Genomic DNA, 1,118,174 nt, shown 5'->3' with positions numbered 1-1,118,174 from the left:
CGGATTCTTGATTGGTATGGGTGTCAGGGGTTATGGGGAGAAAGCTGGAGAATGGGGTTGAGAGGGAAAGATAGATCAGCCATGATTGAATGGCGGAGTAGACGATGGCCTGATTCTGCTCCTATAACCTCTGAACATTAAATTGTTTCTCTCCACTTTTTAAAGTAGTCCACAGTCTGCTTCGTTTCCATGTGCTGTTAGAGTCAGTGATGTTAACGTTAACGGACAATTCTGCGAAGATGAAAGCAGGCGGATCCAACGAGACCAGGCAACATTCTCATACTTGATGTTCCTTATACAACCAGGTCAGTGAAGCCTGGTGCAACAGAGTGTTCCATTTGCTGTGTAGCTACGTGTGAACCTACAGAGGCTCCTCACAGTCACCGGATGCATCAAAAGTTTCAGAACATTTATTGTTTTGGTTCGATCTGTTGATCTGTTTGTTGATCTGTTCATTTCTCGCTTGAACAATATGGTTTACCTATGCAATGTGCTCTTGACAGTTGAGGCTGGATAGCAACAGTAGGATGCCCTGAAGCATGGCTCAGCTTTCTCTTCAGTGGCATGCTGTCTCACAGTTGTACTATTCAATCTACCAAAGGCTGCTATTGTGTTTTCTTAAACCTCACTCCAATTGATGTTGTAAACCATAGGTACAACAATGATCTGATGATTAAATTTAAACCCTGATCTAATAATAAGTGATTTTTGCATAAAAAGGAAGTGCAGATGCTGCTTTAAAGCAAAGACAGACACAAATGCTTTAAAGCAAAGACAGACACAAAAACAAAAGCTGGAGTAACTCAGCGGGTCAGACAGCATCCCTGGGGAAAACGATATAGGTGACGTTTCGGGTCAAGACCCTTCTCCAGACTGAGAGTCGGGGGAGAGGGGAACAAGAGATAAAGATGTTACTCGGAAAAATGAATGGAAGACATGCAAAAAAATGGCGATAATCAAGGAAATGGCCCACAATGGCCCATTTAATTTAATTTAGGTAATTTAATTTAGATTGTGATTTAATTAATTTAGTAATTGTGACTAATAAAATAGTGATGAATAGAACAGGAACAGATTGTTGTAAAAGCCATCTAATTCACGCGTGTTCTTTTGGAGAGAAATGTTCTTGCCTGATGCCCCAACTCCTGTGTACTGAGTGTCTCTACTATCTTATACTCTTAAGCTTAGTATGATTGTGCCTAATAGTTCATAGGCTCTAGGAGCAGAATTAGGCCATTTGGCCCATCAAGTCTACTCTTCCATTCAATCAGGGCTGATCTTTCTTTCCCTCTCCACCCCATTCACCTGCCTGCTCCCCATAACCCCTGACACTCTTACTGACAAAGAATCTGTCAATCTCCGCCTTAAAAGTATCCATTGACTTGGCCTCCACAATGAATATTTGGTTCAGTTGCCTGATGACAATTGGAAAGAAACTGTCCTGACTTTTTCACATTTATATACCTTTTGCCTGATGAGAATGTTCTGCAAAATGTTAGATATGAAGGATTCATCAACATAATGATTTAGAAAACTGCATTGAATATATCCCAATAACTTTTCTACCTATTATAACCACAAATTTGTTCCATCTGCATGAAGATTATGGTACTCCCTAAATCTATTTTAACCTCTAATTTCGTGATAATTATCCTACATGTAACAACAAGCACTATTTGGAGTTCCACAACAGTCCATACATATATTCACCCTCCTTTTGTTTCTTTGTTCACTCAAGTTGTTATTACCACTTATTTTTTTATTTCTAGTTAGAATTTTGTCTTATTCTAGCATTATTATGGTTAACACCCACCATCCGTACAATGGCTGCCTCGCCCACTGTCTGTCTCATCCCTTTCTCGCTTTTTTGTTTATTAGTCTGTAGTTAAATGTTGTTTTAGCGTATCTTCAGTTTTGTATTATGTGGGGGGGGGGACTTTTTAAAATCTCTTTCCTCAACGGAGATGTGACTTTTTCCTTGTTGTATCTCCGTCTGCACTGCGGCCTAACGTCGTGGAGCTGGCAGCCTCTTGCTGGGGATCGACCTTGAGAGCTCCAACCGCGGGAGCCTGCGGACTTTAACATCGTGGAGCTTGCGGTCCCTGGTTAGGGACCGGTTACGGGAGCTCCAAGCCGCAGGAGCTTCGACCGCCCCGGTCACGGGAGCTTCAATCGCCCCAACGTGGGAGCTTTGGTCGCCGGCTGCGGGAGCTTTAATCGCCCTGACTGCGGATGGTTCAACTCCCCCGACCGCAGGAGAAAAAGGTGGAAAGAAGATAAGACTTTATTGCCTTCCATCACAGTGAAGAATGTGGAGGAGCCGCTGTGATGGATGTTTATGTTACATGTTTATGTGGTGCGTGTTTTGTTGCTTTTTTGGTATGACTGCATGGCAAATCAAATTCCTCGTATGGTTTACATACTTGTTTTGTTTTCATAATCGGCTAATAAAATCAATTACAATTACAATCCCATCCAGCCTCTCCTTTCAGATCCTGTCTATCTCTGCCAAAAGTCAAATATTTAGGAAGTTATTGCTTATTTATAGCAAGAGAAACAAGAATTCGCATTTGAATATCCCTTTTAATGTAGCATAGCTTCACAACAGCATCATATAAGCAGTATCATGCAAAAATTGATTTTGATTTGCATAACAAAGTATTTGGACAGTATCCAAAAGCTGGCCAGGATTTCAATTTCAGGGTGAGAATTTGTAAATTCAGATAAAGCAAGGGATGATTATTTTTGATTTAAAAGGGAACAAGACAGTATCTGAGAGCATAAACCATTTACAGTACCTTCTAACGAGAAGTCCAGTAAGGAAAGTTTTAGGTCAACAGGAGTAGATGGTGGATAACATGGATTGGGTAGACTTGTTGGTGGGAGAAAGGGAGATGGAGAGAAGATCAAAGCTACAATAGGAGTGGTCCTTGGCAAATTCTTAGATTTATTAGCAAGGCAAAGGTGTGAATGCTGCAGGGGGCAACTAAATGGATGGTCTAACATTTTGATGATTAAGAAATGTTGTGGATGACACCAAAATTGGTGGTGTCATGGACAGTAAAGAAAGTTATCTAAGATTACAACTGGATGTACATAAACTGGAAAAGCATGCCAAGGAATGGCAGGTGGAATTTAACTCGGACTAGTGTGAGATATTGCATTTTGGTATGTTAAACCAGGATAGGACTTACACAGTAAATGTTAGAGGCCTGGAGAACATTGTAGAGCAGAGAGATCAAGGGGTACAAGCATATACAGGGTATCACAAAATGCTGGAGTAACTCAGCGGGTCAGGCAGCATCTCAGGATAGAAGGAATGGGTGACATTTCGGGTCGAGACCCTTCTTCAGACTGATGTCAGGGGAGGGGGCGGGACAAAGATAGGATGTAGTAGGAAACAGGAAGACAGTGGGAGAACTGGGAAGGGGGAGGGGAAAGAGAGGGACAGAGGAACTATCTGAAGTTGGAGAAGTCAATGTTCATACCACTGGGGTGCAAGCTGCCCAAGCGAAATATGAGATGCTGCTCCTCCAATATGCGGTGGGCCTCACTATGGCACTAGAGGAGGCCCATGACAGAAAGGTCAGACTGGGAGTGGGAGGGGGAGTTGAAGTGCTCAGCCACCGGGAGATCGGGTGGGTTAAGGCGGACTGAGGGAAGGTGTTGAGCAAAATGATCGCCGAGCCTGCGTTTGGTTTCGCCGATGTAAAGAAGTTGACATCTAAAGCAGCGGATACAATAGATGAGGTTGGAGGAGGTGCAGGTGAACATCTGTCTCACCTGGAAAGACTGTTTGGATCCTTGGATGGAGTTGAGGGGGAAGGTAAAGGGACAGGTGTTGCATCTCCTGCGGTTGCAGGGGAAAGTGCCCGGGGATGGGGTGGTTTGGATAGGAAGGGACGAGTGGACCAGGGAGTTACGGAGGGAACGGTCTCTGTGGAACACAGAAAGGGGAGGGGATGGGAAGATGTGTCCAGTAGTGGGGTCCCGTTGTAGGTGACGGAAATGTTGGAGGATGATGAGAATTTGTGGAATTCTCTGCCACAGAAGGCAATAGAGGCCAATTCACTGGATGAATTTAAAAAAGTTAGATAGAGCTCTAGGGGCTCTAGATGTCAACTTCTTTATATCGGCGAAACCAAACGCAGGCTCAGCGATCGTTTTGCTCAACACCCTCGCTCAGTCCGCCTTAACCAACCTGATCTCCCGGTGGCTGAGCACTTCAACTCCCCCTCCCACTCCCAGTCTGACCTTTCTGTCATGGGCCTCCTCCAGTGCCATAGTGAGGCCCACCAGAAATTGGAGGAACAGCACCTCATATTTCGCTTGGGCAGCTTGCAGCCCAGCGGTATGAACATTGACTTTTCCAACTTTAGATAGTTCCTCTGTCCCTCTCTTCCCCCCCCCCTCCCCCTTCCCAGTTCTCCCTCTAACTTCCTGTCTCCACCTATATCCTTCCTTTGTCCCGGCCCCCTGACATCAATCTGAAGAAGGGTCTCGACCCGAAACGTCACCCATTCCTTCTCTCCTGAGATGCTGCCTGACCTGCTGAGTTACTTCAGCATTTTGTGAATAAATACCTTTGATTTGTACCAGCATCTGCAGTTATTTTCTTACACCACAAATTCACAACTCTTTGGGTGAAAAAGTGTTTTCTCATCTCAGTTTTAAATGGCCTCCCTTTTATTCTTAGACTGTGGCCCCCTGGTTCTGGACTCCCCCAACATTGGGAACATTTTTCCTGCATCTAGCTTGTCCAGTCCTTTTATAATTTTATACATTTCTATAAGATCCCCTCTCATCCTTCTAAATTCCAGAGAATGCAAGCCCAGTCTTTCCAATCTTTCCTCATATGACAGTCCCGCCATCCCGGGGATTAACCTCGTGAACCCACGCTGCACAGCCTCAATAGCAAGGATGTCCTTCCTCAAATTAAGAGACCAAAACTGCACACAATACTCCAGATGTGGTCTCATCAGGGCCTGGACAACTGCAGAAGGACCTCTTTACTCCTTTACTCAAATCCTCTTGTTATGAAGGCCAACATGCTATTAGGTTAAGATTCAGGATCAGGTGACAATAGGAGTGGAAAGGGATTAGGGTAGAGATGTGTTTACAACTATTTGATTTGATTCATGGCATGAAGGAGTCACTTTCCAACTCCAGTTTCAAGTAAGTTGTGCTATTTTTGTTGTTGCTGCCAATTCCAGTTTTCTTTTCTAGGTACAGCCTAAAATCATGCTGGCTGCTTCTGCAAATAAGTCATGTAGGTGGCACGTCTCATGAGATGGGACTTGTATTTGTATTTCTACAAGGTAATCTTTGCTCAGCAAAGCAACCAGCATATTTACTTATGGACATTTGAGAACACTTTCTACCTGCCAGTATTTCCAGTGTTGTTCAAGAGAGTCTCAAGCACCTTTCAAAGAGGTGGGAGTTTTACAAAAATTGTACTAGGTTATCCTGATAATTTGCTAAAACTGTAATGGCAGTTAAACAATGGGAAGTCCAATAGGTATGATGTATTTTCTCTGGGGTTTCTACAGATCTTCCTTTTGACACAGAGAGTGGTGAATCTGTGGAATTCTCTGCCACAGAAGGTAGTTGAGGCCAGTCCATTGGCTATATTTAAGAGGGAGTTAGATGTGGCCCTTGTGGCTAAAGGGATCAGGGGGTATGGAGAGAAGGTAGGTACGGGATACTGAGTTGGATGATCAGCCATGATCATATTGAATGGCGGTGCAGGCTCGAAGGGCCGAATGGCCTACGTCTGCACCTATTTTCTATGTTTCTATGTTTCCTTCAAAATGATAAAGAATCCTCAGAAATTCAATTTTTATGTTTATTCCAATCAGATTTTTTTTCAAATGTTATCTTTAATTTGTGGAGATATCCTTTTTGTCAGGTAGTTATTTTCTCAATCTGTAGTAGCTGAATGAGTAGTTGAATTCACAATATATAATGTGATAATAAATAAGTGGGAAATTTGACAGCATTGCATTGCAGAGGAACTTTAGTGGCCAAGAATACCAAAAATTCATTACATTATTTAAACATCATATTTTGCTTGTGAGTAAGGCTGACTTATGGAAATATAATTTTTGTCAAATTATCTTTATGCAGTGTTCTTCAACTTGCAGATCATATTGGTCCAATAAGTCTAACTCACAACTCGCTTATGGGTGGCTTTTAAGAATTGGAAACTTGACTGTCTCAAGATAGTGCCAGAAGCATGACAACTCTTTGTGTATTGCCTCGCCGAAGTCTACAATTCTTTTACTTACAATCATTGGACATTTGTATTTATTTATATTTATGTTGATGTATATAGTATGATTTTACTCAATTGCATGCAAAACAAAATATCTTACTATATCTAGATACATGTGGCAATAAAGTAACGTTTAACCATTGAACCATTGGGGTCTCAGTGTCTCTGTGGCAGTAACCACCAAAAAGAAGAAAAAGGACTAATTTAGTAACACAATGTATAATCGGAGCTTTGCAAGAAAGCAGTGCAGGTTAAATACAGTGATAATAAAATTGCTCTGATTTCTATTCAAAGCTCATAGGATTTGACCCAAAATCACCACTTCAAAGTCCAAACTACATATACATTATAATAGATAACACATAGATTGCAGTCTATTACAAGGAGCAGTACCTCAGAGGATTCAGATGACATGATAAAATGCTTTCAGGATTTTTTACTAGTTTATTACTCATCTAACCTACCTTGATACATGACAAAAAACGTTCAAGATACTCAACAGATTAGGCAATGTCTAGGGAGAGAGAAAATGTAAAAGTGTAATAATCTTTCATCAGAACGGAAAAAGTGAGGAAATGAGCATGTCTTAAGTTGCATAGAGACTGCCAGTGAAAGGTTAAATGCTAAGATTGTCCAGGTGACAGAACTATCAGTGTGACCAAAGACCAATGTTGATTAATGATAGCTGATCTGATTGCAGGAGTGTAGAGGGAGAGAACCAGTACAATAGAGAGAGAATGAAATGCTACAACTGTGAGGTGCAGAACACAACGTCACTTGAAATCTGACATAAAAGAGAAGGCTGGAAATATCCAGCTGATTGGAGTCTTAAACCAGATGGGGTCACTTTGGTTATCGTCTTTCAAAATCATGCCGATTCCGGAGTTATTCTTGAAGATTGGTGGGTACAAGTGTGACCCACTACTTAAAAAAAGGACGGAGAAAGAAAACAAGGAATGGCTTACCTGTGAGCATAATGTCATTGGTAGGGAAATGATGGAATTAAAATTTAAGGATGTAATAACTGAATACATTGAAAATAATAATACGATTGAGCAGAGTCAAAAAGTGATAAACTATCTATTTATATTACTAACTTACGGTCTCCTGTGGGTATCTTGATGATCACTCCCTCCAACTTGCATCTTGAAAAGACTCCATTCCTTTCTCACATTTTCTGCATCACAGTGGCATTTGTTCTAATATTGAGACTTTTTACACCAATACTTCTGAGATGACTTGTTTTCATCTTGACTGTGGCTACCCTCTTCCACGATTGACAGGTCCTCTGGCAATGTTGTCTCGATTTACTGAACTTCTACTCTCGCCTTCCTTCCTTGAAGCCAGACAAGAATAGGGTTTCCTTTCGCCTTTGGCCCACCAAGTCCACGCCGACCAGCGACCCCGTACACTAGTGCTATCTGACACACTAGTGACAATTTACAATTTTTATTGAGGCCAATTAACCTACAAACCTGTACATCTTTGGAGTGTGGGAGGAAACCGGAGCATCCTGAGAAAATCCACGCTGTCACGGGGAGGATGTACAAACCAAACATACTAGAGGAGCAAGATGAACCACTCCGTTGAAATTGTCTATACTGAAGTGTAGTATGCAAAGGAGCGTAACGTCCGCCATATTAGTAAGCAAGACCCGCCGTTCGCTTTGCCTCTCGCAGTGTAATCAGTGTTTTGGGGGAACATATGTGTGATGATACCATTAAAATGCAGAATATATCTCATCTATCAATTCACAGATTTTTGTTATTTTTCTTTCTAAATGTTTCTGCAAGTTTCTGCCTACTAAAATGGTGTCATGACATACTATGGTTTTTAGGGTCGAGTGGTCTATCTTGCTCTGCTCTATTATTTTTGGTACAAACTCCGAACAGACAGCACCCATAGTCAGGACCGAAACCGGGTCTCTGGCACTGTAAGGCAGCAACTCTACCACTATGCCACTGTGCCGCCCTGTCATGGCACTTCCTTGTGCAACCACAGGAGGTGCCATACTTATCTTTTTACCTCTACCATTTCCACCATCTGGGGACCCAAATAGGCTTTCCAAGTAAAGCAGAAATTTTGTGCTCACTATTTGGTCTTCTCAACATTGGATAAATCAGGTGCAGATTGAGTGACTGTTAAACATTAATTCACCATTCTACTTCCATTCTGACCTCTTCGCCATTGACCTGCTGCATTGTCCCAAAGAGGTCCGACATAAACTCAAAGAATTTTCCATCGAGGCATATTTTAGCCTTAATGACTGAATATTGAATCGAACAATTTCAAATCACTAACCTTTTCAATTTGTGTCAGAATTGGCCAGTTCTAATGTAAGTGTATCCACTTTTAGCATACAATAAAAATGTAATGCAATATTTATAGTCTGTCAATATTTCCAGAATTTACTTTCACTTCAGAGTTCCTGTAACTGTGCTGTTTTACTTCTCACAGAGGCACCATGGTTTATTTTTCTCTCTAATCCCACTGTTTCCCCGTATTTACACTCCTGTGGTCCGATCATCGTTGATTTAAAAGCATTCACCACTCCATTCAAGAAGGTCCTGTGGTTATTCCTGTCAACTGGACAATCTTGGTCTCCACTTATCATTAACATTCCCTTTGATCTTTTTTATCCTTCTCCCTCCCTGCAATTTAAAACATGTTTTTTTTCCTCACTTTTCCGCTTCCAATGATGTCATTATCCTAAAATTAAACTCTTTCTCTTTCCAGATACCTGACTTATTGAGCATCTCCTGCATTTTCTACTGTTTTATTTCATATTCCCAGTCTGATGTTATTTGTTTGCTTTCCTTCAAAACACCGCCGTTTTGTAGCACATTCCAATGCATGTGTCATTCTATTTTTGCTTCTATTATGTAGTATTTCAAACTGATGTGTTATATTGAATATATGTTGATCTACAGTCTTGCCAAGCTAATTCTTGAGCAAATTGGCTGCCATCATTATTTCTAAATATATCTGTTGATTTTTTTCTCATCAACTTATCACTCCTTTCAGTCATTTGGATTTTGGAACATGCCTGACTGTGAATTTTGGACTGCACAAAATTATAATGGCCGTTTATGTTCCTCCTGGTTGTTGATTTCACCTATAATTGACATTGTTTTCTCTTCTGATCCAGGAATTATTACGCAATCAGGAGTTTCTTCAATTGCAATAAGTTCTTCCACCTGTGGTTTTTTCAAATCTGTTTATGATATAGATCAATAATAGTGTCAGTGGACTGACAGCAAAATTAACGACAAAATCAAATAATTTGCATGTGGAAATATTAAAGTAAAAGAAATTCAAAGTCCTTTCCAAACCATAAACACTTCCCGGGATGATAGCGGAGGAAGGAAAAAGGATGATGGGGCGTTCAGATAAATATTTTGAGGACACTGAGTGCATCAAAGTTCTGCCTTGTTCCAGACTTAACCATCGCTAAGCTTTCTTCGTCTCAAGAAGCCTGGCAGCCACAGGGGACAAGGGTTCCGTGCGGCAGAAGGCTTCCCGCCGAGCCACGGCTGTGGACTGGGAACCCAGCCGGAGGCCATAATCGAGGCGCTGCAGTCCCGATGCCACCCAGAAGGCCCCAAAGGCTCAGCGGAGGGGGAGAGAATTCTCTGCCACAGAAGGTAGTTGAGGCCAGTTCATTGGCTATATTTAAGAGGGAGTTAGATGTGGCCCTTGTGGCTAAAGGGATCAGGGGGTATGGAGAGAAGGCAGGTACGGGATACTGAGTTGGATGATCAGCCATGATCATATTGAATGGCGGTGCAGGCTCGAAGGGCCGAATGGCCTACTCCTGCACCTATTGTCTATGTTTCTATGAGAGAACATATTGGTTTTAATGCTGAATTTTAACTTCCTTCTGGATTGGGATAAGACCAGCTCAATTTTGGGACAAGCTCATAAATAAAAAGTAGAGAATTTATTAAGTTCGGGATAGTTTGCTGCAGGAATATCGTGGAACCAAAAGGGAAACTGCTTATTGCCAGAGAAAGAATGTTTGCTTCCCCTTTGCAGCACCTTGGTGAAATCCTTCTGGAATTTTGCATGTAGTTTTGGTGAGTAAGGGTGGTTTACTGGATTTATTCCAGGGATGGAAAGACTGATATATAGATGGAGTTTGGGTTGATGATTGATAGCAGGAACTGGGTAGTGAAGGAGGTGATCATCCATGATCATTATCAATGGTGGAATATTACTGAAGGACGAATTGGCCACTCCTATTTTCTATATTTCAGTAATAAATTCAGTATTGAGCCATCTTTAAGTTCATAAGTTATAGAAACAGAATTAGGCCATTAGGCCCATCAAGCCTCCTCCACCAATTCAATCATGGCTAGTCCCGAATTCTATCTCCGTTCACTGGCCCTATCCCCAAACTCTATCTCCGTTACATTGACGACGGCATCGGTGCTACCTCCTGCACCCATGCAGAACTCATGGACTTCATCAACTTCACCACCAATTTTCAAATTAACTTAGAAATTCCCTCCCTCTGATTTCTTGATCTCACAGTCACCATCACAGGAAATAGACTATTGACTGACGTCTATTACAAGCCCACTGACTCCCACAACTATCTCAACTACACTTCTTCCCACCCTCCTTCATGCAAAGACTCTTTCCCCTGCTCCCAATTCCTCAGCCTGGTATGGTATGCTTGCTTTCATAGGTCGGGGCATTAGTATAAGAGTCAGGAAGTCATCATCTTCTTCTTCTTCTGTCGTATGTCTTTTAGACCTGCAGCTCCGTTGAGGCGAGCCAGGCCAACATGTCATCGTCCAGGTCAATCAGACCTCGTTCACCATTTGGTGGCCTGTATTTGGAGCAACTGGTGACTATGTGCTCCACTGTCTGAGTTGGGTCCCCACACTCACAGGAGGCACTGTCAGGAAGTCATGATGCAGCTTTACAGGACTTTGATTAGGCTGCATTTGGAGAATAGTATGCAGTTGTGGTGGCGCCTTTACTGGAAGGGTGTGGAAGCTTTGGGAAGAGTGCTGAGGAGGTTTATTAGAATGATGCCTGGATTAGTGAGTATTGGTTACAGGGAGAGACCAAGCAGACTTGAATTGTTTTCTCTGGAATGTCGGAGGTTGCGGGGAGGCATAGATAGTGTAGAGAGTCAGAACCTTTTCCCTCAAGATGGAAAAGCCAATTACTAGAGGGCGTAGCTTTAAGGTGAGAAGGACAAAAATTAAAGGAGGGCACAAAATGCTGGAGTACCTCGGCGGGACAGGCAGTATCTCTGGATAGAAGGAATGGGTGCCATTTCGGGTTGAGACCCTTCTTCGGGAGGGCAAGTATATACAGAAGGTGGTGAATGCCTGGAACGTGCTCCTGGGGCTAATGATTGAGGCAGATACAACAGTGACATTTAAGACACTTTTGGATATAGGCAGAAGGATATGCAGGGAATGGAGGGATATGGATTATGTGCAGGCAGATATGAATTGGTCATGGCATCATGTTCGGCACAAGCATTGTGGGCCAAAGGGCCTGTTCTTGTGCTGTACTGTTCTATGTTCTAATGGGAAAATTGCTTTGTTTTTATTGGCACCTTTCTTTGAGGTTAGTAGAGAGTGCCACTGTTGACTGCAGAAACCAGCCCTGTTTTTTGAGTGAGTTGTGGCAAATGTCAGAGAATACTGACAGTTTTTATTCCACTCAACTTAAACAGGAGGCTTTACTCACCTTCATCTGTATTCTTTCCATTTGTAGTTTTTGTCGTGCCTTTGGTCAGTGATTGCTGAACATTGCCTGCAGCATCAGCCACGTACATTGCCATGCAGAGTTCTCCAGAAACTTGGATAATCATTAGCTAGCCAGAAAAATAATTAATTGTTTACAAGAAATTAAGATGTTCTGTGTGTAAACAATGAAAAACAAAGAACATAACTGTAATAATTTTGTATTTTCTTCTTATTTTAGTTTAGTTTTTAGTTTTGAGATACGGCGCGGAAACAGGCCCTTCGGCCCACCGAGTCCGCACCGACCAGTGTTCCCCACACATTAACACTATCCTACACACAATTTTACCTTTGCACCAAGCCAATTAACCTACAAACCTGTATGTCTTTGAAGTGTGGGAGAAAACTCACACGGTCACGGGGAAAACATACGGGCAAACACCCGTAGGCAGGATCGAACCCGGTTCTCTGGCGCTGCAAGGCAGTAGCTCTACCATTACGCCACCATGTCGCCCTTATTGAAATTATATGGTGGGTTACCATCCAGACATTAATCATTCTAAAATCTGGACACATTGAGAAATTGAAAATACAAATGTTAATTTATCTGATAACATTGTTTATATTTTGTTATAGTTTAAAGGAATAGTATTGCTAAACTCATCATCACTAGAAGTTGTAGAAAAGAGATATCAGTATACATACAACACTGACCTCTACACAAGAATAACGAAAAATGGCCAGAAATGTCCTGCTCGCAAAAGGACAAATTTAATTCAGCTTGCTATCAGCCCAAATAGTCTATTCCAACTCATCAGTGAAGAGGTGGAAAATGTTGTTCATGGTACTTTTAATCACTAATAAGATGGTTAGTACTGATAACCAGACTTCACCATAGCCTGTCCAAACTTGGACCAAATCTGAAGGTCAACATTGAATGAAGAGGGATGACCCTTCACATTTGACTAAGGCCAACATTAAAGAGTTCTGGAAGTGAATGGAAGAGAAACACATTCCAATAGATGAAGTCAAACTCAAAAGAGATTGAGAATGCTGGAATCAAGAACAAAAAAAATAGAAGGCTGGAAGAATTTCATGGGTCAAGCAGCATCTATGGAGGTAAAAAGTGCATGTCAACATTCCGGATTGAGATTCTACATTGAGAGAGGAATTCTACAATGGGAGAGAAAAGATTGCCAGCATATGAGGGAGGGATAGAAACACAGAAACATAGAAAATAGGTGCCGGAGTAGACCATTTAGCCATTTGAGCTAGCACCGCCATTCAATATGATCATGGCTGATCATCATAAATCAGTACCCCTTCCTGCTTTCTCCCCATATCCCTTGATTCCATTAGACCTAACTGAGGTGAGAATAAACTTTTTCATCCAGAGAGTTGTGAATTTGTGGAATTCTCTGCCACAGAAAGCACTGGATGAATTTAAAGGAGAGTTAGATAGAGCTCAAGGGGCTAGCGGAATCTAGGGATATGGGGAGAAGGCAGGTACAGGTTACTGATTGTGGATGATCAGCCATGATCACAATGAATGGCTCGAAGAGCAAAATGGCCTCCTGCACCTATTTTCTATGTTTCCATGTTAAAACGAGGGCACACACGACAGCCAAGGTGAGCTGTGATGGAATGTGTGAATATCCTCAGTAATTGAGTGTATTGCTCGGTAATGAATAGTTATGACCTGTTTTGGACCTGTTGAAGCTGAATATTACAGATGGTGGGAAGGCCCTGTGGTCAGAAGATAAAGTGGTCACTGCAAACCAGGAAGTCGCTGAGGGGAGACTTGGTGATGACAACACTGTTGAATGTAAAAAAATGAGTAATTAGACTCATTTCCGTTGACGTTGTGAGGTGCAGATTGCCAAATATCAGCCCAGGTATGAATTTTATTTTGTTTTTCCTGCATGTGGTGGATGGATCCAGTTTTATTGAGCAACGAGATACCAATTGGATTATCATCATCATCATATCATATATCTACAGCCGGAAACAGGCCTTTTCGGCCCTCCAAGTCCGTGCCGCCCAGTGATCCCCGTACATTAACACTATCCTACACCCACTAGGGACAATTTTTACATTTACCCAGCCAATTAACCTACATACCTGTACATCTTTGGAGTGTGGGAGGAAACCGAAGATCTCGGAGAAAACCCACGCAGGTCACGGGGAGAACGTACAAACTCCTTACAGTGCAGCACACGTAGTCAGGATCGAACCTGAGTCTCCGGCGCTGCATTCGCTGTAAAGCAGCAACACTACCGCTGCGCTACCGTGCCGCCTATTAAAGGTCCACGTAATTGGACGTCGGGTCGCGGGCTTGCAGCCGCCTGGGCTTACCTGGACATATCTGGGCTTACCTGGACATATCTGGGCTTACCTGGATTGGTGATGCTCCAGTACTTCCAGCGTGTGGACTGGACTTTGGCCTTTTTCATTCTCTTTGTAAACAGTGCCAAAATATGGCGACTGTGCATTTGCGGGTTGTGCAAAAGAATTTCACTGTGCTGTGCATACGTGACAATAAAGAACCATTGTTTCAGCTGCTTCAATAATTATGTTCTGTCTACCATAAAGTCATAGAGGGGATTTACTTTGCAATATCCAAATTACTTGGATTTATTTGGACCGATTTCTATTTTATTTAAATTATTGAAGTATTTGGAACCATGATACGGTACGTTCTCCCCGTAACCTGCGTGGGTTTTCTCCGGGATTCCTCCCACAGTTCAAAGACGTATAGGTTCGTAGGCTAAGTGGCTTGGTATAATTGTAAATTGTCCCTCTATATCACCGTCACCTGTGTGGGGATTGTTGGTCGGCGCAGACTCGGTGGGCTGAAGGGCCTATTTCCGCACTGTATCTCCAACTAAAACTAATCTGCCCTATGAAACATCTACTGCTGGATTCTAGGACTGAGATCGATTGGCTTTTGATAATTGTAACCATCTTCCCTTTTGTTTGGAATGGCTCCAACTACTGGGGAGTTTTCCCTTTGTTTGCCATTGACTGTGCTTTTATGAGGCCTCATTGATGACAAGCTTTTCGAGTGCTTCCATGCTGGCTAGGACAGGTCCCATTAATCTATCTCTGGGATTGAGCTCTTTTGTTCCACATTTAGAGTAGAGGCCAACAGATTAATCGTGGTCATTTAGAATGGCAGGGCAGGCTTGAGGGGCAGAGTGGCCTACTCTTGCTCCAATTTGTTTGTGTTCCTCTGTTTATGTGTTGGCCTAATTGGCTGAAATCGATTTTTCCTTGTTTGTCTTTAGGATATATTTGTCGAGTTTTCTATATAGTTAGGCATTTGTCAATGTCAAATTTGTACTGGAAAAGCTTGGTAAGAAGAAGAAGCAATTCTGGAGCATTCAGCATTGCATCTACATTTCCATTTGAGATCATAGACTTTGTTATCTACAATATCTTCAGCCCTGCATTGGGCTCAGATGGAGTGAGTTGAAGTAACTGAGGACTGGCTTCTGTGAAGGTTGGATGCCGCGAGGAAGCTGAGATGGATCAGCGACTTAGCACTTTTCGCTGAAGATGATTGCAAACACTTCAGCCTTGTTTTTCATAGCCTTGTGCTGGGTTTCATTATGATAGAGGATGGGAATGCCCACAAGGCCTTCACAGTCTATTGCTGTTTAATTGTCCACCATCACTCATATCTGGATGGGACAGGACTGGAGAGCTTTGATCAGATCAATTTGTTATGGGATTGCTGAACTCCGTCTGTAGACAGATGTCTCTGCTCTTTAACGTGCACATAGCCCCATATTTGAGCTTGAGTTTAGTTTAGTTTATTGTCAGGTGTACCAAGGTACAATGAAAAGCTTTTGTTGTGTGCAAACTAGTCAGCGGAAAGACTATTCATCATTACAATTGAGCCATCCACAGTGTACGGATACATGATAAAGGGAAATAACGTTAATAACATTTAGTGCAAGATAAAGTCCAGTAAAGTCCGATCAAAGATAGTCCCAGGGTGTCCAATGAGGTAGGTAGTCGCTCAGGACGGTTTTCTAATTGTTGGTAGGATGGTTCAGTTACCTGATAAGCTGTAGGAAAACCCATTTTTAGGTTTGCTGAGTTGGTTCCCCAAATCGATAATGGATATCTAAATCACTATCCAACATCTCCCAAGGCCTGTACTTAAACAGAATGGTGTTCATATTCCCATTTTATTGAGTGTTTTTGTATACTTTCTGAATATATTTTTTGAAAGCTCTTCATTTCCATTTCGCCTTTGAACGCTTGAAATGTCAAAAGATCAACAATTTTGATGAGGAATGTTCTTTGCTATCTATAATCCTCAGAATCGCATATTATCACCAGATGGTTGGTGCATCTACAGAATATGATTATGGTTTGTGCAAATGGATATACAATTTATGTCAACATTTCTCACCAAAAAGTAATTAGGTTTCTTTGAATACTGTTCACTAAAACCAATTGAAAAATGAAGAAAAAATATTGCAGTTAATCATCTTCAGATGAAAAGGACTCCATGGAATAACAGAGGAAAATACTCAGACTGGAAACCTGGAGCCTACGTTTTAGCAGCACTACAAATTAATCTGGGATATAAAGGAATAATGAGATTCCAGTGTCTGCATCTTTCCTAAACAATGCTATTGAATTCAAATGGGCTGGGTCAAAAGGACTCAATGTATCAGAAGATGATGCTTTCTTGGCTTTCAGAGATCAGTCTTGACAATGGTCATGATGGCTACAGCACACAGCAGCAGGGAGTCTGAACTGCCATTGTCAATTGGGTCATGAAGGTGAGGAAGCATGAATGAAATCACAGAATAGTACAGAAGGAAGATTCTGTACCCATTGTATTTATCTATCTCTGCAGTAGAATTCTCCCTCCCCATCTCTATCCCATCGCCCTGGTAACTGGTTCCCAGTTGGTATGTCATTTAAAAAGAAAATTTGGTGCTCCCTCTTACAAAAAATACGTTGAAACTCTGTCATGATTTGTGGCTGGGTGCTTCTAGTCGTGCATATGCCAGCACTAGATTAGATTGAAAGGGAGATGATCAAACTCAACTGCGATGTGTTTCATGGCTAAATGAGACACGAAGAAAGAACAAGAACTGACAAAACCAAATCTCCTGTAGATAATGGTGGGAGATGATGTCTTCTTATCTATGAGAAAATCTACACAGTCACAGGGAGAACGTACAATCCTGTACGGACAGCACTGGTAGTCAGGATCGAACTCGAGGCTCTAGCACTGTGAGGCAGAAACTTTGCCGCTGTGCCGCCCAAGTCAGAAAGGTTTTTTTTCTCACCGCAGGTTGTGATTTTGTGGAACTCATCCTCATTCCTGACTCAGACGGAAACACCAACTGTAAATAAGACAGTGAGAGATAACTGCAGGTAGATGGGAATGCAGAGCTGTGATTACAAACAGATCTGCAATGATCTTATTGAATGGCAGAGAAGACTCAAAGGGATAACTGACCTGGTTCATAATTCTTGTTTAATTAATCACAATATGCTTCACCTTTCAAAGCACGTGTATGTGTTAAAATATTTGAGTCCACAAAATGTTCAGTATGACTTGGTAATGAATGATTAGGTACTATCCCACTTGACATATACACGAGCCATGTGCGGTAGCTAGAGTGCATGCTTTGATAGAAATTTAATAAACCTGCAATGCTTGCATAAAAACATTAAGTAGGAAAAGCATTCAATTGACTTGGATCTTGAGCTCGAAGACAATTTGGTCGAAATCCAATATTAGGAGGGTTGAGTTACTCTGTGAATAGATGGCTTGGCAAATATATGGATGCAAAATGTGTTGCACTGTGCGGAATGTTAGATTATGACTTCTATGGTCTAAAATACTCTAGAGAATTTACCGCTCCTGCCAAGCTATCTGCTATCACGAACCTTTGCTGATGCCTCCCAATGAAACTGCTGAAGTGAGAAGAATGTTTTGGAATGAAGTTATGGACAGTGAGTAAAATGTGTTGCTATACATCAAGGTCCTGGAGGACTGTAGCATCGCCAATGTGGTTTCTTTGTTCAAGAAGGAAATAAGAGATATCTCGTGAAATTATAGGTTGTGTCTTACTAACTTGATTGTTTTTTTGATGAGGTGACAAATGAAGATATGGCAATGGATATTGCCCACGTGGATTTTAGTAAGGCATTTGATAAAGTCCCTCGTGGTAGGCTGATCCAGAAGATTGAGATACATCAGAACCATGGTGATTTTGTAATTTGGATTCAAAACTAGCTTACCCATAGAAGACAGAAGGTTGAGGTGGAAGGGAGTTATTCTGGCTGAGATTTGTGACTAGTTGTGTTCCGCTGGATTTTGGGGCTAGGACCTATTGTTTATGATACATATAAATGACTTGGACGTAAATGTAGATGGCAAGTTTGCATTCCACACCAAAACTGGTGGAGTTGCAGATAGTGAGAAAGGTCGTCAAAGGATACAGCAGGATTTAGATCAGTTACTGATATGGGCCGAGACAGATAGAGTTTAATGTGAGCAAGTGTGAGGTGCTGCACTTTGGGAGATTGAATGTAAAGAGAAAGTACATGGTTTATATGAAAACCCTTAACTGCAGTGAAGTCTGGAGGGATCTTGGGGTCCAAGTCCATAGTTCCCTGAAAAAGGCAACACAAGGGGCGGCACGGTGGCGCAGCGGTAGAGTTGCTGCCTTACCGCGAATGCAGCGCCGGAGACCCTGGTTCGATCCCGACTACAGGTGCTGTCTGTACGGAGTTTGTACGTTTTCCCCGTGACCGCGTGGGTTTTCTCCGAGATCTTCGGTTTCCTCCCACACTCCAAAGACGTACAGGTTTGTAGGTTAATTGGCTTGGTAAATGTAAACAAAAATTGTCCCGAGTGGGTATAGGATAGTGTTAATGTGCGGGGATCGCTGGTCGGCGTGGACCCGGTGGGCTGAAAGGGCCTGTTTCCACGCTGTATCTCTAAACGAAACTAAAGTAGATAGAGTGGTAAAGGTGAATGGTAAACTTGCCTTCATCAGTTGAGAGGTTGAATACAAGAGTCAGGGAGTCATGTTGTATAACGGTTAATAAAACTTTGGTAAGGCAGCATTTGAATATGTGTGTAATTTTGGCCGCCCCATTGCAGAATGGATGTGGAGGTTTGGGATAGGATGCAGAAGAGGTTTACGGGAATTAGAGAATATTAACTGCATGGATTAGAGGGTATTAGCTGTATGGAGAGGTTGGACAAATGTGCATTGTTTTCTTTGGAGCCTCAGAGGTTGAAGACCTGATAGAATTATATAAAATCACGAGAGCCTTAGCGAGGGTGGACAGAACCTTTTTGCCACAGTGGGAATATGAACGACCAGAGGGCTTAGAAGGGAATAGATTAAAGGAAGTGTGTGGGACAAGATTTTTTTTGTCCACAGAGAGAGGTGATCAAGTGACCTTCAGATGGGCATGCAGGGAATCGAGGTGATATGGATCACATATAGGCATAAGAGATTAACAGCATCATGTTCAGCACAGACATTGTGGCCTGGAGAGCCTGTTCCTGTGCTGTACTCTATGTAGTGTGTACTTCAGATCCCAAAGTCGATATCTGGGATCACTTCAGCAGAATGATATATTGACTGAACCCCCTTTCTGATTGGTCATCAGAGAATGTGATTCCTCCTGAGTGATCTGTATTGAGCATAAACTTGGCAGCTTTTCTTGTGAATGTCCAGCAAGGTGTTATGTTCTTTAGAAGTGTCTAAATAAATCGAACTGCTGAACATTTAGAACTACTTCAAAAAGGGCACGTCATCAACATTTTGCTGCCTATAAAAAACTTTAAGGGAATCCCAACTACTGCCAATCCTGTAAATGGTAGATTCAGCAAAGACCAGGAATTGGATTATGATGACAGAGAAGACCATTCCTAAATGATAAGGAAGGCCTGTGCTGAGTGCCAAGAGAAGGATTGGGTTCTTCGATCATGTTACCCAGCAATACTCATTGCTAACATACGAAGGGCAATTTCCTGTGCAACATGTTAGAACTCGGGGTGACCTCCACTTACTTGAGACAGATAAAGAATCACCAGGAAATTCATTTGACTGAAACCCATGAATGGCTTCTGTTGTCTGTCTATCCAATGTTTCCAAATCTTTAATCTGATTTGTATAAAAAGAATGACTGATAGAAAAGTATTCCCAGTGCAAATAGTGATCCTTGCCAACATCTCTGGCATGCTTTTCATTTCAGTTAGATGCAAAATGCTGGAGTAACTCAACACGTTAGGCAGCATCTCTGGAGAAAAGGAACAGACAGAAGTCTAAAGAAAGGTCTCGACCTGAAATGTCAGCCATTCCTTCTCTCCAGATATGCTGCCTGACCGCTGAGTTACTCCAGCATTTTGTGTCTATCTTCAGTGTAAACCAGCATCTGCAGTTCCTTCCTACTCATTTCAGATATCAGCTCTGGAAGCAGGGCTCAATGCTCTTTGCATTCCTCCACATAATTTTTTTTCACTTAAGTTTCCCTGAAAAGTTTATCAGCGAACGTTCCAATTATTTAACGATTCTAACAATGACTTTAAGATTAAAAAACCAAAATTTGATTACTGTGGGATACATGGTTTCTTTCTATTCTTTCCTTTCTAAATAAATTGAACTGCCTAATTACACTGAAAATACTACCCGAAGGTTGTTTCTTTTATTAAGGTAGCCTTCAGTTCCACTGGCCCTTCAATTTAGGCAGAAATAAGGCCTTTTCCTTAGGAGTGGAAAGTCCAGGATTGGGGATGTGCAAAGATTGGGAAAGGGGGGAGGGGGAGTCAGTCCACCCCACAACAGACGAGGGAGGAGTTGAACTGTTTGATAGCCACATGGAAAAAGGATCACCTGCAGCGTTCAGTGCTGCATCTTGGTGGAACCTGTTTGTTGCTGAAGGTGCTCCTCAGGTTGACCAGTGTGAATGCTAAGCTAAATTTACTGGTATGTTGCATCTCATATGCTATGTTAGATTACCCCACTTTCAAACAAAAATACACTTTCACTGGACAAAGCTATGGGGGTTAATGAGTGCTAGTGGCCAAGCTTTGCCACAAAATAGAGGGATACAGGTCTATTGCAAGCAAAAGCAATTAACATAAATAGGCATCACGATCGGCAGTGAAGAGGTTGGTAGAAAGAACCCATTTCTGTGCTGTTTGATTCTATGAAAATGCCAGAAATGCAATGGGGTAAAAGAACACTTGCAGCCTGCTGAATATTAATCCCATTATTCTTTGATATTTTAAAGCAGTAAAGAAACAAATGGAGAAAGAAGTACAATGAACTAGACTCAAAAGTAGATGCAGTGAGGAATAAATGGAGAGAAAGGAAGTCGAGATTCATAAAAAGAAAGGAGAAAGGTTGGAAAGATAAGTAAAACACGTATAGTGTTACATTCTGTGTTGTAATGAGGCGAGATAGTTTCAATTTTCAGTTTCTGGGTCTCTAAACTCTAGCAGAATGGCAGGAATATAAATCATATCGTTATGTGGATTCATATGACAACAATAATGGCTTTCACAGTAAACCTGTCTTTTATACAATTTCTGTGTTATATATGTCTGACTTTTAATTCATAAGGATTTATGAAAATTACTGTTTGAGACTAGGGCCTAATAATCATGACAATCACATACAATTTTCATAACTTAAATAAGGTAGACAAACCAGTAGGAATTCTGCCTGATATAATTATGCCAACTGCTAGTTTCCCAAGTTTGTGTTTTATGTAAATAGTACACAATAAAATTTATATTTAAAATTTACTTTTCATTCATGAATATCACAATGGATTTGGTAATTTCAATAAAAAGTTCTATCTCGGAATATTCTTTCACAAGTCCTCTCCAGCTGCCGAACATCCCGATTATTGCCACCCCGTACAAACAGGCATCCGGTAGACCAGCAGGATGGGTGGGAATGGATTTGCCGGCTGCTGTGGGACTGCAGCAGCATCTTCTTCTGCTGGTTGGGAATGGGCATATCTGCGTGCCATTCCTCACCAGCAGGGGGCTGGGTCAAGTCAAGCAGAGCTGGGAGCGTGGAGCAGATTCAGTCACTCACTCACTGAGTCAATGAGGCCGACTGGAGGCCACTCTGTCTGCTCTCTCTCCTGCCACAGCTATTTCTGTGTAGGAAGGAACTGCAGATGCTGGTTTAAACCGAAGATAGACACAAAATGCTGGAGTAACTCAGTGGGACAGGCAGCATCTGTGGAGAGAAGGAATGGGTGACGTGTCGGGTCGAGACCCTTCTTCACCCATTCCTTATCTCCAGAGATGCTGCCTGTCCTGCTGAGTTACTCCAACATTTTGTGTCACAGCTTTTTCTGTGATCCTCTCCCATACACTCTGTTCATTTCCAATTCATGAACAGCTGGGGTTGTAGTCTTAGAGATACAGTGTGGAAACAGGCCCTTTCAGCCCATTCTGACCATTGTTCACCCATATGGCCAATTAACTTACAAACCTGCATGGATTTGGAATGCGGGAGGAAACTGGAGCATCCAGTCACAGGGAGAACATGCAAACTCCACACAGAGAGTGCCCACAGTCAGGACGAACCCAGGTCTCTGGCGCTGTGAGGCAGCAGCTCTACCAGCTGTGTCACATCACTGTTGCCACCCAACGTTTTCAGGAACGGAACCCTGTTGTAACCTGGCGACTTCCGGTTATCATTTTTTACTAACTTGTCAAGAAATATTTTCTGCATCCCACATTTCATTCCCATTCAATGTTATGTGAATTGAAGTTTGCCTATTAAACAAAATTAAAATATCAGTGCATTTAAGTGAAAATCAAAACAGTGTTGGTGTTTCATATTCCACAGAAAGTGAGTTTAGTAAAACGTTCAGGTCAAGAAGCATTGGTCATTCATTCTGGTTATAATGAAATATTATTTTAGTGTTGGGAGTGAAGTCACTAAAGGTTTTAATATCAAGCGATGAGCTAATACTAACTTGTTTGTTATCGTAACATACAGACACACACTAAATTCCACACACAGTGAGCCTGACCAAATGACCACAAAGTCATTGACAGATCAGTTAGATTACCAAGTGTGTTCATATAAAGATTTCCCATTGGAAAACAAGAGTTAATCTATTTCATTTAGAATTCATTGTTGCTCCCATATTGAACGTGAAAATTATAGAATCCCTATTAGGAATTGGTATTGAGCCATCAGTGATATTTGGAATCCATCAGTATATTTGAATCTCTACCACTAAATTCCTTGAGTTGTTCATTTTAGAAAGTTATGTGCTCTTTCCTGCAGTAGTCTAGTTATGTACGTTTTAACCTGTCAGTAAGTTACTTTAGTGTAGATACAGCATGGAAACAGGTCCTTCAGCCAACCGAATCCATGCCGACCATTGGTCACCTGTTCACACTAGTTCTATGTTATCCCATTTGGCCTACAGTTTACAGAGGCCGATTAACCTAAAGATCCGCACATCTTTGGGATGTGTGAGGAAATCAGGGCACCTGGAGGAAACCCATGCGGTCACAGGGAGAATGTGCAAACTCCACATAGGCAGCACCCAAGGTAAGGATTGAACCAGTGTCTCTGGCTCTACATCACTGTGCCCACCACTTCTAGAAACGGATTCAGTGTCTGGAACACAAAAATGCCAACATAGAGGAAAACTTACAAAACCTACGAGGGTAACATAAAAGTTGAATAATGGGTGACTTCAACTGGTCAAATTGGTATTGTTTAGACACACTCAAGGCAAACCCTATTGCATGACAGTGCTGCAAAAGAGGTTCATAAGTTCTAGGAGCAGAATTAGGCCATTCGGCCCATCAAGTCTACTCCGCTATTTAATCATGGCTGATCTATATTTCCCTCTCAACCCCATTCTCCTGCCCATAACCCCTGACACCCGCACTAATCAAGAATCTATCTCTGCCTTAAAAATACCATTGACTAGGCCTCCACAGCCTTCTGGGGCAATGGCTTCCACAGATTCACCACCCTCTAACTAAAGAAAATCCTCCTCATCTCACTTCTTCCTTTTATTCTGAGGCTATAGCTCTGGTCCTAGACTCTCCCACTATGGAAACATCCACTCCACATTCACTCGATCCATGCCTTTCACTATTCGGTAAATTTCAATGAGGTCCCCCCCTCATCCTTCTAAACTCCAGCGAGTACAGGCTCAGTGCCTTCAAATGCTCATTATATATTAACCCAATCTCTCCTGTGATCATTCTCATAAATGAGCACCTCATCCTTGAATGGAAAATGTGTCAAATTCACTGCAGCATGGGTCTCGCAAGGCAGGGGATTAATTTGAATGAATTAAGTTACCTTGGGCAAGGGATACTGTAACTAAAAGTGCAACATGGGAGCCAATGAACCAGGAAGAAGTAGTGAACAAATGTGACAATATTCCTCAAAAGAAGACACAGTGCAAACAGGTGGAGGTGAGTGTGAAGGATTTGTGCATTGTTTATTAGTAAATTGTTCTGGGATTTTATTCAATACAACATTGACATAATTTGATGTTCACATTAATATGTGGGACACAAGAAACAGTTGACCAAAAATACTATCTTACGAGATTCTACTTCTCCAATTCAATGTTTTAGATTCACTCAGTGACTAGTTTAGTAGACCTGCTCAAAGTCTTTAAAATTGCTTCTCGAAAGTCATTCCTTCAGGCTCATCACGTAACAAACTAACCTCCACGTCAAAAACATACACACTGTTGATAATATATGTTAGCTTTCTTTTATCTTCTCCAACACAATTGCCTCACTTTTTCACTGCTGCTTTCTCCTTTTCAACTTGCGCCGATTCCTCGGGTAAGAAAACACTTACTGTAAAGTCGCCTGTCTCGGTGCCGTATTTGTTTTTCACGATGATGCTGTATTTGCCGGAGTCCGTGGTCCTGACATCGGTGACGGTGAACGAAGCAAACTTTCCAGATTCAAACTTAAGTATCAGATGGTCATCTCCGACGAGTTCCCTCTCGTTCTTCATCCAGGAGACTTCAGGAACTGGTTCTCCCCACACGTTACAAGTGAGGTTAAGTGACTACAAAGACAATAATGATATTCAATCATTTTATCAACACACCCCAAGATTGCTGTTTAAAACAACAAAATATGCTTATTTCACATTCAAAATGCATTTTCTTCAGTCTGTACATTTTCTTTTAGAGATACAGCTTCAGCCCACTGAGTCTGCACCGACCAGCGATCCCCGCACACTAACACTATCCTACGCACACGAGGGACAATTTACAATTAAACCAAGCCAATTAACCAAGCCAATTAACCTACAAACCTGAACATCTTTCAAGTGTGGGAGATCCCAGAGAAAAGCCACGCAGGTTACTGGGAGAATGTACCAACTCTGTGCAGACAAGCACCCGTAGTCAAGATTGAACCCGGGTCTCTGGCGCTGTAAGGTAGCAACAGTAGGGCAGGCACCATGGGGCAGCAATGGAGTTGCTGCCTTACAGCACTTACAGCTCCAGAGATCCGGGTTCCATCCTGTCTATAGGTTCTGTCTGTACTGAGTTTGTATGTTCTCCCCGTGACCGGGTGGATTTTCTCCGAGATCTTCGGTTTCCTCCCACACTCCGTAGACATACAGATTTGTAGTTTAATTGGCTTGGCATAAATGTAAATTGTTCCTAGTGTGTGTAGGATAGCGTTACTGTGCGGGGATTGCTGGTCGATGCGGACTCAGTGGGCCAAGTGGCACTATTTCCACGCTGTATCTCTAAACTCTACTGTACCACGAATGCCACTGTGCCACCATTTAGATTGTAGTCATTTTTATTTGTAATTAGTTCTTTTGTTAATCAGTGGAAAACTAATAGGTACAACATCTGTCTGAATAATCATTGGAAATCTAGTAGGACCAATATCTGTGACGATATGTTTGACATATTATTAATGATTTAATTCGTGTAATATTAATTTAACTAGAGAAAGCTTGCATCATACTTGCCATCCAGAAGTTTGCCAACATTTACCTTTCTCTCTTGGATTGTGACAACATCAGGCAAACCTCCAGTAACCCGAGCGCGATCTAATAGAAAAGATGTCAAAAATGTTTAGGCATTAGATCAATGAAGCCACGTCTCAAATTACAAATCTTTGGAAACTAAAATTATGGGTGTCATCTAGTTGAGCCAGAAAAGGACAGAGGTCAGGTGGGGATTTGGTGTTTTCTCCATTTGGAACACTGAAACATTAGAAGTATAATGTTAAAACATTATTAATCGTAGGGCATTGTCATATCCCTAGCTGGGCATTTCGGGAAGAAATTGCAGAACACTAGACATGCAACTGAAGTGGTCTCAGTGAATGCTGGAAGGCGGTGAACAGCTGTCCTCTGAACCTATAACTATGTAATTTCCAGAAAAAATATATCATTCGATATTCTCAGGAACAAAGTACAATTTTAAATCTATCTATTATAATTGTTAGTAAATGATTTATTAAAACTGCAATTTTATATTAACACTTTTATGTAATCATAATATATCTAAGAATTTAATACTCACTTTTCTCAGCAATTGCAGCCTGTCTGTATTTAGAAAGTTGAAAAAGAAATGAAGACAAAATTAACCAATCTACATGTGATGTGATTCCAAATTTATAGGTATACTGTACAATCATAAAACATTTTTTAATCTCAAAAGAACCATAATCCCTTAAGAAGTGCTTGTTTCACTATTAGTGTTCATAAAGACAGGACTCCATTAAAAAGAGGAGATATAAATAATTCTAATGATTTACTCATTGTGGTAGTCTGAAGGCAGAAAACCTTGTGCCCAATAATATAGTTGTTTACAAACAAACATATTTACATACAAATGACACAGGGTAATAAATACATTTCTTTGAGCTGAGTATAATTTAACAATTTAATTTAATGACTCTTGTTGTTATCCCAATTTACTAGGATGAGAATCCAGTTAAAAGATATTTTAGTCTCCTGTTCAACACTGATAAATATATACAAGAGCTACATCTCAAATAAAAGGAGGGAGCGGGGGGGGGGGGCATGAATGAGGAGGGCATGAGTGGGGCTGTGGGGGGGGGGGGGGGAAGAAAGAGTGGACATGGGGAACGATCGAGAATGGATAAAGATTGCAAAGGAGACAAGAGATGTACAGACGGTGAAAGAATGGGAATTATGGATGGGGAATGAGAAGAGAATGGATAAAGAGGGAAGGGGAAACGAAAAAAGTGGTATCAAAATCTTCCAATGCGATGAAGTGAATTTCTACAGAAGGCTTCAGGAGGCAATTCCTCGTTTTTTAAATTAAGTTTGAGCAAAAGGGATGTTTGAAAAACTAGGCTTCACCAGAGAACACAAACATCTTCTGTTTTTATCTCACTGATATCAGTTCTGTTTCTGTGCCTAAGAACCCAAATTGGTAGAGATTGAGTGGGGATTGTTTTGATACATTGATTTGATAGCAAGGTTCACTACTCCCCTAAAACACTTGCACAAAGCTACATGAATTCACATTTCAAATTTCAAGGGAGAATAAAAATTGTTACATGGTAATCCAGAATTACTATAATGATGTGTAACTAATGTTAGCAAATAACAGTGAAAGCATAGACAGATACTTCAGACGAACTTAATGGAAAATGTATCAGTTCAATGCCATACCCTATATAAAATGTGCCTTTTAAAATATATAAGATATATAGTCAACTCTGTGTGCATTTTTACATCGTTAAAAATGACTTGCATTCATGTGTTTCAAAATCTCAGGAAATCCCAACAAAATAATAATTACAGGCAATTAATTACGTTTTGAAATCTAGTCACTATTGTATTGCTGAAAATGTAGCAGGTAACTTGCATGCTCTCACGAAGAGTGGAATACCAATGCCCAGATATCTACTTTATTAATATCCATTGATTATTAAATACTGGCAATGGCATGGCTACTTTCCTCATCAAAAACATGGTATGAGATCTTTCAAGCATAGTTTAACATTTCATACAAAATGCAGTAGCGCTAATCATGTTCTACCACCTAATTACGAGACTGGAATGTCTCCCCAGATTTCAAGTGACTGAAGCAGGATACTCCCGTGAGACTGCTGTTAATTTCAAAATTTAAGGTAAGATGGGCAAAATTGAATAGGAACCTAAGTGGTAACTTTTCCACTCAGAAATGTGGAAATGTGGATATGTGGGTATGTGGATCGAGCTGCCAGCAGGGGTAGTTGAGGAAATACTATAATCCAATTTAAAAGACATTTGGACAGGTACATGGATAGGAAATATTTAGAGAGATATGGGCCATTGGAAGGCAAAAAGGACTAGGTTAGATGACTCATCTCGTTCGGCATGGACGAGTTGGGGAGAAAGGCCTGTTTCTGTGCTGCATGACTCTGTACAGATATAGAAATACAGTGGGGAAACAGGCCCTTCAGCCCACTGAGTCCACGCCGAACAGCGATTCCCGCATATTAACACCATCCAACACACACTAGGGACAATTTACATTTATACCAAGCTAATTAACCTACAAACCTGTACATTTTTGGAGTGTGAGAGGAAACCAAAGATCTTGGAGAAAACCCACGGGGAGAACGTACAAACTCCGTACAGGATTGAATCTGGATCTTCAGTGCTGCAAACACTGTATGGCAGCAATCTACCGCTGTGCCCCAATTATGCTAATTAAACCATAGTTGTAAAGGACACATAGTGTGTGCACTTGTTGTGCATTTAACAAAAAGGCATATTGAGCAAGTAGTGCAGATCCAGTGGATTTATATTCCAGTAAGGCCATGCAACTGAAAAGTCCCCAGAAACATGGACAAATAAAACACTTAGTAAAATGTTAGTACTCACTTCAGCCTCTGGAATTCTGCAAACGCTTCATCAAATACTTGAAGAACAGAGACAGAGATGGTTGTTAAAATATATCAATTTGTTCAGCAACTGCATTGTAATAAAAACAAATGCAACCAAATAGATTTGCAATTTCCTGTCCTGGTGGAAAACTGCTATTGAAGATTGCTTGACACCATGGAAACTGATCAATCTCTCGTTTCTGTTTTTCCCGATGTTGCCAAACATGGACAATAGGATGAAGGTCCACACCAGATGTTTATATTATAATTTCTGCTGTCGTGGCACTTCAGTTCTTTCCACAGATCTTTCCTCTCATTTTCTATTTAAGAAGGACATTTGGCCACGTTCTGTAGCCCCACACCAAACATCATGAAACTTGAGTTTATGACTTCATCCCCGCATACCACGTGAAATTCAGAGAAAATGTAATTAACCAAACTGACTCCAAACACTTCTCTGTCAAAAGAACTACCCCCTCTTTTTGACCTGAAACGTCACCTATTCCTTCTCTCCAGAGGTGCTGTCTGACCCGCTGAGTTACTCCAGTATTTTGTGTCCACACTTCTTTGAGGCTATTTTCTAATGCAGCTGATTAAAGAAACAGGTCTTTTTCTTGAAGCAAGGAAAGTTAGATAGAATGGACAGATGCAAATGAAGGAAAGTGCTTGTGTTGTAACATTCTACAATATGATAAAGCAGGCTCATATGACTGAATTGTCAAATGCTGATTCTGAAGTCTTATTTCATCAAATATATAAATGTTCAGGACTTTTCATGCATGGGACTATATTGGATGCACAGCAATCAGCAAAGAGTTCGAACTCCATACAAACTGAAAGTGATACAAACTCTGTTAGAATGAATTAAATACTTTCAAAATAAAAATAAATAAAAGTTTTCAAAAATGTTATTCACAATAAAGAAAAGATATTCACTGATAATATGGGTCAGTAATGTCATTATGCTAACTAGTTGGCCCATTTTGAGATTGGTGCTACTAAATGGTGCCACCTTGGTGGCAATGTTTAAGATTAAATCGCCCAAGTAACAGTTTTAGCAATTATTATACAATGTTTATTTTTTTATGTTCTTGGTGCTTCTTGATGCAAGGCAATTTTTCACTGATCATAATCAATGGGTGAAATCCTAGTTTGTTTTCCACCTCAAAGTTTATCATTGTACATTTGTATGAAAAGAATGTTTACCTCGTGCATTTTCATATGTTTGACTTTTCAATAGATCTATTCTTGGGAATTGTTCTTGGTTATCAAGGTAAATTACCTCAGTGGGAAAAATTGAATTTATTTAAACTACCTTGGCAGTCACTACGATACTAACTTTGAGCACTCCTGCTCAATTACAACAGGGACCAAAGGCTCCCTTGAAAAACATTTTTCAGGTTAAAGCTCAGTTCCAAAATCATGATGATTATATCATTTACATACTCCATCTTTCTGAATAACATCTTCAACATGCCATAGTTCTTTCCAATACATTTTCTTTATAAATTTTGCAAATATTGGAACAAAGAATGTGATTTTATCAAGATAGATTTCAGTTGGATAGATTTGGATTGTTTTCTCCAAAGAATTGGAGGTTGAGGGAAGACCTGCTAGAAGTTATGAGAGATAAAAACCATGAGAGGCATGGATAAGGTAGATGGCCAGAATCTTTTTCTCCAGGGTGGACATGTCCAGCACTAGAAGGCATAGCTATAAGGTGAGAGGGGGAAAGTTTAATAGAGATGTGCAGGATATGTTTTTTTACACAGAGAATGGTGGGGGGCTTGAATGCATTGCCAGGGTTGGTGGTGGGGGCAGATATGATAGTAAGTAGTTAATAGTTTAGGAGGCTCATTGTAATTAGATAGTAGTTCGAGGCTTTTAGATAGGCACATCAGAGTACAGGGAATAGGGGGATATGGATCATGCACAGGCAGTTGAGATTTGTTGAACCTGTCATCAGGTTTGGCACAAACATTATTGTCTGGAGGATACTTTCCTGTGCTGTACTATTCTATGTTCAATGTTAAATTAACAGGTAATGGCTCGAACCTACCTGATTATATTCAACCCTCATTATCAAATATGCTTACACTGCTAAATTGTTCTCGTTCATTTGAGGAGCACTCATTTACATTGTAGGTAGCTCAGATACTGCCAGCAATGTATAAATACTCCTGATCCCATCAAATGGGAAATGGCCATGAGGAGCTTTGCCCCAAATCTGCTCTGGTCGGCTCACCATCCGAGCTTCTGGCGGGTTATCAGTGGGAGGATGGAGCAGCAGCAACATTTTATTACAACATCATCATGAACCTGCATGAAGTAGCTCAGTCACCCTTACCAGTTCCACTCAAATCGACTGATTTTTTGTGACCCTCTTTTCCATCGAAGAGTTCCATAGTATACGTTCCCTGGTCCTGTTGCGTGGGCTCATTAATCTGCAGCCAGATCTGTTCCCCTGTAACACCACTCTTTACTCGATCCGTCGACGCAAGTTTTGTGTTTCTGCAGAAAGACAACGGGCATTTTAAAGGCATTCCAAACTTTAGGTTGCATTTTTTTAAATTCTGCTCCCAAATAATGTAATGAGAAACCAGGTCAAATAACAGGCACTGTTAATCATTGTTAAACACCTTTTTAACACTCAAACAGGCACAACATTTAAAAGACATTTAAGAAGGCACATGGATCGGAAAGGTTTAGAGTAAAAGGATAGGCACCAACCACGAGCAGGTGGGACTAATGTAGATGGGTCAAAGATGGCATGGGCAAGTTCAAGAGTCAAGAGTGTTTTATTGCCATATGTCCCAGATAGAACAATGAAATTCTTACTTGCTGCAGCACAACAGAATATGTAAACATTGTACACTGTAAATAATAATAATAATAATAATAATAATCTATTGTAGTTCAGAGCTTATTTGAGGTTGTCGTGTTTAATAGCCTGATGGCTGTAGGGAAGAAGCTGTTCCTGAACCTGGACGTTACAGTTTTCAGGCTCCTGTACCTTCTTCCCGATGGCAGGGGTGAAATGAGTGTGTGGCCAGGGTGGTGTAGGTCTCTGATGATGCTGGCTGCCTTTTTAAGGCAGTGACTCAGATAAATCCCTTCGATGATGGGGAGGTCAGAGCCAGTGATTGACTGGGAGCAAAATTGGGCCATTCGGCCCATCATGTCTACTCCGCCATTCAATCATGGCTGATCTATCCTTCCCTCTCAACCCCATTCACCAGTACTAATCAAGAATCTTTCAATCGGCGCCTTAAAAAGATCCATTAACTTGGCCTCCACAGCCATCTGGGGCAATGAATCCCACAGATTCACCACCTCTGACTAAAGAAAATCCTCCTCATCTCACTTCTTCCTTTTATTCTGAGGTTGTGGCCTCTGGTCCTAGACTTTCCCATTTGTGAAAACATCCTCTTCACATTCACTCTATCCAGGCCTTTCACTATTCGGTAAGTTGGGCCGAAGGGCTTGTTTCCATGCTGTATGACTCTATGACTGAACATCTTACAGAGTTATGCTTCTCTGTGAAAAACAAATACAAGATGAAAATGTTTTGGGAGCCTCTCTGATGGAGGCAGCAGTTGGAAAATTGGACATGGTCAACCCACCTGCAAAGCTCCTAACCCTCAGGTACGAAGTGTATTGAAAATGATTTCTTACTTGTGGTGCCAGATGATCTTCAAATCCTCCAGGTAGTAACTAACAAAGGAGTAGAGTCTGATACCGTGCTCTGTACTCTGTACCTTCACCTCAGTTGCAGTCAGAGCTACGATGGTAAGAAATAAACACTCAGTTTCAAAGGTCAATTTGGAAAAGCGGAAAATTAGCAACAATGCTTTCTTCAGAGAAAACTCACCAGCCATACGACAAACTTCAGTTATCAGGTCATTGAAAGCTGCAAAATTAAGATCAAATGAGCTGAATGTAGATATAATATTCTTTTCTGCTTCAATTATCATAGATGACACATAGATTACATTACAATAGATTGTGCTTCATATTCTTTGTCTGTATAATACCTCCTCCCACCACTACTTATTTAAAATGTCTGTTAATTTAGTGGCTTAACAAAGGGGGGGGGGGGAGGTTTGTTATATGTGGTGATTAATGGCAGGATTTACAGGTAGCATTGCCCAGAGGACTGAAAGCCAGAACAATGTTTTTACTTGCATCCTTTGCATTTAATATTTTGCAATTTCACATTACCTCTAATACCTAGCCAAACATCCCTTGATTTTGAGTAGGAAGGAATTGCAAATGCTGGTTTACACTGAAGATAGACACAGCCAGAGTAACTCAGTGGGACAGGCAGCATCTCTGGAGAGGAGTCTCAAGAAGTGTCTCAACCCGAAACGTCACCCATCTGTTCTCTCCAGAGATGCTGCCTGTCCCGCTGAGTTACTCCAGCATTTTGTGTCCACCCCTTAATTTTTGTTATCTGGTGTAATTCTCGAGGGAGCTAGAAATAAGGGAAGAAAATTCTGGAAACGCTCAGGAAGCAGGTCAACCTACAAATCCTGAGTATATCCAGCATTTTCTGCTTTTATTTCAGATTTCCAGCATCTACAGTTTTATTTCTTTTTCAGGGGGTCCACTATTTAGTGTGGTTAAATCTGGAATAACCCAAGCATCAATTCAAGCTCAAGTATTTTTCGGGTCTCTTACCATCTAAACATATATAATGGTGTACAACAGATTTAAAGCAGGGGCATAATTGCATGCTCTTTCCCTGCAACAAAAACAGTGAAGCAGCAAAATAGAATATGTTGTAGAATTTCACAGGAGCATTATCAAACTAAAATTGATGCTGAGTCACAAGGAAATCCGAGGCCAGGTAACCGAAGGCAAGGAAGTGTTTAAGACAGGAGAAGGTGTTTAGGAAAGGAATCCCACAGTGAGACAGTTGATAGCTCAAGGTAAAGTTGACATTGGAGGAGCCATTAAATTTGCGAAAGAGCCCAGAATAAAAGGCAGTTGATACGGAGCATTCAGAGAGCTGGTGGAGGGGGCTGGTTAAAATTGTTCCATACCTCCAAAAGTGTGGTTAGACATGTTTTTGAGTTATGCACAATAAAACTGGCCATGCACAGCTGAATACACGCAAAGCTCTTTCTCCCATGAACGTCTCCATTGTGGTGCCTTCGATGGAACTCATCTAGTTTAGTTTAGTCCAGTCACGTGTACCGAGAGGTACAATGAAAAGCTTATTGTTGCGTGCTAACCAGTAACCAGTTTGTGAAAAGTGAGCCCATAATGGAAGGGGCCTGTGGGAACAGATCAGAGCTTTACTCGTGGATGGGCTGGGGTCTCAAGGGTCACATTGGAGTACCAAGAATGGGATGGACGTTGGGTGAGAGGAGTGCTTTAGGCTGCTTTGGGAGGTCAGGGGTCTCATGATTGCAATGCTCGATGGTGAACTCCACTGAGTGGCAAAAAACCAGCCTAAGTCTTCATTTCACTTCCATAGAGGAAGAGTTTCACTTCCATAGGCTTCGTAAATAGTCTTAAAACTGGGCCATCATTAATATCTGGGTCACATTCTTCAGATTATATTTTCTTTAGTACCTGTACCTCGCCGGGCTTGTGCATATATCAATTAACTCAACTCGACTTTATTTGAAAGTGTGGCTTTAGAGTCGGCAATTCCTTAGCCAGTGATCAGCCTGGATGGCTTCCAAATGGGCCGGCAATCCTCTAGAGAAGGCTCCAAGGACAAAGCTGCTTGGTCTGCTCCTGATAATTGATTATTCCAAATCTCCATGAGGGGGAAATTTTGGGCACAATTTGATTCCCAACCCCATAGATCTTTTCACGGGAGTATGTTCCGATGTGGGTGAGACTAGAGGGAGGATACTCCTGTCGACAGGTTTCCCAGGTCAGCCGTGAAAAGCCTGTAAGGCAGATTAAATCAGTCACCAGCTTCAGTGAGGAACTTGCATTGGCAACCTGCCCAGTAGAGTGGGTTGACAGCCTATGCCTTCAGAACACTCCTTAACACCTGGCAGTTGGCTTGTTGAAACTGTGCTCCAAACACATTTACAATTGCTCTTGATTTAACCCCTTACTGGCATCCACCCATACATTCTCACTCACGTAAAATCTGGGCCATGGTTAATGTCTGCAAACTGTACCTTTCTCGAGCAGTCGAAGCACACATGAATCTCTTCCTCTGTCGTCTTTCAGTACAATTTCATAAACACCAGCGTCCTTCTTTGAAAACTATTGGCAAATATTTTAATTAGGAATATTGCATCAAGCACAGATATTTATGTTTACTATAATTATTCTTTGCCAGTAACCTTTTGAAAAAGTGGCCTGTGTGTTTAAAAAAAAAAAAATTCCAATGTTCACATATAAACTCTAGTGGAGTTTATATCAGATTATTTTAGGATGGTAATTGTACCTAGGAGGCATGTATAAGTGGTTTAAACATCTGCAGCGAATCACATTGCTACTTCACATTGTGGTGAGGTGATTTAAAATAATAATATTCCAGATTTACCCACTGATTTTTCTGTTGGTTTATGGAAGCAAGACTAAGTGATAAAATTATCTCTTTTGTCACATAGGCCAAATGCGTGCTGGGGGTTCATAAGTTTATAAGTTCTAGGAGCAGAATTAAGCCATTTAACCCCATCATGTTACTCCGCCATTCAATCATGGCTGATCTATCTTTCCCTCTCAACCCCATTCTCTTGTCTTCTCCCCATAACCCCTGACCCCCGAACTAATCACGAATTTGACAATCTCCGCCTTGAAAATATCTCCGCTTCCAATATACATTTCCTTTGACATTAATTGGTACAACCACTTTCCATCTTTGGTGGCAGCTGTTCTCTTATATGTTGAGCTATTGCTAGAAACTTTGGTGAGTGGCGTGAGTTAATTGCCTGGAGAGGAATGTGATATGTAGAGTTTTGGGTTGGGCCTCTCAACTCTGAAAATGTAACCAGGCGTTTTAGTTGGAATTCACTCTAGGAAACCTGATGTGATTTCTGTATCAGTAATCAGGGCGACAAGGTGGCACAGTGGTAGAGCTGCTGCCTTACAGCACCAGAGACCCAGGTTCAATCCTGAGTACGGGTGCTTGTCTGTACAGAGTTTGTACGTTTTCCCCCTGACCTGCGTGGGATTTCTCCGGGGAGCTCCGGTTTCCCTCCACACTCCAAAGACATACTGTACAAGGCTGTAAGCTAATTGGCTCGGTACAATTGTAAATTGTCCCGAATGTGTGTGGGATAGTGCTAGTGTACGGGGATCTCTGGTCAGTGCCTTCTCAGTGGGCCATAGGGTATGTTTCCACACTGTATCTCTAAACTAAACTAAAAAAATGTGTACAATCGTGGAATTGCCCCTGCAACATTCCTGTCGGGAAATTAGTACATTGTTTTAGCTGTGCCGAGCATTGGGTATTCCAGGCTGTCACTGCAGCACCTCAGGTTGTAATTTCATTCAGGGAAGTGTCACCCTCCAACTCCCCTCCTTGTGTCTCCATACTGCCAGCATAAGCCACCACATTCTCCCACACCTCACCCCCAACTTGGCATTGGCCTGAATCCCTCAATGTCCTGATCAATGCAGGACTCCGGCACTGATATCCAAGCTTGCCCCTCAGCAGATCCTCCTCCGGGGCCTTTTCTGTGTACTGGGAATTAGGACACACCTGCATCCCTGGATTGGCCTATCCAACGATCCAATTCAATGATACTTTATTGCCACATATGCCCAGGTACAGTGAAATACTTTGTTTTGCGTACAACCCGGTAAAATCGTACGGCAGACCTCACCTAGGCAGTACACCAGTGTCGCATCGTGCCTAGTGCTGACAAAGTTACAAAAGTTGACCGAACATTTCTATCCACTGCCTGCCGCCGCATGTGGTGGCAGTCACCCTGTCCCCCCCCCCCCCCCCACCGCCAGGTTCCCCCTTTGTTCTCAGGTGGCCTCCCGCCAGTTGGTTCCCCCCATTCATTCGCGGTGGCTCCCTGCTGGTCGCTCCATCGTTCTCGACGGTTCACCTCACTTCTGACCATTCAGCATTAGTACTGACTTCCTCCAGTACTCAATATCCTACTGGGCCCTGGATTGAGAGCTGTCTGCTCCTGCGGTCTCCAAGTCATCTCGAATAAGGAATCCATCAAGAAAAATAGATGCTCGTTGTGGCATTAAAACTCAGGATTGAACCCACACAGCATGTGTGGGAAACTTGTGTCCACATTTCCCAACCGTAGTGGCTCCATCTATGCCTTCAACCCTGCTGCCCCAAACAGGTCACGTTTGCTACTGTCCGGGTAATTAGTCTAGGTATCTGAACATTACTTTCATACCTGTTGCACCAACAAAGTACACACACCATCCTTGAAGTCATGCTTCTCATCAAACATTATCTCTCTGTCATCTTTGTACCAGATGATTGATGTCTCTTTCTTAATATTAGCCACCTAAATTGAAAGAAAAAAAAGACAAGTTTCAGCACATTTGTTTGGTTCTCTCTTTCTTCTGAAATTTTCCTGGCGGCACAGTGTTAGAGACCCGGGTTCGATCCTGATTACGGATGCTTGTCTGTGCGGAGTTTGTATGTTCTCCCAGTGACCGCATGGGTTTTCTCCGGGATCTCTGGTTTCCTCCCACAGTCGTATGGGCTTGTAGGTTAATTGGCTTGGTATAATTGTAAAATGTCCCTAGTGCGTGTAGGATAGTGTAAGTGTGTGAGGATCGCTGGTCGGCGCGGACCCGGTGGGCCAAAGGAGCTGTTTCCACGCTGTATCTCTACACTAAACCAAACTAAAAGATTCACAAGCATGGCATCGGACTGTTCTATTTGCTTTTTAACTCTTCTCAAAACTTCTCTCCAAATAATTCCTCGTGTTGGCTTTTGATTCATTGAGCATTTGTTCATCTCAGAAAATGACAGAAAATGTGATATTTGGCATTAATATCGTTCTTTTAAAATATATTAATTCATATTTGGAAGGGCCCATCTATCAGCATGGAATAGAAAAAGATGTTCTCTACTCAATCACTTTTCTAACAATGCCAAATAGGATTATACCCTGACTCCAGTGGTTGCTGTGTTTTGCATGCTTTTACAACTTTTATATAAAGAAAACACTGACTATTATCTTTCTCTTCCGAACAAGATACTTAACTGCCCTTTAAATATTTAAATCATTAAGTCTTTTTATGGAATTGTAGAATCAAAGAGCATGCTTTAAAAAAAGAATTGCTTTACCTTGCATTTCAAAAGTACGTTGCACTCACTTGTAACTTCCCATTCAAGATACTCAACAAAATGAGGACCTGTTGGCACAGAATTTGCCACAAGATTAAAAATAATTGTTTCATTTTTATCACATTGTTTGAGTGGACATAGATTTCATCTCATGCGTTTTATAATCTGTCTTTACATTTAAAGAAACCATGTCAATGATTTTCAAAATGTATTTTTGTTAGCAAGGTTCGGCATAAGAAGTAATAATGTTATATCATTGGTTTCATAAACAACTATATTGTGTCTGATAGGAAGGGAGGGGATAAATTAAGTCCTGGTGTAACTCAGCGTATCAAGGCAGTGCCTGGAGAATATGGATAGGCGATATTTTGGTTCAGGACCCTTCAAGTGGATTGTGGTGGTCGGGGGAAGGGGGGTAGAAAGCTGGAAGAGAGGACAAAGGCTGGTAAGTGATTGGTAGTATAAGAAAATAACTGCAGATGCTGGTACAAATCGAAGGTATTTATTTACAAAATGCTGGAGTAACTCAGCAGGTCAGGCAGCATCTCGGGAGAGAAGGAATGGGTGACGTTTCGGGTCGAGACCCTTCTTCAGACTGATGTCAGGGGGGCGGGACAAAGGAAGGATATAGGTGGAGACAGGAAGATAGAGGGAGATCTGGGAAGGAGGAGGGGAAGGGAGGGACAGAGGAACTATCTAAAGTTGGAGAAGTCGATGTTCATACCACTGGGCTGCAAACTGCCCAGGCGAAATATGAGGTGCTGTCCCTCCAATTTCCAGTGGGCCTCACTATGGCACTGGAGGAGGCCCATGACAGAACGGTCAGACTGGGAATGGGAGGGGGAGTTGAAGTGCTCGGCCACCGGGAGATCAGTTTGGTCAATTGGTAGTTACAGGTGCGTGGGAGAGAGGGTTTTGGATAGACAGATTGTTGGACAGATGCCAGAGATGAAAAGGCAAAAGGTGTGAGGCAAGGATGGAAAAAGTGTGAGTTGTGAGTCGACCGCATTTTACCTTGGGCTGATAGTCCTGTGAATAGGGACAGGGAGAAGCAGAATCCAGTGATGCAGTGTGATATTAGCTCCTGACTGTCGTCCATAGAGGCTCAGTTAGATACCTGTGGCAAGTGGTTGCTCAGCTGAAGGAAAAGTACGTTACCCCGCATATACTTTGCACAGAGATGCAAATGAACCTTGAATCCTTTCCCAGTAACTTGGAAATGGTTCAGAATGGCAACGATAGTATAGGCCTGGGCACCTCCGCCCCGATTCACATCAGGTAAAGCTAACAATAACCAGCATCAGATTCATAGGTTGCATCCAATAAAACTCTCAGAAAGTGGAGCTTCCAGGGGAAACCTACAACCTTGACTAATAGAGTCATAGAGTGATACAGTGTGGAAACAGGCCCTTCGGCCTGACTTGCCCACACCGGCCAACATGTCCCACCTACACTAGTCCCACCTGCCTGCGCTTGGTCCATATCCCTCCAAACATGTTCTATCCATGTACCTGTCTAACTGTTTCTTAAACGTTGGGATAGTCCCAGCCTCAACTACCTCCTCTGACAGCTTGTTCTATACACCCACCACCCTTTGCTTACAAGACACACTAAGAGCACATTCACAGATTTGGACACAATCTATTGTGGCTCAACCCGTGTATTATAAGTGGTCCGCATCTTTGCTGTTGTGATCTATGTTTCCATTATAAAGCCGAGCATCGCCTGGAAGACTAGTCGGTTGACGGGACCAGGAACTTCGCCCGAAGGCCCTTCATCAGGGCCTCCTGAAGGCTCGTAGGACGGCATAACAGTCTGCTGACATCGGGCACAAGGAGGGTGAACTGGGGTAATGCCTCCAGTGCCTTCAAGGACGGCTGTAGGGGGCACCCCTGGGACACAAAGATGGCCAAGAGAGGAGTGCAGATGGACGTCTGCTCATGGGAGCTGCTCCAGTCCACTGAGGGCTCGGGCCGACTGGACTTTAGATTTTGAATGATGGTGCCAAAAAATGGCAGGTGTAATATGTGCAAAAAGAATTTCACTGTGCAGTTGCACATGTGACAAATAAAACACCATTGACTAGTGGATTAGGTAATAACAATGCAATTAAAGGATTAACAATGTCGCATTGATCTCCCATGCATGTTATATCCCATCCTCTAGTATTAGGTTAGATAACCCACTGGAGCCGATTGAAGCCTTGTACATTAATTCCCATCCTGTTGATCAGCCCACAGCAGGCGGTAGTTTGGGGCCAATCACAATATGGCTGTTGAATTCCATGTGTTTTCACATAGAGTCATAGAACACAGGAAAAGGCCCTTTTGCCCAACTTGCCCATGCTGATCAAGATGCCCCATCTACACTAGTCCCACCTGGCTGCATTCGGCCCATACCCCTCTCAACCTTTCCTATCCATGTACCTGTCCAAATGTCTTTTAAATGCTGTATTGCACCTGCCTCAACTACTTCCTCTGACAGCTCGTTCCATATTCCACACAGACAGCACTCAAGGTTAGGATCAAGCCCGAGCCTCTGGTGCTTTGAGACAGCAGCTCTACATGTGGACTACGTGTGACTCTCCACTACCGTATCCTACCTTCCACAGCCCCCAGCCTTGCCAATACACTTCTACAACAGCCTTTTACACTGCTGTCCTTTTGCTGCTCTGGGTGGAACATTCGCGAGTACGTTGCACTACCTCATTTCCTCGTGATCTCAGCACAGAGATCCTGATGGATCTCATGCTTAGTCCTCTTTTAGCATTGAATCAAGGTAAGTGTGACAATGATGCTTTTTTGCCCAATTTTCAGGAGGATGGTTGGCCTTTTGTGCTGTATGGAATGCACGTTCACACATCTAGAATTGATGAACTCCAGTTTCTGCACAACAGTACATTAGTCGAAGAGTATATTACCTTGTTTCCTGAGCCACTCTCCTCTCTGAAATTCTGCCTCTTTCTGCAGATTCTTAAACACTGAAAGAAGGAAAAAAACACAAGAATAGTTGAAGTCTCACTCAGAATTTGTGACATCAAATTGATCGACATTGGCTTGTTATAATGCAAAAGTGGCATCAGCTTCACTGTTTCTGTGCATCTTTAAGCTATGGCAAAAATCAGAAAATTTGTATTTGTGAATCAATGCTCTTCTACAGACCGTGTCCCTTGGCAGCTTTCCCCATTGCAATCATAGGAAGTCAATCTGTTAGATTAGTCTCCAAAATGAACAAATGACACTTCTTACTATGAGACATTCCGTAAATAGATTTTTAATGATGTACTCAAACATACCCGACAAAATTAAAAATATTATTTTATCTCCGTGGATTGTAATTCACTCAAGCAAATAGTTCAAAGGTTAATAGCTTGAGTTCATGGCATCGGAGCAGAATTAGGCCATTCGGCCCATCGAGTCTACTCCGCCATTTAATAATGGCTAATCTATCTTTCCCTCTCAACCCCAATCTCCTGTCTACCACCCCCCCCCCCATAACATTTGACACTCTTACTAATCAAGAAACTGCCAATCTTTGATTTAGAATACTCTTTCTGCAGATTCTTAAATACTGAAAGAAGCTCATAAGTTATTGGAGACGAAGAAGACCATTCAGCCCATCATCTACTCCACCATTCAAACATGGCTGATCTATCTTTCCTTCTTATTCTGCTCCTATCACTTATGAACCTATGTCAACATAATGTAATGATACAGTGGGTAGGATGCAATGTTGGAATCATCTACATTCAATGCACATTATAAATTGTGCAGTAAAAAAAAAGCCCGTCAGCAGACTCTTTTAGAAATACATCAGGAGATGACCTATAAATAGTGCTATTAATAAGTTTTTAATTTAAAATTAGAATCTTAGTATTATGCAGTGCATCCTATCACTATTCATTGTGATTGGCATCTGTGTACACAAAGCCTATCATAGAAACATAGAAAATCGGTGCAGGAGTAGGCCATTCGGCCCTTTGAGCCATTCAATCTGATCATGGCTGATCATCCAGAATCAGTACCCTGTTCTTGCTTTCTCCCCATATCTTTTGATTCCGTTAGCCCTAAGAGCTATATCTAACTCTCTTTTGAATACATCCAGTGAATTGGCCTCCACTGCCTTCTATGGCAGAGAATTCCACAGATTTACAAGTCTCTGGCTGAAAAAGTTTTCCCTCATCTCAATCCGAAAATGGCCTACCCCTTATTCTTAAACTGTGACCCCTGGTTCTAGACTCTCCCAACATTGGGAATATTTTTCCTGCATCTAGCCTGTCCAATCCCTTAAGAATTTTAAATGTTTCTATAACATCCTCCTCTCTTCCTTCTAAATTCCAATGAATATAAGCCCAGTCGATCCATTCTTTCATCATATGTCAGTCCCGTCATCCCAGGAATTAACCTGGTGAACCTCCACTGCACTCCCTCAATAGCAAGAATGTCCTTCTTCAAATTAGGAGAGCACAATTGCACACAATACTCCAGGTGCGGTCTCACCAGGGCCCTGTACAACTGTAGTAGGGCCTCCTTGCTCCTATACTCAAATCCTCTTGCAATGAAGGCCAACATGCCATTAACTTTCTTCACTGTCTGATGCACCAGCACGCTTACTTTCAGAGACTGATGTACAAGGACACCTAGGTCTCATTGCACCTCCCCTTTTCCTAATCTGACACCATTCAGATAATAATCTGCGTTCTTGTTCATACCACCAAAGTGGATAACCTCACATTTATCCATGTTATACTGCAACTGCCATGCATCTGCCCACTCACCCAACCTATCCAAGTCACCCTGCAGCCTCATAGCATCCTCCTCGCAGCTCACACTGCCACCCAGCTTTGTGTAATCCATAAACTTGATGTTACATTTAATTCCATTGTCTAAATCGTTAATATATATTGTAAATAACTGGGGTCCCATCACTGAGCCTTGCGGCACCCCACTAGTCACTGCTGTATAAGAACTCACCATCTCCAATCAGAACCAGACTCGACTGGTTACTTGCTTTGCCATCTTGGAGTTGAACAGTGAAAGTGCCTTCATCGATATCCTCCAATTTCTCCATTAGTATTTCCACCATTCCAGTCTTGTGATCAACCTTTATTTTATATTTCTGGAAAGGACAAAGGATGTTTGAAACAAAATAAAAGCAATTTTACTTACAGGTCTCCTCATTCTGTGGGATATTATATCACAATGGCGTAATTATATGGTGTCTTTAACATGGCCCAAAGCATTGCAGGAAAGATATCACAATTGATTTCAAACCGAGCCACCTAAATAGATATTAGATAAGAAGGCAAAAGGTTTGGTTGAAGAATTCGGTCTGAGAACCACAAGATAAGATAGAATTACATAGGATAAACAGTAGGAAAACAGGTTACTTGGCTTGTCAGATTCATGTTTGCATTTATGAAGTAGCTCAAGTTGCTTCCCTTCTTTCCTCCTGAAGTGCATGGCTACCTTTCGGCCTCAGGGTTAGTTTAGTTTAGTTTTTTTGTTTATTTTATTCTAATGATACAGCATGGAAACAACCCCTTTGTTCCACAGAGTCCACACCGACCAGTGATCGCCCATACACTATGTGTAGGAAGGAACTGCAGATGCTGGTTTAAACCAAAGATAGACACAAAAAGCTGGAGTAACTCAGCGGGACAGGCAGCATCTCTGGAGAGAAGGATGTTGGCACTAGTGGGAGAGTCTAGGACTAGAGGTCATAGCCTCAGAATTAAAGAACATTCTTTTAGGAAGGAGATGATGATAAATTTCTTTAGTCAGAGGGTGGTGAATCTGTGGAATTCTTTGCCACAGAATGCTGTGGAGGCCAAGTCAGTGGATATTTTAAAGGCAGAAATAGATAGATTCTTGATTAGTACAGGGGTCAGAGGTTATGGGGAGAAGGCAGGAGAATGGGGTTAGGAGGGAGAGATAGATCAGCCATGATCAACCCCTTATTTTGAACCTGTGACTATGGTAATCTCAGCCAGGACAGGATGAAGAAGGGTCTCAACCCGAAACATCACCCGTTCCTTCTCTCCATAGATGCTGCCTGTCCCGCTGAGTTACTCCAGTTTTTTGTGTCCATCACCCATACACTAGTTCCATCTTACACACTAGGGACATTTAACAGAAGCCAATTAACCCACAAACCTGCATGTCATTTGGAGTTTGAGAGGAAACTGGATCACGTGGAGAAACCGGTGTACCCGGAGAAAACCCCTGCATTTACAGGGAGAACGTACAAACTCCCTGTAAACTGGGTCTGGAGGAGGGCCTCGACCCAAAACGTCACCCATTCCTTCTCTCCAGACATGCTGCCTGTCCCACTGAATTACTCCAGCATTTTGTGTCCACAATAGACAATAGGTGCAGGAGGAGGCCATTCGGCCCCGAGCCAGCACCGCCATTCAATGTGATCATGGCTGATCATTCTCAATCAGTACCCCGTTCCTGCCTTCTCCCCATACCCCCTGACTCCACTATCCTTAAGAGCTCTATCTAGCTCTCTCTTGAATGCATTCAGAGAATTGGCCTCCACTGCCTTCTGAAGCAGAGTGTTCCACAGATTCACAACTCTCTGACTGAAAAAGTTTTTCCTCATCTCAGTTCTAAATGGCCTACCCCTTATTCTTAAACTGTGGCCCCTTGTTCTGGACTCCCCCAACATTGGGAACATGTTTCCTGCCTCTAACGTGTCCAACCCCTTAATAATCTTATACGTTTCGATAAGATTCCCTCTCATCCTTCTAAATTCCAGTGTATACAAGCCTAGTCGCTCCAGTCTTTCAACATATGACAGTCCCGCCATTCCGGGAATTAACCTAGTAAACCTACGCTGCACGCCCTCAATAGCAAGAATATCCTTCCTCAAATTTGGAGACCAAAATTCGATCCACCTTCGATTTAAACCAGCATATGCTGGTTCTTTCCCACACATAGATTTGTATAACCACTCCATGCTTGGTGTCACCATCAATTCAACCATTGAGATTGGAAAATTAATGTATAGAGACCACTGACATCAATATACACATCATCATCTCATGCCAGTATTTTCTAGATGAACTTTGATTTTTAGAGTTTTCCAAATTGGATCACATAATGCAGGCAAAATGAAGCAGGACATTTTCCAAAAGACTGTGCACAGATGATTATTGCTCTATTACTTCCAGATATTTGTACTGGAGGTGAGAACATAGATCTCTGTGCTGTCATGTCGGTGTACTTTAAATGATAATCAATTGACTGAAAGATATCACGTCAAAGGATATAGCAGGATATAAATCAATTGGAAATATTAGGCAGAGAAATGGCAAATTGTGTTGGATGACAAGCGTGAGGCGATGTATTTTGGGAGGACAAATACAAGAGGAAACTATACAGTAAATACCAGGAGTTTAAGGAGCATTGATGTACACAGGGATCTCAGGGTGCAAGTCGATAGCATCCTGTAAATTGCAACACGACTGGATGGGGTGGTAAAGAAGGCGTTACAGTGTGCTTGTCTTCATTGGTCAGGTCATTGAGTATAAAAGTAGGAATTCATGTAACAGCTTTACAAACCTTTGGTTAGGCCACATTTAGAGTATCGTGTGCAGTACTGGTTACAGGACAGTAAGAAGGATCTGGAGGCTTTGGAGAGGCTTTGGAGTGGTTCACCGAAACGTTATCTGGATTGGAGTGCATTAAGTATAAGGAGTGGATGGACAACCTTAGATTGTTTTCTCTGGAGTGTCAGAGGGTGAGTGGAGACCTGATAGAAGTATATAAAATGATGAGAAGCATAGATAAGGTAAAGAGTCAGTCTTTTTTCTCCAAACTGGAAATGTCAAATAATAAAAGGCATAGGTTTAAAAGTGAGGGGAGGAATGTTTAAAGGAGATTTGAGGCAATTTTTATTTTTACACAGAGATTGAAAGATTCCTGGAATGTGCTGCCAGTAAAGGTGCTACAATCAGACGTTTAAGAGGCATTTAGACAGGTGCATGAACAGAGGGATTGGGATCTTGTAAAGGCAGATAGGATCAGTTAGATTGGCATCATGTTTGTGGCTTAAATTGTGGGCTGAAGGTTGTGTTCCTGTGCTGTACTGTTCTATGTTATATGTCTACCTAACAGATTTTCTATTACTTGTACTATGTCACTGCAAATATATGTCACAGAAAATGTACGCCGCACCTATAAATTTTCTGCCATCCACAATTGCTACAGAGAAAGAAAGGGCCTTGCGTTAATCATTGAGTAATCAATTATGTTTCATATAGGCAGCTCCAAGGATTCATACCAAGTTACACTGCAGCAAATGCCAAGCATTTGCCAAGACATTCTCCACCTAACATGTTCAAAATAAACTGATCTAAAAAAAGTTGGCCTGGCCAAAAGGCAGACCACTGAGACTGAATCTTTAGTCCCAATCAAAAGATCAAGGATTTTTCCAAATCCCAGTCTGATTTTGGAATATAATAGGGTGGCACGGTGGCACCGAGGTAGAGTTGCTGCCTTACAGTGCCAGAGACCTGGGTCCAAACCTGACTACGGGTGCTGTCCGTACGGAGTTTGTACGTTCTCCCTGTGATCGCGTGGGTTTTCCCCGGGGTGCTCCCCTTTCCTCCCACATACCAAAGACGTACAGTTTTTTAGGTTAATATGGCTTTGGTAAAAATTGTAAATTGCCCCCTAGTCTGTAAGAAAGTACTGGTGTGCGGGGATCGCTGGTTGGTGCAAACTAGGTGGGCTGAAACGTCTGTTTCCGCGCTGTATCTCTAAACTAAACTAAATAAATTACAATGAAAAGCATGGAAAGTCTTTCAACACAACACTGTCAATTAACTTTAAAGTCAGTTGCTGGTTTGCTATCCGATCTCATACTTCAAGTATCAACACTGCAATGTAATTCTCCCAAAATAAATGGATTTATTTTGGGACAGATAGGTTTCTGGTGTGAATGCCAGAAGTGCCTGTCACTCCACAGCTTGCAGCTTGTCAGTAGCTTGTTTTAGTCTGACTAATCTTATTTTATACTGATAACAACTGTCATTCAGCCCATTGTCTCTAAGGGGATTCATCCCATCAGTCACATTCCCCATCTCCCTATTTTTCTGTATTCCTGCAAATTTCCCTCTCACTCATGCTCACCAATATCGCTTTGCTTATTTTTGCCATTGACCTATGCCAAGTGGTAATTTACACGAGCTAATTATCTTACGTCCTTTAGACGTGGGGGGAAACTGGAGCTCTTCGAGCAAGTTGATGCAGTCACCAAGAGAATTTGCAAACACGACCCCTCTGCCCGAGTCCACACCATCCATCAATCACCCGTCCACACCATCCATCAATCACCCGTCCACACCCTGTGAGGGCAATTTATAGAGGGCAATTAACCCACAAACCCGCACGTCTTTAGGATGTGGGAGGACACCAAAGCAGCTGGAAGAAACCCACATGATCAAATGGAGAATGTGCAAACTCCACACAGACAGCACCCAAGGTCAGGATCAAACCCTGGTCTCTTGCACTGTGAGGCAGCAGCTCTCTTAGCTGCGCCACTATGATCATCAGCAATAATATAATTTAAACATGGTTATTTTGATGGAGAGAAAAATCCCTCCCCGTGACCAGATAACAGTTAGAACATTTCACATTCATCTCACTTAATACGAGCAAAGTTCGAACCTGCTGCACTAGTTGGCTGTCACATTGCTGTTGTAAGAATTGTATCATTATATCAACATTGAGAGACCATGATTTACACCATCTAAACAATAGAAGCACAGGAAATGGAAGTGGGAAGAAACCATCTCACCCCTCGTGCCCACATCCCTATTCACTGCCTGACCGCCCCGACGTGGCAAGTTCAACAGCCTGACCGCGGGAGAAGACGGCAGGGGAAGAGAAAAGACATTCTGGCCTTCCATCACAGTGAGGAGGTGACTGGAGGAGACTCACTGTGATGGATGTTTCTTTTTGTTTGGTGTTGGTTTATGATTGTGTGTGTTATTGCATATTTATTATTGCTTATTTTTATTGGTCTATCTTTCATTTCACTGCACATTTATGTGTATGTGACAAATAAATTGACTATTGACTATTCTCCCTGACTAACCCCCTGTGTCTTGCATCCCTTGATATTTGAAGATCTATTAACCTCTTTCTGGAATACGCTCCGTGCAAAGGCACTCCCATCTGGGTGAAGACATTTCTTCCCATCTCTATATTGAATGGACTTCTCCTTATTTTGAACCTGTGGCTACGGTAATCTCAGCCAGGACAGGAAGAAGAAGGGTCTCGACCCGAAACGTCACCCATTCCTTCTAACCAGAGATACTGCCTGTCCCACTGAGTTACTCCAGCATTTTGTGTCAGTCTTCAGGAAAACCATCACCTCTGTCAAACATCAAATACTTTCTATTGAGGCAGGTAAATTGCATGTGGGTGCAGATGAATTTTCCAAATTAAGGGGGAGTTTAAATGATTGCTTGCCAGTGGACAGACATGGGATAATTACTATTTTAATGGGCCAGAGGTTTAAATAGAGGTAGGTCAACTAAGATCAAATCATTCTCTGTTGCAAACATATTTCACCACCTGAACCAGAGATGATAATCCAAATGATGTTTAGTTGCTCTGGCTTCTCGTGAATGATACTATAGTCAAAAAGAAGAGTACTAACAGAGACTAGAAATATTCCTGCAGTTAATACTACTGATACTATTTGAAAATAGTGGCGACACAATGGCAGAGCCATAGAGCTGCTGCCTCTGAGTGCCAGAGATCTGGGTTCGATCCTGACCTTGGGTGCTGTCTATGTGGAGTTTGCACGTTCTGCCTGTGATCACATGGGTTTCCTCCCAGTGCTCTGGTTTACTCCCACATCCCAAACATGTGTGGGTTTGCAGGTTAATTGGTCCCTGTAAAAATTCCCTTAGCGTTGGAGGTGGATGAGAAAGTGGGATAATATTGTTTTTTTCTGTTGGAATTGTTCACAATCCTTTCAAAATCTATTAACAGCTCCATTATTTTAGCCTTCATCATGATAATAGGGAATGTTTAAATAATACAATTCATGTGTGTGGAAAATTTAGTTTAGTTTAGTTTAGTTTAGAGAAACAGTGTGGAAACAGGTCCTTCGGCCCACTGAGTCTATGCTGACCAGTGATCACCCATACCCTATCCTACACACTAGCGGCATTATACAGAAGCCAATTAACCAACAAACCTGCACGTCTTTGGAATGTGGGAGGAAACCGGTGCACCCAGAGAAAACCCACGCAGGTCATGGGGAGAACGTACAGACAACACCCGTAGTCAGGATCGAACCCGGGTCTCTGGCGCTGTAAAGCAGCAACTCTTAGCTCTGCACCACCATGCCGCCCTTTGAGTTTCATAAATAAGTAAAATAACTCACCTCATCATCATTTGTAATCTCTTTGTCATTAAATACAAATTTACATTGTGCATTTGGAGAGAGATGTTCAGCCTCCAACCAGAAACGCACTTGTCCTTTGTCCAGGAGTTCAACAGCTAGCTCGGACTTCAGAGGTACAACTGTGAACACAAGTGAGGTGATGGTGTATGACTCTATTAATTAGGGACAACCACTACTCCAGCTAATAATATTCACAATACTTACCTGGGAATTTGTGTGCGTGACTAACTTCAAGAAGACGCAAGAGCTCTGCAAAGACAAAAACACGGATTCAGACAACTTAACAACATGATCCAGTTGCATGAATGTTTCTGTAAATATCCTTCAAGTTGGTTAACTGGGAAAATATAATCTGTGTTTTAACCATGTTGCGATGGAGTCAACAAAGGTTTGTAATTACCAAAAGTGATGGATCAAAATTGTGACATCTTCTACCTTTATCATATCTACTACAGCCCTGAAATCACCGGCCCCTGCCCCATTCCTTGTTCCGGCATAACCCGAACGTAGTCTTTTGCTGGGAATTTGTTCCAATGCTCAATAGGGGTTATCTCAGGCCAAGGCCAACAGCTGGGGTCACAGAAGCACTGTGACAGCCGGGGAGACTGCAGCCAGCAAACCCAAATAAAAAGTGGATGAAATGCTAGCCAAGAGAACATTGGAACAAATGTCAAAAGCTGTCAGTGTGTTCAAGCCCATGGATAGGTTGAAAATGACTTTGACATTCACAAACATTCAGTAACACCCAGGGCGTGTAAAACGAAAATAGATAGTATATAGACGAGTCTTATAGATAGTATATAGATGAGTCTATATACTCATCTACATATTTAAAATCAATTAAAAATTCATGACAAGACAAATTTTGTTTTAAAGTCCCCAGGAGCTGACATTCCTATTCCAAGCCACCCTGCTTGTGCCAGGCACTCCGTACAGATTTCCCATTTGAGCCCTGACAACCTCAAGGAAGATTGTACAACCCTTCTGGAGGGTAAAAATAAGCTTTCCCATTTCACAACCATGATCAGCAAGTTTGCAGATGACACAAAGGTAGGGGGGGTGGTGAATAGCGAGGAAGGGATCTGCAAGCTGCAGGAAGATATAGATGAGATGGTCAGATGGGCGGAGCAGTGTCAGATGGAATTTAATCCTGAAAAGTGCGAGGTGATGCACTTTGGCAGAAATAACTTGGAGAGGGAGTACACCATGAATGGAAGGACCCTAGGGAAGACAGGGGTACAGAGTGACCTTGGAGTACAGGTACACAAGTCCTTGAAGGCAGCAGGACAGGTGGACAGGGTGGTCAAAAAGGCATATGGGTTACTGGCCTTCATTAGCCGGGGCATCGAATATAAAAGTAGGGGGGTAATGATGGAATTGTACAGAACACTGGTGAGGCCACAGCTGGAGTATTGTGTACAGTTCTGGTCACCACATTATAGAAAGGATGTGATAGCTTTGGAGAGGGTGCAGAGGAGATTCACCAGGATGCTGCCAGGGATGAAGGGCCTCGGCTATGAGGAGAGACTGAGCAGACTGGGGTTGTTTTCCCTGGAGCAGAGAAGGCTGAGAGGGGACATGATCGAGGTGTACAAGATCATGAGGGGCATAGATAAGGTAGATGGCGGGGAACTTCTTCCACTGGTGGAAAGTTCAACAACGAGGGGACATAGATACAGGGTAAGGGGAGGGAGGTTTCGGGGGGATGTGAGAAAGAATTTTTTCACCCAGAGGGTGGTTGGAGTCTGGAACTCACTGCCTGGGGTGGTGGTGGAGGCGGGAACACTCAGAACGTTTAAGAGGCATTTGGATGGGCACTTGAAATGCTACAACATTCAGGGCTACGGTCCAAATGCGGGAAAATGGGATTAAAATTAGACTGTGTTTGGTAACGGGCGGCGCGGACTCGATGGGCCGAAGGGCCTCTTTCTGTGCTGTAGGACTCTATGACAACCGTCCTTCACGAAAGTAGGCACTAAATAGATTTAGCTAAAGGGCTGTCCATAATTTCTTTGTCTCTTAAACAGGGACGAATCGTCTAACTACCCCTCATCGCTGAAACCGGTGGAAGATAGGAGGTGGCTGGCTAACAGGAGAGGAACAATGTGTTCTAGGCTGCTGTCAGAAGTCGCCATTTTGGTCGTTTCTTCCATAAATATAATTTTTGGAATAAGATATAATATATACCTGCTTCATCTATGGCATAGCTGGAAGAAACTCCATCTGTATCAGTGACCACGCAAGAATAAACACCCAAATCTTCCTTCCCTGGGTCATTGAAACTGAGTCGCGTCCTATTTGGCAAAGAAATAATAAACACTGTTGAGCAGGGTATGCAATGCATTCATTCCTCCTTGTAACATTTGGTTGTTTTCGTCTCCCTTGCCCTGTCATTATGGCAGATGATAGAAAAAGTTTATCGACCTATACCGACAGTGCTTAGCAACCTATTTACCTATCGTTTAGGGATGTACATTACCAGAAAGACTTCTACTACGATATTCCCTCCCTTCCTGGAAATAACTATCCCTGCTATTACCTCTTGCATTGCACAGATGAGATCTCATTGACATAACGTAGGAAATGGTGGGAAATGTGCCATGTCGATTCACAGCATGTGTTTCCAGATGTCAATGCCCTGTACTATCTTTCTATACTTCCCTTTAACATTATTGTCACAAGTTTCCTGAAAACAATTTACAGAGACTAATGCTGATATTCAAAGCAGTTTTTGCTCTGATCACGTGGCAAGAATTTAGGGCACAACTTGCTGCAACACTAAATCATGAAACCCAGGATAAAGCAAGTGCAAAGGGGCTGATAAAGAAAAAAACACAAACTGCCAGAGTAACTCAGCAAGTCAGGCACATTTCTGGAGAACACGGATAGGTGGCGTTTCGGGTCGGGACCCTTCTTCAAATATTTTGTGTCTTCCCTTGGTAAAGCGGCACCTGCAGTTCCTTGTTTATACAGGGGGTGATAAGGTATGTAATGCTGTCTAATGCTGTGCCCCAGCACTGTCAGACCATTTACTCTCCTTTGCTGTTTTATTATTGTGCGGGATATGCTCAGAAATGAGGATCTGAAATTTTCCGATGCCAACCAACACCGCCAACACATTGTGCTGGTTTACACCGAAGATAAACAAAAAATGCTGGAGTAACTCAGCAGGTCAGGCAGCATCTCTGGAGAAAAGAAACAGGTGACGTTTCGGTTCGAGACCCTTCTCCAAACTCAAAGTCTGCCCGAAACGTCACTTACTCCTTTTCTCCGGAGATGCTGCCTGGCCCGCTTAGTTACTGTAGCATTTTGTGTCCATCTCCGACAACACTTTGATCCAGTAATAACATCCGGCTCATCAAGCTAATGTGAAAATAAATCATGGAAGAATTTCCTATCAAACGCGAGAAACCTAGTTATGCAATTGTAAGGTGACTTCAGCTTCCATTGCACTTCACTGGTATGGATATTGCAGTGAATCACTATTCTGCCAAGTGTTTGTCATATGACCCTTCAATAAAATGTTCTTAATATAATAATTAAACTCTGATGTGGTACAACATAACATTTCAAAGGTGTTGAGGCATTCAATCCTTGATATCAAATTAACATTCTCCTTCTGTTGGCGAGGATATCAGATAATTATTGCATCAATCAAGCGGAATTTTTGTCCGGATAAAGTACAGATGAATTACTAAATAATCCTTTTAACTCTGTGTATAATTAATTAACTCATCCACAAATGTTTGTCAGAGGCTGATGTTGATGCAGATTAGAACCTATATGAAAATATATAAACAGTAAACCCTCGCTATAATGGACCACGGGGGAGGGGGAGGGGAATGGTGTCCGTTATTGCCGATTGTCTGCTGTAACAGAGTAAGGGGGTTAAAGTTTAACCAGAGATGGGGAAGGAAGGAACGCGGCTTTGGGGTGAGCTAGAGATGAGGGAATTCACAGGCTGTGGGGCTGCAAATCCCCCGGTCCCACATGCGGTTTTGTACGCCAGGGATGGGTACTCGTGTCGTCTTCATGCTGTTCGCTCTCTCCACTCCTACAACCGGAAGCATGCCATATGATCCCAGCTCGTTGTTTAACCGACGGACTGGGGGGTGCAACGTAGCCTCAGTCTGCTATAATCAAAATCCGTTATATAGAGCGGCCCTATTTCCGTTATATACAGTGGCCCAGTGGTAGAGTTGCTGCCTTACAGCGCCAGAGATCTGTGTTCGATCCTGACTATGGTTGCTGCCTATACGGAGTTTATATGTTCTACCTGCGACCACATGGGTTTTCTTCGGGTGCTCGGATTTCCTCGAACACACCAAGGATGTACAGGTTTGTAGGTTAATTGGCTTTGGTAAAAAATTTAAATTGTCTCTAGTGTGTAGGATAGTGTTAGTGTACGAGGTGATCGCTGGTCTGCGCGGACTCTGGGCCGAAGGGGCTGTTTCTGTGCTGTATTTCTAGTCTAAAGAGGTCCGTTATTGCAAGGGTTTACTGTATTTCATACATTTCTGAGGTTATTTCGAGCAAAATAATTATAACTTTGCCCCATTAGTTACGAGAAAAAAAGTTTAACGAGAAACAACATGGGTTCTTGTATTGACAGCAAAATTGTGATTACTTTCCGCCTTTGGTCTCCATGGTAACTCTCGATGAGTCGATGAGTTCTTCATAATTCTTAGACCAAATGAATTTTGAACCTCCAGCCATATCCGTGCACTCAAAGATCAGGGAAATCACTCCATCGTCATCCACATCTACAACCATCTCTTTGGTACCTAAAAAAAGATAGAAAGAGTTAGTTGCAGAATTCTAATTTTTCATATGTTTGCTGTTGATAATGTCTGTGTTTGCAGGCTAGAATGTTAAAATACTTTGTTAAAACTTTAGTGGAGCATTATCTTTTTGGCATGTAGTAGGAATCTCAGGAGTCCTCAAGTCTGAGTTTTTCTGCACTATCAACGCTCCTGCATCTAAGTCCAGTGTCTAGAACCGTAGGGGGTGAGTGGGTCGAACCACTCACGGGGAACCAGTGTGCGCGCGTTTTTTTTTTGTTTGTTTTTTTGTGTGACTGCTATGTAATTTCGTTCGGTACCTTGGTACCGAATGACAAATAAAGCTCTGTTGTTGACTTAGCAGGAGAATCTATTTTCTAATAATAGATGTGCAAATTCATATTCTATACTTTATTTGAGCAAGTGGCTACCTGTTGAAAATAGAAGTTTTGTCCCTATGGTCTTATCATTCTTTCCAATTGTTGGCTGGGCCCAATAGTATATTTTAAAACACTTATTAAAAGGATGTGTGTAGCATTGGTAAGGCCAATATTTATTGTTGACCCCTAATAATTATATTATTTATACCAATATATGTATTATCAACAGTTATTATAATGTTATATTATCAGATTATTGTTTATCCATATTATCAGAGAGAAGTGAGGTAATATTTCATTGCCCATGTATTGTAAGGTACATAGTGTATGGAATGGTATCCTTTCCCCCATATGTATGAACCAAAATCATGAGTTCTCAATAATCAATAAGTAGTTTCAGATAATAAAGAAGTTTAGAATTCTTTTGCTTCTCTTCGAAATGTACCATTTTTCTGAAGAAATTAGGTTTGTTCGTCTCTCTGATCGAAACCGTAAAATTTTAAAGAATACAGGACTTTTTCCATGATGTCATGGTTGAGGAATGTAACTCACAGCTAGTAATCTCAGCACCAGAATTTGTCTAAATCTGATAGATCTGCAGGTCGGGTAAATAAAGATAGATTAAAAGTTGAATAAAAACAGGAAACGTGATAAAACTTTCTCATTGTCTGCGTTAGTGAGGCTAATTTCAGTTACACAAATCCGAAAGCCCAAAATTTTTACTTTTGGTTTGTGCTGACTGACATGATATCAATCAGAGAATTACATCAGATAATATAAAAGCACTTGCTGCCTTTCGGCCAAGTAAGGATATAACAGCCAAGGTCATTTTTGTTATGACCTGTGATTCCTACTTAGATTAACCCCAGATGTTTCAAGCACCTTCTGCTAGTTTACCCAAGTTCACATTTTATAAATGGGAGGCTTATTGTGTCACCAAGTTACTTAAGACCATAGCATATTAGAACTGAAACTAGCCTGCACACAAAAAATAATTTAGCCAGAATACTGTCAGGAAAATATTGATTAGGTTAAATTCAGCTATCGCGGAATTAGTTATCCGAATACAAATGAGGTATTGCAAGTTTTCCATGAGCTTTATATATTTTTTCATGTTTGGTTGAGTAAATCAGTGCACACTATGTGTAGTTGAATAAAACAATGAGTAATATGTGTAATATCAGATTTAAGCAAATATGGAACCTGGCGGTTTGTACCTTGGATTGAGTAGGTTTTACACTGTTGGGAGAGGAACAAATAGAACCCAAATGAAATAAGACCCGATATGAAAGATTAAGCCACCTTATTGAACAGAAGGAAGTGAATACAGAGGGTGGCAATTATGAGCAAGGCCATTTGTTTCAATTAAATTTAATTCAGTCACTGCAAAAATAACTGCTTTCTTATTCATAAATGAGTCAAACAAACCTGGGCTTGTTTCTGCAGTGACTGGCTCTGTTAAATCGGATGGTCTTCCAACCCCTGCCATGTTCACAGCCCGCACACGGAAAACATAACACACGCCTTCTTTTAGTCCTTGTACCTATTGGCAATATTAAGGCATTGGTGAAACACAGAGCTAATTTAAAAGTCAATACCATTTAATGAAGCCTCCATCGATGGATCTGATGGAGAACATTCAGCACTTGCCAATATTCTACATGGCGCAAAATACCGATTATTTTTCCCTGCCCTCCTCAACCGATCTTCGTGTCCTGAAATAATCCATGTATCTGAATAAAAATACATAAAAATCTCAGAGTGTGGGCTTCAAACAACTCCTCATTTCCCATCATAAAGATCCCAATGTGTAGGAAAGAACTGTAGATGCTGGTTTAAATCAAAGGTAGACACAAAATGCTGGAGTAACTCAGCGGGCCAGGCAGCATCTCTGGAGAGAAAGAATGGGTGATGTTTCGGGTCGAGACCCTTCTTCAGATTTCAGAGTCTGAAGAAGGGTCTCGACCTAAAACATCACCCATTCCTTCTCTCCAGAGATGCTGCCTGTCCCACTGAGTTACTCCAGCATTTTGTGTCTACAAAGATCCCAGTGGGTTTTTTTGGTAAGGTGTACTATACACCAACATCTTGACCATCAATATGACCAGCATCACACTTCAAGACAGCAATGAGCTGCAAAATATATTTGCCAAAATAGAGACTAGTGTAGATGGGACATGTTGGCTGTGGGGAAGTTGTGCCAAAGGGCCTGTTTCCATGCTGTATGACTCTAACCACTCAGTACCTTTTTAAGCACACAGCTGTAAACTATCTGATGAGAATTAAGTATACACAAATAACTGAAATATCAAAAGGACACAAAGTGCTGGAATAAGTTAGTGGGTCAGGCAGCATCTCTGGAGAACATGGATAGGTGACGTTTCGGGTCTGGACCCTTCAATTTTAGAAGATGGATGTCAACTTTGCAGTAATTTAAACGTTGATCTTTTAGCCAATTGGGAATATTGCTATGGTACCGGTGTCCCAACCCGAAACGTCACCTATCCATGTTCTCCAGGAATGCTGCCTGAACCACTGAGTTACTCCGGCATTTTGTGCTCTTCCTTGCCATGATGCAACTGATAGAAAGTGATACAAAAAAAGCTGACCTGACCAAAAAACTGTGTTCATATGGTAATTTTTTGGGAACAGGATTTACTGAATGGCCTTTACCTTTATGAATCCCTTCGAAGTTGCCTTTTCGTTGATACTTGACCATTGTTCTTCCTTTGCGTCTGTTTCCCGGACATCAGCGTAATACCCTGTCACCTCGCTCCGTCCTGCGTACACTGGAGCTTTCCAGGTGAGGACCACAGAGTTCTTTCTAACCTCAGTGTACATAAGATCATGAGGAGGCCCTGCAATGGTATGGAAAATACATCACTCGCACAAAATACATCGGGATGAATCACAGGAATTACAGCAAACCTAAAGTAAATGATAGTACATGTAGGAAATCCCTATGCGTCAGAACAACCGCACAGGATTCAATTGTGTGTTTCTAATGTAACCATAAATATTTTCTCGAAAAATCAAATGGAGGAAATCTTGCCTTGTGGTTGGAATGTCAAACAATACCTTGTTATCCATTGCTGCCACAGTGTATTAATCACATGCTGTACAGTGTGACATACTTATCACAAACTTAGTAGTGAGTGCTGACAATGTTGAAGTTCAAAATGGATAAGCAAAATAGTTATCACAAAACACTACACAACAGTTTGTCATTATTTTAATTTAGGCATAATGTTCAGGAGACCAAGGGAAAGACCTTTCTAACTGAGTGTTAACTACTCCTCAAAAGGTTGACACCCTGCATTTGAAAATTTGATAGTTTCACGGCTCTATTTGCTCACCTGAAGAAACTTATTAACGAAGACAATTAAGTTCTGGAAATCAAGGTCTTGTGGCTGCTTCAAAAGGATTGATTGGCCTCTATGACTGTGTACTCAGACACATATGTGTCCTGTGCCACATTGATTCAATCACAAAGAAAGCTCATCGATGCCTCTGCTTCCATAGAAGATTGAGAAGATTTGGTATGTCACCAAATACCCCCCCCCCCGAACTTCTCAAGACGTGAAATAGAGAGCACCATGGCCTGATTCGGTAACTCAAATGCCAGAAATGAAGGAGGCTTCGGAGAGTAGTAGACATTACCTGGTCCATCCTCCCCACCAACCAAAAAGGGAGCTAATATCATCAGACCTACACCATCCTGCCTATGCTCTCATCTTGCTACTACCATGGTAGTACAGGAGCCTGAAAACTGTGACCTCCAGACAAGGGAGAGTCAGTGGATGTGGTGTACCTTGACTTTCAGAAAGCCTTCGACAAGGTCCCACATAGGAGATTAGTGGGCAAAATTAGGGCACATGGTATTGGGGGTAGGGTACTGACATGGATAGAAAATTGGTTGACAGACAGAAAGCAAAGAGTGGGGATAAATGGGTCCCTTTCGGAATGGCAGGCAGTGACCAGTGGGGTACCGCAAGGTTCGGTGCTGGGACCCCAGCTATTTACGATATACATTAATGACTTAGACGAAGGGATTAAAAGTACCATTAGCAAATTTGCAGATGATACTAAGTTGGGGGGTAGTGTGAATTGTGAGGAAGATGCAATAAGGCTGCAGGGTGACTTGGACAGGTTGTGTGAGTGGGCGGATACATGGCAGATGCAGTTTAATGTAGATAAGTGTGAGGTTATTCACTTTGGAAGTAAGAATAGAAAGGCAGATTATTATCTGAATGGTGTCAAGTTAGGAGGAGGGGGAGTTCAACGAGATCTGGGTGTCCTAGTGCATCAGTCAATGAAAGGAAGCATGCAGGTTCAGCAGGCAGTGAAGAAAGCCAATGGAATGTTGGCCTTCGTAACAAGAGGAGTTGAGTATAGGAGCAAAGAGGTCCTTCTACAGTTGTACCGGGCCCTGGTGAGACCGCACCTGGAGTACTGTGTGCAGTTTTGGTCTCCAAATTTGAGGAAGGATATTCTTGCTATGGAGGGCGTGCAGCGTAGGTTCACTAGGTTAATTCCCGGAATGGCGGGACTGTCGTATGTTGAAAGGCTGGAGCGATTGGGCTTGTATACACTGGAATTTAGAAGGATGAGGGGGGATCTTATTGAAACATATAAGATAATTAGGGGATTGGACACATTAGAGGCAGATAACATGTTCCCAATGTTGGGGGAGTCCAGAACAAGGGGCCACAGTTTGAGAATAAGGGGTAGGCCATTTAGAACGGAGATGAGGAAGAACTTTTTCAGTCAGAGGGTGGTGAAGGTGTGGAATTCTCTGCCTCAGAAGGCAGTGGAGGCCAGTTCGTTGGATGCTTTCAAGAGAGAGCTGGATACAGCTCTTAAGGATAGCGGAGTGAGGGGGTATGGGGAGAAGGCAGGAACGGGGTACTGATTGAGAGTGATCAGCCATGATCGCATTGAATGGCGGTGCTGGCTCGAAGGGCTGAATGGCCTACTCCTGCACCTATTGTCTATTGTCTATTGTCTATAAGAACAACTTCTTCCCAGGAACCATCAAGCTCTTGGACATTGCACTGCACTGACCCTACTCCACCAACCATGACCTACTATGGACTATGGACTTTGTTTTGGTTGTACTATATACTTCAGTTATGCTCTGGACACCTTGTATTGCTGGTAATTAATTTATTATGTAATTGATTATTGCACATTTATTAGTGTGTTATTGTAATGATTACCTTGTCAAGCTGCAATCAGTAAGAATTACACTGCTCAGTTGCCAGTACATATGACACTAAAAACACTCTTGACTGTTAAATCGGTAGGATAGGCATGGCGCAGCCAGCTATAGGCATTGGGGAGGCCTGACTCTTGAAAGGGATGACTGGAGGTCTCTTGACCGAGATCTTAGAGAGGCCTTCAGTGGTCCATTTTAAGGGCCAGGGCGGCACGGTAGCGCAGCGGTAGAGTTGCTGCTTTACAGCGAATGAAGCGCCGGAGACTCAGGTTCGATCCTGACTACGGGTGCTGTACTGTAAGGAGTTTGTACGTTCTCCCCGTGACCTGCGTGGGTTTTCTCCGAGATCTTCGGTTTCCTCCCATACTCCAAAGACGTACAGGTATGTAAGTTAATTGACTGGGTAAATGTAAAAATTGTCCCTAGTGTGTGTAGGATAGTGTTAGTGTGCGGGGATCGCTGGGCGGCGCGGACTTGGTGGGCCGAAAATGCCTGTTTCCGCGCTGTATCTGAAATATGAAATATGAAATATGAAAAAATCCATTTCTGTTGGAAGACATTGAGGCACCATGGTCGGCAGAAAATCTCTTTGAGGCTGCAAACCAGTCTTCCTGACTTCTGCCAGCCTATTCTCATGCTTTGATTCCCAGCACCATTGTTTTTCAATCCACAGCGTCCCTCATTCCTGCTTTGGTACACTGCCTCTACATTGTAAATAGGTCGGTCTGGAACATTAGTAGACCTACCTGGAACAGCGATGGTCCATTCTTCACACTTGAACTTGTCACTCGGTGAAGAAGGTAGACCTACTCCTGCCATGTTGGTTGCACGGACTTGGAATTGATAGGTCATGTTCTCCTTTAGGTCATTGATCTAAAGAAAGTAAGTTGCAAGATCAAGAATTAGAAGAGGTCTATGCAAACAGATACATTGATTAACATAATGCGCTGGGTGTCAGATATCAAAACTAAATGTTGGAACTCCCTGCTGATCTGGGAGCATGTGTGAAAAGAGAAACAAGATGTAATATTTTAGATCCTGCATCACTGTAATCTTTTCTATTTCATCCATTCTTGTCCCCTGTATTCATCTCTGCTCACCTTAAACATCTCACTCGAGTGATCCCTCCCAATCTTTCAACTATTCTGCTGTAACAATTCACTCTTCTTCCATCTGATTTTATTAGATACAGGTAATTATCGGTCTTGTTTGCCTGGTATTATCATCTCTTTGGCCATTTAATCATTTTCATTTTCCACCTAATATCCCTCTAAGCCTATCCTCTCCATATACCTGTCCAAATGATTTTTTAACGTTGTGTGCATACCTGACTCAACTACCTCCTCTGGCAGCTCGTTCCATATACCTACCACCCTTTGTGTAAGAAAGTTGGCCCTCGGGTTCCTATTAAATCTATCTCCCCTCACCTTCAACCATCCTATCTATCCCCTCATGATCTTATACATCTCTAAGATCACCCCTCATCCTCCTGCACTCCAACGAATAAAGTCCTAGCCTGCTCAACCTCTCCTAAAAGCTCAGGCCCTAGAGTCCTGGCAACATCCTTGTAAATCTTCTCTGCACCCTTTCCAGCTTAACACCATCTTTCCAATCATCTTGACTATCATTAATTTCTAAAGAAATGGAATTGTGTTAATCCTGTCGCTCTCTCCACAAATGTTCTCCGACTTGCTGGGAATTTTCAGCATTATCCATTGATTTACAGATTGTTAAAGTAAAGCTTAAATGAGTCCAGTTCTGCACAGACATATGTCAAAAAAAATTCAGCGTCACTTAATTTAGTTTGCTGAAACACATGGCCTGTCGATATGCACTGGGATCCAGTGCTAGTCAATTTCCAACAAAATATTCACATGTATATCTGGGGCAAGGGTAACATGCCTACATATCTGCGGCAGATGGAATGACTTTAGTTGAAAGGAGGGGCAAGTTGACGGGTCCTCGGGGTAATAAAATTTAAATTATTTCTATGCCTCTGATGCATAGGTTAATTCCTTTAGTATTTCCAGCTGGATGGTTGAGAACCACATTGAATTAAAATGCTCTATTTTACATCGTCAAAACGGGACCGGAAAATAAGCTATTGTTTCACCTACTCTGTATGCCCGCTCACTGATAGCCTTGATATGTGCTTCGTTCCACTTTCCAGGCTTATCGTTAATAATTTCCCGGTAATCCACAAAGTAGCCAGTGATGTCGGAACCACCATGGAATCTGGGTTGCTTCCATCCCAACACCATCGAGTCATGGACACTTTCAAGCACCGTGATCCCGCAAGGTGGAGTTGGGGCAGCTGTTTGAAGTCAGAGCACATGAGGTTAATATTTGACTCCACTTGACAGTTCAACTCTTTCAATATAAATCTGGCTGTATGGATCACTTATGTGTAATGATATATACAAAGTACATTTTGTATCTTGTACAAGTAATGTCTCAAGTGATTTTGGAAATGATCAGTATCATGACCTTCAAATGCAAATATGCAGGTTATATCTTTAAACTACAATTGTCATGGGAATTTATATTATAGTGGAATTACAATGTGCCAATAAATTGAAGTTCAACCACAATCTCAGATTCGCTCTTCAATTTGCCATCAATTGTCAAACAGGGCACCAGTTAGAATGTAGGCTGTTCCTGACGATGTGAACACCTTTGTCAAGAGTTTATATTCCAACATTATGTGGTGAAACTTCATACAAATATTCCTCCATGTCATGTCATAAAGGATGGGTAAAAATGCATGAAATATTCTCTCCAGTTACTGGGTCCAAACTTATGTCAATGCTCATGGACATGTGGCAGTTACGATCCCTGCCCTCTTGTACACTTCTGATCTATGGACTACTTAAGTGGACAGTGCAAAACAAAATGGACAGATGCTGCTGGCGCTGTCTCCACAACATCTTCAAAACCCACTGGCAGGATAAGCAAACCAGCAGCAACATCCCTTCCCAGGGCAACATCCCAGTGCTGAAGCTCGGTACACGCGGCCAATGGCCAGGTGAAATGTAGAAGCAAAGAACTGCAGATGCTGGTTAATCCCAACCTGCTTATGTTCCAGATATGCTGCCTGAGTTACTCGAGCACTTTGTGTCTGTCAATGGGCAGGGGACATTGTTTTCACACCTGACAGCATAGTTCTGCTACAGACGATCTATTCTGAGGTCAGTCAAGCTAGGAGATTACCAAGTAGGCAAGAAAAGATTCAGTAACATTTTAAGTAATTGGTCATATATTTGCTTGTTGAACCAAATGGGACTCTGCTTGTTGTCATCACTCAACCAACATTACCTCCTCTTAGGAAAACATTGAGTGCTGGAGTAACTCGGCAGGTCAGGGAGCATCTCAGGAGACATGGATAGGTGACAATTTGGGTCTGGACTCTTCTTCAGACCCTTTTCCCAAGATGCTGCCTGACCCGTTGTGTTACTCCAGCACTTTGTGTCTTCTTTTGTAAACCGCATCTGCAGCTCTTTGTTTCTACATTACCTCCTCTTATATGTTGTACCAACTCCACACTCAGTGTGTTTTTATACTGACTCAGTGTACTACTACTATACACTTGTACTTGAATCTAAGTGCTTATGTATAGTGATACTTGTACTGAACTGTATACAAAAAATAATTTCACTGTTACTCAGTACATTTGACAAATAAAGTACCATTGAACATATTAGATCATATGGAGAATCAAATTCCACTTTACTTTGAGCTTGAATTTGAACAAGTTAATGTATCTTATTGTGAGCTCAACACAGAGATTTCTCTGAGCATTACTAGCTGTGGAATCCGCTGGAGCTCCAATTAATTTGCTCTGAGAATATTAAAGGAGGCATAAACTAAGTTAGCTTGTGAGTCAATAATGGATCGGATGCATAACTTCATATGGTGAATATTGCAGCTCAAACGTGATGCCAGAAAGTGACACAATGGGTCTATCTACTTCTCCACAGGGAGAGAGTCAGTGCCACCTGGAGAGTCGAGCCATGGAGAGCTGAGCCATGGAGAGCCGGGCCATGGAGAGCCAGGCCATGGAGAACCGAGCCATGGAGAGTCCAGCCACGGAGAGTCCAGCCATGGAGAGTCCAGCCATGGAGAGTCAAGCTGAGATCCAGCCTCTCTGAGCAATTTTCAAAGTGGAGGAAAACTAATATGTTCAAGATAAAACATATTAAACAAGATAAAACATGTGCATTGAAAAATATGACACAGATTGATCCAGGCGACCACTCTGGTGATAGTGGGTTAGAATTTAACAGTGGCAAACATTCATATTGTGTTTATGAGTGGCAAAGGTGTTTCACACAAGTGAAAGCACATCTAATAAATCACTTTCATAATTTCAGCACTTGATTTCTTGCATAAGGAATGGCACTGAGGTAAGAAACACAATGTTAAGTTATCATGGTGAAATTAACTTCTATTCTATTAACTTCTATGAACATGTTTACATCTCAATGATCTAACTAAACTAATTTCAAATAATAGACTACCGTAATCATCTTTCATTCAATTGCAGCATATTGCTAAAATTCCCAATGGTGGTCCAGTGGTATAATTGGGAAAATAGGTTATCAGAGTGCAGTGCAACCAGTAGAACTACCCCCTCACAGTAGCAATGCCAAAGACCTAGATTAAAACCTGATCTTGGATGCTATCTGTGGTTCTCCCCTGTGACCATATGGGTTTCCATCAGGTGTAGAGTCATAGAGTCATGCAGCATGGAAACAAGTCTGTTGGCCCAACTCATCTATGCCGACCAAGATGTCCCATCTAAGATTGTCCCATTTGCCCGTGTTTAATGCTCCTGTTTCCTCCCAGAACCCAGATATGAGAAGATTTGCACGATTAATTAGCCATAATAAATTACTTCTAGTGAGTAGATGAGTAGTAGAATCTCTGATGAGTTGATGAAAATGTACGGAGGAAAAAGATTGGGACTAATGTAGGATTAGTGGAAATGGGATGGTTGATGTGAACTTGGTGGCTTAAGGGGCTGTTTCTGTGTTGCATCTTTCTATGACTCTTGAGACTGACACATTTGAAGGAATTAATTCATTTATCCAAATATGTTGAACGATTTCAAGTTCCCAAAATGCAAGTCTGATATTCTGTTTACTCGTCTTCTCAACTTTCAATATCTTCTTTCATCTTGAATCCTCATATTACAATTGTCATCAAAGGTCTTTTATTGTCACATGTATCAATGAAGGTACAGTGATATGCGAATTACATTCTTGAACAAAATAACTTTTTAAAGGTCTTATTATTTTGTAACAACATTAATATCTTTAATGTAGAAATAAAATCAAAGGTAAATCACAAGAAAGTAATCAGACTGACATAGAGTAAGAAAGTGTAGAATAGGTGGCAAAACAAAAATTGGTGGAAGGAGTGTATTTTACATTTATTTCAAAAAGGTAGTAGTGAAAAACTAAGAGATGAAATTCCAGAATTTGGACATTTCCTAGCATTGCTGGAATGGATGTCACGGACACAGACAATAGACAATAGACAATAGGTGCAGGAGTAGGCCATTCAGCCCTTCGAGCCAGCACCGCCATTCAATGCGATCATGGCTGATCACTCTCAATCAGTACCCCGTTCCTGCCTTCTCCCCATACCCCCTCACTCCGCTATCCTTAAGAGTTCTATCCAGCTCTCTCTTGAAAGCATCCAACGAACTGGCCTCCACTGCCTTCTGAGGCAGAGAATTCCACACCTTCACCACTCTCTGACTGAAAAAGTTCTTCCTCATCTCCGTTCTAAATGGCCTACCCCTTATTCTTAAACTGTGGCCCCTTGTTCTGGACTCCCCCATCCCCCAGCAGTATTAATGGAATGGAGAGTTCTTGGAGGATTGCAGGGCTGGAGAAGGTTACCTAATGGAGTTTTGGACAAATGATGAGAGTTTTAAATTTGAAATATTATTGGGCTGGGCAAACACAAGTCAACAAGCACAGGGATGGAGGTAGAAAAATGATTTGGTTAGCAAAGGATTATAAAGCAAAAGATAGACACAAAATGCTGGAGTAACTCAGTGGGTCAGACAGCATCTCTGGAGAAAAGGAATAGGTGACATTTCGGGTCGAGACCCTCCTTCAGATCCTTCAGCCATCTGAAGAAGGATATCGACCCGAAACCTCACCCATTCGTTTTCTCCAGAGATGCTGCCTGACCACTGAGTTACTCCAGCATTTTGTGTCTATCTTCAGTGTAAACCAGCATCTGCAGTTCCTTCATACACATATGAAAACAAAACTTGAGTTTACCCGAGATAAGCTATACTAGCTTGGATGCCAATGTTACCATGGCAGTCTCACATGGTTTAGGATCCCCACCTCTAATGCAGGATTCACAACCCTTATTAATTGCTCTTGCCTCTAACTAAAACCAAACTGACCAACTGTAGAAGCAGTTAATGGGAACTAATGCAAACCAATTCACAGTTATGAGTGAACCGGTACAATTATTCACAATCTATCAATGTGGTTAGCTTCAATCACCAGAAAGCAAGACATTAAAATGGTGTGAATATTCATTTACCACAATTGAGTGTTCAAGCCTGTTTGCACTAGTGTTTGGACTAACGCTTCTCAAAAGCATCACATCGAAGTTTTCTAATTTTTCTCAGGGGCATTCTCCTACTGATATAATTTCAACTTCCCTCTTGGACTTTCTCCACTGCTTTAGTCACTTATACTACCAAGGAGTATATATTTTGTCTACCTGTTCATTCACATTCTTTAGTATCTTTGTTAAGAATACATTGTTTTATTAATATCAAAATATATTATCTCATAATTAATATGTTAAATAGTGTTATTTGCCCATTTATATATTTCTCTAACCTGTCTATTGTTTCCTTTTTTAACCAGGTCAGAATCCTACAGGAACATTTAAAGCAGAAGCTAATAGATTGGGAAAACATGGTAAGTATGATCAGTGTAGATCTTAATGGCAGCTACTGTATATTGTCAGTAGTGCTGCTTTTGGAATTAGATGTCGCATTGTTATATACCTGGTCATATTATGTAAAACCAGAGAGCTGTCCAAGTGTCTTTGCCAACATATCTCTCTCTCAATCAAAACTGGCTGCCACATAGTATATCTCCTACATTTTTCAACGTGAGGTGGAAAGGATAGAGTGATCTGAATGAATCGTCTGAAAGGGTGATGGATCAGATTCACAGCTATCAATGGAAAATTGGATAAGTTCTTGAGAAAAGAACTAAAAAAGAATTGGTGCCAAGACAAAAAATTGATGGCACAGGTAAAGGGGCTAATTTGAGAGATCTGGCAGGAAAAGAGTCATTGCAGGCATAACAAGTCAATTGCCTTATTTTGTGTTGCATTATTCTGTCAAATCTATTAAGAGTGGCTTTTGAGTATTTATCCCATCCTTTTACCCGTCCTAACAATTGTTAAAAATGAGGGAGAGTTAAAGATTTTATTCTCCTATTGCTACTCAATACTGTTTAGTCAGTGTTGTCCAGATTGAAAGAATATAAAATGCAAATGATACTACAATACTCTACACGGTATCTTTAACATGACTTCTGGAGGAATTTAATATCTAATACCACAAGGAATAGGAATGGGTCACTAACAAGGATAACAACTGCGATTGAACTGCAGTTCAAGTATGGCATAAAGTTAGGAAGGCAATCTATTCAACCATACTTCTGCTCAAACCAATCTACTCTAATCTCCTGAGATTATTCCAGTAAAATAACTATGAACACTTTAGGATTTATCTCTTATTTCTCAGCTCAATCGCAGAAAATCCATCTTTAAATGACAAAGTTTCTATCTGATGTTCACAAATGTGATGATATCTTTATAAGGTACATGTTTGCCACACCCCATCTTTCCCCTGAATTTAATTTATTGCTCATGTCTCATGAGACTATTTGGGTTCATTGTTGCTCCTGCAGGTGCCAATGGTCTTGTAATACTACTCAAAAATAATTCATTCATAAACCTCTCGCTCCTCCTCCAAAACTCTCCACAAAACATATTTCGTAAAACATGGGTCGGCTCTGTTTTCAATCTACTTTCACTTCGGTGAATGTACATCCCTCTCCTTGCAAAATATTTGGAAAATTGTGAATCGTGAGAAAAAAACAACTTTTTTTTTGTTATTCGTTAAAACCCCATATAAATTGAAGTGCATCAGTTATATTTGTCCAAGAATTGATCAGTTCCTCTCGGAATACGATTGCATTGTTTATACGTTTAACTTGAATATTAGTTCCTGATTTCTCACCTAGGTTCTCCATGTGCACATCTTGTACTTTAGGGCCTTTCTCATTTTCATCTGGCACCTTAGAACCAATCTTGTGCATATCTGGTACCTTAAGGCCCTTTCCATGTTTATCTTGTATCTTTGGACCCATCTTATGTATACCCTCCTCGTGCATATCTTGTACCTTTGAGCTTCTCTGATTAGGCTTGCTCTTCCACTTTGCATTTACCTCCTTTGAAGTATCTGGTGCCGTGTGTGGCACATTACCATAGCCAGTGGGCAGTTGGTGTCTGTTAAGCACAGCATCACAACTTAGTAAAGTGTCACGTGCGGGCTGAGATGCCTCATGCTTGCCATCCCAGCGTGCACGGCTTTCTGTTAGTCCGTCAATGTTACCACTTTGTTCAGGAAACACACCATCAGGCACTCCTCCTCCTAGAGTTAAATAAAGTAATTAATCAGGCATTCAAGAACAACTCTGTTTGCCCAACAAGGGCATTTTTTTCCAAGGATGAAGAAATGAAGACACACGGTAAACAAATAAAAACAAGGAATAAGATGCAAGGACGTATTTTTACTGAGCATTTCGCATGGCAATAAGCCAGGTGCAGACCAGTGATTACTATTCAACTGTTATTGCAAACACAGAAAAACAAGGCAGTATTGCTCAACCCTTGAATATGCAGCATCAAACATTGAAAGCAGAGAAACCTTAACTTTATGGTTGGTATTGATATGTGTTAGGCAGAATGCCAAACATCAACAAAAATTGCTGGAAACACTCAGGCGGCAGAGTGGCCTAGCTGGTAGAGCTGCTGCCACACAGCACCAGAGACCAAGGTTCAACCCTGGCCCCACATGCTACCTGTGCGGCATTTGCACATTCTCCCCGTGACAGTGTGAGTTTCCTCCGGGTGCCCAGGTTTTCTCCCACATCCCAAAGGCATGTGGGTTTGCAGGTTCATTGGCTGCTGTTAATTGTCCCTGATGTGTAAGGAGTGGATGAGAAAGAGGGAAACTAGTACTAGTATGATCAATGGTCAGCATGGATTCAGAGGTCAAAGAGCCTGTTTCCATGCTGTATCCCTAAACTAATTGGTCAAGCAGCATCAACATCAAGAGAAACAGAATTAATGTTTCACGTTGAAGATACTTCTACAATTTTAAAGAAGAGTCTACTGCTTGAAACATTGTCTGTTTTACTTTCTGTTTTTATTTCAGGTTTCCAGTATCTGCAGGTTTACAAAAAAATCATTAGGCAGAATATAAATTTTTTAGTTTGAGTTGATTTAGTTTAGTTTAGAGAAACAGGCCCTTTGGTCTACCAAGTCTGTGCCGACCAGCGATCACCACACACTAACACTATCCTACACACACTAAGGACAATTTACAATTTTACCAATACAATTAGCCTACGAACCTGTATGTCTTTTGAGTGTGGGAGGAAACCGGAGCTGCCGTAGAAAACCCACACAGTCACAGGGAGAACGTACAAACCCAGTACAAACAGCACCATAATCAGGATCGAACCAGAGTCTCTGGCGCTATAAGGCAACAGCTCTATCGCTGTGCCACGTGTCAATTTGTTTAACAATATCTCAAGGTTTTCAACTTTAACAACGAGAGCCAGTATTATCACATCTTTCTAAGGTGATAACACTGTAATTTGACCAATAAAGAAACAAATGAATTAATGGAGTTTCAGAAAATAAACTTGAATTCTATTCCTGATAGACAATAGAGTTAGGAAATGGACTGGATCTCATATGTTGACTGCAGACACAACTCACTCATGAACACTTTTCAACTTTATTTCTTGAATATTCATATTGGTTTATACTTTCCTCATCGGATAACTTATTTTGTATTCTCCTTTTGAGTGATCATTTTATTCTTTTATTCTTAATCTGTCCTATGGCATAAATCTTTCCTCCCTGGAAAACACATGTTCAATTGCCCTGCAGCAGAAGCTCTCAGTTATTGGTCCCCCATCATGGTTATCCATTCACTACTCTAGAAATTCTCTACGCCTGTGGTTCATCACATAACTTTTTTTTAGAGACTTTAGGCTTTAGAGAAACAATGCAGAAACAGTTCCTTCGACCCACCGAGTCTGCGCCGACCAGCGATCACCCATTCCTATACATACTAGGGTCAATTTGACAACTTAACAAAGCCAATTGACATATAAACCTGAGTGTGGGAGGAAAGTTAGAGATATAGTTAATTTATTGACGCAGTGTGGAAACAGGCCCTTTGTCCAACCAAGTCAGCACTGACCAACAATCACATGTACACTAGTTCTATCCTACACGCTAGGGATAATTTACACAAGCTAATTAACCTCCACCCCCATAGTCAGGATCAAACCAAGGTCTCTGGCACTGTGAGGCATCAACTCTACCGCTGCACCACTGTGCCACCCAACACGCCAAATTAATAAAAGGGATCTTATAGAAACATATAAAAGGGGATCTTATAGAACCATATAAAAGGGGATCTTATTGAAACATATAAAAGGGGATCTTATAGAAACATATAAAAGGGGATCTTATCGAAACATATAAAATTATAAAAGGACTGGACAAGCTAGATGGACAAGCTAATGTTCCCAATGTTGGGCGAGTCCAGAACCAGGGGCCACATTCTTAGAATAAAGGGGAGGCCATTTAAAACTGAGGCGAGAAAAAACTTTTTCACCCAGAGAGTTGTGAATTTGTGGAATTCTCTGCCACATAGGGTAGTGGAGGCCAAATCACTGGATGGATAAGAGAGAGTTAGATAGAGCTCTAGGGGCTAGTGGAATCAAGGGATATGGGGAGAAGGCAGGCACGGATTTTTGATTGGGGACAATCAGCCATGATCACAATGAATGGCGATGCTGGCTCGAAGGACCGAATGGCCTCCTCCTGCACCTATTTTGTATGTTTCCATGTTTCTATGTCTCAACTTTCCCAATAAACCTCTCAACTCTATTTCTCCCAGCAACTTCTCCTATTTAGTCACACAAAATGAACTGCTTGGCTAAACCCCATCAGTAAGCAGCCATTGTCATACCCCTTCACACCTTCACACCTTACTACCAAACATCCTTTGACCAATGTGACAAAACCTAATGGTGACACAGTGCTGTAACTGGTAAAGCTGCTGCCTCACATGGCTCCCTATTCACTGCAAGTAGTTTCTGCTGCAGACAAAATCTATTTCATTTGCAGAGAAACACGACGACTAAGTAATTATAAGAGTGAAAGGCATGGAGCAACAGAAAGAAAAACATAAAATGGAAAAGAGAAAGTAATATAATCTTGGATCAACTCTACTAGTGAGGTCTGAAATGATTACATGAACCAATGAGTGATAAATACCCTCAAGTATTTCCATTTAGAAATCACACAATGCTCCACAAACAACAGGTAAAACTTGTCTGACGGTCTCACAGCCCTAAAGGTCCAAAAACCTTTAGATCTACAACTGCCCTGACAGATGAAGTCCCGAACAGAAACCAACGTCAGTTCAGCATAGGTATTGTGCATGATATTCAATATGCCAAAAGTACTCATTACTATTATAAGATGCTCAGACAATAAAGGAAACTCATTTTATCAGTACTTAGGATTATTAAATATCTTGATTTATTAAACCATTGAGGTATAATCAGCGCATTAAATCTTTCTATATTAAATTTGTTTCTCTTTCTATAGATGCTGACTGACTTGTTCATAAGGTCATAAGGTCCTTAGTGATAGGAGTGGAATTAGGCCATTTGGCCCATCAAGTCTACTCAGCCATTCAATCATGGCTGATCTATCTCTCCCTCCTAACCCCATTCCCCTGCCTTCTCCCCGTAACCTCTGACACCTGTACTAATCAAGAATCTATCTCTGCCTTAAAAATGTTCATTGACTTGGCCTCCACTGCCTTCTGTGGCAAACAATTTCAGATTCACTAAAGAAATTCCTTGTCATCTCCTTCCTAAAAGAACATCCTTTAATTCTGAGGTTATGACCTCTAGTCCTAGACTTTCCCACTGGTGAAAACATCCTCTCCACATCCGAGACTCTCCCATTGAGTGTTTCCAACATTTTCTATTTTTATTTTAGATTTTCAGTATCGGTATTGTTATGATTTTCATAGTAATTAATCCAATTTGATCTAGTATCTTACAAGAATCAACAACTTGCTCACTGAATAAATTGCTGATCTGAGCTAGAACTGGATCATTATTAATTGAATTTACATTTGTGAATGCTTATTTATCCAAATGTGTTTGTTTAAACATAACATAACAATATTATGTGATAATAAGTAAGAGGTGCATGGATTAGTTTTTGATATTTGGTAGGCACTTCACAAAAAAGCTGTTAACAAGAAGGCAAAGTAATGTACAAGAGCAGGCGCCAGCAATCATGGGAACACCCATTAAAAGAATGATGTTAAACAGTTAGCAAGCAAAATGGTAGCAAATGCAGATGGAAAAGATGTTTGATGCTTTTATGTGTGAACAAGATATGCACAGGATGGTCTAGTATGTTATACATTACATTGTGCTGGAGCGAGAATGATAATCCATGATTCTGTTAAGTTTTGGATCTTTTAACTGTGAAGCAGACTCGAGCGAGGTTTCATACAGTGGCTTATGGATGGGTACAGTGAAAAAGAATACACTTTCCTTGTGATGCAGGCACAGTGCATGATCTGAACAAAGACTTAAGACATCATGGGTGGAAAAGTGACACAGATGGCACTGTGAAAATAGTCTGTGATCAATTAAGAAGCAAATACAGAGATTAAATGAACATATCTACCTCCAACAATAATTAAATATACGTTTACGCACTTACAAGTATATAAATGAGATTTTTTTCTAAAATTAGTAAATGCATTTTCAAAAGTGAGAGGGCTTCACTTACCTAGAGCTGCCTTAACTTCCAATGCCTCAGATTCCGGAGAGAATTCACTGAGGCCAGCAGCATTGACAGCCCTGACTCGGAACTTGTAGGATTCCCCGGTGGGCAGCCCATGACAAATAAATCTTTAAAACAAAAATATAATTCTCAACATTAATTAGATCATTTCAGATTTATAAAGGTGCATGCACTGAATATACATTTATATTTTAGTGAACATTCCTTGTCAAAATTACAAAACAATGCCATTTTCATTCCCTTCATTTTATACATTCTTTCATATGTATTGCAAATCTTATTCGACCATGTTATTTGACAGGCATTATTTGGTATATGGAACAAACGTCTGGAGGAGGTCGGTGAGGCAGGTACTATCATAACATTTCAGAGGCATTTGGATAGGTACAGTGATAGGGCGGGTTTAGAGGGATATGGGCCAAATACTGGCAGGTGGGATTAGTGTAGATGGAACATGTTGGTTGGCATGGGCAGGTTGGGCCAAAGGCCCTGTTTCCATGCTGTATGACTCTATGTTAATATCCATCCATCTCCCATTCTCACTTTTCTGTCTTTTCTCTCTTTGTGGTCCATTAAAAGAACGTAAGGTAAACTTGAGGTACAACATCTTCCATCTCGGCACTGCACAGCTCTCAGCTGTTAAAACTGAATTCAGCGATTTCTGAAAACCAGCCTCTCTGGTTTGTGGCAAAACCAATCATACATAGATCCATAGACAATAGTTGCAGGAGTAGGCCATTCAATCCGTCGAGCCAGCACCGCCATTCAATGTGATCATGGCTGATCATCCACAATCAGCACCCCGTTCCAGCCCTCTCCCCATATCCCATTATTCTGCTAGCCCGAACAGCACTATCCAACCCTCTTTTGAATGCATCCAGTGAATCGACCTCCACTGTCTTCTGATGCAGAGAATGCCACAACTATCTGGAGAATTCCACAAAGTCACAACGTTCTGATAAAAAATCATGAAACTGCAACATTATCTTTCTCCCCAAGTGCTGCCTGGCCTGCTTAGAGTCTCTAGTCTTCTTTTCCAGTAACTACAGTGTTTTGTGTCTCTCGAGACACAAATGAACATTTCAAACAGGACTACCTCTGGTCTTTCTGCCAGGGCTAATTGTTAATTGGTATTTCTGCCAGGGTTGATTGTTAATTGTTAATTTTAAAGTGAAGATTCATAGGTTCTTGATTAGTGAGGGCGTTAAAGGTGGATTCGGCAGGATAATGGGGTTGAGAGGGAAAATAGATCAGACTTGATCTGCCTTCTCCATGTAACCTTTGACAGCCTTGTTAATCATGAACCTAAAAATCTCCACTTTAAAAATACCAATTAACCTTGGCAGAAAGACCATAGACAGTCCTGTGAGAAATCAGCCTTGATCGAATGGTGGAACAGACTCAATGGACCGAATGGCCTAATTCTGCTATTATGTCTTATGGTCTACTGACAAAAATCATAGATCAAATTCTTCATGCACTCTCACCCTCCCTGTTATCTCATTCACTCTGATTCTAGCCAAGTCCTTTGACTGTTTTGCTTGTCCCTGGCTCTCTAAAAGCCATGATCACTACCTTTTTCCTTTCACTGGTTTGTTATTGCATGGGTCCCACTTTCCAGATCCATTGATGCTTCCTTCAATATAGTATCCCACCAACTCTTTTGCATCTTTTGATTCTTCCCAACTTACGACCATGGAAGTGTCTGTGTTTCTTGAAGGCACAACATGACCAGGAGCTTTTGGAACATCTGAATGAAGAAAAGACAACAATGCATCACAAAAAGCATTATCAACAGTGCAACTTTAGTTCGCCTTAAATCTCTGCTAGTGGTAAGATTAGTTATTGCTTAAAATTCATTCTCAACACTGTATTTTGATGCTTTGGAGGCAATGTACTTTAGAATAAATTTCTTCAGAACTTGTGTGGAAAATGTAATCTTCCTTTTGCCCGTCCAACTGTTATCTGCTTCTTGATGAAGATGAAAAACTTTCACAAAGTTGCAGTAAAACAGAAACAAACAAGATTCAGGGTACACTGCCAGAAACATGGGGCAGAGTAATTCACATCCCATGCTCTGGTCCATTGCCTACCTGGAGTGTGTTTTGGAACATTGTCCAGTCATGGATAATCCTGCCAACGATTATTGTGAGGCATTGTGGACAGGCAGAGCAGGTGATTGGGGATCATGAAGAAACTTGCATGTGTGATTCATACTCACCGAGCTTGTCTGTGACTTCAGTAAATTCTGTCGCTTCAGAAGGCTCACCAATACCAGCAGAGTTGGCGGAGCGGACACGGAAACGGTATGATTTACCCTCAGCCAGATCAAACAATGCAAAGCGGGGAGACTTCACCGGGATTTCAGGGTTCACCCTCTGCCAGTCCTCGGTGCCTGCCACACACTGGCACAGGTAAGCAAGAATAAAGACAGCAAATGAGGAATATAATCCAGGAAATAGTGAACAGACTTGCGGTGTAACCAAAGTTTTCACTCTGTGTTTATGGGATGTGGCTGAACGCGAGTTTTTTGCCCAACTCTAATTATTCCTGCGAAATACCGGTGAGCTACCTCTTGAACCACTGCATCCCTCTTGGTGGTGGTACAGTGGTTTTGCAAAAGGGATTCCAGTATTTAGATGCAGTGATGATGAAGGACCTAGACACCTTGAGTAAGGGATATTTAATTGTTACCGGCAGGCTCCTCTGCTCATATGAGAGTTGCCGATGTTTGGTGATTGGTTGGGAGTATAGTGGTCCCACCAGGAAAAATACGATTTTTTTTGTTCTTTTGTAAGAAAAAGATTTCACAATGACGATGAAACTTGCAAGTGATAAATAGGGAAAAAAAATCTGCGTGCTGAACCACATACCTCTTACCTGTGTCTTTAAAAGTAATTGCTAATATATCAGGGGCAGGCCCTTTGGATATGGGATAAAAGCTACAGTCAAGTGAAAAATGTTGTGATCATCATAACCAATTTCAATGATGTAAAGGGTGTTATTAAAAATTGTCTCCTTTGTACTATTATCCTCTACTAAGCAATCATAGAAAATTTATTGCACCAATCTAACTTTAAGAAAAGTGGAATATACATGTCCAACTACATTTAAATGCTATGTCTGTAACGATGATCAAAGATTCACTTAAATGGCTTAGAAAAGCAGCAGGCAGAGGAACTTCATGGAAAAAGTGAAACTTTTTTTAAAAATCTACACAATAGCACAGCATTTTATTTAAACTGCTTTATGGTCAGTTGAGATACGACTTTTTAATCAATTGAGTCTTGAGATCTTTACCTTTTCCACATAGTACATGATACCTTCATGGCCACGTTGACCAGGAGGTTTCCAGCTGAGGACAACATAATTCTTGGTGGCTTCAGTCACAGTGAGTTCTGTAGGTTCTCCCGGCACTATGCCTTCTGTTGAGGCAAGAGTGGAATAGTGATACATTGCACAGAGGCAAGAAATTGTCCAGGATTTTCTCTACAGATCAATGATTTTATTTATTGGTACAGATATCGCTAGTAGAGCCAGCATTCCAACTTGCCCTTGAGAAGTTGACTGTGAGCCGCCTTGTTAAACTGTTTCTGGTGAAGTGTCCTGCCTCCCACTGCCACACTCTCTATCACTCACCTCCAAATGTTGTTAGGTTGGATATTCCAGGATTTAGATTCAGCAACTGTGAAGATCAGAAGATCAGAAGAGAGAGGAGCAGAATTAGGCCATTCGGCTCATCAAGTCTACTCCGCCATTCAATCATGGTGATCCAACTCTCCCTCCTTACCCCATTCTTCTGCCTTCTCCCCATAGCCTCTGACACCCGTACTAATCTTGAACAGTGAAGCAGTTCCAAGCAATGAAACAGAAACATAGGAAATAGGTGCAGGAGCAGGCCATTCGGCCCTTGGTGCCAACACCGCCATTCAATACGATCATGGCTGATTACCCAAAATCAGTACCTAGTTCCTGCTTTTTCCCCATATCCCTTAATTCCCTTAGCCTTAGATTTAAGAGCTAAATCCCTCTCTTGAAAACATCCAGTAAATTGACCTCCACTGCCTTCTGTGGCAGAGAATTCCACAGATTCACAACTCTCTGGGTGAAAAACCTTGTTTTCATTTCAGCCCTAAATGGCCTACCCCTTATTCGTTAACTGTGACCCCTGGTTCTGGACTCCCCCAACATCGGGAACATTTTTCCTGCATCTACCTTGTCCAATCCTCTAAGAATTCTATATGTTTCTATAAGATCCCCTCTCGTCCTTCTAAATTCCAGCATATACAAGCTCAGTCAACCCATTCTTTCATCATATGTCAGTCCCGCCATCCCGGGAATTAACCTGGTAAACCTACTCTGCACTCCCTCAATAGCAATAATGTCCTTCCTCAAATTAGGAGACCAAAATTGCACACAATACTCCAGGTGTGGTCTCACCAGGGCCCTGTACAACTGCAGTAGGACCTCCTTGCTCCAAAACTCAAATCCTTTCGCAATGAAGGCCAACATGCCATTAGCTTTCTTCGCTGCCTGCTGTACCTGCATGCTTAATTTCAGTGACTGATGTACAAGCACACCCAGGTCTCGATGCACCTCCCCTTCTCCTAATCTGATGCCATTCAGATAATAATCTACCTTCCTGTTCTTGCCACCAAAGTGGATAACCACACATTTATCCACATTATATTGCTTCTGCCCACTCACCCAACCTATCCAAGCTGCAGCCTTATAGCATCCTCATCACAATTTACACTGCCACCCAGCTTTGTGTCACCCGCAAACCGAGAGAGGTCACATTTAATTCCCTCGGCTAAATTGTTAATATATATTGTAAACAGCTGGGGTCCCAGCACCGAGCCTTGTGGCACCCCACTAGTCACTGCCTGCTATTCTGAAAAGGACCTGTTAATTCCTACTCTTTGCTTCCAGTCTGCCAACCAGTTCTCTATCCATGTCACTACCCTACTCCGAATACTATGTGCTTTAATTTTGCACACTAATCTCTTGTGTGCGACCTTGTCAAAGACTTTTTGAAAGTCCAGATACACCACATCCACTGGCTCTCCCTTCTACTTGTTACATCCTCAAAAAATTCCAAAAGATTAGTCCATGATTTCCCCTTCATAAATCTATGCTGACTTTGACCGATCCCGTCACTGTTTTCTAAATGCGCTGCTATAACATCTTTAATAATCGACTCCAGCATCTTCCCCACTACCGATGTCAGGCTAACTGGTCTATAATTCCACGTTTCTCTCTCCCTCCTTTCTTAAAAAGCAGAGTTACATTGGCAGTCCACAGGAACTGATCCAGAGTTGAGAGAACATTGGAAAATGATCACCAATGCATCCACAATTTCTAGGGCCACCTTTTTGAGTACTCTGGGATGCAGACCACCAGGTCCTGGGGATTTATCTGCCTTCAGTCCCAACAGTTAACCTATCTCCATTTTCTGACTAAAGTAGATTCCCTTCAGTTCCTCCCTCCCACTAGATCCTTGGACCCCTAATATTTTCGGGAGATTCTTTGTGTCTTCCTTAGTGAAGACAGAACCAAAGTACTCATTTAACTGTTCTGTCATTTCCTTGTTTCCCATGAGAAATACATCTGTCTCTGACAGACCTACATTCGTCTTCACTAATCTTTTCCTTTTTACATACCTACAGAAACTTTTACAGTCAGTTGTTATATCCCCCTGACTTTCTTTCCTGCTCTTTTTTCCACCTCCTAATTAACCCCTTTGACCTCCTCTGTTGAGTTCTAAATGTCTCCCAGTCCTCTGGTATGCCGCTTCTTCTGGTCAATTTATATGCCTCTTCCTTGGATTCACAATCCATGGCGATAACGATTACTTTGAGGGGAACTTACGTATGGGGTGTCTATTTCCCTACTTGTCCCTCTTATTGGTAAAGATTGCAGTTTGGAGATGTTGTCAAAGACATGTATCTGCAGTGCTTTTTGTAGATGTAAGCACTGCAACTATAGTGTGCTGGTTGTGATTGGAGTGATGTTTCGTGTGATCGATCGGGTGGCAGTGTGTAGCCCTAAATTTGTCATTAGCTACTGCCCAAATTGGTGTGTGACGTTGAAAATTTGTCACGATACATGGAGGATGTTTTATCACCTGTCCTCTCTAATTGTGGTCTATGGGTTAGAATGTTGGGGATCCAGTTGCAGAAGGCAGTGCTGACTCCTCGGTCCAGGAGCTTGGAGATGTGTTTGAATTATAATGTTAAAGGTGGAGCTATGATCAATGAACAGGAAGGAGTATGATGTGTTGTGTGTGCGTGTTATCCAGATGTTTTAGGGATGAACTGCAGTGGATCAAGGCTGACTGAGAGGCTGGAGTTAATGTACGCCATGACCAGCCTCTCGAACTACTTCATGCCGGTGGATGTCAGGGCCACAAAACAGTCCTCGTTAAGGCAAGCTACCTTGTTTTTCTTAGGAACTGGAGTGATATTGGTTTCTGAAAGTAGTTGGGGACCTCAGAATGGATTTGGGAGAGGTTAACGATGTTCGTGAATACTCCTTTGACCTCCTCTGTTGAGTTCTAAATGTCTCCCAGTCCTCTGGCCAATTTATATGCCTCTTCCTTGGATTCACAATCCATGACGATAACGATTACTTTGAGGGGAACTTACGTATGGTGTTGAGGACATGGCCCGGTACTCCATCTGGGCCAAATGCTTTCACCAGGTGTTCCCAAGCTGTTGGGGCAGGTGGCTCCCCTTGTGATCACAATCTTCCCTAGGATTAACCTCGAGGCTGGCTAGTAATGCGCCAGGCAGCATAAGGCAAATACCCCAGTGTGAACACTCGTGCCCATTTGGTACCCCAGATCCCTTGCAACCTATGAGGCCCCACGTCTCAAAATATCTCTGGCTTCGGAGAGCTGCCCAGCATGCCTCATAGTCAGTTACCCAAAGAAGAGAATGTTCCCATTTTGATGGACAACTGCCATTCTTAGAAGCTTCATCAAACCTGCTCCGATAAGGTTACATTTTATGGATCTAGAATTTTATTTTTTGATCTTCATTTAGAGTCGTAGCATGGAAACAAGCCCTTCGGCCCAACTTGCCCATACCAGCTAATATGTCCCATCTACACGAGTCCCACCTGTCTGCATTTGGCCCCTATCCTTCTGAACCTGTCCTATCCATGTAGCTGCCTAAATGTTTCTTAAACGTTGCAATAGTCCCTGCCTCAACTACCTCCTCCGGCAGCTCGTTCCACACACCTACCATCCTTTGCATGAAAAAGTCACCCCTCAGGTTCCTATTAAGTCTTTCTCCCCTCACCTTAAACCTATTGACCCTGGCTCTCAATTCTCAATTGGCAAGAAACTCTGTGTGTCTACCCGATCTATTCCTCTCTTGTACACATTTGGTCCAGGTTCAGCAGATTGATATATGTGGAAGGAAGCATATTCTTTACCTGCTGGTTCTTCTTCTGTTACGATAATCTGACCAGTCCAGGGGGCCAGTGGTATTCCTGATAATTTAAAAGACACAAGGGATCTGTAGCTTCAATATGAATTAAAAACAATTTTTATAGTATTTTTGGTGTTGCCAGAAAATTGAGGCTTAATTAAACATATAAGCATACACATACTTGCCAGTCCATAGGTTTTTAATCTAATACAGTAGTTGTACATGTAACAAGTTGTACGGTAATGGCAATTTGCAATGTTTACAGGACATGTCAGAGAACATGGCAATGGGTCTGGTAAACACTTTCAAAAACTCCTGATAGAGTCATAGAGTGATACAGTGTGGAAACAGGCCCTTCCACCCAACTCGCCCACACCGGCCAACAATGTCCCAGCTACACTAGTTCCACTTACCTGCGTTTGGTCCATATCCCTCCAAATCTGTCCTATCCATGTACCTGTCTAACTGTATCTTAAACAATGGGATAGTCCCAGCCTCAACTACCTCCTCTGGCAGCTTGTTCCATACACCCACCACCCTTTGTGTGAAAACGTTACCCCTCAAATTCCTATTAAATCTTTTCCCCTTCCCCAGAGGTCCTCTGGTCCTCGATTTTCCTACTCTGGGCAAAGGATTGTGCATCTACCCAATCTATTCCTGTCATGGTCTTATACACCTCTATAAGATCTCCCCTCATCCTCCTGTGCTCCATGGAATAGAGACCCAGCCTACTCAAGCTCTCCCTATAGCTCACACCCTCTAGTTCTGGCAACATCCCCATAAGTGTGGTTGTGCCTATTTACAGGGTTTGAATACCACTAGCACGGCTAGCATTGATTATCCATCTCTGATTATTCATGATGAACCACAGCACTCCGTGCTTAAGTTACAGTACATCACTGTTTGATGCAATTGCCTCAATATTAATAGCTTTGATGCAGGTCTAGAGTTATGCCATGTGGAGATGATAGATTCGTCTCCCCTTCCTAACAGAATTGCAATATTAGGTTTTGAACTCTTTCATCTCTAGATTATTAGTGCAGTATTATTATACTGCAATACCCACTGAGGTTTAACATGGTACATTGTTGATGAAGGTAACATGTTGAGGAATTAGAAGAGAAAAGATCGTAAATTGTATTAAAAATGCTTGGAGGCAAATCATGGAAAATAGAGCACCGTTCCGATGGCTGAGCTCAAGATGCCATTAATCAGTGTAAACAGGGAGGTAGTTGGTTCAAAGTAGGTTTAATAGACATGAGCAAGCATGGGACTGCAAATTTATACTTTGAGTCACTGAAAAGCGGCACGGTGGCACAGTGCTGGAGTTGCTGCCTTATAGCATCCGAGACCCGGGTTTGATCCTGACTACGGGTGCTGTCTGTGTGGAGTTTCTACGTTCTCACCATGACCTGCTTGGGTTTTCACCGGGAGCTCCGGTTTCTCCAGAGACTCTGTGCATCTACCTGATCTATTCCTCTCATGATTTTATACACATCTATAAGACCACCCCTCATCCTCCTGCACTCCAAGGAATAGAGTCCCCGCCAGCTCATCCTCTCCCTATAGCTCAGACCCTCAAGTCCTAGCAACATCCTTGTAAATCTTCTCTGTACCTTTCCCAACTTGACAACATCTTTCCTGTAACATGGTGCCCAGAACTAAACACAATACTCTAAATGCAGCCTCACCAACGTCTTGTATATCTGCAACATGACCGCACAACCTCTATACGCCATACTCTGTCTACTGAAGGCCAATGTGCCGAAAGCCCTTTTGACTACCCTATCTTAATGTGACGCCACCTTCAAGAAACTATGTACCTGCGCTCCTAGATCCCTCTACTCCACAACATTCCCCAGAGCCCTACCATTCACTGTGTAGGTCCAGCCCATGTTAGACTTTCCAAAATGCAACACGTCACATTTGAAGGAATGAAACGTTCTTGTCACATGTGACATGTCAGGGAGATTCTTTGTTTTGCATATCCAAGGTATGCAAAGAATCGCCACATGTACCTGGTCCATGATACAGACCTAATACAGATAATTTCTCTGTATTAAATTCCATCAACCATTTCTCTGCCCACCTGGCCAACCGATCGAGATCCTGCTGCAATCTTTGACATCCATCTTCACAATCTGCAAAACCACCCACTTTTGTATCATCTGCAGACTTGCTGATTTTGCCATGTACGTTCTCATCCAAATCATTGATATCATAGTGATAATAGAGCCATCATGGAGGTTCTACTGTGATAGAACTCAGATGCTCCATGGAGCATTGCCTTTATTCTAATGTATTTTATTTTTCTGTCATGTTGCATGCAGCGATGATTTATTCTGAGAAAGTATAGATGATATCAAAGGAGCCATTCTAAAGATGCAGTCTGAGTAGATTTAGATTTAGAGATACAGCGCGGAAACAGGCCCTTCGGCCCACCGAGTCCGCGCCGCCCAGCGATCCCCGCACATTAACACAATAAAGGCCAACAGACGTACCCTTCAGCCTATCTCTGTCGGAAGGATCCAAGGCTGCCACCGAATCAGAGATACGGGAAGGTCTACTGATTCCAACATTATTGACAGCACGCACACGGAAGATGTAAGAGCGGCCTTCTACCAATCCAGTGACGGGCAGGCGGGCAAACTTCACTGGGGTGTCATTACATTGAACCCAATGACTGGTACCTACTTCGCACCTGAAAGAAAAGAAATCCAGCTTATTCTTAGCGCCAGCAAAAAATATACCACAAATCCAGACATCACTGCCACACAATAACTGCTACATCACTGCTACACAAAGCGGCACGGTGGCGCAGCGGTAGAGTTGCTGCCTTACAGTGAATGCAGCGACGGGGACTCAGGTTCTATTCTGACTACGGGCGCCGTCTGTACGGAGTTTGTACGTCCTCCCTGTGACCTGCGTGGGTTTTCTCCGAGATCTTCGGTTTCCTCCCACACTCCAAAGACGTACAGGTATGTAGGTTAATTGGCTGGGCAAATGTTAAAATTGTCCCTAGTGGGTGTAGGATAGTGTTAATATGCGGGGATCGCTGGGCGGCGTGGACCCGGTGGGCCGAAGGGCCTGTTTCTGCGCTGTATCTCTAAATCTAAATCTAAATAACATTATACTTTAATGTTGTGCAAGCACCTACATTTAAATACTTCGAAACCTTTATATTTGTTAGTCATAGAGTCATACAGCGTGGAAATAGGCCCTTCGGCCCAACCTGCCCACACTGACCAACATGTCCCGTCAATGCTAGTCCCACCTGCCTGCGTTTGGTCCATATCCCACTAAACCTGTCCCTATCCATTTACCTGTCTAAATGTTTCTTAATCGTTGCGATAGTCGCTGCCTCAACTATTTCCTCTCACAGCTCGTTCCATACACCCACTACCCTTTATGTGAAAAAGTTACCCCTCAGATTCCTATTAAATCTTTTCCCCTTCACCTTATACGTGTGACCTCTGGTTTTTGATTCCCCTACTCTGGGCCAAAGACTCTGTGTCCACCCATTGTTCTCCATGTTGATTTTCTCCCCTTTGACCTTCTTTTCTTAGGTTCATGCATTGCAATAAAACGCTGATGATTTGCTCTCCGACCATTCAGAAATCCCAATGGTTTGGCGTTTAATCCAATGGGTAATGTTTGCTGAGTTCCTTTCCTGCATAGAGGGGCTCTAGGTCCCACGCTACCATCCCACTCACCCGGTTCCTGTGGCCACTTCCAATTCATGCAGCCTCTGTTCTCCCACTCCCCTCTACTCAACTAGGCCCCAGTCCTTGTGTTCCATTTAACCTGCTGGGAGCTGTGCTCCCACACTACTTTTCAACTCACCAGGGCCCCAGTTCCCATGCTCTCTTCTCATTCATTGTGGTTCTGATACCCCACTCTCTTTTAAACGACCCCATGCTCCCTTTCACCTGTTACACTAGGATATTTATTTTCAACTGAACCAAGTGGACCCATTGGGCCCAAATCTCTCCTGCATTGTTGCAGCACCCTCCCCTCTCCCCTCTCCCCTCTCCCCTCTCCCCTCTCCCCTCCAGCATCTCTGCATGGAAGGACCATTCTGGTACTATTCGACTCCTCTCGGAGGCCGTGATCCATGTTGGTCCGGCAAAACGGATAATCCAAAAAGGCTCTGGAACCAAGGGTGCCAGAAAATCGGTGTTAGACCTGTACCGCAGATGCTGAAAATCTGAGATAAAACCAGACAACGTCGAAAATACTCAACAGGTCAAACAGCAGCCGCGGGGAAGGAAACAGGATTTCCATTTCAGATTGATGAACCTTAACCTTAAAACTTCATTGATTCAAAACAAAAAATGTTATTCTCCTCGCTGACATTGTTGAGTAACTCCAACAGTTTCTGCTTTTATTTCACCTTACACTACAACCCGATTTAAATGAAGAATAAATTAGATGTACTCACCTGTCAACAAAATACCCGAGGATGGGGCTTCCGCCATCAACCGCTGGCTGTTTCCAGCTGACAATGACATAATCCTTATTGGCATCTAAGCAGTAGACATCTAAGGGGGCAGTTGGGGCTCCAGCCACCTCTGCTGCACCATCTGTAAATGAGACACAAGCATTCTGATTACATTCATCATATCAACCAGCCACTTCTCAACTTACAATATCTTCTCTAGTTCCTGTGGTGTGCAGCAACAATGTGATAATCACCTGATCAATGCCAACTGAAAGGCAAAGCAACTCAATACGTTTTAACAGAAGACACCAACAATTAACTCATTCCACCGAGATGGATTCACAGTCCAATTGAAGGACCTCATCCCAAAATGGTGGCGCTCCATTTCCCTCCACAGATGCAGCCTGACCTGCTGCATTCCTCCAGCAGTGTTTGTTTCTTGGAGCCATGTCAGTGCAGGCAGCGGTGGTATAGCGGTAGAGCTACTGCTTTACAGCGCCAGAAATCCGGGTTCGATCCTGACTACGGGTGCTGTCTATACGGAGCTTGTACTTTCTCCCCATGATATGCACGGATTTTCTCTGGGATCTCCGGTTTCTTCCCATACTCCAATGACGTACAGGGTTTGTAGGTTAAACGGCTTGGTATAATTGTAAATCATCCTGAGTGTGTGTGGGATAGCGTTAGTGTGCGGGGATCGCTGGTTGGCGCGGACTCAGTGGGCCGAAGGGCCTGTTTCCACGCTGTACCTCTAAACTAAACTCAACAGTGACTTGACATGACAGAAGGACCAGGTGATCTGTTTCTCTGGAAGTGTCCATGCTATTTGTCTTAGAGTGGCTGGCCCATTTACAGAGAGGCCGAGTTCCAATCTATGTAGGCAATCCCATGCAACAGTGGGTTCAGCAGAAACTCAGTTTGCTCAGTTATTATGGCATGGTTCTCCATCACACTAGGTCACCAAATACAGCCATATCCCTTCATCAGGAAGGCATAACTCGTGATGAACCAGAAATGGACTAAAAATCGGGTGCAATTCCTATCTCACAATATTGTGAGTACTTCAGTCTTCATGTTGAGTTTAGTTTCAGGATACAGCATGGTGTAGGATAGTGCTAGTGTGTGGAGACCGCTGGTCAGCATGGACATGGTGGGCACTGTATCTCTAACGTCTAAAGATAAGTGAATGTTGAATGGGAATAGCTTTTCAAAGTCCGACTTTGGCAAAGTCCCACGGACAGGTTTTCCTTAAGATCATGCTGAACAATGAGTCCACAAGTTTATTTGCACGCCTACCTCTGACAAACACATAAGCACTGTGGAGTTCATAGCCAGATTTTGTCAACACACGCATTGTGTAGAGTCCTTCATCCTCTTTGTTCAGGTGAGTAAGGGTAAGTGTGGCGCATTCACCACTAAAATGCATCTGAGCCCATTTGGAAGGATGTAACTGAATGCCTGGTAAGGAAATAGAAAAGGCGCAAAATATAAGCATGGAAGAGGTGCAGAGATCAAGGCAATTAGATCACAGTTCTAGCAGTCTCTTATCTATACTTATCTCTGCTAATGCAAAGTTATGCCTGAAATAATAACTATACAATATTAAGAAAAAATGTCCCAGATACATGTTGCTGTTCATAGGAACGACTGTAGGGGAATTTCCAGGAGGGGTGCTGACTCTCCCAAATATCAAATGGGACATTCAAAATGCACATTATAAATCAGAAGACATAGCAGCAGAATTAGGCCATTCAGCTTATCGAGTCTGCTCTGCTATTCAATCCATGGCTGATCTATTTTTCCCTCTTAATCTCATTATTCTGCCTTCGCCCAGTAACCTTTGACACCCTTACTAATCATGACCCATGGGTCTCTGCTTTATTACGTTCTCCACAGCTATCTGTGGCAATGAATTTCACTGATTCACCATCCTCTGGCTAAAGAAATTCCTCCTCGTCTCCATTCTAGAGGCACGTCCTTTTATTCTAAGGCTATGACCACTTGTCCTTGGCTCTCCCACTACTGGAAACATTCTCTCCACATCCACTCCATCCATGTCTTTCATTATTTCATATAAATGTCTGTTTAACATGCACTTCCAAAAGCAATATCATGCGTTCAAGAGAGACACTGAGTGCTGGAGTAACTCAGCGGGTCAGGCAGCATCTCTGGAGAAAATAGATGGGTGATGTTTCAGGTCGGGGCCATTCTTCAGACTCTGGCCTTCAGACTCAGACCCACTGAGTTGGTCCAGCACTTTGTGTCTATCTTTGATGTAAACCAGCTTCTGCAGTTCTTTGTTTCTGCATCATGTGCTCTGATTGAAATTGGCCCACATAGTAGCTGTGAGTTGTAGATTTCAGAGCTTCTGAGTCACAACAGCACAAGGCTACCCTAATCAGCCAAATCTCTCTTACTTGGGTTGGCATCCAGTTAGCAGTTTGCCATCTGAAGAGGACAGCTCTGGGCTTAGCAACGAGGAACCATACAGCCCAAACGCACAGATAAGGTTTCACATTTTGCATAGTTGTGAGGAAACCAGGATTGAATGGGGAAAGGGGAGGTTTGAGCGATATGCTGAACAATATACGAGGATGAATGAACACGATTTGGAAAGGAGGATAGATAATTATGTAATATTTCTGTTTTCAGCAGATTGTTCTTGGTGAATATGATATCGTAATGAGTTTTCCAACACAAAAATGACACTTACCATCACGCCACCACTGGATCTCTGGTTGAAACCGTTTTAGATTGGGGTGAACAATGACAGTGCAGCCCAAACTCATCGTCTCTCCTTCTTTACCAAAGGACACGCTGAACTTTTCAACAATGTGCACATCAAACTTCACGTGAGAATCCCCAGGGAAGAAGCCATCTGGTCAGAAAAATAGACATTTTTTAAGTACCTTCTATGCACTATCATGGTTCCATATTAACCCTTGCAACTAGATTCTTGAGAGCAGTACCCCGTTGCTGCTTTCCCCCCATATCCCTTGATCCCTTTAGCCCAAAGATCTAAATCTAACTCTCTCTTTTAAACATCCAGTGAATTGCCTCCGCTGCCTTCTGTAGCAGAGAATTCCACTGCACCCGTAATCAGGATTGAACCCAGGTCTCTGGCGCTGTAAGGCAGCAGCTCTTCCACTGCGCAACTGTGCCACCCAGAGCAGTCGTAATCAGATTGAATGGCAGGGTAGGTTTGAGGGGTCAGGTGCCCTACTCCTGCTCCTATTTCCTTGTGTTCCAAATAAATAAATGCACAAGGCCATGGATTGGGTCAATGTGGACATAGCTCATGCATCGTATTTCTATCTCACAAGTGCCTACAGTAACACATTCCTTTTGTGACTGTGTAGTTCCCAATGTCCTGCTGGTGTGATGGAACAGCGGTGAGTAAGCCACAGACAGGATCGATTAAGGGCCTGCAACAGACTGCCCAGATAGCCTTCTGATCGTTAAATAAATGTTAAACATTTTAAATGTTATCAAATATTTTAAAAGCCTTGTGTCATTAAATCAGAATTGGTTATGAACTGGCCACAGTTTAATTGTTTAATTGATAAAAAGCATGTGCTTTATCATCACTGATTCTTTGTTATTAATTCTTGTATTTATCAAACCAAACCTAATGGTCTTTTCAGATTTGTTGTAAACTGAGTTGATGCTTTATTACATTATGCAAAGTTCTCAAAATAAACCACATATTTGTGATTCTGCAGTCTCTGACGTGTTTATTCTACCAACCTGGTTAATTTATCAAATAAGATAAAGCGTAGTGTCATTAAGTCAGAATTAATTATGGACTGTCCACAGTTTAATTGTTTCATTGAGAGGTGAAGAAGGAGGTTCTATTGAAAGAAGGAATAACAACCAATGTTATTCTGCAATCAATTAATGGAGTGAAGATTGTTTTATCTAACAGCGGGTATCCATATTAAAGCTGACTATGGTGATAAACCGGTACCTACAGGAAGGAGGTGCAAATCTTCCAAGATGGAATGTGATATCATCAAGCTCGGCCTTGAATCCTGAAACAAATGGAAAACAGAAGGGTGTTCATTGGTGATGTCTCACAAAAATATTGCAAGTCCCAAAATGAGTATTGTTAACAATTAATTTCATGGACGTACTCTTCACCACAATTGATGCAAAGGCTGAAAGTTCTCCCTTGGCGTTCATTGCTGAAGCACGATATTGGGCAGTGTCATCAAAGTTACAACTGAAATGGAATCAGATGGGAAAGAATTAGACTCAGTGAGAAAACAAATATAGATAAGAGTATATGCTAAAGTCACCTATACAATTAGCTTTGTCAACTGCCTAAATTGTCTTTTGGTTTTTCTTCTCTCAAAGACACTGACTCAGTATTGGGGCAGTCACCGCTTAGTCTTTCATCAGTTTTATCTACCATGGGATGCTCACCTTGTGCATCAGTCGGTACAGTAAATGCACTGTCTGTGGTTGGTGTGTAAGTGTTGCTCTGTCGGGAATTAAATGTAGAAATGGTCTGAGTAAAAATGGCCTTCAGCATCAAGGTCAGGTAAGTACTGCCGTGGAATGATCACAAGTGCCAATTGTGAGCTGTGTGTGGATCCAGGCCCACAATACCTGGCCCATTTACTCTGTGGCACAACACCAGAAATTGCTTTTTGCAGAATTAAAGGGCTTCTTTCTGAACAGCACTTGCACCAAATTTGGATTTTAGTCATACAAATGTTCATATTTGACTCTCTTGTTAAAAGAGTAATTCTTGGTGAAAGGATTGTTATGCGAAGTTAACTTTTTCATTCGTACCAAGCGAGAAGAAGATCGTCAGGATTTTACATTTAATGACAGAATGTTGAGCTATAAAATGTGCCTATACTTGTAATATTTATTTTAAATTATTAAGAATAATTATTTGGTAAGCTAATTTTCATTTTCCTTAAATTGAACCCTTACTTCTAATGAAAATCACTTAAGACTAAAATCATCTGTACACAGAATGTCAAACCATTCAGAAAGATTACTTTATAGTCCAATTTTTTTTTTTTAAGTTTAGGTAATAGTAGTTAAATTTACCAAATGCAGTTCCTGAAACTTACAGAAAATAAAAATATGATACAAAGGAAAACGTACAAAACTTATATTTACAAACTTTAAGACAAAATACCTTAATGCATTTGATTGAATTCATATTGTAGTTGAAGGATTATAATAAAGGAGGTAATACTTGAGTTAAAATAATCAATATAAATCCATTATGTTTTATTACATTATTGTGTGGATGGAACAAGTTCAAGCCCCTAGTTAAAATTTTCTAAGTTCAAGTTGTAATTGACTATAGTTTCTTAAATTACTAAACTCGCTGAATTAAACGTCTTTTTTAAATTAAGTCCTTGAAGAGTTCACATAAAATAGCAATCTGCATCATCAACTTGTGTCAAAATGTATTTTAGTTGTGAACCTAAACATGATAACATAACTGTTGGTAAGCCACTACCTAGTAGTCTTCACATTTTATCTATTCCTTCTATATAGTTGGTTTATGAAGTACTCATACTTTGCAACACATTCCACTTCCCATGAATACTTTCCATGGTTTAATGAAACAGATGCCGTGAAATATCTATCTCTGAGAGTTTTAGCGAACAGGGAGATTAAGTGAACATATCACTTATACTGGCAGGAGCCATGCTGTCTGTCGATTAGAATAGCAGATTGGTCAGTTTCATTCACAATGTGAAATCCAACCTTAACCTTTGCATCGTTCCTAATTTCTTTAAAAACTTATCAGTTTCACAGTGGAGAGATTTTGCAGGTAAATTAATGGTGAGGGGCAGTGGGGCAAAGTCATAATTCATGGTAAGGGATGTATGAATAATTAAAAATGAATATTTGAAAGATGCTTTCAATGCTGCTGCATTCTGCTGCCATGGTAGTAAAAATATAATTTGTTGGTCAGCCTCATTGCTAATATGTACTAAGTATCATGAAATTGCATGGTTTATAGAAAAATAGGTATATGCATGGTTTATACATGCTGCAGATTTATAGTGATAATAAGTAGTGGAATAAACATTTTAAATATTAGTATGATTAATAAATACTGCCAATCATCTTCAAGTGCACTGAGAATTGATTTTTACAAATGTGGACTTATTAATTTATTTTGAATTTTTCAAAGATACTTAAAATGTGATTCATTTTTCATTTTATCCTACTGTTCGCTTTCTCTCTGAGAATTTAATACAATTTTTCTTTTCATTATTTTTTTAAGTGTGTATAATTCCCCACAGAATTCACCTGGTTGTAACTATCTTCCTTTGTTGCCCTTTCCCTGTTAATGTGCAATTCCCAGCTTGTGTTTGGTGGAGGTGACCCACTTGTAATTGCCCTGCTAAATCTGGACCGGATGCCCACTTATATCTCTGCACTATTTTAAGTCAGTGTTGTGTGGCAAGTATCTCGTGGCAGCTGTGGCTTAAAGCATTGCCTCAGCAGATACTTGTAAACTGTTCTTCGATATGTGCAATTGACAGAAGTAGAAAGGGGGGCTAGCTCTGCGAAGTGGAAAGAAGAGCTGCCTCGCTGAATAGCACCCAGTTAAACACGTAACATGAGTAAATTGTTAACAAAAGAATAAGTTCTACACCTGTAAACATTAGATCTCACAGCTAAAGGATCAGCAGTAGAATTAATCTCCAATTTCCATTAGCGTCTCAGTTACATTTCAGCTGTGTTCCTTATTCACTGAAAGAACTATATTATTTCATATTCTAACTCAAACAAAATGATCGCAATGAAGAAAACATCTCTCACTTGTTAATTTCCAACGAATGAATGCCGTATTTACTGTCAATTACGTATTTCCCAGGCTCAGTGTAGATATTGATGGGCACATTGTTTTTATACCTGAATAGTAAACGTAAAAATAACATTAAATATTTTAAAATAGGGTTTTCTACTACTTAGCAATGAAAATTTTCAGTCACAAACATAGAATATGCAAGGCAAGCTTAATCTATAATCAGAAAACAGGAATCTATAGTTCAGGTACTTCAACATCAGACAGAGGGAAAATATTAAAAGTTATGATTAATGACATTTTTGAAGAGTACCTAGGAAAAATCAGACTGAAGAAGGGTCTCGACCCAAAACGTCACCCATTCCTTCTCTCCTGAGATGCTGCCTGACCTGCTGAGTTACTCCAGCATTTTGTGAATAAATACTTAACAGGTATGGTGAGTAACCAGGAAAGCTATCAGAATATCATCATTTATCATGAGGGGAATTGAATACAAATGTAAGGAAATTATGCTTTAATTACATAGGAAACTGGTGACACCACACCACAGCTGTTTTCCATCTCTGGCCTTTATCCAACAATCTGCCTATCAACCCCCCTCCTCCCTCTCACCCCCCCACCACCTGTGTTTACCTTTTACCTGCCATGTTTCATCCTACCCCTCCTCTATTCCAGCATTTTTCACCCTCCCTCCCCCCCCTCCCTACAGTCAGTCAGAATAAAGGTCCTGACCCGAAACGTCGCCAATCCATATTCTCTAAGGATGCTGCCTGACCCGCTGAGTTTCTCCAGGACTTGGTGTGTTTTTTCCCCAATTTATGGAAGTGTTAGTGAATTTGAAGTGATTCAGTAAAGGTCTAATACCTGGAATGAGCTGGTTGTCATACAAGGAAAGATTGACTAGATTAGTCTTTATCCTCTAGTTTCTTGATGAGCAAGAGGATAAAAAAATTATTGAAGTAGATATGAATGCGAATTTGAGGTTAGAATTAGATCACCCATGATCTTATTATTGAATTGTTGAGTACGGCTGAGTCGTCTATTCCTGCTTCTAATTCATATGTTCAAATGTATATTAAGTCATGATACTTAACTGAATTCCCCAAAAATAGATCAAATAAAGATGTTCTTCACTATGATACTGCAATATGATATTGGGACCTATCTTTTATTATTGGTGCCCACATATTGGATATAGCTTAGTAAATGGCATTTCTGTGTCTGAATCAGAAGAGGAAAGGTTCCCGTCCTACTCCACAGGCGAGACCACTAAAGGCTAGACTGGTGCTTCTGTTCTGCACTGAGGGACTGCACTACTGCAGATGCTATCTTTTAATTGAGTTGTTAAACCCAAGATCCTGTCTGCTCCCTCGGGTTGAAATAAAATATCCCTTGAAATTATTTTCAACATGCAAAGCAAATTTTTCTCCAAAGTGCTGGCCAATATTTATCGCTCAGTCAACATTGATAGAACATATTATCTGGTGATTATCACATTGGTATTTATGGGAACTGGCTGTATTTGCATTGGCTATACTACAACAGCAACTACTCTTCAGAAGTACTTCTGAAAAAAGTAGTTCAGAAGCTCTTCTAGTTTCCTTCCCACCACAGTTTGAAGAAGGGTCCCGACCTGAAACATTGCCTATCCATGTTCTCCAGGGATGCTGCCTGACCCGCTGAGTCGCAATTTGTGTCTTTCCTTGTAAATCAACAATCTGCAGTTGTGTGGAAAGGAACTGCAGATGCTGGTATCTACACCAAAGATAGACACAAAGTGCTGAAGTAACTCAGCAGGTCAGGCAGTATCTCTGGAGAGAAGGAATGAGTGATGTTTTGGGTCAGGACCCTTCTTCAGATTAATGCATCTGCAGTTCCTCGTTTCTTCTTCAGAAGTACTTTGTTGACCTCGAGGAGCTTTGTGATGTCCTGAGGTGGTGAGAAACATTACAGAGATGAAACATATTCTTTTGTATTTAAATTTTGTTGGGAATTCTCTTGACTTTGACAAGCTGGCTGTTCCCTGGAGACAGGGAGTAGATATTTGCATTCAGCTAACAATCTACACAATAATCTTCTAATTTACGTCAGGTTATGGCTGAAGGGCATAAAAAATTGCCGAACATGCACAGAGTACAAAGTACATCGATAAGCATCAATGGTCAAATTTATTCACACCAAGTTCACAAACTAAGGTCAAAGAGTGATAATTCCTGCTCTGTGATATCAGGTGCTCTAAACCTCAGTCCAGGGGCTCACGTTGTCGACCTCCCCGTGGTGAGCCCTGTCAACTGACCTCAGTCAGGCGAACGACAACAAACAGAGACAGCAGAAGCAGAAGCAGCTTCATAACTTCTGCTGCCTCAAACGCAAGAAGAAGAACCTCAGTCCATGCCCAGGCTGCCATGACTGAATTAAGAGTTCATTATAAATCCAAAAAACATATTGCACAACAGTAAAACATTGTTACTTTCAGTCATTGTATGGTACAGTGTTTGTCCAATTTAATAATATTAGTATGCAACAAATCCTCGGACTGAGCTAACACGAGAGCCGAAAAGACGAATACAAAAAATGTAAGAGGCAATGATTATGCTAATGTTAATATAGTTTCATGGATGAAGTGGTTCAATAGAAGATTAGATTTGATTGCTAACGATGGTTAGGCAATTCATACAATTTGAAATTAAAGAACCTCCTTTCACTAATACACTACACAGACACAGATTCCATACAGCATTGCACTAAAAATGGAATAAGAAACATCTGCCCTACATTTTCCAAAGAGGATTCAGGCTGTTATCATCCACGTGGAATTAAGGAATCAAACAGCACAGACGGAGGTACTGGGGTACATTCCATTGTGGTGGCTCTCTGAATGAGCTAACCAATTAGCCCCATTAACCTTATTTCTTTCTTTCTGGGAGCCATACAAATACTTCCTGTTAAGTGGAGATCCAATTTCCTTTTGAAAGTTCCAGATGAATCTGCTTCCACCACCCTTTCAAACAGTGCGATCACCATAACTTGCTGTGTAAAAATGTTACCTGATATATTTTGCCAATTACTTTGCATGATTAGTTCTTGATTAGGGAGAAAATGAAGGTGACAAATGTATTTAGGCCAAGTCCATTCTCTTAAATCTATTTCACTTTTAGAACATATTCAGAAAAATATCTACATTTATATATTTTGTTTTCTTTAAGTTGATTGAATGTCATATTACTATAATATAAAAACTTTAACTTAGTAGACAAATAAATCTGTTGTGAGGAAGGTGGAGAGTCCAGTGCATATGATGGAGATGATTACCATGTGACTCTGGGTTCAGGCCACCCTGAGACAGTACAATGCAGCTTCACGTTCTGCTTCTCCCACACAGTGTGGGATCGAGGCTTCATTATGAACTCAGGCAAACGAAGCAAGCTGTCCTCCTTCAGTCTTTTGTGAAATTCTTGAGTCTCGTGAATCTGAGGCGAGATACATAAGAACATGAGGCTGATACAGTGTTGAGGGTTGAGTTTAGTTTATTGTCATGTGTACCGAGGTACAGTGAAAAGCTTTTGTTGCGTGCTAACCAGTCAGCGGAAAGACAATCAATACATGTTTATAACCCAGCCATCTGCAGTGTACAGATGCATGATAAAGGGAATAACATGAATAACGTTTATGCCAAGATAAAGTCCAGTAAAGTCCGATCAAAGATAGTCTGAAGGTCTCCATTGGGATAGAACTAATATTCATTGGAGACCTTTGAACTATCTTTAATTGAACTTACACTAAATATTATACCCTTTATCCTTTATCTGTGCTCTGTGAAAGCTTGATTATATACATTGTCTGCTCTTTTCTTTGACTGGATAGCAAGCAAACAAAAGCTTTTCACTGAACCTAAATGTTTGAATCTCGACTTTTGCAGATTATCTGAAAACCAGGCAAAAATTAGCATTCAAAGGGAATACATTAGCACATACAATTCAGCAAACTCATACTTCAGTGTTTCCTCATGTAAAAATACCCAGCTAACTATACTTGTCTGCAGACAAGCATAAAAAGCTGGAAAAGGCGCAGATAAATCTTATGAGAATGTTGCCAGGACATGAGGGCCTAAGCTTTAGAGAGAGGATGGGCAGGCTAAGATTGTATTCCTTGGAGTGCAGGAGGCCAAGGGGTGATCTTATCGAGAGGTATAAGATCATGAGGGGAATAGATAGGATGAATGCACGGAATCTTTTAACCAGAGTAGGGCAGTCAAGAACCAGAGGACATAGGTTTAAGGTGAAAGGGAAAAGATATAATAGGAACCTGAGGGGCAGCTTTTTCACACAGAGGGTGATGGGTATAAGGAGCAATCTGCCAGAGGCGGTAGGTGAGGCAGGTGCTATAACAACATTTAAAAAACATTTGGACAGGCATGAATAGGAAAGGTTTAGAGGGATATTGGCTAAATGTGGACAGGTGGGACCAGTGTAGATGGGGAATCTTGGTCGGCATGGGCAAGTTCGGCCAAAGGGCCTGTTTCCGTGCTGCTTGACTATGATTCTATGACTGTACGACGTAATGATGCAGATCAAACAGTGTGTGTGTGGAAATTTAGCATCCTGTGTGAGGTGGTCAGACAGAATCGAGTGAAACTATTCTTATTCAGCAAAATAAATGTACATGCATGATCTTTATTAGGTAAACCTAGCTGGCTAACTAAAATAGGCTGTAGAATATGTGTATATGCTGTTGCAAAGTCTCCTGTATTCCAGTCTAAATATATATTCCAGGTCTAATATACATTCCATATATATCCATTCTAAAGAAGGGTCTTGGTCCGAAATATCACATCTTCCTTTACTTCAGAGATGCTGCCTAACCCGCTGAGTTACTCCAGCCTGTTGTGGCTTTCCCCTTCATTAGAAGCTCTTTATATAATGGATGACCTGACTTCTCTCCAGTTTTCTTGGCACAAACGGGGTTTGGTCTGTGATCAGCAAACAAAGTTGGCCCTGGACAAAGTTTTATCCCCTGTAGATCCTATTACAATGAAATTAAAACTGGGTGGATCTGATTGCATGCAATTTGTTGTAATAAAGAAACAAATTACTTTGCTGCTGATGAAAATTTGTTGATTCCATGGTCTATCGATGGAATAGAAATTCTGATACATTAACTTCTTAGGGTCATAGAGTCAGAGAGTGGAAACAGGCCCTTCGGCCCAACCTGCCCACACTGGCCAACAATGTCCCAGCTACACTAGTCCCACTTGCCTGCGCTTGGTCCATATCCCTCCAAAACTCTCCTATCCATGTACCTGTCTAACTGTCTCTCAAACAGTGGGATAGTCCCAGCCTCGACTACCATTAATCTTGTACAAGTACAGTTAAAACGTTTCAATTTTCCATTTTTCTTATTACATAGAACATAGGACAGTGCAGCACAAGAACAGGCCCTTCAGCTCACAATGCCTATGCTGAGCATGAATCCAAGATTCAAGTTTCCTAATCTGAGGAAAGTCGTTTTTGCCTTAGAGGGAGTACAGAGAAGGTTCACTAGATTGATCCCTGGGATGGCGGGACTTTCATATGAGGAAAGACTGGATAGACTAGGCTTGTACTCGCTGGAATTTAGAAGACTGAGGGGGGATCTTATAGAAACATATAAAATTCTTAAGGGGTTGGAGAGGCTAGATGCGGGAAGATTGTTCCCGATGTTGGGGGAGTACAGAACCAGGGGTCACAGCTTAAAGATAAGGGGGAAGTCTTTTAGGACCGAGATGAGAAAACATTTCTTCACACAGAGAGTGGTGAGACTGTGGAATTCTCTGCCACAGAAGGTAGTTGAGGTCAGTTCATTGGCTATATTTAAGAGGGAGTTAGATGGGGCCCTTTTTGCTAAAGGGATCAGGAGGTATGGAGAGAAGGCAGGTACGGGTTACTGAGCTGGATGATCAGCCATGATCATATTGAATGGCGGTGCAGGCTCGAAGGGCCGAATGGCCTACTCCTGCACCTGTTTTCTATGTTTCTGTTTCTAAGACTAACTCTTATCTGCCAGCACATAATCCATATCCCTCCAGTGCCAGCATTTCAATGTGCCTATCCAAAAGTCTCTTAAATGTCGCTCTCGTATCTGCCTCAACCACTGCCCAGGCAGAGTGTCCCAGCCACTCATCTCCCTCTGTGTTAAATAGTTGCCCTGCACATCTACTTTAAACTTCACCCCTTTCACCTTAAAGCTATAGCCTCTAGTATTTTTTTGTTCCATCTTGGGGAAAAAGGTTTGGACTCTCTACCCTGTCTATGTCTCTCATCATTTTATGGCCAGAGAAGGGCAACATTTCTCTCCTCTCTCCTTCTCCACTAAGAGCCTTCCCTTATATCCATTGTTAATAACAGTTATATACAATTGCCTGCCATCCATGGCATTCACAACATGCCGAGAGTGCTCACATTAGGTCAGCATGGAGATTATTTTACCTTGATCCAGCCTAACACTTGGAAAACATCAACCAAAGAGTTTTAAAACTTTAAAAGAAGTTTGGTTTATTTCCTGAGTTGGTGTCCCTATTGTGAATGATTGTCACAAAGACATTTTTCTTGAATCTGCACAAAATTCTTTATCATTGCTCTGTGCTAATTATCGACAATCTTTCTGTCCTCCATGACCTACCAACAATATTCAGCTCCACCTCCGATTCCTCTCCAGATCCTTACAGTCATAAAATACTATGTTGTGATGTATACATGCAACAATATGGTAAAGCTGTGCCTGCGCATTGCGAAAATACACACAGAGTTAAAATGGCGATCTTGTGTCCACACTTGTCCTGTTTTGGTCTCCAACTTAATGCGTGCTTTTGAGAATGATACTGAGTAGAACGTATCATTAATTGGCGACGAGGATAAACTTGTTTTGAAGTTTCGCCTGGTGACTTGCTGTTGTGGCTACCATGGCTACTTTTGGCTCAATAGGGGAATTTGATGTTGCACATGACGACTGGGTGCAGTACGCCGAGCGCATTGAACATTACTTCCTAGCCAACGACATTACAGATGCGGGAAAGAAGAGGGCCATCTTGCTTTCCGTGTGTGGAGGACCAACGTACAGACTCATCTCGAGTTTACTGGCTCCACAGAAACCTGGGCAAGTCGAATATTCTGAGATTGTGTCAACAGTCACGAATCACAAGGTCCCGAAACCGTCGGTCATCGTCCAGCATTACAAATTCAACTCTCGTCATCGTCAACCGGGTGAGTCAGTCACTGATTATGTGGCCGAGTTACGTCACCTCGCTGAACATTGTGCTTATGGTTCGAATCTCAATGAAATGTTATGTGAACGTTGGTGTGTGGGATTGATGATGACCGCATTCAGCGTCGATTATTGTCGGAAGCCACGCTGGATTTCGACAAGGCACTCGATATCGCCACCCCTATGGAGACGGCAGACCGCAACACGGCTGATCTCCGTGACGGGAAACAAAAGCCAAGCGAAGCGATAAACAAAATCGTGAAATCAAGGGGGCGTCACAGTGGTCAGCCCAAGCGGGGAACTGTACGAGGATCTTCGTGTTATCGCTGTGGTGGCTCTCCCCACGCTGACCTGAACGACTGTCCAGTGAAACAGGTGGAGTGTTTCAACTGTGGGAAAAAAAGGGCATTTTTCACGGGTGTGCAGGTCAAGTGGGAAAAATGCTCAAAGTGGAAGGAAAAAACAGCAGAGAAAGCTGTCAGCCGGAAAAACGGCAAAAAGCCACCAACTGACCGAGGAAGGTGATGTGTATGCTCTTTATCATACTAAAAGTGAGAAGAAGAAAGTTACTCCTTTCCCTGTGGACATGTGTGTGGGGGGAAAGACTATCCCCATGCAAATCGACACCGGAGCTGGAGTTACGCTTATCAGTGAAGAGACGTGGAAGGCCCAGTGGGGAAAAGGTGAAAGGTTACGCCTTCGTCATAGCACCGTGGTTCTCCGTACTTACACTGGAGAGAAAGTGGAATTGTTGGGAGAATGTTCGGTGCCTGTCTCTCACAACCAGCAAACAGCGACGCTCAAGCTGCTGGTAGCGAAGGGGGCGGGGCCAAGCCTACTTGGCCGTGAGTGGTTGAAAGTTCTGCTACTCAACTGGCAGGAGGTGAACCAGGTCAACGTGAACGACCGCCTGCAGAGCCTCCTCTCCAAATACAGTGACCTCTTCAAAGCGGAACTCAGGACGCTCAAGGGCGTCGAAATCGACATCTACATTGCCCCGGCCCTACCACCGAAATTCATGAAGGCTCGACCAGTGCCGCTGGCCCGTTGCGATCGCGTTGATCGCGAATTAGATCGCCTACAGGAAGAGAAAATCATAGAACCTGGTCAACACTCGAAATGGGCGGCACCAATTGTCTCCATTGACAAGGCAGACGGTAGCGTGAGAATCTGCGGAGACTACAGGTTAACGGTGAATACAGCAGCTCGATCTGATACGTATCCGATACCTCAGATTGACGAGTTGTTTACGAAGCTGGTGAAGGGGAAGCAGTTCACCAAACTTGACCTGTCGCACGCTTACCAGCAGCTGGTTTTGACATCCAGATGCTGTGAACTGGTGACGATAAATACCCATCGTGCTTTGTTCCAATACACCAGAATGCCGTTTGGCATTTCAACAGCACCGGCTGTATTTCAGCGTACGATGGACAATCTTCTGGCGGGAATTTCTGGAGTTGTTGTGTATCTGGACGATCTGCTCGTCACAGGTAGTTCTGAGGAAGAACACCTCGACAACCTCGAACAAGTCCTCCGCAGGCTCCAAGATGTAGGCCTACGATTGAAACGGGAAAAATGCGCCTTTCTCGTCAATGAAGTCCAATACCTGGGCCATAAGGTGAGTGCTGAAGGGCTGCAGCCAGTGGATGAACGAGTCAAAGCCATCGATGAGCTGGCTGAACCGAAGAACGTCAGAGAACTGAAGGCAATCCTCGGGATGCTGAATAATTACGGCAAATTTCTGCCTAATCTCTCAACCATGCTCGAACCGCTTCATCAACTGCTGCGCAAAACGGTTCGATGGCACTGGGGACCAGCTCAGCGGAAGTCGTTCGCACAAGCTAAGCAAAGCCTGAAATCGTCCAAAGTTCTGACGCACTACGACAGCAACAAGCCGCTCGTTCTCTCCTGCGACGCCAGCCCTTACGGAGTAGGGGCAGTGCTGTCACACGTCATGGAAGATGGCACGGAAATGCCAATAGGCTACGCTTCACGCAGTCTGAATAACGCCGAACGCAACTACTCGCAGCTGGATAAGGAGGGTCTAGCCATAGTCTACGGCGTTAAGAAGTTCCACACATACTTGTACGGACGACGATTCGTAATCAACACTGACCACAAGCCGCTTCTTGGGTTGTTCAGTAACGTCAAGGCCATTCCGCTAAAGGCTTCGCCGCGAGTGATTCGTTGGTCGCTAACACTGGCAGCGTATGATTACAACATCGCGTACAAACCGGGCTCAGCCAACGCCAACACAGACGGGCTTAGCCGACTCCCACAATGAGCGACGGTATCGCAAGCGCCAATACCAGGAGAAATCGTCCTTCTGATGAGCGAGTTGGAGAAATCGCCCATCACTCCGTCGCGTGTTCGCACCATGACACAGAGGGATCCGATTCTGTCTCGTGTTCGCAATTACATCATGAGCGGCTGGCCAGACAAACCACCAAATGATGATTTCAAGCCCTACTTCAGTCGCAAAGTGGAGCAGTGCGTTCACGAGGGTTGTCTTCTCTGGGGTAGTCGTGTTGTACTACCACCCCAATGTCATTCGCAAATGATCGAGGAAGTGCATGATGCCCATCCGGGTATTGTGAAGATGAAAGCGATAGCTAGAGGTTGTGTGTGGCGGCCTGGAATCGATAAGGACTTAGAGCACAAAGTCCGAGCGGGTTCAGAATGCCAAATGCATCAGCGGGATCTGCCCAAAGCACCATTGCATTCATGGGAGCATCCTAGTCAACCGTGGTCACGAGTTCATGTCGATTATGCCGGCCCGGTACAGGGAAAGATGTTGCTTGTTCTCATCGACGCATATTCAAAGTGGATTGAAGTGCATATCACAAGTGAATCAACCAGTGACGTCACTATCGACAAGCTTCGCTTCGTGTTCGCGACACATGGCCTTCCGCATACACTGGTTTCTGACAACTGCCCATGTTTCGCTACTGCAAAGTTCGCAAAGTTTGGCATTCGTCATGTCAAAGTGCGCCATACCATCCAGCAACCAATGGTCTCGCAGAGCGCGCGATGCAGACGGTGAAGGCAGCGCTCCGCAAGATGTCGGGACCGCTGCAAACGCGTGTCACTCGATTCCTCATCTCATATTGTTCAACGCCGCAAACTTCTACCACACAAACGCCGGCTGAAATGCTGATGAAAAGGAAAATCCGCACTCGTTTCAACATCGCGGTGCCAGATGAAAGAGTGACCATTGGTGACAAACAATTCTCGCAAAGGTTGCACCACGATTGGCGCCCAGCTCGAGATTTGAGGAGGGAGAGAGCGTGCTACTGCGCAACTACGCGAGAGGGGAGAAATGGGTACCAGGACGCATCGCAAAGAAGCTAGGTCCTGTCTCGTATCAGGTCGAGGTTCACGTCAACAGTGTAGAAATCTGGAAACGTCACGCAGACCAGATTCTGAAACGCGAAATCGACTCTCCCACAACCAACGAAATGGGAGATTCGATAGATTTACTATCGGTACATGGGTACGCTCACAGTGCGTGATGAAGACGTCAACGAAAGAAGCGTTGCACATGAAAACTTCGACGAAAGCAACCACGATGACATCAGAGCGCAACGAAGAAAGCAATTCAGGGTGTAAGCATTACCCAAAGCGAAATAGAAAGCGACTGGATTACTACGGATTCTGAAAAGGACGATTTTGACAACGGACCTGACTATACGGACTCGCTTATATGGACAATGTAAACGCAATGAAAATTTGGTTATCATTAATGGAAAGGATTGTAGCATGAATACTCTTATTCGGCATTTTGGGTTGGTTAGGTTATTTGGTTGATAGAATTACATTGAAGATGATACATTCAAAATAAGAATTGGATATGTAAACTTTGATTTGGATTTAATTGGATACAAAATGATGCAGATTTTTGGACTTACTTAAATTGGGTTTTGTTATAGAAAGATACTTTGGAAACATAATGGATAAAGATCATTATGATATTGGATTGTTTTATACGTATTGGTATGCTTTAGATGGAAGAAAAGTATCACAATTCTAAGGGGGGAGATATGTGATGTATACATGCAACAATATGGTAACGCTGCGCCTGCGCATTACAAAAATACACAGAGAGTTAAAATGGCGATCTTGTGGCCAGACGTGTCCTGTTTTGGTCTCCAACTTAATGCGTGCTTTTGAGAATGATACTGAGTAGAACATATCAGATGTAAACGTAAATTGAGGAAAAGCATGCTGTGTTTACCTTTTGACTTTGGTGTGGGAGAAAATGACCATTGAGATCCTATTCATAAGTCAGTGCATCTGATCTCCTGTGCCCACATTTAACATGGCTCTGCTTCGGGGAGCACTGGGTGCACTCTGAGATTACACAGACTATATGAAACAGACGCTCTTAGTTCAACAAGACAAGTACTGGGCCGCACTTCTTTAAATTATCTCAATCTCTGTACTTGCATAGTAACATTGTACTTGCATAGTTAAATTGATATGAAGACTTCAAGAGGGAAAAAGAGTAATAGGGGAAAGGCATTGCAGAGTGGTATTTATAACTTAGGTAGTTGAGAACAAGAAATAAAGGAAGAGAAAACATTTCCCCATTAAACAGCAAAAGAATGACCAGATGCATCATTGCTCTGTTTGTTACACATGAGATCAAGATGCAGCAGGATGTTGTTCTTTAAAGGGAGGAATTGTGGTACATTGTAGAAAGGTGTGTTTGCTATATCTAAAGTCTTTTTCTTTTTGCTTTCAAATTAATTCTTATTATCTTTACCTTTCCACGAAAATAGTCTTATAATTTCCAGCAGTAACATTGGTCATGTATCCCCACTGACACATGGGAATTCCCAGTCCAGGGCCACTCAAAATGGAGAAGAAACACTCAGGATAGTATTGAGAATCTTATGTCCATATATTAACAGCTCAGGGCACCCCAGCACTGATGGTGGAAGGAGCAAATCTCCCAATCAGATGAGGGCCTACTTTACAGGCAGTTTCTGCTCCCCCTGCCCCTGCGCCCTTGGGTTTCACATTCACTGCAGTCACCTCACAACCCACCGAACTGGAGTGGAAACAAGTCATCTTTGAGCCTAAGGAAATGCCTAAAGAGAAGAGGATCTGATGTCCACAGTCTGAATGTAACATTGCTCTGTTGTATTCACCTTTTTATTCAGTGAAATGCGCTCAGCAGACTCCCGGATGGCGACTTTTCTTGATGTTTGCGATGTAATCCTCTCAACATTGTGTTCTTCAGTGGTATTCTTTTGGACATAGTGCCTCTCCCCACCAAAGTATCCTTCTGAGTGCTTGAGGTTTTCATCTTTTGTATGAGTAATTCCGCTGACATGCTCGTAGCTAAATAAAAACAAACACATAAGTAAAATCATGCTTATTATTCATTACCTTTTTTTTGCATAGCTTTTTCCACATTTCATTGTATTTCTCTTCTACATAATAATTGGATACTTTACTTGCATTGTTATCTGTGTGCCACGTTTCAGTAATTATGGACAAACTATATAATTACAGTACATTGCACACTCATCCTTATCTACTATGTTTCCCTTAACATTTAGTGCCTTGAAGATGAAACCTTGGAACTTTTACAGCACATCAGGAATCTATCAGTCCTAACTAAACTAAACTAAAACTAAACTATTAATCAATGCAAAATGAGGCCCGTGGCCTACACTGTTCACATACTTGTTCTCTTCCGTTGCATCAAGTATTATTTTGTTATTCTATACCTTAAGGCCTTGCAGGTGAATGGTGCAATTACATTTCATAACGATTAAGACGTGAGAATTGTGCAGATATCTCAAATTATTTTGGGGTTGGAAGAGATTGTAGATTTAGAAAGGTTTTAACTCATGGAAGAACCCTAGTACACGGATGACATCATTTTAATCAACACATTGCTCAATTTGAAATCAATGGTGGCAGACATCTCATTTATTGAGGGCAGAATTATGAAATTCATAAGTTCATTAATCATAAGCCATTCGGTCCATCAAATATACTCTGGCATTCAATCATGGCTGATCGATCATTCCCTCTCAACCCCATTCTCTTGCCTTCTCCCCCTAGCACAATAATCAACTCTCTGTCTCTGTCTATTGTCTATTGTCTGTCAATCTCCACCTTAAAAATACCCAATGACTGCCTCCACAGCCATCTCTGGCAATGAATTCCACAGATTCACCACCCTCTGACTAAAGAAGTTCCTCCTAATTTCCTTTCTAAAGGTCCGTCCTTTTATTCTGAGGCTGTGACCCCTGGTTCCAGACTTTCCCACTGGTGCAAACATGAAATGTGTTAGATAACCAGATCTGGTTATAATAAATTTACAAGTGAGATTTTCAACGGTGGATGCATTAAGATTGAGGTGGAATCGGGAGATTTTAAAGAGGTAAAGAAGGCAGTCTAACTGTGGGCTGTATCTTATCTGATATTCAAATATAAGACTGAGATTAAGAAATGGCAAATTCAATAATGGTCAAATAACAGGGAGAGAAGTACAGTGGATGGTTGTAAATTACATATCTGTGCATATGTTCCGAGCTTTGAACCCAACCTCTACAGAGGTCATGTGAAGGCACATGGAGAACTGCAAATGGTTTATTCAACTAATTGAGTACTTTGCACATGTGCGTAACCATCATACATATATGTTATTAATAGATGTATACTACATTGCTTTACCCTTTTTGAAAATAATATGTGATCCGTACATATGCATTGTTTGCAAATTTAACTTTTTTTTCCTGAGTTTCTTTAATCTTCGAGAAACATGTTCATTGGCATTGTATCCATTTCTCAACGAGGAAAGTATCACTTCTTGTAGAATTTTCTAGTGTTACTTCCACAATGTCACTGGATCAACTTCTGGGACTTGCTCAAAATCACATAACTCTTTGACATTCTCCTGTGTATCATTTGTTGGAATTAGGTGATACATGGGTGTATTCATTCTTATTTATAGAAGACATCTTTGTGTCACATATTTCAATCTAAACGCCAACATCTAATATCTGAATGATGGCATTAACTCCGACATTGAGTGTATTGAGAAAATATATTTTTGAAATGCTGATCAGCACAAAAGCCATAGCCAGAAGTTTTCATTATTGGCTGGGCTATGAAATAAATTGAGGAATTAATGGATACAGCTTCGATTCATCGAGAATACAGAACCAAACCAGCAGAGTTATCTTCACACCAGATTAACTACAATATCACCTTCTACTACTTTCAACATTGAGATTATCCTTTCACATGCTCAGTCTGAATGCTCACAAGGTAATTGCAGCTCCCAATTCATCATTCAAAACATCACCGGCAAGTTTCAAAGTACATGTTGCATTATTGTGAACCTATAAAGAACTATTTAGACTTCCTTAGATTGACTTTGCACCTGGTTTGATGTGGATGACCATTAATACTTGCATCATCGAATATTTCTCCATACTTTCCAAAGTGTAAATCTAAGCACGCCCCATGTGGAACAGTTTGTTCCGCTCTTGCTCCAATCTTCTGAGCCAACCTTTGCAGTTGGTCATTTAGTACTCTCAGCTACAACCATTTGTTGGGCTAATTGCTGACCACGTAATGCAATAATTACTTTAATCTGGACCAAAGATTTTAAGAATTCTTCTGAACATGTATTCAAGCTCAGTGCACTCTTTGTCAGTGGAACTTGGCTGATTTAACTTAGATATGTATCCTTGTCCATAAATGAGCAATCTGCTGCCCCGTTGAGGTTCATGTTGATGCACTGTCCATTTAATTATACTTTTGTGGCAGCACAGTGGCTTAGCGGTAGACCTACTGCCTTACAGCAGCGGAGACCTGGGTTCAATCCTGACTGCAGGTGCTGTCTATATGGAGTTTGTACCTTCTCTCTCTGACTGCATAGGTTTTCTCCAGGTGCTCCGGTTTCCTTCCACACTTCAAAGACAGTCTTAGCCTTTATTGCCAAGGGGATAGAGTATAAAAGTAGGGAGGTGTTGCTGCAGCTGTATACAGTATTGGTAAGACCGCATTTGGAATACTGTGTGCAGTTTTGGTGTCCATATTTAAGAAAGGATGTACTTGCTCTGGAGGCAGTGCAGAGAAGGTTTACACGGTTAATTCCAGGGATGAGGGGGTTGACATATGAGGAAAGGTTAAGTAGGTTGGGACTTTTCTCATTGGAGTTCAGAAGAATGAGAGGCGATCTTATTGAAACGTATAAGATCGTGAGGGGCCTTGATCGGGTGGATGCGCTAAAGATGTTTCCGATGATCGGGGAGACCAGAACTAGGGGGCATAGTCTTAGAATAAGAGGGGGCTCTTTTAAAACTGAGATGAGGAGAAACTTCTTCACTCAGAGGGTGGTTAGTCTGTGGAATTCGCTGCCTCAGGGAGCTGTGGATGCAGGAACGTTAAATAAATTTAAAACAGAAATAGATTGTTTTTTAATAGACAAGGGAATTAGGGGTTACGGGGAGCGGGCAGGGAAGTGGACATGAGCTATGGTTAGTATAGTAAGACCTGAGTAATCTCCTGGACAAGTTTCGATCGCCTAGCTTGGGGTCGGAGAGGAATTTCCCGGATCTTTTTCCCAAATTGGCCTGGGTTTTTATCCGGTTTTTCGTCTCTCCCAGGAGATCACACGGTTCTTTTGTTGGGGAAGAAGGGCGATAGTGGGAAGGGGGTTAGGGTAGGATCAGCCATGATCGTATTGAATGGCGGAGCGGGCTCGAGGGGCCGGTTGGCCTACTCCTGCTCCTATTTTCTTGTGTTCTTTTGTAAGTTAATTTACTTCGGTAAAATTGTAAATTGTCCCTAGAGTTTGTAGGATGGTGTTAGTGTATGGGGTCGGCAAGGCCTCAATGGGCCAAAGGGCTTGTTTGCGCACTGTATCGCTTTTGTCTAGATTTCTTCTGTTTTCTGCCATTGTCACTGGTGGTGTAAATGCTAGTCAAGCTTAATTTGCTATTAATCACATTAGTTTCAATATTGTGCACGCATCCCTCGGTGGCTTCTTGCTGTGATAAACTGTAGTAAAATTTGCAGTTTGCATGTTTTACATTCATTAATACAATCTCTATGGACATCATGAATATGCATGTAAAATCAAATATGAGATTTTGTATGCTGAATAACTTTGATTCAATTTGTTCAACAATTAAACCACAAACACTTGAAATTCAGTGTGTAGTCAAAGAAGTCACCCATGTTCCATTGCCAAGATATGTCCTTTAAAGAGATCGTGCACTTGCTGATGCATTCAAAGACTGCAGCAGGATCGTGATCGGTTGGGCAAGTGGGCTGAGGAATGGTTGATGGAATATAACATAGAGAAATGTGAAGTGTTGCATTTTGTGATGTCCGACATGGGCAGCACCTACACAGTGAATGGTAGTGCTCTGGGAAGTGTTGTGGAGCAGAGGGATCTTGAATGCAGGTACATAGTTCCTTGTCGCAGGTAGATAGGGTGGTCAAAAATGCTTTCGGCACTTTGGCCTTCATCAGTCAGAGTGTGGAGTATAGATGTTGGGGGAGTCATGCTGCAGTTATCTAAGACGTTGATGAGGCCACATTTATAGTATTGTGTTCAGTTTTTGGCTCCATGTTATAGGAAAGATGTTGTCAATTTGGAAAGGGTGCGATTTTGAACACTTCTATTAGATTACCCCTTATCCTCCTGTGCTTCATGGAACAGTCCTAGCCTGCTTACTTCCTCCCTATAGCTCAAGCCTCGAGTCCTAGCTTATTGTCATATGTACTGAGGTACAGTGAATAGCCTTTGTTGCATGCTAACCAGTCAGCGGAAAGACAATACAAGATTACAATTGAGGCATCCACAGTATACATAAACATGATAAAGGAAATAACGTGAATAACCTTTAATGCAAGATGAAGGTAGTATACTCCCATTAGAGATAGTCCGAGGGGCTCCAATGAGGTAGATAGTTCAGGACTGCTCTCTAGATGTTGGTAGGATGGTTCAGTTGCCTGCTAACAGCTGGGAAGAAACTGTCCCTGAATCGTAGACCCACACTTGCATCACATGTCTACAGCAGACATTTACATGCAAAACAGTGGGTGAAAAGCAAAATTTGTGGTGGGAATTGAATGTAATACTTTTGGTATTCATCTTCTGCCCGTCAGAGTGCTTGCCCAATATTCTTAAGTGTCTTCTGCTCTTTTCTCAGCTGTTTCCCGAACAAGGGCAATAAGTTGCCTTCAACATGAGTGAACATACCTTGGGAAGGTTTGGAGACATATGGGTCAAACGCGAGCAAATCGGACTTGCTTAGATGGGCATCTTGGTTGGCATGAATGGGTTGGTCCAAGGGGCTATTTCCCTGTTTTCTGACTCTATTCTGGCAGAACAAACTTATAACCACAGTTCAAGATGAGGAATTTCCTTGGAGGACTTCCTGCTCAGCCACAAAGGATTGACTGAAGCCCCATCAACACATCTCAGTAGGGTTCTGATACACTTCCAGCCAAGTCACAGCAAATCAACAAAATTCTTGACCTAAGCTAATTTTTATAAGATGTAAAGACATAAAGATGGATGTCTTTAGATCATCAGAATACTACCCAGCCCGAATTTTGGGGGAAATGTATCAGATTGAAGTTGCTTTGGAGAATATTATGACAATGAATTTCTTCTATCCACTGGCACGACAACACACTTACAACTTAACACAGGAAGAGAGAGATTCTGTAATGAGTAAACCAATATTTGGGATAAATGTGTTGGGACAAATTTCAATTAACAAAAGCATGGCACGTATGTTACAATTTCAACAGTAATGCATTGTAAAAGGTGTCACTTTAAAAACCTTCATGCATCAGATATAAAATTAATACAGAAAACCTTACAGCTTAAATGCCCCAAATCCTGATCAGAACACTTTGAATAGAAAATTCCCCATTAACAGTAAATAGCCATGTTCACTTTATAATTTCTCCATTGAATAATGAGAGTTTCAGTCAAGAACAATTCAGAAGAACAGTAATGGTTGTGCTTAACCATTCAAAATAACCTTCTGTACATGCCATCAAATAATGGAGATTACATTTGAAATTAAAACATTGTTGTGCCATCCCCTTGTTAAATTTATTTTTGTCTTTCTTCCATGCTCTTAAACACAATGATCTAGTTATCATCGCAGAGAAGACAATAGTCATTTCAAAATGAAACAGTGAGAGTCTTGGGCCAAGGCAGTATATTAAGACAGTAAGTTAAGACAATAAATCCAAGGAATTGAACATGTCAAGGAATGCAATGGGTTGGCTAAAGAAATAAAAAGATATTCCAAAAGTTACTTAACCAAAGTTTATAAAACTGCAAAATTACTTCCTGAATCTTATACTCAATGTCTTGGTAGATGAGGACAAACATACCATATGCCTTCTTTAACACTTTATTTATATTTATTGTTTCTTTCAGGAGGCTAGGACTTTGGACTCCAAGATCCTTCCATACATAAGACCGTGAAGGGTTCTGCCATTAAAGGTATACTTTCTCCATACATTTGACCTTCCAATATGCAACACTTTCTTGGATTAAACACCATGTGCTATTTTCCTGCCCATATAATACTGATCTACAATCTGCTGCATCCTTTGACAACCTTCTTCACTGTTTCAATCTGTGTTGTCTGCTAATGTACTAATCAAACCATCTACATTTTGTCCAAATCATTTATATTTTTTCACAAACAACCAGAGGCCCCAGCACAGATCCCTGCGAATAACTCTGGTCATGGACCTCCAGCTAGAAGAACTGTTCCACCAGGGCCGTTTTTACAGCATTATGGGCCCCCGGGCAAAGCAGTGTACTGGGGCCCCTACCGTTACTCTCACTCTCCCCCACCCCCCTTTCCCTACCAGCCCCCCCCTGTCGTGCCGGCGAAAAGCACTTACCGAAAAGCACAGCGATGGACTTAGGGTGCTACATTGTTGCGAAAAGCACTTACAAATCGCTGTGAGAAGCACTTAGTGATGGAAAATGTTGCGAAAAAAGCACTTATTGAACCTACATTTTTAAAGTAGCATTTATTTATTGCAAGTCACTTAACATACACAGATCAGCATGGGGCCCCTATGCTCGTGGGCCCCCGGGCAAGTACCCATCAGGCCCATGCGTTAAGACGGCCCAGTGTTCCACCACTACTGTCCGACTTCTACGGATAAGGCAGTTCTGAATCCAAACTACCAAGTCACTGTGAATCCCATGCAACTTAATCTTTTGGATCAGTCTTCCATGAAAGACCTTGTCAAATACCTTACTGAAGTGCATGTAGACAACATCGATTGCTCTACATCATCGATCACCTTTACCTCAAAAAACTCACTCAAGTTTGTAAGACATGGGCTCTCTCACACAAACCCATGCTGCTTGTTCTTAAATAGCTCATTACCTTACAAATATGAGTAAATCCTATCTCTAAGAATGCTCCAATTCTTCCCCCACCATGTCCGTGAGGCTCATCAGCCTATATTCTTTTGAATTTCCCCTATTTCCTTTCTTGAATGTCAAAAGAGCCATTGAACATTTTTATGACTGTAATAATGCTATAATAGTCTTTTTTTTTTGCATGATAGCCTGCCCAACACTTAAATAAAAAACAGAAAAATGTTGAAAACACTGTGGAAAGAGAAACAGTAGAAACAAGGAACTGCAGGTGCTGATTTACAAAGGTAAACGCAACATGCTGGAGTAAAGCAGCAGGTCAGGCAGCATCTCTGGAGAATAAGGACAGGTGACATTTCGGGTCAGGAGCCTTCATCAGACTGGTACAGAAACAGTTAAAGTTTCAGGTTAAAGGTCCTGGAATGGATTCTCCAGTTAAAACATTAGCTCTGTTTCTGTTTCCACAGGTACAGTCTGATCCACTGAGTGATTCCACCATTCTATGTTTATTTACTTTCATACCTCAAGCATTTTTCCTTTGATGATTTTTATCTACTAAATATTCTTATTTTATATGGGCCCCATATCTGAGGACGGATGTGCCGTCCTTGGAGAGGAGGTTACAAAAATGATCCCGGGAATGATTGGGTTAACATTTGAGGAGAGTTTGATGGCTCTGGGCCTGGACTTGCTGGAGTTTAGGAGGATGAGGGGATAATCTCATTGAAACCTATCAAATAGTGAAAGGCCTAGATAGAGTGGATATTCAGAGGATGTTTCCAGATGTGGGGAATCTAGGACAAGAGGGCACAGCCTCAGAACAAAAGGACATACCTTTGGAATAGAGAAGAGGAGGAATTTCTTTACCCTGAGGGTGGTGAATCTATGGAATTCATTGCTACAGATTGCAATGGAGGCCAAGTCATTGGGTATTTTTAAAGCAGAGATTAATGGGGGCTCTTGATTACTAAGGGCATCAGAGGTTACAGAGAGAAGGCAGAAGAATGGGATTGAGAGGGAAAAACAGATCAGCCATGATCAAAGGCCTAATTCTGCTTCTATGTCTTATCATCTTACTTCTTACTGTTAAAGTTAACTTTAATTGTAATAGGTCAATGTTTATCCTTGACTTTGGTTGAATGGCAGGATAATTAGTTCGTTTGTCAACAAAATACCAACAATTTAACTAGAACCCAGCTATTATCAAAAATTTATATCTACACCAAATTCTGGATAAATTGTTTAAACTTTTGGAAGCAGGATGCAGAGAAGTTTTACGAGGATAGTGCTAGGACTCAGAGGCCTGAGCTACAGGGAGAGGTTGAGCAGGATAGGGCTTTTATTCCGTGGAGTGCAGAAGAATGGAGGAGTGATCTTACAGCGGTGGATAAGATCATGCGGGGAATAGATCAGAGTTGCTGCCTTACAGTGAGTGCCAGGGACCAGGGTTCAATCTGTCCGCAGTTTGTACGTTCTCCCCGTGACCTACGTTGGTTTTCTCCGAGAACTTAGGTTTCCTCCCACACTCCAAAGGCCGACACATTTGTAGGTTGATTGGCTTGGTATAAATGTACAACATTGTTCCTAGTGTGTCGGAGGATAGTGTTAATGTGCGGGGATCGCTGGACGGTGCGGACTTGGTGGGTCGAAGGGCCTGTATTTCTAAACTAAAATGTGCATCTGATATTGGCTAAGAGCATCTATTTCTGTGATACATTAAAATGCAATTTAAACACCCTTCATCTATTGGAAAACCGGTGGGCGTCGCAGCCGCGGTCAGTAAGGGTCTCTTACTTAAGGTCAGTAAGGAGCATCTCGACACGAAACGTCATCTATCCCTTTATTCACAAGATGCTGGGGTAACTCAGCAGGTCAGGCAGCATCTCGGGAGAGAAGGAATGGGCGACGTTTCGGGTCGAGACCCTTCTTCAGACCCGAAACGTCACCCATTCCTTCTCTCCCGAGATGCTGCCTGACCCGCTGAGTTACTCCAGCATTTTGTGAACAAATCGATTTGTACCAGCATCTGCAGTTATTTTCTGATACGTCATCTACTCCTTCTCTCCAGAGATGCTGTCTGATCCGCTGAGTTACTCCAGCATTTTGTGTCTATCGTCAGTAATCCAGACATGCCCTTACCCGTGGGAGTGAGTTGTAACGTTGCGCTTCTCCTGCAGGCGGTAGTCTTGCATCGTGGAGCGCAACTGGCTGCTCCGATAGTCGCGATCATAGTGCTTGTGGTGCTTCTGGTAGAAAGGTACTGATATGGAGGACATGCTGGCCACGTATTATCCGAACTGTTCCCGCTCGGCCGTATGAGCTCTGTCTTAGATAAAGCAACAACAACAAACAAAAAACACTCGGGTAAAGCGCTCCACAAATGAAAGTCCAATAAATAAAAAGGCAATAATTAATGTAGGTCTTGGTGCGTTTAGTGTAGAGTGCGCTCATGTCAAGACATGGGTGACAGGGTTCCGATTTAGTTTATGTCCTTTTCTGGTCTGACCCCTTGTTGGTCAAAGCAAGTAACATTTAAAACGTTGCAAATTCGGGTTCAAATCCTCATTAGCCAACAATCTGCCGCAACGTTTCTGTATAATAAATCACTTTGAATTTTAATGATAAGAAATTGAAACTATTACGTGTATACAGTGCACAACGTATCGTGTAATATCGTTTGTATTAAATAAAAATAAAATTAAATTGCCATTGTCTTTAATAATTCTCGTGCGAAAGAGCAATTAATTCGTTTTAATACATGTATTTGGCTGCAAATGAAACATTCATTGCGCGTTACTTTACTTTTTTGAGCCATGTTTACATCCAATTTCCCATTCCGCGTTTAATTTTCTATTTCAAGATAAATTTTAAAGTAACTCTGACAGAATTGTTAACATAGGGTTCCGGTGAAATATAATCTCGGTTTCTCGGTCTTGGTTTCCAATTTTGTCCCTTTTTGATACAAACCCCGCATTTAATACACCCAGTGATTCTGCCCGACCTCGCCTGTTGAGCTACGTGTTCAGTGTACATTTAGAAACGCACCGCTCAGCTGCTCAGTTAACGTTTTAACAAAGAATCTTTTTTAAACATTTGAGTCACAAAACCCGCCACAAGCCCTGCCCAAACCTACTTTAAATCAAGAGCACTCACCGAATGTCAAGTGTTTTCTGAGGATTTTGTTGTATGTATCAGCGAGAAGGCTCGGTGTGATGTATCAGGGAAAGCAATGGGAGGAAAGCACAAGAAGGCTGCAGCAGACTCGACTCCAGAGTTCAGTACAAAAATAATGCCGCCCGTCAGTGGAATGTGAAAGCCAGAGTTACGACCTTTTATGGCTTTAAGGATCGATAAATATAGCACCAGCGCAAGCAATCAGTGTCCCACCGCTAGAAATCTCAAGGGGTTGCAATGCAGGTAAAGAGTTATTGGATGCTTCGTGTAGAGCGAAATAAGAGTTTGCAATTAATGTTCAAGCTCCGATTCGCCGATCCTTTTTATCCACAGGCTCCTTAAATCTGGATACATTTCACTAATTTTAGCCATCCCTCTCACGGGATTGACTTCTGTGAGCTGACCCAGTGATTGCATACACATATGTGGAGGTGTGGTTTGAAAGGTGCCGGAATCACTATCTCCTTAGGCAGTTCCCACTGGGTTCGCTGTGACTCGTCTCCACGTAGGCGAGTCACAGCGGGTTCTCAAGTGGCTGATGAATCCGTCCCGCCGCCGCCGCCGCCGCCGCTGGGACGAATGGTGCCTGATGGGGGGGAGTGGCTGGGGAGGTCAGGGTGAAGGTGGAACATCGAAGGGTTTCAGGAGTGAGGGGGATTGAGAATTTAGAAGATTGAGGGGAGATCTTATAGAAACTTACAAAATTCTTAAGCGGTTGGACAGGCTAGATGCAGGAAGATTGTTCCCGATGTTGGGGAAGTCCAGAACAAGGGGTTATGGCGAGTCCGAAACTTGTTGGTTGTAGAAGAAGTTTATTGCAGCCGCAATCTTCGAATACAGAGTTAAACAACAAGGTAAATGACAACCATTACAAACTTACTGTCTTCCTTGAAGACTTCGCCGAACTCTCTAAATCGGGCGCCAAACGCGCACCTGACATCGCTGGCCAATCAGCGATGTCGCTCCCCGGACCAATCCCCATGGTCGCGTTCCCACGTGACCTCGCTGGCCAATCCGAGGGTTCGACGACCTGGACCATTCTCTATGGTCGCTACATGACCCCCTCCCAGAACCCGAGGTGCGGAACCTAACAGGGAGCCGGATTTCGCGACCATAACGGGTACGGAGAGGGACAGCCTGAACCACAGGAGCCGGAGGTTCCGGACTTGGTGGAACAGCCGGGACGGGAGGTTCCGGAGGAACTACCGGAACGGGGGATCCAGGAGGAACTGCCGGAACGGGTGGTCCTGGAGGAACTATCGGAACGGGGGGTCCTGGACTGAGCGGAACTAACGGAGGTCGGCCTCTCCTAGGGGTTTGACCGATCAGGACTGGTTGATCCGGATCCAAATGTGCAGGTTTGAGCCGGGACACCGAGACGAGCTCACTCTTGCCGCACATGTCTAAGGTGAAGGTAGCCGTTCCCTTACGCAGAACCCGGAACGGCCCTTGATAGACCCTCTGCAACGGGGCGCGATGGGCATCTTTACGCAAAAAAACAAACTCACAGTCCTTCAGGGAAGACGGTTCATGTACCATGGGACACCCATGACGTGAAGTCGGAACTGGAGCCAGGGAGCCCACCCGTTCCCGGAGAGATGCTAACACGGATGGGACGGTAGGCAGGTGGTCTGAAGGGTCAGGAAACAGATCTCCGGGTACTCGAAGTGTCGAGCCATATACTAGCTCTGCGGACGACGCACCGAGATCTAGCTTAGGAGCAGTCCGGATGCCCAAAAGAACCCAAGGGAGTTGGTCTACCCAGTCCGGGCCTTCAAGCCTTGCACTGAGGGACGCTTTAAGTTGGCGGTGGAACCTTTCTACGAGTCCATTTGCCTGGGGGTGATAAGCAGTCGTGGGTTGTAACTTGGACCCGTACAGCTCTGCCAGCGCGGCCCAGAGGGACGAAGTGAACTGTGGCCCTCTGTCAGTAGTAATAACTGCCGGGACCCCGAAACGAGCTACCCAATGAAGGGCCAAAGCCCTAGCACAAGACGCGGACGAAATATCAAACAATGGGAAAGCCTCTGGCCACCGGGTGAACCGATCCACCACCGTGAGGAGGTGGGTGTAGCCCCGGGAGGAAGGTAAAGGCCCGACTAAATCCACGTGGATGTGAAAAAAACGAACAGCCGGGACCTCGAAATCCTGTACGGGGGGCTGGACGTGGCGTTGGACTTTAGCGGTCTGACAGGGCACGCAGGAACGTGCCCACCCCGCTACCTGTTTCCGCAGGCCGTGCCAGACAAACCTCGCTGCTACCAAGGCCGAGGTGGAGCGGATAGACGGGTGCGCCAGCCCATGGATAGCATCGAAAACCCGGCGCTGAAGGGAGGGCGGTACTACCGGCCTGGGACGGGGAAGAGAAACATCGCACCAGACTTTCGTGCCCTCCGACCCACAAGCTACCTGGGCCAACTTCAATCCCGAAGTGGTGGACCGGTAAGTCGAAACGGTATCCGCTAGGAGCTGTGCCTCCGCAAGCTCCTGGGGATCCACCTCGCAGTCCACCGCCGAAATAGGGGGAAAAGCAGGTCTAGACAGGGCGTCAGCAACGGCATTAAGCTTACCCGCGACATGACGGACATCGGTGGTAAATTCGGAGATAGCAGTCAGATGCCGCTGCTGGCGGGCCGACCATGGGTCAGACAATTTCAAAAAAGCAAATGTTAATGGCTTGTGGTCCATAAATGCCACAAATGGGCGGCCCTCGAGGAAATACCTGAAATGACGAACAGCTAAATAGAGGGCCAGAAGCTCTCGGTCAAATGCACTATACTTCAGCTCGGCCGAATTTAGTTGCCGGCTGAAAAACGCTAAAGGCTGCCAACGGCCACCGACCTGCTGCTCCAGAACCCCGCCCACCGCCACGTCAGAGGCGTCAACCGTCAGGGCCGTGGGGGCGGAGGGGCTCGGATGGACCAACATGGTGGCGTCTGCCAAGGCTGCCTTAGCTGCTGTAAAAGCCGACTCAGCGGTCGGGGACCACAACAAATCTACCGGATTCCCTGCAAGGCATTGGAAGAGTGGGCGCATGACTCGCGCAGCTGCCGGATCGAACCTATGGTAGAAATTAACCATGCCTACGAACTCCTGTAGCCCTTTTACTGTGGTGGGCCTAGGAAATGCCTGGATAGCCTCCACCTTTTCGGGCAAAGGGGAGGCGCCGGCAGGGGTAATTCTGTGCCCTAGAAAATCAAGAGCAGGAAGGCCGAATTGACATTTGGAGGGTTGGATTATGAGCCCGTGGTCTTGGAGCCGCTGGAACACGGTCCGCAAATGGGCCTGGTGTTCCTGCACGGAGGGGCTGGCGACCAGGATGTCGTCTAAATAAATAAACACAAACGGTAAACCCCGGCCCACGCGGTCCATCAGCCGCTGGAAAGCCTGTGCCGCGTTCTTTAAACCGAAAGGCATACGCAACCATTCAAACAACCCGAACGGAGTAATTGTTGCAGTTTTCTGTATGTCCTCCGGTCGCACCGGAATCTGATGGTATCCTTGCACCAAATCGATTTTGGAAAACACCACCGCTCCTTCCAGCCCAGATGAAAAATCCTGTAGGTGCGGTATGGGGTAGCGATCAGCCGTGGTGACAGCATTGAGACGCCGATAATCGCCACATGGTCTCCACCCCCCAGATGCCTTGGAGACCATGTGTAACGGCGAGGCCCACGGGCTGTCAGACTGACGGACAATTCCCATCTCCTCCATTTTCCAGAACTCCGCCCTTGCCACCACCAGTTTGTCTGGCGGTAGTCTCCTGGCCCGAGTGAAAACGGGAGGGCCTTCGGTGCGGATGTGATGGACCACACCGTGCTTAGCCGAAGGCGTGTCAAAGCGTTGGACGAGCAGCTCCGGAAACTCTGCCAGAATCGCAGCATACGAGTCGGGGGCCGCGACGACGGCCTGGACAGTAGGGCTGGGCGAGGAGGCGATTGTCGGAGCGACGTGCTCATCGTCGGCGGAGGGTCGGAGGTCATTACCGCGGACATCCGGAACCAGTGAAAAAGCCCAGAGAAAATCTGCGCCCAGGATCGCTTGTTTGACGTCGGCTATGATGAATGGCCATTCGTACGTGCGGAGGCCTAACACAAGGGACATCTTCCGTGTACCGAAAGTGCGAATGGGGCTGCCATTAACCGCGATGAGGGTGGGACCTGTCTTACCCGATCTGGTTTCGAGGTCGGTCGGCGGCACTATGCTGACGATGGCTCCCGTGTCTACCAAAAATTCTGTGTCCGTGAATCGATCATGGACATAGAGGCGCCGGTTTTGGCCAATCGTAACTGCCCCTATGTACGATCGGCCGAGGCATTTCCCGCGAAGGTACAAGGCAAACGGCAGTTGCGGGCTCCGTTACCCCATCGTAGGTGATAATAGCACCAGCCGCGCTTGTGCGGATCTTTTTGGCGGGCTTTCGGAGAATTGGCGGGAGACGTGGCGCCATCTTGCCGTCGCTGTGGCGTGGTCACTGATGTCGAGACTTTGTTGATCGAACCACTTGCCTTGTTTTTTGCCGCTATGAGCGCGTCCGCTTTCGCTGCATATGCTTCGGGGTCCTTAAAAGAACAATCCGTGAGCAGCAGTCGGACATCCTCGGGAAGTTTCTCGCGGAATGCCTGTTCGAACATAGGGCAATCCGTATGCTCACCGGCTAGCATCATCATTTCGGCCATGAGGACGGAAGGCAGTTGGTCTCCAAGATCTGGTAGGTGCAGAAGTTTTGCCGCACCACCATGCTTATTAAATCCGAAGGTTCGCAGTAATACTTTCTTCATGGCCTCGTACTTGTTTTCCGCAGGTGGATCCACGATGAACCGCATCACGCGCTTGGTTGTGTCCGGCGATAGAGCGCTGACGAGGTAGAAGTACTTCGTGGATTCGTCCGACACCTTCTTTATATGAAATTGAGCCTCGGTGTGGATAAACCAAGCTTGCGGTGCGTGCGTCCAAAACCACGGAAGATGAACGCTTCCGGCGCTTAACTCCGGTGTGCCCGGCTCGGTCATCGTCAACGAGGCGTCGGGTTCCTGCTCAGTCGGTGATCGTCCAGATCACGTCGGGGTCACCAATATGGCGAGTCCGAAACTTGTTGGTTGTAGAAGAAGTTTATTGCAGCCGCAATCTTCGAATACAGAGTTAAACAACAAGGTAAAGGACAACCATTACAAACTTACTGTCTTCCTTGAAGACTTCGCCGAACTCTCTAAATCGGGCGCCAAACGCGCACCTGACATCGCTGGCCAATCAGCGATGTCACTCCCCGGACCAATCCCCATGGTCGCGTTCCCACGTGACCTCGCTGGCCAATCCGAGGGTTCGACGACCTGGACCATTCTCTATGGTCGCTACAGGGTCACAGTTTAAGGATAAGGGGGAAGTCTTTTAGGACCGAGATGAGAACGTTTTTTTTCACACAGAGAGTGGCGAATCTGTGGAATTCTCTGCCACAGAAGGTAGTTGAGGCCAGTTCATTGGCTATATTTAAGAGGGAGTTAGATGTGGCCCTTGTGGCTAAAGGGATCAGGGGGTATGGAGAGAAGGCAGGTACAGGATACTGAGTTGGATGATCAGCCATGATCATATTGAATGGCGGTGCAGGCTCGAAGGGCCGAATGGCCTACTCCTGCACCTATTTTCTATGTTTCTAGGAGGGGAAGATGTCAACGCAAGATTTATTTTTTTTCCGATGATGGCTGCACACGTTCTTGACATTAAGAGGTTTTGGTGCAAAGCAAGCATGTACAACACGATTAGGTAGTAGAGCATGGACTTAAACCACACGTACACACAACTAGGCAACTGAACCATTTTATCAACAACTAGAGAGCGGCCCTGAGCTACTATCTACCTCAATGGAGACCCCCCCCCCCCCCCCCCGGACTATCTTTAATCAGACTTTATCTTGCACTGAACGTTATTCCCTTTATCATGTATCTGTACACTGTGGATGGCTCGATTGCGTTCATGTACTGTTCTTGCATTGACTGGTTAAAGCGTAACAAAAGCTTCTCATTGTACCTCGATACACGTGACAATAAACTAAACTTTAATGCACATAACGTCTTGCCCAGAGGAGGGGAATCGATGACCAGAGGACATAGATTCAAGGTGAAGGGGAAAGATTTAATAGGACTTTAAGGGGGTAACTCTTTCACACAAAGGGTGGTGGGTGTGTGGAACAAGCTACCAGAGGAGATAGTTGAGGCTGGGACTATCCCAATGTTTAAGAAACCGTTAGACAGGTACACGGATAGGACAGGTTTGGAGGGATATGGACCGAACGCAGGCAGGAGGGACTCATGTAGCTGGGACATGTTGGCTGGTGTGGGCGTGTGGGGCCGAAGGGCCTATTTCTACACTGTATCACTCTGTGACTATGATAGAATTTCAGTGGCAGTGCATCCACTTCAAATAATTCATGGCAAAAGCAATACCAAACATTATGTGCACCCAAAAAAGTATGACAATTAAAACCTACATTGTGGTCCTTTGTCATTTCAAAATTGAGACACAAGGAACTGCAGCTGCTGGTTTACAAAAAAAAACACACACACAAAGTGCGGGTAACTCAACAGGTCAGGCAGTATCTCTGGAGAACATGGATAGGTGATGTTTCGATTCAGATCTCAAAATTGGGTAACTGTATTTGTGAGAGGCTGAACAAACTCATCTTGTGACAGGAGTTGTGAATCCCTCGCTCGATTTTGTTATGTTATAGGTTTTCTTAATCCGAAGGATTAAAAAGATTAATTCCAATTTATTTTAACATAGTTAACATCATAACATTTCGTGACTAATCCACACTAATGGCCCACAAACGTTCCCATCTGATCATAGTCAATTAATATTATTGTATTTTTCTCCTCCCACAGAGTGATCCCCATATTTATCAGACAAATGTTACACAAGTCAGGGACCCCGCTGAGTTACTCCAGCATTTTGTGTCAATCTTCAGGGAACTACAAGCTGGCGAGCATAACATCAGTGGTGGGAAAGTTACTGGAGGAGATTCTGAGAAATGGGATCTGTCTGTATTTGGAAGGGCAAGGACTGATCAGGGATTGTCAAAGTGATTTTGCGTGTGGGAAATTGTGCTTCACAAAATTTGAGGAGGTGACCAAGAGAATTGATGGGAGCAGTACAATGGACATAATCTGCATGGACTTTAGCAAGGCCTTTAACAAGGTAACACATAGTATACTGAACCGGCACGATCAAGAGTGAGGTAGCCAATTGGATTCAAAGTTAGCTTGGTTGTAGGAATCAAAGCACAGTAGTAGCTGGATTGTTTTTCAGATTGGAGGCCTGCGACCAGTGATGTTCTGCAAAGATTGGTGCTTGGTCCATTTTTGATTGTTGTATATAGCAATCTGGTTGAGAATGTAGGTGGCTCGAGTCAAGAATCAAGAGGGGTGTCATGTGCACTGGGAATGAAACAATGCAATTAGTAAGTTTGTGAATGACACCAAAATTGGTGGTGTGGTGAACAGTGAAGAAGTTGTCTAAGGATACAACAGGTTCGAGATCAACTTTGAAAGTGGACCAGGGAACAACATATGGAATTTAACTCAGACAAGTGCAAAGTGATGCTTTTGGGAAGTTAAAGCAGGGCAGGACATACACAGTGAATGGCAGAACCCTTGGATAATTAAAGAACAGAGCGACCTAGGGGTACGCTCATAGTTCCTTTAAATGTGGTGACACGGGTCGACAAAGTGGTGAAAAAGCATATGGTATGCTTACCTTCATCGGATGAGGCATTGAGTGCAAGAGTTGCGACTACATTTTCTATCGGGAATTTAACTAACCCTTGATGTAAAACATGTGACATTTATCCCAGTTTCTCACCTTGCAACACAATTTAATTTGAACTCTAATTATTTTTACTGCTATTTGATTTTATTTTTGTAACATCTTATTCCTCCAAAATCCCTTTTGAAACTTCCAGCTACTTGGGATAATTTAATGCAACATAACACTATGTGTCTGGTTTCCTAATATCCATTTATTATTTTTTTTAAAGATGTATTAATTGACAAACCATTAATTGGAAACCCATTTTGACTAGTCATCAATTTTTTTTTTTATGTTTCATTCTTTACTTAAAGCCTGTTAAGTCCATCCTCTAAGATCAAAAATCAACGTTTTGGATCAATCTTTTCCATTACTGTCAATATATTTAAATCCTTAATCTCATTTTGTCTAATTGATTTCGTGTTTTTTAGACATTAAATATCTCTACAATAATTAACAGGAAGTTAAAACAAGTTAATAAATTGCACTTAAACATGTTTATTGATTGGTGTTTTACATTTATTGGATATTTTTAATGAATGGACAGTAATCATGCTAAAACCTGTTTCCATTTCTAGCTTTGCTAATGAGACTTGCTTCATGACACTTAATGTTATTGTGTATATGGTTTAGAGTCATCCCATCTCCTGTTCACATCCCCCATCTCTGAGGGTGAATAGCATGGAATATGTAAGGTCCATTCAACTTTTCCATATAGCTGCAAGGCAAAGGCAGTTTAACTATAGAATGTTTATTTACAGACACAAAGAATGACAGTAGTTCAAATGGAAACAAGCGACAACTGGAGTCTCAGAGGGAATTTACTGAACTATATTTAGCAGAGACATGGAATAGGGGAGATCTCCAGTATTAGCTCTCACTTAGATTTTTTTCTAAAAATACCAGATTAATTGTTTAAGCATCTCAATGTCATCCTTTAATGTTAGAAAATAAACTTTCTACTGCATTATATGTATAAAATAATGTTGCAAATCGATACTCTGTTTATTAAAGCTGCTGAAAATATTAATAATCATATTATTCAAATGAAAGGCTACACAATACTGCAGCATAGTATTTCCTAAAAATCATCAATGTATGATACATGGATGGGCGGCACAATGGTGCAGTGGTAGAGTTGCTACCTCACAGCTCCAGAGGCACCTGGGTTCAATCCTAACTATGGGCGCTGTCTGTACAGAGTTTGTATGTTCTCCTTGTGACCACATGGGTTTTCTCCGGGTGCTCCGGTTTCCTCCCACTCTCCAAAGATGTAAAGGTTTGTAGGTTAATTGGCTTCTGTAAATTGTGAATTGTCCCTAGTCCTGAGAATGTGACACTGGTTTCAGTTCAGTTGAGTTTCTTGTCACTTGTACTGAGGTACAGTGAAAAGCTTTTATCGCGTGCTAACCAGTCAGCAGAAAGACAATACATGATTACAATCGATCCATTTATAGTGTAAAGATACAAGATGAGGGAATAACGTTGAGTGCAAGGTAAAGCCAGCAAAGTCTAATCAAGGATAGTCCGAGGGTCATCAAAGAGGTAGATAGTAGTTCAGTACTGTTCTCTGGTTGTGGTAGGATGATTCAGTTGCCTGAAAACAGCTGGGAAGAAACTGTCCCTGAATCTGGTGGTGTGTGTTTCCACACTTCTATACCTTCAAATAGTAAACGGGAATTAGGAGAACAAATATGCCAGGAGATTGCAAACAGCTGCAAGTCAAATAAGGTTGTTATAGTAGGGTATTTTAACTTTCTCAATACTGACTGGGGAAGTAATAGTGTAAAAGGTTTAGATGGGGTGCAATTTCTCATAGGTGTTCAGGAGAGTTTTCTACAGCAATATGTAGAGGGACCCACACGTGAGAGGGCAACACGATCTAGGCTTGGGAAATTGGGCAGGGCAAGTGAATGAATAGTTCGTGGAGGAACCTTTTGGGACCAGTGATCACTGTTCGATTAGGTTTAAGATAGTTATGGATAGGGACAGAGAGGGCCCTTGTGTTAAAATGCTAAAGTGCGGTACGGCCAACATTGAGGGTATGAGAGAAAGTTTCGCTCAAGTTGATTGGAGCAGGTTGTTTCAGGGGAAAGGAACATCAGCCAAGTGGGATGTTTTTAAAAGTGTGTTGATATGCACGTCCCTATTAGAGTGAAGGGCAAAGTAGGCACATGAAGCTTGGGGCATTATCCATGAATAAGAATGACACATGGGACAGGTATAGGCAGATGGGATCAAGTGTATCCCTGGAGGAGTTTCGGAAACTAAGGAGCAAAGTAAAAAAGGAAATCAGAAAGGGAAAAAGGGGCCAAGAGATAGCTCTGGCATATATTATTAAGGGCAATCCCAAGAGATGTTATAAATACGTTAGGGGGAAAAGGGTAACTAGAGAGAGAATGGAACCTCTCAGGAATCAAAACGGTCAACTCTGTGTGGAGCCACAGGAGATGGGCAAGGTCCTCAATGCGTATTTCACCTCTGCATTTACCAAGGAGAAAGACAGGAAGATGGAGGAACTTGGGGCAGCCAATGGAAGTGTCTTGAGAGCAGTCACTGTTATGGTTAAAGAGGTGCTAAAGGTACTATCGCGTATGATGGTAGACAAATCTCCAGGGCCTACTCAGATATTTCTGAGGACATTGTTGGAAACCAGGGAGGAAATTGCGGGAGCCCTTGTTGAAATTTACGAGTCATCTTTAAATATAGGAGAGGTGCCGGAAGTCTGGAGGGTGGCAAATGTTGTGCTTCTATTCAAGAAAGGCTGCAGGGGAAATGCTGAGAACTATAGGTCAGTGAGCTTAATATCTGAGTTGGAAAGTTACTAGAGAGTATTCTGAAGGATAGGTTATACAGGCATTTAGATGGTCAAAGGCTGATTAGGGATAGTCAGCAAGGGTTTGTACGTGGGAGTTCGTTTCTCACAAATCTGGTTGAGATTTTGGAAGATGTGACCAAAAAGGTCGATGATGGCAGAGCTGTAGATGTTGTGTATATGGACTTCAGCAAAGCATTCAACAAGGTTCCGCATGGTAGGTTGCTCTGGAAGGTTAGATCGCATGGGATCCAAGGAGAGATAGCTGAATGGATAGGAAATTGGCTTCATGGAAGGAAGCAGAGGGTGATGGTGGAAGTTTACTTCTCGGACTGGAGGCCTGTGACAGGTGGTGTGCCTCAGGGTTCCTTGTTGGGTCCGTTACTGCTTGTCATCTATATCAATGATTTGGATGAGAACATACACGATAAGATTAGCAAGTTTGCAGATACAAAAGTGGTGGTTTTGCAGATAGTGAAGATGGTTGAAAAACATTGCAGCAGGATCTTGATCGAATGGCCAGGTGGGCTGAGGAATAGTTGATGGAATATAATATAGAGAAATGTGAGGTGTTGCATTTTGGGAAGTCTAACATGGGCAGGACCTACACAGTGAATAGTAGGGCTCTGGGGAGTGTTGTAGAGCAGAGAGATATAGGAGAGCAGGTGCATGGTTCCTTAAAGGTGGGGACGCAGGTAGATAGGGTAGTCAAAATGGCATTTGGCACATTGGGCTTCATCAGTCAGAGTATTGAGTATAGAAGTTGGGGGGTCATGTTGAAATTGTATAAGACGTTGGTGAGGCCGCATTTAGAGTATTGTGTTCAGTTCTGGGTGTTATAGGTAAGATATTGTCACGCTGGAAAGGGTACAGAGAAGATTTACAAGGACGTTGCCAGGGCTCAAGGGTCTGAGCTATAGAGAGAGGTTGAGTAGGCTGGGACTCTATTCCTTGGAGCGCAGGAGAATGAGGGATGATCTTATTGAGGTGTATGAAGCCATGAGAGGAATAGATCACAAATGCACAAAGTCTCTTGCCCAGAGTAGGTGAATCGAGGACATAGTTTTAAGGTGAAGGGAAAAAGATTTAACAGGAATCTGAGGGGTAACATTGTCACACAAAAGGGTGGTGGGTGTATGGAACAAGCTGCCAGAGGAGGTAGATGAGGCAGGGACTATCCCAACATGTAAGAAACAGTTAGATAGGTTCAAAGATAGGACAGGTTTGGAGGGATATGGACCAAATGCAGGCAGTGGAACCAGACATGTTGTCCGGTATGGGGAAGTTGGGCCAAAGGGCCTGTTTCCTTGCTCAGTGACTGTATGAGAAGTGGCACACACACCAATTATCATTCTTAATTAAATTCTTCATTTAATTTCCGTACTTTGAAAGCATGCACAATTAATAAAGCCACTTGTGCACAAGAAGATAGAAGGAAACAAACTAATTATAAGAAGCAATATGTCGGGGAGTTTGCAAAAAAATATACCCATGCCTTGTAGATGAATATATACCTGGAAGAGCTCACCAGTGATAATATGAAACGTCTCCCATCTGACCTTTGAGTTAATGTTGCCTCAGTGGCAGAGATTCAGCAGTAGGAATGTTCTCAGAAGGAAAGCTGGACAAATTGTTGAAATATAATCAGGATGCCAGCACCTACTTAAAGTGACCGCACTAAAATAGTCTAATCCATGGCATACAACAAATTGAATACTTTTTTGAGCCTTTTTACTGTAAAATTATTTCAATTTGCCACTAATTACAAAACATTAGTCATTATGAAATTACTTCTCTAATAAGTGGATGTGTCCATGAGGACTCTATTCCTCAGAGTGCAGGAAGATGATAAGACTCTATTCCTTGGAGCGCAGAAGGATGAGTGTGATCTTATAGAAGTGTACAAAATCATGAGAGGAATAGATCTGGTAAACACACAGAGTATCTTGCCCAGAGTAGGGGAATCTAGAACCAGGGTATGAGCCAAATGCTGGCAGGTGGGACTAGTGTAGATGGGACATGTTGGTCAGTGTGGGCAAGAAGGGTCATTGAGCCTGTTTTCATGTTATGTCTCTATGACTCTATCTAAGTATTCTACATTTGAACTTCCTTTAGACTTTGTCCCTTACTTTCACCTTACACCATCATCCATTTTCGTTTAGTTTCGTTTAGTTTAGAGATTCAGCGCGGAAGCAGGCCCTTCGGCCCACTGGGTCCGCGCCGACCAGCAATCTCCACACATTACCACTATCCTACACCCACTAGGGACAATTTTTACATTTACCAAGCCAATTAACCGAAAATCGTGTACGTCTTTGGAGTGTGGGAGGAATCCGAAGATCTCACAGAAAACCCACGCAGGTCACGGGGAGAACATACAAACTCCGTACGGACAGCGCCCATAGTCGGGATCAAACCCGGGTCTGGCCCTGCATTCGCTTTAAGGCAGCAATTCTACTGCTGTGCCAAAGTGACCGCCCGATTTTATCATGTAATATCCCCAGTTTTACCTCGTATTACAGACCTTCCTATTTACACTATTTTACCCTCTCTTACCCTCTCTGACCCGAAACGTCACCCATTCCTTCTCTCCTGAGATGCTGCTTGACCCGCTGAGTTACTCCTGCATTTTGTGATACCTTCGATTTGTACCAGCATCTGCAGTTATTTTCCTACATAATATAAAAGAACATTCGAACTTACAAAAATTTGAAATGAGAATCAAAAATATGCAGATGCTGAGATAAATGCAGAAAACATTGGAAATATTCAGCAGGTCAGACAGCATCTGTGGAAAAATACCATCTGTCTGAAATATTGTTTTTCTCCACAGATGCTGGTTGACCCTCTGAGTAGCACCAACACTTATTGCTTTAAATTCAATGCTAAAACACATCAAAACATGAAAATGTAACAGATTTAGAGTTACTGAGTATGTGGGGACAGAGCGAATTAAAGGGATGGTTTGTGAAAGGAAAGCAAAAGTTGCTGGAAAGATACAACAGTTCAAGCAGCATCTGTAGAAAAAGAAAAAGTGTCGAAGTTTGGTCAGAAGTGGGAAAGAACAAAAACAAGTTTGTTTTAAATTGCAAAGAATGCATGGAAGTGATGGATGGGTTAAAGGGACTATCTCATAGGGAAGGATCTGATTGTTGTAATGAGAAACTTTTGAAAATATTTGGTTGATAGGTTAATTACACCATTTTGAGTGAGAGAAAACAAAAGTACACAAAAGCTGTGAAATGTGGAGCTGTGGACAATGCTGTGAAATGCAGACAGTAAGGCTATGCTAACAAAATAAGGGAGAAGACCTACTCCACAACTGACCAGGTCTGATACAGAGAGAGTGAGTTACCTGAAGTTGTTCAGTTCAACTTGAATTGCATCCAGAAAGGTGCTATGTGCCTAGATGGGAGATGAATTGCTGTTGCTCAAGCTAACACTGGGCGTCAATTCAACGCTGCTTGAGACATGAGGCAGGGATAAGTTAGAGTGGGAAGTGGAAGAAGAATTAAAGTGGCAGGCACTGAAAAATCAGGGGTGCATCTGTGGAAGGAACCTCCGTACTCTATGAAACACTCACCTCGTCTGCATTTGGTTTCTTGATTGCAGAGGAGAACAAATTGTGGACCAATTGCAGTACATTGGACTGGAAAAAGCACAAGTGAATTGCTAGGTATCACAAAATGCTGGAGTAACTCAGCAGGTCAGGAAGCATCTCAGGAGAAGGAATGGGTGACGTTTCGGGTCGAGAACCTTCTTCAGTCTGAAGAAGGGTCTTTTGTGATACCTTCGATTTGTACCAGCATCTGCAGTTATTTTCCTACAGTGAATTGCTAGGTGTTGCCTCTTCTATGATTGCCTGAGAAAGTGACACGAGAAGGAGAGTGGTTGGTTGAGATAGAAGAGAAGATCAGTGAATCACAAATTGAATCATTCCCTTTAAAAGCTGAAAGAAGCAATGGTAAGATATATATATCAGTGGAATCGAAGGAATGGTAAGATATATATGATGGTGGAATCCCATTGAAGGTAACATCACCACGGAAAATGTGGACTCACCCTATTAACTTCATCAACAGCATTTCACCATGGTAATTCTGGCATCATGCTATCAGAGATACCCCCTCTGTCAAAAGGACACAAAGTGCTCTGGAGTAACTCACCAGGTCAGGCAGCATCCCTGGAGAATATGGATAGGTAACATTTCAGGACCCTTCTTCAGACTGATTTGTCAATTCATCCTCTCTGTAATGTGAAACTAACTTGTTTTCTCTCTTTCCTGTGTTTTGATGAAAGGTCTTTGACCTGAAACATGAACTCTGTTCCTCTTTGCACAGTTGCTGCCCAATCTATTGAGCATTTCCAGTGTTTCAGATTTCCAGTAACTGCAGTTTTCTTGACATTTGGATAAGTAAAAATGTGAGAATGGGAAAGATTTTATGATACAAGTAGTAGTGGTTCCATCTTGAAGAGGGATAGGATATGAATATAATCTGAAATGCAGGAAAGGAGAGAGAAAAGAATATTCAGATCCAGATTCTATCTCCTGCATGTCTGTCATTTCATCTTTATGAATTACAAATGTTCCTTTATTGATATAGTCAATTACAGGCGGCACGGTGGCGCAACGGTAGAGTTGCTGCTTTACAGCGAATGCAGCGCCGGATGCTCAGGTTCGATCCTGACTACGGGTGCTGTACTGTAAGGAGTTTGTACGTTCTCCCCGTGACCTGCGTGGGTTTTCTCCAAGATCTTCGGTTTCCTCCCACACTCCAAAGACGTACAGGTATGTAGGTTAATTGACTGGGTAAATGTAAATATTGTCCCTAGTGTGTGTAGGATAGAGTTAATGTGCGGGGATCGCTGGGCGGCGCGGACTTGGTGGGCCGAAAAGGCCTGTTTCCGCGCTGTATCTGAAATATGAAAATATGAAAATATCTCACCTTTGGTTCAAGCTTGGGGTTTGAGGCAAATATCAACATGATTACCAAAATGATAGGTCAGGGAAGATAAATGGCAGTGGCCACATTAAAAGACTGAAGGAGAAACTTGGAGCTTCAACTGGGATATTGACCCAGTTAGAATAAAGTGAAGGTAGACACAAAATGCTGAAGTAACTCAGTGGAACAGGCAGCATCTCTGGAGAGAAGGAATGGCTGACGTTTTGGGTTGTGACCCTTCTTCAGACTAATCTCTTCAACAAGAATAAAGTGGATATTGGAACTCTACATTGATGTTTCCAGAAGCAATACAGAGGTATGACACAGCAGGAGAAGTAATTTCCTGCACTCTGAGAAAGCAAAAATGTGTTTGCTTCAATATTTTTGACATCTTGACATATTTCAATTAAACAAGATATTTATTGCTATCGAAAAAAATATACAGGGAATTATCACCTGTACGTGTAGGAAGGAACTCCAGTTGCTGGTTTACACCGAAGATAGACACAAAGAGCTGGAGTAACTCAGTATCTCTGGCAAAAAGGAATAGGTGATGTATTTTAGGGTCGAGATCCTTCATCTATCATCTATATGCTCCCCACAAGACCAAGTTTAATGCATATTCAAAATCCTAATCCATTTCATTTTGTAAATATATTTTATTGTTCATTTCTAAAGCAGAACGTTCTGTGTTTTTTTTAATTGTTTTTCTGCCTAACTGTCATATTCATCAAAAGACTGAAACAACCTCCTCCCTCACATTTTTTTTAATATTCGAAAAGGCCTGAGATTATGCTGTAGTTGCAAAGACAAGCACAGATGAATGATATAACCACTGGTGACATTTGTTCCAAAGATGTTAAGCCTAGTACTCAAAAACCCATATCCATTCAGATTAGTTTTTTGTCATATATATTGCACCCTGGTCTATATGACAATAAACTCACCTGAATGGTATTTTTGTGGATTTTTTAAAATACTAAGTTTAATAACAAAATTCACCAGTAGTTATACCCTTCGTGCTTATCTCTCCAACCACAAAATCCGCTTCGCCCTATCCAAATATTAACAAGCCATGAAAAATAGCAAAGCACCCAAAATTTAAATCAAAAACACGCACCATCTTCTGCAGTCAGGGAGGAACAAGATTTGAATCAGTGGGTGAAATCGGGTGAATTTTTATTTGAAACCAGTGTTGAGTCTGGAAATGAGAGATATGTGGAGAACACCTGCTCCAACAACAAACCCCTAGATAAACCCAGAGGTATGCTCACCTCATTAAAACTAGCTTTGTAAGCTTTTGGCGCTTCCATTGATACTTTAACCATTCTGGCTTTGTTGGCACAACTCAAAGTTAAGTCAGAGTTGAAACAGCACCAGGAAAAGGAAGCCAGTGATTCCATGACGATGGTGAACTTTATAGATCCCCAAACCATGTCATTATAATATTTAAACATTGCAGTGAAGCTTTGAGGATTGGCAATGCCTATTTAGAATTCCAGAATGTATATTCACAGAAGCAACACTGGAACTTGACTTGTTGCCACAGGCTGAAGTTTGATTCCCAGTGAGAGAAATCTCAATTTTTTCAGTGGAAAGGTATATCTACACCTGGAGGAACAAGGAACAGCAGATGCTGGTTTACAAAAAAAGATACAAAGTGCTGGAGTAACACAGCGGGAAAAAGTAGCATCTCTGGAGAACATGAATAGGTGACGTTTCCCGACCCGAAACGTTCTCCAGAGATGCTGCATGACCCGCCAAGTTATTCCAACACTGTCTTTTTTTGTATCTACGTCTACTTGCTCTCCACAGCCAAGCCACTCAGAAACATATGCAGAGGATCCCAGTCTCTGTGAATTGCTATCAATTCACTTAATTTTCCTTGTCCTCTTCTGATTCACAAACCCATCTGGTCAGCTCCAGTGGTGCCCTTCTTCAAACTTCAGGTGGTGCATTAAAACACCTTAGTGAAATAAATCCTCAATACATTTGTCTTCTTCTTATGGCCCCCTCCCTTAGCTATATTAGCCCCTTTGTCTATTTCCCTTCCCTCGATCAAGCTAAGAGGCTGGTTATTATATTACATGGGAAAATAAACAGTATTAGCCTATGTTGCTTTGACCATATTGAAAAAGAGGTATAGAAGTGTGAAAACGATACCTCCAGATTCAGGGACAGTTTCTTCCCAGCTGTCATCAGATAACTAAATCATTTAATCAACAATTAGAGAGCGGTCCTGAGCTACCATTTACCTCATCGGAGACCCTTGGACTATCTTTAATCGGACTTTACTGGACTTTATCTTGCACTGTACGTTATTTCCTTTATTCTGTATCTGTACATACTGTGGACAGTTCGATTATAATCACATATAGTCTTTCTGCTGATTGGATAGCATACAACAAAAAGTGTTTCACTTTGCCTCAGTGCCCGTGACAATAAACTAAACTTTATAAAAAGAGAAATCTTGAGCATCAATATAAACTCGAGAAACAAACTCATGCAGATTAACATTCATTTTCCACCAAGGAAAACTTTTAACTACTAGTCAGACATTAAATGACAGGTGGTGATCTTTCCTTAAAGAAGGTATGTTGGCAACCAGAGTCACAGTGACACGTTGGAGTACGACCCTTTTGCATATGGTTGCTATGATATGTAATTTTAGACTGTTTCTCCAGCCGTGGACACTTCAATACTTGCACCATAAAAATGTTATAAGTAACAATTCTTTGGTGCTGCACCCCAAATATTATCAGAAACTGCAAACTATTGCAATAGTTCCTTTTTTTTGGTGAAATCTCTTTATTGTTTGATGATGGGATGATTATAAGAAAATAATGTATCTTTTTTCAGGAAATTATGGCAAAACCCGATCTTGCCTTAATTTCCAGAGCAGAAAATGACCAAGAGTTGAATCTTTGTATAATTTTCTCCTCCTGAACTCTGTGGTTAGTTTAGTTCAGTTTAAAGAGACAGCGTGGAAACAGGCCCTTTGGCCCATGGAGCCCACATTACACTCGCACACACTACACACTAGGGACAATTTACAATTTTTACCAAAGACAATTAACCTACAAACCTGTACATCTTTGGAGTGTGGGGGGAAATCAGAGCAGCCAGGGAAAACCACGTGGTAACGGAGAGAACATGCAAACTCTGTACAGGCAGCACCCATAGACAGGATCGAACCCGGGTCTCTGGCGCTATAAGACAGCAACTCTACTGCTGCGCCACTGTGCTGCCGAGATGCCATAGTGAATTTTCCACCTCACTTATACAATTCCAGTCAAGTTTAATTTGACACATACATTCTAGGAAAAGAAACTGCAACTCTCTTGGGTTCAACAAATGAAGTGGCACATGAGGAGAGAAGAATAATTTATGAAGAAAATTATTTTTAAAATTATTAGAAATTCAGATTGATAAGATATTTTTATGTTTGTGATAACTACAGCACTTGTGGATGAAATGAAATGTTAAAAATAACTAAATTACAAAGGAAATTGACAGAACATTTTTCCTCCTCTCGTTCCCCATCTTCCTCTTTCCATTTTCTAAAAATTAACAGAAAGATATTATGATTCCTATAGACACAGGTTAAAATGTTTAGATTTGTTCATTGCAGGCGGACAATTTCATGCCAAAAATGCGTCGTTTTCAGCGCGTCACATTCCCAGAAAAGTCTGACGAAGGTTGTGAGTTCATGGTTCCTGCTACACAGTACAATAAATCACAATGATAGACAAATGTCTCACAGTATCTATTTTAATCCTAACAATTGGTGCTATCATTCCCATCTGTACTTGTTTCTGCTTGTAACTTTCCATGTGCTCATCCGATTCAACATAATATTTTGGCAATTTATTTAGGCCACATTTTTAATAGATTTCTTTATCATTTTAGCAGCATCCCAGGAAGGCTTCCCAATGGGCCGCGCGGCCAGAAGGCTTCCCGACGGGTCGCGGCTGTGGGCTGGGAACGAGGCCGGAGGCCTTAATCGAGGCTCCGTGGTCTCGATGCCTTCCGGATCACCGAGTAGAAGCCCGGGTCGGGGCATGGCCAAGGCCTTGCAGGTCGGACGGAGGAGCCAGGCCTCGCGGGTCAGAATCCGACGGAGACTGCGGCTGGGGCCCGGGTAAACACCACGGAGGCGTGAAGTGGAGCGTCGACAGCGGTGAAGCCTCGCGTCAATGGGGCTTCAGCGGTGGTGAAGCCTCGCAGCGGCGGCGATGCCTCGCGCGTTGACCCGCGGTCGACGGTCGATGAGAGCGTGGAGGACCACCGTGAGGGGGGAGGGGAAGAACAATGGAGGACCCGTCGTGGGGGGACCGCTGTGGGGTGGAGAACAAAGGGAGGTGGGGGGAGAACAAAGGATAATGTGACCCGGCGGGGGGGGGGGGGGGGGGGAACCTCTGTGGGGGGGTGAACAAAAGGAGGAGCCGGTGTTCTTTGTAACTTTGTCAGCTGCTATGGTGACTGGTGACTGCTATTTGAAAACATTGGGTATGCAGCAAAGAATGTCACTGTGCTTAGTCACATGTGGCAATAAAGTATTCCATTTCATTCCATTCCATCTTGAGAACTTTGTTAATCCTTTTTAATTTGTTTAGTGTTTATTTTAATCATTAGTGGGAAGACTCCATTTTATATCAATTGTTGAATTACATTCACAACAATGGAGGCATTACCACAGTGATTGCACAGCAAAATCAAAATATTGGATTTAATGCACTTTCTAGTGTTTTAAGGTAGCAAATGATGCTGTACCAATGCTACATTGCCCTTTATGATTAAATCCTGGGCCATAGGAATAAGAGAAACTTTATTGGGATTAATTAGCATTTCACTTCTGAGAATCACTGTTAATTCTTCACTTCACTTCACTTTACTTCTTCACTTCTAATATTTTAATATGTCTTAGATATTCAATATGAAATATATTTATTCCTCTTGGCTGCAGCTGCCAGTGAGTATCCCAGCACCTGATGTACTGTATTCCTGACAAGTCTGTATAATCCAAAGGGGCATCACAGGCTTTAGACAGCTTCATCCTTTTTGAGCTCAGCAATAAATACTTTAACTGTTCTTGTTAAGTGAATACCTCATGTCCACCCTCTTTCACATTTAGGCACCGTCACTGACATTAGACTGCCTTCACCAGTTACAAAGTTGACTAAAGATACCTTTACTGGGTGCCAAGTTAGTAAATCAAGAAAGTTGTGTCCATAAACTAATTCTGTTTAAATTATAAGTATATCTCTGGGTTCGGATAGCGACAATAAACATTGTGGAAATATGTAATGCATTTGGTTCCTAATAACAAAAATTATTTTCATACACATATTGCCCAGCTAACCTATATGTTATGATTATTAACCTTTGTGTGAAAGTCAAACAGAATACTCATTAGCTGGAAATACTCAACAGATCAGGCAGCATTTTGAGGGCAAAATCCTTTCAATAGAAATAGGAAAATATAGATTTCACGTGTGTTTTAAGTTGCAGAGAAGGGGAAGTGGTGGAGAAAAAAATTAGAGTATCTTTGACATTTATTCTCAATATCTCCCTAAGGATAAAGAGCACGGCACAGGCATTAAGAGATGAGGTATGATTTATGAGTTTTGTGTTCCATTGCTGAATTGTCAACAGCAGAACTCTTGGGAAGGAATCGTTCTCACTCTAATCCTCGGAATTGCAATTATTCACTTTTAGTATCTAAAGAAATAAAGAAGATTTTTTTCCGACTGAGCCACTGAGTTTAACAATTGAGTAGCTAAACTCACATGGCAAAAACGATCTCTGTTCTGATCCCTGCTCCATACTTATCTTAGCCCGATCTTCAGATAAAGAAATAAGGTTTTCCTTTGTGTCCCTCATTTAAAGAAGCAACGAACATTCATTGCTGTACGTGCTCGCATCTCGATCATGTGAGGACAGGACTGTTCTGGCTATAATATCAACACTCAGTGTTAAACTAAAATAGATCTTTGGAGAATGGAGCTAAAGGCTAGCAATGCCCAATGAACTGCACCATTGCTGTTATCTCTAGGTGAAGAGGACAGGGAAAATGATGAGGGAAGAACATAGAACAGTAGAGACATTCCACCCAGGATGTTCTTTGATCCAATGGGCTGCAAGGATTAGGCTATAAATGCTCAAATGTTCTGAGCTATTTTCAGATCTAAGATTTGTTAAACAACTCATTAGACAGATTTGTGACAGGTACTCAGATAAATCACTGGCATATTACAAACCAGTCTGGATAAGAGAGAAATGTTAGACTAATGTCATATGATCTCCATTCCACTCTGGACAAAATTCACATTTGATGTCTGCTGACTGCAATTTAGGCATTTTTATTCACATTAGTAACATTTTTATGAAGAAATCACATGGCAATTTCGACTGCCTGACCGCGAGAGAAGACAGCAGGGAAGAGAGAAGACATTCTGGCCTTCCATCACAGTGAGGAGGTGACTGGAGGAGACTCACTGTGATGGATGTTTTTTTGTTTTATGTTGGTTTTTGTGATTGTGTATTTTAATGCTTTCTTTTTTATTGCCTCTCATTGTTGACTGTGGGTAATGTAATTTTGTCCAAAAACATGTTTTTGGATGACAATAAAGGCTATTCTATTCTATTCTAATCTGATTTGATAATGGAGTATCTCCTTTCTTTGATTATTTAAGACAAATTTAAATAAACTCTAGAATAATTATTTTTGCTTAAAAATGATTGAATAACAATGTAACAAGGAGACAAAATTATTGAAAATAATATTCATTACCTGCCACACTTTGTCGAGACCCTTCTTCAGACTGAGAGTCCTTGGTCATTGGCGCCGGCACTGATTTGTTCTGAATATTTTCATACGTCTAGTATCCCTCTCCCCTGACTCTCAGTCATAAGAATGGTCTCGTTTTAATCGACCTTTTAGAATGGATCTCGCTCAAAGCGAACCGAATCTAGAGTAGACTGAAATTGTTGTTTCACGGAATGACCACTAGGTGGATGGAGCAAATGGTGTTTTTGAACCATTTTAGCTTGATTTAGTTTATCACGTGCACCAAGGTAGTGTGAAAAACATTTTTGTACCTCTTTCAATGAGTTATGAATTTGCACTCCATGATCATTCTGTTCATCAATGCTGTTAACGGGCTTTCCAATTTATTGTATATTTTACCTTATGGCGAGTCCGAAACTTGCTAGTTGTAGACTAAGTTTATTGCAGCCGCAATACACGAATACAGAATCAAAACCACAAGTTACAGGACAACCAATATAAACTTACTGTCTTCCTTGAAGACTTCGCCAAACTGGCTAAATCGGGCGCCAAACGCGCACCTGACATCGCTGGCCAATCAGCGATGTCGTTTGCTGGACCAATCCTCATGGTCGCGTTCCCACGTGACCTCGCTGGCCAATCCGAGGGTTCGACGACCTGGACCATTCTCTATGGTCGCTACATGACCCCCCCCAGAACCCGAGGTGCGGAACCTAGCAGGGAGCCGGATTTCGCGACCATAACGAGTACGGAGAGGGACAGCCTGAACCACAGGAGCCGGAGGTTCCGGACTTGGTGGAACAGCCGGAACGGGAGGTTCTGGAGGAACTACCGGAACGGGGGGTCCTGGAGGAACTGCCGAAACGGGGGGTCCTAGGGGAACTGCCGAAACTGGGGGTCCCGGAGGAACTGTCGGAATGGGGGTTTGTGGACTGGGCGGAGCTAACGGAGGTCGGCCTCTTCTAGGGGTTTGACCGACCAGGACTGGTTGATCTGGGTCCAAATGGGCAGGTTTGAGCCGGGACACCGAGACGAGTTCACTCTTGCCGCCCATGTCTAAGGTGAAAGTAGCCGTTCCCTTACGTAAAACCCGAAACGGCCCTTGATAGACCCTCTGCAACGGGGCGCGATGGGCATCTTTACGCAAAAAAACAAACTCACAGTCCTTCAGGGAAGACGGTTCATGTACCATGGGACACCCATGACGTGAAGTCGGCACTGGAGCCAGGGAGCCCACCCGTTCCCGGAGAGCTGCTAACGCTGATGGGACTGTAGGGAGCAGGGCTGAAGTGTCCGGAAACAGATCTCCAGGTACTCGAAGGGTCGAGCCATATACCAGCTCTGCGGACGACGCACCGAGATCTGGCTTAGGAGCCGTCCGGATGCCCAACAGAACCCAAGGGAGTTGGTCTACCCAGTCTGGGCCTTCAAGCCTTGCACAGAGGGACGCCTTAAGTTGGCGGTGGAACCTTTCTACGAGTCCATTTGCCTGGGGGTGATATGCAGTTGTGGGTTGTAATTTGGACCCGTACAGTTCCGCCAGCGCGGCCCAGAGGGACGAAGTGAACTGTGGTCCTCTGTCAGTTGTAATAACTGCCGGGACCCCGAAACGAGCTACCCAATGAAGGGCCAAAGTCCTAGCACAAGACGCTGACGAGATATCACACAATGGGAAAGCCTCTGGCCACCGGGTGAACCGATCCACCACCGTGAGGAGGTGGGTGTAGCCCCGGGAGGAAGGCAAAGGCCCGACCAAATCCACGTGGATGTGGAAAAAACGAAAAGCCGGGACTTCGAAATCCTGTACGGGGGGCTGGACGTGGCGCTGGACCTTAGCGGTCTGACAGGGCACGCAGGAACGTGCCCATCCCGCTACCTGTTTCCGCAGGCCATGCCAGACAAACCTCGCTGCCACCAAGGCAGAGGTGGAGCGGATGGACGGGTGTGCCAGCCCATGAATGGCATCGAAAACCCGGCGCTGAAGGGAGGGCGGTACTACCGGCCTGGGGCGAGGAAGAGAAACATCGCACCAGACTTTCGTGCCCTCCGACCCACAAGCTACCTGGGCCAACTTCAATCCCGAAGTGGTGGACTGGTACGTCGAAACGGTATCCGCCAGGAGCTGTGCCTCCGCGAGCTCCTGGGGATCCACTTCGCAGTCCACCGCCGAAATAGGGGGAAAAGCAGGTCTAGACAGGGCGTCAGCAACGGCATTCAGCTTACCCGCGATATGACGGACATCTGTGGTAAATTCTGAGATAGCAGTCAGGTGCCGCTGCTGGCGGGCCGACCATGGGTCAGACAATTTCAAAAAAGCAAATGTTAATGGCTTGTGGTCCGTAAATGCCACAAATGGGCGGCCCTCGAGGAAATACCTGAAATGACGGACAGCTAAATGGAGAGCTAGAAGCTCTCGGTCAAATGCGCTATATTTCAGCTCGGCCGAATTTAGTTGCCGGCTGAAAAACGCTAAAGGCTGCCAACGGCCACCAACCTGCTGCTCCAGAACCCCGCCCACCGCCACGTCAGAGGCGTCAACCGTCAGGGCCGTGGGGGCGGAGGGGCTCGGATGGACCAACATGGTGGCGTCTGCCAAGGCTGCCTTAGCTGCCGTAAAAGCCGACTCTGCGGTCGGGGACCACAACAACTGTACCGGATTACCTGCAAGGCATTGGAAAAGTGGGCGCAGGACTCGCGCCGCTGCCGGAACGAATCTATGGTAGAAATTAACCATGCCTACGAACTCCTGCAGCCCTTTTACTGTGGTAGGCCTGGGGAAAGCCCGGATAGCCTCCACCTTCTCTGGCAAAGGGACAGCGCCAGGCAGGGGTAATTCTGTGTCCTAGAAAATCGAGAGCAGGCAGGCCGAATTGACATTTGGAGGGTTGAATAATGAGCCCGTGGTCTTGGAGCCGCTGGAACACGGTCCGCAAATGGGCCTGGTGTTCTTGCACTGAGGGGCTGGCTACCAGGATGTCGTCTAAATAAATAAACACAAAGGGTAAACCCCTGCCCACGCGGTCCATCAGTCGCTGGAAAGCCTGTGCCGCGTTCTTTAAACCGAAAGGCATACGCAACCATTCAAACAACCCGAACGGAGTAATAGTTGCAGTTTTTTGTATGTCCTCCGGTCGCACCGGAATCTGATGGTATCCTCGCACCAAATCGATTTTGGAAAACACCACCGCTCCTTCCAGTCCAGATGAAAAGTCCTGTAGGTGCGGTATGGGGTAGCGATCAGCCGTGGTGACAGCATTGAGACGCCGATAATCGCCACATGGCCTCCACCCCCCAGATGCCTTGGAGACCATGTGTAACGGCGAGGCCCACGGGCTGTCAGACTGACGAACAATTCCCATTTCCTCCATCTTCCTGAACTCCGCCCGTGCCACCACCAGTTTGTCTGGCGGTAGTCTCCTGGCCCGAGCGAAAACGGGAGGGCCTTCAGTGCGGATGTGATGGACCACACCGTGCTTAGCTGAAGGTGCGTCAAAACGTTGGACGAGCAGCTCTGGGAACTCTGCCAGAATCGCAGCATACGAGTCGGGGGCCGCGACGACGGCCTGGACAGTAGGGCTGGGCGAGGAGGCGATTGCCGGAGCGACGTGCTCGTCTTCAGCAGCGGGTCGGAGGTCGTTACCGCGGACATCAGGAACCAGTGAAAAAGCCCAGAGAAAATCTGCGCCCAGGATCGCTTGTTTGACGTCGGCTATGATGAATGGCCATTCATACGTGCGGAGGCCTAACGCAAGGGACATCTTCCGTGTGCCGAAAGTGCGAATTGGGCTGCCATTAACCGCGATGAGGGTGGGACCTGTCTTACCCGATCTGGTTTCGAGGTCGGTCGGCGGCACTATGCTGACGATGGCTCCGGTGTCTACCAAAAATTCTGTGTCCGTGAATCGATCATGGACATAGAGGCGCCGGTTCTGGCCAATCGTAACTGCCCCTATGTACGATCGGCCGAGGCATTTCCCGCGAAGGTACAAGGCAAACGACAGTTGCGGGATTCGTTACCCCATCGTAGGTGATAATAGCACCAGCCGCGCTTGTGCGGATCTTTTTGGCGGGCTTTCGGAGAATTGGCGGGAGACGTGGCGCCATCTTTCCGTCGCTGTGGCGTGGTCACCGATGTCGAGACTTTGTTGATGGAATCACTTGCCTTGTTTTTTCCCGCTATGAGCGCGTCCGCTTTCGCTGCATATGCTTCGGGGTCCTTAAAAGAACAATCCGTAAGCAGCAGTCGGACATCCTCGGGAAGTTTCTCGCGGAATGCCTGTTCAAACATCGGGCAATCCGTATGCTCACCGGCTAGCACCATCATTTCAGCCATGCGGACGGAAGGCAGTTGGTCTCCAAGCTCCGGTAGGTGCAGAAGTTTTGCCGCACCACCATGCTTATTTAACCCGAAGGTTCGCAGTAATGCCTTCTTCATGGTTTTGTATTTGTCTTCCGCAGGTGAATTTATGATAAACCGCATCATGCGCTTTGTTGTGTCCGGCGATAGAGCGCTGACGAGGTAGAAGTACTTCGTGGAATCGTCCGACACCTTCTTTATGTGGAATTGAGCCTCGGCGTGGATAAACCAAGCTTGCGGTGCGTACGTCCAAAATAACGGAAGATGAACGCCTGCCGCGCTTGACTCCGGTGTGCCCTGCTCGGTCATCGTCAACGAGGCGTCGGGTTCCTGCTCAGTTGGTGATCGTCCAGATCACGTTCGGGGTCACCAATATGGCGAGTCCGAAACTTGCTAGTTGTAGACGAAGTTTATTGCAGCCGCAATACACGAATACAGAATCAAAACCACAAGTTACAGGACAACCGATATAAACTTACTGTCTTCCTTGAAGACTTCGCCGAACTGGCTAAATCGGGCGCCAAACGCGCACCTGACATCGCTGGCCAATCAGCGATGTCGTTTGCTGGACCAATCCTCATGGTCGCGTTCCCACGTGACCTCGCTGGCCAATCCGAGGGTTCGACGACCTGGACCATTCTCTATGGTCGCTACAACCTTACATTTGACCTGCCAAAGTGCAACACATCACACTTGCTCAGATTAACTCTACCTGCCACTTCTCCGCCCATTTTTGCAGCTGATCTCTATCCCACTGTACACTTTGACAGCCTTCCACACAGTCCGCGATCCCAGGAATCTAAGTGTCATCTGCGAACTTACTAACCAACTCGTTTACGTTTACATCCAGGTCAGTTATATATATCACAAACAACAGAGGTCCAGGCACCGATCCCCGTGGAAATCAATTGAACAGATACCTCCAGCCTTAATCCCAGCTAACACTAAATGCTACTGTTTCATCTTGAAGAAATCAATTGATTCTGATTTTAACCTATGCCCTGAATTGAACAGGTGACCAGAGAGGGAGCCCTTGAGGCCCCCTTATTGTTGTCAGTGTCAGCTCAAGATGAATTTTACCCTCAGTCCTCATTTCAGTCTAATTGTGGGATGTCCACCTAATAATGTGACACATCTGGCAGCTTCCCAGTTGATGCATGCAATTTCTGGCAGGTCAACCGAGGTCTATTTAAAGTTGGAATTAACCTCTTAAGGTGATGTTGTATTCCCTCCTTCAGTGTTCCATTCTAACAGCACAATGTTCTGTTACAGTCCTAGGGTTTATAACAGGCACAGTCATGGCAGTGTGAAATTCCTGCCAGACAGAGAGGCAGTATGGAGGCCATGTCCACTTTGTCTCGTCCATAATCTGGTAATTTTCGTGTTATAAATCTACACTGCTTTATCTGGATTACTATTTTAAACATTAATTATTCCTCACATGAATAAAAGTTTAATTACATTAAATCTGAAATTTCCTCTTGACAGCCTGTACCTATATCGTTCAGTACTAATCTCAGGAAACAGATGAGATCCTTCACAAATGCTTTGAGTCAGTGGGCAGGTTCTTATTCAAGGAAACAGGCCCTTCAGTCCACCGAGTCCGCGCCGACCAGCAATCCCTGCACACAAAAACTATCCTACACACACAAGGGACAATTTAACCAAGCTAATTACCCTACAAACCTGTACGTCTTTAGAGCATGGGAGGAAACTGGAGATCCTGGAGAAAACCCACGCAGGTCATGGGGAGAACGTACAAACTCCATACGGACAGTACCCGTAGTCAGGATCAAACCCAGGTCTCTGGTGCTGTAAGGCAGCAACTCTACCACTGCGCCACCATGCAGCCATGAAGTTCAAATCTGCAGCATTCATGTCAAATGATCCCAAGTGCTACGAGAAGTCTACTTACGACCTTCACAAAGCCATCAAAATGCCAAGGAAATTCTGCTCTATGCCCATTTACAAGTTTGCTGATAACACCACTGTGGCGGTTCATGAAAATGATGAGAAAGAGTACAGGAAGGAGACAGCGAGCTGAGTAACATGGTATCAAAACAACAACCTCTCTTTCAAAGTCAGCAAGATGTAAGAGCTAGTTATTAACCGTGAAATGAAGTGATTTTCAAGCCCCAGTCTGCAACAATGGTGCTGAAGTGAGAGATGGCCATGATCATCTAGTTCCTAGGCGTAAATAGCACCAACAACTTGTCCTGGACCAACCATTTTGAAGCTATGGCCAAGAGAATACACCAATTCCACTACTTCCTCAGAAGACTAAGCTCAGCATGCCTCCATCAACTCTTACCAACTTCTGCAGATGTTCCATGGAAAACATCCAATCAGGATGCATCGCAGCTTGGTTTGGCAACAGCTCTGCTCAAGACCTTGAGAAATTGCAGAGTTGTGGATGTAGGCCAGTCCATCCCCCATACTTCCCCTCCCCTCCACCCTCCACTTAATTAACGATCGACATTTCACACTGCTTCGGGAAAACAGCCAATATAATCAAAGACCATTTTCACTACAAGCAGTCCCTCTTTTACCCTCCCCCATAGGGCAGACAGTACAAAAGCTTGAAAGCACGTACCAGCAGTTCAAAAACACCTTCTTCCCCGTTGTTATCAGAATATTGAACTGTGGGGGCTTGGGTCGGCCTGCTGTGGACCTTCCACCACCCGGCGCGGCCTGAAATAGGCTATGGGATTTTTCTCTGCCCGGCGGGGGCTTCAATGTCGGGAGCCAAGACCGCCCCGATGTGCAGCGGCAGCGTCTTCGCCCGCCCTGAATCGCGGGGCTTGGGTCGGCCCGCTGCGGATCTGTCACCGTCTGGCACGGCCTGGAACTTGGCAACTTCAACAGCCTGACCGCGGGAGAAGACGGCAGGGGAAGAGAAAAGACATTCTGGCTTTCCATCACAGTGAGCAGATGACTGGAGGAGACTCACTGTGATGGATGTTTCTTTTTTGTTTTGTGTTGGTTTGTGATTGTGTGTGTTATTGCTTATTTTTGTTGCTCTTATTGTTGGACTGTGGGTAATGGAATCTCGTCCAAAAGACATTTTTGGATGACAATAAAGGCTATTGTGATTCTGATTCCTCCCATTAGCTAGGGTGCAGTCCTGATCTCTCAACCTACCTCATTGGGAACTTTGCACTTTTTTTTATTTATTCACACTTTCCTTACAACTGTAATGCTACTGTAACATTAGCACTACTTACTGCACTCTGGTTATTTTTCTCTTTGCACTACTTGTGTATGGCTTGGTCAGACTCATGTATAGTATGATTTGAATGGATAGCAACGCAAATAAAGTTTTTCACCGTATCTCGGTGCACCTGACAGTAATAAACCAATACCAATAGTTATGGAATAGAATAGAATTCCATTCAGCTCCAACTCTACACTACCAAAGGAAGTAATGTCAACATGTAGGAAGGAACTGCAGATGCTGGTTTAACCGAAGATAGACAGAAAAAGCTGGAGTAACTCAGCGGGACAGGCAACATCTCTGGAGAGAAGAAATGGGTGACGTTTCAGGTCAAGACCCTACTTCAGACGGGTAACGTTTCGGGTGAAATCCCTTCTTCAGACCCATCTTCGAAGTAATATTAACCACAGATATCTTGTATGCCACCGCAGTTCATTCAATTGGTGGGAAGTCTTCCATTGCAAACTTCAAAGTGATACATTTCTGAATAATTTGTGCACAAATTTGCTTTGTGAAATTGAGATTTCGAATTCAGCTGGAACTTAACAAGAAAGAAGAAAGGTTGAGAGAGCAAAGTAGAGCTATTGAAATGGCCATGCTCATTAGTAGTTGCATTGATATCTTAATCAGTCACAATATAGTTCATATGAGCTGAAACCTAGCAGTATCAAGTTGCAATGCTTTATCTTTCTTTGAGTAGCAATCTTCAAAGCAGCAGGGACCCCTGGTGTTCAAAACATTCATTAATAAACTTGAACAAAGTTATCACAAGCACTGACTAAGTCTGCAGAGGACATCAGAAAGCCCTGTCCTTACCAAGGATTTACCATCTGGAATACCCACTCTTCTTTTGTGTCTGAGTGAGTGGAGGGGTTGGATGCACTGGCAAACAAAAACAGGGAAACAACCAGCATTACAAACATTAAAATACCTGGAAAATGCTATCATTAACCGATTTATAGAAAACCTCTAATGCAGAAGGAGGCTATTTGGTCCATTGAGTCCATCCCCGTTGTAAATCTAACCCTCAGCCCTTGTGTTATCATCCACCACTTTTACCTTGTAGGTTATTACTCTTCAAAAGCACATCTAAGTATGTTTTTTAAGTATGCCAAAGATGTACACCTCCATCATTATTTAAGGCAATGAGGTCCAGATCCCGACCATGTTCTGGATGAAAAGTAACGCCTCGTTTCTCTCAAATCCTTCTATCGATGACTATGTGTATGCCCCCAAGTTTATGAATCTACTGCACAGGAAAATAAGCTCTTTCTAGCCACTCTTTCTGGGCACATGTTTTTTTATACTCCTCAATTAAATCTGTTAACTTTCTCTATTCCACAGAAAAAAATATGCAAGCTATCAAATTTTTTTCCTCTCATTTTCCAGTCAATAGACAATAGGTGCAGGAGTAGGCCATTCAGCCCTTCGAGCCAGCACCGCCATTCAATGCGATCATGGCTGATCACTCTCAATCAGTACCCCGTTCCTGCCTTCTCCCCATACCCCCTCACTCCGCTATCCTTAAGAGCTCTATCCAGCTCTCTCTTGAAAGCATCCAATGAACTGGCCTCCACTGCCTTCTGAGGCAGAGAATTCCACACCTTCACCACTCTCTGACTGAAAAAGTTCTTCCTCATCTCCGTTCTAAATGGCCTACCCCTTATTCTTAAACTGTGGCCCCTTGTTCTGGACTCCCCCAACATTGGGAACATGTTTCCTGCCTCTAATGTGTCCAATCCCCTAATTATCTTATATGTTTCAATAAGATCCCCCCTCATCCTTCTAAATTCCAGTGTATACAAGCCTAATTGCTCCAGCCTTTCAACATACGACAGTCCCGCCATTCCGGGAATTAACCTAGTGAACCTACGCTGCACGCCCTCAATAGCAAGAATATCCTTCCTCAAATTTGGAGACCAAAACTGCACACAGTACTCCAGGTGCGGTCTCACCAGGGCCCGGTACAACTGTAGAAGGACCTCTTTGCTCCTATACTCAACTCCTCTTGTTATGAAGGCCAACATTCCATTGGCTTTCTTCACTGCCTGCTGTACCTGCATGCTTCCTTTCAGTGACTGATGCATTAGGACACCCAGATCTCGTTGAACATCCCCTCTTCCTAACTTGACACCATTCAGATAATAATCTGCCTTTCTATTCTTACTTCCAAGGTGAATAACCTCACACTTATCTACATTAAACTGCATCTGCCATGTATCCGCCCACTCACACAACCTGTCCAAGTCACCCTGCAGCCTTATTGCATCTTCCTCACAATTCACACTACCCCCCAGCTTAGTATCATCTGCAAATTTGCTAATGGTACTTTTAATCCCTTCATCTAAGTCATTAATGTATATCGTAAATAGCTGGGGTCCCAGCACCGAACCTTGCGGTACCCCACTGGTCACTGGCTCGGCCGCGGGACTGAACAGCGCCCGGTGCGGCTCGGCCGCGGGGCCTTCCATCGCCCGGTGAGGCGCGGCCGCGGGACACCATTCTGCTTTAGTTAAACATTTTGTTCAAGATGGCCGCGCCGTTGTGTTTGGCTGCCTGCCACTGTATGTTTCTTTTTTTTCCTAATCAGATGTGCAGCACTTTGGTCAACGTGGGTTGTTTTTAAATGTGCTATACAAATAAAATTGACTTGACTTGACTTGACTGCCTGCCATTCCGAAAGGGACCCATTTATGCCCACTCTTTGCTTTCTGTCTGTCAACCAATTTTCTATCCATGTCAGTACCCTACCCCCAATACCATGTGCCCTAATTTTGCCCACTAATCTCCTATGTGGGACCTTGTCGAAGGCTTTCTGAAAGTCGAGGTACACCACATCCACTGACTCTCCCCAGTCAATTTTCCTAGTTACATCCTCAAAAAATTCCAGTAGATTTGTCAAGCATGATTTCCCCTTCGTAAATCCATGCTGACTCGGAATGATCCTGTTACTGCTATCCAAATGCTCAGCAATTTCATCTTTTATAATTGACTCCAGCATCTTCCCCACCACTGATGTCAGACTAACTGGTCTATAATTACCCATTTTCTCTCTCCCTCCTTTCTTAAAAAGTGGGATAACATTTGCTATCCTCCAATCCACAGGAACTGATCCTGAATCTATAGAACATTGAAAAATGATCTCCAATGCTTCCACTATTTCTAGAGCCACCGCCTTAAGTACCATGGGATGCAGACCATCAGGCCCTGGGGATTTATCAGCCTTCAGTCCCATCAGTCTACCCAAAACCATTTCCTGCCTAATGTGGATTTCCTTCAGTTCCTCCATCACCCTAGGTTCTCCGGCCCCTAGAACATTTGGGAGATTGTGTGTATCTTCCTCAGTGAAGACAGATCCAAAGTAATGGTTTAACTCGTCTGCCATTTCTTTGTTCCCCATAATAAATTCCCCTGCTTCTGTCTTCAAGGGACCCACATTTGCCTTGACTATTTTTTTCCTCTTCACGTACCTAAAAAAACTTTTGCTATCCTCCTTTATATTATTGGCTAGTTTACCCTCGTACCTCATCTTTTCTCCCCGTATTGCCTTTTTAGTTAACTTTTGTTGCTCTTTAAAAGAGTCCCAATCCTCTGTCTTCCCACTCTTCTTTGCTATGTTATACTTCCTCTCCTTAATTTTTATGCTGTCCTTGACTACCCTTGTCAGCCACAGGTGTCTCTTACTCCCCTTAGAGTCTTTCCGCCTCTTTGGGATAAATTGATCCTGCAACCTCTGCATTATTCCCAGGAATACCTGCCATTGCTGTTCTACCATCTTCCCTGCTAGGGCCTCCTTCCAGTCAATTTTGGCCAGCTCCTGCCTCATGCCTCTGTAATCCCCTTTGCTATACTGTAATACTGACACTTCCGATTTTCCCTTCTGCCTTTCCATTTGCAGAGTAAAACTTATCATGTTGTGATCACTGCCTCCTAATGGCTCTTTTACCTCTAGTCCCCTTATCAGATCAGGATCATTACACAACACTAAATCCAGAATTGCCTTCTCCCTGGTAGGCTCCAGTACAAGCTGTTCTAAGAATCCATCTCGAAGGCACTCTACAAACTCTCTTTCCTGGGGTCCATTTCCAACCTGTTTTTCCCAGTCTACCTGCATGTTGAAATCTCCCATAACCACCGTAGCATTACATTTGTGACACGCCAATTTTATCTCCTGATTCAACTTGCACCCTATGTCGAGGCTACTGTTTGGGGGCCTATAGATAACTCCCATTAGGGTCTTTTTACCCTTACAATTCCTCATTTCTATCCATACTGATTCAACATCTCCTGATTCTATGTCACCCCTTGCAAGGGAATGAATATAATTCCTTACCAGCAGAGCAACCCCACCCCCTCTGCCCACCTGTCTGTCTTTTCTATACGTTGTGTACCCCTGAATGTCCTGGCAACATCCTTATAAGTCACCTCTGCATCCTCTTTGGAGCAGTCACACTTTTCCTGTAATGACCAGAATTGTATGTAATATGATACGATAAAACTTTATTCATCCCCAGAGGGAAATTGGTCTGCCGATAGTCACAACAGACAAGGTGCACAAAAACTTGAAATTAAAAGTGAAAACAAAAACAAAAAGACCAGCGACTGTTGGCTTCACAGGAACATAACATAACAGAGCTTTATTTGTCGTTCGGTACCGAAGTACCGAACGAAACTACATAGCAGTCATAGAAAAAAAAAAAAAGAACACAAGACACATAACCCCAACACAAACGTCCATCACAGTGACTCCAAACACCCCCTCACTGTGATGGAGGCAACAAAACTTCCCCTCTCTTCCCCACGCCCACGGACAGACAGCTCGTCCCCGACCAACCCGCACAGTCCCCGCACCGGGCGCTGAAACGTCCCGCGGCCGAACCGGGCGATGAAAGGCCCGCGACCAAGCCTTGCGCAGCTAAGTCCCGTGGTCGAGCCGCACCGGGCACTGTTAAGTCCGCAGTCCAGCGATGAAAAGCCCCGCAGTCGAGCTGCACCGGGGGTGTTCAGCTCCGCAGCCGAGCTGCACCGGGCACTGTTAAGTCCGCAGTCGAGCCGCACCAGCGATGAAAAGCCCCGCAGCCGAGCTGCACCGGGATGTTAAGCCCCGTAGCCGAGCTGCACCGGGCACTGTTGAGTCCAGCGGCCAAGCCGCAGCGGGATGTAAAGTCCAGCGGCCGAGCCGCACCGGGGTGTAAAGTCCAGCGGCCGAGCCGCAGCGGGTGATGTTAGGCCCCGCAGCCGAGCCGCAGCCCGCGCCGTGAGGAAGAGAAAAGCCCCCCCCCCTCCCACACCTACACCCACCCCCACCCCCACCACCCCCTCCCACACATACACAACCAAAAAAATATACAAAAACCATTCCAACACCGACACTCAACAAAAAAAAGACGGACAGACTGCTAGTCAGCCGCTGCCGTTAGGCGCCGCCACGTGATGAACAAACAAACACAGACTTATCCCCTGGGCAGAGGATTCTAAACTAGAGTGCACCCCCCCCCCCCCCACCCCCCACCGCACACCAGGTCCCCCTTTGTTCTCCCACCATCCCTCACAGCAGTCCCCCCACTCCGGGTCCCCATTGTTGTTCATGGCGGTCCCCCCATGCCGGGTCACCATTGTTCACGCCAGTCTCCCCACGCCGGGTCCTCCATTGTTTTTCACGGCGGTCCCCCCATGCCGGGTCCTCCATTGTTCTTCACGGTGATCCCCCACTCCGGATCCTCCATTGTTCTTCACAGTGATCCCCCACGCCGGGTCCCCATTGTTCTTCACCGTGATCCTCCACCTCAGGTCCTCATTGTTCTTCACGGCAGTCCCCCAACGCCGGATCATCCATTGTTCTTCACGGCAGTCCTCTCACACCGGATCCTCCATTGTTCTTCACGACGGTCCCCCCACTCCGGATCCTCCATTGTTCCTCACGGCGATCCCCCCACTCCGGGTCCCCATTGTCCTCCACTCCCCCCTCATGCTCATCAAGCCCGAGGCCCCACCGTCACCAAGGCTCCCGTTGCTGCCGAGACCCACTTTGCCACGAAGGCTCTCGCCGCCGCTGAGGCTCCCGCCGCCGCTAAGGCTCCCACTGCTGCTGCCATGTCTCCCGTTGCCACCGAGGCACCCGCTGCCGCAGCCGAGTCTCCCGCTGCTGCCGCCGAGGCTCTCATCATCGCCACTGCTGAGGTTCCTTCGGCCCAGACAGGCCTCGTTGCCCATCTTCACCGCAGACCCCTGGGAGGCCTGTGGGACTAGTCGGGCGTACCGGGGCACGTTCCGGTCTTCGGTCGTCGTTCTGATCGTTGGCCCCGCGGTTATTCGACGGGTGGATCGGGCTCCCTGGGACTCTCCTGCCATGCACACGGCTCCCTGGGTATTGAAGATGCAGCCAAATGAGTGTGTACAATATATCTGGCATAACTGTGCTCTCATATATTGTGTCTCAGAAAATGATTGAAAATAACATATGTAAAGCAACAGGAGGAGGCTATTCACAGTCCCAGAAGGCTATGTCATTTGCCACAAGGAGGCAGCCTTATCATAAGTTAGACCAAAAACAATGTTGCTTTTAACGTGAGAACTGGAGCAGAAGAAATGCAAATTCCTCTGTGAAGATGCAAGTTCCTCTGTGCAAGTTCCTCTGTGCAAGTTACCATGCGGAAACTTGTTGAATGCCTTACTGAAATCCATGTACACAACATCTACAGCTCTGCCCTCATCAACCTTTTTAGTCACTTCTTTAAAAAAATCAATCAGATTTGTGAGACACGACCTCCCACGTACAAAACCATGCTGACTATCCCTAATCAGACCTTGCCCACCCAAATGCCTGATTAACCTATCCCTCAGAATCCTCTCTAGTAACTTTCCAACTACAGATGTTAAGCTCACCGGCCTATAGTTCCCAGCATTCTCCAATCTTGCGGCACGGTGGCGCAGCGGTAGAGTTGCTGCCTTACAGCGAATGCAGCGCCGGAGATTCAGGTTCGATCCTGACTACGGGTGCTGTACTGTTCGGAGTTTGTACGTTCTCCCCGTGACCTGCGTGGGTTTTCTCCGAGATCTTCGGTTTCCTCCCAAACTCCAAAGACGTACAGGTTTGTAGGTTAATTGGCTGGCAAATGTAAAAATTGTCCCTAGTGGGTGTAGGATAGTGTTAATGTGCGGGGATCGCTGGGCGGCACGGACCCGGTGGGCCGAAGGGCCTGTTTCTGCGCTGTATCTCTAAATCTAAAAAAATCTAAAATCTTCCGTCACCTCTCCTGTATTTAACGACGACTTGTAAATTTTAACCAGGGCTCCCGCAATTTCCTCTCTAGTTTCCTGCAATGTCCTCGGATATATCTGATCAGGCCCTGGAGATTTGTCTACCTTCATACATGACAGTACCTTCAGTACTTCTTCAATGGTAACACTGACTGCTCTCAAGACACTTCCATTGACTGCCCCAAGTGCCTCTGTCCTACTGTCTTTCCCCTCGGTAAATACAGATGAGAAATACTCATTGAGGATCTTGCCCATCTCCTGTGGCTCCACACAGAGTTGACCGCTTTGATTCCTGAGAGGTCCCACTCTCTCTCTAGTTACCCTTTTCCCCCTTATGTATTTATAAAATCTTTTGGTATTGTCCTTAATGCTACCCGCCAGAGCTATCTCCTGGCCCCTTTTTGCCCTTCTGATCTCCTTTTTCAGTTTACTCCTTAGTTTCGGAAACTCCTCCAGGAATGCACTTGATCCTAGCTGCCTATACCTGTCCCATGCATCTTTCTTGTTTTTGACCAAAGCCTCAATTTCCCTCGTCAGCCAAGCTTCCTTGCGTTTGCCTGCTTTGCCCTTCACTCTAACGGGGACGTACATATCCTGAGCTTTCGTCAGCACACTTTTAAAAACATCCCAATTGGCCGATGTTCCTTTCCCCTCAAATAACCTGCTCCAGTCAACTTGAGCAAGACCTTCTCTCATACCCTCAAAGTTGGCCTTACCCCAGTGGAACCCTCTCCGTCCCTATCCATAACTATCTTAAACCTAATTGAACTGTAGTCATTGGTCTCAAAAGGCTCCTCCACAAACACTTCATTAACTCGCCCTTCCCAATTTCCCAATACTAGATCTCACGTGTGGGGGCCTCTACATACTGCTTAAGAAAACTCTCCTGAACACTTTTGAGGAATTGCACCCCATTTAAACCCTTCACACTATGATTTTCCCAGTCTACAGTAAGTGATAGGAGTACAATTAGGTATTGTCTACTCCGCCATTCAATCATAGCTGATCTATCTCTCCCTCCTTACCCCATTGTCCTCCCCATAACCTCTGACTCTCCGGTTGCTCAATATTTTAACTCCCCCTCCCATTCCCACATTGATCTTTCTGTCCTGGGCCTGCTCCATTGTCAGAGTGCGGCCCAGCGCAAATTGGAGGAACAGCACCTCATATTTCACTTTGGCAGCTTACACCCCAGCGGTATGAACATTAACTTATCTGACTTCAAGTGACCATTGCTTTCCCCCTCTCCGACTACATTTTATCTGTTTGCTTTGTTGTTACCTTCTCCCAACTAACTATGATCTATTCTACATTTGCCTTGAGCTGCATTCCCTTTGCCTGTTTTCACACCTTACACTTCCTTATCTATACACTTCCTTATCTAAGTACTGGCCACTCCCCTGACATCAGCCTGAAGAAGGGTCTCGACCCAAAACTTCACCCATTCCTTCTCCCTAGAGATGCTGCCTATCCTGCTGAGTTACTCCAGCATTTTGTGTCTACCTCTGACACCCTGTTATGTTTGGGTCACCAAGAACTGAACTGTACTGATATCACCATTTAACTTGTTAACCATTTCACTGAAAATACCTTTAAAAATTCAAGCAACATCGAGCTCTTATGATTCCACATATATCTGTATTTTTTTTCAATTTAGCCAAAAATGCAAGGATTCTTTTATTAAGTTATTCATCAATAATTACTCAGTTTTATACTGGGTATATAATGCCTCCCCAGGCCTGTAATCTCCTCCAGCATGATGCCAGCTTTTCCCCAGTTTTGATTTCCAACCTCTGAATGTAACCATTCTACTGTAGTCAGTTTTTTTTGTTAGGTTTCATTTAAGGCCTTTGTGATACTCTGCTATCCCGAGAATGCAACATTGAGCCATCTCCTGCCTTCTCAACCGTTGTGGTGCTCCATCTGCAGGCCAGCCACCATCCTCCGTCTATTCCACTGCTGAGGTCTTATCCTAGGGCAGGGCTTTACCAGGAACCTCGCCCTCTATCTGCCCACCTTGGGTGACTCTGCCAAGAGCATAGCTCCAGATGGTTTAGCTCTCAGTATCTTAGGCACACACAAGCTTCTCTACCATAATATGGTGGTGACCCTCAGATGCCGTCGAAGAGTTCATGTCGTTTGATTTGGGTCTATCTCTGTCAAGGGCTATGTGGTGGCTGTCCGTGCACCAGTCTCTGCTTCTTAAAAGGTGTCATGCACTGGCATCCATCTGGAAGAATATAAAATCCATGGCTCCGGCATTGGCCTCTTCAGCCATCTCAAGACCCACAACAAGGAGCCACCAAAAGAACAATCATACTCGACTTCAAGTGATCGTTGATGATAAATAGGTTTTGCTATTATGTACTTTATCTAATCGTTTATTTTATGTTTTGGTTTAAATGTTTTTAGCAAATAGCAGGGGTTTTGGATTCTGTTTGTTGGGACTGGGCAAGCTTGTGTCACCTTGTTTAAATCAAGACACCTGTAAAGGCAGATGTGGAGCCTTGCTCAAAACGGAACCTTAGGTTTAAGTGATATTTTGGGTCAGGACTCTTCTTCAGACTCCTATTGCACCAACCCAAAAAGTCACTTATACATTTTCTCCAGAGATGCTACACGACTACTCCAACAAATTGTGTCCTTTTTTGTAAACATGCACCTGCAGTTCCTTGTCTCTCCCTAGGTTCAGGTTTATTATTGTCACCTACCAATGTACAGTAAAAAGCATTATTTTGCATGCTATCCAATCAGATCAACTAACACTCTACATAAATACAATCAAGCCAAACTCAAGTCCATCACGGGTACTGATCTCCCCACCATCAAAGGGATCTACAGGAGTCACTGCCATCATCAGTATCCTGGCCACACTCTCATTTCACTCCTGCCAACCGGAAGTATGTATCGGAGCCTGAAAACTGTAACATCTAGGTTCAGGAGCAGCATCTTCCCAACAATCATCAGGCTATTATACACTACAACCTCCAAATAAGCTCGGAACTTGGGGGCATTGTTTTATCTTTGCACTATTATTACTTGTTTGTTCTTTATATATACTGAACATTTTGGTGTTTATTATGGTGTTTACATATCTGTTGTGCTGCTGCAGGTAAGAATTTAATTGTTCCATTTTGTGACACATGACAATAAAACACTCTAGACCACAATAGATAGAGTGAAGGGAAAGACGTGGAGTGCACAGTATAGTTCTTAGCATTGTGTTGCATCTGTTCCATAACAAAGTCCAATGTCCACAATGAGTTGGGTTGGAGAATCAAACTGTACCCTGGGCTGATAGATCCTTGCTCTGGGTGACTTAGTCCTATAACGTTGTTCCTCATTGATGTGAAAAGTTATCGACCTGAATGATTACCATTTCCACAAATGCTGCCTGACTGAGCACTTCCTGTTCCTCCTCTCTTTAGGCTTTCACCCTCCTGGCAGCACGGTGGCAAGGTGGTGCAGCAGTAGAGTTGCTGCCTTTGCAGCGCTTACAGCGCCGTAGACTCGGGTTCGATCCTGAATACCATGGTGCTGTCTGTATGGAGTTTGTATGTTCTCCCTATGACCACGTAGGTTTTCTCTGAGATCTTCGGATTCCTCCCACAATCCAAAGACATATAGGTTTGTAGGTTAATTGGCCTGGTATAAATGTAAGTTGACCCAAGTGTGTATAGGATAGTGTTAGTGTGCAGGGATCGCTGGTCGGTCTGGACTCAGTGGGCCGAAGGGCCTGTTTCCACGCTGTATCTCTAAACTAAACTCCCCACCGCAATCAGTCTGAAGAAGGCTCCTGACCCAAAACATCACCTATCCATATTCTCCAGATACTGCCTAACCCACTGTTCTCCAAGGCAAGGCAAAGCAAGGCAAGTTTATTTATATAGCACATTTCAGCAACAAGGCAATTCAAAGTGCTACACATAAAACATTAAAGAGCAATTAAAAGCAATTAAAAACTGTCATTAAGGAGAATAGAAGATAAAAAACATGCTAAAATAGAATAGTAGGCCCCTCTTCGGTCATGGCTGACCATGAGTGATGCATCCTAGTTGTTGGCTGCTTGCTCTACACCTCGGCTAGAGCAGCGTCGCTTGTGGCTGAAGAGGCCAATGCGGGAGTGACAGTCTCTGTCGCAAAGGTCACATTTGTGTGTGCTTTCTGGTCTGTTGAAATTGCCGAGCTCCTTTCTGCATGCCCGCTTTGTCTGCCGCTGCGTTCATCAGTTTCTTTTCCCCAGTTTTGAGATGTTGGTTCAGGGTACCTCTCCACCTCATGCGGTCAGCTGCAAGGCAATCCCAGGACTCCACATTGATGTCGAGCGCCTTTATATCTCTCTTGCAGACATCCTTGTAACGTAGGTGGGGGCGGCCGATGGTTCTCCTTCCAGATGTCAGCTCTCCATAAAGGATGTCTTTTGCAATATGGCCATCCTCCATGCAGTGGACATGGCCCAGCCACCGCAGTCTGCCCTGCCTGAGTAGAGTGCACATACTCGGAAGGCCAGCGCGAGACAGAATATCAGTATTGGGCACTCTGTCTTGCCAGGATATACCCAGGATACTGCGGATGCTTCTGAGGTGGAAGGTGTTGAGTCTTCTCTCCAGTCTGGCATATGTAGTCCATGTCTCACTACCGTACAGCAGCGTGCTGTTGACAGGGATTGTAGACTGCTATCTTTGTCTTCGCTGCATCCCGCATCCTGGGCACAGGCAGGCGAGGTCATGTGCAGGATTACCGTCGCTCCATTACCTCTTGGGTGGCCACCAAACTCCTCCACACTTCCCCGACACAATTGGTATGCAAAGCCCTCACATCATTGGCCCATGCCATCTACCTCTGCGAGTCGCAACATGGCCACTCCCTCTACTCCCCTCTCCCATCGGGCAAAAGGTACAGAAGTGTGAAAATGCACACCTCCAGATTCAGGGACAGTTTCTTCCCAGCTGTTATAAGGTCATGTGATAGGAGCAGAATTAGGCCTTTCAGCCCATCGTCCACTCCACCATTCAATCATGGCTGATCTATCCCTCCCTCATAACCCCGTGTTATACCATACAAAAGAACTTTATTTATCCCAGGAGGGATTGATCTACCAAGTCATAAAACACAAGATACATGAAATTAAAATGCCGTGAAAAGTATTGGGGATGTGGGGGGGGGGAGAAGAGAGGGAAGGGGAATCAGTCTACCCTATGACAGAAGGGGGAGGAGTTGTACAGTTTGATAGCCACAGGGAAAAGGGATCTCCTGTGGCGTTCTGTGCTGCATCTTGGTGGACCAGTCTGTTGCTGAAGGTACTCCTCAGGTTGACCAGTGTGTCATGGAGGGGGTGAGCTGTATTCTCCGCAGTTTGAGGAGCATCGTCCCCTCCAAAACCATGTCCCATGAACATAACTACGCCCGCTAGACGTAGCCAGCCTAGCTGATGAGCTTATTAATCCTGTTGGCGTCCGCGGCCTTCGCCCTGCTCTCCCAGCATACAACAGCGAAGATGGCACTGGACACACCGATTGATAGAACATCTGCAGCATCTTACTGCAGATGTTGAAGGAGTAGACCCTTCTCAAAAAGTACAGCCAGCTCTGTCCATTCTTGTACAGGGCCTCAGCGTTCCTGGACCAGACAACTGAACCATCCTACCACTGCTAGAGAGCAGTTCTGAAATACTATCTACCTTATTGGAGACCCTTGGACTATCTTTGATCAGACTTTACTGGCTTTACCTTGCATTGTGGACAGCTTGATTGTAATCATGTATAGTCTTTCAGTTGACTGGTTAGCACGCAACAAAAGCTTTTCACATGTCAAAACTAAACTGACATAATGTGTTGTGTAGGACAGAACTGCAGAGGCTGGTTTACACCGAAGATAGAAACATAGAAAAATAGGTACAGGATTAGGCTATTCGGCCCTTCGAGCCAGCATCGCCATTCAATATGATCATCTAAAATCAGTACCCCGTTCCTGCTTTTTCCCCCTATCCCTTGATTTCTTTAGCCCTAGGGCTAAATCAAACTCTCTCTTGAAAACATCTCATGAATTTGCCTCCACTGCCTTCTGTGGCAGAGAATTCCACAGATTTACAACTCTCTGGGTGAAGAAGTTTTTCCTCATCTCAGTCCGAAATGGCCTACTCCTTATTCTTAAACTGTGACCCCCTGGTTCTGAACTCACAAGAACGGGACCATTTTTCCTGCATCTCGACTGTCCAATCCTTTAAGAGTGCTATATGTTTCTATAAGATCCCCTCTCATCCTTCTAAATACCAGTGAATGTAAGGCCTGACTACCCATTCTTCCATCATATGTCAGTCCCGCCATCTCGGGAATTAACCTGGTAAACGTACGCTGCACGCCCTCAATGTCCTTCCTCAAATTAGGAGACCAAAATTGCACACAATACCCCAGGTGCTGTCTCACCAGGGCCCTGTACAACTGCAGTAGGACCTCCTAAACTTAAATCCTCTCGCAATGAAGGCCAACATGCCATTTAGACAGATAGACACAAAATGCTGGAGTAACTCAGCGGAACAGGCAGCATCTCTGGCGCGAAGGAACAGGTGACGTTCGGGTTGAGACCCTTCTTCAGACTGAGTCAGGGGAGAGGGAGATACAGAGATAAGGAAGCGTAAAGGTGTGAAAATGAGACAAATGGGGTGGAGATCAAGGAGAATAGATCATTATTAGCAAGGAGAAGGTAACAATAAAGCAAACAAAGATAAAATGTAAATGAGGACAGTCAGACTAGATAAGAACTGGGAAGGGGGGTGGGACAGAGAGAGAGAGAAAGCAAGGGTTACTTGAAGTTAGAGAAGTCAATGTTCACACCGCTGGGGTGTGAGCTGCCCAAGTGAAATATGAGGTGCTGTTCCTCCAATTTGCACTGGGCCTCACTCTGACAATGGAGGTGGCCCAGGACAGAAAGGTCAGTGTGGGAACGGGAAGGGGAGTCAGAAAGTGTTGAACAACCAGGAGATCAGGTAGAATTAGGCGGACTGAAGCAAAAGGTAGAAGGGAGATAAGAAAAACAAACTTGAAAGCTTTGTGCCTTAATGCGAGGAGCATTCGTAATAAGGTGGAAGAATTGAATGTGCAGCTAGTAGTTAAGGAATATGATATGGTTGGAATTACAGAGACATGACTCCAGGGTGACAATGGCCGGGAGCTAATCATGCAGGGGTATTCAATATTCAGGAAGGATAGACAGAAAGGAAGAGGAGGTGGGGTGGCATTGCTGGTTAAAGATGAGATTAATGCAATAGCAAGGAGAGACATTAGCTTGGATGCTGTAGAATTGGTATGGGTAGAACTGCAAAATAGCCAAGGGCAGAAAACGCTTGTTGTAGTTGTGTACAGACCACCAAACAGCAGTAGGGAGGTTGGGGATAGCATCAAGCAGGAAACTAGGGATGTGTGTAGCAAAGGTACAGCAGTTATCATGGGTGACTTTAATCTACATATAGATTGGGCCAATAAATTGGTAACAGTGCTGAGGAGGATTTCCTGGAATGTATACAGGATGTAGAAGAACCGACTAGAGGACAGGCCATCATAGACTGGGTATTGTGTAATGAGGAAGGATTAGTTAGTGATCTTGTTGTGCAAAGCCCCTTGGGCGACAGTGACCATCATAGGATGGAAAGTGACATGGTTAATTCAGAGACTAGGGTCCTGAACTTAAAGAAAGCTTTGAAGGTTTGAGACGGGAATTGGCTAGGATGCAATGGCAAAGATTTAAAGACTGCATGGATGAACTCCAAAAATTGTTCATCCCTGTCTGGTGAAAAAATAAAACAGGGAAGGCGGCTCAACCTTGGCTAACTAGGGAAGTCAAGGATAGTGTTAAATCCAAGGAAAAGGCAAAAAATTGGCCAGAGGAAGCAGCAAACTGGAGGACTGGAAGAAATTTTGAACTCAATAGAGGACAAAGGAGTTAATTAAGGGGGGGGGGAGAGCATGAAAGTAAGCTTGTGGGGAATATAAAAACTGACTGTAAAAGCTTCTTTAGATATGCAAAAAGGAAATGATTAGTGAAGACAAATGTAGGTCCCTTACAATCAGAAACCGGTGAATTTACAATGGGAAACAAGGAAATGGTAAAAAAGTTAAACGAGTACTTTGGTTCTGTCTTCACTAAGGAAGACACAAACAATCTCCCAGAAATGCTAGGGGACCGAGGATCTAGTGGGAGGGATCCACATTCGTCAGGATATGGTGTTAGGTAAACTGTTGGGACTGAAGGCAGATAATTCCCCAGGGCCTGATGGTCTGCATCGCAGAGTACTCAAGGAGGTGGCCTTAGAAATCGTGGATACATTGGTGATCATTTTCTAATGTTCTCTCTACTCTGGATCAGTTCTTGTGGACTGGAGGGTTGTCAATGTAACCCCACTTTTTAAGAATGGAGGGAGAGAGAAAACAGGGAATTTAGACTAGTTAGCCTTACATTGGTAGTGGGGAAGATCCTGGAGTCGATTGTTAAAGATGTTATAGCAGCGCATTTGGAAAGCAGTGACAGGATCGGTGAAAGTTAGCATGGATTTATTAAGGGGAAATCATGCTTCGCTAATCTTCAGGAATTTTTTGAGGATGTAACAAGAAGAATGGATAAGGAAGAGCCAGTGGATGTGGTGTATCTGGTCTTTCAAAAAGCCTTTGACAAGGTCCCACACAAGAGATTAATGTGCAAAATTAGAGCACATGGTATTGGGGGTAGGGTATTGACATGGATGGAGAACTGGTTGGCAGATAGGAAGCAAAGAGTAGGAATTAACGGGTCCTTTTCAGAATGGCAGGAGGTGACGTGGGGTGCCGCAAGGCTCGGTGCTTCTTATCGTCCACATCACAAGATTAGAAATTGTTCAGCCAGATCTGAACACACTTCTCAGCATCTGCATACAATGACGTCTTGCGCTTCTTGTGCTTAGTGGTGGAAAGATTGGCGGAAATAGGGCCGCGACGTGAACGCTTTCCTTGACCCCAGCTAGGTGCTGGGACCTGAGTTATTTACAATATACATCGATCAGCCAAACCATTATGACCACTGACAGGCGAAGTGAATAACATTGATTATCTTGTTACAATGGCACCTGTCAAGGGGTGGGATATATTAGGCAGCAAGTTGTTGTGTTGGATGCAGGAGAAATGGGCGTAAATGGAGTAAAGACCTGTGCGATTTTGACAAGGGCCAAATTGTTATGGTCAGACGACTGGGTCAGAGCATCTCTGAAATGGCAAGGCTTGTGAGGTGCTCCCGGTCAGCAGTGGTGAGTACCTACCGACAGTGGTCCGAGGAGGGACAAACCACAAACCGGCGACAGGGTGTTGGGCACCCAAGGCTCATCAATGCGCGTGGGCAACGAAGGCTATCCCATGTGGTCCGAACCGACAGAACGTCTACTGTGGCACAAGTCACAGAAAATGTTAATGGTGGTCACGGGAGAAATGTGACACAAAACCCAGTGCATCGCACCCTGCTGCATATGGGGCTGCACACGGAGGACCAACAGCATATTAGGCAGGTAGTCATCATGTTTTGGCTCATCGGGTCATAATGTTTTGGCTGATCGGTATATATTAACGATTTAGATGAGGGAATTAAATGTGACATCTCCAAGTTTGTGGAAGACACAAAGCTGGGTGGCAGTGTGAGCTGCGACGAGGATGCTATGAGGCTGCAGGGTGTCTTGGATAGGTTGGGTGAGTGGGCAGATGCATGGCAAATGCACTATGATGTGAGGTTATCCACTTTGGTGGCAAGAAGAGGAAGGCAGATTATTATCTGAATGGTGTCAGAGGGAAAGGGTAGATGCAACGAAACCTGAGTGTGCTTGTATGCATCAGTCACTGAAAGTAAGCATACAGGTACAGTAGGCAGTGAAGAAAGCGAGAGGATTGAAGTTTACAAGCAAGGAGGTCCTACTGCAGTTGTACAGTGCCCTAGTGAGACTGCACCTGGAGTATTGTGTGCAATTTTGATCTCCTAATTTGAGGAAGGACATTATTGCTATTGAGGGAGTGCAGCATAGATTCACCAGGTTAATTCCCGGGATTGCGGGACTGATATATGATGAAAAAATGGGTCGACTGGGCTTGTATTCACTGGAATTTAGATGAGAGGGGATCTTATAGAAACATATAAAATTCTTAAGGGGTTGGCCAGGGTAAATGCAGGAAAAATGTTCCCAATGTTGGGGGAGTCCAGAACCAGGGGTCACAGTTTAAGAATAAGGGGTAGGCCATTTAGGACTGAGATGAGGAAAAACTTCTTTACCAGAGAATTGTGAATCTGTGGAATTCTCCGCCACAGAAGGCAGTGGAGGCCGATTCACTGGATGCTTTCAAGAGAGTTAGATAGAGCTCTTAGCTTGTCTTGGATAGAGGAAACAAGGGATATGGGGGGAAAAAGCAGGAACGAGATTCTGATTTTCGATGATCAGCCATGATCATATTGACTGACGGTGCTGGCTCCAGACCAAGGGCCGAATGGCCAGCTCCTGCACTTATTTTTCATTGACTGAGCAGAGGTGTTCATCGAAACGATCGCCGAGCCTGCACTGCCTTGGTCTCGCCGATATATAGTATATATATATAGAACATATATATATATGGAGTATATATATATATATATATATATATATGTGGAACACACACACATATATAAACATAGCACAAAAAGTAAGGAAATTTGTGTTTGGTAGATTATTTATTTGTTGTAACAATGCTTCTTGGCAATAAATCTTATACCGTTGGAAAGCCTGTTTATTTCCCTTTTAAATGGTGCCACATTTGTAAGGAACATGCATTTGTGGGATGAGCAGCAGAGCTGAGTATATGGGTTGCGCCCATGAAAAATTTGGCAAATCTTCTCTGCCAATGCCAAGCAGCTTATTCTGCTGTTGCTATTGACTCTTGTTTTGAGCTTCTGTGAGCATGGGCCCTGCTACAGTGGTCAGTAGGTGTCTGCTCCAAGAATCGGCATGCCACGTTTGACTGATTTGGATAGGGCAACTTCAAGCTGGTGTTCCGCAAAACCAAGTTGCGGCATTATTTGGAGTGAGCCCTAGTACCATCTCCAAAGTGAAGGCCAAGTTCCATATAACGGGGGATGTCAGAGACAGGCCGCGAAGTGGGCGTCCCAAGAAGACGACACCCGAAGAAGACCGTTTCCTCACCCTGTCAGCACTTAGGAACCGTAGGCTGTCTTCTACAGATTTGCAGTCAAGGTTTGCAGGACGATATGGCCGACGGCTCTCTGCCCAGACAATTCGGAACAGACTGCACGCAGCCGATCTCCGGTCTCATAGGCCTGCCATGACTGCCCTTCACCGTCAGGCCCGTTTGCGCTGGTGTCGGCAACACGTGCACTGGAACCTGAACATGTGGAGGAACGTTATGTTCAGTGATGAGTCCAGATTCTGCCTACGGCAGTTGGATCATAGGGTCAAAGTGTGGAGAAGACGCGGAGAACGCTATGCTGATTGCTGCACCGATAGAGTAACATCTTTTGGTGGAGGCAGTGTGATGGTGTGGGGCGGCATCTCCCTCACTGGAAAAATTAGGCTTGTCATCATTGGAAGCAATCTCAATGCAGAGATATCGAGATGAGATTCTGCAACCAGTGGCAATCCCATATCTCCACAGTCTGGGACCGAACTCTATCCTCCAAGATGACAATGCTCGCCCCCACAGAGCAGGGTTTCTCAGAGACTACCTCCAGAATTTGGGAGTGGAGAGGATGGAATGGCCTGCCAGCAGTCCTGACCTCAACCCCATTGCACAATTGTGGGATCAGCTTGGGTGTGCTGTTCGTGCCAGAGTGACCAACACAACCACGTTGGCTGACTTGCGACAAATACTGGTTGAAGAATGGGATGCCATCCCACAACAGTGTGTGACCAGGCTGGCGACCAGCATGAGGAGGAGGTGGCAGGCTGTTGTGGCTATGTATGGTTCTTCCACATGCTACTGAGGCTCCTGTTTATTAAATGAATAAATTGTTAAATTGCCACTATGTCTTGTTTCTTCAGACTTCAATCATCCAATCCACCAAACAATACCGAACAAGAGTCAATGGCAGAATAAGCTGTTTGGCATTGGCAGAGAAGATTTGGCAGATTTTTCATGGGCGCAACCCACATACTCAGCTCTGCTGCTCATCCCACAAATGCATGTTCCTTACAAATGTGGCACCATTTAAAAGGGAAATAAACAGGCTTTCCAACGGTATAAGATTTATTGCCAAGAAGCATTGTTACAACAAAGAAATAATCTACCAAACACAAATTTCCTTACTTTTTGTGCTATGTTTATATATATATATATAGGAGTGTATATATATATATGGAACACGTATATATATATATATACTCCTATATATATATATATATAGGAGTATATATATATATATGGAACAGCGGATACAGGTTTTTTTCCTGTGTTGCTGCCTACATATGTACTTTGTGTTGTGCCTTTACTGTGTTTACCTCGGCGACTCTCGGACGCTTGACTGGAGGCCGCGCAGCGAAGTGAAGCGAAGCACTGACAGACTGACTGACGCCTGCGGTCGCGACCAAAGATACTAGAGGAGCAAGATAGACCACTCGTCCCTAAAACCCGTAGTACGTCACGACGCCATTTTAGTAGGCAGAAACTCGCAGAAACTCGCAGAAACATCTAAAAAGAAAAATGACAAAAATCTGTGAATTGATAGATGAGATATATCCTGCATTTTAATAGTATCATCACACATACTGTTCCCCCAAAACACTGATTACACTGCGAGAGGTTTTGCTTACTAAAATGGCTCTTTTGCGTACGACACTTCAGTATAGCGATTTGACCGGAGTGGTCCATCTTGTTCCTCTAGTATCTTTGGTCGCGAGCTCGCTCTCTCTCTCGAGCGCTGGGCGCGTGCACGCGCACGATAACGGCCGCTCCATCGCCTAATAAGGGCAAGTCTGGAGCCGCTCCCTTACGCCATCGGAATGCGGGGACCGGGCGGGCGTCATCGGAACGCACCACCTTCCTCTGCGAGAGAGAGAGAGGGGGGAGGACCGCTATTGTTTGTCCACGTTAGAAATCGAAACCAATCATGGAAAAACCCGAAAGAAGAGCATCGGTCATTAAAATATTTTAAAATGTGGATTCCATTTGGCGAAGAGCGGCGGATGATGCTGCAGAGTCGAGTGAGAGAGATGTTGTGTTGGTGTCCCCCCCTCCATCCTCCTGCTGGGCATGCACCGGAAGCGGCGGCGGGGCGTGCGGCGGTTGGGCCGGCTCCTGGTGATCGGGTGAAGTGGGGCGGCGGCAGAAGAAGGAAGGTTCACGCTTCGTCAGGTAAGAGGGGCAATTCATCCCGTTACCCGCCAGCTCAGCGGAGGCTGCGGGAGTCGGGGTGGGAAAAGCAGCGATGCAATGGCACAGGCGGGCGGGAGGGGAGGGGAGGCCTCGGGAAAAGATCGGCTGCGGAAAACGACGGGGCCGCCGACCGACCGCCCGCCCGCCCATTTTGCTCATCTGCGGTGGCCGCCCGAGTCCGCGATCAACACCACCCGCGGGTAAACTCATGCTCAAAAACATTCGCGAATTAACCTAATGTTCCAAAACATCCGCGAATAAACTAATGCTCAAAAACATCGGCGAATAAACTAATGCTCAAAACTATCCTTGAATAAACTAATGCTCAAAAACATCCGCGAATAAACCTAATGCTCAAAAACATCCGCTAATAAACTAATGTTCAAAAACATCCGCGAATAAACTAATGCTCAAAAACATCCGCGAATAAACTAATGTTCAAAAACATTTGCGAATAAACCTAATGTTTTAACCATGTAATGTCCTCTGTAAGACCCTGTTGTGGCTGTTTTAAAGCATCCGCGAATAAACCTAATGTTCCAAAACATCCGCGAATAAACTAATCTAATGCTCAAAAACGCCCGCGAATAAACTAATGCTCAAAAACATCCGCGAATTAACTAATGTTCAAAACATCCAAACTAATGCAGTAACTAAATGGATTCTGGAAATCTAAAATACGCGTTAAAAAAACCTGGAAATACACTCCCAAGTCTGTCAACATTCGTAGTGTTATAGTTCAAGTGGGTGACTTGCTGCTCGACCTAGGACGTTGGTTCGTCTCTTAAAATACTATCTGTCCATTTTCTCTCCACAAACGCTGCCTAGCCCAAAGTTACTCCAGCAAGTTTACTTTCTTGTTTACTTTCTTGTTGAAGATTCCAACATCTGCACACTTGCAGAAGCTCAATTCTTAACACCCAAGTGACCATTTTCCCGAAGGTTGTTAGTAAAATATTTTTCAGCTGAAATCTAGCCCAGTACTAATGGAGGAAAGGCAATAAGTAAAATTTAACATAGACTACTACAAGTAGTCTATAATAAACAACCATATGAAAGTATTGCGTCATACATTTGTTCTACCTATGCTAATATTTGTGCATTTTTTTGTCCACCTCTTGATGGTCTGAATGGTAGGAGGTATATTGCTGAAAAGTGGCAAATTTGATTTTAAATTGTTTATTGTGTGCTGTTTCTGTATGGCTGGTTACTGCAGATAGACACAAAAAAGCTGGAGTAACTCAGTGGGGACAAGCAGCATAGCATCTCTGAAGAGAAGACATTTCGGGTCGAGACCCTTCTTCAGTTGCTGCAAGCTATCATAGTAGAATTTTATGTGTTGGTTTTATTCCAATGTTGAATTTTAAGTGTTGGTTTTAGTCCAGTTTACACAGGTTTTGTTTCAGTTAAACAGTAATTTACTAACAACCTTCAGCAAAACTCACTTGTGTCAAGTATTGAGATTCTGTAAATTCTAAGAATGTGCCTTTTGTTTGGAGAGTGCAAAAAGAAAACTGATATTAAAAAGATGATATGCTGGAATCTTGAGAAAGAAAACAAACTATTTGAGGGTAGGACATGAAGTCTGGAGTAATTAAGTGGGTTGGGCAGCATCTCTGTGGGCCATGAAATGTCGTCTGTTTATTTGAAGAAGGGTCCCAACCGAAAATGTCTCGGAAGTGATTACAGAAGCTGGTTTATACCAAAAATAGACACAAAATGCTGGAGTAACGAATCAGGCAGCATCTCTACAGAAAAAAATAGGTGACGTTTCATGTCAGAACCCTTCAGACTGGAGTCCAAAATGTTATCTGCCCATTTTCCTTCCACATATGTTACCTGACCCACTTAGTAATTCCAGTAGTTTATTTGTTAATTTCTGTTTTTAATTCTGCATTGTAAGTAATTGAAGTCTTGTACGTATGGTAAGGAAAGGATGGTTCAGTTGCCTGATAACAGCTGGGAAGAAACTGTCCCTGGATCTGGTGGCATGTGTTTTTGCACTTTTGTACCACTTGCTTGAGGGGAGAAGAGGGAGTGACTGGGGTGAGACTCATCCTTGATTGTGTTGGTGGCCTTGCTGAGGCATCGTGAAGAGTAGATAGACTCAATGGAAGGGTGGTTGGTTGATGTGATGGTCTGGGCTGCGTCCACAATTCTCTACAATTTCTTACGGTCTGAGATGGAGCTGTTCCAAAACCATGCTGTGTTGCATCCCAATAAAATGCCTTCTACTGCGCATCTGTAGAAGTTGGTGAGAGTTGTTGAGGACATGCCGAATTTCCTAAGCCTTCTAAGGAAGTAAAGGCGTTGTGCTTTCTTGGCCATAATAGGAACTCATGGGGAAGGAAGATGTCTTTAAAAGGATGAACTATTGAAGGACGTCTTGAGCTTGATCTTCAGTAGCAAAATTCAATGCTTTGAAGAAGGGAACTTTAGCTGTCTAATCCGAAAGTATCTTTTTGAGGCTAAATGCAAAGTTGCGTTTCTGCTGGTATTTTAGATTACGCTTGATTAACTAGTGTTAATATTAAATATTGTGAATTAATGTTGGCTTTTGCAGGAGCTATAATAGACTAATACGTAACAGTTACAATTTTGACCATCACCCAGAAAAAGAGTTCGTTCCTCAAACTATCGACATTTAAGTCTGAAACTATATTGATTTGTTTCAGAATGAATCGTGATTAATAGAACTAAAGGTGCAGTGTGTTTTTGGAAGGGACGTTGTAATGTTTTCTATTGAGGGGCCTGCAATGGTTTAAAAAGGTTGTTTTTACAGAAAGTATTTGGTGACAAAGTGAAAACAATGCATTAAAGAGCACTAACTGACTCGAGAATTGTGTATATACCTGAAGACGTGAATGGAAACCAAGATAATTATTTTATGGAAATAGGACATGCACAAAGGGCATAATAGTTTGAAGTTGGAATCACACACCAATTTTCTGAACATGATTAGGAACTTTGATGAGTTCACGACGCCATATTTAGTTTTAATCTGCACTAAGTTATAAAAAGACCAAACTTTGGATGCATATTTGCATCATGAGTGAACTGCACTCTCATCCAGCTGGAATGTGCTGACAAGCATGTAAGGACAAATAACGAGTGCAGAAGTTACAACATGCAGGAGTTTAAATGTTCATGCGTTTGTGCTTTGTTTCACCCCGGGACTTGATGTCAGATTCAGGAAAAGTTCGAAGTTTTAATTTTATATTTGTAATCTCTGGTTTTCAAACCTACTGAAGAAAACCACTTAACACTTCCCATTTCTTCTAACGTCTCATTTTATATACTTCCATCAAATCTCTCCTTGGCTTTCTCTTTCAGGAAACGAAGCTGGTCTCTGATCTATCTTTGTAATTGTCATCTGAATCCCAGGCACCATTCTCGTTAAAAAATAAATTGGGCTCTCTATCTTGACATCTGTCCTATAATGTTGTAACCAGAATGCGAGTTGAGACTACACTAGCACTTTATAAATGTTTATCTTAACTTCCCTGTTTTTTTCTGGTCTGTGCCACATGTGAGTTGAATAGAGAAGGAAAGGAGTTGGCAAATGGAGAGAAGTGACCATTTACAGCATTGAAAGAAGGGAGGTTGAGTTTTACCTGATCTAACGGTTGTGAAAATTGAAGCACTTGATGTTAGGCAAGGTTATATTTCTGTAAAGATGATACTTTACTCATCTTATGCTTTGCGACCAGATATTCAGATGTAGGTTAATCATTAGTAATCTTATTTTGATCAGTATAAGGAGGGAAATCGGTAATCTGTTTGAGTTGTGCCAGAACAGTTGTCTTGCTGTCATTGTTAGCAAGACCCAGGAAGTTGATTGTTGATTTCAGGAAGGTAAAATTGAAGGACTGTGCGCCTGTCTTCGTTTGCAGAATGACAGTGGAGTGAGTCAACAGCTTCAAGTACTTCTGGGTATACATCTATTGTATCCTGCACCCAAGGCATTGATGCAATCACAAAGAAAGCTTATCAGTAGGTTCGACATATTTAGTTTAGAGATACAGCACAGCCCACCAAAGTCTGCTCCCTTCAGCCCACCAAAGTCTGCACCGTCCAGCGATCACCACACATTAACATTATCCTACACATGCTAGGGACAATTAACAATTTTACCAAGCCAATTAACCTACAAACCTGCACATGTTTGGAGTGTGGGAGGAAACCAGAACTCTCGGGGATAATCCACGCAGGTCACGGGGAGAACTTGCGAGCTCTATACAGGCAACACCTGTAGTCAGGTTTTAACGCGATCTCTGGTGCTAAAAGGCAGCAACTCTACTGCTCCATGCCACCAAATACTCTTAACAAATTTCTACATGTGTGCAGTAGAGAGCATATTGATTGGTTGCATCATTGCGTGTTTTGGAAATTTGAACGTTCAAGAACAAAAGAGGCTATAGAAAGTGGTGGATGTTGCCTGGTCCATCGTGGATACTGTCGATTCATTGTTGAATGAATCTTCGTGAAGTGCTGTCTGAAAAAGCAGCTAATATCAAAGGCACATACTGTCTTAGACAATAGGTGCAGGAGAAGGCCATTCGGCCCTTCGAGCCAGCACTGCCATTCAATGTGATCATGGCTGATCATTCTCAATCAGTATCCCGTTCCTGCCTTCTCCCCATACCCCTCTGACTCCGCTATCCTTAAGAGCTCTATCTAGCTCTCTCTTGAATGCATTCAGAGACTTGGCCTCCACTGCCTTCTGAGGCAGAGAATTCCACAGATTCACAACTCTGACTGAAAAAGTTTTTCCTCATCTCAGTTCTAAATGGCCTACCCCTTATTCTTAAACTGTGGCCCCTTGTTCTGGACTCCTCCAACATTGGGAACATGTTTCCTGCCTCTAACGTGTCCAACCCTTTAATAATCTTGTATGTTTCGATAAGATCTCCACTCATCCTTCTAAATTCCAGTGTATACAAGCCTAGTCGCTCCAGTCTTTCAACATATGACAGTCCCGCCATTCCTGGAATTAACCTAGTAAACCTACGCTACACACCCTCAATAGCAAGAGTCTTCTGGCTGCTACCCTGGAGAAGAACAGAGAAGAGCCTTAGAACAATTCCCTCCAGTTTCAGGAGCAGTTATTTCTCCTCAACCATCAGTTTTTTGAACCATCCTGCACAATCCTAACTTCAACCCTGCCAAACTACTTTGGACTATTCTGTTTGCTCTACCTACTTTAGTTTTTGAACTATCATGACGTAGTTTGCTTAGAATGACAGAGGTTTGTTGTGTCTAATGTGCATGTACGCTGCAGCAAGTAAGAATTTCATTGTTCCAGTTTGCATATGGTGCATATCACAAATAAATGCTCAATGCTGAATTTGAGAACAAGCCCCTAGGTTAATTACACGGAGTGCTAAAGTTAGGGCATGTTGTTGGAGTTGTTGTGTTTCAAATGTGTTATTAAACTAAGGGCTGGGCTGTCTTCAGATGGATTAAGAGATGCTACTACACAATTTTAAAGAGAGGTCTACTAATTGAAAAGTCAATTGTTATCCATTCCTTGGTCAGCAGCACAAGGGTATGTCCGATCATTCATGCATTGAATATGTGCTCAAACTGACACAATGTTATTACTAATGTTAAGACCTTGGCCTTAAGACTGTTAGAACTCATTTTTCAAACTTCAGGCTATGAGCATTCCTACATAAATGCAATGTTTCTTTTTCACTTGCATTAATGTCTATTTCTAATGTATGAAAGAAAGTAGGTTGTTTTTGAATTCTTCCCCTGTTTTGAATTCCTCGTGGGTTTGGTTAAAATTTTGGTATGAAAGTTAGTGTGATTTTATCACTTGATTGCTTCAGTTTCCACCCTCTGTTGCAAAGTGTCATGTTGTGTAACTTCCATTGACCTGTTTATAACTTGAACAATAGCTATGCCAGAACCATTTAAAAAAACCCACTCTAAGTCACATTTCTGATGATTTAAACTACTATATCAATGCCCTGCAAAAACGTATACAGGATCTTTTTGGTACTGGTTTCTGTGCTTGTTGAAAGAGTTAACCATATGAACTAGAAATTTCAAACTATAAATCTTTCCTCGCACAGTACGTGCTGAAGCATGCCTCTATGTCAAAAGTAATGAGTCACAGTCCAGAACCTGTATTGGAAAATGATTCCTGTATTCTGAAATTGGAAACAGTGGAGTCAGAGATGCTGTTGCGCCTTTTTTGATCTTTACAAATCATTAAGTAATTTAATCTGTAATGATATCTGAGAAATGTGCAGTTGTTCATCCTTGGTTAAGTCTCTTTACCCATATAAACAGAACAGAAAGTAAAGCCAGCAACTATAGATTAGTGAGGTTAGGAAAATAACTGCAGACGCAGGTACAAATCGAAGGTATCACAAAATGCTGGAGTAACTCAGCGGATCAGGCAACATCTCTGGAGAGAAGGAATGGGTGACGTTTCGGGTCGAGACCCTTCTTCAGACTGACGTCTGAAGACGGATCTTGACCCGAAACGTCACCCATTCCTTCTCTCCAGAGATGCTGAGTTACTCCAGCATTTTGTGATACTATAGATTAGTGATGTGCCTAAAGTTTTATTAGTTGCACTCTGCTTTGCAATGCCCTGAAGTGGTTGCTTGCTATACAAAGTGTTTCTATTGGAGAATATAATACCATTGGAAAATGTAGTAACGTCTATGAATTTAATATGGCAAATTTATTCCAAACTTATTTCTCATCAATTATGACATCTCTTAGTTGAAATCTTGCTATCAGTACTTGACCGTACAAGTTGTTTGAGTGCTGCTCTTTGTGTTGTTAAATCCGGCCTACTATCAAGCAAATAAAAGATTTAATGGCATTGATTCAAATATTACTGTCCTTCTCCCTGACGTCAAGACTAATTTTTATTCCTCAAGCAACGTCTTATAAGGAACATTTCTGGTCATAGTCTCTTTACCATTTGTGGGCATGTGTTTTAACACAACTTGACAATGATATTTGCCACATTGCAACAACTTAATAGCATTATGGTTGCTCTTATATTATAAAATATGGTTGGCTGAAGCATTGTGGGAGGTTTGTTCATAAAAGGTATACAAATGCAAGTCTCTACGCTGCAAAAATTCTGTACATTCATTAAAGAATGAGATGAGGTATACAGAGCAATTGAGCTTTATCAGTGGTTAATTAGATCTACAGGACTACATCTTTTTCTCTGCTGGCAGGACATCAACCGCCTCAACTTACTCTAACCTAACCCCCCCCCCCCCGAACGTACAGCCCTCCGTTCACTCTGCAGCTGAAGAACCCCCGGGTGGCCCTCTACCGTCTTTAGACCTTTTCATTTCCAACTACCGGCGGGACATCAACCACCTCAACTTTTCCACTCCCCTTACTTTAACCTCCCTTCCCCCCCCCCCCCCCCCCCCCCACAGAACGTACAGCCCTCCGCTCACTCTGCAGCAGAAGGATGATCCCGTCTCCACCGGGCCCCCTCCTCTTGGACTCCCCCGGATAGCCCTCCACCTTCTTTAGACTTTTTCATTTCCAACTGCCGGTGGGACATCAACCGCCTCAACTTTTCCACTCCCCGTACTTATTCTAACCCCCCCCCTGAACATACAGCCCTCCACTCTACAGCAACCCAGACTTGATAATCAAACCCGCCAACAAGGGAGGTACCGTGGTAGTCTGGCGCATTAACCTCTACCGACCGGGCTGAGGCTAGGCGACAACTCTCGGACACCTCCTCCTACTTATCTTTGGACCATGCCGCCACAGATGAGCACCAGACCTTAATATCACATACCATTTCTGATTTCATTACTTCTGGCTCCTTGCCCTCTAAAGCCTCCAACCTTATTGTTCCTCAGTTCCGCATGGCCCAATTTTATCTTCTCCCCAAAATCCACATACAGAACTGTCCTGTTCTGCTTGTTCATGTCCCACCAAATTCATTACCATCCTATCCCCCTTGTCCAGTCCCTCCCAACCTATGTACAAGACACCTCACACGCTCTTCGTCTCTTCAATGACTTCCGTTTTCCAGGCCCCCACTCACTCATCTTTACGATGGGTGTCCAGTCACTCTACACCTCCATCCCCCACCAGGATGGTCTTAAAGCCTTCTGTTTCTTCCTCGACTGCAGAACCAGCTTATTTCCGTCTACTAATACTCTCCTCTGCCTAGCAGAGCTGATCCTTACCCTCAACAACTTCTTCGACTCCTCCCATTTCCTCCAAATCCAACGTGTAGCTATGAGCCCCAGCTATGCCTGCCTCTTTGTAGGATATGTCAAACAATTGCTGTTTCGGGCGTACGCTGGCCCTATCCCCGAACTCTACCTCTGCTACATTGACGACTGTATCGCTGCTACCTCCTGCACCCATGCGGAACACACTGACTTCATCAACTTCACGACTAATTTCCATCCTGCACTCAAATTCACCTGGACCATCTCCAATATCTCCCTACCGTTTCTAGATCACACCGTCTCCATCACAGGAGACAGACTATTGACCAACATCTATTACAAATCTACTGACTCCCATAGCTATCTAGACTACACTTCTTTCCACCCTGCTTCCTGTAAAGACTCTATCCCCAACTCTCACATCTGCGCCCAGGATGAGGTTTTCCATACCAGGTCATCGGAGATGTCCTCATTCTCTAGGGGATTCCCCTCTTCCATTATAGATGAGGCTCTCACTGGGGTGAGAATGGATATTTACTCCTCAATATCCAGCAGCTCCTCTTGTTCCCCCTCCCCCATTTGTAACATGGACATAGTCCCCCACATTCCACCCCATCAGCCATCGCACACAGCATACGATCATCCAACAATTTTGCCACCTCCCCAACGGGATCCCACTACTGGCCATATCTTCCCATCTCCACCCCTTTCTGCTTTTCGCAGTAACCATTCCCTTTGCAACTCCCTAATCAACTTGTCCCTTCCCACCCAAAACCACCCCCTCCCCAGGTACCTTTCCCTGCAACCGCAGGAGATGCAACAACTGTCCTTTTACCTCCCCCCTCAACTCCATCCAAGGACCTCGACAGTCTTTCCAGGTGAGGCAGAGGTCCATTCGAACCTCCTCCAACCTTGTCTGCTGTTCCAGTTGTCTTGGTGAGACCAAGTGCAGGCTCGGCGATCGTTTTGCTTAATACCTCCGCTCAGTCCATCTTAACCTACCTGATCTCCTGGTTGCTCAGCACTTTAACTCCCATTCCCAATCTGACCTTTCTGTCCTGGGGCTCCTCCATGGTTAGAGTGCGGCCCAGCGAAAATTGGAGGAACAGCACCTCGTATTTCGCTTGGGCAGTTTACACCCCAGCGGTATGAACATTGACTTCTCTAACTTCAAATACCCCTTGCTTTCCCTCTCTCTCCATCCCCTCCCCTTCCCAGTTCTCCCACCAGTCTTACTGTCTCTGACTACATTCTTTCTCTGTCCCGCCCACTTCCCTGAAAAAGTCTGAAAAGGGGTCTTGGCACCAGACATCACCCATTCCTTCTCTACAGAGATGCTGCCTGCCCCACTGAGTTACTCCAGCATTTTGTCTACCTTCGATTTATACCAGCTTCTGCAGTTCTTTCCTACACATCTTTTTCTCATTGCATATGAGAATAGTATCCTCTCCAAGTACCAAATCTGCAAGGGGACTACATTATCATACAATTATCATGGAGAATTCTCTTCAGATTGTTGCAGTGTTTTATATCAACACTAAAATCTGCGCAAGTGTTAAAAGAGATATTAATTTCTTTAGACACAAAAAGTTGGAGTAACTCAGCGGGACAGGCAGGTTGAGACCCTTTCTGAAGAATTTTAGCAGAGTTCAACTGTGATCCCTTGAGAGTGCCAGTATGACATTGGGCTACAAGTTTATCAGAAGCATTGCTAGAACATCTTATTTGTCTCTTCCTCAATTGAACGAATTACTCCATTTTCACTGTAGGTTTGAGGATCTAAGCATCCGTTCCTCTTAAACTATTGAAATTTATTTCTCTAGAATGGGAAGCACAGGCAAACACTAGTGGGTGTTTCTAGTTTCCCTAAAAAATGGTAATCGGCTGTAGTGTCGAAATTTAAAGATAGTGATGGTGGTCAATGTGATGTCAGATTCAGAAATTCAAAAGTTGTAGAAATACTGATCCATGTTAAGATAACATGACTCTTAAATGTGAAAATGCTTTTTCGCAATTGGGAGCGGTTGTGTAGCTGGGAGAAACAATGACAGTAGGCTTAATGAGTTCCAGCAGCCAAATTGTGCCTAGGGTGAATTCATTTTCTGACGGGTACAGATCATCCAGATGATTTAAGTTAGATTTGTACATTGCCTTGGCATTGCATCTGACTACATCCAGACAGCTGGTGCATGTATTCTATTTCAATGTTCAAAGGCACTGATCGGTCAAATTGACTCATCGCCATCCACGAACTTTGTTTATTGACCACCTGTCAAAGCAAGAGTTTAGAAATGGTGCTAATGAATAAATTAAGGTGATGAGCTGATCTTGTTCATTGCCTGGTATTTGAGTCTTTGGTATCTGCCTTTTGCCAACCAATCCTAGATCGTTTGGTTTGACATTCAGGTTGGAATTGCAAATTCAGCCAAAGAATATACATAAGCCTGTTACGTAGGGAGAAGGTCATTAGAACAGAATAGTGTCCCATAAAACCTGTTCAGGAGCACATTTGTCCGTTGATCAAGTTCCCCGATAGTGACTCGCTCGCAAATTGGAACACTAGTTGACGGCAACTGAGGGCTTTGATCTACTGTTGATCGGTACTGCCGAAACTAGCTAGGTTTGTGTATAGATTTGTGATCTGAATGGAAACATTGTGACCCATGTATTAACTTCAAATTGTGGTTTTGTTTGGGTGAAGTATTGCATATCTATTCTATTCTGAGATCTTTGCATTGCCAATGTCTGTTTCTTCAAGTGTTTGGTTTTTTTCTCAGCTGCTAAATTAAATTATGTTTTGACCTGTTTAAAGTTGCAATTTATTTGAAAGATGCCATATTTACTCCTGAAAAGTCAGAAGTCAAATTGACGTGTACTCTTGAGTCTCAGCTGACAGCACCCAGTGTTGGCTGAGTTCTGACGTCTGACCCAAAGAGTAGACTTGAAAATGGAAATGGTGTAATTGTGGGGAAGATTGTATTTAATGGGGGGAAATCTTTTTGGAATGTAAAGGAGATCTGATTAGGAGCAAACTTCTGATTAAATTTTATTTTATAGCTATTGAAGAGAGAGGAGAAAGTGAGGTTGCCTATAGTGTCTCACAGAAATGAGCTCATCTGAAAGTGTGTATGGAGAAATATGAGATATTATCCACAAATAATCTAAGTCAATTGATAGTAATTTCATTTGGGTGAGGGATAAATATTGGCCAGCAGCTTGCCTGCTGTAACACAAGTAACTTTAATGAGTCAAAGATAGACAAGAGAAACTCAGCAGAAAGGCAGCAACTCTGGAGAGAACGAATGGGTGATGTTTCGGGTCGAGACCCTTCTTCAGACCATTGAGGTCTCATTCAAGAATGCCATATTTTCTCCAAGTAGGACTGGGTCAGATCTAGAAACTGTAAAAAAAAATATATTGCTTCCTTTTAACTTTTCCCCCTCCTTTGTCCTTGGGGCATGAGGAATGGATTGACAGCTCTCCTGAGATCAAGCTTTTAACAAATTGTTCCATGAATGAATTAACATTGAAGTAATGTGCATTAGAAATAGGTGCATAAAGTAAGTATTTCTAACTTGTTTGTTGTCCTGGATGGCTAAAGTTTTGAAATACAACAACTTTCCATTTTACTTTTGAATCCGAAATCCACTAAGATGTCATAATTATTCTGAAGTTAAGTTGGAAATTAAATCAGCTATTATTATGGTGTCCTTAAACAAAATGAATATTTTTGAAAATAATGACAACTTCTGACATGATCATTTACCTGTATCAATTGCAATTTCCTCTTTTTGTCTAACTTTAATAATGGAAGAAATTTGAAAAGTATCAAAAGAACCTGCAATGTCTGGTTTTGTTTGTCTTGTACATTCTGTTTCCTGTCTGCAATCTGATAAAGCTGTTCCTGGAATACAAGTCACTTAAAATACATTAACATAACCTTTAATTGAAAGCAATATAAGCAAAATATAGATATAATTTACTATGATTTGACTAGATAATTTTATTTTGAATCTCTTCGTAAGCAGGTTTTTGTATTGGAGACATAAGAGATTGCAGATGCTGGAATCTTGAGCAAAATACTGTAGGTGCTGTACTGTACTGTTCTATGATTAGATATTAGACCGTTACCTGTTCCCCTCTGAGGCACAAATATTATTGAGATCTTCAAAAACAGAAGTATTTTTCCTGTTCAAGCCAATATCCAGTCTGAAATGAAATTATTAGCTATGTTTTCTGATCACTTCTCTGTGTTGCTGAGACCAAATATATGCAAATTGACTTTTGTATTTCCTACATAAGAACGTTCTTTGAAATTTTATTTAACCGGAGAAGCCTGAGACAACTTGAGGTGTGAAAGGTTCAATTAGGAGTGGTTCATTCTCTAATCGTAGAGAAAAAAGTCATCTTTAGTTTTCATTTGCTGAACACTTGTTCAGGGTCTTGTTCTTTATCGTTTAATGTTTAAAAATGTATTGTTATAGACAATAGATGCAGGAGTAGGCCATTCGGCCCTTCGAGCCAGCACCACCGCCATTCAATGCGATCATGGCTGATCACTCTCAATCAGTACCCCGTTCCTGCCTTCTCCCCATACCCCCTCACTCCGCTATCCTTAAGAGCTCTATCCAGCTCTCTCTTGAAAGCATCCAACGAACTGGCCCCCACTGCCTTCTGAGGCAGAGAATTCCACACCTTCACCACTCTCTGACTGAAAAAGTTCTTCCTCATCTCCGTTCTAAATGGCCTACCCCTTATTCTTAAACTGTGGCCTCTTGTTCTGGACTCTCCCAACATTGGGAACATGTTTCCTGCCTCTACTGTGTCCAATCCCCTAATTATCTTATATGTTTCAATAAGATCCCCCCTCATCCTTCTAAATTCCAGTGTATACAAGCCTAATTGCTCCAGCCTTTCAACATACGACAGTCCCACCATTCCGGGAATTAACCTAGTGAACCTACGCTGCACGCCCTCAATAGCAAGAATATCCTTCCTCAAATTTGGAATCCAAAACTGCACACAGTACTCCAGGTGCGGTCTCACCAGGGCACGGTACAACTGTAGAAGGACCTCTTTGTTCCTATACTCAACTCATTTTGTTATGAAGGCCAACATTCCATTGGCTTTCTTCACTGCCTGCTGTACCTGCATGCTTCCTTTCAGTGACTGATGCACTAGGACACCCAGATCTCGTTGAACATCCCCTCTTCCTAACTTGACACCATTCAGATAATAATCTGCCTTTCTATTCTTACTTCCAAAGTGAATAACCTCACACTTATCTACATTAAACTGCATCTGCCATGTATCCGCCCACTCACACAACCTGTCCAAGTCACCCTGCAGCCTTATTGCATCTTCCTCACAATTCACACTACCCCCCAGCTTAGTATCATCTGCAAATTTGCTAATGGTACTTTTAATCCCTTCATCTAAGTCATTAATGTATATCGTAAATAGCTGGGGTCCCAGCACCTAACCTTGCGGTACCCCACTGGTCACTGCCTGCCATTCCGAAAGGGACCCATTTATCCCCACTCTTTGCTTTCTGTCTGTCAACCAATTTTCTATCCATGTCAGTACCCTACCCCCAATACCATGTGCTCTAATTTTGCCCACTAATCTCCTATGTGGGACCTTGTCGAAGGCTTTCTGAAAGTCGAGGTACACCATATCCACTGACTCTCCCCTGTCAATTTTCCTAGTTACATCCTCAAAAAATTCCAGTAGATTTGTCAAGCATGATTTCCCCTTCGTAAATCCATGCTGACTCGGAATAATCCTGTTACCGCTATCCAAATGCTCAGCAATTTCGTCTTTTATAATTGACTCCAGCATCTTCCCCACCACTGATGTCAGACTAACTGGTCTATAATTACCCGTTTTCTCTCTCCGTCCTTTCTTAAAAATTTGCTATCCTCCAATCCACAGGAACTGATCCTGAATCTATAGAACATTGAAAAATGATCTCCAATGCTTCCACTATTTCTAGAGCCACCTCCTTAAGCACCCTGGGATGCAGACCATCAGGCCCTGGGGATTTATCAGCCTTCAGTCCCATCAGTCTACCCAAAACCATTTCCTGCCTAATGTGGATTTCCTTCAGTTCCTCCATCACCCTAGGTTCTCCGGCCCCTAGAACATTTGGGAGATTGTGTGTATCTTCCTCAGTGAAGACAGATCCAAAGTAACGGTTTAACTCGTCTGCCATTTCTTTGTTCCCCATATCTATGAAGCAACTGGCTACATGGTTTAATGTTTGAACAATAGTATCCAAGATCTCCAAAAGCCACTTTGTTTTTGTACAGATATGTTCAATCCTGTTTGCAATAACCCATAAGGCAGTAATTATTTTCTCAAGTATAGTTGTGAGCATTTTGTTAACTTTGATAGATTGTGTGCTCTAATTTATGCCATTTGCTACTGGGAAAACCTCAATCCCTACTTCTGGTTTGGGCTTTGAAGATTCACTGAAAACCTGCTGACATTTTTGTATGGAGAGAAGGCAGGTACAGGTTACTGAGCTGGATGATCATATTGAATGGTGGTGCAGGCTCGAAGGGCCGAATGGCCTACTCCTACACCTATTTTCTATGTTTCTATGAATCGCCTATCTTAATGCTTGAGCTAAGGCTCACTGTAACCAAATGCCCTTCGCCATAGTACTCCATTCTTACAAAGATATCAATGCCCTGCCTTATCATTCAGTTTCACGAAACTGATGAATTACTTGCGACTTGCAATGGTTACAAGGTTTATTTATTCTGACACTTTTTTAGATGGTTCAAAATCCAATCTTTTGGCTGATTAAAAACTTACTACATTTAAGGCTGTGCTTGCTAACAAGACCAAACCTGCTTGTGTGGAGTACTGCTATTAAGCAATTAAGTTACATAATTAAGAATGCTTCTATTTCACTACTGAAGCAGAATCAAGTGCCAATTCGTCTGATGGATGCTGCTTCCAGTGATGTCCCTGCTCTATCACTCTTAACTTTACATTAGTGCTACTAACTTTATAAAGGCAATGTATGAGAAACTATTTAAGTGCACCTATTAAGTATACAATTGAGACCCTCAAAGCAAAGTGTAAATTGTTTGTCTTTGTAACAATAATTGAATATCAAGCAGTTTGTTTTTAAAGACTGATATAAATCCTTCCTTCTTCTGTTGAGAATTATTTGACTAATGCACAGGCATAAGATCTTGTGACTTGGTGGCAGGTCTGAATAATATCTTAATCTGCATAATGGAACCAAGGTTGTCCAACTTATTACCATTTGTTTTTGGAGTCTGATATTTTTGAAATCTTGCTCATTAGCTGAAGCCACCTTGCTGATAGTTGTGGTAGCTTAGGTTGTGTATTTGGAAATTGAAAACTGCTTATCAGGTAGGAAAATAATGTACTCAAAAATTTTATAATGAACTAGGTGAAATGTCATATTACTACCTTTGTCACAGACAGGATTTGATTAGGGGATTTCTTGCACATATTCTCTGAATTCCATGTCAAACAAAAAAAAAATACAAACCTACTGGTCAAGAATAAATCTAGATCTAATTGTTCGAAAAGAATCCATGTCTGTCTGAAATTTTAAGGCTCTTGGAAATATTAGGGTTGTGCATTGTCTTTGGAGAGATTTGTCGATGACCTTCAGAATTGTCTAATCTCAACTCTTTGTTCCCCCAGATAACAATATCTAGTCACCATGTCGAGCAAAAAAGCCAAGGGGAAGACCACCAAGAAGCGCCCTCAGCGCGCAACTTCCAATGTCTTTGCGATGTTTGATCAGTCACAGATTCAAGAATTTAAAGAGGCCTTCAACATGATTGATCAGAATCGTGATGGTTTTATCGATAAAGAGGATTTGCATGACATGTTGGCTTCACTTGGTAATTATCACGTTTTCCTTTTACTTGGAATTGGTTTATCTTTTTATGCTTATGGCTAACTTGAGATGTTGAATAATTGCTTCCAGCTTTGTTTTCTCATTAAAATTGTAATTGCCAAACATTATCACATTATTCCACGTCAAGAAGGGTGGCGCAGTTGGTAGAGCCGCTGCCTTGTTGCCAGAGACCCATGTTCAATCCTGACCTCGAGTGCTGCCTTTGAGTTTGCATGTTCTCCCTGCAACCGCATGGGTTTCCTCCCACATCCGAAAGACATGCGGATGTGTAGGTTATTGGTCTATGTGAATTGCCCCGAGTGCGTAGGTGAGTGGATGACAAAGTGGGATGACAGAACTTGTCTAAATAGGTGATCAATGGTCGGCATGGACTCAGTGAGGTGAAGGCCTGTTTCCATGCTTGTTTCCTTCAATCAGTTCACTTAAATAATTATTCCACATCCGTCTTGGTTTGTAATTTGTTTTGTTCTCACTCCTAGCCACTTGTTAAGATGTTACATCCAGTTTGTGCCCTGAAAATTCATAGAACCCAAAGCAGTACAGCGCAGGAAGAGGCCATTCGGCCTACTATGCCTGTGCCACATATGATTCCAAATTAAGCTAATTGCCTCTGAATGCCTATGATCCATATCCTTTCATTCCCTGCATATCCATTTACCTATCTAAAAGTAATTTAAACACCACTTAATTGGATGCCACCACCACCCGCCCTGGTAGTGCATTCCAGGTGCCCTACTGCCCTGCATATTTCCTCTCTGACTTTAAAGCTATTCTCTCATGTTTTCAACATTTCCAATTTTTCCACTGTATCTTGGTACACATGACAATAATACATGACATATTCAGGATAAATGTTTGGATAATCAACCTCATCTCTGCTCGTTATAATTTTAAACACTTCTATTGGGCCTCTTCTCAACCTCTGATGCTCCCAGAGAAAACAATTCAAGTTTTACTAAATTCTCCTTGTATCTAGTGTCCACTAATCCAGCCAGTAATCTCTTCTGCCTCCTCTACAAAGCCTCCTTGTTTTTTGTGTAATGGGGCAACCAGAAATGCACAAAATACTCCAAATGCGGCCTAACTAAAGTTTTATAAAGCTGCCATATGATTTCTCAACCCTTGTACTCAATGCCCCAACCAATGAAGGCAAGCATCCTCAATTGCCTTCTTTACCACTCTTATTGCTTTCTGTTACTACATTTGGAGAGATGTGGTCCCCAAATCCCTCTGTACATCAATGCTGTTACGGGTTTAGCTATTGACTCTATATTTTCACCTTGAATTTGATATCTAAAAGTGCAACATTTCACATTTGCTTGGATTAAACTTGTCTGCTATTTCTGCTATCCCCATAAAAGCCTTCATCCACTATCCCTTCATCCACTATCCTGTGACTTCTATGAGTAATCCAGTTCTAAATTCAAACAACAAGGTTGCTGTGGATCCCATGCAACAAAATCTTCCGGAATACCTTAGCATGAGGGACTTTATTGACTGCTTTACTAAAAATCCATGTAGACAACATCCACTGCTCTACCCACCTATCACCTCCTTGGAAAACTCAATCAAGTTATTAAGACATGACCTGCCACAGAAAACGCCATGCTGGCTGGCCCTAATTATCCCATTCCCTTTGAAAGATAGGTAAATCATATTCCAAAGAATCCCCTCCAATAACTTTGCTAACACTAAAGTGAGGATCACTAGCCTATAATTTCCTGGATAATCTCTACTCTTAAACAGAGGAACAACAATGGTTACTCTCTGGGTCGTTACCTGTGTGGAGAGAGATACAGAGATCTTCTTCAAGGCCCCTGCAATCTCCTCGTTGGCCTCTCAATAACCTGGGGTAGATCCTATCAGAATTTATCCACCTTCATGCTTTTCAAGAGATCCAACAGCACATCTTTGTTGAATTGCAAGATCTCAAATTCAATACAGAAAGTTCAAGTTTAATAGTTCCAGGAGTTTTACGTTTAATCAGTCGTTAACTGAGACAGGATTGATTCCATGTCTTCAGTTGTAATTCCAGGTGAAGAGCTGATACGAAATCAATCTCTTCGCTAAATAAAACTTTACCAACATTACCTGAAAGGTCAATGTATCTGTACTTGTTAGACTCTCCGTTGATACAAAATCATTGATTTATATTAATGTGTCCTTATTGACGAGTTCCTATTGTATTTCTAATTTAACTGTTGGTTATCTGATTTTTTTGCAGGGAAGAACCCATCAGATGAGTATCTAGAGGCAATGATGAATGAAGCCCCGGGGCCCATTAACTTCACCATGTTCTTGACAATGTTTGGTGAAAAATTGAATGGTACAGATCCTGAAGATGTAATCAGAAATGCCTTTGCATGCTTTGATGAAGAAGGAACAGGTAATGTCGTAAAATCATAGAGGACTGTTACCCGTGGCTATTTGTATTCCTTTTTATAAATAGCAGAATTGTTGGTTCCCAATTCTTTCACAGTTGCAAATTCTCTTTGAAGTAGGGATGTGTCATAAATCCATGACCTCTATTTACAGTAGGTAGTGGATGGGCAGGTCTAACAAAATGGCCCTTCACATCCCTGAACCATTTCCAGGGCTCTCCGGCATGTAACTTAATTGCTTGTCTCCAGATGCGTCCACTTTCAATGTTGGATGTGATTTGAGGCTTTTCATTCAAGGGTAACATTTTAAATATGCTTGCACACTAGTATTTTTGTCCTTGCACCAGAAAATCTTTTCAATTCTTGCCACAGAAGATGGCTTGATCCAGTTTAAAGACTACCGGAGACAGTGCTATCTCCAATGAGTACAGAACTCAAAATATAATGCATAGGTCAGGATTTTGACCTGATTTCAAACAAGTCACCAGTTGACTTTGGGTTTGTATGCAGAATAACCCGTTGGAGCAAGTATGGAAAAAATGCTGTTCATGGAACAATGCAGGCAAAAGGATTTGGCTTTGGTGGAAGATAAGGGAGATATCTAAAATATGGGAAGGTTAAGAATGTCATAGTAAATACGAGGTAAACTTTTGTGTTTTCTTTTCATGATTTCCTTGGACACTAGATATTATTTCATGCCACTCCTTTCAAATATCTACATAGGGAAGAAGAAATGGGTGTAGATTTAGTACTGTTTCCAAACTTTGCAAAGTGCAATAGTTTTATAATGTACAATCCAAAGCAATTTGAATGCCGTCGGGTTTTTTACTTTCTCCTTTTTGAAGAACATGATCCTTTATGTACTCAGCGGTGCATCTGAGGTTCGTAGCTTTTGAGCACATTTTGATAACATTTTGCAAGTTATTCTGCTTATGGTGTTCTGAGGGGTAAAAAGAAACTAATTTGCTTTTTATTTCTGCAACTTTCTTCTTACAGGCTACATCCAGGAAGACTACTTGCGAGATCTGCTGACAACAATGGGGGATCGGTTTACTGAAGACGAAGTTGATGAACTTTTCCGTGAAGCACCAATAGATAGCAAGAGCAACTTCAACTATATTGAGTTTACCCGCATACTTAAACATGGTGCGAAGGACAAAGATGACTAAAGAAATGTAAAGCTCCTTTTCTTTCTTTTACTTCGCAAAATGTACAACTATTGGAACATATTGCATGCTTTCCAAAATACTGCTTTTTTCATATTTATATTTTTCCAGTCATGTTGGCACACTTTGCACATATTTGGAGTAAGTGCAAAATAAGTAGCAGGGAACAAAGTATAGAAATGGATCACAAATGTAATGCCTTGTCTGAATTCCTGATACAGTTCGTTTTTTAAATTAAAATCTTTTTAAATTGTCATCTTAATGTGTGGCTTGCAGTACAATAGGAAGGGAAAATGTACCACACTCAGTATAAAATCTGATCCAAACGTGTTCAGTTTAAAAATAACTACTCTTAGGCTAACGATATGAGGACAGCTTTTGTACTGGAGATCGTGGTGATAGCACTCAATATGCAAGTTTGAATACGAGTTGTCTTTTTGTTTGGATGTTTATTCTTGAAGCTAAATTTGCTGAAAAATGCTCATCTAATCAGTCTGGTATTTTGCAATTGTTGATTACTGTAAAGGCTATAAAGAGTGGTAACAATATCTCTTGGTATTATGAAAAAATTATCCAAAGGACAATACTTCAATTTAATGTTTAGATTTTATTCATTTTCTGTTCATTTTTTCTGTTCTATCTTAAGTAGCACCAAGTGTCCTGAGTGACTGCAGATTGGTGTAGAACTGTTCTGCCTTATTCTTGATTGTACTTCCAGTTCAGATTTGAGTGTCCTTGTTATCGAAGATCTGACTTGAAAATAAAAGCGAAAAAGTACTAAATGCGAGTTTAAATTATTTCATTTGTAATAGCTCTTAAAAGTCGGAGTCGGCCTTTGAACAAAATACCATCCAGGTGAAAGAAGGCATGGGCATATATTTGGCGTATTTCTGCTTTTCTTCGAACATTGATGTCTTTGGTGTAAATGTATGCGATGAGCCAACGCAGTTAACACTCACATTTCTGAATTAAGTGGGATTGGCTTGACCTCAGCCAGGATGTGATAAATGTTATAATTGATTCCACTGCTATGCACTGGTAATGCAAAACCACTAATTATGACCGGGCAATGATTGCTGATAAACATGGCTTTCAAAGGGGAATTGGAGAGGTACCGAGAAAAGAATTGGAAGGCATGAGACTGATGAGGTTGCTCAGTGCTAATCTTGGAACATGATAGGAGCCTGAATTGACACAAATTGACTTTGTGCCATGGCAGTACTGCTTTCTCATAACTGTTTTTTTTATTTCAAGCCACTGAATCATTCTTGAATTATGTCATCAATTCATTTGACTGCACTTTTTATATTTTCACCAAGTGCAACACAATGATTTATCAGAAAAGGTGTGTAAATAGTGATGGAATAGCAGAATCGCATTCAATTTGTATTTTATGCTGTCTAAGTGTACATCAGCAAAACAATTGTACATTTTTGATTTGACCTGTAGGTATGTTCAAGCAGAAATGTGACATTCTGGAGAGCAAAACTAAGATGCTTCAGAAAGCTTACAAATATGCCAAGCAATGCCCACATGTAGATTATAAGGCTGGAGGGTTGAAAAGAGTCAGAAAAAATATAAATCGGGTAATTCTGATGATAATTCTCAATCTGAAGAGTTAAGAAGATTTTGGCTGTGGATCATTTTAAAATTCTGACGATTGATGTTAGAATTTTTAAAAATCACAAACTAAATTTGTTTGCTCTATTTTAGAACAGAGTATTAAAATGGCATACAAAATGTGGGCCTGGCCTTTTAATATTTGCAGCAGTATTTATGCCGCAAGCTATTTCATTGGACAATGAAAAAATGGGGATAACTTGTGCTTTTTGCGGTATCTTAGCTTGTAGGGTATAAAAACACTGCATTCAAGTTTTTCTGCTAGCAATTCTCAAACCTATTAGCTCTACTGCAATGAAGTGTGGAAGCAGTACTACTTGCAAGCTTTCCAACAAACTGGATGTTATGCTGTTGTAATGAAAAAAGCTATATTTCATTTGCTGGATTGAAGTGCTGTTGTGCAGGAAGATACAGGACTTCTCTGTACCTTCTCTGCCATGACTTCGCCAGCTAGAAGATGACTCACTGCCACCTTCATGCATTATAAGGTGATTTTTGTATTCAGTGGGGGGGGGGGGAAGAGACAACACAGGTGAGAAATTGGTTTTAGTTGCTCTAGTCCAGGGGCTCAACTTTTCAGCATGAGGGCCACTTAATATATTTGGCACATTTTTGTGGGCAGCAGGAAAAAATAAAGAAGTGAGTTTTATAAATTTAATGAACTCAAAGTATAGACTTGGTTACGTTCGATTAGATTAGGAAAGGTTAAACTAGATTAGGTTCGTTTACATTAGGTTTATATGGCAACAAATAAATAATATTCAATTTTTTAAAAGAGCTTGAAATATTAGAATATATATACTGTAGGTATATTATTTATATATTATTTATAAAACAGAAAAAATACAGTGACCACCACTGGGAGAGTGAGAGAGGGGGCAGGTAGAGTCGAAGTAGAGGGAGCAGCGGGTGAGACCGGGAGCAGGGGGAGAGACCGGGAGCAGGGGGAGAGACCGGGAGCAGGGGGAGGTGTGTCAGGGTCCGGTGAAGGAGCGCCGCCACTTGCGGGGGGTGCTCTTTCCCCTCCCTCTCTCCCAGAGCCAGCGAGATCTGCGCCGCTACTCCACTCTCTTCCACGGCCCTGTCTCCCTCTAATGCAGCAAAATAAGACCAAACACAAGTGTAGTTGTTGTTCAGAAGCCCCGCATCCCCAGGGTGAGCGGCGGCGGCGAGGAGGAAAGTTTCACTTGTGTTTGTTCGTATTTTGCTGCGTTCAAGGGAGACGGGGCCGGGGAAGAGAGTGGAGGAGCAGTGCAGATCTCGCTGGCTCTGGGAGAGAGGGAAGTGAGGGAGGGAGCAGCACCCGCAGACACCCCACACTCCCGCTGCTCCCTCTACCCCGACTCTTCTCTCCCCGCGGCGAGGAGGGAAGTTTCCTTGGGTTTGTTGTTTGCGAGGGGGCGCTGCAATCTCTCGCCTTGTCCCGACTGGGACGGTGGCGATCCGCTCTCCTGTGAACCTTCGCCGGCAGCTTCTGCCTCCAGTCCCCGCCGCCTAAGAGCTTGCTGTGGTCCATAGTTTGGAGATCCCTGCTCTAGTCCATTTTGATGAAAACCAAGGAAGTAAACACACTGCTGTTTGACAGCACCCCCATCCTCCCTCAGTAAATCAGAGGTGCAAAGGGCTAGTGAGATCAACATGTAAAATAAACAAGTGCAGGGATTGTTCAAAGTGGCTACACTATGTCAAGACCAGCAGAACATACTTGAAGGGCCCAGTGATGGAGCTGCAGACCACAACATTTGCATGGTTGACAAGAAACTGCTGTAATAGATGCCCCATTTCAAGTTCTATTGCACTGTGAATGCAAGTGGAAGGAGGAAAAGATTCAAGTGTGTTCTCAGCACTGCCTTTCAGGGAAGGGGGGGGTGGAGGTGGGAGTGCATCATTTCTATGAACTACTGGGAATTTGTGGAGCATGACTACTCAAGAAGCAAAGCAACGTTTGGGATGGCATGGAGAATCTTGATTCCATAAATTGTGAGAGGACTGAAACGCAAAGGTAAATAGTAATTGGAGCACAACATCACCCAAGCTACTTGTCCACCTGCCCTTTCAGTTCTTCCTTGCCCTATATGTGGGGGAAATGTGCAGGTTCCACATTGGCTTCATCGATCGTCTCAAAGCCCATAGACCCAGAGTAGAAGCGAATTCCAAGGATTGCCTGAGAAGGTGGGCAACATCATTTTTGTTTAATTCCTATTTTTTAAATCTTCAGTTTTTGCTATGTATGCAATTCTACACACTTTTCAGGTAGGTGAATGTGCAAAGATCTAGCCTGATGTTGCAATCTATGATTCCAGTAATGCAAAATTAATTTATCGAGATTAAATTAGCTTGTTGGGGTGCTACAAAATAGGTTAACAGGGTGCGTGCAGTCTGCCAGGTTTAAAGATGGAGCAGGAAGTAGTTGGCATTGTTGATTGAATGAATGAATAAGTTTATTGGCCAAGTATGTGCATATACAAGGAATGTGCCTTGGTGCTCTGCTCACAAATGACAACACAAACATACAGTTAACAATTAACAATAAAGCATAACCACATTAAAACAATAAGGATACAACATTACAGTGGGTGAAAATAAAGCAGAGCAAAAAAAGAGACTGCAGACGTTGGTTATTGAGTAGAACTACAACTCGTGAAAAAAAGCTGTTTTTATGTCTGGCTGTGGCTGCTTTGACAGTCGCCTTCCAGAGGGAAGTGCTTCAAAGATTTTGTGGCCAGGGTGAGAGGGGTAAGAGATGATCTTGCCCGCTCGCTTCCTGGCCCTTGCAGTGTACAGTTCGTCAATGGGGGGAAGGTTGCAGCCAACAACCTTCTCAGCTGATGTGCTTGGCTGAACCAAACCATGATGGAGAAGGTGAGGACGGACTCAATGATAGCAGTATAGAATTGGACCATCATTGTCTGTGGCAGATTGTGTTTCCTCAGTTGCCGCAGGAAGTACATCTCTGTTGGGCCTTTTTGACTGGAGTCGATGGTGCCCCCCCCCATTTAAGGTCCCTGGAGATGATGGTTCCAAGGAACTTAAATGACTCCACAGATGTGACTGTGGTGTTGTTGATGGCTTGGGAGATGGTATACCGTTTCTGAAATTCATCCTGGGCTTCTGTGCACCTCCCAACATATACGCTCAATTCTCTGTGCCATCCCAAAAGCAACTGCTCCTTCTTGGGCATTACTTGAAAATTGTGTCCATGAAAACAGGATCATGGATTTTAGTGTCTCAGGTTAAATAGGCTATGGGCATTCACTTGGCAAATTCATGCTCTAAAAATACACAGGGTACCAGAAGGATCAACTGTCCATAAATAGAATTATACATAAATGTAAGTGAACATTTTTTAATGGGCAGTGTTTTGCAGATATGGGGGCAGGGCGGGGGGGTTGTACAGTGCGGGATTCGGTCGGTAAATATGTGAATGTTTTTTAAAGTATTTCAAAACTGTTCCAGCTCAGATTTGCATTTAGGTTTATTATTGTCACATGTACCAAGGTACAGTAAAAAGCTTTTGTTTTGCATGCTATCCAATCAGATCAGGTAATACTGTACATAAATACAATCAAATACAATAGATAGAATGCGGGGGAAGGTACATAGTGCAGAATCTACTTCTCAGCATTGAAGTGCATCAGTTCCATAGACAAAGTCCAGTGTCCGCAATGGTGTAGAGGTGGATCGGACAGTACCCTAGCTTATGGAAGGGCTGTTCAGAAGCCTGATAATGGGAAGTTGTTAATAATATCCAGTAATAGTATGGAGACCCTTACTGTAAACTTGTACAAGTCATATTTCTGGCACTAGATGGCACTAAAGAAAGTAACTAATTGACATTACAGTAAAGAAAATGAAGATGTCCCAACACTTTTATCACCCAAGAAAATTAAGATCTTTCATCTGAAACAAGGAAAATGCTGTTAATCAATATTGGTAGGTTAGTTTGCATCTGTAAAGGCTGCAGGGATGGCTGTTTCAGTTTTGGACATGGTATCCTTACTTAAGACTTCTAGTTTTATTATTTCTGAAAATACACATTCTCATAGAGTGCTGGTAGAACTGTGTGCAGTTAACAATGTCTTGCAATTCTAAGTCCATTAACAGTGCTGTTGGAAGGATTTCTCTATTTGACTGAACAGTTACATGTTCTTGTGGAGGAAGGAACTGCGGATGCTGATTTACACCGAAGATAGATACAAAATGCTGGAGTAACAGTGGGACAGGCAGCATCTCTGGATAGAAGGAATGGGTGACATTTCAGGTTGAGATCCTTGTTCAGACACTTTTTTGAGATTTTCAGCATCTGCAGTATTTTGGCATTGAAAACACTTTCTTGAGCTAGTTTAACAGTGTTTCTGTAAAGTACGGAATGTGTCTTTTTTTAAAACAGTTCATACAAGTGCTCAGCTAGAGTATCAAACAAAAAGGTTGCTTTTCTCTGAGATAGCACCTAAATGCAAATCTGAGCTGGAACAATTTTGAAATACTTTAAAAAACACACAACAGCCTGAAGGGAAATCTTATGCTGTAACTGCCTGATGAATGAAATGATCTATGCCAATCCTTGCTTACAAGAGGTTTTGCCTGTCACCTAAAGACGCCAGTCAAACTTATTTTCCTTGCAAATAGGAAGCATCTGGGTAAATGTAGAAACAAAGCACTGCAGATACAGGTTTACAAAAAGAGACAGTGCTGGAGTTACTCAGTGCGTCAGGCAGTATCTCTGGAGAAGATGGATAGGTAATGTTTCGGATCGGGATCCTCCTTCAAACTGATTCTGATGGGGGGGGGGTAGAAGCTGGAAGAGAGGAGGGGCAGGCCAAAGTTGATACAGGTGAAGAGAATTTTTTGATCAGCAGATGGTTGGACAAAGACCAGGGATGGAAGACAGATGCCACAGAAAGGAATGTCAGTAGAAGGGGAGCGAGAGGGGAGAAATAGGTGCGACTCCAGGTGGGGCACTGGGGGGAAGGGGGAGGGGGTTATGTAGTTACCGAAAATTGGAGAATTCAATGGTCATATCGTTGGGATGTAAGCTGCCCAAGCGGAATATTAGGCGGTCCTGGGCCTCCTGGCAATGGAGGAGGCCCAAGACAGAAAGGGAATGGGAAGAGGAGTTAAAATGGTTAAATCAACTGGGGGATCCAGCAGTCAAGTATTCAGCAAAACAGTTGCCAAGACTACGCCTCGTCTCCATTTATCCTCCCTAATGTAAAGGAGGCCACATTCGGGAACACTGGATGCAGTAGATGAGGTTAGAGGAGGTGCACGGGAACCTCTCATCTGGAAGGACAGCTGGGGTCTTTGGATGGAGATGGGGGAGGAGGTCAAGGCACCCTAGTAAGCAATAAGCATGCACCAAGTGCAGGTACATGCTGAGGTTAAACCTGTCTGATATTGCAAAGGATGCATCTAACCCTCTTACCATGCAGTATACCAGTCAGACGGACCTTGCCACACTACCCATTATTTGTGGAAAAGTTCTTCAAAACGTCTTTGACCAGAAAACCAACAGTGCAGAATATAGACTTGATGGATACCGAAGGGTATTTCCCTGAGCAGCCTTTCTAAATCACGAATCAGAATTTACCAACAAGTACCAAGACCGTATCTGGCTGGCATTGAGTGGTGTCTCCCAGTCAGATCCTTCCTGTACGATTGGAATATCACTCCCAAAACACATTGTCCTTGAAAGGATTGCGATGGAGTGGAGATGGTCATCTATTTCTTTGCAGACTGGATTTGCCGAAAGGGTCTGCAAAAGGATGCAAGGGTCTGTGTCATGATTCATCCCGAGCATCTGCGTAACAAAGGACTATGATATACGTGCTGTTCCCTATTGTACATGCAGAGACGGTCATCGAGTCATGCTGGAAGATAACCAGCACGGTGAAAGACATGCTTGGGTCTGCCCAAAACCTGTTGGCCTGTCAGCACAGCGAGATGTTCATAAGGGAATGCTTTGCAGACTGCAAGAATATGTGCTGAGGGATGAACTAAGGCTTGGTGCAGCCAATGCAAATGTTCTGTGGAGAAGGAGCATTCTGTGGTCCTTCTGCTACTGGGCATTGAGGAGCTGGTGTCCAAGCAATGGAAGGATCTATCACCCAGGGTGCCTCATGAGTGGCAATGGTGCTATGCACAAAAATAGAGGTGCTAACACTGAATGTATAGACTGAACTAGGCTAACAATGTAAAGAGCTTTACACTGATCGTTTGTATGTTTTATTATGAATAAAGTTTATTTTTGAAATTTACTGTAAAAAAAACAGCAAAATGAGTGATTTAAAATAAAAGAATGTTTAATTCTCAAGCCCAAGAATGAAAGATTGCTTTATAATGCTCAGTAAGAAATTATTTCAATTGGAAAAGAGGGCTTCCATGAGAAGCTGGCGCATGCTGTGGTTAATGAAGGAAGTCAAGGATAACGTTAAACTGAAAAGTAAGGAACAGAATTTGGCAAAGGCTGGTGATATTATTGGTGTATAGAAATTCATGGAGGGGCGTGGAGAAAGTGGGTGAAGGACTATGGTGAAAGAGGAAAGATTTAAGAGACTTTGGGGGCAACTGTTTCACTCAAAGGGTAGTCTGTACCTGGAGTGAGCTGCCAGAAGAAGATGTAAAAGTGATGACAGTTACAACTTTCAAAACATATTTGGACAGAAATATGGATAGAAACTGTGCTCTTTTTGTGATGGTACCATATTGGCCCTTCTAAAAAGTTTAAAACTATATTATTGAATTTTTACAATTTTTAATATAATAAAAATATTAGTAAAGTTTAAAAAATAGATGTTAATTAAATTAGCTGGGTAGGCCCTTAAACTGTTTAAGCAAATTAGAGGATGATAATCCACTGTAGACACTTAACAGCAAGGAACAATGTGCATTTAGAATAGAGTGAACACTGACAGTCATATAGAAAACAAGAGTTGGAATTAATGGGGCCTTTTCAAGCTGGAGGGATGTTACTAATGGTGTATCCCAGGGATTGCTTCTTGGCCATCAGTTTTTTGCTGTATATGTAAATAAAATGAAAATAGTTTGGAGGGTATGTTGTCATGAGGACATTATGAAAGCACAAAGAAATATAGATAGGTTGAGCGATTGGTCAAAAAATTGGTAAAAGGAGTTTATTGTGGGGAAGAGTGAGGTCATGAACTTTGGTACGAGGAAGCAAAGATGGATCAACTGAATGGTGGTGTTGGCTCAAAGGGCCGAATGGCCTACTCCTGCATCTATTTTTCTATGTTTCTATATTATGTGTCAGAATAGAATTAGGCCATTCGGCACATCAAGTCTACTCCGCCATTCAATCATGGCTGATGTATCTCTCCCTCCTAACCCCATTTTCCTGCCTTGACCCCATAACCTCTGACACCTGTACTAATCAAGAATCTACCTTAAAAATATTCACAGACTTGGCCTCCACAGCCTTCTGTGGCAAAGAATTCCACAGATTCACCGCCCTCTGACTAATGAGATTTCTCCTCATCTTCCTAAAAGAACGTCATTTAATTCTGATTTGGACGAAGGGTCTCAACCCGAAACGTCACCCATTCCTTCTCTCCAGAGATGCTGCATGAGTTACTCCAGCACTTTAATTCTATCGAAGATGGATTATTATCTAAATGAGGATAAATTGCAAAAGAATGAAATTCAGAGTGATGCAAGTGTTCTAGTGATAGACACAAAATGCTGGAGTAACTCAGCGGGACAGTAGCATGTCTGGAGAGAAGGGATGGGTGACGTTTCGGGTCGAGACCCTTCAGACTGTTTTAGTGCATGAATTACAAAAGCAAGTACAGCATAGAAACCGCCAACCTTGATGCCAATCTAATTTAATCCTATGCACATGTCTACATATCATTGAACTCCCTGGCTGTGCATGTATCTACCTACATATCTCTTAATTGTTGCTATCTAGGAGTAAGGGGCAGGATAAAGCCTGCCAAGTGATAGGATCAAGAGTCAAGGGTATTATCATCATATGTCCTGAAACAGAACAATTAAATTGGAACAACAGCGTAACAGGTTTGTAAACATTGTATTCAACATCATTTGTCACCCATTCCTTCTCTCCCGAGATGCTGCCTGACCTGCTGAGTTACTCCAGCATTTTGTGAATAAATACCTTCGATTTGTACCAGCATCTGCAGTTATTTTCTTATATTATATATCATTTGTCAGGCTTTGTCCTGCCCCTCCTCTCTTCCAGCCCTCTTTTCCCCTCAACTTCCCCACCACCATCCGTGTGAAAAAGGATCCTGACCTGAAACATCACCCATCCATGTCCTCCAGAGATGCTGTCTGACCTGCTGAGTTACTCCAGCACTTTGTCTTTTTTTCTTCTTTTTTTTGTAAACCAGCACCTGCAGTTCCTTTGTTTCTATGTAGTGCAACTCCGGCCCCTTTAAGAAATTAGTAGATTAGGCCTCTTGGTCACCTATTCCAATGCTTTCTTGGACAATATAATATTTTGTAATAATTATACTCTAGTGGTGTACTGTAAGGTGTCTCACAATGTCAATGATGTAATGTAAATGCAAATTATTGTTTGCTGAATGACACAGAAATTACAACATAGAAACAGGAAGTTCACCCCAACAAAGTCTGTGCTGCTGTTTATCCTTCATATAAGCAGTGATCCTAATCCCATGTGACAATGTCCTTTTATCCTTCGTCTGCTATCTAATCTATTCTTAAATGTTGACAATCTGTTTCAATCACTAACTGCAGTTATGCATTCCACATCCTTTTGTGTATAAAATGTTCCCCTTGCTTCCTGACTCACATTTAATCATATCTATGTTCCCTTACTTTAAATTCTTAAACATCGAGGAAGAATGTTCTTCTCTACTGAGTCACTAAGAATATATACTCGGAAGAAAATTGTGGAGAATAGAATAATGCAGTTAACTTTCTAAAGATGATTGAGGTCTTTTGTAGAGCTGATGAGTAACAAATGAGAATGTTAAGAGACACCACAATTTTACAAAATGTGTTAACGTTTTAACACTATTAATAAATGCCATATGTGCTTACTTCATACATACAATTACATCATTCTGTCGCATGTATAATAACTCTTTTACAAATTTGTACACAAACATAAAGTTCTACTTACTCTTTCCGTAAGCTGTTTCTTTTTTCTTTTTTTTGCACTTTTAAGTTAATGTTTTTGTGTACCTTGTGTTTTGTGACTGTTGGCAGACCAATTTCCCTCCAGGGATGAATAAAGTTGTATCATATCGTTTCACATGTGTGCAACAATTGTAGGTTCAGTTTGTTGACTGTCATTTTCTGTAGTTTTACCATCATAATTGTGTTTAGGTTTCCGGCTTTGTAGATGTTGATTTTTTTCTTGATCTGAAGAATGTGTGACATCCTGACTTAATTCACCACCGTGGAGGAAGGAACTGCAGATGCTGGTTTAAACCGAAGATAGACACAAAAAGCTGCAATAACTCAGCGGGACAGGCAGCACCTCTGGAGAGAAGGAATGGGTGATGACGTTTCGGGTCGAGTCTGAAGAAGACCCGAAATGTCACCCATTCCTTCTCTCCAGAGATGCTGCCTGTCCCGCTGAGTTACTCCAGCTTTTTGAGTCTATCTTTAATTCACCACTGACTGTGTTTCCTCTTCAATGTTTGGTTCTACTGTATGTCCACTTCTGGAATAAATTCATTATCATATATTTTTCCACTATTTTCTCGTTCGTTTCTAACTGCAAGCACATGGACAGCATGGATATTTCTGCTCTTTCCTCCAATTTGAACAAGTTGATATTTATGCAGTAGACATGCAATATCTCGAAATATGAGTGGCACGGTGGCACAGCGGTAGAACTGCTGCCTCACATCGCCAAAGACCCAAGTTCGATCCTGATGACAGGTGCTGTCCATGTGGAGTTTGCACATTCTCCCTGTGATGTTCTCCCGGTGCTACGGTTTCCTCCAACATTGCACAGTAGGGTTGTAGGTAAATTGGCTTCTGTAAATTGCCCCTAGTGCATTGTATGCAAAAGTGGGATAATCTAGAACTAGTCTACGGGTGTTCAATGGCTGGCATGGACTCGGGCTGAAGGGCCTGTTTCCATGCAAAATTTCTAAGCTAAATATCTCACTGATATCCCACTTCAGCACATTGTGCTTGTTGCTCTTAATCATCTTACTTCCTTGTATCACTCCAGCTACTTCCCTTTGCCTATTTCCAATGAGTTGCATTGATTCAGCTTTTAGACACACTCTATATATTGACAGTAAATCCAATATACCTGGCCAGCAAACAAAGCTCTGGCAATAACCTCCATACCTACAGTGCATTGTCAGTATGTTCTAAATGTAATTGTTTTCTCTGGTCTGGAGATGTTCACTGTATATCCTCTCTTGAGACATTGTTAATTAACTGACAATTTCAATTTCCAATTATAAAATGGTTGCATTATCCACATTTCAATACTTATCTTAATCAATGCAATCTTTGAGAGTTTGCTCACAGAAGAGTTTCAGAAGAGCAATCTTTGGCGTTCAGTTTCTGCTACCATGACTGAAAAGTTGTCGTCCATAAGTTCAAGCTAAAAAGTGCATTCTTGATACGTACATCAGAATCATCATATGGCAGATTGGATAACCATTTATGTCTATGTTTGTTTGGAAAACTGAAAACCAATTACATAGTTATATTCCAAAGCAGCCATAGAAGGATCACTTTATGGTTGTCATGTGATTTACCTGCATTATGAGCTATGTGTGGTACAATGACTGGAATTTAGAGATACAGCGTGGATACAGGCCTTTCGGCCCAACGAGTCCGCACTGCCCAGCGATGACTCCGTACACTAACACTATCCTACACACGTTGGACAATTTACAATATTTTACAGAAGCCAATTAACCGACAAAACTGAACATCAATGGAGTGTGGGAGGAAACAGGAGCACCCAGAGAAAACTCACATGATCACAAGGAGAATGTATAAACTCCGTACAGATAGCACCCGTAGTCAGGATTGAACCCAGTCTCTGGCGCTGTAAGGCAGCAATTCTACTGCTGTGCCATTGTGTCACCCCTAGGAGCTGTCTCATCTTCACTAGGACTCCATTCTTCATTATTTCGTAGATTATAGGAGCAGAATTAGCCCATTCGGCCCAACAAGTCTACTCCGCCATTCAGTCATGGCTGATCTATCTTTCCCTCTCAATCTCATTCTGCTGCCTTCTCCCCATAACCCCTGACATCCGTACTGATCGTTCTTCTCCATCTTGTGCCTAATTCTTCTTACACCTGATTTTTTTTAGCAAATATGGCACATTCCTAGATTGTACTGGATTGACACCAGACTTGTTAAGAATGTGCTCTTTGGTAGCCAGTAATTCCAATATCTTTAAAGCATCATCTTGTTTTCAAGTGCGATCTTGCAGAATTAGGACATAAACTCTAAATATATCTCCCCAAATGATCTCTAGTTCCTTTATTCAACCCTTCCCAAATAGCATTAGTTACTGAAGGTCTGAAAAAGGGTCTCGACCCGAAACGTCACCCATTCCTTCTCTCCAGAGATGCTGTCTGATCCACTGTTACTCCAGCATTTTGTGTCTATCCTCAGCATTAGTTACTCTGTATATTTAACTTGACTATTGTTCAATTCTAACCATTGACTATTATATAAAGCAATACATTATTTGACTTATCAAGAACCTTCAATACTTGAGTATATCTCAACACAGTAATTGTTGTCAAAGTCATTTGGCTAAATGTATTCTGTAGATATCTCTACCCCTAAACAAAATCGTCTACTCTTTCCATATTCATCTCTATTAAACGTTGAAATTTTACTGCTTCCTGCCATTAGCAAGACTGGGAAAAAGGCCGTGCAAATGTTATTCTACTACTAAATCAACTTCCAGGACTATTGTAAGATTCTGCATGCACAATACAAACTATTCCACAATACATTATTTAATAATTCACTGGAGTATCAATACCCAGATGAATTATCTAATGTAAAATTGTATTCACTATTTATAACTTTCTGCTGCTTCAAATAATTATGACAGATGTTATCCTTCAATTTCTGCACTATTTCACTGTAGAAATCATCTTCAACTTTTGGTGGGCCTATCAGAATAAACAAACAATAGTTTCAGAGCCAATGTCTGTCAGTAGCAAAGTCTTTTTTGTGCTCTCTTTAGATTTTCATCTTTAGAGATACAGAGCGGACGGAAACAATCCCTTCGACCCACCCAGTCCATGCCGACCAGCGATCACCCCGTACACTAACACTATCCTACACTCTAGGGACAATTTTTTTACTGAAGATAATGAACCTACAACCTCTACGTCTTTGGAGTGTTGATCCACTGGAGCACCCGGAGAAAACCCATGCCGTCACAGGGAGAATGTACAAATTTCGTACAAACAGCACCCATTGTCAGGATTGAACTTGGGTCTGGTGCTGTAAGGCAGCAACTCTACTGCTGCACAACTGTGGCGCTCCTCTTAGGCCAATATTCTTTGTGATGCATTTTCAATAAGACCCTGTATCTCCAAAACACGATTAGTAATAAAGACCATTTAAACTTTCTCCATATATACTGTGAAATATATAGTCAGTTCTTCAATGCTAGATTGCTCATACATCCTGCTGCTCTCAAGCAGCCATTTTGAACCTTTTCGTGTATAAAAAATTACTGTTAGCACGTAAGGCTGCATTACAATTTGTTCAATTTCCTTGGGTTTAATTCTTTCATATCAATGACTCACGGGTAACTGACGACCATTGCTTTTGTTAATTGCCACTGCCCTGCATACAGGATTACTAACTTATCATGCTGCAATGAAACCTTCAATGTCTTGGCTGTTTGTACTCCCCCTTCTGAAAAGAATTGTCAGCTTTTGTCTTCAGTGCCATCAAACACCGATGCTCAGCAGGTTTTTATAAAGAGCTTCTTCAAAGATCATCAGGTTTTTTTTCTGGGCCCATTATGCATCAGTTGTTTTGCCTTTCCTTATCACCAGCTGAATTGGCAAGTGGTCTGTCAGCTATTCTTCTTGAGCGATTGATAACTCATTAATTCAATTCAAGGAAACATCAAGAACTGCAAAACATATGTTAACTCTTTAAAGAAGGCAAACACTGTATGTGTACTTATGTTGCACAGGCAGTTACATCACACTCAAATGTGACATATGTACTTACATATACACCGATCAGCCAAAACATTATGACCACTGACAGGCGAAGTGAATAACATTGGTTATCTTGTTACAATGGCACCTGTGGGTGGGCTATATTAGGCAGCAAGTGAACAGTCGGTTCTTGACGTTGATGTTTTGGATGCATGAGAAATGGGCAGGAGTAAAGACCTGAGCAACTTTGACAATGGCCAAATTGTTATAGCCAGACGACGATCAGAGCATCTCTGAAACGGCTAAGCTTGTGGGGTGCTCCTGGTCAGCAGTGGTGAGTACCTACCGACAGTGGTCCGAGGAGGGACAAACCACAAACCGGCGACAGGGTGTTGAGCGCCCAAGGCTCATCGATGCGCGAGGGCAACGAAGGCCATCCCGTCTGGTCCGAACCGACTGTGGGAAGATGACAAGCCGGAGGGAGTGTGATGCTCTGGGCATTGTCCTGCTGGGAAACCCTGGGTCTGGCCATTCATGTGGACGTCAATTTGACACGTGTCACTTTCCTAAACGTCGTTGCAGACCAGGTACACCCCTTCATGGCAAAATGGTTAAGACTGCTGGTATTAGTGAAGTAAACACAGGTACCACACCACACATTGCACAAAGGAATACATTGTGACAATCAAAGATAGACACAAAATGCTAGAGTAACTCAGCTGGACAGGCAGCATCTCTGAAGAGAAGGAATGGGTGACGTTTCGGGTCGAAACCCTTCTTCAGACTCAACCCAAAACGTCACCCATTCCTTCTCTCCAGAGATGCAGCCTGTCCCCCTGAGTTACTCCAGCATTTTGTGTCTATCTTTGGTTTACAGCAGCACCTGCAGTTCCTTCATACACATTGTGACAACCATCCAGGGCATGGGACAGAGAATTGAAATTGGAGACAAACAGAAGCTCATGGTTACACTTGCACTTGTGTGAACTGAGATCTTCAGCAAAGCAATCACCCACCCTGTTACCAGACAAGGAGACAGCATTAGGAACAGGGCACGTTATGCAATATATTACATTGAAAGAAGTAGAATTGAAAGAGGTTTTAGCAAGAGGTGTATTGAACCCTGCGTGTAAGGAACAGAGAAAGTAAAAGGGTCCCCTCTCTCTCTGTCCCTCCCAACCCTAGTCGTCATACTAGTTTCACTGTGGCCCGCTTGAGTTTCATTGTTTGGATAAATCGTTATCACCTAGCCCACAGCCAACAATGGACCATTGTGGGCTCCACCTATCCTTGATCATTCATCATAATGTTTTGATTTTTTTTCCGCATATCTTTCATTCATTTGTTCTAAATCACTGTCTGTATCCCTCATTTCCCTATCCCTGATTCTCAGGCTGAAGAAGGGTCTCGACCAAGATGCATTTTTGTTGATTTTCTATTGCTGAACACATAAACAAAAATGTTTTTAGTTTTTTAGTTTTAGTTTTAGAGATACAGCACGGAAACAGGCCCTTCGGCCCACCGAGTCCGCGCCGACCAGCGATCCACAGACATTAACTGGCTACAGAACTGTGTCTCGGACATGGTGGTAAGCAACACAGGTGCCCCACAGGGGACGGTCCTCTCTCCCTTCCTGTTTACCATCTACACCTTGGACATCAGATATAACTGTGTCCTGCCACCTGCAGAGGTTTCAGATGACTCTGCAATTGTGGGCTGCATCAGTGAGGGGAGGGAAGCTGAATACCGAGGTGTAGTCAACGACTTTGTTGAGTGGTGTGGGCTGAATCACCTGCAGCTCAACACCGACAAGACTAAGGAGTTGGTGGTGGACATTAGGAGGAGAGGAACACCCCTGTCTCCATCAATGGCGTGGATGTGCAGTTTACCAGGGAATACTAATACCTTGAAGTGTACCTGGACAGTAAACTGGTCTGGTCTAGGAGTGCTGAGGCCCTGTACAAGAAGGGACAGAGCCGGCTGTACTGTTAGAGAAGACTCCGCTCCTTCAATGTCTACAGTAAGGTGCTGCAGATGCTCTACCAATCTGTGGTAGCCAGTGCCATCTTCTTTGCTGCTGTGTGCTGGGGTAGCAGGGCAAAGGATACCCAATAGGATCAACAAGCTCATCTGGAAGGCTGGCTCTGTCCTGGGGGGTGGAGTTGGATTCATGGGAGGTGGTCTTGAAGGGGGTGTATGCTCCTCAAACTGCGGAGCATCCTCGACAATACAGCTCACCCCCTCCATGACACACTGGTCAACCTGAGGAGTACCTTCAGCAACAGACTGGTTCCACCAAGATGCAGGGCAGAACGCCACAGGAGATCCTTCTTCCCTGTGGCTATCAAACTGTACAACTCCTCCCCTTTCTGTCGTGGGGTAGACAGAGACCGACAGGTATAGGGAACTAATGGCAGGGGAGAAACAAGGAACTGCAGAGGCTGGTTTACATAAAAAGACACAAAGTGCTGAAGTAACTCCGTGGGTCAGGCAGCATCTTTGCAGAACATCTTTGGATAGGTGATGTATAGGCTCGGGGCCCTTCTTCAGAGACAACCAACATGGCTTTGTCAAGGACATGTCCTTTCCAAATGATTCTCCAGCTTCCTGTCAAATTTGTCTCTCAGTACCTGACAGTTTAGTTTAGAGATACTGCATGATAACAGGCCCTTCGGCCCACCGAGTCCATGACATCTGTTTACACTAGTACCATGTTATTCCACTTTCGTATCCACTCCTAACACATGAGGGGCAATTTACAAGAGGCCAAATAACCTTCAAACCTGCACGCCTTTGGGAAGTGGGAGGAAACTGGAGCACCCGGAGGAAACCTGCACCCAGGGAGAACGTGCAGACAACACCCGAGGTCAGGATCGAACCCGGGTCTCTGGGGTTGTGAGGCAGCAACTCTACCAGCAGTGCCACTGTGCTGCCCATAAGGTGATACAGTGAATTATAAATGTGTTTTGAAAAGTTAAAAGGCATTCGCATTTTGAAACAAAGTATAAAAATAAAGCCAAAAGTGAGGTGGGTGGTGGGGCTGGTGGTTTGGGAGATGGGGATGGTGGTGGAAGAAGTACTCCAAAGGGAGCAAATGGATTGAATAACTTGCATTAATAGTAATTTGTGGCCTGATATAGGACATGCAGACGTTAACAGCATGAAAGAATGTTCAAATGACTCAGACGGTTCAATGGCATGCTGAAGGTTTGTACAAATAAAGAAGTGAGACAGTGTTGGGATCGGGAAAAAAAATCCTTAATAAAAACACAAAATACTTTCAAAACATGATGCTGGTTAGGCCTGAAAGTGGAAAATTGGAATGTTTCTTTGAGATTAAAATCTGACTTGACTATTAATGGAGGAAAAGGGATAGCAAATGACTGAAGATGAGATCGAACACCATAATATCAGGTTGCTTGCACAATGAACCTTTCTCTGTGGCTTCATTTGAAGAAGGTACTGTCCATTACTCTCATTAACATAATGAAAGGGAATGGATCTGGTGAGAGGGAATCACCAGCCAGAGTTTCCCGACTTATTTTTTCCCCCACCACAGAACAGGTGTTTAAGATATTGTAGGTTGTCCTGTCAAGGGTGTCTTAAGGAAGATAAATATTTCCTGAGCCAGGAATCCAGTGGATTAAGGTTTCTGGATGTAACTTCTCCAACTGCAGAGTGAAATTGCACATTTTTGATATCTGCATCTTACTTTAGTTTAGTTTAGAGATACAGCTCGGAAACAGGCCCTTTGGCCCATTGAGTCCACGCCGACCGGCGATCATGCCCAAACACTGCCATTGTCCTACATACCAGGGACAATTTAACATTTTTATCAAAGCCAACCAACCTACAAACCTGTACGTCTTTGGAGTGTGGGTGGAAACCGGAGCACCCTGAGAAAACCTCCACCAAGGGAGAATAAGCAAACTCCACACAGACAACACCCGAGGTCAGGATTAAACCCGGGTCTCTGGCGTTGTAAGGCAGAACTCTACCGCTGCGCCACCATGCCGCCCATCGCAACCGGGAGAAAGAAAACTGAGGCAAGGTATGGAGCCTAAGTAATAGCCTGATAACTGCAAGGCCTTTAATCCCATGATATTTACACGTTCTATTTTGGTGTCTCTCCTTCCTATGCTGATTGACATGTTTTCATCCAGTCCTAATTTCATAAGCCTGTTATTTTTAATATTTTACAGTTTACAGTCCTTCACCTTGTGCCAGTTGAGATGTGGTGTCTTGTTATTTGATGATTTTCAATCGGAAGGTCATGAATAAAAAGCGTGTCTCATATACGAGAACAAGATATCCTGGCGCTTTGAAAACATTTTACAGGATATGAGCAACAAAACTTGTTTTCTGTTTGATAATTCCTTCAAAATGTGAGCCGGGTTTAAATCTGAAATGTATTTATTTTGATGTAGTCTGTTATTGAGTGGACAATGTCCTTCGGCTCACCGAGTCCACGCTGATCATCGATCTCCCGTTCACACTAGTTCTATGTTGTCCCATTTTCTCAAACTCTTCCTACACATGAGGGGCAATTTACATGGGGGTCAATTAACCTACAAACCCACACGACTTTAGGAGGAAACCCACGCAGTCACCGACCGGGGAGAACATGCAAACTCCACACAAACTACACCTGATGTCAGGATCAAACCCAGGGTCTCTGGCACTCTGAGGCAGTAGGTCTACCAGTTGCACCACTGTGCCTGTACTTGAATTGTGAGACTAGAACAGACAGTCTAACAATGCATTATGTTGAACTGCAGCAAAATTTCAATACACAAAGCAGTTTTCTTAGCCTGAATTGATCAATAATTAACTTTTCTTTCAAGAGCGATTTCAATGGAACAGACCATTGATGACAGAATCTTCAGCGATAGAATTGTTAGCGTTATACTTCAGTAACAACCAGTTGCATTTTCTTCAGAATTTTTGTCCGGTACTTGCATTCCAACAGAGCTGTAAACAATCTCTTCTCTGTAGCAGCCAACCATTTCAAGGGCAGCCTTCCATGTAGTGTAGGGGAGTTCTTGGCTGTAAATAAATGATCGGACTTGAAGGGTACTCCTCACCACTATGCCTTCAGTCCCGGCAGATGGTCAGACATTCTGTCAGATTAGATGCCAGGTAACATTTGCCCTCCCTTTTCATGTGTGAGCCCAAAGTGCAAGAAAGTTGACCAACCGCGTATGACATTTTAATTAAGATATTAATGGTCTGCTTTTTACTTCTAATTCATTCGGGGTGTGTTTTGCAGTTATTACATTTTAAAGCAAATTCTGTTTTTTGATTATTTAAAATAAAGGAATTACATCAACTTTTGGTTTCTATAATCAATTAGATCCAAATTGATAATGAGAAGGTGTCAGTGTTATATTGTCATATGCCCTGCAATGGAAAAATGAAATTCTTACTTAGGGCATTGCAACAGATATGTAAACATTCTGTGAGTCTGAAGAAGGGTCTCGACCCGAAACGTCATCTATACCGTTTCTCCAGAGATGTTGCCTGACCTGTTGAGTTACTCCAGTGTTTTGTGTCTATCTTTGGTGTAAACCAGCATCTGCAGTTCCTTCCTACACATAGTATTCTGTAAACACCATAATAAACAACTAAATAAGTTCAGTACATAAAAAACAAATCAAACAATGATAGTGCAAAGATAAAAAAACAATGCCTCGAAAGCTATGTAGTTCAGAGCTTATTTGGAGGTTGTCGTGTTCAATAGCCTAATGGTTGTAGGGATGAAGCTGCTCCTGAACCTGGACGTAACAGTTTTTAGGCTTTTTGCCTTTTGCCTTTTTCCTGATGGCAGGAATGAGATGAGAGGATGGCCAGGGTGGTGTGGGTTTGCCTTGATGCTGGCTGCCTTTTTGAGGCAGCGATTTTTGTAGATCCCTCTCGATGGTGGGGAGGTCAGTACCTGTGATGGACTGGGGAATGTTCACCACTTTTTGGCAAACTTCTTCATTCCTGGGCATTCGAGTTGGCGAACCAGACCATGATGCAGCCCTTTTTATTCCAATTTTTCCCCCCTATGAATGACCCTCGTCAGGCCACTGCTGAGTATATTCTATTACGACATCGCAAAATATATTGCCAACACAGAGCTTAATCAGTGTGAAATATCCTACATTTTCTAAACTGGTCTTCAGTGTGTCTTTTTCTATCATTCCTGACCTCCAATAACAGCCAATCCACTGAGCAAGACTTTGAAGATAGACACAAAAAGCAGGAGTAACTCAGCATGTCAGACAGCATCGCTGGAGAAAAGGAATAAGTGAAGTGAAGTCTTCCTTAGAATAGTAAAGATGAGGGAGTGGGGGCCCAGAAAGCAGGTCATTAAAGAGATGAAGGGCGTGTGAGGTATCTTGGACAGGTCGGGAGGGATTGCACCAGGGGGGATAGGATGGAGTCTAGGTATGTGAACCTGAAACCATTATACTCTGCATAATATAAATTATAAAGGCCTTACCTTTAAGCCACCTGAACTATTTGGAAGCTAACATTGTTCAAATCCAACACAACAACATGGCAACAGTCAACACAATTCATTGTGTATGAAACAGTTTGATCATATCACACAATTATGTGTTGTATGTACATGTTTGTTTCCCACTATAATTTCATAATTATAATCATATTTATTCATATTAACTCACTCCCATTATTTTTGAAGCATGCAATTCAGCCAGGGATCAATAAAAATGGAAACTGATACAAGGAGCTTCAAATTCACCAGGAAATGGAACAGCATTAGAATGAATCGAAACAGGTTATGGAAAGCATTAAGTAGACTCCCCATATAGTCATAGAGTCATGAAGAGTGGAACCAGGCCCTTCGGCCCAACATGCCCAGGCCAACCAACATGCTCCATCTACACTAGTCCCACCTGCCTGCTTTTGGCCCATATCCCTCTAAACCTACCCTATCCATGAACCTGTCCAAATGTTTCTTAAATATTGTGATAGTACCACCTACCACCTTCAGCAGCTCATTCCATATACCTACCACGCTTTGTGTAAAATAGTTGCCCTCGGGTTCTTATTCAATCTTTCCCCCCTCAGATTAAACCTGTGCCTTCTGGTTGATACATCACTCAATTGTCATGCAGAAATGATGAAACCAGGGATGAGTGAACCGGGGAATTGGGGAGGAAACGGTTTCTGCAGAAAACAGAAAGGGGTGGAGATGGAAGATGTGACTCGTGTTGGAGGTGGCGAAAATGTCGGAGGATTATGGCCTGTATGCAACGGCTGATGGGGTGAAAGGTGACGACTAGAGGGACTCTGTCCCTTTTGCGAGTAGGGAGAGGGAATGCAAGAGCGGAGCTACTGGATACAGAGGGGAAATGTTCTTGCCAGACGGCACTCTAATTTTACCTTTTAATTCCTGTTGAAGTTGAATTTCACTCTGTCTGCCATCAGAGAATGGAGAATGAAGATTATAAGTTGTAAGAAGCTTATTCATCCTTTCCTTGAAATGTTGAACTGCGAATCTATTTCTCTTGTCTGGTGCTTTGAGTGGCCTGAATAAAAATTACATCATTCCTTTCAGAGAAGGGCCAATTGTTCACACAGTATCTTGGCAAACATTTTTGCCTTTAAATTAATTCCACCAAAGCAAGCCAGGCTTGCTCAAATAATTTGTTGTTGGTGGACACATTTGCTTACAAAACAATACTGATTGTACTTTGAAGGTAAGTCCCAGACTAGGAAGCAATTTGGGATGCCCTGATAAAGGGTGCGATATTTACCCAAGCTGTAAAATCCTGCCGAATACAGAAGAGATAGCTCAGGGTTAATCTTATTGATGTCTCCCAAGAGATTAAACCAAATAGGCAAGAAGATGATTGCACATGATTTAATTATCTAACCTGAGAACTAAAATAACTGGTGAAAATTGACTATATCTATGCATTCCTATGGTTTTACTTTCCTGCAAGCATTCCTTCTGGGATGTCTGATTATGTAGAAGTTGCTGTCATTTGCTATTTCAACGCCTCGTGCTCACCTTCCAAGTATCAGATAAATTTAATTTGATTCAGCCAAAGTAAATTTGCCTTCATCTTTTCCAAGGTGTGACCTTGGAGTCAAGGTAAAGCAAATATCATTTAGTGTCCCATTTCAGCCCCGGCATGTGCAGTGGAGAAAGATGGAGACCCAATCAGGATCTGATATTGTATTGTTTACATGAGTCAAGGACCATTCTTTCCTCCGCAGTTGATACACAGCCAGAAACACAAGAGGCATTTTTCTATTTGGTATCAGCATTTCTACTGTCAGGAATAACTCGCCTAAGGACCAGTCCAGATGAAGGGCCCCAACATGATACGTTCACTGTCCATTTCCCTCCACCGAATCTGCCTGACCACTGAATGCCTCCAGCAGCTCATTTTTTGCCTAATAATTCTAGTTATGGAGTCAAAGAGTCATACAGCATGGAAACAGGCCCTTAGGCCCAACTCATTTATGCAATTCAAGATGCCCCATTTAAGCAAGTCTCATTTGCATGCTTTTAGCCCATGTCCCTCTAAACCAGAGCTTTCCAAACTGTGTGTCGCGACACATTAGTGTGTCGTCTGTAGTGAGTAGGTGTGTCGCAAACGTAAGGGGAAACTATGTGAAGTCGCAGTCCATTTGTCTTTTGTGTTTTTTGTTGTTTTTTGTCTTAATTGAAGTGTTTAGATGTGATGTAGTGTTTTTTGTGGTTGTGTACTATGTGTTGGGGGGGGTAATGGGAAAATTGTCTCTTCAGAACGGGACCCGACCTTCTGGGTCGTGTCTCCGTTCCCGCTGCGTTCATCACAAGAAAACCTTCAAAAATGTCTGTTCTTGCATTTTAATTCATTGATTAGTAATTTTTAAAATTGCCGACTTTTTGCCGTAAAAACCCCATCTTTTTTTTTATTTTGCTGGGTTTTTTTCCGAGCCCTACTCATAAATGATAACAATCACATTAATCTTGTTAATGTATCTTATTATCTTACAAATCATATATTTTTTAAACTATAAATGAAAGGTTTTCATGAGATTTTTCGTGTCGCCATACATTTCGTTATTAAAATTTATGTATGTGTCCGTATCTCTTATAAGGGGTTGGTTTAACCTCCGGTTTGCTAGTAAAAATGAATTACTGTGTCGCGAAATGATGTATGTCTAAAAAGTGTGTCACCAACATGAAAAGTTTGGAAAGCTCTGCTCCAAACCTTTCCTGTCCATGCTCATCCAAATGTCTTTTAAATGTTGTTATGGTACATGTCCATGATATTAGAGGGGAAATACTAGCATGGATAGAAGATTGGCTAAATGGCAGAAGAGTGGGAATAAAGGGGGTGTTTTCTGGTTGGTGGTATTTGACGAGTGATGTTCCTCAGGTGTCAGTGTTGGGTACGCACTATTCATATTGTATATTAATGATCTGGATAATGGAATTAATGGCTTTGTGGCTAGGTTTGCAGATGATATGAAGATAGATGGAGGGGCAGGTAGCGTAGAGGAAGCAGAGAGTTAGGAGAGTGGGCAAAGAAATGGCAGGTGGAATACAGTGTAGCAAAGTGTGGAGCCATGCATTTTGGTGGTAGGAATAAAGGCATTGACTGTTTTCTAAATGGGGAGAGGATTCGGAAATCAGAGGTGCAAAGGGACTTGGGAGTGCGGGTGCGGGATTGCTAAAAGTTTAATTTGCAAGTTGAATTGGTAGTAAGGAAGGCAAACACAATGTTAGCATTCATTTTGAGAGGGCTAGAATATAAAAGCAAGGATGTAATGCCGAGGCTTTATAAGGCACTGGTCAGACTGGTCAGTTATAATATTGGGAGCAGGTTTGGGCCCTGTATCTAAGGTGGGATACCCTGGCGTTGGAGCGGTTCAGTGGAGGTTTACGAGAATGATTCCAGGAATGATTGGGTTAACGTATGATGAGCGTTTGAAGACGCTGGGCATGTGCTCGCTGGAGTTTAGAAGGATGAGGGGGGACCTCATTGAGCCTTGCTGAATAATGAAAGGCCTTGATAGAGTGGATGTAGAGAGGATGAGTCTAGGATCAAAGAGCATAGCCTCAGGATTAAAAGACATACGTTTAGAAAGGAGATGAGCAGGAATTTATTTAGCTAGAGGGTGTGGTGAATCTGTGGAATTCATTGCCACAGGCGGCTATGGAGGCAATTAAAGCAAAATTGACAGATTCTTGATTAGTAAGGTGTCATGGGTTATGGGGAGAAGGCACGAGAATGGGGTGAGAGGGAAAGATAGATCGGCCATGATTGAATGGTGAATTAGACTCAATGGGCTGAATGGCCTAATACTGCTCCTATGACTAATGACCCTTGCATCGGGAATGACGTTATGTCATGCATCACTGCAATTATATCATATCAGGGCACAGGGATGACTCAGACCCAGAAGTGCCAGGTCATACACACTATTGCAGTGATGCGAAACAATGGCAGCTATTGTGTATCACTCCAGCCAAAAAAGGTCAATTTTCAGTTGTATAATGCGGATAAAAACAGTCTTGTGTAATTGAAATTCTAACCAGCTGAGTCACCTTTTCACGAATTGATGTATCTCTGCCTGTGGCTTCATAACTGACAGCACTGGTGGTAACTAATTTGTAAACATAGGCACAGAATATGTATTTTGAATACAAAATTAAAACACTTTTACATCTTGAATTTTCCTTTTGGGTGGCACAGTGGCACAGCAGTAGAGCTGTTGCCTTACAGTGCCAGAGACCCAGGATTGATCCTGTATGGAGTTTGTACATTCTCCCTGTGACCGTGTGGGTTTTCCTTGAGTCCTCTGGTTTTCTTCCACACACCAAAGATATACAGGTTTGTAGGTTAATTCATAACTTAATAATTTTTAGGAGCAGAATTATAACATTCGGCCCATCAAAGTCGACTCCACCATTAAATCATGGCTGATCTATTTTTCCCTCTCAACCCCTTTCTCCTGCCTTTTCCCCGTAACCCCTGACATCCTTACTAATCAAGAATCTATCAATCTCTGCCTTAAAAATATCCATTGATGGCCTCCACAGCCTTCTGTGGCAATGAATTCAACAGATTCACCACCCTTGCCATCTGTAAATTGTAAAATGTCCCTAGTGTGTAGGATAATGTTTTTGTGTACAGGGTTTTCACAGGTCGGCATGGACTCGGTGGGCCGAATGGTCTGTTTCCACGCGGTATCTCTAAAGTCTAAAGTAAAAGTAAAATATTTTAAGCTTCAGACTTTGCCTACACAAGTCAAGTCATAGAATCATACAGCACGATAACAGGCCCTTCAGCCCAACTTGCCCATGTCAACCAAAATGCCCCATCCACTCTAATCCCACCTGCCCACGTTTTACAAAGTTTTGGAAATTCTTAGCTGATGACCTTTTCACACAAAGGATGATGGGTATATGGAATGAGCTGTCAGAGAAGGAATGCAAGAAGGAAATGCACTTGCTGGTTTCAACCGAAGATAGACACAAAAACCTGGAGTAACTCAGCGGGACAAGCAGCATATCTGGAGAGAAGGAATGGGTGATGTTTCGGGTCGAGTCTGAAGAAGGGTCTTGACCCGAAAAGTCACCCATTCCTTCTCTCCAGAGATGCTGCCTGTCCCGCTGAGTTACTCCAGCCTTTTGTGCCAGAGGAGTTAGTTGTGGCTGGGACTATTGGAACATTTAAGAAACAATTGGACAGGTACGTTGATGGCACAGGTTTGGAGGGATATGGGCCAGGCGCAGGCAAGTGGGACTTGTGTAGTTGCAACATGTTGGTCGGTGTGGGCAAGTTGGGTCGAAGGGCCTGTTTCCATTCTATGAGGTGATAGTTGGGGTGAGAGGGAAAGTTAAGTGATGACCTATTGCCAGAATGGATTTGAAGAATGGACATGCCCTCAATGAGTACGCTCCAAACATGCAGAGTATTTGCAGAAGTTTTGCAGGTAAGGTACTCATACCAGAGTAATGAGAGTTTGAAGATGTCCGCGAAAACTCCTGCCAGCCAGCCCGCATAGCTTTTGAGAATAAGGCCAGGTACAGCATTGGGGATTCACCTTCCGGAAAGATCCTCCAACATTGAGAAAGAGGAATGGGATGGAACTGCATTGTTAAATTGAGGATTTTTTTTTAGTTCATGAGTGGATTAGTTAGGGTAAATGCACAGAGTTTTTTATCCAGAATATCGAAATCAAAAATCAGAGGACATAGGTTTAAGGTGAGGGGGAAAAGATTTAATGGGGCCCTCTGGAGTAACCTTTTCACACAAAGGGTGGTGGGTGTATGGAACAAGCTGCCAGAGGAGGTAGTGACAGGTACTATCACAACATTTAAAAGACATTTGGATAGGTATAGGATAAGTCTCGAAGAATATGAGTCATACACAGGCAGGTGGGGCTAGTGTAGATGGGGCATGTTGGTTGGTGTGGGGAAGTTGGGCCGAAGGGCCTGTTTCCGCGCTGTATGACTCTATGACTACGTTATTTTGCACTCGGAGCAAGAAATGATATGAGGCATTCTAGAAAGTCTAACCTGGAAAATTTAAAACGTGCCGTTGTCTTGAAAATAAAACAAATAGCCAATGTTATATTTCTGGCATGTCATCACATTTCTCTTTGATCCTCAATGTTTGTTTTTGAGTTCAAGCAACTTTTGTGGGACTGGACGGTACAGCATGTATGATGTCACTACATAACTTGCATACCGAAAGGTTTACTTAACTGATAATATCCATCCTCCGTCCTCCCACACATGGGAAAGTGAGTGGAGAGGTTTGTGTGTCACAGGCGAAAGTAAACTGGCTGAAGGACATAGGGAGTCATTGCATTCTCAAATGCCTGACAGACGGTTGTACTATCTGCCTCCCTCGGGCATTAGTTTCCAACTCGATGTCTGCTACACAGTGACATGGAAGCCACAATCCCAACTAATGGGTCCAACACACACAAACACAGCGTAGATTGGTGATGAGCAAGTCTTTCATACCTCACAACCCTCTTCTCAATAATCCCTCGTACAATGCTCAGCTCACCGGCAACAAGCTTTCCTCCTGGACTGGAATTAATCAAGAATCATTAGTTTAGTTTAGAAATACAGCCTGGAAACAGGCTCTTTGGCCCATCGAATCCGGGCCACCCATGGATACGCAGGGAATGGAAGGGTGTGGATCACGTGAAGGCAGATGAGATTAGTTCAGCTCAGCATCGTGTTCAGCACAAACATTGTGGCCAAAAGGGCCTGTTCCCCCCGTGCTGTAAATACTGTTGTATGATCTGTGCTCTATGTTATGCCAGGCAGAATCCGTATGGCAAGAAACAGAGTGAACATTTCAGGTTGGTGACCTTTCATCGGGCTAGGAAATATTTGCATGCCTTAAATTGCAGAATTGGAGAAAACAGGGGGAATGTCTATAAAAGAGTAGAATCCAGGAAAGACCGGTTGGAGGTGCAGTCTGAGAGAGGTCATGAAGACCTGTTAATTGTAGATGATCTGTCTGCTGGAGTTGTAAATGGAAAGAGGTTAATGCAGTGAAAAAAAACAATGCTATCAGTTTATCAATGGGAGTGTGCTGCCTCGGTCGGTGATTCTTTCTCCACACATCCTGCAGAACCATGGGTATTTCCAGAATTTTCTTTGACATCAGATGATCAGGTTTGTTTTCTCCCCTCTCCTTTGAACTCAATTTTTCTCCTTCTATTTAATCTCCAGCCAGATCACCAGCAATTAACCAGGCACCCTGGCTTCAGCACCCACTCTCAGGCAGCACTGCTACCGTTTCAGTCCAGAAGAAGGGTCTCGACCCCAAAATATCATCTGTCATTTGCCTCCACACAAGCTGACTGACCTCCTTGTTCTATAAGAAAATAACTGCAGATGCTGGTACAAATCGAAGGTATTTATTCACAAAATGCTGGAGTAACTCAGCAGGTCAGGCAGCATCTCAGGAGAGAAGGAATGGGCGACGTTTCGGGTCGAGACCCTTCTTCAGACTGATGTCAGGGGGGCGGGACAAAGGAAGGATATAGGTGGAGACAGGAAGATAGAGGGAGATCTGGGAAGGGGGAGGGGAAGAGGGCTCCTTGGTTCATTCAGCAGTTTGTCTTTTTGCTCTGGGTTCTAGCATCTGCAGTCTCTTGTGTCACCATTACCTTCCACTATCCCCTGCTACCATGAAGCCAATTCTATATCCAGTCAGCTAATTCTCCCTGGATCCCATGCAATCTAACCTTTCAGAACAGCCTACAATGTAAGGCTTATCAAAGGCTTTGCTGAACTGTATATGAACTATGTTATGTCATAAGATCATACGTGACAGGAGTAGAATTAGGTCATTCAGCCCATCAAGTCTACTCTGCCGTTCAATCATGGCTGATCTATCTCTCCCTTCAAACCCCATTCTCCTGCCTTCTCCCCATAACCTCTGACATCTGTATTAATCAAGTATCTATCTATCCCTGCCTTAAAAACATCCACTGACTTGGCCTCCACGGCCTTCTGTGGCAAATAATGCCATAGATTCACCACCCTCTGACTAAAGAAATTTCTCCTCATCTCCTTCCTAAAAGAATGTTCTTTACATCTGAGGTTCTGATCTCTAGTTCTAGAATCTATGGTCTATGATCCTGCCCTCATCAACCTTGTATGTGATTTCTTTATATTACTTATTCAAATTCATGAGACATGGTCCCAGGCACAAAACAAGGCGGTCTATCCCTAATCATCCCCTGAGCTTCCAAATGAATATATATCCTATAAATCAAAACCCTCTCCTCTACCACTGAGGAACTGCAGATGCTGGTTTAAACCGAAGATAGACACAAAACGCTGGAGTAACTCAGCCGGACAGGCAGCATCACTGGAGAGAAGGAATGGGTGACGTTTCGAGTCGAGACCCTTCTTCAGACTGCTTCGGGTCAAGACATTACCCATTCCTTCTATCCAGAGATGCCTCCTGTCCCACTGACTTACTCCAGCATTTTGTGTCTATCCCCAACCACTGATGTTAGCCTGCTTCACTGGTCTATAGTTCCCAGGTTTTTCTTTGCAGCCCTTCTTAAATAGAAGCACAACATTAGCCGTTCTCCAGTTCTCCGGCACCTCATCCGTGTCTAACGATGATTCTAACGATATATCTCAGTCAGGACTCCAACAATATATTCTCTAGCTTCCTGTAGTGTCCTTGGGTATATCTGATCAGGCCTGGCAGATTTATCTACCTTCATATAGCACAAGACTGTCCTCAAGACGTCTCCGTTAAACTTCCCAAGATCCCTTGTCTTCATGCCTGTCTCCATGGTAACATCAAAGGAGGAATATTCGTTGTGGACCTTCCTTATTTACCACGGCTCCATTGTGGACCTATCGACCACAGCTCCACACATAGATGACCACTATGATTTCTGAGGGGGCCTATTCACTCCCTAGCCACCCATTTTCCATGAACAAATTTATAAAATCTCTTTGGATTGTCCTTAATCTTATCTGCCTGAGCTATCTCATGCCCCTTTTCTGCTCTCCTGATTTCCTGCTTAAGTACGCTCCTCAAACCCCTATTCCCCTTTAGGGATACACTTAATCCCAGCTGCCAATACCTGACCCATGCCTCCTTCTTTTTCCTGACCAGAGCCTCAATTTTTCTCATCATCCAGTGTTCCTTACTTCTACCCGCCTTGCCCTTAACAGGAATAAGCAGACTTTGAGCTCTCAATAGCTTACTTTTAAAAGCATCCCACTTTCTGAACATCCCTTTACCCATAATCAACCCAGTCTAATCAAGTTTAGCAAGTTCCTGTCTAATAACATGAAAGTTGGTGTTGCCCCAATTTAAAACTTTAACTTGTGGACCAGCCCTGTCCTCATCCATATCTATTTTAAAGCTAATAGAACTGTAGACACCGGATGTCCCTTGCACATTGACACTTCAGACACTTGCCCTGCCCTATTTCTTAAGTGTAGGCCAAGCTTTGTCCTCTCCCATGTAGGGCCCTCTACATATTGCGTAAGAAAACTTTCCTGAACACACCTCTCTCTTAGAAAGCGCTCTCAACTAAAGAGATGATCGTGGACTACAGGAGGCAGCGGGGAAGTGGACACCTCCCCAGCCACATCGGTGATGCTGAGGTTGAAAGGGTCAGCAGTTTTAAGTTCCTCGGTGTGCACATCACTGAGGACCTTTCCTGGACACTGCACACTGCCAGCGGCTCTTTTTCCTGAGAAGACTGAGGAAGTTTGGCATGAACGCCAGCATCCTCACAAACTTCTACAGATGCACCATCGAGAGCCTGCTGACGGGCTGCATTACAGTCTGGTACGGGAACTGTTCTGCCCACAGCCACAAATCACTACAGAGAGTGGTGAAGACGGCACAGCACATCACTGGCAACTGTCTCCCGGCCACTCAGGACATTTTCTACCGCCGGTGCCTGCGGAAGGCACGCAGCATCATCAAGGACCACAGCTACCCAGCACGCAGGCTGTTCTCCTTGTTACCGTCAGGCAGGCGATGCAGGAGTATGGCTGCGCGTACCACCAGACTTAAGAACAGTTTCTACCATCAGGCCATCAAGCTTCCGAACTCATAAACACATTTCACATCATATATGTTGATTATTTTAATATTGTCTTTTTATCTTACTAATGTCTTTTTTTATCTTATTTATCCTCGGAATATTACTGCTGAGGTGACCCGTTGTCTTGTCAAATACATTTCATTGTATCGTTGACCCTGACCTACATATGACAAATAAAATTTAAATTAAATTAAATTGATAAATTCCACGCCATCTAAGCTCTTGACAGTATGGCAGTCCCAGTCTATATGGCAAAAGTTAAAATCCCAGACTATGACAAACCTATTAGTCTTGCAGTTGTCTGCAATCACCTGGCATATTTATTCTTCTAATTCCCGTTGACTATTTGGGGGCCTGTAGTAGTACACTCCCAACAAGGTGACAATTCACTTTTTATTTCTCAGCTCTACCCGATAGCCTTGATCTTTCAGTAACGTCATCTGCTGTGATGTTCTCCTTAATTAATTAATCAAATCACCCTCCTCTTTTACAATTTAGACTTTAGAAATACAGCGTGGAAACAGGCCCTTCAACCCACCGAGTCCACGCTGACCAGCGATCACCCCATACTCTAACACTATCCTACACACTAGGGCCAATTTACAATTTTACTGCTGCCAATTAACCTACAAACCTGTACGTCTTTGGAGTGTGGCAGCATAATGGTACACCCGGGGAAACCCCACGCGGTCATAGGGAGAATATAGAAGCTCCGTACAGAAAGCACCCGTAGTTAAGATCAAATCGGGTCTCTGGCACTGTAAGGAAGCAGCTCTATCGCCACACCAATGTGCCGCCCCATTTCTATCTAGCCAGTAGCACCTGTGTCCTGGAACATTAAGCTGCCAGTCCTGTCCCATCCTTGGCCAGCTTTCTGTAATGGCTATAACATCTATGCTGCATGTACCTATCAAGACCCTGAGTTCATCTACCTTACCTGTCAGGACTCTAGGATTGAAATAAATCCAATTTAATGCTACAATCGTTCCTCACTCCCTGCCATGCCCCCACCTGTGCTGTCTACTGAACTTGCCGATCATCCCTGGGATCATTCTCCTAAACCTCCTCTCGACCCTGACCAATGCCAGCACATCCCTGCTCAGGTATGGGGCCCAAAACTGCTCACAATACTCCAAATGTGGCCTGACTTGTGCCTTTCAAGCCTCATCATTACATTATATTCTCGTCCTCTCGAAATGAATGCTAACATTGCATTTGCTTTCCTTGCCACCGATTCAACTTTCAAGCTAACCTTTTGAGAATCATGCACCAGCACTCCCAAGTCTCTTTGCACCTCCGATTTCTAAATCTTCTCCTCATATAGAAAATAGTCTATGCCTCTATTCCTACTACCAAAGTGCACGACTGCACACTTTGCTATGCTGTATTCCATCTGCCACTACTTTGCCCACTCTCCCAAAGTCCAGGTCCTTCTGCAGACACCCTGCATTCCCTACACTACGTACCCCTCCATCTATCTCCATATCTTCCACAAACTTGGCCACAAAGTCATCAATTCCATTGTCCAAATCGTTAGTATGCAATGTGAAAAGGAGCGGACCCAATACCGACCCCTGCCATACACCAATGGTCAGCAGCAGCCATCCGGCAAAAGCCCCTTTTATACCAGCCTCCACTGAAATTGGTTTTGTTGAAGATTCTTTGGGTAGGCTCACTCTGGTGAAACAAACATCAAAAGACTGATCAATTTCTGCGGGCAGTCTAATTTGAGGGAGGTTTTCCACATTCCCTGCTGATTGAGGAATCAAACGCTCTGGTGGGTAGCAAACTAATGGGAAAAGCGCAATAAGAACTCAGAGTATTGGTACATGATGTGTGGAAATCACAAGTGCACTTTTTCATGGTTTTCCCTGTACTCATTAAAAGCCAAGAGTGAAAGACGACTAAAACTTTCATGCACCATCCCTTCAATAGTTTCACAATTCAGATTCATCTTCTAACATTCGCCTTTGCTAAATTCACAGCAAGGAATTTCTTTGGTTGGAAGATGGTGACTCTGTGGAATTCATTGCCGGAGACATTGTGGAGACCAGGTCATTGGATATTTTAAGGTGGAGATTGACAGATACTTGATTGGTAAGGATATCAAGGGTATGGGGGGAAAGCAGGAGAAAGCAGGTTGAGAGGAAAAGGTATATCAGCCATGAATGGATGGGCCGAATGGCCTATTTCTGCACCTATGACTTATGAACTATGAAAATAAAAGAGATCATACACTGGTATTTCTTTCACTGGTTCCCTTTGGAGTTAATTGCATATCAGGCAAGCTATGTGAAGTCAAGTCAAATCAAATTGTCATATGCACAGGTACAGTGAAGTATAAATACAAATAAAATCTTGATTGCAACAGCATCATAGGCACGTAAACAATACATAAAAAGCTTAATACCATAAATTCTGCAAGACAATGAAAAGAAAAGAGACTAGTAAAAAAAACAAGACAACAGTGCAAATGACACAATTAGCAAACAAGTTCATGGTAGTGCAAGAGGTGATCCTTGGTCTTCCATTGCTGAAATAGGATTACATTTGTCCAGAAGATAGAAACAAATGCAGGAATAACTCAACAGGACAGGCAGCATCTCTGGAGAGATGGAATGGGTGACGTTTCGGGTCGAGACCCTTCTTCAGGCACAAAGGGTCTCGATCCAAAACCATTCCTTCTCTCCAGAGATGCTGCCTTTCCCCCTGAGTTACTCCAGCATTTTGTGTCTATCTTCAGTGTAAACCAGCATCTGCAGATCCTTTCTACATATTAAGTTTGTCCAGGTTGGTTCAAGAACCTGATAGTTGTAGAATAGTCACAAAAAACTGGAGTAACTCAACGGGTCGGACAGCATCTTTGGAGAAAAGGAATAGGTGATGTTTCGGGTTGAGACCCTTCTTCAGAATAGTGGCTGTTCTTGTAGGTGGTGGTGTGGAACATCATGCTTCTGTGCCTCCTGTCCAATGGTAGCTGCAAAAAAAGGGATTGTGTGGGAAATCCTTTTCTGAAGAAGGGTCTCGACCCGAAACGCCACCCGTTCCTTCTTTCCAGAGATGCTGCCGGTCCCGCTGAGTTACCCCAGCATTTTGTGTCTATCTTCAAGAAAAGGGATTAGCCTGTCTGATGGGGACCCTTCATGATAGATGACTCCTTCTTGAGACAGCACCTTGTGTAGATGCCGCTGGTGGTAGGGCGGACTGTGCTTGTGATGAACCAGACTGAGTTCACCATTCTCTGAGCCTCTTGCATTCATGTACAAATGATATTTATATTGTATAAGCCATCACTGTGTTACGAACACCGATGGGAACTCATCCTGGCAACAAAAAAAATCAGACTGTCTACCATTTCTATGGCTCTCATAACTGTATATACTTCTATCAGAGCCCCCCTCAGCATCTGGCGTTCCAAAGAAACCAACCCAAGTCTGCCCAACCTCTCACTGTAGCTAATACCCCCTAATCCAGGCATCAGTGAGAAAGCGGTGATGCCAAAATTATATCAGTCTTGATTTAATGGAATGGAGAAGCAGATTTGATGGGCCGATTGAATGAATCCTACTTTGTTTGTTCTTTATTGGTGCTGTATTAGGAACGTGAACGTGTGTAGTGTTGTTTTAGCTGTACATACAGTGCCCTCCATAATGTTTGGAACAAAGACCCATCATTTATTTATTTGCCTCTGTCCTCCACAATTTGAGATTTGTAATAGAAAAAAAATCACATGTGGTTAAAGTGCATATTGTCAGATTTTATTAAAGAGTATTCTTTATACATTTTGGTTTCACCATGTAGAAATTAGAGCTGTATTTATACATAGTCCCACCATTTCAGGGCACCATAATGTCTGGGACACATGGCTTCACAGGTGTTTGTAATTGCTCAGGCATGTTTAAATGCCACCTTAATGCAGGTATAAGAGAGCTCTCAGCACCTAGTCTTTCCTCCAGTCATTCCATCACCTTTGGAAACTTTTATCACTGTTTATCAACATGAGGACCAAAGTTGTGCCAATGAAAGTCAAAGAAGCCATTATGAGACTGGGAAACAAGAATAAAACTGTTAGAGACATCAGTCAAACCTTAGGCTTATCAAAATCAACTGTTTGGAACATCGTTAAGAAGAAAGAGAGCACTGGGACTGGCAGGCCAAGGAAGACCTCCACAGCTGATGACAGAAGAATTCTGTCTATAATAAAGAAAAATCCCCAAACATCTGTCCAACAGATCAGAAACACTCTTCAGGAGTCAGGTGTGGATTTGTCAATGACCACTGTTCACAGAAGTCTTCATGAACAAACATACAGAGGCTACACTGCAAGATGCTAACCACTGGTTAGCTGCAAAAATAGGATGGCCAGATTACAGTTTGCCAACAAATACTTAAAAGAGCAACCACAGACTGGAAAAAGGTCTAGTGGACAGATGGGACAAAGATTAACTTATATCAGAGTGATGGCAAGAGCAAAGTATGGAGGAGAGAAGGAACTGCCCAAGATCCAAAGCATACCACCTCATCCGTGAAACACAGTGGTGGGGGTGTTATGGCCTGGGCATGCATGGCTGCTGAAGGTATTGGCTCACTTATCTTCATTGATTATGCAACTGCTGATGGTAGTTGCATAATGAATTCTGATGTGTATATACACATCCTATCTGCTCAAGTTCAAACAAATGGCTCAAAACTCATTGGCCTGCGGTTCATTCTACAGCAAGACAATGATCCCAAACATACTGCTAAAGCAACAAAGGAGTTTTTCAAAGCTAAAGAAAGGTCAATTCTTGAGTGGCCAAGTCACTTGAAAGAGAAAACTGGGGGACTAGCTCCCAAAACAAGCATTAGCTAAAGATGGCTGCAATACAGGCCTGGCAGAGCATTACCAAGGAAGACACCCAGCAACTGGTGATGTCCATGAATCACAGACTTCAAGCAGTCATTGCATTCAAAGAATATGCAACAAAATACTAAACATGACTACATTCATTTACATGACATTGCTGTGTCCCAAACATTATGGTGCCCTGAAATGGGGGGGATAATGTATAAATAACTGTTGTAATTTCTACATGGTGTAACCAAAATGTATAAAAATGGCCTTTATTAAAATCTGACAATGTGTACTTTAACCGCACGTGATTTTTTCTATCACAAATCTCAAATTGTGGAGTACAGAGGCAAAATAAATAAATAATGGGTCTTTATCCCAAACATTATGGAGGGCACTGTACATACTCCTTTCAACACACCAACCAATTATAAACATCCCAATGAAAATCATCTAATTTGAATTCTGGAATTTCTGATTTCTGTAATTTATGCCATTATGCAATGGCCGAGATTCGCCCGCCTCTGTTGTAAACTTTGAACCGTTTGTCAGGGATGTTTTAAGCAAGCGACACGTCGCTGGTGCGATTGGAGTAACAATCCTCAATTCTGCTGCAGAGCTCCTGGACGAAGGTGTGACAATTGTTGAAAACAGCCTGATATCCAGAGAACAAAAGGATCAAGTACCCCCCACTGCCGGCCTCTTTGTGGGCAATCTCAAGTCTCACAACCGGTTTGTAAGGAGGCAAGATAACGAGGAACTATTCAATCTCCAATGACACGGGCTGGCAAAATGCAAATTGGGTTTTGTCCGCGTCAAACCGTTTGCAAGGACAGTTATGGTTACAATCCGACGCTTTTTGCCAATTAATATTTCTCTCTCTCTCTCCCATCCACTTTGAAGTTTCTTTCATACAACGTGGGTGCATTCAAAGCCTTACAGAGTCACAACAATGCGCCCCAGATTACAAAAAAAAATTCAGGAAAACCCATGATATTCTGCTCCTGATTAACATCTAAAAGGCGATGGTACACGAATTTCCCAGATTTCTTTTAAAAAACACCGGATCCCAGAGCTGAACATGTGGACTGAGGGGGGGATAGTTTAATAGCAAACAGACGGATTCACCCCCTCGTTTCCATATGCGCGGCATGGGTCATTAGCACATTTCTAAAACCCCATTTACTCAGAAAAAGACGGCAACGTTTCTGAAACTACATCCGCTGATTTTTTTTCTTTTTACTTTAATGATCGGCTAAATGCTCCAGTTTTTTTTTCTCATTAAAAAAACAACTTTGGAAATGATTTTGATTTTAACTCGTGGCTCAATGGACCACAAGGCACAACCTCCAGCCAGTGTAACATGTGGAAACAAAAGAGCAGGCAAGTGCGGAAGTGAAGCAAACATGTGCCATGCAAACTTATAAAAACATTTCCTTAAAGAAAAAATAAAATAAAAACACAATAGGAGCTGCCACAACACAAGGAACACAGATGGCGCTGCCAAGTTTAATATTTAACCTCATCCACTTAGAATGAAACTTTTTAAGAGATCTTTTCCCTGCTCCATGGGGGAGTTTAGGCAACCGTCTCGCAAGACTGCTCTCACCGGATATTAACCAGCGAAGCACAAAGAAACAATAACCACTTCAATTATAAACAGTTTCATTTGATTTACTTGTAACGAGCACCAGAAACAACATCTCTCTCCCTCCCTCCTTGTGTCAAAAACACAAAAACACTTTTTTTTCCCAAACGAAAAGTAACCCAAAAAGCGAGTCGGGATTGGATTGCCTGGGTGTATGCAAATAGTAAAGGTTTTTTTTTTGAATGGGGTTGATGTCAAGAGAGGAGAGTTGTTTCTCTCGCTTTTTTGCACAGCCTGGGTTTTGTGGGCGGACCCACCAGAGAGCCGAGGCAGCAGCTGTCAGAGAGAGAGAGAGCTGTCAGCTCCCGTGGAGGCAGTCAGCGCTGAGAGGAGAGGCGAGGCGAGACGAGACGAGCCGAGCTGAGCCGAGTGCTCCCGAGCGTCAGGTAGCAGCAGCGATGTGTTTACCTATTGTTTGACTCCTCCAGCGAGCAACACAACACGCTGGGGCAGAGCGAGCACCAAAGCGCCCACCTCGACACTTGCAACAAGTTGGCTCCACTCGACAGTACCAAACACACACAACAACAAAACCCCTGACATTATTGCCTCGCTCCCTACTTTCTAACTCGGAAACTTGTTGGGAAAAGAGATTTGTTTTGATTTATCGGTTGTTTCCTCCTCCCCACCCACACTGGTTCGCCTGGAGACACGTTTGTGGAGAAGGATGAAAGCGAAGAAAGGTAGGTGAACGCTGCTTTACTGTGTGTGCACGCTGCTGGCGCGTTGTCAAGTCGTGTTCATTTCCTTCAACTCTTCTGTCGTCTATCCGTTTGGTTATTTAATTTAGGATCTGATATATATATTTTTGTTAGTGGAGTTTCTGGAGAGAGGGGCAATCCATCGTTTGCCGAGGGGGAGAATTAGCAAATGTATCTTTTTTTTGTTTAAAGAAAAGAGGTGGGTGCCCAGAGAGTTTAAAGGCTTTGTTTGAGATCTCTCACCTCGTGGAAAAAAAAACTTTCTTCCTCCTGTGACAAACCTCGCCTTTCCAATGACGAGCTTCGCATTACGACGTTTAATCACGTTTCCCCTTTCTCTTTTTTTAAAAAAAGATAAAAGTTTATAAGTGCCTTCTTGGATGCCACGAGTTTGAAGTTTTGGAGGTTAGGGGGATTTTCCCAATGATAGGAAATGCACCACAGTGAGATCATACAACATTTGAGTGATGCATTTCTTTTCTTTTTTTTCTCGAAATGAGTCGAAGGCCAAGCATTGAAACAACTTTTCAAAAAATCACTATTGTACGTGGGCGGTACAATCTGAGAAATGATTTACAAGGACGGTTAGTTTCAGTTAGTCTGCAAACCCTCCACTTATTAAACACTCAACCGTGCATAACGTACTTTTGTTTTCTCCTCCATTCACTCAATTAAAGTCACAGTACTTCGAGTTTCAAAGGACTAGACTCCAGCAAATCCAGTCACCATTTTGTAGAAAATGCGTTTAGTGTTCGGGAGATGGGATTTAATCGCGTTAGGTTTGTGCATTGGGTTCTGGAGGATTTATCCTGTTCTGAAATATGTCGGAATGTAAAACTTTTCCCAAACCCCTCCTCTTGAACTTTAGCCAAGTAAAACAATGTTTGTGACAGGTCCCGCAGCGCACTATCTCTGCCGTCTGTTTCAACCGTGTTTTGTAAACGAAATTATCATTTAATGAACGAGAGGGACTTTAAGACCCTTTTAACATGGAAAGCTGAAAGTTTTTGTTTTTTTCGTGCGGAAATTATTTATTTATTATTAATTGTTATTTTTTTAAAAATCATTTCCTAATCCAGTAGCCCTAGACCGTTAGTCGTCTTGTGGGCAATTTTACAATGAGTTTTAGCTACACTGTTCGAATTTGTTTGCATTTAGTGTGACATAGGATTAGCAACACGTGTTTGTGACTGAGGCCACAAGTTTCGACTTTGATTTTTCAAGGTAGAATGTGTGAAATGGAACTACTAAACTGTCCGAATGATAACACTTTTTAAGGGGGGGGGGGGGGGGGAGGAAATGCACGGGTATTTCCTTCGGTGGGGACTCGCTGCAAAGGTAGCAAGGCAGAAACACGAGTTGTTTTGGGAAGGTTTCTGTTCTTTTGTTCTGCACCAAACAGCTAATGGCCACTGCACTGTTAAGCGCTGGGAGAGCGGGCATGTATCACTTTACAAACTGACAGCCCCGATCGGGGATTCGATTCAAACTCAGCCAACCAGACGTTTTTCTCCCTGAACAAGGGGGCCGATCTTTGAGAGGGCTTGTTGCTTTGATTGGAAAGTCCTGTGTGCGACTCACGGGGTAGTCTGAGGACAGACAGGGCCCGCTGTAACGCTCTTCTTAACCATTACCGAGTCGACGCGCTGAAGTCGCCTAACGACGCCTCCAGCCATTTGTTATTGTTTGAAGAAACTCGGATTTTCCCCAACTGAAATGCGGTGAGTCAGGTCGCTCGCCTGGGTGGGTGGGTGAGTGAGTAAGTGAGCTACTTTGGGAGATTAAGTGGGGGACAGACAAAAATTCGCAGGAATTAAAAGGTGGATTTTCATTGTCTTTAAAGTGCAACAATATTGACAATTGCAACAATATTGACAATTGCAACAATTTGACAATTGCAACAATATTGACAATTGCAACTGTCCGGTTTGATCCCTTCTCTGGCCCGATTGACAAGGAGGCAGTGAATGTGTTAAGGGCAGACGTGCCGGGACATTGCAGCAAGGAAGGCGGGTTTCTATTGATCTCCCTTCATATCCCATCCTCCACAGCTATGGGGCCGGTGTGCGGCAGCGAGACCGACGAGGACGAGAGCACGGAAACCCCCCTTGACCTCTCCCACTCGGGCAAGCGGCGGAGACGGGGCAACCTGCCGAAGGAGTCGGTGCGGATCCTGCGGGACTGGCTTTACGTGCACCGCTACAAGGCGTACCCGTCCGAACAGGAGAAGACGCAGCTGTCCAGACAGGCGCAACTCTCCGTGCTGCAGGTGAGTCAGCCTAACTAACCCACCCGGCCGGCCGAGCAACCCGGGATCAAATCGCCTGCAATGTCCAGTTCCTTTGCAGCTCTCACCCCCACCCCCTGGATCTGCCATCCTACAAATTGTTGGAGTCAGCTGGCGTTTGTAGAATTGCGGTGAGAGGCTCTGTTCAATAATGCAGCCGGGCGCTGTTTGTTTGTATGTATGCGTTTGTGCACTTGGGCAATTTAGTGGCACAATTCTCACAGCTTTGAAAAGACGACAAACATATTTTGGGGGGGAGGGGGGGGAACCCAGGTCGTTAATAAACCTATTTGTTTATTAGCGACCTGGGTTTCCCCCCCACCCTCCAAATACGTTTGTCGTCTTTTGGCTGATGTGTTATGCGAGCTGTTTAGTTATTATCATCTGCTACAGACCCTGAATAGTTGAGGATGGCCTCATGATTATCGCCATACAGTATATCCAGAAACAGACCTTTCAGTCCATGCCGACCAATATGCCCCTTCTGAGCTAGTCCCATGTTTGGCCCACGTCCCTCTAAACCTTTCATTTCCTGGACCCAGTGCCTTTTAAATGCTATTATAGTATCTGCTTCAACTACCTCCTATGGCAGCTCGTTCCATACAGCCACCACCTCTGAGTGGAAAAAGTTACCCCTCAGGCTCCTATTAACTCTTTCCCCTCATTTTAAATCTATGTTCCCATGTTCTTTATTCCCCTACTCTGGGTAAAAAGAGTCAATGAATTCACCCTATATTTTCCCCTCATGATTTTATACACCACTTCTATAAGATCACCCCTCTGCCTCCTCTTGCTCCAAGGAATAAAGTCCTAGCCTGCCCCACCTCTCCCTATAGCTCAGGCCCTCAAGTCTTGGCAACATCCTCGTAATTCTTCTCTGCCCTCATTCCAGCTTGAATGCTCACTTTGGGGCAAGCGTTTACAAAATTTTGACATTTGCAGAAGATATACACAAAGTGCTGTAGTAACTCAGCAGGTCAGGCAGCATCCACAGAGAAAAAGGATGGATGACATTTTGGATCGGAACCCTTCTTCAGACTCAAGGGGTCTGAAGACCGGTTTGACCTAAAACGTCACCCATCCTTTTTCTCTAGAGGTGCTGCCTGGCCCAGAGTTACTCTGGCACTTTGTGTCTTATCTTCAGCAGAAACCAACATCTACAGTTCCTTCCTACACGTGACATTTGCAGAAACCAGATGTACACAGGATGAACTTTACAGAGCCCCCCAACTGAGTGTGGATAGCAGACAGTAACCATGCAGGAGTGAATGGGTGTTTAAATGAAGTAACTGTGCCATCTGTTTTTTAACCAACTTTGTTCTTGCATTAATTGGTGAGTTGTCTCTTAAAAACTGGCATGAGCTGTCCTGGAGGCTGTGTTTTGTAGTGATTGTGGGCCCAGAGTGTCTGGTAAGGCTTCTTGAGACACTGACTCAGTGACAGCAATGTTGCAATGTTGTATATCTCCACGTCAGTCTGGTTAGTGAAGGGGAGCCTGCTGGTTATGAATCTGTGACGTGGCTGCACTGGGGCTGTTAGTAGTGTAAGTCGCTGGGCTGGGAGATGCAGTCAAAGTGAGCATTGTAAAAGCTGCTGCAGCAGTGGAGTTATTGTCAACAATGAAGTAAGTGGCTTCTGTCTCCACTGCCAATTAAGCAAACCTTCCTCCTGAATGATGTTGAGCATCTTATGAGCAGCTGCAATTACAACCAGATGCAACCTTTCTGACTTTGTTCTCCTTTGAGCCCTTTTTTTCCCTCCACATGTCCCTACAATATAAAAAGAGCAGAGGGATAGGTGACGTTTTGGGTGGAGACACTTCTTCAGACTGAGTCAGAGCTGTCAGCTGGAAAAAGGATCTCAACACGAATCGTTACCTTTCCTTTTTTCTCTAGAGATGCTGCCTGACTCGCTGAGTTAGTCGAGTCAAGTCAACTTTATTTGTCACATGCATATACAAGATGTGCAGTGAAATGAAAGTGGCAACGCCTGCGGATTGTGCTAAAACTTCAAAACAGAATAGAATCATTTTTTTTACCACAAAAAATAAATTAATACAGTAAATTAAATTAGTCCCTGGTGATATGAGAGTTAACAGTCCTGATGGCCTCTGGGAAGAAACCGTCTCATCCTCTCTGTTTTCACAGTGTGACAGCGGAGGCGTTTGCCTGACCGTAGCAGCTGGAACAGCCCGTTGCTGGGGTGGTAGGGGTCCCCCATAATGTTGCTGGCTCTGGATCTGCACCTCCTGATGTATAGGTCCTGCAGGGGGGCGAGTGCAGTTCCCATAGTGCGTTCAGCCGAACGCACTACTCCCCACAGAGCCTTACGCCAGTTTTTGTGTCCATCTTCAGTGCAAACCAGCAGCCGTAGTTCCTTCCTACATATAAAAAGTTCACTTTGGCCCATTGCATCTATGTTAACTCACAGAGTGCCCCCATTCCCTTATTAATTGTCCCGCTAATCTATTCTCCCTGCATACCCATCAACTCCCCCCTTTTTAATCTATCAGCCATCTCCATACTGGGAATATGGATACACATATTTGGAATGTGGGAGGAAACTGAAGAGCCCAGGGAAAACTCCTAGTCACTGGGAGAATGTGCAGACTCCATACAGCTAGCACCCAAGGCCAGAATCAAAGCCAGGTCTCTGGGGCTGAGGCAACCAGCAAAGGGGTGGTGGATGATACAGAAGCATTGGTGTCTATAACCTGAGGTACCAACATTAAATATAGTTAATTAAACAAAGCGTATCAATGTTGATATGCCTTATTCACAAAATGGAGAGTCAATTGACTTGTGAAAGCTCAATTGAGAACCAAATCAGCAAAGTTGCATCTGGTTGTAGTTGCAGCTGCTCATAAGGTGCTCAACATCATTCAGGAAGTCTGCTTAATTGTCAGTCAGTGAGGCCACACACAAATTGGAGGAACAGCACCTCGTATTTCGCTTGGGCAGTTTGCAACCCAGCGGTATGAACGTTGATTACTCTAATTTCAAGTAACTCATGCATTCCTTTCTCCCCCACCCTAGTCATCGTACTGGTTCCACTCTTCATGTCCTTTGTATCCCTGTCGTTAGCACATCTTCTCCAGCCAACAATAGGCAATTATGGACTCCACCCTCCCTGAGGTCATCTGTTGTTGGTCTTGTTATGTTATACCCTTTACTCACCTCCAGTCCTCTCGCCCTCACTTCTATCGTTTGGTCTGAAAAATGGCTCTGACCCGAAACATCTGTTGTTTTCTCCAGAGATGCTGCCTGACCGTTGAGTTACTCCAGCATTTTGTGTCTATCTTCGGTATAAAGCAGATCTGCCGTTCCTTCCTACATATTTGACTTCCAAATTCATCATGGATATTAATGCCGAGGAAAATTAACAAATACTGTAATGTGATGTTGAAGCTTAAGAAGGAATGTTTTCATCTTGTAGGATATTGTATGGCTTGGGGAAATAACTAGAATCACCATGTATGCCATTAAATCTTTGCTAATTATTTTTGGAGCAATCCAATCAGTCCCATCCACTTCATCTTTCTACATAACCCTGCAGATTATCTTCTTGCAAGTACCTTTGGGGGGAAAAAAACAAATTTTCCTTACGTGCTCCATTTCATCATTCTTAAGATCAATAAGTTCCAGATCATGAGCAAAACAAAAAAAAAATGCTGTGCGGACTCAAGGGGTCAGGCAGCACCTTTAGAGGGTTTCAGTTTGGAACACTTCTTCAGACTCTAGTCTAGTGGACTGTTTGATTGTAATCATATATAGTCTTCTGCTGACAGGATAGCATGCGCAAAAAGGGTTTACACTATACCTCAGTACACGCGACAATAAACTAAACTAAACTCGAAGGGCCGAATGGCCTTCTCCTGCGCCTATTGTCTATTCTCTAAATTGAAGAAGGGTCCCAACCCGAAGCATCACCAGTCTGTTCCTCTTGTGCTTTGCTCAAGATTCCAGCACCTGCGGTTTCTTGTGTCTTCAGTCCCAGAGCAGATCGACTGTTTAATTTTTTTGCTCATGTATTGTTTGTCACCCTGAGTCAGTTCCCTTGGTCATTGCGTCATTGATTAATGGACATCTCCTCTCTGCTTACGAATCTCTGTCAAATCACCAGATTCCAGCATTTAATAGTCTCTTGTGCCTTCTTTTAACCTTGTTTGTTTTTAAAAATAACCTTTTCAGTTTTTCCAATCTGATGATGTAGCAAAAATCCACCAATTGAGACATTTCTGTGCCTTTGAAGTGCCTTTCCTATGACCCTTGAATCCTTCCTAAATTGTGGTTACTCGATTTGGACACGTGCTCTAGTTGTAGCCTAACCAGTTTTACCAGGTTTAATGCAACCGTCCTGCTTTTGTACAACAGACCTAGAAGCATTTGTGTGTTACCACTTTCTTTACATGTCCTGTCACTGTCACCTGTATGCATTTATGTGGAGTGACCCGGGTTTGATCCTGACTACGGTTGCCTGTCTGGATGGAATTTGTACCTTCTCCCCATGACCTGCGTGGGTTTTCTCCGGGTGCTGTTTCCTCTCACACTCCAAAGACGTACAGGGTTGGAGGTTAATTGGCTTGGTATAATTGTAAATTGTACCTAGTGTGTGTAGGATAGCGTAAACATGTGGGGATTGCTGGTCAGCGCGGACCCGAAGGGCCTGTTTCCGTACTATCTCTAAACTAAACTAAATATCCCTTTAGAACGGTGCTACTTTGTGCTGTTTCTTATTCTATTGCCTGACAAAATCTATTGGCTCGCAATTCTCTCTTAAATTTAATCTTCAGCCATCTATGAATTCTATTACTGTCTTCCTCATTCCCTACCATACCCCTTTTGAGGAAGTTTGCCAGTCCTTCTATCTATAAGTAACTCCAGATCAATTGATGTTGCCAACTCTTTCAATGTCCTTTGAAGTGGCCCAGCAAGACACTCAGATTGGCAATCATTGAGGAATGGACAGTAAATGTCTGCTTTTCCAGTAACAAAAATAACATTACTTTGTGATCATTATATTTGAAGATGTTGTTTGCACCCCAAATGCAAATTATTTGGTTGGCTACGAGAAATGCAGTGGAACTATTGAAGAAAACTTATAGATACAACGTAGATGTTCCCTAATTTCCAGAGTTGGTGGAGGGTACAGCAATATTTCCATTCATTTACCACCTAATGCAACATTCAGTGATGCCTTGGATTGTTTCCATTATCCAATAAAATAATTAACCCAAAGTCACTCTGGTGGTTAATTAATGGAGAGGTTTGTGGAGAATGGGTAGGATTTGAGTACTGTTTGAAGAACGTAGAGAGGCGTGAATGGATTTTGAATAGCGGAGCTCATGTTCTCTGGGCTTCATTAGTCTGCCATTGACAACCATGAAGGCTTGGTCGCCATTGGCAGATCAATTAAATTTAAGTGTTATAGACAAGAGTTGGAGATTTTGGAGGATAATGGGGCAGCATGAGGTTGTAGAAGTGCTATCGCAATGCTTAAGAAATATTTAGACAGGTACATGGATAAGTCCATAAGTGATAGGAGCAGAAGTAGGCTATTCAGCCCATCAAATCTACTCTGCCATTCAATCATGGCTGATCTAGCTCTTCCTCTGAACCTCATTCTCCCCATAACCCCCAACACCCGTACTAATCAAGATGGGACAGGTTTGGAGGGATATGAGCCAAACGCAGGTAAGTGGGTCTAGTGCAGATGGGACATGTTGGACGGTATGTGCAAGTTGGGCTAAAGGGTCTGTTTCAACGCTGTAAAACTCTGACTAAGTGGGGATGGGAAAGATAATAATGAAAATTGAAAACAAGGATGAGAATGTTAATTTAGGATGGTACATTTTTCTGGAAAAAGGAGCACATTTGTTTTCACAATGACAAATAGAGTTTGTTGTGATTTGTTTAAAAAAATCTGTACTGGTGATTGGTGTACTAGTGTGCAGAGAAGGAAGGCAACAAGCTTTAAACTGGTGTGGCAGATGACTATTGAGATGCAGGATGACTTTGTAACTGAATACTACAAGAATGGTGATCAACATGGCATTGTTACATGGTTATCAGTACATAGTAAAAAGATCTTTGGGATTAGTTAATCATTTGATGTTTTATTGCATTCAGAATGCTTTGCACATCCTTTTATCAACAAGGCAGTGGATCACAATAGGACACAAAGTGCTGGCGTAACTCAGCGGGTCTGGCAGCATCTCTGGAGAACATGGATAGGTGACATTTTGGGCTGGGACCTTTCTTCAGACCGAAACATCATGTATCTGTTCTCCAGAAATGCTGATTGGTCTGCTGAGTTTCGCCAGCACTTTGTGTCGTTTTGTGTATTAACCGGCATCTGTAGTTCTTGAGGACCTTTTGTGTGCAGAGCTCTGTACATGCATCATCCATTGAGCTCCATACTTGACAGCTTGTCGGAGCAGAATTAGCCTATTCGGCTCATCAAGTCTACTCCTCCATTCAGTCATGGCTGTTCTATCTTTCCCTCTCAACCCCATTCTCCTGCCTTCTCCCCGTAACCCCTGACACCCGTACTAAATATAATGTGGTTATCCAAAGAAAACTTGGTGCCCCTCTGACCTAGATCATGTGGAAATAATGTTCCTTCATGCTTTCTATGTCTATCTTTGTAAACTTTAAACCTCGATGTGGAGTTCCTATTTGGTTGAAGTGAGTAAATTGGACACTCAAAAATTTGTTTTGCAAACTTAAGTCACTTTCCAATTTCCACTCAATATCCATATTATAAACCTGCTGTGAATTCATGTCGTTGAGTGGTACTTTAGAACACCCATTTCACATTTAAATATCTTCAATACACTTTCCATAACACTGATTTACTTTTCTGTAGTGAGATAACATCCTATGATGCACAAGAGGAGTGTAATCAGGTTTCAGTGGTGACAAAAGCTTGGTTAAATGAAGAAGGCATTGGGCCTCCCTTGGAAAGGGAGAACTGGGAATAGGCTGGGGTAATTGTAAAGGATTTCCCATGAATAGGATATAAATCACACAGGATGTAAATTGCTTGTGGCACAGGTGTTGGGAGATGGGCACACATAATGTTAAGACTTGGAAGAATATTTCTGTAATATTGAAGGCTTAATGATTGTGAGAGTGAGGAGGGGCATGGCTATGAAGTTGATAATCAAAGACAATAAACTGAAACTGGAGTAGGTATGCAATGCACAAAAAGAATGACACAATCTCTTCCCCATTAGCAATACACATGATTCTGCCGGTACTTGAAGTAGCACAAAGGTCTTTTTGCACAATGTTGAAAGAACTCTGCTGGGTATTGAATGGCGGAACAGTAAAAGCAATTTTGACGTTACGAGAAGTAGTAGTTATCCTGATATGTGATTCAGCATTGTTAACTTCAATGGAGAAGGAATCTCATCTGGGAGATGAGATGAGCAGAGGTGGTGGAGTTTAGTATTACACTGGAGATAAGAGTTCAGGCTGTGTATGAGAACACCAGCATTGAAATCGTATAAACAGACAGACACCTGTGGTGCCTGGCACTGTGGCAATTTGGTCTGTGTTTTATTAATAAAACAAAGAATAAATTCTTCCCAAAAATATCTCTTCACCACCTGTGTGCGACCAAATTTAAATCATTAAAAAACTATGCGGTGCCAAACCTACCAAGGGAATTTGTTTGATCTGGATGTGATGGGTCATATTTCATACTTGTCCCCCCCTGTCTGTTTAACAAGTTGCCAATGCTTTTCTGTACTCAAAGTACATAATTAATCAAAAGTGCGGAGCCATGATATCCTATACAAGAACATCAGAAATATTAACACGTAGATAATTTCCCCCCTTTTGGGTTTTTTTTGCCATTGATATAAGATCGTGGCTCCTCCTTAATCACCATCACTTTCCTGAACTAAACCTGTATCTTTGATTTGCGATCCTTCTGACAGCTAATGTGTTTCACTGTTGCCACCATTTAAAAAAAAAAAGGCATTTTTAATCATCTCCAACCACATTAGATGATCTTGTATTTTTACATGTTCAATTTGCCTTGTTCATATCCCTTAACTCATCTCTATTCCCCATTAAATTTTGTTGTATTCTCTCAACCTAAACTGTTGCTCAGCTTTGTATCATCATCAAACGTGGATGTATTATGTTCAATCCCCTGACACAAATCAGTCATGTTGTTGTGATGATTTCTCTCTTCTTCCCCCCCCTCCCCCCCCCCCCGTACTGATCCTTGGGGCAAACTCCCACTACCGAATCAGAATTGCCCTGCTCATTCCAATTGTTTTCTGTTCATTAGCCAGTCCTCAATTCTCCATATATTTACTGGTGGCGCAGCGGTAGAGTTGCTGCTTTACAGTGCCAGAGACCCTGGTTCGATCCCGACTACGGGTGCTGTCTCCACGGAGTTTGTACGTTCTCCCCAAGAACGCATGGGTTTTATCTGAGTGCTCCTGTTTCCTCCCACACTCTAAAGACATACAGGTTTGCAGGTTAATTGTCTTTGGTAAAATTGTCATAAAGTCATAAGCAAAAGGAGCAGAATTAGGCCACTTGTAAATTGTTCCCAGTGCTTGTTAACGTACGGGGTGATCGTTGGTCGGCGTACACTCGGTGGGCCAAAAGGGCCTGTATCTGCGCTGTCTCTCTACACTAACCTAAACCTGCAATTCCATGTGTTCTTGTGCAGTGTTTGAAAGTTCAAATGCAATGTATTTGTTAGCTCTCCCATGTCTCCATGTCTGTACTGTTAACTATAACTTGAAAGAACAATGGATTTGTCAAACATGAATACCCTTGCATGATTCCATGTTGACTGTCCAATTTTGTAATTATTTTCAGTGGTCTGTAATCGCTATTATAACATCCATACATTTTCCCAACTATCAGGCTAACTGATTTGTATGCATCTTATTTTCTCTCTCCAATCCTTTCTTACATAGTATGTTGACATTTATTTGTTTCATGCTACACACTCTAATGCTATGTATGATAGAACATAAAATGGATATTTCCTGCAGAGTTAAACCATCAAGAGTACTGCCCACACCATTAGTTGTAGAGCTGTACAGCATGGAAACGGGCCATGTCAACCAAGTTGCTAAACCAAGCTGTGTAGGAAGGAACCTGTCTGAAGGAGGGTCTCGACCCAAAATGTCACCCATTCCTTCTCTCCAGAGATGCTGCCTGTCCCGCTGAGTTGCTCCAGCTTTTTGTGTCTATCTGCTTAACCAAGCTAGTCCCAATTGCCTGAACCTGGTCCAGAACTCTGCACAACATTTCCTGTTCATGTACCTGTTCATAGGCCATTACAATTGCCTTTTAAATGCAATTAAACCCACTCCTACTACATCCTCTGGCAGTTTGTTCCACATGCACTACATTCTGTGTTTAAAAAGTTGTCTCTGGTACTAAATTTTGTCCTCTCACCTTAGACACATGCCCGGTAGTTTTGGACTCCCCTATCCTGAAAAAAATCCTCTGGCTCTTCTCCTTGACTATGCCCCAGATCAAAAACACTTTTGTTTTTGCTTTATCCGAGTTGTGCTACTTTCCCCACAACTGCAAACCACAAAATGAGTTAGAGTTTATACTCTGGGTTTGTGTTTCCCAGGTGTGTCATTCCTATGCAATTCCGTAGATGACCAGTTACTTTTGATGACCACGACCAATTACCTTTATGTTTTAGCAGTTCTTTGTGTGAGCTTGGGAAAGGAGGAACACATCAAATATTCCATTGTGAGGGAACATCAGAGCTGAAAACAAACTGCTGGAGTAACCCAGCTGGACAGGCAGCATCTCTGGGGAGAAGGAATGGGTGACGTTTCGGGTCGGGACCCTTCTTCAGAAACGTTACCCATTCCTTCTCTCCAGAGATGCCGCCTGTCCCGCTGAGTTCCTCCAGCATTTTGTGTTGTCTTCGGTGTATAACCAGCATCTGCAGCTCCTTCCTACAAAGAAGTGAAAACAATCCTATCTTTGCATAACGTCCTTGTACAATATGAATAAACATTGGTCACAACAATAATAAATGAGGCTTGAGCCGATTTTTATCTGTCAGTTGCTGTGTCCAATTTAATAGCCTTGGGTGTTTGTTCCACCTGCATTGTTGAATACTGTTGAATATAATTGAACACTGGTTGTGCTCAGACTTTGATTCAAAGCTTGCAAAACCCTCCTTTTGTGATTATTTTTCGACCAGCTATTATACAACCTTTGAGTCAACGTGGAGATGCACTGTTAATGAATATGCATTTTCTTTTTCTTTTGGCGAATGGAGAGGTGAGGAATACAGATAATTACAAAAAAATCTCTTTATCTGGGATGAGGAATAGTTTGTTGCAGGAAATACTACTAGTGGCACAATACTAGTCCTGCTTTGTAGCATAATTGTGTCCCTCAAGTGCAAAAGAGATGTAAACTACCCATCAGTCTGAAGAATCCATTCTCTCTGGAGATGCTGCCTGTCCCGCTGAGTTACTCCAGAATTTTGTGTCTATCTGCGGTTTAAACCAGCATCTGCAGTTAGCTCCTACACAGCAGTTAACTTGCTTTCAAATGCTTTTGTATTGTGTGACTGGACTGAAAAGATGTTTTGACATTGGTGGCATTTTTGAGTTGGGTAGTGTGCAGAGACTTCAACCAGGTCTGCTAGTGATGCATTGAATGCAGCAGCAAAATTCTAATCGTAAGCATGTTGTTCCCTGAATCACGATGAGCATTTTGGTTGCAACACTACTGCTGCACGTTCAAAGTGACAGCAGTACTGCAGTGACTGCGGACCACATTATAAATAAATAAGCACTTGCCTCCAGTTTCTAAAGGGTCCAATGAATAAGGTGTAGTAAGCAAAAACCTCTGTCTTTTGATCTTCCAATGGGGCAAGCATATTCATTCACTAAGCATATTCATTCAGAGGGGAAGTTGATTCTCAAAAGTCAAAGATCTCTGCTTGAGCATTAGTGTTACGCAGCAGATTCACTTCCCCGTCATCCCTAAACCAAGTCCCAGGATACCCAGTACTTGAGTCTAAAGAAGGGTCTCGATCAAAAACATCTCGCATTCCTTCTCTCCAGAGATGCTGCCTGTCCCGCTGAGTTACTCCAGCATTTTGTGTCGTAGCAGGTTAAATGTCCCTCATGAAAAGAACACAAGTAAAAGCAATTTGGATTTAATTGCTAAAGCTATCAAAGTAGACAAGAAGGAAAACATTTTTTGATCCTTTTAGTTTTTTTTAGTTTTAGATACAGCGTGGAAGCAGGCCCTTCGGCCCACTGAGCCCACGCTGGCCACCGATCATCCATTCTGTCCTACACACCAGGGACAATTTACAGAAGCCACTTAACCTACAAACCTGTGGAATGTGGGAGGAAACTGGGGCACCCGAAGAAAACCCATGCAGGTCCCAGGCAATACGTACAAGCTCCGTACAGAGAACCATAGTCAGAATCGATCCGGGGTCTCTGGCACTGTAAGACAGCAACTGTACCACTGTGCTGCTTTGATGTCATTCTGAAACCTGGGTGTCCAGAGCCAATTATGAATCTTATTATTGAACATTTCATTACATTTGTAGCTCCTAATACCTGCTTACAACCGCGCCCTTTAACTCCGATGGGTTATATTGTGAAAGGAAACCAGTTCCATGGCAGATTACATAGAACAGTATAGTGCATGAAGAGGCCCTTCGGCCCACAATATCCATGTCGACCATTATGCCAAGTTAAACTCCTTCTGCACATTTTGCTCGCGCGTGTTCCTTTTAAGCATCCCTGTATCATATTATAATCCACATTAGACTTTGTATAATTTGGTATGCTACTTGATGTAGAACGACCCCCTTCTGAGTTTCTGCACCAAGCATTTTACCGAGTCGGGCCAGCAATAGGGCCCTTCAGCCCATTGAGTTCACACTGGTCATCGTCATCATTGGGAAATGGAAATCCTGCTGTTTTAAGCATTAAATGTTCCCCAGTCTAGTACAATGCATCAAACACGGATTGAAGCCTGAGTGTTTTTAGAGATACAGCCCTTTGGCCCACCGTGTCTGCAACGACCAGCGATATCTGCACACTAACACTATCCTACACACACTAGGGACAATTTACACTTATACCAAGCCAGTTAACCTACAAACTTGTAAGTCTTTGGAGTATGGGAGGAAATCAAAGATCTCGGAGAAAACCCACGCGGTCACGGGGAGAACATACAAACTACGTACAGACACGCATCAGTCCTGACATCAATCTGAAGAAGGGTCTCGACCCGAAACGTCACCCATTCCTTCTCTCCTGTGATGCTGTCAGGCCCCCTGAGTTACTCCAGCATTTGGCGTCTATCAAAGAAATAGTTGCACATGGTGGGCAGGGAAAGTTTCAAGAAATGAGCTTTGGTGGGCTGGATTAAAACATGTAATCCAGTTACAAAAAGAAAATATCCTGGAAACATTGATCAGGCAGCACCCTTGGAAAGAGAAACAGTTACTGATTTATTTGCTGAGTGTTCCCAGCAATTTGTATTTTTATATCTGATTTCCAGCGATTGCAGATTATTTAATTTTTATGTGATCTGATTTACTTCCTTGCAAGTCTGGATTTCTCCAACATTACCTTTTGAAATGCATTTATTTTTGCTTACATGGACTGTTTTGGCACTGCCTGCAGCATGCTCATTTCTTTCCGTGGTTTTTGTAGTAGATTTCAGGAACGGTGGTGCAGCGGTAGAGTTGCTGCCTTACAGCACCAAAGACCCAGGTTCAATCCTGACTGCGGGTGCTGTCTGTATGGAGTTTGTACATTCTCCCTGTGACCGAGTGGGTTTTCTCCAGGTGCTCTGGTTTCCTCTCACACTCCAAAGACGTACAGGTTTGTAGGTGGTTTAAAAAAAGGGTGAATTACCCCTAGTAGCACGTGTGATCGCTAGTCGGCGTGGGCCGAGGGGCCTGTTTCTGTGCTGTATCTCTATAAAGTCTACAGTTAAGATGTACACAACCTGATTATCCTCTTGCCTACTGCCTTCCAGGTCTGTAACTGGTTCATTAATGCACGCCGCAGACTGCTGCCAGACATGCTGAGGAAGGACGGCCAGAACCCCAATAACTTCACCATCTCGCGTCGTGGGAGTAAGAGCATGGAGCACGCCCCCGTTCAAACGTCAGCGGCGTCCAGTGGCTTTGTGCCAGACCTCGACGAGAGATCATTCGGCTCCACCAGCTCCAGCCCCGACAATGGCGAGGCGTCTCCGCGTAGCACCTCCTCCGGGGGAGCCCCCGTGCCGAGACCTTCGGTCATCTGCCACACTACCGTCTCGACGCCGAACGACGTGCCTTTACACTACTGCCCACCGACCAGCCTCGAGGGAATGTCTAAAATGGATCTTTTGTCAAGTGCGGGCCTGATGAATCTCACTCCTGGATGTTCCAAAGATGCTGTCCAAATGGGCTCGCATCCACCCCACCAGAGTGGACTATTTAACACTCCTCCGCCCACTCCTCCCGATCTCAACCAAGATTTCAGTGGGTTTCAGCTGCTGGTGGATGTTGCGTTGAAGCGAGCTGCAGAAATGGAATCGCAATCCAAGGCCGTGGCTTAGACCCTAACCATGCTAGCTGTCAAACTGACCCGAAGGAAGAACACTACAGGAAAAGCTTGGTCCATATGGGGCAGAGAAAACAAAAAAAACAGATGCTTTATGCAGCATGATGCCTTCTTATTTGCACAAGGGAATCCCAAAACTTGGCTTCCTATCACAGAATTGTCTTAACAAAAAAATTGCTCACATGGAGACTGTTGAACTCATGACTACTATAGTTAGATGAACCTTTTTTTTTTTTTTTTTGTAGTTGTTGATAATGTGAGAATTTCCCATGATTATGTGATTCTTTCCTTTCAGTCTGTGCAATATTTAGATATACAGAGCCTCCTTCTCACTCTTTATCATTCCTGCATGGAAAAATGCGGCTCGTGCATTGTTTAGAATAACAGTTTTTTTTATATATATATAATTATGTATTGTCACTGGGGCTTGTTTCTTGAGTTTTCCTTATTACATTCAGTCTTTATTTCAGTATAAGGCAATCGACCAAGGATCCGGGGGACTGAAAGTTTTTGGTCTGCAGTAACCCCTTGTGTGTAGTAGACTTTGCTGGGCTTTCAGGTTCCACATGCAGTAGCCACAGTAGAACCTGCACCCAAGCATTCCTTACTCCTTCCTACTCTGTGACTCCTGTTCTTTGGCGTGAAGCCATCTTATCCCAGTCACACTTCCCCCAAACTGTAAGGCTGCATCAGCACAAGAAATGATGACCAACAGAGAGGGTGAGAGCAGAGCCAGCCCCGAATGTTTGGCTCTCTGATCACTGATATTATGTATTTTCTGGATGGGCTGGCATAAATCTCAATTTAGCACAAAAGTCTTGAATGTACATCCGCTGCCTCCTTGATGCATGTGGTTTTGGCTGAGCTTGTGCATTTACTGGCACTCAGTCAGAAGTCTAGGTCATTCCTCCATTAGTGGTGCAGTTACTGGCTTGTTGCCTTTAAAACTGGTGCTGTGAGGTCTGGGTGAGATAATGACGGAACTAGAGTGACGTCAGTTTGCCACCTTCCATTGTTATTGCCTTTGCGATATTTGAATGGAGGCCTGTCACGTGCCGCTGTGCTTTCTAAACTTTCTAGCTTGTAACTCGCGAAGTTGAGACCGACTTTTAAGTGAAGGACGAGATAATGATGTTACATAATGGCCGGAGCTTCCAAAAGGCTTTTTCCTAAATTCCTGCGCTGTTTACACCATTCATGGGAGGGAAATGCTCGGGTGGTATTTGCTTGAGTTAGGTGGGAGCACAGGTGAAGCTGTGTGGAACATCAGGTAAAAAGTTTAAATGTATCACAAGGAAGCTTTGACACTAGTGAGTATATATTTGTAGCCACCCCAGTACCGGTTTTGGTTCCTGTCAGCCTGACACTGCACCTTATCCCAAAGACCTGGCCCTATTGTATACACGTCCCTCTTCTCTTTTTGCAGTACTACTAGATTCCCCAACATGAAGCTCTGCTGATAACATTACTAATTTAAAAAAAGATTTACTAAACCTAGCTGCTGATCCTACAGTAATTTGAGAAAAGCCTTTTTTTTTTTACTTCCGGGCAGAATCCCAGAAAAAAAGTTGGAATAATACACTCTGCACACCATTTAGGATGAGAGTGAAAATAAAATGGGACTTGAAAATTGTCACGGATTGTTATTTCAACAGCGAGTTTAAAAACAATTCACCGCTGAATCCTGGATGAAGGTACCTCAGCTGTATCTTGGGATTTTCTTTAACCCGAAGAGAGTTTAAGGCTATTTAAACTTGTCCTTTTCTTCTCCCAATATATATTATATCGGGTTTATATACCTTCTATTTCTATTTGCCTTTCTGTTTTCCGAGCAGGAAAATGCGTGAATTACGATGCTTTCGATTTTTGCCATCTCGTACATCTAAGAGCTAGTAAAATGGTAAGACTTTTTTTCCCAATAGTTCTGTGAATTGGAGAATTATGATTTTTGCATCGGTCGGCAATTTCTCATGGGAACTGGTTATGTAAATTGACTGCTGTTCTACCTGTGACGCAACTTGATAGCAGATTGTGGGGATGGGCTACAAGTGTCCTCTGGTTGCCCGGGGCCTCCTGTTGTACTTTGGAGAGAGCTCGGTGACGCCTCTTAACAGAAAGAGTAGCAATCGAGCTTTTCATTCCATTTATTTCATTTGTCTGTGGGCTGCTGCTGCTGTAATTCACAGCAAGAATTGGGTCCTTCACACCCCCTGATCACTGTAGAGCTGATGAGTGCAGATGTTGGAGTTGTACCCTACCTCTCGAGGATGCATCCTGCAGTTACAGGTTTTCGCGAGGTCCTAATTTGGTGGGTTGGATCTTGCCTCCTGATTGAGTCAAAGATCCAGCAGTAGATTCCGAAACTGACTTTAAAAAAGGGAATCTGGCCTCCATATCTGTACCACCTTAAAAATAATTGTGATCAGTATGTTTGGGATGAAGTCTGGTTCTGTGACGTTTTTTTTTGCTCTGTATAATTTATTATCAGTGATGTTGACGTCCTAACGTGCTGTTAATGAATGACTTTTGAAAGGCAGCTGAATTAACACACTGTTAACATGACGGTTTCTGAAGCAGCTCTAATTTGAATCTCGTCGCTGGTGTAAGTCATCTCGCATCTTTTTTCTAGTTGGTCAACAATACTGTGTGGAAGTGTATTTCTTGATGAAAATTAATCATAAATCTGTAACTTTTTTAAAAAGAAAAGTAGAGTGTCCTACTTTTAAACTAGATGTTATTTTTAATCCTTCGACCTAGAAGGTATTTGTACAGTTTTCATCACTGTGATCATTTTGAAATTGTAAAGAATGAGTGTAGACTGTACTATATGAACCTGGTCCAATTTGCATTGATGTTTTGCCTTACTGATGAATCGGGATGCAAAGGCCTGTAAAGACTGATTAAAGCTGCAGTATTCCTCTTTGCCTTGCCACTGGATTCTGCAGGCAGGGTTCTTCTCACTTCCTAATACAAGGTGGGGGGCATCAGAATGCAGTTTCACATTGTACCCAAGTTTGATTAAAAATAATAATAAATTACTTTATTCCTTCCTAATTGTTTTGTTTCTTCTCTATTTGGGAGGACTCTATCTACCTTTGGGCCAAGCTGAGGGGGAAAGGGGTCTGAACAATAGTAACAGGGTTAACATAGAAAATAGGTGCAGCAGTAGGCCATTCGGCCCTTTGAGCCAGCACTGCCATTCAATATGATCATGGCTGATCATCGAAAACCAGTACCCCATTCCGGCCTTTTCCCCATATCCCTCGATTCCCTTAGCCCGAAGAACTAAATCTAACTCTCTCTTGAAAACTTGAACTAACACCCGAACTAATCAAGAATCTATTACTGCCTTAACACTCCATTGACTTGGCCTCCACAGCCTTCTGTGGCAAAGAATTCTGCAGATTCACCTCCCTCTGACTAAAGAAATTCCTCCTTGTCTCTTTCCTAAAGGAATGTCCTTTAATTCTGAGCCTATGACATTTGGTCCTAGACTCTCCCACTAGTGGAAACATCCTCTCCACATCCACTTTATCTAGGCCTCACTATTCGGTAAGTTTCAATGAGGTCCCCCCTCATCCTAAACTCCAGCGAGTACAAACCCAGTGCCGTTAAACGTTCATCATATGCTAACCCATTCATTCCTGGGACAATTCTCGTAAACCTCTGGACCCTCCCTCTCCTTGGCCACACCACCGGGTGCTGTTGATGAAATCGCACTGTAAGGATTAGCTTGTATACAATTAGGATTTTTATTGTTGAAAGAAACTTTGCCCCCAAAGTGTATTCCAAGTCTCTAAAGTGTCTCGACTTGTAATGGTTCCATACTTGGAGTGCAATGCAGGATGTATTCTTAAAGTTGAATCAAATTGTTTTATTAGTAGAAAGTGCTGCCAATACATCATGTGGGTCAATGTACAGCAGCCGTCTCAATCACTGACATATCGAAACATATAAGATTATTAAGGGGTTAGACACGTTAGAGGCAGGAAACATGTTCCCTATGTTGGGGGAGTCCAGAACCAGGGGCCACAGTTTAAGAATAAGGGGTAGGCCATTTAGAACGGAGATGAGGAAAAGCTTTTTCAGTCAGAGAGTTGTAAATCTGTGGAATTCTCTGCCTCAGAAGGCAGTGGAGGCCAATTCTCTGCATGCATTCAAGAGAGAGCTAGATAGAGCTCTTAAGGATAGCGGAGTCAGGGGGTATGGGGAGAAGGCAGGAATGGGGTACTGATTGAGAATGATCAGCCATGATCACATTGAATGGTGGTGCTGGCTCGAAGGGCCGAATGGCTTACTCCTGCACCTATTGTCTATTATCTGAGGTAAATATAACTGCTGCCTGACCCGTTGAATGGGATTAGGAGGGAGAGATAGATCAGCCATGATTGAATGGCGGAGAAGACTTAATGGGCCGAATGGCCTAACTCTGCTCCTATCACTCATGAACTTATGAAGGGCCTGTTTCCATGCTGTATCTCTAAAGTAAAGTCTTTTTCAGCAGATTCTTGTAACGTCTATTGGAAAATAGGTGGACAGTCTGAAGAAGGGTCGCAACCCAAAATGTCGCCTATCCATGTTCACAGAAACAGAAAGAAACATAGAAAAATGTTCTCCAGAGACACTGCGTGATCTGCTGAATTACTCCAGCACTTTGTGTCCTTTAGTGACACTCTCCTTCCCAGCATTGGGATTGAGATTCCAACACAAATATCAGGATAGTTAATGAGCTGAGGTGCCCATTGGCAGAATGAGAACCCATTACCTTCTGAGCCAGAGGTAGGATGGCTGTCATAGAGCCATGCAACATGGAAACAGGCCTAACATGCCCACAACGACCGACATGCCCCATCTACGCTACCCCATCTGCCTGTGTTTGGTCCAGATCCCTCTAAACCTGTCCTATCCATGTGTTTTTCAAATGTTGCGATGGTACCTGCCTCAACTACCTCCTCCGGCAGCTGGAACTACACGAAGGACGGCACCTCGTATTTCATGCATATTTGCTGTTTAAGACTTGATAGATTACTATGCTTTTCATCTCAGGAGGTACCAAAGTCGAGCATCGGTCACCCAACAATCACATGCTCCTGGCAGGAGTTACCCTCAGTCTGAAGAGGGGTCCCGACCCGAAACGTCACCTATTCCTTTTTTCCAGAGATGCTGTCTGACCCGCTGAGTTACTCCAACATTTTGTGTCTGTCTTCAGATACTGAACAGTTCTGATGGGGAAATGCTGGGTGATTTTTTTTCCCACACTTTTCCCAGGGCACTGAGTCCAGTTGTTGAAGCGTGACTGATGCTCCACTGGGATCAACTGATTTAGCACCAACTGCAGCAGCAGAGCTGGGACATTCTGATCTGTGCCTTGCCGTTCAACATTTGATAAACACGAGAGGGAGAGAGAGGGAAAGTTAGTGCGTCAGTGACTTTGCAACCAATACAATTCTCAAGAATGTAACATCCGACTCTTCTGAATGAATGAATTTGTGTTCAAATATCGTTCCACATATATCTTGCACAATCTTATCCCGAGCAGCCACTGTTCTCAAGAGTTGACAGAGTGTGAGCAGATACAGTCATATCCCTATTGTTTGGCACAAATGCTTAAATGTTTGTCTCTTCAATATACCCTCAGATCAAGAACAAATGGTCTGGCTGATAACCCCAAGAGATAAAGTCTTGAGTAAATTGTATCCTGTTTCAATTCAGATGCAAACTTGCTAGTTCGTGAAGTTACTTTATTTCAATCAATGGTACTTTATTGTCACATATACTGAGGTACAGTGAAATTCTTTCTTTGCATACTGCTCAGCCATTTTCAAGTCGCAGTTGGAAGTGCAGAGTTCTTAACCTGGCCATGAAGGCCTGTTGCACTGGCATCGTTGCAGGGTTGGTCTGGCCAAGCGTAGCCGGTGGTGTCCTCCACTGCTCTGTGCAGCTGCAGGTCATATCCGGCCCACACGCTTGGCCTCTTCGAGCGGTGTCCGATCCAGCCGAGCCCCAGGCTTCTAATGGGCCTCCAGCGGCCAACTCCACCATCAAGGTCCACTGCACCTCCTGCTACCATTCAAAGGCTAGCTGCTTCCCATAGCTAGTCTCTTTCAAACTGAGTAATTTAAATGCTGCTTTTATAGTTTAGTTTATTGGCACGTGTACCGAGGTACAGTGAAACGTTTTTGTTGCGTGCTAACCAGTCAGTGGAAAGACTATGCATGATTCCAATGGAGCCATCCACAGTATACAGATGCAGTACATGATAATAGACGATAGTTGCAGGAGTAGGCCATTCGGCCCTTCGAGCCAGCACCACCATTCAATGTGATCATGGCTATTCATTCTCAATCAGTTCCTGCCTTCTCCCCATACCCCCTGATTCCACTATCCTAAAGAGCTCTCCGCTATCCTTAAAAGATAAAGGGAATAGCAGAGTTAAGGTAAGAAATGCTGCAGTTGGCGTGCAGGTTGAAAAGAGTGGAGTGATTGTAATACATGATTGCGGGTCCACTTCTGTGACCAGCACACAGTCACCTGGCTTCAACACCATCTTGGATCAGATTTACGTTTTCAATGTGCGATTATAAATTCAATTTAAAGGAAACGCAAATGCATTTCCAAACTGAACACTAACTCAGACTTTAGAATTGTAAACAATCGCAGTCACATGTTTTATTTTTCAACCCATCTGTAGTTTGGAACTATAAACATTTATTACAGGCTGCCTTACATTTATTTCATTGCCACTCTTCATCTGCAAACATTGTTAATGAGAAAGGCACCTGAGATATCAATTGTATTCATTGATTTTATCTTAATCTCAGCGCCATTAATATTACTTGAATTATAAAAAAGCAAGCTCCTTCAATTGACATTAGCATGGTCTACAATGTGAAAGTGAAGCATATAGAATCAGATCTGATGTCTGTTTTAGCCTCAAGAAACAGTGGCAACAGGCCTTTCTTCCCACTAACTCCACGCCAACCATTGATCACCAGTTCACACTACTTCTATGTTAACCCACTTTTTCATCCACTCCCTACACATATAGTCATAGTCATACAGTGTAGAAACAGGCCCTTTGGCCCAACTTGCCCATGCCAACCAACATGTCCCTCGCGCTGGATCCTCAACTTCCTCATCCACAGACCACAGCTTGTTCGAATCGGCAGAAATACTTCTTCCTCATTAACAATCAGTACGGGGCACCTCAAGGCTGCGTGCTCAGCCCCCTGCTCTACTCACTCTATACTCATGACTGTGCAGCCGGACACAGTGCAAACTCCATCCTCAAATTCGCCGCCGACACAACCGTTGTTGGACGAATTACAGATGGTGATGAGAGTATGGAAGTGAGATCGACCGATTGACCAAATGGTGCCAACACAACAACCTGGCTCTCAATATCAGTAAAACCAATGAACTAATTGTGGACTGGAAGAGGAAGGATCAGGACCCACAATTCTGTCCAGATCGATGGGATGATAGCGGAGAGAGTCAAAAGCTTCAAATTCCTGGGCGTGCATATTTCCGAAGATCTTTCCTGGACCCAGCGCACTGAAGCAATATAAAGTAAGCTCATCAACTCTTCTACTTCCTGAGAAGATTACAGAGATTCAGTATGTCAGAGAGGATTCTCTTGAAGTTCTACAGGTGTAGAAAGCATATTGACTGGTTGCATCACAGTCTGGTTCGGCAACTTGAATGCCCAGGAGCGAAGAAGAGTGCATAAAGTTGTGAACACTGCCCAGTCCATCAGCGGCTCTGACCTCCCCACCATCGAAGGGATTTACCGGAGTCACTGCCTCAAAAGGACAGCCAGCATCATCAGAGACCCACACCACCCTGGCCACACAATCATTTCACCCCTGCCATCGGGAAGAAGGTACAAGAGCCTGAAAACTAACGTCCAGGTTCAGGAACAGCTTCTTCCCTACAGCCATTTGGCTATTAAACACTGCATCCTCAAATAAGCTCTGAAGTACATAGACTATAATTGTTATTATTGCACTATTATTGTGTTTTTTTGTGTACATATGTGTGCGATTGTGTGTGTATATATTGTCACCCTGTCGTGGTGGAGAAGCTTGTGTGGGCCTGAGATCCTGAGAGCGATGCCGTCTGGAACTATGCTCCTGGTAGGGTCACCCATGGTGGTACGGTCGTGGGGGGGAGATCCCTGACAAAGAGCAATCCAACCAAGACCTCAACAGTGAAACAGGCGGAGGATGATGGCTGAATTTAGTGGAGCGTCACAATGGCTGGGAAGGCGGATGAAGGCTGCAGCAGAAAAGGGTCCTCGGTTGTCTTGGACTCCAGGCCACTGGATCCTGACCCAGATCTGTCAAGGACCGTGTGGTGGCTGACTGTGCACCAGTCTCCCCGCGTTAAACAAAGTCACGCACAGGCGTCCTTTCTTGATTGGAGAGGACAGTCATACTCGCTTCGAGTGACTGCCGATGATGTTGGTAAATATGCATGTGCATGTATGTATATACACATGTGTGTGTGTGTGTGTATATTTGAGTGTGTGTATATATATATATACGCATACTGTTGTAGGAAGGAACTGCAGATGTTGGTTTAAACTGAAAATAGACACAAAATGCTGGAGTAACTCATTGGGACAGGCAGCAGCTCTGGAGAGAAGGAATGGGTGACGTTTTGGGTCAAGACCCTTCTTCAGACAGGATCACACACTGAACTTTTTTGTTCTCGTTTACATATTCTGTTGTGCTGCTGCAAGTAAGAATCTCATTGTTCTATCTGGGACCTATGACAATAAACACTCATGACTCTTGAAAGAACACCAGGTATTTTCTCCAGTTTCATGTTTCTAAAATTGTACGTGGAGCAGAATGGTGATGATAGATGATCGTCAAGGATATCCTCCTCATGCAAATAGTATGGCAGGGATTGTATCAAGCTTTACTTTCAATTAAATAGCAAATGTGAAGTACAGCGTCCCACCTTAGTTATTACGCATAGTTTTATCATTGATTGGGTCAAAGGGTTTTTCTCCTAAAACCTCACGGATGCTGAAGCAGAGTTAAGTTAAGGAATACTATCCAGAGGCCTGGGTTAGTGAGCTTTCCAGAGATGCTGTCTGTCCCGCTGAGTTACTCCAGCATTTTGTGTCTATCTTATTGAACTTGAATCTCACCACAGCCACTGGGAGAATTTAAGTTGAGCTGAAAATTTGGAATACTAGTGATGGCCATGAAACCACTGTGTCAGGACATTTGGTTCACCTATATTCTTCACTGGCAGTAATGAGCCAATAATATAAAGGAGGATAGTAAAAGCTTTTTTAGGTATGTAAAGAGGAAAAAAATAGTCAAGGCAAATGTGGGTCCCTTGAAGACAGAAGCAGGGGAATTTATTATGTGGAACAAGGAAATGGCAGATGAGTTGAACTGGTACTTTGGATCTGTCTTCACTAAGGAAGATACAAGCAATCTCCCGGATGTTCTAGTGGCCAGAAATCTTAGGGTGACGGAGGAACTGAAGGAAATCCACATTCGGCAGGAAATGGGTAGACTGATGGGACTGAAGGCTGATAAATCCCCAGGGCCTGATGGTCTGTATTCCAGAGTACTTAAGGAGGTGGCGCTAGAAATTGTGGACGCATTGGTGATCATTTTCCAATGTTCTATAGATTCAGGATCAGTTCCTGTGGATTGGAGGGTAGCTAATGTCCCACTTTTTAAGCAAGGAGGGAGAGAAAACGGGAAATTATAGACCAGTTAGTCTGACATCAGTGGTGGGGAAGATGCTGGAGTCAATTATAAAAGACGAAATTGCGGAGCATTTGGATAGGAGTAACAGGATTGTTCCGAGTCAGCATGGATTTACGAAGGGGAAATCATGCTTGACTAATCTTCTGGAATTCTTTGAGGATGTAACTAGGAAAATTGACAGGGGAGAGCCGGTGGATGTGGTGTACCTTGACTTTCAGAAAGCCTTCGACAAGGTTCCACATAGGAGATTAGTGGGCAAAATTAGAGCGCATGGTATTGGAGGTAGGGCACTGACATGGATAGAAAATTGGTTGACAGACAAAAAGCAAAGAGTGGGGATAAATGAGTCCCTTTCAGAATGGCAGGCAGTAACTAGTGGGATACCGCAAGGCTCGGTGCTGGGACCGCAGCTATTTACAATATACATTAATGCCTTGGATAAAGGGATTAAACGTACCATTAGCAAATTTGCAGATGATACAAAGCTGGGTGGTAGTGTGAACTGTGAGGAAGATGCTATGAGGTTGCAGGGTGACTTGGACAGGTTGTGTGAGTGGGCGGATGCATGGCAGATGCAGTTCAAAGTGGATAAGTGTGAGGTTATCCACTTTGGTGGTAAGAATAGGAAGGCAGAGTATTATCTGAATGGTGTCAAGTTAGGAACAGGGGACGTACAACGAGATCTGGGTGTCCTAGTGCATCAGTCACTGAAAGGAAGCATGCAGGTACAGCAGGCAGTGAAGAAAGCCAATGGAATGTTAGCCTTCATAACAAGAGCAGTTGAATATAGGAGCAAAGAGGTCCTTCTGCAGTTGTACAGGGCTCTAGTGAGACCGCACCTGGAGTACTGTGTGCAGTTTTGGTCTCCAAATTTGAGGAAGGATAACCCTCTTGCTATTGAGGGTTTACTGGGTTAATTCCCGGAATGGCGGGACTATCATATGTTGAAAGACTGGAGCGACTAGGCTTGTATACACTGGAATTTAGAAGGACGAGAGGAGATCTTATCGAAATGTATAAGATTATTAAGGGGTTGGACACGTTAGAGGCAGGAAACATGTTCCCAATGTTGGGGGAGTCCAGAACAAGGGGCCACAGTTTAAGAATAAGGGGTAGGCCATTTAGAACTGAGGTGAGGAAAAACTTTTTCAGTCAGATAGTTGTGAATCTGTGGAATTCTCTGCCTCAGAAGGCAGTGGAGGCCAATTCTCTGAATGCATTCAAGAGAGAGCTAGATAGAGCTCTTAAGGATAGCGGAGTCAGGGGGTATGGGGAGAAGGCAGGAACGGGGTACTGATTGAGAATGATCAGCCATGATCACATTGGCTCGAAAGGCCGAATGGCCTCCTCCTGCACCTATTGTTTATTGTCTAATGAATTAAATCAGTCACAGGTAGATATTCTTTACCATCTGGTCCATATGGTACACAGATTTGCTGATGGAGCTGCTGCCTCATGGTTTCAATCCTGACCTGGGATGCTGTCTATGTGGAGTTTGCACGTTTTCCTGGTGTGTAGAGTCAATTAGGAAGTGGGATGATATAGAATTGGCGTGAAGATAGACACAAAATACTGGAGTAAGTCAGCAGTACAGGTGACATATCTGGAGAAAAGGAAAAGGCGTCATTTCGGGATGAGACCTTTCTTTAGACTGAGATTCAGGGGAGAGGGGAACTAGAGGTATGAAAAGGTGCAGAACAAATTAGAGCTGGCACCGATGATTCAGGAAAGGTGGAGCCCACAATGATCCATTGTTGGCTGTGGATTAGGTGATAACAAAGGGATACGAACAGTGAAACTAGCAAGACAGCTAGGGTGGGAGGGCTGGGGAGGGAGGGAATGTAAGGGTAACTTGAAATGAGAGAAATCAATATTCAGAATTGGTTTGAATGGGTGACCAGTGGTCAACATGGACTCAATGGGCTGAAGGGCCTGTTTCCATGCTGTATCTCTAAACTAAACTAAAGACTATATGTATCTCCAGTTAAACATATAAACTTCCTCGGATGATCTAGAGGACCATGCAAATCCAAGGGCAAGTTGGTTTGGACGATAAAATACTGGTCTTGGAAGAAAGACTCCACCTCTGGTGATATAATGAAAAAACAAGGAATCTAAGCAGCGACCACGTGGGAACAGACACCAGTGATGATGAAAGCAGGAGAAAAAATAACTGGAAGGAAAATTAATATGACCAACTATGGAATAAGAAATATAAATCAATCAGTGTTCGATGATTACCCTTCCATGTCTCTATGTCTCTCTTCCCTTCCTGACTCTCAGTCTGAAGAAGGGTCTCAATAGACAATAGACAATCGGTGCAGGAGTAGGCCATTCGGCCCTTCGAGTCAGCACCACCATTCAATGTGATCATGGCTGATCATTCTCAATCAGTACCCTGTTCCTGCCTTCACCCCATACCCCCTGACTCCGCTATCCTTAAGAGCTCTATCTAGCTCTCTCTTGAAAGCATCCAGAGAATTGGCCTCCACTGCCTTCTGAGGCAGAGAATTCCATAGATTCTCCGACTGAAGACGTTTTTCCTCATCTCCGTTCTAAATGGCCTACAAATGTCTCAACCCGAAACGTCACCCATTCATTCTCTGCAGAGTTACTCCAGCACTTTGTGTGTATCTAAGGTGGAATGATATATCAGAGGGTTATATTGCACATCATCTTGACAATGGAGAGTCACACTTTGCCATTGATTGCAGCACACACTGCATGTCAGAGTTTATAATTGTTCAACCTTTCCACATCAGCGGCATACAACTACCTCAACCTGTGCACATGTTAATTTTGAATAAAAAATGGTTTAGGCAACGACAGACTTCAAATAAGCAGATGGGAGAAGCTGAGGTAGTTAGTATTAGACACAAAAAGCTGGAGTAACTCAGTGGAGATATATATCCACTTTCTCTTGATAGTTCTATATCAAAAGCTGGAGTAACTTCACTCTTCAGTCTGAAGAAGGGTCTCGACCCGAAACATCACCCAAACGAATGGTCGCAACCCAAAACCCATTCCTTTTCTCCAGAGATGCTGCCTGTCCCGCTGAGTTACTTCAGCTTTTTGTGTCTATCTTCGGTTGAATCCAGCATTTGCAGTTCCTTCCTGCACATACTGTAGTTATTATTAGAATGGGGAAGGTTAAGGAGTGATTTGATTGCCGTGTTCAAATGATGGAGGATTTAATAAAGGGGAACATTTTGGTGCCAGAGGACTTGGTAATCAAAGGGCACTGGTTTTATATTCCAAGGAGCCAGAAGTGAAATTAGACCTTTGTTTCATTTTATATAGTGAGTTATCGTGACCAGCAATGTACTGCCTGAAAGAATAGAGGCAGGAGATTCAAAAGCAAATGAATGAGTTGAGTTTAGTTTAGAGATACACAGCGGAAACAGGCCTATCGGCCCACCGAGTCCACGCCGACCTGCAATCCTCGCATAATAACACTATCCTACACACTAGGGGCAATTTTACAATTTTTACCAGGCAAATTAATCTACAAACCTGCACGTCTTTAGAATGTGGGAGGAATCCGGTGCACCCGGAGAAAACCCACGCAGGTCACGGGGAGAACGTACAAACTCCATACAGAAAGCACCCTTGGTCAGGATCGAACCTGGGTCTCTGACGCTGTAAGGCAGCAACTCTACCGCTGCGCCACCGTGCCACAGTATAAATAATCGTATAGGTATTTGATGTTAGGAAATTGCAGGAAAAGCCTAGGGAAATGCCACTAATTAGATAGACTTTTCAAACAATTGACACGTGGATCCAATGGCTGCCTTTTAATCTACAAGCTTCTGTATTTCTAAAACTGCTGGAAGGATTTTTCAGTATTTTCAAATATATAACCTAATGTTTTTTTTATGATTTGGTGAGTAAATATATATTTTTGATGGTACAGAGAATGGACGAGCTTACATCCGTGAGTTGAGTGCAGGAATTCTGTCTGGTAATCCCCTCCCGAGCCCCACGGTACTGTGGTTATTTGCAGTTCCTCTCTTGCTGGCACTCTGAGAAAATAGCTGAAGTTCCTTTCATGTTGCAGAATGTATCTGACCTTGTAGTTCTCATGCCTGGGGGCGCAGTCGCAATTGAAAACATTTGCACCCACAGAGAACCACATGGTTATGTAATTTAAATACGAGAAGTCGTATCGCAATATAATCTATAACGGGCGGCATGGTGGCGCAGCGGTAGAGTTGCTACCTTACAGCTCCGGAGACTCGGGTTCGATCCTGACTACGGGTGCTGTCTGTATGGAGTTTGTACGTTCTCCCCGTGACCTGTATGGGTTTTCCCCGGGAGCTCCAGTTTCCTCCCACACTCCAAAGACGTACAGGTTTGCAGGTTAATTGGCTTCAGTATAATTGTAAATTGTCCATAGTGTGTAGGATAGTGTTAGAGTGCGAGGATTGCTGGTTGGCGTGGACTCGTTGGGCCGAATGGCCTGTTTCTGCGCTGTATCTCTAAAGTCAACTAAAAATGAAACTGTACTAATAATATAGTATATTGCAGTCTGAAGCAGAGTCCTGACCCGAAACACCACCCATCCTTTTTCTCCAGAGATGCTGCCTGACCCGCTGAGTTACTCCAGCACTTTCTGTCTATCATAAGTCATTCTTATACCTATGTGATTGTGTTTTACTGTGGAGCCCAGCAAGTAAGATTGGGTGTAGATTTAGGTTCGTTATTGTCACGTGTACTAAGGTACGGTGAAAAGCTTTGTTTTGCAAGCTATTCAATCAGATCAGATAATACTACACATAAATACAATCAAGTCAAACTCAAGTACAATAGGATAGAACAAAGGCAAAGATACACAGTGCACAGTACCGTTCTCAGCATTGTCGCAAATCAGTTCCAAAGGCAAAGTCCAATGTCCGCAATGGGGCAGAGGTGAATTGGAGGGAGGACCATTCAGAAGCCTGACAACAGAGGGGAAAAAGCTGTTCCAGATGATAATGATGATGATAATACTTTCCTGAGTCTGGTGGTGCGCGCTTTCAAGCTTCTGTAACTTCTCCCTGGAGAAGAAGGAATGACCAGGGTGGGACAAGTCTTTAAATATTTTGGCTGCTTTTCTGTGGCTGCGTAAAGTGTAGATGGAGTCCACGGTGGTGAGTCTTGACTGGGCTACACCTGAGGTCAGATTTAAGGAAACGAGAGACACAAGGAACTGCAGATGCTAGAATCTTGAGCATAAAAGGTGCTGCAGTAACTCAGGCAGCATCTGTGGAGGCAATGGACAGGCGACAATTTAGGTTCAGGATCCTCCGAAGCGTCACCTGTCCATTGCCTCCACAGATGCTGCCTGACCCACTGAGTTACCCCAACATTTTGTCTTTTGTTTAATGGGTGGGGACAAGATGAGAATACCCCAAAATAACCATTAAAAAAAAACACATTAATGTTATGGATGTTTAGTATAAAATGTGTCATTTAATACACACAGTGCGTGGTAGTTTGTTTTAAAATCTTGTCCACTTTAGCATCTCAGGGTTATAATTTTCATAAATTCATGTTATAGGAGCAGAATTGGGCCATTCGGCCCATCAAGTCTATTCCGCCATTCAATCATGCTGATCTATATTTCTCTCTCAACCCCAGATTCTCCTGCCTTCTCCACATAATTCCTGACGCTCAAAATAATCAAGATTCTGCTAATCTCCTTAAAAATATCCATTGACGGCCTCCATAGCCATATGTGGCAATGGAGTCCACAGATTCACCACCCACTGACTAAAGAAATCCCTCCTTATCTCCTTTCTAAAGGTACGCTCTTTTATTCTGAGGCTATGGCCTCTGGTCCTAGACTCTCCCACTAGTGGAAACATCCTCTTCACATCCACTCTATCCAGGCTTTTCATTATTCGGTAAGTTGCAAAGTTCCCCCCTCATCCTTATGTTTTAGGTAATTAAAGAAAGATTTATAAAACATGCACCATCTTTATTGTTGAAGGTAGTTTGGAATTGGCCTTGTGAAAAGTTATTAATTGCACATTGTCATGCTATGATGTTGTGTTACTTGAAACCTGTGCTGTTTTTCTCTGGAATTGTATCATTTTACAATGGCATGTGCCACATGAAGGTGTGAGCTCGTACACAATAATTTCAGAGAGCTGGCAACAGTAAATCAGCAAAACATGAGAAGTTGCAATGTGATCTTGCCATAGATCATGAGCTTCTATAAAGTTGAGCAAGATTGATGCCTGGTTATATAAAAAAAAGCAAAAGATGCTGCCAGACCTGTAAACAAACAAAATAATTCACATTTACCTTGTGCCTTTCATGACATCGGAAAGTCCCCAAATTCTTTACAGCTAAGGTAATCACTTTTGCAATATTTGCAATATACATACAATTATATTGCAATATAGACACCTACTATATCCTTTGCAGTGCCAGAGACCCAGGTTCGATCCTGACTCCAGATGCTGATTGTACGGAGTTTGTACGTTCTCCCTGTGACTGCATGGGTTTTCTCCATGTACTCCAGTTTCATCCCACATTCCAAAGACGTGCAGGTTTGTAAGTTAATTAGCTTCTGTAAACTGCCCCGAGTGTGTAGGATGAGAGACTGGGATGACATAGAACTAGAATACGGGTGATCGATGGTCAGCACGGACTAGAAGGAACGAAGGGCCTATTTCCACGGTGTATCTCTAAACTAAACTAAATTAAACCAAACTACTGTAGAGAAATACATTTGAAGATGGGACCTGACCTGAAATGTCGCCTGTCCATTTCCTCCACAGATGTTGCCTGATCCACTGAGTTCTTCCAGTATATATATTTTTTGCTCAAATCGCATCACCCAATTCGCCTACAAAATGGTCCCACAAACAGCAAAGAGATCACAACCAGGAAATCTCATTGTGGGATCAGAGCACACTAATGCCACTACTTCGTTAGAAGGTTTAAGAAGTTCGGCATGTCCTCAACAACTCTTATACATTGAAGGTAGACACAAAATGCTGGAGTAACTCAGCGGGACAGGCAGCATCTCCGGGGAGAAGGAATGGGTGACGTTTCGGGTCGAGACCCTTCTTCAGACTACGTCACCCATTCCTTCTCTCCAGAGATGCTGCCTGTCCCGTTGAGTTACTCCAGCATTTTGTGTCTACCTTCGATTTAAACCAGCATCTGCAGTTCTTTCCTATAACTCTTATACATTCTTCGACAGATACATATACAATTTCCACAGATGCGTGGTAGGAAGCATTTTATCGGGATGCATCACAGAATGGATTGGGAACAGCTCCATCCAAGAAACAAACCAACTCCCTTCCATTGACTCCATCTACACTTCATGCTGCCTCGACAAGCTCACCAGCAGAATCAAAGATGTGTCTCACCCAGGTCACACCCTCTTCTCCTCTCTCCCATTAGGCCACAGGTACAGAAGTGTGAAAACACACACCTAAAGATTCAGGGACACATTCTTCCCAGCTGTTATCAGGCGACTGAACTATTCTATTACCAACTAGAGTGGTCCTGACCTACCATCTACCTCATTGGAGACCCTCGGACTATCTTTAATCGGACTCTACTGGACATTATCTTGCACTATACGTTATTCCATTTATCTTGTATCTGTACACTGCGGACGGCTCGATTGTAATCATGTCTAGTCTTTCAGCTGACTGGCTAACACGCAACAAAAAGCTTTTCACTGTACTTCGGACATGTGACAATGAACTAAACTGAAGTGATTAGATTTAACGTTCCTTCTTCAAAGAACATCTTTATCTTGAGAGAATAATGAGGTTTTCTATCCAATGGGTTGAATGCTTCCTCCAAAATTGCAGCACACCCCAAATAACATACTGCAACTTGTGTGGAGGTCCCAAGGCTTGAACCCATGAATGAATAGTGGCCCAGAGTAGAAACAAGGAACTGCAGACGCTGGTTCCAAAAGGAGACACAATGTGCTGGAGTGACTCTGCGGGTCAGGCAGCATTCGTGGAGAACATGGAGAATTGACGTTTTGGGTTGGGACTCTTCTTCTGACTGATTGTGGTGGGGAGAGGGACGGTGAAGGAAGGCTGGAGGTTAGGAGGGGCACCAGGTCACGTACAAAATACCCACGCGGTCACGGGGAGGATGTACAATCTCCACACAGACAGCACCCGTGGTCAGGATTGAACCCATGTCTCTGGCGCTGTAAGGCTGCAACTCTACCACTTTGCCACTGCATCACCCACAGTTCTGCCCATTCACAAACTATTAAACCAAAAAAAGCACAAACACAATACTTTTGAACTTGTCAAATACACGAGAGCAACATTCTCAAAGGAGTTCTCCATTTTACATGTGTTTAGGGTCCTGAGTGGATGATACCTGCTATGATGCCCGATTATAGGTCTTCAAGAAGCATTATGTGTGGTTTGAAGGATGAGAAAGAAGTGGAACCGAAGAAAGACTCAATATGCTGGAGTAACTCAGCGGGACAGGCAGCATCTCAGGAGACAAGGAATGGGTGACGTTTCGGGTCGAGACCCTTCTTCAGACTGAGAGTCAGGGGGAGAGGGTAACTGGAGATATGGAAGGGTACAAAGAGAATGTAACGTGTACCCATTGTACCCTTCCATATCTCCAGTTACCCTCTCCCCTGACTCTCAGTCTGAAGAAGGGTCTCGACCCGCAACGACACCCATTCCTTCTCTCCAGAGATGTTGCCTGTCCCGCTGAGTTACTCCAGCATGTTGTGTCTAACTTCGGTGTAAACCAGCATCTGCAGTTCCTTCCTACAAAGAAATGGATTGTTGGACTTTGAATTCAGCCAGAAATCCCCATTGCCTGGCTGCATTTCATAAATCACCAGAGGCTGGGTCAAATTTAGTAAATTCCCAGGATGAAATCACAATTTCAGATGCTGATAAACTGTTCAGCTTGAAGTTCAATTGGCGAAATTTGTGGAATTATAAAGGGAGCAGTCAAGTCCGACAGATCAGAGGGTCACAGATATAACCCCCTGGACTGTGACATGTTCACTAAACTCCACCATGACAACAGTTGAGACTCTATAGTAGATGTTAGCAACACTAGTGCACATCGTGAACTTTAGTCAGCATTCAGTGTTGGGAGCTAACCAATGTCTTTTCTAGATCTGTGATCTTGGTAACTGGGATACAACCATAAAATATGTGAAAAGCAACCATCTGAAAGAATGACCATAGATTGACTAATGGCCTTGAAATTGTATTCGAGAAAGAGCCAGCGCCTTCAGTGGAAAGGGACAAGTGAAAGAATAAATAAACGGGGCAAAGAGAGGGGAGAGAGAGAGGGGGAGGGGGAGAAGAGAGAGCGACAGAGAGGGAGGGAGAGAAAAGGAGTGGGAGAGAGGGAGAGGGAGAGAGAAGGAGGGAGAGGGAGAGAGGGGAGAGAAAGAGATATACTTAAAATAAAAAGACATAAAATGCTGGAGTAACTCAACGGGTCAGGCAGCATCTGCGGAGAAAAGGAATAGGTGTTGTTTTGGATTGGGGTCCCCTTCTGCAGACCTTTAAAATGTTGGTCTAGATTCATTGACTACGTTAACGGACCTTAATGACTGAATGCTGAACTGGAACATAAACAGGAAAGAACATAAACAAAATTTTAAAACCCATAGAAGTTGCTAAAAAGGGATTAGCTGTAAAGTCAGGGCCATTCACATGTTAATACGTGCAGGAAACTGATAGAAAACCATTTTAAGAAGTATGGCATTTTAAATTAGCTGTTAAAACCTGAAGTGCTTTATCACGGATAATATCCCAAACCAATGACTTTTGCTTGGAAGCAAAGCAAAAATATATATATATATAATTGATGTATTGAGCAGTATATTTTGTACTTCTTGTTTTTATTTCCAAGATCAAGGCTTTTGAAAATGTTACGTTAATTTATTTGTGACTTGGGGTAACTATTTAACTTTCTGAAATACTATTTAAAGAGTTGTATAAAAAGAGTGGTATAAAATAATACCAGTAAAGCTGAAGTGCTTCACAGTTGGATAAAAATGTTACGACAATTTTAAGTCCACAAATGTGAATAGGCGCTACCTTGCCAAGGACGAGTGTGCATTTTCTGACCTGCACACCCAGAGTAAGCTTTGCGGGGAATACTATAGAGCAAAGAGGGACACAAAAAGCTGGAGCAGCTAAGCGGGTCACACAGCATCTCTGGAGAAAAGGAATAGATGACGTTTCCCTTTCTCCAGAGATACTCATAAGCGATAGGAGCAGAATTAGGCCATTTGGCCCATCAAGTCTTCTCCACCATTTAATCATGGCTGATCTATCTCTCCCTTCTAACCCCATTCTCCTGCCTTCTCCCCATAATCTCTGACGCCCATACGAATCAAGAATCTATCTATTCTGACTTAAATATATCCACTGACGTGGTGTCCTGTCTGCCAGATGCTGTCTGACCATGCAGAGTTACTCCAGCTTTTTGTGTCTATCTTCGGTTTAAACCAGCATCTGCAGTTTCTTCCTGCACAATGCTATAGAGCAGTTTGTTTACAATGATATATTGAGGCTGGGAAAACAAATGGGGTGAAGAGTGAATTCTCTGTCCACATCTAACGTTACACCAGGTTTGGAACAAAGATCAATGGGCTCCTTGGTTTATACCTCCCTGGCTTCTGACAGCAAACCAGGTGAAAACGAATGTATTCTTCAACCACTTTAACGAAACGCTGACTTCTCAGAACTTACCACAACGTTGTAAAATCAAGGCTGTGTAATATTACTCAGTGCTTGTAAACTTGCAGATCCTCTGAAGTAGGTAATGTGCCACTCGAGCCTCGTTAAAAAGTCCAAAAAAAAACCTGGCTGCGGAGAGTGTGACTGAAAGTCAAAGATGATATAAAGATAGGCGGGAAACAAAACAGAAGGCTTCTGTCAAAGTCACTGACCATGCCCTGAACAAGCACTCTGAAGGGCCTGGACCTGAAACATCACGCATTCCTTCTCTCCAGAGATGCTGCTTGTCCCACTGAGTTACTCCAGCATTTTGTGTCTATCTTCAGTGTCTATTTGTTTATACCCTGCTTGTTGAGTTGGATGTGGCCCTTTTTGCTAAAGGGATCAGGGGGTATGGAGAGAAGGCAGGTACAGGTTACTGAGCTGGATGATCAACCATGATCATATTGAATGGCGGTGCAGGCTCGAAGGGCCGAATGGCCTACTCCTGCACCTATTTTCTATGTTTCTGTGTAAACCAGCATCTGCAGTTCTTTCCTACACTCTTAGCAGTAGTAATGGCACAGAATTCAGTTTCTCAGCAATGATTTATCTTCAAAATACGATAAAAGGTAAACTGACACTCCTCCTGGTTGCTCTTATGTCATGACTATTATAAGCAAACGAATGTGCAGATTTATGCAATCCCTGTGCAACTAGTTGGACGCTGGAAAGGTGGAAGACAAGCAGAGAATGCCGCAAGTCCTCATTTGTTCAGGCGGGACCTGTGGAAAGAGAGCCAATGTCACAGGACAGATTCACTAGTCTGAAGAAGGGTCTCGACCCGAAACGTCACCCATTCCTTCTCGCCTGAGATGCCGCCTGACCTGCTGAGTTACTCCAGCATTTTGTGAATAAATACCTTCACAGGACAGATTGAACATCAGTGTCTTTTCCACATTCACTCTCCACTGACATTCCTTGCGATTTCTCACAAGCAGTAATGCTGCTGCTTTCTATAATTTATATAAATATTTCACAGCAAGGAAATGGGGGCGGCACGGTGGCGCAGCGGTAGAGTTGCTGCCTTACAGCGCCAGAGACCCGGGTTCGGTCCGGGTGGTGTCTGTTTTCCCCGTGACCTGCGTGGTTTACTCCAGGTGCTCCGGTCTCCAAAGACGTACATGTTTGTAGGCTAATTGCTCAGGTCAAATTGTAAATTGACCCTAGTGTGCGTAGGATAGTGTTAGTGTGCGGGGATCACTGGTCGGCACGGACTCTGTGGGCCGAAGGGCCTGTTTCCATGCTGTATCTCTAAACTAAACTAAAACTAAATCCCACCCAGAGAGAGAGAGAGAGAAATGTACAATGCAAATATCAATAATCAATAGCAAATTGCTCACCCAGGTCAACCAGTATCAAACGTGGTTTCTTAATATGTGTTTAAATGCTTCCCTGGTAGTTAGTGTCTGGCGATTATAATAGTGGACATTGGTGACTGTGTGAAGCGACCGTATATCAGACTGTGTCAGTACATTTTCTCGGGGTCAATGGTGGACGGATGGAGAGGATTCTTTTACGCCGTTTAGACGCCAGACCACGTTAATGCCGAGCAGTTTTATTTTTGTTTATACCCTACTTGTTGAGTTGCAGCAAACATTTCCCTCCCCTTTGGTATCATTGGACATCTGTAAATTGGACTGGTTTTGAATCAATGTATTCCACAGCAGGCGTTTATTGGTTTGGTTTGATTGAGATAAAGTGCCTCTGGCAGCTTAAACCCTGAAAAAAACAACCTAATTTAAAATGCAAAGGAACGAGTGAGCTCGGTGTGCTCTGAGACTGCATTCTCTGAATTCCAGTCACTGCAAAGTGAAGGATGGGAGAACCATTGAGACCCGGCTCAGCTTTTAGCATCACAAAGGGGACGGAATAATGACAAAGAATCTTGTGGTTGTGCTGGTTTGCTGGTGAATAGACGGCAGTAATGTGAGCCCAGCACTGCTGGGCGCTGCCTTCAGCTGGTGCAACTATTGTTGAATATCACAAACTACACCTTCCCTATTCAACCTTTCTGTGGGATGAAGGGCGGCTGTTGGAAGCAGGTGCACTTTACCCCATATAGAAACAAGGAACTGCAGATCATAAGGAATAGGAGTGGAATTAGGCCATTCGGCCCATCAAGTCTACTCTGCCATTCAATTATGGCTGATCTATCCCTCCAAACCCCATTTTCCTGCCTTCTTCCCAAAACCTCTGACACTTGTGATGCTGGTTTATACCGAAGATAGACACATGGCAGACAGACACAAAATGCTGGAGTAACTCAGTGGGGCAGGCAGCATCTCTGGAGAGAAGGAATGGGTGACGTTTCGGGTCGAGATCCTTCTCGTCTGAAGAAGGGTCTCGACCCGAAACGTCACCTGTTCCTTCTCTCCAGAGATGTTGCCTGTCCCGCTGAGTTACTCCAGCATTTTGTGTCCATCTTCGGTTTAAACCAGCATCTGCACAGTTCCTTTCTACACATGGACACATGGTATGTGCAGAGAGGAACTGCAGATGCTGGTTTATACCAAAGATAGACATATACAAAAATCATACCAAAGATGACAAGCTGGAGTAACTTAGCAGGTCATGCAGCGTCTCCGGGGAAAAAGAATAGGTAATGTTTCAGGTCGAGACCCTTCTTCAGACTGAGAATCAGGGGAAAGGGGAATGAGAGATATAGACAGGAGAAATGAATGCAAGATATACAAAAAGCACAGATAATCAAGGAAATGTGGGGCACACAATAGGCCATTGTGGGATAGGTGATAACGAGTAAACAGACAAAGAACCTTTACACAGAGATGAGGAGGAATTACTTTAGCCAGTGAGTGGTGAATCTGTGGAATTTGTTGCCATGGATGGCTGTGGAGGCCAAGTCAATGGATATTATTAAGGCAGAGATTGACAGATTCTTGATTCGCACGGGTGTCAGGGGTTATCATAAGTTCATAAGTGATAGGAGCTAGACAGACTCTATCTATGCCTCCCATAATTTAATATACATTGATCAGGTTGCCCCTCAGCCTCAGAAAATGTTAAAATACTCAGCGGGTCGGCAGTATCAGTGGAAAGGAGTTTGCGTTTTAGGTTGATCATTTGCAGCAGTGATGAGATCGATGATGTTCTGCAACTTAGTCTCCCAGTGTGAGCAATCACATCCTCTGCACATTGCAGTTTATCCAGGTGCAAAAAAGACACGTACCTTTCGTGTTCTTGTTCTATGCCGGTATGAAATTTTGCGAGCCTTCAAGGTACAACAGAAGTCTTTATTACAGTAACTCAATGCTGTCAGCAAAACAACTAAAATGGCTGCCACCCCACGATCTGACTGCACACTCCACACTGTGTACAGCCAAGATAACTATGTACAAGACATCTCCCTTTGTCCTGTGCAGCACCACCTGCTGCACGGGAGGAGCAACGGGTCCTCCCACCCCACACAGTCCATCAAACATCACAGTACCGGAGTAACTCAGCAGGTCAGGCAGCATCTCTGGAGACAGAAAATTGATGGTTCATGTTGGGACCCTTCTTCAGGCTGATTGTGGAGTGTGGGGTGGGGGAGAAAGCTGGAAGAGAGGAGGTGAAAGACAAGTCCTGGTGGGTGATAAGTTGATGTACATGAGGGAGGGAGAGGGGGGGGGGGGGGGGGGTGGAGGTTTGATCGGCAGATGCCTGGACAAAGGACAATTTCTACAGATGTGCCGTAGAAAGCATTTTATTGGGAAGTATCAGAGCATGGTTTAGGAACAGCTCCATCCAAGACCACAAGAAATTGCAGAGAATTGTAGACGCACCCCAGACCATCAAGCAATCCAAACCTCCCCTCCATTGACTCCATCTCCACCTAACGCTGCCTCGCCAAGGCCAGCAGCATTATCAAGGACGAGTCTCATCTGGTCACTCTCTTTTCTCCCCTCTCCCATCAGGCAAGAATAACATGTGTGAAAACACACACTTCCAGATTCAGAGACGATTTCTTCCTAGCTGTTATCAGGCAACTGAACCATCTTATCACCGACTAGAGAGCGGTCCCGACCTGCCATCTACCTCATTAGAGATCCCCGGACCATCTTTAATTGGACTACATCTTGCACTAAAAACATTATTCCCTTTATCCTGTATATGTACACTGTGGACAGCTTGATTAACAAAAAAGCCTTTCAAGGTACCTCGAAACACATGACAATAAACGAAAAAATAATGAATCGTGAAGCCAGAGGAAGGAATATAGGTGGAAGATTGCATTGGGGGGAGGGGAAAAGAGAGAAATGGGTGAAAAAACGTTTTCACCCAGAGTTGTGAATTTGTGGAATTCTCTGCCACAGAAGGCAGTGGAGGTCAATTCACTGGATGAATTTAAGAGAGCTAGATGGAGTTCTGGGGGCTGGTGGAATCAAGGGATATGGGGAGAAGGCAGGCACGGGTTAGTGATTGTGGATGATCAGCCATGATCACAATGAATGGCGGTGCTGGCTCGAAGGGCCAAATGGCCTCCTTTCTGCACCTATTTTCTATGTCTATGTTTTCTAAATCCAGGTGGGGCCCAGGGAAGAGAGTGGGTAGGGGAAGTGGAAGGGAGTGTAAGTAGTTACCTAAAATTGGAGAATTCAATGTTCGTCCCGTTAAGTTGTAAGCTACCCAGGCGGAACATGAGGTGCTGTTACGCCAGTTATTTTCTGCTTGCCTGAAATTACCAGGCAAGCTGTGTGACGAATGAGTCACAAACAATTTCAATCAGCATTTTGAGGAGAGTCATTTTAAACCTGTAAACATCCGTAGAATTAAATCTTACTTTAGATTGTTCCAGTGTGCTGGTGGGATCAGAGGGGGAAAGTTGCTACTACTCTTTCTGATTGAGGAAAGGGAAAAGTAATCAGGGACCTTCATTGCTGAAATTATGCACAATTGTAACACTCCCTTTGTTGGCTGAGGAGAACTATGACATTTATTTTCATAGATCATGCTGGAATTGTGCCCAATTTAGAACGATAGCAAAATCTCATGCCACTATTGCAGCCGTTATAAGGAAACAATCACCAGTTCATGCGTCAGTGGGGTTTGAAAGCACAAATTATATATCAGAACGGTGGCGTGGCGGTCGAGCTGCTGCTTTACAGTGCCAGAGACCCGGGTTCGATCCCGACTGTTCCATGTAGTTTCTGTTTACTAGCGTTCTGATTCAAAAAGATGAACATTTTGTGTTTCTTTGTGTCAATTTTCAAAACTGCAGTTTAAATAGCAAGTGTAGCACGGTGGCACAGTGGTAGAGCTGCTGCCTTGCAGCACTTACAGCATCAGAGACACATGTTCGATCCCGACTACAGGTGTTGTCTGTACGGAGTTTGTACGTTCTCCCCGAGTCCGTGTGGGTTTTCTCCGGTTCCCTCCCACACTCCAAAGACGTAGAGGTTTGTAGGTTAAATGGCTTGGTAAAATTATAAATTGTCCCTAGTGTGTGTAGAATAGTGTTAATGTGCAGGGATCGCTGGTCAGAGCTGGCTCGGCAGGCCTGTTTCCACGCTGTATCCCTAAACTAAACTAAACTCTTCGTACCTTAATGGGTGGATAAAATGGAGTCTTTTTTTATTTCATTCCGCATGGAAACAGGCCCTTCAGCCCAACCTGCCCACACCGACCTACATGTCCCATCTACACTAGTTTGGCCCATATCCTTCTAAACCTGTCCTTAGCATGCACTGGTCTAAATGAATGACATATTGAAGGTTTTAAAAGAATAAGAAAATAACTGCAGATGCTGGTACAAATCGATTTATTCACAAAATGCTGGAGTAACTCAGCAGGTCAGGCAGCATCTCGGGAGAGAAGGAATGGGTGACGTTTCGGGTCGAGACCCTTCTTCAGACTGATGTCGGGGGTGGGACAAAGGAAGGATATAGGTGGAGACAGGAAGATAGAGGGAGATCTGGGAAGGAGGAGGGGAAGGGAGGGACAGAGGAGCTATCTGAAGTTGGAGAAGTCAACGTTCATACCACCGGGCCGCAAACTGCCCAGGCGAAATATGAGGTGCTGCTCCTCCAATTTCCGGCGGGCCTCACTATGGCACTGGAGGAGGCCCATGACAGAGAGGTCAGACTGGGAATGGGAGGGGGAGTTGAAGTGCTGGGCCACCGGGAGATCAGTTGCGTTAATGCGGACCGAGCGCAGGTGTTCAGCGAAGCGATCGCCGAGCCTGCGCTTGGTTTCGCCGATATAGATGAGTTGACATCTAGAGCAGCGGATGCAATAGATGAGGTTGGAGGAGGTGCAGGTGAACCTCTGTCTCACCTGGAAAGAATGTTTGGGTCCTTTGATGGAGTTGAGGGGGGAGGTAAAGGGACAGGTGTTGCATCTCGTGCGGTTGCAAGGGAAAGTGCCCGGGGTTAGGGTGGTTTGGGTAGGAAGGGACGAGTGGACCAGGGAGTTGCGGAGGGAACGGTCTCTGCGGAATGCAGAGAGGGGAGGGGATGGGAAGATATGGCCAGTGGTGGGGTCCTGTTGTAGGTGACGGAAATGTTGGTGGATGATATGTTGGATCCGCTGGCTGGTGGGGTGGAAGGTGAGAACGAGGGGGATCCTGTCCTTGTTGCGAGTGGGGGGATGGGGAGCAAGAGCGGAGCTGCGGGATGTAGAAGAGACCCTAGTGAGAGCCTCATCTATAATGGAGGAGGGGAAGCCCCGTTTTCTGAAAAACGAGGATATCTCGGAAGCCCTAGTCTGAAACACCTCATCCCGGGCACAGATGCGGCGTAGACGGAGGAATTGGGAGTAGGGGATAGACTTTTTGCAGGGGACCGGGTGGGAAGAAGTGTAGTCCAGATAGCTGTGCGAGTCGGTGGGCTTGTAATAAATGTCCGTCACTAATTTTTCTCCTGTGATGGAGATGGTGAGGTCCAGAAACGGGAGGGAGATGTCAGAGATAGTCCAGGTATATTTAAGGGCAGGATGGAAATTGGAGGTGAAGTGTATAAAGTCAGTGAGTTCTGCATGGGTGCAAGAGGTAGCACCAATGCAGTCGTCGATGTAGCGGAGGTAGAGTTCGGGGATGGGGCCAGTGTACGTCTGGAACAGGGATTGTTCGACGTTCCCGACAAAGAGGCAGGCGTAGCTAGGGCCCATGCGAGTGCCCATAGCTACGCCTCTGGTTTGGAGGAAGTGGGAGGAGTCAAAGGAGAAGTTGTTGAGGGTAAGAACCAGCTCTGCTAGGCGGAGGAGAGTGTTGGTCGATGGGGATTGGCTGGTTCTACGGTCGAGGAAGAAACGGAGGGCTTCGAGACCATCCTTGTGGGGGATGGAAGTGTAGAGTGACTGGACATCCATGGTGAAAATGAGGGAGTGGGGGCCTGGGAACCGGAAGTTATCCAGGAGATGGAGAGCGTGTGAGGTGTCTTGGACGTAGGTGGGGAGGGATTTGACCAGGGGGGATAGGATGGAGTCGAGGTAGGTAGAGACTTTTAAAGATCTTTCTTGCAATAAATCCCAGCAGGAGTATGCAGTTTCTGTGCATGCCATAAGATTAGAAAGATAAACAATTGCAGATGACACATTGCACAGAACTGTGATTTTAATTACATATTTTTTATACAATGGCAAACATTCAGTTTATTTACAGAAACTTTATTTGAATAGGTAAACTTTCCTAATTCACCAACTATTTTGAAATTTGAGTGGGAATCCATATCAGGCTTTTGCAGAAATTTGCCTTCTGTTTAAAATCCCGTTCATTAATGGGAAACGCATCTTACAGAGAAATCCCCTTTTGTCATTGATATGTTAACAGATTCCATTTACATTTAAACAATAAATACAAATGAGGTAACAAAAAGTTAACAACTTTCAAATAAACAATATAGTATAATCTAGCATCATATTACAACATTGATATTAAAATCTCATCAGTAACAGGTTACTTCTTCATAGGAATAGTTTTATTGGAACAAATTTTTATTGATTTTTGCTAAACAGCCAGTTGGCACCAGGATTTGATCTAGATTGCACAAATAATTAACTTTTTTTTCTTTTCACACTGTTTGGAAGTAACATTATTCACAGTTACTGACTTTCACAAGCGGTCTGTGTATTCCAGTAGAATAACTCTACAGGTACATAGGTACATAGTTGTATAAAAAGGAATGCAGGGTGATGTCCACATTTAGCCCCGATCAGCTCAGGTGAATACAAAGGTGTGAGAGAGTGTAAAGCTTATCATCTCAGCCACAAGTATTGAGAACAGATGGATGCTGTTCACTTGTTCAAAGATATAGCAAGTACCATTTCCCAACAAAATGCTCGGGTTTGCTATCTGCTAAATTCACAGCAAAGGTTCACCACTGAAGAACATAGCCTTTGAAATTTCAAATTAATATTTCCAGGTGCTTACGTAGTGACATAGTACTGTGTGCATTTAGCAAAGACTCTTACACCCGTTATACTGAGTAAAGATTGTGTGGAAGTGGAGTTGGTGGTAGAGAGCACAAGGAGGACTGAGAAACATTTTACTGCCTTGACAAAAACGTACATATGCTTTGTTAAAAGCAATTCATTTTCATCAGACATAGTGTAGGCACAGATTAATGTATTTGGACAAATGCATCAACAGCCCAGGTCTCCAACTCATTTGAAATACAACATATGATAGAAAATGAGAGAGCTCAACTGACTGATAAATTACATCACCTGGAACTGATAATTTTACTCTCAACGGGACGTCATTAGACACATCTTCATCAAAAACATATGCAAACAATAACATTGTGTACAAAGAACATTAGGTATTGTGGATCAAAGGGAAATCAATAAAGGACGCAGCTAAAAAAGTCTCATTTGCTCTGACCAACTTGGCCTCAAGGTAGCGTTTATCATTTCAACAAAAAATCACTAGCCCTTACCTGCTGAATTTCAGAGGCAGATACTCCTCCTTAAATAAGCAACAGAGTCTATGACTGGCTATATCTTTCAAAAGTTTGTATATTCACTACATCACCCTAATGGTTCAGTTACAAAGACATCGTTTTCCATATGCTCTTCCCAAATTATTATCGATTAAAAAGTGGCAGTAAGAAGCAGTCCAGTGTCACAAGTGAATTTGCATGGAAGCAGGGAACACAAAGATTCGGAAGCCCATTTTGCACATGCCTTTCATTTATTCTATCTACCTCTAGTGTTGCCTGGAACTATAGCAGGCAGGTCTTTCATGTTTAAAAAGGTCCACTTTCAAAACTGGTACAAACGCAAGGATGATCCATGGGATTCCTTTAAATTTGTCCCCCAGTGGTTTTAATTTATGTTTGATGCATCTTTTCAAACCCTTGAACATGGATGCTTCTGAAGGTTATGCACTTCAATAGCAAAAGAATGTCAGTGGTTTTTGCCTTTGATACACTGAACAGGCAGGTATCTGTCCACTGCTGTTAAAGTCCTGTTACAAAAATGAGTTGTTGAGATTGCATTCCATCTACTCTGAAATCAACCACCCTGATCCTAACATCTTAACATTTACAATCAGGAAGACATCAATGACTTTTCATCAGTATTGAAGACCTGTTGTTTCTATTGCTGCACACATATGACTTTATTTTGTTTTGTTTCCACTTCATTTACTTAAAACTACTGTCAGTATTGATAACGTAACTACATATGTGGATGATTTAATGGAGCAAGAACACCAGAAAGGAGTTTTAAAAAAGCACTTGCAACAACAATTAGAGTGAAGCCATGCAAGTGACATGGCAGTTAGCAAATATTTTACGGAACTAAACATTAATGGTAGAATATGCTAAAACAGTTCACAATTTTTTTTTACTTGGGTTTATTAAGAATGCCACACCTGCTCATTATTGTCCTGATTCTGAAAGTTCCTTCAGAGGGTTAAAGGGAGACAAGCACTAAGGTTGTATCTTTTGTGAACTTGTAACATGAAGGTCACAACCAACCAGGTCTGTGTTTGGAAAGTTATCACCATTGCTCTCCAGTGTAGTTTATAGTCTGGTCTGGGCCTCTGGGATATAGATCTCGATACTGTCCGCGCTCTCGGTGGCCGAGTTCTGTCTGACAGACGCAGCTCGTTTGGCAGCCATTAGACGCTTCCGTGCCTCCTGCCTTTGCTTCTCTGTGGCTTCGTGTGACTTTTCACGTTTCAGGGGTACCTGACCCTTTGGAGGTTTCTTTGGCACGGGAGGGGGTATTCTTTTCTCCTGCAGAAATAAACATGCCAGTAATTTACAAGCCTTGCTCTTTCGGGTAGGTGTGACAAAACACAGCTATACCGTTACACACAATTAGCAGATACATACAGCATTGAGGACCCGAGCCGCGGACTGGCAACCCACCTGGAGGCCCGGCTCGCCCGCCCGCCCAGAGTGGAAGGAGTTGCACGGAGGGCCGGTAAGCAGACCGGCTGCGGGAGGGAGTGCGGCCTCGAGGGTGGAGTGGGCCGCTGGAGGCCCTGCAGCAGCCTGGGGCTCGGCTGGACCAGGCGCCGATCCAAGAGGCCGAGCAAGTGGATCGTACGCGGCTACAGCGGTGGAGCAGCGGCGGAGGACACCACGGCTACACTTGGCCAGGCTGACCCAGCAATGTCACCAGGACAACAGACCTTCATGGTCAGGCCAAGAACCTTGCACCTACAACAACCGGGACTAGAAAGTGGTGCCAAACTGGTGACTCTGTACACAGTCTCAGTTTACTACTGCTAAACATTTGTACTGTATCTGAGATGCTTATCTAAGATGTATCTAAGTGCTTACAATACCATACCATAAAGTACAATACCATACCATAAAGTACAATACCATACCATAAAGTACAATACCATACCATAAAGTACAATACCATACCATAAAATACAATACCATACCATAAAGAACAATACCATAAAATACAATACCATACCATAAAGTACAATACCATACCATAAAGTACAATACCATACCATAAAGTACAATACCATACCATAAAGTACAATACCATACCATAAAATACAATACCATACCATCAAGTACAATACCATACCATAAAGTACAATACCATACCATAAAGTACAATACCATACCAACTGGCAACATCGTTGCAGTGATTTCTTAAGGAAATGCACCAAATGATTATCAAAATTACTCTAGCAATATAGAACAATGATGTACATAACCACATCTCCAATTCACACGGTGATTATCTTGTTCTCTGGTGTATTACATGCCAGCTACACAGTGTCAATGTGATATCTCGAGACTGGGAGGGAGAGTTAAGATGGAATGTTCTTGTGATTCTGCTGGCTGCCACTCAACTCTGGGTTCTTGGGAAGCAATAGTTGAAATTAAAAAATATATATTTTATTGATCGTACAGAGGTGATCTTATTGAGGTGTACAAAATCATGAAAGGAATAGATCGGTTAGATGCACAGAGTCTTGTCCAGAGTGGGGGAATTAAGAACCAGAGTACATAGGTTTATGGTGAGGGGGGGGGAGATTTAATAGGAACCTGAAGGGTAACATTTTCACACAAAGGGTGGCGGATGTATGGAACAAGTTGCCGGAGGAGATAGTTGAGGCAGATACTATTGCAATGTTTAAGAAACATTTAGACAGGTGCATGGATAGTACAGATTTAGAGGGATATGGGCCAAATGCAGGCAGGTTGGACTAGTGTAGCTGGGACATGTTGGTCGGTTTGGGCAAGTTGGGCCGAAGGGCCTGTTTCCACGCTGTAGGACTCTATGACTCAAGATAAACAAATAACTCGAGTGTCATCCTAACGGACGGTTTGTCTTGCTTTTCTCAGGATTTAAGGCATTATCCTTTGCCTGGTGGCAGCTGTCTTGACTCTGAGGCAGTAATTTTTTAGGAGTGGGAGAAGTGATGCACTGTTGCTGATGACAAATTAAATCAAAGGCACATTTGTCTGACAGAGCCTGTGGCATTACTAGAAGAGGAGCGGAGTTCTCCTGATAACGAACTCACATTTTACAGGCAACATTTTCCGATGTAGTCCTAAGGTTGCGTTGCCCGCAATGCTTTTGTGGAGGATTCGAGTTTAGAAATAGGGAAATGTCGTTAAAACTGTACAGGGCACCCGTGAGGCCACACCTGGAATATCTTCACAGAAAGGAACTGCGGATGCTGGTTTATACCATAGATAGACACAAAATGCTGGAGTACCTCAGCAGGTCAGGCAGTATCTCTGGAGAGCATTGGACAGGTGACCTTTTGGGTCAGGACCCTTCTTCTGACTGATTGTGAGGCAAAGGGGTGGGTGGGGTGGAAGAGAAGATCTGGATGTTAGAAAAGAAAAACTAGGACAAATCGAGGGACTAGCAATAGATGGCCTCAGGCAAGGAGGCTCCCTGATAGGCTGATTGTTGGCTAGGGACGGTGTGAGCTCATCATTGTGAACTGTTAACTGTTAACAGACTTTTTGTGGAGGAATTGGGGGAAGAGGGATAAAAGCTATCCAAGCAAAATATGAAGAGCTGTTCGTCCAATTTGCATGTGGCCTCACTTTAGCAATGGAGGAGGCCCAGGATAGAAAGGCCAGTGTGGGAATGGGAAGGGTATTTAATGTGGTTAGGTACTGGGAGATCCAGTAGGCCTTGGCAGACCGAGCGCAAGTGTTCAGTGAAACAGTCACCGAGTCCACGCTTTGTCTTGCCAATGTACAGAAGCCAAAATTGGGAACACCGGATAAGGCTAGAGGAGGTACATGTGAACTTCTGTCTCAACGGGAAGGACTGTCGGGGTCCCTGGTTGGAGGTGTTAGAACAAGTGTTACATCTCCTGCGGTTGCAGGGGAAAGTAGCTGGGGAGGAGGTGGTTTGGGTGGGAAGGGATGAGTGAACAAAGGAAGCTGTCTCTACAGAAGGCGCAAAAGCATGGAGATGGAAAGATATGACAAGTGGTGCGATCATGTTGGAGGTGACGCGAATGTTGGAGGATGTGGAGGCTGGTGGGTGAAAGGTGATGTCCAGGGGAATTCTGTCCTTGTTTCATCAGGGGCAGAGGAATAATGTTCAAAATTTTGGGCCTCGTATTTAAGAATGGATTAAAAAAAAGAAAGTGGTGGAGTAACACAGCGGGTCAGGCAGCATCTTTGGACAAAATGTCATCTAGAGATGCTGCCTGGCTCACTGGGTTACTTCAGCACTTTATGTTTTCTCTTGTACACCAGTATCTGCAGTTCCTTGTGCGCCTGGCGGCACGGTGGCGCAGCGGTAGAGTTGCTGCCTTACAGCGAATGCAGCGCCGGAGACTCAGGTTCGATCCTGACTATGGGAGCCGTCTGTATGGAGTTTGTACATTCTCCCCGTGACCTGCGTGGGTTTTCTCCGAGATCTTCGGTTTCCTCCCACACTCCAAAGACTTACAGGTATGTAGGTTAATTGGCTGGGCAGATGTAAAAAATAATTGTCCCTAGTGTGTGTAGGATAGTGTTAATGTGCGGGGATCGCTGGGCGGCGCGGACCCGGTGGGCCGAAGGGCCTGTTTCCGCGCTGTATCTCTAAATCTAAAAAAAATAATCTAAAAGATACACTGGCAGTGGATGCAGTAAAATTGTTTCATTCGGATATTTCCTGGTATGAGAGGCTTGTTCTACCTAAAGACATTAGATCCATATTCTTTTGTGTTTAGAATGAGGTTGATCGTATTGAAACATTTGAGATTCTTGGCAGGATCGATGTCAAGATATTAATTTAGTTTTAGTTAAGAGATACAGCATGGAAACAGGCACGTTGGCTCACCGGGTCCATGCCGACCATTGATCGTCCATCCACACGAGTTCTACATTATCCAACTTCTCATCCACTCCCTACACACTAGGGACTTTTTACAAAGGCCAATTAGCCCTCAAACCCGCATGTCTTTGGGAGGTGGGAGGAAGCCGGAGCACCCGGAATATGCCCCAGTGACCACAGGGAGAACATGCAAACCACACAGTCCACGAGTGGGAGAATCAGGGGACAGTGTTACATGATTAGAGGGCAATCTTTTAAAAGTGAGGCAAGTACAAACTTCTTCTTGCATACGCTGGTGAATCTCTGGAAGTAAAAGGAATCAAAAGGTTGTGGAGACTGGATAGCGGGTGTATTTAAAGAGGAAGTAGGTATATTTTGCAAGTTCAGGGAATTGAATGCAATGGAGAATAGACAATAGGTGCAGGAGTAGGTCATTCGGCCCTTCGAGCTAGCACCTCCATTCAATGTGATCATGGCTGATCATCCATAATCAGTACCCCGTTCCTGCCTTCTCCCCATACCCCCTGACTCCGCTATCATTAAGAGCTCTATCTAACTCTCTCTTGAAACTGATACAGAATAAGAGATGAGGCCTGTAGATGTTCAGCTCGATCATTCAGAAGGGCAGGACAGGCTTGAGGGGCTGAGTGGCCCACTCCTGTTACTGTTATGTTCGGCTGGCATCTTCAATTGTGGCATTTCACTAATTCCATAGCAAACTCAGCACAAATGAAGAGTGAAGCTGGGAACCTTTTGGCCTGCATGTTGCACTATCACTCAAATTACAACAATTACTACAGTTAAATAGTTACATTTCCTGACATTTTGTACATTTATGAAACATAGAACATCAAAAACTGCCAGAGTAATCCAACATCTACATTGATATATTTCACTCGATTCGTGTTGAACAACAAAGGCCCAGTGCCTTGCAGAATTTGATTTAACCAGGAGATCGGCTATAGGCGGTACGGTGGCGCAGCGCTAGATCTACACGGGTTCAATCCTAACTACGGGTGCTTGTCTGCACGGAGTCTGCACGTTCTCCCCGTGACTGCGTGGGTTTTCTCCGAGTGCTCCGGTTTCCTCCCACACTCCAAAGACCGACAGGTTTGCAGGTTAAGTGGCTTTGGTAAAATTGTAAATTGTCCCTAGTGTGAAGGAGAATGCTAGTGTTCGGGGTTCGCTGAGCGGCACGGACTCTGTGAGCTGAAGGGCCTGTTTCTGCGCTGTATCTCTAAACTCAACTTAGTAATCATTTCAAGAGTCAAGAGCATTTTATGGGGAGGGGAGGGATAAGGGGGGTTGAGAGGGGGGGTTGGGGAAGTGGGGAGGGGAGGAGGGGGGTAGGAGAGGGTGCTGCACCAATGCAGGAGAGGTTTGGGCCCAACGGGTCCACTTGGTCTAGTGAACAATAAAAGGTTCATATATATGTGTGTGTATATATAATATATAATAAAAACATTCAGACAACTAAATATTTCTTGGTAACCACATCCAACACAGAATTAGACCAGGCATTTCCATGTTGGCAATTCATCTTACGGTACTGATATTTTACAGGCATTAAACCTGCAATCACTACTATAATCTGCAGAAATTAATGATCTCTGCTCAAACACTTGCCAAGTTTCACAGATTTTGCTAAAACATAAGGAGTGTTTTTTCTGTTTTTTAAGGGACATATTCATTCAAAGGTTTTTTATTGTCACGTGTATCAATTAAGTTACAGTGATATGTGAATTACCATACAGTCACACAGAAAAAAAGCAACAAGACTCACTACTACATAAAAGTTAACATAAACATCTGCCAAAGCGGATTCCCCACATTCCTCACTTTGAGGGAAGGCAATAAAGTCGAATCGTCTTTCAATAGACAATAGGTGCAGGAGGAGGCCATTGGGCCCTTTGAGCCAGCACCGCCATTCAATGTGATCATGGCTGATCATCCACAATTCAATGTGATCATGGCTGATCATCCACAATCAGCACCCTGTTCCTGCCCTCTCCCCATACCCCCTGACTCCGCTATCATTGAGGTTTACCTAACTCTCTCTTGAAAGCATCCAAAGAATTGGCCTCCACTGCCTTCTGAGGCAGAGAATTCAACATATTTACAACTCTCTGAATGAAAAGGTTTTTCCTCATCTCCATTCTAAATGGCCTACCCCTTATTCTTAAACTGTGGCCCCTGGTTCTGGACTCCCCCAACATTGGGAACATGTTTCCTGCCTCTAGCGTGTCCAATCCCTTAATAATCATATATGTTTCAATAAGATCCCCTCTCATCCTCCTAAATTCCAGTGTATACAAGCCCAGTCGCTCCAGTCTTTCAACATACGACAGTCCCACCATTCCGGGAATTAACCCAGTGAACCTATGCTGCACTCCCTCAATAGCAAGAATGTCCTTCCTCAAATTTGGAGCCCAAAACTGCACACAGTACTCCAGGTGTGGTCTCACTAGGGCCCTGTACAATTGCAGAAGGACCTCTTTGCTTCTATACTCAACTCCTTTTGTCATGAAGGCCAACATAGCATTGGTTTTCTTCACTGCTTGCTGTAAACTTACTCTCTAATCCTTACTTTCAGGGACTGATGAACAAGGACACCCAGATATCTTTGTACTTCCCCTTTTACTAACGACACCATTCAGATAACAATCTGCCTTCCTGTTCTTACCACCAAAGTGGATAACCTCACATTTATCCACATTAAACTGCATCTGCCATGCATCTGCCCACTCACACAACCTGTCCAAGTCACCCTGCATCCTCATAGCATCCTCCTCACAGTTCACACTGCCACCCAGCTTTGTGTCATCTGCAAATTTGCTAATGTTACTTTTAATCCCTTCATCTAAATCATGAATGAATGAATGAATAATTTTATTGGCCAAGTATGTGCATATACAAGGAATGTGCCTTGGTGCTCCGCTCACAAATGACAACACAGACATACAGTTAACAATTAAGAATAAAGCATAAACACATCAAAACAATAAGGATACAACATTACGGTCTAAACATGTGGGTGGAAATAAACCAGAGCAAAAAAGAGACTACAGACTTTGGATATTAAGTAGAACTATCACTCGTGGAAAAAAGCTGTTTTTATGTCTGGCTGTGGCTGCTTTGACAGTCCGGAGTCGCCTTCCAGAAGGAAGTGCTTCGGTTGTGGCCAGGGTGAGAGGGGTCAGAGATGATCTTCCCGCTCGCTTCCTGGCCCTTGCAGTGTACAGTTCGTCAATGGGGGGAAGGTTGCAGCCAACAACCTTCTCAGCTGTGCGAATGATCCATTGCAGCCTCCAGATATCGTGCTTGGTGGCTGAGCCAAACCAGACCAGGATGGAGAAGGCGAGGACGGACTCAATGATAGCAGTATAGAATTGGACCATCAATGCCTGTGGCAGATTGTGTTTCTTCAGTTGCCGCAGGAAATACATCCTCTGTTGGGCCTTTTTGACTGTGGAGTCGATGGTGGCCCCCCATTTAAGGTTCCTGGTGATGATGGTTCCAAGGAACTTAAATGACTCCACAGATGTGACTATGGTGTTGTTGATGGTGAGTGGGGGGAGGGCAGGGGGATCTCTTCGAAAGTCATTAATGTATATTGTAAATAGCAGCGGTCCCAGCACCGAGCTTTGTGGTACCCCACGAGTCACTGCCTGCCATTCTGAAAGGAACACGTTAATCCCTACTCTTTGTTTCCTGTCTGCCAACCAATTTTCTATCCATGTTAGTACCCTACCCCCAATACCATGTGCTCTAATTTTGCCCACTGATCTCCTATGTGGGATTTTATCAAAGGCTTTCTGAAAGTCAAGGTACACGACATCAACTGGCTCTCCCTTGTCCATTTTCCTAGTTACATGCTCAATAAATTCCAGAAGATTAGTCAAGCATGATTTCCCCTTCGTAAATCCATGCTGACTCAGAATGATCCTGTTACTGCTATCCAAATGCTCCGCAATTTCATATATTATAATTGACTCCAGCATCTTCCCCACCACTGATGTCAGGCTAACTGGTCCATAATTTCCCGTTTTCTCTCTTGCTCCTTTCTTAAAAAGTGGGATAACATTAGCTACCCTCCAATCCACAGGAATTGATCCTGAATCTATAGAACATTGGAAAATGATCACCAATGCAACCACGATTTCTAGAGCCACTTCCTTAAGTACCCTGGGATGCAGACCATCAGGCCCTGGGGATTTATCAGCCTTCAGTCCCATCAGTCTAGCCAACACCATTTCCTGCCTAATGTGAATTTCCTTCAGTTCCTCCATCACCCTAGGACCTCTGTCCACTAGTACATCTGGGATATTGTTTGTGTCTTCCTTAGTGAAGACAGATCCAAAGTAATGTTTAACTCGTCTGCCATTTCCTTGTTCCCCATAATAAATTCACCTGCTTCTGTCTTCAAGGGATCCACATTTGTCTTAACTATTTTTTTCCTCTTCACATACCTAAAAAAGCTTTTACTATCCTCCTTTATATTATTGGCTAGCTTACCTTCGTACCTCATCTTTTCTCCCCGTATTGCCTTTTCAGTTATCTTCTGTTGCTCTTTAAAAGAGTCCCAATCCACTGGCTTCCCGCTCATCTTTGCTATGTTATACTTCTCTTTTATTTTTATACTGTCCTTGACTTCCCTTGTCAGCCACAGTCACCTCTTACTCCCCTTAGAATCTTTCTTCCTCTTTGGAATGAACTGATCCTGCACCTTCTGTATTATTCCCATTGTTGTTCCAATGTCTTCCCTGCTAGGGTCTCTTTCCAGTCAACTCTGGCCAGCTCCTCTCTCATGCCTCCATAGTCCCCCCTTGCTCAACTGCAATACTGACACTTCTGATTTTCCCTTCTCCCTCTCAAATTGTAGATTAAAACATCATATTATGATCACTACCTAATGGCTCTTTTACCTCGAGTTCCCTTATCAAATCCAGTTCATTACACAACACTAAATCCAGAATTGCCTTCTCCCTGGTAGGCTCCAGCACAAGCTACTCTATGAATCCATCTCGGAGGCACTCCACAAACTCCCTATCTTGGGGTCCATTACCAAGCTGATTTTCCTAGTCTACCTGCATGTTGAAATCTCCCATAATCAATGTAGCATTACCTTTGCGACACGCCACTTTTAGCTCTTGATTCAACTTGCGCCCTATATCCAGGCTACTGTTTGGGGGCCTGTAGATAACTCCCACTAGGGTCTTTTTACCCTTACAATTCCTCAGTTCTGTCCATACTGATTCTACATCTGATTCTATGTCACCCCTTGCAAGGGACTTGTCCACGGAAGAGAGGTGCAACAAGCACTCGATCAAACTAAAGAGATTTGTGGTAATTGTGAGTGGTACGTATTCCAGGAGCAATAAATGACAACGTTTTATTTAAATACTTGCTCTTTCTCATCACCTATCCCCCTTTAACTAATGTGGCTAATGTATAATGATAAATTGTCGACCAGTTCAGTTCAGTGTAAAGCTTTTTGTTGCATGCTAAGCAGCCAGCAGAAAGGCAATACATGATTACAATCAATCCATTTTCAGTGTACAGAGACATGATAAGGGAATGACATTTAGTGCAAGGTAAAGGCAGCAAAGTTCGGTCAAGGATAGTCCAAGGGACATCAAAGAGGTAGATGGTAGTTCAGCCGAGCTCTATGGTTGTGGTAGGATGACCGTACCACATTGATAGTAAATTAACTTAGTCTACCATTAATTTTCTTTCTCTTCGGTTTCCATTCAAATAGCCTGGTCCAGTTTAATTAAATGATTTCTCCCTGCGTAGCTTTGGGATAAGACACGGATCAGGCAACTGAACCATCCTACCGCAACGAGGCAACAATCCTGAACTACTATCTACCTGATTGGGGACCCTCAGACTATCTTTGATCGGACTTTACTGGCTTTACCTTGCACTCAACGTTGTTTCCTTATCATGTATCTGTACACTGTGAATGGCTCGATTGTGATCATGTATTGTCTTTCCGCTGTCTGGTTAGCACGCAACAAAAGCTTGTCACTGTACATCAGTACACGTGACAATAAAGTAAACTGAACTGAACTCATGTGGCTAATGAATATTGATAAATTCTTGACCTTACCACATTGATAGCAATTTAACTGTTTACCGTTATTTTTCTTTCTCTTGGGTATCCATTGAAATGGCCTGGTCCAGTTTAATTAAATGATTTCACCTGGACAGCATTGGGATAGGCCCAAAATATTTCATGAAGAAATGTAATTTATAGATGACCCTTGAATCATGGAATTATTGGGAACAGGATTCCCACTATGATTCCTGTCACAAATGCCACACAATGAAACCACCAAGCAAAGATATATTCAGCTTGAACAGCATTGCAAATGAGACAACTGCTGTCTTTTTCCCATCTCTCTCGAATATCTATCTGGAATACCTTCTTTTCAGGAAGTTCCAGCTGCTTCCAACAGTTTGCCTTTAGTTGATGTAGCTCATCAAATTTCATGCTGACGTTCTCAATAGACAACTGTAGCATGTCCCAAAATCCTGCCAAGTCTTGGGAGGTCAGTCGAGGACATGCATTTGGATTCTGTGAGCAACAGGAAAATAATTTGTTAGCTTTGTATTTGTTTTCTTTTCAGAACACATGCACAGTGTCGTAAGCACTTTTACAATGAGAAGATCTTTGGTTTCTCAGGTTTTCTGACCTTTGTTCAAATATATGGGGTAACATGTTGGCTCCGCAGTAGAGTTGCTGCCTTACAGCACCAGAGACCCGGGTTCGATCCTAACTACGGGTACTGTCTGTACGGAGTCTGTACGTTCTCCCCATGACCTGCGTGGATTTTCTCCGGGTGCTCCGGTTTCCTCCCACAATCCAAAGACGTACAGGTTTGTAGGTTAGTTGGCTTTGGTAAAATTGTCCCTAGTCTGTAGGATAATACTAGTGTATGGGGATAGCTGGTCGACGTGGACTTGGAGGGCTGAAGGGCCTGTTTCCGCGCTATATATCGAAACTGAACTAATACAGGGAATACACTTCAAAAGCAGAATGCTCAATTACGTGGGGGTGTTATTGTCCATTGTAAGTGACTTGGTGTTCTCGTGGTGGCAGTGACTTGGCCAAAAGATGTGAAGGACTGCAAACTAAAGAAGCATTCACATACCATGTTTTCCTCACACAGCCCACTGAACTGTTGGAACTTCTGGGACATCAAGAGCTGAGCGCTTCCGACAGCACTTCGGATTTTGCCCAAAACTGTAGTAAAGGAATAGGGAGAGTAAGTGATGATCTGTGAACTTCAAACAAATTCTATTGCATCATGAGAATTTCACTTTGTATGTAAGCCATTGAAGCCTGAGGTTCCTCTTTTGCAACATATACAAACTTTCATTTAATGAAATGATTAAACGTTTTGGATTACTAAAAAGCATTGAAGTAACAACCAAAAAATGGTTATATTTAATTTTTAGAATACAGGCCGTTCCCTGGTAATGAACAGTTTCTGTTTTTATAGACATTAGAGTTAAGAGTCATAGGACACAGAAACAGGCCCTTCTGCCCATTGAGTCCATGCTGACTATCAACCACCCATCTACAATAATCATACATTTTATTTTCTCCTCAGCTTCCACCCCTCACCCGCACAGTGTGGGGAATTTACAGAGGCCAATTAACCCACCGACCAGCATGTCTTTGGGATGTGGGAGGCAAATCCATGCGGTGACAAGGAGAACATGCAAACTCCAAACAGTCAGCGGCCGAGGTCAGGTTTGAACCCGGGTCTCCAGGGCTGTGAGTCAGCAGTTCTGCTGCACGGCACCGCTGTTTCAACTCTTAACATTCATGTTGTTTTTGTCCGTAAGTCAGAAAATACTTAAAAATCACTCAATATACACACCATACATCCACCGAATTGGTCAAAGACTTCAAAAGCACATAACACTGATGAGAAAGAACAATACAACTTTTCCCTTAATGTCCGCAAGACAAAGGAGATTGTTATCGACTTCAGGAAGCAAAGAGGTACAAAGATCGCTGCAATGGAACTCCAAAAAAGAGATCAACATCAAGACTAAGACAAAGAGTCAATCTCTCTTTGTCGTACCTCTAATGTCATGTAACAGGCAAGGAAGATCAGTGTCATGCTGAAGTGATGGAGATTGATAGGTTCTTGATTAGTACAGGGAGAAGGCAGGAGAATGGGGTTGAGAGGGAAAGATAGATCAGCCATGATTGAATGGTGGAGTAGACTTGTTGGGCCGAATGGCCTAATTCTACTCCTACAACCTCTGAATCTATACATTTGAAATTCACATGAAACTTCATGACATCTGGTGGAAGTTACCAGTGACAGAGGAAAGTCAGTATTAAAGCTCAGTGAGTTGGTTTCTCCGATTTCATCTTGATCGATGGACATACTTCCCGACGTGTTTCATGTTTCCAAACTGTGCAGCACAAATGGTCACAGGGGCTGCGCGGTGGCGCAGTGGCAGAGTTGCTGCCGACAGAGCGAGAGACCCGGGTTCGATCCTGACTACGGGTGCTGTCTGCAAGGAGTTTGGACGTTCTTTCTGCGACTGCGTGGGTTTTCTCTGGGGGCTCTGGTTTCCTCCCACACTCCATAGACGTGCAGGTTTGTAGGTTAATTGGCTTTGGTAACATTGTAAATTGTCCCCAGTGTGTAAGATACTGCTATGTCGGCACGGACTCAGTGGGCCAAAGGGCCTGTTTCTGCACTGTATCTCTAAAGTCTAATGTCTGAACAGTTAAGACAACATGGAAAAGCAATTTAAAAGTGGCATATGGAGAAGCCAGGGGAATCACTGAGAGCACCCTAATTCAATAACTCTGGGTGCTATTAGGATTTAGTGGATCATATTTTTCCAGCAGTGGAAGGCCATGCCCTCTCTACACCAGTGCCATTTGCCCGCATTTGGCCCATATCCCTCTAAACCTTTCCTATCCACATACCTGTCCATGTGCCTTTTAAATGCTGCTATAACCTGCCGCCTCTGGCAGCTCATTCCATACCCCCACAACCATCTGAGTAAAAAAAGTTGCCCCTCTAACCTTAAACCTATGTCCCCTGGTTCTTGATTCTCCTACCCTGGGTAAAGGACTCCCTGCATCTTCTTCTTGATTAGCAATTGTCAGAAAAGTGTTTTGTGTATTTACGGCAGGTGTGCCTCACCTGCACAGACAGGCAGGTTAAAATTGTCGGCATTAGGATTGATGTGGGATGTTGGTCGGTGAATGTTACCAGCAATGTTACCATTTTTAATGAGCACTCCTACTGTGTCTGTGGTTACTTTCCTATTATACTGCGTAGTATTGTCTTAACATAAATGAACAGTGCTGTTTTGTTTCTGCCAGTGGCACATGGTACCCGTGAAATCTTTAACCTGCAACATTCTCTTGTGTAGTCTGCCAGTATCTTTTCCCCACGAAAATGTCTGAAGGCCTGAAGGGTCCCAACCCAAAACATCACCTATCCATGTTCTCTAGAGATGCCGCCTGACCCGCTGAGTTAGTCCATTATTTTGTGTCTTTCATTCCCCCACCAAACCTGGCTAGATTTACAGTCAGTTTTTAAGCGGAGCAGAAAGTAAATAACAATAGATTTATTATTTTGTTAGGGTTACATTTGGTGATTTTCATTTGGCTATGTTACTTTAAGATTCTTTGTTGATTATTAATAAAGGATGTCGTTCAAGAAATGATTAAATTTCTCCACCATTTCATGTACTGGAAATTCAGGTTAGATACACACTGTTATATGTGTACTCATTTTTATTCTGTGAAACAAAATAGGTTTGTTCTCACTCGGATGTAAAGGACAACTTGCAACTCCCACAGTGGATCAGTGAGTTTACCCATTATTTACGGAGCCATGCAGAATCCCCGGCCTTGTATGAAGTGACGGAGCTAAGGCAAACAGTTGGGAGACTGCAGCTGCCGTTGGATTGTAGTGGTAAAAATAAACTAATGCCTTCATCCCTGGTTGCGATTGAAGGAATACTGAAAAACATGTAGATATGTCATTGAATTTCAATAGGAAGTGGTTCTGCTGAGGCCTTCAATGGGACTTTTATCTTCCAAACGGATACAGCTGGTAAATCGAGGCAAATCCAGGGCAGATGTGTGGACCACCCAGGAATGCAGGACATGATTTTGTATGCAGCACAAAGATTGGGCTCCTAAATTTATTTTTTACTTTCAAAGTTGCGCATAGCAGCTGCAATTTTCACGTCAACCCTTGCTACGTCTCGCCTTCGGATGTCTTTTCCGCCACCTTCCCAATTCCTTCTTCGCTTGCTTTCGGGAGAGATCTCCAATACGAATTGCCTCGTAAAAATAACCGTGCATCTTTGAGACGTTGGAAGGAAAGGGGACACTTCTTCAAATAAAGGGCAGTGGGTGTATGGAGCGAGCTGCCAGAGGAGGTAGTTGAGGCGGGGACTATTGCCACGTTTGACAAACAATTAGACAGGCACATGGATTGGACAGGTTTAGAGGGATATGGGCCAAAGGTGGGCAGGTGGGAATTGTGTAGATGAGACATGTTGGTCGGTGTGGGCAAGTTGAGCTGAAGGGACTGTTTCTACGATGTTTCACTCTATGACACCTGGCAAAAGCCACATAGTCACGGAGAGAATCTCCAAACTTAGCACTGACGGTACCTTGAGTCAGGATTGATCTCAGGCCACTGCAACTGTGAGATGCAGCACTAACCGTTGTGCTGCCATCCTGCCATCAGGGAAGAAATTTTAAAGTTTAGAATCTCCAATGCTTTGAACAGAAGATCAGTGGAATCAGGCCACTCGCCTCTGTACCTCTGATCACAGTTGCTGTCAGTTTGAAATTCTGTGGCCATCTTTAACCCCTCCACACTCCATTTTGAAGTCCCCTCCTGCTTTAAGATGACTATTATTGTTTTGATGTCAAAAAGCAAGGCAGCGTGCAGTTGGACACATTGGTGCAGCAGTAGAGTTGCTGTCTCACAGCGCCAGCGATCCAGGGTCGATCCTGACCATGTCTGTATGGAGTTTCCACGTTCACCCTGTGACCGAGTGGGCTTTCCCCGGGTGCTCTGGTTTCCTCCCACATTTCAAAGTCGTGTAGGGTTTGTAGGGTTATTGGCTTCTGTAAATTTTTCCTAGTGCGCAGGATAGAACTAGTGTGAACGGGTGATAGCTGGTCGGCATAAACTCAGTGGGCCGAAGGGCCCGTTTCCACGCTGTATCCATAAACTAAACTAGACAATAGTGGTCTAAATGCAGGTGGAAAATGACCAATTAAATGATGGCTGAGGCTGAGAAACTAAACACGGCAGGAACCAGCATTGTCATAACAGCATAGAATATCAATATTTTGCTATTACTTCGGACATCTTTGATTGTGATAGAAAGTGTAACAGTACAAAATAGAATGAGCATTGTACGCTGTACAAGTTAGATGATGTAACGCAATGATCAAATAATTTAAAGATAAAACATATGAGTGGGAAAGGAACAATGAATGAGCTCAACAATATTTAATCTATTTTGGGGTTGATGTAGCTTTATGTGCATTCCATCCTTATAATATTTTTCTTTTACTTTAATTATTTGCTTTTTCTGGGAAATATGCCATTAGAAGGTTAACAGAGTAGAAGTATATTCATATTACATTATTCACAAAATGCTGGAGTAACTCAGCAGGTCAGGCAGCATCTCGGGAGAGAAGGAATGGGTGACGTTTCGGGTCGAGACCCTTCTTCAGACTGATGTCGGGGGTGGGACAAAGGAAGGATATAGGTGGAGACAGGAAGATAGAGGGAGATCTGGGAAGGAGGAGGGGAAGGGAGGGACAGAGGAGCTATCTGAAGTTGGAGAAGTCAACGTTCATACCACCGGGCCGCAAACTGCCCAGGCGAAATATGAGGTGCTGCTCCTCCAATTTCCGGCGGGCCTCACTATGGCACTGGAGGAGGCCCATGACAGAGAGGTCAGACTGGGAATGGGAGGGGGAGTTGAACCAGCACTTCAACTCCCCCCCCCCCTCCCATTCCCAGTCTGACCTCTCTGTCATGGGCCTCCTCCAGTGCCATAGTGAGGCCCGCCGGAAATTGGAGGAGCAGCACCTCATATTTCGCCTGGGCAGTTTGCGGCCCGGTGGTATGAACGTTGACTTCTCCAACTTCAGATAGCTCCTCTGTCCCTCCCTTCCCCTCCTCCTTCCCAGATCTCCCTCTATCTTCCTGTCTCCACCTATATCCTTCCTTTGTCCCACCCCCGACATCAGTCTGAAGAAGGGTCTCGACCCGAAACGTCACCCATTCCTTCTCTCCCGAGATGCTGCCTGACCTGCTGAGTTACTCCAGCATTTTGTGAATAAATCGATTTGTACCAGCATCTGCAGTTATTTTCTTATACTATTCATATTACATTGATAAGTTGATTCAGTTGTTACTTTTAGTGACCTAGTTAAGACTGATTCAGCAAGTGATTGATGGTATAATGGTGCCTATGTTCAAAAGACAAGTTACCTTAAAAATTCTTAACCAGTTATTTGCAATTTTAATAGTATTTTCTTGCATAGTTCTTGCTGTTGTTCCATATGCAACATTAAATATTTAAATATTTCATGTGTCCATTTGCCATGGTCTACAGTTATGGGGGGCATAGTGGCGCAATGGTAGAGTTGCTGCCATACACGTTTCATAGCGCCAGAGACCCGGGTTCGATCCCGACTACGGGAGCTGTCTGCACAGAGATTGTACGTTCTCCCCGTGAATGCGTGGGTTTTTGCAGAGATCTTCCGTTTCCTCCCACATTCCAAAGACGTACAGGTTTGTAGATCTTGGTATAAATGTAAATTATGCGTAAATTGTTGGCTAGAGTTAATGTGCGGGAATCGCTGGTCGGCGTGGACTTGGTGGATCGAAGAGCCTGTTTTCATGCTGTATCTCTAAACTAAACTAAACTACAACCCAAATGACGATGAAGTTGCAGATTTCTGATAGTATAAGAAAATAACTGCAGATGCTGGTACAAATCGAAGGTATTTATTCACAAAATGCTGGAGTAACTCAGCAGGTCTTCGCTCAACACCTGCGCTCGGTCCGCATTGGCCAAACTGATCTCCCGGTGGCTGAGCACTTCAACTCCCCCTCCCATTCCCAGTCTGACCTTTCTGTCATGGGCCTCCTCCAGTGCCATAGTGAGGCCCACCAGAAATTGGAGGAACAGCACCTCATATTTCGCCTGGGCAGCTTGCAGCCCAGTGGTATGAACATCGACTTCTCCAACTTTAGATAGTTCCTCTGTCCCTCTCTTTCCCCTCCTCCTTCCCAGAACTCCCTCTATCTTCCTGCCTCCACCTATATCCTTCCTTTGTCCCGCCCCCCTGACATCAGTCTGAAGAAGGGTCTCAACCCGAAACGTCACCCATTCCTTCTCTCCCGAGATGCTGCCTGACCTGCTGAGTTACTCCAGCATTTTGTGAATAAATGCAGATTTCTGATAGTCATTTTAGATGACCCCATATTCTAGGGAGTTGCTTTCCTAGAATATGTTCCCTATTGTGATTTTCCGTAATATAGAGCCATGTCATTTGCGTAAAGAAATGCAAACTAAAAACAAATTAATTTTGTGTTTATTTGCACTTTTCACAAAAATTCCGTGAGAGTGATTTTTGTTCTACATCTCGAATCTTTGGGTGGTGATTTGTGAATTTTGCAAAGGGGAATTTCTACAACTCAATCAGCTGCATAGGCTGACGTGCAATTGATGGTCTTGAAATATGAAACTGTAGACCATGGCAAATGGACACATGAAATATTTAATGTTGCATAATTTGCCTTATTACAATAAATACATCCTGGTGATAAATGTGAAGAGCAAATGGGGAGAAATCCTGAGTCCAAGTCGGAGGCCTACCGGTGGGAGACGCATTGAGGAGTTTGGGAGAGTGTTGACACAGAAGTGTGGTCACAACGTAGTTCACCTGCATATCAGAACACAGGAAAACAGGAGGAGGAGTAATCCATTAGGCCTCCCAAGATAGTCCCACCATTCAAATGTGATCATGCCTGATTTTCCTCAGACCTCATCTCCTTTACTGTGCCAGTTCCCCATCGTCCTTAGAGTGCTGCATATTGTGATTTGTACATGCAAGAATACATGGAAGTAAAATGGGCAACCAGGCCTGGGAACAGGTATACACCAGAGAATAACAAATTGACAGAAAAATATACAGAATATTTAAGATATTGGATTAAAGTCTCAGCTGGTTATAATTTGATTGTCAAATTACAATTTAATTGTATAAATTTAGAGATAAACATTACCAATGACGAAAACAATTTGTAAGTTTGTGCATTCTCCTGGTGACCACGTGGGCTTTCTTTGGGTGCTTTGGTTTCCTTCCACATTCCAAAGACATGCAGGTTTGGAGGATTATTGGCTTCTGTAAATTATCCCTAATGTGTAGGATAGAACTAGTGTCTGGGTGATCGTTGATCGGTGTGGACCGAAGCGTCTATTTCCAAGCTGATTCTCTAAACTAAACTAAAGTGGACCGTTAAACCTATACCACAGTACTCTAAAGAAAATGTTTCAATGATGCGTATAAGACAATGAAATATATAAATGTTGATAGTTTAACCACAACCACTGACATTCTTAATGTGTTGACATTTACAGAATTTTGTAATTATTACGGTCTTGCTGATATATTGGTCCTTACTGAGAGCAACGGATACAGTAGATGAGGTTGGAAGAGGTGCAAGTGAATCTATGCCTCACCTGAACGGACTGTCAGGGTCCCTGGATAGAGGAGGTATAGGGACAGGTGGTGCATCCTGTTTCCGTGCTGTCTCTCTAAACTAAACTGAACTAAACGATTATGAAAAACATAAGGACTCGTGGAGTGACCAATGCTGTGGTTAAAACTCTATGGTCCCAATGTTGGTTCAAGAAACCCTGCACTCCCTTATACACCCACTTTTTACTTTAGGATTTTATAGTTTCGTTTAGTTTAGAGATACAGCCCACTGAGTCCGTGCCGACCAGCGATCCCCACACACTAACGCTATCCTAAACAATTTACATTGGCCTTTGTCCAACCATCTACCAATCACCCTCCCCCCTCACTTATCCTGCTCCCATCTCTTTTCCAACATTAACCTCCCCCACCTCTATACCCCCCCCCCCACCACCACAATCAGTAAGAAGGGTCCCAACCCACAACTGTCTGAAGGAGGGTCTCCACCCGAAACGTCAGCCATTCCTTCTCTCCAGAGATGCTTCCCGCTGAGTTACTCCAGCATTTTGTGTCTATCTTCATTTTAAACCAGCATCTGCAGTTCCTACACATCACCTAACCATGTTCTCCAAAGATACTGCCTGACCCACTGAGTTACTCCAGCACTTTGAGTCTCTCATTGTTAATGATGGAAACGGTTTTGTATTGAATTACAAATATATCGGCTGAGGTAACAAATCGTACAATCTATTGTACTGAACATGTACATTTAGTAATGGCTGTATATTTTTATGCTTCTTTGGTGTATTCAATTAAACCTCTCAATCAAAGTCAGACCAGACTTCAAGCAATGGAAGATGAAAGCTTTCACACCTCTTTGTTTACAACAGAATGGTGGCAAAAAGGTAGGTACAATGAACAAACATTGAAATCTGATCTGGTAAGTGATCATTTAAGGGACAAAGGAGTAACAGAAAGTCATTCTCTCCGGAGAAACAGGCCTCTATTATACTGTTGTTACTGAGCAGCCCCAGCAGTTTGGGATTGCTAGAACTCCTAGTACAGTATCTGACAACAGGTAACTCAGTCCAGATATCTGAAGATGGTGTACATTCTGAATGTTGCATCTCTTCTTTCAACATCGAAGGAGACCACTTGGCCCATCGAGTCAATGCTGGCTCTGACAGCAATTTAATTTCCCCACTAATTTTCTGTGTTTAGACTTTAGACGCACAATGCTGGAGTAACTCAGCGGGTCAGGCAGCATTTCTGAAGAAGGGTCTCGACCTGACACGAAACGTTACCTATTCTTTTTCTCCACAATGGCAGCGCTGTCGCATGCAGTCCCTGGCATATGTTTGAGTTGCGCGCTTTTTGATCTACGGGCTGTTCTTCAAGCGCGCAACCCTGCGTAAAACACAAAGTGCCTGTATTACAGTTTGCAGCTGGACCTGCAGTAGTTAGGGCTCTAAATTACATATAATTGTTAAAGATGCCCTAATGTCGGTCTGTCATTAATGTGTAGGAAGGAACTGCAGATGCTGGTTTACACCGAAGATAGACACATGCTGGAGTAACTCAGTGGGACAGGCAGCATCTCTGGAGATAAGGAATAGGTGATGTTTTGGGTCGAAACCCTTCTTCAGACTGGTGTCTGAAGACTGACTGTCTTTAATGTGGTAGATTTTGAGTGGGAAATGTACACACGCCTCTTATTCCCCACTTTGGGACCGTAGAAAGCCAAGTGGCATTTGAAAATGTTTGCTACAATGTTCAACCTAACTTTGAAAGTATCAACTGTGTTTGGTGTTCTTTTCATATCACAGGTACTATCGCAATGTTTAAGAAACATTTGGACAGGTACGTAGATAGGACAGGTGTTGAGGGATATGGGCCAAATGCAGGCAGGGGGGACTAGTGTAGATGGGACATGTTGGTGGGTGCGGGCAAGTTGGGCCTAAGGGCCTGTTTCCACGCTGTATCACTCTATGACACAATTTAGAAAAAAAGATTTTTATATCACCACTCTCCACAGAAATTTTATTTCACCCCTCCAAATGAGCCCTAATCCAACTATTTTTTCTTGTCTTAACATTGGCGAAATTATGCAGTGAACAATTAAACAAGCCAACCTTAGATAAAGTTAGTTTAGTTTAGTTAGAGATACAGCACAGAAACAGCCCGCCAAGTCCTCGCCGACCAGTGATCCCTGCACACTAACATTATCCTCCACACTAGGGACAATTTACAATTTTACCAAAGCCAATTAACCTGCAAACCTGTACGTCTTTGGAGTGTGGGAGGAAACTGGAGCACCCTAGAAATCCCATGCGGGTCATGGGGAGAACGTGCAAACTCCATACAGATAGCAACCATAGCCAGGATTGAACCGGGGTCTCTGGCGCTGTAAGGCAGCAACTCTACTGCTGCACCACCGTGCCACCCTGAATGTGATGTAATGAGTGGTTTTTATGTTTGTTTCTTACGTAGGATAGAGTTTGTTACCTGTTGTGGATTTTCTACATTCACTTACTTTCTTCAGAAAGGGCATTTTCTTGTTCTTCTTTTTCCATCTGTTGGCACCAGGCATCCATGCGCTCCTTTTCAGCCTGAAGCAGTTTCATAAACCATCGACCGTCCCTTTGACACACTGACCTCAGACCTGGTTCTACTTCTGCCTCTGATGTAGAGTCAATCCAGGGTTCAGGAGGTGGCAGAAAAGAAGGATCAAAATTTGAGTCAAAGACATTTTCTTGTGCTCTGGCCTGCAAATGGTTGTCCTCTGATCCAAGAAAGCTATCTGCATATGTACTTCTGTCTTTGGAGAGCTGCCTTAGCAATGGATTTGAAACTACCTCCTGGGGTTCCACTGTAATTTCTGAATGCTCCCTGGAATCCAGATCAGCCTGCACAGCTGCAGTTACACTGTTTGACCGTGTAAATCTTCGAAAACTACAAGAGAATAATAATTGTTAGAACATTTTAATGGAAATTCGTTCCACTTTTATGTGGCTAAAATATAAAAAATGTACCATAGATGATATCAGTATTCTGGACCTGCATTGATCCAGTGGGTCAATGTAATGGCAGATTCGAGTTACATAAAATAGGAACATCCCAGATTAATGGATTCTCAGTTGCAGAGGAAGAGGCTATTGGTTTTATTGGTCTCACACCTGGCAGTTGCTAAATACAATTTTTAAACTTCTGATTAAAAAAAAACATATTTCCTCCAAATTGTAGAGCAACAGACATAATGTGGAGAGAACAATTTGTACAAAGAAAAAAATATAATATTGTTAGTTTGTTTTGTTTAGTTCAGTGATACAGCACGAAAACAGGCCCTTCAGCCCACGCCGACCAGCGATCCCCGCACACTAACATTATCCTACACACATTAGGGACAATTTACATTTATAGCAAGCCAATTAACCTGCAATTAACCGGTACGTCTTTGGTGTGTGGGAGGAAACTGAAAATCTCGGAGAAAACCCACGCAAGTCATGGGGAGAACGTACAACCTCCATAGACACAAGCACCCGTGGTCAGGATCGAACTGTAAGTCAGTAGCTCTACCGCTGCACCTATTGTGTGACGCTTACATCAGGTATTTCTCATCTATCAGTTTTTTATAAATGTAAGTTACTAAAATCAAAATTTTCAAGCACCAATACAATTACATCAAATTATATTTTATGTTATACATCTTAAGTTGCAGAAATTATGAGTTTTATTTACTATGATAACTGTCCCAAATCAATTTTAATCAGCATTAAAATTAAGATCTCAACATTAAAAAATTTATACCATTTATTTAGGATGTTTCAAAAGAATGTGATAATGTTACATTTACAAATCAACTACATGCTCTGGGAATTAACTCAAATCATTTTGCAAAATTATATTAATATTGTTTATGTAGATACATCTGAAAATTCACAAAATAAGCTCTGTCAAATGAGAACAAGTCAATTGTAACGTCAGGACAATTTTCTGTTACTCTGCACCCCATATAGATTTTTCACCTAACATAAATATTCTCCCTGGACTATTTTTTCAGCCTCGATTGCTGTTCATGGACAGTGCTGAGCCAGAGGGTGAAGATGGTTATTATCATGGGGCAATTGGAGATTTATGGCAGCATTTTGTGGGCAGGAAAGTGTATGAGGAAGTTTTCGATTGGAAGTTTGGATGTGGGTTGCGGTAATGGGGAGCAGGGCTGGTTCTTATTAAAAGATCATTGAGTATTTCTAAGGCGCAGATTGACAGATTCTTGATTAGCAAGGGTATCATGGGGTTATGGGGCTAAGGCAGGAGAATAGGGTTATAGACAATAGACAATAGGTGCAGGAGGAGGCCATTCGGCCCTTCGAGCCAGCACCGCCATTCAATGTGATCATGGCTGATCATTCTCAATCAGTACACCGTTCCTGCCTTCTCCCCATACCCCCTGACTCTATCCTTAAGAGCTCTATCCAGCTCTCTTGAATGCATTCAGGTTGAGAGGGAAAGACAGACCAGCCATGATTAAATGGCGGACAGAGTAGACTTAATGGGCCAAATGGCCTGATTCTGCTCCTCTAATTTATGAACCTATAAAAGATAAGCCTGGAAACCACTTTAGCTGGGCACCAATCTGGCACTGTACAATAAAGGCCATGATCTATAAGTGCCCCATGATGGTTATTTCCAATTTCCCCTATAATAGCTCAAAATGAGTGGTGCATGGAGAATGACTGAACTTCAGATTAGATATGCATGAAGTTATTTCACACATACAAGTGTGAAACACACCCGGATCTGTCAGGTTGAATGTGGGAATGACAGCATATAACCCCAGAGGAGGTCACTTCTGCATTTCACTCTGTGGTAAGTACATTTACAATCATTGTGTGTGGAACTAAACGGTGCCCGCTATGCCATCTAATTTCCTAGGCATGTTTATTCTTAACGTTTAATGTGTGAGAATCTACAAAGAAAACTCGCCAGACTGGAAATGTTTAATTGTAAAGAAATGTTGTTAATAAGCAACTGTGTGGCTAAGCACAAGAAGGTCACAATATCCATAATCATTCCCTTTGCAACTGAGCACATAGTATGCAGCTGGATTTATTTTTCTTTCAGCAGTTGGAACTTTTAGATTTTAAATGCGACTTTACATTGTTTGTTTCAAATCAAAAATTATGACAAAAGAAATATGAAACTGCTGCAGTAATAAAGAAAGATTGAATAAGCTGAGAGACTAGGGCGAGACAGTAGAGTTGCTGCCTTACAGCGCTTGCAGCGTCAGAGACCCGTGTTCGATCCCGACTACAGGTGCTGTTTGCACGGAGCTTATACCTTCTTCCTGCGACCGCGTGGGCTTTCTCCGAGATCTTCGGTTTTGGCCCACACTCCAAAGACATACAGGTTTGAGATGTTAATTGACTTGGTATAATTGTAAATTGTCCCCAGTGTGTGTGGGATAGTGTTAATGTGCGGGGATCGCCGGTCGGCGTGCGGATTCGGTGGGCCGAAGGGCCTGTTTCCACGCTGTATCTCTAAACTAAACTAAACAATCAAGAGAAAAACAGTTATTTATTCACAAAATGCTGGAGTAACTCAGCAGGTCAGGCAGCATCTCAGGAGAGAAGGAATGGATGACGTTTCGGGTCGGACAGTAATCGTACAGTTAAAATTCTTGTAGAACCAAATAACTGTAGGCCCGCTGAGTCACTCCAGCACTTGTTCAGCTATTTTATTAAAGGGGCAACCAAACACCAAATGTGCTACAACGTATTATAGTTAATTTAATGAAAACACATAAAATTTAATTGAAACAGTGGCAGTTTTGGACTACTTTTCTCCAGTTTCAAGACTTCTATTTTGTTTTCAATCACTTTCATGTGTAGGCTTCTACAAAGTGTCAGACGTTTCACAAAATGAATACTGATGAAATAGAGTGTAAGAGGAAAACATTCTGAGATAATTTAACAAACAATTGGATGATGCAACATGATGGATGGGCTGTGATGAATCAAATGACCTTCTTCAGACAGTTATAATTGGGCAGTAACTAAAGAAGTACGCACGGGGCTGCAAAGCATGTCGAGCTCAGGGATACATTTTGTAATCAAAAAGTTTGATTTCCAGTATGTAATTTAAGTTCTGTGGGGGAGGTATCGGAGAAATTGACTTACCACTTCTCTGTCTCCACTTGAATCCCAACAGACTGGAATTTGTGTGTGTGCATATCTGCTAAAGCTGGCTGTTCTGGCCCATCAACCTAGAGGGAAAGAAAAATAGAAAGAGAAATGTTGTCTGTCATTCCAATTCAATTAAAACAATAAATGAAATGGACAAATAGGAAAAGATGCACAGATTTTTGTGGCTAATTTTCACTTTATCTGAAAACAACAAGGTGCTTGCCTAGTTTAAGATGATGTTGCAACACTGCCAATTTGTAGATTATTCATTGAAAACCTGGGGATAGGTTACTCCACACATTGTACTGAATGCTTAACCTTCAGCAATGGACTGGTTCCACCAAGATGCAGCACAGAACGCCAGAGGAGATCCAGAGGAGAGGCTATCAAACTGTACAACTCCTCCCCCTTCTGTCGTGGGGTAGACTGACCCCCCCCCCCACCCCAAACTTTGCACATCCCCAATCCTTTCCACTCGTCACTTTAATGTCATGTTTCATGTATCTTGTAGTGTTTTGTGACTGTTGGTAGACCAATTTCCCTCCTGGGATAAATAAAGTTCTATTGTATCGCATCGCACCTAATATGCAAACCAAGGCATCATTTACTTCAACGTTCAATTTATGTTAGTATTGATAAATAAACATCACCACTCTCCATGAAAATGTAAAAGAATGCTTCATGAGGATGGTTTAAAAACAAACGGGAAATGCTAACCTTTTAAATCGTTTCAATGGAATAGTAGAATATGTTTTAGGAATTCAACGTGGTGAGGGAAAACCAGGTTTGATTTATCACTGAACTTTGGCAAAGAATGTAATAATTAAGCCATATACGTGAAACATGTACAGTTGATTAGGAGCACCTTCAACAATTAATTGCCTTGGAATGAATCCAGAATTGTGTACATGGAGACCTGAAGTCATTCTAAAATATCCAGACAGTAAAAAAAAGCTTTCAATGGTGATGTAATATTTCAGATTGTTCATGCTCTATTTAACTGAACACATGACAGAACTTTGAATGTGTTGAATAGACCCCACTTAGCACATCTAAACATCTCCTTGGTCACTGATTATGAAAAATCATGGTTAAATTCCCGTTATCTACGTAAGCAAATCCAATCTCAAACAAAAGGGCTGAACTTGTACAAAAAGGTGCTGTGAATCTTCAATTAATGTGTAATTGTAGTTACTGTGATTCAAATGCTGAACTTTACATTTCGTAGCAAAGCCTCAAACCACCATGCTATTTGTTTTAGAACATTGTTTAAAATATTACGAGGATGTTGCCAGGACTCGAGGGTCTGAGCAATAGGGAGAGGTTGAGTAGGCTGGGACTATATTTCGTGGAGCGCTAGAGGATGAGGGGTGATCTTATAGAAGAGTATAAAACCATGCTAGAATGGGTAGATGCACAGTCTCTCACCTAGAGTAGGGGAATTAAGGACCAGAGGACATAGGTTTAAGGTGAAGGGGAAAAGAGTAAATAGGAATCTGAAGGGTAACTTTTTTACACAAAGGGTTGTTGATGTATAGAACGAGTTGCCAGAGGAGGTAGTTGAGGCAGGGACTATTGCAATGCTCAAGCAACAATTAGATAGGTTTAGAGGGATATGGGCCAAACGCAGGCAGGTGGGACTAGTGTAGCTGGGACATGTTGGCCGGTGTGGGCAAGTTGGGCCGAAGGGCCTGTTTCCATGCTGTACGACTCAATGACTTTATTATAAGAAAATAACTGCAGATGCTGGTACAAATCGATTTATTCACAAAATGCTGGGGTAACTCAGCAGGTCAGGCAGCATCTCGGGAGAGAAGGAATGGGTGACGTTTCGGGTCGAGACCCTTCTTCAGACCGATTCAATATGACTTTATTAACAGGTTGAAGAATGAAGAAGGGTAATGGATTAGAATTTATTGGCTCAGTTAAGAGTCAGTGCTAGCACAAAATCCTGAAATATCCCATTAATCATTCAGTACATTGTGTGGAGTAACTTTTCTCCAGGTTTTCAATGAATAATCCACAAATTGAGAATAAATACTTTAAAACTTTGTAAAAGCTAGACTGTCTGAACAGTTTAATTCTGTGTTAAAATTTCTACGATTTATATTTGAACAAAGTAAATTAATCAGATATGATTTAAATCAATATAATGTTATTCACTATTGAGTAGTGGGACCTGAGAAACTGCCTTATATATAAATAAGTATTTAACATCTCAACTGTATATGGGCTAGGTTTTCTGCATGACTAGGTCTGAACTGATGAGTAATCTGGTCTGTATTTCCTCATTCCTTTGACTGGGTGATTAAAACCTTCACTGAGTTTCTCTGGAGATTTGTTGGGGTCCATGCCAGGTTTCAGGTTGAGGTATTTGGTAGATTTAGGCTTAAATCAGGCTTATTAGTGTCACATGTACCAAGGTACAGTAAAAAGCTTTCTTTTGCATACAGTCGCATCAAATCAGATTCTACTTTGCATAAATACAATCAAGCTAAACTCATGTCCAATTGGTAGAACAAAGGGAAAGATACTGAGTGCAGAATATAGTTTTCAGCATTGTAATGCACTAGCACTGGAGACAAAGTCCAATGCCCACAATGGGGTAGAGGTGAATCGAACAGCACCCTGGCTTATGGAAGGACCATTCAGAAGCTTGTTAACAGTGGGGAAGAAGCTGTTTCCGAGTCTGGTGGTGCATCCTCTCTAGCTTCTATATCTCCTGCCTGACGAAAACAGGAAGAAAAAGGAATGACTGGGGGTGGGACAAGCCTTTGATTAGGTTAGCTGCTTTTCAGAGTGTGGTGTAGATGGAATCAATGGTGGGGAGTGTGGTCTGTGGGATGAATTGGATTACATCCACAACTCTGCAATTTCTTGCGGTCTTGGGCAGAGATATTCCAAAAACAAAATGGTACGGGTGGGGGGGGATCATCTTCAAGAAAGGAGACAAATTCAAATGGAGTAGTTAGTGTTCAGAGCCGGGTAAGAATCCTCCTCAGCTAGCTCACCCCTGTTGGTGAAGAGTTCCTCCCAGAAATACAATCCATATTCTGCCAACCAGTGAATATGATCTTCATCAACTACTGAAAAGCCTCCTTTGGACCTTTCCAAAGCTGACTCCAGTGACTAAAAGAGATGGAAAATCCCCTCATATTTGGTTGTCCCCACCAATCTTTTGTCTACAACACGATTACATTGATGATTTTAAAAAACCCCACGGAATGGAGTACAGGAAGCAGATAGAGAGCTCAATAACATGGTGTCGAGACAACAGCTTCTCTCTCCCTCAGTGTTAGCAAAACAAGGGAGCTGGTCATCGACTTCAGAAAGTGTGACAAGACTGTTCACACTCCAGTCAGCATCAATGGTGTTAAATGGTGCTGATTGACAGCTTTAAGTTCCAAGGCGTAAATATCATCAACAATTTGTCGTGATCTAACCACAGTGATTCTGCAGCCAAGGAAGCACACCAACACCCCCACTTCCTCAGAATACTAATGAATGACTCTTACCAATTCCTATAAATGCACAACAGAATGCACCACAACGTGCTTTGTCAACTGCTCTCTCTAGAGCGCAAGGTCAAAAGGAATAGTAGAAATAGGCCATTCGGCCCATCAAGTCTACTCTGCCATTCAATCATGGCCGATCTAACCCCATTTTCCTGTCTTCTCCCCTTAACCTCTGACACCTTTACGAATCAAGAATCTATCTATCTCTGCCGTAAAAATATCCACTGACTTGGCCTCCACAGCCTACTGTGGCAAAGAATTCCACAGATTCACCACTCTCTGACTAAAGAAATGTCTCCTCATCTCCTTCCAAGAAATTACAGAAAGTTGTGGATGCAGTCCAGTCACCAGGTGCAGTCCAGTCACCAGTCTCCACACCTCCCCCCTTCCCCATCCTGTCCCAATCGATTCCATCTATATTTCTCGTGGCCTCGGGAAAGCAGCCAACATAATCAAGGACCACTCCGGCCCTGGTCATTCTCTCGGCTTCCTTCTCCTGTTGGGAAGATGTTAAAAAAATAAGTTGCCATTACGTTGCTATGTCGCTTGTAAAATGTGTTCAGCATTGCATCAATTAATCAATCACAGTCTCTGGCTTCCAATGTTCTTGCCATGCAAAGCAGGAAGTAGGGAAGATGAAAGAGCCCAATTTAAAAGGTAAATGTACTTTACAACATGCTGATGGTACAATTGAGTGAACCCTGAAGGTTATGGAGATCAGCGCAAAGATTTATTTTATTTGTCTTGGGGCCACAATAGACATTAGTGGGATGTGGTATGCTTTGTTTTTCTGGGTGCCTCAACTTTAGAAGTCTGAGCTCTGAGGTAACCAACTACGTTTTCCTGAGGTCCACTTCAACTATAAATTTGTGCACAAATTAAGAGAAGTAACATTATTAAATTACATATTATTCTCACTGTGAACATAGTAAAAATTGTCACAGTACGCTTATAATAAATTCTCTCTACTGTTTTAATGCTTAATGGATACAAGTGGATGGGGACTCTAGGACCACAGGCCATTGCCTCAGAATAAAAAGACGTGCCTTTAGAAAGGAGATGAGGAGGAATTTCTTTAGTCAGAGGGTGGTGAACCTGTGGAATTCTTTGCCTCAGAAGGCTGTGGAGGCCAGGTCAATGGATATTTTTAAGGCGGAGATTGATAGATTCTTAATTAGTGCGGGTGTCAGGGGTTATGGGTGAAGGCAGGAGAATGGGGTTGAGAGGGAAAGATAAATCAGCCATGACTGAATGGCAGAGTAGACTTGATGGGCTGAGTGGCCTAATTCTGCTCCTATAATTTATGAACTTATGCTAATCCATTGAAAATTAACACCCAGCTTCCAGAGCATGATTACGGATGCACGGATGGATACACAAGCACGGATGGATACTCCACCTGTATTCCAACAGAAGAACATTTGCTTTTCCTCAAAACATCCCCTTTGGGTTCCTCAACTGGAGGGATTCCCTTGTGGATTGCTGGTGGGCTATCAATGTATTGTTGACTGTTAGACGGTCCATGGACCTGTGCATTTGCAGCTTCAATAGCAGCAGTTAAGGCTTTGACACTATCCAAACTCTCGGTGGAGTTACTCAATCCTGACACACTGTTGAGATCACCCCTCTGGGTATGGCCGTCCAAGTATGCATCTTGAGCAGATTCTGTGCTGCTCTGCGCGGTGATTGAGATGAACGGTTTAATTGTGGTCCGTGGTGGAACTGGAGGAGGATTTTTCTTGTATGTCGTAATACACGATGACACTGGTTAAAACAGACAAAAGCAAAATGTCAAACATTTCTTCGAAGCTTCATCAGTAAATGCAATAACAATAAAAAAATTGGAAGATTAACTAAATTATATCATGATGCCTCAAGAGTGTTTAATTGTCATATGCACCAGCAATGGAACAATGAAATTCTTACTTGCTCATTAATGAAACAACAAAACAAACAAATATACAGCGATCAATAATACAATAAATTAATAATCAGTAGTACTCGGTAACAAGACCATAATAGTGCCAAATCGGTCCATTGTAGATCATAGTTGCTGCGGTAAGTTTGTGGTTAGTATCGCGCAGTATTCAAGAGCCTTGAAGATTGCTGGGAAGAAGCTGTTCCTGAAACTACGGGCAGCACGGTGGCGCAGCGGTAGAGTTGCTGCCTTACAGCGAATGCAGCGCCGGAGACTCAGGTTCGATCCTGACTACGGAGGGCGCCGTCTGTACGGAGTTTGTACGTTCTCCCCGTGACCTGCGTGGGTTTTCGCCGAGATCTTCGGTTTCCTTCCACACTCCAAAGACGTACAGGTATGTAGGTTAATTGGCTGGGCAAATGTAAAAATTGTCCCTAGTGGATGTAGGATAGTGTTAGTGTGCGGGGATCGCTGGGTGGCGTGGACCCGGTGGGCCGAAGGGCCTGTTTCTGCGCTGTATCTCTAAATCTAAAAATCTAAATCTAAGCTGGATGGTAGTTTTCAGACCTTCCCAATGGCAGGAGTGAAATGAGAGCATGGCCAGGGTGGTGTGATCCTTGAGGATGCTGGCTGGCTGGCTGGCTTTATGAGACATTGCTCCTATAGATCCCTTCTCCAAAAACTGGAAGGTGTGATCTAGGCCCAGCAGGCTGGAATAGAAACATAGGAGCAGCATTTCGATTTATTCACAAAATGCTGGAGTAACTCAGCAGGTCAGGCAGCATCTCGGGAGAGAAGGAATGGGTGACGTTTCGGGTCGAGACCCTTCTTCAGACTGATGACGTACAGGTACTGATGACGTACGGCATCAGTCTGAAGAAGGGTCTCGACCCGAAACGTCACCCATTCCTTCTCTCCCGAGATGCTGCCTGACCTGCTGAGTTACTCCAGCATTTTGTGAATAAATCGATTTGTACCAGCATCTGCAGTTATTTTCTTATACAACATAGGAGCAGCAGTAGTGTTTGACTTTTCCCATCATGCTCTGCCATTCAATTTGGTTGATCAACTGTCTCAATACCATATTCCCCGAACTCCTTTCATGTCTAGAATTGTATCTTCTTCTTAAAAATATACGTTGACTCACCTCTGCAGAATCCTGAGGTAGTAAATCCCACAGATCTAACAGTTTATAAGTGATAGGAGCAGAATTAGGCCATTCGGTCCACAAAGTCTACTCCACCATTCAATTGTGGCTGATCTATCTTTCCCTCCTAACCCCATTCTCCTGCCTTCTCCCCATAACCACTGTGTTTGTATCTGTGAGTGAAGAAATTTCTCTTCATCCCATCCTAAATCTCTCACCCTGTAACCTCATATGATGACCCCTCTCATTCTAGTCAGGAGAAACATCATCCTGTATTCAATCTGTCTAGCCCTGTCAGAATTTTGTAAGCTTCCCCGAGATCCCCTCTCATTCTTTCAATATTTAGTGTAGACCACACCAAATCTCCTTGACCTAATCTGTACTGGGTGTTAGTTCAAGCTCGACAGCCTGGAATGTGTACTAGGTCTAGCCCAGTGGGCTGTAATGGATATTGGGTAAAACTAAACAAGATTAAATAGGTAATGGACAAGATGCACGAACATGACAATAGACAATAGGTGCAGGAGTAGGCCATTCGGCCCTTCGAGCCAGCACCGCCATTCAATGTGAACACGGCTGATCATTCTCAATCAGTACCCCATTCCTGCCTTCTCCCCATACCCCCTGACTCCGCTATCCTTAACAGGAGCACTGTAGACTTAGTTCAAATGGGCTGTGGTTTCAAACATGCTGAATGTTCTGTACGTAAAACAGTAATCCCACTGCAACCCACTTCCCAACCTACGCCTGATCAAGATTCAAGAGAGTGTGTAGTCTGCAGATGCTGGTTTATACCGAAGACAGGCACAATGTGCTGGAGTAACTCAGCGGGTCGGTCAGCATCGCTGGAGAAAAAGGATGGGTGACTTTTCGGGTCAGAACCCCTCTTCAGACTGGGTTGACTCAGACAGAGTTATGTGATTTAGGAGTCAAGCCAGGAGAGAAAGTCAAGAGTGTTTAATTGTCATATGTACTGATAACAGAACAACATAATTCTTACTTGAAACAGCATAACAGGTCCGTAAACACAATATTCAACGGATAGCATAATAATCTTTTTTTAAAAAGTTCAATAAATAAAAAAAACCAAATATGAGTGCAAAACAAAACCCCAGTTCCCTAGTCCCTAAGTCCCTAGTCCAACCAAGACCATTCGTAGTTTGAAGCTTAGTCGTTGTTTGTGGTGTTCAATTGCCCCATGGGTTGTTGGGAAGTAGCTGTTCTTGAATCGGTTTTCATACTCCGAAAACGTCTTTCCGATGGCAGGAGTGAAATGAGAGCGTGGTCAGGGTGGTGAGTGAGTGCCCTTGATGATGCTGACTGTCTTTTTGAGGCAGCGCTTCCTATAGATCATTTCAATTGTGAGGAGGTCAGGGGCCATGATGGAGTGAGCAGTATTTAAGGTTAACGAAGAAAACAGGAGGTGATTGATAATGTGGTGTCACCTTAACATCCTATCACCCCATTACTGCCAACCCACCATGTGTACAGGCAGGACTAAAAATGTGCGTAATTACAGGTTTTAAAGAGACTTTATTTATGGTGCTAAAAATTAAAAGCATACCTGATCACACTGGCCACACACAGATGTGGTTGTGTGCGATTCAATAATGCATACAAAGCCTTAATTCGTTTCTTGGCCCTAGAGCTAGGTAGAACAGCTGCAGTCTGAGGCAAGTTATTACAAGTCTGTATTGTGTGAGCTGTTACTCCCTTCAGATAAGCAGCCTGTAAACCACTCCAGGCTTTTTATAACCAGAAACTATGAGGGCTGCCTCACCTGGCTCAAAACAAAGCTGCAGACATCGAAACCTGTCAAAATTCCCCCTATTCCCAGTGACAGCTAAGTCTTGTGTGCCTCATGTACACACACTTTTGCCGTCACTGAAAACGAATTAACCCATGAATTAACAAATGCAAAAAATACTACGGAAAGCAAAAGACAGCAGATGTTGGAACGGAATAAAAACAGAGATTTTGTTTCGTTTAGAGATACAGAGCGGAAACGGGATCTTTGGCCCACCGAGTACACGCCGACCAGCGATCACCCTGTACACTCACATTATCCTACACATTAAGGATAATTTACACTCTTTAGCAAAGCCAATTAACCTACAAACCTGCACGTCTTTAGACAGTGGGAGGAAACCGGAACACCCAGGGAAAACCCACGTGGTCACAGGGAGAACATCCAAACATCGAACAAACAGCACCCGTGGTCAGGATCGAACCTGTGTCTCTGGCACTGTAAGGTAGCAACTTTACCACTGCGCCACCCTGCCACCCCTTATATGCTGGTGATATTCCGCATGTCAGAGGGAGAAATAGAGTCATAGGCATGGAATCAGGCCCTTGGACCAGCTAATTCATGCCGACCAAGATCATTCTTAACTTGGAGAAACAAGGAACTCGGATGCTGGCTTACACAAAAGGACACAAAGTGCTGGTGTAACTTGGTCAAGCAGTATCTCTGGAGAATATGGATAGGTGACGTTTTGGGTCGGGACAGGTCTGGACCCTTTTTCAGACAAATTTCACTGAAGCATGTGAGAGAATGGTTATTATACTAATTGTGTAAAACCGATAATCTACCAACTTGTCCATGCTATATATATATATATATATATATATATATATATTACACACACACACACATACACACATAAATATAAATATGTGCGTGTGTGTGTATATATATGTATATGTCTGGACTGTGCAAATAATAATTTATTTTTTCGCAGATAAAACCTAGGGTATAAGCAGATGAGTCTGGCAACAAGAATCCTCAGGAAAAACCCATGCACATTCCTGTTTGGACTTAAATGCTCTTAAATGAATATATATATATATATATATATATATATATATATACATATACATATATATATATATGCATAGATGCACACATCATCCATACAAATAAAAACAAACAATAATAATAATAAGTCTGAAGAAGGGTCTCGACCCAAAACGTCACCCATTCCTTCTCTCCCGAGATGCTGCCTGACCTGCTGAGTTACTCCAGCATTTTGTGAATAATAGTGCAAAAACAGAAAACCAATGCCCCCAAGGCTATGTAGTTAAGAGCTTACTTGGAGGTTGTTTTGTTTAATAGTCTAATGGCCATATGGAAGAAGCTGTTTTATTCAGCTCTATTAGGTAAGCTGCATTGTTCACAAGCTTGACACCAAACTCCTATGAAAGTCAGGCTTCTTTGTAAAACACCTGTCCTGTGGCTGCACTCTGTTGTTAAGTTGCAGCATTGCATCATATCATAGGTTTGACATTGCACAATTTAATTTATCTTTTCCAAACAGATGTTTCATTAAGATAAAAAGATAAATTAGACGGCAAACCAAATAAACTACGTGTATGCCTGTGAGTTTACCATGCTATTTATCAGAGATCAGATCTCTGGTGTGGCAATACATTACTGGGGAGAAGAGGAAATGACTCAGGTATGCTTTCAAACCGTCCTTGAAAATAGTAGGTTCCTTGCTGACTTATGAAAATCTTCGGCTCACGAACTCCAACTGGAAATGGGTGCACCAGGTGGGTGGAAATTTTGCACCACCCGCAAACGCTCAGTGCAATTTCCAGCAGGAGTGCAACTAGGAGGCGGCACGGTGGCACAGCGGTGGCATTGCTGTCTTACAACGCCAGAGACCATGGTTCGATCCTGACCACAGGTGCACACTGATGGAGTTTGTACGTTCTTCCTCTGATCGCATGGGTTTTCTCTGGATGCTCTGGTTTCCTCCCAAATTCCAAAGATGTGCAGGTTTGTAGGTAAATTGGCTTTTGTAAATTTTCCCTAGTGTGTAGGGTAGAACTAATGTATGGGTGATGGCTGGTCGGTGTGGACTCGGTGGGCTGAAGGGCCTTTTCTAGGCTGTATCTCTAAACGAAAGCTAAACTAAACTCCCATTCGGCCCAACTAGCACCTCTTGTAGCAGATCATAACCTCAGAAAGACACAAAATGATGGAGTAACTCAGCGGGACAGGCAGCATCTCTGTATAGAAGGGATCGGTGACATTTCGGGTCGAGACCCTTCTTCAGTGTCAGTTCAGTTTAAACCAGCTTCTGCAGTTCCTTCCTAGCCTCGACAGCTAACTGAAAACTGGAGTATAGGCAAGTTATTCTTGACCCTGAGCGACTGCATAAGAGGATTACAGACATTGGCATCTTGCCAGATAACCAAAAGAACTCACAAACATCAGTTTGTAGGCTCCTCTTCTTGCTCAGGAGAGCAGCACGCAGATGCTGGTTTAAATCAAAGGTAGATACAAAATGCTGGAGTAACTCAGCGGGACAGGCAGCATCTCCGGAGAGAAGGAATGGACGACGTTTCATGTTGAGACCCTTCTTCAGACTGATGTCAGTGTAGTGGGCGGGACAGAGATAGAATGGAGTCGGAGACAGCAAGGCTGGTGGGAGAACTGGGAAGGGGTAGGAGATGGAGAGGGAGGGAAAGCAAGGGCTATTTGACGTTAAAGAAGTCAACCAGCCGACAAGGGAGGAGCCGTGGTATTCTGGCGCGCTGACCTCTACCGACCGGGCTGAGGCCAGGCGACAACTCTCAGACACCTCCTCCTACTTATCCTTGGACCATGACCCACAGACGAGCACCAGACCTTAATATCACACACCATTTCTGATTTCATCAGTCTGATCAGTCTGAAGAAGGGTCTCGACCCGAAATGTCACCCATTCCTTCTCTCCTGAGATGCTGCCTGACCCGCTAAGTTACTCCAGCATTTTGTGATACCTACCATTTCTGATTTCATCACTTCCAGCTCTCTGTCCTCTAAAGTCTTCAACCTTATCGTTCCCCAGCACTGCATGGCCCGATTTTAGCTTTTCCCCAAAATCCACAAACAGAACTGTCCTGGCAGACCCACCGTTTCTGCCTGTTCATGTCCCACCGAATTAATTTCCACATACCTTGACTCCATCCTATCCCCCCAGGTCCAAACCCTCCCCACCTATGTCCAAGACACCTCACACGCTCTTCGTCTCTTCAATGACTTCCGTTTTCCAGGCCCCCACTCCCTCATCTTTAGTATGGATGTCCAGTCACTCTACACCTCCATCCCCCACCAGGATGGTCTTAAAGCCCTCCGTTTCTTCCTCGACCGCAGAACCAGCCAATTTTAATCTACTAACACTCTCCTCAGCCTCGCAGATCTGGTCCTCACCCTCAACAGCTTCTCCTCTGACTCCTCCCACTTCCTCCAAATCCAAGGCATAGCTATGGGCACCCGCATGGACCCCAGCTATGCCTGCCTCTTTGGAGGGTATGTTGAACCATCACTGTTCCAGGCATACACTGGCCCTATCCCCGAACTCTACCTCCGCTACATTGATGACTGCATCGGTGCTACCTCCTGCACCCATGCAGAACTCACTGACTTTATCAACTCCACGACCAATTTCCACCCTGCACTCAAATTCACTTGGATCATCTCTGACATCTCCCTACCGTTTGTAGATCTCACTGTCTACATCCCAGGAGACAGACTATTGACCGACATCTACTACAAACCCACTGACTCCCATGGCTATCTAGATTACATTTCTACCCACCCTGCTTCCTGTAAAGACTACTACCCTGCTCCCAATTCCTCCGTCTACGCCGCATCTGTGCCCAGGATGAGGTTTTCCATACCAGGGCATCGAAGATGTCCTCATTCTTTAGGAAACGGGGGTTCCCTTCTTCCATTATAGATGAGGCTCTCACTAGGGTCTCCTCAATAACCCATTCGTAACAAGGACAGAGTCCCCCTTGTCCTCACCTTCCACCACATCAGCCGTTGTATACAGCAAAAACACCCTGCAACATTTTCACCACCTCCAACGGGATCCCACTACTGGCCACATCTTCCCATCTCCCATCCGGTAAAAAGCCAGAATGGGGTACTGATTTTGGATGATCAGCCATGATCATATTGAATGGTGATACTGGCTCAAATGACCGAATAGCCCATTCCTGCATCTATTTTCCATGTTTCTATCTCCACCCCTTTCTGCTTTCCGCAGAGACCGTTCCCTCCGCAACTCCCTGATCAACTCATCCCTTCCCACCTAAATCCCCTCCCCAGTTACTTTCCCCTGCAACCTCAGGAGATGCAACACCTGGCCCTTTACCTTCCCCCACGACTCCATCTAAGGACCCCAACAGTCTTTCCATGTGAGGCAGAGGTTCACCTGCACCTCCTACAACCTCATCTACTTTATTCACTGTTCCAAGTGTCAACTCCTGTACATCGGTGAGACCAAGCGCAGGCTTGGCAATCGTTTCCCTCAACACCTCCACAGTCCACCTTAACCTACCTGATCTCCCAGATGCTCAGCACTTCCCAATCTGACCTTTCTGTTCTGGGCCTCCTCCATTGTCAGAGTGCGGCCCAGTGCTAATTGGAGGAACAGCACCTCATATTTTGCTTGGGTAGCTTACACCCCAGCGGTATGAACATTGACTTCTCTAACTTCAGATAGTCCTTGCTTTCCTTCTCTCTCCATCCCCTCCCCCTTCCCAGTTCTCCCACCAGTCTACATTCTATCTCTGTCCCGCCCACTCCCCTGACATCAGTCTGAAGAAGGGTCTCGACCCAAAATGTCACTCGTTCCTTCTCTCCAGAGATGCTGCCTGTCCCGCTGAGTTGCTCCAGGATTTTGTGTCTACTTCCTTTTCTTGCTTCTTTTTCAAGCAGTTCCTCCAGGAACCTTCTGGTTATAAAAACTACCTTAACAACTATCGAAGAAGCTTCCCGGGGGTAATCTGAAACTGGCAATCACTTTTGCTTTAAGTGGACTTAGCAAAACTTGATGTATTTGTTCTCAGATAAAACCTGCGGTATAACAAGATGAGTCTGGCAGCAAGAATGCTAAGACAAACCCATGCAGATTCCGGTTTTGGACTGAAAGGTTCTTTGTTCTTTAGGGGTGACACAGTGGCGCATCAGTAGAGCTGCTGCCTTAGAGCGCCAGAGACCCGGGTTCGATCCTGACTACGGGTGCTGTTGGTTGGGAGATGGTATGTTCCCCCTGTGACCCTGTGGGTTTTCTCCGGATGCTCCGGTTTCCTCCCACACTCCAAAGACGTACAGGTTTGTAAATTAATTGGCTTTCGTAAAATTGTAAATAGTCCCCAGTGTATAGGTAGTGTTAGTGCACAGGGTGACCGGTAGCAGATGTGGACTCGGTGGGCTGAAGGGCCTGTTCCCGCGCTGTATGTCTAAAGTAAAGTCTGAAGTCTTGCACATTCTGCTTTAGTACTTTCCCTTTGTTTATTGTTCTATTTATCACTACTAGGTGTGTCCTCTGTGTGCCACATGTGAGCCAGGAATTTCATTGCTCCCTTGTACATATGACAATAAATTAATTTGAATCATACACTCACAGTGTATGTGAAGTTTATTTATTTTGACCTCGTAAGTTCTCTTTTTCTAATCTGATTGAAACATTTGTTAGCAAAACACTAAGCAAATTTTAGTGTCAATTGACCATTTTTAGTTTAAATTTGGATGCAGTGCGGAAACAGGCCCTGCGGCCCACCGAGTCTGTGACAATAGACAATAGGTGCAGGAGGAGGCCATTCGGCCCTTTGAGCCAGCACCGCCATTCAATGTGATCATGGCTGATCACTCTCAATCAGTACCCTGTTCCTGCCTTCTCCCCATACCCCCTGACTCCGCTATCCTTAAGAGCTCGATCTAGCTCTCTCTTGAATGCATTCAGAGAATTTGCCTCCACGGCCTTCTGAGGCAGAGAATTCCACAGATTCACAACTCTCTGACTGAAAAAGTTCTTCCTCATCTCAGTTCTAAATGCCCTACCCCTTATTCTTAAACTGTGTTGACCAGCGATCCCCGCACAGTAGCAATGAAACAGGGTGCAGCCACAGGACAAGTATTTCAAGAATTTGACTTGTGTAGCTCCTCATTTGTGTAGAATTTGTATCAATGATTTTTCAACGGCGTGTTCCAGCCGTGAGCAAAGACATACTTTTCATCAGTTTCAGTTTGGTTTCTGCCAGTTGCACAATACAACTTTGAAACATCAATGACCCTAAACTTCCAGACAGCCTTGATGGCAAACACCAAAGCTGACAAATAACACAACGACGTGTTAGCACTGCCACTCCCACCGTTAGTCACAGAGTCGGAAATAACTCAGGGGCAGGAAGTCAGGATTTGTTTTCAAAAATTTTGATGGATTTGCTGCCCACATGTATTCAGAAACACAGGTCGCGAAAAAAATGTCCCACTCCTGCTTTGTACAGTAGTTTATAACAGATGCTAGGCAGGATAACCATTAGCAACCCTGTCCCCGAATTTTCTTCCTTCCATGTTATCAGCTCACTTCTCTAATCTGCAGAAGGTTGTTTGTGGAACAAACATCAGTGGAGCCGCTGCTGCTGGAGGATAAGTTCTACAGCTGCTTTTGAAACATATCAATTACTCAGTCACTAGGCAAGGAAAAATCAGCTGCACTGCAATTAAAAATGGCCAAGCTAAAGGCGAGGTAAAACCTGAACAGAATACTTGACTGCCTTTTGTTTTGACTCGTTGAAGAAAGCAGCAGAAAATCTCTATAAATCATCGTGTACTGTGGTGTACACTGCCATAAATTAATTAAAAATGTGTATGGATGTGCAATATAAAGGATCAAGGAACTGTGGTAAGTGCCATACATCATATCATTAACATCAAGCAAGACTTTTGTAAGTTAATAAGTTATTGATGATGGCATTATAAACTGTGAAACTTATCACAATCGTGCTGTTGTGTAGGAAAATAACTGCAGATGCTGGTACAAATCGAAGGTATCACAAAATGCTGGAGTAACTCAACGGGTCAGGCAGCATCTCTGGAGAGAAGGAAAAGGTTAAAAAAATGGTCTTGACCCGAAACATCACCCATTCCTTCTCTCCAGAGATGCTGCCTGACCCGTTGAGTTACTCCAGCATTTTGTGATACCCACAATCATGCTGTTTCTCATTCATTTTATGGACATAATTCATTTTGTTTTCCTGTTATTTTACGTGATACCAACGTTCATAGGAGCAGAATTAGGCCATTCGGACCATCGAGTCTACTCCGCCATTCTATCTTTCCCTCTCAACCACATTCTCCTGGTTTCTCCCCGTAAACCTTGACAGCTTTACTAATCAAGAAACACCGTTACTAATCAAGAATGTAATATTTTAAGAGTTTTTTTTAAACCATTTTTCTTTCTACCATGGCTAATGAAAGGGACATTTTACTTACAGATTAGGACTTGGAAATTCTTGTATCATAGCTCATGCAATGGACATCTTACAGATCAAAGCCTGAAAATTCTTCTGTGCTTAAAACGTCATGTTACAACAGGGTTGTTTGGAGGGGCGGTGGTGAGGGTGGAATAGCAGTTTTATGTGTTGTACCTTCCAATATTCTACTGCACTCAAGGTCCAAGCTGTTGCATACAGAATAACAGCTTGTATAAGTCAACACGTTTGGACAAAGGCTTTGCAATATCCCACCATTTCAAATATTGTAGCGTTGCAGAGGAAATGTGTTGGTATGCAGGTAGGGGGGTGGGGGGGTGGGGGGAAAGACTGGAAAGTGGGTGGGATAAGGGGAATTGGGGAGATGATACCAACGTGGAAAATGGGAAGACAATTAATGGAGTTGGGGATGTGTTTGGGTGGACCAGTAACCTTGAAAGGTCAGAAAAGATAATGCAGTGGGCGGAGGTCAAAGAGTTAGATTACCTGACAACAGCTAAGGTAAAGTTGGATCCATTACCTAGTGCCAAAGCAGGCTTCAATCCTTTGGTTATGACCTATTTCAGTGTTCGAGGCATGTGCCGTTTTTAGTAAAATTTCATGTAAGTGATGTCAAAAGGGATTTAAAGGCTATTTTACTCTGAATACCCACGCAGTTTCCACAAAACCCACCACATGGCCGGATCAATGTCACCATGTTCTCCTGTCATTGAGACCCTGATTAAATTAATTTGTTTTAAATGGGGAAGGCACTTTGTTCACATCCCCAAGACCAGATCCCTGAAACAGACTCTCTACTCCTTGCTCTGTCACAAGACATTTTCACGTATAGAGGGGAAACATTCAAGGATATTCTTTAAGCCTTATTGAAACAAATGTTACACCCCCAATGTAGTAACAAAGAACTGCAGATGCTGGTTCATTCCAAAGATACTGGTTTATACCAAAGACGGGTATAAACCCTTCTTTATAAAAAGTGTCTGAAGAAAGGTCCCGACTCAAAACATCACCCATCCTTTTTCTCCAGAGATGCTGCCTGAACCGCTAAGTTGCTCCAGCACTTTGTCTATCTTTGGTAACACCCTCAATGATCTGTGCATATCCCTGGCCAATGGCCCCTCTAAATGGCAGAGGCATTTTGAGATGGCTTTAGACAATAGACAATAGACAATAGGTGCAGGAGTAGGCCATTCAGCCCTTCGAGCCAGCACCGCCATTCAATGCGATCATGGCTGATCACTCTCAATCAGTACCCCGTTCCTGCCTTCTCCCCATACCCCCTCACTCCACTATCCTTAAGAGCTCTATCCAGCTCTCTCTTGAAAGCATCCAACGAACTGGCCTCCACTGCCTTCTGAGGCAGAGAATTCCACACCTTCACCACTCTTTGCTAACTCTGAGTTCCTGTATTAACTGTGTGTGAAGTTACCCACAAGGTTCCTATTAAATCTTTCCCCTCTCACCTTAAACCTATGACCTCTAGTTCTTGATTCTCCAGCTCTGGGTAAACACAATGTGCATTCACCCTATCAATCCCCCTCATGATTTTATACAAGGAAGGAAACGGACAAATTATGTTTTGGGTTGGGACCCTTCATCAGCCTGAAGAAGGGTCCCGACCCAAAATGCCGTCTGTTAATTTCCCTCCACATATGAGGAGATGTGGTAGTGTTTATGAGAAATGTTATGGGATAAAAACTTTGAGGGATGTGCATGAGATAAGGGTTCCAAATTCAACATTTTGTTGTAGCTTCAATAAGGATAGGTCAGTAGGATTGGCAGTAATGCATGTATTTAGAGCTTAATGCTGGACACAATATCAGCAGCAGAGATGTGTAGGAAGGAACTGCAGATGCTGGTTTACAATGAAGATAGTGTAACTCAGCGGGACAGGCAGCATCTCTGGATAGAAGTAATGGGTGACGTTTCGGATTGAGATCCTTCTTCAGTAGAGAGTTAGTTTACAGAGGGCAGAGATATGAAAAACAATTAAAAACCACAGGCGCTAGAAATCTGAAATACAAAAACAAAATAGTTGGTCACACAGTAACATGACAGAGACACCTTCATCAGTCTGGGGTACTGGAGAGTGGGATTCAGGTGATGGTGGGGGGAGGGGTGTAGATCTGACAGAGGGGCCTACGACATAAAATGTCAACTTTCTTCTCTTTCCAAAGATTGCTGCCTGACCTGCTGAGTATTTTCAGCATTTACCGGTTTAACTTACTTATACTCCAGTATTTGCACGGTTATTGATTTTCACCGGGGTATGGAATGCATCAACATTCAAACAGATATAACAGAGGGCAGAGTTAGGTCAGTCAGCAGAAGAGAAATATTCGTTTCTGCTTTTGGAGGTTTAAGACACTTTCCCTTCCTGTGTCATTTATATCTGTCCCCTTTCTCATCCTTTCAACAAGACACATGATTATGGTATAATAATCCTGTCAAAATCAATACGGTGATGGTCTTGAGAGTTACTCCAAATATTTCCAGCAAATAGTCACACAGAAATTAGACTTGATCACAATCCTTGCTGTGTTTCTCGATCAGTCATTGCTAAATTTTGCTGATGGCTGCTGAAATTCTATACTTAACATTGGTTTTGCATTTCTGTGGGAAAAAAGCGTTCTGAAATGTGAACTGAAGCATTTCTCATTTGTTATTGAAAGAGAGTAGAATAGGAATTTGGCTCAATTGGAGGTGTGCGTACAAATACTCATTTCACAATTGTAAAAACATTACGGCTAAATGTTTGATCATCAGCCCTTGTCATTCCTGGAATGACTTGGTCTTACTCCGGCAGGATTAGTCAAAAGGTCATGAGTGATAGCAGTAGATCCAGGAGGCCTACATATTCCCTATATCACGACACTGAACCAATGCACCAGCAACCTCCCAAACTCATCTTCCACCAATCTTTCCATTTCACCCACCCCTCCATTCCCAATCCCACCCCGCTACCTGATACTCAAGCACAATGCTGACTTCTTCCCTTCCAAGTCCTAGTACTTTCCCCCTGCTTGCTGATGACACCCTACCTACTCTCAACATGCCAGCACCAACCTCTTGATCCCAGCCCATAGCACTGAGGTCAGTGATGCACTATCATCCATATACTAAAACTCTCGTTTGTTTGTTTATTTGTGATCGAACTACAGCCAAAACAGTACACGATAGCTTGACAATTTTAGGCCCACCTTACTCACCATCATCGCTTTAATTGTAAAGCAAGTCGTTTTATTGAAATTGGTGTTATATTTTTTAAGTTATTCACATTTTAAAGTTTAAATCTATCTCCTAGGGAGGGGGAGGGGGGGAGGAGGGTGGATAAGGGGGATTGACGGGGATGGAGAGGGGGAAGGGGAAGTGGAGAGGGGAGGGGGTGGGGGGTAGGAGAGGGTGCTGCACCAATGCAGGAGAGGTTTGGGCCCAACGGGCCTAGTGGAAGATAAAGATGAGGGTACGAGTTTAACATTAGTTTAGAGATGGTTTAGAGATACCGTACGGAAACAGGTCCTTCGGCCCACAGGGTCTGCGCCGACCAGCGATCCCCGCATACTAACTCTATCATACACACACTAGGGACAATGTACAATTATACCAAGCCAATTAACCTACAAACCTGTAAGTCTTTGGAGTGTGGGAGGAAACCGGAGATCCCAGAGAAAACCTACGCAGGTCATGGGGAGAACGTACAAACTCCGTAAAGACAGCACCCGTAGTCAGGATCAAACCCGGGTCTCTGGCGCTGTGAGGCTGCAACTCTACCACTGCACCATCTGCAATTTTATTATATAACAAAGTGATATGACTGGAAAATAAACAGACCTTCCGCCATTAACAAATTAGATAAGTGAATGGTGGACGATGCTCGGCCCTTATTTCCTGAGGTTTGTATAACGACAACCAGCACACCAGATCTACCATGACCTTTCAGGCGCTGGTCCAGAGAAGCAGCATGTGGATGAGCAAGGAATAGGCTGAGTAAGTGAATGAAAACCATAATTGCAATGCACATTGATATACTGTCAGAACTTAACTCTACTGCAATCTTGCTCCATTGTAGACATCTCGGATTGTAGGTATTTTCTAGCACACTATAAGCCCTGGCAATATTTGATGCATCAGTTAACAATAAAAAAGTGAAAATTGACGACAATCACAACGGCATTCAGGCAAGTCAAACTTAAGTGTAATTTAATATGTCCCTCTGAACTGAGATGGGAAACTTGAAACCTTACTCAATGCTCCCTGTAGTCTTGAGACTAATTAAGAAGTGTCTGATGAAAACTCGATATTAAATATCTCCGGAGATGACATGAAACAACATTTTTAGTTTTGATAAATTGTTTTGAAACTGATGAATGACTTGTCAATTACAATAATTTGACTGTCAACCAAGTCTACTAGAAGGTGGCTTTAGCTGTGGGAGTGCTTTGACAAACCCGAGCTGACAGTTAACAAAATGATTAAAGATTAAGTGCTTGCCAAACGGATTTACGGCAGGAAATGGTGTTTGTTTATCTGAGAAAGATCATTATCGTTTATTGGCCAAAATAGCACCTAACAAATTTGCTTCAGTAGAGACAATCAATGTAAAAAGGATCAAAGGCAAATGTGACTGACTGAATATTGGTTTAATCAGAAGGGAAAGAAATATGTTGAAGCATCATGCATACTACGCAGCTGCACATTGAAATTCTACTCGGACTGAAGATCATACAAAGAACATCAAACTCCGTACAGACAGCACCCGTAGTCAGGATCGAGCCCAGGTTTCTGGCGCTGTAAGGCAGCAACTCTACTGCTGCTGCACCATTGTGCCTTCATTATGGCAAACCTTTATTGACCTCACAAATTCCTTTGATGCAATCAATCAAGAGGGAATACTTTGGTTGCCCTGATGAGATTTGTTTTCATCCTGCTTCTACAAAATGACCACACTAGCTATGATTTTACCCCATGGCTCCACAGCAGACTAACTTTTGTGCAGACTGAAGGCAAGTAAGGCTCTGTCAATCCAATCTTACTGCAGTGCCGCACCTCATCTCCAAAGGTCTCCTCTTACAATACAAGTTATAGGTGTAGAACTAGGCCATTCGGCCCATCGAGTCCACTCCGCCATTCAATTATGGCTGATCTCTGCCTCCTAATCCCATTTTCCTGTCTTCTCCCCGTAACCCTCGACACCTGTTCTAATCAAGAATTTGTCTACCTCTGCCTTAAAAATATCCATTGACTTGACCTCCACAGCCCTCTGTGGCAATGAGTTCCTCAGATTAACTACCCTCTGACTAAAGAAGTTCCTCCTCACCTCCTTCCTAAAAGAATGCCCTTTCATTCTGAGGCTATGACCTCTGGTCCTTACCTTCAGGATAACTTGGAAATGCTTCAATATATTTTGCCTCCTGTTCAGAACTAAGGTCATATTAAGCTGGAGTAACTCAGCGGGACAGGCAGCATCTCTGGAGAAAAGGAATGGGTGACGTTTTGGGTCGAGACCCTTCTTCAGACTGGTTAGGGATAAGGGAAACGTGAGATATAGACAGTGATGTGGAGAGATGAAGAACAATGAATGAAAGATATACAAAAAAAGTAACGATGATAAAGGAAACAGGCCATTGTAAGCTGTTTGTAGGTTGAAATTAAGAAGCTAGTGCGACTTGAGTGGCGAGGGATAGAGAGAAAGAGATTGCCGGGGCTACCTGATGTGAGAGAAATCAATATTCATAACGATCGCCCAGTCTGCGTTTTGTCTTGCCGATGTGTAAGAGTCCACATCTTGAACAACCCCTTGACTCTGTCCAGGGACCCCAACAGTCCTTTCAGGTTAAGCAGAGGTTCACTTGCGCCTCCTCCAACCTCATCTACTGTATCCGTTGTTCAAGATGTGGACTCACACATCGGCGAGACCAAACAGATTAGGCGATTGTTTCGCGGAACACCTTCGCTCAGCCCGCGTGAACCAACCTGATCTCCCGGTTGCTGGACACTTTCATTCTCCTTCCCGTTCCTACACAGACCTGTCTGTCCTCGGTCTCCTCCATTGTCAGAGTGAGGCTAAATGCAAATTGGAAGAACAGCATCTCATATTTCGCTTGGGCAGCTTACAGCCCAGTGCTATGAATATTGATTTCTCTCACTTCAGGTAGCCCCGGGATTCCCTCCTCTATCCCTTCCTCACGCAAGTCGCACTAGCTTCTCATTTTCACCCGACAAACAGCTTACAATGGCCTGTTTTCTTTATCGTTACTTTTTTGCATATCTTTCATCCATTGTTTTTTATCTCTCCACATCATCGTCTATATCTCTCATTTCCCTTATCCCTAAATCAGTGTGAAGGGTCTAGACCCGAAACGTTACACATTCCTTCTCTCCAGAGATGCTGCCTGTCCCGCTGAGTTACTCCAGCTTTTTGTATCTATCTTCTGTTTAAACTAGCATCTGCAGACCCTTCTTACACATAAGGTCATATTAACCTCAGTTGCAGCTTGCTATGTGTACATGTTCGGAGGCTGAGGACCGAGACATCACTGAGCTGTTCACAGCCCTGCACTAAACATGTACAAAATAAAGGTCCAACTTGCCCCTGCTAAACAACACATCCCCTAACAATAAAAGTCTACAAGACCCTGGAAATCCTTGAAAGAGGCCCATTGTATAATTTAGCTTTGCAAACTGCAGTCATAATTGTCCAAAAGAATGTGGCAGGAGATTAGACATTTGGGGGGAGCTGGATTATAAACAAGGGAGATTGTCTCACAATCTCACAGACTGTACACTCGCTATGGGAAGCAACGTCTCCCACTCATACAACACAGCCTGGAATGACCATGGCATTTTATCAGTATTTAGTAGAGGCAAAATTTATGATTAACTAGAAATGCTATTAAATAAAATTCTTCTTCTTATGGATCATTTTGTGTGTTCTGGTGAGGGTAAATTGGTCTTGGACTGCAGTATAAATCATTAACCATTGGAAAATAAATGTGATTTGTTTGGCAAACAAGCTTCCAATTTATTCTTATCCATTTTATATAACTGCTTTTCAGCAGCTTCACCACCAAGATATTTTTGAAAGAGAACAGAGTACAGACCTGTTCAACTCTGCAATGAAATGCAGAGGGATTTCAGTAAGGTAGGACACAAAATACTGGAGTGATTAAGTGGGACAGGCAGCCTGACCTACTGAGTTACTCCAGCACTTTGTTTCTATCTTTTGTGTAAACCGGCATCTGCAGTTCCTTCCTACACATTCAGTAAAGTGGGAACCAGGTTCAATGGTACTTTATTACCATATGTAACCAGGTACAGTGAAATTCCTTCTTTTGGACAAAGGTCTGTAAAAAAACCGTACTGTACATAAGTACAATCATACTTAAGGACAAGAGCATAGGAATAGTAGATTACATGGTGACAGTACATTTCCCGTGCCATTTTGCATGATTCAAGTCCAAAGTTGTTGAAAGTATAGTTTCTTAACTTGCCGTAAAGGCCTGTTGCTCGGTTTAATCCATATTCTGCGCACTACAATAACTTCAGTAATTTGGGATCAGTGAAGGGAATGCCAGGTCTTGATAACCATCTCGTGGCTCTTGGTGAAGTCTCCAAGTGTGGACACTGCACATGAGTTTGCTTATGATAATCTCTCCTTATTTAAATAGCTGACAGTCTTCAATCTGACAGAGTTTCCTAATATTTCTAGTTATGACATACTTCAGAGAGATGTGTCTTATCAGGCACTTTCCCTATTCTTGACTCTACTGTAATTATACAGACTAAATAACAATCTATGCTGCAAAGTTCTTGCATCCTAGGGTCCTAAACCAGGAAGCAGGCTGTCAGAATGAAAAGCTGGGATCCAGGATATAATCGCCCTCTATATAGAATGTAACTAGATGGCAAACATGCCAAAGTCGTGTTTTCTGTAATCTACCCATTTTCACACCAAACTGAACATTTTGGTAAACTTGTAACTTCTGCTGAGTTACTCCAGCATTTTGTACCAGCATCTGCAGTTATTTTCTTATTGAACATTTTAAAAGACTGGCAAAGGACTTTCATTTGTTCTGCCCAAACAAAACAAAGTAGAACACACCTCCCCACAGTGAACTATTATTTTAAAAATCGTTGAATACCTGTGCAACTTAGCAGATATTTTAAATTAGATATTCCAAGTTCCGATGGTAGGACTTTGAGGTTACACCAGCAAATCTTCATCTTCAAGACTTAAACGCCTTTTGCTAAGACCAGGAGCCTCAGTAGAATAACACCAAGGCTGGCTGATTGAAAAGAATCAAAATGGGTCTAGTGTAGATGGGACATGTTGGTTGGTGTGGGCAAGTTGGGTCAAATGGCCTGTTTCCATGCTGTATGACTCTAATATGTGGAAACAGATACAATTTCACTCAAAAACATAAAATTCTCAAAAATAAGGAATGAACTTAATTTTGCACAAAACAGGTACTATTTCTAAGCATAACCCAGAAAGATGCCTTATTTCCAAGTAAACTAAAGGAGAAGAAGGAGAACTTGCCTGTGATAATAAGGGCAAAGAAAATGGTAAAGGCAGGGCTAATAACTCCTCAAATCATTAGTTTAGAGATACAGTATAGAAACAGGCTCCTCAGTCCACTGAGCTATGCCGACCATGCACACTAGTTCTATATTATCCCAATTTCACATCCACTTCCTTCACACGGTTCAATTTTAGAGGCCAATCAACCTACAAACCTGCAGGTCTTTGGGATGTTGGTGGAAAGAAGAGCATCCAGAGGGTCACAGGGCAAACGTACAAACTCCACAAAGACAGCACCCGAGGTCAGGATCGAACCCGCGTCAATGCTGCTGTGAGGCAGCAGCTCTACCAGCTGCGCCACTGTGCCGAGTCAACAAATAAAAATAAAAGGCAATTAAATTCACAGAAAAATAAAAACACAAGGAACTACTGGAATCATGAGCAAAGCATAAAGTGGTGGAGTAACTCACTGGGTCAGGCAGCATCTGTGGAATGAATAGATAGGCAATATTTCTTCAGACTGAAGAAGATTCCTCACTTGAATCGTTGCTTATTCATTCCCTCCAGAGATGTTACCTGATCCGCTGAGTTACTCCAACACTTTGTGCTTTGCTCACTGATAAATAAATTGGGATTGTGCGAAAAATAGAACTCCATCTAAAATTACATTGAATTGTTTTGAAAAGAAACCTGCCACCTGGTGCACTGAAAGGAGAGTGTAAAATTATATTTCACATCAGTATACATGACTGGGCAGCAGCTTAGAACTAAAGAATAATAACGCCACCACTGTGATCAGGCAAGTAGTGTGAGAACAATCTGACATTGTATCCCATTGCTCTGCGCCCTCCTACTTTAATTTTCCTGATTTGAATATTTTACCGTGGAAATTTCAACATCACTTTTGTAATAGACAAATGATGTGATAGCATAATAAGTATAAGAAAATAACTGCAGATGCTGGTACAAATCGAAGGTATTTATTCACAAAATGCTGGAGTAACTCAGCAGGTCAGGCAGCATCTCGGGAGAGAAGGAATGTGCGACGTTTCAGGTCGAGACCCTTCTTCAGTATAATAATATCCTTAGTTTAGTTTAGTTTATTATAGTTACGAGTACCGAGTTACAACAAAAAGCTTTTGTTGCATGCTATCCAGTCAACTGAAAGACAATACATGATTACAATTGAGCCATTTACAGTGTATAAGGGAATAACGTTTAGTGCATTTGGACTCCTCAGGTAAATTTTTGATAAAGATTGCAAATAGCTGAGGCACAGGTATTGATCCCTGTGACACACCACTTGAAATAAACTGTCCTTCAGAAAATTATCCATTGGGTTCTCGTGTCAGCTAATCAATTCTTAAGAGCACGGTGATATATATATATCCCATGAATTGCAGCAATTGCACCTTGTTGAATGCCGTCTGAAATCCAAAAGTATTACACCCCTAACCTGAGAACTACTAAAAAAAACTCCCCAAACACCCTTTCATAAAACCATCAATTCTGCCTATAGTTTGAAGCCTTGAACTTTAAATGTTCTTGTTCTCAGACTGTCAAAAACTCTATGCTGGCACTCAGTAGGTAACGTAGAACTTCATCATTAATATCTACGATAGACACAAAATGCTGGAGTATACAAGTTGGGAGGACATGTTGCAGTTGTATAAGACGTTGGTGAGACCGCATTTAGAGTATTGTGCTCAGTTCTGGGCACCATGTTATAGGAAAGATATTGTCAAGCTTGAAAGGGTTCAGAGAAGATTTACAAGGATGTTGCCAGGACTAGAGGGTCTGAGCTATAGGGAGAGGTTGAGTAGGCTGGGTCTCTATTCCTTGGAGCCCAGGAGGATGAGGGGTGATCTTATTGAGGTGTATAAAATCATGAGAGGAATAGATCGGGTAGATGCACAGAATCTCTAGCCCAGAGTAGGGGAATTGAGGACCAGAGGACATAGGTTCAAGGTGAAGGGGAAAAGATTTAATAGGAATTTGAGGGGTGACTTCTTCACACAAAGGGTGATGGGTGTAGGGACCAAGCTGCCAGAGTAGGTAGTTGAGGCTGGGACTATCCCAACGTCTAAGAAACAGTTAGACAGGTACATGGATAGGACAGGTTTGGAGGGATTTGGACCAAGTGCAGGCAGGTGGGACTAGTGTAGCTGGGACATGTTGGGCTGTGTGGGCAAGTTGGGCCGAAGGACCTGTTTCCAAACTCTCTGACTCGAACTTGGCAGGACAGGCAGCATCTCTGGAGAGAAGGAATGGGTGACGTTTCGTGTCGAGACCCTTCATCAGACTCCACATACTACATACTAATATCTACATTTGCTGACAGGTAGAAATTAGTCTTGTTATGAACTTTTATTGTAGGGAACGGTGTTGTGCAGAAAATGCTGGCTGAACTTTTGTGGACTTTTGGTGTAAAATCCATTCTCTTGTATGCCTCATTGAGCTCAACCTCTGAATATGTAAGCATCACGCTCGAGTTTGGCCTTGGTCCTGGAAGTAGCCTTGGTTAAACAATTTTCCATTTGTTCAATAATTTAGGTGTACTGCAGCAGGAGGCTTGAAAGAGATGAACTATAGCATTATAGCAATAAAGATTGAGAAAAGGTGAGGTGATGACACAGCCTTACCTGACACCAGTCTGTACTAACTTTGGGTCAGTTATGGACGTATTGGTTAAGACCACAGCTTGCACACCATCGTGTGGGAAACATAGTTTGAATTTTTGAGTAGTTTACTTCCATTAAGAAGCATGAAAATTCAACTTAGGCATGTCACAAACAGAAGAACAGCATTCCCATGATGATCCGTGGGAATGCTGTCCAAGTTACTTCTCCATGAGATCATCAAATGCGGAAGAGGTATGGGGATTGTGAATAACAGGGAAGGGAAGATGGGATGAGGGGACGAAGATGCATGGGTCTCTTGGGGAGACCCTCCACCTGCCAGGAATGGGCCGATTGCACTCTGTGGACTTGAATGGTCTTACAACTTCAGTAATTGGAACTACTGGTTGAGTCATTTGTGAACAACAATCATCATTTCACAAAAACCATGATCTGTACCATGGGCCAGTGGCAATTGATTTTTACCTGGATAAAAATTACAGGGGATTATTTGTAATCATTAAGTTAATTGTACCGAGGTACAGTGAAAACCTTTTGTTTAATGCTAACAGGTCAGCGGAACGACAATACATGATTACAATTGAGCCATCCACAGTGTACAGACACATAATAAAGAGAATACATTTAGTGCAAGATAAAGTCCAGTAAAGTGATTAAAGATAGTCTGAGGGTCTCCTATGAGGTCGATAGAAGCTCAGGAGCACTGTCTCGTTGTTGGTAGAATTTAGTTTAGTTTAGAGATACAGTGCGGAAACAGGCCCCTCGACCCACCGAGTCCGCGCCGACCAATGATCCCCACACACTAACACTATCCTAAACACACTGGGGGTAATTTACAATTATACCAAGCCAATTTACCAACAAACCTGTACGTCTTTGGAGTGTGGGAGGAAACCGAAGATCTCAGAGAAAACCCACGCTGTGACGGGGAGAACGTACAAACTCCGTACAGACAGCACCCATAGTCGGGATCGAACCTGGGTCTCTGACGCTGTAAGGCAGCAACTCCACTACTGTGCCACCTTGCTGCTCTGATGATTCAGTTGCCTGATAACAGCCGGAAAGAAACTGTCCCTGCACACGGAGGCTTCCACAACAGTCCATGGAAATAGATGAAATCACGCAGGATTCAACCACTAAAAGCACAATTTTGAGCTGTGAATTAGTAATGAATGTTGAGGTCTTATTTTAGCTGGCAATAATGGGTGCTTTACAAGTGGATGACATGATCAAGTAGTTGAACTACTCAAATACTTGAGGATGAAGTAACACTGGCATTTTGATGAATTGCAGGTGGGTATAAGTTTTACACCGACTCCAATTTTTCAAGGACAGAACTTGATCAGAAAGTGGGGCAAAGGATTCTCCTATACCTGCTGCTGGATTAGGAAGAACAGGAGGATATTTCATTTAACCTGGACAAGCAGTAAAGATCTGAACAGCACATCAAGAAAGGGTGGTAGAGGACAAAACACTCATCACATTTAAAAAAAAAAGAATGTTGTGAATGTGAAAAGCTGTGAATAGACAATAGGTGCAAGAGTAGGCCATTCGGCCCTTCGAGCCAGCACCACCATTCAATGTGATCATGGCTGATCATTCACAATCAGTACCCCGTTCCTGCCTTCTCCCCATACCCCCTACTGCAGGCCTATTGCTGGACAATAAAATTAAGTTGATCAGTTCAATGTTTGACCAGCACAGAAATGATGGGCTGAATCACCTCCTGGGTCCTCAATATTCTATGAACTATAAATCGCTATGCCAACTATTGATGCATACCCTCCATGAGTATACACTGCTCACCATCAGTTATAATGAAGACACTTGAGAAACTTTTATGGAAGTTTATGAACTTAAACTTCTGAACTTATAAACTTTATGAAACTTTTATGGTTCACGCAATGGAGGATGTATGAGTGCAACCTGCTTTCAAGAGTCAGGAGTGTTTTATTGCGCAAAGACAATAATAATTCCCCCAAGTCTATGAGTTTGGAGCTTATTTGGAGGTCGTAGAGTTTCATAGCCTGATGGTTGTAGGGAAGATGCTGCTTCTGAACCTGGACATTAGTTTTTGAGGCTCCTATAACTTCTTCCGGATGGCAGGAGTGAAAGGAGAGTATGGCCAGGGTGGTGTGAATCTCTGATGCTGGCTGCCTTTTTGAGGCACCGACTCCTTTAGATCCCTTTAATGGGGGGATTCCGAGTGCCGTCAATTCCAATTGGACCTTTTAGCACCACGATGTTAAATCAGAAATAGTGGAATGCAGGTTCCAGATTTACGTTGTTTTTAGTTGAAAATTGGTCTACGTTTTCAATTATTTTACGACACAATATTCACAGAAAAATAATAATGCAAGATCTTTTGCAATCGACAGACTATCAAAATGTAGCTCCACAACATATCAAATGTTGCAAATGTTTATTTTCCGGGGATTTACACAATATACCTTGTTTTCATGCTTTCTGTTTGGCATTCAGGCGGAGAATTAATTATCATAAATCCTGATACTGATATTTTTAGTTATCTCGCATACAATAGTAAGTGCAAATTTTCCCAGTTAATTAGATCCAAGCAAATTGAATACATTTGTTGCAAGTCTTGGAATGACAATTCTATTTAATTTGTGATAAACATGATAACAATATCACATTAATCGTTGTACACTATATACTAACACAATTACAAGTGAATTTCAATTACCTGATTTTTGATAACAGAAGTATGCCCATAATTCATTTATCAAAAAAAAAAAATCAAAATCATTTTGAAGCATGCATTTAGCATCTTTGAAGTAATCTACAGCCCAAAAAGAGTTCATATGGTTGACCACGATCAAAATTTAACGGAGTGGTTTATGGAAATATTAAGACAGATAAACAAAGGCATGTTCGAAGAAAGTGCTGTTATTTCACTGGTAGTCAGTGAATGGAGGAGTGATGAGTGAATAGAGTCTTGACCTGGAGAAAATACCAATGTTGGTTCACTCATTCTTCTGTTGAATACTTGGAGGTTTTGCAAAGATACACTGATGGTATTTTTCCAGTAGCTTGAGCTGCAAAACCGACACTCTTTTCCAAGCTGCATCATGGGAAGAGATTACCAAACAGACAGAGGAAATGATTCAAGAGTATGTTGACAAGGAATATTAAGGAGTGGTGGTGGAATATTAAGGGTTTGGTTCAGAAAATGAAGGAGGCTGATGTCAGGTACCGACATCAGGGATCCAGTGGAGACATTCAATTATACTTTATTGTCACATGTACCGAGGCACAGTGAAATGCTTTGTTTTACATACAACACAGTAAAATCGTATAGCAGACCTCACTTATGCAGTACACAAGAGTCACCATGTTTCTGGTGCCGACAAAGTTACAATAGTTCACCGAACAGTCCTACCTTCTGCCTGCCTATGAACTGGGAAAGAGGGCAAGGGAATGGCAAATGGAATTTAACTCAGCCGTGTGTGAAGTTATGTCAGAAGGAATAGTAGTAGAATTAGGCCATTTGGCCCATCAAGTCTACTCCACCATTCAATCATGGCTGATCTATCTCTCCCTCCTAACCCCATTCTCCTGCCTCTCCCCATAACCCCTGACACCCGTACTAATCAAGAATCTATCTATCTCTGCTTTAAAAATATCCACTGACTTGGCCTCCACAGCCTTCTGTGACAAAGAATTCCACAGATTCACCACCTTCTGACGAACAAAATTTCCCATCTCCTTCCTAAAATAATGTCCTTTCATTCTGAGGCTATGACCTCTAGTCCTAGACTCTCCCACTAGTGGAAACATCCTCTCCACTTCCACTCTATCCAAGCCTTTCATTATTCTGCATGTTTCAATGAGGCCCCCCCTCACTCTTCTAAATTCTAGCGAGTACAGGCCCAGTGCCGACAAACGCTCATCAACAGGTTAATCTACTCGTTCCTGGGATCATTCTTGTAAACCAAAAGTGATACAATTTGGGAGGTTAAACCTGGGCATTAAACCTAGGAGGCTAAACATGTGTGGTTAGGGCCCTGGGGAGTGTTGTAGAATAGGCAGATCTTGAGATCTAGTGATTAGTTCCCTGAAAATGGGACTAGAGATATGGTGAGGAACGCATATAATAATAATAATAATAAACATTTATTTTTTATAGCGCTTTTCCAAATGCTCAAAGACGCTTTACAAAAACAGTCAAGACATAAAAACAAACAGACAAACTATCCTGACGGAGAAGCGGCGAACAAATAGCGCCAGCGTCCTCTCACGTCAGGGTCCGGCAGTAGACAATAAAGAACACAAGACACACAATTACAATTTTTTAACACAAACAACCATCACAGTGATTGCTCCAGGCACACCCTCACTGTGATGGAAGGCAAAGAAAAGTCTTATCTCCTCCTCATTCTTCTCCCGTGGTGTCACGAGGCGATCGAGGCTCCCGACTTTTGAAGCCCCCACCGGGCGATGGAAAGTCCCAGGGCCGAGCCGAGCAGGCCGATGAAGGTCCTGAGCCCCCACTGGGCGATGGAAAGTGCCGCGGCCAGGCCACGCAGGGCGATGAAGAGCATATGGCGTGCTTACTTTCATCAGCCGAGGAACTGAGCACAAGAGTTGGGATGTCATGTACAAAATGTTGGTTAAGCTGCATTTGGACTATTGTGTGCAATTCTCATCCACTCACCAAAACAAAAGGCTGTGAGAAAGCTAGAGAGGGTGCAGAAAAGATTCATAAGAATGTTGCCTGGAGTAGAGGTTTTGAGTTAGCAGGAGAGACGGATAAACCAGGTCTTTTTCTCCTGGAGCAAAGGAGGCAGTGAGATAACATGAAAGAGATACCTAAACGTACGAGAGGCATACATAGAATGAAGACCCAATATCTATTTCCCTTGGTCAAAGTATTTAAAAGGACATAGATTTAAGGTGGGAAAGGGAAGTTTTAAAGGGGATCTAATGGTAATGTTTTTCACACGAAGAGTAGCTGGTATCTGGAATGAGCTACTGGAGATGTTGGTAGAGGCAGGAAGAGTAACAATATTAAGAATCCTCTTGACAGGTACTTGAATGGCAAAACGTATGAGGGATGTAGAATTATGCATGCAGAATGGGATGAGTGTTGAAAGACATAGGCATAAATATTATGGTCCAAAGAAACACCACAGTATGTAAGTGTTCATCTTACATAGAAAATAGGTGCAGGAGGAGGCCATTTGGCTCTTCGAGCCAGCAACGCCATTCATTGTGATCATGGCTGATCATCCACAATCAGTAAACTGTGCCCAACTTCTCCCCATATCCTTTGATTCCACTAGCCCCCAGAGCTCTATCTAACTCTCTCTTAAATTCATCCAGTGATTTGGCCTCCACTGCCTTCTGTGGCAGAGAATTCCTCAAAATCACAACTCTCTGGGTGAAAAGGTTCCTTCTCACCTCAGTTTTAAATGGCCTCCCCTTTATTCTAAGACTGTGGCCCCTGGTTCTGGACTCCCCCAACATTGGGAACATTTCTCCTGTATCTAGCTTGTCCAGTCCTTTTATAATTTTATATGTCTCTATGAGATCTTGCAGGTTAATCTACATACTAAAACTCTCGTTTGTTATCTTGTTTGTGACTGAACTTCAGCCAAAACGGTACATGATAGCGCGACAATTTTAGGCCCACCTTACTCACCATTGTCACTTCAGTGATAATGCAAGTAGTTTTATTGAAATCGGTGTTATATTTTTAAAGTTATTCACATTTTTTTATTTAAAAGGAGGGGAGGGGGAGGGAGGGGGGAGTGGGGGAGAAGGGAGAGGGGAGGGTCGAGGAGAGAGGGGAGGACAGGGTGCTGCACCAATGCAGGAGAGGTTTGGGCCCAACGGGTCCACTTGGTCTAGTATATGCTAGAATACCACACACCTGAAGCTCCACACAGGAAGGACACAATTCCGCCTTCTATGCTGTGTAACATGACGCTTTAATGCTGTCAGTAACTAATAATTGGTGACAATCTACGCCTCCTGTCAATGCTCTGATAGCCCAGCTATCACTTTGCTTCTTAAACATAAATTATAATTTAATCTCATTAGAAGCTTGATCCATTTCTCTTTCATAAAAAATGAAGTATACTCATTCCCCTCAGTTAATTAACTGGTTTTTAACTCTCACATCATCTTTACATTCTCGTGCAGAATGACATAATTTAACATGTGCCTGGGCTACATTATTAATTCAACTGGAAGAGGAAATACATATGTTATTAATGCTGCACAACACAATTTCAATCTCACACTCCAGTCACAACTTTATGTTTGACAAGAAGTAATTTAATCCATTAATGTGCAAGGTAAATGGTAAAACAACACATTGGATAAAATGCTTTGGGATTTTCTCAGGTCACGAAAGGCACCGAGCTAGGAATTCTATTGTGTAACACACAAATCTTTGCTCTCCAAGGTAAAATTTCATTGAAGCTCTGATAGTGAAAAGTTGTTGGGTATTCAGTGTTTCCATAATGTGCTTCCCAAATTGAATTGTGATCTTCCATGGGTAAAATGCTGAATGCATTTGAATGAAATCAAACTGCATGCAACACACAATTTCTGTTGTGCTTGGGATTTAAACTATCCTTCTTTCATTTTAAGCTATGCCCTTTATTGGCATTTCTACTCTAGGAGAAAGACTCCGATTATCTAGACAGGAGACACAAGAAACTGCAGATGCTACAATCTTGAGCAAAAGACAAAATGCTCGAGGAATTCAGGGGGTTAGTAGGCATCTGGGGAGGGGATGGACAGTTTGGAGAAGGGTCCTGACCTGAAACGTTGCCTTCCCCAGATGCTGTCTGACTCATTGAATTCCTCCAGCACTTTGTGTTTTAGTCTCTCTACCCTATCTATGACTCTCATCTATATACTAAAACTCGTTTGTTATCTTGTTTGTGACTGAACTTCAGCCAAAACGGTACACGATAGCGCGACAATTTTAGGCCCACCTTACTGACCATTGTCACTTTAGTGATAATGCAAGTAGTTTTAACATATAACAACTACAGCATGGAAACAGGCCTGTCCGGCCCTACCAGTCCACGCCGACCATTCTCCCTGACCTAGTCTCATCTACCTGCACTCAGACATTAACCCTCTAATCCCCTCCTATCCATATACCTATCCAATTTACTCTTAAATAATAAAATCGAGCCAGCCTCCACCACTTCCACCGGAAGCCCATTCCATACAGCCACCACCCTCTGAGTAAAGAAGTTCCCCCTCATGTTACCCCTAAACCTTTGTCCCTCAATTCTGAAGCTATGTCCCCTTGTTGGAATCTTCCCCACTCTCAAAGGGAAAAGCCTACCCACGTCAACTCTGTCCGTCCCTCACAAAATTTTAAAAACCTCTATCAAGTCCCCCCTCAACCTTCTACGCTCCAAAGAATAAAGACCCAACCTGTTCAACCTCTCTCTGTAGCCTAAGTGCTGAAACCCAGGCAACATTCTAGTAAATCTCCTCTGTACCCTCTCCATTTTGTCAACATCCTTCCTATAATTTTATTGAAATTGGTCTTATATTTTTAAAGTTATTCACATTTTAAAGTTTAAAAGGAGGGGAGGAGGAAGGAGGGAGTGGGGGAGAAGGGAGGAGGGGGTTGAGGAGAGAGGGGAGGGACAGGGTGCTGCACCAATGCAGGAGAGGTTTGGGCCCAATGGGTCCACTTGGTCTAGTAATTTTATAAACTTCTAGCAGGTCCGCCTCAACCTCAGACACTCCAGAATAGACAATCCCAAGTTTATCCAACCTCTCCTTACAGCTAATACGCTCTTAATCTATTCAGCATCCAGCTGAACCTTTTCTGAATTCTCTCCACAGCCTCCAGCTCCAATGCTTCCTGTAATGCAGTGATCAGACGTGCACACAATACTCCAAAGGCAGCCTAGCCAAAGTTTTATACAACTGCAACATGGCTTCCTGATTCTTATACTCATTACCCGAACTGATAAAGTCAAGTATGCCATATATCTTTTTTAATCACCCTATTTACTTGTATTGCAACTTTCAGGTAACTATTGACCTGTAATCTAATATCTCTCTGTGCATTAATGCGCCTAAGTCTCCAGCTAGTTACTGTTCCTTGCTCCTTGTATTTGACCTCTCAAAGTTCAACACCTCACTCTTAAGCAACTGAACCATCCTATCAACAGTTGTTTAGTTTAGTTTAGAGATACAACCAGAGAGTGGTCCTGAGCTAACATCGACATCATTGGAGACCATTGGACTATCTTTAATCGGACTTTGCTGGTCTTTATCTTGCACTATACATTATTCCCTTTATCCTGTATCTGTACACTGTGGACAGCTCAATTGTAATCATGTATAGTCTTTCCGCTGACTGGATAGCACGCGACAAAAAACGCTCTTCACTGTGTCAATAAATTAAACTAATCTAAACTCCATATGCCATTTCTATGCCCATATCTTTAACTGATCGATGTCCTGCTGTATTCTTTGACAGCCTTCTTCACAATGGAATGGAGGTTGGAGGGAGTGGAATTACAAGCCTTGATCCAACTGGGGTTGTTGGGCGAGTATCAAGCTTGCCTTGCTTTGCAAAACCCTCCGAGATTATTTCCACTCAAGCCGAGAGAATCCTGCAAGCCATTGCTCCTAACTGGTCAAAGAAGTAGAAACAAATTTATCAATAGATATTTTTGTAAACCCCTGTCGCACTTCCAGCAGCTACCCAGCAGTCCTTGAACATTAGTTCTGCTAAACTTGCGTCTAAGCTGTCTAGAATGGCTGAATGGGAGCTACCAGAGGGTAATGGTTGACAATTGTATGTCAGGTTGGAGGCCAGTGTCGAGTGGAGTACCCCAAGGATCTGTGTTGGGTCCACTGTTGTTTGTCATTTACATTAATGATCTGGATGATGGTGTGGCAAATTGGATTAGTAAATATGCAGATGATACTAAGATAGGTGGTATAGTTAATAATGAAGTAGAGTTTCAAAGTCTACAGAGAGATTTGGGCTTTTTGGAAGGGTGGGCTGAAAGATGGCAGATGGAGTTTAATGCTGATAAGTGTGAGGTGCTGCATTTTGGTAGGACAAATCAAAATAGGACGTACAGGGTAAATGGTAGGGAATTGAGGAATGCAGTGGAACAGAGGGATCTGGGAATAACTGTGCATTGTTCCCTGAAGGTGGAATCTCATGTGGATAGGGTGGTGAAGAAGGCGTTTGGTATGCTTGCCTTTATAAATCAGAGCATCGAATATAGAAGTTGGGATGTAATGTTAAAATTGTACAAGGCATTGGTGAGGCCGAATCTGGAGTATGGTGTGCAGTTCTGGTCGCCAAATTATAGGAAGGATGTCGACAAAATGGAGAGGGTCCAGAGGAGATTTACTAGAATGTTGCCTGGGTTTCAGCACTTAAGCTACAGAGAGAGGTTGAACAGGTTGGGTCTTTATTCTTTGGAGCGTAGAAGGTTGCACTTTACCCTGTCTAAAAACTGTTCCAACTGTTTCGTTTCGTTGGGTTGCTGTTAATTACTTAAATTATTGCATCGTATGGGAGGCGCATTCCCAATCTCGTTGTACCCCTGGGTACAATGACAATAAAGATATATTGTATTGTATTGAGGGGGGACTTGATAGAGGTTTTAAAAATTTTAAGAGGGACGGACAGAGTTGACGTGGGTAGGCTTTTCCCTTTGAGGGTGGGGAAGATTCCAACAAGGGGACATAGCTTCAGAATTGAGGGACAAAAGTTTAGGGGTAACATGAGGGGTAACTTCTTTACTCAGAGGGTGGTGGCTGTATGGAATGGGCTTCCGGTGGAAGTGGTGGAGGCAGGCTCGATTTTATTATTTAAGAGTAAATTGGATAGGTATATGGATAAGAGGGGATTGGAGGGTTATGGTCTGAGAGCAGGTAGATGAGACTAGGTCAGAGAGAGTGGTCAGCATGGACTGGTAGGGCCGAACGGGCCTGTTTCCGTGCTGTAGTTGTTATATGGTTATATGGTTAATTAGGTACATCGTTGGCGATAGAAAATGTTCCACATATGGGTGGCAGAAGCCCTGTCTGCCTCAATCTTTCAGTAGCTTTGCCAAGAGGCAGTTACATTTTTTGAGAAGCTTAAGCATTAACACACGTGATATTCATAATTACAGGGATATGATTCAACCACAAAAGAAAAGTCCCTTTATCCTCATCCTTTAGCTTGCTGTTTGATATAGTTCAAGTTCATCTGTAAATTTAATGTTTTTCCTCAAACTGTCTTTGGTTTCAAGAGGGCTTTTATTGTCCAACGATGCAGCTAACACTAAAAAAGAGGAAGTGCTGGAAACAATCAGAAGATCAAATGCATCTTTGGAATGGAAAACAGAGTAAATGTTTCAGGTCAATCCTTTGTCAAACTGTGTTTCTCTTTCCAGTTTTTGTCTGACCTGTGAAGGTTTCCACCATGTTTCTGTTTTTATTTTAGATTCTAAAATCTGGAGGTTTTGATTTTTCAGGTACAATAACAATATATAAAAGACTTCGATAGATACATGGATAGGAAAGGTTTGGAGGGATATTGACCATATGCGGGCCGGTGGGACTAGCTTAGATGGGGCATCATGTTGGCTTGGAAGAGTTGGACCGAAGGGCCTGTTTCCGTGCTGTATGATTCTATGACTCTCTAAAACTAAAGATCTCAGTGGAGGCAGTCTACAATTGGTGTTTTCATCGCTAGGACAATAGTCCAATTTCAGACTGTATTAAATCTGTTCATTACGGGTAGCAGATTCTGGATAATAATATATCTGGACTAAATTTTGATATATAAACACAAAATGCTATTTATTATGGAAATAAACACAAAAAGCTAGAGTAACTCAGCGGGTCAGGCAGCATCTCTAGAGAAAAGGAATAGGTGAAGTTTTGGGCCTTCTTTAGACTATTTTATTATGTCTCAGCCACTTCTCTCTCCATAAATGCTGCTATCTTGATGATTTTCAGCATTTTCTGTTTCTAATTCAGATTCTCAGCATCCAATATTTTGTTTTAGTGTTACATGTACATACATATTAGAGCTCCAAGATGGCGCCCAAGCCAGGCGACTCTTTGTGTGCTGGTCACAGAGGTGGATCTGCAATCGTGCATATTTTTAAGGCAGAGATAGATAGATTCTTGATTAGTACTGGTGTCAGATGTTATGGGGAGAAGGCAGGAGAATGTGGTTAGGAGGGAGAGATAGATCAGCCATGATTGAATGGCGGAGTAGACTTGATGGGCCAAATGGCCTAATTCTACTCCTATTCCTTATGACCTTATTACAATTGCTCCACTCTTTTGAACCCATACTCCAACAGCAGCATTTCTTTCACGTTATCCTGTATCTGTACACTGTGGACAGCTCGATTGTAATCATGCATTGTTTTTCCGCTGGTTAGCACGCAACAAAAGTTTTTGACTGTACCTGTCATCTCGTCGCCCTTTCTCCCGTCACGCAGCGACCCTCTGTGGCTCCGGTTTCAACATACTAGGAGCATGGAGAACCAGCTGGGAACAGACATCGCCACCTCCTCAATTCACTGTCGCACCGCATACCACAGCCCCACCCGGCTCGGACATGCCCCCGCAAAGAGTGGGTCGCCCTGAACCGGCTCCGCACAGGGGTCGGCCGGTTCGACGCCAACATGCATCGTTGTGGGCTGCGTTCATCAGCAGCCTGCGTGTGTGGAGCAGACCAGCAAACAGCGCAGCACGTCATTTTCGACTGCACTGTCCTCCGTCCCCCTGGTGGAGGGGTAGACCTCACAGCCCTCGACAACAGCACATTGCACTGGCTACAGCGCCTGGAGGGCGTTACATAACTTCTGTTGCCTCAAACGACTGCAAGAAGAAGACTGTACCTCAATACATGTGACAATAAACAAAACAATGTGATGTTCCTTCCAGTTAAGTAGTTTGATATATGGTTTGTATAAGTGCAACAAGCTCTCACCGATTCTTCCAGATAATTGATTATAATTATCTTTGTATGGTGTTGATAATAGTACAGTAAGAGAACTTCCCTGCTTTCTCACATACCATCAGATTAAGTTTTATATTCACCAAAGATCTCTCTTCATTGCCTTATCCAAATAACACAAGGGAAAAATATAGTCCACCTGTCTGGTGAAAACTGGCCACAGAAGTGGCACGTTCAGCTCGTAGCTGGATGGCTGAAGTTGTTCCATGAGTGAACTTAATTATGTTTCCCATTTAAAATGCTACTGGGCAAACACATGGCTTGTTTCTCCAGTCCCAGACTGCACTGGCTAGAGAATGTACAAGTGCGAGTTTCTCTTCACTTTTGGAAATAAAAGTGTTTTTTAGAAAAATGAGATGAAATCACTGCCTTTTACTATAAAGCCACTTAAAAAGAATGAAGCCCGGAAGCTTTTTAATGCCAATAGTTAAACAAATGAAAACAGAATATTACGGTATTGTGCAAGCGGAAAGCATGCAAACAGGTCAAACTTCTTAAAAATGGCAAACATATCAAGTACCCTGCCTTGAACTCCAATTAAATACTCCGAGGAGTGAGTAATGAGATGCTCGGCTTTTCATCATAAACCATCATGCAACAATAAACGTTTAACAGCTCCTTTATTAGAGCTCAGACAGTGCCAATGGCCAGTCTTGACATGTCTGTGCTTGTGGACTCTGCAAACTGCACTTTTAAATTCCACTTCCTCCTCACTCACAAGAAGTCTGAGGATTGTTTGTTTAGAAGCTTAAAAAAAAACCTATTTATGTGGCAAATACAATTGGAACCACTTTTATATTGACAAGTTCTCCAGGGACGCTCGAGGCTAGATGTAACTGGTTTGCCTTAAGGTACCTGGTGCCATTAAAGTGATGCCTCCCAATGGGCCAGGGAGAGGCCGAGTCCGGAGCCCCCACGACTGATGGAGCACATGGCTGACGGAGCCTGGGTCGGCAGAGCCCACGGCCGACGTCAGTGCACGCGCGCCACCAGTCAACGGAGCCCGCGGCTGGGGCCTGGGTCAGTGCCAAGGGGGCGTCCGGAGAGGACCCGGCAGCGATAGCGGAGTGGTCCGAGGTCTTCGGTTTCCTCCCACACTCCAAAGACGTACAGGTGTGTAGGTTAATTGGCTGGGCAAATGTAAAAATTGTCCCTAGTGGGTGTAGGATAGTGTTAGTGTGCGGGGATCGCTGGGCGGCGCGAACCCGGTGGGCCGAAGGGCCTGTTTCTGCGCTGTATCTCTAAATCTAAAGAACAATGGACAACTCGACGTGCGGGGACCGCCGTGAGGGAGGCGGGGGGGAAGAACAAAGGGGGAATTGGCGCGGGGGGGGATTTGTAACTTTGTCAGCACCCTTTATGGGCGACTACTTGCATTCCCTGGTAAGTTATGCAAACAAAGAATTTCACCGTGGCTTGTCACATGTGACAATAAAGTATTCAATTCAGTATTCAATTAAACCCAGTACCCCCAGTACCAAGAGAGAAAAATATTTGCTGCAGATTTCAAATGAGTTTCTGAGACTACAATGGTTCTTAAACAGTCTCAATTGTTGAGTCTTTCTTGGAGCTCAAAGATAAAGATTCACTTCCAAAGTAGTAGGACCAGTAATCCAGTCTGTGTCGGTTTATTGACTAATACTCTCTTTGTGTCCATCACAGGAGACAAAATATCAACTGAGTCTACGACAAGCCCACTGACTTCAACCGCTACCTCGACAACACCTCCTCTCACCCTGCCCAATGCAAGGCCACCATCCCTTACTCTTATAATATCTCCGTCTCTGTCACATCTGCTCCCAAAATGAGGCTGTCTACTCTAGGATATCTGAGATATCCTCTTTCTGATGTTGTAGATGGAGCTGTCACCTATGTCTCCCGTGTGTCTTGGAGTTCTACTCTCGCTCCCACTACCCCCAGTGGGCGGCACGGTGGCGCAGCGGTAGAGTTGCTGCCTTACAGCGAATGCAGCGCCGGAGACTCAGGTTCGATCATGACTACGGGCGCCGTCTGTACTGAGTTTGTATGTGCTCCCCGTGACCTGCGTGGGTTTTCTCCGAGATCTTCGGTTTCCTCCCACACTCCAAAGACGTACAGGTATGTAGGTTAATTGACTGGGTAAATGTAAAAATTGTCCCTAGTGTGTGTAGGATAGTGTTAATGTGCGGGGATCGCTGGGCGGCGCGAACTCGGTGGGCCGAAGGGCCTGTTTCCACGCTGTATCTCTAAATCTAAAAAAAAATCTAAAAATTTAACCAGGATAGAGTTCCTCTGGTCCTCACCATTCACTCCACCAGACTCCATATCCAACACACACCTTTCCTCAACATTTCTATTACTTCAATGTGATCCCACAAACACACATCTTCCCGCCCCATCATCATCATTTTCCATAGAGACCATCCTCTCTACAACTACTTGGTTCGCTCATCACTCCCCCCCCCAATCTGTTCCCTCCACAGCCACTTTCACCTGCGACCCCAGAAGATGTAACATCCGACCCCACACCTCTTTTCTCATGTCCATCCAGGAACCCCAGCAGTCTTTCCAGGTGAAACAGAGGTTCACGTGCAGGTCCTCCAAGATCCGGATGACGCCTCTTCTACGTCGGTGAGACCAAGTGTAGCCTGGGTGACCGTTTGCGCTTGGTGTGCAAAGACCTGCTTATGCTCCCAGTTGCTAACAACTTTAAATGTCCTTCCCATTCCCATACTGACCTTTCTGTCCTGGGCCTCCTCCATTGCCTGAGGGAGGGACGTGCAAACTGGAAGAGCAGCATCTCATATTGCGTTTTTGTAGTTTACAACCCAACGGATTGACTATTGGATTCTCCAATTTCACGTAATACCCTACAATCCCCACCCCCTCCTTTCCTCCCTCCACCCCCACGCACACACATTTCTCCCACCATCAACATCACAGTGCTTCTTTCCCCTCTTCTGTACACATCCCACAACCCCGGGTCCCATATTTCCCTTTTATCCCCCTCACCATGTTTCCTTCCACGCTAAACCCTCTCTCCAGCTTTACATTTCACTCGTCCTTTCCTTACCTGACACCCATTTGTCTCCTTTTCACCTCTGACCTCTGTCACTAACTCCACCCATCCTCCAATCACCCCACTCACCTGTATCCATCTATCATTTGCCAGGAATAAAAGATACGGAGTGGTGGAGTACCTAAGGGTGCCAGGCAGCATCTCTGGAGAGCATGGATAGGTGTAGGAGGCTCCCTGCTCAAAATGTCGTCTATCCAAGTTCTCCAGAGATGCTGCGTAACCCGCTTAGTTACTCCAGCGTTTTGCGTCTCTTTGTAAAGCAGCATCAGCAGTTCCTTGATTCTACATCTGCCATTGCCAGGCTTTGTCCTGCCCTCTCCTCTCTTTTCCAGCTTTCTCCACCTAATCCACTCAGTCCGGAGAAGGGTCCCAACCTGTTACGTCTTCTGTCCATTTGCTCCAAACATGCTGCGTGGCTCATTGAGTTTCTCCAGCACTGTAGTATTTTGCTTCAGATTCCAACATCAGCAATTTCGTGCGCCTCCAATTTAAGTTTCATACAACTAGTCTGCTTTTCAATTCTTTCGCTTGAAATGAGCGTCTTTGGTCTATTCGAGCTTTTATGGCCTTGGTAACCTGTGTTAATTTCAATGATTTGCAAATATTTCTCTTAAATCCCTTTCCTCCATGACAACAACTGGTTGGCAGAAATTCATCTTTAGTTGCTTTGAGCCAAACAGGGACTGAACCATCATCTGTTCTTTGTACATCTTTCATGGTTGTACTACTTTCCACTGAAGTCAATTGACCCAAAAATTATTTAGTGAATTCAACGGCAGCTGACACTCCAGTGTCCATTTAGGACTCATAATCAAAGATTAATTTTTGTCCCAATCCAGATTCTTATTTCCTGAGCACTGTGTAGCCCCTATTCATTCCCACAAAAAGGGCCCTTCTGACTTATCTATGTCCATCAGCTGTCATGAACAACTGTTTTCTTTGATTTAGTAATGGACAACTTGCTTGGAAAGACGTGTAGGAAAGAACTGCAGATGCTGGTTTAAACTAAAGATACAAACAAAAAGCTGGAGTAACTATCCAGACCATCTGAAGAAGGGTCTCGACCCGAAATGTCACCTACCCCTTTTCTCCAGAGATGTTGCCTGACCCGCTGAGCTACCCCAGCTTTTTGTGTCATTGCTAATACTTATTAGATATAGATACTTATTATTGCAAATTTCAAGAGCAAATAATACCTTTTTAGCAGTTGACTTTCTTTGGATTAGTGAACTGAAGCTCGATCCTTCAATTGCAAAATGCAGAAATAACGTGTCGAGCAATGCATTAAACTTCTAGCCTGTACATTTTTTGTACTGCTTCTGAAAACCCAGATGTTCCAATTGCACCCTCTGCTGTTAAAAGTCATACTTAGCGAAATACTTCTTCAAATTTGCTAATCTTTCACATTCAAACGGAAAATTCAGGAATATTAGGCACAAAGAAAGCAAAAACGGATCTCTCATCTTGTTTGTTAAGACAGTCCTGATCTACAATGATCCAGTTGCAATTCAATGTTGAATGACAATAGCAGGGTACGCCCCACTGCGATAAATACCTCACTCCAACTGTCATTGGAGGAGATGGAATGGGGACGGGGTGAGGTTAGAGATAGCAATGAGCTAGTGTCAGCTGTGGGAGCCAAAGCAGTCATGCTGGGGGTGGGGATTGGGGGGTAGGGGAGTTGGGTGGATGGAAGATCTGCTCCACCTCTGACTTCACTCAATTCTCAGGTCTAGCAGGTGCTAGTTCACAAAAAAATGAGCGAAAGTGCTTGAGTATCTTAGCGGGTCAAGCAGCATCTCTGGAGAACATGGGTAGAAGAAGTTCCGGTCGGGAGCTTTCTTCAGACAATCTGGTACTGTAGGGCTTGCAACTCTACAGTGGTGCAGTGGTAAAGCTGCTGCTTTATGGTGCCAGAAACCACGGTCCAATCCTGACTACAGGTACAGACTCTATGGAGTTTGTATGTTCTCCCTGTGACCGTGTGGGTTTTCTCCAGGTGGTTTCCTCCCACACTCCAAGACATACAGGTTTGTAGGTTAATTGGCTTCTGTAAATTATAAAAAATTGTCCTTGCTGTGTAGGATAGTGCTAGAGCAGCGGTCTCCAAACTATGGCCCGCGGGCCACATCCGGCCCACCACGAGAATTTATCCGGCCCGCAGCAAGCACGTTCCGTGCTGCGGGTTCTATGGTAGCGCGAGAACTGTGTTTTTAGCGGCCAATGTGAATGGTGGTTTCTTGTCACGTGTGCACTGCAGTGGAATTATTTTTGCATAGATCACACGTGCACAGGTTACCACCATATTTTGGCGCTGTTGATAAAAAGTCCAAAGTCGGGTCCACGCGCTGGATGTACTGGAGCGGCTCCCGATCCAGGCGAGCCCCAGGCTGCTGCAGGGCCCCCTCCGTCGCCCTCGACAGACTCGGCCCATCGATCGACATCCCTCTCCTCACCCGACCGACCGCCTCTGTGTCCCGGGGGAAACGCCTTCTGCAGTCGACCTTTCAGGCGCTGGAGGCATCACCCCTCTCCTACTGGCCCGCTCATCATGTCCGTCGTCGCCAGCGGCTCCCTCCTCCTCGGTTCTTCGGTCTTTAGGGCCGATCTCTGCAGTTTCCGAAATTACACGTCAGGTAGGCTATATAGTTTGTACGCAGCTGCCGACTCAATAATAATTTTAAATTATAATGATTTCTTAACGGTGTGCCCACCCGTGAGTCACTGCGACAGTGACACACATGTGGTCATTCCGCCATTATATCATGTATTTCTATACTGTCTGCATGTCCACTGGTGGTCACTGTATTTTTTAAATAAATAATTGTATACCTACGGTATATATATATTCCAATATTTCTTTTTAAAAATTGAATATTATTTATTTGTTGCCATGTAAACCTCATTAAATTTATAAAACTGACATTTCTTTATATTTTCCTACGGCCTGCAAAAATGTGCCAAATATATAATGTGGCCCTTGTGCTGAAAAGTTTGGAGGCCCCTGTGCTAGAGCACGGGGTGATCGCTGGTCGGCGTGTACTTGGTGGCCAAAAGGCTTGTTTCCACTATGCATCTCCAAAGTCTAAAATCCCGACCTGTCCACATCACCTCCGCATGTTCACCTGAAACTCAGTCTTCCAGTATTTTCTTTGTATTTATTTATGTCTTGTTTCTCAAATGGTGCCCGACCCACTGGGTTACTCCAACACTTTGTGTCTTTTTCTATGAGATTCAGTTTACTCCTCTGCGCTGCAGTGCCAGATCAATCACTTGGTGCTACCAGTGCTGACAGAATCATTGTTTTTGCCCGACCTTGACTGCTCGCTGTCAGGAATCGTTAGGAGCCACTCCCACCATGGCAGGTTGAAACATCATTGTCAGTAGTCTGAGGGAAATAAACATTAATGTACAAAACTATTATCGCACTGCCTGGAACCGACTTGGTGAAGCCTTGTGCATTGACAGGACCTTTCATGGCATAAGGACTTCAACACAGTAGTGAGTGCGGAGGGGTTAAAACAAGTTATGCACATAAAACCTGTGCAAAGGTTTCAGGTGAACATGGATAGGTGACGTGGATAGATCGGGATTTTAGACTTTAGACTTTGGAGGTACAGCGTGGAAACAAGCCTTTCGGCCCCCTGTGATCACGCCATGCTCTAGCACTATCCTACACACCAAGGACAATTTTTTACAATTTACAGAAGCCAATGCGCCTTCTATTTCATCTACTTTTATACCATAGAACATACAACACAGAACACAGTACAGCACTGATGCAGGCTGTTTGTTCACAATGTCTGTGCTGAACATAATGCCACAACCAAATCTTATCTGTCTGCATATAATCCATATCCCTCCATTTCCTACATATCAATCTACCTATCTAAATGTCCCTTTTCCGTAAGTACATGGATACACCTGTATAAATAACACATATCCGTTTTTTATTTTATTTTAATTCATTCTCTTTCCAATGTCACTGCTGTTGCTAAGGAACATGAAACTTACTCCTTCCAGTATTTCTTAATGTGTGTTTCGATTCTTAAATTTACACTTTTAGTAATGCTACTTTCTGCTCTTCGGAGCCAAGATCATTACTCTGCTACTGTTACGTAAAATTTCGATAAATATTCAATGAATAAGCAGGGGAAAATGACTTATCTTCAATTTTGTGTGAAGATGCACAAAAGCATAACTGACAAGTGTTCTAATTTCTACAAATAAAGCTTGAAATGGATGTAAATATAGATATTTTCTACACGTACAGAGCTGTTAAGTACCTGGTTAAAACCATAACAATTAGCACATCAATAAGGGCCAGAGAAGTTCACCATTCTTCGTGTATCTTTCCATTTGTCTTCTACACTTCACTTCCCTTCTTGTTCCCAAGGGTGTGAGGAGCCATAATCTTCCTTTATGAGGTTCAATCTTTCCGAATCATTACACCTGCTAATTCCCTTTATTATTTCAAGCATCCTTAATCACGCCAACTTTAAACCAATTATCAGAAAATATCACCCAAATTTACTCACATCGTAATGAAGTGTTTCAATCTGCAATACATGCGTTGTGATATTCTTCAAGAATTATTTATTTCTCCGATGCTACAATGCCCAAAGAAGACCTTACAAAAAATAGATCAACATATCCATGTTCTACTGTCTGGCAATATAATAGCAAATATGCACTTATTTACTAGATATAAATAAGAGTGGAAGACAACATTAAATGGCACAGATTTGCTGTGGAGGCCATCAATGGATATTTTTAAGGCAGAGATTAGTACGGGTGTCAGTGGTTATGGGGAGAAGGCAGGTAGGAGAATGGGGTTGAGAGGGAAGGATAGATCAGCCATGATTGAATGGTGGAGTAGACTGGATGGGCACAATGGCCTACTTCTGCTCCTATAACATGAACATTAACACTAAGGTCAATTTTAAAAAAAAATTTCCTCTCCAAAATAATTTTATCGATGTCCACTGCTAGGTATACAGGTATGGATGTAATGTGTAGGAAGGAACTGCAGATGCTGGCTTACACCGAATAAAGACACAAAATGGTGGCCTAACTCAGCGGGACAGGCAGCATCTCTGGCGAGAAGGAATGTGTGACATTTCTGAGTGAGACCCTTCTTCAGACTAAGTCTTTTTCCTCATGTAAAGTAATGGATGTAAAGTAAGGATATGACAGGGGTTTGCTCTTTATGACGGGATAACCTACCAAGAGCCACTTTTACACTCATATTATGAAGTGACTAATAACTTGAGTAAGATATAGAAAGCTGAAAGTGCTCATTTAATCACAATTCAAAATGCTGAAGTAACTCAGCAGGTCAGGCAGCTCTCTGGAGGACATGTGCAGTTGATGTCTCAGGTTGGGACACTTTGTCAGTATAGTAGATGGGGGAGAAAACTGGAAGGGAGGTGGGGGCAGAGCAAAACCTGGCAAGTGATATCATATCATATCATATATCTACAGCCGGAAACAGGCCTTTTCGGCCCTCCAAGTCCGTGCCGCCCAGTGATCCCACTATCCTACACCCACTAGGGACAATTTTTACATTTACCCAGCCAATTAACCTACATACCTGTACGTCTTTGGAGTGTGGGAGGAAACCGAAGATCTCGGAGAAAACCCACGCAGGTCACGGGGAGAACGTACAAACTCCTTACAGTGCAGCACCCGTAGTCAGGATCGAACCTGAGTCTCCGGCGCTGCATTCGCTGTAAAGCAGCAACTCTACCGCTGCGCTACCGTGCCGAGATGAGGGGGGTTTGGTTGGAAGTTGGATGGACAAAAGTTAGAAATGAAAAGGAGTCAAAAGGGAGCAAAAAAGGAGAAACACGGAATTGCAGTTGCTGGTTAATCTTGGCATGAAACATCACCTGTCCATGTTCTCCAGAGATGTTGCCACACCTGCTTAGTTACGCTAGTATTTTGAGTCCCTTTTGTGAACCAACAAGAACACAAAATGGTGTCAGATCAGGAGAGAAGAGGAGTGAAAAGTAAAGCCCAAGAGAGGAATATAGGTGGAAAGGGATGAGAGGGTCGTGAGGCTAGTGGGGGCAGGATAGTGGGGGAAATGGTGTGTATCTGGCATGACTACATGCTCGGTTCTACGCAAGATTCTAATATCTGCAGTTCCTTGTGTCTCTTAGTACAGGCAATAATGTGCACTAGTATACTGTAAGTAAAAGGGTGACAGGACTCTTTAAAAAAAAATCACATAAAGTGCTGTTTAGTACAAAAAGAAATATGCAAAAAATGTTTAGGTGCCACCATGAAAACTTCCACTGGGTTTCTTTAAGTTGTAAATAACAGGCACCTTCTGGTAGTTTGTGTTATCCTACAGTATTAATTTGGGAGACACCAAGCCTGCCCTAGAATTCCATTGTAGGCTGCATGGATTGCCTGCAGTATACTTGGGTTTACCTCCAGCTCTCATTACCAGGCATGTGAGTGAGGTGAACAAAAAGAGGAAAAGAGCCGAACAGGGGTCAAAAAATTGGATTATTTTTGAAAATGTACACACAAAATTACCAGCTTCAAGCCTCTTTTAGTGCATTTCAAAGTAAAAACAGACATCACAAAATAATGTGAATATGTCACTGTACACTAATAACACAAGTAAATTTGCACATTAATTGCTAATCAGCCCAAAAATGTGATAATTGGCTTTTCTGCTGTGTTTTATATTTTATCCCTGTCTTAATTAATTTAGTTATATAATCTTGCACTTAAATTTAATATTTACTCATTACAGTTCCACCACTGATTTTCTGGCACTCTTGGTTCCAGAGCTTTGCTGGTTTATCCAGCAGGCCAAGGAAGTCGGCTATGGGGATAGATGTGCTGGCTCCAGCTGGGCTGGTGTTCCCGAGCCCCAGCCACAGGTTACAAATTCAACCCATCGATCGACTGTGGAAGTCCCGATGAGGTCGAGTTTGGCTGCCTTGCCCAGCCTGGGTGCCACATTTTCAGGGAGACTTCCAGGGCGCGGGGGATTTCTCGCGGAACCCCCAGCGACCTCTAGTGGAACCCTAGTGTTCATTACAAGTCTATACATCTTTTTTTTTCCTTTCTTTTTTTAATCCGATTTCTCCGTTTATTTAGCAAAATGAAAAATGTGGAAATCATGCAAAAAGTGTGGAAAATGGATTTAAAAAACGCAGTAATCCATGGAAAATGCACATGCCTGTATTACCCATCTAGCCCTGTCCCTGGAAAGAAAAGGTCAGCTGTGTCTGCCTGTCAGCTTGTGCTAAGCAGCAAAATACTTTTATTCCACAAAAAGAGTTTTACAGTTCATTACAGTTATGTGTAACGTTTTACCACAGTGGCTACAAAGCACCAATCAACATCAACACATTTAATAGAAACATAGAAGATAGGTGCAGGAGTAGGCCATTCAACCCTTCGGGCCTGCACCACCATTCAATATGATCGTGGCTGATCATCCAAAATCAAAATCCTGTTCCTGCTTTCTCCCCATATCCCTCGAGTCTGTTAGCCCTCAGAGCTATATCTAACTCTCTTGTGAAACATCCAATGAATTGGCCTCCACTGCCTTCTATGGCAGAGAATTCCACAGATTCACAACTCTCTGGATGAAAAAGTCTTTCCTCATCTCAGTCCTAAATGGCCTACCCCTTATTCTTAAACTGTGACCCCGGTTCTGGACTCCTCCAACATCGGGAACATTTTTCCTACATCTAGCCTGTCCAATCCCTTAAGAATTTTACATGTTTCTATAAGATCTCCTCTCATCCTTCTAAATTCCAGTGAATACAAGCCCAGTCGATCAGTTCTTTGAATCAGTTTTCACATTTAACAATAACCAGTCAAGACAAATAACACTGCCTTGATTCTTTAAAAAAAAAAATCAGAATTTTAATCATTCTGAATAGGTAAGAACTTTATCAAAAGTTCAAATCAATGTAGCTTTGAATACATGTTTGACACGATATGATTTAAGGGACTGTCCCAGTTACACGATTTTTAAGGCGACTGCCGGCGACTGTCAAAGTCGTAGCAGATCGACGATTTTTTTTTTTACCCTACGACAATGACCAAGACAATGCCGAGTCAGGTCGATACAAGTTACTTTTTTTGTGAAACTATCACCTGCCTGAGAGATTACACCGTCTTCGGAAACATCGCAAAATTCCCACGCTTACCTGACCGTCAAACTGTCGCCTCCAATCTACCTGTCAAATGTCCTGACAGTAAATAAATTGGTTAAACAAAACTATCTTCTGGTATCTTCAAGTGCCTTTTCTTAATTTAATATTATGTGCTTCTAAATGTATCTGTGGCAACCTAGCAAACCTGGGGACAGCATGCGACAGCGCCCGCAATAAGCTACGATACCTGGCGACAAGCCAGCTGTCGCCGAGAAATTTCTATCTGGAAAATGTTTCCGTGACGCCCGAGATCCGCTAGGATTCATTGAAGACTCCTCACGATCATGCCCGCAACACCCTGGCGAACGTTCGGCGACAGCCTAGTCGCCGGCAGTCGTCTTCAAATCGCCTAAGTGGGACAGGCCCTTTATTCTTAATTGTTAACTGTATGTTTGTGTTGTCATTTGTGAGCGGAGCACCAAGGCACATTCCTTGTATATGCACATACTTGGCCAATAAACTTATTCATTCATTCATTCATTCATTCATTCATGCTTGGTACCATCAGGCAGTGATTTAGACTCACTTCCTCTCAGTTATAACTTTCCTTGAGACAGACGCAAAATGCTGGGAACACAGTGAATTTGTATCTGCCGTTGATGTGCTGAGGCGATAGGCAAATTGAAATGCATCTGGGTCATTTGGAAGAGATGCGTCATTGCCACTTATGCTGTGCAATTTTGCCTTATCGGAAGTGATAGTATGCAAGCTCTGCCACAGCTGCCAAACATCCATCTGTGGTTCCAGCTTGGTGCGGAATTGTCTCGTGCTTGCGATGTCCTTCAGGAGATTGTACCTGGAGATCTTAAGTGTCTGGATCACATCAGTTTAGAAGAATATGGGGCGTAATCTCATTGAAACTTACCGAATACTGAAAGGCCTGGAGAGAGTGGATGTCGAGAGGATGTTTCCACTAGTGGGAGAGTGAGACCAGAGGGCACATCCTCAGAATAAAAGGACGTACCTTTAGAATGGATTGGGAAGGAATTTCTTTAGCCTGAGGGTGGTGAAACTGTGAAATTTATTACCACAGACGGCTGTGGAGGCCAAGTCTATGGATATTTTTACGGCGGAGATTGACAGATTCCTAATTTGTACGGGTGTCAGGGATTATGGGGAGAAAGCAGGAGAATGGGGTTGAGAGGGAAAGATAGGCCAGCCATGATTAAATAACAGAGTAGATAAGATGGGCCGAATGGCCCAATCCTGCTCCTATCAGAATCAGAATAACCTTTATATTATGAACTTACGAATGTCCCAAATGTCACTAGATCTAGCCTTCAGCACATTATGAATCTCCTGCTTCATCCAGGGTTTTTTTGGTTGGGGAAAAGTCGGAATTACTTTGTAGGTACACACGCACATCCACATTGCTTTTCAAAGTCAGTGACGACTGTGGCATATTCACTGAGGTCCACTGACGAATCCTTTAACTTGGCCCAGTCCATTGAATCGAGTCAAGTCGAGTCAATATTCAAAGTAGTTCCATACAGGCAAAGTCTGGTTACACTCTACTCATAAGACAAGGAAATAAGAAACAAGAATAACAAGTAAGCCATTCAGTCCCTCTGTCTGCCACCACACTCAATGAGAGTGTGGCTGAGCCAATATTGGTCTCAACAGCACTTTCCTGATCTCTCTGTGTACTAATTGTTTTCCTTGAAGTTTAAATATTTGTTAGTATTTGTCTTCAGAATATATAATGCTTTCACCATTTCACTACGGTGGCGCAGCGGTAGAGTTGCTGCCTGACAGCGCCAGAGACCAGGGTTAGATCCTGACTACAGTGCTGTCTGTATGGAATTTGAAAGTTCTCCCTGTGACTGCGTGGGTTTTCTTTGGGTGCTCCAGTTTCCTCCCACACTCCAAAGGCAGAAAGGTTTGTAGGTCAATTGGTTTCGGTAAAATTCTAAATTGTCCCTGGTGTCATAAGGTCATAAGTGATAGGAGCAGAATAAGGCCATTCAGTCCATCAAGTCCACTCCACCATTCAATCATGGCTGATTTATCTCTCCCCCCTAACCTCATTCCCCTGCCTTCTCCCCATAACTCCTGACACCTGTACTAATCAAGAATCTATCTATCTCTGCCTTAAAAATATCCATTGACGGACTCCACAGCCTTCTGTGGCAAAGAATTCACCAGGTTCATCACCCTCTGACTAAATAAATTCCTCCTCATCTTCTTCCGAAATGAACGTCCTTTAATTCTGAGGCTATCTATATACTAAAACTCTCATTTGTTTGTTTATTTGTTTCTGAACTATAGCCAACACGATACACGATAGCGCGACAATTTTAGGCCCACTTTACTCACCGTCGTCCCTTTGGTGCTAATGGAAGAAGTTTCATTGAAATTGGTGTTATATTTTTTAAGTTATTCACATTTTAAAGTTTAAATTTATCTCCTAGGGAGGGAGGAAGGGGGGAGGAAGGAGGGGGGGGGGAGGAGGCAGGGATGGATGGAGTGGGGAGGGAGGGGGGAATAGGGCCGTTGAGGAGGATCTAGTGGGGGGGAAGTGGGGAGGGGAAGGGAGGGTGTGGAGGGAGGGGATGGAGGGGGATAGGGGGGTTGAGAGGATGGAGTGGGGAGGGGAAGATACGGGGGGTTGAGGGGGATGGAGTGGGGGAAGGGGAAGGAAGGGGAGGGGGTGGACGGTGGGGATGGAGGGAGGGGGTGGACGGTGGGGATGGAGGGAGGGGGTGGAGGGGGATAAGGGGGGTTGAGAGGATGGAGTGGGGGAGGGGAAGGAGAGGATAAGGGGGGTTGAGGGGGATAGAGTGGGGGGAGGGGAAGGGGAGGAGTGGAGGGAGGGGAGGGGGAGAGGGTGCTGCACTAATGCAGGAGAGGTTTGGACCCAATGAGTCCACTTGGTCTAGTGACCACTAGTTCTAGACTCTCCCACTAGTGGAAACATCCTCTCCACATCCACTCTATCCAAGCCTTTAAGCACTCTATCCCCGTGTGTGAGATAGTGCTAGCACGTGGAGATCGCTGGTCAGTGGGGACTCAGTGGGCCAAAGGGCCCGTTTCTGCACCGAATCTCAAAAATGCTCAGTTCTCTGGAACATTGCAGAAATGCATGTCCTGTTCGGAGAATAAATTCCTCCTCATCTTTGCATTATTTTGAAAGTTCCCTCTAATTCTAGACACTCACTCGGGAAACATAGTCAAGGATCACATGCCCATAACCATTCTCTTCTCTTCCATTACGCAAAAGATTATAAACCCTGAAAGCATGTACCACAAAATCCAAGTGCAGCTTCTATTCTGCTATTACCTGAATTTTGAATGAATTCCACCTGTTAAGGATGTATCCACAATATTCAAATCTAACTTGTCGCGATACTCATGCTTTAAAAAAATTACTTCTTCTGTGACTGTAGCATTATATATACTGCGAAGGTATTTATTCACAAAGTGCTGGAGTAACTCAGCAGGTCAGGCAGCATCGTAGGAGAGAAGGAATGGGTGACGTTTCGGGTCGAGACTTCGGGTATGAAGATGGGTCTTGACACGAAACGTCACCCATTCCTTCTCTCCTGAGATGCTGCCTGACCTGCTGAGTTACTCCAGCACTTTGTGAATAAATACCTTCGATTTGTACCAGCATCTGCAGTTATTTTCTTACATTCTGCACTCTGCTCATTTTCTCTTTTACATTACCTCATGTACGGCATGATCTGACTGGATAGCATGCAAAAACAAAGTTTTTCACTTTATCTCGGCACACATGATAATAATAAACCAATATGTAACGCAAGCTCACCTTTCTTTAAACTGCAGATACAGTCTCATTAACACCCTGCAAATATGCAACAAAGCTCCCCCATTTGTATGTGTAGGAAAGAACTGCAAATGCTGGTTTAAATCAAAGATAGACACAAAATGCTGGAGTATCTCAATGGGACAGGCAGCATCTCTGGAGAGAAGGAATGGGTGACGTTTCGGGTCGAGACCCTTCTTCAAACTGACCCATTTTTCCCCCACTTAAATAATCATTTCATTTTTCATTCTTCTTTCCAATAATGTGGATTATCGCATAATTTTCCTCGTTATCTTCCATCTGCCACGTACATAATCCACCTGTATTCTTTGCAGGCTCTTTGTGTCCTTCTCACAATGGCAATCCCCATTTCCCCCCCCCCAATCATCATCATTTGGCAACAGTACACCTCATCGTTTCATCAGTACGGATCAGAGATATGTAGGAATTAACTTCATTTGCTGCTTTAAACCGAAGATAGACACAAAAAGCTGGAGTAACTCAGGGGGACGAGCAGCATCACTGGAGAGAAGGAATAGGCAACATTTTGTGTCGAGCTCCAGTGATGCTGCCTGTCCCGTGCTGAGTTACTCCAGCTTTTGGTGTCTATAATCAGATCAGAACTAGTTGAATAATGGTTCCTGTGGCTCCTCGCCATTTACTCTTTTCCAATCCAAAAATATTCCAAAACACACCGTCTTCTGTTACTTGCCTACTCCCTTATCCATGCCAATGTACTGCTCCCAAAACTGTCCTACTCTTGTGCAGAAAGCTTTTAACGCAACACTTTAAAAAAACCCCGTTTAACATAATGCATTTGGTAGTTCCTCTGTTCTGGAGAAACCAAATGCAAACTGGATGAACGCTCAGCAAAACTTTTTAGTTCACTCAACAAGAATTAACCCCAGTTAATTCTAACTGACCATTGCAACATCTCCATCCCATTCTGATTTTGGCTTCTTTACACAGTTCCAACAAAGCCTGATGCATACTTGAGGGACAGAATCTCATATTCCGACATGCATATTATATATGCCTCTGGATTTAACCAGTCTTTCCAACTCAAGCATGTACCTACTGGACCTGCCATGCTTTCACTCTTTACAGTGCTTACTCCCTCATTTGACATGCATTTTCAGCAGCCACTATTTATCTTTTACATTTCTAAGCATCCATTGCTTTTACACGTTTTCTTCACTCTCTTTATCCTCTACCTTCCTGCATGAAATGTCGCCCCTATAGTTTTCAATCCCTCTTCAGATGCTTGTCTTTTCAACTATTGGAAAACTGGGATTTTCCAAAATTTCTGCCATTTTATTGTCCTTGTACCTGCATCGATTTTGTGCCTCCCTTTGTGATCTTCACCCCATTGGTCTTTTCTGTCGCTCGTTACATGCAAGTGGAATACTCTGTAACTTGTTTTTATTAAACTATTTTTGCTTCCCACGTTGTCGTTTTTTTTTCGCGTCTTCTTTCTTATTCATCGTTTCATCATTTTCTTTTGTCTTTCTATTGTCTGTGCACTTCGCGTATGCTGTCTCCTGGAGTTTCCGTTTTAACCACATCTCTTTATTGCCTTGGCTTGAACTCGTGTGAATTTGTCCTCTTTTTTTCTCTTTGGTAGGGGAATATATTTCCCCTGAACACGATAAAGCATATTTTAATATCTCCAATACAGCTCCATTTCTTTGTCTCCTTCCACCAAGTTCCTCAACCCTATTGTCAGCCTCCCAAGACAGCCTGTATTCGCCAGTCTTTGTACCACTTTCGCCTTGAAACGATGATATTCACACTGGACTATGTTCTTTTAAATGTTTCATTGGAACAATGCATAAACGTGTCCGCCACTCCCCTGGTTTACACCAGAAAGATTGATTCCACCATTTATTCATTTCCCTCAAAATGCTCTATTAAACGCACAGTCCAGACCCGAACAAGGAACAACAAACAGTCTCCGAGTTTGTCTTTGTGTGCACCATTGCACTCAGACCAGTTCATTTGAATCAGTTTTGCGCCTAGCATCCGTATTATTTTCAGTCCGAAAACTAACCCCGTCGTTTTGTGCCTACTAGCTCCAGTGTAAACCAGCATCTCCACTTCCTTCCCACACATTTAATTCAATTCCGATCTCGCTGAATGTTTGCAAATCCCTTAACTCAATATATTTCCAGAAAGCCCGGGACATTGTTACAGTACAGTACTTGCACAAAACCCACACACACACACACTACCACGTTTGATTCTCATCCAACCTCCCGCCAGCACTTCTCTTCTCCCCCACCCCCCCCCCCCACCACCACAACAACAACAACAATAAATGCCCTTAACAATAAATTCACTTAACATTTACTATCTCTCGTTCGTTTGGTTTTTAAGAGCTATCCGCGACTAACAGAGAGAGAATGCAAAAAGGTGCGCCGGATTCCCACCTGGATTAATGACTGTCGCCATCAGGGGAAGGAAGAGACGGTCTGCAATGTGTGTGTGTGTGTTTTCACTGGGGTGGGTTTTTTTGCAAGGGAGGGGAGGTGGGGGGATGCAAGTGTGCGTGGAGTTTCCCAGGCGGGCGGGTCCCTGGAGGCTGGAGTAGTTCCACAGCCCAGACAATGTTCACTCCTCTCCCGCCCGCCCGCCCTGCGAGACACGCGTGTTGCCTGGTGACCGACAGCACAAGTCTGGAGCTGAGAGTAGCGGCGGCGTGGCGGCTTCACCTGGCAACCGGGGACGGGGTGGAGAAGCGCTGTGCACCAGCCCACGTGTTTCACTCGGGGCGGGAAGGTGGGGAGCATCTTCACAACCCAGAGGTGTGAACATTGAAGGTGGACTCAAAAAATGCTGGAGTAACTCAATGCCACGCCAAGCTGAGACAGACACATAAAATGCTGGAGTAACTCAGTGCCACACAAAGCTGAGACAGACACATAAAATGCTGGAGTAACTCAATGCCACGCCAAGCTGAGACAGACACATAAAATGCTGGAGTAACTCAGTGCCACACAAAGCTGAGGCAGACACATAAAATGCTGGAGTAACTCAATGCCACGCAAAGCTGAGACAGACACAAAAAATGCTGGAGTAACTCAGCAGGACAGGCAGCAAGCAGCATCTCTGGAGAGAAGGGATGTCAAGTCAAGTCAATTTTATTTGTATAGCACATTTAAAAACAACCCCCACGTTGACCAAAGTGCTGTAAATGGGTGACGATTGGGGTCGAGACCCTTCTTCAGACTGGTTAGGGATAAGGGAAACGAGAGACATAGGTGATGATGTGGAGAAATAAAGAACAATGAATGCAAAAAAGTAACGACGATAAAGGAAACAGGCCATTGTTATCTGTCTGGTGAAAACGAGAAGCTAGTGCGACTTGGGTGGGGGAAGGATAGAGAGAGAGAGGGAATGCCGGGGCGACCTGAAGTTAGAGAGATCAATGATAGACACAAAAAGCTGGAGTAACTCAGCGGGACAGGCAGCATATCTGGAGAGAAGGCATGGGTGACGTTTCGGGTCCAGACCCTTCTTCAGACTCACGAATGACAGAAATGTAAAAAAGTAACGATGATAAAAGGAAACTGGCCATTGTCGGCTGTGGGTTAGATGCGTACAATCAGACAATCAGACTCAACAAGACGATTTTGAAGCTGGTACGTCTTGGGTGGGGGAAGGATGGAGAGAGGGGGAATGCAGGGATTACTTGAAGTTAGATAAATCAATATTCATCAGAATCACCTTTATTGTCATCCAAAAAAAAGTATTTTGGACGAGATTTTGTCGCCCACAGTCCAACACTAGGTTGGAAGCTGCCCAAGCAAAATATGAGATGAATATTGATTCCTCTAGTTTAGAGTTACAGCATGGAAACAGGCCCTTCGACCCACCGAGTCCACGCCGACTAGCGATCTCCGCACACCAACACTATCCTACACACACTGGGGACAATTTACAATTATACCAAGCCAATTAACCTACAAAACCTGTATATCTTTTGGAGTATGGGAGGAAACTGGAGATCCCCGAGAAAACCCACACAGGTGATAGGAAGAAGGTACAAACTCCGTACAGACAAGTCCCTCAGTCAGGATCGAACCCGGGCCACTGGCGCTGTAAGGCAGCAACTCTACAGCTGCCGAGCCACTCCAACTTCAAGTAACCCTTGCTTCCCCCTCCCTCTCTCCGTTCCTCCCCCACCCTAGTCATCTGGCTAGTTTCACTGTTCGTATCCCTTCCTTATCACCTCTTCCACAGCCAACTGTGGACCATTCTGGGCTCTACCTTTCCTTTGTCTCCCTTTGTCTTTACCTACCTTTCTCCCACTAGTTTCACTGCCCTCCTCATTAAATTTACTGATTATATGCCTTGTTGACACCTTCCCCTCAGCTAACAATGAACCATAGATAGACACAAAAAGTTGGAGTATCCCAGGTCAGACAACATCTCTGGAAAAAAGTAATAGGCGACGTTTCAGGTTAATATCCTTCTTCAGACTGAGAGTCAGGGGGAAAGGAAACAAGAGATATAGATGGTGATACAGAGTGATGTAGAACAACTGAATAGAAGAAAAGCAAAAAAATAATGATGATAAAGGAAACAGTCCATTGTTGGTTGTGGGGTAGGTGAAAATAAGTTATACAATGAAACTCACCAGGACTACAATGAAACTAGTACAATGACTAGGATGGGGGAGGGACAGAGAGACAGTGTACTTGGTTAGAGAAATCAATATTCATACTGTTGGGTTGTAAGCTGCCCAAGGGAAATATGAGGTGCTGTTCCTCCAATTTGCATTTGGTCTCACTCTGACAATGGAGGAGGTGCAAGACAGAAAGGTCAGTGTGGGAATGGGAGGGTGAGTTAAAGTGTTTGGCAACCGGGAGATCACATAGGCCCAGATGGACTGAGTGCAGGTGTTTAGTGAAACGATCGCCCAGTCTATGTTTGGTCTCGCCCATGTATTAGAGTCCACACCTGGAACAACAGATAGAGTAAATGAGGTTAGAGGAGGTGCAAGTGAACGCCTGCCAAACCTGAAAGGACTGTCGGTTTGAATTTTGAATTCTCTAACCTTGCTTTCCCTCTCTCTGCATCCCTCCCCCACCTTAGTTCTCCGACTAGTTTCACTGGCCTCCTGATTCATTTTACTGATTGTATGCCTTGTCACCCCCTCAGCCAACAATGACCCATTCTGCATTTTCTTGAGCAACGTCTGCTTTGATCTGTCGTTTTCACACCTTGCCCTTCCATATTTCTAGTCTCCCTCTCCTGACTCTCAGTCTGAAGAAAGGTCTCGACTAGAAATTTCACCCATTCCTTCTCTCCTCTCCAGAGATGCTGCAAGAAATTCCTTCTCTTCAGAGAGCAAGAGTAATCGTGTTTATCTTCGCTGTGTGTGAATGATGGGTGTGACGGAGGCAGAAGGGAGATCGATGATAGACACAAAAATGCTGGAGTAACTCAGCAGGTCAGACACAGTTTGATCTGTGTCAACTAGCATGTTGGATTCACATATAATTTATAGACAAAGGGTTGATTTTACATCTGGGCTGATTGTTCGTTAAAGATTGTCCCCTCTAAATCAATTCCTTTGTCTTTCATTGCCAATTTAATACATATATTTTTCAGCTGCAACTTTCATTGTACCGCACCATTTTCCTGTTCATTCATTGTCTCTCTTTTCTTAAGCTGCTCCATGATAGATTCTTGGGTGTAAAAAAAAATCCAGTCTGAAGAAGGGTCTCGACCCGAAACGTCACCTATTCCTTTTCTCCAGAGATGCTGCCTGATTCGCTGAGTTACTCCAGCTATTTGTGTCTATCTAAAAAAAATCAAAATGCTGGAGTAACTCAGTGGGCCAGGCAGCATCTCTGGAGAACATAGATATGTTTGCCGACATTTTCTGAGCGGACACTTCTTCGGACTGATTGCGGGAGTGGGCGGGATGTGTTAGAGGGCAACCCGGGGCAGGACAAAGCCTGGCGAGTAATAGGTGGATACAGGTGAGGGGAGTTTTGATTGGCATATGGTTAGGTGGAGGTCAGAGAGGAAAAGACAGAAGGTGTGAAACAAAAGGATTGAATAGTTCCAAATTGTGAAGCTGGAGGACATTAATGCAGGGGAAAAGGAAGGGGAGAAATATGTGCGATTCCAGGTGGAGCACGGGGGGGGGGGGGGGGGGGAGAAATTAGGGTGGGGATAGAAGGGCGAGGGGGTTTAGTTAATTACCTAAAATTGGACAATTCAATGTTTGTACTGTTGGGTTGTAAACTACCGAAGCTTACAACCCAAGCTACTGGAGGTAATGTTCCTCGAAGGGCCTGTTTCCATTCTGTATCACTCTATGACTATGTCCTGGGATATAGCTACCTTGATGCACTACAAGACCATTAGCACTCCTCTTTTGTTAGGGGAATATGTTTCAAGTTACAGCAATTCTCTTCCCTGAATTCCATGGATTAAACCATGGCAAAATTAAGAAAGGAAAAGCTGTAGTTACTCAGTTGGTTAAGTAGCATCTCTGGAGAGAGATGCAGAATTATCATCTCAGGTCAAAGAGCTTTTACCATTAAGAAATGCTTAAACAACTCTTGGTTGTCCCAATACATTTTATAGTTAGAATGTCTCATTGACCTTGCACTTAAAGATGAACTCTTTCGACTAGTTTCCACAGTTTGAGATCTTAAAAGTACTGAAGACAAACACAAAAAGCTGGAGTAACTCAGTCGGTCAGGCAGCATATCTGGAGAAAAGGAATAGGTGATGTTTCGGGTTGAGACCCTTCTTCAGACTGAGTGTCAGGGGAGCGGGAAATCAGAGCTATAGAATGTACATAGAACAAATGTTCTGATAACAACCTGTCCCTAAATACCACCAAGACCAAGGAGCTGATCATCAACTTCTGTAGGTCACACAACGAGGAATACGCCCCGATCTTTATCAACAGTGTGGATAGAGTGTCCAGCTTCAAGTTTCTGGGCACTCACATTTCGGAGGACCTAACATGATCCAATAACACTGCTGCGCTGGTCAAGAAGGCACAGCAATGACTGTTCTACCTAAGAACACTGAAAAAGTCTGGTCTACCCCAACAGCTGCTGACGACCTTCTACCGCTGCACCATAGAGAGCATCCTAACACATGGCATCCCTGTGTGGTATCTCAGCTGCATGGAGGCAAAGAGGAAAGCTCCAGCTCAGAGGACTATCAGACCACGGAGTCCATAGAGCTCAGAGGACTATCGGAACACAGCTACCAGCCTTGGAGGGCATCTACAACACACGATGCCTCAGAATGACCAGCATCCACAAAGACTCTTCACACCTGCAACAGTCTGTTCGAACTTCTACCATCGGGCAGATGATACAAGGCCTTCTACGCCCGCACCTCCAGACTCAGGGACAACTTCATCCCCAGGGCCATAGCTGCTATGAACCGGTCCTGCTGAGCTGGATGGTCACATCGCACAGCGAACCGGCACAGATCTACTTGCACTTTATTCTTTTTTAAAACTGTTTTAATTTGATTCATTGGGTTGTTTAAATTAATACTGACAAGCTAATTAATTTATTGCATCGTATGGGAGGCGCATTCCCAATCTCGTTGTACCCCTGTACAATGACAATAATGATATATTGTATTGTATTGTTGTATTGTAAGATATGCAAAAATCAACGATGATCAAGGAAAGATTGAGCCAACAATGGTCCATTGTTGATTTGGGGAAGGTGATAACGAGTGATACAAACAGTGAAAACTCAGCAGGATGACAGTGAAGCTGGTATGGCTAGGGTGGGGGAGGGATGGAGAGAGAAGTACGGCAAGGGTTACTTGAAGTTAGAGAAATCAATAGTCATACCATTGGGTTGTGAGCTTCCCAAGCGAAACATGAGGTGTTGTTCCTCTAACTTGCATTTGGCCTCACTCTGACAATGGAGGAGGCCCAGGACAGAAATGTCGGGGGAGGGGGAGGGGGGGGGGGGGGGGGGGGGCGCGGGGAAGACTTAAGGTGTTTGGCAACTGGAAGATCATATAGGCCAAGGTGGACTGAGCGAAGGTGTTTAGCAAAACAATGAGAAATACTGATGCTCTTTGAGTTCCTGGAACCTTCAGTTGCTCACATGACATATACTGTGGATTTGGCTGCTGGTTAGTATTTTGTACTGACAGCCTCTTCTTGTCATCTGTGTTGGCTTTTGCATAACTCGGCTCAGAGTCACTTTCTATTTTACTATGGCTGCAGCTGTTATTACATCATTTATGTTAACTTTCCATTCGCTGTCTTTGAGTTGTCGATTCTGGTGCCAAAAATTCTAACAACTGCCAAATGTCTAAAACTGGTCATGCTGCATCAAGATTGCCTGGGCTCAACCTCATTAAATCTAAGTTTTCTATTTTACACTTGTTTTCATGGACTCTTTGCAGCTCCATTGCCTTAAAGTATGTTTGCTTGCATCGCACCTGGCTCAGATGTTTACAGGAATATTGCCTCAATGATTTTCCTTCAACTATCTCTTCCAAATTCGGGCAAATAAAGCAATCTTATTGAGATCTCCTGTGAATCGAGAGTTCAGCTGACAAGAACCCTGTGATTAAGTGTGAACATATTTGAATGAATGCTTGCTAACGTGAACAATTCATTGAAATGTCAATGATGTGGACTATTAATGTTCTATCACCACTCTTTCATCTGCTCCATGTGATGCCAGGTGAAGAGAGGATGAAAACATAGAAACAGAACAGAAGAATAGGTGCAGGAGTAGGCCATTCGGCCCTTCGAGCCAGCACCGCCATTCAATATGATCATGGCGGATCATCTAAAGTCAGTACCCTGTCCTGCTTTTTCCCCATATCCCTTGATTGCTTTAGCCCTAAGAACTAAATCTAACTCTCTCTTGAAATGTTGAATGCCTTTATATTTAAACTTTTATAACAGAGTTTGTTTACCCAAAGTAGGGGAATCAAGAACCAGAGGATATAGGTTTAAGATGTGAAGACTTAATGGGAACCCAAGGGGCAAATTTTTCACACAAAAGTCATAAGGTCATAAGTGATAAGAGCAGAATTAGGACATTTGGCCCCTCAAGTCTAATCTGCCATTCAATTATGGCTGATCTATCTCTCCCTCTAACCCATTCTCCTGCCTTCTCCCCGTCAGCATCTGTTTCCTCACCACCAAAACTCTCCCACTCATCAAATTCCACATTTAGTATGTGTAGGAAGGAATTGCAGATGCTGGTTTGCACCAAAGATAGACACAAAAAGCTGGAGTAACTCCAGGGCGGCATGGTGGCGCAGTGGTAGAGTTGCTGCCTTACAGCGCCAGAGACCCAGGTTCAAACCTGACTACGGGTGCTGTCTGTAGGGAGTTTGTACGTTCTCCTTGTGACCACGTGGGTTTTCTCTGAGATCTTTGGTTTCTTTCCACACTCCAAAGACGTACAGGTTTGTGGGTTAATTGGCCTGGTATGAATGTAAATTGTCCCTAATGTGTGTAGGATTGTGTTAATGTGCAGGGATCATTGGTTGGCACGGACGCGGACGCGGTGGGAGGAGGGGCCTGTTTCCACACTGTATCTCTAAACTAAATAAACTAAACTAAACTCAGCTGGTCAGGCAGCATCTCTGGAGAAAATTAATAGGTGATGTTTTGGGTCGAAACCCTTCTTCAGACTGGGGGTCAGGAGAGAGGAAACTAGAGGAATGAAAATGTCAGAACAAAACAGAGTCGGCACCAATGACCAAGAAAAGGTAGAGCCCACAACGGTCCATTGTTGGCAGTGGGTGATGATAACGAAGGGATGCGAACAGTGGAACAGGCTGGATGACTAGGGTGGGGGAGAGGCAGAGAGAGAGGGAATGTAGGGGTTACCGGAAGCTAAAGAAATCAACATTTGTTTGGTGTTGTAGACATACCACTAACACTGTGAAAGATACTCCAAAACAATAGTTGCTGATGGATGTCAAAACATCATTTTGAAGAGAATGCAGGGATATTATCTCCATTGTCAATGCAAATGTATCCAATAATTCCATACCTATCTCTTTTAAAAGATCAGTATCAATGGATTTATCCTTTTTTTCACAGTTTGTTTTTGTGTCTTCTGTCATTAATTTAAAAAACCATGTTTGTATTTTGGATAATTTCCTTATTCCGCATTATATTATATTCTCAGTTCTTCCTGCTAGGGACTCATTCGCTACTACCAATCACTTCCATTTTTCAGAGCGTGTAAGAAAATATTTTAATTGTGAGTAGGGGATAGACTTTTTGCAGGAATTTTTCAGAGAAGCTTTTTCAACCTATGCTTTGCTAAATTTAATCTTAAATTATATTTGCTATCTTTGTCAATTCCTAATGATCATTTGCCTAAAATCCTTCCAATCCTTGGCTTATTACTAATTTTCGCAACATTATAAACCACTCTCCTTAACGGAACAAAGCCTTCTTCACCCAGAGAGTTGTGAATCTGTGGAATTCTCTGCCACAGAAGGCAGTGGAGGCCAATTCACTGGATGTTTTCAAGAGAGAGTTCGATTTAGCTCTTAGGGCTAAAGGAATCAAGGGATATGGGGAAAAAGCATGAACGGGGTACTGATTTTAGATGATCAGCCATGATCATATTGAATGGCGGTGCTGGCTCGAAGGGCCAAATGGCCTACTGCTGCACCTATTTTTCTATGTTTCTAAGCCTTTAACTTGAGATAGAAACAAAATGCTGGAGTAACTCAGTGGGACAGACAGCATCTCTGGAGAGAAGGAATGGGTGAAGTTTCGGGTCGAGACCCTTCTTCCTGCCTGTCCCGCTGAGTTACTCCAGCATTTTGTGTCTATCTTTGGTTTAAACCAGCATCTGCAGTTCTTTCCTGCACAAAGCCTTTAACTTCCCTTGCTGGTCATAGTTTCCCATGATTTTATTCATTTTGGCACATATACTTGTGAATTATGAATTATTTCTATAAATATTTGTCATTGATTATCTACTCTTTTACTTTCTGCTCCAATTTACCAATCCAAAAAGATATTTAATGTTATGTACATGAGTACATCTCGTTCACCATGAGACCATTTCAGCTAGTACATATTGATTATTGCCCAAAAGGCAGCATGTTTTTAAAAGATTGTCATTCCAAATTGCTGTAAGTCAAACCAGCGCAGCAACAACACAATAAACCATGGATAAGCTACAGCTCATGATTACTACCCATGGCAAACCAGAACATGTGCTGCCCCATAATCCCATGATAGACTAGGCTTTAGATCACACACAGCATCATACAGCATGTTTCCACTGGATATTTTAAAACATGGAATATTCTGAGCGAGATCGCAGGAGACCACAGACCCGAAATCTTGAATCATTAATCAAAACAAATGGATTAAATAACATCTGACTAGATTCTAAAAAGAGGGAATAGTTTTGAGGTAATAGGTGAGCAATTGATAACTGTTGGGTGCAATTCCTGCATCATGTGAGAACTTAAGGACAGGCCATGTTTCCTGGTGAACCACGTGTTTGGGGTACTTTCAGGTGTTTAAAGTTGATCTCAAGCTCCGGGTTTTGAGGGACATTTGGAGTCACGGGGAGGCTGCGACCTTCTTGGATCTAACATTCCAGGAGAAGCCACTCCACAGGCAGAGTAATGTTGTGGGCTTGTCCCTGTAGGCCAGATTATACCGCAATATAAAGACACAAGGAACATGCAGATGCTGGAATGATGAGCAAAACACAAAGCACTGGAGTAACTCAGCAGGTCAGGCAGCATGTGTAGAGAGAATGGTTAGACGATGTTTTGGGTCAGGACCCTTCAGACCGGATAGGTCTGAAGAAGTGTCCCGATCCTAAACGTCACCGATCTATTCCTACTGATTCTGCCTGACCTGCTGAATTTTGCTATACATAGAAACATAGAAACATAGAAAATAGGTGCAGGAGTAGGCCATTCGGCCCTTCGAGCCTGCACCGCCATTCAATATGATCATGGCTGATCATCCAACTCAGTAGCCTGTACCTGCCTTCTCTCCATACCCCCTGATCCCTTTAGCAAAAAGGGCCACATCTAACTCCCTCTTAAATATAGCCAATGAACTGGCCTCAACTACCTTCTGTGGCAGAGAATTCCACAGACTCACCACTCTGTGTGAAGAAATGTTTTCTCATCTCGGTCCTAAAAGACTTCCCCCTTATCCTTAAGCTGTGACCTCTGGCTCTGGACTCCCCCAACATCGGGAACAATCTTCCCACATCTAGCCTCTCCAACTCCTTAAGAATTTTATATGTTTCTATAAGATCCCCTCTCAGTCTTCTAAATTCCAGCGAGTACAAGCCCAGTCTATCCAGTCTTTCCTCATATGTAAGTCCCGCCATCCTAGGGATCAATCTGGTGAACCTTCTCTGTACTCCCTCTAAGGCAAGAACGTCTTTCCTCAGGTTAGGAGACTAAAACTGCACACAATACTCCAGGTGCGGTCTCACCAAGGCCCTGTACAACTGCAACAGAACCTCCCTGCTCCTAAACTCAAATCCTCTTGCTATGAATGCCAACATACCATTCGCTTTCTTCACTGCCTGCTGCACCTGCATGCTTGCTTTCAATGACTGGTGCACCATGACACCCAGGTCACATTGCATCTCCCCTTCACCCAATCGGTCACCATTCAGGTAATACTCTGCTTTCCTGTTCTTGCCGCCAAAGTGGATAACCTCACATTTATCCACATTATATTGCATCTGCCATGCATTTGCCCACTCGCCTAATCTATCCAAGTCACTCTGCAGCCTCCTAGCATCCTCCTCGCAGCTATACGACATTACACAGACCAAAGAACATTTGCAGCACATTACCACAGACTAAGTAGCTCAATTTGCTTGTAACTATCCTTAACAATACTTCACTCAATCAGAGAAATGTAATTTGCTCCATCTATTGCCCTCCCCTATCTTTTCTACTGGCGAAATTGACTTGCTTCTCACTTTCTCAGTTTTAATAAAGGGTCATGGAATGTTGTGTAGGAAAAAACTGCAGATGCTGGTTTAAATCAAAGGTAGACACAAAATGCTGGAGTAACTCAGCGGGTCAGACAGCATCTCTGGAGAGAAGAAATGGGTGACGTTTCGGGTCGAGACCCTTCTTCTTAAAAATTTCCAGAGATTTGTGACATCAATTGACTGCAAGATCTGATCCAGAGACAGGCATGTAAGTTAAATTTAACGTTAAAAAGTGTGAGATTCTGCATTTTAACATAAGGGACGGGTACAATCAGTGCAATTGTATAGTTCTCAGCAGTGTTAAACATTTATTAAAAATTGGTTGAGCCACCTCACCATCTGGTGATGGTACTTTAGAAAAGATCTATAAATGTCCTTAAGTGGATGAAGATGCAGTATTGTTCCAGGAATGAGGGATTTTAGCTACAATGTGAGGTGAAGAAGCAAGGGTTCTCCTTGGTGTAAAGGAGATTGAGGCAAAATTGTTGAGCTCTACAATATTATTTAGGTAAGATGGACAATGTTAGGTAAGGTAAAGTTGAATTTACAAAGAGTAAAGGATCAAATGTAAGGATCTGGGCAAGAGGCACCAAGGGGAAACATTTTGCATATGCTTTGACTATTAATGACCTGCAACTTGTTTATGAGAATTTTGGTGGTAGACACAATCAATGGTTTGAAACCATCTAGCATGGATGATGTAGAAGGAACTGCACATTGGTTTACAAAAAATACACAAAGTGCTGGAGTAACTCAGTGGGTCAGGCAGCATCTCTGGAGGACATGGATAGGTGACGTTTCAGGTCAGGACCCTTCTTCAGCACAGTTCTATGTACAGCACAGTTCTATGAACCTCTGCCACCAAGGTTTACCTTTTTTTTAAAATAACACAAAAGTGCGGGAGTAACTCAGCAGGTCAGGCATCATCTCCCCTCCTACAATCAGTTTGAGGAACGGTCTCGATACCAAGCATCACCTATGTTAGATTTAGAGTAAGATTTAGCTCTTAAGGCTAAAGATATCAAGGAATATGGGGAAAAAGCAGGAACGGGGTACTGATTTTAGATGATCAGCCATGATCATATTGAATGGCGGTGCTGGCTCGAAGGGCCGAATGGCCTACTCCTGCACCTATTTTTCTATGTTTCAGACTTATGGATGATGTGTTGAATGGCCATCTGACATGGCCATCTTTTTATGCCTCATTTGAAAAACATCACTTCCAACACTGGGACATTCCCTCATTATTAAGCTGGGATATCAGGTAAGATTGATGCACACAAGAATCTGAACTGGACTTCCACCCACAACCTTTTGACTCATGCCACAGCTAACCATATATGCATGATAGGTGCAGATAATATTGTGGCCTATTTAGCCACATCACGTTTATACTGCAAAACAATTAAAACTGAGAATGTCATTGTTCTATCTGGGACATTATGACAATAAAACACTCTTGACTTGACTCTTAAAATTGAGAATTCTTCTTTAAACTAAATTTTGCCTGTTACCAGGCATAATTCTATTTAGTGGATGCGCTGAATTAGGGGAATATGACATCATATATGGCTGTAGCCCACAGCACGCTATCTAAACTAGCCATTCTTTATGTGTGCACTGAGTGAACTAGGCTTTAGAGAAATGGCCGTAGGGTCCCATCCACTGACGTCTGTACTGGTGCTTTGTAGCATGAATCACCAGACAACTGTCAAGACTGTCGAACGTTGACAAAGATATTCCCCTTGTTACCCAGTGCAGCTGCCAACAATGGGTCCCATGCTACTGCTGCTCCAGCTGTGACTCTTCATATCGCAGAACAATGACCAGGCCTGAGACTTCCATGACACATCTGGGAAGTGCAGAATCAGCTTTATTATGGTCCATATGTAAAGTAATAGATGTGGGACAGAAATAGGTCTTTCAGCCCAACTTGCCGAGGCAGACCAAGATGCCCCATCTACACTAGTCCCATTTGGCTTTCATTTGACCCTTATCCCTCCAACCCTATCCTATTCTGTACTTGTCAAAATGTTGTTATGTCACCTGCCTCAACTTCTTCCTCTGGCAGCTATTTCCATATACCCTCCATTCTCGATATGAAAAAGCTGCCCCTCAGGCTCCTATTAGTCCTAGACTAGACTAGGACTAGTCCGAGACTCGCCTACTAGTGGAAACATGCCCTCTATATTCACTCTATCCAAGCCTTTCACTATTCAATATGTTTCAATTAAGTTCCCCCTCTTTCTTCTAAACTCCAGCAAGTACAGGCCTAGTGTCATCAAACACTGATCATAAGTTAACCCACTCATTCCTGGGATCAATCTTGTAAACCTACTCTGGTCCCTCTCCAGAGCCAGCTCACCCTTCCTCAGATATGGTGCCCAAAATTGCTCACAATACTCCAAATGCGGCCTGAGCAGTGCCTGATAGAGTCTCAGCATTACATTCCTGTTTTTGTATTCTCGTCCTCTTGAAATAATTGGTAGCGTTGCGTTTGCCTTCTTTATTACCGATTCCACTTGCAGATTAACTTTTTGGGAATCCTGCACCAGCACTTCCAAGTCCCTTTGCACCTCTGATTTCTGGATTATCTCCCCATTTAGAAAATAGTCTACTCCTTTATTCTTACTACCAAAATGCATGACTCCACACTTTGCTACACTATATTCCATCTGCCACTTTTCTGCCCACTCTCCCAACCTGTCCAAGTCCTTCTGCAGAGTCCCTGCTTTCTCTGCACTACCTGCCATTACACCTATTTTCATATCATCTGCAAACCTGGCCACAAAGCCTTCAATCCCTTCATTCAAATCATTAATATACAACGTGAAGAGTAGCAGCCCCAGCACCGACCCCGACGGAACTCCGCTAGTCACTGGCAGCCAACCAGAAAAAGCCCCCTTTGTTGCCACTCTTTGCCTTCTGCCATCCAGCCAACCTGCTATCCATGGTAGTATCTGCCCTTTGATACTATGGACTCTCATCTTCCTTATCAGGCTGACGTGTGGGACCTTATCAAAGGCTTTCTAAAAATCTAGGTAACCAACGTCCACTGACTTTCCTTTGTCTGTCCTACTATTTACTTCTTCAAAGAATTGCAGCAGATTCGTCAAGCAAGATCTCCCCTTCACAAAACCATGCTGACTTTGGCCTATTTTATCATGAATTTCTAAATACTCCGTAATCTCATCCTTTATAATGGACTCTAAAATCTTACCCGCCACTGGTCAGACTAACCGGCCTATAGTTTCCACTATTCTGCTTTGTTCCCTTCTTGTACAGCGGGGTCATATTGGCAATTTTCCAATCTTCTAGAACCACTGCTGATTCTAGTCATTCTTGAAATATCACTTGAAAGATCACATTGTGATTCTTGATCACCATCTTCACTATTTACGATACCACCCACTTTAGCGTCATCTGCAAATTTACTAAACATGCCTTCTACATTCTCACGCAAATCGTTGATATAAACCACAAACAACAATGGGCACAGCTTCAATCCCTGAGGCACACCACCAGTCAGAGGTCTCCAGTCCAAAAGACACCCTTCCATCATCACCCTCTGCTTCCTTCTTTCTTAACTGTCTATGATCATAATCATAATCATAATTGTAATTTATTGGCCAAGTATGTTTGGCAACATACAAGGAATTTGGTTTGCCATACAGTCATACCAAAAAAGCAACAAGACACACAACTACATAAGCATTTGATGTAAACATCCACCGCAGCGGCTCCTCCACAATCCCTACTGTGATGGAAGGCAACAAAGTCTTATCTTCTTTCCTCCTTTTCTCTCGCAGTCGGAGGAGTCGAACCATCCGCAGACGGGGTGATTGTAGATCCTGCAGCCGGCGATCGAAGCTCCCGCGTCGGGGCGGTCAAAGCTCCTGCGGCTTGGAGCTCCCGAAGTCGGTCCATAACCGGGGACCGCGAGCACCACATTGTTAAAGTCAGCAGGCTGCCGCGGTTGGAGTGCCCGAGGTCCCAGTAAGAGGGATACTACCTATTTTGATGTCATCTGCAAACTTCCTAGTCATGCCTTGTACATACTCATTCATGATAATGAATGATCAATTCCAGTGATAATTCTGAGTAATGTAAGCATCCTGTATAAGCAGACCTGAATGAATATGACACATTCATCATCAACTTCATAAAGAAATGTGTGGATGACTGTACACCTAGAAAAATATTCTGATTCTTTCCAACTAGAGCCCTGGATGAAACAGATTCATAATCTGCTGAAGGCTAGGACTGTGGGGTTTAGGACTGGGAATCATGAGTCATACAAGAAGTCCACGGTCGACCTCCTGAAGACCATAGCGAGCATGACCATAGGAACCATAGCGGACGTTCCTTTAGGAAGGAGATGAGGAGGAGTTTCTTTAGTCAGAGGGTGGTGAATCTGTGGAATTCTTTGCCACAGAAGGCTGTGGAGGCCATCAATTGATATTTTTAAAGCAGAGATAGATAGATTCTTGATTAGTACAGGTGTTATGGGTTAGGGAGAGAAAGCAGGAGAATGGGGTTAGGAGGGAGAGATAAATCAGCCATGATTGAATGGCGTAGATGGGCGAAATGGCCTAAACCTGCTCCTATCACATGATGAAGAGACAATTCTGGACCAAGCAGGACTTGGCTGTAACATCTCCTCATCTCCACTGAGATGAGAAAAAACCTTTTCACCCAGAGAGTTGTGAATTTGTGGAATTCTCTGCCACAGAAGGCAGTAGAGGCCAATTCACTGGATGGATTTAAAAGAGAGTTAGATAGAGCTCTAGGGGCTAGTGGAATCAAGGGATATGGGGAGAAGGCAGGCACGGGTTACTGATTGTGGATGATCAGCCTTGATCACAATGAATGGCTCGAAGGGCCAGATGGCCTCCTCCAGCACCTATTTTCTATGTTTCTAAGACAAAACCAGGTGGCATAAGTATCAATGATGCATCCATTCGGTGAGCATATGGCTCATGTTTGCTTTGAAATGGAGATCAATGACAAATCCTAGCTTTATCAGGCAACTGAATGGTCCTCTCACCAGCTAGAGTATGGCCCTGAACTCCCATCTACCTCAGTGGAGACTATTGAACAATCTTTAATTGGAGATAGACACAAAATGCTAGAGTAACTCAGCAGATCAGGCAGCATAATTGGAGAAAATTAATATTTGTTATCTTTAATTGGATTTTATCGGACTTCCATGGTATATCTTTCATTCAATGTATACCCTGTATCCTTTATCTATGTACTGTGGATGGCTTAATTGTATTCATATATAGTCTTTTCTTTGACTGGATAGCAGACAGCAAAAGAATTTCACTGTACATACACGTAACAATAATAAACTAAACTAAACTAAAATCTACACAAGCTTGTGCAATCTCTGACAATCCTGTGATAGTCTCTGGGACTGAGATCAGAGCATCTTGCAAGAGGGTGAATTCTTGCAATGTGTCAAGGCCAGACCTCTCTTCAGTCCACAGCACCTCACACTTCTGTGGTCTATAGTTTCCACCGGCTTCTTGGGCCCAAGTAGAACATGGCGACCTTCCTCAATGCCAATCATCCGGTCGCAATTACAACCACTGTAATGAAACACTCGAGAAATTGGTTATGGCATAAATCAACTCACTGCCTCAGAGTGACCTGGATCTGCTTCAATTTATCTATCTCCACAACAATGTCAACCTCGGATGCTATTTCACTGGCCTCTACTCAGCTCTGGTTAGCAGAAGCACATCTCTTAGGCTGATATTTATCTACTGTAGTTTAGTGCTCAACATAATTATCCTCTTCATAGTCATCACCCTTTGTACCTCCTTCTGCAACTGAATCCTTGATCTCCTCATTGATTGACCTCAGTCAGTGTGGATCAGTAACAACGTCATCAACACAAGTGCACCTCAGGGCTGCGTGTTCACCCTCTTCAAGGATCCCTACCATCTGAACCATGTCTTCTTCTTGATGCTACCCTCGGGCAGGTGGTACAGAAGCCTGAAGTCCCACACCACCAGCTTCAGGAACAGCCATGTTCCTACAACCATCAGAATCCTGAACCCATCTGGACAACCTTAAGGTAGACACAACAAGCTGGAGTAACTCAGCAGTTCGGACAGCATCTCTGGAGAAAAGGAATAGGTGACGTTTCAGGTCGAGACCCTTCTTCAGACAACACTAATCCTAGCAGAACTCTATCACCCACCCCTTGCACTCCCATGGACTTGTTTTTTTAATGTGATTTGCGCCAATGAGAACTTCAGATGCTATTTCAATAGACAATAGACAATAGACAATAGGTGCAGGAGTAGGCCATTCAGCCCTTCGAGCCAGCACCGCCATTCAATGCGATCGTGGCTGATCACTCTCAATCAGTACCCCGTTCCTGCCTTCTCCCCATACCCCCTCACTCCGCTATCCTTAAGAGCTCTATCCAGCTCTCTCTTGAAAGCATCCAACGAACTGGCCTCCACTGCCTTCTGAGGCAGAGAATTCCACACCTTCACCACTCTCTGACTGAAAAAGTTCTTCCTCATCTCCGTTCTAAATGGCCTACCCCTTATTCTTAAACTGTGGCCCCTTGTTCTGGACTCCCCCAACATTGGGAACATGTTTCCTGCCTCTAATGTGTCCAATCCCCTAATTATCTTATATGTTTCAATAAGATCCCCCCTCATCCTTCTAAATTCCAGTGTATACAAGCCCAATCACTCCAGCCTTTCAACATACGACAGTCCCGCCATTCCGGGAATTAACCTAGTGAACCTACGCTGCACGCCCTCCATAGCAAGAATATCCTTCCTCAAATTTGGAGACCAAAACTGCACACAGTACTCCAGGTGCGGTCTCACCAGGGCCCGGTACAACTGTAGAAGGACCTCTTTGCTCCTATACTCAACTCCTCTTGTTACGAAGGCCAACATTCCATTGACATTTCCCTGGCTCTCTACTAATCTCTGGATAACGGAAGCACATATATGAGGCTACTATTTATCCACTACAGCTTAGCGTTCAACATAATTATCATCTTCATATTCATTACGAAATTCAAGTCCCTTTGTACTTCCTTCTGCAACTGAATCCTTGACTTCCTCATCGACCTCAATCAGTGTGTATAAGAAAATAACTGCAGATGCGGGTACAAATCGAAGGTATTTATTCACAAAATGCCGGAGTAACTCAGCAGGTCAGGCAGCATCTCAGGAGAGAAGGAATGGGTGACGTTTCGGGTCGAGACCCTTCTTCAGACTGAGTGGATCAGTAACATTATCATCAACACAGATGAACCTCAGGGCTGCGTGCTCACCCTCCTGCTCTCTTTATATCTATGACTGTGTGATTAATAACTGCTCCAATGCTACCATCGGTCATTGATGACACTAATATTATTGACCGTATCATGGGAGATGATGAGTCAGTCTGTAGGAGAGAAATAAAGAACTTGGTTGAGTTGGACCACAACAACAATCTTTCAGCGAATGTCAACAAAACCAAAGAACTAAGAAATTTTGAGACAACGTGCCGATTTTCTTTGGTGATTCGGTGGTGGAGAGTGGTAGCAGTTTCAAATGTTAGGATGTTAGCATCTTGCATGGCAAGTTCTGAGCCCAGCGCATAGATGTAATCTCAAAGAAGGCATGCCAGCGCATCAACATTCTTAGAAGTTTAAAGGGATTCGGCCTGTCATGGAATACACTGACAAACCTTTACAGATGCACTGCAGAAAGTATCCTGATTGGTAGCATCAAGGGCTGGTAGGGCAATTCTAATGTTCAGGAACATAAGAGGCTGTCGAGTGTGTTGGAAGAAACTGCAGATCGACACAAAAAGCTGGAGTACCTCAGTGGGACCCGAAACGCCACCCATTTCTTCTCTCCAGAGATGCTGCCTGAGTTACTCCAGCTTTTTGTGTCTATCTATTGTTGTCTGCACAACCTTTTTCCTTTCACTCATGGAATTAATGTGTAAATGTGAGTCCATGTGCCTGTAATGCTGCTACAAGCAAGATTTTCATTGTACCTGTACATCACCATACTTACAGTATGCATATGACAATACACTTGGCTTAACCTGACATGAAGTTTTGCACTAGGAAGAAGTGTAATATTGTATTTGTCTGAAAGCTATTTTCTTACGATTTTCTGATTAAGTTATTCCCCCTTTCTTACCTTTGTATTGTCCAAAAATAATGACTTTGTAATATGATTTATCTGGACAAGATAAATATATATAATGGACAGCACAAAATTGTCGTAAATGTCCCCACACTTTTCATTAAGCTTTCTCTCATAATTTCTGCCAAATTTAGAGAGATAAATCAGTAAATAAGAATTACAAATATCTTCCAAATGACCATGAACAGGTTTAATTAGACAAAATGTTTAGGAAGGAACTGCAGATGCTGGTTTAAAGGCTCGGTGTTGGGACCACAGCTATTTACAATATACATATACATATACATATACATATACATATACAATATACATCAATGACTTGGATGAAGGGATTAAAAGTACCATTAGCAAATTTGCCAATGATACAAAGCTAGGTGGCAGTGTGAATTGTGAGGAAGATGCTACGAGGTTGCAGGGTGACTTGGACAGGTTGTGTGAGTGGGCGGATGCATGGCAGATGCAGTTTAATGTAGATAAGTGTGAGGTTATCCACTTTGGTGGTAAGAATAGGAAGGCAGATTATTATCTGAATGGTGTTAAGTTAGGAAAAGGGGACGTACAACGTGATCTGGGTGTCTTAGTGCATCAGTCACTGAAAGGAAGCATGCAGGTACAGCAGGCAGTGAAGAAAGCCAATGGAATGTTGGCCTTCATAACAAGAGGAGTTGAGTATAGGAGCAAAGAGGTCCTTCTGCAGTTGTACAGGGCCCTAGTGAGACCATACCTGGAGTACAGTGTGCAGTTTTGGTCCCCAAATTTGAGGAAGGATATTCTTGCTATTGAGGGCGTGCAGCGAAGGTTTACTAGGTTAATTCCCGGAATGGCGGGACTGTCATATGTTGAAAGACTGGAGCAACTAGGTTTGTATACACTAGAATTTAGAAGGATGAGAGGGGATCTTATCGAAACGTATAAAATTATTAAGGGGTTGGACACGTTAGAGGCAGGAAACATGTTCCCAATGTTGGGGGAGTCCAGAACCAGGGGCCACAGATTAAGAATAGGGGGTAGGCCATTTAGAACAGAGATGAGGAAAAACTTTTTTAGTCTGAGTGTTGTGAATCTGTGGAATTCTCTGCCTCAGAGGGCAGTGGAGGCCAATTCTCTGAATACATTCAAGAGAGAGCTAGATAGAGCTCTTAAGGATAGCGGAGTCAGGGGGTATGGGGAGAAGGCAGGAACGGGATACTGATTGAGAATGATCAGCCATGATCGCATTGAATGGCGGTGCTGGCTCGAAGGGCCGAATGGCCTTCTCCTGCACCTATTTTCTATTGTCTATTGTCTATAGGCACAAAGAGCTGGATTAACTCAGAGGGTCAGGCAGCATCTCTGGAGAGAAGGAATACGTCACCTATTCCTTTTCTCCAGAGATGCTGCCTGGCCCACTGAGTTACTCTAGCTTTTAGTATCTATCTTAGGTTCAATTAGACATTCATTGTTAACCAAATTATCTTATTTGCTGATGATTACAGCTTCCACAGTGTCGTGTCCCTTTCTTGTTTTTCAGATGGTTTATACAGGAGTAAACATTGACGATTTTTTTTAACCTCTTTTATATTGCCAGCACCAAACGCATAGTTTTAACAGCAGCGATTCAATGTAAATGTGCTGGCACCACTGTTTCCACACCAAGACTCCTGCTTTTGTTGTATGCAATAGGATGTGTTAGCAGCAGAAATAATACGTTGAAAGATAAACAAAGGAAATCATTGTTTATTAGTAGATATCTAATTGAATTGGATGTTTGCTTCTTCTGTCAGCCAAAATAAAGGAACATAGTAAAATAGAAACATGTCTTTTAACTCATCTCTACAACTGCATTCCAACAATTGAATGGAAGGCAATTTGTTACTTTTGATTAACTGAGAAGTCACAGTTGTTTGTTACTGACAGTATAATGCAAACTGTCCTGCAATGTAAATACTGATGTGCGGTACCAAGATATAAGGGGTGATTTTAATGCATCCCCAAGCGGAAATCACACACATACCACACACACACACCTATATATATATATATATATCTGTGTGTGTGTGTGTGTGTGTGTGTGTGTGTGTGTGTGTGTGGGTGTAGGAAGGAACTGCAGATGCTGATTTAAACCAAAGATAGACACAAAATGCTGGAGTAACTCAGCGGGACAGGCAGGCATGTCTGGAGAGAAGGAATGGGTGACGTTTCGGGTCGATACCCTTCTCGCGTCACATGTGCGTGTGTGTGCGCGTGTGTGCGTGTATATATGCATATACACATTTACAGAGCAATCCAACAGACACATTGGGGGGCAGGGAGTGGTGGAGACACCCCTCAAACGAGGGAAGGCTGGGATGTCATCCCAAGGGCCACGTGAGTGGCAAGGGTGCCGGGTATAATTATGGCTTTTGCAAACTACCAAATAGAACGCTAACACATATATGTGTTGCCGTGGAGAATGGTGGAGGAATTTTGCACAGTTCATGTTTTGTATATATTTTCTATCCTGAATAAACTTTATTTTAAATTAAAAATAAAGATAAACCCAACCATGCATTAGAGATCCCAGACATTCTGGGTTCCAATAAGGCAGCTGGAGCCTCTTCACAATGCTATACCACTGCAGCCCCTGAACAACGAGTACACGCTAAACAAAAACACATCACTGGATTCATCTTGATCAAACACTAAGTCTAAAGAAGTTCCAACTGTTGCCCATTCATGTTCTCCAGAGATGCTGCCTGACCCGCAGTGCTATTCCAGCATTTTGTGTCTTTCTTTGAAAACCAGTATCTGTACTTCCTTGCCAAATTACCTACAATGGTCTCATTTGGCAGCAACATATTACAGTCTGAAGAAAGGCCTCGACTCGAAACGTCACCCATTCCTTCTCTCCAGAGATGCTGCCGGTCCCGCTGAGTTACTCCGGCATTTTGTGTCTATCTATGCAGTGAACTAGCATCTGCACTTCCTCCCTACATTTCATATAACATGCTGTGTTGGAAGTGACTGAGCTCCAATGATGCAATGCATTTTTTAATCTCTTTATCTACCAAAATCTTACTCTGTTCTCATTTGTCTTTGTTCAGATTTGTCTTTCTGACCAAGTAGAGAGGATGCCCTGGAATCTGTTAGCACACAGCATGCAAGTTTTCATGATCATTTGGATTTCTTCCCATAGCCCTAAAACATGCCGTTGGATTAATTGCCTCCTATAAATCATCACTGAAATCTGAAGAAGGGTCTCGACCCAAAACGTCACCCATTCTTTCTCTCCAGAAATGCTGCCTGTCCCGCTGAGTTACTCCAGCTTTATGTGTCTACCATTACCTCCTTGTTCCTTGAGAAACCTTCCATCAAAATTACTGCCTTCAGCCTTCTTTGAGCTGGAGTCCCTATTGTTTTGTGAGCCTGCATGCGAACAAAGTGTCGTTCCAACTCATTGAAAGACGCAAAACGTTGGAGTAACTCAGCGGGTCAGGCAGCATCTCTGGAGATCATGGGTATGTGATGTTTCGGGTCGGGACCTTTCTTCAGACTCAAGAAGGGAATCTGAAGAACGTCACTATCCATGTTCTGCAGGGATACTGCCTGACCCGCTGAGTTACTCCAACATTTTGCGTCTTTCATTGAGTTGGAGACAAATCTGAATAAAGACAAATGAGAACAGAGTAAGAGTTACTTCAACATTTGTGTCTTTCCTTGGTAAACCAGTTCTGCAGTTCCCTTTTTCGTCATTTTGGTTGTTCCAATGGTTCACTGGTTCCTTTGTTACCATGTGTACCAAGGTGCAGAGATTCTCATGCTATTGCACTTCTGAAGTAATGCTCTTTCTTATCACTTTTAATACATTACATTATTTGAACCCACAATATCCTTTCTTGAGATTTTTCCAGACATTCTCATGCTGTTGCACTTCTGAAGTAATGCTCTTTCTTATCACTTTTAATACATTACATTATTTGAACCCACAATATCATTTCTTGAGATTTTTCCAGACATTATGGCTTCCAATAATGTACCAGGCGCATTTTCATAAAACTACAGGTACTGCAGCACACAAACATTTAGTACATGCAACAAAATACATTTCTGCATTCTTAATGGTCAAATACCAAATTATCTACTTGGGACTCCTTGACCAGCATCAAGTTACATGTTGCACTGTAAGTAACTGAACACCAATGTCGTTCTCATTGGCCTATTATTTTTAGTAAAGTATTTCTTCTGTGGGCCAAGAGGTCTATGATGTACCAACACTCTGTAGGGTAGCGCTAAGCAATGTACCAATGTACTTGAAGGAATTGGCTGGATCCATATATACATTTGGGCCTCAATGACATCATGGCGGCTCAACAGCTAGTTAGAGTAGAAGGGTCTCGACGGTGGAGTGGGCCGCTGGAGACTCTGCAGCTGCCTGGGGCTCGGCTGGACAGGGCGCCGCTCCAAGAGGCCAAGCACGTGGGTTGGATGTGGCCTGCAGAGGTGGAACAGTGGCAGAGGACACCATGGCTACACTTGGCCAGGCCGACTGTGCTATGGCCTTCATGGTCAGGTCAAGAACCCTGAACTTACAACAACTGGCTCAGGTCAAGATCCCTACACTTACAACAACTGGGACTTAAAAATGACGCCAAACTGGCGACTCTGTATACTATCTCAGTGTACTACTGCTATACACTTGCATACAGATGCCTCTAATATGTATCCAAGTTAATTTAAGTGTGTGAGATGTTGCATTTTGGGAAGTCAAACCAGGGTAGGGCCTTCACAATGAATGGTAGTGTCCTAGTGAGTGTTGGGTAGTAGGACCTAGAAGTACAGGTACGCAGTTCCCTGAAAGTGTTTCACGGCTATACAGGGCTTTTGGCACAATGGCCTTCACTGGTCAGGAATTGAATGTAGAAGTTAGGATGTTATGTTATGGTTGTACAGGGCATTGGTGAAGCTGCATTTGGAGTATTGGAGTGTTAAGATTTGGTCACAATGCGATAGGAAAGATGCCATTAAACTGGAAAGAGTGCAGAGAGGATTTACAAGGATGTGGCCAGGACAAGCTTATTTGGGCCATTTTGATCGGCATGGATGTGTTGTGTCGAAGAGCCTGTTTCTGCGCTCTATGACTCTATGGCTTTTGCTGAAGTTGCCGTTAATTATGAAATGCATTTAAAATCCAGTTTGATCATACAATAAGCTATTATAATTCCTTTCATATTTTTGTAAACTATACTGATGTCTGTTACTTTGAATTTTACTATGGATTCATTTCTATTAGACAAATGTAGACATAAAGAGTCTGAAGTACGGTCTCGACCCGAAGCATCACCTATCCATGTTCTCCAGAGATAGACATAAAAAGCTGGGAGTAACTCAGTGGGTCAGGCAGCATCTCTGATGGAAAGGAATAGGGATTCTCCATTGATGTTGCCTGTCCTATTGAGCTACTCTAGCACTTTGTGTCCTTTTCTGACAGACGAATGTTGCCTGCCCTCTCTTGACTCTCTAAAATATTGCATGCAATGAAGATTGTCAAAGGATTTCAAAATAGAATCTTTTTCCATATATTTTCAGAAAGAACCATAGCAATTCCCATTGTTGGCTTTCATTCCTCAATTTATTATTTCTCCTGCTTACGGAATATGTACTATGCATGCAGGTACAGCAAGCAATGAAGAAAGCTAATGGCATGTTGGCCTTCATGACAAGAGGAGTTGAGTATAGGAGCAAAGAGGTCCTTCTGCAGTTGTACAGGGCCCTAGTGAGACCGCACCTGGAGTACTGTGTGCAGTTTTGGGCTCCAAATTTGAGGAAGGACATTCTTGCTATTGAGGGAGTGCAGCGTAGGTTCACTAGGTTAATTCCCGGAATGGCGGGACTGTCGTATGTTGAAAGACTGGAGCGACTGGGCTTGTATACACTGGAATTTAGAAGGATGAGAGGGGATCTTATTGAAACATATGATTATTAAGGGATTGGACACGCTAGAGGCAGGAAACATGTTCCCAATGTTGGGGGAGTCCAGAACCAGGGGCCACAGTTTAAGAATAAGGGGTAGGCCATTTAGAATGGAGATGAAGAAAAACTTTTTCACTCAGAGTTGTAAATCTGTGGAATTCTCTGCCTCAGAAGGCAATGGAAGCCAATTCTCTGGATGCTTTCAAGAGAGATTTATAATGGACCTACTAGGTACCGCCCTGTCTGAGGTCATTTGTGGCTGGCCTTGTTTGGTCCTGGTCTTTTCTCATCGCCAGCTTTTTACCTCTATCCACCCCCCCTTATTTTCAGTCTGAAGAAGGGTCCCGACCCGAAACATCACCCATCCTTTTTCTTGCTGTGCTATTCCAGCACTTTGTGTCTATCTTTACTATATATACACTTACTTCTTCTGGCCACTGAATATTTCTATGTTGGCTTTTGCTTTACATGTTGCCATGTAGTTTTTGAAATATAACTCTGTCCCTCATCATGACTATACTCAGGCTCAACTCCCTGATTATAGAAACAACAGAATCTCTGATAAGTGAGTCCTGTTAATCTCCAAAACTGCAATTATATTTTCATCGAAGATCACCTCTCACTGTAAGATGTTGGAGGATAGCCAACATGTTAAACTAACAAAATGATTCATTAAACAAACGAACTCTGGGGGCACGGTGACGCCACAGTATAGTTGCTGCCTGACAGCGCCAGAGACCTGAGTTCGATTCCGAAATGTGCTGTCTGTACGGAGTTTGTACGTTCTCCCTGTGACTGCGTGGGTTTTCTCTGGGTGCTCCGGTTTCCTCCCACACTCCAAAGATATGCAGATCTGTAGGTTAATTGGCTTTGGTAAAAATTTGTAAATTGCCCCTCGTGTGTAGGTTAGTACTAGTGTATGGGGATCGCTGGCCAGCGCGGACTCGGTGGGCTGAAGGGCCTGTTTCCACGTTGTATCTCTAAACTAAACAAAACTAAACTAAACTTACTAAGTGTGTCATGCCACTCTTTGTCATATGCCAGCTCTCAGACAAGCAATGGGTTCACTCCTGTAACAAAATACCTACAGAGAGCAATTGGTCGTCACATTCTTAAAAGGAGTACACGTTACATCTAATAATACATGTTACATACATTACTGGGCATGTGCCAATCATAGAACTATTTTAGTTTCGATTCATATGCGTGCTATTAATGTGCACATAGTTGCTACTTTATTCCAATCATATCTACAAAACGCAGTTAATGAAAGGTGCCAGATGGTTTGAAATTGCAGTGTATTTTGAGGCACAGACGAAGGAAACAGTAAAATATTTAAATATTATGTGCATCCCACTCGTCACAGAGCACCACACTGACTTTCAAGTGCATGCTTCTCAGTGCATTTAAATTCATTTGGTTTGGGTTTTCTAATTATTTTGTATTCTGACATCTGGCAGGTGTGACTTTGCAACATGAATATGTATGAATGGTGTCATTTGAAAGCGTTAACATTCTATGACTCATGCATATAAAGAGGCTCCATTTAGCCCAATGAGAAACTTTGTGGGAACAATTGTGCCATCCTGTTACGTAGATCAGAAGATGAGAATACCAATTCTGTTTTCAAAAGAAATAAAGAGAGCATTAACAATAGAACTGGAATTCTTGTTTTATTTTTTCATTCCATGTTTTTTTTTCTGGTCTTTCCCGAACAGATTATTTCTTTGGGCATGTTACTAATTTAGGGTCTTGACCCGAAACGTCACCCAATCCTTCTCTCCAAGATGCTGCCTGACCTGCTGAGTTACTCCAGCATTTTGTTACACCGATGATTTCTTTGGCCATAATATTTTAAAATTAAAAGTGTATTTCCTCATGACACAAAAGGACATCATTGGTATAGTTTAGTTTACTACAGTAAACTAATAGGCACGGAAACAGGCCCTTTGGCCCATCGAGTCTGCACCGACCAGCGATCCCAGCTCATTAACACTATTCTACACACACTAGGGACATTTTACATTTATACCAAGCCAATTAACCGACAAACTTGTACGTCTTTGGAGAAAACCCACGGGAGAACATACAAACTCCATACAGACAGCACCCGCAGTGGGGTTCGAACCCGGGTCTCTTGCACTGCAAGCGCTGCAAGGCAGCAACACTACCGTTATGCCACCATGCTACTGGGTATATGTTGGATCTCAGAGCACAGCAATCAATACCACTTATGAGAGACAAAAAAAGCTGGAATAATTCAGCGGGACATGCAGCATCCCTGCAGAGAAGGAAAATATGACGTTTAGGGTCGAGATCCTTCTTAATCAATACCATTTAGTTTAGTTAAGTTTAGAGATCCAGTGAGGAAACTGGATCAGCAGCCCACCGAGTCCGTGCCAACCATTGATCATCCGTATATTAGTTCTATATTATTCCAGTCTTGCATCGTACACACTAGGGGCAATTTACAAAAGACATGCAAACCTGCATGTCTTTGGAATGTGGGAGGAAACCGGAGCACCTGGAGAAAATCCAAGTGGTCACAGGGAGAATGTAAAAACATGTCAAATGTTGAAAGAATGCAGGGACTGGAATTTAGAGGTATGAGAGGGGGATCTTATTGAAACATATAAGATTATTTAGGGGTTGGACACGCTAGATGCAGGAAACATGTTCCCAATGTTGGGGGAGAGCAGAACCAGGGGCCACAGTTTAAGAATAAGGGGGAGGCCATTTAGAATGGAGATGAGGAAAAACTTTTTCACCCAGAGAGTTGTGAATCTGTGGAATTCTCTGCCTCAGAAGGCAGTGGAGGCCGATTCTCTGGATGCTTTCAAGAGAGAGTTAGATAGAGCTCTTAAAGATAGCAGAGTCAAAGGATATGGGGAGAAGGCAGGAACGGGGTACTGATTGTGGATGATCAGCCATGATCATGGTGAATGGTGGTGCTGGCTCGAAGGGCCGGATGGCCTCCTCCTGCAACTATTGTCTATTGCCTTTGTAGTGCGGGAGGACTAGTGCGGGAGTGTGCCAGGAAAATAACCTCTTTCTCAATGTCAGCAAAACTAAAGAGATGATCGTGGACTACAGGAGACAGCGGGGGAGTGGACACCTCCCCATCCACATCGGTGATGCTGAGGTTGAAAGGGTCAGCAGCTTTAAGTTCCTCGGTGTGCACATCACTGAGGACCTTTCTTGGACACTGCACACGGACACAATAGACAATAGACAATAGGTGCAGGAGTAGGCCATTCAGCCCTTCGAGCCAGCACCTCCATTCAATGCGATCATGGCTGATCACTCTCAATCAGTACCCCGTTCCTGCCTTCTCCCCATACCCCCTCACTCCGCTATCCTTAAGAGCTCTATCCAGCTCTCTCTTGAAAGCATCCAATGAACTGGCCTCCACTGCCTTCTGAGGCAGAGAATTCCACACCTTCACCACTCTCTGACTGAAAAAGTTCTTCCTCATCTCCGTTCTAAATGGCCTACCCCTTATTCTTAAACTGTGGCCCCTTGTTCTGGACTCCCCCAACATTGGGAACATGTTTCCTGCTTCTAATGTGTCCAATCCCCTAATTATCTTATATGTTTCAATAAGATCCCCCCTCATCCTTCTAAATTCCAGTGTATACAAGCCTAATTGCTCCAGCCTTTCAACATACGACAGTCCCGCCATTCCGGGAATCAACCTAGTGAACCTACGCTGCACGCCCTCAATAGCAAGAATATCCTTCCTCAAATTTGGAGACCAAAACTGCACACAGTACTCCAGGTGCGGTCTCACCAGGGCCCGGTACAACTGTAGAAGGACCTCTTTGCTCCTATACTCAACTCCTCTTGTTACGAAGGCTAACATTCCATTGGCTTTCTTCACTGCCTGCTGTACCTGCATGCTTCCTTTCAGTGACTGATGCACTAGGACACCCAGATCTCGTTGAACTCCCCCTCCTCCTAACTTGACACCATTCAGATAATAATCTGCCTTTCTATTCTTACTTCCAAAGTGAATAACCTCACACTTATCTACATTAAACTGCATCTGCCATGTATCCGCCCACTCACACAACCTGTCCAAGTCACCTTGCAGCCTTATTGCATCTTCCTCACAATTCACACTACCCCCCAGCTTAGTATCATCTGCAAATTTGCTAATGGTACTTTTAATCCCTTCATCTAAGTCATTAATGTATATCGTAAATAGCTGGGGTCCCAGCACCGAACCTTGCGGTACCCCACTGGTCACTGCCTGCCATTCCGAAAGGGACCCATTTATCCCCACTCTTTGCTTTCTGTCTGTCAACCAATTTTCTATCCATGTCAGTACCCTACCCCCAATACCATGTGCTCTAATTTTGCCCACTAATCTGCTATGTGGGACTTTGTCGAAGGCTTTCTGAAAGTCGAGGTACACCACATCCACTGACTCTCCCCTGTCAATTTTCCTAGTTACATCCTCAAAAAATTCCAGTAGATTTGTCAAGCATGATTTCCCCTTCGTAAATCCATGCTGACTCGGAATGATCCTGTTACTGCTATCCAAATGCTCTTTTTCCTGAGAAGACTGAGGAAGTTTGGCATGAACGCCAGCATCCTCACAAACTTCTACAGATGCACCATCGAGAGCCTGCTGACGGGCTGCATTACAGTCTGGTACGGGAACTGTTCTGCCCACAGCCACAAATCACTACAGAGAGTGGTGAAGACGGCACAGCATATCACTGGCAACTGTCTCATATCATATCATATATATACAGCCGGAAACAGGCCTTTTCGGCCCTCCAAGTCCGTGCCGCCCAGCGATCCCCGCACATTAACACTATCCTACACCCACTAGGGACAATTTTTACATTTATCATCATATCATCATCATATCATATATATACAGCCGGAAACAGGCCTTTTCGGCCCACCAAGTCCGCGCCGCCCAGCGATCCCCGTACATTAACACCATCCTACACCCACTAGGGACAATTTTTACATTTACCCAGCCAATTAACCTACATACCTGTACGTCTTTGGAGTGTGGGAGGAAACCGAAGATCTCGGAGAAAACCCACGCAGGTCACGGGGAGAACGTACAAACTCCTTACAGTGCAGCACCCGTAGTCAGGATCGAACCTGAGTCTCCGGCGCTGCATTCGCTGTAAAGCAGCAACTCTACCGCTGCGCTACCCGGCCATTCAGGACATGTCCTACCGGCGGTGCCTGCGGAAGGCACGCAGCATCAAGGACCACAGCCACCCAGCACGCAGGCTGTTCTCCTTGTTACCGTCAGGCAGACGATACAGGAGTATAGCTGCACGTACCACCAGACTTAAGAACAGTTTCTACCATCAGGCCATCAGGCTTCTGAACTCATAAACACATTTCACATCATATATGTTGATTATTTTAATATTGTCTTTTTACCTTACTAATGTCATTTTTATCTTATTTATCCTTGGATTATTACTGCTGAGGTGACCCGTTGTCTTGTCAAATACATTTCATTGTATCGTTGACCCTGTGCCAACCTACATGTGACAAATAAAATTATTATTATTATTATTGGATGTATGACCCCTTGTTGCCAGTAGATGGTGATAATGGACCATGTGTGTGTGTGTGTAGCCTGCACCATTTCTGTCACTTGAAAGTAAATAAAAGATTTGGTGGGAGTTAAGCCATTCTCTGCAGTTTGCAGAGCAACGATTATTTTTAACTGATTTTTTTCTGTCAAATCAAACCATTTCCTGAGATTTGCCAGAAAAAAAGGAACTACAGATGTCAGTTTACAAAAGAAGAAGGGTCCCATAAGTTCATAAGTTTGTCAGTTAAAGGAACAGAATTAGGCCATTCGGCCCATCAAGCTTACTCTGTCATTCAATCACAGCTGATCCATCTTCCCCTCTCATCCCCATTCTCCTGCCTTCTCCCCATAACCCCTGACGCATGTAGTAATCAAGAATATGTCAAATTCTGCCTTAAAAATATCCATAGACTTGGCCTCCACAGCCATCTGTGGCAATGCATTCCACAGATTCACCACCTCCAGACCCAAAACATTGCCAATCCATGTTCTCCTGGGATGCTGCCTGACCCATTGAGCTACTCCAGCACTCTATGTCTTCCCCTGAGACTTGCTATTAACATGCTGTGAGCTCCCTTCCTGTATCCAATTATGTTCATATTGAACGTCGACTTAAGGAACTGCAGACGATGGAATCTTGTGCAGAATACAAAGTACTGGAGTAACTCAGCACATTGTGTCCCAGTGCTGCTGCCTGACCTGCTGAGTTACTCCAACAGTTCTATGTTCACCATCGGCATGGGCAAGTCGGGTCGAAGGGCTTGTTTCCGCGCTGTATGATTCTATGACTCAGATTTGCACTTTCTTTGAGAACCCATATTTCTCCTCCAATCTAGAGGGATAAATAAACTTTAAAGCAAAATAAAGTAACGGTCAGCCACAGGTGTTGTGAGAGAAGGAATGGGTGACGTTTCGGGTCGAGACCCTTCTTCAGAACTGAAAATTAGTCTCGACCCAAAAGGTCTGAAGAAGGGTCCAGACCTGAAAGGTCACCCATTCCTTCTCTCCAGAGATGCTGCCTGAGTTACTCCAGCTTTTTGTGTACATCTCAACTATATGCAGGTCTGTAGATTTATTGGCCTCTGGTGTACGAGTGGATGAGAATGTGGGATAACATTAAACTAGTGTGAGCGGGTGATCGATGGTCGGTGTGGACTCGCTGGGACGAAGGCTTGTTTCCCTGCTGTATCTTTCCGTGATTCAGTGAAATACAAACAAACCTGTTACTTATTATTCCAATCAAGCATAGCAAATGTGTTCTAATAAACTAAACCTATCCCGGAGTCATGCACAAGCAATACCATATGAGGTTTTATAATTACTTGCAGTTAATCAGTTGTATCTAAAGGATTATTCATGCAGGGCTAATTCAAAGCATTAACACATGAGATGAATGGATATTAAAATGATAATGACTGCAGCCTTATAATGTTTACTTGACACATATATCGAGACTACTAATAAAATAAATGATTGGGGCAGAGAAGTGCTTCTGACCCTCATAATTTTGTTCTTATCCTGGAAAAGAGAAGGATGGCACGCTGGAAAACATAATATGACGTTTTTAAGCAGTGATTTAGTTACTTCATCGCTTTTTATTTGAGCCAAGCATAGGTCTGCAGCCCAAGCGCATGTCCATCAATAGGGAATGATATAACTGGCATTTATGCATATAGTGCCAGGTGTTTTGACTACCTTCATCCATAACTTGGGCAGCCTGCAGCCCAGTGGTACGAACATTGACTTCTCCAACTTTAGATAGTTCCTCTGTCCCTCTCTTCCCCTCCCCCTTCCCAGTTCTCCCTCTCTCTTCCTGTCTCCACCTATATCCTTCCTTTGTCCCGCCCCCCCTGACATCAGTCTGAAGAGGGTCTCGACCTGAAATGTCACCCATTCCTTCTCTCCTGAGATGCTGCCTGACCTGCTGAGTTACTCCAGCATTTTGTGAATAAATATCTTCGATTTGTACCAGCATCTGCAGTTATTTTCTTACACTTCATCCATAACTAGATCGCTTACATTATTTACAGGGATTAGTAATTTATTTTCAGTTCAAAATTGACAAACATGCATAGAGTCATAGAGTGATACACAACAATACAGGCCCTTCAGCTCAACTTGCACACACAGGCCAACAGGTCCCAGCTACACTAGTCCCACCTGCCCTTGTTTGGTCCATATCCCTCCAAACCTGTCCTATCCATGTACCGGTCTATTTCTTAAACATTGGGAGAATCTCAGTCTCAACTACCACCTCTGGCAACTTGTTCCATACACCCGCCACCCTTTGCTTGAAAAAGTTACCCCTCAGATTCCTATCAAATCTTTTCCCCTTCACCTTAAACCTATGTCGTCTAGTCGCCAATTCATTTACTCTGGGCAAGAGACTTGTGCATCTCCCCGATCAATTCCTCTCAAGATTTTATATATATCTATAAGATCACCCCTCATCCTCCTACACTCCAAGGAATAGAGTCCCAGCCTACTCAACCTCTCCCTATTGCTCACACCCTGTAGTCCTGGCAACATCCTCGTAAATCTTCTCTGTACCCTTTCCAGCTTGACAACATCTTTCCTAAAACATGGTGCCCAGAACTGAACACAATACTCTAAATGCGGCCTCACCAACGTCTTATATAACTGCAACATGACCTCCCAACTACTATACTCAATATTCTGACTGCACATACACTTCATTGTATTTAAAGAATCCATTCAGTGGAAATTGGACTTAAAACATTAAGATTTAAAAAATAATGTTCTCACAAAGTAGTAAATATTAGCATCAATGGGAGGTTTTCAATCCTAACTATGGAATTCCCTTGAAAGAACGGGTCTGAAGAATTGTCCCAACCCAAAACATCACCTATCTGTGTTCGATTTATTCACAAAATGCTGGAGTAACTCAGCAGGTCAGGCAGCATCTCGGGAGAGAAGGAATGGGTGACGTTTCGGGTCGAGACCCTTCTTCAGACTGATGTCAGGGGGGCGGGACAAAGGAAGGATATAGGTGGAGACAGGAAGATAGAGGGAGATCTGGGAAGGAGGAGGGGAAGGGAGGGACAGAGGAACTATCTAAAGTTGGAGAAGTCGATGTTCATACCGCTGGGCTGCAGACTGCCCAGGCGAAATATGAGGTGCTGTTCCTCCAATTTCCGGTGGGCCTCACTATGGCACTGGAGGAGGCCCATGACTGAAAGGTCAGACTGGGAATGGGAGGGGGAGTTGAAGTGCTCGGCCACCGGGAGATCAGTTTGGTTAATGCGGACCGAGCGCAGGTGTTCAGCGAAGCGATCGCCGAGCCTTCGCTTGGTTTCGCCGATGTTCTCCAGAGATGCTGCCTGACCCGTTGTTAGTTACTCCAGCACCTCGTCTTTTTTGTTTGCAAACCAGCACCTGCACTTCTTTGTGTCTACAATGGAATTCCCTCAGTGAGTGTAATCCAGCTAATACTCCAGCGCTTGTCCTTTATCTTTGAATCACAACAATCAATCTGTAATTATATTACTCTCCAAACCCAGTATATGTAAAGGGAGAGGCAGGAATTATTTTTAACAAGTGAAATACAAATAAATTTGTTATTTATTATTTCAATCAGGCAGAGTAAATTTAGTCTAATAAACTATAGCTTTCCTGGAGCCTTGCACAAGAAGCATAATATGAGGTTTTATAATTACTTGCTGCTTAACAGTTGTCCTAAGGAATTATTCACACATGGTTAATTTAAAATCATGGTAACATTTTTCAGTGAAGATAGACACAAAATGCTGGAGTAACTCAGCGGGTCAGGCAGCATCTCTCGGGAAAAGGAATAGGTGACGTTTCAGATCGAACCCCTTCTTCAGACTCATTCAATCTTTTAGACTCGTTCACACATTCAGACCTTCAGTCTGCTCGGTAACATTTTTCAGTATTCACTTGATCAGAAATAAACTGGATGTGGATAGGTCACAATTATCATGTCAGGCATGAGGAATGGGCAGTTTGATTTGAACCATCAGATTTGTACCCAAATCCATCCAACAAGCAGAGGGTGCTGTCAAGTAGAAGATTCCCTTCTAGAAAATGCAGGAGAACCATTGCAGCTTAATGAACTACAAGAAAGTTATAAACAAGACAAAATGACTGAATTTTCTGGACCACTTCCACCCCAGATTTATTTGCCCCCAGGTTTTCTAATTCCTGCTACTTGGGAGATACATACGTGGGGCAGATATTGTTACTTTGATATACCAATCATGTTATTATACGGCAATTGTATTATTTCTAGCAGAATCCCTAGTGCATCTTAAGTTTAGTTTAGAGATACAATGTTAGAACAGGCCCTTCGGCCCACCGACTCCGTGCTCACCAGTGATCCCCGTACACTAACACTACCCTACAGACATTCGGGACAATTTATAATTTTACCAAGCCAATTAACCTACAAACCTGTTCGGCTTTGGAGTGTGGAAGGAAATTAGAGCTCCCGGAGAAAATCCACGCAGGTCACGGGGACAATGTACAAACTTCGTACAGACGGCACCGTTAGTCAGGATTGAACCTGGGTCTCTGGGGCTGTAAGGCAGTAACTCTACCGCTGTGCTACCTTGCTTTTCCCTCCTTAACAATGTGTGATTAAAATGGCAGCAGGCATAGGTTCCTCAGAGTGCAGCATTAAGTACATTACTACTTGAATCAATAAATGTTCATTATATTGAGAAGCGGTGAAGATGAGGCCTTCAGTCTTGGTCTGATGTCATTGGAAAGAGTGCCGACTTGACGACATAGATCTGGAGATCTCATTTTATTTCCGAGAGAGATAATGCTTGGTAAATGAAAGAACATAATGATAGGTTATAACATAATGATTCACCATTATCTTGTTTCTGCAGCTACTGAAAGCTAAAGTTGGCAACAACTCAATTTTATTTATCTGGTAGACTTTGCAGAGAGCTTCGCATGCGGGCAAAATGGTTTTATTACTTAACTAGGAAGGAAAAAGGGAAATGGAAGAAGAAACGTGATGGTCTGATTTAAAATATATAACGGTGATCAAGAAGGCTTTCGGTACATTGACCTTTGTTATTCAAAAACCTGATGATGCAGAGATTTTCTTGACTACATTATTCACATTATTCTCTTTATCATGTATCGGTACACTGTGTATGACTCGATTGTAATGACGTATTTTCTTTCCGCTGACTGCTTAGCACGCAACATAAAATCTTTGCACTGTGCCTCGGCACACGTGACACTAAACTCAAACTCAATCTCAAACTCAGCCTCCCTTCCATTGTAGTAACCTCATCAGCTTTTCAGTGAACCTCAATACACGTGACAATAAACTAAACTCAAACATCACTATTGTGTTCAGTTTCGGTCTCCTAATTTGAGGAAGGACATCCTTGTAATTGAGGCAGTGCAGCGTAGGTTCACGAGATAGATCCCTGGGATGGCGGGACTGTCATATGAGGAAAGATTGAAAAGACTAGGCTTGTGTTCACTGGAGTTTAGAAGGATGAGAGGGGATCTTATAGAAACATATAAAATTATAAAAGGACTGGACAAGCTAGATGCAGGAAAAATGTTCCCAATGTTGGGCGAGTCCAGAACCAGGGGCCACAGTCTTAGAATAAAGGGGAGGCCATTTAAAACTGAGGTGAGAAGGAACTTTTCCACCCAGTGAGTTGTGAATTTGTGGAATTCTCTGCCACAGAAGGCAGTGGAAGCCAAATCACTGGATGGATTTAAGAGAGAGTTAGATAGAGCTCTATGGGCTAGTGGAATCAAGGGATATGGGGAGAAGGCAGGCATGGGTTATTGATTGTGGACAATCTGCCATGATAACAATGAATGGTGGTGCTGGCTCGAAGGGCCGAATGGCCGCCTCCTCCTGCAACTATTTTCTATGTTTCTATGTCTATGTTTCTATCACACATTTATCAAAACCCCACTAAAATGGGAAGGATTCTCAGCATGGTCGTTGCTTTAAAATTAATTCACTGAGACAGAAGATAAATAAAATTGAGAAAATTGACCAGGAACTAACATTGTGGCCTCTTGCAGTTCATGAGATCATAACACTACAGCAAAGAATGCTGTTTAGAAGCAGTGGCTACAGCTTCTGGTGATATATTAACGGAGTTATACACAGCGAGCTTCAGCTGAGCCGAGTGCATCTTAGAGGAGGAATTAAAGAGCTCACCAAATTTTTTAAATTCTCTACAACATGGTCTTCTCAAGTCAAGTCAATTTTATTTGTATAGCACACTTAAAAAACAACCCATGTTGACCAAAGTGCTGTACCTAGTTCAGGTACTAAGAAACGAACATACAATGGCACACAAACATAACAGCACATACATAAACAGTTCACAGCGCCCCCTCAGAGGGCCTCGAATGCTAGGGAGTAGAAATAGGCTTCTCTTACAAATACCACCTCACCCCTCCTCGACAAGGAAAATATACAAGATAAAAAGGAGATTTCATCCGTAGATCCATTCAGTCTGTTGGTTTGGTGCTGCCACACACATCAAATCACATTTGTGTCAGCTATTTATACGCTGGAATACATTCTTCAAAGAATACACACCGCATTGAATTTCAAAGTGTCTACTGAGTGCAGAATTGTAAAAGTGTTGCAGTACCTTTTTCCACAAGATCATTCAGCACAATTGATGCATGAAATTGTTCCTCTGGAGGTTAAAATAGATGTCAGGAAAAGTTACCAATGCTTCTATTCCACTAAATTCTCTCATGCAAACACAATTTAACACAGAGCAACTGCAACAAAAACTAAAATCGTATATATTCACATGGAGACCCAAGAGACTTCAGATGCTGGCATCTAGAGCAAAAGAAAAACAAAGGCTGGAGGGACTCAGCAGGTCAGGCAGCATCTATGGAGGGAACTGGACGGACACATTTGTCCAATTCCCGCTACAGATGCTGCCTGGCTTGCTGAGTGTATCGTTTGTTGTTTATATATTTGAGTAGGAACTTTTTCAAAGCAAACTTTCCCAAGGCATTTCACAGTAGCATTGTCAAATAATGCTCCACATAACAAAATATTGGGTTATGAATTCCAGAAGCTTAGTCAAAGATTCAGATCTAAAGGAGAAACTTTAAAAGGGAGAAAGGTTTAGTGGTTGACTTTAGTCTTTAGACTTTAGTGATACAGCACGGAAATAAGCCCTTCGGCCCACCGAGTCCGGGCCGACCAGCGATCCCCATACACTAACGCTATCCTACAAACGAGGGATCATTTACAATCTTCACAGAAGCCAATTAACCTAAAAACTTGTACATCTTTGGAGTGTGGGATGAAACTATAGCTATCGGAGAAAACCCACGCGGTCACAGGGAGAAGGTACAATCTCCATAGAGACAGCACCCGTAGTCAGGATTGAACCCGGATATTTGGCTCTGTAAGTCAAGTCAAGTCAAATTTATTTGTCACATACACATACACGATGTGCAGTGAAATGAAAGTGGCAATGCCTGCGGATTGTGCACAAAAAAGAATTACAGTTACAGCAGATAAATAAAGTTAATAAGTTACTATAGTGTAGACAAAAATTTAGTCTCTGGGGTTATAAAAGTTGACAGTCCTGATGGCCTGTGGGAAGAAACTCCGTCTCATCCTCTCCGTTTTCACAGCGTGACAGCGGAGGCGTTTGCCTGATCGTAGCATCTGGAACAGTCCGTTACTGGGGTGGCAGGGGTCCCTCATGTAAGACGGCAGCCCTACCGCTACGCCCCATTCCAGAGCTTAGGATACTGAAAGTATACCATCAATGGTGGAGGTATCAAATTGGGGGATGATCAGAAGGCCAGAATTGGAGAAATGCAGATATTTTAAAGGAGATTACAGTGATATTATTTTTGTCATATTTCATATTTCAGATACAGCGTGGAAACAGGCCTTTTCGGCCCACCAAGTCCGCGCCGCCCAGCGATCCCCGCACATTAACACTATCCTACACACACTAGGGACAATTTTTACATTTACCCAGTCAATTAACCTACATACCTGTACATCTTTGGAGTGTGGGAGGAAACCGAAGATCTCGGAGAAAACCCACGCAGGTCATGGGGAGAACGTACAAACTCCTTACAGTACAGCACCCATAGTCAGGATCGAACCTGAGTCTCCTGTGTTGCATTCGCTGTAAAGCAGCAACTCTACCGTTGCGCCACCGTGCCGCTCAAATATAGCGAGGAGGCAGATTACAGAGACATTTGGATAGTGTTTTTAACATATGATGAGCATTTGACGATACTGGGTTTGTATTCGCTACAGTTTAGAAGAATGAGAGAAAACCTAATTGAAAAGTACTGAATAGTGAAAGGCTTGGATAGAGTGGATGTAGAGAGGATGTTTCCACTAGTGGGAGAGTCGAGGACTAGAGGTCTTAACCTCAAAATTAAAGAACGTTCCTTTAGGAAGGAGATGAGGAAAAATTTCTTTAGTCAGAGGGTGGTGAATTTGTGGAATTCTTTCCAACAGAAGGCTGTGGAGGCCAAGGCAATGGATATTTTTAGGTCAGAAATAGATAGATTCTTCATTAGTACAGGTGTCAGGGATTATGGGCATAAGGCAGGAGAATGGGGTTAGGAGGGAGAGATAGATCAGCCATGATTGAATGGTGGAGTAGACATGATGGACCGAATGGCCTAATTCTGCTCCTATCACATGACCTATGACAAGATAAAGTCAATGTAGGTTAGCATAGGTGATGTGTGAATGGCACTTGACAGGAGATGGAACACTGACAACTAATGGCTGTGCTGGATCGAAGGGCTGTTTGGCCTAGATTTTAGATTTAGAGATACAGCGCGGAAACAGGCCCTTCGGCCCACCAAGTCCGCGCTGTATTGTTCTCATTGATATCAGGGATACTTGATTTGAAGCTCATCTTGGGTTCAAGCAGGACACAAAATGATACCTTCTGGTTCAGATTCAAGGAAGTGGGTTAGAATCAGGGACTAAGGAGCAGAATTATGGTGGGAACTAAATGTTGTAGTTTGGAAATAGTACAAATTTTTGTCCTTTTTAAAGCACAATTCATGCAAACATGATTTACTCCAGATCGTTCAAGCAATCTTTTTCAGTTGAAGTCATAACCATTGTAAAATTGAACAAGGCACTTCCATGCACTTTTAATCTTGTGTGCCTTCCTTGAGCATTATTGTTATCACCATTCACCAACATTCATTTCTGCTTAGTTTAGTTTTAAGTTTTGCTTAGAGATGGAGCGCAGAAACAGGCCCTTGAGCCCACTGAGTCTGCGCCGGCCAACGATCCCCGTACACTGACGTTATTCCTACAAGCTAAGGACAATTTACTATCTTTACTGAAGCCAATTAACCCACCAACCTGGACATCTTTGGAATGTTGGAGGAAACCGGAGCACCCGGGGTAAACTTACATGGTCACGGGGAGAACGTACAAACTCCATACAGAGATCTCCGGTTCCCTCCCACACTCCAAAGATGTACAGGTTAATTGGCTTGGTATAAATGTAAACTGTCCCTCGTGTGTGGAGGATAGTGTTAATGTGCGTGGATCGCTGGTCGGCACAGTGGCCCTGTCTCTAAAACTTAAAAAAAACTAAAGCTTGGAGATAAACAAAACCTTTAAAATATATTGTGGTCCACAAGGATGCTGCAAAAGAAATGATATAAAGTCTGGCAAATTAAAATGTCACACTTTTCAAACGAAAATTGTATTATATAATTCTAGATCAATGTAATGCTGTTTCTTCATATGGGAATCTAAATGCACATAATGTGCAGAAGATAATATCTTTCCTTTATAATATCCCTTATCTGAAAAACACCGATCCAACAATCATCTATTTTTCAAAACTGCCAACTACCGATTTGACAAACGCAAGTCGTTAAAACAGGAAAACAATGTGGCCCTGAGCAACTTGCAGACTAAAATAATGAGGGATTTGTGAATTTTCTGCATTGGACATGAATGATGAAGGAAAGAAAGCTCTCTTTGTATCTCTATTAGGTCGTGCAAAAGCAGGATATATGGGAGGGAACTGAGTATATACTGAGAGATAGATGCAAAATGCTGGAGTAACTCAGTGGGTCAGGCAGTTTCTCTGGGGAAAAGGAGTAGGTGATGTTTTGGGCCGGAACCATCTTCCCCAGTCAACAAAAGGCCATTATGGACTCCACCCTTTCTGAGGTCATCTCCTGCCAGCCCTGTTTTGTTCTGGCCTTTTCTCGCCTCCAGTCTCCCCTCCCATCCCCCACCTCTATCTTTCAATCTGAAGAAGGGTTCTGATCAGAAACGGCACCAATTCCTTTTCTTCAGAGATGCTGCCTGACCTGCTGAATGACACCATCATTTTGTGTCTATCTTCAGTATAAACCAGCATCTACAGTTCCTTCCTTTACATATACTGAGTGATGCTGCATTCTTGGCATGGAGTAATGCTAACTCAGAACACAGGTTGAAATATAGTCCTTAGCTGTACTGAACCATGTTCTAGTGCTTGATGCTCCATGCTGGGAATAGACATCATTGGATTTATTAGGGGAGAAGGAATGGATGACGTTTCAGGTCGAGACCCTTCTTCCCAGTTTATTGTGTGTATCTTCGGTTTAAACCAGCATCTGCAGTTCCTTCCTCCTCATTGAATTTATTCTTTGTATTATGAAACCTTTGCCCATTTAATAATAATTAATGCAATCCCACACATATTTATAAATACCCTGGCTTAGTTATTACACTTTAATTTTATTTGTACTTTTTTATGCCTGATTAATGCAACAATAACAATATGGAAAGTTGCAAAGGTTGAAAAATTCTTGAGCCAAACACATGATTCAACAGTTTCATAAATAAATACATGTGATAATTGAAAAAATATATTTTAGTTTTTGTTCTAGTTTTAGAGATACAGAGCAGAAACAGTCCCTTCAGCCCACCGAGTCCATGCCGACCAGCGATCCCCACACTATCCTGCACACAATCTGTACATCTTTGTAGTGTGGGAGGAAACCTGAGCACCCGGAGAAAACCCACGCAGGTCATGGGGAGAATATACAAACTCCACACTGCCATCACCCATGGTCAGGGCCATTTTAACGCATGGGCCATGCTGATCTGTGTATGTTAAGTGACTTGCAATAAATAAATAAATACTACTTTAAAAATGTAGGTTCAATAAGTGCTTTTTTCGCAACATTTTCGGTCCCAGTGTTTTTTTCGCAACATTTTCCATCCCTAAGTGCTTCTCACAGCGATCTGTTTCGCAACAATTAGCTCCCTAAGTGCTTTGCTTTTCCATCCCTAAGTGCTTCTCACAGCGATCTCTGGGTGCTTTTCGCAACAATGTAGCACCCTAAGTCCATCGCTAAGTGCTTTTCGGTAAGTGCTTTTCGCCGGCACGACAGGGGGGGGGGCTGGTAGGGAAAGGGGGGTGGGGGAGAGTAAGGGTGGGGGCGATGGGGAGGGTGGGAGGAGGAGAGAGTGGGGGTGGGAGGAGGCAGAGTGGGACTGGGGAGGGGGACAGCAAGGGTGGGGGTTGGTGGTGGGGGGGAAGAGAGAGTGGGGGAAATGGGGGTGCTGGGGAAAGGGGGGTGTTTAATTTTATCGACCATTTACATTTTTATTCCTGTGAGTAGTTGTCGTAGGGGCCCCAGTACACTGCTTTGCCCGGGGCCCATAATGCTGTAAAGACGGCCCTGCCCATGGTCAGGATTAAACCCGGGTCTCTGGTGCTGTGAGCCAGCAACTTTACAGCTGTGCCACTGTGAGTTTAAAATCTCAGGGCAAAATCACCCACACGCACAAGTGATAGCATCTTCCTGAGAAAGCGTGGCTTCAGTAACGATTGTAACAATGGTATTTAGATATTGAATGGAGATAAAATGAATCCTTAGATTAGAAAGGAGTAATTCACTCCATGAATCTTTGAATATTTGACAAATCCTTCATAATCATTTGTTAATATTGCAGCAGCCTCTTTTGACTTTGAGATATTGCATTGAAGATGAGTTTTCCAAGTTCAATCAACTGGTAAAGAGACTTATCAAACTGATCAGTCTGAAGAAGGGTCTCGACCTGAAACGTCACCCATTCCTTCTCTCCAGAGATGCTGCCTGTCCTGCTGAGTTACTCCAGCATTTTGTGTCTACCTCTGAGAGACTTATCAATCCAGATGTCACAGAGAGATACGGTGTGGAAATAGGCCCTTTGGCCCAACTTGCCCACACCGGCCAACATGTTCCAACCACACTAGTCCCACCTGCCTGCTTGTGACCCATACACCTCCAAACCTGTCCTATCCATGTACCTGTCTAACTGTTTCTTAAACGTTGGAATAGTCCTTGCCACAACTACCTCCTCTGGCAGCTTGTTCCATACACCCACCACCCTTTGTGTGAAAAAGCTACCCCTCAAATTCTCATGTGTGAAATATTTTGAGGAATAGCCAAGAGTCTTCCATCCATTAATGTTCTGTGGCAAAAGCTTGAAAATTTGCTGCGTTTATGGAGTCCTATTCAAGTGAATAGTCGTAGAAGACTAATTCCAAAACAGAGCATGGGGATCCACAATTCTTTTCCTTAATTAAAAGTAAGAGAATACTGACATTTGCCCATATTTAGCAATCTATTACATTTTGAGAAAAAAAATGGAACAGTGCATTTTATTTTAAGAAATTACATCGTATCATGGATTCCTAATTATGGAGACACGCACTGAATTAATGAAGAAAAACATAGCATCATTTTCATCATTATTATTATTTCATTATTAAATTTCATTGTTAAATATAGCATCATTTTCATTATTATTATTTCATTATTAAATTTCATTATGAAACATAGCTTCATTTTCATTATTATTATTTCATTACATAGCTTCATTTTCATTTTCATTATTATTATTATTTCATTATTAAACATGGCATCATTTTCATTATTCCTCACAGCCCAACAAAGAGAGACAGTCAGACAAGCATGCAAACACACACCACATATTCTAGGGGAAGTGCGATATGGTAGACGAGGGAAATTGCTCAAGAACGTACCGGTGCTGCTTTGGATAGTTCTCACGGTGGTGGTGGTTCGAGATGGTGACGCGGACCTAAGTGACAAACTTTCATCGTCCTGCGAGCATCCACGCTCGATGGCCCGCACGTAGCTGTGGCTTCGCATCCGGAAATAGGCCGGCATCGGTAGATCCAGCGCCTCCACCGCCTTCGACTCCAGCTCGTTCAATACCGACTCGCAAACAGACTCGAATTGCCCATTAACTTCCGCTTCACTCATCTGCGGAAGGGAAGATCAACGCTAAGTGACCTTTAGTTCAGAGGAAGTCGGGTAACACAAAGCTTTTATGCTGTAAATCACCGCCGCTGGTCTACCTGGCTGATGGTGCTCATGGCCCTCATGTAACTCTCGTTGCGGGAGCGAAACTGTGGCGAGGTGAGAAGCACAACCGGATCCAAACTATCCAAACTTCTGTTGATCGAAACTTCACTGACCGCCCGCAAGTAGCTGTGGCTTCGTATCTGAAGTTTGGGGGAGTGCTCGCTGGATATCCTAGGGATGGGGGAGGGGGAAAGAATGATTTGCATTACGTGTGGGTGGGTGAAACAACAATCAACCAAGATAATTGTGAGTTGCACTCCACTGTAAAATGTACGTTTTTCTTTATAATTTATGAACACAGAGAGTCATACAGCATGGAAGCAGGTCCTGCGGCCCCACTCGCTGCCCAACATGCCCCATCAAAACTAGTCCCACCTGCCTGCATTTGGCCCATATCCTTCTAAACCTTCCCAATCCATGTAACTGTCCAACTGTCTTTTAAACGTTGCGATAGTACCTACCTCGACTACCTCCTCTGGCAGCTGGTTCCATACACCCACCACCCTTTGTGTAAAATAGTTAGCTCTCAGGTTCCCATTAAATCTTTCCCCCCTTCAACTTAAACCTACAGTATATCCTCTGGCTCTTGGTTCCCCTACTCTGTGTTTACCAGATCTATTCATAAGTTCATGAGTTGTAGGATCAGTATTAGATCATTCGGCCCATCAAGTCTACTCTGCTATTTAATCATGGCTGATTTATCTTTCCCTTGCAGCCCCATTCTCCTGGCTTCTCCCCATAACCCTTGATACCCTTATTAATCAAGAACCTGTCAATCCCCACCTTAAAAACATTCATTGACTTGGCCTCCGCAGCCGTCTATGGCAATGAATTCTGCTGATTCACCACCCGCTGAGTAAAGAAATTCCTCCTCATTTCCTTTCTCTAGGTACATTCTTATATTCAGAGGCTATGGCCTCTGGTCCTAGACTCTACCACTGATTGCAACATACACTCCACTTTGCATGTGTGGGTGGGTGAAACAACAATCAACTAAGATGACAATGAGTTACACTCCACTGTAAAATGAATGTTATTCTTAATAATTTATGAGCACAGATTATTGTAGAGAATTACAGTTTTGCAATGTTAGAATGAAAAACAATCCAGAAATGATCAAGATCCTTCAGTGATACTTAGTCGCTCAAAAATACTTTAACGGGGTGCGGGGTAAGTTTTTCCTCCACAAAGGGTGGTGGGTGCCTGGAATGCACTGCCAGGGTTGGTGGTGGAAGCCGATAAGATAGTGGCGTTTAAGAGGCTTTTAGATAGGCAGATGGATATGCAGGGAATGGAGAGACACGAATTATGTGCAGGCAGAAGGCGTTGCTTTAACTTGGCATCATGTTCAGCAGTAACCTTGTGGGCTGAAGGGCCTGTTTCCACGCTGTGACCTAATGACCAAGGAAGGTAGACTCATAAGAGCATATTCATCAGGTAATCAGAAGGAAGGAATCAGAAAAAATATGAACTGCTGACTATGAAAAATAAGTCTAGAAATTGGGTTTAAAACTCCAAAATGCTATTGATATGCAGTTGCTCTTTATGCATAAGTCATGTATAAAAATATTTTGTTTCATTTTGAAGAGCAGCGCCAATTTTTAATAATAATAATAATAATAATGCATTACATTTATATAGCGCTTTTCAAACACTCAAAGACGCTTTACAGGGATCTCCAGAACATAGAGAAGTGAATAAATAGATAAATAAGTAAACGAACAGAGAAAGGAGACAGAAGGTGAGGTGACCTTCAGTGGTTGAAGGCAGTACTGAAGAGGTGAGACTTCAGTGATGTTTTGAATGTGGTGAGTGAGGAGGAGTCTCTGACGGTTTGGGGTAGTGAGTTCCATAGGGTGGGAGCAGCGATGGAGAAAGCCCTGTCCCCCCAGGATCTGAGTTTGGTCCGGATGGGGGGGGACAGGAGATTGGCAGCAGCAGAGCGGAGGGTGCAGGTGGGAGTGTGCCTGTGGAGGAGGTCAGTCAGGTAGGATGGGGTCAGGTTATGGAGGACTTTGTAGGTCATGAGGAGGATTTTGTATTGGATTCTCTGGGGGTTGGGGAGCCAGTGGAGTTTGTAAAGGACGGGGGTGATATGGTCACGGATCGGGGAGTGGGTGAGTAGACGGGCAGCGGAGTTTTGAATGTATTGAAGTTTACTGATGATTTTTGAGGGTGAGCCATAGAGGATGCTGTTGCAGTAGTCCAGACGGGAGGTGATGAAGGCGTGGATGAGGGTTTCTGCAGCTGTGAAGGAGAGGGATGGACGGAGACGGGCAATGTTTTTGAGGTGGAAGAAGGCTGTCTTTGTGATGTGTTTGATGTGTTTGTTGAAGGAGAGGGTTTGATCAAAGATGATTCCAAGATTCCGGATGTGAGGGGAGGTGGATACTGGGAGACCATCAATATTGAGGATGAAGTTTTGGGTGGATTTGGTGAGCGTTTTTGGACCAATGATGATAATTTCAGATTTGTTGCAGTTGAGTTTGAGGAAATTTGATTGAAGCCAAGATTTTATTTCAGAGATGCAGTTTGTCAGTGTAGAGTGTGTGGTGGTGGAGATTGACTTGGTGGAGATGAGGAGCTGGATATCATCGGCGAAGCAGTGGAAGTTGAGACCATGACGGCGGATTAATTGACCAAGGGGGAACAGGTAGAGGATGAAGAGGAGGGGGCCAAGGACTGAGCCTTGGGGGACACCTTGGGGGAGGGGAGCGGTGGGGGATTTACAGTTGTTAATGGAGATGAACTGGTGCCTGTCAGAGAGGTAAGATTTGAACCAGGATAGGGCTGTGCCGGTGATGTTAAAGGAGGTTTCAAGTCGGGTGAGGAGAATGGAGTGATTTATGGTGTCAAAGGCGGCGCTGAGGTCAAGTAGGATGAGGATGTTGAGGTTGCCAGCAGAAGTTCTGGCAGAAGTTCTGCTCGTCATGACTGTCTGCCAAACTGATTTTCTTGGAACTTGCTAAATTTTGAATGGAAATTATTTAAAAAGGGAAGACTAATTTAGAAACCATTTTTAAAAGAAAAAAACCTTTGTAAATATTTAGATATTAAACTGAAGAATGCATTTGGAGGAATGGGTGAATGGGAGTGATTTAGACTTCTTCAAGTTCGTTGATTTTGATTGACGTTTGGTTTAGTTTAGAAATACAGCGCGGAAACAGGCCATTCGACCCACCAAGTCCGCACTGACCAGGGATCCCCGCATATTAAAACTACCCTACACACACTAGGGACAATTTTACATTTATACCTTTACACCAAGCCAATTAACCTACAAACCTGTACGTCTTTGGAGTGCGGGAGGAAGCCGAATATCTCGGAGAAAACCCACACAGGTCACAGGAAGAATGTACAAACTCCGTACAGACAAGCACCCATAGTCAGGATCGAACCTGGGTCTCTGGTGCTGTAAGGCAGTAGTTCTACCGCTGCGCCACTGTGCCGCCTTCATGTGATCAGAATAGTAAGTTGAGGTCAAAATATGTTTCTTTAAAACTTTATACTTAATGTCTTTATCTCTCATCGACTAATTCTTTCTTTAGAAATCTGATATGATATAAATGTTAAAAAATAATGAGAGCTGTACAATCTGTAGGCAAACTGAAGCAATTCTTCCTTATCTGATCTCGCTACATAACCTATGTAAACAAGGATGATGAATAATAGATATTAGTAATTGCTAATTCAGTTTACAATCTACTGGCCATTAAAGCAGAGAGCTAATTCTCTGTTAATATTATCACAAATGACAAAATCTTGTTTTGCTCATTCCCATCACAGTGGGAAAGCTGAGGGTTGTTCTATGACTCAGATGCAGTGGGATGCAGAAGACTGGCAAGAAGCTAAAAGAAGTAAAAGGCTCAAAAATGGTAATATTGTCATTAACAGGGAGTGAGAAAAATGTCACGTGGCGAACTTATTCTAGTTTGCATGCAGAAAGAAAGTTAGGCTTCTAAGTTGACTTTAATGGCACAGTGGCACAGCTGGTAGAGCTGCTGCTTGCAGCAAAGATAGACACAAAATGCTGGGGTAATTGGATTGTGTCCAGCAGCATCTCAGGAGAAAAGGAATAGATGGTGTTTTGGGTCAAAATCCTTCTTCAGAAGGGTTACAGAACCCTGCTTAAAGTGTAAGAAGGAACTGCAGATGCTGGTTTAAACTGAAGATAGACACAAAAAGCAGGAGTAACTCAGCGGGTCAGACAGCATCTCTGGAGAAAAGGAATAGGTGACGTTTCGGGTCAAGACCCTTCTTCAGAGACATCACCTATTCCATTTCTCCAGAGATGCTGTCTGACCCGCTGAGTTACTCCAGCTTTTTGCATCTATCCTGCTTGAAGTGTTATAGTCAATAGTGTACATAGCTTGGTCAGCAAGCAGGAGACGATGGTTGAAACCTAAATAAACCTTTTGATATAAAGAATTAACATCAAAATAATATTGCACTATAATTTAGGGAGATTTACAATGTCCTGCTCTGATTTATTATTTTCATTCATCACTGATTGCTTCATTTATTAGAACTATACTTTTAAAATACTTGAGCTATTTTTAAACCCCACTCTCCAACATATATAATCTTTTATCTATATATTACTAAAACTCTCATCTTGTTTGTTCCCCACTTCCTGTATGTTTGTTCCCCCGTTTGTTTGTTTGTCCAGTGTTTCTTTCCCCCATGGTCTGAATAAATCGCACTTTTGTTACTTTTTAAACACAATTTACCTAATTAACTTTAATAAATGCGCTCCCTCCCCCCCCCCCCCCCACCCCCAGGAGGACCAGAGGGAGGACTGGCGCCTGTCCCGGCGTGCCCCGCGCCTGTCCTTCCTCCCATGGTGCAGTGCGGCGGAGAGGGTCCAACAAGATGGCCGTCGCCGTCGTTCCCCGCCGCTCCCCGTCGATCGCCGCCGTTCACAGCCGAGCTGCAGGACAGGCTTTGGCTCCATGGCTCACTCTGCCTGCAGTGCTGGACGCACGGGGCCAAGGTCAGTGGCTTTTTCCTGTCCCCCCCTCACCCGCTCACGGCCCAGGCGGACACTCCCCGCCCGGCAACGGGTCCACGGGTTGCCGGGCCCACAGGATCGTCAGTTGCGGCAGGGTTGGCCGGCCCGCAGGAGAGGCCCGCAGGAGAAGCGGGGCCGAGGTCAGTGGCTTTTCCCTATCCCCCCTTGCCCGCCCACGGCCCCAGGGGACACTCCCCGCCCGGCAACGGGTCCACCGGTTGCCGGGCCCACAGGATTGCCAGTTGCGGGAGCTTCGCCTGGCCCGCAGGAGAGGCCCACAGGAGAGATTTGGACCCATCGGGTCCATGTCAGTCTAGTAGATCTTAAATCTCTTCCATATTGTTCACACAGACTTTGGATTCCTATTATTCCAGAAATAATTATGTTTACAGCATTGAAGAAAAGCATTTGGACCATTACGTTTGTAATAACTCTTGTTCAAACAGCATCAAACTAATTCTACTCCCCACACTTTTGCTATCGGCCAGTATCTTTAGACTTTAGACGTTAGACTTTAGAGATGCAGGGTGGAAACAGGCCTTTCAGCCTACCGAATACGCGCTGACTAGCGATCACCCTGTACATTAGCACTATCCTACACACAACAGGGACAATTTACAATTTTTACCGAAGCCAAATAACCTACAAACCTGTATGTCTTTGGAGTATGGGAGGAAACTGGAGCACCCGGGGAAAACCCATGGCAGTTACAGGCAGAACGTACAAACTTTGTACAGACAGTACCTGTAGTCAGGATCGATCCTTTAGAAGGATGAGAGGAGATCTTATCGAAACGTATAAGATTATTAAGGGGTTGGACACGTTAGTGGCAGGAAACATGTTCCCAATGTTGGGGGAGTCCAGAACAAGGGGCCACAGTTTAAGAATAAGGGGTAGGCCATTTAGAACTGAGATGAGAAAAAAAAAATTCAGTCAGAGAGTTGTGAATCTGTGGAATTCTCTGCCTCAGAAGGCAGTGGAGGCCAATTCTCTGAATGCATTCAAGAGAGAGCTAGATAGAGCTCTTAAGGATAGCGGAGTCAGGGAATATGGGGAGAAGGCAGGGATGGGGGTACTGATTGAGAATGATCAGCCATGATCACATTGAATTGCGGTGCTGGCTCGAAGGGCCGAATGGCCTCCTCCTGCACCTATTGTCTATTGTCTATTGGGTCTCTGGAGGTATAATGCAGCAGCTCTACTGCTGCGCCACTGTCCCATTCTAATTTTTTCAGGCTCAAATATTTATCCAATAGACCTTCTACGTTATATCCAATAGAGATTCTACTATGCAACTCTACAGTAGCACAGCAGTAGAGTTGCTGCCTTGCAGTGCCAGAGACCCGGGTTCGATCCTGAGTATGGCTGCTGTCTGTACGGCGACTATACATTCTCCCTGTGACCACATGGGTTTTCTCTGGGTGTTCCAGTCTCCTCCCACATTTCAAAGATGTGCAGGTTTGTAGGTTAATTGGCATCTGCAAATTGCCCCCTAGTGTGCAGGATGTGAAACTGGGATAACAGAATGAGTGTATGGGCGATCGTTGGGCGGCGTGGACACGGTGGGCCAAAGGGTCAGTTACCATGCTTGTTCTCTAAAACTAAACTGGATCTGCCTCAGCCTGTGCTTAGGTCAAAGCACTCCAGGTTTTAACAATCTACATGTGCAAAGTAATCCTTAATAGCCTTTCTCCTCAAATTTCACATGAGATCCAAATTAACGTCCCCTCATCACCGATTCTCTGATTCAAACCATATTCCCTGTTGTAATCAACGATCTTCATAACATGAAATGCAATAAAGTTTCAATAGAGGCTTTCTTTGTTGACATGCGATTAATTAGCCTTGCAAGGTAGCCTCATTACTGTGGCTTTTTGATTCTGGCAACATACTGGTTGCCCAGGGCTAGTTCAAATGATGTGCGGAGAATTCTGACTGAGAAACAAATATGAAGATTTTTACATTTAACCTTTTACTTAGTAACAGTGAATCCTAGTTATGGACTTTGTCTAAATTCCATGCATCCTTGATTCTGACCATGTTCACGGTTCCTTCTAACATCCAGGTTTGCAATTGGAGTGGAGGGTTCAAAATGTTGTTATATGAATCCAACACACTTAAAGAAAATCTCTTCTATTTACGATTTTTACGATTATATTCCTTTAAACTGCCCTACTTTTGAGGTTTTAAAAAAATGATGCACTTCTATTCCCTGAGTTTACTTCTGCCTACATTATAATTATGTATAATGTTCCCACACATAAGTGTGTAGGATAGTGTTAACGTGCGGGGATCGCTGGTCGGCGGGGACTCGGTTAGCCGAAGGATCTGTTTCTGCACTGTATCTCCAAACTAAATGAATATTCTTTTGCACAAATTTGTTTCATTTCTGCGTTAGAGGCACCTAGATTGGAAAATAAATTTAGTTAATGGGGTCAGGAAATGAGATTGCCACAACTGCATGCAGTAGCTGGAGAATTACACCAGTAGCTTTTGTGTATTGTAACTATAGACTGGAAATTGCAGTGGACTTTAATGTAGCACTGATAATAGGAGATAATGGGAAGGTTATTTGGGAGAAAAAGGTGCCATTACTTTTCCAAAATGGAATCCAATCCAAGCACATCATGCAAAACAGAATGCAATGCAAAGCTTTCATGCTGTCTGTGTGGGGCATAACAGAAACAATTTAATCATACATTGTGATCCCCATGTTTGATTATGTTTGTTATCTATATTATCTCCATGGAAGTGATAAGCTATTTCAATTGGGCCAAGGGTCTCGACCCGAAATGTCACCAATTCCTTTTCTCCAGAGATGCTCTCTGACCCGTTGAGTTACTCCAGCTTTTTGTGTCTACCTTACTCCCACATCACTGTGGCTTACGCCTAACTGTCTCTAATGTAATCTAGGCCGTCAATTCATTATAGCAAACCACTGCAACATATGTGACAATCACAAGCAACTCTCAGGTTTTGGCTGTTCAGGTTACGGAAATTCTTTCCCACGGAATTCACAAACCGCTACCCAGCAATTTAAGATGAGGAATAAAATCTGCTCCGATGGAATTGATGTGGGAGAAAATAAATAAATAAAGACAAAATGCAAAAAGTAACAACAAATGTTGTTAATTTTAGTTACTCAATACAGAGGGACAATAGGATTTGGAAATGACACCTGACATGGATGGGACAACAATCAGAGCCTAGTCCTTCCTTTGCCGTGACCACTGCAGTCTGAGGACATGCAAACAGACATCTCAGAGGGCAACGCTACCGTGCTCTTAACCTGTGAAACGTCTTCTCTGAAGTGCTATATTTTCGGGGGTTGTTCCGGCCGTGGCCAGCTTCTTAATGTGGTGCAGCTGGTAGAGCTGCTGCCTCACAGCGCTAGAAGACCAGGTCCGATCCTGACCTCGAGTGCTGTCTGTGTGGAGTTTGCATGTTCTCCCTGTGACCTTGAGTGATCCTGTTTCCTCCCACATCCCAAAGAAGTGCGGATTTGTCGGTTAATTGGCCCACGTAAATTGTCCCTATTGTGTATGGAGTAGATGTAAAAATGGAATAACAAAACTAGTGGACGCATGATTGATGGTCAGCATGGACTCGGTGGGCCGAAGGGCCTGTTTTCATGATGTATCTTTCAATTCAATTCAATAAAGTGATCCTGGCTCCTTTACTCCATTTCAGTAAGTCACCGCGCTTCAACTCATTACCCCACTGAATTCCTCCTCTATCACCTGGCTCCCTTGAATCAATCATTGAATTCCAGTAACGTCACCCGTTCCTTCTTTCCAGAGATGCTGCCTATCCCGCTGAGTTACTCCAGCATTTTGTGTCTATCTTGAATTCCACCCCTTTCCCTGATGTCCCCACTTCACACACCATTTCCTATCTTCTTCTTGTGTATGGCGTGCAGAGCCTAAAGTTGTAGATCAAGGGTAGACATCCAGGCCAGGGCAGCATCAGTTGCTGGGTAGATGGCCTTGATGCCACCAGGGAAAAGCCTCAGTGAGCAGTCATTCACGATGTGTGGGATGGTCTGGCCTAGATATCCGCAGTTGCAAGCAGGGCTGTCTGTCACCCCTCACTTGTGCAGGTGATGGGCTGTTCTTGCATGGAGGGTGCGGATCCTGTTCAGGGTTAGCCATTGCTTGCGATGGAGGTCAAATCCCGGTGGTTTCACTGTGGGGTCTGTGATGACCTCTCCATTGTTGGTGTGGGCATCTTTCCAGGGTCTGCGCCACTCAGTCTAGGGGTCAAAGTCTTCCAGGGATTTGGCTGAAGACCAGAAGGGTTTGCAGGAATTCAGGTGCATGCTGGGCAGATTGTTCAAGTCAGCATGGATGAGAAGGTCAGGGTTAGCCTCGATGGTGCAGCAATCTTTCAACATCTTCTCCCTTCTGCGTATGCTGGGAGGGGCGATATGAGAGAGGGCAGGGAGCCACTGCAAAGGTGTTGACTTAAGCGTCCCTGTGATGACCCGCATTGCAGAGTTAAGGACAGTGTCAACACATTTGGTGTGGCAGCTATTAGCCTAAGCTGTTGAGCAAAACTCAGCTGTTGAGTAGACTAGGGCTAAGCCTGTGGTATGGAGGGTGTATGCATTGGATCCCCAGCTGTTGCCTGCAAGTTTCCTGATGATGTTGACCCTTGCTTTCAGTTTATCAGCCACCCTCTTCAGGTGTTCACGATAGGTGAGTGTGACTCCGAGGGTGGGAGATTGCAACCTTCACGTGGTCCACTCTGTTTCGACTAATGTAATCAACCCGACGTGCACAACCTAATGGATGTAGTGTTCAGGTGTCACTTTTGACCATTTCCGAATCTATGAGCCTTTATGTGAGAGAAAATGATCTTGCAGGTGAAGAGCTCAGAATGCTGCACGTTGAGTTATCTAATCACATGAGCTTGGACTGGAGAGAGATTGGCAAAGGAGGACTTGGAGGTGATGGAGATCTAATCAACGTTGTGATGTTATATCAAACCTTATCGCCCCACAGTATTGAGTGACTAAAAATAAAAATTGACAACATTTCTTGCTTCTTTCGCATGAGACCCTGTCCATCCCGTGAGTCCCATGTTACCCTCAGCTGTTAAATAATGGTAGCAGTTCACGTTGCCACTAAGATAGCTGAATAGGAGAAAAAAACACCCTTACATCCGTAAGAATGTATCTCTACATCTTACAGAGGATTCAAAGGGATAAGGGGATACTTGCTTTTGTTTAGTTTAGAGATGCAGCGTGGAAACAGGCCCTTCGGCCCACCGAGTCCACACCGATCAAAGATCACCCCGGACACCAGTTCTATCCTACACACTAGGGACGATTTACAGAAGCCAATTAACCCGCAAGCCTGCATGTCTTTGGGATGTGGGAGGAAACCCACGCAGTCACAGGGAGAATGAACAGACTCCACACAGACAGCACCCGTGGATTGAACCCGGACCTCAGAAGCTGTAAGGCAGCAACTCTACCCCTGCCCCACTTTGCCGCCCAAAATTTGCATTGCAGAAAATCATGATGCGTATAGATTAATAGTTAGGAACACAACCCCTCTGTAAACTTGGGATCATCTGTACCTTCCTTGGACATCAGAGATCAGCACTAGCCTTGCCACATTTACCTCACACCTCAAAAAGGCAGCCAGCATGATCAAGGACCTACACCTCCCTGGCCACACTCTCATTTCACTCCTGTCACCGGGAAGAAGGTATGGCAGTCTGAAAACCGTGATCTCTGGGTTCAGGAACAGCTTCCCAACAACTATCAGGCTCTTGAACACTACAAACACCAACTAAACTTTGAAGGTATTTATTCACAAAATGCTGGAGTAACTCAGCAGGTCAGGCAGCAACTCAGGAGAGAAGGAATGGGTGACGTTTCAGGTCGAGACCCTTCTTCAGACTGATGTCAGGGGGGCGGGACAAAGGAAGGATATAGGTGGAGACAGGAAGATAGAGGGAGATCTGGGAAGGGGGAGGGGAAGAGAGGGACAGAGGAACTATCTAAAGTTGGAGAAGTCGATGTTCATACCACTGGGCTGCAAGCTGCCCAGGCGAAATATGAGGTGCTGTTCCTCCAATTTCCGGTGGGCCTCACTATGGCACTAAACTTTGATGTGTGAACCGTCTTGGGTGCACACGGGATTTCGGGCTTCTGTTTTGTTTTGCACTAACATTGCTTTTTTTAATTTACTAAACTTTTTTTGTTAGTTTTATTACGTTCATAAGTGATAGGAGCAGAATTAGGCCATTCGGCCCATCAAGTCTACCCCGCCATTCAATCATGGCTGATCTATCTTTCCTCCTTAATACAATTCTCCTGCCTTCTCCTCATAACCCCTGACACCCGTGCTAATCAAACTCAATGATACCTATTGTACTGTGTTTACACACCTGCTTTGCTGCTGCAAGTAAGAATTTCATTGTCCATGTCACTGTTAACTGTATGTTTGTGTTGTCATTTGTGAGTGGAGCACCAAGGCACATTCCTTGTATATGCATACTTGGCCAATAAACTTATTCATTCATATATTCATTCATTCGTCCTGTTTTGTACATGTGACAATTAAACACTCTTGACCAGATAAAGGTGCCAACAACATTGGTGTTTTAACCTGTTGCTTACTTGAGTGTGCTGATCTCTGTGAGGGATGGCTGTGTGGCCTTGAGATAGCTCTCTCGTCGCGCGGCAATCTTTGGAGAAGGTTTGGGACTGGTGTCCGAGTCTTCGCTGTCGTCATTGTCCATTGCTTTAATGTAACTTCCGCTGCGCATCCGCCGACAAGGAATCTCATCTTCTTTCCCTTGCGGAGAATAACCAGTCCATTCATCTTGAGGAACCTGGTTAAATATCACACACAGAAGCGAGACATGTTGTTTCTTGGGGCAGGCAATAGACAATAGACAATAGGCAATAGGTGCAGGAGGAGGCCATTCGGTCCTTCGAGCCAGCACCGCCATTCAATGTGATCATGGCTGATCATTCTCAATCAGTACCCCGTTCCTGCCTTCTCCCCATACCCCCTGACTCCGCTATCCTTAAGAGCTCTATCCAGCTCTCTCTTGAATGCATTCAGAGAATTGGCCTCCACTGCCTTCTGAGGCAGAGAATTCCACAGATTCACAACTCTCTGACTGAAAAAGTTTTTCCTCATCTCCGTTCTAAATGGCCTACCCCTTATTCTTAAACTGTGGCCCCTTGTTCTGGACTCCCCCCAACATTGGGAACATGTTTCCTGCCTCTAACGTGACCAACCCCTTAATAATCTTATACGTTTCGATAAGATCCCCTCTCATCCTTCTAAATTCCAGTGTATACAAGCCTAGTCGCTCCAATCTTTCAACATACGACAGTCCCGCCATTCCGGGAATTAACCTAGTGAACCTACGCTGCACGCCCTCCTGCCGTCAAGGCAGACAAAGGCGTGGAAATATTGTTTAGCTTGGTTTAGTTGAGTTTAGAGATACAGCGCCGAAACAGGCCCTTTGGCCCACCGAGTCCACGCCGACCACCGATCCCGCTCAATTACACTATCCTACACACACGAGGGACAATTTACAATTTTACGAAGCCAATTAACTTACAAAACTGTATGTCTTTGGAGTGTGGGAGGAAACTGGAGCTCCGGGAGAAAACCCACACATGACACAGGGAGAACATAAAAACCGTACAGACAGCACCCATAGTCAGGATCGAACCCGGATCACTGGCGCTGCAAGGCAGCAACTCCACCGCTGCGCCACCATGCCGCCATTGTTATAGGGCAATCAGTGATTCTATAAATCATTTTGATTTACATTATGTTTCACACAGACATTGAACAAAGAATGACACAAAGTACTGAGGTATCTCAGCAGATCAGGCAACATCTCTGGAGAACATGGATAGGTAACATTTTGGGTTGGGACCCTTCGTCAGACTGATTGTGGGGGGTGGGGAAGGTGGTGGGGTAAGAAAACTGGAAGATATGAGGAAAGAATGTACATCTTAACCTATTTGAGGTTACAATTTAAAACAGAAGACTAGATATAGGCATTTAGGGTTACGTAGTGCCACAGTGGTGGGGCTACTGCCTCGCAGTGCCAGAAACCCGGGTTCGATCCTGACCTCAGGTGCTGTCTGTGTGGAGTTTGCACATTCTCTCTGTGACTGCCTGGTGCTCTGGTATCCTCTGACTTTCTAAAGACGTGCGGGTTTGTAGGCAAATTGCCCCAGGTGTGTCGGATGTGAAACTGGGATAACATAGAACTAGAGTGCGGGTGACCGATGGTCATTATGGATGCAGTGGGCCAAAGGCCAGAGAAGGCTGTGGAGGCCGTCAATGGATATTTTTAAGGCAGAGATAGATAGATTCTTGATTAGTACGGGTGTCAGGGGTTACGGGGAGGAGGCGGGAGAAAGGGGTTAAGAGGGAGAGATAGATCAGCCTTGATTGAATGGTGAAGTAGACTTGATGGGCCAAATGGCCTGATTCTGCTCCTATCACATGAACTTATGAAGGGCCTATCTCTAAGCTAAACTATTTTACGTTGACAATCAATGTTTCTGACACATATTTAATTAAACAATTATGCAGACACTAGAGACTGCAGATGCTGTAATCGGGAGCAACAGCTATCAACCATTACTTTTTTGTTCATCTTAAAGGGCTTTGGCATCTTGAAGCCCTGATGTTGATTTAACTTGCTGCTTCTGGCTTATGTTCAAAACTTGTGCTGGCATTCATCGAGAAACATAGAACTGTAGATGCCAGTTTACCACAAAATGCTGGAGTAACTCAACGGGTCAGGCAGCATTCCGTGGAGAACATGGACAGGTGACGTTTCAGGCCAGAACCCTTCTTCAGACTGATTCATAAGGCATTCACCTGGCATATTGGCATTTATCCATTGGTCAAAGTTTAGAATATGAAGTTTAAGAACTTAGTTGTTTTGATATTGGATAAATGTTGTGTCTAGTTGTCTAGTGTAGTCAATATTGTAATATAGAATTTCCAGAGGCTAACCTGTGCAGGTCAGACTTCCACAGCAGCAATTTAAAATTGTTGAGACAATCTTCAAAACAGCTACAAAGAATATTTTATATTCATCTTGGGAAATAGACAGGTCTTGAGTTTTATAGCCCACTCAAAGACCCATCACCATCAGTATATACAAACCTGTACCAGTCTGCCATTTTATGATTCATTCATCTCTAGAGCAGCATTTGAACTCGCTATCTTTGACCTTGAGGTAAGAATATTCTCAATTGAGCCACAGCTGACAAGGAGCCCTATAAAAGAAGAAGAGTCTTGACCTGAAATGCTACCTATCCATGTTTTCCAGAGATGTTGCCTGACCTGCTGAGTTACTCCAGCACTTTGTGTCATATATAAAAGTTTTGGGCCAGAATTTGTGATGGTTTCAAAGGTTTCAAAGGTCTTTTATTGTCACATGTACCAATTAAGGTACAGTGATATGCAAATTACTATACAGCCACACGAAAAAAAAGCAACAAGACACATAAATACATAAAAGTTAACATAAACATCCACCACAGCGGATTCCCCACATTCCTCACAGTGATGGAAGGCAAAAAAGTCCAATCCTCTTCCTCGGTCGGGGCAGTGGAACCATCGTCGGGGCAATTAAAGCTCCCGCAGCCAGTGGTCGAAGCCCCTGCGTCGGGCGGTCGAAACTCCCGTGGCTTGGAGCTCCCGATGTCGGGCTCTAACCAGAGACCACGGGCTCTGTGATGTTAAGTCCGCAAGCACCCACTGTTGGAGCTCTGAGGTCGATCCTTGGCAAAGAGATGCTAAAGTCCCGCAGGCACCCGCGGTGGAGCTCTCAATAGTCGGTCTCCAGCAAAGGCCGCCAACTCCTCAATGTTAGACCGCAGTGTGGACGGAAATACGATACAACAAAAAATCGCATCTCCGTCGAGGTAAGAGATTGGAAAAAGTATCCCCCAAATCTCCCCCCCCCCCCCCCCATCCCCCACATAAAACAAGCTAAAGAACACTAAAAACATAAATTTAACACATACTATTTAAACACAAAGAAGGAAAGGACAGGCAGACTGTTGGCGACGCACCCGGTGGGAAGAGCCAAGAGCATTTACTGTCATTATGGGGAACGTCTGACAGTAACTTCTGGCCCGTACATATGGAAATTGGAAATTTCAAAGAAGCACTCAGTAATTCCTCTTCCACTGGGTGTGCCAATGCTTTGTAATTGCCTAAAGTCAAATTATTTTGATTGTTTCAGAGCTGAACTTTAAGAATTGAGATGCTGAAATTATTATGCATCAGTGAATAAAATATAAACAGATGTCTTATCTTAAGTCGCGATTACTGTTAACTCGTACTTCTACTGCCTCCCAGCGCCAGAGACCCAGTTTTGATCCTGACCTCGGATGCTGACTGTGTGGAGGTTGCGTGTTCTCGCGGTGTCCGCGTGGATTTCCTCTGGGCGTTCCGGTTTCGTGCGGGTCCGTATGTTATTTGCCCTCTGTGAATTGTTCCCAGTGTGTAGGGAGTGGATGAGGAAGTGGGATAACATTGAACTAGTGTGAACGGGTGATTGTTGGTCGGCACGGATTCGGTGGGCCGTAGGGCCTGTTTTCAAGCTGTATCTCTAAACTAAACCAAGCTAACCTAAAGCTCTCTAACCTTGACCCAACTTTATTCTGGTCAATGTTTATTGCTTAATATTTTCTTTTCTTATGATATTTCAGCTACTACTTTTATCAAAATGCTTATGTCCCAATCTTTACTCTTTGTAAGACATGTCAATATTTGACATGGAAATATTAATGGAAGAGGAGTGAGTGGATCACTGAAACTGTAGACACATAGAATCATGGAGACATACAGCGTGGAAACAGACCCTTCGGCCCACCCTGCTCATGCTGACCAAGATGCCCCATCTACACAAGTCCGATCTGTCTGCATTTGACCCATATCCGTCTAAACCTTTTCCATCCATGTACCTGTCCAGTGTGGAACTAGGCTCTTCGGCCCACTGAGTCCGCGCCGACCAAAGGACCCGTACACTGATTCTATGTTATCCGAGTTTTGAATTCTAGACACTAGGGAAAATTTACAGAAGTCAATTAACCTACAAACCTGCATGTCTTTGGGATGTGGGAGGAATCCAGAGAACTCGGAGTAAAACCTACATGGTCAAAGGCAGAACGTACAAACTCTGCACAGACTGTGCCCGTAGTCAGGATTGAACCCGAATCGCAGGCATGGTAAGGTAGCAACTCTACCGCTGCGCCACTGTGCTGCCCTGATTTGCCTTCTAAACGTTGTGAGAGTGCCTCTCTCAACTACCTCCTGTGGCAGCTTGTTCCTTATACCCACCACCCTCTGTGTGATAACATTGCCCCTCAGGTAAATTGCACATTCAGGATTTAAATGCACGACTGATGTGCAGTATCATTCTGTCAGGGTGATAATTCTGCTTGGCAAATATGTTCCCTTGTAATAGCTGTAATTATAGTCCACATGCAACAGGACTCTATATTTTTCATATTTTAACATTTAAAACAAACAACCCCATGTTGACCTTTTCATTTCCACTGACGATGAAAAACCCATTATTGGTTACAGAAATTCCACCTGCAGTCAGGCACCACAAAACTCGTTTGTACTTTATATATGCACACACTATTTTCCATTTGCAATGAATGGATAAGGTGATGAGAATACTTTGCCCCTGTTTTCTCGTTTAATGCAAGTCAGTGCCACACAGACCAGTACGAGGGGAAAAATAGCACAAGGGGAAACATATAATATATATATAAAGGGAAAAGTGTAATGAAACAAAACAAGAAAACCTAAGATTCGTCTCATAATTCCAACAGCAATTACAGAGATCAGCTGATATTTCCACTCAATAGCTTGCAGGTCATTTTTACAACGCCTGATACATTGCGCATATAGGTTTCACTGATTGCTTTTTTTCCAACACAGTAATATGTAATAATTCTGTGGTATTTCATTTTATTTTTGGTTTAGTTTAGTTTAGTTTAGTTTAATTTAGTTTAGAGATACAGCGCTGAAATAGGCCCTTCAGCCCACCAAGTCCGCACTGACCAGCGATCCCCACACATTAACACTGTTCTACATACCAGGGACAGTTTACATTTATGCCAAGCCAATTAGCCCACAAACCTGTTGGTCTCTGAAGTGTGGGAAGACACCGGAGCACCCGGAGAAAACCCATGCAGGGCCCGGGGAGAACATTCAAAACCCGTACAGACAGCACCCGTGGTCAGGATCGAACCTGGGTCTCTGGCGATGTAAGGCAGCAACTCTGCCACTGCACCATTGTGCTTCCCCATGGTTTGTTGACGACCAAAGGGAAATATGAATGCAGCCACAGCTAACAATAAACTCATCTTTAGACTGATGGCCTTGGAGTTATTATTTCTCCTTAGCATGTGGAACAAATCTTCTTGCAATGCTGAACAATCTGATTTAATGGGGTAAATGTGAGACTTACATTTTAGAATTGAAGGGTGCAAACGAGAGGATTAATGTGCGGCACAATGGCGCAGTGCTAGAGTTTTGCCTTACAGCGTTTATAGTGCCAGAGACCCGGGTTTGATCCTCACTACAGGTGCTGTATGAGTGGAGCGTGCGCATCCTCCCTGTGACCACGTGGGTTTCCTCCAAGTGCTTCACTTTCCTCCTACATCCCAAAGACGTGCGGGTTTGTATGTTAATTGGCCCTGAATGTGAGGGAGTGGATACGAAAATGGGATAATATAGAATTATTGTGAATGTGTGATCAATGGTCGGCATGGACTCAGTGGGCCGAAAGGCCTGTTCCATCCTGTATCTTTCAATCAATCAATCAATCAATCAATTATTCATCATTATGGTCTGATTGTACTTTCATCTACAATGTACATATAAATGACATTGTTTTTAACATAAGCAAAAGTCCGTCAAGGAAATATTTTCTTTTTAGTTCTACTATCAATACATTAGATTTTTTAGATTTTTGTTTAGATTTAGAAATACAGCGCGGAAACAGGCCCTTCGGCCCACCGGGTCCGCACCGCCCAGTGATCCCCGCACATCAACACTATCCCACACACACTAAGGACAATTTTTAAAAAAACATTTTGCCCAGCCAATTAACCTACACACCTGTACGTCTTTGGAGTGTGGGAGGAAACCGAAGATCTCAGAGAAAACCCACGCAGGTCACGGGGAGAACGTACAAACTCTGTACAGATGGCGCCCGTAGTCAGGATCGAACCTGAGTCTCCAGTGCTGCATTCGCTGTAAGGCAGCAACTTTACCGCTGCGCCACCGTGCCTGCCGCTGTTTAAATTTTAAATTTTTTTTTAATTTTTAATTTTTTAAAGCATATGTACAAATAATAATAAACGACAAACTGGTTATAGAGTTCTTACATAGCTTCAATTTTTAAATTTTTAAAGAAAAAATAAAGATGAAAAGAGACTGAAAAAAAAAGACTATAAACTAATAGAGAGAAAGCAAAGAAAAAAGAGAATTACAAACATAAAGATTATGAGGATAGATCCGGGAGTTAATGAGTATAGTTGTACATCCAACCCTAAACTCAAGTTTATAGTTTTATACGCAACGCATGCTGTTATTTTAAGCTGAAGTGTACACTATTTGTGGAATATAAATTGTGTTACAGGCATTCTTTAAAGACGTTATTGTGTGGGATGTCATTAATGCATTCACCAACATTGGAGCTGCATTGTGTAATGAGGAGGGATTAGTTAACGATCTTGTTGTGCAGAGCCCCTTGGGCAACAGTGACCATAATATGGTGGAATTCTACATTAGGATGGAGAGTGACACGGTTAATTCAGAGACGAGGGTCCTGAACTTAAAGAAAGGCGACTTTGTAGGTATGAGACGAGAATTGGCAAGGGTAGACGGGCAAATTATACTCGAAGGGTTGACGGTGGAGATGTAATGGCAAAGATTTAAAGACCGCATGGATGAACTCCAGAAATTGTTCATCACTCTCTGGCGAGAAAATAAAACAGGGAAGGCGGCTTAACCGTGGATAATGAGGGAAATCAAAGATAGTGTTAAATCCAAGGAAAAGGCATATAAATTGGCCAGATGAATCACAAACTGGAGGACTGGGAGAAATTTAGAACTCAACAGAGGAAAATAAAGGGGTTAATTAAGAGGGGGAAAAAAGAGCATGAAGGAAAGCTTGCGGGGAATATAAAAACTGACTGTAAAAGCTCTCCGCCTTTCTCCTGTGTATTCTGTCCTCCAACTACAGGGGCGAGTTTAAAATAGATTGGCAGGAGGGTGGGGTCTCATACACCTTCTAAACTCTCACCTGCCTCTGTCCTGTATGAGATCCCACCCTCCTGCCAATCTATTTTAAACCCACCCACGTAGCATTAGCAAAAGCCCTTATCTTGGAAAGTCTAAAATTTAGGATCTAAAGCAGAAGTAACATAAATGCAAGAAGCACCTTTTCTCTGGATTCTTGTATGAATTTGAATGTTGTTAATGGGTTTAGTGAGCAAGAGGCTGAAGATCACTGGGGGCAGTCTAAGCAGCAAAGAAATTTCCACTGTACAATATTTGAATGTAAACTTTGAGTAAATCAATTGCATGTAAATTGCCTGGAAAATAGTATTTGCTGCAACTCCACACCAAGCCGCACGGTGGCGCAGCAGTAGAGTTGCTGCCGTACCACGTCAGAGACCCAGGTTCGATCCTGAATACAGGTGCTGTCTGCGCAGAGATTGTACGTTCTCCCTTTGACTGTGTGGGTTTTCTCCGGGTGCTCCGGTTTCCTCCCAAACTCCAAAGACATACAGGTTTGACAGTTTATTGGCTTGAAAAATTGTAAAATTGTCCCTAGTGTGTAGGATAGTGTTAGTGTACAGGGATCCCTAGTCAGCGCGGACTCGGTGGGGCAAAGGGCCTGTTTCCATGCTGTATCTCGAAACTAAACTAAACTAAACTAAACTAAACTAAACTAAACTAATCTTTTGTTATAGTTGTCTCAAAGTTTTCAGGAACATTTATTATACAGAGAATGTCCACCATTATCGATAAACTAAACCTATTAAAAAATGTGATATCCTAAGAAGAAATAATTCAGTTTAAGAGATTCAAGGAGAGGGATTGATTGTAAATTAGTTTACATCCAGAATGAAATTGATCAATTCAAAAGTAAGCTATATTTGATATGAAAAACTAAGTGAAGCTGAATAAGGATTTAATTATAGATCAGTTATTTCCCTTCACTAAATCTCCTAACGCTATATATCATGAAAGCCTTGAAATGAAATGAAAGCCATGAAATACCATGAAATGTGCTAAGAAGTATTATCATGTAATTTATGCCAAAGTGTTGTATTTGCAAACCAATAAAAAATCAAATTTCCTAGATATTTTACAAAATCCGTATCTCCTAAATTTGGTGTGGCACAGTGGCTCAGCAACAGAGTTGTTGCCTTACAGCGCCAGAGACCCAGGTTCGATCCTGAATACAGGTGTTGTCTGTGTGGAGTTTGCACGTTCTCCCTGTGACCGCCTGTGTTTTCTCCAGGTGCTCCAGTTTCCTCCCACATTTCAAAGACGTACAGGTCTGTACATTAATTGGCTTCGGTAAAATCATAAATTGTCCCTACTGTGTAGATGGTGCTAGTGTACGGGCTGCTCACTGGTTGTCAAAGGGCCTGTTTCCACGCTGTATCTCTAAAGTCTAAATTAATAAAACAAGTTGAATCTTTACTGCTAAAGCCAGTTTACTTTACTGCTGAGGCCAAAGTTCACAAAACATGACCCCTGCATTGCAACCCTGTTGAATTAATAAATGAGGTTTGCAAACATTATATATCCTGACATGACATAGTTTTGGATCCATACCTGTAGATACTGGCACGAACGCTCTTGCTGGCATGTTTCCGATTTCATGAGAGTTTTGTTGTCAAGATTCACGGAGGATTTCTGATAAACCTCATGGGCTCGGCTCACGGTTAAAGTCGATGACCACGAGCTCTTCTTCATGATTTGGGCATCATCGTTCAGTGGGATATTTACACAGGTCGTGCACTTCATGTTGTTATTGCTGCGGGATGTTTTCAACGTCTGCTCGCTGATGTTATTGTAAGCTTCCATGAAGTACTGGGACACCGAGCGGTCGGGGCATCGGCCCACGGTCATCACGTTGGTCGGCCCGTGGTAAAGGCAGACGTCGCCGTCCAAGTTATCATCCGAGCTCCACCAACTTGACATGTTCGATTTGTTCTTCACGTCCGACTTCCTGTCTTTGCTCTTGCTGCGCTTCCCCCGCTTGGGAGCGTGCACCTCGTCGGGGTTTGCCTTACCACCGTTCATGTGCCCCCTGGCAGGGCCTTCCAGGGAGTGGGACTTGGTGAACAACTTCTGCACCGAGTGGACCAGGTGGCGTATCCGTCCCGGGCTCTCGCTGCGGTGCTCCAGAGCCGCCCGCTTGTACTGCAAGGTGTGGAAGCCGTCGCGACGGATTGGGAGCTGCCTCTCAAACTGGTCCAGGAGGATGGGGGGAATGCGGTTGATTTTATTGGAAGTGGGCACAACCACCAGGGGGCACTCGTCCTGGAGGTCATGGTGCGAGCTGTAATGTCTCCTGGGGAAAGTGCTGCTGGACGATTGGTCGTTGAGTTGAACCGTGCAGTCCGAGTGAAACGAGTTCCGCTGGGGGTAATAGCCATGGTCCCCAGGGTGGGAATCGACTGGGCTAATGATGTATGGCTTCCTTTCCTGTTGATGGGAAAGTGGATCATATGAGAGGTCGCAGTTGGCAGTATGGAGGTGGCCCCGGCTGCTTGATAACCCTTTCATTCTTGCACCATAGACTTTCCCTCAGTCATTTAATAGCTGTAGTTATTATCAGGAGATGTCTTGAGAAAGCCCTAAACAAATACAAAAATTACCAGTCAGTAATGTGTTGGTTCTGCAATTTAAAAAAAAAACTAGCATTAGATTTGTGAAAACATTTTCAATTTCCTGAACTCCCAAACAAATGATTAGCAAGGCAATTAAAAAAAATCTCCAGCTGTTGATTCTTATCTGTATTCAATCTCCTTTCCATTGCAAAGTTCACGTTAATTTGTTAATCAGATTTCAAACATCAAAGTTTCAATTATGCGGAGATCAGTAGTTCATTGTTGCATATTTGAAAAGTAACTCTTCATCATTGATGTAATTTTAAAAAACCCATTAATTTTCCTGTGCATTAAAGTCCCCGCATTCATTAGAGTCACTTCAAAATTTTACCCTCACTCTAAATTGAGCTCTCATTGGTAAATTATGTTTTAGATTGTTGAAGAGAAAGTGGATTCTCCACATCCACCCCGTCAAGATTATTCAGGGTTTTCCATTCAATCTGCATCTCTCTCTTCTAAACAGTGTTCCAGTTCCATAAGAGCCTCACTTAGTAGCATTATAACGTCTTTCCCCTTTTACTCCATTTACTCCAGCCTTCTGTGGCAATGATTCACCACCGTCTGACGACAGAAGTTCCTCCTCGTCTCCTTTCTAAAGCTACGTTCTTTTATTCTGAGACTATGCCCTCTAGTTCTAGACTTTCCCACTAGTGGAATTCTTTGCCACAGACGGCTGTGGAGGCCAAGTCAATGAATATTTTTAAGACGGAGATTGACAGATTCTTGACAGGGTGTCAGGGGTTATGGGCACAAGGCTGGAGAATTGGTTGAGAGGGAAAGATAGAGCAGCCATGATTGAATGATGGAGTAGACTTGATGGACCGAATGGCCTAATTCTGCTTCTGTAACTTATGAACTTATGAACTTTGGAGTTACAGGCTAACATGAGCTAGCATATGGAATAATCATATTTCTATATTGTACTTAATATGAGTTTGTGTCAAAATGACTCGGACACCAAATTTTATGTTTGAAGAGAGATGACCACATAAATCTTGTTACAAATAATGTAGTAATAGTTTGCCATTCTTGCCTGCATCTTCCATCAAGGCACTGTATGCACATGAAATGAGCAAATGACACAACAGGGAATATTCTTTTGATGGTAGTTTCATGAGTTACCATGGTTACCAAATGGAACACAGTTGTTATTTCCAAGTGATACCAGTTTGGTGAACGCTGGATTCTGTTATTAGTGACGCTTCATTATCTCAAGTCTGATTGGAAAACATTAAAGGAACAGCATCGTTATGAAACAGATGTTATTTTCTTATTGCAGAGTCACGTATTATAGAGTATTTACAGCACTGTGATTAGCTACATCAGTACCCTGCAACTTTGCAAAACATCAGAAGGTCAGACTGTGTTCTTCAATCAAGACTTTTATAGGAAAGGCAAAATAAGTTTAGTTTAGTGCAGCTCATTGTCATGTGTACCGAGGTACAGTGAAAAGCTTTTGTTGCGTGCCAGTCAAAGAAAAGCTTACACGTGATTACAATCAAGTTGTCCACAGCGTACAGATAAAAGATACAAGGTACAACATTTAGTGCACGATAAAGTCCGATAAAGTTTGATTAGAGATAGTTCAAAGCTCCAATGAGGTTGATGGGTCAGGACCACACTCAAGCTGGAGAGAGGATGGTTCAGTTGCTTGAATCTTGAGGTGTGTGTTTTCAAATTTCTCTACCTCTTGAATGATGGGAGAGGGGAGAAGTCGGAGTGACTGGGAGTGAGACTGGTCCTTGATTATGCTGGCGGCCTTGCCGAGGCAGCATGAAGTGTAGATGGAGTCAATGGAAGGGAGGTTGGTTTGCGTGATGGTCCAGGCTACGTTCACAACACTCTGCCATCTCTTGCGTTCTTGGATGGAGCTGTTCCTAAACCATCATGTGATGCATTTGTGTGGTTCAGTCCATTGGACAGTGAATATTTCCGAGAGTAATGATGTGGTTTGTACAAAACCATCCTTATTTCTACTTGTCTCTACATGTGAGTTCATGAATTAAGGCAACCTTATCTATGTAGCCTTTTTCTCACAAAACATGCTAACATTGTGCCTTTTCACACAGCCAAGTTTGATCTATCAGCACGAAAACAAGAGCACAAGGAAACAGGACCAGGAATCGACCACCTGGCTCCAAGCTATCCCTGCCATTTAACACGATCATACTCTATCTACCTACCAATCCCCATGGTTCTCAGTCCCTCCATTTTCAGGACAATAACTACTTCCAATTTAAATACTTCCACTAATCTGGCGTTCACAATTCTCCAGGGTAGAGAGCTCCAGAGATCTGTCTTAAATTCAAAACAAAGATACAAAAAGAAAAAGACCACCAAGATCAGACCTGGATCTAACAGGTGGCAATTTTTCATAATGGTGTCCGATGTTTCCTCTTTGGTCTGATGGTTTGGGCCTGGGCATGTCCTGAAGTGGTCAAGGGTGCTAAGGAATTGCTAGCTCTTTCTTACTTTAATGGAATTTGAACTGTGTTAGTGGTGGATGCTGTAAGTTATCTTGCCTTTCCGTAGGAGGGTGTGGACGCTGGGGATTCCGGCCCGTTCCAAGACCTCTGTGTCGGGAATTTTGTCCTGCCACCTACTATCTACTTCTTTGGTGACCCTCGGACTATCCTTGATTGGACTGTGCTGGCTTTACCTTGCATAAGTTATTCCCTTATGAAACGTTATTCCCTTACACTGGATAGATGGCTTGATTGTAATCATGTCTTTCTGCTGACTGGATAGCGTGCAACAAAAGCTTTTCACTGTACCTTATTTATGTCAACTTATTAATGTCAACTTATTTATTGATTAGTTTTGACCTCCAATGTACAGATTTTCACCGGTCATGCTTGGCATTTCACAAAAAAACATAGATAGAGCCAGTAGAGGACAAAGATAGACACAAAGTGCTGGAGTAACTCAGCGGGTCGGGCAGCATCTCTGGAGAAATGGATCGAGACCCTTCCTTAGACTGAGAGTCAGGGGAGAGGAGAAACTAGAGGTATGAACAGGTTATGAAAGGTATAGAAAGATTACTGGGTTGTGGTTAAAGAATGTAAAAGATCCTATGAACTGAGTACTAAGAATTAAACCTTGGAGGCATAAAAGATTGCAGATGCTGGAATCGTGAGGAGAAAACAAATTGTTGGAGGAACGTGGAAGATCAAGCAGTCGATATAGGGAAATAGATGATGTTTTGGGTCAGGATCCTTCTTCAGACTGATGTAGTAGAGGGGAGAAAGCTGATAGATGTGAGAGGAAGGTGTGGGGCATGTATTGGCAAGTGATAGGCAGATTTGGGTGAGGAGAGGCAGATAGGAGGAGGGGGAGGTGGAGGTAGTAACCAAGGCTGGAGGTGACAGAAGGCTGTGGAGAAGCCAAAATGGTATTGATGTGCAATTTGATAAGGAAGGGAGACGGGGAATGAAATGTGGAGGGAGGGATAGTGGGTGGAATGGGGGGGGGGGGGGGGGGAGGGGGAGAGTTGTGGGGAGAGGGTGGGAGGAATAGGGGATCCAGAGTAGGGAGGGATGGAGGATGACTAGATGGTGGCAGGGAAAGGAACTTGGTGACTGGGTAAAGAGAAATGGAAAGAAAGATGTGCATGGGGGTGGATGAAAAACCAGGTAGAGATGAAGGGGATGCAGGGGTGGGGGTTGGAGAAGTCAGTCTTCATGCCATTGGGGTGTAGGCGACCCTAGCGGAATATGTGGCGCTGTTCGTTCAGTTTTGTCTGGGGCCTCACTCTAGCAATGGAGGAGGCCAAGGACAGAAAAATTGGCATGGGAATAGGAAGAAAAATTAAAATGTTTTCATTAGAATGAAACCTTATCAGTTCCTGACACAAATAAGAAAGGGATGAAACACCAAGTCAAATCAAATGCTGCAATGAGAATTACAAAGATGTTTATCAGAGTTTCATTCTAAAGGTTACTTGACTGTGCTTTTGTCTGAAAATAAATTGTACTTATAAAAACAGTTCTTAACCATAATATCCTTGCTGTATGAATGGTATCTTATAATGGACATCCTCCCTTTTATGTATTAAAAAGATCCAACTGATGATTTCATGAAGTATTAAAATAAGTACATTGCCAAATATTAAAATCAGGATCTAATCTCTGGAAGTTGAGGATAACAATTCAAAGAGTGCTTTATTGGACTCCTTGGTTCAATAATCTACTGTTGGTTTTTTTAGTACATTGCTCCGGAAAAAAAAGAAACGCATTAAAAAATTAAGCTATTTCATAGTTTTAACCTTGGCACCTCCAACGAATTAGACAGGGTTCCTTGCATTTTTGCAATCTTGTTATTGAGTTAATGAGATTGGTGCACTGCTCGTGGTGAGTCACCACAGAGCAGAAATGGAACATTTGTTTCTGTTCTATTTCAGTATGCAAAGCCTGACAGCACCCAGCAGTTAGAAAAAGGATGCTGAAGTGGAATCTGATAAGGGGAGGGAAATGTAGAAACGGGAAGGAGGGATGGATAGAGGGTGGAAGGGAATGGATCCCGATCGAACCCGGGTCTTTGGCCCTGTAAAGCAGCAACTCTACTGCTGTGCCAGCTGGGACCATGTGATGTTCAAATGGAAGTAAGCATGCAAGTATGCAGGTACAGCAGGCAGTGAAAAAGGTGCAACGAGACCTGGGTGTGCTTATATATCAGTCACTGAAAGTAAGCATGCAGGTAGAGCATGACTCTATGACTCCACATGCAAAAATGTTTCCCTATCTTGGCCCAGCCCCAAATACCCTGATTTACATAGAAACATAGAAAATAGGTGCAGGAGTAGGCCATTCGGCCCTTCAAGCCAGCACCGCCATTCAATATGATCATGAATGATCATCCGAAATCAGTACCCCGTTCTGGCTTTTTCTCCGTATCCCTTGATTCCTTTAGCCCTAAGAGCTAAATCTAACTCTCTCTTGAAAACATTCAGTGAATTGGTCTCCACTGCCTTCTGTGGCAGAGAATTCCACAGATTCACTACTCTATGGGTAAAGAGGTTTTTCCTCCTCTCAGTCCTAAATGGCCTACCCCTTATTCTTAAACTGTGATCCCTGGTTCTGGACTCCACCAACACCGGGAACATTTTTCCGGCACCTACCCTGTCCAATCCTCTAAGAATTCTATATGTTTCTATAAGATCCCCTCACATCCTTCCAAATTGCAGCGAATACAAGCCCAGTCGACCCATTCTTTCATCATATGTCAGTCCCGCCATCCCCGGGATTAACCTGGTGAACCTACGCTGCACTCCCTCAATAGCAATAATGTCCTTCCTCAAATTAGGAGAATAAAATTGCACACAATACTCCAGGTGTGGTCTCACCAGGGCCTTGTACAACTGCAGTAGGACCTCCTTGCTCCTAAACTCAAAGCCTCTCGCAATGAAGGCCAACATGCCATTAGCTTTCTTCATTGCCTGCTCTACCTGCATGCTTACTTTCAGTGACTGATATATAAGCACACCCAGGTCTCATTGCACCTTCTTCACTGCCTGCTGTGCCTGCATACTTGCATGCTTACTTCCATTTGAACACTACATGGTCCCAGCTTCAAGATTAGAACTGCATGGGAGGTAGACCAGTACACATTCACTCATAATTTGACAGTGAGGGACTGATGTTGAAAGTATTTGCCCTATTTGCAAATTCCAGGCAAGAGAATATAATGTTACAGGGTAGAGCTGAACCTTTCAGCAGTGATGTTAGGAAGCAATTCTACGTACAGTGGAGGGTGTAAACTTGTATTTCTCCTCCACAGTAAGACAACTATTAATTTTAACTGAAGTTAGAAACAAAATGCTGGAGTAACTCAGCGGGCCAGGCAGATTTTTTTAGATTTAGATTTAGAGAGATACAGCGCGGAAACAGGCCCTTCGGCCCACCGAGTCCGCGCCGCCCAGCGGTCCCCGCACATTAACACTATCCTCCACACACTAGGGACAATTTTTACATTTTACCCAGTCAATTATCCTACATACCTGTACGTCTGGAATGTGGGAGGAAACCGAAGATCTCGGGGAAAACCCGCACAGGTCACATACAAACTCCGTACAGACGGCGCCCATAGTCAGGATCGAACCTGAGTCTCAGGCGCTGCATTCCGTGTAAGGCAGCAACTCTACCGCTGCGCCACCGGGCGGCATCTCCGGAGAGAAGGAATGGGTGACATTTTGGGTCGAGACTTTCCTACACATATTAATTTTAACTCTTCTCTTGATCCTAAATTGTTAGCCAAAATGAGTAAATGGTCCAGCACAAAACCTTACATTCTAGTTCAGCTACAAATCAAGCACAATCTCAGTGAATGCAAAACAGTCTTGTTAGATTAAATGGCCTGCTCCTGTTAAGATATTCCATTGATGTCGCGAATTTCTACAAACAGCAATAACATGACCTGATAATCTCTTTTAAACTCTGTTCAACTGGGGATAAATGTTATCCTAGACAGTGGGTGGTTGCCTCCTCTTTTCTTCTCTCTGGCAATACCATAGGATCTTTTACATCAATTCAGGAGAGTTGGTGCCACTTTAAGGCCTAATCTGACAGATGACATTTCTAATGGCAAGACACTGTTTTGGTACAACACGAAATGCCAGCTTATATTTGATTGGACTTTGCTGGCTTTACCTTGCACTAAACGTGATTCCCTTATCATGTATCTGCACACTCTAAATGGCTCGATTGTAACCAGTATTGTCTTTCTGCTGACTGCTAAGCACGCAACAAAAGCTTTTCATTGTACCTCGATAAACAAAACTGAAACTGAAACTAGATTTTTGTGTTCAAGTCTTTGAACTGGGATTTGACTCCTATAATATTTTGAGTCAAGAGGAGAGAGTGTAACCAACTGATGAATAAAATGGAGATATAGAAACTATGCTAACATTAGAAACTGATACCTCTTTGTCGTCATGAACAATTCAATACAATGATTCATAAAGATAACAGAGCACACGGTTCAAATCAAAGGTCGAAAAATGCAATCATGTAAGTATGAATCACTCCTTAAAAGATACCAGGAATAATATTTAATAGGCCTGATTTTATTTTCAGTGGACCATTCCTCAGTATTCTGGGTTCTTGAATGAAAGGCTCACACTAAGCTGACTGAATAATTCCCATACATCCTCATAGTTACGTCCCCCTAAAATGTGAGCTGAGATGGTGGGTGTGAGAGTAATTTAAATGATCAAAGTTAAACTCAATTTTCACCTCGCTAGATGTCAATACATTCCCTTTCAGGCAGATGTTGATGATATACAGAAAAGGAAGCCTGGTTGAAGAGATAACTTCTGACCATGGTACAATTGGGGAAGTTGTCCAAAAATGCATTAGAAGTTAGTCTGTTGTGCTTCCAGGGTATCAGGGCTCTGTGAATACATAAGCAGTGAGACCAATGACACATATAGAGAGAGACATGTGCTTGACATGCTTGGTTCATGATTGTCCACTGGATCCATCGCATTCATGTTACGATTGCACAATGAAAGCTTGCTCTGTGTTTTATCTTCAGACAATTTTAGCAATTGTGTCATGAAGTGAGTTACCAGGGTTTAGGAGGTGCACTGAAGTTGTTGAAGCTTTGATTCCCCATTGAAATGCATGAAGGATGTTTATACTGGAGATTTAAAGTAAAATGTACCCTATTATAACTACAGAAAGTGCTTTTAATCACCTGGAATGTAATTCAAGTTATGATGTTTTAACCTAAAAAATTGTTAGATTGCCAGTGGATTGAGTCCTGAGACAGAGGGCGACTCAGTGGCACAGTGGTAGAGTTGCTGCCTTACAGCGCCAGAGACCCGGGTTCGACCCTGACTGTGGGTGCTGCCTGTATGAAGTTTGTAAGTTCTCCCCATGACCACCACGTGGGTTTTCTCCGGGTGCTCCGGTTTCGTCCCACACTCTAAAGATGTACAGGTTTGTAGGTTAATAGGCTTCGGTGAAAAAAATTGTTCCCTGTGTGTAGGATATGCTAGTGTATGTGGATCGCCGGTTGTTGCGGACTCAGTGGGCCGAAGGGCCTGTTTCCGTGCTGTATCTCTAAATGAAACAAAATTCACTTAAGGGTGATTGTGACCTTTTGCGTGACTGCATTAACAATGCTAAAGTTAACTGTCGGTCGGTAGAAACAAGGACCTGCAGATGCTGGTTTACATGAAAGGACACAAAGTGCTGGAGTAAATCAGAGGGTGAGGCAACATCTCTGGAGAACGTGGATAGGTGACGTTTCGGGTCAGGACCCTCCCACCCCGACTAGAAACGTCACATATCCATGTTCGCCAGAGAGGCTGCCTGACCTGCTGAATTACTCCAGCACTTTGTCTCCTTAAATGTCAATCAACCCTTTGTCACTAATGGGTGACGATATTCATATTGTAGCATTATTGAATGATTACTCCAGGATTAAGAAATAATTTATTGACTGAGAATGTCTGCCAATTATTTATTAGTTTTAATCATTTCTCTCAGAATAACCTCTCGTGGCAACAACAAATTCAAATTAAATTATTGATGATCATTGCATGTTTTTCTCTGATTAATTTTAAATTGCTGGTGGACCGAGAAAGGAGAAGGAACACGACCTTCGCCAGGTTGTGCAGAGCAACCAAGAACAAAGTACTTCTATTTTTGTTCAAACAGTTAGGTTGAGAAGAGATTTGATGGAGGCACACGTGATCATTGTCGGTTTAGCTAAAGGAGGTGGGAAGCTATTCCCACTAACAAAGACCAGAGGGCAGGTATGTAAAATTGTGATCAAAGCTTAGTGGGGGATGTGAGGAAAATCTGTTTACACAGAGAGTGCTTATGATCTGCAACTCACTGTCTGCAGGGGTGGTAGAACACAGAATCCATCCAGGCCTCCAAAAAGTTTTTGTTTAGATATACAATGCGGAAACAGGCCATTCGGCCCACCGGGTCCTCATTGACCAGCGATCCCCACACACTAATACTATCCTACACACACTAGGGATAATTTACATTTATACCAAGTTAATTAACCTGCAAACCTGTACGTCTTTGGAGTGTGGGACGTAACCGAAGAAACCGAGAAAACCCACGCCGGTCACGGAGAGAACAAACAAACTCCGTACAGACAGCACCCGTGGTTATGATCGAACCAGGGACCCAGATGTCTGGTGCTGTAAGGCAGCTACTCTACCGCTATGCCAAAGCCCAAAGGATTTGAAAAGCACTGAAGAGAGAATCACTCTCTTTTTTACTGTACCCGATGGAAAGAGCAAGGCAATTGACGTATTGTCTCGAAGTATAAAGGTTTCAGTGGACCAAATCCCTTCTTCATGTACCATAACGGTTTCATGATCCTAAATGTCAATTTTAAAATCTTGCAGGTAATCTGATTAGACTTCTTGTAATGTTATATTAGGGCAGCAATGTCTTCATTAAAATTAAGACAGACACAGAATGCTGGAGTACCTCAATGGGTCAGGCAGCATCTCTGGAGAAAATAGATGACGTTTCAGGTCGGAACCCTTCCACAATCTTCAGGATTCCAACCTGAAATGTCACCTATACTTTTTCTCCAGAGCTGCTGCCTGACCTGCAGAATTACTCCAGCATTTTGTGTCTATCTTCGGTATAAACCATCATCTGCAGTTCCTTCCCACACGGTACAGTGTCACAGCGGTAGAGTTGCTGCCTTACAGCGCTTGCAACACCAAAGACCTGGGTTCGATCCCGACAATGGGTGCTGTCTGTACGGAGTTTGTATGTTCTCTCCGTGACCTACGTTGGTTTTCTCGGAGATCTTCGGTTTCCTCCCACAGTCCAAAGACGTACAGGTTTGTAGGTTAATTGGCTTGGTATAAGTAACTTGTCCCTAGTGTTGTCAAGGAAATGGCAGACGAGTTGAACAGGTACTTTGGTTCTGTCTTCACTAAGGAAGCCACAAATACTCTCCCAGATGTACTGGGGCACAGAGGACCTAGGGTGACAGAGGAACTGAAGGAAATTCACGTTGGTCGGTAATGGTGTTGGGTAGACTGATGGGACTGAAGGCCGATAGATCCCCAGGGCCTGATGGTTTGCATCCCAGGGTACTTAAGGAGGTGGCTCTAGAAATCGTGGAAGCATTGGTGATCATTTTCCAATGTTCTATAGATTCTGGATCAGTTCCTGTGGATTGGAGGGTTGCTAATGTTATTCCACTTTTCAAGAAAGGAGGGAGCGAGAAAGCAGGGAAATTATAGACCAGTTGTCCTGACATCGGTGGTGGGGAAGATGCAGGAGTCAATTATCAAAGATGTAACAGTGACACATTTGGATTGCAGTAACAGGATAGGTCCAAGTCAGCATGGATTTATGAAGGGGAAATCATGCTTGACAAATCTTCTGGAATTTATTTGAGGATGTAACAAGTAAAATGGACAAGGGAGAGCCAGTGGATGTGGTGTGTCTGGACTTTCAGAAAGCCTTTGATAAGGTCCCACACGGGAGATTAGTGGGCAAAATTAGAGCACATGGTATTGGGGGTAGGGTATTAACATGGATAGAAAATTGTTTATCTATTCGAAAAGTCGTGTTGATGTGAATTGAAGAGAGAAACAATTGTATGGTTAAAACCACTTCAAGAGTAATTAACAACATGCTCAGAAATTACTGTATCAGCTCACTGGTCTAATGTTCTGGGCTTAATTGTAACAATGTTGTGAATCTGTGGAATTCTCTGCCACAGAAGGCAGTGGAGGCCAATTCACTGGATGTTTTCAGGAGAGAGTTAGATTTAGTTCTTCGGGCTAAAGGAATCAAGGGATATGGGGAAAAAGCAGGAACGGGGTACTGATTTTGGATGATCAGCCATGATCATATTGAATAGCGGTGCTGGCTCGAAGGGCTGAATGACCTACTCCTGCATCTATTTTCTATGTTTCTACGTAATGGAGAGCTACATTTAAAAGCATTTTCACAGGAGGAACAGCAGCTCCTTTGACATGGATAGGATGTGTAGGAAGGAACTGCAGATGCTGGCTTTAGATTTTAGAGATACAGCGCAGAAACAGGCCCTTCGGCCCACCGGGTCCGCGCTGCCCAGCGATCCCCACACATTAACACTATCCTACACCCACTAGGGACAATTTAAAAAAAAAAATTTGCTCAGTCAATTAACCTACAAACCTGTACGTCTTTGGAGTGTGGGAGGAAACCGAAGATCTCGGAGAAAACCCACGTAGGTCACGGGGAGAACGTGCAAACTCCGTACAGTACAGCACCCGTAGACAGGATCGAACCTGAGTCTCCGGCGCTGCGTTCGCTGTAAGGCAGCAACTCTACCGCTGCGCCACCGTGCCGCCCGTACCGAAGATAGACACAAAATGCTGGAGTAACTGAGCGGGTCAGGCAGCATCTCTGGAGAAAAAGAGTAGGTGATGTTTCGGGTCGGAGCCCCTCTTCAGATCAAAGATAGAGTTGGGTTGGGGGAGGGCGGGGAACTAGAGGTGAGAAAAGGCCAAGAAAATCACTCGTTAGCATGTCTTCCCCAAACAATAATGGGCCATTGTGGACTCCACCCTTCCTGATGACATCTGTTGCTGGCCCTTTTCTCGCCTCCAGTCCCCCGCGCCCCCGCGCCCCCCCACCTTCCACCTCTACTTTCAGTCTGAAGAAGGACTCCAATCCTAAACGTCACCTATTCTTTTTCTCCAGAGATGCTGCCTGACCTGCTGAGTTACTCCAGCATTTTGTGTCTATCTTCCACTGCAATGTTCAGCTGAGCATATAAATAAGACATCACTTGTCAGTCTGTCAAGGGGAGTTATGCTGCACAAGAGTGAATGAGGTAGTGTCTTGGGGAGGAGTCTCTTATCGATACAGGACTTGTGGAACAGGAGAGAAGGAATGGGCGACGTTTCGGGTCGAGACCGTTCTTCACAATTCACTTCCAATTTCCATCCTGCCCTTAAATATACCTGGACTATCTCCGACATCTCCCTCCCGTTTCTGGACCTCACCATCTCCATCACAGGAGACAGACTGGTGACTGAAAGTCTGAAGAAGGGTCTCGACCCGAATCGTCGCCCATTCCTTCTCTCCTGAGATGCTGCCTGACCTGCTGAGTTACTCCAGCATTTTGTGAAATAAATACCTTCGATTTGTACCAGAATCTGCAGTTATTTTCTTACATGACTAGTGGAACAGTTCACATTGCAGAGGTGACCGCACTTCCTTTTCCATTATCCCAGACCACCCAATCTTTCTTTCTTTGATATTTAAAAAAATAATTCCAGCCCCTTTATATTCTGTTTGATCAACTTATTGAAACAGTTAGACAGGTACATGGATAGGACAGGTTTGGAGAGATATGGACCAAGCGCAGGCAGGTGGGACTAGTGTAGCTGGGACATGTTGGCCGGTGTGGGCAAGTTGGGCTGAAGGGCCTGTTTCCACACTGTGTCACTATGGCTCTATGATACAGTGTGGAAACAGGCTCTTCGGCCCAACTTGCCCACACCGTCCAACACTAGTCCCACCTGCGTGCGCTTGGTCCATATCCCTCCAAACCTGTCCTATCCATGTACCTGTCTAACTTTCTTAAACGTTGGGATAGTCCCAGCCTCAACTACCTCCTCTGGCATCTTGTTCCACACACCCACCATCCTTTGAGTGAAAATTTTACTCCTAAATCTTTTCCCCTTCACCATGAGCCTATGTCCTCAATTCCCCTACTCTGGGCAAAAGATTCTATGCATCTACCCAATCTATTCCTCTCACGTTGAAGGTGGCAGATATGTCCAAGCTTTTGATTTCTAACATCCTCTAGTCATAAGGTCATAAGTGATAGGAGTAGAATTAGGCCATTCGCCCCATCACATCTATTCCACCATTCAATCATGGCTGATCTATCTCTCCCCCCAAGCCCCATTTTCCTTCCTTCTCCCCACAACCTCAGACTCCTGATCTAAGCTCAGCACAATGAAATGCTAAAAATGTTCCTCTCCTCACCAGTGGCGCAAATGTGTTCCAACGCTTTCGGTTTTTATTTAAGGTGGTCTTTTGATACTTTTAAAATTTGCATTTGATTGCTTGTGAAATGGTTTAAATTCACAATAACATCATCCTTTTGAGCATATTCCGTTTTCTCCGTGATTCACTCCCGTACTGGTCATAATGCAGCTTTGCATAGCTTACTGAGCCGGAAAACTGATTAGTGGGGTCAGGATAAAAGGATTGTACTGTTCAACGTGGTGCATGTATTAAATTACCACCATGCCGATGCTCAAATAAATAAACAAATAGATTTCAAATGCAATGACATTGTTCAGATGAAATGTAATCCTAAAATCGGAGGAGACTTCGTTTTTTTTTCCCACCGAAAAACAAATCTGAAAATAAGCTGGGTATGATTTAATTCAACTCTGACTTTGTTACTGTGAAGCTGCACATTGATCATTTCATCCGGCAGAGAACAAATAATGGCAGCGAAATGGAGGGAAAATTAAATCTTGGAAGCTTGAAGCTAAATTTGCTCGACCCGGAAAACAAGAATGGGCATTGTACCAAAGACAGACACAAAAAGCCGGAGTAACTCAGCGGGACAGACGGCATCTCTGGAGAGAAGGAACGGGTGACGTTTCGGGTCGAGACCCTTCCTCAGACTGAGAGTCAGGGGAAAGGGGAACTGGGAAATATGAAAAGGTACATTGAAACAATTAGTGGAAGATATGTAAAAAGACAGATCAAAGCCAGCAATAATTTGTCTTTTTGAATATTTTTCATTAATTTGTTCTGAACCTTTTCATATCTCTGGGTTCCCTCTTCCCTGACCCTCAGTCTGAAGAATGGTCTCGACCCGAAACATCACCCATTCCTTCTCTCCAGAGATGCTGTCTGACCCGCTGAGTTACTCCAGCATTTTGTGTCTATCTTCAGTTTAAACCAGTAGTGCAGTTCCTTCCTACATATGGGCATTGTACCTGTTGCTTCTGATAGAGGTCGCATGTTAACTTCATGCTGGCAATCATCTGCTTTATTACTACAATCACCGGCTCTAAACTTGCTGTTCAATGGCTTTTCTTATCAGAGGTGGTCCCACATCATGTGTGGCCAGTACCATTTTATGCTTTTCTGTACGATATAAAAATCTGTATTTCTTAAAGGGGAAATACGCTGTCACAGAGGAGTAGAGGTACAGTTGCTGTCTTACAGCGCCAGAGACCCGGGTTTGATCCTGACCATGGGTCCTGTCTGCACGGAGTTTGTACATTCTCCCCGTGACCTTGTGGGTTTTCTCCGGGTGCTTCGGTTTCCTCCCACATTCCAAAGGCGTACAGGTTTGTAGGTTAATTGGCTTCGGTAAAATTGTAAATTGCCTCTGGCGCTGTAAGGCAGCAACACTACCGCTGCGCCACCGTGCCCTTAGAAAGGAGATGCCAAGGGATTTCTTTGGTCAGAATCTGTGGAATTATTTTCCACAAATGGCCGTGGAGGCCACGTCAATGGATATTTCTAAGGCAGGGATTGACAAATTTCTGATTAATAAGGATGTCAGGGGTTATGGGGAGAAGGCAGGAGAATGGGGTTGAGAGGGAGAGACTGATCAGCCATGATTGAATGGCGGAGTAGACAATGGGCTGAATGGCCTAATTCTGTTCTTAGTACCTAAGAACATGACTTAGATAGGTTTAGAGGGATATGGGCCAAACGCAGGCAGGTGAGACGAGTGTAGACGGGCCATGTCAGTCGGTGTGGACCGAAAGGCTTGTTGAGCCAATGGGCCTGTTTCCACACTGTATGACTCTATGACTCTATGTACGGGGTGATCGCTAGTCGGCGTGGGCCAAAGGGCTTGTTGAGCCGATGGGCCTGTTTCCACACTGTATGACTAAGACTCTATGTACGGGGTGATCGCTAGTCGGCATGGGCCAAAGGGCTTGTTGAGCCGATGGGCCTGTTTCCACACTGTATGACTAAGACTCTATGTACGCGGTGATGGCTAGTTGGCGTGGCCTGAAGGGCCCATTTCCGTGGCTTATCTCTAAAGTCTAAAATGCCATGTTGCTGAAACATTTGGGATCCGGCATGCAAAAGCAATCTGATGGAGGAGACAGTGAATAACTGCTCGACGCAGAAGGGATTGTTACTACACCAGCAGCTACGGTGGGGGAAGAGGAGGGGAGAAGGCGGGACGCAATCTCTCTGCTGTAGACTGGGAGATAAACTGTACCAATAAGAATAGAACAACTGAAGGGTCTCGACCCGAAACGTCACTTATTCCTTTTCTCCAGAGATGCTGCCTGGCCCGCTGAGTTACTCCAGCATTTTGTGTCTTTCTTCAGTTTAAACCAGCATCTGCAGTTCCTTCCTACACAGCATAGGACAACTATTGGACACCAAGACCCAAGGATCTGGATAGTGTGTTACTAAATGGCCAGTGAGTGACCAGATATGAACCAGATATTCTATTACCAGATATAATGTCTTGGTGCTGGAACATCGAAACATTAGCAAAGGCACCGAATGATTGCTGCTGACTGTTGTTAAGACGGCACAAGTGTCTGGCCTTTGTCCAACCATCTGCTTATCCAAACACCCCCTCGTTTGTGTTCACCTATTACCTACCACGCTTTGTCCTGCTCCTCCTCCCTTCCGACTTTCTTCCCCCCCCTCTACAATCAGTCTGAAGAAGGGTCTCGACCCGAAACGTCACTCATTCCTTCTGTCCACAGATGCTGCCTGTCCCGCTAAGTTACTCCAGGATTTTGTGTCTACCGTCAATTATCCATGTTCTCCAGGGATGCTGCCTGACCCACTGAGTTACTCCAGCACTTTGTGTCTTTTTCTGTACGTGTGTGGTGCTTTTTCGAGTCACTGAAGTAATTTATCTTGATTTTTCAGACATCTGGAAAAACTATTATTTTCAGGCATAAGCACAACAGGAGGCAATTTTCTTCTTGATTGGAAAAATGAGCAGAGGGCACACAGAACAGGAAAATAAGAGGAAGGAGAGAAGTGTGTGTGTGTGGAGACACAAGGAACTAAAGACGCTGGAACCTTGAACAAAACGCAAAGTGCTGGAGGAACTCAGATGGTCAGGCAGCATCTACAGTGGGAATGAACAGATTACGTTTCAGATACGTTCGCTTCTTCAGACTGACTGAAGAAGGGTCTCGACCTGAAACGTCACCTATTCCTTTTCTCCAGAGGTGCTGGCTGACCTGCTGAGTTAGCCTGGCCTTTTGTGTCTGCTTCTTCAGATTTGTGTGTACGTGTGTGTGTATGTGCGTGAGCATGTGCGTGTGTGTCTGGGTGAGGGTGGGTTGGTTTGTGGGAGGGAGAGAGGGTTCACAGCAAAGAGCGATATTCAATTTGTGTGTTCAAGGACCAATGCTTCTAATGGAATCTTAGTAAGGAGCAATGTGTACACTGTGGCATCGATTGCAGATACAGCACTTTGCACTGGAACCAGTTATACCCTCTCAGCAGAGAGCTGGTGTGTGGCAATAAGTGGCTCTTCATGGGGTTCAATGCTCAGTGCCCTGGTAGAGGTCAGGATGCCCTCATTCTGTGGCAGTCCACAGTGCCATCCGCACTTGAGTCACAACAACAAATGGAAAGATAACAACAGCATGGGTAGAAAATAACTGCAGATGCTGGTTCAAATTGAAGGTAGACACAAAATGCTGGAGTAACTCAGCGGCTCAGGCTGCATCTCAGGAGAGAGGAATGGGTGACGTTTCGGGTCAAGACCCTTCAGACTGATGTCAGGGGAAGGGGCGGGACAAAGATAGGATGTAGTAGGAGACAGGAAGACAGTGGGAGAACTGGGAAGGGGGAGGGGAAAGAGAGGAATTTGTATGAGTACATAATATATAACAACAAAATTATAATATGGGTACTGTCCGTATGGAGTTTGTATGTTCTCCCTGTGACCACGTGGGTTTTACCTGGGTGCTCTGGTTTCCTCCCACACTCTAAAGACGTACAGGTTTTTAGGTTAATTGGCTTTGGTAAAAATTGTAAATTGGCCCGATGGCAGGGCTAGTATACGGGGATTACCGGTCGGTGCAGACTCGGTGAGCCGAAGGGCCTGTTTCTGCACTCTATCTCTAAACTAAACTAAACTAATTGATCTAAACTAATTGGAGACCACATGACTCATGAATCCAGCATGTGATCAAAGTTTAGTTTAATTAGTTTGGAGATATGGCATAGAAACAGACGCTTCTGCCCACCAAGTCCACATCGACCTTCAATCCCCCGTTCACACCAGTTCTATGTAATCCCACTTACTCAACCATTCTCGATACATTAGGGGCAGCATTTGGAAGGCTACAGACCTGCATGTCTTTGGATGATTATGAAGATAATAATGGAACTTACTGATGAAGCACAGTGCATGATTGCATTTCATAGAGGAGACATTCAAACTCTTCCAAAGGGTTAATTAATGCCGGTACATTAGTATGTTAAATCAGTATCTGTGTTAAGTTGTTACCTTGCATCAATATTCACAGAAAACATTCACAATATAGATAACATTTTCACCAACAATGAAAAGCATTCCATTCACCGTTGGCTATGGCAATGCTCGTGAATGATTTTGTAAACTCATCAATTATGCAATTTTACAGCCAAGCTGTGTATCTGCATGTACAGTCTTGAAATGGGAATATCTGACTTTTGGGGTGATTTTTGTTTTCCTTTTGGAGAACGGAAAACAGAGCTTCAGTCGTACAGTACTCACTTTTAGGTCATTCCTATTTTTGTCATATTATGTTTGATGCAATAATAATCTAACTGGAAAGACATTGTTCATTCAAGAAAGAACATCCATTATGCACAGCTAACCTAAATTCTCAACCCTGAAGAATAATGCCATATTTACTTTAAAAAAAACTTGAAACTCGGGCGGCATGGTGACGTAGCGATAGAGTTACTACCTTCCAGCACCAGAGACCCAGGTTCGATCCTGACTAAGGGTGCTTGTCTGTACGGAGCGTGTACATTCTCCCTATGACCTACGTGGGTTTTCTCCGAGATATTTGGTTTCCTTCCACACTCCAAAGGCGTACTGGTTGGCAGGTTCATTCACTTGGTGTAAATGTAAGATTGTCCCTAGTGTGTGTAGGATAGTGTTAATGTGCGGGGATCGCTGGCCAGTGCAGACTTGGTGGGCCGAATGACCTGTAACCGCGCTGTTTTTCTAAAGTAGAGAAACAGGCGCCGTCTGTACGGAGTTTGTACGTTCTCCCCGTGACCTGCGTGGGTTTTCTCCGAGATCTTCGGTTTCCTCCCACACTCCAAAGACGTACAGGTATGTAGGTTAATTGGCTGGGCAAATGTAAAAAATGTCCCTAGTGGGTGTAGGATAGTGTTAGTGTGCGGGGATCGCTGGGCGGCGCGGACCCGGTGGGCCGAAGGGCCTGTTTCTGCGCTGTATCTCTAAAATCTAAAAAAGTCTAAAAAAATATATAACACTCCAGCTACTCCTAGGGTTCTCGAGCAAATGGATTAATAAAACATGGATTGAAGTTTTCATCGTAAACATTCAGAAAGTGATGATTCAGGGGAAATATATACAGATTAAATATTGAAGAAAAACAGTTGACATTTATCAACAGCACATTGTCGTTGTTAATAATAAAGTATAACAGCAGTAGAAATATGAGTTGTCAGCTAATGTGATTTTGAAAAGTGATTTGTCTACATTTAGATAACGTCTACTTTGTTCATTTACTGTCTCTTTAGGAAAGCACTACCAACACTAAAAATATTTGCAATTTATCACCATCAGTCTGCATTTCCTCTCAGGTTATAAATATGAGTTGTATTTGGCATCTTATAGTACGCAATTAATAACAACATAAATGGTCACGACAATTGAAACCACTTTTAAATTGCATCACTTCAAGGTACATGCATCCCAGAACACAACTTACAGAATTTGGCTAATGTACATTGCATCAGGCTATATCACTTAGTCAATGTTGTCACCACCTCCCCGCCTCATCCGCCCCCCCCCGTACCCCCCTCCCCCTCCCCCTCACCCAACCACCATTGCCTGCGTCCACCTATCACTTGCCAGGCTTTGTCCCATCTCTATCTCATGAACAGACTGCAGTCTGTATGAATTGGCAGCAACACTTCTTCCTTGATAACGATAAGTTGGGAGCACCTCAAGGCTGCGTGCTCAGCCCCCTGCTCTACTCACTCTATACTCATGACAGTGTAGCCAGACACAGTGCGAACTCCATCTTCAAGTTCGCCCACGACACCACCATGGTTGGACGAATTACAGAAGATGATGAGTCATGATCAGCCATGATCATATTGAATGGCGGTGCTGGCGTGAAGGGCCGAATGGCCTACTCCTGCACCTATTTTCTATGTTTCTATGAGTCAGTATGAGTATATGTCTGGGAATGGGCTCAACTGGGGAGATCCCGAAAGAACAGCCAATAACCGAGTGAAGTGGAGGACATTTGTCAATGGCCTATGCTCCCTAGAGGAGCCAAGGGCTTAAGAAGAGAAGAATTATGAGTATAGTGTAGTGAACAGTAAGATCGATCGACTCTCGACTAATCGGGTGGTTATCTCTGGATTGCTACCTGTACCTCGTGCTAGTGAGGGCAGGAACAGAGAGATCGGGGATATGAATGTATGGCTGAGGGGCTGGTGCAGGGAGCAGGGATTTAGATTTCTAGACCACTGGGATCTCTTCTGGGGTAGGGGTGACCTGTACAAAAGGGACGTTAACAGCAGGGGGACTAACATTCTGGCAGGTAGGTTTGCTAGTGCCACACGTGTGGGTTTAAACTAAGTAGTGGGGGGGGGGGGAGGGATTGACAAATTGGGAATATGAAGATGGAGTTAAAGGGGAAGTGAATACAGGAGATATTGCAAAGGACTCTCGAATAAATGGGAAGGAAAGTTCTAGATGGGATAAGAGAGTAAGGTCAGGGCCAATTGTGACTGGTGTGAGAGGGGAGGTGAATACTGAAGTTAAAGTGTTGTATTTAAATGCGCGAAGTATAAAAAATAAAGTGGATGAGCTTGAGGCTCAGTTAGACATTGGCAGGTATGATGTTGTGGGAATTACAGAAACATGGCTACAAGAGGACCAGGGCTGGGAACTGAATATTCAGGGATACACAACGTATAGAAAAGACAGACAGGTGGGCAGAGGGGGTGGGGTCGCTCTGTTGGTAATGAATGATGTTCACTCCCTCTCAAGGGGTGACATAGAATCGGGAGATGTAGAATCAGTATGGATAGAAATGAGGAATTGTAAGGGTAAAAAGACCCTAATGGGAGTTATCTACAGGCCCCCAAACAGTAGCCTTGACATAGGGTGCAAGTTGAATCAAGAGCTAAAATTGGCATGTCGCAAATGTAATGCTACAGTGGTTATGGGAGATTTCAACATGCAGTTAGACTGGGAAAATCAGGTTGGTACTGGACCCCAGGAAAGGGAGTTTGTGGAGTGCCTCCGAGATGGATTCTTAGAACAGCTTGTACTGGAGCCTACTAAGGGAGAAGGCAATTCTGGATTTAGTGTTGTTTAATGAACCTGATCTGACAAGGGAACTCAAGGTAAAAGAGCCATTAGGAGGCAGTGATCATAATATGATAAGTTTTACTCTACAAATTGAGAGGGGTAAGGGAAAATCGGAAGTGTCAGTATTACAGTATAGCAAAGGGGATTACAGAGGCATGAGGCAGGTGCTGGCCAGATTTGACTGGAAGGAGGCCCTAGCAGGGAAGACGGTGGAACAACAATGGCAGGTATTCCTGGGAATAATGCAAAAGTTGCAGGATCAATTTATCCCAAAGAGGAGGAAAGATTCTAAGGGGAGTAAGAGGCACCCGTGGCTGACAAGGGAAGTCAAGGACAGTATAAAAATAAAAGAGAAGTATAACATAGCAAAGAAGAGTGGGAAGCCAGAGGATTGGGACTCTTTTAAAGAGCAACAGAAGATAACTAAAAAGGCAATACGGGGAGAAAAGATGAGGTACGAGGGTAAACTAGCCAATAATATAAAGGAGAATAGTAAAAACTTTTTTAGGTATGTGAAGAGGAAAAAAATAGTCAAGGCAAATGTGGGTCCCTTGAAGACAGAAGCAGGGGAATTTATTATGGGGAACAAGGAAATGGCAGACGAGTTGAACCAGTACTTTGGATCTGTCTTCACTAAGGAAGATACAAACAATCTCCCAGATGTTCTAGTGGCCAGAGATCCTAGGGTGATGGAGGAACTGAAGGAAATTCACATTAGGCAGGAAATGGTGTTGGGTAAACTGATGGGACTGAAGGCTGATAAATCCCCAGGGCCTGATGGTCTGTATCCCAGGGTATTTAAGGAGGTGGCTCTAGAAATAGTGGATGCATTGGTGATCATTTTCCAATGTTCTATAGATTCAGGATCAGTTCCTGTGGATTGGAGGGTAGCTAATGTTATCCCACTTTTTAAGAAAGGAGGGAGAGAGAAAATGGAAATTATAGACCAGTTAGTCTGACATCAATGGTGGGGAATTATAAAAGACAAAATTGCGGAGCATTTGGACAGCAGTAACAGGATCGTTCCGAGCCAGCATGGATTTACGAAGGGGAAATCATGCTTGATTAATCTTCTGGAATTTTTTGAGGATGTAACTAGGAAAATTGACTGGGGAGAGCCGGTGGATGTGGCGTACCTTGACTTTCAGAAAGCCTTCGACAAGTTCCCACATAGGAGATTAGTGGGCAAAATTAGAGCACATGGTATTGGGGGTAGGGTACTGACATAGATAGAAAATTGGTTGGCAGACGGAAAGCAAAGAGTGGGGATAAATGGGTCCCTTTCAGAATGGCAGGCAGTGACTAGTGGGGTACCGCAAGGCTCGGTGCTGGGACCACAGCTATTTACAATATACATTAATGACTTGGATGAAGGGATTAAAAGTGCCATTAGCAAATTTGCAGATGATACAAAGCTGGGTGGCAGTGTGAACTGTGAGGAAGATGCTATGAGGTTGCAGGGTGACTTGGACAGGTTGTGTGAGTGGGCGGATGCATGACAGATGCAGTTTAATGTAGATAAGTGTGAGGTTATCCACTTTGGTGGTAAGAAGAGGAAGGCAGATTATTATCTGAATGGTCAAGTTAGGAAAAGGGGACGTACAACGAGATCTGGGTGTCCTAGTGCATCAGTCACTGAAAGGAAGTATGCAGGTACAGCAGGCAGTGAAGAAAGCCAATGGAATGTTGGCCTTCATAACAAGAGGAGTTGAGTATAGGAGCAAAGAGGTCCTTCTGCAGTTGTACAGGGCCCTAGTGAGACCACACCTGGAGTACTGTGTGCAGTTTTGGTCTCCAAATTTGAGGAAGGATATTCTTGCTATTGAGGGCGTACAGCGTAGGTTTACTAGGTTAATTCCCGGAATGGCGGGGCTGTCATATGTTGAAAGACTGGAACGACTAGGCTTGTATACACTGGAATTTAGAAGGATGAGAGGGGATCTTATCAAAACATAAGATTATTAAGGGGTTGGACACGTTAGAGGCAGGAAACATGTTCCCAATGTTGGGGGAGTCCAGAACCAGGGGCCACAGTTTAAGAATAAGTGGTAGGCCGTTTAGAACGGAGATGAGGAAAAACTTTTTCAGTCAGAGAGTTGTAAATCTGTGGAATGCTCTGCCTCAGAATGCAGTGGAGGCCAATTCTCTGAATGCTTTCAAAAGAGAGCTAGATAGAGCTCTTAAGGATAGTGGAGTCAGGGGTATGGGGAGAAGGCAGGAACGGGGTACTGATTGAGAATGATCAGCCATGATCACATTGAATGGCGGTGCTGGCTCGAAGGGCCGAATGGCCTACTCCTGCACCTATTGTCTATTGTCTATAATGTTGAGGGCAGGAAATCTGCCATCTTTATCTCATCCAGACTCTGACTCGAGACATAGTGTTGCAATCCACTTTCGAACTGTTTACCAAGCAATTCACTTTAAGGGAATTCGCGATAAGCAATAAATAATAATGTCAACCACACTTTATCCTGAAAGATGAACTTAAAAAATGTATCCGATAGGACTCTTCAAAAGATGTAAAGACAAGCCTAGAAATGTCAGTACGCAGTTTGTACGTTCTCCCCATGACCTGCGAGGATTTTCTCCGAGATCTTCGTTTTTCGTCCCACACTCCAAAGGTGTACAGCTTTGTAGGTTAATTGGCTTGGAATAAATGTAATATTGTCCCGAGTGTGTAGGGCAGTGTTAATGTGTGGCGATCGCTGGTCGGCACGAACTTAGTGGGCCGAAGGGCCTGTTTCCACGCTGTATCCCTAAACTAAAACTAAACTACATAACCAAACAATGACTCAAATGCAGTGGCAGGATAAAAATAGATAGATCGAGCAGCAGCAATAGCTTGGAGGTTCTGAATGCTTAAACCTTTTTTATAGAATACTTGTCAAATGAATAATTATTATCATATCATAAAAATATTTAAACAGTCTTTGCATCTTATTTGTCTCGTTTCTATCTCATAAGTTTCGAGTTTATTTCTCTCGATAAAATAAAGAATTATAAACCATAATTGAATATAAACAAGATTCTTAGGAAATGCCAAGTTACAGAATTATTACTTTCATTATTTAATGTATATTATTTGTTCTCACCCTTGCCCGCAGCAATGTCACACTAAGAAAGAGAAATTTATCTTCTTTGAGGTTACAAAGAGTAATGTGGCGTACTTAATGTTTGGAGATATTTGCATAGCCGTGAAAGAAAAGGAGAATGTTAGCGATTACCAGGAATCAAGTTCTTAACTCATTTTGGCAGCAGGTTTAAGACTGAACAGCTCGAGAGTACAAGGGGAAGAGTGCTACGGCATTGTGTGATAAATTATCGTTACAATCCAATAAATTGAGAACGGAAGAAAAAGTCACGAGTCTTCATTGAGCTGTTAATCACGCTGTTGAAAACAGAATGCTGACACTTCAGGGATACTCCTTCAGGTTCAAGAAGACCGTCAGAAGGTTTGATTTTTATGGTAGATTTTATGTCACTTTCCAGATGATAATTAGCCAGCTGGTGATGAAGCTCAAGCTGGTCGGGCAGATCATATTTTACAAAATTCTACTGAGCTCTATTTTAATGGAGATTGCACTTCCTCGTCCCTGTCTCTTTACTGCAGCTGTTTCCAACTCATGAGCTTTTTCTTTCTCTTGCAATAGAAAAGAGATAATGACCAAAAATAGTTATCTCAAATTCTGTACCGAGCAAAAAAAAGCTGTTTTGTAAGATCAACCTTCTTTCCAGATCTTATGTAGGCCTATGATGAAAGGGGAAAGATTTTCAATACATTTTATTTCGAAGGTTACCACGTTGATGTGACAGCCAAGAAGGCACAACAAAGCCTCTCTATTACCTGAGGAGACTGAGAAAATTCGGCATGAATTCAAAGCCTCCTGCAAATCTCTGCAGATGCACCACAGAAAGCATACTGTCTGTCGGCTTCTATCGCAGCTTAGTTTGGGAAAGGCTCTGCTCAAGACCGCAAGAATTTGCAGAGAGTTGCGGATTACAACAGTCCATCACACAGAGCAGACTCCCCACCACTCACTCCATCGACATCACGCTGCCATGGAAAAGCAGTCATCATAGAAACATAGAAAATAGGTGCAGGAGTAGGCCATTCGGCCCTTCGAGCCTGCACCGCCATTCAATATGATCAAGGCTGATCATCCAGCTCAATAACCTGTACCTGCCTTCTTTCCATACCCCCTGATCCCTTTAGCCACAAGGGCCACATCTAACTCCCTCTTAAATATAGCCAATGAACTGGCCTCAACTACCTTCTGTGGCAGAGAATTCCACAGACTCACCACGCTCTATGTGAAGAAATGTTTTCTCATCTCGGTCCAAAAAGACTTCCCCCTTATCCTTAAGCTGTGACCCCTGGTTCTGGACTCCCCCAACATCGGGAACAATCTTCCCGCATCTAGCCTCTCCAACCCCTTAAGAATTTTATATGTTTCTATAAGATCCCCCCCTCAGCCTTCTAAATTCCAGCGAGTATAAGCCGAGTCTATCCAGTCTTTCTTCATAATCAAAGACTTTCCCCAGCCAGCTCGTTACTTCCTTTTGCTCTCATCGGGCAGAAGATTCAGAAACTTGAATGCACACACCACCACACTCAGGGGAAGCTTGCCCCCCCCCCCCCCCCCCCCACCCTTCCCTCCAGTTATCAGGCTTCTGAATGGTCCTTCCATAAGCAATGGTACTGTCTGATTCATCTCTGCCCCATTGGGAACATTGAACTTTGTCTATGGGACTGATGCTTTCCAATGCTGAGAACTATATTCTGCACCCTGCATCGTGCTGCACCTATTATACTTGAGTTTGACTTGGTTGTATTTATGTGTGTAATTCTCTCATCTGATTGGACAAAACATGCAAAACCAAGCATTTCACCGTGCATTGATATACAATATAATATAACAATATAACAATTACAGCACGGAAACAGGCCCGTTCGGCCCTACCAGTCTTCGCCGACCACTTTCTCTGACCTAGTCTCATCTACCTGCTCTCAGACCATAACCCTCCAATCCCCTCCCATCCATATACCTATCCAATTTACTCTTAAATAATAAAATCGAGCCTGCCTCCACCACTTCCACCGGAAGCTCATTATTGTCACGTATATTGTCATATACGTGACAATAATAAACCTGAACCTAATTTTAAGATACCGACGTCTGTTACTGGGGTCAATGGTACACAGTGAGTCTCATATCGTACTCTCCGCAAGAAACTGTTACGGCTCACGTCACCTACTCCCTTATGACGATTGTTGAACCATTTTGAGTTGTCGTTGAAGGTTAAATAGCGCAGCACAAGTAAAACGTTGTTGGCGGCTCATGTGGAGTAAATAAGCATGAAACCGAGAGAGGAAGGAAGGAAATCTAGACCACAGTTGGATAGAAATTGTGAGAGGGGAATACATGTAATCAATCTGTCTGATCACAGTGCACAATCTATGATTTATTCGCTCTTTTATTTAAAATAAAACATTGCAAGTTAAGTGAGCATAATAGAAATTTTTACTCCAGTAAAACGTATTTTCAAAGATTGCCATGAAATGTGCTACAATTTCAGACACTGCTGTAAATGAACAATCATCGCTGTAGATCCCATCTGCCATGGACAGGAGCTCACTGCGAAGGCCCGGCTCACCCGCTGCCGATCGAGGACCCACGGGAACCCACCCGGAGAGCCGGTAAGCAGACCGGCTGTGGGAGGGAGTGCGGATCCTCGACAGTGGGGTGGGCCGCTGGAGGCCCGGCAGCAGCCTGGGGCTTGGCTGGACCGGGGGCTGATCCAAGAGGCCGAGCACGTGGACCGGACACTGCCTGCAGTGGTAGAGCTGCGGCGGAGGAAACCATGGCTACGATTGGCTAGGCCCACTCTACAACGCCGCCAGGACAATAGATCTTCATGGTCAGATCAAAATCCCTGCACCTACAACAACTTGTAATTAATTTAAATTTAAAATCGTTGAGAACATTAGTGACGCAGTGGTGCTGGTTTCCGATGGGCACGGTGACAAGGTAGTTGAGGCCAGTTCATAGGTAGTTGAGGCCAGTTCATTGGCTATATTTAAGAGGGAGTTAGATGTGGCCCTTTTTGCTAAAGGGATCAGGGGGTATGGAGAGAAGGCACGTACAGGCTACTGAGCTGAATGATCAGCCATGATCATATTGAATGGCGGTGCAGGCTCGAAGGGCCGAATGGCCTACTCCTGCACCTATTTTCTATGTTTCTATGTTTCTATCATATCATATCATATATATACAGTCGGAAACAGGCCTTTTCGGCCCACCAAGTCCTTGCCGCCCAGCGATCCCCGTACATTAACACTATCCTACACCCACTAGGGACAATTTTTTTTAATAACATTTTTACCCAGCCAATTAACGTACATACCTGTACGTCTTTGGAGTGTGGGAGGAAACCGAAGATCTCGGAGAAAACCCACGCAGGTCATGGGGAGAACGTACAAACTCCTTACAGTGCAGCACCCGTAGTCAGGATCGAACCTGAGTCTCCGGCGCTGCATTCGCTGTAAAGCAGCAACTCTACCGCTGCGCTACCGTGCCGCATTTCTATGTTTCTATGTACCACACATCTCTGTCCTCTATTCAGCTGGCCAGCTCCTCTTTTGTCTCTAATATGCGTCTTCCATCAATGGTCTTGTTTGGTCGTCCCGGGTTCCGTCTTCCATGGGATGGGTTCCCACAGCACAACATTGCTTGCTGGTATTTCTGGATGGCGGTGGCAATGACCAGCGAGCCTCATCCTTCTCGACCAGATCTCCTCGGTCAGAGGTGGAATCTCCCCATAGAGCTGGGCATTGGTGGTGTGGTGCCTCCAACTGACATTTTGAACTTTTCTGAGCATTCGGGTGTAGACACCATCGAGAGACTTGGACAGCACTCGAGTGAGAGTCCACACCTCACACCTGTACAATAATATTGTCTACAGTTGCATGGAAGCATCTCAGTTGAGACCCTTAGACATCCGAGACGTCCAGATTTTCCCCATGTTATTGAGGGGTTTCCATGCGAGCGCTTTCCGGACCTTGATGTCATTCTCCGAGCTCTGCATCCGCTCTCCCAGTCCTCCACTTTCTTGAGAGATGCACCGCCACTGGTCTTAAGAGGCTCATGGTCACCACCGTTGAACGTCATGTACTCCGTCTTCTTGGCATTGAGGTGGAGGCCCACTTTCTCGCACTCCATCTCGACCCTGCCGAGCAGCTCTTGTGCCTCCCCAATTTGGTCTGACAGCAGGACGATGTCATCAGTGAAGTCAAGGTCTGACAAGTTGACTGACATGATTCTTCTCGAACGCCTTGGGGTGATTGTGAAGCCGAGGTCCTCGTGTTCCTTGAGTGCCTGCCGCATTGCATAATCAAGGACAATGACAAAGAGATAGGGTGCCATCCGGGGTGACAACCTTGGCCATGGTGCCCAACTGCATATCCTCAATGGCTCTCAGGAAACGAGGAGGGATACCATAAGCCTTCAAAATCCTCATCATTTTGCATCGATGAATCGAGTCAAATGTCTTCTTGAAATCAATGAAGGTTAGGACGGCCGGCAGGTTGTTATTCTTCACCTCAATGATTCTTCGGAGGGCAAGTATCTGTGTGACCGTGTTCCTATTCACTCTGAAGCCGTTCTGATTGTAACGTAGCTTCGGGTCGATAGCAGCCCTAATCCGGTTGAGAATCGAGCGGTTATAGACCTTGGCCAAGACACATGTCAGTCTTGTTCAGGCTCCCAGACTTGGGGATGGGAATGATGTTGGATTGTGACCATTGTGTTGGCTTGTCATTGGTCATTACTGCTGTGTTGCAGAACTTGAGCATGATGTCTCATGTGCGGCACGGTGGCGCAGCGGTAGAGTTGCTGCCTTACAGCGAATGCAGCGCCGGAGACTCAGGTTCGATCCTGACTACGGGCGCCGTCTGTACGGAGTTTGTACGTTCTCCCCGTGACCTGCGTGGGTTTTCTCCGAGATCTTCGGTTTCCTCCCACACTCCAAAGACGTACAGGTATGTAGGTTAATTGACTGGGTAAATGTAAAAAATGTCCCTAGTGTGTGTAGGATAGTGTTAATGTGCGGGGATCGTTGGGCGGCGCGGACTCGGTGGGCCGAAGGGCCTGTTTCCACGCTGTATCTCTAAATCTAAAAAAAGATGTCGTTGAGCTGACAGTTTTTCAACACCTCTGGAGGGATGTTATCAGGGCCTAGACTCTACCCTTGCTTCAACGAGGCCTTCACCTTACGCAGCTCCTCCAAGGTAAAGGGGCCATCGTGAATCTGTACATCCACGAGAACAGTCTCAATCTACTCATCTTCCTCAGTGACAGTTGGAGGTGATTTGGTCCTCTGGAGTTCCCGTTGACTTGACCTGACTTGGCCTTCCTCCTGCTACTGATCTCGTTCATGACCCTCCATGCCTCGCTATACCGCTTACCATCGTTGGCAGCCTCTACTCCCTCTATCATTCTCGCAACCTCCTTCTCCTTCAGTTTGTCTTACACCTCAAAGAATTGGGACTTGGCTGCCTTCAGGTCCTCCTTGAGCTGCTCATTCCTGCTCCTAGTGTAGGCCTCTTGGCTACATTAGCTAAGAGGCCTACATGTAGGCTTCTTAGCCAGATTACATCATGATACGACACAGATGGCGCAACAGTGTCATGGACATTGAAGTGTACAGCACTTTTGAGACCCTGAGCTCGGATCACCGAGTGGTAACAATGTGAGTGATGCTTAGCCTGAGGCAGCCTAAATCTACAGGCCTCAAGGAAAAAATGGGCTGGAAGTTGTTTTCCTCTCGACCAGATCTCCAGGCACAATACACAGTAGAGGTGGTGAACCGCTTCCAGATGCTGGAGGATGAGAAACGAGAAGAAAAGGAGGAGGAAGACGAGCGGGGGGGGGGGGGGGGGGGGGGGGGAGGAGCGGGGGGGAGGCTGAGGTGAGGGAAAAAGCTACGGCTCGCTACAAACGGTTCATAGAGGCCAACTCTGAAGCAATGAAGAGTCTACTCCAAGTGACGCGTGTGAAGAGAAGTCGCAACTCTGAGCACCCTGGAAGTTGTGTTACAACAACTGGGACTCGAAAATGGTGCCAAACTGGCGACTCTGTATATTGTCTCAGTGTACCACTGCTATACACCTGTACTGTATCTGAGATGCTTATTCAATATGTTTCTAAGTGCTTATGTATAGTGACAGTGATACGACCCGAACTATATACAGAAATGAATTTCACTGCACCTCAGTATATGTCATAACAAAGTACCAATACCAATACCAGATCTCTGCCCCTTTGTGGTCACTTATCCATGTAGATGATTTTGGTGTGATTTACCTTATTTTAAAATCTTGCCTTTCAAGTTACACCCAGATCCCAATGGATTGCAATTGTTTCAAAAGCGAGGAAATGGGAAGGTTTCAAGAGAGAGGTAGATTTAGCTCTTAGGGCTAAAGGAATCAAGGGATATGGGGAAAAAGCAGGACCAGGGCACTGATTTTGGATGATCAGCCATGATCATATTGAATGGTGGTGTTGGCTCGAAGGGCCGAATGGCCTACTCCTGCATCTATTTTCTATGTTTCTGAGGTAATAGACAGAATGACCAGAACAGGTGGGGAGGTTTATTCATTCTAAAACAAATAAATCATTAAGCTGGAAAGGGTAGGGAAAAGATTCACAAGGATGTTACTGGGACTAGGGGGCTTGAGTGATAAGGAGAGACTGGATTGGAACACAGGAAGTTGAGGGGTGACTTTATAGGTAGACCCAAAGTGCTGGAGTAACTTAGCGGGTCAGGCAGCATGTCTGGAGAAAAGGAATAGGTGACGTTTCGGGTCAAGTCCCTTCTTCTGACTGAGTCAGGGGAGAGGGAAACGAGAGGAGAGGGAAACGAGAGGAGAGGCAAACTGTCTTTATAGAGGTACATTAAATACGAGGACATGGATAAGGTGTATGATCGCAGTCTTTTTTCAGGGTAGGGGAGTCTAAAAATAGAGGAGAACGATTAAAGATGAGAGGGGAAAAATTTTAGGGAGCTTCAGGTGCAACATTTCACACAGCGGTGTGAAAAAATATTTAATTAGGTACTAGACCAAGAGGAACCGTTGGACCCAAACCTCTGCTGCATTGGTGCAGCACCCTCTCCTTCCCCCCTCCCCCCCCCCCCCCCTCTCTCCCCCCCCCCCCTCCCCCCTTAAACTTTAAAATGTGAATAACTTTATAAATATAACACTGATTTCAATGAAACTTCTTCCATTAGCACCAAAGGGATAACGGTGAGTAAAGTGGGCCTAAAATTGTCGTGCTATCGTGTACCGTTTTGGCTGGAGTTCAGGAACAAACAAACAAACGAGTTTTAGTATATAGATATGGACAGGAAAGGAAATGGGCCAAATGTGCGAAAATAATGGGATTAGCTCAGGTAGGTAGGGTTAGCTAGGTTGGCATAGATGAGTTAAATGTATAACTCTATAACTGTGTGAGCAAGTGTCCACTGAACTCTCCCAAGCTCAATTGATGACAAATACGACGTGGCTAAACTAAGCAACAAGAATGATTGTTTTCTCCAGTCAAAAGATAAATTGAACATATTGCACCTTATTTAAACGGAAGCTGATTTTAAAGGGGCATTTGAACCTCTGAATTAGCTCTTGGGGTCCGATGAATATTAACTGAATCTAATGTGAGTTGGCTCTCTTAAGGATAGAGAAACTTAAAATCTTAATGAGGCCTGAAGAAGGGTCTCAACCCGAAACGTCACCCATTGAGTCTGCAGAAGGGTCTCGACCCGAAACGTCACCCATTCCTTCTCTCCAGAGAAGCGGTCTGTCCCGCTGAGTTACTCCAGCTTTTTGTGCCTATCTTCGGTTTAAACCAGCATCTGCAATTCCTTCCTACACATCTTTATGAGGTTGTTGTCAGGACTCAAGGGCCTGTGCTGTAGAGAAAGGTTGAGCAGGCGAGAATTTTATTCCATGGAGTCCAGTCAGGGACTCTACAATGGTTTTGAGAAGCCATGAATAGAAAACTTTAAGTGGACATGTTGTGGAGCTGATAATAGTTGCACAAGATCTGGCAAGGGTAGGCAGAGACAATTTTCATTTTTTTCCACCGAAGCCAATTAACCTACAAACCTGCACGCCTTTGGAGTGTGGTAGGAAACCGGAGCACCCGGAGAAAACCCACGTGGTCACTGGGAGAATGTACAAACTCCATACGGACAGCACCCGTAGACAGAACTGAACCCGGGTCTCTGGTGCTGTAAGGCAGCAGCTCTGTTGTTAACAGCACAGAGAAATTAAAAGGAACAAATTTAACTCAAAACCCAGAATACTTATGGAGATTCAGAAAGACCTTCAAACTCTGTATTGGCTGATTTATCTACTGGTATCAGAGAATGGAAGAAAATTTGGAGTTTGGTCTTTGGTTGCACTTCTCTTCCCACCCCTCATCACCTCTGCCAAAGAGGTGTTGTTGTAGATCTTGCAAATAGAGCTGTTTTTCATTAAGAATGTCCTCTAGACGCCTCCTTTGCTCCAATTTGGTGCAAGTATGTCTAAATTCCCAGTGCCTCAGAGGCAACCTTGAAGTAGGGCATTTTAACGACTGTTATAACTACATTTGGCTTTCCTTGCTGGTACTCCAAGGCCTATTTCTTTTCCTGTTGGCAGACTCCTCCATGCTATTGAGCTGAAATGACTCTGACTCTGTGTGTGAATGTCATGGTTTAATTAAAACTCAGCCTTACAGGGCACGATCCTCACTTAAAAGAAATGGGCTGGAAATGGCACGGCTAATAAATATAGGAAACTGAGCAATAATGAGTATGAAAGGGCCCATTTTAAAATCCTGGATTCTGTGTGGAGGGTTGTGATTGACCTATAGTTGACTTTAGCAATTTTGGATGAAGAAGGGGAGATTTCAAAAAAAATTCTGACATGGTTTCTGACACTTTTACGAGAATGTTAGTTTAGTTTAGTTTAACCTAGTTGAGTTTAGAGATACAGCACGGAAACAGGCCCTTCGGCCCACTGAGTCTGCACCGACCAGCGATACCCGCACATTTACACTATCCTACACACACTAGGGACAATTGACATTATACCAAGCCAATTAACCTACAAACTTGTACGTCTTTGGAATGTGGGAGGAAAATGAAGATCTCGGAGAAAACCCATGCTGGTCACGGGTAGAAGGTACAAACTCCGCACAGACAGCACCCATAGTCAGGATCGAACCCGGGTCTCTGGCGCTGTAAAGCAGCAACTTTACTGCTGCACCACCGTTGCCAGGACTCGAGGGCCTGAGCTATAGGGAAAGGTTGAGCAGGCCTTAAAATAAAATGTTATTCCTTTGAATGCAGGAGACTAAGAGGTGATTTTCTAGAGGTACATAAAATCACAAGGGGAATAGATTGGGTGAATGCACAGAGTATTTTACCCAGAGTAGGGGAATCAAGAACCAGAGGACATTTCGTTTTAAGGTGAGAAGGGTTTAATAAATAAGGTTTAATGGGAATCTGAGGGGCAACTTCTTCACTCAGAGGGTGATGGTTATATGGGACAGGCTGCCAGAGGAGGCAGTTGACGCAAGTACTATAACAGCATTTAAAAGACATCTGGACAGGTATATGGAAAGGATAGAGGGATATAGGTCAAACCTGGGCAAATGGGACAAGGTTAAATGGGGCACATTGGTCGGCATGGATCAGTTGGGCTGAAGGGCCTGTTTCTGTGATGCACAATTCTATGGCTATGACTACCAGCCATAAAGTGAAGAATGGAATGAGCGCACTTACGTAGTGGTGCTGAATTTAGCTCAGCTGTTTCCCGGGACATTGTTGTCAACCTGAACCTTGGGCGCTGTCTATGAACTGTTAGTGTAAGAAAATAACTGCAGATGCTGGTACAAATCGAAGGTATTTATTTCACAAAATGCTGGAGTAACTCAGCAGGTCAGGCAGCATCTCAGGAGAGAAGGAATGGGTGACATTTCGGGTCGAGACCCTTCTTCAGACTGATGTCAGGGGGGCGGGACAAAGGAAGGATATAGGTGGAGACAGGAAGATAGAGGGAGATCTGGGAAGGAGGAGGGGAAGAGAGGGACAGAGGAACTATCTAAAGTTGGAGAAGTCGATGTTCATACCACTGGGCTGCAAGCTGCCCAGGCGAAATATGAGGTGCTGTTCCTCCAATTTCCGGTGGGCCTCACTATGGCACTGGAGGAGGCCCATGACAGAAAGGTCAGACTGGGAATGGGAGGGGGAGTTGAAGTGCTCGGCCACTGGGAGACCAGTTTGGCCAAAGCCAACGGCCAACGGTTATCCTGAAGTCATTTTAAGCCAAGATATAAATGCAAGCTCTTTCTTTCCTAATGAAATAACCTGTTGGGAGAAGTGTGGGAGAGAAGCCAATGGATTTCAGATTTCAATTCTTTTTATGCCAGGAAATATCTGTGGTGGTAAAATTGGTTTTAGGTAGCAGCAGCAAACAGCCATCAGCCGTTTGCCATCCAGTTGCTCACCATGCTGAGAACTATATTATGTTTAGTTTAGTTTAGAGATACAGCATGGAAACAGGCCCTTCGGCCCACCGTGTCCATGCCAACCAGCGATCACCCCGTACGCGAGCACTATCCTACACAATCGGGACAATTTACAATTTCCTCCAGAGATGCTGCTTAACCCACTGAGTTACTCCAGCACTTTGTGTCCTTCTACGTAAACCATCATATCATATCATATATATATATACAGCCGGAAACAGGTCTTTTTTTTTTTTTTTTCGGCCCTCCAAGTCCGTGCCGCCCAGCGATCCCCGCACATTAACACTATCCTACACCCACTAGGGACAATTTTTACATTTACCCAGCCAATTAACCTACATACCTGTACGTCTTTGGAGTGTGGGAGGAAACCGAAGATCTCGGAGAAAACCCACGCAGGTCACGGGGAGAACGTACAAACTCCTTACAGTGCAGCACCCGTAGTCAGGATCGAACCTGAGTCTCCGGCGCTGCATTCGCTGTAAAGCAGCAACTCTACCGCTGCGCTACCGTGCCGCCCATCATCTGCGGTTCCTTGTTTCTATTGGTTGACAATTAACTTTAGCATAGTGAGTGCAGTAACGCAAAGGGTTGCAATCACCACTTAAGTGAATTTTGTTGTCTTTTAAAGACTCAGCGCGGAAACAGGCCCTTCGGCCCACCGAATCTGCACCAACCAGCGATATCTATACACTTACACTATCCTACGTACACTGAGGTCAATTTACAATTTCACCAAGCCAATTAACCGACAAGCCTGTACGTCTTTGAAGTGTGGGAGGAAACAGGAGCACCTGGAGGTCACGGGGAGAGCATACAAACTCCATACAGACAGCACTGTTCTGCACTCTGTATCTTCCCCTTTGCTCTATCCATTGTACTTGAGTTTGACTTGATTTTATTGATGTACAGTATTATCTGGTCAACTTGGGTAGCCTGCAAAACAAAGCTTTTCACTGTGCATGTGACAGTAATAATAATAGACCTAAAACTAAACCTAGAAAATTGTGGATAGAGAGGGATGAATTTGCTAAGTAACAGTACATCTTTTCAGTTAAGAAAGACACAAAATACTGGAGTAACTCTAGAGAGAAGGAATGGGTTTTGGGTCGAGACCCTTCTTCTGACTCAGGGGAGAGGGACAGGGGAGAGAGAGTCTAGAGATTAAAGAAGAGTAAGGCGTGAAAACAACAGATCAAAGCAGTTATTGGATCTGAGGGACCAGCTGACGCTCTGTGGACCCGAGGGCCTGAGTCACAGACCAGTGGGGTTAAGCTTCATTCTGGTTGGTGCTGTTGGAGATTCCACAAACGAGATCTTAAAAGGAGTCGGTCATTTCAGCACGACTTGAAAGGTCCCATGGTAACGTTTCAAGGAAGGGCAAGGAAATTCTTTTCAATGTTCAGGCCAATGTTCATCCCTCAACTAGCATGGCTAAAACTGTCTATTATTGTTAGCTGTTTGTGGAGATTTTCTGTGGGTAAACCATTAGATGCCTTTGCATTGAAATGATGATCTTTCATGCGCTGTAGGGTCTCTGTGACACCCTGAGGTCATGAGTATTTTTATTTAAATGCAGGTCCTTCTTTGCTTTGGAGTGGCACAGTGGCACAGCAGTAGAGCTGCTGCCTTCCAGCCCCAGAGACCCAGGTCCGATCCTGACTATGGGTGCTTTGACATAACCAAGAAATTAATCTTGTCCAATTATTTAGCCAAGTGAATGAAATATGTGCAATGCAGCAACCTACCACAACTAGCAATCCCGAACTACTACCTACCTCATTGGAGACCCTTGGACTACCTTTGATCTGTTGTTTATGTCAAAGCTCTATGTTGAAATAAACTTTACTTTGCAGAAAATACATTTTAATTTTATGCTTTATTTTCTAAGGATTTAAAAAAATATTATAAGATAATGGTATCTTTCATTGAAATTCAGAAACCATGTTTGTAAACAAGATTTTATAAAGTGCTATCTAATTCTTACAAAGTATATCTCTTTAATGCACCAAGGACCTGATTTAGTTTAGTTTAGTTTATTATCACGTGTACATACAGTGAAAAGCTTTCGACCCTTGGACTACCTTTGATTGGACTTTACTGGCTTTATCTTGCACGAAACGTTATTCAGGTTATTCCCTTTATCATATATCTGTACACTGTTGATTGCTTGATTGTAATCATGTATTGTCTTTCCGCTGCCTGGTTAGCACGCAACAAAAGCTTTTCACTGTACCTCAGTACGCATGACAATAATGTGACAATAAATTAAACTAAACTAATCTGAAATGAACGGCAAATATACAACAAATATACCCAGATCTTTTTCCATTACAATAGACAATAGGTGCAGGAGGAGGCCATTCGGCCCTTCGAGCCAGCACCGCCATTCAATGTGATCATGGCTGATCATTCTCAATCAGTACCCCGTTCCTGCCTTCTCCCCATACCCCCTGACTCCGCTATCCTTAAGAGCTCTATCCAGCTCTCTCTTGAATGCATTCAGAGAATTGGCCTCCACTGCCTTCTGAGGCAGAGAATTCCACAGATTCACAACTCTCTGACTGAAAAAGTATTTTCCTCATCTCAGTTCTAAATGGCCTACCCCTTATTCTTAAACTGTGGCCCCTTGTTCTGGACTCCCCCAAGATTGGGAACATGTTTCCTGCCTCTAACGTGTCCAACCCCTTAATAATCTTATACGTTTCGATAAGATCTCCTCTCATCCTTCTAAATTCCAGTGTATACAAGCCTACCTGAAAATAAAGGTCATTATTCAGTTACTACCTCAATTCTTAGCCTCATCATCAATGCATAGAGCACATCGTGTGTGTTAGTGTAAAGGGAACGCTGGTCGGCGCGGACGCAGTGGGCCGATGGGCCTGTGTCCGCGCTGTATCTTTAAACTAAACCAAACTAAACTAAACTAAACTAAACTAAACTCACAGTCCCAATCATCTTTGACGTGCTGCATTTCTGTTCCATCAAGGTGAACCATATTCAGTAGTCTTCATTTCTCCTTAACGAAACTGAAGGTAATTGTGTCTTCAATAAAAGAAAAAACATAAATACATGATGGGAGCTTGATTCAGTGCTCTCTGACAAGGTTAAAATTATCACAAAAAGTTAATTCAATCTATTTGTCCTTGAATCAAGGGATGACACAACAGGACAATCCTGGTCTCCCACCAGAGCTGCAAGCACATTGCCATGGTAACAATACATATGTTTTCAAACCCCACAGAATGAAGAAATCATTTATGATGGCACAGGGTAGAAATTCAACTGTGCATGTTACATAGAAACATAGAAAATAGGTGCAGGAGGAGGCCATTTGGCCCTTCGAGCCAGCACCGCCATTCATTGTGATCATGGCTGATCATCCACAATCAGTAACCTGTGTCTGCCTTCTCCCCATATCCCTTGATTCCACTAGCCCCTAGAGCTCTATCTAACTCTCTTTTAAATTCATCCAGTGAATTGGCCTCCACTGCCTTCTGTGGCAGAGAATTCCACAAATTCACAACTCTCTAGGTGAAAAGGTTTCTTCTCACCTCAGTTTTAAATGGCTTCCCCTTTTTCTTAGACTGTGTCCCCTGGTTCTGGACTCCTCCAACATTGGGAACATTTTTCCTGCATCTAGCTTGTCTAGTCCTTTTATGATTTTATACATCTCTATAAGATCCCCTCTCATCTTTCTAAACTCCAGTGTTAAAAGGTTGCAGCACAGGGGAAGTGGACCATTTTGTTTTTGCACTGCTTGTACAAGGTCTTTTTGCATGTCTCTTGTAAAGTTTAGGCACGCAGAGGAGCTAATATAAAATTGTTAGAGGCATAGATAGGGTAGACAGTCAGAACCCTTTTTCCCAGGGTATAAATGTCCAACATTAGAGGGCATTAGGGGAAGGGGAGAAAGTTCAATGAAGATGTGTGGAGCAAGTTTTATACACAGAGTGGTGAGGGCCTGGAATGCACTGCCAGGGGTGATGGTGGAGGCTTATACGATAGTGGCGTTTAAGAGGTTTTTGGATAGACACATGGAAGTGCAGAGAATAGAGGGATACGGATCATATACAGTCATCCTACCACAACCAGAGAGCAGTGCTGAACTACTATCTACCTCTGATGTCCCTCGGCTTTACCTTGCACTAAACGTTACTCCCTTACCATACACTGTAAATGGCTCAATTGTAATCATGTATTGTCTTTCCACTGACTGGTTAGCACGCATCGCAAAGCTTTTCATGGTACCTCGGTACACGTGGCAATAAACTAAACTGAAACAGACGCGATCAGTTTAATTGGCATCAAGTTTGGCACAGACATTGTGGGCTGAAGGGTCCATTCCTGTGCTGTACTGTTCTATGTTCTATGGGTTTTTTTAAACTATAGATACTGGAAATTGAAATAAAAACAGAGAATGCTGCAAACCTGTAGAAGATCAGGCAAAGTCTGTGGAAAGAGAAATAGAATTAAAGATTTGGGTCCCTTTGTCAGAGGTCTATCCAAAAACCTCTTAAAGAGAGATAGAAAAAGTGACTTTAAGACTGGCAGCTCGTTCCGTACACCCACCACTCTGCGAGAAAATGTTGCTCCTCAGATTCCTATTAAATCTTTCCCTTCTCACCTTAAACCTATCCTCTGGCTCTTGATTCCCCCACTCTGGGTAAAAGACTCAGTGCATTTATTCCATCTATTCCCCTCATGATTTCATACACCTCTATGAGACCACCCCTCACCCCCCCTGTGCTCCAAGGAAAAAAAGTCCTAGCCTGCCCAACCTTCCCCTATAGCCCAGGCTCTCAAGTACTGGCAACATCTTCGTAAAACTTCTCCGCACTCTTTCCAGTTTAACAACATCTTTCCTATGTGCAGGAAGGAACTGGTTTTCTGAAGATAGCTTTCCTCTAGCAGGGTGACTAAAACTGAACCAAATACTCATATATGCATTGAATCTATTCAACATTGAAAAGATATTGCAATAACGAATCACTAAATTGAAGAAATTCAGTCTTGAATCTTTTGCTTTGTTAAGGACAAAGCTTCAACAAATTGTTGCTGCCTATTTTGTGTAAACACTGGGCGGTGGTGAAAGTTGAAGGTGATTGATGGGGGTGTCAAATGCAGCGGGTTGTTTGTGTATATGGAATAATGAGTCTACAGAACGGCTCACAATGAGAAAAGTAGGGGACGTTATTTAACATTATTTAGCCGCAGAGCAATATTGCGATCCTGACTGGTGCTTTGTCGATGATGGATGATGTGAGTCCTGCCGAAGTAATCTCGCGGGGAGCGCCTGGAACGGGCCCATTCGTGGACAGCTCTGCCTTTGGAGGTAAAGAAGACCAGTGCAGCCTTAAACCTTTTTGGCCTTGGATCCTATCAAGCGTTTGCAGCTGAAGTGCTTAACTCCTCACAGGGGAGATCATTGTCCCCTCTCTCTCCTTGATCAGAGAACAGCAAGCAGATGCACACAAGGATCTGCACACAAGGATCTGCACACAACTGCGGCAACACCCTTTGCAACTGCGTACATATATATATCTTGTAAACCCTTTCTGTCGGGCACATCATTGATGCCTTGCGCGTGTGAAAAAAAGTCCAACAATGTCATAGGTGACTTGATTAATCCACTGCAGATATTTGAGGTTTGCTTGGATATATCTGACAATATTAAAATGTAGACGGGTCTCGACCTGAAACGTCACCCATTCCTTCTCTCCAGAGGTGGATGCTGCCTGTACTGCTGAGTTACTCCAGCTTTTTGTGTCCATCTTCGGTTTAAACCAGCCTCTGCAGTTCCTTCCGATACAATATGTTATTGGCACAATACAGGGCGGCATGGTGGTGCAGCGGTAGAGTTGATGCCTTACAGCACTTGCAGCGCCGGAGAACCAGGTTCGATCCCGACCACGGGTGCTGTCTGTACGGAGTTTGTACGTTCGCCCCGTGACTGCGTGGGTTTTCTCTGAGATCTTCGGTTTCCTCCCACACTCCAAAGACGTACAGGTTCGTAGGTTAATTGGCTTTGTTTAAGCTAAATTGTCCCTAGGGTGTGTAGGAAAGTGCTGATCTGTGGGGATCGCTGTTCGGTGCAGACTCGGTGGGCCAAATGGCCTGTTTCTGCGCTGTATCTCCAACTAAACTGAACTAAACTAAACAATATTAAAATGTAGTTGTGTTGTTGCGCAGACAGTCAGTGACATGGCCGTGCGCTGCTAATTTAAAGTGGTTCTGGTACAAACAGATGGCATAACCATTCACTGTTGCCTTTGGAGGAAATCCACATTTGATCTCCTGCATCTTGGGCATTGCCATTTCTTCTCCGGTCTGCACTGTCCTCATCCTTCACACATTGTGGTAATGCAATTACCAAAGATAAATCCATTGACTTTTTTGAATGCCATTCATAATGTAAATTCCTCAGCAACAATATAATTTTTTTTAAATCCTAATGGTGTAACATTGTGATTTACTTGAAGTCAATATTGCAAGAAGTTTGGATTCAGTGACATTTATCACTGGGAGGTGAAACCGAGGCTGTGGATTACTAAAGGAAAAATAGCAGACTTCATATTTTGGAATGAATAATCAGCAAAGAACTTTAATATTTTGTAAGGCTGCCTTACAGCGCTAGAGACCTGGGTTCGATCCCAACAACGGTGCTGTCTGTACAGAGCTTGTACGTTCTCCCTCTGACCACATAGGGTTTCCCTGGGTGATCTGCTTTCCCCCTGCACTCCAAAAACGTATAGCTTTGTAGGTTAATTAGCATTGGTGAAATTGCAAATTGTCTCTAGTGTGTAGGATAGTGTTAGTGTATGGGGTGATCACTGGTCGGCGAGGACTTGGTTGGCCGAAGGGCCTGCTTCCTTGCTGCATCTCTAAAGTCTTAAGTCTAAAAGGGTCAACGGCTCACTTATTATCACAAGTACCGAGATACAGTGAAATTTCTTTTTGCATACAGTTCAGTAAATTATTACCACACATAAAAAGAATACCGAATTATAGTGTATTCTTGCTATTGAGGGCGTACAGCGTAGGTTTACTAGGTTAATTCCCGGAATGGCGGGACTATCATATGTTGAAAGACTGGAGCGACTATTTAGAAGGATGAGAGGAGATCTTATCGAAACGTATAAGATTATTAAGGAGTTGGACACGTTAGAGGCAGGAATCATGTTCCCAATGTTGGGGGAGTCCAGAACAAGGGGCCACAGTTTAAGAATAAGGGGTAGGCCATTTAGAACGGAGATGAGAAAAAACTTGTTCAGTCAGAGAGTTGTGAATCTGTGGAATTCTCTGCCTCAGAAGGCAGTGGAGGCCAATTCTCTGAATGCATTCAAGAGAGAGCTAGATAGAGCTCTTAAGGATAGCGAAGTCAGGGGGTATGGGGAGAAGGCAGGAACGGGGTACTGATTGAGAATGATCAGCCATGATCACATTGAATGGTGGTGCTGGCTCGAAGGGCCGAATGGCCTCCTCCTGCACCTATTGTCTATTGTCTATTGTACAGAAATAGCCCACTGAGACCATATACAAGAGCCACCAGGTTTTAGCATCATGTTTAAAGTTTAAGTTGCAGTTGGCCATAAAGGCCCGTTGTCCTGGTGGCGTTGCAGGGTTGGCCTGGCCTGGCCAAGCAAAGCTGTAATCGTCCTCCACTGCTCTGCCCAACTGCAGGCTGCGTCGAGTCCCTGTGCTCAGTCTTCTGGAATGGCGCCCTATCCAGGCGAGCCCCAGGCTGCTGCAGGGCCTCCAGCCGTCGCCTCCGTCCGGATCGTCTAGCGAACCGTCGTCCCTCTCCTTGCCCGGCCACCGTTCAGCCTTTGTGCCCCAGGGGCCGCCTCCCACGGCCAACCTTGGGGGCGTGGAAGGCAAGACCCCAGTTCCTCTTACCAGCGCCTTATTCTCAATCACCTGATTTTTTTTCTTTGTAAATCTGCCTGAAGTGGAAATGGAAATTCAGACCTAAGCATTAATGCAGCTGGCTGTTCACTGTCCAGAGGGAGAACCCTCCAATTTCTCCTGAACTCATGCCGTGATCTTGACTGAAAAGTCCCAGGGAACTTATGGAAATGAGTGTTTTCACCGTATTTGTGGCAGCTCACCTAATCTTCTGCTGACACGGCACCTGAGTGGTCAGAATAATCTCCTCCGAAGTTTCAGGTGAACGGCGTAATGGGTATTGCGCTTGAGATTTGATCATGATGGTATCGCTTACTGTGTGCCCTGCAGTAACTTTGTAGACAGAATTTCCCAAACCCACGACCTCAGATTCACATTAGTTTATTGTTATACACACCAGGGTGCAATGAAATTCCTCGTTCACGTGAAGCTCAGAGTAAACTGTGTACCTACAGTAATGGGAACTGCAACGATAGATACGACGGGTGTCAAACAGCAGAATAGTGGAAGGTCGATGTGCAAAAGCCGAGTAAATGCAAAATAATGTTAAATTGCAATAGCGCAATAATCAAATGAGGCAGAATTAGGAGTAAGGGTTGGTGGCAGCATTTCCGGGAATGGGTGTGACAGAGGTGATAGGTTCAGATGTAGGAAAGCAGTGGGGAAGAGGCCCTTCTTAAGTGTGCATGTCTGAGCTTTCATGCTTTCACATCTTCTCTCAGAAGGAAGAAGAGAAAATAAGGGGAAGGCCAGGGTGGCAGGCATCCTTGAAGACACGCATCCTTCCTAATGCAACGCATCTGAAGATGGAGGCGTAGTTTCCCTTTCCTGTGACTTTCCGTCTGGGGAAGGGTCTCGACCTGAAACGTCACCCATTCCTTCTCTCCAGAGATGCTGCCTGGCCCGCTGAGTTACTCCAGCTTTTTGCGTCTAACATCTGAAGATGAAATAGACGGAAGGGAGTGACGAGCCTGTGATGGACTGGGCTGCGTTCACCACTCTTTGCTAGTTCAGATGGTGAAGAGCAGAGCAGTTGCTTCGGCAGGGCCACTAACATAATCAAGGATGAGTCTCACCCCGGTCACTCCATCTTCTCCCCTCTCCCATCAGGCAAGAGTTACAGAAGTGTGAAAATGTACACTTCCAGATTCAGGGAGGGTTTCTTCCCAGCTGTTATCAGGTAACTGAACCATCCTATCATCAACTAGAGAGCGGTCATTAGTTACCATCTCCCTCATTGGAGACGCTCGGACAAGGGAGGAGTTGGCTGTGCCTAACGGCTGCGGCTCTCTGGCAGTCTGTTTGTCTTTTTTTCTTTTTTTTTTGTTTGTGTCGGTGTTGGGATGGTTTTTGTTTCTGTTTTTGGCTGTGTATGTGGGGGGGGGGGGGGGGGGGTGTGTGGGGGTGGGGTGGGGTGGGGGAAACCTTTCTTTTATTAGGTCTCTTCCCCGGGGCGCAGCTCGCCCGCGGGGCCTTCCATCGCCCGGCGCGGCTCGGCCGCTGGACTTGACATCGCCGGCGCGGCTCGGCCGCGGGACGTTTCAGTGCCCGGTGCGGCTCGGCCGCGGGACGTTTCAGTGCCCGGTGCGGCTCGGCTGCGGGACTTAACATCGTCGGCGCGGCTCGGCCGCGGGACGTTTCAGTGCCCGGTGCGGCTCGGCCGTGGGACATTTCAGTGCCCGGTGCGGCTCGGCCGCGGGACGTTTCAGTGCCCGGCGCGGCTTGGCCGCTGGACTTAACATCGCCCGGTGCGGCCGCGGGACGTTTCAGTGCCCGTTGCGGCCGCGGGACGTTTCAGTGCCCGGTGCGGCTCGGCCGCGGGACGTTTCGGTGCCCGGTGCGGCTCGGCCGCTGGACTTAACATCGCCCGGTGCGGCCGCGGGACGTTTCGGTGCCCGGTGCGGCTCGGCCGCGGGACGTTTCGGTGCCCGGGGCGGCTCGGCCGCGGGGCCTTCCATCCTCTTGCGGGGGCTGTGCGTGTCGGTTGCCTCGGTAGGGGTCGAGCTGCCTGTCCGTGGGTGCGGGGGGAAGAGAGGGGAAGTTTTGTTGCCTCCATCACAGTGAGGGGGTGTTTGGAGTCACTGTGATGGATGTTTGTGTTGGGGTCGTGTGTCCTGTGTTCTTTTCTTTTTTGCTGTGTCTTGTGACTGCTGAAATTTTGTTCGGTATTTATACCGAATGACAATAAAGTTTTGTTATGTTATGTTATCTATAATCGGACTTTATCATGTATCTGTACACTGTTGATGGCTCGATTGTAATCATGTATAGTCTTTACGCTGACTGGTTAGTCTGCCACAAAAGCTCCCCAAAGCTCAGCTTTAAAGAAGGTTGGCGCAATTAACTCCAGCTTCACCATTTCCAGTCCATGCCCTTGTAAGTTGGGCTGCTCCAACTATTCATCACGTTTTTCACTAAATGTAATGTTGGTCACTGCATGCATTAGGCTGCCAGGGAGTGAGTGTCAGGACCCTATAGTTTAGAGATACAGCGTGGAAACAGGCCCTTCGTCTCGCCGAGTACACTCCGAACAGCGACCATTCCGTACTCTAATACTATCATATACTCCAGGAACAATGTACAATTTTACCGAAGCCAATAAACCTACACGTCTTTGGAATGTGCGAGGAAACCAGAGCAACAGGAGAAAACCCATGCAGTCACACGGAGAACGTACAAACTCCGTACAGACAGCACCCGTAGTTAGGATGGAACCCGGGTCTCTGGCGCTGTGAGGCAGCAACTCTACCGCTGCACCAGTGTGTCGCTGTACTCTTGACTGATTGTTATTTTAAATCATGGCCCTAGTTATTGACCTCTCAGTTGAGAGAAATAGGACCTTCCTTTTCACCCCATCCTGCTTTGCAGACTACAATTAAACTGCCTTCGGTATTTGTTCCAAAGAAAACAGCACAGCACGATTAGTCTTCCTCATAATTACAATCTGGCAACCCTGGCAACATTCTTGTAAATCTCTTTTGCATATTCTCTTAAGCAATCACATTGTCCTTGCACTGTGGTGATCTGAACTGTGTTCAGTGCTCTGGCTTTTATACATTTCTAGCATGAACTCCCTGCTCTTATGTTCAGTACCTCAGTTGATAAAGTCTCATGGATTACATGCCTTTTAAAACAATCTATCTACCTGTGGGGGCAGCACAGTGGCACAGCGGTAGAGTTGCTGCCTTACAGCCCCAGAATCCCTGGTTCGATCCTGACTACAGGTGCTGTCTGTATAGAGTTTATACATTCTCCATGTGACCTGTGTGGGTTTTCTCTGGGTTTCTACCCACACTCCAAAGACATACCGGTTTGTAGGTTAAAAGACTTTGACAAAATTGTAAATTGTCCCTAGTGTTCAAGGTTCAAGGTTCAAGGTCAGTTTATTGTCACATGTACCAATTAAGGTACAGTGAAATTCAATTACGAGTGTATAGGATAGTGCTAGCATACGGGGTGATCGCTGGTCGATGCAGACTCGGTGAGATGCAGGGCCTGTTTCCGTGCTGTATCTCTAAACTCTACAGTCAAAAGCCTCCCTTCCGGGGTCTATGGATATACAGTTTCCACAATTTCCTTCACGATAAGTTCATGCACTTCCACTGCTCATGATTATTGAGTAAGTGGGCTGTTTAACTTGGACAATGAATGAAGGGCCAGAGAACAGCCTTACAACAGGGCGGCATGGCGTCACAGTGGTAAAGTTGCAGACTTACAGTGCTTTCAGCACCAGACATGCGGGTTCAATCCCGACTACAGGTGCTGTCTGTATGGAGTTTGTACGTTCTCCCTGTGGTTTTCCTCCCACACTCCAAAGATGTACAGATTTGTAGGTTAATTGGCTTTGTATAAATGTCAATTATCCGGACACCTCTTCCCACCCTGCTTCTAGCAAAGACTCTATCTCCTACTCCCAATTCCTCCGTCTACGCCGCATCTGTGCCCAAGATGAGGTGTTCCATACCAGGACATCTCCTTCCTCCATCGTATAGTGGACATGAGGAAATGGCTGCCGTTTTTCTATTACACTCAGCATCCGAGATGTCCTCATTCTTTAGGGAACGGGGGTTCCCCTCTTCCATCATAGATGAGGCCCTCACGTGCTGCCTCCTCGGTACCCCACAGCTCCGCCCTTGCTCCCCCTCACAACAGTCCCCCTAGTCCTTACCTTCCATCCCATCAGCCATAGCATACAACACGTAATCCTCTGACATTTGCGCCACCTCTAACGGGATCCCACCACTAGTCACATCTTCCCATCCTCACCCCTTTCTGCTTTCCGCAGAGACCGTTCCCTCCACAACTCCCTGGTTAACTCATCCCATCCCACCCAAACCACCCCCTCCCCAGGTACCTTCCCCTGCAACCGCAAAAGATGCAACACCTGTCCCAATACCTCCTCCCTCGACTCTGTCCAGGGACCCCGAGCCAGCACCGCCATTCAATGTGATCATGGCTGATCAGTCACAATCAGTACCCCGTTCCTGCCTTCTCCCCATGCCCCCTTGACTCCGCTATCTTTAAGAGCTCTATCTAGCTCTCTCTTGAAAGCATCCAGAGAATTGGCCTCCACTGCCTTCTGAGGCAGAGAATTCCACAGATTTACAACTCTCTGAGTGAAAAACATTTTCCTCATCTCCGTTCTAAATGGCCTGCCCCTTATTCTTAAACTGTGGCCCGCTGGTTCTGGACTCCCCCGACATTGACTCGATTTGAACAGCTATTGATTTGAACAGCTATTGATTTGAACAGCTATTGATTTGAACAGCTATTGATTTGAACAGCTCCTTCCTCCATCGTATAGTGGACATGAGGAAATGGCTGCCGTTTTTCTATTACACTCAGCAACATGACTGCACTATTCTAAAAAGAAATCGCAGTCAGCTTGATTTGCTGGAAGCAGGTAGATCACAGCTACGGTGTAACAAATAATTGACAACTGTGAGTCTAATTATACGTACACAAAAACAAATTGGAAGGATGCTGGAAATTACTATTGAAATTCCTTCATCAGTGCTTTTAGTTACAGATATTCATTGCAAACCTTCCCGTAAATTGAAGTTATCCCATTGGATTTGTCAAAGATGATTGAAAATTCATGGCATTTTTTTGTGATAGAAATGTGCTCTCTTCCTAATTTAGCATTGGCACAATGGAAACATTTCAATGTGCAGGAAGGAACTGCAGATGCCAGTTCAAACCGAAGATAGACACAAAAAGCTGGAGTAACTCAGCTAGTCAGACAGCATCTCTGGAAAAAAGAACTAGGAATAGGTGACGTTTCTGATCAAGACCCTTCTTTAGACATATATTGACACAGTTAAAAGGACTAGGAATAGGTGACGTTTCTGATCGAGACCCTTCTTCAGACATATATTGACACAGTTAAAAGGGAATGCGCTCCCCGAGAAAAAGGGGAGCCACAAAGCAGCATTCTGGCTGTTGCTATCGATGGTGAGATCTCAACATGAGGATCTTAAACAGAAAGAACAAGAAGTAAAAAACCTAAAAGCAGAAATCGCAAAGTTAAGAGAGCACCTGGTGATTATCATAGAGACATAGACTGATACAGTGTGGAAACAGGCCCTTCGACTCAACTTGCCCACACTGGCCCAACATGTCTTAGCTACCCTAGCCCCACCTGCCTGCGCTTGGTCCATATCCTTCCAAATCTGTCCAATCCATGCACCTGTTTAACTGTTTCTTAAACGATGGGATAGTCCCAGCCTCAACTACCTCCTCTGGCAACTTGTTCCATACACCCACCACCCTTTGTATGAAAAAGTTACCCCTTGGAGTCCTATTAAATCTTTTCCCCTTCACCTTGAACCTCTCTCCTCTGGTCCTCGATTTTCCTTCTCTGGGCAAGAGATTCTGTGCATCTACCCGATCTATTCCTCTCATGACTTTGTACACCACTATAAGATCACCCCTCATCTTCCTGCGCTCCAAGGAATAGAGACCCAGCCTGCTCAAACTCTCCCTATAGCTCACACCCTTTAGTCCTGGCAACATCCTCGTAAATCTTTTCTTAACCCTTTCAAGCTTGACAATATCTTTCCTATAACATGGTACCCCGAACTGAACACAATATTCGGTCTCACCAACATCTTATACAACTGCAACATGACCTCCCAACTTCTCTACTCAAGACTTTGACTGATGAAGGCCAATGGGCCAAAATCCTTCATGACCACCTTATCTACCTGTGTCTCGACCTTTAAGGAACCATGCACCTGTACTCCTAGATCTTTCTGCTCTACAACATCCCCAGTGGCCTACCATTCACTGTGTAGGTCCTGCCCTTGTTAGACGTCCCAAAATGTATTAAATTCCATCAACTATTCCTTCGCCCACCTGGCCAATCAATCCAGATCTAGTTGCAATCTTTCACAACTATCTTCACTATCTGCAAAACCACTCACTTTTGTATCATCAGCAAACTTGCTAATCTTGCCCTGTATGTTCTCATCCAAATCATTGATGTAAATGACAAAGAGTAATGGGCCCAGCACCGAGCCCTGAGGCACACCACTAGTCACAGGCCTCCAGTCCGAGAAGGAACCTTCCATCATCACCCTCTGCTTCCTTACATGGAGCCACTTTTCTAGCCATTCAGCTATCTCTCCTTGGTACCCATGCAATCTAACCTTCCAGAGCAGCCTACCATGCGGAATCTTGTCGATTCTATCAGAACGCTTCCGTCAAAGCCCCGTGGAACCACTGGGCCAGTGGTTGTTCTGGGTATGGGACGGGGGAGCTAAGGGAATAGTCCTCACCGATGATAAAATGCTGGGGCTCGATGACATACTATGTTGCCTGAAATCTGGTGATTTATCGAACATGGCAGTGTAGTGTTTAAGAGCCTGATGGATGGCGGAAACAAGCTATTCTTGAACCTGGTCGTGTTTTTTGCACTCCTGCACCTTCTTCCGGATGTAAGGAATGAAAAGAGAGCATGGCCAGAGTGGTGAGGGTTTTTGATGCTACTGGCTGGCTTTTGACGCAGCGCCTCCTGTAGATCCCTTCGATGGTGGGGAGGTCATTACCGTGATGGATCGGGCAGAGTCCATCGGTTTTGGGAATTTCCTTTGTTCCTGGACGTTTGAGTTGCTGCACAAGGTTGTGATGCAACCAATCCCGGAATGGCGGGACTGTCATATGTTGAAAGACTGGAGCGACTAGGCTTGTATACACTGGAATTTAGAAGGATGAGAGGGGGTCTTATCGAAACATATAAGATTATTAAGGGGTTGGACACGTTAGAGGCAGGAAACATGTTCCCAATGTTGGGGGAGTCCAGAACCAGGGGCCACAGTTTAAGAATAAGGGGTCGGCCATTTAGAATGGAGATGAGGAAAAACTTTTTCAGTCAGAGAGTTGTAAATCTGTGGAATTCTCTGCCTCAGAAGGCAGTGGAGGCCAGTTCTCTGAATGCATTGAAGAGAGAGCTAGATAGAGCTCTTAAGGATAGCGGAGTCAGGGTGTATGGGGAGAAGGCAGGAACGGGGTACTGATTGAGAATGATCAGCCATGATCACATTGAATGGTGGTGCTGGCTCGAAGGGCCGAAGGGCCGAATGGCCTCCTCCTGCACCTATTGTCTATTGTTTAATCTATGTGCTCAGCATCATAATCGAAGTAGAAAGCTCCATTTAACGTGCAAAAGTAATCATTCATCTCTTTGGGTCCACTCCACCCTGTGCTCAAGCATGATCATTCACTCCAGTATCCTGGTCCTTCATTTTTCCCATTATCACTTTAACATTAAAATATATATTTAGGCTTTAGAGGTACAGCGCAGAATCAGGCCCTTCGGCCCACCGGGTCCACACCGACCAGCGATCACCCTGTACACTATCAGCATCCTACACGCTCGGGAAAATTTATATTTTCTTTTAGTGAAGCCAATTAGCCAACAAATCTGTACATCTTTGGAGTGTGGGAGGAAAATGGAGCAGCCAAGGAAAACCCACGTGGTCATGAGGAGAACGTACAAACTCTGTACAGACACAGAGCCTGGAGTCAGGATCGAACCTGGGTCTCTGGCGCTGTAAGACAGCGACTCCAACGCTGCGCCACCGTGCCACCCCTCCTTGAACTTTGTCACATCTGCAAAATGTTGCAGAAAAACACATTTTCTACCCCTTAGGTTCACTTGAATATTTGATAATCCAGTACAAATTTTCAAGGTATTTCTTTTTATTTCAAGAACCTTATTATAACCCAAAGCACTTTTATGCTTTTCAGCTCTTGGCATGAATGCCTACCACCAGGGGGTCTGATGAATCATTGTATTAATTATCTTCAATTTCCAAGTACTTACTGAGAAATACTGAAAACATTTCAGATTTTGTCATTTTCCCAAAATTTTACCCATATATATATATATTTAGTTCCTCTAGTTTTAGCTTAGAGATACAGCGTGGAAATAGTCCCTTCAGCCCACTGATTCTGTGCCGGCCTGCGATCCCTGTACACTAGCAATATACTACACACTAGGGACACTTTTACAATTTTTAACAAAGCCAATTAACCTATCAAGCTGTAAGCCTTTGGTGGGTGGGAGCAAACTGGAGCACCCAGGGATAACCCACATGGTCACAGGGAGGACATGCAAACTCCTCACAGACAGCACCCATGGTCTGGATCGAACTGTAACGCAGCAACTCTACCGCTGCGGCACTTCCTATTCATAGGTTGAAAATTCCACAGTATTAGCAAATAACCATGATATTTTCCTTCGGGACATTTTATCTACAATTGATTGCTCTGGTTTATTTTCACCCACATGTTTAGACCGTAATGTTGTATCCTTATTGTTTTGATGTGGTTATGCTTTATTCTTAATTGTTAACTGTATGTTTGTGTTGTCATTTGTGAGTGGAGCACCAAGGCACATTCCTTGTATATGCACATACTTGGCCAATAAACTTATTCATTTATTTATTCATTCATTGTGACCTTATATTTCCAGATATAAGAAGGGTCTAATGATGTGTCATATGCCACCTTCTGAGATGAGTGTCACTTGGAAGATAAAATGAGAGTTGGCCATTCAACTTGTCCATTCTGCATCACCATTCAATTAGACCCCATGTGCCTCAATTCCACTTACCTGGTATTGATTCAAGTACCTTGGTCACCATGACAATCAAAATATTATGAGCATTATTATGATAGGACAGGTTTAGAGGGATATGGGCCAAATGCAGGCAGGTGGGACTAGTGTAGGTGGGACATGTTACATAGAAACATAGAAACATAGAAAATAGGTGCAGGAGTAGGCCATTCGGCCCTTTGAGCCTGCACCGCCATTCAATATGATCATGGCTGATCATCCAACTCAGTATCCCGTACCTGCCTTCTCTCCATACCCCCTGATCCCTTTAGCCACAAGTGCCACATCTAACTCCCTCTTAAATATAGCCAATGAACTGGCCTCACTACCTTCTGTGGCAGAGAATTCCACAGATTCACCACTCTCTGTGTGAAAAAAAACTTTCTCATCTCGGTCCTAAAAGACTTCCCCCTTATCCTTAAACTGTGACCCCTTGTACTGGACTTCCCTAACATCGGGAACAATCTTCCTGCATCCAGCCTGTCCTACCCCTTAAGAATTTTGTAAGTTTCTATAAGATCCCCCTCAATCTTCTAAATTCCAGCGAGTACAAGCCGAGTCTATCCAGTCTTTCTTCATATGAAAGTCCTGCCATCCCAGGAATCAATCTGGTGAACCTTCTCTGTACTCCCTCTATGGCAAGAATGTCTTTCCTCAGATTAGGAGACCAAAACTGTATGCAATACTCCAGGTGTGGTCTCACCAATGCCCTGTACAACTGCAGCAGAACCTCCCTGCTCCTATACTCAAATCCCCTCGCTATGAATGCCAACATACCATTCGCTTTCTTCACTGCCTGCTGCATATATGTTGATCAGTGTGGGCAAGTTGGGTGGAGGGCCTGTTTTCACGCTGTATCACTCTGAGTCTATGGCTCTACTCCAGCCAGTTTTGGAGTTAGTCAGTGATTTCCACTATATTTTGCAAGGGAAAGACAACTCAATTCAATTCAACAATTCCCAATTCAACTAAATAACTTAGCTCTTAATTTTAAGAAAAAAACATATGAATTCATGTAACCTCAAGAATAGTTTTCCTGTGTCAATTTGTATCCCATTAATTTTGAAATGGTACTTCTGTCTAATCATTTTTAGCCTGATATATCACTAAAAAGGTTTGAAAAATATGATGCATTTTCCAGTATTATGCCTGCCACAAATCAATTTCGTTAAATGTTGACTCGAACATGTTGAAAATTGAAGATTCTAGTTTCCATTTTAAGGGACCTGGATACCCAGGGAAAAAATGGTTTTCATTAATATGTAATTCTAATACGCTGACAAGAGCATATATTCATTTTCAATAAAGCATTGTGGAGATAATGTATAATTTTAGAAAGCTAATCAATTGCTGAAGTTGCGATATCTGACCTGCTTCCTGACCCCATCAAAAATTCCCGAAGCTGCTTGCATTGAAATATATTTATTTCCCAATCAATGGGTCATGGAAATTTATATTTTCCAATCTAGATGCACAGTAGAGAGAATATTGACTGGTTGCATTATGGCCTGGATCGGCAACTTGAATGCCCAGGAATGAAGAAGATGGCAAAAAGTGGTGAACACTGCCCAGTCCATCACGAGTACTGGCCTCCCCACCATCAAAGGGATCCACATGAGACGCTGCCTCAAAAATGCAGCCAGCATCATCAGAGAACCTGGCCACATTACCAATTCACTCCTGCCATCAAGAAGAAACTGTAACGTCCAGGTTCAGGAGCAGCTTCTTCCGAACAACCATCAGGCTATTAAACACTACAACCTCCACCTAACTACATAGACGAGCTACATAGACTTGGGGGCATTGTCATTGTCTGCACGATTATTGGTTGTTTTTTTATATACTGAACTTCTTTTTTGTTGTTTATTATGGTGTTTGCAGAGTACTAAGTTTACATATCTGTTGTGCTGCTGCAAGTGAGTATTTAATTATTCCGTTCAGAAATTATGCCGATAAAACATTTAATCCAGAAAGAATAGATGTATTTTTGAACAGTCTGGTATAAACGGAATTTGGTGTAAATATCTTAGTGAATTCCATATTTTGTTGTAATATAACAGTACTTAAGGTATTTGTTAGCTCATCAACTTTCTTCTATTCTCAAAGTCACCTATTTTTAAAATGAAATCGAGTCCACACAAACCTATCTACTCTGTATTCCTTTTACTATTTCATTTTATCGTTTGTTTCAATTGTATCGGGTAGACTAATTGAATTGAATTGAATTGCATAGAAACAGGGCCTTCAGCTTAGCGAGTCCACACTACCACTGATCAAAGGTCAACACAAAATGCTGGAGTAACTCAGCGGGACAGGCAGCGCCTCTGGAGAGAAGGAATGGGTGATGTTTCGGGTCGAGACCCTTCTTCAGACTCTTCAGTTAACCTACAAACCTCACATTTCTGGGATATGGGCGGAAACCGGGGCACCCGGAAGAAATCTATGTGGTCACGGGTAGGATGTGCAAATTTCACACAAACAGCACCTGAGGTCATGATCAGACATGAGCTCCTGGCACCGTGAGGCAGCAGCACCAACAGTGGCACCACCAAACCTCCCTATAATTGTTTGTAATCTTCACTTGGCACAGTGGTGCATCAAGGGCAGCACCATGGCGCAGCGATAGATTTGCTTCCTTACAGCTTCGGAGACTCGGGTTCCATCCAGACTACCGGTTCTGTCTGTACGAAGTTTGTACCTTCTCCCCGTGACTGCGTGGGTTTTCCCCGGGTGCTCTCGTTTCCTCCCACACTCCAAAGACGTGCAGGTTTGTAGGTTAATTGCCTTCTCTAAATTGCCCTTGGTGTGTGTCAGATTAAACTAGTGTGCAGGTTGGTGTGGACTTGGTGGGCCGAAGGTCCTGTTTCCATTCTGTGTCTTTAAACTAAACTAAAATCTTTTTCGTTCTTCTCTCTCTATTCAGAAAACAGCCTTCAATGAACCAAATAACAATCTTTATTCCTGCTCTGTTGTGCTTCTTTCCTGTTTGTTTCTTCAAACCTGTCACTTATGCTGCCCGCCATGGTGCAGTAAGCTGTGACGCCATCATTCTATACACAGGGCTAGTCAAATTCTCCTTTGCAAGCTCACTCTATTCAGACTGTAACTATTTTCATTTGGGTCCTCCTTTGTTCCCTAGTCAGAACCAAGCAGATGGGATGTGGTTCACTGAGCAACATTTGGCAACAGCTCAAGACTTGATTACTGATACATTTCTCATTCATTATTCCCTCATTAATTTTGAATTCTCTTCTCCGCCGCCCATCCTGTTATCTTTTGTTGCCTCTCCTTCAACTTTAATTCTCATTTCACCCTCCTCTCTGTCTGAAGAAGGGTCCCCGACCCGAAACATCACCCATCCTTTTTCTCCAGAGATGCTGCCTGACTCCAGCACTTTGTATCCAGTCCCATTTTTTAAATATCATTCACTCTCCCTCTTTACTGGCATTGGATTAGTGAATAGCACAAAAACACATCATTTCACCAGTGTTAGAAATTTTTGGCATCATTTTACTTCAAACATACGACTGATTTTATCTGCAATCTATAAAATAAGCAAATATTTATCAGCGGTTTAAAAGTGGTAAAACCTTCAAACATAAACTCCTTGAGTAGTTCTGAACAGTCATTTCACGGTATCTGTTCCAAATTATGCTAGTATGCCATAACTGAAGCTGCAGGACATATTTATAATTCTATCACATTTAAGGAGAACAAAAGAATAAATAATGTCAGAGTATTATCTGTAATGGTGGCAGATTTAGCAAGTTTGTAAAGGAGCTGAATATTTGCGTCAACTGAGTTAGTTGAAAAAACCTGCTTGTGTCTTCTAATTTCACAAATGTACATTTTCCAGAACAATTAAATGCCATGGATATGCACTGAATGGAGAAATATGGAACATGTGCAGGCAGATTAATTGCTTTAGCTTGGCATCATGTTCAGCACAGACATTGTGGGCTGAAGGGGCTGTTCCCGTGTTGTACTTTTCTATGTTCGACCACCCTTTAGTCAGAGTGCAGTTAATCTGTGGAACTCTTTGCCACAGAGGGCTGTGGAGGCCAAGTCAGTGGATATTTTTAAGGCAGAGGTAGACAAATTCTTGATGAGAACGGGTGTCAAGGGTTATGGGGAGAAGGCAGGGAACTGGGATTAGGAGGCAGAGATCAGCCAGGATTGAATGGATGGGCCGAATGGGCTAATGGTACTCCTATAACTTGTGAACATGTACACATTTCTTTTTATCTTTTTTTTAATCAAAAATTTGTCCCAAAGAAATTAAAATGATCTTTGCAATACAGCCTGAATCTAACTATGCAAGACCATGATCCACGATGGTGCATTGAACTACTTCTTTGCTAATCTGAAATGCAATTAGCCAGTTACTGGCTGATGTTCGGGAACTAGTCTAATCCTTGTCATGCTCTACTATGCATGGGTTCCAAATTACAGGGCGTGGATAGGCAAAGCTAAACAAAATAAGACTGTTTCTGTAAAATGTTCCCTTTACAAGGATAATGATTTTTCTGTTATATATTGTACAGGCAGACAAACATAAAACGTAAGATTCTCCCTGTGGTATCCATCCTTTACAGCCAGAATTTCATTTGGTGGGCCTGTTTGCTTCAAGTCATCGGTGGTGTTAGATGGGTGTGAGGAGTGGGCCAGTAGGAGAAGGACTGGAGTATCCACTCCCTACGCACTAGGGGCGATTTACAGAGGCCAATTAACCTACAAACCCACATGTCTTTGGGATATGGGGGGGAAACTGGAGAACCTGGAGGAGATCCTCACAGTCACAGGGTGAACCTGCAAACTCCAGGCAGACAACACCCGAGCTCAGGATCGAACCCGGGTCTCTGGCACTGTGAGGCAGTAGCTCTACCAGCTGCGCCCACTGTTCTGGCCTTTGGCAGGTCTACATTGATTAAATCAAATTATTGCTCACAGGAGATGAGCCTTTAAGCCGTTGGCTTCCGTTTGCTCCACAGCAAAGTGTTGACAGCTGCATTCAACTGAACCCAGTCCAATTGGGAACTGTGCAAGTCCTGTTTTAGTCTTGGATTGGGCTGTAAAGGACTCCATCACATATCAACTATTTATTCACAAAATGCTGGAGTAACTCAGCAGGTCGGGCAGCATCTTGGGAGAGAAGGAATGGGTGACGTTTCGGGTCGAGACCCTTCTTCAGACTGATGTCAGGGGGGCGGGACAAAGGAAGGATATAGGTGGAGACAGGAAGACAGTGGGAGATCTGGGAAGGGGGATGGGAAGAGAGGGACAGAGGAACTATCTAAAGTTGGAGAAGTCGATGTTCATACCACCGGGCTGCAAACTGCCCAGGCGAAATATGAGGTGCTGTTCCTCCAATTTCCGGTAGGCCTCACTATGGCACTGGAGGATGCCCATGACAGAAAGGTCAGACTGGGAATGGAAGGGGGAGTTAAAGTGCTTGGCCACCGGGAGATCAGTTTTGTTAATGCGGACCGAGCGCAGGTGTTCAGCGAAGCGATCGCCGAGCCTACGCTTGGTTTCGCCGATGTTCGCCTGCCCCTACATATTAACTATGTTTTTGGGTTGGTGTTTATAACTAACAACATTATATGACACATAATAATATGACTGATAAGCTATTCTGAATCTGAATCTGAGACTAGTGTTGCTGATCCGTGTCACATCTCACAATTTGTGAAGTAGCCCAAGCTCCTCTCCAGGGAATAGAGGCCCAGCATACTCAACCTCTCCCTATAGCTCACACCCTCTAGTCCTGGCAACATCCTCGTCAATTTTCTCCGTACCCTTTCCAGCTTGACAACATCTTTCCTGTCACGCACTGCCTGGAACCGACAATCTCTCCAGTGAAGACTCAAAACGAACAAGGAGAGTATCACTCCTGCCATCCTGGGGTAGTTGAGGCTGGGACTATCCCAACATTTAAGTAACAGTTAGCCAGGTACTTGGATAGGACAGGTTTGGAGGGACATGGACCAGACACAGGCAGGTGGGACTAATATAGCTGGGACATGTTGGTCGTAGTGGGCAAGTTGGGCCGAAGGGCCTGTTTCCATGCTGTTTGACTCTATGACTGTAACTGGCTTAAATCCCATAAACCCACACCATCAAGTAATTTTCTTGGACTCCGTCTGGTGATTTTGTCAAGATCTGCCGTGAATAATGGCTGAGTTGTCTCCATGCACAACCTGCACTTACAGTGAAAAGCTCTTGTTTTTCCATTCTGTCAAGTGGAAAATGAATCATTTGAGATGATTAAAGCCCTGTTACAATTCAGTGCACTGTGAATGCAAAGCCATGTGTTCAGCAACTTTGTATTAGACGGTAATACAAGAAGGAAATGCAGCAGAGAGCAGAAGTGTGAAAGAATTCTGAGCATTTTTAGGGGATAGAGAGTAATTAATCAATACACAGATAATTAATTTTATGGCGCCTTCTGATGGCACTAATAAAATTCCAGAAGCATATTGAGTGGACCTCTGCAGATTTACCATGAGCATCGAGTGCTTAACGAGCTTACAAGCAGATTGCTGTTGGTGTAGTGGGAGTGTGAAGCTCAGCTTTGCTTCTGCCAAGCCAGGCGTGGTTCATAAATAAAATTAAATTATGAGAGGCATAGATAGGGTAGATGGTTAGAACCATTGTCCTAGGGTGGAAATGTTCAACACCAGAGTCATGGAGTCATAGAGTCATACAGCGTGGAAGCAGGCCCTTCGGCCTACCTTGCCCACACCGCCCAACATGTCCCATCTACGCAAGTCATATCATATATCATATATATACAACCGGAAACAGGCCTTTTCGGCCCACCAAGTCCGTGCCGCCCAGCAATCCCCGTACATTAACACTATCCTACACCCACTAGGGACAATTTTTTACATTTACCCAGCCAATTAACCTACATACCTGTACGTCTTTGGAGTGTGGGAGGAAACCGAAGATCTCGGAGAAAACCCACGCAGGTCACGGGGAGAACGTACAAACTCCTTACAGTGCAGCACCCGTAGTCAGGATCGAACCTGAGTCTCCGGCGCTGCATTCGCTGTAAAGCAGCAACTCTACCGCTGCGCTACCGTGCCGCCCCACCATGCCGCCCCAAGTCCCACCGATCTTGGCCCAAATCCCTCTGAACCTGTCCTATCCATGTACCTGTCTAATTGCTTCTTAAACATAGTTCCTGCCTCAACTAACCTCCCCTTCCCAGTTCTCCCACCATCTTCTACTACATCCTTTCTTTGTCCCGCCCCCTCCCCTGACATCAGTTTGAAGAAGGGTCTCAACCCGAAACGTCACCCATTCCTTCTCTCCTGAGATGCTGCCTGACCCGCTGAGTTACTCCAGCATTTTGTGATACCTTTGATTTGTCCCAGCATCTGCAGTTATTGTCCTACACTACCTCCTCCGGCAGTTCGTTCCATACACCCACCATTCTTTGAGAGAAAAAGATACCCCTCAGATTCTTATAAAATTGTCTCCCTTCACCTAGAGAGCATAGCTATAAGGTGAGAGGGGGAATGCTTAACTGAAAGGTGCGGGCCAAGTTTTTTGCACAGAGAGTGGTGGGAGCCTTGAATGCAGTTTGTTCGTTCTCCCCGTGACCTGCGTGGGGCTTTCTCTGAGATCAGCAGCTTCTTTCCACACTCCAAAGACGTACAGGTTTGTAGGTTAATTGGCTTGGTGTAAATGTTAAAGTTGTCCCTAGTGTGTGTAGGATAGTATTAATGTGCGGGGATCGCTGGTTGCTGCAGACACGGTGGCAGAAGGCCCTGTTTCCATGCTGTATCTCTACACTAAGGTAAACTAAACCAAACCATTGCGGGGGCTGATGGTGGAGGCAGGTATGACAGTGGCATTTACGATGTTTTTAGATGGGCACGTGGAAGTGTCAGGAACAGAGGGATATGGATTATACACAGGCAGATGAGATCAGTTTAACTTTGCATCACGTTTGGCACAAATATTGTGGGTGGTAGAGCCTTTTCCTGTGCTGTGAGACTATATTCTATATTCTAAATCAGGGAAAGGCATTCCTGATGAAAAATAAGGGATGTCATAGAGTTGTACAGCATAGAGACAAGTCCTTTGGTACATTGGGTCCGTAACTGTTTATCAGGCACCCATGTACATAAATCTTGCACTAATTCCATTTTATTTTTCCCACATCCTCATCAATACTCTCTCCCTCCACTCCCTCACTTCCCTCCCAAGATTCTACTATTCATTTGTCCAATAGAGGCAACTGACTGTAGTCAATTAACCAACCAACACATCTTTGGGACATGGGAGAATGAAATACAGGTGGGGAAAGGATGGCCTGCAGCTCCTCCCGACGCAAAGACCTCCCATTGTCTGAGCAGAGATTTCCTTTCTAAAGCTTTATCTAAGTGCAAACGAATGCATTACAAGTTAACATGCTTTGCAGTAATCGCTAATCTGTAAAATAGATGTGCTACATTTATTTTATTCATCCAGCACTGTTCCACTGTTAATAGACTGATGATGTGATTATACTGTTCTTTGGTTGTAAAATACTTCATCCTTAGGAAGAATATTATTATATTATTAAGTTGTTTTAGCCAATGACCCATCATAGCAATTTTGCTGTTGCCCAAATTCAAGCTTTTATTCACATTTAGATTTTTACATCTGAATTACATTTTCAGCAACATAATTAATTTCAACCTCTTCACACATTTTGCATTTTATAATCTATCTCTCCTTCTAGTAATGAAAGCTTAATTACCTTTTTCTGGGTTCCCTGACTCCTTGTTCTTTCCTGCTCCTTTGTGATTGTTTTCTTCCCATGTGCTCTTGTCAAATTGATGAATAAACGTTTAGCTGAAAAACAAAATGAAACAAGGTAATGAATAAAGTTTATAAAAAGCTACAGTGCCGGAGTGACACAGCTGCGATGTAATGTACCACGGACAAATTTAGTCAGCAGCACTAACCAAACTATCTCAATGTACAAAGAAATAGAAACATAGATACATGGGCAATAGGTGCAGGAGTAGGCCATTCGGCCCTTCAAGCCAGCACCGCCATACAATATGATCATCTAGAATCAGTACCCTGTTCCTGCTTTCTCCCCATATCCTTTGATTCCGTTAGCCCTCAGAGCTATATCCAACTCTCTCTTGAATACATCCAGTGAATTGGTCTCCACTGCATCCTGTGACAGAGAATTCCACAGATTCAGGGAAATAGGTACATCTGAATTTTGAGTATTAAAATATACCCTTAGTTTACCTCAGCACACACTTCCATATCTTTGCAGATAAATTAGGAAGGAATAAAAATGCTGGAGAGTATTTCGAGAAGCAGTTCATGCGGAAACCATTTTTTTTAGATTGAATTTGAGAGATAACGGGCCAAGTGGGGCCTTACTAATTTTACTAAAACTATGATAAGGAAAACCATTCTACTTGATTTTTGCTAATTCTCCATTTGAGATTTGTCGTATGTTGATAAATTGAGGGGCGAGAGAGAGAGGGAGAAAAAGAGAGATAGAGAGAGAGAGAGAGAGAGAGAGAGAGAGAGAGAGAGAGAGAGAGAGAGAGAGAGAGAGAGAGAGAGAGAGAGAGGAGAGAGAGAGAGAGAGAGAGAGAGAGAGAGAGAGAGAGAGAGAGAGAGAGAGAGAGAGAGAGAGAGAGAGAGAGAAGAGAGAGAGAGAGAGAGAGAGAGAGAGAGAGAGAGAGAGAGAGAGAGAGGAGAGAGAGAGAGAGAGAGAGAGAGAGAGAGAGAGAGAGAGAGAGAAAAGGGGTGTTAATTAAATTAAGGTAATATCATTCTACAAAATTAAGAATCCCATTGAAAGAGTTGAAAGAAAGAGATTGTGAGAGAAAGAAAGAGAGGGGATGGAGGGAGGGAGAGAGGGAGAGAGAGAGAGAGAGAGATGGATGGAGGGAGGGGAGAGAGAGGGGGAGGGAAAGAGAGAGAGGGAGAGCAGGAGAGTGAGAGTGGGAGAGGGAAAGGGAGAGGGCAAGACAGAGGGGGAAAGGGAGAGGGGATGGGATGGAGAGAGAGAGACCAATGTGACCAATATGATTTTCACAGTACATACATGTTTGAGGCTCACTCTTCCAAATACATCTTCATTCCCTCCAAAATGAAGGATAGTCCATTACCCAACATCCACCAGGACACCACCTGTATTAGAATTATTTTTCACTTGAAATGCCACATGAGCGACTCTTACTTTTTCAATATTTGGAAAATCAATACTCCATCTGCCTTTACAGGTTATGTACAATGATTGAAAACTAGGAGTTATATCATCGGAAAGGATCAGCACAACCAATTTCACTCAATGAGACATTTAATGGCTCCAAGTGTGGAATGGTTATTTTTCAGATGCGTGTGGCTAGACCAGATGTGAATTCAAGTTACATATACAAATTATTTGTAGTAACCTCAACTGTTGATGAAATGATAAGAGTTAATAATTGTAAACTAGGAGCAGGTACTTCCAATGTTCGGACTCTTTAATGTTGTCTCTAGCTCAGGATCAAATATGAACAGTGTGCTTGAACAAACAGTGTATCTTTACTGATTGCTGAACAATGCAATCCACATCCCAATGTTAATATATGCTCATGTACTGTATGTATATATATATATATCCTCATGTGATATATCATTGCACTAAACATTATTCCCTGATCATGTATCTGTATAATTTGAATAGCTCGATGTAATCATTATTGTCTTTCCGCGGGCTGGTTAGCACGGAACAAAAGTTTTTCACTGCACCTCGATACAAGTGAGAATAAACTAGAATTCCTCCTCTTTTACTGCATCGAGGTTCAGAAGTGTCAAGCAAACCAGCACTGTAATTGTGGATAGGGTTAACGACTAAATATAAATAAAGTACTGGAAATGCATTAGATTTTATCATTAAATATTCACGTTTGAGGCCCATTTCAATAATGTGCAGGTAGATAAATTGGTAGGTTGTCAGTTATGAGTGCGGTAATTGTTATATTCCAATCCTACTCAAGACAAAATTCATCTATTTACTTGTCTGTTTTCTTATATATATATATACACACGGAACTTTTTGGTTGAAGAAGGGTCTTAATCTGAAATGTCACCCATTCCTTCTCTCCAGAGATGCTGCCTGTCCTGCTGAGTTACTCCAGCTTTTTGTGTCTACCTTTATTTTTAACCAGCATCTGTAGTTCCTTCCTACACATACTAAACTTTTTGTGCTTGTTTATTATAGGTTTTACAGAGTACTATGTTTACATATCTGTTGTGCTGCTGCAAGTAAGAATTTTATTGTTCCATTACGGGCCATAGGACCATAAAAGGAAGGATGAGAGGAGATCTTATCAAAACGTATAAGATTATTAAGGGGTTGGATACGTTAGAGGCAGGAAACATGTTCCCAATGTTGGGGGAGTCCAGAACAAGGGGCCACAGTTTAAGAATAAGGGGTAGGCCATTTAGAACTGAGATGAGGAAAAACCTTTTCAGTCAGAGAGTTGTGAATCTGTGGAATTCTCTGCCTCAGAAGGCAGTGGAGGCCAATTCTCTGAATGCATTCAAGAGAGAGCTGGATAGAGCTCTTAAGGATAGTGGAGTCAGGGGGTATGGGGAGAAGGTAGGAACGGGGTACTGATTGAGAATGATCAGCCATGATCACATTGAATGGTGGTGCTGGCTCGAAGGGCTGAATGGCCTCCTCCTGCACCTATTGTCTATTGTCTATTGTACAGAAATAACCCACTGAGACCATATACAAGAGCCACCAGGTTTTAGCATCATGTTTAAGTTGCAGTTGGCCATAAAGGCCCATTGTCCTGGTGGCGTTGCAGGGTCGGCCTGGCCAAGCAAAGCTGTAGGTGTCCTCCATTGCTCTGTCCAACTGCAGATTGTGGTCCCCCCAAGCCGGTCCTCCATTGTTCTTCCCCCCCCTCACTCACGGCAGTCCCCCCACACTGGGTCCTCCTTTGTTCCTTCCCTCGGCAATGACGTCCTCACTCCCACGTGGTCCCTGCTCGTCCGTTGGTCGGCGCCATCATCGACCATCGCTAACGCTGTTGGGTCCTCCCCGGACGGATCTGTGGCGCCGATGGCCGTGGGCTCCGTTGACCTACGAGGCTCCGCCTACGATCTGTGAGGTCGCGACATTCCACCGCCGGCCTGCGAGGCTCAACCGCTGGCCCGCCCGGATCAACCGCTGGCCTGCAAGGCTCCTGCCTCGACTTCTCAGTGGCAGCCGCACCTCCGGAAGACTTCTGCTGCTCCAGAAGGCTTTTCTCTGGAACATTAGTGGTTCAGGGAAGACTTGATAGAAGTATATAAAGTTGTGAGAGGTATAGATAGAGTAGACAGTCAGAACTTTTGTCCCAGGGTGGAAATGCCCAACACTAGAGAGCAAAGTTATAAGATGAGAGGGCAAAGTCTAATGGAGATGCACAGGGCTAAATGTTTTTCCCCAGAGATTAGTGGGGGACTAGGACACATTGCCAGGGGTTAGTGGCGGAAGCAGATGCAATAGTGGCATTTAAGAGGCACATGGAAGTGCAGGGAATGGATCATGCACAGGCAGATGAGATCAGTTTAACTTGCCATTATGTTCAGCACTAACATTGTGGGCCGAAGGGCCCATTCCTGTGCTGTGCTCTAAACTGCATGAACAACGCACTCAATTTGCTCACCTTCTCTCCACATACTAACACAGTTTATTCCAGGAATCATTCAAGTGCATCTTCTCTGCAGTGCCTGCAGTCTAATTTCATTCTTCCTTAAATGTAGAGATCAAACCTCTATGCAGTACTCCAGACACAATTTCACCAGTGCCCTAAAGTTGCATCAAATCCTCCCTGATTTTATACTCCATTTTCCTTGCAACGAAGGCCAATGAATCCATTAGCCTTTGTAATTTGAATGGAAACCCTTTGTGTTTCATGTACTAGGACTTTGAAATTCCTTTGTAGCTCACAGTTTCTCGCGTTGGAGCTCATCTGCCGACCTCTGCCTTAAGTTATCGCTCCCTTAACTGATCCATGTTCCTTTGCAGGCTCGCTGTAGTCTCACAACTATTTCATTTTGTACCATCTGCTAATTTGGTCACTTCATGCCCATCATGAACACACATTATAAAGCGTTAGGACCTAGTACTAATCTCTGTGGCACCCTTTTAGTTACTTCTTACAAATCCAAATATGATCCATTTCTCTCAATTGTCTGTTGTTGTTAGCTATCCATTTCCCAATCCATGCCAATTGGGCGGCACAGTGGCAGAGCTGGTATAGATGCTGCCTTACAGCGCCGGAGACCTGGGTTCCATCCTACCTTCAGGTGCTGTCTGTGCGGAGTTTGTACGCTCGCCCTTTGACCGCACGGGTTTCCTTTGGCTGCCCCGGTTTCCTCCTACATCCCAAAGGTGTGTGGGTTTATAGTTTAATTGGACTATGTAAATTGTGTCGGGAATGGGAAAGTGGGATGACAGAGATCTAGTGTGAATGGATCGAAGGTATTTATTCACGAAATGCTGGAGTAACTCAGCAGGTCAGGCAGCACCTCGGGAGAGAAGGAATGGGCGACGTTTCGGGTCGAGACCCTTCTTCAGACTGATGTTCAATAGTCAGTTTGGACTTGGTGGGCCAAAGGGCCTGTTTCCACCTGTATCTCTAAATTAAACTAAACTAAACTAAACTAAACTAAATATATTTCCCCCAGCACAACTCATCTTGGCAGCATCTCTGGAGAGAAGGAATGGGTGAAGTTTCGGGTCGAGACCCTTCTGTCCTGAAACATCACCTATTCCTTTGGTCCAGAGATGCTGCCTGTCCCGCTGAGTTACTCCAGCATATTAGAGTCATAGAGTGATACAGTGTGGAAACAGGCCTTTCGGCCCAACTTGCCCACACCGGCCAACATGTCTTAGCTGCACTAGTCCCACCTGCCTGCGCTTGGTCCATATCCCTCCAAACCTGTCCTATCCATGTGCCTGTCGAACTGTCTCTTAAATGTTGTGATAGTCCCAGCCTTAACTACTGCCTCTGGCAGCTTGTTCCATACACCCACCACTCTTTGTGTGAAAGGGAACACTATACACCAACACAATGTCCATACTGACCATGACTGCATAGGTTTCATGCAGGTGCTCTGGATTCCTCCCACATTCCACAGACGTGCAGGTTTTGTTGGTTAATTGGCCCTCTGTAAGTTGGCCTTAGTGTGTGGGGAGTGGATGTGTAAGTGGGATAACATAGATCTAGCATGATATTGTGTCTATTATTGGTGTAAACCAGCATCTGCAGTTCCTTCCTGCACAACTCATCTTGTTCAATACCCTTTCATGTGAAACTTTATTGAATGCCATCTGCAAATCCAGAAATAATATATTCCTGTTGGTTTTCCTTTATCCCCCCTGTTTGTTATATCTTCATAGAGTCCTAGTAAATATTCTCAAGCATGATTTCCTTTCGAAAATATCAAGTTAATTTTGCTTGATTGATTTTCTAAGTATTTTGGCACAAAGCAAACAAATGTAGCGACTTTTTTGAAAAGGCTTTTGTGCAAGGATTGTTTTGGGAATGAAAAGCATTACTTTGGAGTTACCAGGGGACCTTTGCTGCTTTATTTGTACTAATACTCTACCAAACAGAAAAGGGAAATCATTCATTTGGAATCATAAAATGAAAATGAATTGCTAATATTCCTGGTTTAATTTGCCGAATTCCTCTTTAATTTGCCGAATTCTCTGTGGAATGCTACCATATCCTATTTGGGTTACTGAAAGGAAGGACAGCTGTATCCCATGTATCTGATCTGGGCCCATTTGGGTTAAGTAGGCATTTCAATGGTTGAATAGAATTTCAAAGGAGTGAGAAGCAAAAACAGAAATACTGGAGGAACTCAACGTGTTAAGTGGCATTAGTTAATGTCCAACTCAGTGTTTCGTTTTTAGATTTAGAGATACACCACGGAAAAAGGCCCTTTGGCCCAATGAGTCCGTGCCGACCAGCAACACAACACCCCACTCATTAACACAATCCTACACACGCCAAGAACAAATTACACTTTTTACCAAGCCAATTAACCTACAGACCTGTACGTCTTTGGAGTGTGGGAGGAAACTGGAGCTCCCGGGGAAAACCCTCGCAGGTCACGGGGAGAACGTACAAACTCCGTACAGACAGCCCCGTAATTGGGATCGAACCAGGGTCTCTGGCGCTGTAAGGCAGCAACTCTACCGCCACGCCACTGTGTCGGCCGAAGCCCCAAGTTCAAAACAGATCTGAGGAAGAATCCCTGAACAGAAATGTTGGCTGATTTCTCTTCCCACAAATGTTGCCTGTCTCGCTGAGTTCTTCCTTTTCCGTTTTTGTTTCATATTCCAGAATTAAATTTTAGTTTTAATGTTTTAGATACAGCATTGGAGACAAGCCCGCTCACACAGTCACCTTTGTTCTCTGTTATCTCTCACTCTCATTCTCATCCATTCCCTACACACTAGGGGGGGCAATTTACAGAGATGAATTAACCTACAGACCTGAACGTTTTGAGGTTATGGGAAGAAAACTGAACACCCGGTGGAAACCCAAGGACCAGATGCAAACTCCGCACAGACCTATACCCGTGATCAGGAACGCACCGCTGTTTCCGGTGCTGTGAGGCCGCAGCTGTTCCAGATGTGCCACTGTGTTGTTTTATTTGTTTTTCGTGGAAGGAGTGAGGTTTAGGTATTGGATACCCTAACCACTGATCAGTTTCACCAAGGCATAATGAATAAGTTTGCAGATGGCACTGTAGGTGGTATTATAGACAGTGAAGATGGTTATCAAAATTAACAGGCAGGATCAAAAATTGCAGCAAAAATTACTACAATTGCTGAGCAAATGGGCTGAAGAATGGCTAATGGAGTTGAATGCAGATAAGTGTGAGGTGTTGCAATTTGGAAATCAAACCCAGTCCATACCTTCACAATGAACGATCGAGCCCTGGGGAGTGTTAGAGAGCAGAGGGACCGAGGGATACAGATGCACAGTTACCTGAAAGTGGCATCGCAGGTAGATAGGGGGTGGGGTCAGGGCCGTCTTAACGCATGGGCCTGATGGGCACTTGCCCGGGGGCCCACGAGCATAGGGGCCCCATGCTGATCTGTGTATGTTAAGTGACTTGCAATAAATAAATACTACTTTAAAAATGTAGGTTCAATAAGTGCTTTTTTCGCAACATTTTCGGTCACTGTGCTTCTCACAGCGATCTGTAAGTGCTTTTTGCAACAGTGTAGCACCCTAAGTCCATCGCTAAGTGCTTTTCGGTAAGTGCTTTTCGCCGGCACGACAGGGGGGGGCTGGTAGGGAAAGGGGGGTGGGGGAGAGTAACAGTAGGGGCCCCAGGACACTGCTTTGCCCGGGGGCCCATAATGCTGTAAAAACGGCCCTGGGTGGGGTTGTAAGGAAGGCTTTTGGTACATTTGCCTTGATCAATCAGGGCATTGAGTAAAGAAATTGTAACGTTATGTTACATTTGTAAAAGATTTTGGTGAGATGGCATTTGAAGTATTGTGTTCAGTTTTGCTCATGGGACATAGGAGGATGTCATTAAGCTGGAAAGGGTGCAGATGAGATTTATGAAGTTGTTGTAAGAAAATAACTGCAGATGGTATTTATTTCACAAAACGCTGGAGTAACTCAGCAGGTCAGGCAGCATCTCAGTAGAGAAGGAATGGGCGACGTTTCAGGTCGAGACCCTTCTTCAGATTGTTGCCAGAGGGAATGATTGGGAAAGCTAGGACTTTATTTCTTGGAGCACAGGTGGTTACAAGGTGATCTTACGGTGTATGAAATCATGACAGTGTTTGACAGCACTAGGCCTATATTTGCTGGTGTTTAGAAGAATGAGGGGGTGGGGCTCATTGAAACGTACAGAATAGTGAAAGGCTTGGATAGAGTGGATGTGGAGAGGATGTTTCCACTAGTGGGAGAGTCTAGGACTAGAGGTCATAGAATTAGACTTCTTTTAGGAAGGAGGAATTTCTTTAGTCAGAGGGTGGTGAATCTGTGGAATTCTTTGTAACAGAAGGCTGTGGAGGCAAAGTCAATGGATATATCTAAGGCAAAGATAGATAGATTCTTGATTAGTACGGATGTCAGAGGTTATGGGGAGAAGGCAGGAGAATGGGGTTAGGAGGGAGATAGATCAGCCATGATTGAATGGTGGAGAGGACTTGATGGGCCGAATGGCCTAATTATACTCCTACCATATAACCATATAACCATATAACAATTACAGCACGGAAACAGGCCCGTTCGGCCCTACCAGTCCACGCCGACCACTTTCTCTGACCTAGTCTCATCTACCTGCTCTCAGACCATAACCCTCCAATCCCCTCCCATCCATATACCTATCCAATTTACTCTTAAATAATAAAATCGAGCCTGCCTCCACCACTTCCACCGAAAGCTCATTCCACACAGCCACCACCCTCTGAGTAAAGAAGTTACCCCTCATGTTACCCCTAAACTTTTGTCCCTTAATTCTGAAGTTATGTCCCCTTGTTGGAATCTTCCCCACTCTCAAAGGGAAAAGCCTACCCACGTCAACTCTGTCCGTCCCTCTTAAAATTTAAAAAACCTCTATCAAGTCCATTCATGAACTTATGAGGGAAATTGATAGGGTGAATGCACATGGTCTATTACCCAGGGTAGGAGAGTCAAGAATCAAAGGACAAAGGCTTAAGGTGAGAGGCGAATGATTTACTAGCAACCTTAAGGGCAACTTTATCACACAAAGGATGGTGGGTACATGGAATGAGCTGCCAGAGGAGGTAGTTGAGGCAGGTACAATAACAACATTTAAAAGACACTTGGACAGGTACATGGATAGGAAAGGTTTAAAGGGAAGATAGATTTAGATTTTTTTTTAGATTTAGAGATACAGCGCAGAAACAGGCCCTTCAGCCCACCGGATCGGCGCCGACCAGTGATCCCCGCACATTAACACTATCCTACACCCACTAGGGACAATTTTTACATTTACCAAGCCAATTAACCTACGTACCTGTACGTCTTTGGAGTGTGGGAGGAAACCGAAGGTCTCGGAGAAAACCCACGCAGGTCACGGGGAGAACGTACAAACTCCGTACAGACGGCACCCGTAGTCAGGATCGAACCTGAGTCTCCGGTGCTGCATTCGCTGTAAGGCAGCAACTCTACCGCTGTGCCACCGTGCCACCCAAAATAGACACAAAAAACTGGAGTAACTCAGCGGGTCTGACAGCATCTCTGGAGAAAAGGATTAGGTGACGTTTTGGATAGCCGAGATGGGGCATCTTGGTCGGCACGGACGAGTTGGGCCGAAGGGCCTGTCTCCGTGCTGTATAACTATGACCTTCTATACATCTGCTGGGCACTCAGACTTTAAGAGAGCTAATTCAACATGAAAACAGTAGGAATGATTCAAGTACTTTACAACACTGATCTCTGTGCAGTGACAGGGATTGCTACATTTTTCACTTACTACTAGTCCAATTTTGTGTTTCTGTCAGTTCTTATAGTCCATGATCACAGCAGCTGAGAGACAGACTTTGCTGTCATCCCGGCTCCTTGAACCAACAGGAAAGTAAATCACTTCAATCATTGTCTATATCAAAACCAAAAGGATGGAAAAGGATAGTTACTGAATACTCCGATAGTGTATTATAAAAGATAGCAGACACCGTAATGTTAATCTAATCTAGTCTGAAGAAGGGTCTTGATCCGAAACGTCACCCATCCCTTCGCTCCAGAGATGCTGCCTGTCCCGCTGAGTTACTCCAGCATTCTGTGGCTTTCTTTCATTTTAATCTAATATTTTGACAATAGATAATAGACAATAGACAATAGGTGCAGATGTAGGCCATTTGGCCTTTCGAGCCAGCACTGCCATTCACTGTGATCATGGCTGATCATCCACAATCAGTACCCCGTTACTGCCTTCTTCCCATATCCCTTGACTCCGCTATCTGTAAGAGCTCTATCTAACTCTCTCTTGAAAGCATCCAGAGAATTGGCCTCCACTGCTGGCTGAGGCAGAGAATTCCACAGATTCACAACTCTCTGGGTGAAAAAGTTTTTCCTCATCTCCGTTCTAAATGGCCTACCCCTTATTCTTAAACTGTGGACCCTGGTTCTGCACTCCCCCAACATCGGGGACATGTTTCCTGCCTCTAGTGTGTCCAATCCCTTAATAATCTTATATGTTTCAATAAGATCCCTGCTCATCGTTCTAAATTCCAGTGTATACAAGCCCAGTCGCTCCATTCTTTCAACATATGACAGTCCCACCATCCCGGGAATTAACCTCGTGAACCTATGCTGCACTCTCTCACTAGCAAGAATGTCCTTCCTCACGAAATATCTTCTTTCCCAATGGTAGCATTTAAATGCTATATGGTCGTGTAAATTTGCTGAAATGTGCCTCTGAAATACATTCCACTGAAGATAAGGATATTAATTGGTATAACAGTGCAAACCTAGTGCATTTAATGCAACTGAGTGACTTTCTACTACTATTATGTGATGATGCTGAACAGAAGCTAAACAGAGGGAATAAAAATCAGAAGCATCTTAAATACCTGCTGATATCAATTGTCAATGAATGCTTATCATATTTGGATGAGCTATTTTGACCTGGATAGACAATAGACAATAGACAATAGGTGCAGGAGTAGGCCATTTGGCCCTTCGAGCCAGCACCGCCATTCACTGTGATCATGGCTGATCATGCACAATCAGTTCCCCATTCCTGCCTTCTCCCCATACCCCCTGAATCCGCTATCATTAAGAGCTCCATCTAACTCTCTCTTGAAAGCATCCAGTCTGGATCCAGGATACTAGTCTGATGGTTTGAAGTGAGTTATTGACCAGATTGATTGAAAGATTAAGCAGCATGGGAACAGGCCCTTCGGCCCCACTGGTCCACGCCGACCATCGGTCACTCATTCGCACTAGTTCAATGTTATACCACATTCGCATCCACTCCCTGTACACTGGGGGCAATTCACAAAAGCCAATTAACCGACAAACCTGCACATCTTTGAGACGTGGGAGGAAACCCGAGCACCTGGAGGAAACCCACGCTGTCGCATGGAGAACGTGCAAACTGCACACAGATAGCACCCGAGGTCAGGATTGAACTTGGGTCTCTGTGAGGCAGTGACTCTACCAGCTGCACCACTGTGCCAGCTCAAAGGCCTTTAAACTGTATTTAAATATCTATCATAAGGCAACAATTTCAATCAATAATATTTTTAAAATACCTAAAATTTACATTAAAATATTTAAATTGATTAGAAGGTAGACACAAAATGCTGGAGTAACTCAGCGGGACAAGCAGCATCTCTGGAGGGAAGGAATGGGTGACTTTTCGGATCGAGACCCTTCTTCAGAGTCTGGGGAAGGGTCTCGACGTGAAATGTCACCCATTCCTTCTCTTCAGAGATGCTGCTTGTCCCACTGAGTTACTCCAGCATTTTGTGTCTACCTTCAATTTAAACCAGCATCTGCTGTTCTTTCCCACATCAATTGATTAGAGGTTTGTTGGACTCAAAAAGAAAATAAGTAAACTGATTACATAAGCTTCATGCATGAAATCATGTTAGAATATAGAACAGTACAGCACAGGAACAGGCCATTCAGCCCACGGTGCCTGTGCAGAACATGACAGGGTCATAGAGGCAGAGTTTTTTTTCATGTTAGCATTCACCCAATCCAGAGTCCAGAGTTAACAATCCAAGATTGTCCAACCTCTCCCTCTGGCTTATACCCTCTAATCCAGGCAATTTCCTGGTAAATCTCTCCCGCACCCTCCCCAAAGCCTCCACATTCTTTTTGTACTGGGGTGACCAGAACTTCACACAATACTCCAAAGGTGGCCGAGCCATCGCTTTATAAAGCTGTTTACATGTGACAATAAACTGACCTTGATCTTGAAACCTTGAAACGTGACTTCCTGAGTCTTGTACTCAATGTCCCGACCAAGCATGCCATGCACCTTCATTACCACTCTAGCTACTTATATTGCTACTTCCAGGGAGCTGTGGGCTTGCACCCTAAATTCCCACTGCACATCAGAAGTGTTCAAGGTCCTGCCATTAACTGTACACTTTCCCCTTACATTTGACCTCCCAAAATGCTACATCTCATACTTGCCCGTGCCCCTGCCTGCTCTTTTCCTCACTTCCACGAAGGCCAAATTGTAATACGACTTTATTACAATTGCTATGTAATTTACTGACTAAGTTCGTTAGTCAGAGGGTGGTGAATCTATGGAATTCATTGCCACAGATGGCTGAGGAGGCTAAGTCGATGGATATTTTTAAGATGGAGATAGACAGATTCTTGATTAGTAAGTGTGTCAGGGCTTATGCGGAGAAGGCATGTGATTGGGGTTGAGAGGGAAAAATAGATCAGCCATGATTGAATGGCAGAGTTGATGGGCCGAATGGCCTAATTCTGCTCCGAGAACTTATGAACTTTGGACAGCGCTCTTAAAGGTGGAGACCAGCTTCCCATGGTTACCTATGGCAAAGATGCACCATCTTGCTTTAACCATCTTTTATAAATACATTTTTCCAGTTCTATTAATTTTTTGCAGGTTCCTCAACTGAACTGTGCTAAACTTTATAAAATTTCTCTTAACAACATATCATCCATTTATAATTGTGTTTACAGGCCTATTATACTGCTGTAAGTAAGAATTTTGTTAGTGTTGTTGTTTTATTGTCAGTACATATGACAATTAAACACTCTTTTTAGTTTAGCTTAGTTGAGCTTAGTTTATTGTCACGTGTACCGAGGTGCAGTGAAAAGCTTTGGTTGTGTGCCAACTATACACGGTTACAATCGAGCCATCTACAGTGTACAGATTTAAAGGAGTGGAGCGATTGTAATGCATGGTTGCAGAGCCACTTCTGTGACCAGCACCCACAGAGTCGCCTGGCTTGGGCACCATTTTGGACCTGGAATTTAGAAGGATGAGAGGAGATCTTATCGAAACGTATAAGATTATTAAGGGGTTGGACACGTTAGAGGCAGGAAACATGTTCCCAATGTTGGGGGAGTCCAGAACAAGGGGCCACAGTTTAAGAATAAGGGGTAGGCCGTTTAGAACGGAGATGAGGAAAAACTTTTTCAGTCAGAGAGTTGTAAATCTGTGGAATTCTCTGCCTCAGAAGGCAGTGGAGGCCAATTCTCTGAATGCATTCAAGAGAGAGCTGGATAGAGCTCTTAAGGATAGCGGAGTCAGGGGGTATGGGGAGAAGGCAGGAACGGGGTACTGATTGAGAATGATCAGCCATGATCACATTGAATGGCGGTACTGGCTCGAAGGGCCGAATGGCCTCCTCCTGCACCTATTGTCTATTGTCTATTGACCTCTTGATTCTTGACAGGGTCCAATGCACCAAATAAAGGTGGACTCCAATTTCTAGGCACAAAGTTTTCTGAGCTCAGTCGTTCAACCAACTCATCCATCTATAATTAAAATATCTCTGGCACCCTGTTCAAAAATTGTACTGTGTCAGCCATTCTGCAGCACCTACCCCCAACTCACAGGCTGAAGTGCTTTAAAAACAGCTCCAGAGTACCGTGAGTAACTTTAATTGCTGGAAGGCAGCTAGTTCACAAGTTATCAGCAGGGCATTTTGTCTTGAACCACATGACTCTGGAACAAATAGAGCATGACATTGTCGAGCAGGAGTGCTGGATTTTATCACTGACATGCAAGCGCAGGAGGAAAAAAAAATCAGCTGTAAATCCACTCGATTTACTCATTCTTAATGACTATTATCCAAATCGATGCAAAGATTACAAAAATCACCCCCTTAATGGATTCTGAGACATATCATTTGAGAGAAGAATCCTGAATATTTTATCGGTTAAAATCTCAAGACAGGAGTGCCCTTCTTAGTAATTATTAACGGAGAGCTTATTTCACCTCAAGCATTGAAATGTAAAAGAGTCTAAATGCATTATATTTTAAGTATCGCATCGTGGCTGTATTCCAGACTTTAACATTAAAGTAACTCAATCATTTATATACCATCCTGTGAGTTTCTCCAGAGTTGCTCCTGTACCAGCAGCAGAGACCCTGTTTCCTATGAATTGATGTCAGTCGCGAGATTACCGCCAAGGAAATGCTCAAACTAATGGTAATTGATGAGCTTGTCCACTAATAAAATGACAGGATGAGATTACTCGTAATTAATTGGACAGATGATGAGGTGGCACACATCAATGCAATGAATAAGGCTGGAAATTATATCTGTTTCACGCATATAAATCTTTAGTCTCCATCTTAAAGATTAAAATTACTGCAACTGGTCCCGTGCCACAGAAGATTATTCACAGTGGGACATAATGTGCAATGTGTGTACTCTCCCACCTCCCACCACTGCATGAGACTCACGGCACTGCCTACAATGGATTGGACCTTTCAACACTTCACGCACACTAATGCCACTCACTCAACCATCAACTTGTGGGTGGCTGGGTGTCCTTTGCAGTTAAGCAAAGCCCAAAGAGGGCCTGGTAATCAAACACTGTACATGGCTTAGATAGACACTAAATGCTGGAGTAAAGGGCCAGTCCCACAGGTGATTTTCTAGGCGACTGCCGGCAACTGTCAAAGTCGTAGCAGATCGCCAAAATTTTCTTTTACCCGACGACAATGACCACGACAATGCCGAGTCAGGTCGAGATTACACCGTCTTCGGAAACATCGCGAAATTCCCACGCTGTCAATGCATCTCCGGCGTCCTAATTCTCGCTGAAATCACTGACAAGTCGGTAAGTACTTGAGAGTTTTGAAATATAACATCTTGCCCGGGTTACTTGAAAACCAAGCTTCACGGTAACAAGGCATAAACTGGATTGACTTCCAGTTTACTAATAGCAGTATTAAGAAATTTAATTTTAAAAGTGGTTAAATGGATTTTTGTGCGGACTATGGGCATTCTTTGAAAATGTACGGGAGATGCATATCTGGTTTCTGGGTTGCATATCTGGGTTGGGAGCCTACTAAATGTAATCGCTATAAACAACGCAAAAATTCCCACACTTACCTGACCGTCAAACTGTCACCTCCAATCTACCTGTCAAATGTCCTGATGGTAAATAAATAAGCAACGATACCTGGCGACAAGCCAGCTGTCGCCAAGAAATTTCATACCAGATGATTTCTCAGCGACGCGCGATTCTTTGAAGACTCCTTTTCCAGTTGATGGAGTCAATGGCTTTAATGAGGCCATGAAAAACGTGTAAAGTAGTTGATGTTGCTCCCTGCATTTCTGTTTAAGTGTTCACTGAAGACCTTGTCTAGTTTGCCTCTGGATGGATGGTCCACATTATGATTCAAGGTGTAGGTTTGCAGCCATTGGGAAAAGGATCCTGGTCATTTTCATCAAATTACTTTCATGCTCATGTGGCAAGAAAGAGGAAACAGAAACATAGAAACCTAGAAAATAGGTGCAGGAGTAGGCCATTCAGCCCTTCGAACCAGCACCGCCATTCAATATGATCATGGCTGATCATCCAGAATCAGTACCCTGTTCCTGCTTTTTCCCCATATCCCTTGATTCCGTTAGCCCTAAGAGCTAAACCTAATTCTCTTGAATATATCCAGTTAATTGGCCTCCACTGCCTTCTGTGGCAGAAAATTCCACAGATTCACAACTCTCTGGCCGAAAAAGTTTTTCCTCATCTCAGTCCTAAATGGCCTACCCCTTATTCATAAACTGTGCCCCTGGTTCTAGACTCCCCGAACATATAGAACATTTTTCCTGCATCTAGCCTGTCCAATCCCTTAAGAATTTTATATATTTCTATAAGATCCCCTCTCATCCTTCTAAATTCCAGTGAATATAAACCCAGTTGACCCATTCTTTCATCATATGTCAGTCCCGCCATCCCGGGGATTAACCTGCTGAACCTACGCTGTACTCCCTCAATAGCAAGAATGTCCTTCCTCAAATGAGGAAACCAAAACTACACACAATACTCCAGGTGCAGTCTCACCAGGGCCCTGTACTACTGGAAGAAAGTATAAATGAATATGTGGCTAAAGATATTATGCAGGAGGGAGTCCTTCAAGTATGTGCACTATTGGATTCTCTTCCAGGGCAGGTGATACCTGTTCAAGAAGGACAGCTTGCATCTAAAGTGAACGGACACCGATATTGTGGCAAAGAGGTTTGCTAGTGCTACTTGGGTCTGTTGAAACTAGCATGATGTGGTTGGGAGCTTGTGGGAAATAGAGCCATATACCATATGGAGGGATTGAGGGGAAGGTAGGTTTAAGCCAACTAAGTCTGATTGATGAACATGATGGGACTGATGGGACTGTTTGGGTAGGAAAGGATGAGTGAACCAAGGAGCTGTGGAAAGAGTGGTCTCTATAGGAAGTGAAATTCATTGTCACAGACGGCTGTGGAGGCCAAGTCAATGGATATTTTTAAGGCAGAGATAGATAGATTCTTGATTGGTATTGGCGTCAGGGGTTATGGGGAGAAGGCAGGAGAACGGTGTAAGGAAGGAAAGAAAGATCAGCCATGATTGAATGGTGGAGTCGATCTGATGGGCCGAATGGCCTAACTCTGCTCCTATCACTTACGAACGTACGAACTTATGAAGCGGAGAAGGGGTGGCAACAGGAAGATGTGACTGGTGGTGGGATCATTGTTGATGGTGACGGAAATGTTGGAGGATTAAGTGTTGTATGCAGAGCTGCTGGGGGGAAAGGTGAGGAGCAGGGGAACTGGCTCCATCTGGGGAGAGAGGGAATGAGGGCAGAAATGCAGGACACGGATAATTTTAACAGATGCTAAATTATCATATGAAAAGAAAAACAGAGAACAGAAATGTGGTTGTGTGCTCATCTGAGAAAGGCACTAAGGTGTATTGTTGAGTAACATAATCAGATGCCTTATTTGCTGCTGCCTGCTTTTACAACGCAGCTGTTGGAGAATGGAAACATTTGTATATTTAGCACTCTAGGCTGCTTGAGCAATCAAATATGTACATAAGACAAAGTGGTAATTTGATATTCCTTTTGAAATGAATTTGAATTGAAATGAACAAAGGTGGATATATGAACACTTTGATAACATTTATTCAAGGGAAAGTATGTTAGATGGTTAGAGATACCTCAACTTTATTTGGTCGTGAATTAACGTAGGTTTTTAGAAATTCAAAGCACTCTCACATTAGAGATGCTTTAAATCATAAGATAAGGTTTTGAATTTATTTTTAATAATAATAATAATACATTTATTTTATATAGCGCTTTTCAAGATACTCAAAGACGCTTTACAAGCAAACAAGACATAAAAACAAACAAATAAACAAAAGATTTGTCCTGACGGAGGTAATACACCGTGAGGTTAGTAATAATTTGGTAATAATTTGGTAATACACCGTGAGGTTAGATTAGATTAGTGATACTGCAAGAGATTAGGTTAGTTTATTGTCATATATATGCCAGGATGCAATGAAATTCCTTATTCACTTTACTTTACTTTAGAATGTAGAGATACCACGTGGAAATAGGCCCTTCAGCCCACTGAGTCCCTGCTGACCAGCGATCACCCAATACATTAGCACTATCCTACACGCTAGGGACAATTTACAAGTTTACAAAAGCCCATTAACCTACAAACCTGAGGGTCTCTGGAGTGTGGAAGGAGACCAGAGCACCCAGAGAAAACCCACACGGTCACAGGGAGAACGTACAAACTCCGTACAGTCAGCACCCGTATTCAGGATCAAATCCAGGTCTCGGGCGCTGTGAGGCAGCAACTCTACTGCTGTGTCACCCCAGTATAGCTTGCCTCCAGCTGGATGATCCACATTGTTTAGTTCAGTTTAGCTCAGTTTAGTTCAGTTTAATTCAGTTTAGTTCAGTTTAATTCAGTTTAGTTTAGTTTAGTTTAGTTTAGTTTCGTTTCGTTTCTTTTCGTTTCATTTCGTTTAGATTATTGTCACCTGTACTGAGGTACAGTGAAAAGCTTTTGTTGCGTGGTTTGAGTATAGAAGTTGGCAGGTCATGTTGCAGTTGCATAAGACGTTGGTGAGGCCGCATTTAGAGTACTGTGTTAAGTTTTGGGCACCATGTTACAGTAAAGATGTTGTGAAGCTGGAAAGGGTAAAGGGGAAGATTTACGAGGATGTTGTCAGGGCAAGAGGAACTGAGCTATAGGGAGAGGTTAAGTAGGCTGGGTCTCCTTGGAGCGCAGGAGGATGAGGGGTGATCTTATACAGGTGTATTAAATGATGAGAGAAATCGGTCGGGTAGATGCACGGTCTCTTGCCCAGAGTAGGTGAACCGAGGACCAGAGGATATAGATTTAAGATGAAGGGAAAATGATTCAATAGGAATCTATTACACAAAGGGTGGTGGATGTAAGGAATAAGCTGCCATAGGAGGTAGTTGAGGCAGGGACTCTCCCAACATTTAAGAAACAGTTAGACAGGTACATGGACAGGACAGGTTTGGAGGGATATGAACCAAACGCAGGCAGGTGGGACTAGTGTAGTTGGGACATGTTGGCCGGTGTGCGCAAGTTGGGCTGAAGGGCCTGTTTCCACACTGAATCACTCTATGACTCTATGACTCTAAGATTGTGATTCAAGGTGTTGGTTTGGGAAAAGGGTCAATTAAATTGAAGTAACCAATATACATCCTATATATTCACAAAATGCTGGAGTAACTCAGCAGGTCAGGCAGCATCTCGGGAGAGAAGGAATGGGTGACGTTTCGGGTCGAGACCCTTCTTCAGACTGATGTATAGCTATAGCTCCTCTGTCCCTCCCTTCCCCTCCCCCTTCCCAGATCTCCCTCTATCTTCCTGTCTCCACCTATATCCTTCCTTTGTCCCACCCCCGACATCAGTCTGAAGAAGGGTCTCGACCCGAAACGTCACCCATTCCTTCTCTCCCGAGATGCTGCCTGACCTGCTGAGTTACTCCAGCATTTTGTGAATAAATCGATTTGTACCAGCATCTGCAGTTATTTTCTTATAATACATCCTATATATATATACTTGTATGTAATCCAAGGGTTTTACAATTATGACAGGCATGGATAAAACAGAAGAAAACAGGTCAAATAATTTGAACCAACTATAGATAAGGCTAGAAGGTATCACAAAATGCTGGAGTAACTCAGCAGGTCAGGCAGCATCTTGGAGAGAAGGAATGGGTGACGTTTCAGGTCAAGACCCTTCACCCGAAACTTCACCCATTCCTTCTCTCCAAGATGCTGCCTGACCTGCTGAGTTACTCCAGCATTTTGTGATATCTTCGATTTTTACCAGCATCTGCAGTTATTTTCCTACACATAGATAAGGCTAGAAATATGAAGCTGGTTAACTTCGTAATAGGGAAAAAAATCATCCATGCTCTTCTTGTTTCTTATAATGGGCCACAAGCAAGCGACAGAAGGGACTGGAGCAAATTAAATGGCCTTGACTTTGAAGTATGATGGGGAAGGGGCTGATGGCTATAGATTGTATAATACATCAGTGATCCCAGGAACGCAGGTAAATAACTTGGCAGATCTTGCCTGAGTCTAACCAAGTCTAACGCTGCCCAGCGAGTGGGAATAGGCATCCAGCATTGAGATGTGGCAACCAGAATCCCCATGAAAAAAAATCTGGGAATTGTTCAGGGGCGAGTTGTACCAGATATACTCATGAACGATGGGTTTTTTGGTTGCCCCTGGGATTTAAGGGTAGCAAGAACGACCTAAATATTCCATGTGAAGTTTGAAGGATGCTTTTGCTTCTTTGGGTCCACGAAATAGATGAAAATGAGAGGGGAAAAAAAAACAGGAGTATGAAAATTAATGCAAATAAGTCTTGTGAAAATGCAGATTAGAAAGCCTTAGATTTCTGATCTGCATATTCACAAGGCTTATTTGAATGCATTAGATTCTTCAGATCTGTTGGAATTGCCTGGAAATTATGGATTTTGTGAAATAGACCCAGCAAAAATTGTTAATTTACCTATTAATAAGTAGTTGATTAAGAATGGGATTTAATTGTATACGTCTCCGTAGACAGATAATTTGATTGGGGGTGAATTATTCTACTTTCCGCGCTGCTGGGATATGGAAATCTAATCAAATTCAATAAATCAAATTTTTGAATTCAATTAATATGTGAGAATTTTATTTGATCATGGAAGTAAAGAAGGGATTTTAATTCTGCATATGCATTTGTATGTATTTTATTTTAGCTCCTTTGAGAGATTGACTGATTCAGTTTACTAAATTTGTTTCGCTCATTCCTACTGTTGAAATTTGAACTATACATTTCAATCCTGTTTCAGTAAATGAAAAAAGGGCTCTGAAGGTCCAAGAGAATATTCTGAAATATTCTGAACACAGGATGAGATTTATTATTGAGTATTCTGCAAGGCACAAATTTAGGTTCATGTTCAGGTTTATTATTGTCACGTTTACCGAGGTACAGTGAAAAGCTTTTGTTTGCGTGCTATCCATGAATACAATTAAGCCAAACACAAGCACAAAAGGTAGACACAAAATGCTGGAGTAACTAGGTTAATTCCCGGAATGGCGGGACTATCATATGTTGAAAGACTGGAGCGACTAGGCTTGTATACACTGGAATTTAGAAGGATGAGAGGGGATCTTATCGAAACGTATAAGATTATTAAGGGGTTGGACACGTTAGAGGCAGGAAACATGTTCCCAATGTTGGGGGAGACCAGAACAAATGGCCACAGTTTAAGAATAAGGGGTAGGCCATTTAGAACTGAGATGAGGAAAAACTTTTTCAGTCAGAGAGTTGTGAATCTGTGAAATTCTCTGCCTCAGAAGGCAGTGGAGGCCAATTCTCTGAATGCATTCAAGAGAGAGCTGGATAAAGCTCTTAAGGATAGCGGAGTCAGGGGGTATGGGGAGAAGGCAGGAACGGGGTAATGATTGAAAATGATCAGCCATGATCACATGAATGGCAGTGCTGGCTCGAAGGGCCGAATGGCCTCCTCCTGCACCTATTGTCTATTGTCTGACTCAGCGGGTCAGGCAGCTTCTATGGGGGGAAAAAAGGATGGGTGATGTTTTGGGTCAGGATCCTTCTGCAGACCGAAACGTCACCCACTCTTTTTCTCTAGAGATGATGCCTGATCCCTTGAGTTACTCCAGCAATTTGTATCTATCTTCGGTATAAACCAGCATCTGCAGTTCCTTTCTACAAAAGTACAGAAGGTATTGGTGATAGATTTATGTGGGGAAAAGAGATTTATAAGGATGTGTGTAATTGTGTCGTTTGACAGTAGATCCTCCCCTGGAACCACGTGCTAAGAGTCGGCAAGCTCCCATGCCATAAGAAAAACTGGGAGTCTTACCTTCTGCGCCCTCAAGGTGGGCTGTGGGACGTGTCCTGGGGCACAAAGGTTGACGGTGGGCGGGCGAGGAAATGGACAATGGTTCGCAGGATGACTGGATGGAGGCAAACCCAGGTCTCTGGTGCCGTAAGGCAGCAACTCTACTGCTGCACCACTGTAGCCTAGAGAGCCGTGGTCCCTAGTGCACACATTCATGTGCTGAAATGGGATCTTGGTGGATCCCACCAGGCCCTCTGTGCAGGGCTCTGCTGCCATTGATCAATGGAGGGCAAGTCAATGCTTGGTGGTAACTTGGGAGAGCGGCAGGACATGCTGCCGTGGAAGGGAGAAAATGCAAGTGAGGGGGAGAACCATTATTTTCACCTTCAATCAATGTGAAGGGAGGTCCACTCCTGTTCCACCAGTCACCCTTTGCAGCGTAACCCATCGGACATCCACGTCCATCAAGTGTCAAACAACTTGGTCACCGATCATAGGACTGAACGATTCTTGGCAATAAACAATAGTGTTCTGTATTGGTCATTGCCTGAGAAACAGGACACAATTCTATTTTCAACCAAATCTCTCTGTCAACTTCAGAGCTGATAAAAATAATTCAAACATGAACAAACATAGAACACGAAGAGCTGGAGCAACCATGCAGATCAGGCAGCATCTCTGGAGGACGTGCACCGATGATGTTTCAGGTTGGGACCCTCCTTCAGAGTGACTGCAGAAGGGGGGAGAAAGCAGGAAAAGGGGTGGAAGCGGGACTAAGCCTGGCAAGTGATAGGTGGATACTGGTAAGAGGGGACGGAGGGAGGGAGGGAAGGTGAAAGATACTATGATGACAATTAGAACTCTTACAAATCAGTCCCCAATAAGCCTGCAAATAATTGATAATTATGTTAAGACATGCAGCCTAGTTCAGTGGGGATGGGAAGTTCGACAAGTTCTGAATTGTTTGTGTGCTAAACTTGCAAATGTTACACATATTGTTGCTGCCCAATTTGATGCACACCGATGTAAGAAAATAAAAAAGGGGATGGTGTAGGACTCAGAGTGCAGGATTGAGGAGAGGTTTGGAGAGGTTTGAACTACTATGATTTAATTGTTTACAGTTCACACGTATAATTCAGAGTTGGGAATCAAAATCACAACTTCAAAATTTGCAAATGTCATTACATTTAGCATTGAGGTACTTAAACCAGAGGAAGACTGCAACACCATATGGATTAGACAGAAATAAACTTACAGAAATATATGTGATTAGCAGATGAACTCACAATATCTAAATGTGCGGAAGAACATTTTGATTAAGAAATATACAGCAGGCATACACTTAAAAATGAAAATTTTAATTGAGTTTGAGAAAATGGGGAATCGAAGATTAAAATTGTACAAATGACTAAAAGCAGCAGAACGTGCAAATGAGGTCAAATCCAAGGTCAATAAGAGCAAACTAAAATTTAGATTTATTCACAAAATGCTGGAGTAACTCAGCAGGTCAGGCAGCATCTCGGGAGAGAAGGAATGGGTGATGTTTCGGGTCGAGACCCTTCTTCAGACTGATGTCAGGGGGGTGGGACAAAGGAAGGATATAGGTGGAGACAGGAAGATAGAGGGAGATCTGGGAAGGGGGAGGGGAAGGGAGGGACAGAGGGACTATCTAAAGTGACAGGAAGATAGAGCGAGATCTGGGAAGGGGGGACAGGAAGATAGAGGGAGATCTGGGAAGGGGGGACAGGAAGATAGAGGGAGATCTGGGAAGGGGGGGCAGGAAGATAGAGGGAGATCTGGGAAGGGGGGACAGGAAGATAGAGGGAGATCTCGGACTACAGGCTAAAATTTAGATTTATTTCTAGAGGGATAGATTGAAATGGTTGAAAGGTCATGCTAAATATCTGGACAGATACAGAGACGGCACAGCAGTAGAGACGCTGCCTTACAGCACCAGAGACCTGGGTTCAATCCTGCCTGTGAGTGCCGTCCGTGCAGAGTTTGTACGTTCACCCTCTGACCACGTGGGTTTTCTCTGGGTGCTCCGGTTTCCTCTCACATTCCAAAGACGTACGGGCTTGTAGTCTAATTGGGTTGGTATAAATGTAAGTTGCCCCTAGTGTGTGTAGGACAGCGTTAGTGTGCGTGGGTTGCTGGTCAGCGTGGACTCGATGGACCACAGGGCCTGTTTCCGTGCTGTATCTCTAAACTAAACCAAGAAAGATTTAGAGAGATACGGACCAAATGCGGCCCTGTTATTTTTTATTATGCCCTATGAAGTAAAGAAGCAATCATGACATATACAGGTTGAGCTAAGAGCAATAGCTTTTATACGATACAATAAAATGGATGGAACTATGTCGAAAGATAGTTGCATTTTCCTTTAAATAAAGAAGAGGCTGCCGTTCCTCTATCACACTCATTGCACCGTTACACAAAATCAAATGCTAGGCACTAGAGAGATCAGAATAATATGTATGTGTAAAACCTGCAATCTTATCCCATGAATCAGCATGTGGTCCTGCAGCCAGGATCCAGTACGGTGCATTGGAAGAAACTGCAGATGCTGGTTTAAACCGAAGATAGACACAAAATGCTGGAGTAACTCAGCGGGACAGGCAGCATCTTTGGAGAGAAAGGAATGGGTGAACTTTTCGGGTCGAGATCCTTTCTCTCCAGAAATGCTGCCTGTCCCGCTGAGTTACTCCAGCTTTTTGTGTCTATCTTTGCATTACAATGCATCTGCGTGTCAGGATTATTGAATAAATCAGCATGCCATGTCGTTGGGAACTGCTTGAACACATGGTATGCTGGACTTTACGAGGGCCTGAGGCAGCGAATGTGACATTATTTCACAGGCAATACTTTTAGATATGCTGTTAAGCTTCTGAGATTTTACTTCAAGTATTTCTTTGAGTTTATTGGCTTCCAGCACTAAATTCTGGCTTGTTTAACAGAAAGGTACTGATCAAAGATCAGGGGCTTCATTCATATCTATGGGGCATAATTCCTGCTTTATTTTATCACCAGAGAGAAATGAACCATGCTCCACACAACATGTTTTCATTTGATTCTTAGGTAATCTCAAATATATCAAAGAACAGCGGTGTAGCTGGTAGAGCCGCTGCGTCCCGGTGCCAGAGACCCAGGTTCAATCTTGAGCCCAGGTGCTGTCTGTGTGGAGTTTGCAAGTTCTACCTGTAACCGCACCGATTTCCTTTGTGTACTCCAGTTTCCTCCCACTTGCCAAAGACGCGCTGGGTTGTGGGTTAATTAGCCTCTGCAAATTGCTCCTCTTATGTCGGGAGTGGATGCAAAAGTGGGATAACATAGAACTGGTGTGAACGGGTGATCGTTGATCGGCATGGACTCGGTGGGCCGAAGGGCCTGTTTCAAGGCAGCTACCTTTCATCCACCAATGATACTTTTCTAGTACCGACACTCAAATAGGCACAAAAATTGTACCAAATAGGCACAAAATGCTGGAGTAACTCTGCGGGACAGGCAGCATCTCTGGAGAGAATTAACATTCCTTCTCTCCAGAGATGCTGCCTGCCCTGCTGATTTACTTTTGTGTCGATCTTTGGTTTAAACCAGCATCTGCAGTTCCTTCCTACAGTTAACTTTAAATCGTCACATAAGAACAATCACGGATTCTCCATTGATGGGGTCCTCTACAAACTCACGCTGGGTTCGTAGCAGCGAAGTTGGGAGGTCATGTTGCAGTTATATAGGACGTTGATGCGGCTACAGTATTGTGTTCAGTTTTGGGCACCATGTTATAGGAAATATGTTGTCAAGCTGGAAAGTGTGCGGAAAAGATTAACAAGGTTGTTGCTATAGGGGGAGGTTGTGCAGGCTAGGACATTGTTCCTTGGAGCGCAGGAGCATGAAGGGTGATCTTGTAGAGAAGATATCGGTTTAAGGTGAGGGGGGAAAGATTTAATAGTAATCTGAGAGGTAACTTTTTTACACAAAGGGTGATGGGTGTATGGAACGAGTTGTGGGAGGAGATAGTTGTGGGAGGAGATAGTTGAGGCAGGTACTGTCATAACGTTTAAGAAACATTTAGCCAGGTACATGGATAGGACAGTTTTAGAGGGGTATGGGCCAAATGCAGGCAGGTGGCACTAGTGTAGATGGGACATGTTGTTCGGCGTGGGCATGTTGGGCCAACTGTTTCCACACTGTTTCACTCTATGATTCTATAATACGGAACAGTAAAGCACAGGAATGGGCCCTTCGGCCCACAATGCTTCCACGCTGTAAGACCTTATGATACTAAATGAGGTGTGTAATTGCAGGTGATTTCAGTGCGAGGCAGCAAGTGGATGAGGTGAGGCATGACAGTGTCTCGAGGGACAACAGAAGTAATGATGTGCTGCTTGGGAGGGAAGACTTTGCGTGTGACCTCGTGCGTGACCTCCTGGTTAGGAAAACCTGAAACCATGGGAATTCCGGAGCAGTGAAAGCCGTTGCATGAGGATGCATTTGCAACTGTCAGCAGGTAAGGCCAACCAGGTTGAGGAGGGAAAGGCTTCCTCTGCTACATTCGTGTTCTTTTTAATACATTCATTCAGGTCCCCTTTAAATCTTCCCCCCTCTCATCTTAAAACACCGTGCTCCACTTTCAGGGGACACATGGAATTGCAGCTGCTGGTTTAGCAAAAATGATACAAAGTGCTGGAACAACAGGGGAGATCAGGCAGCATTTCAAGAGAACGTGGATGGGTGACGTTTCGGTCAGGACCCATTTTCAGACTGTTTGTGGTGGCGGGGGATGAAAGAAAGCTGGGAGAGAGGGTGGGGGGCAGGACAAAGCCTGACAAGTGATAGGTGGATACAGCTGAGGTTGGGGGGGGGGGTTGATACGTCCTCCTGTTTTAGACTCCTCTACCCTGGTATAAAGACTCTGACCATTCACCTTATCTGTGGCCTTCATGAATTTACATGCTTCTTAACCTCTTACGCTCTAGGGACAAAAAAAAGCCCCAGCCTATCGAGACTCTTCTTATAACTCAACCCTCTAGTTCCAGTATCTTCTTTACAAATCTTTTCTATGGCTTTCTGGCTGATTGATATTGTTCCCAAAGCTAGATGGCCAGAAGTACACACTATACTTCAAGTGTGGTCTCACCAGAGTCATGGACAGTTAACGTAGAACAAAGAACAGTAGATTACAGGAACAGGCCCTTTGGTCCACAATTTCTGCCCTAACCATGATGCCAAGCATATGATACAAAACCGTTCACTGTATCTCAGTACACGAGACTGTAACAAACCCAATATCAATACGATACCTCTTCTGCACCATTCCCAACATCCCTCTGTGCATCAATGCTCCGAAAGGTCCTGCCATTTACTATATACTTTCCTCTTACTTAATATCCTAAAATACAACTTGCCTTCATTATACTCCTTCTGCCATTTGTTTTCTAAATTTACAAATGATCTATATCCTGCTGTATTCTTTGACCTTTCTCACTCACCACAACTTCACCAATTTTTATGTCTTCTGCAAACTTGTTAATCAGACCGTGAACATTTTTGTCCAAATCATTTATATATATTGTAAGTGAATAGTGAAAAGACTGGATAGAGTGGATGTGGAGAGAATTTTTCCACTAGTGGGAGAGTCTCGGACCAGAGGCCATAGCCCCAGAATAAAAGGGCGTACATTTAGAAAGAAGATGGGGAGGGATTTCATTAGTCAGAGGGTGGTGAATCTGTGGAAATCATTACCACAAAAGGCAGTGGACGTCAAGTCAATGGATATTTTAAAAGCGGAGATTGACAGATTCTTGATTAGTTGGGGTGTCAGGGTTTAGGTGGAGAAGGCAGGAGAATAGGGTTGGGAGGGAAAGATAGATCAGCCAAGATTGAATGGGGAAGTAGACTAGAATGGCCAAATACAGCTCCTATAAACTATGAACTTATGAATTTATAAGTAACGCCTTCCATGAAGCTGATATCTATATACTAAAACTCTCGTTTGTTTGTTTGTTTGTTCCTGAACTACAGCCAAAACAGTACACGATAGCGCGACAATTTTAGGCCCACCTTACTCACCGTCGTCCCTTTGGTGCTAATGGAAGATGTTTCATTGAAATTGGTGTTAAATGTTTTAAGTTATTCACATTTTAAAGTTTAAATCTGTCTCCTAGGGACGGAGGGGGGGGGGGGGGGAGGAGGGAGGATAAGGGGGGTTGTGAGGGATAGAGGAGGGGGGAGAGGGGAGGGAGGGAGGAGAGGGTGCTGCACCAATGCAGGAGAGGTTTGGGCCCAACGGGTCCACTTGGTCTAGTTACCATTACAAATCATTTGAACAATTAAGAGCTGAGTTGGCGTTAACCATTTACCCAAGTAATAATTTGTTTTTCAGGTTGTAAAATTTGCTCTATAATAAAAGATGTTGTGCATTCCATGTCTGAAGGAACTTGCACCTTTTCTTTTTCAGTATGCTCTGCATTTGTCAAACGTCAGTGGAAAATAGCAACAAAAAAAAAACTTGTTTTGCTTCCCTGCATTTTCTTCACGTTGTGTATCAGCAGCAGGTACAATCAATTCATGTGTTCAGCAATATATCAAAGCGTCCACAGAAGCATGTAATGGGATAATAGCCTTATGACATTCCAAACTGTGCCAGAAATCAGGAGCCTTTGTCTGCCCAGGAATGGTCTCAGTGGCTCGAGTGCTCTAATTGTTTCCTTTAGCCTCTTGCAGATCATGCACAGATTGAATCAACGTGAAATGGATGCCTCTGCAGTCATAGCTGTCACCCTTAAATCCACCTCCCACCTCTAATGCTGTGTCGGATGCAGTAATGGGATTTGACCCTTGAATTAATTGCTCTTAACCACAGAGTAATGGAACTGTCAAGATTTAGCTTCTGACGGTCTTACTTACAATGATGTCGTTGTTTTCCATGAATAACACATGCAGCAAGTATTTGAGACAGCGCCATTTCAAACAACACTACATCATAATAAATTGGGTCTGTTTTTGTTACTTTATAAAACTTTATTGAGAGCAAGAACATAGCCATTTAATTTCTAAATAAAATGACATAATTGTATTTGCATCATTATTTGTATGAAGCTACTTTTATGCATCATATGCGATTTATTAGCATGGTGAAAATATTTTATTCCTGCCTATGTTTTCAGTCTGTTTTATGTTAAAAGAGAATTTACTTCCCATCTTCCAAGGATCTAAGCACTTCTACCAGATGAAGGAGTGATTTATTTGTGCTGCTTCACATTTCGTGTATGCGTTTGGTGCTCAGAACGTGATCGCTGTTGTATTCGGGGAACCAAAGACTAATTTGAGTGACTGCTTTGGAGTATACAACTGTTTAGTTTACATTGGTGTTCCCGCCCTTCCTATCACTTTGTCCTTTCATCCAATTCCACTATCTTGGTTGCTTCTACCATTGCCGGCATGGACCAATCCATTGGCAACAGGTAGATCAGTGAGGATGAGCTGGCTTGCTCACCACCTGCCACAGATGAAACCCATCAGGTGTGGCCTTCAGCACTTGGCAAGTAGTGGCGCTTACAGCTTTGACACAAGGATGCAATGTACCACTTCAGTACACAAACACTAGGTGGCTCTTTTTGTAGGAAGGAACTGCACAGACGATAGACACAAATTGCTGGAATAACTCAGTGGAACCGGCAGCATCTCTGGAGGGAAGGAATGGGTGACGTTTCGGGTCGAGACCCTTCTTCAGACTCAGACGAGTTACTCCAGCATTTTGTGACTATCTAGGTGGCTCTTGGTATTGCTCATGAGGAAACCTATATCATTGTAGAAAGCTGACACATCAGACATAGTCATTCCTTTAGCAGGGTGACCAAAACAGATCACCATACCCTAAATGCAGCCTCACAACATCTTCAGTTCAGTTCAGTTCAGGTTAGTTTATTGTCACGTGCACCGAGGTACAGTGAAAAGCTTTACATCTTGTACAACAGTATCCCAAATTCGATATTCAGCATAGAAACAAAGCACTGCAGATGATGGTTTATACGAAAGATAGACACAAAGTGCTGGAGTAACTCAGCGGGTCAGGCAGCATCTCTGGAGAAAAAGGACGGGTAACGTTCTGGGTCGAGACCATTCTCCGGATGACTTTCCTGCCCCCCCCCCCCTGCCCCCTCCCCACAACCTAATTTCAGTCCGAAGAAGGTTCCTGACCTGCAACGTCACCCATTCCTTTTCTCCAGAGATGCTGCCGGAGGTACTCCAGCTCTTTGTGTCTATCTTTCTATAGTTAATACCCTGACTGGTGAAGACCAATGTACCACAAGTTTGATTACCACTCTATCTACCTGTGACACCACTCTCGGGGAACTATGTACCTGTACTCCTAGATCCCACTGCTCTACAACACTGCCCAGGCCCTACCACTCACTCTGAAGGCCCTGGCATGGTTTAAATTCACAAAATGCAACATCTCATACTTCTCCATGAAGGCCATGGGCGGCATGGTGGCGCAGCGGTAGAGTTGCAGCGCGGGAGACAGGGTTTCGATCCCGACTACGGGTGCTGTCTGTACGGAGTTTGCACGTTCTCCCCGTGACCTGTATGAGTTTTCTCCAAGATCTTCGATTTCATCCCACACTCCAATGACGTGTGATGGTTTGTAGACTAATTGGCATGGTGTGTGTGTAAATTGTCTCCAGTGTGTGTAGGAGAGTGTTAACGTGCGAGGATCACTGGTCGGCGCGGACTCGGAGGGCCGAAGGGTCTGTTTCCACGCTGTATCTCTAAATTAAACTAAATTAAGCTCCATTAGCAAGTCTTCAGCCCACTTGTCCAGCTGATCTAAGATCTTAGTGTAATCTGCAAATGTACCATCATGCCATCAAATATTGAATTAGGGTCACATAATAAGATGGTTCATGGAGTAATTTTAATTCTTATACAGGGGACGAGGCTTCAACCTCAGTGGTAAATCCAGTGCCAACTTACTGCCTGACCACTGCATGGGAAGTAACACACAATGCACGTTTTTTCGGCCTCATAGCACCAGACACCTGGGTTTGATCCTGACTACGGATGATATCTGTATGGTGTTTATACGTTCTCCCTGTGACCGCGTGGGTTTTCTCTGGGTCCTCTGGTTTCCTCCCACATCCCAAAGACCTGCAAGTTAATAGGTTATTTGGCTGCTGTAAATTGCCCCTGGTGTGCAGGAGTGATAGTGTGTATGGGTGATCGATGGCCCAAAGGGCCTGCTTCGATGCTGTATCTCTAAACTAAATAAATTTGTCAATTCACAGCACATTTCATCATACAGCCATTTTCTGTAGCAAGGTTCTGTTGTAGGATTTATTCACAAAATGCTGGAGTAACTCAGCAGGTCAGGCAGCATCTCGGGAGAGAAGGAATGGGTGACGTTTCGGGTCGAGACCCTTCTTCAGACTCGACCCGAAACGTCACCCATTCCTTCTCTCCCGAGATGCTGCCTGACCTGCTGAGTTACTCCAGCATTTTGTGAATAAATCGATTTGTACCAGCATCTGCAGTTATTTTCTTATACTATCTGTGCAGGATTCATTGCTCTTCTACTATCTTGCACCAGGGAGTTAACACCAGCACTACCCAAATCTCTCCCATCCAACCATCTACTTTGGCCTGAGTTAGTGCAACTTTCACTTTTTAAAAAATGGAGCTGGTGTTTGGATGCGTTAAATTGAATTATGGTGCTTTTTCATCTATACTCAGCATCTGCAATGAATATATACTTCATTATCATATCATATCATATATCATATATATACAGCCGGAAACAGGCCTTTTCGGCCCTCCAAGTCCGTGCCGCCCAGTGATCCCCGTACATTAACACTATCCTACACCCACTAGGGACAATTTTTACATTTACCCAGCCAATTAACCTACATACCTGTACGTCTTTGGAGTGTGGGAGGAAACCGAAGATCTCGGAGAAAACCCACGCAGGTCACGGGGAGAACGTACAAACTCCTTACAGTGCAGCACCCGTAGTCAGGATCGAACCTGAGTCTCCGGCGCTGCATTCGCTGTAAAGCAGCAACTCTACCGCTGCGCTACCGTGCCGCCCTTCACTCCTCACTCTTCATCCTTCCTTGGTTTAGTTTAGAGAAACAGCACAGATTCAGGCCCTTCGGATCACCGAGTCCGTGCTGACCATGATCACCTGTGCACTAGTTCTATCATATGCGCTAGGGCCAATTTACAGAAGCCAATCAACCTGCAAACCTGCACGCCTTTGGGATGTGGGAAACTGGAGCACCCGGAGAAAACCCACACAGTCACGGGGCGAACGTACAAACTCCGTACAGACAGCACCCATAGTCAGCATCGAACCCGGGTCTCTGGCGCTGTAAGGCAGCAACTCTACCGCTGCGCCACCCTGGTGAGACCAGCGACTATTGAAGGAACAGTGATATTATTGATTGTAAATTAGCAGAGTAACAGGAGAACATTTAATGAAGTTTCAGTAAAAAGCCCTTGAGAGAATTTCTCCCTATTATGCTTAGAAGTCCTTTATATTCTGCTGCCCCGCAAATGTAGAACAACCTACTTGGACGTTGGTAGCATTCAATTATGAATCACTTATGCTGCTCAAGGTTAAATACGGTTGTTATTATGGTGAATCATTAAATTTAATTAAATTTAATATTATCATATGGTCACAAGATCATAAGTGATCGGAGCAGAAATAGGCCATTCGGCCCATCAAGTCTACTCCGCTGTTCAATCATGGCTGATCTATCTCTCCCTCTCAACCCCATTCTCCTACCTTCTCCCCACAACCCCTGACGCCCATACTAATCAAGAATCTATCTGTCTCTGCCTTAAAAATATCCATGGCCTCCACAGCCTTCTGTGGCAAAGAATTCCACAGATTTACCACCCTCTGACTAAAGAAATTCCTCCTCATCTCCTTCCTGAAGGAAAGTCCTTTAATTCTGAGGCTTCCAGAACCTATAAACTCCCTCTCCACATCCACTCTATCCAAGCCTTTCACTATTCGGTAAGTTTCAATGAGACCCCCCTCATTCTTCTAAACTCCAGCGAGTACAGGCCCAGTGCCGACAAACACTTATCATATGTAAACCCACTCATTCCTGGATCATTCTTGTAAACCTCCTCTGGACTCTCTCCAGAACAAGCACATCCTTCCTCAGATATGGGGCTCAAAATCGCTCACAATATTCCAAATGTGGCCGGACCAGCTTTGGGCTTTAGACATTATGCCAGATGTAATGTTAAGAGAAAGTATATTGTCATGTAGCCCACCAGTTTTTGATTTCACTGAAATAACAGACAGGAAGTTTCCAGCTCATCAGCCAAAGCTGGGTCATTTTATACCAGAACACCACCCGAAGAGATGGCATTAGAGCATGCTGACATTTGGAGTGCAGGTGCCAAAAGAGGATCTACTTTCATCCATTACAATCATTCTGCTCTTATTTATCATTTCCATCACTATGTATTGTAGTTGGTATACCTTGATTGTACTCATGTGTGATATAATCTGAAGAAGGACACAAAATGCTAGAGTAATTCAATGGTTCAGGCAGCATATCTGGATTACATTGATTGGTGATGTTTCATGTCAGGACCATTCTTCAGACTGATTCGCGTTTCGGGTCGGGACCCTTCTTCAAACTGATTGGACCCGACCAGAGAATGGTCCTCACCTACCATTAGGGTTGCCAACTGTCCCATATTAGCCGGCGCATCCCGTATTTTGGGATAAATTGGTTTGTCCCATATGGGACCACCCTTGTCCTGTATTAGGCCTGGGGGCACTGTAGGCCCGGACACTGTAGGCCTGGGGGCCGCTCTAGGCTCAGACACTGTAGGCCCGGACACTGTAGTCCCGGGCGCTGCCTAACGGAGGTTGCGTAGCAACCCGCCTCCCGGCCCGGGCGGCCGCCATTGGTGGAGCGGGAGCACGTGGCCGTTGGCTGGGTGAGGTCACGTAGGGTGCAGGGAGGTGACGTCACCTTTTGTCCCTTATTTGGGAGTGAGAAAATTGGGAACCCTATCTACCATCTACCTCTCTGGTGACCCTTGGACTCTCTTTAATCAGACGTTAATGGGCTTTATCTTGCACCAAACGTTATTCCCTTTATCCTTATCTGTACAATATGGTTGTAATCATGTATAGACTTTCTGCTGAGTGGATAGCAGGCAACAAAAATGCTTTTCACTACATCTCGGTACACTTGGTGATAATAATAAACTAAACTAAACTATTCATATTCTCCTTGGATGCTGCCTGAGTGGCTGAGTTACTCCAGCACTTTGTGTCCTTCTTTATAAACTAGCATCTGCAGTTCCTTGTTTCTTTACTTCTATGATATGATCTGACTGGACAGCACGCAAACAAAGTTTTTCGCTGTACAGTTTTTCCAAAGTTTCCATGATAATAATAAACCAATACCAATATGAATACCATGTCACTCGGTACTATGTTTATGATGAGCGTCTGATAACATATGATGAGCGTTTGACGGTACTGGGCCTGTATTCGCTGGAGTTTAGAAGAATGAGGGGGGGACCACATTGAAACAAAGAATAGTGAAAGGCTTGGATAGAGTGGATGTGGAGAGGATGTTTCCACTAGTGGGAGAGTTTAGGACTAGAGGTTATAACCTCAGAATTAAAGGATGTTCTTTTAGGAAGATGAGGAGAAATTTCTTTAGTCAGAGGGTGTTGAATTTGTGGAATTCTTTGCCACAGAAAGCTGTAGAGGCAAAGTCAGTGGATATATTTAAGGCAGAGATAGATAGATTTTTGATTAGAACAGGTGTCCGAGGTTATGGGGAGAAGGCAGGAGAATGGGGTTAGGAGAGAGAGATAGATCAGCCATGATTGAATGGCCGAGTAGACTTGATGGGCCAAATGGCCTAATTCTACTCCTATCACATATGATTTTATGATCTTATGATCTATTCAATGTTCCAAGGGGCACCCTGTAAAGTGACATCAAGACTTCCCTTCCATTGTACTCTGTTTTCCTTATTGAGAAGGGCAACATTCCATCAGCCTCTCTAATTACTTGGCGTATCCAAATTTGAGTTTGATAAATTTGAGTTTCCTAAATTAGGACTCTAACATCTCTTCATTCCATATTTTCTAATCTCACTCCATTTAACTAAGAGCTTGCTCTTTCATTCTTTCTCGATTTGTAATGGCAAAGCCAATTCTTAGCCCTACGAGTGCACCAACCACCCTGGGCAATGTTAGGAAATACAAAACAAGCTACATTGAGGGAATTGCAATTGCTCAACATTCATTGCAAGATTGTAACAGTCCCCTTTAAGAAGCATGCAATGCACAGTGGTGCATAATCTCACATCCTAAAGATCAGATCAAATCTCTACCATCCTGGTACCATCTGGTCATGGATGGTGGTGTACAATTATCCAAAATGATCCTCATTCTCAATGATGGCAGGATGCAACATGTGAATATAAGAGACAAGGCTTATGCATGTGCACCCACTTTCAGCAGGAAGCGCCTAATGGATGATTCATCTCAGCTTCCTCCGGACATCTGCATCATTAAAGACGATAGTTTTCAAATGATTTTGATTCATTCTCCAGGGAATGGCTGAGTGGATTGGAAATAGCAAATGTCACAGGAGCAGTGCATCCCAGTGTATTTACCAAAGATCCAGATTCCTGAACTAGCTGTAACTCTAGTTTGGTTGCACCCTTGGCATCTACCTACCATGTAGAGAATTGGGTACCCATTCACAAATTCATTCTGGTCATACGAGGAAAGATTGGAAAGACTGGGCTTGTATTCACTGGAAGTTAGAAGGATGAGAGGGGATCTTCTGGAAACATATAAAACTATAAAAGGACGACCAGCTAGATGCAGGAAAAATGTTCCCAATGTTGAGGGAGTCCAGAACCAGGGGCCACAGTCTAAGAATAAAGGGGAGGCCATTTAAAACTGAGATGAGAAAAACCTTTTCACCCAGAGAGTTGGGAATTTGTGGAATTCTCTGCCACAGAGGGCAGTGGAAGCCAAATCACTGGATGAATTTAAGAGAGAGTTAGATAGAGCTCTAGGGGCTAGTGGAATCAAGGGGTATAGGGAGACCGCATGCACGGGTCACTGATTGTGGACGATCAGCCATGATCACAATGAATGGCGGTGCTGGCTCGAAGGGCCGAATGGCCTCCACCTGCACCTATTTCTATGTTTCTATGTTTCTATGATACAATACGATACGATACAATACGATAAAACTTTATTCATCCCCGGAGGGAAATTGGTCTGCCAACAGTTACCACACACAAGGTACACAAAAACTTGAAATTAAAAGTGAAAACAAAAAGAAAAAGCAAAACAGAATGACAAGACCAAGGAATATAGTTGCAGGAAGTCAATCACCCAGTTCCAAGATATCACTGCAGGAGGTCTTCAGGGCAGTTCTCCTAGACTCACTGTCATCAACTACTTCTTCAATAAGGGTGAAACCGTGGCACAGCGGTAGAGTTGCTGCCTTACAGTGCCAGAGACCCGGGTTCGATCCTGACCACGGGTGCTGTCTGTACGGAGTTTGTACGTTCTCCCCGTGAACCTCGTGGGTTTTCGCCAGGAGTGCCGGTTTCCTCCCACGCCCCAAAGACGTGCAGGTTTGTAGGTTAATTGGTTTTGGTAAAATAGTAAATTGTTCCTGGTGGGTGTCGGATAATGTTAGTGTACGGTGATCACTGGTCAGCATGGATTCGGTGGGCGGGAGGGGCTGTTTTTCACGCTGCATTTCTAAACTAAACTACATTTCCCTCTAGCATAAAAGTCAGAATTGGGATATTTGTTGATTATTGTGTGATGTCCAAACCCATTTGCAATTCCTTAGCAAATGAAGCAATCTACACTGCATGCTATAAGTCACACCATATAGGCTACACTGCATGCCACAACACTCAAACACGTGCCATAAAGAAAATGGCAAGTGCCATTAAAATGACCACAAAATGCAAAGTGCCACAAAATGATTGTCATAAGGAATAGGAGTAGAATTAGGCCATTCGGCCCATCAAGTCTACTCTGCCATTCAAGCATGGATGATCTATCTCTTCCTCATTATCCCATTCTCCTGCCTTTTCCCCATGACCTCTGACACCTGTCAGATTGGGATAAAGCAGCCACTTGCCTTAAACATTCATTCCCTCCGGTACACATGGGATTCAGTAACTAAACACAGTAAGAGGATCTTGCCATTGCTGCTCTGCAATCATCTCCCAAAGCTGTCACACAAGAAGTACAATGAGTTCAGCCACATGGGAACACCACCATTTGCATGCTCTTCTTCAATTCACAATGAATTTTCTCTCGGAAATATGTCGCCAGTCTTTTTTTAGGTCCAAATCCGGCAAATGCAATCCTCTCAGCCATTTCTAGGAGAGTGAATCCCTGGCTACAAGGGGAGGACTGCAGAAATCCAAGAAGGATTTCATCACCACTTTCTCAAGGGCAATTACAGATGGACAATAAATTCTGGCCTTGCTAAGTGACACCAGAATGGACAAGGCGGTTGGGGACACCACTACATGTACGCTCATCTCCAATTCCATGAATAAAAGGAAAAGATACCGAATAGATACTGAAAATAGAGTGAAAATGGATTTGAGTATTTGTGAAGCAAATATAAATCACTTGTAATCTGTTGAAATATCCACTCTGGTCTGAATATTTTTTTTTAAATAAACTCATTCAATTTGTGTTAAGCACACTTAGGCAAGCGTCTACATCTTTCTGTTGACATGCCTGCATGTATTATTGCCATGCAGAAATGCAGAACATTAGCATAAAAATTCCAAGAGCACAATTGTCTGAGTCATTAAGATTCCATCTATTTGAAGCAATGTAAGAGAAGCATGAAATCCTCTTTCTTTCTGCTTTAAGACTATTCAGTATTTGAGAAGAAGCACAATTCACCAGCAAATGTAGAAATTCAAAACAGCAATTCTCTTTAATTCTTCACACTTCGTAAGGTTATTACAACAGGCCCAGTAATTACAGAAGATGGGGTTAGATAGCCGGGTTTTGGGAACAACTGAAGAATACACATATCCCTGAGGGGCGCACTGAGAGCGGTACAGTTGTGCAGCGGTAGAGTTGCTGTCTTACAGCGCCGGAGACCCGAGTTCCATCCTGACTACAGGTGCTGTTGGTATGGAGTTTGCACGCTGTCCCTGTGACTGTGTTGGTTTTGTCCGGGTGCTCCCTCCGGTTCCCTCCCACATTCCAAAGAAGTGCAGGTTTGTAGGTTAATTGGTTTCTGTAAAATTGTCCCTAGTGTGTAGGATAGAACGAGGGTGCAGGTGACCATTGGTTGGCATGGATTCAGTGGGCCGAAGGGCCTGTTTCCATTGTCTAAACTAAACTAAACTAAACTAAGCTAACCTAAACTAAAGTAAAGTAAACTAAACTGAACTGAATTAATACCAAGAAATGCAAAGGTTGTAGAGGTTCTGCTGAATTTAATATCAATATTATTATTATTTTTTCCATTTCCTACCTTGCAGCTAAACAAGCCAAATGGTTGGCAGGCTGCCAGGGAGAAAAGGGGCATTTGGTCATTGGAAATTATAGACATAGAAAAGCAGCAATGGATAGGAAAGGGATTCGGGCCAAATGTGGGCAAATGGGACTAACATAGATGGAGCATTTTGGTTGGCATGGCCAAGTTGGGCCGAAGGGCCTGTTTCCGTGCTGTCATAAGGTCAAAAAGTTACAAGGAACAGGAGTCGAATTAGACCATTCAGCTCATCAAGACTACTCCGCCATTGAATCATGGCTGATCTATCTCTCCCTCCTAACCCCATTCTCCTGCCTTCTCCCCATAACCTCTGACACCTGTAAAGAGTGCTGTATGACTCTCAGACTAATAGATAGGGTGTGTAGTGAGAGGAAGATTGTTTGCCACCGAAGGGAGAGAGCAAGAGATCATGAAAAAGCGGGAGTGGTGTGGATAAATGCATTCCCCATGGATGAAGGGGAAATGCTGTAAGAAAGAAGCCATTATGGACGGGAGGGGAGGATGAAGGCTTCTTCGAGGGCCTAAAGTCAGAGCTTTCCTTCTTGATCTGGCCGGTTGTGCCTCCCATTCGTGGTCAGGTTTCCATAGTAACGGAAAAACTATCTGGCCACTGTTAAATTTGAATCAGGTTCAGAATTACACTCTGAGAAAAATGCAACGTGAAACTCACTAATGTAAGACAGAAACAGGCCTATATTCGGTGGGTTGAGATACGTTCCCAGTGTTCCATTTTTAACTCTTACCTTATCACCAATCTCACTCCCACCCCCACCTGCTAAAAATTGTATGTAAATAGATTCACGCATAGCTCGCAGCTAGAAAGCTTAGAGTGAGAAAGTTATGTTCATAATTTCATAAGTGATAAGAGCAGAATTAGGCCATTCAGTCCATCAAGTCTACTCCGCCATTCAATCGTGGCTGATCTATCTCTCCCTCCTAACCCCATTCTCCTGCCTTCTCCCCATAACCCTTGAAGAATGGAGTTTGAAATACAATGGCATTAGAACAAACTCGATAATTAATTCCATTAGCTTCATCATCATGTCATTGGACATTGAATAAGTACTCAGTTAATCAGAGCATTCACTCTTGGCAAAACCATACAAATACATCACTTGAAACAAATACATATTAGGTGGAGGTTCTAATTATCAGCTCCTATTTCAAGAAGATTGTTTTCACAATAATTAATGTTCTGCTTTCAATTTTATTCTCGCAGCTATTACATCTGAGCAAAATAGCTGAAGGGAAATTTGTCTAAAGAAAATAAATTAATACAGCATACAAACAATAATTTGTTTTTCGTGAATAAGGAGCCTCAGTTACAAACAAATGCGGACATGTCATTCAGTTACATTTTGAACGGATGATCGATGCGGTGGGCCGAAAGGTTACCATGTTGCATCTCTACACTAAATGTGGGGCAGTACGGTGGCGCAGCGGTAGAGTTGCTGCCTGACAGCGTCAGAGACCTGAGTTCGATCCTGACTACGGGTCCTGTCGGCATGGAGTTTGTACGTTCTCCCCGTGACCCGCGTGGGTTTTCTCTCACACTCCAAAGACGTACAGGTTTGCAGGTTAATAGACTTCGGCAAAATTGTAAATTGTCCCTTGAGTGTGTAGGATAGTGTTAGTGTGCAGGGATCGCTGGTCGGCACGAACTCGGTGGGCTGAATGGCCTGTTTCCACACTGTATCTCTTAACTAAACTAAACTAAACAATGACATTTAGCATGATTCGCACATATGCGCATTTTATAAGTAATTTTGGTTGATTTTTTTGAAGGAACTGAAATCAATGTTGCGAAATAGATTTTCAAAAAATAATCTAAATGGCCATTTAAAGAAAGCATGAGTAATATATTGAATTTTTTGTTGTACTTTTCAACAGAAAATGTCAACAATGGACTATAGCTGCGGACTAGAATGTTGCCTGGCTTTCTGTTCCAGTGAAGTTGATGGTGTGTACGAACCGCATAACTTTGCCCTGAGGCTATGATTGAAGTTGAAGGGAAATAAACACATGTGCAGTGAAAAGGAGCTGATCTTTGACATTAATCCGGAATCATTCTACCAAAGTAGAAAATAATGATGAGATTTCTCTTGCAAGATCTTTCTCTGACTATCATATCTGTAAGCGTGAGATCCAATTATGTTTATCTAGCAGGTATTAAAGGGTTTTCTGGTAGTAAAAGGTCAAATGTTTGTTTGCAAACTAGCGGCTCATTATCCACACCAACACTGTGTAACTTCTAATAAGGTGAAAATAGTTATTTCCTGTCCTGGTTTATTGATCTCTTTCGATCAACTGTTCCAGTGGAGATATAAAGCACTCTCCATCATTCACGAGTCATGCTGTGCACGAGTCTGTGCATTAAAAAGGTGAACAACACACATTAGTACCGCCCAATCTAAAGAATGACTGCAGCCTTAAAAATAATATATTTTGACAACTTGATGTTCAAGGTTTGGCAGAGAAACTGTCTGCAAAGGCTGTTAGAAACCTTACCAGAAAGAAACACCGCAATCTTCTGTATCTTCAACATCATTTCCATTACATAATTGTTATTCCATTACATAACTTTAGATAGTTCCTCTGTCCCTCTATTCCCCTCCTCCTTCCCAGTTCTCCCTCTATCTTCCTGTCTCCACCTATATCCTTCCTTTGTCCTGCCCCCCTGACATCAGTCTGAAGAAGGGTCTTGACCCGAAACATCACCCATTCCTTCTCTCCCGAGATGCTGCCTGACCTGCTGAGTTACTCCAGCATTTTGTGAATAAAACATAATTGTTCTTTTTTATATTGAAACATAAAAATGACAGACTATTTTGCATTGTAATTTTTGGCCAAATAAAATTCCACATACACGCATCACCCTCCAGCATGTCACTATTCTAAAATCTACTGCAATCTCAAAATATTTACTATCTGCACTATTGGAATTCTGGGCACTCGCGCATCCCCAAATTGAATTCACTTAGTTTAGTTTAGTTTAGAGATACAGTACGGACACAGGCCCTTCGGCCCACTGAGTCCGCGCCACCCTGCGATCCCTGCATTCTCACACCATCCGACACACACTAGGGACAATTTACATTTATACCAAGCCAATTAACCTACAAGTCTTTGGAGTGTGGGAGGAAACCGAAGATCTCGGAAAAAACCCACGCAAGTTATGGGGAGAATGTACAAACTCCGTACAGACAAGCACCTGTAGTCAGGATCGAACCAGGGTCTCTGGCGCTGTAAGGCAGGAGCTCTATCGCTGCACCACTATGCCAGTATGGTTCATCATCATCGCCCTGTCGTCATCTGAAAATCCCGGGTTCTGGAATGCCTCTTGCATCATTAACTTCTTCCTCAAAATCTATTTCTTTCGATTATTCACCTTCAGTAGTTTGGGATTTTTTGTTTTCAATAACACTTCTACGGGAGACCTTGGGTGATATTGTTAATGATGTTACATAGGTGTAAGTTAGAGTCATAGAATCATAGAAATGGGCCCATTGGCCCAACTTGCCCAAACCGACCAATGTGCCCCATCTGCACTTGTCCCACCCACCTAAGTTTGGCCCATATCTCTCCTCCATCCCACATCCATTGTTCCATCAAAATAACCCTATCCATAAGTTGTTGTTTTTATTGAAACTGCCCATTCTTCATTGGTGAATCGGAATACTGAGGTCAAAATCAGTTTGGATATCACTTGACCATTCAGATAAACCTAAGGATGTTCAATTATTTGGCCATGAGATTGATTTACACGTTGGCTTGTTAACGTAAAATACAAATAGGTGCGGGGATTACACTATATGGAGTCATAGAGTCATACTGCGTGGAAACAGACCTTTCTAATTCAGCTATCTCTCCTTGGATCCCGTGCGATCTAACCTACCAGAGCAGCCTACCATGCGGAATCTTGTTGAACATAGATTGAGAAGCAGCTAGCAGAGCAGTTTTATACTGGCATCTTAATTTGCACAACTTCTCCATCTGTTTGCATTTTATCCACCCAGGCAGCACTGTTGACTAGTTGGATGTGTTAGCAAAAAGTCAATATCATGTTCTTTGACCTGAAGTACGAGTTTGATTTATCTTCCCACCCATTCAATATTTCCAGCAGTTTCTGTTTTTATTTCAATATCATAAGTGACTAATGGCAGTTAAATCTATTGGGTTCAACTATTCAACTTTGTTCAAAGTTCAACTTCGGGGAAGTAAGGTGGCACAGCGATAGAGTTGCTGCCTTACAGCACCGGAGACCCGGGTTTGATCCTGACTAAAGGTGCTGTCTGTAGGGAGTTTGTATGTTCTCCATGTGGGTTTTCTCCGGGTGCTCCGGTTTCTTCCCACACTCCAAAGACGTACAGGTTTGGAGGTTACTTGGCTTCAGTAAAATTGTAAATGGTCCCTAGTGTATAGGATGGTGCTCGTGTACAGGGTGATCGTTGGTCGGCCCGGACTCGGTGGGCCAAAGGAGCGTTTTCCGTGCTGTTTCTCGAAAAAAAGTCTGAAGTTGGACAACTCTTGACAAAGGAAAAGTGTGCGGTGACTTAAATGATTCAACAGTTAGGAAGTTTTGAAGAAAGGCACAACATAAAGCAGACGATGCTGTAATATTTTCCAAATGCTCTTTGGTGAGACTTTAGTGGCAGATCATAAGATCATAAGTGATAGGAGTAGAATTTGGCCATTTGGCCCATCAAGTCTACTCTGCCATTCAATCATGGCTGATCTATCTCTCCCTCCTAACCCCATTCATCTGCGTTCTCCTCTTAACCTATAACCCACTAATCAAGGTACTCACCCGTACTCATGTCAAAATCAGGGCAGGAGTCCAACCTCTGAAGGCAGTGGAAGTAGATCACCATGATGGTTAATGTCAGGAATCGCACCCAATGACCTGAATGCTGCAAGAATGCAAGTGAATGCTCTGCATACCAGATCCTAATCACTGCACGAGTTGCCTCAGATTCTGCTCAGTCAGTAACTATCAACCATCTTGATCAATTGGGATTTGTAGCTGATAATAATTAACACCACTGCCCCCTCACGTATTCAGCCCAACTACAAGCCTCAGATGCACATCTCATTGCCTGCACACATCAGCAGCCATTTAGTTATGATAAGCCATACATTGAAAATATTTTGCCTACCACCCACACTCTCCAAGGAGGCAAACGATCAGAGACTGCATGTGGTAACCAGAGGGCATGGACACATCCACAAAATGGCCATCAGTGCTGCAGCTGTGGTCACTGGCTAGGCTGAACCCATTGAGGATGAAAATTATTTCTCTATCACACTTTCCTCTCACTCTCATAAGTTCATAAGTCATTGGAGCAGAATGAGGCCATTTGGCCCATCAAGTCTACTCGCCCATTTGATCACGTCTGATCTATCTTTCCCTCTCAACTCGACTTCTCCTGCCTTCTCCCCATAATTATAGACAATAGACAATAGACAATAGGTGCAGGAGTAGGCCATTCAGCCCTTCGAACCAGCACCGCCATTCAATGCGATCATGGCTGATCACTCTCAATCAGTACCCCGTTCCTGCCTTCTCCCCATACCCCCTCACTCCGCTATCCTTAAGAGCTCTATCCAGCTCTCTCTTGAAAGCATCCAACGAACTGGCCTCCACTGCCTTCTGAGGCAGAGAATTCCACACCTTCACCACTCTCTGACTGAAAAAGTTCTTCCTCATCTCCGTTCTAAATGGCCTACCCCTTATTCTTAAACTGTGGCCCCTTGTTCTGGACACCCTTACTAATCAAGAACCTGTCAAACTCCACTTTAAAAATACCCAATGTCTTGGCTCCCACAGACGTCTGGGGCAATGAATTCCACAGATTCACCACTCTCAGGCTAACATAATTCCTTCTCACCTTTCTAAAGGGAGGTCCTTTTAATTCTGAGCTGTACCCTCTGGTCCTAGACTCTTCCACTAACCTGGTCCACTCTTGCATTGTTTCCATGGAAACATCCTCTCCATATCCACTCTATCCAGGCCTTTCAGTATTTGGTAAGTTTCAATGAGATCCTCCCTGAAATCATCTAAACTCCAGCGACTGACTGACTGCCTTTAATGTGGAAGGTGCAAGCCTGTGCTATTTTCAATTCAATCACCTAGCAACTGCGAACAGCCAGCCAGACAGTGGAGGAACAGAATACAAACAATATGATGGCAACATAATTAAAGCAAAAATTGTGGAAAATACTCAATAGGTTCGTGGAGAGGAAAAGATAACATTTCAGGTCAATGAACTTTGAATCAAAAGTAGTTTACAGATGTTAAATGCTGGAGTAATTCAACGGGTCAGGCAGCATCTCTGGAGAACGTGGTTCGTCAGCATCTGCAGTTCTTTGTTTCATTTATTGTGTTTAGTTTAGTTTAGTTTATCGTCACAAGTAACGAGGTGCATTGAAAAGCTTTTGTTGCGTGCTAACCACTCAGCGGAAAGACAATACAGGATTACAATTGGGCCATTTACAGTGTATAGATACATGATAAAGGGAAAAACGTGAATAGCATTTCATGCAAGATAAATTCCGAGGGTCTCCAATGAGGTAGATTGCTCTGCTCTCTAGTTATTGATAGGATGGTTCAGTTTCTTGATAACTGCTGGGACGAAACTGTCCCTGAATCTGGAGGTGTGCGTCTTCACACCGATATATCTTTTCCCCAAAGGGATTTATTCACAAAATGCTGGAGTAACTCAGCAGGTCAGGCAGCATCTCGGGAGAGAAGGAATGGGTGACGTTTCGGGTCGAGACCCTTCTACCAGCATCTGCAGTTAATTTCTTATACTACTTTTTGCCCAAAGGGAGTGACAGGAAGAGGGAGTGGCCAGGGTGCGACAGGTCCTTGATTTTGCTGCTGGCCTTTCTACAGTTTACAGATGCTGCCCAACCTGCTGAGTATTTCTGCCAGATTTGATTCTATTTCAGATTTTCAGAATTTGGAGAATTTTGCCTTTTGGATGATGAAGACTCACTCGGTTTCATTACTCCCAGCTATCAGCTTAGATGCAGAGATAACTGAATATAAAGTTAAGAAAAGGTGATATAAACTAATCAACACCTATGAGAATAAAAACTCTGATCTGTACAAATTACATTCACGCATTTTAAAAGAATGAACTAGAAAAGAGATAACTGATGCATTATTATTACATTTATTTAGTATCTCACTCGAAAAAGGTTTTGTGCATTCAGTGCTCCCGATATTTGACCGCACTGGGTCTCTACTTGCTGGAGTTTAGAAGGATGAATGGGGACCTCAGTGAAACTTACCAAATAGTGAAAGGCCTGGATAGAGTGGATGTGGAGAGGATGTTTCCATTAGTGGGAGAGTCTAGGACCAGAGGTGATAGCCTCAGAATTAAAGGACTTTCCTTTAGGAAGGAGATAAGGAGGAATTTCTTTAGTCAGAGAGTGGTGAACCTGTGGAATTCAATGCCACAGAAGGTTGTGGAGGCCAACTCAATGGATATTTTATAAGGCAGAGATAAATAGATTCTTAATTAGTATTGGTGACAGGGGTTATGGGGAGAAGGCAGGAGAATGGGGTTAGGAGGAATAGATAGATCAGCCATGATTGAATGGCAGAGTAGACTTGATGGGCAGAATGGCCTAATTCTGCTCCTATCACTAATAAACTTATGAACATGAATATAGCCTCCTCTACGTAAGTGAGACAAGGTGTAGACAAGATGAGTAATTCCCTAAACACTTGCGCTCAGCCTGCCAAGGCCTGTTAGACATTCAGATTGCTAACCATTTTAATTTCCCTCACCATTCCCCATTTGGTCTCCTCAATTGCCAGAGTCAGACCGTACACAAACTGGAAGAACAGCACCTCATGTTTGGCTTGGGTTTCCCACAAACTAATGGTATGGGCACTGACTTCTCCAATTTTGATAAAAAAATTCCTAACCTAATGATTATTACTATCATTGACAAATTGAGCAGTTAGAATGTACATTAAAAATGTACAGAATGATCTCAATGCAGTTTATTCATACATAAACCTCATGAGAAACAGAGGACGATAAAATTTAGTAGTATCTGAATGAGATCTCATGGTTTCCAACATTCACTTTGGAGGAGAATTAATGAAAACATTTCCACTAATTTTTCAGTGAGGCTCCCATTAAAGTTGGAAAAAAGACTGGGGCACTCTCATGAACTTCTATGTTATTAATTTAAGTTTCATTGGAAACAGTTTCAACCGGAAATCATGGAGACTACAAAAATAGTTTGCACTGGCAACACAAACAAAACAGACTGGATTAATATTATACAGTTATAGAGTCCTACAGTGTGAAAACAGGCTCTTCAGCCCTTCAGCCTGTTCAGCCCACACTGACCAACATGCCCCATCTATTCTAGTCCCACCTGCCTGCATTAGGCACATATTGCACTAAAACTATGTGCAGGAAGGAACTGCAGAAGCTGGTTTACACCAAAGATAGACACAAAATGCTGGAGTAACTCAACGGGTCAGGCAGCATCTCTGGAGAGAAGGAATGGGTGACGTTTCTGGGTTGAGACCTTTCTTCAGAATGAGAGTCAGGAAGTGTAAGGTGTGAAAACGACAGGTCATAGAAACATAGAAACACAGAAAATAGATGCAGGAGTAGGCTATTCGGCCCTTCGAACCAGCACCGCCATTCAATATGATCATGGCTGATCATCCAAAATCAGTACCCCGTTCCGGCTGTTTCCCCATATCCCCTGATTCCCTTAGCCCTCAGAGCTAAATCTAACTCTCTCTTGAAAGAAGATGAGGATCAATGAAAATGTACAATAGATCATTGTTTGCTAGGAGGTGACAACGAAGCATACAGAGATAAAATTTAATCCAGGGACAGTAGGACTGGTTGGAGAACTAGGAAAGGGGAGGGATGGAGAGAGAGGGAGAGCAAGGGTTACTTGACATTGGATTAATCTATATTCATACCACTGGGGTGCATGCTGCCAAAGTGAAATTTTGATGTCTCGTTTTCACACCTTACACTTCCTTATCTCTGTGTCTCCCTCTCCCCTGACTGTCAGTCTGAAGAAGGGTCTCGACCCAAAATGTCACCCATTCCTTCTATCCAGAGATGCTGCCTGTCCCGCTGAGTTTCTCCAGCATTTTGCGACTATCTTCCTCTAAACCTACCCTATCCATGTACTTGTCCAAATGCTTCTTAAAAGTTGTGATCATGCCTGCCTTATGAACTTTGGTATGAACATTGTGGCATTTCCAAAGAGTGGTGTATTTCTACAGCTAACTGAGGAAGGCTAAAAAGCTCAAGAACTGGAAAACCATGTCACAACATTTGGAAAGCAACTTCTGCAAAGTTAACAACCATCTTACGGTATCCGGCTGGTTCAAGTCCATGAATGTTGCTGGAAAGATGCACAAAGTTTGACATTTCTAAAATCAATATGGCTATGACCTTTCGATCTGCTCATTTCTAGTGAGAAATTGCCCCATTCCTGACTGGACCAATCTGATTTAGATTAGAAGACTTCAGCATTTTAGTGTCATATTGATCTGCAGATTCATAAAGCATTACACTGGCTGTGACCTACGAGCGCTTGTCAAGTATAAAATAGATATTCTCCGTTTCCAGGTTTTTGAAATTAAAGTCTGTATGTCAGAAGCTCACAACAATTCATTCTTGGAGATGAAGTTTCTTCAGTCAGAATCACCCGCTAGACTGTATCTACCCACAAACAAAAAGGAAATCTCCAGAAGGAAAAGCATATTTCTATTAAGAACTTGCCATTATCTCCTTTATTTCATGCCATTTCTGATTCTCTATCTCTTAAAATCTTAGATTGTTCAGCCATGATTGAATGGTGGAGTAGACTTGATGGGCCAAATGGCCTAATTCTGCCCCGAGAACTTATGAACTTGTGATTAATATATCTGATCACGTTATCGATTGCAAAATCATATATTAACTTAATTTACTAACATCAATAGCAGCAGTTAAAAATGTGGAACTTCATTTCAAAGGGCATTCATGTTATTCCAGGAGTCGGGAGATATGTCGAAACGAGGAACTGCAAATACTGGTGTACAAGAAAAAAAGACACACAGTGCTGGAATAACTCAGCGGGTCAGGCAGCATCTGTGGATAGGTGACATTCTGGGTCGGGACCCTTCCTCAGAGAGGGAAGATATTGCAGATTTTCAACTGAGGATGTCATCATGATTTCTGATAGTCATGAATGTAAACGGAGATAAATGTACTGTACTTCACACCAATCAAGGACATGTTTACCATGCAGAAAAAAAGAACTACAGATGCACAAAAGGACACAAAGTGCTGGGGTAACACAACAGGTCAGGCAGCATTTCTGGAGAACATGGATAAGTGATATTTCGGATCGAGACCCTTCTTCAGACATTGTCAGCGTTAAAATATGTTTTAATGGACAACACTTTCCATGTTTCCATGTTTTTTAAAAATATGTATTTCTTGCACTGATTTATCATATTTGTTCATTTCTTAGTTTGATGCAGAAACATTATTTTATTTTCATCAATATTACGATACAATTAGTTTTTCCTAAATCATTGAGATTTCAAACAACCCAAGTAACTCGATAAAGTCTTTTGTAATTGAAAAATATATATTAATGTGGCAATTAGTAGCTAACTTTCAGAAAATAGTTTCCACAGATTCTTGGTTTTGGAGTGTGCAGCTATTAATTTATGCACATCATTACACCCAATTTTTTACATCTGCAGCCATTATTTATGGCTTTTCTAATGACCTTCTTACCATTAACAACAAAGAAAAGAGAATAATTACAGGGTGAAATGCTATATTGGCGACAAATAAAAGATTTATTTATTTTTAGTTTACCTTAGAGATACAGCGCAGAAACAGGCCCTTCAGTCCACCGTGTCCACACCGACCAGTGATCCCTGCACATTAACACTGCCCTACACACACTAGGAACAATTTTACATTTATACATTCATGCCAAGCCAATTAACTTACTAACGTGTACTTCTTTGGAGTGTGGGAGGAAACCGAAAATCTCGGTGAAAACCCACGCAGGTCACGGGGAGAACGTACAAACTCCGTACAGGCAGCACCCGTAGTCAAGATCGAACCCGGGTCTCTGGGGCTGTAAGGCAGTAGCTCTACCACTGCGCCACCATGCCGCCCACTAAATACTTTCTTAAAATTTAAGAAAACTTTCTTAAAATTTAGTGGGACTAGGAACTTGAACTTGATGAAATGGTGCCAGAATGATTTTCACTATGTAATGTTTCATTGCATATGTGACAATAAATGTCCATTGAACCATCCATTGAAGTAATGTCTGGGCTGATGCTTTATGCTTTATAATGGCCAAAAAATCCTTGAACAAATTTTCAGACTGCACAAGCATGATTTATGAAGAGGATGGCAACCATAGAAATGTGTGAAAACCCATGCTGTTGTTTGTAATGTTAATTTATTGTAGCATTTCTGTGATTCTCCAGAACCCCTGGGAACCAGGATTGTATTTTAATACATTGTTCCGATTTCTTTATGTTATCATTATTACAGTGATTATTGCATCTTTCAACTTTTGTATTATCAAATCTACCATGGGTTGGTGCATCAGCATTCTGTGGTGCAGGTCAGTGGAAGGCTAACTGTGGGAGGGAAGAAATCATTGCAAAGTAGGTTCCAAAGAGGTCAAATCACTTTGCTGTGTGTTGAACATAACTAAAAATTGCATTTACTATATTTACTACAGAAATCAAGAGAGAACAGCCAGAGAGCACAGCTAACTGTGTGCAGTTGGGCAGCATGGTGGCTGAAGGACCTGTTCCTCTGCTTTACTGTTCAATGTTCTGCGTTGTATGTTGCCAAAAGCACAATTCTTCTTGCTTCATTAGAGAGGGCCTGTCCAACTTAGGCGATTTTGTAGGCGACTGCCGGCGACTGTCAAAGTCGTAGCAGGGCGCCGAAAAACCGGTGACTGAACCCCTCCTATGTCCACGACAAGCTACAACAACCTACCGCCTAGTCGATGTCAAGCTACTGCAAGCTACCGACAACCGGCGACCCAATCGTCGCGACTTAGAACGTTCACCTACGACCGCGCCTACGACAACTTATGACCACATAGGTGACAACCTAAGACAACTGAAGTCAACCTACGTCTACCCGCGACAAGCTACGACAAGCTACGACCCTGTCGGTAACAACTGAAGACAATTCACGTCACAGCATCAAAACCGGAGATGTGACGTGAATGAGCTTTGCTCGATCATCGCTGGATTGTAAATGCAACTCTCTGCCCTTTCTGTAAAATCAAGGGCTAGAAGCATAATTATGAATGATGAGCATTAGCCTTTCGATAATCAAAAATGATTGTGCAATTGAACACAGTCAGGATGAGGAGCTGTCAAGACCCAAGCACATTATTTGTGCTGCAAGGATAAGGCGTCAAATGTAGTGCCATCGGCATTTATCTTTGAAGTCAAACTGAGATAAAATCCTTCATAACGTCATAAGGTCATCAGTGATAGTCATAGAGTCATAGAGTGATACAGTGTGGAAACAGGCCCTTCGGCCCAACTTGCCCACACCGGCCAACATGTCCCAACTACACTAGTCCCACCTGCCTGCGCTTGGTCCATATCCCTCCAAACCTGCCCTATCCATGTACCTGTCTAACTGTTTCTTAAGCGTTGGGATAGTCCCAGCCTCAACTACCTCATTTGGCAGCTTGTTCCATACACCCACCACCCTTTGTGTGAAAAAGTTACACCTCAGATTCCTATTGAATCTTTTCCCCTTCACCTTGAACCTATGTTTTTCTCTGAGAATTTGTGCAACCTTTTGTGAATAAGACATACCTGGGCCAATTGTCAGGCAGATGCCTATGTTGCAAACTGTACTGCAGCACCTAATCTCGAGGCATAACTAGATCTCGAGCATAGGTCTTCAGCACTACAACACAGTCATTGTCAGTTTCCATGGCCTTTGCTGTATTAGTGCACAAAGCTGTTTCCAGATAGAACATGGAATTGAGTAAAGATTGATTTCTACGAAGGCCAGGACCTCAGAAGTTGGATTTTCCAATGAAATAGCAAACAATATTGCCTTATTCATGAAGCAACAAAAAGTACTGCAACTATTTGGGATTCTGCAGCATGGCTGAATACTTACTAGTCTCTAATCTATTTTGAAAATACTTATAATTAGAATAGAATTATGACTTTTGTTCCTCTCCTATTTAAAATCTAAATTGAAACCAAATTAGATACACTGGTTAGAACAATATGTAGATATTATATGTAGGAAGGAACTGCAGATGCTGGTTTAAACCGAAGATAGACACAAAATGCCGGAGTAACTCAGCGGGACAGGCAGCATCTTTGGAGAGAGGGAAGGGTTGACGTTTTGGAACGAAACCCTTCTTCAGACCGTGAAGTCTGAAAGAAGGATCTCGACCCAAAACGTCACCCCTTCCCTCTCTCTCGAGGGATACTCCAGCATGAGTTACTCCAGCATTTTGTGTCCATGTAGATATTATACCAGTTCAATATTTAACAAAAGAGTACAGAAATAGTGTGTTTGTAAGGATGGATGAACTACTTTTGAACTACTTTATAAGGATGGATGAACTACTTTTGTTGTAAGTTTTGCTTTATTTCTTTGAATCTTTGAAGCACTTCCCTCTGGAAGGTGACTCCGGACTGTCAAAGCAGCCACAGCCAGACATAAAAACTGCTTTTTTTCCACGAGTGGTAGTTCTACTCAATAACCATAGTCTGTAGTCTCTTTTTTGCTCTGGTTTATTTTCACCCACATGTTTAGTCCGTAATGTTGTATCCTTACTGTTTTGATGTGTTTATGCTTTATTCTTAATTGTTAACTGTATGTTTGTGTTGTCATTTGTGAGCGGAGCACCAAGGCACATTCCTTGTATATGAACATACTTGACCAATAAACTTATTCATTCATTCATTCATTCATTTATTTTACTAACAAGCAATTCTGCAAGTTTGAACTACTTGGCAATGAGCATTTGGGCTACAGACAGTGAAACTCACCAGGACGCCAGCTCCCCAAGCGAAATATGAGATGCTGTTCCTCCAATTTGCATTTGGCCTCACTCTGACAATGGAGGAGGCACAGGGCAGAACGATCAGTGTGGGAATGGGAAGGGGAATTAAAGTGTTTGGCAACCGGGAGATCATTGTTGGCCTAGGTGGACCGATGTTTCATTGTGTGTATATTGTATGCCTGTCCCGCTGAGATACTCCAGCATTTTGTGTCTATCTTCGATGTCAACCTAACATCTCTTTCTCTTCACTTCCATTACTGGAGGCTTCGGTACATTGTTGAAAAATTCACTTGTGATACCAATGTTCAGGTAATCATGTGCCGGGCTATACTTTTTTAATAAAACCACCGTCATTTCTGGCAGCACAAAGCACCTCTATTTTAGAAAGATACAGACTAAGGTCAATGAATATGAAATAGCTTTTACATTATGTCCCTATAGTGAGGCTGCAGCCAGAACAAATTTTGAACAAATTACTCTCATGAACGAGGAGGGATTTTATGTATTTGCAAGAATATATCCCTAAGAGTTGATGAGATGTCGTACAGGCTGCAATTGGAGGCAAGGGAGGTGATTGCTGAGCTTGACAAACTTTCAAAACATCTCTAGCAAGTTGAAACTTTATCTCTTGGAGTGCAGGAGTGATCTTATACAGGTGTATAAAATCTTGCGGGGAACATATATTTTTTTACCCAGGGTAGCGGAATCAAGAACCAGAGGACATAAGTTTAAGGTGAGAGGAACGATTTAATAGGACTCTGAGGGGCACCTTTTTCACACAGAGGGTGGGAGGGGCGGGGTATATGGAACCAGCTGCCAGAGAAGATATGGGTGGATCTGAGAAATAAAAATAGGCGGCACAGTGGCGCAGCGGTAGAGTTGCTGCCTTACAGTGCTTACAGCATCGGAGACTCGGGTTCGATCATGACTGCGGGTGCTGTCTGTACCTTCTCCCCGTGACCGCATGGGTTTTCTCCGGGATCTTTGGTTTCCTCCCACACTCCAAAGACGCACAGGTTTGTCGGTAAATAGACTTGGTATAATAGTAAATTGTCCCTAGTGTGTGTAGGATCGTGTTAGTGTGCGGGGATCGCTGGTCGGCGTGGACTTGGTGGGTCGAAGGGCCTGTTTCCGCGCTAAAAAACTAAAAAAGGGGATGATCATCTTGTTGGGATTTTACTGTAGGCTCCAAGATAGTTAATATGTGAATTATTGGAGTGAACTTGGAGTATTGTGTTCAGCTTTGATCACCGTGCCATAGGTAAGATACTATTAAGCCAGAAAGAGTTCCGAGAAGATTTACGAGGATGTTGCCAGGATTTGAGGGCCTGAGCTATCGGAAGAGGTTGGGCACTGAATGACTTTACTCGTTGGAGTGTTGGTGGCATGGGTATAAATAAGGTAAATGCTCATAGTCCTTTTCCCACGGTGGAGAATCAAGAACTATTGGGCATAGACTTAAGGTGAGAAGGAAAAGTCTTAATAGGAACCCGAGGGCTAACTTTATCACACAGTGGGTGGTGTGTGTATGGAACAAGCTGCTCGAGGAAGTAGTTGAGTCAGATACAATAACAACATTCAAATACATTTGGACAGGCACATGGAAAAAAACCAGTTAGAGAGATATGGACCAAACGCAGGCAAGTGGTACTAGCTCAGATGGGTTAGCATGGATGAGTTGGGCCAAAGGGCCTGCTTCTGTGCCGTATGACTCTGGCCCCGCAGCATGTGTGACAATGCACTTTGGCAGGAGTAATATGTAAGTACAGAGGAGCTGAAGGTGTCTGTGGTGTTCATATCCAACATTTAAGGCGAGGGGGGGGAAAGATTTAATAGGAAACCTGTGGAGCAACCTTCTTACACAAAGGGTGGCAGGTACATGGAACGAGCTGCCAGAGGTGCTAGTTGAGACAGATACTATTATAACATTTAACTAACATTTGGACGGGTTCGCGGATGGGATAGGTGCTTAATGGCCAATGTGGACATGATGGGCTGAAGGGCCTGTTTCCACACTCTGTGACTTTCAAGTCCTTGGTACATCTCAAAGCACTGTGTTATTTCTAACGTCCAGTCACAATTATTTTATAACCACATACAGCAGACGATTTTACAAGAAGGCATGCATTTGCACAGTATTACCTTGGTGAGTTCCCAAAATAATTCAGAACTAATGAGGTACTTCTTGGAGCGTAGTCACGGTTATAATAAAGGGAACAAAGCAGTTCATTTCTGCTCAACAAACTCTGACAAAAGGAAACATGTTAATGATCAGATAACTTATTTTTGTGTGATGTCGACTGAGGGAATAAATTCCAGGCATAACTTGCCTGCTCCTCCTATGAGAGGTGTTGCGCGAGACCACCCGAGAGAGAACATGTGGGCCTTGTATTGCCGTTGTCTTCAAAAAGGTGGCACCTACACCGCAAAGCACTCTCACACGAATACAGTGGATGTCAACTTCACTTTTCACTCAAGTCTCCTGAGTGAGATTAGAAAAACACAACCTTCTTTTGCAGAGACAAGATCCCCAGCAACTGTGCTGCATCCTGCAAAAGTAGGTCCCTTAAGTGGTAACAATATAAATTAACAATCAGTCTATTTTTATATCATTCCTGAGAAATAAAGTTCGGCTATGAACAAGAATAATTTCAGCGGCTGCCCGACTTATCAAAACAGCCATCTTCAAAATATTTTTACACGCATCTAAAAGAGCTTCTCAGTGCCACATCAATAAATGTATTAATTGGGATGTTATCCTTTCTCTACCATTTATTTTTCCAGCTGAAGGCAATTATCAACCATTTTATATGAAGATGGATTATTCCCAAGATGTGGATATTGTTCATGTATGTAATAAACCAATTCAGCGGATGATTAAATTGGACCAGAGCTTGCCCATATGTGCAAAGTTGTTCTTTTTAACGCAGTAAAAGGAAGGGTAAACCTTTCTTCTCTGGACAGATATTTGGAAGGACAAACACCGTGTTCCGTCTGTGCAATGTGACAGCTGCACTAACTTTTCACTTCTGATAAGGGACCTTATTAGCCATGATGGAGAATGGTGGTGACAATACAGCTCTTGTTATGAATGTTATAATAGTTGCACTGACCTTTTTATGTAATTTAATCAACACCAAATAAGGAATACATTATATGTGATCTGTTGCAAATGTTTGGCATGGCTACAATGTCCCTGGTTTGTGTAGGATAGTGTTGCTGTGCGGGGATCGCAGGTCGACACGGACTCGGTGGGCCAAAGGGCCTCTTTCCGCACTGTATCTCTAAACTATACCAAGCTAAACTAAACTACATGCAATGATTCATCCTTGTGCATCTGGAGCAGTTCCTCATTAGTCACACACGATATTTATACCTTGGCAACTCTGAATAAAATTCTTGAAGGATTGGACAGGCTAGATGAAGGAAAAATGTTCCCAGTGTTGGGGGAAGTCCAGAACCAGGGGGGGGGGGTCACAGTTTAAGAATTAGGGGTAGGCCGTTTAGGACTGAGATGAGGAAAAACTTCTTCACCCAGAGAGTTGTGAATCTGTGGAATTCTCTGCCACAGAATGCACAGGAGGCCATTTCACTGGATGTTTTCAGGAGAGAGTTAGAGAAAGCTCTGAGGGCTAATGGAATCAAGGGATATGGGGGAAAAGCAGGAACTGGGCACTGATTTAGGATGATCAGCCATGATCATATTAAATGGAGGTGCTGGCTCGAAGGGCCGAATGGCCTACTCCTGCACCTATTTTCTATGATAGGTGCAGGATTTGTCCTATCTAAACTAGTTCCACCTGCTTGCGTTTGGCCAATATCCTTCGAAACCTATCCTATCCATGTACCTGTCCAAATGTTGCAATAGTACCTGCCCTAACTATGTCCTCTGGCAGCTCGTTCCATGCACCCACCATCCTATGTGTAAAAAAGTTACCCTTCATATTTCTATTGAACCTTCTCCACTCCCCACCCCCCTCACCTTCAATCTATGTTCTCCGGTTCTTGATTCCCCACAAGATTGTACATTTACACAATCTAATCCTCTCATGATTTTGTGTAGCTCTATAAGATCACCCCTCATCCTCCTGCGCTCCAAGGAATAAAGTCCTAGCCTGCGCAACCTCTCCCTATAGCTCAGGCCACCAAGGCAGTGGTTATATTGTAATACATTTTGTTCCAGCTTGTCTGGTAGCTCATTCCTAACCCGCTGAGTTACTCCAGCATTTTGTGATACCTTCGATTTGTACCAGTTATTTTCCTACACTTCTCCTGACATCCTAACTTGCCCAAAGGCCACCTTCTCTTCTGATTTACAGGCCTCAGATGGATGAAGTACGCCCTCTTATTTCCTCTCACTACCCACACTACCATACTTCACTTTGGTCCAGCCATAACTTCTGCCCTATCTTGAACAACTTTGCTGATGCAGTGCAACTTTTTGATGAAATATATCCCCACAAGTGTCATATGAGTGCTGACTATTGACCATGAATTTCAAAGCACATTAATATACGAGGTTCAGCTAGATTTCTCGACGCTTTTACGAGACCTTATATCTGATAAACTGGAAGACTATCTTTAACATTTCCTGCAGTGTTCTGCCAAAGCTCCACTGTCTTTTCACCTTTTCTTGTGGACTGAATTAGGATTCTCAATGTTTACCAGTGGGCTGAGCACTAAATCTTCTCCTGTGTTCTGTAGCTCTGCCACTCCAATATGTGTTTTGTCATGTTGCTTTTTGCCATATTGTTGATGTCAAAACAACTTCCATTTAACTAGTATTCATCAAATAACTTCTCGGGGGCATTCACCAAAATTGACAGTAAGCCACGTGAACAGGTATTTCACCGATACCTTCTCATGAATTTTGCAGAGGGGATAGATGATTTGCGACAGGGATTTGCTTTGTGGTTTTCTAAATAAAGCAAGAACACAAAATGCTGGCATAACTCGGCGGGTCAGGCAGCATCTCTGGAGTTCATGGATAGGTGGTTTTAGGGGTTGATCATAAGATCATAAGACATAGATGCAGAATTAGGCCATTTGGCCCATCAAATCTGCTCTGACATTCACTCACGGCAGATCTATTTTTCCCTCTCCATTCTCTTGCATTCTTGAACAGATACATGGATAGGAACATTTTAGAAAGAGACGAGACCAAGGGGACCCGTTGGGCCCAAACCTCTCCTGCATTGGTGCAGCACCCTCTCCTCCTCCTCCCTCCCCTCCCCCCCTCCCCTGTCCTCTCTCCCCCTCCCTCCCTCTCTCCCCCCTTCCCCTCCCCCCACTCCATCCCCCCCAATCCCCCTTATCCTCCCTCCCTCCCTCCACCCCCTCTCCCCTCCCTCCCTCGGAGATAGGTTTAAACTTTAAAATGTGAATAACGTTAAAAATATAACACCGATTTCAATGAAACTTCTTCCATTAGCACCAAAGGGACGACGGTGAGTAAGGTGGGCCTAAAATTGTCGCACTATCGTGCACCGTTTTGGCTGTAGTTCAGGAACAAACAAACAAACAAACAAGACTTTTGGTATATAGATGGGCCATAGGATTAACAGATGGGGCACCTTGGTCGGCATGGGCAAGTTGGGCCAAAGGGCGTTTCCATGCTATAAGACTTTATGACTCTAGCACTATTCATGCATATCACATTTTGCTTTGTTTGTGCATTTAATGTGCTCTCTGAGCTTTACCAATTTCTTTGCCTGGAAGCTAAATATTAATTTGACTGTCTGGAACATGGTAGTTATGAGAAATGGCGCATCTTGCTTGAGATGGCATTCTGATCTTTCCTTACAGTCAGCAAATATAAGAGCACTAAAAAAGTTTCAATTAAACCTTCCTCTGAACCTCAGAAATCTGTTTGCTCAAGTAGCAGTTACTTTCGCTGGAAGTGTTCAGTAGTGCATCAGGAGAAGATTGTCAAGAATAGAAGAGACATTTGTCACTTGTTGGCGCATACAAATTGGCTTCAAACATTGCGACAGTTTTTATTTTGCCAATTTAATATATGCTATAGTTGTAGCAAAGACAGGGACATATAGTGAATGATGAGAGATAGCAAGATGCAATCAGTTATATGCCTGTGAGCCAGCAATTCTCTGAATATCTAATTGATTGAGCAAATTCTGATTTGCAAATTGCTCTGCTGTTAACAGATGGAAGACAACAGCATTCAGGACAGCCTCTTAATCTAAAGAGGGTATTTTTGTACTGTGGAACTGCTTCCTGTGTAAGTACTTACAGAGGCAGTGTGTTGGTGCTTATTATTTTCTCCTTTCTGCATAGTGGGTTCATAAGTTCATACGTTACAGGAGCAGAATTAAGCCATTCGGCCCGTCAGGTCTACTCCACCATTCAATCATGGCTGATCTATCTTTCCCTCTCAACCCCATTCTCTCCTGCCTTCTCCCCAAAACCCTTGACACCCGTGCTAATCAAGAATCTGACAATCTCCGCCTTAAAATATCCATCTGCTCGGCCTCCACAGCCATCTGTGGCAAAGAATTCAACAGATTCACCACCCTCTGACTAAAGAAATTCTTCCTCCTCTCCTTTCGAATTGTATGTCCTTTTATTCCGAGACTATGGCCTCCGGTCCCGAGGTGGTCTAACTTTCACTGAAGATGATGAATAGGAAAATCAGTTTGACCAAGCTGATATCACCAATCTTACCACACCCGACCCTCCATCTCACCATTACAGATTCTCAGTAACAGTGCTGATTGAAATAACCACAACTGCAAAGTTCAAAGTGATGCAAGCACAGCTAGTTTGATAACTTGCATTGTATCAGCATTTTTAAAAATACCCTGCAAGGTACAGTTTTGGAATTAATTGCGTCAATAGGGAATTGTTTCATAAATGGCAATAGTTTTTTTTTTAACCAGAAATAGGACAGGCTGTTTTTAACGTGCACATAAATATCTTTCAATCAAATTGACCGAACGACCCAGAGGAGGCTGAAGTGAGTGAAGAAGAGAAGCATTGGATTCTAAGGAATGTACTGGAACATTCCGGGAGGTAGGAAGCGGTGGGGCATGATACATTGGTGGTTCTGGGAGTGAGACATGGATATTGTCTACAAAACACTAAAAAAAGGCTTTGGATTTTTATTTTTCCATATTTTCTTACAACATAGAAGAAGAGCATTTCGGCCCGTTACTCGATGTCGGCTTGAAAAGGAATTCCACTCCTCTACGAGTTTTCCATGTGACTTATTCTACCCACTTTCACATCAACGCCTCCCAGATTCTATCGCTTACCTGCAGTTGAGGGATAATTTCCAGAAGCCAATTAAGCAACCAATCACATTTCTGAGGGATGTATAAAGAAACGAACGTGCAAGGGGAAAACCCACCTGGTCCTAGTTAGTACGTGTAAACTCATGGGGGCATCATTTTGAGGGCAGCACGGTGGCGCGGCAATAGAGTTCCTGCCTTACAGCTCCAGAGACCCAGGCTCGATCCTGGCTGTCTGTACGGAGTTTGTACGTTTTCCCTATGACCGAGTGGGTTTTCTCTGGGTGCTCCAGTTTCTTCCGACACTCCAAAGGCACACAGGTTTGTAGGTTAATTGACTTTGGTAAAATTGTAAATTGTCCCTAGTGTGCAGGTTAGTGCTGGTGTACGGGGTGATCGCTGGTCGGTACAGACTCGGTGGGCCAAAGGGCCTGTTTCTGCACGGTATCTCTAGAGTCTAAAGGCTAAAACATATACTTCAGCTGATTGCACCCACTCTGACCATCATCCCATTTACACTAATCCTACCTTAATCGCATTTATCTATTCACAAGTTCACAAGTTATAGGAGTAGAATTAGGCCATCCGGCGCTTCAAGTCAATTCCTCCATTCATTCATGGCTGATCTCTGCCTCCTAATTCCATTGTCCTGCCTTCTCTCCATAACCATTGACACCCATTCTAATCAATAATGTCTATCTCTGCCTTAAAAATATCCCCTGACTTGGCCTCCAGAGCCCTCTGCGGCATTGTTCCACAGATTAACTACCCTCTGACTATCTATTCCCCCCTTATTCTTCTTAACTCCCTCTAAACTTTACCCCCGCATCTTCAAGCCGGAGGCCATTTACTGAGGACAAATAACCTACCAATCTGCACATGTGCTGAGGGAGGAAAACCAGAGCGTCCAGGTAAAACACATGGTCCTAAAGCTTGCTCTGCCATTCAGTATGGGTGACGTTCCACCTCAAGTCTACTTTGCTCTTCCTGATCCTTCAAGCTTCTGATTTCCTGAGCATCCAAAATTGTATACATTTCAGCCTTGAACGTACTCAGCTGTGAAGAATCCCCAACGTGGAGAAGCACAAACAACAGTGCAGTGGTAAAGTTGCTGTCTCACCGTGCCAGTCAACCAGGTTCAATCCTGACCTCGGGTACATCACAAAATGCAGGAGTAACTCAGCAGGTCAGGCAGCATCTAGGAGAGAGGGAATGGGTGACGTTTCGGGTCGAGACCCTTCTTCAGACTTCTCCTGACCTCGGGTGCTGTCTGTACAGATTTTGCACTCTCCCTGAGAATGTGTAGGTTTCCTCTGGGAGCTCCGGTTTCCTCCCACATCCCCAAAGACGTGCAAGTTTGTAGGTTAATCGGCTTCTGTAAATTGTCGTCAGTACGTAGGAAGTGGATGAGAAAGTGGTATAACATAGAACTGGTGTGAATGCTTGGCTGATGGTCGGCATTGACTCAGTGGGCCAAAGGACCTGTTTCGCTCCTGTATCTCTAAACCAAGCTTAATTAAAGTTCTCTGGGGGAGAGAATTACCCAGTGTGTTGCCTCCCTGGTGCCAGGCTACAAGACGTCGCAGACCGACTTCAGAACATCCTCGTGAGGGAAGGTGAGCAGCCGGAAGTAGTTGTGCATGTAGGCACAAATGACGTGGGTAAGAAAAGGGAGGAGATTCTGCAACGTGAGTATAGAGAACTAGGCAGGAGGCTGAAAAGCAGGACTTCAAGGGTGGTTATCACTGGGTTGTTTCCAGTACCTCGTGAAGGTAGGAACAGGGAGATAGAGGATCTGAATGTGTGGCTGAGGAGTTGTTGCAGGGGGCAGGGGTTTAGATTTCGAGACCACTGGAATCTCTTCTGGGGCAGGGATGACCTGTATGAAAGGGACGGGTTGCACCTTAATGGGAAGGGGACCGACATTCTGGCAAGCAGGTTTGCTAGTGCTACACGGGTGGGTTTAAACTAAACAGTGGGGGATTGGAGTCAACATTGTGGAAGTGTGTGCACGCAGCTAACGGGAAAGAGAGTGTAGGAAAGGTCACGTTTCAACTAACACGGCAGGTGGATGGAAACCAATGCAAGGAGTCAGAGGGCCATTAAAGGGGGGGACAGAACCAAAAGGTAGAAGGGAGATAAGAAAAACAAACCTGAAAGGTATGTGCCTTAATGCGAGGAGCATTCGTAATAAGGTGGATGAATTGAATGCGCAGTTAGTAGTTAATAATATGTTGGGACATCAGGGAATATTGAATACCCCTGCATGTTTAGCTCCCAGGGTGACCAAGACTGCAGGGGTATTCAATATTCAGGAAGGATAGACAGAAAGGAAGAGGAGGTGGGGTGGCATTGCTGGTTAAAGAGGAGATTAATGCAATAGCAAGGAGAGACATTTTAGCTTGGATGCTGTAGAATTGGTATGGGTAGAACTGCGAAATAGTCAAGGGCAGAAAACACTTGGAGTGGCATACAGATCACCAAACAGCAGTAGGGAAGTTGGGGATAGCATCAAGCAGGACATTAGGGACGTGTGTAGCAAATGTACAGCAGTTATCATGGGTCACTTTAATCTACCTATAGATTGGGCCAACCAAATTGGGAGCAGCGCTGAGGAGGAGGGTTTCCTGGAATGTAAACGGGATGCTTTTTTAAACTAATATGTAGAGGAACCGACTAGAGGGCAGGCCATCCTAGACTGGGTATTGTGTAATGAGGAAGGATTAGTTAGCGATCTTGTTGTGCAGAGCCCCTTGGGCAACAGTGACCATAATATGGTGGAATTCTACATTAGGATGGAGAGTGACATGGTTAATTCAGAGACAAGGGTCCTAAACTTAAAGAAAGGAGATTTTGAAGGTATGAGACGAGAATTGGTTAAGATAGATTGGCAAATTATACTTAAAGAGTTGATGGTGGAGATTCAATGGTGAAGATTTAAAGACCGCATGGATGAACTCCTAAAATTGTTCATCCCTGTCTGGCGAAAAAATAAAACGGGCAAGGTGGCTCAACCGTGGCTAATGAGGGAAATCAAAGATAGTGTTAAATCCAAGGAAAAGGCATATAAATTGGCTAGAGGAAGCAGCAAACCGGAGGTCTGGGAGAAATTTAGAACTCAACAGAGGAAGATAAAGGAGTTAATTAAGAGGGGGAAAAAAGAGCATGAAGGAATGCTTGTGGGGAATATAAAAACTGACTGTAAAAGCTTCTTTAGATATGTAAAAAGGAAAAGATTAGTGAAGACAAATGTAGGTCCCTTACAATTAGAGACCGGCGAATTTATAATGGGAAGCAAGGAAATGGCAGAACAGTTAAATGTACTTTGGTTCTGTCTTCACTAAGGAAGACACAAACAATCCAGAAATACTAGGGGATCGAGGATCTAGTGGGAGGGAGGAACTGAAGGGAATCCACATTAGTCAGGAAATGGCGTTAGGTAAACTGTTGGGACTGAAGGCAGATAAATCCCCAGGGCCTGATGGTCTGCATCCCAGAGTACTCAAGGAGGTGGCCCGAGAAATTGTGGATGCATTGGTGATCTGACTCTGACTCTGACTCTGGATCAGTTCCTGTGGACTGGGAGATAGCCAATATAACTCAATTTTTTAAGAAAGGAGGGAGAGAGAAAATGGGGAATTATAGACCAGTTAGTCTTGCATCGGTAGTGGGGAAGATGCTTGAGTCGATTGTTAAAGATGTTATAGCAGAACATTTGGAAAGCAGTGACAGGATCGGTCAAAGTTAGGACAGATTTATGTAAGGGAAATCATGCTTGACTAATCTTCTGGAATGTTTTGAGGATGAAACAAGTAGAATGGATAAGGGAGAGCCAGTGGACGTGGTGTATCTGGACTTTCAAAAAGCCTTTGACAAGGTCCCACACAAAAGATTAATGTGCAAAATTAGAGCACATGGTATTGGGGGGTGGGTATTGACATGGATAGAAAACTAGTTGGCAGACAAGAAGCAAAGAGTAGAAATTAACGGGTCCTTTTCAAAATGGTAGGCACTGACTAGTGGGGTACTGCAAGGCTAAGTGCTGGGATATATATACAATATATATTAACGATTTAGATGAGGGAATTAAATGTGACATCTCCAAGTTTGCGGATGACACAAAGCTGGGTGGCAGTGTGGGCTGCGATGAGGATGCTATGAGGCTGCAGGGTGACTTGGACAGGTTGGGTGAGTGGGCAGATGCATGGCAGATGCAGTATAATGTGGATAAATGTGTGGTTATCCACTTTGGTGGCAAAAACAGGAAAGCAGATCATTATCTGAATGGTGTCAGATAAGGAAAAGAGGAGGTGCAACGAGACCTGGGTGTGCTTGTACATCAGGCACTGAAAGTATGCATTCAGGTACAGCAGGCAGTGAAGAAAGCTAATGGCATATTGGCCTTCATTTTGAGAGGATTTGAGTTTAGAAGCAAAGAGGTCCTATGCAATTGTACAGGGCCCTGGTGACACCACACCTGGAGTAGTGTGTGCAATTTTGATCTCCTAATTTGAGGAAGGATATTATTGCTATTGGGGAAGTGCAACGTAGGTTCACCAGGTTAATTCCCGGGATGGCGGGACTGACATATGATGAAAGAATGGGTCGACTGGGCTGGAATTTAGAAGGATGAGAGGGGATCTTATAGAAACATATAAAATTCTTAAGGGATTGGACTGACTAGATGCAGGAAAGTGTTCCCAATGTTGGGGAAGTCCAGAACCAGGGGTCACAGTTTACGAATAAGGAGTAGGCCATTTAAGACTGAGATGAGGTAAATAAAAATCACCCAGAGAGTTGTGAATCTGTGGAATTCTCTGCCATAGAAGACAATAGAGGCCAATTCACTGGATGTTTTCAAGAGAGAGTTAGATATGGCTCTTAGGGCTAAAGGAATCAAGGGATATGGGGAAAAATCAGGAACAAGGTACTGACTTTAGATGATTAGCCATGATCATATTGAATGGCGGTGCTGACTCAAACTCTACTCCTGCACCTATTTTTCTATGCTTCTAATTCAAAGAATTGGTTACTCACTGAGTCTAGAAATTGATCATTTTCTCTGTCGTCAACAAACTACTCCTTACCATGGAACATTACCTCTTAGTTTTAGGTTCACCAGTGTGATGGGACAGCCTTTCAGTACCTGCCCTTCATACATATTCAGAACTTTACAAGCAACAATGAGTTCATCTTTAATGAGTCAGAACTGCCTCACTTGACAACACTTGAACCTCTGAGTCAGGAGAAAGTGTATTCAGGAACCGCTCCAAAGATTTCAACATAAATATCCAGGCTGCTACTCCTCCAGTCCAACGCTGAAGGAATATTGCACTCTTGGTGGTACCATCTTTTGGAAAAGATATGAAACCAGGATATGAAACCAAGCTCTCTGGAGGATGTAAAATATCCTGTGGCACTATTTCAGAGAAGAACAAGGAAATTACTTCCATTGATTGAACAATATAACGTTTCTGCTTGTGGGAGTTTGCTGAGCACTACCTGGCCGTTTTATTTCTTAGATTGCACCAGTAACAGTGTTTCGATAGCTTCTCACTGGCGTGAGGTGCAGGGATTGTGAAAAGGGCTGGGATGGATATTCTTACGCAATGCAACATTTTTATTTGCACTGCACCAGCGAATTAAATCTAAAACCCAACTGCAGTCCTGTGCTGATCATCCGCCTCGCAGTATAAACGAGACATATAAACGTGAAGGCCATTGGGCATGTACATCAATGTCAAAAACATGAAGGTACATCCTAAAGAATTTTCATTCCTATTCCTATGTGGTCCTAACAAGCACGTTTTATTGCCAATATTATTTGGCCTACGCAAACACGTTTCTGACCCCTAGCACCCAAGGCCATCAGATTCTAACGTTTTCTAACCACACTTTTCTCACCCTGGGCTGAGGGGTTTTCTGATCCACTCCAGTCCTCAAGTGTTTTCCTGGTCTCCACTCTCCACCATGGAACTATGCCTTATGCCCTAAACCTCATCCCTTTCAAATTTATGCAGACAACTAGCACAAACCCTGTTGCATATTATTGATTCAGCTTGTCTTTATTGATGCTAAATAATTCCTTAGACTTGAGTCTTTGGAGATACAGCGCGAAAACAGGTTCATCAGCCCACTGAGTCCCCGGCCATCCTGTGCACTAACACTAGCCTAGACACTAGGAACAATTTACAATTTTACAAAAGCTAATTACCTACAAACCTGTAAGTTTTTGGAAAGTGGGAGGAAACTGGAGCACCTGGAGAAAACCCACATGGTCACAGGGAGAATGTACGAACTCCGTACAGACAGCACCCGTGGTCAGGATCGAACCCGGGCCTCTGGCACTGTAAGGCAGCAACTCTACAGGTGCGGCACAAATTTAAGATTTCAAGGAACCTGCGTGATAAAATCATTTAAATTCAAGATCACTACTCATTCTTGTAAACTCCAATGAGTGGTGGCTCATTTTTTTCCTTCTCTCTTTAATGGGACAATCTAGACTGGAATCGTCTAGGCATCTAGGGCAAGTATATATTTTCCTTAGGAACAGAGCCCAAAACTCTAGGATTGGTCACACTAAACCCCTATAAACCAGAAATAGGATTTTCTTATTCTTGCGTTCCATCCCACTTGCAAGTAAAAGCAAGAAATAAATCTCTTTTTTATTTGTCTGCTGATTTGGCACATTCATTTTTTGCTTTTCCTTTTATAAAGACATCCAGGTCCATCTAACACAAACATCTATCACTTATTAACAATAGAAAAAAAAGTTTATATTCTTCCGATCACAATGAATAACAGTTATTTCCTCAATTTATATACCATCTGCCATCTTCTGGTCCATTAACTTGACTTGCTACTTCTTCTTTAAAAATAGATTCCAACATTTTCACAACAAATCAAGTTAGGTGAACTGATTTCAGTTCCCTCAGTTCTCTTTCCTTCCTTTCAATGTCTTAAAATATTGGGAGTTTCAGAAGGTTATCAACAATTTATCCAATCTTACTGCAATCGCCTCTTCTAAAACTCCAAGATGCAAGCCAATCTGCTGATATCAGCCCATTAATTTCTGCGGCACAATTGTGAATAAGTTCAGTGCATTTATAGTTTCCCATTATTTCTGGAATGATTATATTTTTTAACTCTGTAAATACACTATTGTTCAAAGCCGTTGCTTTCTTCTTCATTCAAGGCCTAGATGGAGTCGACGTGGAGAAGATGTTTCCAGTAGTGGGAGAGTCTAGGACCAAAGGGCGCAGTCGCAGAATAAAAGGACATACCTTTAGAATGGAGATGCGGGGGAATTTCTTTTGCCACAGGGTGGTGAATCTGTGGAGTTCATTGCCACAGACGGCAGTGGAGGCCAAGTCATTGGGTATTTTTAAAATGGGGATTGATAGGTTCTTGATTGATAAGAGCATCATAGGTTACGAGGAGAAGGCAGGAGAATGAGGTTGAGAGGGAAAAACAGATCAGCCATGTTTGAATGGTGGAGCAGACTCGATGGCCGAATGGCCTAATTCTGCTCCTATGTCTGATGATTTTATGATAAAAATTCTCCCTTATACATAGTCAAATTTAGCAGACTTCCCTTTCCATGTTTTTCATTTTCTCCCCATGTATTCACTTAATACCTCATAAAACATCTGTCTCGATGTCTCCATCTGAGAATGCACTGAACATGTGGGGAGAAAACATGATGTTCAATTACTCACAGGGTGTTTAGTTTGGTTTAGTTTAGTTTAGTTTAGTTTAGAGATACAGCCCAGAAACAGGCCCTTCAGCCCACCAGGTCGGCGATGACCAGTGATCCCTGTACACCACCACTATCCTACACACTAGGGACAATGTACAATTTTGCCAAGACAATTAGCCTACAAACCTCTATGTCTTTGGAGTGTGGGAGGAAACCGGGGCTCCTGGAGAAAATCCATAGAGGTCACGGGGTTAACGTACAAACTCAGTACAGACAGCACTGGCAGTCAGGATCAAACCCAGGTCTCTGGTGCTGTAAGGTAACAACTCTACCACTTGCTCCACTCTGCCTCCTTATTTTCGGCCCTTAGGAGAAAATGTGAAGGAGGAACTGGATGAGAGGTGGACTGTCAAAAAGCAGTCGGCTCACAGACAAAGAGCAGTAAGCCCTGGAAATGTATCAGATCTGCATCTCCCTCGATCAGAAATGGAGAGGTTGTGAAATTATCCACGACAGGGTACTATTTAATTCCATTGAAGTCACCTTGTTGCCACGCATTAAAGATGTCCCATGTTGTGATAATTACCAACCTGTTTGTCCGAATGCCCTCCAATCTGGTGAGCATGCAACGCAAGTGAATATAGACGCAAAAAGCTGGAGGCACTCAGTGGGACAGGCAGCATCTCGGGAAAGCTTTTTGTGTCTATTTCCGGCATCTGCAGTTCCTTCCTGCACAACACAAGTGAATGCTTGAGCTAGAAGTGGCCACATTACAACTGGTTGCAATTTAGTGTAAACTTCTTACGTAACCCCACATCAGCCACTCTTGATTTTTCAAATGCTCCCCATTTGAACTGAGCATGAAATTTGATGATAATAATTTTGACTGGATGTTTTCTATAACGAGTTAGCAATCTGCTTGACGATAATTGCACCGACAGTGAAGAAACCTCACCTCGCTTGCCTGCTGGTGAACCTTTTTGTCTCTCTTTATTGCTTCTGAACCTTTCGAAGCTCATTCTTAATATTTGCTGGAAGTGCTATTTCGGGGGCTACAATAACATTAAATATAAAATAATATTCAATGGCACTCCCAAAGCTTGATTTTTGAATGGCTTGAATAAGGAGGAGAGACGTGTAGAACTATTTCGATCAAAGTCCTTCACCATTTCTATTCTATTCTATCCCTCTAAATATATCCTATCCATGTACCTGTCTTAATATTTTTTAAATGTTGTGATAGTACCTGCCACAACTACGTCTGGCAGCAGTTCGTTCCATACACCTACCACCATTTGTGTAAAAAAGTGGCCCCTGTTCCTATTAAATATTTTTCCCTCCCCTTAAACCAATTTTTTTTTGCCTTCCATCACAGAGGAATGTGGAGGAGCATTGTGGTGGATGTTTGTTAAAATATATTTTGTGTGTTCTGTTGCTTTTAATTGGTATGACTGTAATGGCAAAACAAATTCCTCGTATGTTGCAAAACATACTTGGCTAATAAAGTATGATTATGATAATGATTATGATTATGATATCCTCTGGTTCTTGATTCCCCTACTCTGGGTAAAAGACTGTGCATTTACCCTATCCATTCCTCTCATGATGACTAAATGGACACTCCCCTAAATGGACACTCCCCCCCCTACATCAAAAATCTTCTAACCTCCCTCTCTAACTCCAGGTCCCTCAGATCGGCCGACTTGGGGCTATTCACTATCCCGCGGTCTAGGCTTAAACTCAGGGGTGACCGCGCTTTTGCGGTTGCAGCTCCTAGACTGTGGAACAGCATCCCTCTCCCCATCAGAACTGCCCCCTCCATCGACTCCTTTAAGTCCAGGCTCAAAACATATTTCTACTCCCTAGCGTTTGAGGCTCATTGAGGAGGCGCTGTGAACTGTTTGCGTGCTACTGTATGTTTTCATTTTTTTTCTATTGGAACCTAATCAAATGTACAGCACTTTGGTCAACGTGGGTTGTTTTTAAATGTGCTATACAAATAAAATTGACTTGACTTGACTTGACTTGACTTGGATAAGGTGATTCCCATTGACTAGTTTAGTTATAAAGTTTAGTTCAGTTTAGAGATACAGCGTGGCAACAGGCCCCTCAGTCCACCGAGTCTGCGCTGACCAGCGATCCCCACGCATTTACACTATCCTATGCTCACTAGGGACAATTTACATTTATACCAAGCCAATTAACCTACAAATCTGTACGTCTTTGGAGTGTGGGTGGAAACCGAAGATACCGGAGAAAACCCACGCTGTCACATGGAGAACGTACAAACTCCGTACAGACACCACCCATAGTCAGGATCCAACATGGGTCTCTGGGCGCTGCAAGACAACAACTACCACTGCGCCACCGTGCTGCCTACCTGATGTGCGCTACATATATAATTTGCCACCTCAGTTGCGGTTAAAATTAATTCCCCAGTGTGCTTGATGGCAGATTTGAAGATTATTTAGTTGATTAAAAAAAAACATTGGGTGTTGCTAAGTGTTCTGCCAACTCAAGGGCACCTTCCCAAGTGTGATGAATAATTGAAAGTTTACAAGGAGACAGGATATAAATATACGTTATCAACTGATGGCAATATAAGAGCTTCCATCCCATAGCTTTTGACCTGCAGAAATTGTTGAAGGATGCAGCCTCCCTTAGCTTGCAGGTACTGACGTGTCTGCTTGCTGCCAGGATGGAAGGCGGGAATTTTAACTCCCTTCATCCACCAGAAACAACAGTAACACTGAAGTTAGGCACAAAAGGCTGGAGTAACTCAGCAGGTCAGACAGCATCTTTGGAGAAAAGGAATATGTGACAGAGACCAGATACAGCACAGGAGGCCCAGATTCGACCCCAACTACGGATGCTGTCTGTACGGGGTTTGTACGTTCTCCCCGTAACCACGTGGTTTTTCTCCGAAAACTTCGGTTTCCTCCCACACTCCAAAGATGTACAGGTTTGTAGGTTAATTGGCATGGGTTTGTATACTTGGTATAAGTGTAAATTGTCCTTAGTGTGTATTGGCTTATGTTAATGTGTGGGGATCGCTAGTCGGCTTGGACTCAATGGGTTGAAGGGCCTGTTTCTGCGCTGTATCTCTAAACTAAACTAAATTAAACATTTCAGGTGAAGACCCTTCTTCAGACTGTGAAGAAGAATCATTTGTAGTCGTGCACAGCTGGAGTATAGACAGATACACCATTCATTTATTGAATTATTGTTTGTTATGTTATCTACGCATATTACACTGCTGCAAGTAGGGATTGCATTGTTTTCGTGTTGGTACATATGACAATTAAACACTCTGGACTCTTGAATATATATATTTTTACGCACTGTGTCTCATTTACAATTTAATTTTGTTGATATAACAGTAAAATGGTAAACATGATTACAGTTTCGTACGAGATGCTTCAAAAATCACAAAGCCCACTTTCATTGCCAGGCAGCTATAGAAATGCAATGCAGTTCATGCAAATGCGTGATAGAAATGAAGGTATGAGTAATACGAGTTTAGTGTAGTTTTGTTTAATTTAGTTTAGGTTAGAGATACAGCACGGAAACAGGCCTTTCGGCCCACCGAGTCCATGCTGAGCAGTGATCCTCGTACACTAGCACTATCGTACGCACCAGGGACAGTTTTACAATTTTTACCAAAGCCAATTAACCTACAAATCTGTAGGTCTTTGGAATATGGAGGGAAACCGGAGCTCCTGAAGAAACCCACAAGGTTACGGGAAGAACGTACAAATTCTTTACAGACAGCACCCGCTGTCAGGATCGAACCAGGGTCTCTAGTGTGGTAGCAACTCTACAGCCACGGCACCATGCAACTTTTATAATAATTACCTTTTGGTCCCCAGTCACTTCCAGAGATATCAGGAGTTGGCTTTTCTATCCATACTGAAAAACAGGGTTCTGCTTCCATTAAGCCCAATGATGATGCATTTGCTGCCATTTAGGCATTCCACTGGGATAATTACAGCATTCACAATATTAGCCTGGCCCCAAATATTTACTTCAAGATATGTACAACCTTGAGATTGGGTTTTAATGTGGTCAGTAAATGTCTTTGCTTTAGAAACTTAATATATCCTTCTAACAACCATAACAACTTGCACTTAACACCAAACCATGAAAAGAGGTATTAGGGCAGGGTGATACATTTGAAGTACTGTCAAGTCAAGAGTGTTATATTGTCCCAGATAGAGCAATGAAATTCTTACTTGCAGCAGCACAACAGAATATATAAACATAATAAACAATATATTATATGAGAAAGAAAAGGTTGCGTGTGTGTATATATATGCATATACGCACATATGCGTACACGCGTACACACACACCCACGTATGTATATGTGCGTATATGCATACATAAACCCACACAGAACACACACACATACACATAAAAACCAAACAAACCATAATAGTGGAAAAATACAATACTGATGCCCCCAAGTCTATGTAGTGCTGATTTAAAAGGAGTAAGGTAACAATTTAATGATTATGTAAACCCTACCTAGCCAGCAGAAGGCAGAATGGATAATGAATAATTAAGTTATATTATTTTTCAGAGTATGCGAAAGAGATCCTCAAGAAAAGGCAAGGCACATATTGTCGGTGATAAAATTCAGCTTGACATTAATTATTAAAATTGCCCTTAGAAATCCCAGACTAAACCGATCTTGTCATTGACAAAGAAACATCAGCCGGGAACCGGGAAGGGGATGAAAATGGGAGAAGGGGGACTCGGAAAAGGGACAGAAATGGGAGAATATGTTAGGATAGGGTGGAGAGCGAGGGAGAGGGTGGAGGAACATTGGTTATCTCCCCGATACAGAAGTGGCCTAATTCTGGTCCTGTCACATATGAACTAGAATACTAAATTTTGCCTGCATTGGTCTAGTTTGGTTTCAGAATATAAATTGAAAGCTCTAGTTTAATTCATGAATTACATTGTATTTTTTTGTTCAGCTAGTTATTTTGTGCTGACGACATATTATTTTGCTAAAAAAATGTCTTCTAAAAAAATATGTCGACCAATTAGGCACACATATACTTCATGCATTGACAAAATCTCACGATTTTTCCTGAATTATATCATCAAGAAAAATAAACAGTATTAAATCTAATCAAAGCATAGTTCAAATACCAAATGAAGCTCTTCAGAAAGAATAATACATTTAAAAAATACCTTGTTGCCTTTAGATGAGTCAATCATTATCATAATAAATTATTTATTGTCATTCTGCATTATTATATTGGATTTAAGACCAATGACTCTTGGAATGTGGAACAATTGTAGATATTTTGTTGATCTGTTGTAGCAGGTCATACTTATGCATTTACTGTGGCCTTGCAGAAAAACATTCATTTCGTGTAAAGGCACAAGAGACTGCAGATGGTGGCCACAGTTTAAGAATAAGGGGTAGGCCATTTAGAACGGAGATGAGGAAAAACTTTTTCGGTCAGAGAGTTGTAAATCTGTGGAATTCATTGCCTCGGAGGGCAGTGGAGGCCAATTCTCTGAATGCATTCAAGAGAGAGCTTGATAGAGCTCTTAAGGATAGCGGAGTCAGGGGGTATGGGGAGAAGGCAGGAACGGGGTACTGATTGAGAATGATCAGCCATGATCACATTGAATGGTGGTGCTGGCTCGAGGGGCTGAATGGCCTCCTCCTGCACCTATTGTCTATTGTCTTGAACAAAAATCAAACAAAAGAGGGACAGGGTGGCACAGTGGCATAGCGGTAGAGTTGCTGCCTGACAGCGCCAAAGATCCGGGTTCGATCCTGACTATGAGTGCTGGCTGTATGGAGTTTGTACGTTCTCCCTGCGATCACGTGGGTTTCTTCCGGGTGCTCTGGTTTCCTCCCACACTTCAGAGACGTACAGGTTTATAGGTTAATTGGCTTCTTTGTGGTGTAGCAGAGTGGCGCAGTGGTCGTGTTTCTGCCTTACAGCGCCAAAGATCCGGGTTCGATCCTGACTACAGGTGCTGGCTGTTTGGAGTTTGTACGTTTTCCCTGTGACTGAGTGGGTTTTCTCCGGGTGCTCTGGTTTCCGGATGTACAGGTTAATTGGCTTTGGTAAAATTGTAAATTGTCCCTGGTATGTAGGATAGTGCGAATTTGCAGGGTGATCGCTAGTCGGCATCCGGCATGGGTCGAAGGGCCTGCTTCCATGCTGTATCTCTATAGACTAAAGTCTAAAGGAACTCAGCAGAGCAAGCCAGAGCACCCGGAGAAAACCCATGCGGTCACAGGACGAACGTACAAACTCTGTACAGCCAGCATCCTTAGTCAGGATCGAACCCGGGTCCCTGGCGCTGTAAGACAGCAGCTGTACCATGATTAGTGTTTTGGAAGAATGTTTGTAAGCGGCAGAGCGAGGATTCATCGGCTCTTGTGGATTGATTCAGATGCTATGTTTGCTGTATCCAACCTCGGTGAACACCTGGTATCATTTTGGAGCTTCCATCATAGTTACCCAACTCAAGAATCTGACACTGGTGCCTGGAAGGAAGATTGATTGATATCCCATTTTCTAACATCAACATACAGAAAAGTATGTGAGTTAAAAACTCCGACAGCAACTTGAGAACACAATTCATGCTGACTCTGCAAATGTTCTGCACTGTTGGATGGGAGCCATTTCAGATCAGATTGAAATCAGATATTCAGGCTCTGTGACACCACTTGAAGAAGTGCAGGTAAGTTTTCAGATTTGTGAGACTGTTTCCCTCTCACAAAACCATGCTGACTACCCCTAATCCCGGCGAAACGGTGGCGCAGCGGTAGAATTGCTGCCTTACAGCGAATGCAGCGCCGGAGACTCAGGTTCGATCCTGACTACGGGCGCCGTCTGTATGGAGTTTGTACGTTCTCCCCGTGACCTGCGTGGGTTTTCTCCGAGATCTTCGGTTTCCTCCCACACTCCAAAGACGTACAGGTATGTAGGTTAATTGGCTGGGTAAAATGTAAAAATTGTCCATAGTGTGTGTAGGATAGTGTTAATGTGCGGGGATCGCTGGGCGGCGCGGACTCGGTGGGCCGAAGGGCCTGTTTCCGCGCTGTATCTCTAAATCTAAAAAATCTAAATCTAATCTGTCGCTGCCTGTCTAAATGTTTCCCTATCTCTGCAAAGGCCTCCATACATACCTCTCAAGCCCCCCACACATTCAGAGGATGGACGATCTGGCCCTGGGGATTTATAACCATCAGTACCTCTTTGGTCATTCGTGTATGATTTAAGATGTCTTAATTCCTTTATTCCTTAGCTTTCATGATCTTCTCCTCAGTAAACACTGATGAGAAATATTCATATAATATCAAGATTCAAGATTCAATTTAATTGTCACATATACCAATTAAGGTCCAGTGAAATTTGAGTTAACATCTCCCCATCTCTTGTGACTCTACACAAGGATGGGTATAGTGATCTTTAAGGGGGCCTATTCTTTCTCTGTCCATTCTCTGCACTCTTAATATACCTGTAGGATCTCAGGACTTTCCTTTACCTTGCCTGCCAAATCCACTTAATGTCCTCTTTTTGTCCTACTGATTGCCTTCTTAAGTGTACTCCTACTTTGGATGGCACGGTGGCGCAGCGGTAGAGTGTAGCCTTACAGCACCAGAGACACGAGTTTGATCCTCACTCTGGGTACTGTCTGTATGTAATGTGTATGTTCTGTGACCGCGTGGGTTTTTTTCCAGGTGCATTAGGGTTAAGATTTCCTCCCACATTCCAAAGACGTACAGGTTTGTAGATGAATTGGCTTCGGTAAATTGTAAATTGTCACAAGTGAGTAGGATAGTGCTCGTGTACGAGGATCACTGGTCGACACAGACTCAGTGGGCCGAAAGGCCTGTTTCCTTGCTGGGTCTCTGTCAAAGTCAAAGGCTGGGTCTCTATTCCTTGGAGCGCAGGATGATGAGGGGTGATCTTATAGAGGTGTATAAAAACATGAGAGGAATAAATCAGGTAGATGCACAGAATCTCTTGCCCAGAGTAGGGGAATCGAGGACCAGAGGTCATAGATTCAAGGTGAAGGGGAAAAGATTTAATAGGAATCTGAGGGGTAACTTTTTCACACAAAGGGTGGTGGGTGTATGGAACGAGCTGACATCCGAGGTAGTTGAGGATGGGACTATCCCAAAATGTAAGAAACAGTTAGACAGGTACATGGATAGGACAAGTTTGGAGGGATTTGGACCAAACGCATGCAAGTGGGACTAGTGTAGCTGGGACATGTTGGCCGGTGTGGGCAAGTTGGGCCTGTTTCCACACTGTATCACTCTATGACTCTAGTCTACTATTCTTATACTCACGGAGGGATTTGATTGATGCTGACTGCCTAAATATGACATATGCCTCCTTTATCCTGACCAGAGCCTAAACATTTCTCATCAACCATCAGGGCTCCCTGAATTTGCCAGACCCTTCACCCTCACAGGAACATGTGTCCTTGCATTCTTCCTATTCACTTTTGAGAGCATCCCACTTGCCAGCCATTCCGTTACCTGCAAACAGACTCTCCCTGTCAATCTCGGCAAGGTCCAGCCTAATGTCTGCAAAATCGACCTTGCCCCAATTTCGGACCTTAACTTGTGGGCCAGTGCTATCCTTCCCCATAACTGACAGAGTTATGGTCATTGGTCCCACCATGCACTCCCATTGACTCTTCTGCCACTTGCATTACATTGTTCCCTGAAATGTGGTCCAGTGTTGTATCTCCCTGTCCTTGCACTTTGGTCGCGGGGCCTTTCATCGCCCGGCTCGGCCGCGAGACGTCTCAGCGCCCGGTGCGATTCGGCCGCGGGGACTTCCATCCCCTTGCGGGGACTGTGCGGGTCGGTCGGGGACGAGCTGTCTGTCCGTGGGCGTGGGGAAGAGAGAGTGGAAGTTTTGTTGCCTCCATCACAGTGAGGGGGTGTTTGGAGTCACTGTGATGGACGTTTGTGTTGGGGTCATGTGTCTTGTGTTCTTTTTTCTATGACTGCTATGTAGTTTCGTTCGGTACCTCGGTACCGAATGACAAATAAAGCTCTGTTATACTGTTATGGACAACCCAGTGAATATTAGGGAAGGTGAAATCTCCCATTATTACCACCCTACTATTTTATTTCATTGGATGTAAAGCATTTTGACACATCTTGATAAAGTGAATAGCCCTCTTTGGGTTTCTCCCATAATTATAGTGGTAGATTGGAAAGAGAACTCTCAAAGGTTTCTCAACTCGTTTTGATATTGGTTTATTACTGTCATGTGTGCCAAGATATAGTGAAATGCTTTGTTTGTACTCTATCCAATGAACTCAGATATTACTGTACATGTGTATAGCCAATCACAAGTACAATAAGTACAGGTAGAGCGAAGAAAAAATGTATCAGAGTACAGAATATCATTTTCAGCATTGAAATGTCACAGTTCAGAGAAAAGGTTGGAGATTGGGACTACACCCTAGCCTATGAGAAGATAATTCAGAAGTCAGATAATGGGGGTGGGCGGAAGAATCTGTTCCTGAGTCTGGTGGTATGTGATTTCCACTTTTTGTACCTTCTGTCTGATAGGAGTGGGGATAAGAGGGAAAGACCGGGATGAAAATGATCCTTCATTAAACTGGCTGCTTTCCCGAGGTAGCGTGAAATGTAGATGGATTCAATGGTGGAGAGTCCGATCGGTGAGATAGACTGGGCCACGTCCACAACTCTGTAATCTCTTGCGGTCTTGGGCAGAGCTGTTCTTAAACCAAACTGTTCCAAAACCAACCTCCCTTCTATTGACTCCATTTATACCTCACGCTGCCTCAGCAAGGCCAGCAGCATAATCAAGGACGAGTCGCACCCTGGCCACTCCCTCTTGTCCCCTCTCCAATCAGGCAAAAGTTATAGAAGTGTGAAAACGCATACCACCAGAAACATGGATAGTTTCATCCCAGCTGTCATCAGGCAACTGAATCATCCTACCACAACCAGTGAGCAGTGCTGAACTACTATCTACCTCATTGGTGACCCTCGGACTATCCTTGATCGGACTTTGCTGGCTTTACCTTGCACTAAACGTTATTCCCTTATCATGTATCTATACACTGTAAATGGCTCGATTGTAATCATGTATTGTCTTTCTGCTGACTGGGTAGCACGCAACAAAAGTTTTTTACTGTACCTCAGTACACGTGGCAGTAAACTAAACTAAACTGAACTGGAGAGAAAGGAAAATTGAAGACAAACAAATAAACGGAGCCATTCTCAGCAGGTTCATTGTGATTATTTAATGGAAGCTGTTGAAATAATCTGCCTGGTCTGGCTGGGCAATGGTGCATTGCTCAAGGGAGAAAAGCAACATTAAGAATTAAAAAGAAATTAAATCATACAAAAAGAATTTTGTTTAATAACGACGGTCTCCTTCAATCAGTGTACAATTTCTTTTAATAGAATAATGTGGTCCTCGGGCTGCAAAATATTCCCCATAAATATACGTTTCACAAGAGAAAGACAGAAAAAGAATAGTTAATTGGAAAAGGTTGCCTACCTAATTTATTTTTCCTTATCAGCTCCTTGCAGACAAGGCTTGAGCAACTCTAGATGTTCTTTGTGATGGCAGGCGAGGCATGGGCAATAATGCTGTATTAAAATATAACGGGAAGATATTAGGTCAGATTACCATTTGAATTACCATTGATTTTCAGCTCCAATGTTATTAACACTTAAATACCAAGCATTACCTGAAATTCATTACAGTAACATTCACACATGAGTTTGTGTATTAACATCTGATCTTTTTTGTTCCAAAGTCACATTCCCCCACCATGATTTTTATTATGGTTGCCGTAAAATATCTACTGGTATCACAAAATGCTGGAGTAACGCAGCAGGTCAGGCAGCATCTAGGAGAGAGGGAATGGGTGATGTTTCAGGTCGAGACCCTTCTTCAGACTCTACTGATATATCTACTGATCTATTCGCTTCTTATAATCCATCACCACTATTGATGACGTCCAATAATAAAATGTTCAAAAGTCAAGCAAAACAATGTTCGGCAGTACAAAAAATAAAAGGCCACACATGAAATCGAAAAGAAGGAAGTTGACTAATTACACAGAGAGTACCAGATAAATGGAATGATATTAAAGTAGACAGTTAGGGCTACAAAGTTTTGCAAAGCGAGCGACTTCGGGTCAATTGGGATGTTAAATTGCTAAAATAATATGAAATAGGAACTCAAACCCTACTCATGGCCTTAACCTAGTCGGACAGACAGATTAATGGTTTATATAGTCCATAGAGGCGACTTGGTTATTGAAACATCTGATGAGGTTGCATTCCTCTGTTCTAACTGCCTGTTGCCATTTACGGTGAAATTTGCGGTCATTGTTCGGTGAAATTTTGCAACTTTGTCGGCACCAAAACATGGCGACTCTTGTGTACTGCCTAGGTAAGGTCTGCTGTACGATTTTACCAGGTTGCATTTCACTGTACCTGGGTACACGTGACACTAAAGTATCATTGAATCCTTGAGTCACTGAGTCATTGAATCATTGACATAATGTCTAACACAAGTAGGAAATGCTGGTGATACTTGGAGTTTAGTTTAGTTTGGAGATACAGAGTGGAAACAGGTCCTTCAGCCCGCTGAGTCTGCACCGACCAGCGATCCCCAAACATTAACACGATCCTACACACACTCGAGACAATTTACATTTATACCAAGCCAATTAACCTACAAACCTGTACGTTTTTGGAATGTGGGAGGAAATCGAAGATCTCGGAGAAAACCAAGACAGTCACGAGGAGAAATTACAAACTCCATACAGAGAAGTGCCCATTGTTGGGATCGAACCCAGGTCTCTGGCACTGTGAGCACTGTCAGGCAGCAACTCTGCTGCTGCGCCACTGTGCCGCCAGGAACGGCCAGAGTTCAATGCCATTATTATCTTACTGTTTGCGATAGTTCTTGTTGGTGTTCCTTCCTGAGAGGTTTTGATGAAAGGCCAGCCGCCTGAATTGTTAACTCTAGTTGTTCTCTCTACAGATGCACTGTGACTCACCGTGAAACTCCAGCATGTTCCCTTTTTACCTCAGATTTCAAACGTCCATGCTTTTGTTTGCTTTTTAGATTTCTATATTTAACCATCGCCAGCTGTGTTTCTGGGGCTTCAGAAACAAAAAGTGAAAAACAAAAAGGCTGGATTCATCTGGCAAATGCTTTTACAGCAGTACCTGTGAATCAGATGGAGTGCAGATGCTTAGAATCACAACACAAAACAGCCCTTTGGCCCAACACGTCCATACTGACCGAGATGCCCATCTAATCTAGTCTTATTTCTACAACTAATCTCTGCGACTGGGTCCTCGGCTTCCTGACCAACAGACCCCAATCAGTGAGGATAGGGGACAAATCATCCTCCACGATAATCCTCAACATGGGGGCTCTGCAAGGATATGTTCTCTGCCCCTTCTTTGATCCTTGTACACCCACGACTGTGCAGCCATGTACAAATCTAATTCAATTTACAAATTCACAGATGACCCCACCATTGTGGGCCGGACATCATACAATGATGAGATGGAGTGCAGGAATGGAGATTGAGAAACTCGTATCCTGGTGTCGAGACAACGACCTTTCTCTCCATGTCAGCACGACATAGGAGATAGCGATCGACTTTAGGAAGTGAAGCGGTTACACATACCCCAGTCTGCATTGATGGTGCCGAAGTAGAGATGGTTGAAAACTTTATCAATATCACCAACAACTTCTCCTGGTCCACCCATATTGAAGCAATGACCAAGAAAGCACACCAACGCCTCTACTTCCTTAGAAGGCTTCGGAAGTTTTGCATGTCCCCTACAACTCTCACCAACTTCTACAGATGCTTCCATAGAAAGCATTTTATCAGGATGCATCACAGCTTAGAGTCTTAGAGTCATAGATTGATACAGTGTGGAAACAGGCACTTCGGCCCAACTAGCCCACGCCGGCCAACAATGTCCCAGCTACACTAGTCCCACTTGCCTGCGCTTGGTCCATATCCCTCCAAACCTGTCCTATCCATGTACCTGTCTAACTGTTTCTTAAATGATGAGATAGTCCCAACCTCAACTACCTCCTCTGGCAGCTTGTTCCATACACCCGCCAACCTTTGTGTGAAAAAGTTACCTCTCGGATTCCTATTAAATCTTTTCCCCTTCACCTTGAACCTATGTCCTCTGGTCCTCGATTCCCCTACTCTGGGCAAAAGACTCTGTGCATCTACCCAATCTATTCCTCTCATGATCTTATACACCTCTATAAGATCACCCCTCATCCTCCTGCGCTCCATGGAATAGAGATCCAGCCTACTCAATCTCTCCCTATAGCTCACACCCTCTAGTCCTGGCAACATCCTCGTAAATCTTTTCTGAACCCTTTTAAGCTTGACAATATCTTTCCTATAACATGGTGCCCAGAACTGAACACAATATTCTAAATGCCGTCTCACCAACGTCTTATACAACTGCAACGTAACCTCTCAACTTCTGCACACAATACTCTGACTGATGAAAGCCAAAGTGCCAAAAGCCTTTTTGATCACCTTATTGACCTGCGACTCGACCTTCAAGGAACCATGCACCTAGATCCCTCTGCTCTACAACACTACCCAAAGGCCTACCATTTACTGTGTAGGTCCTGCCCTTGTTCGACGTCCCAAAATACTTGGTTTGGGAACAGCTCCATCCAGACCGCAAGAAATTGCAGTGAATAGTGGACGCAGTCCAGACCATCCTTGAATGGACTTTGCAAGCTTCACCTTGCACTAAACGTTATTCCCTTATTATGTATCTATAAACTGTAAATAGATCGATTGTAATCATGGGCGCCACGGTAGCGCAGCGGTAGAGTTGCTGCTTTACAGCGAATGCAGCGCCGGAGACTCAGGTTCGATCCTGACTACGGGTGCTGTACCGTAAGGAGTTTGTACGTTCTCCCCGTGACCTGCGTGGGTTTTCTCCGAGATCTTCGGTTTCCTCCCACACTCCAAAGACGTACGGGTATGTAGGTTAATTTGACTGGGTAAATGTAAAAAATTGTCCCTAGTGGGTGTAGGATAGTGTTAATGTGCGGGGATCGCTGGGCGGCGCGGACTTGGTGGGCCGAAAAGGCCTGTTTCCGCGCTGTATATATATGATATGATATGATATGATATGTATTGTCTTTCTGCTGACTGGTTAGCATGCAACAAAAGCTTTTCACTGTACCTCGGTTCACGTGACAATAAACTAAACCGAAACAGTCAAACTGAAACAGTAATTTGCCCATGTTTGACCCATGTCCCTCTAATCCTTTCCTATCCATGTACCTGTTCAAAATTCTCTTAAGTGTTGAAACTGTATCTGCGTCAAACATTTTCCCCAGCAGCTCATTCCATATACGTGTCACCCACTGTGTGAAAGAATTGCTCCTCAGGTTCCAAATAAATCTAACCCCTTTCATAAGACCTGCTGGAGGTGGTAGTTGAGGCAGGTACATTGCAATGTATAAGAAACATTTAGGCAGGTACATGGATAGGACAGGTTTAGAGGGATACAGTGCATTCAGAAAGTATTCAGACCCCTTCACTTTTTCCACATTTTGCTAGGTTACAGCTTTATTTTTAAATGGATTAAAAAAAAAAATTTAAATCATCAATCTGTACACAATACCCCATAATAAAAAAGCAAAAACAGGTGTTTAGAATTTTTTGCAAATTAAAAAGAAATAACTGAAATATCACATTTACATAAGTATTCAGACCCTTTATTCAGTACTTTGTTGAGGCATCTTTGGCAGTGATTACAGCCTCAAGTCTTCTTGGGTATGACACTACAAGCTTGGCACACCTGTATTTGGGTAATTTCTCCCATTCTTCTCTGCAGATCCTCTCAAGCTCTGTTAGGTTGGATGGGGAGCATCGATGCACAGCTATCTTCAGGTCCCTCCAGAGATGTTCGATCGGGTTCAAGTCCGGGCTCTGGCTGGGCCACTCAAGGGCATTCACAGACTTGTCACAAAGCCACTCCTGCGTTGTCTTGGCTGTGTGCTTAGGGTCATTGTCCTATTGGAAGGTGATCCTATGCCCCAGTCTGAGGTCCAGAATGCTCTAGAGCAGGTTTTCATCAAGGATCTCTCTGTACTTTGCTCCGTCCATCTTTCTCTCGATCCTGACTAATCTCCCAGTTCCTGCCGCTAAAAAACATTCCCACAGCATGATACTGCCACCACCATGCTTCACCATAGGTATGGTATTGGCCAGGTGATGAGCGGTGCCGCTTGGCATTCGGGCCAAAGAGTTCAATCTTGGTTTCATCAGACCAGAGAATCTTGTTTCTCATGGTCTGAGAGTCCTTTAGGTGCCTTTTGGCAAACTCCAAGCGAGCTGTCAAGTGCCTTTTACTGAGGAGTGGCTTCCGTCTACCATAAAGGCCTGATTGATGGAGTGCTGCAGATATAGTTGTCCTTCTGGAAGGTTCTCCCATCTTCACAGAGGAACTCTGGAGCTCTGTCAGAGTCACCTCCCTGACCAAGGCCCTTCTCCCCCGATTACTCAGTTTGGCCGGATTCTTCTATGAAGAGTCCTGGTGGTTCCAAAGTTCTTCCATTTAAGAATGACGGAGGCCACTGTGCTCTTCGGGACCTGCTATGCTGCAGAAATTGTTTTATACCCTTCCCCAGATCTGTGTCTCGACACAATCCTGTCTCGGAGGTCTACGGACAATTCCTTCGTCTTCATGGCTTGGTTTTTGCTCTGACATGTACTGTCAAATGTGGGGCCTTATATAGACAGGTGTGTGCCTTTCCAAATCATGTCCAATCAATTTAATTTACCACTGGTGGACTCCAATCAAGTTGTAGAAACATCTCAAGGATAATCATTGGAAACAGGATGAACCTAAGCTCAATTTTGAGTGTCATAGCAAAGGGTCTGAATACTTATGTAAATGTGATATTTCAGTTATTTCTTTTTAATTACTTAGCAAAAATTTCTAAACACCTGTTTTCGTTTTATGGGGTATTGTGTGTAGATTGATGATTAAAAAATTGAATTTAATCAGTTTTAAAATAAGGCTGTGTAGCAAAATGTGGATAAAGTGAAGGGGTCTGAATACTTTCTGAATGCACTGTATGGGCCAAACGCAGGCAGATTGGATTAGTGTACATGGGACATGTCGGGTCGGCACGGGCAAGTTGGGCTGAAGGGCCTGTTCCCACGCTGGATCACTCTATGACTCTATCACTCAAATAGTTCAACTCACATTTTGAAGTCTACTCGAATTTACATCAGACAGGTTTCAGCGTTGAATAGCGTGTGGTGAATCTGCTTTTATTGATATTGATACATATTTGGCAGATCACCAAGATATCCCAGCCCTTCAAAATAGTCCTCCACCAACTGAGAAACAGAAAGCCCCTCAGTTTAATATCTCATGCAGAAGATGACAACAGCATCTTTCAATGCTGTTTGAAAGCATTACGAGCTCCACCCTTCCTTGGTCATGTCTACTCTGCCATTTTATCAAGGCTACACTGTCTCTCCCTCCTAATCCCATTCTCCTGCCTTCTCCCCATAACCCTTGACACCTGTCATCTGGGTCATCTGTTTGCTGGCCCTGATTTATTCTGCCTTTTCCTACCTGCAGTTCCCTCCCCTCTACTTTCAGTCTGAAGAAGGGTCCCAACTGAGATGTCCTACCCATGTTCTCCAGAGATGCTGCCTGACCCGCTGTTACTCCAGCATTTTGCATCAACTTCAGGATTCTTTCTGAGCTCAACTGTCTCGTCTTTGACCTTATATCTATCTCTAAAGGCATCAAACATGCGATCTTTTAAGTCAGGCATTGACAGCGCTACCCACAGAGACACAGCTGACACTACTGGAAAGGTTTACACCATCATAATGCTGGCTTGATGTTAGTGAAAAGGACAGATGACACATGGACACCAGCTGAGTCAGGAGTTGAAATAGGCCAGTGTGCAGACTGTAAAGGCGCAGTTGAAATAGGTCAGAAAGAGTCATAGCCTAGTTTAGATTAGTTTAGAGATACAACACGGAACCAAGCCCTTCGGCCCACCGAGACTGTGCAGAAAACACAGGCAGGTCACGGGGAGAACGTACAAACTCCGTACAGACAGCACCCGTAGTCAGGATCGAACCCGGGTCTCTGGCACTGAAAGTGCTAGAAAGCAGCAACTCTACCGCTGCGCCACCGTGCCCCCATAGTCATAGAGTGACACAGTGTGGAAATAGGCCCTTTGGCCCAACTTGGTGTTACAAGGGAACAGGTTCAAGGATCTGGCTAGTAGAACAGAAAAAAGCTCACTCGTCTGTTTACATGCAAATCAGTTTTATTGGCAAGAGAGGACAAAAATAATTGTTGTCTTGGTATGTGCGCGGTCCAGTTTTACAGCAGCACATCTCTCTCTCTCTCTCTCTCTCTCTCTCTCTCTCTCTCTCTCTCTCTCTCTCTCTCTCTCTCTCTCTCTCTCTCTCTCTCTCTCTCTCTCTCTCTCTCTCTCTCTCTCTCTCTCTCTCTCTCTCTCTCTCTCTCTCTCTCTCTCTCTCTCTCTCTCTCTCTCTCTCTCTCTCTCTCTCTCTCTCTCTCTCTCTCTCTCTCTCTCTCTCAATTCAATTCAATTTCAATTTTTTTCAATTGAACAACTTTATTGGCATGATAAGATACATCATTATATTGCCAAAGTATAGAACATAACACACATATTTAAAATGCATGAACATAAATACAAGTACACAGTGCATGGGTCGATATGCCGCTATACATATACATATATATACACGCAATACATTTATAGCCTTTTATCGATTGCTACTCGTTCTTGCAGTTGTAAGCAGCGCAGCAAGGTAGCAAGTTTAGCAGGTCAATATTAATTTCTTAGTGTCAATTAGTGTCAATTAGTGTATGCGTGTATGTGTACATGTTGGTCATTCACTGTCTCTCAGGTTGTGGCATGCTGTTACGTATTGTGCGCCAAGATGTGCCGTATTTCCTTCGCCAAGGATTATTCTTAGTTTTGATATATCATCTAGTTCTTTAAAATCTGGGGTTGCCACACTGATTTTTTTTTCAAAGTATATTTCCCTTATTTTGTCGATTTTTTTACATTTTAAGAGGAAGTGCACCTCTGTTTCGACCTCATCTGTCAAGCAGTGACTGCATATTCTATGCCTCCCTCTCTCTCTCTCTCTCTCTCTGCCTCCATCCGCGGAGCTGGTGGCGACTCAGCTCAGCCCCCCCCCCCCCCTCAGCCCCCCTCCCCCCCCATTGATGAACCCCTCTCGTACATAAACAAACTACCTTCTGGCTTACAGGCGCCTGCCTATGTACAGGTAAGAAATCAGGTGTTGAAATAATTGCCAGTTAAGCCTGGCCAATAGCGCTGCTCCCAAATTTAAACTGCACCCAATGGCAGGGGACTGCATTCGAGCAAGCCCCCCCCCCCCTACCTCCCCCCCCCTTTGGAAACAAAGTGCTATCAGTTGTGGACTGGCGCATAAAGCACTACACAGCGCGACAGACGGGGTAAAGGCAATACACACGGTGCTACAGACTTGGCTCATAAAGCAATATAGACTTTGGGTAAAGTTAATACACAGAGCACTGCCTGTTTGGCGCGCAAAGGTTTAAACAGTGTTGTCGGCTTAGCGTGTGGGAATTTAAACAAAGCACTACCGGCCACAGCGCTATGGGTCACAGACTGTGCTCGGGCAAAATTCTCGTATAACACTTGCCCACACTGGCCAACATGTCCCAGCTACACTAGTCCCACATGTTTGGTCCATATCCCTCCAAACCTGTCTTATCCATGTACCTGTCTTGTTTCTTAAATGTTGGGATAGTCCCTACCTCGACTACCTCCTCTGGCAGCTTGTTCCATACACCCACCGCCCTTTGTGTGAAAAAGTTACCCCTCAGATTCCTATTTAATCTTTTCCCCTTCTCCTTAAACCTGTGTCCTCTGGTCCTAAATTCACCTACTCCGGGCAAGAGACTCTGTGCATCTACCTGATCTATTCCTCTCATAGAAATCTGGAAAAAACTCACTCATCTAGAGTTTCCACAGCCTCTCCAAATGGGACAGAATTTCTAGGTGCTCTTGCTTATTGTTGCAATTGCTATTCATGCAATCATGAACCTTTTGCCAAATTAATTCTGATCATCAATGAATGTAACCTTTCAGACATCCATCACATACTGTAGACATTAATTATAGTGCTTTGGTGAAAGACGCATTAGCTCTCATTATGTTCATTTTAAAGTAGATATTTTTGTTTTCTAAATTTAGTGCAAATTATTCCAAAGTTATTTTCTTTACTGCTTTCATGTCACATCAACCACATCAATCACATCAACCAGATGGTTCATTGTTCTAATATGCTCTCCCCTTTGCAATATGTTTGCTTAACCTGGGATTGTTTTCTCCATAAAATTAGTTTACAATTCAATTGTTTCTTATCGCAGTCTGAAATATTTCTTCCTCACACTTTTTGCATGTTGTTCCTCAAACTGAGAAATAAGTTGACTTTATCTAATCATTCTTGAACGGAGTGCTGGGCTCTGTTAATTCAGAAATTTTGCTCATAATTTCTTGTACACTTTCTTAGCCAGATGTTTTTAGCAACATTTAAAAAAATAGCCAGGGTTCCTCATTCATTTTCATCTTTATATTGTGACAGCATCGCCTCCCTTGGATGCCACTCTGATTCCTATCACTGGCCGACTGGCCAGGACCCCAATCCCCAGCATCACTAGTAATAGCTGCATCCAAGCAGCTAATATTGGTTTGGCCACTTGAGCTTTGCCAGCCTACTTCTTTCAATACCCAGGCATTCCAGCCAGAGGGGAGGGGAGGAGAGAGAGAGAAACGAGAGGAGAAAGAGAGAGAGAGAGAGAGAGAGAGAGAGAGAGAGAGAGAGAGAGAGAGGAGAGAGGAGAGAGGAGAGAGGAGAGAGGAGAGAGGAGAGAGGAGAGAGGAGAGAGGAGAGAGGAGAGAGGAGAGAGGAGAGAGAGAGAGAGGAGAGAGAGAGAGAGAGAGAGAGAGAGAGAGAGAGAGAGAGAGAGAGAGAGAGAGAGAGAGAGAGAGAGAGAGAGAGAGAGAGAGAGAGAGAGAGAGAGAGAGAGAGAGAGAGAGAGAGGAGAGAGAGAGGAAGAGAGAGAGAGAGGAAGGGAAGAGAGGGAAGAGAGAAGAGGTGCCTCCCTGCCAGCTGTGTCCCTTGTTGAAGGTTCAAGGATGACTGAGCCAATGGCGGAAACCTGAGACCATCAGTGCCACCGTGTGGTCAAGACTGAGCTGCCAGGAAGAAGTCGTCCTAGACAGCCAGTGTCTCTACTGAGCTTAAGACAGGGAGGCCTGAGATGCCAGTGCCCCTTCCTGCTCACGGACAATGAGGGACTGCGCCCGCACACAGGGGCAAAGACTCAGTCACCAGGATAATCCAGAGACCGTCAGTGCTACCTCTCTCAAAGCTGAGCCAACAGGTTAAACCTGAGACTGCCAGCGCCTCCTCTTGAGGCAAGGATGAGCTGCAGGGAGAAGCTAGAGATCACCATGCCTCCTCCTTGGAGAGCAGGACTGAGCTGCCGGGACAAGACTGAGTTCGCCAGTGCCACCGTACATGCACACTGACGATGAGGGGCTGCACCCTAATGCGGTCCTGGACTCTCTTACCACTGTAAATTAAATATATCACGAGAGTTCACCCTACTGCGTGTTGGTGCAGTCACTGCTGAACCTGGCTTCATCCTTGACACCACAACATATAAGTATATTTTGCAACTTTTCTGAATGTATCTAAGTGCTTACGAAAGAGTGATACTTGCACTGAACTGTCCACAAAAATGAATTTCACTGTACCTCAGTACACGTAACAAATAAAGCACCAGACCATTATTGCCTGAGGCTTCTAATTACTTTTGGGTTTTAATAGTTTGCAATTGCACATCAGCAAAGTCAGGTATAGATTCCACAATTTTCTTGCATTGTTAACGAGGTACACGTTAAGGTCATCAGATGCCTTATCTACTGTCCCTGTTACACATGTTATCTTATTGTCCTCCTGATATCCCACTTAAGTGTACTCTTGCACCCCTACACGCCTCAAGGGAGTCATGTGACCCCAGCTGCCTCTACCTTACCCATGTCTCCTTCTTAATCAGAGCCTCAAGATCTCTTGTCATCCAAGGTTCCCCACACCTGCTAGCCTTGCCTTTCACTCTAACAGGAACATGCTTGTCCTGAATACCCCCTACCTCAAATTTAAAAGCCTACCACTTACTGACTATCCTTGAACAAGGAGACAGACTTCCCCAATCAACTTTTGCAAGGTCCGTCCCAATTTAGGACTTCAGCTATTACAGAACATAGGACTAGTTTAAACCATCCCTAGTATTTCGAGCACATATCAGTCTGAAGAAGGGTCCCGACCCAAAATGTCACCTGTCCATGTTCTCCAGAGATGCTGCCTGACCCGTTGAATTACTTCAGCACTCTGTGTTTTTTGGTCAAATTAATTCTTCCTTAAACAAGAATATCATATCATATCATCATATATATACAGCTGGAAACAGGCCTTTTCGGCCCTCCAAGTCCGTGCCGCCCAGTGATCCCCATACATTAACACTATCCTACACCCACTAGGGACAATTTTTACATTTACCCAGCCAATTAACCTACATACCTGTAGGTCTTTGGAGTGTGGGAGGAAACCGAAGATCTCGGAGAAAACCCACGCAGGTCACGGGGAGAACGTACAAACTCCTTACAGTGCAGCACCCGTAGTCAGGATCGAACCTGAGTCTCCGGCGCTGCATTCGCTGTAAAGCAGCAACTCTACCGCTGCGCTACCGTGCCGCCCATACTGAAGGTAAAACCAGCATTCCCCGTAATGAAGGGTGAGTGATCACCTAAACAGAACCAAGCGTATGACTTCCTGGCCGCATCACATTTTTCATTCAGTCCTTTTTGGGGGAGTGAAGGATGACTGGTGGTATCTATTGTAGAGAATTGTGGATGCAGCCCAGACTATCAGGCAAACCAACCTCCCTTCCATTGACTCCATCGAAGCTTCACACTGCCATTGCAAGGCCAGCAGCATAATCAAGGACGAGTCTCGTCCTGGACACCCCTCTTCTCCCCTCTCCTGTCAGGCACGAGGTACAGAAGTGTGAACACCTCCAGATTCAGGGATAGTTTCTTCTCACCTGTTATCAGGCAACTGCACGATCCTATCACCTACCAGAGAGCGGTCCTGAGCTACCATCTATCTCATTGGAGACCCCTGGACTGTCTTTAATCGGACTTTACTGGACTTTATTTTGCACTAAACGTTATTCCTTTAATCATGTATAGTATCTATACACCATGGACTGCTTAATCGTAAGCATTGATTGCTGACTGGATAGCATAAAAGCTTTTCACTGTATCTTGGCAACATGTAACAATAAATTAAACTAAAATAATGTTGATTTTTTTAAACATGTTTTTTAAAAAGGTTAACTTTTGCCCATTTCAGCTAAGGACCTTGCTTTTGATGAATGTACGGATAATTTTCAGGGGAGATTTCAATATTGTTCATCATTATATATTTGATTAGAGTCTGTTAGGTTTGCTATCTAACATCTTCGACATAATCAGTTCTTTTTAATGTGGACACAGGATCTGGATACTGCCATGTAATTGAACACGTTCCCAAACTGATACTCGACAGTGTAGGAAGAATCTTTCAATTTCACACATGGCTGAAACAGATAACAGACTTATATCTGCATTTCCTGCTATAACATGCATTAGATTTTGATTTGAATAATTAAAAACCTGCAGCAAATGGTCTTTTTCGTGAATTGTAATTTACCAGCGGTCGGAGTGTAAAGGACCATTCTGATTATAGAATTAAATCTAACCCTCCTCATAATTTTCTGACAATTATAATGTTCAATGGCACAAAAAGTTATTTTGTTTCATTTCAAACCGAACCAAGTTACTTATTGTGCCTAGGATGATGACTAAAATGTAATTGTGGGTTTTATTGAAGAAAGGGTCAATTATTGTGAATCCACCTTTGAAAGAATATATTGTTCTCAGGGGAATGTGATCCTGCATGTCGTCAAGTAACCTAACATTATTCATCTTTATAAACGAGCAGTTACTCATCAATGGGTACTATTTATAATGATAACTCCATACATCTCATGTTAACAGACGAGAATAACTAGATTTTGGTGCTGAGAAAATGACAACTCAATTGGAGAAGGAAGAGAGGCAATTACTTTGGCAGCATCAGAACAAATTTATACACCATTTTCAGCAGACCTTTCTTTAGGGAAAGGTACCAGACAACGGTCCTCTCATCAGCCAGAGTGCCGTCCTGACCTCCCATCGATCTCATTGGAGACCTGTGAACTCTCTTTAATCGGACTTTAACATTAAACCTTCACACTAAACGTTGTACCCTTTATCCTTTATCTTTACACTGTGGACTGCTTGATTGTATTCATGTATAGCATATTTTTGACTGGATAGCATGCAAACAAAAGCTTTTCAATATATATTTTCAGCATATGATAATAAAAACTAAACTATTGTCAGAATTTCTTTCACAGGGTGGTCTGGAAGAAAGACCTTAAATTGTCTATCTCTCCATTTTATTACCCGAGCGGACTTTTGTTAAAATATATAATTTGGATAACTATTGATTTAGGAGTCACAGATAAATGTTTTGCAAGAGTCAAAAAGAGTATGATCGGTCAAAGACTTGTACAATGTAAGTTTATTGCAGAAATTTGAAAATTATTTAATATTTCCCTGATTTGATTTTTTCCAATTTGCAGCTGCTTCTCCAACTTTTAAACTCCCAGTTAATCTGTTAGATATTGCAGATGCTATTATCTGAATAATTTGATGTTTGGCACCATATGATGAATACCTCCAGATTCAGGGACAGTTTCTTCCCAGCTGTTCTCAGGTAACTGAATCCTACCACATCCTACCACAACCAGAGAGCAGTCCTGAACTGCTATCTACCTCATTGGTGCCACTCGGACTATCCTTGATCGGACCTTGCTGGCTTTACCATGCATTAAACGTTATTCCCTTATCATGTATTTAAACACTGTAATTGGCTCGATTGTAATCATGTATTGTCTTTCCGCTGACTGGATAGCACGCAACAAAAGCTTTTCACTGTACCTCGGTACACGTGACAATAAACTAAACTGTAACTGTAATCATAAATAGCAAAATAACACTAGAGAAACATAAAATGGCATCGTGTTTCTCATATATGTTGATATCATAACTTTTCCACAATGATTTAATCTGCAATAATTTGCATTTTCTCACAGTTTTACAGATTTTCCCAGGGATCTGAGAGGAGGTTTGTCTACCAATACAAAAGTTGCAGTTGCTAAAAATCTGAAATAAAAATATGTCTTGCCTGAAATGTTGCCTGAATACATGAAATGTTCAGCAAATCAGGCATCTTTGGAGAAAGAAATATAGTTGATATTTCAAGTTAATGACCTTGCAAAAAAAAAATAGTGATAAACAGGAAGGAATAGATAGGGGAGATTACATTGGACAAGCAAAGAGCTAAGATCTTGATCGAGAAGAGATTCTTTACTTTGTATTATCATTTGCTCTGTTTGAATGTGCCTCCTTTTCTCTATTCTCTACATATCGCTTTGTGTTCATCTCTAAAGAATAGATAGTTTTCTTGAATTTTTCTAATCAGACTCACAGGAAGAGAGATTCCTTGAGTTAAATGAGAATTTGGAGAATGCCCTAGAGTACTATTAATCCCAAGCTGCCTGATGGGAAACTTGAGAGAATCAGACCGGTGGGAGAGTCCAGGACTTGACGTCATAGGAAGGAGATGAAGAGGAATTTCTTTAATCATAGGGTTGTGAATCTGTGGAATTCTTTGCCACAGAAGGCTGTGAAGGCCGTCAATGGATATTTTTAAGGCAGAGATAGATAGATGGATTCTTGATTAGGACAGGTGTCAGGGGTTATGGGAAGAAGGCAGTAGAATGGGGTTAGGAGGGAGAGATAGATCGGCCATGATTGAATGGCGGAGTAGACTTGATGGGCCGAATGGCTTAATTCTGCTCCTATCACTTATGAACTTACGACCTGATGGAATGGAAACTAAAATCCGATCTGATTGTTTAGGATAGTAAACATGGGCATTGGATTGAAACTATCCATTTTCTTCCATGTGCAGCCTCACCTTTCTCTGGAACTAAATAGCCAGATAATGGGAAGTTTATGAGACCAAGATCTCATTGGTATTAACTAGGCATAAAAAAATGTCTCATTTCACCATTTTGCTACATCAGTAATCTACAACTAGCATCCTTAAATGTCAGCTGTCGGCTTTCTTTGTTGAAACAATGAGCAACTTAATGCCGAAAAATGTGAAGTATTACATTTTGGCCGGATAAATGAGATGAGACCACTTAAACTTGAAGACTTGTCAGAGGGTTGTGAATCTGGGGAATTCTTTGCCACAGAAGGCTGTAGAGGCTGTCGGTGGATATTTTTAAAGGCAGAGATAGATAGATTCTTGATTAGTACAGGTGTTAAAGGTTATGGGGAGAAGGCTGGAGAATGGGGTTAGGAGGGAGAAATAGATCAGCCATGATTGAATGGCAGAGTCGACTTGATGGGCCGATGGCCTAATTCAACTTTATGACCTTATGACATGACTTGAAGGCAAACTTCTAAATTGTGTACGAGAAAAGATACGACATATTTGTGCGTAAGACATTGAAAATTAAAGGAGAGTTTGAGAGAGTAGTTAAAAAGATATGTGAATTCTGGGTTACATAAGCAGAGGCAGGGAGTACAAAAGCAAGGAAGTTATGTGCAGGAAGAAACTGCAGATGCTGGTTTACACTGAAGATAGACATAAAATGCTAGAATAACGCAATGGGACAGGCAGCGTCTCTGGGGAGAAGGAATGGGTGATGTTTCGGGTCGAGACCTTTCTTTAGACTCCGAGTCAGGGGAGAGGGAGACATAGAAACATATAATGTAGGTGCAGGAGTAGGCCATTTGGCCCTACGAGCCAGCACCGCCATTCATTATGATCATAGCTGATTATCTAAAATCAGTACCCCTGCTTTCCTGTTTTCTCCACATATCTCTTGATTCTGTAAGTCTGAAGAGCTAAATCTAACTCTCTCTTGAATACTTCGACATTAGAGACATAGAGATATGAAAGGGACAGGTGTGAAAATGAGAGATCAAAGGGGACGATGCTCAAGGAAAATGTCAAATGGTTCATTGTTGGCTGAGGGGAAGGAGACAATGAGGCATGCAATCAGTAACATTTAATCAGGAGGACAGTGAAACTAGTCGGAGACCTAGGATGGGGGAAGGTCGGCGGGAGAGGGAAAGCAAGGGTTACTTGAAGTGTGAGAAATCAATATACATACCAATGGATTGTAAAATGCCCAAGCAAAATATGAGGTGTTGTCTCCCTCTCCCCTGACTTTCAGTCTGGAGAAGGTTCTTGACCCAAAACGTCACCCATTGCTCCTCTCCAGAGATGCTGCCTGTCCTGCTGAGTTACTCCGACATTTTGTGTCTGACTTCAGTCTAAACCAGCATCTGCAGTTCCTTCATACACAAATGATTGATTGATTGATACTTTATTATCACATGTACCTGGTACAGTGAAATGCTTTGTTTTGCATACAGTACACAAGTATGCAAAGAATCGCCACATAAAGAGCGTCGACAAAGTTACAAGAAGTATTCAATATAGTCCCGATGATCCCTCTACCTTCTCGACCCACCCCCATGCCCACTGAGTCCCTCTTCCTTCTCGACCCACCCCCATGCCCACTGAGTCCCTCTTCCTTCTCGACCCACCCCCATCCCCACTGAGTCCCTCTTCCTTCTCGACCCACCCCCATCCCCACTCTCTTCCTTCTCGACCCACCCCCATCCCCACTGAGTCCCTCTTCCTTCTCGACCTACCCCCATCCCCACTGAGTCCCTCTTCCTTCTCGACCCACCCCCATCCCCACTGAGTCCCTCTTCCTTCTCGACCCACCCCCATCCCCACTGAGTCCCTCTTCCTTCTCGACCCACCCCCATCCCCACTCTCTTCCTTCTCGACCCACCCCCATCCCCACTGAGTCCCTCTTCCTTCTCGACCTACCCCCATCCCCACTGAGTCCCTCTTCCTTCTCGACCCACCCCCATCCCCAATGATCCCTCTTCCTTCTCGACCCACCCCCATCCCCACTCTCTTCCTTCTCGACCCACCCCCATCCCCACTGAGTCCCTCTTCCTTCTCGACCCACCCCCATCCCCACTCTCTTCCTTCTCGACCTACCCCCATCCCCACTGAGTCCCTCTTCCTTCTCGACCCACCCCCATCCCCAATGATCCCTCTTCCTTCTCGACCCACCCCCATGCCCAATGATCCCTCTTCCTTCTCGACCCACCCCCATCCCCACTAAGTCCCTCTTTGTTCTTGTCGGCCCAATGCTGGTCTGAAGAAGAGCCCCGAACCGAAACGTCACCCATCCATGTCCTCCAGAGATGTTGCCTGACCTGCTGAGTTACTCCAGCAGTTTGTGTCTTTTGAAATCATGTTGAACTTTTTCTAAGTGACTGGTATGGCTGCAATGGAAGTGTGGCATCGGATTCTGGGCACATGCTTTAAGGAAGATGTCATGGCCTTAGATAGACACAAAACGCTGGAGTAACTCAGCGGGTCAGGCAGCATCTGTGGAGAAAAGGAATAGGTGAGACCCCTCTTCAGACGATCTTAGAGTGGGTGCAGAAGCAATTTACTAGAATGGTTTCCAGGGATGATGTTAGGAATTTAGTTGCGTAGACAAACTGGAAAAACCCAAGGTTATTCTCCTTCCATCAGTGGAGGTTGAGAGGAGATTTAGGACAGGCATTTACAATCACGAGAATAGATTAAAGGATCTATTCCTAGCGGCACAAGAGTCGATAGTTAAAGTACGCGAAACAAAGGTGATTGGGAAAAGATTCACAAGTTAAATGGGGGATAGTTGTTTAAGTGGTGAGTAGTTAGAACTTGGAATAAACTTCCAGGGAGTGGAGAAAAGGCAATACATATGGGAGCTGGATATGTTCTTGAGAGAAAAGAGTTGCAGGGGTCGAGGGAGTGAGTTGGGGGAATGGGACCAACTGAGACTCACTGAATGACTGACTTCCTATTGTGTGGTAACTGTTTTATGTTTAGACCATAAGACATCAGAGAGGAATTAGGCCAATTGGCCCGTCGAATCTTCTCTGCTATGTGATTATGGCTGATCTATTATCTACCCCACCCTCCTCCCTCTCAACCCCATTCTCCTGCCTTCTCCATGTAATCTTTGACACCCTTACTAATTAAGAACCTGCCAATCTCCGCTTTAGAAATACCAAATGACTTGGCCTCCACAGCCATCTATGACAATGAATTCCACAGATTCGCCGCCCTCTGGCTAAAGAAATTCCTCCTCATCTCCATTCGAAGTTCTGTTAATACTGATGATTATCACAATACTGAGACAAGTGAAAGTTGTACACCATACAGGCATGGCTTGTTGCTTATTATAATATCTACTTTAGATGAATCAAAAAAATGTTAGGGATGTAATACTACTGTAGCCTAATTATACAAAGGTCATGCCCATTGATGTGGAGACTACAATTCAAAACCAACAGGGAAATTGAAATTCAATTATTCCGGAATAAAATTTGTGTGGCAACGTTGGTAACCAAGTTAACATAAAGGCCTGGAGACACGAGAAACTGCAGATGCTTGAATCTGGAGCAATAAACGAACTGCCACAGTTGGAAAAATGAACTGCTGGTACTGGTTTACAAGAAAAGACACAAAGCGCTGGGGTAACTCAGCGGATTGGAATCAGTCTGAAGAAGGGTGTCGAGCCGGAATGTTCCCCATCTATGTCCTCCTGAGATGCTGCCTGACCCGCTGAGTTACTCCAGTACTTTGAGTCTGCTCAGGATTTTGCGTGTTCTCCAATTAAATCAGATAATACTATACATAAATTCAATCAAGTCAAACTCAAGTACAATAGTTAGACCAAGATACAGAGTGTAGAATAGATACACAGTGCATTGTAGTGCACCAGTTCCATTACAAAGTCCAATGGCTGGGGTAGAGGTGAATCAGATAGTACCCTAGATTATGGAAGGACCATTCAGAAACAGAGGGGAAGAATCTGTTCCTGCGGATGCCTAATCTAAGGCACATCATTCTTGTTCGAACATCCTTCTCAAGCCATAGAGTTATTGAGTCATACTATACAGCGTGGAAACAGGGCCTTCAGGCCAACTTGCCCACACCGCCCAACATGTCCCATCTACGCAATTACCACATGCCTGCATTTGGTCCATATCCCTCCAAACCTGTCCTATCCATCGACTGTGACTCAGATACCATTGGCATTGTTCCCCCGCACAGAGCTGCTTCATCGGGTGTTTTTAAATATTAAAGCATTCCCAAGGCAAATGTTAAAATATTTCTAAGCCGTATGTTCATACTCAGGAACAGTAGGAGGACACTCGGTCCCGCAAGGCTCTTTCACCGAGCAATTTGATCACAGCAGATTTGTGCCTCAACTATATTTTCCAACCTTTCAACCTTGCCTGATATTTTTATCTCATAAAAGTCCCCGGATCTCAGTCATGAATGTCTCAGAATGATTTTAGTTCAATTCACTGCTTTCTGAGCATTACGATGTTTGATTTTTGCTTTTAAATCTCTTTTGTACGTTTGTACGTTCTCCCCGTGACCTGCGTGGGTTTTCTCCGAGATCTTCGGTTTCCTCCCACACTCCAAAGACGTACAGGTATGTAGGTTAATTGGCTGGGTAAATGTAAAAAATTGTCCCTAGTGGGTGTAGGATAGTGTTAATGTGCGGGGATCGCTGGGCGGCACGGACTTGGTGGGCCGAAAGGGCCTGTTTCCGGCTGTATATATATGATATGATATGATGATAGGGGGTTTATTTGCAGTTTTCAAGCGAAATTTCAGTAATCTGATTTTATTTATCACTTTTTTTAGTATTTCAAAACGGTTTTATAAATTGCATTTTGTGGAGATACTTAAAATATTCTCAACTACTAGTTTAGCTTGGTTTAGTTCAGTTTAGTTTAGTTTAGAGACACAGCGCGGAAACAGGCCCTTCGGCCCACCGAGTCCGCACCAACCAGTGATCCCCGCGCACTAACAACTACCCGACACACACAAGGGACAAATTTACAATTATAGCAAGCCAATTAACCTACAAACCTGTACGTCTTTGAAGTGTGGAAGGAAACCGAAGATCTCGGAGAAAACCCACGCAGGTCACGGGGAGAATGTACAAACTCCGTACTGACAGCACCCGTAGTCAGGATCGAACCCGGGTCTCTGGCGCTGCAGATAACACAAAGCTGGGCGGGAGCGTGAGCTACGAGGAGGATGCTATGAGGTTGCAGGGTGACTTGGATAGGTTAGGTGAGTGGGCAGATGCATGGCAGATGCAGTATAGTGTGGATAAATGTGAATTTATCCATTTTGGTGGCAAGAACAGGAAGGCAGATTATTACCTGAATGGTGTCAGATTAGGAAAAGGGGAGGTGCAACGAGACCTGGGTGTGCTTGTACATCAGTCACTGAAAGTAAGCATGCAGGTACAGCAGACAGTGAGAAAAGCTAATGGCATAATGGCCTTCATTGCGAGAGGATTTGAGTTTAGGAGCAAGGAGGTCCTACTGCAGTTGTACAGGGCCCTGGTGAGACCGCACCTGGAGTATTGTGTGCAATTTTGGTCTCCTAATTTGAGGAAGGACACTGTCCTGAGGCAGTGCAGCATAGATTCACCAAGTTAATTCGCGGGATAGCGGGACTGACATGATGAAAGAATAGGTTGACGGGGCTTGTGTTCACTGGAATTTAGAAGGATGAGAGGGGATCTAATAGAAACATATAAAATTCTTAAAGGATTGGACAGGCTAGATGTTGGAAAAATGTTCCTGAGTGCTATGATGGGGCGGCACGGTGGCGCAGTGGTAGAGTTGCTGCCTTACAGCGCCAGAGTCCCGGGTTCGATCCTGACCACGGGTCCTATCTGTACATAGTTTGTGCATTCTCGCCCTGAACAGTGTGGGTTTTCTCCGGTTTCCTCCTATACTGCAAAGGCGTACAGGTGTGTCAGCTAATTGGCTTAATATAATTATAAATTGTCCCCTAGTGTGTGTAGGTTAGCGATAGTGTGAGGGGTTCATTGGTCAGCGTGGATTCGGAGGGCCGAATGGCCTGTTTCCGCACTGTATCTCTAAAACTAAAAACTAAAGTAATGCCTCGATTCATGTTCAAAATGATGGAAGATGAAAGAAGAATGCTCTTACAGCTGAGCTAGATTTGAAACATGGCGACTCTTTGTGTACTGTTTGGAAGGCAGGAGCGATGTGCCATGCGGCTGGAAGGCAGGAGCGGCCTTTAGGGGGAGCCACCGAGCCGGCATCTGCTCATACCACGAGGAATAGAGAACTGGGCGGACGATGGAGAGAGTTGGCGATGGTGAAGGCGAGGAGCAAGGGCCGGTAAGAGAGTGAACCGGGGTCTTGCCTTCCGCAGATCAAGTTCGGCAGCGGGAGGCGCCCCAGAGGCAGCACAAAGGCTGAAGGCGGGGAGGTAGAGGACGACATTTCGTTGGACGATCCGGACGGAGGTGACGGCCGGGTGCCCTGCAGCAGCCTGGGGCTCACCTGGATCAGGCACTGCTCTATAAGACTGGGCATGTGGACTGGACTGGACTTTGAAAACCTGGCAACTTTTGCACGCAGCCTCAGTGGAACATTTCCATACACCTTGTACTAATTGAAGATTGTGCAATACTTCACTGAACTGTATGTAAAAAACGAATTTCACTGTACGTCTGTACATGTGATAATAAAGAACCATTGAACCATTGAGACCTGCTATTCCTACACTATACTCTGGTGGCATGGTGGCATGGCGGTAGAGTTGCTGCCTTACAGCGCTTACAGCGCCGGAGACCCGGGTTCGATCCCGACTACAGGTGGCAGTCGGTACAGCTTGCGTCCCCGCGACCTGCGTGGGTTTTCTCCTAAAACTTCGGTTTCCTCCCACACGTCCAAGACGTAGGTTTGTAGGTTAATCGGCTTGGTATAAATATAAAAATTGTCCCTCATGGAGGATAATGTTAATGTGCGGGGATCGCTGGTCGATGCGGGTCCAGTGAGCCAAAGGGCCTGTTTCCGCGTTGTACCTCTAATCTGAACTAAACTATAATTGTTGCACTTTTTGTACTTATGTTTGATTGTGCCTATGTAGAGTATGGTTTTACTGAATTGTATTGATAGCAATGAAGTTCACCATATCCAAGTACATGTGACAATAAAATACCATAAACCATTGAACATTTCTGACATCAGCCGCAATGCTGATTATGAATGCTGAGTCCTTTTGGCCTTGGTATGTCTATCTGTCAATGACAAACGACAAGTGTCTCAGTGGGTGCTAGGTCAGCACAGAGCCTCAGGCAGAGGCTTACCGTATGCTGCTAGCATGTCAGTACCAAGCTTGCATACCTCAGACTTCATACAGTGAATTGTGGTTGCAGCCCAGACCATCACACAAATCAACCTCCCTTCCATTGACTCCACTTAAACTTCACGTTGCCTCGGCAAGGCCAGCAGCATAATCAAGGACGAGTCGCACCCTGGCCACTCCCTCTTGTGCCCTCTCCCATCAGGCAAAAGATATAGAAGTGAGGAAAAACATACTTCTGGATTCAGGGACAGTTTCTTCCCAGCTATTATCAGGCAAGTGAACCATTCTTCCATAACCAGAGAGCAGTGCTGAACTACTATCCACCTCATTGGTGACCCTCGGACTATCCTTGTTCGGACTTTGCTGGCTTTACCTTGCACTAAATGTTATTTATTCCCTTATCAAGTAACTCTACCCTGTAAATGGATCGATTGTAATCATGTATTGACTTGCCACTGATTGGATGGCACGCAACAAAATTATTTTCACGTGACAATAAACTAAACTGAAATAAACTGAGTGCTGTCATATCTACCTGTCAATGACAAATGGCAACTGTCTCAGTGGGTGCTGGGTTAGCACAGAGCCCAAGGCAGAGCCTTACCGTATGCTGCAAGCTTGCATTCCTCAGACTTCATGCACAAGCCTTATTTCATGTTAATTGAAACATTGGAGGGAAGCGTGCCCTGTTGTGCTGACAAGGCAGTCATAAGATCATAAGATCATATGATAGGAGTAGAATTAGGCCATTTTGCCCATCAAGTCTACTCCACCATTCAATCGTGGCTGATCTATCTCTCCCTCCTAACCCCATTCTCCTGCCTTCTCCCCATAACCCCTGACACCCGTCCTAATCAAGAATCCATCTATCTCTGCCTTAAAAATATCTATTGACTTGGCCTCCACAGCCTTCTGTGGCAATGAATTCCACAGATTCACCAACCTCTGACTAAAGAAATTCCTCCTCATCTCCTTCCTAAAGGACCATCCTTTAATTTTGAGGCTATGTCCTCTAGTCCTAGACTCTCCCACTGGTGGAAACATCCGCTCCACATTCACTCTATCCAGGCCTTTCACTATTTGGTAAGTTTCAATGTGCATTCACGCCATTCAATGTTTCAGGTGCCTGTCTTCACTTTTAAAGGGTGCAATCTCAAGTCATAGGGTTTTTGAGATAGGTGAACAATTATAAATAATCACAGTCTGTAAATGAACAGTTATCTCTGGTTTTCGATGCAAACATCAGTTCCTCTATGTACAAACATTAAGCAATTTGACAGCTAAAAAGAGTGCTCAAAAGCTGTTGATAGGATCATGATCCAAAGTATGAAGATGAAAGGAACTCTACATTACCCTTGCATGAAACCTTCTTAGTATCTCCCATGACAGAACTGGAAAAATAACCTAATTTCTTTCCTGCACAGTAATTGATTCTGCTTTCAAATATGATGCAGGCTTTAAATAAAATGTTATAGCAAATGAGGGAAAGGAGCATTGAAGGATATTTTATCTTGTTAACAAATGTCTACAGCAAATCTCAAACATGAAAAGTTGATAATGTAATGATGGTGTAAAACCACCGGGAGATGCCAATAAGGTCGTGAGCAAATGACGATTTCAAAATATATTTTTACACAAAGGGTGGTGGGTGTATGGAAGAAGCTGCCAGAGGAGGTAGTTGGGGCTGGGACTATCCCAACATTTAAGAAACAGTTAGACAGGTACATGGATAGGACAGGTTTGGAGGGATATGGACCAAAAGCTGACAGGTGGGACTAGTGTAGCTGGGACATGATGGTCTGTGTGGGCAAGTTGGGCTGAAGGGCCTGTTTCCACACTGTATCACTCTATGAATCTATGACTCCAATGTTATTAATACATAAATACCAAATATTACCTGAAATTCATTACAGTAACATTCACAAGGCGAAGGGGAAAAGATTTAATAGGATTCTGAGGGGTAACTTTTTCACACAAAGTGTGGTGGATGTATGGAACAAGCTGGCAGAGGAGGTAGTTGAGGCTGGGGCTATCCCAACATTTAAGAAACAGTTAGACAGGTATATGGATAGGACAGGTTTCATATCATATATCATATCATATATATACAGCCGGAAACAGGCCTTTTCGGCCCTCCAAGTCCGTGCCGCCCAGCGATCCCCGTACATTAACACTATCCTACACCCACTAGGGACAATTTTTTTTTACATTTACCCAGCCAATTAACCTACATACCTGTACGTCTTTGGAGTGTGGGAGGAAACCGAAGATCTCGGAGAAAACCCACGCAGGTCACGGGGAGAACGTACAAACTCCTTACAGTGCAGCACCCGTAGTCAGGATCGAACCTGAGTCTCCGGCGCTGCATTCGCTGTAAAGCAGCAACTCTACCGCTGCGCTACCGTGCCGTCCATTTGGAGGGATATGGACCAAACACCGGCAGTTGGGACTAGTGTAGCTGGGACATGTTGGTCGGTGTGGGCAAATTGGGCCGAAGGGCCTGTTTCTACATCGTATGATGCTATGATTGTAATTTGTTAAAATATAAAGGTCACTGTTGTTTAAAAGCAGTGTGAAACTGGATTGCAGGGATTTACGAGCTTATTTACTGCCAATATTTCACCCAGTGTACCTCCTGTCAGCTTCTGACAGTGGAAAACAAAATGAATGTTGAACAAGATAACTCATTCTGTGCTGAAATTGCTCTAGTTACAGTAGTTGATTTAATTATGTTAGTCATCCATTGCAAAATGTTATTACTTCTTGGATGCACTCTGGCACACTGGGAGCACTAATCAGGAAACCAAGGACACGCTATTCATGATTTTCCATCCATTAAAACGGAAGAAAAAATGTTGGAATCCCACCCCTCTTTTCTAAATTACAGTTCCAGTTAAATAGGGTTACTTTAGTTTACTTTGGAGATACAACGTGGAAACAGGCCCTTCATCCCACCGAGTCCGCACCGACTAGTGATCTTCGTGCACTAGTACAATCTCACACACAGTAGGGACAATTTACAATTTTATTGGAGCCATTAACAGACAAACCTGTCTGTTGTTGATGAGGGAGAGGCAACTGGAGCACCCGGAGAAAACGAACGAGGTCACAGGGAGAACGTACAAACTCCGTACAAACAGCATCCGTGGTCAGGATTGATCCCGGGTCTCCGGCGCTGTAAAGCAGCAACTCTACCGCTGCATCACTCTACCACCTCTAGTTTAGGAACATTCCAAAAAGCAGTTCTAAAGGAATCCATTTGAATTTTTGTTTGCTTTCTAGGGTTGAGGATATGGAATAATTTAATTCAGTACTATTTCAACTCTGTCACACGTTCAAGACCTCACGGAACGAAGCATTTCATAAACATGCTAATGATGTTCAGTTGTGGAAACACTGTGTTTAGCATTACATTCCAATGAAGTATGAAGGAACTGAGGCATCATTAGAGCCGGCATTCTTTAAATAAGGTTTAATTTAGTTTAGAGATACAGCGCGGAAACAGGCCCTTTCGGCCCACCGACTCCATGCCGACCAGCGATCCCCGCACATTAACACTATCTTATGGTCTGCATCCCAGAGTCCTCAGGGAGGTGGCTCTAGAAATAGTGGACGCATTGGTGATCATTTTCCAATGTTCAATAGATTCAGGATCAGTTCCTGTGGATTGGAGGATAGCTAATGTTATCCCACTTTTCAGGAAAGGAGCGAGAGAGAAAACGGGGAATTATAGACCAGTTAGCCTGACTTTGGTGGTAGGAAAGATGCTGGAGTCAATTATTAAAGAGGTGATAACGGTGCATTTGGATAGCAGTAAAAGGATAAGTCCAAGTCAGCATGGATTTATGAAAGGGAAATCATGCTTGACTAATCTTCTGGAATTTTTTGAGGATGTGACAAGTAAAATGGACGAAGGGGAGCCAGTGGATGTAGTATATCTAGACTTTCAGAAAGCCTTTGATAAGGTCCCGCATGGGAGATTGGTGACTAAAATTAGAGCACATGATATTGGGGGTAGGGTGTTGACATGGATAGAAAATTGGTTGGCAGACAGGAAGCAAAGAGTAGGAGTAAACGGGTCCTTTTCAGAATGGCAGGCAGTGGCAAGTGGAGTGCCGCAAGGCTCGGTGTTGGGGCTGCAACAGTTTACCATATATATTAATGATTTGGAAGAGGGAATTAGAAGCAACACTAGCAAGTGTGCAGATAACACAAAGCTGGGTGGCAGTGTAAACTGTGAAGAGGATGTTAGGAGGTTGCAGGGTGACCTGGACAAGTTGAGTGAGTGGGCAGATGCGTGGCAGATGTAGTATAATATAGATAAATGTGAGGTTATCCACTTTGGCGGCAGAAACAAGGAGGCAGAATATTATCTCAATGGAGTTAGGTTAGGTAAGGGGGAGGTGCAGCGAGACCTGGGTGTCCTTGTACACCAGTCACTGAAAGTTGGTGTGCAGGTACAGCAGGCAGTGAAGAAAGCTAATGGCATGTTGGCCTTGATAACAAGAGGATTTCCGTATAGGAGTAAAGAGATTCTTCTGCAGTTGTATAGGGCCCTGGTAAGACCACATCTGGAGTATTGTGTACAGTTTTGGTCTCCTAATTTGAGGAAGGACATCCTTGTAATTGAGGCAGTGCAGCGTAGGTTCACGAGATTGATCCCTGGGATGGCGGGACTGTCACATGAGGAAAGATTGAAAAGACTAGGCTTGTATTCACTGGAGTTTAGATGGGTGAGAGGGGATCTTATGGAAACATATAAAATTATAAAAGGACTGGACAAGCTAGATGCAGGAAAAATGTTCCCAATGTTGGGCGTCCAGAACCAGGGGGCACAGTCTTAGAATAAAGAGGAAGCCATTTAAAACTGAGGTGAGAAGAAACTTATTTGCCCAGAGAGTTGTGAATTTGTGGAATTCTCTGCCACAGAGGGCAGTGGAAGCCAAATGGATGAATTTAAGAGAGAGTTAGATAGAACTCTGGGGGCTGGTGGAATCAAGGGATATGGGGAGAAGGCAGGCACGGGTTATTGATTGTGGACGATTAGCCATAATCACAATGAAAGGCGGTGCTGGCTCGAAGGGCCGAATGGCCTCATCCTGCACCTATTTTCTATGTTTATACTCACAAAGGTCATTTTTTTTACATTTACCAAGCCAATTAACCTACATACCTGTACGTATTTGGAGTGTGTGAGGAAACCGAAGATCTCAGCGAAAACCCACGCAGGTCACGGGGAGAAGGTACAAACCGTACAGATAGCACAGCACCTGTAGTTGGGAAAGAACCCGGGTCTCCGGCACTGCATTCGCTGTAAGGCAGCAACTCTACCGCGGCGCCACCGTGCCGCACAATTATTCGGAAGGTGTCAAACCAACAGCTAATGTTTTACTCCAAGTAGAGCTGAGTTTTTTTCAAATATTTTAGCATTTATCCCTTTCACCAATATAATTTAAAACTACCAAAACAAAAACAAAAAAGCAATCATGCATGCTGGAACTTAGATATTAAATTTCCTCAAACTCAACTGCGACAAATCTGAAATCATCATCATTGGTCCAAAAACCCTCACCAAATCCACCCAAAACTTCACCTTCAATATTGATGGTCTCCCAGTATCCACCTCCCCTCACATCCGGAATCTTGGAATCATCTTTGATCAAACCCTCTCCTTCGACAAACACATCAAACACATCACCAAGACAGCCTTCTTCCACCTCAAAAACATCGCCCGTCTCCGTCCATCCCTCTCCTCCACAGCTGCAGAAACCCTTCATCACCTCCCGTCTGGACTACTGCAACAGCCTCCTCTATGGTTCACCCTCAAAAATCATCAATAAACTCCAACACATCCAAAACTCCGCTGCCCGTCTACTCACCCACTCCCCGATCCGTGACCATATCACCCCCATCCTTTACAAGCTCCACTGGCTCCCCATCCCCCAGAGAATCCAGTACAAAATCCTCCTCATGACCTACAAAGCCCTCCATAACCTGGCCCCATCCTACCTGACTGACCTCCTCCACAGACACACTCCCACCCACACCCTCCGCTCTGCTGCTGCTAACCTCCTGTCCCCCCCCATCCGGACCAAACTCAGATCCTGGGGGGACAGGGCTTTCTCCATCGCTGCTCCCACCCTATGGAACTCACTACTCCAAACCGTCAGAGACTCCTCCTCACTCACCACATTCAAAACATCACTGAAGTCTCACCTGTTCAGCACTGCCTTCAATCACTGACCGTCACCTCACCTTCTTTTTCCTTTTCTGTTCGTTTACTTATTTATCTATTTATTTTCTTCTCTATGTTTTAGTAAACCCTGTAAAGGGTCTTTGAGTGTTTAGAAAAGCGCTATATAAATGTAATGCATTATTATTATTATAATTATTAAAAACAAACAAAATAGATCATAAGATCATAAAATATAGGAGTAGTATTAGGCCATTGAGTCTGCTCTGCCTTTTGATCATGGCTGCTCTATTTTTCCCTTTCAACCTCATTCTCATGCCTTCTTCCCATAACCTTTGAAACCCTTACTAATTAATAACCTCTGCTTTAAAAATACCCAATGACCTCCACAACTGCCTGTGGCAACGAATTCACCACCCTCTGGCTACAGATTCACCACCCTCTGGCTAAAGAAATTCCTCCTCATCTCTATTCTAAAGGTATGTCCTTTTAACATCCTCTGCACATCCACTCTATCTAGGCCTTTCCTATTCGGAAGGTTTCAGTGAGGTCCCCCCCATCATTCTAAGCTCCAGCAAGTACAGGCCCAGAGCCATCATACGCTCCTCAAACGTTAACCCAATCATCCCTGCAATCATTCTCTTATACCTCCTCTGGACCCTCTCCAATGCCAGCACATCCTTCCTCAGATATTGGGCCCTAAACTGTTCACAATACCCCAAATGTGGTCAGATCAGCACTTTTCAAGCCTCAGCATTAGGAAATATTCATCAATCTGGACATGATCTGTGCAGTGAAATACTGTTAACATTTCAGGTTGATGTCCAGCCATCCATAGATGCGGCCTGACTTTGTGGATTATTCCAGAATGTTATGTTTTCATTTCATACTTTAAAAAAAAAATCAGCTGGTTGTTGTTTAGGGATCTTCATGTTTATCTGCTTTGCAATACTCCTTTTCAAGACAATTAATAGGATGTGAACTGCAATGAGAACTTTTTAGTTTAGTTTAGTTTAGAGATACAGCGGGGAAACAAGCCCTTCGGCCCACCGAGTCCACACCGACGAGCGATCCCCGCAAGTAAACACTGCCCGACACATACTATGGACAATTTCACGCTTACACCAAGCCAATTGACATACAAACCTGCACTTCTTTGGAATGTGTGACGAAACTGAAGATCTCGGTAAAACCCACGCAGGTCATGGGAAGGACGTACAATCTCCGAACAGACAGGCACCCATAGTCAGGATCAAATCCAGGTCTCTGGTGCTGTACGGCAGTTACTCTACCATTGCACTACCATGCCGCCCATCAAAGGTGTAATATAGTTAAGCTCTGATAACTATTGGATAGTTATCCAAGTCCTTCGACCTGTCAGAGAGACCCAGTTCCACTCTTGCCACACCTACTGAGATTATTCAAATAAAAAGACACCAAGTGTTGGATTAACTCAGTGGGTCAGACAACATTTCTGGAGAACATGGGTAGGTGACGTTTCGAGTTGGAATACCTTCAGAAGAAGGGTCCTGACCTGAAACGTTACCTATTCATGTTCTTCAGAGATGCTTCCTGACCTGCTGAGTTACTCCGACGCTTTGTGTCTTTCTGTGTGAATCAGCATCTGCAGTTACTTGTTTCCAGGGATTGTTCCAATGTGGCATGGTCGGAATAATTTACACGAGACCCGAGAGACTATCCAATTGTAGCTACTTTATTCGCAATAACCCGTCGGACAAGGAGAATTGTCAAGCAAGAGACTGCTCTCCAGATTCAATGCCTGCAGTATTTTCTATGTCGGTTTTGATAGCATAAAAGCAAGGTTAGTCACGTACACTTGTTTACAGGGTTAACTTCAGCATTCAGTAACTTTCCACTGAGAAACATGTTTCTTTATCTATGTAGGAAGATTTGGGTGTCTAAGTACGGCCTTGAGTTCACAAGCTTGTTCCCTGTGTTTCGCAGACTTGTGTTTGACTCTATGGGCCACTGGCACCAGACATGTTTAGCCAAGCTCTGAAGGGTACATTCATTGGAGTCAAGTTCCCACAGAATGAAGTGCTGCCCATGTTGAAAGGTAAAATGGAAGAACACCTCAGTCCTTCCCACAGTGTTTAGGTAGAAGTAACTCTACAATAGACACATACAGTCTTACAATGTGGAAACTGGCCCTTCTGCCCAACTTGCCCACGCCGGCCAACACGTCTTATCTACACTAGTCCCATATGCCTGCGTTTGGCCCATATCCCTCCAAATCTGTCCTATCCATGTACCTGTCTAAATGTTTCTTAAATGTTGTAATAGTACCTGCATCAAATACTTCCATTGGCTGCATGTTCCATACACCACCACCTTTTGTGTGAAAAAGTTACCCCTCAGGTTCTTATTAAATCTTTTTCTCCTCACCTTAAACCTATGCCCCCTGGTTCTCAGTTCCCCTACTCTGGGCAAGAGACTCTGTGCATCTACCCGATCTATTCCTCTCATGATTTTGTACACCTCTATAAAATCACCCCTCATTCTCCTGCACTCCAAGGAATAGAGTCCCAGCCTGCTCAACCTCTCACTATAGCTCAGGCCCTCGAGTCCTGGCAACATTGTTGTAACTCTTCTCTGCACCCTTTCCAGCTTGACAACATCTTTCCCATACCATAAGATGGTGCCCAAAACTGAACACAATACTCTAAATGAGGTTGAGTTCCTTATTCTGCCATGTTGTGTTTTTGACACGGTGATATACAAATGGCTACACGTGTAAAACACTGGTTACAATTGTTTAAAGTGTCAATCAGATGTTTTATACATATTAGAAGTTTTCACTAGGCAGTAAATGAAATGTCTGAGAAGTCATGTTAAGGGTCGATCTTCTCTGGTTCTGATCTGGAGGGTTCTCCTTTATTTGCACACAAAACAGTCATAATTTTATTGTCTCAAAGGACACTTGCAAACATTTTCAGTTGACTTTACATTTAGTTAAGAATTGGGCCATCGAGTCTACTCTGCCTTTTGATCAACGCTTATCTATTTTTCCCTCTCAACCCCATACTCCCGCTTTCTCCACTTAACCTTTGACACCCTTACTAATTAAGAACCTATCAATCTCTGCTTTAAAAATACATATATGACTTGACCTCCACAGCCGGCTGTGACAATGAATTCCACAGATTCACCGCCCTCTGGCTAAAGAAATTCCTCCTCATCCGGCACGGTGGTGCAGCGGTAGAGTTGCTGCCTTACAGCGCTTGCAGCACTGGAGACCCGGATTCGATCCCGACTACGGGTGCTGTCTGTACGGAGTTTGTACGTTCTCCCCGTGACTGCGTGGGTTTTCTCCGAGGGATAACACTAGGGACTTTTTACAATTTTACAATTCGGTTTTCTCTTACACTCGAAAGGCGTACAGGTTTGTAGGTTAATTGGCTTGGGTTTGTAGACTTGGTTTAAGTGTAAATTGTCCCTAGTGTATCTAGGCTTGTGTTAATGTGCGGGGATCGCTGGTCGGTGCGGACTCGGTGGGTCGAAGGGCCTATATCAGCGCTGTATCTCTAAACTTAACTAAACTAAACTAAATCTTCATTCTCGAGGTATGGCCTTTTCCTCTCTGCATCCACTCTGTCTGGGCCTTCCAATGTTCAGCAGGCTGGACAGAATCTGGGGAGTGGGATACTGTTATATCACATTTAGTTAGTGCTTTCTGTGACCTCAGGGTGTCCAAAAACAATTTAGAGCTAATGCAGTAATTTTGAAGTCAATGTCATAATGTGGGCAGTGCAGCAGTCAATTTGCACTCAGCATGGTCCCACAAAGAGCAGGATGATAGAGGCCAGGTAATAGACGGGAATAAAAACAGAAAATGGTGGAGACACTCAGAAGTTCAGGTAGACCTTCATCTCGGATTTTCAGCCTGCGCGTTATTTTCATTTCCAGATCATAGACTAGTCCACCTGGGTTTTCTCTGGGTGTTCCGGGTTCCTCCCACTTTCCAAAGACATGCATGTTTGTAGGTTAATTGGCTTTGGTAAAATTGTAAATTGTCCCTCGTGTGTAGAATGGTGCTAGTGTATGGAGTGATCGCTGGTCGGCACGGACCTAGTGGGCCAAAGGGCCTGTTTCCACTCTGTATCTCTAAAGTAAAGTCTATACAATCAAGCTATCCAGTGTTCAGATAAAGGAGAAAAGGTACAATGTTTACTGTAAGATAAAGTCGGATTAAAGGTTGTTCAAAGGCCTCTGATGAGGTCGATGGAAGGTCAGGACTGCACTCTAGCTGGTGAGAGTACGTTTCAGTTGCCTGATAATAGCTGGGAAGAAACTGTCCCTGAATCGGGGGGTGTGCGTTTTCAAACTTCTGTACCTATTGCCTGATAGGTTTGGGGAGAAGAGGGAGTGACCGGGGTGAGACTAGTCCATGATTGTGCCGGCAGTCTTGCCGAGGCTGCGTGAAGTGTAGACGGACTGAGAAGAGAAATGGGCAGGTAGCAAAAGGACTGAGCCACTAAGTTTGGGAGTTACTTGTTCATGTGGGAATTCTGAAACGTACCGACACTTAGATTGAAAAATGAAGGCAGCGCTATATTTAACTGCCAGCAGAACCCAGAGAAGTCTGGGCCAAAATGTTTTTAGATGTTGCTTCAAGGATAAATATTAACCCAACACCAGTGGGAACGATCCAACTCTTTGAAAAATACCATGCAATCTTTAAAGGGCCACATGAGTGAGTTTAATGCCTGAACCAAAAGACATAACTTGCATCAGTGCAGCACTCCCTTGGTAGTTAAATGTAGTATCAATCTGAACTTCAGAACTAAAAATATCAAGAAATTTTGTTGCACTACTGGAAACATGCAACATTCTTCTCATGATGAAAAGACAATAAAAGAGAGGTTGGACAAACTTGAATTGTCTTCTCTGGAGCGCCAGAGGCTAAGGGAAGACCTGATAGAACTATGTACAATTGTGAGAGGTGGAGATAGGGTAGACAGTCAGAACCTTTATTCTAGAGTGGAAATGTCACAGATTAGAGGTCATAGTCAGAGAGGGAAAGAGACGGAACATTTAAGGAGATGTGTGGGGCAAGCTTTTTAGACCGAGAGCGGTAGGTGCCAGTGAGGTGCTCAAAGGTGGTGGTCAAAGAATAGTGTAGGAAGGAACTGCAGATGCTGGTTTACACCGAAGACAGGCACAAAATGCTGCTGTAACTCAGAGGGTCAGGCAGCATCTCTGGAGAAAAGGAGTAGGTGACGTTTCAGGTTGAGACCCTTCTTCAGACTGAGAGTCATGGGAGAGGGAAACTAGAGGTACGCAAAGGTACAGAAGAAATCAGAGTCAGCATCGATGGCCAAAGAGCTCATAATGGTCCATTGTTGCCTGTGGAGGAAGTGATAACAAAGGGGATATGAACAGTAAAACTAGCAGGTTGACTAGGTGGGGGAGGGATGAAGAGAGAGGGTATGCAAAGGGTAATTGAAATCCGAGAAATCAATATTCATACCGAAGATAGACACAAAATGCTGGAGTAACTCAGCAGATCAGGCAGCATCTCTGGAGAGAAGGAATGGGTGACGTTTCGGGTTGAGACCCTGCTTCAGATTGATTATTCAATTCAATATTCATACCGCTGGGTTGTAAGCTGCCCAAGCAATAGTGGTGTTTAAGAGACTTTAAAATAGGCACATGGTTATGGAGGGAATGGAGGCAAATGCATCACAAAGGAGATTTGTTTAACTTGGGATCATGTTTGGCCCAGACATTGTTTGCTGTTGTGTCTTTGTTCAATGTTTGCAAGCGGCTGAAATCACCTGAAGGGAGGTAAAAACGGGACAGAGTTTCACCTGGTGCAAAAGTAAGTAACCTTTAATGGTTTGTATGCTTCTCTGATATTCAGAGATATATTTTAAAAAAGTGTAATTGTAATACAAAAATGACAATTATGAATCAAATTACTTGAAACACAAATAACATGTTGAGGTATTAAAAACTATTAAAATAAAAGCAAGATAACTATAATAAAATAAAACTTAAATTCCTCTTTTGCCTTAGAACATAGAACATAGAACAGTAAAGCACAGAAAGAAACCCTTCGGCCCACAATATCCGTGCCAAACTTTATGCCAAGACCATCTCTCATCTGCCTGCACATAATCCATATCCTTCCATTCCCTGCATATCCATACACCTATCTAATAAGTTTTTTAAATGCCACTATCATATCTACCCCAACCACCACACTCGGCATGTTCCAGGCATTCATCACCCTCTTGTGTAAAAATAACTAGCCCTTCACACCTCCTTTAAACGTTACCCCTCTCACCTTAAAGCTATGGCCTTGTATTCCATAGGCCACATCTTTGATGTGGATAATTGCTGCCTGTGACATCAGCTCGAGTTCACCGTGAATGGTACCATTGGCTTATTTTATGCCCATTGCTTTGATGCGTCATCTGGACCATGAGATCTGTGCCAGTACTCCAAACATTCCACCCACGCTGAAGTGTCAGCCTAGATTATGTACATAAATCCACAGAAGAGAATATTCTGACTCAGAGAGCAAAGAACTGTGCAGACTCATATGAAGAAAACTTACTGAACAGTGAAAGGCTTGGATAGAGTGGCGTGGAGAGGATGTTTCCACTAGTGGGAGAGTCTACGACCAGAGGTCATAGCCTCAGAATAAAAGGATGAGAACCTTTAGGAAGGAGATGAGGAGGAATTTCTTTATTCAGAGGGTGGTGAATCTGTGGAATTCATTGCCACAGACGGCTCTGGAGGCCAAGTCAATTAATATTTTAAAGGCAGAGATTGATAAATTCTTGATTAGTATGGGTGTCAGGAGTTATGGGGCGAAGGCAGGAGAATGAGGCTGAGAGGGAGAGATAGATCAGCCAAGATTGAATGGCAAAGTAGACTTGACTTATTCAGCACCTATCACCTACAATATGAAGGTAGTGTTAGAATCCTGTGTGCGTTTGCCATGGGTACTGCAGATTAACCAGACGGCATGCGGCCGACAGTGGTGGAGGAGCGGCAGAGGACACCAACAGCCACGCTTGGCACGGCCAATCTCTAAACGTCGCCAGGACAACGGGCCTTCATGGTCAGGTCAAGAATCCTGCACTTACCACAACTGGGACTTGAAAATGTCCCCAAACTGGCGACCCTGTGTACAGTCTCAGTGTACCACATCTATACACGTCAAAGGTATTTATTCACAAAATGCTGGAGTAACAAAATGCTGAGTTACTCCAGCATTTTGTGAATAAATACCTTTGATTTGTACCAGCATCTGCAGTTATTTTCTTATACATCTATTCACGTGTACTGTATTTGAGATGCGTATTTAAGGTGTATCTATGCATAGTGATACTTGTACTGAACTGTACACAGAAATGAATTTCCCTGTCCCTCAGCACATGTGACAAGTAAAGTACCATTGAACCATTGAACCATTTCAAGGTTAAAAAAGAATCCTTAAATAATGAACAGTGTCCTGCATTTGTGGACAAATCCTTCTCCCAGGTTTATCATATCGAACAAGTTGGAGTAATGATGATAAGCGTAAGGTACAGATTGCAATGAAGAAACTTAAAACAAGAGGTATAATTTTTAGATTTAGAGATACAGCGCGGAGACATGCCCTTCGGCCCACCGAGTCTGCGCCGCCCAGCGATCCCCGCACATTAACACTATGCTACACACACTAGGGACAATTTTTAAAAAACATTTACCCAGTCAATTAACCAACATACCTGTACGTCTTTGGAGTGTGGGAGGAAACTGAAGATCTCAGACAAAACCCACACAGGTCACGGGGAGAACGTACAAACTCCGTACAGACGGCGCCCGTAGTCAGGATCGAACCTGAGTCTCCGGCGCTGTATTCGCTGTAAGGCAGCAACTCTACCGCTGCGCCATCGTGCCGCACAAACTTTGGCATTTCAGAATCCAATATACAGTGATACAGATTTTTCCACAATTAGCAGTGTCTACTATTACTTGAATTTGTCTTTGCACCTTTGAAAGTTTTTATAAATAGTAAAGATGGTGAGGAGCCCACAGAACTGCGACTTGACAGCAAACGGCTCATGAGTGATGGAGTGAAAGTCTGTCCTGTTACTGCTGTTGAACATACAATATGGTAGCAGCCTCACATTACAATCCACTTCTGAAATCTGGCTCCATTGATTTCTCAGGCCCACACATTTAGCAGAAGCAGCAAGTGAAAGAAATTCCGCTTTCTCAGCTAAGGCGGATAAAAATAAAATTGGAAAATAAACAGCATAAAGAATGAGGTAAGAAGATTAGAGCGGTTGAAATGAATGTCAACTCAGGCGCAGAAAGAAAAAGAAAGATCTGTTAAATTAAGAGTGAGTAAAGAGACAGAAAGGAAAAATAAAGTAAAACATTAAATATTAAAAGCGGTAAAAAAAAATTATTTTACATTACCACACTGGATTTTGATCCCATGCTTTCTTTGCTCGCTTCGAGCAGAAGGTGACACCTGGCCCTTCAGTGTGCCTCTCCCCTGGGTGATTGCAGCAGTGGTTAGATCGGCCTTCCGGAGGGTAAATCTACGAAAAGCAACCGGCCCTTACGGAGTTCCTGGCCGTGACCCTAGCAGCTGCGCGGACAAGCTAGTGGAGGTATTTGTGGACATCTTTAATCTCTCCCTTCGCCATTCTGAGGTACACAACTGCTTCAAGAAGATCACAATCATACCAGTGCCGAAGAAATGCAAGATCACTTGCCTAAATGACTCCAGTGGCCTTGACATCCACCATCATGGAATGTTTTGAGAGGCTAGTTATAGAACACATTAAGTCCAGTCCACCAAGCAGCCTTGACTCACTGCAGTTCACCCACAGCCACAACAGGTCCATGGACGATGCCATCGCCCCAGCCCTGCACTCATACCTGGAACATCTGGACAAGAGAGACGCCTACGTCAGACTCCTATTCATGGATTACAGCTCCATCTTTAACACCTTTACACCATCCAAGCTTATCACCAAACTCTTGGAATTAGCACTCATCTCTGCAACTGGATATAGAAAGCATTTTATCAGGATGCATCCCAGCTTGGTTTGGGAACTGCTCCATCCAAGACCGCAAGAATTTGCAGCGAATTGTGGACGCAGCCCAGACCATCACACATCAGACAATAAACTAAACTGAACTGAAACTGAACTGAACTCAACACTGACAGTAAATGTATTCACCTTTAGTGCCAAAGAACTTGATTCGTTTTCATTAACACTTATGACATCACTGAAAAGATATTTTTGCTTTCTCATTACTAATCCAATTTGTCGACTGTGAGTTTAGTTGGCAGCAATCCCACAAGTGCAACGACTTCGCTGCATTCATTGCGGGTTGGAGTATGTTGCAAACAGCAAAATGATGGGTTTTGCAAAGCTTATGTGCAGTGGAACAATTTGAGCAGCAACATTTGGATATTTGCACCTAACCACACATCTGCTCCTTGCCTGAAGTTGTGGTACCATTCACGCACGAATGGAGGCAAGCACCATTAGCCTCACTGTATTTTGACAGCTATATCTGGACCAAAATGTTCTTCCATCTGCTCAGTGTAGGAGGCAAATCGACTCATTTTAGGAAGAGATTAAAGGAGGCATTCATAAGAAAAACCCTGGTGAAATTTGAAAATAAATTATAACGTCCTCTTAATGAGGCGGATTGAAAAGTTACTCATGCCTACTTATTGCTACCTCAGTTACAATAAACAAGGACGTATCACCAAGACAGGACAATGTCTAGTTTGGAACGTGATATTACAGAAATAAACCAAACCACTTATTACTGTCATTTAAAAATTTCTGGCAAGAACACTCTAATCTACGTGAAGAGTCATGAGGATGCGAGAACTGGTTAGAAATGTACTTTTGAACGTGTGACTCTGCAAAGTGGATGTGAGAAGACACATTAGGAATTTAGGTATTGGTGGCTCCCTGTAATCGTTGGATGAACAGTTGGCTGAAGCTCCTGGGTCGGAGTTATTTTGTAAATAGTCAAAAGATATAAGTTCATAAATTCATAAGTTGAAGGAGCAGAATTAGGCCATTCAGCCCATCAAGTCTACTCTGCCATTCAATCATGGCTGATCTCTCTTGCCCCCTCAACCCCATTCTCCTCCCCATAACCCCTGACACCCTTACTATGATGTCATGAAGCACCTGTCATAAAAAATCATCAAACATCTGTTTAACATCTAGTGGTTTAGTTTAGTTTAGTTTACTTTAGAGATACAGCACAGAAACAGACCCTTTGGCGCACTGAGTCTGCACCGACCAGCGATCCCCGCGTGTCAACACTATCCTACATGCACTAGGGACAATTTTACATTTATACCAAGCCGATTAACGTACAAACCTGTACGTGTTTGGAGTGTGGGAGGAAACCAAGGATCTGGGTGAAAACCCACGTGGTCATGGGGAGAACGTACAAACTCTGTACAGACAGCACCCGTAGTCGGGATTGAACCCGGGTCTCTCACGCTATAAGGCAGCAACTCTACTGCTGCGCCACCGTGCCACCCCCATGGTGTTGGAAAACAAAACTTAAAAGATTGAAAAACCTGACGTGCAAGATATCTGACGAATTAAGGGAATGGTCCAGAATGCGTGGGACTGTGTCCACACTTATGCATTCTGATCAGCCCTTCAATTCATCAGACATGTCGAATCTGTCAGGCCTCAGGTTCCTATTATTTTCCCCCCTCGCCTTAAACCTCTGGTTCTTGGTTCCCCTACTCGGGGCAGGAGACCCTGTGTATTTATTTGATCTATTCCTTTCATGATTTTGTACACCTCGAGAAGATCACACCACGTCCTCCTGTGCCCCAAGGAATAGAGTACTAGCTTGCAGAACCCTGTTGACTCCTTGTGCTACAGCACAAAAGGAGGCCTTTGGGTCTGTCTTCTCCAAGTTGGCTCTCTACTACAGTGGCTTTCTAGTTCCACTCACCATCCCTCTCCCCAAATACTTGAAAATTGGATACACCATGTTTATCCAATTCCCTCAGAAAAGTCATAATGGAACCACATAAGAAGATTGTACATTCCTGATTCCAAACACATATTGCAGAAAAATATTTGGACACAAGGAACAGCAGATACCGGTTTACAAAAAAAAAATACAAAGGATTAACTCAGCGAGTTAGGCAGCATCTCTGGAGAACATGGATAGGTGATGTTTCGGGTTGGGACATAAAATTATTTCCTCATTTAATTCTTAATTCACTTCTCTCCTTTTGATGTCACGTCTTTGACGCTCTTATGAGAGGGTGCAATTTCCCACTACTCAGAGTCATAGAGATATAGAGTCAGAGTCATACAGTGGGGAAACAGGCCCTTCAACCCATCTCGCCCATGCCGACCAACATGCCCCAACTACACTAGTCCCACCTGCCTGCATATGGTCCTTATTCATGTACCTGTCTAAATGTTTCTTAAACACTGTGATCGTTCCTGCTTCAACCACCTCCTCCTATGCTCCATATATCTACCACCCTTTGGGTACTCCAATGTCATCATTTTCTATCCTCCAAGCCTTCACCTCTAAAACCAACAGAGATCCAGACTTTCTTATCTTTTCTTGCAATTATAGTCTTTCATCCAAAAAACCATGCTCGTAAATCTTTACCAGACCCTCTAGTGATGTGATATTTTTCAATGATGAGGAGATCAGAAATGAACGGCTGTGTTCTAGAGAATTTAACATTACTTCTTTATAAAGCCAGAATTATATATGATTTATTAAGCTCTTTCACAGCCACTTTCAATAAATTGTGCACACACATCCTCCAGGGGCCTTTCCTCTTGCATTCCTTTTAGAACAGCTTCCTTATTTTATATTGCCTCACCTCATTCTTCTACAAAATGCATCACCTCCCGTTTTTGCACATTAAACTCCATCTGCTACGTGTCTGCCTCGTCCAATCTGTTTACACGCTGCTGCAGTTTAACACCTTTAGGGTGATCACGGTGGCGCAGTGGTAGAGCTGCTTCCTTAGGTTAATTGGCTTGGTGGATGTGTAAAATGTCCCTAGTGTGTGTGGGATAGTGTTAATGTGCGGGGATCACTGGTCGTTGCGGACTCGGTGGGCTGAAGGGCCTGTTTCTGCGCTATATCTCTAAACTAAAACCAAGCTAAACTAAACCTTTCTTGTCACAGTTCACAATGTTGCCAAATTTGATGGCATCTGCAAATTTAGAAATTATATCAGTTGGCCTGCATTCCCAAACCCAGATTTTAAAAAAACCAATAACATCATAACCAATCTTAGGGGAATACCATCACTTGTCTTCTTCTAGTCTGCAAAATAAGGCAGGGGATTGTACAATCAAAGGGACAATATTGAGATGAGAGGTGTGGAGGAACAGTAAACTGTAGCAGGACAGATCACAGGATTAAGATGCATGAAACAGATATGGCTGGTCCCTTTAATAAAGATAGACACAAAGTGCTGGAGTAATTCAACAGGTCCGGCGGCATCTCTGGAATTTAGAAGGATCAGAGAGGATCTTATAGAAACATATAAAATTCTTAAGGGATTGGACAGGCTAGATGCAGGAAAAATGTTCCCGATGTTGGGGGAGTCCAGAACCAGGGGTCACAGTTTAAGAATAAGGGGTAGGCCATTTAGGACTGAGATGTGTGAATCTCAGAGAGTTGTGAATCTGTGGAATTCTCTACCACAGAAAGCAGAGGAGGCCAATTCACTGGATGTTTTCAAGAGAGAGTTAGATATAGTTCTTAGGACTAACGGAATCAAGGGATATGGGAAAAAAGCAGGAATGGGTTACTGATTTTGGATGATCAGCCATGATCATATTGAATGGCGGTGCTGGCCCAAAGGGCCGAATGGCCTACTCCTGCACCTATTTTCTATGTTTCTAAACGGATTGGTGATGTTGATCGATTCCTGGGATGGCAGGACTTTCATATGAAGAAAGATTGGATAGACTCGGCTTGTACTCGCTGGAATTTAGAAGATTGAGGGGGGATCTTATAGAAACTTACAAAATTCTTAAGGGGTTGGACAGGCTAGATGCAGGAAGATTGTTCCCGATGTTGGGGAAGTCCAGAACAAGGGGTCACAGTTTAAGGATAAGGGGGAAGTCTTTTAGGACCGAGATGAGAACGTTTTTTTTCACACAGAGAGTGGTGAATCTGTGGAATTCTCTGCCACAGAAGGTAGTTGAGGCTAGTTCATTGGCTATATTTAAGAGGGAGTTAGATGTGGCCCTTGTGGCTAAAGGGATCGGGGGTATGGAGAGAAGGCAGGTACGGGATACTGAGTTGGATGATCATATTGAATGGCGGTGCAGGCTCGAAGGGCCGAATGGCCTACTCCTGCACCTATTTTCTATGTTTCTATGTTTTCTATGTTTCAGGTCGGGGCACTTCTTCAGACTGAATGTTGGGGGTACGGTTGGTAAAGAGCTGGAAGTGAGAAAAAACCATGACCCATCAGGGCCAGTCACACAATTGAACTCAGGCAGGGCGGTACCTGGTAAACCCATTGTTGGCTCGGGAAGGTGTGATCTCAAGAGGAAAACAGTAGGAAAACTGTGGAGCTGGTAAAAAGATGAGGGTGGAGGAAGGGGGCAAGGGGGGAGCGATGCTCTATGTAAAGAGATTTTGTTGACACTGTATACATCTGTTGTATCAGGGAACTGTTCACAGGCTGCAGACTCAGTGTTGTGCATTGCACATTTATAGAACAGTTGCAATTGCACAAGAGAGGGTGCACAGGAATTCACAAGTGTGCTGCATTACGGGAAAATTGGAGCTGGGTTGAAGAGACTGGGTCCACCCTCTGAAGAGCAGAGAAGATTGAAGCATGTTAAAAACTGTAATGCTTGAAATACTCAGCAGTTCAGGCAGCATTAATGGGGTGGCATAGTAATGCTGGCAAGTTTTGTACAATTATCAGAGGCATAAAAAGGATATATCGTCAGAGGGCAAAGGTGTCTAGAGCTAGTGGGGGCAGTCATATGATCAAGAGGAAAAATTCAAAGGGAATCTGAATGGAATTTCATCCGGATGGTGGGGAATATCTGGATCACTCTGCCAGGGCGGCTCAGTGGTGCAGTGGTAGAGTTGCTGCGTAATAGTGCCAGAGACCTGGGTTCGAACCTGATCTTGGGTGCTGTCTGTGTGGAGTTTTGTATGTCCTCCTTGTGACTGCGTGGGTTTTCTCCAGGAGATTTGGTTTCCTTCCATGTTCCAAAGACCTGGAGGTTTGTAGTAGGTTAATTGGCTTCTGTAAATTGTCCCCAGTGTGTAGGTCGGACTCGGTGAACCGAAGGGCCTGTTTCCAAGCTGTATCTCTAAGCTAAACAATCTGGCTGATGAGGTGATAGAGTCAGATGCAATCACAAGGCATTTGATAAGAGCCTTGAATTAGGAAGGCGTAGAGGGACATGGAATTAATGCACGCAAATGGGTTTAGTGCAGAGGAGCAACATAGTTGACATGGGCAAGTTGGGCAGAAAGAGCTGTTTTTGTGCGGTATGGTTCTGATTATATGATATACCTTTAAAACAAGTGTTTAATTTAGTTTAGTTTGGAGATACAGCACGTAAACAGGGCCTTCGGCCCACCAAGTCCACACCAACCAGCGATCCCCGCACGTTAACACTATCTTACACACACTAGGGACAATTTTTTAAAACATTTTATTGACAATAGGTGCAGGAGTAGGCCATTCGGCCCTTCAGCCATTCAATGTGATCATCGCTCCTTTTATATTATTTTAGACCAAGCCAATTAAACTACAAACCTGTATATCTTTGGAGTGTGGGAGGAAACTGCAGATCTCGGAGAAAACCCACGCAGGTCACGTGGAGAATGTCCAAACTCCGTACAGACAGCACCCATAGTCAGGATCGAACCCGGGAGTCTGGCTCTGTAAGGCTGCAACTCTACTGCTGCACCACCGTGCCACCCCAAGTGCAGTGCATTCAATACAAATCTACATTTTCCACAGATACTTCCTATTTGCGGTAGCAATAATGAAATGTCTTGTTTGGTTTAGATTGACATTTAGCAATTGCCGTTCAGCCTTGCTTTGTAAGCGGTGTATTCACTAAATGGTCTGCAGCTGCAATTTATTCTGCAGAAGCACTGGAGCAAAATGACCCCGAGTTTCAAATCTGAGCCAAATCTTTCATAAACCTTTTGTTTGCAGACCACAGCATTAATTTCTAATTAGCGGAAGAATTATCGTCTGGTTAATGATCACGTCTTCCCCGAAGATAATATACATATTTTTTTTTGTGGTCACCTTTATTAAAAGAAGTGTGGTTGAACAGAATTGGAGCAATCTTCACTCAACCAGCAGATCTGTGTAATCCTGAGGGAGAGACATAGCGAGAGTCTTTAATAATATGAGACAGCCCCGGCATTAGAGAAGCAGGCATGGTAAATCTTTTTTAGTCACTGTGTATGGATGAATTGCTGACAACGAGATATAAAATAAAAAAGAAACAAATGTTAATGGAGGATCCACAATTACAGATGCCCAAAATACGGCTTGAACGTTGGGAATTTACAAATATGGTTTTCATCAATTCAAAGCAAGTTAAAAATAAACGTATTTATCAAGTGTCTGCTTTTTTCTCCTTTTTTTCAAGCTTGTCAACACTCACACATGATTATTTGGAAATCATTCATCACAACACCATTCCCCCCCTCCCCACCGAGTGTATTTTAAATGCCAGGCAAACCCAATAGTAAGACATTTATTCACAAAATGCTGGGGTAACTCAGCAGGTCAGGCAGCATCTCAGGAGAGAAGGAATGGGTGACGTTTCGGGTCGAGACCCTTCTTCAGACTGATGTCCTTTGTCCCGCCCCCCTGACATCAGTCTGAAGAAGGGTCTCGACCCGAAACGTCACCCATTCCTTCTCTCCTGAGATGCTGTCTGACCTGCTGAGTTACTCCAGCATTTTGTGAATAAATACCTTCGATTTGTACCAGCACCTGCAGTTATTTTCTTACCATAGTAAGAGATGTTTGAGCCTGTGGATAGGACAGGTTTGGAGGGATATGATGGATAGGACAGGGTTAGAGGGATATGGACCAAGCGCCGGCAGGTGGGACTAATGTATCTGGGACATGTTGGCGGGTGTGGGCAAGTTCGGCCGAAGGGTCTGTTTCCACACTGTATCTCTGATTTAACTGTGGGCCGATATTACTGGAGTCAAATGGGAGGATGATACTGCCTTTTAAGGTGTTAACTCTCTAATGAAGTGCTTTCATGTCTTCATTCCAGGAGTCTACTTGCGCTATCCCATTGTTGAAAAAGTCTGAATCCCATAAATGGCATTGATAGGTGATAAATGTTTGCCGAATAATGAAAGGCCTGGATAGAGGGGAAGTGGAAAGGATGTTTCCAGCAATGGGACAGTCTAGAACGAGAAGGCACAGCCTCAGAAAAAAAAGGACCTACCTTCAAAATGGAGAAGAGGAGGAATTTCTTTAGTCAGAGAGTGACGAATATGTGGAATTCACTGCCACAGACTACTTTGGAGGCCGTCATTGGGTATATTTGAAGTAGAGATTGATAAGTTCTTGATTAGTAAGGGGGGGCGAGGTCAAAGGTTGTGGGGAGAAGGGAGGAGAATGGGTTGAGAGGGAGAAAGAGATCAGCCATGATCGAATGGTGCAGCAGACTCGATGGGCCAAATGGTCTCATTCTGCTTTAATGTCTTATGGTGAGCCAAGGAATGGACTATCCATCGGGGCTGGTTACTATCCTTGCTTCCTTTTGAGCTGACCACCTGCTTGATGTTATCAGTGGGAGGCCCAGCTGATTTTAGAGGCTGAATCAATCTCATGTAAACACAGCAGGCACGTTGGCAACACCATTGGCAGTTTGGGCTTTGGATGTTTGTTTAAACTTGGGAAGCAGAAGATTTGGGGGTGAAATTGAGCAGAAAGTTTCTTGCAGCAGGCAAATGAGCAGCGTATTAAACTGGCAGAAATCCCTAAAGGGCCTGTCCCAGTTATGCGGTTTTTAAGGCAACTGCCAAAGCCATAGCAGATCGCCAACATTTTTTTTACCCTACGACCATGACCACGACAATGACCACGACAATGACCACGACAATGACCACGACAATGACCACGACAATGACCACGACAATGACCACGACAATGACCACGACAATGACCACGACAATGACCACGACAATGACCACGACAATGACCACGACAATGACCACGACAATGACCACGACAATGACCACGACAATGACCACGACAATGACCACGACAATGACCACGACAATGACCACGACAATGACCACGACAATGACCACGACAATGACCACGACAATGACCACGTCAATGACCACGACAATGACCACGACAATGACCACGACAATGACCACGACAATGACCACGACAATGACCACGACAATGACCACGTCAATGACCACGACAATGACCACGACAATGACCACGTCAATGACCACGACAATGACCACGACAATGACCACGACAATGCCAAGTCAGGCCGATACAAGTTACTTTTTTTGTGAAACTAGCACCTGGCTAAGAGATTACACCGTCTTCGGAAACATCGCAAAATTCCCACGCTTACCTGACCGTCAAACTGTCGCCTCCAATCTATCTGTCAAATGTCCTGACGGTAAATAAATTGGTTAAACAAAACTATCTTCTGGTATCTTCAAATGCCTTTTCTTAATTTTAGTATTACGTGCTTCTAAATGCATCTGCCACAAGGGTTTTTCAGTGAACCTCCAGCAGAACAAATGCTTTCCTATGGGAGACTTGGAACCTGGTTTTAACGTGACGTCTGGGACTTTTCTGAAAGACAGCGAGAACCCGACTGTCAATACTGTTGTCCCCACTGCCTTTGTATAAGCCTCCCCGGTATCAACATCTTTTACTTATCTAGTCCTCGTGAAATTCATCCATCCTCAGTACCGGAGACAACCTAGCAAACCTGGGGACAGCATGTGACAGCACCCGCAATAAGGTACGATATTTGGCGACAAGCCAGCTGTTGGCGAGAAATTTCTAGCAGGTAAATTTTTCCGTGACGGGCCGAGATCCGCTGCGATTCATTGAAGACTCCTCACGATCATGCCCGCGACACCCCGGCAAACGTTCGGCGACAGCCTAGTCGCCAACAGTCGCCTTAAAATCGTCTAACTGGGACAGGTCCTTTAGACTCAAAATGTACAGGAGGCTAGGGACAAAAAATACTGCAATATCCCTCCATGGATCTTTCTAAATACCATTGCTCCTTCCAGATCTGGAATGATCACAAGATTTGGGCACTGGTTGACAAAATGATAGTTACAGAATAGAATAAGGGCTTTGGGTGTCTTGATAATGTTAATTAGCCCCTTATATCATCAACTTTGATTTTTGGCCTGATTCTATATTATTTATTTTAATTTTTCAGGATGTGGACATGATTAACAGATAGAATTTCCCATGCCTAATCACCCTTGTGAATATGATGGTGAGTTGACTTTATTAATCACTACAGTTCCAAGGATGTGGGAGGAAATTGGAGGTTTGCCACACGGGTCACAGGGAGAACATGCAAACTCCACACAGACAGCACCCGAGGTCAGAATCGAACCTGGGACTCTGGCACTGTGCGGCAGCAGCTCTACCAGCTACGCCACTGTTTTGCCCACTAAATCTAAACTATTGCTCTGAGCAGTTATGATGCAGTTGGACTGTGATCAAATTTTCCTCCAGCCGTTTTAAATGAATGTTTTGAACGTTGAATGAAGAAGGTATAAATAAAAGAAGATAGACACAAAAAGATGGAGCAACTCAGCAGGACAAGCACCATCTCTGAAGAGAAGGAATGGGTGACGCTTTGGGTCGAGACCCGTCTTCAGATAAGATTGCCTTCCCCATTCTTCTTCTTCTACTGAAAAATTGAACCAGCCAGGCAAAACTTGCCTGCCCAGTTATCCAAATTCCATTTTTTCTCTTTTTTCCGATTCCTTTTAATAACAACAGTTTTATTAATCAGCATGGAAATTCAGAATATTTCAACATTAGGGTTGTGCTTTAGACCTTAAAGCTCCTCGAAACATTCAAGCTAATTGTGGTCAATTGGTACCTTACTCTCATTCACTTGCTTTTGCTCCATAAGCATTGCACATACAGCATGGAAAGTCAGTCTACAGCATGGAAACAGGCCCTTCAGCCCAACTTAAAAATCTATTTATATCATTCTTGAATTTTAAACACCCAGAAGGTTCTGAACAGTGCTTTTGAATGCACCCGTCTTCCTCTCAATTCTCATTATTTTATCAGCATTAAGAAAGTTATCCATTTTTTCTTCCTAACAATAACAGTGTAGGTTATATAGATATTGCCTGGTCACCAGGCTGCACTTTTATTCATGAAATACATTTCAATGGTTAAAAATTTCAACAGAGGTACATTAACTAGTTAAGAAGGGCCCTGACCTGAAACATCACCTATCCATGTTCTCCAGAGATGCTGCCTGACCCACTGAGTTACTCCAGCACTTTGTGTCTCTTGCTTTGTAAACCAGCATCTGCAGTTTCATGTTTCTACATTGAATTGTGATTATGTATTTATTTTCCTTTGATTTATCAGTCAAAACTATTCACGGAATAAACATGATGGAATGTTTTGTGGTTGTATATTTTAACAATTTCTGTCAGATATTGCTGTAAACACTGCTTTGAAAGTCTGATATTTTTTGATGTTATACTTTAGCACTCAAAAACGAATACGATCCCTAATGGTAGTCAACTCGCTGGTTTTCTCAACTGGGAAGATTTAAGTCTCTGTGGCTTTTACATGCACTTCATTGCAAGTGGCATGACAGTGTGCAACCCTTCATGGTAAATAGGGCTATCAGAAAAACAGGTAGACTACCACAAATGTACCTACTGACTAATGACTCTTAGTTCTTTAAACAAATTTTATATTAACTCACAGACTAATAATAGTTTTGATTATTCTGTTGCTGAGAGCAATTGCCATCATGTGTTGAACACATCCACAAAATAGCAAATTAAAAAGTTTCATGTTTACTTTCGGCAGTAATCTGCACTTGATTAATTCAAGAAGTGTCATAATTTTGAAAGCAGGCTTCTCTATCACATTTTTGGGCATTTCTCAGGTGTTAACATCATCGTTAGTTATAGAATCTCATTTAATTAAATGCAACCTCTGTGTAAAACTATTTTTCTTGATTTGTTTTGCATTATTCTTTCATCTTGAAAATACGATTCTTCCGTTATTCCATGCAAATATTCATTCTTTTTACATGAGCTATAAGTTTCAATTGGATTTCCTAACAGAGACCTTTGCCAATTTTACAGGAACTTTGCAAGGTCATATTCACCTTTAAATGAGTACAAAATTCTACATTTTGCGCAAATTTATAAAACGTATCCCGTCTATTGCATTTAATTTTGTCTTAACTACTTAAACTACAGAAACTCACCAGGTGCTAACATGGCTGAGATCAGTTAAAAATCTGATAATCAAAACTTGCTTAAATTATTTAATAATGATCACCGTGAGTAAATGGGCTACAACCTCTAATATTATTAAAGGTCTCTAACATTATACAGCTCGCAATTTTCTCTTACAGTTGAGGAAAGCCATCCTAATTTATCCAAGTGTAACAAAGACATCTTGCTGTTAGATTAGAAATTTTAGTGTGGAAAATATGTCCGAAGATATATAGTTCAGCTTAGTTTAGAGACACAGTGCGGAAATAGGCCCTTCGGCCCACCGAGTCAGCTCTGACAAGCGATCACCACACACTAACACTATCCTACACACTAGGGACAATTTACAATTATACCAAGCCAATTAGCCTACAAACCTGTACGGAATGTGGGAGGAAACCGGAGCACCCGGAGAAGACCCACGCAGGTCACCGGTAGGAAGGAAATGCAGATGCTGGACAGGCAGCATCTCTGGAGGGAAGGAATGAATGACGTGTCGGTTCGAGACCCATCCAGAGATGCTGCATGTCCCGTTGAGTTACTCCAGCATCTTGTGTCAGGTCACAGGTAGAACGTATAAACTCCGTACAGACCACACCCATAGTCAGGATTGAACCCAGGTCTCTGGCGCTGTAAGGCAGCAGCTCTACCGCTGCACCAATGAGCATAATCAAAGAAAGGAATGCCTGCTAAGCGAAAAAAAAAGGAAGATATTTGTGGACACGGCAGTTTCCATCCTGTACGACCCACACCATTCCATCCATTGCTGAATGTAACTGTTCTTTGACCTATTTGAAGATGTTTATCTCCACAATTTTAACTGGGGAAGAATTTCCTGCTATTACCTTTCATTAGTTGAACCTGCACCCAGTGACAGTCAGTGATTAAAATTGGAAGGAAATCTATTGCAGACAAGTTCACTCCAATTTACCAGTAGAGTCTTGACACTAACGCGGCCACTGTCAATCGACTTTCTTCCATGTTTCTTCCTCAAAATCAATCAACTATTTTCGTTCTGCTTCCATTCCGCTCCACTAAATCTTATTGCTGGTTTCTCATTTTAACTGGCAGGAAATCAACTCTGGATTCCTTTTTAAACTGAGCCCACACACACACACAGATGATAAGGGATCGGAACAAAATGAATGTATATATATCCACACATATATATGTGTGTGTGTATATATATATATATATATACATATATATATATCCACACATATATATGTGTGTGTGTATGTAATTCATACCAATATATATATATATATATATATATAATTCATACCAATATATATATATATATATATATATATATATATATATAATTCATATATATAGTTCATATATATTCATATATATAATTCATATATATATATATAAACTAGTACGGTTGGGGGGAGGGACTCAAACACAGATAGCTAATAGGCAGTGTGTGAGGCAGGAGGCAGAAAAGGGAAACACTCAGACCCAATATGTAGGAGAGAAAGAAGTGAAAAGAAATAAACAGAATAAGAAATGATGGGTCCCTTAAATGTGTATATTTTAATGCTAGGAGCATTGTAAGAAAGGTGGATGAGCTTAGAGCCTGGATTGACATCTGGAAGTATGATGTTTTGGCGATCCGTGAAACATGGTTGCAGGAGGGTTGCGATTGGCAATTAAATATTCCAGTATTTCATTGTTTCAGATGTGATAGAATCGGAGGGGCAAGAGGTGGGGGTGTTGCATTGCTTGTCAGGGAGGATATCACAGCAGTGCTTTGGCAGGACAGACTAGAAGGCTCGATTAGGAAGGCTGTTTGGGTGGAACTCAGAAATGAGAAAGGTTTAGCAACACTTATAGGGGTGTATTATAGACCGCCAAATAGGGAACGAGAATTGGAAGAGCAAATATGTAAGGAGATAGCAGATATTAGTAGTAAGCACAGAGTAGTGATTGTGGGTGATTTCAATTTTCCGTATATAGACTGGGAATCACATTCTGTTAAAGGGCTGGATGGTTTGGAGTTTGTAAAATGTGTGCAGGATAGTTTTTTGCAGCAATACATTGAGGTACCTACCAGAGAAGGGGCAGTGTTGGACCTCCTGTTAGGAAATGAGACGGGTCAGGTGACGGAGGTATGTGTTGAGGAGCACTTTGGGTCTAGTGATCACAATGCCATTAGTTTCAATATAATTATGGAGAAGGTCAAATCTGGACCAAGGGTTGAGATTTTGGATTGGAGAAAGGCTAATTTTGAGGAGACGAGAAAGGATTTAAAAGGAGTGAAATGGAACTTTTTGTTTTATGAAAAGGATATAATAGAGAAATGGAGGATATTTAAAGGTGACATTTTGAGAGTACAGAGTCTTTATGTCCCTGTTCGGTGGAAAGGAAAGAATAATAAATTGAAAGAGCCGTGGTTTTCCAGGGAAATTGGACACTTGGTTCGGAAAAAGAGGGAGATATACAATAAATATAAGCGGCAGGGAGTAAATGAGGTTCTTGAGGAATATAAAGAATGTAAAAGGAATCTTAAGAAGGAAATTAGAAAAGCGAAAAAAAGATATGAGGCTGCTTTGGCAAGTAATGTAAAAGTAAACCCTAAGGGGTTCTACAGATATGTCAATGGCAAAAGGATAGCGAGGGATAAAATTGGTCCATTAGAGAGTCAGAGTGGACAGCTATGTGCTGAGCCGGAAGAAATGGGGGAGATATTAAACAATTTCTTTTCTTCGGTATTCACCGAGGAGAAGGATATTGAATTATGTGAGGTAAGCGAAACAAGTAGAGTAGTGATGGAAATTATGAGGATTAAAGAAGAGGAGGTACGGACACTTTTGAAAAATATAAAAGTGGATAAGTCTCCAGGTCCTGATAGGATATTCCCCAGGACATTGAGGGAAGTTAGTGCAGAAATAGCAGGGGCTATGACGGAAATATTTCAAACGTCATTAGAAACGGGGATGGTGCTGGAAGATTGGCGCATTGCGCATGTTGTGCCTTTGTTTAAAAAAGGTTCTTAAAGTAAACCTAGCAATTATAGACCTGTTAGTTTGACGTCTGTGGTGGGAAAATTAATGGAAAAAATACTTAGGGACAATATATATAATTATTTGGATAAACAAGGCCTGATTAGAAACAGTCAACATGGATTTGTGCCTGGAAGGTCATGTTTGACTAATCTTCTTGGATTTTTTGAAGAGGTTACCAGGGAAATTGATAAGGGCAAGGCTGTGGATGTTGTCTATATGGACTTCAGTAAGGCATTTGACAAGGTTCCACATGGAAGGTTGATTAAGAAGGTTAAATCGTTGGGTATTAATAGTGAGGTTGCAAGATGGATTCAACAATGGCTGAATGGGAGATACCAGAGGGTAATGGTTGACAATTGTATGTCAGGTTGGAGGCCAGTGTCTAGTGGAGTACCCCAAGGATCTGTGTTGGGTCCACTGTTGTTTGTCATTTACATTAATGATCTGGATGATGGTGTGGCAAATTGGATTAGTAAATATGCAGATGATACTAAGATAGGTGGTGTAGTTAATAATGAAGTTGAGTTTCAAAGTCTACAGAGAGACTTGGGCCTTTTGGAAGGGTGGGCTGAAAGATGGCAGATGGAGTTTAATGCTGATAAATGTGAGGTGCTGCATTTTGGTAGGACAAATCAAAATAGGACGTACAGGGTAAATGGTAGGGAATTGAGGAATGCAGTGGAACAGAGGGATCTGGGAATAACTGTGCATTGTTCCCTGAAGGTGGAATCTCATGTAGATAGGGTGGTGAAGAAGGCGTTTGGTATGCTTACCTTTATAAATCAGAGCATCGAGTATAGAAGTTGGGATGTAATGTTAAAATTGTATAGGGCATTGGTGAGGCCGAATCTGGAGTATGGTGTGCAGTTCTGGTCGCCAAATTATAGGAAGGATGTCGACAAAATGGAGAGGGTACAGAGGAGATTTACTAGAATGTTGCCTGGGTTTCAGCACTTAAGCTATAGAGAGAGGTTGAACAGGTTGGGTCTTTATTCTTTGGAGCGTAGAAGGTTGAGGGGGGACTTGATAGAGGTTTTTTAAATTTTGAGAGGGACGGACAGAGTTGACGTGGGTAGGCTTTTCCCTTTGAGAGTGGGGAAGATTCCAACAAGGGGACATAGCTTCAGAATTGAGGGACAAAAGTTTAGGGGTAACATGAGGGGTAACTTCTTTACTCAGAGGGTGGTGGCTGTATGGAATGGGCTTCCGGTGGAAGTGGTGGAGGCAGGCTCGATTTTAGTATTTAAGAGTAAATTGGATAGGTATATGGATAAGAGGGGATTAGAGGGTTATGGTCTGAGTGCAGGTCGATGAGACTAGGTCAGGGAGAGTGGTCAGCGTGGACTGGTAGGGCCGAACGGGCCTGTTTCCGTGCTGTAGTTGTTATATGGTTATATGGTTATATCAATATATACATATATATACATACATATATATACATATATATATATATATATATATACTCCAGGTATATACACAATACTCCAAATGTGGTCTGACCAGTGCCTTTTAAAGCCTTAGCATTACATCCTTGTTATAGAGGTTATCTATTTTTACCAACTCCTTTTAGCTCTTTTCAAAACTAGATAGGTTTAGGTTTATTATTGTCACATGTGTCGAGGTACAGTGAAAATCTTTGTTTTTCATGCTATCCAAACAGGTCATTTATACCACACATAGATGCAATCATTTCATATTCAAGCAAAATAAATAGAGCAAAAGGGAAGAGTTTCATGCATCTTTAACAAGTTCATGAATCTTTAACGAGTTTATGAATCTCTAAAACTCTCTTCTCCAAAAGATGGTGGATGCAGAGTCTTTGAATCTTTTAAAGGCAGATGTTGATAAATACCTGATAAGCAAATGGAGTTTGAAAAGTCATTGGGGAAATTGGAGGGTTGAGTTTAGGATGAGATGAGCCATAATCTTATTGAATGTTGGAGCAGGCTTGTGGGCTGAATGGCCTACCCTTGCTGCTAATTTGCTTGACCCAATACGAGGACAGGTGGCACAGTGCCAGACACCCGGGTTCGATCCCGACTATGGGTGCTGTCTGTACAGAGTTCGTACGTTCTCCGCGTGACCATGTGGATTTTCTCAGAAATATTCGGTTTCCTTCCACATGCCAAAGACATACAGGTTTTGTAGGTTAATTGACCTAGTATAAATGTAAATTGTCCCCAGTGTGTGTAGGATAGTATTAATGTGCGGGGATCGCTGGTTAGTGTGGACTCAATGTTACGAAGGGCCTGTTTCCGCACTGTGTCTCCAAACTAAACTAAACTAATAGACTAGTTCCCGTGTGAGTATCAGATCATCACCATTCACCTTTGCTGTACTCCATGGCTCTGAAATATAGCAATATTTATTTCAGCACTACATGTTTGAAAATGTATTATTTTTAATGTGGTAGCAAGTAATTATATTTAGGAAGGAACTGCAGATGCTGGTTTACACTGAAGATAGACACAAAATGCTGGAGTAACTCAGCGGGTCAGGCAGCATCTGTGGGGAGAGTTTTGCACATCCTCTCTCCGACGAGTTCTCTCTCGTTGCCACCATTCCATATCTCTAGTCTCCCTCTCCCCTGACTCTCAGTATGGAGAAAGGTCTCAAACTGAAATGTCACCATTCCTTCTCTCCAGAGATGCTGCCTGTCCCACTGAGTTACTCAAGCATTTTGCAAGCATTTATGGCTTGTTTAATGCAATACCAGACATTTGAAAGATTCCGCCTGTGGTCTGTTTTTGCACATCTGCCATGATTTCTGCATCAGCAGCAAACAAAATCGCATCATTTCCAGTTCAATATTCCTTTTGTAGCACGGAGAAAGTTACACCAAGTTGGACTGAACATTAGTGTTCATCAACGCACGGCTGCTGTGACCATTCAGTCCACCTGTTGTAAACTTCCCAGGTTGGAAACATCAAATACTAGAGGGCACAGCTTTAAGGTGAGAGGGGCAAAGTTTAAAGTTTGAGTTTAGTTGATTGTCACGTGTACCAGGGTACAATGAAAAGCTTTTGTTGCGTGCTATCCAGTTAGCGGAAAGACAATACAAGATAACAATCGAGCCATCCACAGTGTACAAATATGTGATAAAGGGAATAATGTGAATCACGTTTCGTGCAAGATAAAGCCCAGTGAAGTTTGATCAAAGATAGTCCGGTGATCTACAATGAGGTAGATAGTAGGTCAGGAGTGTGTCGGAAGGAACTACAGATGCTAGTTTGCACCGAAGAAAGACACAACAAGCTGTAATGCTAGAGCTCAGGACTGCTCTCTAGTTGTTGGTAGGATGGTTCAGTTGCCTGAGATAAAAGGTAAAGGCCTGATAAAGGACGTGTGGGGCAAGTATTGTTTGCAGAGGGCCAGGAACACGCTGCCTGGGGGTGGTTGTTGAAGCACCTATGTTAGCGGTAATTAAAAGACTCATGGATAAGTATTTGGATATGCAGGGAATAAGGGTGATGTGTAAGTTGAGCAGTGTTGGTCTTGGCATCATGTTCAGCTCAGACTGTGGGCTGAGGGGCCTGTTCTTGTGCTGCACTGTTCTATGTTCTGTTTGGATGAAATATCATTTCTTATCCATTGTACATCTGATCTATATTTTCTCGTTTTAAAACAGGCCGACAGAGATAGAGATGACCGTGAAAAATCCATGCTTGGAAATTCATTTGAATATACTTCCAATGATTCAAACCAGTGAAACACAATGGTCTAGAATGTGTTGATGGGTAGCTAGTGACCATCGTCACTTTGCTGAGCTGGGAAAGGTTATATCCCTCATAACTTCATAAGTTCATATATGTTCATAAATTCATAAGTTCCAGGAGCAGAATTATGCCATTCAGCCCATCGAGTCTATCCCACCATTCAGTCATGGCTGATCTATCTCTCCCTCTCAACCCCATTCTCCTGCCTTCTCCCCATAACCCCTGTAACCCGCACTAATCAACCTCAGCTTATAGCGTGACTTCTAGAGTGTCTAGCATGGAGACTCAGGTTCGATCCTGACTTCGTGCGCCGTCTGTACGGAGTTTGTACGTTCTCCCCGTGACCTGCGTGGGTTTTCTCCGAGATCTTCAGTTTCCTCCCACACTCCAAAGACGTACAGGCTTGTAGGTTAATTGGCTGGGTAAATGTAAAAATTGTCCCTAGCGTGTGTAGGATAGTGTTAATGTGCGGGGATCGCTGGGCGGCACGGACCCGGTGGGCCGAAGGGCCTGTTTCTGCGCTGTATCTCTAAATGTAAAAAAAAAGGCTTTGATAGCATGAATTTTTAGAAGATTATCTTGGTGTTTCTGGGATGGTGCCTTCATTCCTGCCTTCAACTGTAGCCTAGTTGCAACTCACTGCACCTCATGTAGTGACCGAGGTAGCTTTATCTGAAGCACCCTCAGATCTGCTTGTCTGACCCACTGAGTTTAATTTAGTTTAGAGATTCAGCAGGGAAGGAAACAGGCTCTTTGGCCCACCGAGTTCACGCTATCCATTGATCACCCATGTACATTAGTTCCACATTATCCCACTTTCTCATCAACTCCCTGCACACTGAAGGCAAAGAGGCCAATTGACCTTTAAACCCGTACGTCTTTGGGGCGTAGGAGGAAACCAGAACAGCCGCAGGAAACCCATGTGATCACAGGGAGAATGTGCAAACTCCACATAGACAGCACCCGAGGGCAGGATCGAACCCGAGTCTTTAGCACTTTGCGGCAGCAAATCTACCAGCTGCCCAACTGTGCCGCCTCATTATTCCAGCACTCTGTCTTTTTTTGTTAGATATCTCTTTAGATCTCATGGAGGCATTTTAAGATCAATTGTAACGAGGCTGCAAAATGTAATTGATGGGTCAGATTTCCTAGGAAACTGACTGGGGAACATTAGGCAAGTTTGATCAGCAGAGCAGGTGGGAATTTAAACCCGTCTGTGTCTCAACAGAGTAAAGGCTCACTTACTGCAGCTGCTGTCTTTATTCCCCCTGGCAAATGTTTGTAGATAGTGCTTGTGTGAATACTAGGGTTTCTTCAACCTTAGTAGGAAGGAAGAAGTGAATAACAGTGGGAAATCGATAATCTGACCAAGCGCAGTTACTGCTGCCACATGTTAGGAAGGTTCTTCTTTTGGATTCTCTGTCTGAAGAGAATTCTTCAGAATTGGATTCTCTCTGCCCGACCCAGAACGTCACCTATTCCTTCTCTTCAGATACGCTGCCTGACCCGCTGAGTTACTCCAGCATTTTGTGATATATCTTAGGAAGGTTCCCTTGTTGTGGAACATGACATCACCCTGGTCACTCCCTCTGCTCCCTTCTCCCATCAGGCAAGAGATACAGAAGTGTGAAAACGCATACCTCCAGATTTAGAGATCGCCTCTTTCCAGCTGCAATCAGGCAGATGAACCATCTTCTCTAGAGAGTACACACAAAATGCTGGAGTAACTCAGCAGGACAGGTAGCATCTCTGGAGAGAAGGAATGGGTGACGTTTCGGGTCAAGACCCATCTTCAGATTGGGAAACCAAAAGAAGAACCATCCTAACATGTGTCAGTCTGAAGAAGGGTTTCAACTTGAAATGTCACCCATTCCTTCTCTCCAGAGATGCTGCCTGTCCCGCTGAGTTACTCCAGCATTTTGTGTCTACCTTCGATTTAAACCAGCATCTGCAGTTCTATCCTACACATCTTCTCTAGAGGGTAGTCTTGACCTGCCATTGACCTCTTTGGAGATCTTTGAACTATCTTTAATCGCACTTTTCTGGACTCTATCTTGCACTAAATATTATTCCTTTTATCCTGATTCTGTACACTGTGGACGGCTTGATTGTAATAATGTAGTCTTTTTGCTGATCGGAGAGCATGCGACAAAAGTGCTTTTTACTGTATCTTGGCACACGTGACAATAATAAATTAAACTAAAACTAAACTGAACTAAATTTGGAGAAACAAGGAACTGCAGATTTACAAAAAGAAAAAAGACACAAATTGCTGGAGTAACTCAGCAGGTCAGGCAGCATCCCTGGAGAACATGGATTGGTGGTGTTTCGGGTCAGGACCCATCTTCACTCCTTCAGTCTGAAGAAGGGTCCCGATCTGAAACATCATCTATCCACGTTCTCCAGAGATGTTGCCTGACCTGCTGAGTTACACCAGCACTTTGTGTCCTTTTAAAAGCGAAAATTTGGACCTTGACGCACATTCGGTGGAGATACCAAGAAGAAACATCATTCGTTTTCCATTAGATTTGCGTGTGACTTAGTAATGGGTAAGGGAACAAAGTGCTGACAAAGGACAAGTGAAGTGGAAAAGCTGGAAGTGATGAAAGTTGACGCAGAATGCTGGAGTGACTCAGCGGGTCTCCGGTGAAAAGGAATAGGTCGAGACTCTTCATCTGAAACGTCACCTATTTATTTTCTGCAGAAACACTGCCTGGCCCGCTGAGGTACTCCAGCATTTTGCGTCTATCTTCAGTGTGAACGAGCATCTGCAGCTCCTTCCTACACAGTGATGAAAGTTGTGTGTTTTTGAGAAGGGGATTAGTTCAAAAACAGAACGTGGTTGAAACAGCAGAAGGGTTTACTTTTATAACCGGGTTAATAAAATTCCTTATCTATTGACTATACAACTCCCTCTGTTGTTCTGCCTCTTCAAACATGCTTCCTGATGGGAACTCTACTTAGCAAACCTGCAAACTCTGTCACCGAGAACAAAAACATTTGATCTTCAGTCTGAAGAAGGGTCTCGACCCGAAACGTCACCCATTCCTTCTCTCCAGAGATGCTGCCTGTCCCGCTGAGTTACTCCAGCATTTTGTGATACCTTCGATTTGTACCAGCATCTGCAGTTATTTTCCTAAAAACATTTGCTGCTTAACAGTACCATCAATTCCAAGCTCCCCTCTCAATCACAAGGCATCCTGACATGGCAGAATACCCCCATTTCCTGAATCAACCCCCTGCAACTTTAACACATGACTCAGAGCAATGCATGTCATCACTTCCTTTGGCCAACAGGGGATAGGTGACCCGTTGAGTTACTCCAGCATGTCTGGAGAAAAGGAATAGGTGACGTTTTGGGTCGAGACTCTTCTTCAGACTGAGAGACCTTGAGAACTCACTTTCAGGAAGCCTGAATATGAATGAGATGTTTATCATCAGCATGGAAACGGGCCCTTCGGCCCACTGAGTCCACACCGATCGTCAATCACCCGTAAACTAGTCCTATGTGATCCCACTTTCACAGCCTACACACGAGGGGCAATTCACAGAGACCGATTCATCTACACACCCTCGTGTCTTTGGAATGTGGGAAGAAACCGGAGAACCCGGAGAAAACCCAAGTGGTCACTGGGGGAATGTACAAAATCTGCACAGACAGCACCCATAGTCTGGATCAAACCCAGATCTCTGGCACTGTGAGGCAGCAGCCCTACCGCTGTGCTACCATACCGCGAAATGCCACCGATGTACAGATCTTACGATTTCATGTGATCTCACGATTTCCAATATAATCACATTTGATTAATGCTGAACATTGAACAATTAGATTTCTGAGACGATGCTGGAATGCCCTTTCCCATTCACATCGCCCGCGAATGTTGAATTAATTTGCATAATTCCCAGGATAAATTCAAATATTGTCACATATCTGACATACAAATTTGTTTGATGATTTATGCATCCAGATCACTTGTTTATGTTTCTTTCTCAGGAGAGTTACAGCTGAGCTGTAGATTAATTGAGAGTGTGGATTGTATTTCTTAGGCCCAAGGGATAATGTTGCCTTGCAAAATAAATTAGTGTGATCCAAGCTTAAACATCACAGACTTCTGATATATTACAGTGACTGCTCCAATCCTTTAATGTGGCAGGTTAACTTCTGAATACGGTCAGCTGCAGCAAGCTGCTGGCACATTACTCTGGTGTCTACTCGTTGGGGAGCTTGAATTATAAATATTGTAATAAATGTTAGAATAGCTATTGTGAAACAAATTATCACAGGTAATACAGGTGTCAGAGGTTATGGGGAGAAGGCAGGAAGAATGGGGTTAGGAGGGAGAGATAGATCAGCCATGATTGAGTGGCGGAGTAGACCTGATGGGCCGAATGGCCTAATTCTACTCCAATCACATGACCTTATGACCTAATACAACATTCAAAAGGAATATTCTATATGTTTCACAACATTGAGCTTTAACCCGATAGTCAACTTGCCTGGAAATCTTATCCTTTTTGAAAGGACACCAGTCTAAAGATAATGTAGGCTAAAACCATTTGTCACTGTGGATGAGGGGTAGCAGAGATTGACTGCCATTAACAGTGACAAAGTTGTTCCTGACATGACTGACCACATGTCTTTGTCAGTGGAGAGAGTGTGAAACTCACAATTAATTGTGACATTTCTGAGATACGGACACAAGGAAAAATAAAATGTGTTGCAGGCGATATTCAGTGCGGATAAACACGCTAGGCGCTTTTAGATGTTATCAATCAATCAATCAATCAAACAATTTTTATTTGTATAGCACATTTAAAAACAACCCACGTTGACCAAAGTGTTGACTTTAGAGATGCAGCACGGAAACAAGCCCTTCCACCCACCGAGTCCACACTGACCAGCGATCACCCTGTGCACTAGCACCATCCCACACACACTGGAGACAATTTATAATTTATAGAAGCTAATTAATTCCCACACTCCCAAGATTAGTGTGTGGAAACTGGAGCACCCAGAGAAAACCCACGCGGTCATGGGGAGAATGTACAAACTCTGCACAGACAACACCTGTAGTTAGGATCGAACCTGGCGCTGTAAGGCAGCAACTCTACCGCTGCACCACTGTGCTGAGTAATTGTTGAAGCTGTACATAGTGCAAAATGGCAGGCCAGGCACAAACTGTACAGTGTGGAAACTGGAGCACCCAGAGAAAACCCACGCGGTCAAGGGGAGAATGTACAAACTCTGCACAGACAACACCTGTAGTTAGGATCGAACCTGGCGCAGCAAGGCAGCAACTCTACCTCTGCACCACCGCACCGAATTCTGGAGAGACCCCATGAATGTTAGAACAAATGGAATGTGCCATCCCCTGCAATGACTGAAAGGCTATCCAGCTGACTACGTCAACTGCTCTCGGCTGCAAAGAAAAGATTCATTCGAAGAGTTGAGAATGGATTGAGAAAATGTATCCATTGTGAACACCCATATGTAATTGACCTCCCCATTAGTACAAAAGGAGGTTTTAGAATGCATGCACGGGCAACAAAAGACAAAATATCTCATACATAAAAGCAAACGCCAAGCTGGTCCTCCATAAAACAATGCCAGTTCCATACACATTGATGACCGAACAAAACGTTAATGGCAGCTTCAGAGCTGTTCAGGGCTTGTGAATGGGAATTAGGTGTTAGAAAAAAATGTGATATTCAGGGTCTGAAGGAAGGAACAGGGGAACTGTGTAGGAAGGAACTGCAGATGCTGGTTTAAACCGAAGATAGGCACAAAAAGCTGGAAATGGGTCTGATTAATTGTTCCAAATGGACTTAAAGGGGTTAAATGTGCTATAATGGTTCATTGAGACTATCATTCCATGAAGCCTTGCTCAGGCCTCATGAAAGATTCCTCTGATCTAAATAATTCACAAGGCATTTAAATAGTATTTAGTGTTCCTAAGCGACCCTTAAAATACCAGGTGGAATATTTAGACTGCACTTTGATTCTCAGATAATTGGATCTTATTGTACTTGACCCAGCACAAACTTAGCAATTGGTACTTCTCCACCCCTCCACCCATTATTCCCACAGCTGCCTTAACTTTCAAAGCCTTCATGTTCCAGTTGAACGCCTGACCTTACTACTGCTGTTGTTACTGCAGCTACCCTGAGAAACAGAGGAATTCACGAGCAGCAATTAGAGCTGAGATGGCAGGAACTAAGGCTCCTGACTTGTCCCACCCCATCATTCCTTCTTCTCCCCGCTCCTGTCAGGTAGAGGTTACAGAAGCTTGAAAACGTTTCAGGCAGAGATGGATAGATTCTTAATCAGTATGGGTGCTAGGGGTTATGGGGAGAAGGCAGGAGGTTGGGGATTGGAGGGAGAGATAGATCAGCCAGAGATATACGCATAAAACTGGAGTAACTCAGCGAGATCAGCCAGGATTGAATGGCTGAGGAGACATGATGGGCCAAATGACCTAATTCTGCTCCTATCACTTATAATCTTATGAACATATGAACGTGCACAGCCAGACTCAGGAACAGCATCTTCCCCTCTTTTATCAGGAAGCTCCTTCCCGAACGGTGCTTCCGAACGGTAAGCTCGGGTAATGTCCAATTCCTCTCTACCGCATCACGGACATTGGACTTTGTCTATGGAACTAGTGCGCTACAATGCTGACAACTATATTCTGCACTCTGTATCTTCCCCTTTGCTCTACCTAATGTACTTGAGTTTGACTTGATTGTATTTATGTAAAGTATTATCTGATCTAGACACAAGGCGCTGGAGTAACTCAGCAGGTCTGTCAGCATCTCTGGAGAGACGTTTCGGGTCAGGACCCTTCTTCAGGCTGAAGTCAAATGCGTGCAGAAAACTTTCCTCGGCCAATATATAGATGGCTCTACAAGGAAGAGGGCAACATTTGACCCACTGTTAGGAAATTGGGAAAGGCACGTGACTGAACTGTTTTCAATAGTGGAGAATGAATGGGTAGAACAAAATGAATATATCTGACAGGGTGACTCTAAAAGGGTTAATGGGGTTCACCTTAACAGATATATTTGCATATTGAAACCACACACCTTCAGATTCAGGGACAGTTTTTTCACAGCTGTTATCAGGCACTGAACCATCCTATCACCAATCAGAGAGATTTGCTGAGCTGCCATCTACCTCATTAGAGACCCTCAGACTATCTTTAATCCGACTTTTCCTGACTTTATCTTGCACTAAATGCTATGTCTCTTTATTCTGTACCTGTACACTGAGGCCAGCTTGATTGTAACCATGCATAATCTTTCTGCTGACCGGATAGCATGCAACAAAAAAAAGCTTTTTTGAAACGTGACAATAAACTAATCCAAATTAGTTTGAAGAAGGGTCTCGACCCGAAACGTCACCCATTCCTTCTCTCCACAGATGCTGCCTGTCCCGCTGAGTTACTCCAGCATTTTGTGTCTACCTTCGATTTAAACCAGCATCTGCAGTTCTTTCTTGTTCATAAATTAATATTCACTTTGTTCCTTCATCTTTTCCGTTTCTGAAAATGAACTTCCCGGTCCTGACAAATGGTCCCAGATTTGAAACATTCCTTGTTTGCCCTTTCACAGATGCTGCTTAACCTGCTGAGTGTTTCCAGCATTTGTTGTTTTTATCTCAGATTTCCAGCAATAGTTTTCTTTAATTTTTAAGAACTCTTTTTCTCTCTATAGATGTGGAATGATATGCTGAGTATTTCAGACATTTGTTTTTTTTTGGTTTGCATCATTTGCAAACCATTAAACATGGTCCTTAAAACTAACTAAAGCGAGAGGAGACTAAAGATATTATAGCACCATTTATGCATCATAGAAAGCATTTTATCAGGAAGCATCACAGCTTGTTTTGGGAACAGCACCATCCGAGACCGTAAGAAATTGCAGCGAATTGTGGACGCAGCCCAGACCATCACACAAACCAATCACCCTTCTATTGACTCCATTTACACCTCACGCTGCCTCGGCAAGGCCAGCAGCATAATCAAGGATGAGTCGCACCCTGGCCAATCCCTCTTCTCCCCTCTCCCATCAGGCAAAAGTTATGGAAGTGTGAGAACGCACATCACCAGATTCGGTGACAGTTTCTTCCCAGCTGTTATCAGGCAACTGAATCATCCTACCTCAACCAGAGAGCAGTGCTGAACTAGTATCTACCACTTTGATGACCCTCGGACTATCCTTGATTGGACTTTGCTGGATTTACCTCGCACTGAACGTTATTCCCTCATTATGTATCTATACGCTGTAAATGGATCTATTGTAATCATGGATTGTCTTTGTGCTGCAATGAAACAAAAGCTTTTCACTGTACCTCCGTACACATAACAATAAACTAAACTGAACTGAAACTGTTACAGGCCAACTATAAAGGACACTAATTTGTCTAATTCAAAAGAAAGTCTGGTAACCACAAGCTTGTCTGCCTTATGAACAGATTGCACTGGCATGTCATTCTTAATAAAGTTCCTTCATTTTATTTTCAAGCTGCTATCTGAAAATTTATCGAATACGTTTCAAAATTGGAATATTGCCATTTCATTACATGCTCGTTCATAACGTGCATTCCATTTATTTTATCATAGCATTATATTTTCATAGAACTTCAATTCCAATAACATTAACCTGTTCTATTCATCACACTCTTAACTTTGTTTCGTTCCCTTTGAACATTGAAAGTTATGGAGAATTCAATCTTCCGTTCTTGGCGATCTTATTGTTCAGCACCTAAGATGTCCCTGCTTCTCTTTCGTTAATCATCAGCCTGGCTTGACGCCAAGTCCTTTTGTTGCTCTGAACCATTCATCAATCATCCTAGCCTTCTACTCCAGGGCTGTTAAATCGTCTTGTGGTCAGCTCCAATCTGTTCCTGTTTTATGGAATCGTCAGATGATATTTCACTGAAGGAGATCAGTCATCCCATCAAACCTGTGTTGGGTCTTTGAATGGCCGTTTGATTTAGCCGCCACCTTCCTGATGGCCCAAAATGTTCTCGTTTCAAGTACTCATCCAATCCCTTTCTGTTTTCACCACTCTTTAAAGCAGTGCATTTCTTGTCTTGACAACTCCCTGTGTCATTTATTATCTTTGCTGACTTTATTATCTTTGTCGACTTTGCCAACATGTCTCCTTTTCCTAGACACCGACTCTGTTCCTTTACCTAGCATCTGTGTGAGGCTGAACGCTTCTGTTTAACCCCGTTTAATTAGTTTCAGTCAAAAGAAATGATATTATTTCAAAGACATTTGGACAGGTACTAGGTATAGGACAGGCATTCGGATAGGAAAGGTTTCAAGGGAAGATAGATATAAATTGTTGGAGTAACTCAGCGGATCAGGCAGCATCTCTGAAGAAGAGGAATAGGTGACGCTTCGGGTCAAGACCCTTCTTCAGACTGAGAGTCAGGAGAGAGGAAAACTAGAGGTATGAAAAGACACAGAACAAATCAGAGCCGGCACCGATGGCCAAAGTGCCCACGATGGTCCATTGTTGGCTGCGTAGGAGGTGTAATCTTCAGTATAAATCAGCATCTTCAGTTCCCTCCGACACAAGGTTTAGAGGGATGTGGGCCCATCACAGGCAAGTGGGACTAACGTAGATGGGGAATCTTGGTCAGCATGAAGTTTAGCCAAAGGTCCTGTTTCTGTGCTCTGTGACTCTAAATAACACCAACTTTTCTAGTTTTTCCCCATAAGTAAAGTTTTGCATTTCTGGTAGCACCATGATGTACCTCCTCCACAACCTCTCCAAGGACTTGCCATTTTTCAAAAGCTGTAATACTTGGCACTGTGCATGATACTCCAGCTGATGGATAACCAGTGTTTTACAAAGCATTAGGATAATTTCCGTATCTTTATAGACTGTAAATCTATTTACTGTATAAGTCACATTGGTGAAGAAATCACCCATCAAAGCCATCTTCCCCAATCCCAGTTTCCCCCTCCAACCCATCTACAACATTTTGTAGACTTCAGTATAATGAGAAAATGTCCTTTAGGGTTTAAAAGATATTTCCTTTTTTTTCCAATATAAGCTCTAAATCAAAATGAGAAAAAGATCAATACGAGTTTTAACATCCTATTCACTCCATAAATAATGTAATTTGGCATGATTTACAATGTTATTGTTTTAATTAAAATTTAGTAAACTATGAACCGATATGAAGATAGCAATTATGATCAAGTAGCATTTTGAAAAATAAAATCCAATCAGTTTCTACTAAATCTAATTTGCCAGCATGTAAGGCATGTATATAGATCACCCATCACCATCACGTAAACCAACAAAACAAACAATTTTGCTTCTTTCAAAGATATTCAGAAATTAAACCTCCAGGGCGGCACGGTGGCACAGCGGTAGCATTTCTGTTTCACAGCATCAGAGACTAGGTTTGATCCAGACCTCGGGAGCTGCCTGTCTGGAGTTTGCACATTCTCCTTGTGACCATATGAGTTTGCTCCGGTTGCCTCCTGCATCCCAACGACGTGCAAGTTTGTAGGTTAATTAACCTCTGTGTAATTGCCTCCAGTGTGTAGGGAGTGTATTAGAAAGTGGGGTAACATGGAACTAGTTTGAATCGGTGATCAATGGTCGTCATGGATTCGGTGGGCTGAAGGGCCTGTTTTCATGCTTTATCTTTCAATTGAATTCAAGACATCAGGTTCTCCAATGCAGAGTCAACATTCCTTCATAATGTCATCATGCAAGATTTGCCTGTGCACAGAACTTTCTCCATGTATATACGGAAACTCTCGTTTGTTTGTTTGTTTGTTTGTTCCTGAACTACAACCAAAACGATAGCGCGACAATTTTAGGCCCACCTTACTCACCGTCGTCCCTTTGGTGCTATTGGAAGAAGTTTCAATGAAATCGGTGTTATATTTTTAAAGTTATTCACATTTTAAAGTTTAAGAGGGGGAGGGGGAGGGGGAGAGAGGGAGGGAGGGAGGGAGGGAGGGAGGGAGGGAGGGAGGGAGGGAGGGAGGGAGGGAGGGAGGGAGGGAAGAGGGAAGAGGGAAGAGGGAAACGGGGAGGCAGGGAGGGAGGGAGGGAGGGAGGGAGGGAGGGAGGGAGGGAGGGAGGGAGGGAGGGAGGGAGGGAGGGAGGGAGGGAGGGAGGGAGGGAGGGAGGGAGGGAGGGAGGGAGGGAGGGAGGGAGGGAGGGAGGGAGGGAGGGAGGGAGGGAGGGAGGGAGGGAGGGAGGGAGGGAGGGAGGGAGGGAGGGAGGGAGGGAGGGAGGGAGGGAGGGAGGGAGGGAGGGAGGGAGGGAGGGAGGGAGGGAGGGAGGGAGGGAGGGAGGGAGGGAGGGAGGAGGGGAGAGAGGGGAGAGAGGGGAGAGAGGGGAGAGAGGGGGGTGGAGGGGGGGGGGGGGTGAGAGTGCTGCACCAATACAGGAGGGGTTTGGGCCCAACGGGTCCACTTGGTCTAGTCTATTAAAATTATCCTGTTTAATTTATATTAAAACTAGATCTTAATGCTCGTGGTGAGATCAGAAATCGTTTTTCAGTGGATGTTGGCTTACTGCCTGAAGACATCTTGGCCGTTCATATCCAAGCTCTTCACGATAACAGGTCCTCACAAAATGTAATACCGTCAAGGAGAGGGGCTAGAACAAGGTCTTCTACCAAAACAATGAGAAAAGCTTGCCAGCTACCAAACTCGTTAAGGACCTTGAACGCTCCTGAACATCCCCGACTCCTTGAAATTTTACAACCTTTCAAAAATATTCAAAAATTAAAATATTTAAAAAAACATTGAGAGGGACAACGTTAAATTAATCTCAATAAATTTAAGAAATTTCAATTAGAGTCACAGTTATGGAGTCATGGAGACATACAGCTAGGAAAGAGGCCCTTTGGCCCAACTCATTCATGCTAGCCAGATCCTCACAGAATGTAATACCATCTCAGCTAGTCCCACTTACTGGTGTTTGGCCCCTATCCATCTGAACCTTTATTATCTATGCACCTGTCCAAGTATCTTTTAAATGCTGTTATAGTACCTGCCTCAACTACCTCCTCTGGCAGCTCGTTCCATATACCCACCAGACTGTGAAAAAGGTGCACCTCAGGTTCCTATTAAATCGTGGCCCTCTCAACTTAAACCTATGCCCTTTTGTTTAACTTTCTTCTCTCTTTCCATTGCACAGCATGGGCTCATGTTTCTGCCCTAAGTCTAAAGTGGCAAAGGTTCAATAGGAAAATTCTTCAGTGCACCTGTTGGGGGAATTGGCATGTATCAATGCTTTGTCTCTGGAGTCCAAGAACAGTCCATCTATGGAAGGCAGTTCAAAACCCCAATGTAGACGGACAAACAAGCCATGGCCATCTGTTTTCAGTCAGTAGAGCTTTCCAAAACGTACACTGGTGCATACCAATGATTTGGCTGCAGTAGCTGACATTTCCTTCCTGACATTTCTCGAGACACATTCTAGCCACTTTCTTCACAAATTTTTTTCTATTGAAATGAATCACTTCACACTTCTGTATTTAGTTTCAGTTTTAGTTTTAGTTTTTTAGTTTTAGAGATACAATGCGGAAACAGGCCCTTCGGCCCACCGCGTCCATGCCAACCAGAGATCCCGCACATTGACACTATCCTACACCCACTGGGGACAATTTTCTCATACATCAAGCCAATTAACCTACAAACCTGTGTGTGGGAGGAAACCGAAGATCTCGGAGAAAACACACATGGTTACGGGGAGAATGTACAAACTCTGCACAGACAGCACCCGTCGTTGGGATCGAACCCGGGTCTCTGACGCTGGAAGGCAGCAACTCTACTGCTGCGCTACCGTGCTGCCCACAGGTATGTTAAATTCCATCTCTCAATTCTGCTCATTTCAAAAGTCTGTGATATCCTTCTGAAATTCATTCTTTACAACCATTCTGATTTTTTTGTTTGAAAAAATATGGAATTGTGCACTGTATACCAAGTCTGTGTCAGCCAAATATATCTAAGGACAAGAAAGATCCAAAGGTGAGTATGCGGAACACTATTACACTTCCAAATAGTCAGCAATATTCTTTGTGAAACACAAAGACCAGGAAATAGTGGAATCCATTATTCTTTGCTCTTTAAGGTTTAGCCAATTTTGTCTCAATGCGGCCAACGTTGCTTGAATAACACGTGGTTCAATTTTGCTGACAGGTTTATCATGTATTAATTTATCAAATGCTCTTTGAAAGTCCATATATATCAAACACAATCCCCTTTTTTGATAATTTCTTCAAAGAATTTAATCCACCTAGTAAACATGACCGGCCAATCTGATCTTAATTTACTAACACATATTTTTTCCTACTACCTATTCATTTTGTCTATACTTTTCTCAATCATTAAAGCCAACTTGACTACCAGGAAGTTTTTGCGTTTTTCTTTCTCCACACCTTTGAATAATAATGTAATACAGTAAACCTTTGTTATTACTGACATCTTCATAACGGATTTTGGTTATAGTGGATTGTCTCTTTGAGAACACATGCTGCTAGTTACACTGTGGCGGGATTGAAATTGACAAGGCATTGACATTGTCAAGGCATTGACATTGACAAGGCATTGACACTGTCAAGGCATTGACATTGACAAGGCATTGACATTGACAAGGCATTGACATTGTCAAGGCATTGACATTGACACGGCATTGACATTTGCAAAGCATTGACATTGACAAGGCATTGACATTGATAAGGCATTGACATTGATAAGGCATTGACATTGACAAGGCATTGACATTGACAAGGCATTGACATTGACAAGGCATTGAAATTGACAAGGCATTGACATTGACATTGACAAAGCATTGACATTGACAATGCATTTAAATTGACAAGGTATTGAAATTGACACGTCATAAAAATTGACAAGCAATTACTTCAATCAACTCTCAACTCTATTAAACAGCCTTTAGTATTTTTAGCTTGCGGTAACAAAAGTACATTGTTAGCTGCTTAAAAAATCTTTGCACTAGTTGCATCCTTCTTTCTGTTCACTGAATAAATGCTAAGATATAAACAGAAAATGTCAGAGATGGGAAGCAGGCCAGGTCGCATCAAAAATACATCACCTAACCTGCTGAGTGTTTTTGGTGTTTTCAATTTTTCTTTCATACTTCCAGTACTTTTCGTTTCTTTTTTTGATCTTCATTTACTGAGAAAGTTGTGAAAGTACTGTTACTTGGGCGAGATTTTAAGTTGAGACTGCCTTGAGCGGATGCAAAAGATCCTGGACACCATTGTGAGAATAAACAAGGAAGTTGTACTTTGCTTCCCGGTGAAAGTTTATCACTCATTTGACAGCACAAAAACGGATGCCTGGTCATCATCTCATTCTTTGCCGAAGAACTAGCTGTGCACTGTTCCCACAGTGTGAGAAATCACAGCAGTTCCCACACAGTGATGGTGACTGCATTTCAAACGTTTCTGCAAAATAAAGTTTTCTTGAATGAGCTGTGGTGAAGAGAAAACGTTAGCAGAGGCAAGGCAGCTGCACTGATCTGGATAATGAAGCAATGGTGCTAAAATTGTAGAAGGTGGTCAAAGAGGACGAATGTGGAATCCAGCAACAGACGCACAAACGGGGGGTGCTGAGAACCAAGGGGACCCAGCGAGGGGGGGCGACGAAGGGATGAGCACATTTTGTAACTGTGTCGGCACCTTTGTGGCGACTCCTTTGCGTATTTTGTGTGCAAAAACAAAGAATTTTAATGGACCTAGGTGCAAGTGATCATCATCATCATCATCAAACTTGGACAGGTTGGACTAACGCAGATCCATGAACATATCCATTTCAATGTAGATTTGCAACTGCGAGGAAGAAGGAGGGTGGAGGGTTTGCAAAAAAATGAATAGGAGAGGGAATAATTTAAATTGATTATCATTGTGCAGGCCAGGAAGATGAAGATAGCGAGAGAAGAACATCATACAGGATAGTGTAGGAAGGAACTGCAGATGCTGGTTTAAACCAAAGAAAGACACAAAAAGCTGGAGTAAAGTGGATGAGCTTGAGTCTCAGTTGGAGATTGGTAGATATGATATTGTGGGGATTACAGAGACAAGACTGCAGGAGGATTGGGGCTGGGAACTGAACATTCAGGGTAATATGTCCTATAGAAAGGACAGGCAGGTAGGCAGAGGAGGTGGGGTAGCTCTGTTGAGGAGGGAAGAAATTCAGTCCCTTGCGAGGGGTGACATAGGGACTGACGATGTAGAGTCGCTGTGGATAGAATTGAGGAATTGTAAAGGTAAGAAGACACTAATGGGAGTTAACTACAGGCCCCCAAACAGTAGCCGGGATATAGGGTGCAAGTTGCAGCAGGAGTTAAAACTGGCATGTAACAAAGGTAATGCCACTGTGGTTATGGGAGATTTCAATATACAGGTAGACTGGGAAAATCAGGTTGGTTCTGGACCCCCAGAAAGGGTGTTTGTAGAGTGCCTCCGAGATGGATTCTCAGAGCAGCTTGTATTGGATCCTACCAGAGAGAAGGCAATTCTGGATTTAGTGTTGTCTAATGAACCAGATTTAATAAGGGAACTCAAGGTAAAGGAACCGCTTGGAGGTAGTGACCATAATATGATTAGTTTTAATCTGCAATTTGAAAAGGAGAAGGTTAAATCAGAAGTGTCAGTGTTGCAGTTGAACAAAGGGGACTATGAAGGCATGAGAGAGGAGCTGGCCAAAGTTGACTGGAAAAGGATCCTAGCAGAAATGACAGTGGAACAGCAATGGCAGGAATTACTGGGCATAACCCAGAAGATGCACGATCATTTCATTCCAAAGAGGAAGAAAGATTCTCGGGAGAGTAAGAAGCAACTTTGGCTTCAAAGGAAGTTAGGGTTGGAATAAAACTAAAAGAAAATATGTATAACATAGCAAAGAGTAGCGGGAAGCCAAAGGATTGGAAAACTTTCAAAGAACAGAAGGTAACAAAAAGGGCAATACAGGATGAAAAGATGAAGTACGAGGGTAAGCGCACCAAGAATATAAAGAAGGATAGTAAAAGCTTCTTTAGGTATGTTAAGAGAAAAAGAATAGTAAAAACAAATGTGGGTCTCTTGAAGGCAGAAATAGGTGAAATTATTATGGGGAACAAGGAAATGGCAGAAGAGTTGAACAGGTACTTTGGTTCTGTCTTCACTAAGGAAGACACAAACAATCTCCCAGATGTACCAGAGGACAATCTAGGGAGACAGAGGAACTGAAAGAAATGTGCATTAGGTGAGAAATAGTATTGGGTAGACTGATGGGACTGAAAGCTGATAAATCCGCAGGTCCTGATGGTTTGCATCCCAGGGTACTCAAGGAGGTGGCTCCTATAGATTCAGGATCAGTTCCTGTGGATTGGAGGGTAGCTAATGTTATCCCACTTTTCAAGAAAGGAGCGATAGAGAAAACGGGGAATTAAAGACCAGTTAGCCTGAATCGGTGGTGGGGAAGATGCTGGTGTCAATTATTAAAGACGTAATAACGATGCATTTGGATAGCAGTAACATGATGGATTTATGATGGGGGGAAATCCTGCTTGACTAATCTTTTGGAATTTTTTGAGCATGTGACAAGTAAAATGGATAGAGCTCTAGGGGCTAGTGGAATCAAGGGATATGGGGAGAAAGCAGGCACGGGTTACTGATTGGGTATGATCAGCCATGATCACAATGAATGGCGGTGCTGGCTCGAAGGGCCCAATGGCCTCCTCCTGCACATATTTTCTGTTTCTATGTTTCCATGTAACTCAGTGGAACAGGCAGCACCTCTGGAGAGAAGGAATGGGTGATGTTTCGGGTCAAGGCCCTTCTTCAGACTGGAGTGTGAAGAAGGGTCTCGATACGAAATGTCACCCATTCCTTCTCTCCAGAGATGTTGCCTATCCCGCTGAGTTACTCCAACTTTTTGTGTCATTTAGGATAGACCAAAGACGACAGTACTTTCAAATTTCTCATCTCATATTTTCATATGTTTTATGACTGAAGGTGGTATTCTGGAAATAGATCAAGAGAGGACAAACAAATTAAAACTGTCCTTCATTCAAATTTATTTTCTCTTGTTCACTGAAATCTTATAATATTTGAATATTTAATATTTGTTATTTCCTTTACTCTTCTCTCAGTAAATTTTACATTCTCTTGCTTCACCATAGCCTTTCATATTTCATTTATTAAAAATAAGACCAATCATGATAATTATTTGTATGAAAGATGTTTAAAAAGGTAGTTTTTGGCAGCTCCCATCTCCTTCAAGAGATTTCTGACAAGCAAATTGTTATAAGAAGGTAAGCTTCATTATTCCAAGTTCCACGTTTTAACTAAGTGGAATAAATCTTTCAGCACATCCAAGAAAGGGAATCACGTCTGCATTAATTTCTAATGAGTGCTTTTGCTCTGCCTTTTCCTAGCAGGCAGCCTAGTATGACCATTAACAGGCTCCAAGTATATCTCAATAGCAGGAATTCAAGTGCGTCTATAACCAAGATATTATTAGTTTCGTCTGGAAGGAGTACTACTTTAAATAACAAAGTTTCAACATCAAACTTTACTCTGGTGTTGGGGAGCATGATCGATCCATGCTTCATCTTCCACTTAAAAGTAGCAGCTCTGCTCCGAATCGGCACTTCCTTACTTAACTTTGTGGAAGTTTCTTACAAAGTGCTGGAATAACTCAGCGGGTCAGGCGGCATCTCTGGAAAACATGGATCGGTGATGTTTCGGGTCAGGACCATTCTTCAGACTGTCTGAAGAGTCTGTCAGAAGCTGAACAAACCTGAAGGAGGACACAATGTGCTGAAATATCTCAATGGCTCAGGTAGCATCTCTGGAGAAAAAAGATGGTTGAATTTTGGGATCGGGACCCTTCTTTAGACCGATGAAAGGTTCCGACCTGAAAGGGCACCCATCCTTTTTCTCCAGAGATTCTGCCTGACCTCTTGTGCTGCACCAGCACCTTATGTCTATCTTTGGTATATACCCGTATCTGCTGTTCCTTTCTACACAAGTCTGAAGAAGGGTCCTGATCCAAAACGCCACCTATCCATGTTCTCCAGAGATGCCGCCTGATCCGCTGAGTAACTCCAGGACAGTGTCTTTTTTTGGTCAACCAGCATCTGCAGTTCCTTGGTTCTACATTCTTCTGGAAGTTAGTTATACTTGAATAAGGGTGAAAGTTGCAACTAACTGCTCAGTCGATCACTTCTGTCAAAACATAACGTTCCCCTGTCATACACTTCATTGACTTGGTAGGGAAGTGCAAACTTTTAAACACCTCTTACAAACTCCAATACTGGAGACACAAGAGACTGCCAATGCTGGAATCCTGAGTTTAAAAAACAACTGCTGGGGGAGCTTAGTGCGTCAGGCAGCATGAGTTGAGGGAAATGTATTGTTGATGTTTCAGGTCTAAAGAAGGGTCATATCATATCATATCATATCATATATATACAGCCGGAAACAGGCCTTTTCGGCCCTCCAAGTCCGTGCCGCCCAGCGATCCCCGCACATTAACACTATCCTACACCCACTAGGGACAATTTTTACATTTACCCAGCCAATTAACCTACATACCTGTACGTCTTTGGAGTGTGGGAGGAAACCGAAGATCTCGGAGAAAACCCACGCAGGTCACGGGGAGAACGTACAAACTCCTTACAGTGCAGCACCCGTAGTCAGGATCGAACCTGAGTCTCCGGCGCTGCATTCGCTGTAAAGCAGCAACTCTACCGCTGCGCTACCGTGCCGCCCACGTTCCTAACCTGGAACATCGTCTGTCCATTACAGATGTTGCGAGGCCCACTGCCATCCTCCAGCAGTTTGTTTTTTGTTCCCTCTGATATTGGTGCCCACGTCTGTAAAGAGCTTTTCGAAACATTATTTTCGTCAGTTGAAAATACAGTCCCCATAAAAAATATGTGATGGCGTGTAAGCAATCTTTTGCCACATGGGATAAGACCTGCCACTCGCTAGATCTGATGATATATGGTGCTGCACAAACCTTCTTTGTGCATGGGGTGCCTGTCATTTTTCAATTGCTAAAATACAGAACAAATGCCCTTGCCATATTTTCACTGGCAACCCGTCCATCATTGTGAGTGGAAGAGATCAATTAATCTTCATTGCTAATAATAGACCAAGTGCCATGTCAGATGCCAATCTCCAAGGTGCAAGATGCTCTCTGAAGGAACCTGGATAAATAAATGAAGCACATCTTATGAAGTCTCTTTTTGAGGTGGAGATTTTGCTTGGGATAAGATAGCGGAACGTTGGTCGGTTCAGAATACTCAGATGTCGTACCCTCAAACTGATGGATAAGCCCCTGCTACGGTGATCGTTATTTCCCCAAGGCACTTTGTCTTTATTACATCATCTGACATGAGAGGACACAACTCAATATCAGCACATTTGAAGCTTACATCAGATTCTTAATCAAAGTGAACATTTACTGAATAAGCTCGAAGCACAATTTCAAAGATTGTTAATATACTTAGGAGTTTACTCTACTTTAGTACTTTAGCGACATGGTGGAGAAACAGGCCTTTCAACCCACCCGCTCCACGCCGACCAGCAGTCACCCCGTACACCAGCACTATCCTACACACGAGGGACAATTTCCAATTTCCAGATTAACCTACAAACCTGTACGTCTTAGAAATGTGGGAGGAAACCGGAGCACCTGGCGAAAACCCTCGTGGTCACAGGCGGAACATACAAACTGTACAGATAGCAACAGTAGTCAGGATCGAACCCGGGTCTCCGGCACTGTAAGGCAGGCACTCTACCGCTGCGCCACAATGCCGTGTGGTGCTTGGTATATGTGAAACCTGAATCATACATTTAAATGCTGTGAGGCAATTCTGGTGAACAATCACTTTGTTACTGTGATCTGTTGTTCCCCTTTTGAAATAGAATCAAAGGGTTACTGATTTTGTCTAGCTTTGTGTCATCATTGTATCCATTGCTCAATGGCACAGCGGGTCATATCATATCATATATCTACAGCCGGAAACAGGTCTTTTCGGCCCTCCAAGTCCGTGCCGCCCAGTGATCCCCGTACATTAACACTATCCTACACCCACTAGGGACAATTTTTACATTTACCCAGCCAATTAACCTACATACCTGTACGTCTTTGGAGTGTGGGAGGAAACCGAAGATCTCGGAGAAAACCCACGCAGGTCACGGGGAGAACGTACAAACTCCTTACAGTACAGCACCCGTAGTCAGGATCGAACCTGTGTCTCCGGCGCTGCATTCGCTGTAAAGCAGCAACTCTACCGCTGCGCTACCGTGTCGACCCACTGCTTCACAGTTCCAGAGACCCGGGTTCGATCCTGACCTCGGGTGCCATCTCCGTGGAGTTTGCACGTTCTGCCTGTGTCCAGGTGCTCTAGTTTCCTCCCACTTCCCACAGACTTGTAGGTTAATTGGCCTCAGTAAATTGTGTAAGGAGAGGGTGTGACAGTGGGATAACAGAGAACTGGTATGAATGGATGATCGACGGCCAGAGTGGACTCAGTGGGACGAAGGGCTTGTTTTTATGCTGTATCCCTAAACTAAAACTTTAAGAATAAGGGATAGGCCACTTAGAACGGAGACGAGGAAACACTTTTTTAGTCAGAGAGTTGTAAACCTGTGGAATTCTCTGCCTCAGAAGACAGTGGAGGCTAATTCTCTGAATGCATTCAAGAGAGAGCTGGATAGAGCTCTTAAGGATAGCAGAGTCAGGGGGTATGGGGAGAAGGCAGGAACGGGGTACTGATTGAGAATGATCAGCCATGATCACATTGAATGGTGGTGCTGGCTCGAAGGCCCGAATGGCCTACTCGTGCACCTATTGTCTAAAACTACAATGAAGCATAACCCACACAGGACTTCCTGCACACAATTAGACCTATTGGGAAATAAAATTACTGCCTTGAGCTGTGAATACCTGCTGTATTGCTTCAGGTCAATGCAATTCAAACTGCCTGCTAACCTGGGTACTGCTGGTCTTCAAATAGAAGTAGAGGGAAGCGAGAGATAGGAAAGGATAACATGACAGGGACGGAGCATGGATGGCAGATGCCTCCAGAAGTGTTGAAGATCCTAAAGCAACACTTTTCTGTTATCTTGAAATCTTCAGAAATTCACACTTAAAAAAATGTCGTTTAAACTGGCTTGTTATAAAGGTTCTTGCCGAATCTGCCTGTGGAATACTGCGTACAGTTCTGGCCTCCCTATCTAAGGAAGGATTATACTTGCAGCAGAGGGAGTGCAGCGAAGCGTCACCATTTTGATGGCTCGGAAGGCAGGTCAGTCACCTGTGGAGAAATTAAGTGGACTGGGCCAATACTTGCAGTTGCTTAAAATGCAGCTGGTGGAGTTGCTTCCTCACAGCGCCAGAGACCCGGGTTTGATCCTGACCTCGGGCGCTGTCGGTGTGGAGTTTGCATGTTCTCCTACATCACGAAGGCATGAGGGTTTGGTGAAATTTGAATAGTGAACCTTATAACATTAATTGTTTTCTGTAAATTCCCCCTCGTGTGTAGGGAGTGGGTGAGAAAGTGGGATAACATAGAACTAGTGTGAACGGATGATCAATAGTTGGCATGGATTTGGTGGGTCGAAGGGCCTGTTCCATGCTATCTTTCCAAAACTAAGAATAAGAGGGTTTTGAATTGAAACTTTAAAAAAAAATCATTTTTAAAGGTTGATAGGATAGTTGCAGGAAGAGCGTTTTCCTTGGCTTGAATATCTAGTATCGGGAATCAGATACTTAAAATAGATTTTTTGAACATTCAGGACAAGATGGGAAGACTTAAAATACGAGATGAGCAATCAGGCAAGATGAGAAGAAATTTCTTCACCCAAATGTCAAAGCAACTTTGTTTTTCAAACTAGGAGGGATTAGGCTTATTTGCTGAGTATATTCTAGACAGGCACTGGCAGATTGTTTGATGTTAAGGGAATCAAATGTTATGAGATTTGTACTGGCAAGTGGGACTGACGAAAAATACATAATTTCCCACAATTTGCCATTTTCCCCCCTCTTTTTCCACCCGGAAAATGGTACAATGATGGCCCAACCAATAGATTTCCAAACAAGCCATAAATCTTAAACCAACAGAACTCTTCAGTCACAAAAAATGCTGTGAATTTCCAAGTCTTTGTTTCCATAAATACCAATATACTTTGAAATGAATCAGTGTGTAAAATGTATTGTTAGACAATCAGTTTAGCTTTCAGATATTGGTGTTTGTGCGGAAAATTCACAATCACAATCACACAATCACAATAATACTTTATTAGCCAAGTATGTTTTGCAACATTCGAGGAACTTAATTTACCATACAGTCATACCAATAAAAAGCAACAGGACACACAAAATACATTTTAACATGAACAAAAGGCGAAAAAAAGTTCAATCTCTCCCTTCTTTGTAATCCAGCGATCGGGAACCTCTAACCCTCCGTTGATGGGACAATCTTGCCTCCCGTAGCCGGCGGCGGGCCTTCCTTGTTGGGGCGATCAAGCTCATGGGGGGGGGGGAGGATTTCAGTTCCTCCGCACCAGGCGATCGGACCCCGGGTCGGGGCTTGTCGAACGTCGTGTAGCTTGGAGCTCCCGACCAGTATCTACCCGAGACTGCGAGCTCCTTGATGGTTAAGTCCACAGGCCGTGTTGGAGCGTCGATCCAGGCAAGGAATCGGCTCAGATGATAAGTCCACGCGCCGCGGGGGCTCAAAGTCAGTCCCAGGCAAGGCCTCCGGCTCCACGATGTTAGGCCGCAGGGCGACCGGAGAAACGATCCGGAAAACAATCGCATCTCCGGCAAGGTAAGAGATTGAAAAAAAAGTTCTCCCCTACCCCCACATAAAACAAACTAGAGAACATTTACACAAACTTTTAAAACACACTAAAAATAACAAAAAGAGTTCGAAAAGGAGACAGACTGTAGGCGAGGCAGCTATCGTTTAACTTAGAGTCTAAGTTAAAATGAAAAATTTTAAATGAAATAGCAAATAAGGTTTTATCCTTAAGTGACATGTTTTTGCTTGCGTAAACAAGAATCAAACTGTGTAAATATATGCACACAAAGTTTTCTGCTGGCATTAAAAGTGCAGCTTCAGCAAAGCAATGGAAACTGCCACCCTAGTCTAATTCTGGTAACTGTAGTGTAAATGACGGTTGTTACTAAAAATGTTGCTATAGAATACCAACATTTATCTGAAATCAACTGTGCAAATCTATAAATCTACCCGGAACAGCTTATTTTAGAGATACAGCGTGGAAACTAGTCCTTCGGCCCACCGAGTCCACGCTATCCAGCGATCCCCGCCACACTAACTACCCTACACACACTAGGGACAATCTTACAATTATTGCAAGCCAATTAACCGACAAACCTGTACGTCTTTGAAGTGTGGGAGGAAACCGAAGATCTTGGAGAAAACCCACGCAGTTGATAGGAAGAATGTACAAACTCCATACAGACAGTACCTGTAGTCGGGATCGAACCCGGGTCTTTGGCGCTGTAAGCGCTGTAAGGCAGCAACTCTACCGCTGCGCCACCGTGCCACCCTGCGCCGAGGCATGACCTTAACTCTGAGGAGGATTTGGACTGAGGCCCTGGTGATTTGAAGCGACGTGTCCTGTAATTCATGTGATGTTTGAGGAAGGGAATGAATGAGATGTGGCGGTATTACAAGAAGGAACGGACAAGGGTTTGAACAGCAGGTGGGCTGAGGAAAGAATGGCCGCGGAGAATACAGTGGAGGTTGGACGTTTGGTTTAGTTTAGAGATACATCATGGAAACAAGCCCTTCAGCCCACCGAGACCCTGCTGACCACTGATCACCCATACGCTGGTTCTATGTTATCCCAGTTTTTCATCCTGCACACAAAATGTGCATCCTACACACTTTGAGCGAAAATGGAGTTCAAAGTGGAAACAGGATTGTCAGCCCATTCGTCCATGCTGACCAAGATGCCCCCATCTAAGCTAGTCCCTTTTGCCCACATTTGGTCCATATCTCCAAACCTTTCCTATCCTATGCTCATCCATTTAAATGCACGCTGCTGAGCTGAGCATTGATCATAATGCTGTGGCTGCAAACAAACTTGTTTCTACCCGAGGCAATGTTTTTGGTTTAATTTATTATTGTCATGTTTACCGAGGTCCAGTGAAAAGCTTTTGTTTGTCACCTTGTCCAGTCAGAGAAAAGATTACACATGAATACAATAAAGCCATGCACAGTGCATTGATAAAGGATAAAGGGTACAGCATTCAGTGCAAGATATAAAATTGAAATCCGATAAAGTATTCTGATATATATCGTGAGTTTTGTTCCTTATAATTTATTCATGTTTTTTTTTTTAGCCTTTAACACACAGTATGAGACTCATTTCCAAAATCTTTCTTCACCATTTTCTTTTCATTGTTGCAGAAAATTCAGGGTAAAATTAACCAAGGGTAAAATCAATTAGTATTCGGGTCCCTTCTATTTTTCCTACTGGTCAACACCTTTCAATTCCCAATAGTGATGGAAGAAACTGAAGAATTCATTTAGATTATGAGATGCCAAGGAATTAATTATTTAGAATATCGCAGCTTTTTCAAAAATCATCGTTTGCAAAATGCATGTTGCTGAACTCAATAATAGAACGAAGCAAAAACAAATACACAAAGTGCTGGAGTAACTCAATGGGTCATGCAGCACCTGTGGAGAACATGCAGAAGGCAGCACTGTGGCACAGCAGTAGAGTTGCTGCCTTACAGCGCCAGAGACCCGGGTTTGAACCTGACTACAGGTGCTGTCTGTACGGAGTTTGTGCATTCTCCCCGTGACCTGTGTCTAGGGCCACCTCCTTGAGTACTCTGGGATGCAGACCATCAGGCCCAGGGGATTTATCTGCCTTCAGTCCCAACAGTTTACCTAACACCATTTCCTGACTGATGTGATTCCCTTCAGTTCCTCCCTCCTACTAGATCCTCGGTCCCCTGGTATTTCTGGGAGATTGTTTGTGTCTTCCTTAGTGAAGATAGAACCAAAGCACTCATTTAATTGTTCTGCCATTTCCTGGTTTCCCATTATAAATTCACCTGGGTCTGATTGTAAGGGACCTACATTTGTCTTCACTAATCTTTTCATTTTTTCATATCAAAAGATCTGTTCATAAGTTCATGATTGATAGGAGCAGAATTAGGCCCTTCGACCCATCAAGTCTACTCCGCCATTCCATCTGATCATTCTCTCCCTCCTAACCCCATTCTCCCGCTTTCTCATAACCCCCGACACCCTAGTAATCAAGAATCTATCTATCTCTGCTTTAAAAGTCAAATTTAGACGAATGAAAAGAAAATGAAACAGAACCTTGGATACCATGTTGCCGCTGACTGAATTTAGTTTTTGTGAGCACATTGCAGTCTTTCATGTAATCTCTCAAGCTCAATGAGATCTATTTGCTGTGAGAATCCCATGAACTCTGACTGTAACTAAGCTGCTGTTTTATGTTATACAATCCCATGAATCAATATAATAATTGCACTGTGCAGGAAGGAACTGCAGATGCTGGTTTAAACCAAAGATAGATACAAAATGCTGGAGTAACTCAGTGGGACAGGCAGCATCACTGGAGAGAAGGAATGGGTGACGTTTCAGGTCGAGACCCTTCTTCAGACTTCCGCAAGACTGAAGAAGGATCTCGACCCTAAACGTCACCCATTCCTTCTCTACAGTGATACTGCCTGTTCAATAATTGCATTGATTCATTTTCGCCTTTCAATTTGGATTTTGAGCTTCATCAGTTGTGAGTAGTGAATTTCAAATAATTACGGGCGGCACGGTGGCACAGCGGTAGAGTTGCTGCTTTACAGCGTCAGAGAACCGGGTTCGATCCTGACTATGGGTGCTGTCTGTATGGAGTTTGTACGCACTCCCTGTGACGGCGTGGGTTTTCTCTGAGATCTTGGGTTTCCTCCCACATTCCAAAGACATACAGGTTTGTAGGTTAATTGGCTTGGTATAAAATGTTAAAAGAATTATACCTACTGTGTGTAGGATAGTGTTAATGTGTGGGGATCGCTGGTCAGTGCGGACTTGGTGAGTCGAAGGACCTGTTTCCACACTGTATCTCCAAACTAAGCTAAACTACTGCAGACTATGGTTGTAATTATTGGAGTACAGAGACTGGGCTAGGCATGTCCAGAGTAAGGCACAGGCTAGTAATTACTCAACAGCAGAGGACATTTCCAACACCTACAAGAACTAGAAATAAGATTCTGTAACAGTTCATAATGGCGATGATATCAAGTCCACCTCAGTTCGCCTTAACCAACCTGATCTCCCGGTGGCTGAACACTTCAACTCCCCCATTCCACTCCCAGTCTGACCTTTCTGTCAAGGGCATCCTCCATTGTCATCCGCAAATTGGAGGAACAGCATCTCATATTTCGCTTGGGCAGCTTGCACCCCAGCGGTATGAACACTGATTTCTCTAACTTCACATAGTTCCTCTGTCCCTCTCTTCTCCCTCCCCCTTCCCAGTTCTCCCACTGTCTTCCTGTCTCGAACTACATCCTATCTTTGTCTCGCCCCCTCCCCGACATCAGTTTGAAGAAGGGTCTCGACCCGAAATGTCACACATTCCTTCTCTCCTGAGATGCTGCCTGACCCGCTGAGTTACTCCAGCATTTTGTGATACCTTCGATTTGTACCAGCATCTGCAGTTATCTTCCTCCACAGCGATGATCATCACTCACTGGTTTTTCTTACGTTGGTATTCTGAAGCATTTACGCATGATTATGAATGTGAATTCTTATCATTAATTTAATCAGCATTATTTTTAAGCTAGGAAATATTCAAAGGAGGCACGAAGCTTTGGTTTTCATTCAAGCACCATCCAAGGCAGGTGACAAACCATTTGGAGTGGCTGGTATATAGTCCAGGCGGGTTTAATCCCTAGGTCTTACCTTCATCTGCACCGCCAGTTTCATGTCTGAATCTGTGAGGAAGTATGCAACACAAGCTTTTCACTGTACCTCGATACATGATGTAATAAACTAAACTCAAAATCAATTCATCTGTACAAATCGGCAGGAGAAAACTCCAAGCCACAGGGAAGTAATGTGATTGTGGGGGGAACTGTCACAGTGACTACATTAATTGTCCACGAATTCAATTTCCTTCAGCCAGAATGGATTAAAACCAGCAGGAGCGACTTTCTTTCAAAAGTCGAGAAGTTTTGCTGCAACTGCACAGGGGATTATTGAGACCACACCTAGAGTTTTGGTCTGGCATTGAAGAAAGTTCAGAGAAGGTTCTGCAAGTTGATGGTATACCCGGGGTTTGGATGGCAACTATCCCGACAAGCGTTGGGAGTATGCTGCTAGCTAGAGAGAGAGAAATGTTGGGACCAGGAGAACAAAGAAACACTGTGAAAAAGGTCATGTGATGGGCATCTGTTGAGAGCAGAGCTGAAGGTAATTTCATGGCTATGTAGTGTGGCCGTGAGAAGATAAGGTGTCTGGGAACGGCCATTTTGCAAAGGAATTGTATGATGAGAATGAAAATATGAACAAGCATTTCTGAAGCATTTACACATGATTATGAATGTGAATTCTTATCATTAATTTAATCAGCATTATTTTTAAGCTAGAAAATAATCAAAGGAGGCGCGAAGCTTTGGTTTTCATTCAAGCACCATCCAAGGCAGGTGACAAACTATTCGGAGAGGCTGGTATAGGTACAAGGAACGAAGATGCGTTTTTTAAAAATTCAGCACTTGGATGAGTGACAACTTGAAATGATTGACTTCAGAATTGCGAGAGCCTTGCGTTAAAACAAAGGCTTCCTTTGGGAGTTTGAAGGAAAAATGAGTATAAAAGGGCGGCCCGAGACTTTGGGGACAACAACGAGGGAACAACTGTGGCAAGAAGGAGGGACTGGAGTTCGAAGCTCAGAGAAGACTACACCCTCCAACAGAGTGAATCTGGCCAATTCACTCATACGGGTAACATCTGAGTCCAAGTCATCAGTTTTGTGACTTAGTTTAAGAAGTGAGAAGTTGAAATAGTAAAGTAAATGAGAAGTTATTAGAAGTCAATAGTTTGCATGCATGCTTAAGTAAATCGAGTGTTCATAAAGATTAAGTTGCACTAAACCTTGGTTTAATCTTTTGTTCAACACGTCAGTTGATACCCTATAGAGGTAATAGGGTCAATAATGGATTGAGATGCATATTTTCTTTTGGTGAATAACTGGGCAGATTGATTTAACCTTCTCTTAAATCTACCTAATTTGGTTATTTTATTATTGTACTCTAATATCATTTATTTTTGTACACTGCTTGGATTTTGCACTACAATCTTGCACATTCTGGTGCGTTGCACTCATCATCGTATTTATTGTGAAGATAATTTTATGTGTTATTCCGTAAAGACAGCATAGTGACAGAAAAACTTACATTTTAAAATGTAAAACTTGCATTTAAAATGGCATTGGTTATCAATTCACTATTACAATTTATACATTAACAATCATCAATCATCTTAGTATGGGGAACTGTTTACCTTTACATTGATAAGGATGTAGTTATATTATCTACAACATTTTTACTATTCACCATATAAAGCAATTAAATATTTGGGGGGGATTAATTTTTCCTGTGCACTTTTGTTTTAAACCTTTTGGGAGTTTGAAGTACACGTCAGAGCCATTTTGCATTTATTAGTTATTTTAGTATATTATATTACTTTGTATCCTGCTGTATTATTTTTGGACTCAGAGGTTAATACTATGCTTATGTATTAACGTATCTCCAAAGACGTACAGGTATGTAGGTTAATTGGCTGGGTAAATGTAAAAATTGTCCCTAGTGGGTGTAGGATAGTGTTAATGTATGGGGATCGCTGGGCGGCACGGACTTGGAGGGCCGAAAAGGCCTGTTTCCGGCTGTATATATATGATATGATATGATATGATAGACACAATGGACCAACTCAGCGGGACCGGCAGCATCTCTGGAAAGAAGGAATGGGTGATGTTTCGGGTCGAGAGCCTTCTTCAGTCTGAGGGTCAGGGGAGAGGGAGACACAGATAAGGACAGGTATAGTGTGTGAAAATGAGGGACCAAAAGAGATAAGTATCAAAGAAAATGTAGAATAGGTCATTGTTAGCTAGGAGGAGGTGACAACAAAGCAAACAGAGATAAAATGTAATCAGGGACAGTCAGACTGGTCGGAGAACTAGGAAAGGGGAGGGATGGAGAGAGAAGGAAAGCAAGGGTTACTTGAAGTTAGAGAAGTCAATATTCATACCGCTGGGGTGTAAGCTGCCCAAGCAAAATATGAGGTGCCTTGCGCTGGGCCTCACTCCGACAATGGAGGAGGCCCAGGACAGAAAAGTCATTGTGGGAATGGGAGGAGGAGTTAAAGTGTTTAGGAACTGGGAGATCAGATAGATTTAGGCGGGCTGAGCGGAGGCAAAACGATCGTTGAGGTGTGGATGGGAGTCCAAACCTGGAACAGCGGATACAGTAGATGAGGTTCCTACAATGTGCAGCCATAGGAGATGCAACACCTGTCCCTATACCTCCTCCCTCGACTCCGTCCAAGGACCCCGACAGTCTTTCTAGGTGAGGCAGAGGTTCACTTGCACCTCCTCCAAACTTATCCACTGTATTCTATATTTATTCTACATTTTCCTTCATCGCCATTGATGTCTCGTTTTCATTCAGTTTATCTTTTCTTATCTCGGTGTCTCCCTCTCCCCTGACTCAGTCTGAAGAAGGGTCTCGACCCAAAACATCACCCATTCCTTCTATCCAGAGATGCTGCTTGTCCCGTTGAGCTACTGCAGCATTTTGTGTCTATCTTCAGTGTAAACCAGCATCCGCACTTCCTTCCTACACATTATATTTATTGTTGTATTTATCATTGTTGTTTGCTGTTTACTCCGTGAACATTATACTCTAGTGCACATGACAATAAAGCAGTCTCATCTAATCTGGATAAATGTGCATTCTTCAAAAATGAGGAAACCTTTGAGAATGACTGTTTCCAGAGTTTCCTTCAGGCTGTCATCGTCCTTTTGTGATTAATTCAGTCAAGACACATTTTATTTTTCTTCCACAAAATATAGCCACATAACTGTTTGTCCCCGATGACTTTGCCTAGATCCCACTAAATCAATGTGATTGAGTTTGATTGTTGGGCAAAATTCACTCTGGTTAGGGATCAAATCTTCTCCTATTTGAGCTCCCTCTTATATTTTATTCATTCATGCTGGCAATAAAAATGCTGCTATTTATGCCCCAGGTTAGCATCATGCCCGTGATGCTTTTGATCTCACGTACAGATAGGTACACCAGCAAAATATGATAGTTGTTTGATATATTTCATCTTCCTTTCCTGTTGGTTTTTCTCCCCAATTCTACTTAACACAGCTCTCTTGTGAATCCTCGTCAGCCCATAAGATAGTCATAGAGTCATGCAGCGTGGAAACAGGCCCTTCGGTCCAACTTGCCTACACTGGCCAACATGGCCCATCTATACTAGTCCCACCTGCCTGCTTTTGGACCATATCCCTCCAAACCTATCCTATCCATGTACCTGTCCAAATATTTCTTCAACGTTGCAATAGTGCCTGCCTCAACTACCTCCTCCGGAAGCATGTTCCATGCACCCACCACATTTTATCCAAAAAAAGTTCCCATTAAATCTCCCCCCCCACCCTCAACACCATAAACCCATGTCCTCTGATTCTTAATTCCCCTGAAATCAGATTTTAAAGATCTTAAAATATTTGCTTTCCTTTAACCTATTTTCCCAATCATATTTTCCAGTGTATAAATATAATCTTGACTGAAATCTGTCCTCTCCACAACAGTCCCCTCAAAACACTGCCCCATGTTAAATATAACAATCTCACGCTATGTTCATTACCAATTGTAGAAATATTTGGTGTTGCCTCCTTTACATAGTTGTAGTTATTGTTGCCACTAATGCAAAAAACTTACAAATATTTCAGTATTAAGCGATCCAGCAGGATTGATGAGATAACCGAGTTCCTTTGGTTAGTAACAAACTATTTCTTCAAGTGATTAGTACATTTCAAATCAACTCAAAAGAAAGATGTGATTTTAAATAAGATACTGAGTAATTCTTGATTATACGGGTGTCAGATGTTATGGGGAGAAGGCAGGAGAATGGCGTTGGGAGGGAGAGATAGATCCGCCATGATTGAATGGTGGAGTAGACTTGATGGGCCGAATGGCCTAATTCTACTTCTATTCATGACCTTAATTTAAGATGCTTAGAGTTCAATATTCTGTCTAGTAACAGACTATGCAAAAACTAGCCTTTGTTAATTGGATAGATTTTATATCCAATTATCCCAAAGAGGAGGAAAGATTCCAAGGGGAGTAAGAGCCACCCGAGTCACTCCGCAATTTCGTCTTTTATAATTGACTCCAGCATCTTCCCCACCACTGATGTCAGACTAACTGGTCTATCATATCATATATATACAGCCGGAAACAGGCCTTTTCGGCCCTCCAAGTCCGTGCCGCCCAACGATCCCCGCACATTAACACTATCCTACACCCACTAGGGACAATTTTTACATTTACCCAGCCAATTAACCTACATACCTGTACGTCTTTGGAGTGTGGGAGGAAACCGAAGATCTCGGAGAAAACCCACGCAGGTCACGGGGAGAACGTACAAACTCCTTACAGTACAGCACCCGTAGTCAGGATCGAACCCGAGTCTCCGGCGCTGCATTCGCTGTAAAGCAGCAACTCTACCGCTGCGCTACCGTGCCGCCCTTTTCCTGTTTTCTCTCTCCCTCCTTTCTTAAAAAGTGGGACAACATTAGCTACCCTCCAATCCATAGGAACTGATCCTGAATCTATAGAACACTGGAAAATGATCACCAATGCGTCCACAATTTCTAGCGCCACCTCCTTAAGTACACTGGGATACAGACCATCAGGCCCTGGGGATTTATCAGCCTTCAGTCCCATCAGTGTACCCAACACCATTTCCTGCCTAATGTGGATTTCCTTCAGTTCCTCCGTCACCCTAGGATCTCTGCCCACTAGAACATCTGGGAGATTGCTTGTACCTTCCTTAGTGAAGACAGATCCAAAGTACCGGTTCAACTCGTCTGCCATTTCCTTGTTCCCCATAATAAATTCCCCCGCTTCTGTCTTCAAGGGACCCACATTTGCCTTGACTATTTTTTTCCTCTTTACATACCTAAAAAAGCTTTTACTATCCTCCTTTATATTATTGGCTAGTTTACCCTCGTACCTCATCTTTTCTTCCCGTATTGCCTTCTTAGTCATCTTCTGTTGCTCTTTAAAAGAGTCCCAATCCTCTGGCTTCCCACTCTGCTTTGTATTACTTCTGCTCTTTTATTTTTATGCTGTCCCTGACTTCCCTTGTCAGCCACGGGTGCCTCTTTCTCCCCTTGGAATCTTTCCTCCTCTTTGGGATAAATTGATCCTGCAACTTCTGCATTATTCCCAGGAATACCTGCCATTGCTGTTCCACCGTCTTCCCTGCTAGGGCCTCCTTCCAGTCAATTCTGGCCAGCTCCTGCCTCATGCCTCTGTAATCCCCTTTGCTATACTGTAATACTGACACTTCCGATTTTCCCTTCTCCCTCTCAATTTGTAGAGTAAAACTTATATCATGATCACTGCATCCTAATGGCTCTTTTACCTCGAGTCCCCTTATCAGATCAGGTTCATTACACAACACTAAATCCAGAATTGCCTTCTCCCTAGTAGGCTCCAGTATAAGCTGTTCTCAGAATCCATCTCGGAGACACTCCACAAACTCTTTCCTGGGGTCCATTACCAACCTGATTTTTCCAGTCTACCTGCATGTTGAAATCTCCCATAACCACCGTAACATTACATTTGCAACATGCCAATTTTAGCTCCTCATTCATCTTGCACCCTATGTCGAGGCTACTGTTTGGGGGCCTGTAGATAACTCCCATTAGGGTCTATTTACCCTTACAATTCCTCATTTCTATCCATACCGATTCTACATCTCCTGATTCCATGTCACCCCTTGCAAGGGAGTGAATATCATTCCACACCAACAGAACGACCCCACCCCCTCTGCCCACCTGTCTGTCTTTTCTATACGTTGTGTACCCCTGAATATTCAGTTCCCAGCCCTGGTCCTCTTGTAGCCATGTCTCTATAATTCCCACAACATCATACCTGCCAATGTCTAACTGAGCCTCAAGCTCATCCACTTTATTTCTTATACTTCGTGCATTTAAATATAACACTTTAATTTCCGTATTCACCTCCCCTCTCACACCAGTCACAATTGGCCCTGACCTTACTCTCATATCCCTTCTAGAACTTCCCTTCCCATTCATTCGAGAGTCCTTTGCAATTTCTCCTGTATTTGCTTCCCCTTTAACTCCATCTCCATATTCCCAGTTTGTCAATCCCCCCCCCCCCCCCCACTACTTAGTTTAAACCCACACGTGTGGCACTAGCAAACCTACCTGCCAGAATGTTAGTCCCCCTGCTGTTAACGTCCCTTTTGTACAGGTCACACCTACCCCAGAAGAGATCCCAGTGGTCCAGAAATCTAAATCCCTGCTCCCTGCACCAGCCCCTCAGCCATACATTCATATCCCCGATCTCTCTATTCCTGCCCTCACTAGCACGAGGTACAGGTAGCAGTCCAGAGATAACCACCTTCGACATCCTACTTCTCAGTCTTCTTCCTAACTCTCTAAACTCACGTTGCAGTATCTCCTTCCTCCCGACGTCGTTGGTGCCCACAAGCACAACTACTTCCGGTTGATCGCCTTCCCTCGCTAGGATGTTCTGAATTTTACATTTATACATTCATACCAAGCCAATTAACCCACTAACTTGTACGTCTTTGGAGTGTGGGAAGAAACCGAAAATCTCAGAGAAAACCCACGCAGGTCACAGGGAGAAGGTACAAACTCCGTACAGACAAGCACCCATAGTCAGGATCGAACCTGGGTCTCTGGTGCTGTAAAGCAGTAGCTCTACCGCTGCCCCAGTGTGCCACCCACACGCCACCATGCTGCCCTCAAGGAAGGAAAGAAAATTAATGTGGAAGTCAATAGTTGTTTGAAATTTTACAGACAGTCTGTTGTTCATGTTTGTTGTACGAGCAACTATTCCTCTGCCACTGAGGGTGTGGAACTGAACAATTAACATGGAAACAGCGCGGAAGCAATTAATGTCAACAAATTACATAGCCATAATGGCCAATATCCTTGGATTCACACAGATGTGATCGCAGGGATACATGGATTATTAGTAACATTCCAATATTCCTTGGTTCTGTGACACCAATGATGGATTGGAATGCTTTAGTTCAGTTGTTATATTTGGGTCATGGTTTGATAGTTACCAGCTTCATGAAAGGGCAGTTAAAGGTCAATCAATTGCATTTGGCGTGAAGTATCATTTACATCAGAGCACAAAAACATGGCAGGTTTCTTCCTCGTGTGAACATTAGAGAATCAGATGGGATTGTTTTGTGTTCACTGTTATAATACAAGCTTCTTCTTAAGTTCATAAGTGATAGGAGCATAATTAGGCCATTCGGCCCATCAAGTGTGCTCTCTCCCTTCTAACCCCATTCTCCTGCCTTCTCCCCATAACCCCTGACACCCGAACTAATCAAGAATCCATCTATCTCTGCCTTAAAAATACCCATTGACTTTGCCTCCACAGCCTTCTGTGGCAATGAATTCCACAGATTCACCACCCTCGGACTATAGAAATTCCTCCTTCCTAAAGGAACGTCCTTTAATTCTGAGGCTTATGGCGTTTGGTCCTAGACTCTCCCACTAGTGGAAACATCCTCTCCACATCCAAACTATCCAGGCCTTTCACTGTTCGGTAAGTTACAGGTACTTCAGATTATTCACAATAGCTGAATTTAAATTCTTCTGCTGTCTAGCTAGGATTCAAACTTGTTCCACTGGTTCATCAGATTGCTCTGAGATGCACAGTGGTGAAGCTGTGGGGTTGGAAAAAATAGCATAAGTGCCAGCTGCAAGTTAGTGAAGAGGTTCATCTCCTCATGTTCCTTCCGTTTCTTACAGCAGTGAGTATCTGTCATCATAACGCTTTGGCTCATAGCTTGAGCTGGAAAACATGAGGATACTGCGCATTTGGCTGCTTTTATTTGTTTTTTTTGTACCCATGGGGTAAGTGCCACAATAGTAACAGGAGGAAAACAGGAAGAGGAATTTGAACACAGAGACATAAGGCACTGCAGATGTTAGAACCCTGCGTAGAACACAAAGTGCTGGAGTGACTCCAGCGGGTCAGGCAGCATCTCTGGAGGAGGAAGAAGGGTCCTGACCTGAAACGCCACCTTTACCTATCCGGCAGAGATGCTACCTGTACATGTCCGGCAAAGATGCTCCGAGTTACTCCAGCACTTTATATTCCTAATAGGAATGATAAGCCTTATTTCAGAAACTGCCATCAATTTTTCACTCATACCAGAATTATCCCACTTACTCAAGAACCCAGAGACCCCTCCAGGGCTGGACTGGTTGAGAAGGCATAGGAATAATAATAATAATAATAATAATAATAAACATTTATTTTATATAGCGATTTTCCAAGTGCTCAAATACGCTTTACAAAAACAGTCATGACATAAAAACAAACAGACGAACTGTCCTGACGGAGAAGCGGCGAACAAATAGCGCCAGCGTCAGGGTCCGGCAGTAGACAATAAAAACACAAGACACACAATTACAATTTTAACACAAACAGCCATCACAGTGATTGCTCCAGGCACACCCTCACTGTGATGGAAGGCAAAGAAAAGTCTTATCTCCTCCTCATCCTTCTCCCGTGGTGCCTCGAGGCAATCGAGGCTCCTGACTTTTAAACCCCCCACCGGGCGATGGAAAGTCCCAGGCCGAGCCGAGCAGGCCGATGAAGGTCCTGAGCCCCCACCGGGCGATGGAAAGTGCCGTGGCCAGGCCACGCAGGGCGATGAGGGGCCTGCGAGCGGGTCGATCAAACCTCGCGCTCCGGGGCGGTCGAAGCTGCTACGGCTGGAGCTCCCAAAAGCTGGTCGCCAGCCAGGGACCTGTGAACTCCCGATGTTGCGGCCTGCAGGGCCCACGGCCGAAGCCTCCGAGATGGTAAGTCCAGGCCCTGCGACCGGAGTATTCAAGGACGATCCCAGCTGGAGGCCGCCGACTCCACGGTGTTAGGCCGTAGCGCGAACGGAGACACAACACGGTAAAGGTCGCATCTCCGTTGAGGAGAAGATTAGAAGAAAAGGTTTCCCCCACTCCCCCACCAACCCCCACATATACAGAGTTAAAAATAAATCAAAACATATATTTAAACGATAATAAAAGACAAAAACAAAAAAAAGACAGAGACTGCCGGTGAGCCGCAGCTGCAGAATGCAGCCAAGCGTAAATATTAAGACTGAGCATGTCATCCATGTCAACCAAAAGAACAGGGTATATCTATCTTGGAATTACATCTCAGGAGGTGATACATCCCATATCCCTCTAAACTTTCCTATCCATGTACTTGTCCAAATGTCTTTTAAATGCTGCAATAGTATGTACTACAAACAATTCCTCTGGCAGCTCATTCCACATACCACCACGCTCTGTGTGGAAAAAGTTGCCTCTCAGGTTCCTTTGACATGTATATTTTTGACACACGTCTCGAGTCAGATTTCCCTTGCAAAAATTCCTGCAGCCACAATTATCAGAGTTTATAAACTTTTTGTTCTGATATTCACCATAGAGTCAGAGTCATAGAGTCATACAGCATGGAAACAGGACCTTTGGTCCTACTTGCCCACACCAACCAACATGTCCCATCTACACTAGTCCCACATGCCTGCGTGTGACACATATCCCTCCAAACCTGTCCTATCCATGTACCTGTCTAATTGTTTCTTAGACATTGCAAAAGTCCCTCCTGTGGCAGCTCGTCCAACTACCTCCTATGGCAGGTCATTCCTTACACCCACCACTCTGTGTGAAAAAGTTACCCCTCAGATTCCTATTAAATCTTTCCCCTTCACCTTAAATCTGATTCTCGATTCCCCTACTCTCGGCAAGAGGCTGTGCGTCTACCCGATCTATTGTTCTCATGATCTTATACACCTCCATAAGATCACCCCTCATCCTCCCGCTCTCATGGAATAGAGTCGTAGCCTGCTCACCCTTCACCACTCATTCTTCAGAGTCAGAAAGTTAGATTGGATTCCTGCTGCGGAGAATGAAGCACAAACATTGTGGCTAAGACTCCAATACATTGCTGAACGATTGCTACAATCCTGGAGGTAATTGAAGTATTCAGTTGACGGCCTCGCTCTCTCCCAAATGTCTGCATAATTTTCACATGGATGAGATTTTCAGCCCACTGCTACCAGAGAATCAACACTGCATTCCATGCATTGTATTCCAATCTGCAGCACCACTATTTGATATTTATGAAGCCGAGTTTATGACCAACATAAATTGCCCAAGTCTTATCCATGTGTTTCAAACTTCTCAAACTGGACTCAGGAGATTTCCATTATTTTCTCACTATACTGCACATCAATCAAGTATTCATAGGTAAAATGGATAACAGCAGCAAATATCAGAAGTAACTAGAGCGCAGCGCTATTGCAAACTATTTTAGAGAGCAGGTTTACTCAGCCAGTCAGCTGAATAATCAATGCGAGTTTCATAGGAGGATAAGTTAAAGGACTGCAAACAGATCATTGGATACATAGGATATTGAACAGTACATCATAAGAACAGGTCCTTCGGCCTTCAAGGTCTGTTCCAAATATGATGCCAAGTTCATCTCATCTCCTCTGCCTGCACATGATTCATATCGCTCCATTCCCTGCACAGCCATTTGCCGACCAAAAAGCCACTTAAAAAAAACACTATCATACTGGCACGGTGGCGCAGCGGTCGAGTAGCTGCCTTACAGCGCCAGAGACCCAGGTTCGATCCAGACTGCGGGTACATGTCTGTACGGAGTTTGTACGTTCTCCCCATGACCTGCGTGGGTTTTCTCCGAGTTCTTTGGTTTCCTCCCACACTCCAAAGACGTACAAGTTTGTAGGTTAATTGGCTTGGTATAAATGTAAATTGTCCGGTAGTGTGTAGGAAAGTGTTAGTGTGCGGGGATCTCTGGTAGGTGCAGTCTTGGTGGGCCGAAGGGCCTGTTGCGGTGCTGTATCTCTAAACTAAACTAATACATCCTTCCATCATCATCCCTGACAGTGTGTTCCAAGCTCCCGTCAATCTCTGTACAAAAAAAGTGACCTGCACTCTCCGTTCTCTTTCTTACCTTAAAGCTGTGCCCTCTTGTCCTTGACATTTCCCAATGATCCAAATTAAAATGGTTCTGAGTCTCTACCCTATCTATGCCTCACATAATAGTATATACTTCTATCAGATCTCTCCTCAATCTCCCACATTCCAGAGAAAACTATTCAAGTTTGTCGAACCTCTCCTGTAGCTGATACCAACATAATCCAGGCAGCATTCTGGTAAACCTCTTCTGCACTTTCTCCATAGCCTCCACATCTTTCCTGTAATGGGGAAATCAGAATTGCACACAATACTCCAAATGTGGCCTCACCAAAGTTTTATAAAGCTGCAACTTCCTGACTTTTATACTCAAGGCTCTGACCAATGAAGGCAAGCATCTGCCTTCTTTGCCATTCTATTTACTTGTGTTGCCACTTTCAGGGACCAATGGACCTGCACCCCAAGATCCCACTGCCCAGCAATGCTGTTCAAGGTCTTACCATTAACTGTAAGCTTCCTCCTTTCGTTTGACCTCCCAAAGTGCAACACCTTACGTTGGAATAAATTCCATCGGCCATTTTTCCACCCACATCTGTAATTAACCAATATACCACTGTATCTTTTGTCAGCAAAATCTTTTAGATACAAAAACACAAACGACAGAGATCCCAGAACAAATCCCTGTGGAACACCACTGGACCCAGGCCTCCAGCCAGAACAACATTGTTCCATCACAACCCTCTGTCCTCTGAATCCAAACTACCATGTCACCATAGATGCCATGCATTTTAATCTTTTGGATCGGCCTAGCATGTGAAGTGGAGGAACAGCACTCATATTTTGCTTGGGTAGCTTACAACTCAATGGCATGAACCATGAATTTTAAGTAATACCCCCCTCTCTTTCCTGTGCCCATTTCTCCCACCATCTGCCACCACCCCAGTCACTCTGTTCCTTTCCCCTCCTTTGTGCTCTAATCTCCCACCCCCAAATTCCCCATTTTCCTTTTACCCCCCTCTTTTTAATCCTCTTTCCATCATCCCCTTCCACCTGTATCCCTCCAGCTTCACATTTCACTTCTTATCTGACAATCCTTGGTCACTTTTTCACCTCAAGTCTTTGTCACTTACTCCACTCATCTGCCATTCACCACCCCCCCCCCTCCCCCTGACACTCCCCCCTCCAATTAGCCTGAAGGTGTTTCCTGATCCGAGACTTCATCTGCCCATTCCCTCCACAGATACTGACTTTTGAGTTCCTCCAGTTTTTTGCTGTTGAAAGAACGCCATTGACCCGACCACCAAAAGACTGAGTTACAATTGGAAAGGGTAGGATCCTTGTGGGATATCTGGACACCAATCATCTAGATCAGACTGTTCCAGTCACGCATCTTCCAATTGACGGTTTAATTTAGTTTAGAGATACAGTGTGGAAACAGGCCCTTCAGCCCACCGAGTCCACACCAACCAGCAATTCTCGCACACTTACACTATCCAACACACAATAAAGACAATGTACAACTTTACCAAGCTAATTAATTTACAAACCTGTACGTCTTTGGAATGTGGGAGGAAACCGGAGCACCCGGGGCAAAACCACGCAGGTCACGGGGAGAACGTGCAAACTCCATATAGACAAGCACCGGTAGCCATGATCGAACCTGGGTTTCAAGCACTGTAAGGCAGCAACTTTTCCGCTGCGCCACCCCAACTGCTAGCACTAAAATTCCCTTTGAGCTATCGGTGAATTCCAACAATATTTAATTTACATTTAATCAGGATTTTACCTATGAAAGGCTGACCTTTTTTTGCTGGTGATATAGTTTAAAGCAATGTCAGAGAAGCACTTGTAAACATTTCTATTGTTCAGACTGACAATGAACCCAGTAGAACAATCAATACCAGTGACCATTGACTCTCCTGTAGTAATTATAGAGTAATTCAATAGCAAGGTTTATTGCCATTTTTTGCACCGGACATAAAATTATAATAAGCTTGAGACTCGGCATTGTATTCCAATACACCTACAGTCTACAGAATTTATTCCACCAGACAGATGTAATGACAATGCTCTGTTCATGCAGGTAGAACATTGATTTGACGTGATACACCACAGCAAAGTAGAGCAAGTCACTGAGCACTTATTGTTTCAAGAAAACAATTTTTTAATAAGTTGGTTCTCAACAGGAGAGTTCAACAGGAAGCAGTAAAAGCAAATATTATAAGACCATAAGACATAGGAGTAGAATTAGGCCATTCAGCCCATCGAGTAGACTCCACTATTCAATCATGGCCAATCTATTTTCCCCCTCTCAACCCCATTCTCCTGCCTTCTCCCCGTAACCTTTGACAACCTTAATAATCAAGAATCTATCAATCTCAGCTTTAAAACTACCGAATGACTTGGCCTCCTCAGCCATTTATGGCAAATAATTCCACCGATTGATCACCCTCTGGCAAAAGAAATTCCCCCTCATCTCGTTTCTGAAGGTACATCCTTTTATCCTGAGGCTGTGTCTCCTGGTTCTTGACTCCAACCATTGGAAACATCCTTCTCACATCCATTCTATCCAGGCCTTTCATTATCTGGTGGGTTTCAAGGAGATTCACCCCTCTTCCATCAAAATTCCAGCATGTACAGGCCTAGAGCCTTCAAATGCTCCTAATATGTCAACCTACTCATCCCTGGCATCATTCTTGTAAATATCTGCTGGATCTTCTCCAAAGCCAGCTCATCCTTTCTCAGATGTGGAGCCCAAAACTGCTCACAGTATTCCAAATGTTGTCTCACTAGAGCCTGATAAAGAAAGCCTCACCATTCCATCTTTGCGTTTATATTCCAGTCCCCTCAAAATTAATGCGAGCATTGCATTTGCTTTCCTTACCACTGACTTTACTGCAAATGAATCTTTTTCGACTCTAGAACCAGCACTTCCAAGTCCCTTTGCTGCTTCAGGTTCTCAATCGTCTGAATTATTAATTGATAGGGGATTTGAAGAAATTCATTTCAATGAATTCAGGTCTAAAATAGCACCGTGGCCATGGTGGCGCAGCGGTAGAGTTGCTGCCTTACGGCGCCTGCAGCACCAGAAACCCAGGTTCGATCCCGACTACGGGTGCTGTCTGTACAGAGTTTGTACATTCTCCCCATGACCACGTGGGTTTTCTCCGGGATCTTCAGTTTCCTCCCACACTCCAGGTATGTAGGTTAATTGGCTTGGCGTATGGGTAAAATTGTCCCTAGTGTGTGTAGAATATTGTCAATGTGCGGGCATCGCTGGTCAGTGCGGACTCGGTGGGCAGGAGGGCCTGTTTCCGCACTGTATCTCTTACAGCAAACACTGGTTTGACTAATGATGGTGTAATATGGCACATGGGTAAATTTTAACCTGCCTTGCTGGAATGGAAAACCAGAAGACTGGGTGGAAGGTGTAACATTACTCTCCATTGACTTGAGTAGAGTCAAATTGTATGTGGGTGGAGATGTAAACACAATCAATGCATCAAATCCATTAATTTCCCAATGGCTGGATTAGGTCCAGATCCTATGATCCCATTCTATGTCCGAGGGTGTATTCAACCAATTATCAACCTCAGAAGCATATTTGCCAAGAAACGTTTTCTCCACCGTTTGCACTAGACATACATTACTTGTTAATTCTGGAGGCAGACTTAACGTTGTTGCAATAAAAGCTTAATGCTGCCAATGGGAGAATGGATTTCAAGTCAACCATTTGTGACAAAGCACTCTCATGTAATTTTAATATTAAAGTGTTCCACAACATAATTATGTTAAATATTTTACTCATGCAATTTAGGGAGCACAAGCAACACATTCAACATTAGATTTTAAAGACGCAAAGTGCGGGAGTAAGTCAGCCGGTCAGGGCAGCATCTCTGGAGAACACGGGTGGGTGCATGGAATTGAATTAGGTTGAAACCATCTTGCATTAAATTAGACAACATTAAAGAGCCCTGCCTGTTCAAGGCAATAAAAAAAACAAGCAATCTAAAATAAAGTGAATGAAACATTTCTTGCCCAGAGTGGGGGAAATCGAGGACCAGAGGACATAGGTTCAAGGTGAAGGGGAAAAGATTTAATAGGATTCTGAGGGGTAACGTGTTCACACAAAGAGTGGTGGGTATATGGAACAAGCTGCCAGAGAAGATAGTTGAGGCTGGGACTATCCCAACGTTTAAGGAGCAGTTAGACAGGTACATGGATAGGACAAGTCTGGAGGGATATGGACCAAACACAGGCAGGTGGGACTAGTGTAGCTGGGACATGTTGGCCGGTGTGGGCAAGTTGGGCCAAAGAGCCAACTCTATTTAGAAGAAAAAACATAATAAAGGTCAAAATTAGTTGAATAAGTAAAAGTGTGTAAGGAGGAACTGCAGATGCTGGTTTAAACCGAAGATAGATACAAAAAGCTGGAGTAACTCAGTGGGACAGGCAGCATCTCTGGAGAGAAGGAATGGGTGAGACCCTTCTTCAGTAAGAGGTTCATTCAAATTATTACATCAATTAATCCATTCTGATGACTTCCTTTTAGTGGATACTAGACCAAGCGGACCCATTGTGCCCAATCCTCTCCTGCATTGGTGCAGCACCCTCTCCTACCCCCTCCCCTCCCCCCCCCCTCCCCCATCAACCCCCCTTATCCACCCTCCACCCTCCTCCCACCACCTCCCTCCCCAGGAGATAGATTTAAACTTTAAAATGTGAATAACTTTAAAAATATAACACCGATTTCAATAAAACTACTTGCTTTACCATTAAAGTGATGACGGTGAGTAAGGTGGGCCTAAAATTGTTGCGCCATCGTGTACCGTTTTGGCTATAGTTCGATCACAAATAAACAAACAAATGAGAGGTTTAGTATATAGATAATAATTAATTGGCATGCTTGCAGGTTTTTGTTTGGAATTTTAGCCGAGCGATATAAATTTATACGTATAGTGAAAGCCCTATTTTTCCTACTAACAGTGTGTGGATGGTCTATCTTTTCTACTTAAGAATAGGTGGCGGAAGTGATAAATTTGAGACATTTCAATTGTGACAAGAGACGATTCAGCTTGGAAATAGGGCCTTTGGCCACGCTGACCATCAATCATCTGTCCATACTAGTTCTATGTTATCCCACCTTCTCATCCACTCCCTACGCACTCAGGGCAATTTACAGAAGACAATTAAGCTACAAACCCGCACGTCTTTGGGATGTGCGAGGAAACTGGAGCAGCCGGAGGAAGCCCACACTGTCACGGGGAGATTGTGCAAACTCCACATAGACAGCATCTGAGGTGAGGATCGAACCTGGGGTTTCTGGCACTGTGAGGCTGCAGCACTACCTGTAGATGCCTATAGAACGTCCCCATTCTCCACCCTATGAAAAGTATTTGGGAATCCACATGAGGTACAGTTTGACTGTGTGTTGCTGGATGACATTTTTGAAAGCCACTGCCTTCCTACCCACTCCTCTCTGTTACCAGCTCACAATGCATTCAATACACACTCGTAGGTTGAGATATAAATAAGCTGACCTCGTCTTTTCATGGGCTGTCAGTTTGCAAAGGTACTGGAACTCCTGCTGCTCCATGGTAGTCTCATCCAAAGAAAGGTTTATTAACACAGGTTTCATTCGTCTCTGGGTTCTCGTGCTTCAGTCCCTCGGGTGCACCAAGGCTGTTTTTCGTTGATTGAACCAGTTGCTGGAACACAGAGCAGAACAATGCAATTTACTTTTACTACTAAAAACATTTAAATTGTTTTTTAGCTGCGTATATACAGTGGCACAGGGTAACATATGCGGCATTACAGTGCCAGAGACATGGGTTCCATCCGGGTTTAAGAATAAGGGGTAGGCCATTGAGGACCGAGATGAGGAAAAACCTTTTCACCCAGAGAGTTGTGAATCTGTGGAATTCTCAGCCACAGAAGGCAGTGGAGGCCAATTCACTGGATGTTTTCAAGAGAGAGTTAGATGTAGGTCTTAGGGCTAATGGAATCAAGGGATGTGGGGAGAAAGCAGGAATGGGGTACTGATTGTGGATGATCAGCCATGATCATATTGAATGGCAGTGCTGACTCGAAGGGCCGAATGACCTACTCCTGTACCTATTTTCTATGTTTCTATGTATCTAGGATCCTGACTATGGGTGTTGTCTGTACGGAGTTTGTACGTTCTCCCTGTGACTGCGATGGGTTTCTCCGGGTGCTCCGGTTTCATCCCACAGTCCAAAGACACGCGGGTTTGCAGGTTAATTGGCTTCGGTAAAGATTGTAAATTGTTCCCAGTGTGTCGGATAGTGCTAGTGTACGGGGTTCGCTGGTCGGCGAGGACTCGGTGGGCCGAAGGGCCTGTTTCCACGGTGCATCTCTAAACTAAACTAATCTAAATTAAAGACTAGATCTCATTTTGGAAACTCAGAAGATTACTTCATCTTTTGTCAAGGAAAGACACAAAATGCTGGGGCAACTCATCTGGCCGGCAACATCCCTGAAGAACATGGACAGGTAGAAACGGAGACGTTCTGGCCCAAAGCATCATCTGTGCATGCTCACCAGAGTTGCTGCTTGGTTTGGTAAGTTGCTCCAGCACTTTGGGTCTTTCTTTGGTATAAACCAGCATCTTCAATTCCTTGTTACTACATCTATCTTTTCGTCACATCAATTTCATTTTTTTTTATTTATTTTTTTTATAAATGGGACTGCGTAGTGATTGTGGTATTTTATACTGCAACGTTGGCTTATAATGCAGATAGAATTGAATGGAATACTTTGCTCGACCTTGCCCAAGTAGCTGGAAATTTGTGCTTCCCCCAAGGTTTATATAAATCAAGGCAGAGTTGGAGTGGGGTTATTTTATATAGATTCAGCAGATGTAAATAGGTCCCTTTTTTGATCCTTTCATCACATCTGTGGCTTTACACAACAGTTATGAAGGTTTTATTAAAAAATATGTCAGCCCTGTAGGTATCAATGGGATCCCTCGTTGGTTCACAGTGATGAACAAAAGCAGAAGTAATATCCTCACATAAAGAGACCAGTGATTGAAGTCATGGGAACTCCGTGCGTAATGCTAAAACATATCTATACTGGGCCTATGGAAAGATGCTGAGGATTCTGTGCACCCCCTCAGTTTTAGTGTGAAATTCTCAGCAGTCAAAATATTTAGTGGATACCATACGATAGAAATGTATTTACCCCAGGATGGGAAATTGATCTGCCAACAGTCATAAAAAGCACAAAATACATGAAACATGAAATTAAACATTATAAAGGACTCCGACATTATAAATGTTGGAGTCCTCCCACCCCTCCCATGGACTCTCTGCCCCACTGCCGTCTGGCATGAGGTACCGGAGCAGCAAGGGAAGCACCACCAGGATGTGCTACTGCTTCTTCCCCCTGGCTGTTAGAATGATGAACACCCTGCTGCCCCCCAACGCACACACACACCTCACCTAAACACACACACACACACTGCGCTGGCACCTTGCATCAATATCAACCACTATGCACCTCAGCCCTGTGAGGAACGACATTTCGTTCAAATGTACACTTGTATGTTCGAATGACAAATTAAAAATATATATTATTATTAAAGTGACAAGTGGAAAGGATTGGGGATGTGCAGAGATTGGGGGGGGGGGGGGGGGGGGGAGTCAGTCTACCCCATGACTGACCCCATGACTACCCAGCAGCCTCGTCTTGAATGTCACAAACTAAGGAGCTGATTATGGACTTTAGAAGGGCTCAACATACGAGGATGTACACGCCACTGAAGATAAATGGGATTACCGTGGATAGGGTGAGCAGCTTTAAATACCTGGGAGTCCACATCACAGAGGATCTGGCATGGACAACACACATTGCCGCACTGGTGAGTAAGGCAAGGCAGCGCCTTTACCACCTCAGACAGCTGAGGAAATTCAGAGTCCCTCTGAAAGCATCTTGTCCGGCAACATCTCAATCCGGTTTGGGAACAGCTCTGCCCAGGACAGGAAGGCTCTGTGGGGAGTAGTGCATTCGGTTGAACGCACTATGGGAACTACACTCACCCCCCTGCAGGACCTATACATCAGGAGGTGCAGATCCAGAGCCAGCAACATTATGGGGGACCCCTACCACCCCAGCAACGGACTGTTCCAGCTGCTACGGTCAGGCAAACGCCTCCGCTGTCACGCTGTGAAAACGGAGGATGAGACGGAGTTTCTTCCCACAGCCCATCAGGACTGTTAACTCTTATATCACCAGGGACTAATTTACTGTATTAATTTATTTTTTGTGTTGTGTCTTTTAAAAAAAAAAAAATCTATTCTGTTTGTAGTTTTAGCACAATCCGCAGGCATTGCCACTTTCATTTCACTGCACATCTTGTATGTGTATGTGACAAATAAAGTAGACGACTTGACAGAAGGGGGAGGAGTTGTAGTTTGATAGTCACAGGGAAGAAGGATCTCCTGTGGTGTTATGTGCTGCATCTTGGCGGAACAGTCTGTTGCTGAAGGTACTCCTCAGGTTGACCAGTGTGTCATGGAGGGGGAGAGCTGTATTGTCCAATTGTCATTGATCAATGAAAAAGCCTATAAACTAGAAGCAACTTTACTCCTACTTCAGAGGTATCACAAAATGCTGGAGGAACTCAGCGGGTCAGGCAGCATCTCTGGAGAGAAGGAATGGGTGACGTTTCGGGTCGAGACCCTTCTTCAGACTTAAGGGTCTCGACCTGAAACGTCACCCATTCCTTCTCTCCAGAGATGCTGCCTGACCCGCTGAGTTACTCCAGCATTTTGTGATACCTTCGATTTGTACCAGCATCTGCAGTTATTTTCCTACATTACTCCTACTTCAAATACCTCTCTTGGATATTTCAGCCAAGCGAATAATCATTCCTATGATAATCATATTATGCAGTTTATTAGTGCCATTGTTAATGTTTTGGGAAGTACATATGTTGCAATGAAATAAATTACACCATTGTGGCATTCAGGCAGTGTAATTCACAACTGATTCAATTATTTAGAAAAAATAAAATGACAGTTCTGAAATTTCTGAAAACTACAATGATTAATAACTTAAATGCTGTGATAATCATACTGCTATCAGAAAAAATCATAGAATCACAGCGTCTTACAGCGTGGAAACAGTCCCTTCAGCCCAACTTGCCTACACTGGCCAACATGCCCTATCTACACTAGTACCACCTGCCTGAGCTTGGCCCATATCCCTCTAAACCTGTCCTATCCATGGACCGATCCAAACGTTTCTGAAACATTGCCTGATAGCACCTGCTTCAACTATCTCCTCTGGCAGCTCGTTCCATACACTCACCACTCTGTGTGTAAAAAGTTACCCCTCGGGTGCCTATTAAATTTTTCACCTGTCACCTTAAACCTATGTCCTCGGGTTCTCGATTCCCCTACTCTGGGCACGAGGCTCTGTGCGTCTACCCAATCATTTCCTCTCATGATTTTGTACACCGCTATAAGATCACCCCTCATCCTCCTGCCCTCCTAGGAATAGTCCGAGCCTGCTGAACCCTCTCCCTGTTGCTCAGGCCCTCGGGTTCTGGCAACATCCTCAAATTGTTCTCTGCACCCTTTCCAGCTTGACAACATCTTGCGTTTTGCACAAGTACCCAGTCAGCAAGGAACCCTGGGAGAAGGGATCACGGGTTGATTCTCATTAGATGATTTATTAATTCATCACTGAGGAGCACAGAGAAGGAACTGAACGGCTCTAGCATTGGGGTGTGGAGGTGACATATCTATTACTGAAGCCTCATTTACACATATGCACCTCTCGCCAGGGTCCTTTCTACAGAGTGCCTAATCAAAACTTTAAAGAGCTCAGCATGCAGGAGAGAAGAATCAACTGGAAATCAAAGATCTCATTCAAACATCACAGGTCCCAGACTTCAGCACTATTATAAAACCTGCCAATTCGAAACCGCTGTTCGCTCAAGGACAACAGATGAAGGAAGCACAATTCAATCTTTGAAAGCACCTTACTGAAAAGGCCAAGTTTAGTTTGGTTTAGTTTAGAGATAGTGTGGAAACAGGCCCTTCAGCCCACCGGGTCCGCACCGACCAACGGTCATCTAAGTTCTATTCTACACACGAGAGACAATGTAGAGAGCCAACTAACCTAAAAACCTCGACGTCTTTGGAATGTCAGAGGAAACTGGAGCACCCATAGAAAAACCACGCAGATCATGGGGAGAATGTACAAACTCCATACAGCCAGCACCTATGGTCAGGATCAAACCCGGGTCTCTGGCGCTCGAAGGCAGCAACTCAGCTGCTGCGCCACTGTGCCGCCCCCAAGTTCTTCCCAATCTATTACCATAAAGACTGAAATACAATTCAGTTTCCCTCTTAGTCACTGAATAATGAAAAGCATTATACATCAATGCATTTGCAGGAAAATCTGTATTTGCCTGGTTTAGGAGTATACCATCAAATAATTTAACCATGACTTTATCTCTGCATAGATTTGGTAAGACATGGTCACTATGATATCCTCTCACAACTATGTTGAGCTTCTTCCCACTGGTGGGGCTGGAGACACTGACCTGTTGCAACCAGGACTGCACTTCCATGCTTTCACCTTCCAGTACAGATGCATAGCGATTTGGAGGTCCAGAATCATGGATGTCTAGTCATAAGTTCCGAAGTTCATGTAATAGGAGTAGAATTAGGTCATTCAGCCCATCAAGTCTACACTGCCATTCAATCATGGCTGATCCATCTCTCTCTCCCCCAATCCCATTCTCCTGCCTTCTCCCCATAACCCCTGACACCTGTCATTGCTTTCACCAGTCCTCCCCTCAGACAGATGCCCTATAAGGGTTGACACCTTACCGTGAATGTTGCACAGCACACAGCCAACAGTTGGGTGAAATCCTCAGCAGATAGGTCTGGATTGGCACCAACAAAGGAAGCATTTGCTGCTAAAATGGGGCTATTGCTGTTGTACACCCATGGCAAGTCATTATTGCAGTCTTTTCAAAGAGACAGTATCAGTATGGCATTCCACATAACAGTATTTCAATGCTCCATTTCCCTGGCAAAGCCTTTTATAAATTCCTTGTATGAAAAAGAAATACGCTCAACATGACCTCTGGAAAAGAAGCGTGATGCCCAAATTTTTTTCCTTGTTTTTTTAATAAACAAGTCTACTTGATCAGTGGAAGAGAATATTCTTGCAGACATTATATCCTGGATTTTTAAAAAGGCTGTATGAGCCAGTTCACAGGGCGGCACAGCAGTAGAATTGCTGCCTTGCAGCGTCAGAGACCCGGGTTCCATCCCGACTACAGGCGCTGTCTGTACGGAGTTTGTACGTTCTCCCCGTGTCCTGCGTGGGTTTTCTCCAAGATCTTCAGTTTCCTCCCAAACTCCAAAGACGTACACGTTTGTTGGTAAATTGGCTTGGTAAATGTAAACAAACAAAAAATGTCCCCAGTGTGCATAGGATAGTGTTAATATGCAGGGATCACTAGTCAGCATGAACACGGTGTGCCGAAGGGCCTGTTTCCGCACTGTATCTCTAAACTAAACTAAACAATACCTTGCAAAACAACATGTCAGGGAATCAGAAGGCTGCTGGTCAATTGATTTGAGAATACAATCGGGACATTGATTTTTACTATCTTCATAAATTACATATGAGAATTAGAAATATTGATGAGGACAAATTCCTGAGGAATGATAAATACATTTGGAGAATGGGCCAAACTCAAAAAAATGATATTAGATATTAGAGATTTTACAAATGTCTTTATCTGCAACATTTCGTTATCGCAGAACATTGCAAAGTGCTTTAGAGTCAATTAAGAACATTTTGAAGCAGAATCATTGACATACCACATCCAATTTGCAGCAGGAAGTTCCCACAAAGAATAGTAACACATTATGTGTAGAAGGAACTGCAGATGCAGCTATATACTGAACCATGTATATACACTCCCTGGCCACTCCCTCTTCTCCCCTCGGGCAAAAGGTACAGGTGTGGAAACGCACACCTCCGGGTTCAGGGACAATTCCCAGCTGCTATCAGGCAACCGAATCATCCTACCACAACTAGAGAGCAGTCCTGAACTACTATACTGTACACCTCATTCGGGACCCTCGGACTATCTTTGATCGGATTTTATTGGTGTTACCTTGCACTAAATGTTATTCCCTTATCAGTGTATCTATACACTGTAAATGGCTTGATTGTAATCATGTATTGTCCTTCTGCTGACTGGTTAGCATGCAACCAAAGCTTTTCACTGTACCTCGGTGCACGTGACAATAAGCTAAACTGAACTTAAGATAGACAAAAAGTGCCGGAGTAACTTAGCAGGTCAGGCAGCATCTCTGGAGATAAAGGATGGGTGACGCTTCGGGCTTGGGGCCCTTCTTCAGACAGAAAGTAGAGGGGAGGGAACTGTGGGTAAGAAAAGGTATCATGTTCGGCACTTTGTTCTGGCCTATTTTTTATTATGGCCTTTTCGGAGACGACCCGAAACATCGCTAATCCTTTTTCTCCAGAGATGCTGCCTGACCCAAGATTCAAGATTCAATTTATTGTCACATGTACCAATGAAGGTACAGTGAAATATGAGTTGCTTCAGCACTTTGTGTCTACTGCGCTGTTCTTTGTTCTAAGTTCATGTGCGCAAGGTGAGCACAGGGTCAACAATTGCGACAAGTTGCCTTTGTCCAATGTGTTTCAATTTTCCTCTTACCTTCCAAAGAGGCATTGTCTGACTTCCAGCCGAGGAACACCTTGCTCTTGTTTGAAACGTCAGGCAATATAAGCATTTTTATGTTTAGTCATTAGTTTATTGTCATGTGATACGAGGTACAGTGAAAAGCTTTTGTTGCGTGCTATCCAGTCAGCGGAAAGACAACACATGATTACAATCGACCCATCCACAGTGTACAGATTCATAATGAAGAGAATATCGTGAATAACATTTAGCGCAAGATAAAACCAGAAAATTCCAATCATGATACATGATAAGGGAATAATGTTTAGTGCAAGGTACACCCAGTAAAGTCCGATCATAGATAGTCCGAGGGTCCCCGATGAGGTCGATAGTAGTTCAGGACTGCTCTCTGGTTGTTGATAGGATGGTTCAGATGCCTGATAACAGCTGGGAAGAAACTGTCCCTGAATCTGGACGTGTGCGTTTTCACACATCAAAACCATTTGCCCGATGGGAGAGGGTAGAAGAGGTACTCATCCTTGATTATGCTGGTGGCCTTGCTGAGGCAGCGTGAGGTGTAAATGGCGTCAATGGAAGGGAGGTTGGTTTTGTTTACCCCACAAGAGTATTCCAGATTTATTTTTCACAAATGACTTTGTTTTGCCATAGCATGAGACTGCATGGGTGCCGGGGAGTAGAGGAGTTTGACAGCCTGTGGATAGACGGAACTTCATCAGGCTTCAGGTAAAAGAACAATGGAATTGGCCTGATGGAACTTAAGGTGATGGGAGTAGAATTAGGCCATTTGGCCCATCAAGTCTACTCCACCATTAATCTATCTCTCCCTCCTAACACATAGGCATCACCGCCACAATATGGTCAAAGACAGCAGCCACGGATTCCCCAGAACAACAACCAGAGACAACCTCACCTGTGGGAACTCTGGAAGGATCAGCCTGTCACGCATAGGCCTAGTCAGTCACACAAGGAAATGTAACCACAGATGATTATCTCAATGGTGTTTGGTTAGGGGGATGTGCAGCGAGACCTGGGTGTCCTTGTACACCAGTCATTGAAGGTTGGCGTGCAGGTACAGCAGGCAGGGAAGAAAGCTAATGGCATGTTGGCCTTCATAACAAGAGGATTTCAGTATAGGAGTAAAGAGGTTCTTCTGCAGTTGTATAGGGCCCTGGTAAGACCACATCTGGCGTATTGTGTACAGTTTTGGTCTCCTACTTTGAGGAAGGACATCCTTGTAATTGAGGCAGTGCAGCTTAGGTTCACGAGATTGATCCCTGGGATGGCGGGACTGATATGAGGAAAGTTTGAAAAGACTAGGTTTGTATTCACTGGAGTTTAGAAGGATGAGGGGGGGGTCTTATAGAAACATATAAAATTATAAAAGGACTGGACAAGCTAGATGCAGGAAAAATGTTTCCAATGTTGGGCGAGTCCAGAACCAAGGGCCACAGTCTTAGAATAAAGGGGAGGCCATTTAAAACTGAGAAGGAACTTTTCCACCCAGAGAGTTGTGAATTTGTGGAATTCTCAGACAGAGGGCAGTGGAGGCCAAATCACTGGATGGATTTAAGAGAGAGTCAGATAGAGCTCTGGGAGCTAGTGGAATCAAGGGATTATGGGGAGAAGGCAGGCACCGGTTATTGATTGTGGACGATCAGCCATAATCTCAATGAATGGTGGTGGTGGCTCGAAGGGCCGAATGGCCTCCTCCTGCACCTATTTTCTACGTTTCTATGAAAAATCCCCCTCTCCAAGCAGGACAACGCCAAGCTGCACCATCATCTCCCGCAGATGGATGGATGCCAAAGAGAGAGATTGAATTGACAATTATCACTGCATTCTTGAAATGAGTTGACAGCATAAAGGTTTATGTGGCAACAGAGATAACAGGCAGGACGGTCACTGCCTTGCAGTCTTTATCTGATAAAAAAAAAGGTGCCACAACTCAGTGACCACCACTTTAGACTCACAGCCAATGATAGCGTGCGGCTTTTGACAAGTCTAGTTTAGTTGTTAGATGCAGCGTGGAAACAGGCCCTTTGGCCCACCGAGTCAATGATGGCCTGCAAACCCCGGCACTTGTACTATCCTACACACATTAGGGACAATTTATAATTTTTTTCCGAAGCCAATTAACCGACAGACCTGTATGTCTTTGGAGTGTGGGAGGGAACCGGAGAAAACGGCACAGTGGCGCAGCGGTAGAGTTGCTGCCTTACAGCGAATGCAGCGCCCGAGACTCAGGTTCGATCCTGACTACCGGCGCCGTCTGTACGGACTTTGTACGTTCTCCCCATGACCTGCGTGGGTTTTCTCCGAGATCTTCAGTTTCCTCCCACACTCCAAAGACGTACAGGTATGTAGGTTAATTGGCTGGGCAAATGTAAAAATTGTCCCTAGTGGGTGTAGGATAGTGTTAGTGTGCGGGGATTACTGGGCGGCGCGGGCCCGGTGGGCCGAAGGGCCTGTTTCTGCACTGTATCTCTAAATCTAAAAATCTAAATCTAAAAACCCACACGGTTACAGGGGATTGCACAAACTCTATACAGACAGCGTCCATATTCAGGATCGAACCCGGGTCTCTGGCGCTGTAAGGCAGTAGTTCTACCGCTGCGTCACCGTGTGCCACCCTTGCTGCAAATAAGATACGTGTGCCAGCTAAAAGTGTACTGTGGACTTGCCAAGTTTCAGTTGCCATGGCACGTATACTTCAAAAGGGGAAGTATAACATAAACTAAAGGCAATAAATAGATGAACAAGCGACGATGCATAGAATTCAGTCCTACACCACTCGCAATAGAGGAACTCTGAAACACCAAGGAGCAGGGTTGCAACCCGCACACAGGAGTGTGGCTGGGGGTCAGTGGGGAGGCATTTCCTTCTGGATTTTTATGCGATACGGTGGTGCAGCGACAGAGTTGCTGCCTTACAGCGTCAGAGATCCTGTCTACGGGTGCTGTCTGTACGGAGTTTGTACGTCCACCCGTGACCTGCGTGGGTTTTCTCCTGGATTCCTCCCACACTCCAAAGCCCTACAGGTTTGTAGGTTAATTGACTTGGTAAAATTGTAAATTGTCCCTAGTGCGCGTTAATGTGCAGGTTTTGCTGGTCGGCGCGGACTCAGTGGGCCAAAGGGCCTATTTCCGCGCTGTATCTCTAAACAAAACTAAAAAAAAAATAGACGATAAAGACTGTAAAGAATCATGGATGCACGCAATAATTCATTCTTCACATAACAAAACCATCCATAATTTCTTTACCAAGATAACCATCCCACTACATCTTGTCCCAGACTCGCCACCACAGCCACATCTGCTTCTACGACCACTATTATGGAAGATAGACACAAAAGCCTGGAGTAACTCAGTGGGACAGGCAGCATCTCTGGAGAGAAGGAATGGCTGACATTTCAGATCGAGACCCACGGATCTCGACCTGAAACATCGCCCATTCCTTCTCTCCAGAGATACTGCCTGTCCCACCGTGTTACTCCAGGTTTTTGTGTCATATCCTTGGTTTAAACCAGCGCCCGCAGTTCCTTCTTACACTTAACCCACTTTTAATGACTAGTTTGAGACAAGTACTCTTTTTCTTGTGAGTTAATAAAAGATTGTGATTTTCTGCATTAATCATTATAATATGCAAAGAATGGGCGATGAAGCATGTGATGGAAATGTTTCCATTTATGATACTTAACTGAGGTCACTGCTAAATGGGTTCAATTAAATTGTTCAGTTAAATGATTAATCATTAGTTCCTCTAACGATTGTAATGACTGGTAACCTGCTGCTGTTACAGGAATAACGTTCATGGAAGGAAATGGGACTTTTGTAATTTAAACATTTACATTGGTATATCTTGGTTAGGATTATCACCACCACTGGGACAATGTCCTTTTGAGCCGAGTCTACCATGCATCTAAACCAAACCTTGTTAACAATGATCTGTTCTACATTTTCCTTGGTCCCCATCCCCTTTAATGTCTCGATTTCACACCTTAAACTTACTTATCTCTGTGACTCTCTCTCCCCTGACTCTCACTCTGAAGTCACCCATTCCTTCTATCCAGAGAGGCTGCTGAATTACTCCAGCATTTTGTGTCTATCTTCAGTGTAAACCAGCATCTGCAATTCCTTCCTACACACATATCTATCGAATCAGATTAGATCCTGACATGTTTTTCCAGCAAAAACCAAAGAACTAGAGGAACTCAACAGGTCAACCAGCATTTGTGGAAGGAGTGGGCAGACACCATTTCATGTCGGGCTCCTTCTATGGGCAAAAGGGTGAAGAAGGGTCTGAAGGTTCCTGACCTGAAACATCATCCATCCTTTTTCTCCAGAGATGCTGCCTGACCCGCTGGGTTACTGCAGCATTTTGTGTCTATCTTCGGTATCATAAGATCATAAGAGGTAGGAGTAGAATTAGGCCATTCGGCCAATCAGGTCTACTCCGCCATTCAATCATGGCTGATCTATCTCTCCCTCCTAGCCCCATGTACCAGCTTCTGCAGTTCCTTTCTACAATTAAAACTGAATGTCGGCAAAAGCATTGTGTTATCAACCCTGAAGTGTGAATGTAAAGCTGGATTGTAAACAGATCTCATTCTACAGAGCTGGCCATTGTCACATAAATGGACAAAGATGGTGCCAAAGCCAGGCGCCTCTGTGTGCAGGTCCCAGATGTGGTTCTGACATCATACGTTACAACCAATCTACTCTTTCCAACATGAGCAGCTTGATTCTAATCATTGTCTCGTCTTTTGCACTAACTGGATAGCATGCAACAAAAAGCTTTTTACTGTACCTCGCGTGACAATAATAAACTAAACAAAGCAAAATAAAATAAACCGAGAAATGTAAATAAATAGAGAAATGCATAAAATCATGAGGAATAGATTGGGTAGATGCAGAGTCTCTTGCCCGGAGTAGGTGAATCGAGGACCAGAGGACATAGGTTTCAGGTTAATAGGAATCTGAGGGGTAACTTTTTCCACACAAACGGTGGTGGGTGTATGGAACAAGCTGCCAGAGGAGGTAGTTGAGGCTGGGACTATCCCACTGTTTAAGAAACAATTAAACAGGTACATGCATAGGACAGATTTGGAGGGATATGGGCCAAACACGGGAAGGTGGGACAAGTGTAGCTGGGACATATTGGCCGGTGAGGACAAGTTGGGCCGAAGTCTACACACTGTGGATACTGAAATTCTCACCGAGGAAGAACTTCCAAGCATTGATACCGTGCTTATGGGATCCCACATGAGGTTATAATTAGGATGCCAAAAAAAAATGTGTAGCAAGGAACTACAGATGCTGGTTTACACCAAATGCGGGTCAGGCAGCGTCTCTGGAGAAAAGGAATCGGTGATGTTCGAGGTCGAGATCTTTGAGACCTCCAATCTCGTCCGGAAACGTCACCTATTCCTTTTCTCCAGAGATGCTGCCTGACCCGCTGAGTTAATCCAGCATTTTGTGTCTACCTGCCAAAAAAAAAACTTCCATAGTAGAAAGTTCTCTCAGAGAAGACAAGAGAAACATTTCAACAACAAGGATTCCTTGAAGTAGTTCAGCAGTCAGAGTCTTAGGAGGATCTCTCCCGCGATCATTTCACCTGACAAAATCTTATTAGTACTCGAGTTGCAGTTTATGTGCAGAGGAGCACTGGTGAGAAAAGGCAGACGCATAGGCACAATGTCTTGTGTTAATCAAGGTAAAACAAAAATAGTATCCTGTGCTTACTTTGCCATGGAGACTTTAAGACTTGAGATACAGTGCGGAAACAGGCCCTTCGGCCCATGGATTCCACACCGACTGGTACACTAGCACTACATTACTCACTAGGGACAACTTGCAATTTTACTGAAGCCAATTAACCTGCAAACCAGTGCGTCTTTGGAGTACGGGAGGAAACCGGAGCACCTGGAGAAATCCCACGTGGTCTCAGGGAGAACGTACAAACTCTGTACTGACAGCACCCGAGGTCAGGATCGAACCGGGTCTCTTACACTGCAAGGCAGCTGCTCTACCGCTGCACCACCGTGCTGTTCTAGGAGTGTAGAAGGTACAAATAATTCTGATCAACTACCCACGTGCTTTCTGAGAAAAATCATCTAGTGACGTCATGGTTATGCACCTTGAGATTGACAATCAGGCAGAAAGTTCCATTAGTTTAACAAAGGTCTACTTCGTTGTCAAATAGAATGGGAGAGGATGCATCGCTGAGTGGATATGCAGCGAATAGAAGGTAAAAGGAATAGGAGCAGATGTGTCATGGTAGAAAGTAATGATCTTGTAGTTTATTAAGGGAAGTTAGTTTTGTTTTGTTTAGTTTAATTTAGAGATACAGTGCGGAAACATGCCATTCGGCGCACCGAGTCCGTAGTGACCAGCAATCCCCGCACAGTAACACTATCCTACACACTGGGGTCAATTTTACATTTATACCGAAGCCAATTAACCTACAAACCTATCCGTCTTTGGAGTGTGGGAGGAAACCAACGATCTCTGAGAAAACCCACACGAACATGGGGAGAACGTACAAACTCCGGACAGGCATAGCACCTGTCGTCAGGATCTGTAGTCATAGCACCTGCCACCCAGAACACAGTGGCACACAGGTTGTGCGATGGTGTGGAATGAGCTAGAATTAGTATCAGACAAGATGTGTTAAAAGCTTTGAAAACTACAGCACCCCGATTAATTCTGTAGCCAACGTTTCCCTGAGCCCTCAATAGATAGAAAATACTGAGATTGCTTTATTTTCTGTGTAACTACATATACTAATACCATCCAAATAAAATGTTTTGAATTTGTATTGTGCCGAGGTCAGTAAACAAACATGAATAGGTTCACATTAATATTTTGTACATTATCACAGAGGCATTATTAAGCCACTTATTTTAGCATTACCATTAGAATAATGGACATTTGAACAACAAAAACTATTTAAACTGCACAGTGCAATTTGGAGGTCAGAGAGAAATTAGTTCTCCCAGCTGGTATCTTCTTTGTTCAGTGCATGGTTATATTAATAACCTCCCAAAGTACAAGCATTCAAAATTTGTTCCCAAAACATGCCATGTATTGTAAATAGATTTAAAAAATGAAATGAAAAGGCATGAAACAATGATGTCAATGATATTACCAATGCATTGGCATTAGTGTTGGTAGAGTGATATTTTTTTCATTTTATTTTTTTGTATCTCGAGACACAGTATGCAAGCAGGCCCTTCAGCCCACCAAGTCCACACCAATCATTGATCTAATGTAGACACAAAATGCTGGAGTAACTCAGTGGGACAGGCAGATCTCTGGGGAGAAGGAATGGGTGACGTTTCGGATCGAGACCCTTCTTCAGACCCTTCCCTCCAGAGATGCTGCCTGTCCCGCTGAGTTACTCCAGCATTTTGTGTCTACCTTCGATTTATACCAGCATCTGCAGTTCTTCCCCACCCGATCATTGATCACCCGTTCACATCAGTTCTATGTTATCCTACTTTCTCAAACACTCCTGACACATTAGGGGCAATTTACAGAAGCTCATTAACCTACAAATTACTGTTGAGATGTAGGAAGAAACTGGAGAACTCGGAGGGAAGTCATGCAGTCACAGGGAGAATGTGCAATCTACATACACCAGCTGAGGTCAGGATCGAACCCGGGTCTCTGGCGCTGTGAGGCAGCAGCTCTACCAGCTGCACCACTGTGCCCTCCAAATACATTATTCTTGTTTCTAAACATTCAAGCCTCAAATTATCTTATCTAGGCTGCGACTTGCCAAAAGAGTCCTGCACTGTTGGAAATATTTTGACTGAAACATTAAAGTTAGTTCCTTTCTATCTTTTAGTAGAAGTGATAGCACACAAGACTCGGAAGAAAATCAGGGGAATTGTACAAACATTTAGAGATACAGCATAGAAACAGGCCCTTCGGTCCACTGAGTCCACACTGACCATCGATTACAGTGGTTAGCAACTGGGAGATCAGGTAGGACTGAGTGGAGGTGTTCAGCGAAACGATCTCCGAGCCTGCACACTTCATTTGAACTGAGAGGATGTAGTCGAGGCTGGGACTATCGCAACGTTTAAAATACAGCTAGACAGGTACATGGATAGGACAGGTTTGGAGGGATATGGGCCAAACGCAGGCAGGTGGGACGAGTGTAGATGGGACATGCTGGTTGGTGTGGGCAAGTTGGGCTGAAGGGCCTATTTCCACACTGTATGACTGATTTGAAATTCATGTAACAAACATGCAATAAGAGGAATATTTCCTTCATGTACCCAAGACATCCAGTATGTTGAGTGTTAAAATTTCATGTTAAGACATTGAAAGTTGCTACTTATTGTTGGACACAGTTTTAGCCTGTGGATTTGATGTAGACATTTTGAATCTGGTACTAACACCAGTTCTTAAAAACTCGTTGTGTTTGAAATGTTGGTGCTAAATTGGCAAATGTGTAATTTAATTGGTATTGGCATCATCAGATTAGGGAATTCAAATCTCTTAATTGGTTGCAAAACACAATTCACAAGTTTAGATTCACAGGATAGATTTTCAGCTACAACTAACAAGTTCTTGTTTCCACCATTGAGGTCTATGTGACTTCTTGTTGAGATAAGGAGTGTAATCTTATTGAGGATTTTGAATTTATTTGATTTTTAAAAAAAATTGTAGCTTGATATATTACCATCTTTCAATGAGAATTTCTTCAAATTGCAGTTTAAATCTTAATCAAGATTATCAACTTAGAGCTATTATTAAAGAAGCATTTCTCAAATGGTCGTGATTGTGATCCATTGGTAAAAAGAGAAAGGTATTTTAAAAGATTGCAAACGAGATAATGATCCTTATGTTTATTGCTATGTTTTGAATGTTTTGAATTAGGCCATTTGGCCCATCAAGTCTACTCCACCATTCAATCATGACTGAACTATCCTAACCCCATCTTCCTGCCTTCTCCCCATAACCTCTGACACATGTACTAATCAAGAATCCACCTATCTCTGCCTTTAAAATATCCACTGACAATGTCTATTGTTCTTTAATAATGAGAAGCATTAAGATGCAATAATGCCATGGTGTACTTGAATCTTGGGAATCTGTAGTACTTGGGTTAGGCCACATTTAGAGTGTTGCGTGCAGTTCTGTTTCCCCCATTACAGGAAAGATGTGGAGGCTTTGGAGTGGGTGCAGAGGAGCTTTACAGAATGCTGCCTGGATTAGAGGGTTTCAGCTGCAGGGAGAGGTTGGACAGACTTCGGTTGTTTTCTCCGGAACATTGAAAGTTCGGGGGGGGGGGGGGGGGGGAAGAGACTTGATAGAAGCATATAAAATGATGAGAGGCAAAGATAGAGTAGTCAGAGCCTTTTACCTGGGGTCAAAATGTCCAACACTAGAGGGAATAGCTATACGGTGAGAGGAGGAAAGTTTAATGGAAATGTGCGAGGCAGGTTTTTTCACCTTGGGGGACCTTGAACACAGGTGGAGACAGATACGTTAGAGCTGTTTAAGAAGCTTTTAGATAGACATATGGAAGTGCAGGGAATAGAGGGATATGGATCATACACAGACAGATGAGTTTCAGTAGGCATCATGCTTGAAACAAACGTTGTGGGCCGAAAGGCCAGTTCCTGTGCTATACTCTTCATTGTTATAAAAGTCACTGTTTATCGATATATTTTGAACACATCACCAGCAACCTTTGTGATCTTGTGGTGAATAAATATGTTAACACCACCATTATCTTCAATATAACATAATGTTACTGAGAATTGTTTTTAAATTTCAATGCACTACCTGTAGAATGTAAATTAATTAGTCTTCTGATTTAATATAATGAGTGGTTCTTCATTTACAGGGCAGCACTTCATTGCCAATAACTCATGATGCCCATTGGAAAAGTTTCCTCTATTTTACCACCAGGATTTCACTTTTCGTATAGTTTGTCATCTTAATCATGTATATATCTGATATATTCAACAATTCTCAACACCTCCTACTCAAACTTACATTTTGACCATGTTACAAATGAATCATAGATAGTAAATGTAGCCTGTAACCGAGACCTCAGTTGCTCATAATAAGCACCCTGGAGTGCTGGCAAACTAAGTATTTGTCAGAAACAGCTTAAAAGAATCCATAAGAATTTATGATTTAGTTTAAAGATACAGCACAGAAACAAGCCCTTCGGCCCACCGAGTCCATGCCGACCAGCAATCCCGCAGATTAACACTAGGGACAATTTTACATTTATACATTTATACCAAGCCAATTAACCTACAATCCTATACGTCTTTGGAGTGTGGGAGAAAACCGAAGATCTCGAAGAAAACCCACGCAGGCCACGGGGAGAACGTACAAACTCCATACAGACAAGCAACCATAGACAGGATTGAACCCGGGTCTCTTGCACTGTAAGGCAGTAGCTCCACCTCTGTGCCACCCACAGTGGATGGATCCTGATAGTTGGAGCCAAGAGCAAATCAAGTTTGGTCTTCAAGTTGAAGTATTAACTCTACCTCTCCTTCCACACCACTCCTCAGGGATTATTTCTTTTTACAGCTTCAACCTCTCGCTATTCAGTAACACACAAAAAAAACTCACAACACTGTGCCACAAAGTAATAATTATCAGCTGTCACATCTGGTTAAGTTTGTAGTTAAAGCTATAATTGAAGTTGACCCCACTGCTTTTAAGTTGTTATTATTCTCTGCCTGTTTCACTGACACAAATACTGCCTGCAAATTGGCTGTCTGTGAAACAATGCCCATTTTAAAATGCCTTCAAATTGATGTAGTATTTTGAAAATGTCCAGCATAAGAATTTCTAAGCTTCTCTGCATGGTTGTCACAATATATATGTGGACAAGTGGAAGATAGGCACAAAAAGCTGGGTAACTCAGCAGATCAGACAGCATCTCTGGAGAAAAGGAATATGTGACGTTTTGTGTCGAGACCCTTCTTAATAAATAGGGCAACCTTTATTACGATATGCATCGAACAGGCTATCTGGTCAAGAAAAGGTTTGGCTAAGAGGTCAGTGGTGAAGGTAATATAAGCAATAACGGATTCTTTGCCATAATTCCAAGAAGATAATAACAAAAAAAACCTCCATACCATGGCAGACGTGTTAAAGCAGCATTGTACGGAAGTTACGCCAGATTGTTGCAAGGCCCCTGGTAATCTATATCCATCAAAGGGAAGTCAAGGTGACCTCTGTTAGAGAATAGGCTTTGAACCTGTAAACCAGAGAGGAGGTGATGGAGCAATACTGGACAATTTCAGATGGGGCATGGAAGCAAATCTTAATAAGTTCATTAGTGATCAGAGCAGAATTAGGCCATTCAGCCCATCAAGTCTACTCCGCCATTCAATCAAGGCTGATCTATCGCTCCCTCCTGACCCCATTCTCCTGCCTTCTCCCCATAACCCCCGACACCTGTACTAATCAAGAATCTATCTATCTCTGCCTTAAAAATATCCAATGACTTGGCCTCCACAGCCTTCTGTGGCAATGAATTCCACAGATCTGCCACCAAATATTTTCCCTTTAACGCTACCCTGCATACTATCTTCTCCAGAGACCTTCGGAAAATGTTGCTCGAGGATTAGTTGTCCTCTGCACTACGGTTGAGAGCCTGAGATAGAGAGTTGTCACCAGTCGACGAGACCTTTGTCTGCACGTCAACCCTCTCCCCACTGACACCTCATGGGCACTGTATGGCAGCTCTGAACACGAGGGCAGAGGTTATCACATTCAGTTTGGCACGTGGTTTTAGCAGCTGATTGTGTTTCATTGGCAGCCACTTTAGCATTACAGGTGAATACTAAAACAATCCACCAGACCTGTCCCCGTTTCAAACAGAACATTCAAGCTCCGTACAACGGAAAGCTCGGGGAATCTGAAGCAGCCTGGAAAACCTCTGGTGATATTCATAAATCATAGTAATGCATTGCCTGTAGGGATAGCCTTAGAGACTTGATAAGGTGATAAAAGCTTGCAGGTTCTCTCTTGCACACTAAGTATGATTCGGTGGGAGAAATTCTTAAGTTGAAAAGCAGTTTCCACCAATATTTTTTCACTTATTGAGATAAAATTCAAGAGTGGTTGATTCAGGGTGGCTGGGATTTAAGATTAGCACCTTCCTTTAAAAATAAATTGCACCCAAACAGGTTACATGATGTGGGCTGAGCAGCCTGGAGAAAGTTTTCTGCTGCAAAAAGTATTATAAAAGTATTATCGTTCTGCTCAGAGATCTTTTGTGTGACTGATTAGATTGCATAGACTAATTTCACCTGCACACCCAACCCCACCCCAAACCCAGGTTCCTGAACAATGCCGTCACAAGAATAAATAATAAAAAGATACGGTGGCACAGTGGCATCATAGAAACATAGAAAATAGGCACAGGAGTAGGCCATTCGGCCCTTCGAGCCTGCACCGCCATTCAATATGATCATGGCTGATCACCCAGCTCAGTAACCTGTACCTGCCTTCTCTCCATACCCCCTGATCCCTTTAGCCATAAGGGCCACATCTAACTCCCTCTTAAATATAGCCAATGAACTGGCCTCAACTACTTTCTGTGGCAGAGAATTCCACAGACTCACCACTCTCTGTGAAGAAATGTTTTCTCATCTCGGTCCTAAAAGACTTCCCCCTTATCCTTAAGCTGTGACCCCTGGTTCTGGACTTCCCCAACATCGGGAACAGTCTTCCCGCATCTAGCCTTTCCAACCCCTTAAGAATTTTATGTTTCAATAAGATCCCCCCCCTCAGTCTTCTAAATTCCAGCGAGTACAAGCCCAGTCTATCCAGTCTTTCTTCATATGAAAGTCCTGCCATCCCAGGGATCAATCTGGTGAACCTTCTCTGTACTCCCTCTAAGGCTAGAATGTCTTTCCTCAGATTAGGAGACCAAAACTGTACACAATACTCCAGGTGCAGTCTCACCAAGGCCCTGTACAACTGCAGCATCCTTGGTAGAGCTGCTGCCTCACAGCGCCAGAGATCCAGGTTTCATCCTGACCTCGGGTGCTGTCTATGCCGAGTTTGCACATTCTTCCTGTGACGGTGGGTTTCCTCCAGGTACATTGGTTTCCTCCCACATCCCAAAGACGTGCGGGTTTGTAGATCAATTGGTCTCTATATTGCCCCCCCCCCCATGTGTAGGGAGTGGATGTGAAAGTAGGATACCATCAAACTGGTCTGAACGGGCGATCGATGGTTGGCGAGGACTCGGTGGGCCTAAGGGCCTGTTTCCACGCAGTGTGTTTCAATCAATCAGAAAAATTACGAATACGTCTATGAAAATGGTCATAGAGTGATACGATGTGGAAACAGGCACTTCGGCCCAACTTGTCCACACAACATGTCCCAGCTACACTAGTCCCACCTGCCTGCATTTGGCCCATATCCCTCCAAACCGTCCTATCCTGTCTAACTGTTTCTTAAATGTTGGGATAGTCCCTACCTCAACTAGCTCTTCTGGAAGCTCATTCCATACACCCACCACCCTTTGTGTGAAAAAGTTGCCCCTCAGATTCCTATTAAATCTTTGCCCCTTCACCATAAAATAATACTTAAATAATATTTTATTAAATAACATGACATAATGTTAATAACATAAACAATGTAACTTATGTTGCTGGAATGAATGCCTAGCATCTATTTGAACCAAACAAAAATAGCTTTGTTACCAGACCTGCTAATGGAAGCATCTAATAAAAACTTAAAAATAGCACCACATCACTTCAGGAAAGGCCATATTAAGCATTCATCATGATCCTTCTAAAATAATTCATCCTTGTAAAATTAATTCCAAATTTCCCAGCTGTAACAAATCTCTCCACCCACTCCTCGCCTCCTCACAAGGATCCGGGCTGATGAGTGACGTCATCTAACGCCTTTAGGTTTATTTTTTTCAACAGGATAGTCGTAGTTGTTGCTGCATTTTTAAAAAGAACATATCTGTGGTAGTTTTGAAGCCATGTAATTCTGTTCTATTCCTAGCGTTGATGCTAGTTTTTAGCTTCTTATTCTATTCATTTATCTGGCTCTCAAGGAAAATGAAGCTTTGCTCATAAAATGCTATTGGACTTGAGGCTTTAGGGTTTAGACTTTACAGGGTGTAAACAAGCCGTACAGCCCACCGTGTCCGCGCCGACCAGCGACTCCCCCACACACCAGCACTATCCTGCACACTAGGGACAATTTCTACAACTTACAGAAGCCAATTAACCTAAAAACCTATACTTCTTTGGAGTGTGGGAGGAAATCGGAGCACCCGGAGAAAACCCAGGGAGAATGTACAAACTCCGTACAGACATGATGGAACCCGGGTCTCTGGTGTTGTAAGGTAGAAACTGTACCAGTGCGCCACTGTATTGCACTTATTGTTAATCTAATTAACTTTACTGCACAAATTCTCGTAATCATCTGCCTTATTGTTATTCACTTTCATACTGTAGGTGTTTCATTAGTAATGTGGAAATGGTTGCAATCTCTCATGTGAATTGTTAGTACCAGTGGGAAAGGATTAGTATCAACAAGAAAATAAACAGGCTTCCTGTAGTCTTCCTTTGCTATGAGCTTGACTAATTTTTATCTGCCAACATTTTTCTTTTTTGCAGAGTTATTGTTTTATACATTACCGATCCGCAGATGAATGAAAAGGGCTGAAATGAAAACTTGTATTTATAATGCTGCCTTTCATGACCTCAGGACATCCCAACCCAGTTCAGAGCTTATGAACTATACCAGTCTGAAGAAGGGTCTCAACTCAAAACGTCACCTATTCCTTCTCTCCATAGATGCTGTCTGACCCGCTGAGTTACTCTGGCATTTTGTGTCTGTCTTCCTTTAATGAACTATTTTTGATGGGTGGTTGCTGCAGTGAGGAAGGGAGACATGCCAAAAGAACGTGCATGACAACAACAGCAAAGGATTAGGTACTTTGCTGCTATTTCTCAACTCACTTCGGGGCTAATGAACCATACCAGTCTGAAAAGGAAACGGGAGATTATAGACAGTGATGTAGAGATATAGAACAAATGAATGAAAGATATGCAAAAAAAGTAACTTTCATTTATTTGTTCTATATCTCTCTACATCACTGTCATTTTCTCTCGTTTCGCTTTCCCCTGACTAGTCTGAAGAAAGTTCTCGACCCAAAATGTCACCCATTCCTTCTCTCCAGTGATGCTGCCCGTTACTTCAGCATTTTGTATCTGTCTTCAGTTTAAACCAGCCTCTGCAGTTCTTGTGATAATATCCTGAGGTACAGAGAGAGGATGGGCAGGATAGGACTTTATTCCTTGGAGTGCAGGAGGATTGAGGGGTGATCTTATAGAGGTGTATAAGATCACGAGGGGAATAGACAGCGTATACGCACAGAGTCTTCTACCCAAAGTAGGGAAATCAAGAACTATAGGACATGGGTTTAAGGTGAGAGGGGAAAGATTTAGCAGGATATCGAGGGGCAATCTTTTTCATACAGAGTGGGTGTACGGAATGAGCTGCCAGAGGAGGTAGTTGAGGCATATACCATAACAACATTTAAAAGACATGTGGACAGGTACAGGAAGGGTTTAGAGAGATATAGGCCAAACACAGGCAGGTGGAACTAGTATAGATGGGGCAGCTTGGTGGCATGTCTAGGTTGAGCCAAAGGGCCTGTTTCTGTGCTGTACCACTCTATGCCAAGCACCTTCTACATGACCCAATCTACCTGTGTGGGCAGAAGTAATAGTGAACGGGATTACTGTGGCTGGTGTGAATTAACCGTGCAGGGACAGAGTAATTTGATGCACATCAATGTGTGAGCTACATTAATTATGCATTCTGTATCTCTAGGTGCTGCTCTCTAGGTGTGGTGGGATGATTCAGTTGCCTGATAACAACAGGGAAGATAATGTCCTTGAATCTGGACAGATTCAGTGTGCGTTTTCACAATTCTATACCTTTTGCCCGATGGGAGAGGGGAGAAGAGGGAATGGCTAGGGTTCGACTCGTCCTTGATTTTGCTGCTGGCCTTGCCAAGGCAGCGTGTGGTACAGACAGCATTGTCAGCGTTGTTATGCTTAAAGCATCTTTGTTATAATATTTCATTATTAAAATGGTGCAAAGAGAAAAGAAAACACCAGCTGGCACCAGAGCAGTAGCGTCCGTACTGGTCATTAAGCGCCATTTGTAACTGCAGACCCTGGGCATTGACATGACAATGACAAAGAACAACTGGCACCTTTGCCTCCAAGGCGTCTCAACACCAGGTGGCACAGAGCGGCAGATATTATACAGATAGATTCTCCATTAGAAGGTCAATACCGCCAGGGACAGCTAAATTCCTCACTAACCTCCACTGCATTGCGCCCGTCATGTGGTGAAAACCAATGCCTCTACTTAGACTCAAGTGTGGAAACACGACCTTCTGCCCAACTTGCCCATGCTGACAGTAATGACAACTTTCTGACTTTTCCAGTGACTTCTTTTCCAATTGCCATTACTACACAGGGAGTCAGAGTGATGTTAGCAGACCCAACAGAACAGATCTTCCAGTCATTATTTTTTTCCAGTTTAATTAGTTGTTTATTGAAGTAGTTGTACAAACAAAGTGATGATTATACCAGGCTATACAAGTCGTAGCTGGCTGCTCTGTCCCTGGTCTGGCCCCAGGTCTTTCCAGTTGATGGTCTGTTCCCAGGTCTGGTAAGAACTGTATGCTCTCCTTCCCTGTATCTGGCCAGTCCCAGTCCCTTATGCCCATATATATATATATATATATATATATACATCACCCTGTACATCTAATAATCGCCCCGTGTCCAAAATAATACGGCAAAATATATATCTAGTCAAAATAATCTAGCCAAAATAATATCTAGTCAAAATAATATAGTATGCCAACAGTAGCTAGCCTAAACATAAATGGCTCCTACACTGACCAACATGCCCCATCTAAACTGGTCCCACCTGCCTGTGTTTGGCCCATAAGCCTCCAAACCTATCCTATCCATATTCCTGTCCAAATGTTGCGATAGTACCTGCCTCAGCTACCTCCTCTGGCAGCTTGTTTCACATATCCATCATCCTTTGTATCAAGAAGTTACCTCAGGTTCCTATTAAATCTTTCCACCTGACCTTAATCCTATGTCCTCTAGCTCTTCATTTCCCTACTCTGGATAAAATACTCTTTGTATTTACCTGATCTATTCCTCTCATGATCTCATACACCCCTATAAGATCAGCCCTCACCCTGCTGTACTCCAAGGAATGAGGTCCTAGCCTGCTCAACTTCTCCCTATAGATTATGGCTCTCAGGTCTTGGCAACATCCTCGTAAATCTTCTCTGCACCCTTTTCAACATCTTTCCTGTAATAGACACAAAATGCTGGAGTATCTCAGCGAGACAGGCAGTATCTCTGGAGAGGAGGAATGGGTGATGTTTGGGGTCAAGACCCTTCTTGACCTTTCCTATAACAGTGACCAACCTGAACACTTCCTCAGGGAACTGAGGAAATTAAGCATGCCTCTAATGGTTCTTATAAAACTCTACAAACGCACCATAGAAAGCATGCTGTCAGGTTGCATCACAGCCTGGATTGGGAGAAGCTCTGGCCAAGGCAGCAAGAGGTTGGCGAGAGTTATGGATGTTGCCATGTGCACCACATAAACCAGACTCCCCAGCATTGACTCAATTTTCATTTCAGGAAGCCGCAGAAAAGCAGCCTACGTAATCAAAGACTTGCCCCAGTCATTCCTTCATCTCCCTGCTACCATTGGGCAGACGATACAGAAGTTTGAAAGTGTAGACCACCAGACTCAGGAACAGCTGTTATCAGCCCATCGTAACAGTCCTTCCATAAGCCAGGATGTTGTTCGATTCACCTCTACCCCATTGTGGACATTGAACTTTGTCTACGGAACTAATGCACTATAATGCCAAATACGATATTTTGCATCTTTCCCTTTGCTCTACCTATTGTACTTGAGTTTGGCTTCATTGTATTTGTGTATAGTATTATTTGATTTGACTGGTAAGCATGAACAAAATAAATCTTTCATTGATGGTGTTGAAGCCAGGTGACACTGCGTGCTGGTCCCAGGAGAGGATCTGCAATCATACATTGCAATCATTCCACTCTTTTAATCGTTTTATTTATCTGTACACAGTGGACAGCTTGATTGGGATCATGTACAGTCTTTTCATTGACTTGAGAACATGCCACAATTTGATCAGAAATTTGTCTGCTCGGCTGCCATTTTGGAGCCTGAGATTGTTTAGCACTAGGCCAGTGCAGCTCAGATTCTTGACTGATGTTTTTCTTCTGCTTTGAAGATTCATAACGTAAATTTTGAAAGATGTTTTGTCACATGTATTATGTTTAGACTTTAGAGATATGACACGGAAACAGGCCCTTCAACCCACCAAGTCCATGCCGACCAATAATCTAGCACACTAGCACTATCGACACACTAGGGACAATTTATAATTTTACCAAACCCAATTAACTTACAAATCTGTACATCTTTGGAGTGCGAGAAGAAACTTATAGCACACGGAAAAACCCACGCGGTCAGAGGGAGAACGTGCAAACTATGTACAGACAGCACCCGCAGACAGGATCGAACCCGGGTCTCTGGCGCTGCAAGGAGGCAACTCTACTGTTCTGTCACAGTGCTGCCCAAGTTCTTAAATTTCTCAGTTATTAAATTTTAAACCCAAATAGGATATATTGCAGATCAATAACAATCTATAGTCATTTAAAAATGGATTTGGGTCATTCAATTCTATTCAATACAAAGTATTCTATTCTTCATTATATTAGAATTTAACAAAAATATTTTACAAGTAACATGGACCACTTAATACTAAAATAATTGCCCTGAGCACCACATTGATGTCCATCTGATTTTTCATTATAATCACAGAATTAGCTTATTTTTTTGACGAGTCGATTATCTGCCAAAAGAAAGACAGAGTTTACATCTTTCATGATCTCAGATTGCATCCGAGTTCTTTCGAATCAAAACTAAGTTTGAAAATTGACACAAAATGCTGGAGTAACTCAACGGGTCAGGCAGCATCTCTGGAGAAAAAGAATAGGTGATGCTTCGGGTCGGAACCCTTCTTCAGACCCGAAACGTCACCTATTCTTTTTCTCCAAAGATGCTGCCTGACCCGCTGAGTTACTCCAGCATTTTGGGACTATCTTCTATATAAACCTAGCTCCTTCCTTCAGAAATAAGGTTGAAATGTGTTTACTGCTGGAAATTTAGCTGAAATCTTCCAACAACAGCAATGTAGTAATGGCCAGATAATCTGTTTCAACAATGATGCTTCAAGGATTTGGTTCTCTCCCATGCTCTTTCTTTAAGTAGGAGCTTACACTTGCGTTGAAAGAACAGAAAAGGCCTGAATTTAATGTCGGAAAGGAAATATAACGAGTAATCGTATAACCATAATGTGGAATTCATTGCCACAGTAGACAGTAGGCTGTGGAGGACAGCGATTGATAATTTTTAGGGAAAGATAGATAGATTATTGATTAGTACAGCTATCAGGCGCTATGGGGAGAAGGCAGGAGAATGGGGTTAGGAGGGAGAGAGAGATCAGCCATGATTGAATGGCGGAGTAGACTTGATGGGCCAAACGGCCTACCTCTGTTCTTGTCACTTATGAACGTATGAATTTATTGCTAGGTATTGCCCAGTAAGGGATGTTTCAACACCTATATTTGCACACACTTGCACTGGAATTCAACAAACAACCTACTACTCAAATGTAAGGTTGCTATGAACTGATCGATGAACGATGCACAGAAAGTGTTTATTTTACTTGACCTTTGTTGAGTCTGTAATGGCAACACTAATCAAAATAATCTTTAATGCATGGAAAGAATATCCTCTGAAATCTCACAGCAGCAATAACAATACTGCTAAATCATTAAAATTTAAATTATCTCTGGCATCCTGCAGAATAATATCATATTACTTTGATGTGGAACAATGAATCCAATTTAGTTCAGAGATGTCTTGAAGACATTGCCATGGCCATTTTTGTTTAAGATAGTGAAACCAAATACCTTGACAATCTCTTCTCTCATCATATTGGGCCCTGGTGTTTCATCTTCAAATATTCCAAATTAATTATCTAATTTTTTAATATCTTCATGATATTACTCGCCTTACTCAGGGTTTGTTTTCTTTGATGCAAAATATTATTAAATATCACTATAATTTAATTGCCATCTACAAATTGAAAAGTCTTCACATCTAATGAGCTTCCTTTTCCTTTTTAAAAATTCTTTGACTGATAGATGTCAACTATTTTAACATTATGTTTTGTCTTTACATTTTTCAAAAAAAGTGTCATTATTCATTTTATGCTTCCTTTCATTCCTCGTGTCTGCCACTAACTTCTTTCTCGCATTATCTTAGAGAAATAGTTCAATTTTACTTTCAATTACCTTGTCTAAAAAGTACATCGTCTGAAAACTAAACATTTATCTTCCATTTTAATGTATCACCTGACTACTTGGCAGATCTATGTGGTATCTCTAAAATCTAAAAAATCTAAAATCTAGATTCATCTCTTAATTACTGTTTGGATTTTCTTCAAAATATGCTCTGGTCAGACTTCATTTCAGCCTGAACGATTTGATGACAAAGTTTGTAAAGTCTACGGGGGGTGGGGGGGGGGGGGGAAGAGATGAGGAAGGGACCTCCTTGATACTTACCGAATAGGGAAAGACGGATGTAGAGGGGATGTTTTTGCTAGTGGGAGAATTTAGGACCAGAGGGCACAGCCTCAGGAAAAAGGGACATATCTTTAGGAAGAATATGGGGAGGAATTTCTTTAGTCAGAGGGTGGTGAATCTGTGGAATTCATTGCAACAGATGGATGTGGAGGCCGTCAATGGATATTTTTAAGATAGAGATAGAGATAGAGACTTGATTAGTACAGGTGTCAGGGGTTATGGGAAGAAGCCAGGAAAATGGGGTTAAGGTAAGACACATCAGCCATGATTGAATGGCAGTGTAGACTTGATTGGCTGAATGACCTAATTCTGTTCTTATCACTAATGAATTTATGAACTAATTCTCTTCCAGATGAAGCACTTCTATTTTGAAACGAATTTGTTTCTTTTCATCTATTGGCAATTTGGATGTCTAATGGATAAAGCTCTGCTTTACTGCAGCCATTCGACCCTCAGTTGCAGCATAATCTTTCATAGCTATAGCTTCTTATCATTCTCTCTCAGCCATAAATAACAAGATTGACTGTATTGCTTTGACAGAAACCCCAGAGGCTGTGCCAGCTCTGCATCCTTGTCCTACATGCCTGGATATTATCGCAATTCTTTTAAATTGACATCAAAGACCAAGACTAATGTTTTGTCCTTTTAATAGAACAAACCAAATGCTACGTATGAATGTCAGCGTCATAAGCCATTCTGAATAAATCAACGCGTGTCTGTGTAGGATATATCACTTTTGCCTAATATATGTTGACATCCTGTGTATATAGCGTGAATCTTTCTGAGCTTATATGTAAGTTATGTAGGTATAATGATTAGGCATCTATGTTCATTCCTTTGCCATACAAAATCATTGCAGAAAAATCAATGTTTGCATCAAATGTTAATGAAATAGATTTTAATTTCTGCTTCATCATTCAACGTTTTATTGTTATTAGATTGCTGCCACTGTCAATATTTCTTTGTACTAGTCCATTTAATTTCAGTACCTTGGATAAGGCACCACATTAATCAATACCTAAAAGATTAATTTTCCTCTGAGGCAAAACAATGGTGCATATTTGGTAAAGTAGGAATTCATAACTGCCTTATTTCTGTCTGTTCAAATAAAGTGTATAATGACTCACAATTTACAATTATACCAAGCAAATTTCTACATCTTTGGAGTGTGGAAGGAAACTGTAGATCCCGGAGAAAACCCACACAAATCACGGGGAGAACGTACAAACTCCATACAGACAGCACCCGTAGTCAGGATCGACCCCGGGTCTCTTGCGCTGTAAAGCAGCAACTTTACCGCTGTGCCACAATTGATGGCCAATTAATTTAACCTTCTCCATTCCCACCTTGCTAGATGGGAGAGAGACGGGGTGGAAACTGAACTGCAAGGGATGGGTAATCTGTCCTTGATATGCTATGAAGGTGTTTAATTTCATCTTGAACGAGGCCTCTTTGGAGGATGTGAAGAAACAGCTCTCAAGAAGCAGAACAGTAATTAGAATATGTTATAGCGACGGCATGCCGCAGATTTCAACAGCCATTGGAATATAATAAGAAGGAGCAAGTGTAAATATCACCAGCCCCTCAAGCTAAACTGCTGCAATCTGCCTTGTTCATGGTCTGACCCACTTTGCAATCCCTTTGCAGATACAATCCCTCCAATGTTCATCATGCTACCTATTGATTTAATGTTTTTGTTTTATTTCCTAGTGGCCCACGTTGTAATTTTTTTGACTTATGATGCTCTCCCTATAGATTTCTCTGCTCACTTAGTTGTGCATATACCATGACAGAATATTCCTTATCTTAGTCTGAAATTTATTGATGTATCCTATTTTATCTACCGGATCTGCTAAATCCACTGATTATCTAACCAAATGCCGTTCTCCATTTCATCATTTAAAGTTCTATGGAAAACTTTACTGACGTTCATCTTTGTGACACGGATTTCACTTTAGTTCAGTCAGATCCCATCTCAGTGGTGGAACTCTGAGAGGTTTGGGTTGAGATCATAGAAGGAAAGAAAATCATCTAAGTTTAAAGCTTCTAAAGTTTATTGTCACGTGCAGTGAAAAGCTTTTGGTGCGTGCTATCCAGTCAACGGAAAGACATTACTTGATTACAATTGAGCCATTCACAGTGTATAGATACATGATAAAGGGAATAACATTTAGTGCAACATAAAGCCAGTAAGGGCCGAATAAAGATAGTCCAAGAGTCTCCAATGAGGTAGATAGTAGTCAGGACTGCTTTCTGCTTGTGGCACGATGATTCAGCTGCCTGAAAACAGCTGCTAGCTATGAATAAATATTCACCCAGAATATACAATTGCTTTGGAAGCTCCATCTTTATTGAATTATTAGCTTTGCTTCTTATTTGAGACCGGTGTACAGTAACAAAACAGCCATGTTCATGGATTAGAAGCTGAACGTTTGGACTGCTAATCCAGAGATACACGATCAGGTCCCACTGTGAGTTTACATTCAACTAATTAAATAAAGTAGAATAAAAAAAAGCTTCTACGCTCATTAAACTAGTGAATTGACATTTAAAAATCTATCCGATTCACTAATTCTCTTCAGGGAAGGAAAGCAGCTCATTTATCTGCCTTAACCCATCTGCAGCCACAGACCCACCAATGTGGTGACTGACCAATATTCTGAAATGGCCCACTGTGATATTACAATCAGGAGATACTATGCAAGAAATCGCAAGAATTATTGATGAAGCCCAGCCCATCACACAGATCAGACTCCACACCATTGAACTCATCTACACACAATGGGCTTAGGAGGGAGAGATAGATCAACCATGATTGAATGGCAGAGTCGACTTGATGGGCCGAATGGCCTAATTCTACTCCTTTCAATTATCACCTTATGACCTAATGTTGCCTCAGTGAAGCAGCCAACATAATCAATGGCCCATCCCACCCGAGCTATTCCTTCTTCACCCTACTCCCATCAGGCAGAAGATACAAAAGCTTGAAAGTACGCACTACCAGACTTAGGAACCAAAATAAATATAAATTTCTTCTTTGTTGAATATTATTCCTATTTCATATCCCTGCAGTGCAAAGCATTTTGCCCCACTCTCAGCTTTTGAGATTATTGAACCCAATAAAATTGCTCAAATAACCCACAAACCTCAACCCATAGAAAATAGGTGCAGGAGGCCATTTGGCCCTTCAAGCCAGCACCACCATTCATTGTGATCATGGCTGATCACCCAAATTCCATCACTGTTTATGAAGCACTCTTCACTGTCATTTGTTATGATGAATGCCTTCATCATATCATCATCATATATATATACAGCCTGAAACAGGCCTTTTCGGCCCTCCAAGTCCGTGCCGCCCAGTGATCCCCGTACATTAACACTACCCTACACCCACTAGGGACAATTTTTTTACATTTACCCAGCCAATTAACCTACATACCTGTACGTCTTTGGAGTGTGGGAGGAAACCGAAGATCTCGGAGAAAACGCACGTAGGTCACGGGGAGAACGTACAAACTCCTTACAGTGCAGCACCCGTAGTCAGGATCGAACCCGAGTCTCCGGCGCTGCATTCGCTGTAAAGCAGCAACTCTACCGCTGTGCTACCGTACCGTGCCGTTCAGTTTTGATGTAGACAATATGCTTATCCAACTTTTACAATCATGTATTGATTCACTTGCCCTGTAGTTTAGTTTTATTTAGTTTAGAGATATAGCGCAGAAATGGGCCCTTCGGCCCACCGAGTCCGCACCGACCAGCGATCCCCACATATTAACACTACCCTACACACTCAGGACAAATGAACATATATACCAAGGCTACAAACCTACAAACCTGTACATCTTTGGAGTTCTGTCAGTTTTGTTTTGTTTGCACAACTTGTTAATATTGAAAAACAAATTGCTGTTTGGATTATGAAACTATTTGTGGACCAGTGCTTAGAGTCATAGTCATACAGCATGGAAATAGACCCTTCCGCCCAACATAGCCACACCACCTTCAAGGAACTATGTACCTTGATCCCTAGATCCTTCTGCTCTACAATGTTCCCCAGAGCCCTCCCATTTACTATGTGTAGGCCCAGTCCATTTTAGACTTCCCAAATTGCTTCTGGGAAATGTTGGCAGCCCAAAGACAAACAACTTTCCCTGTAAATACTACCAAGTCCAGGATTCTTGTGAGGAGCAAGGGTACATATTAGGTAGTAAAACACAAGACTGTGGCAGCCATGGAGGGAACGGACAGATGACATTTCGGATCAGGACCCTTTATTAGCATTGCTCATTTTCTGTGGCAGTGTTAGTGTGTCCTGCAAAACTGAGCAGAACCCCTGCAGAGGCAATGCAGCGACCCTGCATGTGAACAAATGGCTACCCAAGACATCATTGCCAGGTTTCTACCACCCCTCATTCCAGTCAGCAAAAGGTCAAAAAACACACAGGGAAATTCCACCTGGTTGCCAATTAATCTGATGAGGTTTGGGCTTTACACCAGAATGCTGTGTTGATGCCACTGATACCATTTTGGTTGCGACAAATGTCGTGTGAATACGACGAAGGGTTTTAAGTGTTGATGACTAAGAATGACACCATTGCATGGCAGGTGCAGTGAATCAACACACATGATTTTTTTTTTTTTTTTTAAAAGACATTCTCCAAGGAACAACACATATCTGTTGTGGATGAACCACATTGAAGGCACACCAATGCCTCTACTTCCTGAGGAGACTGAGGATATTTGGCATGTCTCCAATGACCCTTACGAACTCCTACAGATGCACCATAGAAAGCACATTGCGGATTGCATCGCAGCTTGGTTTAGGAACAGCTCTTCCCAAGACCACAAGAAATCACAGGGAGTTGTAGATGTTGCTCAGTCCATCAGACAGACCAGACTTCCCACCATTGACTCCATCTACACAGCACGTTGCCTTGGAAAAGTAGCCAACATAATCAAAAGAAAGACAAAGTGCTAGAGTAACTTAGTGAGTCAGGCAGCTTCTCTGGAGAACATGAATTGGGGGCATTTTGAGTTGGGAACCTTCTTGAGACGGATTGTGGTGGTGTGGTTGGGGGGGGGGAGAAAGTTGGAAGACATGAGGGGCAGGACAAAGCTTGGTGAGTGATAGGTGGATACAGGCAGGGGGTTTGACTCAACGCACAATTCTCTCTCATTTTGTATCATCGGCAAATTTTGAAACTATGGCTAACTTATATGGGAGAGAGGTGAATTGGACAGTGCCCTAGCTTATGGAAACTATTTGGTTCATAGGGTCATCGAGATTCATAGAGTCATGCAGTGTGGAAACAGGCCCTTCGGCCCAACCTTCCCATGGCGACCAACATGCCCCATGTACACTAGTCCCACCTACCTGCATTTAGCCCAGAGCCTTCTAAACCTATCCTATCCATGTACCTGTCCAAATGTTTTTTTAACGTCCCTTCACCACATCATTGACAATGATTATGAAAAGCTGTCAATAGTCACAGCTTGCTAACCCGAGAGAGAACAGTTGATACCTGTTTTCTGGTCCAATAATCAATTCTGTGTACTTATGAGATCAACCACTTATATGGGATCTTAATGAGAGCCTTCTTAAAATACAGATACACTGCATTCTTTGGATTCTTGTTATCTATTTTATTGCTCAAATCCTCATAGAAATACAGCAGTTTAGTCAAAGGTGGTCTACTTCATAAAAAAATGGAAAATGATAACCAGAGTATCAATCATATCCATAATCAAAACTTTGGGATGTAGATCATTGGGCCCTTCGGATTTATCAGCTTTTAGTCTCACCAAGTTCTCTGGTGTAATATGTTTTACAAGAACTTATTTATTTTAGTTCCTTATTCTCACGAGACCTTTCATTGTCTGGTCTGTGTGGCAGATACTTTGGTTCTTCTTCCATGAAGGCAGACAAAGAATATTTGTTCAATTCCTCTGCCATTTCCACCCCCCCCCCATTAGAAATTTAAACGAAATAGACACTCTTTATCTTAACAGCCTGGTAATTTTCCTACATTAAGTGCTTCATTTTCAGACAGCTTCCCGCAAATGATCCAAAGCTATTAGTCTGGATTCGTTGGCAATGATGCATTCAATAGCTCCCAAAGGCTAACTATTCCAACAGTTGTCCAATTCTCTCTATCTTTGTCGCCCAAACATGTTTCCTAAGTAGTTCTTATTAATATTCATTGGGCTCAGATTTATACAAGAGTGTTAATAAAATGAAGATTTGCAACTTCAATGTTGCTTTTACAGATACCATCCTGTTCACTTTTAATGCTTCAAGGTAATAAACATAATTCTCTCATTAGACATTGAACAGCACTCTTATGTCTGTGTTTCCTTTGCAACCTTATGTCCTACTATATTGTCTGGACATTACATCGGCAGATTTTCAATTTATGAATTCCTTTATGTCTTTGTCCTCTGTCTTTTTTTTTTAAGAAAACTGCAGCAAAGTGCTAAGTGCCGGAGTAACTCAATGGGTCAGACAGCAGATGCTGCCTGACCCGCTGATTTACTCCAGCACTTTGTGTTCTCCAGAGATGCTGCCTGACCTGCTGAGTCACTTTAGCACTTTGAGGGTATTTGCAGCATCTGCAGTTTCTTGTTTCTGCAGTTTTCTTCACATCTATTTACCACTCCAGAGACTTGAACACGTAAATCAGGCTAACGCTCCCCAACTGTGACAACACAGGAGGTACTACCTTTTTGATGCCCTCTTAAACCAAGGTCTCACCTGTCATTTTGTGCAGGCATACTAGACCCCTTAGCGTTAGTTAAAAGGAAAGGCAAGGGGCGGCGCAGTAGCAGAGTTGCTGCCTTACAGGGCCAGAGACCCAGGTTCGATCTTGACTCCGGGTGCTGTCTGTACAGAGTTTGTATGTTCTTCGAGTGAGCGTGTGGGTTTTCTCCGGGTGCTCCAATTTCCTCCCACACACCAAAGAGTAAAATTGTAAATTGTATAGTGCATATGGAAGTGATGGCTGGTCAACATGGACTCATTGGGCTGAAGGGCCTGTTTCCACGCTGTAACTCTAAAGTCTAGAGTAAAGGGAGTTATCTCTGGTGGCCTGGCCAATATTTATCCCTTGATCAACAAAACCAAAATTGATCATTTGGTCATTATTGTATTTGCTCTTGAGGGAGCACCTACAAATGTTGATACTGTATATCCTAGACCACAACAGTGACAAGACATCAAAAATAAATCTCTGGCAGTAAATAGTAGTTTTGGGATGTTCCGAAAATGATGCGAGAAAAATTATAGATTCAAGACCCAAAATGAGAGGTCATCTCTATGGTCAACTCCAGACACAATGTGTTTACCTTCATTAACAATACAAGTACTGTTACCAACAGAAAGGCCACCTGCCTTGTTGTCCAACAGCCCAGCTTACTGACAGATCAGCAAAGTGTTCAATAGATATCCCCAGGCCGTTCATTATTTCCTGCAACATTGGCGAACATGGGAGGTCATGTTGCAGTTGTACAATACATTAGTGAGACAACATTTAGAGTATTGTGTTCCTATTATAGGAAAGATATTGTCAAACCTAAAAGGGTTCAGAGAAGATTCATAAGGATGTTGCCAGGATGAGAGGGTGTGAGCTACAAGGTTGAGTAGGCGGGGTCTCCATTCCATGGAGCGCAGGAGAATGAAGGGTGACCTTAGAGGTGTACAAAATCATGAGGAATAGATCAAGTAGATGCCCAGAGTAAGGGAATCAAGGACGAGAGGACCTTGGTGAAGGACGAGAGGACCTTGGACGAGAAGCAAGGTGAAGGGGAAAAGATTTAATAGGAATCCGAGGGGTAACTTTTTCACACAAAGGGTAGTGGGTGTATGGTACAAGCTGCCAGAGGAGGTAGTTGAGGCTGGGACTATCCCAACGTTTAAGAAACAGTTAGACAGGTACATGGATAGGACAGGTTTGGAGGGATATGGACCAAGCACAGGCAGGTGGGACCAGTGTAGCAGGGACATGTTGGCTGGGACGGTGGGCAAGTTGGACCTGTTTCCACACTGTATTACTCTATATATCACCAGAACCAAAGGGGGATAAACTGGACAGTCTAGTTTAGTTTAGTTTATTGTCACATGTACCAAGGTACAGTTTATTTTTGTTTAGAGATACAGCGTGGAAACAGGCCCCTCGGCCCATCAAGTCCACACCAACCAGTGATCCCCACACATTAACACTATCCGACACACAATAGGCACAATTTACACTTATACCACGCCAATCTCCCTACGTACTTGTACGTCATTGGAGTGTTGGAGGAAAGATCTCAGAGAAAACCCACGCGGTCACGGGGAGAAGATACAAACTCCGTACAGACAGCAGACATAGTCGGGATCGAACCCAGGTCTCCAGCGCTGCAAGCACTGTAAGGCAGCAACTCTACCGCTGCGCCACTGAGCCACTCCAGTGAAAGACCATAAGTGATTACTAGTTTTTCAGACTGCAGGCTTGCTACTGGTGATGCAACCGAGGGATTGGTGCTGGGCCCATTGCTGTTTGTGGTTTAATAATATGTGGTTCAATAATATGAATGAGAATGTACGAGGTATGAACAGTGAGTTTGCAGATGGCACTAAAGTGGGTGGAATCATAGGCAGTGAAGAGGGTTTTCAGAATTTCCAGCAGGATCTTGAGCAGTTGGGTAATTGGGCTAAAGAACAGCTTATGGAGCACAATGAGGAAAAGTGTGAGATGTTGCATTTTAGGAAATCAAACTAGGGCAGGACCTTCACTGTAACTAGTACCTTGCCCTGAGAAGTGTTGTAGAGTGGAGAGATCTAGGAAAACAGGTGCATAGTTCCCTGAAAGTGGCATCGCAGGTAGATGGGGTGGCTAAGAAAGCTTTCAGCACATTGGCCTTCATAAGTCAGAGCATTGAGTTCTGAAGTTGGGAATGTTATGTTACAGTTGTACAAGACATCGGCAAGATCACATTTGGAGTATTGTGTTCAGTTTTGTTCATCCTACGATAGGAAGGATAACATTAAGCTGGAAAGAGTGCAGAGGTGATTTACATGAAAGATGCCAGGACTAGTGGGGCTGAGCTACAGTGCAAGGTTGGGCAGACAGGTACTTTATTTCTTGGAGCGCAAGTGGCAGAGGGGGCGGTTTTATAGGGATGTATAAAATCATGAGAAGCATAGATGAAGTGAATGCAGAGTCTTTTACCCAGAATAGGGGAATCAAATAGCAAAGGACATGGGTTTAAGGTGAGAGGGTAAAGATTTAATAGAACCGGAAGGGCAATTCTTTCCACACAGAGGTATATGGAACTGAGGTAGTTGGGGCAGGTACTATAACAATATTTAAAAGACATTAGACAGGTACATGAAACGGATAGGTTTAGAGGCATATGGGCCAAACGTGGCAAATGGGCCTAGTGTAGATGGGTCATCTTGGGCCATTGGGCCTTTTTCCATACTGTATGACTCTGACTCTCACAAATGTGCAACCCACTCATCACATACAACATTTCGCAGGAGTTCTATGTTTAAGGTTAATGGTGGCTAATAATGATAGTTTCAGTTTATTCCTTTGCACCATGCTGCATTGATAATGGTGTCAGATAGGAAAATCCTCCCATCATTACATACCACTAATTAATGGGTTTATTTATATACCATCTTAGCTTGGTACAAGGACAGAAATGGTACTTAAGGCTAAGATAGACACAAAATGCTGGAGTAACTCAGCGGGGCAGGCAGCATCTCTGGAGAGAAGGAATGGGTGATGTTTTGTGCTATCGTTATGATGTTTATCTTTATATCCATTCAAATAACAGTAATGAAGATACATCATTAAAAATAAAATATGATCATTCATTCAGGTAAGATATTAAGGAAAGTACACATTCAAGCAGAGGCTTAAACATTTATGATCCATTAATATTTATATTCTCTCAGCTGATGGAACTATTTGTAAATCTTCACCAATTATCTCAGCCTCTTAACAATTTCATGATAACCATTTCATTTTCTGTTTTAAATATAGTTACAAATTACCATTTTATTTCTTTGTAAATTATCCTCTTGTGGCTGCAACCATTTACCAGCCACCATGACAGCTCAATGACAAAAAAACAGTGGAGCTTAAGCAGAGGGATTCAGTTACATTTAATAAAGGACCATTTCCTTAAAGAGGCAAAGATATTTTTGTACGTGACCGTTGTAGGTAACCCCGGTAAGTGAACTTTGCATGTCCTCAGGAGAATATCAGCTGTGCAACTCTGCAATGCACCACTATTCCTAGGCAAACAGACATTAAAAAGCTGGAGTAACTCAGCGGGACAGGCAGCATCTCTGGAGAGAAGGAATGGGTGAAGTTTCGGGTCTAGACCCTTCTTCAGACTTCCAGCCTTTGTGTCTAAGTTCAGAACAGCCTTCCAGTCTGAAGAAGGGTCTCGACCCGAAACGTCACCCATTCCTTCTCTCCAGAGATGCTGCCTGCCCTGCCGAGTTACTGTCATTTTGTGTCTGCAGTTCCTTCCCACGCAAAGCATTAGGTATTGCTGGTGAAACCTTGGGCTGTTTTAAAACACCTAGAAGAGTGTACAAGCCAAATAAAGCAGAAGATACTGGAAATAGCCAGTGGCAAACCTGCCTGCCAGAATGCTGGTCCCCCACCTGTTAAGATGCAATCCATCCCTTTTGTACAATTCCCCCAAAACAGATCCCAGTGGTCTAAGAATCTAAATCCCCGTTCCCTGCACCAACTCCTCAGCCACACATTCAGGTCCCATATCTCCCTGTTCCTGTCCTCACCAGCACGAGGAACTGGAAACAAACCAGAGACGACCACCCTGGAGGTCCTGCTTTTCAGCATTTTTCCCAAGCTCTCTAAAGTCACGCTGCAGAATATCCATCCCCTTCTTTCAAATATCATTTGTGCCAACATGCACTACCACTTCCAGCAGTTTACCTTCACCCTTGAGGATTTTCTGCACTCTATCAGTGACATCCTGGATCCTGGCACCAGGGAGGCAGCACACCATCCTCAAATCCCACCTGTTGCCACAGAAACCCTTTTCCATACCTCACAGTGGAGTCTCCTACTACCACAACATTGCCTAACATCAGCCTCATTGGTTTTGGCTCAACAGCACATTTTGCTTTGCAAACCTGTCTGCCACTCAGTGTGGCAACATCTTCTGCCCCAACAGCTTCCAAGTGGGTGAACCTGTTCTCAAGAGGTACAACACTGAGAGTCCCTTGCACTCCAAGTTTCCTTCCCTTTCTCACCATCATCCACCTTCTCTCTTCCAGTACATTCAGTGTAACAATCTCACTGTAGGACTTGTCCAGGAACAACTCAGTTTCTCAGACAGACCCGAGGTGATCCACTTGCTTCTCCAGACACCCAACACAGTCCTTCAGGAGCTGAACCTGGACACACTTCTCACACTTGTTGCAGCCAGAGGCACCAGCAGTGTCCCTGACCTCCCACATCCTGCAAACATCACATTGAATCAGCTTACCTGACGTTTCCTTCTTGCATCTCACCCCACCCTCTCCAACTTCCAGTGGGGCCTCCTCCCTCAGCCTCCTCACCAAAGACTCACACTTTTCTCACAGGGCACTCACAGCCAAAGACTCACACAAGCCTTGCTTATATCAGTTGCTAAATTGACTAATTGTCCATTTTACCAATCTTCCAATCTAATTGTTCAACCAATCCCCACACTCACTCCTAACCTGCCTTTCACTGATGAGCTTGAAGGTATGTACTTCTCCCGACCTGCCCTCAAAGACTGCTAACTGCCGTCTGCACTCTTTTTATACCTGCTCTACCTGTGACTCACCAAGTCCAGCCAACAGTCGTTCTTGCTGCTGCTTTGCCCGACCTGCACTCAAAGACTGCTAACCTGCCGTTTGCGCTTTTTTAAAACTCCTTTTATGTAAACCAGCATCTGCAGTTCCTTGCCTCTACTTCTTCAAATGTTTCCTGTCTTCGTGTACTTTAAATCATCGGTTTAAACCAGCATCTGTCGTTCCTCCCTACACTATTCATCGGCAAATGGGGAGAAGATTATATCTGCCATTGTGTAATATTAAAGTCGATCCTGGACTGTAGGGTGAAGTTAAAATGTGCAATCACTTTTCCCTCACACTAATCAGATCCACACTAGTAGGTTGTTTTACAGTAAAGTTGCTTTGTAGTAAAGCAACCTACTAGTATGGGTGGAAAGGTAATGTGCCTGTTGCAAGATACAAATCTGGACCTGATTTCTGGTTCTAAAAAGAGGGAAATTTCCTTCAGATTCCCAATAATGGCTCCCTATAATAGGATAAAGCAGTGCAGCTATCTGGTAACATTTCCGCCATCATAAAGATGGAAACATAGAAACATAGAAAATAGTTGCAGGAGTAGGCCATTCACCGCTTCGAGCCAGCACCGCCATTCGATATGATCATGGCTGATGATCCAAAATCAGTATCCCGTTCCTGCTTTCTCCCCATATCCCTTGATTCTGTTAGCTATATCTCTCTTGAAAACATCCAGTGAATTGGCCGCTGCCTTCTGTGGCAGAGAATTCCACAGATGCTGTACTGTACATGGACATTTTGTCCCTTGAAACTTCCAACAACACGGTGGATTGTGTGGCAGTGACAGGACCTCCAGCAAAACTCACCAAGGCTGGTCCGAAGATAGACACAAATTGCTGGAGCAATTCAGCGGGCCAGGCAGCATCTCCGGAGAAAAGGAACAGATGATGTTTTTGGTCAAAAGTGGAGAAGTCTGAACCCGTTCCTCTTCTCCAGACATGCTGCCTCATCCACTGAGTTGCTCCACCACTTTGTGTCTACCTTGGGTATAAACCAGCAGCTGCAATTCCGTCCTACACATCAAGGGTTTTCTGAAGATAGACACAAAATTCTGGAGTAACTCAGCGGGTCAGACTGCATCGTTGGAGAAATGGAGTAGGTGACATTTCGGGTCGAGACCGTTCTTCACACGTCACCTATCCCTTCTCTCCAAAGATGCTGCCCGACCCGCTGAGTTGCTCCAATACTTTGTGTCTATCTTCGGTATAAACCAGCATCTGGAGAAGGAATTTATTTCACCAGAGTGTGGTGAACCTATGGAATTCATTGCCACAGAAGGCTGTGGTAACCAAGTGATTCGGTATTTTCAAAGCAGAGATTGATAGGTTCTAAACTAGAAAGGGGATCACAGGCTATGGGGAGAAGACAGGAGAATGGGGTTGAGAGGGTATTAGATCAGACGTGATCAAATGGCCAGGCTGACTCAATTGGCTGTTCCGACCAGCACACTAGCACTATCCTACACACTAGGGATAGTTACAGTAGATATAACTCTTCGGGCTAACGGAATCAAGGGATATGGGGAGAAAGCAGGAACGGCGTACTGATTTTGGATGACCAGCCATGATCATATTGAATGGCGGCACTGGCTCGAAGGGCCGAATGGCCTACTCCAGCACCTATTTTCTATGTTTCTAACTCCGCCAGCTGGATTATGGTGGGGGTGGGGTGGTGCAGGTCCATGGGAACTCTCTTTTAAGTTTCCTTTGCAGTGACATAGCAACATGACTTGGAAATATACCCCCATTCTTTCATTGCCACTGAATAAATACCCCCAAACTTACCCCACTTTACATCCTCTGGTTCTTGATTCGTGTACCTTGAGAAAGAGTATGTGTAAATATGTGCTAAAACTGGCATTCTGAAAATTGACTGAGTTCTAAATATTGTGGCTGATTATTAAATTTGATGTTGGCCATGAGAATAGGATGAAAATCAATAAGCTTTTTTATTATTAATTGGCGCAGGAGCAGTTATCATACGCAGGAGAGTTAGTGGGTTTAGCAGAGTTTGTAAGAGAATACTGCTTTGTGAGGAGAGGGTAGATGGTAAGAAGGGATTTCATGATTCTATTGCTACTTTAATTAAACAACATTTAATAGTTTTGAAAATAACGTACAGATTAATACATATGTGAGCACTGTTTGAGAGTGGTGTCTATACTGTCAAAGTGCAACAGTAATTCAAGCATATTATCTCATAGAGTGATACTCATAGAGTCTTACAGCATAGAAACAGGCCCTTCAGCCCAATTTGCCCACACCGGCCAACATGAGCCATCTATACTAGTCCCACCTACCTGCTCATTTGGCTCATATCCCTCTAAAACTATCCTACCCATGCACCTGTCTAAATGTTTCTTAAACATTGCGATAGTCCCTGCCTCAACTACCTCCTCTGGCAGCTCGTTCCGTACACCCCACCACTCTTTGCGTGAATAAGTTACCCCTCAGGTTCCTATTAAATCTTTGAGAATAAATTATTAGTGTGCCCATCACAAGAACTGAAGAAGACAGGAAAATAAGATCAGAAGTAATACACCAAAGCTTCTCAAGCCTGCCTCAACATTAAATGGGATCATGGCTGACGTATGAAACTCTCTGCTCCACCCTGGTGCCAGATTCACACACAATGCTCAATTCTTTGATCTTTACATTTTTTATCTATCATCTCAAACATTACTAGTATTTCAGCCTCCACCAGCCTCAGGGGCAGGGAATTATAGAGACTCACTGCCCTCTGAGAGAAGAAATTTCTCCTCAACTCAGTTTCACCCTTATTTTGTAGCTTTGTCTCTTTGTTCAAGACTCTCCATAAGTGAAAACATCTCAACATTTACCGTGTCAAGCTTCTTAGGATTGAATCAGGTCAACTCTCATTCTTCAAATCTCCAAAATTATAAGCCTAAACTGCCTAACATTAGACAGTTACATGATTAGGAGAGGTTTAGAAGGATATGGGCTAAAGGCAGGCAGGTGGGACTAGTGTAGAGGGGCATGTTGGTCAGAGTGGGCAAGTTGGGCCGCAGGTGCTCTGTTTTCACACTGTATGACTATGAGTCTATGACTGTGGACAAGACCATCTTTCCATCTCATGATTCTCCTTAGAACTGCCTCCAATGCTACAATATTGTATTGCAGGTAACGGGACAATGCACAGGATTCCTGGTTTGGCCTCATCAATACAATGACCTCATCCTCCCATGCTCTTCCACCTATTTCCGTATTATGGGCAAACTTGGAAACCTTACATTTTGATCATTTCTCCAGGTCATTAACGCAAAGAGTAAATAACTGAGTGCCAAGAACCAACCATTCCCTTGGGTACTCCGATTTAGGTTTTAGAGATACAGGGCGAAAGCAGGCCCTTCAGCCCATCGAGTCGGTGTCGATCAACTATCACCCCGTATACTAGCACTATCCTACATACTAGGAACAATTTACAGTTTACAGGAGCCAATTCACCTACAAACCTGCTTTGGAGTGTGGGATGAAACCAGAGCACCTGGGGAAACCCACGCAGTCACAGGGAGAACGTACAACCTCTGTACAGACAGCACACAAGTCTGGATCAAAACCTGGGTCTCTGGCATTATAGGGCAGCAGCTCTACCACTGCGCCACTGTGCCACTGCGCCACTGTGCCACTGCGCCACTGTGCCACTGTGCCACTGCGCCACTGCGCCACTGTGCCGACCTCTTGGTATGTTCATCCAGCCTGAAAAGGAGCCATTTATTACAACTCTTTGTTTCTATGTGACAGCTGAATGTATTTCACTGCACCTTTGCTGCACGTGACAATAAAAGAACCATTGAACCATTGGGTTTCAATTGCTTCCCTGCCCACTGTGGATCCTTCCAGATCTCTATCCTGTGCCTTAGCTTGTGAAACGTCATTTTCCATCTATCATTAACATCAGATGCAGAATAGGATGCATCTGCCACAGCCAATTGTTCATAGAAGATAGACACAAAATGCTGGAGCAGGTCAGGCAGCATCGCTGGAGAAAAAGAGCCAGTTACATTTTGTGTCGAGACCCTTCTTCAGACACGAGACTTCAGACGTCTCGACCCGAAACATCACCTGTCAATTCTCCAGAGATGCTGCCTGGCCTGTTGAGTTACTCCAGCATTTTGTGTCCATCTTCGGTGCAAAACAGCATCTGTGGTTCCTTCCTACAAACCCAATTGTTCATTTAATGATTCAATAACTCAATAATTCACCAGGGTTGGAGTTCAGTTTAGTTTAGTTTAGTTTCGAGATACAGCGTGGAAACAGGCCCTTTGGCCCACCGGGTCCGTGCCGACCAGCGATCCCCGCACACTTACACTATCTTACACCCACTAGGGACAATTTTTACATTTACCAAGCCAATTAACCTACATCCTTGTACGTCTTTGGAGTGTGGGAGGAAACTGAAGATCTCGGAGAAAACCCACGCGGTCACGGGGAGAACGTACAAGCACCCATAGTCGGGATTTGAACCCATGTCTCCAGCACAGCAAGTGTTGTAAGGCAGCAACTCTACCACTGTGCCACTGTGCCTGTTCACAGTTCAGTAGGCACAGCTGAAACCAGGCTCAAAATCAGCGGTAGAATGATTTTTAAAGTCCATTTCCCGTTTAGCATCCCAATCTAAACCAGCATATGACAGGAGCGTCACTGGAATGCAGGATACAGTGAATAATTTAATTTATTTCTGGATGGAAAAATTGAGCGGGCTGCATAATAGACAGACTCTCCGTCACACCTAGTATCATTACTATGCAGAAGATAGAGACAAAATGCTGGAGTAACTCAGCGAGACAGGCAGCATCTCTGGAGAGAAGGAATGGGTGACGTTTCGGGCCGAGACCCTTCAGTATTATGCATTCCTTCACGGTGCCAAGACTTGTAGATAAGAAAACAACACTGTAAATAAAGAGCAACTATTCATTACAGCTCACTTATACATAGCAGAATTTTTTTTTCCCTGCACATTTTACACAAGTGAAGCAAATCGTGTGTTTGATTGCAGTGATCAATTCAAACCTTCTACTTTGCTTTTGTTTAATTAGCCTCTAGCCTTAATGCCACAGAAGGCAGTGGAGGCCAATTCACTGGATGAATTCAAGAGAGAGTTAGAATTAGCTCTTGGGGCTAACGGAATCAGAGGATATGCGGAAAAAGCAGGAACGGGGTACTGATTCTGGATGATCAGTCATGATCATATTGAATGGCGGTGCTGGCTCGAGGGGCCGAATGGCCTACTCCTGCACCTATTTTTTTTCTATCTTTCTAACTACATTCCACGCGTACCCTCCTTTAGCATATGACTATGTCATAAACTTCTCACAGAGTTTTCCCCACTAATTTGTATGTGTGCCTTCGTCACTCGTGGATTTTCATCTATAAGGGAGTAAAAAGTTGACGGACAATGACGTTTGACAATCTCGTAAACGTTACATCATTTTTCCACACATCTATAATCTTCCCTCAATAATCTCAGTGACCTCAGTGACCTCCCCTTTGTTTAGTTTAGTTTATTGTCACGTGTACTGACGAGGGTACACTGAAAAGCTTTTTTGTTGCGTGCTAACCAGTCAGTGGAAAGACTGTACATGATTACAATCGAGCCGTCTACAATGTACAGATACAGGGTAAAGGGAATAACATTTATTGCAAGATAAAGTCCATCAAAATCTGATTAAAGATAGTCAGGGGAACTCCAATGAGATAGATGGCAGGTCAGGGCCGCTCTTTAGTTGGTGAGAGGATGGTCCAGTTGCCTGATAACAGCTGAGAAGAAATTGCCTTTGAATCTGGAGGTACACTTCAGTGCTTTATGCCTGGAGGGAGTGGGGAGAAGAGGGAGTAACCGGGGTGAGACCCAATCCTTGATTATGCTGGTAGCATTGCCGAGGCAACATGAAGTGGAAATGGAGTCAATGGAAGAGAGGTTGGTTTGAGTGATGGTCCGGTCGGCCCCTACAATTCTCACAATTTCTTGCATGGTGTCATCTGAGAATTTGTAAATTGAGTTGGATTTGCATTTGGCTGCACAGTCGTGGGTGTACAAGTGTAAAGAAGGGGGCTGAGAACTCACCCTTGTGAGGCATCAGTGTTGAGGATTATCGGAGAGGCTGATTTGTCCTCTATCCTCACTGATTGTGGTCTGTTGTTCAGGAAGTCGAAGATCCTGGTTCCATGAGTTTGGAGATGAGCTTAGATGGGATAATGGTATTGAAAGCAGAGCTGTAGTCCACAAATAGGAGTTTAACGTGGGTGTCTCTCTTATCCAGGTGTTCCAGGGATGAGTGTAGGGCTAGGCCGAGGGCATCATCTGTGGACCTGTCGTCGCGGAATGTGAACAGCAGTGAGGCAAGGCCGCTGGGTAGGCGGGACTTAATGTCTTCCATAACCAGCCTCTCAAAACATTTCATGATGGTGGATGTCAAGGTCATTGGACGGGAGTCGTCAAGTCATGAGATCTTACTTTTCTTCGGCACCTGGATGCTAGTGGCCTTCTTGAAGCAGGTGGGTATTTCAGAACGGAGTAGGGAGAGATTAAAACTGTCTGTCAACCGCTCGTGTTCCTAAGGATGTGGCCAAGGACTCCATCTGGGCAAACTGCTTTCCGTGGGTTCACCCCTTTGGATAGTGAATTTCATAGATTCGTTACATTCTGTGTAAAAACAAAAATCTTCTCACCTCTGTCCTGAATAGCCGATTCCCTATTCTGAGACAGTCTTGTCCAGTTCTGGACAAGATTCTCAGTTGAGGGAATCATCATTTCTGCATCGGCACGTGTCAAGTACTATAATCATTTAGTATTCAGCAATATTGTTCAGAAATAAAAGAAATTGCACAAAAAAAGTCTAGATCTTGGGAATAAATTCACTTCGACAGTGCTAAACATGATGGGAATATTAGCTGCCAGTTGTAATCAAGTCCTGAACATTCAGTCCCAAATTAAAATGACAGCATGGAGAGAACTACAATCAGTGGTTGTTGTTCTTGCACATGTCTAGCACTTGTGATCAAATATAAATTTCTTCCTAAATTTAGCAATGTAGTTGGAGCTAAATCATCGCTTGTACGCAATGTATTCATGAATTGAAAATGATTCACTGATATTGATCAAAAGCGTTGAATGGCATGAATAAAATACTTTCATCGAATTACCAAACGTCTTAGTGTTTTAGAAAAAAAAACACTTGCAAAGAGTTGAAAAATAGTGGTAAAGTATAACTGGGAGTTCTGTAAATATGGGGGCAGATCTTCTGCCCAATCTTCTGGCGCAGCGGTAGAGTTGCTGCCTTGCAGCGCCGGAGACCTGGGTTCGATCCCGACAATGGGTGCTGTCTGTACGGAATTTATACCTTCTCCCTGTGACTGTGTGGGTTTTCTCCGGGAGCTCCGGTTTCCTCCTACACTCCAAAGACGTGCAAGTTTGTAGGTTAATGCTTTGGTAAAAATTGGTTTGATGTGTAAATTGTCCCTAGTGTGTGTAGGATAGTGTTAGTGTGCGGGCGGGGATCGCTGGTCGGCACTGACTCGGTGGGCCGCAAGGCCTGTTTCTGCACTGCATCTCTGAAAATTAAAACAAAACTAAACACCAATGCTAATGCCAAAGATAGACACAAAGTGCTATAGTAACTCAGCGAGCCAGGCAGCATCGCTGGAGAAAAGGAATAGGTGACTTTTGGGTCGGAACCCTTCTTCATATCTTACCTGCATATTCCCATCTAAGACCCAGTTTCCGGTACAGTCATGGGTGCAACTTGGCAGTGACATCTTCCAGCCAGCCATCTATGCCTCATTGATGCTCTGGGGGACTGTGGTTTTCGATGGGCAGCACAATCTTTCACGGGTCCCTCAGCTTGTGGGCTGGCAAATCTCAGTTCAGTTCAGTTTTATTGTCACGTGTGCTGAGGTACAGTGAAAAGCTTTTTGTTGCATGCGAGCCAGTCAACGGAAAGACAATACATGATTACAATCGATCCATTGACACTGTAGAGATACATGATAATATTTAGTGCAAGGCAAGTCCGATCAAGGATAGTCCGAGGGTCATCAAAGAGGTAGATGGTAGTTCAGCACTGCTCTCTGGTTGTGGTGGGATGATTCGGTTGCCTGATAACAGCTGGGAAGAAACTGTCCCTGAATCTGGTGGTGTGCGTTTTCACACTTTTATACCTAAATCTGCCCCTCAGGCTCTGTACGATGAAGCTTGGAGCAAGCACACCAAAGCCCACTCAAGTCAATGTCAAATAATGGCGTCCTGAAGAAAGCCAAGTGGTTGTGTTTTCATAATTTATGTATGGTACGATTTTAATTCACTTTAATGGCTTGGATTTGTTTTGAAGCCTCTAAATGTAAAAATATTATTTTAGCATACCAAGTTTTTAACAATTTTTGGTGCAGAGGTAGAATTGAGGCCTTACAGCGTCAGAGACTCGGATTCTATCCTGACTACGGATTGTGTCTGTACGGAGTTTGTACATTCTCCCTGTGACCGCATGGGTTTTCTCTGGGTGCTCCGGGTTCCTCCCACACTCCAAAGGTGTACAGGCTTAATTATCTTCAGTAAAATTGTAAATTGTCCCTAGAGCGTAGGATGGTGTTAGTGTACGGGGTGATCGCTGGTCGGCGCGGACTCGGTGGGCCAAAGGGCCTGTTCCTGCTTCACATCTCTAAAGTTTCTTAAAGGATTGGACAGGCTAAATGCAGGAAAAATGTTTCCAATGTTGGGGGAAGTCCAGAACCAGGGGTCACAGTTTAAAAATAAGGGGTAGGCCATTTAGGACTGAGATGAGGAAAAACATCTTCACCCAGAGAGTTGTAAATCTGTGGAATTCTCTGCCTCAGAAGGCAGTGGAGCCCAATTCACTGGATGTATTCAAGAGAGAGTTAGATTTAGCTCTTAGGGCTAAAGGAATTAAAGGATATGGGGAAAAAGCAGGAACAGGGTATTGATTTTGGATGATCAGCCATGATCATATTGAATGGCGGTGCTGGCTCGAAGAGCCGAATGGCCTACTCCTGCACCTATTTGTCCATGTTTCTATGTTTGGAGTAAAATCTAAAGTCTGAAGTTAAAAAAATCCTCCTCAGCTCAGCTCCGCTTATTTTGCAACTGGTTCAAGACCTGTCGAGAAAGTAATAGACAGAGACCTCTCCACTGCTGAAGGGCAATATGATTAGCCTGGGGATTACTGATCTTTCAGAGAAAGTAGCATTCTAGGCTCCTGCACAAAACAATAAAGAATTGAAGAGCGGATCATATTCCAGTAGTCAGCAGACCAGAAGAGAAGCACTTCAGTAAACAATGAGGAACTGGTCCCAATATTTGCAGCTCCTTCCTACACAAAACCATGATATACCCTTTCAGCTTGCAAAACATTGAACTGAATGTACAAATCAATAAAAATTACTCTTTTAATCAACAATTTAGCTTTGCATCTTGCTTAGATGTCCTTCCAATCAATTCTACCCCCATCACCACTGTATGATGGTTACAATGCTTTAATTATGAATGGTAGCCTGGACCCCAAGGTGTGAGGGGATAAATTGACCATGCTGTCATGCAGTTGATTGTGCATGATTAACCCTCACTCATTCAGCTTGCTGCTGGAAATGCACATTTGCCCATGTTTTAAGTACTTGAACAGTAGTTCATGCTGTTGATGGTTGTAGTGCAACACAAGACCTAATTTTGTGAAAAGCAAGCACTAGGTCAAGCTACAGGTATATCGTTTGGCTTATCTGTTTCTCATTCTATCATTGCAATGGAAATTATTTTGGAAATGATTACATTATGGTAGAATATATATTTAGTATATTTGTAATATATTTTATGTATTAATTATATATTCACCTTTATATATTTTTAATTTTTATAAATGTTATTTATTTTTAATGTTATTTCTTATTTATACCATAATTTTATGTTTATTTAATATTTTATTATTATTCATATTATTTATTATGTTATATATAATATATTATATTATTTATATTATTATTTATATTATTTACTGTATATTATGTATAATATTATTTATATTATCATTACATCAATATTATTATATATTGATCAATAATATTATTTATATATTATTTGTTATTTATGTACTGTTTATGGTTTATTTATTTACTTTTATATGTTCTATGTTTTTTACTTATCTTTTTCATGCAGTGGAAAATATTTTGGTAAAATATAAAAGTATAGTTATATTTACTTTTATATATAAAAGTATTTCAGTAGTATTGCTCTGGATTGCTTGATGGAAGAGATGGGGAGAGAGAGAGATGCTTTTTCGCCAGAGATGCTGTCTGACTCCAGTTACTCTTCTGAGTTATTCCAGCTTTTTGTGTCTATCTGAGAGAAAGAGAGATACTGTCTAACTAGAAAGACCCAGTTGGCCTTCTCGGCATACGGTGGAAGAACAGGGAAGGAAAGAATAAGTGCGTAAAAGCCAGAATAAAGTGGCTTCAGCCCTTCCAGAAGCCCAATGATTACCACGTGCTCAATAACTACACCCTCAGTGCTTATCTACAATTTTTGACAGTCAGAACATTGTGGTGAGCAATTGAAAATCACTGCGGGGCAATATAAGCTCAAGACCAACCTGATGTCAATTTGAAACGAGATGGAAAAAAAAAGATCTTCAAATTCCTTTGGGTCAGGTTATCTCGCTTGGTATACTTTGTCATTTTACTTTGCAAGTCGTAGGCTTACTTTCTCATCTTCAAATCTATTGAAGTGGGCTAGGAGCATACAGCAAAGATAAATTGTGCAGAGAGGTTTCATGAAACTGCACTGAGCAAAATCAACTTTATGTTCACCATAAAAAGCCATTACTTCACCGGCTAGTGGCTCAATTACACTCCAGATGAAATCGAAACTATTGTTTCAATTGCCAAATGTGGTAAAACATTCCAAGCCCGAATAATCTCTTCCTCTTTTCACTCAATTTATTTTTGTCCTCCCTCTCATTCCCCTTTTCATTTCCTTTACCTGACCATTTTACTTTAGTTTAGTTTAGTATGTTATTCAGAATTCACTTACAGTGGCGCAATGGCACCAGGTTCAATCCTGATCTCGGGTGCTGTCAGTGTGAAATTTGCACATCTTCCATTTAACCGTGTGGATTTCCTCTGGGTAAGAAAGTGATTGTGTACCTGCTGGAATGTAGCACTGGGAGGTTTTATACTATTCTACATGCTCACATACCTATTGAATCCTTGGGTAAGTTAGGTTGAGGAAGAACAACCCAGGTTGTAAGCGATCAGAAAATCATCATAAAAGTCAGATTTCGTAGTTCTTTCTTGTGGCTGAAAAAAGTACTCCAGTACTTTCTGTCTTTCTTCGGTATAAACCAGCATCTGCAGCTCCTTCCTACACATCTTGCACAGACCAAATCCCCCTTTCTGACAAATGAATCAGCAAAGAATTATCGATGGACTAAGTATAAATCAATAGGCCTTATATCCGGGTTTCAGGCAAAAGCACGGTGTAGTTTGCTGGTTTAACATAGAATGACCTTTAGATTTAGATTTTTTTTTAGATTTAGAGATACAGCGCAGAAACAGGCCCTTCGGCCCACCAGGTCGGCGCCGCCCAGCGATCCCCGCACACTAACACTATCCTACATCCACTAGGGACAATTTTTACATTTGCCCAGCCAATTAACCTACAAACCTGTATGTCTTTGGAATGTGGGAGGAAACCGAAGATCTCGGAGAAAACCCACGCAGGTCACGGGGAGAACGTACAAACTCCGTACAGTACAGTACAGCGCCCGTAGTCAGGAACGAACCGGAGTCTCCGGCGCTGCATTCGCTGTAAGGCAGCAACTCTACCGCTGCGCCACCGTGCCACCTGTTTGGTGTTTTTCCAGATATTCGTCCCATTACCAAATTTTAGGGCCTTATTTTTTTTAAACAGCATCTAAAGTGAGCATGAGGTCCTAGGATTATGCAGATTTGATGCCAAAATAGTTATCATCAGGATCCTAAAATCAGATAACACTTTTGTTTATTAATGGCGTGTTAGGCAGGAAGCCTTGTTTCCCGAAGAAGGCGACACAGTTAAATTTAATTGTGTTCTATTTCTTTTACAAAGCTTGTGTGTTAAGTAAACCATGGCTGGGCGCCCAGATTGTAATAGTAATGCACATCTTTGCCGATTGTAAATTTCTTCATCAAAATCCACTCACAGGATAAAAGAGCGTTGGAAGAACATTTGACAGCAAACCATTAGGTATCATTGGAACACAAACTTGCACAATGGTAAGAAGCAAGCTTACATTTTGTTTCACTTGCTTATTAATTCATCCTAATGTGTCTGCTTATCCAAAATGGATGAGCTCAAAGTTGTTGCCTTGGCGATTTACATCAGTAAATTAGTAAAACTAGTCAATCAGAATCAAGGGAAAATCTCTTCATGGTCAGTATTAAACCTAGCATCTGAGATGTTTGTGGCTATTGGGAGTTAGTTAACATGGCCTTGAATATATCAGTGGGAGTTCTTCAGAGCAGTTGCCTCATCAATGAGGAGAACATTTAATGATGACTTTCAAGGTCTTGACAACATTAAACATGGGGTGGCAAGTCACATGAACCACACAAATATCAAGGAATAATTATTCCTGACCAGAAATACTTCACTTTGATAAGTACCAGTATTATTATGCATAGACACAAAAAGCTGGAGTAACTCAATGGGACAGGCTGCATCTCTGGAGAGAAGGAATGGATGACATTTCAGGTAGAGTCCCTTCCTCATACAGAGTGGCCCATGTCCGTCTAAACCTGCCATATTCATGTACCTGAAGAATAGATCGGGTAGATGCACTGAGTCTCTTGCCCAGAGTAGGGGAATCAAGAACATGGGCAGGAACACAAGAACACTGTGAATGATAGGGCTATGGGGAAAGTTGTAGAGCAGAAGGATCTAGAAGTGCAGGTACATAGTTCATTGAAAGTGGCACCACGGGTAGATAGGGTGGTCATAAAGGCTTTTGCCGCTTTGGCCATCAGTCAGAGTATTGAGTATAGAAGTTTGGAAGCCATGTTGCAATTATATAAGACGTTGGTGAAGCCGTATTTAGAGTATTGTGTTCAGTTCTGCACACCATGCAATAGGAAATATGTCTAAATGTTTCTTAAATGCTGTGATATTACCTGCCTCAACTACCTCCTCTGACAACTCGTACCATACAGCCACCACCCATTGTGTGAAAAGTTACCCCTATTAAATCTTTCCCCGTCACCTTAAACCCATGTTCTTGATTCCCCTACTCTGGGCAAGAGACTCAGTGCATCTACTCAATCTATTCTTCTCATGATTTTGTACACCTCTCTGAGATCAACCCTCATCCTCCTGCGCTCCCAGGAATATCTCAACCACTTCCTATAGTGCAGGCCCTCAATTCCTGGCAACATCCTCGTAAATCTTATCTGCACCCTTTCTAACTTGACAACATATTTCCTATAGCATGGTGTGCAGAACTGAACACAATATTCTAAATACGGATTCACCAATTATATAATTGCAATATGGCTTCCCAACTTCTATACTCAATACTCTGACTGATGGCCAATGTGCCAATAGCCTTTTTGACCACCTTATCTACCCATGGTGTCACTTTCAACAAACAATGTACTTCTAGATCCTTCTGCTCTACAACTCTCCCCAGAGCCCTACCATTCACTGTGTAGGTCCTGCCCATATTAGTCTTCCCAAAATGCAACTCCTCAAATTTCTCAGTATTAAATTCCATCAACCATCCCTTAGCCCATCTGCCCAACCGTTCAAGATCCTGCTGCAATTTGTGACAACCGTCTTCATTATCTACAATACCGCCCAATTTTGGTTCATCCGTTTTATTATTATTTTTGCTCAGTTTGGATTGGACTGCAATCTTGCACAATTCTGAGGTTTTGCGATCTTCATTCTATTTTTTATTGTGTTTATCATTACTCATATCTACTGATCACTCTGTGAGGATCATGAGAATAAGGAATTTCTTTGCACCCTGGCGTATAATGACAATAAAGTAATCTGAATCAGAACCTGATGTCCGATTGACAAATGCATATTATTTACTGAAACATGACTCATTCCATTCAAATGATGTAGTTTATATCATTCAATTATTCAGTGTACACTGCCTTATGCTTAAGTAAGGACAGCAAAATGCATTTTATATGTATTAATATGTTACTGGAGCTACCCACACATTATCAGTCATGATTTAGAGTTTTTCTTTGAAAATAGGCTTTGGTGCATAATGAAGGTCATTAGGTCATAAAGTCATAAGGCCATGAAGCATGGAGTTAGAGGACCTGAACTGAGCCTGATGGGTGTCTGAAATTATATGACCTTGGGCTCCAATTGGTTATGGTTAGATTAACTATGAATTAGGATTTAATTTTATATTAATTTTATATCTAATTTTATATTTGAGCAGATCTCTAAAGTATAATTTCTGTTTCAGTGGCCCAATTCATCTCAATTCATTTGTCCAAAGAAAGATGAACACAGAACATAGACAGCACAGAAAAAGAACAGGCCCTTCGGCCCACAATGTCCATACCGAATTGATGAAATGGAGGACCTCATTGAAACATATAGAATAGTGAAAGCCTTGGATAGAGTGGATGTGGAGAGGATGTCTCCATCAGTGGGAGAGTCTAGGTCATTGGCTCAGAATTAAAGGACGTTCTTTCAAGAAGGAGATGAGGAGAAATTTCTTTAGTCAGAGGGCGGTGAATCTGTGGAATTCTTTGCCACAGAAGGCTGTCGAGGCCAAGTCAGTGGATATTTTTAAGGCAGAGATAGATAGATTTTTGATTAGTACGGGTGTCAGAGGTTATGGGGAGATGGCAGGAGAATGGGGTTCGGCGGGAGAGATAGATCAGCTATGATTGAATGGCAGAGTAGACTTGATGGGCCGAATGGCTTAATTCTACTCTTATCACCTTATGACCTTATGACCCATGTTAAACTAATCTCCTCTGCCGGCACATGATCCATACCTCTTCATTTCCCGCATTTCCACGTGCCTATCTAAATGTTTAGATTTATTATTGTCACGTGTACCGAGGTATAGTTTTTACATGTTATCCAAATAGATCACACACACTATATACAAATGTCTCTTAAATGCCATTATCGCATCTATCTCCAGGCACCTACCACATTCAGTGTAAAAAAAACATGCCCGCACATATCCATTAAATTTTGCTCCTCTCACCTTAAAGCTAGTCTTGGGCATTTCCACCCTGGCACAAATGCTCTGACTGTCTACCCTAGCTATGCCTCTCATAATTTTATATGCTTCTTCCCCGCAACCTCTGATGTTTTAGAAGAAAACAATCCAAATTTGTCCAACCTCTCCTTATGGTTTTGTACCTTCTATTGAAGAATGATACGCCTCTGCAATTTACGATTAATTGAAAATGAAGAATGATTGTAACTGGAATAACAAGGAAAATGCTACAAATACTCTGGACGGCACAGCAGTAAAGTTGCTGCCTTGCAGCGCCAGAGACCTGGGTTCGATCCACACTTCGGGTGCTGTCTGTATGGAGTTTGCACAGCTGTACTGATGTGCTGCTGCAGATAAGAATTTCATTGTGCTACCTGGGACATATGACAATAAAACACACTTGACTCTCTTGACATTCTCCCCGTGACCGCATGGGTTTTCCCCGGGTGCTCCAGTTTCCTCCCACACACTAATGATGTACAGGTTTGTACAAATTGCTGGAGTAACTCAGCAGGACAGGCAGCATCACTGGAGAGAAGCTTACAGCACCTGAGACCCCAGTTCGATATCAACTATGGGTGCTGTCTGTACGCAGTTTGTACGTTCGCCCCGTGACCTGCGTGGGTTTTCTCCGAGATTTTTGGTTTCCTCCCACACTCTAAAGACATACAGGCTTGTAGGTTAATTGGCATGGTGTAAATGTAAAATTGTCCTTAGTGTGTGTAGGCTGGTGTTAACGTGCGGGGATCACTGGTCGGCACGGGCTCGGTGGGCCGAAGGGCCTCTTTCCACGCTGTATCGCTTCAACTAAACCACACTGAATTAAACATAATAAATGTTCTTGTCACTGAATTACTGTGCTATTAAATAATAGTCTGGGTCATCCTGGCCCAAACCAATGGCCAAGACTTACTGCCCTTGGTCATCATCTGGTTGCACTTTGTCCATCATGAAGTGATGCATGAGTTGATTCTCTGCCCTTCCGATAGGCATCCCTATGCATAGAACGAGCTCCAAACGTCAAGAAAGCCTCAAGCTACATAGCCCGAGGACATCTCTGGTGTCCCAGCTGCCTTTGACAGCAAATCAGCCGCCTTATAGTCTTAAAGACTTTTCAAACAATTCTTAAAAGAGCCAGTTGAACGTTATTGCATTCGATACAAGAATGCTTAATGCATAGAAAGTGCTGCAGTGACTCGGTGGGTCAGGTAGCATCCCTGGAGAACATGAATAGGTGATGTTTCTGGTCAAGACCCTTTGTCACCTATCCATGTTCTCCAGAGATGCTGAGTTACTCCACCACTTTGTATCATTTTTTGTAAACCAGCATCTGCAGATCCCTATAGCCAGAATTAATTAAGCATTAGTTTAGTTTAGGTTAGAGATACAGCGCGGAAACAGGTCCTTCGGCCCAACGAGTCCGCACCAACCAGCGATCCCCGCACATTAACATTATCCTACAAACACCAGGGACAATTTACACATACACCAAGCCAATTAACCTACACAGCTGTATGTCTTTGGAGTGTGGGAGGAAACCGAAGATCTCGGAGAAAACCCACGTGGCCTCAGGGAGAATGTACAAACGCCGCACAGGCAGCACCCGTAGTCGGGATAAAACCAGGGTCTCCGGCACTGCAAGCGCTGTAAGGCAGCAACTCTACCGCTGTGCCACCTATTTTTAATTTATTAAAAAATATAATTGAAGCAATTAAAGTAAAGCAAAATAGATAACATGCTTTCCTGAGATACCCTTTTCCACTAAATGAATGTGTTGTCATTCCTTTGAGGTATAAAGTTGAAAGCTGGGTACGATGTTTATATGGACCTCTCTTCAGTAAACCGTTGCTCTGCTATTGCGACTAGGCAGCAGCGATTTACATAAGATGGACCCACCATTGTTGTATATTAGTTGTTGGAACTATTAAAATATTATTTTAGCCTAAATCACAACAAGGTATGATTATTGCTATTCTTGTTGTGAGAGGATAGTCACTGAAAATAGTCTCGAAGGATTTTTAGTGGGTCAAAGTTGGTAGTAATAACACATAATTCAGTGCTAATTTATCATTAAATCTCCCAAAATCTACACAAATGTTGATGTGGGCAATTTAGACACGTGTGAATGAGGGAGGATTTTTCTCCTTAGGTTAGAGGTAAGGTTAATTGTTGTTCTGCTATAGAGATATTATAAAGCCTCCACATATTGTAATATTTGTCAATCATACACCATTGAAAATTGTTGGCCATGGATGACTAATAATTTTAATTAATAATATTAAATGATGGTCACTCCCTGGGTAAAAGCGTAAATTGTAATTATTTTTCCTACTTATAAGACATATAAACCGACAGAGTATTTTGAACCTTATTATCATATCACTCACTGAAAAAATGGGCAATTAAAATATGTTGAAATTAATTTAGACTTTAGAGATACAGCGAGGAAACAGGTCCTTCGGCCCACTGAGTCTGCACCGATCAACAACCACCCCACACATTAGCACTACCTCACACAATAGGAACCATTTACAATTTTTACCAAAGCCAATTGACATACAAACTTGCACGTCTTTGGAGCGTAGGAGGAAACCGGAGCTCCTGGAGAAAGCCCACGCGGTCAAAGGCACAACGTACACACTCCGTACAGACAGCGCCCGTCGTCAGGATCAAACCCGTGTCTCCGGCGCTGTAAGGCAGCCACTTCACTGCTGCGCCGCTGTTCCGTTCTTCAAAAGAATGGACATTTTTGATCAAGTGTTTCTAAAGTTTCAAGAAGGGGTGTCCTCTGCTGCCTAGGGTTATGGATGGTTCCTTGATCTTTTGAGGAACCCACACCAGCTCCAGGGATGACAAATGATTGTGCACTTGGCAAAATTCCCAACCTGGGAATTCTCATTGGAAATAGTCCCAGATAAATGGGGTGATCTGATGAAGGCCACTGAGTCACGGCATCAGTTCTAAGTTCAAAATCCACACTGGGAGTTCAGCACCAAATCTGCATTGAAACTTTATGGCAGCTCTCAGAAAGTGCTTCATGTTAGAAAAGCTGTCCTTTTTTTCAGATGTAAGGTTGCAATAATGTAAAAGGGTGACACGGTAGCGCAGCGGTAGAGTTACAGCGCCAGAGACCCAGGTTCAATCCTGACTACGGGTGCTTGTCTGTACGGAGTTTGTACGTTCTCCCCGTGACCTGCGTGGGTTTTCTTCTGAACCTCCGGTTTCCTCCCACACTCCAAAGACATGCAGGTTTGTAGGTTAATTGGGTTAGTGTAAATGTAAATTGGCTCGATTGTGTGTAGGATGGTGTAAGTGTGAGGGGATCGCTGATTGGTGCGGGCTCAGTGGGCCGAAGGGCCTGTTTCCACCCTGTATTTGTAAACTAAAAATGAAAATATAAGAAATTGAATGTAAGTGGTTGATAGTGGTTCTCCTTGAAGCTTTTGAGTGCTTATCTTAGTCAATGGCAGCCACCATTCTGGATAATCTCCATTGGGATGTATTTGCTGAAGAAAATAAATAAACGTCTTATAAAGTTAAGCCTCCACCATATATGTATTGTCAAGATAATGACATTTTGGCAACACAGAAAATAAATCCCCAAATCTGGTCTGACCAGAGGGAAAAGGAAAGTCTAATTAATGACTGCATCAAAGAACAAGAAATAAATAAAATGGCCATATCCATTGGCTTAATTGTAGTGCAAGAAGGAACCGCAGATGCTGGTTTACACCAAAGATAGATACAAAATGCTGGAGTAATTCAACGGGCCAGGTAGCATCTCTGGAGAAAAGGATGAAAGAATGGATCGACTGGGCTTGTATTCACTGGGATTTAGAAGGATCATCATCATATCATATCATATATATACAGCCGGAAACAGGCCTTTTCGGCCCTCCAAGTCCGTGCCGCCCAGTGATCCCCGCACATTAACACTATCCTACACCCACCAGGGACAATTTTTACATTTACCCAGCCAATTAACCTACATACCTGTACGTCTTTGGAATGTGGGAGGAAACCGAAGATCTCGGAGAAAACCCACGCAGGTCACGATGAGAGGGGATCTTATAGAAACATATAAAATCCTTATGGGATTGGACAGGCTAGATGCAGGAAAAATGTTTTCGATGTTGGGGGAGTCCAGAAACAGGGGTCACAGTTTAAGAATAAGGGGTAAGCCATTTAGGACTGAGATGAGGAAAAACCTTTTCACCCTGAGAGCGTTGTGAATCTGTGGAATTCTCTGCCACAGAAGGCAGTGGAGGGAAATTCACTGGATGTTTTCAAGAGAGAGTTAGATATAGCTCTTAGGGCTAACGGAATCAAGAGATATGGGGAAAAAGCACGAACGGGGTACTGATTTTGGATGATCAGCCATGATCATATTGAATGGCAGTGCTGGCTCAAAGGGCCGAATGGCCTACTCATGCACCTATTTTCTATGGTTCTATGAATAGATGACGTTTTGGGTCGAGACTCTTTATCAGGCCAGGTCTTATGAAGTCTTGACTCGAAACATCATCTATTCCTTTTCTCTAGAGAAGTCATCTGACCCACTGTTACTCCAGCATTTTGTGTCTTTCTTCAGCTTGATTACAGCATTTGATTCTCAGTCCAAGAGGCAGGAGACAATTGTGAGATATTATCACATTGCTTTGATGTAAATAACATTGATGCCGAAAATAAATAGATATTTATTCTAAAGTGTGGTAGAGTTACCTATAGTTGATTGAGAAACGTACTGAACCCATTTAAATCCAGAAATAAAAATATAAGAGATTGGTGGATTTGTTTAAGAATCAATATAACCTACATCAAGCAAGATTGTACAAAGGTTTAAGTTTGTTTATGTCATAGGAGTAGAATTATGCCATTCGGCCCACCAAGTCCACTTCATCATTCAATCATGGCAGATCCACCTTTCCTTCTCAACCCCCTTCTCCCCATAACCCTTGACATCCTTACTAATCAAGAATCTATAAATCGCCTCATTGATAGATTGAATCTATCAGTTTGTGCCAATGAATTCCACAGATTCATCACCCTTTGACTGAAGAAATTCTTCCTCATCCCCTTTCTAAAGATATGTCCTGTTATTCTGAGGCTATGCCCTCTGGTCCTAGACTATCCCACTAGTGGAAACATCCTCTCCACATTCACTCTATCCAGGCCTTTCACTATTCGGTAGGTTTCATTAAGGTCCCCCTTCATCATGAACTCCAGGGAATACAGGCCCAGTGCCATCAAACACTCATTATTTGTTAATCCATTCATTACTGGGATCATTCTCGCAAACCTCCTCTGGACCCTCTCCAACACCAGCACATCCTTCCTCATATGGGGCCCCAAACTGCTCACAATACTCCAAATGTGGTCTGACCAGTGCCTTATAAAGCCTCAGCATTACATTCCTGCTTTTATACTCTAATGTAGTATCGTATACTTTTATACCCTGCTTGTATCAGAAAATCTAATGAAACAATGGTTTTGCAGTCAAAATGAAAAAGTTATCATAAGGTTAATTGTAGTAACACACTCCCTCACCCTCTCAGGCTATAGCGGCATAGTGACGCAGCAGTAGAGTTGCTGTCTGACAGCGCCAGAGACCCAGGTTTGATCCTGACTGTTCAATGCTCTCTGTACAGAGTTTGTACATTCTCTCCATGACTGCGTGGGTTTTCCCCAGGTGCTCCCCCAGCAAAGACGTACAGGCTTGTAGGTTAATTGGCTTCAGTAATGTTTGTAAATGTCCCTGGTGTGTAGGATAGAGCTAGTGTGCAGTGATCGATGGTTGGGCTGTATCTGTAAAGTAAACTCAACTAAGCTAAACTAAGACACAGTTCAGTATGCAGAGGCAATTATTATCAAAAGTGAATTTGACCTTTGGGAACACACTGAAATTCACCTAAACAGTAGAACTGGCAAGTAAAGCATTCAGGACTTGCAAAGGAGACTGCCTGTTCGATCACAAAAGGACACAGTGCTGACTGTTGGATCTATGTATAAATATAAAAGAAAGCAGCAAAACACACTGTTTCAAAAGAAACAGAACATTATTGTAAAAAATTTAAGCAAATGTTACCCCGTGTAGGGAAACATAGGCCATCTGAATGCTGGTTCAGATAAACAAAAGAGTCATGTGTGGTTTAAAAGCCATTCTACCAGGCTTTGTAGAAATAAACAAAGCTGAGAAACCAAACAGAGAGGGAAAGAAATATATTAAAGAAAGGAACACCAGGATTCCCAAGTTTCCATCAATCTTATATAATGGACAAGAGTGAACATTCGACACAAGGAACTGCAGATGCAGATGCTGATTAAAATCAAGCTGTCCACAGTGTACAGATACAGGATAATAGAAGTAACATTAAGTGCAAGGTAAAGTCCAGTAAAGTTCCTTAAAGATAGTCCGTGGGTCTCCAATGAGATAGATGATAGGTCAGGACCGCTCTCTAGTTGGTGATAGGATGGTTCAGTTGCCTGATAACAGCAGGGGATTGACCTCCATGCTGCCTGACTCACTGAGTTCCTCAGCAGCCTGTTCTTTGCTCAGGGTTCCAGCATTGTGGGTGGCACAGTGGCGCAGCGGTAGAGCTGCTGTCTTGTAGCGCCAGAGTCCCAGGTTTGATCCTGACTAAGGGTGTTCAGGTATCCTCCCACATTCCAGAGGTGCAGGTTTTTAGGTTAATTGGCTTCTGTAATTTGTCCCTGGCGTGCAGAATAGAACTAGTGTACTGGCGGTCGTGGTTGGTGCAGAATCAATGGGCCGAAGGGGGTGTTCTCTAAACTAAACTAAACTAAACTAAAAGGCGGTCACGGTGGCGCAGCGGTAGAGTTGCTGCCTTACAGCGAATGCAGCGCCGGAGACTCAGGTTCGATCCTGACTACGGGCGCCGTCTGTACGGACTTTGTACGTTCTCCCCGTGACCTGCGTGGGTTTTCTCCGAGATCTTCGGTTTCCTCCCACACTCCAAAGACGTACAGGTATGTAGGTTAATTGGCTGGGCAAATGTAAAAATTGTCCCTAGTGGGTGTAGGATAGTGTTAGTGTGCGGGGATCGCTGGGCGGCGCGGACCCGGTGGGCCGAAGGGCCTGTTTCTGCGCTGTATCTCTAAATCTAAAAAAAAATCTAAACTAATCTGTGTCTCCAGTCTCTCGCAATTCTGTTTTGGATTAATTTAATTTTGTTCATATTTTGTCCTTACCTATACACATTGGTCTTTCATTATCCACCTGGAGTTTCTTAACATCTTCCTCCCCATTTGTAACCCATCTAATTTTGCATCATCAGTAAAATTGAATGGGTGGCATTTGGTCTCCAAGGCCAAATGCACGCATCCTTTCTGATCTTTGGCATGAGTGAAGATAGTACAATCGTTTCTCCATACTTCCGGACTACCTTTCTTTCTTACACACCAATGCCCACAGCAACTCTGGTCCACAAACTCGAAGAAAACTCCACAAAATGATCCCTTCCAAGTCAAAAACTAAAAAGGTAAAACTTACAAGCACTGAATATTTGTCATATGGTTATTTTAATTGAATGTATCTTTCTTCTGGAAAAAGCTGCTCTGCTCATGAGTCCATTGATCACCGATGTTTTATTAGTTGGTCACTCTCCATATGTCTGGCCTGATTTTTGGATTTTTAATGTCCTCATGCTGAAAGTCTTTCATGATTCTAGCCCCTGTCTTTCCCCATACCTACAATTCCATAAGAACTCACCGTTCCCCCAATTCATACAGTCCCTCAGTCCATCGTTTATAGCCATGCATTTACCATCACACCAAATGATGGTCATCAAGAATCTGCTAAAGATGTACTTCAAGAGTTGAGTGTGTTTTATTGGTCATATGTCCCAGACTGAACAATGAAATTCTTACTTGCAGCAGCACATCAGAATATGTAAACATAGTATTCTGTAAACCATATAACAAATGAGAAGAAAGTGCATATATACATGTGTATGTGTGTGTGATATGTGTGTATATATACTGTACATGTGCATGTGTGTGTGTATGTGCATATATTATGCATATATATGTACATACATATACACATACACACACACACACACACACACACATAAAAACAAACAAACAATAACAAACAACGGGAGTCAGGGGTTATGGGGAGAAGGCAGGAGAATGGGGATAGGAGAGATAGATCAGCCATGATTGAATGGTGTAGACCTGATGGGCTGAATGGCCTAATTCTACTCCTATTCCTTATGACCTTATGAATAGTGCAAAAAGATGCCCCAGTCTATGTAGTTCAGAGCTTATTTGGAGGTTGTAGTGTTTAATAGCCTTTGGTAATATTTTGCTTGTGAAATTTATCGGATGGAGGTGAAAAGAACAAGTGAAAGGAACTAAATAAATTCTTATTCCATGTTTTTGCTCAATAGCAAATTCTTAATCAAATTGGAAATCTTAATTAAAATTTTAATTTTTGTAATCAATATTCATTGCATTGATTTGTAATGTGTCCTCTTATTAATTCCTGTTAATAGCAATCATTTCTAAACATGTTTCCATATTATCTGAATAATTAATTTAATAACCACCTATAATATTTTTCCCTGCTGCACATTTCCCGACTATTTCCACTTGTTCTATTCATGATCAATAATATTCAGCGAATTTCCCTTTATTCATTTGTAATAAATAGCAACTTGTCTAAATATCTTGTATCTGAAGCAGCAACCACTTCTCTGAGATGTTGTTGTTATAGAACTGTGTCATTTGCATGGAAAATTATTTTTCAAGGTAAAAAAAAAAAGAGCACACACAAATTATCAAAACAGGATATGAATTAACCTTCGATAGTGAAAATAGTTTCCAAACATAGGGAAGTGGCAAGACAGCATAAGGAAAAGTTTAAAAAGACAAAACTTTATCAGCAGGTATCACAAAATGTTGGAGTAACTCAGCAGGTCAGGCAGCATCTAGGAGAGAGGGATTGGGTGACGTTTCGGGTCGAGACCCTTCTTCAGACTGAAGAACAGTCTCGACCCGAATCATCACCCATTCCCTCTCTCCTAGATGCTGCCTGACCTGCTGAGTTACTCCAGCATTTTGTGATACCTTCGATCTATACCAGCATCTGCAGTTATTTTCCTAAACTTGATCAGCATCATCTATCAATCCATCATATATGATTTTAGAAGCCTTGGATCCCGAGTTTAGTTGAGTTTAGAGATACAGTGCAGAAACAGGCCCTTCGGCCCACTGAGTCCGTGCCGACCAGCGATCCCCGCACACTAATACTATCCTACACACACTCGGGACAACTTACAATTATATCAAGCCAATCATTCTCCAAACCTGTGCATCTTTGGAGTGTGGGAGGAAACGGGAGATCCCGGAGAAAACCCTCGCAAGTCATGGGGAGAACGTACAAACTCCGTACAGCAGCACCTGTAGCCAGGATCGAACCCAGGACTCTAATGCTGTGAGGCAGCAACTCCACCGCTGTTCCACCGCGCCGGTTCTTCATGTGTGGTTGTACTGGGTGCCACAAAGATCAACTATAATCTAATCGGGTTACTATCTAAATGTCAAATAAAATAAATATGGCAATATATATTAATTACAAATTGAATGTATATTAATAAACGTTTTGTATTCTTGACGTGTTGTGCATTTAATTTGAACCTGGGGAAAGGTTGTATGAAAGACAAATGCAAAATGTAATGAAATATTACAGCTAAACTGTTCCTGAAGCAAATGTTTCATGCTGATATACTGAAACATTGCCAGTTGGCCAAAACATCTCCAGGCTTTGACAATGTCCAGTACTGTCAAATATTCTGAATATAAATTAAAAAAATAAAAAAATATTTAAAAACTCAAAACTCTTACAGTAGAATGTATTTTTGTGAAGTGTTTTAGTGAAGTGCATTTCCACTGTTTTTTTTACACAAAAGTAAACGTAATCAAATATTGCAATAATACCAAACAATACCAAACAAACCCACCACCATAATATAAAATCAACCAATTATCTAAACAAATATTCCTAATTTTAACACAACTTGTCAAAGATGTATTCCAGCCCCTGCAGTGCCCAGCGGTCCCGGATATCCCCCAGGGGGCTTGTGGACCGCGCATAGTCCCTCTCTAGTACTACCCGGACGCGGACGTAACCCTGGAAAAGGGGCAGGCAGCCAGCTCAGGCAGAGCCCTCTTCCGCCTGGCGCCTTGACTCGCGGATGGCCAGCTTGGCCAGGCCTCGGGGCAACCCAACCAGGACATCTTCGGCCCCACCCTCTCCCCTACGCACAGGGTGTCCGATGATGAGGATGGTGGGCGTGAAGTGCAACCAGAAAGCAAGGAGCAGCCCCTTTGGGTATTGGAACAGGGGCTGAATCCTCACACACTCCATATACATGTGGAACACAAACTCTCCCATCCCGCAAAAAAAGGCAGGCGGCTGGCGAGTCTGTGAACCGCGAGAGAAACAGGTTGCATGGGACTCCTCGGTACAGTACATTTTCATTTTAACGTATCCTCTATTCACTAGAAAGTATCACTCTAAGTGTCACTTATAGAAACACTTGACAGTAGAAAGTAAAAAAAAGAACAATGTTAGTCATGGAGTCATACAGCGTGAAACAAGCCATTTAGTCCAACTTGCCCGCACCGAACAACATGTCCCACCCATACTAGTCCCACCTGCCTGTGTTTGGCCCTTATCCCTCCAAGCCTGTCCTATCGATGGACCTGTCTAATTGTCTATTAAACGTTGCATTAGTCCCTGACTATTCAACTACCTCCTCTGGCAGCTTGAAGGTATCACAAAATGTTGGAGTAACTCAGCAGGTCAGGCAGCATCTAGGAGAGAGGGAATGGGTGACGTTTCAGGTCAAGACCCTTCTTCAGACTGAAGAAGCCCATCAGTCTGAAGAAGGGTCTCGACCCGAAACGTCACCCATTCCCTCTCTCCTAGATGCTGCCTGACCTGCTGAGTTACTCCAGCATTTTGTGATACCTTCGATTTGTACCGGCATCTGCAGTTATTTTCCTACACAACCTGCTGCTCCTCTGGCAGCTTGTTCCATATACCCACCACCCCTCAGACTCCTATTAAATGAATTCTCCTTCACCTGAAACCTATGTCCTCTGGTTCTCGATTTCCTTACTCTGGACAAGAGTCTTTGTGCATCTACCCGATCTATTCCTCTCATGAATTTATACACCTCTTTCACATCACCCCTCATCCTCCTGTACTCCAGGATATAGAGTCCCAGCCTACTCAACCTCACCATAGATCTCAGGCCCTCGAGTCCTAGCAACATTCTCGTAAAGAATCACTTAATCCAAAAGTTCTTAAATCATCTGAAACTCAATTTTCCATCATTATTATTCCTCTGGTGAAATAATTGAAATTATCGAACATGATCTAACGAAGTGCATATATAATATATAATATTTGTGCAAACGAAGGAAGTTGTTGTGCTTCCCTGAGAGGTACTGGGAGAGATTGATAAATCATGATTAGTACGGGTGTCAGGGGTTAAGGGGAGAAGACAGAAGAATGGGGTGGAGAGGGAGAGATAGATCAGCAACAATTGAATGGCGGAGTAGACATGATGGCCTAATTCTACTCCTACTCCTTATGACCTTATAACCTCATGACCTCATGACCATCAGATGGCAAAACCCAAACAGCTACCAAGAATTCTGGAATTCCACATTCAAGTTTATGTGGGTGACCAGAACTTTCTGACATTTGGGGAAATGTTGACATCTCCAGCAGAAACTGACGGTATTTTTCAGGAAAATTCAGCCTGATACCTGGGCCAGAGATCGTTTTGATAGGATATCAATGCATGATGTCACTGTGGATTGCATGCCAAAGCAATTTTTTTTAAATTCCAGGAATATATGGTGCTTATTACTTATTTCACGTTGTTCTTAAGAAGGAGGTATAACTTTTACAGGTTGCAGTGAAGATACATTTGGTCATAAGGTCATAAGTGTTAGGGGCAGAATTAGGCCATTTGGCCCATCAAGTCTATTCCGCCATTCAATCATGGTTGATCTATCGTTCCCTCTCAACGCCATTCTCCATAACCCCCGACACCCGTACTAATCAAGAATCTATCAATCTGTGCCTTAAAAATATCAGTTGGAAAGAAGTGCAGATGCTGGTTTAAATCGAAGATAGACACAAAATGCTGGGGTAACTCAGCGGGACAGGCAGCATCTCTGGAGAGGTTCCTTCTCTCCTTAAAAATATCAATCGACGGCGTCCACAGCCTTCTGTGGCAATGGAAGTCTTTTTGTTTTTGAACAGTTTATTTCTGATTTTTTATGAATTCATGCGTTGATAATTCAATGCATGAACACATTAGTGCTGATAGATATCCCCCCCACCCACAATACCATTCAGAGGGTATACAACTTAAGATATGCAAGGAAAATAAGTAAATAAGTAAACATAAAGATGAGCATTAAAAAATATATAATTTATAATAAATAAATAAATAAATAATAGTTTTTAAAAAAAAGAGAAATTGTTAGAGGTTTAAAGCGGTACACCATATTATCTAGGGCACTAACACGCATAAAAACAGAGAAGAGGGAAGCAGAAAAATCGGAATGTTAAGACATATCAGGGACCATTCTAATACTTCAATTCCACTCTTAATTACATACACACATATCAAAGACTCTACTCAACCATAAAATTATCAGAGCCTAAAGCATCAATACAACTAAGAAAAGGTTGCCATATCAATGTAAACTTGTCAGCTGATTCCCTAACAGTATACCTAATCTTCTCCAATTTATTAAAATACAACATATCCCTAATCCACTGTGCAAATGTTGGAGGGTTACAATCTTTCCACCTGATCAAGATTTGTCGTCTGGCCACCAGCATGGCAAAAGACAAAAGATTTAGTTTATTATTATTTAATGCAAGATTTTGTGTTACCACACCGAATAAAGCAAGAGGAGCTGATGGTTCTAAGGATTCATTAGTAGTTTGGGAGAGCATATCGAATATTAATTGCCAAAAATTAGATAACAGGACAATCCCAAAACATATGAATTAAAGTGGCTTGGTTCTGCCTGCAGCGGTCACACATGGAGTCTATATTGGGTGTGAATTGGGTTAGCTTAGCTTTGGTCCAGTGCAGTCGGTGGAAAATCTTAAACTGCATAACAGTATGCTTCATGAATATAGAAGATATGCCCCCAATCATCTCTGACCAGATGGAGTCTGTAATTTCCATACCCAGATCCCCTTCCCACTGCTCTTTTGGGGAGTTAAGACTTGTCATGTTTTCCCTCGTTAATAAAGAATATATGTCACCCATCTTTCCCTTTCTGAATGATGTGATGTCATTAATTGAGTCTAGGAGTGTGTCTGAGGGCTGTGAAGGGAATTGAGTGATATTAGAAGATATGAAGCTGCGGATTTTGCAAATACCTAAAGAAGTGTGACCTAGAGATATTGAATTTCTAAACAATCTGCACAAAAGATGCAAACAAACCATTTATAAACATGTCTTTAAATGAACAGACCCCATGACTGAGCCAAGCACTGAATGAAGCATCTGTTGAAGGTGGCAGGAATGCATGGTTCCTTACAATAGGAGCGAGGATTGAGAATTTGCAGATATCAAAGGATTGTCTGAATTGCTTCCATATTTTTAAAGAATTAATAACAACTGGGTTAGAAGTGTATTTGGTAATAGGCTCTGGATATGGCAGACCTGAACATAATAAGGCAAATAATGAGGTGTTCTTACAAGAGTCTCTCTCTAGAATTAGCCAGTCAGGTACAGTGGTTAACACATTTCTTTCCATCCAATAAGAAATACTTTTAATATTTGCTGCCCAATAGTAGAACTGAAAGTGTGGCAGTCCAAGCCCTCCCTGCTGATCAGGTCTCTGCAGTATAGCTTTGCGTAGACGTGGGTTATTTTTATTCCAAATAAAGGAAGAAAGCTTTCTATCCAGAGAAATGAAGAACGTTTTAGTTAAGAAAACTGGTATACACTGAAACATATAAAGAAGCTTGGGCAATATGTTCATTTTTAGAGTGTTAATCCTACCTGCCAGAGATAGAAGTAACAGATCCCAATGGTCAATATCCTCTTTAATAGAGGACAGGAGAGGGGGAAAATTTGCTGAGAAAAGGTCATTAAATTTATGTGTGACCCAGATACCAAGATATTTTATTTTGTCCATGCACACTTTAAATGGGACTATACGTATAAACAGGGATTCTCTTGCTGCCAGATTTAAGGGCATCAATTCACTTTTTTGTGTGTTAACTTTGTAGCCAGAGATTTTGCCAAATTTACTTAAGAGATTAAGAACTTGCAGGAAGAGATGAGGAAGGATCAGACAAATAAAGTAACATATTGTCTGCATATAACGAGACTTTATGTTCTAACCCTGCCCTTGTAATACCTTTAATATCTATATTGCTACGTAAGGCTATACCCAACGGCTCAATTGTAACCGCAAAAGGAGGGGGGACAGTGGACAACCCTGTCTTGTCCCTCGTGTCAGTGAAAAATAAGGAGATATATTATTATTAGTATGTACTGCCACCATTGGCGAACTATATAGAATTTTGATCCATGATTAAAAAAATTGGTCCAAATCCAAATCTCTCAAGAGTATGAAATAAACAGTCCCACTCCACCCGATCAAAAGCCTTTTCAGCATCTAGAGATATAACCACTGTCGGGTGGAGAAGGGCTATAAATTATGTTATACAGGCGCCTAACGTTGAAGGAGGATTGCCGACTTTTTATGAAGCCCGTCTGGTCTGGAGAGATTATTGTTGGAAGGATTTGTTCAAGACGGCGAGCGATCATTTTTGCAAACATTTTGCTGTCCACATCGAGCAAAGAGCCACATTCCTGTTGATTTTTGCTCTTTTTCAGAATAAGTGAAATGGGAGCTTGTCGCAATGTTTCAGGCAGTGAGCCAACTGACAAGGAGTCATTATACACTGATTTTTAAATGGGAGCCAATTGATTAGAAAATGTCTTAAAGAATTCTGTTGGATATCCGTCTGGACCAGGGGATTTTCCACACTGCATACTCCTAATGGCCATCTCAATTTCTCCTGTTGAAAACGGAGACTCTAGCTCGGCTATGTCACAATTGTACCAGCCACGTCACAAGTTCATAAGTGATAAGATCAGAATTAGGCCATTTGGCCCCATCAAGTCTACTCCGCCATTCAATCATGGCTGATCTATCTCTCCCCATTCTCCTGCCTTCTCCCCCTAACCCCTGACACCCGTACTAATTAAGAATCTATCAATCTCTGCCTTAAAAATATCCATTGGCTTGGCCTCCACGGCCTTCTGTGGCACTACCACTCCCTCCGACGGTCCGCTCCAAATACACAACAAATTCTGTTAGTTAGTTAGTTACCCTGAGCCATTAGTCAACAGCAGGGTTTATGCAAATATCATAAGCCCCTGTATTTCACTTGAATGCTTCATCCAGCATGCAATTAGAACTGACAGAATTAAGAGTCTCAAGACATTTATTAGATTCGTTTGTTCCCTGAAAGTATTTTCATATAGATTACATCTTTATCCCTCTCAACTCAATTAATTTTAAATTACCTTCAGTGGAACCGCCAATCGAATTTTTTCCACAGGGATGATATTTGATAAAATTTTAATGTTGGATGCTTAACAGAGATAAATATGATAAAGCATCTGAACAATGTAGAACATTTTTTAGCAGTAGTCCAAACAAGACCCTTCGGTCACCTTTTGCAGCATAATATTAGAAAAAAGATCTTTGAGTAGGAAATGGATTTCACTCCTTCTTTCATATGTAAAACACAGGCTAGATAAAGCGTTGACATTCAATTGACTGCCTCCGTGGTAAATAGTGAAGTTGGCCAAAGAAACATTAGAAATCGAGCTATTGTTACCACTTGAATCATTCACTGTACAGTTCCCAAGGAACCTGACGAACTCTAGGGTGGCACAGTGACGCAGCGGTAGAGTTGCTGCCTTACAGCGCCAGCGAACCTGATACAGGTGCTGTCCGTACAGAGTTTGTACATTCTCCCTGTGACAAGTGTGGGTTTTCTCTGGGAGCTCCAGTTTCCTCCCACACTCCAAACACATTCAGGTTTGCAGGTTAATTTGCTTGGTATAATTGTCAATTGTCCCTAGTGTGTGTAGGATAGTGTCCATGTGCAGGGATCGCTGGTCGGCGTGGACTCAGTAGGCCGAACGACCTGTTTACGCGCTGTATCTCGAAACTAAACTAAGTGAACTCAGTGCTTGAAAACATGAAATCTGAGAGGGGCATTAGACCTGAAAGACACACACCTCCTTTTCTATCTTTCATATTCCTAAAATTCTTCTTAAATTTCTACCAATGCATCTCAATTGACCAATCTCTGAATCTGATGAGCGTAGCTCTGCTTTAAAGTTCTCATGACTAAGCTTGGATCCATTTTTATTCATCTTAAAAGCAATGTAAAATTCAGTCATTTTATGATCAATGTTACTTTGAGGTATCTTGAACACAAGGTCATTAGTTAATCCTGTCTTGCTGCACAACATTAGATCTAATATCTCTCGTAAAGATAGACACAAAAAAGTTTTGTTTAGTTTAGTAACTCAGCGGGTCAGGCAGCATCTCTGGATAAAATGCATAAATGACGATTCAGGTCGGGACCCTTCTTCAGACCATCTCCTTCTCTCTCTGTTCCCACCTCTTTTCCAGTTTTAGCACCCCCCCCCCCCCCAACTACAATCAGTCTGAAGAAGGGTCCCGACTCAAAACGTTACCTATCCATTTCCTCCACAGGCTGCCTGTCCAGTTGAGTTACTCCAGCACTTTGCATTTCACTCAATGTTCCAGCATCAGCAGTTCCTTGCATCTCCGTAAATTCACTCCGACTCTACAATATGTTGTTGCAAGAAACTATTCCCAAAACATCATAAAATCTTCTGAATGTGTAGGATGGAACTGCAGATGCTGGTTTAAACTGAAGATAGACACAAAATACTGGAGTAACTCAGCGGGACAGGCAGCATCTCTGGGGAAAAGGGAATAGGTGACGTTTCAGGTCTTTCCTCCAGAGATGCGGGCTGTCCTGCTGAGTTACTCCAGTATTTTGTGTCTACTTGAAATCTCCTGATCTATGCCTCCTTGGCCTACCTGAATGTACAGTTTGCACGCAGATCAAGATCCCTCAGTGATGGTGCCCTGTCGTTCTGACAATATCTTATTATGTCTCCCTTTGTACTACGTCCCTACCATGAGTGGTTTAATCTATATTCAGTGTTGCTCTTCAGGGATATTGATGAAAGTTCAGTTGCAATGAAGATGGATTGAATTTTGTGTTTCATGCATCTCATACTTGCCTTTTTCATTATAATAGTGCTGGGGAGAAACATTGGGACTCAACAACAATATAGATTTCACTCATTATGCTGTGCTTCATTTCACGGCTGTGTCTTGATCAAATAAGTTAAATTGTGGTAAGTAATCAGTCACAGTCACTGCAGAGTTCGCCTGGGGCGACGCAATAAAACTGTAATTACTACAATGCAAACTCAAGCAATTCCTGTCAATCTGTATTTAGAAGTCTAATCCCAAAGCTGTATTAGTGTGGCTGTGGTTCTAAATCATTACCTGTCTTTACCTGGCATGTGTTCTTTGAGATTTAAGTGACTAGCTTAAGGGATATCCAAACCACTCGACTGATTAGCCCATTCTGTGTGTACATCATTTTATCCCCCTCTCATTCCATTGATTGTTCATAAAGCATTGTTATCAGCAGTAATAGACTGACTAACTCCCAACGATGGTGCCTGCCTAATGGCACATTAATCTACTTCAGAATGCTTGGACCAAAGAAAATAATTTAGTTTAGTTTCGTTTAATGTCACGTGTACCGAGGTACAGTGAAAAGCTTTTGTTGCATGCTAACCAGTCCGCGGAAAGACAATACATGATTACAATCGAGTCATTTACAGTGTATAAATACATGATAAGGGAATACAAAAGTTGCTGCAGGAGTAGAGATTTAAGAGTGTGGTGCAGTTGTAATATGTGAGTATAGAAGTTGGGAGGTCATGATGCAGTTGTATAAGACTGGTGAGGCCTCATTTAGAGCCTTCTGAACACAAAATGTGGTCAGTTCTGGGCACCGTGTTAAAGGAAAGTTGTCGTCAAGCTGGAAAGGGTACAGAGATTTATGAGGATGTTGCCAGGAGAGGAGTTTCTGAGCTATAGGCAGAGGTTGAGTAGGCTGGGACTCTATTCCTCAGAGTGCAGGAGGATGAGAGATGATCTTATAGAGGTGTATAAAATCATGAGAAGAATAGATTGGGTAGATGCACAGAGTCACTTGCCCAGAGTAGGTGAATCGAGAACCAGAGAACATAGGACTAAGGTGAAGGGGAAAAGATTTAATAGGAATCTGAGGGGTAACCTTTTCACACAAAGGGTGGTGGATGTATGGAACGAGCTGCCAGAGGAGGTAGTTGAGGCTGGGACTATCCCAACTTTTCAGAAACAATTAGACAGGTACATGGATAGGACAGGTTTGGAGGGATATGGACCAAACACAGGCAGGTTGGATTAGTGTAGCTGGGACATGTTTGCCGGTGTGGGCAAGTTCGGCCAAAGGGCCTTTTTCCACACTGTATTACTCTATGACTCTATGACACGATTACCTTGATCATTAATTAAATATATTTAAATCTTGGGTACATAATTGCAGCCTAATCCTACATGATTCAACTGAAAATAAATCAATCTTTATTAGATGTCATATTAAAAATTATATCAAAAGATTCCCAAAGTTGTTGCTTTAGTTCATGTTGGATTAATAATTCCAAACTGTAATAGAAACAGTGTGCCCACATGAGAAGATACCTTGATACAAAGATGGCTGGAGAGGATAAGAATAATTCATCTATATTTATCAGATTCCTGCTGAGAGAAAATGTAATAAAACACAGAAAACAAATATATAAAAATGAATGTGTAAGAAGGAACTGCAGATGCTGGTTTAAACTGAAGATAACACAAAAAGCTGGAGTAATTCTGTCAGGGTTGCTGCAGAGCGACCTAATACTCTGCATAGTTATCAAAATGCTAAGTCTTGCTTGGAATTATTGCAAGAGGTAACAGAAGAGGCAAAGGGAATATTGCAAATCTAATTCATCTTAATTTCCAAAAAGCCTGTGGGAAGATGCTTAAAAGGTGGGCTACGGAATAAGCCCTGGTGATGCATAGCAAGGTGGCAAGCAAAACAAAAGCTACAGGACCACAGGACAGAAAACTGCAATTAGGCATAATGAGTATTCTGATGAAGGGTCTCGACCGGAAACATCACCTAGTCCTTTTCTCCAGGGATGCTGCCTGACCCACTGGGTTACTCCAGCATTTTGTGTCTATTTTAGGGGTGGTGAGTATGTTAGATTGGTAAAAGGTTAAAAATGGCATTCCACAAGAATGGGTCCAGAGATTACAGTTTAATTTATGAATGAAAAATAAAAACACAATTTCTAAGTTTGCAAACAATTCAAAATTGCCGTGGCATTTTGATGAGAATGGCCATCTTTGGCATCAAGCCAGTATTTGACCAATTAAGAGATCCAGGTGTCCGAATGAAATTAAGGCGCTCTTTTAGAATGGAGGTGAGGAGGAACCTCGTTAGTCAGAGGGTGGTGAATCTGTGGAACTCATTGCCACAGAGGGCTGTGGATGCCGTCAGTGGATATTTTTAAGGCAGACAGACAAATTCTTGATTAGAACGGGTGTCAAGGGTTATGGGGAGAAGGCAGGAAAATGGGACTAGGAGGCAGAGATCAGCCATGATTGAATGGTGGAGTAGACTCGATGGACCGAATGGCCTAATTCTATTCCTATAATTTGTGAACTTGTGATCTTGTAAAGTCAAGGGTAATCAAAAGGATGTTTTGGCAGTCACTGTCAGTCTCTCTCCCTCCATGCCTCCCTTTCTGACTCCTTCAGTCAGTTTCCTCTAAGTACCCCTCTCTTTTAAGCATTCTCTTTCTCCACTCTACAGATGACTGCATAGTTGTGACTGAAATGTAAAAGGATGAGAGGGGATCTTATCGAAACGTATAAGATTAATAAGGGTTGGACACGTTAGAGGCAGGAAACATGTTCCCAATGTTGGGGGAGTCCAGAACAAGGGGCCACAGTTTAAGAATAATTCCGAGCACTGAACTAAGATGCCATGGAAGAATTTAATTTATGGCTATACATGTAAAGTTCCTGTACATATCTGTTTTGTAAATAAAGGGGGATGTTATGGGAATAGCGCACCCAGTGGTGCAGTACCGGGGATATATTACCCATGATGCTGTAGCCAAAGGGATCCTGAATTAAAATGGCTGAACCCAAGACTCGAGTGTAAAGCCTCTGTTAATTAGTTGTGTCGCTGTACTGTAGCAGGTTACAGAAAGGAAACACACTAACAAAACAGGTGATGTTTCAGGTCGAGACTCTTCTTCAGACATCTGACTTCAGACTGTCCAGCTTTTTGTGTCCATCTTCGGTTTAAACCTGCATCTGCAATTCCTTCTTACACATAGCTTAGTGCAATATGGAAAAAAGAAAAGCTGGGCTGGACACAGAATAAATCAATACTGATTGCTCTCTTTAAGAAGAGGAATCAACACCAATTTACCAACTATTGTACTCTAAGATCATTTATCATCTGAATGGCACATTTCTTGTGATAATGTTAAACAGACTCAAGATGTAAATAGAGACTATATTAGCAGAAGTTGAATTCAGATCTGCAGAAAAAAATCTTCAGCAAAAGATTCCTGTATGCATAAATATCATAAATTCATGTAGTTATTAAATCTTTTGACAGGATATGGTGAAAAGGTCATTTGACTGTAATAAAGATGAACAACACAGGGAATCCCACAGGGATTTAGCATGTAGAACATCTCCAACACAGGATGGAGCAAATTGTAACTTCATTTAGAAAGACATTGACCATCATGTTTGTTTAATTTATACTGAAATAAATTAAGTCAGGAAGCTTAAAAAATATCCCTGGAACAGTATCGGCCGCGGGATGAGAAATAAGTAATATGTGTAAGAAGGAACTGCAGATGCTGGTTTAAATCGAAGGTAGAACACAAAATGCTGGAGTAACTCAATGGGACAGGCAGCATCTCTGGAGAGAAGGAATGGGTGACGTTTTGGGTCGATCCGAAAAGTCACCCCTTCCTTCTTTCCAGAGATGCTGCCTGTCCCGCTGAGTTACTCCAGCGTGTTGTGTCTATCTGAGAAATACTGTAAGTAACCTTTGTTTTAATTTATGAGCTGCAACTACAGAAGTGCTTAAGGAAATAACAAAGGTAGACAGAGATACAAAACGGAAAATTAATGTGTAGATGACGTGCAAGTAACATAAAACTACAGAGGTATAAAATATAAATTAACGCGGAGAAAGTGTACAAATATCAAAGCTACAAAGAGATACAAAATAGAGATTAATGTGTAGAAGAGCAAAACGATTTATAGCAGTAGCCAGTGGCAATAATGTCTCAAAAGAAATTTGACAAATAAAGGAAAAGTAACAATTTAAATATCTTTGAGCAACCATCACTAAACACACACGTCAGAAAATGAAGTAAAAATAAGAATAGTCATTGCCTTTAAACAACAGAGTAATTTCGAGACCAGCAGTAAATCCACAATTATATTGAAATACTACCTACTATATTCTGTTGTCATGTTAACAAGACATTGACAGAGCAGTTTGGAATTGTTGAAATGAGGCACTTCCAAAGATATTTGCATGCCCTACATCACACAGAGAATGAATCTGTAAATTCAACCAGATTTTAACATCTGCAAACAAAGAACTGCAGGCGCTAGCTTATACCAAAGATACTTACAAAGTGCTGGAGTAACTCAATGGGTCAGGCAGCATCTCTGAAGAAAATGGATAGGTGATGATTCGAGTCGGGACCCTTTTTCAGACCCTTCTTCAAAACTCTCTCTCTCTCTCTCTCTCTCTCTCTCTCTCTCTCTCTCTCTCTCTCTCTCTCTCTCTCTCTCTCTCTCTCTCTCTCTCTCTCTCTCTCTCTCTCTCTCTCTGTCTCTCTCTCTCTCTCTCTCTCTCTCTCTCTCTCTCTCTCTCTCTCTCTCTCTCTCTCTCTCTCTCTCTCTCTCTCTCTCTCTCTCTCTCTCTCTCTCTCTCTCTCTCTCTCTCTCTCTCTCTCTTTTTCCATTCCATGGACTTTATTCAACAAATGCATATTACAGTGCCCCAAAAGTACATAAATGCCCAATGGTTACAATACATCAAGCAATCATTATAGTACAATGGTGTAATCTTTATTTACAATGCTCTCGACCCCCTGCAGTGGCCAGCGTTCACAGAAGGCCTCCAGAGTCCCCGTGGACACGGCGCGTTCTCTCTCCAGGAACACGCGAGCACAGACATAGGCCCAGAATAGGGGCAGGCAGCTGACTCTGATGTGACCATCGACCGCCCGCTGCCTGGACCCGCGAATGGCCATCTTGGTCAGGCCCAGGAGCAAACCGACAGGGCGATCCCACCCTCCCGATCACCGCCCCCCCAAAGATAATAGAGGAGCAAGATAGACCACTCGACCCTGAAAACCGTAGTAGATCATGGGTAAATTTCAGCGCCATTTTAGTAAGCAGATTCTGTGTGCTGGACTGGGCAGTGTTCACAACTCTGTGATTTCTTCGTATATAAAATGTTTGCAAACAATTATTTTTGTTCATCTTCTTGGATAAGTTACCAGTTGACATTTATAACTATTTCTTGAAGAGTTGCTGCTTCGTGATCTTTAAACTTTGGATGTTACTGATTGAATATTTGCACTAGAGATCCACTCTGTCAGTATCTGGCCAATTGATCATATTTAATTAACTGTTCTTCTTTGCTTTCTCTGTTAATTTTAATTTCCCCTCCACGAGCTGTATCTCCTTTTGTTTGTCTTACATTTTAAAAAGTCATGGAAGCAGAGATTAGGCATTTGCAAACAATAGAACTCCATTGTATCTTATACTTAGAGCCAAGAAAATTTGAATTGGTGAATTGTATATATCTATTATCTATTATCTTTGCCCCCCCACTCCCAAACACTAGGATCCTGGGACTAAAATGCAAACAAAGCTTGAGGAGCAGCCCCTTCAGATATTCATACAGGGGCAGCAACCTCACACACTCCATATACACGTGGGCAGTTTGCGGCCCGGTGGTATGAACGTCGACTTCTCCAACTTCAGATAGCTCTTCTGTCCCTCCCTTCCCCTCCTCCTTCCCAGATCTCCCTCTATCTTCCTGTCTCCACCTATATCCTTCCTTTGTCCCACCCCCGACATCAGTCTGAAGAAGGGTCTCGACCCGAAACGTCACCCATTCCTTCTCTCCCGAGATGCTGCCTGACCTGCTGAGTTACTCCAGCATTTTGTGAATAAATCGATTTGTACCAGCATCTGCAGTTATTTTCTTATACTACAAGTGGAACACGGTCTCTTCCTCGACACAGAAATTACAGGCGGCCGGCAAGTCCGTGAACCGGCTCAAAAGATTATTACACACCACGGTTCTGTGCAACACTCTCCACCCCAGGTCCCCGATGTAAAGGGGGAGGACTCCCTTATAGAGAGACCTCCACGTCCGGACAGAAGACGAAGGCGAGGAGGTGCAGAGTGTGCAGGAGCATCCTGTACAGTAGACGTCTCTGCCTCACGAAACGGCACGCTGGGCATCTCGGAAAGGCGGCTCATGTTGTGTAGGGCTGGCTCCCGGGAAATATTCCGGAGTCTGGGCCCAATGAGCAATTCCGGCGGAGCAGCGGTAAGCTCGGTCGGAATCGCTCCAAGCACACGCCGCTCCCCGACACCCACCGCGACAGGGTGAGGACCGGCCCCCCTCACAGCCACAACACCCCCCTCCCTCTGAGGAGCAACGCGCTGACTGAAGATGACCAAATTCCTCACTCTAACACATCGCGGTAAAAGCTAGGCAGGTCCCGTGTGACGGGTGGACAGATGCCCGCCACCGGGAGCCGCAAAGCCCCCCTTAGGCAATGACCCTGGTGGAAAAAATACGTGGCCAGAGCGTGCCATCTGGGGGGGGGGGTGCTCCGCGTACACGTACCTCCGCAGAGTCCAGAGACGGAGAGCTGCCACCTGGGTACGCACGCATACCAAGGACTGGCCACCCTCCTCTAACGGGAGACTCAGGACCGCTGTGGAAATCCACTGCTTCCTCTCTCCCCAAAATAAATCCACTAGCCTCTTCTGTATTGCGGTTACAAAGATAGAGGGCGGGACAAGAGTGGCCAACCGGTACCATAGCATGGAGGCCACCAGCTGGTTTATGACCAGCACCCTACCCTGGAAAGAAAGAACTCTAAGCAGGCCTGACCAGCGTCCCAGCTGGGCAATGACTTTCGTCTCCAGCTCGTGCCAGTTCGCCGGCCAAGCATCCTCGGTGGGACTCAGGTAGACCCACCCCCAGGTAGAGGAGGTGCCTGGTGCTCCACGCATAATCTTTCATCTCCTCTGGCGGGGAGTCCACCCACCACTGGCCCACCAGGAGTCCAGAGCACTTACTCCAGTTGATCCTGGCGGACGATGCAGCTGAGAAAACCTGCTGGCATTCACGCATCCTCCGCAGGTCAACATGGTCAGTGAACGTAAGAAGTACATCGTCGGCTTAGGCCGAGAGAACCACCTCCACCCCTGGTCTGTCAACTGCCTCCGAAAAAGACACAGGAATGGCTCCACACAGACTGAGTACAACTGAGCAGGCATGGCACACCCCCGTTCCAAAGTGAATGGGTGCCAACAACGCACCGTTAACCTTCACGAGGCACTCCACTGAGGCGTACAAAAGCCGGACCCGGGCCACAAAATGCGGTCCAAATCCGAATGCTTGCAGCGTCCCGAAGAGGTAATCGTGATCCACCCTGTCATAAGCCTTCTCCTGATCGAGGGACAGAAAAGCAGCTGACTGGCCAGTTCCCTGGAATAGATGAATCAGGTCCCTAACCAAGTGGATGTTATCTTGGATGGACCGGCCAGGGACTGTATAGGACTGGTCCGGGTGGATCAGTTGGGAGAGCACGGAGCCCAGGCGATTTGCCATTGCCCGTGCAAAGACTTTATACTCTGTACAGAGGAGAGAGACCGGGCGCCAGTTCTTCAACAGGCGGAGTTCGCCCTTCTTGGGCAGCAGGACAACGACTGCCCTGCGCCATGAGAGGGGCATCTCCCCGGTCTCCAGGCTCTCCCCCAGAACCTTCATGTAATCACCCCCTCAGGACATCACAGAAGGCTCCAACAAACTCAACCGTCAGCCCATCCAGCCCAGGGGACTTGCCCCTCCTGAGCTGGTGCAGGGCACCAGTCAACTCCTCCAATGATAAGGAGTCATCAAGCCATTCAAACACCCCTCTGTCCATAGTCAGTAGCCCCTCCCACGGGACCCGCTGAGCCTCTCCGCTGAGACTCCCCGCTGAAACCATCTGCGGAGAACAGAGTCCCATTAAAGGACCGAACTAAAGCACTGAACTGCTCTGGATCTGTGACAGAGGAGCCATCGTCCGCGAGCAGCTCAACGAGTTGTGTGCGGGCTCCCCGCCCTTTCTACAGAGAGAAAAAGAAAGGTGAAGCTCGGTCCAGATCGTGCAGCATCTGGACTCGTGACCTCACGTAAGCACCTCGGGACCGCTCAAGCTGCAGGTCCCTCAGCGCTTCCTTCCTTTCCTGATATTCTCCCCACTCACAGGAGTCCTCACCGATCCGACCCAAGCGAGACTCTGCGTCGTAACTCCCTCTCGAGTCGCTTGACCGCCGCATCCCGCCTTCTGGTCGACCCCTACGTGTACCCCTCACAAAAGAGACGGATGTGAACCTTTCCCACATCCCACCACTGCCTAAGGGAAGGGAAGCCCCTCTGCCCCTCTCTCCACTTCACCCAAAACCAACTGAATGACTCCTGGAATCGGCGATCCTCCAGCAGCCGGTTATTAAAGTGCAAGTATGCACGTGTGCGTGCTGGGATAAAGTCCACTCGCACCAGGCAGTGGTCCGAACACGGCATCGGCCGCGAGAGACATACGCTCCGGAGATGTACATGCGATCGATACGGGAACCACCATCCCCTCGGGCGTTCCCTCGCTCTCCGACCGTTAAACCGTCAACCTCGCACAGCGCTCCGTCACGCTGTCGGCGAGACCGCGCACTCCGCGAGGATGACGGTTTAACGGTCGGAGAGCGAGGGAACGCCCGAGGCGACGGAGGATGGAGCGGGGAAAGAGGGCGGCGGGGAGAGAGCCGAGGATGGGCAGAGACCACAGGAAGCGGATAGAATGAGAACAATGGGCTCGACATGTCAGAGACAGAGGCAAGGTCTGGTGAAAGGCCACAGGGAACATTTGAGCAACAGATGCAAGGAAGGCTGAGATTCACTCTTGATTCATGAATGCACCTACAACGGCATCTTATTAAAAGGCACAACTAAGATGATCCCTGACTCTTATGCATTTATTGGACGGAGTTTGGCTGGCTGTTAAATTGTGTTGCCACATAATGAGAACAGTAAAGGCACACTGAGTACCAGAGCGATCTTGCGCCTCAAGGGTGCAATTGAAATCCCCCTCATGGAAGACGCACTCTCCATAATCAATAGTGCTCAGCAGAGCAGTCACCTCCTGATGTAAACGCGCCTGCATCGTGCTGGTGCTGGGGGCGTACACGTTAATGAAATGTAACGGCATGCCATCAAGGCTCACGGCCAGATAGAGCAAAGGGCCCGGCACAACTCCCTGCACCTTCACAATCTCTGGCTGGAAAGTCGGGGCCAACAGGAAGGCCACCCCACTCAAAGTTGTGCTGAGGTGGCTCATGTAGAACCCCCCCTCCCACTCCAGGAGCCAGGTGGGTTCATCACTAACAACAGTATGCGTCTCTTGCAGAAAACTCACTGCATACTTCCCCTCTCTGAGGACTGATAGATGGTGAAATCTATGAAGGTCCCCCCTTCTGCCATTTATGTTTAGGATAGCTGCAGTGAACTTCATGTTGAAGACACAGTAGGGGTTTTTTCCTCACACTCCTCGTGGTAGTGGAGCTTCAAAAAGACCCCGAACCGATGCCTCTCAGGCTCGAGAAGACCACTGTCCTTACTGTGCGAAGGATAGCATTAAGTGTCCAGATAAGTCCCGACAGGTCTGGCCACCGTTTGCAAGCTAGCTTGCCGGGGGGAAAGTGCTGCCCTGGGCTGCCGAGGTGGAGCTGGCAGCCCCGGATGGGCCAACAGTGTCGCCCCGGGTCGCCCCGGGTCACCTAGGCGGAACTGGCACCCCCGGATGGGCCAGCAGTGCTTTCCTGGGCTGCTGCGTTGGGATTTCTCGCAGCAGCCCGGCCATTGGGACAATCCCTGCGAAAGTGCCCGACCTCCTTGCACGCATGACACCGTACATAACCCCAACTCCAAAACGCATGGTCAGGGATCCCCTCATGCCCGACAAAGAAACTCCCCTCCGCGAAAATTTCGAAACACCTGCTTTTGCTTTTTTATTATCTGTGTAGATTGATGATAAAAAAAAATGAATGTAATCCATTTTAAAATAAGGCTGTAACGTAGCAAAATGTGGAACAAAATGAAGGGGACGGAATACTTTCTGAATGCACTGTATATACATTGAACTTTGGTGCTTATTATGGTCTCTCCAGAGCACGATGTTTACATCGCTGTTATGCCGCTGCAAGTATGAATTTCATTATTCTGCTTTGGGACATATGACAATAAAAGACTCTCGACTCTTGGGTCTCTGGTGTGCTGAGGCAGCAGCTCTAACTGCTGTGCCACCGTGCCACCCTAGATCTAACAAAATGCTACTGATGATCTTTTATGAGCCAGACGTAAAGATCAAACAGCCTAGAGAGCAGCCAGAAAGCGCATGGGAAATTTGCTTTGAGATTTCTCCAGTGGACTTGGTGGGGAATTAAATTAGTTATTGAGCCTTGGCAATGGGAGGTATCTGGCTTTGACAGTCTCACCAGGAGTGGGAGATACAAGATTCTGTTCCTTCAGGCTAGAAAGGAGACATGGAATTCTGTTCTCTAATCATTATCTACATGTTCACGCTGACATTATGTAAAGTGAGAGCAGAGAGAGACTTCATTTGATGTTGTCAGCAATTCAAATGTTCTTCACCAACTCGCACCATGCATGAAGAATATACATGGAGACAAATTAATGCTCAACTGTCGGGGCCAGACAACACTTATCACCTTGGGACAAATGACAATAAAAGACTCTCGACCTTTGGGACTCTGGTGCGGTGAGGCAGCAGCTTTACCTGCTGGAGAGAAGGGACTCGACCCGAAACATCACCCATTCCTTCCCTCCGGAGATGCTGCCTGTCCCGCTGAGTTACTCCAGCATTTTGTGTCTATTTTCAGTTTAAACCAGCATCTGCAGTTCCTTCCCAGCACTTATCACCTTGAATGTTTTTGCAGAGAGATATGGTTCTATACCAGAATGCAATTTTAGTTCAGTTCAATTCAGTTTAGTCTTTTTGTCACGTGTACCAAGGTACAGTGAAAAGGTTTTGTTGCGTGCTCGCCAGTCAGCGAAATAACAATACATGATTACAATCAAGCCATTTACAGTGCAAAGACACATGATTAGGGAATCAACAATTTTTACTTTTATTTTCCCCACTTTAAATATATGTTTTTGTCGAATCTGAATCCCCTTAAAATATTGACCTACAATCAGCAAATCAGGACAGAAATAGGTATCAACATTTCAATTTAAGGCATTTGGCCTTTTGCACATGCTCTGCCATTCAATAAGATTATAGTTGATCCCTTTTGCGGTTGCAGCTCCTAGACTGTGGAACAGCATCCCTCTCCCCATCAGAACTGCCCCCTCCATCGACTCCTTTAAGTCCAGGCTCAAAACATATTTCTACTCCCTAGCGTTTGAGGCTCATTGAGGAGGCGCTGTGAACTGTTTGCGTGCTACTGTATGTTTTCATTTTTTTTCTATTGGAACCTAATCAAATGTACAGCACTTTGGTCAACGTGGGTTGTTTTTAAATGTGCTATACAAATAAAATTGACTTGACTTGACTTGACTTAATTCAGTACTGTTTTCCCACTCTAAACCCACAACCCTTGATTCCCTGAATATCCAAAAGGTTGCACATGGAGTTAACTTAGCATCTGTGGGACAGTCCAAACAAAATGGCAGGTGGCATATTTCTGACGTGAAATGACACATAATGTTTCACTACTTACCATTATAGAAGCAATTATTTTGGACCTGTAAAATACGCACAATAGAAGACAATTTCTATGCCATTCGGCTTTGCAGCCCCCGAGCATGTCCATCTTTTCTTTTCTCTTATCCTTATTTCCTGGGAGAAGATGCTGGAGCTTGAAAGCCCAAGCATCCAAATTTAAGAACAGGTTCCCCCCCACTGCTATCCAACTCTCGAATCATTCACCACTTTCGTACTCCATTGGGCTGTCTCGCTAATGGCCTTCCCTTCATATTGTTGAAGTATTAATGTTTACTGATGATTTTAGAAACCGTTCCATTGAAATTCCTCGTGAAGAATGTTGCTCCCCTTGTACATTAGACTTTTGGGATACAGAGCGGAAACAGGCCCCTCGGCCCAATCAGTCCAGGCCGACCAGCGATCACCCTGTACACTAACACCATCCTACACACCAGGGACAATTTACAATTTTACCAAAGCCAATTAACCTACAAACCTGTACATCTTTGGAGTATGGGAGGAAACCGGAGAAACCCGGAGAAAACCCACGTGGTCATAGGGAGAACGTACAAACTCCATACAGACAGCACCCATAGTCAGGATTAAACCCGTCTCTGGTGCTGTATGGCAGCAATTCTACCGCTGATTTACTCAGCAGGTCAGTCAGCATCTCGGGAGAGAAGGAATGGGTGACGTTTCGGGTCGAGACCATTCTTCAGACTTGAGTCTGAAGAAGGGTCTCGACCCGAAACGTCACCCATTCCTTCTCTCTCTCGAGATGCTGCCTGACCTGCTGAGTTACTCCAGCATTTTGTGAATAAATCGATTTGTACCAGCATCTGCAGTTATTTTCTTATACTAACTCTGCCGCTGTACTACTATGCTGTTCACTGTGCCACAGTGCCGCCCACAGTTTGCCAAAGATCAGATACTAGAGAGGTTCTTCTGAAGAAGAGGTCCTACTTAGTATGGACCTACTTCAGAAAATGAGCATTAAAATCTCACTTGGCGATTCAGTGCAGGACTGAGGGCATATCAGTAGTATCACCAATCAGAAGAGAATTCAAACAAAGATCCTGTCTTCTCTCAATGGAGACAAAACAATCAAAATTGAAGTACTCGACTGGGTCAAAATACTATGAAATTGTCCTAAGAGATAAAAGTGAAAGTACTGCGATTGTGGATTGTCTAGAAAATAAATATTGCTCCTTTAGCACTCAATGTAGTCTTTAAGTATCTCTCAGTCTCTGTGCTTCAACTGCCTCCCAACTGTGACATAAACGCTAGGACTTCACTTGCAACTGTCTTTATCAATACAGATTAGACAGTGGAGGTGTTCATGAAACATTGAAGCAGAAAAGTAAATAGCAAACAAGATTTTTGCATACCTTTTTGTTCCCGATGCCAATCCAATCCAATATGAGTAAATCAAGTATAACCCCAGATTACCAAAACAAGCACATCCTGCTCTGGGTATATTTGGTAATGATATCTTCATTACAATCAGCAGGTATTTTTCCAATGGTTTTCAGCTGCAATGCAGGGCGTAGGCCATGGATGCCAACAGAATTAACAAGCTCATCAGGAAAGGCTGGTTCCGTCCTTGGCGTGGAGTTAGATTCATGGGAGGTGGTCTTGGAAGGGAGGATGCTCCTCAAACTTCCTTCCTGGGATCAATAAAGTTCTATAGTATCGTATCAAGATTAATGACACAGTGAATTCAAGAGGCATTTAGACAGACACGTGAACAAGCAGGGGAATGGGAGATTGAGAAGCACAGTGGAAGAGCTGCTGCCTGACAGCTCCAGAGTCTATGGGTGCTGTCTATACGTTCCCCTTGTGACCATGTGGGGTTTCTCTGGGTGCTCCAGTTTCATCCATATTCCAAAGATGTGCAGATGTTTAGGTTAATTGGCTTCTGTTAATTTCCCTTGGTGTGCAGGATGGGATAACGTAGAACTAGTGTACGAGTGATCGATGGTCAGCGGATTAAATGATGGGGGTCAGGAGAGAGGGAAGCCAGGGCGGCCTTACCTAGTAGATGGCGGATGGTGAGGCGAAGGGCCTGTTTCCACACTGTGTCTCCAAACTAAAACTAAACCACAAGCAGGCAGATGTGCAGTTTACGTTGGCATTATGTTTGGCATTGACTGTGGGTCAGAGGACCTATTCCTGTACAGTTGTGCTGTTCTACGTTCTAATCCAGTTCTTGTTTGTCAAGTGTGACAACCGTCTACTTGGAGAGCAAAACACAGTTGCAGTGCCCTGGTTGGGGACAAAAGCAGTGCCTGGCGGCCAAAGTGACCGCAGAGAACGAGGACGAGCCGGACGAGGACAAAGACCCAACGGCCACATGCGGGGGAAGCCCGAATGACCGAGGAGTCGAGGAGGAGGGGGGAGCTGCTGCTGGTGGTGGCAAAGGATGCGGGAAGTGAGCTGGTGAGAGAGGGGCCGGGGTATTACCTCCAGCGCCTTCAAGGTCAGCTGCAGGGGATGGTAGAGGATAGGGACGTAGGGTCGGGCTTGCATAGGCTTACCTGGACCAGGGCTCTCCAGGCAGGGGTTCCAACACGTGGACTGGACTTGGCACTTTGGACAGTTTTATGTCTTCTGGGTCTTTTGTCGTTCTCTATATATTTTTTAAACAACGCCAAAATTATGGCAACTGTGCATTTGAGGCTGTGCAAAAGAGTTGTGCAAATGTGACAATAAAGAACCATTGAACCGTTGTTGGTGGTTGTTTGTTGTCAGTTAGCTGGGACTGGAATTCATTGACGAGGAGTGGCTCAGGTTGAAATTATGCCTTCTTGAAAAGAACGCAATAAACATTGAATCAGAAAACGACGAGGAGTTCTCAACAATGAATTGAATGGAGGGATTATTTTGGAGCCGGCTTGTACATTCTTAAAGAGGGAAGATAGACACAAAACGATGGAGTAACTCAACGGGACAGGCAGCATCTCTGGAGAGAAGGGATGGGTGACGTTTCGGCTTGAGACTGTGAAATGTCACCCATCCCTTCTCTCCAGAGAGGAGCTGCCTGTTACGCTGAGTTACTCCAGCATTTTGTGTCTATATTTGGTGTTATCCAGCATCTGCAGATCCTTCCTACACATTTCTTAAAGAGGGACCCTTCTTAAGATCTGCTTCGCAATAAAGTCGTTATCCCTTTGACAAGGCTACGGTCTCGTAATCACAATGCGTTAATTGCAGTCTTGAGTGTACCACAGACAAGCTAACATTGGATAAAATCCAGTCAAAGGAATCACTGATGAGTTTACTCATCCAGCAGCAACTCACAGTGGTTGACAGGTTTTGCACATCAGGGATTCTGTGACATGGCTAGATCAGTCTTCAGAGCTTGTGTTTAGTTTACAAAAGACCGTTTTAGTGGAATTTGCAACCTTTCCTCATTGTCGGATGAGGCTCAGCAGTTAGCAATCGGAACTGCCAAGACGCAAGGTCATGCGTTTAAGTCCCACCACAGAGCACTGAGCGTGAGATTCTAGGCTGGCACACAGGTGCTACACTGCTGGAGGTGCTAGGTTATGAATGAGCCATTAAACCAAAATGTTACCTGCCCTCTGAGGAGGTTGGAAAATATGCCATGCGAATATTTTGAGGAAGAGGCGCTATCAACAACATTTCAGAAACATTCAGACAGGTACATGGTTAGGATAGGTTTAGAGGGATATGGGCCAAACGCAGGCAGATGGGACTAGTGTAGATGAGGCATGTTGATCAGTTGGGCCAAAAGGTCTATTTCCATGGTGTATGACTCGAGGGGATTTATCCTTGGATGGGGGGGGAGAGTTTATTTGATCATTTTTATTCATTTGCGGGATGTTAGAATTCTTATTGCATCTCCCATATTACAACAGTGATTGCACTACGAAAATATTCCACTTTGCCGAAAAATGTCCTAAGAGCGTAAATTGTGTTATTAAAATGCCTATGCCTTCTTTCTCCCAAAGGAACAAGGGAAACAGAAAGAGGAAAAAAAATAGGATCAGAATTTTAAAAGGTGTTCCAGGTTAAAGCCTCTTTAAAAAAATTATATTTACTGAAAAAAGTAAAATACATGTTGAAGATGATAAAAGTGGATAGAGCAGGAGCAAAAGGTCCTTTTTCTCCATAGATGCTGCTTGACTTGCTGAGTTTTTAGATTTTTTTTAGATTTTAGAGATACAGCGCGGAAACAGGCCCTTCGGCCCACCGAGTCCGTGCCGCCCAGCGATCCCTGCACATTAACACTCTGCTACACACACTAGGGACAATTTTTACATTTACCCAGTCAATTAACCTACATACCTGTACGTCTTTGGAGTGTGGGAGGAAACCGAAGATCTCGGAGAAAACCCACGCAGGTCACGGGGAGAACATACAAACTCCGTACAGACGGCGCCCGTAGTCAGGAGCGAACCTGAGTCTCCGGCGCTGCATTCGCTGTAAGGCAGCAACTCTACCGCTGTGCCACCGTGCCGCCCTCCAGCACTTTGTGTCTATCTTCAGCAATAGGTCAGTCGGCCGAAGCTAAAGTTTTATAAATTATTTGTATTTAAAATTGTTCTTTTATATCTACAGTTCAGCTGTGCATGGTTTCTATTATAGAAATATAAACTCCTATTACCTTTGAATGAAGTTATTAGTTGAGTGCCATGGTGCAAGAATTGAAAAATTGTCAAAAGGAGTGTACAATGTTTTTGTTTTTCATTTGCTGATAGCCTGCAGGCAAATAATGTAGCAATAAAACAGATGCAAAGAATCTGCACGATGAAATAAAAAATATTGACCTCTTCAATTGAAATATATTAATATATTATGTTATTTTCAAGAAGTTCATTACTTAAATTAAAAAAGAATGTATTATTACAGTGGATGTTATGGGCGTCTGTGTACCCTGGTGAAGTATTTCGCAGTCAGGTTTATTAACCTCCCACCAATGCTACAATCATTTTTAATGAATTTATGTAATTAAAAGACTGTGGGAAATGTGACACTTCAAAATATCACACTTCAAAATATCATACTTAATTACCACCTTGAGTAAGTATGCGCAATATGTGTATCTGATTGGCTGTATATCATCGACCAAAAAAATTAATCAGCTAACTGAGCAAAGGTGTGAAAATTAAAAATAACTTTTGCTAAGAGCAATGACATTGGGGCGGCACGGTGGCATGGCAGTAGAACTACCGCCTTACAATGGCAGAGACCCCGGTTCGATCCTGACTACGAGTTTGTACGTTCTCCCTATGATCTGCGTGACTTTTCTACGAGATCTTCGGTTTCCTCCCACACTCCAAAGACGCACAGGTTTGTAAGTTATTTGGCTTGGTATATATGTAAACAGTTGTCCTTAGTGTGTGTAGGGTAGTGTTAATGTGTGGGGATCCCTGGTCGGCGTGGACTCGGGTGGGCCGAAGGGCCTGTTTCCGCGCTGTATCTCTAAACTAAATTAAACATTAAAGTTTACAATGTTCACAAAATGAAAAAAAAAGCACAAAAATAGAATAACTTCTTGACTTCATCAAGCAAGCTTCATGGTCATCTGATTTGTTCATTTTTTCGACCTCATTTTCTGCAAGTCCTTTTATACAAAATACCTCACCAAAGTAGACAAATTCCCATACCCCCCCCATAATAACACAGGCTTTTCTGCTTTTCATTTTCATTAAGTAGTGAACTTTTGGAAAATAAACAGAATATATTAATACATTTAATAAAGTCTTTAATATATTCCTTTATTTGTCCCACATCGGGGAAATTTAAGTGTTCAATAAAACATTCAAGGCATGTTTAGTAAGTCTGCAGATGACACTAAAGTGGATGGTATTGTACAGTAGAAAGTGAAGATGGTTGTCAAAAATTGCAGCAGCATCGTGATCGGTTGAGCAGGTGGGATGACAAATGGTTGATGGAATGATGGAATGTAATACAGTGAAATGAGCGGTGTGGCATTTTGGGAATGACTTGGCAGGACTTACACAATGAATGGCAGGGCTCTGGGGCGTGTTGTAGAGCAGAGAGATCTAGGAGTGCAGGTACATAGTTCCTTGAAAGTGGCACCACAGATTGATAGGCTGGTCAAGATGGCTTTCGGCACATTGGCCTTCATCTGTCATAGTATTGAGTATAGAAGTTGGTAGGTTATGTTACAGTTGCACAAGACATTGGTGAGGCCACATTTAGAGTATTGTGCTCAATTGTAGTCACCCTGTTATAGGAAAGATTTTGTTAAGCTGGAAAGACTGCAAGGAAGATTTACAAGGACGTTGCCTGGGCTCAAGGACCTAAGCAAACCAGAGAGGTTGAGCAGGATAAGGGGTGATCTTATAGAGGTGTATAAGATCATGTGTGGAATAGATAGGGTAAATACACGGAGCCTTTTACCCAGAATAGAGGAATCAAGAAGCAGATGGCGAGGGTGGAAAGATGTAATAGAAACCCTCGTGGTAAATTTTCTCTTAAAAAACACAAAGGGTGATGGGTGTATGGAACGAGCTGCTAGAGGAGGTAGTTAGGGAGGTACTATCATAATGCTTAAAAAACATTTGGACAGGTACTGGATAGGATAGGTTTAGAGGGATACTAGACCAAGAGGACCCGTTGGGCCCAAACCTCTCCTGCATTGGTGCAGCACCCTCTCCTCCCCCCCCCTTCCCCGTCCCCCCTCCCCCCTCCATTCCTTCCCCTCCATCCCTCTCCCCTCCCCCTCCTCCCTTCCCTTTCCCCCACTCCATCCCCCTCAACCTCCCTTATCCTCTCTCCCTCCACCCCCTCCCTCCCTGGGAGATAGATTTAAACTTTAAAATGTGAATAACTTTAAAAATATCACACCGATTTCAATGAAACCTCCCATTAGCACCGAAGGGATGATGGTGAATAAGGTGGGCCTAAAATTGACGCGCTATCCTGTACCGTTTTGGCTGTAGTTCAGCAACAAACAAACAAACGGGAGTTTTGATCTTTAGATGGGCCAAATGCAGGGAGGAGGGACTGGTGTAGATTGGGCATATTGGTCGGTGTGGGCAAGTTGGGCCAAAGGGCCTGTTTCCACCCTGTGTGACTCTAGAACTAATATAAACTCTGCCCAGTTGTATTATTGGTGCATCATGTGCCTGTAATGATGGAAAAAGAGAAATAGTGAAATCATGAGCAGCAGCTGAGTGTGTGTGGAGAGAATTCTAATGAACTTGACAAAAAATACCATAATTATTTCAAGCTTATGATAAAATAATCAGATGGAATCCCTTGGAAAAGTTGGAAAGCAGTTAAGCTTAAAAAATACTTTGATATTTAAGAATGAGAACTGAGAAGGGAATATATCCTGGGAAACTGTGTCCATTTTTAATTGGGCAACGAACAGCCAGTTATTCTATACCATCAATGCCTTTTTTTCTCATCTAAAATGACAAGAATTGAACAGTGTGCTTAATGACTGACCCAATCTTCAACTCATTATTTTATGATCTGACTGATAATTCAAATTATTCCTCAAATAGGTTAAGTGAAATTAAAAATAATAATAACAAAGAAGAGTGGTAAACAACTTAGTTTGCAGTAGAAAATAAATGTTTTGATACTCTGAATAGAATGAAAGGAAAAATAAAAGTAAAGAACAGGGGAATTAACATTTCGTCAAAAAGAGGAAAAGCCATCACAAAAAAAACATCCTACAAGTTTAATATTCCAGGAGGAAAATGTTGAGATCTTTAACTATAAGATAACTATATGGAGAGATAATAGCAGCAGCACAATACCGATTTCAGAAAGGAATATCATGCTTGGTAAACCTGAAAGGGTTCTTTGAAGTGACAGTGAAGGCAAATGGTACATTAGCTTTCACAACAAAAGGATTGATGACAGAGCAAGGATATGTTCGGAGCTTGACGACACCAGGGGAATCAAGAACCAGAGGACATAGGTTTATGGTGAGAGGGGAAAGTTTTAATAGGAACCTGAGAGACCTGAGAGATGTTTGGTTAGAACAGGTGTCAGAGGTTATGGGAAGGCAGGGGAAGGGGGTTAGGAAGGAGAGATATATCAGCCATGATTGAATGGCAGAGTAGACTTGATGGACCGAATTCTACTCCTATTCCTTATGACCTTATGACAGCTTTCTCCATACAGAAAGAGGTGGGTACATGGAACAAGCTGCCAGAGGAGGTAGTTTAGAGGCAAGGTACTTTAACAACATTCAAGAAAAGGTTTAGAGGGATATGGGTCAAACATGGGCAGGTAGGACGTGTGGATAGGGCATCTTGGTCAGCATGGTCAAGTTCGGCAAAAGGGCCAGTTTCCGACCTGGATGACCACACTGAGTGTTTTGCACACTTCTGGCCACCTTATCTTAGAAAAAATATGCTTCCCATGAAGGGAGTGCACCAAAGATTATTAGTCTGGTTCTTGGCATGGCAGAATAGCTAGGCGAGGAGAAACAATGTCAACTGGTGTGTTTGGAAATGATTAGGAATGGTCTTCACAAGGTTAAACTCTAAGACGACTGCAGCCATCCTCGTAGATCAATGATTTAAAATGTAGGGCGAGTGGTAATCTGTCCGAATTTAGAGATGAAATTGAATTATTTCTGAGCAACAAAAAGAAGCTTTTAGCAAATACTGATATGGGTAGAATTAATTATTAATACAGGTAAGGTGGCACACTTTGGATTACTAGAATAGAATAGTTTGAATGAAGCAAACCTGGATGCTGTGGAAACATAGAAGAAAATGGTGGATAGGCTCGACTGGAGCGAGCGCCTCTCCATAAGATCAAACTCGCGGACTGGACATAGAAACATAGAAAATAGGTGCAGGAGGTGGCCATTTGGCCCTTCGAGCCAGCTCCACCATTTATTGTGATCATGGCTGATGATCCACAATCAGTAACCCATGCCTGCCTTCTCCCCATATCCCTTGATTCCGCTAGCCCCTAGAGCTCTATCCAACTCTCTTTTAAATTCATCCAGTGAATTGGCCTCTACTGCCTTCTATGGCAGAGAATTGGACAAATTCACAACTCTCTGGGTGAATTTTTTTTTTCTCATCTCAGTTTTAAATGGCCTTTGAACTTTGGAAATGGCACCAAATCTGGCGACTCAAAAATAATTTCACAGTGTTTTGCGCATGTGACAATAAAGTACTATTGAACTATTAAACGTTGTTAGGTACAGCAGCTCAGCTGAATAGGGCCATGAAGGCTAATATTAAAAATTGCCTTTTAATGCAAGAAGCACAAAATATCAGTCAAATTATATTGTCGAGTTTATATACAAAAGAAACAGAAGCTGATAGATTTGTGAAACAGTGATGCATGCTGGATAAATGGCCTTTAAATATTATGCAGATTCTTTAACATGGAAACCCAAGAGGTCAATTTCATAAAAGGAAAGACAATAACATAATAAACTTATAATATGGGACAAACGCAGGCGTGTGGGACTAGTGTAGATGGGACATGTTGGTCAGTGTGGGCAAGTTGGGCCGAAAGGCCTGTTTCCATTCTGTAAGACTCTTTGACTCTATAACTTCTTCCAGCTTCACTCTATAACAAATTCCAGACGCTACAATTCGGTAATGGAACAACTGATAAATGTTTGTTTTGTTACTTAAGCTCTGGTTAAAGCTTCATGTCTGCCTCTGGTTTGTGAACGATTCTGAAGGAAATTCCCTGGTCTAATAAATAATTGCATATTGCAGAAGGCCACTATTATCAGAAAGCTAAGTATTTTACAAAACGTTAGATTCAGAATGCGTTTGCACAAGAATAAATGGTCAGTAATGACATAATTAAATTTTGGGGTGTTATTCCGAAGGTTATAATCCATTTAAACTCTTGTTGTAGTTTATTACACTATTATTACACTTGAATGGATTACAGGCAGAGCGGTCAGGAAGGTTTCTTGGATGTGGATGTGACAAGCGGTCTACTAGGTTAAATTGCTTCTTAGAGCACAAAAGAAAACTGATCAGTCATGTCCTGATATAAACCACCAACAATTCCAATATATATTATGCTAATCTAATACAGACAGTAAATTTTAATGGGAGAATTTTTAATTTATTTAATGTTGACTTTTAAGGTGCTTCCATGGCTTAAACAGCTCAAGATAATTTCCCAAATTGGTAATATTTTAAATATTAACTATTTTTCCTCAGTTCATTATCCATAAATTATAATCAACCTTTATTGATTTTATAATTCATCGTCTCTTTTCTAAAGTTTTATTCACATTATAAAAAATGGGTAAAGTGCACAATTCCCGTCAAAGACCTTAATACCTGTTGGCATCATTGCCTTTAGTTTTAGTTTAGTTGAGTTTATGTTTGTCACATGTGAACAGGTACAGTGAAATGTTTTTTTTATTGCATGCCATTCCAGTAGGCAGAAAGACTGTACATGATTACAATCAGGCCTTCCACAGTGTAGAGATACATGATCAAGGGTAAAATAAAGATTTTAGTGATTGTAATAAATAGACAATAGACAATAGGTGCAGGAGGAGGCCATTCGGCCCTTCAAGCCAGCACCGCCATTCAATGTGATCATGGCTGATCATTCTCAATCAGTACCCCGTTCCTGCCTTCTCCCCATATCCCCTGACTCCGCTATCCTTAAGAGCTCTATCCAGCTCTCTCTTGAATGCATTCAGGGAATTGGCCTCCACTGCCTTCTCAGGCAGAGAATTCCACAGATTCACAACTCTCTGACTGAAAAAGTTTTTCCTCATCTCAGTTCTAAATGGCCTGCCCCTTATTCTTAAACTGTGGCCCCTTGTTCTGGACTCCCCCAACATTGGGAACATGTTTCCTGCCTCTAACGTGTCCAACCCCTTAATAATCTTATACGTTTCAATAAGATCCCCTCTCACCCTTCTAAATTCCAGTGTATACAAGCCTAGTCGCTCCAGTCTTTCAACATATGACAGTCCCGCCATTCCGGGAATTAACCTAGTAAACCTACGCTGCACGCCCTCAATAGCAAGAATTAGCAAGAATGATAGCAGATCCACTTCTGGGACCAGCACACAAAGAGTCGCCTGGCTTCGGGGCCATCACGATATTCCTATTTTGGGAGCATTAATAGAAATTTAATTTCAAATGTTTGGGCAAAGATGCAGATTCACTTTGACCATTCAGGGGAACCATGTAATGAGTGGGACATATACTACCACCACTATCCAAAACAGATTTTTACTCTGATTTTAGTTTAGTTTCGTTTAAAGACACAGCGCAGAAACAGACCCGTCGGCCCACCGAGTCGGCGCCGACCAACAATCCCCGCACACGAGCACTATCTTACACACTAGGGACAATTTACAATTTTTACCGAAGCCAGTTAACCTACAAAACCTGCACATCTTTGGAGTGTGGGAGGAAACCGGAGCACCCGGAGAAAACCCACACGATCACGGGGAGGACGTGCAAACTCCGTAGACAGTACCCGTGGTCTGAAGAAGGGTCTCGACCCGAAACGTCACCCATTCCTTCTCTCCTGAGATGCTGCCTGACCTGCTGAGTTACTCCAGCATTTTGTGAATAAATACCTTTGATTTACAATAGACAATAGACAATAGGCGCAGGAGTAGGCCATTCGGCCCTTCGAGCCAGCACCTCCATTCAATGTGATCATGGCTGATCATTCTCAATCAGTACCCCGTTCCTGCCTTCTCCCCATACCCCCTGACTCCGCTATCCTTAAGAGCTCTATCTAGCTCTCTCTTGAATGTATTCAGAGAATTGGCCTCCACTGCCCTCTGAGGCAGAGAATTCCACAGATTCACAACTCTCTGACTGAAAAAGTTTTTCCTCATCTCTGTTTTAAATGGCCTCATCTCTGTTCTAAATTTTGTACCAGCATCTGCAGTTATTGTCTTATAGTACCCGTGGTCAGGATTGAACCTGGGTCACTGTCGCTGTACGCAGCAACTCTACCGCTGCGCCACTGTGCAGCGGTGTCGAGGATATCTAACTCATTAATATACAACACAACACTTCACTCATGTTAATTTAAGCTCTCCAATGAGTAAAATTTAAACTTCATAATGACAGGTTCCAAAATTCTCAATTTGCTGCTATAGTTTTTGTTTATTTTCTCTCCGTCAGACCTTCATACACACAGCAGCAGTTGGCAAGCCCCATAGATGATATTACAGAGGGTTTGCGACTTTCAGATAGACACAAAATGCTGGAGGAACTCAGCAGGACAGGCGGCATCTCTGAAGAGAAGGAATGGGGGATGTTTCGGGTCGAGGAGGGTCTCGACCTCAAAACATTACCCATTCCTCACTCCAGTACTTTGTGTCTACCTTCGGTTTAAACCAACATCTGCAGTTCCTTCCTACACATTTGCTACTTTTATACGCATTCTGTTTCTTGTCCTTCAGTCGGACCATTTTGATGGATCATTGGGCTTTCAACCTCTGACTCACCCTTCACAGGTAACTAGGATGAAAAAGAGCATTGATGAAAAATCAAAATAATGTACATGTGTGTGTTGAAAGGCCACTCACACACTGACCATGTCTGTACAGAGATTAGAAGCCCAGTTCAGGCATGAGTGGAATGAGGCCTTGCATTCCATTAATAAATCTCTATCCACCTATCACTCGCTTAGCTTTGTCCCATCTCCATCTCACTTCCAGTTTTCCCACCTCCACACAATCAGTCTGAAACTTTACCTGTTCATGTTCTCCAGGGATGCTACCTGACCTGCTGAGACCCTCTCAGTCTGAAGAAGGATCTCGACCCAAAACGTCACCCATTCTTTCTATCCACAGATGCTGCTTGAACCGCTGAGTTACTCCGGCATCTATGGTGTAAACCAGCATCTGCAGATCCTTCCTACACACTGCTGAATTACTCCAGCACTCTGTTGTTTGTTTTTGCTCAAGATTCCAACATCTGCAGTTCCTTGCAAGTCCATAAGTAAGTCTGATCTAAGTTTGCGAGGAAGTCTGATTGGCAAGTCCTTCTTGCTTGTTGATATTGTTGACAACACTTCCATCTTCTTACAAATCCAAGGACAGAAACTGAAAGGACAACAATTTACCGGCTTAGATGTGTTCTTTTCTTTTGCGATACCAAGTGGACTGGACAGCCTTTCATGGTTAACAGTTGTTCAGTTACTTTGATGACAGAATATGTAGCCCTTTCAGTGCCCATGGCATTCAGTATGTTTAACAAGACCACAAGATAATGTTCCAGAAATAGAGCCTTTGAGCACACTCTGCTATTTACCCAAGTCACGGTGATCTTCCACCTTAGTTCCATTTTCAGCTCTGTATGAGAGGAATAAGTGGCAAAGACTAGAGGTGAGAAGGAAACAAAAGGCTGCCACATGAGGAGAGAAGTAGACGAGTGAAACGTGAAGCAGAAGGGAGGGATGATAGAGGTGGAAGGAGACATAGAAACTTAGAAACATAGAAAATAGGTGCAGGAGGCCATTCGGCCCTTTGAGCCAGCACCGCCATTTATTGTGATCATGGCTGATTATCCACAATCAGTAACCCGTGCCTGCCTTCTCCCCATATCCCTTGATTCTGCTTGCCACTAGAGCTCTATCTAACTCTCTTTTAAATCCATCCAGTGAATCAGCCTCCACTGCCTTCTGTGGAAGAGAATTCCACAAATTCACAACTCTCTGGGTGAAAAAGTTCCTTCTCACCTCAGTTTTAGATGGCCTCCCCTTTATTCTAAGAATGTGGCCCCTGGTTCTGAACTCCCCCAACATTGGGAACATTTTTCCTGCATCTAGCCTATCCAGTCCTTTTATAATTTTATATGTCTCTATAAGATCCCCTCTCATCCTTCTAAACTCCAGTGAATACAAGCCTAATCTTTTCAATCTTTCCTCATATGACAGTCCCGCCATCCCAGGGATCAATCTCATGAACCTATGCTGCACTGCCTCAATTACAAGGATATCCTTCCTCAAATTAGGAGACCAAAACTGTACACAATACTCCAGATGTGGTCTTACTAGGGCACTATATAATTGCAGAAGAACCTCTTTACTCATATACTGAAATCCTCTCATTATGAAGGCCAACATGCCATCAGTCTGAAGAAGGGTCTCGACCCGAAACGTCACCCATTCCTTCTCTCCTGAGATGCTGCCTGACCTGCTGAGTTACTCCAGGTGATGCCATTAGCTTTCTTCACTGCCTGCTGTATGCACGCCAACTTTCAGTGACTGGTGTACAAGGACACCCAGGTCTCGCTGCACTTCCCCCTTACCTAACCTGACACCATTGAGATAATAATCTGCCTCCTTGTTTTTGCCACCAAAGTGGATAACCTCACATTTATCTATTTTTATACTGCATCTGCCACGCATCTGCCCACTCACTCAACCTGTCCAGGTCACCCTGCAACCTCCTAACATCCTCTTCGCAGTTCACACTGCCACCCAGCTTTGTGTCATCTGCAAACTTGCTAGTGTTACTTCTAATTCCTTCATCCAAATCATTAATATATATGGTAAACAGTTGCGGCTCCAACACCGAGCCTTGCGGCACTCCACTCGCCACTGCCTGCCATTCTGAAAAGGACCCGTTTACTCCTACTCTTTGCTTCCTGTCTGCCAACCAATTCTCTATCCATGTCAACACTCTACCCCCAATACCATGTGCTCTGATTTTGCTCAGAGGGGGGGACAGTGGGGGAAATGGGAAAGAGAGGCTATAAGACGGAAATGAGGGATTCGGGAATGGGAGATGCATGTACACAGGAGGGGAGAGGAGCAGGGTGACTGGGGGGAGTGAGTGGGGGGGGTGTTGGTAGAGGATTTACCGAATAGTAAAAGGCTTGGATAGAGTGGATGTGTGGAGAAGAGGAGGAATTTCTATAGTCACAGAATAGTGAATCTGTGGAATTCTTTGCCACAGAAGGCTGTGGAGGCCAAATTGATGAATATTTTTAGGCTGGTGGTAGATTCCTGTTTAGTATGAGTGTCAAGGTTTAGGGGGAGAAGGCAGGAGAATGGGGTTAGGAGGAAGAGATAGATCAGCCATGATTGAATGGCGGAGTAGACTTGATGGACCAAATGGCCTAATTCTGCTCCGATTACTGATGACGAGTGGATGTGCAGCAGGATGGGGGATGCAGAGGAAAAAGAGAGTAAAGTGGGGAGGGGTGTTACTTAAAATTGGAGAATTCAATGTTCATACAGTTGGGTTGTTAGCTATCTCAGCAAAATAAGATGTGCTGTTCCTCCAATTTGTGTGGCCTCATTCTGGCAATGGAGGAGGCCAAGGACAGAAATATCCATCTGGGAATGGTGAGGAGAGTTACAATGGTGATCAACCAGGAGATCCAGCAGGCCCAGGTGGACTGAGCGGAAGCATCTTCTTTCCATAAATTACTTGATTAGCTCCTTTCATTCTAATCCGGATGTGACCTATGAACTGGACCCTACGGGAGATTGTAATTGTAGATATAAATTTTGATATGTGATTTATTGCAATTACAAATTACAATTCATACCACAATTTATATAAGGCTGCTGTCTGTGTTTACCTTGTCTGTACCCATGTAATGTGACTTCATCAGATTGCTATCCCCTTATTAAGGTTAATTTTATTCCTTAGGAGCAGAATGGTCCAATTCACTTGTTTAGTTTGGTTTAGAGTTATAGCATGGAAACAGGTCCTTCGGCCCATCGAGTCCGCCCCGACCAGTGATCGTACACTAGTTCTGTCCTACACATTGGGGACAATTTCCAGAGGGTAATTAACGTACAAACCTGCCAGACTTTGGAAGGTAGGAGGAAACCGGAGCGAGCCCACACTGTCACAGGAAAAACGTACAAACCCTGGTCAAACAGACAGCACCCGTAGCCAGGATCAAATTCAGGCCTATAAGAAAATAACTGCAGATGCTGGTACAAATCGATTTATTTCACAAAATGCTGGAGTAACTCAGCAGGTCAGGCAGCATCTCGGGAGAGAAGGAATGGGTGACGTTTCGGGTCGAGACCCTTCTTCAGGCCTCTTGGCACTGTAAGGCAGCAACTCTACCGCTGTACCACTGTGCTGCCCAATTTGTGGCTGTGAGAAAATGACTGCAACCTTCTTGCAGTTCCACCTTCCTCGTGAAGACTGGATTTCACTCCTGGCGTAATGAAAGGCCTTAGTTACATAATTAATGTGGCAAATCAGGCTGACCCATCTGCGAGTGGAAATTGGCAGTTGCACAGACATTTATGGCAGTCCTCACTTTATTCTCATTGGCAAGCCAGGTATTTCATTGCTTAGTGGCTTCATCTGTTCTTGTTCCAGATGGTCCAATTCACTTGTGGCCTCCCTACTGCTGTGCTGGAGTTCACACAGTCCTCCAGCATCAATCACAAGAAATTAAACCAATTGTGGTATCTGTGTTGTCAGCTCGAGTTTTTGTAATGGAGCTGCTTTAGTCTGTTATCACCTGGGAACACCCATTTTGGGGCATTTTCTGCACCCACTATACTAGCAACACCAACAAGGTCACAGATTTCATCACTTCAAGCTGCTGGTTTTGTTAAATTTTCAGTTTCAGTTTCATTTATTGTCATGTGTACCGAGATACAGTGAAAAGCTTTTGTTGTGTGCTAACCAGTCAGCAGAAAGACAATCTCTCTCCCGAGATGCTTCTCTCCCGAGATGCTGCCTGACCTGCTGAGTTACTCCAGCATTTTGTGAATAAATCGATTTGTACCAGCATCTGCAGTTATTTTCTTATACTACATTATATAGCAGAAAGACAATACATGATTACAAGCGATCCATTTACAGTGTATAGATACATGATAAGGGAATAACGTTTAGTGCAAGGTAAAGTCAGCAAAGTCCAATCAAGGATAGTCCGAGGGTCACCAAAGAGGTAGATAGTAGTTCAGCACTGCTCTCTAGTTGTGGTAGGATGATTCAGTTGCCTGATAACAGCTGGGAAGAAGCTGTCCCTGAATCTGGAGGTGTGCGTTTTCACTCTTCTCTACCTTTTGCCTATCAATGAATGTGTGTTCTGCATGATTTGCATTTCCCAAAGTTTGCAGGGTGCTTCTCATTTTCTTGTGCAGATTAAACTTTTCGCAATTGGCATCTCCTAGTGCAGAATTTGTACATGAAGGCATACATTAGAGAATTTGAAATTGTGCCAGCACCATTTTCTGCCCATTCATTCTCATGAAAAGAAATTAATAAACACCCAAATCCCAAATGCATGCTCTCAGTCAGTGAGACTCAAAGAGAAAACTTTAATCCATGAGCAATTAAATAGGTGTCATAAGAATAACTCCTTTTTCTCCTAAATAATAATTGCTCCTTTGCAAGATCTTTACAAGTCAATTAACCCTTTACCAAAAATGCAGGAATGTGTATCTGAACTGCATTTGTTTACCTCCAGAAGCTTGTCAATTGTGTGACTGAAAAAATAATACATATTTGAGTTACTGTAATTCAGAAACCTTTCCTTTCACTAAGAATTTTAAACACGCAACTATGCTATATCAATAGGTGATGGAAACCAGGGAAATATAAATCAGTTAGCGTAACATCTGCTGTCAGGTAATTGCCAAAGTCTATAATTAAGGGGATTGTGATTGACGACATTGAAATTTTTCAGTTGCTACATCAAGGATCTTTAAAGGGCAGGATATCCTGATGAGGCTGACTAGGTTTTTGAGGAAGTGACTAGAGTAGTGGGCAGACGAATACTTGTGGATGCAACAATTCTGGATTTCCAGGAACTGCTCCATCATTGTTCCACGGATCAGCTGATCCTATTAACTGTAAAGTACTTATGGAGAAGGATGTGGAGGGGATGTTTCCATTAGTGGGAGAGTCTCAGACCAGAGGCCATAGCAACAAAATAAAACGACGTACTTTTAGGAAGATGTGGAGGAATTTCTTTAATCAAAGGGTGGTTAATCTGCGGAATTCATTGACACAGAAGGCTGTGAAAGCCGTTAATGGATATTTTTAAGGCGGAGATTGATAGATTCTTGATTAGTATGGGAGTCAGAGATTATGGGAAGAAGGCAGAGAAGAGATTGAGAGGGAAAGATAGATCAGCCATGATTGAATGAAGGATTGCACTTGATGGGCCAAATGGCCTAATTCTGCTCCTATAGCTCATGAACTCATAAGATTAGCCTACAAGTTAGGATCTTAAATTGAGGCAAGGCCAATTTTGGAGACATTAGGCATGAATATGCGGAGGTTGATTGGGGAGTCCGTTTGCAGGTAAGGAGATGGCTGGCATGTGGGAACCTTTCAAAAGTGACATAGTAAGAGCCCAGGGGCAGCAGACTTCTGTCATGGTGAAAGGCAAGGCTGGTAAGTTTAGGATTCCCTAAACTTACCAGCCTTGCCTTTCACCCTGACAGAAGTCTGCTGTCAGAGATGTTGCGTCTCTGGCCAGGAAAGGAGGCGTAAATTACATTTAGTTGTTCGGGCTCAAGCAAATCCCTCTGCAAGTATAAATAGTTCAGGAGGACACATAAGGCGGCATTAAAAAGAGGACACGAAATGGAGCTGGTAGGCAAGGTAACAGGAAAATCCTAAAAGATTCTACATGTATATTAAAAGTAAAAGGGTGGCTAGGGAATAAAAAGGGGTCAGCAAAGATCTTGATGGTCAAAAGACCACACTGAGAAGACGAGGGAAGCTGCAGAACGGAGGCATAGGAGATGTGTTGTCTTAGATGATATACAAATGACCAAAAAGGAGGTATTAGCAGTTTTAAAGCACACTAGACGGGCATGGACCCGTTGGGTCCAAATCTCTCCTGTGGGCCCAGCAACCCTCCCCCTAATGACGATCCTGCGGCCCCGGCAACCCTCCCCCTACTGATGATCCTGTGGGCCCAGCAACCCTCCCCCTACTGATGATCCTGTGGGCCCAGCAACCCTCCCCCCAACTGACAATCTTGTGGGCCTGGTAATCTTGCAGGCCCAGCAAGCCTACCCCAAGTGACGATCTATGGACCCGTTGCTGGACTGGGAATGTCCCCCGGGGCCGTGGGCGGGCGAGGGGGGGCATGGAAGGGGAGAGGGAGCCACTCACCTCGGCCCTGTGTGGCCAGCGCTGCAGCCAGAGCGAGCCGTGGACCCGAAGCCTCTCCTGCAGCTAGGCGGCGAACGGCAGCAACGGCCATCTTATTGGACCCTCTGCCGCCGCGCTGCACCATGGGAGGGTCAGGCCAGGACGGGCGCCGGTCCTCCCAGGCGGGGTGGGGGGGGGGAACGCATTTATTAAATTTAGCGGCAGCTCGTCGGCTCACCACCCCCCCCCCCCCTCATTGGCCGCCACTCTCGTCACTTGGGTGAGTCCCATTGTGATGTCGAACGCTGAAGACGGCCAGGATAAGTTGAAAAGGTAATTTTTAAACTTTAAAATGTCTATAACTTTTAAAAAAGACTAATTTGAATGAAACTTGGGTACTACAAACCCCAGGACAATGGTGAGTAAGGTGGGCCTAAAATTGTCGCGCTATCGTGTGATGGGGGAACAAACATAAGGCACAAACAGGAAGATGGTGTTTGGGAACACATAAGGGAGATGAGGTGGGCAGATGGGAACAAAGGGGCTGATGGGACCCAATGGGAGGAGTTTTTGGATAATGGCCAGGTGGAGTCGGTAGGGAAGAAGCTGGGTATAAGGGAGGAGAAAAGAAAAAGGTATGAGTGGCAGCATATGGGTTAATAGAGGGGGAGCAGTTTACCTGAATTGAGGGAAGTCATTGCTCATACAGTTAAGTTGTGGATTACAGAGGAAGAATAAGAGGTGTTCTAAGAATAAGTGAGCATCCTAACGCATGGCATCCCTGTGTGGTATCTCAGCTGCACAGAGGCAGAGAGGAAAGCTCTTCAGCGGGTAGTCCATAGAGCTCATAAGACTATCGGAACACAGCTACCAGCCTTGGAGGGTATCTACAACACACGATGCCTCAGAAAAGCCACCAGCATTCACAAAGACTCCTTACACCCCTGCAATAGTCTGTTTGAACTTCTACCATCGGGAAGACGATACAAGGCCTTCTATGCCCGCACCTCCAGACTCAGGAACAGCTCCATAGCTGCCATGAACCGGTCCTGCTGAGCCGGATGGTCACATCGCAAAGTGAACCGGCACAGACCTACTTGAACTTTATACTGTTTAAAAATGTTTCTAATTTTGTTTCACTGGGTTGTATAAATTAATACTGATTAGCTAATTAATTTATTGCATCGTATGGGAGGTGCATTCCCAGTACAATGACAATAAAGATATATTGTATTGTATTGTATTGTATTGTATTGTTCTTCCTCTAATTTGTGTTTGACCTCTCCCTGGTAGTGGAGGAGGACAGACAGGGCAATGTGCCAAAGCCGACACCTCATCTTCACCTGGTCTCACTGAAGGAGAGGAGGCCCCAACCTCAGCGATCAAAAGATGGGTGACACAGTGAATCATGGAAGGATTGTATTTTTAATGCTGGCTGAGCGGTCTAGGATTAGAAAGAATCGTCTAACATTAATGTCAGGTTCTTCCAGAATGAAAGCCATAAATATTTTAAAGCTCCCAAGGTGATTGAAATTTGAGATTCTCACCCGCAGACCGCAAATAATACTGTGCCAATTATTAATTTCATATTCATTTCAAATTTCATATTTGCTTTTCATATTTGAAATTAATGTCCGTGAAGGCATAAGGTGGAAGAACTGGGCAAACCAAAGAAGTCAGTAATCGGTCATTGAAAGCAGAGCAAGCTTAAAGGTGAAGAAAGATACAAAAAGCTGGAATAATTCAGCGGGTCAGACAACATCTCTGGAGAAAAGGAATAGATGACGTTTCGGGTCGAGACCTTTCTTCGGACTTTAGAAAGTGTAAAAAGAGGTATAGACGGCGATGTAGTGATATAGAACAAACGAATGAAAGATATGCAAAAAAGTAACGATGATAAAGGACACAGGCCATTGTTCGCTATGGCCTAGGTGAGAACGAGCAATAGACAATGAAACTCAACAAGACGGCTTCGAAGCTGATACGACAGGTGGGGAAGGGATGGAGAGAGAGAGAATGTGAGGGTTACAAAGTTTATGAAATCATTATTCATACCACTGGGTTGTGAGCTGCCCAAGCTAAATATCAGATGCTGTTCCTCCAATTTGCGTTTGGCCTCACTGGTTATATATTTTCTTAGATTCTTATATTCCTAGAGCTTTACACATAATTGCATTTATAACAATGATAGGTTTTAATATTTTGCTTTATACCTTACTGAAACAGAAAGGAAATGACAAATTGTTAAATGTAAATGCAAATGTACAAATACAAATTCCAGTGATGGATAAACAAAATACTATTTCCATTTTTATTTGCAAATGAAAAGCTTAAAATAATTTTCCTTCATGGATCGAGCAGAATGAAGCTCAAATCATAATCAGACCGAGGTACAATCCAGGTCCTCTGTGTACAAGTTGTGAGTCATCAATACATTTGCTTTATATCACAAAAAGGAATTCAGGTTGGTACTGAAAAATCCCATTTCCTTTGCACATATAATAATGCCGTGATAATGTTAAACAAAATGGAGCAACTCTTTCCCCTATGTGTATGAGAGGGGATCTTATCGAAACATAAGATTATTAGGGGATTGGACACATTAGAGGCAGGAAACATGTTCCCAATGTTGGGGGAAGTCCAGAACAAGGGGCCACAGTTTAAGAATAAGGGGTAGGCCATTTAGAACTGAGATGAGGAAAAACTTTTTCAGTCAGAGAGTTGTGAATCTGTGGAATCTCATCAGTGCCTTCATTCCTTCCCGCAGATCTAATTGAGGAGAATATACCAGGATCTGATGGCAACAGAAGGATCAACAGACGGAGAAGCAAACCAGAGACAGATTAGCAGAGTTAGGTTGAGTGATAGCTGAGACGCAAGAAACTGCTACTTCCTCAGAAGGCTTAGGAAGTTTGGCATGTCCCCTACAACACACACCAACTTCTACAGATGCACCATGGAAAGCATTTTATCAGGATGCATCACAGCTTGGTTTGGGAACAGCTCCATCCAAGACCGCAATAAATTGCAGCAAATTGTGGACGCAGCCCAGATCATCACACAAATCAATCACCCTTCTATTGACTCCATTTATACCCCACGTTGCCTCAGCAAAGCCAGCAACATCATCACGGATCTCCCATCAGGCAAAAGGTACAGAAGTGTGAAAATGCACACCACCAGATTTGGGGACAGTTTCTTCCCAGCTGTTAACAGGCAACTGAACCATCCTACCATAACCTGAGAGTAATGCTGAACTACTATCCACCTCTTTGATGACGGACTATCCTTGATCAGATTTTGTTGGCTTTACCTTGCACTAAACGTTATTACCTTATCATGTATTGATACACGATAAATGGCTCGATTGTATACATATTTCTGCTGACTGGTTAGCACGCAACAAAAGCTTTTCGCTGTACAGAGCTTTATTTGTCATTCGGTACCGAGGTACCGAACGAAATTACATTGCAGTCACACACAAAAAAAAAAGAACACAAGACACATGACCCCAACACAAACATCCATCACAGTGACTCCAAACACCCCCTCACTGTGATGGAGGCAACAAAACGTCCACTCTCTTCCCCACGCCCACGGACAGACAGCTCGTCCCCGACTGACCCGCACAGTCCCCGCAAGGGGATGGAAGTCCCCGCGGCTGAGCCGCACCGGGCGCTGAAAAGTCCCGCGGCCGAGCCGGGCGATTGAAGGCCCCGCGGCCGAGCTGTACCGGGTGCTGAAACGTCCTGTGACCGAGCCGGGCGATGGAAGGCCCCGCGGCCATACCGTGCGCTGCTAAGTCCCGCGGCCGAGCCGCACCGGGCGATGTTAGGTCCCGCGGCCGAGCCGCACCAGCGATGTAAAGTCCCGTGGCCAAGCCGCGCCGGACGATGGAAGGCCCCGCAGCAGAGCCGCACCTGGCGCTGAACCGTCCCGCGGCCGCGCCGGGCGATGTTAGGTTCCGCGGCCGGGCCGCACCAGCGATGTAAAGTCCCGCGGCCTAGCCGCACCGGGCGATGTTAGGTCCCGCGGCCAAGCCGCACCAGCGGTGTAAAGTCCAGCGGCCGAGCCGCACCGGGCGATGGAAGGCCCCGCGGGCGATGGAAGGCCCGCGGCCGAGCCGCGCCCCGCGCCGTGAGGAAGAGACCTAAAAAGGAAAGGTTTCCCCCACCACCCCCCACCCCTCCACACATACACAGCCAAAAAACAAAAACAAAAACCATCCCAACACCGACACACAACAAAAAAAAGGAAAAAAGACGAACAGACTGCCAGCACATTAGTACACATGTGCTGGCACATGTACACATGATAATAAACTAAACTGAACTGATCTTGCATAGAACATAAAGTGTTGGAGTTACTCAGTGGGTCAGGCAACATCTCCAGAGGACATGGACAGGATAGGTGACGTTTCGGATTGGGACCCTTCTTCATTAAGTGATATCATCATTAGAAATTTCCAGGCATACAGGGGAAAAGAAAACAAAAGAGTGGAGGAAAATACTGGCAAAAAACAAAGCAGATTCCTAACATTTTGTACAGTTCTTGGTGTTAGCACCACAGGCTCCACAAGCTTCTCCAATGAAAATTGCCCGACTGCCATGAATACCAAATGGTGGTTCAAAAGCTCCTAGTTTCTTGTTCATCCGAAAGACAAACAAACTGCTCAAGAATCAATTAAGAAGCCCTGGCGAGATAAGTGCCAGGAGTAGCTGAGTCCATGTACTATATACAGGAGCATTGGGCTTTGTATCTTAAAATGATATGAAAAGTGATTGCAGTTGCTCCGGTATTCAAATTCAAAGCTGTTGCTTGCTCCTCTCCTCAGACGGCACAGCCATGCCAAACATATGGAAGGAGAAAAGTGCAAGCTGAGTTGAGATTTGTAATTCATGATTCCATCTCTCCTCAGCCCACTGTCAGTATGGCAGCCCTTCTGTCTCTGCTGAATCAGTAACAGAGCTGGATGCTGGCTTTGGCTGGCAGGGACAAACCCATCCCGTGTTGCTAACTCCATCAATCACATTCCGTAAAAAGACATGGCAGAAATCTTCCTGCTGTTGGCTGTCACTTTCTGGAGTAACTGCAACTGTGGAGAAGTTTAATCTTTTAAACTTAAAAAAAAAACTAAAACCTATAAGAAAGGCTCCAAAGCCAATGCAGAGCCATCAACACAGGTGCACAAAGTGCAACTATATTTTCCATCCAATGCCATTGTGTCTTCCCATTCTTACAATCAAAATTATTACAATTTTATATTCACTTGTAATATAACCTCTTTTAACCTTCTCTTTTAACCTTTTCTCTTCTACAACACCCTTTTAGGCATCACAGATAATTTAAGCCTTTTCAATATAATGAAGTGCAGGATAATAATAATATATTCTATTGATTAGATGTCTTGCCTATAAAACACCCCTTCCCATTACCTCAAACAACAGGGGGACAGGCTGCCAATGGAGCATTGCTTCAGGAAGCATTTTTGTGCCTTGCAGACTTACCCATGACATATGAGATAGAATAGCCACTCATGTTAATATTTTCAAGTCTGAATAATAATATTCCGTCTGAAGAAGGGTCTCGACCCAAAACGTCACCCATTCCTTCTATCCAGAGATGCTGCCTGTCCCGCTGAGTTACTCCAGCATTTTGTGTCTATGATATAGACACTCTTTTTTCATCTCTATTTCTGTCTATGATATAGACACTCTCTTTTAATCTCGATGTCTATAGATACTCAGTTTAAATATTTAAGTACATCAATGCTCTTGCCTTGGAGTTCTGGTGAGAAGTGTCCAAAATTACCCAGGGGCCAAACCAGATTTCAATATGAGTCAAACCCAGTATATTTAAAGCTACAGCCTTCACATTGAAGCCTAGGGCTATATAATGCATAGCTGATGGGGATTCAAGTTTTCAATCATGTGTTGATATATCAAGTAAAGTTTCAAGTACTCTTAAAATCATTTTTTTTAAATGTTTGTACCATATGTAGAACTTGTCAACCATTCTGATATGCTAGCAAGTTTAATCCCTGCAGCTATCATTCCTTGCTAATTGAACTAATTTCCTCTGGGTATTTTTGAGTACATTTCAACAGAACTTCCATCCAATGATTTCGTCCAAGATTCCATCTAAGCTCCGAACTACACAGACTCAGATAACATTATTTTAGTCTTTGCACTATTATTGTTTGCTTGTTTTTTTCATATACCAAACTTTTTTGATGTTTACAGTGTTCACAGAGTACTTTGTGTTGTGCTGATTAAAGTAAAAATTCCATTGTTCCGTTTCGGGAGATTCGGTAATAAAACACTCTTGATTCTATTACAGTGATACTGCAAATATGATGCAGTATGTCTTGTTACCATGATGTTTAAGATACATACATTATCTTACACCTGTACAAGATATATAGGTGCAAGTATGTGGATACAGATACTCATCTAGATAAAGTAGATACAAAATGTTGCAGTAATTCAGCGGGACAGGCAGCATCTCTGGAGAGAAGGACTGGGTGACTTTTCGGGTTAGTGACCCTTCATATACAAATCTGTGCCTTGTATCCCTATACATGTTTATTTTTATGGCGTGTTTCAAAGCTTTGCTTACCAGAAGACCTGCCAAGCATCCAGAGTTCTTTGATATATGAACAATAAAAAAATATTGTCTATGTCTTGGAAACATCTATTAGTGATGTTATCACAAGTACACTGATGGATCTGGAATCTACTGTGTGGTGACAACAAGACTATTGGCATTCTTTGTCATTCCTCTGTGAAAATTACAGCACCTTCAGGATTTTCACACATGCATAATTTAACACCAAAGTTCTGAAGTTGCTGGCGTTGACTCACCATGCCTTCGTCATCAAAATCAAACAAAATCCCTCGAAGCTGGCATGAACCTGCCAGTTCCGAAAAAGCTGTCTAAAAAAAATTACCCTGAAAATCCTATCCAGAAGGAAAATACTTCCAATGTTGGAACTCTTCACTGAAATAGAAAATGGTGGAAATACACAATAGAGCCATTCTTACATGGTCACACACATGACTAGTCATATTTGACCTCTTACCCTAAACATAGTCAGCATAACATTAAAATTTCACTTGATAAACTTCGACATATATAAGTCATATACACAGCACAAAACAATATACCTGTAATGCTTTCAGAATTAGAAGGGATGTATTCCACAATTTTTCCACATTTTTGGTCACACACGTGATTAAGAATGGCCCAATGGGACAAGCTGTCTCCGCAGAGAATGAAATAGTTAATGCTTCCTGTCAATTATCTCTTATTAGAAAATACTTAACGAAACCCTCGGGTGGACATTCTGTTGAAAAGTACTCAAAAATACCCAGAGGTGAAACTCCATGTAATATCAAAATCAGCTGATGATGGAAATTTGGAATAAAAACAGGATATGCCGAATATACTCAGGTCAATCAACAAGTGTGGGAAGGGATGCAGAGTTGATGTTCCAGACACTGAAACTTGAAACATTAACTCAGTGTTTTCTTTCTACAGATGCTGCCTGGTTTTTTGAACATTTGCAAATTTTCTGGTTTTATTCCAGATTTGAAATGTCAAAGCCAGGATTTAAATTTCTGAAGATAGGACAGCCACCTAAATGTCAGCAGTTGCTGCCTGACCTGTGACGCATTTGCCCATTTATTTATAATTCAGATGAACAGCACAGAAGAGCGGCGCAGTGGCACAGCGCTAGAGCTGCTGTCTTACGGTGCCAGATGCTCTGGTTCGATCTGGACTACGGGTGCTGTCTGCACAGTTTGTTCGTTCTCCCTGTGAACACGTGGGTTTTCTCCAAGTGCTCCGGTTTTCACCCACACTCAAAAAATTTACAAGGTTGTTGGTTAATTGGTTTCAGTAAAATTGTAAATTGTCCCTAGTGTGTGGGATAGTGCTCATGTACAGGGTGATCGCTGGTCGGTGCAGTGTCGTTGGGCCAAAAGGCCTGTTTTGGCAATGTATCTCTAGTCAAGTCTAAAACAAATGCTTTTTTTTGGCTCTCAGTCAAAGGAAAAGGTCATCAATTCCCTATGCATACATGATGAAAATACTGTGCTTAGTTATCAGGATGTAAATATATTTTTCATTATCATGTAGCAAACTCTAAAAGACTAATTTAATGATTGTGCCTTGAAATTTTGTCACATGGATACTTCAAACTAAGAGCGATCTAGAAATCACGTTTCATAAGAGGCACGATAAATAGCCAGAGCATGGCACGTAATAACTGATTTAGTTGTGAGCCTGCCACTACAAACCAATATTAGAGGGATTTGGGAGATTGGAGACTTGGGCGAGTAACTAAGCATGAAGTCGGTGATCAGGATATTGGGTCATATGGGGTACTAGGTCAGGAATGATCTGGTTCGGTGGAACGCAGAGAGGTGAGATCAGTGGATAGGTCATGGTTGATGACACTTAATAGGCTCTCCGTCAAGATTGAAGCCCATTGAATAAATGGGTGGCAGTGGTACAGCTAGTAGAGGTGGGGTTTCCACAGCTTTATTGATTGTTAATGTGTAGCCAATGTTGTAACAGAAAATTGGATTTACTGTCAACTAAGTTTGACTTGTGGATAATTATTTCATTCTCTAATCAATACCCAGTTTGTAATCTAATTAAGTCTTTCTGTAACCCTCATTCTGTAATCAAGACCTATTAATATAGACCTATAATAATGTACTGTTAATATAGTTTTTGTTTAATCTTGTCAGCTGAGAATGTAAAAGCTGTACCAAAGTCGTGCTCAGATCAGATATTACTGGTCTCCTGGTGAGCATCAGTTTTAATAAATCACCTGTTACTTTGAACACCAACTCTGCGTGGCCTTTCCATTTGCACTTACACTCTGCAATACTGTTTCCATGCTGTATGCCTCTATGACTATGTTCTACACCAGGGAAGCTAGAGGAAACCCATACATTCACAGGAGAGCCCCTTATACAGCAAGAATACCTTCACATAGAATGAAACGATTAACTGATGAACCAAACGTGACATGAAGAATTGTCATTATGCAGTGAGTATTTACCAAATGGAAACCCCTTACATGATTCAACTTCTTGGTCATGGATCATTTTTCCTCTCTGATTTTTATTGTTGATTTTGATAATTGAATGAATGAATGAATAAGTTTATTGGCCAAGTATGTGCATATACAAGGAATGTGCCTTGGTGCTCCGCTCACAAATGACAACACATACAATTTAACAATTAAGAATAGAGCATAAACACAACAAAACAATAAGGATACAACATTACGGTCTAAACATGTGGGTGAAAATAAACTAGAGCAAGAAAGAGACTACAGACTTTGGTTATTGAGTAGAACTACTACTCGTGGAAAAAAAAGCTATTTTTATGTCTGGCTGTGTCTGCTTTGACAGTCCGGAGTCGCCTTGCAAAGGGAAGTGCTTCAAAGATTTTGTGGCCAGGGTGAGAGGGGTCAGAGATGATCTTGCCCGCTCGCTTCCTGGCCCTTGCAGTGTACAGGTCACCAATGGGGGGAAGGTTGCAGCCAACAATCTTCTCAGCTGTGCAAACGATCTGTTGCAACCTCCGGATGTCATGCTTGGTGGCTGAGCCAAACCAGACCATGATGGAGAAGGTGAGGACAGACTCAATAATAGCAGTGTAGAATTGGACCATCATTGCCTGTGGCAGATTGTTTCCTCAGTTGCCGCAGGAAGTACATCCTGTTGGACCTTTTTGACTGTGGAGTCGATGGTGGCCCCCCCATTTAAGGTCCCTGGAGATGATGGTTCCAAGGAACTTAAATGACCCCACAGATGTGACTGTGGTGATGTTGATGGTGAGTGGGGGAGGGGGAGCTCTTCGAAAATCTACAATTAGTTCCATTGTCTTAAGAGCATTGAGCTACAGGTTGTTGCGATGGCACCAGGACGCCAGCTGTGTCACTTCCCGTCTGTAGGCAGATTCGTCCCCATCCCAGATCAGTCCAATCAGGATTGTGTCATCCGCAAACTTGAGGAGCTTGACAGAGGAGTCTGTGGAGGTGCAGTCGTTGGTGTAGAGAGAGTAAAGGAGAGGGGAGTGTACGCAGCCTTGCGGTGCTCCTATGCTGAGGGTCTGAGATGTGCTTCCCCAGCCGCACATGCTGCTTCCTGACTGTCAGGACATCTTTTTTATCTTTTCATCTAATTCATCTTTTAAAAAAACCCCAGATACATGTTCCAGTCTACAGGCATCTCTCCATATAATGTTTAGAATTATTTTGTTTCAAGTTGTATGGCCTATGAGCGCTTTTCACCATGATTGACTGGTTGCCAATTTGATAGCATTGCAACTACATTGCATCTTATTGAATTCCATTGGACTAAAAGCTGAAATGGTACAGCACTCACTAGATCTTCATGATGCAAGCCACAAGTGCAATGTTTTCACCAAATTCAAATTGAGATTTTCAATTTGAGGTCAATTGTGATAACTCTAGGATTAATGTCCATTACAAATAGGTTGAGTAAAACACAAATGCTGGAGTGACTCAGCGTGTCAGTCAGCATCTGTGGAGGGAATAGGCTGACGATGTTTCGGATCGGAAGTAGTCTGAAGAAGGGTCCCAATCTGAAAAGTCACCTGTCCATTCCTTCCCCAGATGATGCCTGATCCAGAGTTCCTCCAGCACTGTGTTTGGTTCAAGATTTCAGCATATGCAGCTCATTGTGACTACAAATATACAGGTAGGTGGTCAGGCAGATTGTCTGTAGAACTGGCCCAGAACCTAGAGCCGTAGCAGCTGATTATCAGCCACCAGTGATGGAGGGCAGAACGATTTAGCCTCAGAGCATTGCTCAGGAGGGGAGAGTTAGTGGCAAGGGAATTCAGTTTGCTGCAAGGACCAGTGTTAATGTCAAGCTCTTTGCAATAATTATTTGGAGGAAATTTCAGCTCAGTTAATAAAATGTAAAATGTGTAGAACACAAATTATTTCATTGCAACGCAGATGGTAAGAAGTGAATGCACTGATGAACAATTATTTCATAGAGTAATACAGTATTGGGAAATGTTTCAGTTAGCACAATTCCATAATTAGCTTGACATGTGCACATATATCCCAGAGAAGCACAGCAATGGTTTCAGGAGTAGATCAGTTTATTAGTAAAAGAAATCTGGATTAATAATAGTAATCATTAATCCACATATTGTAGGTACAACTGCACACATTTCCAATGAAATATTTATATACATAACAAAACCAACTTTACATGAACCATAATTCACTCCATTAAAGTTTGAAATGGTTGCTCAACAATTCTTTGGAAATTTTTCATTTAAAAAATATTCACAATACCAACATAAAGTCAGAGTCAAACTGTACAGAAACAGGGTTTTCAGCCGAAATCGTTCACACTGAGCAAGATCAGCCATTTAAGTTAGTTCCATTTGCCCGTGCTTGGCCATATCCCTCTAGATCTTTCCTACCCATGTATCCAAGCGTCTTTTAAATGCTATTACAGTACAGGTCCACCACCGATTTTCCAGCAACAGGTACTCCGCCACCTCTAATCTGGACAAAATTAGGAGAGGGCACTTGAAATCCCCCTCTTGAAAACGGCCCTGAAAATGTGGCGCCTCGGACGGGTGAGGCGGCTGATCTTGACCGAATCGGGACTTCCACGGGTCGAATTTGCCCCCTGTGGCTGGGGGTCTGGAACTGGCACAGCCAGAGTCGGCAGATTCGTTCCCACAGCCGACCTCAGAGGCCAACTTTGTAGGCCGGTATCTTGGCCCCCCTGCGACCTACGGAGACCGTTCTGACTCCTCTGACGCTGTGACCTCTGTTGGTCCGGCAATACAGATACCGTCAAGGGTCTGGAACCAAGGGTGCCGAAAGATTGGTGGTGGGCATGTATTAGGATTTTATGTGGCAGCTTAATAGGAATTTAGTTTGGCCGCATTTAGAGTAATGCATGCAGTTCAAGTTGTCCCAATACAGGATGGATGTAGAGGCTTTGGAAAGTGCAGAGGAAGACAGCCAGACAGGGGGGGGGGAGGGAGAGAGGGGGAGGAGAGGGGGGGGGGAGAGAGAGGGGGAGAGAGGGGGGAGGGGGAGAGAGGGGGGGAAGAGGGAGAGGGGGGGAGGGAGAGGGGGAGGGAGAGGAGGAGGGGGGAGGGAGAGAGGAGGGGGGAGGGAGAGGGGGAGAGGGGGGGAGGAGAGGGGGGGGAGGAGAGGGGGGGAGGAGAGGGGGGGAGGAGAGGGGGGAGGGGGAGGGGGGGGAGGAGAGGGGGGAGGGGGAGGAGGGGGGAGGGAGAGGAGGGAGAGGGGGGGAGGGAGAGGAGGGGAGGGGAGGAGAGGGGGGGAGGGGAGGAGAGGGGGGGAGGGGAGGAGAGGAGGGGAGGAGGGGGGGAGGGGAGGGGAGGAGGGGGGGAGGGGAGGGGAGGAGGGGGGGAGGAGAGGAGAGGAGGGGGGGGGAGAGGAGAGGAGGGGGGGGAGAGGAGAGGAGGGGGGGGGAGAGGAGAGGAGGGGGGGGGGGAGAGGAGAGGAGGGGGGGGGGGAGAGGAGAGGAGAGGAGGGGGGGGGAGAGGAGAGGAGGGGGGGGGGAGAGGAGAGGAGGGGGGGGGAGAGGAGAGGAGGGGGGGGGGAAGGAGAGGGGGAAGGAGAGGGGGGGGAGGGAGGAGAGGGGAGAAAGGGAGGGGAGGGCAGAAAGGGAGGGGAGAGTGACGGGAAGAGGAGAGTGCTTCCCGAAGGTGTGTATACCCCCCCCCCCCCCCCCCCCCCCTCTCCCTCACAGCTTAGCGTCCATCTCGTACACGGCCACCATTTCGCGGCCGATCTCCTGCAGGATGTCCCAGGTGCAGCTCTCACACAGTACCTGCCACCAGTCGCGGCCGCTGTCGCCCTGTCCGGGGACGTCCAGGCCGTAGCAGAGCAGGGCGAGGTGTAGTGCGGCGGCGGCCAGGTGCTGGGGCCGGTGTCGGAGGCACAGGGGCCCGTGGTAGCTGTCCCGTAGTAGAGCCCATGCTGTGGGCCCGAGGGGGGTGCGCTGCCAGACGTGGCGGTTGAGCCAGCCGCGCAGTGCTAGCAGGTAGTGAAGCAGGTACTTGTGGGGGTGCTGGAAGGACACCTGGAAGTTGAGCACCCTGAGCATCAGCAGCTCGCACTGCACCAGGCTCTCCCGCAGGTCCCAGAAGGTGGCGTCGAGCTGCAGCGGCTGCAGGCGGGGGTACAGGTAGCGGTGACACACGTTGAGGATGTCGCGGGCCCGCAGGTGCTGCTCCTCCACCTTGCTGGCCAGGAAGATGGCGGCCGTGGCCACCAGGTAAGGGTCGTAGGCGCCCGGCGCCGTGCGGGCGGTGAAGCGGTGGTAGATGGTGCAGGCCGACGCCAGCGGCAGCGAGCCCAGGCCCAGCTTCACCCCCGACTCCAGGATGAAGCGGCACACGCGGAAATGTAGGCGCTCCCGCCGCCACTCCTCCATCCCGGGCCCGCAGCGGCCCACACACACACCCGCCCGGACACGGGCAGGGAGGGAGGGAGGGAGGGAGGGAGGGAGGGAGCCGCTGCTCGCCCCCGCGGGGGGACTATGCTCGTCCACACGTCCGCTGCTCGTCCCCGCGTCCGCTGCTCGCTCCCGAGGGGGGGGGGGGACTGTGCTCGTCCCCGCGTCCGCTGCTCGCTCCCGAGGGGGGGGGGGGGGACTGTGCTCGTCCCCGCGTCCGCTGCTCGCTCCCGAAGGACTGCTCGTCCCCGCGTCCGCTGCTCGTTCCCGAGGGGGGGACTGTGCTCGTCCCCGCGTCCGCTGCTCGCTCCCGAGGGGAGGGGGATGTGCTCGTCCCCGCGTCCGCTGCTCGCTCCCGAGGGGGGGACTGTGCTCGTCCCCGCGTCCGCTGCTCACTCCCGAGGGGGGGGACTGTGCTCGTCCCCGCGTCCGCTGCTCACTCCCGAGGGGGGGGACTGTGCTCGTCCCCGCGTCCGCTGCTCACTCCCGAGGGGGGGACTGTGCTCGTCCCCGCGTCCGCTGCTCACTCCCGAGGGGGGGGACTGTGCTCGTCCCCGCGTCTGCTGCTCGCTCCCGAGGGGGGGGACTGTGCTCGTCCCCGTCGCTGCTGCTGCTGCTGCTCGTCCCCGCTAAGTGAGAAATCAGGCTGTGCTCGTGCCCGCCGCTGCTCGTGTCCGCGGCCCCACTCGCTCCTTGTGGGTCGGGGGAGCGCCCGGGCCGATCTGGCTGTGCTCGTCCCCGCTGCTCGCTCCCGCGGCGAGGGTGGGAGGGTGAGAGGGAGGGAGCGCCCGGGCCGCCGCCGCTGCTGCTGCTCGTCCCCGCGGCTCCACCCGCTCGCTCCCCCCGACACGTGGGGGGGGGGGGGGGGGGGGGGGACGTGACGTGCGCGCACCAGCCTTCCTTGGCTCTGAATGAAAAGTTTAAAACACCTCTCACACTAGGCTAATCAACCAAGATGTTTCTGATCCATGCTCGGTGCTACCCAAAGATAACAGAGCAGACTTTGGTGCTGTCCATTGGGTGATCAACAGTTTCATTGTCAAACGTCCCTGCTAGAAGAATTACATTCTTACTTGCGGGTTGCAGCAGCACAACAGAATATGCAAACATAGTACACTGTAAACAATATAATAAATTTTAAAAAAAGTTAAGTGTGTGTACAAACACACACACACTCCCTTGACATCAGTCTGAAGGATTGTGATCCAAACATCACCCATTCCTTGTCTCCAGAGATGCTGCCTGTCATGCTGAGTTACGCCATCATTTTGTGTCTCGATTTAAACCAGCATCTGCAGTTCTTTCCCATCTGTGTGTGCATATAAACACACACAGACACACACATATGTGTGCATATATCTATGTATACACACACACATATATATATATATATACACACACACACATGTACACACACTCACTCAACTCCTAGGCCTTTCAGAAACAGGATGAATGTCTATTTACAACCTTTCTTAACGTTTTCCAAATGCCTCCTTTACAACAAGCCGCCTTGGCACGGGCAGGTGCAGTCATCACTTTTGTTTGACACTGCATGATCTTTCATACACTCAGTACCGATTGGTGTTAATATGCTTTCTATCTTTATTTTTAAAGAGTCATAATCATCATTCCCAAATTTATTGTGGTATCAATTTTTCCCTCACAAGACCATCACTAGATGTTAGACCACCTTGTTCCTAGATCTCTTTTTCATTATTATACTTTAATTCCGTAACCTGCAACTTGCAGCATGTTTATTTTCAGCCTGTGTGTTGCCTAGAGACAGACGATGTCTTTTATATAGAACAGGGGCCTCCAGACTTTTCAGCATGATGGCCACATTAGGCACATTTTTGCAGGCCGTAGGAAAAAATAAAGAAATGTCAGTTTTATAAATTTAATGAGGTTTATATGGCAACAAATAAATAATATTCAATTTTTAAAAAGAGCTTGAAATATTGGAATATATATATATATATATATATATATATATATATATATTTATATATATATATATATATATATATATAAAGTAGGTATACAATTATTTATAAAACAGAAAAAATACAGCGACCACCAGTGGGCATGCAGACAGTATAGAAATATATATAATGGCGGAATGACCACATGTGTATCACCTTTGCAGTGACTCATGGGTGGGCACTCTGCTAAGAAATCATTAAAATTTAAAATTATTATTAAGTCGGCAACTGCATACAAGCCCTCAACTTGATAGCCTACCTGATGTGTAAGTTCAGAAACTGCCGAGATCGGCCCTGAAGACCGGAGAACCGAGGAGGAGGGAGCCGCTGGCGACGACGGGCACGGTGAGTGGGCCAGTAGGAGAGGGGTCTAGTAGGCCCCTGCAAGGTCGGCTGCAGAAGGCGTTTCCCCCGGGACACACAGGCGGTCGGTCGGGTGAGGAGAGGGATGTCGATCGATGGGCCGAGCCAGTCGAGGGCGACGGAGGAGGCCCTGCAGCAGCCTGGGGCTCGCCTGGATCGGGAGCCGCTCCAGAACGCGGACTCGACTTTGGACTTTTTGTAAACGGCGCCAACATATGGTGGTGACTTGTGCACGTGTGATCTATGCAAAAATAATTCCACTGTGCAGTGCACACGTAACAATAAACCACCATTCATACAGGCCGCTAAAAAAAGTTCCCACGCTACCACAGAACCCGCAGCACGGAACGTGCTTGCTGCAGGCCGGATAAAATCTCGTGGCGGGCCGGATGTGACCCGCGGGCCACAGTTTGGAGACCGCTGACATGGAATATTGTGCACCAGTGAGAGATGCACTGCAATAAAAAAGTATGTTAATGCCAATAACAATGCAGATCCCTATTCATCCGTACAATAATATAATGTTATTTGTATGACTTTTCAAAAGACAGATTCATTGAATTGTTGAACCAGTTCCAGGAGTTAAATTATCATGCCTTTGATAACTTATGAAAGATTAGAAACATAGGAACACAACAAAATTGAGCAGGGGTAGGTATTCAACACTCTGTGCCTGCTCTACCATTTAACATGGTCATTATTGATCATCCATCTCAAAATCACATTCCTGGTCTTATCCCATTCACCATGATATCTTGTGTAGGAAGGAACTGCAGATGCTGGTTTAAATTGAAGATAGACTCAAAAAGCTGGAGTATCTCAATGGGTCAGACAGCATCTCTGGAGAAAGGGAAGAGGTGACATTTCGGATCTAATACAGTTATAAGAGCAAATGTCTCAATAGGGAAATGAGGGTCAGGGGCTTGAGAATTTCAGACTAGCAACAACAAAACATTATTTTTCTCTAGAATTTCAAAAATAAAGTTTATTTTCATTACTGCAAGCTAAGAACAGGCTGTATATTGTATTGTTTAATAAAGTATCAGTGCACAAGTGTCACCAGACACGTCAAAAATGATTAAATTAACAGATGTGTTCTTAAGAGACAATGCTGTGATAATTGCAGGAGGCCACATGGAAACGTGATTTTCAACTCAGCTTTTTTTCTGCTTGTCAATTTTCAAAGTAACTTTTTTCCGTGTTTTTCTAGTTCCGATCAAAAATCATGTTATAATAAATTAAGGAACACTATTTGTATTGATTGGGCCTATTTCATTGATCGCATTATTTCCAATTTGCATTGTGGAAACATGTTACAGCAGAATAACTTGAAGCTCTACACAGTCGCAACTGAGAGAAAAATTCTTCTTATCTCTGTCTTAAATAAGAACTCCCTTATCCTGAGGACTCTGATTCTGGACTCTGCCATCAGAGGAAGCTTCCTCTTAGCATATGCCTTTGGAATCTTCCATGTTTTAGTCAGATTCCCTTTCGTTATTTTAGTCCAGTGAATAGTAAGGTTGTCAGGGGTTATGGGGAGAAGGCAGGAGAATGGGGTTGAGATGGAAAGGTAGATTAGCCATGAGTGAATGGCGGAGAAGATTTGATGGGCCGAATGGGACTAGCGTAGATGAGATATCTTGGTCGACATGCACGAGTTGGGCTGAAGGGCCTGCTTTTCATGCTGTATGACTGACTCCATGACTCTTAAACCAGAGTAGTAAAGAAATACAGCATGGGAATACAGCAAACCTCCACCGATAGGCTCTGCAACACCCACAGAACACACTATTAAATTAATCCTATCATCGCCGATATTTTTCTCTCCACATTTTTCATGAGACACCTTGCCAAATGCCTTTTAGAAGTCCAAATGCCATACATCTTTTGGCTCCTCTATGTCCACTCTGGTTGAGATATCCTCAAATTCCTAATAAATTTGTCAGTCATAAACCTCACTAACTGTGCCAGATTAGTTTTAGTTTTAGAGATGCAGCGCGGAAACAGGTCCTTCGGCCCACCGAGTCCACGGGCCACGGTTTGGAGACCGCTGATATAGAATATTGTGCACCACTGAGAGATGCACTGCAATAAAAATAGTATGTCAATGCCTATAAAAATGCAAATCCCTATTCATCCTTACGTTAATACACTTTTCAAAAGACAGATTCATTGAACTGTTGAACTAGATGCAGGGGTTAAATGACCAGCAATCATTTAACCAGGGACAAGCAATCCCCGCACATTAACACTTTCCTACACACACTAGGGAGAATTTTACAGATGTATCAAGCCAATTAACCTACACACCTGTACGTCTTTGGAGTGTGGGAGGAAACCAAAGATCTCGGAGAAAACCCACGCGATCACGGGGAGAACGACATTAAATATTGTCCAAATGCACCACTAATGTCTACTTCCTGCTCCCTATTGGCACATGCTATCTAGGCAGTGGTAAAGGTTAATAGTAAAGTCATTGTGCACATTGGTGATGATAAATATGGAAGGTAGACACAAAATGCTGGAGTAACTCAGCGGGTCAGGCAGCATCTCGGGAGAGAAGGAATTGGTGACGTTTCATGTCGAGACCCTTCTTCAGACTGATGACAGGGGAGGGGGCGGGACAAGGATAGGATGTAGTCGGAGACAGGAAGACTAGTGGGAGACCTGGGAAGGGGGAGGGGATAGAGAGGGGAAGCAGGCACTACCTGAAGTTAGAGAAGTCAATGTTCATACCGCTGGGGTGTAAACTGCCCAAGCAAAATATGAGGTGCTGTTCCTCCAATTTGACCTGGGCCTCACTCTGACAATGAAGGAGGCCCAGGACAGAAAGGTCAGATTGGGAATGGGAGGGGGAGTTGAAGTGTTGAGCCACCGGGAGATCAGTTGGTTGAGACGGACTGAGCGGAGGTGTTGAGTGAAACGTGCGCCGAGCCTGCGCTTGGTCTCGCCGATGTAGAGAAGTTGATACCTGGAACAGTGGATACAGTAGATGAGGTTGGAGGAGGTGCAGGTGAACCTCTGCCTTACCTGGAAAGACTGTTTGGGTCCTTGGTTGGAGTCAAGGGGGGAGGTAAAGGGACAGGTGTTGCATTTCCTGCAGTTACAGGGGAAAGTACCTGGGGATATCCATTTTAAATATGGATATCAATTTTGAGATGTAGAGCAAATCTCATTGGAACCATGTATGTCACAGGAGTACAGTGTCTGCCATTCATCATTGGTATTCTCTTTTGCTTCTGAGTCCAGGTTCAACATTGGTGCAGGACATACAGTGTTGGCGAGTGTTGTGAATTAGGGCGACCTAGGGACACAAGTACATGGTTCTTTAAAAGTGGCATTACAGGTGGACAAGGTAGTGAAGAAAGCATACAGTGCTTGCATCAGCCGTGGCATTGAGTACAGGAGTTGGTATGCCATTTTACAGTTATGCAAAATGTTGGTTAATCCCCACTTGGAATATTGTGTGTAGTTTTGATTGCCACGTGGTGGGAAGGATGTGATTAAGCTAGCGAGGGTACATGGGGAAAATAAATCAGAAGAATATTGCCCGGAGTGTTTAAACTAAAAGGATAGATTGGTTAGGCTGGGATTGCTTTCCTTCAATGAAAGAAGGGCTGGGTGGTGACCTTAGAGGTTTATAAAGTTATGGGTTAGAGATAGGATAGATGGTGACAGTCTTTTTCCCAGGGTAGGGGAGTCTATAAGCGGAAGGCAAAGGTGTCAGGTGAGAAGAGAATGATTGAATGGGGATCAGAGGGGCACGTTTTTCCACACACAGGGTGATGGGTAAATGGAACAAGCTGTCTGAGAAGGTGGCAGAGTCATAGAGTCATAGATTGATACAGTGTGGAAACAGGCCCTTCGGCCCAACTCGCCCACACCGGCCAACAATGTCCCAGCTACACTAGTCCCACTTGCCTGCGCTTGGTCCATATCCCTCCAAACCTGTCCTATCCATGTACCTGTCTAATTGTTTCTTAAACGATGGGATAGTCCCAGCCTCAACTACCTCCTCTGGCAGCTTGTTCCATACACCCACCACCCTTTGTGTGAAAATGTTACCCCTCGGATTCCTATTAAATCTTTTCCCCTTCAACTTGAACCTATGTCCTCTGGTCCTCGATTCCCCTACTCTGGGTAAAAGACTGTGCATCTACCCGATCTATTCCTCTCATGATTTTGTATAGCTCTATAAGATCTCCACTCATCCTCCTGCGCTCCATGGAATAGCGACCCAACCTACTCAACCTCTCCCTATACCTCACACCCTCTAGTCCTGGCAATATCCTCGTAAATCTTTTCTGAACCCTTTCAAGCTTGACAATATCTTTCTTATAACATGGTGTCCAGAACTGAACACAATATTCTAAATGCGGTCTCACCAACATCTTATACAACTGCAACATGACCTCCCGACTTCTGTACTCAATACTCTGACTGATGATGGCCAAAGTGCCAAAAGCCTCTTTGACCACCTTATCTACCTGCGACTCGACCTTCAAGGAACCATGCACCTGTACTCCTAGATCCCTCTGCTCTACAACACTACCCAGAGGCCTACTGTGTAGGTCCTGCCCTTGTTCAACGTCCCAAAATGCAACACCTCACACTTTTCTGTATTAAATTCCATCAACCATTCCTCTGCCCACCTTGCCAATCGATCCAGATCCTGCTGCAATCTTTCACTGCCATCTTCACTAACTGCAAAACAACTAACTTTTGCATCATCTGCAAATTTGCTAATCTTACCCTGTATGTTCTCATCCAAATCATTGATGTAGATGACAAACAGTAATGGGCCAAGCACCGAACCCTGAGGCACACCACTAGTCACAGGCCTCCATTCTGAGAAGCAACCTTCCACCATCACCCTCTGCTTCCTTCCATGGAGTCAATTTGCTATCCATTCAGCTAAATCTCCTTGGATCCCATGCTATCTAACCTTCCAGAGCAGCCTACCATGTGGAACCTTGTCGAACGTCTTACGTAGATAAGGTGGTCAAAGAGGTTTTTGGCACTTTGGCCTTCATCAGTCAGAATATTGAGTACAGAAGTTGGGAGGTCATGTTGCAGTTGTATAAGATGTTGGTGAGACCGTATTTAGAATATTGTGTTCAGTTCTGGGCACCATGTTATTGGAAAGATATTGTCAAGCTCGAAAGGGTTCAGAAAAGATTTACGAGGATGTTCATGTATACAACATCTACAACTCTGCCCTCATCAACCTTTTTGGTCACGTCTTCAAAAAAATCAATCAGATTTGTGAGACACGACCTCCCACGTACAAAACCATGCTGACTTTCCCATCCGAATGCCTGTATAACCTATTGCTCAGAATACTCTCCAGTAACTTACCAACTACAGATGTTAAGCTCACCAGCCTATAGTTCCCAACATTTTCCCTGCAGGCCTTGAAAAGAGGCACAACATTTGCCACCCTCCAGTCTTCCGACACCACTCCTGTATTTAAGGACGACACGTAGATTTCGACATGGGCTCCCCAGGCATGTGAATTTTCTGCATTTCCGCGGATTTACACGTTTTTAAAATCCATTTTCGGCGCTTTTTGCATGATTTCCACGTTTTTCACTTTGCCAAAATCGCGTTTACCGACGGAGAAATCGGATAAAAAAAGAAGAAAATAAACGATGTATAGACTTGTAATGAACACTAGGGTTCTGCTAGAGGTCGCTAGGGGCTCCGCGAGAAATCCCCCGCGCCCTGGAGGTCTGCCCGAAAATGTGGCACCTAGGCTGGGCAAGGCAGTCAATCTCGACCTCATCGGGACTTCTACGGCCGATCGGTGGGTTGAATTTGTAACCTGCGGCCGGGGCTCTGGAACTCCAGCCCAGCTGGAGCCAGCACATCTATCCCCATAGCCGACTTCCGTGGCCTGCTGGATAAACCAGCAAAGCTCTGGAACCAAGAGTAACAGAAAATCACTGGTGGAACTGTAATGAGTAAATATTAAATTTAAGTGCAAGATTATATAACTAAATTAATTAAGACGGGGTTAAAATATAAAACACAGCAGAAAAGCCAATTACCATCTTTTTGGGCTGATTATCACTTAATGTGCGAATTTACTTCAAAATGTTCTTAGCATACAGTGATATATTCATGTTAGTTTGTCATGTCCATTTTTAATTTGAAATGCACTAAAAGAGGCTTGAAACGGGTAATTCTGTGTGTACATTTTCAAAAATGTTTCAATTTTTTGACCCCCGCTGTACTCTTTTCCACTTTTGTTTTTACCTCACTCACATGTCTGGCTCCCGCAATGTCCTCTCTAGTTTCCCGCAATGTCCTCGAATATATCTGATCAGGAGATTTGTCTACCTTCAAACACGACAGTACCTTCAGTCAGTCTGTAACCCTGACTGCCCTCGAAACACTTCCATTGACTGCTCCAAGTTCCTCCGTCCTACTGTCTTTCTCCTCGGTAAATACAGAGGAGAAATACTCATTGAGGACCTTGCCCATCTCCTGTGGCTCCACACAGAGTTGACCGCTTTGGTTCCTGAGAGGTCCCACTCTCTCTCTAGTTACCCTTTTCCCCCATGTATTTATAAAATCTTTTGGGATTGTCCTTAATACTACCCGCCAGAGCTATCTCCTGGCCCCTTTTTGCCCTTCTGATTTCCTTTTTTAGTATACTCCTTAGTTCCCGAAACTTCTCCAGGCATGCACTTGATCCAGCTGCCTATACCTGTCCCATGCATCCTTCTTGTTTTTGATTAACATCTCAATTTAACCTCGTCAGCCAAGCTTCCTTACGTTTGCCTGCTTTGCCCTTCCTCTAACGGGGACGTACACATCCTGAGCTTTCTTCAGTACACTTTTAAAAACATCTGACTTGGCTGATGTTCCTTTCCCCTCAAATAACCTGCTCCAGTCAACTTGAGCGAGACCTCTCATAAAGGCAGTATAAGTACAGCATTTAAAAATGATTTGAACAGGTTCAAGTTATAGGAGCAGAATTAGGCCATTCAGCCCATTAAGTCTTCCCCGCCATTCAATCATGGCTGATCTATCTTTCCCTTCATCCCATTCTCCAGCTTTCTCCCCATAACCTCTGACACCCATACCAATCAAGAATCTGCCAATCGCTGCCGAACAAATGTCCATTGACTTGGCCTCCACAGCCTTCTATGGCAATGAATTCCACAGATTCACCTTCCTTTGACTAAAGAAATTCCTCCTAATCTTCTTTCTAAAGGAACGTCCTTTTATTCTGAGGTTATGGCCACTGGTGCTCAACTCTCCCACTCGTGGAAACACCCTCTCCACATCCACTCCATCCAGGCTAACTATTCGTTAGTGAAACGCTAAACAACTATTATAACGCTAAACAATTCACTACAATGGGAAAAGGGTAGTTTACATTCTGCTATTTGCACACTGATGTGAAGATTATGCAGGCCAACCACAAAACAAATGCCATTACAATATGCAAGGAAGATGCATCTGTAACCGGTAGACTAGACACAGCAGGACTATTGTTAACTTTGCAGAACACCACCATAGTCAATCAAAGTGTTGTGGTAAGCCTACAGTTCTTCTCATTAGTTCACAGTCAGGTTCCACTTACAATATCAACGTGGTACAATACCTTCCTTTGATCATTACTAGAGAAAGGGCACCTACGAGAATAAATATGATCCATAAATGCCCGGAACAGTTTGAATGCTACAGTTAGTGGGCTCCTCTTATCTGAAACGAGATAAAGCATCGCCTGATAGGAGCTGAGCCAGGCAGTCTTCAGCTCCCACAGTGCGAGAACAAATTATATTTCTTCACCGCAAGATCAGCAAATCGCTACAGCTCTTGAAAAGCACGGAGCAAACCTCCAAGGAATAGTAGCAGGGCAGAAGAATCATGCAAGATATTCAGGGGCTGGATATGAAATTATGGGAAGTGGATATGGGAAGTGGATATGGGAAGTGGATATGGGAAGTGGATATGGGAAGTGGGCAGCACGGTGGCGCAGCGGTAGAGTTGCCTCCTTACAGCGCCAGAGACCTGGGTTCGATCCTGACTACAGGTGCTGTCTGTACAGAGTTTGTACCCCTGTGACCATGTGGGTTTTCTCCCGGGTGCTCCAGTTTCCAAGGCAGGATGGTTTAGTTTAGAGATACAGCGTGGAAACAAGCCCTTCGGCCCACCTAGTCCACGCCAACCAGCGATCGCCACACACTAACACTATCCTACACACAGAAGGGACAATTTACAATTATTTTAAGCCAATTAACCCACAAAACTGTATGTCTTTGGAGTGTGGGAGAAAACGAGCAGCCGGAAAAAATCCGCGCAGGCCACGGGGAAAATGTACAACATACAGACAGCACCCATAGTCAGGATCGAACCCGGGTCTCTTGCGCTGTAAGGCAGCAACTTTACCACTGCGCCACCATTCCTCCCACACACCAAAGGCATACCAGTTTGTAGGTTAATTGGCTTCAGTTAAAATTGTAAATTGTCCCGAATGTTTAGGATAGTGTTAGTGTATGGGGTGATCTGGTCGGTGTGGACTTGGTGGGTTGAAGGGCCTGTTTCAGTACTGAAAGTTTAAAGTCTAAAGAATTAAAGGACATTCATTTAGGAAGGAGATGAGGAGGAATTTCTTTAGTCAGAGGGTGGTGAATCTGTGGAATTCTTTGCCAAGAAGGCTGTGGAGGCCAAGTCAATGGATATTTTTAAGGCAGAGATAGATAGATTTTTGATCAGTACGGGTGTCAAGGGTTATGGGGAGAAGGCGAGAGAATGGGGTTAGGAGATAGATCAGCCACGATCGAAGGTGGAGTAGACCTGATGGGCCGAATGGCCTAATTTGTCTCCTATCACGACCTTATGACATCAAATTTGATTCTTGGTACCATGGTAAAGGCTAAGAGAGTTTCTGCTTTGGGTGCAAGGATCATTTTGGGAGAGATGCACAGATATTGTAAAATGGTCATAAGATCAAGTGTACTCCGCCATTCAATCATGGCTGATCTATCTCTCCCTCCTAACCGCCTCCTGCCTTCTCCCCATAACCTCTGACACCCGTACTAATCAAGAACGTGTTCCACAAAATTACTGCTCAAACTTCTATACATCACTAAATGTTAATTTATTTCATGAACCAGCAAATGTAAGCAATGATTATTAATGCAGTGCAGGCAGGTTACAGAAGCTTTGACTTATGAATTTTCTACTTTACATAATTTTACAATGAATTTTTAAACATTTTTTGAACCAAGTTAAGCCCTAACTTTATAATAGAGCTTCACGGGTAGGTACGAAGCTAATCACTTGATTTAGAGTTAGTCAGTCGATTAGTGTCGACCATGCATGTGCATGCTGCCAAGACAGAGGTGATATTTTCGGCAGGAGTACTGTGCCGCCCACCTCTGTCATATGCTTAGTGCCTTGACCCATGAAGGCAAGCACATCGAATGCTTTCTTCACACCCTAACTATCTTATTGCCATTTTCAGTGAGTTGTGAACTTGTACCCCCAAGGTTTCTCTGTACATCAAGGTACTCCCAAGGTCTCTCACACATAGTTTAGTTTAGTCTAGAGATACAACACGGAAAAAGGCCCTTCGGCCCACTGAGTCCACACCGACCAACGATCCCCACACATTAACACTACCATACACACAAGAGGGACAATTTTACATTTACACCAAGCCGATTAACCTACAAACCTGTACGTCTTTGGAGTGTAGGTGGAAACGGAAGATCTCGGAGAAAACCCATGCAGGTCACGGGGAGAACGTACAAACTGTACAGACAAGCACCCGTAGTCAGGATCAATCCAGGGTCTCTGGCACTGTAAGGTAACAGCTCTACCACTACACCACCATGTCACCCTTGTCTGGATTAAATTCCATCTTCCATCACACTGCTTAACCTTCCAGCTAATAGCAAACTTGCTAACCATACCTCCTACATTCTCATCCAAGTCATTTATATATATATTACAAAGAAAGGTCCCAGCAACATTCACTCTGGTTCACCATTTGTAACAGTATTACAGTGAGAAAATCACCCTTTAACACCTGTCACCATGCCAACTTTGGATCCAGTGTGCCAACATGCCTTGGAACCCTTTTGCCTTAAACCTCTGGACCAACCTACCACACGGGGAAAATTAAAATTTCAAGCCATTTATCATACATGCTCTTTAGGTAAGATAGATTGCAATTGTTTTAGGCAATTTTAGAAAATATACTCATGGAAGGGTTTGATTTTTTAATGTTACTATCTATTTGATTAAGTAGAAGATGCAGATTACACTGGTGAGCTGTTCTTTAATATCACAAGACTCTAAAATAGTATTAATGGATTCTATACCCCCAACTAAAATCGTATTGAAGGATTCCCTACCCCTGAATTCAGTCCTAACATTTTTGACGACGGTCAGGCCACGGAAAACGCACTTATCCTTATGGACCATGTTTATTGATCTCTCTTCATCAATTTTCTTAGTTACCCGAAAAACAAAACTCAGCTTTGAGCGACACGATCTCCCCTGCAAAAAAAATAATATGAATCTTCCAAATTCCTGCCTTTCTCCGTGAACATCAATTACTTGAAAGAACATGAAAAACATCACATCAATAGTTGGTCGATATTGTACCAATTTGTTCATGTGCTTTAGCTTTGTTACAATTGAAAGCCCTTGATGTTTAATTTCGAAGGTATGGGATTCCAGGTCATTCTAATTGTATCCTAATGTCCAGGAGCTAGATAGAGCTCTTAAGGATAGCGGAGTCAGGGGGTATGGGGAGAAAGCAGGAACGGGGTACTGATTGAGAATGATCAGCCATGATCACATTGAATGGTGGTGCTGGCTCGAAGGGCCGAGTGGCCTACTCCTGCACCTATTGTCTATTGTCTATCAATGGAAAAGAATGGGGTGATTTTCCACTGGCCAATTCAGAATCTCCTCCAATAACATCCCTACCATTGACGTAGGGCTCAGTGGCCTATAGCTTTCAGATTTATTCTTCCTGCCTCTTTTTGAACGAGGGGACAAGATTAGCTTTCCTCCAGTCTTCTGGTGCCTGGCTCGTGGCTAACCGAAGATGCAAGCATCTCTGATAGAGACCCACAAATCTCCTCCCTTCGCATCCCAAAGTTTAGGTTTGGATCTAATCTGAACAGTGTAAAGGGAGACACACCATGTATCTCACCCATGCAATATTGACAGTGTTCTCATGCTAACTGTGAACTCAAGCAGTAGCAAAATATTCCATTGTCTAACATTGACAGCTGATTAAAATGCAAAGAGAATTATTTGGAATCCAATATCCCAAATATTAAACACTATTATCTTTTGACTGCAACAACGCTTGAGGACATGAACAAATCGACCGGTTTTTGATGTGATGTTTTTCTTTATTAAAAATAATAAATGAGTTTTGTATTCAGATGCCAAACGATCCTTCAAAATACTTTTTTAAGCACCCAGCCTGCCAATGTATAATTTATCATGTATATTAATGTCATGGATAAAACCATTCTTTAATTCAACCAACATATCAGCCATAATATGACAAACAAGCTTCCAATTCTCAACACTACAGATATACAGGTACACCAAGTGGACCAAAGATGCAATACTGTTTATCACTCCACTGATGGCAATCACATCCACTTACAACTAATTGAGTTCTCATTTTGTTGATGATCATTTAAATTCAAATATCCTGTCTCTCACATTAACATTTACTTGAACATATAAATAGCTGTAAACAAGCTGAAAACAATGTAAACAAGTGAGATCAGAGGAATGTACTGCAGGTACGATATCATTATTTTGTAGTAATGAGAATTAAAAATCCAAGCTACCAGAGGATATTGGTTTACAGAGTGGGGGAAAAGATTAAATAGGAATCTGAGGGGTAACTTTTTCACACAAAGGGTGGTGGATGTATGGAGCGACCTGCCAGAGGAAGTAGTCGAGGCAGGGACTATCGCAACATTTAAGAAACTATTAGACAGGTACATGGATAGGACAAGTTTAGTGGAATATGGGCCAAACACAGGCAGATGGGACGTTGGCTGGTGTGGGCAAGTTGGCCTGTTTCCACACTGCATGACTCTATGACACGCTACCTGTCCTTCATACTCTTTAGGCAAAAAACGATTTAAGGCTGCAAAATATACTCGTGGAAGGTTTTCAATTTTTAATGTAACATAATGTACAATAAGCAGAAACATTAAATTATATTGTATGACAAATAGAAGTGAAAGGATCATGCACCTTGTGCACGGAGATGGTGGGGTAGGGGTTGGTGGCAGAATAGTTAAGACTCAGATCACATTGAATGGTGGTGCTGGCTCGAAGTGGCACAGTGGCGCAGCGGTAGAGTTGCTGCCTTACAGCGCTTGTAGCGCCAAAGAACTGGGTTCGATCCCGACTACGGCTGCTGTCTGTATGGAGTTTGTACGTTCTCCCCGGGACCGCGTGGGTTTTCTTCGAGATCTTCAGTTTCCTCCAAAGGTTTGTACGTTAATTGTTGGGTTTGTATACTTGGTATAAGTGTAAATTGTCCCTAGTGTGTGTAGGCTGTATTGATATGCGGGGATCGCTGGTCGGTGCGGTCTCGGTGGGCCGAAGGGCCTGTTTCCACTCTGTATCTCAATAGACAATAGACAATAGGTGCAGGAGTAGGCCATTCAGCCCTTCGAGCCAGCACCGCCATTCAATGCGATCATGGCTGATCACTCTCAATCAGTACCCCGTTCCTGCCTTCTCCCCACACCCCCTCACTCCGCTATCCTTAAGAGCTCTATCCAGCTCTCTCTTGAAAGCATCCAACGAACTGGCCTCCACTGCCTTCTGAGGCAGAGAATTCCACACCTTCACCACTCTCTGACTGAAAAAGTTCTTCCTCATCTCCGTTCTAAATGGCCTACCCCTTATTCTTAAACTGTGGCCCCTCACGATTGAAAGTGAAACAGCGGCCTGGAAATTGTCCTGTGCTGTCCTGGGAGGTTTTATAACACTGATGCATGTCTCCCTAACGCTGCTGTAAAACTTTGGGAAAGTTGCAATCTTTCACAGAACTATTAAAAAGAAGCCACACTGTTTTAGCTGCATCTCTGGGAAGCTCTAATTGAATTTCACACTGCTACTGGCACTTAGTCACACAGCTGTGACCTCATTAGTCAACCCTTGAAGGAACACAGGCACAATACCATCAGGACTATTTCAACCACTGTTAGCTTTATTGTAGCTGCACTTGAGGTTCTGGGGAGTATAGAGCACAAGGCACACTCCCAGGTTTACAGGCAGGGGGCCTTGAGAAGAAAGGCCTCGATAGAGTGGATGTGGACAGGATGTTTCCACTAGTGGGAGAGTCGGGGATCAGAGGTCAGAGCCGCAGAATTAAAGGATGTTCATTTAGGAAGGAAATGACGAGGAATTTCTTTAATCGGAGGTGGTGAATCTGTGGAATTCATTGCCACAGATGGCTGTGGAGGCCAAGTCAATGGGTATTTTTAAGGCAGAGATAGATAGATTCTGGATTAGTATGGGTGTCAGGGGTTATGGGGAAAAGGCAGGAGAATGGGATTAGGAGGGGGAACTAGATCAGCCATGATTGTATGGCGGAGTAGACTTGATGGGCTGAATGGCCTAATTCTGCTCTTATCACTTATGAACATGGGGGAACACTCTCTGCAGTAAGGATATATAATGAGCAAAGGGGCTGTAGAGACCTCCTAGGCAACTTGCAGGAGGCACTGGAGACATAAGGAACGGCAGACACTCATTTACAAAAGACAAAGTGCTGGAGTATCTCAGCAGGCCAGGCAACATCTCTGGAGAACATGGATAGATGATGTTTCAGGTTGGGACCCAAAACATCACATATCCTTGTTCTCCAGAGATGCTGCCTGCCCTGCTGAGTTACTCAAGCACTTTGCAGGAGATACTGCCCAGAATAAGCATTCCCTCCCATCTACTGAAAAATGGGGAAAATATCATGTCTTCACCTGTCAAGGTGAGTGCTCTTTATATCTTCAAATGTTGTTTTTACTTCAAATCACACTGACAATTCACTCACTTTCTCTTCAAAGAACGCGTTCTGCTTCAGCCTCCTTTCTCCTCTCCCTCTCTGTTGTTTCCTTGACCAATTTCCTGTGCCACCTCTCTGTCACACTCTGCTTCATTCCCGTTCACTGCGGTTGGCAGCGTTCTAGGCTTCCGGAGGTACGACGACGATGGGGCAACCTGAGCAGCCCCAGGTGCGAGATCCATTATCCGCCTGGTATCACAAGAGTGCAGCTGGAAGATCAGAAATATACCCTCCTTCCCTTCATCGGGATGTCGCGATCGCTCCAGTACGTGGGTGCCTGAGGTGGGACTGGGCCCCCATGGTGGGTGCTGCTATTCTGTCGTGCTGCCGAGAACAAAAGGGGACCCGGTTGCGGGGGGGAGGCACTGAGAGAACAAAGGGGGACTCGGTGAGGAGAGGCACCATGGGAACAAAGGGGGACTCGGTGTGGGGGGGGGGGGCACCATGGGAACAAAGGGGGACTCGGTGAGGAGAGGCACCATGGGAACAAAGGGGGACTTGGTGTGGGGGGGAGGCACCATGGGAACAAAGGGGGACTTGGTGTGGGTGGGAGGCACCATGGGAACAAAGGGGGACTCGGTGTAGGGGGGGGGTGCTGAGAGAACAAAGGGGGACTCGGTGTGGGGGGGCACCATGGGAACAAAGGGGGACTTGGTGTGGGGGGGGCACCATGGGAACAAAGGGGGACTCGGTGTAGGGGGGGGCACCATGGGAACAAAGGGGGACGGTGTGAGGGGGGGCACCATGGGAACAAAGGGGGACGGTGTGAGGAGGGGGGGGGGGCTGAGAGAGCAAAGGGGGACCTGGTGTAGGGGGGCCACTGAGAGAACAAATGGGGACTTGGCATGGGAGGGGTCGACGAGAACAAAGAGGGACCATTGGGAATTAAATGGAAAACTTTCTCGGCGACCTCTTTGCAAACTTGTGTATGCAAAACAAAGAATCTCTGTGGCATGTCGCATGTGATAATAAAGTATCATTCATTTCTTCATTCATTCACCCTCCTGACTCTGAGGCAGTCACTCTCCCCATCAGTGCTTCCCCAGAATGCGGGCAACTCAGTCACCTCTCCTCACAAGCTGGAACTGGCTCACACAACGCACAAGCTGGTTGCGGGCATCTTGAGAGGACATCTGTGTCTCAGAGGCAAGGAGCAAGCCAGCTTTCCAGCAGCCAGTTGGCAGCCACAGAGGAAGCAATGGAGCACACGGAGAGGGTTTCCAAGCCTATCTAGAAAGGCACAAATAACAAAAGGCACTCGTGAGCAGACTTAACTAGGTTTCCGCTGCAACCAAATACATTATTGCATTAGATTTTCTGTTCAGGTTGTGCATTGACATTCTGCTCCTACTATTCATTCTTGCCCTTGTGTCTGAGTCGGCTGGTAGGCATCTAAGTATTTCAGTGGCTGTTGCTTCAAAGTATAACATACAATCTGCTTCATCCTGTGTAGGAAGGAACTGCAGATGTCCGTTTACACCGAAGATAGATACAAAATCCTGGAGTAACTCAGCGGGACAGGTGGCATCTCTGGAGAGAAGGAATGGGTGACGTTTTGTGTCGAGACCGTTCTTCAGACTGACCTCAATCCTTAGAAGGGTCTCAACCCGAAACATCAGCCATTCCTTCTCTCCAGAGACGCTGCCTGTCCCGCTGAGTTACTCCAGCATTTTGTGTCTATCTGCTTCATCATAACTTTAAAATATTAAACAGGTCCACCACCTATCCCTCCCTGCAAGCCAGACACAATCCCTCCCAATGTGGAACTTAGACATGCAGCTTTCTAGGTTAATTGGCCTCTGTAAATTGCCCCTAGTGTGTACGGAGTGGATACAGTGAGACTGGGTGATCGATGGTCGGCGTGGTCTCAGTTGGCCGAAGGGCCTGTTTCCATGAGGTATCTCTAAACTAAACTAAACTGAACATACAAGATCCTGAAGGGTCTTGAGGGAATGGATTGTCAGGTCCAAAGATATTTTTAAGTTGGCGAAAGATGAAGATCGAGGAATTGAGGACGACGAGGAACTGCCACAGAAAGGAGTGGAGGCCAACATTGATCAGGCATGATCAAACTGATTGGTGGTGCAGGCATGAGGGGTCAGGTAACCTACTATTCCTGGTCCTATTTCCTTGTAGAAACGAAGAACTGCAGATGCTAGTTCATACCAAAGATAGACACAAAATGCTGGTCAGTCTGAAGAAGGGCCCTAGCCCGAAACGTCACCCATCCTTTTCCTTCAGTGATGTTGCCTGACCTGCCGAGTTACTCCAGCACGTGTCTGTCCTGTTTTCTTGTGAGCTGATACTTACGAGCAACTTTTTCATTTCTCCATCGAAGGCACAAAGCAATATTTTACATCTATACTTCACCGTGCTGCTACAGGCTGGAACAAGTACACCGTATTCCCATTACCTAAACGACTCTGCAGACAACAAATTATTTCAGGTAATTGAAAGTTCACAAAACCACAAGTCAGTAATTAAACAGTTTAGCTGGGCGAAGACACGTACGAGGTTTGGAAAATTCAGCACTCAATTATCTAGAAGTCAGGAAATCAGGTTCTTCCTACAGTGCTGAATAATATTAAGGGATACAGTCTTCTGAGATCACATTAATCTAACAGCAGGTTGAAGAGATTTCTCTGGGTCTAAATCTGCACCAATACACAAAGGATAGCCAATGTGCAAGTCAGAACATTCCTTTCAAACCATGAAAGATCTATCATTTATAGACATCATGAACCTGACTAAATTATCTTGAACCTTTACATAAATCAGAGAATGCTTTGAAGCTGAATCTACATCCCCAGAACAATTTAAAAACATATCTTTGTTCTGCAAACTTGTATTGTAGAGATAGTTATAATGCATGCAGTGCCTTTACCATCGCACTATCAATTGGATGTGCTAGAAATCTTAAAAAGGCAGTTTAAACATTAAATACCGATGTGAACTGTAATAGCTTTCGGAAGATAGTTTAAAATCTGAAAATTAATAACCTACATAAATGCAAATTGTGTCTGTCTTCCTTTCCGTTTTTGCTCATTCAGGTGAGACTACTAAAAACAGAACATTCCCTCAAGTCTAATAATTAAATTTAATAAGCTAGAAATAAGCAGCATCACTAATCAAAATGCCAGTAGGAAAGTACCAAGCAACACTCTGAATCTGTTTCTAAGGAGCTGCAAAGCAGCATTGCATACAGCCTACTATCATGTACATGCAGGGTCCCAGGTTATTGGTGTAAATCATTAATGATAATGGGTCCCAATCTCATTTGCAGGCCAGGACACTTTTCCATCCCATTTTAATCTACCATTCTCTCCTTTGCTAACTAAATCTGTCTTTCTGCATTTTCTCTTCAATGCAAGCCGCTACTTAAGATGCAGACTATTGTGTGGAAACCTGTCCATAACTTTTTAAATAATTACCTAGACAATGCATCAATGGGAGTTGGTTTCAAAAATAGAAATTCAATTTTTACTCCCCGAAGATGCTCAATATAGGTATCAATTGCAATAAATGAAAAATCAATGCTGGTGTTTTCATCAACTTAATGAACCTTTGCATTTTAAAGTATAAAACACGAACATTGTTGTCATACAGTATTCCTAACATTTTCCTCTTTCTTCATGTCTTTACTCCAGTGGACAGCCAATATGAATTGTTCTGCTTGTTGGTTTAATGTTTCAGTGAAAGCTAGCCATCAGTCTGAAGAAGGGTCCTAAAATGTTATCCATTCCTTCTCTCCAGAAATGCTGCCTGAGTTACTCTGACATTTTGTGCTTTTCTTCTTTGATTCATTAATTGATTGAAAGATACAGCGTGGAATCAAGGCCTTTGGCCCACTGAGTCCGTGCCGAACATCGATCACCCATTCACACTAGTTCTATGTTATCTCATTTTCTCATCCAGTCCCAACTGAGGGCAATTTGCAGAGGCTAATTAGCCTACTAAACCCACAAGTTTTTGGGATGCGGGAGGAGACTAGAGCAAGTTCAAGAGCAAGTGCTGGCAAGCACACCAAAGGAATCTGACATGAGAAATGTTGAAGAATTGGACAGCATAGGTGTGAGAATCTTCAGGGATTTTGGTTCTGTGTTCGAGACATGGGTATATGTGTTGCAAAATAGGAGCACTGTCCTGTATCCACAAGACCTTCAACACAAGGCTCAGTCGGCAATAACATCAGATAGCCATGGAGGTCAATACTTTGAGTTAAGTCTGAAATATCTGAGGGTCATAGAAGTTTGATCTCACATGAGTAGCCAAGGTCATGGGGTGTACTTAATATGAACCTGGAGCTCATCCTAAGCATCCTAAGCACATTCAAACTCAATTATCATTTTATAGAAATATAGAAAATAAGTACAGGAGTAGGCCATTCGGCCCTTCAAGCCAGTACCACCACTCAATATGATCATGGCTGATCATCCAAAATCAGTACCCAATTCCTGCTTTCTCCCCATATCCCTTGATTCCGTTAGCCCAAAGAGCTATATCTAACACTGCCTTCTGTGGCAGAGAATTCCACAGATTCACAACTCCCTGGGTGAAAAAGGTTTTCCTCATAGAGTCATAGAGTGATACAGTGTGGAAACAGGCCCTTCGGCCCAACTCGCCCATGCCGGCCAATATCCCAGCTACACTAGGCCCACCTCTCTGCGCTTGGTCCATATCTCTAAACCTGTCCTATTCATGTACCTGTCTAACTGTTTCTTAAATGATGGGATAGTCCCAGCCTCAACTACCTCCTTTGGCAGCTTGTTCCATACACCCACCACTCTTTGTGTGAAAAAGTTACCCCTCGTATTCCTATTAAATCTTTTCCCCTTCACCTTGAACCTATGTCATCTGGTCCTCGTTTCCCCAACTCTGGGTAAAAGACTCTGTGCATCTACCCAATCTATACCTCTCAAGATTTAGTACTCATCTCAGTCCTAAATGGCCTACCCCTTATTCTTACACTGTGACCCCTGGTTCTGACATGTATAGCTACCAAGCAACAGTTGTGAGCCAAGTGCTGTTATCTAAGTTCAGACTGACATTATGATTGTAGTTTAAGGTTTAACAATGTGGCCTTGAAAGTATTACAGCACAACATTGCTTAGTTTAGTTTAGTTACACCATGGAAACAGACCCTTCGGCCCATCATGTCCACGCCGCCCATCAAATGTCTGTCCACACTAGTCCTATGTTATCCCACTTTCGCATCCACTCCCTGTCCACCAACTGCATCCTGACCAGGGACGCCCTGCCCTGACTCCTACACCAGTTTGATCCTCTGCACCAGGGACAGTTTACAGGGGAGAATTAAACTACAAACCTGCATGTCTTTGGGATGTTTATGGATGAGGAAACTGGAGCACCCAGTGGAAACCCATGCGGTCACAGGAAGAAACGTGCAAACTCCACACAGGCAGCAAGCACACAAGGTTAGGATCAGACCCAGGTCTCTGATGCTGTGAGGCAGCAGCTACACCAGCTGTGCCATTCTGGCTCCCACGATGTGGCAGACTGCTGAACAGCACGATTCTCTGCCTACAGTCACACACCAGGACGATATTGAGAGTGTGCCTTCCCTCTAAAGTGAGGAAGGGTTGACAAGCATTGTTTAGTTTAGAGGTAATGCACAGAAACAGGCCCTTCAGCCCACTGAGTCCGTGCCTACCAGCAATCCCCTTACACTAGCACTATCCTACACGCTGGGGACAATTTACAGTTTTTTACTGAAGCCAAATTAACTTACAAACCTGTATTTCTTTGGGATGTGGGAGGAAACCGCAGCACCTGAAGAAAACCCACCCGGTCACAGGGAGAACATACAAACTCCGTACAGACAGCACCCGCAGTCGGGATCAAAGCCGAGTTTTTGGTGTTGTAAGGCAGCAACTCTGCTGCTGCGCCACCGTGCCGCCCAGTAGGTATAATCTATTATTACTCCACTCACTTTCAGCAGCCTTTTACTATTTATACACACACTATAAAACACCATTATTAATGTCTAATTTGACAGATCGCCTCATGATGGCTGTCACAATGAATATGAATCTGAAGTTCTTAGGACATTTGTTTTACCCAAGAAAGAGGTGCTTATGATCTTAATTTTGCACTGATCGAGTCAGATGGGCAAAAGATGAGGACTAACTCATGAAATGGATCACCAACTAATCTCCCTTCAATTTTATGTGCTTGGATTAAGATGCGGATTTTACTGCAGAACGTAAGGCTAATGCTGCACCAAATCGACCACCAACATTTTAGAAGTGCACAGTGGAAAGTACGCTGGAAGTCCTTTATAAAACATTTTGAGGAGACAATGTGTAGGAAGGAACTGCAGATGCTAGTCTACATCAAATAAAGACACAAAATGCTGGAGTAACTCAGCGGGACAGGCAGCATCACTGAAGAGAGGAATGGGAGAAGGTTTCGGGTCGAGACTCTTCTTCAGACTGCAGAAGGGTCTCGACCCAAAACATCACCCATTCCTTCTCTCCAGGGATGCTGCCTGTCCCGCTGAGTTACTCCAGCATTTTGTGTCTATACGAGGAGAAAATGAACAGGTCTAAAAGCTGTTGATGTTGAATGCTTCAGACCTGTCAACTCTTATGCAATAGGGTGTGAAACTGATGCAATTTAAACTGTCATGCTCTCACACTTATATTTCTAAATGTCATGCCAAATCATTGGTGTTAAGAGATTGTGACCAAAAATATTTTAAAAAAGAAAGAGTGACTCATGATTTGTGAAGTTATTGTTCCCTGTTACAGCTATGATGCCTCTCTTTCAAGCATTTCGCATCTGACAGAAGATGAAAATGTGTATATTTCTATGTTATGCCCGGGAAAGTTTGGCCAGGTCTGTACATGTTTTCATAGTCATTGGTCCGAAGAAGGGTTCTGACCCAAAATGTCACTTGTTCCTTCTCGCCAGAGATGCTGCCTGACCCACTGAGTTACTACAACATTTTGTGCCTGTCTTCGGTATAAACCAGCATATTATATTTATTTATTTATTTATTTATTTCATATTTCAGATACAGTTCCTTCCTACACTGCATGTTTTCATAGTTCTTTGCATGTGTAAGTTGTAGAATGGTTATTGGTGAGTTTACATGTGTTTATATTTAATGGAGCATAGTACCTAATTCAGTACAGCACAAGAACAGGTCCATACGCCCACAATATATGTGATGAACATGATGCCAAGTCTAACCAACTGCCTACACTTATTCCATATCCCTCCATAACCTGCATAACCATATGCCTATCCAAAGGTTTCTTAAATGGCACTATCATATCTGCCTCAATCACTGCACCAGGGTGACACAGTGGTGCAGCGGTAGAGTTGCTGCCATACAGCACCAGAGACCCCGGTTCGATCCTGACTACAGCTGCCATCTGTATGGGTTTTGTACATTCTCCTTATGACCATGTGAGTTTTCTCCCAGTGTTCCGGTATCCTCCCACACTCCAAGGATATGCAGAGTTTGCAGGTTAATTGGCTTCTGCAGTGTGTAAAATAGAACTAGTGTATGGGTGATTGCTGGTCGTCATGGACTCAGTGGGGCCTGTTTTCTCTAAACTAAACTAAGCTAAACCAGGCAGAGATTTACCGGCACTCGATACGCTCTGTGTAAAAAACTGGCCCATACACCTCCTTTAAAAAGCTTTACCCTTCTCATCTTAAAACTATACCCTCTTGTATTTGATTTTTCTTTGCTCCCTAATAGAGGATTTATCTATGCCTTTCATGATACAATACAATACAATACAATACAATATATCTTTATTGTCATTGTTCAGGGGTACAACGAGATTGGGAATGCGCCTCCCATACGATGCAATAAATTAATTAGCTAGTCAGTATTAATTTAAACAACCCAATGAAACAAATTGTAACAGTTTTAAACCAGAATAAAGTGCAAGTAAATCTGTGCCGGATCATAGCAGCTATGGCCCTGGGGATGAAGCTGTTCCTGAGTCTGGAGGTGCGGGCGTAGAAGGCCTTGTATCGTCTGCCCGATGGTAGAAGTTCGAACAGACTGTTGCAGGGGTGGGAAGAGTCTTTGTGGATGCTGGTGGCTTTTCTGAGGCATCGTGTGTTGTAGATGCCCTCCAAGGCTGGTAGCTGTGTTCCGATGGTCCTCTGAGCTCTATGTTATATACTTCTATCAGGTCTCCACGCAATCTCATGTGCAGATGTAGGTGGAAGGGATGAGTACGTTTTGTAACTTTGTCAGTGCCTTTGTGGCTACACTTTTGTGTTCTTTGTTTGCAAAAACAAAGAATTTCATTGTTCCTGGGTACAAGGGACAATGAAGTATCATCATCATCATCATCAGCAAGGGTGCGAGGTCTAATTTCACAATTCATGGAAGAGGGGTTTGTGCATCTCCGATTTGTCTTCCATGTTTGTATTTCTCTGATTAGCATTTTAGTTACTGTAATTTTAACCAATAGTTTTTAGAATTATTTGAGGAGATTTTCAGCTTCAGCGCTCCCAGTAGGAAATTAAATTTAATAGGCAGAAAACCACAGGCTTTGGATCACTGATTTCATAATATTTGTCCTGAACAGATGATGCAAATACTAAAGTAGAAAATGTCTCCTATAAAACTATATAGGGGGGGGCACGGTGGCCCAAGGGTAGAGTTGCTGCCTTACAGAACCAGAGACCCGGGTTCGATCCGTGCTATCTGTACAGAGTTTGTACGTTCTCCCCGTGACCTGCATGGATTTTCTCCGGGAAGCTCCGGTTTCCTCCCACACTCCAAAGACGTACAGGTTTGCATGTTACTTGGCTTGGTATAAATGTAAATTTCCCTAGTGTGTGTAGGATAGTGTTAGTGTGCGGGGATTGCTGGTCGGCGCGAACTTGGTGGGCCGAGGGGCCTGTTTCCGTACTTTATACAATACAATACAATACAATATATCTTTATTGTCATTGTACCCAGGGGTACAACGAGATTGGGAATGCGCCTCCCATACGATGCACTAATTTAGGTAATTTAGACAGCAGCAACCCAACGAAACGAACAGTTGTAACAGTTTTGGACAGGGTAAAGTGCAAGTTGATCTATGCGTTGTGGCCATCCGGCTCAGCAGGACCGGTTCATAGCAGCTATGGCCCTGGGGATGAAGCTGTTCCTGAGTCTGGAGGTGCGAGCATAGAAGGCCTTGTATCGTCTGCCCGATGGAAGGAGTTCGAACAGACTGTTGCAGGGGTGTGAAGAGTCTTTGTGGATGCTGGTGGCTTTTCTGAGGCATCGTGTGTTGTAGATGCCCTCCAAGTCTGGTAGCTGTGTTCCGATGGCCCTCTGAGCTCTATGGACTACCCGCTGTAGAGCTTTCCTTTCTGCCTCCGTGCAGCTGAGGTACCACACAGGGATTCCATGCGTTAGGATGCTCTCTATGGTGCAGCGGTAGAAGGTCTTCAGCAGCTGTTGGGGTAGACCAGACTTTTTCAGTGTTCTTAAGTAGAACAGTCTTTGTTGTGCCTTCTTGACCAGCGCAGCAGTGTTATTGGACCATGTTAGGTCCTCCGAAATGTGAGTGCCCAGAAACTTGAAGCTGGACACTCTCTCCACACTGACCCCATTGATAGAGATCGGGGCATATTCCCCGTTATGTGACCTACGGAAGTTGATGATCAGCTCCTTGGTCTTGGTGGTATTTAGGGACAGGTTGTTATCCGAGCACCAGTCCGCCAGGTTCTGCACCTCCGCTCTATAGTTTGTTTCATCCCCGTTGGTGATCAGCCCGATCACCGTTGTGTCATCTGCAAACTTGACAATGGTGTTGGTGTCGAATGCAGGAACACAGTCGTGTGTGAAGAGGGAGTAGAGCATGGGGCTCAGAACACAGCCCTGTGGTGTGCCGGTACTCAGGGTGATAGTGGAGGACAGGTGCGGGCCCATTCTCACTGCCTGCGGTCGTTCCAGCAGGAAGTCCAGGATCCAGTCACATAATGACGAGCTAAGGCCTAGCTGGTGGAGTTTGGTGATGAGCTTGGTGGGGATGACCGTGTTGAAGGCGGAGCTATAGTCTATGAATAGCATCCTCACGTACGTGCCCTGTCTCTCTAGGTGAGTCAGGACAGTGTGAAGAGCCAGAGAGATGGCGTCCTCTGTAGATCTATTTGCCCTGTATGCAAATTGATGTGGGTCCAGTGAGTCAGGGATGCTGGATTTGATGTGTGAGAGGACTAGCCTCTCAAAGCACTTCATGACAATCGGCGTTAGGGCAACCGGGCGGTAGTCGTTCAGGTTGGAGATCTTTGCTTTTTTCGGCACCGGAACTATGATAGCCGACTTCAGGCACTTGGGGACCGTAGCCAGAGATAATGACAGGTTAAAGATCTTGGTGAATACCTCAGCCAGCTGTTCAGCACAGTCCTTCAGTACCCTTCCTTGAACACCATCCGGTCCTGCAGCCTTGCGTGGGTTGACCCTTTGCAGAGCGCGTTGTACCTCCTGTGTGCTCAGTTGCAAGACCTGTCCCACCGCCTCGGCTGGGGTTCTTTCACTCAAGGTGGTTTTGCCAGTTTCAAAGCGGGCAAAGAAGGTGTTAAGCTCGTTGGTCAATGCCATATCGCTGTGGGGGCAGGCAGGGCTGCTCTTGTAGCCAGTGATGTCCCTGACACCCTGCCACATGCTTCTGGTGTCCGTGGTGTTGAAGTGGTCTTCCACTCGTTGCCTATGGGTGTCTTTGGCCCTTTTAATACCTTTGCTTAGGTGTGATCTGGCAACACTGTATGCTGAAGTGTCACCAGATTTAAAGGCATTGTTGCGTGCCCTCAGCAGGTTCTGTACCTCCTTGTTCATCCAGGGTTTCCGGTTTGGGAACATCTTTATCACCTTGTCCTCCGTGACATTTTCCACACAGCAGTTGATGTAGGAGAGCACAGTGGATGCGTATTCCTCCAAGTCTACCTCTATCTCTGAACCGTAGGTGGCCTGTTGTGCAAACAGGTCCCAGTCGGTGCGATCAAAGCAGTCCTGGAGTTGTAGGGTGGCATTCTCGGGCCATATTTTGACCGTCTTTATTGTGGGTTTGGTCTTGCGGATGAGGGGTTTGTATGCGGGCAGTAGAAACAGTGAGAGGTGATCGGATTGTCCCAGGGGTGGGCAGGGGAGAGCTCTGTAGGCGTCCTTTACATTGGTGTACACCTTGTCCAGTGTGTTTGAGCCCCTGGTAGGGCACTGCACATGCTGATGGAATTTGTGGAGCGAGGCTCGTAGGTCGACCTGATTGAAGTCCCCTGCAACAATGAAGGCACCGTTGGGGTGGGCATCCTGCTGCTTACTGATGGCCGAGTGCAGCTGTGCTAATGCTAGGTTAGCATTAGCCTGTGGGGGAATGTATACGGCCATGATGATGACCACCGTAAACTCCCGCGGCAGATAGAACGGCCTACATTTGAGCAGTAAGTACTCCAGGTCTGGGGAGCAGTAGCTCTCTATTGCAGTGTGGTTGGTGCACCAGTCATTGTTAATGTAGATGCAGAGCCCACCGCCCTTGCTCTTACCGGAGTCCTTTGTTCTATCAGCACGATGTAGTGAGCGGTTTGTTAGCTCCACAGCCCCGTCGGGGACCAGTGCGTTGAGCCACGTCTCCGTGAAGATCAGCGCGCAGCAGTTTTTCAGGGATCGCTGGGTGTTGATCCACAGCCTTACCTCATCCAGCTTGTTGGAGAGTGACCGGACATTGGCGAGAAAGATGCTTGGTAAGGATGGTCTTTGTGGGGCCCTCCACCAAATCTAAACCAAATCTAAAAATGTAAGGAAAGGGAAAGGTTGTTTGACTCTTTATACCTGCACCTACCCATGTGGCATAACATAGCAGTTTATTTGTACCCAATTCACTGAAAAATTTCCACATACTTTATTAGTTCTCTTCTTCAAATGGTTATCTAATTATCTTTTATAAAGTTTCAAAAGACACAACTTTATGAGATAAGCTAATGTATATTGACTTTTTAAAGCTCTAGGTGGAAAAATAAATATTCCATTGATGCCATTAATCCTATTTTTTTCCTCCTGTTGATTTTTGACCAATGAAAATAATCTCCCATTAAAGCTTTCAAAATGTTAACAATTTTGATCATTAAATTTTCTTTTAACTTTCTTCATAAGTTCATAAGTCATAGAAGCAGAAATAGGCCATTTAGCCCATCAAGTCTACTCTGCCATACAGTCATGGCCGATCTATTTTCCCTCTCAACCCCATTCTCCGGCCTTCTCCCCTGACACCAGTACTAATCAAGTATCTGTCAATCTCTGCCTAAAGAATCGCCTATTTGGACATGGCCTCCACAGCCTTCTACCTGTTTTTGGCACGCCAAACGCCATTACGTTTGTGGAAACTAGGAACTGCATCTGCTGTTTTACACAAAAGGACACAGAGTGCTGGAGTAACTCAATGTGTCAGGCAGCATCTCTGAAGAACATGGATGGGTGATGTTTCAGGTCGGAACCCTACTTCAGACTGATTGTAGTGGGAGTGGGGGAAGAAAGCTGCAAAAGGGGAGAGGCAGATCAAAGCATGGTAGGCCACAGGTGGACACAGGACTTTGATAGGCAGATAATTGGAGTAAAGGCCAGAGACTAAAGCAGAAGGCGTGAGACAGACAGTATGAAGAGTTGCAAATTGTGAAGCCAGAGGAAGGAATGGAGGAGAGAAGGGGGAGAAATCCGTGCGAGTCCAGCTGGAGAACAAGGGAGGGTATGAAGGAGAATGAGGAGGGGTATGAGGATGCGGGAGGGGGGTTATTAGATGTTACCTAAAATTGGAGAATTCCTTGAATTCAATTTAATTACATTTGGTTCTGATGCCAATCAAGTATAATTTCTGGTATTAGGTCCCTCTTGCTTTAAAAATTATCATAGTTCCCTTCATATAAAAAACATTCCAACAAAATTGGTGAGACTAGGCTGGCAACTGCATTGCCATTTAAACTCTGATCAATGGAAGCAAGTCAGTAAGTACAACTATCCCCTTGGTTCGACTGCCTTGGTGGTGAGGCGAATGGAATTCAGGCATCATGGAAAGTGAGGAGGGGGATGAGAGTCATAGAGTCATACAGGATGCAAACAGGCCCTTCGGCCGAAATCGAGTTCCCATGTTGAGTGTTATATTTTTAATACTCCTAACATGCATTGGGAGGGTGGAGAGGGGAATATTCATAACATGATGTCCCAATGGAGGCACTTGCAATCTGTCCTTTGGAAGAAGGGTCTCGACCCGAAACGTCACCCATTCCTTCTCTCCTGAGGCGCTGCCTGTCCCGCTGAGTTACTCCAGCATTTTGTGTCTATCTTCGATTTACTCCAGCATTTTGAGTCCACTCTCAATTACACCATATTCATTACTTCTGGATGGATTCACTTCTTGTTCTACTGGGAGCTAGGAGCAAAGGATGAAAACTGTTGATTTATTTGTTATCAGTAACCAATTAAATGATGGCATATTACGTGTAAAATACACCAAGGAAATGAAGTTGGCAATAAGGTAAATATCAAGATCTCAACAGAAATTGAGCAAACGCTTTTTAACGCACACACGTTTACTGAATGTTTTTCAAGTACAATGTAGATGTATAGAAAGGACACAAATCAAGCCAATATTTAAGCATCTCTTTCTTCAATGAATACAATCCTGTGTTTTTTATTTTGTCTGATCTCCAGTTGTGAATCAAATCTCAATAAAATGTATGCTCAGTTATGAGAGACATGGATCAAGCAGACAGTGAGAACATTTTCTCGCAGGGGGGAATTGTCCTACACTGGAGGGCATGGCTATAAGTTGAGAGGGGAAAGTTTAATGAAGATGTGCAGAGCAAGTTTTTTTTACCAAGTATAGTAAGGACTTGGAATGCATTGCCTGGGGTGGTGCTGGAGGCAGACAGGATATTGGTATTTAAGAGGCTTTTAGATAGGCGCATGGAAGTGGAAAGCATAGAGGGATATGGATTACATGCAGGCACATGAGATCTGTTCAACCTGGCATCATGTTCAGCATGAATATTGTGGGCCGAAGGACCCATTCCTGTGCTGTACTGTTTGATGTTCTATGTTTGAAATGCACGCTAATCAAAAACAACGTGAGGGCGCATTTTGTAAAATGTGGAGAAGTCAACTCTTGGTTGAGATTCCCTTTGAGCCGTGAGAATAAAAGGTCAAGATATAAACATGATGGAGAAAATAAATTTCCAATTCTGAAAACAAAAAAGAAAGACTTTTTCATGCAAAGGTATCAAAGGTATGTTGTTAGTGCCACTTTACCATCAGTTTTTATTGGTTGTTTTATATTTATATGGGCGGAAAGGTTCCAAACTCCTCCTCAGTCCTTTCCTCAGTTGAAGTAAATGTCAGATCCATTGCTTGAATATAGTCATAGAATCATCAGTATGGAAGGCTGTCCTTTGCTCACTGAGTTCACCTCATGCATCAAGCACCCATTTAAACCAGTCCTAATTAATCCCATTTTATTTTCACCATGGTTCCCCCAGATTCTACCACTCACCTTTGAACAGGGGCAATTTACTGTGGCCAGTTGGCCTCGCAATCCTGATGCTGCCTGACCCATTGATTTACTCCAGCATTTTAGTACATAGATAATGAGGGTTATAGAGTAAATGGTTACAATCTTTGGGATGCAAGATGAATCTGGAGGGGAACACATGTAGTCAATGGGAGAACCTGCAAACTCCACTCAGTCAGCAACAGAGTCTGGTATGATGAGGCAGCAGTGTAACTATCCGCATCATAGTGCCACCGTGATATGGCGACGAATATAGAGTGACATCTGTTCTGCTCAATAATTTATCGTTTGAAAAAAATGGATTTAGATTAGACTATAATTAGGCATAAATAACAAGGAATTAATTACTCAATTTTCAGCAAATAGCCAAATTAACATTTTTGGATTCCAAACTACTTCGGCCTTGTACTATATGACTATATGAAGTAATAACAAGGCACTGCAGATGTTGGTTTATACCAAAGATCGACACAAAATTCTGGAGTAACTCAGTGGAAAAGGCAGCCTCTCTGCGGAAAATGGATAGGTGATGTTTCGGGTTGGGACCCTTCTTCAGACCATGTGACTTATATGAAGCTTACTTTTGAATTAGCAGAACAAAATCAATCAGATGATATCACTTTGTTCTACCACAGAACTAAAAGAGAGAAAACAGGAATCCTGACTACCAGAGAAATATGGGCCGCATTTAAAACGACAATACACTGTTTCCCTGGAAACATGATTCTTACAGTAAATCTGTAAAAAGTTTATGACATCTGACTCTACTTTTTTTTATATGCACCAGAGACTCAGAAGTAGGTGTATGACGTGGAAGATAAACATACCTTTTCATTGCCATAAAGTCTATATGGAGCACACGCATCCCATAACCATTCAACAGTTTGACAAAGGAGCACTTGGGCATGGAGTTTTCTTGTAATACAATAAATTAGGGCGGCACGGTAGCGCAGCGGTAGAGTTGCTGCTTTACAGCGAATGCAGCGCCGGAGACTCAGGTTCGATCCTGACTATGGGTGCTGCACTGTAAGGAGTTTGTACGTTCTCCCCGTGACCTGCGTGGGTTTACTCCGAGAACTTCGGTTTCCTCCCACACTCCAAAGACGTACAGGTATGTAGGTTAATTGGCTGGGTAAATGTAAAAATTGTCCCTAGTGGGTGTAGGATAGTGTTAATGTACGGGGATCACTGGGCGGCACGGACTTGGAGGGCCGAAAAGGCCTGTTTCCGGCTGTATATATATGATATGATATGATATGATGAAATGATGATAAATGCAGTGATTCTTTCATCTCAGCAATGTCAGTGTTGCAAAATAAAATGTATATTTGGTCTACTCAATACTGCCAAAGTTGATACCAGTAAATAACCAATATTAAAGAGAGCACATTACACAGTGCCAATTTTTGGCATATTGAAAGCATAGATGGGCAGAGTGGCAGCACAATGGCGCAGCGGTAGAGTTAGTGCCTGACAGCGCCAGACAACAGGGTTCGATCCTGACCTCGGGTACTGTCTGTAATACGGAGTTTATACATTCTCCTTAACCACATTGGTTTTCTCCGGGTGCTTCGGTTTCCTCCCACACTCCAAAGACGTACAGGTTTGAAGGTTAATTGGTTTCAGTAAAAATTGGACATTGTCCCTTGTGTGTAGGATAGTGCTAGTAAGCAGTGTGATCGCTGGTCGGTGCGGTCTCGGTGGGATAAATGGCCTGTTTCTGCGCTGTACTTCCAGAGTCTAAAGTGAAGATCGACACAAAATGCTGGAGTAACTCAGCGGGTCAGGCAGCATCTCTGCATAAAAGAAATGGGTGACTTTTCTGGTCGAGACCCTTCTTCAGACTCAGTCTCAACCCAAACATTACATATTCCTTTTATCCAGAGATGCTGTTTTTCCTTTTCCTGCAGAGATTCCTTTTATCCAGACCCTTTGAATTACTCCAGCATTTTGTGTCTATCTTCAGTGAAAACCAGCATCTGCAGTTCCTTCCTACACACAAAGTCTAAAGAGTGGTCATTTAGTATATAGATAATGAGGGTGACACAGTAAATGGTTACAATCTTAGGAGTTCCCTGTGTTCAATCTCAAAGTAATAACATGGATGACACAAATATGACTTTAATATGGACAACTTTCTATTGTGGCCTATACTTATGGTGCAAGCAGTGTTAGTCGATGCAATAGAAAGCTTCCTCAACTATAAAATGGATTATGTTTTGCACAATGTTTTAATGTTGCAATGACACGACATGTTTACAGAGCTCAAACGTATGAGCTGGTTCTGCTCATTGAAGAAAATTGCCAATCAATATACCATGCAGCTCCTGTTGTTATCACATTATCCTAAACTGCAAATATTAATAGCTCTGGTATCATATGGGACAGTGCAACACTAACAATAAATATGCCACAGAGCTGCCAAGCCATTTCCATTGGAGACTTGCTCCTTCTGTAATATACAGTTTAATCAGTATATGAATACAGCTAAGGAGCATCACAACTATTTAAAAGCACTGGAGATAACAGTAAAGGTATCCACAGCCCAGTACACCTTGTGCTCATAACGAACAGATCACCTCTATCCATAAAAGAAGCAGGATAAATCAAAACCAATAAATAATTTGGTTCTAACTCTAAGTTCTAACTATTCCTGCCACATTTTATCTTACACTGCCCCTGAACAAATTACCTTACTGTTGTTTCTTCAATAAACAGATCGTTGAAGCATTATCAATTGTTTTTTAAACATTTTGGTACAGATAGAGGAATAAAATAAACCCCAATGTTATGACTAAGATGTTGTTCAGATATTTAGTACCGACATATTTTTTTCAACTGTGCATCCTCTGGAATCGTATGACTTTTTGATTTCTTGTCACCATTAACATGTACCCGTTGTACTTCAACACCTCTGACACCACATTGCCACTACAATTATATATTACTGACATTATGCATATGCTATTCGTAATTGCAAATCACTTGTTTCCCCATACACTTTCAGTGAAGATATCTTAGCATAATTGTAAGAGGTAAGTCTCATTAAAAACCATCCACGCTGCATTGATATCAAGGATTGAATGGTGGTAGGAGGATTACTGAAAGAATATTTGTTGCTCGTGTAAATACTAGCCTGAGACATGCTGACGACTAGGTCACTAACCATTTATCAGCCTGTACAGCCTCTGCTTTCATCAAACAATAACATGGCATAGTTTCACAGCCGGGCAAACAGCATACCATGAAACAGCAAAGTGCATTAACACAGCTTAAGGAAGGGATAATACTCGTCACATGTACTTCTGCCCTGGGCTCTCACCTTTTCCTCACGGAAAAACTGTTCTGATACAGAGGCCGTCACCTTCAGTTGGTGTTAAAGGCTAATTCTCCTGACAGGGTGGGCTCTCAAAAGCAGCAAATGAAACCGTGCAGCAAAAGCAGCAAATGAAAGTGTTATGCTTTCTTTAGGCATAATAAAGAAAAAAAGGAAGTAGGAGGAGACCAATTTTTAATATATGTAAGGATGGAAGTCATAAATGTTCATTCAGTATACATGGATTTGAATTGATCCAATTACTTTGATTAAATACCTCACATTTTATACTCCGGTTTCTGAAAAAATATATATAGATACATTTTTCAAGCATATTTCAGTAGGGTTTTTTGCTCTGAAGACCTTTTATTTTTTTCTCAATGCATTCACTTCGACTATTTGCTCTATTGATCAGTCCCCTCTGGTCCAATGTTTTGGAAACATTCCAAAACCAGTTAATGTTCCTCAGACTTCATTGTCTTAAGGAATGTAGATGAAAGCTTAACAACAAGCACAGCCATAACCATCGGAATACAATCAGAGCAACGTACACAAGGAATCAACCTTAAGGAATTAAACATTTCCAAATGAAAGCCAAAGGACAGGAATGAAGAGCTGACAGTTCCTGCTAATAATTACATATAAACCCATATGCTGATAAATATTAGCGAATGGAACAAAAGAAATTGAAATTCGTCTGTCATTACATTTTCTACAACCTCCGACCCCGACACATCAGTTATTATAGGAAAATAGCTCATATCTTTAAATAATAACATTGCACTTCTGAATAAGGCTTTAACTTGTCTTCCCCTCAATAGGCAAATTTATAGATCATACATTGTCTATTACAACAAAAGGCAATGCCAGAAACACTTTACAAATCGAGCATTTGATTCAAAGTGGAAACGCTTTTTCTAAAACAGTGGAAACAAATGTTTACATTGTTTTCAATGAATATCCTGGACCTTGCTTCGTACATACCTGTACTACTTCCATTTCATCTTAGCCTGGTTTCATTTCCAATGGATTCAATGCATCCATTTGGTTTATATAAGGACTGGAACATACCGATTCTAGATTTACTTTACTTCAAAATATCCATTTAACACAGTCCTCTGGGCAGTATTAAATAATAAAGGTTCGAATGACTTTCTGCTTTTTTTGTGAAGGAAAGAAAAATAAAACAACCCGAGCCATTTATAAAGCACAATATTGTTCAATAGATACAACAAACCCTATTCTTTTTGCACTCCACATGTTCATTTTAACAGAGAAAAATTGAGAATATGCACAGTCTTGCTGCGAGAGTTTACATCATGATATTCTGTCAATATTGGACCTGCAAATGATGTCCAAATTAAGTGACAACTTAACCCAGACTTGGACTCAGTATTTCAATCATATTAAGAACACCGATGATTACTGTAAAAAAAAGGGCTGGATTTAGCAGCTAATGCAAACACAAAAGCACTTACCTCTCCACACAGGGTTCACTGCCTGTTCAGACCACGTGTGTTGAAAATACACCTAATCCTGAAACGATGCACTGGCTAGTAAACAGCAGTTGTCCAGCAGGCTTGAAGCATCCACTGTAGAGCATTTACTGAAGTGGAATGGTGAAGCACATTCTCTCAGTCCCCACAGCCTGCACTCTTAGTCAGTGATGCTGCAGCACTGAATGTGGAGAGAGAGAGAAAAAAATAATACATATATAGATGGAGGAACAAAGGCAGTTATAAAGACCTGGAGTGGATAATATTTCCTGGGAGATTCTGGATCAATCTATTGCCTTAAACCCAGGAAAAAAAAGAAATTCTTTGAGGCTTAAATGTAACAGAATAACGTTGCGCATTCTGCTTGATGGATTCAACAAACAGCTTTGTTTAGCTTTAATTAGTCCGGGTAAGCAAATGCAAAATAATATTCTCCTTTGAGAGACAAGAGCAGTGACGTCGTGTAAAGCTTGTTCTACATATGGTTAGTCTTTCCTGTGAGTTGCCAGTAGGATTTCATTCATATTAGTTTATGCTGTGAGGTTGCTGACATCTGGTGACCTAAACACGACTGTTGAAATAAAATGTTGATGTGAAATAAGGTACTGTTGCTAATATTATTATCAATTTCTGGAGCCAAAACCAAGGTACCATTTAGATTCAACTGTTCATGAAAATCCAAATGTTAACTTAAAAAATGTTTTTTTTCGATAAGGCATAAGATGTCCAAAACCTGGCAGCTTGTCTGAAACATTGGAGAAGATGCACTTTAGACTTTAGGCTTTTGAGATACAGTGCGGAAACAGGCCCTTCGGCCCACCGAGTCTGCACCGACCAGTGATCACCCCGTACACCAGCACTCTCCTACACACTAGGTACAATTTACAATTCTACCGAAGCCAATTGACCTGCAGGCCGGTAACTCTTTGGAGTGTGGGAGGAAACCGGAGCACCTGGAGAAAACCCACACTATCACAGGGAGAACATGCAAACTCCACGTAGACAGCACCCGTAGTCGGAATCGAACCCGGGTTTCTGGTGCTGTAAGACAGCAACTCTACCACTGCACAACCATGCCGCCCTGAAAGACTTATCCTATCAAAGTCTTTCACATTGCAGTCATTATGCTTCATATCATATCATATCATATATATACAGCCGGAAACAGGCCTTTTCGGCCCTCCAAGTCCGTGCCGCCCAGTGATCCCCATACATTAACACTATCCTACACCCACTAGGGACAATTTTTTACATTTACCCAGCCAATTAACCTACATACCTGTACGTCTTTGGAGTGTGGGAGGAAACCGAAGATCTCGGAGTAAACCCACGCAGGTCACGGGGAGAACGTACAAACTCCTTACAGTGCAGCACCCGTAGTCAGGATCGAACCTGAGTCTCCGGCGCTGCATTCGCTGTAAAGCAGCAACTCTACCGCTGCGCTACCGTGCCGCTCATAGCAGTTTTTTTTCCCCAGAGTAAAGATTCTAAAACTAGAGAGCACAGACAAGTTGAGAGATTTAAGAGGGACCTCAGAGATAACTTTTTCACATGGAGGGTGGTCCATTTCTGGAATGAGCTGCCAAAGGAAGCTATAGAAGTGGATACAATGACAACTTTCAAAACATTTGGGGAGATATATGGAGGGTGGATTGAGAGGGTTATGGGGCAAATGTGGGCAAATTGGACAGCCCGGAATGCCAACTTGGTTTGCATGGACAAGCGGGCAGAAGGGCCTGTTTCCAATAGCTCTCTCTCTATGACTCTAAGTAGGTAATTATAACCATTGAAACTGGATTTAATCGTTCCTTCCCATTAACCCATTCCTTCTCTCCAGAGATGCTGCCTGTCCCGCTGAGTTACTCCAGCATTTTGTGTCTATCTTCGGTTTATACCAGCATCTGCAGTTCCTTCCTACACCTTTCATTGTTTCTTTGTTGTCTTCATGCTTAAAAGAAGTAAAACTGTACTGCAGAGTTCTTCCAAAATGCATTTTTATCATCTGAATATGGACCTTTTACATCCAAAGCTATAATGTCCATGTGGCTTATTCAGAGCCACAGCAGCCTGAGGCCAGAAACGGGTTCTATAAAGGGAGCTTGAAGAGAAATCGTCGCTGTTGCCATTAATCGATATACGATTCCAAACTATTGATCATAGAGCCATAGTCATACAGCATGGAAAAAGGCCCTTTGGCCCAACATGCCCAAACCGACCAACGTCTCCCATCTACACTCGTCCTACCTGCCTGTGTTTGGCCCATATCCCTCTAAACCAGTTACATCCATCTGCCAGTCTAAATGTTTCTTAAACGTTGAAATAGCACCTGCCTCAACTACCTTCTCTGGCTGCTCATTCCATACATCCACCACGCTTTGTTTAAAACAGTTACTCCTCAGGTTCCTATTAAATCTTCCCCCCCCACACCTTAAACCTATGCCCTCTGGTTCTCGGTTCCCCTACTCTGTGGAAGAGACTGGGCATTTACCCAATCCATTCCTTTCATGATATTGTACAGCTCTATAAGATCACCCTTCATCCTCCTGCGCTCCAAATAGAGTCCCAGCCTGCTCAACTTCTCCCTCTAGCTCAGGCTCCTGAGTTCTGGCAACATCCTCGTAAATCTTCTCTGCACCCTTTCCTGCTTGACAATATCTTTCTTATGACATAGTGCCAAGAACTGAACCCAGAAATGTGGACTCACCAATATCCGATACAACTGTAATATGACCTTCTATACTCAATACTCTGAATGACGAATGCCAAAGTGCCGAAATACTTTTTGACCTCCCCTCCCTATCAACCTGTGACGCCACTTTCAAGAAACTATGTATCTGCACTCCCAGATCCCTCTGCACTACAACACTCTCCAGAGCCATACCATTTACTGTGTGGGTCCTGCCCATGTTAGTTTTCCCAAAACTGCAACCTCAATTTCTCTTGATCATATAAGTTCCAACGTCTAACCCTGGAGCAAACTGAGTTGTGGTTGAACAAGAAATAGACGGGGCTTATAGAAGATGCAAAGGTCAGGAGGCAGATGCATCTCAGATCAATTAAAAAACCATGACGATCATCTCCATCTCAGCTGGGCTCAAGTTGAATTCTGCCAAATGCATCAATTATTTTGCAATGGTTTTTGAATCAAATGGAGTGCAGCCAAGTCCCCAAAATACTGTCAGCTACTGGGAAAATTGAGGCACTGAAGAACACGTAAAACCTAAAACGTTTTTCAACGGATAATCCGGAAATGAATTATTTCATTCCTTGCGTGACAGAGACAAAACATGGAGAGAGACTTTAGGAAAATGCTGAATATCAGATCTCACAATCCCACAAAGCATCTATCGATGGACCCTAGGAAATTAAGTTCACAGATGTATTGCAGATAGATTTTAAAACTCTGTCATTTTGCAGGTAGACGTCTCTATCGCAGGCCAGAGGGCAGGTTTAATACAAAACTCTTTATATCTAAACTACTCACACTGGCAGAAATGACATACTTGGCTAATAAATTAATTACAATACAATACAAATTAGAAATACCATTACAGGAGAACTATTAGTAGTTATGCATGTATGTGAGGAATTCCACACTTACATCCCTGCAAACAAATTTGCAAAAGAAATTGATCATCAACTCCAGAACAAATTTATAAGAAGAAGGGAGGCACGGTGGCGCAGCGGTAGAGTTGCTCTCTGTCAGCGCCAGAGGCCCATGTTCGATCCTGACTGCAGGTGCTGTCTGTGCGGAGCTTGTATGTTCTCTTCATGACCTGCGTGGGTTTTCTCCAGGACCTCCGGTTTCCTCCCACATGCCAAAGATGTACAGATCTGTAGGTTAATTGGCTTGGTAAAATTGAAAAATGTTCCTGGTGTGTGTAGATTGTGTTAATGTGTGGGATCGCTGGTCGACACAGTCTCAGTGGGCCAAAGGGCCTTTTTCTGCCCCTTCTCTAAACTAAACTAAACTAAACAATAGAACCTATGTACAGTGGTAGCAAGATCGTACTGACGTTATTCTGATCATATAAGCCAGCAAGAGACATATTGCTGGAAGTTGCACATCTCAATTATTCCCACAAAAGGAGCAAGAGATGAAACATGTCGTGTGAAGATGGACCGCTGGTAAATCTGATACCAACAGATTATCGAAACGTATAAGATTATTAAGGGGTTAGACACGTTAGAGGCAGGAAACATGTTCCCAATGTTGGTGGAGTCCAGAACCAGGGGCCACAGTTTAAGAATAAGGGGTAGGCCATTTAGAACAGAGATGAGGAAAAACCTTTTTAGTCAGAGAGTTGTGAATCTGAGGAATTCTCTGCCTCAGAGGGCAGTGGAGGCCAATTCTCTGAATACATTCAAGAGAGAGCTAGATAGAGCTCTTAAGGATAGCAGAGTCAGGGGGTATGGGGAGAAGGCAGGAACGGGGTACTGATTGAGAATGATCAGCCATGATCACATTGAATGGCGGAGCTGGCTCGAAGGGCCGAATGGCCTTCTCCTGCACCTATTTTCTATTGTCTATTAGCTATAACACTGAGTAAAATCAGTGAAGAGGCCAACATTGGCGAAGAGTCTCAGATGTTCTTTCACAAGGTGATTCAGAAGTGGCCCGGAGAGATAAAACAATCCAGCAATAAAACAATGGACAATTAGAAATGATGGCTCACTGGAGTTTGATGTTCTTTAAAAGATTGCTAGTTCTGAAAGAATCACACCCAAAAAATGATGCAAGGAGGAGATACCCAAGGCCACCTTTTTCTCTTAATTGATCATTTTCCGAATCCAGGGGTCACTGGCAAGCCTGGGCATTTATCGTCAATTGCTAATTGCCCTTGTGAATGTAGTGTGGAGTCACCTACAACTGCATGCCATGTTAGCCCATTTCAGAAAGTTTTTAAGAGCCGATCATACAGTGTGGGAGTACACATTCATATTGGACAGTCTGGATAAGAAGGGTCTCGACCTGAAATGTCACCCATTCTTCTCTCCAGAGATGCTGCCTGTCCCGCTGAGTTACTCCAGCTTTTTGTGTCTACCTTCAGTTTAAACCAACATCTGCAGTTCCTTCACACACACTGGATAAAATGGCAGATATCCTCCCAATGATTCAATGATTCAATTAGAGTTTATTGTCACATGTACCGAGGCACAGTGAAGTTCTTTGCTTTTTTGCTTACAATCCGGTAAAATCAAACAGCAGACTTCACCTAGGCAGTACACAAATAGCCGCCATGTTTTGGGGGCCGAAAAAGTTTCAAACTTTCTCAGTACAGTCTTATCTTCGCACAGCGGTGAACCACTGCAAGTTGCCGCAAGTGGCCTGCTGGGTCCCTCTTAGACCCAACTTGATCCTTCTTAGTTCTCAGCGGCCCCCTGCTGGGTAGCTCTGTTCTCAGGAAACATGTTCCCGATGTTGGGAGAGTCCAGAACCAGGGGCCACAGTTTAAGAATAAGGGGTAGGCCATTCAGGACTGAGGTGAGGAAAAACTTTTTCACCCAGAGAGTTGTGAATCTGTGGAATTCTCCGCCACAGAAGGCAGTGGAGGCCAATTCTCTGGATGTTTTCAAGACAGTTAGATATATTGTAGCTCTTAGGGCTAACGGAATCAAGGGATATGGGGAAAAAGCAGGGAAGGGGTACTGATTCCGGATGGTCAGCCATGATCATATTTATTCACAAAATGCTGGAGTAACTCGGCAGGTCAGGCAGCATCTCAGGAGAGAAGGAATGGGTGACGTTTCGGGTCGAGACCCTTCTTCAGGCTGTCTTGAAAACATCAGTCTTTTTCAGCCCTTCGAGCCTGCACCGCCATTCAATATGATCATGGCTGATCATCCAACTCAGTATCCCGTACCTGCCTTCTCTCCATACCCCCTGATCCCTTTAGCCACAAGGGCCACATCTAATTCCCTCTTAAATATAGCCAATGAACCGGCCTCAACTACCTTCTGTGGCAGAGAATTCCACAGATTCACCACTCTCTGTGTGAAAAAAAAGTTCTACTCTGCCCTTATCACTGGCCGGTCGCATTAACCCAATTAAAATGGTTACTTTACCAAAATTTTTATACCTTTTTCAACATATACCGATATTTATTAGGGGAAGCTTTTTTTGTAAAATTGGACCAGACCATAGCTTCCTTTTTATGGGGAAACAAACCACGGCGCATCAGGAAAGAGTATCTCCAGCGGTCCAAGTCAATGGGGGGGATGGGCCTTCCAAATTTCCTTAAGTATTATTGGGCATGTAATATTCAGAAGCTTCTCTACTGGTCTAATCTGGAAAACACTCCTCTTTGGGCACAAATGGAGCTGTCCTCGTGCCAGTACTCTCTTTGCTCTTTAGTTTGTTCAGGTTTACCTCTTACCTCTATTGCCTGTTCTATGCCCACCGTTATGCACACTTTAAAGATCTGGATGCAATTCAGGAGACACTTTGGTCTTACAAGGCCATCCCTGTATTCTCCAATACATCGCAATTATTTGTTTAAACCATCATGTACTGATTTTACTTTTCAAACCTGGTTTGATAAAGGTATCAGAACTGTTAATGATCTGTATGGTGATGGGACCTTCTTATCATTTCCAGACCTGTCTGAACGGTTCAACTTGCCCCGATCACATCTATTTCGCTATCTTCAGGTCAGGCACTTCTTACAAAGGCAATTTCCAGAATTTCCAAGTCAGCCCACTTACTCTGAAATTGATTCTATTCTTCTTTTGAATTCCAATGCGCAGAGGCTGATTTCAATTATACACACTGAAATAGACTCCATTAAGCCTGAATCTCTCCATAATCTTAAGGTAGCTTGGGAACAGGATTTGAGGTTTGGCATGACGGATCGGACATGGGAAACTGTGCTGGGACTTGTTCACACTTCCTCAATTTGTGCTAGACATATCTTATACAATGTAAAATTTTGCATCGCACGCATTACACTAACGCTAGACTAGCAAGAATATTTCCCGGCACGAGTGACGCATGTAACCGTTGTCGACAAACACCTGCCGACTTGATTCACATGTTTTGGACGTGCCCCCGCCTGTCTAAATTTTGGACGGGGATTTTTAAATCCTTTAGGGATATATCCGGTATAGATATTCTACCCAATCCTCTTACAGCTCTTTTTGGTGTCCCTTCCGGAACTAATACCCCCCCGATATCTAAAAGTAATTATGTCTTTTACTTCTCTTTTGGCTAGACGTCTTATACTTCTTAATTGGAAGCATGTATTGCCACCCACTCATAATAGATGGATCAAGGATGTGTTATATCACTTAAAGCTAGAGAAGATTAGATTCTCTCTCAAAGGTTCACAGGAAAGCTTTAAAGAAACATGGTTACCGTTTCTAAATTATGCAAAAACGTTAATGATTGTTTTAGAGAATGGGGATAAACCAAAGTGTTGACTGCTTATATGTCTGCCTACACTCTTCCTCCCTTGTCTGTAATCAATTTTAAAAAAAATTTTAAATTAAAAAAACAAAACTTTGTATTTGTTTTACTAATGTCAATATTTATCTCTGCGTCTGGGATGGGGCGGGGGGTGGGGGGTGGGGGTGTATCTTTACACGTATTGTTTGTTCATTGTTGAAATAATTGTAAAAACTAATAAACAGATTTTTTTTTTTTAAACGTTCTCATCTCGGTCCTAAAAGACTTCCCCCTTATCCTTTCTATAGGGCCTGTCCCACTTTGGCGATTTTTAAGGCGACTACAAGCGACTAGGCTGTCGCCGCACGTTCGCCGGTGTGTCGCGGGGTGTCACGGGCATGTTCGTGAGTAGTCGCCAAAAAGTCGTAGCTTTTTTCTGGTGGGCGCGGAATTTTCTCCCTGCTCGAAAACTTTCGGCGACTGCTGACTTGATGCCAATAATCATAGCTTGGCATTTCCTGTCGTGGGCGCTGTCGCCAGGTTGTCGCCAGGTTGTCGCCAGGTTGTCGCCAGGTGACTTTGGTTGTCGCCGGTGCTGATGCGCCTTTTATAAGAATTTTGTTTGTTTGAATAAAGTAAATTTTGGACATTTTGACCAAAGATTGATGTTTGAAGTCATTGTATTTCAGAGTGGTTTCTCATGGCATCTCTTTCGAAGTCGCCGTTTTTTCGGCGATCTGTTACGACTTTGACACTCGCCGGCAGTCGCTTTCAAAATGGGGCAGGCCCATATGTCCCCCACCGGGTCTCTTTGTTCAGGCAAAGTTTTCTTTATTCCTCAAGCACCGGACAGCTCCCCAAACCCCCAGCCAGTTCAACTCCTCCTGGAACTCCACTACCAGCTGCCCCTCCTCCCCATTCCAAGTTCCGTGACCCCAGCCCCCCGAGCCGAGGGTTCGCACCACGCGTGGCTCACCACCAGGGACCACCACAATCTGAACATAAGATAGTTAAACCATCCCCTTATAGCTCATCGAAGACCTGGTTGGGTGTGCATGTAATACATATAATCAATTGTTAATATTATTGGCTTGCAGCTAGCAAAAATGAAATATATAATAATAGCTGTTTTCTTTTGTTCTGTGGAGACGTTATCTGAAACACACACACACACACACACACACACACACACACACACACACACACACACACACACACACACACACACACACACACACACACACACACACACACACACACACACACACACACACAGCAGCAGCAGCTTCTCTCCACCGCGATAAGCAATAAATGTTTGATGCTTGTAATGGACCAGGGTCTCAAGTGATTCTTCAACTGTTCCATCTGCAGCAAGACTAACAACAGCAGTAACAAGACCTCCAACATCAGCAGCAAGACCAACGGCATAGCAGTACCACCAAAGCATCAGCAAACGGGCAACATGAACAAATCAGAACATCAGAAGCAAGCAGCAAGTGTAACGAAGATCATGGCAGCAAAAAAAATCACAAACTCATTGCATTGAGGAATACTCCGACCAAGTCGATAAAGTAACACATGTGTGGCATGGTGGCAGAGCAGTGGAGATGGTGCCTTATAGTGCCAGAGATCCGGGTTCGATTCTGACTGCTGGCGCTGTCTGCACGGAGTTTATAAGTTCTCCCTGTGACCGTGTGGGTTTTCTCTTTGTGCTCTCCTGCACCTAACTCATATCCCTCCATTGCCTGCTGTCCAAAAGTCTTTTGGAGAATACGGAAGACTCAAAAGGCTTAAATGTGTGCTTGTGTGAGTTGATGGTGGGAGAGCTGGCTAGAGGGAGGTTTGTTACCGGTTATGCCTCGGCTATGCTTTGATCATTAAGAAAAATAACAATTACAGTCCGATTTCTCATGGTCTGCAAAACTATTGAGAAAGCAATATTGAGAAAGCTATGGTCCCAGTAGCAAAGATCTGAGGGTCATTTTAGTCCTGCTTCACTGTTGGGTGTATAATTAGAGAGAATGATCCAGGAAATTACACAGGACATAATTCCAAGGATGTTGGAAACACAGATCATTAGTTTGCAAGGGAGTGATTGTATATTGGTTATGTTACTGGACGACACATCCAGATTTCTGGACTCAGATCTCAGAGGCATGAATAAATAAAAATGTAGAATTTAATGAATGTAGAATTAAAGAAATCCTGTAACGGTAACTCTGTCTCCGGAACTATCAGACTAAATGCCCAACTGGTTCAGTAAAGCTCTTTATGATAAAATATGCTTTATGTAATCTCTCTGGCAATGTGTGATTCCAGGGCCACAAACTATGCACACAACTCTTAACTGTCTTTTTGAGCATTTCGGGGTGGGCTGTCAACGTTGGCCTTGCCAACAATTCCCACGTCACAAATGAATAGACAAGGAGGCAGGACCCTGTATTTAAGGGGATGCTGAAGGATTGTTTTGTATACAATGGTATCTAATGGAGGGACAGTGTGATCTACCTAGGACCTGAGCTGGGACTGGAAGGGCCCTTGGATGGAGGGTGGGGCCATGGACTAGGTCGTCTTGGTAAGCAGTTCCAAGAACAACAGCAGTCTTTACTCTGCACCAAAAGTTTCCTGAAAGCTCTTACCTTAAATCCAACAGCAAATACTGAGATCTTGTGATCTTTGGCCACGTAAAAAACTGGAACTAAAGTGTCTGTGACTAAAATTCAACAGATCTTAGCATTTGCTGTTGGACTTCAGGGAGGAAGTTTCAGAAGGCAAGGGAGCAGGAACATATTTTTCTTCTTTGAAATGATCCAGCAGCAAAGGTATTCTTTGCTGCCCATGCTCCCTTACTTTGTGTCCATAATTTGATCTAGTCTGAAGAAGAGTCCCAACCCAAAAGATTGCCTATCCGTACTCTCCAAAGATGATGCCTGACCCATTAAATTATTTCAGCACATTCTGGTGTCTTTTGTGTCCATACAATTGGGTCACATGTTTAAGGTGAGTGGGGAAGATTTCATCGAAGGGAACTGATCTGCATGAAACATTGACTTCTCTAACTTTAGATAGTTCCTCTGTCCCTCTCTTCCCCTCCCCCTTCCCAGTTCTCCCTGTCTCCACCTATATCCTTTCTTTGTCCCGCCCCCCCTGACAACAGTCTGAAGAAGGGTCTCGACCCGAAACATCACCCATTCCTTCTCTCCAAGATGTGCCTGACCTGCTGAGTTACTCCAGCATTTTGTGATGCATGGAACCAAACATTATTTTTAGTTTGGAGATAAAGGCATCAAGTGTGGAGATATAACATTCATTACATTATTCAAAAACTGCAGAATTATTGGTATAAATAAAACACTAAAAGAACAGACAAATGGCATGGTCTTGGTAACTTGACTTATCCCCCACAACAGAAGCAAGGGTGTTGTTAATTCACCTAAAGCTTCTCAAATAACCAACACCTTGGGACCTCAGAATGTGCAGGCATTGAACATTTACCCACTGTGACAAACTGAGCAACAACCATTAAACTGCAGAATTAGACACACGTTACTCATTAATTTGCTTCAGTCCCCAGTCAGAAGCTGAATTGCTGATAAACAGCTACAATTACAAGTTTTCAGATGTGTCCTTCATTCATGCTGGGTGATAGCTCAACAGAAATCTTAATTAACTGAAATTTCCTGAGACCAATCAAGAAAAAAAAAATCCTGCTTATCCAGGTTTTAGCTTTAGCTTTTTAGAGATACAGCTTGGAAACAGGTCCTTCGGCCCATCGAGTCCATGCCAACCAGCAATCTCCCGTACACTAGTTCCATGTTATCCTATCCATGCTTTTGCATCCTGCAGAAGAAAATTAATCCAGGGGCAGAAGAAAATTAATCCACAAACCTGCATGTCTTTGGGATGAGGGAGGAAACCGGAGCACCCGGAGGAAACCCTTGCAGTCACTGGGAAAACGTACAAACTTCACACTGACAGCACCCGTAGTCAGAATCGAACCCGGGTCTCTGGCGCTGTAAGTTAGCAACTCTACTGCTGCACCACCTTTAAGTTTAATTTAGAGATACAACACGGATCAGGCCTTTCGGCCCACCAGATCCACACATACCATCGATCACCCATTCACGCTAGTTCTATGTGATTCCACTTTCTTATCCACTCCACAGGGAGTCGGTACAAACTCTGCACTGACAGCACCCATGGTCAGGATGGAACCCGGGTCTCTGGTGCTGTGAGGCAGCAGCTCTACCGACTGCGCCACCGTGCTGCCCCATCTCTGTGACTGAGTGAACTTCGATAGGTTTATAGAAAGTTTCAGTCAGTCTTGATGCTTTTAGAGATCGTGAAGTAAATAAGAATTGATTTTTTTGAGTCTTCCATGATAACTTCCATCTGGCAAACAGCACTTTGCCATTTAAGGTCTTTGAGTGCACCTCAAGGAAATTCCTTTCATCTATCTTTAGGAGTTTGCCAAGAATCAGACCTTCTCATAATGATCTGAGCAAATGGATTTCCATTCTCAATAATACTCTTTCAAAGGTTATATTCACTTCAGGATTGCACCAGAACCTAAAGCACATAATAGTTCAAACAATTAGTTTGGGAACAGCTCTGCCCAAGACCACAGGAAATTGCAGAGAGTTGTGGATGTGGCTCAGTCCAACATTTAGACCAGACCTCCCACCATTGACTCCATCTCCAATTCACGCAGCTTCGGAAAAGCTGCCGACATAATCAAAGACATGTTCCACCTCGGTCATTCCCTTTTCTCCCTACTCCCATCTGGCAGAAGGTTGAGAAGCATGAAATGGTGCACTACCAGATTTAAGAACAGTGTCCATTGTCAGGTTTCTGAATGGTCCTTCCATAAGCAGGGGTATTTGCTAGATTCACCACTACCCCAATGAGGACATTCGACTTTGTCTTTGGAACTGATGCACTACCATGCACTACAATGCTAAGCACTATATTCTTCATTTTGTATCTTCCCCTTTGCTCTCCACTTTGTTAGGCCGGCACAGTGAGCAGCAGTAAAGTTGCTTCCTTACAGCGCCAGACACCCGCGTACGTTCTCCCTGTGACCACGTGGGGTTTCTCCGGTTTCCTCTTCCACTCCAAAAACGTACAGGTTTGTAGGTTAACTGGCTTCGGTAAAAGAAAATTGTAAACTGTCACTAATAAGTAGGATAGTGCTAATGTACGGAGTAATCTCTGGTTGGCGCAGACTCAGTGGGCCAAAGGGCCTGTTTCCACGCTGTATCTTTAAAGGCTAAAGTAAAGTCTAAAGTCTTTGCTTTGTCTATTGTACTTGAGTTTGAACTGATTGTATCTATCTATGGTACGTCTGATCTATTTGGATTGGATGCAAAAGAAAGCTTTTCACTGTACCTCGGTACATGTGACAATAATAAACCTAAACATGAAGTAGATTCATTTTATTAGTTAGCCAGCAGATGCTTCTTTATTCAGAGGGTGGTGAATCTGTGGAATTCTTTGCCACAGAAGGCTGTGGAGGCGGTCAGTGGATATATTTAAGGCAGACATTGATGGATTCTTGATTAGTACAGGTGCCAGGGGTTATGGGAAGAAGGCAGGAGAATGAGGTTAGGAGGGAGAGATAGATCAGCCATGATTGAATGGCGTAGACTTGATGGGCCGAATGGCCTAATTCTGCACCCTTATGCTCTTATGATCTTATGATGCCTAGAAAGCTGAAGTCCAGCATGAGAAAAGTTGAGTAAAGGTAGACCAAAGATAATATATAAATTTAGTTCAGTTTAATTTGGTTTTAGTTTAAAGATACAACGTGGAATCAGGCCCTTCAGCCCACCGAGTCCGCACCAACCAGCAATCCCAGAAATATTAACACTTTCCTAAACACACTCGGGAAAATTTACACTTCTACCAAGCCAATTATCCTACAAAACTTTACGTCTTTGGAGTGTGAAATAAACCGAAGATCTCGGAGAAAACGCAGGCGGTCACGGGGGGAATGTACAAACTCCGCACAAACAGCACCCGTAGATGGGATGGAACCCGGGATCTCTGGCGCTGTATGCGTTGTAAGGCAGCAACTCTACCACTGCTCCATCGTACTGCCCTCATTTATCTTGTGAAAATGGACTGGCAGCATTCTAAACAAAATATGCATGAATAGTGGAAATAATATAGTGCTTGAGGAAGTAATGGGAAAGAAATTTTGGCTTATATCTAAGTCAGATCTTGTACTTGATAGACGATTAATCAGTGCATGACAATGTAAGTTGGTGTAAAAACTAAGGTCTCATTAAAACTGTTTTTTTCATTCTCACTCTTTCACTAATCTGCTTGTGGTAATAAAGTGGAAAGACAGTTTGCTTCCTTGGCAGATCTGGCTAGTGGCTTATCTGGGAAGACAGCATGACATTTAATATGTATTCAAATCCTGTGTGCTTCCTACAAAGATAACACCATAAAATTCTCCAAGATATGAGGCACTTCAGACATTGGAGTGTGTATACTAACAGTTAGCCCGAATGAACAGAGCTTTTTAAGGCAATGGATTAAACACATGGACAATGTCTCAGGATGTGTAGGAAGGAACTGCAGATGCTGGTTTTAACCGAAGATAAACACAAAATGCTGGAGTAACACAGCGGGATAGGCAGTATCTCTGGAGGGAAGGAATGGGTGACATTTCAGGTCGAGACCCTTCCTCATGGAAGAATCTAACAAATACCCCAGTTTATTGAAGTTTTGACCCAAAACATCACCCATTCCTTCTCTCTAGAGATGCTGCCTGTCCCGGTGAGTTACTTCAGCATTTTGTGACTATCTTTAGACAATGTTTCAAATAGACCACTATTGTCTGTTTATGTGTGCGTGTGTTTTTGTGTGTGTATATATACATTGTCCCTAGGGTGCGTAAACTGCCACAGAAGGTAGTTGAGGCCAGTTCATTGGCTATATTTAAGAGGGAGTTAGATGTGGCCCTTGTGGCTAAAGGGATCAGGGGGTATGGAGAGAAGGCAGGTACGGGATAACGAGTTGGATGATCAGCCATGATCATATTGAATGGCGGTGCAGGCTCGAAGGGCCGAATGGCCTACTCCTGCACCTATTTTCTATGTTTCTATGTTTCTATATAGACCGAACATTTATTTGTTGTTTATTATGCGTTTTACAGAGTAATATGTTTACATACCTGTTGTGCTGCTGCAAGTAAGAATTTAATTCCGTTTTGGGATATATGACAATAAAACATTCTTCACTCTTGACTCTCGGTGCACTTAATGTAGCTGATCTGGCATTCTACGTTGCCTCGGGCTACGAGATCAAATTTGTGCAAGAACATACAAAGCATTTTGAAAGAACAAAGACTGATAATTAACCTTATTAACCACCAGCCTAATAGTTTCAGTGGAGACAGACTGTATGTAGCAAAGCATATCAGAAAAGAAGGGTCTCGACCCAAAACGTCACCCATTCCCTCTCTCCAGAGATGCTGCCTGTCTCGCTGAGTTACTCCATTTGTGTCTACCTTCGGTGTAAACTAGCATCTGCAGTTCCTTCCGACACAACAGGTTCACAGCTTGTATTCGACTCAAAGGCTTCAATTTAAAAGAACCCCACAAAGAGGTTAAAATCTTGGAAGTGAATATTGTGCTTCCAGTCTGCTGTTTTTTTCCAGCCATCATAATAACAATGGAGTTGATCCAAGACATTGGTGAAAACATATGAATGGTACCTAAGAAGCAGAGGTCATAGTCATAGAGTGATACAGTGTGGAAGCAGGCCCTTCGGCCCAACCTGCCCACACCGGCCAACATGTCCCATCCACACTAGTCCCACCTGCCTGCGTTTGGTCCATATCCCTCCAAACTTGTCCTATCCATGTACTATCCACATACCAGATTCTGTGCATCTACCTGATTTATTCCTCTCATGATTTTATACACCTCTATAAGATCACCCCTCATCCTCCTGCGCTCCAAGGAATAGAGACCCAGCCTAATCAACCTCTCCCTATAGCTCACCCTCTAGTCCTGGCAACATCCTCGTAAATCTTCTCTGAGCCCTTTCAAGCTTGACAATATCTTTCCTATAACATGGTGCCCAGAACTGAAGAGAATACTCTAAATGCGGTCTGACCAACGTCTTGTGCAACTGCAACATGACCTCCCAACATCTATACTCAGGCCATAACATGTGGAGATTTTCGAGACTGCAATGTAATTTAACAGAAGATCCAGGCAGTAGAGTCACAGTAGGAGGGAGAGGTTGTTCAGAGTAAGCTGATGTACACCGATCAGCCAAAACATTATGACCACCTGCCTAATATGCTGTTGGTCCTCCGTGTGCCGCCAAAACAGTGCCGACCCGCCGAGGCATGGACTCTACAAGACCCCTGAAGGGGTCCTGTGGTATCTGGCACCAAAACATTAGCAGCCGATCCTTCAAGTCCTGTAAGTTGCGAGGTGGAGCCGCCGTGGATCGGACTTGTCGATCCAGCACATCCCACAGATGCTCAATCGGATTGAGATCTGGAGAATTTGGAGGCCAGGGCAACATCGTGAACACTTCATCATGTTCCTCAAACCATTCCCGAACAATGTGTGCAGTGTGGCAGGGCGCATTATCCTGCTGAAAGAGGCCACTGCCATCAGGTAATACCATTGCCACAAAGGGCCACAAAGGGGTGTACCTGGTCTGCAATGATATTTAGGTAGGTGACACATGTCAAATTGACATCCACATGAATGGCTGGACCCAGGGTTTCCCAGCATCACACTCCCTCCAACGGCTTATCGCCTTCCCACAGTCGGTTCAGACCAGACGGGATAACCTTCGTTACCCTCGCGCATCGATGAGCCTTGGGCTCCCAACACCCTGTCGCCGGTTTGTGGTTTGTCCCTCCTCAGACCACTGTCGGTAGTTACTCACCACTGCTGACCAGGAGCACCCCACAAGCTTTGCCGTTTCAGAGATGCTCTGACCCAGTCCTCTGGCCATAAAAATTTGGCCCTTGTCAACGTCGCTCAGGTCTTTACTCCTGCCCATTTCTCCTGCATCCACCACATCAACTTCAAGAACTGACTGTTCACTTGCTGCCTAATATATCCCACCTCTTGACAGGTGCCATTGCAACAAGATAATCAATGTTATTCACTTCGCCTGTCAGTGGTCATAATGTTTGAACTCATCGTGGTTGAGGAAGAACATGGATGTTTCTCACAAGCTCCTCAAGGAGTCCTTGGTTCTCTCTCGCCATTGTTTCTTCTCAATCACATGAACATCTGAGCCAACTCATACTGACTTCGCACAATGGCCAAAGGCCCTGGCGATGCATTGTCCACCCATTCATATGCATCTGCAACTTTGGCTTCTTGCAGCCAACGAGCTGGTGTTACTCACCAGCCACATAATGCATCTGGTCAGGCCCAACCAATTTCCTCTAAATGGGTAGGAAGGAACTGCACTGGTTTGCACTGAAGATAGACACAAAATGCTGGAGTATTTTGCTCTAGGCAGCATCAGCGGGTCAGGCAGCATCTCTGGAGAAAAGGAATAGGTGACTTTTCGGGTCGAGACGTTTCATTTCATTAAGATAAGTAATGACTCAACGTTTTGAGGTGTATTGTTCACTGTTGGGTTTATGTAGTCCCTTGCTGCCATCAACCCAATCTCTGGCCTGGTATCAATCAAAGCCCAAAACACAGACCCTCAGCAGCCTTGTCCTGTGTAAAGAGAATCGTGTAATTCCACAGGATTTATATCCAAAATTGTATTCCAAAGTTTAAGTGGAAGCAAAGTTTAAGATAAATCACCAAGAAATCAAGATTTGAGAAAATAATAGTCCCAGGTTGAGAAGCAAACCAAGAGAACAAAAGACATTATAAATTCAAAAAGGTTTCACTTGACAGAAGATTAACTGGAAATAATATAAATGGAAGAGACAGATAATGTCTGAAGCCAAGAGATGAATGCAAAATGTTGTTAAAAAAAGCTGAATAAGCAAAGTAAGATTTAAAGGGGAACCAAAGAGGTTCAAGTCAGGTGAAATTCTGGAGTGATGTTTCCTGGAGGATGCTTACAAAAGCAATAACGCATTGTTAATGGGCTAAATGATGAGAAAATTGCTGAGAGATTAATGCACTTAAATGTTTGTAGCTTCAGAGCAAAATAAAGACTGTAGATAGAAATAAGCCGTGATTATCGAGAGGTTTGGACAGTGAGCCAACAAGATCACTGTGAGTGTCGTGATTGTTATGTTTATGAGTTGAGTTCCAGGGATATCAGAGAAGGGGGCAGCGCGGTGGTAGAGATGCTGCCTTCCAGCGCCAGAGATCCGGGTTCGATCCTGCCTACGGGTGGTGCCTGTACGGAGTTTGTACGTTCTCCCCATGACCACGTGGGTTTTCTCCGAGGTCTTCGGTTTCCTCCCGCACTCCAACGACATACAGGTTTGTAGGCATGGTAAAATTGTACATTGTCCCTAGTGTGTGTAGGATAATGTTTGTGTGTGGGGATCGCTGGTTGGCGCGGACTCGGTGGGCCAAAGGGCCTGTTTCCGTGCTGCTTCTCCAAACTAAACTGAACTAAAAAGTGAGTATTTGGATCCACCATCATTTGTTGAACTCGTCAAAATGATTTGCGAAGAAGTGGAATGACCCATTATTTTTAATTCCTAGTCCTCTGGGATGGAGTGTCAGGAGTGATTCTTTATCCGAAAGTGTTTAATCCTGTTGCAAGATCTCAACCCAAAATATAGACAATTTCTCCTCCCCACCAATAACCCCCCCCCCCCCACCCCCCCACCAACCCCACTCCACCAGAATGCTCGACCCACTGAGTTCCTCCACCAGGTTTTTTCTCCTACTGGATTCCAGCTCCGGCAATCTCTTGAGTCTCCAAGTGCTTTGCAAATATTGTCTCCTACCATCGGGAAGAAGGTGGAGGAGACTCAAAACTGTAGCATCCAGGTTGAGATCCAGTTTCTTCCCAACAGCTTTTGAACATGACGAACTCCAACTAAACTCCGAGTTGCAAACTGATTGGGTCATACTGGCGACTTTGCCCTTTATTTCGGTTTGCACTCTATTGATTTTTATTTTATCCATTTAACTTTTTTTTGTTTGTTAATTATGTTATCTGTTGAGTACTGTGGCGACAACCCTGTTATGCTGCAAAGAAGAATTTTGCTGATCCGTGTTCAGGACATATGACAATAAAACACAAGGTAGACACAAAATGCTGGAGTAACTCAGCGGGTCAGACAGCATCTCTGGAGAGAAGGAATGGCTGACTTTTCAGGGTCTTGACCCGAAACGTTACTCATTCCTTCTCTCCTGAGATGCTGCCTGACCCGCTGAGTTACTCCAGCATTTTGTGTCTACCTTTCATTTAAACCAGCATCTGCAGTTTTTTTTCCGACAATAAAACACTCCTGACTCTCTTCTCTCTTGAAGACATTCATGAGAAAAGACTCATAGAGTGTTACAGTGTGGAAACAGGCTCTTTGGCCCAACTTTCCCACATCGGCCAACATGTTCCACCTGCACTAGTCCCACACGCCTGCATTTGGCCCATATTCCTCTAAACTTGCCCAATAAATGTACCTGTCTAAATCTTTCTTAAACATTGCAATAGTACCTGCCTCAACTACCTTCTCCGGCAGCCTGTTCCATATACCCACCACCCTTTGCGTGAAAAGGTTACCCCTCAGGCTCCTATTAAATCTTCCCCCCCCTTCACCTCAAGCCTATGTCATCTGGTTCTGATTCTTGTTGCCAATCTTAAGGAAGAACTACAGATTGAAGAAATGTTGGAGACATGTTGAAGGATCAGGAAGGACCTAATGTAAGAAAAATCTACGGTGGGGCATTAAATTTAGTTTCGTGTAGTTTAGAGATACAGTGCAGAAACAGGTTCTTCAGCCCACCGAGTCCGCACAGACCAGCGATTCCTGCACATTAACACGACCCTACACACACTAGGGACTATTTCATCTTTATACCAAGCCAATTTACCTACGAACCTGTACGTCTTTGGAGTGTGGGAGGAAACCGAAGATCTTGGAGAAATCCCCAGCGGTCACGGGGAGAACGTACAAACTCCATACAGACAGCACCCGTAGTCGGGATCGAAGTTGGGTTTCTGGCGCTAAGGTAGTAGCTCTATCGCTGCACCACCATGCCACTCTTACATTACATTTACAAAGATAGTTGAATAGTTGCAAAATAGATGGTAGGCAATGATTCTCTGTGCAATGATTCCAAGCTTTGGGAATAATGGAAAGTTTAGAAATAAAACTTAATGCGTTAAAAATCAGCTGATACCACGGTGTGAAAGCACCTCGCTTCCTTTATAATTAGCTGAGAACACTTTTAGAACATAAAGGACTGGCACAGAGAGGAGAGATTGCACTTAGTCTAGCAAGAAACACGGAGATTCGTGTAGAATATTAAAGTAGCTTTTCTGAATCACTTAAATTGGATATTGTGGGGATGAGACCTTGGAGGAAAATAAGGTTCAAGGCGTGACAAATCATGGGGGGATGTGAAACAGTCAGAAGTTGTATTTAGACAAAGAACCTGGAGAAGCAAATCAAAACTAGAGACCGAGAAGATTCGGCACATTGGTTTTCATTCAGTTAGACTATTAGATTGTGCACGACGGGTTGATTGCAATAGTCGAAACAGGGTGGGCCACGTGAAGGTTGCCATCTCCCACCTGCTTGGTAGGTGGGAGATTGCAACATAGGCTGACAGACAGCCCTGCTTGCGACTGCGGATATCCAGACCGGACCATCCCACACATCGTGAATGACTGCTCACTGAGGCTTTTCCCTGGTGGCATCAAGGCCATCCACCCAGCAACTGATGCTGCCCTGGCCTGGATGTCTACCCTTGACCTACAACTTTAGGATGTGCATGCCATACGCAAGTTAGACTATTGAGCATAGAAGTTGGTAGGTCATGTTGCAGTTATATAAGACATTGGTAAGGCCATGTTTAGAATATTGTGCTCAGTTTTGGACACTACATTATAGGAAAGATGTTGCCAAGCTGGAAAGGGTGCAGAGAAGAATTAGGAGGATGTAGCCAGGACTTGGGGACCTTAGCTTTCAGGGGACGTTGAGCAGGCTGGGACCCTATTCCTTGGAGCGCAGGACAATGAAGGGTAATCTTATAGAGGGGTATAAAATCATGAGAGGAATAAATGCTCAGTCTCTTTCCCAGAGTAGGGGAATTGAGAACTAGAGGACACAGGTTTAATGTGAGGGGGGAAAGATTTAATTGGAACCAAAAGGGGTGACTTTTTTACACAAAGGGTGGTAGATGTATAGAACAAGCTGTCGCAGGAGGTAATTGAGGCAGGTACTATAGCAATGTTTCAGAAACATTTAGACAGGTACATGGATAGGATAGGTTTCTCCCTGCGTGGGATTTCTCCGAGACCTTTGGTTTCCTCCCACACTCCAAAGATGTACAGTTTGTAGGTTAATTGGCTTGGGATTATATGCTTGGTATAAGTGCACATTGTCCCTAGTATGTGTAGGATTGTGTTAATGTGCGGGGATAGCCGGTCGGCATGGATTTGGTGGGCCGAAGGGCCTGGTTCATGCTGTATCTAAACTAAGCTAAATGAAGTATTTGAGGCAGATGGTATAACAACATTTAAAAGACATTTGGACAGGTACATGGATAGTAAAGATTCAGAGAGAAATGGACCAAACACGGCAGGTGGGAATAGTATAGATGGGACATCTTTGTCGGCGTGGACAAATGATGGCAAAGAGCCTGTTTCCGAGTGGAAACAAACACTTCAGCCCAGCTTGGCCTTGCTGAACAAGATGCCTCATCTACCATTCTATGATACTATTGCCAGGCATCACCTTTATAAAGAGAGAGTTAGCATTTCAAATCAAGGGCTCTCTCATCAGAAATAGGAAAACGAGAAAAATGTTGGTTTTAAGTTAGAGAGAAAGTGATGGGGAAACGGGAGTGTGGGGAGGGGTGATGGATAACATTAAAGAATTACTGTAAAAGTAGCGATCCCTTCAAAAGGAAGGGGAGACGGCTTGTATACAAAGACAGGGATGTAATGCTGAGGCTCTACAAGGCGCTGGTAAGGCCGCATTTGGGATATTGTGAGCAATTTTAGGCACCATATCTGAGGAAGGACGTGGTGGCTCTGGAGAGAGTCCAGAGAATGTTTACAAGAATGATCCCAGGAATGAGTAGGTGAACCTATGATGAGCGTTTGTCGGCACTGGGCCTGTACTCGCTGGAGTTTAGAAGAATGAGGGGGGACCTCATTGAAACATACAGAATAGTGAAAGGCTTGGATAGTGGATGTGGAGAGGATGTTTCCACTAGTGGGAGAGTCTGGGACTAGAGGTCATAGCCTCAGAATGAAAGCACGTTCTTTTGGGAAGGAGATGAGGAGAAATTTCTTTAGACAGAGGGTGGAAAATCTGTGGAAGTGATCACCACAGACGGTTGTGGAGGCCGTCAATTGATATTTTTAAGGCGGAGATTGACAGATTCTTGATTAGTACAGGGGTCAAAGGTTATGGAGGGATGGCAGGAGAATGGGGTTAGGAGGGAGAGATAGATCAGCCATGATTGAATGGCGGAGTAGACTTGATGGGCCAAATTGGCCCAATTCTACTCCTATTACTTATGACCTTATGACTTTATGAGAGCAAAATTTGTCTGGTGGTGGAACCTTGTTGGGACAGGCAGAAATTGCAACGGTAATGTAAATAAAATCGGCAATCAGAGGGATAGGGGGCAAAAGCAGGCAAGAGGAACGAGTGCAGAAGGGACATGTTGGCCGGTGTGGGCAAGTTGGGCTGAAGGACCTGTTTCCACGCTGTATGACTCTATTAAACTATCCACTATGAGTGCTTGCTGCACAGGCTGATAACATTGCAAAGTATGATGAATGCAAGTGCAAAGTCAGTCTATAATTTATACCAGTGATTACTGGGGCAAAAAAACACAACTCGTTTATAGGTCAAACATTCCTGAGGACCCATGTTGTTGGTGGTCGATCCACAGTCCATGGAGCAACTTGCACCATTGAAAAGCACGATGGGAAAAAACCATGTTATTGATCGAGTTATCCTGAGGTTGACATTAACTACCTCAAAAATGGGACAAATTAAATAACTGATATGATTTCTCTCACAAAACATATTCCAATGATGATCACAATTGTACCATGCATCACGTCACAGCTGTTTACACGATAAATAATGTCATGGCGGATTGATCCAAAATCAATATTATTTATATTTTGACATGTTTCAGGGTCTGTGAGGACAATGGACTGCCTCTTTAGTGTTATGCTACAGGCTGGATTTGAGTGCTCAAAGATTTTTTGTTGCTCTTCTATCAAGGACATTTCCATTCTTTGTAGATTTTCCTCAAGTCTAATCTAATGTCTTAAGGCAATATATTCAGGAGTGCCTGACAAGCAGCCCACGACCACACCGACTACCCCTCTGCCCCTATCATCATAGTCAGAATGCTTTAGAGCTGATATAGTCTTCCTCGTGAGACACAAAATGCTGGAGTAAAACAGCGGGGCAGACAGCATGTCTGGAGAGAAGGAATGGGTGACGTTTTGGGTTGAGACCCTTCTTCAGACTGAATGGGTGACGTTTTGGGTCGAGGCCCTTCTTCAGACTAGTCTTCCTGGTGGGCACCTTCCTGTCTTGCACTATTCAGGGAAGCAAAAAAAGAGATGAGAACCAGGATACAAATCACATGAGTCTCAATGGCTAGAGCATGCACTACTACTGCACGGTAGCACAGCAGTAGAGTTGCTGCCTTACAGCGCTTGCAGCGCCAGAGACCCGGGTTCGATCCCGACTACAGGTGCTGTCTGTACGGAGTTTGTATGTTCTCCCCGTGACCGCACGGGTTTTTTCCAAGATCTTTGGTTTCCTCCCACACTTCAAGGTTTGTAGATTAATTGGCCTCATGTAAATGTAAATTGTCCCGAGTGCGTGTAGGATAATGTTAATGTGCGGGGTCAGTGTGGACTCAGTGGGCCGAAGGGCCTGTTTCCGCACTGTATCTCTAAATTAAAAATCAGACAGTGTAGAAGCAACAGATATAGTACCAGCACCTACAGACATATGAATAAGGATGGATATGTAACCAAAAGAGGAAAAAGTAGATCAGCCATGATTGAATGGCAGAATAGACCTGATGGGCTGAATGGCCTAATTCTTCTCCTTTGTCTCAAGGTTTTATGGTCCCATAGAATAGTGAGCTGTTGGGAGGGGTGCGAAAGAATCTGGCTCAAATTGAGAAAAACATTCGAGAAAATTACTTTCTGTCCTATTTAGATCATCCAAACATTATTCATTCTAGGACGACATTACACAACTTATTCAAGGACTGATGTCTACCCCCGAATGACTTTATCTCTTGCTTACAGAATTTGAACAGATCATAGAGTATAGAGTGTAAGAAAATAACTGCAGATGCTGGTACAAATCGAAGGTATTTATTTCACAAAATGCTGGAGTAACTCAACAGGTCAGGCAGCATCTCAGGAGAGAAGGAATGGGTGACGTTTTGGGTCGAGACCCTTCTTCAGACTGAGTGTAGAGTGCATGCTGGTCAGTGTGGGCAAATTGGGCTAAAGGGCCCGTTTCCACACTGTATGACTCTATGCTTCAAAGGAAAATGAATTTTGGTGATAAAAACACTAACTGCAACCTACAGCTATCAGCATTACTTCAAGCTGTCACACCTGTGAAAAGACTTCACATAGACCACTCATTTGATCTGTTTTATCGGGATTAAAATGACACTAACAGCATCACCCAGTGTTCATCGTCTCTTGACAAATCTCTCGTCATTGCGTTGTTTAAATGGTTTTCTGGAACAGTTCCATCACTTCAAAAAATATCCAGGGAAGTATAAAAAGCCTTACTCTGTTGCAGCAGTACCTGTAGAAATCGTCAAAAGCATCTTAGTTTAGTTTAGTTTAGAGACACAGAGCGGAAACAGGCCCTTGGGCCCACCGGCCAGTGATCCCCACACATTAACACTACCCTACACACACAAGGGACAATTTTACATTTATAACCAAGCCATTTAACCTACAAACCTGCACGTCTTTGGAGTGTGGGAGGAAAGCGAAGATCTCGGAGAAAACCCACGCAGGTCACAGGGAGAATGTACAAGCTCCATCAAAATCAAATTTCTTTATTGTCATTGTAGTGGTGCATACAACGAAATCCAGGCGCACTGCCTGAGCAGAGCTCAAATGTACACGATAAAATATAACAATAAAATACCAGTAAAAGAGTGAGGAAAATAAAAACTGTTCATACACTCATGTGCACACACTGTGACACATACACACTGATTCACACACACATACACATTATGCCTACGTATGGACCCTTATCAGAATATAAGATATTGCACCTTGTCAGAATATAAGATATTGCACAGAATAGTATTATAAAAATAAATATTATAAATGGATATATCAGTATTGCACAGAGGTAGGTATTGAACAGTATAAATATTGTCTATGGGGGTTGTGCTTTCAGTGCAGAGTTCAGAGTGGTGATGGCCTTAGGGTAGAAACAGTTTGTTAGTCTTGTGATGTGCGCTTTGATGGACCTGTAGTGCTTTCCTGAGGCCAGAAGGGCAAACAAGTGATGGGCGGGGTGAGATGGGTCCTTTAGGATGCAGGATGCCTGCCGCAGGTAACGGGAGCTATAGATGTCTTCCAGGGCAGGCAGATGTATGTTGGTGATCTTCTGGGCTGTGTTGATAACTCTCTGCAGAACCTTCTTGTCAGCTGCATTACTGTTGCCAGACCACACCAGGATGCCATGTGTCAGGACACTCCCAATGGAGCAGCCGTAGAAGGACACTATAATAATAATAATAAGCATTTATTTTATATAGCGCTTTACCAGGTGCTCAAAGCGCTTTACAAAAACAGTCAGAACATAAAAACAAACAGACAAACTATCCTGATGGAGAAGCGGCGAACAAACAGTGCCAGCGTCCTCTCACGTCAGGGTCCGGCAGTAGACAACAAAAAGCACAGGACACACAGATACAATTTGAACACAAACAGCCATCACAGTGATTGCTCCAGGCACACCCTCACTGTGATGGAAGGCAAAGAAAAGTCATTATCTCCTCCTCATTCTTCTCCCATGGCGCCACGAGGCGATCGAGGCTCCCAACTTTTGAAGCCCCCACCGGGCGATGGAAAGTCCCAGGGCCGAGCCGAGCAGGCCGATGTTGTGGCAGGTTGACTTTCCTGAGTGTTCTTAGGAAGTGAAGCTTCTGTTGTGCCTTCTTAACCAGAGAGTTTGTGTTGATTGACCACGTGAGATCTTCTGAGATGTGGGTGCCCAGGAACTGGAGACTCTATCCACTCTTTCTCCGTTTATGTGCAGTGGGGGATGGTCACCCTGCTTCTTCCTGAAGTCGATGATGAGCTCTTTTGTTTTGTTGGTGTTGAGTGCCAAGTTGTTTTCTGAGCACCAGCCTGTTAGCCAGTGTCGCCCTCACTGATCAGCCCCGCCACTGTCGTGTCGTCTGCAAATGTAATGACCGTGTTGGTGTTGTGGGTTGGTATGCAGTCATAGGTATAGAGAGAGTAGAGGAGGGGGCTCAGCACACAGCCTTGTGGAGCCCCTGTGTTGAGTGACAGAGTGGGAGAGTGGTGGACGCCCATCCTGACTGACTGCGGCCGGTCTGTTAGGAAGCACCCATACAGACAAGCACCCATAGTCGGGATCGAACCTGGGTCTTCTGCCCTACAAGCGCTGTACGGCAGCAACTCTGCTGCCGCGCCACCATGCCACCCAAACATAGTTTGAATCAGTTCCACATTTCAGGGATTTTATATTCATATTTCATTACTCCTGAAATTCTTAATTTTCTATTTGCACCCATGTCAACGGGTTGCTCTGCTTTTCCATTGGAAGTTATTGTAAAGAGTGATTGCATTTGCTAACTTATTTAGATCATTAAAAATTACATTAGGCTTCCAGCTAATATAAACGAAACTGCTGATCATCCTTTCCATAGAGCACCTCTTTTGGAAGAATATTTGAGGCAATTTTTAACCCTGCCCATTCAATTCTAATGCGCAAGAGTATTAAAAATTGGATTTGGGAATATCATATATCATATCATATCATATATATACAGCCGGAAACAGGCCTTTTCGGCCCTCCAAGTCCGTGCCGCCCAGTGATCCCCGTACATTAACACTATCCTACACCCACTAGGGACAATTTTTACATTTACCCAGCCAATTAACCTACAAACCTGTACGTCTTTGGAGTGTGGGAGGAAACCGAAGATCTCGGAGAAAACCCACGCAGGTCACGGGGAGAACGTACAAACTCCTTACAATGCAGCACCCGTAGTCAGGATCGAACCTGAGTCTCCGGCGCTGCATTCGCTGTAAAGCAGCAACTCTACCGCTGCGCTACCGTGCCGCCCTATGGAATGAGTAACAGCCACATTTATACAGGTACATGGATAGGACAGGTTTAGAGGGATATGGGCCAAATACAGGCAGGTGGGACTAGTGTAGCTGGGACATGTTGGTTGGTGTGGGCAAGTTGGGCCGAGGGGCCTGTTTCCACACTTTATGACTCTATGACTCAGATATATGACACTCTGAAGGAACATTTTAAGTCACACTCTTGTGCCTTGGACTCCTCCTTCCACGGAGGGCAAGGTCTCCCAACCTCTGAGCTGCATCAGCACATCTCTGCTATGCGTTTCAATGTGTTGTTCACTGCTGCATCAGAGAGCTCCCTCAGGCACTATATTTGTGAAGAAGTGCCTTCATTTACTATGATTTCAGTGAAGCAACTTACAGCCTCTTAGTCAGAAGGATTTGCTAGCGTTGAAGGTTTTCCACAAACACAGACAACCACTAACTGCACTGACGTGCCGGCAAAAGAGCCCATGGAGAACCCAGACCTTCTCATCAACAAGAAGGGTTTCCACTCTCGGCACAGTGGCACTGGGTACTGATTGAGAATGATCAGCCATGATCACATTCAATGGCGGTGCTGGCTCGAAGGGCCGAAAGGCCTACTCCTGCACCTATTGCCTATTGTCTATTGTCACAGCGGTAGAGTTGCTTCCTTACAGCACCAGAGACCCGGGTTCGATCCTGACTACGGGTACTGTCTGTACGGAGTTTGTACGTTCTCCCTGTGACTGCGTGGGGTTTATCCGGGTACTCAGGTTTCCTCCCACATTCCAAAGAGGTGCAAGTTTGTAGGTTAATTGGCTTCTGTTAATTGTCCCTAGGGTGTAGGATGGAACTAGTGTATGGGTGATCATTGGTCAGCACGGACCTGGTTTCCACGCTGTATCTCTAAGCTAATCTAAACTAAATTAAACTAAACTAAACTAAACTAAACTAAACTAAACTAAACTAAACTAAACTAAACTAAACTAAACTAAACTAAACTAAACTAAACTAAACTAAACTAAACTAAACTAAACACTCCATCAATCTTCAGTTTCTTGCAGTCAATAATCAATAGTGCTTTATTTGTCCCACATGCAACAGCACGGCAAAATTATTTTTGCACATATTACACATACGGGCGCCGCCTTGTTTTGGCGCCATTATTCAAAGTCCAAAGTCCGGTCGGCCCGCACGTCGATGTACTGGAGCAATGAGAACATTTTCCTCATAGGGAATGCTATGATTCTGAAAAGCACACACGACTTGCTGGTTTATACCGAAGAGAGACACAAGGAGACACACATCTCTGGAGAAAACAGGATGGGTGACGTTTCAGTCTGAAGAAGGATTCCGACTGAACCCTTTTTCCCCAGAGATGTGGCCTGACTCATCCTTTTTCCCCAGAGATGTGGCCTGACCCGCTGAGTTATTCCAGACTTTGTATCTACCTTTGGCTCAACTTTCCCATGCCGACTAAGATGCCCATCTACACTAGTCCCACCTGCCTGTATTTGGCCAATATTCCTCTAAACCTTTCCTATGCGTGTACCTGTCCAAATATCTTTTAAATGTTGCAAATGTCTCCTTGATCTCCATCAGACAGAATCTTTTTTCTGGCATATATCTTAATAACCAGGATCTATATGTCCCTTCAGGTAAATGTGGGAGATTTTTGTCTTTTCCCTACGGCTTTTCTCCCTCCATGGCAGCCAAAGATTCTTTGCTAAGTGGAGAGTGCCTTTAAGAGCTAATACCTTCTCTGCGTTCTGCACACAAGAGTTGCCAAGAAACGCGTGAACTTGGGTGAGGTCCTGTTAGAAACTGTTCAAATCCTGTCCTAGCATTTATTTCTGGGTGCAAACTACCTCAGTGCTGTTTCAACATCTTTTGACAAACTTTATGACTTACTGTGGAAAACCTGATTGAGAGTTTGTGCTAAATGCAGTCACATTTCAGTGCACTAAAAACTATTTACAAGCCTATTTCTAGGCGTAAAGTTTAAAAGGAAAATGCATCAATAACAATCATAAAGTAAAGCGATACGAGCAACAATGACAGTGCAAGTGTTGGAGGGATATTGCATGGAGGCAGTAAATAGAACGTGTGTCATGGAGTCTTACAGCGTGGAAACAGGCCCTTCAGCCCAACTTGTCCACACCAGCCAACTTGTCCCATCTACACTAGTCCCACCTGCCTGCATTTGGCCCATATCCCTCTAAATCTGCCCTCTCCAAGTACCTGTCTAATTGTTTCTTAAACGTTGCAATAGTCCCTGTCTCAACTACCTCCTCCGGCAGCTTGTTCCATACACCCACCACCCTTTGTATGAAAAAGTTACCCCTCTGATTCCTATTAAATCTTTCCCCCTTCACCTTAAACCTATAAGGTTTATAGATTTGTGACCAGACAGTGAAGTGGTGCAGACCTCAATCCATGTTTGATGGATTACAAAGTTAATTTGTAGCTACACAGTGAGGTGGTAGTATTACTGAATGCCTTTGGCTAGGTCTATGATATCTGGAAATGAAGTAAGTCATGGAGTCACATTATCAGACAGCAAGGAAACAGGCTCTTATGCCCAACTCTGTGGAATCCATTGCCAAGTCATTGGGCTTTTTTAATGTGGAGATTGATATGCTCTTGATTAGTAATGGTGTCAAAGGTTACGGGGAGAAGGCAAGAGAATGGGGTTGAGAGGGAAAAACTAGTTCAGCCATGATCGCGTGGTGGAGCATACTCAATGGGCCGAATGGCCACATTCTGCTCCTTTGCCTTATGATCTTATGAACGTCCATGCCAACCAAGATGCCTCTCTCGGCTGGTCCCCTTTGTCCACTGGATCTGGGGCGGCACAGTGGCACAGAAGTAGATTTTTTTTTGGAGATACAGCGCAGAAACAGGCCCTTCGGCCCACCGGGTCCACGCCGCCCAGCGATCCCCGCACATTAACACTATCCTACACCCACTAGGGACAATTTTTACATTTGCCCAGCCAATTAACCTACATACCTGTACGTCTTTAGAGTGTAAGAGGAAACCGAAGATTTCGGAGAAAACCCACGCAGGTCACGGGGAGAACGTACAAACTCCGTACAGACTGCGCCCGTAGTCAAGATCGAACCTGAGTCTCCGGCGCTGCATTCGCTGTAAGGCAGCAACTCTACCGCTGCGCCACCGTGCCGCCCTAAGAGCTAATGCCTTGCAGCGCCAGAGACCTGGGTTTGACCCTGACTAAGGGTGCTGTCTGTACGGAGTTTGTACGTTCTCCCTGTGACCACGTGGGTTTTCTCCGGGTGCTCCAGTTTCCTCCCACACTCCAAAGCATGCGGGCGGGTGGTTTCTAGGTTAACTGGCTTCTGTAACTTGACCCTAGTGTGTGGGATTGGAAATAGTGTATGCCCGACCGTTGGTCAGCATGGACTTGGCGGGCCGAAGGGACTGTTTCCACACTGTATCTCTAAACTAAACTAAACTAAAAATTAAGAAAACATTTGAAAACCTTTGACCCCGCCTTACTAACCAAGAACCTATCCGTATTCGCCTTAAAAAAGCCCAATGTCTGGAATAGTAGGGCAAATTAAAAGCATAATCTTTTAAGTTATTGAAGGAGTTTCCCACCCACACTTGCCAAGTTATATAACTTAGTACTATGCTCATGCATACTAAACAACAAGGATATGCGGTATGCAATGAAACCATAGAGTTTCCAGATCGTTCGAATTGGATGTGTGGTGGAATCAATGGCTTTATTTCCAATTTAATTATTTGCGGCATAAAAAAATTGGATGCGTTGTCATGACAGTGAGCTATAACAAAATGTTTTTTATTCAGCCTGGCACAGTTAATGTCTGACGATGGGAGGAAATGGTCTTGCAAGTGAATGATGACGGTATTAGTGCTAAGTCTGGTGGTAGATTTTCAATTTGTTGCAATCTTGCAAGGGAATTTAAAAAAGTATGCTTCAGTAAACAACCTCCACAGGATAATTTCCCCTTCCATTCTGTCGAAAAGTACTATCGTACATTAGATTATTGTGAACATAAGTCGCCATCATTCTGATTGAAGCTGTCAAACAGGTGTTTATCTCTGTGATTTCTGACATAACACGTAAAAATGGGACTAAATTAGGTACGGGGTTGTGATGTGCAATTAGCCCACACCTATTATTTCTGAAGTAAGCAGTGCACCAATTTCATCCTGTTCTGTTAATTACTATCATTGCTCTGTACTGCCAGTGCTAACCTTGCTGTTGAGCGGTTGTGCAGCCAAAATTGTGAATATCTAGCACCACATAAAATGATCCTGCACTTCTTAAAGCCAGTTGCATCCCTTAAAGCATGGGTGCTTCGTGGAGGCAGTGGGTGGTGGAAGTCATTGTAAAAACCATTCTAATCTGAAATGAGGTGGCACAGTTTAGGTCATTAGGTCATAAGAGAGAGTTCTTAGGGCTAAAGGAATCAAGGGATATTGGGAGAAAGCAGGAACGGGGTACTGATTTTGGATGATCAGCCATGATCATATTGAATGGGGGGTGCTGGCTCGAAGGGCTGAATGGCCAACTCTTGCACCTATTTTCTATGTTTCTATGTTTCCAGATCACCCCATACGCTAACACTATCCTACACACTGGGGACAATTTACAATTCTTACCGATGCCAATTAACCTACAAGCCTGCACGTCAATGGAGTGTGGGGGGGCGACCGGAACACTGGGAGAAATCCCACTCGGTCACAGGGAGAACGTAAAACTCCAGACAGACAGCCCCTGTAGTCAGGATCGAACCCGGGTCTCTGGCATTGTTACTCTACCGCTGTGCCACCCTGCTCTCTGGTTCCATCCTCCAATCCCTTCTGTGTAGCCTCTATGTAACCGATTTTTTTATCGGTTTATATTTACCCAGTTCCCTCTTGATGGCCACAATGGAACCCGCCTCTACAACATCTGCAGGCAGTGCATTCCAGAATCTACACGCGTGTTGTATGAAAAGCTGTTCCTCATGCCTCTTCCCTTCCCTTTTATTTTACACCTGTGAACTTAGTCCTTGAAATCCTCCACCTCTCAGGAGTCAAGATTCAAGAGCCAAGAATCAAGAGCGTTTAATTGTCATATGTGCCAAAAACGAATGAACAAAATTCTTGTGTAGGAAGGAATTGCAGATGCTGGATTATACCGCAGAAAGACGCAAAATGCTGGAGTAACTCGGCGTGTCAGAGATGCTGCCTGACTCGTTGAGTTACTCCAGCACATTGCGTCTACCTTCAGAATGAAATATCTTATGGCAGCAGCATAACTGGCCTGATAAAACAGGACTCATAGATAACACAATAAACAAAAATTCAATAAATGAAAAAATCCCAAATATTATTGCAAAAAGTCCAAAGTCCTTAGTGCAACCAAGACGGTTCATGGTTCATTGTTTAGTTAATGTTTGTAGTGTTCAAGAGGCTGGTGGCTGTTGGGTAGAAGCTGTTCTTTAACCTGGAGATCGCTGTTTTCAGACTACTATACCTTCTTCCCGATAATAGGAGTGAAATGAGAGTGTGGCCAGGGTGCTGGTGGTCCTTGATGATGCTGCCTGATAGTTTATCTCTAGACCGTATTCTATTTCTAATATGGTGACCATATTATGGTGACCATGGATGGCACGGTGGCACAGCAGTAGGGGTGCTGCCTCACAGCGCAAGAGACCCAGTTTCGATCCTGACCGTGGGTGCTGTCCGTAAGGAGTTTGTACGTTCTCCCCATGACCCTCGTGGGTTTTCTCCGGGATCTCCGGTTTCCTCTCATAGTCCAAAGGCGTACAAGTTTGTTGGCTAATTGGCTTTGGTAAAATTGTAAATTGTTCCTAGTGTGTGTAGGATAGTGTGAGTATGCGGGGATCGCTGGTCGGTGTGGTCTCAGTGGGCCAAAGGGCCTGTTTCTGCACTGTATTTCTAAACAAAACTAAACTATTGAACACAAAACTCCGGTTGTTGGAACATAGTTTTATGAAGATCTGGAAGAACTCCCCTGCTTTTATAGACAGGCGTTGTTTCAGTCTGAAGTAGGGTACTGTCCCAAAACATGCACTCCATCCCCAAATGCTGTCTGATCCGCTTAGTTCCTCCAGCACTTTCTGTGTTGCTCAATATTCCAGCATCTGCAGTTTCTAGTTTCCTCGGTTTTGTATTGTGTACCTCGATCAATAAAGCACAGAATTGTATTTGCCTTATTAAACAATTTCTCAAACTGCCACTTCCAATAATTTGTACACACATACTCCCAGTCCCTTGGCTCCTACAATCATTTTAGAACAGTCCCATTTCCTCTGTTCACCCTCTTTATTCTTCCTACCAAAATGCATCATTTAATGTTTCTTGTGATCAAATTTCAACTGCTACGCATTTGCCCTTTCAACCAACTTGTATACGATATATCCTGCTACAATATCTTCTTTCCAGTTCATAATGCTGCCAAATTTTATGTATCACACAAAATTTATAGATTTAGTCATTGATATAGATCAAATAAACGAATGACCCTTACAATTTAGAGACATATAGTTTGGTTTAGTTTAGTTTAGTTTAGAGATACAGCTCGGAAACAGGCCCTTGGACACACCGAGTCCGCACCAACTAGCTATCCCCGCTCATTAACACTATCCTACACACGCTAGGGACAATTTAGATTTATACCATGCCAATTAACCTACAAACCTGTATATCTTTGGAGTGTGGGAGAAAACCAAAGATCTTGGAGAAAACCCATGCGGTCACGGGGAGAGCGTACAAACTCCGTACAGACAACACCCGCGGTAGGGATCGAACCTGGGTCTCTGGCACTGTAAGCGCTGTAAGGCAGCAACTCTACTGCTGCGCCACCATGCCACCCTCTATTACAATTAAAACTATTAAAAATCACTTTTGGTTTTTAGTGGCAGCAAAGTTAGGACTTTGCCTGGTTCCAAAGTATAGGGTCGCCTCATTGTAGCATCAGACCAGACCAATGGATTCCAGGCAAGCCAGATTACTCCTCCAGAATTGGAACATAATAAATATAAGCAGGTGGGTGGACAAAGGCTAGAGATGAAACAGAGCCACAAAGGTGTGGAGGAAGGAACTGCTGGTTTAAACCGAAGATAGATACAAAAGGCTGGAGTAACAGCGGGCCAGGCAACATCTCTGGAGAGAAGGAATGGCTGACGATTCGGGTCGAGACCCTTCTTCAGACTGAGAGTCAGGGGAAAGGGAAACAAGAGATATAGACGGTGATGTAGGGAGATATAGAACAAAATGAATGAAAGATATGCAAAAAGTAACGATGATAAAGGAAACAGGCCATTGTGAGCTGTTTGCTAGGTGAGAATTAGAAGCTGGTGCGACTTAGGTGGGATGGAGAGAGGGGGAATGCCGGGGTTACTTGAAGTTAGAGAAATCAAGACCATACCCCTGGGCTGTAAGCTGCCCAAGCGAAATATGGGATGCAGTTCCTCCAATTTGCGTTTAGCCTCACTCTGACAATGGGGGAGGCACAAGGGTGTCAGATTAGAAGGTGTCAATCGGTTATCTCCAGAAATGCTGCCTGACCTGCAGAGTTACTCCAGTACTTTGGGTTTCACACTAAACTTTGGGCACACATTGAGCTTCTCAGACAAGATAAATAGGAAAACAATTTATCAAGAGCACTTAATAGTTTGTTTATTAGTGCAGTTAAATCCAGATTGGAAACTGCAATCAATAAAATGAACAATGTAAGAATTACTAATGCTCAAAAATACCTCTGCAGGAAAGATTATTTTTTTCCATATACGGATTAGAATCCTGACTCGCAATGTTTAAATCCATGATGTACTTAGTAAGAAAGATTGAAGGCAATAAAATATTATTGCAGAAACATAATATATACGACAAGTATTGTGTCCAGCATGTTACATTTCTTGCCAAAGGGACTTGTGCATGAAATACATTAAAGGCTGCTTTAAATGAAAGCCTGTATGTCTCCAGGCAGAAGAATTATAATTAATAAGCTGGGAAGTGGGTTTCCTCAGAGACCCTGTAATAGAAAACTCAGCAGCGCACATAAACTGTGAAGTTGGCAAACCCATTTTCATCTGTATTGATCGGTGAAAGAGGCTTCTAATAACAAGAATGCAGATACCAAGTAGTGGCCAAGCGGTAATAGGCTGCAGAAGAAAGGGCAGTGTGTGCCTTGAAGGTTTTTTTTCCAGCTGATCAAGACAACCCCGTCTGTTAACATTCAATGTGAGTTTTTTTGCTTTTGAACTGGAGTTGTATTGATTGTAACAAAGGACTATTTTCATGCTTGTTTTTCATGTGGAATAAGGCAGTCAATGTCTTCACATCACAGTGTATATAGAAACATAGAGAGAAACATGGAAAATAGGTGCAGGAGGAGGCCACTTGGCCCTTCGAGCCAGCACCGCCATTCATTGTGATCATGGCTGATCATATGAACTGCAGATTCGGTTTAATCCGAAGATAGACACCAAATGCTGGAGTAACTTAGTGGGACAGGCAGCATCTCTGGAGAGAAGGAATGGGTAATGTTTCAGGTCGAGACACCTTCTTCAGATGTCTGAAGAAGGGTCTCGAACCGAATCATTACCCATTCCTTCTCTCCAGCGATGCTGCCTGTCCCGCTGAGTTACTCCTCACATTTGGTGTCTATCTTCACATCACAGATTGCCTGGCACTGCCTTCAAAACGATCGGACCATTTAAGGAGCATTTGACAGAACTGTATCTGAGAGGGAATCTCCAGCATATTTTAGAACTGAAAGCACTATCTCAAAATCAGTGCCTTTTGAAATTGCACACCAGAAGCCAGATTCTGTTATAAATCAATGCTTGATTCTCCCCAACCTTCGCAATATTCGACTTATGTAAGCTCGCACTTACATGAACAATTCTGTACTCAGTCCCGAGTGCAATCAAGGCAGTTTGTAATGTCCACAACTCTGTAGGATTACTCGAGTTTACATCGGAACCAAGCCGGCAATGGTGGCAGTACTAACCCAGAGCTGAACCATCTTACCACAAGTAGAGGGCAGTCCTTAACTCCTATCTTTTGGAGACCCTCGGACTATCTTTGATCGGACTTTGCTGGCTTTACCTTGCACTAAACGTTGTTCCCTTATCTTGCATCTGTACACTGCGAATGGCTCGATTGTATTATCTTTCCGCTGACTGGATAGCATGCAACAAAAACTTTTTCACTGCACCTCGGTGCACGTGACCATAAACTAAACCGAATTAAAGAAGGCCGCGCGCCCCAGAAATTGTTCCAATGGCAAGATGGAATTCATGCTGGCAATGGCAGCAGTGCTTACCCAGAAGGTCGTGCACCACAGAAAGTGGCCTGGACGCAGCCGGACGCCACTGAGACAGTTATGTAGGGAGGGAACTGCAGTTGCTGGTTTAAACCAAAGATAGACACAAAAAGCTGGAGTAACTCAGTGGGACAGACAGCATCTCTGGATAGAAGGAATGGGTAACGTTTCGAGTGGAGACCCTTCTTCAGACTCATGTTTCGGGTCGAAGAAGGGTCTCAACCCGAAACGTCATCCATTCCTTCTCTCCAGAGATGCTGCCTGTCCCGCTGAGTTACTCCAGCATTTTGCGTCCATATCTGAGTGAGTTATTTCGTACAGGGAATAGGGATGGTGATTCCGACATGTAAAATCTGATTTGCATAAGGGTTCAGGGAATGTAACCCTTTCGTAAGTCAGGGAGTGCGATGGGGGGGGGGGGGGGGGGGGGGGGGGGCACTGAGAACTAAGGGGGACCAGGAAGGTGGCTGCCTGCTGCCACATGCAGTGACTGGCAATAGATAGGACAAATCAGTCAACTTTTGTAACTCTGTCGGCACCAGAAACGTGGTGACTCTTGTGTACTGCCAAGGTGAGGTCGGCTGTATAATTTTACCGGGTTACATGCAAAACTAAGCATTTCACTGCACCTAGGTACATGTGACCATAAAGTATCAATGAATTGAATCATTGAATCATCGAGTGCCTGTCGGGTTGAAAATTCTGAAGATAGACACAAAATGTTGGAGTAACTCAACGGGACAGGCAGCATCTCTGGAGAGAAGGAATGGGTGATGTTTTGGGCCGAGACCCTTTTTCAGACTGAGAGTCAGGGGAGGATGAGATACTGAGATAAGGAAGTGTAAGGTGTGAAAACGAGACATCAAATCGGGTGGAGGTCAAGGAAAATGTAGAATAGATCGTTTTTTGGCTAGGAGAAGGTAACAACAAAGCAAACAGAGATAAAATGTAATCAGGGACAGTCAGACTGGTTGGAGAACTGGGAAGGGGGAGGAATGGAGAGAGAGGGAAAGCAAGGGTTACTTGAAAACTCTGACAATGGAGGAGGCCCAGGACAGAAAGGTCAGTGTGGGAATGTGAGGGGTAGTTAAATTGTTTAGCAACCAGTAGATCAGGTAGGTTTAGGTGGACTGAGCAGAGGTGTTCAGCAAAACGATCGCCGATCCTGCGCTTGGTCTCACCGATATAGGAGTCCACACCTAGAACAGCGAGACCCTTCTTCAGACTGAGAGGGTCTTGACCCGAACCGTCACCCATTCCTTTTATCCAGAGATGCTGCCTGTCCCGCTGAGTTACTCCGGCATCTTGCGTCTATCTTTGGTGGAAACCAGCATCTGCAGTTCCTTCCTACACAACTAAACAGGAGGAGCAGTTAACAACATTTAATTTGCATTTGTTAATTTTGGTTCACAAACCGTATAAAGAAGGGGACATAAGGGTAGATTTTAATGAATTGATTCATGCGTTGGCATAGAATGTCGCCCAGCATGTCGTTTGCAGAAGTCAGAAGCAAGGGTCACTGCACTACCATGTTTTTCAGTCAATTTAATGCATAAAATCCACTCATTAATATTTTGTTATGATGAAAATAGGACAGATATTAATTCTGCGACAGTGTGATGCAAGCCCCATCTCGAGCAGAACAAAGTTACTCAAAGGCATATGGAGACACCAGACGAATCGTGGAACAGATTTACGGGCAGCTCAAGGCAATATTTCAAGAAGACCCGGAGGTGGTTTCCAAAATTATAACAATACTCCATGCTTTGGTCGGTGAGGGAGAGGCAGCAGCATGGGAACTTGCAAACTTAAAGGTGCATTAGGGTTGGTGGTCACAGTAGGGTCTCCTTATGATCTGGAGGGTCCATTGATGTTTCCACTCGTGCGAGAGTCCAGGACCAGAGGCCTTCTTCTAAGGCCCCCCTCGGTCATGGCTGACCATGGGTGATGCATCCTGGTTGTTGGCTGCTTGCTCCAAACCTCGGCTAGAGCAGCGTGGATGTGTGGTCGGATGCAAGCCTGGGCGATGTCATATGAAGGACAGGCTGTTGCCCATGCAGCACGTCCCCCCTCTCCATGTTGCTGATCGATCCACAGGAACAACGGAGCCGTTACAGTTTGGCACCAGCGCCATCGCAGGAGCTGCCAGAACGAGGTTGTAGACAACGACGAACTGCCTTAGGGACTCCGAATCCAGATGGCTCGGCGATCGCTTCGCTGAACACCTGCGCTCGGTCCGCATTAACAAAACTGATCTCCCGGTGGCCGAGCACTTCAACTCCCCCTCCCATTCCCAGTCTGACCTTTCTGTCATGGGCCTCCTCCAGTGCCATAGTGAGGCCCACCGGAAATTGGAGGAACAGCACCTCATATTTTGCCTGGGCAGTTTGCAGCCCAGTGGTATGAACGTCGACTTCTCCAACTTTAGATAGTCCCTCTGTCCCTCCCTTCCCCTCCCCCTTCCCAGATCTCCCTCTATCTTCCTGTCTCCACCTATATCCTTCCTTTGTCCCGCCCCCCTGACATCAGTCTGAAGAAGGGTCTCGACCCGAAACGTCACCCATTCCTTCTCTCCCGAGATGCTGCCTGACCTGCTGAGTTACTCCAGCATTTTGTGAATAAATCGATTTGTACCAGCATCTGCAGTTATTTTCTTATATTTTCTTGAGGTTTACTCCTGGAGCCTTTTCCTTGACTGGATACAGCCACAAGGCAGTGGGGGTTCCAGATCAGAGTTTTCCCTCTCCTAGATGGACTGCCTTCCCAGGCTGACAAGCCTCATCTGCCCAAGACTCGTGGGGGCAGGAGTGTCTACCTTCCCGTCTATAGCACCTGCCCACTGCAGCCTTCATCCGCCTTCCCAGCCGTTGTGACGCTCCACTAAAGTCAGCCATCATCCTCCGCCTGTTCCACCGTTGAGGTCTTGGTTGGATTGCTCTTTGTCAGGGACACTCCCCCTCGACCTTACCGCCATGGGTGACCCTACCAGGAGCATAGCTCCAGGCGGCATCGCTCTCAGGATCTCAGGGCCACAAATTTTCTCCACTACGACGTACCTTTAGAAAGGAGAAGAGGAGGAATTTCTTTAGTCAGAGGGCGGTGGATCTGTGGAATTCATTGTCACAGACGGCTGTGGAGGCTGCCAATGGATATTTGTAAGGCAGAGATTGACAACTAAACTAAACTAAAGAGACAAAAGGGCATCAGAGAAGCAGAAAAGAGGATCAAAGAACCTTGAAGGTGACAGTGCAGATAGATAACATGATAAAGAAGGTGTGTGGGCCTTTGTTAATCAGTGCACTGAGTACAACAACAGGGAGCTTGTGCTCCAGCTTTACAGATCATTGGACAGATCTCAGCTGGAGTACTGCCTGCAGTTCTGGTCACCACACAGTAGGAAAGATATAACAGCAATGGGGAAGGTGCCGATAAGATTTAGCAGAATGTTGCCTGGAATTGATTGTCTCAGTTTAGCTTAGTTTAGAGACACAGTGCGGAAATAGGCCTTTTGGCCCACCGAGTCCGCGCCGACCAGCGATCCCCGCACACAAAACTATCCTACACACACGAGGGGCAATTTACAATGGTACCAAGCCAATTAGCCTACAAACCTGTAGATCTTTGGAGTGTGGGAGGAAACCGGACCACGCCTCAGAGAAAAGCCACGCAGGTCACGGGGAGAACGTACAAACTCCGTACAGACAAGCACCCGTAGTCAGGATCAAACGCAGGCCTCTGGCGCTGTGAGGCAGTAACTCTGCCGCTGCGCCACCATGCCGCCACCTTATCAAAGGTAAATAAATCCAGAGCAGAGATTTAAGTTACGGGATAAGAAATTTGGAGTTTGTCATCCGGAGAGTGGTGATTTCCTGGCACACACTGCTGAAGAAAATGTTGGAAGCAGAGTTGCTGACAGCACTTAAAAAGTGTCTCGATGAACACGTAAATTACCAAAGCATCAAAGGCTGGGAACCAAGTGCTGGAAGGCAGGATTAATGCGGGTTGGTGTCAACTAGCTGGCATGGATGTGATGGGCCAAGTGGCATGTTTCCATGCTGTATGATTAACTGACTCCGTGTTTATCCTCAAACAGTAGAGCTGAATATGCTTTATAAGTTTGGAGCCCCATGGTTGTGCAGCAGTATTCCTGATGCCTTGCAGCCCCTGAGACCCTGGTTCAATCCTGACCATGGGTGCTGTCTGTACAGAGTTTATACATTCAACGTGGGGTTTTTTTTTCAGGTGCTCTGGTTTCCTCCCACATTCCAAAGATGTGCAGGTTTGTCGGTTAATTGACTTCTGTAAATTGTCCTTAGTGTGTGTAGGATAGATTTACATCGGCGAGACCAAACGCAGGCTCGACGATCGTTTCGCTCAACACCTGCGCTCGGTCCGCGTTGGCCAATCTGATCTCCCGGTAGCCGAGCACTTCAACTCCCCCTCCCATTCCCAGTCTGACCTTTCTGTCATGGGCCTCCTCCAGTGCCATAGTGAGGCCCACCGGAAATTGGAGGAACAGCACCTCATTTCACCTGGGCACCTTGCAGCCCAGTGGTATGAACATCGACTTCTCCAACTTTAGATAGTTCCTCTGTCCCTCTCTTCCCCTCCCCCTTCCCAGATCTCTCTCTATCTTCCTGTCTCCACCTATATCCTTTCTTTGTCCCGGCCCCCTGACATCGGTCTGAAGAAGGGTCTCGACCCGAAACGTCGCCCATTCCTTCTCTCCCGAGATGCTGCCTGACCTGCTGAGTTACTCCAGCATTTTGTGGATAGAACTAGTGATCGCTGATTGGCATGGACTCTGCGGGTCAAAGGGCCTGTTTCAATGCTGTATCTCTAAACTAAACTAAACTAAACTAACTCACATCAGAACACTATAAACTGCCACCAAGATCATTCGATTAAAATCAATAGAATAAATTTCATAATTTAACTTCAACATATGGACACAAACGTGCACCAGGTTTAATGTTAACAGCCAGGGATGAACTTGGAGGTGTATAGGGATATTTGTTTTGTATTCTTGACATTTACAATTTGGCATAAATAAGGAATGAAAGTTGTAGCAATGGAAATATTGGAGAATTGGATTTTCATTCCTCATCAAGCATAATGCATTTAAAATCTGATTTTACCCTTTAGTGAAAGTCGAAGGCTGCTCTGTTCCTTAATTGATAACCCAGTAATAACACTGCATCTCACAACTACAAGGAGGAGGTTTTTAGATAGATAATCGATTCAATAATTGACTGGTCAGAATCTTGAATATAATAAAAGGAAAGTTTACAGCCATTTTCTCATCATTATTACACACATCAAGTTCATATTATATGCAGTTTTCAAAAGACGCCATACAAGATATGGCATCCATCTGGATACTGCACTGGAAGTATACAATTACCTTGCAAAGCTTTGCAGTAACTTTCTCAAGAATAATATCAGGCAATATTAAATTATCACCATATTATAGGAAAGATGTTGTCAAGCTGGAGAGGGTACAGAGAAGATTTATGAGGATGTTGCCAGGACTAGAGGGTCTGAGCTATAGGGAGAGGTTGGGTAGGCTGGGACTCTATTCCGTGGAGCTCAGGACGATGAGGGGTGATCTGACAGAGGTGTATAAAATCATGAGGAATAGATTGGGTAGATGTACAGAATCTCTTGCCCAGATTGGGAGAATCGAGGACCAGAGGACATAGGATTAAGGTGAAGGGGAAAAGATTTAATAGAAATCTGACGGGTAACTTTTTCACACAATGGGTGGTGGGCGTATGGATAAAGCTGCCAAACGAGGTAGTCGAGGTTGGGACTATCCCAATGTTTAAGAAGCAGTTAGACAGGTATATAGATAGGACAGGTTTGGAGGGTTATGGACCAAACACAGGCAGGTGGGATTAGTGTAGCTGGGACATGTTGGCTGAAGGGCCTGTTTCCACACTATGACTCTATCTATGGAGTCTTCAATGACTCAGGTAGTATTCCTTCATGCATAGAAGATTACGGCATCCACAACCTATTTTTAAAAACACTTTCACAAATTATTGCAATACTCCCCAACTCCATCTCCTCCTCTCACCTTCAAGCTGCTGCCAATGGTTGATAGACGTCTTTCTGCAAGGGATTGAAGATGCAGGTATATTGTGAAGGTCTCCCGGTGTGACACTTGCTACCTTAGCAGCACTGATTCGGCACTAAAGGGGATCCCACTCAAATTTCCAATTAGTTTTGTTTAGCGATACAATGCGGAAACAGACCCTTCGGCCCACCGATCCACGTCGACCAGCGATCACCCATGTACACCAACACTATCCTACAACGAGGGAAAATTTACAATTTTTACCTCTGCCAAGTAACCTACAAACCTGTACATCTTTGGAGTGTGGGAGAAACTGAGGCGCCTGTGACCACGTGGATTTTGTCCGGGTGCTCCGGATTCCCCCCACATTCCAGGTTTGTAGGTTAATTGGCTTCTGTAAATGGTCCCTAGAATGTAAGATAGAACTGGTGTACGGGGTGATTGTTGGTCGGCATAGGCTCAGTGGGCCAAAGGGCGTGGTTCCATGCTGTATCTCTAAGCTAAACTAAACTAAACTAAACTAAAATGTGAATCATTGAAATTAATGATGGATTTAATGGTAAGAAAGCAAAATTTATGAGATTTCCTACTGTATTATTGGATAGTGTTAATAAAAACATTTTATGACATTGCTACAAATCAAAGTATAAATCTTGCTCAAAATCTAGAGTGTTGCTGTTGGACAAATTGGCTTAGTTGCCCAGTCGCATATGTATCAAGAGGTTATGGGTTTGCAACCCATTGGATGAGAAGTTATTCTCTTTGATCATTATTATTGTTGCCATTCAGTGCTCATAAAATGATTGTTGGATTATCTATTCATCAGCAGCAGCTCTTCTACAGATGCATCATAGAACGCATCACAGCTTGGTCTTGCAGAGCATTGTGGAAACAGCCCAGTTCATCACACAAACCAACCTCCTTTCCATTGACTCCATTTATACCTCACGCTGCCTCAGCAAGGCCAGCAGGATAATCAATGATGAGTCTCACCCCAGCCACTGCCTCTTAACCCCTCTCCCACCGGGCAAAAGGTACAGAAGAGTAAAAACGCACACTTCTAGTTTCAGGGCTAGTTTCTTCCCAGCTGTTATCAGGCTTTTCAGCCATCCTACCACCAACTAGAGAACAGTCCTGAGCTACTCAATGGAGACCATCAGTCTATCTTTGATCGGACTTTACTGGACATTATCTTGCACTAAACGTTATTCATGTTATTTCCTTCATCATGTATCTGTACTCTGTGGATGGCTCAATTGTAATCGTGTATTGTCTTTCTGCTGACTGGTTAGCACGCAACAAAGGTTTTTCACTGTACCTTAATACACGTGACAATAAACTAAATTAAATTAAACTAAATAGAGTCATAGAGACATGCAGCATGGACCAACCCTGGTCATCTTGCATAAAGCAAATATAAATGACAGACCCAGTTTAATGCAGTTCAGCCCAATGTATTATCTCTCATGCATGTAGTTTGTCACGTATAGCAAAGTGTCTTCAATGGAAACAACAACAATTTTCACAGCTATTAAAAGCCATCTCTTCTGTGTTATGATCACTCCTTTGTCAGGGATTCTTTACAAGATCATTAATTAACCCTGCCTTTGTACACAATACAAAATCTAAAATAGCCTGATCCTTCTTTGTCTCCTGAACATTTTGCTCTGAAAAACTATCATGAATTTAGTCTGTGAACTCATTCGCAAGGTTACTGGTAAATATATATATATATGTGTCTGTGTGTGTGCATGCGTGTGTATGTCAGTAGCCTTGGGTATATACAGTATATATATATGTGTATGTCTGTATATATATATATATATATTTATATAAATATAAGTATATATGTGTGTGTGTGCGTGCGTATGGCTTGAGAATTCAGTCTGTGAACTAATTCTCAAGACTACAGATAATATATATACATATACATATACAGATAATATATGTACATATGTACGTGTGTGTGTGTGTATATGTGCTTGTGTGTGTGTTTGTGGATATGGGTGTGCATGTGTTTGTGTGTTTGTGCACACGCATGTGTGTGTGTGTGCATGTCAGTAGCCTTGAATGTATAAAGACTTTGCTCAAAGCCTGCACCAATAAATAAGGAAATGATTGGTTTTGCAGGTTGTATCAGTGGTGATGAGGAATTCAGTTAGTAGTTAGTGATCACGCTACATTATCCAGAGAAGCTTTCCTATCATCATTTCTTGTCTGAAAATATGGGAAATTAATTGACATGCTTTATGAAAATTTAATGAAAAGTATTTTTCATCCAATAGAAATATTGATTTTAGTGAAGAATGCTAAGGACGATATAGATTTCATAACCTCACACATTTACTTTCATTATATTGCATTTGCTTTGAAAAGCACTCGATCTGAGATCTGTGATTCAAGTGGTCTTCGCAATTATCGGAATTGCTTTGGCTTGGACTCTCATCTCCAAGGATTGTATCTTTGAAGATATATCTTAAGACCTCCGCATTGAACTTAGACACTTTCAATATCTTTAAGCATTTATTTACCAAAGGAAGTTATCATTCAGCTCGGCATGGAGATACAAAAGAGAAATTGCTTTCATCAAACATCACGTTATCTTATAAATAGTCTGTAGAACTTGGCCTGTCGCCTAAATTCAATAGAGCGGATGTGAACCTGTTTACATTTCAACACAGCTACCGAGACATGATGCAGTGATACATCCGAAACCACAGGTCAGCTTCCGCCTATTAATGAACTCTGCTTCCTGGGTCAGTCAGCAGATCAAGACCAATATACAAGATCTCTGCCCGCAGAGTCTCAGGAAGAGTAGTACCAGTGTCAGAGGTTATGGGGAGAAGGCAGGAGAATGGGGTTAGGAGGGAGAGATAGATCAGCCATGATTGAATGGTGGAGTAGACTTGATGGGCCGAATGGCCTAATTCTGCTCCTATTCCTTATGACCTTATGACCTAAGAGCTTCACATGACTCAGTCTGAAGAAAGGTTCCGACCCAAAACATCGTCCGTCCACTCCCTCCCCAGCTGCTACCTGACTCTCTGAAGACTGACTCAAAATGCTGGAGTAACTCAGCGGGTCAGGCAGCATCTCTGGAGAGACGGAATAGGTGACGTTTCGGGTTGAGACCCTTCTTCAGTCTGAAGAAAGGACCGGTCTGAACTTTATCCATATTTTTCTACATTTGAGTGTGAACTGCTCTATTCCTGCAGGAAAAGTAAGGTCCTCAGTTTAGAAGGATGAAGGGGGACCTCATAGAAACTTACCGAATAGTGAAAGACCCGAATGGAGTGGGTGTGGAGAGGATGTTCCCACTAGTGGGTCTTGGACCAGAGGTTATAGCTTCAGAATTAGAAGACGTTCTTTAGGAAGGAGATTAGGAGGAATTTCTTTGTGAAGGGGTGGAGAATCTGTGGAATTCATTGCCACAGAAGGCTGTGGAGGCCAAGTCAATGGATATTTTTAAGGCAGAAATAGATTATTGATTAGTACGGGTGTCAGTGTTTATGGGGAGAAGGCAGGAGAAGGGGGTTAGGAGGGAGAATTAGATCAGCCATGTTTGAATGGCGGAGGAGACTTGATGGGCCAAATGGCCTAATTTGCTCCTATCACTTATGAACTTATGACAACATCGCCAGTCTGAAGAAGGGTCCCGACCCACAATGTCACCTGTCCATGTTATCCAGAGATGCTGGCCGAACTGCTGAGTTACTCCAGCACTTTGCCCTTTTTTGTTGCCCTGGTATGTTCCAGGAATTTTGCAGATGTTCCAATGCTGGCAAAATCTGACAAACCTGACAGACGGTGTAGACGGGGAGACGGGGAGAGTTGCACAAAGTTGCACAAAGACAGCAGGAGTTGAATCCTTGTGGAGAGGTTTCAACCAAGGGCACTAGTGTTGTATCTCGGTGATGAATGTTGAACAAAGGTAACCTGGGATTGCAGTGTTTCCATGCAGGGCAGGAGCAGCTTCCAGCTTCACAAAATGTCGCTTTCAGAAGATATTTTTTGAAGCGGTTTCTTTACTTTTTGAATGCATCAGGTCTTTGGAATCTGAGGAAGGATGCGCTGGCTCCGGAGGGGGTTTACAAGAAAGATCCCAGGAATGAGTAGGTGAACCTATGATGAGTGTATGTCGGCACTGGGCCTGTACTCTCTGGAGTTTAGAAGAATGAGGGGGGACCTCAATGAAACGTTCAAAATAGTGAAAGGTTTGGATAGAGTGGGTATGGAGAGATGTTTCCACTAGTGGGAGAGTCTACGATTAGAGATCATTGTCTCAGAATTAATGGATGTTCTTTTAGGAAGGAGATGAGGGGACATTTTTTCAGTCAGAGGCTGGTGAATCTGTGGAATTCTTTGCCACAGAAGGTTGTAGAGGCAAATTCAGTGGATATTTTTAAAGCAGAGATAGATACTTGATTAGTACAGGTGTCAGAGGTTATGGGGAGAATGCAAGAGAATAGGGTTAGGAGGGAGAGATAGATCAGCCATGATTGAATGGCGAAGACTTGATGGGCCAAATGGACTAATTCTACTCCTATGACCTTATGAGACCTTTGCATGTACAAGAACTTAACACAGTACAATCAACTTAAGATCTTAAATCTGCCAGTGACAGAGCCGGTAGCAATTCCTAATCCTACTAGACTTGAAAACAAGAATGCTAAGTTGATGTCCCATTGCAGTGCTGTGGGAAAGTTGCATTGTTGTAGATGCCATCGCAAAGATCCCAGCCCTCTACAGGGCCTCCTCCGTCGCCCGCGACCAGCTCGGCCCGTGAACCGACATCCCTCTCCTCGGCTGCCCACGAGCTGGACTTGGGCGATAGAGGAGGCCCTGTAGCAGACTGGGGCTTCCCTGGGCCTACCTGGATCGGGGTGCTCCAGTACTTACAGCACGTGAAACTTTGCACTTTAGACTTCTTCGACTTTGGCGACTTGTGCATGTGTGAGCTATGCAAATAGAATTTCACTACACAGTAGGGTTGCCAACTGTTCTGTATTTTCCGGGACATCCCGTATATTAGGCTAAATTGGTTTGTGCCATACGGGATCGCCCTTGTCTCGTATTAGGCCCGGGGGGCACTGTAGGCCCGGACAGTGTAGGTCCGGAGACCCGGGCGCCACCTAACGGAGGTTGCATAGCAACCCGTCTCCCGGCCAGGGCGATCACCAATGGTGGAACGGGAGCACGTGGCCGCTGGCTGGGTGAGGTCACGTGGGGCGTGGGGCAGTGATGTCACCTTTTGTCCCTTATTTGGGAGTGAGAAAGTTGGCAACTCTACTGTGCAGTGCACATGTGACAATAAAGAACCATTGAACCATTGGAACAATAGTCTCCCATGGACTATATAGGTTCCATGGTACTGAGTTGAAGAAGGCCGACTCACTGCTAAAGGTTTTATCTGATCATAATGACGTTTGCTGGACAAATATTAATTTAAACCATCTCCAGCAACCTAACAGAGATTACATTTTAAAAAGTGCTTAATTGACTACAAAATATTCATAGAAACAGCTAAGTGAATTCAGTGTTTGTTTATAAGTGATTGGGACACGATATGATTTGTTAAAAGTTAATTTGGCACTGACAAAATTAATAGAATTTCTTGAAAATGTTCTAGTTAAGAAAGATAATACATGGGCTGGGTATTTTTTTTTTCAAAATTGATCAACGTGAATCAACAATCAACCGTGGAACGGCACGGTGGCGCAGCGGTAGAGTTGCTGCCTTACAGCGCTTACAGCGCCGGAGATCCGGGTTCGATCCCGATTACGGGTGCTGTCTGTATGGAGTTTGTATATTCTCCTCGTGACCACGTGGGTTTTCCCTGAGATCCTCGGTTTCCTCCCACTTTCCAAAGACGCATTTGCAGGTTAATTGGCTTGGTATAAGTGTAAATTCTCCCTGGCGTATTTGTCCTTGGTGTGTGTAGGATATTGTTGATGTGCAGGCATCGCACGTCGGCACGGACTCGGTGGGCCGAAGGGCCTGTTTCCCCGCTGTATCTCTAAACTAAACTAAACTAAACAATGTATGTCATAAATTACCTTGCGAGAAAGCTCTTGAATACATGTGAATCTTCGAAGATATGAAATAGGAGCAGGAATAAACCACTCAGCCCCTTGAGCTTCTCTGCATTTCAATGGAGACATTGGAGAGATACATCGCGGAAACAGGCCCATCGAGCCACCGAGTCCGCGCCGACCAGCGATCACCCCGTACACCAGCACTATCCTACACACTGGGGACAATTTACATTTTATTTTAATCAATGCCAATTAACCTGCAAACCTATACATCTCTGGAGTGTAGGAGGAAACCACAGCACTGGAGAAAACCCCTGTGGTCATGGGGAGAATGTACAAACTCCATACAGACAGCACCCATAGTCAGGATCGAACCCGGGTCTCTGGTGCAGTCAGGCAGCAACTCTACCGCTGCATCACTGTGAATAAGATGGCAGCTGCTCTGATTCTAATTTCTAAGCTGCATCGTAACCCACCGATGATAATTTTTCACCCCTTTGTTTATTAAGAATTCCTACCGCTGTCTTAGAAATATTCTGTGCTACATGACTCTATTACTCTCTTTGGAGATGGTGCTTTTAATGCCCTTTGAAGAAGAGAGCTTAAAAACACACAGCCCTCCGAGGGAAAAAAAGTTCCCTCATATCTGCCTCAAATTGGCAATCTCTTTTTCTAAACATTAACTCCTAATTCTCCCACAAGCATTCTCTTAAATGGGTCAATCAGGTCCCCTCCCCTATAGGCTACTGACTGATCCCATCCAACCTTGCCTCATAAAACAACCAGGCCATTCCATCTAATTAAGCTACACCGAACTACATCCTAAGCATTAGATTTAGGTTCAGGTTTAATATTGTCACATGTATCGAGGTACTGTGAAAAAGTCTTCTTTTGCATTCTATTCAATCAAATCCAATAATACAATGTATAAATACAATCGTTGGAGACTCTCGGACTATCTTTGATCTGACTTTACTGGCTTTATCTTGTACTAAACGTTATTCACGTTATCCCCTTTAATACGTATCTGTACACTGTGGACGGCTCGATTGTAATCATGTATTGTCTTTCCACTGACTGGTTAGCACGCAACAAAAGCTTTTCACTGTACCTCGGTACACGTGACAATAAACTCAACTAAACAATCAGGTCAAAGTCAAGCACAGCAGGTAGAGAGCAAAGGGGAAGATCATGAGTGTAGAACACAGTCCTCAGCAATTGTAGCACACCAGTTCCAGAGACAAAGTCCAATGGGGACATTAGAACAATTGGAAAGGATACTCGATGTGCAGGTAGAAAGGAAATATAAAAGAGTAGTTATTGTATCAGATGATGGTAGACCCTCCCCTGGGACTAGAATGCAAAGAGTCACCATGCTTCAGCGCCATCTTACATTAGCATCCTTAAATAATGAGAGCAAAACCCAATATATATTCCAGAAGTGGTCTCACCATCGGACAATATAACTGAAGTATAACATCTGAATTCAATTCCTCTGGCAATGAACAATAACATCACCTTCGACCACATGTTGAGTCTGATGAAGGATTCCGACCCGAAACATCACCTATTCCTTTTCTCCAGAGATGTTGCCTGGCCCGCTGAGTTCCTCCAGCATTTTGTGTCTGTCTTCGGTAAAAACCAACAACTGCAGCTCCTTCCTACACAATAATATTCCCTCTCCTGATTATTTATTGTACGAATGCACCAGCCTTTTGTGAATCACACACAAGGACACTGATTCCTCTGCACTTCAGAGCGCTATGAGTTCTCATCAATCAGATGATTTTATTCTGTGTTTTTCTGCCAAAAAGAACTATTTCTCAATTACCCCACATGTAACCCATTTAACAAATGTTTGCCAATGCATTTTATCTATCTACAATCCCTTTGCAGTCTCTCTATGCCCTCTTTACAACTTTTTTTCCCCGTGTCTTTTTATGTTAAGGATTTTTAACCTTGAAGGGAAAATTAAAAATGTGGTTCCAAATTAGCTGCAGGACTACCAGCAGATGGAAGAGATTAGAAGTATTTATTTTGAATTGATCTCAGAAAAAATAGCAAAGATGTGTTGATCCAATGGCTTCCTATTGTGTGCAATTGTGGTCTCCTAATTTGAGGAAGGACATTATTGAGGGAGTGCAGGATAGGTTCACCAGGTGAAGTCCAGGGATGGCGGGACTGACATATGATGAAAGAATGGGTCGGCTGGGCTTGTATTCTTTGGAATTTAGAAGGATAAGAGGGGATCATATAGAAACATATAACATTCTTAGAGGATTGGGCAAAGTAAATGCGGGAAAAATGATCCCGATGTTGGGGGAGTCCAGAACCAGGGGTCACAGTTTAAGAATAAGGGGTAGGCCATTTAAGAATGGATGTTTTCACGAAAGAGTTAGACTTAGCTCTTTGGGCTAATCAAGGGATATTGTGAAAAAGCCGGAACGGGGTACTGATTTTGGATGATCAGCCGTGATCATATTGAATGGCGGTGCTGGCTCAAAGGGTGTGTCTGAATGCCTCTGGCACTAACTGGCACCTACTGCACCTATTTTTTTCTATGTTTCTATGTATGTTTTCTCAGCACAAATAATCTTATTGATGCATATTTCAAACTGATCCGCGGCCTATACTGGATCTTAAGTGTACTCTCCTGATCATGGATGGTCTAATAAGAGGAATAGCTAATGAGATTTTGCCTGCACTTTCTGTCTCAGTCTAATCTGATGGAATTCAACATGCATTTCTAATGAATGATTCCAATGAATACAGGAAAAATGTTCCCCATGTTGGGGGAGTCCAGAATCAGCGGTCACAGTTTAGGAATAAGGGGTAGGCCATTTAGGACTGAGATGAGGAAAAACCTTTTCACCCAGAGAGTTGTGAATTCTCTGACACAGAAGGCAGTGGAGGCCAATTCACTGGATGTTTTCAAGAGAGAGTTAGATTTAGCTCTTCGGGCTAAAGGAATCAAGGGATATGGGAAAAAAAAAAGGAACGGGGTCCAGATTTTGGATGATCAGCCATGACCATATTGAATGGCGGTGCTGTCTCGAAGGGCCAAATGGCCTACTCCTGCACCTATTTTCTGTGTTTCTATGTTTCTATCTCTCCAGCTATAAAGTATCCTGTTCTCTGGGAAAGTTGATTAAAGAATAGTGGTCATGTTCAATTATGTGTCATTTTTCCCTGTGGATACGTATGTAAAAGGAAATGTATAGAAGCCACCTAAACCTATTAGGTTGCAACTACCCTGATAGAAAACTCCTATGAGTAAATTTCCAGGTGCTCCAAAGCTTCTGACGGATACCTGTGTTTGAAAAAAAAGCAGAGTAATAAGGCTTCAGAATTAACCGAATCCAATCATCCCCCATCCTCAAGTACACTACACGCCAGGGATTGGAGAATCCGTGGATTCTGTGGCAAAGCACCAGTCAGGAACAGCAAGGAAGTCTATAATCATTTTTTGCAGCCTAACGGCCTTGTCTACTAGAAGCATATTGGAGGGAAATTAGTAGCTAACAAAAATGGCATCAGATCATGGGATAGCTTGGTTGGCTGAGATGTTGCTGGGCAAACACAAAAGGTAATATGCAGTTACAATGTTTAAAAGACATTTGCACAGGTTTCGTTTTTTAGTTTAGTTTAGAGAACTGCAGGTGCTGGTTTACCAAAGATAGACAGGTTTTTTAAAAGTTTTTTTAGAGTGCGGAAACAGGCCCTTCTGCCCACCGAGTCCGCACCGACCAGCGATCCCTGCGCATTAACACTCACCTACACACATTTGGGACAATCTACATTTATACTAAGCCAATTAACCTACAAACCTGTACGTCTTTGGAGTGTGAGAGGAAACCGAAGATCTTGGAGAAAACCCACACAGTCACGGAGAGAACTTACAAACTCTGTACAGACAGCACCCGTGGTCGGGATCGAACCCGTGTCTCTGGCCTTGAAATGCTGTAAGGCAGCAACTCCAGCGCTGTGCCACCGTGTCACCCTCATGCAGATAGGAACAATTTGGAAGGATACAATCCAAGTACAGTACAGGCAACTGGCACTAACTTAGATAGGCTCCTTGGTTGGCATGAACAAGTCGGGACGAAGGACCAGTGTCTGTGCTTCATAAGATCATTTCATAGGATGGAGGCATTCAGACACAAAATTGTCATTGGTAGCAGTTACGTTCTCAGCACTTCAGCTTTCACGTTGACTGAACCTTACATCTGAAGATGTGAAAATCATCAGCCTCTCTTATCCTCCTGGATACTCTTACACTCCAGATAGATAGGGTGGCCAAGAAGGCTTTCGGCACATTGGCCTTCATCACTCAGAGTATTGAGTATAGAAGTTGGGAGGTCGTGCTACTGTTATATAAGACGTTGGTGAGGCCACATTTAGAGTATTGCGTTCAGTATTTGTCACCATGTTATAGGAAAGATGTTGTCAAGCTTGAAAAGATTCATCAAGATGTTGCCAGGACTCGAGGGACTGAGCTACAGGGAGGGGTTGAGCAGGCTATGGCTTTATTCCTTGGAGCGCAGGAGGACAAGAGGTAATCATATAGAGGTATATAAAATCATTAGAGAGATAGATTGGGTAAACACACAAAATATTTTGCCCAGAGTAGGGGTATCGAAAACCAGAGGACATAGGTTTGAGGTGAGGGGGAAAGATTGAATGGGAACCTGAGGTGTAACCTTTTTATGCAAAGGGTGGTAGGTGGTTGGAATAAGCTGCCAGAGGAGGTATTTGAGGCAGGTACTATCGCAACGTTTAAGAAACATTTAGACAGGTACATGGATCGGGCAGGTTTAGATGGATATTGGCCAAACGCAGGCAGGTGGGACTAGTGTAAATGCGGCATCTTGGTTGGTGTGGGCAAGCTGGGCCAATGGGCCTGTTTCCACACTGTACGACTCTATGACTCTATGACTCTATGACTCCTTTGAATTTAAATCTCTGACCTAGCTTGTGATCATCTGTTCTGATTTCATTTTCCATGGCTTGATGTCAAAACTTACCTGATTATGTGAAGAGACTGAGGATCTCTTATGGTGCAAAGGGCTCATTGTCGATTCAAGCCTCGCTTTGTCACTAAATGAAAATAGGTTAAAGATTTTCCACACCATGGATTCCCTGAGTTGGTGAGATTAACTGGAGAACTGCCAGATAATTCTCATAGAATGAAAAAAAATAATCTTAATCTATTTGCGTTTAGAGATACGGCGTGGAAACAGGCCATTCAGTTCTCTGAGTCCTCACCGACCCGCAATTTAGCCATACTCTACTTCTATGTTATCTCACTTTCGCATCTTACACACTAGGGGCAATTAACCTAAAAACCTGCACGTCTCTGGAATGTGGTAGAAACCAGAGCACCCAGAGAAAGCCCACGCTGTCATTGGCGTGGCTAACCCACGCTGTACAAACTCTGTACAGACAGCACCCGGAGTCAGGATTGAACGTGGGTCTCTGGTGCAGTCAGGCAGCAACTCTACCGCTGAGCCACTGTACTGCCCCCATTATTTTCTTTTCACGGATGGCTGCTGACAGGTTAAAACAGAGCATTGGAAGCATTAGGGCGGCACGGTGGCACAGTGGTAGAGTTGCTGCCTTACAGCGCCAGATACTCGGGTTCGATCCAGACCTCGGGTGTTGTCTGTACGGAATTTACACGTTATCCCTGTGACTACATAGGTGTAATTCAGATGCTCCTATTTCCTCCCACACTCCAAAGAAGCACAAGTGTGTTGGTTAATTTGCTTCAGTAAGGATTATAAATTGTCCCTAATGTGTAGGATAGTGCTAGTGTACGGGGATTGCTGGTCGTCGCAGATTCGGTGAGCCGAAGGGCCTGTTTCCATGCTTTATCTCTAAAACTAAAAACTAAGAACTGAACATCACGGAATTAAGCCAGAATGGCCTCATTCTGCTCCTTTGTCTTACGGTCAAACGGTCTAACATATCCATCCTCAAAAGGAGGAAAGCGGACTACCTTAACCCTGAAAAGAAAAATGATCAGATAAAACCAATGTTACAACATTTTAATGCTGAATATATTCAATGTAATGAGAGCTTGCTGGTAGTAATATATTTAAACAAAGGATAAGATTTTCAATTATTGACCTGGGAAGTTAGATTTTTGTTTTGTTTGCTTTGTCGCTTGAGTTCTTCGCTGTAGGGTATCTTCTTTATTAGAGCTCAACAGGATCGTGTAAATTGTGCCAGAATTGCTCTGGGTTAGTTATCATGCAGGTTCATTTATTTGCAAGGACATCTGGTAATGGAACAGTGTACCATCACATACCCTTCAAAAAATAGGTGCATGTAGCTGAGAAACAACTTTTGTAATGAGTTGGTGTTTAATTATTTTATCCTGTTGATGGAGAATTCTTGAGGCATGGATTTGAGTATGGAATGGAATGGAAGAGAATCATAGAGTTTTAGTTTAGTTTAGTTTAGTTTAGTTTAGTTTAGTTTAGTTTAGTTTAGTTTAGTTTAGTTTAGTTTAGTTTAGTTTAGTTTAGTTTAGTTTAGTTTAGTTTAGTTTAGTTTAGTTTAGTTTAGTTTAGTTTAGTTTAGCTTAGTCTAGTTTAGTTTAGTTTAGTTTAGAGATACAGCGCAGAAACGGGCCCTTCGGCCCACCAAGACCGCACTGACCAGCGATCCCTGCACATTAATGCTATCCTACACACACTAGGGATAATTTACATTTATACTAAGCCAATTAACCTACATACCTGTATGGGTTTGGAGGGTGGGATGAAACCGAAGATCTCGGAGAAAAACCACGTGGTCATGGGGAGAACGTACAAACTCTGTACAGACAGCACCCATAGTCGGGATCGAACCCACGTCTCTGGTACTGAAAGTGCTATAAGACAGCAACTCCAATAGACAATAGGTGCAGGAGTAGGCCATTCGGCCCTTCGAGCCAGCACCGCCTTTCAATGTGATCATGGCTGATCATTCACAATCAGTACCCCGTTCCTGCCTTCTCCCCATACACCGTAACTCTACCGCCACGCCACCGTGCTGCCCAACATATACGACACAGATGGCAGCCATTGAGCCCATCAGGTCGACACTAGCTGAAAAAGAGCCCACCAACATACCTCTGCTTTCCAGATTTTGATTCCAAGCCCTGTGCTCAAACAAGCTTCAGATCTACCAGCTGAAAGAAAGATCTCAGCTCTTCTCTAATCCTCCACCACTTACTTCAAACCTAGTTATTGAACCAGTGAGCTATCGGGTCGGGACTTGGTCCGAAGAAGTCTGAAGAAAGGTCTAGACCCGAATTGTCTGTCTGAAGAAGGGTCTGGTCCCGAAAAGTCGCCTATCCATGGTCTCCAGACAGGCTGCCTGTTCCTTTTGTCGACCTTTTGTGTAAACCAGTTCCTTGTTTCAACATTTAAAGAGCATTTGGACGTAAATGGTGAAGAGGGATGTGGCCCAAGCCCAGACAAGTGGGACTCTAAGATGGGGCATCTTGGCTGGCATGGATGAGTTGGGCCGAAGGGTCCATTTCCATGTGTATGAGTATTTGACTCTGTGACAAACTATCAACAGAGCATCAAGACATTCTGAGGTCAAGGCCTCCGGAACAATGCCTCGTCACAAGGTTGAAATAGAACCACAGAGCAACAAATGATATCATCAGTTCACCAGCTCATAAGTCACAGGAGCAGAATTTGGTCATTCAGCCCATCAAGTCTACTCCGCCATTGAATCATGGCTGATCTATCTCTCCCTCTCATCCCCATTCTCCAGCCTTCTCCCCATAATCATTGACACCCTTACTAATCAAGAATATGTCAATCTCCGCTTTAAAAATACCCAATGACTTGGTCTCCTCTGTGGCAATGAATTCAACCGATTCACCACCATCTGACTAGAGAAATTCCACCTCATCTTTCTGAAGGCATGTCCTTTAATTCTGAGGCTATGACCTCTGGTCCAAGACTCTCCCACTAGTGGAAACACCCTCTCCACATCCGCTCCATCCAGGCCTTTCACTATTCAGTAAGATTCAATGAGGTCCCCCTTATCCTTCTAAACCCCGGTGAGTAGTCCACTAACGTTTAACAAACGCTCAGCGTATGTTAAATGTTAGTGGAGCAAACACAAGGGGTCAGTCAGTGCAGGCTAGTTTCCAGCCAAAGGGGGGGGGGGGGGGCACCGAGAGAACCTGGCGTGGGCTGGGGGTGCCAAGTGAACAAAGAGGGATCCAGCAAAGGTGGGGTAGGGGGACGTAGGGGCGCCGAAAACGAAGAGGGACCATCAGGACTATAATGAATACTTTTGTAACTTTGTCAGCGACCTACATGTGGCGACCCTTTGCATACTTGTGCACTGTATGCTATACAAACAATTTCACTGTGCCTAGGTACATGACAATAAAGTAGCATTCATTCATTCAGTTAATTCCCTCTCTGTGGCAGCACATCTGTCAGCTCTGTCACACTTTCTATTGCTCTCTCTATTTTTACAACCTTGTTAAAATGTTTGTTAGTCACGCGGGGCTTCTGTATATCCAAAATAGCAGTAGCTAGATTTAAAATTTAAATAATGATGCTGACTGCCAACATTCTCAAACTGCCAATGTTCTCTCCCCCCCTCCCCCATCCCTCCCTACAGATTTCATCTGCTGTAAATCTTCCTTTTGATTTTCTTTTTTTTGGTGTTCTGCTGGGAAATCATTCATTATTACGGTAGCTGTTTAAATATTTTAGTTGAAGTGCACTGTTCCAGCAGCCTGCAAATGGTGTCAGGGTGGCGCAGCAATAGAGTTGCTGCCTTACTGCCTTACCCAGAGACCCGGGTTCGATTCTGACCACAGGTGCTGTCTATACGGAGTTTGTACGTTCTCCCTGTGACTGCGTGGATTTTTCCCGAGTGCTCCAATTTCCTCCCACACTCTAAAGACGTACATATTTGTAGGTTAATTGGTCAGTAGAAATTGTAAATTGTTCCTGGTGTGTAGAATAGTGCTAATGTACAAACACTAGGAACAATTTACAATTTTATCAAAGCCAATTAATCTACAAACCTGTACATCTTTGGAGTGTGGGAGGAAACTGGAGCACCCGGAGAAAACCCACACAGGTCACAAGGAGAATGTAAAACGTACAGACAGCACCCATGGTCAGGATCGAACCTGGGTCTCTGGCGCTGTAAGGCAGCAACCCTACCACTGCGCCACCGTGCCTCACCATGTCTTATGAAAGGAGTTTTCACCTGCACTAGCTTCCTGAAATTTGCAAGACTTTCACTTCAGTCTTCCTTTCCTTGCAGAGGTTGGTGCATTCAGATGGTTCTGAATTGGAACAGAGCACCTTTTGTGGAATCTTCAGCTTTCATGTGAACCCCCATTTCGCTTCCCTCATGTCTTGGATGTGGAGAACCACGCTGCTGCCATAACGTTGCTGGACCACAGAAAAATTGGTGCTCCGGTTTCCTCACACATCCCAAGTCGTGCGGGTTTGTGGGTTACTTGGACTCTGCAAATTATCCCTCGTGTGTAGGGAGTAGATAAGAAAGTGCGATAACACAGAACTAGCGTGAATGGGTGATCGATGGTCGGTGTGGATCCGGTCGGCCGAAAGGCCTGTTCCATGTTGTATCTCTAAATTAAACTAAAAGGTGGTGCAGCGGTAGACTTGCTGCCTTACAGCGACAGAGACCCGGGTTCGATCCTGACTGTGGGTGCTGCCTGTTCGGAGTTTGTACGTTCTCCCTGAGACCTACGTGGGTTTTCTCCGCGAGCTCCGGTTTCCTTCCACACTCCAAAGACATACAGATTTGTAGGCTAATTGGCTTGGTAAAATTGTAAATTGTCCCTAGCGTGTGTAGGATAGTGTTGGTGTGCGGGGATTGCCGGTCGGCGCTGTATCTTTAAACTTAAACCAAAATGACACAAAGACTCACCATAACTAGAGTGCCAGTAGATCATGCAGCAATTGCATTCCAATGCAGGAAGAATGAAGAGGCCTGGGAAAGGGTGCAGAAGAGGTTTATCAGAATGATACCCGAATTAGAAGCTATCAGCTGCAGGGAGAGGTTGGATAGGCACGGATTGTTTTCTCTTGAATGCAGAAGGTAGAGGGGAGACCTGTTAGAAGTATATAAAATTATGAGAGGCATAGATTGGGGAGACAGTCAGAACCTTTCTACCAAGCTAGAAATATTAAATACTGGAGTGCATTGCTTTAAGTGAGATGCGAAAATTTTAAATGAGATGTACAAGACCAATTGTTTTACATAGTGGGTGGTGGGTGCCTGAGGCATTCTCATAGGAGTGGTGGTGGAGGAATATATTACAGTGGCATTTAAGAGACTTTTGGATAGACACATGGATTTACAAAGAATGGGGGGAATTACTGTTAAGACACAATTTGGATTCATCCATGTGCACGAAAGAACTGCAGATGCTGGTTTAAATCGAAGGTTGACACAAAATGCTGGAGTAACTCAGCAGGACAGGAAGCATCTCTGGCGAGAAGGAATGCGTGACGTTTCGGGTCGAGACCCTTCTTCGGACTCAGACTCTGAAGGAGATTCTCGACCCGAAACGTCACCCATTTCTTCTCTGCAGAAACGCTGCCTGTCCTTGGATTCATCCGTGCTTGGATAGAGTGGATGTGGAGAGGGTCCAGAGGAGGTTTACAAGAATGACCCCAGGAATGAGTAGGTTAACCTGTGATGAGCGTTAGTCGGCGCTGAGCCTGTACTTGCTCGAGTTTTGAAGAATGAGGGAGGACCTCATTGAAACGTGCAGAATAGTGAAAGGCTTGGATAGAATGGATGTGGAGAGAATATTTCTACTAGTGGGAGAGTCTAGGACTAGAGGTCGTAGCCTCAGGACTAAAGGACGTTCCTTTAGGAAGGAGATGAGGTGAATTTTTTTTAGTCAGAGGGTGGTGAATCTGTGGAATTCTTTGCCACAGTAGGCTGCAGAGGCCAAGTCAGTGGATATTTTTTAAGGCAGAGATAGATAGATTCTTGATTAGTACAAGTGTCAGAGGTTATGGGGAGAAGGCAGGAGAATGGAGTTAGGCGGGAGAGATAGATCAGCCATGATTGAATGGCAGAATTGACTTGATGGGCCGAATGGCCCAATTCTACTCCGATTCCTTATGATGTTGTGACACAAAATATCTTATAAACTGCAAACTGTTGTAACTGAAATACTTTTCCCTGAACATTTAGCTTAGTTTAGTTTTTAGTTTAGTTTGGAGATACAGCGCGGAAACAGGCCCTTTGACCCACTGAGTCTGCACTGACCAGTGACCCCCCGCACATTAACGCAATCCTACACACACTAGGGACAATTTTACATTTACACCAAGCCAATTAACCTACAAACCTGTACGTCTTTGAAGTGTGGGAGGAACCCGAAGATCTCGGAGAAAACCCACGCAGGTCACGGGGAGAACGTACAAACTCCATACGGACAGCACCAGTAGTCAGGATGGAACCCGGGTCTCTGGCGCCATAAGGCAGCAACTCTACTACCGCTGCGCCACTGTGCCTTTGACCTTCAAAAGTATTTGTAGGTAGTTAATCACATCACATGTCTGGATGCCTAATTCACAATGGTATTATAATGACTGGATGTTCTACGCACTGGAACACTGGGAAATGATGTTCAAGATCCCCTGCCGCCAATTAATATTTAATTGAAGCTTCTGTTGCTGTGGCATGAGCATACCCTATGCATATTTTTCTGACCCCAGGACATATGTAGGATGCATAATGAAGCTCTGCCCGCTCTTTGGCTCAACCTCATCCAACTGGCACTTTAAACTTGGATGAACCTGACAGGGGATTTCTACCGATGTCCCAAATTAATCAACGAGATTAAGTACACCCCAAAATCCAATTTGCAGAGTTTAGAGATACAGAGCAGAAACAGACCCTTCGGCCCACCGAGCCCACGCCGACCAACATATTAACACTATCCTACACACACTAGGGACAATTTACATTTGTACAATGCCAATTAATCTACAAACCTGTACCTCCTTGGAGTGTGGGCGGAAACCGAAGATCTTGGAGAAAACCCACTTGGTCACAGGGAGAACGTACAAAAACCGTACAGACAGCACCCGTAGCCAGGATCGAACCCGGGTCTCTAGCACCATAAGGCTGCAACTCTACCACTGCACAGAGGATGTGGGAACACCAAACAACACCAATCATTAACTTGCTTGCATCAAAGCACCATTGATCACTTATTAAGAGCAGGCAATTTATGCCGACAAAGGGAAGCAAAACTCACAGAATATCATGGCATTAAAAAAAACCCAGCTTTCTTAAATTCTGTTACTTTCTGGCAGATAGTACTGTACAGTGAAGACATCAAGAAACTGCATGTGCTGGAATCTTGAGGAAAAAACAAAGTGCTGGATCAACTCAATAGTCCGGCAGCATTTGTGGAAGGAATGGAGAGGCAAAATTTTGGGTCCCAAACCTAAATATCACCTGGCCATTCCCTTCACAGATGCTTCCTGACCCACTGAGTTACTCCAGCATTTCGTGTTTTGTACCATACAATGACAGGGGCTGGCCCGTGTGTACCAACGGTGCCTCCAATTCTCCTGATTTCAAATATACTAATTTGCAGGGCACAAGGCCTTGAGAGCACTGGGCATCACCGGAATGGAGAGGAGGAGACATCAAGAACACCACAGAGGCAGTGGAGAAAGCCTCGAGATAGCTCTGGGTCAGGAGAGGAGGTCCTTGGGAAGGAGCGAATGCCACCTGAACACAAGTTGTGGTCTGATCAACCACGGCTGGGTCGCCCTGGGGCGAGGGTGTCTGTTGTTGAAAGACCCGAAACACCCTATGACCCAGGTTACATCACTGATGATGTGCTCAGGAGCATCAAGAGAAGCATTTTTTATTTTTTTTAATGAAATAAATAATGAAGGATTATTTATTGGTCTTTTGACTTGCACAATGACGACTGGAAAAGAACAGCTCGTAAAAGATAGCACTCTGGGACAGCACGGTGGTGCAGCGGTAGAGTTGCTGCCTTACAGCGCCGGAGACCCCGGTTCAATCCCGACTACGGGTGCTGTCTGTACGGAGTTTGTACGTTCTCCGTGTGACCGCATGGGTTTTCTCCGAGATCTCCGGGTTCCTCCCACACTCCAAAGCCACACAGGGATGTAGGTAAATTGGCTTGGTAAATGTAAAAATTGTCCTTAGTGTGTGTAGGGTAGTGTTAATATGTGGGGATCACTGGTTGGCACGGACCTGGTGGGCCGAAGGGCCATGTTTCCATGCTGCATCTCTAAACTAAACAAAACTCTGCATGTATTCCCCTCAGTCGGGGAATTATTACAAAGATTGTGGTTCCAGTTCATGGGACGTACAGGTACGTAGGCCACAGATGAAGGGAATGGGGCTGTAAAATCATACTTAGCCTATATTATGAATTTCATTGATTAAAAAGTTGGATATCTTGCTCCATTAGTATCTCTGTGTACCTTGGACCATCCAAATTGTGACAATGCACAGAGCAAATAATAAATACAGCCAATAGTTGCTAGGAGTTTCTCACCGTTTGTGTTTGTGCATTAGAAAAACTGAATGCAGTCGTGCAGTAGTGCAGCAGGAAAAACCAGGAAGGAAATTTTACTTATAATCTGTTTTATAATTAGCTCATCCACAACCTGGTTGAGCAAATGTGACAAATGCATTCGTCTTTTCACATAGCAAAAACCAAGATCATGAACAGGTTGGCAGCTACTCAGAAACTGAGTACAGCTGCCACCCAATTCTGGCAATGGGACTTCATGGTCTTTCAGATCTAGTTCAGTTCAGTTCAGTTCAGTTTCAGTTTAGCTTATTGTCAAGCACCGAGGTACAGTGAAAAGCTTTTGTTGAGTGCCAACCAGTCAGCGGAAAGACAATACATGATTACAATCGAGCCATTGGCAGTGTATAGATGGGTGGTATGGGGATAACGTTTAGTGCAAGTTAAAGGCAGTTAAGTCTGATCAAAGATAGTCAAGGGTCACCAATGAGGTAGACAGTCATTCAGAACTGTTCTCCAGCAGTTGGATGGTTCAATTGCCTGATAACAGCTGGGAAGAAACTGTTCCTGAACAACTATCTATGAACAACTTTCCAGTGTCCCTTCTATTGCAAGCTCCCAGAGCCCCATGAAATAAAATGGTTCATAGAAACATAGAAACATAGAAAATAGGTGCAGGAGGAGGCCATTTGCCTCTTCGAGTCAGCACTGCCATTCATTGGATCATGGCTGATCATCGACAATCAGTAACCTGTGCCTGCCTTATCCATATTCCTTGATTCCACTAGCCCCGAGAGCTCTATCAAACTCTTAAATTCATCCAGTGAATTGGCCTCCACTGCCTTCTGTGGCAGAGAATTCCACAAATTTACAACTCTCTGGGTGAGAAAGTTTTTTCTCACTTCAGTTTTATATTGTAAATAGTTGCGGCCCCAGCCTTGCGGCACTCCACTCGCCACTGCCTCCCATTCTGAAAAAGACCCGTTTATTTCAACTGTTTGCTTCCTGTCTGCCAACCAATTCTCTATCCATGTCAATACCCTACCCCCAATACCATGTGCTCTAATTTTGCCCACCAATCTCCTGTGTGGGACTTTATCAAAGGCTCCTCACTGCTGTCCCTTTGACGCAGTAGGATCAATACCATAGTTCAATACCATAGTCCAGATGCTATCCAGATTCTTTCCCTCGGGATTACTCTCATTTTCGTGTTCTTGTACTACGTCTCTATAAAATTTGAGAGTCTTCAAGGTACAACAGAAATCTTTATTACATTAACTCAATGCTGGCAGCAAGGCAACTAAAATGGGTGCAACCACACGATCTGACTTCACACTCCACACTGTGTACAGCCAAGATAACTATATACAAAACATCTCCCTTTGTCCTGTGCAGCGCCACCTGCTGTATGGGAGGAGCAACGGGTCCTCCCACCCCACACGGTCCACCAAACATCACACTCATGAAATTTTTAACCTCACTACTTTGATCAAAAGACGATGTTTTGAAATAATTATTTTAATTTAGTTTATTTTCACATGTACCAAGGTACTGTTAAAAGCTTTGGTTGCATGCTCACCATTCAGTGGAAAGACTATGTATAATGACAGTCCAGCCATCCAGAGCCTACAGATATATGATAAAAGGAATAACGTATCATGCAAGGTAAAGTCCAGTAAAATCCAATTATAGATAGTCCAAGGGTCTCAAATGAGGTAGATAGTAGCTCAGGACCGCACACTTGTTGTCGATAGGATGGTTCAGTTGCCTGATATAGTGGTGAGGTCAAAGTATGGTTGGGTGGTTGGCTAGGTAGAGTATTGAACTCGTGAGGACAATGTGCTGAATTTAATCAGGTCCATTTCTTTTGCCTTCATGATCAGATTTTATTTTGTAAACATCCAATTGATTCATTTCTCATTCGGTTTGGACTATGTCCAACAATACTATTATCCAGAACTGATCTTAAAATGATATTGTGCTCTATACCCAAGATTGTTTACCCAGCCACAGTTCCAACGCCATCTTCAAATTTGCCGACGATTCTGACTGGTTGCATCAGGGCCTGTGACTCACCTTAGATTGGTCTTGCAAGACCAATGCACAATAATTCAGATCTTACATTGTTGTTTATTGCAAATATACTTCTGACCAACAACCTTCCCATTCCCCCCCCCCCCCCACATATTCCCCATGACAGATTAAATTATCACTGTAACCATTCTATGATTCTGTACGTTTTGTCTTTGTAGGTGTTATGAAGTGTTCTGTGCCTTTCCAGATATTCCTGTTTTTATTGCAATTGCTGGATGTTCTCTTGATAATGAGAACACAGTTCTGGCAATTGAGAAATAATGTTTCAGTTCATACAGCATTGCTGAATTTTGATGGCCCAAACAAACTAATTAATATTATAATAAAGTTTGCATCTCAATGTCCTAAACATTACAATCTCCAAATTAAACACAACACTGTAGATGGCTCGATTGTAATCATGTATTGTCTTTCGACTGTGGCTGGCACGCAGCAAAAGCTTTTAACTGTACCTCGCTCGGTACACGTGACAATAAACAAAACTAAATTAAAACTAAACCAGGCTCCAAACTATAGAGAAGAGGACATTATTTTTGACTTAACACTACTATTATCTATTTGTTTGTTTGTTTGTTTTAAAAAATATATATACTGAACTTTAGTTGTTGCTTGTTATGGGTTTTACAGAGTAACATGTTTATATACCTGTTGTGCTGCTGCAAGTAAGAATTTAATTGTCCCATTTTGGGACATATGACAATAAAAATCAGTTGACTCATGCCATCTGAATATGATATTTCTTCAAATCATTGGCAATTGGAAAATATCTCAAAGGAATTACAAACAAACTGAGGAAAATTGCCACTGCAGTTTACCTTCATTATTGTTACATTATTTTATTGTTTAGTTTAGTTTAGTTTAGTTTAGTTTAGTTTAGTTTAGTTTAGTTTAGTTTAGTTTAGTTTAGTTTAGTTTAGTTTAGTTTAGTTTAGTTTAGTTTAGAGATACAGCATGGAAACAGGCCCTTCGGCCCACCGAGTCCGCACCGACCAGCGATCCCCGCGCACTAACACTATCCCGCACGCTCTAGGGACAATTTACATTAATTCCATGCCAATTATCCTACAAACCTGTACGTCTTTGGAGTGTGGGAGAAAACAAAAAGTCTTGGGACAAACACACGCAGGTCACAGGGAGAACGTACAAACTCAGTACAGACAAGCACCTGTAGTCAGGATCGAACCCGGATCTCTGGCGCTGTAAGGCAGCAACTCTACCGCTGCCCCACAAATGTCCGGCAAATTAAAATATTACCATTTCTTCACAGCATTTAGAAACCTGGTTAAGACTACTGCAAATTGCTTACAGCACAGGAATAGGCTCCTTGGCCCACAATATCAGTGTCAAACATGATGCCAAGTTACACTGAGCTCCTCCGCATGGTTTCAAAATACACACACCATCCTGAAATCAGAATGAAAGATAGTTTCAAGAAATCATTCATCAGATCTGTTCTCTTGCACACCCTGCCTTTTTATGTTTCTTTTTTAATGAATGGATGAGGCATAGATATTATTATTAGTGTTTAATCAATGCAGCCAGGTATACAGCTGAGTGAATTAGATGTCAAATGGTAATCCGGGCACATACACCAACAGGCACCTCAGATCTGAACTCAGTTCCAGCAGTAGATTTTATTTTCATGTGTCTAGGTATAAATAATGTGTTTTAAAGGTTGCTCCAAGATATTGTGTTAAAGCCAGTGCCTGAAATTGGTATAACATATTTACTGCACGGAAGCTGTATGCTGTTTTCACCAGAGACTTACATCATTTATGCCTAACTGCCCAGGCTGTTGTGGATGAAAGGCAACAAGTCCCTCATTATCACCACATCTCACCTGCACCATACATGTCATCTTCCTTGCTGCTCTCCCACATTTAGCTTATCTGGTTTATAACCATGTGTCTGGGCATGAACTGCATATGAAGCCGTGCACGAATAGAACAATTTTCCTGATGTTCGATTATTCACAAGAGAGCAGAGGTCACACAAACCAACGGCAGGTCTTAAAAATTCTGAATTGCATCGAAGTTTAGTTCAGAGATACGGCGGGGAAACAGGCCCTGCGGCCCACCGAGTCCACACCGACCAGCAATACCCACAAATTAACACCATCCTGCACACACTGGGGACAATTTACACATACTGGATAGACTAGGCTTAGAAAGACTGGATAGAAAGACTGGATAGACTAGGCTTATACTCACTGGAATTTAGAAGACTGAGTGGGGATCTTATTGAAACATATAAAATTCTTCAGGGGTTGGAGAGGTTAGATGCGGGAATATTGTTCCTGATGTTGGGGAAGTCCAGAACCAGGGGTCACAGCTTAAGGATAAGGGGGAAGTCTTTTAGGACCGAGATGAGAAAACATTTCTTCACACAGAGAGTGGTGAGTCTGTGGAATTCTCTGCCACAGAAGGTAGTTGACTATATTTGTTCATTGGCTATATTTAAGAGGGAGTTAGATGTGGCCCTTGTGGCTAAAGGGATCAGGGGGTATGGAGAGAAGGCAGGTACAGGTTACTGAGCTGGATGATCAGCCATGATCATATTGAATGGCGGTGCAGGCTCGAAGGGCCGAATGGCCTACTCCTGTACCTATTTTCTATGTTTCTATGTATGTTTCTATACACCAAGCCAATTAACCTACATACCTGCACGTCTTTGGAGTGTGGAAGGAAGCCGAAGATCTCGGAGAAAACCCACGCGGTCACGGGGAGAACGTACAAACTCCATACGGAGAGCACCCTTAGTCAGGATCGAACCTGGGTCTCTGGCGCTGCATTCGCTGCAAGGCAGCAACTCTACCGCTGCGCCATCGTGGCCGCCCGGTACGGAAGTGTACGCACAAGCAATACTGCATTGGAAATCTGCAAGGGGGGGTCACGGGAGACACAAACTTTTCCTATGATCATGATGTGCCTAGAGTTTCGTTTTTACACATACGATGTGGAAACAGGCCCTTTGGCCCACCAGCGATCACCTTTGCGATTTTCTTGCTCTATCCTACACGCTAGGGACAATTTTACAGTAACCAATGAACCTACAAACCTGCACGTCTTTGGAATGAATTGCAGCATCATGAATTCTGGTCCTTTGCGGGGTCATGAATAGCACCCATGGGCTATTTCAAAAGTCACGCAAAAAGTGCAAACTTCCAAGTACCTCCCCCTTTCATGTCGTGTGCTTCAATTGAGAACTACTGCTTTGCCAGATTTATCTTTTAGTTTATAGATCAATATGGAACCAGGCCCTTCGGCCCACCAAATCAATGCTGACTATCAATCACCCATTCACACTAGTTCTATCTTATCCCACTTTCTCATCCAATCCCACATATTAGGGGTCATTAACAGAGGCCAATTAACCTACAAACCCGCTCGTCTTTTGGATGAGGGAGAAAACCTACACGGTCACGGGGGAACGTGCAAACTACACACAGACAGCACCTGAGGTCAGGATCGAACTCGAGTCTCCGGCGCTGTGAGGCAGCAGCTCTACCAGCTGCGCCACTGTGCCACCACTGATTGGCCAAGTTCATTTCAACGTTCGCATGGAGTGGGGAGTGGGAGAGGGGGACACACCACACATCTGTAGCTGGAGAACGTGTGGAGATAATTAGATTATTAGATTCCCCTTTAATAAAGAAAATTAAGTGCCTTACATCAAGCATCAAAAATACCTAATCCATTGCATCAGAACTCATGCCCTTCAGTGGCAGATTTCCCAAGAACAGCTCAAATAAACTTGACCATTTAACTTGTGCCTTCAAGCTTATTCGTTGTGCTTTCTGAACCCAAACAATTCACACAAATGTTGCAAGAATAACATCGACACTGCATTGTGTCAACTTTGCTCATTGCTAAGTTCACCAAAGCAAACTTAGCAATTGTGGCTAAGTCCCTAGAACAACTGATGCAGGTGCCAAGGTGGCTCACCTGCAGGTATGGGTTATGGTACTTTGATGTCAGATGTGACCTGTTCTTGACATCTCAGCATCATGGCAGGTGTGGTAATAGTCAGAGTCTGGGACAGACCCATGCCATCTGCTGCTGCATCAAGGATCAGGGTAGATCTGCCTCTTGCTGTAAAGATAATAAGCACATTTAGCTTCTCTGCCAAAGGACACTTGCAGACCGTGGAAAAACAGAGCCAATCTGCAGCTTAAATTTCCACTGAACAAGTCACTAATGCTATATTTGGCCAAGGAGAGTACTTTATCACTTCTCCAGGAGATGAGAAATAAACACGGCTCAGAAGCTTTTATTCAAGGCTGGCAGATCGCTGATAGCTTCACTGCTTATGTGCATTGGCACTGGTATCCTTAATGAAAGCAGTTTTAAATCCCATCCCCTTTAAATCTCTGTCATGACCTTGTTGCTATCTATCACTGTAACCTGCGCCAGTTTTAAATCACCTGTGGAACACCGCCTTCGTCCTGCAAGACCTCTCGTACCAACCTCTGCCTTGGCTTGTCTTATTATCAATGAAACTGCGCGAAAGACAGGTTGATATTGCTGCATTGCCAAAACAACAACTTTGGTGTCATTGTTAGCAACATCAAAGAGCTGATTAGTGCAGGTGTCAGATGTTATGGGGAGAAGGCAGGAGAATGGGGTGAGGAGGGAGAGATAGATCAGCCATGATTGAATGGCGGAGTAGACTTGATGGGTCAAAAGGCCTAATGATTTTTGACAGGTATGGAAAGCCGAGGGTTCAAGAAGGCTACGTCCTCAACTCTGCAATTTCTTGCGATCTTGGATGGAGCTGTTCCCAAACCATGTTGTCATAAGTTCATAAGGTCATAAGTGTTAGGAGTAGAATTAGGCTATTTGGCCCATCAAGTCTACTCCACCATTCAATCATGGCTGATCTATCTCTCCCCTCCTAACCCCATTCTCCTGCCTTCTCCCACAACTTCTGACACCTGTACTAATGAAAAATCTATCTATCACTGCCTTAAAAATATCCACTGACTTGGCCTCCACAGCCTTCTGTGGCAGAGAATTCCACAGATTCACCACCCTCTGACTAAAGACATTTTGTTCTCATCTCCTTCCTAAAAGAACGTCCTTTAATTCTAAGGCTCTGACCTCTAGTCCTAGATTCTCCCACTAGTGGAAACATCCTCTCCACATCCAGGATTCACTATTCTGTACGTTTCAATGAGGTCCCCCTTCATTCTTCTAAACTCCAGCGAGTACAGGCCCAGTGCCGACAAACGCTCATCATAGGTTAACCTACTCATTCCTGGGATCGTTCTTGTAAACCTCCTCTGGACCCTCTCCAGAGCCAGCACATCCTTCCTCAAATATGGTGCCCAGAATTGCTCACAATATTCCAAATGCGGCCTTACCAGCGCCTTATGGAGCCTCAGCATGACATCTCTCCACAAGCCCTCTTGAAATAAATGCTAGTGATGTTGTGATGCATCCTGGTAAAATATTTTCTACAGCGCATCTGTAGAAGTTGGTGAGGGTTTTTGGGGGCATGCCAAGCTTCCTAATCCTTCTAAGGAAGTAGAGGATTTGGTGCACTTTCTTGGCCATTGCTTTCTTGGCTGGTCCAGGACAAATTGCTGGTGATATTTATATTCCAAAGAACTTGAACCTTTTAACCATCTCTACTTCGGTGGCATCAATGTATGTGTACTGCTTTGTTTCCTGAAGTTGATCGTAATCTCTTTTGTCGAGCTGACATTGAGGGAAAGATTGTTGTCTTGGCATCAGGTTAGGAGTTTTTCAATGTCTTTCGTAACCTTGGTCTCATTATTATTCAATATCTGGCCCACTACGATGGTATCATCTAAAAACGTGTATGTTGGGTTGGATTGGTCACAGTCACATGAGTGTATAAGGAGTACAGTGGGGGGCTGAGAACTCATCCTTGTGAAGAAATAGTGTTGAGGATAATAGCTGAGAATGATTTGTCATCTATCCTCACTGATTGTGTGTGGTCTGTTGGGAGGAAGTCAAGGATCGAGTTGAACAGGGGATTGCTGACTCCAATTTCCATGGGTTTGGAGATGAGTTTGGTTGGGATAATGGTATTGAAAGCAGAGCTGTTGTCTGATGCAGGTATCCTTCTTATCCAGGTGTGCCAGGGATGAGTGTAGGGCCAGTGAGATGGCATCAGTCATGGATCTGTTGCGGTGGTAACTGAACTGAAGGATCAAGGCTGCTTGGTAGACTGGACGTGATGGGTGCCATAACCAACCTCTCAAAGCATTTCATGATGGTGGATGCCAAGGCCACTGCACGGTAGTCGTTAAGGCATGAGATCTTGCTTTTCTTTGACACCGGGATGACAGTGGTCTTCTCATAGTAGGTCGGTACATCTGAATTGGGTGGAGAGAGATTAAAGATGTCCGTGAACAATCCCGCTAGTTGGTCCGCACAGTTCCTAAGGACGCGGCCAGTTGCTTTCCTTGGTTCACCCTTAGGATGGCCGATCTAGTTTCTGCCACAGTGACCCTGGGAAAAGACGCACTCGAGTCTGATGGGACGGATGTGGGACGGGACGGATGTCATCACCCTGCTGGCCTGCTGCTCAAAGTGCCAACAAATATTTAATAAGGGCTCCCGTACCTAAACATGGATCTGATACAACCACAAAGTAGAAGCTGCCAGGCAAAGTCCAAGAGCAGACAAGATGTGAGCATGGTGAGAAAGTACGTATGTGACTGAGATATCAAGTAGAAAATTGTTATTCTAACTGTGTGCAATTCATCCTTGTACATATGCTTGTATGACTACAAATCCATACTGCTTGTTTTCCCACTGGTTCCACAGTGTGCAATCCTCGTGGATGCAACAGTAACCACTTCAGCAGTGGTTCTGAACGGGCAGCTCAGATCTTTGTTTTGAGAGCGGCTTTTCATGGTCAACTTGTGGGCGGCACGGTGGCGCAGCGGAAGAGTTGCTGCCTTACAGCGCTTGCAGCACCAGAGACCCAGGTTCGATCCCAACTACGGATGCTGTCTGTACGGAGTTTGTACGTTTTCCTCGTGACCGCATGGGTTTTCTCCGAGATCTTCAGTTTCCTCCCACACTCCAAAGACGTACAGGTTTTATAAGTTGACACAAAATGCTGGAGTAACTCAGCGGGACAGGCAGCATCTCTGGAGAGAAGGAATGGGTGACGTCTATCTAAACTAAACTAAACATCCTCTCTGATTTTAAAAGTCCAGCACGATCCATCATCGATGGCTCTATCTGCAGCTGTACAGGGCAGATTCACTCATTAGGATATGAGGTACTACTGACAGGGAATTGGGTAGTGGGTTGGAAGGACCAGCAGTCAGGGATGCTGCATTGGATGAGATCTAGAAGGACTTAGTGTGTAGTACCTATGCCCAATGGCAGGATGAGAATATTATACTGCAGAATGATAGATGGCCCAAGTGGCATATCGGTCAACCTACTTAAGATGGAATTCACAGCGGCAAGCCACTGGTGAATAACATTTGTGTGATTTAAAACTTACTGCTCCATAGAGTCCCACTCTTTACATGTCCCAACATGAAGGCTTGCAACGTCATCATGGATCAGATCTCCCAGCCCTGGTAAACCAGCATCACCAGTTCCTTGTATCCCCCCCACCCCTCCCAAAAAAAAATCTTTGGCTGCCTACCTCTGGACCTCGCTGTCTGTTCCAACTGTCCTGTAGACACTCCTCAGCCAGGATCCCTGCTACCTGATCTTCAACACCGAGCGATGGGTGATGGGTGGGTGGGTGAATGGGGAGAGGTGAGGGGGAGGGGGGGTGGGCATATGCAACCTACCACATTCAGACCACATTTAGTGGCTTTGTCAGTCATAGAGTCATGGAGCGGAACCAGGCGTTTCGGCCCAACGTGCCCACACCGACCAACATGTCCCACCTACACTAGTCCCACCTACCGGCGTTTGGCCCATCTCACTCTAAATCTGTCCTATCCATGTACCTGTCCAAATGTTTCTTAAACATCATGATAGTACCTGCCTCGACTACCTCGTTCCATACACCCACCACTCTTTGTGTGAAAAAGTGACCCCTCAGGTTCCCATTAAATCTTTCCCCCTTCACCTTAGACCAATGTCCTCAGTGTCAATGAGGTCCTATTCCTCCCACACTCACTGGCTGTCAAAACAACCATTTAATTTGAATGCTCGAGAATATGTTTCATCACTTGGGGCCTGCCAAAAGAATTAAAAAATCATAGTTTGTTAAAAAATATTTGACATTCTGGAAAACAACCACACTAAAAATCAATTCAAATCTTTGAAATCAACTTAACTAAGCAATGAAAAATAACTTCTCATCCTTTCCCCAATTTCATAGAATAGGAGCAGTAATGTTCCCATTCCCTTGAGTGAAGCTTAACTCTGAGGTGTCCATCAATAAAGCACAGGGGAAGTCAATGGGACAAGAGCAGGGAAGAGGTCACAACCAACTTATGCCTGTCTCAGAGATGTAAAGAACGACTCTAGTTACAAAATGTAATACAATCCTACTTTGTGTTGGCATCAGGTAAGAAAAGCTTCTTAGCGTTTCTAAGACCAAGGACACACAAACCAGATTGCTCTTACCTTTCTGCAAGCGTAGACTTTGTAGAGGAACCGCCAACCAGGACTTTGCGTATTCTTTGCCATCATTTCAGAAGACCTTTGTGCACCTGCACCCAGTCAAGAAAGACCTAGGATTGTTTTTTTTTTACCTCTCATGCAGACTCCCCACTATTGTCTTTTTCTCCATCTTTAGACTTTTAGACTTTAGACTTTAGAGACACAGAGCAGAAACAGGTCCTTCAGCCAACCGAGTCTGTGCCGACCAGCGATCACCCTGTACATTACACACTAGGGACAACTTACAACTTTTGCTGAAGCCAATTAACCTACAAAACCTGTACCCCTTCGGAGTGTGGGAGGAAACCAGAGTCCCCAGAGAACATACAAACTCTGTACAGACAGCACCAGTAGTCAGGATCAAACCTGGCTTGAGCAGTATGGGCAAGTTGGGCGTAAATGTTTCCAAGCTGCACGACTCTATGACTATGACTTGTGAAGGTCAAGTTACAAGGTGAAAACTGAACTGTCTTTGAAATTCCACCAGCGTTTGACTACTTGAAGTGATGTCCTGAGACTTTGTCTTAAGACAAAGACAAACACTAAGTTTCCATCATACCATGGCCAATATATGGATAAAACAGTTAAAATGGAGATAATCCATGGATTATATGAAACTATAATTCAAGTTCTCTCTGAAAGTTTTCTTAGTTTTTAGTCAAATGTTCTCGAAGGTCTTTAAGGGTTACATCTCAAAAATGAAAATCGTCGTATACAAGTTTAGCTTTACACTTGCTAAACAGTTCTGAGAAATTAATAACAGCGTGTGATGCGTTTATTAGTTTTCATAGCTTATCTAGCAAAAATTGTCCCCATATAACTAACAGACATGAATTATCACAAGCACTTCCAGCACCTTGGAAGTCACAATGTTGCACAAGAAATAAATTTAATGATGTTGCATCAAATAATGATTTTATAAGAGATATGAAGGTTAACCTAATTCAGCTCTTTGTTAAAGTCTACTTTAGATTTTAGTTTAGTTTAGATTAGAGATACAGCGCGGAAACAGGCCCTTTGGCTCACGAAGTCCACACCAACCGCCAATCCTCGCACATTTACACTACCCTACACACACTAGGGACAATCTACATTTATACAAAGCCAATTAACCTCCAAACCCGTACGTCTATGGAGTGTGGGAGGAAACCGAAGATCTCGGAGAAAACCCATGCGGTCACGGGGAGAATGTACAAACTCCGTACAGACAGAACCTGTAGTCAGGATCGAACCCGGGTGTCTGGTGCTTCAAGCGCTGTAAGGCAGTAACTCTAATGCTGTGCCACCGTGCCACCCAAATTTTTTTTATTTTATGTCCTTAAATTGGCAGTGGGATGGGGGAGGTTTCTGAACCTTAACTTTCTTTATCCCGACTGTGAATATTGATTTAAATAAATTGATAATAGTTCTTTAGGAACTGGACATTAGCTTTACCTACAGCAGCATTAACGACACAACTAAAATATACAAAAATGAGATTGAAAAGTCTGAAATATTTTAAGTTGATTTTGTTTTGTGCACAACCCGCAGGCATTGCCACTTTCATTTCACTGCACATCGAGTATGTGTATGTGACAAATAAATTTGACTTGACTTGACTTGACTTTAAAATTAAATAACAGTTTTTCCATAGTAAATAGTTTTTTCAAGCGATAATTTTATGTCTCAGACAAACAGGAACATTAAAACTTGGAGAAAGAGTGATATAAAAGTAAGTTCTTTCAGTATATTAACATTTTGAGATTTGATGGTAAGGTTTGAATTGGAGACTGCAGGCTTTCTCATCAATGCAACTTTTCCACATTTCTCTACTTAATCATGGCCACTTTGCTTCAATGGATTTAAAGATAACAGAAAAGAATGGGAAATCAGCTTGATCAAGCTCGTTCACATTCACATCTTGACATGATGCTCAATGGACCCAACATTGAATTCTCCAACTTTAGGTAACTTGCTTTTCCTATTGGAATCACAAATGGCCTTTCCTGAGAGCAAACTCACAGAAAGCAACTGGCTTGGATGAAATCCCCAGCCGTATCCTCAGAACCTGCACAGACCAGCTAGCAGGAGTAATCATGGGCATCTTTGAGCTCTTCATTTATTCTGCCCTGAGGCTCCCACCCATTTTAAGAGCACCATCATCCCACTGCCAAAGATAAGGAAGGTAGCAGCCCATAATGACTCGGGTCCATTTGATCTGACATCCACCACCATGAAGTGCTTCGAGAGGCTAGTCATGGCACACATTAATCCAGATATCCAGTCAGCCTTGATGCACTGCAATTCACCTACAGCCACAACAGGTCCACAGCCGACACCATCCACCTGACCTTTTACCCTACCCCGGAACAACTAGATAACAAGGACGCCAATGTCAGACTCTTGTTTATTGACTATAGCTCCACTTTTAACACCAAACTCATCTCCAAAAAGCTAGACCGAGGAATCAGCATCTCCTTCTACGACTAGATCCTCGACTTTTTGACCCACAATCAGTGAGGATAGGTGACAACTGACACTTCCCGCACGTTAATTCTCAACATCGGCGCCCCACAAGGATGCGTTCTCAGTCCCTGACAAGACTCCCTATACACTCATGGCTGTGTGGCCAAATTCTGCTCCAACTCCATCTGCAGGTTTGCAGAAGCCACTGCCTTAGTAGGCCGGATCATCAACAACGATGGGACGGAATACATGAAGAAGATAGAGAGCTTAGTAACATGGTATCAAGAAAACACCCTTTCGGTCAATGTTTGTAAGATGAAGGAACTCATCATTGACTTCAGGAAGTAGGGTGGTGTATAGATCCCCGTCAGCATCAATGATGCTGAAATGGAGATGGTCATGACTTTCAAGTTCCTAAACATAAATATCCAAATCCATTAAATTATCCAAGTCCAACCACATTGACGTTACAGCCAAGAAAGCATATCAATAACTCTACTTCCTCAGAGGACAAAGAGAATATGGCATGTCTCCAATGACTCTTACCAATTTCTACAGATGCACTGTCGAAAGCATCCTACAGGATGCATTACAACTTGGTTGGGCAACTGGTTCGGCACACACAAAGATTATTAATTTTTAAGAAGGAACTGCAGATGCTGGTTTAAACTGAAGATAGACACAAAAAACTGGAGTAACTCAGCGGAATAGGCAGCATCTCTGGAGAGAGTCTTCAGTCTGAAGAAGGATCTCGACTCGAAACGTCACCTGTTCCTTCTCTCCAGAGATGCTGCCTGTCCCGCTGAGTTACTCCAGCTTTTTGTATCTATCTAAGATTATTAATTTGATGTAAATGGGACCTATTCTTTCCTTAATATATAATACTTTGGATTTTTTTCTTAAATCATGTCTATGTCCCCTCTCTTCCCTTCTAATTTCTTTTTTTTAAGTAACCCCAATACTTACTATTATTGCTTAAAGGTTTTCCATTATCAGTTTTCCCTGGAAGTTAAATGTTTGGTTTAGGTTAGAGATACAGCATGAAAGCAGGCTCTTCTGTCCACTGAATCCACGTCAACCACAATATACAGACTTCCTACAATGATTCTTGCTGGCAGTGCTCCCTTGTAATAGTGCATCATAAAGTGAAAACATGTGTAACTGCATAATGGGGCAACAGCAAAGAGCATGTATGTTTGGTGATCATATACTCCCAGAAGGAATGGTGCCATCTTGAGGACTGCATTTCATGGATGTTCCTGAAGAAGGGTCCCAACCCGAATCGTCATCTATCCATGTTCTCCAGAGATGCGGCCTGACCCGCTGAGTTACTCCAGCACTTTGTCTCCAATCATGGATGTCCTTGATGCTTGCGTGAAAATTCTGATAGCGAGAAAATGGTTGCAAAAAACAAAATGAACTCCGGAAACATACAGTAGGTCAGGCAGGATCTACAGTAAAAGAAAACCATTTCAGGTCAAATAACCTTCATCAGAACTCAGAGAGAGAAACACGTCAGTATTATGTTCATGGAGTCATAGCATGGAGATCGGCAGCTTGGCCTAACTTGCCTACGCCAACCAGCATGCCACATCTATACTAGTCCAGCTGTTATCAGGCAAATGAATCATCCTACCACAACCAGAGAGCAGTGCTGAACTACTATCTACCTCTTTGGTGACCCTTCGTCTATCCTTGATAGGACTTTGCTGGCTTTACCTTGCACTAATCCTTATTCCCTTACCATGGATCTATACACTGTAAATTACTTGATTGTAACTATGCATTGTCTTTCTGCTGGCTGGATAGCACGCAACAAAAGCTGTGCTAGCTCTGGAGGAGAAAGCAATTAATTTAAGACACTACTGGACTTTGCATATAACTGCATATGCAGCCAAAAGCTTTCAGTGTGCTAGTTACAATGAAGCCAAATATTTTCCAATTCAACTGCAAATCTTGAAGCAATTAATTTTTGAAAAGCTTGTAATTCATTTTTGAAAAGCAAGTGTTGATCTCATTTTTAATTTAAACCTACACTCCCAGCAGAGTAAAATATGAATTTCTTTTCAGGTGTCAGATAACCCAACTCGAAAGAGAGCCTTAGGAAATAATAAGATTACGATACCAAGAAATGGAGTTCTGGCTTATCCTAAAATACTACATTAAACCGAATGATTTATCGAACAAGAATATCTTTATATGTTATGTCTTTAGTTTTACAAATATAAGATAGATGTTTTCAATTTTTCACAGAAATTCTGCTATTAACACCCAATTCAATAAAACTCAGCAATAAAGTTTGATCGTAACATTTTCAAATATTTTTACTCACTGGAAAACTTTTAAGAGCATATGTTATCCAAGCTATTTTGATCAACCAAAATGGGAAAATCTGATGTGTATAAACTCATTTTACTACCCAAAGTATAATTTCAGACTCTTACACTGAAGTGACCACGAGCTGGATTTTACACTGTTAACGATGGTAAAAACCGACAGCACTATTAGGAAATCCATTTATTCGTGTTCAAAGTCAGAATTCTGCAAGTTGTCAGTTTGCTATCATTCAAAAAAAAACTATTTGCATTCCAATGCAGAACAAAGCACACAGAATACAAGAAAGAAAAAATGTTGATTAATTTCCCAGTATTTTTTAGGGAACTTACGCAAAGTTCCCTTGGTAGAGCTACTGCCTTACAGCGCCAGAGGCCTGAGTTTGATCCTGACAATGGGTGTTTGTCTGTATGGAGTTTGTATGTTCTCCCTGTGGGTTTTCACTGAGATCTTTAGTTTCGTTCCACACTTCAAAGACAGACAGGTTAATCGAATGTAGAATTGTCCCTAGTGTGTGTAGGGTAGTATTAACATGTGGGGATTGCTGGTTGGTGCAGACTTGGTGAGCCGAAGGGCCTGTTTCCGTGCTGTATCTCTAAGCCAAACTAAACTAAAATATTCTGCACCAGGAGAGGTAATGTGGTAATGTTTACCACGTTGTATGACTATGACTCTGCTAGCTGCTTTTGGCCTACAGAAAGGTTATATTTGCAACTGTGCTGGTTACTGTTAACATTTCCATAGCAAGAGGTTTTGAGTTTAAGAACAAGGAGGTCCTACTGCAGTTGAACAGGGCCCTGGTGAGACCGCACCTGGAGTATTGTGTGCAGTTTTGGTCTCCTAATTTGAGGATAGACATTCTTGCTATTGAGGGAGTGCGGCATAGTTCACCAGGTTATTCCCAGGATGGCGGGACTGACATATGATGAAAGAATGGATCGACTGGGCTTATATTCACCGGAATTTAGAAAGATGAGAGGGGATCTTTTAGAAACATATAAAAATTCATAAGGGATTGGACAGGCTAGATGCAGGAAAAATGTTCCCGATGCTGGGGGAGTCCAGAGCCAGGGGTCACAGTTTGAGAATAAGGGGTAGGCCATTTAGCACTGAGATGAGGACAAACCTTTTCAGCCAGAGAATTGTGAATCTGTGGAATTCTCTGCCACAGAAGGCAGTGGAGTCCAATTCAATGGATGTTTTCAAGAGAGAGTTAGATTTAGCTCTTAGGGCTAAAGGAATCAAGGGATATGGGGAGAAAGCAGGAACGGGGTACTGATTTTGGATGATCAGCCATGATCATATTGAATGGCGGTGCTGCCTTGAAGGGCCGAATGGCCTACTCCTGCACCTATTTTCTATGTTTTCATGTTTCTAACTGTTGCTTGGGCAATGCAAGAAACTCTGAAGGGTGTCACTCAAGGTCCACTTTTTAATCAAGGTGAATGGTGAATGCTGTCAGCTTGTCGTGAATGCAATGTCCATGCCACATTTTAGTTTAGTTTAGTTTTGTTCAGTTTATTGTCATATGTACGGCAGCTTCTTAGTTCATCGCCTTCATTAGATTCAGCTCTGAGGCAAGTATCACAAGATGTTTAATGACTTCACACGTTTGAGCAAAGCCAATTTTTGGTAACAAAATTATTTTTGATCCCTGGTCCTATTTACTTGTCATTTCAAATGGCCTATTAATGTTTCAAAAACATCTGCAGATTTCTAAAAAAAAAAACACGTCGGAAATGCTGGAAAAAGTCAGCCGTTCAGACAACAACTGTGGGATGAGAAATGGAGTGAACTGTTTAAGTTGAAGATCTTCATCAGAACTCTATCTGAAATGCTAATGTCTCATGAATTTTCTGAAGAGAACTGCTAATCATTTTAATGAAGTAAAACATGCTTCATTATCTACTCAGCTGAACCATTTTGTTACTGCCGATTCCAGAAAGGCTTGTAGAACAATGCGCAATGTTCCGAATGTGGCTTACCAAAGGAGAGATATCGATACCATGTTCAAGCATCTGAAAGTGCATTTTAATATGTGCTTTCATACGGTCTGTAGGATCAAGATTTCTAAACGTTCATGAACGTACATCACAATAAAACCAGCCTAGAATTCAAACTTCAGATGCAATCCTGACATAAATTCCACACTCCAATGGAAACTAAATCATCGAGCCCATGTAGATAGATGAAAAAAAAGCGCAATTTTTACAAAAATTACCTGGCCTTTAGACTTTTGACTTTAGAGATACAGGGCGTAAACGGGCCCTTCGGCCTTCCGAGCCCACGCCGGCCAGCCATCATCACGAACACTAGCACTATCCTACACACTAGGAACAATTTTACAACTTACCAAAGCCATTAAAACTACAAACCTGTACGTCTTTGGAGTGTGGAGGAAACCAGAGCACCCAGGGAAATCCCAGGGAGAACGTACAAACTCCCTACAGACAGCACTTGTAGTCAGGATCGAACCCGGGTTTCTGGCGCTGTAAGGCTGCAACCCTACCACTGCGCCACGGTGTCAACACTGTGGCCTTTATGTTGTGGAGCTATTGGAAGTTGGATGCTCATCTCCAGAGCCTCAACGACCCTGTGTTAAAATCATTGCAACATAGCCTAAGTGAGAGAAGAGATGACCTTGTGGTCTGTGGGAAGCTTTGGCCCGGTGTGGGAGCTCCTTGCAGCAGATGGTGATGATCTGCAACTGACTTTGTGCTGACCCATACTCCATGAAGTCAAGTCCATGTTCTTTGCCAGTTTAGCTGCTCCAGGGCCTGCAGAGCAAGTTGTTAGAAACGTATTGAAAGCAGGCTGGCTATCTCTGTTGCCAGCTGAGCCTTTTTGGCAAGCATTCCATCACCTTCCATCGCCTTTTAGCGATGATGTATTGCACCTCCTCTGCTGCATATCCAAACTACCTCACTAATTTTAACTTGGCTTACCAGCATTTGCGAAACAAAACCATTTCAATACCTCGTTCTTCCCTCAGCATCCATGGAGAATGTTATAACAAATTATATTTCGAATTCCATTCATTTTTGCAGTTCATCATGTTTGTTTAACCTGTCCAGTGCCACCTCCAAATACACTTGGGTCATGGCCAATAATGTTAAAATAAAACTTGGCAGTGAACAGGTTCAATTTTAGAAATGCGTCAGCTCTGAATCTAAATGTATTTGATCACAATACTCGGTATCACAAAATGCTGGAGTAACTCATCGGGTCAGGCAGCATCTAGGAGAGAAGGAATGGGTGACGTTTCGAGTCGAGACCCTTTTTCAGAGTGATATCAGGGAGGGCGGGACAAAGAAAGGATATAGGTGGAGACAGGAAGACATTGTGGATAACTGGGAAGGGGGAGGGGAAGAGAGGGACAGAGGAACAATCTAAAGTTAGAGAAGTCAATGTTCATACCGCTGGGCTGTAAGATATTTTCCTGATCACAATACTTAGTCTTTTAGATTACAGATAACTGTAATGCAGTGTAGCAAAGCTTACATTGGATACTCCATAAAACTGGTTCAAGGATCACAGCATAGGATGGTCTTACATCATTGCTTCTGATCCAGATAGCATAGTAACCTTCTACTGTCCATCCTTTCACATGATTATTGTATAGAGTCACCACTGACTTTTCCTATAACAGATAACAAATTTTTCCATGTAGACAGGTACATGGATAGGACAAATTTGGTGGGCTATGGGCCAACTGCAGGCAGGTGGGACTAGTGTGCAGCTGGGACATGATGGCCAGTGTGGGCAAGATGGGCCGAAGGACCTTCTCCGATGCTGTATCACTTTATGACTCTATGACCATATGTGCTAGCACCATAATAGCTCATGGCAAGGTGTGTTATGTAGAGGGTAGACACAGTACACTATCACCTGCAAAGGCGGCACAGTGGCACAACACTGGGATTGCTGCCTTACAGCGCCAGAGTCCCGGGTTCGATCCTGACTACATGGAGCTTGGACGTTCTTCCGGGTGCTCCAGTTTACTCCCACATTCCAAAGACGTGCAGGTTGGTAGGTTAATTGACTTCTGTAGATTTTCCCTGGTCGAAGCAGACTCAGTGGGCCAAAAGGCCCTTTTTCCACGGTGTATGTCTTTAAACTAAACTAAACCTGCCTTGGCATGCTCTTAAATTCTTCCATCAACCAGAAGCTAAGACAGGCCCTACATTACTAGAATTCTGTGGGTCACAGAATCTCCATCCCACCCCCATTTACCAAATCTGGAGCCATTCTCCTAAGGATACTAGACAAATCTCCACCCAAATAAAAAGAAAAATCAGTCAATTTTCATTTAAGTCATTTTCAGTGTTTAAGCATGTCTAATGTTCTTCATTAACTGGACAATTGTAAGTCAGTTTAAAGTCCATGATATTGTCTGAAGAAGGGTCTCGACCCGAAACGTAACCTATTCCTTTCCTCCAGAGATGCTGCCTTTCCCGCTGAGTTACTCCATGTTTTTGTGTCTATCTTCAGTGTAGCAGTTCCTGCAGTTCCTTCCTACACATTCAATCTGCAGTTCCTTCCTACACATTCAATCTGGGGCTCTTTCTACAGCGTGCGACCTTCTGGGTAAGCACTGCCGCCATTGCCGGCTTGTTTGTGATGTAAACTTGAGTGGTCGGCCAACGTTGTGGGCATTACGAACTGCTCTGGTTGCACTTCGTAATGGCAAGGTCCAAAGACGTATAGGTATGTAGGTAAATTGGCTTGGTAAATGTAATAATTGTCCCTAGTGTGTGCAGGATAGTGTTATTGTGAGGGGATCGCTGGTCGGCGCGGACCCGGTAGGCCGAAGGGCCTGTTTCTGCACTGTATCTCTAAACTAAACTAAACTAAACACTAGGGACTGAGTACAGAATTGTTTAAGTACGTGTGAGTTCACATAAGTCGCCTATTGTGCAAGTCAGGGAGTGTCTGTACGTGATAAGTTGTTCCTCAGGACTTACCTTATTTACACTTCAGTTTAGGAGAGTCATCAACTGTGTTATGCTCTTGAAAACAGGAAAACACTTTAATTATTTTTAAAACTTTCATTAAAGCACCAAAAAATTGAACTGACAAATTTGAAGCTTTTGCATTGAACTGCTCTGCTGTCATGCCAACCTGCAGATTTACATCTTCCATGAAGGAATACAGATGAATCATCAATATATTTTTTATAAATATCTCTTTATTGTCATGGGCACCAAGGTATAGTGAAATCACTTTTTTGCCGACCGCTCAGCAAGACTATCCTCATACAAAAGGACAATCCCCCGGTTAGTGCAGAATGTACAGATCAGCCCACTGCGTCTACATGCAAGAGGTGCCATATTGGCACTAATTTACAATCCCAGCTGCGGCTGGCCACAAAGACCTGTTGCAGGCATCGTTTCCACAAGAGAAACTAGAGGAGAACAAAACTTTGGGACAGGAGTGATGGATCTGGCTCTGCGATGGGTGCTGGTTTAATAAGAAGAAGGAGGAAGAAATAAACACAACCAAGCTAAAAGTGCCCATTTAGTGTCAAAATAAAGCAATTAGTTTAGAGATGCAGCGCGGAAACAGGCCCTTCGGCCCACCGGGTCCACGCAGACCAGCGATCCCCGTTCATTAACACTATCCTACACACACTAGGGACAATTTACAATTATACCAGGCCAATTAACCTACAAATCAGTCTTTCCAGGTGAGACAAAGGTTCACCTGCACCTCCTCCAACCTCATCTATTGCATCCGCTGCTCTAGATGTCAACTTATTTACATCGGCGAAACCAAGCGCAGGCTCGGCGATCGCTTCGCTGAACACCTACGCTCGGTCCGCATTGACCAAATTGATCTCCCGGTGGCCGAGCACTTCAACTCCCCCTCCCATTCCCAGTCTGACCTTTCTGTCATGGGCCTCCGCCATAGTGAGGCCCACCGGAAATTGGAGGAACAGCACCTCATATTTCGCCTGGGCAGTTTGCAGCCCAGTGGTATGAACATCGACTTCTCCAACTTTAGATAGTTCCTCTGTCCCTCTCTCCCTCTCCTCCTTCCCAGATCTCCCTCTATCTTCCAGTCTCCACGTATATCCTTCCTTTGTCCCGCCCCCTGACATCAGTCTGAAGAAGGGTCTCGACCCGAAACGTCACCCATTTCTTCTCTCCCGAGATGCTGCCTGACCTGCTGAGTTACTCCAGCATTTTGTGAATAAATACCTTCGATTTGTACCAGCATCTGCAGTTATTTTCTTATACCTACAAACCTGTATGTCTTTAGAGAGTGGAAGGTAACCAGAGATCCCGGAGAAAACAGACGCAGGTCACGGGGAGAATGTAAAAACTCCATACTGACAGCACCTGGAGTCAAGATTGAACCCTGGCTGGTCTCTGGCACTATGAGGCAGCAATGCTACTGCAGTGCCACCATGCCACCCTCGTTTACATATGCAGAAGTGATGATAGCAAGTGTAGAGGAGTGTGTTTTAGGAAAATGGCATTTTTTTAAACATTCTGGCTGTTTTAATATTGTTGAATAAAATCTTGAGGAACAGCACCTCATCTTTCATTGGGGCACATTGCATCCATTGTAACTCATTATCGAATTCAACAACTTCAGGTAACTCTCTTTTCCTGCTTGTGTCATTTATGGCCAGCTCTGGTGAAAGGTTATCAGTGTATTACACCAACTCTTTTTTTCGCGAGGGATAGGGATTACATGCAGGGAGATATTGGTCAGACTAGGCATCATGTCTGGCACAGATGTGTAGGAAGGTCCTTCTGCAGTTGTACAGGGCCCTAGTGAGACTGCACCTGGAGTACTGTGTGCAGTTTTGGTCTCCAAATTTGAGGAAGGTTATTCTTGCTATTGAGGGCGTGCAGCGTAGGTTTACTGGGTTAATTCCTGGAATGGCGGGACTATCATATGTTGAAAGACTGGAGCGACTAGACTTGTACACACTGGAATTTAGAAGGATGAGAGGGGATCTTATCGAAACGTATAAGATTATTAAGGGGTTGGACACGTTAGAGGCAGGAAATAGGGCGGCACGGTAGCGCAGCGGTAGAGTTGCTGCTTTACAGCGAATGCAGCGCCGGAGACTCAGGTTCGATCCTGACTACGGGTGCTGCACTGTAAGGAGTTTGTACGTTCTCCCCGTGACCTGCGTGGGTTTTCTCCGAGATCTTCGGTTTCCACCCACACTCCAAAGACGTACAGGTATGTAGGTTAATTGGCTGGGTAAATGTAAAAATTGTCCCTAGTGGGTGTAGGATAGTGTTAATGTATGGGGATCACTGGGCGGCACGGACTTGGAGGGCCAAAAAGGCCTGTTTCCGGCTGTATATATATGATATGGTATGATATGATATGTTCCGAATGTTGGGGGAGTCCAGAACAAGGGGCCGCAGTTTAAGAATAAGGGGTAGGCCATTTAGAACTGAGATGAGGAAAAACTTTTTCAGTCAGAGAGTTGTAAATCTGTGGAATTCTCTGCCTCAGAGGGCAGTGGAGGCCAATTCTCTGAATGCGTTCAAGAGGGAGCTAGATAGAGCTCTTAAGGATAGCGGAGTCAGGGGGTATGGGGAGAAGGCAGGAACGGGGTACTGATTGAGAATGATCAGCCATGATCACATTGAATGGCGGTGCTGGGTCAAAGGGCCGAATGGCCTCCTCCTGCACCTATTGTCTATTGCAGATGCAGCCCGCAGTCATCTCTGCGGATCCTGGGTCTGCGGAGGCTGCGGACGGGGCCTGGGTCGGTGCCGCGGACGCACCTGGAGAGGATCCGGGAACGACAGTGGGGTGGTCGGTGTGGCGGTCTATGATGGCACCGACGGACGAGGACGGACCACGTGGAAGTGAGGGCGCCGCTGCCGAGGGAAGGAACAAAGGAGGACGCGGCATGGGGGGACCGTCGTGACGGAGGGGGGGGGGAAGAACAATGGACAATGGAGGACCCAGCGTGGGGGGAGGGGGGAACAAAGGTGGAACTGGCACAGGGCGGGGTGGGTGGGGGGGGAATCTGTGACTTTGTAAGCGCCTTTTATGGGCGACTATTTGCAAGGTGCAGTATGCAAGCAAAGAATTTCACCGTGACTAGTCACATGCAACAATAAATTCTACACCGAAGACAGACACAAAAGGCTGGAGTATGCCAGCAGGTCAGGCAGTATCTCTGGAGAAAAGGAATAGGTGACGTTTCAGGTTGACACCCTTCTTCTGTCGGTCTACGTCTGTCACAGATGTTGTGGGCTGAAGGGTCTGTTCCTGTGCTATACTCTTCTGTGCTCTATGTTTTGTTATTTTGCTTTACAATCAACGACACTAAAAAGCCAACAGACACCACCAGAGTAATGCTATGTTGGCCAGGGGAAATGATATTGGCTGAGCAATCTTACTGCTATTCGACAAAAGGATAACCTTCAATAGCTGAGGTTACCTTGCATATGGCCTTCTTAAACTTTATGCTTTTGATTCTCACTTCAGCGCCCACTTGATTTTTAGGGGTCAATTCAACCCTTTGCTGACCAGCTGTCTTTCACTGCCCGCGACTGTGTTTACTTATGGAATATTATTTTTGTCAGCGGGACAGGCAGCATCTCCGGAGACAAGGAATGGGTGACGTTGTGGGATGCTGCCTGTCCCGCTGAGTTACTCCAGCAGTTTGTGTCCCCCTTCGATTTAAACCAGCCTCTGCCATTCTTTCCTACACATTTTGTCTGCTCCATTGCCAATTCTCATCATGGTATGTCTGCTTTGAAGTTCTCCTCCTCCTCTCTCCGATGAGAGTTCAGCAACATCCTCTCTCACTGGTCCCTGTCTGTCATTTATCCTGCCCTCCAATCAGTCTGAAGAAGGGCCTCGACCCGAAACGTCACCCATTCCTTCTCTCCAGAGATGCAGCCTGTCCCGCTGAGTTACTCCAGCAGCTCGTGTCTGCCTTTGATTTAAACCAGCATCTGCAGTTCTTTCTTACACATTATTTTTGTCAGGATTGATTATATTTCAACATATCTCACATTGTGGTATGTATTCAATAAATAAAGAAAGGCAGTTTGGATTGATTGTTGTAATTCAAACAGACGCAGTTGCATGGAATGTTCCTGAGCCCTGAGTTCTCACTGGCAACGGAGACCGATCTCCCCCCACTGACTTTAACACTTCAATGACCGAACACAACCATCAATTGCTTCACCAATGTTACCAATGGTTCCAAATGGTGCTTTTATTGTCACATGTGCGAAGTGTAAACGCACAGTGACATTATTTTCTTACAAACGGTCCAGTGTGGTGGCGCAGCGGTAGAGTTGCTGCCTTACAGCGCTTACAGCCCCAGAAACCCAGGTTCGATCCTGGCTACGGGTGCTGCCTGTACAGTGTTTGCAATGTTCTCCCCGTGACCTGCGTGGGTTTTCACCGAGAACTTCGGTTTCCTCCCACACCCCAAAGAGGTACAGATTTGTAGGTCAATGGGCTTGGTATAAATGTAATAATTGTCCCGAGTGTAGGATTGTATTAATGTGTGGGCATCACTGATCGGTGGGCCGAAGGGCCTGTTTCTGCGCAGTATCATTAAACTAAAGTAAACTAGAGTATTGCCATACAAAAGCACATCCCTGATTGGCAAATTATACAGGCCAAGTACAGGCATAGTCTACTGATCATGCATGCAAGAGGCAACATGTTTTCATAAGTACATAAGTTCATACGTTATAGGAGCTGTATATATTAGGTCATTCGGCCCATCAAGTCTACTTTGCTATTCAATCATGGCTGATCTATCTTTCCCGCTCAACCCCATTCTCCTGCCTTTGCCCCATAACCCCTGACGCCCGCACTAATCAAATCTCTGTCAATCTCCGCCTTAATAATATCCATTGACTTTGCCTCCACAGCTGGCTGTGGCTATTAATTCCACAGATTCACCACCCTCTGACAAAAGAAATTTAAATTTTAGATTTTTTTAGATTTAGAGATACAGCGCAGAAACAGGCCCTTCAGCCCACCGGATCCGCGCCGCCCAGCGATCCCCGCACATTAACACTATCCTACACCCACTAGGGACAATTTTTACCTTTACCAAGCCAATTAACCTACAACCTGTACGTCTTTGGAGTGTGGGAGGAAACCGAAGATCTCGGCGAAAACCCACGCAGGTCACGGGGAGAACGTACAAACTCCGTACAGATGGCACCCATAGTCAGGATCGAACCTGAGTCTCCGGCATTGCATTCGTTGTAAGGCAGCAACTCTACCGCTGCGCCACCGTGCCGCAACCCTGTGAAATTCCTCCTCATCTCCTTTCTAAAGGTACCTCCTTTTTTCCCAGGCTATGACCTCTGGTGGTAGACTCTCCCGCTAGTGGAAACACCCTCTCCACATCCACTCTATCCAGAGCTTTCACCTCCACACTCTAGGTATTGTGAGCGGTGCTTGTTCCAGACTGCTGCCGGCCTCCAGCGTTGATATCCCTTGGACCTTAAACTGAATTAAATATTTAAACTGAACCAGAAAATGGCTGTAACAGGCAACAACAGCAACGACTTTCAGTAAAGATTCACAGCTAACAAATTTGCATGGCAGCACCATGCCATATATTGTGGGGTACTACAACCTTGCAAGCATCCATGCACATAACGTGTTACAATTCATCTAAAAGCACTCGTCCGATTGAGAGCTCATCCATCAACACTGCACTCAGCTACTTATGGGTCACATTTAATCATACGTTAGTCCATTTCCCTTAAAGGTGCTTGAGATGCTGGCAGTAGGTAGTTGCCTTGTTCTCTAACATTTCCAATTACAACCTGTTTAAACATCTTTCCACTTGGGAAGAATCAATCCAGCTGACAGATACAAGGTGCTACGTAAGGGTGGGATTAGGGAAGAGAGGGTGCAGCAAAGGTTCGCAACAAAGTTGTTATCTGGGCTGGAGGGCTTGAGTTGTGAGGAAAATATGGATAGACAGGAACTTTTTTTCCCCTAGAGTGAAGATTGAGGACAATATCATGAAGGGCATTGATTAGGGCATTACAGTGGTGCAGCGGTAGAGTTGCTGCCTTACAGTGCCAGATACCCGGGTTCCACCCTGACTACGTGTACTGTCCGAACAGAGCCTGCTTGTTCTCCCTGTGACTGTGTGGGTTTTCCCCGGATGCCCCAGTCACCTCCCACATTCCAAAGGCGTGCAGGTTTGTAGGTTAACTTGCTTCTGTAAATTGTCCAAAAGAGTGTAGGATAGAACTAGTGTACAGGGTGATCACTGGGTGGCGTTGACTCGGTGGGTCAAAGGGCCTGTATCAATGCTGTATCTGTAAACCAAACCAAACTAAGATAAGGTGAATATGCACAATCTTCAGCCCCGGAGAGGGAAGTGTAAACCTAGAGGACGTAGATTCAAGGTGAGAGAGGAAATATTGAAAAGAGATCTGAGGGGCAACACTCTTCACACAGATGGTTGTGGGTGTATGCCAGAGGAAAGTGGTGGAAGCTTTATGTTCAAAAGATATTTAGACAAATACATGAATAAGAAAGATTTAGAGGGATATGGGATAAATGCAGGCAAATGGGACAAGTGTAGAAAGACAGAAGGCCACAAAGTGCAAGAGTAACTCAACGTGTCAGGCAACATCTGAGTGCAGGTAGATGAGACTAGGTCAGGGAGAGTGGTCGGCGTGGACTGGTAGGGCCGGACAGGCCTGTTTCCATGCTATAGTTATTATATGGTTATATGGTTATCTCTGGAGAACATGTATATGTGACATTTCAGGTCAGTATCTAAAATATCCCCTATCCATGTTTTTCAGAAATTCTGCCTGATCTGCTGAGTTACTCAAGCACTTTGTGGCCTTTTGTGTAAACCGGCATCTGTAGTTCCTTGTTTCTAGTGTAGAAAGACATCTTGTTTAGCATAGAAGGGTTGGACCTGTACTGTATCCATATTGAATAGCTATAAATTATCCTTCTCTCAGTGGCAATATCTTTGCAACAGGAGGTTCTGGCCCAAGCTGCAGAGATCTGAGGAGATAATGAAGAAACACCCAATTAGTGGGTGGCAGTGTAGCACAGCGGTAGAGTTGCTGCCTTAAAGCGCCAGAGACCCAGGTTCAATCCTGACTACGGGTGCTGTTGTATGCAGTTTGCACGTTCTCCCTGTGAGTGCATGGGTTTTCTCCGGGTGCTCCGGTTTCCTCCCACATTCCAAAGACGTGCAGGTTTGAAGGTTAATTGGCTTCGGTAAATTGCCTCTTGGGTGTAGGAGAGAACCAGTGTGTGGCGCGATTGTTGGTCAGCGCGGACTCGGTGGGCCGACGGGCCTGATTCCACTCTATATCTCTAAACTAAATAGACAATAGGTGCAGGAGTAGGCCATTCGGCCCTTCGAGCCAGCACCACCATTCAATGTGATCATGGCTGATCATTCTCAATCAGTACCCCGTTCCTGCCTTCTCCCCATACCCCCTGACTCCGCTATCCTTAAGAGCTCTATCTAGCTCTCTCATGAAAGCATTCAGAGAATTGGCCTCCACTGCCTTCTGAGGCAGAGAATTCCACAGATTTACAACTCTGACTGAAAAGGTTTTTCCTCATCTCCGTTCTAAATGGCCTACCCCTTGTTCTTAAACTGTGGCCCCTTGTTCTGGACTCCCCCAACATTGGGAACATGTTTCCTGACTCTAACGTGTCCAACCCCTTAATAATCTTATATGTTTCAATAAGATCCCCTCTCATCCTTCTAAATTCCAGTGTATACAAACCTAGTCGCTCCAGTCTTTCAACGTACGACAGTCCTGCCATTCCGGGAATTAACCTAGTGAACCTACACTGCATGCCCTCAATAGCAAGAATATCCTTCCTCAAATTTGGAGACCAAAACTGCACACAGTACTCCAGATGTGGTCTCACTAGGGGCCTGTACAACTGCAGAAGAACCTCTTTGCTCCTATACTCAACTCCTCTTGTTATGAAGGCCAACATTCCATTGGCTTTCTTCACTGCCTGCTGTACCTGCATGCTTCCTTTCAATGACTGATGCACTAGAACACCCAGATCTCGTTGTACGTCCCCTGTTCCTACCTTGACACCATTCAGATAATAACCTGCCTTCCTATTCTTACCACCAAAGTGGATAACCTCACACTTATCCACATTAAACTGCATCTGCCATGCATCTGCCCACTCACACAACCTGTCCAAGTCACCCTGCAACCTCATAGCATCTTCCTCACAGTTCACACTGCCACCCAGCTTTGTGTCATCTGCAAATTTGCTAATGGCTGTGTCATCTGCGAATTTGCTAAACCATACTAAAACTAAGTAATGCACTCAGGGTGCAGTAAATCTGATGATGTGTTCAACCATTCAATGGAAACCTTAACTAGAAATATGGAAGTGCCCAATTTCAGACACTGCAGTAGAGAGGCAAGAAGCTCCAGGTGGAGATACAAGAGATGCTGGAGCCTGGGGCAACAAACAATCGGCAGGCGGAACTCAACGGTACGAGCAGCATCTGTGGATGGAAGTAGACAATCGTTGTTTCAGGTCAGGTCCCTTCATCTGGACAGACAGGATGAAGAGTCCCTACCTAAAATGACGACTGTCCATTCCCCACCACAGTGCGTCCAGCTGAGTTCTTTCAGCAGGTTGTTTGTTGATTAAGGATTGCTAGATAGTGGACAGGTGAGACAGGTGGGGCAGCGGTAGAGTTGCTGCCTTACAGCGAATGCAGTGCCGGAGACCCGGGTTCGATCCTGACTACCGGTGCTGTCTGGACGTAGTTTATACGTTCTCCCCGTGACCTGCGTGGGTTTTCTCCGAGATCGTCGGTTTCCATCCACACCCCAAAGACGTACAGGTATGTAGGTTAATTGGCTTGGTAAATGTAAAGAAAAATTGTCCCTAGTGGATATAGGACAGTGTTAATGTGCGGGGATCGCTGGTCGGCGCGGACACGGTGGGCCGATAGGGCCTGTTTCTGCGCTGTATCTCGAAACTAAACCAAACTAAACTAAAAACCACAGCAAATGTTCAAGGAAGAATGGCGACTGAAGCAAAGGTGTCGATAGATTATTTAGTTTAGTCCAGAGACACAGCGCGGCCCACTGATTCCGCACTAACCAGTGATCACCCTGCACACCAACACTATCCCACGCACCAGGAACAACTTACAATTTTATCATCGAAGCCAAATTAACCTACTAACCTGCACTTCTTTGGAATGTGGGAGGAAACCGGAGCTCCCGGGGAAAACCCACGCAGTCACGGGGAGAACGTACAAACTCCATACAGACAGCACCCACAGTCAGGATCAAACTCGGGTCTCTGGCGCTGTAAGGCAGCAACTCTACCGTTGTGCCACCGTGCTGCCCCTCCAGAGGAATTGCAGAGGAATGTTTCAGGGGAGATTATCTATGGCCCAAGTGGGAAACAAAACAGAACAGAATTTAGGTAGTTTAGCAAACTGGACATTCGATGAAACGTTAGCTCAAAGAGAAAAACATTGCTATCAGAGGAGGGATCATGATAATAAAGACAAATATAAACCATGGTTTGGTGAAGGCACTATTGGATCTCATGAAAAACTGAACTTCAGAAAAGTGCTTTGGAATTTATGGCAAGCATCCAAGAAGAAAACATGGGGGATGAAAGGCGTAGATCAAATGCCTCAGAAAACAAAAATGTGGGTCATAGGACACAGAACATGAACATGAGAAAAAGTACATTGTAATGAATGTTCATCGGCTGCTAGTGGAATAGTTAACTTTCTTCCACAGTTGAGATGAATGATTCAAGTTAACACAAGTGCACAGAAACTGCAGTTCACTCTCTTTTGGCGTAAGGCATGTCAGGAGCTGAAGCAGGGCCTCAGCAGTTACTGTAGGACCTCCACACAGAGCTTGTGGCTCCTGTGATAGACACAAAAAGCTGGAGTAACTCAGCGGGACAGGCAGCATCTCTGGAGAGAAGGAATGGGTGACATTTTGGGTCGAGACCCTTCTTCAGACACCTGTGTCCTTGTTGTACAGTCAGTGCTGGAAAAACACTCCCCATTGCAGCCACATGTGCAGTGGTAGAGTTGCTGCCATACAGTGCCAGAGACCTGGGTTCCTTCCTGACTACAGGTGCTGCCAAACGAGGATCCGACGTGAGGGAATCACTGAGAACTAAGGGGGACCTCAAGTGGAGTGGTGTGTGTTAAAATGAGATACCTGTAACTTTGTCGGCGCCCTTTATTAGGCGACTCTTTGCATACCTTGGCTATGCAAAAACAAAGAATTTCACTGTGGCGTGTCACTTGTGACAATAAAGTATCATTCATTCATTCATATCTGTACGGAGTTTGTACGTTCTCCCCGTGACTTCACAACAAGAGGAGTTGAGTATAGGAGCAAAGAGGTCCTTCTGCAGTTGTACAGGGCCCTAGTGAGACCGCACCTGGAGTAGTGTGTGCAGCTTTGGTCTCCAAATTTGAGGAAGGATATTCTTGCTATTGAGGGCGTGCAGCGTAGGTTTACTAGGTTAATTCCCAGAATGGCGGGACTGTCATATGTTGAAAGGCTGCAAATGGCGGCGCTGCCATAGCAGCTGCGGCTTACCTGCGGTCCATTTGTCTTTGTGTTTTTGTTGTTTTTTTGTCTTAATTGTAGTTGTGATGTCGTGTTTTTGTGTTTGTGTACTATGTGTGTATGTGGAAGGGAGGGGGGAACTGTAAAATTGTAAATAGGTGTCCCTTCCGATCGGAGACCCGACCTTTGTTTTCTGGGTGTTGTCTCCGTTCCTGCTGCGGCCTACCATCGGCCCAACTCCTGGAGCTGTCGGCCTCCAGGGCTCCGGTTCGCAGAGCCCGCGGACCGGACTTACCATCACCAGAGCCGGCCGTCTTCGGAGGCTGCGGGAGCAGCTGCGACTCGCCTTAGGCTCGGGCCGCGTGGATGCCGACATCAGGAGCTCCGGCAGTGGCAGCGTGTTCGCCCGCCCCGGATCGCGGGACTTGGGTCGCGGACATTTCACCGTCCGGCGTGGCCTAAGATAGGCCGCGGGATATTTCTCTGCTGGGCGGGGCTTCAATATCGGGAGCCACGACCGCCGCGACGTGCAGCAACAGCGGCAGCAGCAGCGTGTTCGCCCGCCCCGGATCGGACTTATCTTCGGCGGAGCCGGCCGTCTTCGGAGGCTGCGGGAGCGGCTGCGACTCGCCTTGGGCTTGGCCCGCTGCGAACCGTCCGGCGCGGCCTGCAACCACAACAACCTGACCGCGGGAGAGGACAGCAGGAGAAGGGAAAAGACATTGTGGCCTTCCATCACAGTGAGGAGAGGACTGGAGGGGACTCACTGTGATGGATGTTTTCTTGATGGATGTTTCTTTTGTGTGTTTTGGGGGTTGTGTAATTTTAATGCCTATTTTGATGCTTTTGTTGTTGGACTGTGGGTGACTGAATTTCGTCCAATTTGGATGACAATAAAGCTATCTTGAATCTTGAATCTTGAATCTTGAATCTTGACTGGAGCGACTAGGCTTGTATACACTGGAATTTAGAAGGATGAGAGGGGATCTTATCGAAACGTATAAGATTATTAAGGGGTTGGACACGTTGGAGGCAGGAAACATGTTCCCAATGTTGGGGGAGTCCAGAACAAGGGGCCACAGTTTAAGAATAAGGGGTAGGCCATTTAGAACGGAGATGGGGAAAAACGTTTTCAGTCAGAGAGTTGTGAATCTGTGGAATTCTCTGCCTCAGAGGGCAGTGGAGGCCAAGTCTCTGAATGCATTCAAGAGAGAGCTAGATAGAGCTCTTAAGGATAGCGGAATCAGGGGGTATGGGGAGAAGGCAGGAACGGGGTACTGATTGTGGATGATCAGCCATGATCACATTGAATGGTGGTGCTGGCTCAAAGTGCCAAATGGCCTACTCCTGCACCTATTGTCTATTGTCTATTGACTGCGTGGATTTTCTTTGGCTGCTCCGGTTTCCTCCTACATTCCAAAGTCGTGCAGGTTTGTAGGTTAATTGGCCCTAGTGTGTCGGATAGAATTAGTGTATGGGTGATCACTGGTCAGTACCGACTCGGTGGGTCAAAGGGCCTGTTTCCACACTATATCTGTGGTTCCCTTTGTCTCTCATACTGCTAACTCGCCCAAACTACTGTGAACTATCGGCTGATCAAGGTATCAGTGATTGCTGCATGCAACTCATAACTGATTGTGATTTGTAAAAGGGAACATCCAACAAATCGCAGGCCATTGAATGATTGAAAGATATAACATGGAATCGTGCCCTGTGGCTCGCCGAGTACACGCCGACCATCGATCGCCCATTCACAATGCTTCTATGTTATCTCACTTTTTGCATCCACTTCTTAGACACTAGGGGTAAATCACGGAGGCCATTGGCCTACAAGCCCGCACGTCTTCGGGATGTTGGAGGAAAACCGGAGCACCTGGAGGAAACCCACGTGGTCACAGGGAGATCGTGCAAACTCCACATAGACAGCACCCGAGGTCGGGATCGAACTCGTGTCTTTGGCGCTGTGAGACTGCAGCTCTACTGCTGTGCCACTGTACCAATGTTTTCTTTTTTTAGAGGTCTGTCCTTTGGGCGCGCCAAAAAACTACAACAAGCCATTTACTTTGTACAACGTCAAGTCAAGTCAAGTCAAGTCAATTTTATTTGTATAGCACATTTAAAAACAACCCACGTTGACCAAAGTGCTGTACATCTGATTAGGTTCCAATGGAAAAAAAAAAAGAAACATACAGTAGCACGCAAACAGTTCACAGCACCTCCTCAATGAGCCTCAAACGCTAGGGAGTAGAAATAGGTTTTGAGCCTGGACTTAAAGGAGTCGATGGAGGGGGCAGTTCTGATGGGGAGAGGGATGCTGTTCCACAGTCTAGGAGCTGCAACCGCAAAAGCGCGGTCACCCCTGAGCTTAAGCCTAGACCGCGGGATAGTGAGTAGCCCCAAGTCGGCCGACCTGAGGGACCTGGAGTTAGAGAGGGGGGTTAGAAGATTTTTGATGTAGGGGGGGGAGTGTCCATTTAGGGCTTTATACGTGAATAGGAGGAGCTTGAAGTTGATTCTGTACCGTACAGGGAGCCAGTGGAGAGAGGCCAGAATCGGGGTGATGTGGTCCCTTTTACGGGTACCCGTCAGGAGTCTCGCTGCGGCGTTTTGGACCAGTTGCAGGCGGGACAGGGAAGATTGGCTGATCCCAGTGTATAGGGAGTTGCAGTAGTCTAGGCGGGAGGAAATGAAAGCGTGAATGATTTTTTCTGTGTCGTCGAATTGGAGGAAAGGTTTGATTTTAGCTATGGTTCGAAGTTGGAAGAAGCTGGCTTTTACCACAGCGTTGACTTGCTTATCAAATTTTAATGCAGAGTCAAATATCATGCCGAGGTTTTTGACATGCGGTTTGACTAGGCAGGATAGACTTCCAAGACTGCCTGTTATCAATTTGATGGAGTCGGGGGGGGCCGAATAGGATGACCTCAGACTTGCTCTCATTTAATTGGAGGAAGTTCTGTGCCATCCAACATTTTATGTCCTCAAGGCAGTGTGAGAGGCTGTTTAAATTTGACTGGTTGTTGGGTTTCAGGGGGAGGTAAAGCTGAGTGTCATCGGCATAGCAGTGGAAAGAAATGCCGTGCCTTTGAATGATTTGGCCAAGGGGGAGCATGTATAGAGAGAAGAGAATGGGGCCTAGGATGGAGCCTTGTGGAACTCCGCAGGAGAGGCTAGCTGGAGCAGAGGAATAACTGCCTATGTTGATGGCGAAACTCCTATCTTTGAGGTACGAAGCGAACCAGCTCAGGGAAGTGCCATCAATGCCAACCGCGTACCGGAGACGGTCAATAAGGATGGTGTGGTCCACTGTATCGAACGCTGCGCTGAGGTCGAGAAGGAGCAGGATTGCGCAGTCGCCGGTGTCGATGGCGAGAAGCAGGTCGTTGTGTACCTTCAACAAGGCAGACTCTGTGCTGTGGTGGGCTCTGAAACCTGACTGGAAACTTTCCAGGATGGTGTATTGGTGCAGGTAGGGCACTAATTGGTTTAGTAGGATTGTGCTAGTGTAGGGGATCGCTGGTCGGTGCGGACTTGGTGTGCCGAAAGGCTTGTTTCCACGCTGTATCGCTAAACAAAACAAAACAAAACAGATTAATCATAGGATACCGGAGGGTGTGATCAGAGATCAAGATGGTGGGGGGGGGGGGGGGGGGGGGTGGGTGGTTAGTACGTGAAGGTGTGAGATGATGTAGTAGTGTTATTTGGAATCAGGTCCTGCGTCAGAACATAGATGGCAGGCTAGGATTGCTAGTGTGTGGTGCTGGACGGATCACTGACTCAAAGACAAAAGGAAGATCAGGAGGTTGGGGATCTTGTAGTTATGGTAAGAAGTGAGAGAGTGGACGATGGAGCGTTTTGGGAGGGTAACATAACACAGGGATCATGTGGATGCACATAACTGAATATCTTCCTTTTTTAAAAAGATTATGGCCAAGGCAATTTGTGCTTGCCCAGTGTACCGGCCTATTTGCTTCTGGAAACGTCACCTATCCCTGCTCTCACGAGATGCTGTCTGACCCGTTGAGTTACTCCAGCTTTTTGCGTCTATCTTCGGTTTAAACCAGCATCTGCTGTTCCTTCCTACGTCAATCAATTTAAGATCTGTGTGATTCATTAGCAGTACTTGAGGAGAAAGAGAGGATTTCTCCCAGTGAAATGATCTGTATTTATTTAACGATCATTAAACATGTTATTCTTTCTGAGGAACCTTCTCATGAAACTCAACGTTGGATTGCTGCAGAAAATGGACCCTTGTTACTTGGCACAGAACAACCTCTTCAAATGGAAGTAGATGATTTATTATAAAGAAAGCAATTTTAACCTTCACCTGCCTGCTATGGCTTGGACTTTCTAACAGATAAGAGGAAGCAAGAATTAACTTGACCTGCCGCAAGATGTTTATTCTCGTTTGAGAAACACTTTTGGAAGTGCACAAGTTTAGTTTAGATTAGTTAAGTTTAAAGATACAGCGTGGAAACAGGCCCTTCAGCCCACCGAGTTCAGGCTGACCAGCGATCCCCGTATATTAACACTATGGGAGAGTGGGCCGAGAAGTGGCAGATGGAATATAGTGTAGCAAAATGTGGAGTCATACATTTTGGTAGTAGGAATAAAGGCATAGACTATTTTCTAAATGGGGTGAGAATCCAGAAATCGGAGGTGCAAAGGGACATGGGAGTGCTGGTGCAGGATTCCCAAAAAGTTAATCGGCAAGTCGAATCGGAAGTAAAGAAAGCAAATTCAATGCTAACATTTATTTCAAGAGGGCTTGTACACAAAAACAGTGATGTAATGCTGAGGCTCTATAAGGCGCTGGTAAGGCCGCATTTTGAATATTGTGAGCAATTGTGGGCACCATATCTGAGGACGGATGTGCTGGCTCTGGAGAGGGTCCAGTGGAGGTTTACAAGAATTATCCCAGGAATGAGCAGGTTAACCTATGATGAGCATTTGTCGGCACTGGGCCTGTACTCGCTGGAGTTTAGAAGAATGAGGGGGGTCCTCATTGAAACATACAGAATAGTGAAAGGCTTAGATAGAGTGGATGTGGAGAGGAAGTTTCCACTAGTGGGAGAGTCTAGGACTAGAGGTCATAGCCTCAGGATTAAAGGACGTTCCTTTAGGAAGAGGAGGGGAAATTTCTTCAGTCAGAGGGTGGTGAATCTGTGGAATTCTTTGCCACAGAAGGCTGTGGAGGCCACGTCAGTGGATATTTTTAAGGCAGAGATAGAGAGATTCTTGATTAGTAAGGGTGTCAGGGGTTATGGGGAGAAGGCAGGAGAATGGGGTTAGGAGAGGTAAATCAGGCATTATTGAATGGCAGAGTAGACTTGATGGGCTGAAAGGCCTAATTCTATTCCTATTCCTTATGACCTTATGACTATCCTACACACACGAGGGGCAATTTACAATTTTACCAAGCCAATTAATTAATACAAACCTGTACGTCTTTGGAGTGTGGGAGTAAACTGAAAATCCCAGAGAAAACCCACGCAGGTCATAGGGAGAACGTACAAATCCTGTACAGAAAAGTGCCCGTAGTCGGGATCGAACCTGGGGTTCTGGCGTTGTAAGGCAGCAACTCTACTGCTGCGCCACCGTGCGCCACTGTAACATAGTAGAACAATAGAACATAGTAGAACGAGTGTCAGGGGTCATGGGGAGAAGGCAGGAGAATGGGGTTAGGAGGGGGAGATAGAGCAGCCATGATTGAATGGCGGAGTAGACTTGATGGGCCGAATGGCCTAATTCTGCTCCTATCACTTATGGCCTGATGACCTTAATAGGTGGTGGCCCGAGGTCGGCCTAGAATATTTACCTCTCTTATCTTCCAGGGCATTACACCCCCAATCAAACACAAAGATCAATGATTGCCGTGATCTTGCTCACTGTACTCAGTGGCCAGACTGTCCATCCATAATCAGGGGCTGCATTGATCAGAATGCATGTTCATAAGTTTATCAGTGATAGGAGCAGAAATAGGCAATTTGGTCTATTAAGCCTACTCCACCATTCAATCATGGCTGATCTATCTCTCCGTCATCACCCCATTCTCCAGCCTTCTCCCCATAACCCCTTACACACGTTCTACTATGTTATAAGGTGGCCACAACCCCTGACACCCGTACTAATCAAGAATCTATCCATCTCTGCCTTAAAAATATCCATTGACTTGGCCTCCTCGGCGTTCTGTGACAATGAATTCCACAGATTCACCACCCCCTGACTAAAGAAATTCTTCCTCATCTCCTTCCTAAAGGAACGTCCTTTTATTCTGAGGCTATGACCTCCAGTCCTAGACTCTCCCATTGGTAGAAATATCTTCTCCGCATCCACTCTATCCATGCCTTTCACTATTCGGTATGTTTCAATGAGGTCCCCCCTCATCCTGCTGCACCTCACCATTTCTTTCAGTGCAATGGCTCCGTACAGATGGAGCCCACAATGGTTCATTGTATATGTGGGGAAGCTGATAATGAGTAATACAGTGAAAGTCAACAGGAAAAGGGCGGCGCGGTGGCACAGTGGTAGAGTTGCTGCCTTACAGCGAATGCAGCACCGGAGACTCAGGTTTGATCCTGACTACGGGCGCCGTCTGTACGGAGTTTGTACGTTCTCCCCGTGACTTTTCTCCGAGATCTTCGGTTTCCTCCCACATTCCAAAGACGTACAGGTATGTAGGTTAATTGGCTGGGCAAATGTATAAATTGTCCCTAGTGGGGTGTAGGATAGTGTTAGTGTGCGGGGATCGCTGGGCTGCGCGGACCCGGTGGGCCGAAGGGCCTGTTTTTGCACTGTATCTCTAAATCTAAAAAATCTAAAACAGTGTACTATGTGTGATGACTTGAGGGATGGAGAGGGAGCCAAAGCAAGGGTTACTTGAAGTTAGAGAAATCAAATTCATACCACTGGGCTGTAAGCTGCCCAAGTGAAATATGAGGTGCTGTTCCTCCAATTTGCGTTTGGCCTCACTCTGACAGTGGAAGAGGCCCAGGACTGAAAGGTCAGTATTAGAATGGGAGGGGGAGTTAAAGTGTTTGGCGACCAGGAGATTGCATAGTTGGCCTACTGAGCGAAGTTATTCAGCGAAACGATCGCCCAGTCTACTTGCCAGCATCACCTGTTGGATATTCATTCAAATTGTTAACTTGCACAAGCTAAAAGAGAATTATTACAGATTGGTCCATATTTACTGGATTCCTTTCACTATAGTCAGCAGATCAGTCACTCAGATTACCCAACATTGATTTTATTACGATTTTTAATAAAAATCTGCATCTGCCAAAGACGGCCTGTGGATTCATTGGTTCTGGCATCCATGCTCTTTTCAACAGGTGGCACAGCAGTAGAGTTGCTGCCTTACAGCACGTATAGCTTCAGAGACCCGGGTTCAATCCCGACTACAGGTACTGTCTGTACGGAATTTATACGTTCTCCCCGAGATCTTCGGTTTCCTCCCACACTCCAAATACGTATAGGTTTGTTGGTTAATTGGTTTGGTATAAATGTAAATTGTCCCTTGTGTGTGTCGGATAGTGTTCGTGCGCAGGGATCGTTGGTCGGTGCGGACTCGGTGGGCCGAATTACTGTAACTCTAAACTAAACTGAACAAAGTAAACATTTCTAACCACAATTTCCCCTACAAATGACCCCTCGGAAAGTATTCCCTCCTTGGAGAAACCAAGAATGACATGAACTTACAAAATATATAGAAATATCATCCTAGCTGCCCTCTAATTTCCTTTCAAATGAAATGATTGGAAATTAATTACAGGATTTATTTCTCTTTCTTGAAGCATTAATAGAGATAAAATGGCTTAGGAAAAAAAACCATGGCAACTTTAATTTAACCTACAAACTGAGTTAGCATTAAATTATTTATATCCAGGGAATACATTATTCCATCATGCTCCTCAATTAGGATTTTTCATTATGCTTTTCACAGTCTTAAATTATCTGCTCTGAAATATGTTCATTTTCATATAAATAATTAAAGTTAAATACACCATCGTGAGAATATTAATGACATCTTTATACTTTAAAAGGAATATTTTAGACAACTAGTTAAAAGGCTTAAAAGTAAAGGATTTGTCAATTCTTAAAATTGCACGACTTCAAATATTGTGTTGGGGACAGTCCTGGATTATCACCTCAATGGAAAGTACCTGCATAAGAGTGAAGTGAACAGAGGGATAGACACAAAATGATGGAGTAACTCAGCGGGTCAGGCAGCATCTCTGGAGAAAAGGAATAGGTGACGTTTTGCGATGAGACCCTTCTTCAGATTGAGAGTCAGGGGAGAGGGAAACTAGAGGTATGAAAAGGTGCTGGCACCGATGACTCAGGAAAAGTGGAGCCCTCAATGGTCCATTGTTGGCTGTGGAAGAGGTGATAACGAAGGGGTACGAACAGTAAAGCTAGCAAGCCGATTAGGGTCGGGGAGGGATGGAGAGAGAGAGGATGCAAGTTTTTGTCCCCTGACCCGAGAAAAGGACATCATAACATTGGATGAGCCCAAATGAGATTCACCAGACTAATTGCTGAGATGTATGTATATAGAGTCATAGAGTCATTGAGTGATACAGTGTGGAAACAGGCCCTTCGGCCCAACCTGCCCACACTGGCCAACATGTCCCAGCTACACTAGTCCCACATGCCAGTCTTTGGTCCATATCCCTCCAAATTCATATGTATATAAATGTGTGTGTATGTATATATATATAAACACACTGAATTTTTTTTCTCTCTCATTTATTATATCGTTCACAGTGTCTTTGTTTACATATTCTGTTTGTGCTACGGCAAGTAAGAATTTCATCGTTCTTTCTGGGACATATGACAATAAAACACTCTTGACTCTTGAGATGAGAGGGTGCCCAATCAAGAGAAGATGCACAGTTTGGGGCTGCATTCTTTGGAGTTGTAAAAAACGAGGGATGATCTTATTGACAAAGTGCAAGATCTGAAGGGGGCAAGACAGGGTGGTTAATCTGTGGAATCTCCGGGCCTGAGATGTTTTTTATCCTCCAACAACCAAAACCATCTTTAGCAATTCCCCACTTTATCATTCAGTAATCTCTTCTCGTGTTATGACAAGGCACATTACCATTTTCAAGGCTTATTAAAACCCTTCCTCCCCTCCAACAATATCTACCTTTCACTTGACTAGGAGTAAAGAGGTTCTTCTGCAGTTGTATAGGGCCCTGGTTAGACCACATCTGGAGTATTGTGTACAGTTTTGGTCTCCTAATTTGAGGAAGGACATCCTTATAATTGAGGCGGTGCAACGTTGGTTCACGAGATTGATCCCTGGGATGGCGGGACTGTCATATGAGGAAAGATTGAAAAGAGTAGGCTTGTGTTCACTGGAGTTTAGAAGGATGAGAGGGGATCTTATAGAAACATATAAAATTATAAAAGGACTGGACAAGCTAGATGCAGGAAAAATGTTCCCAATGTTGGGTGAGTCCAGAACCAGGGGCCACAGTCTTAGAATAAAGGGGATGCCATTTAAAACTGAGGTGAGAAGGGACTTTTTCACCAAGAGAGTTGTGAATTTGTGGAATTCTCTGCCACAGAGAGCAGTGGAAGCCAAATCACTGGATGGATTTAAGAGAGAGTTGGATTGAGCTCTAGGGGCTAGTGGAATCGAGGGATATGGGGAGAAGGCAGGCACGGGTTATTGATTGTGGACGATCAGCCATGATCACAATGAATGGCGGTGCTGGCTCGAAGGGCCAAATGGCCTCCTCCTGCACCTATTCTCTATGTTTCTATGTTTCTATGACAGGCTTTGTCCTACCCAAGCCTCTTTTTCCAGCTTCCTCCCCTCCCTATTCCAATGTGTGAAGAAGGGTCCCAACCCAAAATGTCTCCTATTCATGTCCTCCAGAGATGCTGCCAGACTCACAGAGTCACTCCACCATTTTGTTTTTCTTAATCTGGTATCTGCGGTCCCTTAAATCTACTCTCTTTGACCCCAACTAGTTCAGGATTCACCCCTCAATTCCCATTGACTTTCATGTTACCTAACTATCCGACCCTACGTTAGGTCAAATGCTGCCTCAATGACAGATTTTGCTGCTCTCACCTCAAAACTCTGGTATTTTGCCCATATTTTGACAATGTTTACAACTTAGCAGCCAAGTGAAACCAACTGAACAGCAGTGAGGAGATGATTTATGGGATCGTCATTAGTATAATCCATGCCCTTGTTATATGGCACAAGTTTGGAATTGGATCAAAAGCTCTCCTTTTTGCTTGGACGTGCACAAGGATAACTAAAAACAATCAATAACTTTGTCATTCAAGACAGAACAGCCTGCTTGTTTGTTCAGTGGTTCAACGGTGGTTTATTTGTCACTAATGCAACTGCACAGTGAAATTCTTTTGCGTATGTTACACATGCGGGCGCTGCCATTAATCAAAGTCCAAAGTCTGGACAGCCCGCGCGCTCGGTCTACTGGAGCAGTTCCCGTGAGACAACGTCCCTCTCCTCTCTTCTCCTCGCCCGGCCATCTTTGTTTGCCGGGAGCGCCGACCTTGAAGGTGCTGGAGGCTTTACCACAGGTTCACCCTCCTACCGGCCATTGCTCCACGCGAACGACGTCTCCAGGTCCCTGCTGGTTCTGCTTGTCTACCGAGCCTTCAGTGGGGGGGTTCCCGGTCCCGCCGATAAATGAGCCTTAGGGCAAGGTCCTGCCGACCGATGAGCCGTCCAGGCAGGCACCTCACAAAGGCCTCAGTCATCCTCTCTCCCCTCTAAGTGCTCACTCCTTTTGCCCCTGTACACCATGACTGCACCAGCTGAAAAATGCACGCATGTCATTCACTAAGGCTTGTCCAGCCTCACGGTTTTCACCATCAAGGCAGCCGCCCAGCATCATGTGTGGGAATCCCAATGCCTGCAGGCTTCTCTCCAAGTCACACACTATCCTGACTTGAATACACTTTGGATTTAGATTCAATTGTCATTAAATCAAAATTCTGGAACTCACTACTCAAAAGGGGTTGAGATGGCAACTTCAGAGGGACAAAGGTCTTTCGAGAAATTGTTTCAGCACAACCTTTACTTTAGACTTACCGCGTGGAAACTGGCCCCTCGGACCGCCGAGACTGCGTCGAGCAGCGGTCACCATGTAGACTGCCATTATCCTACGCACCATGGACAATTTACAATTTACAGAAGCCAACTAACCTACAGACCTGCATGTCCTTGGAGAGTGGGAGGAAACTGGAGCACCCGGAGAAAACCCATGTGGTCACATGGAGAACGTACAAACTCCGTATAGACTGCACCCATAGCAGGATTGAACCATGTCTCTGGCGCTGCAAGGCAGCAACTCTACCGCTGCGTCACTGTGCCGCCCAGTCAGATTACACATTGCTGGCAACCTTCAACACAAAGATCCTGAGGAGGCAATTGTCATTCTGGGAGGTATCAAAGTCATCCTCAATGTTCAGATGTGGCTCTGTCCCACCATTCTGATTAGACAAGGGTGACGGAGATGGATTGTGTCCAATCTTTCCCCTGCAGCTTTCCCAGTTGAGATCAGTTAACTCAATGTCTCCAGGATCAGACAGGGGGGAATAGTAAAAGATCCTAAGACATAAGAGCAGAATTAGGCCATTTGGCCCATCGAGTCTGCTCCGTCATTCAATCATGGCTGATCTACATTTCCCTCTCATAACCTTTGATGCGCTTACTAATCAAGAACCTATCCTTCTCCACTTTAAAAATACCCATTGACTTGGCCTCCTCAGCTATCTGTGTAAATGAATTCCACAGATTAACCACCCTCTGGCTAAATAAATTCTTCCCATCTTCATTCTAAATGTACATCCATTTATTCTGATTGACCTCTGGTCCGAGACTCTCCCTCTACTGGAAACATCTTGTATAGCTTTGTGGCACATCAGTTGATGCATTCACTCACCCACTCACTGTGAAGTCTAAATGTGCAGTGCTGAATACTAGATTCTCCTCAATCTGTGTTAATTTTTAAACTCTGAACATTTAGATACAAGGCTGATTTGTTTGAAACATCAACAGTGTTACTGCTGTAATCCATACAGATGGGTTCTGAAATACTGAACACAACAACAGCTTTTCACTGTACCTCGGTACATGTAAACTAAACTAAACAAAATAATAAAGTGAATTAGACAGGGCAGCACGGTAGAGCTACTGCCTTCTGTTGTACTTCGTGGTCCGGTATCTGTTGTACCTTTGTTGAGATTCTGGACGGACCACAATTACACGTGTTTAAAAGGTTATAATGCTGGAGCTTAAATCCAGGCTGTTTATTCCAAGGCCACCTGGAACCAGAGTGGCCACCTAATCACCTCATTCTCTTATATAGACATTACTACACAGGCAAACAAAGTAGTCCTTGTGATACAACAAAGTAGTCCTTGCAATATCACAACACCTTCCAGTGCCAGAGACCCGGGTTTGTTCCTGTCTACGGGTGCTGTCTGTGCGGAGTTTGTACGTTCTCCCCGTGACCTGCAAGGGTTTTTTCCTGAGATTTTAGGTTTCCCCACACACTCCAAAGACGGTCCTACCCCTACTTCTCACAGATGCTGCCTGATCTTCTGAATATTTCCAACATTTTCACTTTTCATTTCAGATTTCCACTATCTAGTGTTTCTTAAATATTTTCACATATCCAATATGCATCATAAACGCAATTAAAAAGTCATTCGTCATCAAAGATTACACGAGCACACTCCAAGTGACAACATATATTTTAATTCAGGTATCAGTTTCAGCAAAGAGCAAATTCCATTTTAGGAGATGGGATACTGACATCTTGTGGTCTAAAATGGAAACTGCTTATAGCAGCCATATCCTTGGCCTCAAAATACATTCATCAAGTAGAAACTTCAGGGAGATGGAAGAAATCATTGAAACTATTGAACCACAGTCATATAAAATACAACATGGTCGCTTCTACAGTCTAAGTTTCAAAAAGCAAGCATATTGGCAAAAACCAAACCCTAAAGCAGTTTTATACAGTCCCCTCACTTTTCTCTTCTTTCCTCTCTCCCTTCTCCTCTGTCCTCTCCCTTCAGTTTAGTTTCAGAGATACAGCACAGAAACAGGACCTTCGGCCCACCGGGTTCGCACCGACCAGCATTCCCCGCATGTTAACACTATCCTACACTAAGGGACAGTTTTTACATTTATACCAAGCCAATTAACCTACAAACCTGTACGTCTTTGGAGTGTGGGAGGAAACCGAAGATCTCGGAGACACCCCATGTACAGAATACAGAATACCTTTATTGTCATTCGAACTGAACGAAAATCATTTGCCAGCAGTCACAACAGCACAGAGCAAAAAAAGAACACAAGACACACAACCCCAACACAAACATCCATCACAGTGACTCCTCCAAACATCCCCTCACTGTGATGGAAGGCAATAAACTTCTCTATCACAGGGAGTCACAGGGTCACAGGGAGAACGTACAATCTCCATACAGACAAGCAACCGTAGTCAGAATTGAACCCGGGTCTCTGGAGCTGTAAGGCAGCAACTGTGCCTGTGCCTTCCCCCTTCTCCCTTCCCCCTTCCCCCTTCCCCCTTCCCCCTTCCCCCTTCCCCCTTCCCCCTTCCCCCTTCCCCTTCCCCCTTCCCCCTTCCCCTTCCCCTTCCCCCTTCCCCCTTCCCCTTCCCCCTTCCCCCTTCCCCCTTCCCCCTCCTCCTTCCCCCTCCCTCTCCCTCTCCCTCTCTTTTATATTTCACTCCTCGCCTTATCTAACACCCTTGTCTCTGTTTCATCTCTAGCCTTTGCGACTTATTCCACCCATCTGCCAATTAACCCCACCGCCCCCTCTCATCTGTATCCACCTATCACTTGCAGGCTTTATCCTGCCCCCACCTCTCTTCCAACTCCCTCCTCCCTATAATCAGTTTGAAGAGTCCCAACTCGAAATGCAACCTGTCCATTCCCTCGACAGACGCTGCCTGACCCACTGAATTACTCCAGTATTTTGTTTATACAGACTTGCATTAGTTTATTTATGCCATTATTACTGACCAATATTTTTTCACAACCTTTGTTATTTCATAAAATAATCAGTAAAAATAAAGCTGCACCTTTTACAAATAACTTCCTCACACACCAACGTCTGTTTAAACTAGTACTGTATAACCATTTCAGAAAATACACACTTCAGCTGCAATTAAGATCACTGATGCAGTTAAAGTTTCCAATAAATGTTAAACAACAACTCAAGGAGAAGCTTTAGACACAAAATAACTGGAGTAACTCAGCGAGTCAGGCAGCATCTCTGGAGAGAAGGAATAGATTAAAAGAAGGGTCTTGACCTGAAAGGTTACCTATTCCTTCTCTCCAGATATGACCCGCTGAGTTAATCCAGCATTTTGTGCCTTTCATCGGTGTAAACCAGCATCTGCAGTTCCTTCCTAAAATGGAAGAAAAATGGTTTAATAAATTGAAATGACTGACATTCACCTTATTCTCAGAGTCCACTCCAGCATTTCAAGGAATGGGAGGTACAGTATTTGTGCGTGATTTATTTTAACATGGAGTAGCTGTTGCCCACTGAAGGTCTTGACAGAACAAGGAGTTGGTCACACGCACATATACAAGGACACAAACACAGAGGACTGGACATTTTAGCTGCATACAGGCACCGTCTGACTATGTACTCACGGAACACAAATGCATGTTCCCTCAATCAGGGAATTTCCTGTCTTAGGAAAAAAAACTGCAGATGCTGGTTTAAGTCAAAGGTAGACACAAAATACTGGAATAACTCAGCGGGTCAGGCAGCATCTCAGGAGAGAGTTTCCTGTTTATTCTCTTATTCCAATTTCCTATCTTATTCCCTTTGTCTCCCCTTCCCTCAACTCTCTCTCTCTCTCTCATTACTCCTCCTTTAGACCCTCCCTCCCCCTCATCCTTTACTTATCTTTCCCCCCCTCCCCCATCCCCACCCCCATCCCTCTCATCCCCCGAAGGCCAGAGACTGTGACGACGAAGGACTCGATGGGCGAGGAGCGAGGCCAGGAGGAGAGGAGAGGAGAGGAGAGAGGGAACCGAAGCCTGGCCTAGCGTGCCCGCGAGGTTGGCGCCCCCACCCCCAGGGAACAATGGTGGAAGGGAGAGGAGAGGGGCGTCGGTTCGCTGGTCGATCCAAGGGAAGGCAACGGCTGGAGGCCCTGCAGCAGCCTGGATCGGACACCGTTTATAACAACTAGAGTGGGGACTGGATATTGAAAATGGCGCCCAAACATGGTGCCTCTTGTATGCAGGATCAGTGGATTTCTGTGCAAATTGTTAATCAGGGATGTGCTTGGGTATGGCAATACTCTACTGAACTGTCTGTAAGAAAATAATTCCACTGTGATGTGTGACAATAAAAGCACCATTGAGCCATTGATAGATAATAATGTTAACATTCTTACCTTAAAATTGTTTTTATTCTTCTCAATGCATTGAAAGATTCGATTTTGTAGAACAACTTCCATTCAAAAGACAATTCAAAGAGATTCTCCTTTTTCACATTTACATGTTAAGCAGTTATAATTGCAACATAATGTAAAATTTGATTTGCCTTTTCTCCTTTATAGTATCATAAGAAAAATTAAATTATGTCAAGAACAACAGTATGAATTAAAGTATTCAGTATAGTTCAATATCATCAGGTCATAAGTGATAGGAATAGAATTAGACCATTCAGCCCATCAAGTCTACTCCGCCATTCAATCATGGCTGATCTATCTCTCCCTCCTAACCCCATTCTCCTGCCTTCTCCCCATAACCTCTGACACCTGTACTAATCAAAAATCTATCTTTCTCTGCCTTAACAACATCCACTGACTTGGCCTCCACAGCCTTCTGTGGTACGATTAGCCTTTTATCCTTTATTGTATCATAAGAAAAAATAAATAATGTCAAGAATAACTGTATGAATTAAAGTATTGAGTACAATCAAAAGGGACTACATTTTAACTATTAATACAATACGTGTATAACTGCGTGCATTGGCAAAGAATTTGCACAGTCAATACTTTGTTATGCTCACCAGCATTACAGTGTAAAACTGACAGCAATTTGTGGCAACTTCTTATGCGCATCGCAATGCATAAGTGTCAAAGTTACGGTCGGTATTGTTCTTCCTCTCACTGGTTGTGCCATCAACACAACGATTTAGCAAACTAATCTTGCACTGAGACAGACTGCATATGTTGAATATCTAACTCAGTTTTTAACGGCAGAACAATTCCTGTGTCATCGTAAGGTTTAGTTGATAAGGACGGAGTGCGTTTCCTTCTAGTCCATAATAAAATTCAGGGGGAAGAGTATAGAATAGTTTGGAAATATCAAAAACTAACGGGCACAGCTTTAAGGTGAGTGGGGCAAAGTTTAACAGAGATGTGCGGGAAAGATCAGCCATGATCACATTGAATGGCGGTGCTGGCTCGAAGAATGGCCTCCTCCTGCACCTATTGTCTATTGTCTAAGTTTTTTTACAGTGTGGTGAGTGCCTGGAACACGCTGCCAGGGGTGGTGGTGGTGGACACAGATACGGACGGTAGTACGGTGTTTAGTACAGGTGTCAGGGGTTATGCGGAGAAGGCAGGAGGGTGCAGTTGAGGGGGAGAGATGGATCAGCCATGATTGAATGGTGGAGTAGACCTGATGGACCGAATGGCCCAATTCTGCTCCTATCACTTATGAACTTACGATAGTGACCTTTAACAAAATTTTGGATAAGCACATGGAAATACAGAGGATGGAGAGATATGGATTATGTGCAAGCAGGTAAGGGTTGGTTTTGGCATCATGTTCAGCACAGACTGTGACCTGTTCCTGTGCAGTACTGTTCTATGTTCTACGTTCTAATAATAAAACATTTTTATGACTATATTTCATCTTTTTCCTCAATCCTTTCTGGATGTCCCAATCTTAATCCGTTTTTGCATGAGCATTGACTCATTGTCCATGTTTTATACTTCCCAATTTGCAGCCTGTAAGAATTCCCCGATCTTCTTCGATTGTTCAACCTACTTCACTGTTTCTGGCTGGCAGAGATCCCCCAAGGTCAGGCAGTATCTGTGGAGAGAGAACAAGGGTTATAAGAAAATAACTGCAGATGCTGGTACAAATCGATTTATTCACAAAATGCTGGAGTAACTCAGCAGGTCAGGCAGCATCTCGGGAGAGAAGGAATGGGTGACGTTTCGGGTCGAGACCCTTCTTCAGAACAAGGGTTATTGTTTCAAGTCTCCTCATCTAAGATGGTAAATCTCTCTATTATCTTACACTTTCCCCAATTTTGATGTAAGCTCGGTAACTTAAAATTGATTTTGCTTCTCTCTTCATAGATGGTCTAGGATTCTGCATTCAATGTATTCCAGCATTTTTATTTTTCTATGGATATGGGATATGGATCACGTGCAGGCAGATGAGATTAGTTTATCTTGGAGTCATGTTCGGCACGGACATTGTAGACTGAAGGGCCTGCTCCTTTTCAATGTTCTATGTTTATAGCCAGACTCAAAATTGCATCAGAATAGAGAAAAGTAGAGTTAACATTCGCGTTAGGGTTAATGTTAGAGTTGGCATTAAAATTAGTGTCGTACATCACAGAAGCAGGCGTTTCGGCCCACGTGTCCATGCCCTTCATCAACCACCCATCTATCTACACTAATCCTACATTTCATTCTCCCCACATTCTCATCAACTCCCTCAAAATTCTACCTCTCACTCATACTCTTTGGGCAAGTTACGGCCGCGAATTAATCTACCGACCCGCACGTCTTATTTTGGGGATGTGAGAGGAAACTGGTGTACCTGGAGGATCCCATGCCATCACAGGGAGAGCATGCAAACTCCACACAGTCAACGCCTAAGATCAGGATCAAACGCAGGTCTACAACCCTACGAGGCAGCAACTCTACCGCCTGTGCTATTGTGCCACCCCAAATTGGTAACATGGTTCCCACTAAATCTTAATGGACATCTTTTCTTAAAGCCAGAAGCAAGCATTGTCCCTTAATTTTGACTGTGAGACCTGGACCAAGTTTAGTTTAGTTTAGTTTAGTTTAGTTTAGTTTAGTTTAGTTTAGTTTAGTTTAGTTTAGTTTAGTTTAGTTTAGTTTAGTTTAGTTTAGTTTAGTTTAGTTTAGTTTAGTTTAGTTTAGTTTAGTTTAGTTTAGTTTAGTTTAGTTTAGTTTAGTTTAGTTTAGTTTAGTTTAGAGATACAGCGCAGAAATGGGCCCTTTGGCCCACCAAATCTGCACCGACCAGCAACCCCCACACATTAACACTATCCTACACACCCTAGAGAGAATTTACCTACAAACCATTCCAATTAACCTACAAACCTGTACGTCTTTGGAGTGTGGGAGGAAACCGAAGATGTCGGAGAAAACCCACACAGTCACGGGGAGAACGTACAAACTCTGTACAGGCAGCAGCCATAGTCAGGATCGAATCTGGATCTCTGGCGCTGTAAGCGCTGTTAGGCAGCAACTCTACTGCTGGGCCACTGTGCCGCCCTAGAATATATATATGTATATTTGATACACGTTTACCGTGCTGACCCCAATGTGTGTTTTGAGTGATTATTGTCCTTCAGTTCTTCTTTTCCTGCTGCTCAACACATCCCGAAGTCTTCAGAGGGGAACCCTTTTTTGCTTTTCTCTTCCGTCTTTGTTTTTTCTCTTGGGTATACTGCTGCACAGCCTGCAGTACAGCCTTTTCCACAATCTGCTTACTGATAATCTGCAACTCTTCTTCCTGTGGCACATTCTCAGGCTTATCACCTGCTGAGAGATTGCAATCTTCGGTAAATCCATTTTTATCTACCCATTTTTATCTAAAGGTTTCTTTATTTTACACATTTTTTTCCCATTCATGTTTAATCTTTCCGCTGGCTGTGATAATTTTCACGCATCAGTTTCTATCTCAACAATTACAATGGATGAAATTTAAGTTAGTGTTTCATAACAGTATTCAATTATATTGTCATGTTGCACGAACAATCCTCCTTTTTCTTGTCGCACTACATGCTTACAACCAAGAGAAACAATGACATCTCCCGAGGGTCTCGACCCCAAACGTCACCAGTACATGTTCTCCAGAGATGCTGCCTGACCCCCTGAGTTACTCCAGCATTTTGTGTCTTTTAAGGAAATCTCCTAGCTCCATTTCCTATTGACTCAGGTGGAGGGGAGATCAGATGAATGGAAAAGTCCATGTTCATTAGTCATACGAGCAGAATTAGGCCATTCAGCCCATCAAGTCTACTCCACCATTCAATCATGGCTGATCTATCTTTCCCTTTCAACCCCCATTCTTCTGCCTTCTCCCCATAACCCCTGACACCCGTACTAATCAAGAATCTGCCAAACTCCGCCTTAAAAATACCCATTGACTTGGCCTCCACAACTGTCTGTGGCAATGACTTCCAAAGATTCACCACCACCTGACGAAATAAATTCTTCTTTCTGAAGGTACGTCCTTTTATTCTCAGGCTACGACCTCTGGTCCTAGACTCTCCCACTAGTGGAAACCTTCTCTTCACATTCACTATTCGGTGAGTTTCAATGAGGTCTCCCATCATCCTTCTAAACTCCAGCGAGTACAATAGACAATAGACAATAGACAATAGGTGCAGGAGGAGGCCATTCGGCCCTTCGAGCCAGTACAGGCCCTGTGCCCTCAAACACTCATCATATCTCTGGATACAGTCACAGAGGGCATTCTGAGTTATGTTACATTGTACAGAAGAACACATTCAGAGGAGCTAAATAAATATATAGTTGTATGTAAAATCGTCCACTCACAAGCACATAATTTCTCTCCTTAATATGGCATTTCGTAAATGTGCGTGTGTGCTAAGTCATGCACTCTTTGGCCATAATAAATTCCATACAAATTCAAAGGTGGACACAAAATGCTGGAGTACCTCAGCGGGACAGGCAGCATCTCTGGAGAGAAGGAATGGGTGACGTTTCGGGTCGAGACCCTTCTTCAGACTTCCATACAGATTCACATGGCTTTTACCTACTCACAATGTAATTCCAGATTGGGGTGTCAAAGATAGAGGGGTAATATTTGCATGTCCTTTATTATCAGAATATTTTTGTTATGCTACTTGCCCAGAAAAGAAACACTGTAATGATTTTTAACACGCACTAAGGCAGGCAAGCTGATGTTACCGTAATCATTCTATATAACAATCCACCCATTTATTTCCAAATGAGCAAGAAAGAAACATTTAATCGTCCCAAAATGTGCACTTATGTTGAATTATTTTGTGCACTTATGTTGAATTATTTTGGTGAATAATCGACCACAATGGAAATGCGGAAGCCATTTTGCAAATAGCAAGACTGCAGAGGCAATAATGAGAAAAATGATTCCTTCGGCTCTTGTGTTAATGTACCGTATCTCACAACCTCAGATGTCCCAAAGCAATTTGCAACCGATGAAGCACCTTGAAAGTGTATTGCTTTTACTCTAGCTATTGTTATTGTTATTATTGGCGGTACAGTGGCGCAGCGGTAGAGTTGCTGCCTTACAGCGCAAGGGACCCAGGTTCGATCCTGACCTCGGGTGCTTGTCTGTATGGAGTTTATACGTTCTCCCCGTGACCTGCGTGGGTTTTCTCTGGGATCTCGGTTTCTTCCCACACTCCAAAGACGTTCAGGTTGTAGGTTAATTGAACGAAAGAAATGCATAAAGCAACGATGATCAAGGAAAGGTGGAGCCCACAATGGTCCATTGTTTGCTGTGGGGTAAGTGATAACAGGTTATAGAGACAGTGAAACTCAACAGGATGACAGTGAAACGTACGATGACTAGGGTGGGAGAGGCACGGATTGAGAGAGGATGCAAAGGTTATTTGAAGTTAGAGAAATCAATACTCATATTGTCGGATTATAAGGTGCCCAAGCGAAATATGAGGTGCTGTTCCTCCAATTTGCATTTGGCCTCACTTGGCAATGGAGGAGGACCAGGACAGAAAGGTCAGTGTGGAAATGGGAAGGAGGGTTCAATTCTGACTACGGGTGCTGTCTGTATAGAGTTTGTATGTTCTTCCTGTGACCGTGTGGGTTTTCTCCAGGTGCTCCAGTTTCCTCCCACACTCCAAGGACCTACAGGTTTGTCGGTTAGTTGGCTTCTGCAAATTGTAAATTATCCCTAGTGTGTAGGATAGTGCTAGTGTATAGGGTGATCGCTGGTCGGCATGAACTCGGTGGGCCGAAGGATGCTTCCACACATCATCTCTAAAGTCTAAAAATCTAAAAAAGTCTAAAGTGAAATTCACTTTACAGTTGCGATTGTCAAACAACTCCACCACAGAATCTGTTTTAATCTTCAGACAGACTCAAGAAATTTGGTCTCCAAATTTGAGGAAGGATATTCCTGCTATTGAGGGCGTGCAGCGTAGGTTCACTAGGTTAATTCCCGGAATGGCGGGACTGTCGTATGTTGAAAGGCTGGAGCGATTGGGCTTGTATACACTGGAATTTAGAAGGATGAGGGGGGATCTTATTGAAACATATAAGATAATTAGGGGATTGGACACATTAGAGGCAGGAAACATGTTCCCAATGTTGGGGGAGTCCAGAACAAGGGGCCACTGTTTAAGAATAAGGGGTAGGCTATTTAGAACGGAGATGAGGAAGAACTTTTTCAGTCAGAGAGTGGTGAAGGTGTGGAATTCTCTGCCTCAGAAGGCAGTGGAGGCCAGTTCGTTGGATGCTTTCAAGAGAGAGCTGGATAGAGCTCTTAAGGATAGCGGAGTGAGGGGGTATGGGGAGAAGGCAGGAACGGGGTACTGATTGAGAGTGATCAGCCATGATCGCATTGAATGGCGGTGCTGGCTCGAAGGGCTGATTGGCCTACTCCTGCACTTATTGTCTATTGTCTATTGTCTATAATAACATTAACAAATAAAGCTCTGTTGAACTGTTGAACTGTTGAACATTTATATATTTTTAATCTATTTTATCACAGAATATTTGCTAGTGTGCAAACACATTTAAACAGCTGCCACCTAATGCAAGACTATGCAATGTGTTTTTATTACATGTTATAACACCTATCTTTAGATTTGTGTGATCACAGCCCATTTGTAAAGATTTATTACTGTACAATAGGATTTCCAAACCTACAGGATTATCCCAGAATCTCCAAAAAAAAATCTAAAACTGTTGTGGACAATTCAGGATAGAACCATAGGGCTATTAGATTTTTAAAAATCTATTTATTAATTCTAAAATATTAGCTATGATGATTTTCTTACTTATGTAAATATGTAACAGTAGCAATTCTTTGTGCGTAGGAAAGAACTGCAGGTGCTGGTCTCCACTGAGACACAAAAAACCTGGAATAACTCGACGGATCAGGCAGCATCTCTGGAGGAAAGGAATAGGTGTCGTTTCGGGTCGAGACCCTTCATGAGTCTGAAGAAGGGTCTCGACCCAAAATGTCACCTATTCCTTTTCTCCAGAGATGCAGCCTGACCCACTCCAGCTTTTTGTGTCTATCTTTAGTAGCAATTCTTTGTTGTCTAATAAAGCATCTCGTCATGTTCTAATCAGTCTGGTAGAATGACACACCACAATGTCAGATGCATTTGTTTCTGGATATGGGCCAAATGTAAACAGGAAGGTATGTGATGAAATGTTCTGAAATACTTCCAGAAAGAGCCATAAAAAATAAGAGATTGGTTTATTCAAGACTTTTTTTTGTTGCTATAATTGCAGCAAAGTTCATAAACCACAAAATAAAAATATAATTGAACAATTAACTTTGATTCAGAAGTACTGTATCAGAACAAATTTAGTCATTAATTTATTCAATCAAGGCACCAAACCATTTAAAATGAATGTGAATGCATTTCATAAACATGCATTAAACATGTGGATATTGATATTTGTACCGCATAATTTATACATCAATAGTTTTGTTATCAATATTCACAAAATGCTGAACTTTGCTTCATTTCACTTAATTTAATTTCAATTGCATGTCAAAAATTCAAATGCATGTGATGCAAAATGCAAAATCAAGATCCAGAATTGCCATATTGATAGAAATATCAAAGTTAGTTCGGGTAAATGGGTTGCAATCACTCACTACACTCATAAAATATTATTTGCACTATCTGTAAACTAGTTTTTAAGATAACCAGCACAATATAAATTATAAATCACTAAGTGAAACAGGATCTACATTAGAATGCTTTGTCGCCATTAAATTGTTTACACAAACGTTATATAGATAGGAGTATCTATTAGTCATGTAATTTTTTGTAATATTCCCCGGTCTAAACTTTTTTGAAAATATTTAAAGATCAGTAACAACTGGAGAGAAACAGTGGCATTGCAAGCCAAAGTAGTAGAGAAAATAAATGTTTTCGCAAAATCCTTAAGATGACAATAGGTGTAAATGTGTAGCACACTAAATATGACATCAGTCAAAAACAAAGGAATCCAAGCAGACAATTTATTTTAAAAAATAATTTAAATCCCATTGCTTTAAGAGCGCATAAAGAAAGGAGCACCTAAGCTGTGGTGGGAACATAGTGTACTTGGTTGCTGGTGGAAGCAGATGCAAACAAATGTAGCAAGGCAAGTCATTCAAGGTTGAGTAATTACTCAAGTATTAACAATAAGGTCAACACCTCCAACAGTGTATGGACAATGAATGACGGTACCCACTTTCAACAAAGTCAGGTAATCACACTATCACTGAAACTGGTCCACTTTAACAAGTTGCCTCCCGCTTAAAGTATGTAGGAAGGAACTGCAGATGCTGGTTTAAACCGAAGACAGACGCTGGAGAAAACCGAAGTTAAATGCTGGAGTAACTCAGCTGGTCAGGCAGCATCTATGGAGAAAAGGAATAGGTGACGTTTCGGGTCGAGGCCCTTCTTCTTCCACCACCTATATCTCTCGTTACCCTTTCCCCTGACTCTCAGTCTGAAGAAGGGTCTCGACACGAAACGTCAGCCATTCCTTTTATCCAGTGATGCTGTCTGACCTGTTGTTACTCCAGCTTTTTGTGTCTATCTCCTGTTTAAAGTAGTCAGCTTTCTCGTTCCCATCAAAACCTTTCACAGGTACGTCGGAAACATCAATCATTGATAATTCTGGAGCGGCACTCACCTATAACCAACACCATGGTGGTTGATTGATGAAGATGGCGTTTGAGCAACAACTGGCCTTGAACAGCTGAGAATTGAATCCCGCTTCAGTGCTTGGCCAGGCCCAATAATAGAGATTTGATGAGGAAAATGCCTCCTCTGCCCTTTCTGCCCAATATAATTATTTTTAAGCTGATCTCAAACTGCAGAAGAACTGACTGACATCCAAGGCTGTCATGTGCAAATGATCCTTTATGAGGACAATTTGCTACTTGCAACTACTCAGCAGGGAAACAGCTAATTGCTCTTAATTAAATGCTGCCTTTTCTGAAGAGCATATCGTGGCATTTGTGTTGCAAGATTTCCTTCTCCATTGCCTGGCTTCTATTAAACAAGTGCAGAGAGGATTGCAATACCTGTTGAGCTAAGACAATAATGTTTCAAGTTGCAAAATCTGAATTTAAATACATTTAATATTTATTCAAATATTAAATCTATTTGCAACTCCATTCTTTTCTGAAACCAGCAGGCTTCCATGCATCCTATGAAGGATATTAATGTTTTATTATGTACTAATGATACCATGTTTCCTGTTATTATCTACATGAGTTTGAGGATTTGATGGGCCAGATCTCATTTATTTTAACTTGCTGCATAAGGTCATCCCCCGCAGTGCAGAGTAAGCTCTATTGCCACACTTATCTTCTGCAGTCATGTGGCTCACAATAATCTCAAAGCCTCCACTCTGCGGTCAAAATCAAGGACCACTCGTATTCCGGCCATCCCTGCTCCTCTTCTCTCCCCTTCAGGTAGGAAGCACAAACACAAAGGCAACTACCACCAAATTCAGAAGTTGCTAACTGATAGATACGTAGATACATAGATACATAGACAATAGGTGCAGGAGTAGGCCATTCGGCCCTCCGAGCCAGCACCGCCATTCAATGTGATCATGGATGATCATCCACAATCAGTACTCTGTTCCTGCCTTCTCCCCAGACACCTGGATTCCATTAGCCCTAAGAGCTCTATCCAACTCTCTTTTGAATGCATCCAGTGAATTGGCTTCCATTGTCTTCTGGGCCAGAGAATTTCACAAATTCACAACTCTCTGTGTGAAAAAGGTTTTCCTCATCTCAGTTCTAAATGGCCTACGCCTTATTCTTAAACTATGGCCCCTTGTTCTGGACTCCCCCAACATCGGGAACATGTTTCCTGCATCTAGCGTATCCAATCCCTTAATAATTTTATATGTTTCTATAAGATCCCCTCTCATCCTTCTAAATTCCAGTAAATACAAGCCCAGTCACTCCATTCTTTCACCAAATGTCAGCCCCGCCATCCTGGGAATTAACTTAGTAAACCTACGCTGCACTCCCTCAATAGCAAGAATGTCCTTCCTCAAATTAGGAGACCAAAACTGCACAAAATACTCCAGGTGCGGTCTCACCAGGGCCCTGTACAACTGCAGAAGGACCTCTTTGCTCCTATCCTCAACTCCTCTCGTTATGAAGGCCAACATGCCATTAACTTTCTTCACTGCCTGTTGTACCTGTATGCTTACGTTCAGTGACTGATGTACTAGGCCACCCAGGTCTTGTTGTACGTCCCCTTTTCCCCTTATAGGAGCAGAATTAGGTCATTCAGCCCATCTACTCTACTCTTGTGGCGGGCTGAGTCATTTTGGTTTCGAACCGCCATTTGTCGGTCTCGAACTCTCGCGTGAACTGGGCGTGATCTGGGCCGACCAATCACGGGGTCCGGGGGGCGGGTTTTGTGTGGGCAGAGAACAAAGGATTAGTGGTTACAATGTAAACTGGGGCACGCGCGGGCGTGTGAGCGACGGAGCTGCATCGGTTATTTATTAAACGCTGTGTTTACACAACTCGTGGACCTCCACAGTGGTGACCCCGATGATCCAAAACGGCCTATTTTGATAGTACCATGTCTGCAGCCGACAACCAGACCAGCAGGACACAGTTTTGATCAAACTGCCCGCTTTTTGGACATCACAGCCCCACGTATGGTTTCAACAGGCTGAAGCCCAGTTCCACATCTGCCAGATCACCACCGATGCCACCGAATACTACTACCTGTATAAAAAAATAACTGCAGATGCTGGTACAAATTGAAGGTATTTATTCACAAAATGCTGGAGTAACTCAGCAGGTCAGGCAGCATCTCAGGAGAGAAGGAATGGGTGACGTTTCGGGTCGAGACCCTTCATCACTCTGAAGAAGGGTCTCGACCCGAAACGTCACCCATTCCTTCTCTCCCGAGATGCTGCCTGACATGCTGCGTTAATCCAGCATTTTGTGAATAAATACTACTGCGTGGTCAGTGCGCTGGGCCAGGACACCGCCGGGCGCATAATCGATTACCTTCGCCAGCCACCAGCTGCGGGCAAGCACGAGGGCCTCAAAACGCTCCTCATGCGCACTTTCGGTCTCAGCCGCTGCGACAGGGCAGCCAGACTCCTGCACATGGATGGCCTAGGCGACCGCAAGCCGTCCGTGCTTATGGATGAAATGCTCGCCTTGATGGACGGACACAAGGCCTGCCTCTTGTTCGATTTCTCCAACCCCCGATGGCTGGCAGCCCGTGCGGACTTGCTGCGGCAGGCGAAACAGCAGGGTGGCGCCACCATCAGCCGGGTGGCGGCGGTGCCTTGGCAGGTCAAGCGGCCGGGCCCCTGCCTCCACCGAAGGCGTGGCGGTGAAGCCGGCCACAGGCGACGCCGGCAACGGTGAGTGGTGCCACTACCACCAAAGGTGGAGTTCCGATGCCCGCCGATGCCGAGCACCCTGCGCGCATCTGGGAAAACGCCTCGGCCAGCCGCCAGTGGTGGCTACTGCGGCCGGCCAGAAGCATCGCCTCCTCTACACCTGGGATCGTCATTCGGGGTGGCGTTTGCGCAAGGACACGGGAGCAGAGGTCAGTGTTTTGCCCCCATCAAGGGCCAACACTCGGTCCAGAAAGAGGGGCCCTTCTCTGGCCACCGCCAACGGCAGCAACATCAAGACGTACGGGGTCCGCACGATCCCGCTCAACTTCAACTCCTGTCACTTCAAGTGGCCCTTTATTATCGCCGACATCTCCCAACCGTTGCTGGGCGCCGATTTCCTCTGGGCGCACTCCCTGCTGATCAGCGTCAATTCTGAGACGTTTGAGTCGATCGCCTAATTGATTGCGCCACATCTCGGATCGGTGACCTTGTCCGACAACGAGTGCACCCGGATCTTGGCCGATTTCCCAGACATCATGACCCCCCCAGTTCACAACGGCCAGCCCCAAGAATGGGGTGAAGCACCATATCCCCACCACCGGACTGCCATTCCATGCACCCGCAAGCAGGCTGCCCCCCGACAAGCTCAAACTGGCCAAAGATGAGTTCCGCAAGATGGAGGAAATGGGCATAGTACGCCGCTCAGACAGCCCGCGGGCCTCCCCGCTTCACATGGTCCCCAAAGCGTCTGGGGACTGGAGGCCCTGTGGGGACTATCGCCGTCTCAACGGCGTCATAACGGCCGACCAGTACCCTGTTCCTCACATCCAGGACTTCACAGCCAATCTGGACGGCACCAAGGTTTTTTCCAAAATCAACCTGGTACGTGGCTACCATCTGATTCCGGTCCACCCGGATGACAGCCCCAAGACGGCTCTCATCACTCTGTTCGGGCTCTTTGAGTTTCTACAGATGCCTTTCGGCCTCAAGAACGCCACCCAGGCTTTCCAATGGCTCATAATAATAATAATATTCATTTATTGTCATTGCAACGAGTACAACGAAATTAAAAAAATAGCCAATCCTGACGGTGCGTACAAACATATATGCAATAAATGCGAAAACAAATAAATACATAAATACAATTAAATACAATTATATTAAGTACAAGATTTTTTAACGGTGTTGCCTAGTGCAAAGGTAGTGTTCAGTTCTCGTAGTGTTCATGGACACGGTGGGCCGCGGGCTGGACTTCGTGTTCATCTACCGCGACGACATCCTTGTCGCCAGCCGTTCTCGTCGGGAACCGTGCACACCTCCGGCTGCTCTGCCAGCGTGGCCTGGCCTTTAACCTTGCCAAGTGTCAGTTTGGCCTCACTTCCATCAGCTTCCTCGGCCACCACATCAACCAGCACGGAGCGGTCCCACTCCCGACCAAGGTCGTGGCCATTCGCAAGTTTGCCAAACCCTCTACGGTGAAGGGACTCCAAGAGTTTGTCGGCATGGTCAACTTCCATCACTGTTTCGTGCCAGAAGTCGCCAGGATCATGCAACCGCTGTTCAAGGCCCTGGCCAAATAGCCGAAAGAGCTTGTTTGGGACGACGCAGCCACGTCCGCGTTCAACAACGCCAAAGATGCGCTGGCAAAGGCGACGATGCTGGTACATCCGCGGGCCGACGTGCCAACAGCTCTCACGGTCGACACATCTGGCACAGCCATGGGCGGAGTGCTGGAACAACTGATCAATGGTAGCTGGCAGCCCCTCGCCTTTTTCAGTCATCGCCTGAGCCCCCCCGAGCAGAAATACAGCGTCTTCGACCGGGAGCTCCTCGCGCTCTCCCTGCGCAAGGGCAGGGATTTCACAGCTTTTACCGACCACAAGCCACTCACGCTTGCCTTTGCGAAGGTGTCTGATCCTTGGTCAGCCCGACAGCAGCGTCACTTGGCCTACATCTCAGAGTACACGACTTGCGTCCAGCACATCGCAGGCAAGAGCAACCATGTCGCAGATGCATTATTCCGCACCGCCATCAATGCCATCCACGCTTTGGCCCCAGGTGTCGACTACACGACCGTGGTGACCGCCCAGCGAGAGGATGAGGAGATGCTCGCCTACCGTACCGCCATCTCAGGCCTACTGTTGGAGGATGTGCGATTCGGACCTGCTGACACCACACTCCTCTGCGACGTGTCATAGAAACATAGAAACATAGAAAATAGGTGCAGGAGTAGGCCATTCGGCCCTTCGAGCCTGTACGCACCGCCATTCAATATGATCATGGCTGATCATTCAGCTCAGTAGCCTGTACCTGCCTTCTCTCCATAACCCCTGACCCCTTTAGCAAAAAGGGCCACATCTAACTCCCTCTTAAATATAGCCAATGAACTGGCCTCAACTACCTTCTGTGGCAGAGAATTCCACATACTCACCACTCTCTGTGTGAAGAAATGTTTTCTCATCTCGGTCCTAAAAGACTTCCCCCCTTATCCTTAAGCTGTGACCCCTGGTTCTGGACTTCCCCAACATCGGGAACAATCTTCCCGCATCTAGCCTCTCCAACCCCTTAAGAATTTTATATGTTTCTATAAGATCCCCCCTCAGTCTTCTAAATTCCAGCGAGTACAAGCCCAGTCTATCTAGTCTTTCCTCATATGTAAGTCCCGCCATCCCAGGGATCAATCTGGTGAACCTTCTCTGTACTCCCTCTAAGGCAAGAACGTCTTTCCTCAGGTTAGGAGACCAAAACTGCACACAGTACTCCAGGTGCGGTCTCACCAAGGCCCTGTACAACTGCAGCAGAACCTCCCTGCTCCTAAACTCAAATCCTCTTCCTATGAATGCCAACATACCATTCGCTTTCTTCACTGCCTGCTGCACCTGCATGCTTGCTTTCAATGACTGGTGCACCATGACACCCAGGTCACGTTGCATCTCCCCTTCTCCCAATCGGTCACCATTCAGGTAATACTCTGCTTTCCTGTTCTTGCCGCCAAAGTGGATAACCTCACATTTATCCACATTATATTGCATCTGCCATGCATTTGCCCACTCGCCAAATTTATCCAAGTCACTCTGCAGCCTCCTAGCATCCTCCTCGCAGCTAACACTGCCACCCAGCTTCGTGACATCTGCAAACTTAGAGATGTTGCATTCAATTCCCTCGTCCAAATCATTAATATACACTGTAAATAACTGGGGTCCCAGCACTGAGCCTTGCGGTACCCCACTAGTCACTGCCTGCCATTCCTAAAAGGACCCGTTTATTCCTACTCTTTGCTTCCTGTCCGCCAACCAATTTTCTATCCACCTCAACACTGAACCCTCAATACCGTGTGCTTTAAGTTTGTACACCAATCTCCTATGTGGGACCTTGTCGAAGGCCTTCTGAAATCCAGATATAACACATCGACTGGTTCTCCCTTATCCACTCTACTAGTTACATCCTCGAAAAATTCTATAAGATTCGTCAGACATGATTTGCCTTTGGTAAATCCATGCTGACTTTGTCCGATGATTTCACCACTTTCCAAATGTAATGCTATCACATCTTTAATAACTGACTCTAGCATTTTCCCCACTACCGATGTTAGGCTAACTGGTCTATAATTCCCTGTTTTCTCTCTCCCTCCCTTTTTAAAAAGTGGGGTTACATTAGCTACCCTCCAGTCCTCAGGAACTACTCCAGAATCTAAAGAGTTTTGAAAGATTATCACTAATGCATCCACTATTTCTGAGGCTACTTCCTTAAGCACTCTGGGATGCAGCCTATCTGGTCCTGGGGATTTATCTGCCTTTAATCCATTTAATTTACCTAACACCACTTCCCGACTAACCTGGATTTCCCTCAGTTCCTCCATCTCTTTAGACCCCCGGTCCCCCGCTATTTCTGGCAGACGGTTTATGTCTTCCTTAGTGAAGACAGAACCAAAGTATTTGTTCAATTGGTCTGCCATCTCCTTGTTCCCTATGATCAATTCACCTGTTTCCGACTGCAAGGGACCTACATTTGACTTAACTAATCTTTTTCTCTTGACATATCTATAAAAGCTTTTGCAGTCTGTTTTTATGTTCCTTGCCAGTTTTCCCTCATAATCTATTTTCCCTTTCCTAATTAAGCCCTTTGTCCTCCTCTGCTGGACTCTGAATTTCTCCCAGTCCTCTGGTATGCTACTTTTTCTGGCTAATCTGTATGCTTCATCTTTTGTTTTAATACTATCCTTGATTTCCCTTGTTAGCCACGGATGCACTACCTTTCCTGGTTTGTTCTTTTGCCAAACTGGGATGAACACTTGTTGTACTTCATCCATGCGACCTTTAAATGCCTTCCATTGCATGTCCACCGTCAACCCTTTCAGCATCAATCGCCAGTCTATCTTGGACAATTCACGCCTCATACCCTCAAAGTTACCTTTCTTTAAGTTCAGAACACTTGTTTCTGTATCGACTTTGTCACTCTCCATCCTAATGAAGAACTCTACCATATTATGATCACTCTTGCCCAAGGGGCCTCACACTACAAGACTGCTAACTAACCCTTCCTCATTACTCAATACCCAGTCTAGAATGGCCTGTTCTCTCGTTGGTTCCTCGACATGTTGGTTTAGAAAACCATCTCTCAAACATTCCAAGAAATCCTCTTCCTCAGCACCCCTGCCAGTTTGGTTCACCCAATCTATATGTAGATTGAAGTCACCCATTATAACTGCTGCGCCTTTAGTGCATGCATTTCTAATTTCCTGTTGATGCCATCCCCAACCTCCCTACTGCTGTTAGGTGGCCTGTACACAACTCCCACTAGCGTTTTCTGCCCCTTAGTGTTTTGTAGCTCTACCCATATCGATTCCACTTCCTCCAAGCTAATGTCCTTCTTTTCCACTGCTTTAATCTCCTCTCTAACCAGTAACGCTACCCCACCTCCTTTTCCTTTCTGTCTATCCCGCCTGAATATAGAATATCCCTGGATGTTGAGCTCCCAGCCTTGGTCACCCTGGAGCCATGTCTCCGTAATCCCAACTATATCATAATCATTAATAACTATCTCCACATTTAATTCATCCACCTTATTACATATACTCCTTGCATTGAGACACAAAGCCTTCAGGCTTGTTTTTACAACTCTCTTACCCCTTATACAATTATGTTGAAAAGTGGCCCTTTTTGATTTTTGCCCTGGATTTGTCTGCCTACCACTTTTACTTTTCACCTTGCTACCTGTTGCTTCTACCCTCATTTTACACCCCTCTGTCTCTCTGCTCCTGCTCCCATCCCCCTGCCACATTAGTTTAAATCCTCCCCGACAGCACTAGCAAACACTCCCCCTAGGACATTGGTTCCATTCCAGCTCAGGTGCAGACCGTCCTGTTTGTACTGGTCCCACCTCTCCCAGAACTGGTTCCAATGTCCTAAAAATTTGAATCCCTCCCCCTTGCACCATTTTTCAAGCCACGTATTCATCTGAAATATCCTCCTATTCCTACTCTGACTAGCACGTGGCACTGGTAGTAATCCAGAGATTATTACCTTTGAGGTCCTACTTTTTAGTTTATCTCCTAGCTCTCTAAATTCACCTTGTAGGACCTCATCCCGTTTTTTACCTAAATCGTTGGTGCCAACGTGCACCACGACAACTGGCTGCTCACCCTCCCCCTTCAGAATGTCCTGCAGCCGCTCAGAGATATCCCTGACCCTTGCACCAGGGAGGCAACATACCCTCCTGGACCAAGACCCATCTTCCCCATGGTCTGGCACCGCCGGATTTTCGACATGGTTCATGGCCTAGCTCACCCTTCCATCCGGGCAATGAAGGCACTGGTGGCAGCCAAGTTCATGTGGCACGGGTTGCGCAAACAGGTCGGCAACTGGGCCAGGGCGTGCATCCTCTGTCGAACCTCAAAAATTCAGCGACATATCAAAGCGGCGCCGCTGCAGAATTTCGCCCTGCCACACCGGCGTTTCCACCACATCCACGTCAACATCGTTGGACCGCTGCCTCCATCCATAGGTGTCACCCACCTTTTCACCATCGTGGACCGATTCACGAGGTGGCCAGAAGCAAGGTGTCCCGCTCTCGGATACCTCCACTGCGACGTGCCCTCACTGCCCACTGGATCGCCCGCTTTGGTGTGCCAGTGGACATCTCCTCCGACAGAGGTGCACAGTTCACCTCTGAGTTGTGGTCAGCAACGGCCCGGCTGTTTGGCACTCAGCTGTAAATACACTATGGCCGACCACCCGCACGCAAACGGCCTCGTGGAGCGTTTTCACCGGCACATGAAGGCATCCCTAAAGGACTGACAATAGACAATAGACAATAGACAATAGGTGCAGGAGGAGGCCATTCAGCCCTTCGAGCCAGCACCGCCATTCAATGCGATCATGGCTGATCACTCTCAATCAGTACCCCGTTCCTGCCTTCTCCCCATACCCCCTCACTCCGCTATCCTTAAGAGCTCTATCCAGCTCTCTCTTGAAAGCATCCAACGAACTGGCCTCCACTGCCTTCTGAGGCAGAGAATTCCACACCTTCACCACTCTCTGACTGAAAAAGTTCTTCCTCATCTCCGTTCTAAATGGCCTACCCCTTATTCTTAAACTGTGGCCCCTTGTTCTGGACTCCCCCAACATTGGGAACATGTTTCCTGCCTCTAATGTGTCCAATCCCCTAATTATCTTATATGTTTCAATAGGATCCCCCCTCATCCTTCTAAATTCCAGTGTATGGACTGGATGGACGAGTTGCCGTGGGTCCTGCTGGGCATACGCACTGCCCCAAAGGAGGACCTGGCAACTTCCTCGGCCGAGCTGGTGGTCTTTCACTCTTCTAAGATCAAAACTATCAAAAATGCATCCACTAATATACTTGCCCGCAAGCTCTTTTAAGCTCAATTCAGTTTAGTTTATTGTCACATGTACCCATTCCAAGGATTTCTGTGGATTTCTCAAACTTGAGTAAACTTGTGATGGGGATTCTGCTGTTCTTCAGGAATCACTGCCCCGTCCTGTAAAGTTTTGCTGTGAATTCACAAGGTCTTGGGTAAAGTTTAATCTGTTCCAGCAAAGTCCAATCGTGGCCAGAGATTCCGGGATTTCAATGCCTTTCCAGAAAAAAATGATGTGGAAATGGTAGATGATCCAAGAATGTTTCAGGCCACCAACTCTGGAGTAAAGGTTGGTCAGGGTTGTTTAGTTCATTGTGTCAGACAAGAATTTTGCTGGCTCTTTTCCTTTAAGACAGGAAGAAAGTTAATGCAATACTTAAAGTTTATTACAAGCTTTGCCTGTGATTATTTACGCTCAGAAGATTAATGGTAAATTTACAACATAATAGCAACATCAGTACAAAAAAATAAATATAAAGTCAGGACCTAACTCCAGAGTTATATCACAGATCTTGAACATTAGTGGAAACAGCTGATCCTGCTGCAATTTTTCACAACCATCTTCATTATCTGCAAAACCACTCACTTATGTATCATCAGCAAACTTGCTAATCTTGCCCTGCATGTTCTCATGCAAATCATTGATGTAGATGACAAACAGTCATGGGCCCAGCACCGAACCCTGAGGCACACCACTAGTCACACGCCTCCAGTCCGAGAAGCAACCTTCAAGGAACCTTGCACCTGTACTCCTAGAGCCATCTGCTCTACAACACTACCCAGAGGCCTACCATTTACTGTGCAGGTCCTGCCCTTGTTAGACTTCCCAAAATGCAGCACCTCACACTTCTCTGTATTAAATTCCATCAACCATTCCTCAGCCCACCTGGCCAATTGATCCAGATCTTGCTGCAATCTTTCACTACCATCTTCACTATCTGCAAAACCACTAACTTTTGCATCATCAGCAAACTTGCTAATCTTGCCCTGTATGTTCTCATCCAAATCATTGATGTAAATGACAAACAGTAACAGGCCCAGCAACGAACCCTAAGGCACACCACTAGTCACAGGCCTCCAGTCTGAGAAGCAACCTTCCACCATCACCCTCTGCTTCCTTCCATGGAGCCAATTTGCTATCCATTCAGCTATCTCTCCTTGGATCCCATGCGATCTAGAAACATAGAAACATAGAAACATAGAAACATAGAAACATAGAAAATAGGTGCAGGAGTAGGCCATTCGGCCCTTCGAGCCTGCACCGCCATTCAATATGATCATGGCTGATCATTCAGCTCAGTAGCCTGTACCTGCCTTCTCTCCATACCCCCTGATCCCTTTAGCAAAAAGGACCACATCTAACTCCCTCTTAAATATAGCCAATGAACTGGCCTCAACTACCTTCTGTGGCAGAGAATTCCACAGACTCACCACTCTCTGTGTGAAGAAATGTTTTCTCATCTCGGTCCTAAAAGACTTCCCCCTTATCCTTAAGCTGTGACCCCTGGTTCTGGACTCCCCCAACATCGGGAACAATCTTCCCGCATCTAGCCTCTCCAACCCCTTAAGAATTTTATATGTTTCTATAAGATCCCCCCTCAGTCTTCTAAATTCCAGCGAGTACAAGCCCAGTCTATCTAGTCATTCCTCATATGTAAGTCCCGCCATCCCAGGGATCAATCTGGTGAACCTTCTCTGTACTCCCACTAAGGCAAGAACGTCTTTCCTCAGGTTAGGAGACCAAAACTGCACACAGTACTCCAGGTGCGGTCTCACCAAGGCCCTGTACAACTGCAGCAGAACCTCCCTGCTCCTAAACTCAAATCCTCTTGCTATGAATGCCAACATACCATTCGCTTTCTTCACTGCCTGCTGCGCCTGCATGCTTGCTTTCAAATACTGGTGCACCATGACACCCAGGTCACGTTGCATCTCCCCTTCTCCCAATCGGTCACCATTCAGGTAATACTCTGCTTTCCTGTTCTTGCCGCCAAAGTGGATAACCTCACATTTATCCACATTATATTGCATCTGCCATGCATTTGCCCACTCGCCAAATCTATCCAAGTCACTCTGCAGCCTCCTAGCATCCTCCTCGCAGCTAACACTGCCACCCAGCTTCGTGTCATCCGCAAACTTAGAGATGTTGCATTCAATTCCCTCGTCCAAATCATTAATATACACTGTAAATAACTGGGGTCCCAGCACTGAGCCTTGCGGTACCCCACTAGTCACTGCCTGCCATTCCGAAAAGGACCCGTTTATTCCTACTCTTTGCTTCCTGTCCGCCAACCAATTTTCTATCCACCTCAACACTGAACCCTCAATACCGTGTGCTTTAAGTTTGTACACCAATCTCCTGTGTGGGACCTTGTCGAAGGCCTTCTGAAAGTCCAGATATAACACATCGACTGGTTCTCCCTTATCCACTCTACTAGTTACATCCTCGAAAAATTCTATAAGATTCGTCAGACATGATTTGCCTTTGGTAAATCCATGCTGACTTTGTCCGATGATTTCACCACTTTCCAAATGTGATGCTATCACATCTTTAATAACTGACTCTAGCATTTTCCCCACTACCGATGTTAGGCTAACTGGTCTATAATTCCCCGTTTTCTCTCTCCCTCCCTTTTTAAAAAGTGGGGTTACATTAGCTACCCTCCAGTCCTCAGGAACTACTCCAGAATCTAAAGAGTTTTGAAAAATTATCACTAATGCATCCACTATTTCTGAGGCTACTTCCTTAAGCACTCTGGGATGCAGCCTATCTGGTCCTGGGGTTTTATCTGCCTTTAATCCATTTAATTTACCTAACACCACTTCCCGACTAACCTGGATTTCCCTCAGTTCCTCCATCTCTTTAGACCCCCGGTCCCCCGCTATTTCCGGCAGACGGTTTATGTCTTCCTTAGTGAAGACAGAACCAAAGTATTTGTTCAATTGGTCTGCCATCTCCTTGTTCCCTATGATCAATTCACCTGTTTCCGACTGCAAGGGACCTACATTTGCCTTAACTAATCTTTTTCTCTTGACATATCTATAAAAGCTTTTGCAGTCTGTTTTTATGTTCCTTGCCAGTTTTCCCTCATAATCTATTTTCCCTTTCCTAATTAAGCCCTTTGTCCTCCTCTGCTGGACTCTGAATTTCTCCCAGTCCTCTGGTATGCTACTTTTTCTGGCTAATCTGTATGCTTCATCTTTTGTTTTAATACTATCCTTGATTTCCCTTGTTAGCCACGGATGCACTACCTTTCCTGGTTTGTTCTTTTGCCAAACTGGGATGAACACATGTTGTAGTTCATCCATGCGACCTTTAAATGCCATCCATTGCATGTCCACCGTCAACCCTTTCAGCATCAATCGCCAGTCTATCTTGGACAATTCACGCCTCATACCCTCAAAGTTACCTTTCTTTAAGTTCAGAACACTTGTTTCTGTATCGACTTTGTCACTCTCCATCCTAATGAAGAACTCTACCATATTATGATCACTCTAACCTTCCTGAGCAGCCTATCATGCGGAACCTTGTCGAATGCCTTACTGAAATCCATGTACACAGCATCTACAGCTCTGCCCTCTACATCGACCTTTTTGGTCACGTCTTCAAAAACCTCCATCAGATTTCTGAGACACGACCTCCCACATACAAAACAATGCTGACTATCCCGAATCAGCCCTTGCACATCCAATTGCCTGTATAACCTATCCCTCAGAAAACTTTCCAGCAACTTTCCAACTACAGATGTTAAGCTAATGTCAATCACATCAGGTGCTGGACCTATAGAAAAATAATAACATTTTATAGTTAATTATATTAAAAATAATTACAAGTGCCAACATTGAGATAGAGAAACAACTTTACAATAGTGGAGACACAACAAACTGCAGATGCTGGAAACTTCAGCAAAACACAAAGTCCTCGAGTTTTACATTTCAATCATGAGAGGAATAGATCAAGTAGACACACAATCTCTTGCCCAGAGTAGGGAAATCGAGAACAAGGGGACATAGGTTTAAGATGAAGAGGGAAAGATTTAATAGGAATCTGAGGTGTAACTTCTTCATACAAAGGATGGTGGGTGTATTGAACGAGCTGCCAGAGGAGGTAGTTGAGGCAGGTACAATTTGCAATGTTTAGGAAGCATTTAGACAGGTACATGGATTGGACAGGTTTAGAGGGATATGGGCCAAATGCAGGCAGGCCCTAGTGTAGATGGGACATATTGGTTGACGTGGGCAAGTTGGGATGAAGGGCCTGTTTCTGTACTGTATGACTCTACGACTCTTTGAAACTTGTAAAGCAAAATTGCTTTGTAGGGGCATGAGTGGTTGGGGCATGGAACGTGCTGGCAGGTGAGGTGGTAAAAGCAGATATCATAGAGGCATTCAAAGGGTATTTATATAAACACATGAACAGACATGAACAGAGGGATATGGAATACTGTCTGAGTCGTTGAAGCCTCCATAGATAGTGTCATGCTCATAGAGCATGTTCATAGAGTCATAGAGTGATACAGTGTGGAAGCAGGTCCTTCTGCCCTACTTGCCCACACTGACCAACATGTCCCAGCTACATTAGTTCCATCTGTCAGCACTTGGTCCATATCCCTCCAAACCTGTCCTGTCCATGTACTTGTCTAACTGTTTCTTAAATGTTGGGATAGTCCCTGCCTCAACTACCTCCTCTGGCAGCTTGTTCCATACACCCACCACCCTTTGTGTGAAAAACTTACCCCTCAGATTCCTGTTAAATCTTTTCCCCTTCACCTTAAACCGATGTCCTCTGGTCCTCTATTCACCTTCTCTGGACAAGAGACTCTGTGCATCTATACCCGAATTTATTCCTCTCATGATTTTATTCACCTCTATAAGATCACCCCTCATCCTCATGCGCTCCAAGGAATAGAATCCCAGCCTACTCGACCTCTGCCAACAGCTCAGACCCTCTAGTCCTGGCAACATCCTCTTAAACCTTGTGCAAGTGGATGGGATTAGTTTAACTTGGCCTCATGGTTGGTGCAGACATGAAGTGCCACAGGGTCTGCTCTTGTGCTGTACTGTACTGTTCTGTACTGTTGTAAGTTTCTACGTAAATGTAGTTGATGTTCTTGTTTTCTCGAACACTTGCTTTGTTTGCATGTTTGAGCAGCTGCTCTGGCCCATGCTCATTTCCTTCGGAAGGATTCACTCACAACTATGTATTTATGACTCCATCAGCTGCAACAGGATGCTGTTTTTATTGTAAAGAATGTTCAGGGCATTTTCAAAAAAACTTGACAAATGTGCATGTGAAAAGAAAGCATCCATTTCTTAAATGGATAGTCATGTGCATAAATATTTCATCTGAAAGGCAGTGTGAGCTGTTTTCCAGCACATATTTATGTTCCTTAGACAAAAATAAAATTGTTTTCAAAATTCTATTGGGCAGCTTTCTCCAGTGTCGGGATTTGATGCATCAAGTTCTATTACACCAAAATCTGTGTAAAAATAATTGCCCCTCGCATCTATATACTAAAACTCTCATTTGTTTGTTTGTTCCTGAACTACAGCCAAATCGGTACATGCTAGTGTGACAATTTTAGGCCCACCTTACTCACCGTCTTCCCTTTGGTGCTAATGGAAGAAGTTTCATTGAAATTGGTTATATTTTTAAAGTTATTCACATTTTAAAGTTTAAATCTATTTCCTAGGGAGAGAGGGAGTGTGTGGAGGGTGGGGGGATTGTGAGGGAGGGAGGAGGAAGGAGGATAAGAGGGGTTGAGGGGGATGGAGTGGGGGGGAGGGGAAAAGGGGGAGGGGAAGGGGAGGGGCGGGGAGGGAGAGGGCAGAGGGGTGGGGAGGGGGAGGGGGAGGGGGAGGGAGGGGGGGAGGGGCGGGTGGAGGGGAGGGGTGGAGGGGAGGGACGAAGGAGAGGGTGCTACACCAATGCAGGAGAGGTTTGGGCCAAATGGGTCCACTTGGTCTATCTCCTTTAAAATTTACCTCTCTCACCTTAAAGCTATGCCCTCTAGTATTTGATTTTTCCATCCTGGGATAAAAGATTCTGACTGTCCACTCTGTCTGTGCCTCTCATAAATGTATATACTTCTAAACAGGTCTCCCCACAACCTCCGGTGTTCCAGAGAAAACAACCCAAGTAGCTACTGTTGAGTAGCGGTCCCTTGTGCTGCATTGCAAGCTGGGACATCAGTCATCAGACACTGCATGATATTAGCCTCAAATGACTACTAACAGTGCTGCCCCCGCCTTTCCTATAATGTGAATGGAAGTGCTGTTAACTCCAGCATTTCCCTTCATGGAAGACTAGGCCCTGTGAATCCTCACCTCTATATTTGAAACTTGAATCAATGCTGCTTTGTTAAATTGGCTTTGGAATGTTATTTTTCCAAGCACCTTTGCCACTGCCTGCAAGGAATGGCTGTGGCATTGAAATTTAAGCAGGAGACCACTGTGTATCGAGGATGATCGATTATAAGTTGGCAATATCCACAACAAAAACTACTTTCATTTAAATAGAGCTTCTAACGTAGCATTGAACAAGATATTTGCAAAAAGCCGATAAAAAGACGGCGCCCACTGTCAGAATCAAACCCAGGTCTCTGACGCTGTAAGGCAACAACTCTACTGCTGCGCCTCTGTGCCGCCCCAATCCAAAGTCAATGTGAGTCACCGGAAACCAAGGTAATAGGTGAGTGGGCCTACGAGTGAGCTTGAACGCAGGTGGCAAAGTTTTGTATGACCTGAAGAGAGGAGAACCAGAAAGCAAAACAACACACAAAATTTACGAGAATGTTGCCAGGACAAGAGGGTGTGAGCGATAGGGAGAGGTTGAGTAGGCTGGGTCTCTATTCCATGGAGCGCAGGAGGATGAGGGGAGATCTTATAGAGGTGTACAAAATCATGAGAGGAATAGATCAGGTAGACGCACAGTCTTTTGCCCAGAGTAAGGGAATTGAGGACCAGAGGACATAGGATCAAGGTGAAGAGGGAAAGATTTAATAGGAATCTGAGGGGTAACTTTTTCACACAAAGGGTAGTGGATGTTTGGAACAAGCTGCCAGAGGAGGCTGGGACTATCCCATCGTTTAAGAAACAGTTAGACAGCTACATGGATAGGACAGGTTTGAAGGGATATGGACCAAGCGCAGGCAAGTGGGACTAGTGTAGCTGGGACATTGTTGGCTGTTGTGGGCGAATTAGGCCGAAGGGCCTGTTTCCACACTGGATCAATCTGTGACTCTATAACTCTGTGACACAAAGTGTTGGAGTAACTTGGTGGGTCATGCAGCATCTGTGGAGTGAATGGACAGACAACATTTTGGATTGGCACCTTCTTCTGACTGGTTGGTGCAAAAAAAAAAAAAAATATATAAGTACAAAACAAAACAAAGCCCAAAGTCCCTGGTGCAAGCAAGATAGTTTGTGGTTTGAAGTTTCACAAGTTCACAAGTTCATACGTTATAGGAGTAGAATTAGACCATTCGGCCCATCGAGTCTACTCAGCCATTCAATCATGGCTGATCTCTGCATCCTAATCCCATTTTCCTGCTTTTTCCCCATAAACCTAGATACCCGTTTTAATCAAGAATTAGGGACAGTCAGCATGGTTTTGTACGTGGGAGGTCGTGTCTCACAAATCTGATGGAATTTTTTTTGAAGACGTGATCAAAAAGGTTGATGAGAGCAGAGCTGTAGATGTTGTGTACATGGACTTTAGTAAGGCGTTCGACAAGATTCCGCATGGTAGACTGCTCTGGAAGGTTAGATCGCATGGGATCCAAGGAGAGATAGCTGAATGGATAGCAAATTGGCTCCATGGAAGGAAGCAGAGGGTGATGGTGGAAGGTTGCTTCTCAGACTGGAGGCCTGTGATTAGCGGTGTGCCTCAGGGTTCGGTGCTGGGCCCGTTACTGTTTGTCATCTACATCAATGATTTGGATGAGAACATACAGGGCAGGATTAGCAAGTTTGCTGTTGATGCAAAAGTGAGTGGTTTTGCAGATAGTGAAGATGGTAGTGAACGATTGCAGCGGGATCTGTATCAATTGGCCAGGTGGGCTGAGGAATGGTTGAAGGAATTTAATACAGAGAAGTGTGGGGTGTTGCATTTTGGAACATCGAACAAGGGCAGGACCTACACAGTGAATGGTCGGCCTCTGGGTAGTGTTGTAGACCAGAGAGATCTAGGAATACAAGTGCATGGTTCCTTGAAGGTTGAGTCACAGGTAGATAATTTGGTCAAAAAGGCTTTTGGCACTTTGGCCTTCATCAGTCAGAGTATTGAGTATAGAAGTTGAGAGGTCATATTGCAGTTTTATAAGACGTTGGTGAGACTGCATTTAGAATATTGTGTTCAGTTCTGGGCACCATGTTATTGGAAAGATATTGTCAAGCTTGAAAGGGTTCAGAAAAGATTTACGATGATGTTGCCAGAACTAGAGGGTGTGAGCTATAGGGAGAGGTTGAGTAGGCTGGGTCTCTATTCCATGGAGCGTAGGAGGCTGAGGGGAGATCTCATAGACGTATACAAAATCATATGAGGAATAGATCGGGTAGATGCACAGAGTCTTTTACCCAGAGTAGGGGAATCGAGGACCAGAGTACATAGGTTCAAGGTGAAGGTGAAAAGATTTAATAGGAATCTGAGGGGTAACTTTTTCACACAGAAGATGGTGGGTGTATGGAACAAGCTGCCAGAGGAGATAGTTGAGGCTGGGACTATCCCATCGTTTAAGAAACAGTTGGACAGTACATGGATAGGATGGGTTTAGAGGGTTATGGACCAAGTGCAGGCAAGTGGGACTAGGTTAGTTGAGACATTGTTGGCCGGTATGGGCGAGTTGGGCCGAAGGGCCTGTTTCCACACTGTATCATTCTATGACTCTATGACTCTATAAGAACAAAGACTGGAGGTGAAGTGGAGACAAAAGGGTGGCAGATAATCAAGAAAGAGGAATGGTATGTTAAGTTGGAGTGAGGGATACTGAGTGCAAGAGGAATGGGTGGGATTCAGGAAAAGAGGGGGATAACAGGAAAATTGAGGATTTGTCGTAGGGAGGGGTGGGAGATGTGTGGAAGGAGGAGGTAAAAGGGAACAGGGAGACAGGGTAGTGGTCCTTTGGAAAGGTAGAAAGATGTGCACACGGATTGGTGGGTGAAATAAATGGTCGATGAGAAGGAAGGGTTGGGGGGTTTTATTTGGAATCTGGAATCCAATGTTCATGCTGTTGGGTTGGAAGCTACCCAAGCTGTTGCCCTTCTACTTTGTGCACAGTCTTGGTCTGGCAGTGGAGAAGGGTGAGGACGGGAAGGTCACTCCGAGAATGGAAGGGGAGTTAAAATTGCAGGGATCTGGGAGATCCAGCAGGCCTGGGGGAATACAAGTGTTTGGCAAAGTTGCTATCTGGCCTAAGCTTAGTCTCGCTAATCACCTATCCACCTATCACTTACACATTCTTGCCCCACCTTTCCCCTTGAATGGAGTTTATTGTCATGTGTACCGAGGTACCGTGAACAGCTTTTGTTGCGCGCTGACCAGTCAGCGGACAGTTAATACATGATTATAATCGAGCCACCCACTGTGTACAGATACATGATAAAGGGGATAACGTGAATAAATGTTAGTGCATTCTGATCGAAGATAGTCAGTGGGTTTCCAATGGGGTAAGGTAATAGTTCAGGACTGCTCTCTCGTTGTTGGTAGGATGGTTCAGTTGGCTCACAAACAGCTGGGAAGAAACTGTCCCTGAATCTGGTGGTGTGCGATTTTACACTTCTATGCCTTTTGCCCGATGGGAGAGGGGAGAAGAGGGAGTGGCCTGGGTGCGACTCGTACTTGATTATGCTGCTGGCCTAGACCAGCTTTCTTCCCTCTGCACCATCGGTCTGAAAAAGTGGCCCAACCTACATCAGCATCTGTCGATTTCCCTCCACAGATGCTGTCTGACCCATTGAGTTCCTCCAACGCTTTGTACTTTACTCAAAGAATGGAAGTGGTTTGCATTGCATGACGAGGCAGAGACAAAGTCAGGCATTGTTATGGTGGTAGAAATAGGTTCTGCTGTGGACCAAGAGAATTGTTCACACAATCTGTTTTCGGATCATATATTTATTTCATCGATTGATCATTCACCTCCAAAAGGGAGAAAGTGGCCAGTTCACCTCATCCATGTGGTCTACACATTCTCTCCCTCTTTGTTACACATGGATGGAGCTAAACCATCAGCCCTTAATCAATCTAAGATGAGGAAGCACATGATAGATCTCTTATCACCCCTCCATGATCAGTCTGTTCATCGAGACCTCTCTTACATGGCCTCATGTCCAAAGCATCCTTTATTCCATTAAGCCTTGGTTACCATGGTGATGGTGGTAGGACCAAGCCTATTCTCTCCAATTGCCACATTCCTTAAAAGGGACTTCTGGTGTCGCTTATGCCTTGCCCTGGTGCGCAAACAGGTGACCTATTTGGACAGATAACGTCCCACAGCCGTTTTACATTATGCTTTATAAAATAATATGCATGTTAATTCTTCAGGCAAGGTTTCTGTTCTGTTAGTGAAGGCAAGGATACATGGCCTGAAACCCAATTCAGATTTAAATATAAGATCAAGTTTGCAAATAGAGTCATAGAGTCCTACAGCATGAAACAGGCCCTTCAGCCCAACTTGCCCATGCTGACCAAGATACCCAATCTACAATAGTCCTACCTGCAAGTGTTGGCCCATATCCCTCCAAACCTTTCCAATCCGTGTACCTGTCCAAATGTCTTTTGAATGTTGTTATAGTATCTACCTCAACTACGTCCTCTGGCAGCTCGTTCCATATACCCACAAGTGTGAAAATGTTGCTCCTCAAGTTCCTATAAATCTTTCCCCTCTCTCTTTAAACCTATGTCCTCTGGTATTTGATTTCCCCTACTCTGAGCAAAAGACAGTGCATTCACCCTCCCTATTCCCCCCATGACCTTACACACCTCTATAAGATCACCACTTATTCAGCTGTGCTCTAAGGAATAAATTCAAAGTCTGCCCTGCCTCTCCCTCAGGCTTAGGCCCTCAAGTCCTTGCAACATCCTCATAAATCTTCTCTGCACTCTTTGCCACTTAATAACATTCTTCCTATGCAAACTGAATACAATAGAGTAAATATGACCTAACCAATGTCTTGTACAACTGTAATATAACATCCCAACTACCCCAACCCTGCAATCAGTCTGAAGAAAGGTCCTGACCCGAAACGTCACCTGTCCATGTTCTCCAGGGATGCTGTTTCATCCACTGTTACTCCAGCATTTTGTGTCTTTCCTTGGTAAACCAGCATAAGGCCAATGTATCGCAGGCCTTCTTGACCACCTGTGATGCCACTTTCAAGGAACTATGTACCTGCATCCCTAGATCCCTCTACTCAACAAAACTATAGAGCGGAGGTGCAGAACCTGGCGGACTGGTGCTCGGAGAACAACCTGTCCCTAAATACCACCAAGACCAAGGAGCTGATCATCAACTTCCGTAGGTCACATAACGGGGAATATGCCCCGATCTCTATCAACGGGGACAGTGTGGAGAGAGTGTCCAGCTTCAAGTTTCTGGGCACTCACATTTTGGAGGACCTAACATGGTCCAATAACACTGCTGCGCTGGTCAAGAAGGCACAACAAAGACTGTTCTACCTAAGAACACTGAAAAAGTCTGGTCTACCGCAACAGCTGCTGACGACCTTCTACCGCTGCACCATAGAGAGCATCCTAACGCATGGCATCCCTGTGTGGTACCTCAGCTGCACGGAGGCAGAAAGGAAAGCTCTACAGCGGGTAGTCCATAGAGCTCAGAGGGCCATCGGAACACAGCTACCAGACTTGGAGGGCATCTACAACACACGATGCCTCAGAAAAGCCACCAGCATCCACAAAGACTCTTCACACCCCTGCAACAGTCTGTTCGAACTCCTTCCATCGGGCAGACGATACAAGGCCTTCTACGCCCGCACCTCCAGACTCAGGAACAGCTTCATCCCCAGGGCCATAGCTGCTATGAACCGGTCCTGCTGAGCCGGATGGTCACAACGCATAGATCAACTTGCACTTTACCCTGTCTAAAACTGTTACAATTGTTTCGTTGGGTTGCTGTTGTCTAAATTACTTAAATTATTGCATCGTATGGGTGGCGCATTCCCAATCTCGTTGTACCCCTGGGTACGATGACAATAAAGATATATTGTATTGTATTGTATTGTACCCCAGGGCCCTGCCATTCACTTTGAAGGTCCTGTTCCGTTTTGACTTCCCAAAATGCAATACGTTGCACTTATCTGCATTAAACTCCATTAACCATTCCTCAGCCCATTTGCCTAACTGATCAAGATCCTGCTGTAATTTTTGATAACCATCTTTGCTATCTATGACACCACCCACTTCAGTGTCATTTGCAAACTTACTAATCATTAATTGATTTTAAAAGACCGGATACTTGCCCAGAGTAGGGGAATCGAGAACTAGAAGACATAGGTTTAAAGTGAGGGCGGAAAGACTTAATAGAAACCTGAGGGGTAACTTTTTTTCACAAAGAGTATGGAATGAGTTGCCGTCGGTTGTTGAGGCAGGTACTATTGCAATGCTTAAGAAACATTTAGACAGGTATATGAATAGGAAAGGTTTAGAAGGAAATGGGCCAAATGCAGGCAGGTGAAACTCATGTGGATAAGACATGTTGGTCGGTTTGGGCAAGTTGGGTAGAAAGGGTTGTTTCCACACTGTATGACTCTATGACTCTATAAATTCAAAGATGCACTCAATGAAAGAAAGGGATTTTTGACCGACTTTTAGTGTGTGACAAGGGTATCAATAAACAAATTATTTTAACGATTCGAGAAATGTACACAAAGACAAAGTGGTTAAGTCTGTGGTTAGTTGCGCAAATTATTCAAATGATAAAGGGAATGAAGACTGAGAAGATTGAGGAGATATTAAGTGTGGATAACATATTAAAACATACCAAGAAATAAGAAATACATGGATATTTTATGAACCACATGAAGCACTAAATATATTAAATAAATAGAAATGTTTGATACATTGCATTATAAGGTATGTGTAATATTGAAATAATGTAGCCAATATAGAAACATAGAAACATAGAAAAATAGGTGCAGGAGTAGGCCATTCGACCCTTCGAGCCAGCAACGCCATTCAATATGATCATGGCTGATCATCCAAAATTAGTAACCCGTTCCTGCTTTTTCCCCATGTCCCTTGATTCCGTTTGCCCTAAGAGATAAATCTAACAACCTCTTGAAAACATCTAGTGAATTGGCCTCCACTGCCTTCTGTGGCAGAGAATTCCACAGATTTACAACTCTCTGGGTGAAAATGTTTTTCCTCATCTCAGTCCTAAATGGCCTCCCCCTTATTCTTAAACTGTGGCCCCTGGTTCTGGAATCCCCCAACATCTGGAACATTTTTTCCTGAACATTTTTCCTGTATCTAGCTTGTCATACACAATTAACCATCAGCCCCCAAGAGGATTCTGGAACTTGGATATGATATTAATATTTATGATTCCAGTTTGTTTCAGCAGCTTGGCAGTCAGTCAAGCATACATTTGCTTGCTCCATGTATTCCTATGGAGAAGCTTAAAATAAAATGGTCAAATGTGGTGTGTAGGCAAATCATGTGCCATTTAGCAGCATGATTGCAAAGGAAAGGAATGAATTTCTTTCTTTCCTTCGCTCAGTCCGCCTGGACCTACCTGATCTCCCAGTTGCCAAACACTTTAATTCCCCTACCCATTCCCAAACTGACCTTTCTGTCCTAGGTCTCCTCCATTGTCAGAGTGAGGCTAAATGCAAATTGGAGGAACAGCATCTCATATTTTGCTTGGGCAGCGTACAACACAGGGGTATGACTCTTGATTTCTCTAACTTCAAGTAACCCCTGCATTCCCTCTCTCTCCATCCCTCCCCATCCAAGTTACACCAGCTTTTCGTTCTCACCGAGCAAACAGCCAACAATGGTTCGTTTCCTTTATCATTGTTACTTTTTTGCATATCTTTCCTTCATTTGTTCTATATCTTTCTACAGCATCGTCTCTTTCTCTCGTTTCCCTTTCCCTTGACTTTCAGTCTGAAGAAGGTCTCGACCTGAAACGTCGCCCATTCCTTCTCTCCAGAGATGCTGCCTGTCCCGCTGTTTTACTCCAGCATTTTGTGTCTATCTTCGGTTTAAACCAGCATCTGCAGTTCCTTCCACCTTATAAAATAAAGTGTCTTGAATATATGGACCGAATACCTGATTTAATTAACCTTTGCTAAATTATATTGGTTAGTTAGTTCATTGTCACATGTGCTAAGGTACAGTGAAAAGCTTTTGTTGCTAACCAGTTAGGAAAGACAATACATGGTTACAATCGAGCCATTTACAGTGTATAGATACATGATAAGGGAATAACGTTTAGTGCAAGGTAAGACCAGTGTGCAATGATATGCAATTTGTTAACAAATGTGTTGGTTCCGAACATACCTAAAAAGTAAGTGGCATAATTATGCTCGTAGGCTAAAACCATGCCGGATGAGCAGTATGAGACATTTCCATTATACTACATGTAGAGTTGTCAATATGTCTCAATGTTTTATTTATCGTGTGGTTTTGAAACAATGCTCCAGTAGACTGTGTGATTCTAAATTCAGTTGCTAAGATGGCTGCAATCCTTCATCATCCCTGCACAGAACATGGTAGATGTGGATATTCGATGGACAAAATAAAATATAAACTTCTACAGCATGAAACTGTGGTCACCAAGAACGGCTTACAAAAGACTTAGCAGCTCATTGCCAGAGCTATAAACATGAGAGTGTACCAGGAGTGCATCCCCCCAACCCCTGAAGCAATGAACAGGCTTTAACATTGAAATTGAATTTTTATTATTTTTGATTCTACTACTGCGCCAACCATCCAAACGTTGAAATGCTATTAGGCACAAAAAGCTGGAGTAACTCAGTGGGTCAGACAGCATCTCTGGAGGAAGGATTAGGCGATGTTTCAGAAAGACCTGAGGAAATCTGAGGAAGGGACTCGACCCAAAACGTCACCTATTCCTTTTCTCCAGAGATGCTGTCTGACTCGCTGAGTTACTCCAGCTTTATCTTCGGTTTAAACCAGCATCTGCAGATCCTTCCTACACGATGAAATGTTGTGTTTGTTGCTATGGCAAAATCAGGAAATGCAGCAGAGTTGTCTGTGTTAGTGACCTGTGGCTTTGTAAATAGCCTCCAGGGTGTGCACTTGAGCAGTGGATAAGATCTTTTGTTCCATTATCTGTTCAGTCAGCGAAAGTGATACGTTGTTAAAAATGAGCCACATTTAATTTGGAAATAATTGTTTACAATAACTCAGGTTATTCGTGGGAAAAAAAGGTGCCTGTGCTAATTAGTTATTTCATAGACTGAAAAAAACTTTGCAACTTTTATCTTTCAGGATATGATTTTTAAATGTGTCTGTATTGTTATAAATTGTGTCTGCTTGACAAAGAACATTAATAATTGATTGCTCATAGTTCAATATCCTGTGGCATTGAATGTGTTGGTTGTGGAATATATTAGCCTCTTATTCATCCATAGTACCTTTGTCAGGAACTCAATGCCTTTCTTAGTACCGGCTGCGAATTTATCCAGTTTTTCCAGCAGTACCATGATATCTTTCATACGCCCATACAGAAATGCTAAGATACCATGGCTGGCTTTACCGTGCACTAAAGGTTATTCTCTTATCATGTATCTGTACACTGTGAATGGTTTGTTTGTAATCATGTATTGTCTTTCCGCTGGCTGGGTAGCGCACAACAAAAGCTTTTCACTAAAATAAACTAAATAAACCAAACTGACAATAAACTATACTGCGTTGAACAGAACTAATTGACGTCTTTGCAAGGACTATTGAAGATGCCCCATAATAAGGTAAACTTCACCTCATAATGTTGGAAGAAGATTGCACTGTTGGATTATACACCGATCAGCCAAAACATTATGACCACTGACAGGTGAAGTGAATAACATTGGTTATCTTGTTACAATGGCACCTGTCAAGGGGTGGGATATATTAGGCCGCAAGTGAACAGTCAGTTCTTGAAGTTGATGTGTTGGATGCAGGAGAAATGGGCAGGGGTAAAGACCTGAGCGACTTTGACAAGGGCCAAATTGTTATGGCCAGACGACTGGGTCACAGCATCTCTGAAACAGCAAGGCTTGTGGGGTGCTCCCGGTCAGCAGCGGTGAATACCTACCGACAGTGGTCCGAGGAGGGACAAACCACAAACCGGCGACAGGGTGTTGAGCGCCCAAGGCTCATCGATGCGCGAGGGCAACGAAGGCCATCCCGTCTGGTCCAAACCGACTGTGGGAAGACGATAACGTTTTGTGTCCTTTTTTCTCTATTTATACTGCTGTCTAACGTCAGCCCGAATTTGCTACCCTGCCCAGGTAAATACGACAAGATTATAACTGATTGATGTTGGGAAGGATCCAGCCATGATTCACATTGGGTGTGCACAGCGCACTGATGATGGGGATCTAGGGACCAAGTCTCAGCTTGCAGCGTCTTGTCATTTGTCTCAACATGTTCAGCAAACTTCATGCTGCGAATCAGTTGAAAGTAATCTCTCCACTGCAAGTATGAGACATTAAATTATCTGGTTTGTAGACGGAATCTGTCAAAACAGAGGCCGCTAAAATAGGGGTGAGGTTTAATTGAGCAAATTAACTTGCACCTGTGGCGGAAAAGAAAGATAAACCTTCAGGGCAGCAAAAGATCATTGTTCTTAAATGTTTATTTTGTTCCTCTTAAGGGAGGCACGGTGGCAGAGCAGAAGAGTTGCTGCCTCACAGCGCCAGAGACCCGGGCCCGATCATCATCTCAGGTGCTGTCTGTACGGTATTTGTACGTTCTCCCTGCGACCGTGTGGGTTTTCTCTGGGTGCTTGGTTTCCTCTCACATCCCAAAGACGTACAGGTTTGTTGGCTAATTGGCTTGGTAAATTTGTAAAAATGGTCCCCAGTGTGGAGGACAGTGCTAGTGTACTGATCGCTGGTCGGCATGGACTCAGTGGGCCAGTGTTTCAATAGACAATAGACAATAGGTGCAGGAGGAGGCCATTTGGCCCTTCGAGCCAGCACCGCCATTCAATGTGATCATGGCTGATCATTCTCAATCAGTACCCTGTTCCTGCCTTCTCCCCATACCCCCTGACTCCGCTATCCTTAAGAGCTCTATCCAGCTCTCTCTTGAATGCATTCAGAGAATTGGCCTCCACTGCCTTCTGAGGCAGAGAATTCCACAGATTCACAACTCTCTGACTGAAAAAGTTTTTCCTCATCTCAGTTCTAAATGGCCTACCCCTTATTCTTAAACTGTGGCCCCTTGTTCTGGACTCCCCAACATTGGGAACATGTTTCCTGCCTCTAACGTGTCCAACCCCTTAATAATCTTATACGTTTCGATAAGATCTCTACTCATCCTTCAAAATTCCAGTGTATACAAGCCTAGTCGCTCCAGTCTTTCAACATATGACAGTCCCGCCATTCCAGGAATTAATCTAGTAAACCTACGCTGCACGCCCTCAATAGCAAGGTTCAGTGCTGTATCTCTAAACCAAACTAGAGTGTGAGAGTGTGTGAATGTATGAGTGTGTGCGTGAGTGTGTGTGAATGTATGAGTGTGAGAGCGTGAGTGTGTATATATGGAGTGTGTGTGAGAGTGTGGTAAGATATTACGGTTTCAGCATGCAGATATGAACAAGCACAGGTTTTCAGTACACGCTGTTGCCAGTGTGGGTCTTCTTTATTTTGCAAAAGTACACTGCGTATACTCACTCATATTCACGAGACTGATAAGATATTGAATATATCACATGACACAAATCATACCATTCTTGTACTCAGTACTTAAAAAAGTTAGTTACCATTATATACATTACAAGTGTGTGTACGCGTGTGGATGTTTGAGAGTGTGAGTGTGCGTGTACGTGTGTGGATGTGTGAGTGTGTGTATGTATGAGTGTGTGTGCGTGAGTGGGCATGTGTGAGAGAGGGTGAGTATGTGTGTGAGAGAGAGTGTGTGTGTGTGTGAGAGAGAGAGAGAGAGAGAGAGAGAGAGTGTGTGTGTGTGAGAGAGAGAGTGTGTGTGTGTGAGAGAGAGAGTGTGTGTGTGTGAGAGAGAGAGAGTGTGTGTGTGAGAGAGAGAGTGTGTGTGTGTGAGAGAGAGAGAGTGTGTGTGTGAGAGAGAGAGAGAGTGTGTGTGTGAGAGAGAGAGAGAGTGTGTGTGTGAGAGAGAGAGAGTGTGTGTGTGAGAGAGAGAGAGTGTGTGAGTGTGTGAGAGAGTGTGCGTTTGTGTGTGAGAGAGAGTGTGTGAGTGTGTGAGAGAGAGTGCGTGTGAGTGTGAGAGAGTGTGTGAGAGAGAGAGTGTGAGTGAGAGTGTGTGAGAGTGTGTGTGTGTGAGAGAGAGAGAGAGAGAGAGAGAGAGAGAGAGTGTGAGTCCTTATTGCCTATCCTTGAGCTAACATTTGTGATCACTCCTCATATTTTTAAGCTTTCCTTGCTTTTACATTTGCCCAGCTGATCCCCCTGACGTTCCCGCATAGGATTGGTGTGAGTGGGTTTGTTTGCACGTGGTTCTGGGTTTAAAAGCCGCAGAGCCACTGCCGTCGCTGCAAAGTCATTTTTCTTTTCGTCTCCCCCCTCTCCAGCGAAGAGTTAGCGGCTCGGTGGTGGAACCCCACAGCGAAAATGGTCGACGTGTTTATAGGAAAATGGCAATTAGAGAAAAGCGAGAAATTTGACGACTATATGGTGAAATTAGGTGGGAATTCTGCTCTTTAAGTTCATAGAATTCATGCACCTTTTTTATTTCACCCCTCTCGTCCAGTGCTTGCAGGCACACTGCTTGCTCCTCGCTGTGCCTGTTTTAGCGTGGCTGGCTGTATGTGTGTTTGTGTGTATGTGTGTTTGTGTGTATATGTGTGTGCATGTGTGTGTGTGTGTGTGTTTGTGTGTATGTGTGTTTGTGTGTATGTGTGTGTATGTGTGTATATGTGTTTGTGTGTATGTGTGTATGTGTGTGTATAATGGTCCAGTAAATCCCCTAGATGAAATCGTGGGCGATGCAAAAAAAAGAAATCCGACCCACTTCACCCGACAGGGATAATGGGAGGAATTGCATTCTCTTTTTTTTTTTAATGCTGCTGGAGTATTTCCATCCACTTAATGTAGACAAGATGAATGGGCGTTTGGTTTCTGAAACCTACGCCTGAAATCCCATTTGGAATCCCCTCGCCCTCTATCTAATGTGCTGGGGATACTAAATCAACCAGGCAGCCCAGTGGATGCGCCTGGTGAAGGTGTTGTAGGTTTGCAACACTTTCCCCACACTGGCAAGAATATATATTTTGAAAAGACCTTCATGTCAATTGCCTTTCTTTTCACAGGGGTGGGGATTGCACTGAGGAACATTGCTAAACTCGCCAGCCCCACCACCACAATCTCAAAGGACGGCGACACCATCACGCTGGCCACAGACAGCGCGGTGAAAAAGACAAAGATCCACTTCAAACTGGGCGAGGAATTTGACGAGACCACCGCTGACAACAGGGACACCAAGGTGCGTGAGTGAACAGCTACTTTGCAATCTTGCCCGGTGCCCGAGTGGTTCCTTGACACCAAATGTCTCTCTTTCACAGACCACGGTGATAATGGATAAAGGCAAGATGGTGCAAACTCAAAGGTGGCAAGGGAAGGAAACGACCCTCGTTAGAGAAATGAAGGACGAAAAACTAATATTGGTAAGCTATCTATCTGCACGTGTTTAGTTAGGTAAATTCGTATTGAAACATTTTTTTGTGGCATTTGTTTTTTTTTTTGCTTAATCACTTTTTTAATTGCATGTTTAACATAAGTGTCAATAATTACATTGGTAGTGAATCAAATAATGTAAAACTGAAAATGAATGTTGCCATTTAATGCTGTGATGGCCCCATCATTATGTATCCGTATAACTGATTCCTGTGTCCTTTGTAAATCAGACCTGCACCTTGGGGGATGTGGTGTGTACCAGAACCTATCAGAGATCAAAATGTTGATCGGGAACAAGAAACCGGACTGGCTCTTTTCTGTGAATTTCACTTGCTGCTTTTTCTACTGGAGTTTCTCTCAGTATTTTGTATAACTAGGACTGTTCTTTTTCATAGCACTTTTGGTTAAATTTTGAAGCCCTGGCACTGTGGGGGGAGAAAAATAATTTCATGGGTTATGCTGGGATTTAAAAAATGACTTGAACTAATATAATTGTATGCATTCCCTGATGGAATTGTGGAAATGTTAAACACTTTTCTCTTGAATGAGTGTGAAACTGGCACGGATTTGCACGATCGATGTGTTGTGATTATTATGCCAATTTGCAACTGTCAGCTTTCACAGAAAAAAAAGTTAATTTTGGACATTACCGAAGTAACATGGAAAGATTTCAATTCTGGGAGAAAAGGTGCAGACAAAATTGCTAACCAAGTCTATGCAAGGTTTTCCCAAATGTACATGACTATACAAACTTTGAGCAATGGTGAGCAATTAAGATGTCAACTATTTACTTAGCCTGTTAATAATTAATTGTTTTATTGCCATGCACATGTTTAATAATACAATTATAATTTGCTCACTGTTTGTACTGTTGCTGGCCTGCCTAAAATAATCTCTACAGTTGCTGGTGAAACTGTACAAATCTTCAGTATTATGGAGCCAATGTAAATTGTGCAAAAAAGAATGGTCCTGTGTACAAAGTGCAAAAAAAGCCAAATTTGTGCAGCTTTAATAAAATGGTGTAAAAGCAAGGTTAGTCTGCTTTGTGTTTAGAGCATTTTTATCTTCATTGATCATCTCTTGGATGGAGAGCAAAACATTTAAATACCCTACATAGTAATCAAAATTTGATATATACATACATATATATATATATATCATGTACATCTCCAAATGAACAGATATATATATATATATATATATATATCTGTTCATTTGGAGAGGTACATGGATGGGAAAGGTTTAGAGGGATATATATATGAGCCAAATGTGGGCAGATGGGACATCTTGGTTGGCTTGGGCTAACTGGTCTTTTTCCATGCTGTATGACTCTTGGTTAGTGACAATGTAAAATGCAACATGTTTCCACAGAAGGCTGTGGTGGCCAAGTCAATGGATACTTTTAAGGCAGAGATGGATAAAATCATGATAAGTGCAGGTGTTAGGGGTTATGGGGAGAAGGCAGGAGAATGGTTAGGGCGAAAGATAATTCAGCCATGATTGAATGATGGAGTAGATTTGATGGGCTAAATGGCTTTATTCTGCTCCTATCGTGTACGAACTTGTGAACGTTTACTACTAACTCAGTTTAAGTTTAAAATTTGACTTCAATGTTAGATGCCCTGTTCATGCAAAATTGGCCTTGTTGCAGTTGCTAATTATGACTCTGTTATGACTAACAGTGGAATTCCTTGTGCTTTTATCGTTCAAGCTGCAAAACTTGTCTTTGGACAATAATTGGTAGTCTGCTACAACTATTGTCATAGTTCCCATTTAATTTATTTTTGTCCGAAATGCAGTGCGGTTTATCTTTTATTGTGGGGTGGGGGGGTGGTGATTAAGCTACTTTGTAACATCATATTTTGTACTGGATACAATTCCAGCCTTGGATTTTTAAAAATTCCTTTTTATTTTAATTTTACTTTGACAACACATGTAAATGCTGCCTTCAAGATATCCAGTCTCTTGTGTAGAGTGGAATAGTCTTGTTGAAACTCAAATTGAGCATTGAGGAAGCAGGCTGTGGGTGAGTAAGTGTCACAGAATGGCATTGTCAAACATAGAAACAGAAAATAGATGCAGGAGTAGGCCATTCGGCCCTTCAAGCCAGCACCGCCATTCAATATGATCATGGCTGATCATGTAAAATCAGTACCCCATTCCTGCTTTTTCCCCATATCCCTTGATTCCTGTAGCCCTAAGAGCTAAATCTAACTTTCTTGAAAACAACCAGTGAATTGGCCTCCACTGCCTTCTGTGGCAGAGAATTCCACAGATTCACAACTCTGGGTGAAAAAGTTTTTCCTCATCTCAGTCCTAAATGACCTACCTTATTCTTAAACTGTGACCTCTGGTTCTAGACTCCCCCAAAATCGGGAATATTTTTTCCTGCATCTAGCCTATCCAATCCTTTAAGAATTTTATATGTTTCATATAAGATCCCCTCTCATCCTAAATTCTAGTGAACATCAACAATGTCTCCCATTAATGATGCTTTCCACCTTTAATAATTAAGTGCAGACATATTTGCATGGTACTTTATCTGCGTTTTGTGCATGGGGCATGTTTGCAATTTTCTTTGTTGGATCAGTGCTGTTGCTACACTGTACCCTGGTTTAGTCAGAAATGTGACTAGTTCTAGAGTGATGTTTTCAATACTCCAGTCAGTATTTTCCCTTGTCTCATTTGCTTTTATTGTATTTGGAACTCTCAACCAGTTCCTTGTGATACTTTTTTCCACAATGGATTCTGTGTGAGGCTGCCTGAAGAAAAGTCAAGGGGTTGTTCACTTGGAACTTTTAGCTGAATCTTCTGAAAAACAAAATGAAACTCGGCAGGTCAGGCAACATCTCTGGAGGGCATGGATCAGTGGTGTTTCTGGTTAGTACCCTTCTGAATCTTCAGTTGGCTTTGGCATTAGAGGCATGGAATGCACCAGGAACTATCTTCTCCATTGCCTTGCTTGTTTGCCACCATTTGTGACTGTGGCAGGACTACAGACTCCTGTATCATGCATTAATTGTATTGGAAGCATGATTTACCATCTTAGCAGAGTATAGATACATAGGAAATAGGTGCAGGAGTAGGCCATTTGGCCCCTTGAGCCAGCACTGCCATTCAATATGATAATGGCTGATCATCCAAAATCAGTACCCTGTTCCTGCTTTCTCCCCATATCCCTTGATTCTGTTAGCCCTAAGAGCTATCTCCAACTTTCTCTTAAACATCCAGTGAATTGGCCTCCACTGCCTTCAATGGCAGATTTTTTTTAAATTAAATTTTGTGAAAAAAGTGTAAAATTTTGAAATAAAAAAAAGTGACATTTTTAGTTCATACATGCTTAAATAGAATTTATGAAGGATACTCCCACTGTTTCAACCTTGAACATTTATAATAAAGTAACATTTAATGCATTACATTTGCAATACAGTGCTGGAGTACATGCTTGTTGGAGATTGTGGTTGCATCTCGTGGCTAAGTATTTCTATCTTTCTTTAAATCTGCAACATTTGTAGCTGTATTAAAATTGTATAAGGCTGTTTCAAACACACATCTTCATTCTAATTAACTTTGGCAGATACTGCCCAAGGAAACCTTCCTGGCTATTTAGCTGCTTACTGTATTCCAGGAGGATGTTTAACATGCAAGTAAGCAGGAACATAGAGGGGAAGAGAGAACATTTCTGAGTAACCAAATCAGAGGGATGGATGTGGAAATGGGGGAACTGCAGGTGGTGGTTTACACAAAAGGACACAAAGTGCTGGAGTAACTCAACAAGTCACTCAGCATCTCTGGAGAACATGGATTGGTGATGTTTCGGGTCAGAACCCTTGAAACTGAGGGGGAGGAAGGGAAGAAAGCTGGAAGAGGAGAGGCAGGACAAAGTGTGGCAGGTGATAAGGGTCACAGGTGGGGGGGTTTGATAGACAAATAAGGCCATAAGGCATAGGAGCCATTCAGCCCATTGAGTCTACTCTGCCATTCAATCATGGCTGATCTATGTTTCCCTCTCAACACTGTTCTCCTGCCTTCCCACTGTAACCTTTGATGCCCTTACTAATCTAGAGCCTATCTATCTGGAGGTGGGAACAAAGGATGGAGATTAGAGCAGAAGTTGTGAGACAAACCTGAAGGATGGATATTTTCTTTCTCCCACTCAGTTGTTCACCTCTCGTTTTGTTGCCGTTTGCTGTAGATATCGCTATAACCACCTTATCTTCCTCAGTACACAGGCCCTTTAGCCCAACATGCCCATGTTAACCAACATGCCCCATCTACACTAGTCCCGCCTGCCTGAATTTGGCCCATGTCCGTCTAAACCTGTCCTATCCATGTACCTGTCTAAATGTTTTTTAAATTTGTCTCCACCTAGGTTGCAGCAGCTAGCTGACCTGGGTTCCTTTCAAAGTTCTGCCTAATCAAAACAAAAGTGTTTATTATGCAGTTTAGTTTGAGGATACAGCTTGGAAACACTCCCTTCGACCCACCGAGTCCACACCGACCATTGATCACCCGTCCGCTAGTTCTGTTATCCCAGTTTCACATCCTACACACGAAGGGCAATTTGCAGAAGCCAATTAATCTAAATGTGGGCGGAAACCAGAGCACCCAGCGACATCCCACTTGTCACTGAGTGAATGTGCAAATTCTGTACAGACAGTTCCCCCAGGGTCTCTGGTGCTTGGTAAAGCAGTAACTCTATCACTGTGCTGCCCAATCAATAAGTGAATGTGGGAGGAAACCGGAGCACCTGGAAAAAAACCCAAGTGGTTCATAAGTTATAGGAGCAGAATTAGGCCATTCAGCCCATCGAGGCTACACTGCCACTCGAGTCCAGTCCGCAGTCACAGGGAGATCGTACAAACTCCTCACGGATCACAGACGCGATGAGGATTGAACCCGGGTCTCTTGCACTGAGAGGCCACCAGTTCTACTGCTGTGCCACTTTGCTTGCTTCTCAACTCAATTTAATACCATTTTAAAATCTAAACAAGGCTAAATTACAGGGGACAGACATAGAATGGAAATAAAATTATAAGGCAGGTTTACATATAAATGTAGTTTTCACTCTGAACCCAGTGCCCCTGAACTCAGTTTATGACTACTTAATAAGAAACATGTGTTCATTCAAACTGAAGATACAAGTTACAAAATGTTATGCAGTATCATTTTGGTCAAAAATTTAAAACTATTTGAATTTCTTGCAGGATTTTGGCATTTTTTGGCCCCCAAGTCTACTTTGCTATTCAGTAAGGTTATTGCTGATCTGATCTTATTGCCTGGTCTCCATAACTTGTGATTCCAAATCCAGCCTTGAACTGGATAATGACAGCTTTTACAGCTCTCTGAGGGTGGAGAATTCCAAAGAGGAAAGAAATCACTTATTTCCTCAGTCGTAGACAGGCACGGCCTTATTTGGAGACTAAATCGCCCACTGTCTGCAAGTCAAGCACCTGAAGGATCTTGCATATTTCAATAATGTAGGGCTGCACAACTACACAGCAGGTAAAGGTGCTGAAATGTGTAGGAACTGCAGATGCTGGTTTACACCAAAGATAGACACAAAATGCTGGAGTAACTCAGTGGGACAGGCAGCATCTCCGGAGAGAAGGAATAAGTGATGTTTGGGTTGAAACCCTTCTTCAGACCGAGGGGGAAGCTGGAGATGTGAAGAGGTACAAAGAACAAATGAATGAAAGGTATGCAAAAGGACAAATTGTAAGCTGCAAACATGGTCAAGGAATGGTGGAGCCCACAATCGCCCATCGTTGGCTGTGGAGAAGGTGTGAAGTGAAACTAAAGAATAAAACTGTGAACCTTGTAGGGTGGCTAGTGTGGGGGAGGGACGGAGAGAGAGAGCGAATTCATGGGTTACTTGGAGCTAGAGAAATCATGAGTCATGCCATTGGGTTGTAAACTGTCCAATCGAAATCTGAGGTGCTGTTCCTCCAATTTGCTTTTGGCCTCACTCTGACAGCAGAGGAGGCCCAGGGGTGAAAGGTCAGTGTGGGAATGGGAAGAGGAGTTAAAGTGTTCGGCAACCGGGAGATCACACAGGCCAAGGCGGACTGAGCAAAAGTGTTCAGCGAATCGTTCGGTCAGTCTGGTCTTGATGTTGCCGATGCATAAGAGTCCACACCTAGGACAGCAAATGCAGTAGATTAGGTTGGAAGGGGTGCTGCTGCTGCCACCTCACAGTGCCAGAGACCCAGATTAGGTTGGAAGGGGTGCTGCTGCTGCCACCTCACAGTGCCAGAGACCCAGATTAGGTTGGAAGGGGTGCTGCTGCTGCCACCTCACAGTGCCAGAGACCCAGATTAGGTTGGAAGGGGTGCTGCTGCTGCCACCTCACAGTGCCAGAGACCCAGATTCAATCCTGACCTTTGGATGCGATGATCAAGAAAGAAAATCGGTGTCATTAGTTCAAAGAAAGAACTATTTTCTTAGGTGCCTATAAAAACTCGGCATATCCATGGTGATTCTCTCGAGCTTCTACGGATGCGCTATAGATGGTATTCTGATGGGAAGCAACTCGGCCTACTCTGCTTTTGACCACCTGAGCCTGCAGAGTGTGGTGAACACAGCCCAGTCCACCACAGACTCGTCACTTCCTCCCATCCATTCCATCTTCACGGGGTGTGATGTCGGGTAGGCTGGAAGTGGCATCAAAGGAGGCCTGTCACCTTGGCCATTCCCTCCTCTTCAACCATCTGCCAGAAGATACAGGAGCTTGAAAGCTGAGACATCCAGACTTGAGAACAGCTTCTTTCCGAATGAATACTTTATTGTCACATGCGACAAGTCTCAGTGACATTCTTTGTTTTGCATACCCAAGGTAGGCAGAGTGGCCACATAAAGGAAGCCTACAAAGTTACAGAGTATCCCGCACCAGGTCCTCCCTTCATTCATTCATTCATTCATATCCCACTGCTCTATGACGACTTCACTCCTCATTCCCGGAGGGGTTACCACACGCTCTATTACTCTCAGCTCTATCACATTTGGCTATTGCACTATTCATATTTTGCACTACAATCTTGCACCATTCTGCTGTTTTGCATTCATTGTTGGTATTGATTGGTGAAACAATGAACTGCCGATGCTGGAATCTTGCACTAAACACAAAGTCATTTAGAACTGAGATGAGGAAAAACTTTTTCAGTCAGAGAGTTGTGAATCTGTGGAATTCTCTGCCTCAGAAGGCAGTGGAGGCCAATTCTCTGAATGCATTCAAGAGAGAGCTGGATAAAGCTCTTAAGGATAACGGAGTCGGGGGGTATTGTAAGGGGTTTTCTGCGCCGAGCTTTCGCCCGACCTAAGGTCCCCGTGCCTTGCTCTGATCCCTTGACCAGGCCGCGCACACTGGTTCCCCGTGAGTGGTTCGACCCACTCACCCCCTACGGTTCTAGACACTGGGCTTAGATGCAGGAGCGTTGATAGTGCAGAAAAAAACTCAACCAGACCAGATTTGAAGACCAGGGTTTAAATGGAAAAGGCTTTTATTGAGCACTTGGGACTATTGTCCATGAATACTTATACACAGTTCTATTAGACATATGCATAACTACACGAATACTTAGACACAGTTCTAAAGGGCATATGCATAACTACACGAATACTTAGACACAGTTCTACTAGACATATTCTTGACTGTAAGATGGGGAACGTACGACACATCGCAAACTTGACCAACACATATTCATTTACACACCCATGTTTATTCAAACCACCCTCCCCTCTACACTAAACTATGTCCAGGATGTGCAGGATCGGGGTACATGCTCACCATGGGGCTATTACTGGGGTTACTGGCTGTTCGTGCTGCTTCTCCGCTGCTTTCCATGAGGTTCGTGCTTGTCCCCTGAGTTTCTTCCTTCCGTTTCTTGCGTTCCTGGCCAGTCGTTGCGAGCGTTGCTGTCCCTGCTGCGAGCGTTGCTGTCCCCGCTGCGAGCGTTGCTGTCCCTGCTGCGAGCGTTGCTGTCCCCGCTGCGAGCGTTGCTGTCCCCGCTGCGAGCGTTGCTGTCCCCGCTGCGAGCGTTGCTGTCCCCGCTGCGAGCGTTGCTGTCCCCGCTGCGAGCGTTGCTGTCCCCGCTGCGAGCGTTGCTGTCCCCGCTGCGAGCGTTGCTGTCCCTGCTGCGAGCGTTGCTGTCCCCGCTGCGAGCGTTGCTGTCCCTGCTGCGAGCGTTGCTGTCCCCGCTGCGAGCGTTGCTGTCCCCGCTGCGAGCGTTGCTGTCCCCGCTGCGAGCGTTGCTGTCCCCGCTGCGAGCGTTGCTGTCCCCGCTGCGAGCGTTGCTGTCCCTGCTGCGAGCGTTGCTGTCCCCGCTGCGAGCGTTGCTGTCCCTGCTGCGAGCGTGTCTTTCTTGCCTGTCTTTTCGTCTTCCTCCTGGCTTGCGTTCCTTGCAGGTTTTCTTGCAGTATTTCTTCTTGCCTTCCTTGCAGGTTTCTTCTTGAGTTTAAAACCCAAAAGTCGTGGCCAGTTATACTATTCTGGCCCGTCCTATCTCCCGCCAGATCTCGGGATCTCTTTGTTTAATAGATATGTATTGAGTTTTCTCTCTGATCTGCGCTTATGTCCGGGGGTACCGGGGATGGCCAGACGGTGTTAATTGGTATTTCGTTGCGAGGTGATTGGTTTAACTGGTTTCCCATCACCTACCAGGTAGTTTTCTATGGGCTATTGTGCCCCCTTAACGAGATTAACTGTGTAGGTCGGCTTGGGGCATTGTGAGTATGCTGATGTCAGCGCCCCAGTGTCTGGACTTCGACCTGGTTTTGCAGGTTTCTGCATGGCCAATACCCATCCATTGTTCTGGCCATGGCTTTGCAGAAACCTAGAGACTGGGTTGTAAGGTTTTTGCTTTTGTGGCTGGTCACGAGGTCCTGCAGCCATCTTAGGACCCACGGATTGTGACATCCCTTGGTAAACTGACCGCAGCCTTTCTCCGCTATCAGCCCCAGTCTCCCGTTTAAAATGTCCAAACTGCAGCTCTTTGGTTTGGTGTTGATTGCAGGATGAGGGAAAACTTCTCAAATCTTACAGTATGGGGAGAAGGCAGGAACGGGGTACTGATTGAGAATGATCAGCCATGATCACGTTGAATGGCGGTGCTGGCTCAAAGGGCCGAATGGCCTCCTCCTGCACCTATTGTCTATTGTAAGTCCTGGCGTGACTCGGCAAGTCAGGGAGTATCTGTGCAGAACATCATGGATAGATGACGTTTCGAGTCGGGACCCTTCTTCAGACGCCCTTAACTCCCGTAGTGATACAGCATGGCAACAGGCCCTTCGGCCCAACTTGCCCACACCGACCAACATGCCCAATCTACACTCGTCACACCTGCCTTCGTTTGGCCCTTATCCTTAAACCTATCCCATTCCTGAATCTATCCAAATGTTTTGTAAATTGTGTGAAAGTACCTGCTTCAACTACCTCCTCTGGCACTGGTTTCCATATACCTGCCTCACTTTGTGTACAAAAAAAGTTGCCCCTCCAGTTCCCATTAAATCTTTCCCCCTCAACTTAAACCTATGTTCTCTGGTTCTTGATTCCCCTACCCGAGGTAAAAGACTGTGCGTTTACCCTATCTAATCATCTCACGGTCTTGTATACTCTTTATGATCACCCCTCATCCTCCTGCGTTCCAAGGAATGAAGTCCTAGTCTGCTCAACCTCTCCCTGTAGTTCAGCCTCTTGAGCCCTGGCAACATCCTCGTAAATCTTCCCTGCACTCTTTCCAGCTTCCCCTCATCCTCCTGGCCTCAAACTCTGATCATTCATTAATACAGCCAGGTCATTGGAACAGGGTGGAAAAGTAGGCAGCTAATGGAGAACTCTGAAGTGGAGCTAATGTCAGCCTTGAAGTTGGCTTGCTTTGGCTTAGCATCTTGACCAGTCGATGATGAAGACAGCGCAATTAAGAACCCAGAAGACCACAGCTACCAAGAATAATTCTGGGACAGTATACTGTTCACTTCCTGAGCGACCAATTCAACATGTGCTAATCAGCCTGTACTAAATCGGATGTCTGTTTTGCAATTGTTGTGATAATTATGGTAGGTGGCATATCCTTGCAAATTAATAAACCCTGTTCCTCAAACCTGAGTGATCCAGAAGAAGTTAGTTCTCCTGTGGTGGCAAGGTGGTGTTCACAGGTAAAGGAGTAGGAGCTGGTATAGACATGTTAGCACACTAATGTCGACGGGTTTAGGTCCCTCGGGACATGGATGAGGCAGGAAGTGTGTTTTTTGATTGGCGATCAAATAAAATATTGTAGCAAGACCTTTGTGATCAGATGAATGGGTTCACCTCGAAGCTCCTGGGAAGGAAGGGAGATGTACATTAGTAAAATGGATAGTGTAAGATAGTGCTAGGGTACAGCGTGATCACTGGTTGGTGCGGACTCAGTGGACCAAAGGGCCTGTTTCCGCTCTATCTCCTCTAAAGTCTAAAGAGAGGACATTTGAACAATATAGTGTTTCTGAGAGCTCACTCCCTGCCAACCCAGCGCCTTAGGCTTATTGTACTTGCCTATTTCAAGGCAATACAGACACCACTCAACCTTTATCAGATGTTGTGGGGAGAAAGAAGGAGAATGGGGGTAGTAGGGAGAGATTGATCAACCATGATTGAATGGTGGAGTAGACTTGATGGGCTGAATGGCCTAATTCTGCTCCTATCACATGAACAAGAACCTTTCTCACATAATTGAGGGGGAGAGAGCCATTTAACCTGCGATTGGTGGGTGTTATTTACTACGGCTCGCCCTGAACAAATGTTCTGCTGGCCCGTGGTATTCTGCTTATGAGAAGGAATTTGCAAATAATATTCAGAGATATCTCGTATGCATGCAAGAGGATCCCAGCACTGATGAACCTTGCCCTCAGGGAGAGTTCACTGCCACTTCATGGACCTTGGACCACATTCAGATAAAAGTCATTGCTTCATCCCTGTGGTGGTCAAGGGCTGCAAACATAATCATTGTGCCAAGAGACAAATTGATGAAATGGGTCAAAGTTTTCCCAGTGGAAAATCTGTACTTGTCCGAGGGAGTATGCTGACGAGAAAGGACGGAGTTCAAGGAACAGAGAACTAGATGTGTTGGAAGGGACTGCAGATGCTGATTTACACCAAAGGTAGACACAAAATGGCTGACACGAAAGACCCAGGTTCTGTACCTTTTCATACCTTGAGTTTCCCTCTCCCATGACTCTCAGTCTGAAGAAGGTCTCAACCCGAAACATCACCTATTCCTTTTTGTTTAGTTTTTAATTTAGAGATACAGCGTGGAAACAGGCCCTTCAGCCCACTGGGTCCTCACTGATCCCCGCACACTAACACTATCCTACACACACTAGGGACAATTTATAATTTTACCGAAGCCAATTAACCTACGTCTTTCGAATCTGGAGGAAACAGCAGCACCTGGGGAAAGCCCATGCAGTTCATGGGCAGAACGTACAAACTCTGTACAGTCGGCACCTATGGTCAAGATTTAACCCGGGTCTCTGGCGCTGTAAGGCAGCAACTCTACCGCTGCACCACCATACCGTCATTTTCTCCAGAGATACTGCCCGACCTGCTGAGTTACTCCAGCTTTTTGTGCCTATCTTCAGAAAAGAACTAGGAGTAAGGCCCAGATTGACGTGGAAAGTATGTGGAAAAAAAAGTTGATGCAGAGGAAACAACAAAATCCTATAAAAACTGCAACAAAAAAATAGGTGAGGTTTCGGGTCGAGACCCTTCTTCAGACCAAAGAAGGGTCTCGACCTGAAACGTCACCCATTCCTTCTCTCCTGAGATGCTGCCTGACCTGCTGAGTTACTCCAGCATTTTGTGATACCTTCGATTTGTACCAGCATCTGCAGTTATTTTCCTACGCAACAAAAAAATATATAGCTTGAGTCATCGTGTGCTCCATGCATGGGAATTATATACTCAACTTACACAAATTGGCCTTGTTATTAATGAGAATAATCAAATCCATTCTAATAATAATCAAATTCAATTCACTCCATTTATACCTCACGCTGACTCGGCAAGGCCAGCAGCATAATCAAAGACGACTCGCACCCTGGCCACTCCCTCTTCTCCCCACTCCCATCAGGCAAAAGATATAGAAGTGTGATAAAGCACATCACCAGATTCAGGGACTGTTTCTTCCCAGTTGTTATCAGGCAACTGAACCATCCTACCACAACCAGAGAGCAGTCCTGAATCATCTATCTTTTTGCTGACCCTCTGACTATCCTTGATCGGACTTGCTGGCTTTACCTTGCACCAAACGTTATTTCCTTATCACGTATCTGTACATTGTAAATGGATCGATTGTAATCGAAGGATTACATGGAAGGTTGATTAAGAAGGTTAAATCGTTGGGTATTAATAGTGAGGTTGCAAGATGGATTCAACAATGGCTGAATGGGAGATACCAGAGGGTAATGGTTGACAATTGTATGTCAGGTTGGAGGCCAGTGTCTAGTGGAGTACCCCAAGGACCTGTGTTGGGTCCACTGTTGTTTGTCATTTACATTAATGATCTGGATGATGGTGTGGCAAATTGGATTAGTAAATATGCAGATGATACTAAGATAGGTGGTGTAGTTAATAATGAAGTAGAGTTTCAAAGTCTACAGAGCGACTTGGGCCTTTTGGAAGGGTGGGCTGATAGATGGCAGATGGAGTTTAATGCTGATAAGTGTGAGGTGCTGCATTTTGGTTGGACAAATCAAAATAGGACTTACAGGGTAAATGGTAGGGAATTGAGGAATGCAGTGGAACAGAGGGATCTGGGAATAACTGTGCATTGTTCCCTGAAGGTGGAATCTCACTGTGGATAGGGTAGTGAAGGAGGCGTTTGGTATGCTTGCCTTTATAAATCAGAGCATCGAATATAGAAGTTTGGATGTAATGTTAAAATTGTACAGGGCATTGGTGAGGCCGAATCTGGAGTATGGTGTGCAGTTCTGGTCGCCAAATTATAGGAAGGATGTCGACAAAATGGAGAGGGTACAGAGGAGATTTACTAGAATGTTGCCTGGGTTTCAGCACTTAAGCTACAGAGAGAGGTTGAACAGGTTGGGTCTTTATTCTTTGGAGCGTAGAAGGTTGAGGGGGGACTTGATAGAGGTTTTTAAAATTTTAAGAGGGATGGACAGAGTTGACATGGGTAGGCTTTTCCCTTTAAGAGTGGGGAAGATTCCAACAAGGGGACATTGCTTCAGAATTGAGGGACAAAAGTTTAGGGGTAACATGAGGGGTAACTTCTTTACTCAGAGGGTGGTGGCTGTATGGAATGGGCTTCCGGTGGAAGTGGTGGAGGCAGGCTCGATTTTATTATTTAAGAGTAAATTGGATAGGTATATGGATAGGAGGGGATTGGAGGGTTATGGTCTGAGAGCAGGTAGATGCGACTAGGTCAGAGAGAGTGGTCGGCGTGGACTGGTAGGGCCGAACGGGCCTGTTTCCGTGCTGTAGTTGTTATATGGTTATATGGTTATATGGTAATCATGTATTGTCTTTCAGCAGAAGCAGAAGCAGCTTCATAACTTCTGCTGCCTCAAACGCAAGAAGAGGATCCACACCCTGCACTTTGGGAACAATTTTACTTTTTAGAGAAGCTGATTAACCTACAAACCCGCACGTCTTTGGGATGTTGGAAGTAACCAGGGCACCCTGCGGAAACCCACACGGACACAGGAAGAACGTGCAAACTCCACACCGAGCAGCACCCAAGGTCAGGATCGAACTTGTGTCTCTGGTGCTGTGAGGTAGCAGCTCTACCAGCTCCACAACTGCTGTTCTGCCCTCATATATATGATTTGTATATGTCCAAATTATATGATACTTCCTACAGATTTTATTTGTAACATAGGTATTACTTTGGGCAGTAGTTTCACCCTCATCTCCTCGTGATAAGGTTGAGATTGCAATTCCCAGTCTAGGACCTGAGTACACAACATAGGCAGATACTTAAGATAGACACAAAGTGCTGGTGTAACTCAGCGGGTCAGGCAGCATCTCTGGAGTAAAAGGATGACCCATCCTGTTTCTCCAGAGATGCTGCCTGACCCACTGAGTTACTCCAGCAATTTGTGTCTATCTTAAGTATCTGCCAATGTTGTGTACTGAGGTGTGAATATCTTTCAATGTCTGCCCGGTGTTCTCACCTTATGACAATGAACCCGGGCTGATCACAGCCCAACTAACCCTGCATTAACTAATTGTGCATTAAGATAGAGAGTGACACGGTTAATTCGGAGACGAGGGTCCTGAACTTAAAGAAAGGTGACTTTGATGGTATGAGACGGGAATTGGCGAGAATAGACTAGCAAATGATACTTAAAGGGTTGACGGTGGAAAGCGATGGCAAAGATTTAAACATCGCATGGATGAATTACAGCAATTGTTCATTCCTGCCTAACGTAAAAATAAATGGGGAAGGCGGCTCAACTGTGGCTAACGAGGGAAATTAGGGATAGTGTTAAATCCATGGAAGAGGCATATACTGTAAATTGGCCAGAGAAAGCAGCAAACCGGAGGACTGGGAGAAATTTAGAATTCAACAAAGGGGTTAATTTAGAGGGGGAAAACAGAACATGAATGAAAGCTTGTGGGGAATATAAAAACTGCCTGTAAAAGCTTCTTTATATATGTGAAGAGGAAAAGATTAGTGAAGACAAATGTAGGTCCCTTACAGTCAGAAATAGGTGAATTTATAATGGTAAAAAAGGGAATGGCAGACCAATTAAACAAGTACTTTGGTTCTGCCTTAGATTTTTTTTTTTAGAGATGCAGCGCGGAAACAGGCCCTTCGGCCCACTGAGTCCGCGCCGCCCAGCGATCCCCGCACATTAACACTATCCTACACACACTAGGGACAATTTTTACATTTACCCAGTCAATTAACCTATATACCTGTACGTCTTTGGAGTGTGGGAGGAAACCGAAGATCTCGGAGAAAACCCACGCAGGTCACGGGGAGAACGTACGAACTCCGTACAGATGGCGCCCGTAGTCAGGATCGAACCTGAGTCCATGGCGCTGCATTCGCTGTAAGGCAGCAACTCTACCGCCGTGCCACTTTCACAAAGGAAGACACAAACAATCTCCCAGAAATACTATGTGACCGCGGAGGAAATTCACATTAGTCAGGAAATTGTGTTAGGTAAACTGTTGGGACTGAAGGCAGATAAATCCCCAGGGCCTGATGGTTGGCATCCCAGAGTATTCAATGAGGTGCCCCTAGAAATCGTGGATGCATTGGTGATCATTTGCCAATGTTCTATAAGTACTCTGGATCAGTTCCTGTGGACTAGAGGGTAGCCAATGTAACCCCACTTTTTAAGAAAGGAGGGAGAGAGAAAACAAGGAATTATAGACCAGTTAGCCTGACATCAGTAGTGGGGAAGATGCTTGAGTCGATTGTTAAAGATGTAATAGCAGCACATTTGGAAAGCAGTGACAGGATCGGTCAAAGTTAGGACAGATTTATGTAAGGGAAATCATGCTTGACTAATCTTCTGGAATTTTTTGAGGATGTAACAAGCAGAATGGATAAGGGAGAGCTAGTGGATGTGGTGTATCTGGACCTTCAAAAAGCCTTTGGCAAGGGCCCACACAAGAGATTAGTGTGCAAAATTAGAGCACATGGTATTGGGGGTAGAGAACTGGCTGGCAGACCGGAAGCAAAGAGTAGGAATTAACAGGTCCTTTTCCGAATGGCAGGCAGTGACTAGTGGGGTGCCGCAAGGCTCGGTGCTGGGACCCCAGTTATTTACAATATATATTAATGATTTAGACTAGGGAATTAAATGTAACATCTCCAAGTTTGCAAATAACACAAAACTGGATGTCAGTGTGAGCTGTGAGGAGGATACTATGAGGTTGCAGGGTGATTTGGATAGATTGGGTGAGTGGGCAGATGCATGGCAGATACAGTATAATGTGGATAAATGTGAGGTTATCCACTTTGGTGGCAAGAACAAGAAGGCAGATTATTATCTGAATAGTGTCAGATTAGGAAAAAGGGAGGTGAAACGAGACCTAGGTATCCTTGTACATCAGTCACTGAAAGTAAGCATGCAAGTACAGCAGGCAGTGAAGAAAGCTAATGGCGAGTTGGTCTTCATGGCGAGAGGATATGAGTATAGGAGTAAGGAGGTCCTACTGCATGTATTCAAGAGAGAGTTAGATATAGCTCTTAGGGCTAATGGCATCAAGGGATATGGCGAAAAAAGCAGGTACAAGGATCTGATTCTGGATGATTTGCCATGATCATATTTAAGGGCAGTGCTGGCTCAAAGGACCGAATGGCCTACTACATTTTCTATGTTTCTATGTTAACCCGCTCAACCTGACCCTTTGAATCAACTCGGCTCGGTCTCCCTGACAATGCCACAGCGAGCTATTTACACACACACACACACACACACTCACACACACATGCACACACACACACGCACACACACACACACACACACACACACACACACACACACACGGTCAGATTGAAACTGGTGGCTTTTTTTAGTAACTGCGATTAGAACTAATGAATTCAGTCTTAAGATGGGTTTCGACCCCAAACGTCACCTATTCCCTTTCTCCAGAGATGCTGCTTGACCCGCTGAGTTACTCCAGCACTTTGTGTCTGTCTTTGGTATAAGCCAGCATGTGTCGTTCTTTGTTTTCTACACATTGGCACACATGTTATTGCAGCACTTAGCCCTGAGCGAGTGGAAAGGGAACACATCAAAGATTATTTAGTAAACCAGATGCAGAACCATGTGGAATTCCAAATATTTTGAATAGTGGATTAGTAGAGGGGTTTTTTTCTGTAAATGTAAGTCGTTACTCTGTCCAATTTAGTAGACTGATGTTTTGGGAGAGCAAAAATACACTATTACATGGCAGCAAGTTAACCATTGTTTGTCCTTCAGCAATAGAAATCCATTTTCTTCCAATGCAGAATTTGATCGCTCTGCACTTCCAAAATACAATTCCACTGACCTCTGCACCAAGCATCACTATTACAGTGAGCATCACTACACAGCACTTAGTGGAGGCAACCAAGGATAAAGTTCCTTCCGTTTGCATAAGATATTAAGTGGCCTTATAATACTGTATAAACCAAGGCAGAAGTTGTACCAGAATGGGATAATGTCCTTGTTCCTGATAAACACTTCAACCAGCACCACTGACACTGGATAATCTGATCAGTTATCGCCATTCAATCGTGGCTGATCTATCTTTCTCTCTCAACCCCATTCTCCTGCCTTCTCCCCGGAACCCCTGACACCCTCACCAATCATGAATCTGTGAATCTCTGCCTTAAAAATATCCATTGACTTGGCTTCCACAGCCGTCTGTGGCAATGAATTCCACAGACTCACCACCCTCAGACTTTCCTCCTCATCTCCTTTCTAAAGGAACGTCCTTTTATTCTGAGGCTGTGCCCTCTAGTCCTAGACTCACCCACTGGTGGAAACATCCTCTCCACATCGACTATCCAGGCCTTTCACTATTTGGTAAGTTTCAATGAGGTCCCCCCTCATCCATCTAAACTTGCTTCCAAAAGTTTCTGAGGTTCAAAAAGTCACAGTCATACAGCATTAAAACAAGCCTTTCTGCCTATCATGTCCATGCAGATGAAGATATGCCAACATTCATGGGATGTTGCCAGGATTTGAGAGGCTGGGTCATGGGGAAATGTTGAGGAGGCGAGGACTTTATTACCTGGAGCTCAGAAGGATGAGGGGGTGATTTGAGGTGCATAAAATCATGAGGAGAATAGATTGGGTGAATGCACAGGGTCTGTTGGCCAGGGTAGGGGAATCAACATCCGGGCAACATAGGTTTAAGGAGAGAGGGGCAGGATTGAATAAAAACACGAGAATCAACTTAGATGGTGGTGGGTATATTGAATGAGCTGCCATTGAGCTGATCAGTAAGAAGTCCGTTGTTGCCACTGACACTGACTGATTTCACTTTGTAGCCCATTATAGCATGCAGTAACGTTCATGAAATATTGCATGTTATGAAATAGTTTGGTATTAAATTGGGATAGAGTTTCAAAATGTTCAGCGAATCTGAATGCAGCCTGAAGGTAAAGTTGTGTGGGGGAATTTATGCAGCTCTGTCGAATCAACAGCAATTGATGTTTAGTTTAGTTTAGTGTAGAGATACAGCGTGGAAACAGGCCCTTCAGCCCACCGTGTCCATGCCAACCAGCACCAGCACAGATCCCCGCACATTAACAACATCCTAACACACTGGGGACAATTTACGTTCATACCAAGCCAATTAACCTACAAACCTGTGCGTCTTTGGAGTTTGGGAGGACACACATGCAGGTCAAAACCCCGTACAGACAGCACCCGTAGTCAGGATCGAACCCGGGTCTCTGGCGCTGCAAGCACTGTAAGGCAGCAACTCTACCTCTGCTTCACTGTGCCGCCCTTATGTGACAATAAATATCGAGAAGAAACGGTTTATATATTCTGTATGGACAATGGAAGATTGTTAATTGCTATTCAAAGCAAAACTTAATACCTTCCTGATTGCACAAAATAAAGATCCTCTGAAAAAAGAAAATTGTTTCAGTATGAGTGCTTCTAAGAAAATTATATCGGTTGCTACTCTGCAATGCTTCCTAAGCTGCCTTGGTTATTGAGATTCCTTTTTGAGTCACATCAGAATGCCTCACAAGAAAATCGTGTTATGTGTGACTGAAGTTACATGCTTTTGTGGTAGATTCAATTTGTGAAATAAATAGCACTTTTGTGTTAAGCCAGAAGCTTTCACAATCATTATTGCGTTAGTTCACAACTTAACAAAACAACAGAAGTGGCAGATGGAATAGAAACATAGAAACATAGAAAATAGGTGCGGGAGGAGGCCATTTGGCCCTTCGAGTCAGCACCGCCATTCATTGTGATCATGGCTGATCATCCACAATCAGTAACCTGTGCCTGCCTTCTCCCCATATCCCTTGATTCCGCTAGCCCCTAATATAGTGTAGCAAAGTGTGGAGTCATGCATTTTGGTTGTAGGAATAAAGGTGGCGAATATTTTCGAAATGGGGAGAGAATCCAGAAATAGGAGGTGCAAAGGAACTTGGGAGTGATGGTGCAGGATCCCAAAAAGTTAATCTGCAAGTGGAATCGACACGGACACAGAGAGAGAGAGAGAGAGAGAGAGAGGGCAGGATGGAGAAGAAACGTCTATGATGAGGTGCAGATTACTTACAGTTGTCAAGGTAACAATAACTTTAAATGTAGGCAGTTGAAGATATCAGAAGAATCAACTTGAAACGGAGAGGTAAAAAGACAAGAAGAGGGTAACTACCTGAATATCCCAGAAGTGGCGACACTGCCCTATTAGCTGCCGCTTGCCTGCGGTCCCTTTGTCTATTTCTTTCTTCTCTCATTTGTAATGTTAGATGCATGTTATAATTTACTTTTAGTTGTGTATTATGTGGGGGGGGGGGAACTTATTTTTAATCTCCTTCTTCAACGGGGATGTGACCTTTTTCCAGGGTCGCATCTTCGTTCGTGCTGCGGCCTAGCACCAGGGAGCCGGCGGCCTCCAGCTGGAATCGACCTTGAGGGCTCCGGACGCAGAGCCCGTGGACTTACTGACTTACCGTGAGCTGACCGTGGCTGCCTTTGGAGGCTTCGGGGGCTTCGGCCGCGGGCCCTGTGGACTGTACCATCGGGAGCTCGCTGGTCACCGGCTGGCAACCGATTTTCTGGGGTTCCAGCTGTGGCATCTTCGTCCGCTCAGAATCATGGGCCATGGGTCGGCCCATTCGCGGGTCTTTTCACCGTCCGGCGCGGCTTAAAATCGGCCGCGGGATCTTCCATCGCCCGGCAGGTGCTTCAGAGTCGGGAGCACCGATCGCCTCGACGCAGCGGTTTTTAACTGCCGGACTGCGGATGAAGAAGTAAGAAGGAGATAAGAATTTTCTTTTTACCTTCCATCACAGTGGAGGTGCCTGGAGGAAATTCACTGTGATGGATGTTTGTGTTGAATTATGTAGTTGTGTGTTTTTGTTGCTTTTTTCTGTTGTTGTGACTGCTTGGTAACTAAATTTCGTTCAAACCTGTTTTGAATGACAAATAAAGAAATTCAATTTCAAATGTTACCTGGCAACGTTGGTATGCATTATAGACATTCCCTCTGTCTCTTAGCTTAAAGTACTTCTTTTCTTAATGTTTCCAGCTCCACAAATAGACCTTGACCCGAAATGTTAATCCTATTTCTCCCACCGTTCATGCTGCTTGAACTGCTGAATGCTTCCACTGTTTTCAGATCCGGTTTCAAATTTCCAACATCTGCAGTTTCCTGCTCTAAGTTATTCTTGCAAACTGGCTAATATTTATCCCTTAATCAATACCAAAATTAGGCAGCAGACTTTAAAAAAATCTTTCCATGTCCTTTGTACTCTCGTCCCATGAAATTTTGGGGACAGTATATGGATATTTAAAAAAATAGTTGAGAACTAAAGCATTAAAGATTGGACTCAATCAAAAAAAAAAGTGCAGAAGAGTTTTACCAAAATGCTGCCTGGATTAGAGGGTATTATCTATAAGGAAAGGTTGGACAAATTCGGTCTGTTTTCTCTCGGATGTCAGAGGTTGAGGAGAGACATGATAGAAGTTTGCAAAATTTTGAGCGGCATAGATAGGATAGACAGACAGAATCTTAGTCCCAGGGTAGAAATATCAAGGATTATTGGATATAGTATTAAGGTCAATTCACCCTATCTATTCCCCTCAAGATTTTATCCACCTTTGTAAAATGGCTTGATTCTTGATTAGCACAGGTGTCAGAGGTTATGGGGAGAAGGCAGGAGGCTGGGGTTTGGAGGGAGAGAGAGATCAACCACGATTAAATGGCGGAGAAGACTTGATGGGCCGAATGGCCTAATTCTACTCCTATCACTTATGACTTATGACCTTATGACTCATCAGCCTCCTGCGTTCCAAGGAATAAAGTCCTCGTCTGACCAACCTCTCCCTGTAGTTCAGGCCCACAAGTCCTGGCAACATCCTTGTAAATCTTCATTGCACTCTCTCCATATTAATGGCATGTTTCCTGGAGCAGGGTGATCAAAACTGTACACAATAAACCAAATGCAGCCTCACCAAAATCTTGAACAACTATAACATAATATCCCATCTTCTGTACACAATGCCATGAAGACAAGTATGCCAAAAGCCTTCTTCCCCACCCTTTCTATCTGCGACAGTACCTTGAGGGAACTATGCACATACGCCACTGTTCCTCTGTTTCGTAGCAATCCCCATGGCCCTAGCTTTCACTGTGAAGGTACTTCCCAAAATCCAACCTCACACTTATCTGAATTAAACTCCATTTGCCATTCCATTCAAAGCTGTTCAAGACCCTGCTGTGATTCTTGCTCACCATCTTCACTGTCCACTATACCATCTATTTTGATATCATGCAAAGACTTACTGATGATGCCTTGTACATTCTCATACATTGTGGGTATTGATGACAAACAGCAATGGGCCCCGCACCAAACTCTGAGGCACATAGCACGTCACAGACCTCGAGTCCGAAAAGCAACCTTCCTGTTTCCTACCATGAAGCCAATTCTGCATTCAGTTAGCTAGCTCTCCCTAAATCCCATGAGATCTAACCTTCCAGAGCAGCCTACACCAAGGGATCTTATCAATCCTAATGTTGAAATCTATATAGTTTACAACACTGTCCTCATCAATCTTCTTGGTTAGACATAAAATGCAGGAGAAACTCAGTGAGTCAGGCAGCATCTCGTCTGAACCACTGAGTTAATCAAGCACTTTGTGTCCACCTTTGGTATAAACCAGCATCTGCAGTTCTTCTTGGTCACTTCTTCACGGAACTCAATCAAATTCATGGGACATGATCTCCAATGTACAAAACAATGCTGACTGTCCAACCAGCTATACCAAAAGCATGTATATCTTATCCCTCAGATTTCCCTAATGGTGTTGTAATACAAAGAAAATTCTAGAAAGAAATGTATACTGATATTAAAAAACTCTACAATGTAACGTAATGGGATTACGATGATTTAGGTCGTGGATTTATTGCTACCTTGAATAGCATTAGAGGCCCAGGGGTTTCCGTGTGACCCAAAGGACACTGTATAATATTGTCGTGTGGTTTAAGCCTATGGTTCTAGGTCTGAGCAAGCATCCAAATCTCCTGGCGAATGCAGAAGCAGGGTGTGGTTGGTGCCTGAATGAGGCCCTCTAAGTGGGGTGCACGCGTAATGTGATTATTTGACCAGAGAAAGAGGAGTGGGTGAATTATTAATTATTTGAATGATCACGTGCTTCATGATAGGATGGAATGATCATGTGGTCATAAGTGATAGGAGCAGTATTAGGCCATTCGGCCCATCAAGTCTACTCCACCAATCAACCATGACTGATCTATCTCTCTCTCCTAGCCCCATTCTCCTGCCTTCTCCCCATAACCCCTGACACCCGTAACAATCACAAATCTATCTATCTCTGCCTCAAAAAATATCCATTGATGGCCTCCACAGCCTTCTGTGGCAGAATTTCACAGATTCACCACTCTCTGACTAAAAAAATGTCTCCTCATCTCCTTCCTAAAGGAACGTCCTTTAATTCTGAGGCAATGACCTCTAGTCCTAGACTCTCCCACTAGTGGAAACATCCTCTCCACATCCACTCTGTACAAGCCTTTCACTATTCGATACGTTTCAATAAGGTCCCCCCTCATTCTTCTAAACTCCAGCGAGTACAGGCCCAATGTCGTCAAACGTTCATTATTATGTTCACCTACTCATTCCTGGGATCAGTCTTGTAAACCTCCTCGGGACCCACTCCAGAGCCAGCACATTCCTTCCTCAGAAATGGCGCCCAAAATTGCTCACAATTCCAGATTGGACATCCGTTGACAAATGTTTCAAGGATGTAAAGGGGGTTTCATAGAATATTAAGCACGAAAATCATCAGTTCAGCATGGACGTTAATGGAGCTAAGATCCTTTTTCCAAAAGCAGAGGAAATCTAGAGTAAGTCTGGTAGAGAAGCTCAAAATAGTTTTGCTAGATTACATTGGAGGAAACTGTTTCCACCTGCTGTGTCGGAAACCAGAGGCCACAGATATAAGTTATATTGACAAAAGAACTAGAGAAAAGGTGAGGAGGGTGCTTAAATACAGATATTTAGTCAATGGTCAATGGTTGTTTATTGTCACATCTGCAAATGCACAGCAATTTTTTGTTTTGCACACAGTTCAATAAAGTATTGCCATGCCTAAGCACAATCCCATATTAGCAGTGTACAGAAATAGTCCACTCAGACCGCATGCAAGAGTTGCCACATTTTGACGCCATTTCTGTGCTCCAGGTCTCATGAGCGGCGCCGGATCCAGGTGGGCCCCAGGCTGCTGCAGGGCCTCCAGCCATCACTTTCCTTGGACCTTTGGATCATTCAGTGAGCCGACGTCCCTCTCCTCACCCGTCCACGTTTGTGCCCCGGATGCGCCTCCCGCAGCCGACCGTGAGGGCGCGGAAGACCAGAACCCTGCTCGCTCTCCCACCGGCCTTGCTCCTCGCGTCCGTCGCCGCCGGCTCCCTTCTCTCTGGTCTTCGGGAGATGAGCAGGGTCCGGATTAGCGGCTTCCCCCAACGGGCCGCGGCCTTCCGGGTCTTGTGCATCCATTTATTGATTTACGCGATGGAAAATAATACCTGAAAAAACTCACGGAAATAGACTTACGAAAAAAACTCAAATGGAGAATGGATCAATATCGAAAGGGGAATGTGTGTGGTACTCAGAGTGAAACGCATGTTAATGGATTTACTTTAAGAGCTCTTTAAAGAGCTCAAACAGGCAGCTGCATGACCCCCCCGATGCACAACACAGGAGGGGAATTAGTTCTGGCCTCAAAGCCCCCTGAGCTTGTCCCACCCTTCAATAAGATCATGATCTGATCTTGGCTTCATCTCCACATTCCTGCCTATTCCCCTGCCTCTGCTGTTGTCCAAAGAACTGTCTGTCTCAGCCAAACTCGAATCAGCCTCCTCAGCTCTGTGAAGCAGTGAATTCTGCCTATCTTCCCTGAGTATCACACTATATTAAGGTGAAAGGAAAGAGGATATTTGGAGCTCTGTGGGGGCGGTACATTTGGAGACTGGAATGTGCTGCCTGAAGGGGTGGTGTTGACAGATACTTCCAAGACAAGTACAAGGGCCACACAGTGACGCAGTGGTAGAGTTGCTGCCTTACAGAGTCGGCGACCCGGGTTCGATCCAGACTACGGGTGTTGCCTGTATGGAGTTTGTACCTTCTCCCTGTGACTACGTGGGTTTACTTCAGGTGCTCTGGTTTCCTCCCGCACTCCTTATTCATGCAGATTTGCAGGTTAATGGGCTTCAGTTAATTATCCCAAGTGTGTAGGAGCAAAACTAGTGTACAGGTGATCACTGGTCAACATGGACTCAGTGGGCCAAAAGGCCTGTTTCCATTGCTGTATCTCTCAACTACTTGAATCACCAAAGCAAAGTGACTGTAAACATATAATAATAATAATAATAATGCATTTTATTTATATAGCGCTTTTCATATACTCAAAGACGCTTTACAGAGATTTTGAGAACATAGGGAAATGAATAAATAGATAAATAAGTAAATAAATAAATGAACAGAGAAAGGAGACAGAAGGTGAGGTGACCCTCAGTGGTTGAAGGCAGTACTGAACAGGTGAGACTTCAGCGATGTTTTGAATGTGGTGAGTGTGGAGGAGTCTCTAACGGTTTGGGGTAGTGAGTTCCATAGGGTGGGAGCAGCGATGGAGAAAGCCCTGTCCCCCCAGGATCTGAGTTTGGTCCGGATGTGGGGGGATAGGAGATTGGCAGCGGCAGAGCGGAGGGTGCAGGTGGGAGTGTGCCTGTGGAGGAGGTCGGTCAGGTAGGATGGGGCCAGGTTATGGAGGGCTTTGTAGGTTATGAGGAGGATTTTGTACTGGATTCTCTGGGGGATGGGGAGCCAGTGGAGTTTATAAAGTACGGAGGTGATATGGTCACGGATCGAGGTGTGTGTGAGTAGACGGGCAGCGGAGTTTTGAATGTATTGAAGTTTATTGATGATTTTTGAGGGTGCGCCATAGAGGAGGCTGTTGCAGTAGTCCAGACGGGAGGTGATGAAGGCGTGGATGAGGGTTTCTGCAGCTGTGGAGGAGAGGGATGGACGGAGTTAATATAATGTTATATTATAACATTATAATGTTATAATATAACATTATAAAAGGACTGGACAAGCTAGATGCAGGAAAAATGGTCCCAATGTTGCAGGAGTCCAGAACCAGGAGCCACAGTCTCAGAATAAAAGGGAGGCCATTTAAAACTGAAATGAGAAAAAACTTTTACACCCAGAGAGTTGTGAATTTGTGGAATTCTCTACCACAGAATGCAGTGGAGGCCAATTCACTGGATGAATTTAAAAGAGAGTTAGATAGAGCTCCTGGGGCTAGCGGAATCAAAGGATTTGGGGAGAAGGCAGGCACAGGTTACTGATTGTGGATGATTAGCCATGATCACAATGAATGGCGGTGCTGGCTCGAAGGGCCAAATGGCCTCCTCCTGCACCTATTTTCTATGTTTCTATGACTAGGGACCTACTGTAGGTAAATGGAATCAGTGTAGATATGTACCACGCAAGGCATGGATCTGTTTCTGTGATGTGGGACGTTATAATAATATGATTCTATGCTCCCATCATTTTTGGCTCACAGCCTTGGTCACTTTGCAACCACATCCTTTTTGTGACTATCAGATCACACCCATGTATTTCTATTTGTGCAATGCCATCAATTTTATTACAACTGTCAGATAATGATGCTCTAATTTTGTTTTGTTTTTACCAGTTTACCCCACATTTACTCTATTTGCAGGTGCAATCTTATATTTCTTTATTCTGTTGCCTCCTGAAATTACCTGCACTTTCTCCTTGTTATTTAACGTCCAACACGCCCTCCTTCTGGCTTCCACTTCCACCCTCCCCCCCCCCCCCCCCCCCCCCCCACTCCCCCCCAACATCCCCCCAACTCCACAGTGTAACTGAAAGGTTTCTTGACAGCTGTCTTGGACTCATAATATCAGTGTGGTGCTCCACAAAAATTGTCCTTTCAGCCCACCATGTCCGCGCTGACAAGAGACACAAAATGCTGGAGTAACTCAGCGGGACAGGCAGCATCTCTGGAGAGAAGGAATGGGTGACGTTTCAGTTTGAGTCCCTTCTTCAAAGTCTGAGGCTGAAGAAGGGTCTCGACCCGAAACGTCACCCATTCCTTCTCTCCAGAGATACTGCCTGTCCCACTGAGTTACTCCAGCATTTTGTGTCTATCTTCGGTTTAAACCAACATCTGCAGTTCCTTCCTACACATGTCCATGCTGACCCACTTTCCCCTATTACACTAATTCCATTTAATTAATTCAATTATTAATCAAGTTTAAAAAAAATATATTTTTATTTTTCTAATTTTGAGCTATAGAGTCGGAGTCATACAACACCGATTCTGGCCCTTTGGCCCAACTTGCCTTTGCCGACCAACTAAACTAGTCCCATCTAAGCTAGTTCCATTTGCCTGCATTTGACCCACATTTCTTATCCATGTACGTGCCTAAGTGACTTTTAAATGCCGTTTTAGTACCTGCCTCAACTACATCCTCCGGCAGCTTGTTTCATATACATACCACCTTTGAAGTGAACATTTTCATGCAGTCAAGTTAATAATCAAGTTTAAAGTGGCAATTTTATTAACAGGAGTTTGTGTGGTTTCCTTCGGTTTCCTTCCGCATTCCAAAGACGTACAGTTTGTAGGTTAATTGGTGTATGTGTAAATTGTCTCTAGTGTGTGTAGAATAGTGGTAGTGTGCGGGGATCGCTGGTCGGCGTGGACTCGGTGGGCCGAAGAGCCTGTTTCCGTGCTGTATCTCTAAACTAAACTAAACGAAACTAAACAATTTTGTCTGGATTTCGAGCAAAACTATGGAGGGAGAGAGAGAGATCAACCGTGGTTAAATGGCAGAGACTTAATGGGCTGAAAGGCCTGATTATTTTCCTGTCTCCTATGATCTTGCGAACAATTTAAGAAGTTAACTATTAAGAATAACTAAGCACTCTATTAGCGTCCTGCCTTTGTGTGATGTTATGTTTGCCATCATTTTCATGCTCTGACTTTGGCTTGCTGCCTCCGGTGCATCTTATCAATTGAACAATGTGTTTTATTTTAAATTGCCCGTGCATCATCTCTTTTACCTGCTTGACCCACTTCCCACGTACACCAAATCCCAGTCTGTGCATTCTGTTGAATATAGAGTCAGACGTAACACACATACTCTGTGCTCAGCAGGGAAGCCGCTAAAGGTTACTGAGACTCTCGATGCAGTGCACATTGTGTTATTGGCCTCTCCCTGCAGAACAGTGAAAGGCCTGGATAATGTGGAGAGGATGTTTCCACTAGTTGGGGGGGGGGGGGGGGGGGGGGGGAGAGTCTAGGACCAGAGGTCATAGCCTCAGAATTAAGGGACATTCTTTTAGGAAGGAGATGAGGAGGAACTTCTTTAGTCAGAGGGTGGCGAATCTGTGGAATTCTTTGCCACGGAAGGCGGCGGAGACCAAGTCAATGGATATCTTTAAGGCAGAGATAGATAGATTCTTGATTAGTACAGGTGTCAGAGGTTATGGGGGGAAGGCAGGAGAATGGGGTTAGGAGGGGGAGATAGATCAGCCATGGTTGAATGGCGGAGTAGACTTGATGGGCCGAATGCCCTAATTCTACTCCTATCACTTATGATCTTATGATCCCTGGTTAATTTTCAGACGTGCATTAATCTCCTGAAATTATATGTGAGCGAAGAATCAGTACCTAGGAACTGTTGTTTTCAAACGTTTGTAGCAAATTATTTCCTCAGTCCAAGGCAAAATTGCAAACATGGGAATCTAGTAGCTGTATTACTTTCTGTTTCTCCCCCTTGTTCATCTATTTTGACACTTCCGTAGGTTCTCCCTCTTGCTCTCCAGTGTTATCTCTGTATTCCATGCCCCTAGCTGTTTCCTGGTGCACCCGTGTGCTTTATTTATCACATTGCCACAGCTGTGCGGCCACGGTGGCGCAGCGGTAGAGTTGCTGCCTTACGGCGCTTGCAACACCGGAGACCCGGGTTTGATCCCGACTACGATGCTGCCTGCACGGAGTTTGCACGTTCTCCCTGTGACTGCGTGGGTTTTCTCTGAGATCTTCGGTTTCCGCCCACACTCCAAAGACGTACAGGTAGGGTAGGTTAATTGGCTTGGTATATGTGTAAATTGTCACTAGTGTGTGTAGGATAGTGTTAATGTGCGGGGATCGCTGGTCGGTGCGGACTCGGTGGGCCGAAGGGCCTGTTTCCACGCTGTATCTTTAAACTAAACTGGCAGGTCACCAACCCGGACACAACCCTGACCTGTAGTGCTGCCTGTGTGGAGTTCGCATGTTCTCACAAGTTCATTAGTTATCGGAGAAGAATTAGGGCATTCAGCCTATCAAGTCTACTCCACCATTCAATCATGGTTGATCTATCTCTCCCTCTCAACCCCATTCTCCTGCCTTCTCCCCATAACCCCCGACACCCATACCAATCAAAAATCTGTCGATCTCCGCCTTAAAAGAAATCTACTGACTTGGCCTCCACAGCTGTCTGTGGCAATGAATTCCACAGATTTACCACCCTCTGACTAAAGAAATTCCTCCTCATCTTCTTTCTGAAGGTACGTCCTGTTATCCTGAGGCTCTGACCTCTGGTCCTGGACTCTCCCACTAGCGGAAACATACTCTCCCTGTGACTTCATGGGTTTCCTCTGAAAGCTTTGATTTTCTCCCATGTCCAGAAGTTGAGTGTGTGGGTGGGTTAATTGGTCTCTTGTCCCAAGTGAATTGTCGGTGGCAGAAGTGATGGGAATGTGGGGAGCAGCAAGGAAAACTAATGGAGGATTGGACTTTTTTGTGAGCCGGAATAGTTTAGTTTAGTGTAATCTGTCCAACTTTCTTCAATGAAGAGCGGGAAGTATAGAGATGTCGTTTGGGAATAACAATTTCCTGCGAAATGGACAAGTTGGGGTTATCGTTATTTCCTTTGAAAGTTTTATTTGATGTGGTTTTCTTACAATTGTTTTGGAGCCATGGAGTCATAGATTGGTACAGTGTGGAACCAGACCCTTCGGCCCATCTTGCCCACACCAGCCAACATGTCTCAGCTATGTCCCAACTACCTGCCTTTGGTCTATATCCCTCCAAACCACGCAGGTCACAGGGAGAACGTACAAACTCCGTACAAACAGCACCCGTAGTCGGGATCGAACCCGGGTCTCCGGCACTGCAAGCGCTGTGAGGCAGCAACTCTACCGCTGTGCCACCGTACTCTGATGTCAATTCCAATAACATATCTGTTCGGACCAAGGAACTGGCAAATGCTGGTTTACACAAAAAAGACACAATGTGCTAGAGTAACTCAGCATCTCTGGAGTAACATAGAAAGGTGATGTTTCTGGTCAGGACCCTTCCTCAGTCTTAACGGCTATGTTGTTACCAAGCAGGGCTATCACACCCATAAACTCTGATGGTGTTTGCTGTCATACATATAATTAATTTTGCAGACTTACTGTTGAGCACAATTGAAGTACAGTACATCTGTTTTCTTCATTGCCATAAATGGCATGCTCAGAATCATACACAAAGAGGAAGTCCAAATAGCATTCCTGAAAGAGAAATTAAAGTCAGAGCATAGCAACTTAACAATGTTACAACACTCCTTTACCCCTTTGTTTTAGCTGCTAACTATCCAGTGAGCTTTGGAATATTCGTCATTGAGTCATAGAGTGATAGTGTGGAAACAAGCCCTTCAGCCCAACTTGCCCACATCAGCCAACATGTCCCAGCTACACTAGTCCCACCTGCCTGTGTTTGGTCCATACCCCTCCAAACCTGTCCTATCCATGTACCTGTCTAACTGTTTCTTAAATGTTGGGATAGTCCCAGCCTCAACTACCTCCTCTGGCAGCTTGCTCCATACACCCACCACCCTTTGTGTGAAAAAGTTACTCCTCAGATTCCTATTAAATCTTTTCCCCTTCACCTATGTCCCCTGGTCCTCAATTCACCTACTCTGGGCAAGAGACTCTGTGCGTCTACCCGATCTATTCCTCTCATGATTTTTTACACCTCTATAAGATCCACCCCTCATCCTCCTGCGCTCCAAGGAGTAGTCCAACTCGATTCTAAATATTCATCATTGCCAGAGGTTGTTTTAATAGTGTGTGAACTTGCAGAAGCCATGTATGTCATTGTATGCTGAGTGCTTGCGAAATGAAATTGAGCAAAAAATGTTTCAATCGATGAAAACATGAATGGTTCCATCTGCCTCTTTGGACAAGGTGTCAAGGCTCTGTCACCGAGATGTCCCTCGATATTCTGGACAGTAGAACTGGCCTTAGATACATTAATATACAAGTGATTTTCCTCTACAATCTCTCACAATGGCAGATGATGTGGATCATCTGGGATACGTGTAGGAAGGAACTGCAGGTGCTGGTTTAAACCGAAGGTAGACACAAACAGCTGGAGTAACTCAGCGGGACAGGCAGCATCTCTGGAGAGTCTGAAGAAGGGGGGGAGAGGGAGGGAGGGGGAGGGAGAGGGAGGGGGAGGGGGAGAGAGAGAGAGAGAGAGAGAGAGAGAGAGAGAGAGAGAGAGAGAGAGAGAGAGAGAGAGAGAGAGAGAGAGAGAGAGAGAGAGAGAGAGAGAGAGAGAATGAAAGAGAGAGAATGAAAGAGAGAGAGAGAATGAAAGAGAGAGAGAGAGAATGAAAGAGAGAGAGAGAATGAAAGAGAGAGAGAATGAGAGAGAGAGAGAATGAAAGAGAGAGAGAATGAGAGAGAGAGAATGAGAGAGAGAGAGAATGAAAGAGAGAGAGAATGAAAGAGAGAGAGAATGAGAGAGAGAGAATGAAAGAAAGAGAGAATGGAAGAGAGAGAGAATGGATGAGAGAATGAAAGAGGGAGAGAGAGAATGAAAAAGGGAGAGAAAGGGAGAAAGAGAATAAAAGAGAGAGAGAGAATGAATAGGCAGGAATAGAAGGGTGATAAGTGGATAATAGAGGTAGGGGTGGGGCAAAGACTGCCAGGTGATAGGTCGATATAGGTGAGTGGGATCACAAGTAACTGGACATCGCGCATAAAACACAATGTGCTGGAGTAACTCAGCAGGCCAGCCAGTATCTCTGGAGGACATGGATGGACATTGGTTTGGGTTGGGACCCTTCTTCAGGCTGAACCCTGTTTTGCAAGTGAATGGGGTGGTTGGGAGATGGGCGGAGATGGTGACAAAGGCTCGAGGTGGAAAGAAGGCAAAAGGGTGCTGGATAAGGAACGAAAAGAAGCAATGAAATGCAAAGGCTGGTGGGCGGGGTTGGAGATGGTGGGGGGGAGGGGGGGAGAGGGAGGATAAAAGGGAAATGGCGGATCTCAGAAATGGGTGGGGTGGGAGCTAAGCCTAAGGAGGAAGGAAAAGTAATAGGTTGATGAGAGGAATGTGGAGGAGGGGAGAGGGGTAGGAGAAGGAGGGGTGGGGAGGGTATTACCTGAAATTGGATAATTCAATGTTCTTACCATTGTGTTGTAGACTACCAAGGTGGTATGTGAAACGCTGTTCTTCCAGCTAGCATGTGGCCTCACACTGGCAGTGGAGGAGGCCAAAGACAGAAAGGCCAGTGTAGGAATAGGAAGGAACTGATCTTTAGGAAAAATAATATAAGAAAATAACTGCAGATGCTGGTACAAATCGATTTATTCACAAAATGCTGGAGTAACTCAGCAGGTCAGGCAGCATCTCGGGAGAGAAGGAATGGGTGATGTTTCGGGTCGAGACCCTTCTTCAGTCTGAAGAAGGGTCTCGACCCGAAACATCACCCATTCCTTCTCTCCCGAGATGCTGCCTGACCTGCTGAGTTACTCCAGCATTTTGTGAATAAATATTTTAGGAAAAATAATAACTTGCCTCATGATGATCGTGGAAAGTACAGCACAAGAACAGGCCCTTCGGCCCACAATGTCTGTGCCAAGCATGATGCCGAAACCAGCTCTTACCTGAAAAAGACACAAAGTACTGGAGTAACTCAGCGGGTCAGGCAGCATCTCTGGAGAACATGGATAGGTGATGTTTCAGGTTAGGACCCTTCTCCTCAACCCAACTCCAATCCGCCTGGACATAATCCATATCCCTCCATTCCCTGCCTATCCAAATGTCTCATGAATGCCACTATGGTATCTGCCTCAACCATCAGTCCCGGCAGCACATTTCATGCACTCACCTCCCTCTGTGTCAAGACGTTGCCCCACACATTTGCTTTAAGAGACACAGTGGCACAGCAGTAGAGTTGCTGCCTTACAGCGCTTGCTTGCAGTGACAAGGGGTCTTGGAATTCCTTGCGGTAGCATGGGATGGGTTCTGATAGAGCTCCATCGTATAGCACGTCCAGTAATGTTGCAACATGGATGCAGAGATTACAATGTAATTCTCCCAAGGCAAACGTAGGTATTCCATCTGTTGCGTGGAGGTTTAGGAGGCTCGGTGATGGATGGGTGGGGTACTCTTGCCATAGAGGGGGTACAGAGAAGGTTCACCAGATTGATTCCTGGGATGGCAGGACTTTCATATGAAGAAAGACTGGATAGACTCGGCTTGTACTCGCTGGAATTTAGAAGATTGAGGGGGGATCTTATAGAAACACAAAATTGTTAAGGGGTTGGACGGGCTAGATGCAGAAAGATTGTTCCCGATGTTGGGGAAGTCCAGAACAAGGGGTCACAGCTTAAGGATAAGGGGGAAGTCTTTTAGGACCGAGACACAGAGAGTGGTGAATCTGTGTAATTCTCTGCCACAGAAGGTAGTTGAGGCCAGTTCATTGGCTATATTTAAGAGGGAGTTAGATGTGGCCCTTGTGGCTAAAGGAATCAGGGGGTATGGAGAGAAGGCAGGTACAGGTTACTGAGTTGGATGATCAGCCATGATCATATTGAATGGCGGTGGAGGCTCGAAGGGCCGAATGGCCTACTCCTGCACCTTTTTTTCTATGTTTCTATGAATAGCCATGCCCATGAGGGCAGCACGGTGGCACAGCGATGGAATTGCTGTCTTACCGCGCTTGCAGTGGGGGAGACCCAGGTTCGATCCCGACTACGGGTGCCGTCTGTAGCTTGGTGTAAGCGTAAATTGTCCCTGGTGTGTGTAGGGTAGTGTTATTGTGTGTGGATCGCTGGTCGGTGCGGACTTGGTGGGCCCGAAGGGCCTGTTTCTGCGCTGTATCTCTAAAACTGAAAAAAACCAACTAAACTTTGCCCCTGTCACCTGTTTGAGGTGCCACAGATTCACGAACAGTAACCCAGACCAAGTGGCACCAGATAAGGGACACACTGTTCATGTCCCTCCCTTGGTATTTGGAATTTCATGCAAGGGACATCAATGGAGCACTGTAGGCTGATTACTGTGCATCAAGCATTGCATGTCAATAGCCACTGTGTGTTTCAGCAACGTGCACAATACGTCGGACTGCGGTTCTGGGGTGCACCGTGAGTGCAGTTGGCAGTCGACTTAGTTTCAATTCAAATTATTTTGCACAGCACAGAAATTGTGAAACATTGCAGTAGAATTTCTAGTGCAAATGCCCTTTAAAATGTAAATTCAATGACAGATATTGGGAAATCTTGCAGCAACCCATGTCCATTTCCAAATCGTCAAGTCATGTTAGGTCATGAAGCATGCAGGTACAGCAGGCAATGAAGAAAGCCAATGGAATGTTGGCCTTCATAACAAGAGGAGTTGAGTATAGGAGCAAAGAGGTCCTTCTGCAGTTATACAGGGCCCTAGTGAGACCGCACCTGGAGTACTGTGTGCAGTTTTGGTCTCCAAATTTGAGGAAGGATATTCTTGCTATTGAGGGCGTGCAGCGTAGGTTTATTAGGTTAGTTCCCGGAATGGCGGGACTGTCATATGTTGAAAGACTGGAGCGACTAGGCTTGTATACACTGGAATTTAGAAGGATGAGAGGAGATCTTATCGAAACGTATAAGATTATTAAGGGGTTGGACACGTTAGAGGCAGGAAACATGTTCCCAATGTTGGGGGAGTCCAGAACAAGGGGCCACAGTTTAAGAATAAGGGGTAGGCCATTCAGAACTGAGATGAGGAAAACCTTTTTCAGTCAGAGAGTTGTGAATCTGTGGAATTCTGTGCCTCAGAAGGCAGTGGAGGCCAATTCTCTGAATACATTCAAGAGAGAGCTGGATAGAACTCTTAAGGATAGCGGAGTCAGGGGGTATGGGGAGAAGGCAGGAACGGGTACTGATTGAGAATGATCAGCCATGATTACATTGAATGGCGGTGCTGGCTCGAAGGGCCGAATGGCCTCCTCCTGCACCTATTGTCTATTGTCTATTGTCTATTGTCTATTGTCAAGTTTATCATCATATGAACAAATACAGTGAAGTCCAAGTACATTGAAAATTTTGCATCACAGGCAAATAGGCTCAGTTTTCTCTAACTTCATTCTCTAAAGATGTTTCGGTCGAGACCCTTCTTCAGACGATACAGATCTACTCCCCCACTCCCCCACCCAAGTGGGTCCACTCCCCCACCCAAGGGGGTCCACTCCCCCACCCAAGTCGCTGTATGTAGTTCAAAGTCGTCTTGTTGGGTCTCATTGTCTATTACTTGTTTTCACCTACCCCACAACTAACAATGGCCTGTTTCCTTTACCATCATTGCAGATCTTTCACTCATTTGTTCTACACCTGTCAATATCACCGTCTACATCTCTTATTTTCCTTTCCCCTGACTCTCAGTCTGAAGAAGGGTCTCGACCCGAAACGTCACCTGTCACCTTTTCTCCTTTTCCTGCTGCCTGACCCACTGAGTTACTCCAGCTTTTTGAGTCTATCTTCTATATTATATGTAAAATATACAAGACAGTGAAAAGAACACGACATTAGGTTCAGGTTTAGGTTTGGGTTTATTCTTGTCACACGTAGCAAGGTACAGTGAGAAACCTTCTTTTTGCATGCTATCCAAACAGATCAGATATACCATACAGAGATATAATCAAGTCAAACTCAGGTGCGATAGAGCAAAGGGGAAGATACTGAGTGCAGAATATACTTCTCAGCATTGCAGCATAACAGTTCAGTGCAAAACACAGTTAGAAACCAATTCCATGGGAGTGCAGAAGGTGGTATGTGGTATTTTGTTGTCGAGCTAGGATTGGAATTGTGCACGGTTAGTTCAAGAACCTGACTAGTTTAGTTTAATTTTAGTTTAGACATAAAAACATGGAAACAGGTCCTACGGCCACTGTGTCCATGCCGACCAACGATCACCCATACACCAGTTCTACCCTACACACTAGGAACAGTTTACAGAAGCCAATTAACGTACAAAACTGGCATGTCTTTGGAATGTGGGAGGAAACCGGAACACCCAGAGAAAACCCACGCAGTCGCAGGTGAGAACATACGAACTCCACACAGACAGCACCGGTAGTCAGGATCGAACCCGGATCTCTGGCGCTGTAAGACAGCAATTCTACCGCTACGCCACCGTGCCGCACCGTGCCGCCCAGGGCCTATGTTAACGCCCAGGAACTTGAAGCTACCAATGCTGACCACCAATGAGACTGGCATCCGGTCTTACGACTTCCCTTTTGTGAAGCCAACAATTAGTTCATTGGTTTCGTTGATGTTGAGTGAGAGAGTGTGCTTCAGCACCACTCAATCCCCTATCAATTCTGTCTCTCTCCTGTATACTGACTCATTTGCTACTTGTGATTTGACCGACACCAGTTGTCACATTTGTAGATGGCATTGGAGCATAGGCACACAGTCATGGGTGCAAAGAGAGCAGAGCAGGGGGATAAGCACATAGCCTTCAGGTGAAGATAGACACAAAAAGCTGGAGTAACTCAGCGGGTCAGGCAGCATTTCTGTCGAAAAGGAATAGGAGACGTTTCGGGTCGAGACCCTTCTTCAGACTGGTACCCCCCATGCCCCTGTTGATGGTCAGTGAGGAGGAGAAGTTGTTACCGATCCAAAGATAGACACAAAATGCTGGAGTAACTCAGCGGGTCAGGCAGCATCTCTGGAGAAAAGGAATAGGCGACATTTCAATAGACAATAGACAATAGGAGGCCATTCGGCCCTTCGAGCCAGCACCGCCAAGGAGGTGAGGAGGAACCTCTTTAGTCAATTGCCGCAGAGGGCTGTGGATGCCAAGTCAATGGATATTTTTAAGGCAGAGATCGACAAATTCTTAATTAGAACGGGTGTCAAGGGTTTTGGGGAGAAGGCAAGAAAATGGGATTAGGAGGCAGAGATCAGCCATGATTGAATGGTGGAGTAGACTCGATGGGATGAGTGGCCTAATTCTCCTCCTATAACTTGTGAACTTGTGAATTATCAGCACCGTTATTTTCAGTATTGGGCAGCACGGTGGCGCAGCGGTAGAGTTGCTGCCTTACAGCGTCAGAGACCCGGGTTTGACCCTGACTACGGGTGCTGACTGCACGGAGTTTGTACGTTCTCCCCGTGACTTGTGTGGGTTTTCTCCAGGATCTCGGGTTTCCTCTCAAATTCCAAAGACGTACAGGTTTGAAGGTTAATTGTCTTGGTAAAATTGTAAATTGTCCCTAGTGTGTGTAGGATCACTGGTCGGCGTGGAATCGGTGGGCCGAAGGGCCTGTTTCCGCGCTGTATCTCTAAACTAAACTAAACGAATAAAATTTCAAAAAGTATTATTTTTGCAAGCATCTTGCGAGAAGGTTTAAGTTTTAGGCTCCAATCTGAAAAATATATGCATAAGTCAAGGGGAGGTGGGAGACAATCTTCAGTTGTAGGAAGCACCAGAATTTGTACAATGCACAAATATGTTCCCTCTTAAACAGTGCACACTGCTATATTGCAAACGAGACCCACATAATTGGAGTCTGTCTTTGCTGTTTTCATAAACAGTAGAAACGACGTAACAAATCATACGATTATGCTCCCACACAATCCCGTGCTGTGTAACTCAAAGCCTATTGTCTCAAGAATGCACAAAGAACAAAGCCAGCATTATGGGCAAATTCTGTCCCACAGTTTTAAAGCATTTTAAGAACAATAAGTGTTGCAAGGATTTTCCTTTGATGCTTTCAAATCCTCGATCTCTAAAATAAACTAGTGCCTCTCAAAGTTACAGCTGATAGCTGCAAAAGTCAGAAGCTCCTGTGAAATAATGTATGTTACAATTTTCAACTGGGAAATGGGTTCAAGCGTACATGTGTTCACTTGTGAAGAACGTTAGGTTTATTCACCAGAATTCTGGGGCTCATTCTCGAGAATGAAGGCACCTTAATTTACACAGTGTAAACAATGACATTTGTAAAGGGGGGATCTCATTGAAATTTACCGAATAGTGAAAGGCCCGAATAGAGTGAATGTGGAGAGGATGTTTCCAGTAGCGGGAGAGTCTTGGACCAGAGGGCACAGCCTCAGAATAAATGGACGTACCTTTACAAAGGAGATGGGGAGGAATTTCTTTAGCCAGAGGGTGGTGAATCTGTGGAATTCATTGCCACAGATGGCTGTGGAGGTCAAATCTTTGGGCATTTTTAAAGCGGAGGTCGACAGGTTCTTGATTAGTTAGGGTGTCAAAGGTTACGAGGAGAAGGCAGGAGAATGGGGTAGAGATGGGGGGAGGGATAGATCAGCCATGGTTGAATGCAGAGTAATGGCCTAATTCTGTTCCTATGACTTATGAACTTGAACATTTCAGTGGCTCACTCAAAGTAGTAATAAAGATCCTTGAATTTAATTGTACAGGATTTTAATTATACTTCTGTAATAGTTGAATGGAAGAGTACAGTTTCAGTTTCAATCATTAAATGAACAGGCCTCATACAAGCATTTTTGTGTGAAATATAAGTGACATGCAAAACACAGCCCTGTGGTGTGCCGGTACTCAGGGTGATAGTGGAGGACAGGTGCGGGCCCATTCTCACTGCCTGCGGTCGTTCCAGCAGGAAGTCCAGGATCCAGTCACATAACGACGAGCTGAGGCCTAGCAGGTGGAGTTTGGTGATGAGCTTGGTGGGGATGACCGTGTTGAAGGCAGAGCTATAGTCAATGCATAACATCCTCACGTACGTGCGCTGTCTCTCCAGGTGAGTCAGGACAGTGTGAAGAGCCAGAGAGATGGCGTCCTCTGTGGATCTGTTTGCCCTGTATGCAAATTGATGTGGGTCCAGTGAGTCAGGGATGCTGGAATTGATGTGTGAGAGGACCAGCCTCTCAAAGCACTTCATGACTATCGGAGTTAGGGCAACCGGACGGTAGTCGTTCAGGTTGGTGATCTTTGCTTTTTTCGGCACCGGAACTATGATAGCCGACTTCAGGCACTTGGGAACCGTGGCCAGAGATAACGACAAGTTAAAGATCCTGGTGAATACCTCAGCCAGCTGTTCAGCACAGTCCCTAAGTACCCTTCCTTGAACTCCTTCCGGGCATGCAGCCTTGCGTGGGGCGTGGGTTGACCCTTCGCAGAGCGCGTTGTACATCCTGCGTGCTCAGTGTTGAGACCAGTCCCTCCGCCTTGGCTGGGGTTCTTCCCCTCATGGTGGTGTTGCCAGGTTTGAAGCGGGCGAAGGAGTTGTTAAGCTCGTTGATTAGTGAGGCATTGCTATAGGGGCAGGCAGGGCTGCTCTTGTAGCAGTCTCCGTAACTCTTGGAGTAACTCAGCGGGTCAGGCAGCATCTCAGGAGAGAAGGAATGGATGACGTTTCGGGTCGAGACCCTTCTTCAGAAGAAAGACCCTTCTTCAGGATCTGAAGAAGGGTCTTGACCTAAAACGTCACCCATTCCTTCTCTCCTGAGATGCTGCCTGTCCCGTTGAGTTACTCCAGCATCTTGTGTCTACCGTAGGTTATTTAGACGTAGGTTATAATTGGTCTCAAGAATGCAACTATTTTATAATAAAGCTCTATGCAATCTGCAGGTTGTTGTAGATATCAAAGAAAAATAAAAGATTGAATGAGTATTTGGAAAATGTTTATAACGATGGAAAAAAATAACATCTGTTTAACATGTCTAAGATTGCTCAAGAGTAACTGGAAACAAATTATGTTGCAGTAAGATCTGAAGATAAGGCGTGTTCATTCAATGGCTGAAACTGAAAATTTGCTTTTCCATTCCCCGTTCAGCCTCAACAACTACAGATGTACAATTAGAATTCTTTACCATTATTCAAGGATATTTTTTGATATCAGCCTCTGTAATTTTAAAGTGCCATTGTCCAGACAAGGTAGGTATCCTGACTTTTTTTCCTTATCTCCTTCTCCTTCTGTGAAGTCAAGACAAAGAGTGATGAGAAAAAGTTAATCACCTTTTGGAATGTAGTCACCATAACAATGTCCTCACATATTGCATAGAGTTTCACTACATCAGACAAACACAACACCATCAACGTCAAACCATTGCTTCTATCCATAGATGCTGCCTGGCCTGTTGAGTTACTCCAGCATTTTGTATCCAGCTAAGACAACAGGCTTGTAAGATTCGGAGTACACTATGTCCACATTGGCAAGCTGTACAACTCCACGCCGAATCAGCAGAAAATCTGCAGCTTCCATCTCCATCCTAAATGTGAAGATAGACACAAAATGTTGGAGTAACTCAGCGGGACAGGCAGCATCTCTGGAGAGAAGGAATGGGTGACGTTTCGGGTCGAGACCCTTCTTCAGAATGTTCACCGTCCTGCACCCCCATCATAAATGTCTTGTTCAAGGATCTTTTCAAGGGTAAGGGCCTTCTTTGCAAAGGGGATTATTCTTCTTTATGCGCCCCTTGTAATACTGGCTCACCTACAGTACACAGTTTAGTTTATTGTCACGTGTACCGAGGAACAGTGAAAAGCTTTTGTTGTATTGTCTTATCCAGTCAGCGGAAAGGCAATACATGATTACAATCGAGTGATTTACAGTGTATAGAAACTTGATAAGGGAATAATGTTTAATGCAAGGTAAAGCCAGCAAAGTCCGATCAAGGATAGTCCGAGGGTCACCAAAAAGGTGAATAGTAGTTCAGCACTGCTCTCAGGTTCTGGTAGGACGATTCAGTTGCCTGATAACAGATGCACCCATTATCTTCTGCATCCATTTGGAATAGGTTTGACGATATATGAGGAAATTGGACCTTGGTTTTGTGTAAAATACTTTATGCATTCATCCTATCAATTCCCCTTGTGATTTTACACACCTCTATAAGATCACCCTTCCACCTCCTGCACTCCAAAGAATAAAGACCTAGCTTGTAGCTCTGGCCTTCAAGTTTAGTTTTGTTTAGTTTTGTTTAGTTTTTTTTAGTTTTGTTTAGTTTTGTTTAGTTTTGTTTAGTTTTGTTTAGTTTTGTTTAGTTTTGTTTAGAGATACAGCTCGGAAACAGTCCACACCGACCAGCGATTCCTGTACATTAGCCCACAGAGACTCCATGTGCATTCTTTAGGATTGCATCAATGTGCTGGGTCCAGCACAGATCTTCATAGACATGCACGCCCAGGAACTTAAAAGTTTTTGACTCTCTCCACCACCGGCTCAATGTTATTGTTTCTTCCCTAGACAAAACATCAAATGATGTGTTTCTTTCATTCGATTTTCATTCAGATCGCTGAATTATTTTGCCCTGATTGTTTCATTTTTTAGTCCACAATCCCACCATTGCTATCCAAGTTTAAAATGACATCTGTTTGATTTAGGAACCAACAGAGATGTTTTCTATAGTTTGGTTTACAGCCCGGAAAGCCCTTACCCTTGAAAAAATCCTTGAACAAGGATCTTTAACCTGTCGTTATCTCTGGCTACGGTCCCCAGAGATACAGCCCGGAAACAGGCCATTCGGCCCACCGAGTTCACACCGACCAGCGATTCCTGTACATTAACCCAATCCTACATGCTTTGGACAATTTACAATTTTTACCAAAGCCAATTAACCTACAGACCCTCATGTCTTTGGAATGTGGGAGAAACAGGAGCACCCGGAGAAACCCCACACGGTCACGGGGAGAATGTACAAATTCCTACAGTACCCATAGTCAGGATCAAACCAGGAAACTCTGGCAATGTAAAGCAGCAACTTTACCGTGCCGCCGAACAAGTCCTACCAACGTCCTCGTAAATCTTCTCTGTACTTTTTCTAGGTCAGTTTAGTTTGCTGTCACATGTACCGAGGGAGAGTGAAAAGCTTTTGTTTGCGTGCTATCCAGTCAAAGAAAAGATTAAACACATTCTTCCGAGATCGGGCTTGTATTCACTGGAGTTTAGTGGATGAGAGGGGATCTTATAGAAACATATTTAAGGATGAGAGGGGATCTTATAGAAACATATAAAATTATAAAAGACTGGACAAGCTAGATGCAGGAAAAATGCTCCCAATGTTGGGCGAGTCCAGAACCAGGGAACATTTTCCTGCATCTAGCCTGTCCAATCCCATAAGAATTTTATGTTTCTATCAGATCCCCTCTCATCCTTCTAAATTCTAGCGAATCTTCTATGTACAGGCATCACATTGAATTCAAGTAAGGAATGAAGGAGTAAGGAATGAATAGAGCCCTGGGAAAGCTATTTTTATTCAAAGCAGACCAGTTCTCTTGTGTTTGCTCGAAGCAAACAATTACTGCACCAACCTTACCAATCAAAAATGTTTCCTTAGGAATTACAGACTCTTCGGAACTACAGGAACTCATGATGTGTGCTTCAATTAGAGATATAATCCCATTCATTATAAAACCAGACAGCATAAAGAGGCAACATCATAACTTGTTTATATCTCCGTTCCAAGAATAACATGCAGCTGTCTGAATTATAGGCAATCCAGCAGCTGATAACTGCTGTAGTCCAGCAATTACACAGAGAATTTAATAAAACCTAATGAACAAATTCACGTTAGTAGATAGGCACTATCCACTCGCCTGACACTTCCTAATAGGGGCAACCTTCAGTTCAAACAAAATACTGTGGACTGTAATAGGTAGGGTGAGAAGCAAAGATACTAGAGGAGCAAGATGAACCACTCAAGATGAAATCGCCTATACTGAAGTGTAGTACGGAAAGGAGCGGAACGTCCGCCATTTTAGTAGGCAAAACCCGCCTCTCGCTGTGTAATCAGTGTTTTGGGGGAACAGTATGTGTGATGATACCATTAAAATGGAGAATATATCTCATCTATCAATTCACAGATTTTTGTTATTTTTCTTTTTAAATGTTTCTGCAAGTTTCTGCTTACTAAAATGACAACGTGACATACTATGGTTTTTAGGGTCGAATGATCTATCTTGCTCTGCTCTATTATCTTTGGTGAGAAGTGAGTTTAATTTGGAAACATAGAGCATAGAACAGTACAGCACTCGAACAGGCCCTTCGGCACACAATTTCTGTGCCAAACATGATGCCAAGGCCAACGTTTATCTACTGCACATAATCCATATCCCTCAATTCCCTGCATATCCATGGTGCCTATCCAAACGTCCCTTAAATTCCACTGTTGTATCTGCCTCAACCACCAACCCTGGCAGCGTATTCTGGGCACTCACCACCCTCTGTGAAAAAAAGTTGTCTACTGTAGCGACCATAGAGATTAGTCCTAGGAGTCGAACCCTCAGATTGGCCAGCAAGGTCACGTGTGAGTGCGACCGTAGGGATTGGTCCAGGGAGTTGAGCCCGCTGATTGGACAGCGACGTCACGTGTGGTTTTGGCGCCCAAACCAGTCAGTTAGTAGAGTTCTTCGAAGTGAACAGTTAGAATTAATGGTTGTCTGTAATCTCGTTCGTTATACTTTGTAATCGAATGTTGCTGTCGCAATAAACTTCTTCAACAAAGAACGAGCCTCCAGACTCGCCATACTACACATCTCCTTTAAACTTTGCCCCGGAAGCTATGCTATCCAGTATTTGATATTTGATATTTCCACCTTGAGAAAAAGGTTCTGATTGTCTATCCTATCTATGCCTCCCATAATTAGCTGTAATTCTATCGGATTTATGTCATAAGGTCATAAGGAATACAATACAATACAATACAATATATCTTTATTGTCATTGTACAGGGGTACAACGAGATTGGGAATGCGCCTCCCATACGATGCAATAAATTAATTAGCTAGTCAGTATTCATTTATACAACCCAATGAAACAAATTAGGGCAGTTTTAAACAGAATAAAGTGCAGTAGATCTGTGCCGGTTCACTGTGCAATGTGACCATCCGGCTCAGCAGCTATGGCCCTGGGGATGAAGCTGTTCCTGAGTCTGGAGGTGCGGGCGTAGAAGGCCTTGTATCGTCTGCCCGATGGTAGAAGTTCGAACAGACTGTTGCAGCGGTGTGAAGAGTCTTTGTGGATGCTGGTGGCTTTTCTGAGGCATCGTGTGTTGCAGATGCCCTCCAAGGCTGGTAGCTGTGTTCCGATGGTCCTCTGAGCTCTATGGACTACCCGCTGAAGAGCTTTCCTCTCTGCCTCCATGCAGCTGAGATACCACACAGGGATGCCATGTGTTAGGATGCTCTCTATGGTGCAGCGGTAGAAGGTCGTCAGCAGCTGTTGGGGTAGACCAGACTTTTCCAGTGTTCTTAGGTAGAACAGTCGTTGCTGTGCCTTCTTGACCAGCGCAGCAGTGTTATTGGACCATGTTAGGTCCTCCGAAATGTGAGTGCCCAGAAACTTGAAGCTGGACACTCTCTCCACACTGTCCCCGTTGATAAAGATCGGGGCGTATTCCCCGTTGTGTGACCTACGGAAGTTGATGATCAGCTCCTTGATCTTGGTGGTATTTAGGGACAGGTTGTTATCAGAGCACCAGTCCGCCAGGTTCTGCACCTCCGCTCTGTAATTTGTTTAATCACCGTTGGTGATCAGCCCGATCACCGTTGTGTCGTCTGCAAACTTGACAAAGGTGTTGGTGTCGAATGCAGGAACACAGTCGTGTGTGAAGAGGGAGTAGAGCATGGGGTTCAGAACACAGCCCTGTGGTGTGCCGGTACTCAGGGTGATAGTGGAGGACAGGTGCGGGCCCATTCTCTGCCTGCGGAGTAGAATTAGGCCATTTCGGCCCATCAAGTCTACTCCGCCATTCAATCATGGCTGATCTATCTCTGCCTCCGAACCCCATTATCCTGCCTTCTCCCTGTAACCTCTGACACCCGTACTAATCAGGAATATATCTATCTCCGCCTTAAAAATATCCACTGACTTGCCCTCCACTGCCTTCTGTGGCAAAGAATTCCACAGATTCATGACCTTCTAACTAAATAAATTTCTCCTCATCTCCTTCCGAAAAGAACATCCTTTAATTCTGAGGCTATCGCTCTCCCACAAGTGGAAACATCCTCTCCACATCTACTCTATCCAAGCCTTTCACTCTTCTCTAAGTTTCAATGAGTTCCCCCCTCATTCTTCTAGACTCCAGCGAGTACAGGCCCAGTGCCGACAAACGCTTATCATAGATTAACCTACTCATTCCTGGATTGGGTCTGTACCTTTTCATACCTCTAGTTTCCCTCACCCCTGACTCAATCTGAAGAAGGGTCTCGACCCGAACGAGCTGTCAGAGGAGGAAGTTGAACAGTTGAACCAGGTGCCATAATAGCGTTTGAAAGACACTTGGACAGATACATGGATAGGAAAGGTTTCGAGAGATATGGGCCAAACGCAGGCAAATAGGATTAGCTTCGGTCAGCACAGATGAGTTGGACCAAAAGCCCTCTATCCATGCAGTATGACTATCACTATAATTACTCTACAACTGATTTGCTGCTGGACACTTCCTCAATATGCCCACTAATCTTAAATTTCACAACCCTTATGGCTTCAGAGTTACTGTCTGAAAGCTGAATGTATAGTCATGGAGTGTGTGTTCTCTAAGCAGAAGTCAACCACTAGACGAAAAGCACGGTGGAGCAGCGGTAGAGTTGCTGCCTTACAGCGCCAGAGACCCAGGTTCAATCCTGACCTCGGGTGCTGTCTGTGCGGAGTTTGTAGGTTCTCCCTGCGACCGCCTGGGTTTTCTCCGGGTGCTCCAGTTTCCACTCACACTCCAAAGATGTGCGGGTTTGTAAGATAATTGGCCTCGGTAACATTGTAAATTGTCCCTAGTGTGTAGGATAGTGGTAGCGTACGGGGTCATCACTGGCCGGCGCGGACTCGGTGGCCAAAAAGAAAGCTCCGAGTCTCCAATGAAATCAAGGTAGTTCTTTGCTCAAAGTTTAGCAGGAATTTGTCATGTTCAATAGGTTGATGGTTGGTGTGGAAGAATCTGCTCCTGAACCTGGATGTCACAGTTTTCAGGCTCCTTTACCTTCCTCCCGATGGCAGTGGTGAAATGAGTGTGTGGCCAGGGAGGTGGGGTCCTTGACGATGTAGGCTGCCCTTTTGAGGCAGCGCCTCCTCTAGCCCCCTTCGATAGTGGGGAGGTCCGTAACTATGATGGACTGGGCAGTGTTCACCACTTTCCGTAATCTCCTTTGTTCCTGGGTGTTCGAGTTGCCAAGCCAGGTCATAATAGTCAATATGCTCTCTATCGTGCACCTGTAGAAGTTCAAGAGAGCATCCATCGACATACCAGATCTCCACAATCGTATAAGGAAGTAGAGGCATTGATGGGTACAAAATCATGAGAGGAATAAATCGGGTAGATGCACAGAATCTCTTGCCCAGAGTAGGGGAATCGAGGACCAGAGGACATTGGTTTCACGGTGAAGGGGAAAAGATTTAATAGGAATCTGAGGGGTAACTATCGCACAAAGGGTGGCGGATGGATGGAACAAGCTGCCAGAGGAGGTGGTTGAGACTGGGACTATCCCAACATTTAAGAAACAGTTAGACAGGTACATGGATAGGACAAGTTTGGAGGGACATTGACCAAATGCCGACAGGTGGGACTAGTGTAGCTGGGACATGTTAGCTGGTGTGGGCAAGTTGGGCTGAAGGGCCTGTTTCTACACTGTATCACTACGACTCTATGACTCTATGGGTTTTCTTTATGGTTGCATCAATGAGCTGGGTCGCGGACAGATCTTCAGAGACATGCACGCCCAGGAACGTAGAGTTTTTGACTCTCTCCACCACCGGCTCAATGTTATTGTTTCTTTCCTAGACAAAACATCAAATTATGTGTTTCTTTCATTCGATTTTCATTCAGATTGCTGAATTATTTTGCCTTGATTATTTCATTTTTTAGTCCACAATCCCACCATTGCTATCCAAGTCAAAAATGACATCTGTTTGATTTAGGAACCAACAGGGATGTTTTTTTTAGTTTGGTTTAGAGATACAGCGTAGAAACAGGCCCTTCTGCCCACTGAGCCCATGCCGACCAACAATCACCCATACACTAGTTGTATGTTATCCCAGTTTGGCATCCTACACACTGGAGGCAATTTACAGAGGCTAATTAACTACAAGCAGCACATCTTTGTAGTGTGGGTGGGAACCGGAGCACCAGGAGAAAGCCCACGTGGTCACAAGAACAACGTACAAACTCCCTCCGTACAGACAGAACCCCTTAGTCGGGATCGAACCCGGGTCTCTGGCGCTGTAAGGCAGCAACTCTACCGCTGTGCCACCGTGCCGCTGTGTGGATGTTGTAACCTAATTCATCCAACAGCCCGCCAACCCACCCAGTTATACAGATATGCAGATATGCAGATAACCCTGAGGGGGACACATAATGTCTGGAGAAAGAGTTCCCTAAGACAAAGGGGTGGCGTAGCGTTAGAGTTGTTGCCTTAGGGCACTTACAGCTCCAGAGACCTGAGTTCAATCCCGACTACGGGTGCTGTTTGTACAGAGTTTGTTCGTTCTCCCCGTGACCTGTGTGGGTTTTCACCGAGATCTTCAGTCTCCTCCCACGTTCCAAAGACGTACAGGTTTGCAGTTCAATTGGTTTGGTATGAATGTAAAAATTGTCCCGAATGTAGGATAGTGTGAACGTGCGGGGATCGCTGGTCGGTGCGAAACTCGGTGGGCCGAAGGGCCTGTTTCCATGCTGTGTCTCTAAACTAAACTAAACTAAACTCAAGATAGACAGAAAAAGCTGGAGTAACTCAGCGGGAATGGCAGCATCTCTGGAGAGAAGGAATGGGAGACCCTTCTTCAAACTAAACGAAACATTCTTGTAATCTTCTCTGCACTCTTTCCAGCTTGTTCTCCCAACTATTGAGGCGCCTAAATACCAGCTACCTGCTTTGTTGGTGATGTCAGACTCCTGGGACTAACATCTGACCAGACAGTTCCTCTTTAACATTGCTGAATCACATTCATAGCGAGGGCTTGGATCTGCAAGAATGAACCTGTGGGACATAAATTTGAGGAAGTGGTATCTAAACATGTGTTCTTTTGCCATCGACACCACTGCATGTGCACGGGAGCCCTGCTGCGTCAGTGCGTCATGCACAGAGTGGGGCAGGAAGGAAACCCTGTGGTGCATGCAGTGAGCCCCTGATCTTGGTTAATCGCAAGTTTCCCAATGGCGATCACAGAACTAATAGAAACCAGGCAAAGGTTCCCACAATATTTTAACTGATGTTGTGCAAATCCTCAGTGCAGCACCTTTGAACCTTTGCTCGCAGCGATCTTTCTTCCCTGCAGGGAGTATTTACAGTACTGTTTTGCCCGCGACTGGCGAAAGGCAGCCTTTATCATCACGGTATCACAACGTTTCAACATCAGAGGGTTATTGAGAAATACCGCGTGATATCTCTGTTCAAATTAGGTCAGAGGTGATGATTTTGAACGGTTCCTCCTCATCCACACATTATACTTTACTGTAAGGCAGCACACTGGCTCAGCAATGGTGTTGGTGCCTTACAGCGCCAGAGACCCGGGTCCAATTCTGACTAAGGGTGCTGTCTGTGCGGAGTTTGGATGCTCCCCCTGTGACCGGGTGGGTTTTCTCTAGCTACTCCAGTTTCCAAGTTGAAGGTTAATTGGCCTCGGTAAAAATCGTAAATTGTCCCTGGTGTGTAGGATAGTGCTAGTGCACGGGGATCGCTGGTTGAACCGCATTCAGTGGGCCGAAGAGCCTGTTTCCATGCTGTATCTCTAAACTGAACTAAACTAAACTAAACTTGCCTTTCAAAAGAAAGCTGACATTTGTAAGAAGCTTGTTACTGTTTGACTGTATTATTGACGGCCCCATTTAACACATTTTCTTCGAGACCCTCTCGGTTTCTGTGTACGTTGTTCACCATTTCACGGAGAAAGAAGTCGAACATTCACAAAGTACAGCACAATGAGCCTCTGCTTAATATGTATCTCCAGTGAAGATAGACACAAAATGTTGGAGTAACTCAGCGGGACAGGCAGCATCTCAGGAGAGAAGGAATGGGTGACGTTTCGGGTCGAGACCCTTCTTCAGACCCTTCTGTGAAGTTTTGTTTAGTTTAGCCACCGTCAGATAAAAGGTGCTGACTGTCTACCCTATCTATGCCTCTGGTCATTTTATATACTTCTGTTTGTGTCTCCACTCAACCTATGGCGTGCCAGAGAAAACAACCCAAGTTTAAAATGAAGGAACACGTTGACACCTGCATTTGCTTCTTTTATATTTCAAATGGATTTCTTTGCAGGTGAGAAATCACTGTGACTTGTGCAGGCAGGGAAATTAGGTCTCTTTCATGAATTGATTTCAAACCTGCTCCACCCACAGTGAAAATACCACCCACCTTTCTTTTAATCATTGGGGCTTGCAATTGGAACAAACTGACTGACTGTAAATAATGCACTTTTCATTGTAAGATGTAGAATTACATCAATTCAACAAATTCTGCATTTTTTTTAAAAAGTGGCTGCTATTCAGTGCACTTACATGATCATTTAGCGTCAGTGTTATTTCTATGTTATTATTTATTTATTTTTCTTAGTTTAGTTTAGTTTAGTTTAGAGATATAGCATGGACACAGGCCCATCAGCCCACCGAGTCCGCGCCGACCAGCGATCCCCGCACACTAACACGATACCACACACACCAGGGACAATTTACAATTATACCAAGTCAATTAACCTACAAACCTTTACGTCTTTGGAGTGTGGGAGGAAACCGGAGATCCCGGGGAAAACCCACGCAGGTCACGGGGAGAACGTACAAACACCGTACAGACGGCACCCGTGGTCAGGATGGAACCCGGGGTCTCTGGTGCTGTAAGGCAGCAACTCTACCACTGCGCCACCGTGCCACCACTTCTTCGTATACATTTTCATTACTGTGTATTGAAGTACTTGTCCCATTCTATCAATCTGCCAAGTACCAGTGGCACTTCTGGTGGAGCTGCATATTTTTGAAACAAAAGTGACCTGAGTTAACCCTCAAATCAGTGAATGTTACCTCATTCACCCAGTTTCAACCAGTCTTGCAGTCTCCCACATGTTTCGAACAAGTTGAGTCAGACTTGGATTGTTTTCTCTGGAACACAAGAGGTTGTGAGGAGACCTGATATATAAAAATGATGAGAGGCATAGATAAGGTAGAAAGTCAGGATCTTTTTCCCCAAGATGGAAAATATCAAATACTAGAGGGCATAGCTTTAAGGTGAGAGTGGCAACGTTTAAAGGAAATGTGTGGGGCAAGTTTTTTACACAGAGGGTGGTGGGTGCATGGAATGTTTTGCCGGGCTGGTGGTTGAAGCAGATACATTAGATATGTTAGTGGCATTCAAGAGACTTTTGGATAGACATATGAATATACAGGGAATGGAGGGGTATGGGTTCTGTGCAGGTATATGTGAGGGTTTTGCCATCATGTTCAGCACAGACACTCTGGGACAAAGGGCCAGTTCTTGTGCTGTACTGTCAAAGGTCTATCTTCTACGTTCACACTTTACTGTACGCAAAGATAAATATATATTTCCTTCCCAATGTGCAACAGTTGATCCATCAGATGATTCCTTTAATCCTCTTGTCATTTTCTACAAGGATCTGCACTGTAAATGAATATAACTCTTATTTCCTCGTGACCTACAGGTACTTTGATTTGGCTTTGTCTTCATCTCTGCACTGAATGAATGATTCATTTTCAGAACAAGGACTAGTTGTGATAGACAGATTGCTAGCATTGCATAACATGTCCACAATTTTGTTCCGAAGGGGTGCTTGTCATTAATGTGACATTAATGTAATGATTAATGTCACATTAATCTTTGAGGCATCGTCTTAGATTTATGATTAGAATTATCTAATGAGAAATTATCTTTCTGAATGTTGCATGTATTTAAGTGTGGACATTTCTCTATTTGATATTGATAAAAGGGGCAGCACGGTGGCGCAGCGGTAGAGTTGCTGCCTTACAGCGCCGGAGACTCGTGTTCGATCCCGACTATGGGTGCTGTTTGTATGGAGTTTGTACGTTCTCCCCGTGACCTGCGTGGGTTTTCTCTGAGATCTTTGGTTTCCTCCCACACTCCAAAAACGTACAGGTATGTAGGTATATTGGCTCGATAAATGTAAAAATTGTCCCTAGTGCGTATAGGATAGTATTAATATGCAGGGATCGCTGGTTGGCACGGACCTGGTGGGCCGAAGGACCTGCTTCCGCACTGTATCTCTAAACTAAATTAAATTACCAATAAATGCAATTAAAGGGCGGCTTTGAAATCCAAATGCACTGCATCTAGCTATAAACATAAAGTCGTGTGCCTTGCTGACAATATCCAACTGACGTATCATCAGAACAATGTGCCAGAGAGCGGCTCAGTTCAAAGTAATGTATCTGCTTAAGAGTGAATGGTTCATAATGGTTCATAATGTTTCAACATGTTACATATTTTTTGACCTCTATCAAAGCAGTTAGGCAAGGAAGTGAGATTAAATCAATTTGCAGTGTCTGTATAACAGAATCATATAGAGTGGAAACAGGCCCTTCGGCCCAACCTGCCCACACCGCCAGTATTTCCCATCTGCATTTTTAGCTTTTAGCCCGTATCCCTCTAATCCTGTCCTATCCATGCACCTGTCTAATTTCTTCTTAAATGTTGCAACAGTACCTGCCTCAACTACCACCTCTGGCAGCTCATTCCATGCACCCACCACCCTTCGTGTGAAAAAGTTATCCCTCAGATTCCTATTAAATCTTTCCCTCTTCACCTGAAACCTATGTCCTCTGGTTCTTGATTCCCGCACTCTGGGCAAGAGACTCTGAGCTTCCTTCTTGCCTTCCTATTCTGTCTTCTCCCTTCCTCTACCGTACCTGTTAAACGTCTTAATAACATGCAGTACTAGTAAAAGGTTTCAACCTGAAACTTATCTCTGTTTGACTTTCCGCGCAAATTGGAGGAACATCACCTCATATTTCTCTTGGGCAGCTTACAAGCTAGTATTATGAATATAGATTTCTCTAATTTCCAGTAACCCCTACTTTTCCTCTCTCCACCCCCCACCCCCCATCCCTCCCCCCCCCCCCCCCCCCCCACCCTAGTCATCCTACTAGTTCCACTGTTCACATCACTGTATCCCTTCGTTATCACCTCTTCCCCAGCCAACAATGAGTCATTGTGGGCTCCAACCTTCCTTGGTCATGCCTGTTTTGTTCTGGCCATTTCTTACGTCCAGTTCATCTACACTCAAAACATCACCCACCCTTTTTCTCCAGAGATGCTGCCTAACCCATTGAGTTACTCCAGCACTTTGTGATTATCTTCGGTATATTCCAGCATCTGCAATTCCATTCTACAATGACTTTCCATATATACATCAGCAAATGTCTAAAGTCTAAAGTAAAAAGACACAAAGTGCTGGAGAAACTCAGCAGGTCAAGCAGCATCTGTGGAGGGAATGGGTAGAATCAGGACTCCTCTTCACCCTGATACCACCAGCGGGTGAGAGAAAGCTGGAAAAGAGGTGAGAATTGGTCAAAGTGGTGGCTGGATACATACAATACGATGCGATAGAACTTTATTTATCCCAGGAGGGAAATTGGTCTGCCAACGGTCATAAACCACAACAAGATACATGAAACATGACATTCAAGTGACGAGTGGAAAGTCCAGGATTTGGGATGTGTAAAGATTGGGGGGGAGGTGGGGGGACAGGGAAGGGGAGTCAGTCTCAGTCTACCCCATGACAGAAGGGGGAGGAGTTGTACAGTTTGATAGCCACAGGAAAGGATCTCCTGTGGCGTTCTGTGCTGCATCTTGGTGGAACCATTCTGTTGCTGAAGGTGTTCCTCAGCAGTGTTGCAGTGCTAATTGTTTAGGTGCCGGAGCTGTCACTGGTGCCAGAGCTGTCACTGGTGCCAGAGCTGTCACTGGTGCCAGAGCTGTCACTGGTGCCAGAGCTGTCACTGGTGCCAGAGCGGCCGCTGTTAAATTCCCCGCTAGTTAAAACTCCCCGATGTTTATTTAGGCTTATTTTGTTTACAGAGGTGGCGGAGCGACGCTGCGGTGAGCTCCGGCAGCACTGCACCCCTGCTCCTCAGGTTGACCGGTGTGTCATGGACGGGGTGAGCTGTATTGTCCAAGATGCTCCGCAGTTTGAGGACAACCGGGACCAAGGCCATCCAAGACCAAGACCATCTCCAGTGAACCCAACTCCACCCTTCCGGACGGAGCCAGCCTTCCTGATGAGCTTGTTAATTCTGTTGCCGTCTGCCGCCTTCGCTCTGCTACCCCAGCACACGGCAGTGAAGAAGATGGCACTGGCCACCACCAATTGGTAGAACACCTGCAGCATCTTACTGCAGATGGTGTAAGAGCAGAGCCTCCTCAGAAAGTACAGCCGGCTCTGTCCCTTCTTGTACAGGGCCTCAGCGTTCCTGGACCAGACTAGATTACTGTTCAGGTACACTCCAAGGTACTCCTTGGTAAACTGCACATCCACACCCTTGATGGAGACAGGGGACAGGGGTGTTCCTCTCCTACTGAAGTCCACCACTAACTCCTTAGTCTTGTCGGTGTTGAGCTGCAGGTGACTCAGCCCACACCACTCAGGAAAGTCATTGACTAAGCCTCTATATTCAGCTTCCCTGCCCTCACTGATGTAGCCCACATTGGCACCAACTGCACAACTGCATTTGGGGGATTTGGTTGGCAGATGGGTGGACAAAGGCTCGAGATGAAAGGGAAACAAAAGAACACCAGATGGGGGAGGGGAAATAAAAGAGGGGGAATGAGGGACAGGCTAGTGGGATTGCACTGGGGTGGGGTGGGGTGGGGACAGGAAAGAGAGAGGGGGAAGAGGGGGTGCGACTTACAATTAGAGAATTCAATGTTCGTACCATTGGGTTGTAAGCTATCCAAGCGGAATTTGTCTATCGCAACAGCATCTGCAGGCCCTTGTGTATCCAGTTAAAGCCTAACTTGGAAATGGACAGAGAGGCCTTGGAGTTAAAAATGTCATGAAGGAGTTAAAACACTGGTAAATGCAATCAAGTAATTATCCTACAGGTTCTTGCAGTGTTCGGTCTTGCAGGGCCCGGCAAGTGTGATCTTGGTAGCTAGCACTTAAGAAGATAAATCACATTTCCCTGCTCCACAGGGCTATTGCCGCTGAATGAATGGAAGCAGCAATAATGGGAGGTTGGAGAGAGAGATTTCCAAGGGACTTGAGGACCTGAGCAGCCAACTGAGGATGTGCTAAAAGTGTGAGACTCTAACGTTGTGAAACTGTAAAAAAAACAAGAGTTCTGTTTGCCGACGTTGACATTCATTGCTTTGATAAAGACCCCTTTCCTCACCCTGAAAAAAACACCCTGAAAGATCGACACAAAGTGCTGGAATAACACAGCGGGTCAGGCAGCATCCCTGGAGAAAAAGGATGGGTGATTGATTGAAAGGCACAACATGGAAACAGGCCCAACAAGTGCACGCTGACCATCGATCACCCTTTGGCAGTAGTTCTATGTTATTGCACATTCCTATTCACTGCTGGCACACAGGGGACAATTTACAGAGACCAATTAACCTACGAACCCGCCCGTCTTTGGTATGTGGTAGGAAGCCGGAGCACCTGGAGAAAACCAATGCAGTCACAGGTAGATCATGCAAATTCCACACACACAGCACCCGAGGTCAGGATCGAACCTGGGTCTCCGGCACTGTGACACAGCAGCTGCGCCCCTTTGTTCTTGACCTCTATTACATATCCTTTGTGCTTGTCCACATTTCCCAGGAGTAAATCAAATCTTTGTCCAAAAATGAAAATGTAAACTTCAGCGTTAACTGGAGCGTTATGTGTGATAATACAGGAGAGGTGCCGGAGGATTGGAGGGTGGCAAATGTTGTGCCATTTTTCAAGAAGGGCTGCAGGGAAAATGCTGGGAACTACAGGCCGGTGAGCTTAACATCTGTAGTTGGTAGGTTACTGGAAAATATTCTGAGGGATAGGATATACAGGCATTTGGATGGGCAATGGCTGATTAGGGACAGTCAGCATGGTTTTGTACGTGGGAGGTCGTGTCTCACAAATCTGATTGATTTTTTTGAAGACGTGACCAAAAAGATCGATGAGGGCAGAGCTGTAGATGTTGCGTACATGGACTTCAGTAAGGCGTTCGACAAGGTGCCGCATGGTAGGCTGCTCTGGAAGGTTAGATCGCATGAGATCCAAGGAGAGATAGCTGAATGGATAGCAAATTGGCTCCATGGAAGGAAGCAGAGGGTGATGGTGGAAGGTTGCTTCTCGGACTGGACGCCTGTGACTAGTGGTGTGCCACAGGGTTCGGTGCTGGGCCCGTTACTGTTTGTCATTTACATCAATGATTTGGATGAGAACATACAGGGCAAGATTAGCAAGTTTGCTGATGATGCAAAAGTTAGTGGTTTTGCATATAGTGAAGATGGTAGTGAAAGATTGCAGCAAGATCTGGATCATTTGGCCAGGTGGGCTGAGGAATGGTTGATGGAATTTAATACAGAGAAGTGTGAGGTGCTGCATTTTGGGAAGTCTATCAAGGGCAGGACCTACACAGTAAATGGTAGGCCTCTGAGTAGTGTTGTAGAGCAGATGGCTCTAGGAGTACAGGTGCAAGGTTCCTTGAAGGTCAAGTCACAGGTAGATAAGGTGGTCAAAAAGGCTTTTGTCACTTTGGCCTTCATCAGTCAAAGTATTGAGTATAGAAGTTGGGAGGTCATGTTGCAGTTGTATAAGACGTTGGTGAGACTGCATTTAGAATATTGTGTTCAGTTCTGGGCACCATGTTATAGGAAAGATAGTGTCAAGCTTGAAAGGTTTCAGAAAAGATTTATGAGGATGTTGCCAGGACTAGAGGGTGTGAGCTCTAGGGAGTGGTTGAGTAGGATGAGTCACTATTCCATGGAGTGTAGGAGGATGAGGGGCGATCTTATAGAGGTGTACTAAATCATGAGAGGAATAGATTAGGTAGATGCACATCGTCTTTTACCCAGAGTAGGGGAATCGAGGACCAGAGGAAGGTCAAGGTGAAGGGGAAAAGATTTAATAGGATTCCGAGGGGGAACCTTTTCACACAAAGGGTGGTGGGTGTATGGAACAAGCTGCCAGAGGAGGTAGATGAGGCTGGGACTATCCCATCGTTTAAGAAACAGTTGGACAGGTACATGGATAAGGCAGGTTTGGAGGGTTATGGACCAAGCGCAGGCAAGTGGGACTAGGGTAGCTGGGAGATTGTTGGCCGGTGTGGGCGAGTTGGGCCGAAGGGCCTGTTTCCACACTGTATCAATGTATGACTATGACTCTGTGTGGAATTTCATGACTTAAAAAAAGATTATTGCGGCATTTTGGAAAACGTGCTCCCGTAAACATTCAGTTTGAAACATGCGCTGGGATAATCGAAACCCGACTGAAGTGAACCGTTCTGTAACTGCAAGAAAATAAAAAGAATCAACCTGCAGTTTTAGCGAAGGACATAGAGAGCTCCTGACTGATCACTGTACTGCAGCTGGTGCCTTTTGCAATTGGCTGCTGTTTCTCTCAGTTGCATCAGGGTCAGTTTACATAGCTGTGGGGTGATCGTGCCCTGCTCTCTCCCTCCACTCACAATGCAGCATTACCATCAGACCACTAGCGCCATTATACAGCATGATAATGAGAAACAAAAAACCACATCAGCACGACTGTTTAGCCAGGGATCAATACCCCTAATCTCTTTAGCAGCTGCCAGCTCCTTTTTGCATTTTTGAAACCAGGACTAATGCGGGAAGATTTGCCAGAGGCAGCTCTTCGTTACATTTCAAAGATAGTCACAAAAAAGCTGGAGTGATTCAGCGGGACAGACAGCATCTCTGGAGAGAAGGAATGGGTGACGTTTTTGGGTCGAGACTCTTCTTCAGATTAGTCAGGGGAAAGGGAAATGAGAGATATAGACAATGATGTAGAGAGATAAAGAACAATGAATGAAAGATATGCAAAAAAGTAACGATGATAAAAGAAACAGGCCATTGTTAGCAGTTTGTTGGGTGAAAATGAGAAGCTGGTGTGACTTGGGTGGGGGAGGGATGGATGGAGAGAGAGGGAATGCCAGGGTTCCACATTTCGTTATCTTTCTGTCTAGTTTAGAGATATAGCGTGAAAACTGACCCTTCGGCCCACCGAGTCCGTGCCAAGCGACGATCACACATACACTAGTTCTACGTTATCCCAGTTTTGCATCCTGCACACTGGGGGCAATTTAAAGAAGACAATCAACCCACAAACCTGTACGTTATTGGAATGTGGGAGGAAACCAGAGCATCTGGAGAAAACCCACTCAGTCACAGGGAGAACGTGCAAACTCCATACTGACAGCACCCGTAGTTAGAGTAGAACCGGGGTTAATGACACTGTAAGGCAGCAACTCTACTACTGTGTCACTGTGTCACCCTTCTGGATTTGTTTGAGTTGGAACGTTCATTTAGCCCATGAGACTAGATTTAAACCGGGACCTGAACTTTAGTTTGGTTTTGCGATGCAGAGGTAAACAGGTCCTTCAGCCATGAAGTCAATAGTCAATAGTCAATAGTCAATTTATTTGTCACATACACATAAATGTGCAGTGAAATGAAAGATTACCCGCAGTTCAACAATAAGACCAATAAAAATAAGCAATAAAAATATGCAATAACACATACAGTCATAAACCAACACCAAACAAAAGAAATATCCATCACAGTGAGTCTCCTCCAGTCACCTCCTCACTGTGATGGAAGGCCAGAATGTATTTTCTCTTCCCCTGCCGTCTTCTCCCGCGGTCAGGCTGTTGGAGTTGCCACGTCGGGGCGGTCGGGGCTCCCGACATTGAAGCGCCGCGCCGGACGGTGAAAGGTTCGCGGAGGGCCGACCCAAGCCGGCACTGACCAGCGATCCCCGTGCACTAGCACTATCCTCCACACTAGGTACAATTTACACGGAAGCCAATTAACCTCCAAACCTGTACGTCTTTGTAATGCGGGAGGAAACCAGAGCACCCGGAGGAAACCCACACGGTCACGGGGTGAACATACAAGCACCATACAGACAACACCCGTAGTCAGGATCGAACCCGGGTCTCTGGCGCTGTAAGGCAGCAACTCTAACGCTGTTCCACTGTGCAGCCCCAGTCTCTCTGGAACAGTTTCCTTTCACCACCTCAAAGCTGTCCTAATCCAAGCTGGAACTGTTTTGGGGGGTGGGGGGTGGGGGATGGAGAACCAGAGGCGAGAAAAGACCAGGACATATCAGGATTTGTCCTGGTCTTTTCTCACCTCCAGTTCTTTCTAACTCCCCACCAAATTACTTTCAAACCCAAGAAGGATCCCGATCTGAAACGTCACCTATCCATTTTTTCCCAGAGATGCTGCCTGACCCGCTGAGTTACTCCAGCATTTTGTGTCTATCTTTGGTATAAACCAGCATCTGCAGTTCCTTGTTTCTACGGGGAGGTTTGAGTTCCCTTCACTTCATTGAATGCAAGCCAAAGCAGTCTCCTTCCAGCACCACTTCCCTTAGCCTGGCTGAGCTCATTAGAGATAGACACGAAATGCTGGAGTAACTCAGCGGGACAGGCAGCTTCTCTGGAAAGAAGGAATGGACGATATTTAAGCAGAGACTATTGCAATGTTTAAGAAACAATTAGACAGGTACATGGATAGGATAGGTTTAGAGGGATACAGGCCACAAGCAGACTGGTGGGACTAGTGAAGATGGGACATGTTGGCCAGTGTCGGCAAGTTGGGTCGAAGGGCCTTTTTCCATGCTGTACGACTCTATGACTATGACTCTATAAGGTATACATTTATACCAAACCAATTAACCTACAATCCCGTACGTCTTTGGAGTGTGGGAGGAAACCAAACATCTCAGAGAAAACCCACGCAGGTCACAGGGAGAACGTACAAACTCTGTACAGGCAGCACGTAGTCAGGATGGAACTTGTAGTTAGGCAGTGGAGGCCAATTCTCTGAATGCATTCAAGAGAGAACTAGATAGAGCTCTTAAGGATAACGGAGTCAGGGGGTATGGGGAGAAGGCAGGAACGTGGTACTGATTGAGAAGGGCATAAGCGAAGGTACAGCATCTTATCTTATATCTGGACATGTTGCAACCTTCCAGACTCAATATTGAACCTAATAGCGAAACTCCTTTTTACTCTCCCTGAATGTATCTCTCTGTTTCAATTTGTTCTTCTCTCACCTGAATCCAGCTGCCACTTCTTAAAATAATTGTTACCTTGATGACATTGGCCTCCATTCTATCAAAGGCATTCCCTTTCCATCTCTCCGTCCCTCCACTATTTGAAACACACTTGTTTTCTCACTTTTCCAGTCTCGATGAAGTGTTTAGGAAGGAACCGCAGATGCTGGTTTAAATCAAAGAGAGACACAAAAATGCTGGAGTAACTCAGCGGGACAGGCAGCATCTTTGGAGGAGAACTTCTTCTGAAGAAGGTTTCTCGACCCGAAACGTCACCCATTCCTCCTCTCCAGAGACCCTGCCTGTCCCACTGAGTTACTCCAGCATTTTGTGTCAATCTTGATGCAGTGTTCTTGACCTCAGTTACATGACTTTGTTAAACTCTCCACAGATTTTACTTGTCCTAGTGTGCAGCGTAGGTTTACTAGGTTAATTCCCGGAATGGCGGGACTGTCATATGTTGAAAGACTGGAGCGACTAGGCTTGTATACACTGGAATTTAGAAGGATGAGAGGAGAACTTATCGAAACGTATAAGATTATTAAGGGGTTGGACACGTTAGAGGCAGGAAACATGTTCCCAATGTTGGGGAAGTCCAGAACAAGGGGCCACAGTTTAAGAATAAGGGGTAGGCCATTTAGAACTGAGATGAGGAAAAACATTTTCAGTCAGAGAGTTGTGAATCTGTGGAATTCTCTGCCTCAGAAGGCAGTGGAGGCCAATTCTCTGAATGCATTCAAGAGAGAGCTGGATAGAGCTCTTAAGGATAGCGGAGTCAGGGGGTATGGGGAGAAGGCAGGAACGGGGTACTGATTGAGAATGATCAGCCATGATCGCATTGAATGGCGGTGCTGGCTCGAAGGGCCGAATGGCCTCCTCCTGCACCTACTGTCTATTGTCTATTGTGTCACCAGCAACTTCTATTTTACTTCAGGATCAAATTATCTTGTGGTGAGATAATGCAAGTTATAACATTTGACCAATTATCTGCTGAGTTAAGGGTTCAGGAGATGGCCATCTGGAAATCACACAATATCTTTTATGATTTTGAAGAAGAAAAACAATTAATGATGGCGCATTTGAATTATTGCTTGATATTTTGGCTGAAAGCCTTTATCAGTAGTTTTCATGGTTGTACTCTATATTTGAGAGAAGGAATGGGCGACGTTTCGGGTCGAGACCCTTCTTCAGACTGAGACATTATAGCAACTTTCAGACCCTCAGTCTGAAGAAGGGTCTCGACCCGAAACGTCGCCCATTCCTTCTCTCCTGAGATGCTGCCTGACCTGCTGAGTTACTCCAGCATTTTGTGAATAAATACCTTCGTGCTGCACTTAAAATCAAATCTGACATGAGGATGTAACATTGAGGGATTAAATCTATTCCCTACACAGTTTTCATTTGTGAATGCACCCACAATCTTCCTTAACTTTCCTGAATGAAAATGGTGACTTCTGCCAAGATATGATTCATCCCACATGGATAAATGTAAATAAATAATACCTCAAGCTATTGAATGAGGGAAGGCTTCATATCGAACCCCAAACCCATTCTTATAGAATAGCTGCTTACAGAACATAAAACACTACAGGACAACGGGCCTTTAAGGCCAAGATAAGACTGCACTCTTAAGAACTCTTAAGACCAGCGATCCCCGCACACTAATGCAGTACACACACCCCACGTACTATCCCACACACACTAGGGATCATTTACAATTATACCAAACCAATTAGCCTACAAACCTCTACGTCTTTGGAGTGTGGGAGGAAACCCGGAGCTCATACAGGTCACGGGGAGAATGTTTAAACTCCGTACAGACAGCACCGGTAGTCAGGATTGAACCTGGGTCTCTGGCGCTGTAAGGCAGCAACTCTACCACTGTGCCACCGTGCTGTCTATTTTGAAGGTATCACAAAATGCTGGAGTAACTCAGCGGGTCAGGCAGCATCTCAGGAGAGAAGGAATGGGTGACGTTTCGGGTCGAGACCCTTCTTCAGACTGATGTCAGGGGGGCGGGACAAAGAAAGGATATAGGTGGAGACAGGAAGACAGTGGGAGAACTGGGAAGGTCAAGGGGAAGAGAGGGACAGAGGAACTATCTAAAGTTAGAGAAGTCAATGTTCATACCGCTGGGCTGTAAGCTGCCCAAGCGAAATATGTGCTGTTCCTCCAATTTGCGGTGGGCCTCACTATGACAATGGAGGAGACCCATGGCAGAAAGGTCAGACTGGGAGTGGGAGGGGGAGTTGAAGTGCTCAGCCACCGGGAGATCAGGTTGGTTAAGGTGGACTGAGCGAAGCCTCAAGATTTCTCCACTGTGCTGTCTATTTTTGTACTTATCTATGATTGTACTTTTCTATTAAATGATTTTACTGGATTTTATGCAAAAGAAAGATTTTCACTATGCCAAGGTTTATGTACACGTGATGCTAATCTACCTGCATCTGATCCATAACCAGCTCCTCCCTGCCTTTCCATGTAATTGCCTAAACAACTCTGAAATGTTGTTCTCATATCCCTCTCTGCCACTTCCACTGGCAGCATGTCCTAGGCACCCATCTATATACTAAAACTCTTGCTTGTTTGTTTGTTTGTTCCTGAACTACAGCCAAAACAGTACACGATAGTGCAACAATTTTAGGCCCACCTTACTCACCGTCGTCCCTTTGGTGCTAATGGAAGATGTTTCAATGAAATCGGTTATATTTTTCAAGTTATTCACATTTTAAAGTTTATCTCCTAGGGAGGGAGGGGGAGGAGGGAGGATAAGGGGGGGTTGAGGGGGATGGAGTGGGGGGGAGGGGAAGGTGGGGAGGGGGAGGGGGAGGGGGAGGGGAGGGGGGGGAGGGGGAGGGGGGAGGGGGGGAGAGGGGTAGGGGGGAGAGGGAGGGGGAGGGAGTGAGGAGAGGGGAGGGGGAGGGGAAGAAGGGAGGGGAGGGGGAGGGGGGAGGGGGTGGGGGAGGGGGAGGAGGGGGGAGGGGGAGGAGAGAGGAGGGGGAGAAGAGGGGAGGGGTGAGGGGGAGGGGAGGAGAGGGGAGGGGAGGAGAGGGGAGGGGAGGAGAGGGGAGGGGAGGAGAGAGGAGGGGGAGAAGAGGGGAGGGGGTGAGGGGGAGGGGGAGGAGAGGGGAGGGGGAGGAGAGGGGAGGGGAGGAGAGGGGAGGGGGAGGAGAGGGGAGGGGGAGGAGAGGGGAGGGGGAGGAGAGGGGAGGGGGAGGAGAGGGGAGGGGGAGGAGAGGGGAGGTGGAGGAGAGGGGAGGTGGAGGAGAGGGGAGGGGGAGGAGAGGGGAGGGGGAGGAGAGGGGAGGTGGAGGAGAGGGGAGGTGGAGGAGAGGGGAGGGGGAGGAGAGGGGAGGGGGAGGAGAGTGGAGGGGGAGGAGAGGGGAGGTGGAGGAGAGGGGAGGTGGAGAAGGGAGGGGAGGGGGTGGAGTGGGGAGGAGAAGGTGCTGCACCAATGCAGGAAAGGTTTGGGCCCAACGGGTCCACTTGGTTAAGTGACTGTATAAAAATAATTGCCTCACAAATCTCACCTAAGATTCACCCTCCCATCTAATACTTCTGCCCTCTAGTCTTTGACACTCTGGGAAAAAAGATTCTGACAGTCTGCCTTATCTCTGCTTCTCATGATTTAAAATGCTTCTGTCAAGTAGGAACAATAATCAAATGTGGAAATATAGACTCCTTCATGGGAAAGTCTTGCTGCAAAGTACACTTTCTCCCCGACATAACCTCAGGCTGCTTCAGCCCAGTGACTCACCTCAATCAATTCCAGGTCTCTGAACAGCACAATGTCACTACTTGCTGACACCCAAGGAAACGATGCGAAGAACGCAAATTGAATTTTAAAATCTCAGAGATTCACTGACTTGCAATGGAAGCTCTCAAAGATTACACCTCACACTGCCTTTACACCTCACGCTGCCTCGGCAAGGCGAGCAGCATAATCAAGGATCAGTCACACCCCGGCCACTCCCTCTTCTCCCCTCTCCCATCAGGCAAGAGATACAGAAGTATGAAAACGCACACCTCAATACACAATAGGCAATAGGTGCAGGAATAGGCCATTCGGCCCTTCGAGGCAGCACCGCCATTCAATGTGATCATGGCTGATCATTCTCAATCAGTACCCCGTTCCTGCCTTCTCCCCATACCCCCTGACTCCGCTATCCTTAAGAGCACTATCCAGCTCTCTCTTGAATGCATTCAGAGAATTGGCCTCCACTGCCTTCTGAGGCAGAGAATTCCACAGATTCACAACTCTCTGACTGAAAAAGTTTTTCCTCATCTCCGTTCTAAATGGCCGACCCCTTATTCTTAAACTGTGGCCCCTGGTTTTGGACTCCCCCAACATTGGGAACATGTTTCCTGCCTCTAACGTGTCCAACCCCTTAATAATCTTATATGTTTCGATAAGATCTCCTCTCATCCTTGGAGACCCTCATTGGAGACCCTCGGACTATCTTTGATCGGACTTTACTGGACTTTACCTTGCACTAAACGTTATTCATGTTATTCCCTTGATCATGTATCGGTACACTGTGGACGGCTCGATTGTAATCATGTATTGTCTTTCCGCTGACTGGTGGGCCCCCAACAAAAGCTTTTCCCTGTACCTTGGTACACGTGACAATAAACCAAACTCAATTCAAAATGAGTCCATAGAAATAGTGGTTATAATCTTTCAAAATTCTTTAATGTAGAGCTCAACAACCACACTTTCCTCCCTCTTACCCAATGTCACGCCACATGAGTCAGCTGCCTCACTTACTTTGAGTTTCATATTTAAACAAAGCGCCGTGTCAGTAATTAAGATGGAGCTGGGAGTGTAATATCAGCTTGTAATATATCTTCATCTTGATGCACTTAGAGTCATAGAGTGATGCAGTGTGGAAACAGGCACTTCGGCCCAACTTGCCCAAACTGCCCAAGATGTCCCAGCTACACTAGACCCACCTGCCCGCGTTTGGTCCATATCCCTCCAAACCTGTCCTATCCATGTATCTGTCTAACTGTATCTTAAAAGGTTGGGATAGTCCCAGCCTCAGCTACCTCCTCTGGCAGCTTGTTCCATACACCCACCACCATGAAAAAGGTATCCCTCAGATTCCTATGAAATCTTTTCCCGTTCACCTTAAACCTTTGCCCTCTTGTCCTGGATTCGCCTACTCTGGGCAAGAGAGTCTGTGCATCTACGCAATCTATTCCTCATTCTCTCACTCCTCTCATTCTCGCCCAGATGTTTGCTCCTGGCTACCTGAATGGTTGTTTTTGCAGGAGCGTGGAAGAGAAATGTAAGCGATGTATCCTAGTACCAATCAGTCTGAGGAAGGGTCTCGAACCGAAGCATCACCCATTGCTTCTCTCCAGACATGCTGCCTGTCCCGCTGAGTTACTCCAGCATTCTGTGCCTACCTTCGATTTAAACCAGCATCTGCAGTTCTTTCCTACAGGTTTGTAGGTTAATTGGCTTCGGTAAAAATTGTGAATTGTCCCGAGTGTGTGTGGAATAGTGCGAGTGTACATGGTGATCACTGGTAGGCACGGACTCAGTGGGTAAAAGAGCCTGTTTCTGCTCTGTATCTCTAAAGTCCAAAGTAAAGTCTAAAGTTGTGAATGAGAATATGATTGCCGTGACGTTCTCAGCATGGACAGAGTAATGGGACGCTGAAGGGTCTCGACCTGAGGCATCACCTATTCCTTTTCCCCAGAGATACTGTCTGACCCATTGAGTTACTCCAGCTTTTTGTGTCCATCTTCGGTTTCAACCAGCATCTGAAAATGCCTTCCTACACGGTATTTGTCACTCCAGTTATGGGGAGTGGACCTCTTCCGTGGGTCTAAGGTGGAGATTTGACTCACCTTCACTGCTGCTGGTGGCTATGCTAAATACTGGGACGTGTTTGTCTTATGCTTTCATTTGAACATTGTGCTTGGAATGTCAGAGTCAGAGCGTCATCCAGTGTGGAGACAGGCCCTTCAGCCCAACTTGCCCACGTCGACCAACATGATCCATCATATGCCCCATCAGTCCTATCTGCCTGCATTTGGCCCATATCCCTCTTATCCATGTTGCTGTCCAAATTTTTCTTAAATATTGTGATTATTCACAAAATGCTGGAGTAACTCAGCAGGTCAGGCAGCATCTCAGGAGAGAAGGAATGGGTGACGTTTTGGGTCGAGACCCTTCTTCAGACTGAAGAACGTCACCCATTCCTTCTCTCCTGAGATGCTGCCTGACCTGCTGAGTTACTCCAGCATTTTGTGAATAAACACCTTCAATTTGTACCAGCATCTGCAGTTATTTTCTTAAATATTGTGATAGTACCTGCCTCAACTACTTTGTCCAGCAGCATGTTCCATACACCCACCACTCTTTGTGTAGTAAGGTTGCCCCGCGAGTTCCTAGTGAATCTTTCCCCCCTCACCTTAAACCTATGTCCTCTGCTTCTCGATTCCCCTACTCTGGGTAAAAGACTCTGATCTTATGATCTTATACACCTCTATAAGATCACAATAGACAATAGACAATAGACAATAGGTGAAGGAGGAGGCCATTCGGCCCTTCGAGCCAGCACCGCCATTCAATATGATCATGGCTGATCATTCTCAATCAGTACCCCGTTCCTGCCTTCTCCCCATACCCCCTGACTCCGCTATCCTTAAGAGCTCTATCCAGCTCTCTCTTGAATGCATTCAGAGAATTGGCCTCCACTGCCTTCTGAGGCAGAGAATTCCACAGATTCACAACTCTCTGACTGAAAAAGTTTTTCCTCATCTCAGTTCTAAATGGCCTACCCATTATTCTTAAACTGTGGCCCCTTGTTCTGGACTCCCCCAACATTGGGAACATGTTTCCTGCCTCTAACGTGTCCAACCCCTTAATAATCTTATACGTTTCGATAAGATCTCCTCTCACCCTTCTAAATTCCAGTGTATACAAGCCTAGTCGCTACAGTCTTTCAACATAGGATAGTCCCGCCATTCCGGGAATTAACCTAGTAAACCTACGCTGCACGCCCTCAATAGCAAGAATATCCTTCCTCAAATTTGGAGATCAAAACTGCACACAGTACTCCAGGTGCGGTCTCACTAGGGCCCTGTACAACTGCAGAAGGACCTCTTTGCTCCTATACTCAACTCCTCATGTTATGAAGGCCAACATTCCATTGGCTTTCTTCACTGCCTGCTCTACCTGCATGCTTCCTTTCAGTGACTGATGCACTAGGACACCCAGATCTCATTGTACGTCCCCTGTTCCTAACTTGACACTATTCAGATAATACTCTGCCTTCCTATTCTTACCACCAAAGTGGATAACCTCACACTTATCCACATTAAACTGCATCTGCCATGCATCCGCCCACTCACACAACCTGTCCAAGTCACCCTGCAACCTCATAGCACCTTCCTCACAGTTCACACTACCACCCAGCTTTGTATCATCTGCAAATTTGCAAATTTAATCCCTCCATCCAAGTCACCCCTCATCCTCCTGTGCTCCCAAGGAATAGAGCCCCAACCTGTGCAAACCTCTCCCTCTAGCTCAGGCCCTCGAGTCCTGGCAACATCCTCATAACTCTTCTCGGCACCTTTTCCAGCTTAATCGCATGTTTCCTCTAACAGGGTGACCAAAACCGAACACAATAGTCTAAAATAGACACGAAATGCTGGAGTAACTCAGCGGGACAGGCAGCATCTCTGGAGGGAAGGAATGGAAGGCAGCAGAGATACTGTCTGTCCCGCTGAGTTACTCCAGCATTTTGTGTCTATCTTCGGTTTAAACCACCATCTGCAGTTCCTTCCTACACAATAATCTAAATTGTGATTGCAGGTATACCTGCTGGCATCACTGCAACCCGTGGAATGTGCAATAGTTCTTGCAACAGTGCTGGGAGTGTGACGATGCAGAATATTGTTACACAGAGACTGTTGGTCCAAGTAAAGGGGGTGCCGTGCTTCCAGGCAGTACTCCCATCTAGTGGCCACATGGTGTATAATGGCATTTGTAGATGTATCCACTATGTGGAAACAAGGATCAGCAGGTGTTGGTTAATACATAGAACGGCACAAAGTGCTGGAGTAACTCAGGCAGCATCTCTGGAAAACATGGATTGGTGACGTTTCGGGCCGAGATCTTTCTTCAGGGCAGCATGAAGGCACAGCGGTAGAGTTGCTGCCTTACAGCACCAGAGACCCGGGTTTGATCCTGACTATGGGTGCCGTCTGTATAGAGTTTGTACGTTCTCCCTGTGACAAGCGTGGGTTTTCTCCGGGGGCTCCGGTGTCCGCCCAAACTCCAAAGATGGACAGGTTTTAGGTTAATTGGATTTGGTAAAGATTTGGTCCATATCACTCCAAACCTGTCATCTCCATGTAACTGTCTAGCTGTTTCTTCAATGTTGGAATAGGCTCTGCCTCAACTACCTCTTCTGGCAGTTTATTCCATACACCCATCACCCTTTGTGTGAAAAAGGTTACCCCTCAAATTCCTATTAAATCTTTTCCCCTTCACCTTAAACCTATGTCCTCTGGTCCTCAATTCCCCTTCTCTGGGCACTACCTGATCTATCCCTCTTATGATCTTCTACACCTCTATAAGATCACCCCTCATCCTCCTGCGCTCCAAGGAATAGAGTCCGAACCTACTCAAACTCTTTCTATCACTCACACCCTCTAGCCCTGGCAACATCCTCGTAAATCTTCTCTATACCCTTACCAACATCTTTCCTACAACACGGTGCCCAGAACTGAACACAATACTCTAAATGCAGCCTCAAAAACGTCTTATACAACTGCAACATGACCTCCCAACTTCTATACTCAATACTCTGGCTGATGAAGGCAAATGTGCCAGAAGTCTTTTTGGCCACCCGATCTACCTGCGACTCGACCTTCAAAGAACCATGCACCTGCACTCCTAGATCCCTCTGCTCTCCCCTGAGCCCTACCATTCACTGTGTAGGTCCTGTCCATGTTAGACTTCCCAAAATGCAACACTTCACATTTCTCTGCATTAAATTGCATCAACCATTCCTCAGCCCACGTGGCCAATCGATCAAGATCCTGCTACAATTTTTCACAACCATCTGCTCTATCTGCAAAATCACCCACTTTTGTATAATCTGCAAACTTACTAATCTTGCCGTGCATGTTCTCATCCATATCATTCTATTTTCTCTTTTCCGACATTCCCTCCCCCACCACAATCAGTCTGAGGAAGGTAACGTCAGCTATCCAGGCCACCCAGAGATGCTGCCTGACCCGAAGAGTTATTCCAGCACTTTGTATTCTATGCAAGATTCCAGCATTTACATTTCCTTGTGTCGCCTTAGAATGAAATTAGTTGGAGGTTTTGAGTCTGCGTAATGCAGGAAGGATGTTGGGGTAACGACGGAGTTCATTTATTGCAACTTGACAACAATGTGAAGAAATACAAAATGTAATTGAGTGCTCAGTGGCACTGTAGGTTGAGCTGCTGCTTCACAGTTCCAGGGACCTGGTTTCAATCGTGATTTAGTTTAGTTTGGTTTAGAGGTACATCACTGACCAGCCATCCCCGCACTCTAACACTATCCTACACACCAGGGACAATTTACAATTTGGACAATCTACAATTTTACCAAGCCAATAAACCTACAAACCTGTACTGCTTTGGAATGCTGGAGGAAACCGAAGCACCTGGGGAGAACCCACGCAGGTCACGGGGAGAACGTAAAACTCCATACAGACAGCACCCACAGTCAGGATCGAACCCTGGTCTCTGGCGCTGTAAAACAACAGCTCTACCGCTGCGCCACCGTGCCGCTTCAGTGCTGTCTATGTGGAGTTGTCACTTTGACTCTCTGACTTTGTGAGTTTCCCCCAGACAATCTAATTTCCTTCCACATCATAGTGAATTGTTGGTGGATGATGAAATGGGCATTGTCAATGACCCCAGTTGTAGTGTGGATGATAGGATAATCAGGGGTATTAATGGGCATACAATGCCCAGGATTCCCAGGATGCAGGGAAATGTGGAGGAGAGGGATTGATGGAATTAATCCAAGATCCAACATAAACTCAACTTTACTCGAAACGTTAGAGATACAGTGTGGAAACAGGCCCTTCAGCCCACCGAGTCCACGTCGAACCGGCGATCAACCCGTACACTCGCACTATCCCACACTCTCTAGGGACAATTTACAATTTTACCAAAGCCAATTAACCTACAAACCTGCACGTCTTTGGAGTGTGGGGGGAAGGGATGGGGAAAGGGGAGGGGGGAGGGGAGAGTAGAGGATGCTGCACCAATGCAGGAGAGGTTTGGGCCCAACAGGTCCACTTGGTCTAGTCCATTATCATCCATTGCATCTGAAGAAGGGTCCCAACCCGAAACATCACCTATCCATTTTCACCAGAGATACTGCCTCACCTGCTGAGTTACTCCAGCATTTTGTGTCTTTCTAATCCATCGCTATGCTTAGCCCAGTATTTCCTGGCAGCAGCAAGTCATTCTTGTTCAATACTCAAGGACCTGGCAGGTCACCCCTTACTTTCTGCTCTTGTCCAAGTAAGAATTTCCTTGCCTGTTCTGGGTAAAACCAACCAGGACATAAATCGCATTTTCTGTCGGGACCAGAACAAAGCAAGCCAACAGAAATACTGAAAAGGTTTTTTTTACAATCGACTAAACCCACCTCCTCTGCCTTAAATGACTGTCAAAGATGATTTTCTTCACCCTATGTCTATCCATACCATCCATTAACAGTGGTATTGTTTAATTGCTGAGCAATGATAGCAGAATCATCAGTCAGAATGACGCTTAGATCCTATAACTGGTGGGGGGAGGGAGACAAATTGGAAAGACAAGGATGGAGTTAAAGGGAAAGAGAGTATAGGAAAAGTTAAGAAAGTCACCAGAATTAATGGGACAGAAAGCTCACGAAGGGATAGGAGAGAATCGCCAAGGAAGTGAAAGGAGGGATGAGTAATGGATTAAAAGTATTATATATGAATGCGCAAAGTATAAATGGATGGGCTTGAGGCTCAGTTAGAGATTGGTAGATATGACATTGTGGGGATTACAGAGACATGGCTGCAGGAGGATCAGGACTGGGAACTCAATATTCAGGGTTATACTTCCTATAGAAAGGACAGGCTGGTGGGCAGAGGAGATGGGGTAGTTCTGTTGGTGAGGGATGAAATTCAGTCCCTTGCGAGATGTGACATAGGGACTGACGATGTAGAGTCACTGTGGATAGAGTTGAGGAATTGTAAAGGTAAGAAGAGTTATCTACAGACCCCCAAACAGTAGCCTGGATTTCGGGTGCAGGTTGCAGCAGGAGTTAAAATTGGCATGTAACAAAGGTAATGCCACTGTGGTTATGGGGATTTCAATATGCAGGTAGATTGGGAAAATCAGGTTGGTTCTGGACCCCAAGAAAGGCAGTTTGTAGAGTGCCTCGGAGATGGATTCTTAGAGCAGATTGTACTGGAGCCTACCAGAGAGAAGACAATTCTGGATTTAGAGTTGTCCAATGAACCAGATTTAATAAGGGAACTCAAGGTAAAGGAATCGTAAGAGGTAGTGACCATAATATGATTAGTTTTAATCTGCAATTTGAGAGGGAGAAGGTTAAATCAGAAGTGTCAGTGGTGCAGTTGAACAAAGGGGACTATGAAGGCATGAGAAGGGAGCTGGCCAAGGTCGACTGGAAAAGGATCCTAGCAGGAATGACAGTGGAACAGCAATGGCAGGAATTTCTGGGCATAATCTGGAAGATGCACAATCATTTCATTCCAGAGGAAAAAATATTCTAAGGGAAGTAAGAGGCAACTGTGGCTGACAAGGGAAGTTAGGGATGGAATAAAACTAAAAGAAAAGATGTATAACATAGCAAAGAGTAGCGGGAAGCCAGAGGATTGGGAAACTTTCAAAGGACAACAGAAGGTAACAAAAAGGGCAATACAGGATGAAAAGATGAAGTACGAGGGGAAGCTGACCAAGAATATAAAGGGCAGTAAAAGCTTCTTTAGGTATGATACGAGAAAAAGATTAGTAAAGGCAAATGTGGGTCCCTTGAAGGCAGAAACAGGTGAAATTATTATGGGGAACAAGGAAATGGCAGAAGAGTTGAACAGGTACTTTGGTTCTGTGTTCTGTAAGGAAGACACAAACCATGTCCCAGATGTACTAGAGGACAGAGGATCTAGGGAGACAAAGAAACTGAAATAAATTTGCATTAGGCGAGAAATAGTATTGGGTAGACTGATGGAACTGAAGGCTGATAAATCCCCAGGGCCTGATGGTCTGCAGCCCAAGGTACTCAAGGAGGTGGCTCTCAAAATCGTGGATACATTGGTGATCATTTTCCAATGTTCTATAGACTCAGGATTAGTTCCTGTGGATTGGAGGGTAACTAATGTTATCCCACTGTTTAAGAAAGGAGCGAGAGAAAAAACGGGGAATTATAGACCAGTTAACCTGACATCAGTGGTGCGGAAGATGCTGAAGTCAATTATTAAAGAAGTAATAACGGTGCATTTGGATAGCACTAAAAGGATTGGTCCAAGTCAGCATGGATTTATCAAGGGGAAATCCTGCTTGACCAATCTTCTGGAATTTTTCGAGGAAGTGACAAGTAAAATGGATGAAGGAGAGCCAGTGGATGTAGTGTATCTGGACTTTCAAAAAGCCTTTGATAAGGTCCCACACAGGAAAAGTGGGCAAAATTAGAGCCCATGGTATTGGAGGTAGGGTATTGACATGGATAGAGAATTGGTTGGCAGACAGGAAACAAAGGGTAGGAATAAACGGGTCCCCGTCAGAATGGCAGGCAGTGGCTTGTGGAGTGCCGCAAGGCTCGGTGTTGGGGCCGCAACTATTTACAATATATATTAATGATTTAGATGATGGAATTAAAAGTAACACTAGCAAATTTGCAGATGACACAAAGCTGGGTGGCAGTGTGAACTGCGAAGAGGGTGCTAGGAGGTTGCAGGGTGACTTGGACAGGTTGAGTGAGTGGGCAGATGCATTGCAGATGCAGTATAATGTAGATAAATGTGAGGCTATCCACTTTGGTGGCAAGAACAAGGAGGCAGATTATTATCTCAATGGTGTCAGATTAGGAACTAGGGATGTGCAATAAGACCTGGTACACCAGTCACTGGAAGTAAACATGCAGGTGCAGCAGGCAGTGAAGAGAGCTAATGGCATGTTGGCTTTCATAACGAGAGGATTTGAGTGAAGGAGTAAAGGGGTCCTTCTGCAGTTGTACAGAGAGCCCTAGTGAGACCACATCTGGAGTATTGTGTGCAGTTTTGGTTTCCTAATTTGAGAAGGACATCCTTGCTATTGAGGCAGTGCAGTGTAGGTTCATGAGGTTAATCCCCGGGATGGCGGGATTGTCATATGAGGAAAGATTGGAAAGACTGGGCTTGTATTCACTGGAATGTAGAAGGATGAAAGGGGATCTTATAGAAACGTATAAAATTATAAAAGGACTGGACAAGCTAGATGCAGGAAAAATGTTACCAATGTTGGGGGAGTCTAGAACCTGGGGCCACAGTCTTAGGCAATTTTAAGGCGACTGCCTGCGACTAGGCTGTCGCCGACAGTTCGCCGGGTGTCGCGGGCATGATCGTGAGGAGTCTTCCAAGAATCGTAGTGGATCTCAGCGCTTCGCTGAGAAATCAACCGGAGTGAAATTTCTTGGCGACAGCTGGCTTGTCGTCAGGTATCGTTGCTTATTGCAGGCGCTGTCGCACGCTGTCCCCAGGTTTGCTAGGTTCTCTTAGATGCATTTAGAAGCACGTAATATTAAAATAAGTAAAGTCATTTCAAGATACCATAAAATATTTGTGTTTAACCAATTTATTTACCGTCAGGACATTTGACAGGTAGATTGGAGGCGACAGTTTGACGGTCAGGTAAGCGTGGGAATTTTTGCGATGTTTATGGCCATCAGCGATTACATTTAAAGTAGGCTTCCAATCCAGATATGCAACCCAGAAATCAGATATGCATTTTCAAAGAATACCCACACACTTTTCACAAAAATCCATTTAACCACTTTTAAAATTAAATTTCTTAATACTGCCATTAGTAAACTGGAAGTCAATCCAGTTTATGCCTTGTTACCGTGAAGCTTGGTTTTTAAGTAACCCATACAAGATGTTATAGTTCAAAACTCTCAAGTACTTACCGACTTGTCAGATATTTCAGCGAAAATTAGGACGCCGGAGAAGCATTGACAGGTGGGAATTTCGCGATGTTTCCGAAGACGGTGTAATCTCGACCTGACTCGGCATGGTCGTGGTCATTGTCGTTGGGTAAAAGAACGCGCCCTTCACCCACGATGTCTGTTCCAAACATAATGTCAAGTTAAACTAATTGTTTTCTGCCTGCACGTGATCCATATCTCCCCATTCCCTGCATATCTAAGTGCCCAATCAAAAGCCTATTTAATACCACTACTGTCTCTGCCTCTGCTGCCATCTCTGGCAGTGAGTTCGAGACACCCATCGTTCTCTGTGTAAAAAAAACCTGACCCACACATCTCCTTTAAACGTTGTCCATCTTATCCCTAGTCTGTAGAAGGGTCTCAACCCGAAATGTCACCCATTCCTTCTCTCCAGAGATGCTGCCTGTCCCACCGAGTTACTCCAGCACTTTGTGTCTATTTACCGTGCAATAATGCCTTCTCGCCTTTGACATTTCCATCCTGGGACCTTCTACCCTAAATACACCATCCCTGCCAAATATTAATTTTGAAAAACATCTAATGCATACCTGTCTCTTCCAGTTATTCCTCCACATTGAGTAATTACTTTCCCTTCTCCGTCTCTCTGAGGAATTTCGCAGAAGAGCACAGCCGACAAAATCCTGGCAAACATTTGTTAGGTGGTTTCAGAATTTCACTTTGGCACCTGTTTGCATAAGAGTGCTGCATTTCTTGTTGCTCACCCATGCAAATATCCGCTGCACCATGTGAAATTTCTCCCTTTCTTTGGTAATCCCCGACCATTGAAACTGAGAACAGAGGGAATGGATCGAGTAAACGCACAGTCTTTTGCTCAGAGTAGGGGAATCGGGAACCAGAGGACATAGGTTGAAGGTGAGGAGGAGGAAAAGATTTAAAAGGAACCAACATTTTAAACAAAGGGTGGTGGATGTATGGAATGAGTTATCGTAGGAGGCAGTTGAGGCAGGAGCTATCACAAGGTTTTAGAAACATTTAGACCGGTACATGGATAGGATAGGTTTAGAGGGATATGGGCAAGCATGGGCAGTTGGGCTGAAGGGTCTATGACTCTATAACTCTATGACTCTGAGTCATCTACAGTATAGGAGTATATAACATTGGTGCCTAATAGAAAAGACACAAAAGAATAACGTCATAGAGTGAACACTTGAAATTAGGTTATTGTCAACTTAGAGGAGGGAGAATAAAACTGACTGATTATTCCAAGTTGGTTTTTGGCATGTTTTGATTTACAAGAAATAAAATATATATTTTTTTGTGGGAAGGAAGGGAGCAATGGCAGGCTTGACAGACTTAGAGAACAGGAAAGTCCAGTGGAGTTGTGAAGTGGATCAAGACTCATCACTTGCGGATTCACTGGCATATTTTGACTAGATCCTGGCCAATTTCCACAAAATGATTCACAGATGGCAAATCTTAGCCTTCAAAAGATCCTTGATAATGCTGGACAACCGAAATAAGCTGAAGACGCAAGGAACTGAAGATGCTGGAATCTTGAGCAAAACGTAATCTTTTTCTTCTTTCGTGTCCATCATTCAAATGTTACATCACTGTCATCGTCTGTCCTGAAAAGGGCACAAGCTTCTGGCGACAATCAATGGGAGCCATCACTTGTACAGTAGACGATGGTGGTAGCAGAATTAGCTCAGGACACTTCCAGTTTCCAGCCCTGCGAAATGGACGTTTCTGCTATGGGGCCAGCAAAACACAATGTGCTGGAGGAACTCAGTCAGTCAGGCAGCATCTGTGGAGGGAATGGAGAGGCGATGTTTCAGGTTGGGACCCAAACCAAGTTGCATTATGTGGATCTATTTTGATTCATTCACGTAGTGCATTATTAACTATCACAATATCTTTACAATGTTTATCAATCACCCCTTATAACCTAATTTAATACAGCTAGTTTGGAACTAAAGGGAATCCATTTGGTCCCGCAAATCTATCTGTTCATTAATTTCCATTTTTGAGCCATTGTGGGAAGAAACTGTATCTCTGTGAGAATAAAAGCAATGAGTAAATCAGAAGGGTGGTGCGGTGGCGCAGCGGTAGAGTTGTTGCCTTACAGTGCCAGAGACCCGGGTTTGATTCTGACTATGGGTGCTGTGTGTATGGAGTTTGTACGTTCTCCTGGTGACTGCGTGCTCCGGTTTCCTCCTATATTCCAAAGACGTACAGGTTTATAGGTTAATTGGCTTTGGTAAAATTGTAAATTGTCCCTAGTGTGTGTAGGATAGTGCTAGTGTACTGGGTGATCGCCGGTCGGCATGGATTCAGTGGGCCGAAGGGCCTGTTACCGCACTGTATCTCTAAAGTCTAAAGTCAGAGGGCCTGCCCTGATAATTAATGTTCTATTGAAATAGCAGCAACCCATTTGTTTTAAATATGTTGCGCCCAGTTCAATGGTATGTTCTGGAAAGATGGCGCCATAGCGTGATGTCTCTTTGCAAGTAATGGTAATGTAATGGACATTTATTGTCACATATGCAATATTGTCACATGACACAGTGAAATTCATTTTGCATATAATAATGCCGGCACCGCCATGTATATCGCCATTTTATAGAGTTAATTGTCCTGATTCCCCCGTGTTCGTTGTACCGGAGCGGCTCCCAATCCTCACTGTTGCCCATGACCAGCTCAACCCGTGAACCGCCGTTTATCTCTTCTCCTCATCGGCCATCTTGTGTCCCGGGGGCAACTTCCTGCAGCCCACCTTTGCGGGCTGGTACCAGAGATGGACACACTATCATCTGATACAATCACTCTACCCTTTTTTATTTATTTTTCTTATTCCTCTGTTTATCAAAGAGCTTTAGTTGAGTTGAGTTTAGTTTAGTTTAGAGATACAGCACGGAAACAGACCCTTAGTCCCACAGATCGCCTGCCATCGATGGCCATTTTACTCTAGTTCTGTTATCCCACTTTCGCATCCACTCCATATACACTGCTGCCTGACCTGCTGAGTTACTCCAGCATTTGTGATACTAGGGGGCTGTAGATGGGCTATTGCATGCTAGCCAATCGTAGTGCTTGTTAGTAGTAGTCCCGCCTAGTATGTGCTTTACAGAGGCCAATTAACCTACAAACCCACACTTCTTTGGAATGTGGGAGAAACCGGAGCACCTGGAGGAAACCCACGCGGTCACAGGGAGAACTTACAAACTCCACACATCAGAACCCATGGTCAGGATCAAACTCGGGTGTCTGGCACTTCAAAGCAGCAGCTCTACCATTGTTAGACACAAAATTGTGGAGTAACTCAGTAGATCAGGCAGCAGCTCCACCATCGTGCTGCCCTTTGCCAAAGAGAATGCTTTTCCCTTTCCCATTCAGGCCTCAAAACATTGTTTTTGGCGCCAACAGAGAGCAATGTATCAGTTGCTGCAAACTTTGGACTTCTGCTGATTGCCTTCAGGGGCCAAAGTTTGCCTGAAGTTGAGTTAAGGCGTTTTCTCTATCTTGCCTTCTTTCTCATGACTGCATTGAGCAGGGTTGAGGGATTAGGCTGCATTGATTTTACATTGATTTCCACACGTTAGGGTAGGATGGGCCGGATAAGCAAGTTTACTTTTAACCGTTGTCAGATTCCCATATATTCATTAAACTTGTAACCTTTTTGGCAAAAAAAAGTAAAAGAATCAACAAAAAGCCCTCTTAAAAAAAATTGTTCGTAGAAAAGAAAAACAAGCAGTTTTCAAGAGCCGGACATAAATAATGTGTTACTGTCGAAAGAGCCCATGTTTATTCAAGAAGTAGAAACAAAAAAATTACAGATATCGGTTTACGAAAATAGACACAAAGTGCTGGAGTAACTGAGTGGGTCAGGCAGGATCGCTAAAGAACAAGGATAAGTGATGTTTTGAGTCTGAATATGGGTCCCAACCAGTAAAGTCACCTATGCATGTACTCCAGAGATGCTGACTGACCCATTGAGTTGTCTGTTGTCTTACATTGAAAGAAGTAACCGACTTCACATTCTTATAATTTCCATCCCAATTTTATTTCAAGGGAACATCCTTAATGATAAAAGACACCAAGTGCTGGAGTGACTGAACGGGTCAGGCAGCCTCTCTCCAGAATATCAACAGGTTAGTTAGTTTAGTTTATTGTCACGTGTGACGAGGTAGAACCTTCTTCAGACTGAAAGCAGGGTCACGACCCAAACGTCACCTATCCATGTTCTCCAGAGATGCTGCCTGACCCGCTGAGTTACGCCAGCACTTTGTTCCTTATTTCAATAGACAATAGACAATAGGTGCAGGAGTAGGCCATTCGGCCCTTCGAGCCAGCACAGCCATTCAATGTGATCACGGCTGATCATTCTCAATCAGTACCCCGTTCCTGCCTTCTCCCCATACCCCCTGACTCCGCTATCTTTAAGAGCTCTATCTAGCTCTCTCTTGAATGTATTCAGAGAATTGGCCTCCACTGCCCTCTGAGGCAGAGAATTCCACAGATTCACAACTCTCTGACTAAAATTATTTGGAAAGACATTTCCATGTTTATTCAACTTTAATTAATTTTCCGTTTGCTCTATTCCTGATTATTGCATTTAATTCAGGCAATTGATATGTGACGTTGGAATGCCTATATATTATTATTTATTGAAATAGAGCTTGTACTATGTACAATCCTGTAAAGATACATGTCCGTCTATTAAACTTTTGCCCTGCCCTCCTCTACTCCTGACCGCACTGGCACCAGCCACCATTTTAGATGAAATCTGAGTCTTTTCAATGTTTTTTTTTCCATACTTAAGCACTCTGGCCACATTGCATTCAGAATCCTCACTTCTTCTGAACAAAAAGGCTGTGTTAAAATATTTTGAATAGTGGACTTTTCCGCACTTTCTCAGAACAAAAAGTAAATCCAGATAATAGCTGAGTTGGAGACATAAGGAAATGCAGATGCTGATTTACAAAGTAAGACACAAAGCGCTGGAGTAACTCAACGAGTCAGGCAGCATCTCTGGAGGTCATATATGGGTGACATTTTGGATTGGAACACTTCTTGTGGAACACTCTGGTTGACTGACCCTCTAAATTACTCCAGCACTCTGTAATTCCCTTTCACCTGACATTGAAAAAGACATGTTTGCTATCTTGTTGACATTTTACTGAACTGATTCATGATCAGGATTTCTGTTTGGATAAAAAGCCCTAAGCTGAGAATTCAATCATCCATGTTGAATGAACTTGAACATTTCTGCAACAATATTTTTACCATTATGAATAAAGACTCTTCCAATGACTCAGTTGGATTAACCAGTGAATTGTGGAAACACATGTCAGGAAGGTCCCAAAATTAATTCTCGAGCTATTGAGTTAGCTGATCTCAGAAAAGATCAAAGAATAAAGGGGGCGGCACTGTAGTGCAGTGGTAGAGTTGCTGCCTTACAGCACCAGGGACCTGGGTTCGATCCAGACTATAGGTGCTGTCTGTACGGAATTTGTAGTTCTCCCTGCGACCACGTGGGTTTTCTCTGGGTCCTCCGGTTTCCTCCCACATTCCATTCCAAAGACGTAAAGGTTTATAGGTTCATGGGCCTCCTCCAGTGCCATAGTGAGGCCCACCGGAAATTGGAGGAACAGCACCTCATATTTCGCCTGGGCAGTTTGCAGCCCAGTGGTATGAACATCGACTTCTCCAACTTTAGATAGTTCCTCTGTCCCTCTCTTCCCCTCCTCCTTCCCAGATCTCCCTCTATCTTCCTGTCTCCACCTATATCCTTCCTTTGTCCCGCCCCCCCTGACATCAGTTTGAAGAAGGGTCTCGACCCGAAACGTCACCCATTTCTTCTCTCCTGAGATGCTGCCCGACCTGTTGAGTTACTCCAGCACTTTGTGAATAAATACCGTCGATTTGTACCAGCATCTGCAGTTATTTTCTTATACACATAAGGTTTATAGGTTAATTGCAGGTATCAGAGCTTATGGGGAGAAGGCAGGAGAATGGGGTTAGGAGGGAGCGATAGATCAGCCATGATTGAATGGCGGAGTAGACTTGATGGGCCGAATGGCCTAATTCTACTCCGATTCCTTATGACCTTACGAATTGGCTTCTGTTCATTGTAAATTGTCCCTAGTGTGCAGGGTGGTAATTGTTGGTCAGCGCTGACTCGGTGGGCCGAGGGGCCTGTTTCCGCACTGTATCTCTAAATCTAATGTCTAAAACTGGAAGCAGAGGCCCTGCAACCAGCCTCAGTGTTTATTTAGGGGCGTAAATGGCATAGTACCTGACCATAGTTTGTGGTAAGGATTGAGGAAAGAGTGTTGGATAACAATGTGTTTATTTTCAATGCACGAGGCATGATACGTAAGGCACATGAACTCAGGGCAGGGATATTATAGCCATTACTGAACCATGGCAGCTTAATGTTCCCAAGGTACATCGGGAAGCAGGTATAGGAACCTGCAGCATGGAAACAGGCCCTTTGGCCCACCGAGCTTGCATCGACCAGCAATCCCCGCACACTTACACTAAGCAACACACACTGGGGACAATTTATTATTTTTACCAAGCCAATTAACCTACAAACCGTACGTCTTTGGAGTGTGGGAGGAAACCGGAGATCCTGGAGAAAGCCGACGCAGGTCACTGGGAGAACGTACAAACTCTGTACGGACAAGCATCCGTAGTCAGGATCAAATCCGGGTCTCTACCGCTGCACCACCATTTCTTTTGTTAATTGTGTTATTTACATTTACTGTGCTTACAGACCTGTTATACTGCTTCAAGTAAGAATTTTATTGTTCTGTTTCTGGACATACGACAATTAAACACCCCTGACACCCAACGTGCAAGTTTGTAGGTTAGTCGCCTCTGTACGTTTCCCCTAGTGTGCAGGGAGTGGATGGGAAATAGACAATAGACAATAAACAATAGGTGCAGGAGTAGGCCATTTGGCCCTTCGAGCCAGCACCGCCATTCAATGTGATCATGGCTGATCATTCTCAATCAGTACCCCATTCCTGTCTTCTCCCCATACCCCCTGACTCCGCTATCCTTAAGAGCTCTATCTAGCTCTCTCTTGAATGCATTCAGAGAATTGGCCTCCACTGCCTTCTGAGGCAGAGAATTCCACAGATTCACAACTCTCTGACTGAAAAAGGTTTTCCTCATTTCCGTTCTAAATGGCCTACCCCTTATTCTTAAACTGTGGCCCCTTGTTCTGGACTCCCCCAACATTGGGAACATGTTTCCTGCCTCTAACGTGTCCAACCCCTTAATAATCTGATACGTTTCGATAAGATCCCCTCTCATCCTTCTAAATTCCAGTGTATACAAGCCTAGTCGCTCCAGTCTTTCAACATATGACAGTCCTGCCATTCCGGGAATTAACCTAGTAAACCTATGCTGCACGCCCTCAATAGCAAGAATATCCTTCCTCAAATTTGGAGACCAAAACTGCACACAATACTCCAGGTGCGGTCTCACTAGGGCCCTGTACAACTGCAGAAGGAAAGTGGGATAACATTGTGGGATTCCTCCTCATCTCTATCCTAAAGGTATGTCCTCTTATTCTGATGAACACTGAGGGAAGTGTGGCCAATGCAGGATCTTCAATGGCCAACAACCTGCCCTCCAACTTCACTTCCTCCACTTCTTTCATGAGTCCACAAGGGCTCCCAATCTAATCCATGGTCTGACTGGTTTCATCTTGCTGAAGAAAAGGACAATCAATACTTTCTTTAGTCTTCGATTCGTATCTTCAGTCAGAGGGTGGTGAATCTGTGGAATTCTTTGCCCCAAAAGGCTGTGGAGGCCAAGTCAGTGTATATATTTAAGGCAGAGATCGATAGATTCTTGATTAATACCGGTGTCTTGGGTTACCGGGAGAAGGCAGGAGAATGGGGTTAGGAGGGAGAGGTAGATCAGCCATGATTGAATGGCGGAGTAGACTTGCTGGACCGAATGACCTAATTCTGCTCCTATCACTTATGAGCTTATAATCTTATGAAACAAAGGAATTCAATGAACTTAGTTCCACTGCCAACGTCTTGTTCGAGCACATCTCTGTACAGACTGAGAGTATGCACAACAGAAGGAAACTGGCAAGATGCCTTTGAGGCCTTATGGGAAAATCTATCACCCTGCAGGCTGCAACCTGCATCCTCCCACACTGTATTGCTTCCCTTCAATGTCCTTCACAGTTGGTGAAACAAGAAGCATGTGAGCAGAAGAGGCAAATGCATGCAAAGGCAGTCTGTACACAAGTCAGTGTTTTGGAAATTCACATTAGTTAACCAAAAGCTCCTACTGTAAGAGAATGTCTTATCAAATCGGCTGATTATTCACACATTTTGGTTACTTGTTAACTGTTCTTTGCTGCGGTTGGTTGATTTAAAAATAATTTTCCGCTGGTAGATTTTCACACAGTTGAAATGTTCCAAACAGTAGCTTAAGTCTTCCTTCACAAGTTCATTTGAGTATTTAATTGGTGGTCCTATTACCTCTTTAAAGTTTACAAAAGTATGATTTGATTGTTCAATGCTTCAGAGATCACACTTGCACAATTATTACCTTCCGGCTGAAATAAAGTGCTGTTATTCTGCTCGCGTTTAGCTCACTTAAAATTAATTTCCCATTTCAGCCAACTGCTATTTTCTACCCGACTGATACAAAATGGCAAACTACTAGGGTGCTGAAGTTTAACAGTTGCATTAAACATCTCACTCCTGGCAGATGCATTAAATGTTAAACATTTTATTATTTAAACAAAATATTTCTTTCCCAGGGTGCAAAAACCAAAGACTTGAGGGCATTCCTTGAGGGAGAGGGTGCTGCAAAATTCTCATTCATGAGAGGACACCACTAGAGGGCATAGTTTTAAGGTAAGAGGGGCAAAGTTAGACCAAATGGACCAGTTGGGCCCAAACCTCTCCTGCATTGGTGCAGCACCCTCTCCTCCCCCCCTCCCCCTCCCCTCTCCCCTCTCCCTCCCCTCTCCCCCCTCTCCCTCCCCTCTCCCCCCTCCCCTCCCCCCTACCTTCACCCACTTCCCCCTCACTCCCTAGGAGATAGATTTAAACTTTAAAATGTGAATAACTTTAAAAATATAACACCGATTTCAATGAAGCTTCTTCCATTAGCACCAAAGTGTCAATGGTGAGTAAGGTGGGCCTACAATTATTGTGCTAACATGTACCGTTTTGGCTGTAGTTCAGGAACAAACAAACAAACAAACAAACGTTTTAATATATAGATGAGTGGGGAAAGTATATTACACAGAGAGTGGTGGGTGCCTGGAACATGTTCCATGGGGTGGTGGTTGACCCAGATATGATAGTGATGTTTAGGAGGTCTTTAACACTTATGTTCAGCACAGGGCCTGTTCCAACAGATATGATAGGGTGTTTAAGAGGACTTTTGAAAGACATATGCAGGCAAACGAGGGAAATTGATGAGGTGCAGGCAGATGAGATGAGTTTTTCTTGGCATCATGTTCAGCACAGACATTGTCGGCCAAAGGGCTTGTTCCAGCAGATATCATAGTGGTGTTTAAGAGGTCTTTTCATCGGCTCATGGATATATGCGGGAATGGAGGGAAATGGATTATGCGTAGGCAGATGAGACGTTTATCCTGGCATCATGTTTAGAAAAGACATTGTGTGATTAAGGGTCCCAATCAATTGCAGTAAAGAACTGTTCACAGGAATTCCAAAAGTGTGAATAATCAGACAACTTGATAACATATTCTCTTGTAGTTGGAACGGCGGTACTATTCCATATTCCATTTTCTAGAGGTAGACACTTTATAGAGATTCATAGAATCATAGAGTGATACAACATAGAAACAGGGCCTTCAGACAAACTTGCCCACACCGACCAATATGTCCCATCCACACTAGTCCCACCTCCCTGCACTTGGCCCATTTCCCTCTAAACTTGCCCTATCCATGTGCCTGTCTAAATGTTTCTTAAACATTGCGATAGTCCCTGCCTCAACTACCTCCTCTGGCAGCTCGTCCCACACACCCACCACCTTTTGTGTGAAAAAGTTACCCCTCGGCTTCCTATTAAATCTTTTCCTCCCCTCACCTCAAACCTACGTCCTCTGGTTCACGATTCCCCGACTCTGGGCAAAAGATTCTGTGTGTCTACCCGATCATGGTTTTGTACACCTCTATAAGATCACCCTTCATCCTCCTACGCTCCAATACTTGCTATTGGGACATGACAATAGATCCTGGTGTAGATTCCTACATTCCCTGAGCTTGGGTGATGTTAGAAGTGAACAGCAACAGACCAGATTGAATGGGAAATTTCTTACGGATACTAAACGCAATAGGCTTTATGGACACCAGGGTATCACTCTGCCTGAAAAATCACCTTTGATATAGAGAATGCAGTTTCAGAAGCCTTGACATTGACAATGGATATGCAGAGTTCATTTCATAAGGTCATTAGTTCATAAATTCTAGGAGCAGAATTAGGCCATTTGGCCCATCAAGTCTACTCTGCTAATCAATCATGGCTGATCTATCTCTCCCTCCTAACTCCATTCTCTTGCCTGCACCCCATAACCCCTGACATCCTTGCTAATCAAGAATCTGTCAATCTCTGCCTTAAAAATATCCATTGATATATCCATATCCTTCACAGCCTTCTGTGGTAATGAATTCCACAGATTCACCACCTTCTGACGAAAGAAATTCCTCCTCATCTCCTTCCTAAAGGCATGTCCTTATATTCGGAGGCTATGGCCTCTGGTCTGTTGTGATATTGCTGGGACTACTTTGTGTATCCAAGGACTACTTTGTATGCCTGTGTATATAAGTGATTGCTGTGATTAGGCGGTCACTCTGGATGCAGGTGGCCACGGAATAAACAGCCTGGAGTTGAGTTCCAGCAATGTAACCTTTTATACACGTGTACTTGTGGTCCTTCCAGAGTCACTAAAGGTACAACAGGTACCGGACCACGAAGTACAACATGGTGGCAGCGGCTTGGTGTTTTGCCTAGGGAGGGAATGAAGCATGCCCGAGCAGAAAAGGTTAAAAAGAAGAAAAAAAAGAAGAAAAAAAAAAGCCCTGAAGGGAAACAAAACAAAAGAAAAGTTTCCAGATCGGTACGGGACGTTTGGAGTGCATCCCGACAGGGCCAGTGTGAGTTGGTATAGTTACCTGCTCAGTAGTCGGCGCCGAGTTGCCGACGTGACGCTGCAGGCTGCTGGGGGAGGTGCGTGTAGGCCCACTTCGCGCCCCAGCACCTGTGTAGGCCCGAGATTAGAAGCCTGCGACTGCTTCGCGGGGGAGAGACCGGGAGAGCCGACACACACGGAGATGTGTGGTGACCGGGGAAGACCGACACCCATGGAGGTGTGCGGCAACAGGGGAAGACCGAGAGACCCGACACACACGGAGATGTGCGGTGACCGGGGAAGACCGGGAGACCCGACACACACGGAGATGTGCGGTGACCGGGGAAGACCGACACCCGTGGAGGTGTGCGGCAACCGGAGGAGACCGGGAGACCCGACACCCACGGAGGTGTGCGGTGACTGGGGAAGACCGACACCCATGGAGGTGTGCGGCGACCGGGAGAGCCCCGGAGGAGACCGACACCCACGGAGGTGTGCGGCGACCGGGAGAGCCCCGGGGGAGGCTGACACCCACGGAGGTGTGCGGCGACCGGGAGACCCGACACCCACGGAGGTGTGCGGTGACCGGAAAGACCGGGAGACCCGACACCCATGGAGGTGTGCGGCGACCGGTAAGACCGACACCCACGGAGGTGTGCGGCGACCGGGGGGGGCTGACACCCACGGAGGTGTGCAGCAACCGGGAGAGCCCCGGAGGAGACCGACACCCACGGAGGTGTGCGGCGACCGGAGGGGGTCGGCGACCGGAGGGACCGACCACCCGCGGAGGTGCAGCGGCCGGTAAGGCCGAGGCACTAAATACTCACCCAGGCGCGTCGACCGTAGAGTCGGGACGGCCCTGGGCCCGAGGCAGCGGCAGCGGGTTGGAATTACGCGGCAGCTGCCGGGAGCACCTGTGGGCGGAGCCGGGGAGCACCTGTGGGCGGGGCCAGCGGCAGCGCGTTCGAAAAATTGAGCGACAGCTGCCGGGGAGCACCTGTGGGCGGGGCCAGAGCGCACTGCAGCGGAGGCGCGATCGGACCGCGATCACAGCAGTGTCAGCCCAGCAGTGGGAGCCCAGCAGTGGGAGCCCAGCAGTGGGAGCCCAGCAGTGCCAGCCCAGCAGTGCCAGCCCAGCAGTGGGAGCCCAGCAGTGCCAGCCCAGCAGTGGGAGCCCAGCAGTGGGAGCCCAGCAGTGCCAGCCCAGCAGTGGGAGCCCAGCAGTGCCAGCCCAGCAGTGCCAGCCCAGCAGTGGGAGCCCAGCAGTGGGAGCCCAGCAGTGCCAACCCAGCAGTGGGAGCCCAGCAGTGCCAACCCAGCAGTGGGAGCCCAGCAGTGCCAACCCAGCAGTGGGAGCCCAACAGTGCCAACCCAGCAGTGGGAGCCCAGCAGTGCCAGCCCAGCAGTGGGAGGCAAATCATGGTGGTGGAGCATCTAGAGCCTACACTACGTTTGATCTACACAGCACGTCTTCTTGAGGGGAAGATATGGAACAAAATGAATATTTTGTGTTTAATGACCTGTGTAGTGATCTGTGTACAGAAAGCTTAATGTATTATATTTGATGCTTTTGTATAAATGTATATATCTGTGGAGTGACCACACGGAGTGAGTGACCACACGGAGATGAGTGACCACACGGGGTGAGTGACCGCACGGAGTGAGTGACCACACGGAGTGAGTCACCACCCGGCGATGAGTGAAATTCCGCAGAGGAGTGACCACCATGATGGCGAAAAAAGCAATTGTGTTTAGTTGTGTTATTGGTTTTGTCTGCAAATAGCAATGGTGTTTTGGTTTTGTTTGTTAAATATATAAAAGCCCTCGAATGGTAAAGAAAACCATTTTATATAAGACAAGGGGGATGTTGTAATATATAAGACAAGGGGGATGTTGTGATATTGCTGGGACTACTTTGTGTATCCAAGGACTACTTTGTATGCCTGTGTATATAAGTGATTGGTGTGATTAGGCGGTCACTCTGGATGCAGGTGGCCACGGAATAAACAGCCTGGAGTTGAGCTCCAGCAATGTAACCTTTTATACACGTGTACTTGTGGTCCTTCCAGAGTCACTAAAGGTACAACAGGTACCGGACCACGAAGTACAACATGGTCCTAGACTCTCCCACTAGTGGAAACATCCTCCCCACATTCACTCTCTCCCGGTGGAATAGTGGAATGACGGCCATATGTTTCTCGACAAATTTGTGACAATTTGAGTCTGAAGAAGGGTCTCGACCCGAAACGTCACCCATTCCTTCTCTCCGGAGATGCTGCCTGTCCCGCTGAGTTACTGCAGCATTTTGTGTCTACATTTGTGTCGCGGCTGTGAACATGTGTTCAGAAGGAAGGAACTGAAACAATTATATTTGAACAATAAAATAAGATGAAGTTTTTCATTCTGCTAGGAACACAACTGGTATCACAAAATATCTATCCAAAATATTTCCATCCGATTGATGAGTTAATTTAAAATTTGCCATGACATTCGTTAAGTCAGCAAGCTGTTGTGTGAGTCATGGTTACGAACAAAGATGTTTTCTTTGAGGAATGAAATGTGAGCTTCCTTATCAAGTCAAGTCAAGTCAAATTTATTTGTCACATACACATACTCGATGAGCAGTGAAATGAAAGTGGCAATGCCTGCGGGTTGTGCACAAAAATAATTACAGTTACAGCATATAAATAAAGTTAATAAGTTACTAAACATAGCACAAAAAGTGTCGACAAAAATTTAGTCTCTGGGGTTATCAAAGTTGACAGTCCTGATGGCCTGTGGGAAGAAGCTCCGTCTCATCCTCTCCGTTTTCACAGCGTGACAGCGGAGGCGTTTGCCTGACCGTAGCATCTGGAACAGTCCGTTACTGGGGTGGCAGGGGTCCCTCATGATCTTGCTTGCTCTGGATCTGCACCTCCTGATGTATAGGTCCTGCAGGGGGACGAGTGTAGTTCCCATGGTGCGTTCTGCCGAACGCACTACTCTCTGCAGGGCCATCCTGTCCTGGGCAGAGCTGTTCCCAAACCAGACTGTAATGTTGCCGGACAGGATGCTCTCTACAGCCCCAGAGTAGAAGCAATGAAGGATCCTCAGCGACACTCTGAATTTCCTCAGTTGTCTAAGGTGGTAAAGGCGCTGCTTAGCCTTACCCACCAGTGCGGCAATGTGCGTTGCCCACGTCAGATCCTCTGCGATGCGGACTCCCAAGTATTTGAAACTGCTCACCCTATCCACAATAGACCCATTTATCTCCAGTGGCGTGTACGTCCTTGGATGTTTAGCCCTTCTGAAGTCCACAATCAGCTCCTTTGTTTTAGTGACATTCAAGAGGAGGCTATTGTCCTGACACCAGAGTGCCAGATCAGCCACCTCCTCCCGGTAGGCCTTCTCATCGTTGTTGGAGATCCGGCCCACCACCACAGTGTCATCAGCAAACTTGATGATGGAGTTTGAGCTGAACCTGGCCCTACAGTCATGTGTGTACAGGGAGTACAGTAGGGGGCTAAGGACGCAGCCCTGGGGGGATCCTATGTTCAGGGTGAGGGAGCTAGATGTGTGTTCCCCTATCCTGACCACTTGGGGCCTGGCAGTGAGAAAGTCCAGGACCCAGGCACACAGAGGGGTGCTAAGCCCCAGTTCCAGCAGCTTCTCAACCAGTCTGCTGGGGACTATTGTGTTGAATGCTGAACTAAAGTCAATGAACAGCATCCTCACATAGCACCCCTGGCTGTCCAGATGAGAGAGAGCGGTGTGTAGAACCTGGGAGACCGCATCATCCGTGGACCTGTTCGGACGGTATGCGAACCAGCAAACCAACTGGAAATGGCAGCAACCATGAAGAGAAATTTTATAGATCAATTGCAAAAGATCAGAGATCGATTGCTGAGTATTGGAACTAAAAGGTATAAAGGAGGGGGAAATTGATACAAATATTAAAAGTGTCCGTTTAAAAATATATATTTTGGCATGCAGTTATCCATCTTTCATAGGAATATATTGTTTTTGAATAAAGTTGATTTTGATGATTTTAAAAAAAATAGGTGTCAGAATTTATTGAATTTCTCAGTACTTTATCATGACATCTCATTCAAAGATTCTAGTCGCATTCATTTAGATGATTAAAATCAAACGCTGACACACGCACTGCGCTATGAGAACTCTTTTCATTCATTTATTTAGATCAATGAGGCAAACACATACACAGGCATTTCACTACGTTTATTAAAGGCCAAAGCTCACACAAAGACAGACACTACAAATATTAAAACCATGCAATCTCCTGCCTTGAGAATTACTGTCACTGAGTGTGAAGCACAGAGAGTTACACTGTGGAATGAGGCTGATTAGTCTCAGTTTAGTGTATTTATCATAGAACATTGAACAGTGCAGCACAGGAACATACTCCACGGCCCACAATATCTGTGTGGTACAAGATGTCAAATTAAACTAATTCCTTCTGCTTGATCCATATCCCTCTATTCCTCCCGCAATCCATGTGCTTATCTAATAGAGTTTACAGTGTGGAAACAGGCCATTCGACCCAACTTGCCCATGCTGACCAACATGCCCCATCCATACTATGCTGTCCTTCATGCACTTGGCTCATATCCCACTAAACCTATCCCATCCATGCACCTGTCCAAATGTTTCTTAAACACCACAGTCCTATCTGCTTTCAACACCACCCCTGCTACTAGGTTCCAGGCACATCACTCTTTCACCGTCCGGCGCGGCCTGGAACGTGGCAACTTCAACAGCCTGACTGCGGGAGAAGACGACAGGGGCAGAGAAAATACATTTTGGCCTTCCATTACAGTGAGGAGGTGACTGGAGGAGACTCACTGTGATGGATGTTTCTTTTTGTTTTGTGTTGGTTTATGATTGTGTGTGTTATTGTTTATTTTTATTGCTCTTATTGTTGGACTGTGGGTAATCTTTCATTTCACTGCACATTTATGTGTATGTGACAAATAAAATTGACTACTATATTGACTATTGACTTTGTGTAAAAACTTGCTCACCTTCAAGCTTCAGTATTTGACATTTCCACCCTGGAAGATAGGGTTCTGACTGTCTACCCTATCTATACCTCTCATAATTTTATAAACTTCTATCAGGTCTCCCCTGACCTCCCTCAAGGGTGAGTCTAACCACCTACCGGTGACATTCAGTGGCATCACTGTAGCTGACCACACCACCATCAATATCCAAGGATCACAATTCATGATTCCCCAAAAGACTCTAAGCATTCACCCGATCTATTCCTCTCATGATTTTGTACACCTCTAGAAGATCACCCCTCATCCTCCTGCACTCCAAGGAATAGAGTCCTCGCCTGCTCCACATCTCCCTCTGGCTCAGGCCCAGGGCCGTCTTAACGCATGGGCCTGATGGGCACTTGCCCGGGGCCCCACGAGCATAGGGGCCCCATGCTGATCTGTGTATGTTAAGTGACTTGCAATAAATAAATACTACTTTAAAAATGTAGGTTCAATAAGTGCTTTTTTCGCAACATTTTCGGTCACTAAGTGCTTCTCACAGCGATCTGTAAGTGCTTTTCGCAACAATGTAGCACCCTAAGTCCATCGCTAAGTGCTTTTCGGTAAGTGCTTTTCGCCGGCACGACAGGGGGGGGCTGGTAGGGAAAGGGGGGTGGGGGAGAGTAACGGTAGGGGCCCCAGTACACTGCTTTGCCCGGGGGCCCATAATGCTGTGAAAACGGCCCTGCTCAGGCCCTCGAGTCCTGGCAATATCCTCGTAAACCTTCTCTACATCCTTTTTCGGTTTGACATCTTTCCTCCAACATGATGCCCAAAACTGAACACAATGTTCTGAATTTGGCGTCGTCACCAATGTCTTATATAACTGCAACATGACCTCCCAACATCTATACTCAATGCTCTGACTGATGAAGTGTAATGTGCCAAAAGCCTTTTTGATCACCTGACCATCTACCTGTGACTACCTGTTTTCTTTGGAGCATCAGAACCTGAAGGGAGACGATAGCAGTGTAAAAAGTTATGAGAAGCATAGAAAGGGTAGACAGTCAGAACATTTTTTCCAGGGTGGAAATGTCAAAGACAAGAAAGCAGAGCCATGAGGTGAGAGGGGCAATGTTTAAAGGAGATGTGTGAGGCATGTTTTTTTTAACACAGCGGGGTGTGGGTGCTTGAAACACACTGCCAGGGATGTCAGTGGAGGCAGATATGGTAGTGGCATTTCAGAGGCTTTTGGATGGGTACATGGCAGTGCAATGGTGGGTTATGAGCCATGTGCAGGCAGATGATATTAGTTTTTGTTTGTCATCACATTTGGTACAGAAATCGTGGGCCAAAGGGTCTGTTTCTGTTCTGTACTTTTCATTAGTTATAGGATCAGAATTAGTGCATTATATATATATATATATACATTGTGCCCGGGGGTTAGGCCACTCCCTGGGTCATCCCCCTCGCCACTGAGTGGACAGGGGGATTAGGCCACTCCCTGGGTCATCCCCCTCGCCACTGAGTGGACAGGGGGATTAGGCCACTCCCTGGGTCATCCCCCTCGCCACTGAGTGGACAGGGGGGATTAGGCCACTCCCTGGGTCATCCCCCTCGCCACTGAGTGGACAGGGGGGATTAGGCCACTCCCTGGGTCATCCCCCTCGCCACTGAGTGGATAGGGGGGATTAGGCCACTCCCTGGGTCATCCCCCTCGCCACTGAGTGGATAGGGGGGATTAGGCCACTCCCTGGGTCATCCCCCTCGCCACTGAGTGGATAGGGGGGATTAAGCCACTCCCTGGGTCATCCCCCTCGCCACTGAGTGGACAAGGGGGATTAGGCCACTCCCTGGGTCATCCCCCTCGCCACTGAGTGGACAGGGGGGATTAGGCCACTCCCTGGGTCATCCCCCTCGCCACTGAGTGGATAGGGGGGATTAGGCCACTCCCTGGGTCATCCCCCTCGCCACTGAGTGGACAGGGGGGATTAGGCCACTCCCTGGGTCATCCCCCTCGCCACTGAGTGGATAGGGCTGTAGAGGGGTCTGGTGCTACGGGGTTTGCATGAAGGGGCTAGAGTTTACTCGTGCGGGAGACTGAAGAGAGTGGATGTTCTGATGCTGCATTAAAGTTATTGTTAATTCTTACCTGGCGTCTTGCCTGATTCCTGCCGCGTCCAGACCCACTACAACATGATCTATATATAAACATAGCACAAAAAGTAAGGAAATTTGTGTTTGGTAGATTATTTCTTTGTTGTAACAATGCTTCTTGGCAATAAATCTTATACCGTTGGAAAGCCTGTTTATTTCCCTTTTAAATGGTGCCACATTTGTAAGGAACATGCATTTGTGGGATGAGCAGCAGAGCTGAGTATGTGGGTTGCGCCCATGAAAAATCTGCCAAATCTTCTCTGCCAATGCCAAACAGCTTATTCTGCCACTGACTCTTGTTCGGTGTTGTTTGGTGGATTGGGTGATTGAAGTCTGAAGAAACAAGACATATTGGCAATTTAACAATTTATGCATTTAATAAACAGGAGCCTCAGTAGCGTGTGGAAGAACCATACACAGCCACAACAGCCTGGCACCTCCTCCTCATGCTGGTCACCAGCCTGGTCACACACTGTTGTGGGATGGCATCCCATTCTTCAACCAGCATTTGTCGCAAGTCAGCCAATGTGGTTGTGTTGGTCACTCTGGCACGAACAGCACGCCCAAGCTGATCCCACAAGTGTTCAATAGGGTTGAGGTCAGGACTGCTGGCAGGCCATTCCATCCTCTCCACTCCCAAATTCTGGAGGTAGTCTCTGAGAAACCCTGCTCTGTGGGGGCGAGCATTGTCATCTTGGAGGATAGAGTTCGGTCCCAGACTGTGGAGATATGGGATTGCCACTGGTTGCAGAATTTCATCTCGATATCTCTCTGCATTGAGATTGCCTCCAATGATGACAAGCCTTGTTTTTCCAGTGAGGGAGATCCAGAGGGATCAGGCACCTGATTGTCAGCACCTGGGGGTACCAGAAGCTCAAAACAAGAGTCAATAGCAACAGCAGAATAAGCTGTTTGGCATTGGCAGAGAAGATTTGGCAAATTTTTCATGGGCGCAACCCATATACTCAGCTCTGCTGCTCATCCCACAAATGCATGTTCCTTACAAATGTGGCACCATTTAAAAGGGAAATAAACAGGCTTTCCAACAGTATAAGATTTATTGCCAAGAAGCATTGTTACAACAAAGAAATAATCTACCAAACACAAATTTCCTTACTTTTTGTGCTATGTTTATGTGTATTGTGAGGATGTGTATATCTACACACACTGAACCTTTTTTGATCTCTCATTTATTATATTTACAGTGCACTATGTTTACACATTCTGTTGTGCTTCAGCAAGTAAGAATTTCATTGTTCTGTCTGGGACATATGACAATAAAACACTCTTCACTCTCTTGACTCTACCTTATTGAATTGAATTGAATTGAATTGAATTGAATTGAGTCAATTTTATTAGCCAAGTTTGTTTACATGCAAGGAATGTGCCTTGGTGCTTTGCTCGCAAGTAACAACATGACATACAGTAAACAATTAAGAATTAAACATAATAGTTTACACATAATGCAGAGGAGATTCACCAGGATGCTGCCAGGGATGAAGGGCCTCGGCTATGAGGAGAGACTGAGCAGACTGGGGTTGTTTTCCCCGGAGCAGAGAAGGCTGAGAGGGGACATGATCGAGGTGTACAAGATCATGAGGGGCATAGATAAGGTAGATGGCGGGGAACTTCTTCCACTGGTGGAAGGTTCAACAACGAGGGGACATAGATACAGGGTAAGGGGAGGGAGGTTTCGGGGGGATGTGAGAAAGAACTTTTTCACCCAGAGGGTGGTTGGAGTCTGGAACTCACTGCCTGGGGTGGTGGTGGAGGCGGGAACACTCACAACGTTTAAGAGGCATTTGGATGGGCACTTGAAATGCTACAACATTCAGGGCTACGGTCCAAATGCGGGAAAATGGGATTAAAATTAGACTGTATTTGGTAACGGGCGGCACGGACACAATAGACAATAGACAATAGACAATAGGTGCAGGAGTAGGCCATTCAGCCCTTCGAGCCAGCGCCGCCATTCAATGCGATCATGGCTGATCACTCTCAATCAGTACCCCGTTCCTGCCTTCTCCCCATACCCCCTCACTCCGCTATCCTTAAGAGCTCTATCCAGCTCTCTCTTGAAAGCATCCAACGAACTGGCCTCCACTGCCTTCTGAGGCAGAGAATTCCACACCTTCACCACTCTCTGACTGAAAAAGTTCTTCCTCATCTCCGTTCTAAATGGCCTACCCCTTATTCTTAAACTGTGGCCCCTTGTTCTGGACTCCCCCAACATTGGGAACATGTTTCCTGCCTCTAATGTGTCCAATCCCCTAATTATCTTATATGTTTCAATAAGATCCCCCCTCATCCTTCTAAATTCCAGTGTATACAAACCCAATCGCTCCAGCCTTTCAACATACGACAGTCCCGCCGTTCCGGGAATTAACCTAGTGAACCTACGCTGCACGCCCTCCATAGCAAGAATATCCTTCCTCAAATTTGGAGACCAAAACTGCACACAGTACTCCAGGTGCGGTCTCACCAGGGCCCGGTACAACTGTAGAAGGACCTCTTTGCTCCTATACTCAACTCCTCTTGTTACGAAAGCCAACATTCCATTGGCTTTCTTCACTGCCTGCTGTACCTGCATGCTTCCTTTCATTGACTGATGCACTAGGACACCCAGATCTCGTTGAACTCCCCCTCCTCCTAACTTGACACCATTCAGATAATAATCTGCCTTTCTATTCTTACTTCCAAAGTGAATAACCTCACACTTATCCACATTAAACTGCATCTGGCATGTATCCGCCCACTCACACAACCTGTCCAAGTCACCCTGCAGCCTTATTGCATCTTCCTCACAATTCACACTACCCCCCAGCTTAGTATCATCTGCACGATGGGCCGAAGGGCCTCTTTTTGTGCTGTAGGACTCTATGACTCTATGTGAAGAATGAAATAAAAGACCAGAACAAAAGGAGGCTACAGACTTTTGGTTATTGAGTAGAGCTACTGCTCGTGGGAAAAAAAAGCTGTTTTTATGTCTGGCTGTGGCTGCTTTGACAGTCCGGAGTCGCCTTGCAAAGGGAAGTGCTTCAAAGATTTTGTGGCCAGGGTGAGAGGGGTCAGAGATGATCTTGCCGGCTCGCTTCCTGGCCCTTGCAGTGTACAGTTCGTCATGAGGGGAAGATTGCAGCAATTAACCTTCTCGGCTGATCGAACGATGCGCTGCAGCCTCCGGATGTCGTGCTTGATGGCTGAGCCAAAGCAGACTATGATGGAGAACGTGAGGACAGACTCTATCATGGCAGTATAAAACTGGACCATCATTGCCTGTGGCAGGTTGTGTTTTCTCAGGAGCTGCAGGCTGCTTATCGTCTTGCAATCTTTGGTTTACAGACACGCAAACTTGCCAACTCTGCCTTGACGTGTAGTCGCCCAAAGATCAGTGTTCACGTGCATGTGAGGTGCATTCCTGCCCATTTTAGTTGTCCATGCAGTGGAGTTTGACCTTTTAGAAAAATAATGAATCTGCACTTGCTGAAAAAAGTGCAGCTGAGTTAGTTTTTCTCGGGTGACGTTGATTTGTGGTCAGCTCTGAATTTTGCAGAGCAGGCACAAATTCCAGTTTCAATTCTTTTAACTTCCCCAGAAACATCTCACTCGCATTGTCACACTGTGTGGCTTTTAGGTTTAATCACCCACTTATTCAGTAAGTTGAAACTTTTTTGTTATTGAGGAGAAATAACCTGTATCCCTCCCTGGGGCATGGACAAAATAATTGTCCTCAGATTTACTGTTGATTGTGAAAGAACAGCCAAAGTTCGACAACCGAATAGTGATAGGACCTGGATAGAGTGAATGTGGAGAGGATGTTTTCACTAGTGGGAGAGTCTAGGACCAGAGATCATAGCCTCAGAATTTTAAGGAAGTTCCTTTTGGAAGGAGATGAGGAGGAATTTCTTTAGTTAGAGGATGGTGAATCTGTGGAATTCATTGCCACAGAAGGCTGTGGAGGCCAAGTCAATGGATATTTTTAAAGCAGAGATAGATAGATCCTTGATTAGTATGGGTGTCACAGGTTATGGGGCGAAGGCAGGAGAATGGGGTTAGGATGGAGATATAGATCAGCCATGATTGAATGGTGGCGTAGTTGATGGGCCGAATGGCCTAATTCTGCTCCTATCACATGAACTTATGAACCTGTGAAGTACATGCTGTTTCTCCCATACATCGGCAAGACTGAACGTAGACTCAGCGACCGTTTCGCTGAACACTTACCCTCGATCCACCAAAACCTGCTGGATCCCCCGGTTGCCACACATTTCAACTCCCCTTCCCATTCCGAAACTCACCTTTTCTCTTTTGTTGTCTCACCTCCAGCTCTCCCCCCTCCTCCCCAGTCTGAAGAAGGTTTCCGACCTGAAACGTCACCTGTTCCTTTTCTCCAGAGATGCTGCCTGACCTGTTGAATTGCTCCAGCACTTTGTGTCTATCTCCAATACTGGCCTTTTTGTCCATTGCCAGAGTGAGGTCACATGTAAACTGGAGGAACAGCACCTCATATTTTGCTTGGGTACTCACACTCCCCTCCAATCCCCCTTTGCCCCCTTCCTCCACCCTAGTCGTTTAACCAGTTTCACAGTTCACCACAATGTATTCCCCTTCAGATCACACCTTCCCTATCCAACAATTGGCCTTTCAGGGCACTGCCCTGCCCAAGGTTATTTGTTGTCAGCCCTGAATGGTTCTGGTGTTTTCTCGCCTCTCGCTCTCTTCCCCCCCCCCCCCCCACCCACCCCCTACTTTCAGTCTAAAGAAAGGTCCCGACAAGAAACGTCACCTACCCTTTTTCGCCAGAGATGCTGCCTGACCCGCTGTGTTACTCCAACACTTTGTGCCTATCTTAGTAACTGCCTCTGCAGATCTTGACTAGCCAACATGAAGAGTTTTGTTGTTTGATTTTCTGTGGCAAAATTTGAGGAAAAACTACTTTGTGCTCTACTACAGAAATAAAGCTGAGATACAAGGGGAAGTATCTCACACAAAGACAGACACTACAAACACAAAGATAAACGGAGTTTTACTGCTATGCTGTTTGTAGGGGGTATGCACACCTGACCATAAGGACAGCAAGGTCCGGCCAGACCATTTCACAGGGCAATGGCGCCTCCGAGCATGACACCTGTGGTCTAAACCCGCGCACTGAAAAGCAGCTGCAACAGCCAGGTGGGGATTGTAGGCGGAGTCCGCGATGCTGTCAAAGCTGGGCGTACACCTGAACAAGCCGACGGCAAGGTCCGTCCAGTGAACGGACTATCTTTGTGTTAGTAGTGTCTGTCTTTGTGTGAGCTTTGGCCTTTAATAAACGCAGTGAAATGCCTGTGTATGTGTCTGCCTCATTGATCTAAATAAATGAATGAAAAGAGTTCTCATAGCGCACTGCATGTGTCAGCTTTTGATTTTAATGGTCAAAATGAATGCGACTAGAATCTTTGAATGAGATGTCATGATAAAGTACTTGGAAATTTAATAAATTCCGACACCTTTTTTAAAAAAAATCTTCAAAATCAACTTTATTGAAAAACAATATATTCCTATGAAAGATGGATAACTGCATGCCATAACTGCATAACGGACACTTCAAACAAATGCAAAATATACCTATAAATTTCACTGGCCGGACCTTGCTGTTGGTTTGTTCAGGTGTTCGCCCACCTTTAACAGCATCGCGCTTTCCGCCCACATTCCACACCTGGCTGTTGCAGCTGCACGTCTGTCAGCTGTCAAAATGGGTTTTGACACTTCCTGTCGGACCTTGTCCTGTCCTGTCCTGTCCTGTCCTGACTTCCTGTCCTGATCCCAGTACCTGTGTCCGGTTGATGTTGGTAGTCGACAATGAAATTAATCCGTCCTCAGTACAGGCGACAACCTAGCAAACCTGGGGACAGCATGCGACAGCGCCCGCAATAAGCAACGATACCTGGCGACAAGCCAGCTGTCGCCGAGAAAGTTCATACCGGTTGATTTCTCAGCGACGCGCCGAGATCCACTACGATTCTATGAAGACACCTCACGATCATGCCCGCGACACCCCGGCGAACTGTCGGCGACAGCCTAGTCGCCGGCAGTCGCCTTAAAATCGCCTAAGTGGGACAGGCTCTTTAGGAATGCAACTGTCACTTTGGACTTTAGACTTTAGAGATACAGTGTGGAAACAGGCCTTTCGGCCCACCGAGTCCACGCCGACCAGCGGTCTCTCCGTATACTTGCACTATCCTACACACTGGGGACCATTTACAATTTTAACAAAACCAATAAACGTACTGTACGTCTTTGGAATGTGAGAGGAAAGCGGAACTCCCAGAGAAAACCCACGCGGTCACATGGAGAACGTACAAACTCCGTAAAGACAGCACCTGTAGTCAGGATCGAACCGGGCCTTTGGCACTGTAAAGGCAGCAACTCTACCACTGCATCACCATGCCACCTCTGTGCGCTATTGTACCTATCCATGATCTCCACCCTATCTGAAGGTCAGAAAAGTCAGGTTTATGGCAGTTTGTATCATATCAGAACTACCTGTATGTGTAAATATGTTCAGCTATTCTACAAGATTAGTTACTTTTTTTTAAGCAGCAAGGTGGTTGACATGGATATGGAGGACAGTGGGGCTAGCATCTGTGCTCCACAGTAAGGTTGAGTTTAGTTTATTGTCACGTGTACTGAGGTACAGTGAAAAGCTTTTGTTGGATGCTAACCAGTCAGCAGAAAGACAACACATGATTACAATCGAGCCACCCACAGTGTACAGACACACGATGAAGGGAATAACGTGAATAACAACTCCCTTTATTTGCAATTCACACAAAACCCTTATCAAGTTAGAATGAATACGTGCGCATATTTATCCCCATCAATTTCATTTCGTACACATCGAATTGAACAAATAGTTTATGCAAGGTTAAATTTATTCTGAGTTAGTGATATAAATGACCTGACCTTGCAGAATGTGACAGTCACCAGTGCACTATGGTGAGTGTGGCTCTGGCAGATGGCCATTACTTGCATGGATTTTGTCGGGAGTGCAACATTTGAGCTCAGCAAAACCAAATGTTTTTGATCTAGAAGAATATGCCGCATTGTCAAAGGAAAGAATTACATAACATAACATAACATAACATAACAACACTTTATTGTCATTCGGTATAAATACCGAATGAAATTTCAGCAGTCACAAGACACAGCAAAAAAAGAAAAGAACACAGGACACACGACCCCAACACAAACATCCATCACAGTGACTCCAAACACCCCCTCACTGTGATGGAGGCAACAAAACTTCCCCTCTCTTCCCCCCGCACCCACGGACAGGCAGCTTGCATGATTCAGGAAATACTCAGCAATATTTGCAAAAGAGCCGGCAGATTATTGAAAAATTAATCTTTGTGAAACTTTTTTCATGATTATAACTTTTTTTCTCTCCACAGGAAATGTTATCAGCGAACATTAATTTACTATGAGTATCAGATCCTGAATGAACTTTACCCTATTTCTATTTATGCAGACAGATCCCCCCCCAATGATTAACATGATGGTATCAAAAGCAATTGAGTCACCTGGATGACCTTAGTCTTCTTACCGACATTGCCTCTGGTCTCTCCAGCCCTCTGCCGTCGTTACAATTTATAAGGACGCAGAGTGCAGGAGTAACTCAGCGGGTCAGGAAGCATTGCTGGAGAACCTGGATAGATGGCGTTTCCGGTCGGGATCCTTCTAGATTTAGATTTAGAGATACAGCACAGAAACAGGCCCTTCGGCCCACCGGGTCCACACCGCCCAGCGATCCCCACACATTAACACTATCCTACACCCACTAGGGACAATTTTTACATTTGCCCAGCCAATTAACCTACAAACCTATACGTCTTTGGAGTGTGGGAGGAAACTGAAGATCTCGGAGAAAACCCACGCAGGTCACGGGAAGAACGTACAAACTCCGTACAGTACAGCACCCGTAGTCAGGATCGAACCTGAGTCTCCGGCGCTGCATTCGCTGTAAGGCAGCAACTCTACCGCTGCGCCACCGTGCCGCTGTGAAGAAGAAGGGTTCTTCTGAAGAAGAAGGGTTCTGAAGAATGGTCTCGACCTGAAACATCATCTATCAATGTTCTCCAGGGATGCTGCCTGACGCATTGAGTTACTCCAGCACCATCTATCTATTTAGTTTAGTTTATTTATTGTCATGTGTACCGAGGTACAGTGAAAAGGTTTTGTTGCATGCTGTAGCTAGATCTATCTATGAGGGAGTGCAGCATAGGTTCACCAGGTTAATTCCCGAGATGGCAGGACTGTCATATGATGAAAGAATAGAGCGACTGGGCTTGGATTCACTGGAATTTAGAAGGATGAGAGGGGATCTTATAGAAATATATGAAATCATTAAGGGATTGGACAGGCTAGATGCAGGAAACATGTTCCCGATGTTGGGGGAGTCCAGAACCAGGGGCCACAGTTTAAGAATAAGGGGTAGGCCATTTAGAACTGAGAGTTGTGAATTTGTGGAATTCTCTGCCTCAGAAGGCAGTGGAGGCCGATTCACTAAATGCATTCAAAAGTGAGTTAGATAGAGCTCTTAGGGCTAGCGGAGTCAAGGGATATGGGGAGAAGGCAGGAATGGGGTATTGATTGTGGATAATCAGCCATGATCACATTGAATGGCGGTGCTGGCTCGAAGGGTCGAATGACCTACTCCTGCATCTGTCTATCTGTCTATCTGTCTATCTGTCTATCTGTCTATCTATCTCCAGATAGGTAAACAGAAGGAACTGCAGATGCCGGTTGAAACTGAAGTAAACAGTCTTCCTTCATTATCATAGACAATAGACAATACCATTCAATGTTCTCAAAATAATCTTTCTTCCAAACAGTCTCAAACGTTTTGAAAATCCACAAACACATACTGATTCACTTTCAATTTTCGCACTGAATTAATTGGGAGATAAGACTGGGGTCAGTACCAGCTGCCATATGCATCATGAGTTCTTAAGGATAGCGGAGTCAGAGGGTATGGGGAGAAGGCAGGAACGGGGTATTGATTGAGAATGATCAGCCTTGATCACATTGAATGGTGGTGCTGGCTCGAAGGGCCGAATGGCCTACTCCTGCACCTATTGTCTATTGTCTATTGTCCACTGAAAACAACTAAGAAACATATAGGTTCGCTCATATCGAAGGTATCACAAAATGTTGGAGTAACTCAGCAGGTCAGGCAGCATCTAGGAGAGAGGGAATGGGTGACGTTTCGGGTCGAGATCCTTCTTCAGTCTGAAGAACTTCTTCAGTCTGAAGAAGGGTCTCGACCCGAAATGTCATCCATTCCCTCTCTCCGAGATGCTGCCTGACCTGCTGAGTTACTCCAGCATTTTGTGATATCTTCGATTTGTACCAGCATCTGCAGTTATTTTCCTACACAACTTTAAGTTCACTCAGTTATTTAAAAATAAGTAACTTACCGAACGTTCGGCTTTTTCTCCTGCAGCCATCCTTCTCAAATGAATGATGTTGCTGAGCCTCCATTCTAGTCTAGTTTGGCCCACCAAGTCCGCGCCGACCAACGATCAATCCTACACTCTAGGGACAATTTACCAAAGTAAATTAACCTACAAACCCGTGCGTCTTTGGAGTTCAGTTTAGTTTAGTTGAGCGATGCAGTGCTGAGTCAGTCCCTTCAGCCGACCGCAGAGTGTGGGAGGAAACCAGAGCACCCTGAGCAAACCCATGTGGTCATAGGGAGAACGTACAAACACCGTACAGACAGCACTCATAGTCAGGATCGAACTTGGGTCTAATGGATCTAACCTAGTGGATAGTGTCAGTGTACGGGGATCGCTGGTCGGCGTGGACTCGCCAACGGGCTTGTTTATGTGCTGTATCTCAAATACATCCCAAATCCCAAGGTACTTCCATCAACATGTCCATGAACATTCCTTAGCACCCTTAATGAAAAAATGAATTAATTAATCAATTAATTAATCAACCAATTAATTAATTGGCTAACTGATTCATCAATTAATCAATAAATTAATTAAATAATTAATCAAACAACTGATTAATTAATTAATTAATCAATTGATTAATTGATTAATCAATTAATTAATCAGTTGTTTGATTAATTAATTAATTTATTATACTTTATTGTCACATGTAACATGTCAAAGTGAGATTCTTTGTTTTGCATATCCAAGATATGCAAAGAGTCACCACATAAAGGGCACAGACAAAGTTACACAAGTATTTCATTTAGTCCCCAATGGTCCCGCTTTGTTCTCGGCGGCCCCCCATGCTGTGCCCCTTTGTTCTTGCTGATGTGTCCGATACCCACGTGGCCCGTCTGACCTCTGGCACCCTTCGCCGGTCTATCCTTGACCGCCGGCGTCCTCTACAACCACCGGCCCGTTCCTCGCCCTTGTCCACTGGTGCCAACCCTCGACCTTGACTGTCCTCGCCCTCGACCACCCGATCCTCTCTCGGGTGAGGAACGGGCTCCGCGGCACTCGCCGGGAGCTTCCAGACGTGCCGCCGCACCGCTCATCTTGAGCTTCCCATCTTTACTGTGTATGTCCTATTCTTCTTCGACTTCCCAAAGTACATCTCCTTGCACGTGGTCTGAATTCAATTCCATCTGGCCTCCTAATTTCTGCAGTGTTTTTGGATCTCTCAGATACATTAGCCAGGATTATCCAACCAATTATGCTCAACTCTTGGACCTCTCGGCCTGTAAACCAATGGGATGACGGAGAATGGATGATTTATGCCATCTTTTTGCATTCAGCGTTCGATCCTTCGCAGGCACCAAAAATTGACAAAACAGTTCATTGACATATGAATGTAAATGAGGCCACAAATAAATAATTGCGTCAACCACATAATTCCCTATTCACACAAACAAAGAAGTCAATCACGCACAAATGCTCATGAAATGGGCTGCAGCAATAGAAGACACCAAGTAATTACTGAAGTGAAGTTATGCAACCCTGCATAAACTTTTAGAGACATTTTGATGCTTTTTCTAATCGGATTGGAAATATTTAAAAATTTTCATTCATTTCTTTGGAGATACAATGCGGAAACAGGCCCTTTGACCCACCGAAGGTATTTATTCACAAAATGCTGGAGTAACTCAGCAGGTCAGGCAGCATCTCGGGAGAGAAGGAATGGGTGACGTTTCGGGTCGAGACCCTTCTCCAGTCTGAAGAAGGGTCTCGACCCGAAACGTCACCCATTCCTTCTTTCCCGAGATGCTGCCTGACCTGCTGAGTTACTCCAGCATTTTGTGAATAAATACCTTCGATTTGTACCAGCATCTGCAGTTATTTTCTTATGCTACCTTTGACCCACCGAGCCCGCACCGACCAGCGAGCCCCGCACATTAACACTATCCTACACACACTGGGGACAGTTTTACATTGATACCAAGCCAATTAACCGACAAACCTGCACGTCTTTGGAGTGTGGGACGAAACCGAAGATCTCGGAGAAAACCCACGCAGGTCACGGGGAGAAAGTACAATTTCCGTACAGACAGCAACCCCCTTAGTCAGGATGGAACCTGGGTCTCTGGCGCTGTAAAGCAGCAACTCTACCGCTGCGCCACTGTGCCGTCTTCCACAGAAGCCTCCTGACTTCTGGCAGTCTCCAGATTTGTCTGCTTTCATTTCAGATTTCCATCATTTGTGGTTTATTGATCTTCAACTAAAGCTTCCTAGCTTTCAAAGACTTTGGAATGCTTCAGAATAATTATTATTTTAAAAGCATTTTAAAACATCAGGGTAAACCCACATAATTACAATAGACATGTGATGTAATACTCATCGAGGTCCCAAATGCTTTGTTCCATTCAAAAGAGTGCATTCACTGTTCCTATGAAAGGCTAGCATGGAAACCAGCCCACGCCGACCAACGTGCCCCATCTACACTAGTCCCACCTGCCTGCGTTTGGCCCATACCTCTCTAAGCCTATCCTATCCATGTACATGTCCAAATGTATTTTAAAAGTTGTGATATTACTTGCCTCAACTACCTCCTCTGCTCATTCCATGTACCTACCACCCTTTGTGAAAAAAGTTGCCCCTCAGGTTCCCATTAAATCTTTCCCCCCTTACCTTAAACCTAGAGGGCGGCACAGTGGCGCAGCGGTAGCGCTGCTGCCTCACAATGCCAGAGACCCGGGTTTGATCCTGCCCTCGGATGCTGTCTATGTGGAGTTTGCACATTCCCCCTGTGACTGCATGGGTTTTCTCGGGGTGCTCTGGTTTCCTCCCACATTCCGATGGCATGCGGATTTGTAGGTTAATTGGCCTCTAAATTGCCCCTGGTGTGTAGGGTGTGGATTAGAAAAAAGGGGTAGCATAGAATTAAAGTGAACAATACTAATATATAGTCAGCAGGAACTCGGTCAGCAAATGGGCCTGTTTCCAAACCGTATCTCCAAACTAAACTAGACTAAACTAGATTCTGATAATCCCTGCATTCAATGGTAATGCCATTCATTAGGAGACAGATATTGTTTAGTTTAGATTAGAGATACAGCGCGGATAAAGGCCCTTCGGCCCACCGAGTCCGCGCTGACCAGCGATCCCCGCACGCTTACACTATCCTACACACACTAGGGACAATTTACATTTATAGAAAGCCAATTAAGCTACAAACCTATACATCTTTGGAGTGTGGGAGGAAACTGAAGACCTCGGAGAAAACCCATGCGGTCATGGGGAGAACGTACAAACACTGTACAGACAACACCCGTAGTCGGGATCAAACCCGAGTCTCTGGCGCTGAAAGCGCTGTAAGGCAGCAAGTGTACCGCTGTGCCACCGTGCCGCCCTATTTGTATTAATGAAAGCAGCACCATTTTAGAATCTGGAAAATGAACTGTAAGTATGGAAAACAAAGAGAATATAGAAGGGCTGAGGTTTCAGCTGTTTAAGAAGGAATGCAGCAGTTCTGTGTACACTTGCTCTTGCATGCCTGGTGCCTCTGTACAAGAGGTGCTTCCGTTATCACAATCTTCCTATTTATTACATCAATGGTGGCATAAAGTGCAGCTGAGAATGAGGAAGCAAATGTCAAAGGTGCCTAGAAGCTGCAACATTCCTGGAATTTCCCCTCCAGGAAGACCCGAAGGACTGCAGAACCCGTTTGAAGTCTTAGTGGACTGGGGGCGGCACAGTGGTGCAGCGGTAGAGTTGCTGCCTTACAGTGAAAATAGAAATAAAATGCTGGAGTAACTCAGCGGGTCAGGCAGCATCTCTGGAGAGAAGGAATGGGTGACGTTTCGGGTTGAGACCCTTCTTCAGGCTCTGCCTTACAGCGCCAGAGACCCGGATTCAATCCTGACTATGGGTGCCGTCTGTACGGAGTTTGTGCGTTCTCCCTGCGACAGCGTGGGTTTTCTCCGGGTGCTCTGGTTTCCTCCCACACTCCAAAGACGTGCAGGTTTGTAGGTTAATTGGCTTTGGTAAAATTGTAAATTGTCTCTCGTGTGTAGGATAGTGTTAGTGTACAGGGTGACCGTGGTCGGTGCGGACCCGGTGGGGCAAAGGGCCTGTGTCCGTGCTGTATCTCTAGTCTAAAGACTGTGGAGGACCCGAAGGCGGGGCAGACCGTGGTACCGGGGGGAAGCCGCTGGAGATGTTGGCATGAGGAGCAAGGGCTGGTAGGAGGGTGAACCAGGGTAATAGAAACATAGAAACATAGAAAATAGGTGCAGGAGTAGGCCATTCGGCCCTTCGAGCCTGCACTGCCATTCAATATGATCATGGCTGATCATCCAACTCAGTATCCCGTACCTGCCTTTTCTCCATACCCCCTGATCCCTTTAGCCACAAGGGCCACATCTAACTCCCTCTTAAATATAGACAATGAACTGGCCTCAACTACCTTCTGTGGCAGAGAATTCCACAGATTTACCACTCTGTGTGAAAAAAAACGTTCTCATCTCAGTCCTAAAAGACTTCTCCCTTATCCTTAAACTGTGACTCCTTGTTCTGGATACCTCCAGCGCCTTCAAGGCTAGCAGCAGGAGGCGCCCCCAGGACACAAAGATGGCTGGGAGAGGAGAGGAGAGGAGAGGGGAGGAGAGGAGAGGAGAGGGGAGGAGAGGAGAGGAGAGGAGAGGAGAGGAGAGGAGAGGAGAGGAGAGGAGAGGAGAGGAGAGGAGAGGAGAGGAGAGGAGAGGAGAGGAGAGGAGAGGAGAGGAGAGGAGAGGAGAGGAGAGGAGAGGAGAGGAGAGGAGAGGAGAGGAGAGGAGAGGAGAGGAGAGGAGAGGAGAGGAGAGGAGAGGAGAGGAGAGGAGAGGAGAGGAGAGGAGAGGAGAGGAGAGGAGAGGAGAGGAGAGGAGAGGAGAGGAGAGGAGAGGAGAGGAGAGGAGAGGAGAGGAGAGGAGAGGAGAGGAGAGGAGAGGAGAGGAGAGGAGAGGAGAGGAGAGGAGAGGAGAGGAGAGGAGAGGAGAGGAGAGGAGAGGAGAGGAGAGGAGAGGAGAGGAGAGGAGAGGAGAGGAGAGGAGAGGAGAGGAGAGGAGAGGAGAGGAGAGGAGAGGAGAGGAGAGGAGAGGAGAGGAGAGGAGAGGAGAGGAGAGGAGAGGAGAGGAGAGGAGAGGAGAGGAGAGGAGAGGAGAGGAGAGGAGAGGAGAGGAGAGGAGAGGAGAGGAGAGGAGAGGAGAGGAGAGGAGAGGAGAGGAGAGGAGAGGAGAGGAGAGGAGAGGAGAGGAGAGGAGAGGAGAGGAGAGGAGAGGAGAGGAGAGGAGAGGAGAGGAGAGGAGAGGAGAGGAGAGGAGAGGAGAGGAGAGGAGAGGAGAGGAGAGGAGAGGAGAGGAGAGGAGAGGAGAGGAGAGGAGAGGAGAGGAGAGGAGAGGAGAGGAGAGGAGAGGAGAGGAGAGGAGAGGAGAGGAGAGGAGAGGAGAGGAGAGGAGAGGAGAGGAGAGGAGAGGAGAGGAGAGGAGAGGAGAGGAGAGGAGAGGAGAGGAGAGGAGAGGAGAGGAGAGGAGAGGAGAGGAGAGGAGAGGAGAGGAGAGGAGAGGAGAGGAGAGGAGAGGAGAGGAGAGGAGAGGAGAGGAGAGGAGAGGAGAGGAGAGGAGAGGAGAGGAGAGGAGAGGAGAGGAGAGGAGAGGAGAGGGACGTTGGTTCGCGGGCCGATCTGGTCGAAGGCGACGGAGGAGGGCCCTATTGGAGCCTGGGGCTCGCCTGGATCGGGGCCGACCGGACTATGGGGTTTGGAAATTATGCCAAAACATGGCGGAGCCCGCGTGTGTAAAAATGCAAAAGGAGATCCACTGTGCAACTTTTGCATATCTTTCATTCATAATGTCATGTGATAGAATTAGGCCTATTGGCCCATCAAGCTACTCCGCCATTCAATCATGGCTGATCTATCTTTCCCTCCGAACCCCATTCTCCTGCCTTCTCCCCATAACCCCTGACCCCCATACTGATCAAAAATCTACCTATCTCTGCCTTACATGAGACAAAAAGCACCATTGAACTATCTTTTCCATGTCACAGCTGCCTGCCTCAACTTTGTTTCTCATCCTGTCCATAGATATCAACTAAATAGACCTCTGTCAAATGACTTTCAGAAATGCCGCACGGTTATCACTGACGGCCTCTATTCATAGTCCTGTTGTCAACACAGCTCACTGTGTTCTCAAAAGGTTACATATAATCAAGCCAACATGTTGATAAAGAAAGTTGCAGATGCTGGGAAATTGAGATATGATGCTGGAAACACTCAGTGGGACAGGCAGCGTCTGTGGAAAGTGAAAGAGAGTTATCCCTTTAGGTTGAAGATTCTTCACCAGAACAAATAGTAGAAATGAATTAAACTCACACTCTCTACTTCTTGGATCTGTCAACATGTTTTTAACCTGAGGTCCTAACTAGCATCTACCTCACTAGTGACCCTCGGACCATCCTTGATCGGACTTTGCTGGCTTTACCTTGCACTCAATGTTATTCCCTCATCATGTGTCTATACACCGTAAATGGCTCGATTGTAATCATGTATTGTCTTTCTGCTGACTGGGTAGCACGTGACTAAGCTTTTCACTGTACCTCTGTACATGTGACAATAAACTCAACTAAACTAAAACTCCTTTTTCACAGGCCGAGTTCATAGTTGAACCAATATTTCCAGTTGGAGCTAGGAATGCCAATTGTGATTTTTATTTTGAGGCATGGTGTTGGTCTTTATTCAATGTTTTACGCTGCTTTGTCAATTTGCCAGTGCTAACGCCTCTCCTCAATGTCAATAATACTCCTCTCCACAAGGATGGCTCCAGCTTGCCCAACTACATGCTCCTGAGTGCTCCGAATGGAAATTTCCAACATCGCCAAATGTGGAAGAGTGTTCATTTCATGGCATCAGGAGTCATAGGTTCATCGAGTCATCATACAGCATGAAAACAGGCCCTTCGGCCCAATCAGCCATGCTGACCAAGATATCCAATCTAAGCTGGTTCCATTTAGTCATAGAGTAATACAATGTGGACACAGGCCCTTCGGCCCAACTTGCCCACACTGGCCAACATGTCCCAGCTACACTAACCACTGATAGTTTAGAGGTTTACAGGCATCAGATTAGTTTATCGTCACCTGTACCAAGGTACAATGAAAAGCTTTTGTTGCATGTTGACAGGTCAGCCGAAAGATGATACATGATTACAATTGCTGTTGGAGTAGAGTTTTAAAAGAGTGGAGTGATTGTAGTGTGTGATTGCAGATCCACTTCTGTGACCAGCGCACAGAGCGTCACCTCACGGGGATTGCTGGTCGGCACGGACTCGGTGGGCCGAAGGGCCTGTTTCCGCGCTGTATCTCTAAGCTAAACTAATCTAATGATGCAATATTACAAGTTTGCTTTTGTTTCTCAGGAACTATTACCAAGCCAAACCAGAACTAAATAATCTTTCAAATGAACAGGGACTAATTTGTTTTCATTAAATAAAAGCAATCTTGCACTCATCTGCTGTAATCTGGCCTGCTTTACATTCCTGAATTATTATGATTGGTATTTCCATCATACATCTCCACAGTATAACTTAGTGAATAAACAGATGTCGTGTTTATTTTCCAAAGTCATGTTTAATAGTAGCAGAGGGCCAAAGTGGTTGTGCTGGGCGGCGCGGACTTGGTGGGCCGAAAAGGCCTGTTTCCGGCTGTATATATATGATATGATATGATATGATATTGTACCCCAGGCAGTAATGATTGAGTAAATAGATTTAAAAAGGATGCTGCTGATTGAGTAACCAGACGCAAGCATTTGAGCTCCGCATTCAGCTGTTCTCATAGTGTGGAAATCAAAATACACATTATGATTCGGCCTTACTCCATATTTTGAAAAGAAGGGGCGGCACAGTGGGGCAACGGTAGAGTTGCTGCCTTACAGCGCTAGAGACGTGGGTTCCATCCTGACTACGGGTGCTGTCCACACGGAGTTTGTACGTTCTCCCTTTGACCACATGGGTTTTTTCCGGGTGCTCTGGTTTCCTTCCACACTGCAAAGACGTACAGGTCTTGTGGGTTAATTGGCTTCTGTAAATTATAAATTGTCCCCAGTGCGTAGGATAGCGTTAGTCGGCTGGTCGGTGTGGACTTATTGGGCCGAGGGGGCCTGTTTCCATGATGTATCTCTAAAGTTTAAAGTCTAAAGGGAGTAATATTGGTGTATCTTTTCAAAAAAGACAAAATGGAGATAATTGGTTTCCAAAATATTTTAGTTCAAAGACTGTCATAGAGTCATAGAGTCATAGCAGAGGATCAAAGTGGTTGTGCTGGATAATAATTCAATATATTGTACCCCAAGCAATAATCAAGTCAAATTTCAGTTTAATAGTTGAGTTTAGAGATACAGCATTGAAACAGGCCTTTGGCCCAACTTGCCCATGTCAACCAACATGCCCCATCTACACTCATCCCACCTGTCTGCATTTGCCCCATCTCCCTTTTAACCTATCTGATCCATGTACCTGCCCAAATATTAAACGTTAGTTCGTGACAATTAAAATGCATTAAAATGTTTAACACAATCCAACAGGCAGTAAGTACCTCATTCAATTGGTTATTTTTCAAAAGCGTAAATGTTTGAGTGTCGGTAACCTGTTCAACTGTGGAGTGGTTTACATTTGAGCCTAATCTTATCCCCACCCTTGCCCACACAATAGTCACTGGTAGCACTCAATGAATGTTCTCCTTCACCATAGAAATAGTAACCAATTGCAGTTACTCTGTGATCCATGGTGTGTGTGACTCAGTATCAAACCAGATAAGGTATTTATCTAGAAAGCCTAAGATAGACACATCAAGCTGGAGTAACTCAGCGGGACAGGCAACATCTCCGGAGAGAAGGAATGGGTGGCGCTTCGGGTCGAGACCCTTCTTCAGACTAGTTAGGGATAAGGGAATGAATGAATGAATGAATGAATGAATGAATGAATGAATGAATAAGTTTATTGGCCAAGTATGCATTATACAAGGAATGTGCCTTGGTGTCCCGCTCACAAATGACAACACAAACATACAGTTAACAATTAAGAATAAAGCATAACCACATCAAAACAATAAGGATACACCATTACGGTCTAAACATGTGGGTGAAAATAAACCAGAGCAAAAAAAAGACTACAGACTTTGGTTATTGAGTAGAAATATCACTCGTGGAAAAAAGCTGTTTTTATGTCTGGCTGTGGCTGCTTTGACAGTCCGGAGTCGCCTTCCAGAGGGAATATCGAGAGATATAGACAATGACGTAGAGAGACAAAAAACAATGAATGAAAGATATGCAAAAAAGTAGCAGCAAGAGAGGATGTTGCAGAACTCTCGTCGGAGAGAGGAGGAGAACCTCTCCAAAGTGGGCCTACCTTGAGGAGATTTCGCAGTGGAGCAGACGGAATGTGTAGGAAGGAACTGCAGATGCTGGTTTACACAATGTTCTTACAATCAGAGGCACAGGGGAACTGGAAAACTCACTTTACTGAGTGAAAGTGACTCGGCTGTTGTGAAAGCCACAGTGATACACATTATGCCATCCGGGAGTTTTCTCTATTCTATAAGCTGAGCAGCGTCCCCACATCATTGAGCTTAGAGTCATAGAGTCATTACTGCCATACACCATGGAAAGAGGCTCTTCGGTCCAGCTTGCCCATGTCGACCAAGATGCCCCATCTACACCAGTCTGACCTGGTCGTGTTTCGCCCATATCCCTCTCAATCTTTCCTATCCATGTATCTGTCCAAATGTCATTTTAATGTTGTTACCGTACCTGCCTCGACTACCTCCTCTGGCAGCTCATTCCATATACCCGCCGCCCTCTGTGTGAAAAACATTGCTTGATGGCTGCCTGAGCTTGTCACCAAACAGAAATTTCTCGTCTGTAGAAAGCCAAGGACCAAGCAATGACCAGAGAGGTAGGGTTGGGAGGGGGTAGGGGTTAAGTAAGACCACAGCTTCTGTACCAAGAGAGAGTAGGATCTGTTGACTGAAGTTTGGGTTAGGTTTATTATTGTCTTGTGCACAGAGGAACAGTGTCAAGCTTTGGTTTGCATGCTGTCCATTCAGATCAGATAATGCTCTATATACATAAATACATTCAAGTCAAATTTCAGTCCAATAGTTTAGTTGAAGAGATACAGCATGGAAACAGGCCCTTCGGACAACCGAGTCCACGTCGATCATCGATCGCCCGTTCACACTCGTTCCATGTTATCGCACTTTCTCACCCACTCCCTGCGCACTAGGGGGCAATTTGCAGAAGCCGATCAACCTACAAACCCGCATGTGTTTGGGACGTGTGAGGAAACTGGAGCAGCCCGGAGGAATCCCACAGGAAGGACATGCAAACACCCACGTGGTCACAGGGAGAACATACAAATGCCGTGCAGACAGCGCCCGTGGTCAGGATCGAACCCGGGCCTCTGGAGCTGAGAGGCAGTGGCTCTACCAACCATGCCACTGTGCCGTGCACAATAGGTAGAGCAAAGGGGTAGAAGCAAAGGGTGGAATAGAGATCTCCGTACTGCAGCGCACCAGTCCCAGAGGCAAAACGCAATGTCTGCAATGGAGTAGATGTGATCTGTTGACACATGAAGCTATTAATCCCCAGCAATGGCTTGCCCACAATGTACAGGTCAGGGCCTAGGCCTGAGCTTGACATGCCAGGGCTGAGTGGACACACTAATCGCTAGGACAGCCCAAAACCAACCCTCCAGGGCAGCCTCTCCACTTTCATTCATAAGGTCATAAGTGATAGGAGTAGAATTAGGCCATTCGGCCCATCAAGCCTACTCCGCCATTCAATCATGGCTGATCTACCTCTCCCTCCTAACACTATTCTCCTGCCTTCTCCCTATAACCTCCGACACCTGTACTAATCAAGAATTGATCCATCTCTGCCTTAAATATATCCACTGACTGCCTCTACAGCCTTCTGTGACAAAGAATTCCATAGATTCACCACCCTCTGATTAAAGACATTTCTCCTCATCTCCTCCTTAAAAGAACGTCCTTTAATTCTGAGGCTATGACCTCTATTTCGCTCGGGCAGCTTACAACCCAGCCTATGAATATTGACTTCTCTAACTGCAAGTAATCCTTGCTTTCCCTCTCTCTCCATCCCTCCCCCTTCCAGTTCTCCAACCAGTCCGACTGTCCCCCTGATTAAATTGTATCTCTGTATGCTTCATTGTCATCTTCCCCTCGCTAACAATCATCTGTTCTACATTTCACTTGATCCCCATCCCCTTTGATGTCTCCTTCTCACACCTTACCCTTCCATAGCTCTGTGTCATCCTCTCCCCTGACTCTCAGTCTGAAGAGGGGTCTGGACCCCAAAACGTCGCCCATTCCTTCTCTCCACAGATGCTGCCTGTCCTGCTGAGTTACTCCAGCATTTTGCACCTCTCTATATCATTGTCTATATCTCTCGTTTCCCTTTCACCCAACTCTCTGAAAGAAGGGTCCCGACCCAAAACATCACCTATTCCTTTTCTCCAGAGATGCTGTCTGACCCGTTGAGTTACTTCAGCACTTTGTGTCTGTCTACGACTTATCATTGATGGAGTGCAAGCAGATGGCAGGGCTTCCAGGTACTCTAGCGCCCAGCAGTGGTGAGAGCAGGGAATGCAGTAGTACGACATGCAGCGCAGTATTGCATACGGTACTGCAGAGCTGTCAGTAATGCATTTCTGAATTTATACCGCTAGAATTACTATTTCCAACACTGGAAAGGCATCCCAGGCATTAAACAAGGTGCTGCTGCTTCTCTCTTTCACGTTCCTTTGTAAAAGAGGTTGGCGCGTCGTAGGTTTTGTGTAGGAACTGCAGATGTTGGTTTACACTGATTAAAGACACAAAATGCTGGAGTAACTCTAGAGAGTTAATGTTCATAAGAGGAGCAGAATTAGGCCTTTCGGCCCATCAAGTCTACTCCGCCATTCAATCATGGCTGATCCATCTCTGCCTAACCCCATTCTCCTGCCTTCTCCCCATAACCTATGACACCTGTACTAAACAAGAATCTACCTATCTATGCCTTAAAAAAATATCCACTGGCTTGGCCTCCACAGCCTTCTGTGACAAAGAATTCCACAGATTCACCACCCTCTGACTAAAGAGAAGGAATTGGTGTCGTACGTTATGTCTGTTTAATGCGCTAAAGCAAATACATTTAGGTTTGGCCAAATTTTTGGAACACATTTAGTTCAAATCTATAGAGGCGTTTCAAAGTCCAGATGAGCATTAGTGACAACACCATGAAAATGCATTTCAAGTTAGTTAATAAAACATGGACTTTAAAAGCAATAAGGTTGATTTGCAAAACCACCAGCAAAAATCCAGGCCTGGATAGAGTGGATGTGGAGAGGATGTTTCCAGTAAAGGTTGAGTCTAGGACCAGAGGTCATAGCCTCGGAATAAAAGGACGTACCTTTCGAAAGGAGATGAGGAGGAATTCCTTTAGTCAGAGGGTGGTGAATCTGTGGAATTCATTGCCACAGAAGGCTGTGGAGGCCCAGGTCAATGGATATTTTTAAGGCAGAGATAGATAGATTCTTGATAGGTACGAGTGTCAGGGGTTATGGGGAAAAGGCAGGGGAATGGGGTTGAGAGGGAAAGATGGATCAGCCATGATAGAATGGAGGAGTAGACTCGATGGGCTGAATGGCCTAATTCTGCCTCTATCACTTATGAACATTTGAACTTATGAACTTCTAATTCCAGTTAATAAACTTGGGAGACACAAAATGCTGGAGTAACTCAGCGGGACAGGCAGCATCTCTGGAGAGAAGGAATGGGCGAACTTTCGGGTCGAGACCCTTCTTCAGACTGATGTCAGGGGAGTGGGCGGGACAAAGATAGAATGTAGTCAGAGACAGTAAGACTGGTGGGAGAACTAGGAACGGGGAGGAGATGGAGTGAGAGGGAAAGCAAGGGCTATTTGAAGTTAGAGGAGTCAATGTTCATACCGCTGGGGTGTAAGGAGACTCAGGTCCTTTGGAGTGCAGGGGGCACTCCTAAGGATCTTCAACAACACGGTGGTTGCCTCGGCCATTTTCTATGGAGTGGTCTGCTGGAGCAGCAGCATCTCAGCGGCGGAAGGGAGGAGACTCGACAAGCTGGTCAGGAAGGCCAGCTCTGTCCTGGGTTGCCCCCTCGACAGTGCAGGTGGTGGGAGAGAGGAGGATGATGGCAAAGTTAATATCGCTGCTGGACAACGACTCCCACCCCATGCAGGACACTGTCACTGCACTGAGTAGCTCCTTCAGTGACAGACTCCTTCACCACAAGTGCGTGAAGGAGAGATATAGGAGGTCCTTCCTTCCCGCTGCTGTGAGACTGCACAACCAGCACTGCTCCCAGCAGACGAGTCAACAATATCAGCTAAGAACACACAGAAAACTGATGACAATTTATGTATCTTTTATTTATAATGAATGATCTCTTGCTCTCTTGCTATCCACTTTGCTGCTGTAACACTGTAAATTTCCCCGGTGTGGGACGAATAAAGGAATATATTGTTAAGCTACCCAAGCGAAATATGAGGTGCTGTTCCTCCAATTTACACTGGGCCTCATTCTGACAAGAGAGGAGGCCCAGGATAGAAAGGTCAGATTGGGAATGGGAGGGGGAGTTGAAGTGCTGAGCCACCGGGAGATCAGGTCGGTTAAGGTGGACTGAGCGAAGGTGTTCAGCGAAACGACCACCGAGCCTGCGCTTGGTCGCCAATGTACAGAAGTTGACACCTGGAACAGCGGATACAGTAGATGAGGTTGGAGGAGGTGCAAGTGAACCTCAGCCTCACCTGGAAAGACTGTTTGGGTCCTTGGATGGTCGAGGGGGGGGGGGGGTAAAGGGACAGCTGTTGCATCTCCTGCGGTTGCTGGGGAAAGTACCTGGGGAGGGGGTGGTTTGGGTGGGAAGGGATGAGTGGACCAGGGAGTTGCAGAGGGAACAGTCTCTGCGGAAAGCAGAAAGAGGTGGAGATGGGAAGTGGTGGGATCCCATTGGAGGTGGCAAAAGTGTTGGACGATAATAAAACATAGCACAAAAAGTAAGGAAATTTGTGTTTGGTAGATTATTTCTTTGTTGTAACAATGCTTCTTGGCAATAAATCTTATACCGTTGGAAAGCCTGTTTATTTCCCTTTTAAATGGTGCCACATTTGTAAGGAACATGCATTTGTGGGATGAGCAGCAGAGCTGAGTATGTGGGTTGCGCCCATGAAAAATCTGCCAAATCTTCTCTGCCAAACAGCTTATTCTGCCATTGACTCTTGTTCGGTGTTGTTTGGTGGATTGGATGATTGAAGTCTGAAGAAACAAGACATATTGGCAATTTAACAATTTATTCATTTAATAAACAGGAGCCTCAGTAGCGTGTGGAAGAACCATAAACAGCCACAACAGCCTGGCACCTCCTCCTCATGCTGGTCACCAGCCTGGTCACACACTGTTGTGGGATGGCATCCCATTCTTCAACCAGCATTTGTCGCAAGTCAGCCAACGTGGTTGTGTTGGTCACTCTGGCACAAACAGCACACTCAAGCTGATCCCACAAGTGTTCAATGGGGTTGAGGTCAGGACTGCTGGCAGGCCATTCCATCCTCTCCACTCCCAAATTCTGGAGGTAGTCTCTGAGAAACCCTGCTCTGTGGGGGCGAGCATTGTCATCTTGGAGGATAGAGTTCGGTCCCAGACTGTGGAGATATGGGATTGCCACTGGTTGCAGAATCTCATCTCGATATCTCTCTGCATTGAGATTGCCTCCAATGATGACAAGCCTCGTTTTTCCAGTGAGGGAGATGCCGCCCCACACCATCACACTGCCTCCACCAAAAGATGTTACTCTATCGGTGCAGCAATCAGCATAGCGTTCTCCGCGTCTTCTCCACACTTTGACCCTATGATCCAACTGCCGTAGGCAGAATCTGGACTCATCGCTGAACATAACGTTCCTCCACATGTTCAGGTTCCAGTGCACGTGTTGCCGACACCAGCGCAAACGGGCCTGACGGTGAAGGGCAGTCATGGCAGGCCTCCTGGCAGCCCTATGAGACCAGAGATCGGCTGCGTGCAGTCTGTTTCGAATTGTCTGGGCAGAGAGCCGTCGTCCATATCGTCCTGCAAACCTTGACTGCAAATCTGTAGAAGACAGCCTACGGTTCCTAAGTGCTGACAGGGTGAGGAAACGGTCTTCTTTGGGTGTCGTCTTCTTGAGACGCCCACTTCGCGGCCTGTCTCTGACATCCCCCGTTATATGGAACTTGGCCTTCACTTTGGAGATGGTACTAGGGCTCACTCCAAATAATGCCGCAACTTGGTTTTGCGGAACACCAGCTTGAAGTTGCCCTATCGCACGGGCCCTATCCAGATCAGTCAAACGTGGCATGCCGATTCTTGGAGCAGACACCTACTGACCACTGTAGTAGGGCCCATGCTCACAGATGCTGCCAATCAGGTGCCAATCAGGCACCTGATTGTCAGCACCTGGGGGTACCAGAAGCTCAAAACAAGAGTCAATAGCAACAGCAGAATAAGTTGTTTGGCATTGGCAGAGAAGATTTGGCACATTTTTCATGGGCGCAACGCATATACTCAGCTCTGCTGCTCACCCCACAAATGCATGTTCCTTACAAATGTGGCACCATTTAAAAGGGAAATAAACAGGCTTTCCAACGGTATAAGATTTATTGCCAAGAAGCATTGTTACAACAAAGAAATAATCTACCAAACACAAATGTCCTTACTTTTTGTGCTATGTTTATGTTGTCTGCGATGGCTGATAGGGTGGAAGGTGAGGACAAGGAGGACTGTCCTTGTTGCGATTAGTGGTAGGGATTGCAATAGTGGAGCTGTGGGATATAGAGGAGACCCTAGTGAGAGCCTCAGCTATAATAAACTTGGGATTTAGACTACTTTAATCATGTTACAGAAAAAGCAGTCTTCAACAAATTTCCCTTCCCGCCAGCAATTTGTTGCTTGGAATTTCTTTTGAGTTTGATGGAGTTGCATTATTCTCGACCCTAGCTGCATTGTTAATTGTTCACCTCTTATTGTACTGGGTTTGCACCTTATCCAATCTGTGCTAAACAGCTCCAAAGATGCTTTTTAAATTGACATAAATTTCAATGGAGAACTGAATACGAAGATAAATTTTGTCACAGCTCCAGTGAATAAAGCATTTTCCTTTTGTGCTGATAAGTAGGTCACAAGGTAACGAAGTTCTGAGAATCAACACAAAGCATTGCATAGGTTGTACTGTGCCAACTGATTCAGCGAGAGGAACTAATTAGGATAAAGGTCACGCACTGCTTTATTAAAGACACAGGAACACCTCTTCATTCAATGGTGGGAGAGTCCAGAGGCCATAGACTCAGAAAAAAAGAACATTCCTTTAGAACGTTTGTTCCTTTAGAAAGACGTTCCTTGGGTGGCACGGTGGCGCAGCGGTAGAGTTGCTGCCTTACAGCGAACGCAGCGCCGGAGACCCAGTTTTGATCCCGATTACTGGTGCAGTCTGTACGGAGTTTGTGCGTTCTCTCCGTGACCTGCGTGGGTTTTCTCCGAGATCTTCAGTTTCCTCTCACACTCCAAAGACGTACAGGTACGTAGGTTAATTGGCTTGGTAAATGTAAAAATTGTCCCTAGTGGGTATAGGATAGTGTTAATGTGCGGGGACGCTGGTCGGCGCGGACCCAGTGGGCCGAAGGGCCTGCTTCCGCGCTGTATCTCTAAACTATAAACTGAAAGGAAATGAGGAGGAATTTCTTTAGTCAGAGGGTAGTGAATCTGTGAAACGCATTGCCACAGAAGGCTGTGGAGGCCAAGTCAATGGATATTTTTAATATGAGAGAGATAAATTCTTGATTAGTACAGATGTCAGGGCTTATGAGGAGAAGACAGGAGAAAAGGGTTGAGAGGGAAAGATAGATAGGCCATGTTTGAATGGCGGAGTAGACGATGGGCTGAATGACCTCATTCTTCTCCTATCACTTATGAACTTATGAATTTATGAGACAGGCCTTTGGGATTGAGAGGGTATACTTCCACTGTGGGCGTGTGGGATCTGGGGTAGCTCATAAGACCAATGTGTGGGGGCAGCTGACTCTTCTACTGATGGGGCAGGAGGTGGCTAGTGGGGCCGATGGTTTAGCTTGTGAGGTGGTCCACTTCTTCCACCACTTACACAGGGCCTCAGTGACCCACGGCTTCAAGGTCCTCGAGATCACACCGCGTACTCCTTCTCTGTCTACAGTGGTCATTGATTTTAGATGCTCAGGAACGAATAGGGAAGTTGCCGGCTTCAAAAGGGATTCGAGGCACCGTGAAGGACAGATGGAGTCAACGGAAGGGGCAGAATGTGTAGGAAGGCACTGCAGATGCTGGTTTACGCCAACGATAAACACAGCATTTTGGAGTAACTCAGCGGGTCAGACAGCATCTCTGGAGAAAAGTAATAGGTGATGTTTTGGGTCGAGACTCCTTCAGAGCCTGCTGGCTCTCTGTCGAAATACAACATGAAGGGAGAAGGCAGGAACGGGGTACTGATTGATAGTGATCAGCCATGATCGCATTGAATGGCGGTGCTGGCTCGAAGGGCTGAATGGCCTCCTCCTGCACCTATTGTCTATTGTCTATTGTCTATTGACCCTTCCTCTCCTCCTTCTGCACCAGCTTCGCAGCAGCAGAAAACTGTAGAGTCTTTTACTGCTCTATTTATTCACAAAATGCTGGAGTAACTCAGCAGGTCAGGCAGCATCTCGGGAGAGAAGGAATGGGTGATGTTTCGGGTCGAGACCCTTCTTCAGACTGATGTCAGGGGGGCGGGACAAAGGAAGGATATAGGTGGAGACAGGAAGATAGAGGGAGATCTGGGAAGGAGGAGGGGACGGGAGGGACAGAGGAACTATCTAAAGTTGGAGAAGTTCTTTTAAGGTGAGGGGGGAAAGATTTAATTGGAACCGGAGGGGTAAATTTTTCATACAAAGGGTGGTGAGTGTATGGAACAAGTTGCCGGAGGAGGTAATTGAGGCAGGTACTATCGCATTGTTTAAGAGACATTTAGGCAGGTACACAGATAGGACAGGTTTAGAAGGATATGGGCCAAACGCAGGCAGGTGGGACTAATGTAGTTGGGATATGTTGGTTGGTGTGGGCTAGTTGGGCCAAAAGGCCTGTTTCCATGTTGTATGACTCTATAACTACAGATTTAGATTTTAGATTTAGATACAGCGCAGACAACCGAATCTGCACCGACCAGTGATCCCCACACATTAACACTATTCTACACACACTAGGAACAATTTACACATACACCAAGCCTATTAACCTACATACCTGTATGTCTTTGGAGTGTGGGAGGAACCCGAAGATCTCAGATAAAACCCGCGTGGTCACGGGGAGAACGTACAAACTCCGTACAGACAGCACTCGTAGTCAGGATCGAACCCGGGTCTCCGGCGCTTCAAGTTGCTGTAAGGCAGCAACTCTATCGCAGCGCCAACGTGGCCGCCCGGTAGGAACCTCAAGTGAAACACAAACTGCTGGAGTAACTCAGCGGGCCAGGCAGCAACTGTGGAGGGAATGAATAGGTGACATTTTGGCTCAGGTCAAGTTTGTTCCATGGTCATGTAGCCAAATGCAGCGATCATGGTTCATCTTTATCTCTCATGCATGCACTAGTACTTTCAGCACAGCCTTTTATACACACTATGCCCTCACTTAACCAGTCTACTTACATCATATATGTATCATAGAGTCATAGAGTGATACAGTGTGGAAACAGGCCCTTCGGCCCAACATGCCCTACACGAGTCCCACCTGCCCGCGTTTGGTCCAAATCCCTCCAAACCTGTCCTATCAATGTAACTGTCTAACTGTTTCTTAAATGTTGGGATAGTCCCAGCCTCAACTACCTCCTCTGGCAGCTCGTTCCATACACACACCACCCTTTGTGTGATTCCTATTAAATCTTTTCCCCCTCACCTTAAACCTACATCCTCCGGTCCTCAATTCACCTAGTCTGGGCAAGAGACTCTGTGCATCTACCCGATTTATTCCTCTCGTGATCTCATACACCTCTATAAGATCAAAGTACTTGTGTTCTTTGGATGAATGATTAACAGCAATTAGCTGATATAGTTTGGATGTATGATGAAATGACGACAGACTGCAGAGCATTCCTCCACGATATGATCATGTATATTTAAATATAGTTGAGTGCTGGATACACACTTCTGCAGCACCGTAGATTTGAACTCTGGCCGCCAAAAATTAGTTGTAACAGATTTTGAGACATTGAGCACACAAAAGGCTTCTCTCCATAACAGTCCCCCGTCCAGCAACTGCTGATAAGTCTATCTTCACCCACCTATCGGGCACCACCAGCGTTGGTTAACCGCCTACTCGCTGGTGAAGCAGTTTCTTAATCAACAGTTTCATGTGAAGCCAAAACAACAGCCACTGTAACAAGGTCACCACTACTCCTGTCACCAGTCTGACACAGTCTTTATTCCCCACATGAATATGGCGGCCATTTTGTGAAAAGGCATGTTATTTTGGTTGCACAATCTAGTGTTTTCTTTTGATGCTGGCCATCATGAATTTCCCAAAAAATGAAAATTAAGACGTTAGACTGAAACCTGTTGCATATTTCAGTTTATGACATTTAACCTGTTCAGTGCCACTCGTGCCATGGCCAATAGCGTAAGAACAAACTTGGCGGTGAACAGATTTATAGGGGCCTGGAAAAAAGTGATTCCATTTCATTTATTTTATACAGACACAAAGTGCTGGGGTAACTCAGCGGGTCAGGCAGCATCTCTGACGAAAAGGAATAGGTGACGATTCGGGTCGAGACCCTTCTTCAGACTGAGAGTTAAGGTGGGGGACACTAGAGGTATGAGAAGGTACAGGCCTGGAGAGAGTGGATGTGGAGGGGATGCTTCCACTAGAGGGAAAGGCTAGGACTAGAGGTCATAGCCTCAGAATTAAAGGTCAATCTTTTAGGAAAGAGATGAGGAGAAATTTCATTCGTCAGAGCGTGGTCAATCTGTGGATTTTTTTTGCCACAGAAGGCTGCGGATATATTTAAGGCAGAGATAGATAGATTCTTATTAGTACGGGTGTCAGAGGTTATGGGGAGAAGGCAGGAGAACGGGGTTAGGAGGGAGAGATAGATCAGCCATGAATGAATGGCTTAGTAGACTTGATGGATCGAATGACCTAAATCTGCTCCTGTCATTTATGATCTTTTGAGAACAAAGCAGAGCCTGCATCAATGACTCAGGAATGTCACAGGACCATTGTAGGCTCCGCCTTTCCTGAGTCACCTATTCCTTTTCTCCAGGGATGCTGCCTGACCCGTTGAGTTACTCCAGCACTTTGTGTCTGTCTTCGGTGTAAACCAGCATCTGCAGTTCCTTCTTACTCATATATCTTATAGGTTGAAATCAGCATAATCCTAAAGGATTATACAATAGATCCCCAACATGCTTATCCAGGTTCCCATTGAATGGAATCATAACATTTGCCACAATTGCTGCATATAATTGCCAATGTTCAACAATTGTACAATTCATTAGAAAATAGGTTTCTTCTGTTTACCACTAACACAGAGAATACAAAACTTAGAACAGTACAGCATTAGACAGGCCCTTCGGCCCACAATATTTGTGCTGAAAACAATTTATTTGCCTCTTTACATTTTAATAGCTTTCAAAATCCACTTTCCCTCATTCCACTGGGCATCTTTAGTTTAGTTTGGTTTAGAGATACAGCATGGAAAAAGGCCCTTTGGCCCACGAGTCCATGGCAGCCAACAATCTATGTTATCATAGTTTTGCATCTTCCACACCAGGGGCAATTTACAGAAGCCAATTAACCTACAAACCTGCACGTCTTTGGAGTGTGGGTGGAAACCGGAGCACCTGGAGAAAACCCACGCAGGTCACGGGGGGAATAGACAAACTCTATACAGACAGCACCCGTAGTCTGGATTGAACCTGGATCTCTGGCGCTGTAAAGCAGCAACTCTACCTTTGAGCCACAATGCCGGCCTATCTCTCCTAAGCTTCCTCTAAATTCCTTGTCTCTTTCCTCGTGAGAAGTCATTATAATGTGGATCAGGCAGGTGTCATGGACCAGGTTATTAGTCACAAAGATACACACAAAATGCTGGAATTACTCAGCAGGTCAGGCAGCATCTCTGGAGAAAAAAGATGGAGGACGTTTCGGGTCGGGACCCTTCTCCAGTCTGAAGAACGATCCCCACCCAAAATGTCACCCATCATTTTTCTCCAGAGATGCTGCCTGACTGTCCGAGTTACTCCAACACTTTGCATCTATCTTTGGTAAAAACCAGCATCTGCAGTTCTTTGATTCTACTTCTTGATTATTAGTCCTGACACTTTGTCAGGAAAAGAAAGCATGAAAATAAAAATGACAAATGATTTCAAATGGTAAAGCAAAAATGCACTAAACTTGTTTGAAAGGTTTCTGTTCCAAAATTGGCAGTGATCAGGAAAAATGTTCACTTTTGTCCATGTGGTAGCTCTTTGCTGACACCTAGTGGTCATGAAGAAACATTGTCAATACTTGTTGAAATCTGGAATGAGTTTGGAAGTATTCATTTTGTGGCTCAGTGCTGCGATATGAAAATCATATCCATGTGGATTTAAACACATAAAGATGAGATGAAGCTAAACTTATGATTTGTATTCTGAGAAAAATCCAGAAAAGTATTTTACAGGCAACAGATTGGAAAATTCATTGAATTATCTTTAGAAACAGAGAAACATAGAAACATAAAAAAATAGCTGCAGGAGTAGGCCATTTGGCCCTTCAAGCCAGTCCTGCCATTCAATATGATCATGGCTGATCATCTAAAATCGGTACCCTGTTCCTGCTTTTTCCCCATCTCCCTTGATTCCTTTAGCCCTAAGAGCGAAATCTAACTCTCTTTTGAAAAAATCCAGAGAATTGGCCTCCACTGCCTTCTGTGGCAGAGAATTCCACAGATTCACAACTCTCTGGGTGAAAATGTTTTTCCTCATCTCAGTCCTAAATGGCCAACCCCTTATTCTTAAACTGTGACTTCTGGTTCTGGACTCCCCCAACATCGGGAACATTTTTCCTGTATCTAGCCTGTCCAAACCTTTAAGAATTTTTCTTTGTTTCTATAAGATCCCCTCTCATCCTTCTAAATTCCAGTGAATACAGGACCAGTCGACCCATTCTTTCATCATATGTCAGTCCCGCCATCCCGGGAATTAACCTGGTGAACCTACTCTGTACTCCCTCAATAGCAATAATGCCCTTTCTTAAATTAGGAGACCAAAATTGCACACAATACTCCAGGTACGGCCTCACCAGGGTCCTGTACAACTGCAATAGGACCTCCTTGCACCTAAACTCAAATCCTCTAGCAATGAAGGCCAACATTTCATTAGCTTTCTGCACTGCCTGCTGTATCTGTATGGACCTGCATGGGATTTATCCAAGATCTTTGGTTTCCTCCCAAGCTCGCTCCAAAGACGTACAGTTTTGTAGGTTAATAGGCTTGGTGTAAATGTAAAATATTTCCCTAATGTGTGGAGGGTAGTCTTAATGTGCGGGGATCGCTGGTTGGTGCGGACTCGGTGGGCCGAAGGGCCTGTTTCCAAGGTGTAACTCCAAACTAAAGTAAACTAAACTAAACTAAACTAAACAAAGTGGAAACAAGAGTGGGCACAAGGGACTGCAGATGCTGGTTTACAAAAAAACCCACAAAGTGCTGGAGGAACTCAGTGGGTCAGGCAGCATATCTGGAAGATAAGGTTAGGTAACGTTTCAGGTTGGGGGCCTTCAGACTGGAAATGAAAGCAAGCTATTCTAACATCAATAATACTGAGAAAATTATATTCAGATTGGCTGGGCCTCATGTGACAGATTCTGAGGCTGCACCTCCAGTCTGTCCTGATGGTTTCTGATGGCTCTCCAAAGTCCAAGGTCTGTGAACTATCAGTAAACATCTGAGAGTGTGGTGAAAAATACAGAATAGTGAAAGGCTTGGATAGAGTGGATGTGGAGAGGATGTTTCCACTAGTGGGAGAGTGTTGGACTAGAGGTCATAGCCTCAGACTTAAAGGACGTTCTTTTAGGAAGGAGATGAGGCGAAATTTCTTTAGTCAGAGGGTGGTGAATCTGTGGAATTCTTTGCCACAGAAGGCTGTGGAGGCCAAGTCAATGGATATTTTTAAGGCAGAGATAGATTGATTCTTAATTAGTACAGGTGTCAGAGGTTATGGGGAGAAGGCAGGAGAATGGGGTTAGGAGGTAGAGATAGATCAGCCATGATTGAATGGTGGAGTAAACTTGATAGGCCTAATTCTACTCCTACTCCTGATGACCTTATGACCTTATGATAATCACTGACATTTAAAAACATAATAAATAAACAAAAACATTTTTAAAAATCTACTTTAAAAACCTAGCGGTAGAGTTGCTGCCTTACAGTTGCAGAGACGGGTTTGATCCTGACTATGGGTACTGTCTCTATCCAGTTTTGCACCTTCTCCCTGAGTTTTCTCCGGGTGCTCTGGTTTTCTTCCACACTCCCAAGGACATACAGGGTTGTAGGTTAAGTGGCTTCTGTAAAAAAATGTAAATTATCCCTAGTACTAGGGTGATCGCTGGTCGGCGCAGACCTCATGGGTCGAAGAGCCTGTTTCCGCGCTGTGTCTCTAAAGTGTAAAGTCTAAATCTCCCACCCTCCCCAGTTTTTAGTTTTTTTGGTTTAGAGACACAGCGCGGAAACAAGTCTTTCAGCCCACCGAGTCCACGCCGACCAGCGACCCTCGCACGCTAACACTATCCTACAAACACTCAGGACAATTTACTATTATACAAAGCCTATAAACCTGTACATCTTTGGAATGTGGGAGGAAGCCGAAGATCTCGGAGAAAACTTACGCAGGTCACGGGGAGAACGTACAAATTCTGCACACACAGCACCCGTAGTTGTGATCGAACCCGGGTCCCTGGTGCTGAAAGCGCTGTAACTATCGCTACGCCACTGAACCGTGCAGTCAGCTTGTTCCCTTCCCCTCCTTTGCCCACCATCTTTACATTTCACTCCTCTGCTCCTTATCTGATTCCCTTCTGTCTCATTTGCCCTTGATTATGCTGCTGGCCTTGCTGATGCAGTGTGGTGTAGATGGAGTCAATGGAAGGGAGGTTGGTTTTTGTGATGGTCCGGGCTACATCCACAACTTTTGTTTAGTTTAGAGATACCACATGGAAACTGGCCTTCCAGCCCACCAAGTGCACGCCAACCAATGGTCAACCCGTAGATCATTGGGTTATTTCCTACTTACTAGGGAAAATTTACAGAAGCCCATTAACCTACAAACCTGTACGTCTTTGTTATGTGGGAGGAACCAGAGCACCCGGAGAAAACCCACATGGTCATAGGGAGAACGTACAAACTCAGTATATACAACACTCGGGGTCAGTTGGAACCCGGGTCTCTGGCGCTGTGAGGCAGCAACTCTACCGCTGCGCCACTGCGCGATGGAGCTGTCCTTGTATTATTTGCACCCTGCTACTATACTGCATGAAGCTACACACAAAGTGCTTGAGTAACTCAGTGGGTGAGGCAGCATCTCTGGAGAAAAAGAAAATCCTTTACTTCCAGAGGTGTGGCCAAGCTGGCCATCCGCGATCCACGGCGCCAGGCGGAAGAGGGCTCTGCCCGAGCCAGCTGCCTACCCCTTTCCCGGGGTTACATCCGCGCCCGGGCGGTGTTGGAGAGGGACTACGCGCTGTCCACGGGCACCTTGGGGGATTTCCGGGACCACTGGGCACCGTGGGGATTGGATGTACCCTGGATGGGGATTGTAATATAATTGTATAATAGTTTCAATTGGTATATTTGTTTGTAGAGTATTCTGGTGGTGGGTTCTGTTTTGGTTTTATTGTATTGTATATATATTATTTTAATATTTGAATAAATATTTTTGATTTAAAAAAAAGAGGTGTTGCCTGACCAGCTGAGGTACTCCAGCACTTTGTATCTATCTTTGGTACCTACCCACCATCTGCAGTCCTTTTCTGCACACCAAACTACATGCATTAGATGCAATGTGTTATTTTCACCATGGCAGCAAACTCCAGGCATCACAAGCTTTGTGTTATTTTTACAACGCCACCACAGCATCTATGACGAATTGTTATTTTTAACCATGGTGCTACCATTTCACATGCATTAAATGCTCTGTGTGATTTTTTACCATGTTGCGTGCATCTGATGGGTGGGTGTTTTTGTTTTACAATGCATGGCTATTTCGTGCAGCAGATTATTAAGTCGTGGTGTTAAATGATCGGAGCTTTATTCTCTGCAGTATTTGGGACGTGACACATCAGGGTTTACGAGTGCGTTTACTTCCTAATTCCTCCTCTTTCGGTTTCGGTTTAGGATGCAGGATGCTGGGTGTCATGTTGCCGGCAGGACGATGAATCTTTGGGAGAACCGACTCAAGAACGGCTTGCTGGAGGTGAGGGGGCAGGCGTGGGGTTGGTTGGGTTGGGTTGGGTTGGGTTGGGTTGGCTGGTGACTGCTGTGCAAGGAGGTTGGCGAGGGATCAGATAAGCTGAGATGAGGACTGGACACACAGGCAGCACCGCCACACTGGTCAGTTGCTGTGCTCAGGCATCCAACATCACATGAAGGAGTAATGCACATTGCATTGAGTCAGGAGTTGCATTGTGCAATGCTACCGAATGTCCTTTAACAATGATTCACTTTAAGGTGTGTGTGTGTGGTTAGAGTCGTCGTCGTAGATATACAGTGTGGAACTAGTCCCTTCGGCCCAACTTGCCCACACCGGCCAACAATATCCCAGCGACACTAGTCCCACCTGCCTGCGTTTGGTCCATATCCCTCCAAACCTGTCCCATCCATGTACCTGTCGAATTGTTTCTTAAACGTTGGGATAGTCCCAGCCTCCAACTACCTCCCCTGGCAGCTTGCTCCATACACCCACCACCCTTTGTGTGAAAAAATTCCCCCTCCTATTCCTATTAAATCGTTTCCCCTTCACCTTGAACCTATGCCCTCTGGTCCTAGATCCATCTAGTCTGGGCAAGAGACTCTGCATCTATCTAATCTTTGGTTATAATGTTGAGATTTGGTTATGATGTGGAATACAAGAGATGACCATGCACTGAGATACAAAGTTATGCAGTCAGGAGTAGTACGTATTGTGCAGGGATCTGGAAGGTAAACGATTCTGACATGAAATATTGGCTGCATTCATTGTTCAGTTGAGTTTATTGTCACGTGTACCGTGAAAATTTCCCCGGTGTGGGACGAATAAAGGAATATATTATTATTATAAAAGCTTTTGTTGTGTGCTAACCAGCTTGCACGGCAGGTGAGGTTTAGTTTATTTTGTTTAGAGATACAGCACAGAAACAGGCCCTTCGGCCCACCGGGTCCGCGCCGCCCAACGATCCCCGCACATTAACACCATCCTCTACCCACTAGGGACAATTTTTTTACATTTGCCCAGCCAATTAACCTACATACCTGTACGTCTTTGGAGTGTGGGAGGAAACCGAAGATCTCGGAGAAAACCCACGCAGGTCATGGGGAGAACGTACAAACTCCGTACAGACGGCGCCCGTAGTCAGGATCAAACCTGAGTCTCCGGCGCTGCATTCGCTGTAAGGCAGCAACTCTACCGCTGCGCCACCGTGCCGCCCTGAGGTCATGACCCCTGACCCGTACTGTTGCCACGCAACGTCTTCTGGAGGACAAGCGGTGTACTGGAGGCGAGCACTTACTATGGCTGCCAGTACAGTCTTTGGTCCCAGCAGCTATTTGCCACAACTCTGCAGCCAAAATCACCACTAAACTTGCAAAACCTCAGTCCCAACCAAAAATCTTTATGAATGGCACTACATGATTACAGTACTTAATCACATCAGGCTGCTTAACTTCATCCCAATAAACATAGCACAGCTATGGTGAAGATGATATTTAAGTTTAAGATTGAAGGTATCACAAAAAATGCTGGAGTAACTCAGTGGGTCAGGCAGCATCTCAGGAGAGAAGGAATGAGTGACATTTCGAGTCGAGACCCTTCTTCAGACTGTTTAAGATGCTCTTTTGATGACAGATGTGAAGCCAGGTACCAGGTGCAGAACTCACAAATCACTGTTCCTTGGGGCTTGTAATAACAAGGAACTGCAGATGCTGGTTTATACCAGAGAAAGACACCTATGCCAGAATCATTCAGCAAATCAGGTAGCATCCCTGAAGAATGTGGTTAGGCGACATTTTGGGTTGGACCAGATCAAAACATCACCTGTCCATGTCCTCCCGGGTTGCTGCCTGACCTGCTGAGTTACTCCAGCACTTTGTGTCTTTCCTTGGGGCTTAATGAAAAAGAGCTTACTTATATTTTGCAGTTCCTTTTTCTTGCGTTGGTACACAGACCAATTGCGGTGGCTCTGGTTAGATTTCAAAAGATATTCCTGCAAAGCCCTTAAGGTTATGGATACGAGTGGTGGAGGGATTTAAATCAGCTCACTTAAATGCTGGAATTGGAAGACAATGGAGACAGGGAGTGTAGCCAGGCTGGAGGAAGTTAAGGAGAAAAGGATGACCAAGGGTTTGGCCTGACAAAATAAACAGTGGAATCACACAGGGGGAGCAGTGAGAGAGGATGTTGCTGAACTCTCGTCGGAGAGAGGAGGAGAACTTCTTCAAAGTAGACATACCTTGTGGAGATTTTACAGTGGAGAGGACAAAATGTGTAGGAAAGAAGTGCAGACGCTGGTTTAAATCGAAGGTAGACAAAATGCTGGAGTAGCTCGGTGGGACGTATGTGTTGCGTGTGTTATGAGTGTATGCCGGAAGCTGCCTTGTACTCCAGAAGGCTTGAGTGACTCCGTGAATCACATCCTTTGACCTTATGACCGACAGTGCAATCCCCCTATACATGATTGTGGTGGGTGTACGGAACAAGCTGCCAGAGGAGGTAGTTGAGGCAGGGACTATCCCAACATTTAAGAAACTGTTAGACATGTTCATGGATGGGACAGGTTTGGAGGGATATGAACCAAATGTTGGCAGGTGGGACTAGTGTGGCTGGGACATGTTGGCCAGTATGGGCCAGTTTCCACACACTACGACTATGAATCGAGCCATTTTTCAGTTTATAGATGCGTAATAAGGGAATAACGTTTAGTGCAAGGTAAAGCCAATAAAGTCCTATCAAAGATAGTCCAAGGGTCACCAATGAGGTAGATAATAGTTCAGGTAGTGGCTTTCTAGTTGTGGTCGGATGGTTTAGTTGCAAGCTAACAGCTGGGAAGAAACTGTCTCTGATTCTGGAGCTGCGCATTTTCACACTTTTATACCTTTTGCCCGAATGTGATCAGGGAGCGAACCATCGATCCCCGCATACTAACACTATCCTGCACACACTAGGGACAATTGACATTTATACCAAGCCAATTCACCTACAGACCTTTACGTCTTCTGGGCTGTGGGAGGAAACTGAACATCTCGAAGAAAACCCACGCGGTCACGGGGAGAACGTACAAACTCCGTACAGACAGCACCCGTAGTCAGAATCGAACCCGGATCGTTGGCTCAGTAAGGCAGCAACTCTACCGCTGCCCACTCTGCGAAATGTCACAAGATCTGTTGCAAGTTAGGGGGCTGTGAGATAAGTTTAAAGGGAATATGGGAAGTGAGGCCCAGTGAGTTTAAAGGGAACAGAAGAAACTATACCGTTGAGAGTTTAAAGGGAGGGTCATAAGAAGGACGCAGGAAGTGCAATGCAAAGTGTATTTATTGTGCTGGCATTTGGATTTTTAGTCTGGAATGTTGTGTGCTTCCTGGAATTTGGGATAACAATGGCATAGATTTCACTTTGGGGAATGAGGCTTCTGGAATGGTTTATGTTGCTTTACAGTGTACAGTAATAAGAACTGAAAATGTTGGAAATACTCAATAGATAAGTTGGCATTTGCAGTCTGTTGCCCGTGAATTACAACGTATGATCAGAGTTGAAACAAGGAACTGCAGATGCTGGTTTACAACAAAAAAATCACACACAAGGGTCAGGCACCAACCCTGGAGAACATGGATAGGTGACATTTCGGGTCGGGACCCTTCTTCAGACTGTATGATCAGCTCTATTGCAATGATCTGAAATGGCTGTCTTCCTACAGCTATTAATATTTTGAGTATTTATTTTCATTACACTAATATTAATATTTTTAGTCTGAAGAAGGGTCTCGACCCGAAACCTCACCCATTCCTTCTCTCCAGAGATCCTGCCTGTCCCGCTGAGTTACTCCTGCGTTCTGTGGTCTATCTTCGATTTAAACCAGCATCTGCAGTTCATTCCCACACACTTAATTTTTTAAATGTTGTCTTCCAGTCCTATGAATCAAGTGTGAATTACCCTGTTTGTACTGGGTTTTTTTCGCTACCAGTTTTTTCCCCACTCCCCTTGCTACAATCTGTCTGAAGAAGGGTCCCGACCCAAAATGTCACATCTGTTTTCTCCAGAGATGCTGCCTGACCTGTTGAGTTACTCCAGCATTTTATATCTATCTGTGTCAATTACTTCATGTCTACTTTGCTTGACTAATGGTCATTGGAATTGGAGATACCCCTATTTTTAGAATCAGTGAGCATATATTTCAGTTTATTCACAAAATGCTGGAGTAACTCAGCAGGTCAGGCAGCATCTCGGGAGAGAAGGAATGGGTGACGTTTCGGGTCGAGACCCTTCTTCAGTCTGAAGAAGGGTCTCGACCTGAAATGTCACCCATTCCTTCTCTCCCGAGATGCTGCCTGACCTGCTGAGTTACTCCAGCATTTTGTGAATAAATCGATTTGTACCAGCATCTGCAGTTATTTTCTTATACTACTGGTAGCATATATTTCAGTCCTAACTTTAAGTTGCCTCTCTTCCTGCCCTTTAAGTTGGGTATGATAGATCCTGTGATACAACACTGAGATCTTGGCTGGCATTTACCCCTTTAGTTTAGCTTAGCTTAGTTTAATTTAGTTTGGTTTAGTTTAGAGATATAGCACGGAAACAGGTCCTTCGGCCCACCGAGTCCGCACTGAGCAGCAATCCCTTGTTCATCAGCACAAAACTAAATACAAGGGACAATTTACAATTTTCAACAAATCCAAATTAACCTACAAACCTGTGCGTCTTTGGAGTGTGGGAGGAAACCGGAGCACCCGGGGAAAACCCACGCTGTCACGGGGATAATGTACAAACTCCGTGCAGGCAGCATCTGCAGTCAGGATCGAATCCAGGTCTCTGGTGCTGTTGGGCTGCAACCCTACCGCTGTGCCACCATGGAGCGAATTTTGTGTTTCACCTGTACCTGAATCTGGCTTTCACGCAGGTTTCATCTGCCCTCTTAATTACCGCTCTGATAGGAACAGACACAAAGAATATCTCATGGAGCATTGGTGAGTTGCTCTAACAAGCCAGCTTATTGATGGCCTTATCAGTATGCACTGGGAAACTCTCTGAGAGAACCCAAAGCGTTTCAAAGATTCACTGCACCCACTGCATTTTTATATTCCCACGACACAACGGTTACATGTAGATTTTACATTTTTGAAATAATTCGTAATTGAACATTGTCTCTAGCATTTCAGCCTTGTTCCTCCCCCCCCCCCCCCCCCCCCCCCCCCGGTGAGTCCATGACTGCATTAGGACCTTGAATTTGGCTGATCATAATGTCATAAGATCATATAAGTGATAGTAGAATTAGGAAATTTGGCCCATCTAGTCTACTCCACTATTTAATCACTGCTGATCTATCTCTCCCGCCTAACCCCATTTTCTTGCCTTCTCACCATAACCTCTGACATCTCTACTATTCAAAAAATCTATCTATCTCTGCCATTAAAATATCCACTGACTTGGCCTCCACAGATTCACCACCCTCTGACTAAAGAAATTTCTCCTCATCTCCTTACTAAAAGGACTTCCTTTAATTCTGAGGCTGTGACCTCTAGTCCCAGACTCCCCACTAGTGGAAACATTCTCTCCACATCTACTCTATCCAAGCCTTTCACTATTCTGTACATTTCAATAGGTCCCCCCTCATTCTTCTAAACTCCAGCGAGTACAGGCCCAGTATTCCCGACAAATGCTCATCATATGTTAACCTACTCATTCCTGGGATCATTCTTGTAAACCTCCTCTGGACCCTCTGCAGAGCCAGCACATCCTCAAACCTGTGCGTCTTTGGAGTGTGGGAGGAAACCGGAGCACACGGGGAAAACAAACCCGAGCACAAAATTGCTCACAATACTCCAAATGCGACCTTACCAGCGACTTATAGAGCCTCAGCATTACATCCCTGTTTTTGTATACAAGCCCTCTTGAAATAAATGCAAGCATTAAGTTTGCTTTCTTTACTACCGATTCGACTTGCAGATGAACCTTTTTGGAATCCTGCATCAGCACTCCCAAGTCCCTTTGCACCTCAGATTTCTGGATTCTCTCTCCAATTAGAAAATAGTCTACGCCTGTAAATGGAAGATAGTACGGAGAGATAGACACAAATTGCTTCAGTATAATCCAGCACCTGCAGTCCCTTCGCACACATACATACTGCGGACAGAGATAACATAGCCATCTAGAGTTACATGAAATTGTATGTATCTAGTCTGGGTGATTAACAGGCCTGCGAAAGGTTATTTTGTTCCTTGCAGCAAAATGCGTTGTTACAAATAATCCCTTTTGTTAATTCTTTTACAGCATTTATACAATCATCCAGCAGCAGTTATAAAAGAGCTTAAAAATGTGCGAGCAGTCTACAGAGACCTGTCGGTGAATTTTGACTTTTATTGTAAGTAATGACGTTCTGTTTACATAGAAGTGAAAATTGATATTTAATATTTATTTTATCTCCTCAGATGCCTAGCATCAAAATACAAGATCTATTTGCCTGTAAGTGTACTTCTTAAGGAGATTAAAAAGAAAATACAACACTAGATTGGGAAAAGATGTTTCCACAAGTGGGAGAGTCTAGGACCAGAGGGCACAACCTCAGATTAAAAAGACAGACATTTAGAAAGGAGGTGAGGAAGAATTTCTATGGCCAGAGGCTGGTGAATCTGCAGACTTCATTGCCACAGATAGCCATGGAGACCAACTCATTGGGTATTTTTAAACCTGAGATTGACAGGTTCTTGATTAGTAAGGGCATCAAAGGTTATGGGGAGAAGGCAGGAGAATGGGGCTGAGAGGGAAAGACAGATCAGCAATGATAGTCTTGATGGGCCGAATGTCCTAATTCTGCTCCTATGACTTATAATCTTATGGCTTGGACTATATGGTGATGTGCAGTTCAATAATCTTTCTCAATAGCATCGGGACATAAGCAGTAAATATCAACTTACTGCCTGTGATATTGTTCTTCTCTACGTTGCAATTGTGACTACACATCATGAAGGGCTATCATGGTTGCAAGGCACTTTGAGGAATTCTAAAGTAACCATATCAATGCATGTCATATTATTGTATTTACTTCAAGGGTCAAGAGTGTTTAATTGTCATATGCCTCGAAACGGAACAATGCAAAGATAGCCAAAAAAGGCTGGAGTAATACAGTGAGTCAGGAAGTATCTCTGGAGAAAAGGACGAGGTGACGTTTTGGGTTGGAACCCTTCTTCAGATCCAGAATAAGAAATTCTTACTTGCAGCTGCACAACAGATATGTAAACAGAGTACTCTGTAAAAATCATAATAAACAACAAAAACAAGTTCGGTGCATATTTCTATACTTCTAGTATTTATAGTTGATATATATATATAATTCTCAATACATATATATCATTTCAAAAAGGCAAACAGACAAATATACAACTATAATTTTGCAAAGTCAAAAATAATGTCCCCAAATCTATGTTATCCAGAGCCTATTTGGAAGTTGTAGTGTTTAATAGTCTGATGGTTGCAGGGGAGAATCTGTTCCTGAACCTGGACCTTACAGTTTACAGGCTCCTATATCTTCTTCCTGATGGCAGGAATGAAATGAGAGCATGGCCAGGGTAGTGTGGGTCTCTGAAGATACTGGCTGCCTATTTGAGGTAGCAACTCTTGTAAATCCCTTTGATGGTAGGGAGGTCAGTATTCGTGATGGACTGGGCAGTGTTCACCACTTTGTGCACTCTTTTTCGTTCGAGTTGCCGAACCGGGCCGTGATGCAGCCAGCCACTATTCTCTCTACTGTACACCTGTAGAAGTTCAAGACAGTGTTCGTTGACATATCAGATCTTATGACTTCGAACCAGACTGTTAAGCGCATCAAGTCAATACTGAGTCACAGAGTATTCCCATCAATCTCATTCCCGTACTTATCTTCCTGTAAACCTTTTCCCTCTTACATATCTTCATGTTCCAGGAGCAGAATTAGGCCATTTGGCCCATTTAGTCCATGCCACCATTCAATCATGGCTGTCCACACCACCATTCAATCTATCTTTCCCTCTCAACCCCATTCTCCTGCCTTCTCCCCATAACCCCTGACACTCTTACTAATCAAGAAAGTCCAATCTTCGCATCCTCGTTAATTCCTTTTTTGCCACTCGACCAAACTCAGGGGTAATATATAGCCACCAAATAATCTATGACACATCCTTGTTATGTGGGAATAAACTGGAGAGCCCAGAGGAAACCCGTGCAATGACTGGGAAAAACAACAGTTCCACACAAACAGCAGGTGAGGTCAGGATCATGCCAGGGTCCCCTGAGCTGTAACGATACAATACAACAGCAACTTTAACCAGGCTATCTTTTTAACTTCCAAAGAGAAAAAGTAGATCCGTTGGAAAATAAAGACATGTCCAAATAAGTTTTTAAAGTGTTTTAAAAATAACCTGGTCATTGAGAATGTACAGGCTTCCTCCCACATTCCAAAGATGTGCAGGTTTGTAGGATAGAACCGAATGTAGGATTCGAGCCGAATGGCCTACTGATTCTGGCTGATCATCCAAAATCAGTACCCCGTCCCGGCTTTTTACCCACACTCCTTGATTTCATTAGCCCTAAGAGCTAAATCTAACTCCCTCTTGAAAACATCCAGTGAATTGGCCTCACCTGCCTTCTGTGGCAGAGAATTCCATAGATTCACAACTCTCTGGGTGGAAAAGTTTTTCCTCATCTCAGTCCTAAATGGCCTACCCCTTAATCTTAAACCGTGACCTCCTGTGGTAATCGTTGGTCGGCATGGACTCAGTGGGCCGAATGGTCTGTTTCCACCCTGTATCTCTCTAAACTCTAAACTCTCTCTAAATATACAAAATATTTTATAATTTAATATTATATATATTATATTAATTATAATTTTTATATTATCATATGCCTGCCATAGTGAAAGAGGCTAAGTCAAATTATTACAGGGTGGAATGTAGAAACAAATTACTGTAGGCGCTGGTTTACAAAGCAGGACACAAAATGCTGGAGTAACTCAGCAGGTCAGGCTGCATGCAAGTTGTCCAGAGTTGCTGCCTGACCCGCTGAGCTACTCCAGCACTTTGTGCCTTTTTTTGTTATAGGGTGAAATATTTCTTCAATCAACTTCATGAAAAAATATTTTTCTTTTTTCTCCAGGTCCAGGTCACTCAACTGGATTTAAAAGTCAACTGGTTAATGTAAGTGGTACTATTCCTGTATCATGCAAAGGTAAGGCAGCCGAGTACAGTATACACATGACATAGTGCGCGGACCAGACTTTAGAAATGGTGCCAAACCTGGTGATTCAAAAGATTTTCACTGTGCGCATTTAGTGTTTTAGTTTAGTTTAGAGATACAGTGCAGAAACAGGCCATTTGGCCCGCCGAGTCCACACCGACCAGCAGTCCCCGCACATTAACACTATCCTACACACACTAGGGACAATTTACATTTATACCCAGCCAATTAACCAACAATCCTGTACGTCTTTTGGAGTGTGGGAGGAAACTGAATATCTCGGAGAAAACCCATGCAGGTCAAAGGGAGAACGTACAAACTCCATGCGGACAGCACCCGTAGTCGGGATCGAACCCGGGTCTCTGGCACTGTAAGGCAGTAACTCTACCGCTGTGCCACTGTGCTGCCGTATGTGATATGTGACAATAAAGCAGAGTAGTATTGTATATCTTTGTTTTTCCAGAGTAGTGAATCCATTTGGGAAATACTGCCAAGGGGAAAATTTAGTTATATCTTTGACAGAAATTGACTGTCCTTCCCAGAGAACTAATGCAGCTTTTTGTGGGTTGATTCTATCTTGTTTTTAGTTGTCCCGTGTACTGAGGTACAGTAAAAAAAAATTGTTGCATGTTGTCCAGTCAGTGGAAAGACAATACATGATTGTAATCGAGCCATTTACAGCGTATAGATACATGATAAGGGAATAACATTTAGTGCAAGGTAAAGCCAGCAAAGTCCGATCAAGGATAGTCCGAGGGTCACCAATGAGGTAGATAGTAGTTCAGCACTGCTCTCTGGTTGTGGTAGGATGATTCAGTAGCTTGATAACAGCTGGGAAGAAACTGTCCCTGAATCTGGAGACGTGTATTTTCACACTTCTATGACTTTTGCTTGACGGGAGAGGGGAGAAGAGGGAGTGGCCAGGGTGCGACTCGTCCTTAATTATGCTGCTGGCCTTGCCGAGGTAGCGTGAGGTACAAATGGAGTCAATGGAAGGGAGGTTGGTTGTGTGATGGTCTGGGCTGCGTCCACAATTTGCTGCAATTTCATGCGGTCTTGAATGGAGCTGTGATGCATCCTGATAAAATGCTTTTTCTGGTGCATCTGTAGAAGTTGGTGAGAGTTGTAGGGCAGTGGGGTGGAGGGCTGAAAAGACTGGTGCAAGGAACTGACTTTAAAGTAATTATAGTTTGAGTCTCGTTATTTATAAAACATGATGAAGTCATTGGCTTCCATTTATGGTTAGCAACAAACCTATAGCGTTAGCCACTCACCCAGAAGAAAGCCCTTCACAAAGATCTGATCATCTTTTTGGCATGGATTTCCTCTGTCTTGGTGCTAATTTTGATCTAACACCAGAGTATTTCTGGCAACAGTAATGTCATCAATCAAATAGTGTTGTCAGTGGCATTGAAGAATTCTCTAAGGTACAAAACAAAGATTGAGTTTGAGTTCAGTTTAATGTCACGTGTACCGAGGACGAGAGAGTACTGTTTTTGGCCGAGTTTAACCATTCAAGAATTTTAATGACTCTTGTACAGTTTTTTCGCTAGTCAGATCAGTGAATAATTTTAAATAAGCAACAGAATTGAAAACAAATACTGAATATCAGTTTAAACATTGTGCTAAAGAAATGAAAGTTGATGCTCTCAGATGTACTACACAAGGTGATTGTATCTGTACAGATGTGACTTACAGAAAATAATGGGTCGGCTGGGCTGATATTCAAGATTCAAGATTCAAGATAGCTTTATTTGTCATCCAATATTGGACGAAATTCAGTCACCCACAGTCCAACAATAAAAGCATTAAATGCTAGTAGGCATTAAAATTACACAACCCCAAAAACACACAAAAAAAGAAACATCCATCAAAGAAATATCCATCACAGTGAGTCTCCTCCAGTCCTCTCCTCACTGTGATGGAAGGCCACAATGTCTTTCCCTTCTCCTGCTGTCTTCTCCCGCGGCCAGGTTGTTGTGGTTGCAGGCCGCGCCGGAGTTTAGAAGGATGAGAGGGGATCTTATAGAAACGTATACAATTCTTAAGGGATTGGACAGGCTAGATGTAGGAAAAATGTTCCCGATGTTGGGGGAGTCCAGAACCAGGGGTCACAGTTTAAGAATAAGGGGTAGGCCATTTAGGACTGAGTGGAGAAAAATCTTTTTCACCCAGAGAGTTGTGAATCTGTGGAATTCTCTGCCATAGAAGGCAGTGGAGGCCAATTCACTGGATGTTTTCAAGAGAGAGCTAGATAGAGCTCTTGGGGCTAACGGAATCAAGGGATATGGGGAGAAAGCAGGAACGGTGTACTGATTTTGGATGATCAGCCATGATTATATTGAATGGCGGTGCTGGCTCAAAGGGCTGAAAGGCCTACTCCTGCACCTATTTTCTATGTTTCTATGGCTTGTTCTTTTAATGCACATATGTTTACATTCAGGCCAAATTTGCAACCTTCCGATAACCATCTGGTTACACAACACACACCCCAAGTGTCCTCCAAAATGCTTTGTGAAGGGGCTACCAGTTCACTTCCGAAAGTCAGGAGACCGTTTGGATGATGTTGGCATGAAGTCTTCAAGTTACTTGTGTAATTGGAAATATGTAAGCAAAAGTCAATGTTATAATATGGAGTTTGAATATAAATTATATCACAATGTTTGCATAAGGAACTATTTGCGATAAAAGTGATGAGACAAATCCATGGAAATGAAACCTAGTTCTAGTAAATGTAGTTATAAATGTTAGGGGTATGGGGAGAAGGCAAGAGAATGGGGTTAGGAGGGAGTGATCAGCCATGATTGAATGGTGGAGTAGACGATGGGCCGTATGGAATTAATCAAATTTTTGACATGAAAACAACATTATTTGGTGTTTGCTGAGTTAGAAGAACAAAGTATTTAATGTATTATGTTTTGGCTTTAGCAAGTTGCTTGTAAAATAGCTAGCATTGTATTTGAATGTGAATCAGTACTTGTTAAACACAAGTATTGTTCTGGATAATGCCGTGCCATAACTCAATGAAAGAGACATTTGTTACCAACATTGCTTGGTTTAGTTTAGTTCATTGTCACATGTACCGATGTACAGTGAAAAGCTTTTTTGTTGCGTTCTATTCAGTCAGTGAAAAGGCTATACATGATTATAACCGAGCCGTCCACAGTATACAGATACAGGATAAAAGGAGTAATGTTTAGTGCAAGATAAAGTCGAGTAAAGTCCGATTAGAGATAGTCCGTGGGTCTCCAGTGAGGTAGATGCTAGGTCTGGATCGCTCATTTGCAAAGGTTGTGTGAGTGTTTTTTTATGAATTTGTTTAAAAACTAGCAATTGGTTTTGATATTCAAGAAAAATGAAAAAACTGCAGATGCTGAGAATCTGAAATAAAAGCAGAACCTGCTGGAAACTCAGCAGGTATGGCAGCATCTGTGTAAAAAACAAAGGTGCAAACTGTTTGGGTGAAATTTCCTTTGTCAGAACTGGGAGACAGAAAACAGAGGTAGAGGCAGAGATAGATAGGCAGACATAGATAGATTCTTGATTAGTACGGGTGTCGGGGGTATGGGAAGAAGGCAGGAGAATGGGATTGAGAGGGACAGATGGATCAGCACGATTGAATGGCGGAGTAGACTTGATCGGCCGAATGGCTTAATTCTGCTCCTATCACTTGTGAAATTATAAAAACAACTTAAATAACGTAATTTCAGGTTGCTGAGGGAAGGAATGGAGAGGGTAAATGGAATATCTCTGGTTGGGTAAAAAGCTATTGATTTATTTAACTTTTTTACTTACTGTTCACTGAATTGTTTTGCTTTCTTCAGCCAAAATCGCAGTTGTTGGGACTCATTGAAGAAATAAAAGCATCATTTACAAACTCCTTAAATAATTCACCGCAAATTACAGATACAGAAGGTAGGGTATCATATTTTATAATTTTATGTTGAAGGATTTTGCAAAATCATTTAAGCTCTCACTACTTAAATAAATCTACACCACAATCCCTTGTTATTGATGCACTGAAGGCACATGGATAGGAAGGGTTTAAAGGGATATGGGCCAAATGCAGGCAGATGGGATGAGCTTAGACGGGGCATCTTGGTTGGCATGGGCGTGTTGGGCTGAAGGGCCTGTTTCTTTGTTTCCTTCATCAGTCTGAAGAAGGGTCTCGACCCGAAACGTCCCCCATTCCTTCTCTCCCGAGATGCTGCCTGACCCGCTGAGTTACTCCAACATTGTGTGTCTACCTTTGATTTAAACCAGCATCTGCAGTTTTTTTTCCTACACAACCTACAAACCTGTACATCTTAGGCGTGTGGGAGGAAACCGGAGTACCAGGAGAAAACCCAAATGGTCAGAGGGAGAACGTACAAACTCCGTACAGACAGCACCCGTAGTCAGGATCAAACCCAGGTCTCTGGGACTTTAAGGCAGTAGCACATCGCTGTGCCACTGTGCTGCCCTAATGTATCTTTTGTGATCATTATATTAAAAATATTCTCAAATATAGCACAAATATTATTTTATCTTTTAGAAGTCCATTGCATTGCAAAAGAGTCACCTTTCCATTCTGGAGAGAATGCTTCAAACAAGTCTGAGAAGATATCGTACGGCAGCGAGCTGATGTCTCTGGGGATCTCATTTACACATCACCCTCCTAAAGCTTCTCCTGCCGAGGGTATGAACACAGAAGGCACATAATAATGAGAGCAGTGTATGGGCTCTCTTAAAAATGAATATAAATATAATGAGGTTTGCAGTTTAAGCTTTAGTAAGCTGAAGATACAAAACCTGAAAGATAAATGTGTTGGAAGGAACTGCAGATGCTGGTTTACACTGAAGATAGACACAAAATGCTGGAGCAACTCAGTGGGACAGGCATCATCTCTGGAGAGAAGGAATGGGTGACGTTTTGTGTCGAGACCCTTCAGACTGAGAGTGAGACTGAGATCCCTTCTTCGTCAATGTAAAATAATGTGCACCCAGGTTTTGAAGCATTGCAAACGCACAACTTCAGTGGACTGACACAGAAAGGACTAAATACAAAAGGACTGAAAACATGTACCAAATACAGAATTATATCAGAGATAGACACAAAGTGCTGGAATAACTCAGCGGGTCAGGCAGTATCTCTGGAGAAAAAGGATGGGTGCTGTTTCAGGTCGGGACCCTTTTTCAGACACGAGTCTATGGTCCCAATCTTCCGAATATTTCATAGTACATTCAAAGCATGAACGTCACCCATTCCTTTTATCCAGAGATGCTGCCTGACCCGCTGAGTTACTCCAGCATTTAGTGTCTACCTGAAGGATAGATGTACATTTATTGCCACAGTGCATTCATTCTTATGTCACTGTGGGCAGTGGGGGGGGGGGGGGGGGGGTTAGTTGATGAAAGTGCTGTGGACATAAATGGTGACTGATCATTAGAAGATGTGAGAATGTGGATCAAGGTCGAAATGAATGGATCAAGATGCTATCCCTCTTAGCATCTTCACTAGATAGTTCTGTAGCTCCAAGGTGTTGCATACCAGCTCCCACTCCAGCACCTTCTACCTTTGCATTCACTGAATGAATGAGTAAGGGAGTCAAGCACCAGAGGGTGTAGTTTCAAAGTGAGGGGTGAAAGATTCAATAGTAACCTGAGAGGCAACTTTTTTACAAAAAGAGTGGCAGGTATATGGAACAAACTGCCAGAGGAGGTAGTTGGACAGGTACATGGATAGGATAGGTTTATAGGGATATGGGCTAAGTGGGCCTAGTGTAGATGGGGCAAGTTGGTCAGGGTGGGCAAGTTGGCCGAGCGGCCTGTTTCCACGCCGTATGACTCTATAACTCTATTAACCCTTCTGATGAAGGGTATTTGACCTGAAACATTAACTCTTTCTCTTCCCAAGGTGCAGCTGACCTGTTGATATTTCTAGCATCTTTTGTGTTCATTTTATATCTCCAGCATTTGCAACTCTTTGGACTTTCGTTGCTTCTTTTTTCTTCCCTCGAATATTGCATGGAGTATATTCTGTGCCCAGGATATCCTTTATTGCATTTCCAACATTTAGTATCCACCTATCACTCGCCAGGCTTTTCTTCACCCCCACTGCTTTTCCAGCTTCCTACTACAATTAGTCTGAAGAAGGGCCCCGACTCAAATCGTCACCTATTCATGTCCTTCAGGGAGGCTGCCTGATCCGCTGAGTTACTCCAGCACTTTGTTGTTTTTGTGTGTTAACCAGCATCTGCAGTTCCTTGCGTATTTAGCAATTAGTTTCAAGTGCTCTATTCTTGTCTACTTCATTCGATAGATCATGTGGTGAAGAAGAAAATCGATTCCGTGAAACAAACTGCAGATTTCTTTGATGATTTGCATATCGACAAGGTGGTAAAGACTTTGAACCTGAAGACTCCCTCCCCGAAAAACCAAGGTAAATAATCAGCCTGAAATGTGCAATCTAAAGTAAGTAACTGGTCTTTTACTGACCTCTCTTTAGTTTAGTTTAGAGATACATGTAAATTGGATAGGTATATGGATAGGAGGGGATTAGAGGGTTATGGTCTGAGTGCAGGTAGATGAGACTAGGTCAAGGAGAATGGTCGGCGTGGACTGGTAGGGCCGGACAGGCCTGTTTCCATGCTGTAGTTGTTATATTGTTATATGTTATATACAGCGCGGAAACAGGCCCTTCGGCCCACTGGGTCCACACCGACCAGCGATCCCCGCACATTAACACTATCCTACATACCCACTAGGGACAATTTTTACGCATAGACCAAGCCAATTAACCTACAGACCTGTATGTCTTTGGAGTGTGGGAGGAAACCGAAGATCTCGGAGAAAACCCACACGGTCACGGGAAGAACGTACAAACTCCCTACAGCCTGCCCCCGTAGTCGGGATTGAACCCGGGTCTCCGGCGTTGCAAGCGCTGTAAGGCAGCAGCTCTACCACTGCACCATCATGGTCGCCCTTGGTGGTATATTTCCACCCAGATTACTTTGTGGTCTGGGAGATCTCATTGGATAGAAGAACGTACAGGTGCAGAGATGTACGGGTTTGTAGGTTAATTGGCTTGGTATTATTGCAAATTGTCCCTAGTGTGTAGGATATTGTTAGTGTGCGGGGATCGCTGGTCGCCGCAGACTCGGTGGGCCGAAGGGCCTGTTTCCGTGCTGTGTCTCTGAACTAAAACTAAACTAAATTAAACTTAATCAAAAGAAGGTTCATTGTGCTGCTTGTTAGACAATGCATGTTAAAGTGATCGCTAAATGTATAGAGCTTCTGTGTACGAAAATAACTGCAGATGCTGGTACAAATCGAAGGTGTCACAAAATGCTAGAATAACTCAGCAGGTCAGGCAGCATCTTGGATGCATCCCATTCCTTCTCTCCAAGATGCTGCCTGACCTGCTGAGTTACTCCAGCATTTTGTAATACCTTCGAGCTTCTGTGTACTGTGTTAAAATATCTCTGGCATCATCCTTGTGCAAGAGAGACTTGAATGCTGAGCCCACATGGCATGCAAGAGTAATGTTGCTCATAATGCAGGCATTCCTTCTTACACACTAGTTCTATGTTATCCCTGTTTCGCATCCTACACCCTAGGGGGAATTTATAGAAGCCAATTAACCGACAAACCCCCACGTCTTGGGAATATGGGAGGAAACCGGAGCACCCGGAGAAAACTAAGCGGTCACGGGAAAAACGTACAAACTGCGTACAGACAGCACCCGTAGTCAGGATCAAACCCAAGTCTCTGGCGCTGTAAGGCAGCAACACTACCGCTGCACCACTGTCCAGTATGATAAGACTGTGATATGCAGTTTTAAATCTCCATGTTAGGTCATAAGACAATAGACAATAGGTGCAGGAGTAGGCCATTCGGCCCTTCGAGCCAGCACCGCCATTCAATGTGATCAAGTGATAGGAGTAGAATTAGGCCATTTGACCCATCGTCTACTCTGCCATTCAATCATGGCTGATCTATCTCTCCCTCCTAACCCCATCCCCGTGCCTTCTCCCCATAACCTCTGACACACGTACTAATCAAATATCTATTTATCTCTGCTTTAAAAATATCCACTGATTTGGGCTCCACAGCCGCCCGTGGCAAAGAATTCCACAGATTCACCACCCTCTGACGATAGAAATATATCCTCATCTCCTTCCCTAAAAGAATGTCCTTTAACTGTGAAGCTATAACCTCTAGTCCTGGACTCTCCCACCGGTGGAAACATCCTGTATTTTATTTCCTGACAATGTTTCTGTTTTTACAATTTCTTCCATTGGTATTGAATCAGATTCGACTTCACTTGATGCTCAGAGGACAAGTTTGCACAAGGTCAAGCAGAGAGTGATGGTGCTCAACATTCCTACTGATTTACCAGAGCACAGGATGAAAGACAAGCTGACCATATTTTTCCAAAGCTTTAGGAACGGTGGTGGTGAAATTGCTCATCTTCAGTATCCAGGCACGATTCCAGCATCTGCCATTATCACTTTTGCCGAAGCCAAAGGTAAGATAAGTTTTGAAGTGTCACAAATTGTGGAACTCATTGCCATAGAGGGCCTTGGAGGCCAAGTCAGTAGATGTTTTTAAGGCAGAGATAGACACGTTCTTGATTAGAACGGGTGTCAAGGGTTACGGGGAGAACGTAGGAAATTGGGATTAGGTGGCAGAGATCAGCCTTGATTGAATGACGGACTAGAATCGATGGACCGAATGGCCTAATTCTACTCCTATAACGTGTGACCATGTGTGAAAATCATGAGAGGAATAGATCGGGTAGACGCACAGCATCTTGCCCAGAGTAGATGTATCAAGAACCAGAGGACATAGGTTTAAGATGAAGGGAGAAAGATTTAATAGGAATCTCGGGTGACCTGTTTACGCAAGGGGTGATGGGTGTATTGAACGAGCTGCCGGAGACAGGTACTATCGCAATGTTTAATAAACATTTAGGCAGGTACATGGATAGGGCAGGTTTAGGGGGATATGGGCCAAATGCAGGCAGGTGGGACTAATATAGATGGGACATATTGGCCGGTGTAGGCAAGTTCGGCCGATGTGCCTGTTTGCATGTTGTAAGACTATATGACTCTATGACTCTTAAGTTCAGTTTAGATATTGGAATGCTTTTCAAAACAGTAATGTGTACTCATCCACATTATTAACCATGTTACATTTGCATGCAGATTTAATGTTTGCAAGGTTAAACAAAATATGCAAGAATTATTTCCATTTTTATTCAATTTGTAAAATGTTATTTCCTTTTTGATATAATGAAACATTTATATTCAGTTGCAGAAAGACTTGTCCAACAGGAACAACATTTATTCACTCATAATAATAAAATCTACCCAATACATCTAAAGTTTCATAATGAAAAAAATGGAGTTTCTGCTGAAAATGACACTGGTAACAACATTTCCACTGTGGATATTACACATGACCACCATAATTGGGTAGGTAACATTATTAGATATTTATGTACTGGCATGTGCGATCTAGTATTATAGTTTCCCTTAGTGTGTTTTTAGCACCAATTTACTGCCTTTTAGTTTAATTTAGTTTAGTTTAGAGATTCAGCGCGAAAATAGGGCCTTTGGCCCACGAGTCCGCACCAACCAGCGAATCCCGCACATTAACACTATCCTCCACACACTAGGAAAATTTACATTTATAGCAAGCCGATAAAACCTACAAACTTGTGCGTCTTTGGAGTGTGGGAGGAAACCGAAAATCTCGGACAAAACTCATGTGGTCACGGGGAAAATGTGCATACTCAGTACCGACAGCACCCATAATCAGGTTTGTACCCGGGTCTCTGGTGCTGTAAGGCAGCAACTCTACCGCTGCGCCACCGTGCTGCTTTTAGATGCAAGTCTGAAGAAGAGTCTCAACCCGAAACGTCGCCCATTCCTTCTCTCCAGAGCTGCTGCCTGACCCGCTGAGTTACTCCAGCATTTCGTGTCTACCTGCTTTTAGATGCAATATGGAGGAGCACATTAGTATAAAGCATTATGCGACAGAATTTTTATCTTAATCACAGAGATGTCCATTTTTCCCCCAATTCACAGCAAGGATTGCCATCGAATGCCGCTGATTCTACAAAGGAAAAATCAGACCTATTTCTGCGTCTACTGAGCACGGACGACCAGAATTTCAGTGTAGAGGACGTGATGGAGGTTGTGCAGTCGGGATTAAATTATGAATCAGCTTTGCGGTATCTCGCTCACGAGTGCCCCATTTGCAGTGAACACGTATCGTTTAGCAGGGTAAGGTATAACGTGTGTTATCTTTGTCTCTGCTGTTCAGGTCTGTCCTTTAACTGAAATAAAGTACACTAGCCTTTACAAATTCCATGACCTGAGCAGCACACTTGTCAAATGAAGAACGGAATCATAATATTTAGTTTCTATCATTGTTTTTTTATGACATTGGCAGAAAAAAAATCCTTTGCCACATCTGGACTTTCCTGGACTTTATCATGCACTAAACGTTATTCCCCCTCCTCCTGTATCTGTACACAGTGAACGACTCGATTGTAATCATGTATCGTCATTTCGCTGACTGGATAGCACCCAATAAAAAATGTTTTTCACTGTACTGTGGTACACGTGACAATAATAAACGAAACTAAATAAAAAATATGCAGCCAGTTCATCAAACACAATGCTAGAAATTTTCGTTAAATTTATAACGTTTTAAATGATTCCATTTTGTCGGCCTAACTAAACCACCTGGGAGACCTGCATGCTCTGTCTGCTCCTTAACGCAGATCTTAAACTTTCTTTATCTCACCTTTATCTGACACACCTTCTTTGCCCTTCATCTGTCCATTTCTTCACACGTTGATTCAGAAGGCCATTGGGCCCATTTCTACAGTCTATCCAAATCCAGATTTTATTTCTCACTAGGTTACTGATTCTCCCCAACAATCTGGGATTATCTAAATGACAGGCTTCCCTGTGTCTTTCTCCAGAACAGAAATAAATATAGTGAACAGAAAGGGCTAGAACTCCGAATTCTGAACTGTGCAACAAGTTTGAGGGTGGCACTGTGGTAGAGTTGCTGCCTTAAAGCGCAAGAGCCCCGGATTTGACCCTGATTATGGGTGCTGTCTGTTTAGAGGTTGTACGTTCTCCCCGTGACCGCATAGGTTTTCTCCGGGTGCTCTGGTTTCCTCCCACACTCCAAAGACGTACAGGTTTGTACGCTAATTGGCTTGGTAAATTTGTAGATTTTCCCTAAAGTGTGTAGGATAGTGTTAATTTGCGGGGATCTCTGGTCGGTGTGGACTCAGTGGGCCGAATGGTCTGTTTCCGCGCTGTATCTCTAAAGTAAACAAAACTAAATTCCACACTGTCCCAAATTAGGAGATCGCCCATTTCAAATCACTCATTGTCTGGCTTTTATCTCATTTATTTACCGCAAACCATCCTCCCTTCTATTGACTCCATTTATACCTCACGCTGCCTTGGCAAGGCCAGCAGCATAATCAAGGACGAGTCGCATCCTGGCCAGTCCCTCATCTCCCCTCTCCAATCGGGCAAAATATATAGAAGTACTCCTCCAGATTCAGGTTCAGTTTTTCCCCAGCTGTTATCAGGCAACTGAATCATCCTACCACAACCAGAGAGCAGTGCTGAACTGCTATCTACCTCTTTGGTGACCTCCTAACTATCCTTGTTCAGACACTGCAAATGGCTCGATTGTAATCATGTCTTTCTGCTGACTGGTTAGCACGCAACAAAAGGTTTTCACTCAACCTTGGTACACGTAACAATAAACTAAACTGAACTTTAACTCAGCACATTGTTGGACATGAGGCCTTGACTATTCTATGACAAGATACTCCCCCATGCTGCATTATCCAATGGTCAAACAAATTGATATAATTACCTTCTCTGACAGGCAGCCTTAAAATAATGGCATTGATATGAAGTCTAAGTAGAGTATCTCTTCTGCTCTCATTGGATACATTGTTCAGTATTGTATCGAAATGGCAAAGTACTCATTTTAAGCTGCAAACATCAGTGCTTATTATTAGTACGGATCTCATCTGTGGTTGATAGACATGGTCTAAATAATACATGAAATATAATGATGATAATACATTGACATGACAACGTATTTGTATAAAAGCATGAGAACGTATTTGTATAAAAGCTAACCTGAAGTGTAGGAACTGCAGATGCTGATTTAAACCGAAGATAGACACAAAATGCAGCATCTCTCGAGAGAAGGAATGGGTGACATTTCGGGTCGAGAGCCTTCTTCAGACTGTCTGAATCCTCTTCTCAGTCCTAAATGGCCTACCTCTTTTTCTTACACTGTGACCCCTGGTTCTGGACTCCCCCAACATCGGGAACATTTTTCCTGCATCTCGCCTGTCTAATCCCTTAAGAATTCTATATGTTTCAATTAGATCCCCTCTCATCCTTCTAAATTCCAGTGAATATAAGCCCAGTTGATCCATTCTTTCATCCTATGCCAGTACCGCCATCCCAGGAATTAACCTAGTGAACCTATGCTGCACTCCCTCAACAGCAAGAATGTCCTCCCTCAAATTGGGAGACCAAAACTGCACACAATACTCCAGGTGTGGTCTCACCAGTGCCCTGTACAACTGCAATAGGACCTCCTTATTCCTAAACTCAAATCCTCTCGCAATGAAGGCCAACAGGCCATTAGCTTTCCTCATTGCCTGCTGTACCTGCATGCTTTCTTTCAGTGACTGATGTACAAGGACGCCCAGGTCTTGTTGCACCTCCCCTTCTCCTAATCTGACACCATTCAGATATTGACTGAGAGCGCGGGGAGAGGGAGACATAGAGATGTGGAAGGGGAACGTGTGAAAACACAGCTAACAAAATGTACCATTCTACATTTCCTTGAGCACCATCCCCTTTGATCTGTGTTTTCACACCTTACCCTTCCATATCTCTATGTCTCCCTCTCCCCTGACTGTCTGAAGAAGGGTCTTGACCCTAAACGTCACCCATTCCTTCTATCCAGAGATGCTAGTACTCCAGCATTTTGTGTCTGCCAGTCAGATATTAATCTGCTTGACCCTAGATTGTAAGATAGACTTAGTGTATAAGTGATCGTTGGTCACCATGGACTCAATAGGCCAAAAAGTGCGTCTTCATGCTGTACCCCTAAACTAAACTAAACTACTCAGAATTTCAAAAAAGCTGTTGGCCAGCATTGATATTCATTTCCAACTATCAATAATGTTTAGGAAATGCAGTCACTGAGATTAGAATTAGTCATCTTCGAATTATGGAACTCATGCTTTCAAGATGGCGCCCAACCCAGGCGACTATTTACATCTAATATTACAATCACCCCACGCTATTAAATGTCTACTCCTACAGCACCATTTCTTACCCTCGGACTATCCTTGATCGGACTTTGCTGGCGTTTACCTCGCACTAAACGTTAATCCCTTATCGTGCATCTCTGCACTGTAAATGGCTCGATTGTAATCATGTATTGTCTTTCTGCTGAATAGATAGCTTGCAACAAAAGCTAAACTAATAAACTCCTTTTGTTTGTCTCTTGAATGTTGGTGAATTAATATTGTTTCATGTACGTTCTCGTAAATGCAGTCTCATAATATTTCAGGAATTAGATATTACATCTTGAGTCCTGTTTCACAGTAGCTTATCTTAAGTAATTTACCTTAAAATAAATGTTGTTTTATTGCTTTAATGACATACATTAAAGTCTTTGTTCTTTTTTTCTTTTTAAAGGTTGTCACAATGACCCACTGTAGCTGTTCGTTCTGTGAAAGTTGTTTCAAGAACTATTTCACATCAGTCATAAAGGAACTAAGTATTGACAATATGGTTTGCCCAATTTGCAGGACCCCAAATCTGAAAAGCTCAAAACACAAAGAGGATATCACAGAGTACTTTAATTTCCTGGACATTCAGGTTAGAATTCCAAAATCTGGGAAAAATAAATTCCGAGATTATATTATTGCAATCATGAAAACATCATTGAGTGAAGGGCAGGATGAGCAGCTGAATGAAGGCACAGACTGAGAGTGAGGGGAAAGGGAGACCTAGAGATGTGGAAGGGTAACACAGCTAACAAAATGTACCAATCTACATTTCCTTGAGCATTGTCCCCTTTGATCTGTGTTTTCACACCTTGCCCCTCCATATCTCTCTGTCTCCCTCTCCCCTGACTCTCAGTTTGAAGAAGGGTCTCGACCTGAAATGTCACCCATTCCTTCTCTCCAATGATGCTGCCTATCCCGCTAAGTTACTGCAGCATTTTGTGTCTATCTTAGATATTCTGGAGGGATGGTCCGATGTGAATTTAGTAATTAGAGAGGGGCGATCACTTTGCTAGTTTTTATACTATAGTCCTTTCAATAGTCAGCAGGAATTAGAGGATTGGATGTGTAACCGAACCTCAGCAACGTCTGCAAGTAATAGGTTTATTGTAATGTGGAATTTTAACTTTCTCAATATTGACTGGGATTCCCTTAGAGCAAGGGGCTTAGTTAGATAGAACAGAATATACAAAGTTCATCCTAGATAGCTTTTTGAAACGATAGTTAGATACTCCGACTAGAGAAGGGACTGAAGAAGGGTCCCGAAACGTCACCCATTCCTTCTCTCCAGAGATGCTGCCTGTCCTGCTGAGTTACTCCAGCATTTTGCGTCTATCTTAGAGAAGTGACTATACTTGACCTGAGGAAATGAGACCCGGCAAGTGGAGAATTTGTCTGTGGGGAAGTCTTTGAGGGCATAGCATTAAGGTGGGAAAGGTAAAGCTAAACGGAGAGTGGTGGTAAATGTCTACATAGATTTTAGTGAGGCATTTAAGTGTGAAGTGATGCATTTAGGAAAGACAAATCGGTGTACGATTTATGCGATGTGTAGTAGGGCACTAAATAATTTTGTTGAACAGAGACACCTAGAGATCCACATCCATATGGAGACACGAGATTGCAGATTGTGAATCTGGAGCATAAAACAACCAGAGTCCTTGATATCTGGAATTGGTGTCAGAATTGTTGGAATTGGATACAAACACTACATTTAATTGGTGTTTAGACAGGAAGTGAAGAAAGCTAATGGCATGTTAGCCTTTACAACGAGAGGATTTGAGTATAGAAGTAAAGAGGTCCTTCTGCAGTTGTACAGGGCCCTGGTGAGACCACATCTGGAGAATTGTGTGCAATTTTGGTCTCCTAATTTGAGGAAGGACATCCTTGCTATTGAGGCAGTGCAGCTTAGGTTCACGAGGTTAATCCCCGGGATGGCGGGACTGGCATATGAAGAAAGATTGGAAAGACAGGGCTTGTATTCACTGGAATTTAGAAGGATGAGAGAGGATCTTATAGAAACGTATACAATTATAAAAGGACTGGACAAGCTAGATGCAGGAAAAATGTTCCCAATGTTGGGGGAGTCCAGAACCAGGGGCCACAGTCTTAGAATAAAGGGGAGGCCATTTAAAACTGAGGTGAGAAAAAACTTTTTCACCCAGAGAGTTGGGAATTTGTGGAATTCTCTGCCACAGAAGGCAGTGGAGGCCAATTCACTAGGTGAATTTAAAAGAGAGTTAGATAGAGCTCTAGGGGCTAGCGGAATCAAGGGATATGGGGAGAAGGCAGGCACGGGTTACTGATTGTGGGTGATCAGCCATGATCACAATGAATGGCGGTGCTGGCTCAAAGGGCCAAATGGCCTTCTCCTGCACCTATTTTCTATGTTTCCATACTTAAATAGGCGAGGCATAGAAGGAGACAGTCCTAACGCAAGCAAGTGGGGGTAGTGTAGATGTGCATAAAGATTAGCATGGACATGGTGGGCCAAATGACCTGTTTCTGTGCTCAATGAATTTGGGAAGGTTGAAGCATAGGAAAGATTGTACCAGAAACTCAGTTGCAGAATGTGAATTAACCAATAGACAACAACACACCAGAAAAACTGCAAAAGATTTAATAAAACTTAGAGTAGCAGAACTCATTAATGTTATCACACCCACTTTTGTTACTGGGATTTTTTTTTAGAGTACGGTAATGTTTAGCCGGTGCATCACTTTTATTTTAATTACCCCAAAAGCAACCCACTTGACTTAAACATGTCAGACATTTTGTGAGCTGCAGAGCATTGAATTATACAGATCGACTTTTCTTTAAATGTACTGTAAAACAATTAATAGATCATTCAGATTATTACTAGGTATTCAAAACAGTTTCTTAAATTAAAAAGAAAATCTGTCTGACTGGGGGATGAAGGAAAATGTGAAGTGTTGCTGTCCTACCAAACGTATCTAAAGATTTATGTTATAGAGTCATAGAGTGATACAGCATGGAAACAGGCCCTTCGGCCCAACCTGCCCACACCGGCCAACAAGCCCGAGCTACACTAGTCCCACCTGCCCATGTTTGACCCATATCCCTTGAAACCAATCCCTCCAATTTTAGACATTTAATTCTCTGACTTTAATAATTAAGTCTCTATCAATGTATCTTTTAATACTAAATTGTCAACTTTGAATATCTATACTTTTTTAACAAATAGATTCGCCACTTTTTGGATGAAAAAACTCATGAACTGTTTCAAAGAAAGTTACGAGACCGAACGCTAATGGAAATGGCAAACTTCAGATGGTGTGCGCATGTAAGAGTTTCTTGCGGTTATCTTAATACAACGGGAAACAAAATAGAGGCCGTATTTTAGCAACCATTCATGACCTACACTTGTAGTTTCAGACTCAATATCTTACCAGAAGCTGGGGAGAAAAATTCAAAACTGAGATTGATAGACTTAATTAAGTTTAGAGATACGTCATGGAAACGGGCCCTTCAGCCTACCAAGTCCGCGCCGACCAGCAATCCCCCTACACTAGCATTATTCTACACACTAGGGACAATTTATCAAAGCCAATTAACCGACAAACCTGTACGTCTTTGGAGTGTGGCAGGAAACCGGAGCACCCGAAGAGAACCCGCGCAGTCACGGGGAGAACGTACAAACTCCGTACAGACAGCACCCATAGTCTGGTCTCTGGCGCTGTAAGGCAGTAACTCTACCGCTGCACCTCCATGATGCCCTAATTCAGCAATCAACAAAACAGATAGATAAAGCTAAGATGTTGGCACAAGGAACTCCAGGTGCTGGAATCCTGCATGGAACACACAGTGCAGGAGTAACTCAGCAGGTCAGGCAGCACCACTGGAGAACATGGAGAGGTGATGTTTTGGGTTGGTACCCTTCTTCAGACTCCGAGACTTCCATGTTCTCCAGGGATGCTGGCTGACCTGCTAGGTTACTCCAGTACTTCATATCTTTTTTTGTTGTTGCATTGGTTAAGCATTTAAACAGCAGAAAGGATGCTGACTTCCCCTGTTAAATATGATACTGTTTCTTTCAGTGTTCCTTCGGGGTTTTGCACGATTTTGATCGGCTGAGGGTGGATTGTCCTTCTTGTAATAAAAGCACATGCTTCCAGTGTAAGATTCCTGTAAGTAATCTTTATGGGTTGCCCTTGGGTCTTTCCATTTAATTCATCCACAACATAACACATCAAATGTTGTAAGGCCTGGATGGAGTGAATGGGGAGAGGAAGATTCCACTAGTGGGAGAGTCTAGGACCAGAGGTCATAGCCTCAGAATAAAAGGACGTACCTTTGGAAAGGAGATGAGGAGGAATTTCTTTAATCAGAGGATGGTGAATCTGTGGAATTCATCGCCACAGATGGCTGTGGAGGCCAAGTCAATGGATATTTTTAAGTCGGAGATTGACAGATGATTAGAATGGGTGTCAGGGGTTATGTGGAGAAGGCAGGAGAATGGGGTTGAGAGGGAAAGATGGATCAACCATGGTTGAATTCATTTCCTCCCGCCTAGACTACTGCAACTCCCTATACACTGGGATCAGCCAATCATCCCTGTCCCACCTGCAGTTGGTCCAAAACGCCGCAGCGAGACTCCTGACGGGTACCCGTAAAAGGGACCACATCACCCCGATCCTGGCCTCTCTCCACTGGCTCCCAGTACGGTACAGAATCAACTTCAAGCTCCTCCTATTCACATACAAAGCCCTAAATGGGCTTGCCCCCCCCCCCCCCCCCCCCCCATATCAAAAATCTTCTAACCCACCACTCTATCTCCAGGTCCCTCAGGTCGGCCGATTTGGGGCTACTGTCTATCCCGCGGTCTAGGCTTAAGCTCAGGGGTGACCGCGCTTTTGCGGTTGCAGCTCCTAGACTGTGGAACAGCATCCCTCTCCCCATCAGAACTGCCCCCTCCATCGACTCGTTTAAGTCCAGGCTCAAAACCTATTTCTACTCCCTAGCGTTTGAGGCCCTCTGAGGGGGCGCTGTGAACTGTTTATGTATGTGCTGTTATGTTTGTGTGCCATTGTATGTTCGTTCAGTACCTGAACTGATGTACAGCACTTTGGTCAACGTGGGTTGTTTTTAAATGTGCTATACAAATAAAATTGACTTGACTTGACTTGACTTGACTTGAATTGATGGGCTGAATGGCCTAATTCTGCTCTTGTAACTTATGAACGTGTAGAACTATCAAGCAAACCTACCTCCCCTTCTTTCCACAGTGGGAGCCGCAGCATGAAGAGATCAGCTGTGAACAGTTCAAGAAGTGGAAGCAACAAAATAACCCTGAGTGTCAGGCTGCGGCACTGGACAGCTACCTCAAGAAGAATGGAATAGGTAACTAGTTGCACTTAACAGCAGCTGCTGACTGTAGGCCATCTTAATCTTTTTATCGCTCTGTAGTGATTACCTGTTAGTCATGGAGTCATAGAGTGATATACAATGTGGAAACAGGCCCTTCAGCCCAAATTGCCCACACCGGCCAACATGTCCCAGCTACACTAGTCCCACCTGCCCGCGTTTGGTCCAAAACTCCAAACCTGTCCTATCCATGTACCTGTCTAACTTTCTTAAATGTTGGAATAGTTCCTGCCTCAACTACCTCCTCTGCCAGCTTGTTCCATGCACCCACCACCCTTTGTGTGATTTCATCGATATAGGTGCAAACAGTAACAGGCCCGAACCCTGAGGCATGCCACTACTCACCGGCCTCCAGTCCGAGAAGCATCCATCACCCTCTGCTTCCTTCCATGAAGCAGATTTTCTATCCATCGAGCTATCTCTTCTTGGATCCCATGCGATCTAACCTTCCAGAGCAGCCTACCTTGCGGAACCTTGTCGAATGCCTGGTGTACTTATGTGTGGCTTGATCATACTCGTGCATGGTATGATCTGATTATATTGGATAGCACGCAAACGACAGCTTTTCACTGTACCTTGGCACACTTGGCAATAATAATAAACCAATACCAATACACACATTTTGGGCACACTTGGGGCTCCAAATTGTGCTTCCACTATCTACAGGCGGCACGGTGGCGCAACGGTAGAATCTGCAGTTCTTTCCACATTTGGCTCCTCAAGTTGCCCTGCCCTGTCTGAAATTATATTACAGCTGATCAAGTTTGTATCTCAATCATCTCCCTGCAAGAATCTTTCACTCCTCCCCATCTCTTGCTGATCAAGTATTCATCCACCGCGGCCTTAAAAACATTCAAGGTTTCTGCTTCCATCACCTTTAGAGCAAGCAAGGTCCTCAGACCCACAATCTTCTGAGAGAGAGAGGGGAAAGAAAATCACATTGGTGACCCATTAATTTTTAAACAGAAGCTCTTTGATTTAATGTCATGTAATATCTAAATGGTATATTTTGTGTTTCCTTCAGAGTGCCCTAATTGCACAGCTCGATTCGACTTGTCGAGAGGAGGTTGTATGCATTTTAATTGCCAGGAATGTGAATATCAGTTCTGCGGTGGCTGCAGGAGACCTTTTAAGTTAGGATCGGTAAGGTGCTGCTGCTGTTTCTGGATCTTGTATTTAATATACCTTGTATTTTTATCTAGTATTTATCTATATCTCATGTTCTTTGGGTGACCCAGTGGCGCAGTTGGTAGAGCTGCTGCCTCACAGCGCCAGAGACCTGGGTTCGATCCTGACCTCGGGTGTGGAGTTAGCAGGTCCTCCCATGGGTTTCCTCCCACATCCCAAGGACGTGTGGGTTTCTAGGTTAATTGGCTGCTGTAAATTGTCCCGAGTGTGTAAAGTATGAACACGACAGTGGAACCACATAGAACTAGTGTGGTCAGCGTGGACTTGGTGGGCCGAAGGGCCTGTTTCCTCATTGTATCTCGAAATATTAAATACATAGATTATCATTGACAGAATAATGACGATATTTTTTCATGCTTTTCACGGTGGCACATCGGTAGAGTGGCTGCTTTACAGCGTCAGGAACCTAGGATCGATCCTGAACTCGTGTGCTGTCTGTTCAGAGTTTGTACGTTCTCCCCGTGATCACTTGGGGATTCCCCTGAGATCTTCGGTTTCCTCCCACACTCATGGGGACGTACAGGTTTGTAGGTTAATTGGCTTGGTATGAGTGTAAAATGTCCCTAGGATAATGTTAGTGTGCCTAGGATACACATTAACTAACAGAATATAGTTGACTATTCTGTTAGATAGGACGCTATCCTATCCTATGCACACTTACTAACGGCATATGTAAACATATTTATTCACAAAATGCTGGAGTAACTCAGCAGGTCAGGCAGCATCTCAGGAGAGAAGGAATGGGTGACGTTTCGGGTCGAGACCCTTCTTCAGACTGAAAGTAAACATAGTGCACTGTAAACCATATAATAAACAAGAGAGAGAAAAATGTGTCGTATATTACACATTATATGTGTAATATACGACACATTTTTTTCTCTCGTTTATTGTATTGTTTACAGTGTACTATGTTTACTTTCAGTCTGAAGAATGTGTAATTACAAATACATTTTAATTTAGACATACGGCGCGGAAGTAGGTCCTTTCGGCCCACCAGGTCCGCGACGATCAGCGATCCCCGCACATTAACACTATCCTATACCCACTAGGGACAATTTCTTTTACATTTACCAAGCCAATTAACCTACATACCTGTACGTCTTTGGAGTGTGGGAGGAAACTGAAGACCTCGGAGAAAACCCATGTAGGTCACGGGGAGAACGTACAAACTCCGTACAGACAGCACCCGTAGTCGGGATCGAACCCGGGTCTCCGGCATTGCATTCGCTGTAAGGCAGCAACTCTACTGCTGTGCCACCGTGCTGCCTACATCTATATATATATATATATATATATATATACATACAGATCATCTATATACTAAAACTCGTTTGTTATCTTGTTTGTGACTGAACTTCAGTCAAAAGGGTACACGATAACGCGACAATTTTAGGCCCACCTTACTCGCCATCGTCACTTTAGTGATAATGCAAGTAGTTTTATTGAAATCGGTGTTATATTTTTAAGTTATTCAGGGGAGGGGAGGGGAGGAGGGAGTGGGGGAGAAGGGAGAGGGGAGGGGGGTATGTGGAGAGAGGGGAGGGGGGGAGGACAGGGTGCTGCACCAATGCAGGAGAGCTTTGGGCCCAAGGGTCCACTTTGTCTAGTATATATATATAAACACATAACTAGGATAGTGTTAATGATCGATGCAGAATCGGTGGGCCGAAGGGCCTGTTTCCACGCTGTATCTCTAAACTAAACTAAACTTTTGATGACAACAGGCTTGTTCATACATGGATAACTGCATTACAAAGGGTTTGCATGCTCACCATCCCCGGAACTGTTTCTATTACCTCAGAGACTGGAGTGTGGAACGGATGAAAGAGCTGTTAACTGTGAGTCATGTTTAATAACTAGACTTTTACTCTTCCTAATGCAATATAAACACATTTTACATCTATGTGTTAAATGACTTAAATTTACAGGGTGGTAAATCTGTGGAATTCATTGCCATGGAAGGCTGTAGAGGCCAAGTCAATGGATATTTTGAAGGCAGAGATAGATAGATTCTTGATTAGCACGGGTGTTAGGGGTTATGGGGGAGAAGGCAGAAGAATGGGGTTGAGAGGGAAGGATAGATCAGCCATGATTGAATGACTTGCTGCTCTTATCACTTATGAACATGAATAATGAAGTCAAATGGGAAGGAAACGTGATGGACTGGGCAGTGTTCACAACTTTCTGCAGTCCTATTTGCTCCTGGGTATTCAAGTTGCCAAACAAGGCCATGATGCACCAAGTCAATATGCTCTCTGGTTATCATCATACTCTGGAGTTCTGTTAATAATACATTGTCTTTCATTTGCTACTTTCTTAATGTATGTGATTTATTTTCTTTCAGCTAGGACATGTTCCATTGACTGAGTTCATAGCAGATAACAACCTAGGGCAGGTGGAAGGTAAAAAATATGACTTTTTAATAATAGGAATGAAATGTGTTGGAGTTAAGTTTGCATGAACACGTGTGAGCCTTTAATATGTGTCCTTTGACATTAAGACAGAGCTCTCCTATAGAATTACATCTAGATCAGCATAGATCATTGTTTTAAATATGCATGCATTCTTTCATCACATATCAGGTGCAGAATATCAAAACCATACTTTTTTTTTGATAGAAGTGAACAGTGTTTATTTTAATCCCAATCCTAGAAGCAGCTCTTTAGTGTATTTTTAACCCTAGAATTGAAGAAGTACACAGAAAGAGGAAGTATTGCTTTTTTGTCAAAACATGTTACCATGTATTCCATCTGATTTAGCAGGCCATTTCTAGCATTGCTATCTTGTTGATCAATCTTAATCTCCCACCAATTTTCCTTGTAAACTATTCTCCCCACAATCCCAGTGGCGCAGCGGTAGAGTTGCTGCCTTACAGCGCCATAGACCCGGGTTCGATCCTGACAGTGGGTGCTGTCTGCAGGGAGTTTATACCTTCTCCCTGTGACCACATAGGTTTTCTTCGGGTGCTCTGGTTTCCTCCCACACTCCAAAGATGCACAGATTAATTAGCTTCTGTAAAATTGTAAATTGTCCCTAGGTTGTTGGATAGTGTTAGTGTACGGGGTGATCGCTGGTCGGCATGGACTCAGTGGGCCGAAGGGCCTGTTTCCATGTTGTATCTCTAAAGTCAAAAATCCCATCAGATTCTACCACTCTCTTAGGCTCCCCAGAGCATCTGATTCTACCTGTAAACTATGGATGTTTACAATAAAAAAAAGTAAAATTAACTTCTTTGGGGAGAGATTAGTAATGGAATTCAATCACTTTTTCTAAGAGTCAGTAAGTCATAAGCACAAGAACAGGCCCTTCAGCCCAACTCGTTCATGCCAACTAAGGTGCCCAATCTAAGCTCGTCCCATTTGCTTGCATTTGGTCCATATGCCTTTAAACCATTCCTATCCATGTACTGGAGTGTCTTTTACCTGTTTCAACTACCTTCTCTGCCAGCTTCTTCCACATCCTCACCACCTTCTGAGTGGAAAAGTTGTCCCTCAAGTTTATATTAAACCTTTCCCCTCTCACCTTAAACCTAGAGATGAGGAAAAACTTTTTCAGTCAGAGAGTTGTGAATCTGTGGAATTCTCTGCCTCAGAGGGCAGTGGAGGCCAATTCTCTGAATACATTCAAGAGAGAGCTAGATAGAGCTCTTAAGGATAGCGGAGTCAGGGGGTATGGGGAGAAAGCGGGAACGGGGTACTGTTTGAGAATGATCAGCCATGATCACATTGAATGGCGGTGCTGGCTCGAAGGGCCGAATGGCCTACTCCCGCACCTATTGTCTATTGTCCTCAAGTTCTTGATTGCCCTACCCTGGGTAAAAGACCCTGTGCATTTTCTTAAAATATTTTTGCGAGTGTTTTACAAAACTTCTTTGTGGTAAACACTTGGTTTTTCAGGTAAATGTAATGTCACAGTGCAGAGAGAATCCTTGCAATATCTGAAGGATGAGCAGTGTGGACAACCTTCAGTTGAAGGCTACTCTGGCTTCTGCAGGTACGTGAAGTGGTGCTTCTCAGAACATGAGTTTGTTAAACATGTTGGCCTGCCAATTGTACGATACCTAGAAATTCCTGTTGAATGGGCACTGTCAGGAAGCCAATATATCATTTCATTCTCGACACAAAGCAGCAAAGATCTGTAGCCCACCATGCCCAGGGAGTCCGGTGTAGAACGCACAAAAGTGAACAAGCCAGCGGCCTGGGTTCCTGGAGTGGAGAGTGGGAAAAGATTGATCATGAGGTAGTGACTGAAGGCGTAGGAGGAAGGGTGAGAGTGTCAGTCAGAAGAAAGTCACTTTTAAGGTTATTACTGTACTATACTTTAGAGATTCAGTGCGACAGCACGGAAACAGGCCCTTCACCCCCCCACCCCACTCCACTCCCCCCCCCCCCCCCCCCACGAGTCCATGATGGCCACCGATCTCCCCGTACACTAACCTACACACAGGAGGGACAATTTACAATTTTACCGAAGCTAATTAATCTACAAACCTATACATCTTTAAAGTGTGGGAGAAAACTGGAGCAACTGGAGAAAGCCCACGCCGTCGCAGGGAGAACATAAATACTCCGTACAGATAGCGTCCGTAGTCGGAATCGAACCCGGGTCTCTGCGCTGTAAGGCAGCAACTCTACTGTTGCACCACTGTGCTGGGTCTCTGGGAAACCGATGCAGTCACAGGAAGAACGTGCAAAATCCACACAGACAGCAACCAAGGTCAAAATTTTACTCAGGTCTGTGGCGCTGGGTCACTGTGCCACCCTTAATCTCCATTAATTATATTGCTCTATTTTGTGATACTTTTTCCAAAATCCATTCAGCTATACTAATCTTCAGAAGGCTATTGAAAACCAGTTTATACAACGATTTCTATTACATTATAACTGTTTCCGTTTTAATTCCATCTCTCCTTTTTAAAATCTATTTATATTTTTTAGTAAAAGCACTGAGGTGTCTATATTGCCACTGTTATCATTGTCCCTGCCTTCAAATACCCTGGTATTAAAAATTACTGCTATTCAAATTTAACAAATGCTTGTATGAAGATTTATTAGCAATTGTATACAAAGACTTTTACTTGACAGCACTCCCTTATCTTTATTCCAGCATCCATTTGAAACAGCGCTTGGTTGAACTCATTAATAGAAATAATTTGGATCCAGCTGTACTGTACAGCAAGGTGGAGATATTGATGGAACTCCAGCGCTGGAATATTTCTGTTCCTAATAAAAACCTTAGTGAATCGGAAGAACAATTTATAGGAAGATTAAGATATGTAAGTTAACAAAGATTTAAAAAATACCCGGTTGTATTATTTATCAAAATATTAATTTATCCAAACTTGCACCAGCCAATGTACGTTGGAACATGGGTAAAGACCGTTCTAAACCGGACGTCTGATTATAGAAGACACGATGAACACGTTGAATAGCTTAGTTTAGTTTAGAGATACAGCACGGAAACAGGCCCTTCGGCCCACTGAGTCCGTGCCGACCAGCGATCATCGCACATTATCACGATCCTCCACACACTAGGAACAATTTACACATACGCCAAGCCTACACATACGACTACATACTTGTACGTCTTTGAAGTGTGTGAGGATTCGAAGGTCTCTCAGAAAACCCACACGGTCACGGGGAGAACGTATAAACTCCGTACAGACAAGCACCCGTAGCCAGGATCGAATCTGCGACTTTGGCACTGCAAGCACTGTAAGGCAGCAACTCTACCGCTGCGCCACCCGGCCGCCCATTTTAAAATTCTCCCTCCTTTATAAATATTACTGACACGTGAGTGATAAATGAAATGGGCACCGCCTTAAGGAGGATAATCTCCAATACTCAGGTGATGGTCTTGGCATCATGTTCAGCACAGACATTGTGGGCCGACGGGCCTATTATTGTGCTGCAGTGTTCTATGTTCTGTTTTTTTAATGTTCAAGCTTTAATATTACTCTTGAAAAGTGTGGCTGAAGTAGAGGGTATTTTTTCAAGATAGCTTATCGTGATTTGGTGGTCTGGGGGCACACATTTCAGAAATTGGCTGGCTACATATTAATGTCAAACAGTGACAAGTGGGTCTTGAAATTCCTTACTGTCGCATGGGATGGATTCTGGTAGAACTCCATCAGCATGTCTTGTAATGTTGTAACATTGATGCAAAGATTACAATGAAGAAATTCTTCCAAGGCAAATGTAGATATTCCATCTGTTGCGTGGAGGTTTAGGAGGCGAGGTGATGGATGAATGACCATACCTAGTAGAGCGGCATGGTTGCGCAGCGGTAGAGTTGCTGCCTTGCAGCGCTTGCCGCACCAGAGGTTTGATCCCGACTACAGGTGCTGCCTGTACGGAGTTTGTACATTCTCCCTGTGACGCGTGGGTTTTCGCCGAGATCTTCGGTTTCCTCCCACACTCCAAAGACATACAGGTTTGCAGGTTAATTGGCTTGGGTTTGTATACTTGGTATAAGTGTAAATTGTCCCTGGTGTGTGTTGGCTTGTGTTAATGTTCGCTGGTCGGTGCGGACTCGGTGGGCCAAAGGGCCTGTTTCCGTGCTGTATCTCTAAACTAAAAAAAAGCCTGCCTGATATTTAGTACTTCCTACAAACTGTGTAAAACATGAAATGCTGGAGTAACTCAACTAGTCAAGCTTCAGACTGATTTGGTGCACTTTGGGAATTTGGTACATTCCATCTGTTTGCTTTGTTGTCACCCCCGAGCTAACAATGGTCTGTTCTGCATTTTCCTTGATCCTCATCTCTTTTGATCTCTTACACCCTTATCTCTAACACCCTCTCCCCTGACGCTCAGTCCGAAGAAGGGTCTCGACCCGAAATGTCACCCATTCCTCTCCAGAGATGTTGCCTATTCCCACTGAGTTACTCCAGCATTTTTTGTCTATCTTTGGTGCAGCAAGCGTTGACAATATAGTCAGAGAGGCTGACAAAATAGTCATAAATACTGACATAAATTAGGCTTTAAGGAGCCTGGTCATTATTTTCTATGCGTGCATTAAAAACAACCTAAGCTAGCCCCATTTGCCTGCATTTGACCCAGCATCAGCTAGTCTCATTTGACCTAAGGTCGCCTAACCGTGGTAGTTCATCTTGGAAATAACCTCCTGGGAAGTTTATTCTACTGCCCTCTGGTGGTGGCAAGATTTACTCAGACATGCATTGACCCTGCTTATTAAACCTAAGTTTAGGTTTAGGTTTATTATTGTCATATTATAACTAGTTAACTTTTGTTAAATCTGTTATATTTGGTTGCAGTTTAAGCACATTATAAGTTTAAATGTGCATTGTGTGAAGGTTGGAAAAGGTCGCAATTTTTAAAATTATTGAGTTTCAGGAAGAAATTTAACCGGGGAAAATCTTTTATATGAGGCAGGTATTGTAATGACAGATACTGATGGTATGTGTTTTCATAACATGAAACTAACAAATATATTATGTGGTTTACTTTAAACAGAAAATAATGAATGAGCTAAAGTTGGTTCTCGACAAGAATTCAGGATGACCTACAATCTATCAATCAAATGTATTATAAGAAATGGAATTACTACAGTGCACGAGAAATTCTTACTTGGCTGAAAATTAAAGCTTCACTGACATTGCAGGGAGACCTGAGCCAGTTTCACGTAGGCCATGAAGGAATCCGGTTTCTCATGTGAAAATCACAACACTATATACAGATAATTTGCGCAGTTATGCAGAGTTACACTATGAAATTTCACTACCTGAACAAACCTTAAGGTGCACTTTCCTACCTTAGTGGAAGAACTTCAAGTAACATTTCACCAAGGGAACTACTCTCTTAAGTATTGGGATTGATCTGAGTCAATTTTAAGTAGTAAGTGGAAGATGGAATGGAACCCACATAATTATGATGGATCATAAGATCATGTGAAAGGAGTAGAATTAGGCCATATGGCCCATCAAGTCTACTCCGCTATTCAATTATGGCTGATCTATCTGTCCCTCCTTACTCCATTCTCCTGCCTTCTCCCCATAACCTCTGACACCCTTACTAATCAAGAATCTATCTATCTCTGCCTTAGATATATCCACTGGCTTAGCCTCCACAGCCTTCTGTAGCAAACAATTCCACAGATTCACCACCTTTTGACTAAAGAAATTCCTCCTCATCTCCTGCCTAAAAGAATGTCCTTTAATTCTGAGGCCTTTAGTCCTGGACTCTTCCACTAGTGCAAACATCCACTCTATCCAAGCCTTTCATGATGGGGCATCACACTGTAAAGGCAGGACAATGAGGTCAAGAATCAATGTGGTCACTCAACTTCCCCAGAGAAAGGAGGTCTACCTGTCTGAAAACATCAAACCATTCTTTGATAGGTCAAGGAATAAAAGTGAGGAATACAAGGGACTACAGATGTTGGTTTACCAAAAAAGGCACATAACTCAACATGTCCAGCAGCACCTCAGGATGTTTTTTTTAACTCTTTGGCCAGCTCATGTGCAACAAGTAATTCGGAAGCCAAATTATATCTTGACCTTCATGGAGTAGATTTGATGGCTGGAATATACTGCAAGTATCTAAGGCCTTGCCTGTGGTACTGGGCACAAACTTGTCTCCTTACTCAAGTGAATGCCACAAATTATTCACCAGATTAGCATCTGGTATGGTGAGATTTCCTGAGTGGAGAGATTGTGCACACTACTTCTATGTAGGCAGCACGGTGGGGCAGCGGTAGAGTTCCAGTGCTGTCTGTATGCAAGTTTGCATGTTGTCCCCCGTGCGTTCATGAGTTTCTCGGGATGCTCCAGTTTCGTCCCACATCACAAAAATAAGCAGATGAATTGGCCACTGAATAGCCCCTTGTGTGGGGATGAGATGTGGAATTTGGGATGGGAATGTGGGGAGGAAAAAATGGGATGAGTATAAATGGCATGTTTGCTGATTGGCATGGATTAGGTGGAAGGGCCTTTCTCTGTGCTGCGTGAATCTATATCCGTGTGATTTGAAGTTGTATCCTCAGAGATAATGAAAGTCTACACAAATCCACTTTCTAAATGAATTATTCACAAAATGCTGGAGTAACTCAGCAGGTCAGGCAGCATCTCAGGAGAGAAGGAATGGGTGACGTTTCGGAGCAAGACCCTTCTTCAGACTGATGTCAGGGGGGCGGGACAAAGGAAGGATATAGGTGGAGCCAGGAAGCAAGATGGAAAACTGGGAAGGGGGAGGGGAAGAGAGGGACAGAGGAACTATCTAAAGTTTAGATAGTTCCTGTCCCTCTCTTCCCCTCCCCCTTCCCAGTTCTCCCTCTAGTTTCCTGTCTCCACCTATATCCTTCCTTTGTCCCGCCTCCGACATCACTCTGAAGAAGGGTTTCGATCCGAAACGTCACCCATTCCTTCCTCCTGAGATGCTGCCTGATCTGCTGAGTTACTCCAGCATTTTATGATTAAGTACCTTCGATTTGTACCAGCATCTGCATTTATTTTCTTACATTCTAAATGAATTATTTCTGCAACGTAATTTCTTGCTGTGCACCTAATTGCGTAACATTCTGATACATTTCTTGGAGTTTTATGAAATAATGTGACATTTTTGCATCAGTGTGGTGCTCAGAATTCATTCCAGACGTGAGCAGGAGCTAACCCAGGCACTGAAGATAAACTCCCATTTTTGTGTTAATAAAACCAAACACTACAAAATAAGCAGCTGTGCTGTTTTTCAATCAGTTGGTACTGAATTTGTATGTATATTTTTAATAAAGTACCACTGAACCATTGGGAATTGTGTTTTTGATTTGAATTAGCCTTTGGTAGCTCTATTAATTCTAGACCATATCTTTGAGGAATACCATAGCCAGAGCTACAATGTGTGCATCATCTGTTAATCTGGCTTGGTACACGTTATGGGCACTAGTGTCCATTATTTACAAGTGAATAGTCACAGCACGTCCAATAATTCTCAAAAGTCGAGTATTTTACCGCCTTGATAATCCCTTTCACATGTAAGCATCAGAAGACCACCTTTACACATGTAATTTAACTAATATTAAAAATTGTCAAAAGTTCATAAGTGATAGGAGCAGAATTAGGCCATTTTGTCCATCAAGTCTACTCCACCATTTAATCATGGTTGGTCTACCTTTCCCTCTCAACCCCATTCTCCTGCCTTCTCTCCATAACCCTGGACACTCTTACTTATCAAGAATCTATCAATCTCTGCTATAAAAATATCCATTGTCGTAGCCTTCTGTAGCAATGAATTCCACAGATTCACCACCCTCTGACTAAAGAAATCCCGTACCTCTTTCTTAAAGGTAGTCCTTTTACTCTGGTCCTAGACTTTCCCACTAGTAGAAACATCCTCTCCACATCCATTCTATCCAGGCCTTTTACTATTCGGTAGGTTTCAATGAGCTCCCCCTTCATCCTTCTAAACCCCGATCTATTGGCCT

The 1,118,174-nt window shown here is 43.9% G+C and overlaps 7 protein-coding genes across 17 annotated transcripts; 4 read left to right on the top strand and 3 right to left on the bottom strand.

Moving 5' to 3' along the window:
- Nucleotides 1–24,478: 24,478 nt before the first annotated feature.
- myom1b (myomesin 1b) lies at nt 24,479–114,998 on the bottom strand. Of its 2 annotated transcripts, none has more exons than XM_078398511.1 (37): nt 114,589–114,998; nt 113,575–113,761; nt 104,183–104,375; nt 95,103–95,260; nt 91,805–91,897; nt 89,134–89,222; nt 88,972–89,031; nt 87,714–87,878; nt 86,297–86,458; nt 85,001–85,142; nt 83,061–83,260; nt 80,564–80,620; nt 76,424–76,548; nt 75,345–75,528; nt 74,699–74,873; nt 73,109–73,230; nt 68,220–68,633; nt 62,044–62,240; nt 60,673–60,799; nt 57,382–57,566; nt 56,137–56,251; nt 54,175–54,331; nt 51,735–51,841; nt 49,752–49,796; nt 49,527–49,666; nt 43,091–43,235; nt 41,038–41,097; nt 38,118–38,185; nt 37,213–37,326; nt 35,017–35,104; nt 32,742–32,780; nt 32,546–32,651; nt 31,218–31,381; nt 28,869–28,905; nt 26,548–26,570; nt 26,014–26,069; nt 24,479–25,064 (listed from the first exon to the last, which is right to left on the bottom strand). In XM_078398511.1, the coding sequence occupies exons 2-37, from the start codon at nt 113,709–113,711 to the stop codon at nt 24,783–24,785; spliced, it is 4,731 nt and encodes a 1,576-aa protein (XP_078254637.1). In that variant the 5' UTR covers nt 113,712–113,761; nt 114,589–114,998; the 3' UTR covers nt 24,479–24,782. The 2 variants fall into 2 exon arrangements, with proteins under 2 accessions (XP_078254637.1, XP_078254638.1); XM_078398512.1 differs by having other exon boundaries at nt 113,575–113,757.
- A 50,003-nt stretch (nt 114,999–165,001) lies between these two features.
- On the top strand, nt 165,002–185,573 carry LOC144592609 (myosin regulatory light chain 2, smooth muscle minor isoform). The gene is made up of 4 exons (XM_078397280.1): nt 165,002–165,131; nt 181,025–181,227; nt 183,469–183,630; nt 184,622–185,573. Exons 2-4 carry the CDS (start codon nt 181,044–181,046, stop codon nt 184,792–184,794), a joined length of 519 nt encoding a protein of 172 aa, XP_078253406.1. The 5' UTR covers nt 165,002–165,131; nt 181,025–181,043; the 3' UTR covers nt 184,795–185,573.
- A 37,357-nt stretch (nt 185,574–222,930) lies between these two features.
- Nucleotides 222,931–242,227, top strand: LOC144592608 (homeobox protein AKR-like). 3 transcript variants are annotated; one of them, XM_078397276.1, is made up of 3 exons: nt 222,931–223,278; nt 225,348–225,565; nt 238,609–242,227. In XM_078397276.1, exons 1-3 carry the CDS (start codon nt 223,263–223,265, stop codon nt 239,176–239,178), a joined length of 804 nt encoding a protein of 267 aa, XP_078253402.1. In that variant the 5' UTR covers nt 222,931–223,262; the 3' UTR covers nt 239,179–242,227. The 3 variants fall into 3 exon arrangements, with proteins under 3 accessions (XP_078253402.1, XP_078253404.1, XP_078253405.1); XM_078397278.1 differs by lacking the exon at nt 222,931–223,278 and adding an exon at nt 223,787–223,880; XM_078397279.1 differs by lacking the exon at nt 222,931–223,278 and adding an exon at nt 224,820–225,017.
- Nucleotides 242,228–267,200: 24,973 nt separating this feature from the next.
- Nucleotides 267,201–806,347, bottom strand: dlgap1a (discs, large (Drosophila) homolog-associated protein 1a). 7 transcript variants are annotated; one of them, XM_078397270.1, is made up of 15 exons: nt 805,951–806,347; nt 653,305–653,472; nt 553,939–554,030; nt 476,205–476,299; nt 453,367–453,465; nt 415,254–416,281; nt 406,001–406,215; nt 394,352–394,529; nt 394,016–394,256; nt 299,212–299,576; nt 294,292–294,377; nt 290,646–291,064; nt 280,530–280,621; nt 279,800–279,952; nt 267,201–269,840 (listed from the first exon to the last, which is right to left on the bottom strand). In XM_078397270.1, exons 6-15 carry the CDS (start codon nt 416,208–416,210, stop codon nt 269,625–269,627), a joined length of 2,922 nt encoding a protein of 973 aa, XP_078253396.1. In that variant the 5' UTR covers nt 416,211–416,281; nt 453,367–453,465; nt 476,205–476,299; nt 553,939–554,030; nt 653,305–653,472; nt 805,951–806,347; the 3' UTR covers nt 267,201–269,624. The 7 variants fall into 7 exon arrangements, with proteins under 7 accessions (XP_078253396.1, XP_078253395.1, XP_078253397.1 ...); XM_078397269.1 differs by lacking the exon at nt 453,367–453,465; XM_078397271.1 differs by lacking the exons at nt 453,367–453,465; nt 805,951–806,347 and adding an exon at nt 798,143–798,287.
- ccnq (cyclin Q) lies at nt 769,360–770,970 on the bottom strand. The gene has a single exon (XM_078398509.1). The coding sequence runs from the start codon at nt 770,168–770,170 to the stop codon at nt 769,478–769,480; it is 693 nt and encodes a 230-aa protein (XP_078254635.1). The 5' UTR covers nt 770,171–770,970; the 3' UTR covers nt 769,360–769,477.
- Nucleotides 806,348–951,291: 144,944 nt separating the features above from the next.
- Nucleotides 951,292–953,474, top strand: LOC144592606 (fatty acid-binding protein, liver-like). The gene is made up of 4 exons (XM_078397268.1): nt 951,292–951,449; nt 952,075–952,247; nt 952,327–952,428; nt 952,669–953,474. Exons 1-4 carry the CDS (start codon nt 951,377–951,379, stop codon nt 952,723–952,725), a joined length of 405 nt encoding a protein of 134 aa, XP_078253394.1. The 5' UTR covers nt 951,292–951,376; the 3' UTR covers nt 952,726–953,474.
- A 124,866-nt stretch (nt 953,475–1,078,340) lies between these two features.
- Nucleotides 1,078,341–1,116,840, top strand: LOC144593075 (E3 ubiquitin-protein ligase RNF31-like). Of its 2 annotated transcripts, XM_078398507.1 has the most exons (21): nt 1,078,341–1,078,381; nt 1,078,546–1,078,624; nt 1,084,886–1,084,976; nt 1,087,742–1,087,813; nt 1,090,266–1,090,429; nt 1,091,647–1,091,737; nt 1,092,357–1,092,500; nt 1,094,124–1,094,243; nt 1,096,116–1,096,331; nt 1,097,117–1,097,280; nt 1,097,896–1,098,093; nt 1,101,577–1,101,759; nt 1,104,370–1,104,468; nt 1,105,223–1,105,312; nt 1,106,411–1,106,525; nt 1,107,574–1,107,692; nt 1,109,462–1,109,575; nt 1,110,082–1,110,139; nt 1,111,634–1,111,730; nt 1,112,844–1,113,012; nt 1,115,213–1,116,840. In XM_078398507.1, exons 1-21 carry the CDS (start codon nt 1,078,362–1,078,364, stop codon nt 1,115,258–1,115,260), a joined length of 2,451 nt encoding a protein of 816 aa, XP_078254633.1. In that variant the 5' UTR covers nt 1,078,341–1,078,361; the 3' UTR covers nt 1,115,261–1,116,840. The 2 variants fall into 2 exon arrangements, with proteins under 2 accessions (XP_078254633.1, XP_078254634.1); XM_078398508.1 differs by lacking the exon at nt 1,092,357–1,092,500.
- The last annotated feature ends 1,334 nt before the right edge of the window (nt 1,116,841–1,118,174 follow it).

Source organism: Rhinoraja longicauda, chromosome 4, assembly GCF_053455715.1.
Source record: "Rhinoraja longicauda isolate Sanriku21f chromosome 4, sRhiLon1.1, whole genome shotgun sequence".
Classification (NCBI taxonomy): domain Eukaryota; kingdom Metazoa; phylum Chordata; class Chondrichthyes; order Rajiformes; family Arhynchobatidae; genus Rhinoraja; species Rhinoraja longicauda.
Note: the sequence above shows the minus strand (reverse complement) of the source record. Positions and strands in the feature narration are given on the sequence as shown.

Excerpts from the sequence above, each read along its gene's own strand:
- myom1b (XM_078398511.1), bottom strand. The coding sequence starts at position 113,711 with ATGTCCTCCATATCAGTACCTTTCTACCAGAAGCACCACAAGCACTAT. Across the intron at positions 38,186-41,037 it reads AGAGTGGCTCAGGAAACAAG|GTCCTCATTTTGTTGAGTAT; the intron begins GTAATATACTCT and ends CTGTGCCAACAG. Across the intron at positions 26,070-26,547 it reads GGCTGCAATTGCTGAGAAAA|ATCGCGCTCGGGTTACTGGA; the intron begins GTGAGTATTAAA and ends CTTTTCTATTAG.
- LOC144592609 (XM_078397280.1), top strand. The coding sequence starts at position 181,044 with ATGTCGAGCAAAAAAGCCAAGGGGAAGACCACCAAGAAGCGCCCTCAG. Across the intron at positions 181,228-183,468 it reads TGACATGTTGGCTTCACTTG|GGAAGAACCCATCAGATGAG; the intron begins GTAATTATCACG and ends ATTTTTTTGCAG. Across the intron at positions 183,631-184,621 it reads CTTTGATGAAGAAGGAACAG|GCTACATCCAGGAAGACTAC; the intron begins GTAATGTCGTAA and ends TTCTTCTTACAG.
- LOC144592608 (XM_078397276.1), top strand. Across the intron at positions 225,566-238,608 it reads CGCAACTCTCCGTGCTGCAG|GTCTGTAACTGGTTCATTAA; the intron begins GTGAGTCAGCCT and ends ACTGCCTTCCAG.
- dlgap1a (XM_078397270.1), bottom strand. The coding sequence starts at position 416,210 with ATGAAAGGGTTATCAAGCAGCCGGGGCCACCTCCATACTGCCAACTGC. Across the intron at positions 406,216-415,253 it reads GTTCGTGCCAGTATCTACAG|GTTCCTCAAGATGAATGGAC; the intron begins GTATGGATCCAA and ends ATATTTAACCAG. Across the intron at positions 394,530-406,000 it reads ACAGAGATCAGCACACTCAA|GATATCCAGCGAGCACTCCC; the intron begins GTAAGCAACAGG and ends CCCCATCCCTAG.
- ccnq (XM_078398509.1), bottom strand. The coding sequence starts at position 770,170 with ATGGAGGAGTGGCGGCGGGAGCGCCTACATTTCCGCGTGTGCCGCTTC.
- LOC144592606 (XM_078397268.1), top strand. The coding sequence starts at position 951,377 with ATGGTCGACGTGTTTATAGGAAAATGGCAATTAGAGAAAAGCGAGAAA. Across the intron at positions 951,450-952,074 it reads CGACTATATGGTGAAATTAG|GGGTGGGGATTGCACTGAGG; the intron begins GTGGGAATTCTG and ends TTCTTTTCACAG. Across the intron at positions 952,248-952,326 it reads CTGACAACAGGGACACCAAG|ACCACGGTGATAATGGATAA; the intron begins GTGCGTGAGTGA and ends TCTCTTTCACAG.
- LOC144593075 (XM_078398507.1), top strand. The coding sequence starts at position 1,078,362 with ATGTTGCGTGCATCTGATGG. Across the intron at positions 1,091,738-1,092,356 it reads GCAAATTACAGATACAGAAG|AAGTCCATTGCATTGCAAAA; the intron begins GTAGGGTATCAT and ends TTTATCTTTTAG. Across the intron at positions 1,106,526-1,107,573 it reads CCTCAAGAAGAATGGAATAG|AGTGCCCTAATTGCACAGCT; the intron begins GTAACTAGTTGC and ends TGTTTCCTTCAG.